The following is a 1,153,433-nucleotide window of genomic DNA, read 5'->3' as shown; positions in this document are numbered from 1 at the left end:
CCTAACAAAGCCTGAATTAAACAAAATAGAAACAGTCATCCCCAAACCCTTATGCACAGGGCTACGGGTCCCGATGTTGCAAGATATTTATCGTATTCAACTTGCACAACACACCAGAGAAAACTTCAGCGCCACATGAAGACCAGCACCACCTCTTGACCTCCTCCCTTGAAGGCTGTGGCATCCGAGAAACACCTGCGGTCAGAACATAGCACCTTCATCACTCCCTACCTTTCGACTGCTGCTGACTACCGACCCCGCGTCATTATCGTGCCTATACCGCACAACATGTAGAGAAGAGGGATTTATCGTGGTGAAAAGCAAGAGCAAATGGTTTAATGTCGGCTTGGAATGAAACTTATAGTTATTGATAACTGAAGGAATATTATTCTTCAATTATTGCAACTTTTAATTAGGTATAAAATGAGCAGCGTACCGGCTTTCTGTGTTTGTTGTAAAGAAAACGCGTTCGTGGCGTTCTGTGGATGTTGCAGCACATAAACAGTCACGGGAGGAGTTGTTAAAACAATAATATGTGTATAACAACCGCAAATCGCAAAAAAAAATGGGGATCCCATAATATTTCCAGAAGTGCGCACCGGTATGCGATAGGTGTTTATGATTCCCAATGTGCAGGATAATTATTTTTTTAATTGTAATTCTTTTATGGGTTATGAGGGTTTTAACGTCCGAAAGCGACTATTGCTAGTGAAGAGCTCTGGAAATCTACCACCTAGGGACCTTTGAAGAGGATTGGCATCGCACAGTACACAGGCCTCTAGATTTTAATCGTAATTTTTTGCGGAGCCCCGGACAAGATTCCAGCAGTGCATAGAAATAGTACACATATATAGAATCATACATTTTGAGCTTAACGCGGATTTCGAAGAAAGAGCGACAATTTGAGACCGCCCCAGCTGCTGCGCATGTTTTTTTCTTGCATATAACAATGGTGTCGAAGTGCATGCTCACCTCTGTTTTTAATTGTTTCTTTGCTGGTAGGACGAACAACACCTTAACATATAAACTTGTCATGGGGCCTGCCTTTACAGCTGCTATTCCAAAAGCATTGCATGCTGCATGCTGTCACCCAACGACCAATCGCTTTTTTATGGAATGCAACCGAGGCCGCTTTTTAAGCGAGGCTTGTTTGGACTCCTTTTTATAACTTTGTTTCCTTTTTCATTATGCCTAATGGCAAACAGCTCGAATAAAAAAAACAGTAGGAATTACTACATGTTATTCCTGGAAGAAAACAGACGTCAGCACTTCTTTTTTAAAAAGGTCAGAGCGCTTTTTAGCCCCAAGGTTCATTCATCTATTGATAAATTTTTAAGTCAGTTGTGAGATCGTGGAGGTAAAACCGCAGACAAACGTTCGTTCTTGTAAACTGCCATCAGCCAAACAGTGGTGGTGGTATCCGTCATATTGTAACCAAAGCAACGAAGCACGCGCTTTGCTAGGTGCTAGCGGCAGGAAGGGACTGCACGACGAGCGTTTTCGAAAAGAAAAATTCACTGTAGTGCTGCCTCGCAACCGAGTCGCGTGGTACTGTTACCAACGCATAGAGCATGCACGCATCCTAGCACCTGGCCCGCCGCAGTGGCTCAGTGGTTACGGTGCTCGGCTGCTGACCCTGAAGACGCGGGTTCGATCCCAGCCGCGGCGGCCGAATTTCGATGGAGCCTTAATTCTAGAGGTCCGTGTGCTGTGCCATGTCAGTGCACGTTAAAGAACCCCAGATGGTCGGAATTTCCGGATCCCATCACTACGGCGTCCCTCATAGCCTGAGTTGCTTCGGGACGTTAAAACCCATAAACCTAACCAAACCAATCATCCTAGCACCTGGAGACATCTGAGGCTACTTCTTTGCGAGGCTGAGGAGAAACAAATTATTTGTCAGCAAACACGCGTCTCGTAAACGTTTGCTGCCGATAGTTCATGTACCCAATGGTACACTGGTTGTTTCCACCGAAAGTTGTTTCTGGAAAACGAGATGCAGAAACCAAAGCTGGAAACTTCGGTGAACTAAACCATGTCTGAACGAGATCGTTCTTGCCCTTAAAGTCTGATTTGCAGTCAGTCATTGGTGATATAATGATTATTTCACGTAATTTGGCTTACTCATCCGTGTGCTTACACATCCATGCCATAAGAACGAATGCCGGAAAATTGTTTATATTAAATTTGCGAAATACATAGTTTAAGATTTCTATCCTTACGGCCATTGTGGTCTTCAGTGAACTTGACATGAAGATGAAACCTTGATAAGAAGTCTTGATAACACTTATTTTATGCGAGTCGCCTATAGAGGCTTATAAAGAGACAGTATAGTTAGACAGTTAAAAACATTTAGAGAGTTAAAAACAGTTAAAAACAGTTAGAAGAGACAGTCAGAGACAGTATAAAAACATGTAGTTAAAGCAATGAAATGAAATTGCATACCTGTATATCTTTTACTAACCCCTCTTACATGTTCCTAAAAGCGTCCTGTACAAGCGAAACCGCTCTCAGCTGTCAATCCCTTGGATATTAGTAAATATTTCTTAAAGCAGCAAACTTGGCCTGCGCATGGACACCAGTGGTGGTCTCATTCGTGAACAACTTTGCTTGATTGTTGTTTACTTCTTGCACCCCCTGACGGACATCGATTGCAAAAGTATACAATGTTATAAGCAGCAAACTATCCATTAATATTGACAACTTGCAGCTGAGCAGAGTAAGGCAGCGGGGACAAAACATGATGTCGTTCTTCCCTCTGCGCATAGACTTAATACTTAGGACTTCACATTTAGTACACCTTGCAAAGGGCTCCCAGTTCACAGGCCCCCTCGTACCGGAGTTAGTCTTTCCACTTGCAAAACATTGTCATCGCACACAAACAGACTTCCTCGCTCCTGAAAGCGCGAAAAAAAAAACACTTCGAGTGCACACAGTTCTTTTTGCAGGATCGATTTCTGCATTATAAATTGGTAGGAGCACAATCTAAAATCTAGGAGCATTATTGAATGAGATGACCTAAACTCCCTACTGTGGCAGAATTCTGCCTTCTTGCTGAGCCTGAAGTAGACGATGAGAGAGTGCGCTTGACGTTCTTGAATTCAGTTTCCTTCTTCGTAACACAGCAGAAATGTAAATGCACAGTGGCAGCGAAGCTTTGCACTGAAGTCAACACAGAAACAAGCCGGCTAATGAATCTTGCTCAGTGCACCTACCTGTACTGCATGATGGGTAATCAAGAGCTTAGGTCAATTTATAGAATAAATGCAATGTGAAAACAAACTGGATAAAGTAATTGTTCTGGCATTTCAACATTCACTGTCGCATACGAGGAGTGGACAGAGCAAAAAGAACACGCCTGCGCTAGCTGCCAATCCATATTATTTGAAAACCAGAATTCGTTTTGTCGTCTTCGTACTGTAACCGCATCATGTAGGGTGGAAATACAAGGTGCTAACACACCAACAGGCGCCGTCATTTTTCTAAGCACAAGCAAGGTGCTGTTCCAGAAGAATTCCTGCTTGTGAATTGTTCTCGGGCAGGCAATTTTGTCCGAAAATAGTGGTCCAAAAAATATGTTTAGGTATGTTACCATTGTGTGACACGAGATTTTGCCGCCGCTATTAGTGCATTTATATTTCCTGATATATCGAGGGAGAAAATATGAAGCAGACTTTCAGAGCGCACTTAAAGTGCACACTGGGATAGTAAAGAATGCGCGGACAGGACAGGCTTTTTGCACACGGAGCAGCGAACTTACGAGACCGCCGCTCTAGGAGCGCGGTGCCTGGACCGCTAACTCTGCTCTCGGGTGGCGCTCTAACAGTAGTCGCTGCAGCTGGCCCGCTCTTCATTCCTCAGCTCACGCCACAGACTCTCTCCTCTTTCGACGGTAGCCACTGTTCGGATAGTTCCCATGGTAGCCACCCTGTTGTTGGTCGATTCCCTTCCTTGCCATACCGTCTTCCTTCCACGGTTGTTACTATGGCAGCCCGTCTCAGACTACACACACAGACTTTCTCGCCATATGCTTCATGTTCGGCGGTAACCTTCTTCCTCCAAACGTAACAAAGCTTCTGCACAGTAAAAATATTACACCCCTAAGGGTGTAAATCGCTTGTCGCATGGGGAGCGCCCTAGAGATGAGTATATTGACACCCCTTTGACTGGGATGTTGCATCTGCACCCTTCCAAGTGGGGTGCTGGGACCACACCCTATTGCTAGGCGCGCCGAACCTGGACCCTTCAAGGAAGGGTGTTTCCCATATGGCAGGTGTGTTCCTGTGACAGTTCGCAACCCTATTGGAAATGGTAACGGAAAACATGGTGGACTGCGGCCGACATTTGGACGGCTGGGAGATGATGGGGCAGGGGCCATGCGGCCATGTTACATCTGTCAATATGAGACATCAAAAAATTTCGAAAAAGCTGAAGCTTGTAGAGCCAGTTTTATTTTGTGTTCATGCTCCTCTTGCTCTTCTTTACCCACTTGCCAATGCAGCTGGGCCCCATGCAAGAGCCTTGTTGATGTACTGCCGGTGCATGAGGGCACTGGAAAACAGGGCGATCGGCTCTGCAGGAAAGATTGAAGCGAAAAATTAGAATCCACAAGTTTTTTTCCTTGCCTGTATTAGTGTGCTAAAAAAGTAAGCACTGTATTGTGGCCACAGGAATAAAGTGAGCCTGAATCAAGAACCACTGACGCTATTCACACTCAAAAAGAAAAATAATTTGAGATTCATACTCAATATATCATACGCTCATCATTAAGTATCATCATCAGCAGCATAACTAGCACCACCGCAAGACAAAGGTCTCCCCTATGTCCCTACAAATAAAAGTGATGTGTGCCATAATGAGCAAAATACAAAAAAGTTACATTTTTATTGTTCTCTGACGGCTTTTAGTGGGGTATTAAGAAGAGGGACAATATAAAGGTAACATCATAAAGGTGAGAGCAGTAGCACAGCTGAGACATCGCAGACGATACTTTAAGAAAAGAGGCATACACTCCATGATACATCAGTTGCGAAAAAATAAGAACAGCAGCAAACAAAAGGTAAAAGAAACCAGTATCAATGCTCCAAGTGATGTCACTTATTTCCTGAATTTTGAGGGACCACATGGAATGAAAATGTTGTGAGGTAGCCCATTTATTCTTCAATGGGAACACGAAAAATTCTTGAATTAGTGGTGGTGGCGTCCTGGTTTCGGGCAGGGCAGCAAAAGTTAGCGCAGTTGTGGAACAGTATTGCAGAGTATATGGAATACACCTAAACGAGCGATTTCCCCTTTTATGCAGTAATGTCTGGTGGTCAAGTGAGGTGACTGATTACACATAATCTGTACCGAGTGTCGCTGTTGGATTAAGGGAGTTGGTGGCATAGCTTCAAACAGTTTGGTGCAAATTTGAAAGAGCTAAAGAATACTTCAGTTTGGAGTCACAATTTTTGTGCATAAACTGCACAGCATGGCAAACCTTACTGTGAACGCTAAAGGACTTAAAGTTAGTATTCCCCGTGTTTATTTTCATTTTAATGCATCGAGACGATGCTTCTTTAGGAGGGGGGTAATGCCACGTATCATTGTAGCGTCCGTTCGTTCGCGGAAGGCCGCAGGAAAGGGGTGTTATCATTTGTGTTCGTGACGCGAGAAGCAACCGGACTAATCTTGATTGATCACAGCCATGCCGAGCAGCATGGCTGTGAGCTACACAGGCCAAGGCACCTCCTGATGAAACCGAGTACCTTTGCGGTGCCAGCAGCATGCATTGTGACATGCTCCAAACATGTCGAGCTCCATTTGGTTAAGGTTTCTCCATACCATTAACTCTAGAGCTGGAAAAGGAGGTCAATACGTTGTGACAAGAAACGCAGACAAGACAAGGACGAAGAAGGAATAGATACTACGGCATAAGTGCTGACGTTCAACAAGTTGTATTGGAAAGCACGTCAAAATATAAACACTGCGGCCTAAAGAAACAACGAACAAAGGGCACCTTGTGTCAACCACATTGCATGTGTTGAAAACAATAACTGATTAAGAAGCATTTAAGAACATGAACTCTTCCTTAGCGAGCGATAAAGAAAGTGCGCTAACACAGTGATTGCGGTTTTTTGAAGTTTCAGCTGCCTCGATTATCTCATGCACAAACTTTCCTGTGTCTGTCAGGCACAATGCAACACGTGAATTCTGGTTCACAGCGTTCAGGATCTGGCAAACGATCGCAATCGCGAAAGTAGTAAATCATAAAATTTTTCCCCCAAGCTCTGTTCACATCGTCACGGTAGTCTTTTAACCTCTCAGTGGCACACCTGTCTGTCGGCCCAATGTAAACATAACTGCATTTCAAGAGGATCTAACACACTATGTCTTCTGTGCAGTGTGCGAACGGACTCTATTAGCTGATCTCAGTCGAATGCTTACACAGGTACTGAAGCTTCATAGGTGTGGAGAAAACATCAATGCCAACTCGACTGCCTATTTTCCTTAGCCGGTGCGATGAATTGTGAATAAAGGGAACAGTTTCTTTTGGGATGTACAGTCTCGACGAGGGCACAACAGGAATGTTTCAACTTCTGCTTAAAAGCAATCGGCTACAGACACTAACAAAGGTTCTGAATATTCAGTGCTGGACAAATGGCATATGATCTGGGCAAAACTGGATGCCAAGACATATACACAGGATTTCATCAAGGCTTTTTGAAGCAAAGGTTAGTGATGGCTCTTTACCAGCTTCAAGTCAGCCGGAGAAAACGGTAAAAGTGGCTTGTTTGCCTTGTAAGCCCAACAAATATGGTCACCCAGGAATGAGATCCAAAGAACGTAATGACATATCCTCTGTATTTCAGTGATGATCCAAAGTGGACTGAGGCTTTTACAAAACTCAACTATCACCTTAGACCGTGCTTCATCGGCATTCGAGATCCTGCAATAAGTCACATAAAAGCGGTGCTAATACAGTTTTTTGTCGCAAAAACAAGCGATTTTGAAATGTAACAAAGGTGGACTGAAGGTATGAGCTTAAAAGTGCGACAAAATTATTCACCAAAACGCCTGAGACGTTTGGAATACCACTGCTCCATATAGGTCAATGGATTCTTCGACAGATGATTAATCCTGATTGAGGGATGGTATAATATAAATCCTTGATATCAACATAGCACCCCACAAAACTGGTGCGAGAGTTATTGTGTAGCAACTGCGTTACTTTCTGTGCAGATTTTGTGCGAAAGAAGTCATCAACGCTCAGCAACTTATTTTTATGCTGCAAAGAGAAGGCGATTTGTTTCTGCCAGGTTCCGTTTTCTGGAACCACGACCCTCAAGGAGCAATCACCTTTATGGGTCTTTGCGGTAAAGAAGATATCTGGACAATTTTTCTTGCTGGAGTTCATGGCATTAGCCCGATGGTTCAACTCTAGATTATTAAATACTTTCTTGGCACTGGACTTTGCTTTTAACAAATCAGATAGTAAGTGGCACTCAAACTCAGAATATGCTGCATCTGTGGCCTTGGACTGAAAGGCGCCTTTTGATATGACCACAAAACTACACTGTTTATCAGCAGTTAAAAGCGAGAGGGCCCGCCCTCTTAAATGCGACACAGTTCGACCTGTGGGCAAGTTCCTAACAGGGGGTTCAAACCGTGACACTGCATCAAAACACCCTGAAACACACCTGTCACATTCAGGTCCAGGCGCGGAAAAGGCAACTCGTCAAACCATGGCAAGCATCTCCAGAATATTCTCTTTGAAGGAATGGAAAATTTTGGTCCATAAGCACTTCAAGAACCAGACGAGGCAGCAACTCAAAGCTGAAGGTGTGCACCTTGGTTTCAGACATTTGTGCCTTAAAACAAGCCAGCGAGTGGCTGGTTGACGGTGTCATGCACCACTGACCAGGTGACAGAAGTCATCTGGAATGCCACTTTGCAGCCACTTCGCGCTCACTAGCCCAGAGCAGAGAAGCCAAGGCACGAGTGTCTGAAAACAATATGCACACTGTCGACGCTGAGTTGCTGCCTCGTCTGCTGCTTGAAGCATATATAGGCCAAAATTTGTCGTTGTTCCTTCGAAGAGGACTATTCTGAATCTGTTTGCCATACTTAGAAGTGTTGCCTTCGCGTGCCTAGACCTGAGCATGACAGGTGTGTTTCAGGGGGTGTTGGTTGATGCGGTGTCATGGTTTGAACCATGTCAGTTTGAACTTGCCCGCAGGCTTAACTATAACGGGTTTAAGACAGCGGGCCCTCTCGCATTTAACTGCTGATAGAGAGGGTGGTTTTGTGGTCATGTCTAAAGGCGCCTTTCAGTCCAAGGCCAAGGAGGCAATTCATTCTGAGTTCAAATGTCACACAGCAGCTTAAAGTTGAACCATCTGGCTAATGTTATCAACTTCAGCAGGAAACTGGCAGAGGTGACAATGAGAGGTTAAAACACCACCGTTACGATGTGAACAAAGCAAACAGGGGGAATCTGATGATTCACTGTCACGACTGCGATCGTTTGCCAGATCCTGAATGCGGATTTCACGTGCTGCATTGTGTTAGACAGACACAGAAAAGTTTGTGCGTGAGATGATCGAGGCCATTGAAATTTTAGAAAAAACGCAATCACTGTGTTAGCGCACATCCTTTATTGCTCCCTAAAAAAGAGTTCATGTTCTTAAGTGCTTCATATTCAACTTTTGTTTTCTTTTCAACAGATCCAATGTGAATGTTACAAGACACCCTTTTTTCATTCTTTTTTTAGGCCACAATGGTTTGGTTTGGTTTGGTTTATGGGGTTTAACGTCCCAAAGCGACTGAGGCTATGAGAGACGCCGTAGTGGAGGGCTCCGGAAATTTCGACCACCTGGGGTTCTTTAACGTGCACTGACATCGCACAGTACACGGGCCTCGAATTTCTCCTCCAAAGAAATTCAACCGCCGCGGCCGGGATCGAACCCACGTCTTTCGGGCCAGCAGCCGAGCACCATAGCCACTGAGCCACCGCGGCGGCTAGGCCACAATGTATATATTTTGACGTGCTTTCCAAAAAACCTCGCTGAAAGTCAACGCTCGTGCCGTCGCATTTCTTCCTCATCCTTGTCTTCTTTGCACTGTTTTGTCACGATCAATTACCAACAAGCCCATTCATCCGTCTTGCAAAAGTCAATACAGTCGGGGTAGCTTAGATAGTTGGGACATTATTCTGAATAATGCAGTCATAATGACATGGTTGGGACATAAAGACAGGGACTGTCATTGAATGGCTAATATTAGTGTACTTTGGTAATATGCTTGGTTTGGTTTATGGGGGTTTAACATCCCGAAGTGACTCAGGATATGAGGGGCGCCATATGAGTTTGCATATTGATATACTGGGCTTCATAGGACAAGCAGTACAGCAGGAAACAATGAATCTACGCTAATATCAAAGAATGAAGGCTCAGGTATGAGAGTGCAGCTAAAAGGTTATAACGAGAAATTCAACTCGATGATACTTGCCTAAAATAATATAAATTTGGGTGAAAGTCTGTTGTGAATTCAAAAAGTTAGATTCCACATAAGTAAAGAGAATGGGAGCTGTGATGACTGGTATACTAAAATTAGTTTGAATTATTTTGGCAAGTATATGCGGACTCATTTCGTGCTCTAACAGTTCATACGAAATGCACATCAATAAAATAGGTAAATAGTTTGAGGGATCAGAACGGTTTCCAGTCTTGATGGTTGACAGATTAGCTTCAGGTTGTGAGGGATAAAACCAAGAGGTTTGGATTGGCTAAAAATTATTGGTAAAATGTGGTTCCACACATCCTTAGTAGTTTAAAGTATGTCAGAAGGCTTCTCACCCACAACTCAGGTACTCGAAAAGCTTGTGATTATCAGTGAGCTCTGAGATATGATGAGGAGTAATGGTTGATGCAGTAAAACGGGCAAGAAATAACTGATTTTCTCAAGAAAGCTCCCATGGAACATGCTGTCAAACATAAATTCCCAAGGATTCTTCAATTAAGCCCGAAATGTCACTTTATGAGCAGCCACTTTGTTATAACCATCACAGACAAAAAAAGAGACACCAGAGGCCCTCGTTATTCACTGAAAACAAGGGAAAATTATGAGACATCATTCCAGCGCGCAAAATTACACGGATGAAGATAGTAGAATCCATGGACACCGGATTTCAACTGAGGCTTATTCCACAACACAGGCTTTTTATGTGCAAAGGTGTACAAGTGATCCCTGGGGCTGAAAAGTATTTCTGCGACCAGATAATTATTCAGGGTGGCAAAAACCGAAACACACACAAAAAGAAACATAGGGACAAAGGTATCTTGCCACTCACATTCAACACATCGGCACGCCTATGCCTCACCTCTCTGACTGACCCAACAAACACATTTGCCTTGAGATAATCTAGTTCCTTTTTCCGGAGTGCTGCAGAAGGGCTGGTGACATAATTCTCTTTTTCAGCAGAGGTACAAAAGGCTTCAAAAATTTCCCAGCTCTTACAAGTGCTAAACTTGCACAATATATGTGTTTCTTTCAAAAACGCTTTGCATGCTTTGCATGCATGCAGGCCGATGCGTCCAGCTTGAGTGGCAAGATACCCTTCCGCCTCAGCTTAAATAATTGTTACCTGGTCGAGGAAATACTTTGCAGCCCCAGAGATCACTAGTACCACTTTGCCTGTAAAAAGCCCATGTTATGGAATAAACCTCAGCTGAAGTCCGGGGTTCGTGGTGTTTACCCTTTTTGTTTATGTGTTTTTGTACACTCGAATGATGTCTCATAATTCTACCCAGCACCAAATAGCCCACCTCTCCATGATTAGCAGAAACAAGACAGCAGTAATGAAACCAGTTATCTCATGTGTTCACTTTTTTTTACATCTGTGACCTGCGATGAGTGGCACAACAACGCATAATTAAGTTAACACGCATGCATCATAATGGTGATATTCATAGTCGAAAAAGTATCACATAATGTAGCCAAAAACATGCACACATTTCGCACTTCATGCATAGAATGCAACATTTAAAAGAAGAGCAATTTTGGATGTAAAACTTCAAATGGCCTGCAACAGGCCCATTCTGACAACCAAGAAATATTACTCATATAAACATATGAGGCCAGAGCTATCCAAACTGTTCCAAGCAGTACCATTAAGGAAAAGAGCAATCAAAGTAAAAGAACACTTCATGACAACCACAAAAACAAAGCACAATGCAGTAACAACTTACAACACAGCTTTTGACTCCATATGGTGGCCACAAAATCCATGCCATTGACTCGTACTGGAAGACAGATGTGCCACCTGCAGATAGATACCAGTTTCCCATTATCAATATGACAGGAATACAGAAACAAGCATGCGAACTCGGTCCGACAGTGAATATCGCATGAATGTAAAAAAATCAGTAAAAATAAACTTGCCGCAGTATACGCCTCAACACAAAGGAAAACTATCCTGCTTAAAATGCATCAGTTCCCCTAGCATTAATAAAGGATTCTTGCTATGAGGAAAATAAATCTGCAAACGGCCGTTCGAAAGCGTAGATATAAACATCGTAACAACCGAGACAATTATTGCGCCACTTCCCTTCCTCAAAAACCAATTTTCAACTAAAGCAGAGCGATCAAAAATGCAAGATCCTATACTCTGGGTAACCGGAAACGTGATCGGCATCATAGAAAAAAAAAGATGTTCACATACTGATTTAAAAATTAAATCCTGAGGGCCGGAAATGAACTTTAGTTGGTAACTGCAACCTGAGACAGTGCTTTGAATATTGCGGGGCTTGAATTCAGACGCAAAAAAAAATGGGCACTGATAGTATTGGAGGGCTCCGGATTAATTTAGACGACCTAGAATTTCTTAACGTGAGCTGACATCGCACAGCACAGGGGCATTCTTTTTTTCACTTCACCTCAATCGAAATGCGGTTACTGCGATGAGGATCGACCCCACGACCTAAGGTTCAACAGCCTAGCACCAAACAAAAAACCGCGGCGCATAGAAAGTGTTTGAATCCCTGCGTCCTCAAAGTGCTAACGCTATCTCGAAAGACAATCATACATTTTACGCGCAGCCAAAGTGCCGATCCTTGAAACATGCGCGGTGGTGTGAACAAGCATGGGCAGAAACGTGTAGAACGAGGCATATACGTTGAAAAATCTGAGCTCAACAAGAAAAAAAAAACGCGCAAACAGACTCATGCGCATACTAAAATCATGCAAAGCTAGCGCACGCACGGTAGCATCCCCTTTGCCAAAACAAGTACCGGCAATTCTTGGCAGAGCAACTCACCGCGGCAACATTTCGCCAGCCAGCGACAAACAAGCGCCTTAAACGCTTTTTAGAGCATTGAACACGAATAATGCAGTACGACAGGTCCCCGTTCGAGCATTATATGCTTCGGATAATGCACAAGAGTACTGCTTACCATTTCAGACGATTGCGTAGTCCTGCAGAACGCTGTTAGCCTTCGTGTCACCGGCATTACACCAACCAGGGTGAGTTCAGCACGAGTGCTGCGTAGCGGGCACACTCTACCACGTAGTCACACAGAAAAAAAAATTCCAGGGCTCATTTCGAACCTTTCACCCGCGACACTCCACGCATCTTTGTGCTGGACACCCATCCAGCACTGCACAAAGCGCACAGACTGAAAAGTTAGAGACCATAAAAATGACCCTTTGCCAGAAAAATGACCCTTTCAGGAGCGAGGAAGTCTGTTTGTGTGCGATGACAATGTTTTGCAAGCGGAAAGACCAACTCCGGTACGATAGGGCCTGTGAACTGGGAGCCCTTTGCAAGGTGTACTAAATGTGAAGTCCTAAGTATTAAGTGTATGCAGAGAGGGAAGAACGACATCATGTTTGGTCCCCGCTGCCTTACTCTGCTCAGCTGTAAGTCGTAAATATTAATGGAAAGTTTGCTGCTTATAACATTTTATACTTTTGCAATCGATGTCCGTCAGGGGGCGCAAGAAGTAAAAAACAATCAAGCAAAGTTGATCACGATTGAGACCACCACTGGTGTCCATGCGCTGGCCAAGTTTGCTGCTTCAAGAAATATTTACTAATATCCAAGATATTGACAGCTGAGAGCGGTTTCGCTTGTACACGACGCTTTTAGGAACATGTAAGAGGGGTTAGTAAAAGATATACAGGTATGCAATTTCATTTCATTGCTTTAACTACATGTGTTATACTGTCTCTGACTGTATCTTTTAATTGTTTTTAACTGTTTTTATCTCTCTAAATGTTTTTAACTGTCTAACTACACTGTCTCTTTATAAGCCTCTATAAGCGATTCGCATAAAATAAGTCTTATCAAGACTTCTTATCAAGGTTTTTTATCAAGTGGCTTTGCAGACGCTAACATCTTCATGCCAAGTTCACTGAAGACCACACTGGCCGTAAAGATAGAAATCTTAAAGTATGTATTTCGCAAATTTAATATAAACATTTTTCCGGCATTCGTTCTTATGGCATGGATGTGTAAGCACACGGATGAGTAAGAGAAATTATGTGAAATAATCATTATATCACCAATGACTGACTGCAAATCAGACTTTAACGACAAGAACGATCTCGTTCAGACATGTTTTAGTTCACCGAAGTTTTCAGCTTTGGTTTCTTCATCTCGTTTTCCAGAAACAACTTTGGGTGACCACTAGTGTAGCATTGGGGGCATGAACTATCGGCAGAAAACGTTTACGAGACGCGTGTTTGCGGACAAATAATTTGTTTCTCCTCAGTCTCGCAAAGAAGTAGCCTTAGATGTCTCCAGGTGCTAGGATGATTAGTTTGGTATGGTTTATGGGTTTTAACGTCCCGAAGCAACTCAGGCTATGAGGGACGCCGTAGTGATGGGATCCGGAAATTTCGACCATATGGGGTTCTTTAACGTGCACTGACATCGCACAGCACAGGGACCTCTAGAATTTAGCCTCCATCGAAATTCGGCCGGCGCGGCCGGGATCGAACCCGCGTCTTCAGGTTCAGCAGCCGAGCGCCGTAACCACTGAGCCACTGCGGCGGGCCAGGTGCTAGGATGCGTTCATGCTCTATGCGTTGGTAACAGTACAACGCGACTCGGTTGCGAGGTAGCACTACAGTAAATTTTTCTTTTCGAAAACGCTCGTCGTGCAGTCCCTTCCTGCCGCTAGCACCTAGCAAAGCGCGTGCTTCGTTGCTTTGGTTACAATATGACGGATACCACCACCACTTGTTGGCTGATGGGAGTTTACAAGAACGAACGTTTTTCTGTGGTTTTTCCACCATGATCTCACAATTTACTTCAAAATTTATGAATAGATGAATGAACCGTGGGGCTGAAAAGCGCTCTGAGCTTTTCAAAAAAGAAATGCTGACGTTTGTTTTCTTCCAGGAATAACATATATTAATTCCTACTGTTCATGGCATTATCGTCACTTTTTTTATCCTGCTTTTGGAATAGCAGCTGTAAATGCAGGCCGCATGAAAACTTTATATGTTAAGGCATTGTTCGTCCTGCCAGCAAAGAAACAAGTAAAAACAGAGCTGAGCATGAACTTCGACACCGTTGTTATATGCAAGAAAAAAACATCCGCAGCAGCTGGGGCGGTCTCAAATTGTCGCTCTTTCTTCGAAATCCGCGTTAAGCTCAAAATGTATGATTCGATATATGTGTACCATGCACTGCTGCAATCTTGTCCGGGGCTCCGCAAAAAATTACGATTAAAATCTAGAGGCCCGTGTACTGTGCGATGCCAGTGCACTTTAAAGGTCTCTAGGTGGTAGAGATTTCCAGATCTCTTCCCTAGCAAGAGTCGCTTTGGGGCGTTAAAACCCTCATAAACCATAAAACACTTACAATTAAAAAAAGAATTATCCTGTACATCGGGAATCATAAACACCTATCGCATACCGGTCCGCACTTCAGGAAACATAATGGGATCACCATTGTTTTTGTTCTGCTATAAGTTTCCTTCCAAGCCGACATTAAACCGTTTGCTCTTGCTTTTCACCACGATAAATCCCTCTTCGGTACATGTTGTGCGGTATAGGCACCATAATGACGCGGGGTCGGTAGTCAGCAGCAGTCGAAAGTTAGGGAGTGATGAAGGTGCTATGTTCTGACCGCAGGTGTTTCTCAGATGCCACAGCCTTCAAGGGAGGAGGTCAAGAGGTGGTGCTAGTCTTCATGTGGCGCTGAAGGTTTCTCTAGTGTGTTGTGCAAGTTGGAAACGATAAATATCTTGCAACATCGGGACCCGTAGCCCTGTGCATAAGGGTTTGGGGATGACTGTTTAATTTTGTTTAATTCAGACTTTGTTAGGTAGAGGCATGGGTGGACACACATGACCAGTGTGAACCCGGTTACTTCGACAACATTATCAGCTTTTGCTCCTTGGCTCCATGGTTGATACTGGCAAAGCGTTTCAGGATGCGACGGAGCTTCTTTATTTTTTGTAGGATTATTAATGTCCCACCGTGCTGTTGTTGCCTGTTGCCAGATCAAACAAAGCAAAGGATGCGAAGATATGTGCGACATCGAAGAGCGATAAAAATTTTAAGACACGGAAGGCAACAATGGCTCTTCTGTTGTAATTGGGAATTACAGGCTGATTTTTTGGGCGAGGATTCGATCCCAACGGTGGTAGCCCGGGCGTAAAGAATGTGCTGGCTTTGTGGGAAGGTAGCCTTTTGACATACTGGTTTACCACCGAGTATAGTTTTGAGTGCGCAATGGATCTGAAAGTGTTAATCAACATGATGTTGTCGACAAGAGGACGTTTTGTTGACAAGAGGAATTTGATCTTTCAGCCAGTTTGTAGCAGCCGCCGCGGTGGCTCAGTGGCTAAGGTGCTCGGCTGCTGTCCCGAAAGACGCGGGTTCGATCCCGGCCGCGGCGGTTGAATTTCTTTGGAGGAGAAATTCGAGGCCCGTGTACTGTGCGATGCCAGTGCACTTTAAAGGTCCCTAGGTGGTAGAGATTTCCAGATCTCTTCCCTAGCAAGAGTCGCTTTGGGACGTTAAAACCCTCATAAACCATAAAACACTTACAATTAAAAAAAGAATTATCCTGTACATCGGGAATCATAAACACCTATCGCATACCGGTCCGCACTTCAGGAAACATAATGGGATCACCATTGTTTTTGTTTTGCTTCATTCCAAGCCGACATTATACCGTTTGCTCTTGCTTTTCACCACGATAAATCCCTCTTCGGTACATGTTGTGCGGTATAGGCACCATAATGACGCGGGGTCGGTAGTCAGCAGCAGTCGAAAGTTAGGGAGTGATGAAGGTGCTATGTTCTGACCGCAGGTGTTTCTCGGATGCCACAGCCTTCAAGGGAGGAGGTCAAGAGGTGGTGCTGGTCTTCATGTGGCGCTGAAGTTTTCTCTAGTGTGTTGTGCAAGTTGAAAACGATAAATATCTTGCAACATCGGGACCGGTAGCCCTGTGCATAAGGGTTTGGGGATGACTGCTTAATTTTGTTTAATTCAGACTTTGTTAGGTAGAGGCATGGGTGGACACACATGACCAGTGTGAACCCGGTTACTTCGACAACATTATCAGCTTTTGCTCCTTGGCTCCATGGTTGATACTGGTAAAGCGTTTCAGGATGCGACGGAGCTTCTTTATTTTTTGTAGGATTATTAAAGTCCCACCGTGCTGTTGTTGCCTGTTGCCAGATCAAACAAAGCAAAGGATGCGAAGATATGTGCGACATCGAAGAGCGATAAAAATTTTAAGACACGGAAGGCAACAATGGCTCTTCTGTTGTAATTGGGAATTACAGGCTGATTTTTTGGGCGATGATTCGATCCCAACGGTGGTAGCCCGGGCGTAAAGAATGTGCTGGCTTTGTGGGAAGGTAGCCTTTTGACATACTGGTTTACCACCGAGTATAGTTTTGAGTGCGCAATGGATCTGAAAGTGTTAATCAACATGATGTTGTCGACAAGAGGACGTTTTGTTGACAAGAGGAATTTGATCTTTCAGCCAGTTTGTAGCAGCCGCCGCAGTGGCTCAGTGGCTAAGGTGCTCGGCTGCTGGCCCGAAAGACGCGGGTTCGATCCCGGCGGCGGCGGTTGAATTTCTTCGGAGGAGAAATTCGAGGCCCGTGTACTGTGCGATGCCAGTGCACTTTAAAGGTCCATAGGTGGTAGAGATTTCCAGATCTCTTCCCTAGCAAGAGTCGCTTTGGGACGTTAAAACCCTCATAAACCATAAAACAATTAAAAAAAGAATTATCCTGTACATCGGGAATCATAAACACCTATCGCATACCGGTCCGCACTTCAAGAAACATAATGGGATCACCATTGTTTTTGTTTTGCTATAAGTTTCATTCCAAGCCGACATTAAACCGTTTGCTCTTGCTTTTCACCACGATAAATCCCTCTTCGGTACATGTTGTGCGGTATAGGCACCATAATGACGCGGGGTCGGTAGTCAGCAGCAGTCGAAAGTTAGGGAGTGATGAAGGTGCTATGTTCTGACCGCAGGTGTTTCTCGGATGCCACAGCCTTCAAGGGAGGAGGTCAAGAGGTGGTGCTGGTCTTCATGTGGCGCTGAAGTTTTCTCTAGTGTGTTGTGCAAGTTGAAAACGATAAATATCTTGCAACATCGGGACCCGTAGCCCTGTGCATAAAGGTTTGGGGATGGCTGTTTGAATTTTGTTTAATTCAGACTTTGTTAGGTAGAGGCATGGGTGGACACACATGACCAGTGTGAACCCGGTTACTTCGACAACATTATCAGCTTTTGCTCCTTGGCTCCATGGTTGATACTGGTAAAGCGTTTCAGGATGCGACGGAGCTTCTTTATTTTTTGTAGGATTATTAATGTCCCACCGTGCTGTTGCTGCCTGTTGCCAGATCAAACAAAGCAGAGGATGCGAAGATATGTCTAAGATGGAAGAGCGATCAAAATTTTATGACACGGAAGGCAACAGTGGCTATTCTCTTGTGATTGAGAATCACAGACTGATTTTTTGGGCGAGGATTCGATCCCAACGGTGGTAGCCCGGGCGTAAAGAATGTGCTGGCTTTGTGGGAAGGTAGCCTCTTGACATCCTGGTTTACCACAGAGTATAGTTTTCAGTGCGCAATGGATCTGAAAGTGTTAATCAACATGATGTTGTCGACAAGAGGACGTTTTGTTGACAAGAGGAATTTGATCTTTCAGCCAGTTTGTTGCAGTATATTGCCACGTTGTAGTCACGGCAGTCCAGCGGTCAGGAATGCAGAAAGAAGGCTTGCAAACAAAGCTCTTTATTTGGGCTTACTTGCACCCGCAAAAGAACTGAATCACTCGGCGGCGGCGTAAGCAACAAACGTTCTCGCCGGTCGTCGAACTACGAATGCCATCTGCTCGCGGCATCGTTCAATTTAAAGCCGGCAAGGAAACTTCGAGATAACAGGTCGAGATCATCTAGAGTAATCTGGAAACACGTAGATGCAGCTCGGCATGGCTGTGATCAATCGAGATTTGTCCGGTTGCTTCTCGCGTCACGAACACGAATGATAACACCCGTTTCCTGCGGCCTTGCGCGAACGAACGGACGCTACAATGATACGTGGCATTACCCCCCTCCTAAAGAAGCATCGTCTTGATGCTTTAAAATGAAAAGAAACACGGGGAATGCTAACTTTGAGTCCTTTAGCGTTCACAATAAGGTTTGCCATGCTGTGCAGTTTATGCACAAAAAATTTGACTCCAAACTGAAGTATTTTTTAGCTCTTTCAAATTTGCACCAAACTGTTTGAAGCTATGCCACCAACTCCCTTAATCCAACAGCGACACTCGGTACAGATTATGTGTAATCAGCCACCTGACTTGACCACCAGACATTACTGCATAAAAGGGAAAATCGCTCGTTTAGGTGTATTCCATTTACTCTGCAATACTGTTCCACAACTTCGCTAACTTTTGCTGCCCTGCCCGAAATGAGGACGCCGCCACCACTAATTCAAGAATTTTTTCCTGTTCCCATTGAAGGATAAATGGGCTACCTCACCACATTTTCATTCCATGTGGTCCCTCAAAATTCAGGAAATAAGTGATATCACTTGGAGCATTGATACTGGTTTGTTTTACCTTTTGTTTGCTGCTGTTTTTATTTTTCGCAACTGATGTATCATGGAGTGTATGCCTATTTTCTTTCTTAACGTATCGTCTGCGATGTCTCAGCGGTGCTACTGCTCTGACCTTTATGATGTTACCTTTATATTGTCCCTCTTATTAATACCCCACTAAAACCCGTCAGAGAACAATAAAAATATGTCTTTTTTGTATTTTGCTCATTATGGCACACATTACGCTTATTTGTAGGGACATAGGCGAGACCTTTGTCTTGCGGTGGTGCTAGTTATGCTGCTGATGATGATACTTAATGATGAGCATATGATATATTCAGTATGAACTTCAAATTATTTTTCTTTTTGAGTGTGAATAGCGTCAGTGGTTCTTGATTCAGGCTCACTTTATTCCTGTAGCCACAATACAGTGCTTACGTTTTTAGCACACTAATACAGGCAAGGAAAAAAACTTGTGGATCCTAATTTTTTCACTTCAATCTTTTCTGCAGAGCACGTCGCCCAGTTTTCCAGTGCCCTCATGCACCGGCAGTACATCAACAAGGCTCTTGCATGCGGCCCAGCTGCATTGGCAAGTGGGTAAAGAAGAGCAAGAGGAGCATGAACACAAAACTGGATCTACAAGCTTCAGCTTTTCCGAAATTTTTTGATGTCTCATTGTGACAGATGTAACATGGCCGCATGGCCCCTGCCCCATCATCCAGCCGCCAGCCGTGCAAATGTCGGCAGCAGTCCACCATGTTTTCCATTACCATTTCCAATAGGGTTCCGAACTGTCACAGGAACACACCTGCCATATGGGAAACACCCTTCCTTGAAGGGTCCAGGTTCAGCGCGCCTAGCAAAAGGGTGTGGTCCCAGCCACACCCTTCTTTGAAGGGTGCAGGTTCAGCACCCCTAGCAATAGGGTGTGGCCCCAGCACCCCACTTGGAAGGGTGCAGATGCAACACGCCAGTCAAAGGGGTGTCAATATACTCATCTCTAGTGTGCTCCCTATGCGACAAGCCATTTACACCCATAGGGATGTAAAATTTTTTATTCTACTGTGTATACTTAAATATATGGTCATTACAAGTAGCCTCCTTACACCCTTTCTACACCCTACGCAAAATGAAGGGTGCTTGGAGGAATAGCACCCTTTCAGACAGTGATGAAGGGTGTATAGGGTAAAATAAGGGTGTTATAAAGGTGCACCAAAGGGTGCACATTGCCGGAGCACCTTTTTAGCACCCTTAAGGGTGTAAAATTTTTTACTGTGAGCTTCGAAATTTTCCCTGCTAAACTCGGTCGTGAATTTTTTCAAGACAATTGTGTCGCGGAACTTGGGCGTGCAGTTACTGCAATGGCGACAATGTTTTGCCAGTTCCCCGACCCCGACAGTGATTCAACAGTGGCGCGATGCTCTTGAAGTCTGACATTCAGGCAAAGTCCAGTTTGCCCTATGTAGCAATTCCCACATGTGAGGGGTATTTTGTATACCACCCTAGTTTTGCACCGAACGAACCTGTCTACGTTCTTAGTGCGGCACTCATTCTTTTTGCCACTTCCCTGCACCATATTGCACATGCCCGAAAGCTTTTTGGGCGCCGTGAAGACCACCGGGACATAACATTTCATGGCCACTTTTTTGAGGCGATGAGAGATCTGGTGGAAGTATGGCATTGCCACGGGTCTCCGGTGTTGCGGTTCTTCACTTGGGCTGTGCTTCGGTGGGCAACGAGGTTCCTTGGCATGGGCTTCTATCACCGAGGTGACCATCTCTCGAGGGAAACCAGCACTACTCAGACCTTGTAGCTGAAATCGCACGCTATTCTGCATTTCATGTGCGCAAGATTTGTCAAGAGCAGCGCACAGGCAGTTTTTTGCTATTCCCCTTTTAATAAGCTTTGAATGAGCTGACTGGTGGTTTAAAACACCCTTTTTTTGAGCGAGGCTGGTACCTCCAACACACCTGGGTTCTAGTAGCACTCGTGACAATACATATGTCCAAAAACTGCAAGCATCCCTGCGATGGCAACTCATAGGTGAAGTTCAACCCAAAGGCACACTCACTGATGATTCTAAGGATTCCGTTCACTACTGTAATGGCTCCTTCTGAAGATACCCCTTTCAAGAATATGGCAAAATCGTCAACATATCTAAAAATCCTAGCCGAGTGGGCTGTGTCGAGGCATGCAGCGATTCGCTTGTCACAATATGATAAAAAGATGTCACTTAACAATGGGACAATACATGGACCGATGCCCCATTCTTAAGTCCCCCAAGGTGCAGTAGGCTTGTAATAAGGGAGTAATTACTCACTGACGTCCACCCAAGAGCTGACATACGGCTACAAAGGAAAACTTTTGGTCAGCACTGTTTCCACTTTGAGTTATTGATCAATTTGCTCTCGCCCTACTATAAGCTTCCCGTCCGGGTTAGCTCAGTTGGTAGAGCGACTGCACTGGTGAAGCGGTAGTCCTGGGTTCAAACCGCGGACCAGGACGAATTTTTCTTCAACCGCGAAGTTTCTGAGAAAGCTGTATAGCTTTCCTTTGTAGCCGTATGGCAGCGCTTATGTGTACGTCAATTAGTAATTACTCCCTTATGGTAAATTCTATTGAGTAACGGAAGCCTCCATTTCAGCTTTGTGTTTATAAGTCATGCTCATCATGATAGGTTAAATACAGCATCACACTTTCCTGCAAGGTGAACTATTTATTGCCAAGGTGCACCCAATGATGGAAGTAGTTTAATAGATAAATTTTGATATGGTGCTCACCTGTGCTATGCATGTCGGCAATGTGAAGCATGCGTAGTGATAGGTATGCAAATGATGCCGAACGCATGGTTGTATCTAACAATGATAACCCAGTCTCGCGCAACGAATAAAAGAACAATGGTCTAAAAGTTTCCGTTTATACCCAATACTCCTGCAAACTGCGATTGAAAAACTTTGTGCACAATTATTTTTTTTCTGTATTTAGACTTCGTGACACCGCCCTTTTGTGGATCCTGGGTATTATGAATCACAATTTTTTTCCGTGCCATCTACCGTGTTCTGCCCAAATGCTACGATGCACATTTGTTTTTGAGAGCCGGACACAGCAGGCATTACTGAAGTAAGCAATTTGCCTGAAAGCTGCATAGATGTCCTGATAGCAACTGCTTGCTCGGTTGGTTCAATTTATGCCTTGAAGCTCACCCCTTCCGTTAACGCACGTTACAGCACCTTGGCTCATCTCCTCACTGTACCAATCATTGGTAGCATGCTCAATGTTTTCGGCGTAGCTTTCATTGCATTCCAGAAAATGTCGGTCCTCCCCTATATTTTGTAAATGGCAGCTCTGATCAAACAGGGAAAATGATGCCCTATTTACAGCTCTCCAGAGCCTTTTACAGACAGGAATCATCTCGCTTGCTTTCCTGCCAGCATGACGATTTTAAAACCTGTCTTTCGTGCTAGTTCAAGCAATTATTATAGAGCGGGAGCTGTTAATTGCCTGTCCAAGGTTTCAGGTTGCTGCAGCGGTAGCAGCAGTAGTCGGCGCAACCGATGGGTGCGTTGTCATGGTGACCATTCGAAGGGTGGTTACCATTCATGGAGGAGAAAATGGTGGTAGCATAAGAACGCCTAACAGAAGGGCGCTTACCGATGCAGGCAGAGGGGATAGCAAGTGTGTAAGAAGGCGCAACTGGAGGGTGGTTGCAATTAAATACACCAAGGAGCTTTGTTACCTTTGGATGAAGAGGTTTACCGCCGAACATGAAGCGTATGGCGAGAAAGTCGGTGTGTGTAGTCTGAGACGGGCTCCCATAGTAACAACCGTGGAAGGAAGACGGTATGGCAAGGACGAGAATCGACCAACCACAGGGTGGCTACTATGGGAACTATCCGAACAGTGGCTACCGTGGAAAGAGGAGAGAGTCTATGGCGTGAGCTGAGGAATGAAGAGCGGTCCAGCTGCAGCGACTACTGTTATAGCGCCACCCGAGAGCAGAGTTAGCGGTGCAGGCGCCGCGCTCCTAGAGCGGCGGTCTCGCAAGTTCGCTGCTCCCTGGCGAAAAGCCTGTCCGGTCCGCCCATTCTTTACTACCCAGTGCGCTCTGAAAGTCAGCTTCATATTCTCTCCCTCGATATATCAGGAAATATAAATGCACTGAGAGCTGCGGCCAAATCTCGTGTTGCACAATGGTAACATAACTGCACATCTTTTTCGGCCCACTATTTTCGGACAAATTTGCCTGCCCGAGAACAATTCACAAGCAGGAATTCTTCTGGAACAGCACCTTGCTTGTGCTTAGAAAAATGGCGGCGCCTGCTGATGTGTTAGCACCTTGTATTTCCACCTGACGTGTTGCGGTTACAGTACGAAGACGACACAACGAATTCTGGTTTTCAAATGATATGGATTGGCAGCTAGCGCAGGCGTGTTCTTTTTGCTCTTTCCTCTCCTCGTATGCGACAGTGAATGTTGAAATGCCAGAACAATTACTTTATCCAGTTTGTTTTCACGTTGCATTTATTCTATAAATTGACCTAAGCTCTTACCCATCATGCAGTACAGGTAGGTGCACTGAGCAAGATTCATTAGCCGGCTTGTTTCTGTGTTGACTTTAGTGCAAAGCTTCGCTGCCACTGTGCATTTACATTTCTGCTGTGTTACGAAGAAGGAAACTGAATTCAAGAACGTCAAGCGCACTATCTCATTGTCTACTTCAGGCTCAGCAAGAAGGCAGAATTCTGCCACAGTAGCGAGTTTAGGTCATCTCATTCAATAATGCCGCTAGATTTTATATTGTGCTCCTACCAATTTATACTGCAGAAATCGACGCTGCAAAAAGAACTGTGTGCACTCGAAGTGTTTTATAGCGAAAGCTTTACTACTTGCACTTTCAGCCTTTGCCGTGGCGCGGCGGTGCCACCATTGACTTTTAGTTGACCTCTGTGTGACGTCATGTGTGACATCACGCCGAAGAGAAGGGCGACCGACTCGCGCCGTCGCAAGCCGCGGCGGTGCCACCACCGGCGCCTAACTCCTTCGCTCTCCGCTAAGAGCGTAACAGGTGTTGTGACGGCACGCCGAAGAGAAGGGCGACCGACTAGCGCCGTTGCAAGCCGCGGCGGTGCCACCACCGGCGCCTAACTCCTTCGCTCTCCGCTAAGAGCGTAACAGGTGTTGTGACGGCACGCCGAAGAGAAGGGCGACCGAGTCGCGCCGTCGCAAGGCGCGGCGGTGCCACCACCGGCGCCTAACACGTTCGCTCTCCGCTAGGAGCGTAACAGGTGTTGTGACAGCACGCCGAAGAGAAGGGCGACCGACTCGCGCCGTCGCAAGCCGCGGCGGTGCCACCACCGGCGCCTAACTGCAGCGCTCTCCGCTAGGAGCGCGATTGTGGCGTTACGTTGAAGAGATTAGGCTCGACTCACGCCGCTAGAAAGCAGTAGCTGTGCCAACCACCAGCGGCTAAACATTGCTTCGCAATCTCGCGCCGTCCGTGTGCGACGGCGGTGCACATGAACGGCGGCCTGACTGGACTGGATTGTACTGGACTGGATTGGATTGGATTAGAATACATTATATTAGATTAAATTGGATTGGATTGGATTGTAGAACAGATGCATCGCCACAAGCCTAACCCCAAGCACCACCACCAGCTACACTACCAGCTGAACCATGGCGTAGGTACGGATATTGCTTTCGCAATTACCGGGCTTAACCAAGCTGAGCCACAGCGAATTTTTTTTCGCGCTTTCAGCAGCGAGGAAGTCTGTTTGCGTGCGATGACAATGTTTTGCAAGCGGAAAGACTAACTCCGGTACGAGGGGGCCTGTTAACTGGGAGCCCTTTTCAAGGTGTACTAAATGTGAAGTCCTAAGTATTAAGTGTATGCACAGAGGGAAGAACGACATCCTGTTTAGTCCCCGCTGCCTTACTCTGCTCACCTGTAAGTCGCCAATATTAATGGACACTTTGATGCTTATAACATTGTATACTTTTGCAATCGATGTCTGTCAGAGGGTGCAAGAAATAAAAAACAATCAAGCAAAGTTGTTCACGAATTAGACCACCACTGGTGTCCATGCGCAGGCCAAGTTTGCTGCTTTAAGAAATATTCACCAACATCCAAGGGAGTGACAGCTGAGAGCGGTTTCGCTTGTACACGGCGCTTTTCAGAACATGTAAGAGGGATTAGTAAAGGATACACAGTTATGCAAGTTCATTTCAGTCCTTTAAGTACCTGGTTTTATACTGTGTGAAAGCTTTGCTGTGCTCGGAAGAGGCGAACTGAATGATCCCATTTTCTGCTCGAACAAAGCCTCTATAAGCGACTCGCACAAAATAAGCCTTATCAAGACTTCTTATCAAGGTTTCTTATCAAGAGGCTTTGCAGACACTAACCTCTTCATGCCAAGTTCACTGAAGACCACAATGGCCGTAACGATAGAAATCTTAAAGTATGTATTTCGCAATTTTAATATAAAATTTTTTTCGGCATTCGGTCTTATGGCATGGATGTGTAAGCGATCGGATGAGTAAGCCAAATTACGTGAAATAATCATTATATCACAAATGACTGACTGCAAATCAGACTTTACCCCAGTAGCACAAACGGGGCTCGGAATTGCGGGCCCTCGCGGGCCCCACACGGGCAGCCCATGGGGGCCCGATGTGGGATATGTGCGGGATTTGCAATTCGGCATCGCGCGGGACCCACAGGGGCAGCCCAATGGGCTTGCTACATAGGACCAGCAGGTAACCCCTATGGTCTGCATGCATAAAAACGATACAGGGGGCTTTCCTCGGTCTTTTGTGGGACCCTTAGGGGCAGTAATGGGCTTCTTAGAGGGGACCTCCAGGGGGGCTTAGGCGGCAGTGGAGCGGGGACCCACACGGGCTAGCCCAAGTCCGGCCCACATGTTCAAGCCCAAGTCCGGCCAACGTGGGCTAGCCCAAGTCCGGGCCACATGGGCTAGCCCAAGTCCGGCCCACGTGGGCTAGCCCAAGTTCGGCCCACAGGCAAACACACATAGACCAAGAAAGAGACAGGACACACACCAGCGCTGAATTCAGCGTTGGTGTTTGTGTCCTCTCTCTTTCTTGGACTTGGTGTGTTCGCGCTGTTTAACCATCATTATGAATATACACTAATTAGCCCAATCTGGACTTCATCCACAGGCCAAACAGTCCACTTTTGCTTCTCAGCCGGTTTTCCTTGGGTGATGGCTCCCCCGCCCAATTTCTTCTCCTTGTTAGAGACACCTCGGTGCGCGCTATCTTTTTCCCACTGAACAAGAAACGCGAGCTGTGATGCATTCCGGGAAAGGTCAAGTATTGGACAGTCGCAGGTATTAAGCGACAGCGTAAGGAGCTCGTTCAGGTGAAATCCCGGCTCCGCCCGTCGGAAAAAACCCCAAATTCCTGCAAATAGAAAAAGAAAATAGCCCCACTGGCCAGGTGGGCAAGTAACGCGTATGCCAAGAAGGTTTTTGTTCTTTATTCCCGTAGGCCACGAAGGGTAATTGCTTCAGGCGTGTTTAGGCGACACCCATTGAACGCGTGGTCGGGTGTATGGCTTAGTAATCTGTGTTTGGGATGTGTTCTGGTCTGACAGTAGTGAAAAAAAAATATTGGTGTCGTGTATGGGGGCTTAGCGTCCCAAAGCGACTCAGGCTATGAGGGGCGATGTAGTGAAGGGCTTCGGAAATTTCGACCACCTGGGGTTCTTTAACGTGCAAAGACATCGCACAGTACACGGGCCTCTAGAATTTCGCCTTCATCGAAATTCGGCCGCCGCGGCCGGGATCGAACCCACGTCTTTCGGGTCAGCAGCCGAGAGCCGTAACCATTGAGCCACCGCGGAGCCAGACAAATATTAATATGCAAATAACGCGTCAGAAATTGGACGGAATTAAAAGGGGTGTTATGGTGCTTCAGTGTACTGGAACAAATGGTGTGTATGTGTAAAAGTGGCGTAGTATGCCGTGCTCTGTAAGCTAGATAAGGATTGATCATAGGTAATCAATCATTGGGATTGTAATCGACGATCGTTATCGGTAAAGTGATTGTGGATTAGTAAGCGCTAACAAATAAGAAAGGGAAAAAAGACGAAAAGAAGCTACCGAGAATCTCGCGCAGCGGAAGGTGTACGTCACATTACTTAAAAAGAGATAATGCGTGCAAAAGAAGACAGGACGAAAGAGAAGGCACGGACAAGCCAGGCGTCTCATGACGCCTTTCCCTGAAGATTGGCAATGCTCAGTATAGTGAATGCACCTCACGCCTTTCGTATGTGAATCAATATTGTGTTTCAAATGTGTGTTGTAACATTGTTGGTGTGTAAACAGGTTGCTCGGACGATTCCAATGCTTGCTTGGTCATCCTCCTTTATTTACGGCACATTCTGCAGCATCGATGCGATGCGTGATGTTTGTTCAGGGCCTTGAGCTGCTCCCCCTCAGGACGCTCGTCACTGATTGCGCTCGCACGTATGCACCATATGCCTGTGTAAAGAAAGAATACACACCACAAAACTAATTTTAGTCTTGTTACCATGAAGGACAAGAAATTTCGGTATGTAACAGAGAAAATGTTTCGGTATTTTGTCTCTCTACGCTGTGCAATCTACAACTGGCTGGTTCAAAAAAGACACTGAACAACTAGAAAGTTTCTGTTGACGCCGAGCATATAACTTAGACGGCGGCAGTACTCAGACAACAGAGTGATTTCAAATGCGTACTTAAGTCCTAGCAGCACGACGTCGCCGTCATAAAATCCGCCTTCTCCGCCGTGGCCTCCACCGCTCAAATGTCAGTAAATGTCACTGTTCACCACTCACGTCTTTCGGACCGAAGTTATTCAACACTGAGACAAGGACGACAGGGTTCCACCATACTTGCACTGGACGTACGCATGGAAGGCGATGTCATCTTCGATCGTGGATTGATCAAGCAACACGAGGAAAGGCACAAAAAACTGTATAACACAAATTCAACGAGGACTAGCTAGTGCCAGCGTGTTTTCGCAGCTACCTTCATCCCTTGACACTCAACCCAACCGCAGGAAAGAAAAACCTGTTCCAAACAAACGCAGGAAAGGCGGGGGTGCACTTCCGCAGAACGTCACCGCGCAGCGACCGGACCCAGTGAACAAGTAGAATAGGAGCCCCCTCTCCACTTCATGGAGCGTCGCGGGGAGTGTGGTCGGGAGGGCGGCTTAAAATGTCCGGTAGTGGGCTGTAGAGTGAGTGCCTCCGCGCCATTTCGGGAAAGGGGGCTGGGAGGGACAGAGGGGCCCTCGGGGAAGGAACAAAGGCAGACAGAAAAACCAGGGTTGAGCAGGTTTTTTTTTTTTTGAGAGTGGGCCCAGGAAAAGCAGGGAAGGCGGTGGTGAGAGGAGAAAAAAACGAAAAAAAAGTGCGCAAAGACAGGTTACTCGTGTGACGTTTCTACAGGAGTTTGTTTTTATTTTGTTCTCTCTAGCACTGTACCTTTTCGCTAGCTAACGTTTTCTTGTTCGTCGATAGAAATGTTCTCGGCGATTTGTGATTATTATCTCTTCCTGATAGGGTGAAGGGTGGGGCAGCTCGCGATGGCGCTGGGCCAAGTTGCGTTATCAATGTGCGATCACTAGACGAAGAAGGCGCGCAAAGAATGCCTGCACAAAAACCAAGAATTTTGTGTCTTGATCGATGCGTCGCTACAGACTGCTGCTAGCGGACATTAAGAAAGCTGCTGCAATTAACGCGACAGTAACAAACCTTTTGCAGCCGCTGGCGCAGTTGCCGGAGGCTTGCTATGTTCATCAACCAGTCATGAATTCCATGCGCCACATGTTGCATGGAGACGACGAAAGCGCTTGAAGTGCTGGCGTAATTGAAGTGCGTTGAAACAAGCAAGAAACCTTATCCTGGCAGCTTTCTCCGCGGCGACCGTAGCACACCAGAAAAAAATGCAATGCGATAAACGCAAAAGAAGCACCAACAATTCTCAGAAGCGAATTTTTTTGTTATTACGACGTTCAAAGAGCAGCTCTTCGTCAGAGTGAAACGTGTAAGGTCTTGCTATTTGGTCACGCTTAACCCTTTTACCTCTGATGTAGGATATGCAGGCAGCCTAAATGCGAGAATGTCAACTCATCCCGTGTACAACTAGTGTACGTGTGACTGTCGATAGGTTTTGCCCGGCAACTCGCTAATGGCGCATGATGTTTCTGCACTGTGAAGCCCAGAGTAATCTGCGCAGGATTTACGAAGGCTGCTGGCGGATATACCAGGTGTCCCAGCTAAATGTAACCAACCTTTTAAACAACACGGGGTGTCCTAGCCGTCTCAAACCAAATGATGGTTGTTTAGAGTCACGTGACCTAGTCTGCAGTATTTTTTTCGTTCTTCAAGGTTGAGTAATCAGTTAAGCTTAATTACCAAACTTTTGAATTATTGACTTGAGGAACAAAGTGTCAACGGAAAAGTTGTAGATCGCTTTGAGAAACAGCTCACTGAGACATTTGTAGCAAAGTAATATTTACGTAAAGTAATTTTTTACCGGCCTTTAACCATAACCAGGCCGCCGCGGTGGCTCAGTGGCTATGGTGCTCGGCTGCTGGCCCGAAAGACGCGGGTTCTATCCCGGTCGCGGCGGCTGAATTTCTTTGGAGGAGAAATTCGAGGCCCGTGTACTGTGCGATGTCAGTGCACGTTAAAGAACCCCAGGTGGTCGAAATTTCCGGAGCCCTCCACTACGGCGTCTCTCATAGCCTTAGTCGCTTTGGGACGTTAAACCCCACAAACCAAACCAAACCAACCATAACCCGCACAATAAGAAAGAGCTTTCACATGACGTCTGTGCCACTTCAACGTCCCAAGACGCGCCTTAAACAATAAAATCCCTTTTTTCTGAAGTCCTCTCCTCGATGAGATTTTGGGTGCACATTGGGACAGAGAAGTTAACGAGCAGCTGGTCACGTGACAACTTTCTTTGAAGGCCAATAATTGAAGCTACGTAAATCGTAACTTGACGGAAACCGCATTACCAGCGGTTTTTCGAGGTGGTCTAAAACTTTTGGATTGACACTTTCTTCCTCAAGTTAATAATTAAAAAGTTAGCTAATTAAACTTAACTAATTAATTAACTTTGAAGAGCGAAAAAAATACTCAAGACTAGGCCACGCGACTATGAACAACCGTGAGGTGGTTTCACTGGACTAGGACACTTCGCCTTTTTTAAAAGTGTGGTTACATTTAGCTGGGACACCCGGTATACTAGCCGTTTGCCCGCACACACTGTATGTCTTTCTACTGCGCAGCTCACGCATAGGCCTTTTCTACCAGATATGTACGATACAGGCGGGGAAGATGTTGGAATCGCAATTGTGCCCATGCCTAGCCCATATATTTTCCATGCAGGACCAATTTAGGCTACAGGCGGGAATACTGGTGTTAGCCCACACACAGCCCAATTGGTTCCGTTAGGGCGCTGCACGGGCAGCCCCTGTTGGGTGTGCCCGCACTTCACCGTCATGTAGCCCCATCTTTTATGGACACGAACTGCACGCAGCCCATGCTTACCCCTTTCATACCCGATTTAGAATACAGGCGGTGAAGACGTCGGAATGGCAAATGTGCCCATGCCCAGCCCACGCGGGACCTTCCCCGGTGTTGCTAAGACAGCCCACACTGCTTGCCTGGAACGCTTCGCCCCTGTGAAGCCCATAGTTTAGCCCCTGTATTTTCTACGCGGGACCCATGTCGGCTGAAGGCGGGAATACTAGCTCTTTGCCCACACAAAAACACTGCGGCTCCCTCATGGTGGTGTACGGGCAGCCCCTTTTGGGGTTTCCCGCGCTTCACCATAATAGAGCCCGCATCCTAGCCCGCGTGTATCTGCGGTGGGACCTAGGTGTGCTGCCCAGTCTGTTTAAGCCCATGCCTAGCCGACGAGGGTCCCATTCAGGCACGAAGTGGGCAGCCCCAGCGTTTTGTGCCAGCACTGCACCCACAAGGGACCCATGTGGGTTTATTGCGGGCAGCCACCAGCCCTCATTGCCCATGTCGGACCCGCATGGGCCCGCCACCTTGTGCTACTGGGGTAGCGACAAGAACGATCTCGTTCAGACATATTTTAGTTCACCGAAGTTTTCAGCTTTGGTTTCTTCATCTCGTTTTCCAGAAACAACTTTAGGTGACCACTATTGTAGCATTGGGGGCATGAACTATCGGCAGCAAACGTTTACGAGACGCGTGTTTGCGCACAAATAATTTGTTTCTCCTCAGTCTCGCAAAGAAGTAGCCTTAGATGTCTCCAGGTGCTAGGATGATTGGTTTGGTTTTGTTTATGGGTTTTAACGTCCCGAAGGAACTCAGGCTATGAGGGACGCCCTAGTGATGGGATCCGGAAATTTCGACCACCTGGGGTTCTTTAACGTGCACTGCCATCGCACAGCACACGGACCTCTAGAATTTAGCCTCCATCGAAATTCGGCCGCCGCGGCCGGGATCGAACCCGCGTCTTCAGGGTCAGCAGCCGAGCGCCGTAACCACTGAGCCACTGCGGAGGGCCAGGTACTAGGATGCGTGCATGCTCTATGCGTTGGTAACAGTACCACGCGACTCGGTAGCGAGGCAGCACTACAGTAAATTTTTCTTTTCGAAAACGCTCGTCGTGCAGTCCCTTCATGCCGCTAGCACCTAGCAAAGCGCGTGCTTCGTTGCTGTGGTTACAATGTGACTGATGGTGGTGCTAAAACTTTATTTCCCAGAGTAGGGGTCCTGAAGGACACTCGACTAGGCGCCAGGTGTAGCTCCCACGTAGGCACAGAGAGCCCGAAGTTCTCCGCCGCCGCGCGGGCCTCCTGGACAGCCCGAAGCTGGTCGTGAAGTGAAGCACTCTTTAGTACTTTGTCCCAATGTTCCTTGTTCTGGGCGTAGGCGTCACTTGATGCACAACCACACAGCATATGGGTCAAGTCTACACGTTCACTGCACTGGTCACACACATGTCCGTCGTAGTCTGGGTCGATGTGCTTCATGCGCCAGGGGTTGGGTATGCGTTCGTTTGGAGCAAGCGTAACGTGACCGACTGGCTGCGGGTTAATTTCTTATCCGGGAGGGGAAACGCTCGTCTGCCTAGATAAAAGTGTGTTGTGAGCTCGTTGTACGTGAATAATTGATCCCTGAACTCGATATGTGGAGTAGTGGGGGAAACCGGAGGGACGCGGCCGATGAGCCCTCGCTCCGCCTCGTGTGCGATCTCGTTGAGATTCCGCAGGCCACCCCCTAAGCTGCCCATTTGTGCCGGGAACCATACGATGGAGTGATCGGTGATGTTACTTCCGCCTAAGATTCGTAGCGTCGTCTTGCCTATTCCGCCCTTGGCGAAAGCTCGAGTGGCTTCTCTAGAGTCGCTGTACACAGTTGTGAAGCTCGAGTCTTTGAGAGCTAGTGCTATCGCTGCTTGTTCAGCTACCGCTAGTTTCTTCGTGAAGAGTGTGAGTGAGTTACGCGTTCGCCCGTGTCCGTCGACTACTGCTACCGAGTAGGCATGCTTTCCCGGTATGTACGCTGCATCCACGAAAACTGTCTGGTCTGGAAGCCTTGCCGCGTCCGCAGCGAGGGCTTTGGCGCGGGTGAAGCTTCTTCCTTGATTGTGGTTCGGGTGTACGTTTCTTGGGAATTGGAACACTTTAATTGCTTCTCGCACGACTTTAGGTAACTGCAGGACGTTGTCCCTTTCTCCTATGGTGTTCAGGCCGAGCTTGATGAGAATCTCTCTGCCCGCTTTAGTGCTTGATAGGCGTGCGATCTGTGCCGTGTGCTGTGCCTCGATGATTTCGGCAAGGGTATTGTGCACTCCTAGCTGTAAGAGAAGATCAGTGGAGGCGTTATCGGGAAGCCCCAACGCTGTCTTGAAAGCTCGACGTATGTGTACTTCGAGCCTTTTCCGATGTACTTTTTTCTAGTTGAGTATCGCAGCCACGTATATGATGTGACAGAGTACAAAAGCGTGGACCATTCTAATGGCGTTGTCCTCGCTCAATCCCCTGTGCCTATAAATGATGCGCCGAAACATCCGGATCGCGTTTGCAATCTTGATCGTGATGCTGTCCAACATTGCCGAGTTGAACCCGTTGCTTTCGATGATTAGTCCTAGAATTCGTATTTTGTCAACCGCAGGTATGCGATTTCCATCCCTGTCGTGTAACTCTATGCATGGAGTGGGGTGTCTGCGCCAGTCGTTGGACGGGCGCCCTGGTCTTGGGGCGTGGTAAATGAGCAGCTCCGATTTTCTGGAAGAGCAGCGAAGTCCCATTGCGGCGAGATGGGCCTCGGTAACCGTGATGGCTTCTTGCATGCGAGCTTCCAATTCCGCATCGCTCCCACCGGTGCTCCAGATGGTGACATCGTCTGCGTATATGGTGTGCTCGACACCAGCAATTTCACCCAGTGCGCGAGAAAGCTTTGTCATCGCCAAGTTAAATAAGAATGGTGAGAGTACTGAGCGTTGTGGTGTTCCCTTATCGCCCAGTTCAAAGCTCTCCGAGACGAGCTAGCCTATCCGGAGAGTGGCCGGCCTGTAGCCTATCATATTAGAGGGGAAGTACAGTGGTGAGCAGCCTTGTCGAGAGCGCTCGGGCAGTGCACTTCCTTGCAAACAAATCCAGATTTTGTGGCGGCCTCTAGGGTCCAGCTGCAACGCTTGCACGGAAGTAGCGCCAGATAGCCTCGTAAAGAAAGCAGGCAGGAAAACTTTGCCCTGTAATGAGGGGCTGCTCTCTAATTTCGGTTTTTGTTACCAAGTGCGCACTGCTCAAGCGCTCTAGACAAGGCTGCTCACCACTGTACTCCTTTTCTTCTACGTATTCCGATAGTCTATTTAGTATGACGTGTTCGGCTAGCTTTCCTAGGCAGGACGTTAGTGATATGGGCCTTAGGTTTTGTAGGCCCAGCGGCTTGCCTGGTTTTGGGATGAGGACCGTGTTTGCATGTTTCCATTCGGCAGGAAGATGGCCAGTTTTCCAAGCTTCGTTGATATGTTGCGTTAGGAACGTGACCGAGCGGTCCTCTAAATTTCGGAGAGCCAGATTTGTGATACCATCAGGGCCTGCTGCAGAGTTACTGTTGAGTTCGTGAATTGCAAAGTGTACTTCGCTTTCTGTGAAGTCCTTATCTAGCTGCGAGTTTGGGGCACCGTCATAGTTCTTCCTTTCTAAGGTACTGGGTAGCCCCGATTTAAGCGGTAAGTACCGTTTGGCAAGGCCATCCACAAGGACTTCGGCAGTAGTGGTTTGCTTCGCGCAGTGTACTAATTTACTGAGCCTGGTCCGTTGCATAGTTTTGGACTTTGTTCCGTGTTCGTCGAGGAGGTGTTTTATGAGCCCCCACCCACTCCCTCTGCGTATTTGGCCGTTGAGGGAGTTACAGACTTCGTCCCATTGTTGTCGGGAGAGATCCACGCAGTATTCTTCAATGGTCTTGTTGAGTTCGGCAAGTTTCCTTCGTAGTCTTCTGTTGAAACGTTGCCCCTTCCACCTGGCTAGAATGGAATGTTTGGCTTCGAAAAGATTCGCTAATCGACTGTTCATTCTCTCTACCTTAACGTCTCTACCTTAATATGACTGATACCACCACCACTGGTTGGCTGATGGCAGTTGACAAGAACGAACGTTTTTCTGCGGTCTTACCACCACGATCTCACAACTGATTGCAAAATTTATGAATAGATGAATGAACCGTGGGGCTGAAAAGCGCTCTGACCTTTTTAAAAAAGAAATGTTGACGTTTGTTTTCTTCCAGGAATAACATGTAGTAATTCGTACTGTTCATGGCATTTTGTCACTTTTTTTATTGTGCTTTTGGAATAGCAGCTGTAAAGGGCAGGCCCCATGACAACTTTATATGTTAAGGTATTGTTCGTCCTGCCAGCAAAGAAACAAGTAAAAACAGAGCTAAGCATGAACTTCGACACCGTTGTTATATGCAAGAAAAAAACATCCGCAGCAGCTGGGGCGGTCTGAAATTGTAGCTCTTTCTTCGCAATCCGCGTAAAGCTCAAAATGTATGATTCGATATATGTGTACCATCTCTATACACTGCTGCAACCTTGTCCGGGGCTGCGCAAAAATTACGATTAAAATCTAGAGGCCCGTGTACTGTGCGATGCCAGTGCACTTTAAAGGTCCCTAGGTGGTAGAGATTTCCAGAGCTATTCACTAGCAAGAGTCGCTTTGGGACGTTAAAACCCTCATAAACCATAAAAGAATTACAATTAAAAAAATTATCCTGTACATCGGGATTCATAAACACCTATCGCATGCCGGTACGCTCTTCGGGAAATATAATGTGATCAAAGTTTTTTATTTCCTCGATTTGCGGATGTTATACACATATTATTGTTTTAACAACTCCTCCCGTGAATGTTTATGTGCCGCAACATCCCTACAACGCCACGAACGCGTAGTCTTTACAAGAAACACGGAAAGCCGGCACGCTGCTCGTTTTATAACTAATTAAAAGCAGCAATAATTGAACCATAATATTGCTTCAGTTATCGATAAGTATAAATTTCATTCCAAGCCGACATTAACCCATTTGCTCTTGCTTTTCACCACCATAAATCCCTCTTCGGTACATGTTGTACGGTATAGGCACGATGATGACGCGGGGTAGATGGTCAGCAGCAGTCAAAAATTAGGGAGATGATGGAGGTGCTATGTTCTGGCCGCAGGTGTTTCTCGGATGCCATAGCCTTCACGGGCGGAGACCAAGTGGTGATGTTGGTCTTCATGTGGCGCTGAAGTTTTCTCTAGTGTGTTGTGCAAATTAAATACGATAAATATCTGCAAACATCGGGACCCGTAGCCCCGTGTATGAGGGTTCGGGGATGGCTGTTTCAATTTTGTTTAATTCAGACTTCGTTAGGTAGAGGCATGGATGGACACACATGACTGGTGTGAACCCGGTTACTGCGACAACATTATCAGCTTTTGCTCTTTGACTCCATGGTTGGTACTGGTAAAGCGTTTCAGGATGCGGTGGAGGTTCTTTATTTTCGTAGGATTATCGATGTCCCACCGCGCTGTTGCTGCCGGTTGCCAGATCAAACAAAGCAAAGGATGCGAAGATATGTCTGAGATGGAAGAGCGATCAAAATTTTAAGACATAGAAGGCAACAGTGGCTATTCTCTTGTGATTGAGAATCAGAGACTGATTTTTTGGGCGAGGATTCAATCCTAACGGTGGTAGCCCGGGCGTAAAGAATGTGCTGGCTTTGTGGGAAGGTAGCCTCTTGACATCCTGATTTACCACAGAGTATAGTTTTCAGTGCGCAGTGGATCTGAAAGTGTTAACCAACATGATGTTGTCGACAAGAGGACGTTTTGCTGACAAGAAGAATTTGATCTTTAAGCCAGTTTCTAGCAGTATATCACAACGCTCCTTTTAATATTGTCACGTTGTAGTGACGGCAGTCCAGCGGTCAGGAAGACACCAGAAAGACTTGCAAACGAAGCTCTTTATTTGGGCTGTCTTGCGCCCGCAAAAGAACTGAATCACTCGGTGGCGGCGTTTGGATGTTGTAAGCGAGACTGTAGCAGCTGCTGGGCTCTCTCCTTTCGCACGACGTTCGTGAAGATCTTCAGAAGCTGCTCCTTGAAGGTTTCCCAGTTCGTGAGGCTCACTTCCTCATTCTCAAACCAGATTCTTGCTGGTCAATCCAAGGCGAAGAAGACGTACCTAAGTTTCGTAGCATCATCCCAGTTGTTGAAGACAGCCACACGGTCGAACTGTTCCAGCCATTCTTCGCGGTCAGCGCCAGGTGAAGCGTCGAAGGTTGGTGGCACCCGGGGCTGGTGAACAGTGATTGGAGTTCAATGATTGGAGCAATGATTGGAGCAAAGTCCACCATGAGCCTGCCCCAGTCCACCATGAGCCTGGGGCAGGCTCATGGTGGACTTTGCTACTGGTTTTCGCTTCCGGGTAGGGTCCGGCAGAATCTCTAACTCAGGTGCGTCGCCTAGCAGACGTCGGCTTGCGCGGTGGACTGGACTCAGGTCCTGCGGTGAATGACTCAGAGGGCTGGCGTCACGACTTGTAGGGGGTGTCCGCAACATGGAAGGCTACCCAGCGGCACCACCAGATGTCACGTTGTAGTGACGGCAGTCCAGCGGTCAGGAAGACACCAGAAAGACTTGCAAACGAAGCTCTCTATTTGGGCTGACTTGCGCCCGCAAAAGAACTGAATCACTCGGTGGCGGCGTAAGCAACAAGCGCGCTCGTCAATCGTCGAACTACGAATGCCCGCTGCTCGCGGCATCGTTGAATTTAAACCCGGCAAGGAAACTTCGAGATAACAGGTGGAGATCATCTAGAGTAATCTAGAAACACGTAGATGCAGCTGTTCATGGCTGTGAACAATCGAGATAAGTCCGGTCGCTTCTCGCGTCACGAACAAAAATGATAACACCCCTTTTCTGCGGCCTTGCGCGAACGAAAGGACGCTACAATGATACGTGGCAATATTATTGGTTTTTCTTCCATGTGCACACTGTCCTCGAGCCTACAATAAGCTGCTTCGTTCTGAGATAATTAGTACTACGAAGGACAAGATATATCAATAATTTTGGTTTGGTTTGGTTTATGGGGTTTAACGTCCCAAAGCGACTAAGGCTATGAGAGACACCGTAGTGGAGGGCTCCGGAAATTTCGACCACCTGGGGTTCTTTAACGTGCACTGACATCGCACAGTACACGGGCCTCGAATTTCTCCTCCAAAGAAATTCAGCCGCCGCGGCCGGGATCGAACCCACGTCTTTCGGGACAGCAGCCGAGCACCATAGCCACTGAGCCACCGCGGCGGCTTCCAATAATTTTTGACAAAAACATCACACCAGTACTTCTTTATGAACGATACATTGTTTATGAAAATACCTTGTTCCTAAAATGAAATTTTTGTATTTTAGAGGTGCAGTACATTCGGAAAGATTATAAAGTCGTGTAACTCATGAATCCGTTTTGGCATTGATCAGAGTGCGAGTAACAAGTTTCGTCTTTGTCGTCTGTTTTCTGCACCCTCTAGGGGATGAACTGAAAGCCTCGGCATTTATGTCCCTATTTTGTCTACGGTATGAATTTACACAGTTTATAAATATTAGGAAGGCTAGCTCCAGCTCCAGGTGCTCCACCACTGAGCACATGTGGAGTTCTAGTCTGGAAGGAATTCTCCCCAGTTGCAACTCCAGGGCCCGTATTTCATGTTTCTTTGGCAATCAAACCGCCATAGTCGGCCACACCAACACCGATAGAGGATGGGGCGGCTCGATAGCAGCGAATACTTTGGAGGGAACCAGACGGTGACGTCACGCATAGCATACGCTGTTTAGTATATATTCAATCCTCCCTGTTATATAACGCCAATATGGCGGCGCACCCTGAAGTAGAACCTCTTGCTTCGGGGTGAACACATCGGTATTACTGCATTTTCGGCACGTAAACTGGTTACGGTACGGGGCTTTCGCTTCGTCCTATCTTGCCTATACAAATTAGGTGCACTATTAATTTGGCTCCGTTTTTAGTTGGATGATTCGGTAGCTCCTAGGCCTAACAAGCACCGGTTTATTGCAGGAATTGTTCATTCACGCAAACCAGGCGGCGCCGCTAGCATCAGAGTTATCATCTTCTTGGCGTTTGCGTACGTTTAATGATGTAAGATAAAGCATAATGCGCCATAAAATGTATATGTTTACTGTGCGCTAACGCGCTAACGCGCTTTTGCTATTCCAGCACTCTCTATCAGTTCTTAAAGCCTCCTGCATCACCATCGTGCGCAGTCTGGCAACGTGAACACGAAAATTATGTGCACGGATGGTCAGTACCAAGCGACGGGCCACTACACCACTGCGTTTGAAATGCCAGAGGTGGTTCTTCGGCATTTCGATAGCCGCAGTGCTATGGCTCTGTACTGAGCGCGCCAGTCAGCTGCAAGTTATTTTTCAGCCGTCCATGCCCTTCACGCCATGACGATCTTCTGAAAGCTTCTCCGGCGCATTCTCGCAACACATAAATAAAGGGAAACATACCAAGAATTTTTTTAGCTTATCTGCTTTATTTAATATCTTGCGGGAGGATGATGAACTTTATTGTCATCGACAAAGTAGCAGATGGTGTGGTGGTATAAAATATTCGCATTCCATAGACTCACCATTGCAGGCAGAGTGCAGAAAACGGACATCTAAAATACACATAAATCTAGGAAGGCCATAGGCACGCCCTACGCGCGTTTCAGTTTCTTCGTTACAAGAGATTTCTGTCTCTTCTCGGAATGACTGTTGCACTGCTAGCGATAGCACACGTCCTTGCACAACCTGAAATGGCAGGTCAAGTTCGCAATAACCAATCTTGTGAGATCATGCTGAGCCGCACTAGGTAATTTGCCAGTGGCATGGTGTTGAGTCCGCCCCGTATCACTTGTAGAACCAAATATCCAATGGCATGCGTTGGCTTCGCTAGCGCGCATAACGCACGTCAGCGCTGCGTAGGCGTGAAAATGTGGTCCATGAATAGAAACAGCACCAACAGCTGTTCCATGTTGACAATAACCAATGCTCTTTCGGGGTCAGCGCCTACCGTCTGCCTCATTCATTTTCTTTCTGGCTTAAAATTCCAAGTAGTGCCGGTGTTGTCACCTTTTAAAAGTTGAAAAGAAAATTTAAAAGAAATAAGAATGGATTCTGGAAGACATATGAGGCTGTTTTATGATCGATGGAGTGCATACTGCAACCGCGCAAAACGACGAGGTACGAAGACAGGAAAGGACAGGACAATACGCGGAACTTCAACTAAGGTTTACTACAGGAAAACCACATTTATACAGGAATCGTAATCACACCTGATGAACAGCCGATACCATCAAATAACACAGGCACGTGGCCGCGCGTGGCACAAGTTAGCATCTAGATAGTTAAATTCTTTCTTGGATAAAGATACGGAAGTGGAGCTGATGCAACGGTCATTTTCTTTTTTTATGCAGTAGGCTTCGAAAATTTCCCTGCTAAGCTGGGTCATCAATTATTTCAAGACAATTGTGTCGCGAACCTCGGCGTGCTGTTACTACAATGGCGACAATGTTTTGCCAGTTCCCCGCCCCCCGCCCCCCGCCAGTGATTCAACATCGGCGCGATGATCTTGAAGTCTGACACTCAGGCAACGTCCTATTTTGCCCTATGTAGCAATTCCCACATGTGAGGGGTATTTTGTACACCACCCCAGTTTTGCAGGGAACGAACCGGTCTACGTGATTAGTGCGGCACTCATTCTTTCTGCCACTCCCCTGCACCATATTGCACATGCCCGAAAGCTTTTTTGGCGCAGTGAACCAACGGGACATCACATTTCATGGCCTCTTTTTTGAGGCGATGAGAGATCTGGTGGAAGTATGGCATTGCCACGGGTCTCCGGCGTTGCGGTTCTTCACTTGGGCTGTGCTTCGGTGGGCAACGAGCTTCCCTGGCATAGGCTTCTATCACCGAGGTGACCATCTCTCGAGGGAAACCAGCACTACTCAGACGTTGCAGCTGAAATCGCACGCTATTCTGCATTTCATGTGAGCAAGATTTATCAAGAGCAGCGTGCAGGCAGTTTTTTGCTATTCCCCTTTTAATAAGCTTTGAATGAGCTGACTGGTGGTTTAAAATACCTTTTTTTCTGAGCGAGGCTGGTACCTTCAACACACCTGGGTTCTACTAGCACTCGTGACACTACATATGTCCAAAAACTGCAAGCATCCCTGCGATGGCAACTCATAGGTGAAGTTCAACCCAAAGGCCCACTCACTGAAGATTCTAAGGATTTCGTTCACAACTGTAATGGCCCCTTCTGGAGATACCCCTTTCAAGAAAATGGCCTAATCGTCAACATATCTGAAAATCTTAGCCGAGTGGGCAGTGTCAAGGCTTGCAGCGATTCGCTTGTCACAATATGATAAAAAGATGTCACTTAACAACCGATGCCCCATTGTTAAGTCCCCCAAGGTGGAGTAGGCTTGTAATAAGGGAGTAATTACTCATTGACGTCCACACAAGTGCTGCCATACGGCTACAAAGGAAAGCTTTTGGTCAACACTGTTCCCACTTTGAGTTATCGATCAATTCGCTCTCGCCCTACCATAAGCTTGCCGTCCGGGTTAGCTCAGTTGGTAGAGCGACTGCACAGTTGAAGCGGTGGTCCTGGGTTCAAACCACGGACCAGGACGAATTTTTTTTTAACCGGGAAGTTTCTGAGAAAGCAGCATAGCTTCCCTTTATAGCCGTATGGCCGCGCTTGGGTGGACTTCAATTAGTAATTACTCCCTTATGATAAATTCTATTGAGTAACGGAAGCCTCCATTTCAGCTTTGTGGTTATAAGTCATGCTCATCATGATAGGTTAAATACAGCATCACACTTTCCTGCAAGGTGAACTATTGCCAAGGTGCACCGAGTGATGGAAGTAATTTAATAGATAAATTTTGATATCGTGCTCACCTGTGCTATGCTTTTCGGCGATGTGAAGCATGCATAGTGATAGGTATGCAAATGATGCCGAACGCATGGTTGCATCTAACAATGATAACCCTGTCTCGCGCAACGAATAATAGAGCAATGGCCTAAAAGTTTCCGTTTATACCTAATACTCCTGCAAACTGCGACTAAAAAACTTTGTGCGCAATTATTTTTTTCTGTATATAGACTTCGTGACACCGCCCTTTTGTAGATCCTTGGTATTATGAATCACACATATTTTTTCCGTGCCATCTACTATGTTCTGCCCAATTGCTACGATGCACATTTCTTTTTGAGAGCTGGACACAGCAGTGATTACTGAAGTAAGCAATTTGCCTGAAAGCTGCATAGATGTCCTGATATTAACTGCTTGCTCAGTTGGTTGAACCTATGCCTTGAAGCTCACTCCTTCCGTTAACGCACGTTACAGCCCCTTGGTCCATCTCCTCACTGTAGCAATCATTGGTAGCATGCTCAATTTTTTCTGCGTAGCTTTCATTGCATCCCAGAAAATGTCTGTCCTCCCCCACATTTTGTGAATATCAGCTCTGATCAAACAGGGAAAATGACGCCCTGTTTACAGCTCTCCAGTGCCTTTTACACACAGGAATCATCTCGCTTGCTTTGCTGCTAGCATGACGATTTTAAAACCTGTCTTTCGTGCTAATTCCAGCAACTATTTTAGAACGGTAGGTATTTAGTGCCTGTCCTAGGTTTCAGGTTGCAGCAGCGGTAGCAGCAGTAGTCGGCGCAAACGATGGGTGCGTTGTCATGGTGACCATTCGAAGGATGGTTACCATTGCTGGAGGAGAAAATGGTGGTAGCATAAGAACGCCTAACAGAAGGGCGCTTACCGATGAAGGCAGAGGGGATAGCAAGTGTGTAAGAAGGCGCAACTGGAGGGTGGTTCCAACGGAAACCACCCAGGATCTTTTTTAACTTTTAGCACCCCACTTGGAAGGGTGCAGATGCAACACCGCAGTCAAAGGGGTGTCAATATACTCATCTCTAGGGTGCTCCCCATGCGACAAGCCATTTACACCCTTAGGTGTCTAAAATGTTTTACTGTGTACGCCGCCGCCGAGTGATTCAGTTCTTTTGCGGGAGCAAGTCAGCCCAAATAAAGAGCATTGTTTGCAATCCTTGTTGCTGTATTCCTGACCGCTGGACTGCCGTCACTACAACATGACAATATACTGCTACGAACTGGTTTGGTTTATGGGGTTTGACGTCCCAAAGCGACTAAGGCTATGAGAGACGCCGTAGTGGAGGGCTCCGGAAATCTCGACCACCTGGGGTTCTTTAACGTGCACTGACATCGCACATTACACGGGCCTCGAATTTCTCCTCCAAAGAAATTCAACCGCCGCGGCCGGGATCGAACCCGCGTCTTTCGGGCCAGCAGCCGAGCACCTTAGCCACTGAGCCACCGCGGCGGCTGCTACAAACTGGCTGAGAGATCAAATTCCTCTTGTCAACAAAACGTCCTCTTGTCGACAACATCATGTTGATTAACACTTTCAGATCCATTGCGCAGTGAAAACTATACTCGGTGGTAAACCACTATGTCAAAAGGCTACCTTCCCACAAAGCCAGCACATTCTTTACGCCCGGGCTACCACCGCTGGGATCGAATCCTCGCCCAAAAAATCAGTTTCTAATTCTCAATCACAAGAGAATAGCAACTGTTGCCTTCCATGTCTTAAAATTTTGTGCGCTCTTCCATCTCAGACACATCTTCGCATCCTTTCCTTTGTTTCATCTGGCAACAGGCAGCAACAGTACGGTGGGACATCGATAATTCTACAAAAAAATAAAGAAGCTCCGTCGCATCCTGAAACGCTTTACCAGTATCAACCATGGAGCCAAGGAGCAAAAGCTGATAATGTTGTCGAAGTAACCGGGTTCACACTGGTCATGTGTGTCCACCCATGCCTCTACCTAACAAAGTCTGAATTAAACAAAATAGAAACAGTCATCCCCAAACCCTTATGCACAGGGCTACGGGTCCCGATGTTGCAAGATATTTATCGTATTCAACTTGAACAACACACCAGAGAAAACTTCAGCGCCACATGAGGACCAGCACCACCTCTTGACTTCCTCCCTTGAAGGCTGTGGCATCCGAGAAACAGCTGCGGTCAGAACATAGCACCTTCATCACTCCCTAATTTTCGACTGCTGCTGACCGTCTACCCCGTGCCATTATCGTGCCTATACCGCACAACATGTACAGAAGAGGCATTTATCGTGGTGAAAAGCAAGAGCAAATGTTTTAATGTCGGCTTGGAATGAAACTTATAGTTATTGATAACTGAAGCAAGATTATGCTTCAATTATTGCTGCTTTTAATTAGGTATAAAATGAGCAGCATGGCGGCTTTCTGTGTTTCTTGTAAAGACAACGCGTTCGTGGCGTTCTGGGGATGTTGCGGCACATAAACAGTCACGGGAGGAGTTGTTAAAACAATAATCTCTGTATAACAACCGCAAATCGCAAAACAAAAAAAAATGGGGATCCCATAATATTTCCAGAAGTGCGCACCTGTATGCGATAGGTGTTTATGATTCCCAATGAGCAGGATAATTATTTTTTAATTGTAATTCTTTTATGGTTTATGAGGGTTTTAACGTCCCAAAGCGACTCTTGCTAGTGAAGAGCTCTGGAAATTTACCACCTAGGGACCTTTAAAGAGCATTGGCATCGCACAGTACATGGGCCTCTAGATTTTAATCGTAATTTTTTTGCGGAGCCCCGGACAAGATTGCAGCAGTGTATAGACATAGTACACATGTATAGAACCATACATTTTGAGCTTAACGCGGATTTCGAAGAAAGAGCGACAATTTGAGACCGCCCCAGCTGCTGCGCATGTTTTTTTCTTGCATATAACAACGGTGTCGAAGTGCATGCTCACCTCTGTTTTTAATTGTTTCTTTGCTGGTAGGACGAACAACACCTTAACATATAAAGTTGTAATAGGGCCTGCCTTTACAGCTGCTATTCCAAAAGCATTGCATGCTGCATGCTGTCACCCAACGAGCAATCGCTTTTTTATGGAATGCAACCGAGGCCACTTTTTAAGCGAGGCTTGTTTGCACTCCTTATTATAACTTTGTTTCCTTTTTCATTATGCCTAATGGCAAACAGATTGATTAAAAAAAAACAGTAGGAATTACTATATGTTATTCCTGGAAGAAAACAGACGTCAGCATTTCTTTTTTAAAAAGGTCAGAGCGCTTTTTAGCCTCACGGTTCATTCATCTATTGATAAATTTTTAAGTCAGTTGTGAGATCGTGGAGGTAAAACCGCAGAAAACCGTTCGTTCTTGTAAACTGCCATGAGCCAAACAGTGCTGGTGGTATCCGTCATATTGTAGCCACAGCAACGAAGCACCCGCTTTGCTAGGTGCTAGCGGCAGGAAGGGACTGCACGACGAGCGTTTTCGAAAAGAAAAATTTACTGTAGTGCTACCTCGCAACCGAGTCGCGTGGTACTGTTACCAACGCATAGAGCATGCACGCATCCTAGCACCTGGCCCGCCGCAGTGGCTGAGTGGTTACGGCGCTCGCCTGCTGACCCTTAAGACACGGGTTCGATCCCGCCCGCGCCGGCCGCATTTCGATAGAGGCTAAATTCTAGAGGTCCGTGTGCTGTGCGATGTCAGTGCACGTTAAAGAACCCCAGATGGTCGGAATTTCCGGATCCCATCACTACGGCGCCCCTCATAGCCTGAGTTGCTTCGGGACGTTAAAACCCATAAACCTAACCAAACCAATCATCCTAGCACCTGGAGACATCTGAGGCTACTTCTTTGCGAGACTGAGGAGAAACAAATTATTTGTCAGCAAACACGCGTATCGTAAACGTTTGCTGCCGATAGTTCATGCCCCCAATGGTACACTAGTGGTCACCCAAAGTTGTTTCTGGAAAACGAGATGAAGAAACCAAAGCTGAAAACTTCGGTGAACTAAAACATGTCTGAACGAGATCGTTCTTGTCGTTTAAGTCTGATTTGCAGTCAGTCATTGGTGATATAATGATTATTTCACATAATTTCTCTTACTCATCCGTGTGCTTACACATCTATGCCATAAGAACGAAAGCCGGAAAAATGTTTATATTAAATTTGCGAAATACGTACTTTAAGATTTCTATCTTTACGGTCATTGTGGTCTTCAGTGAACTTGGCATGAAGATGTTAGCGTCTGCAAAGCCTCTTGATAAAAAACCTTGATAAGAAGTCTTGATAAGACTTATTTTATGCGAATCGCTTATAGAGGCTTATAAAGAGACAGTGTAGTTAGACAGTTAAAAACCTTTAGAGAGATAAAAACAGTTAAAAACAGTTAAAAGTGACAGTCAGAGACAGTATAAAAACATGTAGTTAGAGCAATGAAATGAAATTGCATACCTGTATATCTTTTACTAGCCCCTTTTACATGTTCCGAAAAGCGTCGTGTACAAGCGAAACTGCTCTCAGCTGTCAATCCCTTGGATATTAGTAAATATATCTTAAAGCAGCAAACTAGGCCAGCGCATGGACACCGGTGGTGGTCTCAATCGTGAGCAACTTTGCTTGATTGTTTTTTACTTCTTGCACCCCCTGACGGACATCGATTGCAAAAGTATACAGTGTTATAAGCAGCAAAAAGAGTAAGGCAGCGGAGACTAAACATGATGTCGTTCTTCCCTCTGTGCATACACTTAATACTTAGGACTTCACATTTAGTACACCTTGCAAAGGGCTCCCAGTTCACAGGCCCCCTCGTACCGGAGTTAGTCTTTCCGCTTGCAAAACATTGTCATCGCACGCAAACAGACTTCCTCGCTCCTTAAAGCGCTAAAAAAACACTTCGAGTGCACACAGTTCTTTTTGCAGGGTCGATTTCTGCATTATAAATTGGTATGAGCACAATCTAAAATCTAGCGGCATTATTGAATGAGATGACCTAAACTCGCTACTGTGGCAGAATTCTGCCTTCTTGCTTAGCCTGGAGTAGACAATGAGATAGTGCGCTTGACGTTCTTGAATTCAGTTTCCTTCTTCGTAACACAGCAGAAATGTAAATGCACAGTGGCAGCGAAGCTTTGCACTAAAGTCAACACAGAAACAAGCCGGCTAATGAATCTTGCTCAGTGTTGACCTGTACTGCATGATGGGTAAGAGCTTAGGTCAATTTATAGAATAAATGCAATGTGAAAACGAACTGGATAAAGTAATTGTTCTGGCATTTCAACATTCACTGTCGCATACGAGGAGAGGACCGAGCAAAAAGAACACGCCTGCGCTAGCTGCCAATCCATATTATTTGAAAACCAGAATTCGTTTTGTCGTCTTCGTACTGTAACCGCATCATGTAGGTTGGAAATACAAGGTGCTAACACACCAACATGCGCCGTCATTTTTGTAAGCACAAGCAAGGTGCTGTTCCAGAAGAATTCCTGCTTGTAAATTGTTCTCGGGCAGGCAATTTTGTCCGAAAATAGTGGTCCAAAAAAGATGTGCAGGTATGTTACCATTGTGTGACACGAGATTTTGCCGCCGCTATTAGTGCATTTATATTTCCTGATATATCGAGGGAGAGAATATGAAGCTGACTTTCAGAGCGCACTTAAAGAGCACACTGGGGTAGTAAAGAATGCGCAGACAGGAAAGGCTTTTCGCACACGGAGCAGCGAACTTGCGAGACCGCCGCTCTAGCAGCGCGGTGCCTGGACCGCAATCTCTGCTCTCGGGTGGCGCTCTAACAGCAGTCGCTGCAGCTGGACCGCTCTTCATTCCTCAGCTCACGCCACAGACTCTCCCCTCTTTCGACGGTAGCCACTGTTCAGATAGTTCCCATAGTAGCCACCCTGTTGTTGGTCGATTGCCTTCCTTGCCATACCGTCTTCCTTCCACGGTTGTTACTATGGCAGCCCATCTCAGACTACACACACAGACTTTCTCGCCATATGCTTCATGTTCGGCGGTAACCTTCTTCCTCCAAAGGTAACAAAGCCCCTGCAAAGTAAAAATATTACACCCCTCAGGGTGTAAATCGCTTGTCGCATGGGGAGCACCCTAGAGATGAGTATATTGACACCCCATTGACTGGGGTGTTGCATCTGCACCCTTCCAAGTGGGGTGCTGGGACCACACCCTATTGCTAGGCGCGCCGAACCTGGACCCTTCAAGGAAGGGTGTTTCCCATATGGCAGGTGTGTTCCTGTGACAGTTCGCAACCCTATTGGAAATGGTAATGGAAAACATGGTGGACTTTTGCCGACATTTGGACGGCTGGGAGATGATGGGGCAGGGGCCATGCGGCCATGATACATCTGTCAATATGAGACATCAAAAAATTTCGAAAAAGCTGAAGCTTGTAGAGCCAGTTTTATTTTGTGTTCATGCTCCTCTTGCTCTTCTTTACCCACTTGCCAATGCAGCTGGGCCCCATGCAAGAGCCTTGTTGATGTACTGCCGGTGCATGAGGGCACTGGAAAACAGGGCGATGGGGTCTGCAGAAAAGATTGAAGCGAGAAATTAGAATCCACAAGTTTTTTTTCCTTGCCTGTATTAGTGTGCTAAAAAAGTAAGCACTGTATTGTGGCCACAGGAATAAAGTGAGCCTGAATCAAGAACCACTGACGCTATTCACACTCAAGAAGAAAAATAATTTGAGGTTCATACTCAATATATCATACGCTCATCATTAAGTATCATCATCAGCAGCATAACCGGCACCACCGCAAGACAAAGGTCTCGCCTATGGCCCTACAAATAAAAGTGATGTGTGCCATAATGAGCAAAATACAAAAAAGTCATATTTTTATTGTTCTCTGACGGCTTTTAGTGGGGTATTAATAAGAGGGACAATATAAAGGTAACATCATAAAGGTGAGAGCAGTAGCACAGCTGAGACATCGCAGACGATACGTTAAGAAAAGAGGCATACACTCCATGATACATCAGTTGCGAAAAAATAAAAACAGCAGCAAATAAAAGGTAAAAGAAACCAGTATCAATGCTCCAAGTGATGTCACTTATTTCCTGAATTTTGAGGGACCACATGGAATGAAAATGTGGTGAGGTAGCCCATTTATTCTTCAATGGGAACAGGAAAAATTCTTGAATTAGTGGTGGTGGCGTCCTGGTTTCGGGCAGGGCAGCAAAAGTTAGCGCAGTTGTGGAACAGTATTGCAGAGTATATGGAATACACCTAAACGAGCGATTTCCCCTTTTATGCAGTAATGTCTGGTGGTCAAGTGAGGTGACTGATTATACATAATCTGTACCGTGTGTCGCTGTTGGATTAAGGGAGTTGGTGGCATAGCTTCAAACAGTTTGGTGCAAATTTGAAAGAGCTAAAGAATACTTCAGTTTGGAGTCAAAATTTTTGTGCATAAACTGCACAGCATGGTAAACCTTATTGTGAACGCTAAAGGACTTAAAGTTAGTATTCCCCGTGTTTATTTTCATTTTAATGCATCGAGACGATGCTTCTTTAGGAGGGGGGTAATGCCACGTATCATTGTAGCGTCCGTTCGTTCGCGCAAGGCCGCAGGAAAGGGGTGTTATCATTTGTGTTCGTGACGCGAGAAGCAACCGGACTAATCTCGATTGATCACAGCCATGCCGAGCTGCATGGCTGTGAGCTACACAGGCCAATGCACCTCCTGATGAAACCGAGTACCTTTGCGGTGCCAGCAGCATGCATTGTGACATGCTCCAAACATGTCGAGCTCCATTTGGTTAAGGTTTCTCCATACCATTAACTCTAGAGCTGGAAAAGGAGGTCAATACGTTGTGACAAGAAACGCAGACAAGACAAGGACGAGGAAGGAATAGATACTACGGCATAAGTGCTGACGTTCAACAAGTTGTACTGGAAAGCACGTCAAAATATAAACACTGCGGCCTAAAGAAACAACGAACAAAGGGCACCTTGTGTCAACCACATTGCATGTGTTGAAAACAAAAACTGATTAAGAAGCATTTAAGAACATGAACTCTTCCTTAGCGAGCGATAAAGAAATTGCGCTAACACAGTGATTGCGGTTTTTTGAAGTTTCAGCTGCCTCTATTATCTCATGCACAAACTTTCCTGTGTCTGTCAGGCACAATGCAACACGTGAATTCTGGTTCACAGCGTTCAGGATCTGGCAAACGATCGCAATCGCGAAAGTAGTAAATCATAAAATTTTACCCCCAAGCTCTGTTCACATCGTCACGGTAGTCTTTTAACCTCTCAGTGGCCCACCTGTCTGTCTGCCCAGTGTAAACATAACTGCATTTCAAGAGGATCTAACACACTATGTCTTCTGTGCAGTGTGCGAGCGGACTCTAATAGCTGATCTCAGTCGAATGCTTACACAGGTACTGAAGTTTCATAGGTGTGGAGAAAACATCAATGCCAACTCGACTGAATATTTTCTTTAGCCGGTGCGATGAATTGTGAATAAAGGGAACAGGTTCTTTTGGGATTTACAGTCTCGACGAGGGCACAACAGGAATGTTTCTACTTCTGCTTAAAAGCAATCGGCTACAGACACTAACAAAGGTTCTGAATATTCAGTGCTGGACAATTGGCATATGATCTGGGCAAAACTGGATGCCAAGACATATACACAGGATTTCATCAAGGCTTTTTCAAGCAAAGGTTAGTGATAGCTCTTTACCAGCTTCAAGTGAGCCGGAGAAAACGGTAAAAGTGGCTTGTTTGCCTTGTAAGCCCAACAAATATGGTCACCCAGGAATGAGATCCAAAGAACGTAATGACATATCCTCTGTATTTCAGTGGTGATCCAAAGTGGACTGAGGCTTTTACAAAACTCAACTATCACCTTAGACCATGCTTCATCGGCATTGGAGATCCTGCAATATGTCACGTAAAAGCGGTGCTAATACAGTTTTTTGTTGCAAAAACAAGCGATTTTGAAATGTTACAAAGGTGGACTGAAGGTATGAGCTTAAAAGTGCGACAAAATTATTCACCAAAACGCCTGAGACGTTTGGAATGCCACTGCTCCATATAGGTCAATGGATTCTTCCACACATGATTAATCCTGATTGAGGGATGGTATAATATAAATCCTTGATATCAACACACACCCCACGAAACTGGTGCGAGAGTTATTGTGTAGCAACTGCGTTACTTTCTGTGCAGATTTTGTGCGAAAGGAGTCATCAAACCTCAGCAACTTAATTTTATGCTGCAAAGAGAAGGCGATTTGTTTCTGCCAGGTTCCGTTTTCTGAAACCACGACCCTCAAGGAGCAATCACCTTTATGGGTCTTTGCGGTAAAGAAGATAGCTGGACAATTTTTCTTGCTGGAGTTCATGGCATTAGCCCGATGGTTCAAGTCTAGATTATTAAATACTTTCTTGGCACTGGACTTTGCTTTTAACAAATCAGATAGTAAGTGGCACTCAAACTCAGAATATGCTGCATCTGTGGCCTTGGACTGAAAGGCGCCTTTCGATATGACCACAAAACTACACTGTTTAGCAGTTAAAAGCGAGAGGGCCCGCCCTTTTAAATACGACACAGTTCGACCTGTGGGCAAGTTCCTAACAGGGGGTTCAAACCGTGACACTGCATCAAAACCCCCTGAAACACACCTGTCACACTCAGGTCCAGGCGCGGAAAAGGCAACTCGTCAAACCATGGCAAGCATCTCCAGAATACTCTCTTTGAAGGAATGGAAAATTGTGGTCCATAAGCACTTCAAGAACCAGACGAGGCAGCAACTCAAAGCTGAAGGTGTGCACCTTGTTTTCAGACATTTGTGCCTGAAAACAAGCCAGCGAGTGGCTGGTTGACGGTGTCATGCACCACTGACCAGGTGACAGAAGCCATCTGGAATGCCACTTTGCAGCCACTTCGCGCTCACTAGCCCAGAGCAGAGAAGCCAAGGCAGGAGTGTCTGAAAACAATATTGTCACGTGTAGTGACGGCAGTCCAGTGGTCAGGAAGACACAAGAAAGACTTGCAAACGAAGCTCTTTATTTGGGCTGACTTGCGCCCGCAAAAGAACTGACTCACTCGGTGGCGGCGTAAGCAACAAGCGTGCTCGTCAATCGTCGAACTACGAATGTCCGCTGCTCGCGGCATCGTTCAATTTAAAGCCGGCAAGGAAACTTCGAGATAACAGGTCGAGATCATCTAGAGTAATCTGGAAACACGTAGATACAGCTGTTCATGGCTGTGAACAATCGAGATTAGACCGGTCGCTTCTCGCGTCACGAACAAAAATGATAACACCCCTTTTCTGCGCGAACGAACGGACGCTACAATAATACGTGGCAATATGCACACTGTCGACGCTGAGTTGCTGCCTGGTCTGCTGCTTGAAGCATATATAGGCCAAAATTTGTCGTTGTTCCTTCGAAGAGGACTATTCTGGATCTGTTTGCCATACTTCGAAGTGTTGCCTTCGCGTGCCTGGACCTGAGCATGACAGGTGTGTTTCAGGGGGTGTTGGTTGATGCGGTGTCATGGTTTGAACCATGTCAGGAACTTGCCCGCAGGCTTAACTATAACGGGTTTAAGACAGCGGGCCCTCTCGCATTTAACTGCTGCTAGAGAGGGTAGTTTTGTGGTCATGTCTAAAGGCGCCTTTCAGTCCAAGGCCACGGAGGCAGTTAATTCTGAGTTCAAATGTCACACAGCAGCTTAAAGTTGAACCATCTGGCTAATGTTATCAACTTCAGCAGGAAACTGGCAGAGGTGACAATGAGAGGTTAAAACACCACCGTTACGATGTGAACAAAGCAAACAGGGGGAATCTGATGATTCACTGTCACGACATCGATCGTTTGCCAGATCCTGAATGCTGTGAGGCGGATTTCACGTGCTGCATTGTGTTAGACAGACACAGAAAAGTTTGTGCGTGAGATGATCGAGGCCATTGAAATTTTAGAAAAAAAACGCAATCACTGTGTTAGCGTACATTCTTTATTGCTCCCTAAAAAAGAGTTCATGTTCTTAAGTGCTTCATATTCAACTTTTGTTTTCTTTTCAACAGATCCAATGTGAATGTTACAAGACACCCTTTTTTCATTCTTTTTTTAGGCCACAATGTATATATTTTGACGTGCTTTCCAAAAAACCTCGCTGAAAGTCAACGCTCGTGCCGTCGCATTTCTTCCTCATCCTTGTCTTCTTTGCACTGTTTTGTCACGATGAATTACCAACAAGCCCATTCATCCGTCTTGCAAAAATCAATACAGTCGGGGTAGCTGAGATAGTTGGGACATTATTCTGAATAATGCAGTCATAATGACATGGTTGGGACATAAAGACAGGGACTGTCATTGAATGGCTAATATTAGTGTACTTTAGTAATATGCTTGGTTTGGTTTATGGGGGTTTAACATCCCAAAGTGACTCAGGATATGAGGGACGCCATATGATTTTGCATATTGATATACTGGGCTTCATAGGACAAGCAGTACAGCAGGAAGCAATGAATCTACGCTAATATCAAAGAATGAAGGCTCAGGTATGAGAGTGCAGCTAAAAGGTTATAACGAGAAATTCAACTCGATGACACTTGCCTAAAATAATATAAATTTGGGTGAAAGTCTGTTGTGAATTCAAAAAGTTAGATTCCACATGAGTAAAGAGAATGGGAGCTGTGATGACTGGTATACTAAAATTAGTTTGAATTATTTTGGCAAGTATATGCGGACTCATTTCGTGCTCTAACAGTTCATACGAAATGCACATCAATAAAATAGGTAAATAGTTTGAGGGATCAGAACGGTTTCCAGTCTTGATGGTTGACAGATTAGCTTCAGGTTGTGAGGGATAAAACCAAGAGGTTTGGATTGGCTAAAAATTATTGGTAAAATGTGGTTCCACACATCCTTAGTAGTTTAAAGTATGTCAGAAGGCTTCTCGCCCACAACTCAGGTACTCGAAAAGCTTGTGATTATCAGTGAGTTCTGAGATATGATGAGGAGTAATGGTTGATGCAGTAAAACGGGCAAGAAATAACTGACTTTCTCAAGAAAGCTCCCATGGAACATGCTGTCAAACATAAATTCCCAAGGATTCTTCAATTAAGCCCGAAATGTCACTTTATGAGCAGCCACTTTGTTATAACCATCACAGACAAAAAAAGAGACACCAGAGGCCGTCGTTATTCACTGAAAACAAGGGAAAATTATGAGACATCATTCCAGCGCACAAAATTACACGGATGAAGATAGTAGACTCCATGGACACCGGATTTCAACTGAGGCTTATTCCACAACACAGGCTTTTTATGTGCAAAGGTGTACAAGTGATCCCTGGGGCTGAAAAGTATTTCTGCGACCAGATAATTATTCAGGGTGGCAAAAACCGAAACACACACAAAAAGAAATATAGGGACAAAGGTATCTTGCCACTCACATTCAACACATCGGCACGCCTATGCCTCACCTCCCTGACTGACCCAACAAACACATTTGCCTTGAGATAATTTAGTTCCTTTTTCCGGAGTGCTACAGAAGGGCTGGTGACATAATTCTCTTTTTCAGCAGAGATACAAAAGGCTTCAAAAATTTCCCAGCTCTTACAAGTGCTAAACTTGCACAATATATGTGTTTCTTTCAAAAACGCTTTGCATGCTTTGCATGCATGCAGGCCGATGCGTCCAGCTTGAGTGGCAAGATACCCTTCCGCCTCACCTTGAATAATTGTTACCTGGTCGAGGAAATACTTTGCAGCCCCAGGGATCACTAGTACTACTTTGCCTGTAAAAAGCCCATGTTATGGAATATACCTCAGCTGAAGTCCGGGGTTCGTGGTGTTTACCCTTTTTGTTTATGTGTTTTTGTACACTCGAATGATGTCTCATAATTCTACCCAGCACCAAATAGCCCACCTCTCCATGATTAGCAGAAACAAGACAGCAGTAATGAAACCAGTTATCTCATGTGTTCACTTTTTTTACATCTGTGACCTGCGATGAGTGGCACAACAACGCATATTTAAGTTAACACGCATGCATCATAATGGTGATATTCATAGTCGAAAAAGTATCACATAATGTAGCCAAAAACATGCTCACATTTCGCACTTCATGCATAGAATGCAACATTTAAAAGAAGAGCAATTTTGATGTAAAACTTCAAATGGCCTGCAACAGGCCCATTCTGACAACCAACAAATATTACTCATATAAACATATGAGGCCAGAGCTATCCAAACTGTTCCCAGCAGTACCATTAAGGAAAAGAGCAATCAAAGTAAAAGAACAGTTCATGACAACCACAAAAACAAAGCACAATGCAGTAACAACTTACAACACAGCTTTTGACTCCATATGGTGGCCACAAAATCCATGCCATTGACTCGTACTGGAAGACAGATGTGCCACCTGCAGATAGATACCAGTTTCCCATTATCAATATGACAGGAATACAGAAACAAGCATGCGAACTCGGTCCGACAGTGAATATCGCATGAATGTAAAAAAAACAGGAAAAATAAACTTGCCGAAGTATACGCCTCAGCACAAAGGAAAACTATCCTGCTTAAAATGCATCAGTTCCCCTAGCATTAATAAAGGATTCTTGCTATGAGGAAAATAAATCTGCAAACGGCCGTTCGAAAGCGTAGATATAAACATCGTAATAACCGAGACAATTATTGCGCCACTTCCCTTCCTCAAAAACCAATTTTCAACTAAAGCAGAGCGATCAAAATGCAAGATCCTATACTCTGGGTAACCAGAAACGTGATCGGCATCATAGAAAAAAAAGATGTTCACATACTGATTTAAAAATTAAATCCTGAGGGCGGGAAATGAACTTTAGTTGGTAACTGCAACCTGGGACAGTGCTTTGAATATTGTGGGGCTTGAATTCAGACGCAAAAAAAATGAGCACTGATAGTATTGGAGGGCTCCGGGTTAATTTAGACGACCTAGAATTTCTTAACGTGAGCTGACATCGCACAGCGCAGGGGCATTCTTTTTTTCATTTCACCTCAATCGAAATGCGGTTACTGCGATGAGGATCGACCGCACGACCTAAGGTTCAACAGCCTAGCACCAAGCAAAAACCGCGGCGCATAGAAAGTGTTTGAATCCCCGCGTCCTCAAAGTGCTAACGCTATCTCGAAAGACAATCATACATTTTACGCGCAGCCAAAGTGCCGATCCTTGGAACATGCGCGGTGGTGTGAACAAGCATGGGCAGAAACGTGTAGAACGAGGCATATACGTTGAAAAATCTGAGCTCAACAAGAAAAAAAAACGCGGAAACAGACTCATGCGCATACTAAAATCATGCAAAGCTAGCGCACGCACGGTAGCACACTCTTTGCCAAAACAAGTACCGACAATTCTTGGCAGAGCAACTCACTGCGGCAACATTTCGCCAGCCAGCGACAAACAAGCGCCTTAAACGCTTTTTAGAGCATTGAACACGAATAATGCAGTACGACAGGTCACCGTTCGAGCATTATATGCTTCGCATAATGCACAAGAGTACTGCTTACCATTTCAGACGATTGCGTAGTCCTGCAGAACGCTGTTAGCCTTCGTGCCACCGGCATTACACCAACCAAGGTGAGTTCAGCACGAGTGCTGCGTAGCGGGCACACTCTACCACGTAGTCACAAAGAAAAAAATATTCCAGGCCTAATTTCGAACTTTTCACCCGCGACACTCCACGCATCTTTGTGCCTGGACACCCATCCAGCACTGCACAAAGCGCACAGACTGAAAAGTTAGAGACCAGAAAAATGACCGTTTGCCAGAAAAATGACCCTTTCAGGAGCGAGGAAGTCTGTTTGTGTGCGATGACAATGTTTTGCAAGCGGAAAGACTAACTCCGGTACGAGGTGGCCTGTGAACTGGGAGCCCTTTGCAAGGTGTACTAAATGTGAAGTCCTAAGTAATAAGTGTATGCACAGAGGGAAGAACATCATGTTTGGTCCCCGCTGCCTTACTCTGCTCAGCTGTAAGTCGTCAATATTAATGGAAAGTTTGCTGCTTATAACATTTTATACTTTTGCAATCGATGTCCGTCAGGAGGTCCAAGAAGTAAAAAACAATCAAGCAAAGTTGCTCACGATTGAGACCACCACTGGTGTCCATGCGCTGGCCAAGTTTGCTGCTTCAAGAAATATTTACTAATATCCAAGGCATTGACAGCTGAGAGCGATTTCGCTTGTACACGACGCTTTTCGGAACATGTAAGAGGGGTTAGTAAAAGATATACAGGTATGCAATTTCATAAATTTCATTGCTTTAACTACATGTTTTATACTGTCTCTGACTGTATCTTTTAATTGTTTTTAACTGTTTTTATCTCTCTAAATGTTTTTAACTGTCTAACTACACTGTCTCTTTATAAACCTCTATAAGGGATTCGCATAAAATAAGTCTTATCAGGACTTCTTATCAAGGTTTTTTATCAAGAGGCTTTGCAGACGCTAACATCTTCATGCCAAGTTCACTGAAGACCACAATGGCCTTAAAGATAGAAATCTTAAAGTACGTTTTTCGCAAATTTAATATAAACATTTTTCCGGCATTCGTTCTTATGGTAAGCCGCCGCGATGGCTCAGCGGCTATGGTGCTCGGCTGCTGTCCCGAAAGACGCGGGTTCGATCCCGGCCGCGGCTGTTGAATTTCTTTGGAGGAGAAATTCGAGGCTCCTGTACTGTGCGATGTAACTGCACGTTAAAGAACCCCAGGTGGTCGAAATTTCCGGAGCCCTCCACTACGGCGTCTCTCATAGCCTTAGTCGCTTTGGGACGTTAAACCCCATAAAGTAAACCAAACCGTTCTTATGGCATGGATGTGTAAGCACACGGATGAGAAAGAGAAATTATGCAAAATAATCTTTATATCACCAATGACTGACTGCGAATCAGACTTTAACGACAAGAACGATCTCGTTCAGACATGTTTTAGTTCACCGAAGTTTTCAGCTTTGGTTCCTTCATCTCGTTTTCCAGAAACAACTTTGGGTGACCAATAGTGTAGCATTGGGGGCATGACCTATCGGAAAAACGTTTACGAGACGCCTGTTCGCGGACAAATAATTTCTTTCTCCTCAGTCTCGCAAAGAAGTAGCCTTAGATGTCTGCAGTTGCTAGGATGATTAGTTTGGTATGGTTTATGGGTTTTAACGTCCCGAATCAACTCAGGCTATGAGGGACGCCGTAGTGATGGGATCCGGAAATTTCGACCATCTGGGGTTCTTTAACGTGCACTGACATCGCACAGCACACGGACCTCTAGAATTTAGCCTCCATCTAAATTCGGCCGCCGCGGCCGAGATCAAACCCGCGTCTTCAGGGTCAGCAGCCGCGCGCCGTAACCACTGAGCCACTGCGGCGGGCCAGGTGCTAGGATGCGTGCATGCTCTATGCGTTGGTAGCAGTACCACGCGACTCGGGTGCGAGGCAGCACTACAGTAAATTTTTCTTTTCGAAAACGCTCGTCGTGAGTCCCTTATTGCCGCTAGCACCTAACAAAGCTTGTGCTTCGTTGCTGTGGTTACAATATGACTGATACCACCACCACTGTTTGGCTGATGGCAGTTTACAAGAACGGACGTTTTTCTGCGGTTTTGCCACCACGATCTCACAATTGACTTCAAAATTTATGAATAGATGAATGAACCTTGGGGCTGGAAAGGGCTCTGGCCTTTTTAAAAAAGAAATGCTGACGTCTGTTTTCTTCCAGGAATAACATGTAGGAATTCGTACTGTTCATGGCATTATCGTCTCGGTTGCATTCCATAAAAAAACGACTGGCCGTTGGGTGACAGCATGCAGTATGCAACGCTTTTGGAATAGCAGCTGTAAAGGCAGGCCCCATGACAAGTTTATATGTTAAGGTATTCTTCGTCCTCCCAACAAAGAAACAAGGAAAAACAGAGCTGAGCATCAACTTCGACACCGTTGTTATATGCAAGAAAAAAACATCCGCAGCAGCTCGGGAGGTCTCAAATTATCGCTATTTCTTCGAAATCCGCGTTAAACTCAAAATTTATGATTCGATATATGTGTACCATGTCTATACACTGCTGCAATGTTGTCCGGGGCTCCGCTAAAAATTACGATTAAAATCTAGAGGCCCGTGTACTGTGCGGTGCCAGTGCACTTTAATGGTCCCTAGGTGGTAGAGATTTTCAGAGCTCGTGACTAGCAAGAGTCGCTTTGGGACGTTAAAACTCTCATAAACCATAAAAGAATTAGAATTTAAAAAAAATTATCCTGTACATCGGGAATCATAAACACCTATCGCATACCAGTACGCCTTTCGGGAAATATAATGTGATCACAGTTTTTTTATTTCCGCGATTTGCGGATGTTATACACATATTATTGTTTTAACAACTCCTCCCGTGACTGTTTATGTGCCGCAACATCACTAGAACGCCACGAACGCGTCGTATTTACATGAAACACGGAAAGCCGGAACGCTGCTCGTTTTAAAACTAATTAAAAGCAGCAATAACTGAACCATAATATTGCTTCAGTTTTCGATAGGTATAAATTTCATTCCAAGCCGACATTAAACCATTTGCTCTTGCTTCTCGCCATGCTAATTCCTTCTTCGGTACATGTTGTGCGGTATAGGCACGATGATGACGCGGGGTAGGTAGTCAGCAGCAGTCGAAAGTTAGGGAGTGATGAAGGTGCTATGTTCTGACCGCAGGCGTTCCTCGGATGCCACAGCCTTTAAGGGAGGAGGTCAAGAGGTGGTGCTGGTCTTCATGTGGCGCTGAAGTTTTCTGTAGTGCGTTGTGCAAGTTGAATACGATAAATATCTGCAGACATCGGGACCCGTAACCACGTCGATAAGGGTTTGGAAATGACTGTTTCAATATTGTTTAATTCAGACTTCGTTAGGTAGAGGCATGGGTGAACACACATGACCCGTGTGAACCCGGTTACTTCGAAAAAATTATGAGCTTTTGCTCCTTCACTCCATGGTTGATACTGATAAAGCGTTTCAGGATGCGATGGAGCTTCTTTATTTTTTTGTAGAATTATCGATGTCCCACCATACTGTTGCTGCCTGTTGCCAGATCAAACAAAGCAAAGGATGCGAAGATGTGTCTGAGATGGAAGAGCGCACAAAATTTTAAGACATGGAAGGCAACAGTGGCTATTCTCTTGTGATTGAGAATTAGAAACTGATTTTTTGGGCGAGGATTCGATCCCAGCGGTGGTAGCCCGGGCGTAAAGAATGTGCTGGCTTTGTGGGAAGGTAGCCTTTTGACACCCTGGTTTACCACAGAGTATAGTTTTCTGTGCGCAATGGATCTGCAGGGGTTAATCAACATGATGTTGTCGACCAGAGGACGGGTTGTTGACAAGAGGAATTTGATCTTTCAGCCAGTTTGTAGCAGTATATCACAACGCTCCTTTTAATATTATCGGTTTTTCTTCCATGTGCACACTGTCCTCGAGCCTACAATAAACTGCTTCGTTCTGAGATGATTAGTACTACGAAGGACAAGATATATCAATAATTTTTGACAAAAACATCACACCAGTACTTCTTTATGACCGATGCATTGTTTATGAAAATACCACATTCCTAAAATGAATTTTTTGTATTTTAGAGGTGCAGTGCATTTGGAAAGAATATAAAGCCGTGTTACTCATGAATCTGTTTTGGCATTGATCAGACTGCTAGTTACAAGTTTCGTCTTTGTCGTCTGCTTTCTGCACCCTCTAGGTAATGAACTGAAAGCCTCGGCATTTATGTCCCTATTTTGTTTACGGTATGAATTTGAACAGTTTATAAATATTAGGAAGGCTAGCTCAAGCTCCTGGTGCTCCACCACTGAGCACATGTGGAGTGCTAGTCTGGAAGGAATTCTCCACAGTTGCAACTCCAGGGCCCGTATTCCGTGTTTCTTTCGTAACCAAACCGTCATAATCGGCCACACCAACACCGAAAGAGGATGAGACGGCTCGAATGCAGCGAATACTTTGGAGGAAACCAGACGGTGACGTCACGCATAGCATACGCTGTTTAGCATATACTCAATCCTCCCTGTTAGATAACGCCAATATGGCGGCGCACCCTGAAGTAGAACCTCCGACTTCGGGGTGAACACATTGGTATTACTGCATTTTCGGCACGTAAACTGGCTGGGGTACGGGGCTTTCGCTTCGTCCTATCTTACGTAGACAAATTAGGTACACTATTAATTTGGCTCGGTTTTTAGTTGGATGATTCGCTAGCTCCTAGGCCTAACAAGCACCGGTTTATTGCAGAAAGTTTTCATTTACGCAAGCCAGGCGGCGCTGCTAGCACCGGAGTTATCATCGTCTCGGCGTTTGCGTACGTTGAACGATGTAAAATTAAGCATGATGCGCCGTAAAATGCTAGTGTTTACTGTGCGCAAACGCGCATTCTCTATTCTGGCACTATCAGTTGTTAAAGCCTCGTGCATCACCATCGTGCGCAGAGTCTGGCAGCGTGAAGACGAAAATTATGTGCACGGGTGGTCAGTACCAAGCGACGGGCTACTACACCGCTGCGTTTGAAATGCCAGAGGTGGTTCTTCGGCATTCGTTACGGTTCTCGATAGCCACAGTGCTATGGCTCTGTATTGAGCGCGTCAGTCAGCTGCAAGTTATTTTTGGGCCGTCAATGCCCTTCACGCCATGGCGATCCTCTGAAAGGTTCTCCGGCGCATTCTCCCAGCGCATAAATAAAGAGAAACATACGAAGAAGTTTTTTAGCTCATCTGTTTTAGTTATTTCTTGCAGGAGGATGATGAACTTTATTGTCATCGACAAAGTAGCAGATGGTGTGGTGGTATAACATATTCGCATTCCATAGACTCGCCATTGCAGGCAGAGTGCAGAAAACGGACATCTAGAATACACATCAATCTAGGAAGGCCAAAGCGATGTCCTTCGCGTGTTGCAGTTTTTTTTTTGTTACAAGATATTTCTGTCTCTTCTCGGAATGACTGTTGCACTGCTAGCGATAGCACATATCCTTCATGATTTGAACAGCGCGAACTACAAGGGACAAGAAAAGAAGGGACACAGGACGAGCGCTGTCCTGTGTCCCTTCTTTTCTTGTCCCTTGTAGTTCGCGCTGTTCACATCATGAATATCTATCAACTCGTCCAACTGAACGTTTTGCTAAACACATATCCTTGCACAACTTGAAATGGCAGCTCAAGTTCGCAATAACCAATCTTGTGTGATCATGCTGATCCGCACTAGGTAATTTGCCAGTGGCATGCTGTTGAGTCCGCCCCGTATCACTTGTAGAACCAAATATCTAATGGCCTGCGTTGGCTTCGCTAGCGCGCATAACACACGTCAGCGCCACGTAGGCGTGAAAATGAGGTCCATGAATAGAAACAGCACCAACAGCTGTCCCATGTTGACAATAACCAATGCTCTTTCGGGGTCAAAGCCTACCCTCTGCCTCATTCATTTTCTTTCTGGCTTAAAATTCGAAGTAGTGCTGTTATTGTCCCCTTTTAAAACTTGAAAAGAAAATTTAAAAGAAATAAGAATGGATTCTGGAAGACATATGAGGCTGTTTTATGATCGATGGAGTACATACTGCAACCGCGCAAAACGACGAGGGACGAAAAGAGGAAAGCACAGGAGAATACGCGGAACTTCAACTAAGGTTTACTACAGGAAAACCACATTTATACAGGAATCGTAATCACAACTGATGAACAGCCGATACCATCAAATAACACAGGCGCGTGGGCGCGCGTGGCACAAGTTAGCATCTAGATAGTTAAATTCTTTCTTGGATAAAGATACGGAAGTGGAGCTGATGCAATGGTCAGTTTCTTTTTTTTATGCAGTAGGCTTCGAAAATTTCCCTGCTAAGCTGGGTCGTCAATTCTTTCAAGACAATTGTGTCGCGGAACCTGGGCGTGCAGTTACTACAATGGCGACAATGTTTTGCCAATTCTTCGCCCCCCGCCAGTAATTCAACAGCGGCGCGATGCTCTTGACATTCAGGACACGTCCTGTTTGCCCTATGTAGCAATTCCCTCATGTGAGGGGTATTTTGTACACCACCCTAGTTTTGCAGCGAACGAACCTGTCTACGTGCTTAGTGCAGCACTCATTTTTTTAAGCATGAAATGCTTTTAGCTCCCGTTGTCGGAAGTGTGGTGACGTCACGCCGAGACCGAGAGCCATCATCCGGGCACTGAAATCCACTCCGGGCACTGAAACGAGAACATCCGGGCACCGTACGAGACTCAACGAGCTTTAACGAGGCTCTCTAAGCCCTCCTACGCGACCAGCATGCAAGCGCCGGTTGGTATCCAAACGAGTCACAAAAAATAACTGCTGCCAGTGCCTTCTCAATGTTTATCAAGATATCAGTCGAGCTGTGCGTTTGATAATGTACGGAATTATCATTTCCGATTTCTGATAACTCGTGCAAAAAGCACATATATGCCACAATATTTAAGCATGAAATGCTTTACGGTGCGGTTTGGGTGTCCACCGCGATGACAGAGAATTACTGCTCCATTTCCTGTCCTCAAAAAACGTTGCGTTCAAAGGGCAAGGGATCGTGCCGAACGGGTGGCGGCGTTTTTACCTTCCTGTAAGGTGCGGCTCGGGTGTCCACCGAGATGGCAGAGGATTACTGCGTAATCTCCTTTCCTCAAAAAGCGTCGCGTTCAAAGGACGAGGCATCACGCCGAACGGGTGGTGGCGTTCCGCGGACTGCCTGGCAGCGCTACAACACGCTGTCGCGTTACAGTCCTAAAGGCGAAGCTTAAGCGTCATTAATTAGCACTTTATTAGTATTTAGTCATTAATCAGTCATTACACACTAATCAGTAATTTGTCAGTACTTCGTCACGAATTATGTGTGACGTAATCCAGTGGTAACATCACCAGTGTCACATACGCAAAGTGATGCTGGAAACGCTTTCGCCTCCACGCACTTCGGACAGTTTCGAACGCGCTGCATATACATTCTTGTCAGGCCTGCGTCTCGTCGTGTCCGCGTGCGCTTCGCATTATGCCCGTAAACATTTCATGCTTACTCTACTCTCGGTTACGGGAGAGGCAGAGATTTTTTGCCACTTCCCTGCACCATACTGCACATGCCCGAAAGCTTTTTGGGCGCCGTGAAGACCACCGGGACATCACATTTCATGGCCACTTTTTAGAGGCGATGAGAGTACTGGTGGAAGTATGGCATTGCCACGGGTCTCCGGCGTTGCGGTTCTTCACTTGGGTTGTGATTCAGTGGGCAACGAGCTTCCTTGGCATGGACTTCTATCACCGAGGTGACCATCTCTCGAGGGAAACTAGCACTACTCAGACGTTGTAGCTGAAATCGCACGCTATTCTGCATTTCATGTGGGCAAGATTTATCAAGAGCAGCGCGCAGGCAGTTTTTTGCTATTCCCCTTTTAATAAGCTTTGAATGAGCTGACTGGTGGTTTAAAATACCTTTTTTTTTTAGCGAGGCTGGTACCTCCAACACACCTGGGTTCTACTAGCACTCGTGACAATACATATGTGCAAAAACTGCAAGCATCCCTGCGATGGCAACTCATAGGTGAAGTTCAACCCAAAGGCACACTCACTGAAGATTCTAAGGATTCCGTTCACTACTGTAATGGCTCCTTCTGGAGATACCCCTTTCAAGAATATGGCATAATCGTCAACCTATCTAAAAATCTTAGCCGAATGGGCTGTGTCGAGGCTTCCAGCGATTCGCTTGTCACAATATGATAAAAAGATGTCACTTAACAATGGGGCAATACATGAACCGATGCCCCATTGTTAAGTCCCCCAAGGTGGAGTGGGCTTGTAATAATGGAGTAATTACTCATTGACGTCAACCCAAGTGCTGCCATACGGCTACAAAGGAAAGCTTTTGGTCAACGCTGTTCCCACTTTGAGTTATTGATCAATTCGCTCTCGCCCTACCATAAGCTTGCCGTCCGGGTTAGCTCAGTTGGTAGAGCGACTGCAGTGGTGAAGCGGTGGTCCCGGGTTCAAACCCCGGACCAGGACGAATTTTTCTTTAACGGCGAAGTTTCTGAGAAAGCTGTATAGCTTTCCTTTGTAGCCGTATGGCTGCGCTTGGGTGGATGTCAATTAGTAATCACTCCCTTATGATAAATTCTATTGAGTAACGGAAACCTCCATTTCAGCTTTGTGGTTATAAGTCATGCTCATCATGATAGGTTAAATACAGCATCAAACTTTCCTGCAAGGTGAACTATTGCCAAGGTGCACCCAGTGATGGAAGTAATTTAATAGATAAATTTTGATATGGTGCCCACCTGTGCAATGCATGTCGGTGATGCGAAGCATGCATAGTGATAGGTATGCAAATGATGCCGAACGCACGGTTGCATCTAACAATGATAACCCAGTCTCGCGCAACGAATAATAGAGCAATGGCCTAAAAGTTCCCGTTTATACCTAATACTCCTGCAAACTACGACTGAAAAACTTTGTGCACAATTATTTTTTTCTGTATTTAGACTTCGTGACACAGCCCTTTTGTGGATCCTTGGTATTATGAATCACGCAAATTTTTTCCGTGCCATCTACCGTGTTCTGTCCAATTGCTACGATGCACATTTCTTTTTGAGAGCTGGACAGAGCAGTCATTACTTAAATAAGCAATTTGCCTGAAAGCTGCATAGATGTCCTGATAGTAACTGCTTGCTCGGTTGGTTCAATTTATGCCTTGAAGCTCACTTCTTCCGTTAACTCACGTTACAGTACCTTGGTACATCTTCTCACTGTACCAATCATTGGTAGCTGCTCAATTTTTTTCTGCGTAGCTTTCATTGCACTCCAGAAAATGTCTGTCCTCCCCCACATTTTGTGAATGGCAGCTCTGATAAAACAGGGAAAATGACGCCCTGTTTACAGCTCTCCAGTGCCTTTTACACACAGGAATCGTTTCGCTTGCTTTGCTGCTAGCATGACGATTTTAAAACCTGTCTTTCGTTCCAGTTCAATCAACTATTTTAGAGCGAGAGCTGTTAAGTGCCTGTCCATGGTTTCAGGTTGCTGCAGCGGTAGCAGCAGTAGTCGGCGCAACCGATGGGTGCGTTGTCATGGTGACCATTCGAAGGGTGTTTACCACTGATGGAGGAGAAAATGGTGGTAGCATAAGAACGCCTAACAGAAGGGTGCTTACCGATGAAGGCAGAGGGGATAGCAAGTGTGTAACAAAGCGCAACTGGAAGGTGGTTGCAACGGAAACCACCCAGGAGCTTTATTACCGCCGAACATGAAGCGCATCACGAGAAAGAAGGTGTGTGTAGTCTGAGACGGGCTCCCATAGTAACAACCGTGGAAGGGAGACGGTATGGCAAGGACGAGAATCGACCAACCACAGGGTGGCTACTATGGGAACTATCCGAACAGTGGCTACCGTGGAAGGAGGAGAGAGTCTACGGCATGAGCTGAGGAATGAAGAGCGGTCGAGCTGCAGCGACTACTGTTAGAGCGCCACCCGAGAGCAGAGTTAGCGGTCCAGGCACCGCGCTCCTAGAGCGGCGGTCTCGCAAGTTCGCTGCTCCGTGTGCGAAAAGCCTGTCCTGTCCGCGCATTCTTTACTACCCCAGTGCGCTCTGAAAGTCAGCTTCATATTCTCTCCCCCGATATATCAGGAAATATAAATGCACTGAGAGCTGCGGCAAAATCTCGTGTTGCACAATGGTAACATACCTGCACATCTTTTTCGGACCACTATTTTCGGACAAAATTGCCTGCCCGAGAACAATTGACAAGCAGGAATTCTTCTGGAACAGCACCTTGCTTGTGCTTAGAAAAATGGCGGCGCCTGCTGGTGTGTTAGCACCTTGTATTTCCACCCCACATGTTGCGGTTACAGTACGAAGACAACACAACGAATTCTGGTTTTCTAATAATATGGATTGGCAGGTAGCGCAGGCTTGTTCTTTTTGCTCGGTCCTCTTCTCGTATGCGACAGTGAATTTTGAAATGCCAGAACAATTACTTTCTGCGGTTTGTTTTGACATTGCATTTATTCTATAAATTGACCTAAGCTCTTGATTACCCATCATGCAGTACAGGTAGGTGCACTGAGCAAGATTCATTAGCCGGCTTGTTTCTGTGTTGACTTCAGTGCAAAGCTTCGCTGCCACTGTGCATTTACATTTTTGCAGTGTTACGAAGAAGGAAACTGAATTCAAGAACGTGAAACGCACTCTCTCATCGTCTACTTCAGGCTCAGCAAGAAGGCAGAATTCAGCCACAGTAGCGAGTTTAGGTCATCTCATTCAATAATGCCGCTAGATTTTAGATTGTGCTCATACCAATTTATAATGCAGAAATCGACCCTGCAAAAGGAACTGTGTGCACTCGAAGTGTTTTTTTCGCGCTTTCAGGAGCGAGGAAGTCTGTTTGCGTGCGATGACAATGTTTTGCAAGCGGAAAGACTAACCCCGGTACGAGGAGGTCTGTGAACTGGGAGCCCTTTGCAATGTCTACTAAATGTGGAGTCCTAAGTATTAAGTGTATGCACAGAGGGAAGAACGACATCATGCATAGTCCCCGCTGCCTTACACTGCTCAGCCGTAAGTCGCCAATATTAATGGAAAGTTTGCTGCTTATAACATTGTATACTTTTGCAATCGATGTTCGTCAGAGTGTGCAAGAAGTAAAAAACAGTCAAGAAAAGTTGTTCACGATTGAGACCACCACTGGTGTCCATGCGCAGGCCAAGTTTGCTTCTTCAAGAAATATTCACTAACATCCAAGGGATTGACAGCTCAGAGCGGTTTCGCTTGTACACGACGCTTTTCGGAACATGTAAGAGGGGTTAGTAAAAGATATATGGGTATGCAATTTCATTTCATTGCTTTCACTACATGTTTTTATACTGTCTCTAAGTGTGTCTTTTAACTGTTTTTAACTGTTTTTAACTCTCTAACTGTTTATAACTGTCTAACTAAACTGTCGCTTTATAAGCCTCTATAAGCGACTCGCATAAAATAAGCCTTATCAAGACTTCTTATCAAGGTATCTTTTCAAGACGCTTTGCAGACGCTAACATTTTCATGCCAAGTTCACTGAAGACCACAATGGTCGTAAAGATAGAAACCTTAAAGTATGTATTTCGCAAATTTAATATGAACGTTTTTCCGGCATTCGTTCTTATGACATGAATGTGTAAGCACATGGATGAGTAAGCTAAATTACGTGGAATAATCATTATATCACCAATGACTAACTGCAAATCAGACTTTAACCACAAGAATGATCTCGTTCAGACATGTTTTAGTTCACCGAAGTTTCGAGCTTTGGTTTCTTCATCGCGTTTTCCAGAAACAACTTTGGGTGACCACTAGCGTAGCATTGGGGGCATGCACTATGGGCAGCAAGCGTTTACGAGACGCGTGTTTGCGCACAAATAATTTGTTTCTCCTCAGTCTCGCAAAGAAGTAGCCTTAGATGTCTCCAGGTGCTAGGATGATTAGTTTGATATGGTTTATGGGTTTTAACGTCCCGAATCAACTCAGGCTATGAGGGACGCCGTAGTGATGGGATCCGGAAATTTCGACCATCTGGGGTTCTTTAACGTGCACTGACATCGCACAGCACACGGACCTCTAGAATTTAGCCTCCATCGAAATTCGGCCGGCGCGGCCGGGATCGAACCCGCGTCTTCAGGGTCAGCAGCCTAGCGCCGTAACCACTGAGCCACTTCGGCGGGCCAGGTGCTAGGATGCGTGCATGCTCTATGCGTTGGTAACAGTACAACGCGACTCGGTTGCGAGGTAGCACTACAGTAAATTTTTCTTTTCGAAAACGCTCGTCGTGCAGTCCCTTCCTGCCGCTAGCACCTAGCAAAGCGCGTGCTTCGTTGCTTTGGTTACAATATGACGGATACCACCACCACTGGTTGGCTGATGGCAGTTTACAAGAACGAACGTTTTTGTGTGGTTTTACCACCACAATCTCACAATTTTCTTCAAAATTTAAGAATAGATGAATGAACCGTAGGGCTGAAAAGCGCTCTGACCTTTTTAAAAAAGAAATGCTGACGTTTGGTTTCTTCCAGGAATAACATGTAGTAATTCCTACTGTTCATGGCATTATCGTCACTTTTTTTATCGTGCTTTTGGAATAGCAGCTGTAAATGCAGGCCCCATGAAAACTTTTTATGTTAAGGTATTGTTCGTCCTGCCAGCAAAGAAACAAGTAAAAACAGAGCTGAGCATGAACTTCGACACCGTTGTTATATGCAAGAAAAAAACATCCGCAGCAGCTGGGGCGGTCTCAAATTGTCGCTCTTTCTTCGAAATCCGCTTTAAGCTCAAAATGTATGATTCGATATATGTGTACCATGTTTATACACTGCTGCAATCTTGTCAGGGGCTCCGCAAAATATTACGATTAAAATCTACAGGCCCGTGTACTGTGCGATGCCAGTGCACTTTAAAGGTCCCTAGGTGGTAGAGATTTCCAGACCTCTTCCCTAGCAAGAGTCGCTTTGGGACGTTAAAACCCTCATAAACCATAAAACAATTACAATTAAAAAAAGAATTATCCTGTACATCGGGAATCATAAACACCTATCGCCTACCGGTCCGCACTTCAGGAAAGATAATGGGATCATCATTTTTTTTGTTTTGCTATAAGTTTCATTCCAAGCCGACATTAAACCGTTTGCTCTTGCTTTTCACCACGATGAATCCCTCTTCGGTACATGTTGTGCGGTATAGGCACCATAATGACGCGGGGTCGGTAGTCAGCAGCAGTCGAAAGTTAGGGAGTGATGAAGGTGCTATGTTCTGACCGCAGGCGTTTCTCGGATGCCACAGCCTTCAAGGGAGGAGGTCAAGAGGTGGTGCTGGTCTTCATGTGGCGCTGTAGTTTTTTCTGGTGTGTTGTGCAACTTGAATACGATAAATATCTTGCAACATTGGGATCCGTAGCCCTGTGCATAAGGGTTTGGGGATAACTGTTTAATTTTGTTTCATTCAGACTTTGTTAGGTAGAGGCATGGGTGGACACCCATGACCAGTGTGAACCCGGTTACTTCGACAACATTATCACCTTTTGCTCCTTGGTTCCATGGTTAATACTGGTAAAACGTTTCAGGATGCGACGGAGCTTCTTTATTTTTTGTAGGATTATTAATGTCCCACCGTGCTGTTGCTGCCTGTTGCCAGATCAAACAAAGCAGAGGATGCGAAGATATGTCTAAGATGGAAGAGCGATCAAAATTTTAAGACACGGAAGGCAACAGTGGCTATTCTCTTGTGATTGAGAATCATAGACTGATTTTTTGGGCGAGGATTCGATCCCAACGGTGGTTGCCCGGGCGTAAAGAATGTGCTGGCTTTGTGGGAAGGTAGCCTTTTGACATCCTGGTTTACCACAGAGTATAGTTTTCAGGGCGCAATGGATCTGAAAGTGTTAATCAACATGATGTTGTCGACAAGAGGACGTTTTGTTGAAAAGAGGAATTTGATCTTTCAGCCAGTTTGTTGCAGTATATTGTCACGTTGTAGTGACGGCAGTCCAGCGGTCAGGAATGCAGAAACAAGGCTTGCAAACAAAGCTCTTTATTTGGGCTTACTTGCACCCGCAAAAGAACTGATTCACTCGGCGGCGGTGTAAGCAACAAACGTTCTGGCCGGTCGTCGAACTACGAATGCCCGCTGCTCGCGGCATCGTTCAATTTAAAGCCGGCAAGGAAACTTCGAGATAACAGGTCGAGATCATCTAGAGTAATCTGGAAACACGTAGATGCAGCTCGGCATGGCTGTGATCAATCGAGATTAGTCCGGTTGCTTCTCGCGTCACGAACACAAATGATAACACCCCTGTGCTGCGGCCTTGCGCGAATGAACGGACGCTACAATGATACGTGGCATTACCCCCCTCCTAAAGAAGCATCGTCTCGATGCTTTAAAATGGAAATAAACACGGGGAATGCTAACTTTGAGTCCTTTAGCGTTCACAATAAGGTTTGCCATGCTGTGCAGTTTATGCACAAAAATTTTGACTCCAAACTGAACTATTTTTTAGCTCTTTCAAATTTGCACCAAACTGTTTGAAGCTATGCCACCAACTCCCTTAATCCAACAGCGACACTCGGTACAGATTATATGTAATCAGTCACCTCATTTGATCACCAGACATTGCTGCATAAAAGTGGAAATCGCTCGTTTAGGTGTATTCCATATACTCTGCAATACTGTTCCACAACTTCGCTAACTTTTGCTGCCCTGCCCGAAACCAGGACGCCACCACCACTAATTCAAGAATTTTTTCGTGTTCCCATTGAAGAATAAATGGGCTACCTCACCACATTTTCATTCCATGTGGTCCCTCAAAATTCAGGAAATAAGTGATATCACTTGGAGCATTGATACTGGCTTGTTTTACCTTTTGTTTGCTGCTGTTTTTATTTTTTCGCAACTGATGTATCATGGAGTGTATGCCTCTTTTCTTTCTTAACGTATCGTCTGCGATGTCTCTGCGGTGCTACTGCTCTCACCTTTATGATGTTACCTTTATATTGTCCCTCTTATTAATACCCCACTAAAACCCGTCAGAGAACAATAAAACTATGACTTTTTGTATTTTGCTCAATATGGCACACATCACGCTTATTTGTAGGGACATAGGCGAGACCTTTGTCTTGCGGTGGTGCTAGTTACGCTGCTGATGATGATACTTAATGATGAGCATATGATATATTGAGTATGAACCTCAAATTATTTTTCTTTTTGAGTGTGAATAGCGTCAGTGGTTCTTGATTCAGCCTCACTTTATTCCTGTGGCCAAAATACAGTGCTTACTTTTTTAGCACACTAATACAGGCAAGGAAAAAAACTTGTGGATCCTAATTTTTTCACTTCAATCTTTTCTGCAGAGCACATCGCCCAGTTTTCCAGTGCCCTTATGCACCGGCAGTACATCAACAAGGCTCTTGCATGGGGCCCAGCTGCATTGGAAAGTGGGTAAAGAAGAGCAAGAGGAGCATGAACACAAAATAAAACTGGATCTACAAGCTTCAGATTTTTCGAAATTTTTTGATGTCTCATTGTGACAGATGTAACATGGCCGCATGGCCCCTGCCCCATCATCTGCCAGCCGTGCAAATGTCGGCAGCAGTCCCCCATGTTTTCCATTACCATTTCCAATAGGGTTCCGAACTGTCACAGGAACACACCTGCCATATGGGAAACACCCTTCCTTGAAGGGTCCAGGTTCAGCGCGCCTAGCAAAAGGGTGTGGTCCCAGCCACACCCTTCTTTGAAGGGTGCAGGTTCAGCACCCCTAGCAATAGGGTGTGGTCCCAGCACCCCACTTGGAAGGGTGCAGATGCAACACCCCAGTCAAAGGCGTGTCAGTATACTCATCTCTAGTGTGCTCCCCATGCGACAAGCCATTTACACCCACAGGGGTGTAAAATTTTTTGTTCTACTGTGTATACTTAAATATATGCTCATTACAAGTAGCCTCCTTACACCCTTTCTACACCCTACGCAAAATGAAGGGTGCTTGGAGGAATAGCACCCTTTCAGACAGTGATGAAGGGTGTATAGGGTAAAATAAGGGTGTTATAAAGGTGCACCAAAGGGTGCACATTGCCGGAGCCCCTTTTTAGCACCCTTAAGGGTGTAAAATTTTTTACTGTGTATGCGACAAGCCATTTACACCCATAGGGGTGTAAATTTTTTTATTCTACTGTGTATACTTAAATATATGGTCATTACAAGTAGCCTCCTTACACCCTTTCTACACCCTACGCAAAATGAAGGGTGCTTGGAGGAATAGCACCCTTTCAGACAGTGATGAAGGGTGTATAGGGTAAAATAAGGGTGTTATAAAGGTGCACCAAAGGGTGCACATTGCCGGAGCACCTTTTTAGCACCCTTAAGGGTGTAAAAGTTTTTACTGTGCACCATGACAACGCACCCATCGTTTGCGCCGACTACTGCTGCTACCGCTGCTGCAACCTGAAACCTAGGACAGGCACTAAATAGCTACCGTTCTAAAATAGTCGCTTGAATTAGCACGAAAGACAGGTTTTAAAATCGTCATGCTAGCAGCAAAGCAAGCGAGATGATTCCTGTGTGTAAAAGGCACCGGAGAGCTGTAAACAGGGCGTCATTTTCCCTGTTTGATCAGAGCTGCCATTCACAAAATGTGGGGGAGGACAGACATTTTCTGGAATGCAATGAAAGCTACGCAGAAAAAATTGAGCATGCTACCAATGATTGCTACAGTGAGGAGATGGACCAAGGTGCTGTAACGTGCGTTAACGGAAGGAGTGAGCTTCAAGGCATAAATTCAACCAACTGAGCAAGCAGTTAATATCAGGACATCTATGCAGCTTTCAGGCAAATTGCTAACTTCAGTAATGACTGCTGTGTCCAGCTCTCAAAAAGAAATGTGCATCGTAGCAATTGGGCAGAACATGGTAGATGGCACGGAAAAAATATGTGTGATTCATAATAGCAAGGATCTACAAAAGGGCGGTGTCACGAAGTCTAAATACAGAAAAAAATAATTGTGCACAAAGTTTTTCAGTCACAGTTTGCAGGAGTATTAGTTATAAACGGGAACTTTTAGGCCATTGCTCTATTATTCGTTGCGCGAGACAGGGTTATCATTGTTAGATGCAACCATGCGTTCGGCATCATTTGCATACCTATCACTATGCATGCTTCACATCGCCCAAAAGCATAGCACAGGTGAGCACCATATCAAAATTTATCTATTAAATTACTTCTTCCACTCGGTGCACCTTGGCAATAGTTCACCTTGCAGGAAAGTGTGATGCTGTATTTAACCTATCATGAAGAGCATGACTTATAACCACAAAGCTCAAATGGAGGCTTCCGTTACTCAATAGAATTTATCATAAGGGAGTAATTACTAATTGACGTCCACCCAAGCGCTGCCGTACGGCTACAAAGGGAAGCTATACTGCTTTCTCAGAAACTTCCCGGTTAAAGAAAAATTCGTCCTGGTCCGTGGTTTGAACCCAGGACCACCGCTTCACCAGTGACCACCACCGCAGGACCACCGCTTCACCACCGCTTCACTGAGCTAACCCGGACGGCAAGCTTATGGTAGGGCGAGAGCGAATTGATCAATAACTCAAAGTGGGAACAGTGTTGACCAAAAGCTTTCATTTGTAGCCGTATGGCAGCACTTGTGTGGACGTCAATGAGTAATTACTCCCTTATTACAAGCCTACTCCACCTTGGGGGACTTAACAATGGGGCATCGGTTAATGTATTGCCCCATTGTTAAGTGACATCTTTTTATCATATTGTGACAAGTGAATCGCTGCAAGCCTCGACACAGCCCACTGGGCTAAGATTTTCAGATATGTTGACGATTATGCCATTTTCTTGAAAGGGGTATCTCCAGAAGGAGCCATTACAGTTGTGAATGAAATCCTTAGAATCATCAGTGAGTGGGCCTTTGGGTTGAACTTCACCTATGAGTTGCCATCGCAGGGATGCTTGCAGTTTTTGACATATGTATTGTCACGAGTGCTAGTAAACCCCAGGTGTGTTGAAGGTACCAGCCTCGCTCAAAAAAAAAGATATTTTAAACCACCAGTGAGCTCATTCAAAGCTTATTAAAAGGGGAATAGCAAAAAACTGCCTGCGCGCTGCTCTTGATAAATCTTGCCCACATGAAATGCAGAATAGCGTGCGATTTCAGCTACAACGTCTGAGTAGTGCTGGTTTCCCTCGAGAGATGGTCACCTCGGTGATAGAAGCCTATGCCAGGGAAGCTCGTTGCCCACCGAAGCACAGCCCAAGTGAAGAACCGCAACGCCGGAGACCCGTGGCAATGCCATACTTCCACCAGATCTCTCATCGCCTCAAAAAAGTGGCCATGAAATGTGATGTCCCGTTGGTTCACGGCGCCAAAAAAGCTTTCGGGCATGTGCAATATGGTGCAGGAGAGTGGCAGAAAGAATGAGTGCCGCACTAAGCACGTAGACAGGTTCGTTCTCTGCAAAACTGGGGTGGTGTACAAAATACCCCTCACATGTGGGAATTGCTACATAGGGCAAACAGGACGTTGTCTGAGTGTCAGACTTCAAGAGCATCGCGCCGATGTTGAATCACTGGCGGGGGGGCGGGGAACTGGCAAAACATTGTCGCCATTGTAGTAACTGCACGCCCAGGTTCCGCGACACAATTGTCTTGAAAAAATTGATGACCCAGCTTAGCAGGGCAATTTTCGAAGCCTACTGCGTAAAAAAAGAAAATGACCGTTGCATCAGCTCCACTTCCGCATCTTTATCCAAGAAAGAATTTAACTATCTAGATGCTAACTTGTGCCCCGCGCGGCCACGTGCCTGTGTTATTTGATGGTATCGGCTGTTCATCAGGTGTGATTACGATTCCTGTATAAATGTGGTTTTCCTGTAGTAAACCTTAGTTGAAGTTCCGCGTATTGTCCTGTGCTTTCCTGTCTTCGTCCCTCGTCGTTTTGCGCGGTTGCAGTATGCACTCCATCGATCATAAAACAGCCTCATATGTCTTCCAGAATCCATTCTTATTACTTTTAAAATTTTCTTTTAAAGAAAATGAATGAGGCAGACGGTAGGCGCTGACCCCGAAAGAGCATTGGTTATTGTCAACATGGAACAGCTGTTGGTGCTGTTTCTATTCATGGACCTCATTTTCACGCCTACGCAGCGCTGACGTGCGTTATGCGCGCTAGCGAAGCCAACGCATGCCATTGGATATTTGGTTCTACAAGTGATACGGGGCGGCCTCAACACCATGCCACTGGCAAATTACCTAGTGCGGCTCAGCATGATCTCACAAGATTGGTTATTGCGAACTTGACCTGCCATTTCAGGTTGTGCAAGGATATGTGCTATCGCTAGCAGTGCAACAGTCATTCCGAGAAGAGACAGAAATGTCTTGTAACAAAAAAACTGCAACGCGCGTTGGCCGTGCCTATGGCCTTCCTAGAGTGATGTGTATTTTACATGTCCGTTTTCTGCACTCTCCCTGCAATGGTGAGTCTATGGAATGCGAATATGTTATACCACCACACCATCTGCTAATTTGTCGATGACAATAAAGTTCATCATCCTCCTGCAAGCAATAAATAAAACAGATGAGCTAAAAAACTTCTTCGTATGTTTCCCTTTATTTATGCGGTGCGAGAATGCGCCGGAGAAGCTTTCAGAGGATCGCCATGGCGTGAAGGGCACTGACGGCCCAAAAATAACTTGCAGCTGACTGGCGCGCTCAATACAGAGCCATAGCACTGCGCCTATCGAGAACCGTAAAGAATGCCGAAGAACCACCTCTGGCATTTCAAACGCAGTGGTGTAGTGGCCCGTCGCTTGGTACTGACTATCCATGAACATAATTTTCGTGTTCACGCTGCCAGACTCTGCGCACGATGGTGATGCAGGAGGCTTTAACAACTGATAGAGAGTGCTAGAATAGCAAAAGCGCGTTTGCGCACAGAAAACATAAACAATTTATGGCGCATTATGATTTATCTTACATCATTAAACGTACGCAAATGCCAAGAACATGATAACTTTGATGCTAGCTGCGCCGCCTGGTTTGCGTGAATGAACAATTTCTGCAATAAACCGGTGCTTGTTAGGCCTATGAGCTACCGAATCATCCAACTAAAAACCGAGCCGAATTAATAGCGCACCTAATTTGTCTAGGCAAGATAGGACGAAGCGAAAGCCCCGTACCCTAGCCAGTTAACGTGCCGAAAATGCAGTAATACCGATGTGTTCACCCCGAAGCAACAGGTTCTAGTTCAGGGTGCGCCGCCATCACGTATGCTATACGTGACGTCACCGTCTGGTTTCCTCCAAAGTATTCGCTGCATTCGAGCCGCCCCATCCTTTTTCGGTGTTGGTGTGGCCAATTATGGCGGTTTGGTTGCCAAAGAAACACGGAATACGGGCCCTGGAGTTTCAACTGTGGAGAATTCCTCCTAGACTAGCACTACATATGTGCTCAGTGGTGGAGCATCAGGAGCTGGAGCTAGCCTTCCTAATATTTATAAACAGTTCAAATTCGTACCGCAGACAAAATAGGGACATAAATGCCGAGGCTTTCAGTTCATCACCTAGAGGGTGCAGAAAACAGACGACAAAGACGAAACTTGTTACTCGCACTCTGATCAATGCCAAAACGGATTCATGAGTTACACGACTTTATAATCTTTCCGAATGTACTGCACCTCTAAAATACAAAAATTTCATTTTAGGAACACGGTATTTTCATAAACAATGTATCGTTCATAAAGAAGTACTGGTGTGATGTTTTTGTCAAAAATTATTGATATATCTTGTCCTTCGTAGTACTAATCATCTCAGAACAAAGCAGCTTATTGTAAGCTCGAGGACATTGTGCACATGGAAGAAAAACCAATAATATTGCCACGTATCATTGTAGCGTCCGTTCGTTCGCGCAAGGCCGCAGAAAAGGGGTGTTATCATTTTTGTTCGTGACGCGAGAAGCGACCGGACTTATCTCGATTGTTCACAGCCATGAACAGCTGCATCTATGTGTTTCTAGATTACTCTAGATGATCTCCACCTGTTATCTCGAAGTTTCCTTGCCGGGTTTAAATTCAACGATGCCGCGAGCAGCGGGCATTCGTACTTCGACGATTGACGAGCGCGCTTGTTGCTTACGCCGCCACCGAGTGATTCAGTTACTTTGCGGGCGCAAGTCAGCCCAAATAAAGAGCTTCGTTTGCAAGTCTTTCTGGTGTCTTCCTGACCGCTGGACTGCCGTCACTACAACGTGACATCTGGTGGTGGCGCTGGGTAGCTTTCCATGTTCCGGACACCCCCTACAAGTCGTGACGCCAGCCCTCTGAGTCATTCACCGCAGGACCTGAGTCCAGTCCACCGCGCAAGCCGACGTCTGCTAGGCGACGCACCTGAGTTCGAGATTCTGTCGGACCCTACCCGGAAGCGAAAACCAGTAGCAAAGTCCACCATGAGCCTGCCCCAGGCTCATGGTGGACTGGGGCAGGCTCATGGTGGACTTTGCTCCAATCATTGCTCCAATCATTGAACTCCAATCATTGTTCACCAGCCCCGGGTGCCACCAACCTTCGACGCTTCACCTGGCGCCAACCGCGAAGAATGGCTGGAACAGTTCGACCGTGTGGCTGTCTTCAACAACTGGGATGATGCTACGAAACTTAGGTACGTCTTCTTCGCCTTGGAGGGAACAGCAAGAATCTGGTTTGAGAATGAGGAAGTGAGCCTCACGAACTGGGAAACCTTCAAGGAGCAGCTTCTGAAGATCTTCACGAACGTCGTGCGAAAGGAGGGAGCCCAGCAGCTGCTACAGTCTCGCATACAACATCCAAACGCCGCCACCGAGTGATTCAGTTCTTTTGCGGGCGCAAGACAGCCCAAATAAAGAGCTTCGTTTGCAAGTCTTTCTGGTGTCTTCCTGACCGCTGGACTGCCGTGACTACAACGTGACAATATTAAAAGGAGCGCGGTGATATACTGCTAGAAACTGGCTTAAAGATCAAATTCTTCTTGTCAGCAAAACGTCCTCTTGTCGACAACATCATGTTGATTAACACTTTCAGATCCATTGCGCACTGAAAACTATACTCTTTGGTAAATCAGGATGTCAAGAGTCTACCTTCCCACAAAGCCAGCACATTCTTTACGCCCGGGATACCACCTTTAGGATTGAATGCTCGCCCAAAAAATCAGTCTCTGATTCTCAATCACAAGAGAATAGCCACTGTTGCCTTCTATGTCTTAAAATTTGATCGCTCTTCCATCTCAGAATATCTTCGCATCTTTGCTTTGTTTGATCTTGCAACCGGCAGCAACAGCACGGTGGCACATAGATAATCCTACGAAAATAAAGAACCTCCACCGCATCCTGAAACGCTTTACCAGTACCAACCATGGAGTCAAGGAGCAAAAGCTGATTATGTTGTCGAAGTAACCGTGTTCACACTGGTCATGTTTGTCCACCCATGCCTCTACGTCACAAATTCTGAATTAAACAAAATAGAAACAGTCATCCCCAAACCTTTATGCACAGGGCTACGGGTCCCGATGTCCGCAGATATTTATCGTATTAAACTTGCACAACACACTACACAAAACATTCAGCGCCACATGAAGACCAACATCATCACTTGACCTCCTCTCGTGAAGGCTGGGGCATCCGAGGAACACCCGCGGTCAGAACATAGCACCTTCATCACTCCCTAACTTTTGACTGCTGCTGACCATCTACCCCGCGTCATCATCGTGCCTATACCGCACAACATGTACCGAAGAGGGATTTATGGTGGTGAAAAGCAAGAGCAAACGGGTTAATGTCGGCTTGGAATGAAATTTATACTTATCGATAACTGAAGCAATATTATGGTTCAATTATTGCTGCTTTTAATTAGTTATAAAACGAGCAGCGTGCCGGCTTTCCGTGTTTCTTGTAAAGACGACGCGTTCGTGGCGTTCTAAGGATGTTGCGGAACATAAACATTCACGGGAAGAGTTGTTAAAACAATAATATGTGTATAACATCCGCAAATCAAGGAAATAAATAACTGTGATCACATTATATTTCCCGAAGAGCGTACCGGCATGCGATAGGTGTTTATGATTCCCGATGTACAGGATAATTTTTTTAATTGTAATTCTTTTATGGATTATGAGGGTTTTAACGTCCCAAAGCGACTCTTGCTAGTGAATAGCTCTGGAAATCTCTACCACCTAGGGACCTTTAAAGTGCACTGGCATCGCACAGTACACGGGCCTCTAGATTTTAATCGTAATTTTTGCGGAGCCCCGGACAAGGTTGCAGCAGTGTATAGACATGGTACACATATATCGAATCATACATTTTGAGCTTAACGTGGACTGTGAAGAAAGAGCTACAATTTGAGACCGCCCCAGCTGCTGCGGATGTTTTTTTCTTGCATATAACAACGGTGTCGAAGTTCATGCTTAGCTCTGTTTTTACTTGTTTCTTTGCTGGCAGGACGAACAATACCTTAACATATAAAGTTGTCATGGGTCCTGCCTTTACAGCTGCTATTCCAAAAGCACAATAAAAAAAGTGACAAAATGCCATGAACAGTAGGAATTAGTACATGTTATTCCTGGAAGAAAACAAACGTCAGCATTTCTTTCTTAAAAAGGTCAGAGCGCTTTTCAGCCCCACGGTTCATTCAACTATTCATAAATTTTGCAATCAGTTGTGAGATCGTGGTGGTAAAACCGCAGAAAAACGTTCGTTCTTGTCAACTGCCATCAGCCAACCAGTGATGGTGGTATCAGTCATATTAAGGTAGAGACGTTAAGGTAGAGAGAATGGACAATCGATTAGCGAATCTTTTTGCAGCCAAACATTCCATCCTAGCCAGGTGGAAGGGGCAACGTTTCAACAGAAGACTGCAAAGGAAACTTGCCGAACTCAACAAGACCATTGAAGAATACTGCGTGGATCTCTCCCTACAACAATGGGGAGAAGTCTGTAACTCCCTCAACGGCCAAATACGCAGAGGGAGTGGGTGGGGGCTCATAAAACACCTCCTCGACGAACACGGAACAAAGTCCAAAACTATGCAACGAACCAGGCTCAGTAAATTAGTACACTGCGCGAAGCAAACCACTACTGCCGAAGTCCTTGTGGATGACCTTGCCAAACGGTACTTACCGCTTAAATCGGGGCTACCCAGTACCTTAGAAAGGAAGAACTATGACGGTGCCCCAAACTCGCAGCTAGATACGGACTTCACAGAGAGCGAAGTACACTTTGCAATTCACCAACTCAACAGTAACTCTGCAGCAGGCCCTGATGGTATCACAAATCGGGCTCTCCGAAATTTAGAGGACAGCTCGGTCACGTTCCTAACGCAACAAATCAACGAAGCCTGGAAAACTGGCCATCTTCCTGCCGAATGGAAACATGCAAACACGGTCCTCATCCCAAAACCAGGCAAGCCGCTGGGCCTACAAAACCTAAGGCCCACATCACTAACGTCCTGCCTAGGAAAGCTATCCGAACACGTCATACTAAATAGACTATCGGAATACGTAGAAGAAAAGGAGTACAGTGGTGAGCAGCCTTGTCTAGAGCGCTTGAGCAGTGCGCACTTGGTAACAAAAACCGAAATTAGAGAGCAGCCCCTCATTACAGGGCAAAATTTTCGTGCCTGCTTTCTTTACGAGGCAATCTGGCGCTACTTCCGTGCAAGCGTTGCAGCTGGACCCTAGAGGCTGCCACAAAATCTAGATTTGTTTGCAAGGAAGTGCACCGCCCGAGCGCTCTAGACAAGGCTGCTCACCACTGTACTTCCCCTCTAATATGATAGGCTACAGGCCGGCCACTCTCCGGATAGGCGAGCACGTCTCGGAGAGCTTTAAACTGGGCGATAAGGGAACACCACAACGCTCAGTACTCTCACCATTCTTATTTAACTTGGCGATGACAAAGCTTTCTCGCGCACTGGGTGAAATTGCTGGTGTCGAGCACACCATATACGCAGACGATGTCACCATCTGGAGCACCGGTGGGAGCGATGCGGAATTGGAAGCTCGCATGCAAGAAGCCATCACGGTTACCGAGGCCCATCTCGCCCCAATGGGACTTCGCTGCTCTTCCAGAAAATTGGAGCTGCTCATTTACCACGCCCCAAGACCAGGGCGCCCGTCCAACGACTGGCGCAGACACCCCACTCCATGCATAGAGTTACACGACAGGGATGGAAATCGCATACCTGCGGTTGACAAAATACGAATTCTAGGACTAATCATCGAAAGCAACGGGTTCAACTCGGCAATGTTGGACAGCATCACGATCAAGATTGCAAACGCGATCCGGATCTTTCGGCGCATCTTGAATAGGCACAGGGGATTGAGCGAGGACAACGCCATTAGAATGGTCCGCGCTTTTGTACTCTGTCACATCACATACGTGGCTGCGATGCTCAACTAGAAAAAAGTACATCGGAAAAGGCTCGAAGTACACATACGTCGAGCTTTCAAGACAGCGTTGGGGCTTCCCGATAATGCCTCCACTGATCTTCTCTTACAGCTAGGAGTGCACAATACCCTTGCCGAAATCATCGAGGCACAACACACGGCACAGATCGCACGCCTATCAAGCACTAAAGCGGGCAGAGAGATTCTCGTCAAGCTCGGCCTGAACACCATAGGAGAAAGGGACAACGTCCTGCAGTTACATAAAGTCGTGCGAGAAGCAATTAAAGTGTTCCCCTTCCCAATAAACGTACACCCGAACCACAATCAAGGAAGGAGCTTCGCCCGCGCCAAAGCCCTCGCTGCGGACGCGGCAAGGCTTCCAGACCAGACAGCTTTCGTGGATGCAGCGTACATACCGGGAAAGCATGCCTACTCGGTAGCAGTAGTCGACGGACACGGGCGAACGCGTAACTCACTCACACTCTTCACGAAGAAACCAGAGGTAGCTGAACAAGCAGCGATAGCACTAGCTCTCAAAGACTCGAGCTTCACAACTGGGTACAGCGACTCTAGAGCAGCCACTCGAGCTTTCGCCAAGGGCGGAATAGGCAAGACGACGCTACGAATCTTAGGCGGAAGCAACATCACCGATCACTCCATCGTATGGTTCCCGGCACAAATGGGCAGCTTAGGGGGTGGCCTGCGGAATCTCAACGAGATCGCACACGAGGCGGAGCGAGGGCTCATCGGCCGCGTCCCTCCGGTTTCCCCCACTACTCCACATATCGAGTTCAGGGATCAATTATTCACGCACAACGAGCTCACAAAACACTTTTATCTAGGCAGACGAGCGTTTCCCCTCCCGGATAAGAAATTAACCCGCAGCCAGTCGGTCACGTTACGCTTGCTCCAAACGAACGCATACCCAACCCCTGGCGCATGAAGCACATCGACCCAGACTACGACGCACAACATGTGTGTGACCAGTGCAGTGAACGTGTAGACTTGACCCACATGCTGTGTGGTTGTGCATCAAGTGACGCCTACGCCCAGAACAAGGAACATTGGGACAAAGTACTAAAGAGTGCTTCACTTCACGACCAGCTTCGGGCTGTCCAGGAGGCCCGCGCGGCGGCGGAGAGCTTCGGGCTCTCTGTGCCTACGTGGGAGCTGCCCTCTACACCTGGCGCCTAGCCGAGTGTCCTTCAGGACCCCTGATGTGGGAAATAATGTTTTACCACCACCATCAGTCATATTGTAACCACAGCAACGAAGCACGCGCTTTGCTAGGTGCTAGCGGCAGGAAGGGACTGCACGACGAGCGTTTTCGAAAAGAAAAATTTACTGTAGTGCTGCCTCGCTACCAAGTCGCGTGGTACTGTTACCAACGCATAGAGCATGCCCGCATCCTAGCACCTGGCCCTCCGCAGTGGCTCAGTGGTTACGGCGCTCGGCTGCTGACCCTGAAGACGCGGGTTCGATCCCGGCCGCGGCGGCCGAATTTCGATGAAGGCTAAATTCTAGAGGTCCGTGTGCTGTGCGATGTCAGTGCACGTTAAAGAACCCCAGATAGTCGAAATTTCCGGATCCCATCACTAGGGCGTCCCTCATAGCCTGAGTTCCTTCGGGACGTTAAAACCCATAAACAAACCCAAACCAATCATCCTAGCACCTGGAGACATCTGAGGCTACTTCTTTGTGAGACTGAGGAGAAACAAATTATTTGTACGCAAACATGCGTCTCGTAAACGTTTGCTGCCGATAGTTCATGCCCCCAATGCTACAATAGTGTTCACCCAAAGTTGTTTCTGGAAAACGAGATGAAGTAACCAAAGCTGAAAACTTCGGTGAACTAAAATATGTCTGAACGAGATCGTTCTTGTCGCTACCCCAGTAGCACAAGGTGGCGGGCCCATGCGGGTCCGACATGGGCAATGAGGGCTGGTGGCTGCCCGCAATAAACCCACATGGGTCCCTCGTGGGTGCAGTGCTGGCACAAAACGCTGGGGCTGCCCACTTCGTGCCTGAATGGGACCCTCGTCGGCTAGGCATGGGCTTAAACACACTGGGCAGCACACCTAGGTCCCACCGCAGATACACGCGGGCTAGGATGCGGGCTCTATTATGGTGAAGCGCGGGCAACCCCAAAAGGGGCTGCCCGTACACCACCATGAGGGAGCCGCAGTGTTTTTGTGTGGGCAAAGAGCTAGTATTCCCGCCTTCAGCCGACATGGGTCCCGCGTAGCAAATACAGGGGCTAAACTATGGGCTTCAAAGTGGCGAAGCGTTTCAGGCAAGCAGTGTGGGCTGTCTTAGCAACACCGGCGAAGGTCCCGCGTGGGCTGGGCATGGGCACATTTGCCATTCCGACGTCTTCACCGCCTGTATTCTAAATCGGGTATGAAAGGGGTAAGCATGGGCTGCGTGCAGTTCGTGTGCATAAAAGATGGGGCTACATGACGGTGAAGTGCGGGCACACCCAACAGGGGCTGTCCGTGCAGCGCCCTAACGGAACCAATTGGGCTGTGTGTGGGCTAACACCAGTATTCCCGCCTTTAGCCTAAATTGGTCCTGCATGGAAAATATATGGGCTAGGCATGGGTACAATTGCGATTCCAACATCTTCCCCGCCTGTATCGTACATATCTGGTAGAAAAGGCCTAAGCGTGAGCTGCGCAGTAGGAAGACATACAGTGTGTGCGGGAAAACGGCTAGTATACCGGGTGTCCCAGCTAAATGTAACCAAACTTTTAAAAAAGGCGAAGTGTCCTAGTCCAGTGAAACCACCTCACGGTTGTTCATAGTCGCGTGGCCTAGTCCTGAGTATTTTTTTCGCTCTTCAAAGTTAATTAATTAGTTAAGTCTAATTAGCTAACTTTATAATTATTAACTTGAGGAAGAAAGTGTCAATCCAAAAGTTTTAGACCACCTCGAAAAACCGATGGTAGTGCGGTTTCCGTCAAGTTACGATTTACGTAGCTTCATTTATTGGCCTTCAAAGAAAGTTGTCACGTGACCAGCTGCTCGCTAACTTCTCTGTCCCAATGTGCACCCAAAATCTCATCGAGGAGAGGACTTCAGAAAAAAGAGATTTTATTGTTTAAGGCGCGTCTTGGGACGTTGAAGTGGCACAGATGTCATGTGAAAGCTTTTTCTTACGGTGCGGGTTATGGTTAAAGGCCGGTAAAAAATTACTTTACGTAAATATTACTTTGCTACAAATGTCTCAGTAAGCTGTTTCTCAAAGCGATCTACAACTTTTCCGTTGACACTTTGTTCCTCAAGTCAATAATTAAAAAGTTTGGTAATTAAGCTTAACTGATTATTCAACCTTGAAGAACGAAAAAAATACTGCAGACTAGGTCACGCGACTCTAAACAACCATCATTTGGTTTGAGATGGCTAGGACACCCCGTGTTTTTTAAAAGCTTGGTTACATTTAGCTGGGACACCTGGTTATCCGCCAGCAGCCTTCGTAAATCCTGCGCACATTACTCTGGGCTTCACAGTGCAGAAACATCATGCGCCATTAGCGAGTTGCCGGGCAAAACCTATCGACAGTCACACGTACACTAGTTGTACACGGGAAGAGTTGACATTCTCGCATTTAGGCTGCCTGCATATCCTACATCAGAGGTAAAAGGGTTAAGCGTGACCAAATAGCAAGACCTTACACGTTTCACTCTGTCGAAGAGCTGCTCTTTAAACGTCGTAATAACAAAAGAACCCGCTTTTGAGATTTGTTGGTGCTTCTTTTGCGTTTATCGCATTGTATTTTTTTCTGGTGTGCTACGGTCGCCGCGGAGAAAGCTGCCAGGATAAGGTTTCTTGCTTGTTTCAACGCACTTCAATTACGCCAGCACTTCAAGCGCTTTCGTCGTCTCCATGCAACATGTGGCGCATGGAATTCATGACTGGTTGATGAACATAGGAAGCCTCCGGCAACTGCGCCAGAGGCTGCAAAAGGTTTGTTACTGTCGCGTTAATTGCAGCAGCTTTCTTAATGTCCGCTAGCAGCAGTCTGTAGCGACGCATCGATCAAGACACAAAATTCTTGGTTTTTGTGCAGGCATTCTTTGCGCGCCTTCTTCGTCTAGTGATCGCACATTGATAACGCAACTTGGCCCAGCGCCATCGCGAGCTGCCCCACCCTTCACCCTATTAGGAAGAGATACTAATCACAAATCGCCGAGAACATTTCTATCGACGAACAAGAAAAGGTTAGCTAGCGAAAAGGTACAGTGCTAGAGAGAACAAAATAAAAACAAACTCCTGTAGAAACGTCACACGAGTAACCTGTCTTTGCGCACTTTTTTTTCAAGTTTTTTTTCTCCTCTCACCACCGCCTTCCCTGCTTTTCCTGGGCCCACTCTCACAAAAAAAAAAAAAACCTGCTCAACCCTGGTTTTTCTGTCTGCCTTTGTTCCTTCCCCGAGGGCCCCTCTGTCCCTCCCAGCCCCCTTCCCCGAAATGGCGCGGAGACACTCACTCTACAGCCCACTACCGAACATTTTAAGCCGCCCTCCCGACCACACTCCCCGCGACGCTCCATGAAGTGGAGAGGGGGCTCCTATTCTACTTGTTCACTGGGTCCGGTCGCTGCGCGGTAACGCTCTGCGGAAGTGCACCCCCGCCTTTACTGCGTTTGTTTGGAACAGGTTTTTCTTTCCTGCGGTTGGGTTGAGTGTCAAGGGATGAAGGTAGCTGCGAAAACACGCTGGCACTAGCTAGTCCTCGTTGAATTTGTGTTATACAGTTTTTTGTGCCTTTCCTCGTGTTGCTTGATCAATCCACGATCGAAGATGACATCGCCTTCCATGCGTACGTCCAGTGCAAGTATGGTGGAACCCTGTCGTCCTTGTCTCAGTGTTGAATAACTTCGGTCTGAAAGACGTGAGTGGTGAACAGTGACATTTACTGACATTTGAGCGGTGGAGGCCACGGCGGAGAAGGCGGATTTTTTGACGGCGACGTCGTGCTGCTAGGACGTAAGTACGCATTTGAAATCACTCTGTTGTCTGAGTACTGCTGCCGTCAAAGTTATATGCTCGGCGTCTACAGAAACTTTCTAGTTGTTCAGTGTCTTTTTTGAACCAGCCAGTTGTAGATTGCACAGCGTAGAGAGACAAAATACCGAAACACTTTCTCTGTTACATACCGAAATTTCTTGTCCTTCATGGTAACAAGACTAAAATTAGTTTTGTGGTGTGTATTCTTTCTTTACACAGGCATATGGTGCATACGTGCGAGCGCAATCAGCGACGAGCGTCCTGAGGGGGAGCGGCTCAAGTCCCTGAACAAACATCACGCATCGCATCGATGCTGCAGAATGATCCGTAAATAAAGGAGGATGACCAAGCAAGCATTGGAATCGTCTGAGCAACCTGTTTACACACCAACAATGTTACGACACACATTTGAAACACAATATTGATTCAAATACGAAAGGCGTGAGGTGCATTCAAGATACTGAGCATTGCCAATCCTCAGGGAAAGGCGTCATGAGACGCCTTGCTCGTCCGTGCCTTCTCTTTCGTCCTGTCTTCTTTTGCACGCATTATCTCTTTTTAAGTAATGTGACGTACACCTTCCGCTGCGCGAGATTCTCGGTAGCTTCTTTTCGTCTTTTTTCCCTTTCTTATTTCTTAGCGTTTACTAATCCACAATCACTTTACCGATAACGATCGTCGATTACAATCCCAATGATTGATTACCTATGATCAATCCTTATCTAGCTTACAGAGCACGGCATACTACGCCACTTTTACACATACACACCATTTGTTCCAGTACACTGAAGCACCATAACACCCCTTTTAATTCCGTCCAATTTCTGACGCGTTATTTGCATATTAATATTTGTCTGGCTCCACGGTGGCTCAATGGTTACGGCTCTCGGCTGCTGACCCGAAAGACGCGGGTTCGATCCCGGCCGCGGCGGCCGAATTTCGATGAAGGCGAAATTCTAGAGGCCCGTGTACTGTGCGATGTCTTTGCACGTTAAAGAACCCCAGGTGGTCGAAATTTCCGAAGCCCTTCACTACATCGTCCCTCGTAGCCTGAGTCGCTTTGGGACGTTAAGCCCCCATACACGACACCAATATTTTTTTTTCACTACTGTCAGACCAGAACACATCCCAAACACAGGTTACTAAGCCATACACCCGACCACGCGCTCAATGGGTGTCGCCCAAACACGCCTGAAGCAATTACCCTTCGTGGCCTACGGGAATAAAGAACAAACAAAAACTTTCGTGGCATACGCGTTACTTGCCCACCTGGCCAGTGGGGCTATTTTCTTTTTCTATTTGCAGGAATTTGGGGTTTTTTCCGATGGACGGAGCCGGGATTTCACCTGAACGAGCTCCTTACGCTGTCGCTTAATACCTGCGACTACTAGACCTTTTTCGGAATGCATCACAGCTCGCGTTTCTTGTTCAGTGGGAAAAAGATAGCGCGCACCGAGGTGTCTCTAACAACGAGAAGAAATTGGGCGGGAGAGCCATCATCCAAGGAAAACCGGTTGAGAAGCAAAAGTGGACTGTTTTGCCTGTGGATGAAGTCCAGATTGGGATAATTAGTGTATATTCATAATGATGGTTAAACAGCGCGAACACACCAAGTCCAAGAAAGAGAGAGGACACACACACCAGCGCTGAATTGAGCGCTGGTGTGTGTCCTGTCTCTTTCTTGGTCTATGTGTGTTTGCCTGTGGGCCGAACTTGGGCTATCCCACGTGGGCCGGACTTGGGCTAGCCGACGTTGGCCGGACTTGGGCTTGCCCATGTGGGCCGGACTTGGGCTAGCCCGTGTGGGTCCCCGCTCCACTGCCGCCTAAGCCCCCCTGGAGGTCCCCTCTAAGAAGCCCATTACTGCCCCTATGGGTCCCACAAAAGACCGAGGAAAGCCCCCTGTATCGTTTTTATGCATGCAGACCATAGTGGTCCCCTGCTGGTCCTATGTAGCAAGCCCACTGGGCTACCCCTGTGGGTCCCGCACGACGCCGAGTTACAAATCCCGCACATATCCCACATCGGGCCCCCGGCGCGAGGGCCCGCAATTCCGAGCCCCGTTTGTGCTACTGGGGTAAAGTCTGATTTGCAGTCAGTCATTTGTGATATAGTGATTATTTCACATAATTTGGCTTACTCATCCGTGCGCTTACACATCCATGCCATAAGACCGAATGCCGAAAAAATTTTATATTAAATTTGCGAAATACATACTTTAAGATTTCTATCGGTACGGCCATTGTGGTCTTCAGTGAACTTGGCATGAAGAGGTTAGCGTCTGCAAAGCCTCTTGATAAGAAACCTTGATAAGAAGTCTTGATAAGGCTTATTTTGTGCGAGTCGCTTTAGAGGCTTTGTTCGCGCAGAAAATGTGATCATTCAGTTCGCCTCTTCCGAGGACAGCAAAGCTTTCAGACAGTATAAAACCAGGTACTTAAAGGACTGAAATGAACTTGCATAACTGTGTATCCTTTACTAATCCCTCTTACATGTTCTGAAAAGCCTCGTGTACAAGCGAAACCGCTCTCAGCTGTCAATCCCTTGGATGTTAGTGAATATTTCTTGAAGCAGCAAACTTGGCCTGCGCATGGACACCAGTGGTGGTCTCATTCGTGAACAACTTTGCTTGATTGTTTTTTACTTCTTGCACCCAGTGACAGACATCGATTGCAAACGTATACAATGTTATAAGCAGCAAAGTGTCCGTTAATATTGGCGACTTACGGCTGAGCAGTGTAAGGCAGCGGGGACTATGCATGATGTCGTTCTTCCCTCTGTGCATACACTTAATACTTAGGACTTCACATTTAGTACACCTTGAAAAGGGCTCCCAGTTTACAGGCCCCCTCGTACCGGAGTTAGTCTTTCCGCTTGCAAAACATTGTTATCGCACGCAAACAGACTTCCTCGCTGCTGAAAGCGCGAAAAAAAATTCGCTGTGGCTCAGCTTGGTTAAGCCCGGTAATTGCGAAAGCAATATCCGTACCTACGCCATGGTTCAGCTGGTAGTGTAGCTGGTGGTGGTGCTTGGGGTTAGGCTTGTGGCGATGCATCTGTTCTACAATCCAATCCAATCCAATTTAATCTAATATAATGTATTCTAATCCAATCCAATCCAGTCCAGTACAATCCAGTCCAGTCAGGCCGCCGTTCATGTGCACCGCCGTCGCACACGGACGGCGCGAGATTGCGAAGCAATGTTTAGCCGCTGGTCGTTGGCACAGCTACTGCTTTCTAGCGGCGTGAGTCGAGCCTAATCTCTTCAACGTAACGCCACAATCGCGCTCCTAGCGGAGAGCGCAGCAGTTAGGCGCCGGTGGTGGCACCGCCGCGGCTTGCGACGGCGCGAGTCGGTCGCCCTTCTCTTCGGCGTGCTGTCACACATGACGTCCCACATAGGTCAACTAAAAGTCAATGGTGGCACCGCCGCGCCACGGCAAAGGCTGAAAGTGCAAGTAGCAAAGCTTTCGCTTTAAAACACTTCGAGTGCACACAGTTATTTTTCCAGGGTCGATTTCTGCAGTATAAATTGGTAGGAGCACAATCTAAAATCTAGCGGCATTATTGAATGAGATGACCTAAACTCGCTACTGTGGCAGAATTCTGCCTTCTTGCTGAGCCTGAAGTAGACAATGAGATAGTGCGCTTGACGTTCTTGAATTCAGTTTCCTTCTTCGTAACACAGCAGAAATGTAAATGCACAGTGGCAGCGAAGCTTTGCACTAAAGTCAACACAGAAACAAGCCGGCTAATGAATCTTGCTCAGTGTTGACCTGTACTGCATGATGGGTAATCTAAAGTTTAGGTGAATTTATAGAATAAATGCAATGTTAAAACAAACTGAAGAAAGTAATTGTTCTGGCATTTCAACATTCACTGTCGCATACGAGAAGAGGAAAGAGCAAAAAGAACACGCCTGCGCTAGCTGCCAATCCATATCATTTGAAAACCAGAATTCGTTTTGTCGTCTTCGTACTGTAACCGCAACACGTCAGGTGGAAATACAAGGTGCTAACACATCAACTGGCGCCGCCATTTTTCTAAGCACAAGCAAGGTGCTGTTCCAGAAGAATTCCTGCTTGTGAATTGTTCTCGGGCAGGCAAATTTGTCCGAAAATAGTGGTCCGAAAAAGATGTGCAGTTATGTTACCTTTCTGCAACACGAGATTTGGCCGCAGCTCTCAGTGCATTTATATTTCCTGATATATCGAGGGAGAGAATATGAAGCCGACTTTCAGAGCGCACTTTAAGAGCGCACTGGGTAGTAAAGAATGGGTGGACAGGACAGGCTTTTCGCACAGGGAGCAGCGAACTTGCGAGACCGCCGCTCTTAGGAGGGCGGTGCCTGGACCGCTAACAATGCTCTCGGGTGGCGCTATAACAGTAGTCGCTGCAGCTGAACCGCTCTTCATTCCTCAGCTCACGCCATAGACTCTCTCCCCTTTCCACGGTAGCCACTGTTCGGATAGTTCCCATAGTAGCCACCCTGTGGTTGGTCGATTCTCGTCCTTGCCATACCGTCTTCCTTCCACGGTTGTTACTATGGGAGCCCGTCTCAGACTACACACACCGACTTTCTCGCCATACGCTTCATGTTCGGCGGTAACCCTCTTCAGCCAAAGGTAACAAAGCTCCTTGGTGGTTTTAATTGCAACCACCCTCCACTTGCGCCTTCTTACACACTTGCTATCCCCTCTGCCTGCATCGGTAAGCGCCCTTCTGTTAGGCGTTCTTATGCTACCACCATTTTCTCCTCCATCAATGGTAACCACCCTTCGAATGGTCACCATGACAACGCACCCATCGGTTGCGCCGACTACTGCTGCTAGCGCTGCAGCAACCTGAAACCTTGGACAGGCAATTGACAGCTCCCGCTCTATAATAGTTGCTTGAACTATCACGAAAGACAGGTTTTAAAATCGTCTAGCTAGCAGGAAAGCGAGCGAGATGATTCCTGTGTGTAAACGGCTCTGGAGAGCTGTAAATAGGGCATCATTTTCCCTGTTTGATCAGAGCTGCCATTTACAAAATGTAGGGGAGGACAGACATTTTCTGGAATGCAATGAAAGCTACGCAGAAAACATTGAGCATGCTACCAATGATTGGTACAGTGAGGAGATGAGCCAAGGTGCTGTAACGTGCGTTAACGGAAGGAGTGAGCTTCAAGGCATAAATTGAGCCAACCGAGCAAGCAGTTGCTATCAGGACATCCCTGCAGCTTTCAGGCAAATTGCTTACTTCAGTAATGCCTGCTGTGTCCGGCTCTCAAAAACAAATGTGACGTTGCATTTGGGCAGAACACGGTAGAGGGCACGGAAAAAAATTGTGTGATTCATAATACCAAGGATCCACAAAAGGGCGGTGTCACGAAGTCTAAATACAGAAAAAAATAATTGTGCACAAAGTTTTTCAGTCGCAGTTTGCAGGAGTATTGGGTATAAACGGAAACTTTTAGGCCATTGTTCTTTTATTCGTTGCGCGAGACTGGGTTATCATTGTTAGATACAACCATGCGTTCGGCATCATTTGCATACCTATCACTACGTATGCTTCACATTGCCGACATGCATATCACAGGTGAGCACCATATCAAAATTTATCTATTAAACTACTTCCATCATTGGGTGCACCTTGGCAATAGTTCACCTTGCAGGAAAGTGTGGTGCTTTATTTAACCTATCATGATGAGCATGACTTATAACCACAAAGCTGAAATCGAGGCTTCCGTTACTCAATAGAATTTACGATAAGGGAGTAATTACTAATTGACGTCCACATAAGCGCTGCCATACGACTACAAAGGAAAGCTATACAGCTTTCTCAGAAACTTCGCGGTTGAAGAAAAATTCGTCCTGGTCGGCGGTTTGAACCCAGGACCACCGCTTCACCAGTGCAGTCGCTCTACCAACTGAGCTAACCCGGACGGCAAGCTTATGGTAGGGCGAGAGCAAATTGATCAATAACTCAAAGTGGGAACAGTGTTGACCAAAAGTTTTCCTTTGTAGCCGTATCTCAGCACTTGGGTGGACGTCAGTGAGTAATTACTCCCTTATTACAAGCCTACTCCACCTTGGGGGACTTAAGAATGGGGCATCGGTTCATGTATTGCCCCATTGTTAAGTGACATCTTTTTATCATATTGTGACAAGCGAATCGCTGCAAGCCTCGACACAGCCCACTCGGCTAAGATTTTTAGATATGTTGACGATTATGCCATATTCTTGAAAGGTTGGTTTGGTTTATGGGGTTTAACGTCCCAAAGCGACTAAGGCTATGAGAGACGCCGTAGTAGAGGGCTCCGGAAGTTTCGACCACCTGGGGTTCTTTAACGTGCACTGACATCGTACAGTACACGGGCCTCTAGAATTTCTCCTCCAAAGAAATTCAACCACCGCAGCCGGGATCGAACCCGCGTCTTTCGGGTCAGCAGCCAAGCACCATAACCACTGAGCCACCGCGGCGGCTATTTCTTGAAAGGGGTATCTCCAGAAGGAGCCATTACAGTAGTGAACGGAATCCTTATAATCATGAGTGAGTGTGCCTTTGGGTTGAACTTCACCTATGAGTTGCCATCGCAGGGATGCTTGCAGTTTTTGGACATATGTATTGTCACGAGTGCTAGTAGAACCCAGGTGTGTTGGAGGTACCAGCCTCGCTCAAAAAAAGGTATTTTAAACCACCAGTCAGCTCATTCAAAGCTTATTAAAAGGGGAATAGCAAAAAACTGCCTGCGCGCTGCTCTTGATAATTCTTGCGCACATGAAATGCAGAATAGCGTGCGATTTCAGCTACAACGTCTGAGTAGTGCTGGTTTCCCTCGAGAGATGGTCACCTCGGTGATAGAAGCCCATGCCAAGGAACCTCCTTGCCCACCGAAGCACAGCCCAAGTGAAGAACCGCAACGCCGGAGACCCGTGGCAATGCCATACTTCCACCAGATCTCTCTACACCTCAAAAAAGTGGCCATGAAATGTGATGTCCCGGTGGTCTTCACGGCGTCCAAAAAGCTTTCGGGCATGTGCAATATGGTGCAGGGAAGTGGCAAAAAGAATGAGTGCCGCACTAAGCACGTAGACAGGTTCGTTCGGTGCAAAACTAGGGTGGTGTACAACATACCCCTCACATGTGGGAATTGCTACATAGGGCAAACAGGACGTTGCCTGAATGTCAGACTTCAAGAGCATCGCGCCACTGTTGAATCACTGGCGGGGTCGGGGAACTGGCAAAACATTGTCGCCATTGTAGTAACTGCACGCCCATGTTCCGCGACACAATTGTCTTGAAAAAATTGACGACCCAGCTTAGCAGGGAAATTTTCGAAGCTTACTGCACAAAAAAAGAAAATGACCGTTGCATCACCTCCACTTCCGTATCTTTATCCAAGAAAGAATTTAACTATCTTGATGCTAACTTGTGCCACGTGCCTGTGTTATTTGATGGTATCGGCTGTTCATCAGGTGTGATTACGATTCCTGTATAAATGTGGTTTTCCTGTAGTAAACCTTAGTTGAAGTTCCGCGTATTGTCCGGTGCTTTCCTCTCTTCGTCCCTCGTCGTTTTGCACGGTTGTAGTATGCACTCCATCGATCATAAAACAGCCTCTTATGTCTTCCAGAATCCATTCTTATTTCTTTTAAATTTTCTTTTCAACTTTTAAAAGGTGACAACACCGGCACTACTTGGAATTTTAAGCCAGAAAGAAAATGAATGAGTCAGAGGGTAGGCGCTGACCCCGAAAGAGCATTGGTTATTGTCAACATGCGACAGCTGTTGGGGCTGTTTCTATTCATGGACCTCATTTTCCTGCCTACGCGGCGCTGACGTGCGTTATGCGCGCTAGCGAAGCCAACGCATGCCATTGGATATTTGGTTCAACAGGTGATACGGGGCGGACTCAACAGCATGCCACTGGCAAATTACCTAGTGCGGCTATGCATGATCACACAAGATTGGTTATTGCGAACTTGAGCTGCCATTTCAGGTTGTGGCAAGGGTATGTGCTGTCGCTAGCAGTGCAACAGTCATTCCGAGAAGAGACAGAAATATCTTGTAACAAAAAAAACTGCAACGCGCGTAGGCCGTGCCTATGGCCTTCCTAGATTGATGTGTATTTTAGATGTCCGTTTTCTGCACTCTGCCTGCAATGGTGAGTCTATGGAATGCGAATTTCATTCCACCACACCATCTGCTACTTTGTCGATGACAATAAAGTTCATCATCCTCCTGCAAGAAATAAATAAAGCAGATAAGCTAAAAAAATTCTTGGTATGTTTCCCTTTATTTATGCGCTGGGAGAATGCGCCGGAGAAGCTTTCAGAGGATCGCCATGGCGTGAAGGGCATTGACGGCCCAAAAATAACTTGCAGCCGACTGACGCGCTCAATACAGAGCCATAGCACTGCGGCTATCGAGAACCGTAAAGAATGCCGAAGAACCACCTCTGGCATTTCGAACGCAGTGGTGTAGTGGCCCGTCGCTTGGTACTGACCACCTGTGCACATAATTTTCGTGTTCACGATGCCAGACTCTGCGCACGATGGTGATGCAGGAGGCTTTAACAACTCATAGAGAGTGCTAGAATAGAGAATGCGCGTTTGCGCACGGTAAACACGAGCATTTTATGGCGCATTATGCTTTATCTTACATCATTCAACGTACGCAAACGCCGAGACGATGATAGCTCCGGTGCTAGCGGTGCCGCCTGGTTTGCGTGAATGGAAAATTTCTGCAATAAACCGGTGCTTGTTAGGCCTATTGCTACCGAATCATCTAACTAAAAACCGAGCCAAATTAATAGTGCACCTAATTTGTCTAGGCAAGATATGACGAAGCGAAAGCCCCGTACCCTAGCCAGTTCACGTGCCGAAAATGCAGTAATACCCATGTGTTCACCCCGAAGCAAGAGTTTCTACTTCAGGGTGCGGCGCCATAATGGCGTTTTCTAATGGCATACGTGACGGTGACGTCACATATGCTATACGTCACGTCACCGTCTGGTTTCCTCCAAAGTATTCGCTGCATTCGAGCCGCCCCATGCTCTTTCGGTGTTGGTGTGGCCGATTATGGCGGTTTGGTTGCCAAACAAACACGGAATCCGGGCCCTGGAGTTGCAACTGTGGAGAATTCCTTCCAGACTAGCACTGCACATGTGCTCAGTGGTGGAGCACCAGGAGCTGGAGCTAGCCTTCTTAATGTTTATAAACGCTTCAAATTCACACCGTAAACAAAATAGGGAGATAAATGCCGAGGCTTTCAGTTCATCACCTAGAGGGTGCTAAAAACAGACGACAAAGACGAAACTTGTAACTCGCAGTCTGATCAATGCCAAAATCGATTCATGAGTTACACGACTTTATAATCTTTCCAAATGTACTGCACCTCTAAAATACAAATATTGCATTTTAGGAATATGGTATGTTCATAAAAAATGCATCGTTCATAAGGAAGTACTACTGTGATGTTTTTGTCAAAAATCATTGATATATCTTGTCCTTCGTAGTACTAATCATCTCAGAATTAAGCAGTTTATTGTAGGCTCGAGGACAGTGTGCACATGGAAGAAAAACCGATAATATTAAAAGGAGCGTTGTGATATTGCCAAGTATCACTGTAGTGTCCATTCGTTCGCGCAAGGCCGCTAGAGAGGGGTGTTATCATTTGTGTTCGTGACGCGAGAAGCAACCGGACTAATCTCGATTGATCACAGCCATGCCGAGCTGCATCTACGTGTTTCCAGATTATTCTAGATGATCTCGACCTATTAACTCGAAGTTTCCTTGCCGGCTTTAAATTGAACGATGCCGCGAGCAGCGGGCATTCGTAGCTCGACGACCGACGAGAACGTTTGTCTGTCTTGGTCTGTGTGTCTTGGTTGTCTTGGTCTGTGTGTGTTTGCGCTGTTGAACCATCACTATGAATCGACACCAACTAGCCCAATCTGCAGTTCTTCTACAGTTTATTTCTTGTACATGGGCGTCTTTTATGTGTTACAATTTAGACTTGTCCAACCCAGCGGTTCTTTCTCCGCTTATAGCTGTGTGTCAGCGCTGTGTGTGTCTTGTCTCCTTCTTGGTCTGTGTGTGTTTGCGCTGTTGAACCATCACTATGAATCGACACCAACTAGCCCAATCTGCAGTTCTTCTACAGTTTATTTCTTGTACATGGGCGTCTTTTATGTGTTACAATTTAGACTTGTCCAACCCAGCGGTTCTTTCTCCGCTTATAGCTGTGTGTCAGCGCTGTGTGTGTCTTGTCTCCTTCTTGGTCTGTGTGTGTTTGCGCTGTTGAACCATCACTATGAATCGACACCAACTAGCCCAATCTGCAGTTCTTCTACAGTTTATTTCTTGTACATGGGCGTCTTTTATGTGTTACAATTTAGACTTGTCCAACCCAGCGGTTCTTTCTCCGCTTATAGCTGTGTGTCAGCGCTGTGTGTGTCTTGTCTCCTTCTTGGTCTGTGTGTGTTTGCGCTGTTGAACCATCACTATGAATCGACACCAACTAGCCCAATCTGCAGTTCTTCTACAGTTTATTTCTTGTACATGGGCGTCTTTTATGTGTTACAATTTAGACTTGTCCAACCCAGCGGTTCTTTCTCCGCTTATAGCTGTGTGTCAGCGCTGTGTGTGTCTTGTCTCCTTCTTGGTCTGTGTGTGTTTGCGCTGTTGAACCATCACTATGAATCGACACCAACTAGCCCAATCTGCAGTTCTTCTACAGTTTATTTCTTGTACATGGGCGTCTTTTATGTGTTACAATTTAGACTTGTCCAACCCAGCGGTTCTTTCTCCGCTTATAGCTGTGTGTCAGCGCTGTGTGTGTCTTGTCTCCTTCTTGGTCTGTGTGTGTTTGCGCTGTTGAACCATCACTATGAGCTGTTTTTCTGTATAACCCTTATGGCGGTTCGGACGCTGTGACGCGCTTCGATTAAAATTCGCTACTTGGATTGTGAGCCGTCGTGAAATGTGTTGTGGTTTGCGTGTGTTTCTTCTTGCACAACGGTGCACAATCGCGTAGTGCTGTCGACATACCCTAGTCGAGGCAAAGGGTCATTTTTCTGGTCTCTAACTTTTCAGTCTGTGCGCTTTGTGCAGTGCTGGATTGGTGTCCAGCACAAAGATGCGTGGAGTGTCGCGGGTGAAAGGTTCGAAATGAGGCCTGGAATATTTTTTTCTGTGTGACTACGTGGTAGAGTGGTAGACACTACACCAACTTACCCTGGTTGGTGTAATGTCGGTGACACGAAGGCTAACATTGTTCTGCACGACTATGCAATCGTCTGAAATGGTAAGCAGTACTCTGTTGCATTATCCGAAGCATATAGTGCTCGAAAGGGGACCTGTCGTACTGCAGTATTCGTGTTCAATGCTCTAAAAAGCGTTTAAGGAGCTTGTTTGTCGCTGACTGGCGAAATGTTGCCGCGGTGAGTTGCTCGGCCAAGAATTGTCGGTACTTGTTTTGGCAAAGAGGGTGCTACCATGCGTGCGCTAGCTTTGCATAATTTTAATATGCGCATGAGCCTGTTTGCGCGTTTTTTTTTCTTGTTGAGCACAGATTTTTCAACGTATATGCCTCGTTCTACGCGTTTCTGCCCATGCTTGTTCACACCACCGCGCATGTTTCAAGGATCGGCACTTTGGCTGCGCGTAAAATGTATAATTGCCTTTTGAGATAGCGTTAGCACTTTGAGGACGCGGGGATTCAAACACTTTCTATGCGCCGCGGTTTTTGCTTGGTGCTACGCGGTTGAACCTTAGGTCGTGGGGTCGATCCTCATCGCAGTAACCGCATTTCGATTGAGGTGAAATGAAAAAAAGAATGCCCTTGTGCTGTGCGATGTCAGCTCACGTTAAGAAATTCTAGGTCGTCTAAATTAACCCGGAGCCCTCCAATACTATCAGTACCCATTTCTTTGCGTCCGAATTCAAGCCACACAATATTCAAAGCACTGTCTCAGGTTGCAGTTACCAACTAAAATTCATTTCCGGCCCTCAGAATTTAATTTTTAAATCAGTATGTGAACATCTTTTTTTTTCTATGATGCCGATCAAGTTTTCTGGTTACCCAGAGTATAGGATCTTCCATTTGGATCACTCTGCTTTAGTTGAAAATTGCTTTTTGAGGAAAGAAAGCGGCGCAATAATTGTCTCGGTTATTACGATGTTTATATCTACGCTTTCGAACGGCCGTTTGCATATTTATTTTCGTTATAGCAAGAATCCTTTGTTAATGCTAGGGGAACTGATGCATTTTAAACAGGATAGTTTTCCTTTGTGTTGAGGCGTATACTTGGGCAAGTTTATTTTTCCTGATCTTTTTACATTCATACAATATTCACTGTCGGACCGAGTTCGCATGCTTGTTTCTGTATTCCTGTCATATTGATAATGGGAAACTGGTATCTATCTGCAGGTGGCACATCTGTCTTCCAGTACGAGTCAATGGCATGGATTTTGTGGCCACCATATGGAGTCAAAAGCTGTGTTGTAAGTTGTTACTGCATTGTGCTTTGTTTTTGTGGTTGTCATGAAGTGTTCTTTTGCTTTGATTGCTCTTTTCTTTAATGGTACTGCTTGGAACAGTTTGGATAGCTCTGGCCTCATATGTTTATATGAGTAATATTTGTTGGTCGTCAGAATGGGCCTGTTGCAGGCCATTTGAAGTTTTACATCCAAAATTGCTATTCTTTTAAATGCTGCATTCTATGCATGAAGTGCGAAATGTGTGCATGTTTTTGGCTACATTATGTGATACTTTTTCGGCTATGAATATCAACATTATGATGCATGCTTGTTAACTTAAATATGCGTTGTTGTGCCACTCATCGCAGGTCACCGATGTAAAAAAAAGTGAACACATGAGATAACTGATTTCATTACTGCTGTCTTGTTTCTGTTAATCATGGAGAGGTGGGCTATTTGGTGCTGGGTAGAATTATGAGACATCATTCGAGTGTACAAAAACACATAAACAAAAAGGGTAAACACCACGAACCCCGGACTTCAGCTGAGGTTTATTCCATAACATGGGCTTTTTACAGGCAAAGTGGTACTAGTGATCCCTGGGGCTGCAAAGTGTTTCCTCGACCAGGTAACCATTATTCATGGTGAGGCGGAAGGGTATCTTACCACTCAAGCTGGACGCATCGGCCTGCATGCATGCAAAGCATGCAAAGCGTTTTTGAAAGAAACACATGTATTGTGCAAGTTTAGCACTTGTAAGAGCTGGGAAATTTTTGAAGCCTTTTGTATCTCTGCTGAAAAAGAGAATTTGTCACCAGCCCTTCTGTAGCACTGCGGAAAAAGGAACTAGATTATCTCAAGGCAAATGTGTTTGTTGGGTCAGTCAGGGAGGTGAGGCATAGGCGTGCCGATGTGTTGAATGTGAGTGGCAAGATACCTTTGTACCTATGTTTCTTTTTGTGTGTGTTTCGGTTTTTGCCAACCTGAATAATTATCTGGTCGCGGAAATACTTTTCAGCCCCAGGGATCACTTGTACACCTTTGCACATAAAAAGCCTGTGTTGTGGAATAAGCCTCAGTTGAAATCCGGTGTCCATGCAGTCTACTATCTTCATCCGTGTAATTTTGTGCGCTGGAATGATGTCTCATAATTTTCCCTTGTTTTCAGTGAATAACGAGGGCCTCTGGTGTATCTTTTTTGTTTGTGATGGTTATAACAAAGTGGCTACTCATAAAGTGACATTTCGGGCTTAATTGAAGAATCCTTGGGAATTTATGTTTGACAGCATGTTCCATGGGAGCTTTCTTGAGAAAATCAGTTATTACTTGCCCGTTTTACTGCATCAACCACTACTCCTCATCATATCTCAGAACTCACTGATAATCACAAGCTTTTCGAGTACCTGAGTTGTGGGTGAGAATCCTTCTGACATACTTTAAACTACTAAGGATGTGTGGAACCACATTTTACCAATAATTTTTAGCCAATCCAAACCTCTTGGTTTTATCCCTCACAACCTGAAGCTAATCTGTCAACCATCAAGACTGGAAACCGTTCTGATCCCTCAAACTATTCACCCATTTTATTGATGTGCATTTCGCATGAACTGTTAGAGCACGAAATGAGTCCGCATATACTTGCCAAAATAATTCAAACTAATTTTAGTATACCAGTCATCACAGCTCCCATTCTCTTTACTCATGTGGAATAAAACTTTTTGAATTCACAACAGACTTTCACCCAAATTTATATTATTTTAGGCAAGTGTCATCGAGTTGAATTTCTCGTTATAACCTTTTAGCTGCACTCTCATACCTTAGCCTTCATTCTTTGATATTAGCGTAGATTCATTGCTTCCTGTTGTACTGCTTGTCCTATGAAGCCCAGTATATCAATATGCAAAATCATATGGCGTCCCTCATATCCTGGGTCACTTTGGGATGTTAGACCCCCATAAACCAAACCAAGCATATTACCAAAGTACACTAATATTAGCCATTCAATAACAGTCCCTGTCTTTATGTCCCAACCATGTCATTATGACTGCATTATTCAGAAGAATGTCCCAAGTATCTAAGCTACCCCGACTGTATTGACTTTTACAAGACGGATGAATGGGCTTGTTGGTAATTCATCGTGACAAAACAGTGAAAAGAAGACAAGGATGAGGAAGAAATGCGACGGCACGAGCGTTGACTTTCAGCGAGGTTTTTTGGAAAGCACGTCAAAATATATACATTGTGGCCTAAAAAAAGAATGAAAAAAGGGTGTCTTGCAACATTCACATTGGATCTGTTGAAAACAAAACAAAAGTTGAATATGAAGCACTTAAGAACATGAACTCTTTCTTAGGGAGCAATAAAGAATGTGCGCTAACACAGTGATAGCGTTTTTTCTAAAATTTCAATGGCCTGGATCATCTCACGCACAAACTTTTCTGTGTCTGTCTAACACAATGCAGCACGTGAATTCCGCCTCACAGCATTCAGGATCTGGCAAACGATCGCAGTCGTGACAGTGAACCATCAGATTCGCCCTGCTTGCTTTGTTCACATCGTAACGGTGGTGTTTTAACCTCTCATTGTCACCTCTGCCAGTTTCTTGCTGAAGTTGATAACATTAGCCAGATGGTTCAAATTTAAGCTGCTGTGTGACATTTGAACTCAGAATTAACTTCCTCCGTGGCCTTGGACTGAAAGGCGCCTTTAGACATGACCACAAAACCACCCTCTCTATCAGCAGTTAAATGCGTGAGGGCCCGCTGCCTTAAACCCGTTATAGTTAAGCCTGCGGGCAAGTTCCTGACATGGTTCAAACCATGACACCGCATCAACCAACACCCCCTGAAACACACCTGTCATGCTCAGGTCCAGGCACGCGAAGGCAACACTTCGAAGTATGGCAAACAGATCCAGAATAGTCCTCTTCGAAAGAACAACGACAAATTTTGGCCTATATATGCTTCAAGCAGCAGACGAGGCAGCAACTCAGCGTCGACAGTGTGCATATTGTTTTCAGACACTCGTGCCTTGGCTTCTCTGCTCTGGGCTAGTGAGCGCGAAGTGCCTGCGAAGTGGCATTCCAGATGGCTTCTGTCACCTGGTCAATGGTGCATGACACCGTCAACCAGCCACTCGCTGGCTTGTTTTCAGGCGCAAGTGTCTGAAAACAAGGTGCACACCTTCAGCTTTGAGTTGCTGCCTCGTCTGGTTCTTGAAGTGCTTATGGACCAAAATTTTCCATTCCTTCAAAGAGAATATTCTGGAGATGCTTGCCATGGTTTGACGAGTTGCCTTTTCCGCGCCTGGACCTGAGTGTGACAGGTGTGTTTCAGGGGGTTTTGATGCAGTGTCTCGGTTTGAACCCCCTGTTAGGAACTTGCCCACAGGTCGAACTGTGTCGTATTTAAGAGGGCGGGCCCTCTCGCTTTTAACTGCTGATAAACAGTGTAGTTGTGTGGTCATATCGAAAGGCGCCTTTCAGTCCAAGGCCACAGATGCAGCATATTCTGAGTTTGAGTGCCACTTACTATCTGATTTGTTAAAAGCAAAGTCCAGTGCCCAGAAAGTATTTAATAATATAGAGTTGAACCATCAGGCTAATGCCATCAACTCCAGCAAGAAAAATTGTCCAGCTATCTTCTTTACCGCAGAGAGCCATAAAGGTGATTGCTCCTTGAGGGTCGCAGTTTCAGAAAACGGAACCTGGCAGAAACAAATCGCCTTCTCTTTGCAGCATAAAATTAAGTTGCTGAGCGTTGATGACTCCTTTCGCCCAAAATCTGCACAGAAAGTAACGCAGTTTCTACACAATAACTCTCGCACCAGTTTCATGGGGTGCTATGTTGATATCAAGGTTTTATATTATACCATCCCTCAATCAGGATTAATCATGTGTCGAAGAATCCATTAACCTACATGGAGCAGTGGCATTCCAAACGTCTCAGGCGTTTTGGTGAATAATTTTGTCGCACTTTTAAGCTCATACCTTCAGTCCACCTTTGTTACATTTCAAAATAGCTTGTTTTTGCAACAAAAAACTGTATTACCACCGCTTTTACGTGACTTATTGCAGGATCTCCAATGCCGATGAAGCATGGTCTAAGGTGATAGTTGAGTTTTGTAAAAGCCTCAGTCCACTTTGGATCACCACTGAAATATAGAGGATATGTCATTACGTTCTTTGGATCTCATTCCTGGGTGACCATATTTGTTGGGCTTACAAGGCAAACAAGCCACTTTTACCGTTTTCTCCGGCTCACTTGAAGCTGGTGAAGAGCTATCACTAACCTTTGCTTCAAAAAGCCTTGATGAAATCCTGTGTATATGTCTTGGCATCCAGTTTTGCCCAGATCATATGCCATTGGTCCACCACTGAATATTCAGAACCTTTGTTAGTGTCTGTAGCCGATTGCTTTTAAGCAGAATTTGAAACATTCCTGTTGTGCCCTCGTCGAGACTGTAAATCCCAAAAGAACCTGTTCCCTTTATTCACAATTCATTGCACAGGCTAAAGAAAATAGGCAGTCGAGTTGGCATTGATGTTTTCTCCACACCTATGAAGCTTCAGTACCTGTGTAAGCAGTCGACTGAGATCAGCTATCAGAGTCCGTTCGCACACTGCCCAGAAGACATAGTATGTTCGATCCTCTTGAAATGCAGTTATGTTTACATTGAGCAGACAGACAGGTGTGCCACTGAGAGGTTAAAAGACCACCGTGACGATGTGAACAGAGCTTGGGGGAAAAATTTTATGATTTACTAATTTCGCGATTGCGATCGTTTGCCAGATCCTGAACGCTGTGAACCAGAATTCACGTGTTGCATTGTGCCTGACAGACACAGGAAAGTTTATGCATGAGATAATCGAGGCAGCTGAAATTTCAAAAAACCGCAATCACTGTGTTAGCGCACTTTCTTTATCGCTCGCTAAGGAAGAGTTCATGTTCTTAAATGCTTCTTAATCAGTTTTTGTTTTCAACACATGCAATGTGGTTGACACAAGGTGCCCTTTGTTCGTTGTTTCTTTAGGCCGCAGTGCTTATATTTTGACGTGCTTTCCAATACAACTTGTTGAACGTCAGCACTCATGCCGTAGTATCTATTCCTTCCTCGTCCTTGTCTTGTCCGCGTTTCTTGTCACAAGGTATTGACCTCCTTTTCCAGCTCTAGGGTTAATGGTATAGAGAAACCTTAACCAAATGGAGCTCGACATGTTTGGAGCATGTCACAATGCATGCTGCTGGCACCGCAAAGGTACTCGGTTTCATCAGGAAATGCCTTGGCCTGTGTCCTTTTGCCATGCTGTGCAGTTTATGCACAAATATTTTGACTCCAAACTGAAGTATTTTTTAGCTCTTTCAAATTTGCACCAAACTGTTTGAAGCTATGCCACCAACTCTCTTAATCCAACAGCGACACTCGGTACAGATTATGTGTAATCAGTCACCTCACTTGACCACGAGACATTACTGCATAAAAGGGGAAATCGCTCGTTTAGGTGTATTGCATATGCTCTGCAATACTGTTCCACAACTTTGCTAACTTTTGCTGCCCAGCCCGAAACCAGGACGCCACCACCACTAATTAAAGAATTTTTTTGTGGTCCCATTGAAGAATAAATGGGCTACCTCACCACATTTTCATTCCATGTGGTCCCTCAAAATTCAGGAAATAAGTGATATCACTTGGAGCATTGATACTGGTTTGTTCTACCTTTTGTTTGCTGCTGTTTTTATTTTTTCGCAACTGATGTATCATGGAGTGTATGCCTCTTTTCTTTCTTAACGTATCGTCTGCGATGTCTCAGCTGTGCTACTGCTCTCACGTTTATGATGTTACCTTTATATTGTCCCTCTTCTTAATACCCCACTAAAAGCCGTCAGAGAACAATAAAAATATGACTTTTTTTATTTTGCTCATTATGGCACACATCACGCTTACTTGTAGGGACATAGGCGAGACCTTTGTCTTGCGGTGGTGCTAGTTATGCTGCTGATGATGATACTTAATGATGAGCGTATGATATATTGAGTATGAACCTCAAATTATCTTTCTTTTTGAGTGTGAATAGCGTCAGTGGTTCTTGATTCAGGCTCACTTCTATTCCTGTGGCCCCAATACAGTGCTTACTTTTTTTAGCACACTAATACAGGCAAGGAAAAAAACTTGTGGATCCTAATTTTTCACTTCAATTGTTTCTGCAGAGCGCATCGCTCAGATTTCCAGTGCCCTCACGCACCGGCAGTACATCAAAAAGGCTCTTGCATGTGGACCAGCTGCATTGGCAAGAGGTTAAAGAAGAGCAAGAGGAGCATGAACACAAAATAAAACTGGCTCTACAAGCTTCAGCTTTTTCGAAATTTTTTGATGTCTCATATTGACAGATGTAACATGGCCGCATGGACCCTGCCCCATCATCTCCCAGCCGTCCAAATGTCGGCAGGAGTCCACCATGTTTTCCATTACCATTTCCAATAGGGTTGCGAACTGTCACAGGAACACACCAGCCATACGGGAAACACCCTTCCTTGAATGGTCCGGGTTCAGCGAGCCTAGCAATAGGGTGTGGTCCCAGCACCCCACTTGGAAGGGTGCAGATGCAACACCCCAGTCAAAGGGGTGTCAATATACTCATCTCCAGGGTGCCCCCCATGCGACAAGCCATTTACACATTTGGGGTGTAAAATTTTTTACTGTGCAGGAGCTTTGTTATCTTTGGAGGAAGAAGGTTACCGCTGAACATGAAGCGTATGGCGAGAAAGTCTGTGTGTGTAGTCTGAGACGGGCTGCCATAGTAACAACCGTGGAAGGAAGACGGTATGGCAAGGACGAGAATTGACCAACAACAGGGTGGCTACTATGGGAAATATCCGAATAGTGGCTACCGTGGAAAGAGGAGAGAGTCTGTGGTGTGAGCTGAAGAATGAAGAGCGGTCCAGCTGCAGCGACTACTGCTAGAGCGCCACCCGAGAGCAGAGTTAGCGGTCCAGGCACCGCGCTCCTAGAGCGGCGGTCTCGCAAGTTCGCTGCTCCGTGTGCGAAAAGCCTGTCCTGTCCGCGCATTCTTTACTACGCCAGTGCGCTCTTTAAGTGCGCTCTGAAAGTCAGCTTCATATTCTCTCCCTCGATATATCAGGAAATATAAATGCACTAATAGCGGCGGCAAAATCTCGTGTTGCAGAAAGGTAACATAACTGCACATCTTTTTTGGACCACTATTTTCGGACAAAATTGCCTGCCTGGGAACAATTCACAAGCAGGAATTCTTCTGGAACCGCACCTTGCTTGTGCTTAGAAAAATGACGGCGCCTGTTGGTGTGTTAGCACCTTGTATTTCCACCCTACATGATGCGGTTACAGTTCGAAGACGACACAATGAATTCTGGTTTTCAAATAATATGGATTGGCAGCTAGCGCAGGCGTGTTATTTTTGCTCTGTCCTCTCCTCGTATGCGACAGTGAATGTTGAAATGCCAGAACAATTACTTTATCCAGTTTCTTTTGACATTGCATTCATTATATAAATTGACCTAAGCTCTTGATTACTCATAATGCAGTACAGGTAGGTGCACTGAGGAAGATTCATTAGCCGGCTTGTTTCTGTGTTGACTTCAGTGCAAAGCTTCGCTGCCACTGTGCATCTACATTTCTGCTGTGTTACGAAGAAGGAAACTGAATTCAAGAACGTGAAACGCACTCTGTCATCGTCTACTTCAGGCTCAGCAAGAAGGGAGAATTCTGCCACAGTAGCGAGTTTAGGTCATCTCATTCAATAATGCCGCTAGATTTTAGATTGTGCTCCTACCAATTTATAATGCAGAAATCGACCCTGCAAAAGGAACTGTGTGCACTCGAAGTGTTTTTTTCGCGCTTTCAGGAGCGAGGAAGTCTGTTTGCGTGCGATGACAATGTTTTGCAAGCGGAAAGACTAACCCCGGTACGAGGGGGCCTGTGAACTGGGAGCCCTTTGCAATGTCTACTAAATGTGGAGTCCTAAGTATTAAGTGTATGCACAGAGGGAAGAACGACATCATGCATAGTCCCCGCTGCCTTACTCTGCTCAGCCGTAAGTCGCCAATATTAATGGAAAGTTTGCTGCTTATAACATTGTATACTTTTGCAATCGATGTTCGTCAGAGTGTGCAAGAAGTAAAAAACAGTCAAGAAAAGTTGTTCACGATTGAGACCACCATTGGTGTCCATGCGCTGGCCAAGTTTGCTTCTTCAAGAAATATTCACTAACATCCAAGGGATTGACAGCTCAGAGCGGTTTCGCTTGTACACGACGCTTTTCGGAACATGTAAGAGGGGTTAGTAAAAGATATACGGGTATGCAATTTCATTTCATTGCTTTCACTACATGTTTTTATACTGTCTCTAAGTGTGTCTTTTAACTGTTTTTAACTGTTTTTAACTCTCTAACTGTTTATAACTGTCTAACTAAACTGTCTCTTTATAAGCCTCTATAAGCGACTCGCATAAAATAACCCTTATCAAGACTTCTTATCAAGGTATCTTTTCAAGACGCTTTGCAGACGCTAACATCTTCATGCCAAGTTCACTGAAGACCACAATGGTCGTAAAGATAGAAACCTTAAAGTATGTATTTCGCAAATTTATAATGAACGTTTTTCCGGCATTCGTTCTTATGACATGGATGTGTAAGCAAACGGATGAGTAAGCTAAATTACGTGGAATAATCATTATATCACCAATGACTAACTGCAAATCAGACTTTAACCACAAGAATGATCTCGTTCAGACATGCTTTAGTTCACCGAAGTTTCCAGCTTTGGTTTCTTCATCTCGTTTTCCAGAAACAACTTTGGGTGACCACTAGCGTAGCATTGGGGGCATGCACTATGGGCAGCAAGCGTTTGCGAGACGCGTGTTTGCGCACAAATAATTTGTTTCTCCTCAGTCTCGCAAAGAAGTAGCCTTAGATGTCTCCAGGTGCTAGGATGATAGTTTGGTATGGTTTATGGGTTTTTAACGTCCCGAATCAACTCAGGTTAGGAGGGACGCCGTAGTGATGGGATCCGGAAATTTCGACCATCTGGGGTTCTTTAACGTGCACTGACATCGCACAGCACACGGACCTCTAGAATTTAGCCTCCATCGAAATTCGGCCGGCGCGGCCGGCATCGAACCCGCGTCTTCAGGGTCAGCAGCCGAGCGCCGTAACCACTGAGCCACTTCGGTGGGCCAGGTGCTAGGATGCGTACATCCTCTATGCGTTGGTAACAGTACAACGCGACTCGGTTGCGAGGTAGCACTACAGTAAATTTTTCTTTTCGAAAACGCTCGTCGTGCAGTCCCTTCCTGCCGCTAGCACCTAGCAAAGCGCGTGCTTCGTTGCTTTGGTTACAATATGACGGATACCACCACCACTGGTTGGCTGATGGCAGTTTACAAGAACGAACGTTTTTGTGTGATTTTACCACCACGATCTCACAATTTTCTTCAAAATTTAAGAATAGATGAATGAACCGTAGGGCTGAAAAGCGCTCTGACCTTTTTAAAAAAGAAATGCTGACGTTTGGTTTCTTCCAGGAATAACATGTAGTAATTCGTACTGTTCATGGCATTATCGTCACTTTTTTTATCGTGCTTTTGGAATAGCAGCTGTAAAGGCAGACCCCATGACAATTTTATATGTTAAGGTATTTTTCGTCCCGCCAGCAAAGAAACAAGTAAAAACAGAGCTGAGCATGAACTTCGACACCGTTGTTATATGCAAGAAAAAAAATATCCGCAGCAGCTGGGGCGGTCTCAAATTGTCGCTCTTTCTTCGAAATCCGCGTTAAGCTCAAAATGTATGATTCGATATATGTGTACCATGTCTATACACTGCTGCAATCTTGTCCGGGGCTCCGCAAGAAATTACGATTAAAATCTAGAGGCCCGTGTACTGTGCGATGCCAGTGCACTTTAATGGTCCCTAGGTGGTAGAGATTTCCAGAGCTCGTGACTAGCAAGAGTCGCTTTGGGACGTTAAAACTCTCATAAACCATAAAACAATTACAATTAAAAAAAGAATTATCCTGTACATCGGGAATCATAAACACCTATCGGCTACCGGTCCGCACTTCAGGAAAGATAATGGGATCATCATTTTTTTTGTTTTGCTATAAGTTTCATTCCAAGCCGACATTAAACCGTTTCCTCATGCTTTTCACCACGATAAATCCCTCTTCGGTACATGTTGTGCGGTATAGGCACCATAATGACGCGGGGTCGGTAGTCAGCAGCAGTCGAAAGTTAGGGAGTGATGAAGGTGCTATGTTCTGACCGCAGGCGTTTCTCGGATACCACAGCCTTCAAGGGAGGAGGTCAAGAGGTGGTGCTGGTCTTCATGTGGCGCTGAAGTTTTCTCTGGTGTGTTGTGCAACTTGAATACGATAAATATCTTGCAACGTTGGGACCCGTAGCCGTGTGCATAAGGGTTTGGGGATGACTGTTTAATTTTGTTTCATTCAGACTTTGTTAGGTAGAGGCATGGGTGGACACCCATGACCAGTGTGAACCCGGTTACTTCGACAACATTATCAGCTTTTGCTCCTTGGCTCCATGGTTAATACTGGTAAAGCGTTTCAGGATGCGACGGAGCTTCTTTATTTTTTGTAGGATTATTAATGTCCCACCGTGCTGTTGCTGCCTGTCGCCAGATCAAACAAAGCAGAGGATGCGAAGATATGTCTAAGATGGAAGAGCGATCAAAATTTTAAGACACGGAAGGCAACAGTGGCTATTCTCTTGTGATTGAGAATCATAGACTGATTTTTTGGGCGAGGATTCGATCCCAACGGTGGTTGCCCGGGCGTAAAGAATATGCTGGCTTTGTGGGAAGGTAGCCTTTTGACATCCTGGTTTACCACAGAGTATAGTTTTCAGTGCGCAATGGGTCTGAAAGTGTTAATCAACATGATGTTGTCGACAAGAGGACGTTTTGTTGAAAAGAGGAATTTGATCTTTCAGCCAGTTTGTTGCAGTATATTGTCACGTTGTAGTGACGGCAGTCCAGCGGTCAGGAATGCAGAAACAAGGCTTGCAAACAAAGCTCTTTATTTGGGCTTACTTGCACCCGGAAAAGAACTGAATCACTCGGCGGCGGCGTAAGCAACAAACGTTCTCGCCGGTCGTCGAACTACGAATGCCCGCTGCTCGCGGCATCGTTCAATTTAAAGCCGGCAAGGAAACTTCGAGATAACAGGTCGAGATCATCTAGAGTAATCTGGAAACACGTAGATGCAGCTCGGCATGGCTGTGATCAATCGAGATTAGTCCGGTTGCTTCTCGCGTCACGAACACAAATGATAACACCCCTTTCCTGCGGCCTTGCGCGAACGAACGGACGCTACAATGATACGTGGCATTACCCCCCTCCTAAAGAAGCATCGTCTCGATGCTTTAAAATGGAAATAAACACGGGGAATGCTAACTTTGAGTCCTTTAGCGTTCACATTAAGGTTCGCCATGCTGTGCAGTTTATGCACAAAAATTTTGACTCCAAACTGAACTATTTTTTAGCTCTTTCAAATTTGCACCAAACTGTTTCAAGCTATGCCACCAACTCCCTTAATCCAACAGCGGCACTCGGTACAGATTATATGTAATCAGTCACCTCACTTGACCACCAGACATTACTGCATAAAAGGGGAAATCGCTCGTGTAGGTGTATTCCATATACTCTGCAATACTGTTCCACAACTTCGCTAACTTTTGCTGCCCTGCCCGAAACCAGGACGCCACCGCCACTAATTCAAGAATTTTTTCGTGTTCCCATTGAAGAATAAATGGGCTACCTCACCACATTTTCATTCCATGTGGTCCCTCAAAATTCAGGAAATAAGTGATATCACTTGGAGCATTGATACTGGTTTGTTTTACCTTTTCTTTGCTGCTGTTTTTATTTTTTCGCAACTGATGTATCATGAAGTTATGCCTCTTTTCTTTCTTAACGTATCGTCTGCGATGTCTCAGCGGTGCTACTGCTCTCACCTTTATGATGTTACCTTTATATTGTACCTCTTATTAATGCCCCACTAAAACCCGTCAGAGAACAATAAAAATATGACTTTTTTGTATTTTGCTCATTATGGCACACATCACGCCTATTTGTAGGGACATAGGCGAAACCTTTGGCTTGCGGTGGTACTAGTTATGCTGCTGATGATGATACTTAATGATGAGCGTATGATATATTGAGTATGAACCTCAAATTATTTTTCTTTTTGAGTGTGAATAGCGTCAGTGGTTGTTGATTCAGGCTCACTTTATTCCTGTGGCCACAATACAGTGCTTACTTTTTTAGCACACTAATACAGGCAAGGAAGAAAACTTGTGGATCCTAATTTTTTCACTTCAATCTTTTCTGCAGAGCACATCGCCCAGTTTTCCAGTGCCCTCATGCACCGGCAGTACATCAACAAGGCTCTTGCATGCGGCCCAGCTGCATTGGCAAGTGGGTAAAGAAGAGCAAGAGGAGCATGAACACAAAATAAAACTGGATCTACAAGCTTCAGCTTTTTCGAAATTTTTTGATGTCTCATTGTGACAGATGTAACATGGCCGCATGGCCCCTGCCCCATCATCTCCCAGCCGTCCAAATGTCGGCAGCAGTCCACCATGTTTTCCATTACCATTTCCAATAGGGTTCCGAACTGTCACAGGAACACACCTGCCACATGGGAAACACCCTTCCTTGTAGGGTCCAGGTTCAGCGCGCCTAGCAAAAGGGTGAGGTCCCAGCCACACCCTTCTTTGAAGGGTGCAGGTTCAGCACCCCTAGCAATAGGGTGTGGTACCAGCACCCCACTTTGAAGGGTGCAGATGCAACACCCCCAGTCAAAGGGGTGTCAATATACTCATCTCTAGTGTGCTCCCCATGCGACAAGCCATTTACACCCATAGGGGTGTAAAATGTTTTATTATACTGTGTATACTTAAATATATGGTCATTACAAGTGGCCTTCTTACACCCTTTCTACACCGTACGCAAAATGAAGGGTGCTTGGAGGAATAGCACCCTTTCAGACAGTGATGAAGGGTGTATAGGGTAAAATAAGGGTGTTATAAAGGTGCACCAAAGGGTGGACATTGCCGGAGCACCTTTTTAGCGCCCTTAAGGGTGTAAAATGTTTTACTGTGTAAGCAACAAACGTTCTCGTCGGTCGTCGAACTACGAATGCCCGCTGCTCGCGGCATCCTTAAATTTAGAGCCGGCAAGGAAACTTCGAGATAACAGGTCGAGATCATCTAGAGTAATCTGGAAACACGTAGATGCAGCTCGGCATGGCTGTGATCAATCGAGATTAGTCCGGTTGCTTCTCGCGTCACGAACACAAATAATAACACCCCTTTCCTGCGGCCTTGCGCGAACGAACGGACGCTACAATGATACGTGGCATTACCCCCCTCCTAAAGAAGCATCGTCGCGATGCTTTAAAATGAAAATAAACACGGGGAATGTTAACTTCGAGTCCTTTATCGTTCAGAATAAGGTTTAAGGCCAGCGGTAAAAGCTTCATGTCTGGCCGTGTCGTCGTCGTCGTCGGTGTTGTCGTAGTTGTCATCGTAGTTGTCGTCGTCGTAGTTGTCGTCGTCGCAGTTGACGCATGGTCTTGCGTTTTCGTCGATGGAGGATCTTTGTTATTGCGCTTAGAAGCAACCTCACTTCCAGAGGCTGCTTTATTCAGTTTAACCCTCGGGGCCTGGGGGAGCGTCCACGCACGGCGTAGCCCCGGCTAGGGAATACATAGCGCGGTGACGATGGTGACGGGGAACGTGATAGGCGGCTCTGCGATGAGTGTTCTTCCCGACGCAAAAACTCCTCGATTTCGGCTGGTCGATGGCCGGGTCAGGGTCGTGGGGCGTCGTAAGAGAACCCTCGGATGCCCAGTCTACTGTATGGGCAGTGCCGGATGACGTGACCGGCTTCGCCACAGTGGAAGAATAGTGGGCGGCGCTGGTCGGGAGTTCTCCACTCGTCGCATTTCCTCGGCTGTGTGCGACGCTCGTAGGACGGGCGGGTTGGGGCGAGAGGGCGGTGGTCCAGCGCAGCTGGCCCTACGGCGATAGGGGCTTGGGTCCCGTCGTCGAGGTGCAGGACGGCGCACTGCTGCGGCGTAAGTCATGGCTGGGGGTTCCGTAGGCTGCGTGGTGGTCGGCGTCACACCCAAGGCCTGTTGAACCTCGTCTCGGATGACGTCAGTGAGCGATGTAAGCTGCCGCTGCGTTCCTGTTGGCAGCAATCGTCGGAGCTCTTCTCGCACAACTCCACGTATAACCTCCCGCAGGTCATTGTTGTTAGCGGCGTCCAGGCAGCTTGCTGAGAAAACGCGCTGCTGGCGGTCATACTGGCGGGCTCGGGCATCAAGAATTTTTTCAAATCGTGGATGCCTCTTCTACGAATTCCGCGACGGTTTTCGGTGGGTTGCGAACGAGGCCGGCAAAGAGTTTCACTTTAACTCCTCGCATAAGGAACTTCACCTTCTCTTCTTCCTTCATGTTCGTGTCGGCACGCCGGAAGAGACGCTTCATCTCCTCAGTATACACTGCAACGGTCTTGTTTGGGTGTTGTATGCGAGACTGCAGCAGCTGCTGGGCTCTCTTTTTTCGCACGACGTTTGTGAAGGTCTTCAGAAGCTGCTCCTTGAAGGTTTCGCAGTTCGTGAGACTAGCTTCCTCATTTTCAAACCAGATCCTTGCTGGTCCGTCCAAGGCGAAGAAGACGTACCTTAATTGCGTGGCATCGTCCTATTGGTTAAAAATAGCCACACGGTCGAACTGTTCTAGCCATTCTTCGGGATCGGCGCCAGGCGAAGCGTCGAAGGTTGGTGGCACCCGTGGCTGCTGAAGAATGATTGGAGTCAGCGTCTGGGGCAAGCTCATGGTAGACGTTGCTGCTGGCTTTCGCTTTCGGGTAGGGGCCGGCAGAATCCCGAACTCAGGTGCGTCCCCTTGCAGGCGTCGGCTTGCGCGGTGGACTGGACTCAGGTCCTGCGGTAGATGACTCAGAGGGCTGGCGTCACGACTTGTAGGGGGTGTCTGGAACATGGGAGGCTACCCAGCCCCTCCACCAGATGGCAAGTTGTAGTGACGGCAGTCCAGTGGTCAGGAAAACAGCAACAAGGCTTGCAAACAAAGCTCTTTATTTGGGCTGACTTACGCCCGCAAAGCAACTGAATCACTCGGCGGCGGCGTAGAAAGAGAAGTTTATTTTATCTGTCATAGCATAGAAAATACAACAAAACAGATGAACTTAATTCTCTGATCATTCAAGCACATGCGCAGTGACGCAGCACTGAGCATGTCAGTAATGCAGTAAAAATGCCGATACTCGACCGCCGCGCAGGACGATAAAGTATGTCGACCATTTGCGCAAGAACTCAGCCTCGCTCATTGACAGAGCGTCCATGCATGCTTGTTCAAAGAGGCGCGTGCGCAGGCGCTGCAACATTGGGAACATTGTTCTTTGCGGACGCCCATTTAAGGATGCCACTCCACGCTGCCGCCACAAAACGAACATGCCGACACACAAGAGCATATTTTGAAACACTTCGGGAGAACTAGTGCGCGCTTCCAGGCGGGTTAAAAACATACGTGACACTAATGTCCAAAAAGTGCGCGCAACTACACACTCAAACATTGCGTGCTGCAAAGTTTCAAGCAGACCGCACTGCGGGCATCGGGCGGAGGGCGCCACGCCCCACGCCTCAAGGCGGTCTCTTGTGGGCAGGACCCGCCAGCCTCGCAGCCAGCCGAAGTCCCTGACATCTGCAGGAAGCGTAGCTGAGGTCAGTTGGCGCCAGCGTGCCCGTCTCGTTTTCTGGAGTTGTTCGCGGGTCAGCGCAGCGACCGTTAGTGCTTCACACATTCTGGAGGGTGGGGTTTCATCAACATCCAGATCGGGCACGCTGGCAGTCAAAGACATCAGTGTGCGACGCACATTAACAAAAAATGCCGGCGGCTGCTCGGCTGTAGGGCCAACCACGTGTTGTGAAAAAAACACGTTACGCGTTGTACCCAGAAAATATGTAAGGAGTGTTCTCCCGGGATAGTCTGGGTTGCGTACAAGATCTCGTACTCCTCGCAAGGCGAGCACATTGCACATGGTGCGGATACAAGGTATACCAAACCCACCCATGTACGATGGAAGGCGCATGAACATTCGTGACACAAGTTCGGTTTTGCCCGCCCAAACGAAAGAGCCACAGGCCGAGGTTAGCCTGCGCGCAAACGTGCGCGGTGGGTTTGCGACGCGGGCGACAAAAAAACATGCGGCTAGGATTGTGGACTTAACTATATAGCAGCGCTCTGCCATTGAAAGGCGGAAAGTTGACGCCACCGAGAGGCGTTTCTCAGCGTTCGTGCGGAGGTTAGTCCAGGTTTCGCGGGCTACTTCTCCGCTGGCGAGGAATACTACTCCCAGGACTTTCACTCCCTGCACCCACTCCACCTCGCCCGCAAGGTTCGGTGTGAAGGTGCCAAACCTCAGTGCCTTGCTTTTTCCCCTGTTCAATAGGGCCCCAGATATCTCGCTGTACTCGAGAAACAGCCGCGAAAAAGCGGCGTAGCTATCCTCGTCCTTGAGGAAAAGCGACACGTCATCGGCGTAGGCCGATACCTTGATTTGGCCCTGGCCAGGCAGAGGGAAGCCGCGTATGGATGGGCTGTCGTTAATGCGCCGGATGAGTGGATCCAGGCACAACACGAAGAATGTTGGGGAGAGAGGGCATCCTTGCCTTATGCCCCTGGTGACTCAGAAGGGAGCGCTCTGGTGGCCGTTTACGGAGAGACGAGCATTCAGGTCTGCGTAAAGTAAGCGCAGCCTGCTGACAATTTGCGGAGGGAATCCGAAGGCTTCAAGGACTCCGAACAGATACGAGTGTTCCACTCGATCGAATGCTTTCGCCTGGTCTAGTGAAACAAAGCACCCGCTGAAGCCCGTCCTGCTGGCAAATGTGAACAGGTCTCTAGTGAGTGCCAATGCATCAAACACAGAGCGGTCAGGCACGCTGCTGGTTTGAGCCCGGTGGATTAGGTGAGGTAGGATCGTCCGCATTCTTGTGTTCAGTAAAGATGTGACTATTTTGTAATCTGCGTTTAAGAGGCTTATGGGCCGCCATGCTTGCGGGTCGGAGGGGTCACCGCCCGCTTTCGGAATGAGTATGATGCGACATTCGCGGAAAGAGTTTGGACGTAACCCATCCGCGAGGAAGCCGTTGACCATCTTCAGGAGCGCTCCTTGGATCTCGTAAAAAAAGTTTGAATAAAAACTTGTTGGAATGCCGTCTGGACCGGGGGCAGAGGCTGCATTCATACTCTGCAGGATGGCGTGCAGCTCTTGGCTTGTGGCTGGTGCGCAAAGGTTTTCATGCAACTCTTCAGCTACTCGTGGCAAGTTTCCAAAAAAAACTTTGTAGAAGCCCGTCATAACCATCTTGAAGATGTAGCCAACTGTCCGTAGAGAACAGGTTCGAAAAGTGGCTTGCGAAGATCGTGCAGATATCGGCCGTGGTTTTGCTTTGGGTGCCGTCTGGGAGTGTCACGAAAGGCACAGTAGCGGGAGCGAATTCCTCTGCCGTGCCTGCGCGTACGTGTCGTAGCACAGCCGGGTCTGATATCGGCCGCCCGAGCTGGTGTGCACGACTAGCTGCCCGTGATGACTGGCAGAGCAACACGTGGTAACGTGCTTTAAGTAGACTCAGGTAATCGCTCATGGCAAAGGTTAAGGGTGCTCCCCTTTGCACTATACGGATGCGCTTGAGGGTGTCATTCAGTGCATGAGTTACCCGGCGTCTGCGGTCTTGACCGGCCGCCACCAGGGTTGCTTGCCAACGAGCCTTGAGTGTGTCCCATGGATCAGTCGCAACGAAGCTCCTGCACGATGCTGCCAACGCCGTACGCAGCGACGCCACGCTTTCCGGGTCCGCCAGTAGGCTCGTGTCCATGCGCCACGTAACAGTACGTGGGGTGTCCTCACCAAAGTCGAGCCTGACTGACAAGGGGTGGTGATCGGAAATCACCGGCGTGCCTGCAGGGAACGCGAGAACTTCGCAGCTAACGACAAAAGAAGCGAGCTCTGGTGGAAAATAGAATTTGTCTATCCGACTCGCTGACTGTGCTCTCTCAAACGTCGCTCCAAAGGCATCCCCGTGAAGCTGCACCCACGCGTCAGACAAGCGGAACTGAGTCACGAGATCGCGGAGCGCGGGGGCACCGCAATAACGGCGACCGTGACCCTGTCCGCGGACGTCACGGTCGATGTTAAGTACACAATTGAAGTCACCGACGATGAAAGTGGGGTAGGGAGCAAGGAGGAATGAGACGAGGCGCTCAAAAAAATCAGAACTATTAGTCCGCCGTGCTGGCGCATATACAACCAACGCACGTACCCGCCGCTGGTTTAGTGTGAAGTCGACCGCAAGAGTGCGGCCGTCCAGCCCGAAAGTGCAATGAGCACCCGCGCGCAGGCAGGGGTTTACAAAAACGACACCAACACCGCACATATGAAAATCAGTCAACGAAAAATAAGCAAAAACAGAAAACCGGGTGGTGAAATTCAGCACATCAAGTGAAGTACGGAAGTTGCATTCCTGTAAAAACAGGATGTCGACGCCCCTAGCCCTGGCAAAGTGCATCACCTCTCTCTGTCTGTCTACGGATTGAAATCCCCGAACATTCAGGGAGAGGAGATGCACAACCGCCATGACTGCCAAGAGCACCGACGGCATAGCATACAACCTAAAGAGCGCTGCCATGGGCGGCGCTTGGCGCGCGCGGCACTTTTTTGCTAGAACGTTCGTTAACAGTCCCTTCGGATTCCAATGATTGGGGGTGGGCACGTTTGAAGTCTGGTCGGGAAAAGTCCATGTTTTCGGGGCCGTCGGCGCTTGTGGCCTCGCTCACCGGTTGCTGCGTGGTCTTGGCGACGCTCGCAGCTGAAGCCGATGCCGACGCCAGGGTCGCCAATGGGAGGGTGTGGCTGGCTGGTGACGGGAAGCGCGCGTCGTCCGCACCTCCAGGAGTCGTCGTTCCTGACACCTGGCCGCACGTCAAGTCGCCTGTCAGGCGAAGCGGCGTGACTTTGTCCGGTACGTCCACCAGGTCGCCCGACGCCACGCTCGACTCATCGCAGCTGCTGCTCTCGGTGTTGAAGGAAGCTGTGCGGGGCAGCGGCGGCAACGGTTCCGCGAAAACAGCACCGAACGGCTCCACCTCGTTTGAAGGCGTCCCCTCGAGCTGCTCCTTCACGGGCACCTCCGTCGCGGGGGCGGGTTCGGGCTCCCTCGGGCGGCTGGTCGTTGGGTGCTCGTCGGCAACAGGCGTCCGGACGGTTGGTGGGCTCCGCGTTTCTGCGGCCACGTTGTCCTTACTCGGTTCCTTCCTCGAGGCGGCGGCCGCCGCATAGGACCGTGGCCGCAGGCAGTCCGCTGTGGCGTGGCTTCCACCGCAGCGCCTGCAAGCCGCTCCGCATCCGGCCGTGTCGTGGCCGAACACCTCGCAGCGAGCGCACCGCGGCGTTCGACACGCCGCGCCGATGTGGCCGTCCTGCCCGCAGCGGGAACACACCTTCCGGACGCCTCGGTAGTCAAACATGACGCGGTGGCCCTGGACGGTCAAGAAGTTCGGCACCGCCTGCTTCATCTCGATCCGGACCACGCGCGTCCCGTTGCCGACGTGACGACGGCCCTTGAGGACGGGGTGGGTGATGTCCAGCACCTTGCCGAAAGAGCTCAGTGCCGCTGCCAGCGCCGCGTCTCCCACGAACAGCGGCACACGAAAAGCTGTCACGTGGACTACGGCAGGACCCACGCAGGCTACTGGGACTGAAGTGCCGTTCACGTTGAAGGCGCCTTCCACGAGCATCTTCTCCGCCGCCGCAGCCGAGGCCATGGCGACGCAGAACTTCATGCCTCCATGGTGCTGGAGGCTCTCTAGCCCTTTCGGGCCGACAACCAACTCGATGCCGTCGACGATGTCGTCAGCTGTCGCGTCGGATGTAACTGTGAACGAAAAACAGTGCGCCTTTGGGGGCGGCGCACGGAACACCGGAGGGGCAGCAGGTCCCGGGCCTCCCATGACGTCACGGGCGGCCGACTGGGCTGCTGCTTGAAGGCCAGGAAGTTGCCCGAGCACCGGCAAAGGCACGGCGCCTGGGCTGGGAGGCTGGTTGCGGATCCTCGGGGTCGCAGTGGATCCGAGGCCCGCCTGCACTTGTCAAAACTTCTCAGCAAGCCAGCGCCGAAAAAACTTCGCTGGTTCTGGACGAGCTCGGGCAGCAACAAACGTGCTCGTCGGTCGTCGAACAACGAATGCCCGCTGCTCCCGGCATCGTTCAATTTAAAGCCGGCAAGGAAACTTCGAGATAACAGGTTGAGATCATCTAGAGCAATCTGGAAACACGTAGATGCAGCTCGGCGTGGCTGTCATCAATCGAGATTAGTCCGGTTGCTTCTCGCGTCACGATACAAATGATAACACCCCTCTCCTGCGGCCTTGCGCGAACGAACGGACGCTACAATGATACGTGGCAATATCACAACGCTCCTTTTAATATTATCGGTTTTTCTTCCATGTGCACACTGTCCTCGAGCCTACAATAAACTGCTTAGTTCCGAGATGATTAGTACTACGAAGGACAATATATATCAATAATTTTTGACAAAAACATCACACCAGTACTTCTTTATGAACGATGCATTGTTTATGAAAATACCATAGTCCTAAAATTAAATTTTCGTATTTTAGAGGTGGAGTACATTTGGAAAGATTATAAAGTCGTGTGACTCATGAATCCGTTTTGGCATTGATCAGACTGCCAGTTACAGGTTTCGTCTTTGTCGTCTGTTTTCTGCACCCTCTAGGTGATGAACTGAAAGCCTCGGCATTTATGTCCCTATTTTGTTTACGGTATGAATTTGAACAGTTTATAAATATTAGGAAGGCTAGCTCCAGCTCCTGGTGCTCCACCACTGAACACATGTGTAGTGCTAGTCTAGGAGGAATTCTCCACAGTTGCAACTCCAGGGCCCGTATTCCGTGTTTCTTTGGCAACCAAACCGTCATAGTCGGCCACACCAACACCGAAAGAGGATGGGGCGGCTCGAATGCCACGAATACTTTGGAGGAAACCAGACGGTGACGTCACGTATAGCATACCCGACGTCACCGTCACGTATGCCATTAGATAACGCCATTATGGCGGCGCACCCTGAAGTAGAACCTCTTGCTTCGGGGTGAACACATCGGTATTACTGCATTTTCGGCACGTAAACTGGCTAGGGTACGGGGCTTTCGCTTCGTCATATCTTGCCTAGACAAATTAGGTGCACTATTAATTTGGCTCAGTTTTTAGTTGGATGATTCGGTAGCTCCTAGGCCTAACAAGCACCGGTTTATTGCAGAAATTGTTCATACACGCAAACCAGGCGGCGCCACTAGCATCAGAGTTATAATCTTCTTGCCGTTTGCGTACGTTTAATGATGTAAGATAAAGCATAATGCGCCATAAAATGTTTATGTTTACTGTGCGCAAACGCGCTTTTGCTATTCTAGCACTCTCTATCAGTTGTTAAAGCCTCCTGCAGCACCATCGTGCGCAGAGTCTGGCAGCGTGAACACGAAAATTATGTGCACGGATGGTCAGTACCAAGCGACGGGCCACTACACCACTGCGTTTGAAATGCCAGAGGTGGTTCTTCGGCATTCTTTACGGTTGTCGATATCCGCAGTGCTATGGCTCTGTATTGAGCGCGTCAGTCAGCTGCAAGTTATTTTTCAGCCGTCCATGCCCTTCACGCCATGGCGATCCTCTGAAAGCTTCTCCGGCGCATTCTCGCAGCGCATAAATAAAGGGAAACATACCAAGAATTTTTTTAGCTGATCTGTTTTATTTATTTCTTGCGGGAGGATGATGAACTTTATTGTCATCGACAAAGTAGCAGATGGTGTGGTGGTATAACGTATTCGCATTCCATACACTCACCATTGCAGGCAGAGTGCAGAAAACGGACATCTAAAATACACATAAATCTAGGAAGGCCATAGGCACGCCCTACGCGCGTTTCAGTTTCTTCGTTACAAGAGATTTCTGTCTCTTCTTAGAATGACTGTTGCACTGCTAGCGATAGCACATGTCCTTGCACAACCTGAAGTGGCAGCGCAAGTTCGCAACAGCCAATCTTGTGCGATCATGGTGAGCCGCACTAGGTAATTTGCCAGTGGCATGCTGTTGAGTCCGCCCCCTATCACTTGTAGAACCAAATATCCAATGGCATGCGTTGGCTTCGCTAGCGCGCATAACGCACGTCAGCGCCGCGTAGGCGTGAAAATGAGGTCCATGAATAGAAACAGCACCAACAGATGTCCCATGTTGACAACAACCAATGCTCTTTCGGGGTCAGCGCCTACCCTCTGCCTCATTCATTTTCTTTCTGGCTTAAAATTCCAAGTAGTGCCGGTGTTTTCACCTTTTAAAAGTTGAAAAGAAAACTTAAAAGAAATAAGAATGGATTCTGCGAGAAATATGAGGCTGTTTTATGATCGAGCTGGTTGTTCCCGCTCGCCTGTAAAATGAGTGCTACCACCCCTTCCCCCTCCGCTCTACATTTACGCAATGCCGTCTCTTTCAGCTATATAAGATCACCTTTCCAACGAGTAGCCGACTTGCCTCGTCGGAGAATCTTGCGTCTTCAGTGCACAGCCTGGGAAGTTCTGCATATCGTTCAAAACCTACTGTATACTGAGTAAGTGTTCGCAGTTTAGCGAATTACATTTGTATGAAATTTTCCCACTTGAGAGAAATATTTTTCTTTAGTGTGAAATTTTCCCACTTAAGAGAAATATTTTCTATTAGTGTGTGATAGCCTCACGAATCTGCGCACCATGGACCACATAATGCCCCGAGATTAATCAATTCGTATACGCTTCAGTGCGTTAGGAAAGATGAGATTTCAGGCTCTGCAAAGGACTGTTTGTTAGCAGTGCGATTTTCATCAGCATGAAGGTAGCCGCTGGAGCTGGCTGGACATGTAGAATACGGAATACAGTTCTTTTAGTTCTGTATCTCGCTTAAGAGAGGCGCATCGCATTCTGCTTGATATTCTCTCAATGCGATGCATGAACGATAATGTGCTGTTGTCATTAACTCGCGTTTCGTCCTTTCCACGGTTTTTCCTGTCTCGCAAGGCTACACATCAGTTTCTTTCGATATATGGTTGTGTTGTCATCAATTTGAGTACTTCTCTTGCTTTACCTCCACGTTTCTCCCCCATTGGTTACCACCGGTAAGATACAGTTGTATAACTTTCACTTAAGAGATAATGACAAGCTACCATTATGAAACTGAGAGTACGTGACAACAGCACTGTGCGCCGCTTGTGGACCACTTAAGTGACACGGCAGGCAAGAAGCATGCGGAAGTGCATGCTGTGGTGGTTCTTGGATAAGGTCTACAAGTAGCAGAAGGAAATTATGAGTATATTTCGTTGAACGAATTGGTTTATGGACCAAGAATATTTTCTCAAGCTAACGAGCGAGCCTAACTGAAAGTAGACCATGTTGCACGTGCATCTTGGTATCGTTAAGGATGTGCAGGTGTTCATAAAGCTGAAGTGCATTGAATGCAGGATGGTAATGTTACTAGTAGTCTAGACTTGATAACAGAAGCAGCAAGTAAGGCAGAAGGCCATCAGCGAGTTAGTGGTAAGAAGGAGAGCAGGTGAGCGGAGGTACATGCTCCAGAAGAAATATTTGGCCATATGTTTGACTCTAAAGTGAGTATTTATTTATTTATTTATTTATTTCAAGTTACCCTCTTGGCCCAGAGGGTATTGGTCAAATGTTTAGGGGAATCCCCCAAGGTGGAGTAGATTTGTAATAAGGGAGTAATTACTCATTGACGTCCACCCGAGCGCAGCCATACGGCTACAAAGGAAAGCTAAACAGCTTTCTCAGAAACCTCGTAGTTAAATAAAAATTCGTCCTGGTACGAGGTTCGAACCCAGGACCACCGCTACACCGGAGCAGTCGCTCTACCAATTGAGCTAACCAGGACGGCAAGCTTATGGTAGGGCGAGAGCGAATTGATCAATAACTCGAAGTGGGAACTGTGTTGGTCAAATGTTTAGGGGAATCCCCCAAGGTGGAGTAGATTTGTAATAAGGGAGTAATTACTCATTGGCATCCACCCGAGCGCAGCCATACGGCTACAAAGGAAAGCTATACAGCTTTCTCAGAAACTTCGTAGTTAAAGAAAAATTCGTCCTGGTCCGGGGTTCGAACCTAGGACCACCGCTACACCGGAGCAGTCGCTCTACCAATTGAGCTAACCAGGACGGCAAGCCTATGGTAGGGCGAGAGCGAATTGATCAATAACTCGAAGTGGGAACAGAGGGCATTACAGAGGGGGAGTGATGCAGTGGAAAAAAAACAGTGCAACATACGTAACAAACAGTTCCAAAGAATGTAACAGAGACGAAAAAATTAACAGAGGCTAATGTTATGGCACAGTATTTCGGGAAAGCGGGATAAATAATAAAAAAACGACATATACAAAAAGACAGACAAACTGAATACAGGCGTGAACAGGGGATTATCCCCGGGGCTCGGGGGTAACAATCTAAAAACTAAACAGAAAGCACTGACATTGTATGAGAAACATAGCTAATGAGTGGCGACACTCGTTAATGTTGGTCGCTAAAAATGAAGAAAGTAGATAACAATATGAAACTACATAAAACACACAACAATATAACTGAAAACTTTCAAACTAAAGGAGTTAGAACGAAAAAAAACTTCTATGCTTTGTAATGTAAGCATAAGGTTTTCTTGAAAACTTCGACACTGCTTGTAAGCACTAACGCGGCAGGCAGACGATTCCACTCTGTTGCTGTTTTAGGAATGAATGAATACTGATAGGATGTAGTGGGCAACAATTTGAGTCGGGCAACAATTTAAGAACATGAATGATAAGTGTAGGCGATAATATGACCTGCTGCTGAATGGCACAGATATAAATTTTTGGTGAGCAAAGTACTTCCGGCACCCGTCTAAGAAAACCGCCGCCATCGGTACGACTTCTCTTAATCTAAAAATAATCTTATCGTCTCTCGGATTACTGAAAATGGTTTGGTCGCTTATGTTTGTAGTGAAAACGGACGCCCAATAAGGATTAATTGCTTTATTTTATGTTGTCTTAAGAAAAAGCTGCTGCATTACGATTCCTAAATATTCATGTCCATTCTATGCAGAAGATGACCGAGTAAAAGTTTATTTGCAAGGATTCAGCTTTTATTCGCAACTGGGCTGTAATTTAGGGATGGTAAGGCACGTTGTCGCAGCCACATTGGTTTGTTTATTGATATATTAATCAGGACGCATGAAACCTGACCACAAACTGAGCCACTGAGTACAATTTAGAACTTTCTCGAAAATACTTTATACCTAAGCGAAAATAGACATTTAAGGAGTAGCCCACCCTGAGCTTTACTGAAAAATTATGCACACGTTTCAGTACTTCCGAAAAGCTTTGCCTCTTTCGAGCAAAGAAACATTGACTAATGAAATGCTATCGAGAGTACAGAATTCTCGGTATTAATTGCTGGGTCTCGAAGTGTGTTTTTGAAGTTCTAACACCTGTTTCGTGAAGGGTTGAATTTGGGAAATAAAACCCCTGGTGAGGAATTCATGAGCCGTACCTTCCGAGTTTGTCAAAACTCATGAAAAATTTTGTGCGAATGAGCCACATTTACGCATCTCTGTCTCCTATAATCAAGACCCACGTTATGCCATTTGAAATTAAATTACTGCATTTTTAAAAATTCAAGATTGTGTTTTCGCTGCGATGTTTTGCTCCACTACCTCATGTAACCCCATGTTACTTGTGAGCTTCGCATAGTGAAGGGAGGAATAGCTTAACGATCACTTTTTTAAACAGAGCTTAGGCACACCTTTGAAGTCAAATCTTGTCTTTTACAGGCCGAGCACAGGCAGAAAAATGATTCTTGCTGCTTTCTTCATCCTGGGATTCGGGCTTTGCGCCGCGGAAGGTGAGTCCTTTAGCTGTGTTTACAAAGTACTCCTTTAGAGCGAGCCAATAACACATAGCTTCAAAACACTGTAGCGCAACCAAAGACGAGGACAAAAATGAACAGAAGGAACATCATGAGGGCTAGTCTTTTTAAGCTGTGTACTACCAGCCAGCCCAAAAAGCCACCCTACTAAGAAATAGGACGTAGTTGTAAAAATTTATGTTCGTTTTTCATTATAGTAGTTATTTTTGTTTTCGACTATTTGTGTTCAAGTTTATCAGCAAACAATAGCGGCAGGTAATTTTCATTTAAAAAAAACGAATACTATGGCCCGCCATCTTTTTTAAGCTAGTATTGCTGCATATGAAGGGATTATCACAGGAGGCTAGTAGCGATAGCCCAGAGGCAGAGGAAACGTCCGGTAAGCGGGAGTTAATGAATTCAAGGCAGGATTTCCATGTAGATGTCAAAAACAGTGCCGATAGTAAAAAAAAATGGCGGGCGAGCGTTGACGGATATCAAACTTACCCTAAACCTCAGCTCCTCAAGGTTCACCAAATGCTGAAGTACACCTTGAGGATAAGAGTGCCATGTGGCGCTTCACTGGAACTAGGACAGACAAAAACTAGATGAAAGCATTTCGGTGGTGCTGGCAAGTTGCCAACAACAATTTATTTCAAGACGAACACTGACTTCCGTTCATGAGAAAGTTAGTGAGCTGGCTTCCAGTTCATAGTGATGTGTATTGTTTTATCGTTCAGTTGGGCCACTGTGTATGATTGATGTTGATGACGTAAATTCGGCAGCTGGGACTCACAGGCATGGTGATAAAAACGTGAGTCGGAACATAAAATATGTGATATTAAACGACAAATTTATACGGGATTTCGTCACCTTTGGCTGCAGAAAGTGGTTCTCTCATGACTGCAAAGCGTGGAAAAAAAACGGTAGAAAAAAAATGCTCGAAACTAATTTGAAAATAATTACCAACCACAAAAATTGGTCGAATAATTGACATTGTGTAGCGCCGAACAAAACAGGATGCTAACAACCGAACCAAAGGAGCTGATCAAGGTGATATGATTATGAAGGGGCTTCGAATTGTTTAGTGCGCTCTGTGAGCTGTGAGTAGACAAGAAACTGTTGCCAACATCTGGTGGTGCTTTGTTTCGTTACTGTGTTTTTAGATGTAGAGATTCTCTGGTTAACTGTTATCTTAACTAAGCGGATATTTAAAAGCGCGATTTTTAACAGTATCTTGCGGACTGTACACGGCTGCAGCGGCCTCCGTCAGGCATGCCGGCCTTTTACCACAGCTGCCCGTTTCTATGGAATAAAAAGTAAAGAACTGAATTGAAGTTCATGACATTTCCCTGGCTTAATGCAATAGTTTGCCTTGAAATTCGTGTTTTCGAGACACTGGAGTGGCGTGCCTCACATGTGTCCTCTTCTTCTTCTCGCTATTTTTCCGACAGAAATCCACCAGTTCCCAGAATTCAAAGCCCATTTTGTCCAAGGTTTAGCAGATATTCACATCTTTTAGTGGCGCCTTATCGTGTTCCATGCCAACTTTGGTAGCATTCCGTTTGCGTTGAAGGTGACCGCTGTTTTTTTTAGATTATGGCATAGCCCGACGCCGCTACCAGCTGAACACACCCAGTGAGTGCATGACCGCATGACCTGCATAGTGATACATAGAGGTATCACCATGTCGATCAATTAGGCCTATTTTAACTTCAATGCATGGGATAGAAATGCAGTCTTTAAAACAAGGGGCACATCCCTTGAACGTAGCAAGCTTTCTTTGAATTTTACGGATGTGGTGGTTACAGACCGAGAACGTGACAAGGAGCGGGTAACACAATGCTGTCGCTGTTTCTGCTTTTGTTGGTGTGAAAAAAAAGGCTTTGTTGAGTTTGCGACTTCGTCTTCTCCAATCTTAGACAGGAATATCTGCGAAAGTTTACATAAGACTTTAAAAACTAAAGTGCTGATGTTGCCACAGGCAATAGTTTTCAGAGGCAGTTGGCAGGCTTTTGAGCAGCTTAATATTCTACGTTCTCTAAATGCTGCGATAGAAAAAGCACCGCTGGGGTCAAGGAAGTGGTTGCGGAAACGAAGACGAAATATAATGTTCTGGACTAGAATATCTGCGGCTTTGTACCAGTATATTACCTGGCAGGGAGTCAGGACGGCTGGAAAGTGTGGTATAAGCATTTTTTTGCTCTCTAAAAATTCGAAGCCTGTGGTCACACATACGCCGAACGAAAAAATAGAAGAGAAAGTGAACTGAAAAACTTTTAAGTATATTTGCTCTATTTTCCAGCTTTTTCGTCTAAAGCAACGCTTTGGGATTTTTTTTTGGCATCTGCCTAAATTGAAGGTCGTTAATGAAGCAGTCGGTAACAAAGAAAGCGGGATTGCTCCGCTTTCTTTCCCAGTGCATTACGTATGGACCGCGTAAAGACCAGAGGCGAGCTCAATTCATTCAAATAGACTTCATAAAATGCAAAGAAATCAGCAATGTATTTTTGTGCGTTTGGTTTTCTTATAAAAATTTCCTGTTTTCCTTCGACCAGTGTAGCCCAGTAAATGTGCAATGCCATGAGAGTTTTATACCCCGTGCTCTGTTTCGCTGTAGGTTGTCAACTACTTTTACGTTCTGTGCATGCGTTATTGGTTTATTTATTAAAGATAAAAACCTTATATTTTATGCAGCCCTATCCTTCGGCCCTTTATTTATTTATGTACTTGTATATGTTTTTCCGGTCACTGTGCACCTGTGGATAGATCAAAAATCTAAAATTGCCAAGACCGCTCAATTCATATAATCTCCCGCACAAATTCAAACATTATTGCAAGCACGGAATGTGAGGTTAAGGTGTTAAAGATCAAAAGGAAAGGTTAGCAACGTGTTAATTAGTCCCGGTGATTGGATTTCTGTTTGTGGTTCTAATTTTTACCACCAAAACATTTCGGAGATGACGAAAAGTCAAGTTCATAAATTTTGTAAACACGCTTACCACACTGGCTCGTTGCTTTTTAATGTTCCCATTATAATTAAAGTGCTGTTCTCCTAAGGCTGCGTGTAGTTCGGTAGAGCTCCATGCCCAGGTAACAGCCTTTGGAGACGGTGAGTATGTTACAGTTAGACTTCTGTCCGGGCGGCTTCGATGCTTCTCTTGGCGTTTACATTTACTTCTTGAAAACAGCTAGGGCTTGGTTCCCAGCTGTAAGGCCCAAGAATATTTGCCAACCAGCTTCCCTGTCGGACGTCACTTGGTAGTGACAATTTCATGAAGAAGAGATGAGCAAAGTTACATACCACAATACTGGCCTTTAAAAATTCACTTGCGTTTCTACTTTTCAAAGTGATCTGCCTTTCTTTTTACAAAGCCTCCTTTCGTCTTTTTGCATTGTTTCGCAATGAGCTCTCATTTTTGCTATCAATTTGCAGCATAAAGTTTTCTATAGTCCTTCAAAAAGATGGTGTTAATCTCTCTTTTAATTGTGTTTCTAACGAAGTCACGTTAATGACCAATTTCTCTTTACCGGCGTTAAGGTTTTGAAGGTAGCTTTTACAAGCAGAATTTATCTTTAAATGTTTCAATAGGTATGCTAACGAAATGTTGTCACTGAATAAGGGATTTGGTTTTTGAAGCAATGGGTGGAAATGAACGTAAGAAAAATGGCCGCATAATTTCGTTGCTTCTCTTAGGTAGTTCGCTGGAATGTTGTATCCTGCTGACTGTCTTTTTTTTTGTTACTAGCACTAAGCGTAATTCGGTACTCCAGACTAAAACCTATTCCTCAGGCAATAAAAATACCTTGATGTTCTCTATTTTTTGCAGATATTAAAGTAGAAGAAACAAACCCAAACACAACCTACAAAAATGCTTTACAGGTACGTAGAATTCTACTTTATTTAACTGTCGCCGAGTGTAATGAAGGTTGCTGTGTGTAGTGGGTTTAAAGACGCCCACATCATCACATGACATACTGCTTGTTTCAGTTCATACTGTCAGGAAATTTTTAAACAGCCTATTTCAGAATATAGCAGTGCTTTTTCCTGCCGGCAATTGTGTGCGATGTTGTGCACCAGAATCTCGCTAAACCTTGATAACAAGCGGGCTAGTAAACTCAATTTGAATGGTTAACTTCTAAACTATTCTAAACTATAGTTTGGAAGTTAACCATTTGCTGTAGTTTAATGTGGATGTAAGTTTTCATTTAAAAAACTGAATGATTGTCGCCGATGGTGCACAAATAATTTTGCGGCCACACACGTTAAAATAGAAACCAGGCGAAAAAATAGAGCGCTGGCCACATCAGCTAGAGTTCGTCACACAACACTGTGCATGTTACGGGCTCGTTTAGCAGCGCCACTCTGGGTGCGGCGAGTGGGAACAGATTAAGACAGAGCTCCTATTTATGACGTGCACACGTAGGAGTGGCCAGTACTTTTTCTGGTCGCGAATTTCTCTTTTGAACGTATGTGTCCGCAAAATTGCTTGCTGCAACAGCGAAAAAAATGGCACTTTCGAAAGTGTGTACGGCGGACAAGCCTGTCATTAAATGAGGAGCGTAAGAGCAATAGTTGAAATTTAAGCTTATCAATATTACTTATTGTTATTAAGCTAATCCTGCTAATTGTTAGCTTTAACCAAAGCCAATACAACACTGACTTTGCTATTGCGTAAACAGCTGCCTCGCAACTCACAAACCCTATTTCTAGACATTTCTGAGTCTCAGAACAAATATCCTCTGTTACTAAAGGCTTAGATCAATTCTAGTCTGTGCAAAGGTGTTCACCGTTTGAGGGCTTTTATGCTGGTGTGGGTAGTATATTCGGGGGCATCAGCTACGCATTTGCCGAATTGTTCTCGATGCGACGGAGACCAGTGCCCTTCAGTGTTTTCATAATGATTACCGCATGCCACACTCGAATACGGTTTTTGAGCTAGTGACCACACTGGGCGTTTGCTCTTTACACTAAGCTTCGCATGAGCCTTGTCTCGGGTCTTCTAACTTTTGCAATGATACGCTTTTGGTAAGCGTTGAACCAATCCCGAACTCTCGATACGTTCTGCATACTATCTCAACAACTAGGCTTCGGAGTTACTTGTGCGCTGATTTCTGTAAACGTAGCCGAAAAAAAAGCGTTTACTACTCCCGTGCCAGATTTTGCCTCCATCATTGCCGACTATATTAAGTGACGGCCACCGTAGAATATATATATATCTACGGCAGTAACTCTCGCACGGGCGCTAGGGCGACCGCTTCTTCAACGCGTGACAGTGCAAGTTCGGCGGCACGGCCACATGCCTATCACTCGAGGCGAAGTTTCGCGTGAAAAAACGCTCCATGCGAGCCGCTCTTCACTTGCTTGAAAAGCAGCGCCCGCTTTCTTTCCATGGCGCATAAGCAGTTCCTGGCGCGTATCTCGCCACCACCTCGAAACGCCGAACCCTGTCCTGGACAGCGTTGCAAACATAAGCAGATGTCTTTACTTGACCGGTCGTCTGGGAGCGCTGAAACTGCTTCCCTATCACGTGGTTCTTTTTGCATTTCGCGGGATTTCTTTTAAGGCAAATAAAAGAAGCTGTATCAGTGGTACTTGGTTGCAAACACGGCAACCGGTTATTTTTCTATGGATCTAAAATGCCTGCATTGACACTTTCTTCCTAAAGGCAATAATTAAAAGGTTAGCTAATCAGTCTCTGCTAATTAATTACTTTTGCATAATAAAAAATACCGCAGACTAGGACACGCGACTGGCAACAACCCTCGGTTGGTCTCACGGTGCTAGGACACTTCGTCTTTTTTAAAAGCTTGGTTACATTTAGCTGGGACACCTTGTATATACTACATGCTTCATGCAACTGTCCTAAATTATCCAATGACATTCTTGCGGGCTAGTTGGTCTGATTCTTCTTATGGGGCCAGCTCAATGTAGGGAGACAGCTTTGTGTTTTATGTGTCTCCCTCTGTCCCGATTTTCAAGCTGGCCCTACAGATTACTCTAACTGCTCGATTCCGTGAGACGTGTCGCTAAATACTGGCTCAGATAAACAACTAAAACCGAAAGCGAAGGCGTAGCACATAAGTTATGCGCATTCTTATCGTAATCTCTGATGTGAAGTCCCTGTCTGTATCCCGTGCATGTTTCTTGCATGCTGAGAAACACCCACTTGACTTCACTGAGGCTATCGCTATTTCCTTTCCGCGCTTCCATCGTATCGCTTTGGGAAATCTGTTATGCCGCGAACACTGGAAACTGACTTTTTCACGTACTATACGAGTGAGCACGGAGAGGCCACCACACGCCTGACAGAGCATACAGTACATAGGTTGGCCTTAGAATCCTAACCTTCCGGATTCCTTGTTAGCGGTACGTTAACTCGGAACACGCTAAGCTAAAAAAGTATGGATGAAGTGCAGAGAACCAAAGTGGATGAATGCTTTGTCCTTTTTCGAAAGTTAAGTTTGGCGGTGTCCAATCCAACATGCCGAACTGCACCAATCGTAATCATTGGTATTTTATTAGCAGCATAATCAGTATTTCTCGAAATCTTATGTAATAATCAGTGCATAAATGTAACGAATACGCTGATCCGAAGTACAGATGATAGCGTGGAGTGCGAAGGCTAAAATTTATTGTTTATCGGGAAACGAAAGCGGCAGGGGATTATATATCAGCAAGAAAATTTTTTACGCAATGTGATCAGCACTCATACACTACGCGATCTATATTTCTTGTGTTGGTTGCGCGCGTAAAGGATTGCTAGACGGAACAAGTCAGTAACAGCAACCTCTCTCTGTGATAACATCGAGGCATTTAAAAACGGGGCAAATACCTCAAAAGAATCGACACCTACCTTGCGCTCTTCGCAGATTTAGTGGTTTCTATTGAACGGTTCTCTGTCATTTATCCCAAAATCCAGGAGAACCAACTGAGAGTTATTTTATGGAAGGGGGGGGGGGGGAGGGGGGCTGTCAGTTTATAAAGTCTGCTTGTCAGAGCAGTGGTGGAGCACTGTTTCTTGATGATGAGCTGATGCTTGGTCGAAGATATGCGTAATTACAAAAAGCATGAAAGACGCTGCTGATAGGCTGGCAAGCGGATAGGCTCGTAATCTTTACACTGTCTGGGCATATTTTTAGATCAAATACCTCAGCTGCTTTTAACAGAGATATCTATCTAGCTTTATGGAAACCAGGTTGATGAGTGTTGTTTCTGGGTCTCTGTTTCATCCAACAAGAGAAAAAAAAGCTTTTATCGCTTGTATATCCACTCTATTCTTTGTAGAAGGCCTCTAAATTTTTTGCGCATATTTTTCGTCTCAGTTAATTTTCAGGCAATGCCATATAATAAAAAGGGCAATGGCTGTCTTTAGCTGGTCATCTGCGTTTGGCGACACCGCTTACATCTGTCACTGCACAGCATTTTGCTTCGAGAAAATATTGCAGCCACAATATAGGACAATCACTGAGATGAAAACGTCAAGAATATAGACACGTGCAATGAAGACTCAGGCACAAAGAAAAGCGCATTGTTTCCAGGTGTTTGTAAGGTTGCGACCTTGCTCTCGGGCCTATGTGGGGCCGGGCGATCACTCTTTTTGGAGCATTTCACCTCGGAAGAGGTGAGCAGCAGGGAGGGAATAATTTTGTACCCATTAGAAAAGCGATGGGTACCCTCCAGCTTTGGGGATATAAACCCAGTACCTCCTGAATATCATGCAGGCGCTCAGACAACTAGGCCACTGCATCGAAAAGATGTGAAGGTTATTCTGCCCTTTTACAACCAAGAAGATTTTTTTCTTATGATACTTAAAAGTTCTGCCTGTGTTTTATTTAGGCTGTGCAATTGGAGGACGATCTTCATCTGCTGTGGCTTTCCAATGACTTGAAGTTGACGGAGTGCCTGGTTTCTAAGTTTTTAAATAAAACGGATCGTGGAGCTCAGCGCACAATAGAGACCAACGTCAAAGAGCCCGGACGCTTGTGAGTACCGATTGATTTTTTCGCTAGTTAGTGCACTCAGCTTGGTCCTTCTCTCAGGGCACTTAAAAGGTTCTCTACAAAGCCATTCTGAATTTGGCCTTGCTAGTGTCCTAGGTACAGCGTTCAAGAAAGAGATCATTATTACAAAGTGGTCGACATGAAGACTGGAGTGATGTGATTTGTATACTTACTACAGGGACCATAAAGGGAAAGAAGAAAGGCACAGGGGAAGAAATCACTTTTTCACGCTAACTGGTATTCTATTTCAGTCGACAACACCCAAGCGATGCCGAAATAACAGCTGCCGAGACCCAAATAAGATAGCGAAATAACAGCTGCAAAAGCTAACACCAAATACCGTTTCGGGTAGACTTAGATAGAGTGCGTTGTGTTACACATTGAATGCATTTGACATTTAATGAAAATCGTAACGGCAGGAATTTTGGGCATTTTTTTGTTATATTTTCATATTTGCGCCACTAGTTGTCTGAGGAGTTGCGTGACTAATTTTCTCAGCTGATTCGAACTTTGGTTACTGACACAAAGACCTGCTTGTAAACCACACCAGTGATTGAGGACATGCCTGCCAAGATATACATTTCTGAACACAACTACGGCTCCCATGTCGAGCCGTGACTCACCAGCGGCCATAGAGCGGCCGTGGCTCTACTGAGTATACAGAGGCCCCACATGTGTGGCGCACCCCAAACCCTCAGAAACCTGTCGCTTCGTATGGCGGCAACAGGCGTGCACGGTAATTACTGCCACCTTTTTTAGATTCAGCATCGACCGCCTTCATTATGCACTTAGCCGCCAGCGCCCAAACAAGCACCATACATTCAGCGGGAGAGCCGATCATTCAAAATTTAGCGTCGTCACAAACAATTGATTATCATTGTTCTCCATTGCATCGGTGCCCTTTCCTGGAGCCGTCGTGCGTGGTTACGGACCAAACAGCAGCAGAATAGCGCCGTTAACTACACGCCCACACTGACTTGTTCAGTTACGTCTTTAAGAAAGAAACCTCGTTACATCTCTGCATTATATTGCGGTTAGTGAGTGATATTACTGCGCTAAAAGGACGATGAAAATTATAGTGCCACACCACCTCTTCCATCTGGAAGTAAAACACATCCATGTGCGACAGCGTCAAATATGAGTCATGGTTTTAACTGCGCGAAGAAGCGAAGACACAGCGGAATAAAATACACGACACAGGCGCAGAGTGTCGTGTATTTATTCTGCTGTGTCCTCATTTCTTCGGGCAGTTTAAACCATGAATCCCCACCAACTCACCTAGTTCTCCGTCTTTATCCACATATGAAGACGTGTCGCATGTCGCCACTTTGTCGAAGGCGGCGTGGCACATGGTGCGAGAACATGCAGCTGCTACGCAAGCTCATAGCTTTGTAAGAGAAAGCATGCGGGAGCAATACTGGACTCGTAGCCTCACTTTATCGGCAATATAGGCGCCGTATACCGTTTGGCGAAGTGCATAAAGAACAGTGGATCTGCCGATTGCATTCTACACGTCGATTATGTTCAATCGTAGGCTGTTACGGCAAACATAAAGAATTTTCCAGCAAAAAAATTAAATAGGTGGAAAACTTAGCTCTAGCTTCCTGTCCGCAAGATGAATCTCCTTGAGGGGACTAATGTTCAAAGCGGCTCTCCTGAGGAGTATCGGACCACAGAAATATATAAGTTATTTTATTTTGGCCGATGAGTGACGCATGTTCGCTGCTACCATCCACTTCAGCGCATCGCGTGCATTGTTTCGCTGCGTGGTTCCTTCTCTAACGTGGTGAACAAAGCATTTGTAATTTCTTTTGTCATCTTTTTTCAAATTTCATTCGCGGCACGCACGGGGGCGTTGTATGATATATTTCATTTTTGTCTTTCATGTCGTTTTGCAAAACCTATTGTAAGCTTTTTGGCGAACGTTTATTTGGCAAATACGCAACATTAGCTGTGAAATTTACATTGCTGTGCTGTGCCTCATATCTGCGCTAGGCGCTTTCCTCTCAAGTGCCTTCGAGGAGACTGACGGAAACTCTGACGCTTACGCTCAAATTCAGTTTATTAGGTACCATGTCCGTATGATGCGAAAGCTGAAAAGAGCCAACAAATTTGATGCCTTGAGGGTAACCGCGTTCCTGCTACAGACAACAGTGGAGGCGGGAGCAGCGAACATTTTTGTTCGCTTAAAAGTGTAGTATTTGAAAAGAATTACAAAAACATGTACAATTAGGCTTGCCGGCTTAGCGCATTATTCCGGTAAAGCTGGTTGGGATTAGCGGTGTTTCCGGAAGGTATGGTTGATCTAACGAGTGAATGCAATGGCACAAGACAGTGGTGTAGCCAGAAATTTTGTTCGGAAGGGGGGCGGGGGGGGGCTCAAGTAGCAGTGCGGCTTCTTGATAGAATTTGTAGGGGGATCAAACGCAACAATAATAATTGCATTGCCGTTTACAATGCCATTGTGTATTAGACAACGTTGCGGACACTCTAGGCAAGTGAATTATGTGTTTTTTAAAATAAAAGAATGCATTTGTATGTCTTAAAAATCGTGGCAGACAACACCGATACCAAGTGGTCCATGTTTTTGCGCATTTAATAAGTAACGAAAAGATCCCACGAAGTCTATAACTATATCAGTCCGAAACCAGCAAATCAGTGCATGCCGCTCATATGAAATACGTAAAGGCCATAAAATGAGCAAGTGGAGGAAAAATATTTTAATGAATCTTTGTCGTTCAAGAACCTTTATATTTTGGTACATATGCAACGGCCAGGAAAAAATCTCAACGACGCTGTCCTTCGTTGAAGTGTACTGCGCAGCAGCAGCTATCACTGGTCATATATTGCGAGTAATTGCATCGAAATTTTTGTCGCAACAACGAGCACATGTGTAAACGAGGAGTTCTTCAAAATGTGCATTAGAAGTGCAACGATAAAATTTATTATAATGAATGCGAAGGTACAACTTGATAATGAACAAAAAAGTGTCAATGGAAACAAAGTCACTGTATGAATACATAAAACCTCGCAACGAGATATTTAAACACACCTATGTCCCCATTAAACCTACGTATCTTAACAAACGTCACTCTATATTATGCGTCAAAGAAGGCAAATAAACATCTTGCACAATCACAGATAGTAAACTTTATACACGGAAAGACATACGGTCCAGGCAAGAACAAAACTGTGATAGAAGTCGTGGTATGTACTTGGGCGGTACTGCGGTCGCGGCAGCAAAAATGGTTAGAATAATAGATGAACAATGAAGAAATCAATAGGAAAGTACGTATTTTTTAACTGCCTGCACGGCGACAATTATTCTGCACCCATAATTACAGAATGGCATTCTTTTCGATCACAGAAGAAATAAAAGCAGTTAGCTAAAAAGGAAAGAGAAGGACAAACGAAAGCCACAAATGATGCCGCATGATGGAATAACCAATATCCGAGTGTATATGCTGGGAAACGCCACGTGGGCAGCGCTTTCAATAAGCAAGGTCAATAAAGATCAGTTATTGATGTGTTCAAAATTCTCGCATTCGCATAGTGATTTTGATCATGGTGCTGACTGATGCTTGCGTTACCTGACTCCAGGTGCATGGGCGTTGCCACGAAATCCAACCCAAGTTAGCAATGTTCGCGCCGAAATGTCATTTCTAGTCTGAAAAAGATGTTGTAGGTGATAAAATCCAGAATGGCTTCCTGCGCCGTGGTTGCTTTAGTCAGCGGTGCGTGACAATTCGAAAAAAATTCGGGGGGGGGGGGGGGGGCTGAAGCCTTATAAGCCTTATGCGATCAATCGAGATAAATCTGGTCGCTTCTTGCATCACAAAGTGATAAAGCAGTGTGCCGGCAGCTTTGAAGAATGAACAAACCAGCACTACGAAGATTCGCGGCAATATTTAGTGTAGTACAGGTAGAGGTGGGGAAGAGGAGAGTGGGTCCTTGTCTGGAACTCCATGGGCGCAAGCTGCTGCCCTTGCTCGCTCGATAATATGATGTTGATGCCCATCTTCCGAGATAGACAGTGCATCCTCCCGCCCCTCCCGCGTTGGCTAGGTTGTGATATCAATGGCTTGTTTTTTCGGCTGGCCCAGATGTTATGGTACAGGTCAGCCTTCTTCCCGCAAAATCTGCATTTTTATTTGATCGAATCTGGGTTTATGGCTTATAATACGCAAAGACTGGAATTTTTCAGTCTGTAGTCTACGGAGGTAAATCTTCGCGTGTTTGCTCAGGTTTCTGGCAGGTGGGGGATATGTTTGCCCTTCTAATCTTAGGTGTTGTAGTATCTCGTTGTATGTTGTGAGCGGATCGAACTTGTCCAATTGCGAGGTGCTTCTGTCGGGGCCCAGGAGGAAAAAGCTCGGGCTGAGTTGTGTGCCAACTCGTTCTTCTGTATACCCTGGGCCAGGTATCCACATCAGCTCTTTGACGTCCACTTGGGTGTCTGGTTTGGAGGTTCAAGTACTCAAGCGGGTTAATACTACCCGTAATGAGTTTCGGTATGCTAATTTTGACTGTGTGAGTATTTATTTCGAAGCAGGATGTGTGACCCCGATAAATATTGCCACCTCTTCTGCTGTTGTGTCGCGGCTGACCGCTGTAAGTCCATCGACCGTCTGTCCTTTGTGGGCAACCGCCAATGTTGGTAGTACACCTTCGCGACCCGTGGCATTGACGTAGGATAAGCCTTCTTTCATGCCGTAGTCTTTTTATATTCACTTTGCCATTGCTTGTCTTCGTGCCTGATGGTACGTAGGGTGCATGTTTTATTGGAAGGGGAACAGCCTTGAAGCATCCCCTCCGGGCGCCTGGGATGGGTAGCTTAGTAAGGCAGTTCAGGGGGCACTCAGTACGGAGGATACTGAGAACCCTTCTCCCTGTCTGTATGGTTGCCAGTCGGATGACTTGAGCCATGAAGTGTGCCTTGACGTGTTCTTCGGTGTTATCGCTAGTCCCATAGCTCTTTTATACTCATTCTAACTGTGGAATTGAGAAGCTTTATATCAGGCTCCTTGAGGCGAAGGTGTGGTGCCAGATGTACGATACCAGTCATAACAAGTTACCTATATAACGCGAAGGGTTTCATTCTATGGAGGAGCCCCCCACAACAGCACCTCTGTCTCCCTTGTTGTTGTTGCCTAAAAAACAACATTTCAACATCATTTTCCTTACGGCGCTGTTTTGCGCCTATTAAAAGCTTACCCGACGCGGTGGCTCAGTGGTTAAGGCACTCGTCTACCGAGCCGGAGTACCCCGGTTCGAACCCGACCGCGGCGGCCACGTTTCGATGGAGGCGAAACGCAAAGGCTGCCGCGTGTGTTGCGACATCATTGCACGTTAGAGATCCCCAGGGGGTCGAAATTATTCCTTCTCCTCCACAACGGCACCTCTTTCTTCCTTTATTTTTTTGCATCCTCCTTTATCGCATCCCATACAGCGCGCTCCGGGTGTCCACCGAGCTATGTGAGAAAGACACTGCATCAGTTCCTTTGAAGAAAACCAACTTTATTTTAAAAGCTTGACGGCTGACTCCGACAAAGGTCTGTCAAAGGCGGAGGAGCGGCTTCTGCTCCGCCTGTATACTAATACCTTGCTGTGCCCGGCAGCTCTGAAACACTTCGACCCTTCTTTCTCAGCCAGCTGTCCGCACTGTGCGGAGAAGTCCTCGGGCATCTACCACATGGTGTGGGCCTGCCCCTCCAACCCTGCTATCCCCCCTCACCCCAACCCAACCCGGGAGGACTGGGTGGCGACCCTGCTCGGCTGCTCTGACCTGCAGGCCCAACGGGCCTTGGTCGCGCGAGCCTGGGCGGCGGCCGATGCCACTGGGGTCCCGAACTAGGGACCTCCACCTAGTATTTGTAAGGGCTGGCCCCCTCTGTGTCAGCTCATGCATAACCTCCTGTATTATACCTGTACATAAATGTTTTCCACCACCACCACCGACATAAGTGCTGACCACTGCAAGCGCACAAGCTGTTCGTGTATCTGCTTTCGCAAAGTTTTATTGTTAGTGGCTTTAATCTAACGCGAAGTGGCAACGTTAACATCAGATATAAAGTGAGCGGACGCTCAGAATAAACGGCACACAACACTTTGAATCTCATTTAAGCAACACCTTAGTGCCCGGTCAGCTCCGACGATCTGCTCGCTACCATTAAGGGCATGAACGCCGCCTCAGCTCCAGGCAGAAGGGCACATTGGGCGAGTAGGTATTCCATGGTGACAAGTACATACAAACAGCGCTAAACAACAGGACCAGAAAGAGGAGTAGACAAACACGGCGCTGTGTTTGTCTACTCCTCTTTCCGGTCCTGTTGTTTAGCGCTGTTTATATGTACTTGTCAGCTCCAGGCTCTGACGGTATTCCCATCAGCTTTTATGCCAGGTTATACACCGTCCTAGAGAAGCCCCTTCTCCGGATGGTGAACGCCTTTGTCAGGGATGGTGAGAGGCCGGAGTCTTTAAGAGAAAGCCGTGTTGTGCTCATCCTCAAGCCTGGCGGGTGTCCAACTGACCCGCAAATGTGGCGTCCGATCACTTTGCCTAACGTGGATTTTTCTTCTGATCGTGTCGAGCACCGTTACCTTTTTGGCGTTCTCGGGGCTTGCGGCTTTCAGCCGGAGTGCGTAGAACGATTGGAGCGGCTCTACTCCGATCTCACAGCCCGCTTGCTCTTTAACGGAGCGTTGAGCGATCCCTTCGGCATCCAGCGTGGCATTCGACAGGGCTGTCCCCTGTCACCGTTGTTTGTTTTTTGTTTCGATCCGCTTCTTCGTCCAACAGGAGAGAGCCCATCGATACGTGTATTTCCTTTGCCGGGCCAGGGTCAGGTGAAGGTGTCAGCGTACGCAGACGAAATGTCCCTGCTCTTTCGGGACGAGGATAGCTACGGAGCGTTTTTGCGGCTCTTTACATGTTTTAGCGAGTTGTGCGACGCACTGCTTAACAGGTGCAGGAGCAAAGCTCTGCTTTTCGGCGCTGTCGCTTCAGACCTGCTGGGCGATGTGGAGTGGGTCTCGGCAGTGAAGGTGTTAGACGTGGTGTTCCTGTCCTGAGTGGAGGTAGTCCGCGAGTCGGGGTCTCAATCATGGAAACCGCAGTGAGACGTCTGAAAGTGGCAGCGCGTTTCTGTCTCTCGCTGTCAGAGCGCGCGTTTATTATACGATCATCAGTGTGCGCGTCTCTCTTTCACATCGGCCGTTTTGCTTGTCCGCCGCAGACTTTCACGCGTCGCCTGACAACACTTTGTGCTAGTTTCTTCTGGGTGGGAAAGACCAAGACCGTCGCTCGCGCGCTACCTCCGTCTTCCCACGCGCATGGGCGGGTTTAGCCTGCTCAACCTGCGCACAACGTGCAGCGTTCTCGCTGTCCGAGGCGCCCGCGACCTGGTCAATGCCCCCGACTGCTCGGGGAGAGGACTCCTCGCCTACCTTTTTTGGTCATGTAGTAGGTCCTTCGGCCGAAGAGCAACCGAGGTTCTTTCGGTGTGTTTGTCGGACGGCCGAGTCTCTCACCGCTACCCTGCCCGAGGTCGACGACTCTCATACGCAGGCCTTCCCCTTTTCAAGCTCCTTGCCACCCAGAAGGCTACAATGGAACAGATAGAGCGGAGCAGGCGGATGCGCTGGCGAGATTTGACGTCTTACAGCCTTCCACCAGACGTCCGCGACTTAGGCTGGCAGCGAGGCTGGAGAGTCTTGCCGACGGGAGTCCGCTTCGCAGCGTGCGCCATTGTTCGAGTGCACGCAATGTTCGAGTGCGTGGTGGCGAAGAGATTTTCGTTACTGATGTCGCGTATGTTTTTTGTTTCCCTGAATACCCGCACCATGCCACGCGAGACATTGGTGCAGCCGTTATTGTGTGTAGGTGTTTTTGTGTTGTGGCGCCAGGGAGGCGTCGCGTCTTTCCAGGGCCGTCCACAACAGGCCATGTACCCGCTGCTGCAGCGCGTGCGACAGCGCCTGTTTGAGCAGACATGCTTAGACTGGGTCTCGCTACCGGAAGACGAATTCCTGCGACAGTAGAGCACCCGCTTCATCATCGACAGCGGGGGCTGTGTGACGGTGCGGCTCCTCCCAGATTAAGTGCTGCGCGCCGGTGTTGTGCGCAATTTTGTGCGGGGAGTGGTAGCTATAGTTTTTTGGTGTGCTTCCCCCGCGTTTCTTTTAGACTCTTATGAACTTTGTGGGACACTTGCGCTCGTTTTTTTTTTGTGACCGGCTACAATAGTCGCCGTTCTGTAACATTTCTGTGTGTTGGGCGATAATAGTCGCTTTTATATCTTTGTGTGTCGGGCGACGATAGTCGCCGTTCTGTATCATTGTGTATCGGGCGACATCAGTCGCCCGATTGTACATTTGTGCAACCGAGGTACGGTTGTCCCTTTTCAGACAATGGCCAAATAAAATTCTCTTCACAACCCATATAGCGGTTCCTAGAGGAAAGCCCCGAGGCTTTGGAAACGCCCAGCTCTCTAGAGGGCGCCTCAAAATGATGGTTTTTGCTAGTCTGTACACATAGTAGCCTTTGCCTCCACCCGGCGAAGTGGCTGAGGTAAGCGGTTAAGGCGCTCGGATACTCAGCTGCAGTACCCGGGTTCAAACCTGACCGCGGCGGCCGCATATCAATGGCGGCGAAGCGCCCCCGTGTGCTTTCACTGTTTCCATACGACGGGTAGAGAATGAACGCCGGGAGTGAGCCGCCGGCTAATTTACTGCTGACGAAGAATATGCGAGTAAATTAATTAAATGTGATTTACCCCACTTATCGCAGCAAATTATGTAAAAGCAATGAGAATAACGCTCTCCCCCTTGCGTCGTTCAAAAGAACAAGGCTATTTCATTCATTTCAGTGGGGTTTAATTGTTTTATTTAGCTTTTATACTGAGTCGCCCAATTTGATATTCATATGTCTATGAAATACAATGAAATTGATTGTATGCCATATCTGTTTGCATTTTCAGAACGGAAAGCAGCGGTCACCATCAAGCGTGCGTATAATATACACACACCTTGCTCAGTGAATGTGGCTTGTGGGATTTACAGAATTATATTTTTCTGGTCGGGAAACTTGACAGACCTAAGGGAGCAACCCTAAATTACAAAGTTACGCTTGAAGGAAACTGTTGACTTTGCCAAACTTTGTGGTAAAACATAGTGAAGACCATTCACTAAATGCAGATATACGCCAAACGACTTATGAGGGTGGTCTTCCGCTATTGCAAAAAGTCTCGAGATCTTATCAATTATTTGTCACTTGGAGGACGACTCTAATAACTTGCCAGCTTGCATGCCTAGATGATGCAATTGAAGGGAAATTTCTGATTAATCCGATGCTCCACGTTTTATGAATGCTGCTCTCGTCAGTGAAATCCCGATATCTAAAGCGGACAAAGTGAAAGGCGATTAAGCTGTATAATGTTTCCGTTCTTTATGAAATCTCTTTTACGCTACATTTACTTTCCTGCATGTATTGACAATACTTTCTGCACAGGTCTCTCGCTATTATATATCATCGTTTTTTCTACCTTGCAGAAAAGGAAATATGTCCATCACAGTGCACAAGGGCGATCCCTTTTCTTACCTTATTGTTGAAAAGGACGGAGGTAAGAGCGTTTTCCATATTAAATTTACCACGCTGCATATTTGAGAGACAGCCTGTGCTTTCTATAAAGATAGATTGAAAATTTTAAGGTGGATAAAGTTGCGAAGATTGAGGTTTCCATTCACCCAAGAGCCAGTAATGCGCGTCTTCAACTTTTTCGTCATCAACGCCGATTGATCTAATGTACGCCGGTGGCCATGATCCAGTGCCGCCTTTCTCCAGCAACGTTAAGGCCAACGCCTATTGCTCTAGTGCCGTGTGTCTGACACAGCGTTACCCATGACAACACATACAGCGCAAATCTCTCTGTCACTACCGTCACATAGGTCAAAGCGCGAATATTAGATAATAGCATTAGTGGATGAAGATCAGGTGAAATGCACAGCGAGAGAGTGTGTTGCAGTTTAATACGGTGTGTTCGGCAGAATAGCGAGATAGGGTCAATGCCCATATACAAAGAACTGGCAATACTCTACTTCATATTAATCGATATCTGTTAGTCCTCACTGTCTTGCGATGGCAGGTACTGCCATCGGTGAGTCTTGTAGATCCCTGCTTGCTCTCGCAGAGCAACCACTCGCCGCGAATCATTAATTGAACTGCCGCCTGCCGTGCTGGGCACTTTGCATGGTGGGCAGTATGTATCTGCATATATACTCCTGGCAGGTTAACAAAACGATATGGACAGGTGGGCAGCATGCCTTAAAGCAGGCTTCAGAAAAACAAATACACAACGCCTGAATGCGGGGAATGGGCACCATAAGTACTCACGCACCAAGAATGTCGCAAGATTTAGCGTGGTTATGACAAATGTCAATAAAGAGTGCTATGACGTCGGTTTTCACTTCGGTTTCGGCTCGAGGCTCGGCTTTCGAGGTTAAGCAGACTTCACACAAAGATCTGCGAGTCGGTGAGAGGCGGCCAGAGTATTAGCGTACACTAAAACTGCAGAGGACACTCAAGCTACGCCTTAAGCGTATGACGCGAAGGCGTTAATATGTTAATGCGCGTCTATGCAAAATTAGCCCTTCTCTACTTAACATTCACAGCCCACTGTGAATCCAATCAGTATCAATGGCACAGTGGTGCAGCAATTAAACGATGCGCTACAGCGCTGCGATAGCATGGGCTGCCACCGGTAGGGTTTTTGAGAGACACCTTGCCCTTTCCCGGCAAAGATTTTGGACAAATCATTAATTTAACTGACACCTACCACGGTCAGCAGGTAGTGGAGACGTCACAGGATTATGTGAATGAGGTGGCTCATCTGCCACTTAAGGGACCACTTAGGCTACGTAAAGGTCGGGCAGGCTTCAGGCTTAGTGCGGGCTTAAGTGCTAACGGACTAAACCAAAGTGCAGCAGATGCCACCCGTGTTTCACAGTGGTTTTACTGCCTTAAATAATGCATTGAGCGGCATGAAGGAAAATGAGGCACTTTTGCTGTAAGTATGTTATGGATTCGATGAATAGTGTTAGCGGTAGAGGTCAGCTTACTTCCGTACATGTTTTCAGGACAGCTACTTGATAAATGCTGACGCCGGAGTAATACTGTTGTTATGCCAGCACAAAGCGAGCTACCTCGAAATGTCGTGAAATACACCTAGGAAACAAGGAAAAACACACAGGAACCAAGCAACTCAAGCCCAATGTGTCATGCGCTGAGCGGTCCACCTCGATTTGACTCTCATATATTGCACCCTGCTAGTGCGGGACGTTTGGCGCGGTTACTTTCCCCTATCTCAGTCAAAGCAGTGTCATCTTCTTTATCTGCACCTTTCAACTCTCTGTAATCAATACAGCACTGGGTGTGTTCCTGCACGGAAGGGCCGAGCGAGGCTTCGTCATTGGGCGTCCGGTAGCATTCTCCGGGCGCCCAATGTGGTGTACCGTCAATTCCGGAAATAACCACGCTTCCACGACTGAGAAAAAAGCGGGTTGGTGTTGCAGTGGCACCGCTGCGGTCACCAGCTTCCACCACCTGTGACAACAAAGAGCGTGAAGTGAGCAGCGATCACTTTGCTCAACTGAATGAAAGTAAATCTCGGCATTGCATTACTATAAACTTAGGAAACCTGGATTCGTCTGGGAAATACGGTAGTATATAAATAGATCAGTCAGCAATTTCGAGTGCCTCAATGGTGGTGTTCCTCTTCATGAACATTGAGAGGATCAGCGGGATGCCATGAAAGAATGCTGCAATAAAATGTTGAGGAACGCCCCTTCAATTGCTGTCTAAGAATATCTGAGCCTTCCTCTTACCTCCTTTTTTCGCGAGAGATGAATATGTGCGCGAAGCGTGATGCTTATAGGGGGGGGGGGGGGGGGGGGGGGGGGGCAAGGACACGGGGAACACAAATATGGTTTCAGCATCAACTCGTTTTGGTGGCGAGCTTTCATTTAAAAGTGGCACCGATACACGGCACAAAATGAAAACGGTAGGGTTTTGTTATCTCACATAAAATATGCCAGATTAGCCACTTCATGACCCTTCAACCTTGGAAAGGCATTTTGAGTGCCCACCACACACCGACTTATCCGTTGTCGGGTTGTCCGATCCAACCGTGGCATGTGGTAGTTCAATTAATGATTTTTCGCGAGAAGTGGCTCGGGGCAGCAATTTGTCCTTTAGCGAAAATTCCACGAGAAATGCGTAGAGATGCAACCGCGGAGCCAAGTGGTCCGCCTGGGTGACGTAACCTTGTGGCGTGTTCTGGGACCCAGGTGATTACGTGATCACGTTGACGATGGTTGCCCAGAGCACGGAGAGCCATGCGCGGGGCACGGCCACTCGTGCATGCTCTGCTAGGGGAATGCGAGTCTGTAAAAATATGGGAACTATAATGTTACGCGTCGCTCTTTTTGATGGTTATGGCTGTAGCGATGGCTTCGGCGGCTGCCGCGTCCGGGCCGTGAAGGTCGGTCCAATATAGGGGGGTTTTCACCTGGTAATTGACAGCAGCGCATGCACATCTATGGTGCTCTACATAGGAAACCACATCCGCATACATGGTGCTGGTGTCTAGGCCGTATCGCCTGCGGACATCATCATAGCCATAGCTGATGTTTGCCGGAAACAAAATTAGCACCATATTAATTATTGATCACGCATGTTTTTCGCAAGCAGCGTGGGTATCGCGCCCCTAACCACTGCTCTCAATTAGAAGATATGATTGAAGCTAGGTACATCGCTTGTAATACAATACTTCGGCAGTTTGAGCGCACAAATAAAAGCTTATATCACGCCTTATTGACTCAGAGCTTAATTTACTCATGTTGATTCCCACCAGAAAATTGTATTTCAGACTTTAACAGCTCTTCTTGCATTATATAATACTTTTCATTTCATTTCCATTCCACATACCACCGAATAAAAAAGAGTAGCGCTTTGAAATGTCTGCGTTTTTATTGCTTCTCAATAGGTCAAGTTCCAGAACTCTTGACTGGGCACAAGGATTTGCTAAATGCAACGAGGAAATGTCTTGTTCTGGAAGCTCTAATTAAACAAAATAGTGAGTATGTTCGCATTGGCCAGATGATATAAGCTTACAACTGAAGGTACTTAAACAATTAGATTAGTTTAGGAAAGAAACGCCATTCTCCGCACTCTGCAAGAGAAATATCGTTTGACTTGAAACGCCACGCAAAATGAGATCGCGTCTTAAGCTTAACCCATTAATGCCAAGATATCTGCAACTTAATTAAAGTTATAAGCTTATAGGCTTTTATCCCTTATTTAATGTTCATGCCGGAAATCTGAAAAAAGGAGGCTTTATCTATTACATAAAAGGTAATACCAAAATGTAAATGCAATTGGTTTTCACGGTTTATACACGAAAATAGGCAGACGCGAAGGATAATAGAACAAATCGCGAACTAGCCAATCGCATTAAAACACAGTACTAAAAACAAAGACTCTTACTCTTTTACCTATCGCTATGACCAGAAATGTTAGTGTTTCGTCACGCTTCCTTCATTTCTTTCTTTGGACACTTTGACTTCTTATCTTATGTGTGAAGAGGCTCTTTCGGCTCTTATTTTAGCAAACGATGCTGTTCGTCATGCATATATGAAAATTACCCTGATCGTTCTCTGGCGAGCCGCAAGGCCAATGCTTGAATCAGATTCATGAGTGCGGTAAATAGACAAATTCTCAACAATAGAGTGACTAATGAACAATACTGACAGTTGTAGTCAGTCAAGGTACTTTTAGGTAGATAATCAGTGCTTATAAAAAGTCGTGCATGCACAGCACTATGTTGCGAAAAGCGATGTGTAGGGGAGAGCCCTTAGCAGAATGTTCATAATCTGCGATTCCGTCAAGGTTTTGTACTCAACGCTTATTTCATTAATTGGTGTGTTCGCATAAGGTTGTGGCCAAGTACTGCAACTGGCTTGTTAAATCCTGCTCCGGTGTGGGAGTGCGTTGTCGGCTGTGGTCGCCGATATCAGGCCGACCTGGTAATGTAAATCTATTGAAATGCGTAGTTTTATTTTTCAAATCAACTGGAGAATTGTGTAACACCTGTATTGGAACGCCGACCCTCTTGAACGCGAGTGGGCATAGTGAGGCTGATGATGGTTACGACGATGCTTCTTTCGTTGCTCCAAAATTCTCACGCGGTCATGTTTCCCCCTTGCTTCTCATGACAGTGACATTCAATTCAGTTCCCGGTGGTCGAATTGGCTGTAAAAAGAAATTTTAACTCATTGCACGAGAACCACAGGTGGTCGAAATTTCCCGAGCCCTTGACTACGGCGACCCCATAGCCTCAGTCGCTTTGGGGCGTTGAACAACCGTAAAAAATAAACCATAAAAGAAATTTAATCTGCGGAGATTCTTCAGCTTCCGCAGTAGCATTGTGAACATCAGTGGTAAGGTAATATTGAAAAAACTAATACCTGAAAAGGTCTGAATAACTTTAGTAAACTAACGGCTTCTTCCGCGCTTTGGACTAAAAGGTGGTCCTTTCTCAAACGAACTGAGTTCCCGCACCCGTTAGTCCTAATCGAACTTAATGCAGAGAGGCGAACCTTTGGTCTCTTAGCACTCATTGCCTAAGGCGCAGCGGTTCATCTGAGGCAATCAATGATGAGAAGCTATCGTTCATCGAGCAGATGAACAAAAAGAATGTCGCGCTCTCACTGGGATTCGAATTATTGGTTCGACGGCTGGCAGCCGGAGCACTGTCCACTAAAAGAACACTACAAACGATTCAGCCTTCCTAATAAGCTGGCTTGTACGTATCTAGCATTGGATAAGTGCAGGCCAATAACGATTTATAGAAGCTATAGTTATTGCCCGTTCAATATGAGGTTCCTTTATGATCTGCGTTTAGGCAGCAGAGTTTAATAAAGCTCAACTTATGCTAGTCGCTTATAGAGGTTTCGTTGCCGCAAAAATGTGATCAGGCAATTCGGTCATCCGAGCACCGCTAAGCTTACAGACAGTATACAACCATGTACTTAAAGCAGTAAAATTATATTGCATGCCTGGATATCCTTTACTAACCCTCTTAAATGTTCTGAAAAACGTCGTGAGAATAGCGCAACCGCTCTTAGCTGCCGGTTCGTTCGATGTCACTGAGCATCTCTTGAAGCAGCAAAGTTGCCCTACGCATGGACACCAATGGTGGTCTCATTCGTGAAAAACTTTGCCTGTTTTTTTTTTTTTTACTTCTTGCGCACCCTGACGGACTTCACTTGTAAAAGGATGCAGTGTGATAAGCAGCAAACTTTCCGTTAATTTTGGCGGCTTACAGCTGAGCAGAGTAAGGTAGCGGGTACTAAACATGATGTCGTTCTTCCTTCTGTGCATATACTTGATACTGAGGACTTCACATTTAATAGACCTTGCAAGAGGCTCCCAGATCACAGGCCTCCCTCGTACCATAGCTGGTCTCTCCGCTTGCAAAACATTGTCACCGTACAGAAACGGCCTTCCTTGCTCCTGAAAGCGCGACAAAACACTTGGAGTGCACAGGGTTCTTTTTAGAGGGCCTATTTCTGCATTACGAATTCGAAGGTACACAGTCTAAAATCTAGCGGCATTATTCAATGAGATGAGCTAAATTCGCTACTATGGCTGAATTCTGCCTTCTTGCTAAGCCGGAAGTAGATAGTTTTAATTTGGCTTTGCAGAAGAATTCAATCCCAGAGTGTTAGCACCGTGCACGGTCATCGCGATCGGCGTTGTTCCTTTCGATGTTCGGCAAGTTGTTTGAAGCAGGCGTAATAATCAAGTCACTTTCGAAGCATAAGCGTGGTATTGATACCTTGTCAAAATAAAATATAGATTGACGATTTATTTATTGGCTTTAACGTCACAAAGTGACTGATGCTATGAGGGACGTCGTATTGAGGGCTCTGGAGAAATTCGACCACCTGGTTTTTTTTACGTGCAGTGACATTGCACAGTACATGGGTCTTTAGCATTTCACCTCCATCGAAGTGCGACCGCCGCAACTGGCATCCAGCCAGCCTTTTTCGGGGCAGCAGCCGAGCACTGTGTCCACTCAGCTACCGCGGCGGCTGAAAATGTACATTGAAAACAATTGCTACGAAGATTATTCTTGTTTTTCATTGGCAACGTGTTTAAGCGCTCTAACGACAGCCGGAAAAAGCGCGTCGAAGTTCCGCATTTAATATTCTGCACCTTTGGGTACGGGTATACGGATAACCAGTTTATAGACTTAGGGAATTGGAAGCAGACACCAAATTCGTGCCATGCGCTTTATGCTGTTTCCTCTTCTGTGAAAATGCAATCTACGGCATACTGCCCGCGTGCCACCCCCAGACAAAGAGACTTACAGAACGTCTGAACAACATTCTTGCAGACGTGCAGTCGATGTACGTGGAAATAGGGCAGCAGTTTCGATCCATACCGAGCTCTACGATATGTTAATGCATCTGAACTTATGGACTCGTTCCTCATGAAGAAGTAGAACATCGAGGCCGCGCGCGCTCCGAGGTAGTACTCTTTATTCGCCTGAAACCTCACAATGCAAGAAAGCAGTGTTACTAGATGTGACAACGCCATTTTTTTTTATCACCGCGTTCGTGCTTTCCGAACGGGTTTGCCTGTGACATATACACCGAAAGAGAGGATGACGACAATCTAGGAAAAAGAATTCCGCGAGACAACAACTTGAATTTGAATTTTTGACGCTCCTGATGACCGCTGTTGTTCCTGAATCGCTGGGCTGCGCCTCTGACACGCCAACCCGTCTGTTCACCCACATAACAATATGACGCCGCTTTTTATGTTAATTTATATTTGTAACCTCAGGGCAGATAGGTGTTACTCAAAGGTGTGGCAGAAAGTTTACGCTTTCGAACTGGGATTACTCATGAAATTTAAAAAAAATCAGGAAAGTTCATTAAATTTGGCAGATTTTATTACGTTCTCTGGGGTTCTATGTATTTGCCTCTATGCCATTCAGCGAGGTAATGGGCGGGAGTTTGACAAGGCTTTGTATAAGGTTCCATAGCGCAAAAAAACGAAGGGACAAGACAAAAGCGGTAGCTTCCACTAAACGCCGCGTATGATGTCATTTATACGAGGATGATAAAGATGAGAGGACGAAAACATTTGAATGATTATCAGGCAGACCGTTTCAAGAAAGAAAAAACAAAGAACAAGATGAAATCCAAGCTAAAACGTATAATGGTGAGCATGATAATAATTCGTACTTTCCATCTCGCGCCCAGTTTGTTCCTGTATAAACCCCGTGAACGGCCAATAAGGTGTTCAGTGAAAATTAACGCTTGTTCTTTGGCGCTTCTTTGTTCTTTGGGTACATGAGACCTCGAATTAGCGATTAGCCCGCACCCTTGCCCTACTGGCTTTGTGCCCTACTGTCTAAATGGTCCCATTTTGCCCCACTGGCTAACTAGTACCGTCCTTGAGACTAGTTCTGCAGAAAGAAATGCTAAGATCCTTACGTGGACCGGCTTGCCTGTAGTCGACACTTACTTTGCTTCTGGACCGAGATTTTCTTCTGCACCATTTGCTTCTAGACCGAGCTTTCACTGCAAGGCTTGGCTTGCATCTAATATAATGTTTGTGGGCCCATTACTGGCCCATTAGTTGCCATTAGAGTTCTCTGAAAACTCTCCTCTTTGCAGCACAAAAGTGTGGTATTGGCAACCCACCTCTTTCCACACTCTTTGCAGAGGCTCTCACATAGCCCTGTGCTTTCCTTACGATCCACCGTTCAGAGGGTGGCGATAGTTTCAGAGACTTGGGTACACTAGAAAGATATCAAGCGAATCTTGGACAGGCGAGCTGCATGAAAATGAAGTTGTTGGCTTCTAACTGCTTGTGACGCGTAAACCGGGAGAACACTTGGAAGGATTGTTTCAACTGCTTTTTTTTTACTTCAGTGATGCAAACTAAAAAGGAAGTGGTTACTAAGCATGTATGTAGCAGATGAGCTGTTTTGTAATTTGGCGAATACAAAAGTGGAGAGTACATAACTCAAGTACATAGTAAAATTACAAGTAGAATTACATAAATCAGATATTTGCTAAGATCTCTTCGAATGTTTGAAGAACAAACAGCGGGAACAAAGGAGAGAAAAGCTGTAGTGATTAGTACTACGCACTTAAATTGGCCATTTATTATCTTTAGAGGCAGGGACGGATGATTTGAAAATTCTTTAGCTTGTAGTTAACAGCTGCCCCGCATCCACTTATTTCTAGAGAATACTTGGTGGTTTCACCTTAGACGGCTTGGGTCAATACACTAGCCATTTTGAATAATTGCTAAGTTTAAACATCTTCCTTTCTCTTTCAGGCAAAGTGTTCTGTGTGGTTTTTGGACCCAGGAACTCAGGAAACAAATGCATTGCGTATGCCCAAGATAACTGCGCAAGTGGGGATAAAGTTGATCTTAGCCAATGTGACATACCTCCAAAAAAAGCTATGAAACCGCAGGCATAATAAGCTTGATGCGGCATCAGTATGCAACTTTAGAAGCTTGCATACGTATCAATTTAGCTTGAAATAAAATTTGATTTGTCACTGCAACGGTTTGGGCAATCCTAAATTTACAACAGCTAGCAGTTCAACTGCAGTCTTCCGTTATTCTCACATATTCACATTTAAGTTTTTAGAGAAAGTATGACTTTGAGTAAAGAAGGACTCTCATATCGATATGCTCATTTTTGCAGTCAGCGCGCAGTCCTGGTGCCTCAGCCTATGGCTTAAGCGCTCTTGCAACCGGCGCAGCGCAAGAAAAAATGAAAATATTTTTCCAGAACCCCAGCGCACATTTCTTTTGATATATCGGACGGAACCTTCACCGAAGCAGTCAACTGCGTCGAATCACTGCCCCTGCTGGTGTTAAATATCTTCAGCTCTCTCGCTAGTGCAGTTTCGAATAAATGGAAGACCTCCTCCGGTGCCAATGAAGAGGCTCATAGATATTTATGTGGATGCCATATTAAATAAATGTCGCGATAGCCTCAATACAGGCATCTCAAAAATTCATGCTGCGTGCTTGCAGGAAAATGCCATCGAAACCAGACGTGACAGTAAAAGTTTCAGTAGCTGTTACAGAAGTGGCGTAGCTGAAAATAACCTCTAGCTAGCAAGCGAAAAGATTACGCTATGAGATATACTACTTCACTGAAATGACGCTGGGTATAAATAATCTGCCTAGATTCCTGTTGTATCGCAGTTCACTATCATATTGCGTGACTACGACACTTCTGTCGCACTCTCTTTCGGGTTTTCATGAGATAAGGTGGCTTATTAAAGAGCAAATCTCCTGCCAACAGGCCACTACTTCTCGGTTCCCGTTATAGCGGAATGAAGCCATTTCGTTTTCTGTGCACCATGCTCTAATAAGTGAAGCCGCGCGAAAGAAGAATCCCGAAGGTGAAACGAAGAAGGGAGAGGAAAGGGCGCTTAACAGTCAACTGAATTTTATTGAGCGCAATGCGCAAAATATATAGGAAGGCAGTGGCAGAGGCGATCAGGTGCAGTCAATGACACAAGGTGTAAAGAGCCACAAAAGCTGTTTGGTTTATTGGTTTATTGGGGTTTAACGTCCCGAAGCAACTCAGGCTATGAGGGACGCCGTAGTGAAGGGCTCTGGAAGTTTCGACCACCTGGGGTTCTCTAACGTGCACTGACATCGCACAGCACACGGGCCTCTAGAATTTCGCCTTCATTGAAATTCAGTCGCCGCGGCCGGGATCGAACCCGTGTCTTTCGGGTCAGCAGCCGAGCACCGTAACCACTGAGCCACCGCGGTGGGTCGAGCCACAAAAGCGATAAAAACATAAAGGGTGATAAAGCTAAAAGACGATTGAATCTGAAAACGAATGGTAACAGAACAAATACGTGTACTTGATTACTACATAACAATTAATGTCACATGCTGTAAAGAGCCATAAAACCGATAACAACATCAATTACATGGTAACAAGGGTAAAACCAACGTACGCGGGAAATAGTTGAAGCTCTTTTAATTCACCGGGGTCTTGACAATTGCGTCAGCAAGCCTTCCGTCACGCTAACACAAAAAGAAATTGACTATAATAGCAGTTAAGTACGCTAGTGTAGGGTGGGATTTTGTGCTTTTGTTTGTTGTGTTTCTTGACAATCATCACTGATGCTGTATGTGTTGATAGTGCTCCTTTTTCGCCTATTTATTGCGTGCGAGCAATAAAGCATTTTAGTCGCAAGTCAGCGCTGTGTTTGTCCCTGCCTTAGTCCTGTCTTTCGTGCGCTGTGCCTTACTACAACGCCTTATTCATGGGATTTCTTCGCTACAGCCTCCCTGCACTTGGAAACATTCGAAAAACAATCAAACGAAGTCTGCAAATCATCCAAGCTCAAGCTCTTCGCCCTTGCCTAGGATTGCCGAAATGTGTCTCTACGACCGCTTCTATACTCATCGCCCAGGAGCATTCAATCTCTACCTACCTGACAGCTGGCGCATTGAGGTCACGTTTGCGACACAAATGCCGGGTTTCCTCTCATCACCTTACCAGTCTTCCTATTACCAGGCCGTGTACATCGTTTACAGACACCACTCATGCACATCGCGCCACTCTGCTGTCTCAGTTTACACCCGCCTCTAGACCATCCTCGCCACTTTGGAGCCTGCACAATCTCCGTGTGCTTCTTTCAATACCTGGCATCAGGAAGAAGACCGGTGTATTACCCTCAGAACTAAAACAAGTAACTCTTGAATATTTCCATCAGCACCATGCAAACCGGGTGCACGTCTACACCGATGGCTCAGTGAACCATAACAGTCCTTCGGGCTCCGGGGTCATCCCTGCAAGGAATACAGAAATTAGAGTTAGGATAGCTCACCAGACTTCTTCGACGGGTGCAGAGCTCACCGCTCTTCGTGTCGCCATTGAACGCATCAATCAGCAGCGCCCTCGGCAGTGGTCTATTTTCACCGATTCCAAAGCTGTCCTCCAAGGCTTAAAAGCTGCTCTTCGCCGTGAAGTCCATGAACAACTGGTCGCGGAAATTCGACAACTACGTCACTCTGCCGTCAATGCAGGACATGAAATCTATAATTGGCTACCGGGCCACAGCGGCATAGCACGCGTTCATCGCGCGGATGAGGTCGCGCGAACTGCACACCAGGACGGCGATTTTGTGTCGATCCCCCTTTCGATATCAAAGGCTGCGGGCAGGCTTCACGCAATTTCGCGGCAAATCACGATTGCCGCGTGGAATGCCGGCCAATTTTCGAATTCACGTTTAAAATTCTCGGACTCAGATCTGAAGCTACGGCTTCTATCCGGCCCGCCACGATGTGAAGAAACTTTACTGTGTCGCCTGTGGCTTCGTGTAGCTTTCATCAACGATCACTCTTTCTTAATCGGAATGGCTGATAGCCCTGTATGTGCCATCAGCGGGTGTGACGAGACTATATCCCACATTCTTTGTGACTGCCCTGCCTACAGCGCCGAAAGGCAGTCTCTCAGCCGTGCGCTGGAGCGGCTGGATCAGCGCCCACTGACGGAAATGATGATTCTCGGCCCCTGGCCGCGCCGATCATCGGCAGTGAACGCCTCCAAGGCACTGCTCCGCTTCTTGCGAACTTCTGGCCTGCATGATAGGCTGTGACTTAACGAACGCTTACTTTCCACGCCACTTCAGTTTTCTGTTACTCTCCTTTCTCTTTTACTTTTTTATCCCTTCACCCCTTTCCCCCCGTGTAGGGTAGCAAACCGATTATTCTTCCGGTTAACCTGCCTGCCTTTCCTCTTCTACCTCCTCCCCCTCTTGGTCCCCCACATCAAACACACGCTCAGTCTTGCGCATCATATCACACAGCTCTTTCAAATCTGCTTGCTTCTGTTGAATGGAACTGTGAAAGTTGTGCTTGAGTAGCAACATTTTCAGGCTAGGATGTCGCTTTAAGAACAGCTCTGTGGGCGTGCGCCCAGTCATGCTGTTTGGAGTGTTGCAGTAGGCAATTAAGAAACTGTCAAGGCTATCCTGGATGGAACGTGACAGCTCATAAACCAGAATTTCGAGCACCTGCTTGAGCAATTCTTTCTTTAGTGTTTGCGTGTTCTGCTGCGCCGTTTGATGCTTCAGGATATGATGGAGAACGAACGTGCTTGATTCCATTCCAAGACAATAATTCGGTATACGACGAATATGTGAACTGGGGACAGTTATCGCTCACTAGAGCCTCAGGCAAGCCGTAACCTGCAAAGCTCTTGAGGAGTTTCGCAACCGTTTTGGAGGTGGATGTCGACGACATCAGCCACACTTCGACCCATTCAGGAAATGAAGCTGCTGACACTAGAAACGCACGAGGACCCTTCGAGGCAAAATCTACATGCACGCGTGACGAAAACTTCACCAGATAGTTTCAAGGATGCAATGGTACGGGCTGAGCGGTGGGCTGAACCGCTTGGCAGATTTTGCACCTCGCTGCATGCTTCTCAATTGCAAGATCAATTCCAGGCCGCCACACGAAGCTCCTAGCTAGCATCTTCATGCGACTAGTGCCTGGGTGCTTCATCATGCAGCAAGTTCAGTACGCGATCCTTCATTTCTTCCGGAATCACCTCTCTAACACCCCAGGTTACGCAACCCTGTTCCAGTGAAAGCTCGTCGCGGCGCCTATGATAGGCTTCGAGTTCTTCTGCCATCTGTCTAGGCCGCCCATTCAAGGTGAACTCTGTGCCACACGAGACAGCGTCCTGTTTCGCCTTGTCACCGTAGCAATGTCATCGGTAGTACTGTGCGATGTCAGTGCACGTTAAAGAACCCCAGGTGGTCGAAATTTCCGGAGCCCTCCACTACGGCGTCTCTCATAGCCTTTGTCGTTTTGGGACGTTAAACCCCATAAACTAAACTAAACTAAACTAAACTAAACTAAACTAAACTAAACTAAACTAAACTAAACTAAACTAAACTAAACTAAACTAAACTAAACTAAACTAAACTAGTTATCGGAAGGCATTGAAACACCGCGAGACATTTCTTCGGTACGTCCTCAGCAGTGGCAAACTGCGGTAATATGGAGAGAGAGCCGGCCACTCTAACTTTCATCGTTTGCCCAGTGGTACCGAAGGCGGTACTGATAGGCTGCCGGTATTAGAGCCCATCGCTGCATTCGCGCTGCGGTTAAGGTGGGCGTTGGTTTCTCCTGTCAAGAATGCCTAGTAGCGGCTGATGGTCTCTGTAGATCGTGAAAATCCTACCGTACAGGTAGTGATGAAACCGTTTCAGCCCAAAAATCAAACCTAATGCTTCGCATCGCACTGCGCGTACTTTTGCTCAGCTGCCGTCAGCGTTCTGGATACGAACGCCATCGGCGTTTGCAAACACGTCCACCGCGAGACTTCTGCCTCTTGGGGTCCATAACACCCTTGAAGAGCTAATTGAGGCGCAACTTACACCGCAGGAGCAGCGGCTCAAGCAAACAGATACGGGGCTCTACATTTTCAGAAGATTGGGCATAGAGGGCGAGGACCCTTCAGGCCAGGTAATTTTACCGACAGAGATGCGCGAACGCATTCGGGTCAAACCTATCCCCAAGAACATGCAAGCGGACCGTCACGAAAACCGGAGGAGGGCCAGGGTGAAGAAGTTAAGCAAAAAGTATCTAGGGGACGATAGTGCTGTGTATGTTGATGCGGCACATTACAACATTACAGGCAAAGACGCCTTCGCTGTGAGCGCGGCGAGGATCTCCCGCAGGGTAGCGGCTACGGTGATCACAGACCGAGTGGAAGACGCCGAAGAGGCTGCAATAGCATTTGGGATCGTTCAAAAAGGCGCCAGTACAATTCTCAGTGATTTCAAAACGGCCCTTCGCAACTTCGCGAGGGGACGTATCTCCGCCACTGCGTACAAAATTCTTCGGACGATGACAAATTATAGGAAGGAAGTGGGTCTGGTGTGGGTCCCAGCCCACGCGGGTGTTCCAGGGAACGAGGCCGCTCATCACTATGCTCGAGGCTTTGTCAGCCGAGCCGGTGACGGGGTCTCGGACCCTGATGCCGCATGGAGTGAGACGCTAATTACATATCAGGCCATAACAAATTATTACAGGGAGCTTAGAGCAAGCCTGCCGCCTCCGCACGTTTCGCTCAGCCGCGAACAGGCTACCACGTGGAGGCGGCTGCAAACGCGGTCGCAGCCAAATCCGTGGATATATTTCAATATCTTTCCAGATATGGTAAATCCGTACTGTCAGCTGTGCCGCGAGCCTGCCACCTTAGACCGCATAATCTGGGACTGCCCGGAGGATCCGCCTCCGGCAGATATAGTCACATCTCCCACACTTGAAAAATGGGAAGCTGTTTTCGCTAGCCCGGACCCGGGCGTTCAGTCCAGGGCCACGGCAAGAGCGCAGGAGGTCGCCTACAGACTCAAACTGCCGGCCACCTGGAGCGGCTGAAGTACCCAAGAAGTTCACCAACGTGTTGCTGACAATTAAGTTTCTCTCCCTCTCTCTCCTCGCCGACAGTAGTTTCGTGGTAGATAACAGCGCCCAAACCCTACGCTGATGCGTCACAAATCATTGCTATCTGTGTATCTACATGGTAGTATGTCAGTACCTGGCTGCTCGCGGTGAAAGCCCGACTGTGTTCCCTTTTCCATGACCATTTCTGACTGTCTCTTAGCAGCGCGGCTCTGCGGCGGTGGAACCATTCTTTAAGAATTTAGAATATAAGTTCAGCATGCGTAAGGAAGCCCTCAGTTCCGTAACTGTGGTGGGATTGGGTGCTTCCAAAAATGCAGTCTCATTTGCCTCTATGGGGTATATTCTATCGACGGTCACAGTGTGGCTCAAGTATGTCCCGCTGTTTTGAAAGAAACGGCGCTTGGCCAATTTCAGGGCCATGCCATGTTCACGCAACCTGTCCAAGACACGTTCGAGTGTCTTTTGGCAGTGTGAAGATCTTGGGAGATTGCAGGTCTTATTTTAAACAAACACAAAAGTACAAACAATAAACGAGGCGGCTTTTATCGGAAAGGAAACCAATTTCAATATGAGTGAGAAAAAAGGAAAGGAACAAGAAAGCAAGGCAGCAACGCACGGGAAAAACACACGGGGGAACAGAACAAAATGCTTACGGACAATACAGGGAAAAGAAAGTCAAAGAGGAAAGTCACACTACTTGTCTCTTATTCGAGCAACGAGCGGGGAGGACTGGCTGGGTGTCGGGCAGTCAAGGAGTCTCTTGGCGTTCCAACGTCGATGCTATGCTACCGCAGCGTCAGCGTTCGTGGGCTCCCGGCACGGTTCCCAGGTCTGGTATCCCGGAAAAGCCACGTAGGCACCAGAGGCGGCCTGTGTGGAGCAGCTGACGGATGGACGGAGAAGAGTGGCGCCTCGGCCTGGTGGTTGAAGTCTCGACGATGGATGTCCAGGTCTGGTGGCCCGGACGTCTGCGGCTGAGGCCCAAGCCCGGAACTCGGGGAGCCAGCAGAACTCGTCCACGTCCGTCGCCCACCGCGCTCTTCTCTTCTCTGCCACGTAATCCTCTTCCACCTGCCCCGCGTTCCCCTCCGCACGCGCTCCTCGTGCTTTGTCTACTTCTCCTCACGAACGCCGCTGGGTGGCGCTATCTCCTTACAGAAGGCCCCCTCTTCGGAAGTTTTTTCCAAGGGAAAGAACTCAACTTCAGGAGAGCGACACCAGACGCGTTCGACGATCGCAACACAGAACACCGCACCACAGCGCGCACACTACACACCACACACAATACGACGGTCGTCAATGTTCGAAGCGTTCACAGACCTTCGCACACACAGCACAGAGAGCACATGGAAAGTCAACGTAAAGCGTCCATAGAGGGCGAAGAAGCACGGAAAGCATAAAAAGTAGATAGCCGACTCTCAAAAACAAACATGAACAAACAAAAACAATTCCAACAATAGGTGTGGGCTACATTCTTCCGTATTCCATTGTTCACATCAAATCACATCACCGTCGCGAGAACTTTTTCGGCTAGTACTTCCGTTTTCCTTTGTGAAACCGTTTTCTCCAAACCGACCTCGGTTTCCACCATGATTTTACATGTTCCCGTCCTACGATGTTATTCACTCTGTTCTCCCTTGCCTTCGACTCAGTCTGCTGACACATATCACACGATCTGACATAACTCTTAATGTCAGCCTGTACACCGGGCCAGTAAAACTCACTGAGCACCCTAGCTATTGTTTGCCGTATTCCATGATGGCCGGATAATGCACTCTTATGTGCCAACTTAAGAACTTGCGTGCGTAAGCCCTTCGGTACCACCGCTTGCTCAACGACTTGGCCGGGACACACTTGGTACGACCGGAAAAGAACACCGTCATCTGTATCAAAGGAGTGGGCGGTCTGTCCCTTGCCACGAAATATTTGCCCCAACTTCCTGCGACACACCTCTAAGGTCGGGTCTTCTTCCTGTTTGAGGCGAAACTCCGGCCGTGACAAGTGGAGTGTGTTAAGAGTGCGGCTTTTGCTACTCTCTGAAACGTTTGCTGTCACCGTAAGGGAAGGAACATCGACCGCACCCGTAATGGCAAGGGAAACTGCCTGATCAGTAAGAACTGGCGGGTCAACCGAGAATGGAAGTTTAGCGCCAGGGACATTGCCTATTATGATGTCGTACAGGGGTGTAGACAAGCACCGCGCGATGGCCTTACCCGAAAAGTATGGTGAAGAAATCACCACCTCCGCTTCCGGAACTTCTACACGGGTCCCATTGGCCAAGAATAATGTAGCCTGTTTCCCTGTAAGTGCCGCTGCCGGTACAAGGGACTCACGCACAACAATGCCAGTGCTGCCCGTATCCCGCAATACCGAACCAGGCTGGCCGAACACCTCACCGTGCCCCACGGGCATAGCAGTTTCCACAGGGGTGGAAGGGCAGACCATCTCCCCCAACTGGCCCTCTATGCGCGTTACCTTCGCAGGGTTATCGGGACGTGAATACCGAGGTGTCATGCAACATGCGGACGCCTGACGGTCTTTTCGTCTCTTAGCTCTGCATGACTGGGCATCATGTCCTACCTTGCGACACCAGGTGCAATACAATTGCTTCGGCTTCGTCCGACAATCCGACGCCTTGTGCCCATTCTTCTCGCAAAGAAAACACCGAAGGCGGGATTGTGAACCCGAAACCTCGTCCTTGGCCTTATTTGACGTATGCTCCCCCTGCTCTTTAAAGAACAACAAGTTATTTTGCCGCTGTGCTTCTAGAAAATGATCAGCAGCCTCCGCCAGCTTGCAAACTGTCTTGCCCTCCCGCTCACGTAAGAAAAGGGCTAAACGGGAATGACAGTTGTTAAGGAATTGTTCGCTCACGACCATCTCACGAACTACCTCAAAAGTGCGGCCTTCTCCTCGTATCTCGACCCAACGGTCAAAGAAACTAAACAACCTGGCAGCATATTGCGAGGCCGTTTCTCCATCCTGGGGCTTGCTCTGGCGAAACTTCTCTCGGTACCCTTCCGCGGTGAACCTAAACCTCTGAAGCAAGGCAAGCTTCGATTTGTCATAATCCACGGAATCCTCAGGCGAGAGCCGACCGAAGACCCTAAGTGCTTCGCCGCCAAGGCACAAGCTCAACGCCGTTGCCCACTTTTCTTTTGGCCAACCCTGCCCCGTGGCCACATGCTCAAACCTCTTTAAGTAGGCATTGAGGTCATCCCGCGCTTCATTGAACTGTGGTATGAGGCTGTGCGGGTTAATGGAGCTGGCCGGTGAGACGCTACGCTCTCCACGGTCACTTGGAGGATTTGCGCCACCTTCCATGAGCCCTATTTTTAGCTGCAAGTTCCGCGCCTCTAAATCCAATTTCTGTTTCTCCGTCTCTAAATTCCGTGCCTCTAATTCCAATTTCTGCTTCGCAGCTTCACGCTTCGTCTCTAAATTCCGTGCCTCTAACTCCAATTTCTGCTTCGCAGCTTCACGCTCAGCGGCTCTCTCTTCCCGTTCCTTACGAAGCTCGTCCTCCACCCACGCTCGTAACTCCGCGCCGCACAAGCCCATGCGCTCGCCTAAATCAACCAAATATGAATTGAATTGAATTGAATCCAAAACTTTATTTCAAAAATATGCACATTCTTTAGAATGAGCCACAGGCCAAAAGCTAAAGAAAATAGCTTTTCTGACGCGCTCATACTGTGCCTAAATTAACACACCCGGCAAAGAAATAAAAACCGACCTCGTCCTGTCGTAGTGGACGCCAAATTTGTGAAGATCTTGGGAGATTGCAGGTCTTATTTTAAACAAACACAAAAGTACAAACAATAAACTAGGCGGCTTTTATCGGAAAGGAAACCAATTTCAATATGAGTGAGAAAAAAGGAAAGGAACAAGAAAGCAAGGCAGCAACGCACGGGAAAAACACACGGGGGAACAGAACAACATGCTTACGGACAATACAGGGAAAAGAAAGTCAAAGAGTAAAGTCACACTACTTGTCTCTTATTCGAGCAACGAGCGGGGAGGACTGGCTGGGTGTCGGGCAGTCAAGGAGTCTCTTGGCGTTCCAACGTCGATGCAATGCTACCGCAGCGTCAGCGTTCGTGGGCTCCCGGCACGGTTCCCAGGTCTGGTATCCCGGAAAAGCCATGTAGGCACCAGAGGCGGCCTGTGTGGAGCAGCTGACGGATGGACGGAGAAGAGTGGCGCCTGGGCCTGGTGGTTGAAGTCTCGACGATGGATGTCCAGGTCTGGTGGCCCGGACGTCTGCGGCTGAGGCCCAAGCCCGGAACTCGGGGAGCCAGCAGAACTCGTCCACGTCCGTCGCCCACCGCGCTCTTCTCTTCTCTGCCACGTAATCCTCTTCCACCTGCCCCGCGTTCCCCTCCGCACGCGCTCCTCGTGCTTTGTCTACTTCTCCTCACGAACGCCGCTGGGTGGCGCTATCTCCTTACAGGCGGTATGCCCTGTCAGCCCCGCCACGATTACATGATCAATGTAGCATACGACGTGCAGTATGCCCTTCCGCACCACATCCTTCATAGACTGGAAAATCGATGGTGCACTGGCCACACCATAGGGAAGGCGCTGTAACTCAAAAAGCCCCAAGCTGGTATCAATGGTCAACAACGGTCGTGACTCGGGCGTGAGGCACCTGCTGACACGCTGTCGATAAGTCAATGACAACGTAGCGAGCTATGAAAAGAAAAATGATTGGAGTAACGCGAGGAGATCGGAAGCGGGCGGAGTGTGGGAGAGAACAACGCCGGTTAATGACATCCTAGTTGAAATCAAGAGGAAGAAGTGGGCTTGGGCAGAGAATGTAATGCGAAGGCAAGATAACCGCTGGTCCTTAAGGGTAACGGAGTGGATTCCAAGAGAAGGAAAGCGTAGCAGGGGGTGTCAGAATGTTAGGTGGGTGGATGAGCTTAATTTGCGGGAATACGGTGGCCGCAAATGGCGAAGGACAGGGTTAATTGGAGAGCCATGGGAGAGGCCTTTGCCCTGCAGTGGGTGTAGTCGGGCTGATGAAAATGTTGATGACAAAACACCTTTCCTCTAGCAATTAATGAATATTTACTTATCTCAAAATTATACGGGCTATTATCTTGGCCCATGCAGGAGGGGCTATACAAGGCACTGAAAATGACAAGTACCAAAGAAAATACATGGGGTTACAAACAATGAGCAGAATAACAAAACAACGCTCATTCACTCAAGAAAATGCTTCTCAAGAGCTTTACTAAAATTTGAGGACTGGAAAATGGCCTCGGGAAGAGAGTTCCAGTCTGAAACAGTCCGTGGAGAAAACTGTGCTTGAATGAGTCATTCTTTGCAAAAATGGGTTCGAGCAAATGAATTCGTGAATGGTGTGTCGGGGACGGGTATGTTTAGTTTATGTGTTAAAAGGTTATGCAAAACAACAGACGGGAAATTTTTCTGCGTACTTCAGGTAATGGAATACGGTTGGTTTTCATTAGTGTTGTAGGTGAGTCTAACCTCCTGTATTTGTTATAAATAAACCTAACCGCATTCCTTTGCACCATCTCTATCTTGTGTATGTCTTTCTTTATGAATGGATCCCATAATACCGGAGCGAACTCTAATTTCGACCTAATGAATGTTTAGTACGCAAGGAGTTTAACTTTACTTGGGGCATCTTTAAGCTTCCGCCTTAAGTAGCAAAGCTTAGAAAAAGACAAGGACCAAATGTCTGCAATGTGTGAAGTCCATGTTATATCATGAGTTAACGTTACCCCTAAATATTGATATTGTGTAACCTCGTGGATTACATGATTTTGCAGGGTGTAAGAGGAAGGACTAAAATGTTTTTAGTGCGAAATGCGTAAGAGAACAGTTTTATCAAGGTTTAGTTGCATATCCCATTTTACGCACCACTGATGAACAGCTAGAAGCGCATTTTGCAAGTTGTAGTGATTGTTCTGTTTATTTACGGTCTTAAAAAGTATGCAATCATCTGCAAAAAGCTTTAAAGAGACGTTTTCGGGGATGGAATCAGAGAGGTCATTTATATAGATTAGGAAAAGCAGTGGCCCCAAGACGCTGCCTTGGGGTACACCTGGAGTATTTGGAAGATCGTTAGATCTGCAGCCATTAACATGTACGTATTGTTTCCTGTGTTTAAGATAAGCATGAATCCAGTTGACAAGATAAGTAGGGACGCCAATACTGTCTAATTTATAAATGAGTTTGCCATGAGAAACAGTGTCAAAAACTTTGTGGAAGTCTAAAAAAAGAACATCAACCTGCTCGGACTTATCAAGAACAACTTGAAATTCATTAACAGTAGTAACCAACTGCGTCACGGTGTACATACCCTTTCTGAAGCCGTGTTGCGAAGGGGATGAAATGTTATTTTCAGCTAGAAACGAGTTAAGGTACACAGAGACAATGTGTTCTATTAACTTACAACAAGAAGATGTAATTGAAATCGGTCTGTAGTTAGAAATACTTAGCTTATCTCCTTTTGTATGAATTGGTACAACGCGGGCCCATTTTCCAGTCCTCCGGTACATCCCCAGAAATTAAAGAAACTTGAAATATTTGTGTTAAAAACTCGGATAATTGTGTTGCTAAACGTTTAAGAAAAGATTTGCAAGCCCATCAGGACCGTAACATTTCTTATCATCAAGTTTACGCAGCATGGACAGAACACCATTCACAGAAATAGCCGGTACGTTACCAGAATCTTCACTTCGAATTCTAGCTGTGGTTGCCCTCTCCGTCAGAAATGCGCTTTGAAAGTACGAGTTAAAACCTTCTGCAATCATTGCGCAGTCGGTCACAATGTCGTCATTTATTCGAACTTTGCTCAATTGCTCATTCTTTCGACCTAAAAAATTCCAAAACTTTTGGGGATTACTTCTGATGAATTCGGGGAGCGTCATATTAAAATAACGAAACTTTGCTGATTTTAACTTTAAGGCAAGTTTCTGTTTGAGTAGTTGGAACTGTTGTAAAGAAGATATCTTTTTCTTCCTAAATCGATTCACTTTGCGTTTGAGCTGAAGAATTTCTCGACTTATCCAAGGATTGCGGCGGTTGATATGAACTTTTCTAAGTGGAATAAAATATCGCTACAGTACTGCACTGCATTCTTAAAGTGATGCCACAAACTATGAACGTCATTCCCGGAAGAGCTGCTTTAACAGCGACTGCAAAGCGTCGATGACTGCATTATCATCAGCACGAAGGAAGTCCTTTGTAATTTTAGTTGGACGCACCCCCGAAGCACAGCAAAAGTATAAAAGACAATGATCTGAGATTCCCGGTTCAACGTCAAGCACTCCATCTAAAAATTTTTGGCTAACAAAGAATAGGTCTAGCACAAATGACTGTCTGGTGTACTCACGAACTGCTTGCTTAAGGTTTAAAGAAAACATGAGATCTAAAACACTATCACATGAGGCATATCGACCATACGACGGTTTGTCCCAGTCGATGGCAGGGAGATTGAAGTCACCGGTAAGGATTCATGATTTGAACAGCGCGAACTACAAGGGACAAGAAAAGAAGGGACACAGGACGAGCGCTGACTCGCAACTAAAAGGTTTATTCACTGAAACCTTCTTATATGAAGAAACAATCAAAGGGAAGAAACAACACAAAAAAAAAACCAAAAAGCATGAAACGCAACATTCGTCAGGTGCTCCCGAGAAAATTCATCTCCCTATCGCAAAGGAAAACAGATGGTTTGCTGACGCAATTCAGTTGCCCTGCGATGTGAAAAGCCTCGACAACTTCTCGTGTTGTCTGATCACTATGGGTGTATAGTACACGTGTTTGATTGAATAATGCAGTGCATTTTTTCTTTTTCTTTTTCATGACTTTACATTCTAGACAATGTTTGACCAAATGTGAAAGGTCATCACCATTGTTTAAGTTGTTCCTGTGCTCTTGTAGGCGCTTCTTAAGGCAACGCCCTGTCTGACCAATGTAACGCGATCCACAGGAAAGGGGTACACTGTATACAACACATGTTTTACAGGCCACAAACTTATCCCTGTGCGCAACGCCACATCCTTCTTTTTTCTTCTTGGCCTCTTTCTTTCTTTCAATGGCAGGGCATATCTGTTTGAGCTTGACGGGGGTTGTGGATCGCGTTACATTGGTCAGACAGGGCGTTGCCTTAACAAGCGCCTACAAGAGCACAGGAACAACTTAAACAATGGTGATGACCTTTCACATTTGGTCAAACATTGTCTAGAATGTAAAGTCATGAAAAAGAAAAAGAAAAAATGCACTGCATTATTCAATCAAACACGTGTACTATACACCCATAGTGATCAGACAACACGAGAAGTTGTCGAGGCTTTTCACATCGCAGGGCAACTGAATTGCGTCAGCAAACCATCTGTTTTCCTTTGCGATAGGGAGATGAATTTTCTCGGGAGCACCTGACGAATGTTGCGTTTCATGCTTTTTGGTTTTTTTTGTGTTGTTTCTTCCCTTTGATTGTTTCTTCATATAAGAAGGTTTCAGTGAATAAACCTTTTAGTTGCGAGTCAGCGCTCGTCCTGTGTCCCTTCTTTTCTTGTCCCTTGTAGTTCGCGCTGTTCAAATCATGAATATCTACCAACTCGCCCAACTGAACGTTTTGCTCACCGGTAAGGATTACGTTCCAATTCTGGTAATGTATTAAACGATCGAAAAGATTAGGCATAATATAATCCGTTGCATCAGGTGGACGACACACAGCACAAAAGTAAAAGGTGAAGCCATTCGTTATTAGGCGCAAAACAAGCTTTCATGCTGATCAATTTGATCAAGGAGCGTTACGTTCACTTCACGCCTAGCAATCACAGCAATCCCTCCACCACCTGAGCCGCGATCACATCTGTATATGACGTAGCCCGGTGGCACATTTTCTTCATCAAAAATACCACTGTGTAACCATGTCTCGGTTATCACCAGTACATGGGAATCATAAGAAAAGAGCACTACCTCAAGGCTGTCTGTTTTATTAACAATGCTTCTGGCGTTTAAAGATATCACACGTAGTTAGCGAATTTCAGGTGGTGGTTTCGTCCGACTGCCAAAAGAATTGCTAATGATATTCTGTGCAGATGACGGTATCTGTTTAATTTGATGATCAGTAATAAGGGCGTTGAAGGAAGGCCGAATTGAACTTGTGGCCTGTCAAGTAGAAGAAGCGTGAGAAAATTTCCTTCGCGGACGCCTGGCATTTTTCACTGATTCAGAGGAAGTTGCGTCATTGCTCGGAGCGTTTTGACCGATATCACCTGAAACTCCATTGAACTTTCTCCATTGGAATAAAAAATTATTACCTTAAAAAAAATGACACACTTTGAGTTCATACTTTCATTTTTTAATAGTTGTCTTAGATATTTGCCTGATATTATTTGCATGTAGCCGAATCCTGATACCTTGATTTATTTATAGATTTATACATTTCCGTCTATTCTAAGGATGTTTTTGTGATTAAAAGTGTGCACTGAAATCATTTTATCCTGTTCTCGTGTGTTGTACCCTTGTGATGCTTTGTAAATACTTAACAGCTATTTTTCCCTAGCTTTTTGTGATGTCTTAATTTTTGTGTAAGTTCTACGCGTTTTGTTTGATCTGTAAGTTTTTAGTTTATATAATATGTAATATATGTGTTTCTTTTGTTGATACTCTTACAAGTGTTGAGAGTGATGTATAGCCTTCTTTATACTAACTTACTGCCTTTATTTTCGTATATTGTTGCCTGCATGTTTGTATACTTTTTTTCTATTGGACCCGCTACTAGCCGTTGGCTATGGGTCCGGGCAGTGTTTGCGTACATTTGTAATGCAACAAAGACCAATAAATAAATAAATAAAAAAAAAGAAAAAAAACTGCACCACTTACTTTATACCTTTGGTTCTTCTTTTCGTCCCACGCGTACACCTCCTTATTGACAACTAATTTGTCATATTTGAGGTGCATTTTATCCTCGGGCTTCTTAACATCCTTAATAGAAGCCCAGAGTAGCTTTCTCGTTTACCGTAGCCTAGGTGAAAAGCCCTCTGAGACGGACGTTTTGGAACCCTTCAATCTTGAAGCATTCCGGAGAACCTCTTCCTTTTCAGCGAAATCAAAAAACCTCATAATCACGGGACGCTTTTTATCTTCAGCTTTTTTCCCTAAGCGGTGCACCCTCTCCAAACTCCCTACTTTGACTTCAAGTTTGCTTTCAAATATTTCAGCCAGAACATGCTTCTTAAGGTCATCTACTGCTTCAATTTATGACTCTTCAATGCCATAAATGAGCAGGTTGTTTCGACGCGAACAGTTATCAAGATAGTCCACCTGTGTTCTTACCAAAACTATTTCTCTGTTCAATCCTGCCAACGAGTGCTCGCAGGCTTCCACCCTTTGGGCTGTTTGGGATGGTACTTCCAGTTTGCTTTCAATTGAAGCAAGTCTCTGATTTGTTTCTGATATATGCAAGTCAAGTTTTGCCCCTAGAGACTGTAGTTCGCATGATGAGACCTTTTCATTCTCGATAACTCCATCGAGTTTCTTTGCTACCTCTGGGCCTGGATTAAGCTCAACGTCACCGCTAATCAAAAGTGCAAGTAAACAAAATGAATCAAAACACTCTGCAAATGTTTCGAGCAAGACGACTGGGCAAGGCAGCACAACCAAGCAAAGAGAATCGCTTTTAAATTCATAGAAGTAGTGATATCTACTAACCTGCATAAAAAAGACGAATGGGTTTAGCTGCGACTGCATCCTACGGGTGCTGCCTTGCCCACTGGTGAAGAAAGATTCGGCGGTTTCCGAAAGATTCGATGATGCCGATGTTCCTTGGGATAGCCACTGTGGACGTAGAAAAAGTTCAGAACAGCGGCCGTCGGTGTCGTTGAAAATTCCGGTGTTGGCGGGGAAAAGCACTGTCACTGGCACATGCTGGTATCGTTCATCATACAGGTCCTCTGGCCTGGGTAAAGGAAAATGATCGGTCTTCATGACTGTGTTTGCGGTTAATTTGTAATCCTCACACAGCCTGAGACTACCGTCGAGTTTGGGGACAACAACAAACGGCGTGGCTTAGTCACTATGCGAGAATTTGCGAATAATTTTTTTTTCACCATGCTGTTCAGCTGGTCTGTTACCTGCTGTCGAAGAGCAAAAGGAACTGGTCTAACGCGGCAGAAAATTGGGGCGCAACCAGCTTTGAGCACTATCTGCACCGCAAGCTTCTGCATGGCCCCTAGTCCGTAAACACGGAAGGGTAGCTCTTTTGCAGTGCTCGCATCCAATCTTCAGACGTAATATCGCCATTTTCCGACCAGTCAAGCTTTAGGCATTCTATCGCACTCCCGCCAAGAGCACTGCAATTTTTTTGCCGTTATCCTCGGCAACTAACAATGGCAAAGTGACTCTTTGGTTTTTGTACCTCGTAAAGACCTCACGCTGACCCTTAAGACACATTCGTTCTCCCTTGTACGTGGGGAGAGACATTTTGGAGAGTTGGCATTTTACATGCGGGATTAACATTTAACTAACGCTGGGATGGGAGCTGTTATGGAATCGCCGTAGGAGCTTTCGGTTAGAAATGTTGTATAAAATCTTCCAACAAAAATAAAAATAGGTGAAGATAATTATTTGCAAACAGACTTGACCACGGCTGAATAATTAAAGAAATCAAATGCAAAACTAACACTTACCAAAATGAATTTTTTTCATCTACCATTCATGACTGGAATCGCCTGCCCCATTGAATTGTTGATTGCCGTTCTGAATCTATGTTCAGCGCGTTGCTATAGGATGTATGAGTGCGCCGTTGGATTTTTTTTGTATTTTCTTTTCATGCCTCGTTGTTTCTTCATGTTCATCCATTTTTTACTTGCTGTGTCATGCCTTGTTGTATTGCTTTTTCTTCCTTTTTTCTTTTTTCTGGCCTATTCTTCTGTTATGTATCCTCACCCCCCGCCCCCCGCCCGCCCTTCTGCAATAATGCCTACAGGCTGCAGGTATTTCCAATAAATAAATCAGGGACGCGTGCATACTCTCGCGAACAATTGTAAGTGCCGCGCCTATGTCAGTCTGCCTACATAAGTGTTTCCCCTCAATTGGCACATTCATTTCGTAACACGAATGGTTCGAGTTTATGAAAAGATACACTTCTTTCTCCTCCTCTTCATCAGAACATGCTAGTGCATTCGTTCTCCTGAAACGAGTTTTCACTTTCGGGCACATTTTCTTCTGATGTCTTCTCGAACATTTCCGGCAAACAAAGTTCTTGTACCAACACGCGTCAAATGTATCTCCTCTGCCGCACCTTCCGCATTTGTCTTTCTTCTGGCCTTGATCCTATTTCAATTCTTTCGACCTCCCTAGTGAATGTCTGTTGACCACGTTCAGCGAAGCTTCTTTGTCTCCTGCTTGCGTTAGGGCCGAGTTCCGTTCCGCTAGTTCTCTATGGAGTGTGATCTTGCAAGCACTTTCGAGAGTCAGTTTCGCGACGGTGAATAGGGCCCGCTGGCTCTTCATTTCTTCTGCCTGCAACTAGCCTGTCACGCAGAGAATCTCGTAAAAAGTCGTCGTATTCGCACTTCCTTGACAAATGCCTCAACGCTTGTATGAAGTCTTCGATACTTTCACGTTCATTCTGCACACGCCGGTTGAATTTACAGCGCTCCGCTATCACCGAGCTCTTGGGGCAGTAATGTTTTAGAAACTTCGAAACCTCGGCGTAAGACTTTCTTCTTTGCGAAGCTGGCACAATCAGGCTCTTCAATACCGCATACGCTTCTGGGCCTATCAGTGTTAAAAGACCGGCAACTTCTCTTCGTTGCTTATGTCGTTCGCCACCGGAAACTGCTCAAATATTTCGAAGTACTATAGAATTTTCTGTGTTTTGGGGTCGAACTCTGCTATCCTTGCTACACGCGACATTTCGCAGCAGAAAGGAAAACTCGGCACTCATCCACTTGCCTCCTTTGAGTATCCACTCGTTCGTCGTTGCTCCAAAGCGGTCAACAGACCTTTTCAGTGGGCGTTGCACTCTTCCATGTGTCGGTAATTTCCGGCGTCGGTCGGTGCTCAGGTTCGATGTGATGCCTCCGAAAGTACGTGCTTACTCACTACGGTTCTTATCACCAGTCGAAAGCTGTGCTTGCTCTTTCCTTGCCTGAATCACCAACCTGGCGCCTGCTGCTGCCTACGAGGTACGCAGACATCCTCGTTGCCAGATGAAGTAACTTATCACGATGGCATCCAGGGAACAACCGCTGTTTATTAATGGGCATAGAACATACACATATAGCAGAAGGTGACGTCATGCACTCCACACCGGGTCGACGCTTCCGCGGCGGATATCGCGTGCTCATCGCGACCACGCGCTATAAAAAAACCATGTGTATCCGCAGGTGGAAATGATCGAGCTTTCCAATCAGTACGTGCCATTAAATGGGCACCAAGGGCTTTAAGTAGTAAGCCATCACAAATTTAACATAGCTTTTAGCCCATATTTTTTAAAAGGTAATGAATAACGAGTTAAAAGGACTTCAAGTGGTTCTCTGTTACATCGATCACATGTTGATAACGGTGAAGACTGATCGCAAGCACTGGCGCATCTTCCTGTCGATCTTGAACCGCTCAAGAGGCACTGAAAAGAAGACAGCGAAGTTGCAATTTGTTAAGAATGACCCGCAGCATCTGGTTGACCTTATAAGCGCCGACCGAGTCTATCCAGCCGATGATAATGTTGAAGTTATACAAGAGCAGTAAAGCCAAATTGCAACCTTCAGGTGAAGCCTCTGCTCAGGCTAGTCATTTACTACGAGATTTTTATTGCGCTATTCACTCTGGTTGTACCTCTCAACACGCTTTTACGCTGTGACCTATCCTCGTCGTGGAGCAGCTAGTGCGAAGCTGTTTACTTGCAACTGAAGACGCTATATGTCCGCACTTCCTGTACTTACCCTTTAAAACACTACACCCCTTTCGCGACGAGGCCGCGTAAGGCACTGAATTGGTGCCCTCCGAAGTCGAACTAAAGCACAGAAACAGCACTCTTGATAGAGACGACACTCAACTAAATCTGGTTTCTGGAAACGCGTCATGAACACACCATCTGCAAGTGGCGCCATCCGCGCGACTGAAGTGACCGAAGCCGCCGCGGTGGCTCACTGGTTATGGTGCTCGGCTGATGACCCGAAAGACGCGGGTACGATCCCGAACGCGGCAGTCGAATTTGGATAGAGGTGAAATTGGAGAGGTCTATATTCTGTGCGATGTCTGTGCACTTGGTGGTCGTCACTGACTCGTCTACAAAAGCATGTTCTGAGTGGCCATACGTGGAGGAGACATATGATAACACCAGTTACTTCAGTGCAACTGACGTGATGTGCTACTTTTTTGGTATTCCTGGAATAGTCGCACGCACATGGGGATTCAGAATTGTCCGAAATTGCACCTCCGCAGTCTGGTGGTCATGCAATTTGTATGCATCAAATTGCGTTGCGTCCAGATGGCTTTCAAGTGGGCTGCGTGTGGACGCGCACTACTTGTAGCAAATGTCCCATGATTTTCTTGTATACTTGTGTTTTTTACTGCTTCGTGTTCTTAGTGCCTCTTATTTTGACGTACTTTGCTGTGCTATATAAAGCCTTCCAATTCTAATACCGTTAAAGGTTAAGTTTTCCACAATTGTAAAACTTAAGTTAATTAAACTGCATGTGTTTCAATATCAATGTCTTTTCAACTTCATTAGGTTTAAAACGTAATGTGTTCCAGGATGAATATTTTTCCTAAGTACTTCTAACTGGATAAAGCGCTAATTTTTGTCGTGTGAAATGAAGTGTGAATTCGAATCCGGTATAATGTTGTTCAAGAACTAGAGCCGAACTGTACATAGAGGAGGCTGTGTTTTGTCAAGCGGTAGTTTGCGACTTTTACCCGTCGCTCCCTTTTCTCCATGAGAAGTAAAATAAAATTTTATTTCATCTGAATAAAAGTGGCCCGGGTGGTGCTGATGCCTGGTCAGGTGTCGCAAAAGCACCCGTACTGGCTCCTGTTCGAAATAGATACGAGCTGTTAACGCGCGGGACTCATAAAATCTGCCCCATCTCGAACAGAGCCAACTGATGCAGAGCCAACTTATGTATTGCATGAAGTCATGGGGTAACACGTATCCTACATATCTCGAACCTGTAATCCGATTACAGAAGAAAGCGGTAAAAATTACTTCTTCAAAATTACCTGACTCAAGCAAACCGCTCTTTAAGTCAACTTGTATTCTGCCTTTTCGCTCAATATTCGCTTAAAGGTAGCGCAGACAATTCACCAAATGTTACAAATCAATGATACACTTCCCCATAGCATGTTTATAAGACCTAAAAGGGAAACTAGGGCGGCTAGTGCCAAACATTTCAACTTACCAGTGTGTCGGAAGAGTTACGGCCAAATACTAATAGAGCTCAGTGAAGTTTTGACTTGAAATGGTATACCTCATAATATTAAACTGAAAAAAAACTTTGTGCAATCTTTCAAAACATTCCTGATGAATATGTGAAGTTATGGTGTATTCTTTTTCTTTTTGTGAGGATGTGTGTATTGTGTACGTTTACTTTTGGTTACCTCTAAATTGTTGAGAATGGGACTTTTATTTTATGAACGCAATGTGTCGTCTTCGGGTGCCGCATTGGTAATGTACAGTATTGGGATGGACCGGTAACTATTCACTGTCTATGGGTCCTAGAGAATTGTGCGTATTGTACCCTTGTAAATAGATTTTCTTTTGTAATGAAATAATAACCAAAATATGGATCGTAAAAACCTTGCACAGTAATCTTAAGCACACCCTTAAAGTACGAGCCTCAGCGCTTTTCAGTGTTCGCAGGGCAGTCAGTTTTATCCCATAAAGAAGCGGCGTACTGTAGCTCTGATAACACACCACCAGCGCCTGGTACACGTCAAGTAGAGATCACTCCGACGGATCTCAGGATTTGCCAGCTATAAGCATTTAAATGCTTGTAAAACTGCCCAGGTCTTTTCTTATCAAAGAAATGCGCTTCGTACAGGCAAAGCCATGGTCTGTAGTGACGCCAAAGTATTTATGGTGTGTCACATGAGGAATGTCTCGACCGTCAATTGTGACAGGGTAATGCCATTAACTTCCGTGTAAATACTAAATTCACGCTTTCAGTTGGCGATTGTTCGAGCTCCTGACGACGCAAGTACGCAGACACAATCCACACAAAACGGAGCAATCTCGCTTGCATTTGGGGTCACGTGACACTTGAAGGCCATATGCAACTGTCATCTGCCTACACAGATACCGAAACTATGCTTGCTAGTTCTTTTAATAGACTGATTAGCACATGAATAAATAATGCTGGTCTAATCACACCTCCCCATGGAAACAAAACGTGACGCGATGATGTGTCGCGTCACCTTCATCAGACACCATGTAAACTGCCTGCTTCCTCAAATAAGTAGCAATCCATTGATGCGTGCGCACGCCAATTCCACATTTCTCGAGGGCGTTTCAAAACTGCATCGTGTTAAGCACGGTCGAATGCGCACTTGATGCCGAAGAAGAGAAATAAGCCTGTGGTAGCGTTTGTTGTATTCTACCGTCGACACCAGATCAATTACACTCTCGATAACAGGGCGGGCTTTCCGAAATCCTCTCATTCCGTCTTGGCATGGGCTGAATTTTTCAAGAAACCATTCAAGACGTGTTAATGTCATGGTTTCGGTTCTTTTGCCAATGCAACTTTCGAGGGCTACAGGTCTGTAGGATGGTATGTGGCGTGGCGATTTTCCTTGCTTGAGGAAAGCCCAGTGCGGCCTAATTTCCATTGACGTAGAACACGGGCAATGTCCCAAGCGCTGTTAAACCAGGTTAAAAGAGCTTCTTTTTTTGGCCCAAGGACGAGATCGTACTGTAGGTAATTCCGTCGGGCTCTGGGGAAGAATAATGTTTACAAGTAGAAAAAGCTGCTCTCAGTTCGTGCAGCGTGAATGGGCCGTCTAGAAGATGATCCCGCAGGAGATGCGCACGGATGCTGCGGGAGTACTTGATGTGCTTCCGGCAATTCGCGTGCAGGCATCCTCCCCAACTTCAAGATCTTTTCGGCGCTGAAAATTCCCAATGCGCAGAAAGGGTGCTGCTGCTAGGGAAAAAAAGGCAGTGCTCGGATGACACGCTAAATTCTGAAGAGTTGTTTCTGGGAATTCCGCCGGCAGCAAAATGACCTCCTCCGCTGTCTGCCGAGGTTCTCCAAATAACGTTCAATTTGCCTTTGCACTCGCCAAGAGACCCGGAGATAATACATCTTTCGCCCTGCGGTATTTTGTTTCAGCACGTTTCCGAATTGCACGTAGCTGCGCATAGGGCACATCTACTGGCGTTTTGGAATTTGGTGCCGAGAGGCTACGCGAATATCTCTTGAACCCTGGATCATGCACTGCTACACATCCGCTGTGATAGTGAGGCACTCACAGCGCGCTTCTAAAACGCTACGGAAAGTATTCCATTCAGAGCAGGGTGTCTTCGCCCGTGGAAGACAGTCAAACTAGCGAAGCTGTACTCATCTATATATGTGATCACTGCCGTACGTTTTGATATCAGTACACCAGGTCGCGGAGGATGAGAGACGTCTCGATAACAATGCCAGGTCCAGATAGCTGCTGTAGGCACTTCCGCGCAAAGGTAGGTGCCCCATAATTGAGAAATGAATGCCTGCATTACCCAAGAATCTGGTATAACCCCGACCACGAGCGTTTGTTACGGTGCTTCCATGGCAGTGGTGATGCGTACTGAAACTCCGGCTAAATTTATAGGACGGGGAAGTGGTGTCCAGAAGTTCTTGGGGTCGTTTGGCATCAAATATACTCTAGGTTGGATGTAGCGACCGATAACAGAGGTTGTGTGCCCATTCAGTTTCGCAGCTACAGCAGCATATACTAGTTGCTGCTGCCTCCAGGAACTGGATGTTAAATGTAAGTCAGGTCGCGGCGAATTGAATAGTAGAACCTTGCTTGGATGCTCAGCTACTTCGGAAAGAAATTGCTCATATATGGACAGGTGAAAAGGTGAGGCGATAGTCGGCTCACGTTTTACAGGGACCGGAAACCAGCACTCAAATATCATTTGCCTGAAGCCCGCTAGGTGGCTTCGCAGACCTCGAGCATTGAATCGAAATACTGAAGATCGAGAAACTCCCTACTTAGTGATAGTGGTGACGACACTAGATTGATGGTTGCCGTCTAATATGAAAGAGTTGCAAGGACCGGTTCCACAGCGTCCGAAACTTTGGCAGCTAACCTAACAATGGCCGTCTCAACACCAGCAATGATTAGTCGTACGGGGCTGGTTAGTTGTTTAAGCATATCCCTGATTTGGTTATCTGTGGATGGCACAACCAGCGGACTCATTGGTAGACGAACCTAGGCGATTACAGTGCGCGTTGGTAGATGTGGCCATGGTGCAGAATTCTCTTCAGGCGCCCGAATATTTGGCACTTTTGCAGGTGGAGCAGACGCCTTCTGCACACCAGTGGCCTTGTTCCTGCTGATGCGTTGTCCCTTCATTTGCTGTATTCGAGCTTTTCTGCCGGTTCCGTGCACGCCTTCTCAAGCGGTGAACCGCATTGGTGCTTCTCGGTGAGAGAAGTGATCTCTGACCATTCTCTGTAAAATCTTCATCTCTGTCTTTATTTTCAGACACTGCCTTGAGGCTCCCTCATGAGGTCCTTTGCAGTCTTCACATTTGGGTACTTCAGCTACACATGCGGGTTCATTATGGTCTCCACCACAACGGAGGCAGGTTTTCTTGCTCGTGTATGAAGCACTTGCGTGTTCCAGCTTCTGATATTTTCGGCACGGCAGAGGGTGGGTACGTAAGGGCGTACTGAAGTCCTAAAAAATCCCACCTTCACTTCGATGGTCAGCTCGTACCTTCTAACAATAATTTCACATACGTCGACAGGCCGAACCAGTGGATGTTAGTGATTTGAATAGAGCAATATAATCTGTTTACCTTGTCCATTTTGTTTATCTTGATGTATATATCAGAAATCCCTCCCTCAGTCAAAAAGCAAGCATAATCAGATGTTTCCAAGGTCTCACACAGCCTTCAACTTGTCCGGGAGGGCGCGGTTGAAGATGTCAACGGAGAGGACATTCCTTGTCGCCTTATTACCTATTTCATTGACTTGGCCTGGAACCAGCCGTTCAAGGGCAAAAGTGAGAGTCCTCCCGTTTATGGTTTTTATCTTATCTTTGTCTTCGACATCAGTGCATTAAATCGTGAAGTGATCGGTTGCGCACTCAGATTTTCCTCGTTAACCCACCGTGTTCGATCTTGGATGGTTGGGTCACTTCGAACTCGGGCTGTGCCGACACTCTTTCGAGGTCTTGCAGAGCTTCCTTCTGAGGTGCCGACTCACCATCGTGGTGTAACCACCGTCGTGCTCCACGTTACCTGTGTCGGAGAAACTAGATGACCGCAACGGTAGCTCCAAAGGGACACACCCGCTGGAACCGCGATGACTTCCTGGGTCCGCACTGCTACCCACGGTAGACAGAACAGACGGCGGGCTGTCCGTAATCGTCTTGGACGGCGGGGTCGCCGCATAGACAGAAACAAAAAAATATAGAAATAAGTAGGAACTCGAAAAAAAATCTGCCGCTCGAATCACTACTGTTCCTTGCGTGAACCATATAGCCATTCTGAAGGGACAAGAATCTCTTTCAAGTATTATGTCCAACCTAGGTTGTGACAAAACTATCTCTTTCGTAAAGCTTCATGAATTGGAACATGGTATTTTGTTTATATCACCGCAGATGCTTTACTTTTGCGGCTGTAGACATCTCCTAATGCTGCTATTTTTCACTATTATATGTGCCTGACGCCCATGAGGATCACTTACGACCAAAATCTGAAAAAAAAAACATACCGAACAGCGTAGACTCCCCAAGTTGCACAGAAGTTGCAGCAATATGCAGCGCCGGACTCACGGCTACAACTGAAACTAAAAAAAAAACCATCCATTTTTTGTTGCCAACGCTGGAGCATTAACGCGCTTTTCCATCATGCATGTGAAACCATGCATTTAAGAAGAACACGTATGCATTTCAGGAAGAAAAAGATCAAGAAAATATTATAATTCTTTTATTTTGTCTCGGGCAGCAAAAGTTACATTTAGTTTCTATTCAGCAATTGGTAGAGCTGCATGTTATGAAATTAGGGTTCAGTGTTCTATCCAAAGCAAAGAAATACAAATGGAGAATACCGTTGCCAATATCTTGTTTGCTGAATGTTATTTTCTATTATTAGGCATCTAACCAAAGCGAAAAGATAAAGATTTTTGTTTTCACTTGGGGAACAAATTTATTGCACAGTTTATTGTACAGAACACCAAAATTTCAACGAGTCGCCTAATTAATATTGTGAGCTCCATATGTCAATATTTTCAAATTCGATTAAACTTATCAACAGGGTGACCACCGTAATCATGAAATATACTAATGATACAAGCTCATTGTAGGCAATTTTAACGATGTTATTATAGCGTTCTTGTGTGCACTCTTGTTTCTCCCGAGAAAGTTTGTTTTCTTAAAGGGCCTTTAATGGGCGCGACCACGGTGTACAAATTTTTTCATTCCTGGACATTCTATTCGTCATTTCTATGCTTTGACCATAAGCTGTTGTTGGCTCTGACACGGGGTGATATGCTATAGCATTTCACTGTACAAGGTAATGTTTTTGTATGTTATGAGAAGAACAATTTCGAATAAGTATTTGTTACGTTAATAAATCCTAAATAAATGACTTGGTGGAAGCCATGCAAGTGCGGACAAGCGCTTTTTCTTTGCACAGGTGCTTGTTTAGCTTCAGCTACAGTTGTGCTTTTAAAATGCGCAGAGATTGCTTACAGCGGAGAGATGTGGCAGGGTGCTCCGGCTTGCGATTCGCTCAGATATTGCGGAAGCCAAAAATTAAAACTGTAGTTTGAAAAAGTATGACTTCGTTAGCCTTGTCTAACCAGAGACAGACGCACCGCACATAGGCTCCGCACAAAGACAGCGGAATTCGCCAATCGCCAGCATCATCGGCCCAGATTTCGCCACCCACTGATCTACGAATGTGAGTGCTGCACGCCATCAATTTTTGGGCCGACTACGCCATTTTTCGGGCACCCACAGCCCTTTCTTCTCTCTGTGACCTCTTCGCCTGAGCTAGGCCTCGCTCCGCTGGGAGTTAGGCCTACTGGGACAGACGCTTCCGCCACACACGCCATCGTGAAGGTGCAGGTGCAGGGAGAGGTTCTTAACCCCCCCGACTACGACCCAAGGGACTGGGCGCACATTCTTAGTGTGCCTGCCCGCTCCAAGGACGTCCTTTCACAATCCCGAAGCCAGGAGGCCGCAGACTCTGCTACCGGTGCCCTCAAGTATGCATGCCTTGCCAAGTCAGTGCACCTGCAAGCAACGCGCACAGCTGCGCAGCGTTCGCGGCAGCAGCCGCCGCTTCCTGCTGCAGGCTACAAGATCGTGTTTATATCACGAGGCGGGCTGCAGCTGGACCTGCTTCCACCCCGACAACTACGGGAAGCCATCCTCCAAGCGGCGTCCCAGCTCCACGAACCAACGCGTACTCAAATCAGGGTACACCCAGTAAACAATATTTATTTATTTATTTATTTATTTACCCTAAAGACCCAGAAGAGGGCATTACATAGGGGGGGGGAATGATTAAAAGAAAGCACACATAACAAATCAACTCATAACAAATGATGGTAAATATACAGAAGGCAGAGTTTGGGTAACATTTGGTTAATTGCAGTCTAACACATTGAAACCGCAAAATTCAACACGTTCAAACAAATGAGTAATAATTAGGGCAAAATAAGTAACTAAAAATAAAATGGCACACAAAAGAGGCTCCGGAGCTGTTCAGCAAAAAAAGGCCCGCCAAAAAGTCACGGACACGGTGAACCATCTAGCACTCTATGATGCATTTTCCGTGTTCAAAAATGTTAGTAAAGCTGTTTCAAAAGATGATAATTCAGTATGGCCGACAATGCTGGATGGCAACGAGTTCCGTTCATTTATTGACAAAACCAGCGGTGACTTCTGATATTTTAGTGTGCGAGTGAAAATCGGGCGTACCTTATGCGCATGATCCAGGCGAGCTGAACAATGAGGTGCAGAAAAGATATGATTTCGGGAGAATGGCGTTTCGCTATAGTATAAGGTGTGAAATAATGACAACCGGGCGAACTTTCTACGTGTAGCAAGAGGTTGAAGATTCATGGCTTGCTTCATTGCTGATACGCTTTGATGACGTGAGTAGGATGACAGTATGAATCTGACGGCTTTATTTTGTACTGCTTCTAGAGCATTTGTAAGAATCGCGTGGGAGGGGTTCCATATAACAGAAGCGTATTCAATAGATGACATGATAAGCGTTATATAAGCGCTGTGCCGTGTTTCAGCGTTCGCAAGGGGTAAACGGCGTTTCAAGAGACCAATTTTTTTAAAGGCTTTATTAGTTATATATTCAATGTGAGCATCCCAGGTTAAGTTCTGACTGAAAAACACTCCCAGATATTTTATACACGACACGGAGTCAATTCCATTATTATTTAACCGGTAATTACTCTGTGATGTTTCTGCTACGCAAGAGAATCTTACATGCTTAGTTTTACTGATATTAATATCCATCTGCCACGTTGAACACCATTCAGTTAGTTCTGTTAGATCTGATTGGAGAGCTAGTGCATCAGTCGGGGTGGTTATCTGCCTGTATATTACGCAGTCATCTGCGAAAAGCCGTATTGATGAAGTAATATTAGAGGCTATGTCGTTTATATAAATTAGAAAAAGTAATGGCCCTAATACTGAGCCCTGCGGGACACCGGATAATACGCGAGTGGGTTTAGAAATCAGGTTCTCAATTTTGACCGACTGGTAACGATCGGTTAGGAATTGCTCGATCTATGTAGTTGTTTTGTCGTCGAGCTGTAAATTTCGGGTCTTTAGCAGTCGGCGTTTGTGGGCAACACGGTCAAAAGCTTTTCTAAAGTCAATGAAAATGGCGTCTGTGAGATGAGACATGTGTATTGATTGATGAAGGTCAGTCACAAGCTCAAAGAGTTGTGACTGGCATGATCGGTTTTGCCGGAATCCGTGCTGGTTCTCGAGAAGTAAGTTATTTAGGTTCAGACGGTTCATGATGTGGGAAAAGAAGATATGCTCTAGTAGTTTGCAGCAGATACAAGTAAGTGAGATAGGCCTGAAGTTGTTTGGATCGGTGTTACTTCCTGATTTGTGTACGGGAATGATGTGTGCTTGTTTCCAGTCGTCCGGGAGCTGTCCTGTATCCAGAGATTGTTGAAATATCAGCGCGAGCAAACCAGATGATTCGTGACATGTTAGTTTCAGAATCTTCGTACTGATCCCATCGGGTCCTGGGGCCTTTTTTAGTTCTAGCTTGTCGATTGCGCGGGCGACGCCATTTGTTGTGATTGTAATAGGTGCAAATTGAAACCGTATGTATGTTGGAGAAATGGGCGGTAAATTATCAGTGGGGAGTTCATTTGTGAACATGTCACTAAAAGATTTGTTGAAGATTTCGGCGCACTCGTCTAACGGTAAGGGCGAGCCCTCTCCTGTAGTTAGTGCTGGTGAAATGTTGCTGCTTTTAGGATTTACAGTACGCCAAAACTTTTTCGGATCACTTTTTAATAGTTTCGGAAGTGTGTCGTTATAGTATTTTGTTTCTCTTCTTCGAGGTTTCTTTCAGTAAGCGCAGCAATTTCCTTATATTTCATCCAGTCGAGTGGTGCATTAGTTCTTGAAGCTCTTCTGTATACTCTCTTTTTTCTGTTTAAGTACCTTTTGCATTCGTTAGTGAACCAGGGATCATTTATTCGGTTTGAGATTGTGAATTTGGGAACGCATATCTTCTCAAGTTCTTTTAATTTATCACGAAATAAGCACCAGTTTTCATTAGTAGTACGTTTAGTGAAGTCGTGGCGGAAATCAGCTGCAAAGCTTTTTAGAATGCTATTCAGTTTAGGTATATCTGCACGTGCGTAATCCAGTATCTCTTTGCTGATCCTTGCGTTATCAGGGCGAGGCAAGCTGAAGCGGCAATGAATAATCTTGTGGTGGCTGATTTCCTCCAGCACAGAAGCAGACGCATGGTCAGGATGGTTGGTGAAAACTAGATCTAAGGTATTATCGCCGCGTGTGGGTTCACGAACCAGCTGAGTTAGTTGATAAAGTTGTATCAGATTGAGAAAGCAAATACATTCGGCTCGGTTATTATGATGGCTGACAGAATAATCCAACCAGTTGATAGAAGGATAGTTGAAATCTCCGCACAGGACAAGAATTGATTTGGGATGTTTAAGTGTTATCTGCTCTAAGGCTTCATTCAGGGAATCAGTAAAATCAGATGCAGAGTCAGGAGGTCTGTAAAGAACTCCTAAGATAATTTTTGTAGTTCCAACATGTGCCGAGACCCAAATCATTTCCAGTCCTGTGTCAATAGGTACAACGGTCGGGCGAAATTCCTTTTTTATTGTTATGATTACTCCTCCCCCTCGAGAACCGATCCTATCTTTACGAAAAATTTGAAACGAAGGCGGAAATGACAATTCAGAGTCGGGGATGTCGTCCGAAAGCCAGGTTTCAGTGCCGACAATGACATCCGCGGAACATGTGTAGATGAATGAATTGAGAACATGAAGTTTCGGTACTATACTGCGGAAGTTTGCCAAGAGAACCGAAACGTTATTGGTGTCCATGTGTTTGCTATGGCCGGGCGGGGGATGTCAGTCTGAAATTTTGTTTGGTTGTTCTTCGCATGGCTGAGAGTTGGTTTGGTTGGTTTCGGCCGAAGCTTGTTCGTCTCGTTCTGTGCTCAGCCTATTTTGGCGTATTTCTAAGACACTTCTAGTAGCTGCATCATACATAAAGGTGCTCCCCCTAAAATGCAATTAGTTGAAGCGTATGCGGAAACGTTCCCTTTCGTCCCGATTTGTCTTGACGAAGTCTCGCAACTTCTTGCGCGCTAGCTGAATCTTGGGAGAGAAGTCCTCCTCCAGCCATACTGTCATTGATTCCAAGTCCTTCAGTTTGTGAGCGTTGCGTAAAGCCTCTGTTTTTGTTTTGAAGTTGAGAAATTTCACAATTAATGGCCTGTTAATTCCTGAGCGGCGCTGTCCTATACGATGAGCACGTTCGATGTCAGTGACGTTTAAATCGAGGTGGGTGGAGAAGAAATTCTTCACAATACGTTCAGATTCGGCAAAACCCTCCTGTTCTTCTTCGGGGAGGCCTTTGATGAGCAGATTGTTTCGTGTCATGCGGTTATTCATGTCGTCTACTTCATCTGCCAGCTCTTCACTTGTTTTTGCGATGCCCAACTTCACCGCCTCGACATTGTTCCCAATTTCGGGGACACTTCCGATGTTCTGTTCAATGTTTTTAACCCGCGTCTTTATGCTGATTATGTCTTTTTTGATTGCAGCTACGGTGGCTGTGGTTTCACTATGGCATTCACTGATGAGAGCTAAAACGTCGTCCATCTTTGGACCAGGGTTTGCCTCGACATCCCCAGAACAAAGCAGTAACAGTGAAAAAAGAGTCAGCAGCACCACAGACGGTCTTCGGCAAAGCACGCGGATTAGTCCGGGTGCCCCTCTCCAGCCACAATCATGAGTGTGATCACGATGCTGGTGAGCGAAAAACGTGCCAATCCGCGCTCGGTATGTACACACATCGATCCCCATTAAATAAATGCAGGGAACCAAGGGAAAGCAAATCACAGAATCACGAGTCAGTTGGGGATCAATGGCCACAGACTTATAGTGCAAAAAGACGGAATGAATAGGGAAAATTCCTACCTACAACAGCAAAAAGCACGTCTTAGTTGGTGAACAGCGTGGCCACGATTCCCGAGGCGGCGAAGGCGATCATCCCTTTTTGTAGTAGAGTGGCGTTGTCTTCGATGTTACGTCACAGCTTTTATGTTGCAAGCGTTGTCGTTGCGTGATGTGGCGAGGGCCGTGCGGCTGCTCCTTCGACGACCAGGGTCAATCAGCAGATGGGCAGCACGGCGCGAAGCGATACTACGACAGCAAAAAGCACGTCTTAGTTGGTGAACAGCGTGGCCACGATGTGCACCGTAAGCATGCCCCTAAAAGCTTACGCGCTTGCCCTGGTTAGCGTAACAAACATAAGAAACTAAGGCAAGGACTTCACCGTCGCAGCTTACATAGCCCCGCCGGATGGAGCGGTACGCGGAGTTATCTCCAATGCCTATTGGAACGAGACCCCGTCAGAGCTCCTGCAAGACCTGATCACCGGCAACCCAGACGCCCTCATCGTGGACGCCCGCCGAATGGGCTCCAAGCGTTCCATCTTAATCACTTTCCGGGCTGGACCTGTCCCACGTGCCGTTCTTTATGGAGGAGCCCTCCACAGATGCACATCGTACCGACGCCATATAGACGCCTGCATGAACTGCCGCGCCCCAGGCCACCGGGCGGATGTGTGCGTCCACCCAAGATCTCATAAGTGCCCTCGCTGCGGGCAGTCCCATTTCAAAGGTGTGCCCTCATGCACCCCCAGCTGCATTCTCTGCGGAGGCCCTCATTTGACCGGAACTGGTAACTGCAAGGCACGGGGCCGTAAACTAGCGTCCCCGAGGAACGCTGTCTCTCCCCCGTCTTCATCGCGGCTTTCCCGCTGCGAACAACACAGCACAGGCAACGGACGCAGCTCGACGCTTCCCGGTCATCGTCTAGAACCAGACGGAATAGCAGCAAGAACTCCTCGCGTCTCACCTGGGAAGACAGCGTTTTTGGCAAGGCTCCCCGTCATCTCCCACCACCCCAGTCTTCCCAGGCAGATCCAAGAGACCAGGAACTAAAGGCCTTGCGTGACGAGGTAAGCCGCCTTTCCTCCCTCCTAAGCACTCCCGCCCCCTCCATGCCCCCTCAACCCGCACCCGCTGTCATTAACACGACCTCATCATCCACAGACAATTCCAGCACCCCTCCTGCAAAGAAACAACGCACTACAGACGCCACACCCCCTCCCGTGCCCCCAGAAATAGACGCTAAATTAGCAGCAATCGAAGCCAAATTTGACCACAAACTAATAGAGCTAGACGCCCGCCTCGAGACCAGATTCAATCACCTTGCCACCACCCTCACCGAAAAACTTGAGCAGTGCATGGACGCTATGTTTACCAAGAAGATGGAGCTCTTGGAACATAATTTTACCCATCGCTTCTCACAACTTCAAAACCACCTCCACTACCCCCATCCTACTTTCACAAGCGCAAACCACCTTTCCTGAACAACACATACCAATTGGCACCCGTCTTACTACCCTCCTCAATCCCCCCACCATCCAATATGGCTGGGGAACACTAATTATCTTCCAATTTTAACTTGGAACTGCCGCGGCTTCCCGAAAAAAGCGCGCCTCTGTAACTTCTCCTTCCCACCATCACACCCACGCCCCACATACTACTTCTACAGGAGACTGCACACCGGGCAATCCTCCCCTGCTACACATCTACCCACTCGGATACCACTAACACACCCCGGGCATCCGCACTCATCCACCGCAGCCTCACCTACAAAACTCATCACATCACGTCTGAGACGCCCTGCGTGAACACAGAACTTATACATCACACACATTCACTTCCTTCTATATTTATAGCAAACATATACCATCCCCCGTCCCTGCCGATGGCCCCGCTAGAATCACTTGTGCGAAAGCTACACCATCTAGCAGGGAAACATCCCCTACTCATCGATGGGGACTTCAACAGTCAGCATACTGGCTGGGGATACACAATCACGACACATCGAGGTCGCAGGCTCTGGCTGCTCCTGCAGAACCTCCAATTCACTGTGCACAACACGATTCAGACGCCTACGCGGTTCGACAACAGTGTCAGCATGGACACCAGTCCGGGCCTGACGCTGAGCCGCTGCATCCGCTGCGTTACCTGGAACAGAACACAACATACACTGGGCAGTGATTCTTACATTATACAAATCACTGTCCCGTACAAACCACCTCGTCACGCAAATACAACACACAAACTCATTAACTGGGATGACTTTCGAGCTGCACACACCGCCCTCCCAAACACACCCATCGCAGACATCGACACATGGGTGCAGTAACTCAAGCATGACGTTCACCGCAACTCCGGACACATTGAAACTGCAACCGAAACCCCTACCCTCGATACACGCCTAGCCCACCTCTGGGAGGCTTATCACAGCCTCCTGGAACGCTGGAAGGGCAACAGACTCAACAGAACACTTAAAAAGCGGCTGGCCGCGCTGCAGACACAAATCCAACTGAACTCTGAGGAGCTCTGCCGATCCAACTGGGGACAGATATGTGACGGCATCGCCGGAAACCTGTCCAGCAAACGCGCATGGCAACTCCTCCGACATCTCATTGACGCCACACGCACCAAATCAGCAACACAGCACCACGTGACACGCCTCACACATGAACACATTGACGATCCCGACACCCTTCTAGACACACTCCAAACCATGTACACATCTCCAGGCGGCCCTATACCTCTACCCCACTACACAGGACAAGCAAATCCCACACTCGATACCGACATCATGGAGACGGAAGTCAGAGCGGCCCTCCTGATTCTCCGCGCCAACTCCGCACCTGGTGCAGACCAAATCACAAACTCCATGCTCCGTAATCTGGATGACCAATCGATCACCCACATTTATTTATTTATTACAGATACCTGCAGCGCCCAAGGGCATTATTGCAGGGGGAGGGGGGGACACAATAACTTCTGCTCATTTGGCCGAAAGTACACATAATAACTCAAATACAATCACACAACTAATAGATCAGGAAAAACATGCACTGAAGGAAGACAACCACGCTCCATAAAATAAAATAACACTAATTAAATGAAAAAGACGCGCGCAAGACAACTGCGCGCCACGTCACACATCAGATAAAAATGCGCGGAATCGACCTTCCGTGCAGCACTCAGTGACACCCGCTGGTAGCCTGTTCCACTCATTGATCGTCCGTGGAAAGAACGAGGTTTTGTAAACATCTGTGCGACACTTAATCTCTCGGATCTTCCACTGATGATCAACTCGTGTAGAAAAAAAAATGAGGATGAAGCAGATACCGGTCTTTGTCAATGCTCTGCTTTCCAAAATAGATGCGATGCATGATTTGTAATCTTAAATGTTTCCTACGGTTAGCTAAAGATCCCCAGCCAAGGTGGTTTTTAAGAGACGTGACACTAGTTGAGAAGCTGTAATTATTGGACACAAATCTCGCAGCATTATTTTAGACGCGCTCGAGCATATCACATAAGTAAGCAAACTGGGGGTCCCATACAGGGCAGGCATATTCAAGCATTGGTCGGATGTAAGTGAAATACAGGAGTTGTTTGACATTAGACAGTCCTTTATTGAAATTTCTTTTTAAGAAATTAAAGGTGCACTGAAGAGGAATCTGAACTCGTCGTTTTGCCGCGGGTACTCAATCTACACGTTCCGAGCATTCTTAGAAACTTCGATTTATTTCCCTGTGTGGCAGATTTCCGCAATTAAATCAAATTAACGCCCGGCTCCCGCCTTTTTTTTTTAATTCTGCCTCGTACGGTGGGCGGAGTCGACCAACGCGGGGTGTGCCTTTTACCCAGTCCCGTGGCGGCTTGCCGCTCTGCCATCGGCGGAGTAATACGTAGTAGTCCGTACAAGCAAATTGTCCGCGCGTATTTTTATTTATGCGGGCTTATTTTGCGGTTATATTATCTGCAAATGAAACTATTTATTCACGGAAACCTAAAAAACAAAATGAAGCGAAAGCAAAGCCTCCATGGAGCTAGCTGAAAGGCACTCCCCGCGTTGGTTGACTCCGCCCACCGTACGAGGCAGAATTAAAAAAAAAAGGCGGGAGCCGTGCGTTAATTCGATTTAATTAGGAAAATCGGCCACACAGGGCAATAAGTCGCAGTTTCTAAGAATGCTAGGAAGGTGTAGATCGAGTTCCCGCGGCAAAAAGACGAGTTCAGATTCCTCTTCAGAGCCACCTGGACGCAGCGCAATTTGATGCATAGAAACTGCATGCCCACCATACTGCGGAGGAGCCATTTTGGACTATTCCGTATCCCAACGTGCGTGTGACTATTCCAGGCATACCAAAAAAGTAGCACATCACGACAGTTGCACTGAAGCAACTGGGATTATCATAGAACTCCTCCTCGTACGGCGACTCAGAACATCCTTTTGAGGGCGAGTCAGTGACGGCCACTTCTGCTGAAGGAACGGTTACATTTCCTGGCAGCACCTTCAGCCACCTCTTCAGACTCATTCATAAAATATCATGCACAGAAACCGAATGAGCAGGCATACCGAGGCCATCCGCTACATTTCTCTGCACACAGCAAATCACTGCACTTTACTGTGCGACCCAGGAGCCGCATTGCACATCACAATAACATGCATAAAGCCACGCAAAAGCGACCAGCTAATGCTATTTAAGCAAACAGCGCTGAAAGCGGAAGCCTTCAAGGTTCTTCATAGTCATGTGAAGTCCCCGCGGTCTTCGGATGTTTTCTTGAAACTGCCGAGACTAAAATTCATGGCGATGCAAGCAGCGTGCGCATAGGAGCAATCCTCATTCAGAAAGAACAGGAAAGAGTAATAGCTTACGATAGCTATTTCGTGTCTCACCATCATCTAAGATAAGTTGAAATTCCGCCCCTGCCTGCGTGGACGACCATTAAAGGTGGCCATCGATCACAACGCACTGTGATCAAAGCATATCATTGAGGGCGGCTACACTTCCAGAAGTTTGCCATAACGTCGTTTACAAATCTGGGCGCAAGCACACAGATGAGGGTAATGTGAAAGCAAGATAAGCCCTGGTCCTTAAGGGTAACGGAGTGAATTCCAAGAAAAGGTAAGCGTAGAAGGGGGCGGCAAAAAGTTAGGTGGGCGGATGAGATCAATAAATTTGCGGGAATACGATAGCCGCAACTGGCGAAGGGCAGGGTTAATTGGAGAGACATGGGAGAGGCCTTTGTCCTGCAGTGCTCGTTGTCAGGCTGCTGCTGCTGATGATGATGACAAAGGTGAGGAGTGCATATGTCGGGCCCCTGTTGACAAGACGTCGGAAGAGGTCGACGAAGGCGCCTTTTGGGAACAATAAGCACAAGGAACTTCTCGTATCGTATCGTCTAATATCTTGCAAGGCATAGCGTTTCCACCCCGACTAGCCTTCAAGCTTGGTTTGTCCTCTTTCAGCCTGGAAAATTAATTCCTGTGAAGAACTTTACCCCCTTCAAGACCGCGTACTTCCCGATATTTCGAATAGCTTTCGAGAAGACGTTCTGCAGGCTTCGCGCGACGAATCAGCAGCTGGGCACCTCGCGTTTGCCCTCTACCTATGCTGCTTTGAAAGTAAATACTACTGCCGCGACTATCTACCAACGTCGTGCTGTACGTCAAAGCATATCATGAGTGCCAACGACGATGCACCACGAATATCTACACCCTGCACGCAACCTGACTCGTGCAGTCTGTCCCTCTATTGAGTGGGGTCCATGGTCGTGAAGACCTTCGAACACCTACAAACACCTCTCAGACGCCACACGTAGCCGGGAGGTGGGTGTTGTGTTGCGACTGAAGGAAGGATGAAAAAGAAAGTGCGCCGGCCTTTCCACTGGCTCCAGCTGAGCCCCAATCGCTGCCATGTGCAGACCGTGGAGAATTAAAAGATGTGTGAGGAAAGACTGAAAGACGCCCCGGGAGGTGGGAAGTAGGTTATTCCGGTTTACAGCCCAAGAACAACCCGCCCGATAACATCCCCAAGTCGGTGCTCGCACATTTGACCGACATAACAATATCAAGAGTACGCACAGCGATGTAATGCTGGAGACTCTAAGACGAGAGTATCGTCCATATTTGAAGTTTTCACCTTCTAACAAAAGACACAAAGGCTCCAGTACTTTATTTTTCTGTCACAAGATTTTCACCTACCAGCTATTACTTCTTAGTTTATTACAATAATTTTTTTCCCACGAAACGGCTTCCCAAACACTCGGCGGTGACAAGACGCAAAAGATGTCTTTTAACCACTGGTAGTACAACGGGTTTAAATAAGTGTATATTAAATATTAAAGTTGCGATGTTCGCCACAATCAGGCCGCAATATTTAAAAGCAACCGATTTATATGTACCAATTTCGGATTATTGGCCAGAAAATTGTCTCCCCCGACCCAACCTGCTCTCTTCCTTTATCTTAATGCTACACCTGTCATCCCTGTAGCATGCGTCGAAATGCATAGAACCGCACGTAACAGCTAGATGTGCTCGTTCCAGTTCGGCCTCCCGTCGTTTTCCTATACTTCAGCCGTACCAATGTTTAAGCCAGATTTGCAACAAATCCTTGCCTGTTACACATGGGATATGAAGGAGAAATCAGTAGTACGGTATAACCTATAAAGTCTGTCAAGAAAAGGAGGCATGAATATGGGCAATGTGTACACAAATGGGCTGGGTTGGGATTAAGCGCGGTGCGAAGATATGTCTACCGCACATCGTGTATTTACTGGGTGCAAGTGGCACAGGTTGCTGTCATTGTGGTGTATTATTACATGTGAGAATTATAAGTTTCTTGGAGGCTGAAAAATACGCCCGATAAGCATACCGCACTGGGTTTGTTAGTTCTGCCTAGATATATTTTTTAATGTAATGTGCGTTTTCATTGCGATATTGCGCATAAGAATGCAACCCAGATGACCTGATTCCTATGTAAAATAGGTTATTATGAGTTTTAAGCAAACACAGAAGCCAAATACTAAGGAAACGAATTAAAAAATTCATTGCAGAGAAAAGAACTCAAATCTTCGCACTGAGATAGCACTCGCGCAACACTCTACGCTGGTGAATGCCGACAGATCGCTCTGGTGAGGCACTCTTCCGGCATTCACATACTATATCGACATTCACAGCTAAACCTAAACATCTGAAACCATCCAACGCGGCGCTGATGCAGCGGGACGTGACGCTTGCCAGCTGCACCCTGGGAGACCAGGAGGCGCTAGTCTCCATTAACAAACCATCGGTGCAAGCTGGTGGAGCGCTGTGGACCACACCTACAAAGAGGTCCGGTCTACAATTTTGCAATAAATTTGTATGCGCTCTCTCTCCTCGAGATATAAATTGCAGGAAACATCTAAAGTACGCCTTAACAGAATGACGCAGTAGCGTTGAGGGGTTAACATTCTATATTCAAAACTACCTGATGTTCATAGAACGCTGGGGGTCATTGAACCGCTCCTGATGCAGTGGTGTAGCGGTTAAGAGATGCGCCACTGCCCTGCGATGGCTAGTACGCCAAGGGGGTTCTTGTAAGACCCACGTCGCTATTCCTGACGAACAACTCGCAGCCGCCATTAATTTAATCACCTCCTGCCACTGTACGCAATTTTCTCTCTGTTCGGTTTGAGAGGTTTAGCATCTCAAAGCGACTCGATCTATAAGATACGCCGTAATGAAGGGCTCAGGAAATTTCGACCAACTGGTGTTCTTGACGTGCACCGACATCGTAATTTAAAGGTGCAAGTAAATAAGATGACACCGCTTTGACTGACATAGGGGACAGTAACTGCACTAAACGCCCCGCACTAGTAGGGTGCAATATATACGGTGAACCGCACAGCGCATGACGCATTGTGGAGTGAGTTGGTTTGTTTCAGTAGGTTGTTTCTGGTTTCCTAGATGTGTTTCACGCTATTTCAAAGGAGCTCGCTTTGTGTTGCGATAACAGCGGTGTTACTCCGGCATCAGCAATTACCAAGCAGCTGACCTGAAAACATGGACTTAAATAAGCTGACCTGTATCGCTCACACTATTCACCGAATGCATGACATTCATACAGGAAAAGCGCCTGATTTTCCTTCATGTCAGTCAATACATTGGTTGGTTGGTTTATTGTGGTTTAACGTCCTGAAGCAACTAAGGCTATGAGGGATACCGTAGTGGAGGGCTCCGGAAATTTCGACCACCTGGGGTTCTTTAACGTGCACTGAGATCGCACAGTACACGGGCCTCTAGAACTTCGCCTTCATCGAAATTCAGCCGCCGCGGCCGCGACTCACTACATTATTTACGGCAGTAAAACCATTGTGACACGTGTGTCACGGTTGTCACACTTTGCTTTAGTGCGTTGGCACTAAAGCCCGCAATAAGTCTGAAGCCTGCCTTACCTTCATGTAGCCTAGCTGCTCCCCTAAGAGGCAGATTAGCCACCTAATTCACATGACCTCGTGACGTCACCACTAGTCGGTAGATTTATTGGTTTATCGGGGTTTAACTTCCCAAAGCAACTAAGGCTATGAGGGATGCCGTAGTGGAGGGCTCCGGAAATTTCGACCACCTGGGGTCCTTTAACGTGCACTCACATCGCACAGCACACGGGCGTCTAGAATTTCGCCTTCATCGAAATTCAGCCGCCGTGGCCGGGATCGAACCCGCGTCTTTCGGGGCAGCAGCCGAGCCCCGTAACTACTGAGCCACCGCGGCTGGTTCACCACTAGTTGCTTACCGTGGTAGGTGGCAGTTAAATTCATGATTTTTCCCGATACGTTGCCCAGGAAGAGCAATATGTGCCTCTCAAAAACCCTGCCAGTGGCAGCACCTGCTATCGCATCGATGTGGCGAATATTTTAAATTCGGCACCACTGTGCCATTGGTGCTGTGTGGATCCACAGCGGGCTGGGAATGTTAACTAGAGAATGGCCACTTTTTCATTGATGCCCATTAACATACGGTAAACTTAAAGCGAGTCTATGCCAGGCTAACCGCTCTACAAAAGCCGGCGCTCCGTAGTGAACGTGGGAGCCTCCTTCACGAACTTCGCATTCAAGGACACCAGCTGGCGCGCTCAGCTGAAATGGCTTCAACAGCAGCGTACTAACACAGCAGCGATATTTTTCATCTGGCCTGTTTAAAATACATGGAGGCGTCTCACGGCAAAGTGCTGCATGGACGTAAAAGCACGCGGGATCAGAGTTTGCATTAACTACTAACCAGGCTGTCGAACCTAACCCGAATTTGCACTCGGAACCGTAACCGAACCCGTATTTTTTCGCCATCTTGGACCTGAAACCGAACCGGAACGATTCAAAGGAACCGTTCCGAACCGGTTCGGGACTCGGTTTAGCACCACTTTTATTTCAACCCGGCACACCTTCTTTTTGGACAAAACGAGATAGTCTAGCGCGTAGGTTTATCCATCCGAAGCTGTCTGCGCTTGAAAGTGCGAAAATGGCACCAAGTGTATGCGACAACAACATTGAAGGAAGTTTCGTGTCTGAAAAGAAACCTAATTGACGCTTCTGTAATCTACTGGCGCCGATTCTAAAGCATTGTACGTAAGCTTTAAATGAAATCTGGAGTTATTACTTCTCCCCTTTACACGTTTTCGTATGGTTTTAATCAAATTACTAGCACGACTCTAACTCAATAAAGGACTATAGACACCAAAATTTTGCCTTTGTGTTTTCTTATTACAAACGATGCTTTCGACATCAGTGTACATGGAGCATCCCGTGGTATTCGTCTACGAAAAATAAATAATTTATATTCGAATTTCTTTTCGACGCTGTTTTGGTATCATCAACGGAACGATGGCTGTGACGTGTAGTTGAATTTATACTATATGAGGAGCGAAAAAAACGGCAATATAACTACTAATATGTCGTTTGTTGTAGTTCTAGCCTTTGAAGCAGGCTGGGTTATGTGCAGTAGTGAGTTAAAGCAACGTACCAGTTTTTCCGCGCCTCACATGACCTAAAGTTCAACTACACGTCACAGCATCGGTCGTTTGATGAACCTGAAACAGCATGGGAGAAATTTTTTTTTCTAAGTTATTCAGCGGCCGTAGGTGACACCACACGCTGATCCAGGTATTAAAATATCTAGGGCATCATTCTGAACAAGAAGACGCGCAATAAAATTAGCTGTGTACAGTCCATTAAGCAGCGATTCAGTATATTTTCTATTCTTTGCATCATTTACCACAAATATATATATATATATATATATATATATATATATATATATATATATATATATTAAACATTAGCGCAACGACCTAACAACGTTGTGGAGGTGGTCTATGTAGCCGAGCGACCTAAACACTGATCCACCGACGGCAGGTACTAAATAAAAACCCCCCATGATGGGTCGGTGGTGCAATAAACAAAAAAAAAAGGCCTCAATGGCTGTGGCGCTCGGCTTCTGATCCAAGGTTGTGGGTTTGATCTTGGCCTCGAGGGCCGCATTCCGATGAGGGCAAAATGCAAAAACGCGTGTCCGCTTTCGCACGCTGAAAAAAAAATAGCAGTGCTTTGACTCTTCCAAAACTAGTTCGAGCGAAAGCTCCATTACACTTGGCTACACTTGGTTAGACGTGCAGGCGTTTCAGGCACATTGTCAGCCGCGCTCTCACTTATGGCGAAACTGCACGAGAAAGCGGCGTCGCCTCCTTTGGCGAATTCTGGCTAAGTGGCGGTCGGCGCACCATGGTCGGAGCAGTGGGGCGGCGGCTGCAGCTGCGGCGAATTACGTGGTCTTACGTCACAGCCACACGGGCTGTACCAGCTGGTGGCAGGTCGGCCACATAAAGAAGATTCCTGACAGTACGGGAGACTCGTACTTGGTGGTCAACTTCGTCAGAGCACACGCTTCGTCGATTTTGTGGTCCGCAAGAACGTAGGTATCCCACGAACTATCTGGCCAGCTATGGATTAATGGAGCGTTCCCAGAAATCTACATGCGCCTGGCCACGTGAGTTTTCTAGCCGCTTCTGTCGTTTCTGGGCTCATGCAGAGCCGAAAGTAGCTCAGCGCTCGTGGCACAGAGTGCATCGGATGCACTCTGCACGTGCATCCACTACCACTGCACGTGGTAGCAGCGCAAAAGACAGAGCCCACTGGGCATGTTACGCGTGCCACGTGACCAGCATGGCCACCAAAGCTGTCAACATTCTCAAATCGCAGCTGTTAGTTGATCCGCAAACACGGTCAGTAGCTTCGCTTTCGAAGATGCCCCTTTCTCACGCGCACCCCTCTTCTTCCACTTGGGATGCTTTGCACAGCAGACGAACACGCAGGCAACGATTGCCCTCGTAGGCCATCGACGCAGGCTTGACCGGCGGTTACTTACTATTTCAATAGAGAGTTATAGCACACCGTTACCGTGTTTACGTTAGAGTTTGCAGTGTTACCAGACGCCGGAGTTTCCGGTTAGCGCTGCGCGCGGCAGTGCCGCCTTTTGGTTGAGAGGCGCTCTTTCATCTACGCGCTTACTGGAAGCACGGCCTCTTCAACTTTGGAGGTACTTTACGGCACTCGTGGTTCGCTGTAACCGAGTGGTGCGGCCAAAGTTTTTCGTTGTATCTGCGACGAATTTTCATTGCCGTTATGCCTATCTTGATGGTAGCGCCGCATCGGTTCGTAATAAGTGAGCGTTGTTTATATCTGCGGCCGTTATAAGCGGGCTCGACTACATCCGCTGCAGTCGGTTTAGTACACTGGTATCAAAAAAGGCCATGCAGGCTGTAGATATATGGGTAGTGAAGTAATGATTGATCACAACCTTTGTCATCTGCCTTGTGGAGAGGTCACAGGTACCTTAAGGAAAAACAAACAGTGAGAAGACCGAATGTGTCAGCACAAAGTTCTCTCAAGACCATTTCCAGAAAAGACAGACAAACACTTAGTCGACTAAAGCGCAGCTACCAGGAAGTCGCTGTTTGTAGATTTGAAAATAATTGCCCTGAAACAAGTTTGTGGACAAATGGTGCACGACAGCTTCACGAGACTCTATCAAGTGCGCAAGAAATTCTGCAGATTCATCGGCTCCCTTTGATAGTGCCCCACAAAAAGTTTATAAAGTTCTATGTCGTGCAAGTATACCCTCTGCCTAGGATGATGCTGAACTTGCAAAACTGTTACAACGCAGCATTTTAACGGAGATGTTGTCACTTAGTGTCTGCAGAAACGAAACGTTCTCAACCCATCCAAGCGTTTTTGTTTTTTATCATACTCATTTTACCAGAACAAAACAGGTCGACGTCATCCTAATAAGCCGAAGTCGTAATTGCGCACTGTACTAGCCAGAAGCCACGATTAAATGTGTTTTTGAAGCTACTGAGCTATAGGGGCTCAATATACATAACGCGATTTAAATGAAATATGTATGGTTAGGTCTGGATGTTAGGGAAAGCCAGCGCTGCCCCGAGGGCTCTTGTTGGGTGGGGGATGGGAGATGGAGAGGTTCTCGCATGTTCTCGTACCATGCAGGAAAGGGGGTGGGGGTGACTGGAAAGCTGGTTTCGGGGCGACGGAAAGAAGTGCCCGCACATGAGAACTTCGTTTCTCAATAGCGCGCGGGATTGTAGAGACCGCGTGCGGCGGTCATGTCGGCGCCCGCGTAAGTGCGCCGCTTACGAGAAATTCCCGACTTACGCGAGGTTCAGGAAGACCATTCACTTGGGCGGAAGGGTCTCCGGAACTGCTCAAGCTGCAGGGTTTTGCAGATAGAGTCCACCGGCTTTTCGTTTTATACCTGTTCAATCAGATTGCAGCATACACATAGCCGATTTACATTAATTTAGACTTGATTTTATTTTGCGGCTCTTGCCGCAAATTCATGTTTTTACCGCGGAGAATAAATAAAGTGAAAGTGAGAACACCTCGCTTTAAACAAACTTTTGCATTCTTGTTTTAAATATCGATGCGTTTGAAAACATAAAAAGCATAGCAAGCTTGGTTGATTAAAACCCATCTACGTTTACATTTTTTTGCCGTGAACCCGTTTGAACCCGTTCCAACAGGTTCAATACGGTCCGAACCGGTTCGAACCGGAACGGAATATCGCACTGGAGCCGAACCCGGAACTGATTCCGAAAGGTGTGAACCCAAATCTGAACCTAGCCAGAAAAAATTCTGGTTCGACACCCTGCTGCAAACACGGAACAGAAGACGCCCAACGGCCGAAGGCTCACATGTAAAGACGGCGCTACGTCGGTCACATGGGTTTGATATATAAGGTTTTAACGTCCCAGAGTCACTCCGGCTATGAGGGACGCCTTAGTGAAAAGCTCCGGAAATTTCGGCCTCCTGGAGTTCTTTAACGTGCACTGCATGCCATCGCACAGTACACTAATTTTTGCAATTTCGCCTACATCGAAAATCGACAACTGCGGTCGGGATCGAACCCGCGTCTTTCGGGACAGTAGCCGAGCATCATAACGACTGGTGGTGGTGGTGGTGAACAATTTTATTGAGGAAGGCCTAAAAAAAAGGAAAATTATGCAGCAGCATTGCGGGCGGCCTTCAGGCTGCCGGTACGAGCGAACGCGTTGCTGCCAAAGGAGAGCTGCGCTCTGCGCTCATATGAGGAATTGTGACCTTACAGTCGAGGGTCGGAAAAGACCACGATGGTTTCAACCGGCCGTTTCCATTGCCTTAGAACATTAAGGCCTTAAGAACCAAAAGTATTAAGTGCCAAGTAGGCCTTAGACTCATATCTCTTGCAGAGCCGTTGGAAAAGGGATCGCCCAGCTACCGCCTCTCCTAGGCGGCCAAGATGCAGTAGTAGTCTCTGTGAAGCGGCAAGGTTTAGAGGTTTCGATAGTGACTCATGAAGTACTGCCTTGCTCGAAGCCGCCTGGGGAACTCAAATGGCTCTTCTTAGGCCCTTTCTATGGAAAACTTCGAGACGTTCAAGCTGTGGGGCCGAGGCAGATATTAAAGGTAACTGATACAACATGCGACTGATCACCAGCGCTTCAAGAAGTTTCACCATTGAAGAGGGATTGTCTCCCCATTGCTCTCTAGCAATTCTACGGTTCACACTGAGATGCGAAGATAGAGAAGAGACAATCGCATCGACATCTTTTCGCCACTGTAGACAGCAGTCAATAATGACGCCCAGAAAACGCGTGTGATTTAATTGACGGATACAAGAATGACCAAAGTCTATCCGCACCCGCGCTTGACGCCTTCATACACCTGGAAACAAAATAAAACCGGATTTTTCCACTGATAGAGAAAATCCCAGACCTTGAAGGTAAGCTTGCACCGAAAGTAGAGCCTGTCGGGCTATCAGGGCTAATCGCTTGTGCTGGTAGCCAGTAATCCAAATACAAATGTCGTCAGCATATATGGACATACGCACTTGCCTGCATTTTTTTTTCAGCGAATCGGGAAGGCCAGCCATTACAACGTGAAGAGCGTAGGGGAAAGAACACTTCCTTGAGGCACACCTCGTGATGGAACCCTTTCGGTGCTTATGGTGCTCCCTAACCGTACACGAAACGCACGATCGCTGATGAACGAGTAAATGACGACGTAAACAGCGCAAACTTCACGAAGGACGCAGAAAGGGGAGACGAGACACAGGCGCTGACTAACAATTGAAATTTTATTGCTGTGACACATCGGTAAATATACTCAAGGTATCAACAACAACAAGAAGGATATCCTTCTTGTTGTTTTTGATACCTTGAGTATATTTACCTATGTGTCACAGCAATACAAATCACCGCCCCAGATTCACAGGTAAGGGAGCTGGAAGACATGGTCAAGGAACTACAGCTACAATTGGCCAAAGCAGATGACAAAATTCGTAGCCTAGAATCAGCACAAGCAAACCCTAAATTGCAACCGCAGCAGGTGGCTCACGCTCCCACTTCAGATCCCGTAAGTGATCCATACATGGACACTGAGCAGCCTAAACGCACGAAGCGTAAAGCAAATGCCCTCTCCTCACAAGTGGACATCGATGCCACGTTCGAGGTAGCTGATACGCGATGTCCAATATCGAGGGCGCCCTTCTACGACTCGCCCCCACCATTGACCGTCTCGTAGAAAGCTGTGCCACAATGGCAGTCAACATCCAAACCTTTACTGCCAGGCTCGATACCCTCAATAATCTCCGAAATCGACAGCCCCTATTAACCCCCTAACTACCCAACATCCATTATTGCGGCCTCATCAGAGAGTGCAACCGCGCGTTCAGGTGCAGGCCGCATTCCTAAATCACCCGGCGCGCTATCACAGCACCCCGAACCCTGCGGGAAACACAATGGCTAGCTCCCCCATCACAAATGGCAATGGAACTGCGGGGGCTTCAAGGCGAAGTGGCAAGCCTTGAAACACATCCTGTTGCCCAAGCCGCATTCCCCCCCCCCCCCCCCCATAATTGCACATCAGGAAACGTACATGGACGCTAAACTTACCAGCTGCACCGTATATAACCAACAAACGACCCAGGACCATCGGTCAAACCACGCCATCCTGGTCCACCGAAATTTAGGAGCCAATCATATAGACCTCAGTTACACCAACGTTCCGCACACTTTCGTGCAGGTCCGACTGAACTGCCGCTCACAAGCCCCACAGCCCCCCTTTCCCCCAGCGACAAAAGCACACGGGTGGCAACCGTCGTTCGTAAGGCCTTCGCGACTGCACAAACAAACAGGGATGCTGCTCATCTTAGGTGCCTTCAACGCGCCGCATACCGAGTGGGGCTACGCCCGCAAAGCATGCGGTTGCAAGGAAGCCAGGGTGTGGGAGACAGCCGAAACACTGGGCCTGGCACTACTCGAAGACCCCGACAGGTGTACACGCGTTGGAAACAGTGTCCCACAGGGCAGCTGCCCTGATCTCTCTTACGCCCGCAACATGCCACACGCGCGCTGGGAAAACCTCGGCATAAACATCGGTAGCGACTATTATGTTCTCAGCAAGACCTTCAAGGATACACACAGCAAAGCCCCAACCGAACAATCACGCAAACTAACTGGGACGCCTTCAGATACTTACGCGCCAAACGCAGCCCAGTCCCCATAGACGACCTGGACACATGGACCAGCTCACTGCTCGAAGACACCGGCAATGCCACCTCCACGACTACCCAGGACGAGGATGGCCCCACTCCCGACGCCAAACTCAAACACATATGGGAGGCCTAGCGCAGAATTCATGCTCGCTGGCTCCACCAAAAACACAATCGATGCCTCAAGCTCCATCTCGATCACTTCGAGCGAGAGATCGAAGCTTACTCCACCAAACTGAGGCAGGAGGAAGGGCATCAAACCTGCAACCATCTTAACAGTCAGTTAGGATGCAAAAATTTGTGGTTCTTGCTCACACATGAACTGGACCCAACGCACACCAAATCCACATCTCAAAAGATCCTCACAAGTGTCACAAATGCCTTTCAGGGCACAAATGAGGAACTCCTCACCACCCTAAAAGACAAATATATCAATACCTTCACTGAAATCTCCATCCCTTCAGGATGCACGGGTGCTCAGAACGCCAACATGGACGCCGACAACCCGAAAGCAGAAGTCCTCGCCGCCCTCAAGCAGATTAAAACCACCGCGGCTGCCGGCCACGACCGCATCACCAACCAGATGTTCCATAACCTCGCCGATCAGTCCATCGAGGCACTCGCGGACCTCTTCAACCAACACTAGCACGACGTCGCCTTCCAGGCACTTCGAAGCATGTCAAAGTGACTTTCTTATCTAAGCAAGGCAAATGACTCGAGCTGGGCAACCTCCGGCACATATCGCTCAAGTCCTGCCTGGGAAAGGTCATGGAACACGTCACGTCATACTCAATAGACTCCACGCTCACGTAGACCAAGAGGACCTTTTGCCCCCTCCGCGCTATGATCAGCTTCAGGACCAGCCTCTCCACTCAAGACAATTTGTGGCAAATCCAGACCGACATCTTCGATCCGAGACCCATCTGAGCAACACGAACCATCCTAGGACTAGACGTCAGCAATGTTTCGACGTTTCACATGCTTCCATCCTGGCAAACCTCGCACAACTGAATGTAGGCACTCGCACTTACAACTACATCACTGACTTTCTTCATAACCGTAAAGCAGAAACCGACATTACAGACCTCCACAGCGAGATCACCCTAAGCACCCGAGGAACACCACAAGGAGCAGTCCTACCTCCGTTCCTTTTCAACACTATGAGAAGTCTCCCTCCACTCCTGGAAGACATACCTCACATTAAGCACTCAACATATGCCGATGACATTATCCTGTGGGCCAACTGAGGCTCTCACGGGGAAATCCAAAGCTCCCTCCAAACAGCAATCGAGAAAGTACATTCCTTTGTACAGGCGAATGGGCTCATGTGCTCCTCCACGAAGTCAGAATTACTAGTCCTCAGGGACAGACGAGTTCCCGTGCCCGTCCCCGACCCGCAAGAACCTGTTGTGCTCCAAGTCGACACACATCCAATACCTCCGATCGGTCCGCGTTCTAGGTATGCTAATACAGAACAAAACGCAAAACTCGGAGACCATTCAGCGCCTCCACACCACAGCCAATCAGATCAACGGCCTCATCCACAGCGTCGACACCTTACCTCCAGAGGCTGCTTTATTTAGTTTACCCTACGGGGGCTGGGGGAGCGTCGACGCACTGCGTAGCCTCGGCTAGGAGATACACAGAGCGGTGAATACGGCGACGGAGAACGCGATAAGCGGCTCGGCGATGAGTATTCTTCCCGACGCAAAAACCTCGATTTCGGCTGGTCGCTGGCCCGGTCGGGGTCGTGGGGCGTCGCAAGAAAACCCTCGGATGCCCATTCTCCTGTATGGGCAGTACCGGCGAATGTGACCGGCTTCGCTGCAGAGGAAGCATAGTGGCCGGCGCTGGTCGGGTGTTCTCCAGTCGTCGCATTTCCTCGGCCCTGTGCGACGCTCGATGAGCATACCGATGTCAGAGCCCCTCTTTACTCAAAAACATTCTTTCTTTACAAACTTCCGTGTGTGAGAATAACGCAAGTCTGTAGCAGAAATTAATTTGGATTGCCCAAACGGTTGCAGTGATCTACCACATTTTATTTGGAGTTAAACTATTATGTATGCAAGGCTCTAAAGTTGCATAATGACACCGGACCAAATCCGTTATGTCTTCTGTGTCTTGGGCTTTTCTGGAACTTTTCCACATTCCCTAGGGAGTACTCTCTGCCCTTTTGCGCAGTTCCTATCGGCATACTCAAAGCAGTTTCTTCCCTTGCCATTGAATCCGAAAACCATACAGGATAATGGCTCTGAAAGGGAAAGGGAGATGTTTAAAGTTGGGAATTTAAAAAAAATGGCTAGTGTATTGACTCAAGGCACCTAGAGCGACACAACCGAGTACTTTCTAGTAATAAGTGGATGCGGTGGAGCTTTCAAATAGTAGCTAAAGAATTTTCAAGCGCAGACTTCAAATCATCCGTCACTGCCTCTAAATATAATCAATGGTCAGTTTAAGTGCACAGTGCTTATCACTATGGTTTTTTCTCGGCTGTGTTTGCGCTGTTTGTTAATAAAACTTTCGAAGTGGTCTTAGACAATATCTCATTTATGAAATTCTATTTGTAATTGTACTATGTACAGCAGTTATGTACTCTGTTGTTTTGTATTCGCAAACTTATAAAATAGCTCTCTTGCTACATCCGCGCTTAGTAGCAAGTTTCTTTTTGTCTGCATCATTGAAGTAAAAAAGAAAGAAGTTAACACAATCCTTCCAGTTGTTCTGCTGGTTTGCACGTCACAAGCAGCTAGAAGCTAACAGTTAGATTCGGATGCAGCTCTCCTGTTCAAGATTTCCTGGATATGTCCTCAGGGTACTCGAGTCCATGAACCTATCTCCATCCTCTGCATAGCAGAGCGGAACGTAAGCGCACGGCTATGTGAGAGTCTCCGAAAAGAGTTTAGGGAGAGGCGGGTTGCCAAACCTGAGCTTTTGGGCTCCAAAAAGAAGTTTGCAGATTTCTCCAGGAAACTGATGGGCCAAGTTCCCCCAAGAACGCCATATTAGATGCGAGCCAAGCCTCGAGGTTAAATTTCTGTTTCGCATCAGTGGAATCAAGAACTGAGAAAAATTGGCACTACCAGAAAATTTTTGTACCTCGCAAGAGGAACCAAATGGCTCCCTGCTGCCGAACGTAACAGTCCGACTACAGGCAGGCCGGTGCGCGCAAGCATCATAGGAGCTGCGTCGGCAAAGCTAGTGTCTAGGACAGTCTGATTTAGCCATTCGATCCGCCTTAGAGCTTGCCGAGGGATGCCGAGAGAGAGGGTGGCCACTAGGTGCCGAAACAAGGTAAGGTACGGTCAATGCCGAGTGCCGGCTAGAAAGCCAATAGTGCAAGGGTACGGGCTAGTGGCTAGTTCACACGAGGTCTCCTATAGCCCAAAACAACGAAGCGTCAAGGAACACGCGCTAATTTCCACTAAATACTTAATTGGGTGTTCATGTGGTTTATAAAGGAACAAAGTGGGCGCGGGAAGGAAAGGACGATATATTATCATGCCCCGTACGATAGCTTTTGGTTTGGTTTTCTCGTTGTTGTTCGTAATTTCTTTCTTCAAACGGTCTGCCTGATAATCATTCAAGTCCTTTCATCCTCGCATCTTTATTATTCCCGTATAAATTTGATCATACGCGATATAAAGCGTTTATTGAAAGTTACCGCTTTTTTCTTCTCCCTTCGTTAATTTGCGCTACAGAACATTATACAAAGCCTTGTCAAACTCTCACCCATTACCTCGCTCAATGACATAGAGCATTAGAACATTTCCTCTTTTCACGCGGTGCCCCTTTTAAAAAAGAGCATTATCTGACAGTGAATGGTGAATTTTCCTCGCCAGTAGCCGAGCATCAATGGGTCTTGTAAGAATATACCACTGTTACGTTGCGAGACACTGCTGGCCTGTGGGCCAGAGATCCGGAAACTGTTTGTGCTGTGCCGCATTCCGACCCATACTCGGCGTCGCAGAGGCCGGCCTCGTCGCGGACGCGGGTCTCATGTTCGGCGTCCCTCGGCTTTTACGTTCGCGTAAAAGCCGAGGGACGCGAACACGGGGACACGGCGTTCGAGAAGGCGACCATCAGCGCCTAAGGACGCTTCACCCCGTGAACGCGCTGCTTGGTCTCGTGGGCACGGCGTTCGAGGGAGCAGAGTGAACGCACGGGAGTCAACGAGGAGAGTCTTCCTCCAGCAGCGGAAGAGAGCGGCTGCTCGGGGAGCCAGCCTGTACCTTCCAAGGGCCTGGGGCCCTCTTTTATTTTGGGTCATATTCTTTTAATAAAGACCCATTTCTCAGCCTTCACCGAGTCCACAGCCCGTACCTCGCAACACCCCGCATTGGACAACTGCTGTTTGCAGCCGTTTTGGCTGGGGTGCATATTTTAGCACCATCACCACCTGGCTCGACTGGCTTGGCGCTGAAGGGGAAGAAGAACAGCGGCTTCTGGTCGCCCAGGCGGTCGAAATGCTCGGCCTGTAAATTATGGTCGATTAAAAGTCTTTACTACTACTACTAGCATTGTGTAGTAAATTTATAGCGAATCTGTATGCCACGTATAATATTGAATGGAATCACAGCTTTCAAGTATTCTTTAAGCTACGTTATGGCGCCTCCGACATGCTGCATGTCCCAGTGCATATTGGATAAGTTCTTGAATCCTGCTCCATGAAATTTCGCTCTATGATATTTATTGGCGTTTCTGTTCGTTGCGTGCACCACTTTACATTGGATTCGGCCTGGGCCCTGCTGCATATAATGCCAATCGCTTCATTAAAGGTACGCTAAAAAGGATGCTAAGCTCGTCTTTTTCCCTGGGAATTCGACCTCAGGCTCGGAGCATTCTTACAAACTTCGGATTGTTATCGTGTGAGGCCGATTTGCCTGTTGAATTGAATTAAACCTCCCGGATCCCGCCTTTTATTTTTTTAATTCACCTCCGAAAAGAGGAGTCAACCAACGCGTGGAGTGCCTTTCAGCCAGCGGCGTGGTGGCTTACTGCTCTGCCATTGGCGGAATGATATGTAGCGATCGCCGAAAGCAACCAGTCCATGCGTATTTTTAGTTGTGTGCGCCTAATTTGCTGGCAAGTATTCTGCAACTGAAACTATTCATTCACAGAAGCCTAAAAAAAAGAAAATAAAAGCGAAAGCGAAGCCGCCACGCGACTGGCTGAAAAGAACACGCGTTGGCTAACTCCTGTTTTCCAAGGAGAGTTAAAGAAAAGGCGTGAACTGGGAGATTTTATTCAATGTAGTAGGTTAATCGGCCGCATAGGACGATAACTGGAAGTTTCTAGGAATGCTCAGAGAGTGTATATTGAGTTCCAACATTAAATAGGCGCTTTCAGACCCCTGTATAGTGCACCGTTAAAGCAATATTTTCTGTTAAATTATTGTGGCACTAGTCAAGAGACCATGAAATCTTGATGCAGTTCTATTCTGCAGCATATCAGGCCAACCGCTTTATTAAAGCATCACTTCCTCTTAAATTGGTGCGGCGCTAATCAAGAAATAGGGTACCTTTATGCAATTCTATTCTTTGCTGTTCGTCTTCGAGCGTAACGCACATCCAGCCACCAAGGGATCGAGAATCGCAAAGAACGCAATAAAATCGGCGAAATTTAATGAACCTTATGAAATTTCATTCAGTTCCATGCATGATCCAAGTTCGAAAGTGTATACTTTCTGGCACGAGATTAGAAATATAAATTAAGATCGAAAGCGGGATCATATTGGGGTGAAGGTGAACTGACTTGCAGACGCGTCAGAGGCGCAGCCCAGTGAATCAGGAACGGCAGCGTTCATCAGGAGCGCCAAAAATTCAAGTTGTTGTCTCTGCAGGCTTCTTTTAACCGGATCCTCGTCGACCTCGAAATCGGCGCTTATGGTAATGGCCAACCCGTTCGGCAAGCACAGACGCGATGATAAAAAAAAAAAACGGCTGTCACATCAACTGACAGTGCGTTCTCACATTGTGAGGTTTCAGGGGGATAAAGTTTACCACCTCTGTGCCAATTCCCTCGGACTAAAACGGGTTATTTCTATACCGGTACCGAGAGGTGCAAAATGCTGAATGCAGAACTTCAACGCGCCGGTTTTCCACTGTCGTTAGAGCGTTTAAACACATTGCCAGTGAAAAACAAAAAAAAAAACCTTCTGAGCAATTGTTTTCCATGTACTATATTCTCAGCCGCAATTGTAGCTGTGTGGACGCGGTGCTCGGCTGCTGTCCCGAAAAAGGCTGCTGGATGCCGAGTGCGGTGGTCGCATTTTGATGGAGGTGAAATGCTAGAGACCCGTGTACTGTGCAATATCACTGCACGTAAAACACACAAGGTGGCCGAAATTTTCAGAAACCCTGCACCATGGCATCACTAGCAGCATCAGTCACTTTGTGACGTTAAATCCGATAGACAAACTATCCATCTAAATTTTATTTCGCCAAAGTACGAATACCACGCTTATGCTACGACCAATGACTTCATTATTACGCCTGCTTCAAATAAACAACGTACCGCACGTTGAAAGGAAAAACGCTGGTCGCGATGAGCATGAACAGCGCTACTACTCTGGGACTGAATTCATCAAAGCGAAATTAAATCGTTAGCGAAGCCTCTGCAATCGATTTGAGGAGAGAATTTGAGATTTTCTCCCCTCATATAACGTATTGCCCACTAAATTTGGTTGAGTAACTGAAAACTTCATTTCGGCTTTGTGGTTCTATGTCCTGCTCATCATGATAGGTGAAAAACAGCATCACACTTACTTTTCTGCACGGTGAACTATTGCCAAGGTGCACCCCGTGATGGAAGTAATTTAATCGATAAACTCTGATATGGCAATCACCTGTGTTATGCATTTCGGCGACGTGAATCATGTATAGTGATAGGTACGCAAATGATGGCGAACGCGTGGTTGCATCTAACAATATCAACCCTGTCTCGCGCAAAGAATAAAAGAACACTGGCGTGAAAGTTTCCGTTGACTAGGTATCGCTCCTGCAAACTGCGGCTGAAAAACTTTGTGCACAGTGTATTTTTTCTGTATATTGACCTCCTGACACTGCCCTTTTGTAGAACATTGGTATTATGGATCACACAATTTCTTTCCGTGGCATCTATTGTGTTTTGTCCAATTGCGAAGATACACACTTCTTGCTAAGATGCACACATAGCTGTCATTACTGAAGTCAGTTATTCGCTTGAAAGCTGCATCCATGTCGCGATAGTAAGTGCTTGCTCGTTTGTTTCAATTTATGGCTTCAAGTTCACTCCTTGCGTTAACTCACACTGTAGCTCCTTGCTCCTTCTCCTCACTGAACCAATCATTGACAACATGCTGATTTTTTTTCTGCGTGGCTTCGATTGCATTAGAGAAAACATCTGTTGTCTGCATTTTGTAAATGGCACCTCTGATAAAAAAGGAAAAATGATGCCCTGTTTACAGCTCTAAAGCGCGTTTTACACATAGGAATCATCTCGCTTTTTCTGCTCTCAGCATACAGATTTTAAAATGTATCTTTCGTGCTAGTTAAAGCAACTGTTTTACAGGAAGAGCTGTTAAGTGCTTGTCCAGGGTTACAGGTTGCTGTAGCAGTAGCAGCAGCAGTAGGCGTAAGTGAAGGGTGGTTACCGTTGAAGGAAGAGGAGATAGCAAGTGGGTAAGAAGGCGCCACTAGAGGGTGGTTGCCACGGGAACCACCGAGGAGCGTTGCTACAACTGGAGAAAGAGAGTTACAGCGGAACAGGGAACGTATGGCGAGAAAGTATGTGTGTGTAGTCTGAGACGGGCTGCCATGGTCTCTTGAGACAGGTCCAATCCCTGAAAAAATCGAAGTCCGGGTACTGGGGCTCTTTATACATCAAGACAGACGGTCAGAAACAACATTGGCCAAACTCCGTCAGGTGGGGGACCAGGTGGGCCGCTTAGTCCGCCGGGTTTCTAACAAGCGCGGGGGGTTACGATGTAAGGACGCCTTGCGGCTGGCGCATGCATTTGTAACCAGTCGAATTCTATATTCGACTCCATACCTCCACCTGCGGAAGCAAGACGAGGATTCACTCGAAGTCATCCTCCGCAAAATTATTAAGCGGGCTCTGGACCTCCCCGTGACCACCTCCAACAAACGCCTCCTGGGGCTGGGCATGGTGAACACATTTCGGGAGCTCCGGGAAGCTCACTTGACCAACCAATACACACGTCTCTCGAAGACATCGTCGGGTCGCCGCCTTCTTGCCCGACTACACATCCAACACACCACTCTCATGGAAGAGCGCGTACGTATTCCATCCCAGTGGAGATGCGCCCTCCACGTGCGCCCTCTTCCCGCGAACATGAACCGTGAGGACCATAATGGCCGGCGCCTGGCGCGGGCGGAAGCCCTGGCCCGCCACTATGGATCGAAACCCGGCGTATTCTACGTGGATGCCTGCGGTCCCCACCATGGGGGATGGTTCACGGCCGCAGTCGTCCACGAATCCAAAACAGTGAACGGCCTTACTTTCCGAGCCCGTGACATAACACACGCGGAGGAGGTCGCCATTGCTTTGGCTGCATCTCATTCCAATTCAAAAACAATTATTTCCGACTCGCGAGGGGCATGTCGGAACGTCGAGCAGGGCTGGGTACCGTATCTAGCCTACCGCATTCTCCAAAACAGCGTCTATACCGGGGACCCCGCTCACCGGCGTATCGTTTGGGCTCCTGCTCACATGGGCCTTGAGGGAAATGAGGCAGCTGACGCCGCCGCCCGCGCGCTCTCTCACCGGACATTCCCCTCCGACCCCGACGATCAGGAACTCGAATTCTCTCCAGCTTACTCGTTTAAAGACATTTCTTTACTTTATCAATCTGGCCATAGTCTTTATCCCCGCCCGTGTAAAGGTCTCTCAAAGGCGGAGGAGCGGCTTCTGCTTCGCCTATATACAAATACTTTGCTGTGCCCGGCAGCTCTAAAACACTTTGACCCTTCTTTCTCTGGCAGCTGTCCGCACTGTGCGGAGAAGTCTTCGGACATCTACCACATGGTGTGGGCCTGCCCCTCCAACCCTGCTATCCCCCCTCACCCCAACCCAACCCGGGAGGACTGGGAGGCGGCCCTGCTCGGCTGCTCTGACCTGCAGGCCCAACGGGCCCTGGTCGCGCGAGCCCGGGCAGCGGCCGACGCCACTGGGGTCCCGAACTAGGGACCTCCACCTAGTACTTGTGAGGGCTGGCCCCCTTTGGGTCAGCTCATACCTCACCTCCCGAAGTTTATCTGTAAATAAATGTTTTCCACCACCACCACCACCATGGTAACTACCGTGGAAGGGAGACGGCATGGCAAGGGCATACTAGCCCAGTATGTGTGAAAGGCTAAAAAGTGCGCTCTGAAATTAACTTTCATATTCTATTCCTCGATATATTAGGAAATAATAAGACCTTGACAGCTGCGCCAACATGTCGAATTACACAGTGGTAACATTCCTGTATGTTTTTTTGGATCACTATTCTCCACTGGTGCCCATGCGGAGGGCAACTTTGCAGCTTCAAGACGTATTCACTGGCATCGGAGGGACAATTTGCTGAGAGCGGTTCTTCTCTCTTCACGACGCTTTTTGGAACACGCAAGAGGGTTACGAAAGGATATACGGGTATGCAATTTCATTACTTTGCTTTAAGTACATAGTTATATACTCTGGAAGCTTAGCGGTGCTCGGAAGAGGTGAACTGCCGGATCACATTTTTTGCTCGAACAAAGCCTCTATAAGCGACAAGCATAAGTTGAGACTTATTAAAGGCTTCTGGGTAAACATAACGAAGCCTCATATTGAACGAGTAATAACTGTAGCTGCTGTAAATCGTTATTGCCCTGCCCTCACCCGATGCTAGATACGTACAGCTTATTAGGAAGGCTAAATTGTTTGGGGTGTTCTTTTAGAGGATAGTTCACCGACTGCCGGCTGTCGAATCAATGGTTCAATGCTTGCTGTGAGCGCCACATTCTTTTTTCATGTGCTCGATAAATGGTTGCACCTGTTTGTTGATCGCTTCAGATGAGCCGCTGCGCCTTAGGCAATGAGTGTTAGGGGACCAAAGGTTAGCCTCTCTGAATTAAGTTCTAGTAGGACTAACGGATATGAGAACTCAGTTGGCTTGCGAAAGGACCACTTTTTAGTCCAAAACACAGAAAAATTGCTTACAGTACTGAAGTTATTCAGACCTTTCGAGTTATTTCCTGCAGAATTCATTGGTTTCTTTCAATATTACCCTACCCCAGATGTTCACAATGCTACTGCGGCAGCTGAAGAAGTTGAGAGGGTAACTTTTCTTTTGACCGCAATTTTTACCACAGTGCATGCAATTAATGCCACTGCGTGAGAAGCAAGGGTGGAGACATGACCGCTTGAGAGTTTTGGAGCAACGAAATAAGCATCGTCATCACCATCATAAGCCTCGCTATGCCCACTCGCGTGCAAGAGAGTCGGTGTTCGAATCCCGGTGCCACGCAATTCTCCACTGGATTTGAAATGTAAAACTCTGCGTGTCAATGGAAACGCATAACTAGGCCTGGGTTGAGGCCTGATCTCGGCGACTGGAACCGACAACGCAGTCCCTCAACAGAGCAGGATTTAAAAACCCCCGTGTAGCATTTTGCCACAACCTTAGGCGAACACACCAATTAACGCAATAAGCTTTCTGTACAAAACCTTGACTCCGTCGAAGATGAAAAACAATTTTCTAGGTACTCTCCCCGACGCATCACTTTCCTCAGCACGCTACTGTCCATGCACGACTTTTTATAAGCAATAATTATCTAATTAGAAGTACCTTGAGTGCCTACAATTCCCATAGTATTGTACATTGCTCACATGGTTGTTGAGAATTTGTCTATTTACCGCAAACATGAATCTGATTCAGGCATTGGCCCTGAAATTCCTGGTGTATCAACTGCAATACACCAGAGAATGATGAGGATAATTTTTATATGTGCATGCCGATCATCATCATTTGCTAAAATAAGAGTCGAAAGAGCCTTTTCATGCGCAGGAAAAGAAGTCAAAGTATCTAAAGCTAGAAATGAAGGAAGCGTAACGAAACACCGACGTTTCTAGTCATAATGTTAAGTCATGCAGTCAAAAATGTTTTGTTCTTAGTGCTTCTTAGTTAATTTTAACGCAACTGACCACTTGGCGATTGGTCATATATTACCCTACGCGTCTGCCTATCTAGGTGCAGAAACTGTTAAAATTATCGGCCTTTAAATTTTGGTTGCATCTTTTTCGTAAGAGATAAACTTGATTTTTTTAGATTTCCGCAATGAACACTAAATAAGAAATAAAAGCCCGTAAGTTAATAACGTTAATTAAGTTTCAGATATCTTGGAATTAATCGGATAAGCTCAAGACGCGATCTCATTTTGCGTGGGCGTTTCAATTCGAATGATGTTTCTGTTGCATTATGCGGTTTTTCGTGTGAAACTCTGCTTTTTGAATTTACCACTGACCTCCACTTAAATATAGACTCTTCATTCCAAACTGACATTATCTTTTTAGATTTTTCTAAAGCCTTCGATCGCGTGCCCCATCTTCGCCTCATGTCTAAACTTTCCGGATTGTCCATCGATCCTCTCGTTTTATCATGGATACATTGCTTTTTAACAGGTCGCTCCCAATACACAGTAATCGACAATCATCCTTCAGGCACTACTAACGTTATCTCTGGCGTTCCCCAAGGTTCTGTTCTTGGCCCACTTCTTTTTCTAATCTTCATTAATGACCTTCCTTCCGGTGTTTCATCCACTTTTCGGCTTTTTGCGGATGATTGCATCCTTTATCGTCGCATTGTCACTAACAGGGATCGACTATCTCTTCAGAATGACTTACACATAATAGAACGGTGGTGTTCCGACTGGCTTATGCAGCTGAATGTCTCAAAGTGCAAATTCATGCAAGTATCTCGAAAACGTTCCAACATCACATCTGCATATTCACTCCTGTCAAACACGGTAACCCAAGTCCAATCATATCGGTACCGTGGAATTAGTATCTCCAGCAAATTAACCTGGTCGGAATACATCTTATATCTAGCATCTTGAGCATCAAAATCACTTGGCCTCATCCGAAGATCTCTGTACCTAGCCCCTCCTTCTATTCGAAAATTAGCATACGAAACATTCAGCCGTACCATACTTGATTATGCAGCGGCTATATGGAATCCTCACCAAACATACTTAATTAACACCTTAGAAGCCGTTCAAAACCGAGCAGCCCGTTTTATATCCTCAAATTACAATAGACACAGCAGTATCACAAGTATTAAATCTTCACTTAACATCCCACCACTAGAGTTCCGACGGAAAATTGCACGACTCTGCCTCTTTCCTAAGTTATATTACAATTTTCCTGATCTTCGTGACACATTATTACTAGCTCCCATCAGAACATCGCGCCGCCTGTTTAACCTCCTCAGCATTCAACGTATACATGGATCGACCTTGGCATTTAATAAATCTTTTCTTCCAACTGCAATAGAAAATTGGAACCTGCTACCCGACTACATTGTTAACGAGCGCGACGCTACTAAATTTCGACAGGCATTAATTAATCACTGTACTGAATAAAAGATACTTCTCAAACTTCACCCAGTTACACTTATTCTTTTTCTTGTTGTTGTTGTTGCTACCGCCTAATTCAGCCTTGCGCCCTACATTATTGACCAACGTTGTATCGTGATGTATCGTTTTTCATTTTGTTGTATTGCATTATGTTTCGTTGTATGTACCCCCCCCCCTTATGTAATGCCTCACCAGAGGCCTTTAAGGGTAAAATAAATGATGAAATGATGATGAAGAAGGCCGTTTTTTTTCATAAAGTAATCCAAATTGTTTAAGTATCTTCAGTTGTGAGCCCATGTCATCTGGTCAGTGCGAACATACTCACGTTTTAGTATAACTTCCAGAACAAAACAATTCTGCGTTGCAAATAACAAATCCTTTCGCACACTCAGGACTTCTGGTACTCCGCCTATTTAGAAGCAAGAAAAACGCAGACATTTCAAAGTGCTACTCTTTTTTCGATTGAATATGGAATAGGAATGAAAGAAAACGGGTTCTAGAATGCCAGAAAAGGTGTTTAACTTTGAAATTCATTTTTCTGGTGGCAAATAACATGAGAAAGTGGAGCTCTGAATCAATAAGACATGTGATAGCCTTTTATTTGTACGCTCAAACCTATGAAGTATTTTATCACAAGCGATGCACGTAGCTTCAAGCATATCTCCTGATTGAGAGCAGTAGTTAGGGGCGCGATACCCACTCTGCTTTCGAAAAATCGATAATGATCAATCAATAATGAAAGATCAATAATGAATATCGTGCGAATTTTTGTTTCGGGCAAGCATCATCTGTGGATGTGATGTGTTAAGGCGATACGGTCAAGACATCATGACCATGCATGCGGATGTAGTTTCGTGTGTACAGCACTATATATATTCTTGCGCTGCTGTCAATTACGCGGCAAAAACTCCCCTATATTGGACCGTCCTTTACGGGCCAGGACTCGGTGGCCGCAGAAGCCATCACTACCGCCATAACCAACAAAATGAGCGACACCCAACATTATAGCCACCTCATTTTTACCGACTCGCACGCCGCTCGCAAAGCATACACGAGTGGCCGTGTCCCGAGCATGGCTCTCAGTGTTCTCCGGAACAGCCATAGTCAACATGATCACTTAATCACCGGGGTCCCAGACCATGCAGGGCTCCATATCAAGGTTCGGGCCGACTTTATAGCTCAAAAATATACCTATAGAGCTGGGCACACGTACACTAATCTGTATTCCCTCTCAAACCACTTTTCTACCCGCCTAGAGACACTTCGCGTAAATCGGCGTCTCTATACCCCGCCACATTAACAACATTCATCGGCGGACACCTGCCCCTCAGACGAATCCACACACCCACTCTGCCCAATCTCCACCAGCTACAGCGCATTTACGCAGCACTTTATGGAGATAAGTGTTCCTGGTGTGGTGATCTTCTGGCATTCACACATTACACTGACATTCGCAGCTAAACATAACCATATGAAACCGCCCAACACGGCGCTGGGGCAGTGGGAGGTGGCGCTTGCTAGCTGCACCCTGCGAGACCAGGAAGCGCTAGTCACCATCGCCAAAGTGACGGTGCAAGCCAGTGGAGTCTTCGACTGTGGACCGAACCTACAAAAAGCTCCGGTCTACTTCTTTGCAATAAATGTTTCTGCCGTATCTCCCCTGAAGATATCATTGCAGGAAACACTTAAGCTGCGCCGTAACAGATTAACGCAATTGCGTTGATGGGTTAACATCCTATATTCACAAGCTAATCTCTACCAAATGTTCACAGAACACTAGGACTCGTTAGAACACTCCTGATCCAGTGGTGTAGTGGTTAAGGGATGCACCACTGCCGTGTGATAGTCGGTGCGCCAAGGGGGTTCTTGTCAGACCCAGGCCGCTCTTCCCGATCAACCTCTCACAGCCGTAATTAACTTCCACCTACCACGGAATGCAATTCTCTTACTGGTTTGGATTGTGAGGTTTAACAGCCAAAATCGACTCGATCTATGGAGGATGCCGTTGGGAAGTTCTCCAGAAATTTCGACCACCTGGGTTCTTCACGTGCACCGACATCACACAGTACACGGGCCTCTAGAATTTCGCCTCCATCGAAATTCTACCGCCCCTATCCGGGAGGGGTGGGGGAGGGGGGCAAGTTGTACTCACGCCCCAAGGTTACGTGACCCAGTCGGCCCACCTGGCTGCTAAAATGCTTCTCCAGGAATTTCTCGTGGAATTTTCGCTAAAAGACAAATTGCTGTTCCGAGCAACTTCTCGCGACCGATCATTAATTGAACCGCAACATGCCATGTTGGATCGAAGAAACCACCGTTCCATATGGTAACCATATGGCGACCGTTCCATATGGTAACCGACCACCACTCGTTACGCTGGCTGGCGAGCCTCAAAGACCAGTCAGGACGCTTGGCTAGATGGACCTTACGCTTTCAAGAATACGACTTAACAGCAGCTCACAAGTGGTGCCGTAAGCATCAGGATGCGCATTGTTTTCGCGCGAGCTTATCCCAATAGATACCGACGAAACCAGCGATGAAATTTCTTTGCTGGGCGCTGTTAGTACCCCCCCCCCCCCTCCCTCCCAAATGGCGCAGCTTCAAAGGGCGAATTCAAAGCTGGCACCGCTCACCGATTACCTCGAAGGCATTGAAGCTCACGTTCCTTGGGCCGCTGTGGTGGCTCAGTGATTAAGGCGCTCGGCTGCTGACTCCAGAGACGCAAGTTCGATCCCTAGAGGCCCGTGTACTGTGGTATGTCGGTGCACGATAACGAACCGCAGGTGGTCGAAATTTCCGGTGCCTCCACTACGGCGTCCCTCATAGCCTGAGTTGCTTTGGGACTTTAAACCCCCATAAAAAACGAAGCTTGTGGTCGGACGTGTTTTTCTTCGTGGGATCCACATCTTCACTTTACAATCTGGTGATTTCGGTGGAGGAAAAAATGACTATTTGCATCAAGTTGCCTCCACATTTGGCAAATTGTTCTCGTGTTGCCTCAACCGCTGAGACATCAAAGTTTATTGACTCTAAGGCATTTGGGGGCCTCAGACCATTTGATGCAAGTTGTGCAGAAGGCAACGCCTCTCCTTTCTTTTTTCCAGATGGAGATTTTCAATTGGTACATTAATGACACACTTGCAGAATTGTACGAAAAATTTCTCAGAAGAACAACCCATTCGCAAAAATGTCGCGAGTGGTTTTGCGGGGCAAAAACGTGGCAAGAAAGATATTTTGAGACGGAAATCCATACAAAATTCTAACTGGGCAACGATAGAGCGAAAGCCGTCTGCAACGACTTAGGCGCTTAATTAAAGAAACTGGCACTTAATTAAAGAAAAATTCTACACTTATAGATCCTTGGGAGTCATCACGCCTCTCGTTGTGCCGTGGTGGAGTGGTTGCCCAAAGTGCCACTGCACTGTGATAGTAGGTGCTACCACCTATGAGGCATGCACGATCGAGGTTCCTTTTTCCGAGCGACCAAGTAAATTATCTGCCACATACCCCTGTGGTCAGTTTGCTCACAATTCGATGTGCAGGTTGTGATGACTCCAGAAGGTCGCGTGACCTACGTGGCCCACATGGTTCCTTCTCAGATTTTTCGCTGCGTTCTGCAGATTTTCTGCAGAACGAAAGCACTGTCGCGTTAATAAGCACAGGTTGCTTTCCGGTGCTAAGTGTACAAGTGCAACCCTTTGGTTTCGGCGCTGCGGATAAAAATGCAATTATTAAAGCACGTATGATCCACTTTATAGTTTACAAGAGTTACCGAAACAAATCAGTTGTGGAATTCTACACCCTGTGGAAGCTTTATTTGCTTCCTTGTAACATTTGAAATCAGCCGCAGTTATGAACAAACAGCTTTCAATACATACATATACCTACATTAAGATTATCATGTCCCCTTTTTATACGGTCGCTTCCTGGTTGTTAAGGATTTTTCGTTTCTTTTTCTTTCGCATTTCTCTCGTCCTTGTTCAGAAGATGGAAAGCATGGCGAATAAAATAGTTACACATAGACTTCTTGGGAGGAGAGGGGCCCATGAGCCCTTCTTGCCCTGAGTACTTCGGAACGGTGGTCTTGAATGTCGCTATCGGCCCACGGCATGGATTGGTTTCATGGCCTCAAAATTCATTCAGACAAAAGCTATGCAGCTGCTAGTGTGGCCCAATCGTTTTAGTGAGATGGTTCCCCAGCCAGCCTAAATGAGCCTTGATGGTGCCCTAACCCATCTAGTCAAAAGGCATTGGCTGCGTTATGGGGTGATTACGCGTAAAAGTAAGTCATTTTCCATTTCTGTTGTGTGGTGAAAGCATCACCATTACTGGGGCTAAGCCGCTAATTATCCTGACCGAACCGTATGCTGTAGCGTGTCTCCCATTTGGTTTCCATATCACAAAGCATTATAAATGAGTTGTTTATGTCGGATGTATTAAAAGAGGGTGTTTATGTGTGTTTAACCTTTCGTTTCGTTGTGTTCTGTTTCTTTACGGAGGCTGTTAAGAAATTTGAACCCTAGTAACATCAAGGGTCGTCATTTGTGCAGACAGCGTGGCATAGCTTCAATGCGACCAGCTTCGTTTAAACGTAGATAGGAAAATATCAGATTTTTTTTCTACACTTGGATGGAAGTTTGCGTGCAAACGCATTTTAGAAGGATTTTATTCTTTCCAACAGCTCTCGTCCGGCCACTTCAGAGTTGCTATTCACTTAGCTGTGATTGCCATCACTGACAGTCCCGTTAAGAAGGCTGTAGTTATGTTCAGAAGTTCAGATTGGAATCTGCAGTATTTATTATCATGATGATGATGAATATTTATGGCGCAAGGGCATCTGCGGCCAAAAAGCGCCATGACACACGGCATTTTCGTTTTGATCAAGATAGGGCCCAACACCCATTTCCCAAGCATGTCACCCTCAATCCATTCTTATTTCTATTAAATTTTCTTTTCAACTTTTAAAATGTGACAAGACCGGCACTACTTGGAATTTTAAGCCAGAAAGAAAATGAATGAGGCAGAGGGTAAGCGCTGACCCCGGAAGAGCATTCGTTATTGTCAACATGGGACAGCTGTTGGTGCTGTTTCTATTCATGGACCTCATTTTCACGCCTACGCGGCTCTGACGTGCGTTATGCGCGCTAGCGAAGCCAACGCATGCCATTGGATATTTGGTTCTACAAGTGATAGGAGGCGGACTCAGCAGCATGCCACTGGCAAATTACCTTGTGCGGCTCAGCATGATCACACAAGATTGGTTATTGCGAACTTGAGCTGCCATTTCAGGTTGTGCAAGGATATGTGCTATCGCTAGCAGTGCAACAGTCATTGCGAGAAGAGACAGAAGTACCAAGTAACAAAAAAACTGCAACGCACGTAGGACATCGCTTTGGCCTTCCTAGATTGATGTTTATTTTAGATGTCTATTTTCTGCACTCTGCCTGCAATGGTGAGTGTATCGAATGCGAATATGTTATACCACCACACCATCTGCTACTTTGTCGATGACAATGAAGATCATCCTCCTCCTGCAATAAATAAATAAAACAGATGAGCTAAAAACTTCTTGGTATGTTTCCCTTTTCTTATGCGCTGGGAGAATGCGCCGGAGAAGCTTTCAGAGGGTCGCCATGGCGTGAAGGGCATTGACGGCTGAAAAATAACGCAGCTGACTGACGCGCTCAATACAGAGCCGTAGCACTGCGGCTATTGAGAACCGTAAGCAATGCCGAAGAACCACCTCTGGCATTTCAAACGCAGTGGTGTAGTGGCCCGTTGCTTGGTACTGACCATCCGTGCACATAATTTTCGTGTTCACGCTGCCAGACTCTGGCCACGATGGTGATGCAAGAGGCTTTAACAACTGATAGAGAGTGCTAGAATAGCAAAAGCGCGTTTGCGCACAGTAAACATAAGCATTTTATGGCGCATTATGCTTTATCTTACATCATTAAACGTACGCAAACGCCAAGAAGATGATAACTCCGATGCTAGCGGCGCCCCCTGGTTTGCGCGAATGAAAAATTTCTACAATAAACCGGTGCTTGTTAGGCATAGGAGCTACCACATCATCCAAATAAAAACCGAGCCAAATTAATAGTGCACCTAATTTGTTTAGGCAAGATAGGACGAAGCGAAAGCCGCGGACCCTAGCCAGTTTACGTGCCGAAAATGCAGTAATACCGATGTGTTCACCCCGAAGCAAGAGGTTGTACTTCAGGGGGCGCCGCCATAATGGCGTTATCTAACAGGGAGGATTGAGTATATGCTAAACAGCGTATGCTATGCGTGACGTCACCGTCTGGTTTCCTCCAAAGTTCGCTGCATTCGAGCCGCCCAATCCTCTTTCGGTGTTGGTGTGGCCGATTATGGCGGTTTGGTTGCCAAAGAAACACGTAATACGGGCCCTGGAGTTGGAACTGTGGAGAATTCCTCCTAGACTAGCACTACACATGTGCTCAGTGGTGGAGCACCAGGCGCTGGAGCTAGCCTTCCTAATATTTATAAACTCTTCAAATTCATACCGTAAACAAAATAGGGACATAAATGCCGAGGCTTTGAGTTCATCACCTAGAGGGTGCAGAAAACAGACGATAAAGACGAAACTTGTAACTAGCAGTCTGATCAATGCCAAAACAGATTCATGAGTTACACGACTTTATAATCTTTCCAAATGTACTGGACCTCTAAAATACAAACATTTCATTTTAGGAATATGGTATTTTCATAAACAATGCATCGTTCATAAAGAAGTACTGGTGTGATGTTTTTGTCAAAAATTATTGATATATCTTGTCCTTTGTAGCACTAATCATCTCAGAACGAAGCAGCTTATTGTAGGCTCGAGGACAGTGTGCACATGGAAGAAAAACCGATAATATTAAAAGGAGCGTTGTGATATACTGCTACAAACTGGCTGAAAGATCAAATTCCTCTTGTCAACAAAACGTCCTCTTGTCGACAACATCATGTTGATTAACACTTTCAGATCCATTGCGAACTGAAAACTATACTCTGTGGTAAACCAGGATGTCAAGAGGCTACCTTCCCACAAAGCCAGCACATTCTTTACGCCCGGGCTACCACCGCTGGGATCGAATCCTCGCCCAAAAAATCAGTTTCTAATTCTCAATCACAAGAGAATAGCCACTGTTGCCTTCCATGTCTTAAAATTTTGATCGCTCTTCCATCTCAGACACATCTTCGCATCCTTTGCTTTCTTTGATCTGGCAACAGGCAGCAACAGTACGGTGGGACATCGATAATTCTACAAAAAATAAAGAAGCTCCATCGCATCCTGAAACGCTTTACCAGTACCAACCATGGAGTCAAGGAGCAAAAGCTGATTATGTTGTCGAAGTAACCGAGTTCACACCAGTCATGTGTGTCCATCCATGCCTGTACCTAACGATTAAGCAAACAAGGGAAGGGGATGAGGGGCTCGTTATAAATATGACAGAAGCCAACAGCCACAGAAACCAAGGGGCGCAGGGGATTTTTTTTTTCTTCAGTAATTTATTTTGTGGTGTTGATCAATTTAGAATGTGACTGAATATGTTATCGCTTAAAGATAACTGATTAGAAAAGCAGAAGAAAAAACAGCCACCTGCCGCCGGTGGGATCCGAACCCACGACCTCCGAATTACGCGTCCGGTGCTCTACCTCTGAGCTACGGCGACGGCTGTCAATTCTTCTGCTTTCGGGGGTATTTATGTTTACAAGTAACCTAACCTTCAGAGTGTTCATCAGCGCCACCCATGTTCATAAGCGGCGGACGTAGAACGTCCTGAGTTACCGCAGGTGTGACGTAGAACGTCATCGAACGGAGAGGGTGGAAGCTGCGTGAGAACCCTCTTATGCTTCCTAAGGCGTCAAGGCTGCCAGAATCGAGGCCCTCGCTAAGCAATTAAGCAAACAAGGGAAGGGGATGAGGGGCTCGTTATAAATATGACAGAAGCCAACAGCCACAGAAACCAAGGGGCGCAGGGGATTTTTTTTTTCTTCAGTAATTTATTTTGTGGTGTTGATCAATTTAGAATATGACTGAATATGTTATCGTTTAAAGATAACTGATTAGAAAAGCAGAAGAAAAAACAACCACCTGCCGCCGGTGGGATCCGAACCCACGACCTCCGAATTACGCGTAATTCTTGTAAAGACGACGCGTTCGTGGTGTTCTAGAGATGTTGCGGCACATAAACAGTCACGGGAGGAGTTGTTAAAACAATAATATGTGTATAACAACCGCAAATCGCGGAACTAAAAAAACTGTGATCAAATTATATTTCCTGAAGAGCGTACCGGCATGCGATAGGTGTTTATGGTTCCCGATGTACAGAATAATTCTTTTTTTAATTGTAATTCTTTTATGGTTTATGAGGGTTTTAACGTCCCAAAGCGACTCTTGCTATTGAAGAGCTCTGGAAATCTCTTCCACCTAGGGGCCTTTAAAGTGCACTTGCATCGCACAGTACACACGGGCCTGTAGATTTTAATCGTAATTTTTGCGGAGCCCCGTGCAAGATTCCAGCAGTGTATATACATCGTACACATATATCGAATCATACATTTTGAGCTTAACACGGATCGTGAAGAAAGAGCGACAATTTGAGACCGCCCCAGCTGCTGCGGATGTTTTTTTCTTGCATATAACAACGGTGTCGAAATTCATGCTCAGCTCTGTTTTTGCTTGTTTCTTTGCTGGAAGGACGAACAATACCTTAACATATAAAGTTGTCATGGGGCCTGCCTTTACAGCTGCTATTCCAAAAGCATTGCATGCTGCATGCTGTCACCCAACGACCAATTGCTTTTTATGGAATGCAACCGAGACGATAATGCCATGAACAGTAGGAATTGCTACATGTTATTCCTGGAAGAAAAGAAGCGTCAGCATTTCTTTTTTGAAAAGGTCAGAGCGCCTTTCAGCCCCACGGTTCATTCATCTATTTATAAATTTTGAATTCAATTGTGAGACCGTGGTGGCAAAACCGCAGAAAAACGTTCGTTCTTGTAAACTACCATCAGCCAAGCAGTGGGGGTAATATAAGTCATATTGTAACCATAACAACGAAGCACGCGCTTTGCTAGGTGCTAGCAGCAGGAAAGGACTGCGCGAAGAGTGTTTCGGAAAAGAAACATTTACTGTAGTGCTGCCTCGCAAACGAGTCGCGTGGTACTGTTACCAACGCAGCATGCACGCATCCTAGCACGAGGCCCGCCGCAGTGGCTCAGTGGTTACTGCGCTCGGCTGCTGACCCTGAAGACGCGGGTTCGATCCGGGCCGCGGCGGCCGAACTTCGATGGAGGCTAAATTCTAGACGTCCGTGTGCTGTGCGATGTCAGTGCACGTTAAAGAACCCCAGATGGTCGAAATTTCCGGATCCCATCACTACGGCGCCCCTCATAGCCTAAGTTGCCTCGGGATGTTAAAACCCATAAACCTAACCAAACCAATCATCCTAGCACCTAGAGACATCTGAGGCTACTTCTTTGCGAGACTGAGGAGAAACAAATTATTTGTTAGCACACACGCGTCTCGTAAACGTTTCCTGCCGATAGTGCATGCCCCCAATGCTGCGCTGGTGGTCACCCAAAGTTGTTTCTGGAAAACGAGATGAAGAAACCAATTCTGAAAACTTCGGTGAACTAAAACATGTCTGAACGAGATCGTTCTTGTCGTTAAAGTCTGATTTGCAGTCATTCAATGGTGATATAATAATTATTTCACGTAATTTGGCTTACTCATCCGTGTGCTTACACCTCCATGCCATAAGAACGAATGCCCGAAAAATGTTTATATTAAGTTTGCGAAATAAATACTGTAAGATTTCTATCTTTACGGCCATTGTGCTCTTCAGCGAACTTGGCATGAAGATGTCAGCGTTAATATGTGACAGAGCTCTGGAAAGCGCATGCAACACCTTCGTTTTCGGTGATTTCACATCTGTAATGCATCCGTTTTTTTATTTTTGTGCTTTTTTAACACCGTGATCCTACAATTTATGGCATATAAATGATCCGACCAGCTGAAATACAATCTGGCCTTTTGTAGGAAAGAAAGTTCAGTGGCTATTTATGAATAAGAATAAAAATGGAAGGAAATGATGTTGCTAGCCGCGCCATCTGCCATCAAAACCTGAAGCACCATAGTTGGTACACGGGAGTAAAGGGACAGGGACAGGACACGCAGAGGGAAAGAAAGGGATAGCGATCATACCCTATGTACAATTACTGGATGTGAAAATACAAAATAAAAAAAAATCCCTCAGAGCTTTTAAGTTCCAGGAATAAAATACAGGGTATTTCAGCGAACACTTTCGAAAAATCTCGAATATACAGTTTTGGTGTAACAATATGGTATTTCCGGAACAGTATTAGTGTTGTTGGCGGACGCCAGAAAACGGGCGAATCGTTTTAAGTAGTAAGTTATTTGTCTTGGCTAGTCGGCACATGCTTCAAACTGAAGGCACAGCGTACGAAGGACGGGACTAAGAAACAGACAAACACACAACAACAAAAGCACACAATGCACCCTACACTTAGCGAACTTAACCGTTAAGACAGTAATTATTTTTTTTTGTGTTAGCGCGACGGATGCTTTACTGACTCTATTGTCAAGACCCCGTGGAAATAACAGAGCTTCCGCGATTTCCCGCTTACGTTGGTCCTTATGCTTATACAGTATTGTAGTACGGCTGAAAACAGGAGTGCATTTAGAAGAAAGCCAATGTATAAGCAAAATGCTTTTGGCGCGTGGTTTTAGGGATCGTTTATACTAACTTAAGGCCGGAATACATGAAGCGTTTTTACCGCGACCAGAGCCTCCTAGGAGGCGCTGCCGCGGCAAGAAGGCGATTTTCGCCGGACGGCCCGCACTCGACGCATGGCGTCGAGAAAAACGCCCGCTGCAGCCCATCTGAACCCGCCAGATATTGACACGCGGCATCCGGTGAGACCGGAAGCGGCGGCTGCAGCGAGCCAATAGCAGCGCACAAAGCCCGCTCTTCCGGTTTGGCCACCTCTGCCAGCCGCAGCCAACATGGCCGTCATGGCCGACGAGCTACGCAGTGGTTTTGGCAAGAAATGATATTGTCGTGAAAATAAACGCATCATGAGACATGAAATGTCGCTTTTTTTAAAGAATATGGCCGATTCTTGGATCGGAATGCCTGCATTTCGGAATGCCATGCCTGGCAGCCTTGACGCCATAGGAAGCATAAGAGGGTTCCCACGCAGCTTCCACCCTCTTCGTTCGATGACGTTCTACGTCACACCTGCGGTAACTCAGGACGTTCCACGTCCGCCGCTTATGAACGTGGGTGGCGCTGATGAACACTCTCAAGGTTAGGTTACTTCTAAACATAAATACCCCCGAAAGCAGAAGATTTGACAGCCGTCGCCGTAGCTCAGAGGTAGAGCACCGGACGCGTAATACGGAGGTCGTGGTTTCGGATCCCACCGAAGGCATGTGGTTGTTTTTTCTTCTGCTTTTCTAATCGATTATCATTAAGCGATAAAATATTCAGTAATATTCTAAATTGATCAACACCAGAAATTAAATAAATAAATAAAAAAAGAAAAAGTCCCCTGTGCTCCTTGTTTCTGTGGCTGTCGGCTTCTGTCGTTAGTTAGAGACGAATTTCATACTTCCCGTCATCAGAAATCTAGCTCACCGCCGAGCCCAGCATGCACGGTGGTGCACGGCGATGCCTGTGGAAGCATGATGTAGATTTCTCTAGGATGCTTCGACGATACAATGAATCTCATCACCAACACGACAGTGCTGCGACACTTTTCTGCCTGAGAATACTTTGCATGTACACAGGTGAGCCCGCTTGTTCAGATTGCTGAAGCGGGCGTCGCTAAGCTAACGAATGAAATCTAAGGTACTGCGTTTCAGACACAATGGTTGCATTCGATCGAATCCACAAATGCATACGAAAATCCTGGCCCAAATACAAACGAGAATTGTGCCCAAGAACAATGCACCAAGGTAAGCAGCTGGAAAAAGATTTCATTTGTTCTATGCCGCACCGCGCACTGTCTGAACAAGCTAGATCATAGCTGCACAGCGAAGTTGGCCACACGTAGTTGTTTACGCGCAAATGGTTAGGCATTCTATTTTGTAAACAAGCTTTGCAACAATATGCATTATATTTCAGACTGTAACCATACCACGACGAGGTGAAGGTCAGCTAGAAGCCTGTTAATGAGAAAGCTGTTGAAAGTGGTGCGAGAGATATTCAGGATAGTTTTTGCAGTTTCGATGGCATTGTGGTGATGACCTTCGTTTAAACTGGCGTATGAATTGCTCTTCTGTCATGCCAAGTACTCACCTTGTATGGGACTCCATGAAGTAAGCAAGCTAGAAAGAAATCATATGCTGTAAAGATAGCTATACAGAGTATTCTTTTGCTTCGCCGCGACCAGGATGATACTTTTTCTGTCAATAGTTTTCAACACAAACAGCTCTTTCAAAGCATTCAGTACTTTGAAACGTTAACTTATCGGACACGGAACGGAAGACTGATATCACACAGCACCCACCAAGGCATATTACAACTGGTAGGACCAATTACGGGCAACAAATGGTTGCTTATCGGCTAACCAAACACTCAATCATGTTACATGAAAATATTGTTGATGTACTGACTGCGCCGATCCACGAGCTTTTCGATTATTATCAGCATTTACATGAGGAGCTCTGCTGGTTTTATCTTCTTGAAATGTGTGTATCACTCCCTTTTTACTTGTTTTCTATCAGTGTGTTGTCGCGTTATTATTAAAAAATTATCGCCTGTTGTCTGTGTACATGGTTCAATCGCTGGTCAAGCCCTTCAGGCTTTTTCCGTCAGCCCTCTTTATCATGGAGGTGAATAATTGTGGCATTATTAAACTATACGTGCAGGCTCCAATGTCCAGGCGCAGTGGAAGAGTCTTAGGGACACGTTCGCGAAAAAACACCGCGCCTAGAAGATTGGCGCTCCGCGTGGCTCCGGAGCAGGTGCCGTGAAGCAGGTGCGGTGGCCATATTTTCATCTGCTCATGTTTCTGAAGGACGAGGTGGGTATCGACAGGTATGTCTCCATAGCATGATGCTCACTTCTCAAAACACTTCATTTTTCCATTGGGGCTCAGAGAAATGTGTTACATAACAACAACCAGATGATGTAAAAAGAGTTAAACAAATACAAAGTTACAATAGTTGCAATAATATGTACTGGACAGTGCTGGAGCTGCTGTGCTTCCGAATGTTCATAGAGGAACGTTTGCACAGCTGAGTTATGAAAAGTAGCGCGCGCTGATTACGTGCACGTAACATACATTTTTTTTTATGCGAAGCATATTAACGTTTGTTTCGGGCCTTCACGCGACGCCCGGCGGTGGCCACCATTGACCTTCAAGTGACCTTCAAGTAGGTCCCGTGACATGACGTCACGTGATGACGTCACACCGGCTGCAGATGGGGCCTCATATCGCGCCGTCGGTCGCTTCCCGGCGGTGGTCACCATTGACCTTGAAGTGAGATCACACGATGTGATGTCACGTGATGACGTCACATCGGCTGCAGATGGGGCCTCATATCGCGCCGTCGCGCGCGACGCGGCAGCGGCGCCACCATCGCTGCATCACGTGATGTGTGACGTCACGCCAGGGATGAGGCGGCGCGCGCCCGCCATCGCGCCAGTGTCTGTGCCCGCAACCGCACCAGCGTCTTTGCGCCGGGCGTGTATGCGGTCAAGATGCCTCCAAACGCTAAGGACATGCTTCGCATCTACAGGGCTTAACCTTGATAAGCCTCCCATCTTTTTTCAGCACCTTCTCCAACAGCCACCAGTTGGACGAAGCCTGTGGAGAAACTCCTGAGGCAGTCCTAAATGCCATCTACAGTGACTGTGACGGTAAGAATGTGCACTCAAGTTCTTTACTGCCTCTTTGCAAAGGTATGACATCCAAGCGTCCACATATGCAATAGAACCAGGAAATATAGAAGTCATATAGAGACATAAAATGCACTTGAGATTTTCGTAAGGACCATCCAAAAACACCCAAGCTGGTCTTAGCAAAGGCACGACATCCAAGGGTTCACACAAGCAATAAATCCAGGCAATATTGAAGCCATACAGAGACATAAAATGCACTTGAGCTTTTCGCAAGGACCATCCAGAAACACCACTAGCTTTTCTTAGCAAAGGTACGACATCCAAGGGTCCACACATGCAATAAAACCAGGCAATATTGAAGCCATACAGAGACAAAATGCAATTAAGCTTTTCGCAAGGACCGTCCAGAAACACCACTAGCTTGTCTTAGCAAAGGTACGACATCCAAGGGTCCACACATGCAATAGAACCAGGCAGTATTGAAGTCATACAGAGACATAAAATGCACTTCAGCTTTTCACAAGGACCATCCAGAAACACCACAAGCTAGTCTTAGCAAAGGTACGACATCCAAGGGTCCACACATGCAATAGAACCAGGCAGTATTGAAGCCATACAGAGACATAAAATGCACTTAAGCTTCTCACAAGGACCATCCAGAAAGCTGCTCTTAAGAAATGAAAACTACCATTGCATGTTACTGCAGTCCGCATGGCCGAACTTTTTGCCCCTGTGGGCTCATGTCTGGAATGCATGATTGTTACGCGGAAACTTTGCAGCGAAAGTTCTTGGAGAGTCATTTTCCTCTCCTGAACTATGTTTTGTGGCTTAATAGAAAATGCTTTGCAGAGAATAAGATCTACAATTCTATTTTTTTTCCATACAACCGACACAGGAGAGCTTCATCCTCGGCAGAAACAGCCAGGAGCCCAGCACATCCAACGGGTGCTCAGAGACTGCCTCAGCAACCCCTCGACAAGGGCAGCGGACCGCAAGAAAGAAGCGCCGGGATGGTAGAACAAGGCTAGACGATGACACATAGAGGGTGGACCAGCTGATCAAAGATGATAGAGAACAGGCCTCTCTGTATGGTCAAATTGTGTCCCACAAGCTGCGTGAATGCCCAAGAGATCGCAAACATCAGATGGAAATAGAACTTTTGCGCTTTATTGCAAAGTGTACCTTTCAAGACGCAGAGTAAGTTCAATAAATAACGCACTTTCAGTAGCACGTAGCAGCATGATCACAGAACACTTTCAAAACACGAAGGCAGAACAAGCTCTGAACTTCAACTTCAATTCGTAGAATAGCCAAAACACTAAATATACACCGGCTGAAAAAAACAAACCACCCACCAGGATTGCAAGACAAATTTTGTAATCATGGTGGGTGATTTCTATTTTTCTGGGAATATATATGCAGTGTTTTGGCAGTTCTCCGAATTGAAGTTGAAGTTCAGGGCTTGTTCTGCCTTCGTGTTTTGAAAGTGCATTTTGCTCATGCTGCTACGTGCTGCTGAAAATGATGCAACACCAACTACTCAGACAGCTTGTCTTATTCAATAAATAAGTCTTTGTCGAACTGAATACAATGTGTCACAGCCGACAGAATAGCAGGCAGCAAAGAGCAACTGCAATTCATTGTCTTGCGCTTCAGTTTGATATGGAACACCACCTAACCCCTTCAAAGCTTGATGGTCAATGTGGCTGCTTGTCTAATTTGTATTTGTATTTAGCGGAAAGTGGGTACATATCATGGACAAAAAAGATTACAAGAGGAACATTGTACGAAGGTAGACGAGGCGAAACACATTTCAAACACACCTGACAAGGCCTCGCCTCCCAGTGCAGTGAACACTTAGGATATTATTATACAAAGTGCAGCACACAGCTCATTAAAGCGCGTACAGCAAAAAGATAGGCTTCGAAACATGATTGCCTAGGCAGCAATGGTTGAGCACTTAATTCCAAGGACTTTTGCTCTGTAGGACATAAATTTTATGCAAAGAGCAACAAACAGTTAATCAAAGGGTGCAACCAAAGTGAAATTTATTCGAGACATACAGAGGCCCGTGTGCCGTGCGATGTCAATGCACGTTAAAGAACCCCAGGTGGTCGAAATTTCTGTAGCCCTTAATAACTACGGTGCCCCTCACAAACGGAGTAGCTTTGGCACGTTAAACTCCAATAAACCAAATCGACAGAAAGAGTGGTTTGTTGAGCGAGTTGGTTTACCATATTGAAATATACCTGCGCTTAACAGACACGGAGTGAAAGCTGCTGGTGTGTATAAAGAGCAGTGTTTCCCGAATAAAAATTCAGTTGTAAGTCCAGCGCATTGTGTGTGTCTCTATCTTTCAGTCCGTGTCTTTTAAGCGCAGGTATATTTCGACAGAAAGAGGTTGCATAATGTGTGAAGACCTTGTACACAATCTGAGGTGCTGGAAGCTCGGTGTGCGCCCCCTGCCATGGTACGGCACCTTCTTTCATGATATAGCGGGCAAAAATGTCCCTGGTTTGGGCAGCGGCTGCTTTGTGATTCCTCTGTTGTGTGGGTTCCAGATCAAGGAGGGCACCGGATTCGCCTTCTGACCTCCACTGACCTGGAATGACATTTCCGTATCATCTTCTTGGTCTGCATAGCCCGCTGGACAATAGGAGGCGTCCTTTGTTGCAGACAAAGTTGTGCTGGGCACAGCACGCTAAGAAAGCAAAAGCTGCATTCTCAGGCAGGAGGTTTAGCGGGCCGAGCGGGCCATCGTGCTCTCAAGATCCCAAATGCATTTTCCACAATGCGTCTGCAATAAAGACAGTAAATCCATGATAATCTGTCACCTTGCAATAAAGCTTTGCATAGTCGGTATTTGCGCCCCAGGTAGAAGTATCAAACATAACGAAATTTCACTGGATGAAGTAACTAGCACTATATATTGCAGAAACCAAATTTACAGGCCAGGTGGAGCACATCTGAATATCACTCATCTAACGATGCCAGCAATGGTTCCGGTGAGCATTTTGTTTTTTTTTTCTCATAACAAAGGCATGCCGAGAGCTTACAGAATGTCATTCAATACCTTGCTCTGCTGAGCCTGTAGTGAACACCCTCTTTGTGGGCTCCAAATTCTTGCCGGGGTAGGGGCGCAAGAAATCTTGCCTCAGTTGGAAAGCTTCATCCCCGACGAAGACATGTGGAGGTACTGTCTGGGTTTTGGGAAGGCGTTCGAGTAACGGCAAGTTGGCAGCGTTACGGGCGAGCTTCTTCCCAAAGGTGAACCCTTTGATGATGCCTGCATCGCTGTGCCGCCCAGGAGCGTCAACATCAATAATTAAAAATCTGTAGTTGGCGTCTACTATAGCCATGAGGACGATGGAGAATGTGCCCTGAAAATGTATAACACAATATACGCATCAACACCCCTGTACGGGTACAAAATCTGGACAAGTTATAATATAACAAATGCACTGAATGAACCTTACCTTATAGTTGAAAAAATTGCAACCGGAAGGCGGTGGCGCCGTTATTTGGACATGGTTCCCGTCAACTGCACCAACAGAGTTGGGGAAATTCCATCGCCTGCCAAAATTATCTACAGCAGCTTGCCATTGCTCAGGCCCTGGCTCCTAGATAGTAGAATGACAAAAATAGATTTGTGCAGAATCTAGTTTTTCATGCTAATCAGGAGCCAAAACTGTTCATACTACTTTATCCCAGCGACTACCATACTCTTGACATGGCTCTTTAGAATACATCGTGCATATATATATACAGGGTGTTTCCCCTAAGACTTTCTGCAATTTTTAAAGATAAGCTATTTGAATTAGATGCGCCCTTTTTCTGGCATAGCATTGTCAGTGGTGTAGTACATCATAATGCAGCTAAGACGTGCTAACTAGCAGGCTTGTTAACCAATATTCAATAGTTAACTTTTAAACTATTACCGTTGGGCTCCTTAATTCATGAGAGGCATGCCGCCCACCGTAAGTAATGTTCATATCCGTTTTTAGAATTTCGAGAACGCGATTATCCTCGGCGCTGTGGCCCAACAAATTTTGGCTATTTCGACGAGTTAGGTTCACTGGAGAGGTTGCTTTGCCTGCAAGCTTCTCAAACCGCATGTATTTTGGCGCGATGTAGGCGAAATTTGTGGCCTACTGTGGGTCGGACGCCGCGGCACTCGGCTGCGGGATCGGGTTCCCGCACGGCGTCTGGCCGGCCGCCCTGCCTCCCTCGACCGCGGCGCCGCGCTTCCGCCGTGGCGATAACGGGCTTGTCTTAAACAGCTCTAAATGTTGTGGCTGACTCGTAACTCACGTTACAACGGTCCAAAACACCTGCACCGCTGGGGAGCGGTCCGTTCTGTGATGTTATACACTGTACACATGCATGCGTGCGCTTGTTTCTTCTTTTTGTGTTTCTTTTTTTGTTTTATTTGTGGTTTTGCTTTGTACTTTCCTTGTTAGAATATTGTTTGTGTTAATTCTGCTGGGTTCACCACCCACACCGAAGGGAGCTTCTCTCGAAACATTCCTTCTGAGAAGCAACTAGTTCCCTCCCTATCTATTTCTATAGCTTTGTTACCCAAGCCTCCGCCGTTGCCTTCCTATATTTATTTTTATTTTTTAATGTTACTTTTGCTTCCTTTATTTTTATATTTTTGTGCATATATGTTTTTCCCCCTTCCCTGTCCTTCGCAACCGTCACCCTCTTCCCCCTAAATGGACTGGAGCCCTTGCGTCTTATACTGACTTTGCGTCCCTTTCCACTAACGGGAGAGAGAGTGGTTTCACCTCACCCTTTGCGCATGCGGCGTAGAAAATGAGAAACTGTGTTCATTCTTGTGTATACCCTGAGGAAGGACGGTCCTCCGTCCGAAACTGTCGGTATTAAATTAAGATAATTGCAAGGTTGTGACCCCTTCTTCTACAAGTCTTCCTGGCCCATTGAACGACAAGACCTCCTGCAACTATATATATATATATATATATATATATATATATATATATATACAGATAGAAGAAGGGGTCATATATATATATATATATATATATATATATATATATATATATATATATATATATATATATATACATACATATATTTGATACTTAAGCTCCACAACAGGCAGCAGTGAAATAAGGCAAGTAGTACTCACTGGAACATGCAGTTGCTACAAATACTTCAAGATATTTCTGCATGTATTGTGAATCACCTGTCGACAGGTTGATCGTGCTACTCAGAACACCATGGCCACCTGTTTGATGGCCTTTGCCGAGGAAAAGTACCTGCATACAATGAAAAATTATAACATGCATGACAACGTAGGTGTCCCAAGCAGTGCAGTACCTGAGCCAGCCTCTGTTCAGAACAGAGAGGCTCCCTGCAAAGGAGCTGGTGCTCCAAATCCCTTTGGATGATCCTATGCAGGTCGTCAATTCTGCTGCGGAGTCATCCTATAGTACTCGATGAACATCTGCGGATCCTTCCTCATTAGTCTGTACTCAAAAAATGATATAAAACTAAAGTAAACCGTCTGCGGTATACCATCATTTCATGAAAAAGTTCAAATTTCCGTCCTACTCTTTCATTTCACTTCAAAGGGCTCTTGGCAAGCAAAAGCACACGTAGACCTGCAGCTTTTTTTCTAATGCCTGTTTTTCTAAGGGTTGTACAGCCTTTGTCTCCGCTCGAAGAAAAACTTTTCCTTTACCATTCTTGTCAGTAGCGTGCGATCGGGAGTGGTGCGCAGCAAACACGTGCTGCCTGTGAAATAATAAACGCCTTCCCAAAAAATCCTAACCTTCCGAGTGCGTTTCATGGCCCATGCGGAGCGAACGCGGAGGTTGACGTGACTGACGGTACCATGACGCCTGCGCGGCAAGCAAAAATATACGAGGGAAGACACCAGCATAGACACCGTAGAAATGCGGACCATACGAGACTATTCTCACAATTTTTGAGCACAATCGCGGCCCATACAAGGCTATTCTCACATTTTTTCGCGCATACTTAAATATAATCCACGTATATTTACTATGTCCAGCTGATACCCTGAACGCCCAAATTATTGAAAATATGCTGCAAGAGCTGCCTGATCTGTGGTGTTCTCCAAACGGAGGAAAATATGTTGCTCATGGCACGCGCAAGCAGGTAAAGTTAAAAATTTTAAGCAGGAGTGATGAGCTACGATTCCGCCTGCTCCAGAGCATTAGACGAGAAGCAGAAGAGATGACAATCGGTCAGTCGCTAGCGATCAGCCAAAACGTACTTGACGAGGTTTGGTTCTCTCCCTCCTGTTTTCGTGCCTCCCGTACGGGATGCACCCAAAATCTCCTTTTTCTTCTTTCTTTCTCCGAGTTTTCTCGCCTTCGCGAGGAGCAACCTCTTCTTTAGCAGAAGTAGTCGACGGAGTACCCCCATGGAGAGTCCAGTAGTCTGGCCAAGCTATGTTCACTTCTTTATATTCTGCGATATCCTCTCGCAGTGCCCCCGAACCGAAAGTGATTGTATAGAGAAGCGAACGAAGTCAGCGAAGTCAAGAGGACGAAAGATCGGGCCAAAAAGTTGCTCGCCGCTGTGCCTCGTTCTGCACACAGTGTAGCCATCTTGAGCGCGCACTCCGCTTAAACAAGCGCCAAAATACCGAAATATTCTTAACAGAAGCTAACGGCAATCGTAAACAGATGTTTAGAATGTTTCTTTTGTGCTTTGTTGTTATAAGCAAAGGAAAATGGTTTTTACAGCTCATTTGTTTATTTCCTTTTGGCGAAAATATTTTCATTTCGTCTGCCCACACTGAGGCGGCGTCCGCCGGTTTTTCGCTCCATATATCCGTTTCCAGCGAACTCTCTTCGTAGCGCCAACGAGGCGCTCTCTGACACGCGTTATTCGTCAAAAAAAAAAAACGTCGCATGTATTCCGGCCTTCAGGCTGTAAGATCTGACATCAGTAACCTAACAACCTCAGCGAGAGTCAGTCGCTCATTCAAGACGCCAAATGTGTTGAAAGCAAGATCCAGCGTCGTTCCAAAGACTTTCGGTATTTTAAAATATAAGCATCCTCAAGAACCATATAAGCATCCTATTTTAAAATATAAGCAACCTGTTTAAATAAGCAGGCCTATTTAAATAAAGCCAGCAAACTTTACGCTTTTGATCTCTTCTCCAATTGACACCAGTTGAATTCCTGAATCTGAGGCAGAGGAAAACAAGCAGGTAAAGTTCGTCACAATATAGCGTGCCTCACAACTCAACAAAGCCGCACTAGTGTGTCTCTTTCTACGATTTGCTGCTTAGCCGTCGCGTTGGGTCAGTGATTATTTATTTATTTATTTATTTCGGATACTTTCCAGGCCCGAAGGCATTACAGAAAGGAGTGGTAAGATACATAAAATGAACAGTGCATGTTAAACAATATTATTTACAAAACGGCAGAAAATACAGTTGTCTTGAAATTGCAGATGTCAGAAATGGCAGCGATGGAGGGAGGAAGGTCGTTCCAGTCTGCGCTCGTTTTGGGAATGAATGAATTATGACACATTTTTGTTCTGGAAAATGGAACAGCAACTTTAAACACGTGGTCAGAACGGGACGATATGTATGATGGTCGAGCAAAAAGATGATCCTTTAATACAGGGTTGTGATGATACATTCTATGGAAAAGACAGAGTCGAAAACATTTACGGCGTGAGGAAAGGTCTGGCAGGGTAAGGGTGTTTTTCATGGAAGTAATGCTGGCGTGACGGGAATAGTTAGATAAGATGAAACGTGCTGCGCGATTTTGAATGGATTCAAGTGTGTTGATTAATGTGATTTGACTGGGATCCCATACTGCGCAAGCATATCGTAGCTTCGGCCGCACTAATGTTTTGTAAAGTGTTAGTTTTATTGGTAGAGGCGCAGCAGAGAAATTTCGACGTAAATATCCAAGAACCCGGTTAGCGTTATTAGTGACATGCTCAACGTGCATATGCCATGATAGGTTACGTGAAATATGAACACCTAGGTATCTGTATGACTTGACGGATTCAAGGGAAGTGCCACGAAGAAAGTAAGTGCGCGTGTTGTCAGTGATGTTAGTGCGACGCGATACATGCATTGTTTTACATTTGCTAGCATTTAGTTGCATGAGCCATTTATCGCACCAGTTAGATATGCTTGTAAGGTCTTCTTGAAGCTTAATAGAGTCAGTGTGGTCAGTTATTGTGCGATAAATGACGCAATCATCTGCGAAAAGCCTGATAGATGAATGGGAAATGCATTTAGGTAGGTCGTTAATGTAGATAAGGAAGAGAAGAGGTCCCAGTACCGATCCCTGCGGTACGCCCGATGTTACAGAAATGTGAGAAGATGAACAGTCGTTAGCAGAAACGTACTGAGTTCGATTAGAAAGAAAGCTTTTAATCCAGTTTAGTACATGCGGATCAATGTTAAGCAAGCTAAGTTTAAAAATTAGGAGATCGTGTGAAACAGTGTCGAAAGCTTTCGCAAAGTCCAAAAACACGCAGTCTACATCGAAGCTCATGTCAGCATGGGTAAATAGGTCATTAGTAAAACATATAAGTTGTGTTTCACATGAGAACGTCTTTCTAAAACCGTGTTGTTCAGCCGCAAAGAAGGAATTAGACTGAAGGAAAGTGATGAGATGCGAATAAATAACATGCTCCAAAAGTTTACATGGAATGCTCGTGAGTGATATGGGACGGTAGTTATTGGGGGAATGGGTATTACCTGATTTAGGGACCGGAACAACCTTGCCAACCCTCCAATCGCTTGGGAGTACTCAGGAACCTAGAGACTGTGAAAAAAGCATCGAAAGCATAATGGACGAATACGGTTGAGTAATTTTGAGCATTTTACAATTGATTGAATCTTCGCCCGATGAAGAAGATATTTTCATGTTATCAATCAACTTTGCTATGCCCGCAAAGTCTATAGTAATGGGATTCATTGGCAAGTAAGAGCAATTAGGTAGAGACGGAAGAGTAATAGGAGAACTTTTGAGGAAAACGGAACAAAATACATCATTCAAAACGGAACAGCACTGGTTCGGAGGGATCGGGACATTGTCAGAACGGGCTAGTTGGATTACTTTGCTTTCTTTGCCACCAACAATACTCCAGAATTTGCGTGGATTAGATTGTAGAAGCGATGGGAGGGTGTTGTCAAAAAAATTTCTTTTTTGTATTTTTGATTGCGATAGCGTATTCTGCGTGAATGTGATGATACGCAGCCCAGCGTTCAGGAAGGTTAGTTGCTTTGGCGCGACGAAAAATACGCTTCTTTTTGTTACGCAGGCGGCGTAGGGTTGCAGTAAACCATGGTGAGGCAGAATGCGAAAGAACCTTTCTTTTAGGCACATGACGATCTATTAGTGTAAGCATTTTGTGTTTGTACAATAACCAGTTCTCTTCAACGGTACGTTTAGAAAAGTTTAGTGTGTACTCAGTAATGAATGACTCTAGTTCAGCTGTGACGGATGTGGTATCGGCGGCATTGTAGTCACATATAGTTTTAACGACTTTCGTAGCACGGACTTTTTTCTTAATTGCGAAGTGGAGAAGCGAATGATCACTGACTCCTTTAATATACGTTGGAATTGAGACCAAATCAGGTGCTGTGGTAAAAAAGAGGTCTAAAGTGTTAGAGGAACTGCTGGTAGTGCGTGTGGGTTCATGAATCAGCTGTGTTAGATTGAAATCAGCGCAGATGTCTAAAAAATGGATGCATTCGGAGGATGGCTGCTTCAGAGAGGGAACACCAGTTTTCCACACTATATTTGGGAAATTGAAATCACCTAATAAGAACAAATGCGATTTTGGGTATCGGACAAAAAAATTGTTAACGACATCATGAAGATCAGCGCAGAAAGTAGCTGGTGAAGATGGGGACCTATAACATGCACAAAAGATAAGATCGCCTGTTGGAAAAGCTACATGAGTGCAAACTATTTCTAACGGTGAATCAATGGGGATAGCGAAGGAATTGATAACAGCATTCACGGCAATGAGTACGCCTCCAGCTGCACGGATATCGCGATTGAATCTGTAGAAGTTATATGTTTTTTCACAGTCTAATATTTCACTATTTTTTATTTTTGCTGAGAGCCACGTTTCAGTAAGAACAACTATATCAGCTGAGCACGCGTCGATATGAGATGACAGCGTTGTGCGTTTGTTGGTTATACTTCGAACATTCGTGAAAATAAGAGATATGCAGTTTTTTTCGTTGCAGTTGGCCCACAGCGCCGAGGATAACTGCGTTCTCGAAATTCTAAAACAGATACGGACATTACTTACGGTGGGCTGCATGCCTCTCAATAATTAAGGAGCCCAACGGTAATAGTTTAAAAGTTAACTATTAAATATTGGTTAACAAGCCTGCTAGTTAGCACGTCTTAGCTGAATTATGATGTACTACACCACTGACAATGCTATGCTAGAAAAAGCACGCATCTAATTCAAATAGCTTATTTTTAAAAATTCTAGAAAGTCTTAGGTGAAACACCCTGTATATATATATGCACGATGTATTCTAAAGAGCCATGTGAAGAGTATGGTAGTCGCTGGAATAAAGTAGTATGAACAGTTTTGGCTCCTGATTAGCATGAAAAACTAGATTCTGCACAAATCTATTTTTGTCATTCTACTATCTAGGAGCCAGGGCCTGAGCAATGGCAAGCTGCTGTAGATAATTTTGGCAGGCGATGGAATTTCCCCAACTCTGTTGGTGCAGTTGACGGGAACCATGTCCAAATAACGGCGCCACCGCTTTCCGGTTGCAATTTTTTCAACTATAAAGTAAGGTTCATTCAGTGCATTTGTTATATTATAACTTGTCCAGATTTTGTACCCGTACAGGGGTGTTGATGCGTATATTGTGTTATACATTTTCAGGGCACATTCTCCATCGTCCTCATGGCTATAGTAGACGCCAACTACAGATTTTTAATTATTGATGTTGACGCTCCTGGGCGGCACAGCGATGCAGGCATCATCAAAGGGTTCACCGTTGGGAAGAAGCTCGCCCGTAACGCTGCCAACTTGCCGTTACCCGAACGCCTTCCCAAAACCCAGACAGTACCTCCACATGTCTTCGTCGGGGATGAAGCTTTCCAACTGAGGCAAGATTTCTTGCGCCCCTACCCCGGCAAGAATTTGGAGCCCATAAAGAGGGTGTTTCACTACAGGCTCAGCAGAGCAAGGTATTGAATGACATTCTGTAAGCTCTGGGCATGCCTTTGTTATGAGAAAAAAAAAAATGCTCACCGGAACCATTGCTGGCATTGTTAGATGAGTGATATTCAGATGTGCTCCACCTGGCCTGTAAATTTGGTTTCTGCAATATATAGTGCTAGTTACTTCATCTAGTGAAATTTCGTTATGTTTTATACTTCTACCTGGGGCGCAAATACCGACTATGCAAAGCTTTATTGCAAGGTGACTGATTATCATGGATTTACTGTCTTTATTGCAGACGCATTGTGGAAAATGAATTGGGATCTTGAGAGCACGATGGCGCGCTCGGCCCGCTAAACCTCCTGCCTGAGAATGCAGCTTTTGCTTTCTTAGCGTGCTGTGCCCAGCACAACTTTGTCTGCAACAAAGGACGCTTCCTATTGTCCACCGGGCTATGCAGACCAAGAAGATGATACGGAAATGTCATTCCAGGTCAGTGGAGGTCAGAAGGCGAATCCGGTGCCCTCCTTGATCTGGAACCCACACAACAGAGGAATCACAAAGCAGCCGCTGCCCAAACCAGGGACATTTTTGCCCGCTATATCATGAAAGAAGGTGCCGTACCATGGCAGGGGGCGCACACCGAGCTTCCAGCACCTCAGATTGTGTACAAGGTCTTCACACATTATGCAACCTCTTTCTGTCGAAATATACCTGCGCTTAAAAGACACGGACTGAAAGATAGAGAGACACACACACAGCGCTGGACTTACAACTGAATTTTTATTCGGGAAACATTGCTCTTTATACACACCAGCAGCTTTCAGTCCGTGTCTTTTAAGCGCAGGTATATTTCAGTATGGTAAACCAACTCGCCCAACAAACCACTCTTTCTTTCGATTTGGTTTATTGGAGTTTAACGTGCCAAAGCTACTCCGTTTGTGAGGGGCACCGTAGTTATTAAGGGCTACTGAAATTTCGACCACCTGGGGTTCTGTAACGTGCATTGACATCGCACGGCACACGGGCCTCTGTATGTCTCGAATAAATTTCACTTTGGTTGCGCCCTTTGATTAACTGTGTGTTGCTCTTTGCATAAAATTTATGTCCTACAGAGCAAAAGTTCTTGGAACTAAGTGCTCAACCATTGCTGCCTAGGCAATCATGTTTCGAAGCCTATCTTTTTGCTGTACGCGCTTTAATGAGCTGTGTGCTGTACTTTGTATAATAATATCCTAAGTGTTCACTGCACTGGGAGGCGAGGCCTTGTCAGGTGTGTTTGAAATGTGTTTCGCCTCGTCTACCTTCGTACAATGTTCCTCTTGTAATCTTTTTTGTCCATGATATGTACCCACTTTCCGCTAAATACAAATACAAATTAGACAAGCTGCCACATTGACCATCAAGCTTTGAAGGGGTTAGGTGGTGTTCCATATCAAACTGAAGCGCAAGACAATGAATTGCAGTTGCTCTTTGCTGCCTGCTATTCTGTCTGCTGTGACACATTGTATTCAGTTCCACAAAGACTTAATTATCGAATAAGACAAGCTGTCTGAGTAGTTGGTGTTGCATCATTTTCAGCAGCACGTAGCAGCATGAGCAAAATGCACTTTCAAAACACGAAGGCAGAACAAGCCCTGAACTTCAACTTCAATTCGGAGAACTGCCAAAACACTGTATATATATTCCCAGAAAAATAGAAATCACCCACCATGATTACAAAATTTGTCTTGCAATCCTGGTGGGTGGTTTGTTTGTTTCAGCCGGTGTATATTTAGTGTTTTGGCTATTCTACGAATTGAAGTTGAAGTTCAGAGCTTGTTCTGCCTTCGTGTTTTGAAAGTGTTCTGTGATCATGCTGCTACGTGCTACTGAAAGTGCGTTATTTATTGAACTTACTCTGCGTCTTGAAAGGTACACTTTGCAATAAAGCGCAAAAGTTCTATTTCCATCTGATGTTTGCGATCTCTTGGGCATTCACGCAGCTTGTGGGACACAATTTGACCATACAGAGAGGCCTGTTCTCTATCATCTTTGATCAGCTGGTCCACCCTCTATGTGTCATCGTCTAGCCTTGTTCTACCATCCCGGCGCTTCTTTCTTGCGGTCCGCTGCCCTTGTCGAGGGGTTGCCCAGGCAGTCTCTGAGCACCCGTTGGATGTGCTAGGCTCCTGGCTGTTTCTGCCGAGGATGAAGCTCTCCTGTGTCGGTTCTATGGAAAAAAAAATAGAATTGTAGATCTTAATCTCTGCAAAGCATTTTCTATTAAGCCACAAAACATAGTTCAGGAGAGGAAAATGACTCTCCAAGAACTTTCGCTGCAAAGTTTCCGCGTAACAATCATGCATTCCAGACATGAGCCCACAGGGGCAAAAAGTTCGGCCATGCTAACTGCAGTAACGTGCAATGGTAGTTTTCGTTTCTTAAGAGCAGCTTTCTGGATGGTCCTTGTGAGAAGCTTAAGTGCATTTTATGTCTCTGTATGGCTTCAATACTGCCCGGTTCTATTGCATGTGTGGACCCTTGGATGTCGTACCTTTGCTAAGACTAGCTTGTGGTGTTTCTGGATGGTCCTTGTGAAAAGCTGAAGTGCATTTTATGTCTCTGTATGGCTTCAATACTGCCTGGTTCTATTGCATGTGTGGACCCTTGGATGTCGTACCTTTGCTAAGACAAGCTAGTGGTGTTTCTGGATGGTCCTTGCGAAAAGCTTAAGTGCACTTTGTCTCTGTATGGCTTCAATATTGCCTGGCTTTATTGCATGTGTGGACCCTTGGATGTCGTACCTTTGCTAAGACAAGCTAGTGGTGTTTCTGGATGGTCCTTGCGAAAAGCTCAAGTGCATTTTATGTCTCTGTATGGCTTCAATATTGCCTGGATTTATTGCTTGTGTGAACCCTTGGATGTCGTACCTTTGCTAAGACCAGCTTGGGGTGTTTTTGGATGGTCCTTACGAAAAGCTCAAGTGCATTTTATGTCTCTATATGACTTCTATATTTCCTGGTTCTATTGCATATGTGGACGCTTGGATGTCATACCTTTGCAAAGAGGCAGTAAAGAACTTGAGTGCAGTTTCTTACCGTCACAGTCACTGTAGATGGCATTTAGGACTGCCTCAGGAGTTTCTCCGCAGGCTTCTTCGTCCAACTGGTGGCTGTTGGAGAAGGTGCTGAAAAAAAAATGGGAGGCTTATCAAGGTTAAGCCCTGTGGATGCGAAGCATGTCCTTACCGTTTGGAGGCATCTTGACCGCATACACGCCCGGCGCAAAGACGCTGGCGTGACGTCACACATCACGTGATGCAGCGATGGTGGCGCCGCTGCCGCGTCGCGCGCGACGGCGCGATATGAGGCCCCATCTGCAGCCGGTGTCACGTCATCACGTGACATCACATCATGTGATCTCACTTCAAGGTCAATGGTGACCACCGCCTGGAAGCGACCGACGGCGCGATATGAGGCCCCATCTGCAGCCGGTGTGACGTCATCACGTGACGTCATGTCACGGGACCTACTTGAAGGTCACTTGAAGGTCAATGGTGGCCACCGCCGGGCGTCGCGTGAAGGCCCGAAAAAAACGTTAATATGCTTCGCATAAAAAAATGTATGTTACGTGCACGTAATCAGCGCACGCTACTTTTCATAACTCAGCTGTGCAAAGGTTCCTCTATGAACATTCGGAAGCACTGCAGCTCCAGCACTGTCCAGTACATATTATTGCAACTACTGTAACTTTGTATTTCTTTAACTCTTTTTACATCATCTGGTTGTTGTTATGTAACACATTCCTCTGAGCCCCAATGGAAAAATGAAGTGTTTTGAGAAGTGAGCATCATGCTATGGAGACATACCTGTCGATACTCGCCTGGTCCTTCAGAAACATGAGCAGATGAAAATATGGCCACCGCACCTGCTTCACGGCACCTGCTCCGGAGCCACTCGGAGCGCCATTCTTCCAGGCGCGGTGTTTTTTCGCGAACGTGTCCCTAAGACTCTTCCACTGCGCCTGGACATTGGAGTCTGCACGTATAGTTTAATAATGCCACAATTATTCACCTCCAATGATAAAGAGGGCTGAAGGAAAAAGCCTCAAGGGCTTGACCAGCGATTGAACCATGTACACAGGCAACAGGCGATAATTTTGTAATAATAAGGCGACATCACACTGATAGAAAACAAGTAAAAAGGGAGTGATACACACATTTCAAGAAGATAAAACCAGCAGAGCTCCTCATGTAAATGCTGATAATAATCGAAAAGCTCGTGGATCGGCGCAGTCAGTACATCAACAATATTTTCATGTAACATGATTGAGTGTTTGGTTAGCCGATAAGCAACCATTTGTTGCCCGTAATTGGTCCTACCAGTTGTAATATGCCTTGGTGGGTGCTGTGTGATATCAGTCTTCCGTTCCGTGTCCGATAAGTTACCGTTTCAAAGTACTGAGTGCTTTGAAAGAGCTGTTTGTGTTGAAAACTATAGACAGAAAAAGTATCATCCTGGTCGCGGCGAAGCAAAAAAATACTCTGTATAGCTATCTTTACAGCATATGATTTCTTTCTAGCTTGCTTACATCATGGAGTCCCATACAAGGTGACAGTACTTGGCATGACAGAAGAAGATTCATACGCCAGTTTAAACCAAGGTCATCACCACAATGCCATCGAAACTGCAAAAGCTATCCTGAATATCTCTCGCACCACTTTCAACAGCTTTCTCATTAACAGGCTTCTAGCTGACCTTCACCTCGTCGTGGTATGGTTACAGTCTGAAATATAATGCATATTGTTGCAAAGCTTGCTTACAAAATAGAATGCCTAACCATTTGCGCGTAAACAACTACGTGCGGCCAACTTCGCTGTGCACCTATGATCTAGCTTGTTCAGACAGTGCGCGATGCGCCATAGAACAAATGAAATCTTTTTGCAGCTGCTTACCTTGGTGCATGGTTCTTGGGCACAATTCTCGTTTGTATTTGGGCCACGATTTTCGTACGCATTTGTGGCTTCGATCGAATGCAACCATTGTGTCTGAAACGCAGTACCTTAGATTTCATTCGTTAGCTTAGCGACGCCCGCTTCAGCACTCTGAACAAGCGGGCTCACCTGTGTACATGCAAAGAATTCTCAGGCAGAAAAGTGTCGCAGCACTGTCGTGTTGGTGATGAGATTAATTGTATCGTCGAAGCATCCTAGAGAAATCTAAATCATGCTTCCACAGTCATCGCCGTGCACCACCGTGCATGCTCTGGGTTCGGCGGTGAGCTAGATTTCTGATGACGGGAAGTATGAAATTCGTCTCTAGCTAACGACAGAAGCCAACAGCCACAGAAACCAAGGAGCACAGGGGACTTTTTCTTTTTTTATTTATTTATTTAATTTCTGGTGTTGATCAATTTAGAATATTACTGAATGTTTTATCGCTTAATGCTAATTGATTAGAGAAGCAGAAGAAAAAACAACCACATGCCGCCGGTGGGATCCGTAACCACGACCTCCGAATTACGCGTCCGGTGCTCTACCTCTGAGCTACGGCGACGGCTGTCAAATCTTCTGCTTTCGGGGGTATTTATGTTTAGAAGTAACCTAACCTTGAGAGTGTTCATCAGCGCCACCCACGTTCATAAGCGGCGGACTTGGAACGTCCTGAGTTACCGCAGGTGTGACGTAGAACGTCATCGAACGAAGAGGGTGGAAGCTGCATGAGAACCCTCTTATGCTTCCCATGGCGTCAAGGCTGCCAGTCATGGCATTCCGAAATGCAGGCATTCCGATCCAAGAATCGGCCATATTCTTAAAAAAACGCGACATTTCATGTCTGATGATGCGTTTATTTTCACGACAATATCATTTCTTGCCAAGACCACTGCGTAGCTCGTCGTCCATGACGGCCATGTTGGCTGCGGCTGGCAGAGGTGGCCAAACCGGAAGAGCGGGCTTTCTGCGCTGCTATTGGCTCGCTGCAACCGCCTATTCCTGTCTCACCGGATGCCGCGCGTCAATATCTGGCGGGTTCTGATGGGCTGCAGCGGGCGTTTTTCTCGACGCCATGCGTCGAGGGCGGGCCGTCCGGCGAAAATCGCCTTCTTGCCGCGGCAGCGCCTCCTAGGAGGTGCTGGTCGCGGTAAAAACGCTTCATGTATTCCGGCCTTAAGTTAGTATAAACGATCCCTAAAACCACGCGCCAAAAGCATTTTGCTTATACATTGGCTTTCTTCTAAATGCACTCCTTTTTTCAGCCGTACTACAATACTCTATAAGCATAAGGACCAACGTAAGCGGGAAATCGCGGAAGCTCTTTTATTTCCACGGGGTCTTGACAATAGAGTCAGCAAAGCATCCGTCGCGCTAACACAAAAAGAAATTTACTGTCTTAACAGTTAAGTTCGCTAAGTGTAGGGTGCATTGTGTGCTTTTGTTGTTGTGTGTTTGTCTGTTTCTTAGTCCCGTCCTTCGTACGCTGTGCCTTCAGTTTGAAGCATGTGCCGACTAGCCAAGACAAATAACATACTACTTAAAACGATTCGCCCGTTTTCTGGCGTCCGCCAACAACAGTAATACTGTTCCGGAAATACCATATTGTTACACCAAAAAGTGTATATTCGAGATTTTTCGAAAGTGTTCGCTGAAATACCCTGTATTTTATTCCTGGAACTTAAAAGCTCTGAGGGATTTTTTTTTATTTTGTATTTTCACATCCTGTAATTGTACATAGGGTATGATCGCTCTCCCTTTCTTTCCCTGTGCGTGTCCTCTCCCTGTCCCTTTATTACCGTGTACCAACTATGGTGCTTCAGGTTTTTTGATGGCAGATGGCGCGGCTAGCAACATCATTTCCTTCCATTTTTATTCTTATTCATAAATAGCCACTGAACTTTCTTTCCTACAAAAGGCCAGAGTGTATTTCAGCTGGTCGGATCATTTATATGCCATAAATTGTAGGATCACGGTGCTAAAAAAGCACAAAAATAAAAAACGGATGCATTACACATGCGAAATCACCGAAAACGAAGGTGTTGCATGCGCTTTCCAGAGCTCTGTCACATATTAACGCTAACATCTTCATGCCAAGTTCGCTGAAGAGCACAATGGCCGTAAAAATAGAAATCTTAAAGTATTTATTTCGCAAACTTAATATAAACATTTTTCAGGCATTCGTTCTTATGGCATGGTGGTGTAAGCACACGGATGAGTAAGCGAAATTACGTGAAATAATTATTATATCACCATTGTATGACTGCAAATCAGACTTTAACGACAAGAACGATCTCGTTCAGACATGTTTTAGTTCACCGAAGTTTTCAGCATTGGTTTCTTCATCTCGTTTTCCAGAAACAACTTTGGGTGACCACTAGTGCAGCACTGGGGGCATGCACTATCGGCAGGAAACGTTTACGAGACGCGTGTGTGCTGACAAATAATTTCTTTCTCCTCAGTCTCGCAAAGAAGTAGCCTCAGATGTCTCCAGGTGCTAGGATTATTGGTTTGGTTAGGTTTATGGGTTTTAACGTCCCGAAGCAACTTAGGCAACTTAGGGGCGCCGTAGTGATGGGATCCGGAAATTTCGACCATCTGGGGTTCTTTAACGTGCACTGACATCGCACAGCACACGGACGTCTAGAATTTAGCCTCCATCGAAATTCGGCCGCCGCGGCCCGGATCGAACCCGCGTGTTCAGAGTCAGCAGCCTAGCGCCGTAACCACTGAGCCACTGCGGCGGGCCTGGTGCTAGGATGCGTGCATGCTGCGTTGGTAACAGTACCACGCGACTCGTTTGCGAGGCAGCACTACAGTAAATTTTTCTTTTCCGAAACACTCGTCGCGCAGTCCTTTCCTGCTGCTAGCACCTAGCAAAGCGCGTGCTTCGTTGTTATGGTTACAATATGACTTATATAACACCACTGCATGGCTGATGGTAGTTTACAAGAACGAACGTTTTTCTGCGGTTTTGCCACCACGGTCTTACAATTGACTTCAAAATTTATAAATAGATGAACGAACCGTGGGGCTGAAAAGCGCTCTGATCTTTTCAAAAAATTAATGCTGACGCTTCTTTCCTTCCAGGAATAACATGTAGCAATTCCTACTGTTCATGGCATTATTGACTCGGTTGCATTCCATAAAAAAACACTTGGTCGTTGGGTGACAGCATGCAGCATGCAATGCTTTTGAAATAGCAGCTGTAAAGGCAGGCCCCATGACAACTTTATATGTTAAGGTATTGTTCGTCCTGCCAGCAAAGAAACAAGTAAAAACAGAGCTGAGCATGAACTTCGACACCGTTGTTATATGCAAGAAAAAAACATCCGCAGCAGCTGGGGCGGTCTCAAATTGTCGCTCTTTCTTCTCGATCCGTGTTAAGCTCAAAATGTATGATTCGATATATGTGTACCATGTCTATACACTGCTGGAATCTTGTCCGGGGCTCCGCAAAAATTACGATTAAAATCTACAGGCCCGTGTGTACTGTGCGATGCAAGTGCACTTTAAAGGCCCCTAGGTGGAAGAGATTTCCAGAGCTCTTCAATAGCAAGAGTCGCTTTGGGACGTTAAAACCCTCATAAACCATAAAAGAATTACAATTAAAAAAAGAATTATTCTGTATATCGGGAACCATAAACACCTATCGCATGCCGGTACGCTCTTCGGGAAATATAATTTGATCACAGTTTTTTTAGTTCCGCGATTTGCGGATGTTATACACATATTATTGTTTTAACAACTCCTCCCGTGACTGTTTATGTGCCGCAACACCTCTAGAACATCACGAACGCGTCGTCTTTACAAGAAACACGGAAAGCCGGAACGCTGCTCGTTTTATAACTAATTAAAAGCAGCAATAACTGCACCATAATATTGCTTCAGTTATCGATAGGTATAAATTTCATTCCAAGCCGATATTAAACCATTTGCTCTTGCTTCTCACCATGCTAAATCCCTCTTCGATACATGTTGTGCGGCATAGGCACGATGATGACGCGTGGTAGGTGGTCAGCAGCAGTCGAAAGTTAGAGTTATGACGGTGCTATGTTTTGACCGCGGGTGTTTCTCGGATGCCATAGCCTTCACGGGCGGAGGCCAAGTGGTGATGTTGGTCTTCACGTGGCACTGAAGTTTTCTCTAGTGTGTTGTGCAAGTTTATTACGATAAATATCTGCAAATATCGGGACCCGTAGCCGCGTGTATGAGGGTTCGGGGATGGCTGTTTCAATTTTGTTTAATTCAGACTTCGTTAGGTACAGGCATGGATGGACACACATGACTGGTGTGAACTCGGTTACTTCGACAATATAATCAGCTTTTGCTCCTTGACTCCATGGTTGGTACTGGTAAAGCGTTTCAGGATGCGGTGGAGGCTCTTTATTTTCGTAGGATTATCGATGTCCCACCGTGCTGTTGCTGCCGGTTGCCAGATCAAACAAAGCAAAGGATGCGAAGATATGTCTGAGATGGAAGAGCGATCCAAATTTTAAGACATGGAAGGCAACAGTGGCTATTCTCTGGTGATTGAGAATCAGAGATTGATTTTTTGGGCGAGGATTAAATCCCAACGGTGGTAGCCCGGGCGTAAAGAATGTGCCGGCTTTGTGGGAAGGTAGCCTCTTGACATACTGGTTTACCACAGAGTATAGTTTTCAGTGCGCAATGGATCTGAAAGTATTAATCAACATGATGTTGTCGACAAGAGGACGTTTTGCTGACAAGAGGAATTTGTTCTTTCAGCCAGTTTGTAGCAGTATATCACAACGCTCCTTTTAATATTATCGGTTTTTCTTCCATGTGCACACTTTCCTCGAGCGTACAATAAACTGCTTCGTTCTGAGATGATTAGTACTACGAAGGACAAGATATATCAATAATTCTTGACAAAAACATCACACCAGTACTTCTTTATGAACGATACATTGTTTATGAAAATACCATATTCCTAAAATGAAATTTTTGTATATTAGAGGTGCAGTACATTTGGAAAGATTATAAAGTCGTGTAACTCATGAATCCGTTTTGGCATTGATCAGACTGCGAGTTACAAGTTTCGTCTTTGTCTTCTGTTTTCTGCACCCTTTAGGTGATGAACTGAAAGCCTCGCCATTTATGTCCCTATTTTGTCTACGGTATGAATTTGAACAGTTTATCAATATTAGGAAGCCTTGCTCCAGCTCCTGCTGCTCCACCACTGAGCACATGTGGAGTGCTAGTCTGGAAGGAATTCTCCACAGTTGCAACTCCAGTGCCCGTATTCCGTGTTTCTTTCGCAACCAAACCGTCATAATGTGGCGGATGTGGCGGAAAGAGGATGTGGCGGCTCGAATGCAGCGAATACTTTGGAGGAAACCAGACGGTGACGTCACGCATAGCATACGCTGTTTAGCATATACTCAATCCTCCCTGTTAGATAACGCCAATATGGCGGCGCACCCTGAAGTAGAACCTCTTGCTTCGGGGTGAACACATCGGTATTACTTCATTTTCGGCACGTAAACTGGCTAGGGTACGGGGCTTTCGCTTCGTACTACCTTGCCTAGACAAATTAGGTGCACTGTTAATTTGGCTCGGTTTTTAGTTGGATGATTCGGTAGCTCCTAGGCCTAACATGCACCCGTTTATTGCAGAAAATTTTCATTCACGCAAACCAGGCGGCGCCGCTACCACTCTTGACAGCCGTTCTGTGCGGACGTGCGTTTTTGGTGCTCTTCGGATCACGCGTGGAGACCGGGACCGGACAGACTGCGAGAGCGACTGCGTAAAATAGGTGAGTACTTTCCTTTAATAGTTTTAAAAGTGCGTTTAGTTTTTTAGGCTGTTAGGGGAAGTGCAGGTTAAGGAATAGAATTTAGGTCAGTGAAATAATTTCGGCCGGGACTATTTGGCCGACAGTTGTCTCAGTGTTTTTTTTGTGCGTTAACTTTTAGAGAGGTAGCTATTTTTTTCCAAGTAATTGATCGGCATTTGCGGTAGCCAGGCTTTTATTTTAATTTTGCACGTGTTTTCAAGTGTTTTCGTCTTGAGCGTGTAGATATCTGGGCATTTGGTGCAAGCTATAATCGAGTGTTGCTACGATGGTTAAGCTACTGAAGGTTAGATGTATGGAGTGTGAGGAATCGGTGAATTTAAAAGAAACGCGGTTCGATTCAGTGGAGGAGGCCGAAGGCGCAGATTTTATGTGCAAATTCTGCGTATTAGGTGCACGCCTGGACAGGGCTGAACAGGCGAACAGCGAACTAGTGCTAAGGATGGATGCTCTAGAAACAGAGTTACAGATAGAGAGGGCAGAGAAGCGTAAGCTTCAAGTACAGCTATCTCAGATCGAGTCAAAAACGGCTGACACCGCCATTGGAAGCCACAATGGCGGGCATTCCAGCGCTAGCCACGTGGATGGGGCTTGCACTGGCATGGACAGCGAGGGGCCAGTAGGTCAGACATGTTCAGGCAGGAACAGCTATGCACAGGTGGCAGCTGGGAATTCGAGAGGCGGTACTGAGAAGGGGTCCGAGCTATTTCCAGGAAATGAGGGCACAGTCGCTGATAAGAGGCAGCAAGATCTGGAAGTTAGGAGGGAGTGGCAGAGTACCCTAGTGCTTATCGCTGGTGACTCAAACATGGGGCGCTGCAAAAGAGCTATTCTGGACCGGGTGAAGGGTGATAGGCGGGTAGCAGTCGGGGTGTTTCCAGGAAAGACAATGGACGATGTCCTGAGAGCGACTAAAAGTGAACTTTCCGAGAAGGCTGCAAGGCGTTACTTGGTAGTGGTAGCGGCGGGGCTAAATGAAGTCCTGAATGGTAACGCCGCACAAGTAGGGAAAACATTAGCTGAGGGAGTTGACGGAATAAGGGCGATAGCACAGCAAGCGCAGATCGTGGTGTGTACAGTGCCGGAGGTACAAGGAAGGAATGCAGAGGTTGCTAAAGACGTTATGAATCTTAATCGCGAGATAAGGCAGTTAGGCCTCGAGAAAGGCTTTGAGGTGGTAGAAATAAACAAGGAAGTGCACAGGGCAGGTTCGGGCAGAGACTTTGGACGAGATGGCATCCATTTCAGTGGAAGGGTAGGAGAAGAGATAGGCAGGCGCCTGGGAGGCCGAGCGGTAGCTTTTTTAGGGGGTCCACGGTGGCTCAGGGCGTAGGTGTAGGTAGAAGCGATGTAAATGTAACAATGGCGGCTGATCCCAACAAAATGGCCACTAGGAGGCCCAGAAAGAAAACTACGAAAAAGAAATTTAACGCCAGGATCAGTTACATAAACATGCAAGGGGGTAGAAAGAGAGCGAAATGGCTAGAAATAGAACAGCAGTTAAAGGACGAAGCAGTAGGTGTGTACGCTCTATGCGAGACACATCTGAGGGATCTAGAAGATCCACCTTTCATCGATGGCTATGTCTGGGAAGGGTGCAACAGAACAACAACGGAGAAGAAGGGAGGAGGAGTAGGTATGCTGATACATCAAGGAACAAATTGGCAAAGAATAAAATCAACTTGCAAAGAACATGTCTGGGTATCAGGTACAATTGCTGGCAAAATGACATGGCTAGGGGTAGTTTATTTAGGGACCGGGGACAAATGCAGGCAAGAAAACAAGGATCTAGTTAAGTGCCTCAATGACGATATAAAGCAGATTGGAGACTGTGTCGATATTATTTTGCTTGGAGACATGAACGGCCACATCGAGGATCTGGATGGATACACAGATTGTAACGGGAAGTTAATGCTAGACTTGTGTGAGCGGCACAACTTAGTTATTGTCAATAGAGAAACTAAATGTGAGGGACAAATCAAGTGGGAATCCCGTAACAGGCAAACAACCATTGACTACTGTCTAATGTCGCAGGGCATCTATAGCAAGCTCGCAATAATGGAAATAGACGAAGAGGGGAAGGAAAGCCTAGGAAGTGATCATAAACGTATTAGTCTACAGTTGGGAGCCCTAATCAAAAGAGAAATGCAACGAAGTCCAAAAGACAACGCAAAATTAAATGATGAACAAATAGCGCTAATATCAGCCGATATAGAAGAAGTAATTGAGAAACGCCACATGGAAAATTGGGATTATAATCAGTTGGAACTGCTCATCGCTACAAAAATGAAACAAGTGAAAGGAGTTAACCGCTGGAGAGGAAAGAGGAAGCCACGAAGCTGGTGGAATATGGAAATTAAGGAGGCCATCGAACAACGACGGGTGGCTTCAAGGGAACACAGAGAAGCAAAGAGGGCGCAGTTATCTGTATAGGAAATAGGAAAAAAATGGAAATCTTATCGACAAAAGAAACAGCAAGTTCAGGTCCTAGTCCAGGCTAAAATAAAGCAGTCCTCTGATAAATGGCTGGCTGAAGTTCGCGAGGCAAATAAAGGGGGGCCAAGAAAATTCTGGAACCATATAAGCTGGTTGGGAAAAACAAATCAAAGAAAGCAGGAACAGATTATAGATGCTGAGGGAAAATGTTTGGAGGGAGACGATGCTGTGGACTACATTACGTCATTTATAGCTGCGTCTTTTAGCGACGCCAATGGGGTAATCTCCCCAAGTGAGGCGGCAACACAGGACAGCACAAAAGAGAACAGCTTAGAACTGACTAGTCTTAACTGGGAAAAGGCGGAAGTGAATATTCCTAAAACCACATCCGCAGGGATAGACGAAATTCCAATTAAGCTGATTAATGAACTTGGCCCAAGAAGCAAGGACGCGCTGATAAAAGCATTGGAGGCAGTCATAACAAATCAGCAAATTCCGCACAGCTGGAGACAGAGTAAAATGAATTTGATTTATAAAGGGAAAGGAGATAAGATGAACATAAAATCCTTCCGTCCGATTACGATAACATCTGTTATGTACAGGCTGGCAATGCAGGCGGTGAAATTAAAAATGCAGTCATGGGTAGAAGGGAATAGGATACTCGGAGAACTTCAGAATGGGTTCAGAAGGGGTAGGCGGTTAGATGATAGCCTGTTCGTGCTTACCCAATGCATAGAAATAGCTAAGGCGGAAAATAGACCTCTGTTTATAGCCTTTCTAGACATAAGCGGTGCATACGATAACGTGAACAGGGAACTCCTGTGGAGCATATTGAAAGATTTAGGTATTGGTGATGAGGTAATTGATTTTCTACAGGAAATATACCGAGATAATGAAGTTGAAATTACATGGGAAGGGAAAAAAAGTACCACAACTGTAGGGGTGCACAAAGGATTAAGGCAAGGTTGCCCTCTATCACCGCTGCTGTTCATGCTTTACGTGATAAATATCGAAAGAAGGCTAGAAGAAAGTAATCTGGGTTATAATCTATCGTACAGATTAGGCGGAAATGTAGTTGAGCAGCGACTCCCGGGTTTAATGTATGCGGACGATATTGTACTGTTAGCAGATAGCCAGGAAGATTTACAAACTTTGGTTAATTGCTGTGGAGACGAAGGAGACGCTCTAGGATTCAGTTTTAGCGCAACTAAATCAGGTGTGATGATTTTTAACGATACAACTGATCAGGTGCTTACAATACAAGGCCACGAAATACCCAAAGTGGCCGAATACAAATACCTCAGGATATGGCTAAACGAAGGGCAGATATACACGGAAAAGCATGAACAGGCTCTTAGGGCAAAAGGACGAATAGACGCCGGGATAATGAAACATAGGGCATTATGGGGGTACAACAAATATGAAGTACTAAGAGGTATTTGGAAAGGAATAATGGTGCCGGGACTTACTTTCGGCAACACGGTTCTGTGCTTAAGGGCAGAAGTTCAGTCGAGATTAGACGTAAATCAGAGAGCTGTTGGAAGATTAGCACTAGGTGCCCACGGCAAAACCACAAACGAGGCAGTACAAGGGGATATGGGCTGGGCATCGTTCGAGGCGCGGGAAGCTAAGAGTAAAATACTATATGAAGAACGCCTGAGGAAATTGGACGATAACAGATGGGCAGCTAAGGTATTTAAATATTTATACCGAAATAACGTTGACTCACAGTGGCGGAAAAGAACTAGAAAACTAACCAGTAAGTATGCCGGTCATGAGGACGGAGAAAGAAAGAGCATTAAACGACAGGTAAAAAACGCGGAAGTTAAAAATTGGATGAATTCAATGGAAAAGAAACATAGTGTAGAACTGTATCGATTCTGGAAAAGGCAGATCAGGAAAGAATTTTTCTATGATAACTCAAGAGGCAGTGCCCTACTTTTTGAAGCTAGATCAGGGTGTCTTAGAACGCGCAGCTACAAAAAGAAATTTAACGAAGAAGAGGACACATGTGCAGTGTGTGGTAGATCTGTGGAAACAATTGAACACCTCATAATCAAATGTGATGGTATCCATCCGGATGTCGATGCAGGCACAGTCACTCTTTCTGAGGCCCTAGGGTTTAAAGATAACAATGGTCATGTAAATAAATCTGCAGTGGAAGTCAGCAAAAAGCGATTGGAGGATTGGTGGCTGAAAAGCAGAGATGTGGCATAAGGTTAGAATAGTAGGAAACCGTAGGCGAAGGTGATGGAGAATCTTAATGAGAATTGCCAACACAGTAAACAAAAAAAATAATAAATAAAGAAAAGCTGAGCATGGTGGCAATTGCCACCACCCCGTTTCAAAGGGGGCGCTCCTATCCATCCATCCATCCATATCATTCTCTCGGCGTTTGCGTACGTTGAATGATGTAAGATTAAGCATTATGCGCCATAAAGTGCTTGTGTTGTTTGTGCGCAAACGCGCATATGCTAATCTAGCACTCTCTATCAGTTGTTAAAGCCTCCTGCATCACCATCGTTGCAGAGTCTGGCAGCGTGAACACGGAAATTATGTGCACGGATAGTCAGTACCAGGCGACGGGCCACTACACCACTGCGTTTGAAATGCCAGAGGTGGTTCTTCGGCATTCCTTACGGTTCTCGATAGCCGCAGCGCTATGGCTCTGTATTGAGCGCGTCAGTCAGCTGCAAGTTATTTTTGGGCCGTCAATGCCCTTCACGCCATGGCGATCCTCTGAAAGCTTCTCCGGCGCATTCTCCCAGCGCATAAATAAAGAGAAACATACCAAGAAGTTTTTTAGCTCATCTGTTTTATTTATTTCTTGCAGGAGGATGATGAACTTTATTGTCATCGACAAAGTAGCAGATGGTGTGTGGTATAACATATTCGCATTCCATACACTCACCATTGCAGGCAGAGTGCAGAAAATGGACATCTAAAATACACATCAATTTAGGAAGGCCAAAGCGATGTCCTAGGCGCGTTGCAGTTTTTTTATTACAAGATATTTCTGTCTCTTCTCGGAATGACTGTTGCACTGCTAGCGATAGCAGATTTCCTTGCACAACCTGAAATGGCAGCGCAAGTTCGCAATAACCAATCTTGTGTGATCATGCTGAGCCGCACTAGGTAATTTGCCAGTGGCATGCTGTTGAGTCCGCCCCCTATCACTTGTAGAACCAAATATCCAATGTCATGCGTTGGCTTTGATAGCGCGCATAACGCACGTCAGCGCCGCGTAGGCGTGAAAATGAGGTCCATGAATAGAAACAGCATCACCAGCTGTCACCTGTTGACAATAACCAAGGCTCTTTCGTAGTCAGCGCCTACCCTCTTCCTCATTCATTCGCCTTCTGGCTTAAAATTCCAAGTGGTGTTGGTGTCGTCATTTCTTAAAGGTTGAAAAGAAAATTTAAAAGAAAAAAAAATGGATTCTGGAAGACATATGAGGCTGTGTTATGATCGAGCGGGCTGTTCCCGCTCGCCTGTAAAAATAGTGCTACCACTCCTCCTTCCCCCTCTACATTTACGCAATACCATCTCTTTCAGCTATATAAGATCACCTTTCCAACAACTAGCCGACTTGCTTCGTGGGAGAATCTTGTGCCTTGAGAGCAGAGCCTGGGAAGTTCTACATATCGTTCAAAACCGACTGAATACCGAGTAAGTATTCGCAGTATGGCGAAATACGTTTGCACGAAATTTTCTCACTTGAGAGAAATATCTTCCTTTGGTGTGCGATAGCTTCACCGCTCTGCGCACCAGGAAAAACATAATACCATTTAGATTAATCGAGAAGTATAAGCTTCAATGCAGAGGAGGAATGTTAGTCTTTGGACAGGACCGGTGTTCAGCAGTCTGATTTTGATCAGCAAGCAGGTAGCCTCAAGAGCTGGCTAGGCATGTAGAAGACGGAATAAGGTTCTTTTACTTCTGTATCCCGCTTCAAGAGAGGCGCATCGCATTCTGCTTCACACTGCCTGCACGTTGCTTCAATGGTAATGTGTTTTCTTCATAGACTTCAGTCTACCACCTAAAGAAGGCCAAACGAATATGTTAGAAGAGAAATTATTACTGATACCGAAGATAACATGCGTGAAACTAACTACAGCGTAGATTATTTATTTTCCTTAAAGGCGCTAAATATTTGCTTCTGTATGCTACAACGATTTTAAGCAGAGCAGCTTCATCGGGAGCGTTGCTGTCTGGCTAAATGTAATCATATCTTCAGTGTTTCTACTCAAAATGGTTTCCGTGTTTGTGCTTGCAGTGACAACGACTTCATAACTCAGATTTTTGTTTGTTTTTTGATCTCTAATGAAAATCTGCTGTATTACCATTCTTAAACGGACATGTGGCTCTCTTCTCAGTGCTGGCATTATCCACAATGCGCATATAATCGTATATTTTGCTATGATATTCATGCTTTTACGGGAGCAGGAACGAAGCTATCATTTCTTTAATCTACGCATAAGCGCGTTCATGAGAACGTCTTTTCCATTCCAGGCTCAATAAGAAAAGAGAAATGCTTCTTTTCGCTCTGTTTGTTGTGGGCCTCGGCCTGTGTGTAGAAGGTGAGTGCTTTTGATGTTTTGAAAAAAATTACCTAAAGGCAATTGGTAACTGATACTTGCAGTAAAGTTTAAAATTTACACTTGTAAAGGGGAGATAAAAGTTAAAACTGTTACGTGCCCTTGGTGGTCCGTGCATTATATTATTTGGAAATGCAAAAATAGGCATTCATAATTAATACCAAAAATAGTGCGGACGCAGAGTGTCCGTCTCTTGTTTTTTATCATTGTTACCCTTCTTGTCGACACTTCTTAGATTCGACAAAACTAGTAAGCAAAGCAGTACGTTGAAGTTGTAGTTGCAGCGATCGCACAGTAGAAGAGCCCAAGCTTCGCATGCCAGAAGACCGCGGTTCGAATTCTGGTACCGCGCAATTCTCCGCCGGGTGAGAAAAAAATTTCTGCTTGTCCATGGAATTGCAAAACCACGCCTGGGTTGTGGCCTGATCTCGATGATCAGAACCGACAAAGGACTCCCTGACAAGAACAGCATTGGGCCACCCTGGTTCAGTACTTGGCCGCAACCTTTTGTGAACAAACCACTTAACCCTCGGCCCTCAGTCCCCAGCGGCTGAGGAGTAATTGACCAAGGCTGTGGTCAGACCTGTGACGCAGCGGAGGGTGCTAAGAATCTCTGGCTCTGGACACGCACTCTTCTATCGTGGAGTAGCGCACAGCCAAGAACAAGGTGTGGGATTCCTCATCAATGAGGATATAGCTGGCAATATAAAGGAGCTTTATAGTATTAACGAGAGGTCGGCAGCCATAGTAATTAGGCTTAATAAGAGGCACAAGCTGAAGGTGTTGCAGGCCTAAGAGCGTAAAAAAGTCATTATGACCAAACCGTTGAAAGCTTCTATGAAGACTTGGAATCAGAATGAAAAAAGTAAAATAAAAGTACTTTGTACTGATGGGCGACTTCAATGCGAAGGTAGGAGAGAAGCAGGCTGGAGACCAGGCGGTACGCGCTATGGGAAAGGTTCTAGGAATAACAGGGGAGAATTATTAGTAGAGTTCGCTGATAAAAATAATTTGCGGATCATGAATACCTTCTTCCGCAAATGAGAGAACAGCAAGTGGGCGTGGAAGAGCCCCAATGGCGAGACTAAAAATGAAATCGAATTTATACTATGTGTTCACCCTGTCATCGTAGAGGATGGGAGGAGCCCGGAAAGGTCTGTTGTAGCGATCACAGATTGGTAAGGTCTCGTATTAGCTTAGATTTGAAGAAGGAACAGAAGAAATTAGGGAAGTTGAAGCCCATTAATGAGCTAGCGTAAGAGGGAAAGGAGAAGAGTTCGGGATTTGGCTGCAGAACAAATGTTCGGTATTAACTGAGGAAGACGACCGTAATGTTGCAACAATTAACGATAATCTCACAGCTATCGCTACGGATTGTACGGTAGAAGTAGACAGTAAGATGGTTCGACAGGATACCGGCAAGCTATCTCAGGAAACGAAATATCTCATTAATAAACGACCCAGGATGAAGGCGTTTGTTACCCTACAGAAAGAATAGAAGTAGCAGAGCTATCAGTTAATAAATAAGCACAGCGTAGCCGAATAAGGAAGTTTAATATGAAGAGAATTGCGAACGCTTTAGGGAACGGAGGTAGCCTAAAAGCTGTGAAGAGGAAACTAGGCATAAGCAAAAACCAGATGCATGCATTAAGAGGGAAAGAGGCAATGCCATTAGCAATGTGGATAAGATAGTTAAAATATTCGGAGAGTTCTGCACAATTCTATAAAGCAGCCAATGCAATCAGAACGTTATTCAGAAAGACAGCAGCGCACAGCAGTGGGACATCCCTCCAGTAAGGAAAGAGGAAGTAAAGAAAACCTTAGGAGGAATGCAAAGGGGGAATGCAGCTGGTGAGGATCAGAAAAAAGCGTATTTTTTCAAGGACAGAGTGGAGATTATGCTGGAAAACTGACCACCATGTATACGCAATGCCCTGTGGCTTTGAGCATACCAGAAGCACGAAAGAACGCTTATATTATTTTAATTCTTAAGAGAGAAGACGTCAAGGACCGGAAAAATTACAGACCGATCAGTTTACTGTTCATTTCCCACAAAGTATTTACTAGGGTAATCGCTAATAGAGCCAGGACAACCTTACATTTCAATCAACCAAATAATCTGCGAGGCTTTCGTAAAGAATACTCCACAATAGACCCTATTCACACCATCAATGAGGTGATAGAGAAATAGGAAGAATGTAACCAACGCCTATGTATAGCCTCTATTGATTACGAGAAAGCCTTTAACTCAGTGCAAGCCTCAGATGTTGCGCAGGCGTTGCGGAATCAGGGTGTGGAAGAGTCATTTGAAATATTGGAATACATCTATAACGACTGCATGGCTACCATAGTTCTCCAGAAAGTCAGCTACAAGGCTCCAATAAGGCACGGTGTAAGGCAGGGAGGTACCGCCTGTTTACAGGAGGTATTCCGAAGCATAAATTCGTTACAGTTGAGGATAAGAGTTAATGAAGAATGCCTAAGTAATATGTGATTCTGTGATGGCATTACCTTGCTAAGATACTCAGGACATGAACTGAAAAACATGATCAATGAGTTAGACACGCAGAGCAGAACATTTCGCCTAAAAAATAGCGTGGGCAAAACGAAAATAATGTTCAACAGTCTAGCACGGAAACAGTAGTTTGGAATTAATAGCGAAGTGCTGGGAATAGTAAGGGAATATGTCTGCGTAGGACAGACACTGACCGCTGATCCGGATCATGAGAGAACAGGTTTTCTCAGATCGTGAACTTTTAATGAAACACCTGGAAGCTACTGGGGCGTCTTTGAACAGAGTATCATGGCTCGTCTAAGTAAAACCTAACCTCATCGCTCGACTACAGAAGGGCGGCGTACAGGGCATTCGCTTCACCAGGCAAACGAGCAACTGGCGCCTTTGTGTAGGCGGCCTTTAAAATTAGCGGTGGCTCTAAGGGGACCGTGCGGCTGGTTGTCTTGGTGAGCACTCTTATTTCAGGGTTGAATCTTGTAGCTCATTTTCCAGCACCGCATATTTCTGTTCCGCATAATCTAGGAATAGGCTCGCAGATATGGTTTATTTTCATGGCTCACAGTGTTTTTCTCATGAAAATTTGTTGCTGTTATTGGCCTTATAAAAATTCGTCTTTGTCTTCTTTTCGATTGACTTTATATTTGTCGTGCAACGATCATGCACATTCCGTCACTGTTTTAGAGAAATACAATTTATTTCCTATCCTCTTAAACACTTCTTTGCATTTTAAGGACTGCTGCCCGAACTTTAGTACTTTGCACTTGCAGAGCAGCTAGGTTAAAGATTTCTTTCTTTCTTTTGCTTCATATCCCTTCGATCTTCTTATCCCTTGCCTCCTGCGCTTTTTTCTGCCTTCACAAACACTGCATCTTCTCCATCTACGTCCTCGCTAATTATACCAGCGCTGCTCTCGAAACCAGCCGTCGAATCGATTAGGACCTCACTTTTATTTCAGCCATAAAATAGGCTGCGGTCCCATCACCACTTAAATTGAGGCGAGTGACTAATTCGAAAGGCACGTAGCCTCCCGAATGCGGAAAAGCATGTAAAAGGACTCGATTGCAGGGAATTTATTTTCTCCGGAAGAAATTATGCAGCGTCATGTAGTGACAAATTACCCATAACGGCATCTTGTATCATATGTGATAGGCAAGTAAATACCGCTCGGATAATGCAATCTGAAAGACTATCATGGTGGAGTTCCTGTAAAAAATTGAAACAGCTGTTTTATGACTTAATAGATTTTTGAAAAATGCTAACCAAAATTTAGTTATTTTTTAATGCTAACCAAAATTAATAATGCCGCGAATGTTTCTAGTGTTTGCTTGTTTGTTCAATCTTCAAAGCTGCCGGCACGCCGATTTATCGCTTTGTTTTTGATGCAAGACGCGCCCAGATTAATCTCGATTGATCGCATCCAGAAGGAGCCGATTCTACGTTTTTCAGAGCATTCTAGTAACTTTCCAAGCTTTATCTCGAAAGTTCGCTATCAGCTTTAAGTTCAGCATTGGCCGACAGCGGCGGGCATTCTGTTCAACGACCGCCGAGCACGATTGTTGCTACGCCGCCGTGGAGTCATTCAGTTCTTTGCGGGCGCAAGTCAGGCCAAATATTTTCGTTTAGAAGCCATTCTCGCTGTTTTCCTGCTCGCCGGACTGCAGTCACCACTACGTGACAATATGCGGAAAATGATTTCTCTAATTGTCAAATTCCCTGAAATAACCGCAACAATACCTCCACTCAGTTTTGAGAAGAAAACAAGCAAAAAAAATCTCGATGGCTGCATTACTGCGGGAACGTCTTCCAGACAGAGCCGACTGTAATACCAAATGAGTAAGATATCCCCTCGCTGTTCATAATGACTTATGACAAGCAAAAGGCACCATATTATATACGACAAGCGATGCGGTAAGAAATTAAAAACTTCACGAAATCTTATTTTAAAGCTGTTAACGAATAGTAGCAGCATAAGCTATGAGGCCTTGCTTTTAATCACAATCTATTTAGATGCCCCAGATGACTCCTCCGAAACCGCTGCCAACTTGTTTTCTTCAATGCCATCCACTCACACCTTACCGACAGGCTATTAGGCGCAGCGCATGCGACAGTGCTTTGGCAACTTTTCTTCCTAAATGACATGAACGAATCCCCTCCTTACGTATATATTTTCTGTCGATTATTTGTTAAGTTTTCGAGCGAAATAAACAGAATGGCATTCACGCCCTTCAGTTCAAATTTGCCATTTTTATAATTTGTTCAGAACGTGGCGAATATAGTTAAACTATTGAAAATTCTCCTCTCCTAAGCTCCTATTTCTCCTGTCGCCACATCTTTACCCTTGATTCCTAACAACATGCAGGTACAGTCTTTGCCAAAAGTAACTGAGCAACAGGTGTTTGCTTCTCGACCGTAAACTGAGCCCTTACGGCATCCATACAGACCGAAAGGTGTCAAAACGTGAGGGCAAGGGTTAACCTTGCTCTACACAGATTCAGCGCTGGAGGGCTGTCATAACTGCTTCGCTACGCTGCTAAGGAACAAACCACCGTTGCTCGGTTACTTTTGGCGAAGACTGTACATCTTTATTGCACCTTAAGTGTAGCACTCCTCCTTCCACGCCTTTTTTAATTAGTAGAGGTAATAAACACCTGATGCATTTGCGCACTGATTCTGCGCATGCTGAGCACAGACTGTGTGAAGCATCATACTGCCATGCCATCCGGAAGGCCAAACATAAATTTTTATCACAGGACCTTCAATCGCTCATAAAAAATAACCCCGCAAAATTTTGGAAAACAATTTCCCCGTCACGCACGTCGGACACCATTTCATTGCTTGATGAAAACAAACGTCCAATACCCCAAGAGAACTGTGCAGTCACGTTTAATGACTACTTCACATCAGTATTCACTACCGAAGACTATTCCAACCTACCTCAACCCCAAGAACTCAATTACCCATTCATGACTACAATAGATATAACAGCAGAAGGCGTAGCATCTCTAATTAACAGTCTTAAGGTATCAACTTCCTCAGGGGTAGACGGAATAAATACAAAAATTCTCAAACACACCATACATCCCTCTAGTATCATTCTGAGTCATATTTTCAGGCAATCTTTAGCAACCGCGAAATTCCTTATGACAGGAAGATTGGCAAAATAATCCCTGTTTACAAATCTGGCGACAAAAACACAGTTAGTAACTACCGCCCCATATCACTAACGAGTATTCCATGTAAGTTACTTGAACATATCCTTGCATCTAACGTCGCGCGCCATCTCGAGAACAATGATTTCTTTTTCCCACGCCAGCACGGATTCAGAAAAGGGTTTTCCTGTGATACACAACTAATTGAACTTACCAGTGATTTATTTAAGAACATGGATGAAAACTACCAGACTGACTGCATATTCATTGACTTTTCCAGAGCGTTTGACCGTGTTGCCCATTGTCGCCTTATAGCTAAAATATCGTCGCTTAATTTAGACTCGCTAACTGTCTCCTGGATCCGGAACTTCATATCTTTTCGTAAGCAGTTCACGGTAACAAACAACTTTTCATCACCCCTTAGTGACGTCACTTCTGTCGTCCCTCAGGGAAGTGTTCTCGGTCCCTTATTATTTTCAATTTTCATAAATGACCTGCCATCACATCTTACATCATCAGTCCGACTGTTCGCCGATGACTGCATAATTTATCGCCAAATCCGCTCAACCACTGACCATGCAATTCTTCAGCAGGACCTTGAATGTGTAACTAACTGGTGCACATCATGGCAAAGAACACTTAATACTGACAAATGTAAAATCATGACAGTTAGCCGGAAGCATTCAAACTCGCTATTCACTTATTCCCTTAACAGTGTCACACTATCCCGCACGTCTTCCTATAAATACCTTGGCGTTTATCTGACTTCTAATCTTTCTTGGGCGGAACATATTCAATGCATAACTGCCAAAGCATCGCGCACGCTTGGCTACCTGAAAAGAAATCTTCATAGCGCACCTGTTTCTACCTGCAAGCTAGCATACTTAACATTTGTCCGTCCCCAACTAGAATATGCATCAGCCATCTGGCCACCACATCAGGCTTATTTAATTCATTCACTCGAAGCAATTCAGAACCGTGCAGCGCGTTTTATTTCTCACGACTACAACCGTCATTCAAGCGTAACAAGCATCAAGTTATCTTTGTCGCTAACAAGTTTACAGACACGTAGGGATATCGCACTTCTTTGCTTACTACAGAAACTAATATACAGTCGTCACGCGTCCACACTGCCACTTACACGCCCAATGCGCACTTCACGTCGCCTACATAGTAATCTTAGCTTCCAACGTCTATTCGGCCGAACACTCGCGTTTAATTCTTCTGCTTTGCCACGTGCTATCAAGTGTTGGAATGGCCTTCCGGATTGCATTGCTACCATACGTGACCCATTAATCTTCAAAAACGAATTGACCACCTTCATGCATCCATGATATTGTACATAAATTGTGTTCGTATGTGTTGTCAAATCCATGTAGTGCCGCTATTTGTTTGCTGTTTTTTCCTCTGTGTGAATATATTACGGTTTTTTTTTAAGTACGGTGTAATAATTGTTTGCAGTCCAAAGTATTTAATATTGTTTACTTTTGTTCTTTCCACTTTGTACCATCCTTTGTCTGCTACATATTGTAACCCCTCCCCTCACACAATGTTCCAAGTGTGAAACCTGTGAGGTATTTGTATAAAATATTCAAGAACCGGTCTGAATACCTGAATTACCGAGGCGGAAGATCATATTCCACAGGGTGAATAGTTCTGTATCGTTTAAAGATAGGGAACCGTCACTCCTAAGAAAGTACTTTTCGCAAGTTGTCTTGGTTCGGGCCTCTTTGCTATCATACTTTAAATTCTTAAAATTGAAGGCAAGAAAAGGAATTTGATATGATAACATATTTGCTCAGGGAAATGTTCATCGATATGGTACTCTTATCGACAGTTGTTCTTCTCTTAGGTTTTCATGCAGTTAGGTGATTCTATTTGCTATTATAGCGAGTGACATTTTTATACATGCTCATTTCCTATTCCACTCCACTGTAGTTGTGCCCTTAGCCATATGCTGCTTAGATGCATAATTTTGCTCCTAACGGGCCATGAAATTATTTCGCTTAACTGATTGCCTTCTCGATCAGGTAGTCTCAGGAACTACCCCCTTTATGAGAAGCACTACAAAAAAAAAAGCTATGGACGGGTCATAAAGTAAATATAAATGATATCCCTCTCCATAGTCTTCAAGAAGCAGTAACTTGGATTTGCAAGATAAACATTTGCCCCAGTAGCTTTTCTGGGTGAGATTTTCAAGTTCTCTTGATTATGACAGTTAATTGAGACAGCTTTTATGATAGGGTATTTGTATTTTACAGTTTTTGAATTTAGACTGAATCAAATAGTTGTTGATTTGGTGAGGAGAATATAAACGGATAATCGCTGGCAGTGACGAGAAACTAATAAATTAAGGGAAAGTTCACCGAAAAACAAATGGCGAAATACTAGCTTATGTAAGAAAATGAATATCAAAGACAAATTACGTGGCAATTATTGGTAAACACGTTCCGCACCGCATACAACTGATTCTTATTTTGGTGGTTTTTGCTTCATAACTTACCTTAACTTGTTCGCAACTGCAGCAGCAAACTGAGCTTATACTGTGATTTCCAGAAAAAGGTGCTTTAGCGCTTGCTTGGCATTCCTTCATCTAGAATTCATTCGTTGTTCTAGCCATTTGTTTATATTTAGTTTTTATTAGGACATGAAAAAAGACTGTCTAAAACCATTTTCGCCCGGTTTGTTGCGGAGAGCGCTTTCAAAAGCGATAGCTTTTTCTGCCTTTGTTTAAGACAGGCGATTAGATATAAATTCTCTCCTGGTAGGACATGCTCTAGCAATTTGCACGGTAGATACTAGCGTGATACTAGCAGAATAGAAAGATAAAGCAATGAATTAAAGTGCAATGTCTCGCAAAAAATGCCTCTACTTTTTAACTCTGTACACCCAGTGAATAAGCGGAAGGTTTACTCCAATGCAGTGCCTTTTTTTTCATTTCGTTGGATAAAACTTGGTGGGCTACTAGTAACCAAGGATTGCTTCACAGAGAGTGATGACAGCATACTGGATGTTCATTATTTTTTGTAGGCAAAACTACAGCACCTGCGAAGAATCAACCCAGCGATAAAATATATAAGAACACATTGGAGGTATGTAAAATTCCGTTATTGTCGCTGCATATCGCTGGAGAAATGTTGCTGCTTGTTCTACGTTATTTAAGACGACAAAAACATAAAATGGCCTATGGCCCATTTGGTAGCGCAGTGCACTTTTTGCAAGCTTGGCATCCTTCACATTACTTTTCTATCAATGTGGTTAGGAAACTGCCTTGCATCAGCCATACATTAACAGACTTTTGCTTGTTCGAAAGGAAGCTGAACACCTTGAACAAATTTGCCGTCCCGATTACTTGTGAACAGCCGCCCAACTTTCATTAATGTTATGCTAGTGCATGATCGATTATTGCCTCGTTTGAATAAGTTCTGCATGCCACTTTTATCGTGATTGCGGATAACCAGAGCGCCAAAATGCTTTTCAGCAATGCTGGAGCAAGAACAAATTTTACGAGGTTCCTTATTAAGCACCTAGATTGCTCAGTTAGTTATAACCGGTCTTATGAAAGCAGCGCCTCAAAGCTAGCAATTATCACTGACGTCGATTTATTTTTGCCACCACTGTCTGCCCTGACGAAAATTATGGTCGGCATGTTGCAACCATGAGAGCTTGGTACTCCTCTTCATGTTACTTTAACGTCCGCTAGAACAACCTCGACCGCTTTCTCGGAAGGCTAGGCAATGTCCTGTTACAAAATATGGTGGTTTTCTACAAAACATTGAAAACGGTCCTTGATTTCTCTATTAAAACTAAGTGTAGAAGTGGCGTTGATGAACAGATCTGTCAGGTTCTGAAAGCATGAGAGAGCGTTCAGAGGGGTCCACTACTGACTATGCTCAGGAACGGAGAAGTTTGTCATGTGTGCGCGCGTCCCTCCCTGTGCGCAGTTAGCGCTTTCCAAAACTGTAAGGATGATACAAATATTAGCCCAATTTGTAGCTCCTCTGGGGTTCAGCGCTAAATATACCCAAAAAAATCACAGAATATACATTGGAAATACTAAAGTGTGCTTGGCGAAAGCCTCGTCTTTTCTGCCTCCCTTGCTTTCGCATCTTGTGATATGTTCAGTGTGATATGCGCATTCGCTCCTTGTTCTTCTGGCGTTTGGTGTTGAATCCGGCATCCGCTGCGGCTTCCCCCAACCGCTTGGCGCTGAATCACTGGGCCGCTTCGGAGCCATGCGTGTCACTGACTCGACTGCAACGAGACGTCTGCAGGCGAAGGAGCGGCGGTGCAGCTGCCACCGCCGACGCGCATGCGCTCATCATACCGCTACTGTGGGACGTCACGGTTGCTATGCACAGCTGCGCCCCTCACTGGCTGCGGTGGTTGCTAAGGAGAGGAGGACGTTGATCCGCTGCGCGGAGGAGAGGCGACAACTGGCACGATTCCAGCGCACCACGAGTATGAGCCATAAAAGGCTTTCGCCTTAAAACTTAACCTTATAGCCAAAGCGTCTATCACATAACATGTTTCACAGAGACAGCTGTGCGTATCCTAAAGCTTGAACAGTGTTGGACCTGGTGGCCAGATTTTTCGACTTCACTAAACATCTGTGCACACCTGGCTTAGGCTGAGGGACGGGAAAATAGGGCTCTTCGAAATATTGCTCGCATTCCTCAAGCCTGGCTGACTAGAGATGACTCCTCAGAAACAGCGACCGCAAGTTTACTAAAAAGCAAAATAATAACCAAGAAGACATGAAAGAAAACCGTGACGATACGGGACAGGTTAACACGACAGTCCGAGACACCATACTTCCTAGTCTTGGTGACTGACAGAACCGGTTGCGGTGCCTTCATTATTAGCTTTGTTAAAGACTCCACTGTACTAAAGCAAGTGTGGTGAACTGGTATTCCTCCACCCGCATTATTGTTACATTATCGAAAGTAAGCAAAAAATACGCGGCGCAAAATGCATCTGGTGTTTTTCCCCGTGGTACTGTGATTAGTTTATTTGGTTTGGTTTATTTGGGTTTAACGTTCCCGAAGCGACTCAGGCTATGAGAGACACCGTAATGAAGGGCTCCGGAAATTTAGACCACCTGGGATTCTTTAACGTGCACTGACATCGCAAAGCACACGGGCCTCTAGAATTTCGCCTGCATCGAAATTCGGCCGCCGCAGCCGGTATCGAACCCGCGTCTTTCGGGTCAGCAGCCAAGTACCGTAACCACTGAGCCATCGCGGCGGGGCCGTGGTACTGTGAAATGGTGGGAACAGAAATTGATGTTGCAGGCTGGAATAAAAGTTTAAATGTATATGATTTCTAAATGTGTGTTGTGTGGAAAATTTTCGCAGTGGAAAAGGTTTACGGCCTAAAACTTGAGGACATTGATTAGTAATATATATAAATATATGTGTGTGTGCGCGTGTGACACCGTCACGCTGAAGAAGACTTGCGTTTGGTTGAAACGTCATCACTGAACCTTCATTTCTTTGAGCGTCTGTAAGGCTACTTTATAAGTATATATCTTGTGACTCATACTGACTTCTTCGCAGTATGAGCCATATATATATATATATATATATATATATATATATATATATATATATATATATATATATATATATATATAAGGGATAACAAAATCTTCAAGGCAACTGATTAAAAATATAAGAAGTTGGGGAAGTCACATTGAAAAACTTAACAGATTTATTCAATGTTTCGACCAGGGACTGGTCTTTTTCAAATGACCAGTCTCTGGTCGAAACGTTGAATAAATCTGTTAAGTTTTTCAATGTGACTTCCCCAACTTCTTATATATATATATATATATATATATATATATATATATATATATATATATATATATATATATATATATAGGTTGCGAAAGCATGGAGTACTTGACTGCTTACAAGAGTATATAGCGAAGTATACGCTTCGTTAACGGAAACATTTATTCTACTCGACGTTTCGATCGGAAGACCGATCTTCTTCAGGAGTGATTTTACATTGTTAATGCATCCCCTTTTATAGGGGTGGGTACAGAACAGGTAAGTGGGAAACACAAAGCACATAGCAGAAAAATACACAAAAATTATTAGAGGCAGCGCGACCCACACACAAAAAAAGGAGGGGGGTGGGGCGAGTGTGAGGAACAGGGAGAAAATACAACGTCAACAAGCAAGCCTGTTTTGCTTAAGAAAGCAGAGGCCGCATCTGGACGTTGTATTTTCTCCCTGTTCCTCACACTCGCCCCACCCCCCTCCTTTTTTTGTGTGTGTGGGTCGCGCTGCCTCTAATAATTTTTTATGTGTATTTTTCTGCTATGTGCTTTGTGTTTCCCACTTACCTGTTCTGTACCCACCCCTATAAAAGGGGATGCATTAACAATGTAAAATCACTCCTGAAGAAGATCGGTCTTCCGATCGAAACGTCGAGTAGAATAAATGTTTCCTTTAACGAAGCGTATACTTCGCTATATATATACATATATATATATATATATATATATATATATATATATATATATATATATATATATATATATATATATATATATAGATCCCACCGGCGGCATGTGGTTGTTTTTTCTTCTGCTTTTCTAATCAATTAGCTTTAAGCGATAATATATTCAGTAATATTCTAAATTGATCAACAGCACAAAAAATAAATGAATTATTAAAAAAAATCCCCTGTGCCCTTTGGTTTCTGTGGCTGTTGGCTTCTGTCATATATATATATATATATATATATATATATAGTAAGGGGAATGAGGGGCTCGTTATAAATATGAGAGAAGCCAACAGCCACAGAAACCAAGGGGCAGAGGGAATTTTTAATTTATTTATTTATTTTGCGGTGTTGATTAGTTTAGAATATTACTGAATATGTTATCGCTTAAAGCTATTTGATTATAAGAAAAAACAACCACATCCCACCGGCGGCATGTGGTTGTTTTTTCTTCTGCTTTTCTAATCAAATAGCTTTAAGCGATAACATATTCAGTAATATTCTAAACTAATCAACACCGCAAAATAAATAAATAAATTAAAAATTCCCTCTGCCCCTTGGTTTCTGTGGCTGTTGGCTTCTCTCATATATATATATATATATATATATATATATATATATATATATATACACAGGGTGTCCCAGCTAAAAGTAACCAAGCTTTTAAAAAAGACGAAGTGTCCTAGCCCCGTGAGACCAACTGAGGGTTGTTGCCAGCCGCGTGTCCTAGTCTGCGGTACTTTTTAATTGTGCAAACGTAATTAATTAGCAGAGACTGATTAGCTAACTTTTTAATTATTGCCTTTAGGAAGAAAGTGTCAATGCATAAATTGTAGATCCCACAGAAAAATAACCGGCTGCGGTGTTTCCAACCAAGTGCCACTGATACAGCTTCTTTTATTTGCCTTAAAAGAAAGCCCGCGAAATACAAAAAGAACCACGTGATAAGGAAGCAGTTTCAGCGCTCCCAAACGACCGGTCAAGCAACGACATCTGCTTATGTTTGCAACGCTGCCTCGAACAGGGTTCGGCGTTTTGAGGTGGTGGCGAGATATGCGTCATGAAAAGTAAGCGGGCGCTGCTTTTCAAGGAAGTGAAGCGCGGCTCGCATGGAGCGCTTTTTCACGCGAAACCTCGCCTCGAGTGATAGGCATGTGGCCGTGCCGCCGAACTTGCACCGTCACGCGCTGAAGGAGCGGTTGCCCTAGCACCCATGCGAGAGTTGCTGGCGTATATCTCGCAACCACCGCACAACGCCGAACCCCGTTCGGGACAGCGTTGCAAAGATAAGCGAATGTCGTTGTTTGATCGGTCGTCTGGGAGCGCTGAAACTGCTTCCCTATCACATGGTTCTTTTTGTATTTCGCGGGCTTTCTTTTAAGGCAAATAAAAGAAGCTGTATCAGTGGTACTTGGTTGGAAACACCGCGACCGGTTATTTTTCTATGGGATCTACAATTCCTGCATCAACACTTTCTTCCTAAAGGCAATAATTAAAAAGTTAGCTAATCAGTCTCTCCTAATTAATTACTTTTGCACAATAAAAAAATACTGCAGACTAGGACACGCGACTGGCAACAACCCTCAGTTGGTCTCACAGGGCTAGGACACTTCGTCTTTTTAAAAAGCTTGGTTACTTTTAACTGGGACACCCTGTATATATATATATATATATATATATATATATATATATATATATATATGCGAAATTGAGAAACGCTTCATTTAAGCAAACGTTTATTGGGAGTCGACGTTTCGGTCCGAAACGTCGACTCCCAATAAATGTTTACTTAAATGAAGCGTTTCTCAATTTCGCATTTTGCCTCTAGCAACCAAGTTCGTTTATCTTTTTGTGCTATATATATATATATATATATATATATATATATATATATATATATATATATATATATATCAGGTAAAGTCGCCAGATATTGAAAACCATAACAAGATTTAATTCACGACGTTTCGACTGGAGGAGCAGCCGAAACGTCGTGAATTAAATCTTATGTTTTTCAATTTCTGGTGTCTTTATCTTATATTAATCAATCAGCTGCCAAGAAATAATTTTTGATATATATATATATATATATATATATAACTATATATATATATATATATATATATATAATGCATGCTGTTTGTTTAAATAAAACACAAGCAGTGAGAACTTAAGAAAGTACCTGTTATAATCTAAAGTTTCTTTCGGACAACCTGGGAAGGCACAACTAATGCCTATAACTCTTATCACTGCTTAAGGCAGCCTGTGGCTCTGCAGAAGTTTTCTGTGAAAACATAACTGCGGGATAGTAGAGGTCGCCTCCTAAGCAGCGTCTTTTGCAGTCTGTGCGGTAGTGAATACAATATAGAAAACGAGCCGAAGTTTTACAACAGGCGACAGCTGTCAAGAAAGTTCTAGTTACCAAGAAGTGTTGAGCAACGTGGTAGTGTGCTTCTTGCTGTAAGCTGCTGATTCTATAACAAAGGAGACTGCTGCCTGAAAGAGAGTGAGAGAATAGAGGTGAAAGAAAGGCAGGGAAGTTAACCAGAGGGGTGTTTCATTCGGCTGCCCTGCCAGGGGGACAGGGAAGTGGGGTGTAAAAGTGAAAGAAAGAAAAGTGAAATTCCTTCTGGGACGAGCACAAGAAAGTGTAATACGAGCGCAGTAAGTGAAGCCACCGCAGTAGTGCTGTCCAAGAAATTACCGACATGAAACTGTGGTTTCGACGAAGACATCTTGTCTCCCTACGAGAAAATGATAAACACGATACCATCGTAGTGATGGGGGCGGCGAACTGCTCACAAATCTCGTAAGCCGTCATAGCTGACAGCCGGCTGAGCAGAACTGCAAGTATGCCAGGAGCCTTAAAAAAACCGCGGGATCCTTTGAAAACTTGCCGTAACGCAAGTATTTTGCACTATGCCGGAGATTGGAGGGAATTTTGATGAAAATATCATCTGCACTCTATACAGCGTGTTTTAGATGGTGTTCAAAGAACTAGATTTGGAACAGTTTTTTCTTATCAATATTCTATTTCGTCATGACATAGCCTTGCTATGTAATTCAAGGACCAAGTCGCACAGAGTTATAGTGGACCTACAGGACCAAAGTGCAGGAATGGGCGCAAAATTGTACATGAAGCAAACTATGGCAATGTTCAGTCGTCTAGAAAGGAAACAAAGAAACAGCAATTCACAAAACGCAACGAAGTAATAGAATTGATAAATGGTCACCTTTACTTAATACTTCTAGTTACCGGCAATCGAGACATGACAAAGAAATAATTAGGAGAATAAGGATGTGGTTAAGTGCACCTGACCGGAAATCTAACTTGATCAATACCAGTCCACCAATATTCGCTAAGAGGGAATTATGTAACAGCTGCTAACCAGTGGACAAGAAACAAGGAAGCTCACGAAAAGGGTGGGAACTTGTAGTCAGGACCGTGGCATGAGATATGAAAACGAAAATGACAGGTGTGAAGTAAATACAGAAATAGCCCAGATATATTGGTGCTTTTGTAGCCGAGGTCAAGAAGGGATAGCCAGGAACAGGCCACGTAATTCTAAGGCAAGATAACCGATTGCCTCCTAAGACAACGGAGTAGATTACAAAGTAAGATGGAGCGTAGGACAATGCGTCAGAATGTCGTATGAGATTCCGAAGTTTGCCGTGATGAAGCGGAGGAGTGAACGTAGTAACAGAGTGGATCACAGTGATGATGCAAGTGGTATTCGGCAAAGGATTTGCTAGTGCTGCCCCTGGGAAAGACAGTTCATGCGGAGAAACCTCTCTTTCAGCTACTTTCAGTTGACGTGCAGCTACTTGTTTCATATAGATTGTGATCAACGTATTGTAGACCTCACCTTCAGGAGTGGTCAAGAAGCTGGGACTAAGTGCTAGCAAGTTTTAACTTGCAGGGAAAAAAAGCTTGTTCATTCACGTACATTTGAGGGGCTTGCAAACGACTTTTAGGTATTTAACATACCTTAGTACCTTATGCACTTAGGTCAGCGAGGCCTTTACCCCGATATTTTGGTACCAGTGGGGCAACAAGATATTACCAACTCCTGATAAATGATTCAGTTTGCAGCACCTGCTTGTGTCCGACTTAATAGAGAGGCATAACTGTCTCCAAATGACTCTTAATTATTTTGCGGATGACCAACAACGGCTGCACAACAGTCTATGTCTTTACTTATATAAAACGGGACTGAATGTTTACTTGTAAGGCCCAACAGCCGATCCCTTCTAAATGTTGTTTGTTATCTCAGATAATATACGAATAAAGATGCGATTCATTAGCTCCCTTACCTGGGCAACCACCATTCATCAGTACGCGTTTCCTGTTCATTACTCACACGTTTCGAACGAATTAAATTGTTCAAAAAGGCGCAAATCATATAGCAAAAAAATTTTGCGCAAATAACCCAAGCATAAACGTTTTCAAAAGTCGCCTTCTCAATTTCTATTTCGGAACTCGATGGAGCTTTGATATACATGAACATGCTATATCTTCGGGCGGCGCTGAGAACACCGGAGGTGATAAAGTATATATATCGGCCCCAATTGAAGAAGGTGAGTTCTAAGGGATCAGAGGCATGTTTGTGAACGGTGCGCTATGTTTCTTTCTCTTGAAGAGCCTTACATTTAGTGTTTAGTACTACTGTGGTTGCAAAAAATGAATGCTCCTCGTTTGTTTTTGAGAAAGAAAAAATTTCACATACTAAAAAAAAGTGTGGCTATGTGACATTCAGGTGGTGCAAAGGACCGGTAATCTTCAACTTCTGTGGTATTCTTATGGCTTACAAACAAATCTGGAGAAGTGCCTCATTTCACGTTTCATACGGAAGGAGAAAAATGGAGCTCGTCGCACATTAGAGACAAATGGAAAGGTTCCGCGAGAACAGAGGTGAGTCCTAGTCGTTTTCTTAGTATTTTAGCACACGCAGCCTGCAACCTAAGAAAAAACACTTAAGGGTAAACAGAATACCTTTCAGAATATGGCCTTCATGATGTCCTTGGTGTCACATTTACCATACTGAAGACTCTATGAATAGCACTTTGATATGAACCACAATGACAATAAAAGAGAAATTTATGGTGATGATGTTAGCGAAGTCAGCCTCCTCTTTTATTAAATAGTTCACTTCACTCAAACCGCCCTACGGTACTAAATCACTGAAAAATTATGAACTTATAGTAATGACGCAATGTAGTTCTTTAAAAATCTAGACCTCAGGGTTACTTAGCGTGACTTTTTCTTGGCCATACCTAAGCGAAAAAAGCTCCAAGGTGACGCCTTTTTTACATTCAGATGAATTTTTCTTGAGCACTGCAACTTGACAACTTAATTCCATTTAGCATTTTCAGACTGGACGAAGGAAGTTAACATCACTTCTGCGTATAGTAGCCAAATTCATCAGTGTCTTTTTGCTGATCGGAAGCTAGGAAATACTTATTTTCATGCACTTAATGCCCATATCTACACTGGAAAAAGATTAATCAGCTGAGTTGTGCGGCCTGCCACTTCACTTTACTTCACTTTATTACCTTAAAGACCCCCTGTTAGGGGGTATTACATAAGGGGTCTCTTTTAAAATCCCTTTTGGTTACATCTACTGGCCATCAGTTATTGTCACTAGTTTCTGTCACCTCTCCAGGCTATTTCTAATCTTTATTTCATATTTTTAGGAAGGACAATATAACCATCTCCTTGATCGAGAAGCCAGACTCTCCTTCTCTTAAGATCGAAGCCATTGGAGGTAAGGGTGCTTTCCGTCGGAATTTTCACATGTAAATTACAGCGTAACAAGACTTATATTCTAAAATGTGCGTCGTGCTTCCTATTCATATAGACAGCTTCAAATGATCGCATTTTATAAAGACGCAAGTAAACTCGTTGATCTCTATAATATTTAGCTTTGTTAGAAATAAGCATTCCACATAACACATAATACAGAAGAGGAAAGGAGGGTGGCAAGATGATGCTAAAAGACACCATCCAGCTGACGTCAAGCCCCGGTTCTCACCAGTAGTGAACGAGAAACCGAAAGGTGGATTCTCAATTATCGATTATCGGACCGTCAACCACATCGCGAAGACTGGTTTCAATCATCTTCCGTCTGTCGATGATGGCCTGTAACCCCTTCATGAAGCCAAAACTTTTTTCGATCGATCTTCTGTTCAAGTATAAGGTTGATAATTATGATCCCGAAATACCGTATTCGTGGCAACTGACGGCCTATATCAGTTAAATCGTGCTGTGTGGTTTCTGCAATCAGTCGCCTAACTTTTAACTATTGCGCTAAAATGCACTAAATGTTCTTTCTACCTTGGTGACCGTGTGGTTTTCTTGATAATGTGTTTTATGCACGTAAAACGACAAACGAGCACTCTCACTTTCTTCTGGAGAGCCTTCTTCTAGCTCAAATTGCCCAAAGGGGTTTCATCGTCATCAACTCACCATTTTAGGGCATTTCACTGATACATCTGGTATGTGAGCTGGCTGCTCGGATTCGGGAAAAGCTGGCTTCGATTCCTAATGCCGCCGAGTGTGGAGCGGCGTTTAGCTGGGCTCTTCTAGCGGTGAAATGCTTGTAAAAATGCCTTCAGCCAACTTGACCCTTTCTCAACAGATCATTGTTCCACATGCGACATTAATCCCCCTTGTGCAGTATAGCCTATTGCAGTCAACGCCAGATTCCACCAAAATTCAAGCTCTCAAGACTTTTATTCTCAACGGCCTTCCCAAAATGGCTGGCGCTTTGTCGGTCTGTGCTCGTGCCGTTTGATCAGAAACACCGTAGGCATCGCTGAAGCTCTCACTAGCGTCAATAAGAATTGCACTCCTTTTGTAGCGGCCCCCTCCAAAGGAACCCATTTTTGAAGATTGGCCGTCGATTAGCTCAACGGGTATTTCAGCAAATTTCGACGTGTCGGCTCCCGTTCAAATAGGCCTAGATGCTTTCGGGTAGGGGATTGGTGCAGTGCGTGTCCAGTATCCTTCAGAACTGATACCGTGTCACTGCATATGTCAATCACCTTAATTCATTTCATAAACGCGAATGTACAGTTACTGAGCGAATGAGTGCTCCTTGTCTGGGCGTGGCTACATTCAGGCGTTATCGATTCCGCCGTTCTTTCTTGTTACGTTAAAAAGTAGCTAGTCTTGGTAGGTTAAAAGGCAAATGTGTGATACCTTACGGTGTGCTATTTTAGAGCTGTGACTGTTTTATACGTAGTCTGATTAGAAAAGATGTATTCAGTAGCGTAGTATTAGATGTATTGAAGGAGATCTCTTAGGTTCACTGTTTCAGAGTAGCAAGTGGCAAATTGAAAAAGTGGGCACTGAGTGGCGCACAGGTGAGAAGAATAATAACATGCGAGCGTTAAAAAATAGGAGCGTCAGATTAATAGCATATGTTTATGATGTGTACGATTCACCGATGAAGGTAATAGGGAACGCGTTTGGATAGTATCAGGTCAGCCTTCTCCTCTGGACACGTCTAGAACGTTGAAAAATGCTGCACAGGAATGACCTATACTAAGTAAACAACAGATCAGTTAATAATTATTTCCACTTCATTACTCAGGATGCACTCTCAAATGCGGAGTTCAAATGCTGTCTGATAGAAAATATTATCAAACTTGTTTCTCTACTTGAGTCGCGAAGAGTATTTATTCACGATTTTGGAAGACGCTTGTTTAGCTTGGTTGATTTCATTTTGGTTGATTTCATTTAAACGCCATAGCATGACAAAGGTAGGGTTTATAACCGTACAAGACACGTGCTCTAGTTAGGAGACCTTAAGTTTTTTTTTGCACGCGATAGGTTTTGTTTCGGTGCACTTTTAGAGCACGAGTCATGTGCTTTGACCAGAAAGAAACAGTTGCATGTTACCTATAGTTGACACAAGCCTGAAATAAACATTGACAATTGACTTTTTATTTTTCCGTTAGAAGTGTGACTTTACGTTCCGTCGATGATGACCTCATTGCGAGGTGTAATTTGACTATCTCTAGGAGATACATGGAACAACGTTCAGAAAAAAAAAACATTTTGATTTTACTGTATAATAAGAGCATAAATCGCGCTTACTTGACAGGAAGCTTTGCTTACTCATACACATGTTCACTAGGAAAACGTATTTTTAATTGAAATGCTGGTATTGAGTTCAAGCATCTTTTTCATTTCTTTTCGTTATTTCAAAAATTGAGAAACAGATGTATTTCAATGTGTTCGCATTGTTCTTGTCATCAGGTCAGCTCAGCAGCCACTGGGATGATGAGCACGATTTGGCATTTGCAAGGAAGAATTGTTTCGTTTTGGAAGCTGTTATTACCTTCGGCAGTAAGTGCGACGCAATTAATATTTCACATGGCGGATGGAAATGAACGTAAAGTAACGACTTTAGAGAAAAAAAAGAAATTAAGAAATGTTTCCGGCATTCCGTTCTTTGTATGAAATATAGTCGGAGAAAACGAAAAAAAGAAATACAGCCATTCAGGTAAGGACTTTATTCCTCTGATCCAGAAGCGCTTTATAGGGCTGTTTTACGTTCGGCGGACGCACTACATATGTTCTTGTGAGGTTTCGGTGCAGTACTGTCTCTGTTACGGGGATGACCTTCTACGTCAGGCCCGTCGGCCTTAATCGTTATTTGTACGCGTTGAAGAAACGGCGAAAAGGCTTTTTGTTAAGCGCATGGCAGCGAGGCTGGTTGTTGGCTTCTCATGGGTGAGCTGCTTGTTGCTAAAACAGAAGACGGCTAGCCGCCTTGATTCTGCTGCGACATGTATACAGGTGCCGTCGCCAAGGCTGATTTAAAAGCTACTTTCGTCAGCTGTGAATTCAGCGTAGTGGTGGCTACCTGATGCGCCGCGGTAAAAATGACGTCTCGGCAGAGCGCCCGTCTCGGCTTCGGGAGGTGGTGGGTTCGACTCCCGCCGCCGGCTGGGTAACCACCGGTTTTCTCAGAATGGGTACAAGCTATGCCCCGGCCTGGTGCTCGGCTTCCGAGAGGCTGCATTGCTTGGGAAAGGAGCCTGCGCCTTCAAATCCTGTCACTGTGGGCAAATAGTCACGTGGAAAAAAGGGCCACAAGTTGGGCTTCTACCGCACGAGGCGGATTTACGGTTGCTTGACGGGGGAACGTATCTCTTATCCGTCAAGGCAACTATTTGGTCTACGACCCTTTTCCCAAGCATCTCACCCTAGAAGAGCCGAGCACCAGGCCAGGGGAAATCTTGTACCCATTAAAGAAACCGGTGGGTACTAGGTGGCACTGGGGATCGAACCCAGGACCTCCCGAATGCGAGGCGGATACTCTACCACAAGGCCACCACATCGGTGACGCCTCTCTGAAAAAATGACGCCTCTTTTCATGATGCAATATAGGCGAAAACGACGAAGATAAGCATGACATGAGATGCCTTGTGTTAGGCTTCAGTGCATATGGGTTTTGCACTAGGGACGGTTTCATTCAAACGTTCTTTGAACCTTTTATTATGTGCATGCTAAGCTGGTTCCCCCTGGAGCGATATATATATATATATATATATATATATATATATATATATATAAGAAGGGGGTGAAGATCGGATGGATCCGGTAGAACATAAACGTAATTCGGTTGACACACGGTAGAGAAACAACAACTTTATTCTAACGTTTCGACCAGGGTCTGGCCTTCGTCAGAGTGATGGGGTACAGGCAAAAGACACACTTTATAAGGGAATGTACGCGGGGAGGGAACATTCTGATTGGCGCATCGCAGCGGCAAACACCTCAGTATGAATCGCCAGTGAATGATAAATGTAGTAAAGAAAGCACAGTCAAAAATTACTAAATCATCGTGGAGTATAACTGCAATCACATTGTGAAAAAAATGTAAATAATACAAAAATGTTTTGGTCGTAGCTGAAATGCACAAGAAAACGCGAACAGCAACAAGAACAAAATAATAAAAAATATAATAAAATCATCAGACACGAGGACACGGGTGTATACCACTTTTGATTAAACAACGCCTCTTGTGAAAGGGTATGGTACTAAGATGCGGTGCTATTTCAGAGATAAGCCATTTACTAAAAAAGAAAAAAGCGGCGCTAACAGTAAAAAAGAGGACGAAAATGATTAGTGTAGATGAAACACGGCATGATACTATGAAGTGTTGCGGTTATGATGATAGGCAAGTCAGCTTCCCAACATTTTCATTGAGACCGCAAGAAACAGTATTAAATTTGTGTATAAAAAATGATTCACGAACTTCGCGTTCATGATGGGTCTTGAAGCCTGATTCCAGTAAAGTTACTTGAATTTTTTCGAAAGGGTGCTTAGTGTTGTTCACATGTTTAGAGATAGGAAGGCTAGGCACTGTCTTGCAATGAGCTTTGTGATTATTGAAACGATATCTGAATGGTGTTTCTGTTTGGCCAATATACTGAATTTTACAGACTGAGCATTCGAGCATGTAGATTACGTTGCTGGTATCACATGAGTAGTTTCCCCGAATTTTCACTTTGAAGTTCGATGCAGTGCTGGAAGCCGTTACTGATGTCATCATCTGTGAGCAGACTTTGCAACGTGATTTATTACATGGATGACAGCCGATCGACATACTTGTGCTTGTTTTAGACGAAGTGAGAATGTCACTGAGGTTTTTGCCACGGCGATAGACGACCCGGGGAGCTTGTTGAAAAATGTGTTTCAGTCGATCACTTTGCATGAGAATGACATGGTGTTTTTTCAAAATGCCCGCGACGTTTGGAACCGATGCTGAGTGGGTTAGTACCAGGTTGATATGCGAGTGATGGGATGGTTGGTGCTTTGCTTTGAGGAGTGCCTCACGGTCAAGAAGGCCTGCGCGTTCTACAGCGTCGTTTATTAATTGCGCAGGATATTTTCGTTTAGTCAGGGCGTTTCGGAGGTTAGTACAGTTTCTTTCGAAGTCGCGCTCGTCAGAACATATCCGTTTAAAGCGGACGGCTTGTCCATATGGGATGCTAGTCTTCCAGTGTTTAAGGTGGCTGCTTTCGAAATGTAAGTATTGTGGTCTGTCACTGGGTTTCCGGTATAAATCTGTGCTAAGTTTGCCATTCTTTATTGAAACTGTTACATCTAGAAAACTAATTGTGGTTGCCGAGTAAGAATGAGAGAAAGTAATGGCCTCATGCGCGTTATTAAAACTAGAGATGAATGATAGAAGTTCAGCTTCACCATGCTCCCAGATAAGAAAAATGTCGTCAATGAATCTTTTGTAGTAGAAGGGTTTAAATGGGTGCGTAGCAAGAAACTTGTCTTCTAATACACCCATAAATATGTTGGCGTAGTTGGGACCGATCCGTGTGCCCATCGATGTCCCGTTTATCTGGACATAATGTCTATTATCAAATTCGAAGTTGTTGAGTTCGAGTATTAATTTCAAAAGTATGGCTAGCGTGGGACCATCCACGTTAGAATCAAAGTCTTGCTTCTCAAAAGCCTCCACAGCTGACCGGATGCCGTCTAAATGGGGAATGTTAGTATAAAGCGACGCAACATCAAGGGTTACAAGCAAAGCACCATGGGGGATGCTGATGTCGGCTATCTCGGCTAAGAAGTGTGTTGTGTCCTTTATGAAGGACTGAAATGTTGCAGGAATTTTGTTGATAAGGGTGTCAACGTAGCTTGACAGTCTTTCAGTCACGGTTCCTATTCCGGAAATGATCGGTCGGCCAGGGTTGTTCGGTTTATGAATTTTGGGCAATAAGTAAAACCTGCCTGGTACAGGGCTTAGTGGAATTATTGAATTTACTGTACTTTTATCAAGTTTGTTGCTGAGAATGAGATCGGACAAAGTTTTTTCCAAATCAGTTTTAAACTGAGCAGTTGGATCGCTGTCTAGGAGACGGTAAAATGAAGTATCTGCAAGCTGCCTTTCGGCTTCAGCGACATAATCGGTTTTGTTCATCACCACGATGGCACCACCCTTGTCAGCCGGCTTGATAACAATGTCAGTTTGAGAAGCTAGTCTCTTTATTGCTGCGGTTTCTTTTCCGGAAAGGTTGCGACGGAAATTCTTTTTAGTGTTGTATGCCTCTAGCACATCCTTTTGAACTGCCTTAATGTAGATGTCAAGGCAGTTTTCTCTCTGAGTAGGGGGGGTCCAGTGGTTTTGCGACGGCAAATTTTCATCTCGTTTCGGATCTTGGGGACGGTCATGGAAGTATTCTTTAAGTCTCATATTGCGGGCAAAATTTTCTAAGTCTTTGAACAGTTGAAACTCATTAAACCCACCGGACGCGGGGCAGAAATTTAGACCATGTGACAGGGCACTCTGGACGTCGGCAACAGAAGCCTGGGGCTTCTGTTGCCGACGTCCTTGCTCCCGGCGCTGCTGCTCCCGTTGTTGCTGCTCACGGCACTGCTGTTCTCGGAGCTGCTCTTCCCGGCGTTGCTGCTCCTCCCGGCGCTGCTTCTCCCGACGCTGCTTCTCCCGACGCTGCTTCTCCCGATGCGGCTTCTCCCGATGCTGCTGCTCCCGCACCTCGGGCCCTCGACGTCCCAGCTACCGATGCTCTTGCCCTTGACGATTGCGCTCTCGACACCATCGTTCCCGACGCTCCTGCTTCGTGCTCTCCTGCTCCTGATGTTTCAGCAACCGGCATTCCTGCTGATGATGACCATGCTTCTAGCACCTCTAGTCCCGCTGACTCAGCTCTGCTTCCTTCCGATTGTGCCATTACTGCTCCCAGAATATCAGCTAGTGACCCTCATACTTCAAACCTTGGAGTTTTCGACGCCCAAAGCTCCGGCTCTCGGGACTGTGGTGCCAGTGTTTCCAAACCCCGACATCGTGGCCCTCGGGATAAAACTACGCCATGTTCCAACCCTCAGGATCGCAACACTCTGGGCTCTGGAGCCTCCACTTCTAGAGCAAAAGCTTCCAGGACCAACGCTACGTCCGTTCCAACTCCAGCCGACCATGCCTCGACCGAGGACAGCTACAACCTACGAAAGAAACGCCCAAACACCGTAAGAAAACCCGCCTGTTGACTAAGAAATTCGCTTCCTGACGCCAGTTTTTGTCCCATATACTCAGACAAATTCCTACGCATTAGAAAAGTTGTTGAAAAACGTATTCGTTCGCAACTTCATGTTAACACTTTAGAAAGTTATGTAGCATCCTCAACTGCTCCGCGTGGTCTCCGCGTAAATGTCAATCCAGCAACGTCCAAACTGTCCGTCAGCAACGCTGCAAAGTGGGAAAACATTTCAGCAACGGCTGCTTTGGGATTTACGCGTGTTGTTCTCGATCACCACCGTTCAACCCTAAATTCATTAACAAATACAGAGAAGCAATTGCTCAACCACTCTAATCTGTCTTCCGAAGAACTAACCGCCCTTGAAGTCTACAAAGACAAGAAGTGGGCCGAGATAAATGCCATCAAATCAAAAAAGCTTTCGCGCGACAAAATATTTCCCTCCACGCAGTGCCAGCCTCTGCTGCCACTGCCATCTCTCTTGCAAAACTCAGTTATCAATCTATCAAACTTCACCTTGACTACTGATGACGAGAGTGCCCTGTCACATGGTCTAAATTTCTGCCCCGCGTCCGGTGGGTTTAATGAGTTTCAACTGTTCAAAGACTTAGAAAATTTTGCCCGCAATATGAGACTTAAAGAATACTTCCATGACCGTCCCCAAGATCCGAAACGAGATGAAAATTTGCCGTCGCAAAACCACTGGACCCCCCCTACTCAGAGAGAAAACTGCCTTGACATCTACATTAAGGCAGTTCAAAAGGATGTGCTAGAGGCATACAACACTAAAAAGAATTTCCGTCGCAACCTTTCCGGAAAAGAAACCGCAGCAATAAAGAGACTAGCTTCTCAAACTGACATTGTTATCAAGCCGGCTGACAAGGGTGGTGCCATCGTGGTGATGAACAAAACCGATTATGTCGCTGAAGCCGAAAGGCAGCTTGCAGATACTTCATTTTACCGTCTCCTAGACAGCGATCCAACTGCTCAGTTTAAAACTGATTTGGAAAAAACTTTGTCCGATCTCATTCTCAGCAACAAACTTGATAAAAGTACAGTAAATTCAATAATTCCACTAAGCCCTGTACCAGGCAGGTTTTACTTATTGCCCAAAATTCATAAACCGAACAACCCTGGCCGACCGATCATTTCCGGAATAGGAACCGTGACTGAAAGACTGTCAAGCTACGTTGACACCCTTATCAACAAAATTCCTGCAACATTTCAGTCCTTCATAAAGGACACAACACACTTCTTAGCCGAGATAGCCGACATCAGCATCCCCCATGGTGCTTTGCTTGTAACCCTTGATGTTGCGTCGCTTTATACTAACATTCCCCATTTAGACGGCATCCGGTCAGCTGTGGAGGCTTTTGAGAAGCAAGACTTTGATTCTAACGTGGATGGTCCCACGCTAGCCATACTTTTGAAATTAATACTCGAACTCAACAACTTCGAATTTGATAATAGACATTATGTCCAGATAAACGGGACATCGATGGGCACACGGATCGGTCCCAACTACGCCAACATATTTATGGGTGTATTAGAAGACAAGTTTCTTGCTACGCACCCATTTAAACCCTTCTACTACAAAAGATTCATTGACGACATTTTTCTTATCTGGGAGCATGGTGAAGCTGAACTTCTATCATTCATCTCTAGTTTTAATAACGCGCATGAGGCCATTACTTTCTCTCATTCTTACTCGGCAACCACAATTAGTTTTCTAGATGTAACAGTTTCAATAAAGAATGGCAAACTTAGCACAGATTTATACCGGAAACCCAGTGACAGACCACAATACTTACATTTCGAAAGCAGCCACCTTAAACACTGGAAGACTAGCATCCCATATGGACAAGCCGTCCGCTTTAAACGGATATGTTCTGACGAGCGCGACTTCGAAAGAAACTGTACTAACCTCCGAAACGCCCTGACTAAACGAAAATATCCTGCGCAATTAATAAACGACGCTGTAGAACGCGCAGGCCTTCTTGACCGTGAGGCACTCCTCAAAGCAAAGCACCAACCATCCCATCACTCGCATATCAACCTGGTACTAACCCACTCAGCATCGGTTCCAAACGTCGCGGGCATTTTGAAAAAACACCATGTCATTCTCATGCAAAGTGATCGACTGAAACACATTTTTCAACAAGCTCCCCGGGTCGTCTATCGCCGTGGCAAAAACCTCAGTGACATTCTCACTTCGTCTAAAACAAGCACAAGTATGTCGATCGGCTGTCATCCATGTAATAAATCACGTTGCAAAGTCTGCTCACAGATGATGACATCAGTAACGGCTTCCAGCACTGCATCGAACTTCAAAGTGAAAATTCGGGGAAACTACTCATGTGATACCAGCAACGTAATCTACATGCTCGAATGCTCAGTCTGTAAAATTCAGTATATTGGCCAAACAGAAACACCATTCAGATATCGTTTCAATAATCACAAAGCTCATTGCAAGACAGTGCCTAGCCTTCCTATCTCTAAACATGTGAACAACACTAAGCACCCTTTCGAAAAAATTCAAGTAACTTTACTGGAATCAGGCTTCAAGACCCATCATGAACGCGAAGTTCGTGAATCATTTTTTATACACAAATTTAATACTGTTTCTTGCGGTCTCAATGAAAATGTTGGGAAGCTGACTTGCCTATCATCATAACCGCAACACTTCATAGTATCATGCCGTGTTTCATCTACACTAATCATTTTCGTCCTCTTTTTTACTGTTAGCGCCGCTTTTTTCTTTTTTAGTAAATGGCTTATCTCTGAAATAGCACCGCATCTTAGTACCATACCCTTTCACAAGAGGCGTTGTTTAATCAAAAGTGGTATACACCCGTGTCCTCGTGTCTGATGATTTTATTATATTTTTTATTATTTTGTTCTTGTTGCTGTTCGCGTTTTCTTGTGCATTTCAGCTACGACCAAAACATTTTTGTATTATTTACATTTTTTTCACAATGTGATTGCAGTTATACTCCACGATGATTTAGTAATTTTTGACTGTGCTTTCTTTACTACATTTATCATTCACTGGCGATTCATACTGAGGTGTTTGCCGCTGCGATGCGCCAATCAGAATGTTCCCTCCCCGCGTACATTCCCTTATAAAGTGTGTCTTTTGCCTGTACCCCATCACTCTGACGAAGGCCAGACCCTGGTCGAAACGTTAGAATAAAGTTGTTGTTTCTCTACCGTGTGTCAACCGAATTACGTTTATATATATATATATATATATATATATATAGAATAAGGGGTCACAACCTAGCAATTATCTTAATTTAATACCGACAGTTTCGGACGGAGGACCGTCCTTCCTCAGGGTATACACAAGAATGAACACAATTTCTCATTTTCTACGCAGCGTGCGCAAAGGATGAGGTGAAACCACTCTCTCTCCCGTTAGTGGAAAGGGACGCAAAGTCAGTATAAGACGCAAGTGCCCCAGTCCACTTAGGGGGAAGAGGGTGACGGTTGCGAAGGACAGGGAAGGGGAAAAACATATATGCACAAAAATATAAAAATAAAGGAAGCAAAGTAACATTAAAAAATAAAAATAAATATAGGAAGGCAACGGCGGAGGCTTGGGTAACAAAGCTATAGAAATAGATAGGGAGGGAACTAGTTGCTTCTCAGAAGGAATGTTTCGAGAGAAGCTCCCTTCGGTGTGGGTGGTGAACCCAGCAGAATTAACACAAACAATATTCTAACAAGGAAAGTACAAAGCAAAACCACAAATAAAACAAAAAAAGAAACACAAAAAGAAGAAAGAAACAAGCGCACGCATGCATGTGTACAGTGTATAACATCACAGAACGGACCGCTCCCCAGCGGTGCAGGTGTTTTGGACCGTTGTAACGTGAGTTACGAGTCAGCCACAACATTTAGAGCTGTTTAAGACAAGCCCGTTATCGCCACGGCGGAAGCGCGGCGCCGCGGTCGAGGGAGGCAGGGCGGCCGGCCAGACGCCGTGCGGGAACCCGATCCCGCAGCCGAGTGCCGCGGCGTCCGACCCACAGTAGGCCATTCCCTTCGTGCTTTTCGTCGCGAAGGCATTCGAGTACAGACTGAGTAAATTTTCACAGGTTCTTCTCTGTCTTCCTTATTGCACCAGCGGTGCCCCGCCAGAGACGGGTTGGTTTCAACTCGAAGACTGAAGCTCTTCGCACCAGCGGTGCCCCGTCAGAGACGGTCTCTCGATGAATAGAGCCGCAGGGATGAAAAAGGCAATAACTGAGGTTTATGTACAAATATGTACAATAGATACAAGTTAAGACACTTGAGACAAATTAAACGGCAAAAGACAAACAACAAAAAGGTGGATCTGGCTAATACTAGGGGAGGCCCCTAACTCGGCGTTGCCGAAGATGCGTTGCATCTGACCTTAGCGCAGAACCCTCTTCCAGCTCCGGGGCCCGGTTTTAAAGCCCTAAAGGCCCAGCCCACATTCGGTAACTTCCAATCATGTTGCGGCCTTAACATCATTGGTTCATCCAGGGCATGGCCAGCCCTCCAGCTTCCGTAAGGTAGAGCACTCTCTCCACCACAAAATAAAAACAAACACAAATAGACATTCGTGCTCGGTACCGCGTGTCGGGTGGACACCCGTACTTCCCGGCGCGTTCGCGAGCGGCCGCGTTCCAAGAAAGGAGACTCTCCGCTTTGAGTGCCCCCAGCCGCGTTCCGATGACCCCCGCGAACGCTACCGATACCTTACACGCCCTTCCCAAGATTCTACAAAGGGCTCAAATGGCACTTTTAGAATTACAAACAAAAGGGATCGGTGTCTGACACGAAACTACCCTTCGGGTGACATAACATAAACAAAACGTACACATTCAAATGCGCGTTTCACACCTGTAAAACCAGCGCATTCACCGAAGTCCAAGCTGTCGCGCTGCGACCAGTTGCACGAACAAAACCAAAAACAACAAAATGCACACGGGCACCAACACAACATCACGCAAAATGCACACTTAAATACACACAGTGGCATGCCTGCCGTGCGCCGTAACACAGCGTCCAAGTTGGTGCGTTGCACCCAGTTCGCCTGCATGCACGCCGTCGTCCTGCTCGCGAATGAGCACACAGACACAGACACTCGCGACTGGAGCGTTCACAGCACTCGCCCAATGCCCACGTGAGCCTCCTTAGTCGCACCGAGCGTCCCTGTGTACATTCGAGCCACCACGTGTTGTCAGTAACACAATTAACGCCTAAACGGTAACTCACTCATTAGGCTGGCGCCACAACGGGGCGCGAACTGAAAAGATGGTGCCCTCCAGGATCAAAAACGTCCCGGTTCTCGATGGGTCTAAACCCCTGACCACACAGCGCACCTAAGGGCACGCTCTCTCCGGCGCGCCGGTACGAACCGCGTGCTGCACAAGGAGCATAGCCCCTGGACCGTCCAAATATATCAGTACGGTCAGTCTTGCTACATTTGATGTTGCGACCTGTAGCACGGTGCGTACTGTTCCTGCAAGGGCAAACATTTAAATTGCCGCTCCCTACTTTATAGGAGCTTGCCGGCTCCGTAGCATTGTTTAACTCTGGGGCTGCATGAGCCCCCTCACAGTCATTCGGCCTGAATTTGTCTTGTTGCAAGCCGCCACACATTTCCCTGTCATCAGATGACCTGATCGGACGCACATCGGGTGCGTTCGACAACTGGACGGCGCTGCGTTCCATCCCGATACTTTTGCCACCAGAGATTCCAGTTTCGCGGAAAGCTGGCTCTCTTTTTACTTCTTCCTGGCTATTTTTCGTTCGCTCTTTTGACGTGTCGGAGGTCACAATCTCCGTCACCGAGCCTGCAGGAATTTGACCGTTGTCCTGTTGGTTATCGGACACCTTGGTCTCAATTGGGCCTGGATCATCAGAATTGGGCTGCTCCTGTTCTTTGCTAGCCGCCCGCGGTGGCGGAAAAGCTGTGGTATTTCCGCGTCCTTCAGGAATCCTGTTTTCACTTCCTGGACCTTTCGCGGCGTTTCCTAAGAAAGATGCGTTCCCGCATACCGGCTGATTGCTTTCAGCGTCCTCACTGCTTTTTCCCTGACCTGTGCATGACAAGCATAATCCTTTGTCTTCCAGCACAGGTTGCCTCACCTCTCGGGACTCGGAGCAGTTCTCCCTGGTTGGTTCACTAGCTTTCCTAGACGCATTGAGCTCAGCGAGCTCCAGCGCTAGCTGCTGGCGCTTTGCTTCTAATTCATCCAAGACGCACTTAACATCCTGAGGTTTCTCTTCGCACAGCGGCGCCTTTCCTCTATTCACTTTCGCAAGTTCAGCCTGAAAGTACGCTAAGCGCGCCTTTGCTAATTCCACTTGGTACCTCACATCGAGTGAGGGCCGGCATGGATAACTCTCCATACCGCTGTCTGTATCTCTCAACTGTCCTGCCGGCTCGAACACAGGGACGTGAACAATGCGACCAAGGAAACTCACGGTTTCGATGCGTCGATCCGCATTGCCAGCTCCTTGGCGTCGAAGTCCACCTCCACTTTCACCGCACGCTGCGATGAGCTGTCGGACGCCGCTGGTCCTGTGCCCGCTGCTGTCGCCTTGCTGCGACCCGCCGGTGACCGTCGAGTTCTCGACGCGCTGCTTCCTTGACCGGACGCAGTCCCGCGTCGCTGGACTACTGCCGTGGTCCTTGCGTCCTTGCCGCCGTGTCTCAGCAGGTCCTGTCGCCTTGTGGTCACCTTTCTCCCTGCCTTGTCTTCTTCCTGCGCCGTTTTCCGATGGCCGCAGGATCCTGTCGACTGCGCCAGTAAATTTTCACAGGTTCTTCTCTGTCTTCCTTATTGCACCAGCGGTGCCCCGCCAGAGACGGGTTGGTTTCAACTCGAAGACTGAAGCTCTTCGCACCAGCGGTGCCCCGTCAGAGACGGTCTCTCGATGAATAGAGCCGCAGGGATGAAAAAGGCAATAACTGAGGTTTATGTACAAATATGTACAATAGATACAAGTTAAGACACTTGAGACAAATTAAACGGCAAAAGACAAACAACAAAAAGGTGGATCTGGCTAATACTAGGGGAGGCCCCTAACTCGGCGTTGCCGAAGATGCGTTGCATCTCACCTTAGCGCAGAACCCTCTTCCAGCTCCGGGGCCCGGTTTTAAAGCCCTAAAGGCCCAGCCCACATTCGGTAACTTCCAATCATGTTGCGGCCTTAACATCATTGGTTCATCCAGGGCATGGCCAGCCCTCCAGCTTCCGTAAGGTAGAGCACTCTCTCCACCACAAAATAAAAACAAACACAAATAGACATTCGTGCTCGGTACCGCGTGTCGGGTGGACACCCGTACTTCCCGGCGCGTTCGCGAGCGGCCGCGTTCCAAGAAAGGAGACTCTCCGCTTTGAGTGCCCCCAGCCGCGTTCCGATGACCCCCGCGAACGCTACCGATACCTTACAGACTGGTTTTTCAAAAGAAGGGGCCGAAAGGACGTGTGAGAAGGAACCTAAAGAGTAAATACGTTCAGAAAAAAAAATAAGAAAAGAAGAATGGGGACGTGGGACCCCGCAGAGTGCAGGCTTCATGGAAGAGGAGGGATTCCAGACGTTCAAATTGTTCTAGCTAGTTAGGCTTTTGAGGAAGGTAAAACTGCCCAAGTTTTCATTAATTCCATGTGTTAGTGTCCGAAATTTGTGTATGAAATACGACTCTCTTTGTTCTCTTTGGCGACTTGTTTGGAAACCCGATTGAAGAAGGATGACGTGAATGTTTTCGAATGCATGCTGGGGCAGGCACAGGTGCTTAGAAAAAGGAAGATTTGGCAGCGCGTGAGTATGGGCCTTGTGGTTGTTAAAACGCAACCTGAACGGTGTTTCCGTTTGACCGATGTATTCCATGCCACACACACTGCAGTGTAGCATATACACTACGTTCGCGCTGTCGCAATTCAGGATATATATAGATAGATAGATAGATAGATAGATAGATAGATAGATAGATAGATAGATTGATTGATTGATTGATTGATTGATTGATAGATAGATAGATAGATAGATAGATAGATAGATAGATAGGTATATATATATATATATATATATATATATATATATATATATATATATACACCACGCCGAATGTGTTGCGTATTTTCGGCCGCGAATAACATTACCCTTTCCGGAGTTACATCATCTGGTCTGCCCGCAAGGTGTTGATGTGTTTCGCAATAGATTTGTGGTTGGAATTGGCTTGATTCGTGGCAGTGGGTGGTGGAAATATTTACTGCCAAGATATGCAGAGGGGGGCAAACCCTGCCGCCCTTTAGGAGGCACGAGGGATCGCTTAGGGCGCTGCCCTTACAGGGCAAAAGACAGCGCTTCGTGGGCTTTCTGCTTCAAGGAGTCGGTAATTATCCGGCGCTGGTCAGTAGCAGCGGAGCTGGCGAGGAGAATTTCACAGTATGACTTCCCCGTTGTTGAGGATGGAGGGTGTGGGAAGGCAGGGCACATGAAGAGGATGTGAATAAAGTTTCCCGGTTTCCCGCGGAGCTCACAGGAGGAGAGGAACAGATCGCGGTAGCGGGAATGAAGAAGAATAGGGTAGGGAGCAGTACGGGTCTGTAGTTGGCGCCCAGTGGGAGGACTGGGTTCGGTTTGGGAAAGAGCCGGCGGCGCGTAAACGTGCCGGGTATCTTAGTACTGTGTAAGGTTATTTCTGAAGGCAAGCAGATGTTCCTGGGATGGCAGAGGCGATCCAACTCTAGCCCGGAAAGTGAGACCTCGTGCGAGGGATTGGACCTCCTCATTACCCGGGAGGCCTGCGTGTGCGGGGGTTCAGGTAAGGGTTGTGGGGCGGGTGGCGTGCCAGAAGTGTAGAAGCCGAGTCGCGCTGCGGGATATGAGGCCTTTGGCGAAGTTGGATAGGGTGCATTTCGAGTATGAAAGAATTTTGGTGGCAGAGGTGGAGACGATAGCGAGCGCTAAGGCTGCTTTCTCTGCAATTTCGAATGAGTCTGTGATGATGGAGCCTGATGCGAGTAATCGGGCCTAATTGTTAGCGACGGCGAGGACCATGCGGGGGCCCGACGAGTATGCTGCCACGTCCGCGTAGGATACCTCGGAACTATTGCTTTAGATTATTAAGCATGAAATGCTTTTAGCTCCCGTTGTCGGCAGTGTGGTGACGTCACGCCGAGACCGAGAGCCAACATCCGGGCACTGAACACCACTCATCCGGGCACTGAATTCCACTCATCCGGGCACTGAAACGAGAGCATCCGGGCACCGTACGAGATTAAACGAGACTCTCTAAGAGAGAGGGCCGCGCTTCCGCGCCGTCCCCAAGGATGGCGCTGCGGTCCCGCACACACGCATGTAAAAGAGCGGCCACTGGGCCTTCAGCTCATGAAGTTTCCCCCTTTGGCAGGCAGATGTATACACGCTCGCGGAGTATTCGAACGCGCTGCATATACATTCTTGACAGGCCTGCGTCTCATTGTGTCCGCGTATGCTTCTGCATCGTCCTGCATTTCAATGCCGCCACCGTCACAGCTGCTTAAGACGAGCAATGGAGCCTGATGAAAGGAGAGTTAAGAAGCGTCTTGCGGAAAGCGATCGCTTTGCGAGTGACACGCCACAGCAGAAGACTGCTCGCCCCTGCCGACAATGCCATGATTATGCGGCCGCAACCGAAAGCGACAAGGCCGCCACGGTTCGTGGCTGCCTACCTAAGCCCGCACTATAGCAGGCGATCGCTTCGACGCAACAAGAAGAGTGTGGTGTGGTGTGTTGAACACTAAACCCATTTCAAGATTTTGACTAGTACCATCTACAACCAATGTGTTATGCCCGTAAACATTTCATGGTTACTCTACTCTCAGTTACGGGAGAGGCAGAGATTTTTTGTATAGTATTCAGCGCAAAAAAAAAAACAGACAAGGGACGAAGTAAGGGACACAGAGACGTTCGCGAGCGCTGTGTTCCTTACTTTGTCACTTGTCTGTTTTTTTTTTGCGCTGAATTCTATATAACATGCTTCACCAACTAGCCCGACAGCTTGCTCTCCTGTATCGCTTTAGAGCTTGTGCAGGTGATTTGTCGCGGGCTGCCCTGAGTTCTCCTTCGTGCTCAGGGCGCATGTTGTTAGAGATGGGAAGCATAATGGGATGGGAGCGTAGGTCTGAAGCTAGGGGAAACCATCGGTAGGATGGCTGATCGGGGTGATGCCTAGCTGACAGAGTAGCTGAGTGAATCAGCTGTTCTTTTAGGGTGGCTTCTGCTAGCTCATCAAACGTGTTGTGGGTACTGAGGGTGAGGAGTAAGGCAGTAAGATGTGCTGGGGGGTAGGTGGAGGGCGACATTCGTGCTGCTCCTGAGGAGCGCGTTGATGCACTGCCGCTCCTTCTGCTTTAGAGGGAGGTAGCGGAATTAGTACGCCTTGCGGTTCGTGATGTAGGGCTTGGTGAGGTGGAGAGCGTTGCGCTGTCGCAGACATGCGTGCCTGTTCGGCACGCGCCTAATTAAACGGGTGACTCGCGGGGTTTGGGTCTGGTGAGTTTTGATGGTGTCGTGGTGCGTGCTGTGAGAGTGAAGGGGGTGGTTCCCTAGCGTGAATGCGATGGGAGTGTTGGCAGGGTCGTGCGACCTGGGTCGGCAGAGGAAGAGGTCTCATTTGGAAGGGGAAAAGGCTAGGCCGCCCACGCTAACGAAAGAGTCGATGATGTTGAGGGCCGAGCTTAGTTCATGCCAGCATAACTGCCTAGATTGGGCCAAACAGTGATGTCAGCATAGAAGCTGAAATGTATGTCGGGGACTTGAGCGATTTGGTGGGGGAGTTGGAGAAAGGCTATGCTGAAGGAAATAAGATACAACGCAGCACCCTGAGGCCTTCCCAGTGCTCCCAGTGAGAGACCAGGGAGCTGGTGGTCGCCCAAGGTGAGTGTGGTTGTGCGTTTGGCACGGAAGTCGCGGAAGTAATTGCACATCCGCGGGCCTAGGCCTAGGGCGTGGATGTCGTCTGTAGTTGTGTTGTACTTTTCTTTAGTAACTCCACAGATTATGCTACTCGACCTACCATAAGCTTGCCGTCCCGGTTAGCTCAGTTGGTAGAGCGACTGCTCCGGTGAAGCGGTGGTTCCGGGTTCGAACCTCGGACGAAGAAGAATTTTTCTTTAACTGCGAAGTTTCTGAGGAGCCTTGTAGCTTCGCCTCGTAGCCGTATGGCTGAACTTGGGTGGATGCAGCGAGTAATTACTCCGTTATTAGAAATCTACTCGACCTTGGAGGTTTCCCGTAAATATCTGACCAGTTATGCTACTAAAAGATAGTGATGGTGCAAGCTTTTTGTCAAAAACATTGCAGAAAATCTGCTTTGAATGCACAGACTTTTCAGCTGCTTTTTTCGGCTGCGCAGCCCCGTCTTTCTTTTCCCACCCTCTCTGACTCTTTTTGCCCCACTGGCTTCCCCACTATGTAGCAGCCTGCTGTATTGGCCGCCTTCCTGGTTTTCGAAAAAAGTAGCAGCTTCGCATATATGCACGAAACACATTACAAAATCACATAAAAAATGGGGACTTTTAGGCCATTTTGTAATTTTTCAACTACTCTTTTCCTCTTTTAAACTGTCATTCTGGCTACTCCTTCATTGTACTTTTTGGCAAGAATGGTCGGAGCGCCGTTCGTAGCCAGGGAGCTGGTACCGGGGGAGGTGGAGGATCTTATCAGAGCCTACATTGCGTGACCTCAGGTTTCACTTCCAGTGATATTTTATTTACTCTCACGACATTTCCCTCTTACCGAGAGGTGTTGGTGAAGGAGTATGTACACCTATGAGCTGGGTTAATTAGAGGTAGCCAAATTCGTATGGTTTTATGGCGTTCTGTGCACGGCTAGACAAGGCGAAGCAAAGACGTTTGTTAGCATTTTCGAGAACTATTGCCACGCAAAATAAATATTACGTCGGCAGAAAGATATAATGTTCTCTTTGCTAATACCTAACGATGTTTAAAATGCAATTTCAGATTGTGAATTAGACGTGATGACTTCGGATGCGTTCAAATGAGAATTTAGGTAATTTAATTTGAAGGTAGAAAATATGAGCATGTTTCAGCAGGGTAATGTTTTCAGCAGAAAAAGTTGTTTATACAAGTAGGTGTAAAACCCCAAATGGTTCGTTGTGATGAAAGACATGGAAACCGGATGCCTAGCTGAGAATGTGCTTAACCTGTACTCTTTATCAGGTACTGATTATTGTTTGCGTATGAAAATGCTTACACTGCGCTGTTGAACTTGAGGAGTACTTTTTAGATCATTGGTTGCATCAGCTAGACAGCTCAGACTGACCTCTTTGAGTACCCACTCGCCCTAAGCTTTGTAAATCAGATTTCAATGCAAGATTGCTGTTGTTAACTTGAGTTTAAAAAGTCACTGCCCCAGAGGGGGTAGCTATATCTCAGTATGACCAGTCATCGGAAAGAAGGCCCAGCAGATGAGGTAGTGTACGCAGAAAATAGCAAAGGTTAGGAAGAGGGCACTGGGCTCTCTACCATGTGAGTCTGTTCTATGAGTGTCATTGGCCGAATTGTCCTAGGCGGAAGCAGGAACGGGAGAGACGTAACGTACAGAAGTAGCTTGCAATAAAGAGGCGCTGCCGAGGTGAAATGAGAAGAGCAGAACGTAGCCCGTGGACAGGCCGAAGAGACGTCCTGATGGAACAGATATGCAATAAATGGGCTTGGAACATGAGTATGAGAGTTAGGATAACATCCGTGGTATGAGGCTGAATCCGGGGACCAAAAACCGGCACAGTGCTCGCGATTGGAATTACAAGGCCCGTGTTGAGATGCTGATATGTATACTGAGCCAGATATCTCGGCCAATGCTCCTGGAAGAGGCAAGCGTCTGGTGAACTTGTACCCAGAAGCGCAAGCCTGTGTCCAGCTGAATGTTTATGATCGTGAGGCGGGGAAAAGTCTGCCTGCGAATTGCTGGCACTGTTACTCGCAAACCAGGCGCTGGACGGGGGCCTTCGTTGTGGAGGAATATGAGATATTTGAATGCAGCTGCAGCACCGTATTCTGACAGATGTTCAGGTCGGTTTCAAGAGCTCGGTGGGTTCCTGTTACGGACCAATGTGCGAGAGTGAAACCAATAACAGCGCGAGAAATGAGGATAAAAGCCTGCTTATCCTCTATAAAGTCAGAAGAAGACCATGACCTCAGCGAATCGGCTTTCAGGTGATAACGGCGACTGAGTCAAAGTGGCACCAGGGCAGAAATCATGCTAACGGCTACCTGTGACGAAGGAAACTAGCCCGGGGAACAATGTTCCAGGGTTTCCTCAGCATTTATTCCGGAAAAGAAGCCTGTGGGTCAGTAGAGGCTCATAGACACCCCAGGAGTATACGAGAACTAAAGGAACAGTCTAACAAAGGAGGTGCAAGGAGAGTGACTGCTGAATAGAGGAGAGGAGGGTACTGTGTTTCTGGTGGACATAGGTTGCGCACTAAATGGTGCGCCACATAATACACGCGGATGCAAGCGGGCAATTATGGCAAGAGATGAGCATTTTATAACTCAGGGATGGGGTGTGAGTTGTTTTGTCCTCTTAACACATGCACAGTGTAACCTTTCTGCGCTATTATGAAATTGGCGTCAAATCTAGAGAAGGCAAAGTTGAATGAATTACACATTGAGAATTGCAGCCTATGAGAGGCACGTAACACACCGTAAAGTACACGAGCAAAATGCGCTTTAGTTGAAATTGATATGCCCCATATACAGACGCTACAGCACGTTTTAATGCCCAGTGTCCAAATATAGGACCTCAGTGAAAGCAGCAGCCAGTTTCTCTGTTATCAAAACAAGCTTGCTAGCTAGGTGACATGCGTTCCTTTTATGACGGAAGTAATCTTCTAGACCTTCTATGTTTTATCACCCCTTCATTTCAATCTTCTGAGGCCAGCTTTGACAGACAGGCTTGCTCACACATCCAGTATAGGCTTATCGGGTGAATCTGGCTGTTTAATTTGAGGTACAGGTTATAGGAAACGCTCCTAATGTCGGGACACAGAAACCTTCGTTTTTGCTAGCTTAACTCTAAACCACCGCGTTTGGGGTGGATTGCACAAGCGAGACGGCAGGTATGACCGGTCACCTCATCCGCCATGCCGGTGGTTAGCAATACTTTATCTTGCAAGGAGTAGATTTGGAAGAACTGGAATACTCGGAAAAAAATATTATGCGATTCTAAGACAGGCAAGTTAGCTGGTTATATAGTTTGGAGTTGCTTTACAAAACAGAACATTGCGTCAAAACTGGAAGAACGGTTCGAACGCTGTGAACTAGCTATTTTTGCGTAACTGAAGGCAGCAAGACAAGGCTTGTTGCTGAGCACGCCTTCAGCAGAAGAACTGTTCTGAAAAATGGCGAATACTAAGAATTGGGGATGCCCTTGGTGTCATCTAATGCGCTCAGATCTCGCCGATAGTTTAACAAATGAATGGTGAAGACGCATGAGCGAAAAAACCTGCACTCCTAAGGACGCATTGCAGTTCACCATTCACGTATATTTCAAGGTAGTCAGGGATTCCTTTCAAGGCTACGCGTTGGAGAAGCATTTTGGCTTAACATTTTTCTGGTACCATACGAAAGCTCTGTCCTTTCCTTTCAAAACTAGAAAAGGATGATTTGTGCTGCCGTAGCTACCCCCTGTAAGCACACTCAGTATCAAAGACTGATTTGCTAACTCTGTTACTACTCACTCTCTTTTCAGAAAAACCCTACTGCGTGGTCTGGGGTGCGAAGGATTCGAGGACGCCGGTGGCGGAATGCTTACAAAAAGCACAGGAGCACTGCGAAATCGGGACGGAAGTAAATATGACCCAGTGTGCGGACGAAAAAAAAACGTAAGGGTAAACATCGAGAAGCAAAACAGACTTCAGGAGGTGTTATAGTAGTGCTTTAGAGGTTTTGATGGTGCCTTCTAAATTAACTGCATATATGTTAATTTGAACTCCAAATAAAATTTGTACCGTAAGGCAACGATATTGACGTTGTTAAGTTGAAAACCGCAAACATTTTTGGAAGTTTTGTCTTCACTATGAAGTAGCCCCGCACACGGATATATTTTCAGTGAAGGAAAGCATTCATAATCATATGAGAATTTTCCTATTATGCCTATGACTCATGCTCTTTCTCACATAGTGAAGCATCAGGAAAGAAAGTCGAACAAAATCTTTGCCCTTTCCTGTCTTTAAAACCAATTCTCCCACCTTCGCTGTATACCGTGGTGAGTCGCGGCCACTGATGGGGTTGTAGATGTTCAGTAATCGTGTGCGTCTTTTTCCGAATAAACAGACGGGCCTCTAACAGTGCTTACGGAGTCAAAAGCTCTTTGATAACCAGAGTGGCGCGATAATGAATACTTCCTCGTGAACTCGTCAATCATATTGCCATAACGAGAAATTCTAGACAAAGCACATTTTTCTTAGAAGTTTATGAACGCAATTATCTCGCACATCTCAAGATTGCACGATAATCAATGTATCCGCAGATCTACCTCAGAGAAGCTGGCAGGTTTTTCTATTGTTACAGGTTCTAATTACGAAGTCTATTTACATGGGCAGGTCGACTCGTGCCTGACGCGTCAGCGGGAAAATGCCGTTTTTTTTTTCGTGGCCACATCTTCCTTGTTCCTTCAGGGTCCATAGGTAGCGCGTGACACTTCCCTGTTCGCAGACAAAGCCCCCTAGGACAAGTCAATCAGTCTGGTTCCCGACAGTGGAAGGGCTCCAGCCGTGCGACATGCCCGACTTCGGTTTTCCTAGAACGTCGTCATTGTGTAGTTTGGGGAGAGACCATATCGTCCAGGTCATTGAGGCGAGCTAGCACGATGAACGGGCCTGTGTGTGGGTAGAGCAGCTTTTGGGGTAGCCACGCTTGCGAAGAGGCGGCCACAACCAAACAACGTCACCGGGCGGATAGCAGGCATCCTTGCGCCGGCGGTCGCAACACTGCTTAGAAAGCTCCTGAGAGGCCAAGGTGTATATCCGGGCAAGCCTACGGGCTTCTTCAGCGCGGCATAGGGTGCTTGCAATAAGAGGCTCGGTGTCGAGCGAGAAAGGAAAGTCGCTGTCGAGGGAGCTTCGAGGCGGACGGGCAAAAGAAGGAAGAACTGGCTATAAGCAGTTGTTTCATCCCTGGACGTATTAGAGGCGCATTAAAGAAGGGAAGCACGTCGTCCCAGTTCTTATGGCGGGAATCGACATACATGACAAGCATGGTCATGAGTGTCGGATTGGTACATTCAACGACTGTATTCGTTTGCTGGTAGTATGACGTCAAGTGGCGAAAATGGCAAGAGGAAAAGCAAAGTGCTTCCAAAACATCTGCCGTAAACTGGCAGCCGCTGTCGCTGATAACGACTCGAGAATGTGGATGCCGGGGTATGACAGCATGAAAACAAAGACAGAGACTTCATCAGCGGTGGCTGAAGGTAGGGCGGTGGTTCCGCACTAACGGTGAGGTGATCAACGCACATGCTGGCCCATCCGTTACCTTTGGACGACGGGGGAAGCGGGCCTAGTAGGTACAGACTCACTTGTTGGTATGGTGTGCTTGGCAATGCCACAGGATGCAGGAAGCTTGAACCGCTTACACTGCACGCAGGTGGCCACGTAACGCTGAACCAAGCCAGACATTTTGGCGAGTTAAAACGTTTTTCGGTGCGGTTAAGGGTCTTGGCAAACCTCGAGTGCCCAGCCATGACGCCATCGTGCATTGCGTGTAGAACAGAGGAATACAGAGTAGCTGGAACGACGAGGATTAAGTGCGCACCTCCGGACGAGTAATTGGTTCTGTAGAGTAAACCGTGGAGAATACATAAAGGTCTTGCGGATGTCGACTCACCGACTTCGGCAAGAAGCGGCGCCAAGTGCTGATCCTTGCGTTGTTCGGTCTGGAAAGTGCCAAGATTCGAAAACTCTTGGGAAACGGCAGCGAGATAGTCGTCAAAGTTTTCAAAGCGGCGAGCCGTAGCCACGATAGGCAGTCTGCGTCGGCATGTTGGCGGCCACTTTTGTAAGACACTGTGAAGTGGAACTCTTGAAGGCGTAATGCCCAGCTGGCCAGCCGACCGCAGGGGTCGCGCAGGTTCACAAGCCAGCACAGAGAATGGTGGTCTGTGATGAGTGTAAAATTACTTACATAAAGATATGAACGAAACCGCTGTACGCCGAGAACAACAGCGAGACACTCTTGGTCGGTCACAGTTTAATCGCGTTTAGATTTTTTGGGGGTGGTATATGGATAAGCGACAACGTGCTTATTGGCCTCATAGTGTTGGATGAGCACAGCACCTACGCCGATGCCATTGGCGTCACTGTGACGTCCAGTCGGTGCTGTCGGGTAGAAATGACGCAATATTGGCCGCGAGGTAAGGAGAAACTTGAGCTGGCGAAACACAGAGTCGTATTCGGGAGTCCATTGCAAAGGAGTGTCATTTTTCAAGAGACACGTAAGCGGGTAGGCTAAGTCAGAGAACTTGGGAACGAAGCACCAAAAGTATGATCAAAGTCCTGAGACACTCCTCAGCTTTCACCGATTTCAAATCAAATCTTTATTTCCATCAGGTGATACAGATGGAGGGCTGTGGAAAAAAAGCTGCCACTTGGCGGCTTGACTAGTCCGCAGCCCCGGGCTCTTTTCACACTGCTTGGGCTCTTTCACGCTGCTTAGAGCTTCAATATTCTGCGGGTTGGGCCTGACACTGTTCTTGTGAACCAGATGACCAAGCACAGTTATTTGGCGTTCATCAAAGCGACCGAGTTCAGCACGATGTCTGCTCTCTCTATGCAGTCTAGGACAAAGGATCGCGATGTACACATCACGATCAGCGCGTACGCGAGATAATGGAGGCATATCATATTAGAAAATGTCAGAATCTGTGTATCAGCGAGCCCTCTGTTACCATGGTAGACTGTGAGATCGATGTCGTAGCCTCAGCACTGCACTGACTTCATTTTTGATAGCAGATTTTTTAACTGATTCTTTCACAGCGATGAGTGGCGCCTAATGCTTACAATTCCTTTTTTGTCCACGTCTTGGGCTTCCGAGGAGGGGCTGCGTGTTTTTTTTTTAAAGTGACTTCTATAAATTGTGTGTTTCAGCAATAAACCCCAGTTGCCAGTTAGCGCTTGTCTGCGTCGTTTCCTTTCCGTCTCTTGTGTTCCTCTTGTGCTGTTGTTACATAATGAATGTTACACAACTTGCCCAACTTTCGGCTTCGCTTGGTGCATAACAGTATCTTGCAATATTTCATTGTTGTCTTGCAACTGAGACTAATGTCTGAAAAAGCTGGACTAAGCAAGTTAAAACTTTAATATTCAAGCCTACTGCGCTGAGGCAATTTATGAATGAGGGGCTCAATTCTGGAGTAGTACTGGAAATTTCGGCGCACGATTCGGCTAGAAGTTCGTGGTTTCACACGGCCCTTTGTAAACATATATCGAGCCAACATTCTCGATTATGGATTGCATTGCATTATATAAGCATAGTTCAGTATGCAGCCGATGTCTCTCATGTTATAAGGGCTGGTCGCTAAACTTAACTTAAAGCCGACGGTGCCCACTGGGGTATAATCGGTAATTACCGAGTTTAACTCTTCCAGCATGTGTCCAGTAGCCATAATGTTAATTTTAAAGGACGCCTTAAGTTTTGTTGATTTCAATTCTTGCAGTTCGATGAAACAAACAACACAAGTGCCTCCTAGGGAAGACACCACAGAGCCTCAGTGCTAATGTGACATGGATCCATATATTAATACAACATAGCAGCTTTTCGAAACCATTGAAATATTGGAAAATTCCATGAGGCGAAGAAACATGGCGAAGGTACTCATGAACGAGGCAATGAAATATTAAATTTTTGTGCTTGGTAAATGAAACCTTCGCCAAAAACATTTGTCCACAATTCAAACACTTAGGGTGGTTGTTTTTACACTCGCACTCTAAAGACAGATGACCAAATCCATAATGCGCACAAAAATATGAAGCGGTTACCCCACAATACATAAAGTGGAAAACCAACGATAGCTGGCATGCGTGAGCGACTTTGGAGGGAGATGTTAATGCAGCGAAATGAAACAGCGCAAAAATTATTCCTCGAAGATGACTGCAGTAATAAATCTTTCTGCCAAGGTGGCAGTTCTACTATGCATCTAGAGACTGCCGCCACGGTCTCCTCACGCTTACGATATCTGGCACCTTTCTTAAGTATACCATCTTTTGCCCGACCTGCTGCCCGGCGATATCAGTCAATACGACGGACGCCAGTTCTTTACCAAGAGCGATGCACTGACGCTGGCTGCCCGCTTCACCCTCCCCAACCTTTCGTGGTGGACACAGCACCCCGTACAGCTGTCACTCTGCCATCCTGCACAGATCTCGGCACAATCTCTTTTGTGCCTCTCAAGCTTCGCTCTGGTGCGTATGTGCTCCGACACAGGTTATATGGAGGGGCTGGCCAAACGACTGTACCCCCGTCAAGTGGCCACCCGCGCGCTGCCTCCCAACACACCGGCTGTCCTGTGCCACAATATTAATTGTAATATTTAGATGCTCTGTAACATTTACATAGTGCGAATATTGATCTGATGTCTTGAAACCAGTTTCTATGGAAAAAATTCCTTTCCCTGAGCACATACCATGAAACCATAAAGAGCCAAAATTATATTTCCTAATACTTCGGAGAAATAGGCATTCGACTTTCTACTACTCACAAATTGCCTTTTCTACTTCTCATTGCCTGCAGCTGAGAGTAAGCCCACCAGAACGGTCTGGGAAATAATTCCCCTATGCGGCACGTGCTTCAAATATAAGTAGTCTGTTCTGCGCCATTTCGCTGCAAAGTCGGGAAAGCACGGAGATAAAAACATGTACATGGTACAGGTAATACACAACCCAAGAAAATCGTGTGATTCGGCGCAGTTTACTGTTATTGTGAAGGTCTTGGGAAAGCAGCAGCGCACCAAATATATGATTTTAAAGGCATGCATATACTTACGCCTAGCCCTTCTAATAAAGTGGAAATCTTATACCCAACTGAACGTCAATAAAATAGCCAGAAAAGAAGCTTAGACTCAACTTACAAATGCTTCGTTTGGTGCTACTAGTATAACTTCCCGATTAACATACATGCGTTTTTGGTTTGTAGGCGTAACAATCGCTGATTAGTATACAGGGAAGTCAGTGAGTTGCGAGGAAAGTGCGTACGAGTGGAAACCGGCCTCTACACACACAAAGCACTTCCCTACAGTACGGGTGCGATTGCAAAAAGAAGCGAAGCAACATGAGCAGTTTCATTTGTAGGTGTATCACACCCTTCTTTCATCACCGCTCCAAAGGCTTTTGTATTTTGCATTTGGTATACAGAACAGACGGGGCCGCCCCAATGTGTTGCGTTGCAAGACAGTGCTGGCCTGTGGGCCCGCGAGCTCCGAGAACTTTGTGTCGCGAGCGTTCCGACCCATACTCGGCGTCGCAGAGTGCCGGCCTCGTCGCGGTCGCGGGGCTCATGTTCGGAGTTCGAAAACGCGAACGTAAAAACAGAGGGACGCGAACACGTTGACACGGCGTTCGAGAACACGACCGTCAGCGCCCAGGGACGCTTCCTCCCGAGAACGCGCTGCTTGGTCTCGTGGGCATGGCGTTCGAGGGAGCAGCAGTGAGCGCACGGGATTCAACGAGGATAGTCTTCCTCCAGCAGCGGAATAGAGCAGCTGCTCGGGGAGCCAGTCTGCACCTTCCAAGGGCCTGGGGCCCTCTGTTCTTTTGGGTCAAATTCTATTAATAAAGACCCATTTCCTAGCCTTCATCGAATCCACAGCGCGTACCTCGCAACAAACTGGTTGGGAGCGGCGGGATAAGGACAAGGCTGGTGGACAACTGCTGACGAGAGAGCGTCTTCGAGGATCCAGGATCAACGGAGCTCCGCTAAGTGGCTCAGGGAGTCACCTTAGTCGCAGCGCATCGTGAAGCCTTGGCTTGAAGACAACCGCTAAAAGGCAATCGCGACGATCTGGGATCGCCGGACTTGGCAGTTCCTGTCTTCGGAAGACACGGTGGCCATCGAGGGCTCCTGGTTGGGTGAGTGCTGAAGCGACTACATATTGCCAGATGATTTAGAACTGGGTTCTATCTGAGGAATTGACGCATTTATTCACCACTGGGTGTGTGATTAGTTTGCAGGTTTTGTAGTCGGCTCTCGCCAACCATGGATATAAAGAAGTTAAGTAAAGACCAATTGCTGCTGTTTGCACCTGAACTTGGTTTAAGTAAATCAACGTATCAGGAAGCCAGAGATTCGCCATGTAATTGAAAAGGTGGAGTTTGAAGAGGACGAGATAACGGATGCTTGGGAAAAGATATGTCGAGTGGAGAAGGAAAATGAGCGAAAAACAATAGAGGAACAGGAGCGGGAGTTGAAAAGATTGCAGCTTGAAGTTGAGATGCTACGAGAAGCAGTCAGGAATGAAGGATGCGTAACTTCGGCAAAAGCGGAGAGTGAGAAAGCAGAGTGCCAAGGACTTGCACAAGAAGAAGGTAGTCTTAAAAGGTGCGAAAAGGAGCGACAGGACAATCCTGAGAGGTACGAGTCGCATAACCCAGAGGGAGTGGAACGTCCGAAGGTCGTTTGGGCGGAGTTAGTGCCTAGCTGCGATGCTAACGAGATAGTTGCTCGTCAACCCGGAGAGAAGTGTACCCTCAGTGAGTGTGGGAAACCTAAGAAGTCGGTTGTTGGTCCCGAGGTGCACGCGGGAGGCTCGCAGCCAAGAGTAGAGATGAAAGCACCCTTGCTGGAGGAAATACAAATGAAGGGCTGTTATCTTGAGTTGGCAGGGCTATCTGTCAGTGATATAAGGAAAGATGGGGTTGTCTTAAAGCCTAAAGAAGAGGACCGCATTGCGTGTCAGAAAGCAGGTTCTGAACGTGCGACGCGGGTGGATAGGTCAGAGAACAAACCCCCCCAAAATGCCAGGAAGTTGTCGTCTAAAGGCGAAAGTGGCAGTAAGGCCACAAAAAGGCCTCGACATGTAAAAGTAGCACTGTTGTGTAGTCTGAAGACAAGTGCAGTTGGGATGAGAGTGAGTCGACCTGCTAGAAACAGGGCATTTGCTTCTCGAAAAACGACAATTAAAATAACATTAAACAACCCTGACCTCACATATACTCAACCGAGAGATTCTTTGAAAAAGTGTGGGATGATCCCCCGGAAAAGACGACGTCGAAAGCCACCACAGCAAGTTTGTGGCGCCAGGCTACAAGAAAAGGCACGGGGAACTCGTTTGCGCAGACGGGTCAGAAAGAGAATAGTGCAGGCGGCTCAAAGTGTGAAGAGGGGACAGACAGTCGCCTTGCTGGCAGGCCATTGTTATATAGGTGGTAGTGGTGAAAACTTTTTAATAAACAAAAGGAGAGTTTGCAGACCAAAAAGGCCCTTTACATAGGTGGAGTCGTTGGTGCGGGACCCCGCTGGACGATGCCGCTACTCGCGCCCGTTGGACTAGAGCCTTTTGGGACTCCAGGCCCGAGCAGTTGAGCAGGGCTGCCTCCCATGCCTCTCGGGAAGGGGAAGGATTGGGGGGAAGGGAAGGATTCTTTTGACAGGCCCAAACCATGTGGAAGGTATCGGATACTTCCCCACAGTCAGGGCAGCGCCCATCAATTTTGGGGTCGAAATGTTTCGCTATTGCAGGACACAACAGAGTGTTGGTCTGCAAGCGCCTCAGAGTTCGCTCATCAGCTTTACTCAGGCCCTTAGCAGGGACCGGGAAAAGCTATGGCGTTCGCAATACTCGTCAAGAATTTCTCTGAACCGCAGGAGCGGTTGCACAATCTCTGAGCCGGAAGGGTTCGGCACTGCACGCGCTACCGAAGCTTTCACAGTGTCTGGACAGGCCACAGAGACGAAAACAGTGGTCAGGGAATGTCCAACGCTAGGGGTGACTTCATGCGTCGCGCTTCCGCAGCTGAAGTGATCGGACGGACGCGACCCCAAGGGGCACTGCTGAAATGTTAATCCCTGAGCACAAAAGAGAGGTTACTTGTGCTCATCGTTTTTTTTTGTGATCATTTTGAAATAGTTCGTGGCATTGTTTGACAAAGTGATGACAGGGTACAGCTAAAAGTAAATTTAGTTCATACTGCAAGAGTACAAATTCGACGTGAGAACCGAAATGCGGACGGTCTGAGTAGAGAATTCTAAACTACGAGAATATGAAGGTGCTGTTCTCTCTCCTACCCTTTTCAATCTCGTTATGGCCCCTCTCGCCTCCCAGCTAGCTGAAATTCCCGACCTGCATCATATATTTTACGCCGATGACATCACTCTCTGGTGTTCGTCTGGCTCTCCCGGTCACGTACAGGACACCCTACTACGTGGCCTAGATCTCATCGACTCCTTTCTCACCACCGCTGGCCTCTCTCCTGCTCCTGAGAAATCTGAGCTTCTCCTTCTCAACCATTCCTCCTACCAGCGTTCACACTACCACTTCGTCTCTCTCCACCTTTCTGGCTCTCCCATTCCTGTCGTCACACAGTGCAAAGTTATTGGCTTCCCTTTGCATGCGGCTAAGAATGTGCAATCCCTTCACCGCGCTGTCACCACCTGCCACTCTGTAACTCACCTCCTGCGGCGCGTGGTCACTCGACGCTCAGGTCTCCACGAGGCTCACGCGTGCCGAGTTGGCCACGCGCTGGCCCTCAACAAGGTCTTGTACTTTGCACCCTACGCTTCTTTCACTCAGACTCAACTTAACGCTCTCGAGACTGCCCTTGTGCGCCTCTATAAGGCAGCTCTCAACCTCCCTATCACTACCTCTACCACTAAGCTCTTTGCCACAGGCCTCTTCCATCCTCTTCGTTCTCTTCTCAGTCTGCATCGTGACTCGCAGCTTGCCCGGCTTTCCCTTACCCGTCAGGGTCAGTGGTTATTGACTCAAGCGGGTATCTCGCCCATTCCAATCTCCCCGTTTACCTCTCCTATTCCCACCCCGCCCCCAATCTTCGTATCCTTCCCCTCCCGACCAACATGTCCCCCGTCCTGCACGCCGGACGTCGTCATGCGGCCGCACAGCACCATTCCCCTCTCTTTGATACCCAGGGTGTAGCTTACACGGATGCCTCCTTCGTGGCTCCTCGAGGTTCCTGCGGCTACGCCCTGTACCATCCACACCTCCCTGCTCCTGAAACCCACACCAGCGGGCCGTATCTACACCCTCCAGACGCATTGTCCCTCGAGGTCCTCGCCATTGCGCATGCCCTCCAGTCATTTTCCCTCCTTCCCTCTCTCCAAGAGTACACAGTCTATTCGGACTCACAAGCCGCTATACACCACATACAGAAACGCACCCTGAGCCCTTCTCTCCAACAGGAGGTCGAACGAGCGGTCTCCGCACTGCAGCCTTCCATCGTTTTCCTCCGCTGGGTCCCTGGGCATTCAGGGATTGACGGCAATGAGCTGGCCCATCAGCTCGCCCGCGAGACACTTTTCCGGGCACCGTTGATCCCCTGGCCCAAGCCCTCGGAGGACGGTGGGAGACTCACCCTTCGCAGCACCAAAAAAGAGGTCTACCTTGAGCTCCGCCTCGACAAACGCCTTTACCCTCCCCCTCATCCATCACTCACGGTGCCGGAGTCTCGCCTTATTCGGCACATTCAGATGAATGCAGTTATCACCCCGTCCCGCCTCTTCCTCTATCGCTATCGACCGGACCCTTCCTGTCCCAACTGCCCCTGTATCTATGCGGACCTGGATCATTGCCTCTTCTATTGCCCGGCTGCTCAGCAGTCGGGTTCCTTCCCCCCACCCTCTCTATCCATCACCACCTGGCTCGACTGGCTTGGCGCTGAAGGGGAAGAAGAACAGCGGCTTCTGGTCGCCCAGGCGGTCGAAATGCTCGGCCTGTAAATTATGGTGGATTAAAAGTCTTTTACTACTACTACTACTACTATGAGACGGCGTTAAAGCTTCGTCGTAGACCTCTGCGTTGCTTTTGTTGTTGTGTGTTTTGCCATGTGTTGACGTGAGCCGAATATTTGTTCAGCAAAAAAAGGCGGGGAGAGTTTTCTGGCAAACGGCGTCTGGCAGTCGTTCGTCGCTTGGGCACCGTAAGTCAGGGGTTTCCACGAACGTGTGTGTGCGTGTGTGTGCAAAGTGAGCGCATGCATTTGCCCTGTGGCCGTCCGGAGCGCCTTCTCTCGACCCTGTATCTGGGGACGCCGCCTCGGCGAAGGACTTCATCGGGGGGGGAGGAGTTTCTTGCGTTGCAAGACAGTGCTGGCCTGTGGGCCCGCGAGCTCCGGAAACTTTGTGTCGCGAGCGTTCCGACCCATACTCGGCGTCGCAGAAGGCCGGCCTCGTCGCGGACGCGGCGCTCACGTTCAGCGTTCGAAAACGCGAACGTAAAAACCGAGGGACGCGAACACGTGGACACGGCGTTCGAGAACACGGCCGTCAGCGCCCAGGGACGCTTCCTCCCGAAAACGCGCTGCTTGGTCTCGTGGGCACGGCGTTCGATGGAGCAGCAGTGAACGCACGGGATTCAACGAGGAGAGTCTTCCTCCAGCAGCGGAATAGAGCAGCTGCTCGGGGAGCCAGTCTGCACCTTCCAAGGTCCTTGGGCCCTCTTTTCTTTTGGGTCAGATTCTATTAATAAAGACCCATTTCCTAGCCTTCATCGAGTCCACAGCCCGTACCTCGCAACAAATGCGATGGAAAAATGGCCTGGCTTAGCATATGGTTAAGCCTAGGATGCGAAGCATACCGCCGGCGGAGGCTGCGCGTCCGCAAGCGAGCGCATGAGTTGAGCCCCAGCTTTCACAGCTGTTGTTACGTCAGCGCCCCTAGCGGAAGGAGCGGGAGTTAGGCCGCCGGTGGAGGCTGCGCGTCCGCAAGCGAGCGCACGAGTTGAGCCCCAGCTTTCACAGCTGTTGTGACGTCATATCACGTGGTGCGCGGATGTAGGTCAAGTGGTATCTACGCGGCCGCGCGCGGCGCAGCAAGGAAGAGCTCGGTTGTGCGGCTAATATGCTTCGCATAATAGGCATTCGTGCAATAGGTGGCACCAACCTGTGTATGCTATGGTCGCGGCGCGAAAGCGCAGGCGGTGTGTTTTGCCACAATCTCATAGGTGCGCCCTCAGAGTAAGACGTGCAAAGAAACACACTCACACAATGGAAAAGGAGATGAACACAATCATTGCCGTCATCGTCAACCTTACATTTTACGTTCCGGAAATCCCAATCATCGGCAGCAGTACTCCTGCGGCCAACAGAAACAGCAGAGCATTCAATGTTTCACGTCTGCTCAAGTGGAAACGCATTCCCCTCAAACACAGACAAAACTATTTTTGAGTGGGAAATAGTTTGTGAACGCAATTTTTTTCATACAACAAAAGGCTTTCGTATAACGATCAATATGTCTGCAGAACTTCCGCCGACAGGCCTTGGATTTTCTTGCGGTTAACCCTTTTTCTATCATCAAATGCTTTCCCCATTTGTTTTGTCATGCACTCTCAACTGCTCGATGCTAACGACCAAAAAACTTTATAAAAAGGTGTTGCTACACACCGTAAGACTGTGTCATGGCTTTCAATATCTACATAACAGTAGCTCACAAATTTTCAATATTCAAAAATTTTGAAATAAAAAGCTTCACTAGGTTAGTCAACACCGCGCTTCGCGTGAGCCGGAGCCCAGAAGTAAATTCTCTTCCTTCTTCAGGTTCGTTTGCTTTTCTTCGGGGGAGTTCAGCCTCCTCCAAATATTTCGGTGGTGTTTTGAAGCACAGGAGTCCAGAAGCAGAAGGTACGAAGGGGAAATTATATTCACAGAGTATATACAAGGCAAACTCAGTTGCAGAAGCGTGAAGTCACACAGACGTTCAAGTACTGTAACTTAGAGGGCACTTATCTCACACAGAGATACTATCTCACACAGAGATACAACTTCGGGGAAAATCTTACTCATCGACCGGCGGTCTCGGTTAGAGCCTAGAAGTTTTCCGTACGTGCTAAGCACGGAGCCTCGTTGCGACTTATCTCACACAGGGATGCGACTTCGGAAAATCTTACTCATCGACCGGCGGTCTCGGTTAGAGCCTAGAAGTTTTCCATACGTGCGAAGCACGGAGCCTGTTTAGGACTTATCTCACACAGAGATACGACTTCGGAAAATCTTACTCATCAACCGATGGTCTCGGTTAGAGCCTAGAGGTTTTCCGTACGTGCTAAGCACGGAGCCTAGTTGCGACTGCCATTCCTGGCTTTTCCTTCCGTTTTTATTTCTTACATAAACAAAGGCGCTGGGGCGGTCATTTCTCTTGACCCGCCCCAGTCTTGGATCAACCAATCGCTACTTAATTTCGCAGTAGCCACGGCCCTGTGGGCTGTTCACAGCCTCGAAACCAGGGCTCGAATAAATAAAACAAACAAATCAAGAAAACATTCGTAAAACGCTCTCCACGCAACACCCTCGCCTTCCCCCAAGAACGCACTTTTCATCTTAAGTGCATGCACGTGCGTAACTGCCTCAAGGCGGCCACCCTCTCGTGCTGCGTCCAACCGGAAGACCTTTGTTTACCTCCCCGCATGGCTACAACGCTATCAGTCAGCGGATCAGTCCTTTGATCAGTCGCGGTGGGAGGGAGACCACCCCTTTCGGGACGGCAAGGCCACGCCGCACGCGCGCCCTCTGCCCAAGGCGTCACGGCTGCGTTCCAAAGTGGCGTCCTCGCCATGCCGGTAATTGCTTCCGCATTTGTTGCTGCACTGCGCGAGCCACGCGGGAAGTACAAAGGGGAGAGCCAGCGAGGTCGTGTACGAGGCGCGATCTTACACGTCCCCCCTGAGAGGATAAACGAGCTTGGGAGTCTGCTCGTTTAGACAAGATCAACAAAAGATCGCGGCTGTCTACAAACACAATATGCATAGAAAGAAATTGGCATGCTGAAAAACGGCTCTCGGGTCACAAAGTTACAACTCGCCGATACCGCACAAAAACACTCATTGACTATACACAGAGCATACACGATATCCGTCACAGTACGAGAGTCAGGGGCATGCAAGCATCCTTGCACAGAGTTCTGGCCACAGATCACCGATCACATCACAAATTGCAGCGGGTGAACGGGAACATTCACGTAGCCCGAGGGGCCATGGCTCATTGCTCCTTACCCCAGCTCGTGCTAGGGACGCGAGACAACGCGTCGGCGTTGCCGTTACAGATGCCTTTCCTGTGTGTCACAACGACATTGTAGCGCTGCAAGGCCACCGCCCACCTTGCCAGTTTTGCCCCATGAGGCGTGCTCGTCGTTAGATAGGATAAGGGATTGTGGTCGGAGACCACGTTAACCTGTGCTCCGAACAACCAATGGTCTAATTTCTTGAGCGCCCACATGATGGCAAATGCCTCGCGCTCGATTGTTGACCAGCGGGTTTGGGTTGTAGTGAACCGGTGGCTGGCGAAGGCGACCGGCTCCTCTCTCCCCGAGTCTCCCATCTGGGCCAGGCAAGCTGCGGCCGCGATTGCGGACGCTTACGTGAACAGCCAGTATGGCTTGAGCATATTAGGGGTATTTAGCGCTGCAGCTTCGCAAAGCGACGTTTTAAGCTTAGTAAAAGCTTCCTGCGCTTCCCGAGTCCAAGGAATCGCGTTTGGCACGCCTCGCTTCGTCAAGGATGTGAGCGGTGCAGCGACCTCAGCATAGTTCTCTACGTATTCGCGGTAGTACCCGCATAGCCCAAGCAGGCTTCGCAGCTGCTTTTTCGTAGTAGGCGGCGCAAGGTCGCGAACAGCGGCTAGCTTATCGGGGTCCGGTTCGTGTGTACCGCCACCCACGACGTGACCCAAGTACTTGATCTGAGCTTGTGCGATCTGGCACTTCTCGGGGCTTACCTTCAGTTTGGCTTCGCGTAGTAAGCCGAGCACGATGCTTAAATGCTTCACGTGCTGCTGCCACGAAGCGGAGAAAATGGCGATATCATCGAGATATGCCGCCGCGTAGCTCTGGTGTCTCGACAGCAGCGTATTCATCATTCGCTGGAATGTTGCAGCGGCATTTTTTAACCGAAATGGCATGACGCGCCAAGCGTACTGCCCTTCGTGGGTTACGAAGGCAGTCAAATGCTGACTCTCGAGGGCCACTGGTACCTGCCAATAACCGCGTCTCAAATCTACGAGAGTAATGAACTTCGCGCTGCCGACCCTCATAATTAACTCCTGCGGGGGTGTAATCGGAAAGGCGTCAGTACGTGTAGCCGGGTTCAGCGCACGGTAGTCTATACACATACGCACTGAGCTGTCCTTTTTACCAACGCACGCCACGGGATGAGCATGCTCACTTTCTACTATTTTTGCATCAGCCCGAGCTTTCTTAAAGCTTTCATCTGACAGCTGGGCCGAACAGAAGCTCTCGCGCTGCTCTGGGGCCTCGTCTTCATCGTCACGCGTTGAGCGCCGGACTTCGGCGGGGCACCCGCCATTACCTTCTTCATGTTGCTCGCCTGATGTCACGGCCAACTCTTTGTTCTCCGGTTCGCCTGCCTGCGAATCGTTCGCGTGAACCGCGCCTGTCGTTGAGGCCGGCTCCAAAGTTTCCCCGCCAACGGTGAAAGATGCCGTAGTAGGGCCAGATTTAATGTGTGCCTCGCTCCTGGCGACCGCTCCGTTGCCGTGTTCGCACTGTTCTAGCAGCTCCCAGTCTTCTCGCGAGAGCAAGCAGTCCACTCCCTCCGCGAGCTTGCCCGTAATTGCGCACACTATACGTACTGCCTCTGGTCGAGCTACAAGCGTGGGGCGCCACCTCATACTGACCGCGAGCGTAACTAGCTTCGCTTCTATTGTTTCACCGAAAGCTGAGACAAGCTTTATCTTGCCGGAAGGCTCATGAGACGCGTCTGACATTAAGCTTTCTCGGACTACCGTTATTTCGCTACCGGTGTCTATAATCGCCGTTGTCGGTACTCCGCCGCATTCGATTTCTACCCGCTGCAGCTTTGATTTGCGCACTTCATCTGACGATCTCGGGGATCCCATTTCTGCAACCAGCGTCCTGTGTGGGTAGGCCGACTCAGCGGTTTCGGCAGCGTCCTCGCTGGCGACGGCTACTTTCTGAACCCGGGCGCGTTTATCGTTTTTCTGCGCGTTCTGCGCAGCGCGGGGGCAGTGTTTAGCGACGTGACCCTCTGCGCGGCACACATAACACTGTGTCTGCCGTTTGATGTCACTGCCTGAAGGTGGGCATGGGGACCTTTCTTTCTCCGCGTGTGCGGTCGTTGGTCGCACCACGCGCCCCTTTCCTTTAGCTTGCTCGAAAGTCTGAAGCATCTGCGATAACTCATCCGGTTTCGCCCACTTTTTCCCCTCTCGGAGGCGCACATACTCCAGACCCTCGGTGCTTAGGCTAGCTTTCATGCGATCGGCTACGACGAGAGCCACCACATCTTCCTTAGTGTCTGCCTCCCTCGAACGAAGGTAATAGTGAAAGTATGTCTTCACGCGAGAGGCGAATTGGGCCCAAGTTTCCTCCTTACGCTTTGCGGCGCGTTCGAACCGATCCAAGTACTCGACGGGGGTCAGCTTTAGCTCGCTTAATACGGCCGCCTTCACTGACTCGTAGTCGCTGCACTCGTCGTCCTTAAGACCGCGAAGCAAATACCGCACACGCTCGGTCAGCGTCGGCATGGTCAAGTGTACGCGGCTGTTTTCCAGCACATCGTACGTCGTGAAAACTCTTTCCACCTCGTCAAACCAAAGCGGTACGTCCGCGTTGCCCGGCAACTTGAGTCCCTTTAGGACTTTGGCGCATTGGGAGATTGGGTCGAGGCCCGTTCGCCGTTGTTCCCTTGATTCCGATATCAAGGGGGTCTGCCGGCCACCTGTCATCGCTATCCCAAGTTTCTGCAATTCGATGCGCTCTCGAGATTCGACTTCGAGCTTATGCTTCCCAAGCTCGAAATCCAGTTCCATGCGGCGGATTGCCATAGCATCGGAACTCGCCGTTGCAGCTACCTTTTGTAGCGCTTCTGCTATAGACTCTGATGTCGCTGCGTCCTGCTGCGACGTTTCGCCTAACTGATCATCGCCCTCTGACGTTTCGCCTGGCTGATCATAGCCCTCTGTAGCCATCCCCTTTAATGCACTCGCATTTTCCTGTCTGCGATCTGAGCTCGCCATCATGCTCCTTGTCAACACCATACGCCCGTTTACACATGAGCCATAACCACCTCAGAGGTACGCAAGGAATCCCGCTCCCCCGTGCTGGTGTCGCTAGTGGGATCCGTTGCCTCTCTGTTGCCGCTGCCTCGTCCCGAGATGCAGGATGAACGACGCCTCAGGGTCGGTGCTCTGGACTACCTTGTTCCCTTGGCTGGACCTGAAGATCGGCTCCCTCCCGGGTTCCCGGACGGTCGTTGCCTGACACTGCTGGCTTGACGGTGGTGTCGGCTCACGGTCGACGATTGCCGAATTCTGTCGTGACTGTGCCAGTAAATTCTCTTCCTTCTTCAGGTTCGTTTGCTTTTCTTCAGGGGAGTTCAGCGTCCTCCAAACGTGAGTAGTTCGGTGGTGTTTTGAAGCACAGGAGTCCAGAAGCAGAAGGTACGAAAGGGAAATTATATTTACAGAGTATATACAAGGCAAACTCAGTTGCAGAAGCGTGACGTCACACAGACGTTCAAGTACTATAACTTAGAGGGTACTTATCTCACACAGAGATACTATCTCACACAGAGATACAACTTCGGGGAAAATCTTACTCATCGACCGGCGGTCTTGGTTAGAGCCTAGAAGTTTTCCGCACGTGCTAAGCACGGAGCCTCGTTGCGACTTATCTCACACAGAGATGCGACTTCGGAAAATCTTACTCATCGACCGGCGGTCTCGGTTAGAGCCTAGAAGTTTTCCGTACGTGCGAAGCACGGAGCCTGTTTAGGACTTATCTCACACAGAGATACGACTTCGGAAAATCTTACTCATCGACCGATGGTCTCGGTTAGAGCCTAGAGGTTTTCCGTACGTGCTAAGCACGGAGCCTAGTTGCGACTGCCATTCCTGGCTTTTCCTTCCGTTTTCCTTCCGTTTCCTTCCGCAGATCGCCGCAGCCGTCGCCGCCGACTTGTCACTACTCAAAAAAAGGCGTCTCTCATGGCCTGATACGCTTTGAGACGTTAAACCCTAATAAACCAAACCAAACCGTGTCGAGGCTGGGAATCCAACCAGTGCCTTCGGCATTTGAAGCGGAGACGCTACCACTCCGCCACGAAGGCTCAAGGTTTGAGCATGAATAAAGGCGCTTCTAGTGAATGCATGGGTTTCGCTTAAAAAAAACTCCGTCGAGGCTGCGAATCGAACAAAGAGCTTCGACATTTGAAGCGGAGACGCTTCCACTCGGCCACGAAGGCTTTTTTATTTCTTTTTTGCCGGTAAACAATACATGCACGAGAATAAAAATCGCTAGCCAATCTTTGGCTCAGGCGACGGATCAATAAATTTTCATGTTGATCAATTTTTCCATAACTGCCACTCAGTACGGTGGCTGAAGTTCACTGCGGAGAAGATCTCAGAAAGCTACACTTTCAATAAAGTTTTCTCTGACCGGTCGCACATTTGCGTCGGCATGCCTAGCCGTCATCCTAGTTGTCCAGATGCTGTGGAGGCCCAGTAGCATAAACATGTCGTATGACGCTTCGTCACTTTCTATAGGTAGAGACCGGATGCCGTAAGGAGTAACCTGTAGTTTGTTTCTTTTAAGTTCTTTGCAAGATATCCAAGAGGAAAACTGGGTCCCAGCAGTCGATAAACACATGACCGATCGTCTCAGGTTTTTTGCACAATTTCCACTCACGGGTCCATGGTACGAAAATGCCTTTATCCTTTAGCCATGTTAGCTTTAGCGAAGGGTACCAGAATGTAGTTTAAATAAAAAGGATTTGCCGTTCGGTCTTACCGGCCTCTTCTTAACTCGATTTAGCACATCTTTGCCTGGGCCTCCACAGTAAAAGGGTCGGTTTAAGGGTACAGCTCGGTATAAAGGTATCTAGCAAATCCTTGTACAATATTTTCTTGAGTACAGCAGTCAGATACTCTGTCGAAAAATGAGAGCTCAAAATGTGAAAGGCTGCCAGAACTTCACGTAAAAAGCCTGTTACAGCATGATTCGTGGCTGGAAAACTGGACACAACAAATTCCGGTAACACATTGCCTAAGCGCACCTTCAAAATTTTGCGCAACATAGGATAGGTTTGATCACGTAGAAACAAAAATGCTGAGACAACTTCTTTTAAGGAACAAATTGGGAAGTCCAAGGCCACATCTTTTGACCGGAAGGAACCCTCGGCCACGAAGGCTCAAGGTTTGAGCATGAATAAAGGCGCGTTTAGTGAATGCGTGGGTTTCACTTGAAAAGAAACGCCTTCGAGGCTGGATATCGAACCAGAGCCTTCGGCATTTGATACGGAGACGCTACCACTCCGCCACGAAGGCTCTATGTTTGAGCATGAATAAAGGCGCATCTAGTGAATGCAGGGGTTTCATAAATGAAATAAAAGGAATGAAGAAGTAGAAATAAGAAAGAAAGAAATAAAAGTAAGTAAAGGAAGAATAAAAAAACAATGATAATAATAAGAAAGGAAGCAAATATAAAAAAATAAAATGAAAAATAAAATATGAAAAATAAAAAGAAGGAAAGAAACGAAAACAAAAATTATATAAAAAGAAAGTAGGAAAAATGAAATAATAACAAAAAATAAAAAGGGAACAAAAAATGGGAAGAAAGAAAATATGAAAAATAAAAAAACAAGCAGTGCGCCAGGAAACGCTTTCGCCTTGCAACACTTTACAGAGCCAAAGTGCCCCCTGAATTTTAACGACGCCGATTACCGTCTCCTCCACCACCTCCGCACAGGCAGTGCGTGGACGGCCGAACGCCTCCACTGTTGTCGTGGTGCTCCCAGTGCATTGTGCGCGAACTACGACCGCCATGACGTCAAACCAAGCATAACTGCAGCTTTTCGCCTGTATATCCAGGCTTAAACAGAGCTAAGCCTCTGCCTAATTTTTGTTGATGAATGTTGGGTATAGTACGCACGTTTACAACACCGCGTCTACATAACGCCTCTCGTGAAGGTGACAATGTAGTCAAGTCTACGGAACCAATGGTAAAGCCACAAACTGCCATCGTGTGCGAAATACGACGTAGCGTGGTAAAGGAAAAAGATCACGCATTGGTTCTTTCACATTCTGACCATGTGGCAGCTGCATAGCACTCTGTCTTGAATTAATCTTCCGCAGTGATTCTCCTTTTTGCACTGCATTGCCGCACCGAGCGCTGCCGTGTACAGCAGGTGGCTCCCCACTTCCCCTTGTCAGCACGAAAATCAGGTTTCGAGGCAGTCCCACGGTAACTTTGTTGGAAAATATGAATGTGCACATCGTGGATCGGGATCGAACTGCAGACAGCTTAGGGAAATACAGTAGAACTCTGAGGAGCATATCTTATCATAAAAAAATCTGAAGCTAATACGAACGTGTAATGAGTTGCAAATCTGAGAAACACCATCAACGTTTACTACTGCTCAATGCCAAAAGAAAAGTGTAACTACTCGAAAGATCTCAAATCGATGGAGACTGTCCTTAAAACTACGAAGCTATTTTCCACACGTTCAGAGGCTGTACAATAATGTGAGTGAAATAATAAAACCTAAAGAAATCGAAGCAAGCTGGACAGGAAGTAGATTGTACCGGACATACAAATGCGACGGTTATTTAGATAGCACTATTCTCTATAGGCCATTGCAGTGGCGCTGATGTCGCATGGAAGACTAGAGAAGGTCTTCAAAGGTCTTTTTTGCGGGGTAGGCCAGAAGAAGTTGAAGTATTGGAGGATATGCAGGACTGTTCAAAGAGAAGGTATCCAATCAGAAGTGTACTGATTTCCAGCCATTTAATGCAGAGGCACTCCTAAACAACTTAAGTAAGATAATTGCGAGCAGGGTTATAGAGAAATTGAAGCTCGCAACAGTAAGCCTTTGATTATAGTTTCACTATTCCGGCTCTTCTATGTCCATTTACGGTTCTCCTGTTTACGGAAGGCGGTATTCACTACGCGCATATTATTATTTCATTCTGTGAACTCCACTAATAACTTCTCTTCCCACACATAGTACCTATGCCTTAGTCCCCCACTGTATGGTCCCCACTCTGGTTTTTGCGCGTCTTTGCACTGAAAGTCCACAACCAGTACAGTGTACGGTGTTCTGAGCTTAACCATTTCGGACTCAACGTTTTCGTAGACGCTTTGAACTATATGGCCATCATGGTCTTCAAAACATTACGATAGAACAACCTCGAACATATCTAAGCAGTAATTTAGCCTTTAGCTTTTAATTGCACGCAGACCTTAATCCTTTCACTTTAAAAGGGCTCGACTTGAGGAGGGCTCTCGGCTCCTCAGGCCTGCGCCTAATGCGGCACATTGTCTGACTGTGCGATACGCATTCAGGTGCACGCGCAATCGACTATAAAGATTTTAAAGCGCTTTTAAAACAGTATTCAATCCCTAGAGTACATTCAACACCTTAAGCGTTCGTTTTATGAGTACTAGCGTATTCACAGCAGTTATAAGTATACCAAAAGTTCGCCATAGGTGGCCTTTAATGACACATAGACTGAACGCTTGTGAAACGTGAACGTTGAAAAAAGTTCCAACCCACCGTCCTATAGTGCTCTGAAAAATTTGTACCTAAATGCGAACGTTTGGGTGCTAACAAAACGCTATCGCAGTGTTCAGACTTTTTCTCCACTTTCAAACGCTCTTTATGCGGCCGATGACATGTAATCTATATTGTGAACGTCCTGCCATCTTGTAACAATACTGACAGTTATAAATTCCCAAGGTCGTGCAGTTGTCCCGACAGATGGCACTGAAGCCTTGAGACGATGAAGAGCAATGCTAATCGTGATTTTGCATTCTCAGAAAATGACATGTAGAAGCTTCAAAACATGTGTGCAGTTAAGACATAACCCTTCTTTTCGAACTGAGAGCAATGGCATATGATCCTTGTTTTAAAACAGATTGCGCGCCTTACTAAACGCAAAGTTATGGGCCGGATTCTTTTACCGAGCAGCGTTGATGCTATAATCATGATTGACGTGTACGGTTAAAATCGAGATTTTTTTCCCATACGCGAGCACCTGCGAATTTGAACTGAAGAACTCATATGTGGCATAAAAAGCCAAGCCCCTATATTTTCTTGCATCTATATTTTCTTGCCTCTTGCTTATTTTCTTGCCAGTTTCTGAACTAAACGTTTAGTCTGCTCGTACAGTAATGAGGTCACGACTATCTGTTAATATCCCTATTGAAAAATCCGGTATCGCGGCAAACCGGATTTTACCGGAACATATCGGTTTCATACCGGTCCGGTATCACTCTCATACCGGCGAGACCCGTCCGGTTTGATGGCTATAACGGTTCATACCGGTCCGGTATCGATCCCAAACCGGACAGACCGCCCCGGTACGGAGCTCATACCGGACAGTCCATTTTCGGTTCGAAGCTCAAACCGGACAGACCAGTCCGGTACGGAGCTGAAACCGGACAGACTAGTCCGGTACAGAACTCAAACCGGACATACCAGCCTGTATTCAGAGCGATATGTGCTGCGGTTTTGGTGCTTGGTCTGCAGATTGACTGTTGTACGCCAGCAGATATATTTTAGGGGAACGGCAGGGGGGGGGGGTCAGCGTGCGCATAAGTGCGTTAATCAACACATGCACGGTTTTGTTGAAAGGGCTAGGAAAAGAAAAGGGCTAAGCGTGAGCTTCGCAGTGGCAAAACATGCAGTTTGTGCATGAAAGGCGGGGGATGCATGATGGGATTTTGCGGGCAACCGCCATATTGGCTTCCCGTGCAGCACTCTGACAAAGCCAGGGCGGTTGTGTGCTGGCAAACAGCTAGTCTACATCCGCCAGCAGCCTTCGTAACTCCTGCGCAGATTACTCTGGATTTCACAGTGCAGAACATCACGACTGGCTGATAAACATGGCGAGCCTCCGGTGACTGCGCCAGAGGCTCCAAAAGGTTTGTTACTGCCGCGTTCATTGCAGCAACTTTCTTAATGTTCGCTAGCGGCAGTCTGTAGCGACGCATCGATGAAGAAAGAACATTCTTGGTTTTCGTGCAGGAATTCTTTGCACTTCTTCTTCGTCAAGTGATTGCCCATTGATAACGCAACTTGTCCAAGCGCCATCGCGAGCGGTCCCAACCTTCACTCTATCAGGAAGACATACTAATCACAAATCGCCCAGAACATTTCTATCGACGAAGAAAAGGTTAATTCAACGGAGCCGGTAGCTTGGGGTGTTCCCTTAAGGACGACGCTTCGTGCTAGCTAAAAGATACGGCGCTCGAAAGAACAAAATAAAAACAAAAACCACCTGTAGAAACCTTACACGAGTAACCCGTCTTTGCGCAATTAATTTTTAAAGATTTTTTCTTTTCTCTCATCACCGCTTTCTCTGCTTTTCCTGGGTCCGAGTCGGTCGCAACCAAAAACCTGCTCATCCGTGGTTTTTCTGTCGGCCTTTGTTCCTTCCCCTTGGGCTCTTCTGTGTCTGTCCTACCCCTCCCAGTGCCGTTCCCCCGAAACGGCGCGGAGGCGCTCACTCTACAACCCACGACCGAACATTTTTTTTAAGCCGCCCTCCCGACCACGCTCCCCGACAGGCTTCCATGAAGTGGCGAGGAGGTTCCGATTCTGCTTGTTCACTGTGCCAGGTCGCTAGAAGTACTCCCCCGCGTTTCCTGCGTTTGTTTGGAACAGGTTTCTTTCTCTCCTGGGGTTGGGTTGAGTGTCAAGGGATGAAGGTAGCTGCGAAAACACGCTGGCACTCGCTAGTCCTCGTTGAATTTGTGTTATACAGTTTTTTGCGTCTTTCCTCGTGTTGCTTGATCAATCCACGATCGAAGATGACATCGCCTTCCATGCGTACGGCCAGTGCAAGTATGGTGGAACCCTGTCGTCCTTGTCTCAGTGTTGAATAACTTCGCTCCGAAAGACGTGAGTGGTGAACATTTGACCGGTGGAGGCCACGGCGGTGAAGGCGGATTTTATTACAGCGACGTCGTGCTGCTAGGACGTAAGTACGCATTTTAAATCACTCTGTTCTGTAAGTACTCGGCGTCAACAGAAACGTTCTAACTGACCAGTGTCTTTTTAACTAAAACTTTGTAATTTGCACAGCGTAGAGGGATGAAATAGCGCAAAATTTTCTTTCAGTTACATACCAAAATTGCTTGTTCTTCATGATAACACGACTAAGCTAAGTTTTATAGTTTGTATTCTTTCTTTACCGAGGCATATGGTGTATACGTGCGAGAGTAATCATCGATAAGCGACTAGAGGTGGAGCGGCTCAAGACTTTGCATAAACATCACGCATCGCATCGATGCTGCGGTGTGTGCCGTAAATAATGGAGGATGACCACGCAAGCATCGGAATCGTCCGAGCAACCTGTTTACACACCAACAATGTTACGACGCAGATTTGCAATACATTATTGATTCAAATATGGAAGGCGTGAGGTGCATTCACGATACTGAGCATTGCCAATGCTCAGGGCCTGGCGTCTTGAGACGCCTGGCTTGTCTGTGGCTTGTCTGGGCCCACGAGGGCCCGCAATTCAGAGCCCCGTTTGTGCTACTGGGGTATGCATTTGTAATTATCGCATACAGGTCCACCTCGGGAATAGAATTTTTATTCCTTCGGCAACGTGGGCAGCAGTTATGGTGGCACCCAAAGATTCGCGTTTCTGCAAGGATGCAGCCTTTGACGACTCCACAACTCCTGGAAAGGAGCGCAGAAAGCCAATGACCCCTGAAAAGCTACAAGCCATTGGCCGTAAGTTGCATGTCACAGTGCTCAATGCATTATGTTGTGTGTCAGTGCCCAATTAAATGATAAGCTAGGGGCGTTATGTACTACCAATCATATTTTCTTTTCTGCAGGTGCTTTTGACTACTTCATTGGCCAGCACCCTGTAGAGACCCCAGCGCCGGTAGATCGTCGCAAAGAGTTAAATTATTACCTCAGTGAGCTGGTTCAAGACATGCGAAAAAAATAAACATCTTTTGGAGTTTTTGATGCATTATAATACTCACCAAGCTATCAATACTTGGTAAAAGCTGGGAGCAAATAACACAATTGCACATCGACTGCAATACGAGTCGCTGATAATCGCAGATTACCAGTTTCTGAGGCTCTGTATATTGCAGCATTTGGCATGTACAGTCAGGCCGGAATGAAACGCGAACACGCATATGTCATACATTTCTGCTTTGCAGCGAGATATTCCTTTACAACCTATTTCGATTATGCATTTCAGTAGGCCCTTTACCCAGACACATGAATCAGGCTAGTTGTACACTTCAGCTGAAAGTAGGCAGGTAAAATATTTTGTTTTCTTGACATGCTCTGTTCGCGTTTCATTCCGGCCTGACTGTACACTTATGGCCCCAGTTTTTGGGCAGATTTAGTCCAAGTGGGATATATTTGAAGCATTTTATTCCTGCCTTTGTCCTGTGATACAGGGCCCTCTTGTATAATACGGGCCTAGCCTGTAGAATACAGGACTGTCCTGTATGCCGGTATGAATTTTAAACCGGAACCGCATACCGGGTTATTGTACAGGATTTGCGATACCGGATTACCGGAGTATCCTGTACAAAACAGGAGAGTCCTGTATTATACAGGACTGTCCTGTTTTATACAGGATATTCCGGTGATCCGGTATCGCAAATCCTGTACAATAACCCGGTATGCGGTTCCGGTTTAAAATTCATACCGGATTTTTCAGTAGGGATTTCCTCTAACGCCGCCTTATTTTTCCTTTCCGTGAAGATTGAAAGTTGAAAGTTGAAAGTTTATTGAGTAATACAATAAATGTTACAATTGTATACAGCGAGAGGTCCCATGGTACAAGACCGCGGGCGATTATGTCCCTTCTTAGAGTGAAATGAAACCTCCACTATCCGTTCAATCGGCTAATTTGCGAGGCCAATCCCATTTACGAAAAAAAGATAGAAAATATGTAAGTTCAGTGGTGCATAGGAGATTGGTTAGTTTAGCCTAATAAAACGGAGTTAAAATAATGTCGTCATGCCCCTATTTTCATAGGACCGTCATAACGGAGCCTCTACAATAATATCATTTAAAATGGCCTTCGCCTATCACCATAGGCAGAGTTGAGTAGAGAGTTAAAAAAACACGAAGTGGGAACACAAAAACTTCAGTATTATATATATATAGGACCATTTTACGCGTTAAGCCGAAAGAAAAAGGATCACCGACCAAAGGTTGTTTAAAAAGATGTTAGGCGGTCCGGCTTCCGCATGGAATTTTCGTTCATCTGAACGAAAATTCCATGCGGAATTTTCGGAATTTTCGGAATGCGGAATTTTTTTAACCAGCAGATCAACAATATTGTTGACCCACTATAGGCAGCCTGAAAACGCCTATCTCTAAAATTCCTAACCTGTCCGTCTAAATTTAGCGTTTTTTATAAAGTAGGTGGCGTGCTAGTTGTAAAAGTTGCTAATAGAGGGCACGTAGTGACCGTGTTCATCCCAGAAAAGCAGTCGTCATCTTTTTCCCGCGCGCGCCGCGTTGACCGAGTTCTGGCTTCAACTGGAGCGAACATTCCAAGGTAAGGACGGCCAATATTTTATCTTCTTGTAGAAGTACCTCTCAACGTGGCATGCTCAAAAGCACGTAACGCATTTCGGAACACAAGTGGCCGTGCAGGACACTATGCAGAGTCTACAAAATTGTTGAGCTGCCTGAATACGGTACGAAATTACCGTCAGTGTTATGCACTCGCCTGTTTACTTGTATATCCCTAATAGAGTTTTAACGTTGCACGATCAACGTAATTACACATAGAAAAAATAGCCGAGGACTACCTCTATGTTACCGCTTGCATGTGAGCTGCTTTTTTCTTTTTATGGGGTGTGGTTTATGATAAGGATCTGAGTACTCGTGTTATTATAATGATTAAATTGGCACCGTGGAACGTTAGCTTGTCACCACTTAATATTTTTCTTTTCTTTTGCTGACAAGTGACATATTTCTCTTCTTGTAGCCATAGAAACAACACTGTTCTATGGTGCACGGAGGAAGGATAAAGGCGTCGCACTTGTGCCACTGCATCCGAGCGACTCGGAGTTGGACTCCAGCGATGACGACGCTTCTGAAGATGGGCAAGGAGAACCACAGCAGGAAAGTCTGAACGCGCAATGCAGTCCTTCTAATGACCTCGAGAGTAGCCCAAGTTGTAGTAACGCACGTCAGAGACGCTCGTCCATTAGCTGCTCTGGTCTGCCTGCAAAGAAAGCCAAGAAAGGTACCCGTGTCCTCGTCCCTGTGTATGATGAACCAGACGACGCAGAGGTTTGCAAAGCAAAGCAAAGCCGGCAGAAGCCAAGGGCTTGGAAGAAAGAAGACATCACAAACATACACATTCCCGAAAAAGTTCATACATCACCGCAAAATGTGTGCACCCCGTACACATACTTCAAGTCATTATTCACGGATGAGCTGGTGGAGCACATAACCTACCAAACAAATCTGTATTCCACTCAACAGCAAGGAAAGAGCCTCAACACATCGCCAGAAGAGATTCGGCGCTTCCTTGGCATTCTTGTGCTCATGGGAGTATATAAATTTCCATCTCTTGATGACTACTGGTCGTTGGAGGGGCGATTTCCACCAGTTGCCGATGTAATGCCGCAGAAGCGGTTCCAGGCGCTCAGGCGGCATGTCCACTTCGTGGATAACCTCAGTTATGTTCCAGATGGCGACCGGTTCTTCAAAGTAAGACCACCCTTCAAAAGACTTAGGGAGCAGTTCTTGAAGATCCCAGCAGACAGCAAGCAAAGCATCGACGAAGTTATGGTTGCCTACAAGGGGACACGTGCCGGGAGCCTGAGGCAGTACGTTGCGAACAAGCCTGATAAGTGGGGCTACAAGTTGTTCTGTCGGTCAAGCTCAAACGGAATAATCCACGACATCATCATGTATCAAGGATCAAGCACATTCTACGACGTGCCAGCGGGCTCGGCTGATGAAGTACCCCTTCTGGGTGCAAAAATCGTCTTGACGCTCACCAAGACCATTGAGGAACCCCACACCAAAGTAGTATTTTTTGACAACTTTTTTACTAACTATGATTTAATCCACCTAATGAAGAAAAAGTTTGGCATTCACTGCGTCGGCACTGTTCGCGGAAACAGAACAGGCGGAGCAAACGACGTCCTAAAAAGTGACAGAGAACTGTCAAAGGAAGCACGTGGATCTTTTGACTTCTGCTCATCAGACGGTATAATTGCAGTGAAATGGCACGACAACAAATGCGTGACCCTTCTAAGCAACGCCCATGGTGTGGAGCCGGTTGGCACTGTACAAAGATACAGCGGTGCACATAAGTCCAAAGTCCCCGTGAGCTGCCCAGCGGTAGTGAAAGAATACAACCAACACATGGGCGGCATTGACCTTTCTGATATGCTGGTTCACCTGTACAAGACCCCGACCAAATCTCACAGATGGCATCTTCCTCGTTTTGGATATGCAATTGATGTTTGCATCGCAAATTCCTGGCTTGTTTACAAGATGGACTGCGCAGCGTTAGCAGAGAAATCGATGCCACTGAAGGCTTTCCGTGTTGCAGTCGGAAATGCACTCAAGTTAGCTCAGCAGGTGATGAGCCCTAGTCTTCTTGGAAGACCCCCTTTGCGCAGACTTCAGCCAGGAACTATGGTGAGAAAACATGCGTTGCCCACACATGACTCCAGGTATGACAACATAAGCCACTGGCCGGTGGCTGCTAGCGAGCACCACCCGAAATCGCATTCAACCCATCAAGATAGGGGGCGCTGTGCTCTCTGCCATAAAGGGGTGTCAGGATTCAAGTGCACCAAATGTGACGTCTTTTTGTGCCTGAAAAGCGGGAACAACTGTTTTCTCCAGTTCCACCTCAAGTAGGACTTATCGACGCGGGGCAGTTTCCCTGCTTTCTGTTCCCTATCTTGGCAGATCAACAAAATTGTTGACGTTCTGTATTTTTCTAAATCCTTCTTTAAAAGCTTTCCCATTTTTTTGCTGCATATTTAGGCTAATAAAATGAAATTCAAACCAAGAAAAAAATTATTGCATTGCTCTTTCTTATCTTGCCAGTTAAAGGGTTAAGCAAGAAGCTTTAGTGCGTCGCAGCAATCACCCCAGCGTCTTGGTACAAACGCGGAAGATTACCGTCGTTGAGATTTATGATGTTATCTTTTGACTGGACTATTATGGACTCCGGACATCAGCGTGACAGACAATTGCTCTCTGCCGATGATTGATGCTCGCTCTGAGGCGATTTTGTGCGTCGCGGCTTACACGTGTTGCTCTAGTGAGGTAGATCCCGTGAAATACGCAAATAGCTAATACAAGTGTCGAAGGGCACTGGACCAAAAATTTTTGAATTTAAAAAAAGTTTCACCGAACCAGTTTTTTCGAACTAAGATACTCACAAGCCCTCCTGTAGCTATACTAACGCTGGGCTTGTAGACGTAATCGCCTTGAGTAGACATTTTCAGAACTTTTTAGACGTTCTTTTTTCATTTAGAAATGCTTGCCTGAAATATTTGCCCCATTTAAAAACTAAGTTTAGTTGTACCTCTAAATCCTCTAAAGCGGTATAGATGATAAAGATTTCATTTTTATCAACGAAGTCGCCTAAAACAAAGCTCAAAGCTGACCTTAAATGCGGGAACAATGAGCCCAGATTATAAGGAATGAACGGCTACAGTCACAAGCCGTAAACGCAAATACTAAGTGTGAAAAGAAAACATACTTTTCAGTCGCTCCGTATTAATTATTTGAATTCACTGGACACACGCACACACAAAAAAAATGACTCGACCAGGAAATATTATTAGGAGATAAATATAAAGATGGTAAGCATTCGGATGGCAGGGAAGTATTCAGTGGCGACAAATTGTTATAATAACCAACGTTTCAGCTCAGGGTCTTGTTCACAACGGATCCTCTGATGAGGGACTTTCTCTGATTGAGGTGGCACGGAAGAGATCGTCAGCTCTGCAAGATCACTTCTCCTGCAAGGAAGATGTCAACTAGATTATACCATGACGAAGTAAAGTCTAGCTCTCGTCAGCAGCCTGCAAAAGTGAAAAATATTAAGTGAACCAAAAGCACAGGTTCGTGTGCCTGGATTGGTTAATCAGGATTCACAAGCAAGTAATACCAGGCTGCGTAGCGAGAGCACAAGCAATAAATGAGCGAACTAAAACATATATGCGCATGATGTGATTGTTAGTGACATTCGTGCAGGGTGCAATGCATCGAGCAGTCATTCCAGGCGTGGAACTCCTTGCCGGATGCAAAATTAAAGCGCGCCCGCATGAGCACAGAAAGCTACGAAGTCAATTACTTACCATAAACTCAAGTCGAGAACATTGGCGGGCCTACGTTAAAACTTGCCGTGACTGCCAGCGTCGAAAGGCTCCTCCATTGACTCCAGCCGTCGATCCACTGAAGAGCACTTTTCACCAAGTGGCATGGACCTCCTTGGTACTTTTCCGAAGTCTTCCTTGGTCCTCTTCCGAAGACCCATCGACTAGCCCTACGTAGCGGACTGCTACAAACGCGGCTCCGCCGCATCATTATTTTCGAAACCCACTCTCGAGCCACCGCTGACGGCGTCGCTTTCCGCGTCCGCATAGCATACCGCGTCCCAGCAGCTATCTCCTCCTACGTCACGTAAGCTACCTCGCTGCGCTCCATCGCTGCGCTCAATCGCTGCGCTCCATCGCTGCCACGTCTACCTCTTGAAGACTTCAAAGTTGTTATTCCCCCTATCGAGGGCCTCAGTCCGCGTGCCCGGGGCGAGAACGTTCTTCACAGAGCAATCACCTCAAGCTTTAGTTTGACCTACTCCGATATCACAGAGGCCACATTCAGATGAATTTCGTTTAGCCTCACCCCGAACCAGGATCGCGCACTAACTTATACGAAGCTCCAGGCAATCATCCTGGGTCTGACAAGCACCCCAATTAGCACCTATGTGGCTCCACCGGGCGCATACGCCCGAGGTATCATTCATCCCCAATACGGGTTGAGACCCAGTATGAAATCAGGGAGTACTTGATACCCTAGAATCCAGAACACTGCATTCTCTATGCCCGCCGTTTAGGCAAGACCTAGTCTATTGTCATCACTTTCGTAGGGACAAAGGTCCCCCGCCAAGTCCCCTAGCCCGGCAGTGATGTATGCTTCCCAAAGGGCTCTGGTGAAACGGGCGAGAGATGGGGCATTGTCATGCGGTGTCCCGGACTAGGGACGCCGACCATGTAGCGGGGCCACTCTGTGGCTCCCAAACTCTATTTCAGTAGTTAAAAGTTTTCACCACCACCACCACCACCTACATCATCAAGAAGAATGTGGAAGCCTGCTTTAACTGCCACAAAACGGGACACCGAGAGGACGTTTGCCCGTCTCTCAAGCTCTTCAAGTGTCGTCACTGCGGAGCTCGCGGCTATGACCAGGCTCATAAATGGACCCCCACTTGTGTACTTTGTTCTGGTCCCCACCAGACTGGCTCCTACAAATGTGAACACCGCTACAAAGTGGTTCCTGTTGTACTGAAACGCCAGCTACAGGCTGCAAATTAAGACAGTACTTCCACCTCCCATCATTCCCGATCCTGGACTCGTCGCTAAGGGGCTGAGTACACATCGTCCATAATGGATTCTAACTGCTCCTCCTCCTCTTACTGGCGCTCCAGCCGGAATCGCCCCCGGTCCTTCCCACCCCTCGACTCTAGGTTGTCTCCTCACAGAGCCTTCCACGAAAAAGTAAGTGAGCTGGGCGGTTGCGGCTTCTCACTCTCAGCAAACGCAGCCTCGCGATTCTGAGCTGCAAGCCCTGCGCGACGAGATAACAGCACTTAAAGGTATCAACCATAAACTCCAACAAAAGAAACGCTTCTTTAAAACGTCCACTCTTCGCATCCTACTCACCACCTCAAACAAATCCTATCCTACCACTTCAACTTGTTCACACCATCTCACCTCAGACGCCTACATCTACTCCCCCGCAAACCAACGATACTACCTCCAATCCACCTTCTAAGCGGAAAGCTACCTTGAGGAATTTGAGGCTCGCCTAGAAGAAAAATCAGAGGCTAAAATTGATGCTAAGCACGAAACAAAATTTGCTGAGGTCTCCTGAGAAATCCAACAGCAAATGCACCAGTTACAACAACAAATGCTGCAGCAAATCCAACAACAACTTAACACCCTCATGTAACAAATCCAAATACGCGTCGAAGGCCTTGAAACTAGGGGAGACGTAACGGTCTACCTCTCCAACCAGAGTTGCCGTTGGTGGCTACTTTGCACCAAATTGCCTACTTTTGAAACCTGTCTGGCGTCGAAGATTTAGGTTGGCCCCCTGGCTACTTCCCGGCTACTCGGAACTTTTATTTTGGCGTATTTACTAGGCATTTTTTTTAACTCGCAGCATTCTCGCCGGCAGGGTCGGTGCGCATCGAGGCACCCCTACGCACGGCTAGTGTAGCTATGTACCTTACATGCGCGCGCGGTGCGCATGTCATGTAAGCCTTTTGTTTCCTTTTCTTTGAGCTTTTTTTTAATTCACTGTTTTTCGCTTAATTTTTTTTTCCTTTTTGGAACATTTAGTTATTTTTCATTTATTTTGAATTGGCGTTAAGCCTGGCAAAGCATTGCTGGTCCAGGCTCCTCTCTCTTTCTTTTATGTTTTTTTTTCACTTTTTTTAGAGGAACAATAAAAGGGTAAAAGGGCGATACAACTCCGGCAGTTGTTTCCAAATGCCTTGCACTTTGGAGGCTACATGACAACAATCCTGACGACAAAGAAAACACCAGCACGAAGAGCGGTGAAGGCATGCTAAAGCTTCCGCTGCATTTTTTATGGATGTTTCTACATCCAGCTGGAGTTAGAAAGGCCGCATCTGCAAACAATAGCGTGAACTTGATCACACATCATGTTTGAGTTTATGGCACGCAGTAGCCGGATCGTACAAAGGCACTTGTAGCGAAGGGCCTTTTCCACAGCTGGCTCAATAGCACAAAATGTTTTCACTTTGAGCTTCCAACTCTGATGCTGAGAAAGTGTTCTGTGATATCTTGCTAAAAAAAGTTCGCAACAAAATAAAGCTCGTCTGGCTTACGGTAATAACACGAATCAAGTTCGACCTATGGCTTCAAGGCTAAAACAGCTTCAGTGTCCTACTTGGTTGTTGGCTAGAATGTAACAAAATTACTCCCGGAAGATCACACTACCGACGTGCACACACCATTTAATAATTCATCTATTTGCAACGTACAGTCGGGTACAAAAGTCTCTCGACCACGTGATCCGCAAACGAAGCCGATAGTACTATTATTAGCCACTGGTTGGAGACCGAACCTCAGGAGGCGAAAGTGAAAATTGTCTTCTTTCATCTCCACAAGTGCGGACTTCAGCCGGCGGTTAATAATACAGTTATTGGCGTCATTTGAGCATCACGCGGTTCAGGGAATTTTGTCCCCGACTATACCTGTGCCTTAATTACTCAGAAAAAGTGCTAAAATTTTGTGCTCTTTATTTTGTTTCTTGCGTTTATTTAAAACGTTAACAGCTATTCTTTGATAACAGTCATATTCTTAGCATCGCTTCAATTCTATTTGGCTACAAATTTGGCACCAAGATTGAATGGCGTGGCTACCTTTGGCTACTTTCAGCTCAGGTTTTGTCTCTTTTTAAAATGTTCTCAATGGCAACCCTTGCTCAAACCCCGAAACTCATCTTAGCTTCACCCACACTTCACCATGGCGCTCCGCCACCTATTTAAAGTGTGGCAATGGAATTGCAGGGGGTTTCGCCTCTAGCGAGGCAACGTACAGCAGTACGTCTAAAATTCGGACATCCCCCTGATATCGTCGCCCTTCAGGAAACTCATGACCCAGTGCAACTATCTGGGTATAAACCATACTCCCCCCTAGATGTCACCGCTCCAGACCCCGCTATTTTGATTCAACCCAACTTGCCGGCCATCCAACACTCCTTAGACGACGTAGGCGCAGTCTGCGTCTTGCTCGAACTTCTCTTAATTCTCAGCTACTTCATTCTAAACCTTTACAGCTCCCCAAAAGACAGAAAATGCAATTTCACCCGAGCTTCCTTTCCGTATCAACAAGCTCGTTCATAATTCAGGTCTCCTCATTGCAGGAGGTTTCAATGCCCGCCACCCCACTTGGGTTTACCGCGCCACCGACCGAAAGGGTAACAATCTGTGGTTACGAGCACATGAACTGGGCTTCATCCTCGTTACTGATCATCACACTCCAAACCGCGTAGGAAACCGCGTATCTGTTGACACTTCACCTGATCTACCATCGATCGGTGGCTCAACACTGGGGATACCGCCGGCAGCGACCCCTATCTCCTCGCGACCACCCTAAGCACGACCCCGTACCGTCGGAAAGGTCGCTCGACCCTAATCACGGATTGGGTGAAGTTTAGTTACCTACGCGCTCAGAACGCACCTACGCGGAATAATAACCTGGACGAGTGGATCTCCAACCTCCAGGCAGATGTCTCTGCTACTACTAAGGAATCACCTACCACGGATAATTATTCAAATACAGACAGCCGTGTCCTTCACCTATGGCATGCCCGCGAAAGCATATGGAAAACACAACGCCTCAATAGAACGCTTCGGTGTGGAACCGCTCGGATCGACAAACAGATCGAGACAAAAAACTCTCGCATTGGCTACCTGCCAATGGGGCACGTTTGTGAAAACATGCGTGACCAGCTGGTCCCTAATTCGATGGCTTTTAGACCCAGACGGTCGCAAAACATCCCAACGAGACAGCATTTCCCGCATAGTCCATAAACACTCCGGCTCAGACCATGATCTTCTAGACGAACTTCGTGCACACTATCACAATAGTACTTCCCCAGACCCTCTCCCCAACTACATGGGTGGTGCCAACCCTGCCATCGACGCGGAGATTTCGGAGGCTGTGGTAAGATTCGCTCGCACTCAGCTCCGCATAGCTCTGCCCCGGGACCGGACGGCATTTCCAACAAAACTCTCCGTAATTCAGATGACGCGTCCATTGAGACCCTCACTGCCTTTATGAATGATTACTGGAGAGAGGGCGAAATCCTCGCAGCAAGGAAACTAGCACGCGCGACTTTCATACCAAAGCCAGGCAAACGACTAGCTATCGAACACCTCCGCCCCATCTCCCTCACTTCCTGTGCTGGGAAACTGATGGAGCACGTAATTCTCAACTATCTGAATCATTACGTTGAAGATAACCATCTCCTACCTCGAAGCATGATTGGCTTCAGCTATAATCTCTCTAAGCAAGACATTATGCTGGCGCTCTCACGAGAGATACTGTGCCTTTCTAGCAGAGTGGGCAGATAGGCTATTCTAGGGTTTGTTTTAACCAAAGCATTTGACAGCGTCTCGCACGGAGCTATTCTTGCTAACCTCTCCCTTCTAAATCCTGGTTACCGTACCTACGAGTATATACGCACTTTCCTTTCTGGTTGTATAGCTGAACATAGCTTTGGCTCTCTCCTTTCAGACCCTATAAACCTCGGAAGCAATTGCACCATCCAGAGATCCGTTCGCTCCCCCTTTCTTTTCAATGTAGTCTTGCTCACGCTACCTTCTAAACTATATGATATCCTTCCTATCCCATACCTTATACGCAGACGACATCACCCTCTGGGTTTCAGCAGGCAACGATACTAAGTTTTAATCCGCACTGCAACATGCGGTGGATGTCATTGAGCGCCATGTAGCCGGAGCTGACCTCTCGTGCTTCCCTCAGAAATCCGAGCTGCTGCTCATCCAAGGTCAAGCCGGCCTCCACGGTCATCCTCCCATCTGCATTACTGCTAGTGGCCAACTCATACACGAAGTATCCACCATTAGGGTATTGGGGTTTCTCATCCAGAGCAATCGGCAATACACCGACAACCTGGCCAAACTCACAGTATCTGTCTCGCAGACCATTCGTCTAATTCGTCGCATTGGTAACAAACATAGAGGCATGCGAGATGCTGACTTCCGACGTTTTGTTCAGGCGTTTGTTATCAGTCGCCTCACATATACCGTGCCTTACCTCTACCTTAGCTGCCAGGAAGGGGACCGCGTTGACTGCCTTATTATACAGGCATGCAAGCTGGCTCTTCATCTCTCGCACCGTACCCCTTTGCTGCTCAGATATCTCGGCCCTTATGATGTAGTGCGCCGCTTCAATGATGTGACTTAAGCGGTTGCTCCTGCCCCTACGACTTCCTCTTCGCGTTGGTCGCACCGTACTGACGTCGTGCACATTGTTGGCATGTAGCCTTACCACAACAGGCTAACTTACTGAACTTCGGTTCACTGCAGCTGTGTCCTACCTTTTTGCTGACTTTTCGTTTCTATCTGCAACGTGTCGATGCTGCAGAAGATGGGGCAGCGGTACATGTCATTGGAGAAGCGGAAGCAGTGCAGGCACTAGTAGACACAGAAGTTGGTTTTTGTTCGCTAGCGCGCTTGGACCCCTTAGGGACCGCCGCAGTTTTTCGTCTCTGCTCCAGTGGTTCTCTTTCGATTTGCACGTTACAATAGCTAGCTCTTGTGAAAGGCCCTTCTGGGTTCGCAAATATGGGGTTTATAACCTTGAATGTTGCAGGAAGCTAGTGGCAGTGCTAGTAGTATTTGTTCTGAAGTTACCAGCAGAAATAATGTCCAGTTGCATTGCCCCTTTTGGCCTTTCCTTGCTGAGACAGCCATTGCTATGTATGTTTAGAGAGCGCTTTCGAAACAAAAGCCCGTATATTACCGGATATTACGGCGGACCATCTACCAGCCTCTTGAACGGCGGGGACACCGCATATAAGACAAATAAAATGCATAGAAACAACCAAGAACTGAAAAAAAAGCTGCTGCTCGGAGAGCTCCTCTTCTTCCTTCCGTGAACCGTACAGCCACAGTGTGGTGTCAAAATTTTGTTCAAGAGTTATATTTGCCTCTGTTTGTAGGTCGAAGACACAGGAATCTATTTTTTAAAGCTTGATGAATGTTCGCAGTTTTGTTTATATGAGCATAGATAATGCACTTTTTCGACTGCGGATATCTCCGGATTCAGTTATTTTTCGCTCCTATATGTGTGTGACTTCGATGAGGATCTGTTTACTACCCGAACCTGAAAAAACGGCCGAACTGCGCTGACTATTCAAGTCGCAAAGAAGTCGCAGCAATGTGGAATGCCGGACACCGCGGATACATTTAAAACTAAAAAAACACTTTTCTTTTCTGTCGGGAACGCGGGAGCATTAACGCGCCCTTTGAATCATGCATACCAAAAATGTCTTTAGAAGAACATGCATGCATTTCAAAGAAAAAAGATCGGGACAATAGTACGATTTCAGCAGCGCGAACACGTTTAGGAAAAGACAGAAGGCGGACAGGACAAGTTCTGATTCCCACCAACTAGCCCGCCAGCTTGTGTTGTGGGACAATAGTAAATGCTTTTTTCTTTTGTCTTGGGCAGTAAAGCAGCATTTAGTTTGTATTTTATGAAAGTGGCCGAGTCGTTATGCAATTGGGGCTTAATGTTCTATCCAAAGAAAAGAATACAGTTCAAGAATGCTGGTAATGTAGAAGAACTTATTGCTAGGCGAGTTGGTGCATAGCTTTCTTGGGATGGCGCTGCGCACGCGAAAAAAACGTTCACAGAAAAGAGGAGCAGATGCTAGGTACAGCGAAAATCTGTCATCTATATCTATCTCTATCGCCGCTTATGAACGTGGGTGGCGCTGATGAACACTCTCAAGGTTAGGTTACTTGTAAACATAAATACCCCCGAAAGCAGAAGGTTTGACAGCCGTCGCCGTAGCTCAGAGGTAGAGGTTACTCAGGACGTTCTACGTCCGCCGCTTATGAACGTGGGTGGCGCTGATGAACACTCTCAAGGTTAGGTTACTTGTAAACATAAATACCCCCGAAAGCAGAAGGTTTGACAGCCGTCGCCGTAGCTCAGAGGTAGAGGTTACTCAGGACGTTCTACGTCCGCCGCTTATGAACGTGGGTGGCGCTGATGAACACTCTCAAGGTTAGGTTACTTGTAAACATAAATACCCCCGAAAGCAGAAGGTTTGACAGCCGTCGCCGTAGCTCAGAGGTAGAGGTTACTCAGGACGTTCTACGTCCGCCGCTTATGAACGTGGGTGGCGCTGATGAACACTCTCAAGGTTAGGTTACTTGTAAACATAAATACCCCCGAAAGCAGAAGGTTTGACAGCCGTCGCCGTAGCTCAGAGGTAGAGCACCGGACGCGTAATTCGGAGGTCGTGGGTTCGGATCCCACCGGCGGCACATGGTTGTTTTTTCTTCTGCTTTTCTAATCAATTAGCTTTAAGCGATAACATATTCAGTAATATTCTAAATTGATCAACACTCAAAATAAATAAATTAGTTAAAAAAAAAAAATCCCCTGTGCCCCTTGGTTTCTGTGGCTGTTGGCTTCTGTCATATTTATAACGAGCCCCTCATTCCCCTTCCCTTGTTTGCTTAATTGCTTAGCGAGGGCCTCGGTTCTGGCAGCCTTGATGCCATAGGAAGCATAAGAGGGTTCTCACGCAGCTTCCACCCTCTCCGTTCGATGACGTTCTACGTCACACCTGCGGTTACTCAGGACGTTCTACGTCCGCCGCTTATGAACGTGGGTGGCGCTGATGAACACTCTCAAGGTTAGGTTACTTGTAAACATAAATACCCCCGAAAGCAGAAGGTTTGACAGCCGTCGCCGTAGCTCAGAGGTAGAGCACCGGACGCGTAATTCGGAGGTCGTGGGTTCGGATCCCACCGGCGGCACATGGTTGTTTTTTCTTCTGCTTTTCTAATCAATTAGCTTTAAGCGATAACATATTCAGTAATATTCTAAATTGATCAACACTCAAAATAAATAAATTAGTTAAAAAAAAAAAATCCCCTGTGCCCCTTGGTTTCTGTGGCTGTTGGCTTCTGTCATATTTATAACGAGCCCCTCATTCCCCTTCCCTTGTTTGCTTAATTGCTTAGCGAGGGCCTCGGTTCTGGCAGCCTTGATGCCATAGGAAGCATAAGAGGGTTCTCACGCAGCTTCCACCCTCTCCGTTCGATGACGTTCTACGTCACACCTGCGGTTACTCAGGACGTTCTACGTCCGCCGCTTATGAACGTGGGTGGCGCTGATGAACACTCTCAAGGTTAGGTTACTTGTAAACATAAATACCCCCGAAAGCAGAAGGTTTGACAGCCGTCGCCGTAGCTCAGAGGTAGAGCACCGGACGCGTAATTCGGAGGTCGTGGGTTCGGATCCCACCGGCGGCACATGGTTGTTTTTTCTTCTGCTTTTCTAATCAATTAGCTTTAAGCGATAACATATTCAGTAATATTCTAAATTGATCAACACTCAAAATAAATAAATTAGTTAAAAAAAAAAAAATCCCCTGTGCCCCTTGGTTTCTGTGGCTGTTGGCTTCTGTCATATTTATAACGAGCCCCTCATTCCCCTTCCCTTGTTTGCTTAATTGCTTAGCGAGGGCCTCGGTTCTGGCAGCCTTGATGCCATAGGAAGCATAAGAGGGTTCTCACGCAGCTTCCACCCTCTCCGTTCGATGACGTTCTACGTCACACCTGCGGTTACTCAGGACGTTCTACGTCCGCCGCTTATGAACGTGGGTGGCGCTGATGAACACTCTCAAGGTTAGGTTACTTGTAAACATAAATACCCCCGAAAGCAGAAGGTTTGACAGCCGTCGCCGTAGCTCAGAGGTAGAGCACCGGACGCGTAATTCGGAGGTCGTGGGTTCGGATCCCACCGGCGGCACATGGTTGTTTTTTCTTCTGCTTTTCTAATCAATTAGCTTTAAGCGATAACATATTCAGTAATATTCTAAATTGATCAACACTCAAAATAAATAAATTAGTTAAAAAAAAAAAATCCCCTGTGCCCCTTGGTTTCTGTGGCTGTTGGCTTCTGTCATATTTATAACGAGCCCCTCATTCCCCTTCCCTTGTTTGCTTAATTGCTTAGCGAGGGCCTCGGTTCTGGCAGCCTTGATGCCATAGGAAGCATAAGAGGGTTCTCACGCAGCTTCCACCCTCTCCGTTCGATGACGTTCTACGTCACACCTGCGGTTACTCAGGACGTTCTACGTCCGCCGCTTATGAACGTGGGTGGCGCTGATGAACACTCTCAAGGTTAGGTTACTTGTAAACATAAATACCCCCGAAAGCAGAAGGTTTGACAGCCGTCGCCGTAGCTCAGAGGTAGAGCACCGGACGCGTAATTCGGAGGTCGTGGGTTCGGATCCCACCGGCGGCACATGGTTGTTTTTTCTTCTGCTTTTCTAATCAATTAGCTTTAAGCGATAACATATTCAGTAATATTCTAAATTGATCAACACTCAAAATAAATAAATTAGTTAAAAAAAAAAAAAATCCCCTGTGCCCCTTGGTTTCTGTGGCTGTTGGCTTCTGTCATATTTATAACGAGCCCCTCATTCCCCTTCCCTTGTTTGCTTAATTGCTTAGCGAGGGCCTCGGTTCTGGCAGCCTTGATGCCATAGGAAGCATAAGAGGGTTCTCACGCAGCTTCCACCCTCTCCGTTCGATGACGTTCTACGTCACACCTGCGGTTACTCAGGACGTTCTACGTCCGCCGCTTATGAACGTGGGTGGCGCTGATGAACACTCTCAAGGTTAGGTTACTTGTAAACATAAATACCCCCGAAAGCAGAAGGTTTGACAGCCGTCGCCGTAGCTCAGAGGTAGAGCACCGGACGCGTAATTCGGAGGTCGTGGGTTCGGATCCCACCGGCGGCACATGGTTGTTTTTTCTTCTGCTTTTCTAATCAATTAGCTTTAAGCGATAACATATTCAGTAATATTCTAAATTGATCAACACTCAAAATAAATAAATTAGTTAAAAAAAAAAAATCCCCTGTGCCCCTTGGTTTCTGTGGCTGTTGGCTTCTGTCATATTTATAACGAGCCCCTCATTCCCCTTCCCTTGTTTGCTTAATTGCTTAGCGAGGGCCTCGGTTCTGGCAGCCTTGATGCCATAGGAAGCATAAGAGGGTTCTCACGCAGCTTCCACCCTCTCCGTTCGATGACGTTCTACGTCACACCTGCGGTTACTCAGGACGTTCTACGTCCGCCGCTTATGAACGTGGGTGGCGCTGATGAACACTCTCAAGGTTAGGTTACTTGTAAACATAAATACCCCCGAAAGCAGAAGGTTTGACAGCCGTCGCCGTAGCTCAGAGGTAGAGCACCGGACGCGTAATTCGGAGGTCGTGGGTTCGGATCCCACCGGCGGCACATGGTTGTTTTTTCTTCTGCTTTTCTAATCAATTAGCTTTAAGCGATAACATATTCAGTAATATTCTAAATTGATCAACACTCAAAATAAATAAATTAGTTAAAAAAAAAAAATCCCCTGTGCCCCTTGGTTTCTGTGGCTGTTGGCTTCTGTCATATTTATAACGAGCCCCTCATTCCCCTTCCCTTGTTTGCTTAATTGCTTAGCGAGGGCCTCGGTTCTGGCAGCCTTGATGCCATAGGAAGCATAAGAGGGTTCTCACGCAGCTTCCACCCTCTCCGTTCGATGACGTTCTACGTCACACCTGCGGTTACTCAGGACGTTCTACGTCCGCCGCTTATGAACGTGGGTGGCGCTGATGAACACTCTCAAGGTTAGGTTACTTGTAAACATAAATACCCCCGAAAGCAGAAGGTTTGACAGCCGTCGCCGTAGCTCAGAGGTAGAGCACCGGACGCGTAATTCGGAGGTCGTGGGTTCGGATCCCACCGGCGGCACATGGTTGTTTTTTCTTCTGCTTTTCTAATCAATTAGCTTTAAGCGATAACATATTCAGTAATATTCTAAATTGATCAACACTCAAAATAAATAAATTAGTTAAAAAAAAAAAAATCCCCTGTGCCCCTTGGTTTCTGTGGCTGTTGGCTTCTGTCATATTTATAACGAGCCCCTCATTCCCCTTCCCTTGTTTGCTTAATTGCTTAGCGAGGGCCTCGGTTCTGGCAGCCTTGATGCCATAGGAAGCATAAGAGGGTTCTCACGCAGCTTCCACCCTCTCCGTTCGATGACGTTCTACGTCACACCTGCGGTTACTCAGGACGTTCTACGTCCGCCGCTTATGAACGTGGGTGGCGCTGATGAACACTCTCAAGGTTAGGTTACTTGTAAACATAAATACCCCCGAAAGCAGAAGGTTTGACAGCCGTCGCCGTAGCTCAGAGGTAGAGCACCGGACGCGTAATTCGGAGGTCGTGGGTTCGGATCCCACCGGCGGCACATGGTTGTTTTTTCTTCTGCTTTTCTAATCAATTAGCTTTAAGCGATAACATATTCAGTAATATTCTAAATTGATCAACACTCAAAATAAATAAATTAGTTAAAAAAAAAAAAATCCCCTGTGCCCCTTGGTTTCTGTGGCTGTTGGCTTCTGTCATATTTATAACGAGCCCCTCATTCCCCTTCCCTTGTTTGCTTAATTGCTTAGCGAGGGCCTCGGTTCTGGCAGCCTTGATGCCATAGGAAGCATAAGAGGGTTCTCACGCAGCTTCCACCCTCTCCGTTCGATGACGTTCTACGTCACACCTGCGGTTACTCAGGACGTTCTACGTCCGCCGCTTATGAACGTGGGTGGCGCTGATGAACACTCTCAAGGTTAGGTTACTTGTAAACATAAATACCCCCGAAAGCAGAAGGTTTGACAGCCGTCGCCGTAGCTCAGAGGTAGAGCACCGGACGCGTAATTCGGAGGTCGTGGGTTCGGATCCCACCGGCGGCACATGGTTGTTTTTTCTTCTGCTTTTCTAATCAATTAGCTTTAAGCGATAACATATTCAGTAATATTCTAAATTGATCAACACTCAAAATAAATAAATTAGTTAAAAAAAAAAATCCCCTGTGCCCCTTGGTTTCTGTGGCTGTTGGCTTCTGTCATATTTATAACGAGCCCCTCATTCCCCTTCCCTTGTTTGCTTAATTGCTTAGCGAGGGCCTCGGTTCTGGCAGCCTTGATGCCATAGGAAGCATAAGAGGGTTCTCACGCAGCTTCCACCCTCTCCGTTCGATGACGTTCTACGTCACACCTGCGGTTACTCAGGACGTTCTACGTCCGCCGCTTATGAACGTGGGTGGCGCTGATGAACACTCTCAAGGTTAGGTTACTTGTAAACATAAATACCCCCGAAAGCAGAAGGTTTGACAGCCGTCGCCGTAGCTCAGAGGTAGAGCACCGGACGCGTAATTCGGAGGTCGTGGGTTCGGATCCCACCGGCGGCACATGGTTGTTTTTTCTTCTGCTTTTCTAATCAATTAGCTTTAAGCGATAACATATTCAGTAATATTCTAAATTGATCAACACTCAAAATAAATAAATTAGTTAAAAAAAAAAAAATCCCCTGTGCCCCTTGGTTTCTGTGGCTGTTGGCTTCTGTCATATTTATAACGAGCCCCTCATTCCCCTTCCCTTGTTTGCTTAATTGCTTAGCGAGGGCCTCGGTTCTGGCAGCCTTGATGCCATAGGAAGCATAAGAGGGTTCTCACGCAGCTTCCACCCTCTCCGTTCGATGACGTTCTACGTCACACCTGCGGTTACTCAGGACGTTCTACGTCCGCCGCTTATGAACGTGGGTGGCGCTGATGAACACTCTCAAGGTTAGGTTACTTGTAAACATAAATACCCCCGAAAGCACAAGGTTTGACAGCCGTCGCCGTAGCTCAGAGGTAGAGCACCGGACGCGTAATTCGGAGGTCGTGGGTTCGGATCCCACCGGCGGCACATGGTTGTTTTTTCTTCTGCTTTTCTAATCAATTAGCTTTAAGCGATAACATATTCAGTAATATTCTAAATTGATCAACACTCAAAATAAATAAATTAGTTAAAAAAAAAAATCCCCTGTGCCCCTTGGTTTCTGTGGCTGTTGGCTTCTGTCATATTTATAACGAGCCCCTCATTCCCCTTCCCTTGTTTGCTTAATTGCTTAGCGAGGGCCTCGGTTCTGGCAGCCTTGATGCCATAGGAAGCATAAGAGGGTTCTCACGCAGCTTCCACCCTCTCCGTTCGATGACGTTCTACGTCACACCTGCGGTTACTCAGGACGTTCTACGTCCGCCGCTTATGAACGTGGGTGGCGCTGATGAACACTCTCAAGGTTAGGTTACTTGTAAACATAAATACCCCCGAAAGCAGAAGGTTTGACAGCCGTCGCCGTAGCTCAGAGGTAGAGCACCGGACGCGTAATTCGGAGGTCGTGGGTTCGGATCCCACCGGCGGCACATGGTTGTTTTTTCTTCTGCTTTTCTAATCAATTAGCTTTAAGCGATAACATATTCAGTAATATTCTAAATTGATCAACACTCAAAATAAATAAATTAGTTAAAAAAAAAAAATCCCCTGTGCCCCTTGGTTTCTGTGGCTGTTGGCTTCTGTCATATTTATAACGAGCCCCTCATTCCCCTTCCCTTGTTTGCTTAATTGCTTAGCGAGGGCCTCGGTTCTGGCAGCCTTGATGCCATAGGAAGCATAAGAGGGTTCTCACGCAGCTTCCACCCTCTCCGTTCGATGACGTTCTACGTCACACCTGCGGTTACTCAGGACGTTCTACGTCCGCCGCTTATGAACGTGGGTGGCGCTGATGAACACTCTCAAGGTTAGGTTACTTGTAAACATAAATACCCCCGAAAGCAGAAGGTTTGACAGCCGTCGCCGTAGCTCAGAGGTAGAGCACCGGACGCGTAATTCGGAGGTCGTGGGTTCGGATCCCACCGGCGGCACATGGTTGTTTTTTCTTCTGCTTTTCTAATCAATTAGCTTTAAGCGATAACATATTCAGTAATATTCTAAATTGATCAACACTCAAAATAAATAAATTAGTTAAAAAAAAAAAAATCCCCTGTGCCCCTTGGTTTCTGTGGCTGTTGGCTTCTGTCATATTTATAACGAGCCCCTCATTCCCCTTCCCTTGTTTGCTTAATTGCTTAGCGAGGGCCTCGGTTCTGGCAGCCTTGATGCCATAGGAAGCATAAGAGGGTTCTCACGCAGCTTCCACCCTCTCCGTTCGATGACGTTCTACGTCACACCTGCGGTTACTCAGGACGTTCTACGTCCGCCGCTTATGAACGTGGGTGGCGCTGATGAACACTCTCAAGGTTAGGTTACTTGTAAACATAAATACCCCCGAAAGCAGAAGGTTTGACAGCCGTCGCCGTAGCTCAGAGGTAGAGCACCGGACGCGTAATTCGGAGGTCGTGGGTTCGGATCCCACCGGCGGCACATGGTTGTTTTTTCTTCTGCTTTTCTAATCAATTAGCTTTAAGCGATAACATATTCAGTAATATTCTAAATTGATCAACACTCAAAATAAATAAATTAGTTAAAAAAAAAAAAAATCCCCTGTGCCCCTTGGTTTCTGTGGCTGTTGGCTTCTGTCATATTTATAACGAGCCCCTCATTCCCCTTCCCTTGTTTGCTTAATTGCTTAGCGAGGGCCTCGGTTCTGGCAGCCTTGATGCCATAGGAAGCATAAGAGGGTTCTCACGCAGCTTCCACCCTCTCCGTTCGATGACGTTCTACGTCACACCTGCGGTTACTCAGGACGTTCTACGTCCGCCGCTTATGAACGTGGGTGGCGCTGATGAACACTCTCAAGGTTAGGTTACTTGTAAACATAAATACCCCCGAAAGCAGAAGGTTTGACAGCCGTCGCCGTAGCTCAGAGGTAGAGCACCGGACGCGTAATTCGGAGGTCGTGGGTTCGGATCCCACCGGCGGCACATGGTTGTTTTTTCTTCTGCTTTTCTAATCAATTAGCTTTAAGCGATAACATATTCAGTAATATTCTAAATTGATCAACACTCAAAATAAATAAATTAGTTAAAAAAAAAAAATCCCCTGTGCCCCTTGGTTTCTGTGGCTGTTGGCTTCTGTCATATTTATAACGAGCCCCTCATTCCCCTTCCCTTGTTTGCTTAATTGCTTAGCGAGGGCCTCGGTTCTGGCAGCCTTGATGCCATAGGAAGCATAAGAGGGTTCTCACGCAGCTTCCACCCTCTCCGTTCGATGACGTTCTACGTCACACCTGCGGTTACTCAGGACGTTCTACGTCCGCCGCTTATGAACGTGGGTGGCGCTGATGAACACTCTCAAGGTTAGGTTACTTGTAAACATAAATACCCCCGAAAGCAGAAGGTTTGACAGCCGTCGCCGTAGCTCAGAGGTAGAGCACCGGACGCGTAATTCGGAGGTCGTGGGTTCGGATCCCACCGGCGGCACATGGTTGTTTTTTCTTCTGCTTTTCTAATCAATTAGCTTTAAGCGATAACATATTCAGTAATATTCTAAATTGATCAACACTCAAAATAAATAAATTAGTTAAAAAAAAAAAATCCCCTGTGCCCCTTGGTTTCTGTGGCTGTTGGCTTCTGTCATATTTATAACGAGCCCCTCATTCCCCTTCCCTTGTTTGCTTAATTGCTTAGCGAGGGCCTCGGTTCTGGCAGCCTTGATGCCATAGGAAGCATAAGAGGGTTCTCACGCAGCTTCCACCCTCTCCGTTCGATGACGTTCTACGTCACACCTGCGGTTACTCAGGACGTTCTACGTCCGCCGCTTATGAACGTGGGTGGCGCTGATGAACACTCTCAAGGTTAGGTTACTTGTAAACATAAATACCCCCGAAAGCAGAAGGTTTGACAGCCGTCGCCGTAGCTCAGAGGTAGAGCACCGGACGCGTAATTCGGAGGTCGTGGGTTCGGATCCCACCGGCGGCACATGGTTGTTTTTTCTTCTGCTTTTCTAATCAATTAGCTTTAAGCGATAACATATTCAGTAATATTCTAAATTGATCAACACTCAAAATAAATAAATTAGTTAAAAAAAAAAATCCCCTGTGCCCCTTGGTTTCTGTGGCTGTTGGCTTCTGTCATATTTATAACGAGCCCCTCATTCCCCTTCCCTTGTTTGCTTAATTGCTTAGCGAGGGCCTCGGTTCTGGCAGCCTTGATGCCATAGGAAGCATAAGAGGGTTCTCACGCAGCTTCCACCCTCTCCGTTCGATGACGTTCTACGTCACACCTGCGGTTACTCAGGACGTTCTACGTCCGCCGCTTATGAACGTGGGTGGCGCTGATGAACACTCTCAAGGTTAGGTTACTTGTAAACATAAATACCCCCGAAAGCAGAAGGTTTGACAGCCGTCGCCGTAGCTCAGAGGTAGAGCACCGGACGCGTAATTCGGAGGTCGTGGGTTCGGATCCCACCGGCGGCACATGGTTGTTTTTTCTTCTGCTTTTCTAATCAATTAGCTTTAAGCGATAACATATTCAGTAATATTCTAAATTGATCAACACTCAAAATAAATAAATTAGTTAAAAAAAAAAAATCCCCTGTGCCCCTTGGTTTCTGTGGCTGTTGGCTTCTGTCATATTTATAACGAGCCCCTCATTCCCCTTCCCTTGTTTGCTTAATTGCTTAGCGAGGGCCTCGGTTCTGGCAGCCTTGATGCCATAGGAAGCATAAGAGGGTTCTCACGCAGCTTCCACCCTCTCCGTTCGATGACGTTCTACGTCACACCTGCGGTTACTCAGGACGTTCTACGTCCGCCGCTTATGAACGTGGGTGGCGCTGATGAACACTCTCAAGGTTAGGTTACTTGTAAACATAAATACCCCCGAAAGCAGAAGGTTTGACAGCCGTCGCCGTAGCTCAGAGGTAGAGCACCGGACGCGTAATTCGGAGGTCGTGGGTTCGGATCCCACCGGCGGCACATGGTTGTTTTTTCTTCTGCTTTTCTAATCAATTAGCTTTAAGCGATAACATATTCAGTAATATTCTAAATTGATCAACACTCAAAATAAATAAATTAGTTAAAAAAAAAAAATCCCCTGTGCCCCTTGGTTTCTGTGGCTGTTGGCTTCTGTCATATTTATAACGAGCCCCTCATTCCCCTTCCCTTGTTTGCTTAATTGCTTAGCGAGGGCCTCGGTTCTGGCAGCCTTGATGCCATAGGAAGCATAAGAGGGTTCTCACGCAGCTTCCACCCTCTCCGTTCGATGACGTTCTACGTCACACCTGCGGTTACTCAGGACGTTCTACGTCCGCCGCTTATGAACGTGGGTGGCGCTGATGAACACTCTCAAGGTTAGGTTACTTGTAAACATAAATACCCCCGAAAGCAGAAGGTTTGACAGCCGTCGCCGTAGCTCAGAGGTAGAGCACCGGACGCGTAATTCGGAGGTCGTGGGTTCGGATCCCACCGGCGGCACATGGTTGTTTTTTCTTCTGCTTTTCTAATCAATTAGCTTTAAGCGATAACATATTCAGTAATATTCTAAATTGATCAACACTCAAAATAAATAAATTAGTTAAAAAAAAAAAAATCCCCTGTGCCCCTTGGTTTCTGTGGCTGTTGGCTTCTGTCATATTTATAACGAGCCCCTCATTCCCCTTCCCTTGTTTGCTTAATTGCTTAGCGAGGGCCTCGGTTCTGGCAGCCTTGATGCCATAGGAAGCATAAGAGGGTTCTCACGCAGCTTCCACCCTCTCCGTTCGATGACGTTCTACGTCACACCTGCGGTTACTCAGGACGTTCTACGTCCGCCGCTTATGAACGTGGGTGGCGCTGATGAACACTCTCAAGGTTAGGTTACTTGTAAACATAAATACCCCCGAAAGCAGAAGGTTTGACAGCCGTCGCCGTAGCTCAGAGGTAGAGCACCGGACGCGTAATTCGGAGGTCGTGGGTTCGGATCCCACCGGCGGCACATGGTTGTTTTTTCTTCTGCTTTTCTAATCAATTAGCTTTAAGCGATAACATATTCAGTAATATTCTAAATTGATCAACACTCAAAATAAATAAATTAGTTAAAAAAAAAAAATCCCCTGTGCCCCTTGGTTTCTGTGGCTGTTGGCTTCTGTCATATTTATAACGAGCCCCTCATTCCCCTTCCCTTGTTTGCTTAATTGCTTAGCGAGGGCCTCGGTTCTGGCAGCCTTGATGCCATAGGAAGCATAAGAGGGTTCTCACGCAGCTTCCACCCTCTCCGTTCGATGACGTTCTACGTCACACCTGCGGTTACTCAGGACGTTCTACGTCCGCCGCTTATGAACGTGGGTGGCGCTGATGAACACTCTCAAGGTTAGGTTACTTGTAAACATAAATACCCCCGAAAGCAGAAGGTTTGACAGCCGTCGCCGTAGCTCAGAGGTAGAGCACCGGACGCGTAATTCGGAGGTCGTGGGTTCGGATCCCACCGGCGGCACATGGTTGTTTTTTCTTCTGCTTTTCTAATCAATTAGCTTTAAGCGATAACATATTCAGTAATATTCTAAATTGATCAACACTCAAAATAAATAAATTAGTTAAAAAAAAAAAAAAAAATCCCCTGTGCCCCTTGGTTTCTGTGGCTGTTGGCTTCTGTCATATTTATAACGAGCCCCTCATTCCCCTTCCCTTGTTTGCTTAATTGCTTAGCGAGGGCCTCGGTTCTGGCAGCCTTGATGCCATAGGAAGCATAAGAGGGTTCTCACGCAGCTTCCACCCTCTCCGTTCGATGACGTTCTACGTCACACCTGCGGTTACTCAGGACGTTCTACGTCCGCCGCTTATGAACGTGGGTGGCGCTGATGAACACTCTCAAGGTTAGGTTACTTGTAAACATAAATACCCCCGAAAGCAGAAGGTTTGACAGCCGTCGCCGTAGCTCAGAGGTAGAGCACCGGACGCGTAATTCGGAGGTCGTGGGTTCGGATCCCACCGGCGGCACATGGTTGTTTTTTCTTCTGCTTTTCTAATCAATTAGCTTTAAGCGATAACATATTCAGTAATATTCTAAATTGATCAACACTCAAAATAAATAAATTAGTTAAAAAAAAAAAAATCCCCTGTGCCCCTTGGTTTCTGTGGCTGTTGGCTTCTGTCATGTCTATCATCTATATATCATCTATCTCTGTCTGTCATCTTCTGGTCTTTCCTGTGAACGTTTTTTTTCGTGTGCGCAACGCCATCCTAAGAAATCAAGAATTCTGTTGCTAGCATTTTGTTGTTAGACCACTGTCATTTTCTGATATTATACATCTAATCTGCTTGGAAGGATAGACGAACATCCTTTGTATTCAGTTTGGTAACAAAATTACTGCACAGTTTTTTTACACAGAGCGCCACAATTTCAAGCACTCGCGTAATTAATATTGGGAGCTTTATACGTGAACATTTCCATTTTGGATTAAACTTGTAAACAGGGTGAAGCACCGCAAACGTGAATTATACTGATACAACATTTCAGAGAATTTTAATCATATTAATATAGCATTCTGGTATGCACTCTCGCTTTTGTGGAGTAACTTTGTTTTATTAGTAGGCGCTTTATAGGTGCGACCACGCTGTACAATTTTTTTCTTCCCCGACACTTCTATGCTTTGTTTGTATGCTTTGACAAAAAGCTGCTGTAAGATCCGACATAGGGCAATATACTATAGCATTTCAGTTTACAAGCCTTTGTAGTTTATGAGAGGAAAATTTGCGAATAAGTATTTATTGTGTTGGTAATTCCGAAATAGATGACGTTTGGTGGAATCCTTGAAAGTGCAGACAATGGCTTTTTCTTTGCACAGCTGCTTGTTTGGCTTCAGCTATAGTTGTGTTTTAGCATGCTTTTTTTTGTTTAAGCATATGTTTAGCAGCAGAGACATGTGGCACGGTGCTCCGGCTTGTGATTCTGTGAGCTGTAGCGCAAGAAAAAATTGAAATTGCAGCTTGAAAAAGTAGCACTTCAATAGCCTTCTCTAACTGGAAGCAACATTCTTCAAATCTTCTAACTGATCTCAACAGCATAACAAGAAGCAAATAGTTTGGTTTTGGTTTTGTGACGGAAAGCGCAGTGTAGGTTTTCTGATTATTTGACCACCTGTGATTTCTTAGGGTGCACTCATCTAGCAGAACACACGGACTTGTACCGTGTGTCTGCATAAAAACGCGGGTACCACGGCTGAGATCCAGCCCGTATATTTTGGGTCTGCAGCTGAGCACCATAATCCCTGACCCAACGGTGCGACTTAGAAGCAACTCGTAGAAAGATACACACTAGTGCGCCTGCGTTGAGGAGTTGTGGGGCACGTTGGCTAGTAACGAACTTTTCATGCTTGTTTTCTTTTGCCTCAGATTCAGAACGTTCACTGGCGTTATAAGGAGAAGAGATGAATAGAGTACAAGTTTGTTTGCATGTTTTAAAGAGGAGGATCCTTCTTGGCTGCTTATATGTTAAAATGGATGCTGCATGATTTTTTAGGGTGCTTATATTTCAAAATAACGAAACCCTTTAGCACACGCTGTATCCTTCTTTCAAACACATTTGGCGAGTTAAAATATCGACAGACTCTCACTGAGATTGTTAGGTTAGTGACATTAGGTGTTATTGCGTTATAGAAGATAGGCTGAAACAAGCGAAATATTCAGCGATGATATTTGCTGGCAGTTTGACGCTATTGGCCGACTCCGGTCGCAGCACGACATATAGCCAGAATACACCGCATAAGAAGATGCCAACAGCTTTTCTCATAATGCTACCAAATGAACGATTTCAGATTGCTACCAAACCGCAACGCATTTTAAGTAGAAACAAATATTAATTTGTCCCGTTTTTTTTCGTTTATAAAAGACAAAAAAAAATCACCCTCAAGGGCAGCCTCGAACTGCTAGATTTTGCCTCCGCAAACGCGTTGCTAATCGAATAAGCCGTAAAAGAAATCGATGGTACGACTATGACAGCTCAAGCCAGTGGACCCTTTTAATGAGGACCCCACCCACAAGCCTCAACAAACATTCCTCTGATTTTAATCTTTTAATTTTGCCTACCTACTACTATATTCGTAATGCTTACATTTCTGTGCACATCACATGACTACAGCGGGCTAATAAGACGATACTTCAGGCATTCTGTTTATGGGGCTATTGTGTCAGCTGCAGGCAATACAGCCACTATTCAGAAAATGTTGTCGCCGAGAGCCGGCACATCTTTAGAAGAAAGGACAGAAGGGCATACCAGTACTTCCACAGGTGGCACACTCAGCCAACAATGCTCGAGCAGGGGAAGACGAGCAAAACCAGCGCGTGCTGTACGGCGGCGCCAGTAAATGGCTAACAGTGAACCATTGCTCCTCCTCTATGAAAGGGCATGGCAAGGAGGTGCGGAATGACGGGGGGGGGGGGGGGGCGGAACAGAGTCTCTGGCGCCGGAGTTAGCCGAATAAGTCCTAGCGGGTGTAGTAGGGCTTCATCCTGGCAACGTGGACGATTTCGGATGCTGCCTGCCGCCTTGAGGAGCGAACAAACTCTTGCGGCAGCACATCGTAGGTAGCATCACTGAGTTTGCGCAGTACCTCATAGGGGCCGAAGTAAAGGCGCAGGAGTTTCGCGCAGCGTCCCCGATGACAGATTGGGGTCCAAACCCAAACTTGATCGCCAAGGTGGTAAAGAACCGCCCGGTGGTGAAGGTTGTAGCGTTGAGCATCGTTTTCTCGCTGGGAACGGATTGGCTGTCGAACTAGTTGGCGGGCGGCTTCTGCATGCAGAACAAACTGTGAAGCGCCAGTGATGGAGGGATGGGAAACATCTTGCAGCAACATGGCGTCGAGCATAGTCTAGGCTTCGCGACTATGCGCCATACGGAACGGTGTGAAGCACATTGTTTCTTCAAGACCATTTTATAGGCAAATGTGACGCAAGGCAAGATCTGGACCCAGTTCTTATGATCAGCGTGGACGTACATAGAAAAGATGTCGGCAATGGTCTGACTGAGCCTTTCAGTAAGTCCATTTACTTGAGTATGGTGTGCAGTGGGCCCGCGGTGACTGGTGCCGCTGAGTCGCACAACTTCCGGAGTAAGGGCTGATGTAAATGCCGTGCCTCTATCATTTGAAACGACTGCGGTGGCACTGTGACGGAGGAATATTCAGAACATGAAAAAGTATGAAATTTCAGGAGCGGTGCCGCAGGGAAGGGCTTTCGTCTTAAAATGCACTGCGAGGTAGTCGGTGGCAACTATTATGCACCGGTTGCCCAAAAAGGACGCTGGAAATGGTCCCAGCAAGACCCTGCCTACCTGGTGGAACGGGGTTCGAGGAGGATCAGTGGGCTTCCGTAAGCCGGCCGGCTTGACAGCTGATGTCTTCCGAAATTGGCACTCGCGGCAAGTCTTAACATTGCGCTGTACAACTGCAGCAAACCTGGTCCAGTAATACTTCTGAAGTTCCGCGCTAACGTGCGAGAAAAGCCGAGGGGGCCGGAAGAGAGTTTGTCGTGCCATGCCTGGTGAACTTCGCCTCGAACCATTGTTGGAACCACGAAGAGATCAAGATTGCCTGTGGGGCCGTAGTTTCTTTTGTAGTTTATGCCACCACGGAAGTAGAACAACGACAGCCCGCGCGTGAAGAGAGGGGTTGCGACGAGGCCCGGCCTCACAGGTAGTCTATGAGGGATCACATCTCGGCGTCGTCACGGACGTGGCTAAGGCACCAAGGATGGACGTGGCTAAAGCACCAAGAAAAGCGAGATCTCTTTTAAGTCAGCAGCGGTGTGCCGGATAGGAGAATGGACAGGTACTCGGCATCGCTGTGTCTTTTGCGAGACTTGTGCAATATGGTAACGACGATTTTCTGCAACCGGAGCCTCCAGCCCACTACCCTCCCCGAAGGCTCTTTAAGATTCGCGAGCCAACAAAGAGATTGGTGATCGCTCGCTGCTCCAAATGGGCGACCATACAAGTAACGGCGAAATCTCCTTACCGCCCAAACGACAGCAAAGCCCCTTTTAGTGCTAAAATAATTCCCCCCAGATCACGAAAATGTGCGGTTTGCATGAGCAATCACGCGCTCAACACCATCTTGCAACTGCACGAGGACGGCACCCAGGCCGACACTGCTGGCATCGGTGTGCAGTTCCTTGCCCGAATCCTCATGAAAGTGGCCAAAGATGGGTGCCGCTTGGAGATCGTTTCTGAGGTCGTCGAAAGACTTGCTGTTCTTGAGCAAAGATTAAAGGTTGTTGGTCCTTTGTCAAACGAGTTAGATGCTCGGCTAGTCGGGAGAAGTCTCGCACAAAACGTGTGTAATAGGAGCAGAGACGCCAAAAACGGCACAAAGCACGCTTTTCAGTGGGGGTCGCAAACGCAGCGATGGCAGCCGTCTTGTTGGAAAGTTCAGCCGCTGGAACGCAGTGATACTTTTCTGGTTTGAGCGAGAGGCCAGTTGATTGTATGACCGCCAGTACTACACTCAAGCGCTTGAGATTCTCGTCGTAGCTGACAGAAAAACTCACAATGTCGTCAAGGTAGACGAGGCAAGACTGACATTTTAGGCGAAAGAGGACAGCGTCCATGCGATGCGATGTGTACGCCTATATATGGTTAACTGTTCCGAATAATGTAGCTTGTTGTTAGTAGCGTTCGTGTTTGTCGTGTCTTCCTCCTGTGTTCGACCTTTTTTGCGCCACATTTTTTCAAGCATTCATCATTCTTTCAAATGTCGCAGGAGTGGACCGCAAGCCGAAGGGTAGCACCTTGAACTCATGCAACCGGTCGGGAGTAATGAACGCTGTCTTCTCGCTGTCGCGGTAATCCACCTCAACCTGCCAGCATCCTCTGCGGAGGCCAAGGGAGGAAAAGTAGCGGGCATGACGTAGCCGGTCGAAAGAGTCAATGATTCGTGGTCTTCGATAGGCGATACAAAATTTGAGTGTCCCGTCCTTCTCGGCGACCAGCACAACGGGCGAAGACTATCGGCTTGTAGACGCCTGCATAACGCCATCCCGGAGCATTTCGTAAAACTGCAGCCGTATCGCCTCACATTCTTTTGCCGACACTCGATAGGGGTGTTGGCGGTTAGTCCGTTAATTGTCCTCAACTACGATGCATTGTCTGCCTGACTTTAGAGGTGGTCGCAAAGGAGTCATGAAAACAGTCAAGGATGTTTTGCAGGCAGCGTTGCTGAACAATTTTAAATTTGAGGCCTCAACTCAGCCTTAACTGCTCGACTAGGCCCCCCTGGAGGTTGGTTGGTTGGTTGGTTTATAGGGATTAACGTCCCAAAGCGACTAAGGCTATGAGGGACGCCGTAGTGGAGGGCTCCGGAAATTTCGACCACCTGGGGTTCTTTAACGTTCACTGACATCACACAGTACATGGGCCTCTAGAATTTCTCCTCCAAAGAAATCCAACCCCCGCGGCCGGGATCGAACCCGCGTCTTTCGGCTCATCAGCCGTGCACCATAACCGCTAAGCCACCGCGGCGGCCCCCTGGAGGGTTGTCGCTGGACGTTGAATTCCCTGCATAACCAGCTAACTCATCTTCTAGTTACGAATTTCAGCGCCAATTTCAGCGCCGAATTTCAGCGCCAGCGACAACCCTCCAGGACGTTGACAGAGCGTAGTGGACGACGGGCTCGCTAATATCATCGAAATAGGCGGTGGAGGTATTTTTCGGGAGGTGCCGGTACTTGGCGCTGAAATTCGTAACTAGAAGATGAGTTAGCTGGTTATGCAGGGAAGCGACGCCCCTAGCGACTCAAACTTGCCGCCTCAGCAGTAAATACAGGTTTGCTTCTGCGATGCCGTTGGACATGCAGGGGTTGTTCCGCTTCACCGTTACAAACATGCTGCTCGATGTGGTCGTCGGACACACGAAAAACTGGCCTGCCTAGGGCACTGCCGTCACCTATTTTGCACGGCGCAGCGAATGTCATCATGTGTTCGCGGAGGTGGATGACACCGCCATTTTTGCGAAGAAAATTGAGGCCGAGGATTAAGTCCTTGGAGCACTGAGCCAGCACAGCTAAGCGGCCAGTGAAGAATACGAGGTCTGTTAGAAAAGTATCCGACCTTTGGCCGAAGAAAACAAACTGGCATAACTGGAGCGTTGGAAACGTAATAACCTTCAAAGTAGTCTCCTTGGGGCTCCATATACATCTCCCAGCGGTGCTGCCATTGTTGGAAGTATTCCGAAAAGGCCCTTTTCTGAATGGAATTTAGCTCTGTTGTCGTTGCAGCCATAATGTCCTTTTTTTTCTGAAATGGCGCTCCTTTCAATCGCCTCTTCATTTTAGGAAACAGCCAGAAGTCGTAGGGGGACATATCAGGAGAGTAAGGAGCCTGTTGAACTACAGGAGTCTGGTTTTTCGCCAGAAACGTCTGAATCAAATGCGAGGAATGTGCAGGAGCAATGCCGCGAGGGATGCGCCAATTTCTTGTTGACCTCAATTCCGGTCTCTTGCGCCGCACAGCACCACGTAGGCGATGGAGGACGCCCCTGTAGTACTATTTAGTCATTCTTTGACCCTGTGGGGTGCGTACTCGTGGTGTGCCACACAGAGGGAGTCAAAAAAGCAGTCAGCATCACTTTGACATTGCTGCGCACTTGGCGGGCCTTCTTTGGTCTTGGTGACGTGGAATGCGTCCTCTGTGACGACTGGGATTTGGTTTCCGGGTCGTACCCGTACACCCAAGACTCGTCACTAGTGATTACGGCGTCGGTGAAGTCAGGGTAACTGTTTGTGGAATCCAGCATCTCCTGTGAGACTTCAACACGAAGCTGCTTTTTCTCCACCGTCAGCAGCTTCGGCTCGAATTTCGCTGCCGCTCTCTCCATGGCCAAATCTTCGGTGATAATGGAATGTGCAGAAATATTGCTGATGTCCACCTCTCCCGCAATTTCTCGGATAGTCACACAACAGTCCCGCATCACCACAGCGTTCACTTCGGCAATTACCTGGTCATTTCGGCATGTTGATGGCCGACCGGAGCGTGGCTCGCTCTCCACCGATGTGCGGCTGTCTTTAAACCAGTTGCACCACTGCTTAATCTGTGTGCTGCTCACAGCATCATCACCGAAAGCCGTCTGAACATTTCTAATGGTTTCCACATGGCTATCGCCAAGTTTCTGGCAAAATTTCAGGCAGTAGCACTGCTCCTCTCGCTCCGCCATTTTCCTTGCAACAAAAAACCGACGAGAGCACTGCGCACTGCCTCACTCAAACGCTGCTTCCCAGCCACTGACGCTATCGGTAGGCGGGAAAAAATTCGTGCATGCGCACGAGGGTTCAAGGTCGGCTGCTGTAAGCGCGCTTGTTTCATATCCATCAGGTGTTCGCAAAAAAAAAATAAAGTCGGATACTTTTCTAACAGACCTCGTATACCGCGAATCTGTATCTCAGCGGCGCAGACGCCGAATAGCATCACCACATGGCTGTCAGCTGTCCGAATTTGTGGTCCGTACCAGGGTGTCAGACAGTGGAAGACCACGACTCATTACAGAGGAATTGCCGCCGGTATCTATGAGAGCACACACATGGCGGTTACCAGTGACGACTCGTATTATAGCAGAAACGAGCTCATTTTTTCATTTTCTGGAACACGTGACTTGGAAAGATCCGGAGTGGAGGGTCGAGTCGGCGAGTGGAGGATCTTATTTGAATTGCGAAGCGATGGCGGCCGTACCGCTAGAGGTCACCGTCCTCAGTTTTCCCGCCCTGGACTAGAGGATTGCCCGATGAACGGCTGGTGACCTGAGGAAGAGAACCGACAGGATGACGGCTGCCTGGACTATATCTGTGGGGAGGGCGCAGGGGGGACGCTAGCCGTCGGGTACTTGCCGATGTCATGGGGTCATTCACCTTAACGTGGCCAGAGTGCGTCTGGTGAAAACCCTCGCAGGCCCATGCGACGATATGGGCAGTGGCAGAGTATTTGGCGGGCTCCACCGCAGTGGAAGCCCAAGGGTGATTGTTCGATGTGCGCCACTTGAGTGGTTTGCTGAGGGGTGGTAGTGCGCGAGAGAGAGCAGGCGAAGGCGAGAAGCGTTGATGCGAAGCGGGAGGAGCAAGGCCGTAAAAAACAGGTAGAGAGCAGGCGATGGCGAGAAGCGTTGAGTGATGCGGGAGGAGCAAGGCCGTAATAAACCGGTGGTGCTGTCGCAGAGCTCCGTAACGCTTCACTGTACGTCATGACATGAGGCGCAGGCGGCGGCTGGGGACAGGACATTGGATGCACCGCTCGACGGACTTCTTCACGAATAACATCAGAAATGGCTCCTACACGCGATAGCTCCTTGACAGGGCGGAGCTTCTGTAAGTCTTCGCGCACAATCCTTCTGACAAGCTCACGGAGGGTCTCAATCTCGGTGCCAGGCAGCCGCATGTGGGCGTCCATAGCAGCTATTCTTGTTTCCTTGAGCTACATTCTTGTTGCCTCCCGAGCAATGTAGACCACATTGCTAGGAGGATCACGCACAAGTATGACGAAAAGCTGCTTTTTGACTCGAGCTCGCATCAGGTGACATACCTATTTCACTTCAGACATGGAGGGATCAGCGCGTTTGAAGAGCCGCGTCATGTCTTCTACGAACATGCCGACGCTCTCATTTGGTCGCTGACCTGGGGACTGTTGGCCAAGTTCATGAGGTCGTATATTCTTTAGGTCGTAAATTTAAAACATTATCATTATAAGGTGTCGCCTACATAATAACAGCTATAGCGTTACTCTACTTTATCGGCGTTTAAATAACTGTGCACCAATCTTTCAAAGCTAACATTTTGTATTTACGTTGATCAATAAGCTCATGAATGCTATTACTAGCGAACTATATACTTTTATTATCGGCACTGATGACAAATTTTGCATTATTGCTAATATTGATAATATCCAATAAATAATTGTAAAGAGGAAAGACCCCAGTGTACCTCCAAAAGAGACTTTCTGGTGGAGGGCTGCTGGGTAGATTTTAATTCATATGTGCCCCGCAGGGCTGTCTACGAACGAGAATTTAACTGTGGTCCACACCAGCGCGAGCCGCTTACCCCCAGGTCAGTCATCCTAGTTGAGGCCTTTGTCTTCTACGACCAGAGCTGCAGCAGCTATGTAGAGGTCGTATGCGGAAACTACAACAAGTTGCTCTTTCTCCCTCGCTTAGTTCCTGGACCTCCAGCCGCGAACGCCACTGACCTTCTAGTGCGAGGTGTTCGAGGACTTTGAGGACTGGCTTCACCAATCCGAACGCGTCGCCGTTACAGCGGCTGGGATGCGGAGCAGAAGCTCCATAAATTTAAGTTCTCTCTCGACGAGTCGGCGCGGACGTGTTATGACGACCTCTCGGCAATGCTATCTTCTCACGAACAGTTTCGTAGCCAGCTGCTGGCAACCTACGCCAACAGCGACCGACGGTACTGAATAGCCCTCGAATCAATCCAGGAACCAGCGACAGAACGAGATCGGCGCAATGTACTATGAATACATGAGCCGCTTGTTAAAAAGGCCGGATTCGAAAATGCCCGAAGATAAGAAACTGCGCCACCTGATACCTGGAATCAAGCAAGAACTATTCGCTTGACTTGTAGGCAATTTTTTTTATTTTATTTATTTCCTGAAGGGTCTCGGTTGAGACATTACATGAGGGAGTGGATGGTATCTGGCAAACAATGGCAAAAAATGTTAAGATGAAAGGTTGGCGATGCTCCGCTTGAATTCTAGTGGGTTGATGATAATGGCAACTTCGGTGGGCAGGTCATTCCAGTCCCGTGCAGTACGCTGAAAAAATGACTGCTGAATTGTTACAGTATGGGCTTGTAGGGGATACACTGCGTTACTGTGGCGGAACCGGGCGATGCGGTGGGCTCTTTTTATGTAGGGGTTATCAAGAGGCAAAGAATGAAAAAAATTATGAAAAACGTTAAGACGTGCTATCTTACGGCGCGAGGCTAGGGGGGGCAAGTTGATTTGAGCTTTTAGCGCTGAGATGCTTGAGTGGTAGGAATAATTAGATAGAATGAATCGTGTTGCGCGGTTCTGAACCAATTCGAGGGCGTTAGTAAGATTATTGTGGTGCGGATCAAAAATAGCGTTAGCATACTCAAGCTTGGGTCGCACAAAGGTTTGAAAAGCAAGCTATTTAATAGGGGGAGGAGCGAGTGAAAGGTTACGGCGTAAATAACCACAGGAATGCACCTGACATCACATGGAAAATCTAGCGGAGGCTACGAGAGCCGAAAGTAGCCTGAAGCAATGATCTCGCGACTACAAATGCGACGTAAACAACGTGTCAACAGCCTTTATTGCTTCAAGCTCCAGCTGTTCAGCCGATGCCCTGAGGCAGCTCATCCGGTCTTTTACGCAAGAAGTGCTGCGCACAAAGCATTTCGCTGCACTGATACCGGCGCCGCAGTTTCATTTTTTGGGGGTAGTTATTCCAGATCAAGTCATGCAGACGGTCCCTGAACCGGCTGCGGCTGCTGTCATTCCAAGTCCCGTCCAAATTCTGCGGATGTACGCGTTGGTACTCCGGCAAAACGACTGCCGCAACTCTTCCCATGCCAACTCCGCTGCGTTCCGGCCGTGCCCGCTTCGCCCCGTGTCCTTGTGCTGGTTGAAGCAATACTCCCGAAGTGACGTGTCGCGGGCGGCCGACCGCTGGCCACTCTTTTGCCGCTGCGTTAAGGCTGGCTACATGATGCGGCTGTGTCCTTATCACAGAGCTGGCCTTCGCGAATTTGATCGGAATTTCCTGTGCCCACGCAGTGGAGAGCGTCCATGCAAATCGAGATGCATGTCGACATTTTGGGGCTACACTGGTCTCCCTCATCCCAAGCTTCGCTCACCTACCTCTGTCCACTATCGTTCGCTGAGCGTCCGTGCGGCGACAACTTGTTTTGGCCACTCGTGGGCAAACGTGGAACCAAGAGTCTGCGTAGGTGAGGCCACTGAGGTGTGAAAAGCCGAACATCTTCCATCCCCTTCACGACCAGGTCCCGGCTATCAAACCTGGACACGGTGTAATAACGACGAAAACGCAGCATTGGACTTACTGGTCGCTACCGACGATATGAGATCGGACTATTCGATCAGGAGCAATGGCTGGAAAGAACTCAAGCAAGTTTTAAAAACGTGGACTGGGCCTCAAATTCGCACCGCTGGGGGCACCTAATTACGCCTGCTGGACGGTGTACTACGATGGCTGAAATCCACGGATTCGTCTACGTCTGTGGCATTGTGGTCCTCCCCTACTATTCGCGCGACGACATACTCGGCCTGGACTTCGTGCAGCCTTAAGGCGCAGTTATCGATTTACAAGACCCGGGCGTGACTTTTTCACCGGCCCAGGCTATTGCGAGAGCTGACAAGGATGACTCCGGACTGCCTGCGTTGCGCATTGCTGCTGATAACGTGACACCGCCGCCGCGGTATAGCATGATCGTTGCAGTGCAAAGCGACTCACCAGGTGACCGCGACGTCTTGGCGGAAACGAACATAAGCCTTCTACTAGAGATAATGATCTAGCATGCAAGAAGGCATGTTCGTTTACGGGATCACTGTGCGACACGTTTGCTTACCAACTTCGGGACAGTGTTTCAGCGCGATGCGAAAGGAACAGCGATCGCGTATGCCACCGACCATGTTGAGCCCACCAACATGTGTGCTGTGTAGTGACTGCCGCTAGCAGGACGCGATGTAGCTTTCTGTCAACCGTCGACATCGATTCCGGCTTATCGATGGCCACAAGAAGCACCTGTTCGAGCTCATTCAGGATTTGGCGCGGTTGCTTCGTCACATCATCAAAGATAGGGCGCACCAGAGTAGTCAAGGACCGCATCAACTTCGACGGGAACATAAGCCCGATATCCTAGCAACCATACCGAGTGTAGCCCATGGGCCGAGAGGCTATTTGGTGCCAAGTGCAAAAAATGTTTACGGACGTCGTAGTCCAACCACCAACCCTTGACTTGCTTGTAGGGATTTTGGTTGGTTTGGGGTTCTGCGTCCATTATCAGAAACTAGGCCACCTCACGAAACTCGACGCATACAAACTTCCACGCGTCAATGACGCCTAGGATTGATTACTTAATGCTAAATATTTCTCCACACTCCACATTAAGAATAGCTACGGGCAGATCGAAGAGGGTCAACGAGACAGAGAGAAGACAGCGTTCGTGACACCCGACGGCATTTATGAATTCAAAGCTCTTTATTTCGGCTTCTGTTCCATGCCAGCAACTTTCCAGTGCACGATGGACACCATCCTCTCTGGGCTCAAATGAACGTTGTCCTCTCTGGACATGTCTAAAACAAAATCTCAAGGGCAGGTGACAAGGAAAGACTAAAGTGGCTAAAATGGGAAAAAAACACTTGGGATGTGCAGCCTAACAAAGGTCCTCTGTATTGTTTGTATTCCGATTCCCTTCTATTCGACGAAACAACACTTTCGACAAAAATGCCACAGTAAGCTGACACGCGAAATAATGGAAACCGTTCAGATTGCAAACGTCACCGACGAATGCGTCAGCACCGCTGCATTTCTCAGTCGGACAAAGAGATCGCATTCCCCTCTGGACAATGCTCACCTGTTTCTGAAGAAACAGCAGTTTTGACAAAGTGCCTGAATAAGCTGACACGCGAAAGAATGGAAGCCGCGAAGACTGCAGAGCTAAAAGATGAATGCGTCAGCGCGACCTTTCTTTCTATCTCGAACAAACAGACGTCATTCTGCTAAGGATTTATTTAGTTTTTTGTATTTTATTGATATTTAACGTCCCAAGGTGACTGTGGATGCGAGGGAAGCCTTGTCGTCAAGGGCATCCAGCAAGTTCGACCACCTGGGGTTCTTTGACGTGCACTTACTTCGCACAGCACATGGACATCTAAAATATTGTCTTCATCGCATTTCGGTCCTCGCTGCCGGATTTTATCTCGCAGTTTCAGCCTCGGTTTTATGGCAACGTTAAAATGTGGGTTTCCATCTTTATTATTGGCTGTCACTTTTGTATATTCAAGGAATGCTCACGTGCATCGTTTTTGGATTCTGTGATCCACAATACTCCTTCATACTCTTGTCTTACGCTCATTTTTTCGTTAAAGATTTCATGTGTTCACCGCCTTCGAAATTTGTTCCTCGGCTTCCGGCTCGTGTTGATTCTCTTGAAAGAGAACAAGGAGTGGAGATAAAAAAAAGTTTCAAATATTTTATTCATGCTCGGTACTGGACTTTTACCATGCCATGTAATTTTCCACTCATTTGCTGCTTTTTTCGTGGAAGTTAGTGGCTTGTTTGTTGACCATATCGGTGTGGGGTCTTGGCAATATCAGTTTCTGAACTTGTTAATGCGTCAAGTTCACCTGTGCACCTCCCTCGCGCAACGCGTTTATATTTTTATAGCTCTGGTAGGCGTTTTTTTTTCTACGGGAATGCATGTGCAACGGTTCGACACTTCTCTGAGATAAAGTCGAAGTTCAGCGCTTGATTGTCTTCGTGTCTTTTTGTGCTTTGTCCTCGTGCTGCTTCTGCGCGGTTGAAACAGACAGCACAACAGACCTTCGACTTTCGTCCCCATATCCTTAAGAGCAGCTAAAAAATTATCGGGCGATCATAAAATACAATATGACAAATCTGCGCTGGCTGGATGTAAACAACCTCGTATCCAAGAGCGTTTAGAATTTTTCTGAGCGTTGTTCCAATAGGGAAGCTCGCACCGCTGGATACAGCCGCTCACACAGTTGAGTCCCGGCGTTTTACAGTAAAGGTTAAGCTTGGGAATTTGCTCGCCATAGCTGCACCAGGGAGTTTTATTTCCTCATCTCAGGTTAACTTCCTTTCCTTCGGTAGTTTGTACAGATTAATCCAAATGTACACTCCGTTCCGCTGCAGCACTACTTTCTCCCTGTTTTACTTTTACACAAAGTATCAGATATATGGTTGCCGTTAGTAGAGCGCAGCTCTTTGGCGCCCGTTTCTGCGTTTCGCGTCGTCGCTGTCGCTATTTTAACCAGCCGTGGACCCCTTGTCGCCCTTTAAGCTGCGAAACCAATGGAGCGGGAGGTTGTAAATCTGAGGGTAAAATTGGTAAAATGGTTGTTGAGGAAGGGAAATGGCGGAGGATCGGCCTCACACTTCTCGGTGGGCAACTGAACCAGAGTGAAGGTGGTGGTGGTGGTGTAAAACATTTATTTATATTATGTACAAGAGAGGTATTGCTTGGACCGTGCCTGAAGGACCCGGCCCTCACAATCACTAAGAGGGATCCCTAGTCCGGGACTCATGTGGCCTCCGCGGCGGCCCGGGCACTTGTCACCAGGGCTCGTGTGTCCTGAAGAGTTGAGCAGTCGAGCAGGGCAGCCTCCCAGTACTCTCGGGTAGGGTGGGGGTGGGGCGGGAAAGCAGGATTGGCAGGGCATGCCCACACCATGTGATACGTGTCCGCAAACACTTCCCTACAGTGTGCACACTCGCCCGAAAAGGCCGAATTGAAATGTTTGAGCACTGCCGGGCACAGTTCCGTGTTGGTGTAGAGGCGAAGAAGCCAATGCTCCTTTTCCTTCTTGAGGCCTTTACAGGGGGGTGGGTGTCGGCCGTGAGCGTTTTGATAGCGGAGAGAGATCTCCCGAAAAGTAATAGCCGGATCAAAATCAGTAGTCGGATCAGGCCGCAGCAAAAAGTCTACAAATTAATAGAAAAAAGACAAAAGCCGTAATCTTCAGGTCGAAATCGAAGCAAATAAACAGCAGTCTAATCACCCTACTTTACGAGAAGGAAAAAATCTAAATAGATAGTAGTGTTAAAATACTTGGAGTTATCTTCACACAGAATATGCTTTGGGATGCGCACATTGAATCTGTTTCAGGGAAGCTATCTCGTCCATCTGGGAGAGCCTGGCAACTGGGCGACGTGATCCGTGCGGGAGACGGAGATCGGGGTCGGCGGGTAGAGGTGGTGTCATGGGTAGCAAGGTATTCCTCTATTTCTTGGGGTCGCTCACCGAAAGGACGCCAGGGAGCGTCACGTGGGAAACCCCGGAGGCCGATTTCACGGTAGGGGCAGCGGCGTTACAGGTGGCCGGCTTCCCCGCAATGGTAACAGAGCGGCTGCTTGTCAGAAGTGCGCCAAACAGCCGCCTTCCTGGCCGGTGGGCGCATGGCAGGTCCTCGCTGAGGCCGCTGGTAGAATGACGGTGGCGGAGCGGTTGGCGGCGGCGGGTGGTACGACAAGCGTTGCACAGGTGGCAACTCGGAACGGAGAGCCGCGGCGTAGCTCATGGGGCGTGGCTCCGGCATGACTGGAGGAGGCGGTGAAAATGCTTGCCGAATCTCGCCGCGCACAACCTCGGTAAGAGCCGCAGCCGTCCGATCAGACGAGGCAAGGGTCAATTTCTGCAGCTCTTCACGGACCACCGCGCGTATGAGCTCATGCAGTTACGCAAGGTCGCTGGACACGTTCAAAGAAGCCGCACTGGCGCTTGGCTCAGCGCACAAGGAGTCATTTCGGCGGCAGCGCTGCTGCAAGGACCGCTCAATGGCGGTCGCCTCTTTCATGAAGTCGGCTACCGTCTGCAGGGGATTTCGGAAAAAACCACCGAAGAGTTGGTCCTTTACACCTTGCATCAGCTGGCGGAGCTTCGTGGATTCCGCCATATCTGAGTCAGCGCGCCGACAAAGACAGGTCACGTCTTCGGCGAACATGGCAACGTTCTCATTAGGCGTTTGTACGCGAGCGTCAAGGAGCCGCCGCGCACGATCCCGGCGGTCCGTGCTAGCAAAGGTGTGCCGGACCTGCTGACGGAAGGTACCCCATCTTTGGGGATCGGCCTCTCTGTTCTCGAACCAAATCTTGGCTCCGTCTTCGAGGGTGAAATACACGTTTCGCAGCTTCTGCGCAGGGCTCCATTGGTTGAAATCGGCAACTCGCTCAAACTGGTCAAGCCAGTCTTCAACGTCTTCGAAAGTGACGCCATGGAAGCTGGCTGGCACGCGGGGTTGCTGTAGCGTCAAGTGTGAAGCGCTAGCCTGCGCCATGGTGGTATGGTCACCAGGTCGATGAGTGCGTGCCTCTTTTGGGAGGAGACCAAACTCTGGGACCAGTCCCAGGAGGCTGCGGCTGCTGCGGTGAACGGGCGTGCAGACAAGCGGTACCTGGTCGGTACTCGATGAGCGGCTGTCTGAAGAGGTGCTCGACATGGGAACGTCGAGCCCGCAACCTCCACCAGTCTCACGTAGCAGTTGGTACAGGTAGAGCAGCGTCTAGACGGCAGAGGAACGCCAAAACCAAGAAGATATGAACGCACACCGAGACGGCCAGGATGGAACGTCCAGTTTCGTCTTCTTCAGCAGCGAACAGCGGGGCGCACGAGCTGCGTGCCGAACAGCCGCCGAGCGGCTATTGTTGCAGACGCGGCAATATTATGAATCTAATTTACTTGGAAAGATAGATGAAGATCCTCTGTATTCAGTTTGGCAACAAATTTATTGCACATTTTTTACACAAAACACTACAATTTCAAGCAGTCGTTAATTAATATTGGGAGCTCTGTATGTGAACATTTCCACTTTTGATTAAACTTGTGAACAGGGTGAAGCACCCCAAACGTGAATTATACTGATACAACATTTCAGACAATTTTAATCGAGGGCAAAATTTCTGGGGTAACTTTGTTTTAATAGTGGGCGCTTTATGGGTACGACCGCGCTGTACATCTTTTTTTCTTCCCCGGCATTTCTATGCTTTGTTTCTATGCTTTGACAAAAAGCTGCTGTGGGCATCAACATAGGGCAATATACTCTAGCATTTTACTTTACAAGCTAATGTCTTTGTAGTTTATAAGAGAAAAATTTCGAAAAAGTTTTTATTTTGTTGATAATTCCGAAGTAGATGACTTTTGGTGGAAGTCATGAAAGTGCAGACAATGGCTTTTTCTTTGCACAGCTGCTTGCTTGGCTTCAGCTACAGTTTTCTTTTAGCATGCGTTTTTTTGTTTAAGCATGTGTTTTAGCACCAGATACATGTGGCACGGTTCTCCGGCTTGTGATTCTGTCAGCTGTAGTGCAAGAAAAAATTAAAATTGCGGCTTGAAAAAGTAGCACTTCAATAGCCTTCTCTAACTGGAAGCAACATTCTTCAAATCTTCTCACTGCTCTCAACAGCATAACAAGAAGCAAATAATTCGGTTTTGGTTTTGTTACGGACGGCGCAGTGTAGGTTTGCTGATTATTTGACCACCTGTGATTCCTCAGGGTGCACTCATCTCGAAGAACAAACGGACCTGTACCATTTCGTCTGCATCAAAACGCGGGTGCTACGGCTGAGATCGAGCCCGTATGTAGAGCCACTGAGCTTAAGACCGCCACGCAGCGGCCAAAATATATGTGTTCCCGCCTGTCTGCAAGATGTTAGTCGACGCGGATGACACGGTCGCGCCGACGAGTGCCCGCGCCGAAGAGCTAGCCGGGTACGCGTTACGTGAGTTACGGCGCGCCGGCAGTCTCGTCTCGGTCCCTTTGAAGGATCCCCGCCGCGAGAAACCCTAAACGGCACTTGCACCCGCACCGCTTCTTGGGGGGAGCGCTCCTTTTTCTTTTGCTTGTGCGTGTGTGCACCGACTCCGAGTATTCACCGTGAGGGAAACGGCGCCGCTTCTGGGCGACGCGCGGGAAGCCGGGAACGCGGACTGTGTTTGGTCGGTGTCAGTGGCGCGCGTTCCGAACGCTGCCATTTAGTTTTCTTTTTTTTTTAAGGCAACGGGTGGCTTCGGCGGCGGCATGCCATAGTTCTTGAGCTGCGCGTACAGATATACGCTTCAGCTACGCACATTGCCCGAACTTGCGGCCTAACGGCGGCGCCGAGACGCTTTTCCTTTTGGCCGTGTGCTTCTGTTACCGCTGGCTGGCGCCGCTTCGAGGAACAGGGCAAATAGCAGTTCTGTTCGTGTGGTTGTGTGTATGCCTGTCTCTTTTCGTGCGCGCAGTCTGACTTCCTGAGGGGAAGATACTCTGTTATGGTTTCGTTGCGTTTTCCTTGTGATGTATCTTATATCAGTCACGTGCACTGCGGGCCCGCCTAAATACACGGCCACAGGCAACTGTTACGTCACGAGAGGGCCGGCCCAATCAGCAATGAGCTGAGGGGTTAAGAGGAGATGTTGCCGGGAATCTGGGGGGTCTCGCCAGGAGCTTTTGACCAGGAGAGCTCTGGCGGCTCCACTCTGTTGTTGCTCTCCCTTTGTTTGATTCTGTATTCACGGTACCATCATGCTAAGCTTATATGTATAAAGTTTTTGTTCGTTTCTACAACGAAAAGCGTCGTGATCGTCCTTCGCGATATAATTAATGCCAATCACAAGACCGGGCCGTAACGACAACGAGACGGCCTGACCTCGCTAAGCAGCAGCAAGCGAGGAGAAGAAAATGAGTGAAAAGAACCCCAACTGGCGCAGTCGACAGGATTGGCAGCCTCCGGCTCTTGCGAAGATACCTGAGTCGACGGGTCCACATCACCGCAATACGGCGCTCGACTGACCGTCAGCGGCAGCGGAACTGCGTGACAGCGGAGCTTCAGCGGCACTGGGACCCAGGGACCTTCGGGGTACGGTCGTCCCAAGCAGCTTCAGGAAGCGGCTTCACGGCAGGGAGCGGCACAGCGCATCGACGGAAGGGAGCGCCGGCGTCAACACTGGTGAGCGGGATTTCTTACGATTCACTAGAGGGCTCAAGGCTCGAACTTAAAGGGGTGTATGGTCAGGACGCGGAGCATGATGGCGAGCATGGCGGACAGTGAGACAGAGGAGAGCAGCATGACAGAGGAAACTGCCCAGGGCATTAGAGCTCTCGTGGAAACACAGAAAACATCCACGGATGAAGCGGTTAACGTGGGAGAAAGCAGAGCGCCCCGGGGCAAGACAGCTCAAGTCGAGACATGCAGTGAGCCCCTCAGGGTGGCAGCTGGCGTAGAACCGGAAGCTTATGCCTTGCGGCGCCTAGAGTTAGATTTTGAGTTGCATAGACTCAAACTGGAGTCAGAAGAGCGCATAGCCATGAGGAGGGCTGAACTGGAGTTTGTGGGTGCCAGGCAGTCCCCACCTGTCTCTGATGTGAACGAGCAGCGGAGGACAGGCCTGGACCCGACCACTCAGTGTGCTAAAGTCCTTAAGGGGCTAAGGCTGCCAGCCGACTCAGATGTACCTATGTGGTTTGATGAAGTCGAACGAATGTTTGCGACTTACAACGTCCCCGATTCCAGTAGGGTGCACTTAATAATTCCAACTCTAACGGAGCGGGTCCGCTACTTGGTGCGTGGACTGGCAGACGAAGATTGCCGCGATTACGAGACGGTGAAGGCAGCGGTCTTGAATGAGCTTCAGCTAAGCCCGCCCGAGTACTTAGAAAGATTCGAAGGAGTATCTAAGCGAAAAGAGGAAACGTGGGCACAGTTTGCCTCAGGGGTAAAGACCTACTTCGAATACTACCTCCGTTCAAGGCAAGTAAGTACAAAGGATGAAGTGGTTGCACTCATGGTAGCTGACCGGATGAAGGCGAGCCTTAGTGCGGAAGGCCTGGAGCACATTCGCCTATGCGAGGGCGAGAAATGGCTTAGGCCCGAAGAAGTTTCGCGGGCGATGCAGACTTTCGAGCAGGCAAAAGGAAAGAACCGTGCAGTAAGACAGGCGAACGCACAGCCGGCACGCAAAGAACATGCTACCCCAGGCAACGCGCCGCTGTCCCCACCACGGACCACACACGATGGGAAACGGCAGCCCGCATGCTACGTATGTCGCGCTGCAGGCCATCTGGCTAAAGACTGCCCACGAGTCGTTCAAAAGAAAGACGATGACCGTAGAGACGCCCGGGCAAACAAGGTGACAATAGTAGACCCAGGGACAGTTAATGACGCCATAGCTATTAACCGTGAGAGCGCTTTTGTCGCAGAAGTCAAAGTGCCTCAGCGAGAGGAAACACGGAAGTCCAGACGGCAACAAGTGCAGCTAGACTGCGCTGGCGAACCTACCGTGGCCATACTGGATACCGGCAGCGAGGTCACCGTTGTGAGGGAGGACCTCGTGCCGAACGCGTATCGTGAAACATCGGGCACCATTAGGTTAGTATCAGCCTTCGGTAACGCAATCGAGGCAAAATTAGTACGTCTCCTCGTCGGTCTGAGATCGTCCGCGTTGCTGTTAGAGCCGCAAAAAGCGCAGATTATGTGTGCACTGACCAATAAGCTCGCCGAAGGGGTGGACTGTCTTCTTTCTAAAGAAGGCTGGGACCTGGTATCATAGGCCATCGAGAAGGAAGCAGTAGCAGTCGCGGCTGAGATGCCTAAATCTGACGCGAATATTGGCCAGCCGGATAGCGAGTTTGGTGCAGGAAGCGAAACAGTATCCGAGGGGACTGTACTTGAAACAAGTGCAGAAGTCCTGCCGACCGAACTGCAGGGTGAGGAAATGGCGGATGCACCGGGGACTCTTACCCAGCGGGAAAAGTTTCGTGCAGCGCAGGTGAGCGACGAAAGTCTCCGACAGGCGTGGTCTGACGCGAAAACCGGAAAGGGGGGTATGTTTATATCGGAGGGACTGCTGTACCACTGGGACACGATCGCTGGTGCGAGGGTTAGGCAGTTGGTGTTGCCCCGCGAAAGACGTCAGGAGGTACTGCTGCTGGCACATGAGTCCCCGTGGGGAGGCCATCTCGGGCCCAGAAAAACGAAGGCAAGGATAAAATACAGCTTTTATTGGCCTGGCCTGGAGTTAGAAGTGCAGCTGCACTCTAAAACATGTCGTGGAGTACCAAACCCAATCCCTTGGTCAGACGAAGCTCAAGGGGCGTTCAAACAACTGCAAATGTCACTCTGTCGGGCGACTATGCTGAGCACTCCGGATCTTAACAAGCCTTATTGGCTGTTCACAGATGCGTCTGAGATCGCAGCTGGTGCCTGTCTGGCACAAATGGACGATGATGGTCGGGAGAGGCCGATTGCTTTCGCCGGCCACCATTTTAGTCCGACACAGTCAAGGTGGTCGACAATCGAGCGCGAAGCTTTCGCCGTTATCTGGGCGCGGAAGAAATTCAACTACTATGTATTTGGGGCGGAAATCCATGTCGTCTCCGACCGTAACCCTCTGTCTTATTTGACCGCGTGCCCGCCGCATGGGACAAAGCTGATGAGGTGGGCTCTCGCACTGCAGCGCTACAACGTAGCGATCACCCACCGGAAAGGTGCCGACAGTGGGAACGCGGACGCTTTGTTTCGCCTCCCCAAAGTAACATGGGAGGGAGCGCATAGAGCCTGAGCCCTCTGGCGAACGTGAATGTTCCCGCAAGCCGGTGTGAATGTGCTTCTTTTTGTGTTTTGTGTGAGCGCGTGCCGTGAAAACAACCCCACTCCTACTCAGACTGGGGGACTGAAACGGGCGACAATGTGCAGGGAAAATGTGAAAAAAAAACGCCCGCACTCAAGCGTATTTGTGTGTGCGTGGGCGTGTTTTTTTGTTTGTTGTTGTTGCATGAACTCAGTGTCTCATGTGTCTTATTTTCGGCTAGTCTGTGCTAATAGCCCAGATATCCTCTTGAGGGGGAAGTTGTAGAGCCACTGAGCTTAAGACCGCCACGCAGCGGCCAAAATATATGTGTTCCCGCCGGCCTGCAAGCTGTTAGTCGACGCGGTTGACACGGTCGCGCCGACGAGTGCACGCGCCGAAGAGCTAGCCGGGTACGCGTTACGTGAGTTACGGCGCGCCGGCAGTCTCGTCTCGGTCCCTTTGAAGGATCCCCGCCGCGAGAAACCCTAAACGGCACTTGCACCCGCCCCACTTTTCGGGGGAGCGCTCCTTTTTCTTTTGCTTGTGCGTGTGTGCGCCGACTCCGAGTATTCACCGTGAGGGAAACGGCGCCGCTTCTGGGCGACGCGCGGGAAGCCGGGAACACGGACTGTGTTTGGTCGGTGTCAGTGGAGCGCTTTCCGAACGCTGGCATTTAGTTTTCTTTTTCTTTAAGGCAACGGATGGCTTCGGCGGCGGCATGCCATAGTTCTTGAGCTGCGCGGACAGATATACGCTTCAGCTACGCACATTGCCCGAACTTGCGGCCTAACGGCGGCGCCGAGACGCTTTTCCTTTTGGCCGTGTGCTTCTGTTACCGCTGGCTGGCGCCGCTTCGAGGAACAGGGCAAATGGCAGTTCTGTTCGTGTGGTTGTGTGTATGAATGTCTCTTTTCGTGCGCGCAGTCTGACTTCCTGAGGGGAAGATACTCTGTTATGGTTTCGTTGCGTTTTGCTTGTGATGTATCTTATATCAGTCACGTGCACCGCGGGCCCGCCTAAATACACGGCCACAGGCAACTGTTACGTCACGAGAGGGCCGGCCCAATCAGCAATGAGCTGAGGGGTTAAGAGGAGATGTTGCCGGGAATCTGGGGGGTCTCGCCAGGAGCTTTTGACCGGGAGAGCTCTGGCGGCTCCACTCTGTTGTTGCTCTCCCTTTGTTTGATTCTGTATTCACGGTACCATCATGCTAATCTTATATGTATAAAGTTTTTGTTTGTTTCCACAACGAAAAGCGTCGTCATCGTCCTTCGCGCTAATTAATGCCAATCACAAGACCTGGCCGTAACGACAACGAGACGGCCTGACCTCGCTAAGCAACAGCAAGCGAGGAGAAGAAAAGGAGTGAAAAGAACCCCAACTCCCGTATCTTTTGGGTCAGCAGCTGAGCTCCATAATCCCTGACCGAACGGTGCGGCTAAGAAGCAACTGGTAGAAAGACAAGGAGTTGTGGGGCACGTTGGCTAGTGCCGAACTTTTGATGCTTGTTTACTTTTCCCTCAGGTTAAGAAAGTCCACTGGCGTTGTATGAAGAAGAGATGAATAGAGTACAAGTTTGCTGGCGTTATTTAAAGAGAGCGATTCTTATTGGCTGCATCCTTCTTTAAAACACATTTGGTGAGTTGAAATATCGACAGACTCTCACTGTGATTGTTAGGCTAGTGACATTAGACGTTATAGCCTTATAGAAGATAGGACGAAACTAGCGAAATATTCAGCGTTAAAATTTGCTGGCAATTTGACGCCATTGGCCGACTCCGGTCGCAGCACGACATATAGCCATGGTACGATACTGGCGGAATTCTCTGTTCCGATTTGTTTTGCCGGCAGAATACACCGCATAAGAAGCTGCCAGCAGCTTTTCTCAGAAAGCTACCAAACGAAAGATCTCCGAATGATACCAAACGGCAACACATTTCAAGGGAAACAAATATTAATTTGTCCTGTTTTCTTTCTCGGCTTCTAACAGACAAAACAAGAAGCAATCGCCCTCAAGGGCAGTCTCGAACTGCGATTTTGCGTCCACAAACGCGTTGCTAATCGAAAAAGCCGTAAAAGAAATCGATGGTAGGACTAGGACGGCTTAAGCCAGTGGAGCCCTGGAATGAGGACCCCACCCACAAGCCTCCAGAAACATTTTTCTGGTTTTAAACATTAAATTTTATCCCCCCACTGCAATATTCCTAATCCTTACCGTTGGTGTGCACGTAATATGACTACAGCCAGCTAATAATATGATACTTCCGGCACTCTGTTTAAGGCGCTATTGTGTCAGGTGCTGGCAGTATAGCCACTTCCAAGGAAATGTTCTCGCCGAGAGCCGGCATATCGTTAGCAGAAAGGGCAGAAGGGCATAGCAGTACCTGCCCGGGTGGCGCACTCAGCCAACCCATGCTCGAGCAGGGGAAGACGAGAGAGACCAGCGCGTGCTGTCTCACCGCACGGCGGCGCCAGTCAGAGGCTAACAGTGCATCATTGCTCGTCCCTTTGAAAGGGCATCGACCCGAAGCCGCACGCAGATGAAAGGGGATGCGGAATCAGGGGGCTGGAACAGAGTCTGTGGCGCCGGAGGTGGCCGAATAAGTCCTAGCGGTCGTGGTAAATCTTCATCCTGGTAACATGGACGTCGATTTCGGATGCTGCCTGCCGCCTGAAGGAACGAACAGACTCCTGCGGGAGCACTTCGTAGGTAACATCGCTAAAATTGCGCGGTACCTCATAGGGGCCGAAGTAGAGGCGCAGAAGCTTCTCGGAGCGTCCCCGCAGACAGATTGGGGTCCAAACCTAAACTTGATCGCCAGGGTGGTAAATCACCACTCGGTGGTGAAGGTTGTAGCGTTGAGCATCGCTTTCTTGCTGGGTGCGGATTGGCTGTCGAGCTTGTTGGCGGGCGGCTTCTGCGTGCAGAACGAACTGTGGAGGGCCAGCGACGGAGGGATGGGAAACATCTTGCAGCAACATGGCGTCGAGAATAGTCGAGGTTTCGCGACCATGCACCAAACGGAACGGTGTAAAGCGCATTGTTTCTTGACCATTTTATAGGAAAATGTGACGTAAGGCGAGATCTGGTCCCCGTTCTTATGGTCCGCGTCGACGTACATAGAAAAGATGTCGGAAATGGTCTGACTGAGCCTTTCAGTAAGTCCAATTGCTTGAAGATGGTATGCAGTGCACAAGCGGTGACTGGTGCCGCTGAGTCGCATAACTTCCGGAGTAACCCTGCTGAAAAAAAGTTCTATGATTCAATAACCTCATAGATCATTCATCATAGAATATCATACAATCTGTATGACATATCATACAATCTGTATGATATATCATACAATTCGTATGATATATCATACAGATTGTATGATATGTCATACATATTGTATGATATTCTATGATGAATGATGTATGAGGTTATTGCATCATAGAACTTTTTTTCAGTAGGGAAGGGCTGATGTAAATGCCGTGCCTCTACGACTGCAGCGGCACTGTGACGGAGGACTATTCAAAAGATGAAAAAGTATGAAATTTCAGGAGCGGTGCCGTAGGTAAGGGCTTTCGTCTTAAAATGCACTGCGAGGTAGTAGGTGGCAACTATTATGTACCGGTTGCCCAAAAAAGACGTCGAAAATGGTCCCAGCAAGACCCTGCCTACCTGGTGGAAAGGGGTTCGAGGAGGATCAGTGGGCTTCCGTAAGCCGGCCGGCTTGACAGCTGGTGTCTTCCGAAATTGGCACTCGCGGCAAGTCTTAACATTACCCTGTACAACTGCAGCAATCCTGGGCCGGGAATACTTCTGAAGTTCAGCGCCAACGTGCGAGAAAAGCCGAGGTGGCCGGAAGACAGTTTGTCGCGCCATGCCTGGTGAACTTCGCCTCGAACCATTGTTGGAACCACGAACAGATAGAGATTGCCTGTGGGGCCGTAGTTTCTTTTGTAGTGGATGCCACCACGGAAATAGAACGACGACAGCCCGCGTGTGAAGAGACGGGTTGCGACGAGGCCCGGCCTTCCAGGTAGTCTATGAGGGATCACATCTCGGCGTCGTCACGGACGGGCCTAAGGCACCAAGGATGGACGTGGCTAAAGCACCAAGAAAACCGAGATCGTCTTTTACATCAGCAGTAGTGTGCGGGATAGGAACATGGGACGGGCACTCAGCATCGCTGTGTCTGTTGCGACCCTTGTGCAATATGGTAACGAAGAAGAAGCTGCTCTGGTCGTCGGAAGGGGGCTTGAGCGGGGGAGTGGAAGGTCGGGTGGAAGGTCCGAGTCGGCGAGCGGAGGATCTTATTTGAATTGCGAAGCGACGGCCGCCGCACGCCCATAGGTTACCGTCCTCAGTTTTCCCGCCGTGGACTAGAGGATTGCCCGAGGGACGGCTGGTGACCTGAGGAAGAGAACCGACAGGGCGACGGCTGCCTGGACGTGAGCTGTGACAAGGGCGCAGGGGGGACGCTGGCCGTCAGGTACTGGTCGATGTCATGGGGTCATTTACCTTAACGTGGCCAGGGTGCGTCTAGAGAAAACCCTCGCAGGCCTATGCGTTGATATGGGCAGTAGCACAGTATTTGGCCGGCTCCACCGCAGTGGAAGCACAAGGGCTGATTGTTCGACGTGCACCACTTAAGTAGTTTGCTGAGGGGTGGTAGTGCCCGAGAGAGAGCAGGCGATAGAGAGAAGCGTTGATGCGATCCGGGAGGAGCAGGGCGGTAAAAAGCGGTGGAGAGCAGGCGATGGCGAGAAGCGTTGATGCGATGCGGGAGGAGCAGGGCCGTAAAGAACCGGTGGTGCTGGCGCAGAGCTCCGTAACGCTTCGCTGTACGTCAAGACATAAAGCTTAACCGGCAGCTGGGGACAGGACATTAGATGCACCGCTCGACGGACTTCTTCACGAATAACATTCGAAATCGCTCCTACGCCCGATAGTTCTTGACAAGGCGACGCTTCTGTAGGTTTTTCGCGCACAATCTTTCTGACAAGCTCACGGAGGGCCTCACTCTCGGTGCCAGGCAGCCGCCTGCGGGCGTCCATAGCAGCTATTCTTGTTGCCTTGAGATACATTCTTGTTGCCTCCCGAGCAATGTAGACCACATTTCTAGGAGGATCACGCACAAGTATGACGAAAAGCTGCTGTTTGACTCCTCGCATAAGGTGACATACCTATTTCACATCAGACATGGAGGGATCAGCGCGGTTGAAGAGCCGCGTCTTGTCTTCTACGAACATTCCGACGCTCTCATTTGGTCGCTGAGCTCAGGACTGCAGGCCAAGTTCATTAGGTCGTATATTCTTTAAGTCGTAAATTTAAAACATTATCTTATACGGTGTCGCCTACATAATGACAGCTATAGCGTTACTCTAGTTTATTGGCGTTTAAATAACTGTGCACCAATCTTTCGGAGCTATCATTTTGTATTTACGTTGATTGATAAGCTCATGAATGCTATTACTAGCAAACTATATACTTGTACTATCGGCACTGATGACAAATTTTGCATTATTCCTAATATTGATAATATCGAATAAATAATTGTAAGGAGCAAAGACCCAAGTGTACCTCCAAAAGAGACTTTCTGGTGGAGGGCTGCTGGGTAGATTTTAATTCATATGTGCCCCCCAGGGCTGTCTAGGAACGAGAATTTAACTGTGGCCCACACCAGCGCGAGCCGCTTACCCCCAGGTCAGTCATCTTAGTTGAGGCCTTTGTCTTCTACGACCACAGCTGCAGCAGCTATGTAGAGGTAGTATGCGGAAACTGCAACAAGTTGCTCTTTCTCACCCGCTTAGTTCCTGGACCTCCAGCCGCGAACGCCACTGACCTTCTAGTGCGAGGTGTTCGAGGACTTTGAGGACTGGCTTCATCAATCCGAGCGCGTCGCCGTTACAACGGCTGGGATGCGGAGCAGAAGATCCAAAAATTTAAGTTCGCTCTCGACGAGTTGTCGCGGACGTGGTATGATGATTTCTCGACAATGCTATCTTCTCACTAACAGTTTCGTAGCCAGCTGCTGGCAGCCTACTCCAACAGCGACCGACAGGACTGAATAGCCCTCGAATCAATCCAGGAACCAGCGACAGAAGGAGATCGGCGCAATGTACTATGAATACATGACCAGCTTGTTAAATAGGCCGGATCCGAAAATGCCCGAGGATAAGAAACTGCGCCACCTGATACGTTGAATCAAGCAAGAACTATTCGCTTGACTTGTAGGCAATGCACCTGACATCACATGGGAAATTTAGCGGAGGCTACGAGTGCCGAAAGTAGCCTGCAGCAATGATCTCGCTACTACAAATGCGACGTAAACAACGTGTCAACAGCCTTTCTTGCGTGAAGCTCCAGCTGTTTCGTCGATGCGCTGAGGCAACTCATCCGGTCTTTTACGCAAGAATTGCTGCGCACAAAGCATTTCGCTGCACTGATACCGGCGCCGCAGTGTCTGTTTTTGGCGGTAGTTATTCCAGATCAAGTCATGCAGATGGTCCCTGAACCGGCTGCGGCTGCTGTCATTCCAAGTCCGGTGCAAATTCTGCGGACGTACGCGTTGGTACTCCGGCAAAACTACTGCCACAACCCTTCCCGTGCCAACTGCGCTGCGTTCCGGCCGTGCCCGCTTCGCCGCGTGTCCTTGTGCTGGTGGAAGCAATAGTCCCGAAGTGACGTGTCGCGGGCGGCCGACCGCTGGCCATTCTGTTGCCGCTGCATTAAGGCTGGCTACATGATGCGGCTGTGTCCGTATCACAGAGCTGGCCTTCGCGAATTTCATCGGAATTTCCTGTGCCCACGCAGTGGAGAGCGTCCATGCAAATCGAGATGCATGTCGCCATTTTGGGGCTACACTGGTCTCCCTCATCCCAAGCTTCGCTCACCTACCTCTGTCCACTATCGTTCGCTGAGCGTCCGTCCGGCGCCAACTTGTTTTGGCCACTCGTCGGCAAAACTGGAACCAAGAGTCTGCGTAGGTGAGGCCACTGAGTTGTGAAAAGCCGAACATCTTCCATCCCCTTCACGACCAGGTCCCGGCTATCAAACCCGGACACGGTGTAATAACGACGAAAACGCAGCATTGGACTTACTGGTCGCTACCGACGATACGAGATCGGACTATTCGATCATGAGCAATGGCTGGAAAGAACTCAAGCAAGTTTTAAAAACGTGGACTGGGCCTCAAATTCGCACCGTTGGGGGCACCTAATTACCCCTGCTGGACGGTGTACTACGAAGGTTGAAATCCACGGATTCGTCTACGTCTGTGGCATTGTTGTCCTCCCCTACTATTCGCGAGACGACATACTCGGCCTGGACTTCGTGCAGCCTAAAGTCGCAGTTTTCAATTTACAAGATCCGGGCGTGACTTTTTCACCGGCCCAGGCTATTGCGAGAGCTGACAAGGATGACTCCGGACTGCCTGCGTTGCGCATTGCTGCTGATAACGTGACACCGCCGCCGCGGTAAAGCATGATCGTTGCAGTGCAAAGCGACTCACCAGGTGACCGCGACGTCCTGGCAGAAACGAACTTAAGCCTTCTACTAGAGATAACGATCTAGCATGCAAGAAGGCATGTTCGTTTACGGGATCACTGTGCGACACTTTTGCTTAACAACTTCGGGATCGTGTTTCAGCGCGATGCGAAAGGAACAGCGATTGCGTATGCCACCGACCATGTTGAGCCCACCTACATTTGTGCTGTGTAGTGACTGCCGCTAGCAGGACGCGATGTAGCTTTCTGTCAACGGTCGACATCGATTCCGGCTTATCGATGGCCACAAGAAGTACCTGCTCGAGCTCATTCAGGATTTGGCGCGGTTGCTTCGTCACATCATCAAAGATAGGGCGCACTAGAGTAGTCAAGGACCGCATCAACTTCGACGGGAACATAAGCCCGATATCCCAGCAACCATACCGAGTGTAGCCCATGGACCGAGAGGCTATATGGTGCCAAGTGCAAAAAATGTTTACGGACGTCGTAGTCCAACCACCAACCCTTGACTTGCTTGTAGGGATTGTGGGTGGTTTGGGGTTCTGCGTCCATTATCAGAAACTAGGCCACCTCACGAAACTCGACGAATACAAACTTCCACGCGTCAATGACGCCTAGGATTAATTGCTCAATGCTAAATATTACTCCAGACTCCACATTAAGAATGGCTACGGGCAGATCGAAGAGGGTAAACGAGACAGAGAGACGACAGCGTTCGTGACACCCGACGGCATTTATGAATTCAAAGCGCTTTATTTCGGCTTCTGTTCCATGCCAGCAACTTTCCAGTGCAGGATGGACACCATCCTCGCTGGACTCAAATGAACATTGTTCTCTCTGGACATGTCTAAAAGAAAATCTGAAGGACACGTGACAAGGAAAGACTAAAGTGGCTAAAATCGGAAAATTAAACACTAGGGATGTGCAGCCTAACAAAGGTCCTCTGTATTCTTTGTATTCCGATTCCCTTGTATTCGACGAAACAACACTTTCGACAAAAATGCCACAATAAGCTGAAACGCGAAATAATGGAAACCGTTCAGATTGCAAACGTCACCGACGAATGCGTCAGCACCGCTGCATTTTTCAGTCGGACAAAGAGATCGCATTCCTCTCTGGACAATGCTCCCCTGTTTCTGAAGAAACAGCAGTTTTGACAAAGTGCCTGAATAAGCTGACACGCGAAATAATGGAAGCAGCGAGACTGCAGAGCTAAAAGATGAATGCGTCACCGCGACCATTCTTTCTGTCTCGAACAAACAGACGTCATTCTCCTCAGGATTTATTTAGTTTTTTGTATTTCATTGATATTTAACGTCCCAAGGTGACTGTGGATGCGAGGGACGCCTTGTCGTCAAGGGCATCCAGCAAGTTCGACCACCTGGGGTTCTTTGACGTGCACTTACTTCGCACAGCACATGGACATCTAAAATATTGTCTTCATCGCATTTTGGGTCCTCGCTGCCGGATTTTATCTCGCAGTTTCAGCCTCGGTTTTATGGCAACGTTAAAATGTGTGTTTCCATCTTAATTAGTGGCTGTCACTTTTGTATATTCAAGGAATGCTCACGTGCATCGTTTTTGGATTCTGTCATCTACAACACTCCTTCATGCTCTTGTCTTACGCTCATTTTTTCGTTAAAGATTTCATGTGTTCACCGCCTTCGAAATTTGTTCCTCGGCTTCTGGCTCGTGTTGATTCTCTTGAAAGAGAACAAGGAGTGGAGATGAAAAAAAGTTTCAAATATTTTATTCATGTTCGGTACGGGACTTTTACAATGCCATGTAATTTTCCACTCATTTGCTGCTTTTTTCGTGGAAGTTCCTGGCTTGTTTGCTGACCATATCGGTGTGGGGTCTTGGCAATATCAGTTTCTGAACTTGTTAATGCGTCAAGTTCGCCTGTGCACCTTCCTCTCGCAACGCGTTTATATTTTTATAGCTCTTGTAGGCGTTTTTTTTTTTTCTACGGGAATGCATGTGCAGCGGTTCGACACTTCTCTGAGATAAAGTCGAAGTTCAGCGCTTGATTGTATTCGTGTCTTTTTGTGCTTTGTCCTCGTGCTGCTTCTGCGCGGCTGAAACAGACAGCACAACAGACCTTCGAGTTTCGTCCCCATATGCTTAAGAGCAGCTAAAAAATTATCGGGCGATCTTACAATACAATATGACAAATCTGCGCTGGCTGGATGTAAACAACCTCGTATCCAAGAGCGTTTAGAATTTTTCTGTGCGTTGTTTCAATAGGGAAGCTCGCCGCGCTGGATACAGCCGCTCACACAGTTGAGTCCCGGCGTCTTACAGTAACGGTTAAGCATGGGAATTTGCTCGCCATAGCTGCACCTCAATTCCTCAATTCAGGTTAATTTCCTTTGCTTCGGTAGTTTGTACAGATTAATCCAAATGTCCACTCCGTTCCGCTGCAGCACTATTTCTCCCTGTTTTTATTTTACACAAAGTATCAGATATATGGTTGCCGTTATTAGAGCGCAGCTCTTAAGCGCCCGTTTCTGCGTTTCGCGGCGTCGCTGTCGCTATTTTAACCAGCAGTGGACACCTTGTCGCGCTTTAAGCTGCGAAACCAAAGGAGCGGGAGCTTGTAAATCTGAGGGCAAAATTGGTAAAGTGGTTGTTGAGGAAGGGAAATGGCGGAGGATCTGCCTCACACTTCTCGGTGGGCGCCTGAACCAGAGTGAAGATGGTGGTGGTGGTGTAAAACATTTATTTATATTATGTACAAGAGAGGTATTGCTTGGATCGTGCCTGAAGGACCCGGCCCTCACAATCACTAAGAGGGATCCCTAGTCCGGGACCCATGTGGCCTCCGCGGCGGCCCGGGCGCTTGTCACCAGGGCTCGTTGGTCCTGGAGAGTTGAGCAGTCGAGCAGGGCAGCCTCCCAGTCCTCTCTGGTGGGGTGGGGGTGGGGCAGGAAAGCAGGATTGGCAGGGCATGCCCACACCATGTGATACGTGTCCGCAAACACTTCCCTACAGTGTGCACACTCGCCCGAAAAGGCCGAATTGAAATGTTTGAGCACTGCCGGGCACAGTACCCCGTTGGTGTAGAGGCGAAGAAGCCAATGCTCCTTTTCCTTCTTGAGGCCTTTACAGGGGGGTGGTTGTCGGCCGTGAGCGTTTTGATACCGGAGAGAGATCTCCCGAAAAGTAATAGCCGGATCAAAATCAGTAGTCGGATCAGGCCGCAGAAACAGTCTACAAATTAATACAAAAAAGACAAAAGCCGTAATTTTCAGACCGAAATAGAAGCAAATAAACAGCAGTCTAATCACCCTTCTTTACGAGAAGGAAAAAATCTAAATAGATAGTAGTGTTAAAATACTTGGAGTTATCTTCACACAGAATATGCTTTGGGATGCGCACATTGAATCTGTTTCAGGGAAGCTATCTCGTCCATCTGAGAAAGCCTGGCAGCTGGGCGACGTGATCCGTGCGGGAGACGGAGATCGGGGTCGGCGGGTAGAGGTGGTGTAATGGGTAGCAAGGTATTCCTCTATTTCTTGGGGTCGCTCACCGAAAGGACGACAGGGAACGTCACGTGGGAAACCCCGGAGGCCGATTTCACGGTAGGGACGGCGGCGTTACAGGCGGCCGGCTTCCCCGCAATGGTAACAGAGCGGCTGCTTGTCAGAAGTGCGCCAAACAGCCGCCTTCCTGGCCGGTGGGCGCATGGCAGGTCCTCGCTTAGGCCGCTGGTAGAATTACGGTGGCGGAGCGGTTGGCGGCGGCGGGTGGCACGACAAGCGTTGCACAGGTGGCAACTCGGAGCGGACAGCCGCGGCGTAGCTCATGGGGCGTGGCTCCGGCATGACTGGAGGAGGCGGTGAAAATGCTGGCCGAATCTCGCCGCGCACAACCTCGGTAAGAGCCACAGCCGTCGGATCAGACGAGGCAAGGGTCAATTTCTGCAGCTCTTCACGGACCACCGCGCGTATGAGCTCACGCAGCGACGCATTGTCGCTGGAAACGAATAAAGAAGCCGCACTGGCGCTTGGCTCACCGCACAAGGAGTCATTTCGGCGGCAGCGCTGCTGCAAGGCCCGCTCCATGGCGGTCGCCTCTTTGATGAAGTCGGCTACCGTCTGCGGGGGATTTCGGGCGAAACCAGCGAAGAGTTGGTCCTTCACACCTTGCATCAGGTGGCGGAGCTTCGTGGATTCCGCTATATCTGGGTCAGCGCACCGACAAAGACGGGTCACGTCCTCGGCGAACATGGCAACGCTATCATTAGGCGTTTGTACGCGAGCGTCGAGGAGGCGCCGCGCACGATTCCGGCGGTCCGTGCTAGCAAAGGTGTCCCAGACCTGCTGACGAAAGGTATCCCAGCTTTGAAGTTCGGCCTCCCTGTTCTCGTACCAAATCTTGGCTCCGTCTTCGAGGGCGAAATACACGTTTCGCAGCTTCTGCGCAGGGCTATATTGGTTGAAATCGGCAACCCGCTCAAACTGGTAAAGCCAGTCTTGAACGTCTTAGAAAGTAACGCCACGGAAGCTGGCTGGCACGCGGGGTTGCTGTAGCGTCAAGTGTGAAGCGCTAGCCTGCGCCATGGTGGTATGCTCACCAGGTCGATGAGTGCGTGCCTCTTTTTGGAGGAGACATAACTCTGGGACCAGTCCCAGGAGGCGGCCGCTGCTGCGGTGAACGGGCATGCAGACAAGCGGTACCTGGTCGGGACTCGATGACCGGCTGTCTGAAGAGGTGCTCGACATGGGACGTCGAGCCCGCAACCTCCACCAGTGTGACGTAGCAGTTGGTACAGGTAGCGCCGCGTCTAGACGGCAGAGGAACGCCAATACCAAGAAGATACGAACGCACACCGAGACGGCCAGGATGGAACGTCCAGTTTCGGCTTCTTCAGAAGCGAACAGCGGGCCGCACGAGCTGCGTGCCGAATAGCCGCCGAGCGGCTATTGTTGCAGACGCGGCAATATTATGAATCTAATTTACTTGGAAAGATAGATGAAGATCCTCTGTATTCAGTTTGGTAACAAATTTATTGCACAGGTTTTTACACAGAACACCACAATTTCAAGCAGTCGCTAATTAATATTGGGACTTCTATATGTGAACACTTCCACGTTGGATTAAACTTTTGAACAGGGTGAAGCACCCCAAACGTGAATTATACTAATGATACAAGATTTCAGACAATTTTAATCTGGGGTAACATTGTTTTAATAGTGGGCGCTTTATGGATGCGACCACGCTGTAGATTTCTTTTCTTCCCCGACATTTCTATGCTTTGTTTCTATGCTTTGACAAAAAGCTGCTGCGGGCATCGACATAGGGCAATATACTCTACATTTTACTTAACAAGTTAATGTCTTTGTAGTTTATAAGAGGAAAAATTTCGAACAAGTATTTATTGGGTTGATAATTCCGAAGTAGATGACTTTTGGTGGAAGTCATGAAAGTGCAGACAATGGCTTTTTCTTTGCACAGCTGCTTGCTTGGCTTCAGCTACAGTTGCCTTTTAGCATGCGTTTTTTTGTTTAAGCATGTGTTTTAGCAGCAATGACATGTGGCACGGTGCTCCGGCTTGTGATTCTGTCAGCTGTGTGCAAGAAAAAATTAAAATTGCGGCTTGAAAAAGTAGCACTTCAATAGCCTTCTCTAACTGGAAGCAAAATTGTTCAAATCTTCTCACTGGTCTCAACAGCATAATAAGAAGCAAATAATTCGGTTTTGGTTTTGTTAGGGACGGCGCAGTGTAGGTTTGCTGATTATTTCACCACCTGTGATTCCTCAGGGCGCACTCACCTCGAAGAACACACGGACCTGTACCATTTCGTCTTCAGCAAAACGCGGTTGCCACGGCTGAGATCGAGCCCGTACCTTTTGGGTCAGTAGCTGAGCACCATAATCCCTGACCGAACGGTGCGGCTAAGTAGCAACTGGTAGAAAGACACACACTAGTGCGCCTGCGTTGAGGAGTTGTGGGGCAGGTTGGCTAGTTGCGAACTTTTGATGCTTGTTTACTTTTTCCTCAGGTCAAGAAAGTCCGCTGGCGTTGTAAGTAGAAGAGATGAATAGAGTACAAGTTTGCTGGCGTTATTTAAAAAGGCTGATTCTTCTTGGATGATTATATTTTAAAATGGACACTTCGATGGTTATATAGGGTGCTTGTATTTCAAAATAACGAAACTCTTTAGGACGACGCTGGATCCTTCTTTCAAACACATTTGGCGAGTTGAAATATCGACAGACCCTTACTGTGATTGTTAGGCTAGTGACATTAGACGTTATAGCCTTATAGAAGATAGGACGACACTAGCGAAATATTCAGCGATGAAATTTGCTGGCAATTTGACGCCATTGGCCGACTCCGGCCGCAGCACGACATATAGCCAATGATACGATACTGCCGGAATTCTGTGTTCCGATTTGTTTTGCCGGCAGAATACACCACATAAGAAGCTGCCAGCAGGTTTTCTCAGAAAACTACCAAACGAAAGATCTCCGAATGATACCAAACGGCAACACATTTCAAGGGAAACAAATATAAATTTGTCCTGTTTTCTTTGTCGGCTTATAAGAGACAAAACAAGAAACAATCGCCCTCAAGGGCAGTCTCGAACTGCGATTTTGCGTCCACAAACGCGTTGATAATCGAAAAAGCCGTAAAAGAAATCGATGGTACGACTATGACCGCTTAATCCAGTGAAGCCCTGGAATGAGGACCCCACCCACAAGCCTCCAGAAAATTTTTTCTGGTTTTAAACATTAAATTTTATCCGCCCACTGCAATATTCGTAATCCTTACCGTTCCTCTGCACATCAGATGACTACAGTGAGCTAATAATATGATACTTCCGGCATTCTGTTTAAGGCGCTATTGTGTCAGGTGCTGGCAGTATAGCCACTTCCAAGGAAATGTTCTCGCCGAGAGCCGGGATATCGTTAGCAGAAAGGGCAGAAGGGCATAGCAGTACCTGCCCGGGTGGCGCACTCAGCCAACCCATGCTCGAGCAGGGGAAGACGAGAGAGACCAGCGCGTGCTGTCTCACCGCACGGCGGCGCCAGTCAGAGGCTAACAGTGCATCATTGCTCGTCCCTTTGAAAGGGCATCGACCCGAAGCCGCACGCAGATGAAAGGGGATGCGGAATCAGGGGGCTGGAACAGAGTCTGTGACGCCGGAGGTGGCCGAATAAGTCCTAGCGGTCGTGGTAAATCTTCATCCTGGCTACATGGACGTCGATTTCGGATGCTGCCTGCCGCCTGAAGGAACGAACAGACTCCTGCGGGAGCACTTCGTAGGTAACATCGCTAAAATTGCGCAGTACCTCATAGGGGCCGAAGTAGAGGCGCAGAAGCTCCTCGGAGCGTCCCCGCAGACAGATTGGGGTCCAAACCTAAACTTGATCGCCAGGGTGGTAAATCACCACCCGGTGGTGAATGTTGTAGCGTTGAGCACGGCTTTCTTGCTGGGTGCGGATTGGCTGTCGAGCTTGTTTGCGGGCGGCTTCTGAATGCAGGACGAACTGTGAAGCGCCAGTGACGGAGGGATGGGAAACACCTTGCAGCAACATGGCGTCGAGCATACTCGAGGCTTCGCGACCATCCGCCAAAGGAAACGACGTGATGGGCATTGTTTCTTGAAGACCATTTTATAGGCAAATATGATGTAAGGCAAGATCTGGTCCCAATTATTATGATCAGCGTCGACGTACACGGAAAACATGTCGGCAATGGTCTGACTGAGCCTTTCAGTAAGTCCATTTGCTTGAGGTTGGTATGCAGTGGACCCGTGGAGACTGGTGCCGCTGATTCGCATAATTTTCGGAGTTAGGGCTGATGTAAATGCCGTGCCTCTATCATTTAAAACGAGTGCAGCGGCACTGTGACGGAGGACTATTCAAAAGTTAAAAAAGTTTGCAATTTCAGCAGCGGTGCCGCAGGGAAAGACTTTCGTCTCAAAATGCACTAAGATTTAGCAGGTGGCAACTATTATGCACCGGTTGCCCAAAACGTATGTCGTAAATGGCCCCAGCAAGACCCTGCCTACCTGGTGGAAAGGGGTTCGAGGAGGATCAGTGGGCTTCCGTAAGCCGGCCGGCTTGACAGCTGGTGCCTTCCGAAATTGACACTCGCGCCAAGTCTTAACATTGCGCTGTACAACTGCAGCAACCGTGGGCCAGGAATACTTCTGAAGTTCCGCGCCAACGTGCGAGAAAAGCCGAGGTGGCCGGAAGGCAGTTTGTCGCGCCGCGTCTGGAGAACTTCGTCTTGAGCCATTGTTGGAACCACGAACCGATACAGATTGTCTGTGGGGCCGTAGTTTCTTTTGTAGTGGACGCCACCTCGGAAGTAGAACGACGACAGCCCGCGCGTGAAGAGACGGGTGGCGACGAGGCCCGGCCTTCCAGGTAGTCTATGAAAGATCACATCTCGGCGTCGTCACGGACGTGGCTAAGGCACCAAGGATGGACGTGGCTAAAGCACCAAGAAAATCGAGATCGTCTTTTAAGTCAGCAGTGGTGCGCGGGATAAGAACATGGGACAGGCACTCGGCATCGCTGTGTCTGTTGCAACACTTGTGCAATATGGTAACGACAAATTTCTGCAACAGGAGCCTCCAGCCCAATATACTCCCCGAAGGCTGTTTAAGATTCGCGAGCCAACAAAGAGATTGGTGATCGCTCACTGCTCCAAACGGGCGACCATAGAAGTAGTGGCGAAATTTCGTTACCGCCCAAATGACAGCAAAGCTCTCCTTTTAGTGGTAAAATAATTCGCACCAGACCGCGAAAATGTGCGGTTTGCATGAGCAATCATGCGCTCAACACCATCTTGCAACTGCACGAGGACGGCACCCAGGCCGACGTTGCTGGCATCGGTGTGCACTTCCGTGTCCGAATCCTCCTGAAAGTGGCCAAAGATGGGTGCCGCTTGGAGATGGTTTCTTAGGTCGTCGAAGGACTCTTGCTGTTCTTGAAGAAAAATTAAAGGTTGCTCGTCCTTTGTCAAACGAGTTAGATGCTCGGCTAGTCGGGAGAAGTCTTGCACAAAACGTGTGTAATAGGGGCAGAGACCCCAAAAACGGCGGCAAACGGGTGGGAAACGTAGCGATGGCAGCCGTCTTATTGGGGCTCACGACATGAGCCAGAAAGTTCAGCCGCTGGAACGCGAAGTGATACTTTTCTGGTTTGAGCGAGAGGCCCGTTGATTATATGACCGCCAGTACTACATTCAAGCGCTTGAGATGCTCGTCGTAGCTGACAGAAAAACTCACAACGTCGTCAAGGTAGGCGAGGCAAGACTTCCATTTTACGCCAAAGAGAATAGCGTCCATGCGATACGATGTGTACGCCTATATATGGTTAACTGTTCCGAATAATGTAGCTTGTTGTTAGTAGCGTTCGTGTTTGTCGTGTCTTTCTCCTATGTTCGACCTTTTTTGCGGTACATTTTTTCTAGCATTCATCATTCTTTCTAAGGTGGCAGGAGTGGACCACAAGCCGAAGGGTAGCACCTTGAACTCATACAACCGGTCGGGAGTAATGAACGCTGTCTTCTCGCTGTCACGGTCGTCCAGCTCAAGTTGCCAGCATCCTCCGCGGATGCCAAGGAAGGAAAAGTAGCGGGTGTGACGCAGCCGGTCGAAAGAGTCAATGACTCGTGGTAACGGGTAAACGTCTTTTTGGTAGGTTTGTTAAGTCTTCGATAGCGACACAAAATCTGAGTGTCCCGTACGTCTCGGCGACCAGCACAACGGGCGAAGCCTATCGGCTTGTAGACGGCTGCATAAAGCCATCCCGGAGAATTTCGTCAAACTGCAGCCGTATCGCCTCACATTCTTTTGCCGACACTCGATAGGGGTTTTTACGGTTAGGCCGTTCATTGTCATCAACTACGATGCATTGTCTGCCTGACTTTAGAGCCGGTCGCAAAGCAGTCATGAAAACAGTCAAGAATGTTTTGCAGGCAGCTTTGCTGATCGATTTTCAATTTGAGGCCTCAACTCAGCCTTAACTGCTAGACTAGGCCCCCCTGGAGGGTTGTCGCTGGACGTTGACAGAGCGTAGTGGACGACGGGCTTCGTAATACTATCGAAATAGGCGGTGGAGGTATTTTTCGGCAGGTGCCGGTAGTTGGCGCTGAAATTCGTAACTAGAAGATGAGTTAGCTGGTTCTGCAGGGAAGCGACGCCGCGAGCGACTCAAACTTGCCGCCTCAGCAGTAAAGACAGGTTTGCTTCTGCGATGCCGTTGGACGTGCACGGGCTGTCCCGCTTCACCGTTACAAACATGCTGCTCGATGTGGTCGTCGGTAAAACACGTAAAAGTGGCCTGCCTGGGGCACTGCCGTCACCTATGGTGCATGGGGCAGAAAATGTCACCATGAGTTCGCGGAGGTGGATGAAACCTCCATTTTCGCGAAGATAATCGAGGCCGAGGATTAAGACCTTGGAGCACTGAGCCAGCACAGCTAAGCAGCCAGTGAAGAATATACCGCGAATTTCTATCCCAGCGGCGCAGACGCCAAACAGCATCACCACATGGCTGTCGGCTGTTCGAATTAGTGGTCCGTACCAGGGTGTCAGCACTTTACTCAAGAGAGTGAAAGACCACGACTCATCACAGAGAAATCGCCGCCGGTATCTAAGATTACACACATGGCGGTTACCAGTGACGACTGATGTTATAGCAGAAACGAGGTGATTTTCTGGAACATGTGAAGTGGAAGGATCGCGAGCGGAGGGTCGCGGAGTTCGTCGATATAGGGTGTCAAAAAGAAGTGGCCGGAGCGGGGGGAGTTGAAGGTCCGATTGAAGGGTCGAGTCGGCGAGTGGAGGATCTTATTTGAATTGCGAAGCGATGGCGGCCGTACCGCCAGAGGTCACCGTCCTCAGTTTTCCCGCCGTGGACTAGAGGATTGCCCGAGGGACGGCTGGTGACCTGAGGAAGAGAACCCACAGGGCGACGGCTGCCTGGACTGGAGCTGTGGCGAGGGCGCAGGGGGTATGCTGGCCGTCAGGTACTGGTCGATGTCATGGGGTCATTCACCTTAACGTGGCCAGGGTGCTTCTGGAGAAAACCCTCGCAGGCCTATGCGACGATATGGGCAGTAGCACAGCCGGCTCCACAGCAGTGGAAGCACAAGGGCTGATTGTCCGACGTGCGCCACTTGAGTGGATTGCTGAGGGGTGGTAGTGCACGAGAGAAAGCAGGCGATGGCAAGAAGCATTGATGCGATGCGGGAGGAGCAAGGCGGTTAAAAACCGGTGGAGAGCAGGCGATGGCGAGAAGCGTTAATGCGATATGGGGGAGGAGGGCCGTAAAGAACCGGTGGTGCTGGCGCAGAGCTCCGGAACGCTTCGCTGTACATCACGACATAAACTTAACCGGCAGCTGGGGACAGGACATTAGATGCACCGCTCGACGGACTTCTTCTTGAACAACATTCGAAATGGCTCTTACACCCGACAGTTCTTGACAAGGCGACGCTTTTGTAGGTCTTCGCGCACAGTCCTTCTGACAAGCTCACGGAGGGCCTCACTCTCGGTGCCAGGCGGCCGCATGTGGGCGTCCATAGCAGCTATAGTCGCCGGACGGCCGTAATGCTCGAACTACTGGTGCAAGGCGAGCTACATTCTTGTTGCTTCTCAAACAATGTAGACCACATTGCTAGGAGGATCACGCACAAGTATGACGAAAAGCTGCTGTTTGACTCCTCGCATAAGGTGACATACCTATTTCACTTCAGACATGGAGGGATCAGCGCGGTTGAAGAGCCGCGTCATGTCTTCTACGAACATGCCGACGCTTTATTTTGGTCGCTGAGCTCGGGACTGCAGGCCAAGTTCATTAGGTCGTATATTCTTTAAGTCGTAAATTTAAAACATTATCTTATATGGTGTCGCCTACATAATGACAGCTATAGCGTTACTCTAGTTTATTGGCGTTTAATTAACTGTGCACTAATCTTTCGGGATCGTGTTTCAGCGCGAAGCGAAAGGAACAGCGATCTCGTATGCCACCGACCATGTTGAGCCCACCAACATGTGTTCTGTGTAGTCACTGCCGCTTGCAGGACGCGATGTAGCTTTCTATCAACCGTCGAAATCGATTCCGGCTCATCGATGGCCACAAGAAGCACCTGTTCGAGCTCATTCAGGATTTTGCCCGGTTGCTTCGTCACATCATCAAAGATAGGGCGCACTAGAGTAGTCAAGGACCGCATCAACTTCGAAGGGAACATAAGCCCGATATCTCAGCAGCTATACCGAGTGTAGCCCATGGACCGAGAGGCTATTTGGTGCCAAGTGCAAAAAATGTTTACGGACGTCGTAGGCCAACCATCAACCATTGACCTTGCCTGTAGGGCTTGTGGGTGGTTTGGGGTTCTGCGTCCATTATCGGAAACTAGCCCACCTCACGAAACTCGACGCATACCAACTTCCACGCGTCAATGACGCCTAGGATTGACTGCTTAATGCTAAATATTTCTCCAGGCTCCACGTTAAGAATGGCTACGGGCAGATCGAAGAGGGTAAACGAGACAGAGAGAATACAGCGTTCGTGACACCCGGCGTCATTTATGAATGCAAAGTTCTTTATTTCGGCTTCTGTTCCATGCCAGCAACTTTCCAGTGCACGATGGACACCATCCTCGCTGGACTCAAATGAACCTTGTTCTCTCTGGACATGTCTAAAACAAAATCTGAAGGACAGGTGATAAGGAAAGACTAAAGTGGCTAAAATCGGAAAAAAAACACTAGGGATGTGTACCCTAACAAAGGTCCTCTGTATTCTTTGTATTCCGATTCCCTTGTATTCGAAGAAACAACACTTTCGACAAAAATGCCACAATAAGCTGGCACGCGAAATAATGGAAACCGTTCAGATTGCGAACTTCACGGACGAATGCGTCAGCACCGCTGCATTTCTCAGTCGGACAAAGAGATTGCATTCCTCTCTGGACAATGCTCCCCTGTTTCTGAAGAAACAGCAGTTTTGACAAAGTGCCTGAATAAGCTGACACGCGAAATAATGGAAGCAGCGAAGACTGCAGAGCTAAAAAAGGAATGCGTCAGGGCGACCTTTCTTTCTGTCTCGAGCAAGCAGATGTCATTCTGCTCAGGATTTATTTAGTTTTTTGTATTTCATTGATGTTTAACGTCCCAAGGTGACTGTGGATGCGAGGGACGCCTTGTCGTCAAGGGCATCCAGCAAGTTTGACCACCTGGGGTTCTTTGACGTGCACTGACTTCGCACAGCACATGGCCATCTAAAATATTGTCTTCATCGCATTTCGGTCCCCGCTGCCGGATTTTATCTCGAAGTTTCAGGCTCGGTTTTTGGCAACGTTAAAATGTGTGTTTGGTTTGGTTTGGTTTATGGGGTTTAACGTCCCAAAGCGACTGAGGCTATGAGAGACGCCGTAGTGAAGGGCTCCGGAAATTTCGACCACCTGGGGTTCTTTAACGTGCACTGACATCGCGCAGTACACGAGCCTCTAGAATTTCTCCTCCAAAGAAATTCCAGCCGCCGCGGCCGTGATCGAACCCGCGTCTTTTGGGGCAGCAGCCGAGCACCATAGCCACTGAGCCACCGCGGCGGCCCTAAAATGTGTGTTTCCATCTTAATTATTGGCTGTCACTTTTGTATATTCAAGGAATGCTCACGTGCATCGTTTTTGGATTCTGTGATCCACAACACTCCTTCATGCTCTTGTCTTACGCTCATTTTTTCGTTAAAGATTTCATGTGTTGACCGCCTTCGAAATTTGTTCCTCGGCTTCTGGCTCGTGTTGATTCTCTTGAAAGAGAACGAGGAGTGGAGACGAAAAAAAGTTTCAAATATTTTATTCATGTTCGGTACTGGACTTTTACAATGCCATGTAATTTTCCTCTCATTTGCTGCTTTCTACGTGGGAGTTCGTAGCTTGTTTGCTGACCATATCGGTGTGGGGTCTTGGCAATATCAGTTTCTGAACTTGTTAAGGCGTCATGTTCGCCTGTGCACCTCCCTCTCGCAACGCGTTTATATTTTTGTAGCTGTGGTAGGCGTTTTTTTTTCTACGGGAATGTATGTGCAACGGTTTAACACTTGTCTGAGATAAAGTCGAAGTTCACCGCTTGATTGTCTTCGTGTCTTTTTGTGCTTTGTCCTCGTGCTGCTTCTGCGCGGCTGAAACAGACAGCACAGCAGACCTTCGACTTTTTTCTCCATATGCTTAAGAGCAGCTAAAAAATTATCGGGCGGTCATAGATTACAATACGACAAATTTGCGCTGGCTGGATGTAAACAACCTCGTATCCAAGAGCGTGTAGAATTTTTCTGTGCGTTGCTCCAATAGGGAAGCTCGCACCGCTGGATACAGCAGCTCACACAGATTAGTGCCGGCGTCTTACAGTAAAGGTTAAGCACTTGAATTTGCTTGCCATAGCTGCACAAGGGAGTTTTAATTCCTCAACTCAGGTTAACTTCCTTTGCTTCCGTAGTTTGTACAGATTAATCCAAATGTCCACTCCGTTCCGCTGCAGCACTACTTTATCCCTGTTTTTACTTTTACACAAAGTATCAGATATATTTATTTATTTATTTACAAATACTGCTAATCCCAATTGGGATTGTGGCAGGAGGGCTTAATAAGGTTAACAGAACGCGGTCAAGCATAATTGGAACATTCAACTGGTCAGCATGTTAAGAAAAACAACAAACGGTAAAACGAAAATACAATCGAGCTGTGACGAAAACAATCAAATAACGCATAAAATAAGGCTAATGTCGGTAGTATTATACAAAGAATAACAAAATGTTGGAACATTGCTAATTGTTATAATACGCAGACAATAAGTAAACAGTAATTATTATAATCGTACACTGCAAAGGCATTAACACAGTATAGGTGTTTAGTTTAAGTAACACTGCATAGTTTGACAAAAAAAAACTTGCACATAGAAAAACAAATAACCATGGGTATAATAATAACAGAACGCAAGCAACCAGGAATGAATAACTAATAACAGGACATACTCTCAACTGCAATATTTAATTTTTTCAATGATGAACAGTTAGTAATGGATGGATCAAGGCTGTTCCATTCTCGAATTGCTAGTGGTAAAAAGGAATTTTTAAAGCAGTTAGTATGGAAATGATACTCACTTAATGTATGCGAATGTTTATGGCGCGTTGATCTTGCTTCGGAAAGGGAAATATATTTAGTAGTGTCGAGATTTAGATGTCGATTTTTTAGTTGAAACATGAGTTTTAGTCGTGCGACTTTTGCACGGGTCTGCAATGATTTTATTCCTTCAGTTTTCATTAATTCAGTAGGCAAATCGGTTATTTTATATTTGTTAAATATAAATCTGACTGCTTTTCTTTGAACGGCTTCAAGTTTGGTTATATCTTGATTAGTATAAGGAAACCAAACGACGTTAGCATATTCGAGAACAGATCTAACCAAAACATTGTAGGCTAAAAGCTTAGTTTGAAAAGGGGCTAATGTGAGGCGTCGTCTAAGAAAAAAGAGTCGTTTCAAAGCTGTTGAAGTGATTTTGTCCACATGAGCGTTCCACCTGAGGTCATGGGTTATTAGTACGCCAAGATACTTACGCCAAGATACGCTCTACTATGGTTGCCGTTAGTAGAGCGCAGCTCTTAAGCGCCCGTTTCTGCGTTTCGCGGCGTCGTTGTCACTATTTTAACCAGCAGTGGACACCTTGTCGCGCTTTAAGCTGCGAAACCAATGGAGCGGGAGCTTGTAAATCTGAGGGTAAAATTGGCGGAGGATCTGCCTCACACTTCTCGGTGGACGCCTCAACCAGAGTGAAGGTGGTGGTGGTGGTTTAAACCATTTATTTATATTATGCGGCCGCACAGCACCATTCCCCTTGAGCTCCGCCTCGACAAACGCCTTTACCCTCCCCCTCATCCATCACTCACAGTGCCGGAGTCTCGCCTTCTTCAGCACATTCAGATGAATGCAGTTATCACCCCGTCCCGCCTCTTCCTCTATCGCTATCGATCCGACCCTTCCTGTCCCAACTGCCCCTGTATCTATGTGGACCTGGCCCATTGCCTCTTCTATTGCCCGGCTGCTCAGCAGTCGGGTTCCTTCCCCCCACCCTCTCTATCCATCACCACTTGGCTCGAGTGGCTTGGCGCTGAAGGGGAAGAAGAACAGCGGCTTCTGGTCGCCCAGGCGGTCGACATGCTCGGCCTATAAATTATGGTCGATGAAAAGTCTTTTACTACTACTACTACTTTATATTATGCACAAGAGAGGTATTGCTTGGACCGTGCCTGAAGGGCCCGGCCCTCACAATCACTAAGAGGGATCCCTAGTCCGGGACCCCTGTGGCCTCCGCGGCGGCCCGGGCACTTGTCACCAGGGCTCGTTGGTCCTGGAGAGTTGAGCAGCCGAGCAGGGCAGGCTCCCAGTCCTCTCGGGTGGGGTGGGGGTGGGGCGGGAAAGCAGGATTGGCAGGGCATGCCCACACCATGTGATACGTGTCCGCAAACACTTCGCTACAGTGTGGCGGAATTGAGATGTTCGAGCACTGCCGGGCACAGTACCGTGTTGGTGTAGAGGCGAAGAAGCCAATGCTCCTTTGCCTTCTTGAGGCCTTTACAGGGGGGTGGGTATCGGCCGTGAGCGTTTTGATACCGGAGAGAGATCTCCCGAAAAGTAATAGCCGGATCAAGATCAGTAGTCGGATCAGGCGGCGACAGAGGCGATGCCCGGTGGTTAAGCGCTCGGGGGGTAGCGTCCACTACCTTATTTCCCTCTATCCCCGCATTTGCTGGGGCCCTAATGATGGTGCGCCGGGATGGGAAATCCCGGTACTCACATCTGTGTAAAATTTGGAAGGCACGATCTGGAATTTGGCGCGGTTCAAAATTGCGGCAAGCTCCCTCTTCGAACAGTGGATACCCCAATCGTACTTTAAGCTACGTGGCGGTAGTGAGAGATGTGCGCTGCATGAGTTGCGATTGACAACGTTGTGCCAGAAACGCGGCGCTGAATCCATAGGCTATCGGAGTTAGTTGTGTTCATTTTCGTCGTCAACGTTTTACACTCCGATCGTTTTTAAGGACAGGAGGTGCGCATAATTGGCTACCTGGGTCAGTGGACGCCTGAATCGCATTATAGATACTTGGGGTGATGAGAGAGAGATGTGGCCAGCAGTCGTTTAAACATTGAGCCAGAACCGCTGCGCTAAGACCATAGGCCACGGTGTAAGAAATACTTCTTAGGATTGCCCATCCGTACATCCACTTACCACCTCCTAGAGCTAGGCATGCATAATACCCTGGAAGAAATTACGGAAGCAGTGAGAACGTCCCAAATAGAGCGCTTAGCCGGGACCACAACCCGCAGGGCCATTCTAGAAAAACTCAATCTGAGCCGAGATAACAGAACAGCCGCCGAAGTTGACATGCTCGGAGAAATTCGGGACAATAGAGTTGTACCCCCATTACCCAGAAATACGCATCCTATTCATCACTCAGTGCGCCGGGCCAAACGGGCAGAGGCGCTAGAGAAACGCTTCCGCTCCTGCAAAGACGAGGACGTGGTCTACGTGGATACCGCTGAGTATGGTAAGAACACGATGACCGTCGCGGTCGTCAATAATAAACAACTCCTCAAAATAAGTGCCTTCATACTCTCGGGCAACCCAGAGACCGCAGAGGAAGCTGCCATAGCACTGGCTTGTGTAGGCACAAAAGCGAGGTACATCATCAGCGACTCCAAAGTTGCCATTCTAAATTTCAGCAGGGGCCGGGTCTCCCCTCTAACGAATACAATTCAATGCGGTCATGTAATAGACAGGAAAATTACACTAGTCTGGACACCAGCACATGCATCCCTGCCTGGTAATGAGACGACCCACGAGTTCGCCCGAGGCTTTTCCTTCCGAGCGAACCCGAGTGAGGTGGTCTTTACAGACAGGGATCGCATGGTGACCCACAGAGAAATTACACAGCACTATCGTTTCCAACGAGCTAGACTTCCTCCAGCGGATAGATCCTTGTCGAGATACCAAGCCATCAACTGGCGCCGGTTAAAAACTTACACCTTTCCAAACCCGGCCTTCTGGAGTCTTATGTACCCAGGGTAATTTTCAGACAAAGCGCAAACAGCGAACTTAGGGCCACCTTGGACCACATACTATGGGAATGTCCTCATGCACCCCGGGAGGGACGAGGTATAAGCACAAAAGATCAATGGGAGACCTTACTACTGAGGTCCGACCCGGCGACTCAGTTACAACTCGTCCGATTAGCCGAAGCCGCCGCCGAGAGTCAAGACCTTTCGGCCGTCGTCTAGGCGGGTAGCCCTCTGGCTACCCTTTGTCTGTTGGACATTAAAAGTTTTCCTATCCTATCCTACACCGTGCTATAGGCCTTCGGCGTTCATTGTGTACAGTCAGGCCGGAATGAAACGCGAACAGAGCATGTCAAGAAAACAAAATATTTTACCTGCCTACTTTCAGCTGAAGTGTACAACAAGCCTGATTCATGTGTCTGGGTAAAGGGCCTACTGAAAGGCATAACGAAAAAAGGTTGTAAAGGAATATCTCGCTGCAAAGCAGAAATGTATGACATATACGTGTTCACGTTTCATTCCGGCCTGACTGTACTTTGACATTGGCGTTCGCAACGTTTAGCACTCCGATAATTTTAAAGAAAGAAAGTGCGCAGAACTGGCTCCTTGTGTCAGCCAGTGGACGCCTGAATCGCGCCTATAAGTACGTGGGGTGATAAGAGAGAGATGTGTGCTGCATGCGTTAGCGCTTACAACGATGAGCGAACTCTCGCGATCAATCAACTGCGACCAGCCAGAGTGGCAGGTTGGGTGGGGACTTTAATGTAGATATAAAGACAAACAGGAAGTTCTGACCACTTATGCGGGAGAATATCCCGTTCCTCTCGCTCGTAACGCCTCTCACGGCTGTGTTAACCTGGCAAAACACTTGCACAGACCTCGTCTTTGAGAAACAGGCATTGGTGCAGCAAGTCGAACATATGTCCAGCTAGAGGTAGAAGCTCGTGAGGGTACGCGTTCCTTCTTTTTGGCCGGAGGCAGTGACTCATGCAGGGATTGGAGTGTAGAAGTGAAGGATTCTAATTGTTTGGATTGTGCTTGGAGGGTGGTAAGAATCTGCAGAACTGATGTCTCTAGCTGAACCAAGCGAGTGTGGTGTGCCTGTGTGGTGGTTTCGAGAAGATCAGCCAAAGGGGCGACCTGGGCGGTGGAGGAGGGAGTGGTGAGTGTGGCAAGGTGCTCATTTAGCTTGGTAAGCTGGGATGTAAGAGAGGAGGTGGTTGTCTGGAGGGTTTGGGTCAAGGCGTGGATCTGTTGTTGTAGGTCGTGGGAAATGCGCTGCTGCTCTCGCTGCGGGCGTTCCAGCATAGCGAGCCGGAGGTCAAAGGAGCGGCTCTCGTCAGTCAGGGATGGAGAGGGTGGTGTAGTGGAAGAGACGCTGGAAAGGGACGCTGGAACCGAGGATCCTTTAACTTTGGCGGCGTAGGAGCCTGGTGGTGACGTGACCGGAGCTGACGGAAGTTCATGATTAGAGGAGGAGGAGGGGGTGGGTTGCGTTGCCAGGCGCAAAGCTAGGCGTCGGAGGTACGCAGCTTTGGCACACTCGCGTTGTTTAGCGAGGAGGAAGGGGCAAGTGGGGTCGAGGGAGGGGTGGGTGTTCACCTGGCAATGAAAGCACCAGGGCTGGGCACATACATGAACGGAAGAGAGAGAAACAACTTTATTGCCATAGATTGGTGGGATTTAGGGCAGCTGGGCTTGGTGTGGCCCCCAGGTGGGGGCGACTTCCTGGGCCCACGAAATGAGTGCCAGTTGGATGCTCTTGTCTGGCCTTTTGAGGAGTTGGTTCCATCCTTCTTCGGAGGGAGCTGGCAGTAAGGTTCGAGGGGGCGGATTTCCCGCGCAACCCCAGAGGATGTGTGCCTGGGTGGCGATTTCTCCCTGCTAACAATTTTGGCAGACGGGGTGGTATTCCCCGTCTGTGATGAGTGAAAGTCTAGAATGGCTGAGGATGGAGTGCGTCTGCAACCTGCGGAGCAAGCTGGCTTGCGCTCGATTCAAGGGGGGGTGTGGAGGCGGAAACTGGCGTCTCATCTCTCTGTAGAGGTTGGTAATTTCGGCAAAGGTCTGGGGAGCCTCGGCAAGAGCGTCTGGGTCTGTGGGACCGGCCGCCAGGTTGGTTAGTCCTCGGGCTAGTAGGTCGACCCCTTCGTTTCCAGAGTTTCCCGCGTGGGCGGGTACCCAGACCAGGTTGATCTTATGGTCGAGAGTGCAGCCGCGAAGGATGCGTGCAGCGGGATGGCAGATAAAACCTGCCGAGTAATTTTGTATCGCTCTTTTGGAGTCGCTTAGGACTGTGCGCGTACGTTGGTCAGCGATGGCTAGCGCGATGGCGGTTTCTTCTGCCGCTGTCGGAGAGTGAGCTACTACTGTGGCGGCGGTGACGAGAGTAGATTGTGGCGTGGTTGCACAAGCCACGTATGTGTTTGCACTTTGCCGTGCAGCATCTACGTATATTACGTGTTCGTCGGCAAGGTATGTGGCATCTAGTGCTTGGGCTTTCAGCTGACGACGCGTATCATGGCGGCCAGGTAGCATGTTTTTGGGGATTGGTTTTATAACTAGGCGGCTATAGACCCCTATCGGAATGGGCGTCGTGGGGTGGACGTCGCCTTTGGGGTTGATGTTGAGACGGTCAAGTCTGAGCCGCCCGTGTTTAGTGCGGGAGACGCGGTGGATTTGGGCGGTCTTGTGTGCCTCTATGAGTTCTGTGAGCGTGTTGTAGATGCCGAGTTGGAGGAGGTGCTGTGTGCTGGCGTACTGAGGTAGCCCCAGTGCCGCTTTGTACGCTGAACGTATAATGCTGTTCACAGCTTCCTCGTCCTTCCGGTGGAGGTGATAGTAGGGGTAGGAGTAGACTATCCTGCTAATGAGGAAAGCTTGCGTGCGCCGACAGAGGTCATCCTCCTTTATACCTCTGCGGCGGGTGCTGATGCGGCGGATAAGGCCGTTGATCTGATTGGCTGTGGTGCGGAGGCGCTGAATGGCCTCCGAGTTTTGCGTCTTGTACTGTATTAACATACCCAGAACGCGGATGGTGCGGACCGGAGGTATGGGATGTGTGTCGACTTCAAGCACAATAGATTCTTGTGGGTCGGGGACTGGCAAGCGAACTCGTCTGTCCCTGATGACTAGTAATTCGGACTTCGTGGAGGAGCATGTGAGCCCGTTCGCCTGTACAAAGGAATGTACTTTATCGATTGCTGTTTGGAGGGAGTTTTGGATTTCCCCGTCAGAGCCAGAGTTGGTCCACAGGGTAATGTCGTCAGCATATATTGAGTGTTTAATGTAGGGTATCTCTTCCAGGAGCGGAGAGAGGCCTCTCATTGTAGTGTTGAAAAGGAACGGAGATAGGACTGCTCCTTGTGGTGTTCCTCGGGTGCCTAGTGTGATCTCGCTGTGGAGGTCTGCAATGTGAAGTTCTGCTGTACAGTTATGAAGAAAGTCGGCGATGTAGTTGTAAGTGCGAGTGCCTACATTCATTTGTGAAAGGTTTGCCAGGATGGAAGCATGTGACACGTTGTCGAAAGCCTTGCTGACATCTAGGCTTAGGATGGTTCGTGTAGCTCGGATGGGTCTCGGATCGAGGATGTCGTGTTGGATTTGCCACACAATGTCTTGAGTGGAGAGGCCGGTCCTGAAGCCGATCATAGTGGGGGGAAAAAGGTCCTCTTGGTCTACGTGAGTGTGGAGTCTGTTGAGTATGACGTGTTCCATGACCTTTCCCAGGCAGGACGTGAGCGAGATGGGCCTAAGGTTGCCCAGCTCGAGTCATTTCCTGGCTTAGGTATGAAAATCGCTTTGGCATGCTTCCAAGTGTCTGGAAGGCGACCCTCATGCCAGTGTTGGTTGAAGAGGTCCGTGAGTGCCTCGACGGACTGATCTTCGAGGTTACGAAGCACCTTGTTGGTTATGTGGTCGTCGCCAGCGGCTGCGGTGGTTTTAATCTGGTTGAGGGCGGCGCGGACTTCTGCCGTGATGTCGGCGTCCATGTTGGTGTTCTGAGCACCCGTGTACCCTGAAGGGATGGGAATTTCAGTGGAAGTATTGATGTATTTGTCTTTCAGTGTAGCGAGGAGTTCCTCATTTGTGCCCTGAAAAGCGTGTATGACACGGGAGAGGTTCATGTGAGATGTGGATTTGGTGTGAGTTGGGTCCAGTAGATGTCTGAGCAAGAACCACGAGTTTTTGCATCCTAACTGGCCGTTAAGACGGTCGCAGGTTTGATGCCATTGCTCCTGACTCAGTTTGATGGAGTAAGCTTCGATCTCTCGCTCGAGGCGAACGAGACGGAGCTTGAGGGATCGATTGTGTTTTTGGCGCAGCCAGCGAGCGCTAAGACTGCGCTGGGCCTCCCACGTGTGTATGAGTTTGGCGTCGGGAGAGGGGCCATCCTCGTCCTGGGTAGTCGTGGAGGTAGCATTGGCGGTGTCTTCGAGCAGCGAGTTTGTCCATGTGTCCAGGTCGTCTATGGGGGCCGAAGTGCGTTTGGCGCGCACGTATCTGAAGGCGTCCCAGTTAGTTTGCCTGATTGTTCGGTTGGGGGCTTTGCTGTGTCTAGCCGTGAAGGTTGTGCTGAGAACATAGTGGTCGCTACCTATGTTCATGCCGAGGTTTTCCCAGCGTGCGTCTGGGATGTTGCGGGCGAAAGTGAGATCGGGGCAGCTGTCCTGTGTGACACTGTTTCCAATGCGAGTAGGCCTGTCGGGGTCTAGGAGTAGTGTCAGGCCCAGTGTTTGGGCTGTCTCCCACACTTTGGCTCCCTTACGACCGCATGCTTTGCGGGGGTAGCCCCACTCGGTATGCGGCGCGTTGAAGTCACCTAAGATGAGTTGCATCCCTGTTTGTGCAGCCGCGCAGGCCTTACGAACGAGGGTTGCCACTCGTGTGCTTTTGTCGCAAGGGGGGCTGTAGACGTTGAGGATGTGGAGTGGGGCTTGTGAGCGGCTGTTCGGTAGGACCTGTACGAAAGTGTGCGGAATCTCAGGGTAACTAAGGTCTATATGATTAGCTGCTAAATTTCAGTGGACCAGGATGGCGTTGTTGGGCCGTTGGTCTGGTGTCGTTTGTTGGTTATATGCGGCGTAGCTGGTAAGTTTCGTGTCCATGTAGGTTTCCTGAAGTGCGATGATGTGGGGGGTGTGCGGCTGGGCCTGCAGGGTGTGCTCCAAGGCTCGCCGCTTCGCCTTGAAGCCCCTGCACTTCCATTGCCAAACTGTGAAGGGGGAGCTAGCCATCGCGTTTCCCGTAGGGTTCGGGGCGCTGTGATAGCGCGACGGCTGATTTAGGAATGCCGCCTGCACGTGAGCGCGCGGTTGCACTCTCCGATGTGGCGACAATAATGGGGGCTGGGTAGTTAGGAGGGGTTGTCGACTTCAAAGGGGTTGCGGATATCTGGGGATTCGTGAGAGTATCGAGCCTGGCAAGAAGGCTTTGGATGTTGCCTGCCATTGTGGCGCAGCTTTCTACTAGACGGTCAATGGTGGGGGCTAGTCGAAGGAGGGCGCCCTCGAATTGGGCCATTCGCGTATCAGCTGCCTCGAATATGGCATCTATGTCTGCTTGTGAGGAGGGGGGAGGTGCTTTGCGGTTGTTGTGTTTAGACTGTTCAGTGTTCATGCGTGGATCACCTACGGGGTCGGATGTGGGAGCCTGAGCCACCTGCTGCGGTTGCAATTTGGGGTTTTCCTGTGCTTATTCTAGGCTAAGAATTTTGGCATTTGCTTTGGCCAATTGTAGCTGTAGTTCCTTGGCCATGTCTGCCAGCTCCCTTACCTGTGAATCTGGTGGAGAAGCGGTGACTTGTGCAGGAGTCTTCCATCCAACTTGTTTGGCTGCTTTGGTCTCCGGCCGGCCTTGAGAGCTGGCCGGAGAGCTGCGTGAGGCGGATGTGGAACGGCTGTGAGTGCGGCTGGAAGGGCTGTCGCTGCCGAGCGGGGGGAAGGAGTCGTCCCGCAGTAGGTTGTGGTCGCCGCGGTTGCGGTCCCGGGTTCGGAACTGGCATCCGGGGTTTGTCGAGTTGGAGCCGGTATCGGTGTCAGTGACCGATGGGGAAGACTTGGGCCGAGTGGAGGACGTGAACCGGTATTTGCAGCTTCTGCTGCCTGTCGGGTGGGCACCTTTGCAGACTATACATGAGGCTTTGCACGTGGGCGGTTGGCCAGCTGGAGGAGCGTCATGTGCTGCGCCACAGCGTCGGCAGGTTGGTTTTCGTGGGTGGGGGCACACATCTGCCCTGTGCCCTAGCTTCCGGCAGTTGAAGCATGCCTGCGGCCTGCTTTTGTAGGGGAACACCTCAAAAGTGAAGCCGAGATACCTCACGTAGCGGGGTAGCTTGGCATTCGCGATAGTCACCACGAAATGTCGTGTGCGGCCCATGCGGCGTGCGGCGACTACGGGGAGATCGGGGTTTCGAGCTTGGAGCTCAGCGAGGATCTCAGCGTCGGTCTCGTGACTGTAGGCTCTGTAGATTATTCCTCGCACGGAGTCCTCGGGGGCTGGGGCGTACGTGGCTACCAGGATGACGTTGGAGTCAATGGTTAAACTTTGTATTTTAACATACAGGAACGCCCGGTCTTTGTCCCGTGTGCTGATGGTGACAGTGTTGTTTGTGGGATGGATGCGGACTTGGTCGGCGGTTATTGCAAGGCGGCCGTCGATCTTGGCGGCGTTGTAGATGGCCATCGCCAATTTGGCCGGGCCGACTGCGTTGAGGTCGACGGTACCTTGAGGTCGGAAGACGAGTTTGTAGTCCTCTGAAGGCAGGCGAGGAAGTGGTCGTCGTTTAGTCGGCGGAGGTGGACGGCCGCGGGGTCGTTGGTCTGACAGGACAGTGATGGCTGCGGGCGTTTGGGTGGTGGCCGGCGGCGTTGCCGGTGGTTGCGGGCGTCTGTAGCGGCGTTGCATTTCGAGCGCCGTCCAAGTGCCATCGCCCAGCTCCGCGGCGGTAACATCCGTGCCGGTGACTGTGTACTGCATGTTTAAATGCAGGGAAGCGCCGTCGAGGCGAAGCGGGCGTCGCCGCCGCAGCTGGGAGCAGGGCACGCACTAGGCGTGCTGAGCCGTTAGGCCTAGCTCCCGCGGTCGGGCGTGGCCGCAAATCGGCCGTAAAGTTGAAGGCACTCGCCTGAAACTGGTTAAAAGTCCCACAGCTGACGCCGGATGGGTGGCGGGCCGTCCTGTAAAAAATTGGTGGCTGTAAATAGCCGGAAACTGATGAAATCGCCGGAAAATCGCGGACCGCATATAAGATGCGTCCGCTCGCTCCGAGCGCAGTCGGCAATCCCACATGAACGGAAGGGTCGGCGGGTAGAGGAGCAGCACAGCGACGGCACTTTGCCGGAACGCTGTGCTGGGGACAGTGGTGGGCGCGGTGTCCAAGAGCGAGACAACGGGTGCAGGTGGGAGGCTTAGGCTTATGGGGACGGCACCGGAGGGCAACGCGTTTAAAATACACAATGTGGGGGATTACGGTTCCAGCGAAAGTTATGAGCACCGATTGAGTGGTGCCCATCATGCGAGCAGCAAGAATATCGGTTTTGAATGATTCGATATCATGCATGAGGTCATCACGGGTGAAGTGGCCACCGACGTTATGGATGACGCCGAGGCATGAGATGGGAGGATTAGGGGCATTTGTTTTGATGGTGATAGGCTTACCGTGAAGGTGAAGATGCGTGATAGAAAGCAGGAGGTGGGCGGTGAGAGGAGAATGTGTTTTTAAGAACACAAGGCTTTGGGCTGGCTTGGCCTGAAGGGTAATCTCCGCACTGCTCTCGGAGGACAGTTGTGCAGCGGAAACGACTGCGGCGAGCACGTCGGAGAGCGGTAGCTTGGGGGTGAGGGTGCCAGGGGGAAGCTGGATGGCAACTGTGATGAGCTTGGTGCGAGGCCGGGTGGCGGAGGCAGGCTTACGGCTGGCACCGATAGTGCTCCAGGCGACCTCAGGGGCCGGAATGAGATGGCCCTCGACCGGGGACGCCGTAAGGTCCATGTCTGCTAAGTCCTCAGCCTGAGCCGCAATCTGCGACGCAGGTCCCAAGGTGCAGGACTTGCTGTCAGCGGGAAGTGTGGTCATAGTAGGTGCGGCGGCACTGGCGGCGGCGACGAACGCAGTCGACTGCGATGCGTCTGTGGGCCCGAAGTTCTTGGCTTCCCTTAATGCGTGGAGTTGGCCAGCAGTGGACGCCGCGGCGTTGACGAACGCTGCCGGCTGCGTCGCGGCTGTCGATTCGGAGCTCCCAGCGTCGGTGAACGCGACGGGAATGGGCGCGGTGGTGTGGCCCGTGTCGAACGCAGCCGGTTGAGACATGGCTGTCAGCGTGGTTGTAGTAGGCCCCGCGGCGGCCGCGTCGGAAGATGTTGACACCGGCGAGGTATGGGTGGGTCTCTGCTTCAGGGGCTTGTGAGACGCTGCATGCCAGAGGTGCAGGCGTGGCGCGTTAGGGTTAGTGAGGCGCCGCGCCGCAGCAGATTTTTGGAGGCGCTTGGAGCGCCAGCTCGACCCACCTCCCCGCTCCTGAAACTCACACCAGCGGGCCTTTTCTACGCCCTCCGGATGCATTGTCCCTCGAGGTCCTCGCCATAGCGCATGCCCTCCAGTCATTTGCCCTCCTTCCCTCTCTTCAAGAGTACGCAGTCTATTCAGACTCACAAGCCGCTATACACCACATACAGAAACGCACCCGAACCCCTTCTCTTCAACAGGAGGTCGAACGAGCGGTCTCCGCGTTGCAGCCTTCCATCGTTTTCCTCCGCTGGGTCCCTGGGCATTCAGGGATTGACGGCAATGAGCTGGCTCATCAGCTCGCCCGTGACACTTTTCCGGGCACCGTTGATCCCCTGGCCCAAGCCCTCGGAGGACGGTGGGAGACTCACCCTTCGCCGCACCATAAAAGGGGTCTACCTCGAACTCCGCCTCGACAAACGCCTTTACCCTCCCCCTCATCCATCACTCACAGTGCCGGAGGCTCGCCTTCTTCTACACGTTCAAATGAATGCAGTCATCACCCCGTCTCGCCTCTTTCTCTATCGCTATCGATCGGACCCTTCCTGTCCCAACTGCCCCTGTATCTATGCGGACCTTGCCCATTGCCTCTTCTATTGCCCGGCTGCTCAGCAGTCGGGTTCCTACCCCCCACTTTCTTTATCCATCACCACCTGGCTCAACTGGCTTGGCGCTGAAGGGGAGGAAGAACAGCGACTTCTGGTCGCCCAGGCGGTCGACATGCTCGGCCTATAAATTTTGACCGAATAAAAGTCTTCTACTACTACTAATACTACTATGTCCAGCTATTTCTTCGACCGAAAAGGTTTCATCATGACAGTCAAGAACTGTTAGTGGAGTGTTTCTTGAGCAAGGTGTATGTGTGATAAATAAGAAGTTGTCTGTAATTGTACATACATGTCTTACTCGAATTCTTTGCCTCAGACTATCGAAGCGCTCAAACAGCTGATAACCGGCGCTCAAATTTACCTGCGATTTTCGAATAATTTCTGTATCGCAGGTAGGCCCCCTCAGTCGAGAGACAGTTAAGATCCTTCGCATACTCGAGCTCGAACAAAATAGGGCAGCGCGCACCACTAGGCTTTCATCTAGCTCTCGACGTCGATGGCGTGATCAAAAGAACCAATGCGGTACGCTATGCCCTCCACGCCTTTGTCGTGTCTTGCTAAGGGAAACGACACTAGCCGAGGTACAACAAGAACTCGGGTTTATTGTCAGCCGGCCGTCAGACCGCGCGTCCCGCTGGTCGACGACTGCCCGCGAAAACCAACACGCATGTGCTTATATCGAGATACAGACAGGCAAAGGGGGCGGTGCCCAAATACCGGCACGTGGCCGTGAGTTGGCCGTTTGCTTATCGTGATACAAACACTACATTCCCCCTTCCCTAGACGATGCATGCTCTCATTACACATGGTTGACATTTATGACAAACGGTTAGTTTTTATACAGAAATAACAGAAACAAGTGAACGGTTCAAACTCTAGTTCCAAAAATTTGTTGACACAATCACGGCACTGATGTGTACCGATCCGGCGGACGTCTTTCCCTTGTCGGATACCGATGTCGTGTTGGGGCTTCGTGGCCCCTGTCGCCAGGAGAAGACCCCGAGTCGTGATCGATGTCTTCGGAACCGAGGGCTTCCGTCGATACTCCCCCTCCTGCGGCAAACGCCCCTGGATCTTCCTCAGCTGTGCCCGCTGCTTGTTTCGGCGGCTGCATGGCACTCTGTTCATCAGTGCCCGTCGATGACCCAGATGGTTGCCACGGCTGCCAGGAGTCCTCACCATGGGCGCCACAACCGTGGTCTGCAGACGTTGCCTCCGGGTCTGCCTGCCTTGTGCGTATGTAGTCTTGATGCCTCTTCCACTCCATGACCCCACGTGGTGTTGTCACCTGTAGCACATAAGACACTGGCCCCGAGCGTGACGTCACCGTTGCCTCTAACCATCTTGGACCTACTCTAGAGTTCTTCACAAACACTTTGTCCCCAACGCAAAAACTTGTCTGAAGTTCTCTTCGACTGCCAGTTTGTCGAAATTGCTTTTGCTCGACCACTGAACGAGTACTAGGCTTAAGTAAATCGAGTCGAGTTCTGAGAGGTCGCCCGATCAAAAGCGAAGCCGGAGATTGCTGGGTGGTTGCGTGAGGTGTATTCCGGTACGCTAGAAGGAAACTGGCTAGTCGTTCTTCAATGGGCCGGGCTCTGTTGTCCTTTCGCAGGGCTTCTTTAACTGTTCGTACAAATCTTTCAGCCAAACCGTTACTTGACGGGTGATATGGCGCGGACCGTACATGTTTTATTCCGTTCATCTTGAGGAATAACTGAAATTCTTCGCTGCAAAACTGCGGCCCGTTGTCTGACACAATGACCTCGGGCAAACCAAAACGGCTGAAGAGGTCACGCAGCTTACCGATGGTAGCTTCTGCCGAGGTCGACGGCATCAGGAAAACCTCCGGCCACTTTGAATGCGCGTCTACCGCCACCAAAAAGTTGCGCTGAAGAAACGGGCCAGCAAAATCCAAGTGGAGTCGGGCCCATGGCCTCGTAGGCCAAGCCCACGGATGAAGGGGAGCTTGGGTAGGCATCGCTCGTTGCTGCTGGCAGGCCGCACACGTTTTCACGGTGTTCTCCAAGTCGGCGTCAATTCCTGGCCACCAGACGTAGCTCCGGGCAACTTCCTTCATCCGCACTACTCCAGGATGCCCCTCGTGCAGCTCGTCCAGGATTGTCTTCTGTAAATAAGGGGGAACCACAATGCGCATTCCCCAAAATAAACATCCTTGGTTAACCGACAACTCCAGTCTTTTTGAAACGAATGGTTTCATCTCATCAGCCACTCGCTCGGGCCATTGACCCGTTACCGCGTGAAGAACCTGCCGTAAGGTATGGACACGTGATGTTTCCCGCGCAATGTCCGAGCTTGTTATCGGGAAAGTCTCCCACCGAAGTGCGTAGCAGGCGGTTACTTCGTCGTCCTCTTCCTTCTCGCCACTCCCGGGCAGCGGTAGACGCGACAGACAGTCTGCCTCTACGTTGCTTTCCCCTGAACGATATACTATATCGTAACGGTAGGCCGACAGCGTAATTGCCCACCTCTGCAAACGAGCCGCGGCAATGCTTGGTATTCCTGTTTTGGAACCGAGTATCGTCTGTAAAGGCTTGTGATCAGTTACCAAGCTGAACTCTCTACCGTAAATATAGTCATGGAACTTCTTAATTCCGAAGACTAAGGCGAGTGCTTCTCGCTCTAACTGGCTGTAGTTCCGTTCACTCGGCGATAGTGTGCGTGATGCAAACACGATCGGCCGCCTGGAACCATCTTGTTCCACTTTCGATAAGACTGCACCCAGCCCATAAGACGAGGCATCGCACACTACCTGAAGCTTAGCTTCCGGATCGTAATGTGCCAGCACCGGCGCTTTTATTAGCAGCCTTTTTATCTTTTTGAATGCTATGTCGCACTGTTCACTCCAGACCCACGGCGCATTCTTGCACAGCAGCTGATTCAGTGGGAAGATGACTGTTGATAACTCTGGCAAAAATTTTCCGTAGTATGTCACCATGCCCGTAAACGTTCTCAGCTGTTTTTTATCGGCTGGGACAGGGGCTTCTAATACGGCCTTTACCTTCTCTGGTGATGCTGCAATTCCTTGTTTACTGACCACGTGACCCAGAAACTGCAATTCTGGTTTAAAAAATTCACACTTCTCTGCCTTAATCCGCACTCCTCTTTCGTGCAACCGGTTCAGTAACGCATCCAGGTTCACTAGGTGCTCCTTTTCGTTCCGGCCCGTGACGAGAATATCATCTAGGTAGCATATCACACCTTTCAATCCTTTTAACATGTTGTCCATTATCTTTTGAAAAATCGCAGGCGCACACGCCACCCCGAAGGCTAAGCGATTTACTGCATACAGTCCTTTGTGCGTGTTGAGGGTGAGGTACTCGCGCGAAACCTTGTCCATTACCACTTGCTGATACGCTCTACTAAGGTCAATCTTCGAGAACACCTGCCCTCCCGAAAGTGTGGCCAAGTTTTCTTCGATCTTGGGCAAGGGGTAGTTGTCAATGTTTAAAAGGGAAGGGGGAGTTGTCAATGTTTAAGCAAGGGTTCAAAGAGGCCTTATAATCTCCGCAGATGCGTACGCTGCCATCTTTTTTTACCACAGGTACAATTGGTGAGGCGAAAGCACTGTTCGAAATGGGCTCGATCACGCCCAGACTAACTAGTTTTTCCAGTTCTTTCTCCACCGCTTCTTTCAGTGCGAACGGAATGCTTCTAGCTTTACAAAACTTTGGATGCTGTTCTGGCTTCAGGGAAAGTTGAGCTTGCTCACCTTGAATTTCGCCGAGTTCATCGTTGAACAACTGGGGATGTCGGTTTAAGACTTGTTCCAAGTCCCGGTGGTCTTGCGCACCCACGTGATTAACGCTACTCCAATTGAGCCTGAGCTGATATAACCAGTCTCGTCCTATGAGAGCAGGACCCTCCTGGCAGAGAATGTGCAGAGGTAGCTGGAGAGACTGGTGCTGATGCTTCACATTTACTGTTACCACTCCTTTTGGGCGCACGCACTCGCCTGTGTACGTGCGAAGCAACACCGATGCCGGGCGTAACTTCATCTGTGGGAAGCGTGAGCGAAATAAACTGTACGGCATCACTGACACTGCTGCTCCAGTGTCCAGCTCCATGTCAAGCGGAATTCCCTGAATACACATCGTAAAGCGTATCGGCTCTTGACGTGGTTTTCTCGAGCGTTGTTTGCAACAGTGGCTCGATGTCTTCCTCGGTCTCGAACACGCCGAAGCTTTGCCTCCGGTAGTTTCCTTTTCGTGCGTCTTGCCCGCTCGCTTTTGAAGGGTGCGAATCAGATTCAAGCTGGGAGCGGCAGACCTTCTGAATATGCCCTACTCGGTGGCATTTAAAGCAAGTCGCTGTTCGGAACCGGCAAGCCCGGTTGCGATGACGCAAGCCACATCGCGTGCATGGTGAACCGTTCCGTGCAAGGGACTCTTCTGCAGAAAACTTCTGAAGGTCTTCCTGGGTTGCACTGCTAGGTCGGCACTCTGTGACGTTCTTGGAAGCCGCCTCCACTGATAAGGCTATCTCAACCGCCTTTTTGAAGGTCAGAGATGCATCCTCAACAAAAAGCCTCTTCTGGATGCCAGCGCTAGCAATACCACATACAAATCTGTCTCTCAGAGTTTCTTCTAAGTTAGCTCCAAAGTTGCATGTTTCTGCAGATTGCTTGAGGCCTGCCACGAACTGCGCGATGCTCTCCGTTTGTTGTTGCGTTCTTCTGTGAAACCTTGCTCTTTCCGCAATAACCGATGGCTTGGGTGACAGATGCTCTCGTAATGCTTTCTGCAGTTCTGACAAAGACTGACTAGCAGGAGCGTTCGGGGCAGTCAAACTCTTCAACAACTTGTACGTCTTCGGACCCACGATACTCAGGAAGGCATCTACTTTGTTCTCGTCTGGAATCTTATTCACTCTAAGGAATGCATTAATCCTTTCTTCGTAAGTTTCCCAATCCGACTGAGATTCATCGAAAGATTCCACTTGCCCAATCGTGACCATCCTGGCTGTTTCCGAGTCGCTCCGTCGTTGTCCTTCTTGTACGCTTGGCTGAATATCCGTCTTCACGGTCCCCGTGGGATCGGTCATCGTTCTGCTTCAGAATCCCATCCTCGTCGCCAAAAAGTTGTCGTGTCTTACTAAGGGAAACGACACTAGCCGAGGTACAACAAGAACTCGGGTTTATTGTCAGCCGGCCGTCAGACCGCGCGTCCCGCTGGTCGACGACTGCCCGCGAAAACCAACACGCATGTGCTTATATCGAGATACAGACAGGCAAAGGGGGCGGTGCCCAAATACCGGCACGTGGCCGTGAGTTGGCCGTTTGCTTATCGTGATACAAACACTACATTCTCCTCGCACTAGTCTGGTGGAGCTAGGGAATGGGCGGTAGTTGAGATCCATCCCGCTAGTGGCGTTGCGGAGGTAATAATCACACGGATGCATTACCTCAGCATCTTTAGCGAAATGGGTCCGTATTGCTGTCGCATTAAAACAGACGGACTACATCAGTAAGAACCTGGTCTTTCGCGCAACCTCTTAATTTGGGCGCGCTGAGAGACCGCCGCATAAGACATACTTCGACCATGCCGCTCAGTGAAGTGCTCTGTAGCGATAATAACTTCCTCCTGTAGCCTCGGCAAAGCCTCTGGCAATATTAACTTCGTAAAGCACGTGCATCACGTAACACAATATGGCGAAGTTACGGGGCCGCGGTGGCTCAGTGGTTACGGTGCTCGGCTGCTGACCCGAAAGACGCGGGTTCGATCCTGGCCGCGGTGGTCGAATTTCGATGGAGGCGAAATTCTAGAGACACGTGTGCTGTGCGATCTCAGTGCACGTGAAGGAACCCCAGGTTGTCGAAATTTCCGGAGCCCTTCACTACGGCGTCTCTAATAGCCTGAGTTGCTTTGGGACGTTAAACCCCCGAAATCAAACCAAACCAAACCGAACCCCTTCTGTGGGTAGTCTAGGTCAAATCGTTCATTTTTTAAATTTATCCGGTAAACTGGCGCTTCTTTTGCGATGATTCCTGGGTCTTGCAAAACTGCTTACTATTCTAGACACTGTAAATTATTATACTAAAGGTGTCGGCAAAACTCTTGCCCAAAGAGTGAAATTAGCCACCAAGAATTTAGCAAAAATTTGATAGCTGTGAAATCGACGATAAAGGATACAGTACGACGGGAGCGCGTGAAAATTCGAAGCGCTACATTTTGCCTTAAGCACTACAGTTAAGAAGAAGATATGAAGATATGCCCTGTTTTCCTTGTTTCGCACTAAACACACCAGATAAGTTTGCCAACTATTGTCGCCTGGGTTTTAAATGATTAAGCCGCTTTCCTAAGCGTTCCTTGGCATTCACCTTTTTTTAGAAACCACGTACTACTTCTTTTCACGTTTCCAATCACCTGTGCAGGATAAAAGTGAAAGCAATCAGATCACCCTTTATGAGCTTTGTTTTCTAAGAGCAATAATCCCCCTTTGGTCTCAGTTTCCTTGTAAGCAATCCGTAGATGCTATGTACTAAGTGTAAGGGGGCTATTTTACAATTGTTTTCTCTCGAATCTATTCGACTCTTGTAGTTCGGCCATCAGGGTGTCAGATTCCTGTGCCAGTGAGTTGCCGCTCTTCGTCGGTTTCGTAGTTTAATGCGCGACTATGGTGTCCTCTGTCAAAGGGGTACAGTTATGCGCTTTTGCTTTCGAAGTTCCCGCTATTCATCGGATTCGAAGCAAAAAGCGCGGTTGAGATATTGCCACATTCCTGGACATTCTCGTGGCGCCGTCCCCTGACCGAACTGCCTTAACCGCTATCCTGGCTAGCCTTAGCCATGGTGGCGGGCAGTGCTTCTTCGTCGTCTCTTCTTCGGGTTCCGCTTGGGAGCTCGCTGCTGCCTGGCGCTGCTCAGTAAAACGTGACCTGGCTGTCCCGACTGTACAGCCGTGACATATTTGGTGGAGGTGCAGGGTTACGTCCCATGAACACTGGCTCTGAAGACACCTTTGAAGCCAGCTCTCAGTGCGTGGACACAACCCCCGTCCACAAAGCGAGCCGCCGCCTGCGATGCCTACAGCCAGAGTTCAGCGGCCTGACAAAACCGGCAAGAGATATGACAGCAACCACTGGTAGCCAGACCACTCAACGTTTTGGAGCTGACACTCCCTTCGTACTTCTCGCGCCGAGGTCACCGCCGACGTTCCACGGTGACAGGTTCGAGGACGTTGAAGACTGGTTGGCCAGTTTCGACCGTGTGGCAGCCATCAACCAGTGGGACGGTGAGCGCAAGTTGAGGAACGTTTACTTCGCACTAGAGGAGTCGGCAAAGATCTGGTTCGAGAACCACGAGACCTCTTGTGCCACCTGGGAGGTTTTTCGTCGCGAGCTGCTGGCGACATTCGGCACCAGTGAACGAAAAGAGAAGGTGGAAGTCGCTCTGCACTCGAAGTCGCAGCAGCCAAATGAGAGCGTCACCATGTTCGTTGAGGACATGATACGCATCTTCAGTCGAGCCGACCCTGCTATGGCCGAGGCAAAGAAAGTGCGGCACCTGATGCGGGGCGTTAAGGAGCAGCTGTTTGCTGGACTTCTCCGCGACCCTCCAAGGACAGTGGCCGATTTTACGAAGGAGGCAGTGAGCATGGAACGCTCCTTGCAGGAACGCAGTGCGCAGTACGGCCGGCAGGCTAGTATGGCCGCCGCTCAAACCTGCACGCCTACGACGCTGCCTCCTGAAGATCTTCGAGACCTTGTAAGGAGCATCGTTCGCGAAGAACTCGCGAAACTCCGCTTCGAAGCTCCACAAGCCAGCGTCGCCGCCCTGTCGGACGTGGTACGGGATGAAATCCGTCGAGTGGTGCAGCCAGCACCAGTTGTTCCGGAGCCGCAACCCTACATCATGACCTACAGCGAGGCACTTCGACGGCCTGCGGCAGTGGCACAAGCTTTTTCACCTGTGCCGGCAGTGCAGTACCCATGTGCAACTGTGCCCACCACCGTGCCGCAGGAATTCCGGCCCGCCATGCGTAAAGCGGACATGTGGCGAACGCCGAGGAACCGGCCACTCTGCTACCACTGCGGTGAGCCCGGCCACATCCTGCGCCACTGCCCCTTCCGTCGGATGGGTTTAAAGGGTTTTGCTTCAGACGCTCCTCGACCACGCTACGGCGAGCGACCCCAGGAGATTGAACAGTACCTGACGTCCAACTTGCAGGCTCAGACCGTGCCGCGACACCAGTCTCGATCCCCATAACCAAGGAGATTCTCTTCTTCTCCCAGTCTCCCGTCGACCTCTGGCGAATTCAGAGGCAGGTCCACACGGCGGGAAAACTGAAGACGGCGTCATCTGGGAGTAGGGCCGCCGCAACTGGAAAGAGACAAGAGCCTCCACTCGACGATTTGCAACGACGACGAGACCAACGACCACCTGACCCCAGTAACCGCCGATAACTGTGAAGTAACCGCACTGGTAGGTACCGGCGTTGATTTCTCTGTGATAAGCAGCCGGCTAGCCACGACCCTCAGAGAGGTTTTGACAACTTGGACTGGGGCCGCAGATCCGCACAGCCGGCGACCATGTTGTGACGCCAACCGGCGTTTGCACGTTACGAATTCAGATCCGCGGCGTCACTTTCCCCGGCTGCTTTGCTATGCTTCCTGAGTGCTCTAAAGACCTGATTCTCGGTCTGGATTTCCTACAGGAATATGGGGCTGTCATCGACTTTAAGGAGCTGATCGTCTCGTTTGCCGCACAGCATACCGTTGGCGACGAACCGCAGCAACGCAGGACTAAGTTGCGGGTCTGCGATGCTGACGTGGTGATTCCGTCGAGAACCACCATGTTAGTAACTGTGGAGTGAGATGACAGCGTCGGCCCTCATGGCATCGCTGATGCCAACATTTTACTGCTCCTGGGTCGGCAAGTGTGTGTCGCTCGCGGGCTTATAGAACTGAACAATAAGCGAGCCGAACTACTGATAACAAATTTCGGTTGTGAACACCAATGTTTAGCGGCCAACACAACGATTGCTTATTTTGAAGAACTCGGGGAACGCGCCGGAGAATACGCGTTGACGGGGACTACGAAGTCAATAGAATCAACGAACGCTCCGGTTAAACTCGACGTGAACCCGAATCTCCTGCCTAGTCAAAAACGCAACTTGCAGACTGTCATTGACTCTTTCCGGGACTATTTTGCGTCAACCTCCAGAGTTAGACAAACGCCGATAACAAAACATCAAATTATAGTTGATGAAAGCCAGAGACCATTACGCCAGTCGCCGTACCGGATATCGTCAAAGGAACGGGATGCAATTCGAAGATAAGTTCAAGAAATGCTCCAGGGCGACGTGATCCAGCCATCGAAGAGCCCGTGGGCGTCGCCTGTGGTCCTAGTTGCAAAGAAAGATGGGACCCTACGGTTTTGTGTTGATTCCCGACGTCTGAACAAACTAACTAAGAAAGATTTTATCCTTTGCCGCGCATTGATGACTCCCTAGACCGTCTGCGCCACGCCAAATACTTTTCATCACTCGATTTACGCAGCGGCTACTGGCAAATAGAGGTGGACGAACGTGACCGGGAGAAGACCGCATTTATTACCCCGGACGGTTTGTACGAATTCAGGGTGCTCCCCTTCGGTCTATGCTCAGCTCCGGCAACTTTCCAACGGATGATGGACACTGTGCTTTCTGATCTCAAATGGCAGTCTTGTCTCGTGTACCAGGCATCTTCTCCGACCCTTTCGAAGAACACCTCAGCCGCTTACGCGCTGTTTTCGAAGCGATCCGTTCAGCTGGTCTCTCTCCCTTAAGCCCGAAAAATGCCACTTCGCTTTCCAGGAGCTGAAGTTTTTGGGCCACATTGTGAGCGCCAAGGGCGTTAGTCCAGACCCCGACAAGACTTCCGCCGTCGCTTCTTTTCCAATTCCTGCTGACAAGCGAAGTGTGAGCCGTTTTCTGGGTCTCTGCGCCTACTGTCGGCGCTTTGTGAAGAACTTCTCCCGAATAGCTGAGCCCCTTACTCGCCTCACCAAAGATAACAAACCGTTCTTCTGGGGTCGGGAGCAACAACATGCCTTCGAAGAGCTACGCACGCGTCTTCAAAGTACACCCATACTTGGGCACTTCGATGAGGCAGCTGACACAGAACTGCACACAGACGCGAGTAACGTTGGCCTTGGTGCGGTACTTGTACACTGGCAGGATGGCTTCGAACGCGTAATCGCTTACGCAAGCCGCACGTTATCATGGTCTGAGGTGAACTATTCCGCCACCGAAAAAGAATGTCTAGCTATTGTATGGGCAGTAACGAAATTTCGACCCTATTTGTATGGCCGCCCTTTCCGAGTGGTGAGCGACCACCACTCGCTGTGTTGGTTGGCAAATCTGAAGGATCCCTCAGGGCGACTCGCACGCTGGAGCCTCCAACTGCAAGAATTTGATGTCACCATCGTGTATAAATCAGGGCAAAAGCACAGTGACGCAGATTGTTTGTCCAGTGCCCCACATCCAGCCAGCACCGCGGACCTCGATGACGATTCCCTTTTCCTTGGGGTCATCTCCGCGTCCACCCTGGCTCACCGCCAACGAGACGACATTGAATTACGGTCCCCGATTGACTATCTCGAAGGAAGCGCTCAGACTTCGCCCCGCATCTTTTCACGCGGCCTGTCATTATTCTGTTTACGGGAGGGCATCCTGTACAAAAAGAACTATAGGTCGACGGAGGCTGCCTATCTGCTCGTTATCCCTAATGCCTTTCGCGATGAAGTCTTGCAGGCGTGCCACGATGATCCTTCCTGTGGTCACCTTGGTTTCTCCCGAACGTTGACACACATACGGCAAAAGTATTACTGGCCAAAGCTCGTGGAGGTTGTGAAACGCTACGTCCGAACTTGCCGCGAGTGTCAACGTCGCAAGACGTCGTCGACTAAACCGGCCGGACCATTGTAGCCTATTGATCCACCACAAGTTCCTTTCTACCAAGTCAGCATGGATTTACTCGGCCCCTTTCCGGAGTCTTCGCTGGGTAACCAGTACATTGTGGTAGCCACCGACTACCTCAGTCTATACTGTGAGACGAAAGCTCTTCTCCGTGGAAGAGCTGTGGAAATTGCCACCTTCTTCATGCACAACATCGTGCTTCGTCATGGCGCACCCACGGTCCTTATAACTGACAGAGAAACGGCCTTTACCTCGGCGCTGACACAGGAAGTTATGCGACTCAGCGGCACGAGTCACCGACGAACAACAGCTTATCGCCCCCAAACTAATGGTCTCACTGAGCGCCTAAATAAGACGATCGCCGACATGATTGCCATGTATGTCGACGACGACCACCGCAACTGGGATGCAGCACTCCCTTACGTTACGTTCGCATATAACACCGCGCTGCAAGAGACTTCACACCGTTTCGCTTAGTCCATGGTCGCGAGGCCGTGACAATGCTCGACGCAATGCTGCTTCCTGGTAGTGAAAACTCCACTGTCGTGGGGGACGACCGCTTTGATCACGAAGCCGAGGCCGCCCGCCAACTTGCTCGGCAGCATATCCGGCATCAACAACAAAAAGACGCTCGCCGTTACAACCATCGCCACAGGGATGTCACTTACCAGCCCGGAGAACATGTTTGGGTGTGGAGCCCAGTCCGTCAACGAGGGCGCTCTGAAAAGCTTCTTCGGCGGTACTTTGGCCCCTATAAAGTGTTACGCCAACTCGGCGAGGTAAACTCTGAAGTGCTGCCGCAAGGAACTGTTCGTTCTTCTAGACGACCAACGTCCGAAGTTGTGCATGTCGCCCGAATGAAGCCTTACCACGCCCGCTAGCAGCTCACTCGTCTCTACCTTCTCTCTCTCCACTAGGCTCTTCACCGTGCGCACCCGTCGAGATGGTGATCGGCCAGAACCGCCTCATGGAATTCGGCAACGTGAACGTCCATCCAACACTTGCCGTGCTGTTCAACCACAACACGCTGCAGCTTGAATATTTCGTCGGACAGAGTACCCACGCTTCAGTGCCGGGAACGCTGATAGACCGCGTGCTGCTCCCACTGGAAGTAGCCAATGTCCAGACGACTAAGAGCGCAAATGTCATGGCATTCTACATCCTGACCGCCCATATGCTCCAGCTATCCGCATCTATGATGATTGTCTTAGTGCCTCTCCCTCCTCGCGTACGGGATCACGACGGCCGAGACAGTGGATTCCGCGCCCGTCGCCGATAACTACTATCTGCACCAGGACTAGTGCGCCTCTGCAAGGGCACTCCATGATCAGCGGATGTTCGCGCCCCAAAAGCCTGTGCCCGGGGAAGCGGCTGTCGGACCACACGCCCTGCTGCGCCGAGGGCGGCGCTTTTCAGAGGGGGGAGCAATGCCACATTCCTGGACATTCTCGTGGCGCCGTCCCCTGACCGAACTGCCTTAACCGCCATCCTGGCTAGCCTTAGCCATGGTGGCGGGCAGTGCTTCTTCGTCGTCTCTTCTTCGGGTTCCGCTCGGGAGTTCGCTGCTGCCTGGCGCTGCTCAGTAAAACGTGACCTGGCTGTCCCAACTGTATAGCCGTGACAATATCCACTGTCCCAGAGAGGAGGCGGGGGGGGGGGGGGGGGGGGGGGGCAGTTATGCGCCTTTCTTTTGCTTTCGAGCTCCGCCCTTCATCGGTTTCGCAGCTTAAAGCTCGGCTAAGGTGCCCAGTGTCCCAGGAGGCCAGTTATGCGCCTTTCCTCTCCTTTGCTTTATCTGAATGTGAAATGAAGGTGAAATCTCCGGGCATGCGTACCTTGCCTTTACCTAGCGTAGTGAAGCTTTCGCTTCAGAATCGGCACTCATGATCCTGTAAGCATAACAGAACAGCGTGGAAACTTGCTCGTCCCTTCCTCTGCCTGTTTTCCTTGCGCCGAGAAGCATGATGAAAGGGTAGTTTCTGAAACCTCTCACATTGCCGTGCAAACATCCATTCAACGGAGCTCATAACCTAAGTTTTAGGTGCTCGTAGAGCAAGCCAGAGTACCCGGGTTTGAACCCGACCCTTACGGCCGCGTTTCTACGGATCGCTCAGCCCGCAGGCCAGAAATGATTGGTGGATCGGGCTTTAAGCGAAGCACAAGCCCGTGGACTTGATCGCGAGAGTTTGCTCATCCAATGAACGCAGCGGCGTATTTCAGCAGTGCCGCAAGGGACTTTTAGTTTGGTTTGGTTTATTGAAGTTTAACGTCCCAAAACGACTCGGGCTATGAGGGACGCTGTAGTGAAGGGCTCCGGAAATTCCGACCACCTGGGGTTCATTAACGTTCACTGACATCGCACGCTGCACGGACCTCTAGAATTTCGCCTCCATCGAAATTCGGCCGCCGCGATCGGGATCGAACCCGCGTCTTTCGGGCCAGCAGTCGAGCGCCGTAACCACTGAGCCACCGCGCCGGGGCGCAAACGACTTTTAAAAATGAATTGTGTGACTTAATAGGGTAAATAAAACAAGCTTAAACAGTTTTAAAGAATGAAAAAAAAAATACAATGGAAGAAAGAGCCAAGGCACCCGAGACTATCCTGAATTTTTACAACATACAAGGCAGTGGAGGGCCGCGGAGTTACATCTGACCTCGTGCTTGTAGCTTTAACGAAGAAATCTTTTGAAAAACAGTGTTTTAAAAAACACTCCGACATGTGTGCACACTCCTGGGAGTGCACTTTCGTTAGGCCGTTTAGCTGCGGTAGGTTGTACTTTTAGCGAATTATAATAGTGTAATTTTTTGCGCGCTTGAAAGGCGTATAAAGATACCCCAATGCCGCCGGTCCCCAAGCACTCAGGCAAACGCGAAAACATTGGGGTTGTGCGCTACAGCGCTTCCTGGACTAGATTGGTGTGAGCGCTTCGTTGCCTCAATCTCCTGAAAGTCCCGAATACCATCAAAGAACACTGATTCTCCTCAGAGTGCAAAATTTCGTGTTAATTCTTTTTTCCAATAATTGCTTAAAGGAAACAAAATTCCGGCAGTGGTGCTCGCTCTTCGAAATGATCCTTCGGTTTTTAATTTGCACAAAAGAATTAAAAAACTATATACGATGCGCAGTGGCAACAGCCATGTCGGTGTGTCTCTACTTTTGCCAGTTCGAGTATTAGAAAACACGATTTGTATTTAATACGTTCTAGCGGTACTTGCATGTTGAATAGGTAATGTACAGGTCGACAGATAGTACAGACTGACAATTACTTGAGAACCAAATCGCACTGTTCTGTACGGCCTCTCGGTGAGCCCTCTCCAGTAGATGGGACCTCTGAAGATACCGACCTAGCGCTTTCTTTCACGCGCGCGTACCCGCACTTGGGTCAAAGCTTAACATTGTCTTACAGTATATTTATTTGAGCCATGCATGTGCTTGAGTTGAATAGGAGAGAGACAGAGCCGATACACAAGTGGTTCACGCCGGTGCCTTCTGCCTAAATACATCGGCGTATTAGTACTACGATTAGCTTCGAAAGTTACAATACTTCTAGCGCTCATAATACAAAGACAAGAGCTGAAACCGGGGATGCGAATTGTCGGATTGCACAAAAGCTTCGTGTGAGTGCACTTTCTAGGTGTTGGGGAAGGAAAATGTTTGTTTCAGCCAAATCCTGTACTCATCTCCTTCCGACTGCGCACATCGGCTGAGAAAATGTCAACAAACCGGGGTCAGCTATCTGCACGCTGCTTTTTATACAATAAAATCGCCATCTAACACTCTTTGTGCTGCGCGTAATTTGAAGTCAAAACTGCATAGATTAAAGGCGGGGCAATGTCTGAAAGCTACCTTTTAGGAGCGATAGTTTTCCCGAGAGGAAGAATGTGTGCTCAGAGTTATTAAGATCGTTGACCGCACAGCACAGTGCTCAGGCCACTCCTCAGATTACTTTATCCTCCGTCAACATTCCGGCTTCTAAAGGAAGGCAAGGGACATTGTACAAACCGCCGCTTCAGGAGCTCAAAAAAGTCTGGGCTCTCTTGCTAAGTAAGACTCGAAACTGATGAGGAGTGCAGCACTCGCAGATTCATGCAGCCGGATTAAGATGATAAACAAAGTCCTGTAGTGATAAATTTCGCCACTGTCTTTTGCATTAGCGTACTCTACTAGATCTTTGCATTGCGCGAGGGAGTCCTCGAAATGCCTCATCTGAGGCCTGTCGCAAACCAGTTCAGCTAGTTCTGCTAACCGCTAACCAGTTCCGCTAAGCCGCACCAGGTACGCATGACAGTGCAGTGAACACTATGCAAACGCCCAAGGAGAACTTATTGAGCAGGTTTAAAAAATGGATCAATTATTCGGTGTATTTGATCAGTATTTGTCTAACAAGAGCAAGGTTACAGGAATGCACACATTGACCTTCCTTCTTTGCAGGTTGAATTATGAATATGTTCGCACTAATTGCCACGACCAGATGCTTTTCAATACATGGCGAAAATAACGCGCCGACATTCCAACGACGCAATATATTACTGCAGTGAAGATGGCATCTGCTTCTTCTGGCATTCCCAAGGCCACTGCCGGCGCTTAAAGAAACTGGCGCTTGAGGTTTTTGATATGTTTTTTTTTGTAGAACAATACACTAACTTCCTGCTCCTCCAGAACGCATCATGAACCTGCAAGACAGCTCCTCGAAAAACGGCAGCTTTACATAGCAGTTCAACAATACGAATGAGATTCTTACCACAACCGAGTTGTTTAAGACTGACTTAACATTCGTATACGAGCGGCGCAGCAGCGGTTCGTGCAGCGTACCGGTGCTCTCAACGACGGCTCAGAAGGCCGGGCATGGCGGCCATCCTAGTCCTGTCCGTCCTGTCATGCACAGAGTGAACTGCTCTTTGCAAACGGTGTAAGAGCCCTCTTTCAGCGTTCATTGCATTACCCCCCCCCCCCCCCACCACCCCCGGCCTTCGAAATAAAAAAATAATTGGTCCGTAGCGCTTTTCTCTAGAAATTGCTTGCGTTGTAAAGAGACAGGGCAGCTAACCACAGGCCTTCGCTTAAAACTGGGGCGCTTAGTACACTTCATAAACATTTAACTCAACTTTCCCCCTTCATAATAAAGAGCATCCGCGCTTTACAAAATTTGGTGCATGGTTTATAGGCTTTAATTTCCCCAAGCGACTCAATCTATAAGGGACGCCGTAGCAAAAGGCTTCGGATAACTTCAACCCCCTGTGGTTCTTAGACGCGCTCTATGAGAGAGAGAGAGAGAGAGAGAGAGACTTTATTCATTAAAGTCTCTCTCTCTGTCTCTCTCACATCGCACAGTACACGTGCTTCTAACATTGCATCTACATCGAAGTGCGACAGCCACGGCCGGGATCGAACCCGTGTTTTTCGGGTTAGCAGCCGAGCGCCAGAACCACCAAGCCACCACTGCGGCCTTAAAAAAACTCTTTCTCGGAAAATAACAGAAGATGCGTAGAGATTGACTACAGGGCCTTGATAGATTCACCAGTACAGAGACAAGATGGCAAACGTGCGGCTCCTCTCATAGCCTGAGTCGCTTTGGGACGTTAAACCCCATAAACCAAACCAAACAAAACTAAAGAAAACATGTCAGTACAAGAAGGGCGTCAAATACGATGTGCTTAGTGTTTATAACCGAAGAGATTTAATTTTTCTCTCGGCTTCGATAATATTTTAAGAGCGACAGGAAATGTCGAGCCTAAGACATTATTGCAGCTGGAGTGCTTTCGCTTGCTTCAAATAATTTTTTTGCCCAACGTTTTGAAAAGGTCTCTGCTTTAGAGAAAAGAGCAACCAGTGATGTAAACTGCTTTCGCAACTGCGCATGACGCTCGCAATATACCGCACGTGTGAAGAATTCCATCTCCGAAGAGCAATACAAGTTACAGCTGTTGCGAACATAACCAAAACATACGCTCCTTCGGTGTCAGCGCCAAGCAATTGCTTATATTACACAGTTTTTGGCTCTACATCAATGCCTGCTTCTTCATCTCTTCAAGATCGAGCAGCTCATTTTAAACAAATAAAAAACTGAACGTGGAAGCCAAAAGAAAATATTACATGATCGATCTAGCTCCCGCAAGAAGCCACCAAAATCAATGCGTATTACGTCAGACACAAGCACCAGATTCTTCTCTACGTTTTCAATGAGCGAGATTTTCCAGCTATATAAACGCAGCGTTTCGCTTTCTATCGAATTGAAGTGGCATTCCTTGCTTTCTCTCAAGCTCTCTACCCCTGCTTCGCCAAGTTTGGAAGAACCTGAGAGTTGTTTAAAGCTCAGTGGATCTTGCGTAAGTTTTTTTGCCTAGCATGAGATACTTGTATTCCATTGTTCTTCCTGAGAAAAGTATCCTTTTTTTTTGGACCAAGCCCTAATAGTGCGATATGGGTGTCGTATGGGTGCCTCAACCATTAAACACCTATAATCTTGCTGCCCTGAATGGCACGCTTCTCGTTATTAGAATGGGGTGCAGTTTTCAAGCAGTCTGGTTCTAGCGAGCGTATGGGTGTCCACTGAAGCTTTGTAGACTCGTTAAAGATAGAGCAGTGTTCTCGCCATGTACTTCTATTGCGCGCTGCCGCACAAAATGTGTCCCATTTCCTTTCTCCGAATTAGGAGTCTTACGAATGTGCTAGATCATGCAGCACAACTTCGGTTTATGGGGTTTAGCGTCCCACAGGGACTCAGGCTGTGAGGGACTCCACAGGGAAGGGTTCCGGAAATTTGGACCACCTCTGGTTGTTTAACATGCACAAGCTGCTTTTCTACGTAGCTATCTTCTCGACCAATCAAGATTTTCCATTCACGCAGACGCGGCTTTTGCTATCGAATTGTACCTTAACCGTTATTGACGTAAAAGTGCGGACTTTGCGAAAATGTGAGCAATTTTTGTTAGAATGCTCCATTGCACGATTAGTAAAAAAAAACCCGGGTATGAACGCGTATTCGACGCGCGAGAACAATACAGAAGTGAGCGAGTTGAACGTACATTGTCGTCGGAGCGGGAAGACTGCTCCGGGAAAGAAAGGGAAATGACAGACGGCGCGGCAATCAGCCTCCAAAAAATGTTCCAAGATAATTTTGCGTGGCTCGGCAAAGCTAAGAAACCAAAACTTAGCGGCCAAGCTATTTAATGCTCAGTGACAGGCACGCACCCATCGTCGTCGTGCCCGCTTCCACTAACGTGTCGCAAATGCGCGGCTTACAATGCACCATACAAAAAGTAAGATTTTTATTCGATGCCTTGCCTTGGCGGTGGCACCTTGGCTCACCCCCTGTCGAAAGCCAGGCGCAAAACTACGGAAATCGGCTTTCCAGCATATCATGCTACGCCAAAAAGAGTTGGCCGCCCTAATGCTATAAGACGATAGGATAAGTTCCATGTGGATGTGCGTTAAATACTTATCACAATATGGAAGGATTATACAAAAAAAATCAGAACAACGATCAGAGTAACTTATGAGACATAACACGACGGCTTACTCTTTGTAGCCTAAGGGTTCCTTGTTATTTGATACGACCCGGCTGCGGTGGTTAAATCTCCAGGCATTCCGTTCCGCACAGTGCACGTCAGAAGGCTGTTCATAGCGTTTTTTTTTACACATTTCGGCCGGAAGAGTATTAGACCTGGTGAAGGCGACGATACCTCAAGCTCAGCGATGAAGCCATGGAATCATTTTTGCACATTGCATCTGGAAACGAATAAAAGTTTAAGGGGCCATGACAGCCTATCTTCGCGCATACCCTGCTTATTGCATATAATGCCGAACACGTTAAACAACAATTACCCGAAGTTTCAGTTGATTTTATGCGGCAGGTATTTTTTAAACATTTTTTTTTGTTTCTTCTGCGAGCTGCTTGCTGTTCTGGCAACCTCTGGTCGCTGATGTCACAAGGGCATACCCGCCGCGCGTCGTCTGCTGCGCGCTGTTCGCTGCGTTGATGTGCTTGCTCGCACACCGTGGACGGCGGTTGCTCGAAATGTTTTTTTTATTGCGGAAGCAATATCACCACAGGTTTCAGCCCCTCGCGTCGGGGCGGCCGCGAGGCACGTTTGACCTTCAAGGGCGGCGCGAGGCGCGGCGCACTACAGCTGTAGCCGCGCCGCTGCCGTGTGGAGGCGCTGGCCTCGCCGCGCTCTCGCCAGCCGCGGAGTGTGGAGAGGAGGCTAGAGAACGGGGGTATAAAATGCGTTCGCTCTCTTGCCTGCTCCGTCGTTATGCCGCCTGATAAACAGAAAGAGAGGCTACGTCGGCTTGACGAAGCCAGGAAAGGGCAACGGGCTTCGGAGACAGATAAAGAACGCGAACAGCGCCTTGCTAAGCGGCGCGCTCAAGACGCTGCTAGACGGGCGCACCGCCCCTCTATCGAAACCGAATCGTCTACAACCGGTGATGATCCCGAATGGAACGCTATGGATGCTTACGCAACCTACCAGGTTTAACCAAAGCTAAACCCCAGCAAATTGTTTGTTAGCTTAGCGAAAGAAAATGAATTTTCCGTCTTTTCTTTTCGGAAGTACGCTTAGTACGCGAGCTTAGTGATCCTTGGTAATGCGGACTTGTTGGTTGTGCCTGTTTTTTTATTATTGAGGAAACAGAAATCGGTGCACCCCCGCTGTATTATTTACACTTAGAAGCAGTGAAGAGCTCCCGTATGTGAAAAACGGCACCTGCAGTGCATCCCTTCGCCGATGCGCGCCGTGAACGGCGTGGCGATCTGTCGGCGGCTGTTCTTACCCGCTATTCGGCGGCTCTATAATTAAACTCAAATTGTCACAAGGTGGCACCAGAGTAAGCTTGTCAAATACCAGAAAAGTGCCAAATGCGACTGCCTCCCCTCTGCATGTGTGTGTGTGTGTGTAAGTTGAACATACATTCCTTTCGGCTCGTAGAACCATTTTGTAGAACCAAGCCGTTAGCAGAAGCCAGCGCGACTCGAGTATTTAACTGCCCATACCAACGAACAGTCTCCACCACCTAAATGTGCGCTTAAAGGTAATTGTGCATCATTTAGCAATTTCACTGCGTGCGCTGAGTCCCCCAGGACTGCGACGATTACGATTATTGCAGCCCCGCGCTGAGGTTCTTTACATAGCTGTGCACAAAGAGTAATCATCGTTTGCTTGGCATAACGCAAGGTGGGCTCTCCTTAGCTTAAATATTGTTTACTCTGGCTTAGAAAATGTAGTTTGACTCGTTTACACACTACAATTACACTGCAATTATAGCCAATGCTGCAGTCAGGGAAACGCTTCACGTACATACGGCGTGTCTTGCTAATTGTATCTGCTTCGTCCGATATCCACAATACTTGATTTTAAATCGCTTTACCTGAGAATACGTTTGAACGCCACTTGTATTAATGAAAACAGCCAAACTTTTTGTTCACAGTCGACGCCGATGACTGCTGCCGGCTGCCGACCTTCAACACATATGCTCTGGAGGCCGGGTCACATCGGCACTTTTCCCTTACTATACGGGCGTCCTGCCACTACAGCCAAAACAGCGCTCGACTGCTATTTGCGTGTGCTAAAACTTGTGAATTCACTCTCCGCAATCGCCGAAATCGCACACACGAATCCTACGGACTTGCTAGGCCTCGTAACAGAAGGGGCAAGGGGCCGGCGGTCTGCCGTGTACCGAAATTTAAGGATCTTGCAAAGGTTCACCGAAGCTCACTCTTTACACTCCTACGATACGCGGTCGTTGGTCGTGCTGGCGTCGCCGTCGGTTCCAGCGTGACATACCGGTGCGTCAGCTACGGCATCTGCATACCGACCAGCCCACCGACCGTCGATAGACGTCGCATCGGCCTAGTGTGACCGGACCCTACCGAGAAAAACTACGTTACTGTTATCGCTTTTGCGGCACTAGTCACTCATATATGAGGGACGGCTCCTACTGCGATCGCCCGCGAAAGTACAGGGGAGAAGAGAGCTGGCTTCCCGCATTGCATCAACGATGGCAGACGACATTGCTCCGTGTATGGCCTAGTGACGTCACGACAACATTCAATATGGCGGTTGCAGCGGATGGGAGGAGTTTCCTGGTCTCAATTTCGATGGCATTTTTTTTAATATACAGTGCGACTTGGGCACCCAAATTTTGAAAATTGAATCGAGGCTATTGTAATAATTGCTGAAGTACAAAACTGCAAAATGCAGAACGACCCTGCCGTGGCCCCTTTAATTATAACGACGATACCCGAAGCACAGCGTTAGAGGCACGGATGGACGTTGATGGAGATATCGCACCGTTTTTAGGCTAACGACCAGCAGAGTAAGAAGAACCGGACTACACTACTTTCTGCAGAAGAATTCTTGAAGGCGAAAAGCCATTATATGCGCAATGAAAACGGAGCCCTTGGGAAGCCAACAAAAATTGGGTAATCAGCTAAAGATTCATTTCCTCGGGAAGCTCACTGAGGCTGCTCAGGCTGCGATTGGACAATGACGGGCTGCTACCAGTCCTGGGGCGGGTGCAGAGCACGGAGAAGTGCGGAGGTGGCATCCGCTCCTTTTGTTGATAATCTCTGATTTTCCTAGTCTAATCATTCAGCAAAGGCATGAAAAGTCCTTCACGGTAATGTTCCAGATTCTTACCACCAGCACAAGTGAAACGTGAAGATAATTTAAAAATTTGAAAGGTTTAGTGGTAGAAAATGTCTCGTACGTGAGATTTACTGGATTTGACGAGCACGGTAGTTGGTTGAAAAGTTTATTGGACGATCATAAAAGCACCAGTAGCGAGCTGAATTAAAAAGGCAGCTCAGCTGTTTCATGCGCCCAAGATAGCGCAATCACGTAAAAATATCAGAAATAAGTTATGACCACAATTTTTTACTTCATGGCAGATTAATTAATACAGTACCATACTTTCAAGCAACCATTACTTTGAAATTTTGCTGTATCACATCAACTAGAAAAAGACTGAGTCTTGATGCCAAATAAATATTGTCAATCGGTCGCACTCACAATACGTCAACTGTGGCTTCAGCTTTCCACGTGGTGAATATTTTCTAAATCTGGTGCCATGTCAACCGATAGCTCGCAGCGCCACTTCAAAAGGTTCTCTTCTGTAGAAGAAGGTTTGTATTGGATGTAGACCCTTTGTCAAAAACAGACATCCTAAATGTTTCTTTCCAAGCTGTCTGGCACTCCCCTCTACAAATTTTCTCAGTCATCTGCTAAGCAGGGCTGATTAGATATGATCCCATCTATGAGAGATTAGGGCAGCTGAAGATAAAAAACGAACAAAGCTGCAGGTCTCAGAATCAATCCCACTTTGCGCAGTATATTTTAGGCAAAGACTGCATATGTTGCTCTTGGCGTTCTATCGAATTACTACGTGTTGCGACGAAGAGTAGAACGCAGGAGGATATACATTATAGAAGTTGCAGCTGCATTAAATCTCGTACTGGGACTTGATTGCAGAACTTGGTTTTTTTTTTTTTTTTGCGGACTCACCTCCGAATCGGTTTGGTTTGGTTTGGTTTGGTTTATGGGGTTTAACGTCCCAAAGCGACTCAGGCTATGAGAGATGCCGTAGTGAAGGGCTCGGGAAATTTTGACCACCTGGGGTTCTGTAACGTGCACTGATATTGTTAAAGAACCCCAGGTGGTCGAAACCTCCGAATCCCAGAAACGAAATTGTCGGAACAGAACTGATTAAATATGCATAACTTTTTTTAAAAAATATCGGGCCTCTGCACCTAAATCTCACGTGACATTCATCGAATTGATTTGGAAAAGTTTTGTCCCGCTCCTCTGTTGTATAAAGCTGCAGTGCGCCCCTCTCGGTGAAGAACATGCAGCCGCAGATTTTCTGACTCTCTTTCACCTTAGGTATCACATAAAACCGTCATATAATTTTAATTTAGGATAGAGTTTTCAGCATTTTCTTTATGATTGTGAGCACTGGCACCCTTGAAACGCCTATAATGGGCGCATCGGTTCAGGCTGCTACTTGCGGGTGCCTTCTTTAAGCTCAGCAGCACAGACCTTTGGGCTAGTTGGTTCATAGCAGACACGTACAAGCGCAAAAAAAGAACACGGACAGAGAAGAGACTTGGACAACACGAACGCTTTGTTGTCCAAGTCTCTTCTCTGTCCGTGTTCTTTTTTTGCGCTTGTACGTGTCTGCATTCCTTAAGGCTTCTTAATCGCGAATAAGAGGTTTCGAGCAATTTTATGAACAATTTATTTTTTGCGAAGGGGGATGGAGGAGGGGGACTAGTGTTGACCGTGGGCTACGCCTTAAATATTCGGCTGTGACCCCTTGCACTCCCATGAAACTCCACATAAGAAAGGACGTAAACGCATGGCAGGATATTCCTCTCATGAAAGAAAAGAAATAAATAAGAAGGCTGAAATATATTCGCCTGTCAATTTCACCAGAGAAACACAGTAGCCAATGCGCACACTAAATCCGCACAGTTTCCGAAAAGGCCAAAAGCGCATGCTGCCCGGTTTGTAGTTTTGTTGTTAAGATATATTTCAGTCTCCCCGTGTTCTACTGCAAGTAACAAGAAATGTCCAAACTGAATCCGCACTTGCCGCTCAAGTAAGTCGTAGGCAGTCATGATTGACAAACAATTTGCCGACCATTTAGTGCTGACCACGCCCTCCAATCTCTCTTAGGAGAGAGCAACCAATGGTATGAGCTTATAAGCGGCATTAATAATTAAATTCACAAAGAGCAACGTCTCCAGCAGCTGACCTTCGCTTGCCGTTTACCAAAAGTCCTTTGTGTTCATCGTAAGGTCGATGTCTGTAATATCATTTAGGGCTATAAATTCCGAGTATATTGAAATTCCGACTTCTGGTCTTAAAATTGAAAGCAAATTTGAAATAAATAAGCAAAATAATTCTGCAAGGCAGTTGACGTTGTTTTTTTTAGAGCTGGATGTCCCCGCCCTACAGTAAAATATGTGCGATGCGCCGCCAGCGCAAATAAGGATCCTTTCTCTCTGCATTTCATTACGCGATAAGTTTCAGCTATATAAGACCAGCTTCCCAATGAATAGTCGCCTTGCTTTTGGAAGAATCTCTGCGGCGACGGTTGAAAGGTTTGGAAACATTTTTCTGATTACGACCAACTAGACATTTGAAAGTGTTCACTGCATGACATGTCATATTTTTTATTTTACTTCTCAACTGAAGATTAGTTTTCTCAATCGAGAGCGGTAGTTGAAGCCAAGCCCGGGCAACACAGACTACCATGGGCTCAAACAAGAAGTATAGGCTTGCTTTCGTTACTTAAGTCCTTCTAGCTCTGAAAGGAAGCAGTTGTTGGGTCATTCAGGTTTTCACCAACAGGTCAGTAGCTGTTGAAGCTGTCAACAATGTTGAGCACACCGGAGTTTTCGTTTACTTCAGTTCCACTTTGCAGCAGACGCGATGTGCGTGCAACTTTATTGTGTGTCATTGAGTTGAGCGGCATTCAAAAACATGCATTATAATTGTAGGCGATAACTTTGGCTTGCTGCTGAATGGCGCCCGTATAATTTTTTGGCGAGCAACAGTAGTTCCGACATCCATCCTAAGAAAAGCGCCGGCATCGGTACGATTTATCTTAGCCTAAAGATATTCTTATCGTCTCTCTGATTACTGAAAATGGTTTCGTCGCTTGTGTTTGCAGTGAAGACTCGTGCCAAATAAGGATTCGCTAGTGTAATTTCTGTTGTGTAACGAAGAATGTGCTGTATTACAATTTCTAAATAACCATGTCTGTTCTGTGCAGAAGGCGGCCGAGTAAAAGTTTATTTGCAAGGATACTGCTTTTATTCGCAATTCATTGAGCGTCTGGCTCCTGTTTAGACAACACTGATTCATAGTGAAAGTGGGCTGTAATCATGAACTGCTTTGAAGCAGGGTAGGTAAGGCATGTTGTCCCAGCCGGATGGGTTTCTAACCTCATATATTATTTGGGACACATAAAAGCGGACCACGAGCGAAGGCACTGAATAAAATTTGATAGAACTCTCACAAGTGCTTTAGTTCTATGCAAAAATAGAGATTAAAGAAAGAACTCTTCCTTAGCTATACTGAAATGTTGTTGTTCTTGTTGTTGCCTCAAAAACAATGGCACATACCCACGGTACGGGATTGGCCAGGGTTTGGTGCAGATCCCAAAGAGGAGAAAACTCTTTCAAAAGGTTGATCATACGTTTTAGTACTTCCGAAAAGCTTTTTTTTCCTCTAACAAAGAAACAGTGCCTGATGAAATGCTCTTGAGAGCACAGAATTCTCGGTGTGGAGTGCTGGGTTCTCGAAGTGCGTTTTGAGGTTTAAGGAGCTCGTTCGCGAAGTGTTGAATTCAGTTTAAAAAAACAAACAAACACCTACTGATGAATTTATGACCTGTACCTTTTGTGGTGCGTGAACATTCATGAAGATATTTTTGCTGAAATTAGGCATATTTTAGGCATATATCTGCCAAGCATATACGCCCACGTTATGCGATTGAGAATTAAGTTACTTCTTTTTTAAAAAATAAAGATTGTGTTTTTGCTTTGTAGTTGTCCGTATCTACCCAATGTATTGCCTATTTACCTGTGCACTTAGTATGGTCAAGGGAGGAATAGCCTTGCGACCAGTTCATCCCACCATGCTTAAACACCTTTTTGAAGTCAAATCCTTTTTTATTTTTTCACAGGCTGACCAAGGAAACAAAAATGATCCTTGCTGCTTTCTTTATTCTGGGCTTCGGGCTTTGCGCCGCCGGAAGTGAGTGTTTTCGATATATATACAAAGCGCACCTTTAAACCGAGCGAGTAACGTATATATGTAAAAACTGGTGTTCAGTTTTGGTTATGTTGGTAATGTTTTCGTTTTGGCTGTTAGAGCGGACGTTTAACCGCGTACAACTGCGACAGATAATTTGCATCAAGGTAAGTGACTAACAGGGCACGCCAAGCATTTTACGCTAGTATTACTGCATATGAAGAGGTGATCGCCAGACCTTGATAGCGTTGGCTCCGGGCCAGAGGGAATGCCTGGTAAGCGGGGGTGATGAATTCGAATCCTGATATCCATGCAGACGTTATAGGTGTTGCCGATGATCAAGAAGGCAAGTGTTGACGGATATCAAACTAGCCCGACGTCCTGCCTTGTGCTGTGGAATATTAATTATATTCATTTATTATATTCAGGGAGACTGATCTTGTTTAGGTTCACCAGATACTGAAGTACACATTAAATAGCGCAACATGGGGCTTCACCGGAACTAGAACGCGTACAGAATCGGCGAAAGCATTTCAATCGCGCTGCTAGTTCCAGGGGCCAGTTTATTTCAAGACTACCACGTGCTTCCTATCATTAGAAATGTTGTGAGCTGGCTGTCGGTCAATACGTAACTTTTTGGTTTTACCATTTATTTTGGTCATCTGTGTGACAGTGGAGTCCGTTTCCGTGTGCAAGCATAGTGATAGCAACGTGATTTGGAACATAAAATATTCTAATACTAAAAGTAATAAAATAAGGCTTTTTGATCAGCATTTGGCCTCAGAAAGTGGTCCACACATAAATGCAAAGTCTGTACCAAAGAAGATATAGAGAAAAATGCCGAAAACCGAGTTTCGAATACATACTGTGGACCATAAACTTTGCGCGTTCAGTTCCCATTGAGTAGGCCGCAACTACACAGCAGGATAAGAGGCGAGATAAACCAGCTAATCAAGGTGATCAGAAGGTGAACAAGTTAATATACGCTTCGAATTGTGTAGTATGTTCTTTGAACTATGTGTAGAAAAATTAGCTGCGGTTCGACTACTGCTGATCCCGGTTAGAGAGCGAAAACTATGGCGGATTGGGCACCTATAAGCGGCTTCGCGTCTGTAACGCTGAGTGCGTTCCGGACTCAGCGTTCCGGATAGGCAGCGCGCTCACCCTGCCACCCTGGCTGTTGGCAGTTAATGGTTGATCGCGAGAGTTTGCTCACCCAATGAGAGCTGCGGCCTAGTGCAGGAGTGGCTCGTGTTTGCCACAATATTGTCAGCGCTAACGCATGCAGCCCACATCTCACTCTCATCACCCCACGTACAATCGCAATTCAGGCGCCCACTGACCAAGGGAGCCAGTTATGCGCACTTCCTTCCCACAAAATGATCGGAGTGTAAAACGTTGTCAACGCCAACGCCAATGAACACAATGAACGCCGAAGGCCCATGGCTTCAGTGCGGCGTTTCTGGCACAACGTTGTCAATGCCAACGCATGCAGCGCACATCTGTCGCTACCGCCACGTAGCTTAAAAGCAAGACTGAGGTGTGCACTGCTCCAAGAGGGCAGTTTTGCGCCTTTGCTTTCGAAGCTCAAGGTCATTCGAAGATGAAAGCTGGGCACCCGGCGATCGAAGCACGAGGTCCCGCAGGGAAGCTTTCGCCTAGGAAAAGACTTGTAAAATTCTTTTGCATTTTGCGTTTCGTTATTGTGTTGTAATGAAGATGTAAAGATTTTTGGCTAGCTTTTAGTTGACTGAGCAGGTATGGACAACTGCGATTTTTTTTCCACTGTCTTGCAGACTGTTCATGGCTGTAGATGCCTTCATCAGGCAAGCCAGTCATTAACCTCCGCTGCCCCTATCCGTGGAAAGAAAAGGAAACAGCGGAATTGAATTGAATTTCATTGCATTGCATTTTCCTGGCTCGGTGAAATATTCTATAGCAGCAGCTGGCCGTGAAATTTCTGTTCCCCTCTTGTGACCTTCTCCTCTTCCCGCTGTTTTTCTGAGAGAAATCCAGCATTTCCTCACTTCAGAGCTCATTTTCTCCACTTTTTTCAGATGTTAAAGTCTTTCAATAAGGTCACATCATTGTTCACGCCTGCTTTCGTAGCATTCTGCTGGCGTCGAAGCAGGTGTAGAACTTACTTCTCACTCTCATTCTTAGAATGTCGAAAAAAAAATTTGGTTAGAACCTGTTCCTCAAGGTATATTCCACTGTCAACTTAGGCGGTAAGTCTATATCAGCACAAGGATACGTATCTCAGCATCATCAATCATCATGGCGAAGTTCGCCTCTAGTTCATTTTTCTCTGGCGACATTCATCACCAGCTGTCGTGAAAAACGGGCCTTCCAGCGGCATTATAGCCACTGAATGCAACGAAAGCGTTCGGCACACGGTTACTAGGCTTTTATATTGCAGCTCAGAAGCTTTCTTATTTATGGATACCTAAGCATGCATTAGATGGCCCGCCAAAAATCTTGAAACAAGTAATTCGCCGGTTCATATTGAGAACATAAAAGAATCGGTGTTTTTTTGTTTGGCAGATAGGGACGTGTACAATCTCCTACATAATTATAGAAGAGCGGAAATTCAAGCGAGTAGCTAATTATTCACAAATTCCCGGTTCAGCCCTCTGGTTGTGCCATGTTTCAAATTCTTACAGTGCACTCAAATTAGTGTGCAATACTTTCCGTTTCTTTTTCTGCCCGTTGGCTGCGTTCTGTTTTTTAATCGTTCCTTCGCTGAGATACTTGATTTTCTGGCAAAGTTATCTGAGGAACTCATGCCTTCAGTGAAAACATTATGAAGTGATTCAAAAGAAAACATTCGACACAGGTCTTTCTGACTGAGAATTGATTTTATTTCTTGTTAGAAAGAACGCCAACCCCCCCCCCCCCCCCCTCCAAAAAAAAAGAAACAAACGACGTTTCACTGCCTACTCGTTTCCCTCATGCGTGCGAACTGCAGCTTGTCTTTTCAAGCTCTCGTTTATTCATCCGCCGAGTCACTGAACGTAGCCCATGTATGCATGAATGAGGAAATGTTGCTAGGGAGTGGTGTTTGTAGCGATGGCTCCTAGGGAGCTGTTCGTAGGAGGCAGTGTTAACCTTTCTCTAGGAACCCTTCCTCTTCTGTTATATCCACGGTCTGTGTTCAATTTCAATGACCTGGAGGATGACCAAGCGAGGGCTCAAACAGGCGAGGTGCAGCTCATCCGCAGCCACACCCCTTGAAGGAACCAAGTAAAATCTGAAACATTGTGGTTTTTCATTTTTATTTGGCTGGCGTTCATTCTAAATTAAATAACTTATAATGCGAGACCATGTAGCAGATCTGATAATACGCAAAAACAAAAACTACATATTAAATACTGTTTAGAAGGCGACAGAATCGATTTGAAGGATGAAGATTTTCCGAAGTGCTTTTGCTGAATCGAGTTTTCAGGATGCCCATATCCTGCAAGAGAAAGAAGCGATCAATTGAAGGAGTGTAGGTAGATTTGGCAATAAGTTGGGGGTAATTCAAGTGAAAAAGTGATGCATGGAAATTAAGAATGAAAAACCAAGTATTATGGAATACGAAAATAAGTGAACGTGCTACGAGCAAATAGTAAGAACATAAATACTAAGACATGAAAATGTACGTGAACAGCAAAATATATGAGAAATATGTTTTTTTTTTCGCTTTCATAGAACCATCGTAACGTTTTGTTTACTCAAACAGGCAATGAAATTTATGCTATCAAAAACCCAGCCACAAATCTATTTTTCAGCCTATCGCTCTGCTCTGCCTGGTTCACTCTTCTCGCAATGTTTATCAAAGAACTCATTTTTTTTCACCAGTACTTTCAAACATCATATCTTCTAGAGACAATCATAAAGATATATTTATTAGCTCTTTTAATTGTGTTTTCCTCGTAGCCGCTTTCATAAAACAGCCCTCTTTATGCCACCGTTAAGTTTAACAAGTTACATAACAAATGCGGCGCTTAGCACAATTGCTTTAAACGTATCAACATATATGCCAGTCCAGTCATGCTGCTAAGTAAAAGGATTGGCTATTCAAGCAGTGAGTGGGAAGAGCGAGTGGGCTCTTAGAAAAATGGGCGTAGTATTTAACCTCTTCTTTTAGGTAGTTGGATAAAAATGTTTCTCCTGGGGGCTGTTTTTTTCTGCTACTGGCATCAATCACGATCGGGTACTACCTAATTAGAGTATTTCCTATAGTGATAATTAAAGACTACCTCCATATTCTCTATTTTTTTTCTAGGCAATCGTAGAATTCCAGAAGACGTAAACGGTACCATTTTCAGGAGCACATTAGCGGTACGTAGAATTCTACTTTTTTTTGGCTGTGCACCGCAGAAAAGTAGGTTGGTGTGTATACGACCACACCATCAGATTTCTTACTGGCTGCTGCAGTTCACACTGTCGGCAATTGAAACATAGGTTCTTTGAATTAGAGCAGCACATTTTCCTGGCCGTCAATGTCAGTGCTGTAGTGCATCGGCTAGAAATTCCTAACTATCCGGCTAGTAAACTAATATTGAATAGTTAACTTTTAAACTATTACTATTAGGTTCAATGTTAGCTAAGTGGCTTGATATCCATCGTAGGGAATGTCGATGTAAGTTTTTGATTTCGAAAGTGCCAGTATCATCGCCGCTGCAGAGAACAGATTTCTGGGGCCCCACATAGGCGCAACAGAAACGGGCCAGCTAGAAAAAGCGCTAGCCACGCCTACGAGAGCATATCACACAGCGGTGCGCATGTCACAGGCTCCTTTCCCAGCGTCAGATTGGCAGTGGCGAGCTGGCAGTGGCGAGCTGGCAGAGAACAGGTGACAGGAACGCCTATTTGCGACAATGGGCAACGCTTTTTCTGCTCGCGCGGTTTTGGTTTTTAATGTCTGTGGCGCCAAAATTACTTCCTCCAAGAGTGAAGAAAATGGCAATGTCGCAAATGTCAATAATTATACGAATAATACGGACGATCAAAAGCTTCTCGATAAAAAAAGAGCCTAAAGGAAAGTAAAACTTAGGCTATTCAATGCACGTCAGCAATCCTGATAATTAGCCCTTCTTAGCTGTAATATGATCGACTACACTGCTGGCTGCGCTATGCCGCTAAAAGCAGTCTTAAGACTAAAAAAAAATATTTCTGGGCATTCCTGAGTCTTAGAACAAACACCATGTAAGATTCTAGGCGTAGATAAAATCTAGGACGTGGTGACAGGGCCACCGTAGAATTACATTTGTGCTGGCTATTATATCCTTACGCGTCAGTCACACATTTGCCGATTTGTGCTGGATGCGAATGAGATGAAATATTGTTGAAAATTTTATAATCATTATCTCTGAATCGCATCCTACATTCGAAAATGGCTTTGATTAGCAACCCCACTGATTCTGGGATCTTCAGACTATGTTTCGCACACGCCTTTTTTCGTGTCTTGAAATTATCTTGGACGCTCTGCTTTTCTTAACCGTTGAACGAAGCCTAAGCTGGCAAAACAAACACACGTTACTGGCTCAAGAAAGTGTAGTTGAGTGTAATTGAAGCAGACTCCCCGCACCACTAATGTATCGCGGACAATGAATTTAAGAGTTAATTGTTCGCTGATTTCTCTAAACATATCCAAAAACAGAATTTAACACCAACGTGCTAATTTATTGCAGCCATCATTGCTAATCATATATTGTGACCATGTAAATCGCAATTGGTAGCGTGGTGCCATCAGCACTTGGCTATGGTTGCCATACAATTTCAACGTCCCCTCAAATAATTTTAAAACTTTTCGAACAAGTTTAAACAGAATTCCTTGACAAAAACAGTTAATATGGTAAAGAAGCACAAAATTGCCCCGCGTTCTACATTGAGCAGCGGTAATTGTAGTGCACTACAAACAGATAAGTGAAGTTCGTAGTGGATGAGCAAAAACAACCGGATTCAACAACAGATGTAAAACACAAAAGCAACTTTAAATGCACTGCTTCAATTATATTACGTGTCCAACTGCGAAAGCTACGTGCATCAACTCTCTGCTTAAGCATTAGACTTTGTTGCCACAACTTTCTCCATCACAAAGTGCACACACTCCGGAACAAGTTTATTGGGTACGAAAAGAGGGTTGCTTTCGTAATGACCTGCAAATTTCTTACCCAATATATGGTTGCAGTGTGCAAACGGTGCTGAGAATTTTTCAAAACAAACAGTCTTTTCTTCCCGTTGCTTTTGTAAAGTCAAGAAAAAAATGCGGCCGCTCGAATCCTACAATCTGCGTTAGGTTGATTTATATTGTCTCAACAGCTCAACTAGGGCGCGAGGAGACGGTGAGAAAAGGCAAGCGCATACTATCAACTGATTTATTGTGGAAACAAGCCAAATCATACATAAAGTAAAAATAACAAGAATGAAAACAGGCGAAATCAAGCCAGTGGTATGCACGTTGCGAGATATCCCACTTCTTTGAGAAGGCCACAAAAGGGCTGCTGGTGCGAACTGAAACATGGTTGTTAATATAAAACGCTTCCATAATTTCTCACTGCAGCCTTCCTTTGTGCCGGAACAAAATGCATGTGTCCCTCTAAAGCAGCGGGCTTTCGCACTTTTTGCAGTGACGTTTTATGCGGGAATACGGGTCACGTTTTTGCCAAGGTGAAGGGGCAGGCGATTGAATTCTTCCTACACTATAACCTCTACCAGCTGGCAAGTTAAGTCAATAAGTCTAAATGATTGCGACTTTAATGATCTTTACCGCTAAAACGCACAAAGCGCGCATTACTTTCCGTTCCATCGTCTCTGAGCGCGGGACATGGTAGCATACGGCCTTACGGTATCTTCAAAGGGGCTTGAAGTCTCTGGACGTGTCTGACCTGTTCTTTAAACCTAGTTCCAATATACTCACTCATTATCTGAAGGTGCAGAACCCTGCGTCTTGCTTGTTTTTCAGTGTTGGCGCGGTAGACGTGTTATTCTTCGCCACGTCCGAATACTTTAAGGCTGTAGTGTTTTGCATCACAGGATAATGATGAGAATGTTTTTGCTGACACATTCAGCATGCCCATTGATTGTTCTTTAGAACAATTGGGGCCTTATTTGGTGACTAGTGTGGCTGAGTGAGAAGGAACTTCTTTTGTTCACGCAAAGTCATTCCCATGTTCAGTTTGTTCATCGCTCCACGGTTGCACCTGATCTCGTCATTATATTTTTAAACACTGCTGATACGCCCACTGAATGGGAATTGGATGGGTTAGTAAACCGCATTTTTAGATACGTGTGTGATTACTAGTTGGCTTGTTAATAACGCTTGTTGTCACTTAGATATTTTCAGGCGAACCTGCTAATGACAATGACCTTGAATTTTCGGATTTGGCCTTGTTTCCGCAAGACAATCATGTGCGTTGGCGCTATCGGCCGAGTTCCGCCGCACCCTTACAAAACTTTTCGTCGGGCCATTAGAAAGTGATCAAACAGGTAATTGTTGTTTCGTGACTGAAGTGTGCTCTCCGGAAGTCTTCGCATGAGAAGATCAAAGAAGCTGCTTTCACAAAAGTATGCAGGCTGCGCACAAGCGGCTACTTGGTCTAACATCTACGACACCGGAGAAGCTGCTTAGATACATGAAGAAAAGCAACCAACAAACTGAGGAAAAGAGAAAAAAAGACTGGCAAAGGCTTTAACGCCGTTAAACCGAGTAACCCAAATGAGGATCCATAGAGCACAATATTCAAGGGACACAACACGAGCGCTAAACTTCCACTGAACGATCTTTATTTGGCGCTGACAGCCTTATAAAGATCATGTATGGTACAGGTATAGACGACTAACAACGATTATCTTGTCAAGGTCATGATGCGTCAAGGAATGAGAACAAAAAGCACAATAAAAACCACCAATGCTTGGTTTGGTTTACGGGGTTTAACGTCCCAAAGCGAATGAGGCTATGAGGGACGCCGTAGTGGAGGGCTCCGGAAATTTCGACCACCTGGGGTTCTTTAACGTGCACCGTCATCGCACAGTACACGGGCCTCTAGAATTTCTCCGCCGCGGCCGGGATCGAGCCCGCGTCTTTTGGGTCAGCAGCCGAGCACCATAACCGCTGCGCCACCGCGGCAGCAAAAAAAAAAAAAACACCAATCAGTGAGCACGCTTCACACTATCGCCCGCTGCCTTTAAACTAAAGATGTGAAGTCTTTTTTTGATAATGGGATCGAAGGATCGCTGGCACAATTTTCCAATCCTTCTTTTTTCATCGCCGCAGCTTCAATTATCTCCCTCGTTTTTTGATCGCTATTTTATCCTAACACTGAACGCTCCCCCATCTTAGGCGCGCACTTGTGACCATGGCAGTGACGAGCGAAATTATCTCTCCCCTCATCTCTGTTTCTCTGCATCTGTGCAGTTTGCGGGATGTATGAGCCTAAAGGGAATAAGGCTCTCTTACCGTTTACCTCGGCACATACGAAGTTGGTTAAGAGAGACAGTAAAAACATGCCAGTCTAATGCACTCAATAAGTCACGCACCTGTCTAATGACAAGTTTCAGTAATCAGGGTGATCGCCTTCAGGAAGCAGGTTACCCGAGGTACCTCGTAGTAGCAGTAACAGGAAGCTTGCGCAGCGAAAAAAACACAAGGTTGACAGAAAGAGAAGAACGTCCCAACAAAGTTGAAGTAATGCCTGATATTCGCAGGCTTTCCCATGGCCTAAAAAAGATTGGAGAGAAAATTGGAGTAAAAATTTGCATGTCAGCTCCAGAAATATTGCCCCGCATTTGTAAGGACACCTGTCCGAACGAGCAGGATAGGAAGGCCTGCTCTGTACGGCATCAGAACCCCTTTGTAACTTGCACGGATAAGGTTTTATACGGTTTTCCGGTTTCATGTATCATGTTGTATATCGGACAGACCGGCCAGTGCCTGAATAAGCGACTCAACGAGCACCACAGAAACGCTAAAGATGAGGGACCATGTAATTTGGCTCGTCAGTGCCATGGTCACAAGAGCGCGCCTAAGATGGGGGAGTGTTCAGTGTTAGGATAAAACAGCGATCAAAAAACGAGGGAGATAATTGCAGCTGCGGCGATGGAAAAAGAGGGATGGGGAAATTGTGTCAGTGATCCTTCGGTCTCATTATCAAGAAAAGACATAGCTTTCTTCGAATCAAAGCAGAGGGCGATAGTATGAAGCGTGCTCACTGATTGGTGGTTTTTATTTTTTTTATTCTCATTCCTAGCCACACCATGACCTTGACAAGATAATCGTTGTTAGACGCGTCTATACCAGCGCAATTCGTGATGTTTATAAGGCTGTCAGCCACAAATAAAGATCGTTGAGTGGAAGTTTAGCGCTCGTGTTTTGTTCCTTGAATATTGTGCGCTATAGGGAACGTGCGCTGCCCAGGTGGCACTGCAGTTATTCCACTGTTCGACTAAAAACTGCTGCCGTCAGTCGCTTGGGCCGCTCCAAACGCGAGGGCGCATTCTGAACGATTAGAAGCCCGCGTTTGGTTGATAGCACTATCTGCCTCGCTTCTGTAGACATAACCCCGATAACTGACACGCACCTCGTGTGGCTTCGACAGCGCGCAGAAGCTCACGCCAATAAGCTCAGGAAGGTGGCGTGGAATAGCACCAAGAGCGCCCCCAGAACTGCTTGCTCCTCTCGCTATGCTGTGTGTTAAGGCGCTGCAGTCGACACGGCAAACTTGAGCTGCGGTTCCCTATGGATCCTCATGTTGACTACGCACTAGCCCGAACCTTGACCCTTCCGAGTAACCGAGAAGACTTGCGGAATCATGTCTTTACCCTGATTGGGTAATGGATTTGCTTTGTTGGATCGTCGGCACGTCTGGAGACGATATTATCTCAGGTAACTGTTTTCATACCGCGCCATACACAATCGGCAATGTATGCCCGGCGTTTTGAACTTACCGCCAAAAATTGAAGACAGCTCTCCCGGACAATCTGCGCCATGTAGTTTACTTCTATAACACCATCTTTTTTGTTCAAGTTTTGTTTTTTCATTTTCTAATATAAGCAGGCGGCGTGAAAAATTAACTTGAACCGCACGTCGTCCGTCGGCTGCCGCTCGTGGCGTCTGTTTCGCCACTGCTTTCCTCAAATGTGAAAGACTACAATAAGCACTTTTGCCACTTTTATCGAGAAAGCAATACTACGCTGGATCTAAAGGCCGATTCACACGACGGACCGTTCGCCCGCGGCCCGCGCACTACGTGTGCATACGTCAGCACTTTGAGGGGCGCGCTGTCGGCCGCCATCCATCCATGCATCCAGCGCGCCTCTCAAAGTGCTGACGCATGAATACGTAGTGCGCGGGCCGCGGGCGAACGGTCCGTCGTGTGAATCGGCCTTAACCGCTCTTCGCGGGGTCCGTGGACCCCCCCCCCCCCCCCCTGCTCCTCGAGGAGCCGCCGCCGCGCCTAACAGATGGTGTGACGTCAGCTTCTTCGTTGCTATGGCGAGGCGTGGCATCAGCTTGGACTCTCCTCCGACGTTAAGCGTGCGCGCGCGCGCGGCACTGCCACGTCAGGTTGGCTAAAGCGTGACCCTCTACACTCCGACGCTGCTTGACCACCGACGTCTTCGGCGGCTACGGCGCGCTCTGACGGTGCTGGCGTCGAAACGGAACATGTGCCTATTCTGCGCCGGGCGCGTCGAATCCGCGAACCCACAATGCACCGCGCGCGTCCTCTGCGGAGCGCGTAGCCGCTACTCGAAGGCAGCAGGCCGGACGAATGGATTTCTGCGCATGCGCGCCGCTTGTCGCTCGGCGCTGTCTCGCGTCGCCGCGGCTACAGTGAACTAGAATATTATGGCGCAGTGAACTAGAATATTCTAGTTCACTGTACCGCGGCTGCGAATTTCAGCCCGACGCAGCGTAGCCAACGGGACGTGTCCGACCACAACCGCCGCGCTTGCGCGCGCCGAGAAGAGAGCCATCACGCTGCGCCATCAGTTGCGCATGCGCAGTAGCGGCCCATAGCTAGCGTGATGGGGCCGCTGCCGCGCTCTCTCCATCGCCTCTCTCTCTCTCCCCGTAGCATTCGCAGCTCTGCAGGTTTAACCAGAGCTAAACCACTGCCAATTTTTTATGTCGCTCTTTTTTTACGGCATCAGTGGTTAGTTAAAAAAAAAAGAGCGCTGAATAGTCTTATTTCAGATCTGATTGGGAAACTTCGTCTCCGAGGCCCATGCCACCAGCGCGCGTTCGCGCGTGTTTCGCTATGTGGTTCACGTTCTATTTTATGCAGTGAGGTTGAGTTGTAAGTGATGAGAGTGGTTTCATTTTGTGTTTTACGGCCTTTTTAACATGCTGACATAATATTTCGCCAAATTCGCCAGCAGAGTTTTGCTTATGATAATCGCAACGAATGTCGTGCCCCTTTTAGGCTTTTTCAGTGTTCTTTTTGTTTTTGTTACTACCAAACCACAAATGTTTTGAAAAAGGTAGGAACTACAAGCTCCGTTATCAAAAAACAAGAGCAGAGCTGAGAATGACTTTAACAGTAACTGTCTGTCTTTTCCATTTCGTCCCATATTTGTTGCGCTTTTGAGGCGATATGAATACTTACCAACTATCCGAATTTCAGCTCTGCTCAAGATTAGTGTGCATATGATTTCTAAACGTGTGCAAGGTTGAGTAGAACATTTTGCTTAGTTCATTTCTGGGGGAAAGGGTTGTGGTCTAATGTTCGGAGTGATTATCTTTAATATACACTTTGAGCGCTTTAGCGATACAATAAAAAAAAAACTTTGATATGACAAGCAGTGAAGGAAAGGCATGCCAGACATTTTAGGTTTATTCGCTAATGTCATCTATTTTCCTAAGACCTACGCAACGTCCAACGGCAGTGTGGAACGTGCTGCAAAGCAGATATAATGTCGCACCCAGATAATCTACGTGTGATTAGAAGATGAGTAGCCATATAGTGCTCTATCGGTACTTTCTCTACCTGAGTCGCTGATTTCATTTTATGTTTCTTCCACCATTAAAAAGACCTATTTTATCGAAAACTTTCAAGGCTCATTAGCAGAGATCAGCCGTACTTCAGTGTTCTCATGGCTCATGAATATATCTAAGCAAATTGGCAGATGATTTCGAATTGGCGACATTTGTGAGAAGCCTTTCATCGACCAAGAGTACACAATATAATGCGCGAAGACGGTGCCAACTTTTTAAGCAGGCTGCACCTTAAAAGTAGCTGCTTTTGTTTATGGATATAAAAATTGGATAATCTGTGAGTTGGGCGCCATGAACATTGCATTGTTTCTTGAGTATGAGTTGAGGCTTAGACTTGGATATAATTATAAAAAGCATGAAAGATCCGACTGATAGGCTGGTAAAGAATCATGACACTGCTTTGGAACATTTTGGAACAAAATACTTTAGCAGCTGTTAAGACAGACATGACGAATATTATCTGGCTATGCGGGAGCAGGAGTAAATCGGTCTTAACTGCTTTTGCGTGTCTCATCTAAGAAGGAACAAAGCGCTTCTTACAGTAGTGCGTGTAGTCCATTGTATGCGAATGCCTCAAAATTCTTCCCGAATATTTTGTGCCCACTTGTAACAAGATATATTTGAGCCAAATCGATATATTACAGAGGATAAGGACCTTCTCCAGCTGGTCAACTGTGTTTTGCGACGCCACTTACACCTGTCAGTTCTTGTATCTTGTTTCGAGAAATTATCTCAGCCCTAATAGAGGAACATCTCTGAGAATAAAGGGTCAGGCAGCCACACTTCGCCACTGAGAAAAGCGTAAGGTTCAAGATACTGGAGACGTTGCCTCCGTAAGTCTGCAACACTACAATTTCTCTGAGGGATCTGCCTGCAGCCTCCGACGAACCTTTTTCAAGCATTTCACCCTGAAAGACGCGAGCTGCAGGACGAGGAAAAATATGTATCGTTTAGTAAAGTGGCGGATACCCAGAAGCTCTGGCTATCAAAACCCAGTACGTCGCGAATGTAACGCAGGTGGTTAGACAATTAGACCGGAAAATCAATGAAGGTGTTTGGGCCTTTTTACAAGCAAGAAACATTTTTCACTCGATATTTTAAAGGTGTGCCTCTCTTTTATTTAGGTTCTGCAAAAGAATGACACACTTCACCTTTTGTGGAAATCTGCTGACTTAACACTCGTGCAGGAGTGCCTGTTTTCAGAATTTCTAAACAAGACAGATAAAGGATCTAGGCGCACACTAGGCTTCAGTAGCGATACACCGTGAGTACCGATTGATTTCTTTGCTAGTTAGCCGACTGAGTTGTGTCCTTCTCGCAGGGAACTTGACAGTCCTCTTGAATGCCATTAGGAATTTTGCCTCGCTGATTTCCTATGTACAAAATTCAAGAAATTGATCAGTAGGAAAAAGTGCTTGTCGTGATGAGTAAAGTGATGTCATTTAGATGCTAGCTACAGAGACCATAAAGTAAGAAAATATGGAAGTGCCGGAGGAAAATCATTCTTTTGCTCTAACGGGTATCAAATTTCAGTAATCGATTCCTGAGGCGTAGAAAAAGATACGGAAATAAGAAGTGTGAAAGCTCACATCAAATACAGATTCTGATAGATTTAGAAAGAGTGGGTTGGTTGTTACAAGTTGTATGCGTTTTACGTTTCATGAAAATCGTATCAGTAGCCATACTGAGCTTTTTCTTGTTCTTTACTTTCATATTTCCGGCATTAGTTGCGTGACGAGTTGCGTGACTAATTTTCCCGGCTTATCCAAACCCTGCGTGTTTTTATTATGTTATGTTTTTTTCATACCTAGTTACTTGTTTTTAAGGCAGACCAATTATTGAGCACATGCCTGCCAAAATATAGCTTTCTGAACACAACCACAGCTTCCATGTGGAGCCATAACCCACTAGCGGTCATACAGGGATAATGGCTTCACTGAGTATGGTGAGGTTCCACGCTTCGCACCCCCTCTGCATCCTGCCTTTTCTTATGACGGAAAATGGAAGTGCAGATTAGTCACTGCCGCATTCTTTAGATGCAGCCCTGACCGCCTCCAGTCTGCAGTCAGCTGCAAGCGCCACAACGATCGCCATGCTAGGCATCCAGCGAAAGAGCCGCTCATTCAAGTTTTGGCGTCATTTCTAAAAATAGCTTGATCAGTTTGCTCTAATGTTTGGGTGCCTTTTGCTGCAGCCATTTTTTGCTGCAGGCTCCTCTCGGTGTTCATATACGCTCCACTGCACTGGCAAGGACATTTTTACAAACAGGAAGCATTCACGGCTTGCATTCAAGGCAACCTTTCGCAAAGTTCTTCCTAGCGCATCTTTCGGCGATCCACCACCCTCTCCACCGTATGCAGCGAATGAGTGAAGATATGCTCACAAGCCTTACACCATGCAGGCAGTGATCTTATTATAGCATATCGAATACGAAACCTCAAGGCACCGGTGCACTTCGATTTCAGGGATACTCTTTTATCTAGAGGAAGGAGACCGCGTGGCCGTAATAACTCGTTGAAAGTTGGTTAACATGCTAAACACGCCCCGTTGCTAGCATTTTTCATTACATGAATTAGAATGAAAAATTTGAGCACTAGGTAAGAGCTTGCGAATATCCGCGGAGAAACATCAGCTGTTAAAAGAACTATGGTTGGAACGAACGTCCCCGAAGCGGCCACATAATCGGGGACGTGCCATGGAATAAAAAAAAATTAGATGTGGTTATACTACTCTTGATCCTGGTTAGAGAGCGTAAGCTATGGCGTATCGGGATAGGCCATAGCTATCGCGATACTGGATAGGCAGGAAACTGGATAGGCAGCGCGCCCACCCTGCCACCCTGGCAGATGACTGTTAATGTTTGAATGCGAGAGTTTGCTCGCCCAATGAACGCTGTGGCCTATCGCTGCACTGTCGCGTGTATGCCGCAACGTTGTCAGCGCTAACGCATGTAGCCCACATCCCTGTCTCACCCCCCCCCCCCCCCCCCCCCACGTACCTCAAAGCGCTATTCAGGCGTCCACAGACCCAGGGAGCCTGTTCTGCGCACTTTCTTCCATAAAAACTACAGACAATGTTTACTGCATTCGAATCGGAGCGAAAGCACGGATTTGTGCTGCGTAGAAGACGACGGTGAGCAGGCAGTGCCGCAGGAGGGAGCAGATGGAAGTTGATGAAAGACAACGCTCTCCAGTGCACAGCGCGAGAGTGTTGTGCAGTTTAACACCGGGCGTGTTGGCTGCGGCGATATCCTAGCATAGTCAGATAGCGATGGTCCGATAGAATTGGGATTTTTACCGGATTGGTTTCCTCTCCTGATGCGCTTATATCCTTAGTAGCCTTTTAGTTCCAATAAGGTTACTATTATGTTTGTGCCATGTAGCGCCTACCTAGGTGCTTTGTAAATAATTTTTTTGGTGCGTGTACACACACACACACACACACACACACACACACACACACACACACACACACACACACACACACACACACACACACACACATATATATATATATATATATATATATATATATATATATATATATATATATATCCTTTCTGTACAAAACCATATGAATAAGTACTATGAAAGAAAAAAAGGCGGTGATAGCTTAGTGGGTGGCGATAGCGGCCCTTAAAGGATTAAAGGAGACCTGTTCGCGCAGCCCCGGGTTCGACTTCAAGTCATAGGTATAGATTCAAATTCTTTTTCTCTTTTTCATGGTTTGCCGCCGCGGTGGCTCAGCGGTTATGGTGCTCGGCTGCTGACCCAAAGACGCAGGTTCGATCCCGGCCGCGGCGGCTAGAATTTCTTTGGAGGAGAAATTCTAGAGGCCAGTGTACTGTGCGATGTCAGTGCACGTTAAAGAACCCCGGGTGGTCGAAATTTCCGGAGCCCTCCACTACGGCGTCTCTCATAGCCTCAGTCGCTTTGGGACGTTAAACCCCATAAACCAAACCAAACCAATCTTTTTCATGGTTTGACCTCTAACTCAGCTGAAGGTGAAAACTAGGCACCCGAAGTACGAGGTTCCTTAGTGAAGCTTTCGCTTCAAAAGTGACCACGGTCGCGTAGCTCAGCTCCTTGTGTAGACGCTTAAGACGCGAACGCTAGAGTAGTTCCAAAACAAACTAAAAAAAGTAGCCAGTTCGTTCATTGTTTAAGCATGAGCCAGCGTATAAGATAAGGACATTTCGTGAAGCGTTAACCATTTAGGCGCATTAAAGCTCTTCAAGCACCGTTCGCACAATCCCTAAGTGAAGCGCATCCAGACGACACTCTACCACATTGAAATAAGCCTTAGGGTTTATAAAAGCATAACTGTTCTAATTACTTCTTATATCTGTGCACATGTAAACAGACAATGAACAGTCAAAAGTGGGCATACTACGAATGTATATTGCAGTACTTATCGGCCACATTTGCTCACCTGTAAAGTTTGCGTTGACGAAGTATGTGGCAGGAACTCTATTACCTAGGATTTGCACCACTCACCATAGTAAATTACAAAGAAAATATAATAAAGCTACACAATTTCTTTCTACCGCTTGTATTTCTGAAAGTAACAGTCTTATTTCATTCCTTTAAGTGCGATTTATTTTTTTATCTCTTTACTAAGTCGCACTTTTTGACATTCATACGCATATGAAAAATTATGAAACTGATGCTATGTCATATCCTTCCATATTTTGGAAACGCAAAATGACATTCACGAGCAATCATGCGCGTATTATACTAGTACATCGTTTTGTCAACGTCGTTTCTGGGGTAAAGAAATTCCTTATTTTTGTTTTAGAAACAAGGGGAACCAAATAGAACAAACAAAAGTTACACTCCAAAACAGCTATAAACTTTGCCAGAAGTTTTGATAAAGCAGATTGAAGAGCATTGAGTCAAAGTAGATATACGGCATAACGAGTTATGAGGATGGTTTTCCGCTACTTTAAAATGTCTCGCGACTCTGTCAATTATAAATAGAGCACGACTCTAATGTCCTGTCAGCTTGCATGTCTATAGGGTGCAATCAAAATCCATTTTCTGATTATTCAGATCCTTCAGCTTTAATTCGTGCTCCTTTCATCAATTATGTCCACATATGTAGAGCGGATAAAGCCGAAATGGAGTAAGATGTATAAGCTGCCCCTTCTTTGTTTTAAATCACTTTTGTGTTTTATTTACACTCGAGCATGTATTGGCACTGCTTTCTGTAGTGGTCTTTCGGTATCATTTCTCATCTTTTTTTGTATATATTGCAGGACAATTAATGTGACCACCACATTGGTCCAACAAATTCCCTTTCCTCTACTTGTTGTGAAACCCGACGTAGGTAAGGATGGTTTGCATATTATGTACAGTAGGATTAATAAGTGAGAGAAATGTTGTATTTCCTATAAATAGAGAAAGGTTGAGATTCTCACGCTGGATAAAGAAAAATGACGCACGGAATATCCCTGCAATATTTACTTTTGAGAGCGAGTGGAATTCTGTGCCTTCTCATTTCGTTTAATACGGCGCGACTTTAAAACGCAGAAACAAAAATACTCTTGAATCACCATTAATTCGTTCAGCTGATAGGACTTTAACAAGAAAAAGAAGTTCTTCGAGCCTGGAAAATAACGCATGCAGTTTAGAAGGAAACTAGCCCAGTTAACTTACGTACGAATGACTTCAGGTATGGCTACATCAATCTTTACAGCTTCAATCAACCAGTCTTAGAAAAAAAAAGCACCAAAAGCAACTTTTCTGTCAACGCTATAGTAAAAAAAAAAGCTTGTGGAAGCTAGCTAAGCGCACTAATAAATTACACAACATGAAAAAGGCAGCGTTTTGCTACCTGACAGAACATATGCTATAATTAGGCAATGCATGTACATTAAAGAAAAAAATTCGCTCTTGGAAATACACAACGAGTCCTCTGAAATAGAGCCACCACTCGCCGATCTCGCCGTTGTCGGTTTGTTCGTTCCCACCGTGGCATGTGCCCAGCGTGGCAGGTGGCAGTTCAATTAATGACTGGTCACGAGAAGTTGCTCGGAAAGCCAAGCTAAGTCTCATAAGCCCCACTGGTGATAGCACCTGCCACTGCACGACTCCAATAGCTTCCGCCGGCACTTTGGCGATGGCGACTAGCGCGTGCTGGTATCCCATGGTGCCGCTGGCCAGCGTCACCCCCAACTTCTCCAGAGCAGCGCTGGACGGCTTAAATTGCTTGGGTTTAGTTGTGCTTGACACTGTAACGGGTCTAAATGTCGAAATATCAAAGCGAACATGCTTGGACAATAATTTAGAATAGTCGATGTCTGTAAGGTACTGGTATCGAAATATTGAAGGTAATTGTTCATTCTTTCGATATGTAGCGAAATGTGTCTATTATAATGTTTCCATTTCTCGCATCGAGCAGTTAAGACTAAGATAGAAAACAAAAAGAAAAAGCGAAAACATGCAAACCTGCCGAAGGGAGGTCTGTGGATTTATCGATTTTTACAGTAAAACCTCGCAATATATGTAAAAAAATTGCGTTTATAAACTCTTTTCTGTTCAAAAATGCTTTTCACCAAAGTTGTTGCGTATGAGTGTTGCATGAATACGGTGTAGGTGGTGGAGATTGGGAAAGTGAGTGTTTGGATGCTTATCGCGGGGTAGCGGTTCGCCGGGAAAAGTTGCTCATGCCGTGGGGAGGAGAGACACCGATTTAGGTGGAGGGTCTCTAGCGGGGTGTAAAAATGGATTGAGAGAGGGTAGAGGGCGGAGTCAGTGTGCCCTGCTCCGAAGGTTTATTCTCTTGCTAGTGCGTCGTCCCTAATTTTGCCATAGAGACTTGCATGTCCAGGGACGAGGTCATCACGTGATCTTGTTGGAGATGGCCGCCCAGAACGGGGAGAGGCGTGAGCGGGGCATGACCACTCGTGTAGCATTAGTAGGCGGCTTGGGAGTCTGTAAAAATGTGGTTTCTGTGGCGTTGGCTGTGGCTGATTTCCGGGAGCTGCAGTGATTGACAGCAGAGCAGGCATATTAATGGGGTTACGCATAGGAAGCCACATCCACATACATGGTTGTGGTGTCATTGCTGTGTCGCCTACAAGCAACATCACACCCACAGTTGATGTTAGCCCGAAACAAAATTCGCACCACATTTACAGTTGATCGCCTGTCTTTCGCAAGCTGCCTTGGTTCACGCCGATAACCGCTGTCCTCATTAAGGAGATAAGGTTCCAATCTATCTTCGAGCGACGCGCATCACTTGTGACAAAATACCTCGGCGGCTTCTGCGCAAAAATGAAATAATAAATCGTGCTTCGCTGACTGAGAGATTTATTTGCTCGCATAATTTTTCGAGAGGAAAATGCATATCTGATTTAAATACTTACTGCGTTCTAGCGTACTATTCATTTCATTTTCATGCCTTAACAAACAAGAGTAGCGCTTTGAACTCTCTACGTTTTTCTCTATTCTCAGAAGGTGCCCTTCAAACCAGTTGGACTGAACCCAAGGATTTATTATATGCAAACAAAAATTGCTTTGTTCTGGAAGCAAGGGTTAGGCCTGACTGTAAGTATGATTGCAGTGAGGAGATGAGAATACCACAGAATTAACGTTACCTAGCCACCACGTCATACAAGCTCCTGTCATCCAGGCTTGGCAAAGCAGCATAAACCACAAACCGTCGTTGCAACCTTCGAGGGCGATGAAGATCACAGGGGAAGCGGTTTCTGGCATGCTCTATCGACGGCCTGCGTTGGAACCCCAAACATTCAACGCGAACTCAGCGCAATAGATGTAGTCTGTTCTTAACAGCAGTTATTCGTCCTTTTACTACACCCAACCCAAGCCAACAAGCAGCATTGCGTGACGTTCATAAACGAAATATATCTTGAATAGTGTGTTAAATCCGCGAAAAGTTCACTGTTCACTGTTCACTGTAACGAGCGAATTGCCTGAAAAGGGGAGAAAACTCTAGGGCTCTGTCTGACTTAGGCAGTGGGTGGGAGTTTGAAAAGGCGTTTTATGAGGTTCCATAGCGCAAAACATCTAAGTGGCAAGACACCAGCGCCAACTTCTACTTAACGTTTTAGATGGCGCTAATGGCGTTTGTAAAAGGGAAAACCGGGTGCCAGGAGGAAAGAACTTGAACGATAATCGCGTAAATCTTAAGAAGAGAGAAATTACAAAAACAACCAAACAAAACCAAAAGCTACCGTAGTGAGCATGATAATAATTGAAGCCATTTCGCGCTCGCACCCAGTTAGTTCCTTTATAAACCACGTGAGCACCGAATAAAACTTTACTGCAAGTTAGCGCTTTTGTCTTGGCCCTTCCTTGTTTTGGAGTAAGGGAACTCATTTGAATTAGCCTCTAGGCCGAACCCTTACCCTACTGGCTTTGAGCCGGCACCTTGTACTGACCGTTGCCTTGCCTTGTTTTGGGACCTAGTGGCCATCCTCTTCCTCGGCATCACGCGAGAAGCCCTGGGGCCGGTAAAATTACTAAATTGCACTGTCTTGAAGATTTCAGGTCTCCAAACGCAGGTCGGGGTAACCTTACCTACACCGGCTTGCCTCTAGTCGGAATGTTACGTTCGGTATCTGGGAGAGGTGTTTTCTCTTATGAGGGACATAATTTTCTAGTTTTGCCACTTTTTCTCGCTCCTTCATTCGGGTCATACGAAACTGAGCTTTCACCCCCGTGCTTTCCTCGCACTTGGTATGGCGTTCCTCGGGAAATCTGGCCAATTAGATTGCAGGAGAGGTCGCTGCAAACTCTCCTGTGTTCAGCCCAAAAGGCGGGGTTTGGAAGACGCCTCTCACTGCCTCCTTTGCATTGCCTCACACATAGCTCCTAACTTACCTTCCGATCCGCCATGCAGAGGATCACGATAGAGTTTCAAGGACTAGGGAGCTCTCAAAAGATGGGCGAGCGGTATGCAAACGCATTTTCTAGTTGCTCGTGATGCGAGAACCAGCAGAGTAGTTCGAAGGATTGGGTCAACTGCTTTCTTTTTTTTAATGCGCAAGCATTATCTGCCTTGCGCTTGGCGTGTGCAGAAAGTGTCCACACTTTCCGTCCCCAGAGTAACTCGGGTAAGCTCGGGTAGTAAGTTCGTAGGACCACCGCGCAAGCTTCATGCAATGGAAGGAAGCTCGGGTAAGTATGAAGGAGCTGCGCGAGAAGTTACTCTGGAAGAGCAAGACGGGTCGCCCGATCCCTACGGGTGGCTGTGTCGGGTACCGCTACCTGCCAGTGCAGTGGCGCATCGCTTAACCGCGGCTCCACTGCGCCACTGCGTTTGCAGTGGTTTGAGGACCGACCGCCTCCATGAATGTTGAGTAGAGAGTGACCAATTATGCATATATGGTCATTAACCCACGAAGCTATCGCATTCGCAACACGTAAAGAGACTTTAGTGCCCCTGTAGGTTTTATTTCACGGATGCAAACAAAAATTAAACTGGATACAAAGTACGGGTGCATCGGAAGACGTGTTTTATATCATAGCGAATACAAAAGTAGGGAGTACCCAATTTTGGGATATATTGTAAGGTTAAGAAAAAGTACATAACTGACTTATTTGTTAAGATCTCAACAAATGATTAAGAAAGAATAGCGTTGCCCCCGGAGCGAAAAACTGTAGTCCTTAGTATTATGCTCTTAATTTGACCACTGATTATGTTTAGAGGTGGTCACAGATTATTTCTACCTTGTGCTGTAAATTGTTTACCTGCTATTTAAAATCTTTTCCGCGTATAGCTATTGGTAGAGCATACTCTGCTATTTCACCCAATAAGGCTCTGTTCAATAAAGTAATTCTTTAAAAAAATTGCTGACTTTCTAACACCTCTCTTTCTCTTTCAGATCGATTATCCTGCGTAGTTTTTGGATTTGAGGGCAAGGGCAAGAATTGCTTTCTGTTTGCAAATAAGAACTGCGTAACGGGGCACAAAATAGATCTTGCCAGTTGTGACAAACCGTTAAAAAAGGCTAAGAAGCAGGAGACACAACGCACTTGATCGTCCATATTTGTGGAACTTTAGAGCCTTGCATGCTGAGTTAAACTCGTACATATCAATTTAACTCCAAATAAACTTCTTTTATTACTGCAACCGCTTCGCAAATTCTGAACTGACATCAGCAAAGTGTTCTGGTAAAGTCTTGCATTGTTCTCCTCACACATCCGCAGGAGAGCTTTTTAGAGAAAAAATTATTTAGAATAAAAAGGGCACTCATATCGATAGGTTAATTTTTTAGCTTAGCGCGCATGGCTCACCCAGCTGTGTATGTCTTCAGCTCTATTAGGCATGAAATGCTTTTAGCTCCCGTTGTCGGCATTGTGGTGACGTCACGACGAGACCGAGAGTGATCATCCGGGCACTGAAATCCACTCATCCGGGCTGTGAAACGAGAACATCCGGGCACCGTACGAGACGTAACGAGATTCAACGAGACTCTCTAAGCCCTCCTAGGGACCGGCATACAAGCGCCGGTTCCTCTCCAAATGAGTCGCTAAAAATAACTGCTGACAGTGTCTTCTCAATGTTTATCAAGATATCAGTCGAGCTGTGCATTTGATAATGCACGGAATTATAATTTCCGATTTCTAATAACGCGTGGAAAAAGCACATACATGCCACAATACACTTCGTTGTCATACGTGATCTGTTAGGGGCTTTGAGAGAAGGCGAGAAAGAGGGCGAGAAGGGCTTTCGGCGGAAAACTTTCGCTTCCTCCCCAAGGATGGCGCTGCGGTCCCACACTCAAGCATGTAAAAGACCGGCCGCTTGGCCTTCAAGCCCTTTCCCCCTCTGGCAGGCAGATGTATACACGCTCGCGGAGTATTCGAACGCGCTGCATATACATTCTTGTCAGGCCTGCGTCTCGTCGTGTCCGCGTACGCTTTTTCATCGTCCTGGATTTCAATGCCGCCACCGTCACAGCTGCTTAAGCCGAGCAATGAAGCCTGTGTTAGGCCCGTAAACATTTCATGCTTACTCTACTCTCAGTTACGGGAGAGGCGCAATTTTTACACCAGGCGCAGTGCCCGAAAAAGAGGAATGTAGTTTCCTAAAACTCCACTGCACGGTTTTGCCTTTCTTCCTGAAGGATCCTCTCACCAGCAGTCTAAGGCGATGAACCACTGCCACTGCAGCTTTTAGATCTTCAGCGATCTCGTTAGTCCGGATTAGAATAAACGGGTCACCTTCTATAATGAATATGAAAACACTCATGGATATTTATCTGCAAGGAATATTAAATAAATGCCCCGGTGGCCATCAGTCCAGCCATCTGAAAAACGGATATTCAGGCTGAGTACTTGCAGAAAAATACCTTCGATTTGAGACGTGATAGTATAAGATTAGGTGGCTCTTACACAAAAAGTATAGCGGAAAATCAACCCCACGAGCTAAGCGATAGAAATTGCACACAGAAACATGCTACTTCAGTTCGACAGAACTGCGAATAAATGATTCTGCCTAGATCGGTGTTGTATTGTTATTCGTTATTATATCGCGTGTTTAGCTCCTTTTTTGTCATGCTAAAAATCACCTTTTTATTAATAGTTTTTTCAATGTATATTGCACCTAAAGATCATTGTAATGCGCCCAAACGAAGCTAAATAAATATGCACTTGAGGCATATAAGCTTCGATAAATGGTTGCGCATTGCAACAAAAACATTATTTGCCAAAGACAATATTTTAAGAAAAATCGAAGAATATACTTTGTAAAGGCACGCTTGTATACGAAAATCAAAAGACGTTAAGAATTTTCCGGAATGTCCAAAATGTTTGAAATGCTATTGATCACTAGCTGTAAAAAATAAAAGTTCTATCTTGATTGGTATTTTCGCTACAAAACGATCATTCAAAGCTCTATACATGAAGTATTCTGTTACCGAAACAAAAGAGCATAGGTGATGTTTTCTCGATTACTTTAATAATTTGGGGGTTTCATCATTGGGAACGTCATGGGTATATACTTTAAAGACAACTGATAACAAAGCATAGGAAAACAACCACACACCTCAGGTTGGATCCAAATTCACGACCTTCGGATTTCGTCACTGATGATCTACAGCTGAACCACGGCGACGGCTGTTCTATCTTGTGCCTACGGAGGTGTTTATTTGTAGAGTAACGAAACCTTGAGAGTGTACACCAGCGCTTCCCTCTTCCATAGCGGCACCAGAGGGCGGCCGTCTGTGTTCCAGGCTAGTCTCCATCGTCGTCTATGCGAGAATTGAATCCCGACGAAAAGGCAGTACCTTTAGACTCGCTGCTGCGCGGATCGTCGATAAAATCTCTCACAGACGAAGAGGTTTCCAGAGATTTGCGTCATTTTAGAGCACGAGTGGCGCATGTGGAGGCTGCCAAATGACTTTGACGCTACCGCGTCTTAGGCGCGCATTCAGAGAGCGCTGCCTTCTGTGAAAAAACAAATCTACGTCAGAAACGAAACTTCGGTTCTCAGACTGCAAGGCAGGCGTGCAAAGTGCTTCTAACACAAGGAAGCCAACACAAGGAGTGGTGTTAGGATGGAATGGTGATAGGTAACCATATGAAAGATCTACCGTATAGGTAGCAGCGAAACCGCTGAACGGCAATAGCTACCGGAAAATACTTCTGCTCAGGGATAGTATAATTGCGTTCAGATTTGTTTAAGGAGCGACTTTCGCAGCAATGCACTGCACCAATCAGCACGGCACAGTACTAATATCACCATCACTGTCATCAGGATGAACTTCCGTTTGGAGCAGAATTGTTGTGGCGTAGTGTCGGCTTAGATGCTAGGAGAAACTTAAGCTGGAGAAAAGAAGAATCGCATTAAAATGTCGATTCGCAGAGAGGGACTGTCTTAATTGATTCCCCGCAAAAAGGCCTCCAACTCAAGAACGTAGGCGTGACGCCAGCTGTTAAAGTAAAGCACGCTCTATTTCATACCCTTCAGTGTTTATGGAAGTGCATAGATTCCCTTAGAATATGTACAGCCTTTCCAAGAGCTTTGCTCAAGAGATTTGCTGACGCCCATGCTGCGCGGCTTCTTTGTGCATTGCCAGCATTCGAATTTTCTTGAGAGTGACAACATGTCTTCCCCTCCAAAACAATCGCCTTCCACGGATGATAGACTCCATGGACTATCTTACTCGACTAACTCGTATAAGCTCAGGTAGTAAATCGGGTAAGCTCGAGTATGTTCGCACGAGCGTTGCGCCAGCAGGGCGCGGGGTTGCACTGGAAGTGCAATAAGGATCGAGCAGTCCCTACCGGTGGGTATGTAAAAACATCCACGTGCCAGTGCAGTGGCGCAGCGCTTAGCCGCTACGCCACTGCGCTGCTGGTGGTATGTGGACTCGCCTGCCTCAGTGAATGTAAACTAGAAATTGACCACTTCTGCATAATGAGCATTCACTCACTAAAGAAATCGCGTCATATTTTTGAGGTAGAGCTTAAGTGACCCCTCCAAGTGAAAAATTAACTCCTGCTTTAGCACGTCTATTCGGTTTAAGCACGCTATACCCCTAGCAATACACTCCACTCACGTCATACCCTCCTCCATCCACGATATCCACCCTGGGAAGGGTTCTCACGGTTACGCACCTATTGGTTACGCCGAGGACTAGTACACATGTACTAGTACACAACCCTAGCCTCGTAGCGGCCGCCGCGGCGACCCCGTGATTATGCTGCTCCATTGGGAGCCCTGAAAACGCGGGTTTGATCCCGGCTTTGCCGGTCGCATTACGATATATATTTTCACGGCACAAAAAGGCCCACCACAAGAAAAGACCGAAAGGACAGAAAATATTTTGTAGCATGAACCCACAAACCCTGCATTAAGTACTTTTGCAACGCATTACGATGGAGGGAAATTAGAGAGGCTCGAGTACTGTGCACGTTAAAGAAAACCTGGAGGTCGAAATTATCCAAAGCGCACCCCTACGGCGTCCCTCATAGCTTAAGGTGCTTTGTAAGGCTAAACAACATAAAGCAAACCACACGATTCCTGGAACCGAAAACGAAATGAAACACAGCGTGATGGCGTGCATACTTCGCATTTGGAAAGTAGGCTAACTCGACTGCAATTTTTATTCATGAACGTCTATCTGGTTTTAGACAAACATACAACGAGTTTTTTCGAGATTCGAAGCCTAATTGCTAACGCACTAAATAATGTGCGGATCCTTCGGCATTGCTGTAACGGAGATAATTTCAACAAGCAGTTTTGCGGAATTAGCATAGGGTGGGTTCTGTTGTTCGTGGTTGACCGCGCGTCAACTCTGTTCCTTCAACTTGTAAATAAAACAAGATGTCAATACTTCATTGTTTATGGAGGAGGTGGCCGTGTGAACACAACGTATTTCTGATTTAGATGCAATGCATCCTGTCTCTAGCAAGATTTGAAGAACTCGGGAGAAGAAAGAATTCGTGATAACAACAAAGCGTAATTCTCTTGACATATGATAGGAGCATACAGACATCTCGAATGCGTTTCGCGAAATATTCATGCAATTGCAATTGGAAGGCCACCTTTGGGGCACTCGAAAACTGGTTTGCACATCTCATGGATTGAAAGGTCATACCACCATGAAAGGTCATACCACACTGAAGGCAAGGGACTGGTAGTAATGCGCTGTTTCTTACATGATTTGCCCAGAGGTACCTGCTGCAAAACACGATTTCTAAACGGTGTCTTGGACAGCCATTTAAATTAAACGTTACCAACCCTTTAAAGATCAAACAAATCAGGCTTTAAGCCAACACTTTAGAATAGTAATTGACAATGATTCTTTAATGATGGCCCCTGAATTTTGCACAATAAAATGAGGGAGACTACAGCTAACGCACCTTTACGAGCATGGTGTGAATATTTCAAGTTCAAAATATTTCAAGAAAAATTAATTGCTACTTTTAAGTATTTTGTATTAGCGCCGCCAGATGACCCTTTTCTGCAGTTCACGTTTGCTCCAGCAGCACGGTGGTTCTCTGAGTGTTTTACATAAATATGTGGTCTCAAAGTGGTGGCAGGATTGACCATCTCTAAACGGCTCTGTTTCGGATAGGCTAAACAGCAGAAATTGGAACAGTTTCGGTTAAAATGTGGGTCGAGAGTAACCGTATCAGAGAAATAATCAAAACTTTGACGAGCGAGAACTCAACAAAATACCGTTCAGAAGCCACCAAAGAAGCTATGAAGAGTTTTGATAACCAGTTTATAGGTATAACAAAGACAAATCGATTTATTTCCTGTTTTATATTATAAATGGAGGATCTATAGGAAAAAGTTTCATATGACCAGCTGGACGAGTCTAGAATCGCAATGTTCTGCCGGGAGGCAGTACTGAGGGTTCCAGTTTCAAAGCGGAGTCAAATACAGCAAGAAATCTTCTAAGAATACACATAGTTTCAAGACATACACATTAGTAAACTGAAGCCATTTTTAACAACATAGTGGGATAAGTTCTCTGCGCAAATAGGAAAAAGAAAACGAAATAAATGAGAGCACACCTGTCAAGAAGAGATGAAAGAATGCAATGTAGGAATTTTTTTCCTAGATTTACTCGAGCAGTCAGTGATATTCCTTTCCCTGAATTGTTGGATTGTCCAATACTGTTTTTCTTAGTTTGGCTAATTTTCTGAGGTTGGTTAATTGCTCCTATGTTCTGATTAAGAGTTGTCACTGTGGGGATAGTTATAAACAACATATACTTTTATCACTCTGCAGGAACCAAGGAAGGCTACACTCGCTTGTCGATAGAATGAATTACATTAATGTCGGGAATACTCTTTTTGATTAACTAACTGCGTTTGAGGTTAATGAATTTTGTAGCACCCTACACTAACCGGCAATAATCTCAGCGTGAGTTAGACTGTTGTGAATGAACATTTTTGTTTGTCTGGGAGGGATTTTTTTTAAAAGTGGCTATTGCACCAGGGATTCGCGCTATTTTTTCACACATGACAGTCACATCCCATTATTGCGGAAAATATTGCTCCGACGCATATGATCGACTCCTTTATTTGTTTAGAGCGTAAATTTAAAACAATATCCTTATGCGGTGTGGGCTAAATATTGACAGCTTTAGCGTTGCACTCATTTATCTGCATTAAATTAACTGTGCACCAATCCTCGAGAGCTATCATTTTGTAATTAATTTGATCGATAAGCTCATGAATGTTATTACTAGAAAAATAGACTCGTATCATCGGCATTGATAATAAACTTCGCATTATTTCTAATATTGGCAATATAAAACGAATAAATAACAAAGAGTATCGATCCTAGAGTGCCTCCTCGAGGGACTTTCTGGGGGAGGGCTACTGGGTAGATTTCAATTCATATGCGCCACCAAGACTGTCTATGAACGGGAATGTGACTGGTCCACCCCAGCGCGAGCCACTGACTGCAAGGTCAGTCATCCGAGTTCAGGCCTTCGTCTTCTACGACCAGAGCTGCAGCAACTATGTAGAGGTCGCATGCATCAACTACAACCAGTTGCTCTGTCTGACCCGCTCAGTTTCTGGTCCACCAGCAAAGAACGCCACTGACCTTCCATGAGGGGGTGTTCGAGGACTTTGAGGAGTGGCTTCAGCAATCCGAACGCGTCACCGTTAGAATGACTGGGATACGGAGAGGAAACTCTACAATGTTAACCTCGCTCGCGACGAGTCGGCGCGAACGGGGTATGACGACCGCTCGACAATCCTACCTTCTAAGGACCAGTTTCGTATCTAGCTATTCGCTAACTGCGCCACCAGCGACCGACAGGGTTAAACAGAGTCTGCGCTTCAATCCAGGAACCAGCGACAGAAGGAGATCGGCGCGATGTACTATGAAGACAACACCCGCTTGTTCAAATGGCTGGATCCGATCATGCCCGAGGAAACGAAAGTGCGCCACCTGATTCGTAAAACCAAGCAAGAACTTAGGAGAGCAGAACACTGGGCCAGTTGGTGTAGCGACATATTCAAGACAACTTTGCGCAGAATAACACAAGACGGAGGGAGAGACACGCACCCACACACGAGCGTTCGTGTGTGTGTACGTGTCTCTCCCTTAGTTTTGTGTTACGCTGCGCGAAGTTGTCTTGAACAAGCAAGTGCTATTCGCTTGGCTTGTAGGCAATGCACCTGGCAGCACTTCGAAATATTAGCGGAGGCTACCAGCGCCGAAAATAGCCTGCAGCAACGACCTGCCTACTACAAATGCGACGTAAACTACGTGTCAACAGCCGTCCTTGCATCAAGCTACAGCGGTTCCGCTCATGCCATAAGGCAGCGCCTCCGGTGTTTTGCGCATCGAATGGTGTGCAAACAGCATTTCGCTGCACTGATACCGACGGCGCAGTTTTCGTCTTTTCGGAAGCTACTCTAGATGAAGTGATGCAGACTGTCCCTGAACTGGCTGTGGCTGCTGTCATTCCACCTCCGGCGCTTATCCTTCGAACGTACGCGGCGATACTCCGGCAGAACGACTGCCACAACTCTTCCCATGCGAACTCCGCTGCGTTCCCGCCGAGCCCCCTTCGCCGCTTCTCCTCCTGCTGGTTGAAGCAAGACTCCCGAAGAGCGACGTGTCACGGGCGCCCGACCACAGGCCACTCAGCGAGCCCTCGTCATGAAGACTGGAACAAAGAGCCAGTGGAGTTGAGTCCACTGACCGGCGAAAAGTCGGACATCTTGCATCCTTTTCACGACCAGGTGCCGGCTATCAAACCAGGACACGGTGTAATAACGATGAATACGCAGCCTCGGACTTCCTGGTTGCTACCGACGATACGAGAGCGGACTATTCGATCATGAGCAATGGCTGAAAGGAACTCAAGAAAGTTTGAGGTACGTGGACTCGGCCTCAAATTCGCACCGCTGGGGGGAACCTAATTACTTCTGCTGGACGGTGTACTGCGAAGGTTAAAATCCACGGATTCATCTATGTCTGTGACATTGTTGTCCTCCCGTACTCTTCCCGCGACGATATAATCGGCCTGGACTTCCTGCAGGCTAGCGGCGGAGGCATTCCGGAGATGACTACGGAATGCCTGCGTTGTGCGTTGTTGCTGATAACGTGACACTGCCGTCGCAGAGTAGCACGACAGGCGCAGTGCAAAGCACTCACCAGGTGAGCGCGGCGTCATGGGAGAAATAAGCTTGAGCCTTCCACCAGAGATAACGATCTACGATGCAAGAAGGCATGTTCATTTACGGGATCTGTGAGCGACACTTTTGCTTACCAACTTCGCGATCGTGTTTCAGCGGATAACGAAAGGAACAGCGATCACGTATTCCACCGACCGTATTAAGAGAGTCGATGTATGGCCTGTGTAGTCACTGCCGCTAGCAGGACGCGATGCAGCTTTCTGCCAACCGTCGACATCAATCCCGGCTTATCAATGCTCACAAGAAGCGCCTGTTCGAGCCCGTTCAGGATTTGAATCGTTACTTCGCCACGTCTTCAATGATAGGGTGCACCAAAGTAGCCAAACACCACATCATCTTCGACAAGAACAGCCCGATATCCCAGCCCCCTTACCGAGTGTAACTGATGGTGCGAGAGGCTATTCGGTGCCAAGTGCAAAAAATGCTTACCAATGTCATAGTCGAACCATCCACCAGCCTCTGGCCTTTTTTACAGGGCTTTTGGGCTGTTTGGGATTAGGTGTCCATTATCGAAAACTAGGCCACCTCACGAAACTCGACGCATACCAACTTCCACGCGTCAATGACGCCTAGGATTAATTGCTTAATGCTAAATATTTCTCCAGACTCCGCGTTAAGAATGGCTACGGGTAGATCGAAGAGGGTAAACGAGACAGAGAGAAGACAGCGTTCGTGACACCCGGCGGTCTTTATGAAATCAAAGAGCTTCCTTTCGGCATCTGTTCCACGCCAGCAACTTTCCAATGCACGATGGACACCAACCTCTCTAGACTCAAATGAATCTTGTCCTCTCTGTACATGACTAAAACAAAATATGAAAGTCTGGTGACCAGGAGAGTCTAAAACGGCGAGAAATAACAAAAAGCAGGAGGCGTGCAGCCTAAAAATGCTCCCCCGTATTCCCTCTATTCTCTTTTCTCTGTACGCGAAGAAACACTTTCGACAAAATGCAGCAATAAGCTGACAGGACAAATAATGGAAACCGTTAAGATTGCAAAGTTCAAAGACGAATTCGTCAGCACCGCTGCATTTCTCAATCGGAGAAAGAGATCGCAATCCTCTGCGGACAATGCTCCCTTGTTTTTGAAGAAATAGCAGCTTTGATAAAATGCCTGATTAAGCTGACACGTGGAATAGTGGAAGCCGCCAAGACTGTATAGCTATAAGACGAATGCGTCAGCGCGACCTTTCTTTCTCTCTCGAACAAAGAGATTGCATTCCGCTCAGGTTTTATCTATATTTTTATAAATTATGGCTGTGAGGGGCACCTTATCGTGAAGGGCATCCAGCAAGTTCGACCACCTGGGGTTCTTTGACGTGCATTGACTTCGCACAGCCCAGGGGCCTCTAAAAAGCTGTCTTCATCGCATTTCGATCGCCGCAGCCGGATTTTATCTGGCAGTTTCAGCCTCGGTTTTATTGGCATGTTTACATGCTTGTTGCTATGTTAATCCTTCTATCACTCTATGTATTTTAGGCTGTCACTTTTGTATATTTAAGGAATGCTCACATTGCATCGTTTTTGGAATCTGTCATTCACAACTGTTCTCCATGCTCTTGTCTCACGTTCATTTTTTCGTCAAATATTGAATGTTTTTACCGTGGTCGAAATTTGTTCCTCGGCACCATGCTCGTGTGGATTCTCTTAGCAGTAGTTTATTTATTTATTAGTACCTCAAATGCCCACTAGGGGCATTACATGAGGGGTGGGCATACATATTTTTAAAATAAATCAGTGATGAATGATTTGAAGTAGTCCAGGCCAGGATGGATGAAAGCTTCAGCGGGCAGGTCGTTCCAATCTCTTGCGGTCTGGGCGAAGAATGATTTAAGGTTTGCAGAAGTGGATGGTCGAGGTGTATGAACAGCTTTCGGATGACTGATGCGAAGTGAAAGGCGGTGTGCAGGGGTGATAACGGAATGAATCAAATGCGAATGATAAAACCTGTGGAAAAGGCAGAGTCTGGCTATTTTTCGACGGGATTCAAGGCTGGGAAGGTTAGCTTTTGTTTTCAATGCTGCTACGCTCGTATGATATGAATAATAAGAATATACGAATCTTATCGCGCGGCTCTCGACGTACTCAAGGGTTTTGGCTAGGTTAATTTGTTGGGGGTCCCAGATTGAGCATGAATATTCAAGTTTAGGACGGACAAGAGTTAAATAGGCGGACAGTTTTACGGAAGCAGGTGCCAAACGCAAGTTACGCTTTAGATAACCAAGAACACGGTTAGCTTCGTTGGTTATGTTCATTATATGGGTAGTCCAAGAGAAATCCTGTGTTAGGCTAATACCTCAATATTTATATCAAGATGCGTGTGATATCATGGAGCCGCGACTGCAGTAGAGTGGTACATGGAGAATATTCGTCATGAAGAATTTTTATTTGCTGCAAGTACTACTGCGGAGCCGGCTCAAAGTATAAACGCTAGGGTGGAAGCATAGACGCCACTATAATTGGTCATGTGACTATTCCGCCTTCGTCAGCCTTCGGGCTTTCTCCTTTCTACGGCTGCCGCTTCGCCGGTGCCCAGCTGCAATACGCTTTTCCGTCTCTCGCTGTGGATAACGAATTGTTGGAAAGAGCAAAACGTTCATGCGAGTGCGAATTCTACCAGTTGGTACCGGAAGAAGTTAGTTTCAACCACCCCTTACACTCATCTACTTCCGACAGGGCACATCGGCTGAGAAAATGTCAATAAACCCTGGTCAGCTAATTCACCCTCAACACCATTTGTACTGCGCATTACTTGTTCTCAAAGTGAATAGATTAAAGGAGGGGCAATGTCTGAAAGATACCTTTCGAGCGCGATATTTTTTTACCGAAAGGAAGCATGTGTTCCGAGTTATTAAGAATGTTGAGCGCTCAGCACTGCGCTCGCACGGCTGCTCAGATATTGCGTTATCCTCCGTTATCGTTCCGGCTTCCAAATAAAGAATATGGACATCGTTCGAAGGCCGCTTCAAGAGCTGAAAAAAGTCTGGGCTCTCTTGCTAAGTAAGACTTAAAACTGATCAGGAGGGCAGCACTCGTAGATTCATCTAGCCGCCACAAGCTGAAATATAGAGTCCTTTTGTGAAAAATATGGCCACTGTCCCGCGCATTGACGTACTTTTGTAGACATTTTCATTGGGCAAAGGAGACGTCGAAACGTCCCCTCTGAGGCCAGTCGCAAACCATCTCCGCTGGTTCCTCTAACCAGTTCCGCTAACCAGCACCGCGCATGACATTGCAGTGAACACAATGCCGACGCCCACGGAGCACTTATTGAGCATGTCTAAAAAAATGTACCAATTATTCGATGTATATGATCAGTGTTCGTCGAACAAGAGCAAGCTTACAAGAATGCACACATTGACCTTCCTTCTTTGTACGTTGAATTTTGAACGTGTTCCCACTAATACCCAGAACCAGGTGCTTTTCAATATAAGACAAAAAAAAAACGGCCAACATTACAGCGACGCAATGTATTACGGCAGTGAATATCTCACCTGCTTGTTCTGGCATTTCCGCAGCCACTGCCGGCGCTTTAGTAAATTGGCACTTGAGGCTTTTGATATATGTATCTTTTTTTGTAGAACAACACACTAACTTTCCGCTCCTCCAGAAAGCATCATGAGCTCGCAACAAAGCTCCTCGAAAATCGGCTGCTTTAAATAGCAGTTCAACCACACGAATGACACGCCTACCGCAAACCAGATTGTTTAAGACTGACTTAAAATTCGTATAAGAGTGGCGCAGCAGCAGTTCGTGCTGAGCATCGGTGCTCTTAACGACGGCTACGAAGGCAAGGGATGGCGGCCATCCTAGTCCTGTCTGTCCTGTCTGTCGTGGACAGAGCGAACTGTTCTCTGTAAACGGTCTAAGGGTTGCTTTTTTCACGAAGCCTTCTTTCAGCGTTCTTTGCCATTCCGCCCCCCTCTCCCTTCCAAATAAAAAAGAAATGGTTCCGAGCCCTTTTATTTCGAAACTGCTTGCCCTGTAAAGAAACGGGGGGGGGGGGGATAACCACAAGCCTTCGCTTAAATCTGGGGCGCTTACTACACTTCATAAACATTTCACTCAATTTTCCTCTTTCATAAGAAAGAGCATCCACGCTTTACGCAATAGGGTGTATGTTCATAAGCTTTAACTTCCCAAAGCGAATAAGGCTATAAGGGATGCCGTAGTGCAAGGGTGCGATCAATTTCGACAACCTGGACTCTAAAATTTCATGGCCTATAACACGCGCATCTGACATTCCATCCCCATCGAAGTGCGACTGCAGCAGCCGTGTTCGAAAGTTCATCTTTGGGGTCTGCAGCCGAGAACCACAACCACTAAGCCACCATGGCGGTCTTACAAAATATCTCTTGCACGAAAACGGACAGAAATGTGCTTAAAGAAAGATATAGAGCCCTGAATGATTCAAATTCCGCAGTTTGACCACTGCTGAGCAAGATAGAAATGTGCGCCTCCAAAACAAAATACGTCCGTACAAAAATGGCGTCAAACACGATGTGCTTAGAATTTATGTTGTTTGGAAAGATTTCTGACTTCTCTCGGCTCCGATACTATATTGCCAGCGACAGGAAATGACAGAACCTAAGGCAGTACTGCAGCTGCATTGCTTCGCTTGCTTCAAATAATTTTTTCGTCCAATGTTTTGAAATGGCCTATGGTTTAGAGAAAAGAGCAACCAATGGTGTAAGCTGCTTTTTTAAGTGCGTAGGAGGCTTCAAACATACAATATGAGTGAAGAATTCTGTCTCCGCAGAGCAATGCAAGTTACACTTGTTGCGAACATAAGCATAACATACGTTCCTTCTATGTCAGCTCCAAGTGACTGCTTATATCACAGTTTTCGAAACCTGAACACTTTGAGCATTGTTCAAATCTAATTGGATCTTGCGTGAGTATGCAACTGCATAGCATGACATATTTGTATGCAATTGTCCTTCTTGAAAAAAATATCAAATTTAGCGGCCAAACCCAAATGGGTGCTATATGGATATCATATGGGCGCCTTAACCATTATACACCTAAAATCTTCCTGCCCTGAATGGCACGCTTCTCGTTATTACAACGGGGCACAGTGTTCTGGCACTCTAGTTCTGTCGACCGCATAAGCAACCACTGAAGCTGTACGGATACGCTGAATATTCATGTGGATGCAATGACACACCTTGACACATCCGATATCTCGCCACCTTCCCCTCTTCCCTCAGATCCGTTCCTGTCCCATGTTTCCGAGAAACAGTCTTTGCGTCAGCGAACACGCGCTCTAATTCCTCCGTGTTCGTACCCTCTCCCCCGGAGTCTCACTCGGGAGGAGGAGGTATCTGTGCGCCGGATTCAGGCAGGAGTGGCTCTGACTCCTTCTGTGCGTCATCGGTGGCGTGACAAACGTTACGAAGTGACAGACAAGTGTCCCCATTGTGGTGCTGCGCCCGACCAGTGTGATGAAGAACACTTGCTGTGGACTTGCCCGGCTCCAGCTTCCGTGAGACGACGTTTACTAAGAAAGGTTGGCCTGCGATGGCACGTTGCAGGCGACTATACCAAGTGGACTCTAGATAATCGCTATATCACGAACTTTTGCTGCTTTTTAAGCGGGGCTTGTTTGCACTCCTTTTTATAACTTTCTTTCCTTTTTCATTATGCCTGATGGCAAACAGCTCGAATAAAAAAAAAGCAGTTTAGTCGTCATGTACTTCTATTTTGCGCTGCTGCAAGAAAGGTCAGGCCCTTGCTAACTATCTCGAAATTAGGAGCCCCAAGAATGTGCTAGAAGAATGCGCTAGAATGTGCTAGATCAATTTCGAAGACATCGACACGTTTGTTGCCATCAACTACTGCTTTATTACGCATCATCGGCCGTATTTGCTCGGGTGGAAGAGCTTCTTTTCCCTCCATCTCGATGGTGCCGATGTTGATCACCATCATGCGTCGGGACCATGGTGGAAAAATGCCGGGATACCGTAGCTTGGGCGAATGGTAAGTTCAGACGGGGGAAGGGGAGCTCTAGAGAGATGGGAGGGCCACCTCGTAGGCTACGCGGAACTACCGAGAGCCGCTGAGATTCTGTTCGGGTTCGAGCCAGCGCCACGAGCGGTTGTGGCCGTACCCTGTCGTCGCATCATCGCCTCCCGCTGCAGGCGCACAGATGGTCCATGGCGCCTCGCAACCGGACTTCTGATTCAGGGCAGTGAAGCGGGCGCACCAAACCCCCTTTCACAGCCTTCCCCGGTAAATGCAGATGGATTCGTTTGTCCTATGAATGCGGCGCTCACGGTATGTCCTCGCCGCCGTTCTCGGTGCGTTTAAACATTCGTGTCCGATAGCTTCGAAATCTCGGCCCTGCCCCAGCCAGAAACTAGGAAGCCCTTCTTACGTAGCATTGGACTTCTGAGAAATACCACGTTGTTCCCTTGTAGCTAGCTAGCCCACTCCGGGCATTATTCGCAAGTGTAATGAAAAGTATCTTATTGCATCCACTCTTTCCTCCCTTTCTTCCTTTGCGTGGGGAGGAAGACTGCCGCCAGAACGCCACACTGGCGACGTTAATTAGTGAACCTTGTTAACCAACTGTCCTTGAATTGTGTTTCGCCTACAGCGCGGTCTGAGCTGCTCGTCCAAGGCTTCCGGCCATTTGTCCCACTGAACGAAAAGTGCTAAGCCTTGTAGGGGGAGCAAGCTGGGCTCCTAACACATGGGACAGCGGTTCGATTACATTCGACAGCCTTTTTGTTTCAGCGAAACTGCTTTTCTATGCCGGTATTTTCTCGAAAAATCATGATTTTACATTCACGCAGGTGCCGAGTTTTCCAAAGAATTGTACCCTTACCGCTACCGACGTAAAAGTGATTACGTTGCGAAAATGTGGCAATTTTTGTTAGGATGCTGCATCGCACGATTAGAAAAAAAAACTCTGGGTATGAACGCGCAGTCGACGCGCGCTGGAAGAACAACAGAGAAGTGAGCGAGGGGAACAGACACTGTCGTCACAGCTGAAAGACTGCTCCGAAAGAGAAAGGGAAATGACAGACAACGTGGCAATCAGCCTGAAAAAACTATGCCAAGATGATTTCGCGTGGCTAGCGAAAAAACTCAGAAACCAAAACTTAGCGTCCAGGCTATTTAATGCTCAGTGACAAGCACAAACCGATCGTTGTCGTGCCTGCTTTAACTAACGTGTCACATATGCGGTACCTAGAATGCACCGTACAGAAAGTGGAATTTGTAGCTGATCCCTTGCTATGTACAAAACTACAGAAATGGGCTTTTGAGCACATCATGTGTCGCTAAAGAGAGATGGCCGTTCTCAGACTATAAGGTGATATTACCTGTTCCACGGGTATGCGCTTTAAATACTTACCACAGTATGAAAGGATCAAACAACAAAATCAAGACGACGATCAGTGTAATTGGTGGGATATCATACGGCACCTTGCTGTTTGCAGCCTGAGAATTCCTCGTTATTTGATACATCCCGGATGCGGTGGTTAAATCTACAGGCATTCCGTTTCTCTCAGTGCACTTAAGAAGCCTCTTAATTGCGCTCTTTTTTGCACATTGTGTTCGAAAGAGGAGTAAAGCTGATGAAGGCGATGATACCCCAAGCAAGGCGCGAGAGACACCAATAGAATGTGATGAAGCCATGACACCTTTTAGCACATTTTGTTTCTTAACAACCAAAAGTTAATAAAAACGAGGATACCCGAAGCAGAGCGTAAGAGTCACGGATGGACGATGATGAAAAGTGCAGTGTAACTGTTTCATGTGCGCAAGATAGCCGAATCATGTTAAAATATCAAAAATACGTTATTATCATGATTTTTTGCTTCATGGAAGATTAGTACACTACCCGATTAATACACTACCGTACTTTCAAGCAACCAATACTTTTAAAGTCTTTCTTGAAGGCAAAATTCTAGAGGCCCGTGTACTGTGCGATGACAGTGCACATTAAAGAAACCCAGGTGGTCGAAATTTCCGGAGCCCTCCACTACGGCGTCTCTCATAGCCTCAGTCGCTTTGGGACGTTAAAACCCCAACAAACCAAACCAACAAACCAAACTTTTAAATTCTGCTGTAGCACCTCAGGCGGAAGAAAACTGAGTTTTGACTCCAAATAAATCCTGCCAGTGAGTCATGCTCACAATACGTGACGCCCCAGCTTTCCACGCGGCGAATATGTTCTAAATCTGGTGCAAATGTCAATCGATAGCCGCACTGTTTCTGATATTTCGTAGGGTTGGTTCAAAATGGTCTGCTCTGTAGAGTCAGGTGTGTATTGGATGTGGAGCCTTTGTCAGAAATAAACATCCTATGTGTTTGTTTCCAAGCTGTTTCCAAGTTGCATTTTGTTGTGGAATTGACTCCGGATCCAAGAAACGAAATTCCCGTAACAGGATTGATGAAACAAGCAAAACTGTTTAGAAAATTTCCTGACCTGTGCGCCTAAATCTCACGTCACATTCATCGAATCGATTTGGGTAAGTTTTTTCCCGATCCTCTGTTGTTTAAAGCTCCAGTGCACCCCGCTCGGTGAATTACACAGAGCCACAGATTTTCTGACTCCCTTTCACCTTAGGTATCCCACGAAACCGTGGTATAGTTTTAATGTGGGATAGATTTTTCTATATTTCCTCTACAGTTGGCGTTGTGTTTTTCTACAGCCGAATGTTCCCGCCTCCAGGAAAATGTTTCCAATGCGCAGCCGGCGCAAAGAGCAATCCCGCCTCTCTGCATTTCATTACGTGATAAGTTTCAGCTATATAAGATCAGCTTTCCAATGAACAGTAGACTTGCTTTTTGGAAGAATCTCTGCGGCGAGCTTGGAAAGGTTTGGAAACATTTTGATGTTTAAGGAGAGCTAGATATTTGGCAAACGTTCACTGCATGGCATGTCATGTTTTTATTTTATTTCTAAACTGAAGAATAATTTTCTCAATCGAGAGCGGTAGTTGAAGCCAAGCCCGGGCAAGACAGACTACCCTGGGCTGAAACAAGACGTATAAGCTTGTTTTTGTTAATTAAGTGCTTCTAGGCTGTGAAAGGAAGCAGTTCTTGGACCACTCAGATTTCACAAGCAACAAAGTAGCTATTGTTGCGATGTAGCAGTGTTGAGGACATGACACTGTTCGTTTGCTTCACTTTCACTTTGCAGCAGACGTGATGTGAATGCAACTTTATTTTGTGTGATTTTTTTTGTGGCGGTTTAATATCTCAGAACAACTCGAGCTATGAGGGACGCCGCAGTGGAGGGCTCCGGAAATGTCAAACATGTGGGGTTCTTCAACGTGCACTGACATCGAACAGTACACGGTCCTCTAGAATTCCGCCTCCATCGACCGACGACCGCCGCGGCTGGGATTGAACCCGCATCCTTCGGGTCAGCAGCCAAGCGGCATAACCACTGAGCCGTCGCGGCGGCTATTTCCTGAGACTGAGTTGAGCGGCAATTCTAGAACATGCATGTTCTTAGACGAAAAGTGCAGGCGAAAAATTTGGCCTGCCGCTGAATGGCGCCCATATACTTTTTTGGTAAGCAATCGTACTTCAGCCATCCATCCTAAGAAAACCGCCTCATCGGTACGACTTCTCTAAGCCTGAAAAGTTATCTTATGGTCTCTCTGATTAATCAAAATATTTCGGTCGCTTGTGTTTGCAGTGAAAGTTCCTGCACAATAAGGATTCATTAGTTTAATTTTTCTTGTCTTACGAAAAGTCTGCTGCATTACGATTCCTAAACATCCATGTCCATTCTGTGGAAAAGATGACCGAGCAAAAGTTTATTTGCAAGGCTGCTGCTTTTATCCGGAACTCATAGAGCTTCTGGCTCCTGTTCGGACATCATTAATTTATAGCGACACTGGGGGCCACTTTAGAGCTGCATTGATGTAGGGATGGTGAGGCACGTTGTCACAGCCACATTGGTTTCTATGTTCATATATTAATCGGGACATATGAAAGCAGACCCGGAACTGAGGAATTGAGTATAATTTAGAACTTTCTCGAAAAATCTTTATACCTAAGCGAAAATAGGGATTAATAACCCACCCTGATCTTTACTGAAAAAATTATTCACACGTTTCAGCACTTCCGAAAAGCATTACCCTCATGCCTTATCAAATGCTATCGAGAGTACCCAGTTCTCGGTATGACGTGCTGGGTCTGGAAGTATGTTTTGAAGTGTCGAATCCTGTTTCGTCAAGGTTTGAATTCAGGAAATAAAACACCTGATGGGGATTTCGTGAGCAGTAATTTTCGTGTTCTTCAAAATTTATGAAAATATTTTTGAGCAAATCAGCCACATTTTACGCATCTATCTTCCCCATAATCAAGACCCACGTTTTGCCATATTAAATTAAATTACTAGATTTTTAAAAATTCAAGATTGTGGTTTTGCTTTCATGTTTTCTTGCACCACCCCGTGTAATCCCATTTTATTTCTCAGCTTCGTATAGTAAAGGGACGAATAGCCTAACGATCGCTTCTTCAAACCATCCTCAAGTACATCTTTGAAGTCAAACCTTTTTTTTACAGGCTGAGCAAAGGCTGAAAAATGATTCTTGCTGCTTTCTTTATTCTGGGCTTCGGGCTTTGCTCCGCACAATGTGAGTTCTTTTGATGTGTTTACAAGGCGTACTACCAGATTGAATTAATAACGTATAGTTGTTAAAACTGATATTCATTCTTTATTATAGCAGTATTTTTCTTGTCGGCTATTAGTGCTAAGTTAAAAGGGGTAATCTACTCACTGAAATGAGTGTATAAATAAAAGCATATTCTGGTAGTTGGCACCCTATAACATCAATAACGAGGGGTCTGCGCCTGGTTTAGGCAGGAAGTTATATTTTATTTCGGCGTTAAAAGTCGCGTAAAAAGGCATGGTGGCGACCCCAAACGTTCATTTTGTTCAAGAAAGTGGTAGTCTTTTTTGTAGAAGCATAAGTGAATATACTACGTACCATTTGTATGCCCCAATGTCAGGGAAACGCACGTTTTGTTCTAGTAAACTGTAGAAGGCGTACCGCCCGCTTTTTCTGTAAATCACATGAATATTTATGGTTACACGTACGCAAAACGCAGGCACATTCCCACTTTTAGTTCAGAATATGCTAGCAGAGACGCAAAAATAAACTCACCCTATAGTGGCGCCATCTGGTCGTCAGGACGGGAACCATTGCTGTAAACAAACCGACTCTCCACTTAAGCCTAGGAGCGGCAGAATCGCCACTCTAATTATTAAAATAAAGCAAATTTATCTCTTATGTTTTCTTATAGGCGAGATGAGACGAAGCGAAAGACAGGCGCCCCATTTATGGTCAGTGAACGCACTGAAAAAGGCAGCAATAACGAGAATTCAGTCCGAAGCGAGAGGTCCGGCTTCGACGGGCGGCGCCATGTTTGTCGCCGTGCGGCGGAAATCCAGATGGTTGCCAGATGAGACTACCATCTCATGCAGATGTGTTCCCACATTAATAAATTCTATTTTAAAATGTTCTACCGCACTCCTTGGCACCACAGCTGGCTAAACGGTAATTTGAGTAAAGAGCTATCGGTTGCCGCGAAGAAAATATGGTCGATAAAATTCGATCAAAGCGTGCAACAGCAGCAGAACATTTGCATTAAAAAAAGTGAATAACAAGGTACACAATGTTTCTTAGTCTAGTATTGCTGATTATGAAGAGATTATCACCGGACGCGGCAGCGATAGCTCAGGGGCAGAGGGAACGTCTGGTAAGCGGGAGTTAATGAATTCAAAGCAGGGTTGTCTTGTAGACATCACAAATAGATTCGGTAGTAAAAAAGGTTGTGCGACCGTTGACGGATATCTAAGATGCCCTATTTCTCAGCTCGTCAAGGTTAATCGAATGCTGAAGTACACATTAAGGATAAGAGCGCCATGCGGCACTTAACTGGATCTAGGACAGACGAAAGGTAGATGGAAACATTTAAATGGCGCTGGAAAGTTTCAAACGCTAATTTATTTCAAGGCGACCGCTTACTTCCGATCATGGGAAATTTAGTGAGGTGGCTGCCAGTCCATAGTGAAGTGGATTGTTTTATCATTTAGTTGGACCACCTATGTAAGAGTGAAGTTGATGACGGAAATTCAACAGCTGCGACCTGCAGGCATGGTGGTAAGAACATGAGTCGCAAGATAAAATATGTCATATTAAACTAAAAAAAAAGTATGGCTTTTCCATAAGCCTTTAGCTGCATAAAGTGGTTTTCTCATGACTGCAACACTTGGACAAAAATAAATGGTAGAAAAAAATTCTGAAAACTAATTTGAAAAAAAAATATCAACCTCAAAAATTGGTAATTGGTCGTACAAGTTACATTCAGAAGCGCCGAGCTAGGTAGAACGCTACCAGCCGAACTAAAGGAGTTGATCAAGGTGATAGGAAGGTGAAGGGGCCTCGAATTGTGTAAAGCGCTCGGTGAACTGTGTCTAGACACGAAATTGCTGTCAACATCCGACGCTGCTTTCATTAGTTATTGTTTTTAGAGGCACAGATTGTTTCGTTCACTATTATCTTGACTGAGTGGATGTATGAAAGTGTGATTTTTCGTGTCCCTGTCTTGCGGACTGTACATGGCTGCAGAGGCCTTCGTCATGCATGCCAGCCTTTTACCAGATCTGCGTCTTTCTATGGAATAAAAAGTAAAGATTTGAATTTAATTTAATTTCATTTCATTTCCCTGGCTTAATGCAATAACTTGCCTTGAGATTCGTGTTTTTGAGACTCCGGTCTGGCGTGCCTCACTTGCGTCGTTCTCCCCGCTGTTTTTCAGACAGAAAACCAGTATTTTCCCGAATTCAAAGCCCATTTTGTTCAAAGTTTAGCAGATATTAACATCGTTTACCGGCTCCTCATCGTCTTCCAGAACCACTTTGGTAGCATTCTGTTTGCGTTGAAGGCGACCGCAGTTTTTTTTTACATTATGGCGTAGCCCGACGCCGCTACCATCTGAACATGCCTATTGAGTGCCTAGTGAGTGCCTAGAGCGTGCATAACCGCATGACCTGCACGGTAATACATGGAGGTATTAACATGTCCATCAATTAGGCCTATTTTAACTTCAATGCATGGGATAGGATTGCCGCCATTAACACTAGGGGCACATCCCTTAACTTTAGCAAGCTTTCTTTGTGTTTTACGGATGTGGTAGTTACAGGCGGAAAACTTTTCAGGGAGCGGGTAACGCACTGTTATTTCTGCCGAAGTTGCTATCGAAAAAAGCAGCTTGGTCCTCTGTTATATAAGGCAAAAATATTCGCGAATGTTTACATAAAACTTTGAAAACTAAAGTTCTGTTATTAGCACAGGCAATAGTTCTCAGACGAAATTCACCGGCTTTTGAGGAGCTTAATATTCTACATTCTCTAAATACTTTGATATAATCTGCACCGTCAGTGTCAAGGAAGCACTTGCGGAAACACAGGAGAAATATAATGTTCTGGACGAAAATATCTGCGGCTTTGTGCCAGTATATTACCTGGCAATGAGTCAATACGGCTGGGGTGCGTGATATAAGCATTTTTTTTTTATCTATAAAAATTTGGAAGCTGTGGTCACAAATAAGCCGGAGGAGAAAAAAACAGCAAAGGAAGTGCACTGGATAACTTGTACTTGTATTCCCTATATTTTTCTCCTTTTCCTTCTGGCCATTGCTTTGACATTTTGATTTCATGCATCTACCTAAATTGCAGGCCGTTATCATATGCCACTCTAACGCTGTCGGTAATAAAGACATTGGGATTGTTCCGCTTTAACTCCCAGTGCATTACCAATTGACGGTGTAAAGACCAGAGGAGAGCTCAATCTACTTGAAATACACTTCATAAAATGCAAACAAAGTAGCAATGCTGGTTTTTTTAAATAAAAATTTCCTTTTTCATGTTTACCTCTGTCGCAGAGCCTATGTGCAATGTCTTAAGAGTGTCATACCCCGTGCTCTGTCTCGCGGTAGGTTAAGTCAACTACTTTTGTGTTCTGTGCATGCGTTATTGGTTTATTTATTCAAGATTAAAACCTTATATTTTATGCAGCCCTAGCCATTGGCACTTTATTTCTTTATGTACTTTGGCGCCGTGTTTACGGGCAATGCGCACGTGTGTAATAGGCCGATAATCCAAATTTGCCTTGGCCGTTCAACTCATAAAATCTCCCGCACAAATTCAAACATTATCGCAAACACGGAATGTGAAGTCAATGTGGTAGAAAAAGGTTAGCAACCAACTAATTAGTCCCGGTGATTGGATTTCTGTTTGTAGTTCTACTTTTTGCAACCAAAGCATTTTGGAAATGACGAAAACATGTTCACTTTGTAAACAGGCTTACCACACTCGCTGGTTAGTTTTCAATCTTCCCATTAGTATTAAAGTGATCTCCTTCTAAGGTCATGTGTAGGTTGGTAGAGGTCCGTGCCCATGTGACAGCCTGATGAGACGGCGAGCTATTATCCAGTTAGACTTCTGTCCGGGGGGCTTCGATGCCTTTCTTGGCGTTTCCTTTCACTTCTTGAAAACCGCTCGGGCACGGTTCATAGCCAATGAAAGCCGAAGAATATTCGTGACCCATCACCTCTGTCGGATGTCACTTCTTAGTGACAATGCCGTGAACAATAGATGAGCAAACTAACATGGCACAATATTGGCTTTTAAATTCTAGTCGCAGGTCATTTTTCCGAGTGCTCTGCCTTTCTCTTTAATAAGCCTTATTTCGTATTTTTGCATTGTTTGACAATGAGCCCTCATTTCTGTGATCAATTTGAAGCATCAATTTAATATAGTCCCTCAGAAAGACGGTGTTAATGTCTCTTTTAATAAAGTTTTAGACGTAGCCACTTTAATAAATAATTCCTCTTTGCCCTCGTTAAGGTTAAGAGGTTACAGAAAATTGCGGCGCTTAGCAAATTTCTTTAAGCGTTTCAATATATAAGCTAGCGCAATATTGTCACTGAATAAAAGAATCGGTTTTTGAAACAATCGGTGAAAACGACAGTAAGAAAAATGGGCGTAGAATTTCCTTGCTTCTTTCGGTACAAAAGTTAGCGCAAAACACGACACTCACAAGAAAGGTGGACAGGACGTGTGTCGTGTGTCGTGGACAGGAGTGTCGTGTTTTGCGCTAACCTTTGTACGAAGAATAATGCACGAACTAGCCCAGCAACAAGGGTTACTTGACTTCTTTAGGTGGTTAGCTTGAAGGTTGTACCCTGGCGATTGTCTTTTTTTTTTGTTTCTGACACAAAGCGCGATCGGCTACTATCCACTGAGAGTTGTTCCTGAGTTGATCAAATTGAATATCTCCATGTTCTCTATTTCTTGCAGCCAATAATGAATCAGAAATACAACCCTCAGTAGAAACCTACAGGGGTGCTTTAGCGGTACGTAGAACTACGCTTTCTTTCGCTATGTGTTAGTGTAAGGAAGATTCCTGTGTGAAGTCGGTTTTAGAGACGGCAACATTGTGACACGACATACTGCTCGTTTCAGTTGAAACTGGCGGGAAGTTTTAAATATAGCCTGTTTCGTTCATATTTCATATTAACTTCGAAAATATAGTTTAGAAGTTAACCATTTACTATATATAGTTCAATGTCAACAAAAGTTTGCTTTCTGAAAACTAGATCAATCATCCTCGCCGCTGGAGCGCGAAGACTTTTCGTCCACACAGGTTAAAATCAAAACCGGGTGACCACATAGAGCACTAGCCACACCTGCTAGAGTGTGTCGCATGACACTGCTCATTTCACGGACTCGTTTCGCAGCGCCAGACTGGGTGCGGCGAGTGGGCAGAGCGCAGGTCAGCGCCCTTATTTGTGACGCTCGCTCGTAACAGTGGCCTGTTGTGTGCACGCGAAACCAAGCACGCATGTTGTTATCGCGTACTGCCTGCGCACACTCACTGCTCGGCTATCTCTTATCGGCTAGTCCGTGCTGGCTTTAAAAGACCGCTCGCGCGGGCCCACAGCACTCAGTATGTAGCCTGTGGGCTTCCTGCCAAGTAGCAGGAATAAACGTTTCTTCGATGCCACGTCTACGCCGCCCAGTTCTTGGATGCCAAACATGACATGGCCAGTGCTCTTTCTTGTCGCGAATTTAAACGTGTGTGGCCGCAAAATTCCTTGCTGCAACGGCGAAGAAAATGACACTTCACAAAATGTATACAGTTGACTACAAGCCTCTCATTAAATAAGGAACATAAGAGCAGTAGTTGAAATTTAAGCTAATCAATATTACTTATTATTATTATTATGAATCTAATCCTGCTAATTGTTAGCTCTAATCACAGCCAGTATAACACTGTGATATTGCTTAAGCAGCTGTCTTACAACTCACAAACACTATTTCTAGACATTTCTTAGTCTCAGATCAAATAAATATCCTCTGTAATTAAGGGCTAAGATAAAGTGTATTCTGCGCAAACGTGGCCGTCATTTGAATATGTTTATGCCAGTGTGGCTAGTACATTCGGACGCATCAGCCACACATTTCCTGATCTGTGCTCGATGCGACGAAGATCAGTACCCTTCAATATTTGCATAGTGGTTGCGGCTGCTACATTCGAACATAGTTTTTGTGCTAGTGACCGCACTGGGCGGCGACCCTATACACTGAGCTTTGCAGTCAGCCGTGTCTCGGGCCTTCTAATTATCAGCGATGATACCGTTTTTGCAAGGGTCAACCTTTCTGGAACTGGCCATTCGTACTACATACTCTCTCAACAACTAGGTATAAGAGTTACTTGTGCACTGATTTCTGTAAACGTAGCCGAAAAAAGCATTCACTACCCACGTTCCAATTTTCTGCCGTCATCATTGCCGACTATATTGACTGAGGACCACCTAAGGCACCTTTCAAGCTGTCGTAGAACAGCTTTTGGGCCTGGGGGCCTTCTACCTCGAGTAGAAAAATAAATGAATTGAAATGAAAATTTGTAACGTGGTAGCATTAGCTCTTAGTTTTGTTCCCATAAGATTTAAACGTCCGCTCAAATAACTTTAGAAACCTTCACAGGGGGCCATCCAAAGCTGCTTGACTGTGGTAGACAAAAACAAAAGTGCCCTTCATTCGATTGCATGCAGATGGGGTAAAAGCGGTGCATTTTGATTGAATCCAAACTTTATTTTACAAATGTGCATACAGTCTTTAGAATGAGCCACATATATATATATTTTGAATACATATATATATATGTGTGTGTGTGTATAGATGTATACCGGGTGTTTCACCTAAAACTTTCTGCAATTTTTAAAAATAAGCTATTTGAATTAGATGCGCGCTTTTTCTGGCATATCATTGTCAGTAGTGTGGTACAACATAATTCAACTAAGACGTGCCAACTAGCAGGCTTGTTAACCAATATTTAATAGTTAACTTTTAAACTATTACCGTTGGGCTCCTTAATTATTGAGAGACATGTAGCCCACCGTAACTAATGTCCATATCCGTTTTTAGAATTTCGAGAACGCGATTATCCTCGGCGCTGTGGCCCAACAAATTTCGCCTACATCGCGCCAAAATACATGCGGTTTGAGAAGCTTGCAGGCAAAGCGACCTCTCCAGTGAACCTAACTCGTCGAAATAGCTAAAATTTGTTGGGCCACAGCGCCGAGGATAATCACGTTCTCGAAATTCTAAAAACGGATATGGACATTAGTTACGGTGGGCTACATGTCTCTCAATAATTAAGGAGCCCAACGATAATAGTTTAAAAGTTAACTATTAAATATTGGTTAGCAAGCATGCTAGTTAGCACGTCTTCGTTGAATTATGATGTACTACACCGCTGACAATGCTATGCCAGAAAAAGCGCGCATCTAATTTAAAAAGCTTACTTTTAAAAATTGCAGAAAGTCTTAGGTGAAACACCCTGTATATGAATATATGCATATTCAACTGGACTCTGTAAGAGATTTAAAACTCAAAATGTAAACTTAATGGTAGTCCTTCGGTAACAATAAGAGTGTAACAGCGTTACCTGCGTGCACCAACAATCGACTTCAGTAACGGACATTACAGCTCAGCCTTCGACATCAAAAATATGTAGTCAGGCAGTACGAAAATAATGGCCTGACACCGACATAATGATGTCAAATTTGTCATGAATATTGGTCTGATATCGTCTTTCGAGGAATCAGAGATTTCCCCAGAATGGACCATCGTTCATGTCAACAGTCAGCCTATGCCCAGCCAGCCTAGCTATCGGCAGTAGCCCGTCGACCACGCTCGGGCCTGGCCTATGTTCTTTCAGTCTGTCAACAACGGCACGTTGGCATCTTTTGTCGGAGTTCTAAGTGCGTTGCGCAAAATAAGGAGCTCAAAAATCAAGGTGTGCCTGACCTTCTTCATGTTTTGTTTGGGGCCCTGCGTTCATATGTTCCAGCGATGCCGCCTGGCAACCTGAAGAGCTTCCTACAGCTGATGCTTTCTTTTGAGTCCATGATTACCACCTTCGCAGCGAACTTTATTTCGATCTAATATGGGTCGTGTTCAACCTCATGGACGCAATATCCACCGAAAAGTACCGTTTATATTGCAGTGGAACTGCGCTGGGATTTTAAGTCGGTTAGTTGAACTGAAACTATTCGTGAGAGGCCTGTGTTTCAGTACCGGCCCTGTCGGAAGCTGGCCTGCCAAGCGGGAGACGTTTTACTGGATATGTCACCCATAAAAACTGCAGCATAAAGTCATTCCCTGCAGGAAGTGCAGCGCTTTACATTAGAAGGGAAATCCCACATGTTTCTTTGTGTTGCTGATCTTTGCACGGATGACATCGAGGTAGTGGCTGTAAGAATACAGCTCGGCTTTCGAACCCTGTCTATTGCAACCGGGTACCTGTCCCCGCAGAAGGAGGTTGCATTGGATTTGTTTCCATAGCCACTCTGCGACCGCTGTCCAGCTCCTCGGATCATCTGCGCTGATTTAAAACCCATTATGCCATCTGGGGGGACAGGAACACGGATTCCCGTGGACGCCAACTCATGGACGTCTTTGACAGTTTGGACCTGTGTGTTGCCAATGACGGAAGCCACACTTTTTTCCGGCCTCCATCCTCAGCGACAGCTATAGATATGACTTTGTATTCACCTGACGTCCGCGTGAGGTGGTGAACGGCTCCTGACTGCATGGGAAGTGATCATTATCCGATTTTTGTGTTTGCTGCCGACTTTCATATGCGTGGTCCTAAAATCAGCTATGTGGTCAACTGGGACAAGTACAGAGAGCGCCTAGAACGTGTTTCTGGTGATGTTATTCACAAAAAAAGTTTTGATGAAGTTGGCAGCAATGACGGCGGTCAAGTTACCTGATCATTTTCTGGCCCCGGATTTAGAACTCAGGAACCTTTGGGCAGTGAGAAGAAGGGTGGAGCGACAACTCTTGCGGAAGAGAGACGAGAAGGACTGGAAGACGACCTTCAATAGGATGAATTCTGCCATACACGAACAAGTTATACAGGTCGCAATGGGCCTTATTCTACGCTTGTTTGTCTTTGTTCTCACCGATGACGAGAATATGGCGAGTTATTGGCAGCCTTGCTGGAGAATCTCGCCCATGGAAGCATTTTGAAGGTCTTGCAATGCACGAGAAAAAACCTATTGCGTGCTTAGCAGAGGAATTTGCAGTGGCACTTGAACGTAAAAATTCTGTAATGGATATATATACACCCCCTGCTTCCTCCAGGTCTATCATGGAGGTCCCGTTCTCGCTTAGGGAGCTTCAGACTGCGCTCAGTGGCCTGCGGCGCCGGTGTGCACCAGGTCCCGGTGGTATCTCCAATCAAATGTTACATAATCTGCCCCTGCCCTGCTGAAAAAAAGTTCTATGATGCAATAACCTCATAAATCTTTCATCACAGAATATCATACAATCTGTATGACATATCATACAATTTGTATGATATATCATGCAATTCGTATGATATATCATACAGATTATATGATATGTCATACAGATTATATGATATGTCAAACAGATTGTATGATATTCTATGATGAATGATCTATGAGGTTATTGCATCATAGAACTTTTTTTAAGCAGGGTGGAGCTCAGGATGGAGCTCCTCAACTTCATCAGTCGAGTTTGAGAGACTTGCGATGTTCCTCCGTCATGGAAGGTGGTATATGTAGTTCCAGTTCTGAAGCCTGGCAAAGACGTGACGGACATTGCCTCGTATCGTACTGTGTCATTGACCTCCTGTGTAGCTAAGTTAATGGAGAAGCTGCCAAATTAACGCTTATTGTTGTTGCTTGAGGACAGCAAAGCACTGCTATTATGTATGACAGGATTCCACCGAGGTCTTTGTGCCCAAGATAGCGTCTTAGACTTGGTGGTGGCTCAGCGGTTGTGGTGCTCGGCTGCTGACCCGAAAGACGCGGGTTCGATCCCGGCCGCGGCGGCTAGAATTTCTTTGGAGCAGAAATTCTAGAGGCCCGTGTACTGTGCGATGTCAGTGCACGTTAAAGAACCCCAGGTGGTCGAAATTTCCGGAGCCCTCCACTACGGCGTCTCTCATAGCCTTAGTCGCTTTGGGACGTTAAACCCCAATAAAACAAAAAAAAAAACACTGAACAGCAGAGAGCTTTCGTCCTTTCCACCTTAGCCATATTTCTTGACGTTGGAAAAGCTTATGACAACGTGCTTCAGAGCTCAATTTTGAACAGGTTGCAAGGCATGGGCATACAGGGCCGTATGTTAAGATTAATTTACTCGTTTATCAGCAATCGTGCGGCTCGTGGATGGTTACGGAATACCATAAGCACCGAAAGTGTTATATCACGAGGTGTTCCTTAAGGAAGTGTTCTTTCCCCCACGCTTTTTAACGTCGTAATGGCTGGCCTTGCTGATTCATTGAAAAAAAAAATTGCAGGCAAGTGCGTATGTGAATGTATGCTGACGACATTTGTATTTGTATTACTGGCTACCAAGACAAGCTATTAGCCTTGATAGCTCGACAGGCTCTACTTTCGGTGCAGGCTTACCTTCAAGGTGTGAAATAGTCTCTATCAGTGAAAAAATCCGGCTTTATTATGTTTCTAGATGTAGGAAGACGTCATGCGCGGTTGCGGATAGACCTTGGTCACGCTTGCATCCGTCAGTTAAATCTCCACGCGTTTTCTGGGCTTCATTGTTGACCCCAGTCTACAGTGCCGAAAAACTGTCGATGCGATTGTCTCTCGCTAACTTCGCGTCTCAATGTGATCCGTAGAATTGCTAGTGAGCAATGGTCAAACTTCATAAAGCGCTGGTGGTCAGTCGCATAATGTATAAATTACCTTTAATTTCCCCCTCAGTATCACAGCTTGAACGTCTCGAAGTTTTGCATTGAAAGGGCTTAAGAAGAGCCATTGGAGTTCCTCAGGCGGCTTCGAGCAAGGCAGTACTTCATGAGTCACTACTGACTCTCTTAACCTTGTTGCTTCACAGAGACTACTACTGCGTCTTGGCCGCCTAGGAGAGACGGTAGCAGGGCAATCCCTTCTCCAGCGGCTCTGCAAGAGATATGAGTCGAGTGTCTACTTGGCACTTAATACTCTAAGTTCTTTAGGCATTAATGTTCCAAGGCAAAATAAACGGTTGAAACAACCGTGCTCTTTTCCGACCCTCGACGGTAAGGTCACAGTCTTCCACGTGAGCGCAAAGCGCAGCTCTCCTTTCGCAGCAACGCATTCGCTCGTACTTGAACATTTGGAAATACAGTATATCCGCCATCTTCAAGTTTTCACGGATGGTTCTGTGGACAAGGTCAAACAAGCTAGCGCAGCGGCTTTTTACATTCCTTTTTTGGCCTGTAAGTGGTCGGTACGCATTTCTCCTGTTGTATCCTTCACAACGGCCGAAACTGTGGCTATTGAGGCGGCTTTACGGAAATTAGGGTCTTGTCCGGCTCAACCTGTTGTAATCCTAACTGAATCAAAATCTGCCCTTCAGCGGTTAGAGCGCGGGTTCCTTCTTGCACCTTGTCTATAAGCTCTCTACGCTTGGTAGAGAATCTGCACAACCGAGGATTTACTCTATATTTCCAATGGGTGCCCTCTCACATAGGAGTCAGAGGCAATGAGGTAGCCAACAGTCTCGTCCATAAAGCATTGTCACGAAATTCATTAAAACAAGTCCCTCCAGATGCAAAACGCTTCTTCAGAAAAACGGTGGTCGATTATTTCAGTACCTTGTGGAGTGCGCCCCACAAGTCATCTGTGACTAAGAGTCTGAGAAGATCCCAGGCCACTTTATTACATCGAATTCGAACGGGATCTGCTCGTACTGCTGCCTGGATGCATAAAACAGGCATGACATTGTCTCCACAAGGTTCTATATGTGGTGTGTGCGGGGATATAGAACATTATATTATGTACTGCCCAGAGTACAACGCGGAAAGGTATGTGATGTTCGCTTCCTTCAGGAGGACAGGAGCCCATCACAGTACAGTTCAGGACATTCTCTTCCCGAGTGGAAACCAGACATGCAGAAGAAAGGCTTTTCGTCTTCTTTTAACATTCCTGCAGGACACTGATCTTGACTCTAAATGGTGACATCAGGGACGGTCTATGGTCTTCTGTGATTTAATGTGTGCATAGATGGTGCCCTATGGAGTGGTCTATGTTATTCTGTGAGTGAGTGTGTGCATAGATGGTGGCTCTGCAATGGACTATGTTCTCCTGTGACTTCATATGTGTACAGATGGTGACTTCTGGAGTGGATAATGTTGCGATGTGAGCGAATGTCGGCATAGATAGTGACTGCGGGAGTGGCCTATATTCTATTATAATCGACTGTGTGCATAGCGGGGTAGATCTGAGAGGTTTCAGGATATTATTAACTTATAAGTCACGCTACGGTGGAGCAATTGCCGGCAGAATAAGCAAGGCTAATTCCACCTGTAGCATAAAGCAACTCAACTCAACGGCCCAACGTTCGCCTCGGGACTATGCCCATGGGCAGCGAGTCTGCACAAAATGGCCCGACGTTAGCGCGAAGACTATGCCCGTGATAAGCCAGGGTGTCTCCAGCGGCTCGACATTCCCGCCAGAACTGGTCTCATTTTGAGCAGTCTCTTAACAATGGCTGGACAGTCGCACCGAAACTGACGCATATCAAGCTAATCTATCAATAATGGCCCGATGTTCGCGTCGGTGCTGCGCTCACGTTTAGAAAATCTATCAATAATAGTCCCGTCGTTCGCGCCGAGGCTGGGCCCAAGTGCTATAGTTTTTATTTCCTGGGCCAACCTTCATCCCTAAAGCACCGTAAATATCATTTAGAGGTTGCTTATAAATTGCAAAGCCGGTGGAAACGTATGCATATGCAGGTCGCACTAAATTTTATTCCTCACTTCTTTGTGTCCATTCTGCTATTTGTTTTTGGCCACAGCAGCCAATCTGTCATTCAAGATTGAAAGCAGCCATTTGTTAAGTGTAAACTGGCCAGCAACAATGCAGACTTATTCTCCTCGTTCTCCACTCTCCGGAGCTTGTATATGTAACCTTTTACATATACTCAGCCAAATGACAGTGAAAAATGAAGAGAGTAAAGTATTCGAATAACAAAATTCATTGTATCTGCGCTGCCATTGCGCTGCGAGATGCAAAGCGCCTGGAGAAGTAATCGTTCCACTCCTATTGTAAGGAAACTGCAGCGCTGTCTTGAAACAATTTTATCGCCAAGCTCCCGGATGACCTCACTTTACGTTTAACCTGCAAAGAGATACACGATGTGATCTTCAGCGGAAGTACGACCACCGCAGGAAAGAAGCTTATTCGATACAAAAAGAGGGTTCTTTTCATGATGATCTACAAATTCGTTACCAAATTTATTGTTTCAGTATCTAAACGATGGTGCTAATATTTAAAAAATGCCTAAAACTTATCTTCTCCTTGCTTTTGTGAAATCAAGAAATCTGTACGGCAGCCGTTAAGCATGGAATGAAGGTTAGCTTACTTGCAATTTCTGAACGTGAGAGAGAGAGAGAGGGAGACTCTTTAATGAAGAGCAGAGAATTTAGCCGGCGTTTTAAAAATCGCTGGCATGCTACTCTGCGTAGGGAGGGCAATTTGGGAGATAAAGACAGAAGGAGAGCAGAGTGCATCTCGATAAGCTTTAAATTCACTTGCACGTCACCTTCATGCATTCTTCATGCAGTGAACTTCGTCAGCCCATTTGACGGACTATGCACTCCATCACTCCATAGGTTACATCAATACTCGCCATTGCATCCTTAGTACCCATTTCATGGCCGCATTTTATCTTCGTTTTTTTTTACCTCTGAACGTGTGCAGGTTTGAATATAACGTTTTGCGCAGTTGTTTTCTTTGTGAGAGCTTCGCTGTCTAAACGTCTGGCATGGTTATCCGTATATATATTTTCAGCGCTTAGTTGGTGTAATCAAGAAATTAAGAAAATGCTGGTCATGGTGATTACGTTTGTTAACCAAGAAGGATTGACTAATGTAGGTGTGTTTTCTAAAACACCTTGTATCGTTGTTTACTGCCACTGGCTGCGGAATAATTATAATGGCACATCCAGATAATAGGTGTTTTGATTAGTTGAGGGAGAGGATGGTGTTATTGTGCAAGCAGGATTAGAAAAACTGTGGGCTGTCGAAAATTTCTTCATGTCAGCCACTGATTTCATCGATTGTGCTCTATCAGTGATTCATAACGCCTGTGTGAGCTAAAGCATCCACGACACACTGGTAGAGATAGTCCTCACACGAGCGCTCTCATGAGTATAATTCAGGAAACCATCTGATGATTAAAATCTGATATGTGCAAGGAACGTTGCATCGACCAGCAGTGCACAATGTAATTCGCGAAGACGGTGCCGAAGTTTAAATAAGGCGGTGCTTGACGCAATTGCTGCTTTGTTTTGTGAAGGTTAGAAGAATAGGACAACCTGCGAGTTTGGAGCTATTTATACCACATGCTTCATGCAACTGTCCTATATTTTCGAAAGGTATTCTTGCGGGCTAGTTGCGATGATTCTCTTTATGAGGCCAGCTGAATATAGAGAGGCAGCAGTGTGTTTTTTGTCTCCCCCTATGTCCCCATTTTCAAGCTGGCCCCGCAAATTACCCTAAGTTCTCGTTTCCGTCAAACATTTCACTAAATACTTGCTCAGATAAACAACTACAACCGGAACCGAAAACATAGCACGAAAATTTTCCGCATTCTTATTCTACTCTCTGAGGTGAAGTCACTGCCTGTATCCCTTGTATGTTTCCTGTATGCTGATAAAGACCAACTAACGTCGCTGACGCTATCGCGAATTCCATTCCTCGCTTGCGTTGTAACCTTTTGAGAAATCCATGTTGTGCCGAGACCCCTGGAAGCTAAATTTTGCACGTAGTATACGAGTGAGCACAACCGACTGAGCATACAATAGAGACGCTGCCCTTAGAATCCTAATCTTCCGGATGCGTGTCGACTGTACGTTGAGTCGGAACGCGCTAAGCTAAAAAATCTGGATTAAGTGCAGAGAATAAAAGTGGATGAGTGTTTTGTCCTTTTTTGAAAGTTAATTAGGCGGTGTCCAATCCAACATGCCGAAGGAAATATCGCAGTCATAATCATCTGTATTTTATTAGCAGCATAATCAGTACTACTCAAAATCTCATGCCATAGTGAGTGCATAAATGTAACGAATACGCTGATTCTAAATACAGAAAGATCGTCTGGAGTACGAAGTTGATCAAGACTCATGCCTACGCGATCTATATTTCTTGTGTTGGTTGCGCGCGTAAACGATTGCTAAACGAAAGACGCTTGTAACAACAACCTCTCTCTGTGATGACAACGAGACATTTAAGAAGGGTGCAATTATCTGGAAATAATCGATCCCTACCTTGCCATTTTTGAACATCTATAGCAATTTCTATTGTTTTGGATTTCTGTCATTGATACCGAAATACCGAAGAACGAATATAGAGTTGTTTTTTGGAGCGAGAGGGGAGCGGGGAAAGGGGGGAAGGGGGGAGGGGCTTTCAGTTTCTCAAACACTGCCTGTCAGGCCAGTGGTGGAGCACCATTTCGTGATGATGAGTTGATGCTTGAGCGAAGATACACGTAATTGCAAAAAGCATGAAAGATGCTGCTGACAGGCTGGGCAGCGGATAGGCTCGTAATCTTGACACTGTCTGGCTACATTCTTAAATAAATACCTTACGAGCTTTTAAGAGAGACTCGACTTTTATATCTAGCTGCGTGGGAACGCAGGTTTATGAGTCTTGCTAACGAGTCTCTATTTTATGTAATAAGGGAAAAATGCTTTTAACGCTTGTATGTGCCCTCTATTCCATGTAGAATGCCTCTCAATTCCTTGCGCCCATTTTGCGTGTGAGTTATTTATCAGGCAGTTCCTTATATTACGAAGGATAATGGCTGTCTTTAGCGTCCATCTGTCACTGCGCAGTACCTTGCTTCGATAAAATATTGAAACCACAATATAGGATAATCACAGAGAGGAAAGCGTCAAGAAGAGAGAGACGCAGTAGGAAGGAAAACTTCGCCACAAAGAAAAGCGCAAGGTTCATGATGCCGGAGGAACTGTTTCCAAGTGTCTGTAAGACTGCGACCTTGGTCTGGGATCTGAGTGGGGTCGGCCGGTCACACGTTTTCAAGCATTTCACCTCGGAAGATGTGAGCAGGAGGAAAATTTTGTACCAATTAGAAATGCGATCGGTACACTCCAGCTTTGGGGATAGAAACCAGGTATCTCCTGAATATCATGCATGTGTTCAGACAACTAGGCCACTGCTTCGAAAAGACGTGAAGGTTATTCTGCTCTTTTACAACCAAGAAAATTTTTTTCTCATGAAATTTAAACGTTTTTCCTGTCTATTGTTTAGGTTGTGCAAAGCATGCAAAATATTAACCTGCTGTGGCTTTCTGATCGCTTGAGCTTGAACCAGTGCCTGGTTTCCAAGTTTTTAAATGAAATGGATCATGGAGCTAATCGCACATTAGATACCAACTTCAAGAAAATCGAAAACTCGTGAGTACCGATTAATTTTTTCGCTAGTTAGTCCACTCAGCTTGGCCCTTCTCTCAGGGAACTTAAAGGTTCTCTACAAAGCTATTCAGAATCTGGCCTCGCTGGTGTCCTAGGTACAACGTTCAAGAAAGAGATCATTGTGACAAAGTGGTCGTCGTGAAGACGGGAGTGATGTGGTTTATATGCTGGCTATAGGGACCATAAAGGAAAAACGAAGGAAGCGCTTTTGCCACTTCACTTTTCCACGCTATCTTGTATTGTATTTCGGCCGGCAACACCCAAGCGAAAAAAAAAATACCGAAATAACAGCTGCGAAAGCTAACACCAAGTACAGTTTCGAATAGACTTAGAGTGCGTTGTGTTTCAAATTGAATGCATTTGCCGTAAAATGAAAGTCGTATCGGCAGCAATATTAGCCGTTTTTCATGTGCATATGTTTATATTAACGGCATTAATTGTCTGACGAGTTGCATGACGAATTTTCTCAGCTTAATCAAATTCTGTGAAATAGTTTACGTTTTTTCAGCTCAGTTATTTGTTATTAAAGCACACCAATGATTCAGGAGATGCCTGCCATAATATACCGGGTGTTTGAGCTAACACTTTCAAAAATTTTCAGAAATATTGTTTTTTGGGGAAAAGTATGGCTTCTCCGGCATGTTATTACCTGTGTTGATGGACATCAGAAATCTGGTAAATCAGCTTAGGTGGTAAGCTGGTAAACTAATTTTTAGTAATTAACTTTTTAACTAGTAGAGTTAAGCATCTAGTTGTAATGAGATATTTGTAGCCGGTCGTTAGTAATAGCCATACCAGTTTTTAGAATTATGAAAGCGCAATTGCCCTCGCCGCTGTGGCGTGTGAAAATTTGGCTGCATCTTCCGAAAATACATGAGCTTTTGAAAGCAAGCATGCAGGAAACGCAACCCCTCCAGTGCACGTAACTAGTCGAAAAAGCCGAATTTTGTCTAGCCGCAGCGCCAAGGCTAATCGCGTTTTTGAAATTCTAAAAACTGATATGGCTATTACTAATAACCGGCTACAGATATCTATCTGCAATCAGACGCCTAACTCTAATAGTTAAACAGTTAATTATTAGATATTGGTTATCCATCTTACCAGTTAAAATGATTCACCGGTTTTCTGGCGTCCGCGAGGCCTAGCAATATCATGCCGCAAAAGCCATAATTTTACTCTAAAAAGAGTCTTTTTGAAAATTTTTGAAAGTGTTCGCAGAACCAGCACGTATATTTCAGAACACAACTACGGTTCCTGTATCGAGCCGTAACCCACCAGCGGAGATAGCGGTAACCCAAGAACGGTCGTGGCTTGATTGAGTGTACAATGTCCCCCATGTGTGGCAGGCCCCAAACCCTCGGAATCCTGGCGTTTCGTATGAGGGTAAGCTGAAGTGCAGGGCAGTCACTGCCGCATTTTTTAGATGCAGCATCGCCGCATTCAGTCTGCACTGAACGCCGCATATTGCGTCATGCTAGCATCCAGTGAAACAGCCGATCATTCAATCTTTTGCGTCGTCACTAACAATACCATTATCATTTTGCTCCGATGTATCGGTGCCCTTTTCCTGAAGCCGTCGCGCGTGGTTTGGAACGCAAAACCAGCAGAGGAGGGCCGTTAACTAAATTTTCGCCAGCAATGTCTTGTTCAGTTACTGCTTCAAGAAAGAAACCTCGGTATATTTCTGCATACTTTTGTGGTTAAGGAGTCATATTACTGAATTAAAGGGCACATAAAATTATAATGCTCTACCACTTCTTCCATCTGGAGGCAAAACGCATGCATGCTCGATTGTGTCACATGCAAATACATGCAAATACACTCTTTCGAAGGCAACGTGGCACATGGTGCGAAAACATGCAGCTACTGTGGAGGCGCGAGGCTTTCTAAGAGAAAGCCTAAGGAAGCAACACTCCGGACTTGCAGCCGCACTTCATTCCGAATATAGACACCGTATTCTGTTTGGCGAAGTGCATGAGGAACCGCGAATAAGCCAATTGAATTCTGCAGGTCGATTACGTTCAAACATAGGCATGGTTGCGCAGTTCGTTGAATACTGAGAGAACCCTTGACTATACCCTTGGACACTGAAGGTGAAAGAAAGGTTTAGGAGCAGAGCGTACCTTGAGCTGTTACAAAGAACTTAAAGGTTTATCCAGTAAAAAAATAAACTAAGTGAAAAACATATCACTGGCTTCCTCTCTTCCAGACGAATCTCTGCGAGCCAAGTAAAGGTTAAAGCGGCTCTTCTGAAAAGTATCTGACAATAGAAATATTTAAGCTATTTTATCTTCGCCGACGAGTGACGCATGTTCGCGACTATCATCCAATTCAGCGCAGGGTGCGCACTGTAACGCTGCGTGGTTCCTTCTCTAACGGGGTGAACAAAGCACTTCAATTTTCCTTTGTACTCTTTCTTTCTTTCCTTCTTCCTTTCTTTCTTTCTTTTTCTTTCCTTCTTTCTTTCTTCCTTTCTTTCTTCCTTTCTTTCTCTCTCCCTTTCTTTCTTTCTTTCTTTCTTTCAAAGAGTACTCTTTGTAATCTTTCTTTTTTCCTTTGTACTCTTTGTACTTCAATTTTCCTTTGTACTCTTTCAAAAAAAATTCACAGCACGCACGGGGCCGCTCTTTGGCATATTCAATTTCTGTCTTTATTTTCGTTTTGCAGAAGATGTTCGTAGGATTTTTGGTGCACGTTTGCACTGCAAATACATAACATTAACTGTGAGGCTGACATTGCGGTACTGGGCCTCATATCTGCGCTATGCGCATTTCTCTCAAGTGCCTTCCAGGAGGCTGGCGGAAACTCAGACGCTTACGTTCAAGCTCAGGTTATTAGGGAGCGCGTCCGTATGTTGCGGGCGACGAAAAAGTCCAACAAATCTGATGCCTTGACGCGAACCGCGCTCCTGTTATAGGCTACAGTGGAGGCGGCTGCAGCGAACATTTCTGTTCGCTTAAAAGTGTAGTGTTAAAATAATTTTTTAAAAAATGTGCACTTAACCTCGCCGGCTTAGCGCATTATTCTGCTAAAGTTAGTTTGGAATTAGCGGCGTTTCCGGTAGGTAAGGTCAGTCTAGCGCATGAATGCAACGAGGACGGCAGCGCCGGCACAAGGATATTTACGGACATCTTATGCTCGGGCTGAGTTGTATGCCATCTAGTTCCCTTCTATACCCTGGTGGCGAGGTGTCCACACCAACGGTTTGACCTCAGCTTAGGCTTGTCTGGTTTGGAGGTTCAAGGACGCAAGCAGGGAAATCCTACACTTAATGAAGTTTCAGTATGCTCTTTTTGAGTCTATAAGTAGGTATTTCGAAGCAGGATGTGTGGCCGCGAAACCTATTAGCACCTCTTCTGCTGTTGTGTCGTGGCTGACTTCTGTAAGTCCATGGACCGTCTGCCCTTTGTGGGCAACCGCCAATGTTGCTAGTACACCTTCGGGACTCGCGCCATCGACGTAAATGCGCCAACTTGCATGCCGTAGTGTTTCTGGATTCACTTTGCCAGTGTTCAACTTTGTGCCTGGTGGTAAGTCGGTGTGCATGATTCTTGGCAGGGGAATAGTCCTGAAGGATCCTCTCTAGGTGCCTGGGATGGCTTGCTTAGTAAGACTGTTGAGGGGGCACTCAGTACGGCGGTTGCTGAGAACCCTTCTCCCTGTCTGTATGATTGTCAGTCGGTCGACTTGAGCCGTGAAGTGTTCTACGACATGTTCTTCGGTGTTGTGGACCGCTAAGTGGAGCAGTCGCTCTGTTGATGTTGTTATCGCTAGTCTCATAGCTCTCTTATAAGCCATTGTGTGGCGTAGAGGTTCCTTATATCAGGCTTCTTGAGGCGAAGGTGTGGTGCCAAATGTACGATACGAGTCATTAGAAGAAGAGTCATTTTCCTCACAGCGCTGTTCTGCGCATTTTAAAAGCTTATCCGACTTGGTGGCTCAGTGGTTAAGGCACTCGTCTACTCAGTCAGAGTACCCCGGTTCGAACCTGGCCGTGGCGGCCACATTTCGATGGTGGCGAAACGCAAATGCTACTGTGTGCTGTGCCATGTCACTGCACATTAACGATCCTCAGGTGGTCGAAATTATTCAGGAGACATCCACTACGACGCCTCTTTCTTCCTTTCTTCTTTCACTTCCTCCTTTATCCCTTCTCATACGGCGCGTTTCAGGTGTCCGCATACGATAAATGAGACAGTTACGGCGTCAGTTCATTTCGTGAAAACCAATTTTCTTTTGAACTCTTCATGGCTGACTCCGACTTAGGTTCTGAGCACTGCAACAGCATAAGTTTTTCGTGCATCCACTTTTGCAGTGTAGTGTTAGCAACATTAATCAATGCGAAGTGGCAAAGTTAACTTCAGCGATAATGTGAGCGGACACTCAGAATAAATGGCACCCAATACTTTGAAACTCGTATAAGCAACAACTCGCTCAAGTAGCGGTTCCAAGAGGAAAGCACCGAGACATTGAAAACGCCTCGCTCTCTAGAGGGCGCCTGAAAATGGTGGTCTTTGCTACTGTGGCAACATGGTAGTTTTCGGCTCCCCCCGGCGCGGTGGCTGAGTTAAGCGGTTAAGGCGCTCGGATGCTGTGCTGCAGTACCTGCATTCAAACCTCGCCGCGGCGGCCGCATATCAACGGAGGCGAAAGGCGCCCGCGAATTTGACTCTTTCTATACGACGGAAGAGAGTGAGCGCCGGCTAGTTTACTGCTGACGAAAAATATGCGAGGAAATTAATTAAATACTATATACTTCACCTATCGCAGCAAACTAAGTACTAAAAACAAAGAATTACGCTCTCCCACTTGCAGCGTTGAAAATAACAACGCTATTTTATTCATTTCAGCGGATCTGATTATTGTGTTTAGCTTTTATACAGAGTCGTACACTTTGATATTCATATTTATATTCAATGTGATGAAATTTATTGCATGCGATATCTATTTGAATTTTCACACCGAAAAGCAGCCCTCACCAGCAATAGTGGGTATAAGATACACATACATTGACCTGTGATTGTGGCTCGTGAGAGTGACAGAATTACATTTTTATGGTCGGGAAACTTAAAAGAGTTGAAACTTGGAGCAACCCTAAGTTGCTAAGTTACACTTGAAGGAAATTACTGACTTTGCCAAACTTCACGTGAAACACAGTGAAGAGCATTCACTCAAAGCAGATATGCGCCACAGCGACTGATGAGGACGGTCTTCCACTACTGTAAAATGCCTTGCGATCTCATCAATTGTTAGTCACTAGGAGGACAACCCTAACGACCTCTCAGCTTGCATGCCTAGATGGAGCAATCGAAGAGAAATTTCTAATTATTTCCGATTCTTCACGTTTTTAAATGCTGCTCTGGTCAATTAAATCCCCACATCTAAAGGGGACAAAGTGAAAAGCGATAAAGATGTATAATGTTTCCGTCCTTTCTGAAAATCACTTTTGCTTTACATCTATTTCTAGCATGTATTGACAATACTTTCAGCAGAGGTCTCTCGCTATCACATCTCATCGCTTTTTCTACTTTGCAGAAAGGGAAATATCACCGTCACAGTGCAGTTCGAGAGACCCCATCCTTACCTTTTTGTTCAAGACGACGGAGGTAATGTTGCTTGAACTATTAATTTACCACGCTGCTTATTTGAGATACACGTTGTGTTTTCTATAAAGATAGAAAGATTGAAATTTTCAACTTGAATAAAGATACAAAGGTGCACTGCGTATCCGTTCGTTATTTATATTTTGGATCAAGTAGAGCAATGTTTTTTAGCACCGTCAATTCGTACAGTCGGATGCCGCCCCCCCCCCCCCCCCCAAAAAAAAAAATATTCCTCAAGCGATGCATTGCCAATAACCTGAAATGAAAATTTGTTCTTCAGAAAATGAAATGACGAAGTAATTAACTGTCGCGCATACCTCGATGGACACCCGAAACACGCCGTAAGAGAAGGGACAAAGGAGTTAGAAGAAAGGGCGAAAGAGGTGCGGTAGTGGACGTCTCCATGGTCATTTCGACCACCTGGGGATCTTTAATGCGCACCGACATCTCACAGGACACGGGCGCCTTTTTGGATTCCGCCTCCACCGAAAGGTAGCCGCCGCGGTCGGGTCCGAACATAGATGGGCGCTGCCTGCACTGTGGAGAGAGCTGCGGTATCTTTCAGATAGTGGGGTCATGTACTTAGAATCCCCACCTTCCCCCTTCCCCCACCCCCACCAGAGAGGCATGGGAGACTGCCCTCCTCAACTGCTCCGCACAGGAGTCCCAATGGGCTCTAGTAAAGCGGGCGCGAGACGGCGCCACGTCGTGCGGTGTCCCGCACTAAGGACACCGACCATGTAGCGGGGTCTTCCGACTCCGCTACATTCTGATTCCGCTTTGAGCATTAAGAGGTTTTTCACTACAACCACGGTCGGGTTCAATTCCGGGTACTTCGGCTCAGTAGACGAGCGCCCTAACACGCTAATCCACCGCGGCGGTGAATATGCGCCAAGACAACTCTAAATTGTTGGCGGTTTAGCTCTACTATGCACGAAATATTGTGCGAACTGAAAATTTTTTGCAGCTGGAAAATACCGCCACATACATGAAAGCGCCATTAAGGTGTCCACTGAGCCAGGGTGCCAGTTATGCGCGTCTTGAACATTTTTCAAGGTCAATACCAATTTTCCGTATAACGTACACCGGCCAAATAGTGCTTGTAAGGAGCGGTCCGTTACGGGCTGATGGAAGCATACCTACTGTCCCTTTATAGCCTAATGAACGTTTTCACCAACATCACCACCTATGCTTCAGTGCCGCGTTTATGCACTAATGTTGTCACCGCCAACACGTATTGTTCTAGTGCCGCGTTTCCGCCACACGGCTGTCCACGCCAACGCATGCAGCGCACATCTCCCTGTCATTACGGCCACAGCTCAAAGTGCGAATTCTAGTTTGATAGCAGCATTAGTTGAAGAAGACGATGTCGTATACACAGTACGAGAGTGTGTTGCCGTGTAACACAGGCGTGTTCGGTAGCGGCTTCAGAAAAACGGCATTATCGTGTCATCTATGAACTACGGCCCCTGTAATGTTCCTCAAACAATTGAATATTGCTTCCAAAATGGTAAAGACGCTAGTCTGTTCTGGAATGTCTTGCAAACCGCCGTGAAAAAAACGAATCGCGTGTCATTCGGTAGCTCACCAAGTGCGATATGTTGATGAACCTCTTGATATAATTTTCTGAATTCACTACACAACTTATAGAAATCTTGAAATATGGACGGGCTCAGTGAACCAGTTGTTTTGACGAAATGTTTATTTCTGCCAAGTGATTCTTCAAGTTTTACGAATTGGAAAAACAGTGCAATAAAAGACGACACAAGAGAAGGACAAAACATCAGCGCTGACTAACAACCAAATGGTTTATTGCTACAGTTGAGGCAGCATATAAATGAAATGGCACGAGTAAAAACACAAAATAAGCATGAGAGAAAGATACCGCACAACCACACAACTTGACTAAAAAAAGGCACGTCACTGATAAAGATACGCAAGTTTCTTAGGTAGTAGATTTATCGATGGGCTGCTGATACAGGTGTTACCTAGCTTTTTGATATGGCAAGCCTCCGAAATGAGCCTTGTGGTCTCATCTTTATAACGGGCGATGATAGTGATCCAATTGAGATGCGCTTCGCAATCTTCACACTCAGCACAGTGCACAGCAAGAACGCTTCGGCGAGACTTGTTCTCTATGTCTTTTGCATGTTCACGAAGTCTATCGTTGATGATGTAAAAAATAGCGCACAGGGAACACAAGGGACGGAAATTAAACGACGCAGACAAGCGCTAACTCGCAACTGAGGTTTATTGCTGACGCGCGCAATATAAGGTAGTCACTTTAAAAACGTAAAACAAAAACAACCACAAACAGTCCCTCCTCGAAAGACCAAGTCAGAGGAAAAAATTGAAATTGAAGCATCAGGCGCCACTCATCGCTGTGGAAGATCAGTTAAAAAACCGTTATCAAAAAAGGAATTCAATGCAACGCTGAGGCTAAAAAATCGATTTCACAGTCTGCGAAGTTAACAGAGGGCTCACTGATACACGTATTCCGACATTTCCTAATATGGTATGCCTCCATTATCTCGCGTACACGCTGATCTCGATGTCTGAAAAGTATGACGGTACTAGAAAAAATCGGTTTGTAAATTTTCCCCTTCTGCTCTTCTTTTTTGCTACATTCCCGGCAATGCTCAGGACGGAATTACTTTCCGTCCCTTGTGTTCCCTGTGCGCTATTTTTTACATCATGAACGTTGTCCAACTTGCCCAACTTTCCGCTTTGCTATCGTTGATGCATCGTCCCGTTTCACCGATGTAGAAACTGCCACAAGAGGTCGGGATCTTGTAAACGACACCAACACGACTCTGAAGAAACTTCCGCTTATGCTTCTTTTGGCAGCCTTTTTTGCTTCCATCCTCATTAACACGTTTGCACAATCCGCTAAGTTTATTCCTGGCTGAAAAAACCAGCCTAATGCCTCCTTTGCTCACTATCTTGTTTAGATTGTGCGAAACTTTGTGCACATCTGCGATGCACACTGTTCTTTTTCTTTCTGCCAGACCCGCATCGGTGCGCTTGATCTTTTGCAGACTGCATTCAGCAAGCAGGGACTCAGCAACATTTGACACCATCTTCGTGGGGTATCCTGCTGCAGATATCCTGTTAACCTGTGCGTAGAAACTATATTTTGTGTGATGCAGACATGATCTTTGCACTGCGGCTCTTAGGCATGCCTTGGCGATACCGCGCTTAACAATCTTCGAGTGAGCTGACCGGAAAGGGTGAGATTTTTGCAGAGATTTTTACGTGTTCTTTTATCAACTTAATAACCTCCAATTGACTTCAGAGATCCCCTCTAATAATAGGCTTAGGTTTTTAGAAGTGGAACTGACAATTTCTAACAGCCATATTTGTTGGGCATAGTCGCCATGGTCCAGTAAGAGCCTTCTCCCTTTCCACTCAGCTCACTCGAAGATTGTTAAGCGCGGTACCGCCAAGGCATGTCTAAGAGCCGCACTGCAAAGATAATGTCTGCATCAGACAAAACACAGTTCCTACGCACAGGTGAACAGGCTATCTGCAGCAGGATACCCCACGAAGATGGTGTCAAAAGTTGTTGAGTCCCTGCTTGCTGAATGTAGTCTGCGAAAGATCAAGCGCAGCGATGCGGGTCTGGCAGAAAGAAAAAAGAACAGTGTGCATCACGTATGTGCACAAAGTTTCGCACAATCTAAAGAAGATGGTGAGCAGGCTTCAGAAAAACCACTACACAACTCCTGAATGCGGTTAATGGGCACTATAAGTACTCGCGAGCCAAAAATGCCGCAAGTGTTAGCGTGGTTATGACAAATGTCAATTAAGAGTGCTTGGACGTCGGTTTTCACTTCGGTTTGGGCTCGATGCTCGGTTTTCAAGGTTAAGCAGACTTCACGCAAAGATCTGCGAATCAGTGAGAGGCGGCCAGAGTATTAGCGCACACTAAAACTGGAGAGGACAGTTACGCTCCCCCTTAAGCGTATGGCGCTACAGCGTTAATAAGTTAATGCGCTAATGAAAAATTGGCCATTCTCTACTTAACATTCCCAGCCCGCTGCGAATCCACACAGCACCAATGGCACAGTGGTGCAGCAGTTAAACGATGCGCCAGAGCGCTGTGATCGCAGGTGCGGCCACCGGTGGGGTTTTTGAGAGATATATGTTGCCCTTCCAGGGCAGCATTTTGGGAAAATCATTAATTTAACTGCCACATACCACGGTCAGCAACTAGTGGTGACATCGCAAGGTGACCCACGTGTCACAGTTGTTTTACTGCCGCCAATTATGTATTGAATGACATGAAGGAAACTAAAGCACTTTTGCTGTAGGAATGTCATGGATTCGTTCTATAGTGTGAGGTACGTTTATTTAAGTCCATGTTTTCAGGTCAGCTACTTGGTAAATGCTGATGCCGGAGTAACACTGTTGTTGTCGCAACACAAAGCGAGCTACCTTAAATTAGCGTGAAACACATCTAGGAAACACGAAACAATCTACAGAAACCAATCAACTCAAGCCACAATGCGTCATGCGCTGTGCGTTTCACCTTGATTTCACTCTCATATATTGAAGCCTGCTAGTGCGGATCGTTTGGCTCAGTTACTGTCTCCTATATCAGTCAAAGCAGTGTCATCTTATTTATTTGCACTTAAACTACGTAGTTGGTGTCGAACTTTGTCGAAATTTCCGGAGCCCTTCACTACGGCGTATATTATAGATCGGCTCACTTTGGGATCTTAAGCCTCATAAACCAAACCAGAGAAAAAATTCCGAACTGTGGCAGGTGGTGGTTAAACTAATGGCGGCGGCGAGAGGTAAGTCGGGAATAGCGACCTGGGTCCCACAAGAACCCCCTTGGCGCACCGGCCATCGCAGGGCAGTGGCGCATCGCTTAACCGCTACAGAACTCCATCAAGAGTAATTAAGCAAACAAGGGAAAGGGAATGAGGGGCTCGTTATAAATATGAAAGAAGTCAACAGCCACGGAAACCAAGGGGCACAGGGGATTTTTAATAAATTTATTTATTTTGTGGCGTTGATCAATTTAGAATATTACTGAATATGTTATCGCTTAAAGCCAATTGATTAGAAAAGCAGAAGAAAAAACAACCACATGCCGCCGGTGGGATCCGACCACGACCTCCGAATTACGCGTCCGGTGCTCTACCTCTGAACTACGGCGACGGCTGTCAAATCTGCTTTCGGGGGTATTTATGTTTACAAGTAACCTAACCTTGAGAGGGTTCTCACGCAGCTTCCAACCTCTCCGTTCGATGACGTTCTACGTCACACCTGCGGTAACTCAGGACGTTCTACCGCTTATGAACGTGGGTGGCTTATGAACGTGGGTTTCTGTGGCTGTTGGCTTCTTTTAGAGTAGTTTAACGGCTCCGAGGGTTCTATGAAAATTTGATAGTGATTAGCCGATTTTGAATATATTACGTTAACGCATAAACACTATTCTGTAATTCTGTGAAAGCTCATCTTAAGTGTTTCCTGCAATTTATTTTTTCAGGGAAGGGACAGCATAAATATTTATTGCAAAAAAGTAGACTAGAGCTCTTTGTAGGTGCGGTTCACACTCGAGGACTCCACTACCTTGCACCGACTCTTTGGCGATGGTGACTAGGGCCTCCTGGTCTCCCAGGGTGCAGCTGGCAAGCGGCACCTTCGACTGCTCCAGCGCCGTGTTAGGCGGTTTCATATGGTTACACTTAGCTGTGAACGTCAATGTAATGTGTGAATGCCGGAAGGTCACCACACCAGGGACATTTGCTGCGTAAATGCGGTATAGTTTGGTGGAGATAGGGCAGAGTTAGTGTTTAGATTCGTGTGAGGTGGTAGGAGCCCGCCGGTGAAATGTTGTTAATGTGGCGGGTTATAGAGGCGTCGATTTAGGCGGAGTGTCTCTAAGGGGGTAAAAAAGTGGGCTGAGAAGGGATAAAGGCTGGTCAGTCAGCCCTGACAATGATATAGAGCCCTGCATATTCTGGGACCCGGATGATTACGTGATCATGTTGACGATGGCTGACCAGAACACGGAGAGCCATGCGCGGGACGCGGCCACTCGTGTATGCTCTGCAAGCGGCATGTGAGGCTGTAAAAATATGGGAACTATAATGTTGGGTGCCGCTCATTTTGAGGGTTATGGCTGTAGCGATGGCTTCTGCGGCTTCCGCGTTAGGGGCCGTGAAGGACGGTCGTATTTAGGGGTGTTGTCGATGCGTCATTGAAAGCAGCGTATGCATATCTATGGTGCTCTTCATACGAAACCACATACGGATACATGGCCGTGAAGTCTTGACCGTATCCCTTACGAAGAAAATCACACCCATATATAGTTGATTTTTGCCCGAAATAAAAATTCGCACCATATTAACACACATTTCTTGCAAGCAGCGTGGGTATCGCGCCCCTAACCACTGCTCTCAATCAGGAGATAAGGTTAAGCTACGTGCATCACTTGCTATAAAATACTTCGGTGGTTTGATCGTAAAAATAAAAGCTTAATCCGCATCTTATTGACTAAGAGCTTCACTTGCTCATGTTATTTCTAACTAGGAAAATGTATTTGAGACTTAAACACCTCTTCTTGCATTCTAGAACACTTTTCATTTCATTTCCAGTCCATATACAACCGATAAAATCAGTAGCGCTTTGAACTGTCAGCGTTTTTCTTTTTTCTCAATAGGTCAAGTTGAACCCGCCTTGCTTGGGAAGATGAAGTTGTTATTTGCAACGCCAAGTTGTTTTGTTCTGGAAGCTGTTTTTGGAAGCAGAAGTGAGTATGTTCGCACTGCCAGATGACATGGGGCTGCAAATGAAGATGCTTAAGCAATTGGATTAGTCTATAAAAAAAAACGCCATTCTCCCCATTCTACAAAGTTAACATGATTTTACTGGAGACACCCACGCAAAAGGAGATCGCATCTTAAGCTCAATCTATTAATGCCGAGATATGTGCACCTGAATATACCTTAATAACTTATAGGCTTTTATTCCTTAATTAGTGTTCATTGCGGAAATCTGAAAAAAAGCAAGTTTATATATTACAAAAAACTAATACCGAAATTTAAATGCCGGTAATTTTTAACGGTTTTTTTCACGTAGACAGGCAGACGCGTAGAGTAATAAGACCAAATCTCTAACTGGTCAATCGCATTTAAAGTAACTAAGAAGCACTAAGAACAAAAAATTTTAGACTTCTTTTACCTAACATTATGACTCGAAATGCTTGTCATGCTTCCTTGATTTCTGGCTTTGGACACTTTGACTTCTTGTCCTCTGTGTGAAGAGTCTCTGTCGACTCTTATTTTAGCAAAAGATGCTGTTCCCCATACAGCTATGAAAAGTGCCTTATCATTCTCTGGCATATCGCAGCTGATACGCGAAGAATTCCAAGGCCAATGTCTGAATCAGATTCATATGTACGGTAAACAAACAAATTCTCAACGATGTGAGAAATGAACAATACCATGACTGTTACAGTCAGCCGAGGTACCTTTAACTAGATAATCACTGCTTATAAAAAGTCGTGCATGCACATTACCATGTTGAGAACAAAGATGCGTCGGGGAGAGCCCTTAGCAAATTGTTGTCAATCTGCGGTGCCGTCAAGGTATTGTACTCAACGCTTATTGCGTTATTTGCTGTGTTCGCATAAGGTTTTGGACAATTACTACACAGAGGAGGTGAAATCCTGCTCAGGTGAGGGAGTGCGCTGTCGGCTCTGGTCAGCGACATCAGGCCGCACCCCAGGGCTGGTAATGCACAAACATCGAAATGCGTAATTTTATTTTTGAAATCCTGTGGAGAATTACGTGACGCCTGGATTGGAACGCCGACCCTTTTGCACGCGAGTGGGCATAGCGAGGCTGATGATGGTGGTTACGATGTTTCTTTCGTTTATCCAAATTTCTCCAGCGCTCATGTTTCCACCCTCGCTTTTCATGACAGCGACATTGAATTGAGTTCACTGTGGTAAAGATTGTGGTCGAATGAAATTCTATCCCAGTGCACGTTAAAGAACCCCAGGTGGTCGAAATTTCCGGAGACCTTCACTACGGCTTCCCTCATAGCTTGAGTCGCTTTGCGACGTTCGACCCTTATAAACGATAAACCATAAAAGAAATTGCATGTTCTGAAATCTTTCAGCTGCCGCAGTAGCATTGTGAATGTCGGGGAAAGAAATATTGAAAAAAACTAGATAGTTACGCAGGGAATAACTTAAGAAGTCTGAATAACTTCAGTACTATAAACCATTTTTTCGTCGTTTGGACTTAAAGGTGGTCCTTTCGCAAGCGAAATGAACTCCCAACACCCGTTAGTAGAACTGAAACTTAATTCAGAGAGGCTAACCTTTGGTCACCTAGCACTCATTGGCTAGGTGCAGCGGTTCATCTGAAGCGATCAACGAACAGGTGCAGCCATATACAAAAAGGTTGTGTCACGACGTGAAACTACAAAAAAAAGTTATTGTGGACAAAGTTTTTCTGTCGCAGTTTGCAGGAGTAATGCGTAATGAAAGGAACATTTACGGTATTGTTCTTCTATTCTTTGCGAGAGACTGGATTATTATTGTTAGCAGCAACCATGCGTTCGATATCGTTTGCATACCTATCACTGTACATGCTTCACATCGTCGAAATGCATAATACAGGTGACCGCCATATTAAAATTTATCTATTAAATTACTTCCATCACTGGGTGCCCCTTGGCCATAGTTCACCATGCAGAAAAGTAAGTGTGATTCTGTATTTAACCTATCATGAAGAGCAGGAGTTAGAACCCCTAAGCCAAAATGGAGGTTTTAGTTACTTAACAGAATTCAGTGGGCAGCATGCTGTATGAGAGGAGAAAATCTCAAATTTTCTTCTCAAATCGATTGCAGAGACTTCGCGACCGATTTAATTTTGCTTTTGCAGAAGAATTCAATCCCAGAGCGGTAGCAGCGTGCATGCTCACACCGACCAGCGTTGTTCCTTTCTATGTGCGGCAAGTTGTTTGAAGCAGGCCTAATAATCAAGTCACTTTTCGAAGCATAAGCGTGGTATTCGTACTTTTGCACAATAAAACTTTGTGTGATGATTTACTTGTGGCCTTTAACGGTACAAAGCGACTAATGATATAAAGGACGTCGTAGGTGAGGGCTCCGAAGAAATTCGACCACCTGGGGCTTTTTACGTGCAGTGACATCGCACAATAAACGGGCCTCTAGAATTGCAGCTGAAAATGCGCATTGAAAAGAAGTGTTGAGAAAGCTTTTTTTGTTTTTCTCTGGTAGCATGTTTAAGCGCTATAACGACAGCCGGAAACCGGCGCGTCGAAGTTCCGCATTTAGAATTTTGCACCTTTCGGTACCGGTGTACGGAAAAACCCGTTTATAGACTTAGGGAACTGGCCGGAGACACCAAATCCGTGCAACGCGCTTTATGCTGTTTCTTCTTCTGTGGAAACACAATCTACGACATACTGCCCGCTCACCACCAGCAGACAAACAGACTGACAGAACGTATGAACAACATACTTGCAGTCGTGCAGTTGATGTACGTGAAAATGGGACAGCTGTTTCGGTCCATAGAGAGCTCCACGATATATTGATGCATATCAAAGTATAAAGTTGTTCCTCATAAAGCACTTGAACTTCAAGGCAGCGCACGCTCCGAGTACACTTTATCTACCTGAAACCTCAGAATGCGAGAACGCAGGGTCACTTGATTTGACAACGCCATTTTTTTATCATCGCGTCCGTTGTTTCCGAACGGGTTTGCTTGTCTCATATGCGCCAGAGAAGATGACGGGGATCCGGGAAAAAAAGAGCCCACCGAGACAACAACTTAAATTTTTGACGCTCCTGTTGAACGCTACTGTTGCTGGTTCACTGGGCTCCGTCTCTGACGCTTCTGCAAGTTTGTTCACCTGCACCACATGATGACCCCTATTTCTATCTTAATTTATATTGTAAGCACAACATGCGACCTTCGTCTTCATCTGTGCATATGCATCATCATCGCTCATCTTCTTCTTCGAAGGGTTGGTCGCCATATTTGCGGGTGCCATTAAAGCTCGCTCCATCCTGCGCTGTCTCCTGTCTCACAAGTGGTGGAGTGTGCTCTCGATCCCTGCGTCCTCTCCGCCGCCAGACTGCAGCTACGTTCCGGTCGCCACCTGCTCGTACCATCCGCACCGATGGATACCGTCAGCGACAACCCCACTCGTACTCCCGATGGGCCCCCCGTTCTTCTTCCCCTCGATACGAACCGTCTGGAGCCAGCAATGATGAGCCAACCCGGTCCTTCCCCATCTTCTGGACACCCCACTTGGACCATCACCACACTCCAGCGCGAGCCTCCAATTTTTGCTGGTCTTCGTGGGGACGATGTCGAGGACTGGCTCGACCAATATAACCAGGTCAGTGCCTATAATCGTTGGGACTCAGCGATGAAACTTGCAAACGTGTCCTTCTACCTCACTGCCGTGGCCAAGACTTGGTTCGTCAACCACAAAGATGCCATCCCGGACTGGGCTCACTTCTCGGCACAGATACGACAAATTTTTGGCACATCTGGTGCAAATCCCACTGTCTACAAAAAAAAGCTAGATACGCGCGCTCAGCTACCCGGCGAGTCCTACACATCCTACATTGAAGACGTGCTTGCCCTGTGTCGACGTGTCAACAGCGCTATGTCAGAGTACGATCGGGTACGTCATCTCCTGAAAGGGCTTGGGTCATTTGCTTTCAATACGCTCGCTGCTCAGAATCCAACGTCCGTCCAAGACATCCGAACAACTTTCCATCGTCTTGACGACCTTCAGTCACTTCGCCTAAAAGACACCTGGGACACCCCAATTTCACCCGACGTGGACTTACGCTCCCTCATTCGCTCCATTATCCGGGAGGAACTGCAAGGCTCCACCTTACCGCCAGTCGACTCCCACCCGCCCCCAGCCCCGTCGTCCTCGCCTTTGCGTGATCTCATCAAAGACGAGCTCGCTTCGGTCACTCGTCCCTTGGCTGCGGAACCACCTGTACCACGTTTTGTACCTACCTATGCCCAGGTTGCTGCGACGCCTCCTGCTGCTGTTTACCCGTCCCATCCACAGCCCGTCCAGCAAACTCCGATCTCTGTGTCCCCGAGCCCCCCCCGCTATGTGTCCTGTTTGGAGTCCGCCTGCACGTCGGCCGGTGTGTCACTACTGCAGAATTCGCGGGCATGTTGCCCGTGTGTGCCGTGGCGTCAACGCGACGAGCGCGAGTGGTACGCAGACTTTCGCAACGGAGCTACGTACTCGTCACCTGCTTACCGCCCGACGTTTGCCACCAGCCCTCCTCGTCGCCCATCGTACGGGGTCTTCTCCCAAGACGCTCACGCTCCGCACTCGTCGTACGCTTACCGCCAACCGTTTGCCGACCATACTAATTATCGTCCCTCCTATCCCTCTACCTCTCCGGACCGCTTCTCGAACGACCGGTCGTCGCCCCGCCGCTCCCCAACGCCTTTCCGCCGCTCCTCGTCGCCTCTACGTCCACCATCCTCCCAGACAACTGGCCACATGGAAAACTAAATTGTGCAGTTTCCGGAGGTAAAACTGCACCGCACGCCGACCTCTCAATTCCTCCTGCACAGCCATCGAACATGTTAACCGTTGATATTGAAGGCACTGCAGTAGAAGCATTGATCGATACGGGCGCCGCCATTTCTGTAATTAGTTCTGCTTTATGTTCTCGTCTTCGCAAGGTGCGCACCCCTTACAGTGGTCCTTCTCTCCCTGCTGCCAATGATGAATCAATACGTCCTTCTGGATTGTGTACAGCACGAGTCACTATCGACGGCATCCTGCACTACATAGTATTTGCTGTGCTTCCCTCCTGTGCTTATCCCCTCATCCTCGGCTGGGACTTCCTCCACTCTGCGCAAGCTGTAATTACCTGCTGTCCCCCTACTCTACAAGCTACTGAATCCGACCTTTCTGCCGTTTCTGTCCTGCCTTGTCATCATCTGGTTACCACCGCTGATTATGTACTTTACCCCGGCTGCGAAGATGTCCTCTCTCTTGCTTCTGCCCATGTCAACGCTGGGGACGTTTTCGTCACACCAAGCCCCCGTCTTTTCTCAAGGGGCATCTTTCTCGTCGCGTCCCTGCTCTGCTTCACCAATGGATCTTCACTACTGACTGCCTTCAACACTACGCCGGAACCCATTCTTCTGCGTCAAGGCACAGCCATCGCTTCTGTGGATACCACTCAAGCTGTAGCCGTTCTTTCCTCTGCCCCATCAAGCTTCGCTCTTTCGACCCCTGCTTCTGCCTCGGCATCTATTTCAGCTGCTATCAGCCCCGGCCTCACCCCGACTCAAAAAGATGAATTGCTTGCCGTCTTGACCAAGCATGCCGCTTCCTTCGATACCCAGACAACAACCTTGAGCCAAACCACCGCCGCTAAGCATCGCATCTACACAGATGGTTCGGGCATCGTTCGCCGTCGCCCGTATCGTGTCTCTTCTAGTGAGCGCAAGGTTATTCAAGATAACGTAGCCGACATGCTCAAGCGCCACATCATACGCCCCTCTTCGAGTCCTTGGTCTTCGCCTGTTGTGCTGGTTCAAAAGAAGGATGCCTCAGTACGATTTTGTGTTGACTATCGCGCCCTTAACAAGATCACTAGAAAAGATGTTTATCCGCTGCCTCGGATTGATGACGCCCTCGACTGTCTCCAAGGTGCACAATTTTTCTCTAGTCTCGACCTAAGATCCGGATACTGGCAAATACCGATGCATGAGGCCGACAAGGAAAAAACTGATTTCGCCACTCCCGATGAATTATACGAATTCAACGTTATGCCGTTCGGCCTATGCAATGCTCCGGCCACGTTCGAGCGCATGGTCGACACCGTTCTCCGAGGCCTGAAGTGGAAAACGTGCCTATGCTACCTCGACAACATAGTCATTTTTTCTTCGACTTTTTCTGAACACCTTTTTCGTCTCGATGAAGTATTAAGCGCACTTTCTGAGGCCGGCCTTCAGTTAAACACCAAGAAATGTTGCTTTGCTTCCACTGCTATCAAGGTCCTCGGTCACGTCGTTAGCCAGAAAGATGTAAAGCCTGATCCCGACAAAGTGGCTGCAGTTTTGTATTTTCCCCGTCCATCGCGCGTCAAAGACCTGCGCAGTTTTCTGGGGCTAGCGTCATACTTTCGGCGCTTCATACGCAACTTTGCCTCTATTGCGGCCCCTTTGCATAAGCTCCTCTGCGCTGGCACACCGTTTGTTTGGTCTGAGACCTGTGAGGTCGCTTTTACTACCTTAAAGAAGGCTCTCACATCTGATCCGATACTGGCACATTTCGACGACAATGCTCCAACGATTTTACACACGGACGCCAGTGGACACGGCATTGGTGCAGTTCTTCTGCAGCGGCAGCACTCCTCGTGCGAGCAAGTCATCGCCTACGCCAGTCGTACACTGACTGCAGCGGAGCAGAACTACACGATAACTGAGCAAGAGTGCCTCCCTGTTGTCTGGGCCATTCAGAAATTTCGCCCTTATTTGTACGGCCGCCAGTTCACAGTTGTCACTGACCATCATGCCCTGTGCTGGTTGTCCTCGCAGAAAAACTTGTTCGGGCGCCTCGGCCGCTGGATTCTCCGTCTCCAGGAATATGACTTTACCGTCACCTATAAATCGGGCAAGAAACACCAGGACGCCGATGCGCTATCTCGTTGTCCCCTCGCCCAAACCCAACCTCCGTGCGTGTCCTCCGCATCCTCAAACTGCCAAACTACCCCTTCGACGGCTATCTCAACCTTGACCACCGCACCCATTGACTTGATGCCCGATCCCAGTCTTGGCGATCTCGCCTCAGCGCAGCGGGACGACCCTTACTGCCGGACTCTTATCAACCGTCTGAGCGGTGCTACGCGGCCACCGAATGCCGTCTAAGTCGCCAACTGAACTCTTTCAAGCTAGTCGACAACATCCTTCTTTGGCACAATTACAGCCCCTTCGGTGACTCATGGGTGCCTGTCGTACCCCGTTCCTTTCGCCGAGAAGTTTTGCAGGCCTTTCACGATGACCCCCCGGCTGGCCACTTAGGCTTTCAGAAAACTTATGACCGCATCAAGCGCCGTTTCTTTTGTCCTGGCCTCTCAACCGCTGTTGGAAATATATTGTGTCTTGCATTCCTTGCCAACGTCGCAAACGGAGCACGCCTGCCCCTGCGGGCCTTCTACAGCCTCTCCCCTGTCCTTTCTCCCCTTTTGAAGTCGTTGGGATTGACCTCTACGGTCCCTTACCACTAACACCAACGGGCAACCATTGGATCATCACTGCCATCGACCACTTAACTAGATACGCGGAAACGGCCCCTGTTCCTTCCGGCTCTGCTTCGGAGATCGCCCACTTCTTCCTGAACGCCATCTTTCTGCGCCATGGAGCTCCTCGCGTCCTTATTAGTGACCGCGGTAAGTCCTTCCTCTCCAGCATCCTTCCCGAAGTTCTTCACGCCTCCAGAACCGTGCACAAAAGCTCTTCAGCTTATCATCCTCAGACCAATGGGCTCACAGAGCGCTTTCATCGCACGCTGTCCGATAAGCTAGCCACGTACATCCAGCTCGACCACACCAACTGGGACACCATGCTTCCCTTCGTTACCTTTGCATACAATACTGCCGTGCAGAGAACCACCAGCTTCTCCCCATTCTTCCTTGTGTATGAACGTCAACCTACCTTCACCCTCGAAGCGTCTTTCTTCTCCGCCCCCTCAACCTCTTCCAGACTCTCTCACGAACAGTTTACTTCTCGTCTTACCTACTGCCGTACCCTTGCCCGCCTGAATACCGACGCCTCCCAAGCCTCCCGGAAAAGCACCTATGATTTCTCCCACCGTTCCATATTTTTTCACCCTGGTGATGAGATACTGCTGTGGACTCCAGTGCGTACCCCGGGATTGTGTGAAAAATTCTTGAGCCGTTATATTGGTCCGTATACTGTACTCGAACAAACGTCCCCGGTGAACTATCGCGTTGCCCCTGTTCATCCTGTTAATGATCGTCGTCGCCGAGGTGCCGAGATTGTTCATGTTTCCCGCCTCAAACCCTTCGCCCGTCGCCCTACTGTGCTATAACCTGCGCCCGGGCCGGGCGCTTTCGTACGCGAGGGGAGAAAGTGTAAGCACAACATGCGACCTTCGTCTTCATCTGTGCATACACATCATCATCTCTCATCTTCTTCTTCGAAGGGTTGGTCGCCATATTTGCGGGTGCCATTAAAGCTCGCTCCATCCTGCGCTCTGTCTCCCGTCTCACAATATTTCTAAACTCAGGCCAGATAGGTATTACTCAAAGGTGCGGCAGGAAGTGTACGATTTTGAACTGGGATCATTCATGAAATTTAATAAAATTTCATAAAAGTTCATTAAATTTGGTAGATTTTATTGCGTTCTCTGCGGTTCTATGTCATTGGCTCTATACCACTGAGCGAGGTAATGGGCGGGAATTGGACAAGGCTTTGTATAAGCTTCCGTAGCGCAAAACAGCGTAGAGACAAGACAAAAGCGGCAATTTCCACTAAACGCTTTATTTCGCGTATGATGGCATTTATACGAGAATGATAAAGATGCGAGGACGAAAGAATTTTATTTATTATGAGGCAGACCATTTGAAGAAAGAAATTACAAAGAACAAGAAGAAATACAAACCAAAGGTATAATGGAAAGCATGATAATAATTCGAACTTTTCTTCTCACGCCCAGTTTGTTCCTTTATAAACCACGTGAACGCCCAATAAAGTGTTTAGTAGAAATTAACGCTTGTTATCTGGCGCTTCTTTGTTTTGGGCTATATGAGACCTCGTGTGAATTGGCCATTAGCCAGTACCGTTGCCCTACTGGCTAAATGGTCCCATTTTGTCCCACTGGCTAACAGGCACTGTCCTGGACACTAAGGCCGGAAGACACACATTCTTGGGTCTTTACGTGGACCGGCTTGCCTGTAGTCGACACTTACGTTGGTAGCGGTAGTTTGAGGGACTGGGTTACCTTGAAAAGTTATCCAGGAAGTCTCGGACAGGCGAGCTGCATGCAAATGTAGTTGCTAGCATCTCACTGCTTGTGACGCGCAAACCTGAAGAATACTTGGAAGTACTGTGTTAACTGCGTTTTTTTTTACTGCACTGATGGAGACTAAAACGAAACTGGTTACTAAGTGCGGATGTAGCGAGAGAGCTATTTTTTAACTTGGTGAATACAAAACTGGAGAGTACGTAACTGAAGTACCTAGTACAATTAAAAGCAGAATGACATAAATCAAATATTCTCTAAGATCTCTTCGAAGCATTGAAGAACAAAACGCGGGAACAAAGGAGAAACAAACTGTAGTGTTAAGTACTGCACACTTAAACTGATCATTTTTTATCTTTAGAGGCAGCGACAGATGATTTGAAGGCTTATTTTGAAAATTCCTTCGCTTCTGGTTAAAAGCTTCACCGCATCCACTTATTTGTATAAAATACTCGGTTGAGTCACCATAGATGCCTTAGGTTAATACACTAGCCATTTTTTAAAATTGCTAACTTTAAACATCTCCATTTCTCTTTCAGAAAATTCGTACTGTGTGGTTTTCGGACGCAGAGGATTTGCGGACGAATGCGTTACTTATGCCAATAACTACTGCGTAAGTGGGCTGCCAGTAGATTTTGAGAAATTTCAACTGCCTCGAAAAAAGCCTAAGAAGCAGCAGGCATAACAGGCTTGATCCAGCGGCAGCATGCAACTTTCGAAGCTTGCATACGTACCAATTTAACTTGAAATAAATTGTGATTTATCACTGCAACGGTTTGGTCAATCCTAAATTAACAAAAACAAGCAGTTCAACTAGAGTCTTGCTTTATTCTCACATATTCATTTTGAAGTTTATAGAGAAAGTAGTATTTGGAGAAAAGAAGAGCTCTCATATCGATATTCTAATTTTTGTGCTCAGCGCGCAGTGGTGACGCCTCTGCCTGTGGCTTAAGCCCTATTACAACCAGCGCGGCACCAGAAAAAATGGAAGATAATTTTTCAGAAACCCAGCGTACATTTCTTGTGATATCCAGAACGGAGCCTTTACTGGACCAGTCAGCTGGGTTGAATCGCTGCCACTGCTGGTGTTGAATGTCTTCAGCTATCTCGCTGGTGAAGTTTCGAATAAACAGAGGACCTTCTCCGGGGCTAATGAAGAGACTCATAGATATTTGTGTGAATGCCATATTAAATAAATGTTGAAATAGGATCATTACAGCCATGTCAAAAAGTTATAATTCATGCTGCGTTCTTGCATGAAAATGCCATCGAAACCAGACGTGACAGTAAATGTTTAAATGGTCGTTACACAAGTTGTGTAGGTGATAATAATCCCTAGCCAGCAAGCGAAACAAGATTACGCTAACAGACATGCTTCTTCAATGAAATGAATCTGTGAATAAGCTATTCTGCCTAGATTCCTGTTGTATCGCAGTTCACGGTCACATTGCGTGATTAAGACAGTTCTGTCGCACTCTCTTTCCCATTTGCATGGAATAAGGTTGCTTATTAAAGAGCAAAACACCAGCTAACGGCACAATTTTTCTCTGTTCAGGGTAGAGTGGAATGAATTCATTCTGTTTTGCGTGCACCATGCTTTAGTCACTGACGCAGCGCGAGAAAGAAGCCCGAAGGCGAAACGTAGAAGGGACAGGAAAAATCGCTGAACTGACAACTAAATTTTTTGAGGGATACGTGCAAAATATGTCCGAATGCATTGCTTGAGGCAATCAGATATTGGCATTGACACATGGTGTAAAGAGCCATAAAAGCGATAAAAACATAACAGGGTGATAGAGCTAAAAGACGATTGAATCTCATAAGGGATGGTAACAGAGTAGAAATGTGCACTTGATGACTATGTAACAGCTAATGCCACGTGGCGTAGAGAACTATAAAAGCGATAAAAACTGACGAAATGAATTTTAGAACAATATACACCGAAAGTATTTGACGTGTGGCTTGAAAACGGGCCCACACTATAACAATGAAAAAGATCCAGCAGTGGCAGTCAGTGATTCAAGCACACGCAGTCTACCATGTACTCAGACATTCTCAACTACTATAATGAGGTACGGATCCGCTATCCGCCGCCTCATCCTGATCTAAATCAACTAGAGGCAGTGTATTGGGGAAGATTGCAGATAGGAACATTCCCAAACCTGCATATCTTTAGCAAGATTTACCCGACGCAGTATCAGGACACTTGCCCGTGGTGTGGCAGGAAACCATCGTTGTACCACATCACGTGGGAATGCAGTAAGAACGACAACTTTCGCAAAGACCCGAGTGCAGAACAGTGGGAGAGCCGGCTCTCCAGCGGCGATCTGGGTTGCCAACAAGGTCTGGTCCAGCACGCCCAGCGAGCAGCGAGGCTCAGCGGAGCCCTGAAATAGGGGCACCGACCCTGTGAGAAGAAGGAAGATGGACCTCTTCTTTCTCGTTTCCTACTAGCACGTCTTTCTAGAGCAATAAAAGCCTTTCCTACGTACCTATCTACCTACCATAAAATTTAGCAAAGCTGCTCTAGAAAGGAAAGAAATGAAAACTTTCTTTTACTTTAGTGCTTTTTCCTGCGGTTCGGGGGCATCTTCAGAGACCCTCTCTCCTTGTTTCTATCCCCCAGAATCTCTGTCTAAGAGGTCCACCTCTAATCAGTGGTCGGTTGTCCTCAGTCCAGGGCTCCGCTGGCCACTGTCGCCCGTTGAGCTCGCTGTACCAGACCTTGTTGGTCTTCACAGCGGTCGCTGGACAGCAGTCTCTCATCACTCCGCACTCGGGTTCTGTATTTTCTAGACTACGTCTATGTTTTGACAGGCCCATGTGATGTGATATAGAGTCATTTTTCGTCGCACCATTGCCATTTGTCCACGTATAACGTAGGGCGCATTTTGTTTAGTATATGTAGGTTTGGGTAAAAGCCTGTTTGTAATTGTCTTTAAGTGACAGCTTCCTCTCTGCTGAGAGATTTGTGCGGCTGGGGGGATATCGCATCCTTCTGCCTGTATTGTTCTTTAGTATCAAAAAAGGTAAGTTCACTCTCGTACAATGATTTTGACGATTCACTGGCACAATCTAATCCCTTTCTTTATATAAAGACGGCTTCCTTCAACTCCCGGTCAACGCTGTCTATACTTTTATCAAGACCAACAGTTTCACTTAAACGAGGAGGCATGCAATTACAGCAGCGTACCATGCTGTGCGCACAGTTGGATTGCTGCCAAGGCCACATAGCGGCGACGAGAATGCCGAGCCTGCTTCGCGATTACGGGCACTAACAACTTTGGACACCGCCGGTAAGAACTGCAGCGTCCCCATGAGGGGCAAAGCTTTCGCATGACCACCTATGGGCATGCTGAGCATTTTTTCATTCCACGACCGGTTGACTTGAAGACTGAAGATCGGCTGGAAGGTTATTTGTGTGCTAACAAAATTGCGGAAGACATAGGTAAAATATTTGAGCGCTACAAGCCTCGATCAGGGTGGCCTAAGAGTGGCTTGCTGCCGTTGGGTCCATTTTTGAATGCGCTATTTTAAGGCGAAAGCCTTTAATGCCTCATCGCTGTAAGCAGCAGTTGTCGACAGAAAATGTTACGCTTTTCAATTGGTTGAAACGGTCGTGACGTCACAGTGCGCGAATTTCAAACGGGGCCAATTGTACTTTGCCTAGTAACCATGCAGCCAATTGAAGGGATCGTATAGTGATGCTCCAAGTAAGTGGGACTGAGCTTAGTTAATTGCTTAATTAACTAATTAGCCTAATTAACTTTTCTAGTCAGGCCATATAAATAAATAAAACCGAGTAGGAAATTGGTCGAGCTCGGGAATCGAACCCCGGTCTTCGGCGTGCGAGACGAGCATGCTATCCACTCCGCCATGCCAGCTCGATGGTTTGGAATGAACAAAGGCGCGTCTAGTAAATACGGTGTCTTCGCTCTCTCCCATCCTCCTCCCTTCCCTTCCGGAGAGGTTTAGGTGTCCATCGAGATATGAGAGACAGATACATTTCCTTTCCTCAAAAACCAATTTACCGACGATCGAGGCGTAGAACCGAATGGGCAATGGCGTTCTATGGACTCCCTGGCAGTGTTGCAAGATGCTGTCGCGTTCCACTCTTAGAGGCGAAGCTTAACATCTTAACCACACATCAGTGACCATACTTTAGGTAAAAAAAGTGCCCCCCCCCCCCCTGAATTTGGACGGGTGTTCACCGAGATACGTGAGACAGTTACTGCGTAATTTCCTTTTCTCAAATACAATTTTCATTTCCTTCATTACGGGCCCACTTTGTCTTCTTTCACTCCCACTTCCTCCCTTCCTCTACGGTGCGGTTCAGGTGTCCACCGAGATGACAGAGAATCACTGCGCCATTTCCTTTCCTCAAAAAGCGTTCAAAGGGCAAGGCATCGCGCCGAACGGGTGGTGGCGTTCCGTGGATTCCCGGCAGCGCTACAACACGCTGTCGCGTTCCACTCCTAAAGGCGAAGCTTGAGCGTCATTAATTAGCAGTTAATTAGTATTCAGGCATTCATCAGAAATTAGCCATTAATTAGTGATTTTTCATCGCTTAGTAATTAGTACTCAATTATATGTGACGCCACCAGTGCCACAGAAGCAGCGAAAGTGGTTCGGAAAACGCTTTCCCCTCTACGCACTTTAGGCAGTCAAAGTGACCCCCAATTTTTTAAGGAGGCCTGTATGAGGGCTCCTTTACAGTGTACTTTTCTTGAGGTGGTTGCAACGCTACCCTCGGGCTTCCGCACATCGCTTCTGGATCCGAACGCATACTTTCCTGCACAACTCGCTGAGCGCGTGCACCCGAGGCCGGTTCTTACGGCTCCTGCGAGGGCGAGTTCACATTGGTAGAGTGGGCATTCACTGTGGCCTATGTAGACTACGGAATGCTCCAATATCAATTATGTTCAGTGGCGAAGCCCATCAAGAGCATTGAAGCAATGTGCCTCAAATTCAAAAAAACGCCGCCGTGGTGGCTCAGTGGTTATGGTTTTCGGCTGCTGAACCGAAAGACGCGGGTTCGATCCCGGCCGCGGCGGTTGGATTTCTTTGGAGGAGAAATTCTAGAGGCCCGTGTACTGTGCCATGTCAGTGCACGTTAAAGAACCCCAGGTGGTCGAAATTTCTGGAGCCCTCCACTACGGCGTCTCTCATAGCCTTAGTCGCTTTGGGACATTAAACACCATAAACCAAACCAATCAAAATTCAAAACGAGCGCACATAGGCACGCGTACCTCGAAACAAGTGCAGAATGATGAACGTCTAATTGAATTTTTATCCAACCCTGACATACATATTACTATATTTGGCGCATATTCTCGTCGCGAAACACGTTCAAGCGGTTTCTCATCACCCTGTGATCGCCTTATCCAAGGGGCGTCAAAGAAATGTTTGAAAATTATATAGCTCCGTCCAACGCTTATTTAAGTTAAACCAACAGGAAAAGGTCCTGATTCCAGGGAAAGAAGTTTTGTAAGATAGTAGTGCTCTTATATATGCTTAAACTGCTCATAACGACAAACGTGATTCTCAGTTTGTTCAGTGAAAAAACTTACGCATTTCGCAAGTCATTGACGCCTCCCGGCAAGCTGTTGTCCAAAATATTTGCAACGCTGTGACCATTACATCGCTAGCATTTGTCTTTAACATGGCTGTATTTATTAAAAAATCAATCTTCCAAAGCCGGTCACAGAATTGAAGTGAAGTCATATCGACGTTCGTGGCCGAGGTATGAAACTTCACTCAAACTTGTAATCTGAGCAAATTTTAGAATCACTTGTAACAAGACCGTTTTGTGTGTCATTTGCAGCGCATAGTTATTGAGCGGCATCTGTTCGCCTAAGATACGGCACTAACTTCACAGCAAGCTGTTGAAAGGGCATGACCTTCCAAGCAGCATAAAGGAATTCTTGACAATAGAACAAAAGGGATGCTCACGTACATAAAATGGCCAGCTCTATGTAAAAGTTCCAAGAAAAGACAATATTCTCACAGAGATGCAGATCACCAAAACAGGGAATTCCTACTTCTGCGCATTCGCCAGCAATATTTTGAAGCGCCAAAAAAAAAATGGCACACATTCGAAGGGTTTGCAAGGCTTTGATTCAATTTCCGAACAGTCGCACATTTAGCTCCGTCTCAGCGCAGGAGAAACTTGTATTGCGTGACATCATATCAGTTACAAGTTATAGTTCAAGTTAAGAGCCTATTTTCCAGACTGAGCTAGAGACGTGAGTAATGTGTCAGTTATTTCATATAACGAATGAAGAATGATTTTTCCTGCACCCAAACCAAAAAGTTTTTGAATCCACAGGACAAACGCGAGGTTGTCAAGCTCACTGGAGTGCTTCGAACCAATGGTTAAACCGAAGGGCAAAAGAACCTTCAGCTTCTCTACCTGATGCCACAAAACAGACATGCACTTCTTGGAGGACAGTGGTTGCTGAAGATTGAACTCGATTATAGGTGCATCTAAAAGCTGAGCATTGATAGATTTCTGCAGTCTATGACCAAGCAGTATTCACACCAACTTCGGACACTTCTACAAAAGTACCTGCACCTATTGAACGCAGGCCTGGGAAACAAATATTAAGAAAGCAGCTCTGTATTTGAGAAAACACCAAGGCCGTAGAAGTTTGTCAGCCAGAGATTGAGAGGGTGGTGTAGTGGGGACGCGGGTGGAGCTGCTGTAGGTTCATGGTTACAGGATGAGGGGGGGGACGGTTTGCGTAGCGCGGCGCAAAGCTAGACGTCGGAGGTATGCAGCTTTGACACACTCGCGTTGTTTAGCGAGGAGGAAGGGGCAAGTGGGGTCGAGGGAGGGGTGGGTGTTTGCCTGGCAGTGAACGCACCAGGGCTGGGCACATACATGAGCGGAACGGCTGGCGAGTAGAGGAGCAGCACAGCGACGGCACTTGGCCTGAACGCTGTGCTGGGGGAATGACTGGGGGCGGTGTCCTAGAGCGAGACAACGGGTGCAGGTGGGAAGCTAAGGTTTATGTGTACGGCACCGGAAGGCAATGCGTTTAAAAAACAAAAAGGGCGGGATGATGGTACCAGCGAAAGTTATAAGCCCCGATTGAGTGGTGCCCATCATGCGAGCAGCAATAATATCTGTTTTAAATTATTCGATATCATGCACGAGGTCATCAGGGGTGATGTGGCCACCGGCGTTATGGATGACGCCGAGGAATGAGATGGAAGGATTGGGAGCATATGTGTTGATGCTGATCGGCTTACCGGGAAGCTGAAGATGCGTGATAGAAAGTAGGAGGTGGGCGGTGAGAGGGGAATGTGTTTTTAAAAACACAAGGTTTTAGGCTGGCTTGGCCTAAAGGGTGACCTCTGCACTGGTCTTTGAGGAGTGTTGTGCAGCGAAGATAACTGCGGCAAGCACGTCTCTACGAAGGTACGAGTCAAGCTACCTCTCGTAAAGAGGTAGCTTGACTTCCTTGACTGACAAGAGCCGCTCCTTCGACCTCCGGCTCTCAATGCTGGAACGCCATCAGCGAGAACAGCAGTGCATTTCCCACGATCTAAAACAGCAGATCCATGCCTTGACTCAAACCCTCCAGGCAACCACCTCCTCTCTTACCTCCCAACTTACCAAGCTAAATGAGTACCTTGCCACGTTAACCACTCCCTCCTCCATCACCCAGGTCGCCCCTTTGGTTGACCTTGTCGAAACCACCACAGAGGCACACGACACTTAGTTCAGCTAGAGACTTCGGTCCTCCACATTCTTAACACCCTCCAAGCACAATACGAGCCGTTGGAATCCTTAAATTCTATGCTCCATTCCCGGTGACAAGTCTGGAGACAACGAAAGCCTAAAACGGCTAAAAACGAAAAGAAAACTGCGGATGTGCAGCCTATAAAGGCACCCCTGTGTTCTCTGTATTCCTGTTCTCTTGCATTCGAAGAAACACACTTCTCGACAGAAATGCCACAATAAGCCGACACGTGGAAAAATGCAAAGCGATAAGATTGGAAAGCTCAAAATCGAATGCGTCAGCACAGCTGCATTTCACAACCGGAGAAAGTGATCGCAATCCTCTATAGGCAATCCTCCCCTTGTTTTGAAGAAACAGCAGTTTTGACAAAATGCCTGAATAAGTTGACACGCCAAATAATGGAAGCCGCCCAGTCTGCAAAGCTAAAAGACCAATGCGTCTGCGCGACCTTTCTTCCTTCCTTCCTTTCTTTCTTTCTTTCTTTCTTTCTTTCTTTCTTTCTTTCTTTCTTTCTTTCTTTCTTTCTTTTTTTCTTTCTTTCTTTCTTTCTTTCTTTCTTTCTTTCTCGAACAGAGATTGCATTCCGCTCAGGTTTTATCAATTTTTTTATGATTTGATGAGGCTTAACATTCTAAAGTGACCCAGGATGCGAGGGACGAATTATCGTGAAGGGCATCCAGCAAGTTCGACCACCTGGGGTTCTTTGACGTGCACTGAGTTCACACACTACATGGGCCTTTAAAATTTTGTCTTCATCGCATTTCGATCGCCGCGGTCGGATTTTATCTCGCAGTTTCAGCCTCGGATTTACTGGCACGTTTACATGCATGTTGCCATGTTAATTCTTGACTGTCACTTTTGTATATTTAAGGAGTGCTCACGTGCATCGTTTTTGAATTCTGTCATCCACAACACTTCTGCACTCTTTTGTCTCGCGCTAATTTTTTTCGTTAACGATTTCGTTGGTTCACCACCCTCTAAATTTGTTCCTCGGCTTCTTGCTCGTGTTCATTCCGTTGCATGAGAAAAAAGAGGGGAAGTGAAAAAAATTTACAGCTATTTTAATCACGTTAGCTACAGGCCTGTTACTCTGCTATGTAATTTTCCACTGATTTGTTGCCTTTTTTGTGAATGTTCGTGGCTTGTTTGCTCATCATATTGGTGTGGAATCTTGGCAATATGTTTTCTAAACTCCTTGACTCTTCAGGTTCGCCTGCAACAGCTACCTCTCGCAACGTGTTTATATTTTTTGCAACTCTGTTAGGCGTTTTTTTTTCTGCAGGAACATATGTACAATGGTTTTACAGTTCCCTGAGATAAAGTCGAAGTTCAGCGTTTGATTGTCTTCCTGTCTTTCTGTGCTCTGTCCTCGTGCTGCTTATGTGCGGCTGAGACAGCACAATAGACCTTAAACATTCGTCTCATTGTGCTCAAGTCTCAAGACCAGCTCAAATATAAACGGGCGAGCATACAATAAAACGTGACAAATCTGCGTTTGCTTTTTGTAAGAAACCTGGCATCCACTGGCGCCGCTTCGCATTTTTCTATGCTGTGCTCCAATAGGGAAGCTCGCACCGCTAGATTTAAGTATTTTTTGCTTCGCTTTCACTTCATGCGCTCACACCGTGGAGTCCTGACGTCGTACAGTAAAGGTTAACCTTGGAAATTCCTCGCCATAGCTCTACCGAGGAAATTTCATTCCCTCATCTCAGGTCAACTTCCTTTGCTTCGGCAGTTGGCACAGATTAGTCGAAACGCCTACTCCGTTCCGCTTCAGCGCTTCCTTCTCGCTGCTTGTGCAGTTCCACAGATCAACATATATGTTTGTGCCATTATTGTCTTTGGCGAAGCATTTCTTTACGCCAAGCAGGCCCACCCACTCGAGACACAGCATCCTTCGCATAGTCGAGCTTCAACAAAACAGCGCAGCGCGCATGACGAGGCACTCATCTAGCACTGGACGTCGATGGTGTGATCGACAGAAACAATCCAGTATGCTATGCCTTCCACGGCCTCTCGCACTAGTCTGGTGGGCCTCGGGAGTGAGCGGTAGTTGAGTTCCGTCCCGCTAGTGGCGCTGCGGAGGTGATCTTCATACGGACGCCTTACCTCAGCATCTTTACTGAATAGCGTACGTATTTCGGTCGCGCTAAAACAGACGGACAACATAGGTAAGAACCGGGTCTTTCGCGCGACCTCTTAATTTGGGAGCGCTGAGCAATCTCCCCGCAGGATATACTTCGACCATGCCGCTGGATGAAGAGCTCTGTAGCGAAATCTCCTCCCGCAGCCTCCGAAAAGCCACTGGCAATAGTCACTTCGTAAAGGAGGTGCATCACGCAACCCAATATGGACCAGTTACGGAGAACTCCTTCCGCGGGTAGTCTAGGTAAAATCGCTCTTTTTTTAAAATTATTTGGTAAACTCGTGCTTCTTTGTCGACGATTGCGGCGTCGTGCAAGACTTCTTACTATTCTGGACACTCTAAATGATTATACTAGAGGCGCAGACAAAATTCTGGCCTTCAGAGTGAAATCAGCGAGCCAACTTGAAAGCGGAGCGGGGATCGGTGGACGTACGCTTCGGAAAGAATTTGAAGTCTTTGAAATCGACGATATAGTTTATCGTACAAATTGAAAACCTCAAAACTGGAAGCGCTGCGTTCTGCATTCAGCACTACAGTTAAGAAGAACTCATGCTCTGTTTTGCACGAAACAAGCTAGCAAAGTTTGGCAACTATTTTTGCATCAGTTTTAAATAATTGAGCCTCATCCCTAAGCGTTCAGTTTCCTTGTAAGAAAACTGTAGTAGCTATGTACTGAGTGCAAGGGTGCTATTATGCAAGTATTTTCCCTCGATTCTATTCGAGTCTTGCAGTTCGCCATCAGGTTGGCTGATTCCAGTGCCAGTGAGGGCATGCGAAAATAACTTCTTGTAAAAAGAGACAGGATGAAACAGAACTTGAATGTCATTATCTCTTCGCCTCTCTCACATTTCCGTGAATGATAAAATACAGTGCCTCTGCTAGTGCGTTCGTTAACTACGCCTGCCATTCATAAAGAGTCATGCACAGAAAGTTGTAGCGATGGAAATGTCGCCATTAGTCGATGTTTTCAGCCATGTTCGCGAACATCTTTCACTTCGTGTTAACGTAGGCTCCCCATGTCCTGGCGACGTCATCTTTTTAGAAAGGTGAGCTCGATGCATTAAAAAAATCGGCGCTCATGATCCTACAAGCATAAGACTACAGCGTGGAAACTTGCTGGTCCCTTGTTTTGCCTCTTCCTTGAGCCAGAAACATCCTGAAAGCCTAATTAATTAGACCTCTCCCACACTGCTGTGTCAACATCTATGCAACAGCGCTCATATCCTATATTTTACAGGAGTACCCTCAAAGTGGCGCTTCAATGTGCTAGCGAATCACTCAGGCAAACGCGGAAACGGTGGGGTTGTGCGCTTCAGCCCTTCCTGAACTAGCTGGGTGTCACCGCTTCATTCCCTCAAACTCCTGAAAGTGCCCAGTACCAACCCAAAACTCTGATTCTGCTCTGACTGCAAATAATTAGTGCCAAGATTTTGGGTGTACCAGTACTTGGAACGAGTTAGAGTTTCGTGATTGTTATTTCGAAATATAATGGTTGCTTCCAGGAAAAAGGGTCCCTTTTCGGTTAGAGAGTTGTGGTTCAGTGGCTATGGTGCTCGGCTGCTGGCCCGAAAGACGTGGGTTCGATCCCGGCCGCGGCGGCTGAATTTCTTTGGAGGAGAAATTCGAGGCCCGTGTACTGTGCGATGTCCGTGCACGTTAAAGAACCCCAGGTGGTCGAAATTTCCGGAGCCCTCCACTACGGCGTCTCTCATAGCCTTAGTCGCTTTGGGACGTGAAACCCCATAAACCAAACCAAACCAAACCAAACCAAACCAAGTTGACTGAAATCATAAAACAAGGTACTTTTATTATGCGAAGTTTGTAATATAGAAAGTTGCATAGGAATATCTGAGAAAAAATAGCCTAAATAACACTTGTGTTGGGCCTAGTTGGTGAACGATGATACTAGAGATGACCAATTTGCGTAAAACATTAGACAATAACGTAGACAAGGGAAACACAAGGACAGGCGCAATACTAGCAACTACTATAGTCTTCTTAAACTAACGCATATATATACCTTTTGCCACACCTGCGCAAGCGAACAAACAAAAAACTCCTCATATGAGTATACTGGCAAGGATGCGAGCAGAAAAACTTTAACTCAGCTGAATGCAGAGATATGGAAGTATCGCTGATTCATGCTTCAGCTTTTTTCTTAATGTTAAATGCTTCGAGAGCCATGATGAAAAACTGTAGCGCTCGAGACGAGGACACAACGAAGACGACACACGTTGTGTCCTCGTCTCGAGCGCTACAGTTTTTCATCATGAGCAACCAACTCGCCCAAACATCCACCCTGTTCGAGAGCCAACCGCTCGTGTTCATTTCTCCTTTTGCCCAGAATGGTCGTTTCTTCGAACCACGGTGCACAAATGCTGCAGTCATTAATGTGCGACACAAGATGATCACCAATTTTATTCCTTACATTTAGCGCATGCTCCATGAGTCGCGCATTTATAAAGTGCCCTACTTGCCAAAATAAGCTTAAGTAGGTTTCTGCCACCGCACGAGTTTCGAAGCTGGAAGGCTGAGGCAGGGCATAACTGTAGATTACTGCTGCGAAGAGCCGCTGGCATGGTATCAAGCAAGTGTGGAAGAAATATTGAAAGCGCGATCTCACCAGACAAGGGCGGACGTCATCTTTAACCATGAATTTTGGGCAACATATTCTCTGCCTTCTCTAAGAAATTGTGTTACCTCTGTGAACTTCGAGCACTGCCTCTGAAAGTGTAATTCAAAATATCTTTTACCACTCTACTGAATAAAGTACTGCATTTAAAAGCAACGTTAAATTGTACCGGCAGTATGCAGTAGAATTTTGTTTCACATTATGAAGCTGTTAAAATCACGGCCCCAATAAGAAAAATGCTGGTTTTGCAATTTTTTAGCCTTTTCCGAAAAACAAATGCTGTGTTTGAGTGCTTGAACTGCTAAAGTGTGTCGACTTTTCTGGACTTGGTGCCAAAATAAAATTAATACTTAATTGTAGGCAGAGATAAAAGTCATAAAAAAGATGGACAAAAAATACAAGCATGCATAGAAGAGCATATTTTTACTTCTTGTATGTAAAAATTAAACGAGGCCCTGGTATTTGATTTTGGACTTTTACCTTGAGCAGAGGTGAACAAAACGGATGAAGGAAAATTTGCGCATTTTGGAATCGCGCTATTTTTAGAGATTTTGTGAAATCGCTCATGACTTAACCGATATTTTGCTTCCCTCTCTCTTTGAGGTCAACCTTTATTTATTGATACATCTAACCAAAAAAGGCTGCTCCTCTCCTCCCTTTTTTTTTCACTTTAGGTTCGCCGCCTAGAGTGTTAATACCTTTTTCTGTATTGCACCGTACATTGTATACTTCATTAAACACTCTACTAATCTTGTAATTGTTTTGCTTATGTCCTGATTTTGTGCCACATCCTCCCATGTCTGATGCGTTGTGTTTGTATTCTAGTTTTGTTGCCAATGTCATGTTTTTAGGGGTCGTGAACTCCGTCAAGCCCAGTTAGAGGCTTTTTGTTCACGGTCCTCAGCATCTGTAATGTTGATGTTGGAATAAAATGATGATGATCGTGATATTTATCCTGAAAGAAAGTATTCGCTACAACTCGAGCAGGACGTAGCAGTCGTACATGCAGAATCTTCGTCATGAAGAATTTTTGCCACAAGCACTCCTGCAGCAGACGCGTCAAAGTATAAAGGCAAGGGTAGAAGCATAGACGCCGCCATATTTGGTCACGTGACTATTCCGCCATCGCCAGCCTTGGGGCCTTCTCCTTTCTACGGCTGCCGCTGCGCCGCTGCCCAGCTGCAATACGCTTCACCGTATCTCGCTGTGGATAACGAGTTGTCGGACTGCGCAAAATCCTCTTGCGAGTGCGCATTCTAGGTGTTGGTGACGGAATATCTTTGCTTCAACCACCTTTCGTACTCATCTCCTTCCGACTGCGCCCATCGGCTGAGAAAATGTCAACCAACCACTGTCAGCTATCCGCGCGCTCCTATTTCAATCAATCATTTTATTCAGACATGAACTTGTATGCACAGTACACGCCCACGAGATGAGACAAAAGGAATAAGCTGCTGGCATTCTTCCTGACGAGGCCTCACCCCGGGTCACACATCAAAGGCAGAAGGGTGGTTACTTTCATTAAAACTCAACAAGCTCTTTAGTTCAATTGTAACAGTAGTTGAAAGTTAATGAAGGCACATGGGATTACAAAGAAAAAAAAAGACCAGTAACGCTACAGTTCGCAACACAATATAAAATATGACAGGAGTGAGGCTATCACTGTAAACACTACATATGACAAGTATTTGAAGGGTCAGTCGTACGCATAAAAAGCATCATCATTTCCTTTTTGAAATGACAAGTGGTTTTACAAGTTACAGCTTCGTCAATTATGGAATACAATATTTATACAATTATGGAATACAATTATGGAATATTTATACAATAAAATCACCGTCTAACACTCAATGTGCTGCGCATAACTTGCGGTCAAAACTACATTGACGAAAGGCGGGGCAATGTCTGGAAGACACCTTTCGGGCGCAATAGTTTTACCAAAGAGAAGAATATATGTTCAGTGTTATTAAGAATGTTGACCGCTAAGCACTGTGCACGAGATTTACGGCCAAACTTGGGCGAGCGCAGAATCACCGGGCGATTGCTGAGATATTAACTTTATCCACATGAACAATATGGACATTTTTCAAAGGCCGCTTGAAGAGCTCAGAAAAGTCTGGGCTCTCTTGCTAAGTAAAACTGGAAACTGAGCAGGAGTGCAGCACTCGCAGATTGATCCAGCCGCCATAAGCTGAAATATAAAAAGTCCTGTTGTGATAAATATGGCCACTGTATCGTATATTAGCGTACTTTTGTAGACATTTGCAATGCGCAAAGAAGTCGTCGAAACGTCTCCTCCGAGGCCTGTCGCAAACCACTTCGGCTGGTTCAGCTAACCGCTAACCAGTTCCACTAACCAGCACCAGGTACGCATGACAGTGCAGTGATCACTATGCCGACGGCCACAGAGCACTTATTGAGCGTATCTAAAAAAATGTATCAATTATTCGATGTATTTGATTAGAATTTATCGACCAAGAGCAAGGTTACAAGAATGCACATATTTACCTTGCTTCTTTCGTTGAATCATGAACGTGTTCCCACTAATAGCCACAACCAGATTCTTTCCAATACACGGCGAAACTAACACGTCGACATTATAAGAACGTAATATATTACTGCAGTGATGACGTCATCTGCTTGTTCTGGCATACCCGCAGAGATTGCCGTCGCTTAAGTAAACTGGCTCTTGAGCCTTTTGGTATGTGCATTTTTTTTGTTAGAAAAACACACTATCTTTCTGCTCTTCCAGAAAGCGTCATGTGCTCGCAATACAGCTCCTCGAAAAACGGCTGCTTTACATAGGAATTCAAGCATACGAATGACATCCCTACCACAACAGGGTTGTTTAAGACTGACTTAACATTCTTATACGAGCGGCGCGTCATCGGCTCGTACTCAACGCCGGAGCTTTTAACGACGGCTCCGAAGGCCAGGGATGGCGGCCATCCTAGTCCTGTCCCTCCTGTCATGGACAGAGCGAACTGCTGTCGTTAAACGGTCTAAGGGAGGCTTTTTTTCACTAAGCCTTTTTTCAGCGTTCTTTGCCCTCTTCCCATTCCCCTCCCGCATTTCCAAATAAAAAAAAGCATTGGTTCTTAGCCCTTTGCTTTAGAAATTGATTGCCCTGTAAGGGAACGAGGTGGGCGGGTGGCTAACTACCAGCCTTCGCTTAAATCTGGGGCGCTTACTATACTTTATAAATATTTTACTCAACTTTCCTCCTTCATAAGAAAGATCATCTGCGCTTTACAAAATAGGGTGTATATTTGTAGGCTTTAACTTCCCAAAACGGATGAGGCAGTAAGGGATGCCGTAGTGCAAGACTCCGAACAATTTTGGCCAACTGGAGTTCTTTAACGCGCACTGACATCGCAGAGTACCCGGGCCTCTAGCAGTTCATGTCCATTGAAGTGCGACCGCCGCGGCAGGCTTCGAACCTTCACCTTGTGGGTCAGCAGCCGAGAAGCACAACCACTAAACCACCCCGGAATCCTTACAAAATATCTTTTTTACGAAAAAGAACAGAAATGTGCTCAGAGACAGACTATAGAGCCCTGAATGATTACCATTCCGCAGATTGAGCACTGGAGAGCGAAATAGCAAGAGTGCGCCTCGAAAACAAAACATGTCCGTAGAAAAATGGTTTCAAAGATGATGCGCTTAATACTTAAATCGTTTGAAAATATTTCAGGCTTCTCTCGGCGCCGATACTATATTGACAGGGACAGGAAATGTCAGAACCTAAGCCAGTATTGCAGCTGGATAACTACGCTTACTTCAAATATATTTTTTTCGTCCCATGTTTTGAAAAGGCCTCTGCATTAGAGAAAAGTGCATCCAATCCTGTCAGCTGCTTTCGCAAGTGAGTATGAGGGTCTCAGTATACCACATGCGCGGAGAATTCTGTCTCCGCAGGACAATGCAAGTTACAGCTGTTGCGAAAATAAGCAAAAAATACCCTCCTTCGGTGTCAGCCCCGAGCGATTGCTTATATCACGCAGTTTTCTTATTTTCATTCCGTCTGGTGCCTCCATCTTCAGCCTTCAAGGTCGAGCAGCTTATTGCAAACAAATAAATAAAATGGACGTGGAAGGCAAAAGGAAATAATACAAGATTGAACTGCCTTCCGCAAGCACCCCAAAAAATCAATGCGTGTTACTTCAGACAAAAGCACCAGATGCTTATCTAGATTTGCAAGGAGCGAGATTTTTTTTTCCATATAAAGGAAGCCTTTCGCTTTCTATACAGTTGTAGTGGTATTTATAGCTTCCACGTACGTTCTCTGTCTGCCTCTGCTTCGCCAAGTTTGGAAGAACCTGAGCGTTGGTTAAAGCTCACTGGATCTTCTGTAAGTTTGCAACTGCATAGCATGAGATATTTGTATGCAATTTTCCTTCTTGACCAAAGTATCGTTTTGTAGGACGAAGCCCAAATGGGTGCTAAATGGGTATCTTGGGTGCCTGAACCATTATACACCTATAATCTTGCAGCCATTAATAGAACGCTTCTCATTAATACAACAGGGAACAGAGTTCAGGCACTCTGGTTCTGGCGAGTGTAAAGGCAACCACTGAAACTGTCCAGAAACGCTGAAGATAAAGCAGTGTTGTCTCCATGTAATTCTATTTTGCACTGCACGAAAGGCCTCCCCCTTCCTAACTTTCTCAGGATTAGGAGCTTACGAATGCTCTAGAACATGCAATACAGCTTGAATCCGGCCAGGATTGTTCGTCGGCTAACATGCCCTAATAAGTTTGACCCAATAGAAACTCCCGCATTGTTTTTAATAATACATTGACACCAATCTTTCGAAAGTTCTCTTTCTTGTGGCATTTCTTTGGGCCTAAAGTTGGTCGCACTTTCTAACTTCAATGTCAGGGTCGTTCGAATGCTAATGTTTGCGACGTCTCCCCTTCTTGCACAAATACAGCATTGAAGCCTGCACTGCGTTTTCTACTGTGTGATGAGTTGATCTCATGAATCTTCACACAGCTTTTCATGTGTGCGTTGCGTTGAACATCGTAATAGGAGCTTTGCTGATAACGTTCTGGTTTGGTTTGGTTTATGGGGTTTAACGTCCCAAAGCGACTGAGGCTATGAGAGACGCCGTAGTGGAGGTCTCCGGAAATTTCGACCACCTGGGGTTCTTTAACGTGCACTGACATCGCACAGTACACGGGCCTAAACTGTTCCTGTGCATTTCGTAGCTTTCATGCAGTAATGCATGTGTAGATGTAACGGCCATCATGTTTGCATGATGTGATAAGAAACGCAACTAAAAACGAATGTACAGTGCTGCAAATATATTGCGGAAAAGCTTGCTGTGCCAAAGATACCGAATGCACGGTAGGATCAGGTACCCGTCAGCGACTGACTGCGAAACTCCATATGGGAAACATAATTGCGTTCATCATCATCATCATCATTTATACGACCCTTAAAGGCCCCTGGGGGGTATTACATAAGGGGGGGGGGGGAGTAGAACATTCAACATGACTCACATTGGTGGAAAAAAAACAATTAAAAAAGATCAAACAAGAAAACACACACAACAAAAGCATAATAAAGCTCTTGAGGCAACAGCGCGCCTCGGCACCAACACGGAGGCGGCTCGTCCCGTCTTCCACTGCGTCACTAGCCCCAATGTTTCTGCTATACATTGTGGGGATTCATGTTGCCCCTCGCCCGCCGGATGCACCCTTCTCTCTCTCGTGGCCTACCACGGCTCTTCCTCTGGCGGCCCTCGACATGGAGCGGAGGGGAGGCGCCCGCGACTACGCGTCGTCACGTGGGCAGCCCTCCTTACCCAGCCCTCTCGGTTTCGGCGGCCGCGCGGGCCGCGCCCACGGGACCGTCTGATGGAGAGTTGACAGCGAGCCCTGAGAGAGAGCGGACGCGGCACCAGCGGCGGCCCAGGTGACCTGAACTAGTCTGTGCCTGTCTCCTGTGCCTGTGTCCTGTGCCTGTGTCCTGTGCCTGTTGCCTGCCGCTGCTCCCTGCGCGCGACCGAGGAAAACCATTGGGAAATCCCAATTAAAGCTCTTGCCTGCGGGCTTATTCCTCGGAGGTGTTGTTCTTCGCGGCCGCAGGTGTGGTCGAGCTAGCGGAGTGGCGTTGGCCCTGAGTTCAGGGTCCGAACCGTGCCGGAAACCCCACATTTTGGCGCAGCAACGTGGGGCCCCTCTGGAGTTCCAGGTGGGGTGCTAGCTCACGAAGAACAGCATGAGCAGCCCGCGCTACGGGCTGCCGGACCTAATGATGTTGGCTGATGTATGCGGCGAAGCACGGGAGATCTCGAGCATCGTTTCCGTGGCCACATCTAAACCGACCGCGGATGCGGTAGCGCAAGGTCCGTCGGGCGCTATGCATGAAGCCGCAGGCGCGGCTGGCGCCCGAAATATTGCGCCAGGAGTTCCTGGTGAATACTCCGAGCTGGAGCAGCCAGATGGCTGTGGCTACAGGAGTTCCGTTCTGCTGAACGTGTCCCCAGGCGCTCCCGCAGATGCGGGTCGCGCAGCTGGTTACGCGGCGGGAGATCCCGGCCAGCAAGGAAAGTCCAAGCCAGGTGGCAATAGCTTCCAAACGCTCCGCTACGTCTCAGGCGCGTCCGCAGATGCGGTTCGCCAACCGAGTTTCCACCCAGGAGATCCTGGACTGCTCGTAGAGCCATTGCCAGTTGGCGCCGGCTACTCGCTCCTTTCAACTCCTGCGCACGCATTCAGACCAGGTGGTCTAACTGCGTCAACGCCCGCAGATGCTGGCCGCGCTCCCCGCCAGATGGCAGAGGGTGACGCAGCGCAACTTGGTCCGGGGGGTCCCGAGCACCACTACAAGCCACCGCCAGTTGGCGAAGGCAACAAAAGCTGGCCAGTTGGCCCCGCTCTAACTACGCCCGCAAATGTGGGACGCGCACCCAGCCAGGTGGCTGAAGAGCGCGCAGTGTGTCCGGCAGAGGGAGAGAACATCGCAAACGTCCTCGCAAACGCTTTGCAGCAGATGTTGCAATTAGCGCGCTCTCCCGGCCCTCGGATCGGAGTGCCGATACCGAATTACAGTGGCTACAGGGACAAGCAAAGTGCGAATGACTTTCTGCTGGCCCTGCGCCGGTACGAGCTAGCGAGTGACCTGAGCGAGAGCGAGATTCTGAGACGAGTTCTCCCCGTCGCACTCGTTGATCAAGCCGCCCGGTGGTACCAGATGGTTGGCGACACAGCAGGCAACATGGCTGATTTTCGACGCTTGTTCAGGGAGGAGTTCCTTCCATACGATTACAAGCTGCGTATGCGACGAGAGCTTGAACTGCGGACACAGGCCCCGGATGAATCGCTTGTCGAGTTCGTACGAGCGATGGAAGAGCTGTATGAATATGCAGACCCAGGAGCTCCGAGTTCGGAGCGAGTGGAACGTGTCATCCGGCAGAGCCATCCGACATTTTCCCTCTACTTGAGGGGCTGCAGATGCAGCGATTTGAACGAGCTTGCCGTTGAAGCGCGCCGAGTCCAGGCTCAAATTTCAGCGGCCCGTAAATACCGGCCCCCACCGCCGGCTGAGGAGTGTCTCGAGCCAAGGTGTGCCTGGAGCGGCGTTGCAGCGATAAGGGGTGAGATCACTCCCATGGCAGGTGCGTTCACGAACGAGCGGATGCCGTTCGCAATATCGGATCGTGCTCTGGATCCCTACAGGTACGGGCTGCGGAGTGCTGATACACAACCCCCGGAGATCTGCGGGGTACCGCCACAAAAGCCCACGCCTGCTCAGAAAGCACCCACGGAGATCCGTGTACGGCTGGATGGCCGAGGTGCCACTGAGACCCCCCGAGCGTCGCAGCGAGAAGCATGGAGATCTGTGCGCTGCTTTAATTGTGGCCAGAATGGTCACATAGCCAGACACTGCCCCTCGAGATCGGGAAACGAGGCAGGCCGCCGGTAGCAGCACCGGCGGAGGCTACCAACGCTCGGGAGCCCATCCCCGTCACGTCCGCATTCAAAGTTGGAGAACCAACTAACACGCCTGCGCCTTTCATGGACCTCGCAGTTGCGGGCAGAACCTTTAAGGCGTTGCTGGACACGGGGGCAAGCATCTCGCTAATAGGAGACGAGGTCGTTTCCCAGCTCCGGCGGAGATCCGTTCGGTTGCGACAGCGAAGGACGCCACTCCAGCTAGCTAGCGGAGAAGTGCGGTCCTGCGGTGACGTCCGCCTCGCAGTGCGCTGGAATCAGCGTGTGCGAAGAATGCGTTTCGTTCACCTGCCTGGTCTCACAGTGCCAGTTATTCTAGGCCGAGAGTTCTTGGCGAAAACTGGGCTGCTTGTAGACATCGCCCGTGGCGGATATCGGGAGAACCCGTGCGCCCCACTGAGGCCCTTTGTCGACCCGCCGACTGCAACGAGATCGTTGTCAGAACGCACGGCTGACACGCCCGCGGAGGAGCGAAATACCTCCCACGAGCAAAGCCCGCACCGCCAAATGCCGGGATCGGCAGCAGCGGCCCGCTCCAATGCGCCCTCTCCGAGGTCGGAGAAGGGAAAGCAGGCTGTACCGACAGATGTCGGCGAGCTAAGAGACAGCGGGTTTCCCCGCCCAATGCCGAGCTCGGCAGCGGCGGCCTGTCAGCACCGTTTTCCTCCGAGATCGGGGGTGAAAATGCACAACTTACTGGCGGATGCTGGTGCGCTGACACAGCTCGAACGTGACCGCCTCTTGTCGTTGTTGGATGACTTTGACGAGATATTCACGGACCAGCCGGGATGCACTAGTTTGGTGCAGCACCGCATAGATACGAGTGACGCGCTGCCCTGGAAATGTAACCCAAGGCCCGTCAGTGCTGCCAGACGGCAAGCTATCGACGAGGCGCTCCAGGAGTTGCTCGATGCTGGTCTCATATGCCGCTCTTCCAGTCCCTGGGGGTTTCCAGTGGTTCTTGTGCCGAAGAAAGATCGCACGTGGCGCTTGTGCGTTGACTATCGGCGGCTGAATGCGGTCACAAAGAAAGATGCGTACCCCTTCCCGAGAATAGACGAGATCGTCTCAAATCTCGGCGGCGCTAAGTTCTTCTCGATTCTTGACGCAAGCAAGGGGTACCTGCAGGTCGAAATGCGACCGGGCGATGAGTGCAAAACGGCCTTCACGTGTCACAGAGGTCTGTTTCACTTCACGAGAATGCCTTTCGGTTTGTCCGGAGCTCCGAGCACATTCCAAAGGCTGATGGACCGTGTACTCGGAGACGCCAGATGGCATCACGCTCTCGCATACCTGGACGATGTGATCGTCTACTCTCAAACTTTCGAGGAGCACCTCGATCACCTGAGAGATGTCCTGGGAAATCTCAGGGCGGCTGGCATCACGCTCAATCCCGCAAAGGTGCAAATCTGCCAGGCTCAGGTGAGCTTGCTTGGATATCGAGTAAAACGGGGACAGGTGTCTCCTGATCCAGAGAAGCTTCGGGGGATCCTGGAGTTTCCTGCGCCTAAAGATGTGAGCGGTGTTCGCCGTTATCTTGGCATGGTGGGATACTATCGCCATTTCATTCCTAACTGTGTGCGACTGCAAGCGCCCTTGGCAAGATTGCTAAGAAAGTCTTCTTCGTGGATATGGGGAGACGAGCAGGAAAAGAGCTTTCATCAGCTCTCGCACGCTATCGCTGAGACGGCGGCTTTGAAGCTGCCCGACCTGAACCGCCCATTTGTTATCCAGACAGATGCCTGTGATATCGGGGTGGGAGCAGTACTCCTTCAGATGGAGGGGCATGAACTCCTACCTGTGGCATTTGCGAGCCGCGCCCTGACGCCGGCAGAACGCAATTACTCAGCGACAGAAAAGGAATGCCTGGCCATCATCTACGCACTTCGAAGGTTCGAGATGTACGTAGAGGGAACAAAGTTCACGGTCGAGACCGACCATATGGCCTTAACCTGGCTGAAACGCCTGCGTGAGCCCAGCGGGAGGCTTGCGCGATGGGCCCTGACACTGCAACGCTTCGAGTTCGAAGTGCGTTACCGCAAAGGCACTGCAAATGTAGTCGCCGATGCGCTGTCACGGGCGCCGGTCACTGACACCCAACCGGCCGGCCAGGACGAGGAGGAGGCAGAGTGGCAGCTGTCTCCCCCTCTGCGGAAGGAGCTCGTTGCGGGGAGTGCCCCGTTTTCGAAGCCCCGAGAGCACGTGCACCTCGTTGGAGCGGGGATCCCTCTCGAGGTTGCGTTCAGCAGAGAAGAGCTTGTCAAGGCTCAGCAGGAAGACTCATTCTGTGAGGAGTTGATCAATAGTCTTAGTGAAGAGACAGACACTCCGACGAGTCAGGCCAAATTGCGCTGTGAAGCCACTGGTAGTGTGGTTGGCGCTAACTCTAGTGTCGCTGGTATTGCGGCGAGTGAGTTGGAGAACTTCCTGCTGGACCGTGATGGAGCTTTGCTAAAATACGTGCCAAGCAAAGAGGCCTCGGATGAGAGTTTCAAAGCCGTTATTCCGCGCAAACTGCGGCGCGCCGCTATGCGGCACTATCACGACGCAGACGGTCACGGGAGCGCTCCAAAGACATGGCAGAAGCTTTGTCGGTTTGCTACCTGGCCGGGAATGAAGGCTCACGTATGTAGATATGTACGAACATGCCACGTCTGCCAAGAGAGAAAGCCTAGAGGTGGAAAGCCACCTGGCTTACTCCAACCCATCCTAAGCACCAAGCCCTGGGAGATCCTGGCGTGCGATTTGATGGGGCCGCTGCCGCGCAGCAAACGAGGGTACAAATACGTGCTGGTAGTCACGTGTCACTTCAGTGGGATCGCTGAATTGTACCCGCTGCGAAAAGCGACTGCCCGGGAGATCCTGGCAAAGCTGTGTGAAGTGTTTTGCCGCTACGGCTTCCCAAAGTGGCTGATCACTGATAATGCCACGTATTTCACATCGAAAGTTTTCCGTGATACGTGTGCAGCAATGGGTGTCCGGCAGCAGAAAACCACGTGCTACCATCCCCAGTCCAATGTGAGCGAGCGCCGAAATCGAGATATCAAGCCGCTCCTGGGCGCATATGCGAGATCGCACAATGATTGGGACGAGCACTTGGACGCCATCTCCTTCGCTCTGCGCACGAGCACAAATCGCTCGACCGGCTTCACGCCGGCTTTTCTCATGTTTGGCAGAGAGCTGAACACGCCTATGGACACAATTCTCATGGAAGGGTCGGAGAGTGTCCGCGAAGTCACGGCAGATGTTGACGACTACGCAAGGCGATTGCGCGAGCGTTTGGCAAATGCCATTAAGGAGGCGAACCGCAGCCGCGCGAACGCCAGGGCAAGTCAAAAGGCCACTTATGATCGCGCACACAGAGACATGGACTTTCAGATGGGAGACCTCGTTCTCAAGCGCAATCACGCACTCAGCGATGCAGCCGCAGGTTTCGCGGCCAGTCTAGCGCCCAAATGGGTGGGACTCTTCCTGATCGCTGAGAAGCTTTCGCGGCTCAACTACCGGCTGAAAGACCCGAGATCGGGCCGAATCAGCGGACCCATTCACGTGGGAGAGCTGAAACAGTACTTCCAGAGGGAGGTTGCTGTGGAAGCAGAAACGCCACCCGCGCAAGACTGCGCCGAGGCGAGCGAAGCCCAGAGAGATCTCTACAGGCATCGCTATAATACCCGAAGCCAGCGAGCTCGCTGGGGCAACGGGAGAATGCCGAAAGCGTGAGATCACGCACACGGCGGCGTCGGTTGCCAAAACAGCTCGAGATCGAGCAAACGGCGAAGGAACGCCAGACGCGCGAGATCGCGCACGGTGGACCTCATGCAAGGAGATCCTTGCCCCCGACGTCACAATATCCGAACTGGGCGAGATCGCCGAATGTGACCCATGCCGACCACGGCAAAGCCTGGTGCGAGAGGTCTCATGCCCACCCTGCCTGTGTGGATACACAAGCCGGTGTAGTTCCTGTGCCCGGAACCGTGCAAGACGCCCGCTCGGAGGAGCCGAGCCCCCTCCGGCTGCCCTGATTTACGGCCCTGGCTTCAGCGACGGCACGGAGAGCGGCGCGCGGCCGGGGTCGAGCCGGCGAACTTTGCCCCCACACCATCGCACGGGGCATCGGCGGCGGTTCCGGAGCAGCGCGGGGCGAGCTGACGACGGGCGGCCTGAACGCGGAGCAGGCCGGCTTTCGCGGGCGCCATCCTGGTCTGGCCCGCGCCCCAGGCGCAGAGCTACCATCCCGGGGCCCAGTCTCCGGAAAGGCGGCATGGACCTGCTGATCCGCCGAGTTCGCTTCAGCGGGTGGAGGTCACTATTGAGAGAGGGAGGGTGTAGGGATTCATGTTGCCCCTCGCCCGCCGGATGCACCCTTCTCTCTCTCGTGGCCTACCACGGCTCTTCCTCTGGCGGCCCCCGACATGGAGCGGAGGGGAGGCGCCCGCGACTACGCGTCGTCACGTGGGCAGCCTTCCTTTCCCACCCCTCTCGGTTTCGGCGGCCGGGCGGGCCGCGCGCACGAGACACGGACAGTGTGATGGGGACAGTGATGCCAACCCTAGGGATTTATCCCTAGATCTAGGGTTTTTTTCTTTGCTTCAGGGATCTAGCGTCTTTTTTGTGAAATCTAGGGATTTTGAGAGGCCGTAGAATTGCTACTCTAAGCGGCTTAATGGCAGGTGTATCTGATTATTTTGCGCTTGGAACAGAAAAAAACTATGAAAAATACTAATTACTACTCCTTTATAATGTTCTGCCTAGCAGAGAGAGGGCGCAATCAGTTCTGCAACTCGAAATTATCGACTGCTGCACAGGGAGGAAAAACGAAACCATGTGACTTTCAAACTTTTTAAGGAATCACTTTCTGAGTTTGTAATTATCAATCCTACGTCTGTATCATTGCTGTAAAACTATAAAAAGATTACATTTTTGGTTATGTCAGTTTCTCGTGATGTCAATCCTTAGTAGCTCCAAAACTATTTGACGGTCTTTGATTGCGACTATGATTAATAACTAACTGTGAGGTAAGATAAGCCATTTCACCGCTTCTGAATGTTCTCTATGAGGCGAGAAGGGGTCTTTCATGTATTCAAACATTGTCGTCTTTCTCTGTGCCTCTTAATACAATCTTTAAAACAACCCTTAATGGTGTCTGAATAAAATACTTTCAAATGTTGACGGGGCTTAGCGGAAAATGCCAGCTCTGTCAACTTGAGATCAACTGCATTTATTTTTCAAAGGGCTGCATAGGTCCTTTGCGCGTAATGATAAGCCGGCTGAAGGAGCAGCTGGCGCTATCTGTGGGCCCTCTATGTAAGGTAAAACTACAAAAAAAACAAAGAAAGAAAGCTGCAATGGTGGCTAACACGCTTTTATTTATCTTTGACAAAACGCATAACCAATGGAGAAAACAGTGAACTGCCCTGAGACTTTGTTAAAGCTTAAATGGACGCATTAACAATTAAACAATTATAGGCTAGGGATTTTTCTTCAATCTAGGGATTTTTGGGGGTTGAATCTAGGGAGAAAACTTTCAACTGAGTTGGCATCACTGGATGGGGAGTTGACAGCGAGCCCTGAGAGAGAGCGGACGCGACACCAGCGGCGGCCCAGGTGACCCGAACTGTTCTGTGCCTGTCTCCCGTGCCTGTGACCTGTGCCTGTTGACTGCCGCTGCTGCCTGCGCGCGACCGAGGAAAGACATTGGGAGATCCCAATTAAAGGTTTTGCCTGCGGGCTTATTCCTCGGAGGTGTTGTTCTTCGCGGCCACAGGTGTGGTCGAGCTAGCAGAGTGGCGTTGGCCCTGAGTTCGGGGTCCGAACCGTGCCAGTAACCCCACAAAACTTACCTGCCTGATTGCTGAAAGAAACTTTAATTATCCCTTAGCTTTCTCTCTTCTGCTCTTAAGCAGCTAACTTATCAAAATTGCACAGAAATTTCCTGGCGTCCTCAAACTGCCGCGATGAAAATCCAGAGGCATTGAGAGCGGCGTGCATGAGCACCAAGGAAGGGCTGAGTGCTGACGTGTCTCGCTCTTCTTCGTAGATGTCATGGTTTCGTCCCCCATTTTTTCCGGCACTGGTGCACTTTCCGCGAGTCATGCCGATGACAGCGGTGAAGGGGCAGCAAGAGATGCGGAGCACTGCAGAGACTTGTCGTAAAAGAGGGGTGGTATGATTTTACGTGTCAGGCGAGCCTGCAGGCGGCAGCGGTCGGGCGACAGATCCATGTTGCCGTGGGTCTACTTTCTGCGTGGCTCGCCTCCTGGTTCCTGTGGCCTGTCGTCTTTCTTGTACTCTTGGTGACCTCGTCTACTCACTGGTGTCCTGCGCATAGTTTTCACCTCCGGGCCGCCAAGAAGACGTTGACGTGATTGGTGGCCTGTCGAGTGTAAAGAGCGCCGCAGTAAACCGCTGGCCCTGTTCACTAACCGACCGCACCGACCGGGCGACCACTTTCCTTTAGAAGCCTCACGAATCGCTGTTGTCGCGCTCTGCTAACAGTGGAAAAGCCGCTCGCTTTGCAGTTGACTTTTTCCTCTGTGCTTTTGCGTGAGTTCAAATGTATTTTCTTGCATCATTTGTTTTTGTTACTTGACCAATCATATAGTGCATTTTCCGTTTTTTAATGCTCACAAACAACTTCGCCCGTTACATTCATCAGTTTTTATTCGCCTGTTTCTGTGAGTTCTAGTCGGTCTCCCCAGCTCTCTAGCGATAGAAAGACAGATCCTCTCTGCGTTATGGGGTGGACGAAATCAGGTCCAAAACTCTTGCGCCTGCCGAATGTCGTCGATATGTTATCAGTAATGTTCTAGTCGTGCAAGTGGCGGCAAAAACAACCTCCACCGAAATGTTCCCAAGAACCAGTACATTTTTTTAGAGAAGAGCTTGCTTTACAGGCAAGGCAGGTTCAGAATGCGAGAGCTGGAGCGACGACGACGCAGACATGATAGGGTGCAAGCTAAATATCTGCTTTCTTTCATAGTATTTCAGAGCGAAAGCTCCACTACACGACCTAAGGCGTTGACCTTGACTAAATAAATACGATAAGTATTGCAGCAACTTGGATTCTAACCAGCAGAAGTGGTAACAGATTAGCCTCACTGGCCACTGCTCTACAGCGCTATGCTATCGCCGCAACTAATCACGCCTCGTGTTGCACTGCAACACACACTCGCGCTGCGCATTGCGCATTGCGCATTGTCTGCACCACCTTCCATTGGCGGTGCAAATTAGATCAGGTTAACGTGAGTCCATTATCGTCGCCAAACGTATTGACGACCCAGGAAAGCAAAACCGTGAGGAATCTGGCTAAACACACGCTTTCGCACGTCTACTCCGTTCCATAACAAAAGGAGCGCGAAAACAAGACGATGGAAGAACATAAAACACACAACACGAGCGCCACGGTATGTGTTCTGTGTTTGTCCGCCGTCTTGTTTTCGGGCTCCTTTTGTCATGGAACATTGATACCGATTGGCGCAAATTTCCACCTCCTCCGTTTCAATACCTTAAAACCCCATTTTTGTCGAATAGTTCTCCACGTAAAGTATCCGGAGGCGCCAGTAGCGTCGTTAACCTTGTGGTAATAGTTATGGATTTATTCTTCCGAGATAGACCATTATTCTCCAACTGCACGGCTTTTATGCATGTTAGCGTGGAGTTTTGCGTAATGATCCCTTTGTTTGCGACCTTCATTACATATTCTCCAATGTAGGGTCCTCTGAGCATGCTTTGGTAGGAATAACTTGTTCAGGAATTTTCTTAGCAAAGCGTATGCAAAATAGGCTTCTCCATCGTTTCTCCACTTCCAGAGAGCTATTTTCATACAGTTGTTTATGCAAAGGTGACTTTTGTCGGACGGGTTCTTAGATGTTGGCTCTTCATGACGTTATTGTTGAACTTTTTCAACTATTATTCCAAACCAGAAACTGTTGAACGCAGTGTGCCTATAAAAAGTACAGTCGAATTTTATAGCCAAATATACAAATTTATTCACTGGCTGACGAACTTTTCTGCGCACCGACAGCCATGCGAGTTCGAAGTTAGTTCTGAAAACTGACATTTCAGATTGCGGTCTTTTGCATTTGACTTCGTGTAACCCTATTTTAAATTCTGAAACAGTGGAACCTGGTTCACAACGCATGGAAATATAGGGTGAGGATTGACGACAATATACTTCGAAGGAAGCATATTTTTAACCACAGAATCAGCTTTGTGCGTCAGAATCTAAGCATGAACCTGTACGCCCCTCGTACCGGCTGCCGTTTTGTTAAATATTTATATATTTTCACGGTATCTGTTAGACGTACTTTTTCGCCTCCGGGACGCGCGTCGGGCGCTTCAGATTGCTATATTATAAAGAACGTTTGTATAGCTAAATTGGCCTAATTCTAACTAGTATATATCTCTAGAGTTTCCTCTGCCACTTACCAGTTGGGGCAGCCGCCGTGGTAGCTCAGTGGTTATGGCGCTCGGCTGCTTACCCGAAAAACGTGGGTTCGATCCCGGCCATGGCGGTCGAACTTCGATCGAAGCGATATTCTAGAGGCCCGTGTACTGTGTGATGTAAGTACACACTAAGAAACCCCAAGTGGTGGAAATTTCCGGAGCCCGACTCATAGCCTGAGTCGCTTTGACACATTAAACTGCTATAATTCTTAAAATAACCAGTTGAAATTGAATGCGGTGATACAGAGCGCTATGACGCTTTGTTTGGGAAGAAGTCGATACAGTTCACGTGTACGCTGAAGCTTCCTGGCAACAAAACAAAATTCAGCGAGCCCACTTATGGATACAAATAGCGTGAGGCAAGTGAAGAGACAATACATACTCTACATTTCTCCACGACGCCAAGTGAGACCTGAAGAGCAGAAAGCCGAAGACTGCCGCGATCCTGTGAAACCATGCTTGCGTAAGGTAGCTGGTCCTTTTATTCTGTAACCTGGTTTTGATGAAAAGTACTTGATCATTGTCCTGGCGTTTGTCACACGCCCAACTCGAACCGAGGATCTCAGGCCTTTCGACCCCCTAGTTCACCGAGCTAGTCGCAGAAACCCCACAGAACACAAGAATACCGAAGGCCTTCCACGGCTCTCAGTTTGAAGATTTGGAAAAGTAGGTCCTTCAGTTTCTACAGATCGTCTCGTTTTTTAGTGAGGTGACGTGGCACTAACCAGGAACGCCTTCAATAGCCTAGAGGACGATGCTGCTACATACTACGAGAATTGTGACGAATTTTTTTCGGCACAGCGTGAGCTAGACAATGCTCTCTTTGAGGTGCACACCAGATCAGATTGTCGGTAATGAGCTGAGCGCGATATGCCGGACCGCGTACGGATGCGGAACAAGGGATGCGGATGCGGTATTTAAGCTGTCCGTATTCCAAGTGAAAAGCTGCACCCCCCCCCCCCCTCCCGTCCTCTTCTTTCGGTTCTGTGACCGAATTTTGAGTGGAAGCAATCTCCATAAGGCAGGCGGCCCAGCGGCGCCCCACGGTCTACGACAGCCCAGTGCTCGCTGCTTCAGTTACTGAGTCACTCCTGGCCTTCGCAGCCAACATTGGCCTTCTCAGTGACATAGTCCGCTCCACTGTGCATGACGAGCTCTAGAAGCTTTGGAGCGCGTTCTAGCCAAAGGTCCCCCTAAGCTATCGGCTTCTTCGAGGAGATGAAGCAAGTGATGAGGCCCCCGTTTCTAAGTGACAGACGGCAGCTCTTCCGAACAGACTACTGCTGAGCAACATACGCTGACGTTTCCCTATGCTCTGCTTCAGCTTCGGTGTCGCTTGTACAATCCCTCAAATCGCGCAACCTTCAGCGAAATGATCGACAAAGGCTGCGAAAAGCGCAAGTCTGGCGTTTCCCAGGCCGAATGCATTTGTGCTTCCACTGAAGGGTGCCTGTTCACCTCTACCACCGATTTTCGTATTCATAGCTCAGGTGGCAGGATTTTCTCACCGACGCACGGAGAGCTGGAATCGAGCAATGGCAGCGCGAGATTGAAGAGGACGTTGCTCTGCAGCGCTTGTTGTGCACGGCGCGAGATCAGTAAATGTCCTCTTTCCGCTCAATGTCACCTTCACCGACCACCTACAACATTTTCCGAGCGGCGCAGGGGTGGCTGCCAAGCCATCACCGCGAAAACTGGGACAACGATATCAGAGCGAAAGGTCGCTGCAAATCTACGGGATAAAGTCCCCTCCGACGGCCGGGTATTCAACCGACATTCATTTAACGTCTACAGCACAACTTGACTTGGGGACCGGTTCCCGCTCAACATACCCCTGCTTGGTGATGTTTACAACTTTATCGCATTTGTAAACACCAGAGGAGATATTTCGGTTTTAGGCTACAAACAGCACTTCTGAAAACGTTACGACGCTAAGGTGTGGCTCTCAGATCCGCAAGGCTGCTGTACATGTCAGCATTTCAGTTAGACGCGCACAGCAGGGACCCATATACGCAACTTCGCGCTAACCGAAAGCTGACTGCTTCTCCGTGACTATTCTTGTGACCTTGTTTTCTGTGCTGACTACCTCCATGAGACCAGATCTATTAAACATACATTTTTCAAAGATAACCCAAATGACAAATATAAGAACTCCCAAAGCGGCTCCATCTTTACAGTTTCGTCACACAACGTCTTGATCGTTGTGTGAGCGTCGCGTGATCGTTGTGAGCCAGTGTTTTTGTCCGTGCAGAATAGGGCGGGATACGTTTCGGGACAGCAGTCATCTACGACCATTAGCTTCTATTGACACAAGCCATGTGCGGAGCCTGAAGGGTCCTCTACATCGGTGACTGTCAGTCAGAGTTTTCAGTTACGTATTTTATGAAAATCGAAGGGCCCTGTGCCGCGCTGCTGCCAGCGCATTTACCTACCGAATATCAAATTTTCCATGATGTTTTGCATTCGATGCCGTGGAAACTTCTAACATGTCTCTGGGGTGTCTGATCAAGGCTGTCAGTGATTGAAAATTGTGAACTACATACATACTGATCGAATATACAGCCGGCTTAGCCTCTTCTTCCTAAGTGCGTCAAACCGCAGTCGTGAAGCAGTCGTGATGAGGAGCACTTACAGTTAATAGCGGTCACTAATTAGCGCCTTCAGTTAATATGGGTGATAATGTATATAATGCATTAGTTGTGGGCGGCAAGAGTTTAAAGGCTTGCAAAAAGGTGCGCCAGGATATCCCCGTCGGACTGCGGAAGGGCTGTAACCCACTGCGCTATACTGTTAAATGGAACTTCAGTGTTCCCAAATCTTGTTTCCTTCGAAGTTTGGAAGTAAACATCAAGAGGGGTGATAAGCTATCGTAAGGAATTGAGAAATAATCGCTACAGCACTGACTGGCTTGTGGTATCAGTGTGCACGAACTTACGGCATTTGCTACTAGGAACATGAACAAAGCAAAACTAGTGAGAAAGCACTACGAATAGCATACATCGAAGAAGGATCTTTAGGGGAAAGCACCGCAGAGTTTTTTGCTTCGCTAGCTGGAAGTTCGTCGCATTGCTCGCGAAGGTACTGATAGAGATGGATTTATTAAAACAGTTGGCTTGCGGTGTAACAGCAGTTAGGATGATAAGGTAAAGTAACCCTCAATGGAAACCTCATATGCGAAGATCGCGATTATTGCTGAGACAGTTTTTTCCGCGCTCTTACTGTTGCTGGCTTTCTCCTGGTGGTGTAGCTCCAGCCTTCGTTCTATCAGGACCTCTATACTGGGATTGTCTCCACTGCTGCCAGCCACAAGGCGTAGTAGGTGTCATCTTCCGTCCCGGCCGCTCTGACTACAGTGAATCTTCGCCGTTTCGTTCGTACATACACAGTGCAAGCCTTCAATGCCATGCTCGAAAATGCTGCAGAGTTAACCATACTGAGAAGAGTAGGTTAACATACTCTCCCCAACATCACTGCACGTCATGTCGTGCCATGCGGAACGCACATGTTTCTTGGAGGCACGAGTCTTTCCATACTTTTGGAGAAAGCAAACAGGGGTTTTGTTTTATTTATAGTTTTAGGGCGTTCAATTTGCTAAAGCGGCTCAGGCTACGAGAGAAGCGGTAGTGAAGAGCTCCGGAAATTTCGAACACCCGGGGTTCTTGAATGTACACTGACATCTCAAAGTACACGGGCCTCTATAATTTCCCCTTCATCGAAAGTTGACCGTCGCGGCAGGGATCGAACCCGCAACTTTCTGGTTAGCATTCGAGCGGCATAACCACTGAGTCACCTCGCCAGGATTTTGTTTTGTCGCTTTGCATTACGCAGCATGCTCTTTGGAATCCTCCAGCGCATGTTTAAAATTTGCTGCACATTTGTATATTCTTTTCTTTTATATCTAACGCTGGGCCTCTTTCCCTGTTTTTCGTTCCAAACGATTGTGCCCCATGTGGTCCACAGCCACATCACAGAACACACGTGCGTAGTTTTCTGCTTTCCACTGAACTCGCTCATCTTCAACGAACTTGCTCTAAAACGATCTGTCGGAACCGCCACAGCACATTTGGGAAGATCAGATCGATTGCGAGGTCTCAAACAATGAACGAACCAGCTTGGGCAGCAAGGAGGAAGGAGCCGATGGCAGCCCAGCACTTAAACAACTGATAGGATGCCTCAAATAGAGCAGTTTAGAAGCATAGACTTTTTGAGATATATTTTTATTTATTTATTTATTTATTAGATACTGCAGGCCTTTACGGCCCAAGCAGGAGGAGCATACAAATGACATAAGTGTACAGAACGAAGACAGCAAATAATAATTTCAAAACACTTGTTCTTTGGGCAATAGAATATGAGCCAAACAAGGACTAAGCGAAATGCAAACCGAGTTCTTCATATGGGAAAGTCATAAACACAAACAAGCAAAAGTAAGCTGATTAATGAAATATCCAAAAATTAAATGTCAAACATACAGCAAGGAAAAAATATGATCAGTTTGGGCAACCAAAAAGCATACAAGAAAAACGTTTAAGAGCAATTCAAAGTTTCAATTGAATCAATGCTGGTTAGAAGAGGCAAATTTCCACATAGGAAACAAGATTTGCTTTTTCATTTTTGTATTTAAGGTAGATATTACGATGCAAACAATTCTCGCACGGGCTGCTGGCACAGGCTGGATATTTGGGTGCTTTTTGTTATCGTGGAAATGATATGTCGATCTTTTGTGGTATTGTGTGTTTCTGTTATTCAGAAAATAATCCAAAGATTTTATTATCTTTCGTGTTGCGCAATACTAGCGCTAAATATGATCCCCTTGAGAGTCGCGCAAAATAGGTCGCTGACAGTTCCCATTTATTAGTAGATAACAGGTATGTTGAAGCAGCGTTGCTGCTTCATCTACTTTAAACAGTCCATTCGACTAACGCCAAGACTGGAGACTATCTAACCGACTCCGTCGCGCTTTGGAAACAGCGGGAGTTAGCGCGGCTACCGTCCTGACTGAACAAAACCTCACCGCGTCGGAGGATGGCGTCAATGCCTCCTCGACGGATTCGGCCAAAGCCAAACTCTTCCGGGCAGTCATCGTCCTCTCTGATATCCTCCCCGTCTTAGCCTGTTTCTTCCCTGGCGTGACAGGCTGCATTTTACTACCCGCAATTTCCAATGTAACTATTCAGGAATTCTAGAGTTTCCGCGACGATCCGGCGGCGTGGGTTCATAGAAGATGCGGCCCGGAGTTGCGCTTATTCTCCGAATCTCAAGCCTCTTTTGCGGAAGAACCTCTCCGAGGCGCCACTGGAGCCAGTACCACGCTAGGAGGTCATCTGGGAATGCAATGTAAATGCAAGGTAGACAATTTCCCCTGGTTAATGAACAGAATTCTAAAAGGCGAGCAGAGCAATAAGTGGCTGCAGAAAGTTCGTAAGTATAAGGCAGGCCGTAGCCAGCACAGGCTTGGTTAACTTGAGAGATATAGAAGATACCTTTGTCGTGCAGTAGGCGCAGCTAAACATATTATGATAAATGTGGTGATGATTATGAATGTGTTGTGCACTAGTAAAATGCGCTGTGAGCGCTACCTACAAATGCGCTTTCAGATAGCAACCTGCTGTCCATGCATTTCATAAGGAAAAGTTGGCTGCGTTTGCGCCAGGCTGCAACTTGCAAGAAACTGATTAATGGCAATATCGCGTGGCTGCGGTGTTGAAGCTTAATTATTGTAGCAACAAAAAAATACGTTCATTCAAAACCAATCAAAATCTCATTAGCCTACCGGATCACCCGAACGCTTGCCCTGATTCATGTTACAACTGCCCAGGTAAGAAGACGTTTACTTTGCGCTGACAAGGAAAACAGCATCATCTGTTACGAATGTACCTTTGATATGAAAATAGTTTTTGGCAAATCGGCTCGCTTACACCACGCAAAATAAAGTCTAGTTACAGTCTATGCTTGTATAAAGTCCGGCCACACTGTTCGTTTTAAGGAAAGAAAACACGCAGCGACTGGCTCACCGTACTAGTAAAGACTGAACTTCACCGTGCAGAAAAAGCCATCGGAGGTGGAGGACCAGACTTTATTTTCAAAAGAAAGTAAATGAATATGTTTACCTCTAACTACCCGGTAGGGCGCCTAACAATCTTGAAGCCCACAGCCCTTCAGTTCGCGCCACGCCCGGGTGACCAGTCATCGCTCTGGACTGCCCGTAATATAGACAGGGAAGTAGACTATCTAATATGCTGAATGTAGTTGACCCAAGCATTCCTTAAAATGGCAACTCAAAAACAGCTGCACCAAAACTAGGACTTTTACAACCCCTTCTAGAAGCATCCTTTCGGCTATGAAACAGAATACCATTTTTTTATATTCTTAATCACTGTGAAGTCACATTTTGCGTGAAGAAAATAATTGAATAAAGAAAACTCTAAAGCACCCAACTGAAAATAGGAAGATCCGGCAGAGAGCAGAAGGTAAAGATAAAAAACTTGTTTTCAGTCCTGCTTGTGTCTAAATTTGGGAGTTCGTTCTTCTGAAACGACACACGGTCTATGTGGGACGGCAGGGTATAGGCCTGCTGAATAATGTAGACCACCTGTGGTTCATTACTGCGCTGTGACATCAAAAACCACACTGGCGCTCTGAGGTGCCACCTGAAACGAAATGTAGGTGCGGCGGCAGTGATTGAAACCGGCTGCTTCGGTTCAGTAGCTCAGCGTGCTAATCTCCGAGCCACTACAGTGAGAGTTTATATTTTTGCGAAGCATAGACATCGCCTGAGATGAGTTCAGCACGATAGAGTTCAGCGCTGAGATGAGTGTTTCGGATATTTGTAGACTAGCCCATTCTGTATCCCTCAACCTTACTGACTTCCAAATGCCCTAATTTCCAGTTGTACTAGCCAGCTATAAATATTGCTTAATTTATTGAACGTATAGGAAACTGATATCTCTCATTGCAGCCCAACCATGACCCCCACAAAATGATATCTGGCCTTTAGAGCGGGCAGTTCTGTACTCAACGGGGCTCATGCGTGACAAGCTGCCTGCACGGTGATGACAGCTGGTCAGGACACAATAGTTAGCCAACCATCTACACAGGCATACCCTTCCAACCGATTTTACAGAAACATATAATCATAAGTATCCAGTCCTAAAAAACGGACCGCGAAACTTTTCTTTCACGTTAGAGCGGCCTAATTCCATAATAGTATTTCAAAGCTTCTATTGTGCTCAATATTAAAAAGCTGGTCTCACACAAAAAGAAGCCAAATGATCCTGGTGGCCTGCGCTACTCCACAGACTCCCAGTGGTATCCTCTACTAAGCTGGACAAACGAGGGCGTTCCATAATTCTTCCAATTATCATGAGCCGCATGCCTAGCTGACGTGGGATGCGGCTCTCTGAAATTCAAGCCACTTGCCGCAGATGGAAATTGACTTCGTATTTGGGCAGCGTAATGCAGGGGTTAGAAAGGGGCAGAAAGTGAGGAATGCTAGAACATGGCGCAGGAATTCGGTCAAGCTCCAGCGATAAGGCGCTAAAGACTGTGCTAGACCTCCTCCGAAAAGAGATGCAGTCATTTCCACTATGTCTGATTGCAGACTGATTGCGTCTTAGTAACTACGCAGCCTATTTACACCTGCACAGCATTCACACTGGAGTCTGTCTAGCAACTAAAGCCGCAACGGGCATACCGCTTCAGAAGGGTGATCAATTTTTTTAAATGAAGACCGTTAGCTCTTGAAATAAGCACTTTCAATAAGTACTAAGCCTTTGTAGTGCTTTAAAAAGACTAAAACTTATGTTGCTGCACTAATTTAGGAACAATTTTTTGTCCATCATAAAGTTGGAAATGCATTTTCTAAGACTGTTTCACCAGTATTTGTTAGAGGGCCAATTGATTCAGGGCGTTTGTTGAAACCAAGAAAAAAACGAGAGAAGACAACAACTACGCGTGGAAGCTTCACGGGGCTTGCTGGGGCCAGGGTTCCACAAGAAATAGGCCCCATCTTGGCAAAAGGTCTAAAGCATGGTTTGGAACCCTGAATCGATCCGGAGGAACTGCTCTCACTGGACAGAAATATCTGAATCAAGACAGCCCAAAAATCGTTACCAGTGTCTTCTGGATGATGATGATATTCTCATACAAACTGCTCCCAAAAGAATGCCCGCCATGATCTGACGTTATCCAAGGTTGTGAACGACTTCAACGACAGTCGACTCTATCTGCAACGAGGCTTCTGCAAATAAGGAGGGTTTATTTGAGATGTTCGACGTGAAGCACACTGGCACCGGCGCAAAATAGCGCCTGTCTTGCCTCATTTATGTGTTTCCCTAAAAGGTGTTGCGTCCGGCATTCCCTAAGGCTATTTAAAGCCGTTTTGAAATTATTCACTGAGGAATTACTAAACCATCCCTCAGAAATCTTAACTAGAAAGCGCACATCGACAGGCTTTAGAGCGCCCACCATTTTTTATTACACGGTATGCTTACTATTCCAGCAGCAGCTACATTCACCATTGGCGATATCTAACAGTTTTTAATCTCATCTCTCTCTCTCTCTCTCACTCTCTATCACAAACGATCTCCTCAGAAGAAATACTTATCTGCATGTTAAAAGCAATCCTTGTAGTGCAAGAAGTTCAATTTCAAAACATTGAAGATGAAGGGTAACTGAGACAAAGATGGAGCTTACACTTCATCCGTTATTAGCCGTCGAGATGTTGCCATTCTTTGTAGGTTTCACTGACAACCCATACAACAGGGTCACCGTTATCGCAGATACAACGACACTGTTAATCATCAACCAGATGACGCATTGCCTTCAGCAGTACACGCATTTATGGCAGTACTCGTGACTTCGATATTTCTCCTCTCCCTCGGGTTGTACGCCTCTCGAAATACCTTCCAAAACACATCGCGTCGCAGCGCAGCCACAACAACATTGCAGAATCATCTTTGTCAATGAATATTCCTAGCACCTAGACTTCTATGTCCATTAGTGGAATTTTTTTTTCAGCTCTGCTTGTTTGCTGTCACATTTCCATAGATATCCTCTTATTTTTTCTGCTGCTTACTTTTATGCGCGTTTTCTTTTTATTTCACTGCACTCTTCTTCTCGCATAGTTTTTATCAGCGATGATAAGGGAATACTGCATTTATCTCTAATAGAATACTTTAAATAAATAGTGATTTTCTGTCTAAATAAATAGAAAACAATGCGCATCGACTGTTTCTTTTTTTGGACCTCAGGTCCAAATCATATACCGAGAGCGAGCTGATTTAAAGTAGCAACTCCATATAATTTTATCAAACAATTCCTCTCTTATGCCGTTGCACTGCACTATTTATACACGCAAAAGAAGGAAAGCTTTCTTTTTTAGTCACTTAATGGCCCAAACTTCTTTTGCGTACACGAGTTCTGTAACCGCAAGTAGGCTGAATTGAAACCGATACTGACATCTTGCTCGCCAAAAAAAAATCGCTGGCCCTAACCGTAACTGACAGGAAAAAAATAGACCTTTAAAAAAAAAACATTCCGTCCATAGCTGAGGCTTAAATGTGGGCGCTTGTCCGCAGCACGTAGCGTTACGCAACTTGGCCGCAGCGCGAAGAGTGTGTTCATTTTCTGATAAGTAATATAGTATAGGAGCAGATTCCGTGTTAATGTTAACAGCGAAGGAAATGCCCGTCGGCGCTTGTTCTTGTTCGAAAACTAACTTTTATTTCTGTAAAAAACTCCTGATCCGTGGAATAAATTTCTATATTTCAGCCATACTTTTTTTTACAAACCTTACGAAACAAGCAGGAAGAACTAACTGAACAGTTACCTACTTCTACTGTCAGAATAACATGACTGTCAACGAAGCTACCAAAATAGCAGCTTTCGACCAAACATTGTGATTTCTTGTAAGCTTCCAGTGCATCTTCTTAATAAAGAGAAATAATAGCTGCTGCTTTCCTTAGTGTGCTTCGCCTAGAGTGTGAGTGATTAATTATCAAGAAAACTAGCTGCATCTAAATTTGCTTGATCATTTGGACTACATGCAGAGTTGTCATCGGGAAGAAATTCTCCGAATTTCTTTTGCACCGACCGCTGTCAGTACCCATAGCTTAAGTTTGCTGTTGCCTTAGCCTTCAGAGAAGAAAGAGCATTAATGCGCATCAAAACATTCCACTTAGAAAAATCAGTAGAAATGTCCGCAAAGTCAGATTAGAAGGCAAAATTCATATTCACCGATTTCACCAAAGGAAATACGAAGAAAGAAACCCGCGCATTATAAGGAAGTTATTTTAAGAAGGCAGAAGAGCCCATCCTCCGAGCGGTGTAGTTTGAGTCCTAGAAATTCCGATCCCGTCCCGGCACCCCTGCTGTTCTGCAACCAACAGGAATTGTCTAAGCCTAATCTACAATTGCAGCTGAAGTTGGTTGTAAGCAACAGTGCGCCCTTATGCTGCGTCTGTTTCAAGTGACATGCTACTTAGCATATCCTCGGGAGCTTTCTAGAAGGGTAAGGCCAATGGTAATAGCTGGTTCCAGAAATAGAGAGGAGATACGGTTATTCCGCGCCGGTATGAATAATGGGGCCCGCTAAGAGCAACGACACCATGAGATTGCATTATTTAGACCTCAACCAACGCTTCTTCGCAACCAGCTCTTACCATTTACGTCATTTATTCCCTTTCTGCGGTACCGTCAGAGTGGGGTCAGTGTCTTCATTTCTTGAAGACCCAAATGCAAATTCGAGACAAAGAACTGATTGTTGCGAGTTACATGAGGCTCTTTTACGTTTGTGCAGGCAGTGAACGCCCTTCGGGGAAGCGAATGCCACCCACAGCTGCCAGAAATTCCAGTTTCGCCCGTTGACATTTGCTTAATGCGTGTGTTGCACCTACATAAGATCTTCTTTCGAAGGAACTGTGACATTACTTTCTTGGAAGAACCGACCTCCAGTGAGCTCAGTCTGGGGGATTCTGTTCATGGTTTAAAGACATCTGTATCTTAGGTATGTGTTCAGAGTACAGCATGTTGAATGATCGCTTTTTTTAATTGAGAGGCTTCGTCCTTCGTAAGCGAAGTTCAGCCCACAGCACACCAAGCAAGCATACATTGCCCGGGGGCTCAAACAGCAGATAGGGGTTTTTTATTAAATTCAGACGTGCTGGCCTCCAGAAGCGATCCATTCTATGGCACTTCGGATCTCGTAATCCTTAAGTTTCCCACTTCACCTGCAAAACCTTGTGGGACACAAGATAATTGTACCTTACTTCAGTTTCACGTTGAAACAGCAATTTCTTGCGTTCAAGTTTATTTATAGTCGTGATCCGAACGCAAATGCGGAGACATGCATTACACTGGAGTGGAAAAAGCTGGCGTGCAGCGGACTAGACCCAACGTAACTTTCTTCTCCCAAGAACTTACGATATATTCCATTATTCCCTAAGGTATACTGGCGCCTATTAGCATTAAATCACCTTAATCGCTAGCGCTTTCCTGAGTGTACAGATAATCAAAAACACTTGTTATAAGGGTGATAAATATTGGAATGCTCGGATTTGCAGTGACTACTCGTTTTGAATCTATATTTTTTGCTCTTAATTCGAATTCGCTGCATTACAATTGATTAACTACAAGCTTCTTTCTTTGCATGAGTGTCCCGAATAAAGTTGATTTGCAAGGCTACATTTTTATAAGCTACTGCTCGAGCTGTTGAGAACTGTTAAGGCACGGCATATACATATAGGTTGTTAAGTGGTTAAGGTCGAACTATGAAGATTAAAGAGAAATAATAGATATGTTCTATAGCCGACCTGCTCTATACCCAGTTAAGGAATGGCCCCACGAAAGGTGACCAACCCCTAGGCCACTTAAAAAATGCGATAAACGCGCCTTTTACTGCTAAGGCGTCTCGAGCGCACGACAGTAAGAAATACATAGTCGGACTTAAGCTGTTGTGCAAAATTCTACAGACGTACTACTACAGTCATCCACACACTGGCGTAGAACGCCCCAAATGCGTGCTCTGTGAGCGTTTATGACAACCGCCGCCCCCTGGCGGCCCCAATAACGCTTTTAAAGATATAAGCAGTTAAACATGACTCATGAATGTACATGTACGATACGGGCAGGTTTCCAGGCATAGGCCACTTGTAAATTACATAAGCCCACTCATATGTGTGCCACTCGAGCGCTCTAGACAGCTTCATGGGTGACTGTACTATCAGAAACTAAACTTCTTCGTGCAAAGGAACATTGTTATTTGTCCTACTGTTCGCTTCACAATCTGCGCTCGGCAGTAAGTGCTCAGGGCACCTGGCGTTCTTTGGCGCTAATTTATTAATAAGCAAAAGAAGAGTATATTTTGAGAGTAAACAACCTACCAAAGTCTTCTTGACAAGTACCTTTTGTGTTGACCAAATTAGGTTTGTATCGCCGCTCAATTAACTCGGCATTGTGCTATTTCTAATTAAATTGGTTGCGTTCAAAATTAAAAAAAATACTATTTCCCTTGTACGGGATCTTTGTACATCAGCTTTAATTGTGAGACGAATACGGAATATTATTAGGTAGGGTTATCGAAATAGTAAATGTCTCAATCTGCCGATGCGTAGCAAACTCCTTCTTTTAAAATTTTGTTCGTCCCTCTTATCAAGTAGAGAAGACAACCAAGGAAAACCAAACGGAAGCGTTTTTGACGAAAGCAAAAACTTTAATGGCAACACAATGTAAGCTTGCCACGAAGAAATCTGCGGACATATCTATGTGCAGAGTGAAGTCTTACGATATACGGAAAAAATTTACTCGCTTAATGTAATTCCCTTTGAAAAAAGTGCGCGTCCACAATCCCTAGGTATACCGCCACGGTGGATCAGTGGTTACGGCACTCGGCTGCTGACCCGAAAGGCTTGGGTTCGATACCGGCAGCGAGGGCTGAATTTTTATGGGGGCGAAATTCTAGAGGCCCGTGTACTCTGCGATGACAGAGCAAGTTAAAGAACCCCAGGTGGTCGGAATGTCAGGAGCCCTTCACTGCGGCGTCCGTCACAGTCTGTGTCGTTAAAACCCAATAAACCAAACCGAACAATTTCTGGGTATGTTCACTTCTCTGCGCTGAGAACCTCAACTATAGACGTGTAAGGCTATGTTTGCTTCGCCCTTCTTACCGTCAGTCCAGCATTAATGTTTGCTTTACTAAGTGTATAGCATAATTTTTGAGCACCAACCATATACAGACGCATGAAATGCACTTGTTTCGTTTGCAGGCTGAAGATGAAACGAGAAATGTTCCTTGTTACTTTCTTTATTGTGGGCTTCGGGATGTGCGCCGGAAAAAGTAAGTGGTTTGGTGTTTGATACAAAATATGTGGTTGGTTGGTTTATGGGGTTTAACGTCCCAAAGCGACTAAGGCTATGAGAGACGCCGTAGTGGAGGGCTCCGGAAATTTCGACCACCTAAACCAACCAACAAAATATGTAGTAGATAAAGTTAACTTTTAATTAAAGTCATGATGTGTTATTTTAGACCATGGATAAGAGTTAAAATTGGTGTCATATTTTCGCAGACAATTCCTCTCCACTAAGTGGGTAAAAGAATCCCTTCTGTTTATTGAGTTGCTATTTCTATTTATTGTACGGTGATAAGCAGTCCTCGATAGCGAATGCTACGTGGGCGAAGATCCGCGTGTGTCGTTTGTAATGAAACCAGGCTTACCTGTTGTCTGTTGCTGATGAAAGGTTGCGATGTTCAGGGGGGTTTGCTATCATGTTTCTCCGGATACAGATGCACACACTAGGAAGTGAAGACAAGGAGTTCACCGGAGATTCGCGCGTCACAACCCTGCGCAGCTTGTGTCCAGCAAGTTCAAAGCACTTATTTATTTCAACACAACCTCTACTTCCAATCATGAGGATGTTAGTAGGGTGGTTGGAAGTCATGTTATGCTGTTTTGCACGTGCATGTTGCTATTTGAGACAGGGGAATTCACGACCTCAGTTGCCATAAAATTAAAATAAATCCATCGCAAGTTTCTGGCTCCAAAAAGTTCTCACATGAATAGAAAGCCGCGACCGAACTGAATAATATTAAGAAAGGAATAGAATAAAATTTTTACACCACTAAAATTAAAATTGATGGAAATTATGCCTTCGTATATTAAAACAGTGCGGAACTTCAAAAGCGCATCTGAAGTTACTTGAAAAAGTGATATTTACTTGATGCCCTTCCGATGGAAGAGACACACAGCAACTCATACAGAACAGCTTCATGAAAGCCGGTGAGGTTTAGTTTAGTTTAGCTCCTGGGGTTTAACGTCCCAAAGCGACTCAGGCGATGAGAGACGCCGCAGTGAAGGGCTCCGGAAATTTTGACCGCCTGGGGTTCTTTAACCTGCACTGACATCGCACAGCACACGGGCCTCTAGAATTTGGCCTCCATCGAAATTTAACCTCCGCGGCCGGGATCGAACCCGCGTCTTTCAGGTCAGCAGCCGAGCCCCATAACCACTGCGACAGCGCGGCGGCGTCCGGTGAGGTTTAGACCCCGCGGTAACGCCGAAGGTTCGTTGGAATGACTAATAGTCCACAATATAGCATGGCCCCTGGTAATCCGGAATGGAAATATTTGTGATCCACACGTTATTTTAAGTCGAAGTCGTTATCTTTTTTCGATATCAAACTGGCTCAGCGAGTTTGTGAAGATCGACATTGAGGTTGAACTTCATCCACGCAAAAATAAAGTAAATGTAAATAAATATTGCCGCCATGGTATTTCGAAACCGTGGCGGCGGGAACAGGTCAGCTTCACTGGCACACCGCACGAGAGATTATGCTATCGCGGCAGCCGATCACGCCTCATGATAAACTGCAGCACTCTCTCGCCCTGTATATTGCCCATTGTCGCCTTCTTCAACTTACATCTTCGGCACCAACAGGTAAGATCACCTTAAACTCGACCAGAGATTAACCTGAGTCTAATATCTTAACTGGACATGCCGACGACTCAGCAATGCAAAACCATGTGCCAAAATCATGGGGCTCGTCAGTTGAGTATATGCTGGACCTATACCGAGCACTCGTCTCATCATTTTTGCGGTAGAGCACACCACTACTTTCAGATACGCATAAGGCAAATTAAGATGCCCTCCAGATCACATGAGATAACTCCTTTCGCATGTACCTGGCTATCTCTCGGAGCGCGTCAACATTTGCAGCCTTTAGACTCGCGAAAGACCACCTTGTTTCGATGCATGTTGCCCTTGACACTCTGCAAGGCACATACGTCACCTTACAAAAATTCCTAAGCATCACCATGTCTCCGTGGCGGTACAGACGCTACCTGCTCAATGTTCAATGGTAATATCAGCCCACCAGTCATCCGTTCCATAACAGTCAACCACGGTGGCACGGCTTTCTGCTTTACTGTGGTGTCTGCGAGACTCGTATGTGCGACTTACGATTCCGTGGATAGCGAAGGTATCACTGTTATCAAGGCTAGTCCTTAAACAGTTTTCAAAACCCGTACTCCATGACGAGTATAGTGACCGCACATTGCATATGCAGGATGCTAAGCCGGGTTACGAACAAGAGCAAAGGGGTGAAGGAGTGAGTGACGTTGTCAGTCACATCGATGCTTATCATACAGAGGAGGACGTACCTAACAAAGGGGAAAAGAACAAAACAAAAACATGCATCAGAAAGGCGTATGAGGAAACTTTAGCCGTCAAAAGCTGTGCCTCCATTAAGAAATCGATCAGCATGGGAGCGTACGGCACCTATGTGGAGCACAGCGAAACCATGCTCAGATTTCAACAGGAAAGTCTTGACGCACGGCCGCTGGTAGGGCACTATGGCTAAATCTGGGATACCCGGCATAAGACGAGGGCGAAGACAAGTGAGACATTGACAGGAAAGCGAGAACGTTCTTGGTTAAACCTGTGCTTGGAAACGTGGACCCAAAGAACTAGGAAAAAATGTCTGCGAGATCATGGGAGTTGGACAATTCCTAAAGAAGAAACAGATGTTTTTCTATGTGGACGCTTGCAACCACAGAACGGAGGCTAACGGGAGAGTGGTCGCAGTAGTGAACGCCAAAAGAAAAATAATCACTGGTGCGTCAGTGCGCCCAAGGGCAACACAGGCAACAAAAGATACTGCCATAGCTCCTGTTCTGATTGAGCCCAATCGGCAGGAACTGCGGTACAGGATAGCAACGGATTGTCAGACTGCAACTAGGATGTACACAGATGGAAAACTCGGCCTCAAAGCCGCAAGAATTCTCTCCAAACAAAAACAAACCACACACACCACATAACAAAAAACAGAAACAATCAAAACAGCATCATTCGGGTCCCCGACACTGGAGAAAAGAAAATGCCACAGTAAACACCGTTGTCTGAGGGTTCATGAACCGGAGGGCAGGTTTGCTGGTCGATCCCTTCAGCACGCCAAAATCTTATGGGGAGGAAATGAGGGCGTTGTTAGGAGCGCGCAAGATGTACCCAGCTCTGGCGGACCACCTCAACACAGTGCCGACCACCACGCTCAGACGACTGCAAAGAGACACCTATCCAAGAAGAGCCATATATCATAAAATGTGGCCGAATAAATACATGAAAGAGTGCGAGTGGTGCGGGGCTACACCACGAAGTACCACGTATCTATAGGCCTGTGAAAAAAAATTGGCAGTGGCTTAGCTCCGGTTAAGCCTGGATATACAAGCGAGAATCTGCAGTTATGCTTTGTTTGACGTCATGGCTGTCGCAGTTCACGCACAATGCACTGGGAGCACCACGATAGTGGTGTAGATTTTGAGCCAACTCCCTCGTTACCACTTCTGGGTCTTCTTTTCTTCTTTCCATGGCGAATGTCTGCTCCTCTTCTACGGCCGCCGCCGCCGCTCACGCGTTATCACAACGCCTTGCGAAAGAACCTTCTCCTCTTGGGACGGCGGCGGAGAACGCGCGGCAGCGGCGAGCGGTAAACCGGTGGCGAGGAGGAGAACAGAGGATGTGGCGAGGAGGAGGAAGGGCGCGCCGCGGCGGCGCCCAGAGGTGGCTCACGCGAAGCGCGGTGTTGACGAGCCTAGTGAAGCTTTTCGCTTCAAAAGCCCGTTGTTATCCTCCGTCCTGTTCCTGTCGCGATTCTTTTTATCCTTGAGCATGTAGGACCAAATGGTCCACAATACTGCCGTGCTGAAGCCATTTATTACCCAAGAAAACTAGCCCTCTTGACTGACTCCGACAGAGCACACAGCTCACGCTGGTGACGAGGGCCAATGCGGCGGTGAAGGCGAACGGGACCCCGGAATAGGGAAGACCAACCACTGAATGTCCATATCTATGTCTTCTCCACCCCCATTCCGTAACTCTATACTTACAAAATAATTGTTCATACTACTATTATTATTCGACATGAAGACGCCTACGCACACAGGCCTGGTTTCCCTTTCTGCTTAAACGACGAAAATATGCACCTGTGCTGTTTGCCTGTGTGATTTCGTCGTTTTCGTTTGTCTCATTGATTATTCGGCCACTCTCTCTTCGGAAAGGAACCTTTATCTGCAATTTTTCTTGCCACCAGATCAGTCAAATTATGCACTCAGATTTTTTCTTGCGGTTGTACGAATTTAATTAGTAACATTCTTCCAAACAAAGCTGTTTTGCGTTTATTGGTGGTACATCAACTCCTCCTGCTAACAAAGAACTGCAGGTACGCAAGGGGAAAATAGCGACCACAAAGGTGTCTCATTTATATCTTCTACATAACTGGTAATATTTCAGTTCCGAACATTATGCACTAAAGATATCAAAAAATGCTTGGGAAAAACAATGCACAATGTCTGCGCTCTGTTAAAAGAAAAAAGTGAAACGTCTGACCCTTAGCTACCATCACCAAATAGCCAAATTCTAGCTAAATATTAAACATAGAGCGTAACCAACACAATCTGCCCGAATAATCGATGACCTTGCATAATACATCATTGAACTATATCATTACAATCTGCACTCGTTTTTTCCTCCAAAAATACTACATGAACCCTAGGGTATTTCACTGTGGCATGAAAATGCATTGGTAAATACTCTTTATTTGTCTCTGGCAAAGAAAACAGCACTAAACAATTCCGTTTTGTGGAACCGTTTGGTTTAAGCAGGTACATAATGAATTTGGAGGACATCCTTTTTAAAGGCTACATCGAAAGTACCACAAGCAAGTTCTCAATAAAAAAAGGATGGTTTATGATAGCCAACCCCGGTATACAGCCTTCACTGACTACGAGAAAACATTTGACTCAGTGGAAACCTAAGCAGTCATTCAGGCACTGCTGAATCAGGGTGTCGAAGAAACTAACATGAAAATTATGGAAGAAATCTATAACTACTGCACAGCTACCAGAGTCCATCGTAAAGTCAGCAATAAAATTTTAGTAAGGAAGGGTGTCAGGTAGGAAGACATGATCTCGTTAGTGCTATTCACCGCATGTTACAGGAGGTGTTCGCATTCCTGGATTGGGAACAGTTGGGCATAAGGGTTAAGAAGAACACCTAAGTAATCTGCGATTCACTGATGGCATTGTTTTCCTAAGTAACTCACGAGATGTCCTTCAAAGCATGATCAATGAGTTAGACAGGCAGAGCGGAACGGTGGGTACTGAACTGAGCATAGAGAACCAAAGTAATATAGAACAATCTCGCAAGGTAACAGAAGTTCACTACTGGTAGTGAGGTGCTGGAAGTGGTAAGGGAATACCTCTTCCTCTGGCAGGTGCTGACCGCTAATCCGGACATGAGAAAATAACTAAGAAGAGAAATGGGGTGGAGGCATATGGCAGGTTTTCTCAGATCATGAATGGCAGTTTATCAATAACCCTCAGAGATGTATCGTTAAGACACCGGAAGCGGGCACAGTGGGTGAGGAAACGAACGCGGGTTAATGACATTGTAGTCGGAATCAGTTGGAAGAAAGAGGGAAGAGGAAGGAGGAAGAGGGCTTGGGCAGGGCATGTAGTGCGAAGGCTAGATAACCGGGGGTCGTTAAGGGTAACGGAGTAAATTCCAAGAGCAGGCAAGCGCAGTAGGAGGTGGCAGAAAGTTAGTTGGGCGGATGAGATTATGAAGTTTGCAAGGATACGGTGACCGCAACTGGAAAAGGAGAGGGTTAATTGGAGAGACATGGGAGAGGTCTTTCTCCTGCAGTGGGCGTGGTCAGGTTGATGATGGTGATGACAAATGAACGTAAAATGCCGCGCATGATCTGCTGGGCTTAAGCTTAAACTTTCCTCCAAGTGATGCGTTTTTTTTTTATTTCTTGCAAAAAACTGTGAGCGCACTAACCTTCGTGCTTTTCGTGGAGAATAAACAAATAACGACTCAATTTTCTGCCCTATTTTTAGGGGAAGGTATCTAACAGAAAGAACGTCAAACCAGCACTAAAATTTATAAAAGATCTCTTAAGGTATGTAGAATTATGCTTTACTTCGTTATGCTGTCACTGAAAAAAAAAACGCATTATTCTATTGGTGCTTAAAGTCGCCCAAACAATGAATTGGCATGCCTCTCATGTGGTGCCGCCTAGCTTTGCCCGCAAACGCGGCCCGGCAACGTGTTCTTGGTTTGAAGCTAAGATTATTAGTGTCAGCGAGATGTCAGGCGACTTGTGCGTTAACCCAAGGAAGCAAAATACCGCTAGCACAGTTTCATAATGACCAACGCGCCATGCTCGCTCACTGCCCTTACAGTTCGGCTAGTGATCCCATTCTCGTGTTGTCGATGCGTGGTAGCGGCGGCCCTATAATCATGCTGGCGAAAAGCAGAAACGCCCCTGGACTTTGCTATGTTTGCATGCACTAAAAACCCCAGGGCCTTCCACTACCGCGGCCGTGATAGTTAATGTCGTTATGAGACTTTCCACTTCAATACTATGCCATTCGTAATCGCACCATACCGTTCTGTACTGTCGCATGTCATACGATTAATACACGTGCATTACCGTATGGACGATTTGTGCACATCCGGCTGAATTCTGCCATTGGTGTTCTGTCGACAAGCCGATTGCCTATTAGCTGGCCATTCCCCTTTGTTCTCCGTCCGCCGTTTTCTTGAGGCCTTCAAATTTACTCAGTTTCTGCGCTCTTCTTTAGCATCGAACTAAGCAGAAGTTCACCAGAGGGCCTGCTCACATTTTTTTTGCTTGCTTGCACAGCAAAATAAGCATGATGTTCTGCATTTGCTGCTTACCAATTGATTTACTGCAGTCACTACCTACCACCATAATACGCAGAGAGGATCCTAATTACCATTTGGCACCATCCAAGTACAAACAATGTTAACAGCTGGCTATGCTATTTGGATAACCTCAAAGGTTTGGTCGAAGGGTTACGCAAAGTGCTCTTCGAGTGAGTTTTTTCTTGAACACAAAGATAGGAAGTTATCCTTTATTTATTTACATCGCGGAACCGGAAATGCTGTATGCCAAAGAGTGATAGGACGTCCTGAAAGCATGAGGTATGGTTATCCTGGACTCAGTGACGGATAAACAAATTAGAGCTAAAGCATATAGCCACCACGTGCATCAAATTACGAATTTAACAGCGACATCTATGTTCATCTATACGTTGGTATAGTGTTGGATATTGTTGCCATATTCTTCGTCAGAACAAAATTTGGAGCAACGGAAAGCAGGTTGTGGGGTGCTTAATTTTAGGATGGTATCTCCCAGATTCATGATGTGCATACTAGGTAAACAAATAGCCCAAGCTGCTTTTAACCTTTCATTGCAAAGGTCAGTACTAATAGAACAAGCTGCTTGATGTGTTCAAAAATGTTAAATTTGGAAGTAGGAAACAGCTGCAACGAACAGATCCTCGCTAAACCATCGCAGGAATCATACCTAGAGCAGTCCCGAAGCAATTTAAACAGTGAACAACTATTTCTAGGTTATCCCGTCTTTGGTTTACAAATCTCATTTTTACCAGCGGAAGCGGTTCGCCTAATACATCTTGTTTATGTGATACTACTTATTTGATTGACTTCCAGCAATTATCAAAGATTTTGCAAGGATAATCTGCCTTTTTCGCAGGCACTCTTGCAGACACTGGGCATATGTGTCGGCTGATGAGGTCCTTATGGGGCCTCCTAATGAAGACTGTAGCCGAATATATACTAAGATTGCTATGCCTGTACAGGTTTGCAGTGGAACCATGAGATATTGCATGCGCCGCAGTGGGAAGGCTGTTACGAAACTTCGCATCATACAATCGTGAATTCTTACTATGCTGGGATCCCAGAAAATTAGGTGGTGCATGGCTTGCCAGCGAACTCGACCGTCGAGCGCCTGAGATGCCCGGCCTTATTCACCAACATGACACACAGTTAACCCTCCTTTACAAGCATGAAATACATCTTCACTATGACAACAGTAGAAAAATTAAGCCTTTTTTCTTCCTGCAAATTATCTCACCACCCCTTAGCTATGAATTCTCTGGCGCATCCACTTTAATCACACGTCACTCCTGCCATTTTTTCTCTGTGTCGTAGACTCTCCTAAGAGGGGCCAAATTTCCTTAAGCTTAATCCTAATCTTGGCTGTCATAAAGATTGGCATTGGCCGCCACCATAGGACCATGTGCCTCACATCGGAAGATGTCAAGATTTATGCAAATGTTTATTTCTCTTTTCTGCATCTTGGGGTAACACAGGCTCCAAAGTACAAAATGCAGATATTAGAGGTGATTAGTGTTGATTTGCAAACTGCGAGCACTTTAGTACGACGCGAGACATTTGGTTTCATATCAGCGTTAATGTTTCAAGTGACATAAAATAAGAAGTATCTTTCGGTAATCTTCAATATTTCATCTGTTCCTTAAAAGAGCGTGTCATTTGAACGACATGTTTTTTACAAGCGCTATTTTTTATCAGATTAAACTTCCTTGAGTTGACAATTTCGGCATTTTTACTGACTATCCCCTAATCGTAAACGTGGAAAATATTCGGCGCCAACAATGAAGAAACATAACCTACATCCGAACTCCTCAGAGTAAACCGGTTAGCGTTCAATGCGGAACTGCAGAATATTTCATTGATTGGAATTAGTGTCAATAGAAAGCCGTGTTACCTCTTCATCTGGCTGATAAATGCAGTCCTCAAGAAAGGGTCCGTTTGCTGTGGTTGGGCCCTTAGAGTGTCAAGCTCACCGCCAGTGTCAAGGTACCTAGACGTCATATTAAGTGCCATCTTCAAACTGACCCAGTATTTCTATACGCCAGTACTCTAAAAATACGTACTTTCTCTGGAAGAAGCATACCGACAGATCTTTACGGAAACAACAGTTCAAGCCTTCGCATCTCGAACTAAGGAGAGGAATGTTAACGGCTTAGGAGATAAATTGGGGAGTTTTCAAAAGTGCAACATATTGCGCCCTGCAAGCCATGTGGTCTTAAAATATACGGGACTTAAAGTGGCTTTTGCATTGTGTTCTTTTCGGCAATTATCACTGCGTCACACAGAAGCATAAAAAGGGAGCAAACTAAAAAAAATTTTGTTGGAGTCAGTGGATTTTTTCTTTTCTTATATTCACCTGACAGTAGAGAATAAAATTTTATCTTATCATCATTCACCAAAGTATAGATGGCGCGAGCATCATGAAACGGGGTACGGTGCCATTAATGATCTTTAACAGCTACATTTGCACCATCACTGCTGTCGTCTGAAATCGGTGCATGGCGGCGGCAAAAAAACAAACCAACAAGCTCGCCTGTTTAGGTGCAGTTAAGCAGACGGTAGATTAATTTCAGCCACCACTACAGCACGCGTAACAGGGCTGCCAGCGCCAGGAAGCAAACAGGAATGATACGGCAGCGGCAACTTCCCTTTGTGCAGAAGAAAGTTAGTTGTTCCCTATTCCACACTGCTCCGTACTCGTCTAGAAATTTTAAAGGGAGAAAAATATATGTTCCTCTTCTTTTCGAATCTAAATAATGTTTTTACCTTTCCAGAAAATCCAAAAACAAAATTTGGCAGGATGCATGGAGGCAGATTTTTGAGGGAAGGACATGTTACCTGCTTTGTTCAATCTTACAAGATGCTAAATGTTAAAACAATATTAATAAGAGCAGAGTTTAAAAGTAACACCGGTCAGGTAGCACTTTGCGAAAACTGCGTTTTTTGGTAAAAACCTTTGTTTTTATTTTGCATAATTATGCGCGTAAATTTAAACGCACAAAAAGGGGACATGGCAGTAGGTACTATAGATTCATCCAAATTTCAGGGGAGGTACAAAGACATGTGATAATGCGCTTCTTAGCTTCGCTTGTGATGTCGGGAAGAGCAACTTATATGGCCGCGTTCGTCATGCAAGAAGTATGTTTGAGAATCTAACAAAGTCTATATTTTTTTCAGATGGTACGTACGGAGGATCCTCTTCGTCTACTTATGTTTTCTAAGCATATTGAAGGCGAAATTCCGAATTGCCTGATTTCCGAATTCATACAAAAAACAAATAAGGGAGCAAAGCGCACCTTAAAGACAAACTACAAGTCAGAGACCAAAGAAAAGTAAGTGCTATCTGATTTATTTTCTACTAACCCCACTCGTAAACCTTTCAGAATATGGCTTCTGCTGATGACGTGGATACAAAATTTATGTGGTTGGCATATGCAGACCCCGTTCTCTGCCCCTGCTGTTGTGGGGATAAAGTAGCACCGATCCATTGTCCCCTTCTTCGGTGCCACATTGAGTGGGGGGCCACATTGAGTGATAGACATGCTTTGGTGAAAAATGCGATGAGTGGCATAGGGGTTCTACCTGTTGAAAGCCTTTCGACCCTAAAATGTAAAAATATGTGTTGAGGACTTCGATTAGGGGCAGGCTCTGTTAGCTAAACTTTAACGAAACGGCGGATGCAGCTACACCTGAAGAAGTACTTTTTTAGGCATGTAGCAGGGAGTTCCTTCAGAGCGTGATTTCACCGAGACGTAGTTGTGCTCCGCAGGCGTAAGTCAGATGTTTAAAAAAAGATGAACTCGTTGCTGACAAACGCACTTCTAGGAACTGAGCTTCAACGTGTCCAAGAAATGTCCAAGACATTTCGTTTTCTTGATGTCAGCAGTGACGAAAGGAAGGGGAGAAGTGACAGTGAGCGCAGAGTCAGTAAGCGGAAAGAAATGGTGAATCATGCCGTCAGAAAAAAGCGGTGTCCGCTTCCGCGGTCAAAAGCCAGTTGAGCCAGTAAGTGCGCGGAGCTCGTAGACGGCTGAGTCCGCTGCGTGCACAAATAGCGAAAGCGTCAGGGGGAATCGAAGCCTTGCCACCAGCTCTAAAATCCTATAATAATCTAAGCAGAATAATTGCGTTTCTGTTTTATTCTATTGTATAAGTATATAATTTTTGGTATCCAATTTAGAGGCTAGCTAAACTTCATTTTTGCATTACCGGTTTCGTAATTGTCAATTAATATTTTTAAAGTTGTACCACCAGTTCGTCGGCTTTTTGACTCCTGTTTTCAGCCGAGACTCTGAGTTAAAAGCCACCCTAAATGTTTCACGTACTGCCTTGGTCAAAATACTAAGGCCGCAGCGTTCAGGTGCAGCGAAATGAAATGGTCCTAGAATGCTCTATGTAGCGAATCATTCAAAACACAAGTCAAGCAGCAAGCTTATCTACCACAAGAAGAAACCTTCTGCAAGCATTTCTAGGTCATTCGGTTTTTAATAGTGCCGTATTGGCTCTGTTATGCGGCTGAAGTGAAAAGCCTTCGGCCTTAAGACTTTTGACCAAGTAATGGAATGTATTTCATGCTTTATTATTTAGGGCTAATGCACAATGAAATGTTTTGAGTTGTTGCTTTCCGGCGACAGGGGGCAGCTCCAAACATCGCATTTATCCTTCTCTTCATTGAAAAGAAACGGTAAACAGACATTTGTCTTGAGAATATCTTTTGTTATGTCTTTGAAACGAGTGCACCTAGCCGGTAGTCGATCGAAACAAGGGTGGAGATATGCTTTTTGCTTTTTTTTTTCTGAAGCGAAATATGAAAGTTTGATAGCTATGTGCATCACAGAAGACGCTAGTAGAACGTTTATTAGAATGACCTCGGCTCAAACCAGTCGCTTCGAATATCTCGTGATGTCGAATTCAGTGCTCAGTGCCACGCGTTGCCTTTCAACGGCGTACTCTCAGGAACCGCACTGCAGTAGGCGCAATAAAAGATGCCTATCCCGTTCTCTGTTTGCAGCTAAACCCGAAAATAGGACCTTGGAATTTGCCGCCATATTTAATATTTTTGCACTTTACTGCGCTGATGCAGATCACTCTAGCATTCCTTCCGGAGCCCACCTAAAGCATAAGGAGAAGCTGTTGTACCTCGATAAAATATGGTTTATGATGATAAAAAAGTCCTGAGTTTCTATTTTTAGAGCGCAGCTCTTTGGCTCTGGCTCCTGTTTCTGCGTTGCTCAGCGTCGCCGTCACCGTTGTCCCTCGTAAGCAGCAGGGGACTGCTTAGTGGCGCTTAAAGCTTCAAAACCAATAGAGCGGGAGCTTCGAAAGCAGAGGGAAGGCATATAACTGCCCTCTTGGAACAATGCACACCTCAGTCGTGCTTTAAGCTACGTGGGGCGGTAATGACAGAAGTGGCCTGCATGCCCTGGCATTGACAACATTGTGCCATTTTAAGAAAAGGAAGTGCGCATAACTGGCTCCCTGGGTCAGTGGACGCCTGAATCGCGCTTGTAGGTAGGCGGGTGATAAGAGAGAAATTTGGGCTGCATGCGTGCGCTGACAACGGCGAGCGAACTCTCACGATCAACCATTAACTACCACCTGCCAGGATGGCTGGTTGGGCGGGGACTTTTAATGTAGATATAAAGACAAACAGGGATTTCTTACTACTAATCCCGTTCCTCACACTCGTAACGCCTACTGCGGCTGTGACAACCTCGCAAAACACTTGCACAGACATCGCCTTTAAGAACCAGACAATGGTGCAGCAAGGCGAGCATATATCCATCAATTTCACCGACCACAAAGCTTTCTCCATGGAAATTAAGATGGGTTAATGGAGTGTCTCTTGAAGAAGGAATCTGCGGGGAAAATAGCAAGTTGTCTGTAATTGTACCTAAATGTCTTGCTCGAATTCTTTGCCTCAATCTATCGAAAAGTTGAAAAAGCTGATGAGCTGCGATCAAATTTCGCATTAGAAAGTAACGTAATCATCGGCAATTTTTTGTTACGGTTACTTGCGCATCAACTGCAATACAACCATCTAAAGCGTGAAAATCGCGACATAATACAGAACTACCACAGACCATACATTTTCCCCGCATGGAATTTCTCAATTTCAAACTCCACGAAGAGAAGTTCGATAGCTAAAGTTCATCATTTTCCATCTCAAGGAAAAAATCCTAAGAGCAAATTCCGTTTTTGTGCACTAAACATTCAACCATTTTTTTCAGAGCCGGGCACATATACTGTAGTATATGCCCCTACCAAAGCAATGAAAGTTTTAAAGTGCTGTATATTTATGTTGAGAAGGCTTGATCACCGGTACTAGCATTTGAGTAAAATATTTTTTTGCGTGTTTTCAGAGTCAGCAAAATGATTGATGTTCAACTGTGAGTATAATAAAGGCACTCATCACTTTGTCAGACCCCTTCCTGCAGCTGCAATTGTACTTTTTAGCGTTGTAACAACTTTCAGTTATGGCTCCAGAACGTAATGTTATCCGCAGAAGTGGTGCATTGTTAGCTAAACCTCGTTTCGAAAAACAACTTTCAGAATTCAGGCGTATATAGGCCTGTATATCCAAAGAATACATGGTACTACTACAGTACAATGTCCCGGCAATCTTGAGAGGACGTCAATGATTATTTAAGCTGGCCTGCAGAAACACCTGAAATCACAGTCGTATACGTTCCAATATCCTCAACTCCTGATGCTTAACCAAGAGTCACACCGCCGATTTAAAGCGGCTAAGTAAAAAGGAAAATTCCATACTGAAAGGGTTATATAACGTACTCGCTCTCCCTGTCGGACACGCTTTCGCATGAAATTACTGCTGCTGAGACATTCTAATAAACATGCTGTCCTTGCATATTTATGATCATTTTTATGCACCCGGCAGAGATTCAGAGATCGACATCGCTGTGAGGAATGGTTCCATCCCTTACCTTCAAATTACTTTTAAGAGAGGTGAGTGTCCTTTCTCCCGTCAAAGCTTTCATGAAGAGGGTCTTGGTTGAGAAAGTGAAAACGTATGCTTTGGGTTCTCTTTTTCATATACCAATTGTTTCGGCGATTCTCAACTGGAGTCCTTAAACTTAGGTTTTCCGTCGATATCGGTATGGCTCCTGTGGCGTTGCGATACTAGAGTGGGCGGAAAACTGACAAGAGTCCAATGGTGTTCCCTAGCAAGCAATTTGAGGCACACAGCCCCCGAGAGGCTTGGCGCATAAGCTTTCATGGAACAACCGTGCGTCATCAGCATCATATGGGGATAAGCGGGTGCATCAGAGCAGACAAAACTTCGCTTGCTGCCAAGTTCTCGGGCAGCGCGATGAGCACGACATGACCTATCGGACGGCTAAGTGTCGAGCTAGGAAGTCCGGAGGAAATACAGCACGCAAGTAGGCTAAAAATATGCAATTGCAATCGAGCGCGTAACTATAATAGTCAAAATCTTAATATAGAAATTAGCTGATCAGCATATCTCTTAACACGATTAACCTATTATCAAAAGCCCGCCAACGTCACAGAGGATTTCTCGATATCTAAAGCAAGATTTCTTTAAAAATAGGCTTTTCTTTCGCTGAAAAAAAAACGGTATCTAGAAACCTTGGAACAATTGTCTTGGGTTACTGCGGACCGAAATACAGCATGACTCTATATAGAAAAGTTTTTGTCAGAAATCAACATTATGTCGCTTTCTTTATACTGTTACATCCTTAATACAACGATCTTCAAGCACATCTCTGACGGTGAACATCGCCTAGAATAAAGTGCAAAAAGTGCTGAAAGAAACCCACACAACATTATACTATACGCGGGGATTAGTAGAAAAATAAATTAAAAACTCGGCCAAACTGAAAGCGCCAAGGCAGATTATTGACAGAAAACTTCAAGGCTCCACAAAAACGAGGATTGGAAAACAATGCGGCTTCATATTGTGATCCTGTTCTTCGCGGTTTTGCTCAGTACGACACTTTTGCCTAATTGAGAGCTGAGTTGATTCTTATTCATTTATTTTCAAGTTCAAGTACCTCGCGTTTTCGTGTCATCTTCCGCGGACTTTCCCAAGAACTCATGTCGATCATTTCAAGATTAGCTGTGAGCCGCGATACCGCTACAGGAGCATTAAATCTTTGTTTAATTGTAGCCTTATGGAATATATTACGGTGACGTAATGGTGCTCTTTATAAGTACCTGCGTGATAGAAGCGCACGCTCAGGCTCCCCTGTATTTGAAGGGATATTTTATAGAAAACCAATCAAAATATGCTAAACTTGCCGCTTTTACAATAATACTATTGAGAGCACACTCTGGTAACCTGTTTAACAAAAGGTGGTTTTAAATGAACTCTTCGACTGAAATAACCTACTCCGCTTTAAAACGTTGACTCCCAAATGTGCGATGAATTGACATAAACTGTCAGTTTGCAGGTGCTTCTTCTACTTCCTACTATCGACCACTCTTTCAACTGGGCAAATAAAATATGAAAATGTAGCTTTTCTAGGACGAAACCAACCGAGCCTTCGTTCAGAACTTTTCTTAACAGTTAAATAAATGATTGTAAAAAGCAAGTTTTTTACCCTGAAGTGAAAAATAATGAAGACGATGCAGTGGTTCCGTGCCCAATCAAGATATGTCAGCGTGGTCTCGGGTTCGAACCCCGGACCAGGACGAATTTTTTTTTAACTACGAAGTTTCTGAGAAAGCTGTATAGCTTTCCTTTGTAGCCGTATGGCTGCGCTCGGGTGGACGTCAATGAGTAATTACTCCCTTATTATGTGTCAGCGTATTGTTCTGGCAGGTATTCCCTCCCGACAACGAAGGCCAGTGATTGACATAGGCTGTATTCGCCACGAAATCGATCACCTAAGCGCACGAAAGGCGCGTCAGCTGTGACAGGGGAGATTTAGCAACTGTCCCGCTTTAGCACCGACACTCAGTGCTGACCGCGGCTCAGTGCCAGTACCAAGCCATCGCTTTCGATCATTGCTAAGCTTTCCAGTCCTGCGCACGCTGTTCTAAAGAGCCAGCTGAGTTCTCTGTTGTGCACAAGATTTCATAGCTTGTTAAATTTTGTAAACTTGCGCAGTCTCCAGTCAACCCCATCTTTGTTAGGAGTACGATCTCAGTGTACGATTCACAAGCAAGAAAAAACGTGTTTATGCTCTTTCTCCTGTATACGTGGCAGCTAATTCCACGTGGAGTCTTTGCTGAGTGCGGTAAATATGCAGTAAGAGTAATACCTCTGATTTTACCTTCATTCTTGAACCCTATTTCAGAACTCATTATGTCGTCCTCTATGCCTGTACTAAGAACAGTAAATGATATGGACATGCGACACTAAAGCAAATATATAACGACTTATTGCACCGATAAATCAAGCTGGAATGCCTAAGAGTTTTATTTCCTCGCGTTCTGATCGATCTCAAATATGATTTTCACAGTTATAAGCTCGTTACTGCTTCCTGCCTCATTTTTTGTAATTGGAACAAAAAGTGATATGAGTTCCGCTTGAACCTGCTTTCATTGTTCTTGCCATCAGGATGGCTTCAAAGTGACTATCTGACTAAGTGGACTTACGCGCAGGACCTGGAATATGCTAAGCCTAAGCAGTGCATTGTTTTAAAACACCCCTCCAATGCAGGTACGTACGGTCACAGTGCCCTGCTTGCAAGGGTAATAAAAATATGGATCACTAAACAATTTTATCTAGAAAGCGAGAGAGCGCGGTTTTCTGTTCTCTGGTGCAGTAAGCTCATTTATCTCAAAGTGGTGATTTAATGTCCGGATGAATTTTTAACACACGTGTGAACACTTACAAGCATTTCTTTATGTGTCAATGTGTGGGAAACAATGCTGCAAAACTCCTGTAACTAGCAGTACATTTAAGAATATTATCAATGTTCACAAAAACTTTCCACTTGTGTATCATGCAATATAAAGTTTGGATTAAGGCGGCGAGGGTCTCAGCTATGTTTGATAGTTATATATGATGCAATATGATTATACTCTCAAAAAGTGAAATATTGTCTTCTTTCCTGCCATTAATCTTAAACGGACTGCGTTGAAAACACAAGCAATTTCACTGGTGGCTGTCGAGAATAAGGAACGCTTTTCGGTCTTATACATAGTACGCCGACATTACTCGAATATAGAAGAGCATAGGCGGTGTTCAATATTATGATCTCATCCATACAGAGGCTACAACATGACTGGTGGCAGTCGAGAATCAGGAATATCTTTCGCTTATCCATAGCACGCCCACATTATTCCAATATAGTAATGCATACGTGGTAGTCTATACTCTGATGTCAGCCATACCCAGGCCGCAGCAAGAAAATTATCGCTAAGAGTACTTTATGCACGGCTTTGGTTGCATCACTTCTAAGCACCTACTGCGTAGAAGGGTGATGTAGCGTGTACGAAATGTTTACTGTGCTACTCCCAACCACGCGAGTCAGCGTATTCTCAAGCATGACGGATTTCCTAAGGGGAAATCTCACAGGTTCCTCGCACTTACAGATTACTCACCAAAAAACTTAATTTCTTGAAAAGTATCTTCACGTATTTCATCATCATCATTAGCCTGACTATGCCCACTGCGCACAAAGGTCTCTTTCATATCCAATTAAGCTTGTCTTTTAGGATAGTTTTTTTTTTCATATAACCAGGAGAGGAAGCAGTCAATATTTTTGTCGCAGTGTTAGAAATTGTTCAGCAATTTGATTTGTTCATGTGGGCAGCCAGAGGTTTGCAGTGGTTGTTGGCGAGTATTTTATTTTAAATTCGCTCCTGCTTAGAGCCCTGTAGCCCGCATCAAAATGCAAGAAATCGAGGAATTGGACAATTTTTGTTAGAAAGCTTAAAAGCAGAGCGGTCAATTATTTTCATGGACATATAATCCCAAACCAGGATACATTTAAGAAGTGTAACTGGTCTCAAAGAATCAGCATGGAAAAGAAGAAAAAAAATGCCTTTCAGCGTAACTTTCGCACAAATTTCGCTTTTGCGGAGCCAAAACCTCCCCGTGGTGATCCAAGCAAAAATACGCGATATATGCTTTTACAGACCTTGGGGCATGTCCAACAAATAAAGGCGCTTCAAATGGGATCACTTTTAGGCGCGAATAATTATATTTCCTATTTTAAGACCCTGCCACAAACAGTGGACACCGTAGTCAGATGGCGCCGGGGAGACTGGAGACTACAGCTAACAAGAAGCAGGAATAGTGGAAAAAGCTGCCGACAGAGGCTCTGGCATAGAGGTATTTGTGTTACTAACTATTCCTGAGCGGCGCGAAAAGCTATATATAATTCAAAAGTTACTCTATATTCTTTCCAACGAAGTTAATCGGATGCAATAGCACCTTCATTAGAAGCTAAACAAGGCCTCGCTCTTCGCGTATTAAGAAAGTATGGTCCCAAACAACGGCTTCGCTGGCTGTCTCTAAGTCGCAAACGGCAAACTACATCGAAGATTCTTTACCACTGAAGCAGATGCACCGGCCGTGAGATCACGGCGTATACTCCCTGCTTCCCGGTTCACTATAGCGACATTAACTATATGCCAGTGTCCTTGTCAGCAATCAGCATTTCTGGCATCAATGGACCTATAGGTCACAGCTCTTCCTATTTTAACCACCCCTACTGCCATTTCACTTTAGTGTGCTCTTTCCACAGCGGCGTCTGCTTGCGTGTGCTAGTGGAGCAGCAGCGTCAGAAGACTTTGTAAAAATTGTAATAGCGTTTAAAACTCAAATGTCTTAAGAAATTTTCTACATTTGCTGGGAAGATCCGAAGGTTTGATAACCTGTTGTGTGCATTGCTCGGGCATTTCTTCTCAAAAAGGATCTTTTAACTAAATTTTCCTGTTTTGCTGTCAACAAAGATGAATTAATTAAAAATTCCCTACAATTAAGCCAATGTTGCAAGATAGCTGTTGAGGAGTCCATAACAGCATATCTGTTGAAGGACGGTCAGGACGCTGTGCTAAAATCGCTGGCCACCCTGTATATGCAATGCCTCTTGACCTCGAGCGTACCGCAAAATTGAAATAAGGCTAATATTACCCTAGTCCATTAGAGCGGGGGCATGTAGGACTTCAAAAGTTAAAGATGATCTACTCAGTGTGAGTCGCTTAAATGTTTTTTTGTGTGTGTGTGTGCGGTAGAAGCGGTGGCTCAGTGCTTCTGGCCCTTGGCTACGTGCGAAAAGCGAAATGCTGAGGCCCGTGTACTGTGCTATGTCAGGGCACATTAAAGGACCCCTGGGGGTAGAAATTTCGGGAGCCCTGCGCTATGCTAGCCCTCATGACCAATACATATATATATTACAAATTATTAAATAAAAATATAAAATAATGAGATCTTATAGTAGGCCATGTATGCACACGAGTTTCTTGAAACAGTTTGCTGAATATGAAGATGCAAAGTGACCTAAAGAGGAGCCAACAAAGACGCATTACTGATGAAAGAAGGGCGCAAATGAAAGATTAGATATAGCGTCTTTGACAAAGGTAACGGGGCTGAGAGGGAAGTACTGCAGCCTTCAACTGTGACTGTTACCGTATCCAAAATTATCAGAATAGGTTAGGACAAAGGTTGTGTTGAGCACACAAAATTTTAGAGCGCGAGAGATAACATAAGATACATGGCCAAAAAACAAACACCATTGCCTGGTTATTTATGCACAGATGGATGGTTCTACCCTCATTACTTCGAATGTACCAACATAATGTTCAATGCACCTCATATCCCGCTTAGCTCTTGACAGTTCTTAAAAACGGGTGAATATTTTGCTGTCCACAACACTCGCAGGATCAGGGAGCCTAATACTGGCTCTATTGCTCTCCGAGTGAGAGCACTGGATAGACATATTTATGGCTTGCGGCTGTTTAACCTCCAAAAGCAACTCAGGTTATGAGGGCCTCTGTTGTGAAGGGCTCCGGGCAATTTTGGCCAAATGAGGGTCTTTAACGTGCACAGATGTCGCATAATACAAGGGCCTCTCAAATTTTGCCTCCATCGAAATTTCACTGCCGCAGCCGGGATCGAACCCGCGTCTTTCAGGTCAGCAGCTGAGCGCCGTAACCACTAAGCCACCGCGACGATATTACTGGACAGATATGACGACCTGTCGCGGCAGGGTGCATGCAAAAAGGGGTTGGGCTTCGTAAGTCCGGCGGTGCGTTGTGAATTCGAAAGACTATATATTGCTCTCTCTGTCTTACAAGACGGACTGCCGCGGTGGATTCCGAAGATTTGCAGGAGGTGCCTATTCAATATATAGATGACGCTAATTACCAGGAGTTTTCTGATTGCTTTACATACATAGAGCGTGAGGTGGTTTATCAATGGCTGCCCCCGAAGAAAAAGAAACTACATTGCTTTCAACACACTGAAATTGGCTAGTTCTTTCTGCATTATTTATAGTTGCTGGTAACTTCCTTGCTGCTCTGTGCAAAAATTTATTTTAATTAGTTTTTGCCATCTATTCCAGATCTTTATCAGAGCTTCTTCACGGAATGAAGTGTTTGGAGCCACAATGGCGGTGCAGGGCATTCGCCTGCGCCTGACGCCGTCCCTTGTGGTCTTTTCTCTCCATTTTGTCAAGAAGGAGTCGAACATGGAGGGCTCCTCTCCATTGTTCGGGCACTTGTACCCTTTCTTCAATGTGATGGTGTGTTGCATTATAGCCGGCCCAGAAGGTGACGACCGGACACGATCTGTGCAAGACGGGTGTATTGATTAGTGAGGTGCGCCTTGTGCAGCTCCCGATAGGTGTTCACTACCCCCAATGCAAAGAGCCTCGCATTGGACCTAGAGACCGGGAGGTCGAGCACCCTCTTGATCATCTTGCGGAGAGTAACTCTCAAGATATCTTCATCATGCTTGCGCAAGTGCACGTATGGAGTCGAATAAAGAATTCGACTCGTCACAACAGCATGACCGAGTCGCACCACATACTTTCTTCTGAGACCCTCACGCTTGTTGGAGACGCGGTTGACCATGCGGCCCACTTCGGCGCCAACCTTGCAAAGCTTGGCTAGGGTTGTGTCAGCACGACGACTTTGGTAAATAAAGAGTCCGAGGCCTCTGATCTCAGTTGCTTGGCGTATGGGCACATTAGTCAGAGAGAGAAGTATTTGGGTCTTGTCTTGCATCTTGGCGAGGGGTAGAGATGCACGAATTCTGATTTTTGAGGAGAGCACTGGAGACCACAGTACGCAGCATAGCTATCCACTATGCCAGCCGCTGTTTGCAGGCGGTCCTTCAGTCGACCAATGCTGCCCTATGTTGCCCAAATGGTGATGTCGTCGGCATATAGTGCAGGCTGTATGTATTCAACTCCAGCCAGTTGGGCAGGGAGACGGAGCATTCCCGGATTAAAAGAGCAGTGGGGACAACACTACGCCTTGTGGCATGCCCCGCATGCCCATAGTGTAAGGACAGTGCTCGTTGTCTTGAATGCGGATAAAGGCTTCGCGTTCCATTAAGAAATGTTTGATATAATTAAAAGTGTTGTGTCCGCACTGTCTCTCGCTGAGATGAGTAAGGATGACACTGTGTTTCACTTTGTCGAAGACGGCCTTCAGAACCAAGGCGAGAACCACCTTGTCATTCCGACGGTGCTTGACAGGCATGAGTACCTTGTGGCTGAGTTGCAGCAGAATGTCTTGTGCCGAATTGTATGGCCGGAATCCGGAAATCGTGTCTGCGAACATATTACGTGCCTCCAGATTTTCGGTGAGGCGATCTCGAACCAGTGTCTCTATAAGCTTGGCCGCACAAGACGTTAAAGAGATTGGTTGGAGGTGATCGGAATTTATGGGCTTACCTGCTTTGGGGATGAAGGTGACAAGCACAGTTTTGCAATCTACGGGGAGGGGCATATCTTCTTGCCACATTGCGTCATATATTCTAGCAGGGCCTTATACGACGGGCCAGGAAAGTGGCCCAAAAGCTTGACCTTAACCTTGTCTTTTCCCGGCGCGGTACCCAATCTCATTTTAGCAAGAGGCGCCCGCAGATTGTGGAGCTGGAACGGATGATCCAGAGCCGGTAATTTCTGCCTACATAAAATAATCCTGTCCACGGCAGTCTTGGACATGACACAGATACCGATCCTGTGGAGTCTGTGCAAGCTCGTCCGTATTACCTATGAAGTTATGAATTTCTCGTTGCAGATGTTTCTGTGCTTCTGTGCGGGTCTGAGTTAAATCTTTGAGGCTGCGGAATAACCTTCAAGTATTGCGACTAAACATTTGTCTAGCAGCTTAATTACAGCGATTCACTTAAATTAGAGTCGGCGCGTTAGGCAGCATTAGGTTGGGTGAAGTAACGAATCTGCAAGCTGAGTTTCTTGTTATGTTTCTGAAGACGCCACCTCTTAGTGAGGCGGCGCCGTGCTTCCCAAATATAAAGGAGATAGTTGTCCACACCCGTCACCTTATCTGTTTGCTTTCTACGTAGGCGCTGAGGGCCCACACCATTCCAGGTGTGATGGTACAAGGCCGCCGTCATTCACGAGAAAAGACAGGTGGACCGCCTCATTTTTAAGACCACTAGCGTATCCCACGCGGAGGAGGTAGCAATCGCCCTGGCTGCCTCCCACACTGAGTGTAAATCCATCATATCCAATTCGCGACGGGCCTGTCAGAATTTTCAGCTTGTCTGGATAATGCCCACAGAAGAAAGAATACTTCGAAGAGCAGCTTAGGATCAGGACCCCACGATCCGATTTCTCATTTGGACTCCAGGTCACCAGCGTTTACCAGCTAGCGAACGAGGCCGCCAGCTCGGCCGCCCGCGCACTCACTAACCGGGCCCCCGACATAGACCGTCCCGATCTGGCTCAGGACACCTGTCCTCTTTTAACATTCAAAGATATATCTGCTCATTACAGGGACTAGCACCGTCAGTATCCGGCTTCTGTCAAGGGCCTAGGAAAAGCGGGCGAACGAATACTGCTTAGACTCTATACTAATACTCTGCTGTGCGCGGGATGACTCAAACATTTCGGTCATTTCTTCTCTGGCCTCTGCTCTTTCTGTGGGGAGGTGGTTGACACCTTTCACATGGTCTGGGCCTGCCACCAATATCCTTCTCTTCCACCCCTAACCCATTCCACTATTCGAGAGGACTGGGAGGCGGCCCTTCACGGCTGCCTAGACCTAACGGCCCAACATGCCCTGGTTCAGCGAGTTCGTGTGGCGGTCCAGACCAATGGGGTCCCTGAATAAGGGACTCCACCCAGTATTGTAAGGGGAGCGGCACACTAGAGGCTGCTTCCCTGTCGCCTCTCTGTAAATTGTATTTAATGCTTTTAATCTTCATCATCACAGAATTACAACCCGTATTCTTTCACTCTATAGACCTGGAGGAATAATTTAGGGATTTACTTTAAATTTACCACTAACTGTTTTTTTTGTTTACAGGACCCCACCCCGTCTGTACACTTTGGGGGTATAAAGACTTGAAGAATAAACAAATGATTAAGTGCCACATAATATTTGTGAAGCTATGTGGAGTCGGCAGGGTTGTAGATCCGACACAGTGTACTGGAGGTAAAGAAAAAAAGGTAGGAAAGTTTATTGCTTTACTGGGGTTTAACGTCCCAAAGCGACTCAGGCTATGAGAGACGCCGTAGTGAAGGGCTCCGGAAATTTCGACCACCTGGGGTTCCTTAACGTACTCTGTCATCGCACAGCACAGGAGCCTCTAGAATTTCGCCTCCATCGAAATTCAGCCGCCGCGGCCGGGATCGAACCCACGTGTTTCGGGTCAGCAGGCGAGCGTCGTAACCACTGAGCCACCGCGGTGAGGTGGTTGGCAAGGGGTTAAAATTAAACACTAGGTACCTTCATCTGTTTCATCAATACTCTTAAATGCTTTATGGCGACAACTCCAGAAAACCAGAACGTCTAGAGAAGTCGCAGTAGCACCCTCAGGTACTTCATGAACTCCTAACTAATGAACTTTATTAGCACCAATACGTTGCAAATAAACCCGCTCCCGTGCAATTGCAAATTATTCCCTTGAGCGCGTATGCTAGCATCGCTGCCTTACTCGTGAGCTGTATAAGGCAATGCGAAACGCGCAATGGTAATCCAGATATCCTGCATGTGATTTCGACGTCCTAGTAGAAATTAACTTGCATATATGTAGTCCACCTCTGAAGCCAACACTTTAGCAGTTGTATAAATTTGGAAATTTCTTAAACCTCTCTAGAAATAAATTATTTATGCAATGCTGCTGGTAGTTGCCGAGCCCTTGAGCCCTGAGGAACTCTTGCGCATGTGATCACGGACAACAGCCTGTATTGTCTATTAATAACCGTGTCCAACCATGATGCCCACGGTCAAAACGTGCAGAAAATGCAGTGTACTCCACGTTGGAATGCCCAATTTCTGTATATTCACTAATAATCTTCATATTCACTCATAACAAAATATTCGATAATAATCTCTATTGATCAAAACAAAAAAATAAAAATCTGCTGCGCTGCTTGGTTTCCATTCTTGTCGCCTTGCCTCATATGTGTAACGAGCCCCTCTTTTCCCTTCCTTTGTCTGCTTAATTGCTTAGCGAGGGCCTCGGTTCTGGGATGCTTGATGCCATAGTAAGCATAAGAGTGTTCTCACACAGCTTCCACCCTCGCCGAGTTACTACGTCCGCCGCTTATGGACGAGGGCGGCGCTGGTGAACACTCTCAAGGTGCGCTTACACGTCAATTTACATACCCCCGAAAGCAAAAGATCTGAACCCGTCGCCGTAGCTCATTTGGTAGAGTACCGGACGTGTAATTAGGAGGCCGGGGGTCTTCTGGCTTATAATAGCTTTGTATCGGGTAAAAGAGACATCTTTTTATGACGGGACGCTAACCTATAGTTCTTGCCTGACTTAGTATTCTCCGTCAGTGTCCCTTAAAGATCCGCAGATGGTTCAAATTATGCTGGAGGTGTCATTACGCTGCCTCTCTCTGTCTGTGCCTTCTTCCATTACATTATTCATCCCTTGCCTCGCGGTGCGCTTGAAGCGTCCACAGAGAAGTTAGGAGCATTTTCAGCTTTTGTTTGTCTAAGTACGACTTTTTATATCCGAATCTCAAGACTAGATTCATGCGCTGTATCACGAAAATAAGTTACGCTGAGTGCAAAATTCAGAACTTTTCCTGAACGCTGGTATTCAGCACTTGGAAGTAATTTTGGATTTTTGCGCATATCTTCTACTAAAGATTTTGTGCTTGTTTAGCTCCTTCATTTTACGCACATGTTTCGCGCTTCCTGCTCTTGTTTCACTGTGCCAGTGTAAGGACTGATGCTAGAAAGTAATTCTTTTTTTCCTCTGTGTTAATACCTTTGGAATATGTGGGCATGCGCTGTATGTAATCGTCGTCAATTTATTTCACCACCTCTACCTAGAAACGGGAGAAATTGTCCAGCCAAAAGCGGAGGCTAGTTTAAACCCACTCAGCGAACATAATCTTCACTAGAAACAAGAGACTCATGATATACGTCACATACACAGAGATTAATTTTAGTGTAAAAAAAAGGTTTTTAAGTTTTTTTTTTCATTCATCATCGCTGAATGAAATGATCTGCCGGCACACTTGGTCAATTGTGACACCATGAACTTGCTTCTACAGTCACTGAACTAAGCATAGGGCTCATATGTATCATATTCCGCGGAAATCGTATTGTTATGCTCATGATTGTTTTGCTGTTGTATTAGGTTTTGCACTGAATAACTATTTTTGAATCTATTTGCTCTCTTCTTCTGTTGCAAAGTATTCTTTACTTGTATTATCTGCTTATCTCACTCTTGTCAAAGACCTGCAGTGCTGGCCGGCAGTAGTAGCTAAAGAAAAAAAACCTATAAACTCTTCCTAATAGCCGCAGCAACTAAATGACAAGAACGCTATATTATGGAAGCTGAGAATTACAAGATAACAAAAATGTTATAGTAGAATAAACCACTTACATATGTATACCTCAACAAATACTTTATTACGCACTTAATATTGAGAAGTTAGTAATGCTTATATGAATGAAGAACACAGTTCAACAGCTGTTCGTTACAGTGACGCCTACGCAAGCAGAAATTGTGCATGTTGGCATCATGGGTGTGATTGTGCGAAATTCTACGAAACACAGAATATAATGAATATATGCGCTGTATTTTTTCACAGTGTTTAAAGGGATGCACATTATGCAAGGTTTTTCACGCGAAAACTGACTTTGTTGTTGATGCCATGTGCAGGATGGCATTAAGCTTCCGTACACACGTGGACAGGAGAGCTAGAGGAAGTGCTGACGTTAATCGATGACGTTGCTGACAGGGCCGCGATTGCTCACGCATCATCGTGCTGTTGTAGTGAGCGAAAAATGTAAGAGGATAGTCCACGGGCCTGTCTTCTGGCTCCAGATGAGCCGCAATATTTGCTCTCTGTAGACAGAGGGAGTTCAAAGAGTGGCACAAGGAAGGATTGAGCGAAAAGGCACACGTCGCGGCTAGCACTTAGGCCGAAGCGACGACGACGGCTGCCTGAAGAACAAATACCCCATTTCACATCGAGCTCAGCAGCCGCGCATTCCACGGGTAGCCGTAAGATATCCCTGAACGCTACGAATAGATCCAGGACACTCTACGGGTGTCTGTGGAAGGGTTACATACTATCTTCAAAAACTGTGTGGTACCAGGAGCTCTGAAGGAGCTTAAAAATGAACTGAGAATATTCAGGATGGATCCCGCACACTTTAACAACTTTCGAACCACACCGTAAGCGCATATAATTTTTTGATTAGTCGGAAAGCACGATTCGAACGCCAAGAGCGCGTATCGACGTCGACAACATAACACTGAGAATATCAGCCTAAATGTGCCCTATAATCTTTGCGGGACACAACTTGAGGCATCTCATTGCTTACTGGTCTCTCAGCAACTATGAGCTACGTTCAGAAAGAAATCACCGTACTTTTTCATCTGATATTGCATCGGTTTATGCATTTAAAAACAAGCATAATAATAAGCAAAAAATGTGACTCAGTAATGACGTGCATTAGATTCGTAGTTAATTTAAAGCAACAGTTTTCTGAAGTTTTCGAGATACAGGATGCTTTCACAGAAAAACTATTTTTAAGCATTATATACTTATAGCTTTATAGCTCCCCTTTCAGAACACGGAGCCTGACCTAAACGAACTTTGAGAAAGCTTTCAGTCCGCCTCGTGCTACATGATTTGCTCCCGCCGGAGCAGCGCATGCGGCAGTAAGAGTGTATTCGTGATCCCGTGGTGGGCGAAGATATCGCTCGGCGCGAAGGAGCTGAAGTTTTGTCCTACAGCCCGACAGACACAAGCGCAGTCATGGTGGCACTTTATAACTTAGAAGACAGCGCGGCGTGATTTTCTCTCATTGCGTAATGCACACAGACTCTAGAACACATGTCCCGTGCCACCGTCGGCCAATAGGGCCAGTAACCAGGTCTAATATGTTGTTCTTCGACGTGGTGTTCGGTGCAGGCGGTCACGGCGGCGTCCAGACGCGGCTAATGTTCCAGCTTTCAGTGTAGCTCGTATCGCCACCATCCCCTGTTATTCGGCACGTGGAGAGCGCTGATTGGGCGGACAGCCATACATGAAAAGCGGCAAAGAAAGCTGGGCGCGCTGTTGCTGATGAAACAAACCTCAAGAATAAAGAAGCGGCTGATGAGGGACGCTGCCGAATACTCGTGTGCGGCTATTAGTATTTATGAGCCGTCCTAGATTAAAGTGCTCCTTCCTGAATTGATTTGGATGTTTACATCTACTCTCGGCGATGATATAGTCTGTGAATTTTTTTCGCCATTTAATTTTAACAAACGTTATATGAAAAATTGATTATATCGTAGTGCTTCATATGTCGACCTCATTAGTTGCAACGTACAGGCTAAATTGAGTTTATTTTACTTGAAATAATATTTATTTCAGATGCGCCATTCAAAGAGCCGAAGTGAAAGTGAATGAAGCGCAAGAATTTTCTGATTACAACAAAAATTGTTCTACTGGAGATCGATAAAAGGAAGCAGTTGTAGCCTTGAGAACAATAAAGGTGTTATTGAACGGCGATGTGAAATGATCGTTAAGCTTACAGCCTCCTTTAGCTGATAAAGCATATGATCTAATTTTACTTTACGCGTCGATAAAGATATCTCTCGATGTCAGCGGGTTTCTTGGAGCCAATATTACACCTGCCCAACAATCACTCAAAACAAGCCTTTCAAGACCACATAACATCGTACGAGCTATCGCGTAAGGCATGCGTCAGGCGCCACATACACAAAACGGCTCTTATGGTCCTCGTCCTGCGCTTGTGCTGTGTCCTTCTTGTTCACGCCCAACGTTGTTCGCGCTGTTTTACAAAAGATGCATCAGTGCCAACCTGCCCAACTGAACGCTCTACTTAGCTTATGGTGAGACTCGTAGCATAAAAATGGTTGATTTTCGCTAAGAAAACATATAGTTCCCAGATTATCATGTCTCACATTATACATGTATCTGAGAAAATTGAATCAAGATGGGCTTCAGAAACAGAAATTTATTGCAGTGAAGCGTCCGAAGCCACACGCGCCATTTCAGCTCCGAGAAAAAGAGCCGCAAACAAGTGCGTTCTGCATGTGCTCGCCTCCCAGTCTGAAAGACCTTGGTTACAACGCCGACAATGCCGAAGACAATGCCGACGACGCCGACGCCGGCTTTTCTTCGACACGAGCTCCTCAACACTATCTCGTTAAGGAGGTTTTGAATTGCCAGAGACAGCAACGAAAGCATCGCCCGCGTTCACACATCGTCGTGTCTAGCTGCATGGTCGATCGTGTCTAGCCAAATGACGTGTTTACATAATAAAATGCCTAGTGAGGGGGACGCGTTTAGAAGCAGAATGCGAGCGCTGCTGCTGCGAAGGCTGCCAATTATTGGGAAGCTAGGTCACATACTAAAAAAGAAATTTTTCGCCGCATATCGATTTTCAGCGACAATTAGGGGCCCCAATGAAGCACAACCAAGGAGAAGGCAGTTTGAATGTCGTGACATTCAATTATATTGTGCATCAAGGTTCAAAATATCAGTGGCACCTCCGGAATGTCTGCTGGAAGCGTCACTACAGCTTCAGGGAAACTGTTTCTAGTTTCATATACAGAAGCCAAAAGTAGAAACTTTAGTGATAATTTTTTGCAAAATAATATTGCTACAACCTTCGGCGACGCCCGGGGTCTTTATGCTCATTGATATCAAGCAGCAGAGAAGAAAAAGTATTGATAAAGGGTTGAAGGTGCCAAGCTGGTGTTCAGGGGTTATGGACCTTGATACCTGGCCATGCTTACCTTTTCCTTAGATATTTTAACTGTTGCTTTACTTTCTTTAAATGTAGGCCAATAATTTTATTCGGAATTTTAACTTCACCCCTATTTTCTCCTTCCAGTAACCATTGCCGCCCATTAGGCTGCTAAGCAATGCACAGCACCCAGAGAACCATACAGTACAGGTGCCATTAGGACACCAGGTGAACATGATACTAGATTTCGCAGTACAGCATATAATTTTAAGATGCGCATCATAGTACTGCGAACATAAGAAGATTTGACAAGGACTCTGATTTTATATCAGTGGTACGAAGCAGGAAATTTCTGGTTTTAATACAGAGCTCACGTCAGTTTCAGAATTTTTTTCCCAAAATACGGTTACAATGAGAAAACAGAACAAATGTAAAGAATACAGCCTTTTTTATTTCAGTAGTTATAAGTGATTGAAAAATAAGCCGCTTTTCCTTTGTCTGAAGCAAGCACCTAGTCTGGGGTTATGGGTGAAAACGCGATGCGCTTCACCAGCGTCTTCTGAGCTACCTGCCCAGCGCGGGGAGAAGCGGTAGAAGAAGGTGACATTCAGCAGCTATAGTTCTTGGCATATTCCGGGGTGCGGCCGCCACCATCAATGAAGAGATATATAATTCAATACGCCTTTTATGCACCGAGTTTCATACTTACCCCTAATCTGATTGAAATTTGTGGAACTTTTATCTTTATTCAATAGCACCGCTTTATCAATGCGAATATTGCGGGCCCATGAAGCTTTCTATGGAGTTTCTTTCTTTGGAGGTACAGTGCAAGTGCTAAATATACCAGGGAACGTTTTAAACTTATTCCGTTTTACTTACGGTTTCTTGAGCATGGAAAAAACATAGTGAAGTAATCACCGAAAGTTACCCCACAAAACGCTTCGTAGCGGTGCGAAATACACTTCTATTGGTCCGGTCCTCTGTTTCTTTTTTTTTGTAGTACTGTGGAAGAAACTTGTTAGAGAGAAACCAAAGCCACTGTCAACGTGGGCACTCCTTCTCTACAGCTGTTTCTCTGAATATAATATTTTGTGAACGCCTTCATGAAATATTATTCTCTCGGGAAGTTTCAGCTTTTTGAACTTTTCTTAGAACAGTAACGAACCCGGCCGAGAAAGTTTAATGAAGAAGTCTATAAAAGGTTATTCTTCCCAGCGGCATTGTCCTAAGACAGTCCAGTTGATTGCTTGTAATGACTAAGGTCAGAGGGCTAAGATATTTTTTAGACGCTAACATTTCAAGATGCCAACCTTTTGACATTTTGACTCTGTCATGCTATTTTGACCTTTCAGGGTCTGCAAAAAGGTTTCGAAAGGGTGTTGTAACGTGGTTGTGACGGCACTCAGAGAAAAAAAAACAGCTGGAGGCTTTGAAATCGAACTGTTCGTGGGGCGAGAATGTTCCCTCCGAAGAAAGGAAGATAAAATTTGCCACCTGTAACGGCCGCACAGCGATTAGATGTTTCTTTTTTAATTCACCTGCCTGAGACACTGAATTGGTGCCTCCGCCTTTCATGTTCGAGTTCCTTTTGTTACAAAAATAACGTAGAAGGCAGCGGTGTCTGATACTGCACCGGTGAGATTCCATATCTCGCGCTTTCAGCATAAAATAGAGATGTATTCGAAACTATTTTAGAAATAAAAAACAGAGACCAAGCAGCTTGTTGTGCAGCAGTATCATGATGATGTTTATGGTAAAGATTGTTCTTTTAAAGATGATTGAACCAACAGAGTTCCGTCATTTTTTCTTTCTTTCACACGCGCACACAGAGACTCTTACTCAGTGATAGCCTAATGAAAGAGAGGCTGTTAAACCATTGGCCATTGCAGAATAACAAGGATGCGTGTGTGCTTCTCCTTTTTGCCGCTAACCTGATGTGAAAACTTACTGTTAGGGCTCTACGGACTTCACAAAGAAAGCTGTTGTGCGAGTTGGTGGCGATCTTTCATAGTTACAGCGCGATGACAGGACAAGAGAGGACGATAAAACACAGCGCTGTGGTCTGTCGTCCTCTCTTGTCGTCTTTTGCGCTGCAACTATGGAAGGCTAACTTATATGTAGAACGTGATTAAGGGCGTCTTGGCTCTTGGGCGCTCAGCTGAAATGTAAGCAAATTCTCGGCCGCGTAAATCGTGCAGTGGTTTCACATTATGTACAGGCATCGGTGATGCTAGGACCGGGCTGCACGAGATGTCGTTTGGTGAGGCGCAACCGCATCCTGCATCTTGCACGCCTATTGACTGTTCCAGACCCAGATTACTGCGCAGCCTTTCGCCAGAAAGTCGGCGCTGTCGAAGCGTCGAATCCGTTTTAACACCTTGAGATTTCTGTGAACGCTACACAAAGAAAAAAAGAAAAGAACATTAACCTCAGCCAATTCGTAAGTGGGAACATCCGTAAGGCTTGCAGACAGCATAGATGGTACACTACAGGATAGTGCAGAAGAGAGAGACCAAGGCAGCGGTTTAGGCTCAGAGAAGATATTGGTGATCTCCCGAGGTGGATGGCGTAGAGTTTTTTGTAGTAATGATTTATGTTCGATTGTTTTAATGTTCTCTCTTGTATCGGCACCCACACGCTCCCTTATCACGTAATCTTTTACCATAGAATGTCTAGTTATTGGTGTTGCGTTTGTACAGCACCGATTAAACTTTCCCTCTTTTTAGCAGCAATACCTGGAACACTATACTCTATTGGACAGCACTGTTGTAGATCATCCCAAATTTTGAACAGTAACAAGTGTTGCGCGTGGAAATTCAACGTCTAAAATGCTTCTCTCGGGAATTAGTTTAATTTTTGACGGATAACGTCCCAAAGCGACTCAGGGTATCAGGGACGTCGTAGGGAAGGGCTCCGGAAATTTCCACCACCTGGGGTTCTTTAACATGCTCTGACATCGCACAGTACACAGGCGTCTAGAATTTTGGCTCACTAGAAGATTGACCGCCGTGGTTGGGATCAAACCCGAATCTTTAGGGTCAGCAGCCAGGCGCCGTAACCATTGAAGAACCGCAGCGGCACTTCTCTCGGGTATCCAGCTTGCTTCTTCGTGCAGCAATTCAGCACATGACGTGGCAGTTAATGATTCCCATTGTATAGAACTTGTTAGGATGCAGTACTTCCTCGAATGAGTCAAAATAATTAAAAATATGAGTCCTCTGCAGCAACAAACAGCCAAATCATGCAGCATGCACAGCATACGTTTTCATCCATCTCGCTTCCGCTGGGTAGCGACCGCTCAAAAGTAGAAGTAGCGGTTAACTTACTTTAGCGTAGGCACGCCTCAAGAATCATTGCAGTGTGTGCTGCTTGTTTGGCTTGATGTCGCAGCATACAATGCGGATTTTCAATCCCTGCTGACTGAATCAGGCAAGAGACATGTTATTATAGAAAAGTAGCTACAAATGCTGCACCATGCGTTAAACCACAGTGCGAGTACGCAAGCGGCGTAGGCGATAGAAGCATTTCAGACGTTGCATTTAGCGATCCAATGCGTGTTATTCTTAAAACTTTGATGTGTGTACAATGACGGCTAGAGGCTGATGCCATGCTCTTTACACCCGTTCATTTTTGTGAGCCAGTAATTGTGTTTTCAGTCATTGATTATTCTGTCAGGCAATCTCTGCGGCATTCGGAGCCTCTGACAGAGATGCATGCCCATGGTCTGAAATTCCGAAAGAGGGAACGTCGCAGAGTGCAGTATTCCAAACCTGATGGGCACCGAGTCCAATTGTTCTTTTCGCCGATGTGAAGATTCCTCCCGTTGCTTTTGAGCACATGTTCAGCCAGCAAACAATTCTTCGCATGTCTGTATATTCAGGCGTTTTCTCCAATAATCACCTGCACATGACGTTTATTGAGCTTTTTTGTAGCCGAATGACTCCACATGTGAAGGTATTGCATTCCACCATTCAGGTGTCACATTGTTTGCCGAAGTATTGTGAAGGGCACTGATACATGAGCAGAACGCAAACGACTAACTCCGCTTTCTGTTTTCGTCGAGGACAACCTTCCCTTCAGAACCCGGTGGCATGGGCAAGGCATACCACAGAAATGTATCTTGCCGCATTTTCCATCAAACGTTCTGTGTTCTGGAAGCAGAGAAATTGGCCTTTCAATTTATTTACGGTTTGATGGTGGGTGCAAGTGCAGACAGCAGCGTCCTCAACATGAGGCGCTTGCTACACATAATAAATAAGTTTCACGCGGGCCATTCGGTCCTTCGGATCATATTGGGTAAAAGAACAGTATGTACTTTGTTGGGTGGACTCAGAACTCACGCCACATTCACTCTCCGAAGCCCTCAACAGCGGTGGATGTATGTAGAGCATGTTTTCTGAAGAAAAAGACACCCACTCAAGAAACACCGTTGTGTCTTTTGTCGTTTCTTCTTGCGAGCCTAACAAGGCACTGCAGCTTTTTTTTACTGTTGTCTCCAAGGACAGCTTAGCAGTGCGCAGCCGACAAAAAAAAAATTGGGTCCAATAAAGGTTTTCAATTAGATTATGCTCTAATGTTCAGTTCGTTCCAATTGTGTATTTAGACCCCTTTTCTTTCAAAGGAACATTCAGATTTGAGCCAGTTGGAATGCCCAATTGAATCTCACATTGGCTGCAATGTTAACGGCGGAACTGCAGCTTTCACGATTCCATACACACAATTGCAACCAATAGCCCATTCCAAATGGAAACCCCAATTTGACAAGAATAAAACATGAATATTCTTCCTTTACTCTGCCCACTTAGAATAAATCATTTCCATTCCAGAAGCAGGAAACGGTTATCCTATCTTTGTGGCTCCCTAGTGTCTGCAGCGATTCGAGCAGTCGAAGGTTCTGCTCCTGTATGTCCCAGTTGCCCGTGATTTTGGCTGAGCAGCTCTTTGCAACATTTACTGGGCGTTTAAAGCTAGTAATTATCACCGCTAGTAATTATCGCGAGTTAATGACGGGCTAAAATGCTGCCGCCTAAGTAACGGACCAATTCAATCGCCATGCAGGCGATTCTACAAATTTTGTGCCGGAAGCGTTTTGGGGTTACCCTATTGTGTTCACCCACCCGGCTCAGCCCCACATCATCGTGACTTGACACGATGACCTGCTGCTCTTCATCGCCCCGACCACAATGCCTGACGACGAGCAGAGGACACCGTATGACCCGATGTTTAACGCCTGACGACGATGTGCTGATTAGCCTACCATACGAACAAATACAGTATCCTCGCCCAAGTCATCCGGTGTATCAATAGCCTCTGGCTGTTGGCGGTAGCTAGAGTGGTAGATCCAGAGCCAACCATTCATCAGATTATCGCATTCGTCGCGATGCTAGGCCTTTCATTGACTTCTATCATTTCTTGACCAATGCGGCATCACGTCACGTTTCAGAATCAAATTATTTGGTTGGAACTATCACTCAATGGCTCCAAGAAGTGGCCCGAAGACACCGACGAAAAAGGCAAAAGGCAAAAGGCAAAGAAGGCGCTCGCGCTAGGCAAGTTGACATTTAAAGCATATCTCAGTCTTTGAGCATCTCGTCCCGTTCTTTCGCTTGTCATCCGTTAGCGATGAATATAGAGAGTAATGGCTCAAAACGAGCGCTTGTCTTCTGTTATTCCTTTTCTTGTTTAGCGCTCATTTGTGCTTTATAAATGACAGTAATCCAACTAAGGTAGGTTTCAACTCTACTGCAAAACCAAAAGCTGGCTAGCTGAATCTGATGTTTTTTCGTCAAAACCTCCGGTAATGAGTGTATAAATAAAAATGACACATCACGACCGCTCTTTTTCTGCTGGTCCTTTTGTTCTTTAGTATCTCTTTTCGTTTCTTGGAAAATGACTACGGCCTAACTGGCGTAGCTTTTTACCTTAGCACACTACAGAGAGCTGGCTGAGATTGATGCTCGTGATTATGAAATGCCGGACGAACATGTAACGAAATTACAAGGCCAAAGGAAATGCATATATGGGGCTTTCTTCTTCTTCTGTGATAAAATCCTCGCCTTACCATTTATCACAACATGCTTGACCTCTCTGTCGTTACCCTGCAGCGAAGTTCAAGAAGAGACCCACTAGAAGAAAAGCCAATTTAGCAGTAGATTGTTAGCTTGTAGCCATCTGCCCCTCCAATATAAACCCAGCTTTTCACTTCTGAAACTGAGTGAGTGAGCTTGAGAGCCTCTTGGAGGACTTCTGCTACTCCTGAACGAGCCTTGGGAACGATTTCATTTTGCCGAATTGTCACAGTTACAAAGGTAATTTTCTAGTGAAATGCATGTTACAATTTTGGGCGCTTATACTGGTTAACTAAGGATTCCTGCAGAATTTTTTTTAGACAAAGCCTTTCAAGAGAACTTTGGTTTGTAAGCCAGAAAATTTCGAGACCTTCCTTTATTATTTATAATTCTTAACACATTGCGTAGTACCTGGTGTTTAATGTCTCCATCTATCATATGGGATAGAGAGATCGTATAGATGAAAGTTCGGGATTTATTTTAGCACTTTCGGTAGGATATACAGCGCTCTCATTGAACAAGAACGGGAACGGTTCTGCATTTTGAGTCTGAGAAAATAGGGCCGCGGTCGCCGTGATTTATACTCCCGAGTTCTTAGTAACAATCCGAATCTCTAAGGCAAAGTGCGTCTGTGGCTGGTAATTGTCCAGAAATTAAACCAGCTATCCGTAGTGATATTGTAACGAGGACAGGACTGGCACAGATCACAGTTTTTTTGCGGACTTCAGCGCACAGTAGAGAACTTACAAGATGGCTGTCCGAACCACACACGCACTTCGTCTTCGTCCACCGACACGCGCACACTTCGTCTTCATCGTCGGCGCGCTCCCACGAGCACGCGTCATTACCCCCCTCCCCCCCCCCCCCCCCCCCCCAAATCAAAGCGGCAGCCCGACGCCGGAAACGAACACGGACGGCAAAGGTAATGTTCGGTATAGATGCCGGAGGGTAGAGAACACAGAGAGCTGTTAAGCTGGTAAAGCGGCGGGTAGCAGCCTGTCATGGTAGGGCTTCATGCGCACCACGTGGACAGTCTCGGTCGGATGGCGCCGACGTGGTAAGGAGGTCGTGTCCCGCGGAACAACTTCGTAAGTGACATCACTAACACGACGAACCACCTCGAACGGACCGAAGTAGCATCGGAGGAGCTTTTCGGAGAGTCCGCGGCAGCGCACAGGTGTCCATACCCACACAGAATCGCCGGGCTCGTACCGAACGTATCGGTGTCGGAGGTTGTAGCGACCAGCGTCGAGTTGTTGATGTCGAATCCGGCACCTTGCGAGTTGGCGGGCTTCTTCAGCCCGCTGGACGAATGTGCCAACGTCACCGTAGGGGCTGATGTCTGCGTCGCTGTGACCAGCGGGGAGCATAGCATCCAGCATGGTAGTGACACACCGTCCGTAGACGAGCTGGAAAGGTGTAAGATGGGTAGTCTCCTGCTCTGCCGCATTGTAGGCGAAGGTTGCATAAGAACTTCGTCCCACGTGCGATGCTCAACGTCGACATACATAGCAAGCATATCTGCAAGCGTCCGGTTGAGGCGTTCAGTTAAGCCGTTTGTTTGGAGATGACAGGCTGTTGTCTTCCGGTGACTGGTGTGGGTAAGATCGAAGAGAGATCGCATTAATGCCGCCGTAAAGGCGGTTCCACGGCCCGTGATGACGACTGATGGCGCACCGTGACGCAAGGCAAGGGATGTCATAAAGAACTAAGCGAATTCTGCAGCACTAGCGTGGCGAAGCGCCTGTGTCTAGGCGTACCGCGTTAAGTAGTCCGTCACCACAAATATCCATTTGTTCCCAGAGGAAGACAATGGGAATGGGCCCAGCAAGTCCATGCCCACTTGTTCTAAAGGTGTTGTAGGCGGTGGGATGGGCTGGAGAAGCCCTGCGGGTTTAACTGGTGGTGTCTTTTGTCGCTGGCAGTCACGACAGGTCCTCACATGTTGCTGGACTGATGAGAGTAAATTTGGGCAGTAATACTTCGCACGAATGCGGGCAAACGTCCGCGTAACACCCAAATGGTCAGCCGATGGCTCGTCGTGGCAGGCGTGCAAGATTTCTGGACGGAGTTCGGATGGCACAACCAGAAGAAAGTTTTCCGTGTTATGCGCGAAGTTCCTCTTGTAAAGGACGCCATCTCGGAGACTGTAGGAACCCAAACCTAGAACGAAAAGCCCCGGAACACCGACGTTAAGGCCCTCCAGGTGCTCAATGAGCGGATGCAATTCTGAGTCAGCCCGTTGACGCCGGGCCATATCGGACGACGTGACGAGAGCAAAAAACGGGAAGTCGTCCTCAGTGTCGGCCGGAGCAACGTCGGCAGGTGCACGTGACAAACAATCGGCGTCATTGTGCTTACGTCCGGACTTGTACACTACCGTGATGTCGTATTCCTGGAGCCGAAGGCTCCATCTCGCAAGCCGTCCCGAAGGGTCTTTGAGGTTGGATAGCCAGCATAACGAATGGTGGTCACTTACAGCTCGAAACGGGCGACCATAGAGATATGATCGGAACTTGCTAATCGCCCACACTACCGCAAGGCATTCCTTCTCTGTGGTAGAGTAGTTTGCCTCTGCTTTCGAAAGTGAGCGGCTGGCGTACGCTATGACTTTCTCGTTGCCGTCCTGCCACTGAACGAGAATAGCGCCGTGGCCAACATTGCTGGCGTCAGTATGAATTTCAGTGGCAGCTCGTTCATCAAAATGGACGAGTATTGGGATAGTTTTCAGGCGGCTGCGTAGCTCGTTGAAGGCAGCTTCGTAATCATCGTGCCACACAAAAGATACATTGTCTCTAGTAAGCATTGTAAGGGGCTCGGCAATTGTGGAAAAGTTTTCAACAAAACGTCTGTAATAGGCACAGAGGCCCAGAAACCTTCGAACGGACTTTTTGTCGGTTGGCCGCGGGAACTGTGCCGCAGCGGCAGTCTTCTCCGGGTCAGGACGGACTCCGTGAGCGCTTATCACGTGACCAAGAAAACCGAGCTCTTCTAAACCGAAGTGACACTTTTGTGGCTTTATCGTCAACTGTACCGAACGGAGCGCCTGTAACACCTTTCGCAGCCGGCTGTGGTGTTCCTCGAAGCTAGGAGCAAAAATGACAACATCATCAAGGTACACTAGGCATGTCTGCCATTTCAGCCCAAAAAGAACGGTGTCCATCATGCGCTGTCCATCATCGGTGTCCATCATGGACTCTGTTCTGCTGGCGCAGAACAGAGTCCAAAGGGTAGCACTTTGAATTCATAAAGGCCGTCAGGTGTCACGAACGCTGTCTTCTCTCTTTCCCTTTCGTCCACTTCGATCTGCCAGTAGTCATTCTCAAGGTCGAGTGAAGAAAAATATTTAGCATCACGCAGTCGATCCAAGGCGTCATCCATACGTGGAAGGGGGTAAATGTCACGTTTCGTGACACGATTTAACTTCCGATAATCGACGCAGAATCGCAAGGTGTTATCTTTTTTCTTCACCAATACCACAGGCGAAGCCCAAGGGCTCGTGGACGGCTGGACTACGTCGTCTGCACGCATTTCTTGCACTTGGGTTGTATAGCCTCCCGTTCCATCGGCGACACTCTGTACGGGTGTTGGAATATGAGGCTAGTCTCCTCGTTAACGATGATGCGGTGTTTGGCTACCGGGGTGCGCCCTACCTTTGATTTCGTGGCAAAGCACTCTGCGAAATCGTGAAGGAGCTCTAACAAGCGGTGCTTCTGACCCACCGATAAGCCGGGATTAATGTCCACGGTAGACAGAACGGCCGCTGCATCGCGTCCGTCCGGCGACGGTAACTCCAGAGTGTTGTGTGGCGCCCCCTTGGGTCGACACACAATTCACTTAGCTGATTTGTAAATGTGATCGAATGACAATGACGTTGGGCAGTGGCACCTTGTGATTGGTTGTTCATGTTTGCTGTATGAATAAAATCGTGGGGAACGGGCGCAAGCCCGCTTTTGTTCCGCTCGGAACTGAGTCGTTTTCTTCAGTGGCCCGTTCCGGGCCTCGCCGGGCCATATTCTAAGGTGTTCACGCAACACCACACAGAGCACATATTTCTGCGGGCCCAACGAAGTCGCTAACTTATGCGACGGCCGTTCCTTTCACAATAGGCTGGAACTCGGTTCCGAAGTTGGTGATCAAGAGTGTCGCTGAGCGATCCCGTAAGCGAACAAGCCCTCTTGTAGCGTTACAAGACGTCAAGAAATACGGCTCGATGCTGCATTAACTACTCCCTATATTATATCCTTCCTTATTTCCTTCGGTCATTTGGCGATCAATATGAAATTAGGCGGTTAAAGTCTGGTGGCAGAGAGAGGGTTTTACATACAGGGCCCGGAGGTTGTCCTAGCAGTCTCTGCTTCGAACCAAAAATGCGCTAACAGAAATAGAAAAATTTTCCCGTCAATACAGATAGTTGTGATCGATTCGGGTAGTTTCCTCGACGGATGTTAACAAAGAAAGAGCAAAAAGGGGCTGAGTTTCACATTGACCAGCTGAAATCGGCGTTGGCTTTTCAATTGTGGCCACTGAGAAATAATGACTGGGTGGTGAATTCAATGTTCAGAGCCGGTGACTGCAAAACACTGTGCACGCCTGTGTATTCTGTGAGCTGCTGATATTTGGTAAGCTGCTGAAAAATGTGAGATATCGAGTTTATTATACAATTTTCTTATTCTACAAATTTGAAACGCCCTTTACCTTCTCGATATTTTGTTATTAACAATGCACAAAAGTAGTTATCAAAATGTGATCCTATTTTAAGCAAGCTCCATGTGTACATTTATTGCGAGCATGTTGAAATGACTTTATTTGAAACAAGACACATACCTATGTAACCTGTTTTCGTATTTTTTTTGCAGGAAATACAACGAAAAAGAGATGCTTGCCGGAGCTTTAGTTATAGCGTTGTTGGGCATATATACTGCGGAATGTGAGTGGCTTTGCTTTGTAAAGCAGATAAGAAAACGCAAAGTGGCATCTCTACGAAATGAAGCGTTATCTATCTTTTCAGTTTAACGATCAAGGTGAAACTTCACGTGTTATCCTCAATACAAAAGCTTGTCATTCGAAGCTGCAATAAAACCACATCTCATGCTCATTTAAACAGTATAGCTTATCTGATTATGTTACTCGAGAAACGCGGCAGGAGTTTAAACACTGAAGCTGGGTCTCGCAAGCTTCAAGTACTATGCTGATATCCTGCTTTTCGGCGTTATATTAGACAGTTGGAAGAAAACAAACCGACCATAAGTATCGAAAAAGAATGTCTTCCTGGTGAAGACATTGGTTGTATTGGGAGGCAACGCATTTCAAGATAACATATTTCTAGAATGTCAAACCAAGACTACGGCACAACTTACTCCTGCAGCTGAGCGTGCACGCTTGAAAGGATGGTGAAGGCCTTTCAGCGCATTGGCAGGTTTCGAGCTTCTGCACAAGAAATGTGTGGCATATAAGGCAGGCTCCTACACCTAGAGATAAAACTACCACTCTATTAGGCTGTCAAGTTAAAATCTGTTTTCTGCGCTATGGGACGAGACTAGAATTATTGAACAAGTAGCCGCACAATTGAATATACACTCGCAGTTTATTACCCGGCTATTTTCCTTATTCCTACTTCTCATTCCAATCTCCGGAATAAACACACTGAGAAAACCACAACTAAAGTTGTTTCCGTGAAGATAACAAAATATATTGTCATCTTCTACTTTGTTTGTACGCACAGGTAAACCCGCTTTTCAGCATCAAGACAATGGTACAATCTTTAACAACACCTTGGAGGTACGTATAAATTTGCTCTTATTTGTTACACACAACTGCAAAGACAAACTTATTTCTTCAGAGATAAAACAATATGTGGCTCGTGTGCTAGCTCCTTGGTATGCGTTTAACATGTTTGCAGCATTGCATTTCTGCATCTGTAACATGCAGAGTCTTGAGGGTTCCCATATATTCTCGCAATAAACGTTCGTGGATAGCAAAATAAAGACGGGAATAGCTCTTTTTCTTGTGGTCCATTGATTGATATAATAATTCGACAAAGTTCCTCCGAACATCGCCACTCCACGCCTTCTCATGTTCTGCTACACAAGACTACTGTCTAGCTGGAACCAAGCCTATAGATTAGGGCAGACCTATAGATCTCCATATTTAACTGCGATTAACTTTAGTTCAAAGCGGCTCAAATTCACCATTGAGCATCAATATGTCAATGTATTTTAGCATCCGCAGTCTGTCATTCAACCTACAAAACGCCACTCAAATCGGTAATCGAAATGAATATTCCTATATTCGTCGCATGATCACTTGCTAGTGATTGCCACCCAAATCGGAAATTGAAATAAATATTCGTATATTCGTCGCATGATCACTTGCTATTGATTGCCAGGTCTTGTTATGTCGGGGAACATAAATATAAAGAATGTTTCTTAACAATACCGGAATCTTTATTACGTAGAATGGTAGTGTGAAAATTGTTCTTCTTTAAAGAAACATAAAAGCCAAATTCTTTATTTTTCACAGTGATGTACAATGGCAATAAAAACAGTTCCCTGTTAGGAGATATTTCCAGTAGTTTAATGTGCTTAAAGGCCCTTCTACACGATGGACGAAATTGATTTCGGCCGGTAGCGGACAGTATACCACGTGACCAGTCGTCACTGGCTCTGTCTCGTGCACGGATGGCGCTGGCTTCGCTAACTAATAACAGGCGTGGGTCGCACACTGCCGCCTGAGCGGCAGTCAGTGGAGCTTTCGGAAGTACAACTCTTCACAGTGCGCCTTCATGCCCGAGCGAGATCCCCGGATAAGCTGGAACATTCGCATTTTCGCTTATTTTTTGTTTTCATAAGATGGGGGCGCTGTTGGGCGATTGAATTTTCAGGCGCTTATACTGATGTGGAATGGATACCACATGGAGGCGAAGAACTATATGGCTTGGTAAAAGATACAAATTCCAAAGAGAAGAAACCGATAATAAGGCAATCATGGAAAATGGGAACATAAAGTGCGATCCTCAGAGAATATTCTCTGGAAGATAAAACTGCCTAATAAGCTGACGTTGCAGCTCTAAAGGACGGCTATATCTAAGGTTTAATGAAAAAAACATTTTTGCAATTACAAAGGGAGCGGTTTACTTTTCGAGGCCACGGCTGGGTGTTTGAGGACAAAGTGTTACCGGCAAAAATATAACACGGATGACGGTTGCTCTGGGCGCAAAACAGACAAATAACAGAACATATTGTTACCCAGTGCCAGACTTTCCAACTCTCCGATTTTGTCGGTCGTGTGGATCTCCATTAAGCGACACTTCGCTATGATGGAATGCGCAGTGGAGATCTCCGGACAAATTTTTAACATCTAAGGTATCTAGCCTGCGATTACATCACACAGCTTAGGGTAGTTTATTTTTATTTCGCCGTTACTTAAACAGCTACACCGCGGCCCTCATACAGCCAGCACCCTTAGTGCGAGCAGCTATAGGACAGCCCCTGAACGACCGCAGCCGGTATGAGAACTGATATGTGATGTTCCAAAAGTCATTGGTTACAGTATTTCGATGCCAAACGAACCATTTACAAAGAAAAAGAAAAAGAATACTGGACTGAGTTCTGGAACACAGTGTGCCCTACAAAAAGTTAGAATTGCTCCAGTTGCTTTCTTTGGCATAAGAAAGAAAACAAGAGTAATGGGAAGCGGATTGTTGAGAGTGAAATGTGCGTCCTTGAATAGTTATCGCCTGTAGTCGCATTGTGATTTTATATGGGTCATTGATAACATCTTATCACAGGAGGAAATGCCTTATAAAAAAAATGTGAAAAGCTGTTAAGAAATGGTTTGGTTTGGTTTGGTTTATGGGGTTTAACGTCCCAAAGCGACTGAGGCTATGAGAGACGCCGTAGTGAAGGGCTCCGGAAATTTCGACCACCTGGGGTTCTTTAACGTGCACTGACATCGCACAGTACACGGGCCTCTAGAATTTCTCCTCCAAAGAAATTCCAGCCGCCGCGGCCGGGATCGAACCCGCGTCTTTTGGGACAGCAGCCGAGTACCATAGCCACTGAGCCACCGCGGCGGCAAGAAATGATTGTACTTATTTGTTATGATTTAGACTTAGATGGCAACAAGGACACTCATAGTTTCACCGCGGCGATTATAATGCGCTATATTCTCTGCGGTTCTCGGTTTATTGTTGCTTTATTCATTAAGTATACAAACTAAACAGCCTGAAAAATATCTTGGCACGATCGAATTTCTTGTTATAAAGATATATGCAGCTAACGATCAGTAAAAAATTGCACATATCGTTTCCTGCGAAGCCGTTTCTGAAATCCTGAAATCTGTAGTTCAAAAGCGAGAACCATAATTATCTTGCACGTCACTAGAAAATCTGTACAGTTTTCGGAAACAAGTTTGGTTGAAACAAGCTTCTCTTCAAGTTATTGCGAGAAAAGGGTATTGTGTGCAAGGAAATTATATAGAAAAAGCATCAAGCCTGCACAACGAACACTTAAGCTAGCAGTAAAGCACTTTTTAAAATTTCTAAGCCCTCACGGCATATTAACCTGCGCACAACACATCATTGCAAACTGGCGGCTATAATTTTCTTCTGGGCTGAAGAAAATGGAATATGCATGAATTTAATGCTCAACTTGAGCAAACGTAATTAAATCTTGTTTTGGAAACCAAATATTTATATCTTAAGCGTATTTTGCAAATTCGCGATACCCGCCCATTTCCGGAGGTTATACGCAGGTGAACATGCTGTAAGCTACGGTCGCGCCTACAAAATGCTAAATATAAAATCCTATTGATGAGTGCAGGCAAAACAAAGAGTGCGCGTGCGGTCCCACTGTACAAGGGCCTAGATTTTGTCAGAAAACCGATGTTATTTTGTGCCGTGAAAAATGCGCCGGAGTTTAAATCAAGATTACGCCACTGGAAAATTGGGAGCACAATTATATCAAATACCAGTGAGCGGAGTTTTAATATCGCTGCTGGCATAGTGATAAGGATGACCCATCATTTCGTCGTTTTGTTTTTGATGAAAGGTGCATTTTGTAGGTGATACTGCAAAGTGATGTCTATATTTCATTCAGGTACTCCGCTCAAACGCTACACTCCGTCTACTGGGCTATTCTGTGGCATTAGAAAACAAAACTTCCAAGTGCCTCTTTTCAAAATATTTAAACACAACATGGGACGGAGCTCGACGCACATTCGAGACCAATGTCAAGTTTAGTGCTTCGTGAGTATTTTTGTCGTTTTCCAAGATCGCTCATTGCGCTGGGCGCTTATAGAAACGCGCAAAAATGTTCTTTAGATTGACTAGAAAAGTATTGTTTTCAGTGGCGTGCTTGGCACGACCTTACAGAAGAGCTTATTAAAACAAAACAGGCGTTATGAAGAACAGATGCAGGCATTCGGATGGTAACTACAGTGACATAAAGAAAAAAAATGATGTAATGTAGTTGCAATAATTAGCCTTTCATTTTATGCTATGTCTTACTGAATTCTGAAATATATAAAACACCAAATAATAGAATTTGCAATTACTGGAAAAGATGGAAAGGAAAATTTTTGAAATATTCATGTAAAGCGGGAAAATCACACGTAGTTAGGGAATAACGGTAGCTCCTAGGATAGTAATCGTCGCATTTGTTCTCGGTGCTTTATTTTCAGATTAGACGAAAATTATCATGATAGGAGGAAACATTCATGTGGCTGACCACCTTTAGCAGCTATTCGTAGCCTGTGCTATTCTGGTGACATTATCAACCTTTCATGATATCTTTATGCTCTCCTAACAACGGCCGGTTTATGACAGACCCTGGTTTTGTTTAGACAAAGCGTATGTGCAAAGTGGTCACTGCCACCTTTTTGAGAAGCTGCGTACATCGGTTCTATACGCACTGAGCAGGAAACGCCACAAGGTGTCATGCATTCAACTCTTATGAAATGAGCCGATCGCTCTTTATGGGGTGAGATCAGAAAACGACCACTTTATCGCGTCGCTCCAGGGCAAAGCTACCTTCTCCTTCACTGCCCCACGCGCATTCAATATATCCAGAGAAAGGGCCGGAGTGCTGAAAGAGCATTTTCAAGAATTGTGCCTAATCAATTTTCTGCTTCAAGTAGGATACCCCGTGATACAAGGGAATTTTTGTTGTATCGAAAACCTATCAAGTTCTAACGCAAAACAGGGCGACGTAAATACAAGCTTCCTCCGCTGCATCCTTCTGCGCTTACAAGTAAGACCAGCCTCCTCTCTTGGTAATTCGCTCGTTCCACACTGTCATACAACGCCCGCGCAGCGAACCATATAGGATCGAGATTTGCTGCGCAAGTGGATAGCTTTCTCGGGACAAGGCATTGCCAGCGAAGACACCCGACTCGTAGTAGAAGCGCTCGTCATGTGCTCCTTCATGTGTCTCATCTTTTTCTGCGCTGTCTACTACTTCCATTACATCGGGCTCTGTTATATGTCCCTGCTTAAACCTCTCCAACTCTGCTGTTCTCAGCTCCCTGCTAAAAAAAAAGCGCTCGTCGCATGTTCCTTTAAATGTCTCGTCTTTTTCTACGTTCTCCTTCAACCAAGATGAACCAGTACCAACATGCCCAACTTCTCGTTCTGCCTTAGTGCATTTCTATTACATCCGGCTCTGTTAAATGTTTCTACTTCGACCTCTCCAACCAAGCTGTTCTTAGCACCCTGATAAAAAGAAAACGCTGGTCGTATGCTCCTTCAAGTGTCTCGTCTTTTTTTGCGCGGTCCTTCAAGTTAGCACGAAGTGAGCTAACGTCGCCTCTGTACCGATAGTGTGGCAGATGGGGCAGTAAGTACATAACATATAAGTATACAAAATATACTAATTGCGCTGAGAAGAAAACTGAAATCATTAGTCGCGATTCGAACAACCGAACCCCCGATTCTTTGGTTGCGAGTCAGACACGCTAACTTTAGTGTATGCACGCATGTTCACAGACCTTGAATAAAGCGAGTCTTTTTATGTTTTTCGTGTAGTCTTTCACATAATGTGGTGATAGTGAACGCAACTACGTGGGCAAGAGGAGTCGTTAGAGGGTACATATTCACGCTATTGCATAATACCTTTAAAGGCAGACCTTAAGTGTTCCTCATTCCTTTTCTACTGTTTATAACATACTTTCTCGCAAACGTGTCATTTTCATTCAGTCCTCAGCGACCACTGCGGAAGCAAGGAAGTAGCAGCAGAGCGAACAAAAAGGCGCGTACTATTAGCTTTGAGGAACGTCAGAGTGAAAAGTATGCTTAGGCGACGGGCAACGCGCGGGTTTGCTCCATGGATAGGATATATTATTCACTTCACTGAAGTCAAAGAGAACCAATTCACAAAATATTCGTCTAGATAAATAAATTAACTCGGCATTTTGACCGACGAGTGAGCCGAGTCCCTGGCACGAATTACCTGCGCACCAATTGGTCGCTATTTTTCGTGGCGGCGTTTTTTCTCATAAGGAACTAAGACTGCACTTAATTTTCAATCCGTAGTAGTGTTGAGCTTTTCTTGGCTTTGTGCAGTGGCTGCTCTTTGATACAATTCGTCTGCTAGCTTCATGTCTTTGCGGCCCTTGTCATCAGCTTTTTGGCGCTGGGTTTGAGCAAAGATTGCTATTTACACGACACTCATGCTTTGTCATGTCCTTTGCTCTGGTCGACCTGCCGTTGGTTCTCTGAACGCAATGCAATATGCGCAGTGGTGGCACTTAATACTCAGGCGACTCGTGGAAGCTCAAAGATGGCATGCATGTTAAGCAAATCTTTCACTGCTATTTTCAACTCCTCAGAACCAAAGGAGCTGTTCACATTTCGCGTCCAGTGTCCTCTCAATAGATATACCAAGAGAAGAATTTGAAATTGGCGTCGATCGGATGAGTTTAATTATGTTTTTAAAGATGACATCTCTAGACATACATTTTATGTTCAGTTTTGAAGAGTGTATAAGCGTCTTACCTGTACACTGTATTACATAGAGCGAAATAGCGTTCTGTCGGAAGTGTGTCAAGGGTGCATGGTTGCGGCGCACCGGAATTCCATTATTATTAGTTCTTTTGAAGCATCATAAATTATATACCTGCTTATTAAGCGGGATTCGTGCGCAATTTCGAAGCATCTTTCTACTGATATATACGAGCCGCTCGATTTTATTTTTGATTGTCTCAATACTCTCTAGATGCTTGGCTGTACACAAACGAATGGCCAGGAAACAAAAAGTTGGTTTGTTTCTTGTTCCTATTATCCTATTCGTGAACATGGAGCTATCATTTAAAGTTAAAAGTTTTTTGATAGTTTGCGGGAGACCGGATACAGAGAACAGGAGGATTTGGCGCTGATGTTAAAGCGTCATAGCGGTACCATCATGATTCTTGTGTCTTCCAACAGGCGGCTTTGAATTCTCAGGCGCGCAGTTCTTTGTCCGGGCATTCTTTTGTCTTCTTAATGGCATCATAAGGTCACACGTCAGGATGATGTCTAAGGTGGTGCTTTCGCTTCACTTCATAGGCCACGAACGTCGCATTCCTATATAATCTCCACTCACAGTACCATTCCCCGCAAGTTTCGCGAAGTTCTTTCTAATACTGCTTCGGGCGACACAATATTTCTGTCACGGTAGCGAGCGAATTAGTGACCATGTGTTCCCAGAGCCGGTACCGCACACCTCATGGTCATTTGATGTGAAAGTAAGTGAAGCACCTAAAAGAATGAAAGCCGCTCTTCTAAGCTTTTATAGCCGTAGCTATATAATACACAACAGAGAGCAGAAATCACCACGACATCACGCCTATACTTTTGCTATCTTGTTCCGTGTGAGCTCCTCGCAGCGGACTGAAGGATCTGCGCGCCACCTGTGAGCTTCCATGCCTCTGCAGATGACATCCGAGCGGAAAATTATAAGGATGAATTGAGTGAGTCTAGGGGAAAGCAGGCTGTGGAATGAAAAAGGTGATGTCGAAAACCTTCTGACAGCTTAACGGCACGTCTGGCCGCTGCTGGGCATCCCTGTGCAGAAGTACCGCGATACCTCCCCCTCCCCCATTCTTTCCTTGAAAAAGAAAGGGACTCTGCGGCTCCACTATTACTCCTGCAAACACGAAACAGCCTCATGATTGCTTGACCTATTAAACATTTTCCTGCAGTACTGCACATCGCCCGCTGTTCACACCAATGCCTACCTAATGCTCGCGGAATGCCACTGTACATATATAAAATATGTCTCTGCATCGTATAGATAACATCAGGATTAAGCTTTCTCCACAAGTTCGTTGATGTGTAATCCACAGAAGACTCTCGGAATTGCACATGACACGAATATATTGTTACGAAGAAGACGAAGCTGGCAGCGGCGCGGGACGGAGCGCTCGCGCTAGGCCACCGGCCATTAAATCATCTCTTGTTCATGGTTCATCACGCCTCATTCTTCGGCTGGCCGCCACGTTACATTTGGCGTGAGGTGCTGGGTCTCTTCATCGCCATCCTGGTCCCGGAGCTTCGGTGTCCTGCGCCTGCCGTGGACGTCGGCCGTGAGTGCCTGGTCCGCAACGCCCGGCCATGCCCCAGCCCACCCGACCTGAACCGACCTCGCCGCTCACCCCAGCCCCGTCCCCCGCCCGGACTACAGGACACGACGACCCAAGATCCGACCGACCCGAGACCCGACCGACCCAAGACCCGACCGACCCGAGACCCAACCGACCGAAGACCCAAGACCCACACGTGAAGACACCGCCCCCCTGCCCCTGCCGTCCGGTGCGTCCACGGACCTCGGCTCCTGGCACCCTCCGGCCCGGATGCTTCGTGGACCGGGACTCATTCTTCGATCCCCCCATTCACCGTGGCGGCCAGCACTTCATCACCTTGCCACTTCCTTCTACCCTACAAGCCCATCTATTTTTCGCCCATGCCTTCATCGACGTCTTCTTCTGTTTACGATCGGGACGATCGCTCGGTAGCCCCGGGTAATGTTATGAACAAGACGCAGCTGGCAGTGGCGCGGGACGGAGCGCTCGCGCTGGGCCAGCGGTCATTAAATCATCTCTTGTTCATGGTTCATCACGCCTCATTCTTCGGCTGCCCGCCACGTTACAATATATATAACCATTTACAAGTCGTATTCACTCCCCGCGAGGAGCGCAGCGTCTATGCAGTTATTTCACTAGGAAATAATTCTGAACAGGAGTTGCCATCGGTCACCAAAGAGAACTCAAAGCAAAAGTGGTGCAGTCAAAGATAGATATCAGTCTTTCACTTGCATTTTTGAAATTACAACAGCTATCCCATTCGTTGAAGTTGGAACCGTTTTCTCTTGTACGTTAGACGCTCTCCAAGCTATTGGTGCTCACATTAATGTTAAAAGCCATTAAAATTATACCTCATGTGAATTCATTGCCGGAGCTGCAGTGGAACTGTATGATTTCTTTTTATATTTTCAGAAACGACAAACGGACGACCTTCCACTCGTGCGTATGAAGAACTTTGTCCGATGTATCTTTTAAGCGAGAAGAGTTCTTTTTTTTTTGGCTTTGCAAACTCATCTGAATTTTGGCTACTTAAACCAGTGCACTTTATAAAATTGCTTAAGCATTACCCATGTTTCGTACCTCAGTCGAGTGACAATCATTTAGTTAAATCTTACAGAGGACAGACGAACTAACTGCTTGTGTATGGTGTCTGAGAAGTCACATCGACCACTAGTCCAGGAATGATACCAATATAGAGAGCAGAAAGCTAGCCCAGATTGTGTAATGAGAGCACTTCTTGCTGCCCTGTTCGGCGGGCCTCATTGGGCAGTCACATCGTCATGCAAAATCATGTATGCAAACATGCCAAGTTACAGTATGGGAGCTATATAACGAATTCATCCACATTAAGGTTGTTTTTGTCTTAAAATTGCTGTAATAATTTTTGTACATTTTCCAGGAAAACGAACATAACAATAACTTTGCAGGCCGGGGAATATTCCCCGGACTATTTCCCCCACCTTTTCATCACAGAAGACAGTGGTGAGTATGCCTTACGTGTTCAGATTGCTCTCATAGTGCATTGTGTCCAAAGGGGATTATATGACGAGAGATAAATCGAAAAGCGTTGAAAACCTGCTATTCGGTCACGAAGAACCATAATGCGTGCCCCTCCTTGTGTAGTTTAGTTTTCTCGGAAGTCTTCATTTCGCGCCTCATCTCTTCTTTCACGCTGATATGACCTTTATAAAAGAAAATATTCTTGGTGCTCTTCACTGACAAGAAGATTCGCTGTGAAAAAACTGCAGTGCTGTGAACAAACAAGCACAGATATTTTACGCGTGGAAGTCAGTTTAAAATATGAATGAAGAATAGGTACAGCTTAAATATTTGAAGCAAGAAAAAGGGACTCCGCAAAGATTTTTAGGCAGCCGCAAAAAGAGAGGGAAAGTGGCAGTCAGGGAGGTTAATCAGTTAAGTATTCCGGTTCGCTGTCCTCCACTGGGGAAAGGGATCACGGCTGTAAAAGTGAAAGACCGAAGATAGAAATGGGCTGGTAAACCCGCACACTTGGCAAGGACACGCCCGCTGCAAAGTGATAATAAATCGTGGAAGCACTACGTCACTAGGAATCAAAAGATTGTCCTCAACGCATTCAGAGCGGCCGATCCCTGCGGCCGATGTCCGATACATACACCGTTCTTTGTTCCCAAATGGCGGTCATTCACGCAGGAGGTGGATGATATACAGTGAAGCAAAGCTGCTTCTCGTACCATTTAGATAATATGAATGAAAACCTGACGCGGGCTAAACTTCTCAGAACGATGGAGCAAAGATGTAAAAGACAGTTAAAACATAAAGGACAGTGCCTTATTGGTAAACTTATCACGGTCGCTGAAAAGGGTACTGAGAGCACAAAACAGTCAGATTCCGACAATGGTCTCTGAAAAGCTGAAAAGGGTACTGAGAGCACAAAACAGTCAGATTCCGACATGTCTTTTTTTCAGTTTACTTGAAAACTTCTATCAGAGGCCGTCACTGCAGGAATGAAATGATCATGAATGGATGTGAAAATTATTCATGGTCGATTTAAACATGCAGAGGTCTTCAATTTCACTGCAGTATGCGTGAATTTATTGTGGCGAATTTCAGTATGTGAACATTCTTTGTGCACAAGCTAAAAGTTTCCGCGCAGAAAAGTAATTTGTAAGCGTCAAAATCCTGTCAAAAGCGGAAGCCTGTCAAAAGGCTTCCGTAGAATTGTTACTAGCGCTGGACCGCATGAGCGCCCACTGGGACAACACAATCCTATAACAGAACGCCTTGGTAGGAAGACGTTGCTTTTGACATGGCGCGCGGGAGACGTGCAGACTTGCTCACATTCTAAGACACGCACGCTCGCGTTTATGCCGTAGTACCGCGAGAGCGAAATAAACAAGAAAGCGCGCTCCCAATGACGAGGCTCAACGGCCACTCGGGAGAGCCCAGGTCATTCTCATAATCCCTCCTTTGGTTTTTTACCTGTCATTTGTTAATGGTATACATCAGAACCTGAAAACAGGAATGTTGTATTACCCTGAACAATTCGTGCTCTCTACAGGCGATCCATGACTCATAGCTCTTTGAAGAGGCTTTCTTTTAAGTACATTGCAAAACTAGCGCATGCATTTTCACTTGAACCAATCGCGTGCCGCTATTAACTAGATATTTTTCGTAAGTACCCTGCCACCTACCCCTCGCGGCTGATACCACTCCGCAGGTAGAATATCAGTGTCAGTCATTTTGACGTGACTCTCTTTTGAGAGAAAAGTCTTTGTCGTGTGTTAATCTCAAATCAAGACAAAAATAACGCTTACAAAACTGCGAGATGGTTCTTCCTAACACGCTTCTATCAGGACAACTGATTTCACTGTGCAATACCTCTTATTGGATTATCGTGTGATGTCTTTTTCTCGATTTTTTAACAAACTATGAAAAGCATTCGTTTTAAAGTTCCTTGCATTGTTTTGCCAGCTGATCTGCTCCCTGCCGACTGGAGGTACCATGTTTACGTGGCACATGCTGAGAAGCACTGCTTTGTTCTTAGAATCCCTTTCAACTACGGTAAGTAAGATCGCATTGACCTGCTAGCAAGGTTAGAAAAATGAAGATAATTAACTAAATTTGGTGGTCGAGACCACGCTGCGTTTTATATTCTGCTCGATCAGCCTCTTTTGCTTATAAACTCCCATGTAATCTTAGTTCCGAGCAATCTTGAGCATATAAACCTGAATCAAATTAAAACGACGGGCAATAAGAATGTACGTAAATATCGTTTGATGGCGATTAATATTAAAAAAACCCATTTAATGGAAGTGGTTTCAGCTGGATTAACATTGCACACAAGAGTTTCGGCACATGTGTCGTGCAATCTGGAATCGGACACAATAGCGAAAGTTAGTTTCACTGCAATGTATGATTGACGGAAAAAATGCAGACTGCGACTCTTCTGTACTCTAAATTTTGTTATTTGCTACGTCAGAGAAATTAACCGAGAATTAAAATGAAGGAAATTATTAATTATTCTAAGCGCCTTTTAAACCGTTCATTACGGGGGTTCTATTTCGTTCGCTGAGTTGAAGGACGTGCTCTGTGCAGTAAAGCCTATGCAAATCTTCACAAACAGCCCTTTGAACCTGCTGCAGGCTGCTCAGATGTGCCTTCCTGCGCATCGCCAAAACAAAAGTGCATACGCAAATAGCACCTCTGGCATCCTTCAAAGACTGCCGTTCATAAAGCCTCCTCAGCTCCATCTAGACGTTGCGGAGACTGCTACACAAGAACCGAAGAAATGTCTAAAAATTGTCCCACGCCTATAACGTCCGCGTTCCTTGCAGAAAAAAAAATTCTGTCATCTCCACAACTTGCGTGAACCACGACTCAAGGAAGAAGTAAGAGGACACACAAAGCACTGAACAAAACCACAATTTTGATATTGGCAGCGCTGGCGACGTCTTCATTCGTATTACGATCGTGTGTTGCGCAGTATATTGAAATGATTAGTTGCCAGTAGGCCCAGCTAATCTTCATAATACTCGACAGGTAGTGCTCAAAAGAAACTCTTCTTTAAGCTTTTAAGTTCGCAGGAAATTTCTGTTGACATCACTACACCAAACAGGACTCCTAACTTTGGGGCGGAAAGAAAAATTTTGTGGTAGCGGTTCACAGCACTAACATGTAGCTAGCATAAAAGGTTGCGAAACCAAAAGCGGCCGGGAAAACGAATTCAAAGACTGATTGGTAAATTCAGCTATTCCCCAGAAGCGTCAGTAATCGGAAAAGCCTTATTCACAAAAGCATAAGGGCAAAGTCCTCGCTGCTGCCGCAGTATGTCGCAAGAGGTTGTCTGGTGATCTGCACATTTTTGCGCACCATTGCTTTTTCGCTTCTTTCGAAATAACTTAAAGGTGCAGTGAAGTGGAATCTGAACTCAACTTTTTGCCGCGGGAACTCGATCTACACGTTCCGAGCATTCTTAGAAACTGCGATTTATTGCCCTGTATGGCCGATTTCCCTAATTAAATCGAATTAACGTCCGGCTCCCGCCTTTTTTTTTTTTAATTCTCCCCGTACGGGGGGCGGAGTCTACCAACGCGTGCAGTGCCTTTCACCCAGTCCCGTGGCGGCTTTCCGCTATGCTATCGGCGGCGTAATACGTAGTAATCCGTAGTAGCAAATAGTCCGCCCGTATTTTTTATTCTGCAGGCTTATTTTGCGGCTATATTATCTGCGAATGAATTATTCACGGAAACCTAAAAAAACTAAATAAAGTGAAAGCAAAGCCTCCACGGAGCTGGCTGAAAGGCACTCCACGCGTTGGTCGGCTCCGCCCACCGTACGGGAAGAATTAAAAAAATAATGGCGGGAGCCGGACGTTAATTCCATTTAATTAGGGAAATCGGCCACACAGGGCAATAAGTCGAAGTTTCTAAGAATGCTCGGAGAGCATTCTTAAGACGAGGTCAGATTCCTCTTCACAACACCTTTAAGCAAACTAAGCCAGAGAGGCTTGTCCATCGGCGCACGGCCCACTTATCGTGGTTGGCTAAGGGCTCCGAGCGACGTTGTTTACGCTTTTGTTCTGTTATCGGCTGAATTCTCAATATGGAGGGTCACAGATGCATGGGTCAGCCTTCGCGTGACAGCAATACGACCATGGCGTGCACGCCAGCGTCTCAGAATGCGACGTGACAAAGGCATGTCAGGCGACCCATTCATCATGAATAACGCTCTCGCTCATGTTGAGTGCTTGTCAGACACGCAAGGCAGCCGATAATCTTTAACTGGGGCACTATGGATGGAATGCTGGCCAGGTACACAAAGGACATTCCAAATCGCTCGCGGAACTCGGCATACCAGTCGCAACACGCAAAGCGAACTGGAAGAAATAGGCCTTAGTGCGCAAAAATATCACCCAATGACAACGGCACCCACGCTCCCCACCGTCTGCCTAGTGTCCTTAGATGAGAACCCGCGTCTTGGCGCAGTCACTTCTGATAATGGTTCTTGCCATGCCATTTTCGTCGTCGGAGAACTGCGCCGTTCAATATTTATTGTGTCCTTGTCATTTCCGCCGCATACTGGGGCCATGTCATACAAACGGGGTGAGGTGATGCTCTTACTCTTCCTAAAGTATATAAATGAAGCACGGTGCTCAGTTTTCACATGCAAATGTAAAGCACGCAATTTATATGCGTATTACCACGTCAAAATACGCAATAAATATTCCATCATCATCATCATCATCATCATCATCATTTATTGTACCCTCAAAGGTCCCGTCTGGGACATTACATGGGCGGGGGGTGGGGGGGAGACAGTGGTGTGAAGCGATCATACAAAAGCAGGCGAACATAAAAAAGAACAAAAATAACAAGAATAGCAAGCTTGCCGTCAAATTAACGTCAGGTAATCCAAATAATACAAAAAATATGACAAACAAAGCAGTAGAATATAAAATTAAACATAAAAAAGTGCGGAAAATAAATAAGTGGGAAAATACTTCTACGGGATAACGCAATGACAAAACCGGTTCAAATTCTAGGCAGAGCCTCGCGAGAGAAGTAGATATAGATGGTTCAAGTGGTCTGTTAGTAGCTGCCTAAATCTGGCGGGATTAGACTCAATGACAATGGTTTCAGGAAGATTGTTCCATTCTTCTATGTCGATGGAAAGGAAAGACTTGTTGAATGCGTCGCATGAGCCGTGAAACCACTGAATGCTGAGGGAGTTGAATAATCGGCAAAACGAGCGTAAGGGAGCATGTAACAAAGTTTGGCGTAGTGCAGGGAAGTTAAAATATAGTTTGTGTAAAAGACAAAGAATTGATACTTTTCTCACGAGTGCTAATAGTTCAAGGCTGAGAGACGATTTTAGGTTAGTAACGCTGTGTCGAGACGAATACTGCGACGTTATGAAGCGAGCTGCCCGGTTCTGGATAACTTCGAGCAAGTGTATTAAGCAGGCCTGCCGAGGGTTCCAATCGCTGAGGCATGTTCTAGCGCAAATTACTGTTTCCTGTTACTCCCCTTTCTCTTTAATTTTTTTATCCCCTCACCCCCTTCCCCCCATGTGGGGTAGCATACCGATTATTATTCCGGTTAATCTCCCGGACTTTCCGCGTCTACTTCCTCCTCCTCCTCCATGAATATTTCGTATGCTTGCGGTCTAATGGATGGAGGGGACATGGATAGTGATCGCTGGATAAAGCGAGGTGTTCTGGAAGTGCTTGCGCAAAGTTTCATAATGTGGTCAGCCTATGTTAATTTGTTCGTTATTTCGACACCAAGGTACAGTCTTTGTCAAAAGTAACCAGGCTGCATGGTTTTATGTCTCAGTCGTATATTTAAATTATTATGCCAGCCCTAAAGCTCTAAACCTCGGTATGGCAAGAAGAATCCCTGTCCTCACCTTCAAAAACTTTTCGACCTTAGGGAAGGACGTAAAGGCTCTACTATACAAATCAGAAGCAAACTATGCAGCCTGGTTACTTTTGACAAAGACTGTACCTGTATGAATTCGTTACTGACAGCGCCACATAATTAGGGAGTACTGGAAATTAGTAATGGAGTGTTTGCGTGATATGTGCATGTATTTACGTTTCTAAATATTATGCGGCATGAACCAGTCGGAGCAACATTTCTGTGTTTTATTTAAGTCGTCCTGCGATAATTCCGGGCAATGTTATCAGATATGCGGCGATAAATGACGCAGTCGTCCGCAAAAAGACAAACAGATGACGAAATTCTAGATGGCAGGTCGTTGATGAAGATAGGAAGAGAAGCGGAACTAGGCCAGAACCCTGAGATACACCGGAGATAACTACGGTAGTTCCAGATGCATGACTAGCGATGACGGTGAACTGTGAACGATTAGTCAAAAAGCAGCGAATCCAGGAGAAGACTAGAGGGTCGAGTGACAGGCATGCGAGTTTACAGATTAGACGTTGGTGGGCAACGCGATCAAATGCTTCTGAGAAGTCTAACAAAATTGTGTCCGTTTGAAATAAAGAATGTAGACTTAGATGAAGATCAGTTGTGAATTCAAAAAGTTCTGTTTCACATGAGAAGCCTGCCCGGAAGCAATGCTGTTTGGGAAAGAAAAAAGAGTTTTGATTGAGGTGATTTGCAATATGTTAGTACAGTAAACGCTCAAAGGGTTTACACGAGATGCATGCTAACGAAATGGGACGACAATTCGAGCGGTCAGTGCGGTCACCGGTATTCAAAAACGGGCACAACTTTTCTTGTTTTCCAATCGTCCGGAATTTGACCGGTTTTGAGAGAAGGGTAGAAAATAAGCTGTACAATTTGGCTTGAATAATCTTTGGTTCCTTCGAGGATTTTGGCAGGTATGTTGTCAGGCCCGGGGGGAGTACACGGCTTGAGATTATCGAGGAGCTTAGAAATTTCCTCAGACGTGATGGTAACAGGTGGCAGTGAAGCAAAATTAAGTTGCGGAAAAAGTAATCATGAATCATGTTTCACGGTGGTTCGTGGGTGAGCTGAAGTAGGAATTAATTGTATCAGAGCGTTCGGAAAGCGGAACATGTGTGCCATCTTGTCTTCTCAAAGATGTGTTGTATGAGCTGTTTTTTTTGGGGGCGTTATAAGATTCGGGAATTCCTTTGGTTTAGAGCGCATTATGTCTAGGAGATCATGATTGTAGAATTTTTTTTTAGACGACCGTAATAAGTGAGTATATTCGCGAAGACTGGCGAGGTAAATTATTCCATTTCACGGATAATGCCGAGTTTTTTGCATTACGGAAGAGGCGCATTTTTCGCGACAATTTGCGCAATGCATTGGAATCCCATGGCTTAGCGGCGGCGCCGCGGATGCATATAAGTGGTGCGTAAGCGTCAATGAGCGACAAGAGTTTGTGTTCAAAATGGCACCAGTTTTTATTAACGTATCTCATAGGCATGGATAGGAGAAAGGCAGCAAAGATTATTCGAGGTCGGAGTTCGCACTCGCTAAGTCGGCATTACGATAATCGCGGATGCTTTTGACGTATGGTTGGTGGATGGAGATTTTAATGGTTAGGTTGAAAAACAAGAGACTGTTCTCGCTGACAATCCACTAGAACACGAAAGTAATTGGATTAATTCTGGACTGGAGACCAGAATGAGTTCAAGGATATTTGATCCTCTTGTTGGCTCATGAACCGCTTGGAAAAGGCTGAAGGTAAGAACCCGTTCAAGGAAGTCTTTAGATTGGCGACATGATGCAGTCAAAACTTCTTAGTCGATATCCGGTTAGTTGACATCGCCACATGGTATAATATTGGCGTGGGGAAGTCAAGAGTGAAGCACAGAGTGAAGGTCCGTGATAAAAGATTGTTCTGCGCGAGGGGCTCGATAGCATGCAATTACTAGGTTGGTCCAAGGCGGAAGACAAACTTGAAGACATAGTTTTTCGCTTCGGCTATTAATCTCGACTAGATAGGATGAAATATTGGATTTGGCAAGAGCGAGAACGCCGCCTGCCCTTCGACCCATTCTATTTCGCCTGCAGAAACGAAAGGACCGGTTGTCTTGCAGCAGTTCTGCGTCTTGAATATCAGGTGTTAGCCAAGATTCGGTAAATAAGGCAATGTCTGTGTTATGACCTTCAAGGATGGTTTCCACTATTTCTTCTTTTGGCAGGTAACTACGCATGTTTGTCACCAGGACAGAAGCTTTCTGATAATTTGTTATAGGGCGCAAGTATTTAGATGGTTGAACATGCGGTAAAAACGGGCCACATGGCGCTTGGGCTAATCGCTATGGTTTTAGTTCTACAACGGAATGCGTTTCCGCGTTGAAAGTGAACTGTCTTTTGCCGATATGTAACTTGTCGAAGCGGATCTTAAATGAGACGTTGCTTTGTTGGCCATAAGAGAAAATTTTTTTCCTAGCTTTTTGAACTTTCGCTGAATAATCCTCACCGATGGAAGTTTATGCCCTGCAACAAGAATTCTTGATTTATCTTTAAAGTGGGCAAGTTGAAAAATGATTGGGTGGTTTAGCCTGTTTGGGAACGGTCCAGTCGATGCGCGTGTTCGATGTCTTGGTGATCAATTATAATGTCTAGGTGTTCGGAGCAGAAGGAAATAATATGCGCTTCAGACTGAGCCCAACTTTCGCTGGGCTCATCCTGATGCCCGAGAAACAATAATTTCGAGCGGCGCAAACGGTTTTCAGCGTCATTGCACATCTTTTTTAAAGCTTTTATGTCTGAAAAAAGTCTGGCGAAGTCGGTGTTATTTGAGGACGCAGCTACATTTTTCCGGATTAGATTCGACTGTTTTTCTGTAGTGTTTCAAACCGCGCTGAAAGACGGCGGACCGAGTCTTCAATGTTTGTTTGAGCAGAGCGAATCAAGGCAATCTCTGCAATTATAGTGCTCTGAGAGGATTCAATGCGTGATATGGCTTCGTAAATTGATTCTAGAGATAGCGGAGCATTGCTTTCGTTCGGGCCTGGGTTTAATTCGACGTCTCCGGATAATATCAGCAGGAGACAAGTCAGGTGGGCGTTGAGGCAGAAGGAGCAAGCAGTATACAGCAACCTTCTGCAACAGTCCATGGCGTCAATGCGGCACGACATTGCTAGCAAGCACGGGTCACTAGAGCGGCAGGAAGCGGCACAGGGTAGATAACTAACGCGCAGTAGGGGAAGAAAGGGCGATTACATGATGACGACTTGCGATGCGGTGGTGTGCCCCATATGGCCCTAGCGATACAGCAGCTTATGTAGGAGGCGGGTTCCCGCGTTCGTGCCCGGTTGCAAGATGAAAGGCTGGTCCACAGCTGGAACCAGCGGATGCAGGTCAGGGTGGTCGCTGTCGATGAAGTCGTTGTCGACAGGCAGCCAAGCGGACTCGGTGGCGCCTTGCGTTGCGAAAAAGCCTGAGCTCTCGACGCTGATACTTGAAGCGGCAGGACCCCACATCAGGATAGCCTTGAGAAGGTTAAGAATGGGCGATTGCATGACGAGTTCCAATGCGGTGGCATGCTCTAAGATCTAATTATTTTTTCCGGCGTACAGAGAAAAAATGGCCAGCATGCCTATAGCGAACGGTCTGCGCAGGTTTTCTTTTCTTTTGAGTTTTTTTTTAAATGGTCTGTTTTTCGCTTAACTATTTTTTTCTTCTTTGGAAAATTTACTTCTTTTTCATTTATTTTGAAATGGCGTTAAGCCTGGCAAAGCATTGCTGGTCCAGGCATCCTCTCTCTTTCTTTTATGTTTTTTTTTGCCCTTTTTTTAGAGTACCCATAAGAGGGTAAAAGGGTCTGCGCAGGAGCTCAAAAATCCACAGCGTACGACACAATGCCTGCCAGACCAACAATACTAAGGGGCATCTTTGGAGAGGTTTATGAAAAGAATAACTATCTTTCCACATATTTTGCGCTAGTATTGTGAAATCCCAAATCACAGCTGGGAATACATATAGCAGGAGTGCCTGTTGTCCACTTGAGCATATCAACAGTGCGGCTAAAAGCAAGTCTCGTCGTCCTGTCCCGTGGTTTATGGGGTTTAACGTCCCAAAGCGACTCAGGCTATGAGAGACGCCGTAGTGGAGGGCTCCGGAAATTTCGACCATCTGGGGTTCTTTAACGTGCACTGACATCGCACAGTGCACGGGCCTCTAGAATTTCTCCTCCAAAGAGGCTGAGAGATATACGGCCTTGTTTTCCGCTCGGTCGTCCATGAGCATACATGGCGTTTTTTCACTGTGTGCGTTTTAATAACACATTAACTGGGCCTGTAAGCCGATTTCAGCACAGTCTTCTCATTTCCTCCGATCCTTGATTGTTCAGATAATCTGAATGGCGATGGTTCACCTGTTCCAACAAACAATCGGTAGATGCATGAAATAGTTTTTACGAGGCTCTTAGAACAAACGTGGTGTCAAATACCGCGTCGGAAATAACAATATTTGGCCCCACGTCTTCCTCGAGGGTGCGCGGGGTGCTGGCACGTCTTCAGTCGAAAACGGACAGCATTGTCTGACCATGTGTGTCATTTTAGTCTCATTTAAGAGCAAACAAGATGTGTAACACGGGGAAAGCCTCACAAAAACCTAGTGCTGATTTAATAATTACAACTGGCCCAACATACCATTTTTTCACCACGTATCATAGTACCACGTACCATAGTGCTGTGCTCCAAGATAATAGATCACTGGTTAAGTTGACTTGCTTGTCAATTTGCATGGCAATTGCGACTAATGCGGCACTTCACGTAGCACACCTGTACGCCAATGTTGGTTTCCCAGAACATAGTTACGTTAGGCTTCTTTTTCGTTGGGACACCAATGAGGCGACAATCAATGTCAAGGATTTCCGACTACTCAGACACTTTCATTTTCCCCTTACAATTTGGTGTGCCCAGATTTATTATCAAGCGGCTCTGCCGCTATGGAAGTGTCACGTCTAACTTTTCTGACCCTCCTAGCATCCTCCTCCTAAAGTAGGGATTCGCTAATGCCTAACTCACGAAGTGTTCGAACTAGTTAAGGAGAACAAATATATAAAATTAAGCGTAATGCTTTCATAAGGTAAAGAAGTAGCTTTTGTGCCTACCGTGTGCCTCACAAGCAACAGTTACCAATTTGTGAGTGGAGGGAGTTTCTACGCATAATTTGTTGTGAGAAAGCTTAGACTATAAGCTTCTCCGACTAGTTGGAGCAGCTGATTTTTTTTACTGATTATTCGTGCAATATCACCAGCAAGGGCAACACTAAGTGTGGGGTGAGGGCCTCTCAGCATACGCGTAAGAAGTTTGAATAGGAGTGCATTAAGTATAGTCCCTATATCCTGCAGTCCCACAAAAGAGTATTCAGTACTTCGTAATCAGGAAACAAATTGTGTAAAAATGCTACTACTTACGCCAATATTGTAAATAAGAATTTGGGGCTCGTGTACCCGTTTACCTGTCGTCCTGGTTTACTACATCCTGCCTGCGTCACGGCCATGCGAATTCACGTTCACCAATCTGTTTATCCCTTTATTAAGTCGAGCACCGAATAATACAGAAATGGCGCAGTCGTCTGCTCAGGTGTGGATCCTTTATCTTCTTGCTGCTACTGGCTACTCTAGTCGTCGATGCAGTGGATTTAGCAGCTCGTCGCTGCCTCATTCGTCTATCTGTATCGCCGCCCCTTTGGACAGGCGGATTCGTCGTTGCACCCTGGATAAAGTTAATTTTCAGTGGTATGCCCTTTTTAGTTCAAGGCTGAGCGTGAGGAAGACTGCTGCATAAACACGATGCATAGCTGATTTCGAGTGGATGAAGGGAAACAATTTTTTAGACGAAAACGTGGAAATCGTTTGTCTGTAGCTCGGTCAGTGACGCGTCTACGCGTCTACCATCCGGTGGCGTAACCCACCTACCCTTCGGAAAATCACCTTCCTACCACCAATTCCCCTTTCATCAGTCACAAAAGGCCTCCTCCCACTCGAAACACGCAGCATTGGCACGAAAAAGCGACGGTGAATTCAAAGCCGCATCGAGGCCTGATTGCATAACATATCCAAGATTGTAATAAAAACAAGATCAATGACGAAAATTCCAGTTTAAAACTGATGATTGAATCACAAACTGTGTTCAGTTCGGAAGGAAAAATTACTGAAAAAGGTCGCGCCACAATTTCTGAACGACACTACAGCCCTTAATATTTTGTTTCTCACTTAAAAATTGGCATCTACCTCAAAAACTTAAACGCGGCAAAAAGTACTCAAACTACCGACCTCTAAAACTGGAAGGCTGTGCTAAGCCGCCATCCTTCAACTTTTTCCGAAATGCAGCCAGTTTTTTTGGTTGCTTGAAGTATAACAGTCCTACATTTCTGTAAAGTTCACCGTGGTAAATATCCTGCTATCGATAAGGACAGCAAGCTGATCGTTCTAATTTTTTGAGTCCTTGACGTCAGCTTCCATATGTGTTCTGGTAATGTTAGCGCTTTTACAAGTTTCCGCTTTGTCACAGGCCATAAAGCGTAGCGTACAGAAAGCGCCTTTCCCAGCATATTATCTAACGCAGCCTTCTACAGACATACAGGTATCTGGTCCTCGCTTCCTGATAACATGGTTCGGGGATTTTCCCATTTTTACTTGTTCAGCTTCCTTTGCTTACTTTTTTGCTACTGGCTGGATGTGCAGGTGAGAATAGCAATGCGCAATTGAGCATAAGATTGATCACAGATAATCACGTATGCCCGACATGATAGTGTACACTTAGGTAATAGACACAAAAGAGCGAGTAAGTTAGTTTACATGTGGGCTCTTCTCTGGGGTAATCCAATGATCTTTGAAAGCTTTTATTGCAAAATTTTATCATAATTTATTGCCATTGATCCTCAAAGTAATTCAGCAATTGTTTTTATTTTCCTTACGCACCAAATCCTTACTTTTTGTTTACAGGCGACATGAAAAAAGACCCCTGCGTGCTATGGGGAAGTGAGGAGGAAGAAGGATGCTTGGAAGCATTTAATCAAACCTGCTCAGATGGAAAGCCAGTAAATCCTGACAAATGTGAGAAAGTCTAAGGAAGGAGAGACACCTACCTACTGGGCGTGAAATAAATAACGCCTAAGTTTTTAATACGCTTGTCGAGCTTGGACTGCTGACAATAAAATAGTTCGAAAGCAATTTCAATCTAATCCAAATTGAAAATGATATCTGACTTCGGTTATTATATGTCTTATAGTTTACAACAGGAAGCCTTTGCAAGTCTCTCATTTTATCCAGGTCACGGTTTCTCTGATAAGCTCTTTACGTTCAGGCGCATGTTTCTTAAATGTGTTCAAATGTTTCAAATGTTTTTAAATATTTATTCTCGTATTCACAAGTTTTTTTTTAGCCCAGCGCAAAATGTAAACAGCACTGTCCCTGGTTCCAGCTTCATTTCAATAGTACAAATCAGGGATTGCGCCTAGCGAGTGGCAATAAGCCTAGCGGATATAGTGCTTTAATGGCAACTGCAGACTTATTCTTTTTTTTCTATAGAAGTGCTATATAAGAGTGGCCAAATCCTGGTCTGATGAGGCATTGCGTTGCAGGTTGTGGTCACCGAGATCAGGCCGCCCCCCAGGCCTCGTTACGCAACTCTATCAACCCAACGTGATTTTTTGAACCCGGTGGAGAATCGCGCTGCACCGGGAGTCGAACCCCGGTCCTCTTGAACACGATGTGCATTATCTAGCTCTTCGTTATCGCTGAGAAGTCGGTCCCGAGCTTAAACGTCCGGTCCCAGACGGTATGAAGCAAATGTGGAGGCACAGAAGACAATTACAGAGACTTTCGACTGAAGTGCCTCAGTTAAAAATACGGTATGCGAGAAAAATGTTACTCTGCAAAGAACGCGAAGTTGTCTTTAGTGTTAGTGGTCGTGGCTGAGGACAACCGAGCGTGACGCGCATGGTGACGATGACTATGTTGCCAAGAAAAAGGAAAGAAAATGGCAAAGATCGATAACATACAGCGCGGTCGAAGTAGCGGCCACGTGTAATCCTTCATTCTTAGGCTCAATTGAACTTGTGTGCTTAGTGTCTCCCAATGAAACTATCTGGGTGTTCGGTCAGAATCGGATATTGATTGGGATGAACACGTAATTAATGTTTGTCCAAAGTTGGCTTTCAGCTGGCACATTCTGTTACGGTCCAGATAATATTTTGTCTTCTAAGCGCATACTCTTCACTTGTTTGGCACAGTAAGTTAGATTGTTGCCTCAAAACAATCTTCAGTACTTATAAAACATAGCTAGAACAGATTATTCGTCTACAGACAGTAGCCCTTTGTATCAAAAATTCTTAAAATTCTGCACTTTACTGGATGATTTCTCAACAGCATCCACGATAATCCTATCAATTGGCTAGAAACAAAAACTAGTTCAGATGGTGAACACACTAATAATAATGAACTTCTGTCCCTTGCGCTTTTAGATTACTGAAGACACAAGCAAGAGCAGCCAAATGATTCAACCTACTCCTTTGTTCTAACACCTACAGTGAAAGACTTATAGAACATACCGGCACTCGAATATGGAATGTATGCACGTTAAAATCATATTTCTCGGTATGTATAAAATGCGCTTTTTTTACTCCGCGCAGATGGGAAAGTTATTAATTGATGTGAGTTTGTTTTCGCGCTCTGTATTTAATTTCTAAAGTCTCTTGTTTAGATGTAATACCAAGGTATTGTTCAACGGCATGAAGTGCGGTATTTGCATTGTTCAATCGTTTCATATAAATTTATTTCATTCAGTTCCAACATCATATTTACAGATGCTGAGGAATGCGAACAAAAACACCCCTAAGAGGGGATGACGGCCCTAAGCATGGCATTGGCAATAATCGAGGCCACAAAAACAACTTATTATGTAGAGGTGGCGCTGCTTGAGCGGCCTAGCGTGGGACAAAGGGCGTTCTGAAGCGTCTGCTGTCGTGCGTGTGTAAGATGCGTGCTGGTGTTCAAACGTAGCTGTTACCGCTGCTTAAGTACCGCGGAACGCCGTGCCAGGCTGCAGCGTTTTAACGTTTTCAGACCGCAGCCCTGCTGGCCGACGTCTTCGAGAGAGGCAACGCCGCGACAGTTATGTTCCGTCGAAATCGCTCAGGCTCCGACTGCGCGGACTCCGACTTGTGCCCCAGACCTGCGGCTTCGCATCACTAGAGCTGCCACATGCTGTTAGTGTCGCCAGACTACCCTGTCCGCGCACACAATGTCGCGGTACTATAGATTAGGGGTCGTCGCCGCCGTCTCTCGCCCCCCGCTGAACAGCTCGTGTTCTCGTCTGTGAACCGCATCTTGTCTTGTGCCGTCGTGTCGTCTGACATAAAGGTGGCATAAAGGCGACATGAAGGTGACATGAAGATGATATATAGGCTACATAAAGAGCGCACTATTGCCCAAGCAATATCCACACCACTGTACACAACTACAGCGTGATCATTTCAGTGGCTCTGCAGGCTAAAACTGTATTCAAATCTCATACAAAGAACGTTACCCTGAGCCTGAATGCTCAATGTTCGGTGGAGAGATTGCCCACGGCTGTAAATTAAGGCCCTCGTGGCGCCAGTTTTGTTGGCAATTCTACTTTCGAGAGGCCCCACAAAGGAATGCTCACGCTAATCGCTCAAACGAAAGACATTTAATGCTCTGATCTTTTTTCAGGTATGCGTGGTATTCGTTCAGAACGGAGTGTCAAGACGAGTGCCGGTTTGAGAACCAACGCGACAAGTGAGCGAGGTGACCATTCAGCTTTCTTGTTTCCGTGGAGGCAGGTTTTCCTAGCCATGGCATTCAATGGACTGGTTCTGCCGGAACAAACTTGGGTCGAAGTGGTGAAGGGGAGCGGGATTATCACACCTGTAGAAAGCGGGCCTTATAAGTTCCATGAAATCTCGTGATCCATTATACGTCACAAATGGTAAGCTAGCCTAAATATCTCAGTTTGGTTGCGTCCGATGTGGCAAGAGATTGAACATTACGTTTTTCTTTTTTAACACTGCCTTCGATTCAAGAGGATTACTACGATATATTTGGCCTTCTGTAGAATTATGTTCCTGTGCTGAGTACCGCCGCCAGCCCGTTTCACACGAGCGCTCGACCGCGTGGCTTGGACTGATGCGAGCGCCGTAAAGCATTTGCCTCACGGCTGTCGCTATCACGTGACCTGTGCCGAAATGTAACGCTAGCGAGGGCTCTACGGACTGACGCTCGTGTGTGCGCTGAAGCTGTTCGGTGTAAGCCTTCCCAGTTGTCCACAAGACCCCTGAACAGGGATGAGGGCACAGGCAAGCTTAAGAAAGAAGACTAAAAGGTATCGATAATTCATATAACGCAAAAGCGGAAAGCACAGAAGCATTTAAAGGCTTCTCCGGATAAACAAGTTATATTACTGAGAAACATAACAGCCCGCAGTTATTTTTTCACTGTAACTCGTAGGCCTTGTTGATTTTTAGCGCAACTAATTTTAACGCCATGGTCGTGAGCTAAACGGACCAGTCTAGAGACATGAATAACTGTCTGCCTAACCGATTCCATGTTTATGCAGCAGCACGTGATGTGAGTACGGAGCCTAGGCGCCCCTTAAGCCTATAAATAGCAGGAGAGTAGTATACGGTATGAACAAAAACACACATATCGACGCTGATGAAGAGCCTTCACAGAACAAGGTATAGAACAAAGGAACATCAGAATGCCGCTGCGGCCATCCTGCGTGCTTTGAGCAAAGTTTGTTTGGCGACTGTACACAACGTGCAGCCGCCGCGGAGGCTGACTGGTTACGGCGCTCGACTGCTGACCGAAAATACGCGGGCGTGGTCCCGACCGCGGCGGTCGCAATTCGATGAAGGCGAAATGATGTCCCTTCCACATGACATCGCGCGGGTAATTCAAACACCCCCGTGCGATCACACATCTGTTTCCAGACAGATATGCTGGTCCGACACCGTGAGGAACCTGCCCGGTGCAAGCCATAAATTGGTGCTAGCGACATGGGAAAGGCATTTGTCCTTCACTGGACGTATAGTCAAGCTGGTGGTTATTGTGATGGAGATGGTGATCATGATCGTGATGAGCGTGCTTCCATTGGTTGGAAACGTCTTAAGGACGTCTATATATGGCAATTAGAGTTATTGCGGTGAAAAATAAACTAGCTAGAATTGGGTAGGATTCGAGCCCACGACCCCTGAATAGCGAGACGGGCGTGCTACCCATGGGAAACCAACGCCCGCTGGCTTAAACAGGATAGAGGTGTGCCCTGGGCAATGCCCTTCACTGATGTACCCTTGTAGTCTTTGGCTTGCTGTGGTGTCGAAAGGAATATACTGATGCGTGCGTAGTTAATGGTGACTTAGGTAATTAGTGATTACGGAACTCAACCAGATTAATTTGATTTCTGAGATGGTTCATTGCACTGAAACTGTTTGATGCGTGTTATGTCTGATATATTGATGTGTAAGGTTTGATTCGGGCACCGCTAATCTGGGAAAGACAGAGACGTAAAATCCCGCCGCGAGGCGGCCGAGTGGGCCGCCGCCTAGCGACGCGATAGTAATTTGACAAATAAGGCCTCGCCTGTCTAGCGGAAAGTGCCCATCTCTCGTAAAGTCCGCCCAGGGGCGCCGCGATTCCGTTAGTCTGCTGAGGCGTGCTGAATAACGACCGCGGCTGATAAAGACGGCCTATAACAGAGGCCAAATGAACGGCTGCGGCCCATAGTGGCTACTGATTAGCGGGGCGATAGCGCCACACGAACGTGGCCCGATTAAGCCATTGCGTTCTACTCTTAAAGGCGAAACTTCAGCATCCTCCAAGTTTTTTACAAGATCGAGGGAACTTGTTTACTACGCTTGATGAAGGTTCCAGATGGTCGGCGCGTATTCGTTTAGTTCTGATGCGTGAAATGCATTCATGCTCAGTACGATGTCAGTGCCCGTTATTGAACTCCAGGTGGCCTAACTAACTCACAGCCCTCCATTGCGATGATCCTCATACCCTGAACCGCTTTAGGCGTTATACCCCATAGACCCAAAACCCAAACTCCTCTCCTATAGAAATGACAATGAAGCCTATTTAGCTTTCTAGAATAACAACCGTAGGACAGATGCAGCAGTCACCTCATCTACGTCGCACTTCACGTGGAAAAATTTCCACCCTCCTTCGCAACCCTTCTCCATCCTGAGAACGCCCGCCTTGACATTCGCTTGGCGTTAAGTCCCGCCTCGAGCTCGTGATGTTAAAGTACAGCTGCATGCAATACATTTTTTTTTGCGATGAGTTTCAGCAGTGCTGCCGTAGTGTTATGTCGCCATAGAAAATTTTAAGCCACTGTGAACTCTGCATTATTCTCGGCAGCTTTGTCGCCTTGTTATGTCGCAACGAGAAGTTACCAACCCCACAGAAATGCAGAGTTGCCAAGGAATGCCTTAGCCTAAAGGCGCACGTGGCTCATGGAACGCGTCTTTTCAAAGTCTGCCTCCTGTTCTCATGTGGCCAAGTGTTTTTTTTTTTGTTTTCACGTCAGTGCCCCTATGGAGGCGAGGGTGCTGCGCCGCAGAATTAGTGCGCACTTTCTAAACTCAAAGAAAGGCCATATTGCTGGCAACCTGCGCTGCTAGGGAGCAAAATGGCGAACTTGCGACGACTGCCTTCTTGGGCAGTTGTCGGAAGGTGAGGGGGCGGTATCTTTGGCCCCGGTCGTCCCGAACTTACGGTTTTCACTTCTCTTTCTTTCACCGTTGAATTTTGACTCTTCGGGCTACCGAGCGGACCGTTTTCTTTCCGTTCCAGCGAAGGTAAAGCTATGACATAGCACTCTGCGTGCTCGTAGCTTGCGTTGCTACTAGTGAAAACAAGGAACTTGAATATTCCCAGTACGCAAATATTTACATTGGGTAGGCGAAATATTGAAGACCATCCTCAGGAATTTTATCATCTAGAAGCAAGGCAGCAACGCGCAATGAGTGTGCATCTTAGTCTACATGGGAATGAAATCGGCTGCATGTGGTCTTATTCGTAAATTTTTCAAGTCTCATTAATAGCTTCAAGCCTCCTAGAATTTCGGCATTTGTTTATAGTGGCCCTATATATAATTTATCCCTTCAAACAATGAAGTATTTTAAACCTCCTTCATCCTGAGGTCTCTTTTCTTACCCTTTTGGCTTTAGCTTCAGACCACGCCACAGTCCGGAATACATACACCACAGAAAACTGCCCAGAAGCGTACCCCGAAAATGATGATGTCGATACTAAAAGAAATCTTCAGCTCAAATGATTTCTATAAGAAACAAATTCCTATCTGAAAGCCCTGAACCGACGCCGACTGACGTCGGCGCAAATAGATGCAGTTTGTTTGAACACACCTCACACCACTCGGGGATCAACGTACCCGGCGGCATTGTAGATTGCAATTCGTGTACAGCACATCCTAGCTGATAAATTCTCATAGCTGTCATGTTTTTTCTGCGACCGTTTCGCGCTCTGAAATATATTGCGGCAGTTTGACTAAAGATGTGACTGTGTAGTAGAGGCTACTAGTCCAGAAATAGAAACTCTTGCCACACAAGCATTGTTGTTGATGCGCAGTCAGACACGAAGCTGAAAGACCGCTGAAGGGGCCAAACAAGCCAATCGAAGAGAGGCATGCGAGCGCTACGGCGCTTCAAGCATCGAAAGCAACCAAGGACGCATGGCGCACTGCCCAATGAGCGATAGAGAAGTCCTTAAAAGCGGCAAAAGCGTAGAAAGTCGAGAGGCAAGCCACGCGTGCTGTCCACCTAGAAACACTGTAGCTGATGGCTCCTCAGGCCACTAAACTAGCAATGAAATACTGTGTTGAACAGCTTCACATATGGGGAAAAGGTATTGATACCTGCATCAGCGAAGGCCCCTAGCCATTAGCTGAGTGTAGCTACCATAACCTATGAGCCGTCCTTAATGTGCTACGCTTTCTATGTGAAGTACTTTATGGTTACATCCATGTTGTCAGCCACAGGTGTTATTAGCACCTTAGGGTACTTACTCACCCTTAGCCTATCAACTTGCCTCTTGATGCTACGTTCTAGGTGAAAAGGAGTTTAGCAAGCAACAGTTTGGCGCAGAATTTCAAGAAATCGTGTTCTCATCAGGTCGAGCGTAGCATCAAGAGGCAACTTGATAGGCTAAGGATCAGTGGGTACCCTGACGCGTTAATAACATCTGTGGCTGAAAAGAACCTACTAAAGCGACTGCATAGCAAAAGATCGCAAAGAAGTATGCAGAGCGGGCTACTGGAGAGGGTGTCATTCATTATGTACATAATATTTAGCACGGCTTGAATTAGGTAGTAAACAGGTATGATGTTCTCCTGGTGTTTACCGCACCCCGGAAATTTGTGAGCTTTTGTCATGAAATGAATAATCGAGATACATGTTGCTAACACGTGTGGTATTGCACACCAGGGAAAGTTCGTAGAATGTATGACCGGTATAGTCTGCTGAATTCCCTTGTCCTTCGGCATGAGTTACGTAGGTCAACCAGGCGAATGTCTAAACACCATGTTAAATGAACACAGTAATAACGTACGAAAAATAACGAATCTTGGAAACCATGCTGCCCATAGCGCAAATAAAGATGCTCGCCTAACTTTCAACGGACTACAATTTTGGCTCGTGCAAGGGACAAGAAAGAAAGTGAAATAAATAAGCCCTTGAGATATGGGAGGCAAGTGAAGACGAGTGCGTAAGCACGCCCTTGATGTTTTTATCAAGTGAGGAGTTCGAACTTATCTAGAAACGAAGGAACGTGCGACACAACCGGTGGCAATGAACTGTCTGTTTTCAGCATATGCATGAAATGTATTTATGTGTCGTCGTCCCAGAATAAGTCTCAGTTCATAGTGCGCTCTTGTCCTGTGTCCGTAGTGTCAGTTGTCGTTTTTGTCTTTGTGTAGCGCGTTATTCCCCTCAAAAATGTTTTGGTGGCAGGGGATTCCGCACGCTTTCATATCTAAGTTTAAAAGAGGCATAAAGCTGTACTGAAACTAAAAATTAAAATATAGCGGCCATTTTTGCAAAATAAAGAATTGAGCAAGAAAAAATATTTCCACTATTTTATTTCACGTCTCAGAGCGGACGCTGTAGACTCCAGTGTATAATGAACGGAGGTATGGCTGAACCAAATGTATAACAACTTCCGCTGTCAAAACATAATGCTGATCGCACATCTGGCTCATGCGCGTGCTATCTAGTTAGACAAAATTACGTTTCAGCCACGTTTTTATCTTGTAATACCCAGTTGTCTTGTTTGGAGTTCTTTATTTTCTATATCTATGCTTTCCCCGCTTGAGGCTGTTCCACCTACTGTCTGTTTATTTTCGCCGTTCATTCTTGTATTCAGTTTGTTCTTCGCATACATGCATTTGTTTATTTTGCGCTTCTATTTGGTGTTCTGCCTTAGCTCTTGATTTTGTTTAAGTTTTATGTGCTTTGCTTATTCTCGCTATATTTTAAGTGCCACTCCCCTCTATAATGTTTCTGCACTTGATAGTAATAAAATGAAATTCGTTTATGAGCAGAGCCACTCATGCAGTCTTTTCGAGCCTTCCGACAAATTCCCCGTCCTTGGCGTATCCGAATTTTATGGAAACGACCGCGCGGACTGAAGATAAAAGCAGACAAGCTACGGTGTGCACAGGTTCCAAACGTCTTCTTTCGTAGCCCCCCCACCACCTATTTCTCTTCCCCAACGAGAACCCCTTGTACGGGTGCCTCGGCGTGGGTACTGATGCTTGGCTCTAGTGTCAAACCCCGCAGCTCCCTGTTGAGTTTCTGGTCATTAAAAGTGTCGTGGCCCACGCAGGTGTTTCTTCGCCAAGTGTTGTGTATTTTATGACTTGCGTACCGACTGCCTCGCTGGTTCTTGCTTTTTACCTTGTAATTCGAAGCCTGGATACGGTGTCTGGGCGCTGTTCTTTTACATATGTTTTGTTTAGAACATGAGTGGGACGTAGAAAAAGTGAGTGGGCCAACATTTTTCTTGTCCGCCACGGAAACTTCTTGACTGCAAAAAACCAGGTCCGCACAGCAGGTAACCAGCGTCCTAAGATCAGCCATAATAAACATTTCTCTGGTATCACTATTGAGCCCGAGCAGCGGAGCATGCTTCAACATCTTGTTCACTATGTAAAACAATTCCCCTCGAGGTGGTAATGAGAAGACCCACAGGGTATGTCAACTTCGTTGGTTGCAAAAAGGCGAGATATTTCAGCTCTGCTGAAATATCTCGCCTTTTCGCAATCAAAATATTGCAACGGAGGCGCAAACCGAGATGAGATATTTCTGCTTTGCTGAAATATCTTAGCTTTTCGCAATCGCGATATTGCCACCGAGGCGCTACCGAGGCAAGAAAATTCAGCAGAGCTGAAATATCTCGCCTTTTCGAAACCGAAATATTGCGACCGAGGCGCCGCCGAGGCGAGATAATTCAGAGATGAAATTTTCCACGTGCTGCGCGAAAATTTAAGGGTGTAGCAGCCTTGACAGCCAGCATTCCTTTTGCTCACCATCAGCATTGTTTTGCGTGCACTGAGCGCTTGCATTCGGCACAGAGCTTAGCAATTTGTCACTGTCGCTAACAGCTGGCTCTACGGGATGTTGTCGCCTTCTAATATGTCGTGAACCAGCACTGTGGAGGGAACTGCACAGCGAAAGGAATGATAAAGCGCGATAATTGCGATGGGCTTTTGTGCTTTCAGGCTAGAAGCTCAGAAAACATGTGGATATATGAATTGCATATTAACCTACCTGCCCTAAGTGGAGACACAAAAAGCTCGCGGTGCCAGCGGAACAATACAATAAGTGGAAGAATAGAAAGGAAAGTTAAAGCTACGCGTCAAATATCTTGCAAGTGAAGAGGTATGGCAGCCTTCAAGGGCAATTGCGGCTGCGAAATGCCCAGGCAAAATATCTCAAGGCAGCCCCAACACTATGACGGCGCAAGATAAGGATGCTGTCGGTGCACCACAAATCTCGCCTTTCGGGCCTCTCAGACAGCTCGTGCCTTCCTATGAGTGCAAAGTCAAAAGTGCTAATATCTCTCACCACATGGTGATTGAAACAAAAGCTAACTTGGTTCTTAATTGTGGAAATTTTAGGCTGCTTCGTGTTGCTTCGTTCTGCCCGTCAGATATAGCCGCCGGGTCTTTTCTCAAGGAGTGGAAAATGTTGCGAAGTTTTCGATTCTTGTTTTTGTTCCAAGGTTTCTCTGTGTTTATCGCTTCAGAGAATTCTCGTAAAACAGCGATGACACTTTGTCACAATGTGAAGATGATCACCCCGATTTCCTCACGGCGATTTCCGTTGCTGACGTCTTTCATCTGCTGCAGTGCCTCGGTACGTGCTTGATCGATGAAAGAAGATGCAGGCGGGGTTCGATGGCATTTTTCTGCTTCTTCTTGCAAAGGTTAGAAGTGGCAGCGTCTTCGCAAGCGACATTCCCACTTTAACAACATAGATTTCTTGAAAATGTCTTTCGAAGCTTCCCAATAATGTTTCTAAAAATCAAAGGAAATAAAATGTTTCTAAACTTACTTTTGAGATATAAATCAGGGTTTTCTATATAGGAACGAAATTCTTGTTTATGCTGAGCGGCTAATTACACTTTTCAATACACATTCAACTTGAGTAGAATACATTTCACATAGATGGAAATTCGATATATATGCGTACCACTCATTCACAGCTGATGTACACTAGCGGTGATTACCATTTTGAAAATTTTTTCCTGACGTAGTTCTTACCAAACATGGTAGCGATGGGAACCTCAGCACATCTATTGCAATGCCGTCAAAAAGGAAGATTATCGTCCGGAAATTTCCTAAAGGTTTCGCTTTGTAATCTTTGTTTCACTAAAAGTCGAATAGTGCACTAGTCAAAAATAAAACTGCAAATTTAAAGAGATTATTTGCTCAAGATGCTGTTCTTTTTATGCATGGTGTCGATATGATTTAAAATGTATTTGTCGATAATAAGCTCCAATTTCATAGGCAAGGCCAGCCGCAAACGATAAACAAGCAAGGCGAGTGAATAGAAGCAAAGTAATATTAAAGCGGACAGCGACTAATACAAACACATGTGATTTATGCTAGCACACGTGATTTTAGCAACGATTTCTAAAATATCACTGCATGGAGGTGTTACTGAAAGAGGCCTGCATTTCTGCTCCACGTGCTAACATTTTCGTATTCTTGTTTTCTTGTCGCAGTTTTACTGTCGCGTTTGATTTGACTGATATGCGGGTAATTCATATCATGCCATAAGAACACATTTTGCGAAGAAAACGTATTGGTTGTGCATGTTGTGAGTGATTGCGCATGTGCTGCACAGACTTTCTGTGTATAGTGTGTACATTTTTTATGTGTATGTGTGTACTGACTGGGTACAATGCTTTAGTGTGTATGCGTATGAATAATGGCTTGCCTATATTTCTGTACTCTAGTGCGGAAATTTGAGCAGAAAATAATGCGAATATTCATGATCTGCAAATACAAGCTAATTCAATTTAACGAGTACTGATATTATGTAGAAACACTGCTTGCCTTTAACTTTCACTTTCTGATTTGTAATCGCTCCAAGCTGCCATCAAAGGGAGCAAGGACCTCAGTCAAGCTGCATACATAGCAGCTTTTAGTCCTTGTCCTCGTATTTGTTTTATGTACTGTGAGAAATGCAAAATAAAGTAACTTTGAACAACCGGGAGACAATTGTACCTTTTCAGACAACGGTGAAATGAAATTCTCTTTAAAAAAGTAAATTGTAGCTGTGCTCCTAGAGTTTTATGATAAATAAAAGGACATGACAAGTTAAGCCACAAATATCGCTAATGCCTCGCGTTCCAGAATTGACTGCAAAACATTTCCCGAATAGAAACAACGCTAGATGTCTTCTTTAATAATTCAAAATCATGGCTCTGGCACGTTTCAGTGTGATTTTCTTTTGATTCCCTGCGAATATCCTTGCTGGAACCGGGTCGTAACTAATGCACGCTGACTGCTGTTGAGGAAAATTCGTTCTTCAGATACTACCCTCATTATCCCTAAATTTATACTTCTAAGTGACTCGCATGAAGAAGTAGGAAGAGGCAACAGTGCTTACGTTGATAATGAGAGATCGTTATAGTGCACAGTCATGGCACTTTGTAGAAGGATTATGAGTCATAACTATAACCACACATACCTAACAAACGCTATACACGTTACATTACGTTGCTGGTAAAGTGCTGAGCCATGATACGTTGCAGAATGACTATGAGTTGTGGGTCATGACCATGACTACGAGTCATGAGTTTCATAGGCCATACTAGGTTACGTTCCATAATTCATGACTACCCATGTTCGCTTTGTTAGGTGGGATGTGTAGTGACATCGAACATCGCCGTTCTGACACCTTAGAATTTCGTGGCATAGGCGCCAGAGGCCGGACGGAATAGGATATGTAATTCTTTTATGGGAAGCATATTAACGTAGCTTTCGGGCCTTCGCGCGACGCCCGGCGGTGGCCACCATTCACCTTCAAGTGACCTTCAAGTAGGTCACGTGACATGACGTCACGTGATGACGTCACACCGGCTGCAGATGGGGCCTCATATCGCGCCGTCGGTCGCCTCCCGGCGGTGGCCACCATTGACCTTGAAGTGAGATCACATGATGTGACGTCACGTGATGACGTCACACCGGCTGCAGATGGGGCCTCATATCGCGCCGTCGGACGTCGCCCGGCGGAGGCCTCCACGCTTCGGTTCGCGCCGTCGGTGCGACGCGGCGGCGGCGTCACCATCGCTGCAACACTTGATATGTAGCGTCACGCCAGGGATGAGGCGGTGCGCGCCCGCCGTCGCGTCAGTCTCTGTGCCCGCAACCGCGCCAGCGTCTTTGCGCCGGGCGTGTAAGAGGTCAAAATGCCTCCAAACGCTAAGGAGATGCTTCGCATCCACTAGGCTTAACCTTGATAAGCCTCCAATTTTTTCATTAACAATGAACATTTCAATGCAAGGGGATGCAAGGTCACTAATAAATCTCTCTCCAATGTTTTACATACGCAGGGATGGACAGCAATACAGGTGAAAAAACTGTTGCCCTATTATGTCATCTAAAAATGCAGTCGTTCGGCCACAATTAAACTGCTTCTGTTTTCGACGCAAAAATGTGAATGATTTGGAGCTTTGCAGATGCAGTTGTTAAACCTTTAGTGGCGATCAGATCTAAAACTCAAGGATGCACATTAACTAAGGTGGAAAACTTTCTTTAAATGTGCTACATTGAAAAACGTTTCTAAAAGAACGCAAGTTAATGTATTCAAATAAAATGTGAACATTTTATGCTGACAGTTTCTAAATACTCAGCGGTTTGGGTCTCGGATCTAAACATATGGCTGTAAACCGCGTTCACTTATGTGCAGAGTAAAGGGCGTGTTAGAAGAATATTCAAGAACGCTTTGCCTTTTTGTATTTCTATTAAGTAGGCGCGGAAGAATACGACATTTTTTTTCACAGACATTACTCTTTTGAGCAGAAAAGAATAATGATATTTTGTTGTTCGCACAAAATGTTTCCTCGCACCGCCCGAGGAACACTATTCTTGACACTTGGTAAGCCCTCTCTATTCCCTAAACGGCAGCCTCGATTAATGCATACTTATTGCACAGCGCTCGCAACCTGTCTGTATAAAATACAGCTGCATGGTGTAGATTCTCTGGAATAAATGTCAGCACCGTTTTAGGTGCTATGTCGCAATGGAAAAATTACTTCCAGTGCTGGAACGCAACTGTACCCTGACTCCCCTCAGCCTAACGGCACATCGGCCCGACGGAGTGCTTGCTGTTGAAAATCTTCCTCTTAACTCAACCGTGGAGAAGTGGTTCTGCTATGGATATGTTCAAAGAGGTGGGTAAGAGGGGTTGTAAATCTCTCGGCCACAATCTAAACCCGAATAAAGGCCACATATATGCCAGTTAACACTGATCAGTTTTGAAGCTGTGGACGTGCTAGGGCCTGTCAGGTGTATCCATGGAAAGACGACGTAGCACCTTTTCCTATGGATTCCCGCCCGACTCCTGGTACTCGTTACTATTTCTTTCATCATCCCTTGCTGCCATGCACACTGTTTTTTTTTTACCGTTCCTTGAGGAGACCGGAACCCGGCAGCGCCGTCTAGTTGGCGGGCGATGGAAACAGTGATATGAATTAGCAAAGCCTATTGCAGTCGCACAACTTGTCTTTGCATACAGTCCGCAACGCTACAAGTACAATCTTCCCGACTACTTTTATTCACCAAGAAAATCGGCTTTGAATCAGTAGCTGGCTGCTTGGCAGTTATGAAAAAAATGCGTCACATGGTCTTTAAATATTGGACAGGTTTTCTTCAAGGTTATTAGTTTCCTGCTTCCAAGAATTTAAATCTTTATAACTTGAAGCTATGTACCCAGGTTGCTTTTACTCCTAGGGCCCCATTTCATCTTGACCTCATTTCATCATTTCCTCTCTCATTTTATAGAGAGACTTGGGAGAGGGCTTTGCCCTGCAGTGGGCGTAGCAAAGCTGATGATGATGAAGCTCGGGGCACATAATTCTGTACTTAGTAAACAGGTGCCAGTTCGCTCCCCGTCCTGTTAGTGCCCCTCCTTCCTGTTGTGTTCGTCCCGAAAAGTGTAGCGCGTAATAGAATAAACATCCCGATTGGAACTCGTTTCAGGACTCTGTCATCCTTCTTCTTCATCAATTCATTGACTGAGAATTTATTTTGCAAACTAGGTCCGAGGTGACGAGACAAAAGCCAAATTACTTTTCTGGACGATGTTTCAGCTCCTAAACTGCTCAGTAGGGAGATATAATGGAACAGTATGCAATACAACGTACGCAATCTAACACATGCAAGATATGCAATTCCTTTGCAAATAATCATGAGTTTTAAATCCAGCCCGGTCAAAGGCCTAGTAAATTCATGGCGGAAGTTGCAGTATTTTACTGCATAGTATTATCTCGGTATGCAATACAACATATGCAATCTAACATATAAAACATGTTGTTACGTGACGGCGGGCCCGCGCAGGAAAGCCACACAGGGACGCAGGAGACCCAGGAAAACACAACCGGCCGCGGCGATTCTCTTTCGTTCTCTACCTCGCGCGCTAGCGCCGCGCGCTCTCCCCTCGCGCTCTCCCCGCGCCTCTTCTTTTTCTTCTTTTTCCGGGGAAGAAAATGGGACGCAGTGCGACGTTCCAGGCGTTCGAGTCCAGGGAGGCCAGCCGGGAAGTACGGCAGCGCCTATTGATGACGTCCCGCAGCATTCGCCGCCGGCTCTAATGAAGCGGGACGGGGCGAGAAATGTCGGAAGGCTAAAGCACTGAAGCAGTCGACCTAGTCGGAAAGGCGCCATCGTGCTTTTCGAAGACGTTGTTGGCACCATCCCTGTTGGCGCCCATGGCATGGCGCTCCACTAATGGGGCGGCATTCTGGGAGGGAGGCCTGGAGCCACTAGGCGGCGGCGACACTGGTGAGGACGTGGGAGTCAATAAGCCTGATCCAGAAGCCAAGTCGAGATCACTGCAGGATGCCGGAGCCATATCGCCGCGACCACCCGACGGCTTGAAGTGGAGCGCCATCTGCAGCCGGTCTTCTTGCTATGGGAAGGGCGCTCCATCTGTTGCGCGCCGTGCCTACCGCCGCGACTACCCGACGGCTTGAAGTGGGGGGCCATCTGCAGCCGGTCTTGTTGCTATGGCAAGGGCGCTGCATCTGTTGCGAGCCGTGCCTACCGCCGCGACCACCCCACGGCTTGAGGTCGGCGGCCATCAGCAGCCGGTCTTGTTGCTATAGCAAGGGCGCTCCATCTGTTGCGCGCCGTGCCTACCGCCGCGACCACCCGACGGCTTGAAGTGGGGGGGGGGGGGGGGGGCATCTGCAGCCCGTCTTGTTGCTATGGCAAAGGCGCACCATCTGTTGCGCGCCATGCCTCGACGGCTTGAAGTGGGGGGCCGTCTGCGGTGGCCCTAAAGGTCAAACGTGCCTACCGCCGTGGCCACGCGAAGAAGCTGAGACCTGGCGTAATGCTGCTTACACAATAAAATTGAAAGGCTGCGACGGTAGGGCCTCAGGGGTTGGTGGGGTCGGTGCCAAGGCCGCAGGCTGCAGAGAGGCGACCGGTGAGCCTGGGCCTAAAATGTGCACCGTGCGAAGGGGTGACCCGTGAAGCAGTACTAGTGGCTGGCCACCGATGTTAAGGACCAGCACGGGAGCCTTTCCGTTCACTAATGACAGAAGGCACCGAGGTGAGGTCGTCTCGCGGGCTGGTGAGGCACTGCGGACGAGCTCTAGAGCACATCGGCTGTTATATGGTCGCCAAGCTGACCCTGTACTCGGATTGCCGCTCCCGGTGGTAAGGTCACGTCAGAAGCCGCCGACACTGCGCACACGTCGGATGGTGGAACGTGACGTCGAAGGTTCCATACGACGCCGCGCAGAAAGGCGGAGGTACGCTTGGCAGCCGACAGCAGGAGGAGGCATAGCTCCGCGCCGTAGTGAATAAGCCGACGAGCCCAGCCTTGGCGATGGGGAGGCCCGTACGCCTGCTGTCGCGGGGTCACGAAGTCGACAACGACCTCAACTTGCTGGAACCAGCCGCACCCGTGAAGTACCGGCCAAATTAGGCTGTTGGCGACCAGAAACTCGGTCGCGAATGTCGTGCCGAAAGCACGTACATCCACGACGACACGTCCGAGTTGGTGCACCAGGGTGGCGTTGAATGTCACTTGGCAGCAGCGACGTGCCCCGTGCGCACTGTGTTAACAGTTGTACGCTCTTGTCACAGGCACAAACCGCTTGGCTGCTCTCAGCGCCCGCACCGGACCAAGCCAGCTCTCCGCGCCGGAATTCAGATTGTTACGCCGGATTTTCCGCAAGTTGTACCAGGAGGCGTGACCGTCAGCTGCGCAGAACTACTGCGCTGCCCTACGCCAGTGCCAGGAGCTACAAAAGGAGCCACATCAGCGCAGCTAGCCTCACTTGGCAGCAGCGACGTGCCCCGTGCGCACTGTGTTAACAGTTGTACGCTCTTGTCACAGGTTAGTGTTATCGCCGTATCGATTCCTTGACTTATCTTCTGTATTGTGTGTCGTCGCTGCTGCCTGATTTGGACTTGTGCTTGTGTGTTGTCTCAAGCTGCAGTGCTCTAATATCATCTTGTTGCACCCGAAAGGCTGCTTACTTTCAAATGTCTAAAGAGTTAAATAAGCTGAAGGAAGAAATGAGGGCTGAATTAGTTAAACTTCAAGACGAAGTAAAACTTGAACTGAAGGCCTTTCGAGAGGCGATGAAAAGAGATTTGCGAAACGAAATTCGTGAGCTAAACACCGAGCAAAAAAACTTGACCGAGAGCCTTGAGTTCGCGCATGGAACAATAGAGGACATCAAAAAACAACTGGATGATGAGGTTTCCAAAAACGTGCAACTATCAACTGATAATGAGGCGCTGTGTGCCAGATGCGCATCTCTCGAAAGTAAATTGCAAAATGCAGAAAGCAGGCTTACTCATGCTGAACAATATTCAAGGAAGTGTAATATTGAAATACAAGGAATAGCAGAGACTGAAGGCGAATCCCTGAGTGACATTCTCTCTAAAATTGGCAACACCATCTCAGAACCGATAGAAGAAGCTGACATTGAAGTCTGCCATCGCGTGCCGACGCGAACTGCTGGGAAATCGCACATCCTCGTCCAATTCAAATCCCGCAGGAAGCGAGACATTGTCCGACGAAGGCGAAAAAAACACGGCTTACAAGCAGACATCGGCCTAGACAAATCAGATGCAATATATGTCAATGAGCACCTCTGTCCCGCATTGAATAAACTACTTGCAATGGCTGTGAAATAAAAATATGAGTGCAACTGGAAATCGGTGTGGTCCTACAACGGGAAAATCTTTGCCAAGCAGGCAGATAACACGCCCACTGTGCATGTGACAGGTGAGGACGTTGTCGACAAGACTTTTTCTACTCAAGCGGGCAACACAGCTCGTGATGCCGATAACGTCTGATTGCCGACATCGTGCTCATCTGGCTATCTGCTTCGTGTTTTCAAAGCCTTGAAAGATGGATTATCAGGAGCTTACTCTGCCATCTGATGTGAAGTTTGATTATTTATCATGCGAATCAGTTATGCATATCAATGCACGTTCAGTGAACTGTAAAGAGGATGACATTGTCCTTTTGTTACAGCAATTTTGCTCTCAATTTTCTGTCCTAATGCTGTCGGAAACTTGGTATACAAACAGTAGCAAAATGTTGGAACTAGATGGTTACAATAACTTCTTTCTTAATCGTAAAAACAGCAGGGGTGGTGGCGTCGCAATTCTAGTTGCAAAGCACAAGAAATGTGAAATTTTGCCGGAATTCAGTAAGACCACTGTGGATTATGAAATCTTAACGCTGAAAAATAAACAAGAAATAATTTCTGTCTTGTATCGTCCACCAACTGGGAATGTTGCACGCTTCTTAGAATTTTATGAAGACTTCTTGGAATTTATTTGTAAAAACAACCTTAGGCTTATCAGTGGTGGTGATTTTAACATAAACATGTTAGAGGAAAATAACTGTGTTCGTGACTTTAGCACAAAACTGGTTTCATCTGGTTTCATAAATGTGATTAAAACACCAACTCGAATTACATGTTCTACATCATCCATGCTAGATCTCATTGTTACGAATCTTTACACGGAAATTTACAATGCAGGCACAGTTGCCTGCGACGTTAGTGATCACTGTCCTACTTTCTTAACATATCGCATTGATTCACTGGACAGGAATGTGAAAAGGGAAACATTTTTTGTTCAGCGCATTACCGAAGGAAAGCTAATCTCGTTCAAGAATGAAATCATGAACCAAGATTGGTCTGCCGTGCTAAAAAATGTGGATGCGAATGACGCGCATAAGGAATTCATAAATCGTTTTGTGTGCATCTATGCTAAACATTTCCCTTTGCAAACTATCGTGCCTACAAAAAAGATTAAGAAACCATGGGTCACTCGAGAACACTTACAAATGATCAAAAATAAAAATCGTCATTTTCATTCTTTCTTGCGTACACGTTCAAAAGAAACTCTAAAGGAGTTTAAAATATTGCGGAATAAGCTAAACGCTGAGCTTCGGAGAGCCAAATCTTTATACTATGAGCAGTTATTTGCAGATTGCGCTCGACAACGCCCGGATGCTGCATGGAAAGCAATAAACACTGTTTTGGGTCGTAAAAGTAAAAGTTCCCTTCCGGATGTTTTAACACATGAAGGTGGTGAATTGAGCGGTAAAGCGGTTGCGGATTACCTTAACAATCATTTTGTGAGTATTGCAAATCCTTGTGACTATCCTCCAGATACAACTGGAATCTCCACTAGTACAATGAAAACAATATACCTTCAGCCTACTGATGAGCAGGAGATTTATAACACTTTCATGTTGCTCCGAAACAGTAAGGCGCTTGATATTGAAAACATTCAAATCATGCCGATAAAGTATGTATTGACCTTACTTACATCCGTACTTGCTTACATATTTAATTTAATACTGGATTCGGGCGTCTTTCCTGAAGAAATGAAATGTGCTAGGGTTTCTGTAATCTTCAAGGGCGGCGACCCAAACTTGGCAACAAACTATCGCCCAATTTCAGTCCTCCCTGTATTTTCTAAGGCACTAGAAAAGATCATTTTTGCTCGTATAACTAACTTCTTTGACAAAGAAAACATAATAACAAATACACAGTTCGGTTTTAGGAAGGACAGATCGACGGAAACTGCTTTACTAACGTTAAAAGAAAATATTTTACGAAACATAGAAAGTAATTTGTTCTCGTTGGCTGTTTTCATATATTTCAGCAAGGCTTTTGACTGTCTGGACCATAACATTCTTCTATCCAAAATACAAGCTTACGGGATCCGCGGCACCTGTCTAGCTTTGCTGAAGTCCTACTTCAGCAACAGGTTTCAGAGAGTGTTTCTCAAAAACTGCAGCTCATCCCTTTTTCCGATAAAGAGTGGCGTACCCCAAGGAAGTGTGTTAGGTCCGCTGTTGTTCAATACATACGTTAATGACTTGGTGAATATTGATATTACAGTAAAACTAGTGATATATGCTGATGATTGTACTATTCTTATTTCTGGCCCTAATGCTGATGGTTTAATCATGCAATGTAATGAATTTTTAGCTAAGCTATCTACATGGTCCAAGTTAAACAGACTTCAAATCAATTGCACTAAAACTAAAGCTATTATATTCCGCGCTAAAAACAAATTAGTTGAAATAAATCACACTATAACCTATGAGCACCAAGAAATTGAAATCGTTGACAACCATAAAATATTAGGTGTACATTTTTCCTCGCATCTAACCTGGGATGCTCACATTGATCACCTTCGTAAAAAACTTTCCTCGATTACAGGAGTTATATCGCGCTGTCGTACAGTACTTCCACCCAAGATAAAACTTCAAGTATATCATGCTTTGTTTAACTCTCATTTAAGATACTGCAGTCTAGTTTGGTGCACAACCACCAAAACCAATTTAAATAAACTCCTGGTTTTACAGAAAAAAATCATCCGTTACATAGCAAATATTGAGCCCATGGAAACTACAAAGAGTGCATTTAAATCATTCAATATCATAAGTGTAGACAAGTTTATGAATTTCGCCTATTACATTCAATCTACTTTTCCTCCCCTGAAGTTACTAACCTTCTAACGTCCTTGGCATCGTTAGAGCGACGAAATATTAGCGTGCAAACAAGAAATGTTGATGCGTGGGCAGTTCCTCATTTTCGTACATTTTATAAATATCAGTCACTTACCAATAACCTCCCTACAATACTAAACAAATACCGACACACAGTGGGCTTGAACAAAAAACAATTACATTCCTATTTTGTGCAGTTGTGATCCATTAATTTTTGTTTGTTGTTTCCGCGTATGTGCTTTTCAGTTGTTTTATTTTGGTTTCAGTTCATTACTGGTTGCTTTATATGATTGACATCATTATTACTTGTCACAGTAACTGTTTTATTATTACCCTATTACTGTCTTCTTATGTACTATTCATCTATTATGTTTCTATTCTTTACGCTGCTGCCTTGTATTGGTCTCTTGAGCCTCGTCAAGCTTTTGTGTAGCTTTTAGCCCAAGAGACCATCCAGTTGTCTTCTGGAAAATAAAGATGTATTGTATTGTATTGTATTATATTGTATTGTATAAGCTGGGTCTCGGGTACTGGCGTAAGCACATGGGGCCCGCCGGTGACAAGTCACTTGTCCAGGAAGTTCAGAGCAGCCCCGTGTCGACTAGGGCGTTCACGTGCTGGCCGAGTACAGCCACGTCCTCAAATAAGTAGGGCGCTGCACTAGAGCGTAGCAGCGACAAACGGGAGGAATCGAGACACAAAAGCGTGGGGACCGGTGAAGCAGCCACTGCAGTAGTGATGGCAGGAACAATAACTGGCGGCGCTGTCAATGCCGAGCTCAAAGACGCAGCCACCGGCTGAGCAATAGGGGAGAGGCCACTCGCGGCGGACGCTGTCAGCGGCCCCACGTCGTTCTGGCCCAGTGCCTCTCCATCTGGCGGCACTTGCTTAGATGGCGGCGAGTCGACGTTAGCTTCTGCGGGTTTGGCACTTTCCTTGCTGTTAGACGAGTTTTCACCGCGAGGTTTGCTATACTTCATGTGGCGCTTGTAGGTGTGCACTGGCCGGGAGCATTTGAGAGCTCCAGTTTTCTTGGAAGCCGCGGCGTCCATGGAGGATGCTCTTCTGGGTCGAGTACGTTCGTGAACGCTGAGGTGACGTGCTTCTTATTAAACTCTACTAGGGCCATTGCGCTCAGCCCGCGTGGCACGCAAGATCATATCGGCCTCGAAAGCGAGGTTCACAGCAGCGCGGACGGATCCGGGGCATCCGAGGCGGACCTGGCGCTGGATTTCTGGGTGTTGATTGGCGTCAAAAAAAGCTTCCGGGCTGACCAGGCTCATGGTGGTCGGTAGCGCACCCAGCAGCGACTGCGACGCCAACCGCTGAAAACAGCGGAAAGGTCCCAACCGAAAGTACAAGCTGCCACACTTTTGAACTAAATGCCGCTATTGCATGACCTCATAGAACCGCATGAAAATATATGTAGATGTACTTATTTTACCTGCGAAATCAACGGGCGATGGCGGGACCTGTATTTTGATTTTTGCTCCTGGCGATCTTATATAACCTCCGTTCTCCTCGAAGGCCCCCTCTCTCTGGTTTGAACACAGTACTGAACCGATGCAGCCTCTTCTAAATGTTCGTCACTGTCATATTACTATTCTAAGAATTTTTCGCCTGCCTTCATACGCTTGCTCCTCTCACTCCTTCACTGTGTTTCCGGCATGACGCACGACAATGACATTGGCAGCGATTAATGAAATGATACTTTTACTGCTAACGAGGTAGGAGCCCCTTTGGGCCCACAAAGCGGCGCTGCTCTCACCGGCGTGGGCTAGAAGTGAGAATGGGCTTTCCGATAACAAACTTTGCCCTCACCCACACGGGGCACGCTTATAACATGATTTCTATCGTATCTGGCTTTCGGCTGCTATACTGCTGGCGTTCAAGAAGAGGAATCCCGCACCGCAGTCATTGCTTTGATCCTACCAATCGCGCAGCCGAAAGAGGGAGCTCCGCTAAATAGAGCCAGTGGCTCCGCTCTTTAGATGGTGCATGTAAGGACTAGCCTGGCACCGATGAGCAGTTTTGATGCCTGCGCATTATACCGGAGACTGTTTCAAATAACTCTCTTCGATCAGAAGGACGCCTCGCTTTATATCTTCTCACATTCAGTTATATAATTCGAAGTTAGGAGACAGGACTGACTGCCGATAGGAAAATTGCTGCAGAGGATGTCCAGTGCACCGTTGCATTAGGGTGTAACTGTGAAGTCTGCAGCGGCCACGGGTAATAGAATGGCATTCATAGAAAGCAGTCTGGTGAGCGGCATTTCACGTGATATGTTTAAAAGGGTACGAGATCACTAGAAGCGCCTACATGCTCCCAAATCCTAGAATTCTTTCCTACCTCTCACGGCTTCTGAGGGGCTGGATGCGATGCATCTCGCCCGGTGAAAGAGAACATCGTTTAAGCACAGTGGTTTTATATGCAACTTCCTTCCTATAATTTGTGAGGGCATTAGAGGCAGCTATACCGTCTTCAGATAGCAAGTTGAATAAATTCGCATTGTACAGGTTACAAAAGCAGTTCGAACGACATTACTATTACTTAAGAAGTGCTTGGGACTGGGCTAGTTGGAACATCTCATAAATGCTGCGCTGCTTAGTTGTACACGGACAAAGAAACTGGACAAACGCTGAGGTTAAGCGCTTAACCTCAGCGTTTGTCCAGTTTCTTTATCCGTGTGCAACTAAGCAGCGCAGCATTTATGAGAATATTACTATTACGTTTGTGTGAAAGGCCAAGGAAAAATAATGAAGTTGAAAAAAATAATTGCAGTCACTGTAAATATTGCTAAAAATTGTCACGGACAATCTAGAACGCAGATGTGAATTGTAAGTAGGGATGACATCTTTCAAATATTAGTTAATTGTGGGGAGATTAAGGAATAAAGGCCACAGCACGGAACCTTCGCCTAAGGACACGCATGGTTCATGCACTCTAGAATCTAGAAACATGGCGCCAAGAGGCGCCAGCAGGGGAGAAGCCACAGTGTAAACCATCAAAAAACTTCAATCTCCCCCTTCCGGTATCCATCTTTCCACTGAAGACGTGGAAAACCAATTAGTCAATGGTTGCAAAGCTCAGGGCGAGTAATTCAACGAGTGATATCCGCGGAATTGTCACAGCTTTTTAGAAACGGGAGAGGGCTTATTTTATTCGCCAGCGGAAAAGTGTCTGCTACCATGGCTTAAAAACGGTTTTGTGCAAACATTTCGGCGAAACGGGCTGGAGCAGCGATATTGCAGTCGCACAAGGGCTAAAATTCAGCTTATTATTGTATTGCGGTTTCAAATTTCAACTTTTGCAAATCTGCTGCGAAAAAAATTTAACAAACACTCACTTCAATAGAAGTACTCCACACATCTGCACACGAACCGACTTCAGCTCTTGCCTATGCGCGGAGGCAGGTGCGCACAGTGTACGCGTCGCCGATTTAGAATTTGATGATATATTAATAAGTGAAATTTCAAAAACCCGAAATCTTCTGTGGCAAGGAAGAAAACTTCCTTCGAAGAAACTTAAATACCCGCTCACTGCGTACTTTGTTTTCGAACCAAGCATTCGCCTTCGCGCTGTGTGCGCGAAAGATTCACTTCGCATCAGTTTTTTTTTCTCTCAGAAAGAAAAGAATGATTTTGTTGCTGTCGCTAATTTAAGTCTCACACTATCAGTTTTAGTTCTCCACCATAGTGTTGGTGACATCTATGATTTCAACAGCATCTTTTCTGAAGATAAAAATTCTCGCAAAGCGTCAGCATAGAGATGTATGAGGTTATTGTATTTCGTTCAAATTAAAATCGCTGCATTCGGTCTGCCTTCCTGTCAGAAAAATCTGCTGCACATCTACCAGCAGACGCTATTTACACTCTTCTGTTGTATAAAATGGACGAATTTGGCAGCAGTCGCTCAGCATTCTGCTCTATCCTCGCTGTGGAGTTATTTGCTTCCGATTTTCGCAGAAGCTCTGTTATTCCTGTCCTCAATTTAATTACATCGATACTACGGAGAACCTTCTGTTCTGGTATGTAGAACTAGCCTATGATTTTTTTTATTTCCTTGTGCTACCCATTATTAATTTTTCAGTTTTTTTTTAAACCGACTGAAACAGGGCACACCTTTATTTGTTTTTGTATAACAATTTGTCGGGTTTAATCATACCGGGCAATGGTAAGAAACGAGCTGTATAATAACGCCCTTCAATGCACATTTCTCAAGCAATATTAGGCACTTCCAGATATTTTATTGCAAAATACTAGAAGCCACTCCAACTCTAAGAACGTTCAACAACAACGCCTGTCCTGTAACAACGTAAACCTATTCTCCAAGGGTCGAGCGCATAAACTTAGATTCAAATGATATTTATTCGCTGGCTATGTCTATAAAATTTTCCAGTCCCACAAAATCAGTTCTTCCGTTTCGACCGGACAGCTGGCGCAGACACGCTTGCAAAATGAGACACATTGTGAATTATTCTGCGGTGTGTTTAGCGACGTATAAATAATAGTGGCTCGCAATAAGATGTATTTTCAGTAAAATCCTGCTCAGTCCACCGTTGAAGGAAACGAAGCTATCTCGAGGGCCATCAGCAGGGCCTACAAGAGCTTATCTGCTTCAGCTATATATCTGAGCATGGTTTTAGGCCTCAAGATAGAGAAGATCGGAAAACAAAAGCACACAGGTAAAGGCGTCTCCTTCCAGGCCACGGTGTCCGCGAGCTGTGCAACCGCCCTACGAGTAACCCACATGCTGTCAGCGTAAAGGAGACAAGTTTATTCCTGAGTGAACCAACGCTTTCAAAGCGGCTAAAAATAGAATGTAGCGGTGGTGCAGAGCATACGGTACAGAATACCGACATTGCAATGCCATGGCTACAATAGTACTTATGACCGCGGCAGAGCACAGCACACTGAGATGCGAATGGGGCCAAGCGGCACACATACGGGCTCATCTTCATAATCATCAGCCTGACTACGCCCACTGCAGGGCAAAAGCCTCTCCCGTGTCTCTCCAATTAACCATGTCCTTTGCCAACTGCGGCCCCCGTATCACCGGGAGCTTCTTGATCTCTCCGCCCACCTAACTTTCTTCCGGCCCCTGCTACGCTTGCCTTCTATTGGAATCCACTCCGTTACCCTTAAGGACTAGTGGTTATCCTGACTTCGCATTACATGCCCTACCAAAGCCCATTTCTTCCTCTTGATTTCCACTAAGATGTCCTTAACCCGCGTTCGTTCCTTCACCCACTCTGCCCACTTCGCGGCCTCTTAAAGCTACACCTATCATTTTTCTATGCATAGTTCATTGCGTTGTCCTTAACTTCAGCTCAACCCTTTTCGTCCGCCTACACGTTTCTGCTCCACAGGTGAGTACCGGTAAGATACAGCTGTTGTATACATTCTCTTGAAGGATATTGGCAAACTGCCATTTATGATCTGAGAGAACCTGCCATTTGCGCTCCATTCGAATCTTATTCTTCTACTTATTTCCCCTTCATGATAACGATCAATGGTCCTAAGTAGACATATTATCTAACCACTTCCAGCACGTCGCTACCAATTATGAACTGCTGAGGCCTTCCGAGACTTTAACATGCAGAGAACGAAAGTAATGTTCAATTTTCGGTCCTATCGTTCTGCTAAGCCTGTCTAACTCATTGATCATGCGTTGCATCTCATCTGAGTGAATTAGCAACGCACTGAAATCAGCAAATCGCAAAGTAGTTAGGTATTCTTCATTAACACTTAACGCCATCTGCTCCCAATCTAGGCCTCGGAACACCTCCTCCAAACAGGCGGTGAATATCATTGGAAGAACAGTGTCTCCCTGTCTGACAGCCTTCTTTATTGGAATTTTACTTCTGGCTTTATGAAGAACTACGGCAGCTTTGCTGCTCTTATAGATATCTACGAGTATTTTCACCTAAGAAAATTTCAAACCGTGATTCGGCACTGAACTCATGACTGCTGAGGTTTAAACAGAGTCAATTGCTTTCTCGTAATCAACGAACGCTATAGATATAGGGGTTGTTTCTATTCTGCAGATATCTCTATCCTCTGATTGATAGTGTTAATATGGTCGATTGTCGAGTATCCTTCACGAAATCCTGCCTGATTATTTGGTTGATTGAAATCTGTGTTTGTCCTGTTTTTATTTTTCATTAACTTAGTAAATGCCTTTCAGGCAACGGACAATAATCTGAACGGACTTTTAAATTTTAAGCCCTTGCCATCTCATTTCTTATGAATTAAGATAATGTTAACGTTCTTTTACGCTTCTGGTACGATCGACGTCATAAGGAATTGCCTATACAGGGCGGTTAGTTTTTCTCCCACAATCTTCCCCCCCTTACCCCGCCCTCCCCCCCCCCCCCCCCCCCCCCATCCTCCGAGAGATATGCTGTTACCTGATCCTCTGCAGTTACTTTGCCCCTTTGCATTGCTCCTAAAGATTTCTTTACTTCACCTTTCTTTACTGATGGGATGTCCCACTGCTGTGCGCTGCTGCTTCTCTAATTAAAGTTATGATTACATAGGCTACGGCATATATTTCTGCATAACTCTTCGGCTACTTTAACTATTTTGGTTGGGTTGTGGGGTTTTACGTCCCAAAGCGGCTCAGGCTATGAGGGACGCCGTAGTGAAGGTCTTCGGAAATTTCGACCACCTGGGGTTCTTTAACGTGCACTGACATCGCACAGTACACGGGCCTCTAGAATTTCGCCTCCATCGAAATTCGACCGCCGAGGCCGGGATCGAACCAGCGTCTTTCGGGTCAGCAGCCGAGCACCATAACCACTGAGCCAAAGCGGCGGCTCACTTTAACTATTTTAACTATTTTATCGAGATTGCTAATGACATAGCCCTCTTTGTCTCTTGGAGCATACATCTGTTTTGTGTCTATGCCTCTTCCCTCTTCAGTACTTTTATGCTACCTCCGTTCTTTATAGCATGCTTGATTTTCTCCATATTAAGCTTCCTTCTGTTCACTACGTTGCGCTTATTTGTGAGCTGTGATAGCTCAGCCAGTTCTATTTTGTCCGAAGGGTTAGACGCTTTCGTGCTTTCACGTTTCTTAATCAGATATTTCATCTCCGGAGATACTGTGCCGGTATCCTGTCGAACCATCCTCCCTCTTCCTTCTACTGCACACTCGGTAATGATAGCGGAGAAATTGCCATTCATTAATTGAAATTTAACTTCGTCTTCCTCAGCTAGAGACGAATATTTCTTCTACAGCGATGACCTGAATTCCTTTCTTTTCCCTCTTGCCGCTAACTCGTTAATGAGCTTCCTATTAACTTTTTCTTCTTTTTCATCTTCAGGGCTCAGGTCTAAGCTAATTCGAGACCTTACTATTCTGTGGTCACTGCAACACACCTTTCCGAGAACCTCCATATCCAGCGCGATACAAGGGTGAGCGCATAATATGAATTCTATTTACTTTTTAGTCTTCCCACTGGGGCTTTTGCACTTACATTTCCTGTTATTGTTGTTTTCGCAAGAGGGTATTTATGGTTCACAAATTATTTCTCTCTGTGAACTCTAATAATAACTCCCCCTGCTATTCCTGGAGCTTGAGGCATAGCCGCCTACCACTTGGTCTCCGGCCTGCTTCTTGCCAACCATCTCATTGAAGTCGCCCGTTAGTACAGTGTACTGTGATTTTACTTTGGTCGTTCCCAATTCCAGGGCTTCACAGAAGCTTCCAACAACCTAGTTATCATGGCATGATATAGGCGCGTAAGCCTGCACTACCTTCAGCTTCTGCCTTTTATTGAGCTTAATTACGATACCTGATACCCTCTCGTTTACACTATAGAACTTCTTTATGCTGCCAGCTATATTCTGATTGATGAGGAGTAAGAAAACTCTGTGCGCTAATTCAGGATAAGAAAGTATATGTCGCCCCCTTAGTAGTGTACAGGCCCCATCTGTCTACCTAACTTCACTAAGGGCTTCGACATCTCATTTAATACCCGCTAGTTCTCTGAACAGCAATGCTACAATAGCCTCACAGGATAAGAGTCTAGCGTTAAACGTTGCGACATTGAGTTTATAATGGCGGCCTGGCAGGAGCCAGATATTCTTAGCACACACCGCTGCGTCACACGTCTGGCCGCCGCCTTGTGAGTTGCTCCGCAGCCGCTGGACACTGAGGGCCGAGGGTATTCAGTTTCGGTTTTGTTTTCAATTCTTTATTCCCCCGGGGGCGCTTCTGTGTTGTATATATATGAGTGTATGTTTTAATAAACGTGGTGTGCATCGGGACGGCTGGAGTCTGACTTCTACCTTCGAAAATATAACAGTGGGTTAGTTGGTTTGTTCAGTGAAGGTTTCAGCCATTTACTGACCAGGGTGAGAGAGAGAGAGAGACTAATGAAAAACAGGGTGGCCAAATCTTGCTCTTGTGAAGGAGTGCGTTGTCGGTTCTGGTCGCAGAGATCTGGCCGCAGCCCAGACCTGGTTATTGAATTTCATTGACCGGTTGAGTTTTTTTAAACCTTGTGGAAAATTGCGCGGCACAGGCATTCGAACTCCGGTCCTCTTGCACGTGTGGTGGGTTCCCTAGCTTTACAACGTCGCTCTTGAGATCGGTACCAAAACCCAGCCTTCTGGCATAGCAGCCATGAAATCTGAAGAGCTTTTCTATAATCGGGGATGCCTATTTGAGCGGCTGTTTCCATCCTGCTAAGGGGCCGCTCCGTAGTCCGCTTGCACCCCGAGAGGTCTTGTTGCTTGCCGATTGCTTAACCGCGCCCCAGCAGCGCTTCCTCGGAAATTCCGACGCGCTGCTTTCGCTGTCTTTGTCAGGCCAGCCCCCCACCCCCCTCCCGAGGGATCGAATTCCATATCTCCTGAGCAACAGATCAGTCATGCGCCGCTGCGCTGCACCCATAAGAACCTGAATGACTGCAAGAGAGCGCGCGCCGTTTAGACGTCTAAAAATAAGCCACAAATCCTCGCAAAGGACAAAAGTATTACTTGGCCGCAGCCGAAGGCAATGAAGAGGTGAATCCTTGTTTATCATCAGGGACTCGAAAATCGCTTGTCTGAATTTTCTGAGAGGCAAGCTGGCCAAAACGCTCTCCGCGCTCTAAACCAAGGTGGCTTAAGCGAGTGAAAAGGTTCTGTCATGTGAGTACCTGGCCACGCCGGCTAGGCTGGGAACTACGCAGCGCGTGCCAACGCTCGAACGGCCTATGCCCCACCCCCTAGCCAACTCACTAAAGAACAGACTAAATTGGAGGCAGCTCCGAACATACATCAGCGCTGGTTTATTTCAAATAAGATACACCGCATTACAAAAAGGCTGGCATGCCCATGGTGCGGAGACACAGCCACGCCATAGCATACCACATGGGGGTGCCAGCACAACCTTGCTGTCCCAGTTGTACAGAATGCCACACTGGAGCGGTGGGACGTTGCGCTTTCCAGCTGAGAACCCGGAGATCAGCTTTCACTGGTCGAACGGGCCGCAGCTGCAGCTTGACCTAGAGAAGTCCTCGACTAAAGATTTCACCCATTAAGACTTACAAGACCCTAGGAGCAGTGCATTAACGTTTTTTCTCTCTCTTTTGAAATAGCTCACCTTAAACAGGTGAGCCACTGTAATTCTATCAGCCTTAGGCCTGAGATATCTCGCTGCGGGCATGCGTGCACAGTAGCCTGAAAGAGCGATGCGCTCTCGTCCTTTCCGGCTTTAAGACTGGTCTTTTTTTTTCCATAAGTTTTCACGGGAGGTGGCAAAACACATATAAAAGGGAGAAAACAGGAAGAAAGGGAGCAGCCAGCACGCTTCGAGATACAAAGAGAAACAAAGAGGACCACCCTTGAACCTCGCCTGTCCTGGGTCAACGACTCGCAGATCGCTCCTTGTCATGTCGCATGCGGCTGTACGGTGCGGTAGTCTTGTATCATCTGCATTAACCGTCTTCCTTCTTTTTTCGTCAGTGCGGTCTCATTTGCTACAACGTCCCCGCAGCTAGCTTCAGCTCATTGCGCTATGTGTGGGACACACCGGTCTCGATGGTCGAGAGAGAATCAAAATCAGTTTATTTTAAAAGATCAATCAGTGCGTACACACGCTGGATGAATAGAAGAGGAGGTAGCAAAGCCAACAGCTTCACAGAGTACTTCCTTCTTACAAACGTGAAAAAAATGATTACATACAAACTCCGGATAAAACAGAAATTGATTGCATAAAGTAATTAGTGAAACGCAGAAATGCAAGATAATGCAACTATAAACGATACCTAATTTGCGTAAAGGTATATAAATGCACAACTAGAGCAAAACAATTAAAATGAATGCTCTGTATGCTTTATGAATGAAATAATTGTTTATCGCACGTGATAGAAGAAAAGCACGAAAACTACCATTGAAAGCAAAAATGCTAGATTATTTCTTTTGTACAGGTGCGTCTTCGAAGCGCAGGTCGGAGGCCGTTGACCGAAGACGCGTCACGGCAGGCACACACCCAGAGTCACTCCGGAACCAGCACAGCACTTCGTTCACCTCTTCGTCGCACCGCGTGAACGGATGCCGGTCGTTCCCATTACAGTTACCTCCCCGGCGAAAAGGAGCCATCCTGGCGACTTACGGGGATGAAAGAGTTGGCGGGTCATAGTAGGGCTTAAGACGCTTGACGTGTACAGTTTCACGCCCCCGGCGACGATGATCCGGAGATGGGTTAAGGGGCTCAACTACGTAATTCACGGGAGAAGTTTGTTGTAGCACGCGGTAAGGGCCGTGATAGCGGGAAAGCAGTTTCGTGGCGAGGCCGGGAGTGGAGGAAGGCACCCAGAGCCAAACGAGTGCACCGGAGGGATATGACACGGGAGGTTCCGAGGGGTTCCGATGGTGCTTCTGGTGCCGCTGGAGTTGTGTGGTGAAAAAGCGCGCAAGTTGTCGACATTCTTGGGCATACATGTAAGCTTCGGAAAAGGATATGATCTCGGAAGGCTCAGGACGGTAGGGGAGGATGGTGTCCATGGTGGATGTAGGCTCGCGACCATATAAGAGAAAGAAAGGGGAGAATCCCGTTGTTGTCTGCGTAGCCGTATTATAGGCGTAGGTTACGAAACTAAGTACTTTGTCCCAGTTGGAGTGGGCGGTATCAACATACATGGCGAGCAAGTCCCTGAGTGTGCGGTTCAACCGCTCAGTCATGCCGTTGGTTTGTGGGTGATAGGCGCTGGTACAGCGATGAACGATTTGGCATTCCTTTAGCAGCGCCGCGACGACTTCCGAGAGAAAAACACGGCTGTGGTCACTGAGCAGTTCTTTCGGGACTCTGTGACGAAGAACAAGACGGTGTAGGATGAAAGAAGCAACATCCTGTGCGGTAGTAGATTGGAAAGGCGACGTTTCTACCTAGCGGGTTAGGTGGTCAACGGCCACGATGACCCAGCGGTTATTAGCCGAACTCGTTGGTAGCGGACCGTAAAGATCGATGCCGACGCGGTCAAAGGGACGGGCAGGGCAGGGTAACGGCTGCAATGGAGCGGGGTCGTGGCGGGGAGCGTTCTTGCGACGTTGGCAGGCTGTACATGACCGAATGTACTGAAGTACGAAGCGGTACATACCGCGCCAATAACAGCGCAGACACAGGCGAGCATACGTTTTCAATACACCGGCATGGCCGCATTGTGGATCGGCGTGGAAAAAGGCGCAGATCGCAGCACGGAGGTGGCGAGGAATCGCCAACAGCCACTTCCGCCCGTCAGAGAGGTAGTTACGCCGGTATAAGAGGCCATCACGAACGGCAAAAATGGTGGGCTCGGCGACGAAGAGTCCGGGACGAAGAAAGTGGCGAGGGATTAGACAGAAAGGTGAGGAGGGAGTTGATCCAAGGATCCTGCTGTTGTTCGGAGAGCATATCAGGGACACCGAACGACGAGAAAACGTAGGCACAGACGAGGGCAGAGGCGGAATCGCAAGGGAGTGGGGAACGGGAAAGTGCGTCGGCGTCGGAGTGCTTGCGTCCAGAGCGATAAATGACGTGAATATCAAATTCCTGGAGACGTAAAGCCCAGCGGGCCAGTCGGCCAGAGGGATCTTTGAGCGAGGACAGCCAGCAGAGAGCATGATGGTCGGTGACGACATAGAACCGCCGGCCGTAGACGTAAGGGCGGAACTTGGCAATCGCCCAAATGATGGCGAGACATTCTTTTTCTGTGACAGAATAGTTGGATTCCGCCTTCGTGAAGACGCGGCTGGCTTAATCGACAACATATTCTGGATGGCCAGACTTCTGTTGGGCAAGAACTGCGCCCAACCCCACACCGCTCGCGTCAGTGTGAATCTCGGTCGGACAGTCGGGGTCAAAATGGCGGAGTATTGGGGGGGAGACCAGGAGGCGACGTAAAGTGGTGAATGCTTCATCGCAAGCGGGGGACCAAGATGATAGATTCGGGCTGCCCGCATGAAGCTGTGTTAAAGGTGCGATGATACAGGCGAAATTCCGGATGAACCGGCGGAAGTAGGAACACAAGCCTACAAAACTGCGAAGTTCTTTTAATGTGGTCGGTTTGGGAAAGTCAGCGACGGCGAGAAGTTTGGCAGGGTCAGGAAGGACGCCATCTTTGGAGATGACATGGCCTAATATAGTCAGTTTGTGGCACAGAAGTAACACTTCTTCACGTTTAGCTGTAGCCCGGCAGCAGTAAGGCGCAGTAAATGAAAAGAAAAATCTTTGGAAAAAACGACAATGTCATCCAGATAGTACAGACACGTTTCCCATTTAAGCCCGCTGAGAATATTATCCATTATTCTCTCGAATGTGGCTGGAGCATTCCATAGGCCGAATGGCATTACATTGAATTCATACAGGCCGTCTGTGGTGGCGAAAGCGGTTTTAGGCCGGTCAGCGGCAGCCATCGGTACTTGCCAGTAGCCAGAGCGTAAGTCTAAGGACGAAAAATACTCCGCTCCCTGCAAGCAATCTAGTGCGTCCTCGATTCGGGGTAGAGGATAAACATCCCTGCGAGTAATCTGGTTGAGACGATGGTAGTCCACGCAGAACCGAATGGAGCCATCTTTTTTCGTCACCAGGACAACAGGAGAGGCCCAAGGGCTGTGAGAGGGCTGTATGATGCCGCGCTGTAGCGTATCGTCGACATTGTCACGGATGACGCGGCGCTCTGTGGGCGAGACGCGGTATGGTCGCTGGCGCAAGGGGGCGTGCGTACCTGTGTCGATTTCGTGAGAGACGGCAAAGGCACGGCCCAAAGATGGTTGGGAAAGGTTAAAAGACCTGCTGAAGTGCTGGAGAAGTGTCAGTAGCTGGTCACGTTCAGCGGGCGGAAGGTCGGCAGCGATGGCGCGTGGAAAGACGTCGACGGCAGGCGGATCGGGCGTGGTCGCACTAATGTCCAGGAGAGCAACCTCGGGACAGGCACGGTGATCGGAGAACTCGTGGGCAAGAGCAGGGTCCAGTTCTTCGACACGACCGAGGCATTCACCGCGAAGGAGAGAGGACGGGCAAGCAAAAGGATTGGAGACATAAATGGCACAGTGACCATCGGAAATCGTGAGAACGGCGAAAGGAATCAGAAGGCGGTGTCGGCGGGTGGCAGCTGTGGTGGGTGTGAAGAGAACAGGGCTACTGAAGGCGGAGTCAGGTAGGAGCGGGACGAGGGCAGAAGAGAAGGGAGGTATGGCGGTGTCAGCAGCTACGAGAAGTTTAGCGGAGGGCACAGGCAGGTGTCACACGGAAACGTTACACACCGAAGATAGCGCGAGTTCAGCACGAGCACAATCAATCACTGCGCGGTGGGTTGAGAGGAAGTCCCATCCTAGGATGACATCGTGAGAGCACGCACTCAGCACAACAAACTCGATGAGATATGCTACGTCGTTGACAGAAAATCGTACCGTGCAGGCTGCGATGGGGTGGATGCGCTGTGAGCTGACAGTACGGAGCGAAAAGTCAGACAGGGGCGTCGTCATCTTGCGAATTTTTGCGGCGAAGAGAGTCACTAATCACAGACACGGCAGCGCCCGTGTCAATGAGCGCGAGAACAGGGACACCTTCGACAATCGCCTGAATCACGTTGGCGGGAGGAAACGGAGGACTTGGCGAGTTCACAAGAGACGCATTTCTTGCCTCCGGAACTGCGGCAGTCAGTTTTCGTTTCGGATGGGTTCCGGTCGCCGAAGCATTGGGGAAATTGAACGGCGGCGAGGGGAAAGCGAGCGGCGAGTAGAATACTGGGAGCGAGGCATAGACGAGCGAGGAGAGCCATTGGTCAAGGGCGGCTCGGGATCGTATCCGTACGGATGCACAGCCTCCCCAGAGCGAGGCAAGCGCTGACGACAGAGACGTGCGACGTGCCCTGAAAGCCCACAAGCGTAGCAGATGGGCCAATTATCGGCGGTGCGCCAAGGGTTCGTAGGGTGTCGTCGAGTGCGAGGAAACGAGGCTGGGGGAAGTGGCATGGACTGGGGTGGAGCATAATAGGCAGGGCTGCTGCGATACGTGGGGGCGGCAAGCGATCCCGGTGTCCGGGTGACGGCTTCAGCATAGATGAGTGGTGCTGCGACAGGACGAGACGGGGGGCTGGGTGGCAGGGCTGCAGCGACCTGCTCCTGAACAACACGGCGGATAGTCGGCGCAAGGGAGGGCGCGAGGTCGGCAGTAGGGCACACAGGGTCTGGAACGTGATGAGAAGAGAAAGCTGGCGGGCGACTTCCTCGCGTATAAAATCTTTTACGCGCTCCATGAAGAGGGCTGGTCCGAAGGCGAGGGACCAAGGGCCAAGCCAGCAAGACTGTGGGTAGGCGCACCAGACTGCCGCGTAGAAGCGCGTTGCTTGCGCAACTCGTCATAGCTCTGGCAAAGCTCGATGACGGCACTGACGGAGGTGGGATTCTTCGCCAGGAGCATTCGGAAAGCGTCATCGGCTATCCCTTTGAGAATGTTGTTAACTTTGTCAGTCTCGGACATCAAAGGGTACACGCGCTTACATAAATTGACGACGTCTTCAATATAGCTGGTGAATGTTTCAGCCGGTAGCTGGGCTCGAGCACGGATACGTTGCTCGGCGCGCAGTTTCCGCACGGCGGGGCGGCCGAAAACGTCTGCGAAGCTTGGCTTGAATGATGACCAGGTGGGAAGGTCGGCTTCATGGTTACGAAACCATAAGTTTGCAACGTCTGTGAGATAGAAGAGGACGTTGCTCAACTTCAAAGCGTCGTCCCGCCGGTTGTAAGTGCTGACGCGCTCGTAGGAGGCCAGCCAATCGTCGACGTCCTGGTCGTCCGTACCGCTAAATGGGGAAGTGTCGCGCTGGCATTGGACAAAGCTAGATTTAGAGGCATTAATTTTCAGCATTTTGCTTCCACATCAGGGTGCTAAGTTTGCTCCGTCAACATTAAATTTATGTGTTAAGGCATCTATGCACTTCAGATGCAAGTAAGGTAGTATCATGCATATACAATTGCCATGGACGAGCGAAGACGAAAGAGTAGCAGTGCGAAAATGGTGGACGTTGGGTCCGTTCGGCGCTATTGGGAAATGACGTTATACGCCTGGTACGCCTGGAGTGAACCAACTCACCCTTAGCTCGCGTGTTAGACTGCTTGTATAACGCCAGCCTGGTCCTCAATTAGAAGAATTGCCGCTTTGGCGAGGATCAAGCGTTGGTGCTCGGCCATTTTGACTATGAGCACGGCATGAGGACAGGTTCTCAGAAAACCGCGGCTGTGGAGTCTTTTCAAGCAGCACGGAAAGTCAAAGGGTTCGCAGTTTCTTGGGGTTATGTTCGTATTTCCGGCGTTTTATTCACCGCTTTGTCGACATTGACTATCTGCTGACGTACCTTCTCCGCACAAAAGCTCAGTTTGAAGACTCCCAACTGCGGGGCCTCCTTCCGATAGCTGAAGTTTTTCTTGGCCTCACAACCCTTCCGCTGGAATTTCGAGCCATCCGCACCAACATAACTTCATACTAATGCGAGGGGGGTTGGCATCGGCGCTGTTCTGGTTCAACACCACAATGATCGGGAACACGTCATTGCATACACCAGCCTCTCCCTCAACAAGCCAGAATGAAACTACACTGTTACGGAACAAGAATGCCTCGCTGTGAATGCCCCCGCACTCCCACACCGCGGATGCAGCGTTTCCGCTCGCTAACTGCGGAGGGTTTCGTGCTGGAGGGACAAAGGAAGGGACGACAAAGCGTGAACATTCATGTGCTATTACGTTTGCAATGAATACGCAGAGCGGGCCAGCTAGCTACAAAACATCAACGAGGCGTTCCTCGGAAATAAAACGCTAACGTAAGAATCCGACTTACCGCACCGGCTGGGGCAGGGGCGGTACTTCAGAGGTATCGGCGGTGAACGTTTGTACAGGGTCGTCCACTCTTAGTTAGAGTGCGCTAGCTCATGGCCGCACTCTTTTTTCCATAGCTAGCTGCGTTTTGCTCAGTTTATGCTGAACCTTTTTTTTAGCCCCCACATTTCTGTCCCATAGCTGAGTATCGGTAGTTACCGCTTTAATATGCTTTTCTCCTGAGGGATATTAGTAAACTGTCATTCATGATCTGAAAGAACCAGCCAAAATCGCTTGTCCCCGCTCTTATTCTTCTAGTTATTTCCCTCTCGTGATTCGGATCCCCGGTTACTACCTGCCATAAGTAGACGTATTGTCTTACTACTTTCAGCTCCTCGCTACCGAATGTAAACTGCAGTTTCCTTTCGAGACTGTTGGAACACTGCGTTGGTTTTCTGATTTTTAATTTTAGACCCATCATTTGTCCCCTCAATGACTTAGCATGGCAGTGTCACCTGTGAATTTATAGCGTTCATAGTCATGCGTCATTAACTCTATCTCGAACTGCTCCCAATCCAAGCCTCGAAAAGCTGCTTTAAAAGGCGGTGAATAGCATTGGTGAAATCGCGTCTCCCTGCCTGACACTTTTCTTACTGGAATTTTTGGCTGACGTTATAAAGGACTATGGTGGCTGTGGAGCTGTTGTTGATATCTTCCATTACTTTTTCCATAACCCTCGTCTGCAAACTGATTCCGCAATGTCTGCATGACTGCTGAGGTTTCTGTTGAGCCAAATGTTTACTCGAAATTCGTGAAGGCTGTATATATGGCTTGGTCAGATTCTTTGCTGTCTCCGTGACCTGATTGATAGTGTACTGCACGGTTTGTCATTTCGGCGTCCCAACCTGTATTGTTTTTTTTTTCATGGCTGCAAATTCTTCCAGCCGGCTCGAGAGGGGGAACGAAACAAAACAATGAACTTGAAGATACATGCCCTTTTGGGCGCCTATTCCGGCGTACGCCTAAACGGCCGATGGTGGGCGCGTACACCCTGCCAACCCTACAAGAGGCGTGATTTTTGCATCCGCAATTTCACCTTGTAAATGGCATCTCTCGGCTAAGCCGTTCGCACATTCATGATCTAATTTGACGCCTGTAGTGGCATTTGGGGTTCCAGATTTCTATATTATGCTTAAATGGAGTAATTGCGTGATTAAATTAGCTATTAGTAATCTTCCTCGTCTGCGTCTACGAACAGCCAGAACAAGGGGGATACGTGGCATGGTCCAGGTGGCGCAATCACGCTTACTTTGGGTAAACGACTTGTCTAGCACGAGAGGAGAGATAGTTTTCCCAGAGGAGAAAGCGAGATGAAAGGAATTGTTGCATGTGCCGACTTTTTTGGCAGTTCATAGCTGCAGACGATGCGGATTTCTAATAATTCTGATACCATAGGGTATGTACACCATTACAGCGTAAAATAAAAAAAGGACCACCAAATGCCCCCATACGCGTCAAATTATATCATGAATATGGCAGGGGTTAAGCCTAGAGAACCTTTTTACGAAGTGCAACTAGAGATGCAAAATTCACGTCATTTAAAGATTTGGTCGGGTGTACGCTCATAAACCGCCCTTGTAGTTGCCGTTTTCAAAAGATAATTCGCCTGTTGGGGGGATTCTTGGTGTCATGTGTAACCATCCTACTGCTGACTTCTACTGCGCACTCTGTAAAGACAGCTGTGAGATTATCGTGGATTGTTTGAATAAAAAGGTCGTCCTTTTCAGTTAAAGTCGAATATCGGTTCTTCAACGTGATCCTGAATTCCTTCACTTGCCCTCCTAGTGCTAACTCGTTGATGGGATTCCACCTCACTTGTTTCTTCCATTTCCTCTTGAATTCGAGCTGCTAATTCGCAGTTTTACCATCCTTCGCCCGCTATACTACGCACCTTACTAAAGACCGCCATATCTTGTACGATGCAAGGGTAAGAGCACATTATGAAGCCCATTTCACTTTTAGTCTCACCACAGGAGCTCTTCCATGTCCACTTCTTGTTCTCCCGTTTGCGAAAGAAGGTGATCATGATCTGTAAATTTTTCTCTCCAAACTCTGCTAATGACTTCCCCCTACTGCTCCTTAAGCACAAGCCATAGTCCTCCAATTCCTGGTTTCCAGCCTGTTTCCTGCCTACATAGTCTTTGAAGTCACCAATTACCACAGTGTACTCCACTTTTACTTCGCTTATTGCCGATTCCACATCTTCATAAAAGCTTTCGAAGATTTTGTCAGGAACAGAATCTTTATATAGATATGCAAAGTGGATTTACAAATTTCTAGGAAAATTTTTTCAATCGTCTGTCATCAGTGGTTGCGTTCCCGTTGCTTGGAAAAGTGCAAAAATAGCACCTGTGCATAAAAGCGGTCCTACTTTGAACGTTGAGAATTACAGACACATTTCGCTCATTAGTACTTGCTCTAAGAAACTTGAACATATCATCTACAAACATTTCTTAACTTGGCTTGACTGTAACAATTTGTTATTTGCTAAGCAGCATGGCTTTAGCAAGGGACTTTCTGCAGACAAACAACTAACAGATACTGTACCGATCACTGCTTGTGAATTAAGGTATGTCACCACCTTTTTCAAAAAATTTTTTAATTTTAACTATTAAATTTTTATTTCACATTCACCTTATAAAGCACCGTTTTATATGATATTGAAAAGCAAGAAAGAGTGAAAAAAGCCATGCTGGTATTAATTATTCACAAAAAAATGTCCAAACTTGGTTGTTATGCAAACATTCATAACTAGGGAATGGAGAGCAGGAATTTTAATTTTTTTGGCACAGACTTAGGCAACTAACCATACTGTGCAACCAACTAGGATCTTTGCCATCCGATAATTGGGAAAAAAGTTACAGCAAAAATGCCAAAGAAAACAAAAAAATGTGTCATTTTTGCCTGCATTCCTTGACATAAAACATGATTATATCAAAACTAACCATTCGATTTAATTTATCCTAGTTCATTGCACAGGCTAATAACAAAGGAAAGAGCGTGCAATGTTTCATTGAAAAATATCTATTTATTTCGAAGTTATGACTGTTTGCGCAACACGAAAGTGCAAGAATTAAAGTTTTGAGAAAAACAAGATTAAAGTTTTTCAATCCTTGTAGAAACAAGATCATCATGCTCTAGGAAGTTAAAATCCTCCATGTTCATAGCTAGGGCCCTCCTTAGCTGATGTGAGCTCTCTTTTGGCATTTGTTGCGGCCCGTTCTTTTTTGCGGAGATGTTTTGCCCCACCCGTTGATTGACGTTGGGCCTTCACCACATGGTAATGGTCACTGGTGCAACATGCTACGAGAGTGTGATGCCCAGATTCGATGCCTGCTTCCCTCATAATATCTGCTCTACTTCTGCTGCCATCATTGAAGGACGAATCCGGTAGCATTCAAAGCGATAGCGCGAAGAAAACAACTGAGACGCTTGTAGCGTCATGCATCAACCTTGCGGAAATTTAAAGCAATGTTTAAAAAACAAAAGAAGCCTTACAAATTGCCTTTGAGTAATCTTTTACATATCAGACTAAAACAAAACAAAAAATTTTCAATATACGCCGCTGATTATTGCCGAGTTATCATTTTCTGTTACCAAACCACATTAGTTTCGGTTTCAGAACTGTTCACCACCTGTTCGAAAGTTGGCTATAACTTTTTAACAAAATAAGATACGAACATTATTTTTGCAGCAAAACATTTTTGAATGTTTTGGGATTCCCAAAATATAAAAAAGAAAAAATGTAATTTTTCCAAAAATAACGCTTTTTCAAAGGTGGTGACATACCTTAATTCCCGCAAGGAAACAGACATAGCATTTTTAGATTTTCCAAAAGCGTTTGATAAAGTATCGCACCCTAAACTGTTACTTAAAATCAGATGCATATTTAAAAACCAAACAATAACTAAGTGGTTCACGTCTTATTCTTTCCTGTCGAGCTCAGTATCTTCAAGTTCATGCTCATTAATCCATCGCTAGTCGCGTAGACTCCGGTGTTCCGCAGGGCAGCGTCCTGGGTCCTCTCCTGTTTTTGATTTTCATCAATGACTTGCCTAACGACCTGAGCGTAGCAATCAGATTGCATGCAGATGACTGCATAATTTATGAACCAAATGCTACTCTGGAAGATCACGTTGAACTAAATCTAAATTTAAAAAAAATCAACAAATGTTGCAAGAGGTAGCACATGGTAATAAATCGAAATAGAACACTTTTTATGGCAATTACAAGAAAGAAAATTATCTGTGGTTACAGTTATAGCATCGACGACAGAATAATAACCAGAGGAAGTAAATACAAATACTTTCGGTTAACACTTACTTCTGACTTAGGTTGTAATTCACATATGATAATACATGTTCCAAGGCCTCAAAAGCAATTTGGAACCTCAGACGAGGTATGCATAGTGGAACCCCTGAAATAAAATATCTTGGTTTAAGAGCTTGATAAGGCCCATCCTCGAATACGTCAAAATTGTTTAGGACCCACACACTGCATTCAATTGCTCTAAGCTGGAAGGAGTTCAGCGTCTCAGTGCAAGGTTTATATTCAATGGGTATCGACATTCTGATTCCCAAACGCCTTTTTGTAAACCTGCTGACTGATTCGAAAGCGCTCGATTTTGGAAGAAATGTGACAGCCTCAAGATTATTTTCCAGATCATTAATCACAGATTGAAAATAAACCAATCAAAGTACTTTGAAACTAAAACGAGAAAAACCACGCCATCGTCACCATACCAGTTCCCACTGTCCGGAATGGCTGCTTTAAATTCAGTTTTTTCCCAAGAGCCATTAAGGAATGGAATATGCTACGAAACTCTGTTGTCACTTCCCAGTCACTTATGGAATTCTTAGATAAGCAGCACAATGTTTTATCGTCTACATATATTAAATGAATGCGTTTTATTTTTTGTACCTCATTACCCACTCCAGTTATAGCCTGTGATCAGGGCTTACAGTATAAATGAATAATTAATTAATTAATTAAATCAATGACCTTCGGTTTTTTGTTTATTAGGCATATTTACAAGGACAGCAGCCCTATTTTTAATATAAAAGAATACATTTATTCCCTAGGGTATATCTTTATTGGTGATGAATCTGACACCTAGTTTTCCTCTGTCGGGCAATGCACGACAGCATAGAACGTGTTCGCCCTTTAGCGCTATATACTTCACACCTGTCCTCTTAACCTCACGAAGCCATATGACATCCCATCTGTTACCTGCTTGTTCCTCTAACAGCACTGCTAAACTAGTCTGACTGGATAAAATCCCAGCGTTAAACGTTGCCAAGTTCTGTTTACAATGGTGGCTTGGCCTGAGGCAGAGATTCTTAGCCCAGCATAGCTAAAAAAAGAGCGAAGCCGACACGTGGACGAAGTAAAGGTACAGAAGGACATAAGATGCTCAAGGAAAAGATACCTTCGCACTTTTTTCAGCTGGCCAAACTTTGCGTTTTTGTAAGCGTAATTTCTAGTACAATGGGTGCTTTTCGTGGCACTTAGCGCCTGTCTTAGTGCATCTTTTCTTCGTCCACGTGTTACTTGCGCGCTTTTTCCAGCTATGCATTTCAACAAACTGGTGCACGTTTCGGCTATTCTTAGGCCCTCTCCGCTGGGGCACACGCCTTACCATCGCCTTGGTCAGTTGCTCCGTAACCACTTGGGACTGGGGGCCAAGCGTTAATTGGTTTGTTCATTTAGGAGGTAAAGGCCAAGTAAAACATGTTCAGACAAAAGTGGCCCCTTAATCTGCTTTCACCTAGAGTCATGTTGAAAAGATCAGTTTCACGTGCTGGGAGCTGTTCGAGATAACGCGTCCATTTTGCAGTTCCGAAGCAGAAAAGCTGCAGATGTGAAACTAAGAGAGAAACAAGTTGCGAGCAAGGTAGGAATTGTGGCACAATCCTGTATCGAGGGCACATATAAAGTCGGGCTGCAGAATTGTATTGTCTGAAAACACAGCAGGGCCAGATTTCGTCTCGATATATTGTTCTGTATGGGCATAGGCTCACAATTCCTACGTGACCACCCTTGAAAACATCGTCTGCAGTATTTGGAAAAATGAGTACTATTCGAGCTGGCTCAGTGGCTATGGCGCTCGGCTGTTGACCGAAAAGACACAGCTTCGATGACAGCTGCGGCGGTCGAATTTCGAACAAGTCTATATTCTAGAGGCCCCTGTACTGTTCGATGTCAGTGCACGTTAAAGAATCCCAGGTGGTCTAAATTACCGAAACCCTTCACTACGGTGTCCCTCATAGGCTGGGTCGCTTTGTGATGTCATCAACTATAAACCCGTAATAGGCTATTTTAGAACCACATCGCATTTTGCTGCTTTCACTTTCTTGTTTTGTCCTCGGTACGGCTTTTTGAAAATGTAAATGCTAAAAAATTTTCCTCCATTGCACTTCAGATAGTCTTTCCTCATTTAGTCAACGCAATACCAGGGAAGCAGAAAATAATTTAGTTACATTAGTCTGCTGACACCTGTAAATCCGGAAAAGAGGCGATAGCTTGCAAAATTGTCTCATGTGCAGCCCAAGTTTTTATTCGAATATCTCAGCAAAACTGACGTATTTTATTTGGCGAAGGTGTTTTTATGAAAACATTTGCAGGAATAATGGCGCACAAGAAAGGTGCCAAATCGATCTGGCGTTTAGTCACCTTCACCTTTTCGGCACTTACATTGTGATGTCCCATTTGGTTTTATGACTCTCTCGCACCGCTCGACCTATAGATTACTTACGAATATTTTTTTTCGATTTCCTTATTTGTTGATTCCGCCCCACTTCAAGTTATCATGACAATTACATATTCATGCGTTGTTTTCAGACTAGGCGACTCTCTTTCGAGGACAGGAATGCAGGGAGTTGCTCTTCTTGTTTTCTCCATGGCAGTCTGTTCGGTTCACGGTGAGTTCGCATACCTCTTACTGATTAATGCGCTGTCCAGTAATGGGAGTGTATCAGATTTATTTTTCCTTGTATGAGAGGATACATTATGAAATATATTTTATTTATCAAATAAGGTAATATTATTTGGACACCAGGAAAATGGCTGGAGATAATACGCTGTATAACAAAAGAGCAAAGCGCATGATAATGTCCAAGAAAAGGGTTAATTATTTCAAGTTTTGAGAAGCAGTTTTAACTACTTTTTTAAAAACAGGCCGTTTCTCGACAGTACAGGACAAGAAGACGTTGCGTCTAAGCACTCTAATGATCATTCCGTAGCATCCGTCGAAATAATAACGTTCGGAGCAGTGAAGACTAGAACTCCTCCCTCCTTCAAAAGATTTGAAAATCCATCTGTGCACAATTAGCCGTAAATTATGCGCCAGAAGAAAGCGCCTATATTTCTATTCTGTTAAGACAGCAACTTACTGGAAACTCATGCCTGGGCAAATCCTACACTCGAAACTTTCTTTCATCTTTTTTGGATAAGCGACACTAGCAGCTTATGTAGTTGTGGCATTTCTTCATCGAAGTATGCGAGAGTGCACAGGTTGAGAAAAAATTAAAAAAATGTTTTCTGAATAACACCACCGTCGATCTCTGTGCGGAGGTGTATAATGCTGCTTGATGAAAGGTTTAGTGTCATCGGAGAGATCGCAAACTATTACTGCGGTAATAAAGTTACAACGTTTATATTTAATCATGTACGAAAGGGGGGAGTGTGAACTGCGAGTGCTTAATATATGCACGGAATTTTATTTCCCTGCTTTAAGTATACGGTTTTATGCCGTCTAGCAGAAAAGCGCTGCTTAAGTGTCAAACTCACTGTCTATTTCAAAACCCCGCGCGGTCGACGCCGCAACCGCCGCACCACCCCGCTTGGCGAAAATATAGCACAGTATGCCAGTGGCGGTGGCGAGGAATTAAGTCCACAATGATGCGGTGTCGCAAAGATATATCGAGTGAACGTTGACAATATCACGGAAGCGCCGGCTCCGATCCGCCATACATCAGTACGCACCTGGCTCCATTATAGTTCTCGAGTGAATAACTATTTTTTAACCTTTTTTATATTTTAAATGCTGAAATATATGACAATAAAATCAGCACATATTGTGCGAATGAAAGCAATACCTTCAATAAATTGTGACTGAGCTACACCTGTCTCCTCCACGCTTCACTTTGCCAGCTTTGAAAGAAGTATGGATGCACTTTTGCGAGAGCTAAAATTGCGAGATAACATGTGTTATCAGGAGGATGTTTTGTATTCTTGGGACGAACTTCATAAAATACCACAGTCGCGCAGCCGTTATCCGTCACTGCAACTAGAGAGTGGGCCCCATGCTAAATCCTAAGAAGTGCCACATCGACGAACTTAAAATCCTTCTATTCAGCCTCCTGGTTGACTAACTGTGTCAGAGGGCCGCAATCACTGAAATATCCCGCGAGCTTTTTGAAACATTGGCTTTACCTTCAGCGCTTTGGCTACCAGTTTCAGGACTCCTGAATACGACTTCGCTTTTTGCCAGCTCAACTTTTGTCTTACTTCAGAAGTAATACTGCGTCTAATCTGCACGACAGCGCCTGGTGAACACCACGCTGTTTCTATAGAACGCCATGACGGTAATCAACACTTTATCGCTTACGGAAGTGACATCCGGAAGAAGTCTGAACAAAAACTTCGACAAAACTAGAGGGTCGCCTTTTTCGGTGCACAATTTCGTTCTGATCTTTACGGGAATGTTTTGAAATAGTTTCAGACCACCACTCTATTTGCTGGCTTGCCAATCTAGGTGGCCCCTGCGGTCGGCCGGCAGGCTAGGCATTCACGGGCATCCACTTCACGCTGCTTTACTAATGTAGTCATTACGCACCCTTACTCACTTTTTCTCGCTCCTGCAGTTCGCATATACTAAGTGCAGTTACGAAAATTTTGGACACAATCTCGCCGCCTTTTTCCAAACTTTTCTTCTGGATTTTGGCACCCTCGAAACACCAAAAATAAGGATCAGTAATTGGCGTCGCTTTTTCAAGAAAGCCGCGACCCGACATCGGTGAGCTCTATCTGCTGTCGCGATGAACTGCTCGACACAACGAAACGGGCTGGCTAGACAGGCAATGTACTTCTTGCTAGACCTCTTCTGCTCATCTGCAGTGCCACTACTGAAAAAAATCTCGCTGGCAGCTTTCGAAAAACACATGGATCTCCTGGGTTGAGCTCAACCGATATGCTGTTTTTTTCTGTAGTAGTTGACTATCTGCGACTCCAGGTGCTAAATATCTCTGAGAGCCACCGTCTTCATTTCAGTATAAAAACCATTATTATGCTCATTTTAGGTGGAAAAAACAGCGCGAAAGGGACGGAGAACAAAGATGAAGGAAACCATACGGACGACCGCTGACTCACCACTATTTTTTATTCAGAAAAAAACAGACATTTATTATTATGCGGTTACGTTGTTATGCGGTTGAAAATCAGTTCCTTCGGGCTGCTTCTTATGCCCTTAGCAATCCCTTCCGTGGAGAGGAAGTTCAAATGCAGTTTTTCTCGTTAACATCGAGAGTAGAAGTGATGGAGAAACTGATGGAGAAGTGATGGAGAAGTGATGTTGCCTTCTGTCATCAGTCTAACTACGTGAATAGACCCACTGCAGTACAAACGCTTCTTACATATCTGCCGACTGACTCTCTCTTTATCAATGCGAAAGCATTACTAGGATACGTTGACGGGGTCGGGTCCAAAAAACGTGTCCGCAGCAGTCGTGACGTTCTCAGAAGAGGTAGCATCAAACAAATGCTGTGAAAGAGGACGATGTGAGGTTGCTACTAAAAAAAAATTATGTCGACAGAACGATTGGTAAATTAATTATAGCGAAAAATGTCAAAAAACAAGTCGTCGTAGCGCGGACGTCGATATAGTGAGTGGACGAGAAAACAGCCGTGTGCAGCAAAATAGTGGGAAAATATGCAAGGGAGTGAAAATGAAGTTTGATAAGGGAAAAATGAGGAAGGGAGAGAAAGTATAGTTTGAATTCAAATGTATTTCATGAGTGGTAACTAATTGAACGAAAAGTTTAATTTACATAGATTGATTAGTTAATTAATTACGAGCAAAAACTATTGGATGGTTGAATAGGCTGGACGGAGTTAGTTATACTAAGTGGACGGGAAGCAAACATGCGCCAAATTTGAAAAGCAAAAATGGTTGACTGAAAGAAAAGAAGGTATAATAAGAGTAAATAAATCAATTTTTCATTACAGCAGAAGATTATTACGTTAATTCAGTAGTTAAGTTGATTAACGAACAGAAAAAAAATGATAGAGAGGCGACGAGGGCCGAGGCGGCGTCAATGCTGTTGCATCCTCCCAGTGCTGGTCGCCGTAGTGATCTCTAACGTTTTAGCTACGGCTACTTTATCCACCCAAACTTCATAAACTCTCCTGCCCACCTCAGTATATGTCAACCCCTGTTACACTTGCTTTCTCTTGGATTCCAGCCTGTTGGCCTTAAACACCATCGGTTATCTTTTGTTTGCATTATACGCCCTTCCCATGCCCATTTCTTCCTGATTTCGACTAAACTGTCATTGCGGGAGTTTGTTCCCTGACACACTCTGCTCTCTTCCTATCTCTTAAATTCGCACAGATCATTTCCTTTTCCTCTGGTTGTTGCATTGTCTTGATTTAGAAATGAACTGTTTCAGTTACTCTGCATTATATTGCCCCACAGGCCATTATTACCTGTAGGATACTGCTTTTACGTAGTTTTCTTCTGAGGGTTATTGTCATTAAATCAGTGGTTTGGTGATTAGGTTTTTGTGGAGCTTAACGTACCAAACCGGTTCAAGATATGAGGGACGCTGATGTGAAGGGCTCCGGAAATTTCGACCATCAGGCGCTCTTTAACGAGTGCTAACATCGCACAGTACACGGTCCTCCAGCATTTCGCTAAAATCGAAATGGTACCGCTCCGGCCGGGATCGAAACCACGTCTTTTGGGTCAGCAGCCGGGCACCATATTCACTGAACCACAGCGGCGGTTTTACAGTAGGCGAGAAGGGACAAGGCTCCGAACAGGCGACCATTGGAAACGTAACCTGGCAATGTTTAACTCTAGAAAACTATTGATTAAGGATAGCGTAGCACTGCTATTCGAAGAACTAACACGTCTTAATGGAATGTCATGGGGCTTCTCGAAGTTAGCAGAACGGATGATGCATAAAAGATGTTAAACAGCTGGCACCTTCTATGCTATCATGGTTTGGTAAGCCAGCGAGTGAGGTATTTGTAATTAATTTTGACAAAGCCGAAAATATAGATGAATTTACAGAATTGTCAAGAGGGGTCTAATTATCATAGTTAAGCTATATAAGCGGCGCAAGTTGAAGAGCATAAATGCGGACCCATTTAAATCAAGTCTTGAAGACAAGATTACCGAAAATTTAAAGTTTCTATGAAGGTAGACAATCGGCAATGAGTAAAAAAACGCAATACACTGCCCTGATGGACGATTTAAAATGCAAAGGTGTCCAAGAAGCCAACAGGACCCCGCGCACTGGCGGATAATCGGATATAATCCAGGAAAAATGAGGCTACATTACAGAATGGAGTAGTTAGGGAATCTTATTATGATGTCAGATCTAACAGGAAACAGAAAACGCTTGACTGCAAGAACTTTCGTGGTGGTCAAAATCAAATGAACTAACATTAAACATGGCTAAAGCTAAGTACAATCTGCACAGAGCCAAAAACATGCAAGTACTGTAAATAGCATATTCTCTATCACGTTTCAAAATAGCCGTCTCAAGGAAGTTCAAAAAAATTCTTACACATGATGTTTAAAGATCACCTTCTTTGGACGAATCACACGGAATACATTCGCCCAAAGATCGCTCAATCTGCATTGTCACTGAACAAATTTAGAAACATGTTCACAGAGAAGGTAAAATTGCCAATTTATTACTCGCATTTTCATTCCTACATGTATATGGCTTACTTCTATGCGGTAAAAGGACCCTGACAGACCAGAAAAAAATTTCCACTTTGCAGAGGTGAGCAGTTCGTGCTGTTGCAAACCTCACCTTTATTAAGTGCCTGTCTCCTTGAAGGAAGTTAAAAAAAAATCCTTAGGCGTGATGTTTGAAGAGAATCTTCTTTGAATGATTCACACCGAATACATTCGCCCAAAGGTCGCCCGATCTGCATCTTCACTCAACAAATTTAAAAACATGTACACAGAGAACGTAAAATTGCAAATTTTTTACTCGCTTTTTTATTCCTACATGTATTATGGCTTACTTTTTTACGGTAAAAGGACCATGACAGGCCAGAAAAAAATTTACACTTTGCAGAGGAGAGCTGCTCATGCTGTTGCAAACCTTACTTGTATTAAGTTCATGTACGACCATTTTTTCCAACTATGACTTGTTGGCAATTGACAATAGTGATAGGAACGAACTAGCTCTGCATATGAACATTTAGTTAAATATACATGGTTTTGAGGAAGAACGCTTTATTTCATGCTCAGCTTATAATTTTAGGCGTCACAATTACGAAGTGCATGAGCGCCGTATCAATTACAGTTTTAAAAGCTAAGCTGCCAAACACCCAAATTAATAAATACTTAAAAAGTATATATAGATTTAGTGCTTCAAAATAGCACGCAAAATAAATTTATCAACGAAGTGTACGCTGTACTGGCTTTGAAGATGAATTAAACATCTCCTGCTTTTATGCTTTCTTGCATTCGCTGCCTTCTCTCTTGCTATGTTACTTGCACTGTGTGTATCGGTTTTGGTTCTCTATGTCTCTATGTTTCTCTGTAATTATTTTTATTGACCACAGGTGGTATCTATGCAGATTTATCAAAATATTGCTACTTGCTGCTCAAGGCCTTCGTTCAGGACGACCGGCTTCTGTGAGGTGTTTTTTGACACTTTCAGCCTGCACGTCCTTGGCTTTCGAATGGCATAAACCGAAATTAAGAATTAATATTATCACTTAATTAAATTCTTCCACAAAAGAAGGAACCGAAAAGGGAGTTGGAAAAGTATAATGGCGATAATAAGATTAAAAAGAGTACATGTTGCGTTCGCATCCTGGCATCGTGGAAGATGTGGAGGTGCTTGGATAGGTGAGATATTGCGAGCATAAGCTAGTAAAGCGGCGATTAGCCCATATTTCAAGATATAGTTTAAAAAAGGGTAAGGAACAAGCCCATCTATCAGTGAGCAGTGAGACATAGTAGAAGAATTTCGAATCGCGCAGCGAAACAGATAATCCGTTTTTGCCCGAGATGATAGTCTTTAGATGTCAAGCCATGAATATAGCACGTAATGTCGGGAACATCATTGCGCAGTGCGCAATAAAAGCATCCGGGTGGGTAGCTAGAAATAATAATTTCAAGCTCTCGCAGGAGACAGGGCATCTGATTTAAAAGTGCCAAAGCATCAGAGCCTGTAACTCCCTGGATAGAATAAAGCAGGCAGGAGTGTCAAGTCACTCAATAAATGCAAGTTAACCGATCTAAACAAATCTAACAGGGATAGAATCGAGCATGCTATGAAGAACAAGGTTAGCCTGAAGTAAGTCAGAAAGAAGCTCGGCATACACAAAATTCAGATGAGTTATTTAGGAATCAGGGAGCGCGATGCCATTAGCTACATAAATATAATTAATTTAGCCGAGGAGTTCCACAGTGATATACACAGTAGCTGTAATAAAAAGGAAAACAATGGCGCAGGCAGTAATATAACTCCAGTAACTCCACAATCTGCTTGTAACGAAAGAGGCGATAGAAACGGAGCCTTATAAGTAATCTAGGGTGGAAAGTGGCTGTGATGATCAGAGAACTTCTTATTTGCAAGAGGGTGCCGGTATACGGTGTAGAAAAACTTGCAACCCTGTATACGCTGTCTCACAACTTGCATCTCGGAACAACGGTATCGTTTATCTAATCTGTAAGAATGGAGACTCCGAGCCTATGTCCATCACCCGTGTACATGTCCCTTATCTTTCGCAAAAGGCTGCCTCCACAGCCATCACTGTCCGGGCTTCCCTTCCTTAATGCGACTCACGTCACCGCTCCAACCGATTTCCACGACCGCATGTCGGCGTCCCTCTTTCGTGGCTTCGTTCCGATCCATGCTAAGACGATCGTCCGCGAGCTCCACACTTTTCCAGGCGATCACCTCGGCTGGCTGATCAGCGCGATAATGCATATATTTATTCTATGTCTACTAACATTTCCGAACCCTCTTAGCACCAACGTTTTCTACTTTCCACCTTCCGGAGTCTCTACATCATGCATGTAACAATATTGCTGCTGTTTCCTCCACAAACATGTCGAATTTGCCTCTGAAATGGAATAAAAAAACGAAAAAGAGGTCTTATGGACAATTTTTTTTGTCTCAGTTTTATTTTGCGAAATCAATACACGAAAACTTGATTGAACGCAGAGCCAGCTCGGCTAGTAAAATGTCGAAATACTAGATATTTATAAAATAAATGAAAGACATTCATACAAGTGCAAAATAAAGTTAACTACTAAAATCAAGGCATTGGAAATGTGAAATGCTCTTATACGTTCCGTCCGAAGAAAAATGTGGAGTGCGAGAGACAATACGATAAATAAGTTTACAAATTCACAAAACCCAATACAAACGGATTAAGTCCCAATGTTCCGGACAAACAAGGAAAAGGTTTTTCAATAAGGCCAAAAAATTCTTCGAGTTTAATGTCATCGGGAACTTTATTCTCTATCTGCGCACCATTGTACTCCAATAGCCTTTCACCGTAAGTGTTGTGACAAGGCGGTAGGTTAAATCTGTTATTAGTGGCGGCTCTTGTTTGTCTCAGCGGTGATTTAAAGAGTGTAAGAGGAAAGGGATCATTAGTTGTTAATACTGTGTTTATTACTTAAGCTATCTTTAGTTTCTGGGCAGTTGATAGGGAGGCACTTTGTTGACCTAAAGTGCTGTGAGGCGAAAGCCTTAAGCGCAGTGTTGCTGCTTGTGTCACTGATGTGTTGTTAAGATGTTAAGCTTCGCTTCTAACAGTGAAACGTGACAGCGTCTTGCAACGCTGCCAGGGAGTCCATAGAACGCCATCGCCCGTTCGGTTCTATACACACGCTGCTCGTCGGCAAATTGGTTTTTGAGGAAAGGAATTTATCTGTCTCGCATCTCTCGGTGGACACCTGAACCGCGCCGTAACGGGAAGGGAGGAAGATGGCAGTGAACGAAGACACGTATTCACTAGATGCGCCTTTGTTCATTCCGAACAATTCAGCTGGCATGGCGGACATTATTGGAAAGACCGCGTGTCAACTCTCCAGCGCTATGCTCAAACGTTTGTCCCCCATGGCCTCTCAATTTTTGGCAGGGCGGCCGCCTGTAATCTGTTTCTCGCCACTAAAATATATTATGTACTGCAAATTATTCATTGAGCAAGACTTCCTATCCAGCGTTTTCACAGGGTTTTCGCTACTTTTGTGTGGGATTCGTCTTTTGAATCCATGAGGCGTGATAACCTTTTTCGGCCTGTAAGTGCTGGTGGCCTTGGTCTACTTCACCTGTATGTCCGACAGATAGTGTCACGTTTCATGTTTTTCCGTGACACTACACACCCAGTAGTACGTTCATTCCTGCAAACAAATTTAGTTCATGTTTTACCCAACCTCATTGTGTCTTCCAATGTTTGTGACCGTCCGTGTTTGTGGGGCATAATGCAAGAGGTGTATTTGGCTGTCCGTTTCCTACTTGCTCGTTTTTCTCCTGAGTTCCTCTTTTTAGTGTCGAGGAAAAAGTTGTATAAGGATTTGATTAGTATGTTCTTCCCTCCGCCCATGTACCGCTCTCTGTATTTTGGTTTACCTGGGCATGACGTACTCAGAAGAGTACGTAAGATGCCAGTCTCGCCGTGTACAAAGACCTTTTTCTTTAAGTTACACACCGGTACGTTGCCCGTTAGAACATGGTTAGAGAAAAAGGGCATTTTTGTGTCTACCGTTAATTGCCGCCTTTGTGATGAACCAGAAACAATTGAGCATTGTTTCATCAGTTGCAAAGATGCAGTACTCTTCTGGGATATCCTGCAGAGCACATTTAAAAAAAGAATTCATCTGACTCCACATTCTGTTCGCTATCTCACTGCGCTGCCATTTGTTGATGAACCCCTCGACATGTTGTTTCTGATTGGACTGCACAACCTCTGCAAAACCCGCATGATGGACAGACACTGTGAACCTGTTGTGTCTACAAAGGATCACTGAGTACGAACCGGAGTGGCACTCACTATTAGCGATGTGCTCTGCATTGCCCCTTTTCTAGTGCATGGTCTTTTCAATATGTACTGTTTAACACTGTTTTCATAATTTCTTGTATATAGTTCATGTACATAGAACATTACATCACTGTAATAAATACCATGTTGAAGAAAAAAATAAGCTGGCATGGCGGAGTGGTAGCATGCTCGTCTCGCACTCCGGAGACCGGGGTTCGATTCCCGAGCTCGATCAATTTCCTACTCGGTTTTATTTATTTATCTGGCCTGATGAGAAAGGTTAATAGGCTAATTGGGTTATTAAGCAATGAACTAAACTCATTCCCACTTACTTGGCGCATCACTATACGATCCCTTTAATTGGTTGCATGGTTCGTAGCCAAAGTACAATTGGCTCCGTTTGCAATTCGCGCACTGTGACGTCCCGACCATTTCGACCAATTGAAAAGCGTAACATTTCTGTCGACAACTCCTGCTTACAACGATGAGGCATTAAGGCTTCCGCCTTAATATCGCAGATCTTGAGACTTGCCTGCTAGGGTCGGTTGCCTTTCCGAAGGTTATCTTACGAGCGGCACGTTTCTGCAAACGTTTAATTGAATCTTAGGGTTATATCCTTGGGCCGTGCACCTGGGGGCTCAGTTGATTTGATAATTGCTCCAAAATGCAAGGTCACATGTCGTTTACATTCCTGAACACCGCTGTGTTCGTCTATTACTGAGCGTACATTGCGACTATAGGCATTATCCCGGCCATTACATTCAGCTGTAACGGCGTCCGACACGCTTTCGATAGCAAGGTCGATCTCCTCAACAGTGCCCTGCTTCTCTTCGAACTTATTTATTGCGGTCAAAAATGTGAAATTCTCATGGCTAGCACTTGTTTCAGAAAGCATGCGGGAGGTGCCAAGTTTGATGGCTATTGTCCTCGGGTGTCCACGGATGTTACGCTAGGTACCCCATTTGCCAAAAGTAACCGAGCAACAGGTTTTTATCTCTCAACCGTATAGCTGAGCCTTTACGGCACGTCTAAAACAGAAAGGTGTCGAAACGTGAGGACAAGGGCTCACCTTACTTTACACAGATTCATAGCTTAAGTTAGCTTAAAGATTCATAGCCTTAAGTACTTTGCTACGCGGCTAAGAAACAAACCATTTGTGCTCGGTTACTTTTGCAAAGACTGTACGTAGTTTCCCCTGGCTTGGCGTTCGACTTTCCTGGAGGAAAGAGCTTGGGAAATGATTTTCTGGCCTACGCCAAAATAGCTTGTTATAGCTGTGTTTGGCTTAAGGTTCACTAGCGCCATCGAAATTCTATCGTCCTCACTTTTTTTAAAGAAAGGGGTTAGGAGTACAAAGGCCTGTAAACACCCTTCGTGTGATATGAAGTGTAATAAGGAGCACGAGATAAAATGTAGGCATCTATTGATCCAAGGGCCTAATAATTATGTAATCAAACTGCGATTGCACTCATAGGGAGAAATTTTGGAAAAGTACATTTTTCAAAGCGAAGTTGTTTATGAATTGAATTTTTTATATGTCGCAAGATTCGAATATAACTATGAATATACCTGCAGATCTTCCGTCTGCAGGCTGGCGATTTTTTGCGACTAACGATGTGTCTATTGTCAAAAATGTTCTCTATTGTTTTCCATAGCAGTTTTACCTACTCGATATGTGTGACGGACAAACATCAAAAAGAAAGGTTTTCCTATGCATCGGAAGAATGAATAAATGCGTTCATTATTTTCACTACGGCATTTTACAATATTATACATCTGTTACACAATTAAATTTATATCCAACAATCCTGGACATGATTAAAGCATCAAAGCACATATTTCTGAGCTCAGTTAGGTTTCATACGACTGCGTCCTTAAAGCATTTTTTCTGTCGACAGAAATGCAGTTGAATATGGCATTGTGTTCTTATTGAGTCCATGGGATGGGGCCCTGCCGGTGCAGCGATATTTTATTGATGAAAAAAAATTGGCCGTGGACCGGAAGTTCGGAGAATTAGGATAACTACAGGTGTGAGAAACTCAAAAGTGTGAATATTTATCCCCCTTGCACACGAGAGTATCATAGTTCAGTGCACTCCTTTTCTAATTAAAACCGGAAAATAACATCTCTATTGCTTTCAGCGTGCAAGAGAAATGAACGACTGCATCGATGCGGCCAAAGAAAAGTCTTCAACGAAAATCAGTGTCCAGGAGTGGAAGTAACGACCTGTACCCAGTACACCATAAATTGTGTTTGTGCTTCCGGCATGCATCGAAACACCAATGGAAGATGTGTCCCGCGAAATCAATGTAGTAAGTATACCTCGGGCTGATATCTGTCAATTCTTGATTTCTACTGGAAAACTCAGAAGAACAATGCGTTTCGATGATTGCCTGCAAGCCGGTTTTAAATGAGGATTGAATCATTTCTAATTCGAAATGCGCCAGTGCTGCTTAATCTTGTGTTGCCTTCCTAAGTCCGTGGCTGACCTGGCAGTTCACTTATATTTTAACCGGCATCCTTTTCTGGCATACTGGATGTCAGAGTGGACGGAAGTGATGGTTTTAGATTTAAAGGAGAATACAGACTTGGTTAAGCGGACAACCAGTGCTTGCTAGCAAACCAAGACGATTAAAAAGAGAGAGCACCGGGCCATGCGGTGTCTATTTGCACTGTTTCTGCCTCCCTAGCCGCCTCCCTCTTCACCCTCCTACCGGTCATGCTTGGCTGCGGGGACGCGAATTGAGCGCGATAAAATCGTTCCTTTATGAGGAACCTTCAGCCTGTTTGCTTTGACAAAATTAGTGCGAGCGGCAAGGCACGTCTAATGCGCACATCATGGCGTTCACGTAATCGCGCCTCCATGGTGTGGCACCCCTCGCTCTGGCCTGATCATACGTCTTGTCCCTCTACTTTATGTCGCGCTTAGCGGAGTGAACGCTTTTTGGCGCCCAACACAAGTACGCACTAACAAGACACAATAGTAAAGTGGGCTGCTGGCCTACAGATTCTAACGTTGAGAAATCCGGTCTTACCGGAGTAAAAACGAGTGTTCATGAAGTCACTTATTTGCGAAAATAGACCTGCTACTGAGGAATGAAAGTCTGTTTAAAGTTTGACCATGGGCCAACGGCAGCAAATGGACCTGAAAAATTTGCAAACAGCGATTACTCAAACGCAACGACTATACCCAATCTCCTGAGCTCCTCTTCAAACAAATGGTGGAAACAGCCGTCATCTGCACTTTATCAGCGCGTTCTTGAAAAACAGTGCTACAGTTTACCGCACTGTCATTCTAGGTGTCGATTACTTGTGCTAATCACTTATACTACCCACTGTATTCTCCTGTGTATGGTGTTACAAGAGGGGCATTTTTGGTTTCGTCAGTGACTTGACTGCGAGCACTGTGTGCTTTCCTTTCGTCTGCACAGTCGTGCTAATGCAGCTTTTATGCTTTCACTTTTGTTTGTCATTAAAACTTGTGCTTTATCTTTCCCACGCTGATTGGTCCCTTTCTGTATTTTTCCTTATTTCGGATATATCGCACTGTCGTACAGTTCCGAAGGTCCTTTAGTAACTGTTAATAATTCGACACCTTTGTGAATAATGCCAGTTACCAATTAAGTTCCGAGTGATTAATTTAAGTTAATGATTAAGTTGATTAAGTTTCCGAGTGCCTGATGGTGCGCTCCAGACTTGTCTCCAACCTGAATATGCATGTGTCAGCGCGCTTTATAAAATGTAACCTCATTGCCACTGCTGGCCTTCTCCGAGCTCTGCATTCATCTGTAATGTTCGCGCAATGTATGTATATTTCCGCTAATATCTGTCCTGACTTGCTGGTCATTATGCGACTAAACTGTGAAGTTATAATGCTCTCATTGCACTTTAAATGCGACTTTACCGTCTCCTTAGTTAATTATTGAAGCCCTCACTTTGGACCTGGCTCCGGATGATTGCTTTCAACTAAATTATAGTGTATATTTTTGTTGCTTACAACAATTGCTACTATAGTTGCAAAGGATAAACTTGCACAGGAATATTTGTCAGTTGGGACGAGATCACTTGTATCGAGGCGTAGTGAAGGCAATGTTTTTTTTATGATAAATTAGGTTGGCATAGGTATTGCTAACGCACTACTAGACCGAATATTACTTCTCTTCTTCCTTTTTATCGGTTCACATGATAATAAATACAAATTACCACATGGAATACGCTACAGCTGGTAAAATTCATTGAATTTGCTCATACAATTTCTTTGACTTCAACAGCGGAACGGTAGCTATGACACCTACTTGCAATATACATATGTGAGGAATGAAAATCATATAATGTTGCTGCTGAATGTTTATTTATTCTCTTTATGGCTTGTAGGGCTGTGTTGTGTAATAGTTGGGATGCCCTAAAAAGCAAATTACTAATCATAAAACCATTTTTTACCCTTAAGTAACCTGTATTTACGTTGATGTCAGATTCATCGTTTGGCCGAGGTAGGTTAAACCGAAGTATCGAGGGGCTAGAAATTCTTTAATATCCCGCATTATACACAGGACGTCGCATATTTCACGGGGTACTAAGTACATTCATTTTGTACAATTTCTTTTTTTTTGACAGAGGAAGTGATTATTGTAGACGCTTTTGAGCGAAAACAGTATGCATTAACCGTATTTATTGTATACTCTTAGGCCTTCAAATTCATCGATCATGAATCCCCGTAATGGGAATAAATACTTTACTTTGGCTACTGTTTTCCCTTTAGTTTCTAGAGCCCTATCTTCAGTGTCAGCACTAGCAAGTTGTTATCAGTAATCATCTGTCTGATGTGAGAGCAGTTCGCACTGTAGTACATAAGAGAAGTATTGTGGGGCTCATGCTCATCAACTTTCTCATTAAGAATGTAGTTAATATTGACAACATAGCAAGATCGATCATATGCGGTGATGACGTCAACTTAAGCCTTATAGGGTCGTACACGGAGCAACTTATTTCGGACCTAAATCTGCTGTGAATTGAAGTGTATTCTTGTAGTATAACAATTCACTCGCCATGCAAGTAATATAAGAACAGCCATGATGTTTACGCCAAAAAATTGTAGACACACAACGCACATGTCCTGTACACTGCTAATATTCCAATAGTGTCTCAAGGTAAACGTGTCACTGTTGTGTTTGGAAAGGATATGTCATAGTAAGCGAACTCAGGCGAGCTAGCAGCGAAACTTTCTCATATTATGGGTATCATCTGTAAAGTGCGATTTTGCTTGCCTGTTAGAGTTAAACGTCTCGTTTGCGATATCTTGTTTATTTCCACAACAATTACTGCCACGTAATGAAAGTCGACAAGTGCTATTGTTTTTTTTTGAAATACTATTAAACATTGCGTGGAACAAAAGTGAGCACTTCGTATAATCATGGACACATGTACGATATCCGCACTTTTCCTGTGTTTAAAGAAATTAACATTTTCAGGCTGCCTCCTATTTATAACACAAAGCTCATTAGGCTTTATAACTGCGAAATAAGCACAATAAGAACATTTCAACTGTCATGGCAAACTTTACTGGGAAACTGCACGCGCGTTATACGAGTAGTACTCAGTCCTTGTAGACACTGGGACCGCTCTCTAAGTTAGATGGCATAAGTGCAACATACTCGCCCATCGCTTCTGAAGAAGAAAATACTTTGCAACGCAATGCTGATCTTTAGTATACTCGAATGTTTGTGTCTTTTATAGATTTCATCACACAGTGTACACGTAATAAGGTGTTCTTTTTTTTATTTGTTCAAACTTCCTTCCTGTTGTCCCCAAAATGCTTCATATCCTTGCATGTATGATTCCTAGTTTTTGTAGTGCCATATCTTGCTAGTAGAATGCATGCGTATCGTAGAACCCATCAAGCACTTTTAGAGGCTTTTTTTTCATAACCCTTAGCCTCTCTGATGCCAGAAATAAACAAACGCGAAAAATTAAAAATACTGAGTTACGCACAAAACCAAAAAAATACTCATCTAACGTTTCGCGTTGCCTTTCTCTAATAACAGCAAATAACTTGCCATTTTACTAGATATTTTATTTTTTAGAACGCAGAAGGGATTTAGCATTAAACTATGGAACCAACCTAATCATATGAAATAACGTTTAAGTACTGCTTCCAGAAAAGCCCGATAAGGTGATTCAGGAAGAAACCCGCCGTCGATCAGAGCAAAGCAACCGCACCTACGAAAGAGCTCTGGAGGTAAGTTGGATGCCCGTCCTTTTCCATGCCTTTGTCCGTGATGAAGATGGGAAGTGGAAAGCAGCTTTTCTGAAGGCGAATACCTAGGCCTCAAGACTGACCCTAGTGGAGCAAGTCACATTGGTTGCGCTTCGCCGGACGCCAGGACGAGGAATAGAATCACTCTATTGCTTCCTTCCCACCGTGTTGTGCTACTCATAGAAGAGTAGCTAGGTGTACCTGTTTCACGCTGTTCACAATTTCTCACGTATAGGTTGCACAATCGTGTTACAACGAGAGCATGGCACTGTACTTCAAAATACCCAGTGTATATTCAGTATTCGCATACGCCTTGTCCAGGTGCGACAAATTAGAAAAAATTGTTAGGGACCATACAATGCGATGATGCATTTCTGCGTCAACATGGTTTTAATTTCTGTCTTTTTAAATTCGCTTTCATTTTTTAGCGGTGTTCATTGCCCCAGTGTGCAAACTGAAAATTCTTGCGAGATTGCAACAAACTGATAGGTATTTAAATGAGAAAGGTTGCAAGGTCGAATTAAGTATAATTGTAGACGATGAAGTGGACTCTTGAGTACAAGCATCACAGGATGCGGAACCGTATTGCGAAAGTCCCGCTGCGGCCATGTATCGAGTATATGAACGTTTTAAAGCTGGGTGCAGCCGCAGTCCAAGAGAAGGCAAGCGAAGCAGGAGGAGGCAGTATGTTTGTTCGGTGGATGATATAAGGCTGTCTGCTGGGACAAGGTGGCTGCAGCTGGCAAAGGACTCAGTTAATTAGGGGTATATTTCATAATTCTTCGCACTGTATTGTGCATAGTAAGGCTCATGATGATGATACCCACTGTACATAATGTGCGTCAGATTCCACTTCCTGGGAGGGGCATACTGCACGCATAGCAGGAGGGGAGGAAAGACCTCTGAGGTGAAAGCAGCACGAGTGACGGCCGGGGTGAGGGCAGCCCCGCTACGGATCCTCCGCAGCGCAACCTCGTCTTCACGACTAATACCGGGGAGAGTTACGACACACGGCGGAAGTAGAGCACATGTGCGCGCCGGAGAAACTCCTTCATTTTCAAAAAGAGGGTATCAGTATGCTGACTGAGAGTTTCAGCCGGTGACGAGTAGTGGGCCGCTCAGAGAGCACGATGATCATTCAGCACGTCGCCAACGAACAGAGCTTGCCGCAGTCGCGTAAGTCGGATCCGACCAACCGTTCATCTTACCGCTGTTTATTCCACTACCATCCTGGCTTCCCATCAACGAATACATACTACCGCCCATGTAGTGCATCTACACTTGTGTGACTCGCATCACCTGGCTCTAACGTTCGGCGCATAGCCGGCCTCGTCCACTCCGAAGCAGTCAAGCACACCCTACCGGATACATTCAACACACAACTCTGGCTTTGCAAAATATCGACTGTTGTGGACCGCCATAAAAGTGTTGTATATAACATATCTGTGCCCCAGTATTGCCGTAACTATACCTAGCTCATTTTTTCCCCACTGTCATAATGGTGTACAAAACAAAAATTAGCGGCGGTCTCACTACTGCTGAACCTGGTTAGGGAGTGAAAGCTATGGCGTATCGGGCAACTATACACAACTTGGCGTGTGTAACCTTGTGTGCGTTCCGGACACTGAATATGCAGCACGCCAACCCTGTCACCCTGGTAAGTGGCAGTTATCGCTAGAGTTCGCTCACGCATGCAGCCCACACTCTCTCTCACCAGCCCACGTACCTGAAACCGGCACTGAGGGGTCCACCGACCCAGGAAGCCCGTTATACGCACTTCATACCCATAAAATCATCGGAGTCTCATACATTGGCAACGCCAATGAACGCAATGAACAACGACGGCCTAAGTCTACGGCGCCGCGTTTTGCCACAACGTTGTAAATGACAAAGCATGCACTACACAGTCCCCGCTCCCCCATTGCCATTGAATTGAATGGTTACCCGGTACCTGAGGTTGGCACCCTCCGTGTATTGGGCCTGCACATCCAGAACGATGGCAAAAACACCACTACCCTCAAGAAACTCAAGCAGGTTGTAGGCGCGATATCGCACCTCATCCGCAGGGTTTCAGGACGTCATACAGGCATGAAGGAGCGCGACCTATGTCGCCTTATTCATGCCTTTGTCCTCAGCCGCGTACTGTACACTACCCCATACTTACAACTATCCAAACATGACATAAACGCTTTGGATGCTTTGATTCGCAAGGCATTCAAGGTAGCACTTCATCTTCCCCTCAACACACCCACAGACAGATTACTAGGCCTGGGCCTCCACAACACGATCGGGGAACTGCTGGAGGCCCACCGACAGGCCCAATACATCATGCTCACAAGAACTTCCACAGGTCGGTATATCCTGGACTCCCTGGGAATCAAAATACCGGCCAACGACCCAACCCTCCTCGCCATCCCACGATCCCTTCACCAGAAGCTTCTCATCAGGCCACTCCCGAGGAATATGCACCCGTCCCACCATGAGCAGCGCCGCAGAGCCCGTGCGAAGGCACTCCATCGAGCGTACGGCCCCGAGCCGGACGCCGTATGGGTGGACGCTGCCTGCACGGGTGATGAAGCGACAGCAGCTGCGGTGGACTCCTCTTCATCCACCCTCCTCACACTACCTCTCCCTCGAGACACGTCCTCAGAGGCTGCAGAGCTGCAGAGGAAGCCGCCATTGCACTTGCTATAACCCGCACGAAAGCCCGGTATATTTTAACTGACTCTAAAACTGCGATTCTAAATTTTGCTCGAGGCCGAGTTCATGTCCCTGCTTTTGACATACTGGACACGCCCGATGCTCCCGCCCCGCCAAGTGGAGCTGATATGGGTGCCTGCGCACTCCGGGAATCCCGGAAACGAGGCCGCCAACCTTTTAGCCCGAGGTTCTTTAAACCGGGCTCAGGTGGCCTCGGATCGGGGATTCACGAAGGATCGCATGCACTCATTCAGTGAGCTGACCCAGGCATACAGAGCCTCTCGCCAGCTCTACCCTCCGCCCCACCCCTCCCTAGATAACAGACACGCAACACTCTGGCGCAGATTACAAACACATACTCTCCCCTCGCCCCTTACCCTAACCCACTATCATCCCTCCTTCCCCACTCCTGCTTGCGCCCTATGCCCAGAACCCTTCGCTTCTTCCCTCCACATCCTTTCCCTCTGCCCGGCGGACCCTCCCCCGCGGGACCTAGAGAACCTGAAAACCTGGGAGGACTGGAAGACCCTGCTGCGCTCGGAGGACCCGGCCGTGCAGACCATCGCCACCTTCCGTGCTGCCAGTGTTATGAACCTTAGGAACATAAACACTTGAGTGCAGTGGGGTCGTGCGGGGACCCTGGGGCGTGCCCCAAATTCCTGTTAAATTAAAGTTTCTCTCTCTCTCTCTCACCACACATCTGTCGCTACCAAAGCACGACTGAGGTGTCCACTGTCCCATGGGGCCAGTTACGAACCTTTCCTTTCCTTTGCTTTATCTGAAGGTGAAATGAAGGGGAATCCCGCAAGCAAAGTGATCTTGGTTGTACCGAGCGTAGTGAAGCTTTCGCTTCAGTATATTCCCATATCGCGCACGGCTGTAGAGGGGGAGAGCCAATGTAGCGGCGCTGGCGTCGGGAGAGGCTCAACCAAAGAAGAGGCTGACCATGCCCTTTAATAAACAAAGACCTCCAAGCATTAGATCGCTTTACCCATGCAGCCGCGCCTCCGCAGGCAGGACACGGATAAAGAGGTGAACTTCTTAAGAGTAGGAGTAAAAGGCGCAATTCAAGCAGATATGCGTTTAACATTCCTCTCCAGCTGTACGAAGGAATTCCAGTTGCTAATATGTAAAAGTAATAACAGCATTTATTGAATGCGAATGTAAGCCCTCCTGCCACTTATCCTCTTTATCTGGTATTATTTTGTCCACCTACTTTAAGCACACAGGAGTAACAGTCCAACGCCATGATGACAGTCGAACGAAAGTGTATAGTCGAGCCTCTCGCAAAGTTTGCCGTCAGATTTCATCTTTGTTCTCTTAATTTATCATTCAAATTTTCACATCACTCTAAACAAAACTAGTAGGCGCATGAGAAGGGTGCACTGGAAGTCACAACTTCTAAGCCATACATTTTCTATATTTTAAGGGTAGCTTAGGCAACGATGTTCCGCGCAATGTACTATAGGGTATAAATGGCAGGCTTTGCTCTCTTCATGACACTGTGAACAGTGCAGTGAGGATAACACGAGAAGTATGAAAACTACAGAACATTGAATGTGAAGAAAACACCTTGGGCTTCTCAATATCGCACATGTCTCTTTATAACCATACTTCCAGGTTGACCACCTTAGGCTGTAGAGAGCACGTCACACCAGGTCAGTAGTTCCATAGAGTAGAGAATGTGTCAAAAAGGATATGGAGTGTTAGAGCACGGAAGCGGACACAGAAAAAACATTAGGTGCCATGCTGATGCCCTATGTAAACTTGCGCATTCGTTTACAATTGAGAAAGGGAAAGCCGTTTATTATTCTTCGACTCTGCACCACAGTTCGTTTTAAATGCAGGCGTATCTAGCGCCCACCACGTTTCTCCTTCCAGCTTACAAGGCGCTGTGCCGAACGGGTAGCAATATCAGTACGTAACAACCAACAGTTATGAGAAGCCTTTCAGCCGTTTGTCCGGGATGCTCAAACTAATTCCGCCACTATAGCTATAAGGATAAGGCTTTTTTATTTATTTATTTAGTTAGTTTTTTATTTGAATATTTAGTTATTTATTTATTTATTAACGTATACTGCAGCCACGATGGGGCTACTGCAGGAGTCGGAGGAAGAAAAGTAAAAAGAAAGAGAGGGAAAACATATTCAACCGTCCACAACATTAAAATAAAGAAAAATATTTCAGCGGAATAGTTACAAACATGTAACAATTGTAGTGTGCCAACTGTGACAGGTTCCGCTACCGCCATGCGCCGACACTACGCTGCACCTGACGACGACGAAGTTATGCGCCGACGCTACGCTGCGCCTGACGACGACGAAGTTGCCCCGCTCTCTTGGTGCTGGCTACGCCCGTCTACGCTGCCAGATCCTGCACGGCAGTTCGGTCTCTTGAAGACACCTAATAAACGCACCCCTACAATTGGTGGAGGTGCTGGGTACGTCCCCTACCAACCTGGAACTCCGGAGCCGTACGCTGCCGCCTGTGTCAACCATGCCAGATGAGACTGCCCCAACACCGGCGGCCAGTTCAACCACCGTCATTTGTTCTGGCGCCATCCGGCAGCGTGACCCTGCCCTCTTCAGTGGCACTGCCGACCAAGATGTTGACGACTGGCTGTCATCGTATGAGCGAGTGAGCAGCTATAACAAGTGGGATGACACCATCAAGCTGAATAACATCATCTTTTATCTCACGGACGTCGCGAACCTCTGGTTTCGAAACCATGAGGCGGACCTACCCACTTGGCCTGTATTTAAGAAGAGTTTTGCGGAAGTGTTCGGCCGCCCTGCGGTGCGCAAGCTCCGTACCGAACAGCGCTTACGGGACCGCGCTCAACACACCGACGAGACCTTCACAAGTTACATTGAGGACATCGTTGGCCTCTGCAAACGTGTCAACGCCGCCATGCCAGAAGCAGACAAGATCCACCACATCCTCAAAGGCATCGCTGACGACGCATTTCAGATGCTCCTCGCGAAAAATGCCACCACCGTCAGTGAGGTTATTAAGCTTTGCCAGAGCTACGACGAGCTCCGCAAGCAGCGTGCTTCTACACAGCGCGCCGGTGTCTGCGACGAGGCCCTCTCCACACTGGCCCTGGGTGGTACTACTCCTGAGGATTCCCCTCTACTCAACCAAATTAAAGCCTTCGTTCGTGAAGAGGTCGCTCGCCAGCTGTCCCTCATATCACATATACAAGACCCCGCCCGCCAAGTTCCTGACTCGACCCCGTCTTTGGATCCTACCATTCGCCGTGTCGTGCAAGACCAAGTCGCTGATCTGCTACCGTCCAGCCCTGTGATCCCGCCTGTGACAGCACCCCTGACGTACGCCCAAGCGGTGGCCAGGCCACGACATACGCCGGCACCCGATTCCTACCAGGCCGCCCCTTCTTTCCGTCCTCCGCCTCCGTCTGAGCCCCCGTCTCACGCTCCGTTCTCAAGGGCTCGCCCACATCCTACGAATCCCTGGCGTACTGCGGACAACCGACCCATCTGTTACGCCTGTGGTCTGCCCGGCCATGTCGCGCGGCTTTGCCGCCAGCGCCTTCCGCCTTCTCGACCTGATCTGCGCTCCTACCCGTACGATGCCGAACTATCCTCGCCGAGAAGTCCACCTGGTCCCCCCTTTGTTTCCTCTGATCGCCAAAATTACACCACTCGCCGATCGCCTTCCCCTCGACGCCGTTCCCCTTCTCCGATGCTGCGAAGTTCTAGCTCCGCGCTTGAGGGAAACTAACAGCCGCAGTTCCGGGGGCAAGAACTGCGCTTGTTTCGAACTCCTCAAGTCCTCCGTGTCGTCCCGCTAATGTAATCGTAGTGTTCGTGGAAGGTGTCAAGGTTCTCGCCCTCGTCGACACGGGCGCTGCAGTATCTGTTATAAGTGAAGCTCTCTGCCGCCGACTCCGCAAACTGACTACCCCACTTTCTGACTTTTCGCTTCGCACCGCCTCATCACAGCGCATTCATCCCTCAGCCACATGTACGGCCCGTGTCCTCATTCAAGATGTTTTGTACACCATCGAGTTTATTGTGCTGTCTCACTGCTCACACGAGATCATCCTGGGATGTGACTTCCTTTCGACTCATCGTGCCGTAATTGACTGCGCTCGTGCTGAAATTGCCTTTTCTCCGCTGTGTGACGCTTCCTTTTGCGACGTACCTACGCAGTCTGCCAAACTTGTGGTCGCGACTGATACCGACATTCCTCCGTTTTCCGCTGCCCTCTCCTGTGCCGGCGTCACTCAACTGTTTTCTTCACGCCTTCCGAAACCGCTTCCCGCCACCCCTGCCTCCTGCTTCCCTTTGCTGTTCTGACGATCGACCACGGACAAAGTGCAATTTACGTCTCGAACCCTTCTTCGTGCCCGTCAGCAGTGCTCCGAGGTGAATGCCTCGGGCGTATTGAAGAACTTGATTCCTGCCTTCCCTACCCTATTCTTGATACTACCGCTTCCTTCGATGTCGATGTGCTCAGCTCTTGTGATGTTAAGCATGATCCACCGCCCTCCGAAGTCTTCCACCGTGCCATTGACGCTGACCTTCCACCCGCGCTACGTGATCAACTCGTCGCCTTCCTCCAGCGCTTCAGTTCTTTCGATCTTCCTCAGACTGCCTTGGGCCGTACGTCTGTCGTTGCGCACACCATCGACACCGGTACACACGCCCCTCTTCGCCAGCGCCCCTATCGTGTCTCTGCTTCTGAGCGCCGCGTCATTTCTGATCACGTGGACGACATGCTCCGTCGGGGTGTCATACAGCCCTCTCACAGTCCCTGGGCGTATGCTGTTGTGTTGGTAAAAAAGAAAGATGGTTCCATCAGGTTCTGTGTTGATTACCGCCGGCTCAACAACATCACACGCAAGGACGTCTATCCCCTGCCACGAATCGATGACGCCCTGGACTGCTTGCAGGGAGCTGAGTATTTCTCCTCGCTGGATTTGAGGTCGGGCTACTGGCAGGTGGCCATGGCTGACGCTGATCGCTCAAAAACTGCCTTCATAACACCTGACGGCTTATATGAGTTCAACGTCATGCCGTTTGGCCTTTGCAACCCCCGGCAACTTTCGAACGCCTGATGGACACTATCCTTAGTGGACTCAAGTGGAAGAGTTGTCTTTGCTATCTCGATGACATCGTCGTCTTTACTGCGGACTTTCCTTCTCATCTCATCCGCCTGGAGCGCGTTCTGACTTGTCTTACTGACGCTGGGCTCCAGATGAATTTGAAAAAGTGCCGCTTTGCTGCCCTACAACTCACCATTTTAGGACATGTATTCTCTAAAGACGGCATTCTTCCGGACCCCGCCAAACTTCGTGCAGTTGCCGAATTTCCGAAGCCCACCTCACTGAAGCAGCTCCGTAGCTTCGTTGGCCTTTGCTCGTACTTCCGTCGCTTCATCTTGAATTTCGCCTCGATCATCGCTCCTCTGACCCAGCTACTCGCAGGCAGCTCCAACCTCTCCGCTTGGAATCCTGCTTGCGATGACGCCTTCGACACCTTGCGCCGCCTTTTGGTTTCGCCTCCTATCCTGCGCCACTTTGACCCGACTGCGCCTACTGAGATCCACACTGACGCCAGCGGTATTGGACTGGGTGCCGTTCTCACCCAACGCAAACCTGGCTTCCGTGAATATGTGGTCGCCTACGCCAGTCGCACCTTGAGCAAAGCGGAGGCCAACTATTCTGTTACCGAACGAGAATGTTTGGCCATCATTTGGGCCATTGGAAAATTTCGCCCCTATGTCTACGGTCGCCCGTTCTGTATAGTAACCGACCACCATGCCCTGTGCTGGCTGGCCTCTCTTAAAGACCCGTCAGGCCGCCTAGCTCGCTGGGCTCTGCGATTGCAGGAGTATGACATTCATGTCATTTACCGCTCTGACCTCAAGCATAATGACGCGGACGCTCTTTCCCGCTCGCCGCTACCTAGTGCTTCATCGCCTGCTCCTGTGTCTGCTTACGACTTGTCTTCGCTTGCCACTGCCGACATGTCCACCGAGCAGCGGAAAGACCCTTGGATCGCCACTCTTATTAACTTCCTTTCGAGTCCTACGACTGATAATTCGTCCCGTTCCCTCTTGCGTCAAGCCCGTCACTTTTCTATTCGGGACGGTCTCCTCTATCGTCGCAATTACCTGTTCGACGGACGCAAATGGCTCCTAGTGATCCCCCGCCATCTACGCACCGACATTTGCGCCGCTTTCCATGCGGACCCCCAGTGTGCCCACGGCGGCGTGTTGAAAACCTACACGCGTCTGCGTCTCCGATTCTACTGGCGTGGCATGTACCGCTTTGTTCGCCACTTTGTGCGATCTTGCCCATCCTGTCAACGGCGTAAATGTCCGCCTCACACCTCGCCTGCTCCACTGCAGCCGTTACCCTGCCCTGCCCGCCCGTTTGACCGCGTTGGCATAGACCTCTACGGCCCCCTCCCTCCCACTCCCGCTGGTCACCGCTGGATTGTCGTGGCCGTGGATCATCTCACACGTTATGCTGAAACGTCTCCATTACCATCTGTCTCCGCCCGCGACGTGGCTTCCTTTCTTCTAAAGAACCTGATTCTTCGCCATGGTGCTCCTCAAGAACTGCTCAGCGACCGTGGACGCGTATTCCTGTCTGACGCCCTTGAGGTCCTCCTCAAGGAATGCCGCATTATCCATCGAACCGCTTCATCTTACCACCCTCAGACCAACGGCCTGACCGAGCGTTTCAACCGAACCCTCAGTGACATGCTGTCCATGTACGTCGACGCCAACCACTCCAACTGGGACCAAGTTCTTCCCTTCGTCACCTACGCATATAACACTGCGACACAAACCACGACTGGATTCTCTCCCTTCTTTCTTCTGTACGGCCGCGAGCCCCCCTGCACGATGGATACTCTTCTTCGCTACCGGCCCGACATTTCCGAGTCCACGCCACTCTCCGACGCTGCCAGGTACGCCGAAGAATGCCGTCAGCTTGCTCGCTCGTTTACCACGCAGACCCAGTGGCAGCAAAAACTTGACCGCGACACTTCCGCGGCCTCTACCTCCTACCCTGCCGACTCCCTTGTGTGGCTCTGGGTGCCTCCCACAACTGCCGGCCTTTCGCGGAAACTGCTACATCGGTATCATGGTCCCTACCGGGTTCTCAAGCAAACCTCTCCGGTCAATTATATTGTTGAGCCCCTTGCACCCGCTTCGGACTTGCGTCGCCGTGGCCGCGAAACCGTCCACGTCAACCGACTGAAGCCGTACTACGACCCCTCTGTTCTTCCTTCCCCTTAAGACGCCAGGCTGGCTCCTTTTCACCCGGGGGAAACTGTAGTGTGCCAACTGTGACAGGTTCCGCTACCGCCATGCGCCGACACAACGCTGCACCTGACGACGACGAAGTTATGCGCCGACGCTACGCTGCGCCTGACGACGACGAAGTTGCCCCGCTCTCTTGGTGCTGGCTAGGCCCGTCTACGCTGCCAGATCCTGCACGGCGGTTCGGTCTCTTGAGGACGCCTAATAAACGCACCCCTACACAATATTGAAGAATGAAGCATAAAACAATAGAAAACACATCAACGATACTAACAAGCAAGCTGTTCAAACTGAATTTGAATAATCATTTACCTGAGCTTTTATGAATGCGAACTGGTTGCAATTAGTGACCGTCAGGTGGCATCTGTAGCTGGCTGGTCTATTAAAAAATTCCCTGGCTTCGCCGGTAGTGCAGCGCCACGTCGCATGATCACGTAACACGAACGACACGAAGCAACGTGTACTGGTGGGCATCGCTATGGGCCCTCTCCTGCAGCGCCATTTTTGGAAGGTGTGCAATATGGGAACCATCTGATAAGAAACAGCACCAACGTAATCGTGCTTTTGAAATTATAAAACGAGAGATGGCTTTTACTGTTACGCAACTAATATCATTAATTGCAATCAGCCTTCGAACTTCGGCACTTGTAAACGTAATTATTTGAATTTAGTTAACCAGCTTAACCCTTACTTGTTTCAGCTGTTTTTTGATGTCCGCCAACACTGGTATTACTGTGCCAAAGGAAGCATCTTTGCGCCTCAAAAAACTATTTAAATGCAGTTGAGCCCGTTGGTAGAGAGTATGACGGTGTGCAGATTGCGTTCTTGGCATCTGAAGTAACTAGGCTGCAAATATTGCAGCCAAAAATGCATTCCGACAAAAGTGGAGTTCAGTATTTATTTATTAATGCCTATTATGCACGTGCTCTTTAAAGTAGCTTGACCCCATAAAGGCACTCTCAAAGCTCCTCAGCGTGCTCACGTGCTCCTCGTTGAGATCGTTGCTACCGACCAGCTGCTTACGAACGTGGTGTTGCTAGTTGCGGTGAGAATGTTCACGACAACTGGGATCCTCAGGAGAGTTGTAAGGATGCAACGCCGAACTTAGTTGCCTTCGAGTGTGCTCCGACCTCCTCTTTCAGGGATTAACACTTTCAACGCGGCGGTGAAACCTCAAACTGAACCGCAAAGTCTGCCCGCTTGCTAATAGAGCGAAGACCATAAGTGACAGAAACAAGCCTTCGTGTGGTCAAATACTTGCGGTGGCACCATTAAATAGTTGAATGGATTCCTCTAGAGGTACCCCTGTAAAATAATTTAGTGGAGTTTACCGCTCCACAAAGGCGAATGTTCGGTAACGAGTAAATCGAAACCTTCTCGCCGATAATTGCATCTTGGATTGACTGTCCTATCTTCAAACGAAAATATTCCTGAGTGCGATTAATTATATTTTTATACCGAAATATGACACTGTTAACTTTTAAAGAAGCCGTTTGTGAGCTGTGCGAGCATTTACTTGAGTAAAACACGTTTTTGGGCAAGTTGGTAACATTATTGATTCATATTGCAGCAAACAAACACAAATACACACAGAAGGAACAGGCGAAAAACACAGTTGTGAGTGGAGCGTTCGTCCTTGTTTTTTGCGTGTTCCTTCTCTGTGTTTGTGTTCCTTCGCTGCAATGTGTGAACATTACTGTGTCTTTGCCACAAAAAGTGGAAGTTGCTTCGCGCTTTTTAAATGTTAAGGGCTTATGTGGTTTAGGTAATAACCAGCTATTCGGAAATACATCTACTGAGGATTGCTATGGAGACATGGATTATGACATTATGCGAATGCATCAAGAGCACCTTTCAAGTTAATGTCATTACCAGTGCTATCCGCGTCGTAAACTGCTACACCCGTCCAAAAAATCCGTAAGTATAACTTTAATTCACGGTGAATATTCAGGCCAAAGCAAACCTCAATTCGAGAAAAGGTTTCTTGTTTAACCACCTCTTAGAGCATTGCTTGATATGACAACTTCTGCGTCCTGATGACATAATTATTTTAATTTAGAGGACCTTCACAGGAGATGGACGCGGAGGTTTAGGGAATAAAATTTGAAAGACTGTGCCCTTGAGAAAAAAACGTTAGGGAAATAATCAACAGCAGTGCTACAGACAACTTACAAGCCTTAAAACCTGGCTATGGGTCGAAGGCGTTAATAAGCGGGGTTACTGTTGGACACCTGCCATTTTGAAGACGCAACAAAATATCAACGTGTCCCGCTCTGCCACAGGCTGCGGTGCAATTCCGCGTTGTCCAGCAGTAAACGATATGACACTAAGGTGGTGCAGTGCCCTTCCCAACAGAACTGAAGCGTGGGCATCCGAATGGGCAGTGTTTGAGGACCGAAAAAGCATTTCACCTTAGCCTGCTTTGGAGTTTACCGCACACAACTGCGTACGACGGATTTCATGGAGTAACTCGCGTTCTGAACGGGCCCACCGGCCCCCATAGCAGTGTGCAGGTACGTTGTTATTCTATAACAGGAACACAGCGAATATTGCTCTCCTTGTTTGTTTTATATCTTTATCCTTACCATGCAGTCTCTCTACAGCGTACGCTCACAGTTTTACTTTTCGAAGTTTTCCTCCTCACTGCTATGATGTTTCAAAACATAAACGCACGAACCAATGTAAAACCAAGAATGAAGTTGATTTTGAAAGGCACGTGGCTAAGGAACCCCGTTGATGTAGTCTGTGAAACGACATCGTGTGTCGACGAAGTATTATAAGCCTTTTATAAGCGTCGTTGAAGATTTATTTCGTCAAAAGTATCCCTCGAATTATATGTTGCCTGGATAGTTGGCGTAATTCTTCAGACACCGAAAAGTTCCGCGAAAAGCCAGCATACAATAGTACTTCCTTCTGCCTTAAGAATTCTGTTGCGCATGGTGTAGCCAGTATCGATTTTTTTAGTGTTAAGCCTCCGACCAGACATGTGAGGCGAGTGTGCTAGCTACGGGAAACTTAGGTGGGAGGTGATATTGGCTCTATCAAGACTGGAAGCATGTGGTGTCCTATTTTTGAAATCTGTCGGACATGCTGAAAAGGTGTTACATGTCCATATATGCCTTGTTGCGCAAATAACGTAGGAGTCGTGGGACTTAGCTATCTTTTGAGGCGGACGGAAAAAAAGGAAGAATTGTTATCAATCCGGTCCTCTGTGGCATGCTCTTCCTCTGTGGCATGCTCTTCAGAAAGTAAACAGTGTACTGAATTTGCTCAGGATGAACTGGCGGGCTAGTTGGTTACACACTCAAAAATTTTAAGGAGCGCACGAGAATGAAACGAGGACTGAAAGAAGACACACACGACAAAGCGAAGTTATGGCGCTTTGTGGTGTGTGTCTTCTTTCAGTCCTCGTTTCGTTCTCGTGCGCTCCTTAAAATTTTTTAGAAGTGTACTGAAGAAGGGTCTGATGTAAAAACATACAGCTGGAACACAAGCGCACCACCTGCTGGCAGTGAATCTATGAGTGGCCGGCAAAAATGATCGCGAGAACAAACCGAGGTTGCTTCTAGAAGGTATGCCGAGCGTGTCAGGGCAGGCCGGCAAGCTTTCATTTGCACGTACAGCTGATTGAAGCGCTTGATGCCATTACATCACGACTACCCCCTTTTGGTCTGACAGTATCGTGTAATAAATCGTGTCATTCGCTTTGGACACAGATGTCGCTTACGGAAAGAAGTCCCGTTTACCTTCACGGTAGATAAATTCGCAAATACCTCACGTAGAAAGAGTGTGTGTTCTAGGTCTTCTACTTCATACATCTGGGACTGGGACTCCGTGGCTAAACGCGACCCGTAAATTGGCTCACCCTGCTGTCGGTCTGATTCGACTCATAGCTATGCGCTTTGACGGAGCGCGTTTTGATGGTGCCCGTCAGCTCGTGCGCTCCTTCCTCCAGCCGCGAATAGTGTACCAGGCCCAATTTCGTCACCTCAACCGTCGACAGTGAAACTGCCTTGAATCAATCAATCGGGAGGCTATGCGCGCCATAACTTACCTTCCTCGTATCACACCCATACCGATTCCAGAAAAGCACGCTCACCTTAATACATTAAGCGAAATCATCGACCAGCGTAAGGCGAACTGAACACTAAAGATGCCTCTTCAGCTTCATCGTTTACAGACTCTTCCTCCGTGGTCATACTGTCAACTCACTGACAATCGCTCCTCTGCTTCGACGCCGATACCAGCCACGCATCTACCCTCAGGGTGCATAATATACACCGATGCATCACACGCAGCACTACAGGGAGTTACCACAGGTTATATTCCCTCCCATCCTTATCTTAACTACATATAGCGCGGATACTTCCACCCCCCTAGCCTTGGAGCTTCAAGCGATACACAATGCAATTCCTTCCCTTACGCTCGTACGAACTTTCGATATTGCTCTCATTTACACTGACTCCCTTGCCATCCTTAAGCAGCTTAAGGCTGTACGGAGCACATTCTAAATTACACAATCCATTCTCAACTTTGCACAAAACAACCCTTGTCCTGAGCGTATACACTGGGTTCGCGGCTATGCTCACGATCCGCAAAATAGTAATGTGGATACAATGACACATCTTGACACATCAGACATCCCGCCACCTTCCCCTCTTCCCTCAGATCCGTTCCTGTACCGTTTTTAGAGAAACAGGCATTGCGCCAGAGAACACGCGCTCCAATCCCTCCGTGTTCGTACCCTCTCCCCCGTAGTCTCACCCGGCAGGAGGAGGTATCTGTGCGCCGGATTCGGGCAGCAGCGGCTGTGACTTCATCTGTGCGTCATCAGTGGTGTGTCCAACGTGCAGAAGTGACTAACAAGTCTCCACACTGTAGTGCTGCGCCAGACCGGTGCGACTAAAAACACTTGTTGTAAACTTGCCTAGCTACAGCCTCCATGAAACACTTCTTAAGGAAGGTAGGCCTGCGATGGCACGTTGCAGGCGACTATCGCAAGTGGACACATGGTAATTGGTTTATCGAAAACTTTTGCGTTTTTTAAGCTAGCATTGATTACACGCTTTCTTCTGACTTTCTTTCGCTTTCTTATTGTGCCTAATAGCAAAGATATTGAATAAAAAAAAGTACGACAGGAGATTTAGGAGCATTTATTTATTTATTTATTTATTTATTTATTTATTTATTTACCCTAAAGACCCAGAAGAGGGCATTACATAGGGGGGGGGGGATGATTGAAAGGAAGCACACATAACGAATCAACTCATAACAAATGATGGTAAATATACAGAAGGCAGAGTTTGGGTAACATTTGGTTAAGTGCAGTATAACACATTGAAACCGCAAAATGCAGCACGCTCCAACAAGTGAGTAATAATTAGGGCAAAATAAGTAACTAAAAATACAATGGCACACAAAAGAGGCTCCGGAGCTGTTCAGCACACAAGAAATGGCAAAGCAAAAAAAGGATCGCCAAAAAGTCACGGACACGGTAAATCATCTAGCACTCTATGACGCATTTTTCGTGTTCAAAAATGTTATTAAAGCTGTTTGAAAAGATGATAATTCAGTATGGCCGACAATGCTGGATGGCAATGAGTTCCATTCATTTATTGACAAAACCAGCGGTGACTTCTATTTTAGTGTGCGAGCGGAAATCGGACGTGCCTTATGCGCTTGATCCAGGCGAGCTGAACAATGAGGTGCAGAAAAGATATGATTTCGGGAGAACGGCGTTTCGCTATAGTATAAGGTGTGAAATAATGACAACCGGGCGAACTTTCTACGTGTAGCAAGAGGTTGAAGATTCATGGCTTGCTTCATTGCTGATACGCTTTGATTACGTGAGTAGGATGACAGTAGGAATCTGACGGCTTTATTTTGTACTGCTTCTAGAGAATTTGTAAAGATCGCGTGGGAGGGGTTCCATATAACAGAAGCGTATTCAACAGATGACCTGATAAGCGTTGTATAAGCGCTGTGTCGTGTTTCAGCGTTCGCAAGGGGTAAACGGCGTTTCAAGAGACCAATTTTTTTAAAGGCTTTATTAGTTATGTATTCAATGTGAGCATCCCAGGTTAAGTTCTGACTGAAAAACACTCCCAGATATTTTATACACGACACGGAGTCAATTCCACTATTATTTAACCGGTAATTATTCTGTGATGTTTCTGCTACGCTAGAGAATCTTACATGCTTAGTTTTACTGGACATTAATATCCATCTGCCACGTTGAACACCATTCATTTAGTTCTGTTAGATCTGATTGGAGAGCTAGTGCATCAGTTGGGGTGGTTATCTGCCTGTATATTACGCAGTCATCGGCGAAAATCCGTATTGATGAAGTAATATTAGAGGCTATGTCGTTTATGTAAATAAGAAAAAGTAACGGCCCTAATACTGAGCCCTGCGGGACACCGGATAATACGCGAGTGGGTTTAGAAAAGAGGTTCTCAATTTTGACCGACTGGTAACGATTGGTTAGGAATTGCTCGATCCATGTAGTTGTTTTGTCGTCGAGCTGTAAATTTCGGGTCTTTAGCAGTAAGCGTTTGTGGGCAACACGGTCAAAAGCTTTTGTAAAGTCAATGAAAATGGCGTCTGTGAGATGAGACATGTGTAGGGATTGATGAAGGTCAGTCACAAGCTCAAAGAGTTGTGACTGGCATGATCAGTTTGGCTTGTTCCTTTCGGGACAAGCCTTTGCCGGCCCCTGCCTGACAAGTAGTGGGGACTTTACGGTTTGCATTCCTTCTGACATCAGCCATGAGTTGAACTGAGCTTAACCGAGAAAGGCAGTGCAAGCTCTGAGGCAGAACTTTAATCGGGTCCGCGACAACGTGACAATGGTCAAAAGCAAGGCAGTTATACTGTGCAAACGCTGGCGAAATTGTGTTAAACAAGTGCAAACCGAACTCGCTGATTGTGGAGTTTTTGTACTAAGTGGATTGAACAGAATTCGATTCTGGGTTTTGTGTGTGGTTTGGTAAGCATCGCCAGCGTTCCAAATATCTTCAAGGTGAGCAGAACTCACCTATGTGACGTTCTGAAGCATAGAAGGTCCACATATACTTGAAGAGCTGCACAACACGCTTCACAAAGAAATTCAGCGGACTCCAAACTTTTACCTAACGCAGCATTAATTTCAAAAACTTCAGTTACCTGTGTCTGGCCTGATTTGTGTATGGCTTTCGCCCAACTTTACATATCTGAATTAACCCATCATGAAGCTGGAAAGAAGGACGCAACACAATTGTTCTCATAATTACATCGGAGAGACCAGCTCATACTTGTGACGGCTAAAAAACAGCTACGCGACGCGAAAACACCAAGGATGCCATAATCTGCCCTCCACATAATGCTCATTATTTCAACCACGCTTCGAGGAGAGGAGCGCTCAAATTTTTTCCAAAACACAAAAGACAGGTGCGCCTTTTACTAGACCTGTATGGTGCACAACAATGTTGGAAACCCTGAACGAAAACGCGAGCAACTTCCTGCACACCTACTAATCATAATTATGTGATATTTCTGTATATGAGGATGGATAGAACTCTACACCCTTACACACACAAAAAGAGCATAGGCCTTTTGAAACGTCTGTCTTTAGCTAGGGTCGGTTAGCATTTCTTTACTACACTGCTTACGTCATTGTCTGGAATGAGCCATGCACAAGTGTCATAGTTTTGATGTGATTTATCAAATGTGTTATGTAAGCTGTGAGTGAAGGCAAAGTGCTCTCCACTGCCTCACCCTATAAATGCACGGACTCTATCAGCAATGCTTGGTAGTCACCATCAAAAGTACGCTTTTTATTAGTGAAGATGCCACTCGCAACATAACAAAGTTAGGAGTGTCGGAAGGTTGAAAACAAGTGATTGCAGCTGGTATTCATGGTGGTCAAACCCTTTCTAATGGTTGCATTTTATCCAATGCAGTTAGTCACCGGGATGTGAACAATGATCAAGGACGTTCGACAGCCCTCATACTACTGCAGCAAACCTTGTCTTTATACCTGAAAATCTGTTTGGAAAAAGTTGCCAGCATCATTTCGATGCACTTTGTGTAGTTACAATCTAATTATAAATCATAATCTATTTCCAGGTGACTTTTTTGTGTTCTTCGCCTGCCTTCCCTGTTCCTCTTTATCTCCGTCTCGGATATGTCAGGAGTGACCTTAACTTGAATGTAACTTACCTTAGAGTGATAACTAGCCACAGTCAACACAAATCAGAATCTCAACTTACTTTTCGCCGGTTCTAAAAGGTGTTCTGATACATTTGTGCTTTTGTGCCTTTGTTTCGAAAAAAATGAGCCAGCTTAGAAATATATTTTTCAAAGGGCTGTTAGCTTACTTCTGACCAGTCACTTGAAGGAAACTATAATAATATTTAAAGTCCTCTACTAAAAGTTGCTTTATTATTTTTCAGTATCAAGGCGGACCTTATGATGAAATTGTACGTATGATGGAATATGTTGCTATGTTTCGACGCTAATGAAAATTCTCCTTTGGTTTATATTGTATATTTTTTTCCGAGCAGTTAAAAAGTGTTGTGCCAGCGCCATTATTTCTTGCCACATGTCTGGTCCGGAAAATATCACAGGAGAAAACGGATTTCAATTTATATTATTTCAGTTAAGCAAAGATCAATGGCAACATTTTATGATCGATGGCCACACATTTTCTGGAAACTCTGAAGGTTGAGGCAAAGGCTTACGTCTTACAAAAACCTTTTCTCAATTTGCCTTTGAAGTTCAACAGCAATCGACCATGCCAGAAATATAGTCCCTTGAGTACTGATTTCTGAAATTACTAATTACTTTTTAATTCCGGACTCAGTGACAGTACTGCAAACTGTTTTTAAAGATGTCACCGGAGCAAGGAAATCATATAACAAAGTCCTACAGCAATATGTCATGGCTGAATAAGTAAAGTTGCCTTATCAATCGTGTAAACGATTTGTTTAAATTCACTTTGATATATATAAATATCTTTTTTTAGCATAACGTTGTACTGTCATAGTTTCTCCCTATTCCTTTTCGGCTTAGTTCAAGGGAGTTATATCAAAGCCGAAGCACTTCAACTTATATAAACCCTTTAAACCTCCTTCCTTAAAAAAATATTTACGAAGTACGTGAATTCTATGGCAGGAGGGTCTCGATGCATTCGATGTTCCAAACTCTGACAGCTAAGTTTATGCATGGTGCAAGAGTTCCCACTACCATAACAGGTGTAAGCAACTTCAGTGGTGTTGTTGGCCAATGTTTAAGTCAGAGCAGTTTACTATTCCCATCAGTTGAATAATAAAACAAATTTAAAATAAAACTTTTTAGATCTTGCTCATCTTGAGGAAAGTACAACTTCAAACCGCAGAGCCCCACGGTACGCTTATGTCATCTCGTTTATGTGTATATATGCAATATATTAGTTTTCTACCACTTCAAAAAGAATGTGCGCGAAGTATGAGAAAATTCCGCATACCGCAAGATCGCGAAGCGACGTTGGACATGGCATACGAATACGACGAAGAGAAACGACTGAAGTGTGTAATGGCGCCAGAAGGAAAGGAGCACCAGGCTGATGGCCGTGTTCAGTGCGTTAACAGCGGGCGCGCTGGCTGCCGGTAGCTATACGTAAGCCAAAACAAAAAGCCACATTACGAGTGAGCGTACGGCGTTTCGCGTTTGGCGTCTCTTTCTTTCAATGTACCAGCAGTACCCACATCAATGTTTTCGGCCCATTACACACCCGGCTCATCAAATCACGGCACCTTCATTAATCCGGGGTTCGAGATCACACCAGTTGTTGCATATTGATGTTGGATTTTTCCATATTTTAGGCAATTTTTTTCCGACCCTAAAAAAACTTATCAGTGGCCCAATCATAGTAAACACTGAACATTTTTATGTGTTTGAGGCGCGCAACAATTTCGGAGAAATTTTCGCTAGAAATGAATTGTCTCAAAAGTTAATTTAGGTTTCATTAATTACTCACCTGTACAAAATTCAAAACTAATCTAACACAATGCTTGCAGTGGCCTGACACATGGTTAATGTTGCCTGCACCTTTTTAGTTATGGTGTATTTTTAATTTTTGCCTGTGACGCCTGCTGTATCGCTATTATAGGTGATTGTACGATTATCCTTGACTGAATAAGATGGCTCAGTAGGGTAGCCCAGGAGTCCTTAGTAATATAGGATAATCAAAGGGGTACATTCCATGGCCCCCCTTATATAGTGCTTATTTATTGGGCATGATAAATAGTGCGAAGTGCACTTGTGATCAGGCGATCGAAATACGAGTATCCTGCATACGGCTCGCGCATCTAAATACCAGGTTTTGCACACAAAAATAAGGCGGATTTCTTTTTGCTATAGAGCTTTATAAATCGACTATTTCTTCGTTAAAAAGAGTACTGTCTTGTCAGTGGTTTCAGACTCGCCATTGGCCCTAATCGCATACAGTCATGATTACAAAGTCGATTATTGGTGGAGTTTAATATGCTCTCGAACAAAAATATTTCTTTTGTAACTAACGTCTGCCTTTGTGCAGTTTGTTTCTAGCAGGATGTTTGCTTCTATTTCGAACGCCGTATTCCTTCATTTTTTTTAACATATTCAACAAAACACTCGGCATCGCGAACAATATAGAAGGCCCTCTATAATTTTAACAGACAGTTATGCTCTTTTCCTGAAAGTTAGAAGGCACCGGGCTCAAAAAGTCGGGCTGGTGCACCTGTGTTACCCTGGGGAACAAGTACGCATTTTCTAGGGGTATGTGCAACGGCAACGTTGTACAGAGATGATACTCCGTCTGCTATCCGCTTTTGCATGAACTTATTGATCGTCCCTGTTTAAATGATATAGGTATTTAGTGCTGCACTTTTGCTAATAGATATTCAAATTGTAACTTCTAGGCAACAAACTATAGAATTTGTCGTGCGCCAAGATGGTGGTAAAGTACTAATCGAGCTGATACCTGAGACCGGAGGCAAGTATACTTTGATTTCATTTTGTGCGCATTAAATAAATCGAAAAACGAAGCCTTGAGCTCATTCCTGCTTTGAATTTGCATTACGGCGACGCGATACTTCGCAGCCTATATTTTTTTAGTTTTTCAATGAATGCTAAGCGTCCAATTCGTAAAATGTGCCGCACAAACTTCGTCTTTTCAGAAAAATGTTTCAAACAAATGTCTCATTACGTAACAAGAGTAATGCAGGCAGCTGTCAGTGCTGCCATGCGGTAATGCTGTCAACTACGAACTCAGAGAGGCTGCAGAAACATCGCGAGTGACGCGCTTCTCGATAAACGAAGCAGTACCAGATCGTTTTGATTTTCTGGGTAGCTCAACGATGCCACGGCAATATGATACAACACAAAATTTATTATGCATGAGACTTGCAGCTCTAATTGATTGAGTTCCTTTGTTCTCGCAAAACCTGCCCGTGATGTCATTGTACATGTGCTTGTACACCTTGTGAGCAACGCATTATATATTTCATCGCCATTCTCCAAGCAGAACAGCCCTTCGTCGATAGTAATCGATGTTGTGAAAAAACTTTCGCAATACGAAAGTTAGTTATACACAATAACGAGTACTAATCTAAGTCAGCACCATGAGAGCTCTGGAGCAGAGGGGAATAAGCTTGAGAGCGGACACCGTGAAACCTGTAGGGACAACGGTGGCAGGCATGGCAAGAATACACATATTTTCGCTGAGCTATCCCACTGTGTCAGCCTAGGTAAGAATTAAAATTTTGAGCACTACGATTAATGTGATTCCTCACGCCACGGTACCTTTGGACGAAATTCGCGTGATACACCTTTCGACCCGAAGCAAAATAAAATAGTAATAATAGCATTGTTGTGAGGAAATCAACGTGCAGTAACTTTTGACTGACACCTGAACCTTACAACTACAACAATAAATGTCAGTGCGAAAGGGAGCAGCGCAGTAGGGGAGGACTGCATATTACCATTTGCAACCTAAAACTTTTACGTGCACTGCATCCGCCTGGAGACATAGAAGCAAGATATTAAGAACTGTAATTTATCAATGTGCGGAGATGTTAGGAATCAAATATGCATTAAAAATATTTCATTTAGGTCATACAAAACTTCATGTCATTGTTCTGGGCTTCATCGTCACATCATTTTTGCAATCAGAAAAAAGTTCTTGCACAGTAGAAATGCTGGAAAAAAAAAGTCATTGATTGCTGCAGAGAAAAAAAAAATTGGTCTCCAAATTTCACTATCCTGTTATTACCACTGATCTTTCGAGATAGAATTTGTAACCTGGCTAGTTAACCATCTCGGTACTTTGAACAGAATTTGGTAGTTTTGAAACAGATTTTTCTATGTGCTTCACCTAACACTGTTTAATTTTGCGACATTAGCTCCATTAATATTGCAAATAGGGTGCAGACAGTTTTCATTTTATTTCAGTTTCAGACCATTTCATTTCAGTTTTTGTCTGATTTGCTACTTTTGTGATCATCGTCTGAAAATGAAATCTTTTTACACTCTCTACAATGCTGAGGCCTGTTATTTATATTTACAGCATCGAAGTAGCTTGAGAATTGGCAAGATATATTGCACCTGCGAATAAAAATTACCCATTCTCGTAATGCGAGCTAAAATTACACGTCTTCGCTTTCTTAAAACACAGATATACCATATTTCGGGAAGAATAATTTTTGAAATCAACATCATAAATGATGCATGAAAGGGTTCACGTGGTAAGCGGAAACAAAATGCACAGATTTGAATGTTTCATGTTTGCATTACAAAACATACAACGAACGGCGCGTGGCAGCAACTAGCGAAGCAATTCACATATGTGTTTTTTTTTTGTTTCATAGACATGGTGAGGCCACATCGAAAAATTCGTTGCAAGTTTATCTAGAAAAGCGTGTGTCTTCTGTTGTATTAATCTTTTTTCATTGAGAAAACCTGCACAACACATTAATTCTTAACTTGTTGCACTTTTTCCTTCGTTTTTGAACGTATACTTCTGAACATGCTACTGAAAAAACTTCTTTGTTGCTTCTCTGTTAGGTATTGTCTCTTTCGGCTTGCAAAAAATTTATGAGGTGCTGCATGCAGAAAAGACGTGCATCGTAATAAAATCTGGCGAGAACCGAGACGGTAAGGACCATAATAGATATCAGTCGAATGTAAAGTTACTGGTTTAAGGGGGTTCAACTTCTCAAAATGACTCAGGCTGTGAGGGATGCTGCAGTGGAGGACTCCTGATAATTGCGGCCGCCCAAGGGTTCTTTAACGTGTACCGTCATCGGACAATAGACAATACTCTAGCATTTCCCGTCTATTGAAATGCGGCCGTCGCCACCGGGATCCAACCCGCGTCTTTCAGGTCAGCAGGTGAGCACCAAAACAACTGAGTAACTGCGGCGGCCTATTAACGGTATCAATTACCTTTACTTTCTAATGGATGTGGCGAGTTAACTTAGGAGCATCGCAGGACCGTACGGCTTATCCAAGTGAAGAACTGCTGGTCGGGGCTTAATTTTGATTTGCGCTGGAGATTGTTTATGTTTCGTCCATTGCTATTACTATTAGTTAGAAGAGTGAATAGTCAGCCAATACCAAGGTAGTTTGCCAATATGGTCCCTAATTCCTGAAAAAAATTCTGACCTTAACAATACCAATGAAAACGTGTAAATATAACTTTTGAAGGCAATCAAGAACTGAATGAAAAAAATGACTCATTAAGATGTTTTTATAGCAAAGAAAAATATACTGTAATATAGGTATTTATTATATATATTGAGCACTCAAGGCAAGCGAAAAGAGGGGCTTATTATGACACGCATGACGGAAGTCAACAGTCACCGATACCAAGGAGCAGAGGCAATTTTTTTCTTTTGCTTTAAGTTGTGTTAATTATGAATGCGAGATTAATACGGTAATTATTAAAGATGGTTGATTAAAAAGTAGAAAAAAAACAACCACATTCAGCTTGCGGGATCCGAACACATGAGCTCCGAATTTCACGTCTGGTGCTCTGCCAACAGAACTATGGCGAAGAACGTCAAGGAATGGGGCGGTGCTAGTTATGACTTCGTTAAGTATGAATGAAGCTAACAGTCACCTAAACTAGGCGTTGTGTGGAAGAATGTCTTTATTATTATTTTCATTTGTTTGGTCTAGATCAGTAGTGTAACCACATGCTTGCGGTGGTGTCAAACCAACGCCCTCCGCTATGTTTGAGGGTGTCGCTGGTGAACACTCTCAAAGGTTATGTAGGCTACACGCAACCGAAATGTACTCAAAAGGAGATGGTTGGAAAGCAGCCGCCTTAGCCCATTCGGTAGACCAGCACATGTTTTTTATAGAAGTCCTGAGATCGGTTCCCAGGAGCGGCATGTTTTTTGCCTTTCTTCTGTTTCTATCTGTTATCTTAAAGGCGTGGAAAATGTATGGTATTTATTTCAAATTTGTCACGCCCGAAAACAAATAAAATAAACTATACAAATATTCCTCTGGGCTCTCCTTGGTTTCAATTACTTTTGGGTTCCTACATATCTGAAAAGAAGGGGAATTGTTTTGCTTAAAACATGCAACCACACAATGTTTGCGTTCACCATATTCTTCAAAACGCATTGACAACCTAATTTGATGCCTTTTTTTGGCAGGAACGCCATTTTGTATGCTCTGGGGAGTGCACGATGAAAGCCACAAAAGCGAGCATGGGTGCTTCAACACGCTTGAAACGGTATGCGTGCGCGATAACTACCACGTCTGGGAAAAAAGTGACCGCTGCTTGCTACACGACCAGCTTATATCGGCCGCACAGCAGGAGCAATAGACGGTGGTGCTCCGGTACTTCTAATAATACTCTGAGGGATATTAGATGTTTTATTCATAAATATTCATGAGGACGGGAGCAGCTTCATTTGGTAATATAACGGTCGTTCTATTGTCTTCGAAAATATGCGAAAAAAACCCTCACATTGTGATGGCCTAGGCACTTTTTGACAACAGAAATGATGAAGACTGGGTCCTCAAACGAGAACATGTGCAATAAAAAAGGTATGACCTCTCAATACACCTGAAGTCCTTAGTGACTACTGCTTTTGAGTGATTCTTTTGCGTTCTTAGCGTGATTTGCTTCGTATATTTCTTGCCAAAACGTCGGTAAGATATCTGTCATTCTCTTTTACTTTCGAAATGATGGACGCGCGAAGCATTACCGCAGTAAACACTCCAAGTACTGGCGTGCTCTTCTTGGTGCAACGTATGTTACTGCGCTTTGGTGGTCGCCTAGAACTATTAAAAATTATAAATGCTACACTGTGAACATCGACGAATGCCGCCAAGGGTTTCGCGGCCTCCTTCGGTGGATTCCTTTTTTTTTACTTGATACCTTTCAGCATGAATAGAAGGATAGTTTAAGCATTTGAAAATATCCCCCCGGTATAAATTGTTCCGCATAGAAAGCTTACTATCTTTTGAATTTCACAGCGTTTGGTCCCAGCCCTTCTTAGAGCATGTAGCATGGGGCACGAGCTCCTGTCACCGCTGCCATGAGTAGTAGTGGGCCATGTAAATTTTCTTGAGCAGGAGGTATGAGTGAAGGGAATTTGCTTGCTCTTTTGATGAATACGAATTCATGTAAGTCGATTTTATTGAATATTTCCGGTTTTAACAATGAGTTGCGCAGACATAAAGGATGAACTCAGCAAAAATGATGTAGACGGAAAGAGCTCCATTTCACTTACAGCTTCTTGTATGATTCCCTTTCGCAGTCAGAAGGCGGGGTACCTGGCTTGACAGGCTGAGCTTACTATAAGGTTTACACTCCCTAACTCGCCCAGCAAGAAGTTCTACATTTCGTTTCTTTTTATTCTTTTCCGGCGACCATATAACTCTTTGCATCACTTACCATGCTTCACCAATAGGCCATATCAGGGCGCATAAGGTCTTTAAATTCGTTATCTTTCTTCATTGTGGTGCATCAGAAAAGAGGCAGTGACCCTTCTGTGTATGGATATCCAGGAGAGCCTATAACTAAGGTGCGACGGTGTCTGTTTGGATACATAGCTCTTCAATAGGGAAGAAGATATTTCTATCAGTACGAAACCGAACATGCTACGCTTTCCGAAAACTGCGTAGATGCGATTCAGGCGAGCAATTTCTATCGCAATACTTGACCGGCTTCGTCACGTTTGCTTTCTGTGAGCAAAAGCGGGGACCGATATTCGTTCTTCAATAAAAACAGCTGCGTCTGTCACAAATGCTCTGTACAAAAGAACTTGGCTTCGTGAGAATTTCCAGTACCTCTACATAGTAAGACCTGGCTGTTCACTTTGGTTTTCTAGAACTTTAGAACATTGCAATAGTTCTTTCTTGTTTGTAGTCTAAATGTAGATGTTTCCTAACTTGCTTTCCAAGTATATGCTTAGAGCTAACAGCGCGTGAAGGAGCAATTGCAAGCCAGAGCAACTTTTATAACCGGATGCGCTGGAAGAAGCTTCCCTCTAGGTTATCTTCACTTTAGATTCTGTCACCTCTGTTCTTGTAATCCCAGGCTTGTTTGTAACCAGCACGTAATTATGTAGCCTGCTGTTTCTACAGGCAGCCTAGTGACTTTGAGTGCGGTGCCACCCAGACAAATAGACACATAATTTAATGGTTTGGCCAGATGCGGCACATTTTAGTTTGGGGTCAAGTCAGCGTTACTGATCTGAGGGCATAAGTGCTAGGATTGTTCTTCTCTGTTACAAAGTATATGCAAGGAAAGCTGCTATGGTCGGCGAACTGGCGCAGTTAGTGTTTAGTTGTCTACGAATAAAATCAGAACAGAACGCCCACGCCGCAAGAGAGGGCATCAGGCCCTATCCAGAGTTAGAGCGCCTTACCCCCTTCGTGAAACGTCTTTCTACAGCAGCCGACGGCTCTCAAGGCCTACAAGGCACTGTTTAGCTTCCTTGAGCGACGGTCATGAGGGACTAATTATTACTGTGCCCCTCGCCCCTTCTCCCTTTTCTTTCTCAATCCCATCGTTCCCCTTCTCCAGTGCAGGGTAGCCTACCAATACACCATGCTGGTTAACATCCCTGCCTTCTACTTTCCGCTTTCTCCCTCTCTCTCTGTTTTACAAAAAGTTTTACAAGGAAATAATCGTGATTGAAGCGACAGTTAAGCACAGTGAGAACAGCCGAAGTTGTTCAGCGAACTCAGCGAATGCCGCTCGAAGACAAATATACCCAACTGTGCGTCTTTTCAGGTGAGCCTTTATAGACCTAAGTATAACCACCGTATCATAAACTGCACGAGTCTGTCTAAGTGTGCACAAATCGTATTGCAGAAGTTTTATTTACGTCGGCGAATTATTTACGGCAAGCGATACTTGCGGGATCAAAATTGTTAGCTCTGTTTCATGGCTTGATAAGCATGGTTCCTCTCGTAACAGCTTTTACTTTGTTGGCTGCATGGTAGCGCCAGTTGTCTCGATAATGCTGCTTTTGTCAATCAATATGTGCCAGGTGTCTCAGGGAATGACACCACAAATTTTAAAAAGTGGCATCTTTGAGGTAAAGAGATGCTTTTTGCGGCAGTGTTTGCAGACGTCAAAAACCAGGCAAACGATGTTAACTGGCACTCTGTTGAACTTAGTTCTTGGAGTTTACTTTTAGTGCAAAAGCACTACTTAGCACGGTCCAGCCAAGAATTTTGTGTGAAGCCTCCGAGTAACTCGGCTTAGTTTGGAGGAGCGTCGCGCAAGCTTTAGCGAACGGGAAGAAGGACGGGTAAGTTCGAAGAAGCGTGCGCGAGCTGTAGTCAATGGAAGGGCGACCTTGAGGGTGACCTTGGTCAAACCTAGTATAGCAACAGACCATTCAGAAATGGAATCAATTTTGCCATGGCTGGGTTTCGAGCCCACGGCGGAGCGAACAGAGCAGCTCTGCTGGCCACTGCACGAGAGCAATGCAATAACGCCGCATACGATCACGCCTCGTTTTGAACTGCAACCCTCGTGCGGTGTGCATTGCACATCCTCGTCTTTCGCTACTTCCATCTACGGCGGTAGCAGATAAGATCAGCATGACCTCGATCAGAGCTTAACCTTGGTCTTATATCTTTGCCAGACGTGCCGATGACCCAGCAAAGCGAAACCATGAGCCAACCAGGCTGTACTCATTCTTAGCACGTCTACTAGGTTAAATTACATTAAAACCCTACCACGTTTTTAACTACTACCGATAGACACGCGATCGCAAATATAGAGTTGTAGCTCACCGTTAGTAATAGACATATTCGTTGTTATAATTTCGAAAACGCAATTGCCCTTCCCGCTGTGGTCCTACCAATTTGGGCCATTTCTCGTGCCATTTGCAAATAGTGCGCCAAAAGTGACGTCAATAAAATCGTGACACTCAGTGACTCTCGTGCCACGTGACAATAGCTGCTCCGCCCGTGCTGCGCTGCTCTCGGCTCCTCGCCACTTTGCTCCAGCGCGAGTGGAGAGAGAATGACACCTGCTACGCACGTCAGGAAGTGTCGCGATTTCAGTGATATCGCTGTGCGCTTCCTTCAGGTGCCCGGTTTTCTAAAGGCTCGAGAAATGGCCCGAATTAGTAAAGCCTCTGCACTAAGTGTTCTCGCGTTTTCAAATTTGTAAAAACTCTCTAACTGCAATCTGGCGTTCGTCGATAGTAGTTAAAAATGTACAGTGATTAACTAGGTTAGAATTTAGATGACACTTATGTAGTTAACGTGACTCTCCTGATTTTTGACGTCCGCCTTCATTTGTATTACTATACCTCGAAAGATTCTCCTTGCTTCAAATAGTTGATTTTTAAAATTTAGAGGCGTGCTCCTCCGAAACACCTTGTATAATCCTGCGAGCACATGACGAATGAATGCTGCCCAAAGCGCACGGCACAGTACACGTAAGAAAGGCCCATACGCAGCCTCTAAAATTCTGTAAATTTGTGAAGGAATTTTCCGAGCTTGCGAACTTTAGTTTCATTATTGTAGCGCGCATGTGCTGCTATAGAATGAGGTCAACGATTACGGCCACGTATTTTATCAACTAGAAAATGGGGTAGAGATTTTTCACTGAAAATTCAACCTTTAACAGGTGAATAAATATATTTCTCTCAAGAAGATTGTGTGCAAAGCCATCACGGGCATACATAATATGTAGCCCGCTAATAAATATAAGTTTTTACAACCAAAATTGCTGCCAAAAATCTTAACACGGGAGCGTTAAGATGCTCGTTGGGCGGAATAGCCGGTGTCGTCGCCGGCATCGCCCCAGTCTGAGGCTGCCGCGGCCCCGTCGCGTCGTTTTTGGTGAGAAGTCCGAGGAGCACCCACAGCGGCAGCCTTGCACAGCTGCTCCGTCTGTGTGCGCAACCGGCACCCCCACCTTCCTACGCGCGCTGTTAATAAGGAGCGGAATGGCAGCCACTCCCCTACCCGTGCGCAGGTGGCCCGTAAGCGGCGGCGGCTGAAGGCGAAGCTTGAGCGTCCTCCAAGTTTTTTCTTGCCTTCTTAACAGCACCACGGAATTCCATAAGGCACTCAGTCCTCTTTAAAAAAGCATGGTGACTTTAGTTTCAAACCAGGATATAAGATGAAAGTGAACCTGCACTGGCTGTGCTGTTCCAAGAACTGCGTCACTAGCGGCTAGGCTTCTTCCCTTTCATGCTAGAGGACAACTTTGGAGAGGTTGATGAAGAGAATGACTAGATTCACACATATTTTACGCTATTATTGTTAAATCACAGGTCACAGAAATACATCTAGCAGGAATGCCTGTCGTCCAGTTCAGCATCATACCAGTACGGCCAAAAGCAAAGTTCGTCTTCGTGTCCCGTAGCTGAGACATATGCGGCCTTGTCTTTTGTTTGGTCGCCTATTAGCACACATATTTTTTTTTCCTTTTATGAGTTATAATAACCTATATCTGTGCCTGTAAGCCAATTTCAGCCCACAGACTTCTCAATGTCGCTCCTTGATTGCTCAGTTTATCAGTATGCTGATGGTTCATCTGTTCCAACAATCGGTCGATGCATAAAATAGTTTTTTGCGAGGCTCTTAAAGCAAACGTTGTGTATAGTAACGGGTCTGAAACGGCATAAGATATTCGACCCCATATCCTCCTGGCGCATGCGCTTGGTGCGTGTTCATCAGCAATGTTCGTTAGCACGGTCAGCATTGTGTAACTATGTATGTCATTCTAGGCTCATGACAGAAGCCAACAGCCACAGGAACCAAGGGGCACAGGGGATTTTTTTTTTAAGTTATTTATTTTTGTGGTGTTGATCAATTTAGAATATTACTGAATATGTTATCGTTTAAAGATAACTGATTAGAAAAGCAAGCAGAAGAAAAAACAACCACCTGCCGCCGGTGGGATCCGAACCCACGACCTCCGAATTACGCGTCCGGTGCTCTACCTCTGAGCTACGGCGACGGCTGTCAATTCTTCTGCTTTCGGGGGTATTTATGTTTACAAGTAACCTAACCTTGAGAGTGTTCATCAGCGCCACCCACGTTCATAAGCGGCGGACGTAGAACGTCCTGAGTTACCGCAGGTGTGACGTAGAACGTCATCGAACGGAGAGGGTGGAAGCTGCGTGAGAACCCTCTTATGCTTCCTAAGGCGTCAAGGCTGCCAGAATCGAGGCCCTCGCTAAGCAATTAAGCAAACAAGGGAAGGGGATGAGGGGCTCGTTATAAATATGACAGAAGCCAACAGCCACAGAAACCAAGGGGCACAGGGGATTTTTTTTTTAAGTTATTTATTTTTGTGGTGTTGATCAATTTTGAATATTACTGAATATGTTATCGTTTAAAGATAACTGATTAGAAAAGCAAGCAGAAGAAAAAACAACCACCTGCCGCCGGTGGGATCCGAACCCACGACCTCCGAATTACGCGTCCGGTGCTCTACCTCTGAGCTACGGCGACGGCTGTCAATTCTTCTGCTTTCGGGGGTATTTATGTTTACAAGTAACCTAACCTTGAGAGTGTTCATCAGCGCCACCCACGTTCATAAGCGGCGGACGTAGAACGTCCTGAGTTACCGCAGGTGTGACGTAGAACGTCATCGAACGGAGAGGGTGGAAGCTGCGTGAGAACCCTCTTATGCTTCCTAAGGCGTCAAGGCTGCCAGAATCGAGGCCCTCGCTAAGCAATTAAGCAAACAAGGGAAGGGGATGAGGGGCTCGTTATAAATATGACAGAAGCCAACAGCCACAGAAACCAAGGGGCACAGGGGATTTTTTTTTTAAGTTATTTATTTTTGTGGTGTTGATCAATTTAGAATATTACTGAATATGTTATCGTTTAAAGATAACTGATTAGAAAAGCAAGCAGAAGAAAAACAACCACCTGCCGCCGGTGGGATCCGAACCCACGACCTCCGAATTACGCGTCCGGTGCTCTACCTCTGAGCTACGGCGACGGCTGTCAATTCTTCTGCTTTCGGGGGTATTTATGTTTACAAGTAACCTAACCTTGAGAGTGTTCATCAGCGCCACCCACGTTCATAAGCTGTTGGCTTCTGTCATATTTATAACGAGCCCCTCATCCCCTTCCCTTGTTTGCTTAATTGCTTAGCGAGGGCCTCGATTCTGGCAGCCTTGACGCCTTAGGAAGCATAAGAGGGTTCTCACGCAGCTTCCACCCTCTCCGTTCGATGACGTTCTACGTCACACCTGCGGTAACTCAGGACGTTCTACGTCCGCCGCTTATGAACGTGGGTGGCGCTGATGAACACTCTCAAGGTTAGGTTACTTGTAAACATAAATACCCCCGAAAGCAGAAGAATTGACAGCCGTCGCCGTAGCTCAGAGGTAGAGCACCGGACGCGTAATTCGGAGGTCGTGGGTTCGGATCCCACCGGCGGCAGGTGGTTGTTTTTTCTTCTGCTTGCTTTTCTAATCAGTTATCTTTAAACGATAACATATTCAGTAATATTCTAAATTGATCAACACCACAAAAATAAATAACTTAAAAAAAAAAATCCCCTGTGCCCCTTGGTTTCTGTGGCTGTTGGCTTCTGTCATATTTATAACGAGCCCCTCATCCCCTTCCCTTGTTTGCTTAATTGCTTAGCGAGGGCCTCGATTCTGGCAGCCTTGACGCCTTAGGAAGCATAAGAGGGTTCTCACGCAGCTTCCACCCTCTCCGTTCGATGACGTTCTACGTCACACCTGCGGTAACTCAGGACGTTCTACGTCCGCCGCTTATGAACGTGGTTGGCGCTGATGAACACTCTCAAGGTTAGGTTACTTGTAAACATAAATACCCCCGAAAGCAGAAGAATTGACAGCCGTCGCCGTAGCTCAGAGGTAGAGCACCGGACGCGTAATTCGGAGGTCGTGGGTTCGGATCCCACCGGCGGCAGGTGGTTGTTTTTTCTTCTGCTTGCTTTTCTAATCAGTTATCTTTAAACGATAACATATTCAGTAATATTCTAAATTGATAAACACCACAAAAATAAATAACTTAAAAAAAAAATCCCCTGTGCCCCTTGGTTTCTGTGGCTGTTGGCTTCTGTCATATTTATAACGAGCCCCTCATCCCCTTCCCTTGTTTGCTTAATTGCTTAGCGAGGGTCTCGATTCTGGCAGCCTTGACGCCTTAGGAAGCATAAGAGGGTTCTCACGCAGCTTCCACCCTCTCCGTTCGATGACGTTCTACGTCACACCTGCGGTAACTCAGGACGTTCTACGTCCGCCGCTTATGAACGTGGGTGGCGCTGATGAACACTCTCAAGGTTAGGTTACTTGTAAACATAAATACCCCCGAAAGCAGAAGAATTGACAGCCGTCGCCGTAGCTCAGAGGTAGAGCACCGGACGCGTAATTCGGAGGTCGTGGGTTCGGATCCCACCGGCGGCAGGTGGTTGTTTTTTCTTCTGCTTGCTTTTCTAATCAGTTATCTTTAAACGATAACATATTCAGTAATATTCTAAATTGATCAACACCACAAAAATAAATAACTTAAAAAAAAATCCCCTGTGCCCCTTGGTTTCTGTGGCTGTTGGCTTCTGTCATATTTATAACGAGCCCCTCATCCCCTTCCCTTGTTTGCTTATTCTAGGCTCATGTAAGCGCAAACAGGATGGGAACATGGGCGAAGCCTCACACAGTACGAGCGCTCATTTGATGTTTACAACTCGCCCAAATTTCTACTCTTTCACCGCGGATCATAGTGCTGCACTCGAAGATAATAGGTCACTGGTTAAGTACGGCCTGTCAATTTGCATGGCTATTTCAAGAAATGCGGCCCCTCACGCAGTACACCTGCACAATAATGTTCGTTCTCGTAGCAGATTTAGGTTTGGCATGGTTTGCATTTGGAAAGCACTGAGGCGACAATCTATCTTAAAGGTTTCCGACTAGGAAGGCACTTTCATATTTTTCTTACAAGTGAATCAGTAGGCGTGTTCAGATTTTTTGTCAAGTAGTTCTGCCTCTCATGCAGAACCACCTGGAATTGTCGCTTCTAACTTTTTTGACCCTCAGAACATACTCCTCCTAACGTAGGCATTCGCTGATACCTAATTCATAAAGCGCTGAAACTATATGAGGAAAACAAGTACACAAGGTTAAGCGTAATGCTTTAATGAGGTAAAGAAACATATTTGTGTGCCTACCACGTGTGTAAAAAGCAATACTTAACAGAATGAAATGTGAGTCGAGAGAGTTTTCTACGCATAATTTGTTGCAAAAAAGCATATATTATAAGTTTCACCGACTAGTCGGTGCAGCTGAATTTTTTACTGATATTTCTTGTTATATCCGCCGCATGGACAACACTAAGTGTTTAGCCAGGGTCTCCCAGTAGACGCTTAAGGAGTTTTAACAGGGGCGCATCAAGCAGAACGCCTACACCCTGCAGTGTACAAAACAGTATTCAAAGCTTGGTACTGAAGAAAGAAAAAAAAAGTTGTGTTTCGGCAATTAGATTTTTGATTTACAAATCTGGGCTGTTACTTTATTAAGTTGAGCAGCGAATGACCCAGAAATGGTGCAGTCATCTGCCAGGTGCGGATCTTTTAACATCTTGCTGTTACCGGCTACCCTAGTAGTCGATGCCGTGGATTTAGTGCCTCCTGTCGCTGCATGCTTCGTCTTACTTTGTTGCCTCGACACTGGATAGGCAGATTCATCGTTGCAACGTCAATAAACCTAATTTTCAGTGGTATGTACTCTTAAGTTCCCGGCTTGGCATGAAGAGATCTGGTGCGTAAGCACCATGCTTAGATGCGTTCGACTGGAAAAAGGGGGAAAAATTTTTTCAGACGCAAACATAGAAATTGGTTGTGTCTAGCTCGGTCAGTGGCGCGTCTACCCTCATGTGGTGTAAACCAATCCCCATCGCCACTTCACATTCCCAGAAGCCCCACCAACCACCAATTCACCTTCATCCAGCCTCAAAAAGCCTCCTCCCATTCGAAACACGTAGCAGTGGTGCGAAAAATGGACGGCTAAAGTGGTTTCACCGACGGATTGAGAACTTTGCCCTTCAAAAGCACCATTGACCAGTCACCTCTCCATTAAAACGTATCAACCAGAAGACTACCAACCCTCCCACGGCCTCTCTCAAAACACTTCCGTGCTGCGGCTCTGCTCTTCAGCATAGCCACCGAACACCTACCCAAACACCGCCGCCCGCCTTCGCTCTGCAGAAAATTCAGTCACGTGCCTGCAACGTCGGCTTCGTGTAAAAATATCAATTTTAGTAAAAGCACCAATGTAATGGTCTAGATTCTCCTGTGTATTTTTGTCGTGATAAAAATTGCCGTGGCCATCTTGGCTTGGGTTATGGTGGGTACAAATCTACGTAGTTTCTCAGTGGTGGATGGCGATGTGTAGGTGTTGCTGGTGGTGCAAGCAACTCGTGCCCAACATTTTTTGCCAATATGGGAAGGTTTGAAGGACGCTGCCATTCCTACAGAGTTGAAAATTGAACCCATGACGTTGGGTGTTTTTCTGGCGTATCATTTTCATGGCTTTCAACAGTCTTTATATGATACGAGGGTGGGCGCCGGAATTTTCTTGTGATAACAAGTATATGCTCAGCGACGTTATATTCCACCTCATTTCATTCGCTTCGTTTTCGGGAAGTGCATTCGCCTACTGCCTCCTTTACAAAAACAAATCCTGAATCCATAATAACTGAAAACAAGGCTCATATGTGTTGGAGGGGCGACCTGAATGCATAGCATACCCAAGAGGGTAACAAAAAAATTAGATTAATGACACAACTTGTAGCTTAAAAGTGATGATTGTATCATAAACTGTGTTCAATTTGAAGGAAAAATTTCTTCAAAATGTCCCCTTACAGTTTCTGAACGACACTACTGCCCTTAAAGTTACGATTCTGACTTGAAAATTGGCACCCACCCAAAAGTTTCAACATACAAAAAGTACTAAAACAACTGACCTCTGAAACTAAAAGCATGTACTAAGCAACCATCCTTGATTTTTTTCTGAAACACAGCCGGTTCTTTTAGTTACTTGATTTAGAAGATTCCCACATTTCTGTAAAATTCACCTTAGAAAATATGCCATTAGCAATAAGGATAGCAAACTGATCGTTCTAATTTTTGGAGTCCTCGAGGTCAGTTTTCGCTTGTGTTCTGGCAATGTTAGCATTTTTACAAGCGTTCGGTTTGTCACAGGCTGTGAAGCATAGGTGTCTTTCCCGGCATAATATCTAACGCAGCCTTCTACAGATCAACAGGAGTATGGTCCTCGATTCCTGATGATTGCGTGGTTCAGCGCTTTTTCACTTTTATTTGTTGAACTTCTTTTACTTATCTTTTTTTCTTACTGGCGCGGTACGCTGGTGAGAGTAGTAATGCGTAATTGAGTGTAAGATTGATTACAGATGGTCACGTATGCCCGACATGATGGTGTACACTTGGGTAACAGACATAAAAAAGGGAGTAAGTTGGTTTACATGCGTGATATTCTCTGGGATTAAATATCTGATCCAATGGTCTTTGAAAGTTATTGCAAGATTCTACCGTACTTTATTGCCATCGATCCTCAAAGAAATTCAGTCAGGCAAGATTGTGCTAGAAAAACTAGCCACCCTGTATACGCAATGCCTTGTGACCTAGAGCGTACCCCAGCATCTTGAAAGAACGCTAACATTATTTTAATTCATAATAACGGAGTCGTCAAGGATTTGAAGAACTGCAGACCGATCAGCTTACTGTCCGTTGCCTACAATGAGGATACTAAGGTAATCGCTAATAGACTCAGGACAATCTTAGACTTCAATCAACCAAATGCTTAGGCAGGCTTTCGCAAAAGATACTCGACAATAGACCATATTCGCGCTACCAATAAGGTCATACAGAAATGCGCAGAATATAACCAACCCCTACATATAGCTTTCATTGATTACGAGAAAACATTTAACTCAGTGGAAACCTCAGCTGTCATGCAGGCATTCTGGAATCAGGGCACGGAAGTGTGTCATGTGAAAATATTGGAAGATATATATAACACATACACAGCTACTACAGTCCTCCATAAAGTCAGCAATAAAATTTCAATAAGGAAATGTGTCAGGCAGGGAGACACGATCTCGCCAATGCTATTCACCGCCTGCTTACAGGAGGTATTCCGGTGCCTGAAAGGGGAAGAGTTGGGGATAAGAATTAATTGAGAATGGGCACGGTGTGATGCTGGGCAAGTTGGTTTGACACCCTGAACATGCAGTGCTGGCAGCCTGTGTGTGCCGTCTCTTCTTCGTCCCTCGTCTGCCAGCGCTTCATGTTCAGGTTAATGGAGAATACCTGAATATTTTGCGATTCGCTAATTACATTACCTTGCTAAGCCACTCAGGACATGGACTGCAAAGCATGATCAATGAGTTAGACAGGCAGAGCAGAACGGTGGGGCTAAAAATTAACATGCAGAAAACCCAAGTAATCTTCAACAGCCTAGCAAGGGATCAGCAGTTCGCAATTGGTAGCAAGGTGTTGGAAGTAGTAAGAGAACATGTCTGCTTAGGCCAGGTAGTTACCGCTGATCGGTATCATGAGAGGGAAATAACTAGAAGAATAAGAATGGTGTGGGGTGCATATGGCAGGTTCTCTCAGATCATGAATGGCAGTTTAACAATATCTCTCACGAGAAGCGTTTACAACATCTGTATCTTTCCGGTACTCACCTAAGGGGCAGGAACGTGGAGGCTAACAAAAAGGGTTCAGCTTAAGTTATGCACAACGCAACGAGCTATGGAAAGAAAAATGATAGGTGTAACGTTAAGAGATCGGAAGCAGGTGGAGTGGGTTAAGGAACAAACGCGGGTTAATGACATCCTAGTTGAAATGAAGAGGAAAAAATGCGCTAGGGTATACAGGGGATGTAATGTGAAGGAAAGGTAACCGCTGGTCCTTAAGGGTAACGGAGTGGGTTCTAAGAGAAAGTAAACATAGCACGGGGAGGCAGAAAGTTAGGTGGGCGGGTGAGATTAAGAAGTTTGCGGGGATACAGTGGCGGCAACTGACAAAGGACAGGGTCAATTGTAGAGACATGGGAGAGACCTTTGCCCTGCAGCGGCATAGTCAGGCTAATGAAGAAGATGACGATGATGGCCAGTCAAGAAACCGCAACTCTTGCCGGTCTAATCATCGTTTCTGATGCGTAGCTAGACCCGAATTTTAAAAGATGGTTGAAGGGGCCAGACACGTGGGTTAGATCGAAGGGAGGCATAAGAGCACTACGGCTCTTCAAGCAGCGAAAGCAACCAAGAACGCAGAGCGCACTGCCCAATGGCCTTGAAAGCGGCAAAAGCGCAAAAAGTCGAAAGGCAAGCCGCACGTGCTGTGTACCTTGAAGCCAAGTAGCTGATGGCAGTGGCTCCTCAGGCCACTAAACTGTCAATGAAATTGCGTGTTGAGCACCTTCACATATGGGGAAAAGGTACTGATACCTGCATCAGCCAAGACCCCGATTCAACAGCTGAGTGTAGGTACCATAACCTGTGCTGCACTTTTCGTGTGCAGTACTTTATGGTTTTAAGAATCTTCGCGGTTATACCCGTTCGAGGTCTTGTCGGCTGCAGGTCACGAGGCGAAGCATGCAGACATGCTAACTTCGAAAAACCGCATGGGGAATCTGTCATTGAGAGCCTTCAAAATGCGGTCACATATTCATAGTGGCAGGTCTGGTCAGGTTTGTGACTGTCTCGTTGCACGGCGCAGTAGAAATATGTGACATTCGGCGCGTCATGTTTTACGTTGATCGCCGCATTCAGTACAACCTGCTGTTGGTGAGTCGGAATTTAACGGATGGTTTTAGTGAATCATGAAAAGGTAATCAGAAATGTCCATACCACTATGCCCTGTTCAGAAGAAACGCCTGCAACCATTCCTTATCAAAATAAAGCTTCTGTTTATCACTTTAACGTTAGGGTTTTAAATCTTAATTTCCGTTCACGCTCAAAAGCTTTACTTTTTACTGGACATTTTCACTTCTTCGTAATATGTTCTACCTTCTGACTTTTTTTGGCTCAGCATTTAAAAATAAACTTCACTGGAACGCAAGATCGGTCTCAATACACAAAATTAATAAAAATATGTGTATTTGTCTGAGAAACTAATGATGAACATTTAGTGGTGAGCTGTTAGATACACAAAACATTTCCGGGCCATTGAAGAGCTTTTCCTGAACATGTAATTCAGTAACAAGTTTTACCGCAAATACAAAAATATATCATTGTGCTTCAATGGTTTGTAATTAGCTATTTAGCGGTAAATGTTTAACTCCTGCGAAACAGTTTATTTGCACATGCCTGCTACATATAGGCATGGATACTTGTGTACTATAATTATACAGGGCTGCTGGACAAATTTTTGACTCGAGCCCCACGAGTGGGCAACTATTCTTGCCGGTTATAAATATTTTATTTCCTGACATTTAAGCACAGCCTTTCTAAAGCTGCTTAAGGTGACAGTTAACTTTATTATCACACTGATTTTTCTTTGTGCGCCTAGAAGCTAGAAGAAACCGGAAACAAGTTTTATCTGAGTGCATAGTTTAATTGTTTAAAAATGAAAACAAATCAGATGTCAATAATCATTTCGGACGTTGCTTCTGACTCGCTATGGCATTTTCTAGATCAAGAGTGCACCCCACTGCGATATTTTGTATTTATTATCATTAAAGCTATGGTAGATATTCCTTCTCGTTTCGAACTATGCGTGAAATAAGACGCAGCTTTAAAGTACTGCCTTGAAGAATGATGCAGATTTATATGCAGAGAACATTCAGTGGCAAGGGAAGGTAGACGTTAGGGAAGTGAAAGCAGACTGAGTCATAATGTTCCACGAGCTGTTCATCTAAAACCCCGCCGTCATCCGAAATCCGTGGCAGAAATTCAGCACGCGAATGACGTCATCACCCCTCCTGGAAGTAGCACCGCCGCCGTCCAGGCAAGAAAACTCGTCCTCGCACAGCGGAATGCAACTCTCCCCCTCCGAGAATGGCAACTTGACTTCCGCGATTAATGAAGGCAGGTTTGGGGGCGCTCCTCCTCCTCCCTAGGATGGTTATACAATAGCTCTTAGTCGGATAAGCAAGCAGAAGATGCTCATGAAAGGAGCGGCTGACCTCCTCGGCAGCATAGACGGGCGAGAGGCCACCATCCCGCCTAACTTGATGTGGCATGTCGCCTCCAATAAAGGTGTATCCAGACGGCGGGCCACGGACTGGTACGCGGAGCAGTCACAGGACCGGCCGGGCCTGGCCAGCGACAGCACCCACACGACGGACCAAAAGAGCAGGTGACAAGGCGGACAAAGTTAAAAGCTCTGTGATCTGCTTGCAGCTGCGCTCTTCTGATGGCGCGTTCACGCTTCGGAATGGACCTTTCCACAAATTCCGCCGCGCCACCAAGCGGCCGCGCAAAGCACTCTGGGAAAACGGAGCGCCGCGGCGCCCGCGGCGCCGCGCTCGCGTCTTTTCGTCCGTCTCACCGACTGCGCCTGATCACCGGAAAGCCTTCCTCTGCCATCTCGTCGCCATCGCTGTTTCTTATACCTGTGCTACACGGGAACGTTCGAATGACATCTGAGTCGAATGACATTCGAAAACTGGAATGACATTCGGACTCGACGGACGCGCGCGGTGCTACACGAAACCTTCCAAGCGCATTCGAAAGCCTCAGCTCGTTTTCAGTGTACAACGATGACGACGGCGGTGGTCACACTGCTCCGACAACGACACTATCACGGTCAACAGCAGCATGTGATTATAGTGAAATATCTAGTTTACTATAATATGATTGCAGTGGGACACGTTTTTCAGGCCAACGACACCGACGAATCCGATCGGCGGACGGTCAGCCTTGTCGGCGGCTGAGCGAAAGCACGGTGATGAGGCGGCGGTGCAAATATGTTCGCGCTTCTAAATGAGCGAAACGAACGGCCATATTTCACATGTGCACACCTGAACAGTCACAAGCGATAAGCGCTTGCCAAATTAATTTCAGTCGACGACGACTCCCTTCCCTTCCGCGACGACTAGGCCTAGCGAGTCCGTAGGATATGATCTGTGATTGCGGCGGTTGTGATGAGCGAATCACTAGCTTTAGCGAATGAAAAGGGTCACCGAGTGTAGTTTTGGCAATAGTGACCTGAAATTAATTATTGCTTACATCGCTGGACACGCATATGATGAACGTGAAACGCCGGTGTGACCCAGACTGCCGAGCCGTGCTTTACGGCCAGCAGCAGTCGTCGCCGTCGCTAGCTTGTGGATGACAAGTTAGGCCATTTCAGTTAAAGCGAACGGTCGCCAAACATACTTCTGGATAAAGTAGTTTAAAATAAAGTACTGGTCACGACGGAGGAAGCCGGGACAAAAAACGAAAAGCGCCGGTCCTGCGCGATGTCAACAGCCCGCGGTAGTTAAGTGTTTCTCAGGCGTGCGATCGCACCATCGCTTCCCACACATTATCACACTGCGTAAACAAGCACGGCTACAGCCGGTAAAAAAGAAAACAGGTTGATTAATAGAACTAAAGCGCCGATTGCGTTTTATGTCATGAAAACGAGTACTAACTGTTCGTACGGAGCGATGTAAACAACAGTATGAGTGCAGTTGTCCTCATCGGCGCACTCCTGGGGAAATTTCATGCTGACGCGGTAAATGTTAACTGCTGTAATATATAATCTTCAAGCACTCCCTTAGACAGATCATGAGCTATTTGCTAAACATGACACAGTTGGTTGACACAGTAAGCGTGACACAGTCGGATGTTGCGTTCCGCGGCCACGGATCACCAGCCGAGCACCAGCAGACGCAGACCGGCGTTCTCCCAATGCATGTATACACAGAGCCCAAAAGCCCATCCCCCCCAACCCCCCCAAAAGAAAAAAAAAACTAAAATTATGCAGCAGCATTGCGGCGGCCTTCAGGCTGCCGGTTGTGGCGTCCTGGCCGTACCTAGTCGCGACGCCCTCTGCCCCGGTCACCAGCCGAAGTTGGAGATTCGCATGTGCCCATTGCTCTGTGTAATCACAGCAGGCGTCCGTTCCGCATACACTCGGTGCGGAAAGATCGTGGAGAGACGATCCAAGTATCCCTTGCGCCCACTAGTGTTGAAATGCGTACCACATATTTTGTGGTGTTTCGAAGGTTTCCACAGGGTAAATCGCCCTTGCGAACCTTGCCGATTTATCCTGCGCACCCATTCTAGCTTCAGCTTCTTGTCCTTGGGGAATACGTGGTATGAAATGTTGATGTCCTTTCTCGTGTTGTTACTCCAGCGGGCACGCAGCCCCTTTGACCGCCACCGCGATTCTAATCTGCAGACATGTCGAATGTCTAAAAAAATCCCCACATAATTGCAGAAAGACTAAGAGATAACCACCACAGCAGTGCGCTGCAACATTTACACCACGCACGAGAAAACGCACAACGCCTGAACACGGCGGCACAACACAGCAACACGCTTGACAGCAGACGACGCGGGCGGCGACCGCTCCTTTCTACCATCATGCTTTGCGCGGATCCGCTAGGGGATGGCGCGGCGCTGCAATTTGTGGAAAGGTCTATTCGGCGGCGAGGACAAGAGGAATTCATCGCCGCGGCAGAGAATACGCCTGAATACCCAGCGGAAATCTCGATCGGTCCGGAACCAATTTCTGCCGTAGCTAGGAGGAAGTTGCATTCCAAAGTTGCCCAACATGGAGGCGCACTTCAAAGCACGACCGCTAACTTCGGACTCAACTCGTCGTTGTTACTGCTTTTTTCATTGCGTTTACTTTCAATAAATGACGCACCCATCTTTCGCTTGGTCTCATGTCGCCTGTAGGAAAACGTATGAGTGAAAATTTTGCTTTATTTTTTTTTATAGTTGTGATTCTGCCGCTTCTGGATCAGCAGAAGCGTAGGTTTGTTGACAGAAATGGTTCCCGTCCTAACAGCCAGATGGCGTAACTAGGCTGAGCTTATCGTCGCCCCTGTATTATCATGCGGTCAACTGAACGTGGGGAATGTGAAGAATGGTATAATATTGTGACGAAGACGAAGCTGGCAGCGGCGCGGGACGGAGCGCTCGCGCTAGGCCAGCGGCCATCAAATCATCTCATAGCCATCGTTCACCACGTCTCATTCTTCGGCTGGCCGCCATGTAACATTCGGAGCGCTCGCGCTAGGCCAGCGGCCATTAAACCATCTCATAGCCATCGTTCACCACGCCTCATTCTTCTGCTGGCCGCCACGTAACATTTGGTGTGAGGTGCTGGGGTCCCTTCATCGCCATCCTGGTCACGGAGCTTCGACGTCCTGGGCCTGCCGTGGACGTCGGCCGTGAGTACCTGGTCAGCGCCGCACGGCCGTGCCCCAGCCCGCCCGACCTGAACCGACCTCGACGCTCACCCCAGCCCCGTCCCCCGCCCGGACCACACTACACGACGACCCAAGACCCGACGGACCCAAGACCCAACCGACCCAAGACCCCACCGACCAAGACCCCACTGAACCAAGACCCAAACGTGAAGACACCGTCCCCCTGCCTCTGCCGTTCGGTGCATCCAAGGACCTCGGCCGTCAGCTCCTGGCACCCTCCGGCCCGGATGCTTCGTGGACCGGGACTCATTCTCTCATCTTTCTCATCGTGGCGGCCAGCACTGCACCATCTTCTACATATTGTTCGATCCTTCACTCAAGACCATCGCCATTTCGCCGTCTGTTCGTCACCGATCGGGACGATCGCTCGGAGGCCCCGGGTAGTGTGACGAAGACGAAGCTGGCAGTGTCGCGGGACGGAGCGCTCGCGCTAGGCCAGCGGCCATTAAACCATCTCATAGCCATCGTTCACCACGCCTCATTCTTCGGCTGGCCGCCACCTAACAATATCCCGCAAATACCTTTGTTTAGCAGCACGTAGGCAATGTTAATTTATGTTCTCTTTTAATCATATCTGTGTACAACGCGAGCGGCGACCTGGCGGTCAGGAAGTGTTTACGAGGCAGTATTTCGGTGGCGGGGGATTTCGCTCGCTTTCCTGTCTAAGTGTAAACGAGGCATAAAACTGTACTGAAGATAAAAATTAAAACGTAGGGGCCATTTTTTGCAAAACGAGGTATTGAGCACAAATAAATATTTCCACTATTTTACTTAAGGTTTTAGAGCTGACGCTGCAGATTCCAGTGTATATTGCGTGGAGGCATGGCTGAATTAAAGGTGTAACTTTCGCTATAAAATAATAATGCTGATCACACATCTGGCACATGCGCGTGCAGTCTGGGTAGACACAATTACGTTTCAGCCACAATTTTGTCTTTTAATACCCAGTTCTCTTGTTTCCACTTGCTTGTGTTCTAAATGTATGCTTTCTCCGCTTGTGGGTGTTCCACCTACTGTCTGTTTATTTTCGCTGTTTATTCATGCATTCAGTCTGTTCTGCTCTTGCATGTATATGTTAGTAAAAATTAAATGAAATGATATTCATTTATGAGCAATGCCACTCAAGAAGTTTTCTTTATTTTGTCTCGGCTGCTCACCCGAAAGACGTGGGTTCGATCCCGGCCGCGGCGGCTGAATTTCTTTGGAGGAGAAATTCTAGAGGCCCGTGTACTGTGCGATGTCAGTGCGCGTTAAAGAACCCGAGGTGGTGGAAATTTCCGGAGCCCTCCACTACGGCGTCTCTCATAGCCTTAGTCGCTTTGGGACGTTAAACCCCATAAACCAAACCAAACCTTTTCTTTATTTGGCGCTTGTATTTCGTCTTCTGTATTGGATTTTGGTTTAGTTTAGGCTTCAGTGTGCTTTGATTACTCTCGCCATATATTATTTACCACTCCCCTCTGTAATGCTTCTGCTCTTGAGGGTAATAAAGTTAAATGAAATGATATTCGTTTATGAGCGATGCCACTTATGAAGTCTTGTCGGCCCTTCCTACAAGTTCTCCGTACTTGGTGTATCCGAATTTTACGGAAAGGAGCGCGCGGAGACTGAAGATAAAAGCCGACGAACTGTCGTGTGCACAAGTTGCAAACGTCTTCTTTCGTAGCCCCCGTATTCCCCTCCCCCAACAAGAACCCCTTGTACGGGTTCCTTGCCGTGCGTACTGTTGCTCGGCTCTTGTGCCGAACCACTCGCCTTTCTGTCGAGTTTCTCGCCATTAATAGAGTGGTGGTCTGCGTAGGCGTTTCTTCGCCATGTGTTGTGTCTTTTATGGCTTGCGTACCACCTAATTTGCCTGTTCTTGCTTTTTACCTTAGAATTAAGAGCCTAGATACGGTGTTAGGGTGCTGTTCTGTTATATCTCTTTTGTCTAGAACATGTGTGGGGCGTAGGGAAAGTGAGTGGGCCACCGTTTTCCGTGTTCGCCATTGAAACTTCTCGACTGCAAAAAAAACTAGGTCCTGACAGGCAATCAGCGCCTTAAGATCAAGCACACCAAACATTTTTCTGGAATCACTATTGAGCCCTAGCAGCGGAGCATGCTTCGACATCTTGTTCACTATACAAATCAACCCCTCAAGGTGCTAATGAGAAGCCCCACAGCTTACGCCGGCTTCCCTGGTTGCGGAAAGGCGAGATATTTCTGCAGAGCTGAACTATCTCGCCACGCACTGCGCGAAAATTAAAGCGTATAGCAACTTTGACAGCCAGAATTCATTTTGCTCACCATCCACATTGTTTTGCAGGCACTGCGAGCTTGCCTTCGGCCCAGAGCTGAGAAATTTGTGAATGGCGCTAACAGCTGGCTCAATGGGGTGTTGTAGTCTTCTAATCTGTCGTGAGCCGGCACTGTGGAAGGAACTGCGAAGTAAAAGGAATGAGATAAGTACGATCATTGCGATGGATTTTTGTGGTTTCAGGCTAGAAGCTCAAAAAACGTGTGGACATATGAATTGGAAATTAACCTATTTGGACTAAGTGCAGCAAAAAAGCTCTCGGTGTCCGCCGAAGAAAACAATATGTTTGAAGAATGGAAACGAAAGTTAAAGCTGCGCGTCAAAGTTGCTGGAAGTGAAAAGGTAGGGCGCGTGCGCCGGGACTTATCGCCATTTTCTAAGCGTGGTCCGGCGTGGCCTTCAACAACAATTGCAACTGTGAACTGCCCAGGCAAAATAGCTCAAGCCATCCCAACACTATAAAGCCGCAAGCTTACGTGCAGGCTACCCCAAACCAAGCTATCAGCAGATGCTTTACGTGCACCACAAATCTTGCCTTTCGGGCCTCTCAGACAGCTCGTGCCTACCCATGAGTGCACGCCCAAAGTGGTTAGATCCCTCGCCGTATGGTGATTGAAACAAAAGCTAACTACGTTCTCATTTGTGGGAATTTTGGGTTGCTTCGTGGTGCACCGTTCTGTATGCCAGATACTGCCGCCAGGTCTCTGTTCGCAAGAACTGGAAAATATTCCGACGTTTTCATTCCTTGTTATCGTTCCAAGCTTTTTCTGTATTTATTGCTTCAAAATTTTCGCAAAACAGTGATGAAATTTCGTGACATGTGACGATAATCACAACGATATCCTCACGGCAGATTTTCGTTGCTGACGTCCTTGATTAGCTGCAGTGCCTTGTTAAATGCTCATCGTTGAGGGGAGGTGCAGGCAAGGTTCGATGGCATTTTTGTGCTTCTTCTTGCAAAGGTTTCAATTCGCAACGTCTTCGCGAGTGCCATTCCCACTTAAATCTAAAAACTTAGATTTCTTGAAAATGTCTCTGAAGACCCCAAATATTGATTCTAAAAATCTGAACTCTTTTCTGAGATATAAATCTGCCATTGCTGTATTTAAGAATGGAATTATTGTTTATTCTAAGCGAGTAATTACACTTTCCAGCAATCATCAATTAAAACGATGTTTTACAGCAAGGTTTTTTTCTCATTTATATGGCAGTACAAGTAGGACAAAATAGCAGTAAATGCTTTTAGCTGATATTTTAAAGCAGTCGCGATGCTTGAACAGTTCAGGCAAATGAAATTTACGATATTGCATATTTAACAAAACAAGTCACAGGATTTCATCTAGAGAACATGTTTTTTTTATTCTTAGCATATAATTAGCGGCGATGATGTTGAATTCTGCATAGCTTTCAGTGCTGTTCTGATTATTACTGCATTCTCCTTCCACGATTTTTTCTCACTGTTGTTTGCTTATTCCGCCACGGAAGAAAATTCTAATATTAAACTCAATTGTTCCCCTCGGTAAAGCAGCTTCGGAAGCTGGACGGTTAGAATATTTTCCACAAAAGATCCATTTTTGACGGTCCACATTGAACCGTCGTAATGGCGGCTTGCCTTTACTACAAGCAGTTTGTTCAAAACATATAAAAAATACGATTGAAAAAGGTGTCACAAATAGAGCTCAGTGTTTTTCCTCACGAAACAAGTTCAACTTGCGAGGAATATATTTCATACAGATGAAAATTAGAACTACGTGCATACCAGAAACTCACTGCTGGTGCACACTAGTGTTGTTTTCAATTCTGCAAATTTTTTCCTCATGTAAATTTTACTAAACATATTAGGGATGGAATTCGCAGCAGGTCCACTGGATTACCGTTACAAAGGAAGCCTATCGTCCGGAAATTTCCAAAGGGTTTACTTTGTACACTTTGTGTCTCTAAAATCGATTGAATAGTGCTCAAGTGAAAAATAAAATTGAAAATATAAATAAATATTTTGCTTTATATGCTGCTCTATTTAAATGTGCCGATATGCTTTAAAAATGTATTCGTCGATGAAAGGTTTCAATTTCATAGGCAACGCCAGCCGCAATTAATAAACGAGCAAGGCGAGTGAAATAGAAGCAGCAAAACAATATTAAAGCCGATAGCGACAAATATTAGCACGCGTGACTTATACTAGCACACGTGATTTTCGCAACGATTGCTAAAAGATCGCTGCATGAAAGTGTTACTGAAGGAAGCCTGCATTTCTGCTCCACGTCCTAACGTTTTCGTATTATTGTTTTCTTGTTGCAGTGTTACTCTTCTGGCTTGATTTGACTCTGATATGTGGGTCGTTTGCATTATGCCATCAGACCACATTTTACGCGGAAGACGGATTAGTTGTGCTGCTAGGTTTGCGCGATAAAGAAAAAGCCACGAGAAGATGAGCCGCAAATATCTCTAATCCCTCGCATGGCAGTATTCACAGCAAAACATTTCACGAATAGAAATATCGCCAGGAGTCTGCTTTCGTCATTCGAGATACTGTTATTTCCATATTTCAGTTTGGTTTTCTTTTTTTTTTCTTGCAAGTATCTTTGCTAGATCAGGGCCCTAACTAATGCCCGCTGATTGCTGTTGAAGAAAATTGGTTCACAAAATCACTTTAAAAACATTTTTCGTTTTCTGTTTCTGTCTTTTTTTTACTCCTTGAATTGTATCATTTTTGGAGTTTTTTGCCTTTTGTTTTAAGTTTTTGTCTATTTCATAATCCTTTTCTCCGCCCTGCTGCAGGCATTGTAACGGTAGTTGGGGCCAGTCAAGCCACCCCTGAGCAGCTTTTTCCCCTTGTATCCACCACAACCATTGTACCTCCTTGTTTGTGGAAATATACTCGAACTCAAACTGCCGTCTTTATTCCTGAATTTATACTTATTGCTGACGCACATGAAGAATTAGGAAGAGGTGACGGTGCTTACCTGGGACAATGCGAAAGGGTTAATGTGCAGAGTTATGTTACGCTCCAGAAGGATTATGAGTGACGAAAGTAAATACGCATTCTTAGTACAAACTCTATACAGGTTACATTACGCTAATTGTAAAGAGCTGATTCATGATAGGTTGGAGAATGACTACGAGTCATGAGTCATGATTATGAGTCATGAGCTTCATAGGTCCTACTACATCACGTTCCATCATTCGTGACTACACAATCGTTTACATGCGTAGTGACATCGTACACCGGCGTTCTGACATCCTTAGAATTTCGTGCTATAGACGGCGGATGGCGGAAGAAATAGGACAAATAATGCTTTTGTAGGATGGGGTTGTGGCTGAGCAGAACCCAGGTCGCTTTGCAACGTTCAGCAAAGTTGCAGGCCAAGCGTTCGGGCTGCGAGCGAGCGTCACACCTCAGGATCGTCGTCTTCTTTCACTACTACAGTTCACCACAGTGAGGGAGCACGGCTGCTACACTACACTTTTTAATTATTGATGAACATTTCAATGTAATGAAATGTCAATAACAAATACTTTTCCAGTATTTTGCCTACGCAGGAATAGACAGCAATACAGGGGAAAAAAATGCTCCTGTGCTATCATATTATATATATGTAGTCTTTCGGCAACACTTAGACAGCTTGTGTTCTGGAAGCAAAAATTAGAATTTTTTTGGAGCCCTGCAGATGCAGTTGTTAAACCTTTAGTGGTGATCAGATCTAAAACCCCAGCATGCAACTTAACTAACGCCCCGTATAGTGGCAACACTTTTTTTAAATGCGCTACTTTGTAAAACTTTTCCAAAACAACGAAGGTGAAATTATACAAAACAAATGTGAAATTTTTGTGCCGACATATTCTAAATAATAAACGGTTTAGGTCTCTTATCTAAACCTATGCCTGCGGATCACATTCACTTCTTGTCAAAGTATTGGGCGTGTTAGAAGAATATTCAAGAACGCTTTGCCTTTGTGTATTTTTATCGCATAGGGGTGAAGCTTTAGAGCTTTTTCACAGCCATAACCCGTTTGAGCAAAAAAAGAATAACGGTATTGTGTTGTTAGCACAAAATATGTTTCCTCACACTGCTTCCGAAAACATATTCGTGACCCTTCGAAACCCCTCTAGCAGGCACTTTTCGAATTCCTGCTAGAAGTGTCATTACAACTTCAGGAGAATTGTTTCTAGCTTTATGAAGAGAAGCTGAAAGAAGAAAATTCAGTGAATTTTTTTTTTGCAAAACATTCCTACAACTTTCAGTGACGTCGGTGTTTGCTACAGAGAAACAATTTTTTTTAGTAATCAATACTTCAGCTATGAAAGGTTGCTATTAAAAACACTTGACATAATCTTTCTCTCAGATTTTTTTGTTTGAAGGCCTGTGCGCTCCGCCAGCGTCTTCTCAGCTTCCTGTCTAGAACAAGGAGAACCCTGAGAAGAAGGTTACATTCAGCAGCAGTAGTTCCTGGCATATCCGGAGGTGCCACAGCCGCCATCTCTAAGGAGTCTCAGAATTCGATACGCCTTTGATGCACTGACTCCCATGCTTACGCATACTCTGATTCAAATTTGTAGAACTGTTTCTTTTTCTAAGCTATGCAGCCCCTTTTTTAAAGCTTGCAATGCGGGCCCATGAAACTTTCTAAGGGCGCCTTTTTCTTCCTGGTAGAGTCCAAGTGGAAATGAAATAGGTGACGTTGAAAATTAATGCCATTCGACATCACGTTTCCACACCGCTCTAGCAACATAGCGAAGTTTCCACTGAACATTGTAACCCAAATCGGTTCTTAATGGTGCAAGCTCCAATTACTGTTACCACGGAGATCGGCAGCTGTCAGAACCTCCTGTCCGTGCCTTTCTTAACTTGTGGAGTACTGTGGCAGACAGACACCTCACTCATTAGAAAGAAGTCAAAGCCGATGCGAACGCCTGCACTCCTTCTTTACAGCTTTTTGTCACAAGGTGATATTTACTGAACTCGTTCGTATAATGTTATCTCCTTATGAAGTTCGTCGGTTTTTGCACTTTTCTTAAAACACTAACAAGCCAGGACGAGAATGAAAGCGGGAGAAAATGATGACGTACTGTACATGAGAAGAAATTATTCTGCCTGGTGAATTTCTCCGAGAAGACCTAACATTTTTTTCTGGCAATAACAAACGTCAAAGTGTAAATTTATTTTTCGGACGTTGACATTTTTAGATCACTGACATTTAGGCACTAGTTGCATGTCACGCTATTTAGACCTTTTCAAGTAGAAAAAAAGGTTAACAAAGGGCATTGCGATGTGATTGTCATGACAGTCAGGCAGAAAAAAGACAGCTGAAGGCTTTGAATGGGGACTCTTCATTGGGTGGACCTGTTCAGTCAGAAGAATTGAACAAAAAGTTTGCCTTCGCTCTCAGCCGCACTGAATTTGAAGGCCGCAGCGAGTTTTCGGATAAGAATCCCTTAGTTGCAATGTAAGAAACTATCTACATTTTCAATTCAGGTATTTTTTTTTCCTTGAGACTGCAACATCTAGCCGTGATATCATTGTTTAAGAATAATTTATTACTGGATGTATTATTCATAGAGTGTTGTTTGTGGAAACAAAAAATGCAGTACATAATCGTTAGAGCAATTTTCTCGTAACACGTTATCTGGCTTTTTATCGCATGTTTGGTTGCCAATAGTATTCTAATTTTTCTTCTAAATTTGTTGCGCACCGTACACCTTTCACACAAAATGTGGGTCCAATGATTTCGCGCTTACAAATCCGTTCTACCCTTACAACACTGGGTACGAATGTTATACATAACCATAAAATCTACATTAACACCTCTTTTTGGGCTAGTTGGTGCATACTTGAATTAGAGGAAAAAATAGCGCCAAACCATGCAAACCACAAGAAAGAAACGAGGGCGAGACATAAAATCTATCGTTGGTGTCTTCCTCCTCAAGCCAGTCTAATACTGCTGCTAAGGCATTTCGAAGGCCTTGAAACTAAATGTTATTCGGCTGGATTTCCGAACTTCCGCAGTGTCTCAACAACATTCAGCAAGATGACATTCGTGTCAGGGAGCTCCGCGAAGACATTGCAGATTTTGGAATGCGTTCGAAACGCCAACACAGATTTGACCGAAAAATACTCGCCACCATAGCTGCACTCCGCCTAAAGCAGCTCCATGCTACTGCTTTGGCCCTGTGGTAGTTGATTCCGATATTTGCAGCTCTTTTGGCCTGTTGACGAATAGCTTGTGTATTTCTTAAATGACTGTTTGAAGATAATAGTACACCACTGAACACTCACCTCGTGAATGCCAAATTTCTCCACGAATGCGCCGAATAGGATGACTGCCCTCCAGTACTCAAGATTAGGATAACAAAGAATAACTGCGCAAAAAGGAGAGGACAAGAGAGACGAAAAACCACACAGGACAAGCGAAGACTGACTACTGATTTATTGCACCAGCGCCTCCTTCTTTCAACACCAAAGCGCATGCGCACCAACCACAAAGCCAAAGGCCACAATCATCTCGAGAAACCGAGAAACTCCATCTGCTTGCGGTACAGGTGTACGGAAGCATCCCTAACACATTTGTCAAGCACTAATCTCGCGATTTCCAGTGCTTCGATAATTTGCTGCCTTTTCTACAGGACTAAGGTTATCGGACGCGCGAGGGATAAGAAAGAACGTGAAATTATTGAAGCCTTGGAAATCGCGTGATTACGGCCTGACATATGTGTTAGCGATGCTTCTGTACACCTGTACCGCAAGGAGTTCGAGTTTCTTGATTTCACGAGATGATTGTAGCTTTTGTGGTTAGTCCGCATGCGCTTTGATGTTGAATGAAGGAGGCGTTGGTGCAATAATCAGTTGTTAATTTGCGCTTTTCCCGCGTGGTTCTTCTCTCTCGTCCCGTCCTTTTTGCGCAGTTATTCTTTCTTCTCATTATGTCGTGCCAACTAGCCCCTCACCACACTCTTCTAGCCTCTAGATTACATCGCTGTTGACAAAGGGCTAGCGCTTGTTTGCATGATATAATACACCAACTAATTTTTCCTTATACTACTTAATACCTTAAAATTTTGAACGCATTGCGACCACTCGGTAGTAAGCGCTGATGCGGTCCATCGCCGGGGAAACACTTGATGACCGATTGACAGACGTCACTGAGGACTGTTCTTTTCACTAATTGTCCCTGCGTTTGCCGATAAGAACAATGCAAGGTTTTTATCACTTTAGCGAGAAGCATGCTCAGTGACCGCTGGTATAACTGAACCGACTTAATTTGAAATCTACAAGCAACAGCCATGACTCCTGCTGGCGCATTGCTCAGCAGCGTCGCTGACATTGGCTGTTCGCGTTCACTGTATGCACATCCGGAGATGTAAGTGATTTCAGGTCACTGTTGTCAAAACTACACTTGATGGTCATTAGCATTCGCTATAACTTTCGAATTCACAGCGCCTGAACCGTCGAAGTCGTCGTCGATTAGAATTTAAGAATCTGGCAAGTGTTTATACCGCTGGTGAGTGTTTAAGTGTGCAAATGTTTAAGTTTTTAAGTGTTTAAGTGTGCAATGCGGCTAACGTATAGACGATCGCAAGTTAATTGACACGATAAAGTCGTCAGCGTGAAGTTTTTTGCTCACATAGAAACGACTGAACACTAACAGACGTAACGGAAGAGAAGACCAGACAGAAATGCGCTGAGTGGTAACGAACTGCTTATTGTGGCAGAAAAGGCAGCGATATAATGGAGAAATGCAAGTACACACGCAAAGGAAAAAACACCAGTCGGGAAATGTCAACAGTTAAGTAACACTAGATCAGGTAACATTAGATGAGCTAGCAAAGATGGTGCACATTGTGTAATAAAACAAAGCTAGAGTGGAACTATACTTTAACGTCAGCAGTGCTTTAAATGGGGTTAGTTGGTCGTTCATATAATGACATAGGGGTGCACAAACTTCGAGTCAGAGAACGCGGTGAAAACACCACAAAACACGGTCAGAGACAAGCGCTTCTCTGTGACTGTGTTTCGGGGTGTTTTCATCGCGTCGTCAGTTTCGAAGTTAGTGCACCCCTATGTCATCCTGAACAACCAACAAACCCCATTTAAAGCACTGCTGACGTTAACAGTAGTTGGTGCGGTGATGCGGTTTCAGTTTTTCCTTGGTGTTGTGGGCCTCCGCGCGTTTGTTTAAATTTGATTTACCCTAAAGTAGAACTTTGCGCATAATGGTTTTGGTGGTTTGGCGATTTTACGAGTTTTATAAGCCTTCAGCTTATTTTGGTTCAGTAGGCAGTAACGGACAGGTAAATTCAAGGAAACAGCGGGAACTGCTACTTGCGGTCCGCGGTGAAAATGGTGGAATGGGGGTTAAAGCGACATTGTTATTTTTCACTGCAAAAGCAATACATGTGCAACTCTGCCAAAACACCAGCCCTGTCAATGGTGACGCGATGAAAACACCACTAGACACCGTCATAGACAAGTGCTTATTTATGTGCCTCGTGGTGTATTCTTTCTGTTTTCTGTTCAGAAGACAGCGCTCTCCTATTTCTTTAGAGTTAACGTTATACAGTACAACTAACACGACCTTGTGCTAAGCTAGTTCTGAGTAATATCAAGTTCACATACTATTAAGCATGCTCTCTTTGCTATTCGTGCACAAAAAGTCACTCGTTGAATCTACAGTGCTTCAGTACAGAGGTAAGCTGAGCTAAAGCTGATGAAAAAACGACCAATGGCACCTTTCGAGAGCTGTATTGCTTAAAGCCCTCACTGGCACTGCTCCTTTCCATGCACCTGTGTTCATAGCCTGTTTCCAAAGTCTTGTCATTAGTTCATTTTTCTCCATTCCTTGTATGTCCACTTCACCTTTTTGAACAGCGCTTCATTCGTCCTCCATATATTTGGATTTTCAGTCCTCTCTTGAAGACGAAAAGCAAATTTTACAAGCACACACTGAGGAAACGGCAGAAAAATAACGTTTAGGAATAAAGAAATAGTTGAAACGCGAATCTGTTGCGCGTAGAGAGCGCGATGACACAAGACGAGGGCCTTCTTTTCAGAAAGCTTGCGTAGATTAGGCAGCAAGAACCAATGGGATCCTGTACCTAGGAACACCACCTGCTGCTCAAGACTCCGACGCCTAAACCCCGTCCCACTTTGCGGAATAAAGTTTTATACTGCTTATTCTGCGCAGATTTTTGCATACCACTCTTTAGTGAACGTCATCACGACATGCATAATTTATAGAGCAAAGTCAAACTCCCTTGTTGGGGAGTTAAACACGCTTTGGAGCGCATTGCGAAAGAGCATACACCTAGCCATTTCTTCAACACTAGCTTGGGAGTGTCGAAGAGTAGGTCTTAGAGAGGTTGGCGACCGAATCAAAGCGAAGAAAGAGGCTGCAAAGGGCAAGCACTTTGTGCGCATGTCGCACTTTTGCCTCTTTCGTGGCCTAGCTTTGTTATACACCACTTTACGGCCAATTGTTCCATGCTTGAATGACACTTGACTTGGTGTACTTCAACATATTGCACACCTTGGCGAGTGCGGCTGGAATAACTTTTAAAAAAGCGCCACTAATGAGCAGAGATGAAAAGCAACATGGAGCACATCTAGTCCTTATGTTTTCTAACTCTCCATGTGCACTCTTCACTAGCACTTCTTCGAAGATGAATGCCATCCAACTGTCGCAGCTTCTTACCCTATTAAAATACTGAAAGCTGGGTAGATTCATCTTCGTCATAATATACGGTAAGCGTAAACTTAAAGGATAGAGGGCTGGAAAGGAGAAGGTGGCATGTACCGGTCCTGAGTTTTATGAGTTTTTTTAGTAAATTATCGGTTTGTTCGTAAATGTTATTCCTAAATGACTGTGGTAGCTTTTTCTTCCAGGAAAACTGATGACAAAAGATGAACCAAGGAGCTAATTTAAGTGTAGATCCTCTGTATATAATCGCCTACCGCTTAAATATAAAGCGTGTGTCCTACTCTCGCTCTCAAGCGCACTCGGCTCGGGGCTTCTTGGAGAACCTCTGCGACTGGTGAGCAGGGTTTGGGATTGCTCACACCTTCTCTGATTCTCTCGTGTGTATACTTTTACACTGAAAGGCATGTGAGACTCATAGGATTTTTACTGCTTGAATGTCGTTTCTTGTACCTTTAGTAATTAAATTGAACGTTAACAGACTTCTTCAAATAAGTCAGAGCGTTAAGTTGGCAGCTATTCCGATATTTGTTCAAAATTCCTAAGACGCGATACGGTATGAGGTGCTTCGTGTCCGCACTTAGCGCGTCTACCACGAAATCGAAAGTTGTAAATTGTGGGCGTCATCGTCTGAAAGACACAGATAAGCTATGAGAGACGTTGCAATGGAGGGTTCTGGATACGTTTCGATCACCTGCGTTCTCTGCGTCGTTCCCTGATGCAGTGAGAAAGTAGGCAGATTACGCTTTATTAGTGTATGCGAGAACGCATTAGTGACTAAAAATTTTTATGACTTTTTTAGGATGTCATGATAGTGAAGAATCCACAGCGCGGTTGCCATAACCAATAGCTCCAGCTGTACGGAGCGGTCCATGTTGCTGACTATATCATTGTGTCTTAAGACCGGTGCTATGTACGTACACTTGAATTTAGCGAATTGTGGGGCCATGTTACACTTCACGTTTTCCCTCATGTTGATCCTCTATTCTATTTCCCGCGAACTCTAGATTCCCGCATATATGAAGCGTCATGAGCACGACGTATATTTTTGGTTGCTTCCATGGCCGCCTAGCGCTGAGATTAAAAGTGTTTGCCGGGCTACCCTGCACAATAAACGAAGAGGGTGTAGTCTCTGCTCTTCCGCTCGCGGTGTCGTTGCCGCCCTAAAGTTTTTACACCCATAAAGCCAAATATATCAATCGCGTCTGAAGTCGCCAATAGTGGCTATGGCGTAACCAAATACGAATTTGTTGGCGGTCCCATCCAAGTGCTCTTTTCTCCATGCGGGACTTCCGTGGTGCTTTCCCAATTTCAGAACAGATGGCGGCTGCACATTCTCTGCAAAAGTCGTTCCAACAGCTAACATTGTCAAAAAACACGCATTTTAATGGGCCCTTTGACATCTTAGCCCGACATTAAGAAGCTCCTCCCGGTACAATTCAACGCGCGCGACATAGGTAAACCTCAAATATTGCTTCACATCACAACTAGCGAAGAAAAGAAGGACCTTTTCTGCACTGTACTAATAGCTAGGCCCTCGACGCATTTTCGTTAACGATACAAATCTTAAATGAAGCGAAGTTCTCAGCCATTGGCCAGTTTTTTTTAGCACGTGGGCACTGTCCTTATTTTGTGAGCGGCGCTCTTTCTTCCTCTTTTTCTCTGCAGCAGAACCTCAACTAACGTGGCTACCTACTGGATGAGCACGTCGGCTTACTATAGTTTCCCAGCTTTTTCGTTGCTTTGTGAATAAATATATAGGCTAGTCCGCTAACGTTTACTGACAGAGAAGAGAAGGATGGCATACTTAGTCAGGGTCATGAGATTGTCCTAGGAGTGCCTGTTGCACGCTAACAGTTACGCCAAGAGAGAGAATGAGCAACACTGTACCGTTATTTTTGGCATCTGGAACCACTCAGGCTAAATCTCTCTACGCATGTTAACAAGAAAACGCAGATAAAATGGCGGTATCTCGCCTCGTCACACTGTATTTGCCAGGGGCTTTTGTACTGCGTCCACTCACTCACTACTGAGGAGCGGTGAAGCCCACTGGGACGAGCTGGTGGCTGAAATGTATAGTGTATGGGATTGTGCGTCCAATAGCTTCACAACATTCGCTATCAGATTTGGCAAAACGGAAAGATTCGCGTTTCCAGGAAATGGTTGGCTTTTTGCAAATGCAATAAAGCTTTTTCTTTTCTAGCTTGGCGTCAGGCGACTGAAACTGCAGCATCATGCGAATGTTATTTTAGTTTAACAAAGCCCCACGTGTATAATTAACACCACACGTTTTACGATGACTTCGCACAGACGCGCATATATACTCTAAAACTCTCTTCCGCTGTTTTGCAGCGTATACAGCGAAAGATGCTTCTCGCTGTTCTTGTTGTCATGGCGTTGGGAGTTTCTGCCAATGACGGTGAGTGTTCTAGTCTTTTCACTAACTTTATAAAGAAATCGTCCACACACATGTGTATAAAATGAAGAAAATTTCCAGTTCCAACCCATTTGGAAGGTTTCTTTGCTACGTCGAGAGGTGAAAATTTCGCCGAACTTTCTGAAGCAGTTTTACCCAAAAATGCTTTATAAGCACACCTGATGATTCTTTTTTATTAATGTTTATGGAATTGGGTTACTATGCACATGGCAGCAATGGATTAGAGGCCGAAGCTACGTCGCGCGTACTAGAGGCACTGGGCTCTAGTAGAGGCTCTGCCATAATATGCAACCGCTGAAAAATCGAAACCAATCATCGATGAAACTGAAACAAACACTTAGCCTAGCCATGCATGCAATGTCTATGGCGAGCCTGTTTGTCATGATTAAACTGCATTAGAAAGTCAATCTAACGGAAGAGCCTACTGCATCCTGAACCTGAACGGGCACGTTTGAAATTATGCTGAGGCTCTGAGCGGTCAATTATTGGAAGGGTAATCCTTGTTTTTGGCTATGAAAATATTTTCGCGATGGATTTTGGTCTCTATGAACTTTCAGAGAACGCTCAAGCGGTTAACCGCTGTGTGAGCCATTGGATGTCATTCGTTTACGCAGGGTGTTCGAATTTCCACTTTTGGTGTTCTTTACAAGCATGTGAATTACAACAAATACACACAAAATATATTTACCCATTAAGGCTACGCGAGCAGGAGAACACAGTGTGTGTGTAAGGTGGCGGGGTGGGGCTTGTTGTTGCAGTGAATATTTAATTTGTTCGAAATATGAAATATATTATTTCTTGCATTTAGTGGGTTTTTAAATTGAAAAAGAGGTGTCAAACTTCATGACTGCGTCATATGGCGGAATATTTCTAGCACACACGTATTCCGCAGCAGCCCCCCGCAAAATTTCAGCCTAACGCCACTACATATGCCTGGAAGACGGCGGCAATCGACAGTAAAGTGTGACACATTGTGACGCAACTTTGGCAGATAGCTTTCAGGTAATTTTTCCAATTGGTAGTGAAAGAGGAACCTTACATATTGCTGGACACGACTGGGAGACAAAATTGCACCTTGCACTGGCAGCGTTCAGTGATGTCGGAGAAACCAATATACTACTGCTTTCAATAGTTACCCTTTGAATGATTTTTATCGCGTGCTGCCTGAAAATGCCTTACACCTTCTCGGATTAGTGTTCCGATTAGTTGACGGATTAGTGTTTCGGAGTTTGTCTGAATAAAATTCCATTTGTATCCAGTGTTCTCCCTGGGCACCACCTTCATTTCATGTCTGCGTTTGCTAGACGGCGTTTCGGGTCAGTCATGCAGGAGCTCAATTCTCGACACCTGCATACTTCTAGAAGTGTTTGGCCCAGCAACATGAGCAAAAATAATTTGCGTAAGCTGCAAGAAAGCGAAGCTGGAAGAAAAGGAAGGTGTAGGTGTAGAACCTGTCATTGGGCTCGTCATAAGTTAGCGCACCGGATATCAAATAAATTAAATGATGTCTAATACACCTAGCTGGGTATGTACTTCTAATTGTTACAAGTAGACCAAATGGCGCTGCAAAATATTGTATAGAACGTGGATATGTTTAGTAAACGCCACAACGCCAACAGATAACCACTGCGCCAATGTCGTAGCAAAGGGAGCTGCTGAATAAAATGATATCGCGAGGAGCTAACATTTTCAAGTTCTGTTTATAGTAAACTGGTTCTTCATTGCTTCTAGGCACGGAGACACTCGTACCTTCGGTAACGGATGAAGACAACACTACAATATATAACAACACATTGAAGGTAAGTAAGATTTTACTTTTATTTCCTAACGAAACTACCAGGAAAGGTTGTAAGTGTTCTTTCAGATAAAAATTGCACTAAATGGAGGCAGTAATAGACTCACGTCACAGCTCCGTACTCTGCGCTGTGGCCACATTTTCCGTCAGACTGCAGGTGTGAACAAGTGGGATAGAGAAGGTTTTGAGCTTCTCGTATGTACGCCAATTAGTATAGTCCCTAAAGAGAGCAAAAACTTTTCACGCATACTCCTATTGATCTCTAATTAACAGCCGGTTAAGCTCAACACAGGTGTTCTTTTAGTGGTATTCAATATTCAGTTACCCTGCACTGTTCATTCCGTTCGCATGACCGCAGATTTTGTGCAACACTAGTGTACTTTTTTTGTGGAGCCAACGAGAAAACCGATAGGCTCCTTTCCGTGGGCCACTGCTACTGAACTGCGGAGGTAACTTCGCATTGCTCTCTTTGCGAGGAGCAGAAAAGCTACATTTACCACTTCTGAATGAATATAATCCAGCCAAGCGCAACATGTAGTAAGATATTCTAAACACTATCCAAATTGCGAATCACGAAGAATATTTGCTTATCTGAAGCTTATCCGAAGCTGCCAGTCCATGTAATGCCAGATAGGTTTTGTGCTTAGCGTTCAAGAATGCTCCGCGAGACAAAACAGTTTTTCACCAGAAAAAATACAATTAAAGTAATGCCTTTTATTTCGTTAACGCGCCACACGATGGTAGAAGATATGTGAAGTTCTGAAAGTCATGAATCACAGTAAACCTGTGTCTAGCTACCGATACGGAAAAAGAAAATACTTGTGGCTACTGTTTAGGGCGGTATGACATTCGTTCCGTGACTGCCAAAGTTGTCTGCATTGCTGCAAAAAACTGTCCTTCGCCCTGCAGGTTTATCTCTACGCAATACACAAGACTATAGACACCGGAAGTGGAGTGTTGCGAATAAGTTGTCCGTGAAAGTTTACTCCTACTCATGAAATAATTTTCCCCCGGGTTCGGTGGTGATGACTCTTAAGAATAAGCAACGGAATATAAAAATGGGACACATAAGGAGCCAAGAAAATTTGGCTCACGATATGGGATATACTAGAATCCTTCAAAGAAGCACCTCGTGATTGCACCGCACCGGTCAGAAGACGCTACGTTCTCCGCGTTCATTGGCTTGTTTAAAATGCGGATACTCCTAGACCAGACTAAGAAACAATATTGTAACGTAATATCACATATTGCTAGCAAAACTGACGCACAATTCAACATAACTTTTTCTTCTAAACCTTCCATAACACCCTGACACTTCGAGAGAGTTTGAAGGCTTTAATAAAAACTCACTTGCACGTAATTAGGAAACGTGTCCAGTTTTGTAAAACAGATTTGCGAGGCTGCTTTTCGGCTGAATGTTATGCGGCCACAACTGTACATGGGATACCGCTTAATAACATTATTTATTCTCCTGTGTCAAGTTTATTTTTCTTTTCGTCGAAAAGAAGAAGCTATGAATAAAGCTTGTGAAGTGCAGATTGACAAGGTCCTCGCCCCCTGCAATAATTAGAACCGCAAGGCGTAGGAGGAAAATCGGTTTGGAACGTCCACAGTTCTATACGTGGAAAAGTTTCATACTATTACTGTTTTCCCTATAGGTATAAGTTGCAGAAAAAAGTACAAGAGAAAAATAGCCATGCCCTACAATTCACAGTCATAAAATGAGAATACAAGATAAAAGCATTCTAAAACAAAGGAACACTTGGTTTCAAACAGTTGTTCACGGCCAAAAAAGAGCAATTTAGTTATTACATTCATTAACTCCATTGAACCCAATTGCATGCAACCTACATAGTAGTTTAGGTGCTTTGTAGAACAAGGTTTGAGGGCTTGAATACGTACGAGGTATTGAAACAGGATATTTTGCTTTATGTCTATAGGTTGTTCGTCTCGGATATTTTCTTCAAATTCGGCAGGGCTTACTGCAATAATAGTATAAGATTTAAAGAGATATTTTAAGCTACGATTACCTTGTAATCAAATAGGAACACAGAGAGGACATATGCGCAAAAAAAGATCTTTATTTGGATGGCAGTAAGACATACCCGTAACATACCGTGATGTTCTTTTCTTCAGTAAGTGTAATTTGAATAAGTTGGTTACTGCTTTGGTGCCCCAGACTAAGCTGTAGTCTCTGAAAGCGCTAGCACATGCGTGTTACATAAGAGAAGTTTATTTTAGAAGGCGGTAGTTATCTTTTTCGGGCGATGGCGCTAACTGCTGATGGCGCCGACTACTGACGCACATGGCGAACCTCAATTTCTAAAAAGAAAATATGTGGTGAACAGTTTAGCGCTGACCTCTAGGTACGTTCACTTTCTCGCGAAAGCTCAAACGACAATTGCAAGCGACAAGAGGCGCCGTCGGGCAGGAGTCGTTAACTCGCATCGCCGTTATTTTTGCTGGGTTATGAACTGCCAGAAATTCACCCGTCACTTAAATCTCCATCACAAAATCAGCAATTCAGATTCCGCGGAGGGTATACGCTCCTATTAGTTCATAAATCTTCTCACCGGTGTTCGGGATTTCCAGAGCTGGCATGCATGTAGGGCGAACTTCCACTCCGAAATTCTCGCCGAGAAATACCTTGTAGAGGTCGATGTGGAGGTCGCCCAGGAGGCGACCGCGGCCACGTTTAATTGGAGGCTGCCTGAGAGGAGCGGCAGGGCAGCGGCGGCACCGTACGGCCGAGGTCGAGGTCCAGAGCATTCTGTGTTGCGCGAGCCAGCGTTCTCCTTTGCAAGTGCCCACAGTTCGTTCGTCCTCTTCGGCATGTCGCCTATGTCGGCCGCGCGGTGCGCCGTCGAGAATTTGTAAATCATTATTTGTGAGATATACAGGGTTTTCCCGTTTTTTCAATTTTCTACCCCTCAGGTGAGCAGGACCGATTGCACGTTATATTCTTCCGGACCATAACTATCTTTTAAGAAACAATAAATAAAACATTTCTGGAAGTTTAATCTCCCGTGCGCCACCCCCCCCCCCCCCCCCCCACACGGCAATACTGTCCACTTAACGTGCAGAAAACAGCCGCAAAATATAGCCGACTTCATAAGCATTTAGTCTTAGTCACGACAAGTTCTCAAAGTTGACTTTAGCATAAACATCAGTGACATGGCACAAATTGTCGGTGTCCCGCGGTGAGACAATCTGAATCTTGACGATTCCAATTGCCGCCAGCAAGGTGCGTGTCTCCGATGGCTACACATTCAGCGTGCCAAGGGCATCACTTCGCACAGATATTGATTACAGTGGATTTCATTTACAATGATCCTTCTTGTTATTGGCTATACCTTCGCAAGACTCCTTCTCCGGTATAAACGGTTGCTGAGAAAGTCATACCTCGATGCAAACTACAGTTCATGTCCTCACAATCCAGGCTAAATAGAACGATAAGATACGGCATGTGCGGGTGAGAGGGAGAGGGGGGGGGGGAAGGCGGGTCTTATGGACGCTCTTAATAATGCGTTTTGTGAAGTAATATTAGTCACAAGAGCCTATCTTCGGGGGTTTTTAAGTGGGTGCTTTTTTTGAGTGGGGAACAGCAGAACTATAATTATCGCTTTGCAACAATCGAGAGTACAGAAGTCTTTTTGTCATGATTATGCTGAGAAACTGTGGTTAGGAGCAGAATAAAGAACAGGCACCGTTTAGGCATAGTTTCTTTCAGTATTTCGCATCCCTAATTTTGCCTGATTGCAAAACGACATCAATCTGCGTCGTCTTATGTTCACCTGAAACCAAGCACGCAAAGGTTTTGACCGATATATTCCACAACAGCGTAGCAGGAGCAAGGAGGTTTGGGCCGTCAAGTATTTTTCAAACCTATAGTTTTCTTTTTAGCATAGTGCAAGCAGTGTCGTTGCCATTCTCTTCAAGTGCCGTAAAGGGTAGGAGTGAACGCAAGCACATGTACTGAAAATAAAATCATGCCTGTTCACGTACATTTCAGCTCGTCGAAAGCATTTTTAACAAGGGCAAGCAGCACACATCAGCACACATGTGAACACAAGCTCTTATTTCTGCGATTTTGCAGAAAGTACGTAGCTTTTTGTGGATATGGCACTTCGAGTACAAAGTCAAACACATAAAAAGAAAAAGAGTTTGGTCACATAAGTTCCAAAAACAAAAACATTATAACGCTTGCCGTTCATACAAATTCATGACGCACATTGTATTTCTCATCATATGAAGTTACACGTGGGCGCACTTATTTCCTATAGCTGGACCTATCAGATCATAAAGAAACAATACAATGAACGATGCAAGTCCAAAAAACGCAGTAATAATTGCTAACGAAGATACCCCCGGCTTTAAAGTCCAAAAAAGTGGCTGCAAAGTTGAGAGCACATTTCTTTGAGTCGGGTTTGAGCTACAAAGAAATGTCGTGATTTCCATATGGCAAAATATGGTAACTTCGCAAAAGCAACAGTGGGTAAAATGAATTTTGAAAGAATTTCGTTTATTAGAAAGAAGCATCTTTCAAGTGGTGCTGAAATATCGTGCCTATATTTGAACCAGGTGCTGCAAGTGGAAGCTCCTCTTCGCCTACTGCATTACTCTCGTGTCTTTGAAAAGAAAATGACCAAGTGTCTTATTTCAAAATTCTTGGCTGCGACAACTAAGGGAGCTGAGCGCACATTCGAGACCAACACCAAGTTTAACAATACCGAGTAAGTACTAACTCGTTTGTTTCCTAGCTAGCCAACTGAACTCGGTACTTCTTGGCACGCACATTGACTGTTTTTAGACTGCCTTCATGAATGTGGTCTATAGTGATGCCCTTGGTACGGCCTTTAAGTTTTAGCTCAGCATGAGAAGGTGAGCGTAATAAAAATGGGGTGGGTCGTACCCGCATTCTAGAGGCACTGTCTATAATAGAGACAAAACGGAATAGGCTTGGGCAGGTTGGTAATTCATTGTAACACAGTAATCATAGCGCGGGAAGAACGCAGGACAAAGGCGAAACGAGACAAGAGCTAACTTTCAACACAGCGGATTCTTTTCAGACCAGCAGCATACACACGCAACTGATACAGCCGATAGAAAGGTGAAAAGACATAACAAAATGGCACATGCGTCATGCCATGAAATCGTGCTCCTTCCTTGATCACAACAGAAGACCTGCTGACGCATTGTTCTCCTGCCTGTGCTACCTCAAACGCTTCCTCAATTTCTCTAGCCAAGTCGTTATGGTGTCAATACAAAACGACAGTTTTCTCGAACAGGGGATGAAAAAGTGGTTTTGGGTCATATTTTTTGCCGTTTGTGGTGATTTTTCTATCTTTATTGCTGTGTTCTAGTGCTTTATTGTGTTATGTTTGAATGTGTGCCTAGTAGAGCACAACAATAAAGTTGGAAACATCACCACAGACGGCGATTTGGCAGCCCATGGCAAAAGAAAATTGACGCAGTACCACCTTGCCATCCCCTGTTTGATAGGACCGTCATTTTGTATCGGAACCACAACGACTTGACTGGAGATATCGAGGAAGCGTGTAAGATAGAAGGGGCAGATCAATGCGTCAGCAGGCTGTGGCATTATCAAGGAAAGAGTTTGATTTCATGGCATGATGGCGTGTGGCATTTTGTTATATCTTGTCATCTTTCTATTGGCTGTATCAGGTGTGTATATAAGCTGCTGGTCTGCAATATATCCGCTGTGTTGAAAGTTAGCATTTGCCCCGTCTCATCTTTGTCTCGCGTTCTTCCCGCGCTATCATCATTGTGTTACAATATTAGAGATAAGGAAAGTAATACCGATGCATAATAAGACTTCGATTCTAACCGATATCATCTTTATTTTAAGAATTTTTAGGTTTCAAAAATATGCGAAGCATGAACTGCTTTTATTCTTCAAGCCAAAGCAGCGTCCAGAAATGTTCAGAGGGAGTATGATGGGTTGTTTTAAATAGTGCTTCTTTCATGTATGATGGAAATATGCAGAGTTGTAACTGCCCCGTTTTTGAGAGGCCGTGAAAACCACTTCTCTGCAATTAGCTGGTATCGCTCAACATGCAACCTGTGTAGGGTCTTGTGAATCAGTCAAATATTCTAAACGTACTGTAATCAGTAAATTAATCACTTTACTGTCGCGATTTAATACCTTGTGCTGCGTCCCGTCAGCGGTGTTCATCGAGCTGAGCCAGAGAACAAAAGTGCTGAACACGGGACTTTCGCTAACTTTTCTAATGCATTTACTGCTTCAAGTGGATTCTACGCGTTTTTCCTGCGGGTGATATGTGAAAATTGACCAGAAGCAAGGCCTAAGTGAAATATAGCTTTCCACCACTTCTTCCACTTAATTTGCACGTGAAGCCACCATCCACAGTTTTGATCGCATGACCTGGTGAAAGGGTGATATGTGAGCAGGCGTCCAATGTCTGTTGAGTGAGCTGTACAATGACGAGCAGCTCCTGCGCAGGTTAAGAGCTCTCTTGAAGGAATCCTGATGTTGTATTTGCCATAAACATGGGAGCACCTTGCTTTCTAGCGCCGGGTATATTCAGAAACATGAACATGCCAATCCCAGTCGTGTGTCGTTGGTTATGCTCCGACTTTGACAATGTTGCGCGTTTGTTTGTTGTTTGTTTGTTTATGGGTTTTAACGTCCCAAAGCGACTAAGGCTATGAGAGACGCCGTAGTGGAGGGCTCCGGAAATTTCGACCACCTGGGTTTCTTTAACGTGCACTGACATCGCACAGTACACGGGCCTCGAATTTCTCCTCCAAAGAAATTCAGCTGCCGCAGCCGGGATCGAACCCACGTCTTTCGGGCCAGCAGCCGAGCACCATAGCCACTGAGCCACCGCGGCGGCTGTTGCGCATTTCATTTGCTCTTCTTGACCATCGAGCAGATTTGGACAGTATGGATAGCGGAAAACATCAGTATAGCACACATCCCAATGTGTCGATGCATCGGTTCTTAACTCCTAGTCTTACGTAATCACTAAAGGATATTATATTACACTATGTGTTTTGTTGCAATTTCTTTTACCGCGTACACTGTGTCCTTCTTTCATATAAGTGCCTTGGTATTGTTTTTTACGTTATTTGTTCCTGCAATTTGTGCGCATGTTTTCTGCACTGATTTGAAGTTAAGCACCACTATATGTTTCATGAATATTGCTCCGCTCTCCATGTCATGCTTTCTCTAAGCGTCGTGCGAAATTCACCATCGTCGCAAATGACTCGTAGACGAGCGGCAGACTCTGGAAGGTGGCATGCATACGACGGATACCTCTGACGTCCCATTCAGTCTTCCCTAGAACAAAAAAGTGCGACATAACTCGCATCCACTGGACTATAGCTTGATATCGAAAACGAACAAGTTTAACGGGGCGTCGAGTGACAGAATTTCTGTGAAAGCGTTCTAAACCATGGCTCGCCCATAGGTCCGTCATTATGAGTCTTGTTCTGAAATTTAACATCATGCCCTTTTCTTACGCAGTCGCTGACGTCTACCGAAGTAGCTTTCAGGACAAGCAGTGTCAAGTATGCTCGGTCGCGGCTCAGGGAAGTTCAGAAGAATATGTTTCTTTTTAGGGACAGCATATCCTACAGACAGCTATCTACAATATGTAGTACTCTAAAACCGTCTTGCTCTTGACACAAACGAATAAGAGAAACTAACTGGCATAATACCTTATTTTTCCCAAACAATCAGTTTGCTGTGCTTTGTCCCGCTTAGTTCCAAAAAAATGCTCACTAGGCGGCTATCATAGATGCTTTGAGTTCAGGTACTTCTTATTCATTTAGAGCACTTTGTTATGACGTAATCTGTGAACAAGCTATTGGAACGTTGATATGTTCGTTGACAATCTGGACACAAAAACAAAAATTAAGGGCCGTACGGTGAAAGTACACTCACACGCCTTTGTAGTACCCTCATGGGTTGTCTTCGTCTTGCATCTTGCTACTTGCGATAGCCCTTCTTCGTCCGAAAGCTGTCGTGTTTCCTTGGCATATCGAGGTTGGACGTTAGGGCATGATCGTTGCTGAAAATTGCATTTCGATTCATGAATGGGAATCTCGGACGTTTAGAAAATAGGGGCTCCAGCACGCGTTCGCAGCATCGTTCGGAAACTCCTTCTATACTCCTTCGGTCGAACCATCATCTGTGTCATGGAGCGATCGGCTGTGTGGCTACATGCTCACGAATGAAGCATCGCATGTGACATGACGCTGTGACGGAAAATTAAACACTGAATGGCATTAAATGGGCTCGATTTGCTTTTAGCGCTACTGCGGCAGTATACGCTCCACGGAGTATGGTCTGACCTAATATCATGCCGAAGGTTAGCTATCATGCTATATCTCGGAACTATCTGCAGCAGAGTGAATGATATCAGCCCAAGGTGAGCGCTTCCTTAGCTCTGCAGAGGGCCTGTGATTGGAATGAGTTGCGTGGAAAGCACTCGCATAAGAGTAAGCGTGACACAGAATACATCGTGGCGCTGCCTCACGAGCTCACAGAGATGTCTGCCTGCTCTAGAACGCCTGTCCAGAATAATACCGAAATAGGGCAGAAACGTGGGCACCAGGAGGCTCAGTGTTGCCTTGTATAACTACAAAACAAGGCTGAGGTAGAGACGTAGCAAATCTTTAAGCTCAAGGCTATATGCGACGCCCTGAAGCTTCTGAGGAAACCAGAACAGGTGGAATAATCATACCTTACGATCATTTCAAACATATGACTTTTTCCGTTTCCTCACAGTTTCGTTGGCGGGTAGCTATCTAACGATTCTCGAAAGTGCATACATTGAGAATGTATATAAGACTCTTTAGATAACACATTTACTTTACAAAACCATATATTTACAAGACCAATTACAAGACCATATATTTCATTACTAGTGTTGCATTGCACACGACTGAAAACTGAATACAAAGATCGAAAACGCAACAATAAAATCACCGTATTCCGGCGCATTTATTAAATCACCGCGTCTAACCTGTTCTTATTCGCGCTCTACAATTTTTACGGCGACAGATGTGAATGGGCGCACACCTTGACTCGTGGTTTTTATATCTGCTCTCTCGGGATGCTGCAACTCCGGCAGCCAAGCCATAGTCTGAATTACATGTTTATTTTGCATTTCAGGCTAACTAGTAGCTTCTGATCTTCATATAAAAGTGAAAATAAATAGGCTATATCCTATTGTTGTGGTGAATTCATCACACGTACAGTAATATGACTTTTTCTTGCTTTTCTATTTTCAGAGGCACCGGGCGGACCTACAGTCATTCGTGCGTATGCGAAACAAGTTCCTCACTTTGTTTAAGTCGCTGTTCTCGTGAATAGAATACTGGTGTTTCTCGTGTTACAAAAAAGTTTAATTTTTCGGTGGGTAACTAAGCTTCAACGAAAGCAATATTGCTATATTCGGCAAATTTCCTGCAAAACCCACAGCGATTAGCAATGAATAAAGTGCAAGTAAGAAAGGCTGATGACGATTCCGTGCTCCGAAAATACAAACTCAGCGGGGTTACGTATATATTTAGTCACTGGTAGGAGACTAATGTTTAGGTCACCGAACATGCCAAGGTGGTGCAATTCCAATGCACATTTTTAATCCCCTTGCACGCCTGCCTTAATGGCGCACGCAGAAATTAAGACTACTTTCTTTATTTATGCTTGAATTGTATGTACATTTAGCACATACTTGTAACTGTTTATGTGACATCACACCTGCATTTCATTTCATCTTGGCCTGTGTAGTTCTTAATTACAATTAGCATCCCCGTAATGTTTGGTTTGGTTTGGTTTGGTGTTTATTTTCTTTCACCATGTCACCGACATGGTGCTCATTTTAAATAATAAAGTGAACATTTTAATTTAAGCATGTGAAGAAAGCTCTTTTCGAAGCAATCAAACTATTTGTTCCTTTTTTAGGCACCCGCTGCCTATGAAAGTAGAAGTGAAACTCCAGCTTGTATATTTCACTAAAAACGTTTTCACCAAAAAACTAGCAAACATTGCATGTTTAACTAACAAATGTAGAACTTTCTTGATCTTCTCAATCTCTCATCATTTATGCCGAAAGATAATCATTCTACAGTCATTCGTTACTAAATCCAGATGGGATGAAGGATAGAATCGCAGAAAAAGTGAATTAAAGCTCAGAAAATCAACCTTAAATTCGTTCCACCGTTCGTGTCATTTCTAGGCAGCACGAGGTCGTTTTTCTTGAGACAAATGCGTGATGGCAACCATTGGAAGCTACAACCTTCTGATTCACGAAGCACCGGAAACGTCAGAAGGGCGATTCCCTCGCAAAATTCATTACCTGCATACCAAAAAAACTTAAATTTCTCCATTTCACCGGATATTTCGCTATAAGTTTTAATGATGAGACAAAGAACCAAGAGTTGCGAGCTAAAAGAGAAATTGAAAATGTTGATCAAATTGCTCATTTTATTTCTCACGTCTCCCATCATTAGGCGGTTGCGTGTAATCCACGTATGTACCCAGCAGGTAGTTTTAATCAACGAGCTCTACATAATGTGGCTTCGCTATTCAAAACTCGCTGTTGTAGGAGTGAGACTAGTTCCCGTTTTGACTTCACATGCCTGTAATCATCTTTTTATACCTTACAGAAAAACAAACATAACCATCACTGTAGAGCAAGTAAATGGTTCTCCGCGCCTTTGGGTATCAGATAATGGAGGTGAGTGGGCTTTCAAAAAAAAAAGTGTTGCACATCGTGTATCATGTCTAAAGAGAAATATGTTCCTATAGACAACTCTTGTTTTCCTCTACAGCTCCCCCTGCTTTAATTTTGATATGAAATGTCGAATACACGCATCGCCTCTTCATTGTGATAGGAAGTTGATAAAGCAGATTATTCTTGTAACACTGCACTACCACTAAGATTCGCCAAGTAAATATTAATTTTGAAGAAATCCGGGACACATACTTTTACTTAGAGAGATGTGTTCAGCACATGAATTGATGTATTCGGCCTAAATGAGACAGTAAAAATAAGATAAGTGGCGAGAAAGAAACCTTAGGCGGCCACAAAATATACAGCTGAAATAATGATAGTTGACTTCGCACCCTGATCTTCGTCTTGGCACTCAACGTGGTTAATAATTAGATGACAGGAGTTGCATTTCCTTATAGCCTTAGTCGCTTTGGGAGTTAAACACCCATAAACCAAACCAAACAAAAAGAATGTAAGTGCTGCAGGGGCGCAGGAAGTATGTTCGGCGGACCAGATTAAAAAGCTCGGTCGCAGGAAAAAAGGGATGTGGCAAAGGTCTGCTCTGCAGTGAGCGTAGTGAGGCGTCTGCTAATGATGATGCAATATCGCTCTAATTATCATCATCGGCGTGTTGCCCTGGAGCGGACACCCTTTGGCTGTGAGAGGCCACTGAATAGAAGAGGTGGTATTCCCCTTGCAATTTAAATGTGAAGCAGTTAGTCCAACGCAGGACGAAAACTCGCGCTTGAGGCGTCTGTCCAGCTTTAACATCTGCAGCCACCCATGGCCATTAGGTAGGCCAGGTACGAAGCCGCCATCGCGTATATTCAAGAGGCCTCTGCGTTTTAATACACTATTCGGCCCGACCAGCTTTGCTGCTAGTTGTGCCGTACTACGAAGAATAGTTCATAAATATCCCTTGAGAAGTTGAATATTTATCACACTCTGGTATGTCTTACGAAACCAAACATCACCGACTCAATCAAGTGTTTTTAGGCCTGTGATTACAGTGTGAACGTTAAAAGCAATAATTTATCAAAATATATATATATATATATGCCAGTCTGCCGAATAATTTACTACCAATCTTTCATTGTCTACCTTTACTTAGCCCGATGTAAATGCAATATGAACTGATTGCAATATGAAAATTTTATATTATTTTAAAAGGTTACTAGGACCCTCTCTTGGAACTAATCTTTGTAGATACTGGCTGAAAGATATTACAGAAAAAGAACAGGTTTATTCCCCAACAAATTTTTTTTCGATAAACATGACCATCATTTGTGCAGCTGCACAAGTAGAAGTTTTAAGATCAAACCCACCATAATTTAGTTGCGTAGAAGAGGCTGATTATTTTCACTTATATTTTATCAGCCTAAATTAGCGGCAGTATTAAGGTCAGGACATGCACAGAAGGATTACTGCCTGACATGAGCTTTTCTAAGCATTCAACCAGTTAAAACCCTAGTCCAGTCGCTCTCATGACTTCTTAACCTGTATGGGCGCTAAGAATAACCGAAGAGGCTGGTCCCAAACCTATTCTTCAACTCCTTACTCTAAGCACTAACACTGAACCTTGCCAAAATTCAACTACCTCTGGTACCTAAATTAAAATTCACTCGTGCGTTCCCGAAAATCGTAATCGCGAATACGCAGACGAAACTAGAATTCCGATTTCCAGCTACTCCTGAGTGAAGGGTGGAATTTGGCAGAAAAGACTGAGGTGACCATGGCTTATAGGTGTATTTGTATAAAAGCATATTGTAGTGTACAGTGCTTTCCTCGCCTTTATTTATTTATCTTCTCCAAAAATTCATTCGAGGACATCAAGGGCAATGTAGGCATCATTAATAGTCGTCGAAGATATTCATGACAACTTTGAACCTGCACTGGTCTGTTCTTCCTTTCACGCTTGCGAGAAGTCATCACATTTCGCGCAAGCTAGTAGCTTCTAAATGTTGAAAATGCACAGTATTCTACAAAGCAAACACTACTAATGTGTCTGTTTTTGTTTAGGCCTTCTCATAAAAATGCTTACATATTATTGTGGTCGCTGACTAGGACGACTGGTAGTAGCAGGGGGGGGCGCACGCTGGACGAATGACGCGGTTCTCAGGAGGAAGGCTGTAGGAAATTGGGCTAGAGGGAGGGGCCTATTATCGGAAAACGTGTGGCGGGACGGGGGAATATCAATATGAGCTGACGAAATTATGGTTTGATGTGAGGTGTGACGGGATAAGTGTGGAAACAATTTAACTTGGGTCATGGAGATATCACAATGGTGGTAGTTGCATAGTAGAGATAAAGGTTTGGTTTGGTTTGGTTTATGGGGTTTAACGTCCCAAAGTGATTAAGGCTATGAGAGACGCCGTAGTGGAGGGCTCCGGAAATTTCGACTACCTGGGGTTCTTTAACGTGCGCTGACATCGCACAGTAGACGGGCCTCTAGAGTTTCTCCTCCAAAGAAATTCAACCGCCGCGGCCAGGATCGAGCCCGCGTCTTTCGGGTCAGCAGCCGAGGACCTTAACCACTGAGCCACCGCGGCGGCTAGAGAGAAAGGGATGAATATCTGGCGCTAGGTGTCGAAGCACACGATGTAAGGAGCCAGGATATGGTAGTTCTTTTAGAACTTTTTCGGTTACTGCTTGACTTCGGAATACCCATGCGATGTTAAGGGAGGGCCACCAACGAAGTTCCAGCACAAAGCACGCGAATGTGCAATAAAACATGCTTCGTTGTTGTTCCGGTGCCGCAGGCGTATGTAAAGGCCGTGGGGTCGAACTTAATATGTCTCATTATATACATGTTGAAGGTTTGGTTTATGGAGTTTAACGTCCCAAAGCGAGTAAGGCTATTAGGAACGCCGTCTTGAAGCGCTCCGCAAATTTCAATCACCCGGGGTTTTATAACATGCACTGACATAGTGCAGTACACGGGACTCAAGAATTTCACCTCCATCGAAATTCGACCGCCGCGGCCGGGATCGAGCCCGCGTTTTTCGGACCAGTAGCCAAGCGTCATAACCACTGAGCCACCGCGGCAGACCTGTATTGAAAGAACATTACAGGAGTGCTGCAAGAGATGCGAATAAAAAAGTCCTTGAAAACTTCTGTCACTAGCAAACACTATTGCAATCAAGGACTCACAAAATCCTTCCTTCCCAAACTCCAGGAAAAGGCTAGAAAACCAATCACACAACTCATACAAATAAAGAACTAACCCGTTTTATTGTGCACCAAGATTCTTGATTGACGCTGAGGCAACTGTTTTACAAAATATAATTACGGCGATATTTGTTAATAATCTTAGGAATTTGACTATCAATTTCTCTTCGCTAAGATAACAGGTCTGCGCCCTTATAATTATGCCTATGGTCAAGAGGTAATGCCAGTTTTAAAGGCAATTTTTCCGTGTAGCCTCTTCACGACTTGAGTTGAAAGGTTGGTTTCCAGGGCAGGTTCAAGCCCAAACCGATCATATTTTGGTGCTGGAACAATATTAATTCACCGGTTCTCTTTCCTCTGCGTTTTCCTTGAGGGTGGACCGCAAGCCGTTGCGATATTCCCTATAAAAAAGTTGCATCTGGTCTTTGTAATGGCCGCCATCTCGAATACGCAGTTTATTTACAAAGGCTGATACACGATTCCAACAATTTGCGCAATTCGATTAGTCGTAATATAAAAAAAACACATTTTGTTAAAGGTATGTCAGGACGCACGCACCGAATTCTTTTTTTTTTCGCGGTGGTAGAACGTTCTTGCAGGCTAGTTCATTAAATTGGGATAAAGTAAAATCCTGCGCAATTACGACCAGCGCATGAGGCAAAGAGAAAGAATGTGGCAGCGTAAGAGCAGTCTGTACGGGCTGCTCACTGTTTGAACCCGTGGTGCAGTATTGCTCTCTGTCCTTAACACACAAGCGCATTGCTAGTATTTTTCTTGCTGTACCTGTGTGTTGCTCGTATTTAGACAAATGTGGACTTTACCAGAACACGCGTGATTGGAATTCTATGCTCTGCTCAGTAAAAAGGAGTTTAATTCAGCGCATACACCTGCCGTCCTAAAAAGCTGTACTTGTTTATTATGTTGTCATTGGGACAACTTCCTCCACCTGGAAATTCTCTTTCATAGTATGTCACGTGACTTCGTTAATATTTATATTCTCAATAATAGAATAAAAAAGTTCAAATTGAAACTGCCTTAACTGTTTCTGCCTTCAGATCTCCTTCCTGACGACTGGAGTTACTCCGTTGATGTGGTTCATGCTGGGGAAAAATGCTTAATTCTGAGAGTCCCATTTTACAACGGTAAGTACCATCGCAGTGTCCTAGTAGTAGAAACGATACCAATTAAAAGTTTTACTCACCTCGATTTGTGGACGAGACACGGCAGTTTCTTATGGTTCCCTTATGCAATCTCATTTGTCTTCAAACAGCGATGTTTACTGGCCTCAATTCATGCTGAACACCTAAATCAAATTCTTAGGGCGAGTAGCCAGCAAAACTCCAAGCATTGTTTTATGACCGATGATGCTGTCACAAATGCAATCAATGGAATAGGTTTTATTAGATATCAGCGCGCAAACAAGTTTGGCTATGACATTATACCACTGCGGAGATGATGCTGTATGCCGGCAGCTTCAGTTATACAAAAGCAAGGTACAATTGATTTCAAGTCATGCACTGTGATTTTATTATATTATGCGAAAAAAAAGTTGGAAAATTTCGCCCTCCACCACTTTTGAACACCAATTACTCAAGTACGCACTTGTTTGGGAAAACCGACACAGAATTATAGACAGCAAAATTATTCAAATGTTCTAAATTACCCCATTTATGTGATATGTTAAAATAACTACGTTAGACTGTATATATGAGTTTATTATTGTATTTTTTGTTGTTATTCTTTGTTTATTATTTATTTTTCAAAAATTAATTCTTTACTGCCTTCGCACATTTACATTGCTCCCTAAATATACTCGAACACTAGGCTGATATCTCAGATGACAGACCCACTCTCCTTGCAACTAGCTGCTCAATTTTTCTCTTCGGCGCTCCACCTAGCTAAACAGGCATTGGCAAAGAGGGCCGCTGACGTCGATGACATTTTCCTTCGCATTCCTTATACAACACCTAAGGAAGACACATCTGCAGCATACCGTACATAGAATCCGATGCATTAACCAGTTGCTGCTCATGCGACTTGCCTACATTACTTAGTTATTGTGCTCACTACTGAACAAGAAGCGACGTCATTACCTGAAAAAAATATGAGTTTGGAAACGGACGTGCTGTTTACGGAGGAATGAAATTCTCGAACATCTAAACGCTCTGCCTGACCCACGATACAGTAAACAATGAAGAGGAGAAGGCAAGCACCCACCGCTAGCTCAATATTTGCTGTTTGACTGCTTATTACATATACAACAGTGGACTACACCAAAAAGGAACATGGACGCGAGGGGAGGGACACAGATAGTTCGCTTCCGTGTCGCTCCTTTTTTTGAAGAGTTTTTTTACAATGTATTGCACTCTACTCTTACCAACAAGGGCAGCTACTTCTCTTAATACCTTAGAGGTGCCGTTGAGTTCAGTCATTGCTTCGAGCTGTTTTTAAGGTCCGAAGTTTGGGGAGAAATAGCCTGCGACTTAACTAGTTGGTCGAGTATAGCTGCCGTTATAAAAGACAATAACGCAAGTCACTGTGAAAGGGCATGAGTTTACTTAAATCTGTGACACTGAATTTGAAAGTAGCAATGTAAAAGCGCGTTTTTTATGTAGCCTATGAGAGAGGATTTAACATCTGCAACCTCAGAGCACAATATTCAACATGCTTGCTTTGTACATAGGGTACAACATTGCCACAGACTGACTGTCGCCACGGTCGCTGAGTGGCTGTGGTGTTCAACTGCTAAGCGGAGGAGAGCCTGATGAATCCCGGCCATGAAGGCCGAATTTCGGTGCAAAAGAAATAAACAAGCCTGTGTTCTGTGTGACGTCAGCGCGCGTAAAGAATGCCGTGTAACGTAAATTAATCCAGAGAACTTCACTGCAGCATCTATCATAACGTGTGAGAAATGTTAATGCCGCACACTATACTCTACCGTGCTCGAAGTACCACTTCAGTTGTGACGATGTAATTAAGAGGCTAGACGTATCAAGGATAGGTATTTTTTTTTCAGCAACGTCGAAAGTGACACCGACAGCATGTAACATACAAGCATGCGCTGAAAGGAATATGAAGTTAAAGATTTTGCAAAGACATATTTGAAGAGGAATGGAGAGCTTGTACTGCTAAACTGGAAGCGCTAAGGCGAGCACTTCCTAAAATAATACCAATGCAGCTTTCCTTAATATGATTCAACTCGTAAATGCGGCAGTAAGCATAACGCACAGATTAATCTGTGCATCTGAGCATCGAAATACATGCAAGCGAGCAGGAAATGGCACATGGCATAACCCTTAATCTGCCACTCCCGAGATAACTCCGGCTGCCACATATGCACACCCCCTGCCTCTCCCGAGTTAACTCGTTTTGGCGTTTTAACTCACCCCCTGCCTATCCCAATAGTACTCGTGTAAACGAAAACTATGCAAACATGTGGCGCCATCTACGGAGAGACTCAGTAAGTTCATAGATCTTGTAGGGTAAATTTTAAACAACAGATGGCGCGCATGTTTCCACATCCCAGTCACTTCGTTTTGGTCTGCGCACAGCAGCCATGAGGCTATGTGCCACGCTCGTCCGCGCTTTGAGGGACGAAGAAATTCAAAATTGCTTGTGAATTCGGAGTCCAATGATAATGAGAACGAGGAAGGAGCCCACCTAAGTGCCTTGTCGAGTGATCACAGCGATGAAGTCTCCTGCCACCGAAAAATCCGCGTAAGAGGAGGAAATCCGACAGGCCAGATTGGTGCTGGAAGATCAAAATTGGCGCTGGAAGATTTGATTCATTACAACTAATATCTATAAGATTATCCTGAATAAACATATCTACAAGCCCTGCAGAGTATTTGAGTGCGTTACTAGCAAAAAATTTCCAGGAAACTAACATGCAAAAAAAACCGGCAGGGTGTGTGCAGATGTGAGTAAAAAAACCTGGCAGTGAAAGGGTAAAGATATTATGCGAACCACAATAACAAGCAACCAAAAAGGGTGAAAATCACTAAGTCAAGGCGTCTCAAAAATTAGGGTGCACAAGTGATTCGGTCGCAGAACGCAGTACTAAGCAGTGTGTATCGAAACATTACGCATAGTGTCTAAACGACAGCGAAACGATGGGTGTACAGCACTTCACCCTCTTCACTCGAAGATGACCCCCTGTTTTTAGACCGTATTAACTCCGTTTGAAAAACACACTAAAATGCGGCCATGCTGGGATATTTGAAGACCCCAACGTTGCCATGCAGCTGTCTATTTTTGTCACCTTCGGTTACCTAGGTCATACTGTGCTTGGACGCGGAATAGTGCGCAGCCCGTGTAGGCTACAAAATAACCCGCTGCCCATGTAGACTTCGAAACACCAGTTTTACTTCGTTATCAAAATAACCCGCTGCCCATGTAGACCTCGAAACAGCAGTTTCACTTCGTTATCAGTACGGCTATACTCACCTTCCGGCCGCTCAAGTCATCTGGCCTCAGTCGCTGGTTACTCCTGCTGGCGCCAAATTTCACCGTTCGAAAGCACCCGGCACAAGTCACTTTCCCATTGCACCTCCTAGATACGTCGTCCTACCCTCCCCTGCAATTGTTACACCTCACCATCGCTAGTTTCCTGCCTTCCCTCTCCAGAGGCACCATCTACCACACACGCCAAACCCTTCGCTTCAGAAGCGCCACTCGCTTCAAAATTAATCTAGCTTCACCCTCTACAAGACCTTCTACCCCTAAAAGCCCACGAAGTGGCGGAATGCAAAATGGACCACTACACCAGCTTTCAGTTACTTGGGATATGAAGTTTTTTTTTGTAATATTGTCATAATGAACACTTATAACATATTCGTAACGGACAGTAGGGTCCTACGTTGTCGTATAAGACGACAGGGGAATGCAGGCGCAAGGTATTGAAGTTCGCTGACTAGATGATGAGCAACGTCGTTGAATGGGTTCCCAGACTGAGCAGAAGCCGACTTCAGCGTGACTGGGTGGTGACGAAGTTTTGTGGGACCGTCTTTCACATCATCTTTATGTTGAGTAGAAATAAGACCGATATACATGTATATTGTGCGTATAGATGTAATCGAATCGGTGTGTATGGTGCAGCCGTATTTTTCGGTACACTAGTTTTATCAGGAGACTGTATAGTGAGTGGTAGGAGGCGGATCTGTGTAAGGATCCAGGGCGCTTGTGAATAGCTGGCTGTCACGTAAGCAGCACGTCCAATATGAGATCGCGCAACGCCTGTATACACGACGCTCAAAGCAAGAATTATGTGGGGTCGATAACACAAGCAGCACGTGTGCTCGAATTGGGATCGGCTGCAACGTGTTTTAGAGTGACATGCATGTTGAGGTTATCTGTGAGCTGGCAGTGGGGCAGGGCGTAATGGTGGGCGATCACCGGGATTAAGAGCTGGTGGTTGAAGGATCCAATGCTCGTGTTTGGTGCTTCAGAGACAGCTCATAAGCCGGTCTCGATGCCGTTGTAAGAGGTCACCCAGCGGCAAGAATTTTGTGCTGTATAGGCTCTCAGTAGACATTTAATTCTTACATTTTGTTTTCAGGTCAACTAGACCCTTGTGTTACATGGGGACTTGATAAGGAAGATGGATGCTTGGCAGAATTTAACAAAAGTTGCTCGGACGGAACGCCTGTAGATCTGAGCAAATGCGAATAAATGGAAGGAGAAAAGGACATGGACGGACTGCACGGGTGGAAAACACGACCGGAATTGATACAGCTTGTGAAGCTTTGATTGCACAGATATGAAATACCAAATACCACTATATCAATGTAACTGCAACAGACAATAGTCTGTGACTTCACCAATAAACGATTCCTAAAATTGATAACTGGAAACCCAGCTGCTCTCTCATAGTAACCTTCTCACGAATTCCCGTTCTTTTCCTTAAAGGAACGCTAAGGAGAAATATAATTTAGCTTGTATCTATAGAATACCAGCTCCTAACCTTAAGAAGACTACCCTTTATGAAAAAGGCTCCATCGTAAATTTGCAAACAGTATGAACTAAAATACAGATATCACCGCCACATTCCAATCTCACAAGCACACGCGATGACAGAATAGTCTAAAAGACAACATGGATCTAGTGGGCTAAAAAGCAACCATAAAGTTTTTGCGTCTGATAGACAGTGAAGTATATTAGTTTTGTTTTGAAACATCTAGTGCACTTTCATCACACGACGCCGGAAGGCTAGAAAAAAGACAATATGAATGTTGGAGGCCTAAGAAAAGCTATAGTTGGAGATGCAATAAGCCGCCAGCTGAGATTCGATATGTTCTGTTGCTTTCAGTCTATGCGCTATGCGTGCCAATCGGGTTTCTTTTTGGACGCGGCGCGATTTACAAACACGGAGCAGCAGAGGACCTCTGAGTACGCCCCTAAGTGCTGCTCGGAAGAGGTTCATCAAGCAGCGCTCTCCAGTTAACGTTCACGAGCCTCCGCTTTGAAAAAGTGTCCCAAGACACTGGGCTGCATAACCACCATCATTACAGGGACTATTATAGCAGAATTTCTATATATATATATCGGTACGTACTAAGCCTGTGCTCATCATTCGTGACACTGACTGGGTCGTGACAGCTGCTGCACCAGTAGCTTGGCTTGCTGAATAAGCCGCCTACTCCTCAGAGCTCGGTCTATACTGCAAGACCCGCCCCTCGACATTCAAAATCATTGCACCTGTGTGGAGTTAAGGTCCATGAAATGCAGGGCACAGTTCATTCTGTCGGAATCGGGAACGGGAAACATCACAACGGTGGTGCAACTGTATAGGAAGCGACGTCTGCTGATGACGGCCTTCAGCGTGTGGCTGGCGGTAAGTTTGATTTCGAATGCTGCTAGGCTCTTCCGCTTGCGGCCAGTAACCGCGGAGTCCCCGTTTGCTTCAATTTTCAGCTACTTCGTCATCAGAGAGTAGCGAGTTTGAACAACAGTAGCGGGCAAATGTTTTTCAAGTTCGAGTCCAAACCTCTTAGTTAGAAATGCATCTTTAGCTGCTGAAACAGCGGCAACAAAAACAAGAAACGCCTATCAGATTTTTCGAACTAAAACATTTAATAGCGTTGTCCTCAGTGTCTATATAAAGTAGATTTTTCTTAAAAGTACACAGATCCAAACGAAGACTCTGCTCCTCAGCGCCAGATTGAGGCACCATTGCATATGGTTTCGACTTCATTTGACATGACCTGAACTATCAAACCGTGGAGTATAGTAAACAAGAAATCCTACTCACAATCCGGCTATTCTCCCGGCAATTTCCTGTCCCTATGCAGGTTAGTGTGTTGGGACTATTATTATAGTTGTAGTGTAACTTCAGACAAGTTTGACGCCTTGCCTAGAAGTCATGTGACTTAGGTGGCCAACCTGTCTGCTAGGTTCCTTCTCTGGAGATTTTTCTAAGGCTCTTCGCTCACGATCAAAGATGCCGACGCAGATGATGCCGATACCGCATATTCTGCGACACGAGGTTCTTAACGCTCTCAAGAAGGCTGTTACGCTCTTACGTTAAGTTACGCTCTCGCGTTAAGAAGCTCAAAGCTATCGCACAAGCAGCCTGATTTAGTAGACTGTAGTGCTGCGGGCAATGATCCGCGCAGGAGGAACCTGAGCTGAATTTACAGTATAAATTGAAAAATGCGGATTAAGAGAGGTGCCGGAGAAAAACGTAGTGTGTTAGTTTAGGAAATGTGTGCCCTTCGTGTTACATGCTACATATGCGAAGACTTAATTGCAATTTCAAAACATGTTAGTCACAGTCTCTCCGGCGCAATCTTTCGCAATTAAAGCAAGAAGTGGAGGTACATTTCGCTTTTAGATGCACTAGGTGTACGTTTTACGTGCTTTGGGTTTTACATCAAGCGTACTAACTAAAACAGAACCACTTTTGTAGAGTTGGCGCTGTGAACAACTAGCACCTGAGAGATAGCGGTCTGAAAAATTGGCAAGTGGGAGCAGAATGAAGAATATAAAGATATAAAAGTCTAGACACTCGCAGCAACCGCTGTGTTCCCCAAAGTTACAATCATTGCATTGATATCACTGTTTCAAAGAGTTGCTACGGCAATGAATCCATTTAATACGTCTGCCTAGTCGTTCAGAACATGCATTGGTGAAAAAGCTGCTTAGAGCAGGTGCCGAAATTCTGCTACTTTGTTCAGCTCCTCAGTGAACGGTACGTGGAAAGTCACCAGCCACGCTAGTCTATAAATTGGTCACAACAAGGTTAGGTCTTGAACGCGGTGCAGAGGGGCACGTTAGCGAAAAAAGGTTTCTGTGGAATATATTAATACTTCGCTGCGGCCAAGTCAATTAACAATCGAGCACATTAAAGAGGAAGAATGCGGTGCTTTGAATAAATTTTCACCGGTGCTGGGAGTAACGAGCTCCCTGCATGCGTAATAACAAGCCTTTTATGGTAGAATAAGTCTTCGCGCGATTGACACCCCTCCTTTTTGTATATAAAATGCGCAGCATTAACTTCTCGTCTTGACCAGCAGCGCGATGGCGCAGTCTATCTCCCCGCATTTCTCCAACTATGGCAATGACATTAATTATTAATTTTTCGTTTGAGAGGGAGAGTCCGCCTGCGTGCTTTGGGAAATACTTAGTGCTGATGATTGCATTGAAGATTTTAAAGCACTGTGCAAAGCGTGGACTCCAGTTAAAATGGAAACATGCGAGGAAATCCGCAAGGTGGCTGAGAAAGCCGATCATGAGGCTTGACTGCGGGAGACCTTGTGCACACACCCGTTGCTGTAATACGACAGTAATCATTTGCGGGCTGAAAGTAAAATACAGCTATAATAATTGCCATTGTCTCTGAACTCAAAAATATTAGTGCCTCTAAGGAAATTTTTCCATTCTAAGGGTTGCCAGCAGGAAGCTGCATTTCAACAGCCGCAAGATATTCTACCCGCCGCGGTGGCTCAGTGGTTACGGCGCTCGGCTGCTGACCCGAAAACGCGGGTTCGATCCCGGCCGCAGCGGCTGAATTTCTTGAAGGCGAAATTCTAGAGGCCCGTGTGCTGTGCGATGTCAGTGCACGTTAAAGAACCCCAGATGGTCGAAATTTCCGGAGCCCTCCACTACGGCGTCTCTCATAGCCTCAGTCGCTTTGGGACGTTAAACCCCAATAAACCAAACCAAACCAGCAAGATATTCTCCTCAAGGAAAGCAATATACGCTCTTTAGCTCAAGAATATATCTTCAAAAGTAGAAGAACCCATAGAAGATGAAATGAAATGTGGAGCAACAACGAAAGCGCAAGAAAAAGACAACACATGCGCATTGATTTCATTGTGCACCAACTGGGCCCAGAGACCGTCATTCTAAACCCATAGTTCAACGAGGATTCATCAGGTCAGTTGCTACTTGTGGCACCGCTCTCCGTTGATTTCATATAACCTTGCCACCAACGTACGCCCTAAATATTGCAATCTGCTGGTCGATAACTCCGACGTAAATGTTTGTTGACTTGCTTCGTGTTCCTTCAACCTATGTTGTTGCCCCTCTCTCGCTTCCATCACACCTGTTGTTTTTAAGCCAAGGTCTGACTGTAAATGACTGAAAAACTCGTTTTCACGCCAACAAAACGAGTTCATAAAAACTACCTCATAAAACGGCATTCACTCGCTCTACTTGGATATTGTCAGCTATAATAACGTGTCTTCTTACGGCGGATTTGCGACGTAGTACATGGTGTCTGTCTGCATAAAGCCGATGTCATTTAGCCGTCTGCATGACGTTCTCAGGAATTTCCTCTGCCAACATTCCATCTTGTACGCATGCCCAGCTAAGAGATAATCATATTTAAATTAGAGGCGAAAAATTCTAGATGCCAAACATGCACAAAAATTGTCAGCAGTAAGTAAGAGGACGGTGGTAGGGTGCAACATATTGTCGCGTGCTTCCACAGAACCTCGACGGAAGAAGCAGAAGATGAAGGACTGACCAGCAGGGAGAAAGGAAGAGAAAGAGCTGAAGGACGCTGGTAGGCTCCCTGCTTCCATCCTGCTCCGACCGATCCCCTCTGTGAATAAACCCCCGTGCGTGCTAAGCACGTAACAGTTTGGTGGAGGTGCGGGGTGTCGACTACGGAGCATTCCATCTACCGAAGGAGCCGTAGACTCGCAGGCTTCCCACCACTGCCATCGGACATGCCTGGAGACGATAATGCCGAGCAACCCGGGATATCCACAGCGAACAACTGGCCACATTATCGAGAGCCCCGCACATTTTTTGGAAAACCTGAAGAGGACGTTGACGAGTGGCTGAAACACTACGAACGGGTGAGCAAATACAATCGCTGGAACGCTGCTACCAAACTGGCTAACGTAGTGTTTTTCCTTGCCGCCACTGCCCTTGACTGGTTCGATAATCATGAGGATACACTGAGTTCATGGGCTACCTTTACGACCGAAATCAAGAAAAATTTTGGGGATGATTCGGCAAAGAAGAAGCGTGCGGAACAGACATTGCTTCACCGCGCGCAAGTACCCGGAGAAACTTGCACGGCATACATCGAAGCCATCTTAAAGTTATGCAAGCTAGTTAACTCCAGTATGCTTGAAGAAGACAAAGTCGGCCACCTTCTAAAAGGAATTGCGGAAGATGTTTACAATTTCCTGATTAGTAAAGAGAGCCTGAGCACCACCGCTGACGTAATAAAACATTGCAGAACATTTGAATCTCTTAAGCTGCGTCGATTCACCCCTAAATTCGGAAGATTGGCCAATGTCACCTCTATAGCCAGTGTTGAAGCCTGTCCTCCAAATTCAATGGCTGATATGATTCGAGAGATTGTGCGCGAGGAATTGTCCAGATCCCGGGACACCTTCTGCCGCACAGATTATCTGCGGCACAGTTCTGCACCGGAGGAAGATGTTGCCGCCCTGTCGACTCCGTGGGCTCAACCTAACGGCACTTTGCCCATGGACGATCGGAACATTGCCCAACGTTATGGCCACCAGCCGACGGAAAGGAGGCCCACCTACCCAGAAGACGTGGTTCGTCAGCAGCGAGATCCTGGCTCCAGCCAACGTCGCGACTTTGTTCGCCAGGACTTTTATGGCGGTCGCTGGCGTTCTCAACCTTTGTGCTACCGGTGTGGCATTGCAGGGCATATCGCCAGATATTGCCGCCGTCGTTTCCCGACTTCTCAAGACTGCCAACCCCCAGCGCCTACTTACGGACAAGTGCACACCGCGCAGCAGCGACCCCCAACGTCCGCTTGGGACCCGTACCGTCCGAACACTTTGCGGAGTTCATCACCTGCATCTGACCGCAGTGTGACGCCGCCACCTCAGCGCCAACGGCGGTCACCTTCTCCTCGACGTCGTGCATCCCCTCCGCCTCCGGGAAACTAGGAGGCGCGGCCGATGGAGGTGAGGCCGCCGGCAAGTCGATGACGTCCAATATACCTCTGCCCGTGTTTATGTTGAAGAACAAACTGGAAGTGTTTATTGATGATGTGAAAACAATGGCTCTTGTGGACACTGGTGCTACCGTATCCGTTATGAGTTTGAGGTTTAAGAACCGTTTAGGTAGGAAAGTGATGTTTAGTGGTGACCGTGCAGCGTTATTCCGTGGTGTCAGTGGTGAACCTTTGGTTCCACTTGGTGTGTGTGCTTCGGATGTTGTTATTGGTGGTCTAACATTTAGAACAGAATTCGCAGTGCTACCACGGTCAACGCATGATGTGATTCTTGGGATTGATTTTCTGCAAGAGTGTGGTGCAACTTTAGACTGTCGTACGGGAGAAATTGCTTTGAATTCTTCACTACTTTCAGCTCTTGTGGATAACTCGACACCGGATTTTGGAGCATTTGCGGTGGAAGAAGACACTATTGTACCAGCTTTCTCCGCAGCATTCGTGCGGGTTTCCTCTATTCACAATCAGTGCGAATCTTTTGAAGCTGTGGTAGAGCCTACGACACTCGCCTGCTCTAAGAAGAGTATCGTCGTGAAAAGAGATATGGAGACCCAAGTTAAGGCTATGATTAATCAGGCTCTTCCCACAACCGAGCGTCGAACTCTAGTGGAACTCCTTCTGAAGCACGTGTTCGTGTTCGACTTTGCCAAAGACGATTCTACACCACCGCCTACCAGTCGTATTCATCACACGATCAACACCGGCTCCGCACCTCCTATACGCCAGAAGCCCTATCGAGTCTCAGCCACTGAACGTAAGTTAATAGATGACCAAGTTCAAGAGATGCTAAAGCGAGGCATAATTCGAGAGTCTTCTAGTCCTTGGGCAGCTCCAGTTATCCTTGTTAAGAAAAAAGATGGCACATGGAGGTTCTGTGTTGACTACCGTCGCTTAAATACGGCCACGAAGAAGGACGTCTACCCGCTTCCACGTATAGATGACGCAATTGATTGTCTGCACTCCGCTTCATACTTTTCTTCTATTGATTTGAGATCCGGCTACTGGCAAATCCCCATGCACGCTGCAGATAGGGAAAAAACGGCATTCATAACACCAGACGGACTTTACGAGTTTAACGTTATGCCTTTCGGATTATGTAACGCACCTGCAACATTCGAGCGGTTCATGGATACAATCCTGCGTGGCCTTAAGTGGCAAATTTGTTTATGTTATTTGGACGACGTTGTAATTTTTGGCAAAACGTTTAGTGAGCACAACAGCCGCCTGGATATTGTGCTTGATTGCATGGAACGAGCTGGCCTTATCCTCAATTCCAAGAAATGTCATTTTGGGAACCGTGAAACAATTGTTCTTGGTCATTTAGTTGATAAAGAAGGTGTTCGACCAGATCCAAAGAAAATTGAAGCTGTCAAAAGTTTTATGGTGCCTCAATCAGTGAAAGAGCTGCAGAGTTTTTTAGGGCTCTGCTCGTACTTTCGACGCTTTATAGCAAGGTTTGCGGACATCGCTTACCCACTGACGTGTTTGCTGCATAAAGATGCACCGTTCAATTGGACCAGCGAATGTGACGCAGCTTTCCGACATCTGAAATTTCTTTTGACCTCGGGCCCCATCCTACGCCACTTCTGCTCATCTGCACCAATTGAAGTGCATACTGATGCAAGTGGTATCGGTATCGGCGCTGTACTTATACAACGCCATGGTCACGATCAGCACGTGGTAGCATATGCCAGCCGTTCATTGAGTAAGAGCGAAAGAAATTACACGGTTACTGAGCAAGAATGTCTCGCCGTTGTTTTCGCTGTACAGCGCTTCCGCTCCTATCTGTACGGGAATGCTTTCACCGTCGTGACCGACCACCACTCGCTTTGCTGGCTAGTGAGTCTTCGCGACCCCTGAGGCCGGCTTGCTCGATGGGCTTTGCGCCTACAAGAATTTAATTTCACTGTGGTGCATAAAAGCGGCCGTAAACACTCAGATGCCGATTGTCTTTCCCGTTTGCCGCTTCAAACGACTGATGACGACGCAGACAACTTTGATGAATACTTGGCGTCACTTTCACAAGCCTTCCCCGATCTTCAAGTTTTCCGAACTGAGCAACGCAAAGACCAAACATTAACCTCTTAGTTTGATGCCGCTCAAGATTCTGTAAAGAATACTTTTTGCATTCGCGACGGTTTGTTTTATAAGAAGAATTTCGCTTCTGGAGGAGCACGCATGCTTCTTGTCGTACCCGAAAACCTACGCATCACAGTCCTTGAAATGATGCACGACGACGCCACGTCTGGGCACTTGGGAGTGACACGCACACTCCACCGCACACAACAACGATTTTACTGGCCTAACATGCGTTCAACCATCCAGCACTATGTAGCCAGCTGTGTGCAATGCCAGCGCTTTAAGCTGCCGACTTCAAGTCCACCGGGCAAACTGCGGCCAATCACACCTCCAACAGCCCCGTTTGAGCAAGTTGGCATTGACCTCCTTGGACCTTTCCCACGGTCCTCGAAAGGAAATCGATGGATTCTTGTGTGCGTAGACCACTTAACCCGTTATTGTGAGACAGCCGCGATACCAGCTGCTACTGCGTCTGAAGTATCTAACTTCTTACTTCGATTCGTCATTCTTCGGCACGGCCCTCCTGCAGTTCTCATTAGCGACCGTGGACGCCAATTTACAGCGGACGTTGTTGAAGAACTTCTCCGCCTCAGCAGCTGCAGTTTTCGCCACTCCACGCCATATCATCCCCAAACGAACGGTGTGGTAGAACGCACTAATCGGACGCTCACCACCATGCTTGCTATGTACGTCGCTGCAGATCATAAGGACTGGGATGGCGTCCTCCCGTTCATTACTCATGCATACAACACAGCGCAACATGAGACAACTGGCTACAGCCCCTTTTACCTGCTCTATGCTCGCTCGCCTCGCTGCGGCCTTGACACCATTCTACCATTTTTCATCCACGACGAACCTTCTCTTGCGACCACACTCTGCAGAGCTGAAGAAGCTCGCCAGCTTGCCCGCGTTCGAATTTTATCTTCGCAAGAGCGTTCCAAGATCCGCTACGACGTCCAACACCAAGAAGTTTCTTATGTTCCTGGTGACATTGTGTGGTTGTGGACCCCTCTACGCAAGCGTGGTCTGTGTCAGAAACTGCTATCCCACTACACTGGACCGTTTGTTGTGTTGGAGTGCATAAGTGACGTTAATTACGTTATATCACGACTAACTGCTAGTGGTCGACGGTCACGCCAGTCTCAGGTGGTGCATGTAGCCCGCCTCAAGCGATTCCATCCCAGACGGTCTATTTAACTCGCCCGACGGGCTTCGTCTGCGAGGAGGGAAATGTCACGTGCTTCCACAGAACCTCGACGGAAGAAGCAGAAGATGAAGGACTGACCAGCAGGGAGAAAGGAAGAGAAAGAGCTGAAGGACGCTGGTAGGCTCCCTGCTTCCATCCTGCTCCGACCGATCCCCTCTGTGAATAAACCCCCGTGCGTGCTAAGCACGTAACAATATTATTTTGTGATACCTCTCCAACAGTAACAGAATAAAATCGCTTGATAAAAGTTACGCGAGGAGTAATATTCGTATAATGTTTATTGTTCTGCAGTTTACAAACATTTTTATGAATCCTAGGGCATATGATAGAAGTGCTTGAAACTTGGGTTCCAGGATCAACCTATGATACCATTGCCTAAACAGCTTAATTGAGGGTTCTGATAAACTGATCAGAAGGAGAGATTATCCTAACGGAACACCAGCAGGGGTATCTATGATTATAGAGTGCCACAAGGGAAATAGCTGCTGTATTTTATTGGAGCAAATGAATGCACATTTAAAATTCTTAATATGCACCTATTGTATTTGCACCTACGCCTGCAATTATCCTCTTAGCAATAGCAGTGGAAGAGATTCGGAGGAAATAATCGGTTTCGAGGAATTGAAAGGGAAACTATCTCACATCTCGGTGGACTCATCAGCAGAGCCTTGAAAAGGAGATTGTTGTGGAAGGATCCTGATGAATATCGAGCACATGTTAGAGAGAAAAATATTATTGTCCGAAGTAAAGGTGCGATAAAGTGTTAACAACGCACGCTGTGTGGCACCTCTAGCCCAAGACTCCACTGGATTTTGCTGATTCGCATATTTTCCTGATGAGCTTTAGCTTTGCTTGGGTCTGCGCTGGTCAGCGCCGCCTCTCACTGTTCGTATGTACACTGAGTTTTGATAAGGTGTTGTGGTTTGGCCGGGCATCCCCTATTATATGTCGCATAAGGAGGGGAAAGTGCTACACCATCATTTATGGGTATCCAAAAAATACGTGCGCAACGCACCCCCTCTTTTCACTAGTACAATAATATCTCCACTTTCCACCAAATTTTACTCCTCTCTTCAGTTCTGCTAATCATTATTTTCATTTCTAATCCTAACCCCTAGCATTTTTTATCATGCAGTTTTTCCCTCCACTGAATGATGTACGCCGAAACCTTCTGTTTAGTGGGAGAGTGTCAGTAGCTCCGCTAGGAAGGTATTCAATAACAGAGCCAGCGCTCCAAAATCTTTTTTCCAACAGAAGTGCGTGCAAAGATATGTCACGCTTGCACAATTTTTCTGTTTTTGCGCAGTAGTCAAAGTGAAGGGCTGTTCAAATAAGGCTGAAAGTTGACATCTCAAGTACGACTGGAATTTCACTTGAAGCAAAATCAATATCTCTGGCACTGTCAGGAGGCTACAAAATTCATGTTAAGGGTATTGGAGAAAGCTTATTCCTACGCTCTCTCTCTTTTTCACATTCATCTGCAGCAAGCTTTCCGCGAAATAATTTACTCACCATTTTCATCTGCTATTTAGTTGGCCACAATGGTGTCATTGCTGGCGTGATTCTAGCAGAATCTTTCAGTCGCTAGTTATTGGTGTTCTAACGAATGCAACAGAAGTTTTTCAAGCCTTCTGCGCCAACATTATTTCTGAAACCTTATGTCTGTTAAGCTACACCTCTTATTTTGAACAAGTCGAAATTTCATTGTTAAATGTCGGTGCTTCGCTTCAATTTTTTTGTCTCGCGCAGCCACATTTCAGGGTATATATACGCCGAAATAAAAGCGCCTTGCAAAACTTGCCTTTAAAATGGCTCAGTGACAAACCACCACTTGACTTAGTTCAGAGTTCGACAAAACTTCTCTGGCGAGGAAATGACATCATTCTGAAAAACCTAACACGCGCCAAGAAATTTAAGAACAACAGGGTAAAAAACAAATGACGTTTCAGGACCCGTACGGGTCCCTTGTTCACATATGAAAACGAAAAACGTATCGGCCGTGTTTATACGAGCGAAGGTCGCTGTAATGATCATGCGTATGCTGCAAGCATGGGCCCACGTGTCCGATTAAGTGTATGCGGAGTTGATTGGATATGGAATAATTCTAGGAGTAGGCGGGATGATAAGGATTTCTCGGTGGATATGATACTGGCTGCGTCCCAGGCGATAATGTGACCGGTGCTTTCATGGTGATCTGCCAAGGCGTTTTCCTCGGTGCGCCCTTGGCAACGTCATTTTTATACTCCCTGAGCCGTCTCCTGTGATCCCCAGTTTCGCCGATGTAGGCTGCGTCGCAATCCTGGCAAGGAATCTTGTATACAACCTCGGGGTATGTAGTGCTTTCTAACTTGTCTTTCACTCGAACAAGTTGCTGTGTGAGCTTGTTTGTAGGCTCGTGACATATTTTAATATCGTAATCACTGAAGATTCTTGCCAGTATTTCGCTCGCACCAACCGCGTAGGGAATAACGGCTCGCTTCTGCTCTTCTGTGCCGTGGGTGGATTTGAACATCGGCGTTGATGCGAGTTTAGGATTTGCCTTGGGTAGCCATTTCTGGAGAGTTCTTCTTTTACCCTTTTCTTCTTTACTTCGCGCTCGTGGGGATGAGCATAGGCGTTGCGCGCGTGTGAAGAGCGCTGATTCCACGAAGCGCTTCTGTCCAACCGCATGCGCGCTGGCAAAGTTCAGGTATTGGCCTCTGTGTGGCTTTCCGGTAGACCGACGTCACGAGGACGTTCGTTGTGTGCTGTACTAAGACATCGAGAAAGGCAATACGACCGGATCTCTCCTCTTACATAGTAAACTGGATGGTTGGCTGGATGGAGTTCAGATGATGTAGTAGTGCAGGCGCGTCATCCCGGTTCAAAATGCAAAGACAGTCGTCAACATAACGCAAAAATATTTTTGGGCGACGAGGCAAAGAAGCAAGGGCGAGTGCCTCGATGGTTTCCAAGGCAAGGTTGGCGCAAGTAACCAAAATTGAAGCGCCTATGGCGGTTCCAAACAACCAGCTGCCTGTAGCACTCCTCCTTGACTGCTTACTGGCAGCAGGCAAGAAGTCAGGCACTTTCATTTTGGCTCCCCATTAGCGCGGCTAGTTTAAGTCCGCTAGGGGGTAAAATTCTGCGCCTTGAGCCCGCTTTGGCTCAGCAAAGAGATTGATAAATAGCCAGCGCGGCTTGCGGTTGCATCTTATGAATGTTATCGTAGCGGACTGAGTCCCGAACCGACTGCATCACTAAATTGCTCACTCTGAAACTTGAGTAACCTGATCATTGCCCTAGATATTCGTGGTAAGAGGCAACGACCTTACAGAACTTTATGGCACGTGGATAGTTTTTAAGTATTCGATAAAAATTTCGAATGTAAACACTCGGCGAAAGCAGAACAGCAATCATAGGCTGCAAAATGAAGACTAAAGTGAATGCTTCACGCCAAACTTCCCCTATACGAAAATGTACGGCAGCACGTACCGAGAAGTGCAATGTGCGTTCTTGCTTCCCGGTTCCGCCGGGGCTGCGACAGTTGATCGCAGGGATGAAGTGGGAAGGAAAAAAATCTTCAGAAAGTAATCATAGTGTGGCGGTGTTTCCTCAGCAAAGGATATGTGAAGTCAAACTTTACGGGTAGATTACATCCGTGCAGCCAAGGTACGGCGTGCGAGTGCTCCAGATAGCTGTGCTTACGACTGCGGCTTTCCATGAAGGCAGTGCACCGCTAAAGTTGTGAATGCAGTTAGAGCTTCAAACCCTGATGATGTGATGATTTTTTCAAATGCATATTTTGTTGTTCTGCTAGAAATTCTTCCTCGTTTGTCATTCAGGCATAGTGGGCACTGTCTGTCCCCGGCGAGGCGGACAACCCCGGAGTTTTTGTTTCTTTATGCTGCGAACGACTAAATGTTTAACATACTTGAAAATATTCAATCACTGCTGAGAAATATTGTGACAAGCTTTAGATAATCACTACTTGCGATATACATGATACCGTTTTCGCAGTTTACGCCACTGATTCGCTGCAGTGCATCTCACTGAGCGTCAATGTTGAAAGAAGAAAACAGACGTCTATTAATGCTCAGTGGGCTTATGTCCCAAAAACAACATTCAGAAGCTTACTAAACCACTTCTTGAAGTAAAATTAATTCTATTTCAATGATGAAAGAAAGTACTGCACAAGCTTGATGAATAAATGCTGGTTTAACGTTGGAGAAAGCTGTAGAAACATAAAGAGGGACTTATTTTTAAGAAATCCACAAGATAAATACGTTGCGAAGGAATATTATTTGTTGCAGACCACGATCTAACTAACGGTGCTTTTGTTCTTTGCACATATTTAATAAATGCGCTTGGCCATATTTCATGCTTTTCAAAAAATATTTCTGCATCGTCCCTCGTTTCTCTTCTGGAAATGTTCGCGCTACGACTTTCATGAAGCACCAATGCCAGAAATTCTTCTCAGTATTCGCATTATCGAGGCCAGTAAGAAATAAACTGCCCAAATCTACTGTTTAGATCAATATATTTTTAAATCTCTGCGACCGTGTTTTTATAGTAGTAGTAGTAAAAGACTTTTAATCGACCATAATTTACAGGCCGAGCATTTCGACCGCCTGGGCGACCAGAAGCCGCTGTTTTTCTTCCCCTTCAGCGCCAAGCCAGTCGAGCCAGGTGGTGATGGATAGAGAGGGTGGGGGGAAGGAACCCGACTGCTGAGCAGCCGGGCAATAGAAGAGGCAATGGGCCAGGTCCGCATAGATACAGGGGCAGTTGGGACAGGAAGGGTCCGATCGATAGCGATAGAGGAAGAGGCGGGGCGGGGTGATAACTGCATTCATCTGAATGTGCCGAATAAGGCGAGACTCCGGCACCGTGAGTGATGGATGAGGGGGAGGGTAAAGACGTTTGTCGAGGCGGAGCTCAAGGTAGACCTCTTTTATGGTGCGGCGAAGGGTGAGTCTCCGACCTTCCTCCGAGGGCTTGGGCCAGGGGATCAACGGTGCCCGGAAAAGTGTGTCGCGGGCGAGCTGATGGGCCAGCTCATTGCCGTCAATCCCTGAATGCCCAGGGACCCAGCGGAGGAAAACGATGGAAGGCTGCAGTGCGGAGACCGCTCGTTCGACCTCCTGTTGGAGAGAAGGGGTCAGGGTGCGTTTCTGTATGTGGTGTATAGCGGCTTGTGAGTCCGAATAGACTGTGTACTCTTGAAGAGAGCGAAGGAGGGAAAATGACTGGAGGGCATGCGCAATGGCGAGGACCTCGAGGGACAATGCGTCTGGAGGGTGTAGATACGGCCCGCTGGTGTGGGTTTCAGGAGCAGGGAGGTGTGGATGGTACAGGGCGTAGCCGCAGGAACCTCGAGGAGCCACGAAGGAGGCATCCGTGTAAGCTACACCCTGGGTATCAAAGAGAGGGGAATGGTGCAGTGCGGCCGCATGACGACGTCCGGCGTGCAGGACGGGGGACATGTTGGTCGGGAGGGGAAGGATACGAAGATTGGAAGCGGGGGTGGGAATAGGAGAGGTTAACGAGGAGATTGGAATGGGCGAGATACCCGCTTGAGTCAATAACCACTGACCCTGACGGGTAAGGGAAAGCCGGGTAAGCTGCGAGTCACGATGGAGACTTAGAAGAGAACGAAGAGGATGGGAGAGGCCTGTGGCAAAGAGCTTAGTGGTAGAGGTAGTGATAGGGAGGTTGAGAGCTGCCTTGTAGAGGCCCACAAGGGCAGTCTCGAGAGCGTTAAGTTGAGTCTGAGTGAAGAAAGCGTAGGGTGCAAAGTACAAGACCTTGTTGAGGGCCAGCGCGTGGGCAACTCGGCACGCGTGAGCCTCGTGGAGACCTGAGCGTCGAGTGACCACGCGCCGCAGGAGGTGAGTTACAGAGTGGCAGGTGGTGACAGCGCGGTGAAGGGATTGCACATTCTTAGCCGCATGAAAAGGGAAGCCAAGAACTTTGCACTGTGTGACGACAGGAATGGGAGAGCCAGAAAGGTGGAGAGAGAAGAAGTGGTTGTGTGAGCGCTGGTAGGAGGAATGGTTGAGAAGGAGAAGCTCGGATTTCTCAGGAGCAGGAGAGAGGCCAGCGGTGGTGAGAAAGGAGTCGATGAGATCTAGGCCACGTTGCAGGGTGTCCTGTACATGACCGGGAGAGCCAGATGAACACCAGCGAGTGATGTCATCGGCGTAAAATATATGATGCAGGTCGGGAATTTCAGCTAGCTGGGAGGCGAGAGGGGCCATAGCGAGATTGAAAAGGGTAGGAGAGAGAAGAGCACCTTGAGGAGTGCCACGGCTGAGGTGGTGTGGGTTAGACAAGTGGGTATCTACTCGAAAGCGAGCCACACGTTTAGAGAGGAATGAGCGGATATAGGAGTACATGCTGGAGCCACAATCCAAAGAGGCGAGTTGAGAAAGGATGTGATCGTGGCAAACACCGTCAAAGGCCTTGCGAACATCGACGGTCACAAGTGCGTAAATTTGAGTAGGTGTAGGGGACAGGAACGTTTGCTGGAGAATCAGAAACATGTCCTGTGCACAGACGCGGCGTCGGAAGCCAATGAGAGAATGGGGGAAGAACTCCCGTGCCTCAAGAAAATCAGAGAGGCGAGTCAGAGCATTCGCTCAAGGGTCTTACCAACGCATGACGTCAGGGAGATTGGACGGAGGTTAGAGAGAGAGGGAGGTTTGCCCGGTTTTGGAATCATAGAAATAAGGGAGGATGTCCAGGAGCTCGGCAAGTAGCCGCTCTGCCAGGCCTCATTGTAGGTTTGAAGGAGGAATTCTTTGGCGCAGTCAGGAAGGTTGCGAAGTGTGGTGTATGTAATGGCATTCTCACCGGGAGCCGAGCGTGTAGAATTAGCAGCCAGAGCAGATTCGAGCTACCGGAGAGTGAAGCATTGGTCCAGATCGGGGTTAGGTCCACCCGAGTACACCGGGTAGGAGGGTGCCAGAGGGGGCGGGAGGTAGAGAGAGGCGAGTTGATCAAAAACTTCGGAGGGAGTCCCCTGAGTAAGGGCTTTAGCTAGAGTGGGAGCAAGGGCAGGCTTAGTGCCAAGGAGGGATTTAAAGAGAGACCATGCGGATCGCGAGTGCAATGCAGAATCAAGGCCATCACAAAGAGCACTCCAACGAGAGTGCTCGAGGGAGGCGCAGTGGGCGACGATCTCGGCCCGCAAAGCAGTGATCCGGGAGGAAAGTTCGGCATTGTGTGGTTGGGAGCGGAAGGAGCGTTGAAGACGTTTACGGCGACGCCATAAACGGAGAACGTGAGGATCTGGGTCTTGGATTCGGTGACGAGAGCGAACGCGACGGCTACTGGACGTGAGCGCTGCAGAGATGCGCGACGTCCTGTCGTCCTAGGATTGAAAGGAGACGGCGGCGAGATTAGTGCGAAAAGCATGCCAGTGAGTGTGAATAATCGGATGACAGCGAGGGATGTGGGAGAGAGAGGTGGTGATATGGATGAGAAAGTGGTCACTTAGAAGAGTTTCGGCTGTCACCTGCCAGTGAAAGGAAAGTGAACCCCGAGAGAAAGTGAGGTCGGGTGTCGTAGGGCGTTGTGAGGCAGTGCCCGCTCGAGTAGGAGAGCCAGGAGTATTAAGAAGGGTGAGGTGGCGTTCCTGGGCCAGACAATGAAGGAGGCGGCCGGGTTTGAGGGTTTGTGGGTAGCCCCAGAGTGTGTGAGGGGCATTAAAGTCACCACCAAAGAGGAGATGGGAGGTAGAAGAAAGAGAGTGATGGAATTTGCCCAGAGCAGAGAACAAAGAGGAAGTGACAGGGGGGTTTAAAAAGACAAAAGGACGAGTGAGATGCGGGAAGAAGGGTGGTAATAAACCACACCAACTAAATATTTAAGGAGGGTGGAGGGGATGTCAATTTACTCTACGAGCACGTCACTGCGTACATAAATAGACGCAAGTGGTGTGGCCGTAGTGGCATGTTAGGCGCGGTAGCCTGGGACATTGCGGGCCGTCCGGGTCTCCTGGAGAAGGAGAAAATGAGGTAGGGAGGGGCGGGTCAGTAGATACTAGTGGGGGGGGGTCTTATTGTGGCAAAGATTTCGGCAGTTCTACTGCACAATCTCCAGGTCCTCGCCAAACGCCATTATGATAGTGGAGAGGAACGCGATGGTACGCGTTCCTTCTTTTTTGCCGGGGCCAGTGACTCATGGACGGATTGGAGCATAGATGCGAAGGATTCCTTTGATTGTGCTTGGAGGGTGGTAAGGATCTGGAGAACCGAAGTTTCCAGCTGAACCAAGCGAGTGTGATGTGCCTGTGTGGTGGTTTCTACAAGGTCAGCCAAAGGGGCGACCTGGGCGCTGGAGGAAGGAGTGGTGAACGTGGCAAGGTGCTCATTTAGCTTGCTAAGCTGGGAGGTAAGAGAGGAGGTGGTTGTCTGGAGGGTTTGAGTCAAGGCATGTATCTGCTGTTGTAGATCATGGGAGATGCGCTGCTGCTCTCGCTGCTGGCGTTCCAGCATTGCGAGCCGGAGGTCGAAGGAGCGCTTCTCGTTAGTCAAGGATGGAGAGGGTGGTGTAGTGGAAGAGAGGGACGCTGGCACCGAGGATCCTTTAAATATGGCGGCGTAGGAGCCTGGTGGTGACGTGATCGGAGATGATGGAGATTCATGATTAGAGGAGGAGGAGGAGGAGGAGGCGGGGGAGGAGGAAGGGGTGGTGGGTTGAGTGGCCCGGCGCAAAGCTAGGCGTCGGAGGTATGCAGCTTTAGCACACTCGCGTTGCTTAGCAAGGATGAAGGGGCAAGTGGGGTCGAGGGAGGGGTGGGTGTTCACCTGGCAATGAACGCACCAGGGCTGGGTACACACATGAGCGGAAGGGTCAGCGGGTAGAGGAGCAGCACAGCGACGGCACTTGGCCGGAACGCTGTGCTGGGGGCATTGGTGGGCGCGATGGCCTAGAGTGAGACAACGGGTGCAGGTGGGAGGCTTAGGTTTATGAGGAGGGCACCGGAAGGCAACGCGTTTGAAATAAACAAAGTGGGGGATGACGGTACCAGCGAACATTAAGAGCACTGACTGAGTGGATCCCATCATGCGAGCAGCGAGAATATCTGTTTTGAAAGATTCCAGGTCATGCATGAGGTCATCAGGAGTGAAGTGGCCCCCGACGTTATGGATGACGCCGAGGCATGAGATGGGAGGATGGGGGTTGTAAGTTTTGATGGTGACAGGCTTACCATGAAGCTGAAGATGCGTGACAGAGAGTAGGAGGTGGGCGGTGAGAGGAGAATGAGTCTTTAGAAACACAAGGCTTCGGGCTGGCCTGGTCTGAAGGGTGATGTCGGCACTGGTCTTCGAGGAAAGTTGTGCAGCGGAGGCGACTGCGGCGAGTACGTCGTAGAGAGGTAGCTTGGGGGTGAGGGTTCCAGGGGGAAGCTGGATAGCAATTGTGATGAGCTCGGCGCGGGGTCGGGCTGCGGTGGCAGGCTTACGGTTGGCACCGATGGTGGTCCAGCCGATTTCCTGGGAAGGAGTGTCATCTGCCGGGGACGTCGTAAGGTCCATGTCTAAGTCCTCAGCCGGAGTCTCAGTGTGCGACGCGGGTGCCGGGCTGGAGGTCTTGGTGTCAGTGGGACCTTTGGCTGGAGTAGGTGCAGCGGCTCCAGCGGCGGCCACGAACGCAGCCGGCTGCGGCGCGTCTATGGCCCCGAAGCTCTTGGCGTCCCTTAGAGCATGGAGTTGGCTAGGTGTGGACGCTCCGCCGACGACGAACGCTGCCGGCTGCGCCGCGGCCGTCGATCCGGTGCTCCCAGCGTCTCTCAAGGCGTGCAGTGCGGCAGGAATGTGCTCGGTTGCGTGGGCGGCGTTGAACGTACCCGTCTGAGAGACAGCTGTCGACGTGGTTGGAACAGGCCCCGTGGTGGCGGCATCGGTGGGTCTGGGCTGCATGGGCTTGGTCAGACGCTGCATTGCGGCGGTGCAGGCGCGGCGCGTTAGGTTTAGCGAGGCGCCGCGCCGCTTCACAGTTTTGGAGACGCTTGGAGGGCCAGTTCGGCAGCGGGCCGTGATGCCGATGGTTTCCACGTGCTTCGGGAGCCTTTCTGAAGCGATGGAGTGTAAATCCAGGGGCGGGCGAGGCCCAGGCCCTGGACCAGGCCAGGGGCAGGTTAAAGCAGAGCGCGGTAGGCAGCCAGCTAACCAGAGTGGCGCCACCTAGCGGAGTCTGTTTTCATATGTGTGCGTTCTGAAGTAACGGTAATCGAGGTCCCATGATCATTCTTTGTTTGGAAAGAAATTTTCATATTTAATAGAAAACTGGGTCAAGACAAGGAAATCTTGCTGAGATTTTTCACTAAACACTGTAGTTTTTTGCAACAAAATCCTATATCACACTAACTCGAAAACGTCGCTTTTCAGTTTTCGCAAAATCTCTAGTTTTGATGCTTGCACAGAGTAGATCAAAAATTTTTGCAACCTGATCACTTTTTGAGTAATTGTATGCAAACTTTTCTGTTGGAAGCAATCAAAAATATATTTGGCTCCTATAATTTAACCTCAAAATATCAGAGCTCTTTTGAAAGAGTAAAACATTCCAATAAGGGCAGTACTACGGATAATTACGGGGCACTAAGGATTATGAACCTGACGTTAAATTTTTTTTCTCGTTCCTCTTATTGTCGACGGACAAAATTTGGACCTCTACAAAGGGTAGACGAATTTTAAATGGGCGTTCAAATACCTTACATTCGAAGAACTCGAAAAGATAGGTTTGGTTTATTGGGGTTTAAGGTCCCAAAGCAAATCAGGCAAGGAGGGACGCCGCAGTGAAGGAGTAAAGATCAGGTTCTTCTTCTTCTTCTTCTTTGCACCAGAGGTGCACCGCCAGAGACGGTTTGTTCCAACTTGAAGACTTGAAGACACAGGGATAAAAAAGGCAATAACTGAGGTTTATGTACAGATATTTACAGCGTACAGAATTTTAGACACTCGAGACAAATTAAACGGCAAAAGGACAAAACAAGAAAAGGGTGGAACTGGCTAATACTAGGGGAGGCCCCTACTCGGCAGAGCCGATGATGCGTAGCATCTCACCTTAGCGCAGAACCCCGCTTCCAGCTCCGGGGCCCGGTTTTAAAGCCCTAAAGGCCCGGCCCACATTTCGTAGCTTCCAATCATGTTACAATGTTCACATGATTGGTTTATCAAGAGCCTGGCCAGCCCCCCAGCTTCTGTAGGGCAAAACGCCCTTTCCACAAACACAAACGCACGGTCGTGCCAGTGCGTGCAGAGAACATGACCTCCACCACAAAATAAAAATAAAACAAACACAAATACACATTCGCGCCAGCACGTGTGCGAATCGGTACCGCGGGGTGGTGGACACCCGTAGTCCCCGGCGCGTTCGCGAGCGGTCGCGTTCCAAGAAAGGAGACGCTCCGCTTTGAGCGCCCCTAGCCGCGTTCCAATGACCCCACGTACACTGCCGATCCCTTACACGCCCTTCCCAAGATTCTACAAAGGGCTCAAATGCCACTTTTAGAATTATAACAAGAAGGGATCGGTACGGGTCACAAAACCACCCTGTGGGTGACATACCGCAGCTACACCAGCAATGGCACCAACAAAAGCAAAAGCAAAATGCACACAGGCAACAACACAACATTAAGGATAATGCTTAAGGCACCAAGAAAACATAGGCAAATTGCACACTAAAATACACACAGTGGCATGCCTGCCGTGCGCCGTAACACAGCGTCCAAGTTGGTGCGTTGCACCCAGTTCACCAGCATGCACACCCGCGTCCTGTTCGACACACACACACACCGACACACGCAACTAGAGCGTTCAGTAGCACTGATACGGGGTCCGAAAGCGGCCACGTGAGCCTCCTTGGTCGCACCGAGCGTCCATGTGTGCGTTCGAGCCACTACGCGTCTCAACACAATTAACGCCTAACTGCCACTCGGCTCATTAGGCTGGTGCCACAGCAGGGCAAGAATTCAAAAATGCTGCCCTCCAGGATCGAAAACAACGTCCTGATCCTCGATAAGTCCAAATCTTTGACCATGCGACGCCCCTAAGGGAACGCTCTCTCCGGCGCACCAGTACGAACAGCGTACTGCGTAAGGAACATTAGCCTTGTCCAGTCTAACTATAACAGTGCGACTACTTTTGCCACACGTGATTTGGCGTTCTGCAGTACGGAACGTACTGTCACCCACGCCGACTTTCGACGTGAAAGCCACGCACCTGCCTCTTGTCACTTCGCCTTGCTTAGAGCCATTTTCCCCGTTCCTGCTTGGGCAAACACTGACGTTGCCGTTCCCTGCTTGATAGGCATTTTCCGGCTTCGCGGCATCGTCTAACTCCGAGGCTCCATGAGCTCCCTCGTAGTCACTTGACCCGAGCTGGCCTTGCGGCAAGTCGCCACTCATTTCCGGGTCCTCGACTGACCTGGCCGGGCACACACCGGGTGCGTTCGACAACTGCGCGGCGCTCTGCCCGGTCGGCCCAGCGGGCCCACCTCCGCTCTCTGCCTCGGATGTAGAGCTGTTGTCACCAGGAACGCTACGGGGCACTTCATGCCCTATGGCCGACACAGTGTGTGTTTGCAGCAACGCCAGATTTTCACCGGTTACTAGCTCCGTGTCGGAGGTCACAGTCTTAGTCATAGAGCCTGCAGGAATTAGATCACTCTCCTGCTTGGTTTCGGACAATTTGGTCTCGACTGGCCCTAGACCATCAGAATTGGGCTGCTCTTTTTCTTTGCTGGCCGCCCGCAGTGGCGAAGCTGTGATCCCTTCAGAAATCTCGTTTTCGCTCTCTGCGGCATTTCCCAACAAAGAGGCGTCCGCGCATATCGGCTGATTACCTACAGCGACCTGACTGCTCTTTCCTCCACCTGTGCTTGAGCAGGATAAGTCTTTGTCTTCCAGCACAGGCGGCCTCATCTCTCGGGACTCGGAGCAGTTCTCCGTGGCTGATTGACTGGCTCTTCTGCTCTCCTTGATCTTAGAGATCTCGAGCTCTACCTGCTGGCGTCTTGCTTCTATAACCTTCAAGACATACTTTGCATCCTGAGGTTCTTCCTCGCGAAGCACCGCCTTTCTGCCATTTACTTTCAAGAGTTGAGCCTGAAGGTCCGCTAAGCGCGCCTTCGCTAACTCAACCTGGTACCTCACATCGAGTGAGGGCTGGCATGGATAACTCTCCATCCCCCGTCTGTACCCCTCAACTGTCTACCGGCTCGAACACATGCACAGGGACGCTAACAATGCGACGAAGGAAACTCACAGTTTCGATGCGTCGATCCGCATTGCCAGCTCCTTGGCGTCGCAGTCCACCGCCACTTTCACCGGACGCTGCGATGAGCTGTCGCACGCCGCTGGTCCGCCGCCGGTGACCGTCAAGATCTCGACGCGCTGCTTCCTTGACCGGACGCAGTCCCGCGTCGCTGGACTACTACTGCCGTGGTCCTTGCGTCCTTGCCGCCGTCTCTCCGCAGGTCCTTTCTCGAACGCTGCTGTTGCCTGACCGTCGCCTTTCTCCCTGCGTTCAATCTTCCTGCGCCGTCTTCCGATGGCCGCAGGATCTTGTCGGCTGCGCCAGTAAAGATCAGGTTCTTCTTCTTCTTCTTCTTTGCACCAGAGGTGCACCGCCAGAGACGGTTTGTTCCAACTTGAAGACTTGAAGACACAGGGATAAAAAAGGCAATAACTGAGGTTTATGTACAGATATTTACAGCGTACAGAAGTTTAGACACTCGAGACAAATGAAACGGCAAAAGGACAAAACAAGAAAAGGGTGGAACTGGCTAATACTAGGGGAGGCCCCTACTCGGCAGAGCCGATGATGCGTAGCATCTCACCTTAGCGCAGAACCCCGCTTCCAGCTCCGGGGCCCGGTTTTAAAGCCCTAAAGGCCCGGCCCACATTTCGTAGCTTCCAATCATGTTACAATGTTCACATGATTGGTTTATCAAGAGCCTGGCCAGCCCCCCAGCTTCTGTAGGGCAAAACGCCCTTTCCACAAACACAAACGCACGGTCGTGCCAGTGCGTGCAGAGAACATGACCTCCACCACAAAATAAAAATAAAACAAACACAAATACACATTCGTGCCAGCACGTGTGCGAATCGGTACCGCGGGGTGGTGGACACCCGTAGTCCCCGGCGCGTTCGCGAGCGGTCGCGTTCCAAGAAAGGAGACGCTCCGCTTTGAGCGCCCCTAGCCGCGTTCCAATGACCCCACGTACACTGCCGATCCCTTACAGAAGGGATCCAGGAATTTCGACCACCTGGGGTCCTTTAACGTGCCCTGACATCGCAGAGTACACGGCCTCTAGAATTTCTCCTCCAACGAAATTCAACTGCCACGGCCGGGTTTGAACCAGCGTCTTTCGGGTCAGCAGCCGAGCACCATAACCACTCAGCCACCGCGGCGGGCAAAATTCGAAAAGAGGCGCAATTTTACGGAGAATAAAAAAAACACCCTTCATGATTTTTCTTACAATTTTTGCGAAGCTGTAGCCATTCAAAGCAAGCGTAACAAAGCTGTTCGTGGCGACACACTCTAACAGATGACAAATTAACTCTGCCTTATGAAAGTAGGTCTGTGGGTCGCATTCGGTCAACGTCAACTTTGATGTAATAAAACTGAACAGGAGAAGGGGGAACAAGGTTCTTTTTCTTTATTTTCTTACGCCTAAGCGTTCGAGGTTTCGAGCTTCTTCCGTAGCTGTAACCTTTTTGAGCAGAAGTAATTTTTCTTATGTTTTTTTCGTTGGTGTTTTCATTAAACAGAATGATTGAAGGGTTCATTGTTCGTGAGCGCCTGAAGCAATTTTATCTTTCGTATGCTATATCGCTAGGCGGACTGTCCATAAAAACACTTCTGAGTTCCATAAGAACCACTTCAAAGCTGGAGGTTTTGATAATGGTGCTCGGATTGCTGAAGGACGGGGGTTCGATCCTGGCCACGATGATCCCATTTTGATGTAGGTGAAGTTCTAGAGGCCCGCGTACTGCGCAGAGCAAATGAGCTTTTTCGTTTGTGTAGAGGAAATTTAGCAGTAACTGAAACGCGGTCTTTAACCCGCCCTCATGTCACTTTATGTTTCTTCCAGACCCTTGTGGGGTGTTAAATAAGCGGTGGGTTTTACAAGATACAGGCGTATGCACTAGTCATGTATGTGATTTGCAGGGTATAACAGCCATTGATGGGGAAGGCTGTTCCAGTTAGCTGCTGCCCGTCAAAAAAATCAGTTGGTAAAGACCGTAGTACAGACGTGTAGGCACAGAACTTGAAAACGGTTGTCGCTGCCTTGGGATTCGCACGGCGGTGGTGCGCACATGTATGGTTCTTGTTGGAGAGATAAATAAAAACTTGTCATACAGGATAAGACTGACAGTGCGAAGGCGAGCAGAAATATTAGACATACCTGACTACAATTTTAGTGATGATATGATAATGACGTATGAATGCAAGTAGTGAGTGAGTCTGGTGTCGGCGAAAGAGAGAGGAAACTTTTATTCAATCAAATACCAGGAGCTTTCAACCTACAAGGTTAAGATTTGGTCAAATTTCCTTGGGAGCTGGCGGCTTCCTGAACTTGACTGATGACTTCTTTTTGCTTATATCGGTGCGGGTTGAGCATCCAAGCATAGTATGTTTTCCATTTCTAATAGTCCCTGAATTGTTTTCTAAGTGCGTGCTTGTCTATAATATAGATCCTGTTTGCCTGCCCCTTCGAAACTCAGCATTTACCGCCGTTTTGCCCCAGGTACCTTAAAAGGATACTGAACCAAACATTTGGAGCTGCTCTTTTATATGCAAACAAGAGCTTGACTGCTAAAATTGATAAATGCAACAAGCGTTTTACCCAAAAAAAGCGAATAGTATGTTTTTTTTTCGTGATTTATTGCTGTATCGTTGCACCTGGCGGCCGTCTGTGGAAGCTGCGACTGGACGTCATAACACCCGCGCGCCCACTGTTCCCGCAGGACCACAATTGCCATCGCTACTCGCGCGTTTTGTCAGTTTTGCGTGGGCAGCGTCGGTGGTTGGGAGCCTTAACGCTTGGTTTACCCAAGCTGCAGTGCGAAATCATGCTTCGAGTGACCCGACCGGTTGCCAGTCGAACTAGGGTGTCATGACGTCACGCCCTTTACCTCGCGCCGGCCGGGAGGGCTTGGCGCGCGCTCATAAAACCTCGAGAACAAAACCATCCGCTGAAACATATGCGAAGTGACAACTAAATTTCGGTGTAATCACATTCCGAGAATGTAATTTCAACATTTTTGTTCAATTTTAAGATTTTGCTACTGTATCTCTTTAATATGTGCGGATTCAGGTATGTGAACGTCTGGAACCGCCTCCAAATTGCTTCCTCCTTTTTAGTGAGCTGGCGACTAGTTTCCGGCTACAGCTTTCGGTTTAGTCTGTAGAGCTTAACAATAACTGTGCATCCTATAAGCATGTTTTTGTACGAGTTGTGTGCGTCTGAGAGGAGATGGGTGCCAGATGTTTGGAAAGGAAGACCTCGAGCTAGTTCGTTTCACCGACACACCGGTGTCGGCGTTGCCTGGCGGCGTGACCGAGTATTTAAGCCTAACCACTCGTTTCGGGATGTCCCAGCACATGACGTCGCGTGGGTAATTTGAACACCCCCGCGCAATCACACGTCTCTTTCCCATACAGATATGCTGCTCCGATACCTTCAGGAACCCGCCCAGTGAAGGATATAAATTTGTGCTAGCGACATGGGAATGGTCTTTGTCCTTCAGTAGGCGTAAAGTCAGTCTGGTGGTTACTGTGGTGATGATGGAGATGTTGGTAATGATGAGCGTGTTTGCATTGGTTGCAAACGCCTTAAGGACGTTTATATATGCAAGTTGGAGTTATTCGGTGAAAAACAAATTGATGGGAATTAGGTGCGATTCGAGCCCGCAACCCTTCAATTGCGAGAGAGAGAGAGAAACTTTATTAAGACGGGCATGCTACCCATAGGCCACAAACGCCCTCTGACTTAAGCGGGATAGGGGTGTACCCTCATGAATGCGTTGTGGACTTTGGCTTGCTGTGGTGTCGTAAAGAATATACTGATGCCTGCATAGTTAATTATGACGTGACTATGCTAATAAGTGATTACGTAACTCAACAAGATTAATTTGATTTCTGAGATGGTTCACCATACTGAAACTGTTTAATGCGTGTTATGTGTGATGCATTGATGTGTAAAGTGTTATTCTGGCACCGTTAATTGGGGGAAAGCCCGATGTGCACAAACCCGCCGCGAGGCTTAGGAGTGTGCCACCGCCTCGTGACGCGATACTACTTTGACAAATTAGGCCTCGTCTGTCTAGCGGAAAGTGCCCATTCGTCGAGGAGTCCTCCGAGAGCCGCTGTGATTCCGTTAGTCTGCTGAGGCATTCTGAATAACGACCGCGGCCGATAGAGATGGCCGATAACAGAGGCCAAATTAGCGGCTGCGACCCATAACGGCTACCGATTAGCGGGCTGATAGCGCCACACGAACGTGACCCGATTAACCCTTTGCGTTCTACTCTTAAATGAGAAACTTACGTATGTGTATTCATTTAGTTCTGATGAGCGAAATGCGTGCATGTTCAGTACGATTTCAGTGCACGTTATTGAACTCCAAGTGGTGGAAATTATCCGCAGCCCTCCACTGCGGTGCCCCTCATAGCCTGAACATCATAAGGCGTTATACCCCATAGAACCAAAAACCAAACTCCTGCCAATGGAAATGACACTCAAGCCTATTTTATATTCTAGAATGACGACCGTCACGGTAGACGCAGCGGTCTCCTCATCTACTTCGCACTTCAGGCGGAAAAACTTTCACCCCCTTTCGCAACCCTTCTCCATCCACGAAACGCCCGCCTTCACGTTTGCGTGCCCGTTAAGTTCCGCCTCGAGCTCGTGATATTAATGCACAGCTCCGTGCAGTACTTTTTTTTTTTGCCATGAATGTCAGCACTGCTGACGTCAAGTTTGTCGTAATGGAAAATTTTCAGCCGTTTTGAACTGTGCATAACTATCGGCAGCATCGTCGCCTTGCCATGTCGCAACGAAAAGCTATCAACCACAAAGAAATGAGAAGTTCCCAAGGCATGCCTGAGCCTGAAGCACACGTGTCTCATGGAACGAGTCTTTTCAAACTCTGCCGATTGTTTTCGCGTGGACAAGTGTTTTTTTTTTTTTTCAAGACAGTGCCACTAAGAAGGCGGGGGTGCTGTGCAGTAAAATTAGTGCGCACTCTCTAAACTCAAAGAAAGGCTATATTGCTGGCAACTTGCGCTGCTAGAGAGTAAAAGGGCGAACTTTCGACGGCTGCCTTCTTGGGCAGTTGTCGAAAAGTGAGGGTGCGCTATCTTTTGCGGCGATATTCTCCAACTCACGGTTCTCGCTTCTGTTTCTTTCACCGCTGAAGTTTGACTCAGACCGTTTTCTTTTCGTTTCAGCGAAGATAAAGCTATCAGATACCACCCCACGTACTCGTAGGTTGCGCGGCTGCTAGTGGAAACAAAGGACTTGAATATTCCCAGAACGGCAAATATTTACATTGGGTAGGCAAAAAATTGAAATCCATCCGGAGGAATTTCGTCATCCACTAGCAAGGCAGCAACGCGCAATGAGCGTGCAGCTTGGGCTACATGGGAAGTAAATCTGCTACATGTGATCTTGTTCGCAAATTTTTCATGTTTCATTAATAGTTTCAAGCCTCCTGGAATTTTGACATTTGCTTATAGTAGCCCTATATAAAATTTATTCCTTGAAACTATAAAGTATTTTAAACCCCCTTAATCTTAAGGTGTCTTTTCTTACCCTTTTGGTTTTAGCTTCAGACAATGCCACACTCAGGAATACACCACAGAAAACTGCCCCGAAGCGTACCCCGAAAATGATGATGTCGATACGAAAAGAAATCTTCAGCTCAAGTGATTTTATATGAGCAAAAAATTCCTATTCCAAAGCCCTGAACCGACGCCGACTAACGTCGGCGCAAATAGGTGAGGTTTGTTTGAACACACCTCACACCACTCGGGGATCAACGTACCCTGCGGCATTGTACATTGTAATTCGCGTACAGCACATCCTAGCAGATAAATTCTCATAGCTGTCATATTTTCTGCGATCGTTTCGCGCTCTGAAATATATTGCGGAAGTTTGACTAAAGCTGTGACCGTGCAGTGGAGGCAACTAGTCCAGGAATAGGAACTCTTGCCATACAAGCATTGTTGTTGATCCGCAGTCAGACACGAAGTTGAAAAGACGGCTGAAGGGGCCAAACACGTCGGATAGATCGAAGAGGAGCATGCGAGCGCTACGGCGCTTCAAGCATCGAAACCAACCAAGGACGCATGGCGCACTGCCCAATGAGCGATAGAGAAGTCCTTGAAAGCGGCAAAAGCATAGCAAGTCGAGAGGCAATCCACACGTGCTGTCCACCTAGGAGCAAAATAGCTGATGGCAGTGGGTCCTCAGGCCACTTAATTAGAAATGAAATACTGTGTTGAACAGATTCAAATGTGGGAAAAATCTATCGATACCTGCATCAGCCAAGGCCTCTAGCCAACAGGTGAGTGTAGCTATCATAACCTGTGAGCCGTCCTTAATGTGCTACGCTTTTCGTGTGAAGTTCTTTATGGTTACATCAATGTTGTCAGCCACGGATGTTACTAGCACCTCAGGGTACCCACTCACCCTTAGCCTATCAACTTGCCTCTTGATGCTACGTTCTAGGTGAGAAGGAGTTTAGCAAGCAACAGTTTGGCGCAGAATTTCAAGAAATTGTGTTCTCATCAGGTACAGCGTAGCATCAAGAGGCAACTTGATAGGCTAAAGATCAGTGGGTACCCTGACGCGCTAATAACATCTGTGGCTGAAAAGAACCTACTAAAGCGACTGTATAGCAAAAGATCGCAAAGAAGTATGCGGAGCGGGCTACTGGAGTGGTTGTCATTCATTATGTACAGTAGGGTCCATTGTTAAAGGAAACATGCGATCGCATGCCCTCCGCGTTTCACGAACCCCTGTCGCCTACATGCGGCGAGAATAGGCGGCATCCGGCGCATGCGCGGAATGACCAGCTGTCATGCTTTCTGCGAATCCATCTTGCGCCGACAGTTCACCCAACCAGAACCCCTTGTACGGGTGCCTCAGCGTGGGTACTGCTTCTTGGCTCTAGTGTCAAACCCCGCTGCTCCCTGTTGAGTTTCTGGTCGTTAAGAGTGTCGTGGCCCACGCAGGTGTTTCTTCGCCAAGTGTTGTGTGTTTTATGACTTACGTACCAACTACCTCGCTGGTTCTTGCTTTTTACCTTGTAATTCAAAGCCTGGATACGGTTTTTGGGCGCTGTTGTTTTACATATGTTTTGTTTAGAACATGAGAGGGACGTAGAAAAAGTGAGTGGGCCAACGTTTTTCTTGTCCACCACGGAAACCTCTTTCCTGCAAAAAACCAGGTCCGCACAGCAGGTAACCAGAGTCCTAAGATCAACCACAATAAACATTTCTCTGGTATCACTATGGAGCCCGAGCAGCGGAGCAAGCTTCAACATCTTGTTCCCTATGTAAAACAATTCCCCTGAGGTGGTAATGAGAAGACCCACAGAGTATGTCAACTTCGCCAGTTGCGAAAAGGCGACATATTCCAACAGAGACGCAAACCAAGGCGAGATATTTCAGCAAAGCTGAAATATCTTAGCTTTTCGCATTCGCGATATTGCCACCGAGGCGCTACCGAGGCGAGAAAATTCATCAGGGCTGAAATATCTCGCCTTTTCGCAACCAAAATACTGCGACGGAGCCGCAGCCGAGGCGAGATAATTCAGAAGTGGAATTTTCCACGCGCTGCGCAAAAATTTAAGGGTGCAGCAACCTTGACAGCCAGCATTCCTTTTCCTCACCATCCGCATTGTTCTGCGTGCACTGCGCGCTTGCATTCGGCACAGAGCTTAGCAATTTGTCACTGTCGCTAACAACTGGCGCTTTGGGATGTTGTCGCCTTCTAATCTGTCGTGAACCGCCACTGTGGAGGAAACTGCACAGCAAAAGGAATGATATAAGCGCCATCATTGCGATGGGTTTTTGTGCTTTCAGGCTAGAAGCTCACAAAACGTGTGGATATATGAATTGCATATTAACCTACCTGCCCTAAGTGGAGACAGAAAGCTCTCGGTGCCAGCGGAACAATACAATAAGTGGAAGAATAGAAAGGAAAGTTAAAACTACGCGTCAAATATCTTGCAAGTTAAAAGGTAGTGCAGCCTTCAAGGGCGATTGCGGCTGTGAAATGCCCAGGCAAAAAAGCTCAAGGCAGTCCTAACACTTTGACGGCGCAAGATAAGGTGCAGGCTACCCTAAACCAAGTTATCAGCAGATGCTCTATGTGCACCACAAATCTCGCCTTTCGGGCCTCTCAGACAGCTTGTGCCTTCCTACGAGTGCACACTCAACAGTGGTAATATCTCTCACCACATGGTGATTGAAACAAAAGCTAATTTGTTTCTTAATTGTGGAATTTTCGGCTGCTTTGTGTTGCTTTGTTATGTCCGTCAGATATAGCCGCCGGGTCTTTCCTCAAGGAGTGGAAAAAATGTCTGCCTCTCCCGTAACCGAGAGTAGAGTAAGCATGAAATGTTTACGGGCATAACATATTGCTTGAAGATGATACTAGTTAAAATCTTGAAAGGGCTCTAATGTTCAACAGATTACACCACCCCACACCACACATACTGTGCACTGGTCCATGTGGACGCAATCGCTTCCTGTGAGTGTCTGGGGATTCTCTTCCACCCTGCCTCGTCAGCTGTATCCGGTTTCTGCTAGGCTCCATTGCTCGGCTTAAGCAGCTGTGACGGTGGCGGCATTGAAATGCGGGACGATGCAGAAGCGTACGCGGACACGACGAGACGCAGGCCTGACAAGAATGTATATGCAGCGCGTTCGAATACTCCGCGAGCGTGTATACATCTGCCTGCCAGAGTAGGAAACGTCATCAGCTGAAGGCCTAGCGGCCGGTCTATTACATGCGTGAGTGTGGGACCGCGGCGCAAGCAGTTTTTCCGCCCGAAGCCCTTCTCGCCTTGGAGATCCCCTCTTGCTCTAAGCGGCTCTCTCTCAAAGCCCAGAGAGTCTCGTTAAATCTCGTACGGTGCCCGGATGCTCTCGTTTTAGTGCCCCGATGAGTGGAATTCAGTGCCCGAATGTTGGCTCTCGGTCTCGGCGTGACATCGCCACACTGCCGACAACGGGAGCTAAAAGCATTTCATGCTTAATATTGCGAAGTTTTCGATCCTTGTTTTTGTGCCAATGTTTTTCTATATTTATTGCTTCAGAAAATTCTCGCAAAACAGTGATGACACTTCGTGACAATGTGAAGATGATCACCCCAATTTCCTCATGGCGATTTCCGTTGCACACGTCCTTCATCTGCTGCAGTGCCTTGTTACGTGCTTGATCGATAAAAGAAGATGCAGGCAGGGTTCGATGGCATTTTTCTCCTTCTTCTTGCAAAGGTTAGAATTGGCAGCGTCTTCGCAAGCGAGTTTCCGACTTTAACAACTCAGATTTCTTGAAAATGTCTCTCGAAGCTTCAAAATAATGTTTCTAAAAATCAAAGGAAATGAAATTTTTCTAAACTTCCTTTTGAGATATAAATCTGGGATTGCTATATAGAAACGAAATTCTTGTTTATGCTGAGCGGCTCATTACACTTTCTAGAAATCACCAAACAAACCGATACTTGCCATTAATATGGCAATGCAAGGTAGGGCAAAAGAGCTGTATATGTTGTTTAGCTGGTATTTTAAACCAATCGTGGCGCTCGGACAGTTAAGACAAATTAAATTAACGATATTATATTTTTTAACAAAAGAAATCACGGGAATTTCATCTAGAAGACAACATAAATTTTTTGGTTCGTAGCATATATTTTGCTGGCTTTCAGAGTTGTTCTGATTATTACAGCATTCTTCTTACAGCAATTTTTCTCTCTTGTTTGCTTATTTCACTATGAAAGAAAATTCTAATATTTGACTCATTTGTTACCCTCAGGAAACTACCATCGGAAGCTGGATGGTTAGAATATTCTCTTCAAAAACATCAATTTTTGACGCTGGAGATTAAACCGACCTAAGTACGCATTCCCTGTGCTACAAGCACTTTCTTCAAAATATATAAAAGTAAGTTTTAATAAAAGGACCACAAATAAAGCTCAGCGCTTCATCTCGCGACACACTTTCAACTTAAGTGGAATACATTCCACATAGATGGAAATTCAATATATATGCGTAGCACTCACTCACAGCTTATATACACTAGCGGTGTTTACCATTTTGCATGTTTTTTCTTCACGTAGTTCCTACCAAACGTGTTAGGGATGGAAACCGCAGCACGTCTATTGGAATGCCGTCAAAAAGGAAGATTATCGTCCGGAAATTTCCTAAAGGTTTCGCTTTGAAATCTTTGTTTCACTAAAATCGAAATCTGTATAGCTTTCTTTTGTAGCCGTATGGCTGCGCTCGGGTGGATGTCATGTGTAATTACTCTCTTATTAGAAATCTACTCCAGCTTGGGGGATTCCCCCAAACATTTGACCAACACTGTTCCCACTTCGATTTATTGATAAATTCGCTCTCGCCCTACCATAAGCTTGCCGTCCCGGTTAGCTCAATTGGTAGAGCGACTGCTCCGATGAAGCGGTGGTCCCGGGTTCGAACCCCGGACCGGGACGAATTTTTCTTTAACTACGAAGTTTCTGAGAAAGCTGTATAGCTTTACCTTGTAGCCGTATGGCTGCGCTCGGGTGGATGTCATGAGTATTCACTCCCTTATTACAAATCTAATCCACCTTGGGGGATTCCCCTAAACATTTCAGCAGCACTGTTCCCACTTCGAAGATTGATCAATTCGCTCTCGCCCTACCATAAGCTTGCCGTCCCGGTTAGCTCAATTGGTAGAGCGACTGCTCCGGTGAAGCGGTGGTCCCGAGTTCGAACCCCGGACCAGGACGAATTTTTCTTTAACTACGAAGTTTTTGAGAAAGCCGTATAGCTTTCCTTTCTAGCCGTATGGCTGCGCTCGGGTGGATGTCATGAGTAATTAATCCCTTATTAAAATCGAATAGTGCAGCAGTCAGAAATAAAACTGCAAATTTAAAGAGAATATTTGCTTAAGATGCTGTTTTTTTTAAACATGGTGTCGATATGATTTAAAATGTATTTGTCGATAAAAAGCTCCAATTTCATAGACAAGGCCAGCCGCAAACGATAAACAAGCGAGGCGAGTGAAATAGAAGAACCAAAGTAATATTAAAGCGGAGAGCAACTAATACTAGCACGCGTGATTTATCAATGATTGCTAAAAGATCACTTCATGGAGGTGTTACTGAAGGAAGTCTGCATTTCTCCTCCGTGGAGTAAAACTAAAGCTGCGAGTAAAACTGCGACAAAGAAAACAAGAATACGAAAACTGTAGCGCCAGGGCGAATAAGTCAACGAGCAATATCCGCGGAATGGTCGCAGCTTGTCAGAAACGGGAGAGGGCTTATTTCATTCTCGAGCGTTGAAGTGTCGTCTAGAGGGGCATTGTCAAAACAGAAAGCAGAGGTTGGGCACTGAGTAATAAAAACCATCGCTTAAAAAAAACGGAGTCTTGTGCAATCATTTCGGTGACCGGGGCTGGAACCATGATAATGCACTCACACTAGCGCTAACATTCAGCTTACTATTGTGTTGTGGTTTCCAATTTAAACCTGTGTAAATCTGCTGCTGCAAAAAATTAAGAAGCATTGGGTTCAATAGAAGTGGTGCATACAGCTGCATAAGAACCGACTTGAGCACATGCCTATGCGCAGAGGTAGGCGCGCACAGTGTACGAGTTGCCGATTTAGAATAAGATATATTAAGCAATGCTCTTTCGAAAATGCGAAAACATCGGCGGAAAGGAAGAAAAATTATTTCGAAGATACCAAGATACCAGCTAACTGCACACTTTCTTTTCGTGCTACACATTTGCCTTCACGCTGTGTGCGCCCAAGATTCGTTTCGCATCAGTTTACTGTTTTCTGAGAAAAAAAAAAATGATTTTGTTGCTGCCGCTAACTTAAATTCCACACAATTAGTTTTAGTTCTCCACCAGAGTTGTGGGTACGTCTACGGTCTCCACAGTATCTTTCTGGAAGATAAAAAGGCTCGAGAAGCATCGCCATAGAGATGTATGAGGTCACTGTATTTCTTTCGTAAGAGAATCGGTGGTTTCAATCTTCCCTCCTGTCAGTAACATGTGCTCCACATCTACCAGCAGACGGTTATACACACTGTTCTGTTGTATAAAACGGACGAGTTCGGCTGCAGTCGCTCAACATTCTGCTCTATCCTTCGAAGAAGCCCTGTTATTGCTGTCCTCAATTTTATTACATCGATACTAGGGAGGACCTTCTGTTCAGGTAGGTAAAATCAGCCTACGTTTTTTTTTATTTCATGGTGCTGCCCATTAGTAATTTTTCAGTTTTTTTTAGATTTGGTTTGGTTTGGTTTATGGCGCTTAACGTCCCAAAGCGACTAAGGCTATGAGAGACGCCGTAGTGAAGGACTCTGGAAATTTCGACTACCTGGGGCTCTTTAACGTGCACTGACATCGCACAGTACACGGGCATCTAGAATTTCGCCTCCAAAGAAATTCTACCGCCGCGGCCGGGATCGAACCCGCGTCTTTCGGGTCAGCAGCCGAGTGCCATAACCATTGAGCCACCGCGGTGGCTTTACAGTTTTTTTAAGCTAACTTAAAAAGGACCACCCCTTATTTTGTTTTGTACAATTGCTCGGGTTTAATCGTACCGGGCAAGGGTAAGAAACGAACTGTATCATAACGTCCTTCAACGCACATTCCTAGAGCAAGATTAGGCACTGCCAGATATTTTATAGCAAAATACTAGAAGCCACTCCAACCCTAAGAACGTTCAACAACAACGCCTGGCCTGCAAAAATGTACACCAATTCTCCACCAAAGGTCGAGCACATAAACTTAGATTCAAACAAAATTTATGCGCTGGCTGTGTCCATAAAGTTTTCTTGTCCCACAAAATCAGTTCTTCCGTTTCGACTGGGCTGGTGACGCAGACAGGCTTGCAAAATAAGACACATTGTAGATTATTCTCCGCTGTCGGTTTCTCGGTTTATTGGGGTTTAACGTCCCGAAGCAACTAAGGCTATGGGGACGCCGTAGTGAAGGGCTCCGGAAATTTCGACCACCCGGGGTTCTTTAACGTGCACTGACATCGCACAGCACACGGGCCTCTAGAATTTCGCTTTCATCGAAATTCAGCCGCCGCGGCCGGGAACGAAACCGCGTCTTCCGGGTCAGCAGCCGAGCGCCGTAAGCAGTGAGCCACCGCGGCGGGTCTATTCTCCGGTGTGTTTAGCGACGCATAAATAATAGTGTCTCGCAATAAGATGTATCTTTAGTTAAATCCTGCTCAATCTACCGTTGAAGGAAATGATGCTAACTCAAGGGCCATCAGCAGGGCTCACAAGAGCTTATCTGCTTCAGCTACATATCTAAGTATGGTTTTAGGCCGCAAGAGAGAGAAGATCGACAAACAAAAGCACACAGGTAAAGGCCTCTCCATCCAAGCCACGGTGTCCGCGAGCCATGGACCCGCCCTACGAGTAACACACATTCTGTCAGCGTAAAGGAGACAAGTTTATTCCGGAGGGAACCAACGCTTTCAAAGCGGCAGAAAATGGAATGTAGCGGTGACGCAGAGCATACGGTAAAGAATGCCAACATCGCAATACCGTGCCTACAAGAGTACTTATGACCGCTGCAGAGCACAACACACTGAGATGCGAATGGGACCAAGCGGCACACATACAGGCTCATCTTCATCATCATCAGCCTGACTACGCCCACTGCAGGCAAAAGCCTCTTCCGTGTCTCTCCAATTAACCACGACCTTTCAAACTGCGGCCCCCGTAACACCGGAAGCTTCTTGATCTCTCCGCCCACCTAACTTTCTGCCGCCTCCTGCTACGTTTGTCTTCTCTTCGAATCCACTCCATTACACTTAAGGACCAGCGGTTATCCTGCCTTCGCATTACATGCCCTACCTATGCCCATTTCTTCCTCTTGATTCCCACTAGATGTCCTGAACCCGCGTTCGTTCCTTCACCCACTCTGCCCACTTCGCGGTCTCTTAAAGTTACACCGGAGTCCCTCAATACTTTACTGGTCATGAAACTCCCACGAAAGTTTGATATAGGGACAAGGGTGGCCGCTAGGGGCGCCCTCGCCATTCGGGGGGCATCGGAGTGAATCCACGCTGGCACTCTGCGGCCTACGACAGAACTGAAAAATGCAAATAAATACATCTCCGGAGTGATACACTGTGAGAAGGATGTGTTTCCGGGCAGGTGAAGGCACAGACAAAAATAAAACTGTTTATCAGCACACTGGCGGCCGGCGAACCCGGTAACACTCGGCAAATTCGCACGCAACCGATTGCGCAGGAAGCCAGCGGGCCTCGCTCGCCAAATACTAGTCCCTATTTAAGACAGGCGCTAGCATGGTATATGCTGGCTAGTATTTCAGATACAGAGATGATCACCTGCCGGTCCGATGGAGCGGGGCTGGCGCGTCCGTTGGCCGTTAAAGGTACGAGGCGCAGCGCGCATACACGCGCCGGCAATGGGCACAGGCGCCCCTGGCTATGCCTGCTCGCGTGGAGAAAGGCGTATGTCTGGTGGCAGTGCTCGCACTACTCGAAGGAAATTTGGGTAAACGATGATTAAGGGGACTTTGTATGACATCTAGCTTTAGAACGCGAATTTCGATGGCAATTAGAGCATGTTATTTATGCTATGCAACACACAATGTTGATAAGACATGTTTTTTTCCCCTAAAGCATTTAGTGCAAATTTCAGTAGCCGATCCACGGCACTTTAAAGACTCGGACCAGCCTTAATGCCTCCCACAAATTGCAATGGTTGTAATTCGCGACCACGCCTCGCTATTTCCTATATAGACGCTTACTTGTAAACATTTATTTTCCCTTTTATTCAATTTATCCTTTTCATAACTACAATCAGTATGAATGAAGCACTGATGCGGATTCCGGAATAAGCAATGAAGACCGAGTGCTGTTTCATATGAATTTCTTACTTTTGTTTTTAGTGCCACTGCCTTCGTGCCACATTTGACTTTAAGGTTGCTCATACAGGATATTGTAGTTTTCATTCACCTTTAATTCATTTTTATTGCAACTGTTACTGATAATTTATCAATAGAATCAAGTAGTTCTTCTTCATGGCCGAGACCATCATTAATAAAGTAAACTAAGTCAAAACCGTTTCCAACGTCAAAGATGAAGAAAGTGGGGACAATAGTTTTATTTGAGAACAGGACAACAACTTTTAAAGCGAAAAGTCACACAAATCTTTTCATTTTGCAGAGGCATGACAGAGCTACATAACTCGGAACCGTTTAACAACGTTTAACTCAACTTCTTCCCTCCACTTGCCGGACAAGAGCGGCGCGATGATTCCCTGGACTTCTTGTTTTTTTCTCTGGTGAAGAAATGCAGGCGGCATCTCAGAAAAAAAATGAATAACTTCTGCAGTGGTTGCCACGAAATGTGATGGACAGCCCACACTAGCAGAGGGAATTCTACTGTCATGCAATATGCTTTCAATAATATTCATCTACAGATTAGGGCATGAAATTTTCTCTACTGCGTACTCCTCCACATAGCCTTCTACTATTTTTAAAAGGCCAAGCAAGCGGTCTGAAGGCACCTGTAGATATCCTTTTGGTCTTGTTGCTGTCAAATCATTTGGCTTCCTAGTTGAATTTTTTAAGGTTTGGACACAGCACGAGCAAGCCATCGTTGCAAACTTCTTGACCACGTAGCCAGCAAGATGATCTAGAATGCACTCCTTGGGTGACATAGGCTGCATTGTGCCAATGTTGCTTTCCATGCAGTCAGCAGGCTGTAAAAGAATATCATCGAAGAGCACAGCCAGTGTATCCACCTGAAAAATACACAATTTGCCGTACTGTTGCTTATATGCAATAAAAAACTGCATAGAAGCTTGTCACGAAACAAAAATTCGTAACCTACATGAGTTTGAGAAGGCGCTTTCTTGCAGTCAATATCTTGCAACTTGAGGAGCAACTTTGGTGCTTCACCTTCGACTGACGCTCTTTTCGGAGGCCGTACCAAGTTGTTGACACTCAGCATACGATAGATGAACAAGAACTGCTGGATAGTTGGTTGACCTCCATCTCCGGCCATATGTCTAGCTATGCTAAAAAATCGCTAGAAAAAAAAAGAGGACATGAACATGCATTAATTCGTCGCAAGACACTTTATAAGCATTAAACATGTAATAGCTCTAAGAATGTGGCAGCGAGCACAAGAGGCAATCTAAATAGGACATTACGTTTTCTGACACGCAGACCCTTCTGGCTTACCTCTAAGGGGTCCTGTCCAATAGTTCCTACGAGAACGTAAGGAAGCCAGCAGTGAGGAGACGTTCTATAAGGGACACGGTGCTATGCAATGTTATTCTGAGAGCAGCACAAGTTGGCTTGCTTAGGAAGAAAATTGGTTGCTGTTTTGGCAAAGATTTTATGTAATCAGACCAAGCATCTAGCCATGCAATGTTGCCGTTCAGAGTCTGAAAACAAAACGTCTTTTCTTTGCATAATACACAAAAATTTTTCATAATGTAGCCTTTTACTAATAGCAAAGAACCGTAATTATACTACTCACTGCAATATGTTCAGTTTCTATGAACAGAACCTGCTCTGTGCGTTTAGTGTTCAGGCAGCCAAATAAATTGTTCATGCGCCTTGTGAAATCAGCAGTGTCGGTGGATCTATGAAGCTTCCTGCAGTTCTCTGGTTTGCTGTAGAATTCCATGGCTAAAGCCGTACTTTCACTCAGCAACTGAAAACCAAGAAACAGACTGTAAGGCTCATTAACCACAAATGAAAGCATCCTGTAACCGGCACGTAAACATACCTGCATTGCACGCTTCACGCTCATTATCTGAAATGGATTTGGAAATATATGAGCTTTTGAGAGTTTTGGGACAGTGTCAGGATATGGTGGGCGGCTCGATGTTTGATTGGCGCCGAAATTATAATTAATCGGGCCAACCTGCCCACCACTGCACTCTCCGTAAGTTCGGAGGGGGAGGAGCGACAAACCTCTCCACCCCGCGTGCGGAAGATGAGGTTAGACTGCTGACCGGCGATAGGGGCCACGCCTGATTAGCCGTTGACCGGAGGCATGAGGCGTATAGGCAAGTTTCTTTAGCAACCCCTTTACTTGGGTAAGAACCAGAGCAAACGGTTACAAAACAGACCAAGCAAAATAGCGGTAATGCACAGGCGCGATGCGAACAACAAGCACAAAATCAGAACACCAACACAAATTATTAACAAGAAGAAGGAAAACAACAGGGCGAGAACTATACAACAAGGTTACACGATTAAAGCAATATACAAAGGAATAGGACGAGAACAGCGACAGAACAAAGAAAAGAGTGGAGCGAGTGGTGAGAATCGGCGACTTAGCAGCGTAGTGGCAAGGTCCGGTCGCAGGGAGCGTCGGGCTGCGGAAGCGCGCGGTGCTGATGGGGGGTGCGGATACGGGCGAACTTGGGCCACGGGTTACGCGTCTTCCACGCGTCTTTCGTGGCCGCCGTCGCCGCGCTCTACGCGTCAGACACCGCCTAGGCTCGCTTGCCGACCACTGCCCTGGCTGACCCTACACACGTCGGCACGCACCGAAATCTCTGGACCAACTAACTCGGTCGTGATTTTCCCGCCACCGTGTTCACGTGACAAACCACAAAAAAAAAACAAATAAAAGCAAACGAATCCTCTCGGCCCCGTGCACCAACGATATACAGATGTTGAGAAGGGGGGAGAAGAAGCATGAAGAAACTGAAGGGGACGCGAAGGAAAGGTATGGTCCTAACGAGGAGGGATGTTAACTTCTCAAGGTTGGGACGGGTGCTAGGGCCTTCACCGGCCGCTTCCCGTCCCCCCCCCTCGTGAAAGCACTCTCTTCCCGGCGATAATCCTGAGGAGGGGGGTGGCGTAGTCTCGACCCCCCCAGCGTCGCGAGGGGTCAACGCCCACGCGGGGGGAGGCAAAGTCATTGCCGCTGCGTCGCGACATGCCCGCATACGGCCGGCGCCGTGGCCAGCCGTGGCCACTTTGGTCGGAGAAGAAAGAAGAAAAATAAAGCATGCGCGCACTTTGTGACACAACCCCCACGAAAAGAATGTTATTCTTAATAACATTTCAAAATCAAATACACAAATGTCGTGCATGCACAATTGCGTCTTGCCGAGCAAGCAAACGAAGATGAATTAACGCGCACTTCACTGTTAGGAGCGCGCACCAGTTCTTCGTCGCACAACGTTTCCCACGATGGCTCGCACAGTCGCGCACTGCACACTTCACGCAGTCACGTCACAGTCACTGCAGACTGTTCCACACAGCACTTGAAATTGAAACAGTTCAACACTGCACACAACATCCGCAGATTTTGCGTTACCAAACATTCCAAGCACAAAAAAGGCCACAACATATAAAGACAAAGAAAAGGAATGACCACTTAGGCGGAAAGGAGCTTCGGAGCTCGTGATCGCCTAGGTTCCGGTGAGTGCAATGAGTGCCGGACTGTTGTCGTCCTTTAGTACGGCACTGAGGGGGACTTCACCGTGCCTCTTGGTGCGGAACTTTCCACACAGAAATTTTCCTCCGCCTGCTTGGACTGTGCGGCAGTTATCGCGAAAGATCGCTCGAGCGTCGGCGATATGACGCTTCCACCGTAGTGCTCCAACGCGAGCGCGTCTCTTCGTAGAACGCAGGTTGGGCGAGCGCGCCTTTCCTTTGTTAGCGTTACGCCTGTCCGTCTCCTTCGAGCTGCACAGAGCCAGCGCATTGTAACCCGACCGCTCGTAGGAAAAGCCACCCTGGCGAGAGGTTGTTGACTGTACGTCATTTGCCGGCCGTGCGCTTGGCTGCGCGGAAACGGTAATCTCGAAGCAACCGGCTTGCTCCGAAAACGGGCCCTCCGTTAAAGCGACCGGCCCTGTGTCGGCTGCTTGTCGCGGTTCTAGCCGCGCGGGAACTGCGGCATCATCGCGACCCGCTGGTTCCCCTACGGAGCACAACTGTGCTCCGTTCTCCCGGTCCGGCTCTACAGCCGACGCGTCCGAGCAATGCTCCTTGACTCTGACCGCTCCGTCGATCTCGGCCTCGGGTTCTTCGACGACATCAACGTCGTCACACTCCCCTCCTTGCGGCTCTGCCAACCTCTCAGGAACCGAGACAGCCACAGGATCTTCTCTGTCAGGCTCTACAGCCGACGAGTCCGAGCAATGCTCCTCGACTTCGACCGGTCCGTCGAGCTCTGCTTTTCTTTCCTCATCGTCATGAGGTTCGGGGCGCTCCACAGCTCGCTGCACTGTCGGCCGCTCGGGAGCCGTGACATAGCCGGGATCTCTTTTCCCGAAAGTGTGCCCCAGTGTCCCGTCCTCCAGGTCAGGCGACACTGTTGCCTCCAATGTGACGTCTGAGGGCGGTGCCGGCATTCGGCTGAACAGCTCTTCCAGCGTGTTCGCTTCAGGCGTTTCCGAACTCACCTCTACCCCGATTGCATGGCCGAGCTCACCACTTCGTCCGTTGACGATACAAAGTTCACCCCCTTTGAACGTGAGCTCCCCATGCTCGGGAGGCGTCGGCAAACGCACCTGGTCCGCTGCCGGTGCCATTTCTGCAACCGCCCTGCAGTCGCCTTGCCGGCAATTCCGTTCGCCGGCATCAAGCACCTTCGGTGCTGTCTCACCCGGCACTTCGCTTCCGTTTGAAGCAGCATCAGAGCCTTCGCTCCTGCTAGCTTTGCTTCGCGCTCGGAGAGCCTCAAGTTCTCTCTGCAGCTCCAGCAGCCTGCGCGCTGAGCGCGCTTTGTCTAGCTCGTCCTCCTCGCGACGACGCTCGCGTAGCGCTATCCGCTCGTCGCACACAAATTGGCGAAGGGCTGCTCCCTCGAGACCTAACGCCTTTCCGCGCCCGATGAGTCTTTCTAGGTCCTCCATCGCGCCGACTCTACGCACCTTTCAATAGGGCGCGTACGTCAAGTCTGGCCTGAACCCTACGCCTCCCGGTCAGGGCTAATCATGGTCAGCAAGTCCTGTCGCGGACGCCAATTGTCAGGATATGGTGGGCGGCTCGATGTTTGATTGGCGCCGAAATTATAATTAATCGGGCCAACCTGCCCACCACTGCACTCTCCGTAAGTTCGGAGGGGGAGGAGCGACAAACCTCTCCACCCCGCGTGCGGAAGATGAGGTTAGACTGCTGACCGGCGATAGGGGCCACGCCTGATTAGCCGTTGACCGGAGGCATGAGGCGTATAGGCAAGTTTCTTTAGCAACCCCTTTACTTGGGTAAGAACCAGAACAAACGGTTACAAAACAGACCAAGCAAAATAGCGGTAATGCACAGGCGCGATGCGAACAACAAGCACAAAATCAGAACACCAACACAAATTATTAACAAGAAGAAGGAAAACAACAGGGCGAGAACTATACAACAAGGTTACACGATTAAAGCAATATACAAAGGAATAGGACGAGAACAGCGACAGAACAAAGAAAAGAGTGGAGCGAGTGGTGAGAATCGGCGACTTAGCTGCGTAGTGGCAAGGTCCGGTCGCAGGGAGCGTCGGGCTGCGGAAGCGCGCGGTGCTGATGGGGGGTGCGGATACGGGCGAACTTGGGCCACGGGTTACGCGTCTTCCACGCGTCTTTCGTGGCCGCCGTCGCCGCGCTCTACGCGTCAGACACCGCCTAGGCTCGCTTGCCGACCACTGCCCTGGCTGACCCTACACACGTCGGCACGCACCGAAATCTCTGGACCAACTAACTCGGTCGTGATTTTCCCGCCACCGTGTTCACGTGACAAACCACAAAAAAAAACAAATAAAAGCAAACGAATCCTCTCGGCCCCGTGCACCAACGATATACAGATGTTGAGAAGGGGGGAGAAGAAGCATGAAGAAACTGAAGGGGACGCGAAGGAAAGGTATGGTCCTAACGAGGGGGGATGTTAACTTCTCAAGGTTGGGACGGGTGCTAGGGCCTTCACCGGCCGCTTCCCGTCCCCCCCCCCTCGTGAAAGCACTCTCTTCCCGGCGATAATCCTGAGGAGGGGGGTGGCGTAGTCTCGACCCCCCCCCCCAGCGTCGCGAGGGGTCAACGCCCACGCGGGGGGAGGCAAAGTCATTGCCGCTGCGTCGCGACATGCCCGCATACGGCCGGCGCCGTGGCCAGCCGTGGCCACTTTGGTCGGAGAAGAAAGAAGAAAAATAAAGCATGCGCGCACTTTGTGACAGACAGCACGTAGCCCAGACTGCTGCTCCTCATATTCCAGGAAGGCCGAGTAAAAAAGAAGGTAAATGCATCAGTAAACCATTGCCATTTTTTCCCATGCCAATAAGAGCTTACCAAAAATTTTCCAACTTTCACCAGATTGTTCCGTATGCACTTAAATATGTTTGGCGGATCAAGCAAAGCATAAACGGTTCTCCCAGGATCACATGGATGTTGAAAAGAGGTCTGCAGTCCATTGATTTCTCCACTGACACCTAAAGAAAATTGCCATGGTATGTGTGATGTACAATTCGCAAATTTAATACCACTAATACGTCTTATACAGTAAAATATTTATCTAGTGAGCTCAAAGCTGACCTATTATATGCGGAATTGTCACAAGTTACTGCATCTATAACCACTCCAGCGTTACAAAAATGAACAATACACTCCATCAAGAGTTTTGCAAGGACTGTGCCTGGAGCAGCACCAGACGCACAGAACATACCTACGGTCTGTGACCAACCGCCCAGGAATGGCCGAAACAGAAACACCAAAACCTGATCGTCATCCTTGAAGTGATCAGATTCCCTGGTGTATTCACCGAAATCAACTTTACCCAGAAGCCTCATGTCACTTTCTCGTAGGTGAACACTCTTCCTCACGCTCATTTCATCAAACATCAAAACTCCTGAAAGTGAAGAAAATATACAGAGTGAAGTGTCAGGAAGTACAAATTAGTCACCATTTTAAACCTTAATTAATAAAAGCATACCTCGACATTCCCTTTCAGGCAGACCTTGGAGCTTTTCCCTCAAAATATGAAACAAATTGTTGTCAAATCCAAACTCTGCTTTTAGATTCTTCAATTAAGTGTACAACGTGCGAGGATGTGGCAGGGGAAGAAACCAATTTTCATGAAGAAATATGTACACCGATGTCGATTTTATCTTCAGCAGCATGCAGTCGTGAAGCCATTCCTTCTTGTACCTGTTGGCAAAGATTTTTTTTTTCGTAGCGAAGCAGGCAAAATGTACAAATCTCAATAAATAAAACGCTGAGCATTGGGCCTATCTATTTGAAGCTTACCGTACTGCTTTTTGCGACTTCGCGTTCACTTTCATTAAACACTGAACAAAAATTAACTTTTCACGCTTTGACAGCTTGTGCAAATTTAGTTCAGTTTTTCGGTGTTTCGCCTCTTGAGCTGCCACCCTGGCGAGCTTCAGTTGGCAGCGCTGAAGTCGTTGCTCCAAGCAACGGATATGTGCCTTCAATTTTTTTTTTGCTGCGAGAAGCTGCATACAGCTCCCTCCGTTTGACAGGCGGCGTCTACAGGTCCGTTTCCGTTCACCTCAGTGCCTACGTAAAAGAAAGAAGAGAAATATCTCTCACAGATCTCCCGTGCGCCGTACATGCAATCAGCACGCAAGCAACAAGGCACACGCATGCCTACTTTCATTACCTGCGCCAGTCTCCGTTGCATCTGCGCCCGTCGAACTCGAGCACATCGTCGCTGCAGCGCCAGAGCTCTCCAGATCATCTGACGGCTCCCGGCGACGCTTGGTAACCTTGAGCTGCCGAGGCGAGTGAGTTGTGCGCTTTTTCGGATTTGACAAATACGCAGGGACGCCTTCGATAATCCTCGGTACGGCATCCGGCGAAAGTTTTGGCACATCGCCCTGCGACGTCACCACCACGCCATCAACTACCCATTGATCTGCACGCACAATGACACTCGCATCGAAGTGCTTTTCACAGGCACGCACATGCGGGGAGTCAAAAATGAAGCCAGAAGTTTCTTGGCGTGGTATGGCGCGCTTCCATTTTAGCCGCCGGTCGCTGTCACTGGGCAGGCAGAACATCGACACATTTTCTTCATTTCCCCTGTACCCAGAGCGGCATCCAGGTACGCAGCAAGTACGCCGCATCCTGTCCTGACTTTCAGGCACACCCAGGGCACATTCTCATGAGACACAGCACAGGGAGAAGCCGAAAACTGCGAGCACACATGCCACGCTATTCCGCAGTGACAGCAGCTGCCGCCTTCGGTCGCCGCCGCGATGCCCCTCCGTAGAGTTCCTGTATATGCTGGTAGCATATGCAGGAACTCTACCCCTCCGCTGCACGCAGCGCCGCACTGCGGCCGCCGCTGGCAGCGCACAAAGCTCTCCCATAGCGTGACGGCGAAGTTTCATGACCAGTAAAAGTATTGAGGGACTCTGGTTACACCTATCATTTTTCTTTGCATAGTCCGTTGTGCTGTACTTAACTGAACCCACTTTGTTAGCCTCCACGTTTCTGCCCCATAGGTGGGTACCAGTAAGATACAGCTGTTGTATACTTTTCTCTTGAGGGATATTGGCAAACTGCCATTTATGATCTGAGAGAACCTGCCATATGCGCTCCACCTCATTCTTGTTCTTCTAGTTATTTCCCTCTCATGGTTCGGATAAATGGCCCTAAGGAGACGCATTATCTAACTTTTTCCAGAACCTCGCTACCAATATTGAACTGCTGCTGCCTTGCGAGACTTTGAACATTATTTTCGCTCTCTGCATATTAATTTTCGGTCCCACTGTTCTCAGCCTAACGCATTGATCATGCGTTGCAGCTCATCTCCTAAGTGAATTAGCAACGCAGTGTAATCAGCGAATCGCAAGGTACTTAGGTATTCTCCATTAACACTTATCTCTATCTGTTCCCAATCCAGGCCTCGGAACACCTCCTGTAAACAGGCGGTGTATAGCATTGGCGGGACAGTGTCTCCTTTTCTGACAGCACTCTTTATTGGAATTGTATTTCTCGCTTTATGAAGAACTACGGCAGCTGTGCTGCCGTTATTGATATCTACGAGTATTTTCACGTAAGAAAATTTCACGCCCTGATTCCGCACTGCCATCATGACTCCTGAGGTTTAAACGGAGTCAATTGCTTTCTCGTAATCAACGGACGCTATATATATAGGGGTTGACTATTTTCTGCCCATTTCTCTACCCCCTGATTTATAGTGTGAATATGGTCGATTGTCGGGTATCAATCACGAAAGCTTGCCTGATTATTTGGTTGATTAAAATCTGAGTTTGCCCTGTTTCTATTTTTCATTGATTTAGTAAATACCTTTCAGGCAATGGAGCAGTAATCTGAACGGGTTTTAATTTTTAAGCCCTTGCCATCTCAATTCTTATGAATAAAGACGAAGTTAACGTTCTTTTAAGCTTGTGGTACGATCGACGTCATAAGGTATTGCCTATACAGGGCGGTAAGTGTTTCTCACACAATCTACCCTCTATCCTTCGAGAAATCAGCTACTACTTGATCCTCTCCACCTGCTTTGCCCCTTTGCATTGCTCTTAAGAATTTCTTTGTAATCTTTCTTTACTGACGGGATGTCCCACTGCTATGCGCTGCTGTTTCTCTCAATAAAGTTATTGTTACATTGGCTACTGCTTAGATTTTTGCACAACTCTTCGGCTACTTTAACTATTTTGGTTGTTTTGGGGGTTCAACGTCCCAAAGCGACTCAGGCTTTGAGAGACGCCGTAGTGAAGGGCTTCGGAAATTTCGACCACCTGTGGTTCCTTAACGTGCACTGACATCACACAATACATGGGCCTCCAGAATATCGCCTCCATCGAAATTCGACCTCCGCGGCCAGGATCGAACCCACGTCTTTCGGGTCAACAGCTGAGCACCATAACCACTGAGCAACCGCGGTGGCTCACTTTAACTGTTTTAACTATTTTATCCAGATTGCTAATGACACTGCCCTCTTTGTTTCTTGGATCATACATCTGTTTTGTGTCTATGCCTGTTTCCTGTTCACTGCTTTTAGGCTACCTCCGTTCTTTAGTGCATGCTCAATTTCCTGCATATTAAGCTTCCTTCTGTTCGCTTCCTTCCACTTATTTGTGAAATTGCATGGTTCTGCCAGTTTTATTTTTTCCCAAGGGTTAGACACTTTCGTGCTTTCACGTTTCTTAATCAGATCTTTCATCTCCCGAGCTACTGTGCCGGTATCCTGTCGAACCATCCTGCCGCCTGCTTCCACTGCACACTCGTTAATGATAGCTGTGAAATTACCATTCATTAATTGAACGTTAACTTCGTCTTCCTCAGTTAGAGATAAATATCTCTTCTGCTGCGATGTACTGAATTCCTTTGCTTTCCCTTTTGAAGCTAATTCGTTAAAGGGCTTCCTAGTCACTCTTTTCTTCTTTTTCCTCTTCAGATCCAAGATCTAAGCTAATTCGAGACCTTATTCTTCTGTGGTCGCTACAACACAGTTTTCCGAGAACCTCCGTATCAAGCACGATACCAGGGTGAGCGCATAGTGTGAATTCTATTTCCTTTTTAGTCTCCCCACTGGGGCTTTTGCACGTACATTTCCTGTTATTTTTGTTTTCGTAAGAGGGTATTTATTGTCCGGAAATTATTTCTCTCTGTGAGTAATATTAATAACTAACTCCCCCTGCTATTCCTGGAGCATGAGGCATGGCCGCCTACCGCTTGGTCTCCGGCCTGCTTCTTGCCAAACGTCTCATTGAAGTCCATTGAAGACCATTAGTACAGTGTACTGTGATTTTACTTTGTTCATTCCCGATTCCACGTCTTCACAGAACCTTCCAACCACCTGGTTATCATGGCTCGATATAAGCGCGTAGGTCTGCACTACCTGCAGCTTCTACCTTTTGTTAAGATGCCCTCTCGTTTATACTATAGAAATCCTTTATGCTGCCAGCTATATCCTGATTGATGAGGAGTTTCACACCTAGTTCCCCTCTATCCGCTGATTCAGAGGAGTATGCGCCTGCCCCTTAGTAGTATATACGCCTCATCTGTCCGCCTAACTTCACAAAGCCCTATGACATCTCATTTAATACCCGCTGGTTCCCCGAACAGCCATGCTAGGATAGCCTCACAGGATAAGATTCTAGCGTTAAACTTTGCGACATTATGTTTCCTATGGTGGCCTGGCCGGAGCCTGAAATTCTTAGCACGCAGCGTCACACGTCTGACCGCCGCCTTGGTAAGTTGCTCCACAGCCGGTGGGGACTGAGGGCCGAGGGTTAGTTGGTTTGTTCAGGGAAGGTTTTGGCCATGTACTAAACCAGGGTGGCCATATCTTGCCCTGGTGAGGGAGTGCGTAGTCAATTTTGGTCACCCAGGTCTGGCCGCGCCCAGGCCTGGTTATGGAATTCCATCGACGGGTGGAGTTTTTTAAAACCCTTTCGAGAATTGCACGCCACCGGCATTCAACTCTGGTGACCTCTCGTACGGTACGAAAACGAAATCGGTACGAAATCCCAGCCTTCTCGCATAGCAGCCATTGAATCCGAAGAGCTTTTTCATCTTCGGGGATGCCTATTTCAGCTGCTGTGTTCACTCTGTTAAGGGGCCGCTCCGTAGTCCGTGTACACGCCGAGGGGTCGCGTTGCTCGCCGGTTGCTTAACCGCACCCCAGCAGCGCTTCCTCGGAAATTCCGACGCGCTGCTTTTGCTGTCTTTGTCAAGGCAGCCCCTCATCCCCCTCACGAGGGATCGAATTCCATATCACGCGAGCAACAGATCCGTCATGCGCCGCTGCGCTGCATCCGTACGAACCTCGATGACTGCAAGAGAGCGCTCGCCGTTTAGACGTCCAAAAAGAGGCCACAAATCCTCGCAAAGGTCAAAGGTAATACTCTGCCGTAGCCGAAGGCAATGGAGAGGTGAATCCTTGGTTATCATCAGGGACTCGCAAATTGCCTGTCTGAATTTTCTGAGAGGCCAACTGGCAAAAACGCTCTCCGCGCTCTAAACCAAGGTGGCTTAAGCGAGTGAAAAGATTCTGTCATGTGGGTACCGGGCCACGCCGGCTAGGCCGGGAACCACGCAGCGGGCGCCATCGCTCGAGCCAGTTACCCAGACATACTGCATACTGCAGCACCTTAGGGGAATGAGAACGGCCTATTCCCCACCCCCTAGCCAATTCACTAAAGAGCAAACTAAATTAGAGACAGCTCCAAACACACATCAGCGCTGATTTATTCTAAATGAAATACACCACATTATTCAAAGGTCCGCATGCCCATGGTGCGGAGACACAGCCGCACTATACCATACCACACGGGGGTGCCAACACAACCTTGCTGTTCCAGTTGTACACAATGCCACACCGGAGCGGTGGGACGTAGCGCTTTCCACCTGAGAACTCGGGGATCCGCTTCACTGGTCGAACGGGCCGAAGCTGCAGCATCCGGCTGAGAAGTCTTCGACCAGAGATTTCACCCATTAAGACTGCCAAGATCCTAGGAGCCGTGCATAAACGTTTGGTCTCTCTCTCTCTATCTTTCGAAATTTTGGTTTGCGAAAAGAAAACGCACAGTTTCAGCGACGTATTATTAAAATGTTCGCGACTGCTTGCTTTTTTATTTATTTATTTATTTATTTATTTATTTATTTATACAAATACTACAGAGGTTCCACACTTCGAACATTGTGTGAGGGAAGGGGTTATAATATTTAGCAGCCAAAACGTGGCACAAAAAGGAAAGCATAAAAGTAAACAATATTGAATACACTGGACTGCAAAAAGTTATTAAAATGTACTTGAAAAAAAAAGTATTATATTGACACAAAAGAAAAAACACCGAACGAATTGCGACACTACATAGATTAAACTACATATACGAACACACTTTAAGTACTATATCATGGATGCATAAAGGTGGTCAATTCATTTTTGAACACTGACGGGTCCTGTGTGGTAGCAATGCAATCCGGAAGATCATTCAAAAATTGATAGCACGTGGCAAAGCAGAAGAATTAAACGCGAGTGTTCGGTCAAATAGACGTTGGAAGCTAAGATTGTTATGTAGGCGACGTGAAGTGCGCATTGGGCGTGTAAGTGGCAGTGTGGACGCGTGACGACTGTAAATTAGTTTCTGTAGTAAGCAAAGAAGTGCGATATCCCTACGTGTCTGTAAACTTGTTAGCGGTAAAGGTATCTTGATGCTTGTTATACTGGAATGACGGTCGTAGTCGTGAGGAATAAAACGCGCTGCCCGGTTCTGAACTGCTTCGAGGGAATGAATTAAATAAGCCTGATGTGGTGACCAGATACCTGATGGATATTCTAGTTGGGGACGGACAAATGTCAAGTATGCCAGCTTGCGGTTAGAAACAGGTGCGCTATGAAGATTTCTCTTCAGACCAGCGCCGAGTAACGGCAGCCTCGTAGACGACGTAGGCCCTCGTCGGGGCGCGCGAGCGCCCAACTGCAGGCACAAATAAAGTTTGTTCCAATCCAATCCAATCTTCAGGTAGCCAAGCGCGCGCTGCTTTCGAAGTTATGTTTTGAATATGTTCCGCCCAAAATAGATTTGAAGTCAGATAAACATCAAGGTACTTATAAGAAGACGTGCGGGATAGCGTGACGCTGTTAAGGGAATAAGTGAAGAGCGAGTTTGAATGCTTGCGGCTGTCATTATTTGACATTTGTCAGTATTAAGTGTCATTTGCCACGATGTGCGCCAATTAGTTGCGCATTCAAGGTCCTGCTGAAGAACGACATGGCCAGTGGTTGAGTGGATTTGACGATAAATCATGCAGTTGTTAGCAAGAAGTGGCCGGATTCTTTTCGAATAAAGAAATGGATTTATTTTAAGACAAGAATTTAAGACAAGAATACAAGAATGACATAACTGGATTATTGATACGTAGGAGGTTCGGCGGATCTGCAGAGTTGGGAGGGCCTCGCCGACGCGTCTCGTTTCGTCGGCGCCTCTCGGTCGTCTCTCCTCCCAAGCTGCAGCGGTGGGGCTTTTATAGCCTGAGGAACGGTGGCCCCTCCGAACTGGCCAATCCAAAGGCAGCACTCGACGGCAGTCCGAAAGGACCAACCAGCGACCGCGCGGCCAACCGCTTCAAACTTTGCCGCGCGCAGTGGCGTCCGGGGGAGGAGGAAACGGCGCCTCGCTGTCTGGCCTCTTGCGACAAGTCCAGGCGTGTTGGTTGAAGATACTTCTCCTTAGGACTCCACTGCCGTAAGGCGCAGCATCGTGGATTGTCAAGGGACGCTAGGAGAAGTTAGCGGCGTGCAGAATTGGAATCGGAAGGGGTTTCCAGGCGTGACAGCGTGTAAGTTATGGGAGTGCTAACACGGCCCTTCCAAAAATTGCGCCTGTCCTCAGGCGCACGTTGTGGATACTAATTCCTCGGTGTCCAGGGCGCGTTCCTTGTATCTTCTCAGCTGTTCGATGTTCACGGTTTTCTCGTTTAACTTTCCAGGAATGTGAGGGATCCTGCTTATGACAGCCATGTTGGGTCCGGTCAATGCTGTTATTTCGAATATCTGGGATCTAATGTAGATCTTGCGCCGATTTCTAGAAGAACGAGATCTCCACACTGGAAATACGGCGTCTGACGTCCTTCGTTGTAGCGTCTCGTTGTTTCCTCCTGGCTCCTCTCAAGAGAGTTTTTCATGTCCTGGCGCCCCTTGGCCATTTCATGGAGTCTTTCTGCGGCGTCTATTTCTTCAAAGGTGGTTCCAATGTTCAGTTCTCCGAGCACTTTCGGGTCGTAACCGTGCATGAGGTAAAATGGACTTTCGTTGCTGAGGCGGTGCTTTGTGACATTGATACCGAACGTCGCCTTAGGTAGTTCCTTTTTCCATGATTCGGAGTTGCTGATGACCTTCCTTAGTACTTGTTTCAGTGTTCCCACCATTCTTTCAATCAGTCCGTTTGACTGCGGCCAGTACGGAGGAGAGTTCACGTGCTGAATTCCAAGTCTGTGGTGAACTTGAGCTGTTCGTTTGTTCACGAAGCCTTTTGCTTGATCCGTGATGACGATGCTGGGCACGCCGAATCGGGGAATCCAGCGGTTAGTAAGGAAATCCAAATAGTGCTTCGAGGAGGTGCTTGGCACTGCCACCGCGTCCATGCACCTTGTTGCGTGATCGATGCATACAAGTGCATATCCTTCGTTTTTATCCAGGGGGCCCATATGATCGAGAGAAATGACCACATTGGGCTCGCTCGGAATTTCTCTGGGGTTCAGGCACCCTTCGGCTTGCGTCGTTCGTGAGTTTACGACTTGGCACGTGTGGCATGACTCGATGTAACTGCGGATGTCCTTCGCTATAGATGGCCACCAATACTTTCTTTGCACCAAGGTCTTTGTTTTCTCGCTTCCAAGGTGTCCGTTGTCGTCATGAAACACCGCCATGACACTGCTTCGGAGTGCCGCGGGAACCACAACTCTTCTGCAAACGCGTCCTCTTTCGATAGACCTTTTCAACACAACGCCGTCTGCGACTTCGTAGCTGGAGCTGTTCGTTCCAGCTTCGGCGCGGAACTTTTGGCATTCGGGGTCACGCTCTTGAAGTTCGCGTATGCGGCTATGCTTGCTGACGATTACGGCGAGGCAGGTGAGATCGTCGCTGGTCACTTCGTTTTCGCTTGGTTCAGCTTCCAGCGTTTGTCTCGAGAGATCATCAGCAGCAGCATTCTGTCGACCAGGCCGGTGCTTGACGTCGAAGCGGTATTCCGCGAGATCCAGAGTCCAACGTGCGAACCGGCGGTTCGTCGCTCCTTTCTTCACTAGGTAGGATAGACTGAAGTTGTCTGTGTGCACTGTGAATTGCGGGCCTCCCCGCAAGTAGATAGAAAACTTCTCCTTGATGGCCCAGTGCAGCGCCATACATTCCAGCATGTTCGAGTGTAGACCTCTGTCATGCTTATTCAGCGATCGGCTTGCGTATTCGATCACCCTTTCTTTTCCGTCTTGCGTTTGACTCAGTATCGCTCCGAGCCCTGTCTGAGATGCGTCGACGTGCACTTGCGTTGGGCAGTCCGAACGGAAGTTTGCCAATATCGGGGGATTCTTAAGTGCGCTCTTGGTTTTGTCCACGATTTCTTGGTGCGCGCTCGTCCAGACGAATGGCGCTTCCTTGGAGACGAGTTGACGCAGTGGGTATGTGAGTTTCGAAAACTCGGGGATGAATTTGCGGTAGTGGTTTGCGAATTGCAGAAACGAGTACAACTTCTTCGCGCTTTTCTCGGGCTCAAACTTGTCGACGGCAGTGACTCTCGCTTCATCCAGGGTTCGCCCTTCAGCGGAGATGACGTAGCCAAGGAATGAGATGCTGTCTCGCACAAATTGGCATTTCTTGATGTCCATCTTCAGGCCATTGATGACGACTCTTCGTAGTGCCTCGTCGAGCAGTGACAATGCATCCGGAACCGCAGCTGCTCCCTGGCCGACGTCGTCCATGTACGTGGATGTTCTCTTCAAGCCATCAAACGTGTCGCGCATGACTCTTTGCATCGTCTGCGGTGCCTTGCAAAACCCAAACGCCATTCGTAGGTACTCATATTTTCCGTCCGGAGTGACAAAGGCGGTCTTGTGGATATCGTCAGGCTTTACTCGCACTGTAAGAAAGGCCGACTTCACGTCCAAGACAGTGAAGTACTTTGAGCCGTCTCTCATGATGTCATCGATGACATCTTATATAATTGGCATCGGATACGGCGGATTGATGGTCTTCTCGTTCAGTTTTCTGTAGTCGTGTTCCATCCGTCGAGGCGTGGTCGGATGGTGAGGCTGATCCACCACAATGGTAGGAGCGCTGTACTGGCTTTGGCTGGGTCGGATGATCCCTTTGGCTAGGTAGTCGTTGACTTGTTCCTTCATAAAGTGGCGGTCCGCAGGGCAAGATCTGTACGGTCTTGACGCGACGGGAATGTCGTCCCTGAGTTCAATACTGTGCTCAACGTGTTCACAGAGCCCCAGAGCATCTGTCTTTGTAGTGAATGCTTTATCATGGCGCTTCAAAATTGTGCGGAGCTCATCCTTTTCGTCGGCGTCTGCGTCGCGGGTCATTTTGGATACAGCCTCTTCAACCAGATAAGCGAAATCTTTGTCAGGACCGGGGTCTTTCGAGTTCATCCTTACGAATCCGATGTCGCTTGCTGCAGCTTCGTCTAGGATCTTGCGATTGTTGAAGGCTGTTATTAACGTCTCTCCAACACGGCTCGTGTCGTGTGCGCCTGGAGCATGAAATGGTGACTCACTCACCGATGGCTGTACGGGGACCAGGGTGACGTCGTTCGAGGGGTGGAACGTGATGTCGACGTTCGCGGCACGGCGCCAATCCGAACCCAGAATCAGATCCATGGCACTTGGCAAGGGAGCGATCACGACCTCATCGAGACGCACGGTCGATGATCCGACAGTCACTTCCAAGGTTGCCACGCGCGCTGGACTGATGCATCGGTCAAGCACTTCTATCTTTTCGGGAGATGTCCAGGGTCGGGGTCGAACGTCGGGTCCAACGGAGCTCTCGTTGAGGACGGACACGTTCGAACCGCTGTCTATGCAGACTCTCACCGGTCGGTTTTCGACGAAGCCCTTCACGATGGGTAATGTGCCGCCCGTCGATTGCAGGAAACAGTTCGCTTGCCTGTTTGTTGGCCCAATATTGAGCGCTTCGTTAGTTCTGGTTCCTCGGCGTCGTTCTGCACGGATCGTGGCTTCGGTTTTCGGTTTTGTGCAATCCCTTGACAGGTGTCCAATGTTGCCGCAGTTGAAACAGGTTCGTGCTCGCATGGCTCTACCTGGTTCTCGTTGGTCCCGCCGCCTTGACTGTTCGCCTGGATCACTGCGTCCGTCGTCCGCCGCCGCTCTGGCTTCGTCGCTGCTCCTCCCCTGGTTCCGCTGCCCCAGTACAGATTGACGGAATTGCGCCGCTTGCGCCGTTACTGCCTTACGCTGCCGGGTGTCGAGCAGCGCTGCGCGGTCGATCAGTTCGATGACGCTGCTGCAAGGCTGTGCAGCAAGAGGATTAGCCCAGGTGTCCTCGTTGATTCCGCTGAGAATCAGCGAAATTCTTTCTTCATTCGCGAGCGGATAGGGGGACTTGTCCAGAAGAGCGTTTTTGGAGTACATGTACTCGACGAGGGTCTCCGAACTGCGCAGTCTTCGAGCAGCCTGCAGGTCCAGAAACTCTTGCATTGTGAGCCTCCGGTCGAAACGCGTGGTGAAGGCATGCTTCCAGGAGTCCCACATTTCGTAAGTCATACCGTAAGAGCTGTGCCAGTCCTTCGCAGCTCTTTGCAGCCGAGTTGCTGCCGTCGCGAGCGTCAGCGATGGGGACCAGTGGGCCAACGCAGCAACGCGCTCCACTTGCGAGATCCAAGTCTGCGTTTCGTTGAGCACTACCGTCGTACTCGGGGATGGCGGACGCCGTATCGTTCGTAGACTGGATCAGCACGGGTGAAGCTGGCGCTGACATTCTCGTCAATGCCTCCGTCATCTGTAGCTGTGCACGAGCGAACATAGCCACGACTTCGTTCAGGCTTGGCGTACCCTCGGGAGCTGTAGCGGCATCGTTTTCCGGAGAGGACTGGGAAGGTGTGCCGCGATCGGTTTCTGCCGGCCGTTGGTTTGCTGCCGCGGTAGGGGCGCGGACTCCCTCGTGACGTTGGGAGGCCGTTTCGTGCCCAGTTCGTGTCGGCAGCTCGTGTCGTTGTTGGGCTAGAAGCCGTCGCATTTCTTCAATCTCGGCCCGCAGCATATCGACCGCAGCCGGCGCTTTCGAGTCCGCTTCTCCGTGGTCATCGTCATCTGTTTCGCCCTGGCTGGTCGTTGAGTCGGATGTGGTCGACGGAGCCTGGAGGCGAGCGTTGTCGTCCAGGAGACGAGTCACGAGATCGTCCTTTCGGCCGGTGCACGGAAGCCCACGGGTTCTCAACTCGTCTGCCAGTCGCTGCTTCTTCAAGGCATTGAGAACGTGGCGGTCAGTCGATTTCGCCGGAGACCAGATGAATGTGGAATCAGAGCTCACCGACGGCGTACTGCTGCGCTCCTCGATGTCCACTCTTTCTTCGTGCTCGGGAGGTTCCTCTGCAAATCCTGTCGGCTGCGCCATGTTAGCAAGAAGTGGCCGGATTCTTTTCGAATAAAGAAATTGATTTATTTTAAGACAAGAATTTAAGACAAGAATACAAGAATGACATAACTGGATTATTGATACGTAGGAGGTTCGGCGGATCTGCAGAGTTGGGAGGGCCTCGCCGACGCGTCTCGTATCGTCGGCGCCTCTCGGTCGTCTCTCTTCCCAAGCTGCAGCGGTGGGGCTTTTATAGCCTGAGGAACGGTGGCCCCTCCGAACTGGCCAATCCAAAGGCAGCACTCGACGGCAGTCCGAAAGGACCAACCAGCGACCGCGCGGCCAACCGCTTCAAACTTTGCCGCGCGCAGTGGCGTCCGGGGGAGGAGGAAACGGCGCCTCGCTGTCTGGCCTCTTGCGACAAGTCCAGGCGTGTTGGTTGAAGATACTTCTCCTTAGGACTCCGCTGCCGTAAGGCGCAGCATCGTGGATTGTCAAGGGACGCTAGGAGAAGTTAGCGGCGTGCAGAATTGGAATCGGAAGGGGTTTCCAGGCGTGACAGCGTGTAAGTTAAGGGAGTGCTAACACAGTCATCGACGAACAGTCGGATTGATTGCTTAAACAGGTGCAGAACTGCAGTACTTAAACAGATGAGCGAGTACTGTAATTCTTATCACCCTTGGACTGAGACATCGCGCTGCGGGTACACGCAAATAGTAGCCTCAAACAGCGATGCGCTCTCATCCTTTTCGGCTTTAGGACTGGTCTTTTATTTATAAGTTTTCACAAGAGGTTGGAAAAACACATGTAAAAGAGAGAGAGAAATGGAAGAAAGGGAGCAGCCAGCACGTTTCCAGATAGAGAGAGAAACAAAGAGGACCACCCTTGAACCTGGCCTGTCCTGGGGTCAACGCCTCGCAGATGGCTAGGTGTCATGCCGCGTACGGCTGTACGGTGCGGTAGTCTTGTATCATCTGCATTAACCGTCTTCCTTCTTTTTTTCCTCTGTGCCATCTCTTTTTGCTACAACGCCCCCGCAGCTAGCTTCAGCTCATTGTGCTATGTGTAGGACACACCGGTCTCGAAGATCGAGAGAGAATCAGAATCAGTTTATTTTAAATGATCAATCAGTGCGTACGTGCACATATTTGATGAATACAAGAAGAGGTCCCGAAGCCAACGGCTCCGCAGGAGATTTCCTGTTACAAACGGGAAAAAATGATCACATAGAAACTGCAGATAAAATTCAGATTGATTACATAAAGTAATTAGTAAAACGCAGAAATGCAAGATAATGCAACTATACACGAAATTTAATTTGCGCAAACGTATATAAATGCTTAACTAGAGCAAAACAATTCATGGGAGTGACCTGTATGCTCTTTGAATGAAAAAAAATATTTATCGTGATTGAAGAAAAGTACGAAAAGTGCACTTGAAAGCATAAATGCAAGATTATTGCTTTTACTAAATGCTAATGAATGCCACAAAAATGAGGCAGAGAAATTTACTGTGAATTGACTGTGGTTGGTAAATTGGTAAATTGGTTTTTGAGGAAAGGAAACGGCGCAGTATATGTCTCACATGTCTCTGCGGACACCTGAACCGCGCCGTAAGGGAAGGGAGGAAGGTGGGAGTGAAAGAAGAAAGAGAGAAAGAGGTGCCGTAGTGGAGGTCTCCAGAATAATTTCGACCACCTGGGGACCTTTAACGTGCACTGCCATCGCACAGCACACGGTCGCCTCTTGCGTTTCGCCTCCATCGAAACGCGGGCACCGCGGTTGGGTTCATTTGTAGGATTTGGTAGTAGGAAATAGATTTGGCGTGACAAGCGAACCAAGCTTCGTCGAGGAAGCTGGGTACTATTAGTTGTCGTAATTGGAAGTTATCCTTCGGTGAACTTAAAGATGACAACAAAAAAGTAATTAACCACAAATCAGACCCCTACGATGTTGTGAGCCTGAAGTAAGAGTGCAGGACGGCATGAATAGTTATTGAACGTAATAAATAATGCGCATAACTTTATTCTGTATGTGTTGTAGCGGGGATATGCATGTTCTGTAGGTGTTTCCTAAAGCAGAAATACAATAGTTAATGTGACTCTGGATGAATGCATATTAGAGTGATATGAACAGTGTAAATTAGTTTCGTACCTTAACTAGTACTTTTATGGCATGTACTGTTGTTCTTAGACAGTATATATATCTGTGGAATATTAAGTGGCAGACAAGTTTTACTCCAAGAAACAAGCAGTGAGAAACTGAGAGTCGAGAGAAATATGCGGAGATTCAGGAATAGTTTTAGAGAAATATGCGGAGATTCAGGAATAGTTTTATGAGGCGATAAAAAAATGACAAAGTTACATTTAGAGGCATTAATTCTCAGCATGTTGTTTCCACATCAGGCTGATAAGTTTGCATCATCAACATTCAATTTCTGTGTTAAGAAATCCATGCACTTCCGATGCTACAATGGTAGCATCATCGGCATATAATATTGCCATGGACGAGTGAAGACGGAAGAGTAGAAGTGCGAACATGAAGGACGTTAGGTCGGTTGGACGCTGTTGGGAACTGATTGATAAGCCTGATACGCCTGGCGTGAACCAACCCACGCTTAGCTCGCGTGTTAGACTGGTTGTATACACAGGCCTGGTCCTCAATTCGAAGAATTTCCACTTTGGCGGGCGTCAAGCGTTGGTGCGCGGCCATTTCGTCGATAAGCAGCGCATGAGGCCAGATTCTCAGAAAACAGCAGCTGCGAAGTCTTTTCAAGCACCACGGAAAATCAAAGGGGTTCGCAGTTCTTGTGGTTATGTTCCTATTTCCGGCGTTTTATTCACCACTTTGCCGACATTGCTTATGCGCTAACGCGCCATATCCGCAAAAGAGCTCAGTTTGAATGGACTCCCAAGTGCGATGCCTCCATCCGCCGTCTGAAGTGTCTCTTGATCTTACATCCCGTCCTCCGGATTTTCGAACCCTCCGCCCTAACATAGCTTCATAGTGCTGCTAGTGGGTATGGCATCGGTACTGTTCTGGTTCAACGCCACAATGAATGGGAGTACGTTACTGCGTACGCGAGCCTCACCGTCAGCAAGCCAGAACGCAACTACGCTTTTACGAAACAAGAATGCCTCACTGTGATCTTAGCCGTGCAGAGGTTCCGAACATACCTTCATGGCCACCCATTAACCATTGTGACTGATCATCACACCCTCTGCTGGCTTGTAAATCTCTGAGACCCACGCGACCGCCTCGTGCGCTGGATCCTACGTCTACAGGACTATAACTTTAATGTCGTATACAAGAGCGGGCGGCGACGCGCCGATGCACACGCTTTTTTCGCGAATGCCGCTTCTCTTAACCGTCTGTGACAGGGAAAATTTCCACCATTACATCTCAGTCATCGTTCCAAAGTTTCCTGTCGTTGAGGTGTTTAAAACTGAGCAGCGTGAAGTTCCGGCTCTACAACCCCTGTTTGCCTCCGCGCGCAACCAGGGAGCTGTAGGCCCTTTTTGTATCCGTGACGGTCTGTTATGAAAAAACAGCTACTCCCTTGTGGGCCCACTATACCTGCTCGTTGTTAGAACAGCTGCGTACTCCTACATTTTGCGCGTCATGCACGACGACCCTGCCTCTGGTCATCTGGTACCGGCTCGCATGCTCAATCGAACTCAAGAGTGGTTTTACTGGCCGAAAATGCGTTCCACGAGAAAACAGTATGCGGACAGTTGCACGCAGTGTGAGCTCCACAAGCGGCCTACCTCTTCTCCACCTGGCCTACTTCACCCTGTGATGCCTCCCAGCTGTCCGTTCGAGCAGTTTGGAATTGATCTGCTTGTACCTTTTCTCAAATCTCCAAATGGCAATCACTGGATCGTGGTCTGGGAGGACTACCTGACACGTTATTGAGAAACGGCTGCTCTGACATCGACTACCACGCATCAAGTGTTGCTATTTCTTCTGAATTTTGTCATCTTACTAAATGAACCACTGCGACCGGTAATCAGTGACCGAGGCCTCCAATTCACGGCCGACATCGCTGCAGAGCTGCTACGTTTCTGCACAGTTACCTACCGGCACTCAACGCCATATCACCCACAGAAAAACGGTTTGACGGAACACATAAAGAGAACAATCACCAACATGCTTGCCATTGTGGAAATATGGAGGGGCCCAGCCTTCCGCCTCCGCGTTCCCACACCACTGATGCAACGTTTCCGCTATCTAACCGCGGAGGGGTTCGTGCTCGAGGGACAAAGGAAGGGACAACAAAGCATGAACATTCATGTGTTATTACGTTTGAAATGAATACACAGAGCAGGCCAGCTAGCTATAAAACATCAGCGAGGCGTTCCTAGGAAATCAAACGTAAACGTAAGAAGGGTTTGCGACTTACCGGCACTGGCTGGGGCAGGGGCGCTACTTCGGAGGTATCGGCGGCGAACGTTTGTACACTCCGACAATGGCGGCCGGGTTTTCCCGTGCGCGCCGGATTCTTTGGCGCAGAGCCATTCCGGAGGCTTTTCTGGGGAAGGGGTCGACAGCGCGCATTTGCTGCGCTCGCTTCGCTGCCTGGAACCAGAAGTCCAGCGGCAAGGCACGACAGATCTCCGTGCTCCTGCCGCGGAAGCTGACGGCAGCGTGCGGCTGCAACCGTCCATGACCTTGGCCGGATCCCGAAGAGACACTCAACAGCTCCGCGGAGCTCTGCATAGCCTTCGAGGCGGCCCTCCGGTCGCGGCTTCAACTTACCTCATGAGGGAAACTTCCCTCCTTGCAAAATCCTGTCATTCTTGACGCTCGGTGATGATGGTCAGCCGCGTCGGAACGAAAGTTTCTGTCTGAGTTTCAGTCGCTTAACTTATCCTTAAGTGTGAATTCACTATAGAACGTATCCAAACAAAATTATTATCGTTAACAGAGAGCTACATTTCATCACAGCTGACCTCTGGTAGACATCCAAATAATAAACCCCGGATGAAAACATCTGGCTTAGCTAAAATGGGAAAAATACTGGGCTAGCTATACTGACTGACAGGGTCATAGATGTGTCGCCTCATAGTCGCCTTGTGCGTACTGTCTTGGCTACTGACGTGGCGCAGGCATACGACAACGCGTTACACGCCAAGATCTTTGACAGCATGGAACGTACGAGCCTTCTCCTACATATCACAAAAGCGATACATAATCTGCTTAAGGACAGGACATTTTCTTTTCTTGTAAACGGACAACAAATCGGTAATTACACCTGAAACAGAGGCTTGCCACAAGGTTTAGTTTTTGCACTTTTGATATATAATATCACACCGATACCACTTGTGAGGAAATTAGCTAAAATAATAGAGTTGCAGTTCCTTACTGACGCAACCGATGTCACGCTTTGTGCTACTCATAATCAGCTTGAGACATAGAGCTTTAGAATGCAAGAGGCCAAAAATGCACTTGATGAGGATGTCCATGATGGAGGCCTGGAACTGGCTCCAAGAAAGACCAGCTACATTTATGTTGGAAAAAGAACGGCAAAAAGCAATTGGCAACTAGAAGAGTCACGCTAAAGATTAGAAATCAGCCATCATATGAGGTAGACGAGTTCAGTGTCCTTGACCTAAGCAATCATAATTTTTGCAAAGGAACACTGTGGCTCCACAAGAAGAATAAAACAGCATCGACTTCCGTGAACTTGATCAAACGGATTTTGTCTAGGGTAGGAAGAGCCGGAACGGAAATGACAGGACGCATAATCGGCGCTTTAGCCCTGGATACTCAATCAGGGCTAATTCCAACTACTGACGAGACGACAATACGCCGAGCTGCCTAGTTGGAAACGATAAATAGGAACGCTATGCTCGCCGTCACATCCTTACCGAAACTTACTCCCACCCCGACTGCCCGGGAATTTCCACAGATGAATACACTGACAGAACTAATTTATCAGCGAGAGGCAACAAGAAATCTCCATCGAAAGCAAGTTTTGCTCATAGCCTCTTTGCGCAATGCGGTGTCAGTGCAAACACCTCTAATGGCCCAGCCCCCCCTCCCCCGCCCTACTCCATGGCAATTCGCGGATATTACGACGAACAAGACGACTAAGCTTCATCGTAAAGAGAAGCCGAGCACACAACATCTCGTTGATGTATGCCCAGGAACATGCATTGCATATACGGACGCGTCGATTATAGTAAATGGCGGTATAACAGCAGTTTGGCAGAACACTAGCCTAACACACAGAGAGCCAAGCGCACGTCCGGGATACGTATCAGACCTCCTGGACCCATTATTGATAGAACTTTATGCCATCCGCTATGCAATAGAGGCCATATATGCAATAGACCCTATAACAGGAGCCCATATCTAATAGACTCCTTAGCCGCCTTAAAACAACAAAAAGGGTGACAGAGACACTATGTGTAACTCTGGTCAAATGTTTAGGGGAATCCCCCAAGGTGGAGTAAATTTGTAATAAGAAAGTAATTACTCACATTCACTTCGAGTTATTGATCAATTCGCTCTCGCCCTACCATAAGCTTGCTGGCCCGGTTAGCTCAGTTGGTAGGGCGACTCCTCCGGTGAAGCGGTGGTCCCGGGTTCGAACCCCGGACCAGGACGAATTTTTCTTTAACTACGAAGTGTCTGAGAAAGCTGTATAGATTTCCTTTGTAGCCGTATGGCTGCGCTTGGGTGGATGCCAATGAGTAATTACTCCCTTATTACAAATTTACTCCACCTTGGGGGATTCCCCTAAACATTTGACCAACACTGTTCCCACTTCGAGTTATTGATCAATTCGCTCTCGCCCTACCGTAAGCTTGCCGTCCCGGTTAGCTCAGTTGGTAGAGCGACTGCTCCGGTGAAGCGGTTGTCCCGGGTTCGAACCCCGGACCAGGACGAATTTTTTTTTAACTACGAAGTTTCTGAGAAAGCTGTATAGCTTTCCTTTGTAGCCGTATGGCTGCGCTTGGGTGGATGCCAATGAGTAATTACTCCCTTATTATGTGTAACTCTGGAAATACATGCTCTCGAGAGGAAAGCAGATACGCGTCCAGATACCCTGGGCACACGACGCTGCTGAGAAGGTTGAGCACTGAAACGTAGAGGACTTCACACATCAAGCTTTAAACACTAATGCATCCCTCACAAGGCTCCCTATTAACGCCCGCTCAACTCTACCCATCTTAGAATCCCCTTTAAAGATAAGTACGCATATCCTCATTCCCTCGTGCACTTTCCCCTTTCACAAAACATGGAGATTGGAGGAGAGATTCCTTAGTAGGACAACGGCAGGGGCAGCTCTTACCCCGTCGGTCACGTGCCGATAGGGCTTTAGTAAAGACACAGGACCCACCACCTGCTCGAAGTGCTCCACAATGGCTGCAGAGGTGAATGTTCGCCGCCTGCTGTAGACTCGTGCCGGGACAAGGGCTTCAAGGACGCGGATTCTACAGGAAGTGAGACTAACGGCGACAAGGGAGAGGGATCTCTCTATGTGGCGGGCACAGAACAATAAGAGCAAGAACCTACCGTGGTTCCTGCGCGAAAATAGCTTACATGGTTTCTTATAGTTGCAGCGAACCCAAACTCTGTCTTCATGGCACGCATAAGAAATTAAAAAAAACTTCCACCACGAAGCAAGACCGACGCCATGTAAGTTTAAGAAAGCATAACACATCGACAACAACAAAGTTTGGCACCGTCAACCTAAAATTCAACCGCTGCCAACACGATGGTCCCCTCGAAATCAGCCCTGGCCATTTCCAAAGTGTCCGCGCCACCCTCCAAATTTTATCTTCGCCGATTGGGACCAAATTCAATATCAAACCATAATTAAATGTGCCCAACACGATGGACACATCAAAATTGTCCCAGCTCTTTTAGAAATTTACCTAAGACTACCCCTGAAATTTCCTCCAAAATCGACACTCAATCATAATCGACGGTGCCCCACACGATGATCCCCTACAAATTTGGCCCGAGCCATTTCCAACATTTTCCCAGGCCACCTGTAAACTTTCAGCTTGGCCGATTTGCACCGAAATCGATGTCCATGCCATGATTGGCCGTACCTAATACAATGGTGTCTTAGAAATTCGTCCTGTGTCATGTCCAAAAACTTGTGCTAGCCACCGCCCAAAATTTCTCTTGGCGAATTGTGCCCAAAACCAGTGCTTTTGCACTATTGTCGGTTTAAAAAAGTCAAAATCCTGAAAATTTTCAGTTGCTCTCCGTGCAACATCTTTTGCCACCGTTCAAAAGATGCAACTCTGCATAATGGAGGTAATTTTAACGCAGTATGTTTTTTAAATAGGAAGGTTCCTTTTTCCCATTTTTCTACTTCTAACACACCGAGTAAACGGTAGCTATTTTCGCGGGTTACTGAAAACAATGTTCCCTTTTTTCGCTTGCAAATCTAGCCTTCATCACTTTTTTTTTACTGTTTCACTGACTTGTTTAGCAGTGCTATACTATCAGCAAAGCTGTTGTGGTGAGATTCTTTTTCTATTCCCGCTTTCTGGCGAATCCTAAGGACACAACTCTGTGAATACGTTTCACTACATTTAATTGAGTAGTCTTGCAGCATAGATAGAGAATGACTGCAGATTACGACAGTCATCTTTGCTGATTCTTTTAGAAAAAAATATCACATATATTTATTCCTCCAACACTATAAGGTTTTCAAATACAATGTAATACTTCTGCAGTGCTCTCTAAGCTCAGAGCTGCCCGCTTTAGATTCCATTTTCACATCATCAGAAAACTATTTATCTAACTCCGTTTTTTCTTTCAGATTTTGGAAGTACGCTATGACATTTCGCTTGTATGGGACGCTAGCCATTATTTTTTCTCTTGGCATCTCCTTTACGGAAGGTAAGCGTGACGTTTGAACACGATAGTGTTAACGGCCTTGTGTTACAGAAAAGCCGTCGGCGACATTGTCGTTGTGACGCGAAACTCAGCAGAAAGCATAGAAATATAAGTCCTGCAGACCATGGCATCGAACTCGGTGCTTGATATTGCGAGGCAAGTACGCTGCACTCAGCCACAGAACGGTGCCACTTCATTCGGAATAAAAGTCGGTCTCGTGTATGCATTTCCTTACAGCTGACCGCTAATGAGTAGGTGCGTCATCAGAAACTAATTACGGAAGTAATGTTTAAGAAATGCAGAGTTCATTTCCGCCGATCATCCGCTTTCCTTACATGCGATTTTAGCGCCGGCATGCGGCGCTAACTAGAAAACCCCGCTATCGTACGGCGCTACCCCAACAGATGTCGAGCGGACAGACAACGTATCGTACGCAAGGGCGCGAAGCAGACGCGTTTCTCGAACGCGTGTACGATGGATGCGGTGCGCTCTACAGTGGGGTGCGCTCCTTATGAATCGTCGTCTTCTGCAAGTGCTGGTGATCGTGTGCTCATGTTCGGCGACGGGGTCGCCCACGCAAGGCTGAAGCCGAGCAGACAGAGACGAAGCCTAGGCATGCCGAGGTGAGGAGGGTTAAGAGGCGCGAAAACGCAGAAATGCAGGCTATCACGTTCAACTCTTAAAGGCGAAGCTTAAGCGTCCTCCCGTTTTTTTTCTACTGACGTACTGCGACAAAAGTGGATGCGTGATAAAAGTATGCCTAGGATCAGCATCCGATCTCAACTTCCTGCTTCATTTGCCTAATAGCGTTGATACTGTATGTGTGTACCTTCCACTTTTTAATGCGTACGCATTAACTTGGCTTATGCCAAGCTTGTGTAAAGAGAAAGTGTCGCTTGCCCGAGTGTGCCCGAGATACTCGGTCACCCGGTTACTGGGTAGTAATTCGGGTAAGCTCGGGTAAGTTCGGAGAAACATCCTCCCTCTAGCTTCCTCTAATAGAAGGAAGTTAGGGCTCGTTCAGAGAAGCATCGCAGCTGGTGCGAGAGAAGTTGTTCAGGAGGGCAACATCGGTCGCACAATCCCAACGGGTGGCTTTGACAGGAAAAGCCACCTGCCAGTGCAGTGGCGCATCGCTTAACTGCTGCGCCACTGCTCTGGTAGTGGTGTGAGGACTCGCCGCCATCTACGAACGTTAAGTACGGTATCACCAATTCCGCATATATGGGCATTAACCCAGGTAGCTCCGAATGCTGCGCGGTTTGGTGTTCAACCGAACTAAGTTACACAAACGCACAAGGCACAAACGCACCAGCAGAAAGAAGAGCAGCGCACACTAGTTACGCATTCATATTACGTCAGCAGACCGAACTGCTCCAGATAGTTTTTTTACTGGCTACACACGCACGTTTATTATTAAAACGGCAAGTAACATCCTTCGTCTACATTACTAACTTTTTTGCTGATGTGAACAAAAAACATGACTAAACCACGAGACCGCTAAGAGACGAAATAAAAATAATTTATACTGACATAAAGTTTAAATTCATTTAGCAAGCCAGGACATTGTCACGTGTTGTTTTTTTTTTTTTGCAAACAAATTGAAAAAGGGACGTAATCCAGTATAAGAACCTTCATGCTGACCAAAATTCTGTGCCCCGCACTGCGCCTGGGGCGACATCAATAACTCAAGCAGTCACTTTATTCCTGCTTTCTTCTGCAACGAGACATGATGGACCGAATGGCGCCATGGATCGTAGCGTACTACATAGCACGATTATATCTCATTGTTTCATTTCGCGTACTGAAAACACGGCCGCCGTGCCATAGACGCCATCACGCGCCCTCAGGTTCAGCAGCAGAATTCGAAACCACTGATCCACCCACTAACTATAGACCAATTTCCTTACCCAGCGTTCTATGCAAAATCTTCGAACATATAAACTATTCCAACCTGAATAATTTTCTTGAAATTGACTACTTGTTTAGTCCACATCAGCATGGTGGTTCGCAAATATTTTTCATGCGAGTGAGAGCTCACTGATGACCTTCTTGTTTCCATAAACTCTGGATCCTACACCGACTGCATATTTCTTGATTTCTCCAAAGAGTCCGCTCTTGTTAACCATCAGTTGCTTTGTTTGAAGCTTTATTCATTTATATGATAACTCATCTCAGGCCATGTGCTTTTTAATCATCTCATTTCTGTAAAGAAGCACTTTCGTATGGAATTCCATTCTACATTCAATGTATTGTGAAGACAAATATGATACGTGTATGCTGTAGATCCAAGCTAGTTATTTCATTGTTTTTTATTGATTATTGAGGTAATACACAGTTCTTGCCTTTGAAGCAGGGCAAAAGGAGGACACAGACCCTCATGACTAGGCTCTGGCCTCAGGTGGCGCCAGCGGTGGAGCAACAGTGGCGCGCCAGCAGTTGCTCTCCGCCGTAATTAAACAACCGCAACAGCAATATTTTCCTTAACTTTGTACTATATGTGGACGTAGGCATGGAAACATGACATCTCCCATTTAACAATTATTTCAAAAATACAAATTTTTGTTCAAAAGCAATGCCGAGCAACAAAAACATTGGTCAGTACGTTTAAAGGCAAACAGTGAAGAACATGTTCTGTTGAAGATGAGAGTTAAGAAAAAAGGACTGTTGAAGTATTAGCGGGGTCGCAGCGGAGCACCAGAGAGAGACGGCCAGCGTGGCAGGCTTCTAGTTCCGAACTTCCCGTGCCGGGCGTGCGCCACGAGCACGCGCTGTCCGTCTTTATTTTCTTCTCTCGCGGGAACGCCGATCTCAGCGCCTGCGCTTTATAGCGGCGCCGGGCGCTACAGGGCCCCCCGCCTAGACGGATCGTCGGAATGTACGTGCCGACAGGGCAGAGAGGGAGTAGCCACGGCAGGCAAGCAGGCAGCTAGAGTAACAGTGTCCCCACGGGGTCGCTACAAGGTCCGGTAAGTTCAGGTCAGGGGCCGGGAAGAGCAGTCGGGTGGAGTGCGCCGGCTCAGGTGGACGAGCCTGGCTGCTTCGCAACGGGCGAATGATGCTGGGTGCCGAGCTGACAATGGACATGGGGGCAGGGGAGACCATGGTCGGGCCGTCACCGTTTGCAGTGCTGCCCGCGGACACAAGCGTCGTCGGTGCTGGAACATTGCAGCTGATGTCGATGGGGATCCGACGCGCCGTGTACGTGGTCACAAGCACAGGAGCGGCCGAAACGGCTCCATGGACTGACAGCAGCTGTGGTGGGATCGTCCGCACAACGGTGACAGCTGGGACGATGCGGGAGGAAGTTGCTGTGCTCAATTCCAGGTGCTTGGGCAAAGGGGGAGTGACAGTCCGGAGCGACTGGCCAGTGCTGATTCGCGGGTGGGCATGGTCGGCTGTGGGTGGCTGCTGCCGTATAGCTGAGATTGCTACGTCAGACGGCTGGCTGACAGCAAGAGACACAGCTGGTGGATGGAGAGTTGCCACACTATTCGATGGTTGAAGCTCGACCATTCGTTGAAGAAGGTGGCTTAAGTCAGGCACGAAAGACGCTTGCTGCGGCAGTGTCGAGCTGCCAGGGTCAGACTCCGAGAAGTGGTTGACAGTACTAAGAGCTTGGGGTGGGGCCTCTTGGGCAGGCGATGTGGCCGCCGGGGTAGTGGGGCTGGTGTGTGGCATATGCTGCGGCGGCGGCAATCTCACTTCGCCTTTAGCACGATCGCTCAAGTCAGTGACTGACGGCTTTGCCGGAATGAGCGATGAGGCGGCAGGTGAGCTTTGGGCTGGCAGCGATGCTACGCAGTAGGTTACAGAAGTTGTTGGAATGGGGCACTCGTCGAGGAAGAGCTCGACTGACGGCGGCGCTATTGCAGATGAGAGAAGTTGCTCACCGGGCTGTGCCGTAGACGCTGTGTCATCCTTATGGGAGGCGGTATGGCCGGAGGCGCTGAACAGGGTGGCGCCAGGCGCATCTGTCACTGATGTCGCTGACGTGGCAAACCGCGGTGGGCCAGGCACCTCACCAAACTGCTGAGGAGATGGCTGCGGACTTGGGGCCGTGCAGTCGTCGCACAGTGCTGCTAGCGTGTTCGGAGTAGCAGGATGTGCTGCCGGAAGCGATGCGGCAGCGTCTGGTGCGGTCGGTGCTAAAGAAGCCGGGCCGGAGACGCTGGACTGGAGTGGCGGCGAGGCGGCGAGGGGCTGCTGAGGCGGGCCGGGTTCTGATGAAGGCTGCGTGGGCGCGAGCGAGGCCGGTGCAGGGCCAGAGGCTGGCGGCGGCGAAAACGGGTCCGCTGCGTCGTAGAGCGGCGGCGGAACGTAGTAGGCGCCGAAGTACGCCAAGACGGCCGCACGCAGCTCATCGTATGGCCGGCCGCCGAAAGCAGAGTAGGTGAGCCGACGCAGGAGGTCGGGTGGGAGGATGTCACAAAGGACTTCGTGTTTGAACGGCTGGATGGTGATGCCGTTCAGGTACATCGCAGCCTCCAGTTGGGCGAACCACCCGCCGACGCCTGCAGGCCGGAACGCCGGGAGCGGCGGGTCGAAACTTGGGTGCTGCCAGTACGCCATGCTGGAACGCCGCTGAGATAGAAGGCACGGTTCGCCAGGTCACCACTGTTGAGGTATTACGGGGTCGCAGCGGAGCACCAGAGAGAGACGACCAGCGTGGCAGGCTTCTAGTTCCGAACTGCCCGTGCCGGGCGTGCGCCACGAGCACGCGCTGTCCGTCTTTATTTTCTTCTCTCGCGGGAACGCCGATCTCAGCGCCTGCGCTTTATAGCGGCGCCGGGCGCTACAGGACGATCAAGGCCGCAGATTAAATGTCATGAAACAATGATATGAAAATCGAAGATTCATGCTTCAATTTGAGAGCCCTTTTGCTTTTCTTTGCAATATCAGTTACTTCAGGGTCAGGTCTATACATGACCGTGATTTCATATTTAGCAGTTTCCTTTCCATAATTGGTACGACGACTGTAAGGGATCGGTGTGTACGCGGGGTCATCGGAACGCGGCTGGGGGCGCTCAAAGAGAAGCGTCTCCTTTCTTGGAACGCGGCCGCTCGCGGACGCGCCGGGAAGTACAGGTGTCCCTCCGCCCCGCGGTACCGATTTGCGCACGTGCTGGCACGAATGTGTATTTGTGTTTCTTTTAGAGCGCAGCTCTTTGGCGTCCGTTCCTGGGTTTCGCGTCGTCGTCGTCGTCGGCGTTGTCGTCGGCGTCGGCCTCGTAACCAGCTCCGCCCCCCTTTCATCCGCAGCTGGGGTTGACTCACTATCGGCGTCAGCGGCATCAGTCAGTAGCTATCTCTTCCCTCCTCCCTTTATCGTGTTGTCCGCTTGTTCCGCGCGCTTCTGCCCCCTTCGTTTGCCGCTGGGTGTACACGCCGCCCCCCTCCCCCCTCTTCCTGCGAGTCTCCGGTTGTCAAAGCGCCGGCTCGAACTTAATTCCTTTCTTCGCTCCTCCTCCAATGCAACCCCTGTGCGGTGGCAATCAGAGAGCCAGATCGGTGGCGGCGGATCTGTATATGTGCACCGCCCGAGCCGAAATTGCCGCTGCCGTTCGCCCTGTGCGGTGGCAATCAGAGAGCCAGATCGGTGGCGGCGGATCTGTATATGTGCACCGCCCGAGCCGAAATTGCCGCTGCCGTTCGCCACTGCGAAATTACCTGCCAGTTCTTTCTGAGCCATGAGCGAGACGACCGATGGAAGTCCTCCGTCTGCTAAAAAAAAATTCTGTGATAGCGCATACATGTGTTGCTCGATTTCTTTGCCTCAATCTATCGAAAAGGTGAAACAGCTTATTTGCTGCGCTCAAATTTTGCATTAGGAAGTAACGTAATCGTCGGTAATATTTTATTTTTATTATGTGGTGGAGAGGGTTCTTCACCTTACGGGAGCTGGAGGGCTGGCCAGGCTCTCGATAAACCAATCATGTGAACATTGTAACATGATTGGAAGCCACCAAATGTGGGCCGGGCCTTTAGGGCTTTAAAACCGGGCCCCGGAGCCGGAAGCGAGTTTCTGCGCTAAGGTGAGATGCTATGCATCTTCGGCTATGCCAAGTAGGGGCCGCAAAACTGTGGTTTGCCGCAAAACGTGACTAGTATCTCTGCAAAGGTACTGAATGTAGAAGCTATTGTAGTTCTCTGCCACTTTTGTTTATAGCAGAAGGCATAAATTCCTGCTGTAGGAGCTTGTCATAAGTAGTATACCAAGCTACTTCATTAAGTCACCTGCGCTAATGTAGCTTCTGGAGGGAATCAGTAATCAAACCGCTTTAGGATGGAGCGGACAAAATCTCATTATATGAGTTCGACCACCAATGCTCCTAGCTAATAAACCGTAATTCCTTCCTACCTAAAAACAAGTGCTTACGTACGGAATACCATTATAAATGTTTTAATATCAGGAAACATGCAATTATCGATGAATTAATCCAGGCATTAGTAGAGGAAGACAATGCTTGCCTATCGCTAGCGCGCTCCGACAGTCCTAAAAATCACTCAATCATTCAATCAATCATTTTTATTTCTGCCTCAAAATGTGACAGACGAGCTGCGGAAAAAAAAGCTGTCATAGACAACTTGACTGAGCCGCAACCCCTTATACTGGGCAGCAGTGACAGGCGACGAAAACGAAATTTAAACGAACAATTCAGAGTACTTTTAAAGACATTATTAACACCGAGAACAATCTTACCTATAGTTTGTGCATATGTGCAATTTACATGGCCATCCAAAAATTCGCTATTCGTTTTCCCGTATTTGCTAATCTTTTTTAATGATCCGCTTCAGTTAAGTCTGGAAAAATGGTTCTCCTGTTCGGATCTGCACCTAACCCTGGCTAATCCCCCACAGTGGCTATGTGCCATCGTTTCAGAGGCACCAGAACAACTTCGGGTCCTCGCAGTTTTTCAGTTCTGCTTCTTGCTCTATGTTGCAATCTCGGGGAGCTGTGCTGGCCATCCAGCATCAACACGAAACTCACACCGGTCCACCAGCGACCCAGCCGACGTCTTCGTGGAGAGTCGCCGGAATTCGGGCCCTTTCCTTCTCCAAGAAGATGACGCTACCTAGACCGTTCAGTCCAAATGCCATGCCCACTGACACCAGCTCTCTGGCGCCGAAACTCTGCCACCCGCCACAAACACCTCCATCGTTTCACGGCGACGTTCTTGAAGACGCTGAAGATTCGTTGGAAAACTTCGAGCGGGTAGAACGCAACAACGGCTTGAGCGAAGAGCACAAGCTCAATAATGTGAGACAGACAGACAGACAGACAGACAGACAGACAGACAGACAGACAGACAGACAGACAGACAGACAGACAGACAGACAGACAGACAGGCAGGCAGGCAGGCAGACAGACAGACAGACAGACAGACAGACAGACAGACAGACAGGCAGGCAGGCAGGCAGGCAGGCAGGCAGACAGACAGACAGACAGACAGACAGACAGACAGACAGACAGACAGACAGACGGACGGACGGACGGACGGACGGACGGACGGACGGACGGACGGACGGACGGACGGACGGACGGACAGACAGACAGACAGACAGACAGACAGACAGACAGACAGACAGACAGACAGGCAGGCAGACAGACAGACAGACAGACAGACAGACAGACAGACAGGCAGGCAGGCAGGCAGGCAGGCAGGCAGGCAGGCAGGCGGACGGACGGACGGACGGACGGACGGACGGGCGGGCGGGCGGGCGGGCGGGCGGGCGGGCGGGCGGACGGACGGACGGACGGACGGACGGACGGACGGACGGACGGACGGGCGGGCGGGCGGGCGGGCGGGCGGGCGGACGGACGGACGGACGGACGGACGGACGGACGGACGGACGGACGGACTTTTTAACATCAGGCGTTCACAATGTCAATGTCACATCGTGTTCTTTGCTCTTGAAGAGTCGGACCGGACGTGCTTTGAATACCACCAGGGTATCCTTCCCACCTGGGAGACGTTTTGCCGTAATCTCCTGGCCACCTTCCTCAATGCCGACCACCGAGGGAAAGCTGAAGCTGTGGCGCACTCCAAAAACCAGCGCACGAGCGAAAGTGTGCGCATGTATTTTGAAGACAAGGGCCGTCGTTTCAAGCGCGCAGACCCCAGCATGGCGGAGGAGAGGAAGCTTCGCCATCTTACGCGTGGGGTTAAGCATGAGCTGTTTGGTGGCGTCATGCGCAGCCCAATCAACAGCATGGTTCCCGAAGCCCTTTGGTCATGCCTCGGCGGCAGTGTAGACAGCTTGGACGAACTAGTTCGGTTCGTTGTCAGGAAGGAACTCCCTTTGTTCAGTCTGCACCAGGTTGCGCCGCTGGCAGCGCTGACGGAATTCGTCTGGAATGAGGTGCGGCAGGTTCTGCAGGAACCTCCTGTCAAGCATCGATATTGTATTTGATGGAATTTGTAATTTACTGCAACGCCGACTCTGCAGCTATAGGTGCTCTGGTGCTGTCGAGATCAGGTGCTGGGGCAATTCAAACAGGCAAACATACTGTGCGATTTCAGTGCACGTTAAGAACCACGTGAGGTCAGAATTCTGACCCCTTAATTTAATGTCCCCATACAAAGGCACAGCTACGGCACTTGAAACTTAATCTTCAGCAAGACGTGTGAAGGCCGTACTTAAAGGTGGGCCAGCGTCCCAGCACAGAAATCCGGTAGCTTTCGAGGAAGTACATATTTTTTTAATTATCACGTACTTTTACATGCAGCTAAAAACTGTGTAAATTGGAGCTAACGAGCACACTGGTTCCGACAATTCAACATGTTGCACTAATATCCGTAGAAAGTCACGCATGTGATGCTAAATTAACTGATCCTTAAAACACAACGCAAAATTTATAAAAACACACGAGATATGCTGTTGTCGTTATCAACACAGACATGCGCTGCTAAGTTGGATAGCGTTTAAACCCTCAAAGCTATTTTATCCACGTGCCCTATTTTATTTGCACGTAATGCACGATTCAGACGGTTATTGATAAAGAACAGGCTTTAATCTGTAAGACTGTATTCTTTTAAAGCTAGAAGCCTCTAAAACAGCGCAACAAAAAATAGTACAGAAATAAAGACCTAGCGAAAATGTTGCAGAACGCGTCATTAAGCTTACCAAAAAGTTGCCGCGCCATTGGGCCACTAAAGAATGTTTAATTGCCTTAAATGTTTCATAAGTACTGAGTGAAGTGTGTTTTCTGTGACGTAGCAGATTTCACTCTCCACGCAGAGAAGTTATGAGAAGTGCTCGCGTGACTCTCCGGAGGTTTTCTTTTTCTTGAAGGAGTATTTCTCCGTATAGGTTAGATCTGTTGGAAGGGAATGTTCAGGAGCTGATTCGTTACTTGCTCCATCCACCAAAGCCTGTGTGGGGTGAGCATCTCGACGAATCCATTCATGCACATAGTGCGCATGCATGCGACCAGTTTGCGCTTGACCACGCGCGCACACAGGCCACCCGTCGTTTTAGCCAGCCAAAACAGAGCAAAGCAGACAAGCGTGGGTACATCCTGCAGTGCAAAACAGGATGGGATACTTCTGCGTCTTAAGAGTATGACGCGTTAACAGCAATGGGTCAATGCCCATTTATAAGAAACTACTCATTCTCTGCTTTTAGATTCATAACTCGCGGAGGGTACTCGTCGCGTTAACAGGAATTGGTTAATGTCCGCATATAAATAATTACCCATTCTCTGCTTCATATCCATAAATCGCAGGGAGTCCTCGCACCACTCTTGGCGCAGTGGTGCAGCAATTCAGCGATGGGCTTAACTCACGTGATCTAAGTGGCAGATGCGCCACCTGCTTTTACACTCACAATGCCTGTGCCGGATTTATTCTTAGAACTGGAGTCTTATCGCTCTTGCGTTAATAGGCTGTGTTCATGCTTTTCTCTGCCTGAGTAAATGTTAGTAGTTTGCCTTGTTTATACGGTTTATTTTTGCCCAGCTTGCGGCGAAAGAGGAAGAATGCATTACTGCAAGTTGTATAGCCACATCGTAGAGCCGATATGCGAGGGATCGGCGCCGGTGCCATGCAACCGATATACACTAAGGTGTGCTTGCGCCCTAAACTACTTCCGGAACAACGACGGAAAATGTGTGACGCATGATCAGTGCAGTAAGTTACATGCTAATTTTTTTAATTTTTGGACAATTCAGTTGGGGAATATTCTGCATTTCCTAGCAGGATATCTGTAGAGTGCTGAGAAGCATCTAACTTTTTCATGAGGAAGAGTGATGCACACGAAAAGATTTTTGCTCCACAAAGTTTACCGGTGAGTTTCCATTGTACAAAAAAATGAAGGCACAAGACCCATTTCACACCTACACACGAACCTTAACCCTATTAAATTACGTTTCCTTTCTGAACTTCGCACATGCTGTGTAGATTGGGATTAGAAGTGTACCATTTGGTATAAGATAAGATTTGCACAGTGCTTAAATAGCATAGATCGTCAGCACACCGGTAGGCCATTGATCGGTGGTCGAGGGGGCACCATTCGTGGCTGCCAGCGAGCAGCTATTGATGAACACTACAAACGGAAGTAGGACTTGAGATGGCGAGTTTACAGAACTGTAATTTATGAGCTCAAGAATAAATGCTTTTTTTCAGTGAGTGGCAGTTGTGGAGTCTTCGTAATCGACATCATCTGGCCGATCTAGGGCTCCTTAAGAACAAATTTGATTCAACATACTCAGTCTTCATTTTACGGCCAAAAATTGTTGCTTTCTTGTACTGCTTCTGGAGAAAACCTCCACCGCCACTGGAAATATTAAAATTCCAGGAAATATTTTCCAGGAAATATTAAAATTCCCAAATCGCCTACCTCATGAGCTCTTTGAAAGTGTACGCATAAAGCACCTCACCTTGCTGATGAATAAATGAAGACAAGCGTAACGAATTCCCGTTCTGGGCGAAAACGAGATGATGGTAGGGTGTTACAAGCGATATGATATAGTTGAATGCATGGTTGGCAATATTCTTCTATTTTTTTTAATAACTGCATACTTACGGATGCCGTGGCGAACGCCAGAAAACTAAGGCAGGAAGCAGCAAAAGCTAAAGCTGCTAAACATTCGCCTTACTTAATACCCCGAATGGGATATGATACGAAAAAATTTCATTCAACAGACTCAGTCTTCATTTTGCGGAAAAAAATTGTTGCTTTGCTTCTATTTCTTCTATCCGATGAGTCCGAATGCGATCGGACTAATTTCCAGCGTGAATGAGCAGCTTCCGCCGCCAATGCGCTTCACTGGTTTTGGCATTAATAGGTTCATATTTGATACCGTCAGCGGCGGCTGTATTTCGGAGTTCACCCAAGCCTTCACGCTCTGACGTTAACGCTAACAATTCGGAGATAGCTGTTTAAGCACACTTTGCGATTCACGTTGGGGGCCACCCGCCGCCCCAACGAACAGGTCTAGTTACATGCGGAAATTCAGTCACCCAGGTCTTCAAATTTGTTTTTTTTTTCTTGTAGAGTGGTGAAACTCGTCGAATTCGTATATAGCGGTGCCGGCGCTATATCCGGCACTTATGTAGAATATACCATTGTAGGATCTCCCTCGTGCATTGGCTTTTTATCTTGTACTCGGCGGTCTGTGGCTACTTCCGTTATTGTTTCCCCAGTCAAAAGGCCTTCCTTCTTTCATTGACTTTGACAGTCGATATCTTGATTATGAGCAATTTCGGCGACAAGAGTGCGCAACCACAGCCTCCACTCAATGGCTTTCGTGGCCTAAGGCATCCAGATGAAATTGAACCGCGCTGTTCGGTACCCCTGTCCCGGAAAGTATACCAAGGTTGCTCTAGGGGCTCGGTCCCTCAAACCGGAGCTTGCAGTGCTCCCTAAACAAGAACAACACCTCCTTGTGTATCTACATGAGCCAGGGTTCGCTGGCTCGATTCCTCTCGCTCCAGGGTCGTCAGCGCTTGGCATGTGTGACATTTGGAGAGTTCGCCGATTTTCACTCTTTTAACTCTGGGGCCAAAGGCCTCTTGCAGTAGTTTAGAATAACTTCTGTTTGTGCTAGATGGTTCATTGTACTCGAGAAATGAAAAACATTAGCGCCGAAAAAACATACACACACAGCTGAAGAACGACGTAGGACAAGCGCTTGTCCTCCGTCGTTCTTCAGCTGTGTGTGTTTTTCGGCTCTACTGTTTTTCTTCCAGTAGATCTGTGCAAACTCGCGCATCTCTGCTTCCATTGCTCCGTACGCTGCTCGACGCATGGTTGATCGGAAGAATCAGTCACTTTCCGTTCTCCAAGCGAGTGAACTCGCATCGGGGATTATAGTGGCGCCTGTCAGATTACTCTGCCTTTCACTCCCCTTTGCACCTCTGCGCAATGGTACTCGTGCGCTGTTTCTACTTTAACGCGAATATCTAAATGAAAATGCCGCTCCAGCTCCCCCCCCTTGAATGAGTCCACAGATTTGGCCCAAAATCGAGGCATTCAACCTATACTTCAGACGTGGACCCTTTTGTCTATTGCCAATCGATTCCATTCATTTGGGCACAAGACTGACCGCAAATCCGGCGGTTTTACTACGCAGTACATGATTGCTCTTATGAACCACGCATCCTACCTTGATGTCTTTATCCCAACACGTGTGATGTATAGCTAGCCTTCGGACTTCTGCGGGCCTTCTCACGGAGGAGGCTGCCACCTAATGACATTTTCCAAACGCGCGTGCAATCACCGTGCCCCTTGTCGACGTCTGCCGTGAATCCGCGGACAATGTGTGACCTCGTCGTGATAAAAACCATGTCACTCACTTTATTCAGCTCTCTCGTAGTTGGGCAAGGATGGAGAGTTCCCTGTCGAGTTATATGCACTCGTGTGCACGAAGAAGGATATGGCATTGCAGTTCTTGAAATTTTCATATGCGCACAGGAGAGCGTGATAATTCGATTTCGGTGTTCGCTCAAATGGAATTCTTCGTAGAGCGGTACATTTTTTTTTATGTAGAACACCCATGATCGAAACGTACCACTAAGTAATTCGAAGTGAAATCGTTTTTGATAAGCCAGTCGGGGAAGCCGCAACGCCAAAACTCTTACGACAGCCTTGCTGGGATCTCCCGCGGTGTCGCATTTCACAGCAGGTACAACTCAGCGATCCAACTAAAATGAATTTTACTAAGACCACCTGTTTGTAACCTGTTTGCTCCTCGCCAGCAGTGCCATTAAACGGCACGCCACAATCTTCCAGGTTTTTTTTTTAGCGTACAATCAGGTGCAATAAGCGTATTGTCTTTCCTAACAAATGTTTTCTGTCATTACAGGCAGGGAGTGTTTTCTGCATACAAGCGCACGTCTGCGCTTATTCATGGCCCGGTGCCGCACCGACGATGAATTTGTCATATCTTTGAGCACTTCCGTTACCATCAGTGTTCTGCTAGTGTTGCATAATGATGCGCCGTAGTTCCTACTGAATAACGCCTTTGAAGAACTCATCTGAGCCTTCGTTGCTATTTCAAACATCTCCACTCATTATAGAACGCCCTGATTCAGAGCAACAATTCCCAAGGCTGCCTTAATAATGCTGCCCAACGAGTAGCCCTGCTGAAACGAAGCGATGTACATAAAAGACGACCAGAAGCTTAAAGTGAAGGCTTCCTTAATATCGGAACCTCCTTCCCTGGATAAATAGTATTCAGTGGAAATAACACTCCATTTAATTAGCCACGAGCCCCTTAAGAAAAGCTTTTCCAAAACACCAAGGGTAACATACTAACGCAACACAAACCTTAGATATTCTAGTGAACGTTAGGCTCCATAAGAAACCTCAGCCGACAATAAACACGCACTCGCAACTCACATGCTAGACATTCTAACATTTACGAAGTGGCACCACTGCAACAAGCAAGCAAGTGACTAAAACATCAATACGAAACTTGCTTTAAAAGCGCGTCGCCAATTGTTATCAACAAGCTTCAGCGCTCGTCTTGTTAGAAACAATATATCTGGGAAACCGGGCATTCAAGGAGCCCGAGACTAAATGTCGAGAGTACTGGTGCAGCCACGAAGGTGAAAAAAGCAATTTGAGAACATATTTATTTATTTATTTATTTATTTATTTATTTATTTATTGGAAATACCTGCAGCGCCCGAAGGCATTATTGCAGGGGGGATGAGGATACATAACAGGAGATTAGGCCGGAAAAAAAAGAGGAAGAAAAAAAAAGCAATACAACAAGGCATGACAGAGCAAGTACAAAATGAATGAAATATGAAACAACAAAAAGACATGACGAAAAAAAAAAAAAGCCAACTGCGCACTCATACATCCGACAGCAACGCGCGGAACATAGACTCTGAACGGCACTCAACAATTTCATGGGGCAGGCGATTCCAGTCATGAATGGTAGATGGGAAAAATGCGTTTTGATAAGTGTTAGTTTTGCATTTAATTTCTCTAATCTTCCACCCATGGTCAAGTCTGTTTGACCTGAAATGCGGTGGAAGTAAATAATTTTCTTTATCTATTTTTATTTTTCGGTGAAAGATTTTATACAGCATTTCTAACCGGGAGTTGGTACGGCGTTTCCGTAACAGCTCCCATCCCAGCGTTAGTTTAATGTTAGTAACACTGCTGTTAAAATCATAATTACTTGAAACAAACCGAGCGGCAAAGTTCTGAACACGCTCAAGCATGTCTGTTAAATTTAAAGTAGGGGGGTGCCAAACAACACAAGCATACTCCAATATTGGCCGAATATAGGTAAAATAAAGAAGCTCTTTAACTTTTAGTGGTGCCATTTTAAAATTTCTTCTTAGAAAATTTAGCATGCCATAAGCTTTAGCAGAAACGTGCTCGACGTGCTCATTCCAGGTGAGATTAGACGAAAAGTAAACGCCGAGGTATTTATAGTTAGTAACTCTGGAAAGTCGGGTAGAATCTAGTTTGTATTCAGCCAAGAAAGGGTGATGCTTGCGCGTGAAAGAAATGAACTGACATTTTATTGGGTTCAGAAACATCTGCCACTTCAAACACCATTGTTGTATGCGGTCCAAGTTGCACTGCAAATGACAAGAATCTGAAGAACTGTTAATAACATGGTAGACAACACAATCGTCAGCATATAAACGTATTTTACAGGTCATATATTTAGAAATGTCATTAATATAAACTAGAAACAGCAGAGGTCCTAAAACAGACCCCTGCGGTACCCCCGAAGATACAGGAACATAATCAGACTGGGACCCATTAATCAATACACGTTGTTTAATCAATACACAGTGGCCAGAATTTCTCAATTCTCCGATCAGTCTTCGAATCTGTAAGAGAGAGGCATTCCTAATCCAGAGGCATTCCTAATCCAGAAATTTAAAACCGTACCTTCAGCAGGAATCACTATCTCCAAAGGAAACTTAGAATCTGTCTAGTATATTGCGACAGTGAAGTGCCTCTATAAAAAGGTGTTGCACATGCTCAGAGCAAACACCACACTACGAAAATAAAGTACACCGGCTGCATTCCAATACTTCACGTCTTTATTGACTGTTTTGCCCTACCCCCCCCCCCCCCCCCCCCGTCTTGACCCGTACTTTTCCTACTTTTGAAATGTCTGCTTTTTGTTATTTAGCTTTAGCTTTAGAGTTTAGCTTTCTCTCTCCTTTCCCCACTTCTTTTCGCTCTTTCTCCGCACCATCTCATATCTTTTATTTTGTTCACAAATAGCATCAATCGAACTGACGATCCGCCCGCCATTATTTTGTGTGGTGAACAGCTGAAGTCGCGTCCTTCCGACACGGCTTTTGTGAACAAAGGAGTGTTTGTGGGATGACAAGTTCCACGCAATGCTGCCGAAAATATGAAGCCGACTATCCAATGGCGAGGGAAGGTTCGTCCGAAAACGTATAGTAGGAACCGAAGGGTGACGAAGTGCACAGCCAGAGCAGGTGTGCGCTTAAGCTGGGTTTGATCTGCTAAAAAAAGAAAATCCTGTTGGTCGGATGCCTAGAACACTAACGGCACCCATGGGGCTTGTGCTGAAGTGGCGCTGGTATCCGCCCTTTCTTTTTAGCATAACTAACAGACTATGTGCTTCTCGCGAAAGTGATACGGTGAGGTTTAATAAGAGAGGACAGAGCGTGAGGCCAGTCACTATAAGCGTTTGAGCTTAGCAGGTTACGCCGAACATTTAAGATTTGTACCTTAAACACGTCATTAGAGAACCTAAGCTGGGCCTTTTTAACGTAACAAAGAAAGCCGGTAATGTGCAGATGTGGCGAGCCTATGGACTATATATCTACTCGCTGTCCCACCGAAAAACGCTGCTTGGGGTTTGTGTCTAGCGCCACTGATAAGCAGCAAATATTCGACTAGCATTCAGGGAAAAAAAGCCATGCTATGACAAAACACACGGTATAAAGGATGCAGAACGAATATTTATTTCAATGGCATGCTACCCCGCTTCCCCGCTGCAAATTAGATAGGGGTACCTGGAAGGAGCATGATGTTCAACTGAGACACCACAGAACCACTGTCTCATCAATACCCCAGTGTTTCATTCGGCAGACGATTGTAGACAAGATCATTACACAATGTTCCACACAACTACTCCGATGCGAGTGGAATGCAGGTGGGCCAAGATTGGGATCAAGAAATTTCCGAGTAGTTTATTATACACTGGGCAAGAGAAATTCACGTGGAGTCACTGGCGCAGGCACTGGCCATGTATTAATCAGTGGTCATCAGTATCCGATTTCTTATTTGTGATGTGGTAGGTTCGAGGGCTCGATAAAGAAAGTATAGTGTATGTCTGCGCGCAGTAAAGCTTACATATAGACCGCAGTTTGCCCATTCACTTTGCGCGCTTGGTCTACGAGCTTTTCTTTTCTGCCCAGTTCTGCCTTTTTTTCACTGGCCAGCAGTTCCTCTGGCTTTATAATGTGTGTAACACAATGCTCTTTAAATTTCAACCCTGATGGTAACTGGTTGTTCAACTAAGGAAGTGAAAATAAACGCTGGCGGAAAAAGTAATCGAAGAATATGTTCCAAACTATTTCCTTCTAAAAAGCAGTATACCTTTGCTTTATTACCCAAAACTATTCCCGCCACCTCTTGTTGTTTTAGATTCCGCAATTCAGAAGATTGAAGAAGCTCGGCGGAAAGATGAAGCTAAAAAAAAGAGACCTTCCAACACGCTTTATCGGTATGTGAAATTTCATTTCAATACACCCGGCTCACTAACTCATAAGAATGGAATAAATCATAGGCACCTAGCTTTTCGTCGATTGCTCCATGCTGGTATGTAGCAACTTTTCTGCAATTCACAGATGTTCTTCGAAAGAGTGACCAGTCTTCAAGGAAGCAGATAAAAAATGCAGAATCATAGCAGTACTGTGTAAAAGGCTAAAGTTGCAAAACGTCCTCAAGAAATTCTTAGCAATCACAATGTTTCATAAGAGAATGTTTTTTCGGAAGTAAGATGCTGTTTCTTGCTGACCTGGCTTCGTGAAATTATTTTATATTGAATGGTAGTCGTGAATGGAGCGAGATAGTTACGAAAAAATTTAGCCCAGGATATTTTGAAAACATATGTGGTCTGAATCGTTTCAGGTTGTTTAGAAACCTAATTTTATTGTAGCCGTCGTGGTGGTTCAGGGGTTATGGCGCTCGACTGCTGACCCGAAAAACGCGACGAGGCCGCTGCATTCCTGTGAAAGCGAATTGCTAGAGGAGCTTGCGCTGTTTGATGCCGGTGCAAGTTACAGATCCCCAGATCAACATTACCCGGAACCCTCCACTACGGTGTCCCTCATAGCCTTGGTCGCTTTGGGACGTTAAACCCCATATTACCAAAACGAAACTAAACCTATTCTTATTTTCGTTTTTAAGTGCATTGAGGTCTTGGGACGAGCCTCTAAATCTGACTGCACTGTTGACAGAGCGCTGAACAAGTTTTTAATATTATTTGACGAAATATCCCTACGCTTGTTTTTGCTTTTGTCTTGTCTCAAGTATTCACACTCTAAATTTTTAGCATATATATTTCCCGTTTTCGGCGTTCCTCACGCAACTGCCTTTCTTACTCACAAAAATTTAGTAGACCGCACTTTTTCCTCGATAACAGCACCGATTGCGAATAGTTCCTTCAGTGCCTTAATAAGCGCATACTGCATACATGGAGGTGCCGGTATACTCTTTTTTTCTTCCTTTCTGGTTTACATTGCGCAAATCAAGGAAAAGCAAGCAAAATGTGATTTCCCACCTCATAATGGCCTGCTCTCCCTGAACCATTCAACATAATCAAACACTAAAACGCTGTACCGCATTCATTAGAACTAAAGCAATGTGGATAGTATAAGAAGAACGGAAAAACAGGAAATCGTCACTCTCGCAGTACATGAATAAGTGCCCATAGTACATACTTGAGATTGCAAACACAGGATGTAATCTTACAACAAATAAACAAAGCAAAACACTTCAAACAGATTGAAGTCTGAACAGACAGGAAAACATAAAACATTATTTTGTAAACAAGAAATGACAGCATCATGGTGCTTTCATTTTTTTGTCATAATTAAACCTAAATTTTTCGGACATGCTTTTAAATCTTGTAGAATTTGTGGAAAAATACCAGAGCAGCAAACAAAAGTTAATGTTGTAAAACGTTTACATCGCCAGGCGGGCAAAAACAGCATCGGAATTCGTCATCGTAATCTGAATAATGAACTAAATTTTAATAAATATTTTGTACACTTTCAGTAACACGCCTGTGTCCTGAGATATGCAAGTATAAAATTTCAGCCCTAGCCATGTTTTATGCACTCGATATCGCGGCATATGGCATGAAGCCCCTTCTTGATGCGACGCAACTTTTGCGTATATCACTTGGCCTGACAAGTATGTGAAATTACTGGCGATGGTTGGATCTTTCGCTTTTCGCTGTTTCCGAGTAGTGTGGTATCGCTGGGCTTTAGCGCATTCGAAGTCTAAAGCGGCACCTCCTAGCAACCGATCTAGCATAAATCGCTTAAACAGCGCTCAACCCACGCCACCTGTAAAATGATTGTTCGGTTTCGAACAACGGAAAATTATCACCGTCGCCTGCCACTCCACATTCTTATTAGGTGCAGGGCTAAACGCAACATCTTCACGCAGAGGGAGAGATCATCACTCATACCACTTAACAGTAATGTATTCCACATCCGCGGTTCCAATTCCGAATTGCAGGTTTCTTCATATATTTTTCATTGTACTTTTCTATTTTATACGTGGAACTGATATTTAAACCACGTGCATTTTCTGACTTCCCCTCCGTAGTGATTTATGAAAGTGCTGGTGATAGTTGTTGACGTAAAAGCTTGCTACGTTCAGTCCGAGAAAAGCCGGACCTCGACCGAAGCGTTGGTAATAACTTCTCTCCTTCGGGGCACTCTGCTTTGCTCATTCACCCGAATTTGAGGTTGTTTTTACTGCGCATCCACACGAACACGCAGAGAGTGGGTATATGGAAAAGGAATGAGGGGCCCGCTATACATATTAGAGAAGCCAACAGCCACAGAAACCAAACACAGGGGATTTTTTTATATTTATTAATGTGCGGTGTAGATCAATGAAGAATATTACTAAGTATGTTATCGCTTAGGGATGATTAACTAGAACAGCAGAAGAAAAAACAACCAAATGCCGCCGGTGGGAACCGAACCCACGACCTCCGAATTGCGCGTCCAGTGCTCTGGCAACTGAGCTACGGCGACGGCTGTCAGATCTGCTTTCGGGGGTATTTATGTTTACAAGTGACCTAACTTTGACAGTGTTCATCAGCGCCATGGGAAGCATAAGAGGGTTCTCACACAGCTTCCACCCTCGCCGTTCGATGACGTTCCACGTCACACCAGCGGTAACGCAGGACGTACTACGTCCGCCGCTTTAAGAACGTGGGTGGCGCTGGTGAACACTCCCAAGGTTCTGTTATTTGTAAACATAAATACCGCCGAAAGCAGAAGGTTTGACAGCCGTCTCCGTAGCTCAGAGGTAGAGCACCGGACGCGTAATTCGGAGGTCGTGGGTTCGGATCCCACCGGCGGCATGTGGTTGTTTTTTCTTCTGCTTTTCTAATGAATTAGCTTTAAGCGACAACATATTCAGTAATATTATAAGTTGATCAACACCACAAAATAAATCAATAAATTAAGGATCCCTTGTGCCCCTGGGTTTCTGTGGCTGTTGCAGTTGACAGGCCCGTGCGATTTCCTTTTCATCCTGAGGAGTCGGCGTTCCTGGCCTGATGTGCAGACGCGTGTGCGTATGGGCTCCGGCCATTTCTGCTATTTTGACCGACTTTTCACCTTCCGCCGAATCTTATTGTGTCTCCCGAAGTTCACGAAGGTGCTCGGCACCTGCCCAGCCCAATTTCGGGACCGGCACTCCGTTTTTGTGACCTGCATGGGCACTTGTTTCCACCGAGTCCAGCGCCAGCCTCGCTAAGCCTACCGCCGCTGGCGATAGGCTCTGCTTCGCAGCCGGGCCCAGTGCTTCGCCAAGCATGGACGTCGTCACCGTGGAGGGGGAGGATCTAGCCCCTAAAGATTATATACCCCCGGACTGGACCTACGGATCCCGCTGCTACAAACGCGGCTCCGCCGCTTCTTCATCGAAACGCACTCCCAAGCCACCGCTGACGGAGACGCCTTTCGCGTCCGCCCAGCATACCGCGTCCCAGCAGCTACCTCCCTCCACGTCACGTAAGCTACCTTGAGGTGCACCGTCACTGCCACGTCTCCCTCTTGAAGACTTTAAAGTCATCATTCGCCCTCGCGGGGGCCTCAATCTGCGTTCCTGGGGCGAGAACGCTCTTCGCAGAGCAATCACCTCAAGCCTTCGTTTGACTTACTCCGATACCGCAGAGGACCGCCTTCGGGTGAATTTCGTTCACAACACCCTCACCTTTAGCACCCCGAACCGGGACCCAGCCATCACTTACACGAAGCTACAGGAAATCATCCTGGGCCCGACAAGCTACCCAGTTGCCACCTATTTGGCCCCACCAGGCGCATACGTGCGAGGTATTATTCACCACCAGTACGTGGATGAGACCCAGGAGGAAATCATGGAGTACTTGATACCCCAGAATCCAGAACACTGCATTCTCTACGCCCGCCGTTTAGGCAAGACCCAATCTATTGTCATCACTTTCGTAGGGACAAAGGTCCCCCGCCAAGTCTCCTACGCAGGAAGTGCTGTGCGCTGCTACATCTTCAAGAACAAAGTGGAAGCCTGCCTTAACTGTCGCAAAACGGGACACCGAGAGGACGTTTGCCCGTCTTCCAAGCTCTCCAAGTGTCCTCACTGCGGAGTTTGCGACCCTGACGAAACCCATGAATGCACCCCCACTTGTATAGTTTGTTCTGGTCCTCACCAGACTGGTTCCTCCACGTGTAAACGCCGCTACAAAGTGCCTGCTGCCGTACTGAAACGCCAGCTACAAGCAGACTCAGACAGTGCCTCCACCTCCCATCGTTCCCGATCCCGGACCCGTTGCCAAGGGTCTGGAAACACCTCGGCCAAAATGGATTCTAACCGCTCCTCCTCCTCTTACCGGCGCTCCAGCCGGAATCGCTCCCAGTCCTTCCCACCCCTGGACTCCAAGTCGTCTCCTCACCGAGAGCCCTCCACGAAAAACCAGGTGAGCTGGGCAGCTGCGGCTTCTCACTCTCAGCAATCTCAGTCTCGTGATTCAGAGCTGCAAGCCCTGCGCGACGAGATAACAGCCCTTAAAGCTAGCAATCATAGACTCCAACAAAACGCTTCCTTAAAGCGTCCACCCTTTGCATCCGATCCACCACCTCAAACAAATGCCACTCTACCACTTCAACCTGTTCCTACCATCTCACCTCAGGCGCCCCCATCTACTCCCCCGCAATCCAAAGATACTACCTCTTGTCCTCCCTCTAAGCGGAAAGCTACCTCCCGCTCAGAACGCTACGTTAATTTTGCCGACCTTGAGGATTTTGAGGCTCGCCTAGAGGAAAAATTAGAGGCTAAAATTGATGCTAAGCTCGAAGCGAAATTTGCTGAGTTCTCCCAACAAATCCAACAGGAAATGCTCCAGTTCCAACAACAAATGCAGCAGCAAATCCAACAACAACTTAACACCCTCATGCAACAGATCCAAACACGCGTCACAGGCCTTGAAGCTAGGGGAGACGCAACGGCCGCCCTCCACACGACGCGCGTTAAACCATACGGTCGCTTGCCGCAAGCTCCCACCACCCTACCCATTTTAGCTTCACCCACACTTCACCATGGCGCCCCGCCACCTACTTAATGTGTGGCAATGGAACTGCAGGGGGTTTCGCCGCAAGCGAGGCAACCTGCAGGAGTATGTCCAAAGTTCCGACATCCCCCCTGATATCATCGCCCTTCAGGAAACTCATGGCCCAGTGAAACTACCTGGCTATAAACCATACTCCCCCCTAGATGTCACCACTCCCGACACCGCTATTTTGGTTCAACACAACCTGACGGCCGTCCAACACTCCTTAGACGACGTTGGGGTAGACTGCGTCTTGCTCGAACTCCTCCCTCGTAAAAGGGGCGACCAAAGCCTCTTCATTCTTAACCTTTATAGCCCTCCAAGAGTCAGAAGACGCAACTTCACCACCCTTCTTTCCCGGGTCAACAGGCTTGCGCACCATTCTGGTCTCCTCATTGTAGGAGATTTCAATGCCCACCACCCCGCTTGGGGTTACCGCACCGCCAACCGAAAGGGTAACACTCTGTGGTTGCGAGCACAGGAACTGGGCTTCACCCTTGTTACTGACCCTCACACACCCACCCGCGTAGGAAACAGTGTGTCTGTTGACATTTCACCTGATCTGACATTCTGCAAAAACGTACGGTTCGATCAGTGGCTGAACACTGGGAATACCCTCGGCAGCGACCACTATCTCCTCGCGACCACCCTCAGCATGTCCCCGTTCCGCCGGAGAGGTCGCCCGACCCTAATCACGGATTGGGACAAGTTTCGTTCCCTACGTGCTCAGAACGCCCCTACCCGGATTAATAACCAGGACGAGTGGATCTCCAAACTGCAGGCAGATGTCTCTGCTACTACTCAAGAATCACCTATCACGGCTGATCAATCCAATACAGACAGCCGTCTCCTCCACCTATGGCAGGCCCGCGAAAGCCTTCAAAACCGTTGGAAAAAACAGCGCCACAATAGAACGCTTCGGCGTAGAGTAGCTCAGATAGACAAACAGATTGAGGCGCACACTATCGCACTGACTAGCCAGCAATGGGGTCAAGTTTGTGACAACATGCGTGGACAGCTCGGGCTAACTCGCACCTGGCACCTTCTCCGTTACCTTTTAGACCCAGACGGTTGCAAAACATCCAAACGAGACACCATTTCCCGCATAGTCCATCAACACCCCGGCTCAGACCAGGATCTTCTCGATGAACTTCGTGTACGCTATCTCAATACTACTTCCCCGGACCCTCTCCCCCCCTACATGGGCGGTGCCAACCCTGCCCTCGATCAGGAGATTTCGGAAGCTGAGGTAAGATTCGCTCTCACTCAGCTCCGTCCTAACTCTGCCCCGGGACCGGACGGCATTTCCAACAAAACTCTCCGTAATTTAGATGACCCGTCCATTGAGGCCCTCACTGCCTTTATGAATGATTGCTGGAGAGAGGGTAAAATCCCCGCAGCATGGAAACATGCACGCGTGACTTTCATACCGAAGCCAGGCAAACAACTAACTCTCGAAAACCTCCACCCCATCTCCCTCACTTCCTGTGCTGGGAAACTGATGGAGCACGTCATTCTCAACCGTCTCAATAATTACGTTGAAGATAACCATCTCCTACCTCGCACCATGTTTGGCTTCCGCTCAAATCTCTCTACGCAAGACATTATGCTCCAGCTCTCACGAGAGATACTGTGCCCCTCTACCAGAGCGGGCACAAAGGCTATTCTAGGGCTTAATTTAACTAAAGCATTTGACAGCGTCTGGCACCGAGCTATTCTCACTAACCTCTCCCTATTAAATCCTGGTCAACGTACCTACGAGTATATACGTACTTTCCTCTCTGGTCGTACAGCTGAACTTAGCTTTGGCTCTCTCCTCTCAGACCCTATAAACCTCGGTAGCAATGGCACCCCCCAGGGATCCGTTATCTCCCCATTTCTTTTCAATGTCGCCTTGCTCACGCTACCTTCTAAATTAGACGCTATCCCCCGGCTATCCCATACCTTATACGCAGACGACATTACCCTCTGGGTTTCAACAGGCAACGATGCTGAGGTCGAATCCGCACTTCAACAAGCGGTCGATGTCATTTAGCGCCATGTAGCCGCAGCCGACCTCTCGTGCTCCCCTCAGAAATCCGAGCTGCTGCTCATCCGAGGTCAACCCGGCCTCCGCGGCCATCCTCCCATCTGCATTACTGCTAGTGGTCAGCCCATACGCGAAGTATCCACCATTAGGGTATTGGGGCTCCTCATCCAGAGCAATCGGAAAAACACCGACACTCTAGCTAAACTTACAGTCTCTGTATCGCAGACCATTCGTCTAATTCGTCGCATTGCTAATACACATAGAGGCATGCGAGAGGCTGACCTCCGACGTCTTGTTCAGGCGTTTGTTATCAGTCGCCTCACATATACCCTCCCTTACCTCTACCTTAGCTGCCAGGAACAGGACCGCGTTGACTGCCTTATTCGACAGGCTTACAAGGCGGCTCATCATCTCCCCCACCGGACCCCCACGTATAAACTACTGGCATTAGGGGTCTACAACACTGTGACGGAGCTCTCGGAAGCTCATCTCACTTCTCAGTACGAGCGTCTCACTCACACCTCCACGGGACGTCACATACTCGACAAGCTTGGAATACGCTTCGAAACAACCGCACCCGACAGGGTCCAGCTTCCACATCATATCCACAGTAACCTTATCGTTACCCCTCTTCCTAAAAATATGCACCCAGAGTATCATGTCGCTCGCCGCAAGCACAGGGCTAAGTCTCTGCACAAAAAATATTTAACAGATCAGACAGCAGTCTATGTCGACGCCGCTGAATACCCCGACCGCGAAGCTTTTTCGCTCGCGGTTGTAAACTACTGTGGACGGCCGCTAGTTGCGTGCTCCATTCCCGTCAGAACGCCTGAAGAGGCTGAGGAGGCGGCCATAGCCTTGGCGATGGTCTCCACCTCTGCAGAAAACATCTTCAGCGACTCTAAATCGGCGATTCGTAGTTTCGCCAAAGGCCGGGTCTCCCCTGTCACCCTCTCTCTCCTCCACTCCACCAAACTTCAACTCCGCCCGATCCAATTGATCTGGGTCCCTGCGCACTCGTCGCATCCAGGCAACGAGGCGGCCCACAATTATGCCCGAGGATTCGTCGACCGGGTTGTGGTGTCGCCCGTCCTGCGCACGGCGAGAGATCGTATGGTCACATTTCATGACATAACCATGCACTACCGCTTAGGTATTCTTCTATATCCCCCCGCACATAGTTCTCTCACCAAACCCCAAGAAGTTGCTTGGAGGCAACTCCAAACGAACACCTTCCCCAACCCCGCGATATATGCCCGCATATACCCTGGGGTCTACTCCCCTTCCTGTCAAATGTGTGGCCAACATGCCACTCTATCCCACATACTCTGGGCTTGCCCTCGGGACTACCCCCCTGGGGGCTTGCAGCTCTCGAATCCAGACCAGTGGGAGGCCGCATTGCTCAGCTCCGACTCGGACACACAGATCCTGGTTGTGACAAGAGCCCTAAAAGTCGCCGAACGCCACGGGCTCATGGCCACTTGATGGGGCTATAACCCCACGCCGTCAGATACATCTGTCGACGAAAATAAAGTTTATCCTCCTCCTCTGTGGCTGTTGGCTTCTCTCATATTTATAACCAGCCACGCATTGCCCTTTCCTTGTCTGCTTAATTGCTTAACGAGGGCCTCGGTTCTGGCAGCCTTGATGCCTTAGGAAGCATAAAAGGGTTCTCACACAGCTTCCACCCTCGCCGTTCGATGACGTTCTACGTCACATCAGCGGTAACTCAGGACGTGCTACATCCGCCGCTTAAAGGGAGACTGAAGCACTTTTTTTGAAAATCGGGCTGGCAGTGGCATCCTATAGTTTTTCATGCTGTATACTGGAATATCGCATCCAAATAAGGCAAAAACAAGCGCGAATTGCCTTTTTTAGCCGAAATATGCGGCCTGTGCCGCGGGGCACGCCGCGCGGCGCGCCGCCGCCCATGATTGGTCAAGAGAGGTCGTGACGTCACTTTGAGGACTGGAGAAGCTGCCGATGCGGATCCGGCGCTACGTTGAGTGCAGATCGCAGCTTTCCGTGTCGCTGTAAAAGCGAATACGGCGACTATTTTTTTTTTCTGACCTCCGAAGAAAAGGAGACTACAGTTTGCTCATTCCACGTATCGCCTGAAACCAAAAAAGACACAAGCAAAAAATTCTACGCCTAGCACAAGCATACGCCAGCGTCTAAGACGCGATGCAGACCATGCGTAAAAGGTGCCAGCACAACCTCGGCTCGAATTCTCGGAAAGGAAGGGGTGCGACAATACTCAAGTCAATTACCACCACCGGACGCCTCCTGGCTCGCCCGGAAGAGCGTCATCCTAAAGAAAAGGCCCAAAGCACTGTGTACAAAAAATCCTGTTCTCAGTACCCGGCGTTGCAGGTTGGGGCAAGAAAGTATTTCAAGGAAACGATAAAGGAGCACAAAGTTGGTGTCAAAATTAGCGAAGCGCAGTGGCCAAGCACTGCGAGGCATGTGACCACAGGATAGTGACGCAATCATTGTGCGCTGGAAACCAAGCCAAATACGCGCACAAGGCTGCTGCTTCACTCGTGGCGCGTTCAGCAGATGCCAGAAAATATTAATTGCTGCCTCGGAAACGTTCGCCCTTCTTAGATTTGCAGTTTAGGTTCAGTGAAGTAGTTGCCAACTATATGTGTGTTAAAAGCCAAGCTAGCTGCAACTCGCCCGCAGCCACAACTTGATGAAGAAACCGAGTAAGGTTGCGGTGTTTTTTTGCAAAAACTTGGTTGGCATTCATTTCTCTCATAAATTTGCATCCGAAATCAACGTCGAACGCTTTCATTTTAATTGCTTAGCTACGATTAAACGAGATGCCGCATATGAAGAGCTTCGATGCTTGCTTGCTTTGCTTTATTGTGCTTTGCTCTGCTTGCTTGCTTGGACACGTCGAACCGAGTATAAAATCACTAACCGAGCCTTGCTGAGCACGTCTCAGGTGGTCTGGCCGCACCTAAGCTGAGGAGAGCGACACATGCTTAAGCCTCCACAAGGTTTCTTCAGGGGCTAAGTGAGCATGTTTCTACTTTTAAAAGAGGCGCTCTTTCGGAATGGTGACACGCCTCTCATGCGCGAGAAAATCGAAGGAACTGTGTCATGGTTCAGCCGCACCTTTTCGACAGAAATCTCCAGAGGTCACATTAGGGACAAGCTCTGCATGTAGCCGCTCTTACGAAAGTGCTTCGAGCAGAGTAGGCTTGCTTTGGTCAGCTTGAATTCTTCGTCAGAGCAGCGAGCGCTTGCGCTGCGAGCTTTTGATCTTGCTAAAAACAGTGGAAGACGACACAGTCTCGGCTGTGGTTGTTCGTGGACACGGACACAGAGTAGTACCTCGTGTTCAATCTGATTCTCAAGGTCGGCTGACACGCTTTGAACGTCACAACGCACGCAGCACGAGAAACAACGCGCGCTGAAAGCTCGCTCGGGTGCGCCGAAGTATCTCCGGCTCCTCAACGTGACGTCATCTTGGCCGACATGGACGAGGTTTCCCTCTCCGCTGTTCTCTCCTACGCTCGCGCGGGGCGCGGGAGATTTGAACATCGCGTTTTTAATTGGTGATTGCGCCACTGTTTTAGCCAAAATCGAAAAAATAATTTCACAGACGGGATCAGCAATGACACTACTTCAAAACCCTAAAAAATTAGCTGATTCGAAAACCGCCTCAGTATCTCTTTAAGAACTTGGGTGGCGCTGGTGAACACTCCCAAGGTTCGGTTATTTGTAAACATATATACCCCCGAAAGCAGAAGGTTTGACAGCCGTCGCCGTTGCTCAGAGGTAGAGTACCGGACGCGTAATTCGGAGGTCGTGGGTTCGGATCCCACCGGCGGCATGTGGTTGTTTCTTCTTCTGCTTTTCTAATGAATTAGCTTTAAGCAATAACATATTCAGTAATATTATAAATTGATCAACACCGCAAAATAAATAAATAAATTAAAGATCCCCTGTGCCCCTTGCTTTCTGTGGCTGTTGGCTATATATATATATATATATATATATATATATATATATATATATATATATATATATATATATATATATATATATATATATATGAGAGAAGCCAACAGCCACAGAAACCAAGGGACTCGAGGTATTTTTTAATTAATTAATTTATTTTCTGCGGTTTTTCGATTGAGAATATTGCTGAATATGTTATCGCTTAAAGCTAATTGATTAGAAAAGCAGAAGTATATATATATATATATATATATATATATATATATATATATATATATATGTGAAGAAGATGATTCAGCACGGCCACCAACGACGACGAAGCGCTAGCGCCGCCCGTCGAAGGTTCGTGCTGGAGAACTGCCGATTGCGTGCCGGTCTCTCGCCTCGCTGGTTCCTAGACTTCTTGCGCGAGGGTCTTCGTCACCGGCGCTTCAACGTTCCAATAAACCGCTCTACATTTTGTGGAGGTTGCTGCGTTCACCTTTCCTCCATCACCGTAGACCTTCGCGGTCGCACCATCCCGATGTCCGAAACCGGTCAACAGCCCCCCAGACAACAGCCCGACCCCGCGCCGGAGCCAGTCGTCTGCTCTGGTGCCGTCCGGCAGCGGGATCCCGTTGTTTTCAGCAGCCACAGCGACCAAGTTGTGGAAGATTGGCTCGAATCGTATGAACGGGCGAGCCGCCATAACAACTGGGACGACCGCGTCAAACTCACCAATGTGATATTCTACCTGAGCGACGTCGCGAAACTATGGTTCCAGAACCACGAGGCCGACATTCCCACTTTGCCGTTCTAAAGAGCACACTTGAGGAGGTTTTCGGCCGTCCCGCCCTGCGGAAACTGCGCGCTGAGCAAAGCCTGCGTGTCCGAGCTCAGCACACGGATGAGACTTTCACCAGCTATATTGAAGATGTAGTTGACCTTTGCATGCGTGTTGACCCGGCTATGACTGAGGCTGGCAACATCAAACACATGCTGAAAGGCATCGACGACGACACTTTTCAGATGTTGTTAGCGAAGAGCCCCACCACCGTTGCCTCGGTGTATACACTGTGCCAAAGTTTCGACGAGTTGCGCAAACAACGCCTTTGCGCTCGTCGCCCTCCCCCACTTGCCAACTCCATCTCCGGCCTGGGCATCAACCATGACTTACTCGCTACCACCAAAGACTTCGTGCGGGACGAGGTCGCCAGGCAACTCTCGCTCCTATCTCGCCAACACCCGTCACCGCCCGTCCTCAGTCTTGAGATCCGGCATGCCATCACGCAGGAGGTCGCCGATGCACTTCTTTGTCTTCGGCAACCGGCTACTTTGGCTGCCCAGGCCGGTCTTTTCCCGATCTCACAGAGCTTCTCCCTCGCCGCTCGATGACGTTCTGCGTCACATCAGCGGTAACTCAGGACGTCCTACGTCCGCCGCTTAAGAACGCGGATGGCGCTGATGAACACTCTCAAGGTTAGGTTGTATATATATATATATATATATATATATACGGGATCAAACGCCCAGGAGACGGCGTACGCCGACCAAGTGCATTGCGCGGAAGATGTGGCATGCGGAGAAGCGCGCGCGCGCAGATGAGGATGATGGTGGTTGGGGGCCGCCGGCGGTCTTCCTTCGGCAAGTAGAGGGAGGCAACTGCGCTGATGCTGCAGTAGGGCCTTGAGTTCGGCGAGCTCCAGGGAGGTCATGTTGGGACCAAAATTGAAAGACTCCCACCATAGGGCCTCAGCTGTTGGTGGCGTCGGTGCCAAGGCTGCAGGCTGCAGTGGGGCGACCGGCGAGCCTGGACCCAAAACGTGCGCCGTACCCAGGGGCGGCCCGCAGTACTAGGTGGTGACCACCGATGATAAGGACCAGAACGTGAGCTCTTCCGTTCACCTCTGACAGAAGGTACCGAAGTGAGGTCGTCTCGCGGGCTGGTGCAGCACAGCGGACGGGCTCGAAGAGCACATCGGCGGTTATCTGGTCGCCAAGCTGACCCTATACACCGGTTGCCGCTCCCGGTGCTAGGGTCGCGTCAGAAGCCGTCAACACTGCGCACACGTTGGACGGCGGAACGTGACGTCGAAAGTTCGATACGACGGTGCGCTGAGAGGCGGAGGCACGCTTGACCGCCGACACCATGAAGAGGCATAGCTCCGCACCGTGGTGAAAAAATTGGCGGTGGCTTACCTTTGGTTAAGCCTGGTAGGTTGCGAAAGCAAAAGCGCAGCGCCTCCAACTGAAGGAACGCAGTGCGCCGCGTCTACAGGCACGGCCGCTTGATGCAAAGCGCAAAGCGAGGTGCGCCCAGCCACGTCGCGCCGATCCTTCGCAAACTTCTTAAACGTGCCCTTGACCTCCCCATCACTACTTCAAACAGCCGGCTTATGGCTCTTGGGGTGGTGAATACTTTCCGGGAACTCCGGGAGGCGCACCTTACAAACCAGTACACGCGCTTGTCGCTAACGGAGTCGGGTCGCCGCCTTCTTGCTCGACTCCATATCCAACACACCCCTCCAATGGAAGACAGGTTTCGCATCCCGGAACTGTGGAGACGTGCCCTCCACGTGCGGCCTCTTCCAGCAAACATGTCACATGAAGACCATAATGGTCGGCGCCTGGCACGAGCGGAAGCGCTAGCCCCATATTATGGCAACAAAACAGGTGTATACTTCGTGGACGCCTCCGGCCCTCGCCACGGAGGATGGTACACGGCCGCGGTAGTTCACAACAGCAACACAGTTAACGGCCTCACTTTCAGAGTACACAGTGGAACACAAGCAGAAGAGGTCGCGATTGCTCTCGCGGCCTCACATTCCAATTCAAAATACATAATCACCGACTCGCGAGGGGCCTGTCGGAACGTCGAACAAGGCTGCACTCCCTTGCAAGCCTATCGAATATACCAAAATTGCATACGGGATACGCACCCCGCACACCGTTACCTCACATGGGCCCCTGCTCATCAGGGGTTGGCAGGAAACGAGGCAGCAGACGCAGCCGCCCGCGCGCTCTCTCACCGGGCTGTTTTCTCCTCCCCATGCGATCAGGAATCCGATTTTAATCCGGTCTATACATTCAAAGATATTACAACATATTATCAAAATTGTAATCGCCTTTACCCTAGCCCATGTAAAGGTCTGAAGAAGGCGGATGAGCGGCTCCTTCGCCTTCTAACCAATACATTGCTGTGCCCGGCAGCGCTAAAGCATTTTGACCGCTCCTTTAGCGGCAGCTGCCCACACTGTAGTGCAGTGTCTTCTAACACCTATCACATGGTGTGGGCCTGCCCCTCGAACCCCGCTATTCCCCCCATCCCCAACCCAACCCGCGAGGACTGGGAGGCGACCCTGCTCGGCTGCTACGACTTACAGGCCCAACAAGACTTAGTCGGGCGCACCCGGGCGGCGGCAACCGCCACTGGGGTCCCACACTAGGGACCTCCACCTAGTGTTTGTAAGGATCGGTCCCTTACGGGCTGATCCAAACATACCTCCTGTTCATTCGTAATAAATCTTTTCACCACCTCCACCACCAACAATGGGTGAGCATGTCCTGGCGGAGTTTACAGTCGCGGACACTGTCTTCGGTGAGGGCGCCACTGTTCGGGGACAAGTCGCCCGGTTTGCCGGGAGTGGACTCCCGAAGCGCTCCTTGCTTCGTCGTGCTCGAGCGCGTTTGCCTCGTGTAAAACCGCGTTTGCCTTCCATATTCAATGCAAAATAAAATCCACTACTACTGCTACTTACATTCCTCATGTGTGCAGTGCTTTCTTTGGATTTTCTGGTGTGCGCGTGGTTGAGCACGTTTGCCTCGAGTCTGCAGTGCTGGATTTGTACTTTTCGTGTGCGCGTGAATGAGTGTTTGCCTCGTGTCTGCCGTGCACGCTTTCGGCTTTTCGTGCATGCGTGTGTGGAGGTCAGTGACGAGTTTGGGGCACGATGCCGCGGATCTGCTGTGTGCCACTGTCCGTCACAATCTCCAGAAAACAGCCAACTGTGAGAAATCACGGGTTTCACTCCGAACTACAGCGTCGAGAAGCGTGGCTGAAAATATCGCTCGCCAAGGACTGTCAGGGAAAGGAAGCAAGTGGGTGCCAAGCGACAGGTCTCTGATATGTTCCTTGAATTTTACAGAGAATGATTACAAAAAGTAAGGTCAAAGAAGGTTCTTCGTCTGTGAATGGTTCCTTCCTTTTCTGTGTGACCATGCAATAAAAGTGCCAAGTACTTTGTGGCTTTCTCGGTTGCAGGTGGACTTATGAAGTTCCACAACTTCAGCTATAGTGATTGTTTTTTTATAAATTGCAATAACTTGTGTACATAAGAGGCAAAATTCGACGTGACACGAAGCGGAACTCTACTGCGTGTGACCAGCTGCGCGTGTCCGTCTCATTCACCGTCTACATGGGGTAGCGAGCGAAAGCCTTTAACCCCCTCTGTCGCTGCCCTCTGCTTGGCGACTGTTGAAGATCGTTCGGCGACTCTTGAACGCTTCCGTGCGGCATCGCGAGCGCGTTTCGTAGCGGGCGACATAGGAGCGCGCGCGGGCTGCATCCTTCCTCGATCAACGTTCAGAGAGCAACTGAGAGCGCTCTGAGTGATACCACCATTGTGCAAACTTTTGACTTCAGTGCACATGCGCCGTTTTTATACAACCTGAGGATTGCGCATGGGGGCACTGCACATGCGCAGTGTGCGCGTTTAGCGGGTATCATTAACAAATCATCATTACTGTTCGTACATCTACTATTACACCATTAACTATCATTACTGACTTTTCAAGTAACCATTATTGACAACACTTGTTGTTGTTGTTGGTAATACATGCTTCTGGAGGAACCAGCGCGAAAAACACAACGGACAAGAAAAAGGCGGAACACGACGGACAGGAGCGCTGAACTTACAACTTTATTTCGGAACTACAGATGCAACGTATATATACAGCCATGTCAGGGGGGCGTACCACACAAGGAAAGCAAGAACAAGTGGAATCTACAAGGTCATGATGAGACAAGCGGCACAAGCAAACCAAAGATCTTAACTAATATAACACGTGAAGGTGAGAAGTTTCAATGGAGGCAAGAAAAACAATAGGGAAAACAACAGGGAAAAAAACAGAAAAAACGCCAGACCTCGTGAAGATGGAAATTGATACTGATAACAAAAACTGATAAAAACAAAAAAGTAAAAACCAATAAAAGCGATAAAAGCAATAAAGTTAACAGGGGAATGGAAATGAAAAAGATAAGATGCAAACAAGTAACACGGCAAAAATACTAGCAGCTAGAATTGAGAAAACATCGCGGAAAAACTAACAGCTAAAATGTAAAACCCACAGAAACATAAGGTTAAGTTTTGTGTATCAAACAGTGAAAAAAAAGTTGACGGGAAAAAAGACGGTTGCATAAGGTGGGATAGCTAAAATGTTAGTGCCTCGAATTTTGTGCCAGATAGGCGAGGTCTTTCTCAGATAGCGCGACACTTAAGGCTGGCTACTGCACTTTACTGCTAACGCAGCTATTGTGATTGCCTCAATTATTTCACGGGGCCTCGTGCTTCTGATTGTGGCTATTACCCGAGTTTTTTCAAAGTGCGGCAAACAACCTGTTTCTACATCTTTGCAATCCCGACAATGGATACCAATATGACGGCACTTTTGGACATTTGCGTTGTAATCATGCTCTTTTAGTCTTTCATTTAAACAACGCCCTGTCTGTCCAATATACTGCTTCCCACAGGACAGAGGGATGGAATAGACAACTGAATCGGTACATTGCACAAAATTTTTCTGGTGCCTGATATTGCGTATACTCTTTTTTACGAGTATCATTGACCTTTCTGCGAAGCTGGGAAAGTCGCTTTGGGGCACTAAAGACGACTTCAACTGCAACACGTTTCCCAATTTTCTTCATGTTGTGCGAAATGCGATGCAAGTAGGGCATAACAGAGACCTTCTTTCTATTGGCGTTGTCAGTCGTGGCAGTCGAATCGGGTCGTTTTGATTTCTTAATTTTAGCTGTTAGTATTATTGCCGTGTTACTTGTTGGCATCTTATCTTTTTCATTTCCATTTCCCTGTTAACTTTATTGCTTTTATCGCTTCTATTGATTTTTACTTTTTTGTTTTGATCTGTTTTTGTTATCAATATCAATTTTCATCTTCACGAGGTCTGGCGTTCTTCCCTGTTTTTTTTTTCCTGTTGTTTTTCTTGCCTCCATTGAAACTTCTCACCTTCACGTGTTATATTAGTTAAGATCTTGGGTTTGCTTGTGCCGCTTGTCTCATCATGACCTTGTAGATTCTACTTGTTCTTGCTTTCCTTGTGTGGTACGCCCCCCTGACATGGCTGTATATATACGTTGCATCTGTACTTCCGAAATAAAGTTGTAAGTTCAGCGCTCCTGTCCGTCGTGTTCCCACTTTTTCTTGTCCGTTGTGTTTTTCGCGCTGGTTCCTTCAGAAGCATTATTGACAACTGCCACCGACGCATGGACAGACGGACACGCTGGCGAGACATGAGCCATAAAAGGCTTTCGCCTTAAAAATAGAATGAAAACTTCAGGCGCATTAACGCTACATCCTGAGGTAGAGCCGCTGGCCCGGTCCTCCATAGTATAGGCGGCCGTTATGGACAGCGTTCGTGCATGCACTAGAAGGGGGATTCCCACCAGCTGCGGTGATTTGTGACATAATTCGCGCTTTGAATGACGACTTAAAAATGCAGTCTTTAATGAGGCACTAGGAAGCGCACTCTTTACGCCCTCAGACAGCCAGCACCGGCCGTACCGACGCAGCTGTCGTGGCGTTTCCCTGCGAACAGTTGTCCCCGAGCAGTGGCGCCGCGGCGGGCGCACGGAGAACTAGGCCGAAGGCGCCGTTTCTGTGCGACGTGGCGGGCCGCACCTCGCTTTGCGCTTTGTATCTAGCGGCCGTGCTACAGGTCACGCGTGGCTACCGGCCGCCGCTGCGGGACGACTAAAAGCGTCTTGGAACGCAGTGCGCCGCGTCTACAGGTCACGCGTGGCTACCGGCCGCCACTGCGCGACGGCTCAGATCATCTTCGGTATTTTTTTTTATATTTTGTTTTTGATAGTGTTGCGACTTAGAGAAAGAAAACATAATCTACAGCTGGTATGACGTCACAGCGGCAGTAGCGCCACATGTGCGCAGCGCGGCCTAACTGCAGCCGGGCTATCTGAAGGAGCGAGTTGGTCGCCCGTATTCACTCCGCTAAAGGTCAAACGTCACTGCGGCCGGGTCACGCGAAGGCTTGAAAGTGGGAGTAGTATTGTTTTCGCAATAAAAGATAATATACAGTTGGTATGACGTCACAGCGGCAGTAGCGCCACAGGTGCGCAGCGCGGCAAACACACACCGTAACTGCAGACGGGCTTTCTGAAGGAGCGAGTTGGTCGCCCATAATCTACTGCTGGTATGACGTCACGGCGGCAGTAGTGCCACAGGTGCAAGGCGCGGCGTAACTGCAGCCGGGTTATCTGAAGGAGCGAGTTGGTCGCCCATATTCATTCCGCTAAAGGTCAAACGTAACTACGGCCGGGTCACGCGAAGGCCTGAAAGTGCGACTAGTATTGCTTTCGCAATAAAATATAATCTACAGCTGGTATGACGTCACAGCGGCAGTAGCGCCACAGGTGCGCAGCGCGGCAAACACACACCGTAATTGCAGCCGGGCTCTCTGAAGGAGTGAGTTGGTCGCCCATAATCCACCGCTGGTATGACGACACAGCGGCAGTAGCGCCTCAGGTGCGCGGCGCGGCGTAACTGCAGCCGGGCTATCTGAAGGAGCGAGTTGGTCGCCCATATTCACTCCGCTAAAGGTCAAACGTAACTGCGGCCGGGTCACGCGGCGGCTTGAAAGTGCGAGTAGTATTGCTTTCGCAATAAAAACCGACTAGCCCAGCCTTGGCAACGGGGAAGCCGGTACGCCTGCTGTCGGGGGGTCGACAACGACCCAAACTTCCTGGCACCAGCCGCACCCGGATCCACCGGCCAAATTGGGCTGTCGGCGTCCAAAAACTCGGACACGAAGGTCGTGCCGAAAGCACGCACATTCACGAGGGCACGTCCGAGTTGGTGCACCAGGGTGCCGTTGAATGTCAAAAGCTGGGCTTTATGGGCCGGCAGAAGCACGTGAGGCATGCCGGGCACAAGTGAGTCGTCCAGGACGTTCACAGCAGCCCCCGTGTCGACTAGGGTGTTCGCATGCTGGCGGAGTATAGCCACGTCCGCAAATACGTAGGGCGCTGCACGAGAGCGTAGCAGCGACGAGCGGGAGGAATCGAGACACCGAAGCGTGGGGACCGGTGAAGCATTTACTGCAGTAGTGATGGCAGGAACAATGGCTGGCGGAGTTGTTAATGCGGAGCTCAAAGACGAAGCCACCTGCTGAGCAACAATGGAGGGATCAATCGCGGCGAATGCTGTCGGCGGTACCACGTCGCTCTGGTAATGTGCCTCTCCATCTGGCTGCGTTTGCTTAGAAGGCGCCCATTCGACGTTAGCTTCTGTGGGCTTGGCGCTTTCCTTGCTGTTGGACGACTTTTCACCGTGAGGCTTACGATGCTTCTTGTAACGCTTCTCGGTGCACACTGGCCGGGAGGACTTGACAGCGCCAGTGTTCGTGGAAGGTGTGGCGTCCATGGAGGATCCTCTTCTGGGCCGAGTACGTTCGTGAACGCTGAGGTGACGTGCTTGTTCTTCAAATCTACTAGGGCCATTGGGCTTAGCCCGCGTGGCAGGCAAGATCATATCGGCCTCGACAACGAGGTTCGCAGCAGTGCGGTCGGACCCGGGTAGCCCGAGGCGGACCTGACGCTGGACTTCCGGGTCTCGAATGGCGTCGACAAAAGCTTCCGTGCTGACCAAGCCCACGGTGGTTCTTGGTGCACCCGGCAGCGACTGCGAAAGCAAACCTCTGAACAACCGCGGAAAGGTCCTGGTAGCTTTCCCCAGGCTCCTGCCGGCGAGCATGCAGGCGCTGGCATTAGAGCCGGGGCTGGCCCGACCCATAATGGTCGGCGAGGAGGCCTTCGATGGCGTAACGGGCCAGTTCTGCGCGGGGCAGGTTCGACAGCACCTCCACCGCTCGGCCCCACAGCTTGGAGATAGCATCACCGCCTTTGTGCTGGCGTCCCATCCCTGCGCCGCCGCGATGGTGTCAAGCTGTACATGGTAAGCCTCCAACAGAGCAGTGCTGTCGAATGTCGGCAACTCCGCCGCCGTCCCCAGCTGGCGGACCGGAAGGGGTGCGCCCGCGTGTGTGCATCGCACGATCGTACTTCGAGGATAGCCCGACGGGCGCAGTACCGGATGATTCCATGGTGGTGACGGAAGGCTCCGGCCCGCCACGGTTCGGGTCGATCGGTACAGCATTCCGGGGTCCACACTCGACCGCATCCGACCTTGCCTCCAGTTGGTCCGGTCGCCGATTGATGCGCTCGAATGCAGCCTCCAGCGCCGGCGAAAGGGGCAGGCCGTCGGAATGCCCGATATCAGCGGCGCCGTCTGCCGCGCCGTGTGCCGCTTCAGCGGGAGGTTGCTCAATGTCTTCGGCCCCTTCCACAGCCTGTTTACGAGCGCGGGTGAGCGCTATCCCACCGCTGCCACCAAAATATGCAACGGGACGACGGTCGTGCGCAGAGGAAAGCACACAGAGTACGAGAGCCGACGGAACACCGCCGGCGGCCACCAACTTTATCCGCGCGTGTTCGATCCTCCGCGCCTCATCTTCTTCCGCGCAGGGAACTTGATCGGCGTACGCCCTGCCCTGGGCGTGTATTCCCCTGATATATATTGTTGCGGAAAAGAATACATTTACAGATATTTACAAATAGAAAAGAACAGCTGCGAGCGGCACCGAGAATACAGTCCGAACTTCGTTGTCGTCTTCTACTCTTCCCACTCGTGCCATCGCTCTTTTTCGTCGTCGTCTACCCGCTTCAAGACCCCCGGCTGCTGAAACGTCGTCTCGGCGTTAGGGCGGCGACGTATGAGCGTCGTGATAAGGTTTAAAGCGACAGACGTGGACGATGTCGGTGGTGGCGCCAGAGGACGATGGCGAGGTTTCAAGGGGAGAAATTTCATAGTTCACGTCGGTAACACGGCGCACGACACGTAAGGGCCACGGTAGTGCGAAAGGAGCTTCTCGGAGAGAGCGACGCTGCGAGAGGGCGTCCAGAGAAGGACGAGTGATCCTGGGGTATATTGGACTGCCTGGTGACGGCGGTCGTAGCCTGACTTCTGGGAAACTTGCGAGGCTTGGCGCCTACTACGTGCTATTTGGCGCGCCAGCGTGGCCTGGGAGATGACGTCCCGAGCGTAAGCAGTGGTAGGGACTGAAGAAGGCGGCATGAGTGTGTCCAAAGGCAAGGGATGCCTACCAAAGGGATGCCTACCAAACAAAAGGTACAAAGGAGAATAGCCTGTTCTGTCATGAAGGGAAGAGTTATATGCAAACGTCACATAAGGCAAGGCTGCGTCCCAATCTCGGTGGTCTGGCGATTCGTACATGGCTAACATGTCGGTGAGCGTGCAGTTGAACCTTTTTGTAAGCCCATTGGTTTCTGGGCGGCTTTCTGGGCGAGCTGGTGCTGCGTGTCACACGAACAAAGAATGTCGTGAACTACTCTGGGTAGAAAATAACGACCGCGGTCGGTGAGCAGTTGACGAGGGGCGCCGTGGTGAAGGATGACGTCTTGCAGAAGAAAATCGTCGACATCGGTAGCGCAGCTGGACGGCAAAGCACGCGTGATGGCATATCGAGTCGTATAATCAGTTCCGACAGCGATCCACCTGTTGCCAGAGAGGGACTTCGGAAAAGGGCCAAGAAGGTCGAGGCTAACACGGTGAAAAGGTTCCGGAGGTATGTCGATGGGTTGCAGAAGACCGGCAGGCAAAGTGGAGGGCCTTTTCCGACGTTGACACAGGTCGCAAGCGGCCACGTAACGCTTGACGGAACGATACAGACCAGGCCAAAAGAAGCGATGCCGCACCCGAGCGTACGTGCGGGACACGCCGAGGTGACCGGCTGTCGGCAGATCGTGGAGTTCTTCAAGGACAGAAGAGCGTAGACGTTGGGGTATCACGAGCAGGAGCAGAGGGCCATCGGAGCGTAGGTTGCGGCGATACAAAATGCCGTTCTGGAGCACATAAAGGTTCAGAGATGGAGATCGGTTTGCAGAACGGATGCCATCAAAGATAGGTCGTAAAGATGAGTCGTGGCGCTGTTCGTTGGCAATATCGGCAAGATCAGAGATAGCTAACAGGCAGGGCAGGTTCTCAGCGTCCTCTAGGTCAGGTGGTTCCACAGGGTATCGGCATAAACAGTCAGCGTCCTGGTGTTGGCGCCCTGACTTGTACTCGACGGAGTATGAGTATTCTTGGAAGCGCAAAGCCCAGTGACCAAGGCGACCGGTGGGATCTTTTAGTGTAGACAGCCAACAGAGAGCGTGGTGATCGGTGACAACAGCGAATGAACGGCCTAACAGGTAGGGTCTTAATTTAGCTACTGCCCAGACAAGGGCGAGACACTCGCCCTCAGTAATGGTGTAATTTTGCTCTGCGGCTGAAAGTAGGCGGCTCGCATAAGCGATGACTCGATCTTGACCCTGTTGACGTTGGGCTAGCACGGCACCGATTCCCTATCCGGAGGCGTCGGTGCGAACCTCTGTCTGTGGGAGACGGCGGGTCAAAATGTGCTAAGATGGGTGGAGTGGTCAGCAAATGGACGAGGGATGAAAATGAGTTCTCTTGAGCAGGGCGCCGGATAAAAGGGGTGTCGTTCTTAAGAAGATCGGTGAGGGGACGAGCGATGCCGGCGAAATCTTTGATAAAACGGCGAAAATACGAGCAGAAGCCGAAAAAGCTGCGCAAATCTTTCGACGACCTTGGAAGAGGAAAGTCCTTCACAGCTTGAATTTTGACGGGATCTGGGCGTACACCAGAAGCGTCAACGAGGTGTCCAAGAATAGTGAGTTGGCGGCGACCGAACTTGCATTTTGATGAGTTCAGCTGAAGTCTGGCGTTACGAAACACTGTCAGAATATTGGAGAGGCGCTCGAGGTGCGTGGCAAAAGTAGGCGAGAAAACCACAACATCGTCTAGGTGACAGAGGCAGGTGGACCATTTAAAGCCGCGAAGAAGGAAGTCCATAATTCGTTCGAAGGTAGCCGGGGCGTTATAGAGGCCGAACGGCATGACTTTAAACTGGTATAAGCCATCAGGGGTCACGAAGGCGGTCTTCTCGCGGTCCTTTTCATCAACGATAATTTGCCAGTACCCCGATCGAAGATCAATTGAAGAGAAATATTTGGCGCCGTGGAGGCAGTCTAATGCATCATCGATCCTCGGGAGTGGATATACGTCTTTTTTTTTGTGATGCGGTTGAGGTGCCGATAATCAACGCAGAAGCGCCAGCTGCCGTCCTTCTTTTTCACCAGGACGACTGGTGAAGCCCAAGGACTTGACGAGGGCTCGATGATGTCTTTTGCGAGCATCTTGTCCACCTCTTGATTTATGACGGTGCGTTCGGCGCTGGACACTCGGTACGGACGTCTGCGGAGAGGAGCGGAATCACCGGTGTTTATGTGATGCGTCACCACGGAGGTCCGAGCCAAAACATGGCTATCAAAGTCGAAGATGTCGCGCAAAGATGATAAAAGGCACCTGAGATCGTGAGCTTGCATCGGCGGTAGGTCACAAGCGATCATGTCGGCGTAGTCGTCCGTTGAATTCTCTGTTGATGGGGCCGCAGGCAACCGGCATTGCTGAGTAGATGGTAAGCAGCTGTCCACCACTGATATCACACATTCGGCAGCAGGGCACATCGTGGCGAGATGCCTTGCGGGAGCGGTTGGATAGATGAACCAAAGTTCAGGACAGGAAGGTACGCTCGGTTGGCCTACATTATAAATACAGCGTGTGGAAGCGCAATGGTGCGCGTCAGGGCGACGTCAACTTCCGGGGTTACTACGTAGTGACCATCAGGTACAGGGGGAACAGATGAGAAAGAAATGTAAGTTGCGGCTTGAGGCGGTGTACGGAAAAAGTCGACAGCACAAAGACGGTGTATAACTGCGGACGGCGACTCAGCAGAGAGAGAAAGTCAAGCTGAACAACATCAGTGGCGCAGTTAATGAGGGCTGAATGCTCAGACAGGAAGTCGAGGCCAAGGATGACTTCATGAGGGCACTGGTCCAGAACAGAGAACAGAACGGATGTATGGCAGCCGGATATGGTCACACGGGCTGTGCATAATCCAACAACAGGAGGCGTTCCGCCGTCGGCAACGCTGAGAACGGCTTTGGGTGCAGGGCTCAGTACTTTTCGGAGGCGGCGTCTTAGGGTTGAACTCATTACGGATACGTGCGCGCCTGTATCGCTCAGGGCTCTCACAGGCGCTCCAACGGCATGAATGGCGAGCAAATTATGGTGTGCACGAAGGGCTAATCGAGGATTTTGAGACTGGGGCTGTACTGCAGCATCACCTCCAGACACTGTAGCGTCTAGTTTTCCGCTTGCGAGCGTCCGTAGGGGCCAGGAGAGGAGCGACGGCGTTGGGGCGAACGAGACTGTCGACGCAGGGGGGACGGGGAGCGGCTGGAGCGGGGAACCTGGCCGTCGACTGTAGAACTGTGCTGGGCTGGAGGGGGCGTGTAGTGGCCGGGCTGTTCGTCGTCGCGGTGGGAGCTGAGAGGACGGTATGTGCTGCGGCGGGACCAATAATTTCGACAGTGGCGGGAGATGTGGCCAGTGCGGTGGCAGAGAAAACAAATGGGCCTGTCGTCGGTTGTCCGCCAGTCGTTAGGGTTTCGCCGACGTGGAGTGAAGTACGAAGGTCGTCCAGGAGCAATCGCAGTGATTTCGGGTGGTGGTGAAGGCCGTACAGGGCTAACGGGCTGGAAACCAAGGTTTGCAAGCTCTTGGCGGACGACAGCTTGTACCAGAGAGATGGTAGGCAAGCGGTTGTCGCCATCATGTAGATGCAGAGGGGCAGGGGACATAGCTTGGAGCTTGCGTCGGATGATGCGGGTCACATTTTCTGGAGGCGCTGGAGTTTCCCGGTGTCGCAGGTCTTCACATGGGGAAGTCGCACCCGTGTTGGGGAGGCGTGTGTACGGCTGGCTAATACGCCTGCTTTTGGCTTCCTCGAAGCGTCGACATTCTTTAATGATTCCGTCGACTGTAGTGCAGTTCTTGTATACGAGCAAGTTGAAGGCATCGTCGGCGATTCCCTTCAACACGTGGCCGACTTTGTCAGACTACGGCATGTTGGCGTCAACTTTGTGACAGAGGGCCAGCCTCATCTTGAATGTACGACACATAGGACTCCGTAGATGTTAGAGCTCGGGAGGCGAGGTCCTTCTTAGCGGCAAGCTTTCGGCCGAGCGGCCGTCCAAACAATTCGCGGAGTTTCTCTTTGCACATGTCCCAGCTGGTCAGATAATCTTCGTGGGCCTCATACCAGACCCGGGCGGTGCCTTTTAGAAAGAAGATTGCATTTGCCAGCATAAGGGTCGGATCCCAGCGGTTGTAGGTACTCACGCGTTCGTACATGTTGATCCAGTCGTCGACGTCAGTGTTGTCGGTACCAGAAAATGTCCCAGGGTCACGAGGGGGAGAAAGAACGAGTGATGTCATGGCCGGGGCTGAGGTTTGCTGGGAGCAGTCTTGGATCATGATGACTGAAGACAACTGGCGGCCGCTGCGGAGCTCCGTCGTCGGTAGGCGTCGGGGAAATCCGCACCACCACCAAATATGTTGCGGGAAAGAATATATTTACAAATATTTACAAATAGAAAAGAACAGCTGCGAGCGGCACCGAGAACACAGTCCGAACTTCCTTGTCGTCTTCTACTCTTCCCACTCGTGTCATCGCTCTTTGTCATCGTCGTCTACCCGCTTTAATATATATATATATATATATATATATATATATATATATATATATATATATATATATATATATATATATATATATATATATATATATATATATATATATATATATATATATATATAACCACAATCAGGAGAAAAACAACCACTTGCCGTCGGTGCGAACTGATCCTACGACCTCCGAATTACGCGTCTGGTGCTCTACCAACTGGGCTACGGTGACGGCTGTCTGATCTTCTGCTTCCGGAGGTATTTATGTTTACAAGTGACTTAAACTTGAGGGTATTCATCAGCGCCACCCACGTTCATAAGCGGCGGACGTAGTACGTCGTGAGTTACCATTGGTGTGACGTGGAACGTCATCGAACGGTGAGGGTGGAAGCTGTGTGAGAACTCTCTTATGCTTCCTAAGGCATCAAGGCTGCCAGAACCGAGGCTGCCAAACCGAGAGCACCGGTCGCGTATTTCGGAGGTCGTGGGTTCGGTTCCCACCGGTTGCATATGGTTGTTTTTTCTTCTTCTTTTCTAATCAGTTATATTTAAGCGATAAGACATTGACTAATATTCATTATTGATCAACACCACAAATTAAATAAATATTTAGAAATAATCCCCTATGTTCCTTTGGTTTGTGTGGCTGGTGGCTTCTCTCATGTGTATGACGAGCCCCTCGTTCCCCTGACCTTGTCTGATTAATTGCTTAACGAGGGCCTCTGTTCTGGCAGCCTGGATGCCTTAGGAAGCATAAGATGGTTCTCACACAGCTTCCACCCTCGCCGTTCGATTACGTCCAACGTCACACCAGCGGTAACTCAGGACGCACTACGTCCGCCGTTTATTAACGTGGGCGACGCTGATGAACACTCTCAACTTGAAGTCACTTGTAAACATAAATACCCTCGAAAGCAGAAGATCAGACAGCCGTCGCCGTAGCTCAGTTGGCAGAGCAACGGACACGTAATCAGGAGGTCGTGGCTTCGGTTCCCACCGGCGGCATATGGTTGTTCTTTCTTGGGCTTTTCTAATCAATTATATTTAAGCGCTAACACATTCAGTAATGGGCACCATTGATCAACACCAAAAATTAAAAAAAATATTTAGAAATAATCCCCCCTGTGTTCCCTTGGTTTTTGTTCCTTTTGGCTTCTGTCATGTGTATAATGAGCGCCTAAGTCCACTTCCCTTCTCTGCTTAATATATATATATATATATATATATATATATATATACATCATCCAAACGAGGTTTCAAGCAAATGCAGAAGAAAGCACGTACTTTGTAAAGGGTCCTCCACTCGTAGCTTGAACGCGCGAGCAGCATGGCTGCGTTCATCCGAGCGCTTGTGTGGCCGTTGCAAGTGTTCATTAAAACGAAGCTGTAGGTCCTTCTATGCTTGCGTCACTCTGCATCGATACGTGGCTTTGTCGGACGAAGCAACCATGCCAATAGCAGCCACACCTCTCTCCTGTTCAGGCTGAGAGTGTAGGACACTTTATTCATAATTTTATACTGCTTACCTTTTCAAAAAATGTCGTAGGCCGTGAAACTGCATTGGAGACGTTGCCGTAAGAATTTCTGCTTGACATGACGCACTGGTTTGCTTGATTTGGAGCAGAATGAATAAAAATCAACCTCAAGGCACGGCTAAGAAGCGACTGAAGGGTTACAGAAAGAAAAGTCCTCTTTTCAAAACAATGGATAGCAGGCTGTATGGCTAAGTCCACAGTGGTGCCTGTTCTGGTACCCAAGTCAAACCTAGCGACCATACATAAGCGCTTTTTCGGTGTCCTTCCTGAACAGTGAACCGAATTTTGCTATGTGTTCTAGTATTTATTGCTGACTAAAGAGGGTATGAGCCTTGCTGCTGTATTGCTGTGAACACGAAAGGCACGCTTTTCAAAAATGCGACACTGGTAACACAGCAGCATGAATCATCTTTGGCTGAATTTTAATCCCGCAGTTCATACGAATATATTCCTTGTCATTTCATCAGAACAGTAGCAATTTTTCCACGCTAGTGAGATGGTTTTTGCTTTTTTTAGGTGATTAAAGGCAGTAATGCCCTGGATCTACTGTATATTTCTACTCAGTCATGGCTTGAGACGGTCTGCCTCTGCATGAGGTCTAGTTTAGTAGCACTTTTGGACAGTGGCGCCACTCGTACCGTCGAGTGTTACGCGCTAACTCAAATAAAGTGAGTATTTCCTGGATGAATAATTATTATTCAGGCTACTGAATGCAGTTGGTATCGATTAGCACAGACTTTTCAGAAACCAACCTTCAGTAAATTTCTCTATTCTGGCTGTGTGCACAGCGAGCTAGAAACAACTTCCTTAACTTGCGCAAGAATGTCTATACTCGTATGCTTTCATCGATTAAAGGCGGGCTAAAAAGTTAACGCTTAAAACTTGCATTCTAGCCTCCCAAGAAAAGTTTGGTCGCGAAGACGCGGCACCGTATCCTCGTGAGCCTGTATCAGGAGTTCAATCAAACTCTTTTTCAAAAACAACTGCACATCCTGAACTATGCAGGCTGTGAATTCTCCAAAAACGAAAGCTTACTGAAGAATGAGCTTATTGCATATAAAGCCCAGTTTCAAAAATATTCTTCTCTACATTGGAGATATTTTGACTAGCTCCGGACTAGCTCCGGACTAGCTCCGCGAAAATCGCGGTACCGTCAGTCTATGTAAGAAAGGCATTTTTACGTCCAGATTTTTTGTGGATATTTCTGCCAGCAAACGCTCCCCTGGAAGTGCTGCTAAAGAAGAAGCTTGTGTCGCTCAAGACTCCAGTCCATTTGAAGCAAAAACCTGCTTTCAGCATGACGGCGCTTCAACGGATTTACTACGGTGTACTGCACGCTACTTTCATGGCACTTGTCCATGAAGTTGAGAGGATATTTTCACATCCTGTATTCATCTTCCTCTCCACGCTATAAAAACCTTCAACGTATTTGGCTTGAGCAGCTGAAAAACTAAATTTTATAGCAATCGACGAGGTAGCGCCGAACACCACAATGCAGTGTTCTGCCTAATCTGTATTAGTGCGGCTAATAAAAAAGCAAATGCCGTGTTTCTTGTGAGACCCATTTGTAATCTGTGTAGGTATCCAAGGGCAGCATTCTGTGCACCCTGTATATCTAGCTTTGCTTGCAATCGCCTTGAATTAAACTTTTCAGACAAGCAACTACAGCAGCAGGTATTCTGAAGCGCTTCTTAGGAATAAAAAAGTCCTTAGTTCTCCAGTGACTGTGCCGACCAGGCCTTACAACGAACTGTGTGCATTATTCAGTCCGCAGTGTCTAGAAACAATCAATGAGCGTCTCAACAAACGTGCCAGCATGGCGCTCTTGTAATGCTGGCAGCTAAGTGGTGCAATAAAAGAATTACGTACTGCTGCCTTTCAGCGACAAATAATTATGGTACCGTTGAACGCACACTGCTCGCGATGGGCGCAGATCAGGTATCAAGACTCCTTTTACGTCCGACGAATAGCGAATGCGGAAGGCGGACAAAAACAAAGGAAGCAGTGCACATAAGGATACTGAATTTGAAACAGAATGAGACGGTTAAAATTCAGAGTGACGCAACCAGTGCAATCCTTTTCTGAAGAGTTATAACTTAAACCCGGTTTATAAATTTAGGCCGATTTTTTTGAACGCCCGATCACCTTCAAAAAGTAATGCTATAAAACACATTTATTTGTTTGCATTCAGGCACAAGCAAACCAGTAGGCTATGCATTCCGGAGCGGTCTAAAAGGCAAATAGAAAAGCCTTGATATTGAGAGTACATAACTGCAGCTTTGTTTTTATCAACAATTTCGCGCAAGGAAAAACCTCCTGAGGTGAAATCGGGCTATTTTACCTCATGCTCTTCGGTTCCGTTTTGTATAACTATGAATGCTCGAGCCACAGCGTTGTTGGCCATTGGTCCATCCGTAGCAATGAAATGTATGCTATAAGCCATGTCTGGCAGCAAACCCCGCGAGCATAAGCTGGACGCGGAAAACATTGCATTAACTGTCTGGATATTTATGTATTTCATATAAGAACATCCTTCCAAAGTCCCTCGGAAATAGAAATACGGCAAACCAGTGCCAAAGTATTTCTCAACATTTTTCAGGACACTTCAGGGCACAGTGGATGCAGTGATGAAAGGGTGAGTATATCAAATACATTTATGTTTTAAGCTCACCAATTTAAAAGTAATGTCTGCAATAAAATATGAAACGCGAAAGCTCTCGAACAATCTCGGAGATATATCCACATAGAAGGTAAACATAAAAGATCCACATAGAAGATATATGCTCTATATGCTGCGATATATTTCGTATGTCAGAGCATGGTTCGACATGACGATTCATGCTAAACAAACTTTTGCAGATGTTTATTCTCGGCATTATGTGTTCGTGATTCTCGAATAGAAATTGCGACGCTTTTCTGACGTTTATGAACAGGATCCGGGGTATTTCGTAAGAGCTGCCAATTTAAATCAAACGGCCCCCATGTGCACTTCAGCTACACAGTTAATTAAGATAATATTTGTGCTATCACTTAGTGCTACTACCACGTCAGCACTATTCAGTAAGCAAGTGACCTGCTGAAACATGGTCCGTTAGTTTCATCCCAGCGATTTGCGCAAAGCTAGTTCTATGGGAAGAGTCAGGCCCCGCTAAAATAAACAAACGGACGGTCACAAGACTGCTGACTTCCTATAGCGATACCAGGATGCTCTTAAGAAAAGTATCTTGATGGGAAAGAAGCTTCAATTTGCCCCGACCCCGTCGATTACTGAGGCACGCTCCTAAAGTTTCTAGTTATCAGTAAAATATCTTCTTCGTTAATCTTCTTTATCCTCTGTGCGCACCGCCCTTTAGTGCCCTCTGAGGTATCTACGAACTCGTGAAATTCTAAGAGGTGAAGACCGATGGCAAGGGTTTTGTTGTTGTGTGGCTCCTCGCAGAACACCTGGAGGCTGCTTTTTCGGCGAAGGCACCACGGGCGTAAGTTATTCGCAGTGGACAGCTGAACTGCGCAGGAAGGAATGTTGAGGGGGTAGTGAAAGGTCGTAGGAAAAAAGCCGATAAGTCAAAAGTCCACCCTTCCTCGATAGTCTTTGCTTTGATTTCTAGCCGCCGCAGTCACCCCCTGTAGACCACTGCGCACGAAGCTATTTCAAGCCTAGTTTTGCGACGTTAAAGCCTATTAACCTTATAGAAGCAGGAATGGTTTGCAAAGCAATTTTCGGAGTACGTAGAAAGGTGCATAGCCTCTTGTCGTTATGCTTGGCTCCGCTGTAGGATGCTTGCATCGCCTCTATTCAAGCAATTAAGCACGCTTCATAAAGACTGAGAATTTTTATAGATTGCATGTATTTCCCTTGTGGCTGTCTCCCTCCATACTGGATGTACAGACCCAAGGCATGCATCACAAACGTCTAATGCAGTGCAGCTGTCCTGGCGTTTGTGGTTATTCGTTAATACGCCATGCTTTGAGTAGATTTGTCCTCCTTTTGTCAGTCAAAATTTTTGGTTAAATATGGGAACTACATGGCGTCGAAATGTACGCCTGAAATTTTCTATCTCTCACGAGCCCAGTGTTTTGCTTCCCACCAGGGCAGTGCGTGTCTGCCGGTGGTGCTCTAGTCACTTCAAGCCGTCGTTCTTTTTTCAGAAGCAGCAAAAAGATATTTGAACCGAAGTAAGCGTTACTGTCCTGACATGTCTAAGCAGGTGTGTTTTTTTAGCGCCCAACTGCGCTAAGAAACCACTGCACTTTTGCCGGGGGCGCTTCGAGATTTTTTGGCAATGTCAAAATGCCAGATTGTTTTCCGTAAATGGATGTTCGAAATTTTAATGGCAAAGTAAACATTTTCAATATCGGGCGATATAAAATTTAAAACTGGAATTACGTAAGCACTGTTCACCGCTGCTCAAATACATATGCATCAAATAAGTTTTGCTCTCACTGAGGCCGCCTGATGTGACAGGTGTTAATACATGAAACATAGCAGAAGTTCAATATCTCTTTTAACGCTTATGCGTGTCTTTTGGAAATTTTTTTTCATTGTTTGTGATTTCACCCTCATTCCAATAAATTCAAAGAATTAGCCCACATAAAAACAGAAAAAACTGAATCAAAAATGCTTTCTTCTCATTTATAAGGACGCATTCAAAATATGCAGACACGCGGCACTTCATCTTGTTTTTTCGATGAAGTTCTGTCGTCGTTATAAAACATGTGGGCTGCTTTTCTGTTGAGTGGAAAAATCATATCGTAGGAATCCCATTATGTGTTATTAGTGCGATAGCATTCGAAGCTGTTAATGTATTTATGAAAAGTGACGATGGTGACAGAACGTCCCTCGTCATGGTGCCACTTTCTTCCAGCCAATGGGAGAGTTTCATTTCGATGGCGTCACTTCCCTCAAATCAATAGACCAGTTTTAAGACCGAGAACGTATTTCAACTCAATGGGGCTTGTAATGCTATCGCATCAAAATAATACGCAGTCAATTTGTCACGGAATCTGTCAGATCCCATGTGCTACTTCAGGGATGAAAACTCTACGCACCGCATATATCAGAATTGTTGGCAACCATATGGCTTCCAAATCGTTTCAATCGCTTGGCAAGCTACAGGTCTCGGACCTCTCCTATTTTAGCACAATGAATAATTTCTCAGAGCAATGAGGTGTCACACAGAATATAATAAAATTGAGCCCTTGGGTAAAGATGCGTGCACCTAATGATCCAGCGATGATGCCACAGACAGTTTTGTCTATGATCTTTTAGCGTTCAATGGATGAACAGGCGAGTGTACGCGGATACATTATTTCTTAAAGCCTCTAAGTGACGAAAGTTCAATGTAACATCGTCTTGATCAGATGTGCGGCGGAGGTTATCAATCGCGGGGTAATCATTCTTACGTTGCTTGAAGACCTTTGTCACGGAGATCATCCTAATGGCTGACACCGAATAGAGAACTTGAAATTCAATTTCTGCAGAACGAAGGACGAAGCGGGGTTTTAATTTTAGAGCAAAAAATCACAGAGAGAACGACAGCCAAAAATAAAGTTTTTTTTTAATGCCTTAGTGCACCAAGTACCTCACAGTTATCAGTGATCTATGGTGCTCTTTTTGAAGCGAAAAGCTTCACTACGTTCGTCAACACCGGGTCTGGCGTGTGCCGTGATCAATTTTAGTCACAGCTGAGCATGCGTGACACCGAGCGACGACACGCGGAGCGCAGGTGGCCGCTGCTGCCGCAGCCGTAGTCGCCGCCGCGCGCTGACTCCGTCGTCTGTGCGTCGCCACTTCTCCTCCTCGCCACCGCTTCACCCTTCGCCGCTGCCGTGTGGTCGCCGCCGCCGTCCCAAGAGAAGAAGGTTCTCTCGCAAGGCGTTGCGAGAACGCGTGAGCGGCGGCGGCGGCCATTGAAGAGGCGGCCATCCTCGCCACCGTTTGAGCTTTCGCCGGAGCCGTGCGCAGTGAACATTTGAAAGGAGGGGTACATAAGGTACAGACACTATACTGGCGCAGACACTCGCCATGGAAGGAGAAGAAGAAGCAACAGTCGAACTGCGCAGAAACACCGATACAGAAGTGGTAGCTTGGGAGTTGGCTGAAAAGCAGCGAGAGCTTTTCGCTTATTCAGGCTTGACCTTAGCTAAGCCACAGCCAGTTTTTGTTCCCTCATTTCTTTCATACATGCTTTCCAGGAAGCAAACTATTGTCTTTGATGTCAACTCGGATGAAAGCGACACAACCATCGTGCTAAAGTCCCCTAACAATGGTAAGAATATTTTTATTTTTTTGCCTGAGATAGACCGACAGGACAATTCTCCAGCCCAATTTATACATTATACATAAAGCTTTATACATACTATTCATACATACCGCTCAAACTCTAAAGGCTATTCAATCTTAACAATTAACAGAATGGGCTCTCGCATAGATTTTTCTTCTTAGTTAAATACCACAATAGGTATCTCGAGAATTCTCGAACTTTTCCCTCTTTCGTTACCAGACCCGCTTCCGTACGACTTGCAGAACAAATATGAAGTGCTAGCTGCGATGCGGGACTGCATCCTTCTGAAAGTTGGTATAGGCCTGGATGGTAAGTGATCTCGTAGCTTCTTTCTCATTAAGCAACGCGACTTATGCACTAATTACTGCCGCTCTGCCTCTACAATGCATATTTAAAAACGAATAAAAAAGGCCACCTAGCTCCGACCCGTCTTCCTCGAAAGCGTGATTATTACTTTCGTGACCAGGGCGTGAACAGAAATCTGAGGTAAATCTGCGCAACACTTTGACTAGCGCATCTAAAATTACGCTCCTGCTGCGCTGTTTTATCCTGTCATGGACACTAGTTCGAAAACATAGCGCAAAAAGGACACGGACGACACAGAAGTGGACAGGACAGGCGCTAACTTCCAACTTTATTTTCGAATAGCCACCACGTCTAATATGTAGGAGCCGATCACCACCATCAAGCGATGAGCATGCGCAAAGAAGAGCACAATCAAGATTACAGCGTGTGGAAAATAACCAAAAAATTACAATAAAATAAGAAAATGAAAGCTCGGTGCCGGGGGAACACTGAAAGAAAAGAGACATCGTGTACTGAAACTTACTGCAAAAAGCGCTTTTCAAGCTTGGCAAGGTTAAGAGCCAAACAAATAACGCGGCAAGAAGGGGAGATAAAAATAGATCGACTAAAAGATGAGGGGAGTGTACAAGGTTCCACACTAAGACAAGCACGAGGTGAAGAAAGACAGAATGACAATGGGGAGACTACAATTATGGGCATGGCAGTGGAAGTAAAAGATAGCAGAAAATTAGGCCGAAAACAGATAAGGGCTGTGATATTATACATAATAAAATGAAAAAATTTAAAAACTAGGAAACTATGAAATATATGTATATGAAAAAATACAGAAAAGGATATAACGAGAAGTATAAAACACGACTGTAGAGGGCTCCACGCTAAAACAACGAGCGGGGGGGATGCAAATATGAGAAATGGAAATAACAAAATGAAGTAAAAGTCAATAAAATGCAAAGGAATAAAAGCAGCAGGAAAACGCAAAGGAAAAGCCGGACCGTTCCAGTTCACAACAACAAGAAAGTGTGCTTACGATAAGCATTCTTGAGACATCGTTCACACCTACAGATAGCCATCAAGGAATTCAACTTCACTATCTAGTAATTGAATAGAAGGTGCGCTGACGCACTTTTTCCCAGCTTTTCTTATAAAATACGCCTGCATGACTTCACGCTCTGTTTTTCCTTTAGCTGATGTTAAGAATTCTGTTTTATCTATTTTTGAATAGCATCCGCTCTCTTGCTCTGTGTCACATGCTTTGCAATAGTCGGCCAGGTTACTTCCTGATTGGTTGCGTACGCATAATCTATGTTCTCTGGCCCTGTCATTGAAATCATCTTCCTGTCTGCCCAATGTAATGACGACCGCAATTGATAGGAATTCTGTACACAACGTTCACCTTACATTCCGTAAACTTCGTTTGTTGTTTCGTCGTGCAGTCATCTGCGTCAGCGCACCTTCTATTCAATTACTGGATAGTGAAGTTGAATTCCTTGATGGCTATCTGTAGGTGTGAACCATGTCTCAAGAATGCTTATCGTAAGCACCCTTTCTTGTTGTTGTGAACTGGAACGGTCCCGCTTTTCCTTTGCGTTTTCCTGCTGCTTTTATTCCTTGGCATTTTGTTGACTTTTACTTCATTTGTTATTTCCATTTCTCATATTTGCATCCCCCCCCCCCTCGTTGTTTTAGCGTGGAGCCCTCTACACTCGTGTTTTATACTTCTCGTTTTATCCTTTTCTGTATTTTTCCATATATATATTTCATAGTTTCCTAGTTTTTAAATTTTTTTCTTTTTTTTTCTATTTTATTATGTATAGTATCACAGCCCTTATCTGTTTTCGGCCTAATTTTTTGCTCTCTTTTACTTCCATTGCCATGCCCATAAATGTAGTTTCCCCATTGTCATTCTGTCTTTCTTCACCACGTGCTGGTCTTAGAGTGGAGCTTTGTACACTCCCCTCATCTTTTAGTCGATCTATTTTTATCTCCCCTTTTTGCCGCGTTATTTGTTTGGCTCTTAACCTTGCCAAGCTTGAAAAGCGCTTTTTGCAGTAAGTTTCAGTACACGATGTCTCTTTTCTTTCAGTGTTCCCCCGGCACCGAGCTTTCATTTTCTTATTTTATCGTAATTTTTTGCTTATTTTCCACACGCTGTAATCTTGATTGTGCTCTTCTTTGCGCATGCTCATCGCTTGATGGTGGTGATCGGCTCCTACATATTAGACGTGGTGGCTTTTCGAAAATAAAGTTGCAAGTTAGCGCCTGTCCTGTCCACTTCTGTGTCGTCTGTGTCCTTTTTGCGCTATGTTTTCGAAGAACTGTTACCAACTAGCCCAAACCAAGCTACTGTTACGTCATAGACACAACGAGAGCTGTCAGTAAATGCACTTTCGCGCACTATTTACATTGAGTTTGTGTTTCGTACTGTCGGGCCGTACTACTGCCTTCGGACCAATGCTGGCTTAGCTTGTGCAACGTTCAATCTGCCTTCGTATCCGAGTCTCCAGGGCAGCCGTGAAGGCTCGGCTAGAGTATACGCTGAAGAAGTGAATGCATAAGATGTTCGTATTTTGCCGGCTCGCGGCCGCTTGCAATGAAGGCAATACTGTTGGCGCTTCGTCGCTGCAGAAGCTCTTGTGCACTGTAGCATTGTCGCGGCGTTCTTGGCGCATAGTGCAAATGCCTCCAAATCCTCTTTCACCTCTTGTGATCCCCTTCACTTTGCTCCTCTCGAGTCGCCTACACGTTCAGTCTCCTTATGGAGGTTCATGTCGCGGCCAACACCCGGTTGTGTCTGTTGGCTCCATTTTTTGTTTCTCCGTGCAGTTTTTCTACCATGAAGGCGACACTTGTGAGCACTGAACATGGATGGCAGATTTATAGCGAAGAATCTGATCCCTTAAAACATGCCCAGGCACGTGGTGGCAACTGCTACCTGTAAACCGTGCCTCACAGCTTCCAGCTACTCACCGAAGGGGCCCACGTCCAGCTACGGTCAGGGATGAAACTCTGAGCGAATTTTAATTATAGGAGTTTTCTATGGCTATGAACCAACAAGCGAAAATTGGCGGACAGGGAAGAGGTAATGTAGGAACTTACGCCATTCCTATATTAAAATCATACAGTATTGAATAACTGGTCACTTACGTAAATGTTCTTAGTATAAAGAACGACCACCATAACGACGTTTGCATTATCTGGTAATGCCGGCGACACATGTATTAGTGATTCAAGACAAAAAATCATAATTTCTTATCAAGACAAGGCAATCGCAATAATAAAGAAAATGCTAGCATAAAAGCGGACTGATCGAGCTCGGCTATGGCATAGGAATTGTGGAACAAATTTTATTCTGTTTTTTTTTTATCTGGAGCACTTCGTCGTTGGCTGAGATGACATCACCAACCCTTCTCTAAGCTAGTATTATGACGAGTCGTAATGATGAATAAGAACATAAGAACCGTATAAGCCAATACCACAAGAATTAAAGATAAAACTGAATCTCTTCACGAACCATATAAAGGGTGCTCTAAATTGAGGAGTACAAACTTCTTATAATTTGGTGCAATTCACGCAGGTGATGGCTGCGTGAATTGCAACTCTGCAGATGAGTTGCGCGACCAGGGGACACCAAAGTCAGATGGTAGCTGTCACACTCAGCGCCTACATAACTGGATCTTTAGCTACTTCGTCTTGTGTGAATGCTTTAGAAACATAGGGGCGGTCGCATTCGTGCTCTATTCCTATAGGTAGAATTGTACTCCAAGCACTCGTGTTCCCTATGTTCGCCCCTAAAGTTTCCAAAAATTCTCGTAATGGCATATGCAAGGCAGTGGCAGTGGACGCGAACGCTTATGCAATTAAGCTATTGCATCGGGTGTTCTTTTTTTTATTTTGATCTTTAAAAGGGAACAAGAAATGGTTATCAATTTCACCCGTCCATTACACCGTTGGCTGCGAAACGCCGCGTCACACCGGGAGGAGTTACGCGCCGATCTTCAAAGCCCGGGCAGAGTTGAAGTTTGGCAGCGAATATATTTGACCTGCGCTTGCTAGATTTCTAACAAATGAGATTGTGAAAAATAGGACTGCCTACAAGTTTCGATTATAAAGATGTTCGCTTCATCTAGTCACTAAAAAGGTAATCGAATGATTTCCGTTAACTAGATGCCTGACGGTGATAATTATCATTGCACTTTGTGTTCTCCTGGCTGAATAACATATGTGCCGAGACATATTTAAAGTACGTCTGAGTGCGTAACTAAGGAACCTGTGAGGCTTAGTTCTGATCCCCTGATATATGCAGACGCTGGAAAATCAGCATGCAATTTTAATTTATCTGTATATGGAAATTGAAATTGAAAAGATTTCTTTGAGGAGAGCAGAGTAGATACAGTGTATGCGGCAGGGGCGGAGGCTCAAGGCTATGACACCTGACGAAGACCTCTGTCTCTCTGAAGTTAAAAGTGCAATAATGTTTCGTAATAACAAGAAGGAAAAGTATACAAGAAAAAAAAAAGAATGTAATACAGATATAATCACAACATCCACTCACTCTATACGGCATGAAAGCAGTGTAGAATAAAAAGCAAGGTAATTATGCAGAGTTTCTCTTCACTAGAAATGTACAATGGAGAGCACTTCTAACAAAGATAAATTAAAAAGCCAGTAAATAATACAAGTATATCTTCTGCAGACGCATGATCAAAATATTCGCCACTCTCCATACAAAGCACCGGAAATTATTAGGACATCTTTGACGTGTGCTTTTTTGTATGTGCCTACACTGGATGTCAAATTTAAAGTAACTTCTGGTTTATTAAAAAAAGAAGCCATTTGGTACGGAACTGCTATTTAGAATAATTCGCTCTAGCCTTTCGCGTGCGTCTTTTATTGTGTCGGAATGGATAAGCAGAGTTTTCTTCCATGCCACAAAGGTGCAGCTTCCGCAGTTGTACAAACCGAAGTAGTTTATATTATTAAAACTATCCGGCCCTCAGCATTTTGTACTTTAAGATATCCATAATAATTTTGATAACAACGCAATATATTTTGCTGTAGTATTATGAGCTTATTGTAGTTACCAATTTCTGTGGTTCGTACACCGTCATCAACGACCAGACATTAGAATTAGCTAAAGGTCAAACCCAGATCTGCGCAGACGTTAAGATCATTAAAGACAATCAAGCATCACTGGAAAGCTAAATACCAGATGTATTCAATCGCCTTGAAGTCCTTGAATCAAAAACTAACATTCTTAATACTATCCAGCCTGAGCTGGTTTCAATTCAGGACACTACTAGACGTCTGACATCGCACCAAGCGGTACTGCAGTCTCGTCTAGATAGCCTGGAAGACCAGTCCAGAAGGAATAATCTGATTCTGCATGGAATTCCTGATGAAAGCGAATCATGGAATGGAACTGAAAAGAAAACGCTTGCTGCGTTGTCGGAAGTACTTGACGACGACTCCACACAACTAAGCATTGAACGTGCTCACCGTCTCGGCACTTTTTCACCCTCAAAATGTCGCCCTATTATCATCAAATTTTCCTCTTTCAAAGACAGAATGAAAGAGTTAGACCTCCGTACTAAACTAAGTGGCAAACAACTTTCTCTGTCAGGAGAATTTTCCCCCGCCACTCGCCTTGCCCGCAAGAAACTAACAGAATTCGCGAAAAAACTACCGCGATCTCCTAAGTACCGCCTGCGATATAACAAGTTGGTTGTTAATCGCAGGTGCTACATCTTTAACGCTGATACCGATACCATTGAGGAGCTGCAAGTCCAATCTTTTGTCGAAAGTGAGCAGAGCCGTCCCGCTGCCCTTGAGGCAAGCAATATTTCGGAAAGCGAAGAAGCTAACTCACAGCATCGAACGAGGGGAAGTGGTCTGGCTTTATCACCTTTTCGCACATCCGTTCTACTGGGTAATTCTAGAAGCATACTTATTAAACGCGAATCGTTTAACTCCGCTGTCGACACATGCGAGGCTGATATTATAGCAAAAACAGAAACCTGGCTTCATCCTATTTGACGATTCATCCCGCTTTTCAGTTTACCGACGCGATCGCACTGAGCGACCAGGCGGTGGTGTCTTGCTTTGCTATATCGAAAACAATACAGTCCTCTCACGTTCCTGTGCAAACTAACCTAGAATCCATTTGGGCCTGCGTAGAACTAAACCATCAAAAATAAGTTTTTGGTGTATGTTATCGACCTCCCAATTATCCTTCCACGTTCACATCAGAATTGCATGATGTGCTTGACTTTCATACTGGTGTGGCACCACAGGGACAGGGACAGAGACAGAGTGACAACAACGCAAGTGCTCACTAACAACTGACAAAATTTATTGAAAACACAAAGAATATATAGCCAAAACCTATGGTTACATGCACAGTCATAACACGGTTACAAAGGTCACAGGCAAGAACACACGTTCAATCACGACGAATCTACCTGTTATAATGGTTTAGTGTTCTTTGAAGATAATCAACCTCGGAAGATAATCAACCTTTGAAGATAATCTTCAAAGAACACTAAACCATGATAACAGGTAGATTCGTCGTGATTGAACGTGTGTTCTTGCCTGTAACCTTTGTAAACGTGTTATGACTGTGCATGTAACCATAGGTTTTGGCTATATATTCTTTGCTTCAATAAATTTTGTCAGTTGTTAGTGAGCACTTGTGTTGTCACTCTGTCTCTGTCCCTGTCCCTGTGGTGCCACACCAGTATGAATTCGTACCAACTCGCCCAATTTTCAACCCTTTTGTGCTTGACTTTGTTGTTACGCGACACCCTGCAGCACCCATTACTTTGTTAGGCGATTTTAACTTTCCTGAGCTGACATGGTCTTCGGAAATAACTCCTAAAACATCCCCATCGTCGCAAGGCAATGAGTTCTTGAACCTTTGTTCACTCTTTTCTCTCCCTCAGCTAGTATCACAACCAACCCGTCTATCAGACACCACTGCTAACATATTATACTTAGTGTTAACATCCCATTCTGGTCTCATTTCAGTCTTGATCTGCATGCCCGGCATAAGTGACCACTACCTACTCCCGTTTAATTTCTGCATTCCTTCCAATAACGCTGACAAGAAAGTCAAGCGTATCCGTGATTATAGCAGAGCTGACTTTAAGGCTGTCAAAGAAGAACTATCTTCATTTCTCGATGCATTTTTAACAGATTTTGATAGCCGGGAGGCCCAGGTGAACTGGAACATTTTCGTTGCTAAGGTTAACGAACTGACGTAAAGATATATCCCCCTACGTACCATTACAACTCATAAAAATGCACTGTGATATAACGCTCACATAAGAAGGCTTTGTAACAGGAAAAAACGCTTTTACCGAAACGCAAAAAAATGTAACTCCGTTTCTAAATGTGAAGCTTATCAAGCGGCAAATAGCGTGTATGTATCGGCAATGAAAAATGCAAAAGCTCATTTCCTACAGCACACACTGCCCACATGCTCACAAATGATCCCAAAAAATTTTGGCGTGCCATTAATCCCAATAGAAATCATTCAATTAAATTGTTAGATGAAAACGGTTTAACTATCCCTGACACTGAATGTCCTAAAATTTTAATGAAACATTTTGTCGCAATTTTGTTCTTTCTTCCAATCTCACGTTTCCTACAGTGGAGGACTGGCAATTCTTAACGATGGATGCAATATCCGTCGAGCCCCTAGGAATAGAAAAATGAATAGAAAATCTTAAAACCTATACAAGCCCTGGAAAATATTTAATTAACGCGAAGTTCCTGAAAAGTACCAAACTTTATTCCTCAATCATCCTCTCCAAAGTTTTCCAGCAGTCACTTGAGACGTCAGTGCTTCCAGTGGACTGGACGATCGGGAAGGTGGTTCCGTTGCACAAGTCAGGTAGTACTAATTCCCCTCTTAATTACCGCCCAATGTCACTAACCAGCATTCCATGTAAAATTTTTGAGCACATTCTATACACTAACATAGTTACCGTTCTTGAATCTAACTCCTTCTTCACTGACGCTCAACACGGCTTTCGCAAATCATTCTCGTTCGAGACGCAGTTACTTACCTTCACGCACAAACTTCACGCTATTCTGGATCGTCGTTCATGCGCGGACTGTATCTTTCTAGACTTCTCCAAGGCTTTCGAGAAGGTTAGTCACAAACTACTTCTTTTTAAACTTAGCAAGCTAAATCTTCTCCCAAATGTTTTAACATGGTTAGAATATTTCCTTTGTAATAGAACGCAGTTTGTAATGGCTAATAACATTTGTTCTCCATTGACTTCAGTGCATTCTGGGGTCCCACAGGGGTCCGTCCTTGGGCCCCTTTTGTTCCTGATATATATTAATGACCTCCCTATTTCCGTTACCTCTCACATTCATTTATTTGCAGATGACTCCGTAATAGTTCGTGAAATTAACGACTCTAACGACACTCTTCTTTTGCAAAAAGACATTGATGGAATTCGTGCATGGTGTAAAACGTGGTTAATGGAACTAACCACAACCAAATGTAAAGTGCTACGTGTGTCGCGCATTTCTGCACACCCCACTTCTTATCATGTAGAATACATCGCACTAGAACAAGTGTCTTCATACCGCTATTTAGGCGTTCACATAACAAGTGATCTAACTTGGTCTTTTCACATCAATTCAATGATTAACAACGCCAACCGTGCCCTCGGCTACCTTCGCCGTAACTTTTTCTCTGCCCCCACCTCCTTGAAACTTCTCCTCTATAAATCTCTCTTTCGTAGCAAGTTGCAATATGCTGCGTCCGTTTGGGATCCCTTCACGGAAAACCTGATCAGTTCCCTCGAAAGAATTCAGAATAAGTTGGCACGTTTCATCCTTCAGAACTATAACCGTACCACTAGCGCAACCTCTATGAAGAATACATTATAGTTACCATCTCTTGCTAGCCGTCGAAGGCACGCTCGCCTTTGCCTAATTCATAAAATAACGTATCATAACCCCTGACTGCACCGCGATCTTATATTTCTTCCGTCATATGTTTCATCACGAGTTGGTCATGCGCATAAAATCGGCATTCCTTTCTTTTAAACAATATGCGCAGCTGAGTCTTTCCTTCCACGAACAGCAACGGGCTGGAACCACCTTCCCGGAAGTACAGCCTCCATCATCGACCATCAGCGTTTTTATTCCGCCTTAGCTAACATTGTATAATTAGAAATGAAACGCCCTGTACTCAGCCACTTATACAACCACTCCCCTTTTCAATGCCATCGGGCCTTGAGGGTAGAATAAATGAAATGAAATGAAATAAGAGTTTTGAATATAACAGGGGGCAAACCTCATTAAAAGTTCCTTAAAGCACTGAAGTTGGTCATTACGGTTCGCACGGGTAGCATAGCGTAGGGGTTGTGGTGTTAACAAGCTGTCAAGCTTCTGCAAGTTTTTAACTGACCGCAGTCTTAAAAGAATCTATTTCAGGTTGTCTTTAACTGTATGTCGAATATAGAACTAAACAAAGAAAGACAAGATTGCGCAAGTTTCCTCTGGCAACACTGGAGAAAAATTTTAGAACGATCTTCAAGTCACACGTTTTCTTTAACTTAAATGAGGCGCCCTTCATGCTTCGTCAACTCCAGGATGCATTGAACTAAGCCATTTCGTTTTCTAACCATCCTTAACTACTCCGTATTTAAAAAAAGCCAACCGCCACAGAAACCAAGGGGCACAAGGGATTTTTTTTACATTTATTTATTTATTTTGTGGTGTTGATCAATTTAGAATATTACTGAATATGTTATCGCTTAAAGCTAATTGATTAGAAAAGCAGAAGAAAAAACAACCACACGCCGCCGGTGGGATCCGAACCCACGACCTCCGAATTACGCGTCCGGTGCTCTACCTCTCAGCTACGGCGACGGCTGTCAAATCTTCTGCTTTCGGGGGTATTTATGTTTACAAGTAACCTAACCTTGAGAGTGTTCATCAGCGCCACCCACGTTCATAAGCGGCGGACGTAGAACGTCCTGAGTTACCGCAGGTGTGACGTAGAACGTCATCGAACCGAGAGGGTGGAAGCTGCGTTAGAACCCTCTTATGCTTCCTATGGCGTCAAGGCTGCCAGAACCGAGGCCCTCGCTAAGCAATTAAGCAAACAAGGAGGGGGAATGAGGGGCTCGTTATAAATATGACAGAAGCCAACAGCCACAGAAACCAAGGGGCACAGGGGAATTTTTTTACATTTATTTATTTATTTTGTGGTGTTGATCGATTTAGAATATTACTGAATATGTTATTCGGAGGTCGTGGGTTCGGATCCCACCGGCGGCGTGTGGTTGTTTTTTCTTCTGCTTTTCTAATCAATTAGCTTTAAGCGATAACATATTCAGTAATATTCTAAATTGATCAACACCACAAAATAAATAAATAAATGTAAAAAAAAATCCCCTGTGCCCCTTGGTTTCTGTGGCTGCTGGCTTCTGTCATATTTATAACGAGCCCCTCATTCCCCCTACTTGTTTGCTTAATTGCTTAGCGAGGGCCTCGGTTCTGGCAGCCTTGACGCCATAGGAAGCGTAAGAGGGTTCTCACGCAGCTTCCACCCTCTCGGTTCGATGACGTTCTACGTCACACCTGCGGTAACTCAGGACGTTCTACGTCCGCCGCTTATGAACGTGGGTGGCGCTGATGAACACTCTCAAGGTTAGGTTACTTGTAAACATAAATACCCCCGAAAGCAGAAGATTTGACAGCCGTCGCCGTAGCTCAGAGGTAGAGCACCGGACGCGTAATTCGGAGGTCGTGGGTTCGGATCCCACCGGCGGCGTGTGGTTGTTTTTTCTTCTGCTTTTCTAATCAATTAGCTTTAAGCGATAACATATTCAGTAATATTCTAAATTGATCAACACCACAAAATAAATAAATAAATGTAAAAAAAAATCCCCTGTGCCCCTTGGTTTCTGTGGCTGTTGGCTTCTGTCATATTTATAACGAGCCCCTCATTCCCCCTCCTTGTTTCCGTATTTAAAAAGGCACTCACACCGACGGCGAGCAGATTCTACGCGTCTGGTGTGAAGAATATGTGCCGACAAATAAAAATATATTAAACCAAAAAGCACGCGTTCTGATCAAACAGCGAAGTAAGGAAGCGTGAAACAGAGGGAAACCGCAATGGTGCCTGCCACAAGAAAACGGCGCTCCAAGGGAGGCCTCACAAGGGCTCCTTAGTTATGTATATAGTCACGGTGTTGGTGACAAGAAATAGACCGGACAGCATGGCAGCACGTATTTCAGGAGGGGAGCCGGCGAACTTCAACGCCCTTCAGCCCGAGCACCACCGGCGTGAACGTCTTTCAGCCTGAGCGCCACCTGGCATTCACCTCTTCAAAAAAAAGCCCGTGTACACACAAGCAGACATAAGCACACATGTAAAGTTCGAAGAAGCTGAGGCGCACCGCGCAAAATGCAACCTCATGCGTAAAACATGGAAGATCTACTAGTCCGGGAATACATTAACATCGCTGACGCACCGAAAGACTTTATAAGGACCGAAATAGCGATAAATGAGTTTTCAGACATGCCTTTCCGTCGAACTGGTGTCTCAACCTAAACATGGTCGCCTGGATTGTAAAAGACTTAACTCTGCCGAAGGTTGTACCGGCTGGAGTGTTTTGCTTGTAGCGCGATATGGATCACGCTAACCGACGATCCTGCTCGCCGTCTTGAGCAAATTTCTTAGCGCCAGCAGAAAGTTAGCCGTCGATTACGCGAAGGGGCATTACGTCGAGCATCATCTGAACCTCCTTGCCCTAGAGGAGGCGAAACGGTGTTAAACGTGTCTTCGTCTTGAACTGCTTTATTATGAGCCAATGTCACGTACGACAGGATCATGTCCAAAGCCCTCTGTTAGACATCGACGTGCATGGCGAGCATGTCCGTCATGGTCTTATTAAGCCGCTCTAACAGCCCGTTTGCCTGCAGGTAGTAAGCAGTAGTTTTACGAAGGGTGGTGCAGCTGAGTTGACAACGTTCGGCCATCATCTGTGAAGTAAAGGCTGTTCCTCTTCCCGTTACGACATCAGTCGGGGCGCCGTGCCGATGTACGGTCTTATGGATGAAAAAATCTGCAACCTCGAACGCTGTGGCACGAGGTAAGGCTAAGGCCTCGGCGTATCGGGTGAGATGGCCAGTGGCAAAGATGATGCACCGGTTCCCACTCGAGAACAAAGGGGAAGGGCTGAGAAGGTCTAGGCCAGCCTGATCGAACTGGAAGCGTGGTGGTGCAGTATGTTGGGGGAGTCCCGGAGGCTCGGAGGCCGAGGCCTTACGGTGCTGACATAGCCGACAACTCTGGACATAGTGTTCAACAGTCACAGGCTTGGGCTGGCGTATTCTGACAAGCGTGCCAGATCATCAAATGGCCACAGGTTTGGTCGTCATGGCACGCAGAAAGGACTTCCTCTCGAAGAGTTGTGGGGACGACGAGGAGGTAAGCTCATTGACTGGAACCAGGGTTCTTACAGAATACGCCTCGTTTCAGGGAAAGCGACGACAGGTATAGAGAAACACATTTGCGTATGGTGGCTGGTTGACCTTCTAAATAATCGACTAGGTGTCACAGCACTGGATCGGCGCGCTGCTGGGTTGAAAAACCAGAAGAATGGATAGCTCTAATGAAAGTGATGTCGTCGCTCGTGTCGAGGGTTGAGAGCTCGACAGACGCACGAGCGAGCGTGTCGGTGTCTTCATGCTTACGTCCAGGCTTATAGACGATGGTGAGGCCAAACTCCCGCAGGCCAAAGCTCCATCGTTCCAGGCGCCTCGATGTGTAAAGCAGGTTAGACAACCAACGCAAGGAGCAGTGGTCAGTCACTACTTCGAAAGGGTGACCATAAAGGTGGGGGAAATTTCGCAGTGGCCGAAATAATGGCGAGGCAGTCTTTATCTTGAATAACCGATGACTCATTAAATGCCATCCTGCCGTAGCACGAGAGCCACGCCGAGGCCGATGTTGATGTCGTCGGTGTGTATCCGCGATACTTTAGTGGTGCTGGGAGTGTACTCTAATTAGACCCATCTATATTCTGTCATAGGTGTGTATTTCAGTGTCAACCCGCTCATCAAAATAGACAAGAACGGGCGGCGTTTGAGGACGCAGGCGTAGCTTGGCGAAAGCGACGTCTTGCAATTCGGTCCAAATCGAACTTACCCCATTACGATTACTCAATGGAACTGACGGGAGGCTCCGGTCCGGTTCCAAGCGGGCCGACCTCGCGCTTTCCTTTTCAACCTTTGAGCATTTTCCAGCCGTGGTTGCTCTCCAAGAGCTAGGAAAGGCGCCGCACTAACAAATTACACGACGCTCCAGCAGGACCCCTCGTCTTGTCTATGCGTCCATAGAAATTATACAGCCAACCAGGTAGAGTTAGACATGCAACTTGAATACTACTATGTAATGGTGACCCTCCTCCCTCTCCGCTAGTAGCAATCACCGTTACACATACTCAATATATACTGCAATACGAAATTGGTGAATGTATCGTTCCCGGACCTCTTTAGCAGCGCGCTGATAGTTGCGGGTCGGAACCTCCTCCTGACTGTGGGCGATTTCAATTCTCCCGCTTGAACGTGGGGTTACTGCAGTGAAGTGAAGCGGGGACGCAAGTTCGCGGAGCTTGCGCAACGCTGTGCGTCACGCTCTACACTGACCCAGTCCACCCAACTCGGATAGGCAACTCCACGACTAGAGATACATGTCCGGACTTAACCTTCACCCGCAACATTCAGTATGAAAACTGGGTCAACACCGAGGAAACCCTCGGCAGCGACCACTGCCTCCTGAACACTACGATTAGGGCACATCCTTTCGCGCGACCAACCACACAAGCCCGACTTGCAGATTGGACCAGGTTCAGGCAAAATTATAAAACTGCGACCCCCATACATGAGCAAGGCTACCAGTCTTAGTCCGAACAATTGGTATCTGGCCTTCGCTGCTCCTAAACTCAATTTCAGCTCTCAGAGGCGGTTTCGAATATGGACAACCACCTGCTCCACCTCTGGGAGGCCCGGCATTGCCTTGTCCGTCGGTGGAGCCGGCAAAAGCACAACCGGAAACTTAAAGCTCGCATCGCCGAGCTCACTCAACGAGCGGCTGAGTATGCGGCCCAACTCGTCTACTCCAACAGGGTGGTCCGATGCAATAAGGCCGCACGTCAAAAGTCAAGCCGCAACACGTGGTGACTCTTTCGCGCCCTAATTGACCCAACGCAAACACGCACCGAAACTCGAAAACACCTCCAAAGAGCAATACATAGCTTTCAGGGCAACACAACTAAGTTGGCGCACAAGCTCCGGGACCAGTACTTGCGCACCACCCAGGACCCTCGTGCGCCAGAGGTGCTCTTATGCAGGCTCTGAGAACGTTGAGGTGGATCAACCGTCCCAGCTGCATGACCTGAGGGCGGCCTTGGCAAAAATTAAACGTGGCTCCGCACCGGGTTGGGAGAAAATCAGTCAAATTGTTAGCCAACATCCCCGACCCGGCACACCTGTCTTTATTGAATTACGTTAACTCAATCTGGCTTGGTGAAGTGCCACTCGCCATTGACAGGAAGACCGCCCAGGTCAATTTCAGTCCTAAAGCTGGCAAAGCCATCAACACGGACAACCTCCGCCCCATCTCTCAGACTTCCTGTGTGGGCAAACTCATGGAGACGATGGCACGCGACATGTTGTCCGAGTTCATGGAATCCAAACACCTTTTCGGAGGCACCATGTTCGGGTTTCACCCAGACAGGTCTGCACAGGATGTCCTGTTACAACTCAATCGGGCTGTCCGCGGCACCGTCGAATTCCCCCCCCCCCCCCCCCCCCCCCCCCCCCCCCCCCCCCCCCCCAATTACAAGGTTGTACTCGCCTTGTGTTTGAATGGAGCATTCGACAACGTTACCCACGAGATCATTCTCACCCACCTTTCTGAAACTGACTGCGGCAGGAACGCTTTCAATATATTCGGCAATTTTCGACCGATAGAAAATCTTACATTCGTATCCAGGATAAAGAACATGGCCCTTTTCATTTAGGAACCAGGGGTACACCCCAAGGCGCGGTGCTCTCTCCCCTGTTATTGAATTTGGCTATGATGCGCCTACCGGCCCAGCTGGGCGCTGTCGCCTTTGTGCAGCATGCGCTGTACGCCGATGACATCACCCTGTGGGCCAGACAGGGTTCCCTTGGAGACATTGAGGCCAACCTGCAGGAGGCGGCGACCCTAGTGGAACGTTATGCTCTCCGCAGCGGCCTCCAATGCTCCACCCAAAAGTCTGAATTTGTGCACATATGCCCCTCACCAATGTGCACAGCCAAAATTTCATTGTCTCTTGAGACAGGTCCAATCCCAGAAAATATCGAAGTCCTGGTACTGGGGCTCTTTATACATCTAGACAGACGGTCAGAAACAACATTGGCCAAACTCCGTCAGGTGGGGAACCAGGTGGGCTGCTTGGTCCGCCGGGTCAGCTTGGTCCGCTCTCTCATCGGACATACCCCTCCGAACCCGACGATCAGAAACTCAAATTCACTCCAGCTTACTTTTTCAAGGACATTGTTTCACTTTATCAATTTGGCTACGGTCTTTATCCCTGCCTGTGTAAAGGTCTCTCAAAGCCAGAGGAGCGCCTTCTGCTTCGCCTATATACTAATACTTCGTTTTGCCCGGCAGCTCTCAGACACTTCGACCATTCTTTGTCGGGCAGCTTTCCGCACAGTGCGGAGAAGTCTTCAGACAACTACCACATGATGTGGGCCTGCCCCTCCAACCCTGCTATCCTCCCTCACCCCAACCCAACCCGGGTGGACGGGGAGGCGACCCTGCTCGGCTGCTCTGACCTACAGGCCCAACGGGCCTTTGTCGGGCGAGCCCGGCCGGCGGCCGACGCCACTGGGTCCCGAACTAGGGCCCTCTACCTAGTACTTGTAAGGGCTGGCCCCCTGTGGGTCAGCTCAGTCATAATCTCCTAAGTGTATCCGTATATAAATTTTTTCCACCACCACCACCAAACAAAAGCTGTGGCGTCTCGGGTCAGTCGAGTCAGCAGTTCAGCGATATCAGCGAAATCTTCGATGAAACGGCGCTAGCAGCTAAGGAGCCCGAGAAAGCGGCGAACAACTTCCTTATCACATGGAGCTGAAAATTCTGCAACCGCTTCAAGCTTATCGGGGTCGGGCTTCACGCCGGCGGTGGTGACGACATAGCCAAGAAATTTGAGGTCTTGGTAGCCGAAGTGGAATTTTTGCGATGGCAATCTTAGGTTAACCTAAGAAATGGTTCCGAAGACCGTCCGCAGGAGATCAAGATGTTGACTAGATGAGTCGGTGGAAACCAACACGTCATTGAGACAGACTACCCAATACTGGCATTTAAGACAGGCCAGAACAGTGTCCACTATCCGCTGAAAAGTTGCAGGCGCAGAACAAAGCCCGAAAGGCAGTACCTTAAATTCATAAGCGCTGTCGGGAGTGGCAGAAGCCGTCTTCTCAAGGTCTCGTATATCCTCCTCAGTTTCCCAGTACCCACCTGTCAGGTATGTGGACGAAAATACTGAGCGCGCCGGAGGCGGTGAGTGAGTCTTCAGTACATGACAATGGGTAGACGTCCTTCTTGGTGACTGCGTTCACTTTCCGGTAATCGAGCCATAACTGTAGCGTGCTGTCTTTCTTTTCAACGAGGACGACCGACGATGACCATGGGCTGTTGGAAGGCTGGATAAAGCCATTTTCAAGCATCTCCTTAACATGTGGCTTCATGACTTCGCCCTCTATAGACGAGACGCGATAGGGGTACTGACGGATTGGATGTGTCATCGAACGTCACAATGTGGTACCTGGTTAGATTGTTTGACGCACTTTCTACGAAGAGGCGGAACACTCTCTGAATTTGAGCAACAGTGCACACAGCTGCCCCTGTTGGCTGCCTTACAGTACACAGCTGACGTCCAGAGAGTCGAGGGATATGCGAGGCTGCACTGCTTCTGAGGAGAAGCACTCGGAAACATCCAAGATGCGTACGGCAAATGCTACGGAAGTGCTGCGAAAAATATGTCGATTTCGTACGTAAAACTGGCAGCATGTAACCTGTGATTGGTCATTGCGAACATGAATCACACTGCGGGCCACGCAAACGCCTTGCGTCAGCAGTAATGAAAGGTTGGTTTCGGCAATGGCGTGACCGTCCTGAAATGATTCGCACTCGACAGTGATGAAGGCGGTAGTTCTGAGGCGGCAGGGCGACAGTGTCCGTAGAAACACGAAGCATCTGGCTTTGGTCGTGGCGCATTGTGGAAGGCGACAGCATACTATCTTGAAAACATAACCTTGCAATCTCGAAGGTCAATAATCTCCCCATATTCACCCAGAAAATCTACGCTTCGTCTCACAAACAGTTTTACAGAACAAGACAGCTGAGCACAAACGTGGACTCCGTGATTTGAACTCGGGCGGTGCACTTGCCAAGAGGGGTAATCAGATGACCGTCCATAGTACGAACGTGTGTGCCAGCGAATGGTGTGAAAATCTTTTTGAGAATGACAGCGAGTTGGCTGCTTAGAATCGAGTAATCAGCGCTAATATTAAATAATGTCGAAACGGGGCGACCATATTGGATCACAGGTATGTGCTAGGAAAGCCGCTAGCGAATTTGAGGCTCAGGTAGCGGTGATCGTTCACAGGTACCGTTGTCTGCAGGCCGTTCCAGCGGTAATTTGGCGGCGTTGCGTGTGCGCTGTAATGGCGATTTGAACTCAGGCGGTGCGCGTGACGAGAGGGGTAATCATTTAAGATTGAAGAGTGCAAAACCTCGGGAGAAGAGACAAGCGCTGAACTAAATACTTTTTGACACTGGCACCGGCGAAGGTCACGTTAAAACCTGTCTTTTCGAGCCAAATACAAATCACATAGTAGAGGCGCGATACATGAAGCAATGCACACGCCGCTTCTCTGAAGTTACACCTTTTCCCTCCAGAGAACGCCAGTCGGCCTCAGGTACACTGCTAAAAGTTCCTAAGAACCCCGAGTGGACATTCCCCAGGCTTTTTGAAATTCAACAGCCCCGTGTATATATATGCCTTCTTCAACTGACACCATTAGTTCGTCATGCGGTATGGAATAGTAAAAATCTGTAGCGACCCGCGCGGCCGGCACTGGCGGAATACCGCAGAGAATGGTGGCTGGCACCCGCCAGGGAGAACGCTGGCTCGCACGAGTGAGAGCGTTCTAGACCTCGGCCTCGGCCAGATCTTCTACCTCTTCTCAGGCAGCCCTCAAATAAACATGGCCGCGGTCGCCTCCTGGGCGACCTCCACATTGACCTCTACATCGTGATGACAAGGCGAACCACCCCTTCTTCACCAGCGGCGTTCCAGGATGGCGTACTGGCAGGACTCAGGCTTCGAGCCGCCGCTTCAAGCGTTCCGGTCCCAGGGCGTTGGCGTGTGGTTCGCGCAGTTCGGGGCTGCGCTGTACAAGAAGGGCTTCACTATCTAGCCGTTCAAACACGAAGTCCTCTGCGATATCCTCCCTTCCGCTCTACAGTGCCGAATCGCCTGCTTTGCCTTACCCAGCGCACGATGAGCTGTGTCTGACCATCTTGGCAGACTTCGGCGCCTACTATGTTCCACGGCCGCTCTAAGACGCAGCGTACCCGCTTTCACCGCCGCCATCTTCTGGCCCTGCACAGGTCTCGCTCGCGCCCACGCAGCTTTCATCAGAACCCGACCAGCCTCACCAGACCCTCGCCGCCACTCCTGCCGAGTGTCTTCGGCCCGGCCGTCCCTCTCCACGACAATGCAGCAGGTGGGCTCACCACGGGCTTTGTAGCCCGTCCTTCTCCCACAGTTGTCCGCTGCGCGTCTTGGGACCTGCCTCCCAATGGGCGATCCAATGGCGCGATGGGCGACGATCGAGAATCACAGGTTTGTCCAAGGAAAGCCGCTCGCGAATTTTAGGCACAGGTAGTGTTCGTTCTCAGGTTTCATTGTCTTCAGGCCATTCCAGCGGTAATTTGTCCGCGTTGACAGTGCGTCGTAATGGCGGCAGTGTGTCGAAGTGATCAGCAACCGCGGACCTCGTAATCGTCGATGCGTCGTCGTGTGTCAGCATCGACGTCTTGGAGTGATCGGTGCCCGCGGATCACGTAACCGTCAATGCGTCGTGTGTCAGCGTCGACGTGTCGGAGTGGTCGATTCCCGCAAATCACGTAACCGTCGATGCGTCGTCGTGTGTCAGCGTCGACATGTCGGAGTGGTCGATGCCCGCAAATCACGTAACCGTCGATGCGTCGTCGTGTGTCAGCGTCGACGTGTCCGAGTGATCGGTGTCCGCGGACCTCGTAATCGTCGATGCGCCGTCATGTGTCAGCGTCGACGTGTCGGAGTGATCGGTGTCCGCGGATCACGTAACAGTCGATGCGTCGTCGTGTGTCAGCGTCGACGTGTGGGAGTGATCGGTGTCCGCGGACCTCGTAATCGTCGATGCGTCGTCGAGTGTCAGCATCGACGTGCAGGAGATATCGGTGTCCGATGATCACGTAACCGCCGATGCGTTGTCGTGTGTCAGCGTCGACGTCTCGGAGTGATCGGTGTCCGCGGACCTCGTAATTGTCGATGCGTCGTCGAGTGTCAGCGTCGACGTGTAGGAGATATCGGTGCCCGAGGATCACGTGACCGTCGATGCGTCGTCGTGTGTCAGCGTCGACGTGTAGGAGTGGTCGATGCCCGCAAATCACGTAACCGTCGATGCGTCGCCGTGTGTCAGCGTCGACGTCTCAGAGGGATCGGTGTCCACGGGCCTCGTAATCGTCGATGCGTCGTCGAGTGTCAGCGTCGACGTGTACGAGTGATCGGTGTCCGCGGATCACGTAGCCATCGATGCGTCGTCGTGTGTCAGCGTCAACGTGTCGGAATGATCGGTGTCCGCGGACCTCGTAATGGTCCATGCGTCGTCGAGTGTCAGCGTCGACGTCTCGGAGTGATCGGTCAAATGCTTAGAGGAATTCCCCAATGTGTACATTTGTAATAAGGGAGTAATTACTCATTGACATCCACCTGAGTGCAGCCATACGGCTACAAAGGTAAGCTTTACAGCTTTCTCATAAACTTCGTAGTTAAAGAAAAATTCGTCCTGGTCCGGGGTTCGAACCCGGGATCAGGACGAATTTTTCTTTAACTGCGAAGTGTCTGAGAAAGCTGTATAGCTTTCCTTTGTAGCCGTATGGCTGCGCTTAGGTGGATGTCAATAAGTAATTACTCCCTTATTACTCGGAGTGATCGGTGTCCGTGGAAACGTAACCGTCGATGCGTCGTCGTGTGTCAGTGTCGATGTCTCGCAGTGATCGGTGTCCGCGGACCTCGTAATCGTCGATGCGTCGTCGTGTGTCAGCGTCGACGTGTCAGAGTGATCGGTGTCCGCGGACCTCGTAATCGTCGATGAGTCGTCGTGTGTCAGCGTCGACGTGTAGGAGTGATCGGTGTCCGCGGAATACGTAATCGTCGTTGCGTCGTCGTGTGTCAGCGTCGACGTTTCAGAGTGATCGGTGTCCGTGGATCACGTAACCATCGAAGCGTCTTATGTCGAGTGAGCGTCATGTGTCGGAGAGATTGCTTACCTCGGACTTCGTAACTGTCGGTGCGTCATCATGTCGTTTCCGTGTCCATGGACGATCTCCCACACAGCGATGTCCAGCGAGCCAACCCGCCAAACGTCACTGGCATCAGTTTTCCCGCCGTGGGCTGGGCGACCGGCTTTGCGCTGCCCAGGAAAACGTCGTGGTAGATGGTGAAGGGCGACTCTTGGGCGATGAGAATCGGACCTGCGGCCGACGACACTGAAGCCAGCGGGGTCGTGAACAACAGAGAGGTCGAGAAGATTGGACAGGAAACCTTTCGAAGCCTAGACAGCGGTAGAGGCAGTGCGGATTGACATGAACCGGCTAGCCGCCGTCAAAAACATAATGGGTGTCGGTAGCAGTGCGCCACACGTCAGCTTTTCACGCAGACGGTCGGGGATCATGCATGTAATGCTTGGGTACATCACGGGTGCAGGCGGCCGCGGGACCTCAACAACAGCTGGAACTCAGGACGCCGAAGCGGGAGCAGGGCAGCGCAGGACTTCGGCGTAAGTGGGACGACGACATTCAGGCGAGACAGGAAGAGTAGTTGGGCGAGTGTCGTCACAAGGCACGGGCGGCCGCTGCGCTTTCTGCACCTCTTAGCGGATAACTGTAGCGATGGGGCTTGGAGCTATTGGAGGTGCTCCGTACAGCTGCCGGAGTTCGTCGCTCTCAATCGAGCGGATGATATCTCGTAATACAAAGGCGTCGCTACCGTGCAATGGTAACTCGCCGGAAAGGTAGGCGGCTGCCAGGGTACAATTGTATGCGGACCCTCCTTGCAGAAGCACCTTCTCAATCGTCGAAGACTGCGCGAGACTTGGCAACAGTTTTCGGAGGGCTTCGGATAATGCCAGCAAAAAACTGCTCTTTAACGCCACGCATAGGATGGCACAGTTTTTTGTCCTCGGACGTGGCAGCGTCCGCGCGCTTGAAGAGGCGCGTCATGTCCTCGACATATGCTGCGAGATTCTTATTTGGGAGCTGAACGCTAGACTGGAGAGCGCGTTCTGCCCGTTCGCGACGATCCGAGCTACCGCAAGTTTCTAGGAGACGACGCCGGAACTCACTCCAGGTAGACAACTGCCATTCGTGGCTGCCGAATCACGTCCGAGCACCACCAGCGTCAACGTGTTTCAGCCTGAGCGCCACCTGACAATATTCAAAATTGGCCGAAAAACGCCGAGCCGCTCTTGACCATCCTCACTAAACCAAGGAGGGTTGAAAAAATTGTCCCTGAGTTGCACTGGTGATAGCAATTCGAGTGATACTGACACTAAAAAATTATGGCGAGCTCTTAAGAATTCTTGCTAGATTTCAATGAAAAAACAGTGTCTCAACGTGGGCCCTGTTGCGAGGTTCATTAAATATTCCTTCCTTTCTATGACAAACTTATTAGCATACAGCCGTAAGGAAAGGCGTACTCTAGATTCACCTTTATTTGCCGAGAAGTCACGGGTTTTGTTGCCTATTTCGTGCTCGCCCTACAATCTGAAGGTCCTTGGTTCAGCCCACCGCATCTTCGGTGATTTTACATATTTTTATTTTCTGCAAACTTCGCTATTTTATAGCAGAGTGCTGACGTCATTCACCAGCATAGTGACCTCACTGAGGAATTCCGTGCCATAGATAGCGATGAGCGTCGGCTTTTGTGGTGATGGGACATAAAGTGCCTTCCCCTTAATTCAAAGCGTACCACAGTGCTCTCGAAGCAAGATACGACCACCACTCGCTTAACAACATTATGAGGCGGTTTTGAACTTAAGCATTCATATAATGTCACGTAGTGGTGACTGCAGTCCGGCGAAGGGGAAACCAGCGAGAATGTCTTCGAAATGAAACTCTTTATTTGGGCCGACTTGCGCCCGCAATGAACTGAATCACTAGGCGGCGGCGTAGCAACAAGCGTGCTCGGCGGTCGCCGAACAGAATGCCCGCCGCTGTCGGCTGTGCTCTTTTTAAAGCTGATAGCGAACATTCGAGATAAAGCGTGGAAAGTTACTGGAACATTCTGGCACAAAGTAGAATCGGCTCCGCCTGGATGCGATCAATCGAGATAAATCTAGGCGCGTCTTGCGTCACAAACGAAGCGATAAAGCGGCGTGCCGGCAGCCTTGAAGCATGAACAAATAAACACAACAAACAATCGCTACAAAGATTCGCGGCAATATTTTATTGCGCATAACAAAAAACAATACGCGCTAGTCATCTGGAGTCTCCAGACCTGTATTAATGTTTACGGCGCTCACTAGCAAGGCCTTGGCTAGCCCTTTATATGACAAACCACATTTATTTAACAAGTTCTACCTTTGCCATTTAAATACATATTCGAGTAGCAGACTTAAACCTAATACAAAAAACGCTAATACAAGGAACGCTTTTATCGTGGAAACATCTATATTTTTAGTCTGGTTTACATCGGAATCAAGCAGGGGAACAGTGCCGAATACCCCTTGCGCTCCGTCCGCGTTCGAGTCAATATGTGCGGCGCAGAGCTGCCGAAGGGCGTCACCACGACCGGCGCGGTGCTTATCTGTCAGCGGCCCGGCGCTTCCGCGCAGCGTAGCGGAGTTAATTCTTCGCCCTCACTACGGTCACAGACGGGGGCGACATATCGGTGTGTTTTCGCCGTCAGGACAGGAATGGGTACGCATTTCGGTCAAAACAATTGAGCGAGATTTGTTTCTCCAGGTAAGCGTATGTCTGTGTGCTGGGCAGCGTGAAGATAAACAACAGATCTTAATTCTGTACGCACTTTGAAACAGGCAGTCACCATGTCTGTCTGTTCCGCGATGCTAACGCAGTGTTCCGATCCGGAGCAATTTTTTTTGGTCCGCGATACCAAACTGCACGTTTCTGTCGGTTACTTTGATACAGATTCTAAGTTCTTATTCCACTTGGATGGACGTCTTCCTATATCGCAGATTGACAGAGCTGATCGACGTCAGTGGTCACAATGGTTCATAAGGTCCCGTTCTCTAACGACATGATTACGGCAACCTTCAAGACAGCCTAAGTAGAGACAGCTGGGAAAGGTACCTGCAAGGACCACGATAAGCCGTGGAACGGCTTATGCGGGACGGACACGCACATTGCATATCGCGGGTTGCTAAGCAGAACTACAACGGCTGCATGGCTGACGACAGGGGGCGATGACACGCCGCGGCAGTCACAGCGGGCAGTTCACGGCACCGGCCTGCTTATGAATCCACACGAAACAGGGCGCCAATTCCCTGACAATAAAGGACTGGGGCGAAGAACGAGGGCGAAAAACTGACCACCTGTCAACTCTCACCCGTTTGGTGTCGTTTTGAACCCGCGTGGAAGTGCGACCTAATGTCACTCTGCAACATCCAGTGCAAATTCATTTCTTTTTTTTCCGGTTTGTAATGATTACGTTAATGTTTTTCTTCCATTCTGCTATCTCAGTATGCACTGTAGGTGCAGAAGTTAAAAGTAATAGATTCCACTCGTTGTATTAAAAAAACAGTTTACAAATGTTCTGCTTTCCAGATAGCAGCCAGCACCACTGTTGCAATCACTTAGTCTTCAGTACGGTAGCGCACACTGATTTTTTATTAAAATGTTCTGCAGCTAAAATTTCGCCCTCTATTTTTATGTAAACAGGCGTTATATTGACCACCGTTGGCAGCTATTGCAAGGAAGGTTTGAGGCTCTTGCTACGTCGTGCAATGACGATTCGTCTTTTCCTCTTCAAGAGAAAACAAGAGACAACAGTTCTTACGTTGCAGAGGCGGCTGATTGAAGAGAGGCGGCAAGAGTTTATGCAGAGCGGAAGCCGTTGGACTGCTGGCGCTCGGAGAGCGGCGGATTCCAGGAGGGCATTGCTCGCCGCTAGTGCCCCTCCTGCTCTGAGCATGTGATTGCGGGTCACTTGACACTTCGACGTAATACTGAAGACAAACGCTGAAAGACAAGACGCTAACTCACATTCGTTATAAAAATAGCTTTGTTACGAAGTTAGTGCTTGAAGCAATTCCAGCATAGAGCAGCTATCAATTCTAAAGAAAGAAATGCAAAAATGAAGCGAAGTGTGCGCGGTTTGAGAACTCTGACGTAGACTTGAATTTATTTAACAATATATAATAATTCTCAAAATCATGCAGTGTAGGGAGCTTGTAGCTGATGCTTTCTTCTATAGCTGTTCTTGCTTTGCTTATCGCATCTCATCTTTCTCGTTTTCAGAAAAAGCATTGTGCATGCTTTGGGGAGTTGACAGTAATGAGACGAAAGACGACGCGGACTGCTTTCATATGATGGATCGAGTATGCACGATGATTAGGTCCCAAGTCTGGACACCTGACGGACCGTGCGTCAAGCATGATGAAATAGTGAAAAGAAAAAGTCAAAAGCGCAGGAAAAATCAAAGAATCCGTAGGACTGAGCGTTCTGCTGCGGGTCTCTCGTCTGATTTGAATTACTTTCAATCATGACGCGTCGAAGGTTTGAACTCCAACACCTGCGCTGCACTACTCTCGTACCACAACATAAATAAACTTTTCAATCCCAGTACGACACGTGGTTCTCACATCAGCTTCTATATCTCTTGGCGCCAGAGTCTTCACGAGGGTGAAAGGTACCCAGTGCAACAGCCACCGTTGTCACCATCCCCTCCGCCTTGACCAGACACGGCTATCAGGAATATGGGACAGATGCAGCCCCGCACTACGAAGCCTTGCAGCTTATCCGTTTTCATGAGAGAAGTCTCGATTCATAGATGATCTGGTTTTTGTTTTGCTGATAGCAGATCGGGGTTTTCACTGGACGCAGTGTTCTGCATAATCTCCGGCATTTCAAAATTAGCGCTGTATCAAAACCACGTATAACGTTTCTTCTAAAAGCATTAAAAAATTTTAAAAAGGGCCGCCGATCAAAACAGCAAGAACTTTAAGCCAATTTGGGATGCATGAACACGATTTTTTGCCGAATCTCCAGCTCATATCACATTTTTTCAACCTCTTCAAATATAACACAGTTGGCGCTTGCTATTATTCGCCACGTTTGCCACAACAAAAAAAAAATAATCCAAAGTTGAGACTACCTCAACACCGTTATCTCGTGTCATGGCGTAAGACTACACGCTAATGCGTCTGCATATGCATAGGTTGCGCCAGAGCTTAATAGGGCTGGCTAACGCGCTGCCACACAAATAAGTACTTCTAAGTAAAAAAAGTTGGCAGTGGCTTAGTTCAGCTTGGCCAGGATATACGTAGCGAACGCAGTGTCGTCTACTCACATTTCGGTAGCTACACGCTGTCGTTGTCGTTCAGCATCTTGGTGGCCTCTCTTCGCGAGACGTTCCTCTCGTCCTTCGGGCGTCTCGGCCGGCCGCTTAGACTTCCTTGCCTCGTTCTCACGCGGCGCGGAAGCTGTTCGTGGTCCGCCACCTGCGCCATCTGCTGGGCCATCTGCCTTGACTGTGGGGCTGTGACCTCGGTTTTGTCTTGATTATGTTTTTATTTTTCTGATTTTTATTTTGTGGCCGGCGCTCAGTGCTTTCTTAGACTGTTACGGTGACCGTGACTTTGCCGTGACTTGGGTTTTCTCTTTTTTTGTTGTTATTATTATTTTTTCCGCGGACTGCACGTTGTGCTTTGGCTGTCTGCTTGCGACTAACTTTTCTTGTGATGAGCCTTTTGTTTTCTTTTCTTTTGAGTTTTTTTTACTGCTCTGTTTTTCGCTTAAATTTTTTTCTTTGGAACATTTAGTTATTTTTCATTTATTTTGAATTGGCGTTAAGCCTGACAAAGCATTGCTGGTCCAGGCATCATCTCTGTCTCTTTTATGTTCTTTTTACCTTTTTTTGAGAGGACCAATAAAAGGGTAAAAGGGGCAGCGCCGTACATTTCGAGAGGGTATTTCAGTGGGAGCCGAATGATGACGCTTCTACCACACTCCAAGCACGGAGCAAATTTAGCGGAAACGAAGGAAAATTGGGACCCGCTTGATTGCGACATCTGTAATTAATATGCTCATAATTACTCATGTAGGCCTTAATAGATATCTCGAATATATATTTGTAAGAACTGTGCATTCACTAGACGCGCCTTTATTCAGCTCCAAACGTCGAACTGTCGTGGCAGAGTAGCATCGCCCCGCCTCGCACGCCAGCAGCCCGCGTTTGATTCCCACCTAGACCTCAATTTGCTTTTCTTATGACTGATAGTCCGAGCGGCATCATGGTTGCCGTGGTACTGTTTCCCATGGTAACGACGCATGCGCAGTAGTGGCCTGTGCCAGGCCCTGCGATGTGCGAGCTTCTTCTATCCTAGTGTAGCTTTCGCTGCAAAACTTGCTGCCAACGTGTGCGTTTTTGTGTCACGAAATACAGCACCTTTTTTATTTTCGTGCACAAAGTATTTGCCAAACAGCCGAACTAGGCCACTGCTTCAAATTTCTGATAAGGATAGCGATGTTCTGCTTCGCTGTGGGGCTTGTAATGTTCGTTTATTTAATTCAGACACCCTGTAGTTCCTTGAGGGCATAACAAGCAGGGAATTCATCACAAAATAAGCGTAAATAGCATTCGCTCTATAATCTGGGTAACCAGTAGTTAAACCATAGCTTAATTGTTTGCAAGAGTTGCATTGGAACAAATTATTCGATTAGATGTACGTAGAAAGAGAAGCCGGATACGTATGAATAACAAAGAAAATCACAAATCAGGACAAATCACGAAAACATGGCGGCAACATTTTTAACTGCGAAAGCGCATAACGGTCAACTCAGCATCATAGCAAACTAACTGAAGATAAAAATCACACATCACTAAAGCCCACCGCGGTAGCTCAGTGGTTATGGCACTCGGCTGCTGACCCAAAAGACGCGGGTTAGATCCCAGCCGTGGCGGTCGAAATGCGATGGAGGCAAAATTCTAGAGGCTCTTGTAGTGTGCGATGTCGGTGCACGTTAAAGATCCCCCAGTGGTCGAAATTTCGCAAGCCCTTCACTACGGTGTCCCTCATAGCCGGAGTCTCATTGGGCATTAAACCCCATAAATCTAACCCTAAGCACATCACTGAAGTTGAACGATTATAGTAAAATAAGAGGGCTGCTTGACAGGATTAAAAGTCTAACATACTGGCAATATGAGTTGGGAAGGAGTCCACTGGCAATATTAGTTGGGAAGGAGTCTCAACCTTTTGTGTAAAGAACCAAAGGTTAGTTCAGGTACCTTTCCGCTCGAGCGGAGAAGGACGGATGTATCACCATGGTAGAGTGTACAGCGCACTCCTTTGGCGGCGCGAAAAAGCGCTGCCAATATGCACCGCTCGTGTAGGAGGAGACTAAAAACATCGCTGGGCCGTGGTACGTGACGTCAGAGCACGGCAGTTTGATTTTGGGCTCGTATTGCCAGTTTATGTCAAACTATCATTCTCGGTCTCACCTGATTGGTCGAAACGTAGAAAGCAGATGTCAATTCGGGTGTGACTCTGGCCGGCGGCAGGATGTCACTGCTGTGCAGTTGCCGCAACTACCACGGCGAAACGTCCTGCGCTGCTATTCATGTTTGCTGAGGAATGGAACGGGGCAGAAGAAAAATTCTGGCATATCTGAGTTGTCATGCCACAGTAAAAAGATAATGAAAAGGTTTGGTTTATTGGGGTTTAACGTCCCGAAGCAACTAGGCTAAAAGGGTTAACAGAATTTATGCAGTCTGTGAAAACTCTGGGCGTTTACTTTGCAGCAGAAATGCCGGGGAATGACCATATTAATTACGTAGTTCAAAAACTTTCCAGAACAGTTGGTATCATGCGCTGGAATTGCTCTGATTTTCCTACGTCAGTCAACATGTTACTTTAGCACTCTTTGTTCTCTTCCATAGCCAACTACGGATGTATGGTGTGGGCAACAACAGCTGAAAATATTAACAAACTCACTGTCTTACAAAAATGTATTATACGCATTGCATGTAAAGTGCCGTATTTCATCCACACTGCGAGCGTTTTCCATCGACAAAATGTTATGCAAATGAAGTCCATTTATAACTATTGCCTGTGCTATAAATATAAACGCGCCATAATGAAAAATGATGATTCCTTACTTACACTTGCTGGGTTAGAGCAAAGCAGAACTGTGTATGATACCCGTGCAACAGAGCCTTGGAATGTTAAGAAATGCCGCGCAAACTATGGCAAACAAATGTTGCAGCATACCTTACCGACACTTCTAAACCAGTTCTACTGCCGCAATAATCTTGATGTACCCAATATTTCTCTGAAAAAATTGCCCCAAATGATCGTGTAGTTTTTTTTCTTGCTATTACCATTTTTAGCACACCTGTCAATTTTGCTGTCTTTTATTTTCGCCTCCCCGTCTTTGTCTTTATAGGCTCTTTGATCTAACGCAGTTTTTTTCCCTTTACAAGAAGAATGCACATTTCTCATTCTCTATACCAAATATATGTGATTTTATCCTTATATTTTTGCTTGATATCATACTTCGCGGCCGTCAATGCCGCACTGTAAGAGGAAGCCAGGACCTCTCAAGCTGTCTATACAGCTTTTTCCTTGGCGGTCCTCACAACATCTAGTTGCGGAAATAAACCTTCAAACCTCTCGCTGCTGTGCTCAGCCATCAAGACACCAAGACAACTTGCCGTCTGCAACATCACTGAACGCGTTGATGCCGTAATCGAACCATTGTGCAGAGGGCACTCTACGTTATTCATTAATTTCATGAAGACACTGCAAGAACCGCGAGATAGCACTGTTAAGCTTTTTTTTTTCTTGAGCAAATAAATAAAACGTATGAGCTAAAAAAGCTTCTTGCTGCGTTTCTCTTCATATATGCGGTTGGAGAAATCGCAGACGAAGTTTTCAAAAGTTTGGCCAGGCGGTAAGCGCTCGCATATCCATTAACACCTGTAAACTAACTTTTGAGGTAACTCGCAAACTCAATACAGAGCCACAGAACCACGGCTAACGGGAGCCTCAAGGGACGCCGAGAGACCAGCTCTTCCGTGTCACACGCATCGCAACAGTGGCGCGTTGCTAGCGACTATATGTGCACATGACGAGCGCGGTCACGCTGCCAGGCACTGCGCACGATCATGATGTAGTATGCATCAACAAATTGTTGAAGGTTTGCGTGGTCACAGCGGAGCACCAGAGCAAGATGACCAGCGTGGCAGGCTTCTAGTTCCGAACAGCCCGTTCCGGGCGTGCGCTCCGAGCACGCGCTGTCCATCTTTATTTTCCTCTATCGCGGGAACGCCGATCTCAGCGCCTGCGCTTTATAGCGTCGCCGGGCGCTATAGGGCCCCCCGCCTAGACGGTACGTCGAAATGTGCGCGCCGACGGGGTAGAGATGGAGGTCGCACGATGGAGTGTCCGGTAAGTCCATGTCAGGGGCCGGGAAGAGCCGTCGGGTGAAGTGCGCGAGCTCAGGTGGACGAGCCTGGCTGCTGCGCAACGGGCGAATGATGCAGGGTGCCGAGCTGACAAAGGATATTAGGTCAATGGAGTCCGTGGTCGGGCCGTCACCGACTGAAGTTCTGCCCGCTGGCACAAGTGTCATTGGTGTTGGACCGTTGCAGCTGATGTCGGCGGGAAGCTGGCACACAGAGTACGCCGTCACAAGCAAGGGAGCGGCCGAAACGGCTCCATGGACAGATGTGGTCTTCATCGTGTTGTCGTGTCGGTGCTGTAGCGCCAGCTTCAAGTCGTCCAAGTAGGTTGCAATGGCTGGCTTACATGGCTCAGGTGCCCCTGATGTAGGACGCGAGCAGTGCGGGCCGCCCACTAGAGTTGGCACAGGTGTGACCGACGAGACAACGGTGACAGCTGTGGTGATGACGGAGGAAGTTGCTCGGTTCAATGCCAGGTGCTTGGGTGAAACGGGAGTGACAGTCCGGAGCGACTGGCCAGTGCTGATTTGCGGGTGGGCATGGTCGGCTGTGGGTGGCGAGAATGGGCATGAGGTGGCGGCCCAGCTAGCGGTGTGAGGCTGCTTTGAAGATGCAAACACCGGCGGAGAGCAAGAACGGCTCACATCAGTGGACTGGTCGGGCTTTAGAGCAAGCGCTGACACCGGGTCAGGAACCTTTTCAGGCAAAGTGGGGCTGGTGGCAACCGCCACGCTTGTTTCTGCTGTCACCGGGTTGGCCTTCTCATCCTCCTCCTGATGACATTTAGTGCTCTGCGGACCTTCTGAGGGGCTGGGAGTGTGACAAGCAGGCTTGGTCGTTGTCAAGGGCTGTTTAGCATCAGTGGGCGGAAGCTTCAACCGCACAGCAGAGGCCTGCAGAGCTGTTGGCGGTAGTGACGAGGTAGATGGAGATGCCGGCAGCCTCGGCACGGCTGCTGCCGCAGAGTCGTCCTTGGCTGCAGGAGGCTGTGGCGACAACGCCACTGAAGCGCAAGGAGGCAGGGCCAGAGACGCGGGTAGGGTAGTAGTGGGAGCAGGACGCGAGGCGAAGCTCGTGCGGATCCCACCTGGTGTGGCGTCGAGAGGGACGGCCGGGCTGGAAACGCTGTGCAGGAGTGGCGGCGAGGCGGCGAGGGGCTCCTGAGGCGGGCCGGGTTCTGATGAAGGCTGAGTGGGCGCGAGCGAAGCCGGTGCAGGGCCAGAGGCTGGTGGCGGCGAAAACGGGTCCGCTGCGTCGTAGAGTGTCGGCGGAACACAGTAGGCGCCGAAGTCAGCCAAGACGGCCGCACGCAGCTCGTCGTATGGCCGGCAGCCCGAGGCAGAGTAGGTGAGCCGACGCAGGAGGTCGGGCGGGAGGATGTCGCAAAGGACTGCGTGTTTGAACGGCTGGATGGTAATGCCGTTCAGGTACATCGCAGCCTCCAGTTGGGCGAACCACCCGCCGACGCCTGCAGGCCGGAACGCTGGGAGCAGCGGGTCGAAACTTCGGTCCTGCCAGTACGCCATGATAGGACACCGCCGGGATAGAAGGCACGGTTCGCCGGGTCACCACTGTTGAAGGTTTGCGGGGTCGCAGCGGAGCACCAGAGCAAGATGACCAGCGTGGCAGGCTTCTAGTTCCGAACAGCCCGTTCCGGGCGTGCGCTCCGAGCACGCGCTGTCCATCTTTATTTTCCTCTATCGCGGGAACGCCGATCTCGGCGCCTGCGCTTTATAGCATCGCCGGGCGCTATAAGCTAATAGAAGGTTCTAGTACAGCGAATGTAAGCTTGTGCAAAGTAAGCACAAGCTTTAAACTTTACGTTACGTCATTCAACGTCCGCAAACACAGACGGGAGGATAAGGCAATAGCGCCAGTCATAGCGGCGCCACCTGGTTTTCATTAAGTTAACAATTTCCGCAAAAAAAAAACAGTGCTCGCTAGGCCTAAAGGCCATCGAGCCATCAAATGAAATAAAAAATGAATGCCTGTTTACGTCGTTAGACCAAATGCGAATTGGGTGCGCTATATCAGTTCGGTTTTCTCTTCGGTTGCGGTGTTCGGATCAAATGTTAAGGGGTGGCAGTTTTTCGGATAACGATAACTGGTTAATGTCCCTATATCCGTAACAGGTCATTCTGTGCATGCATAGACCCCTGCGAGTCTTCCTACCACTCCTGGCGCAGTGATGCAGAGGCGAGGCGATGCGCCACTGCTCTTCTATGGCGAAGACTTCCATCGGTAGGACTAGAGTGGTTTGCATTGTGTTGCGATCCAGGTTGCTCTTCTCGAGCAGACTCTGAAGGTACAGTGCGCTGCCTTGTTCTGTCCTGAAGGCGGACATTCCAGTGTGCCTACCGACGCTCAGCTCCCGTGAATTACTTGCATCTGCAGATTTCGGCGACGAACCCTGCTGCGCTGGCCCCAAGACAGCTCTAAGTGTGACGTCACAGACTTCTGCGCCACCGCGCTTCTTCGGCCAAGCTGTAAACGGGTCACACGAGCAGCAGCGACGGTGGTGATCGGACGCCCCCTTATCTGCTTTGTTTTCGTCTTACAGGTGGGTTACCCCTGACTGCCTGCTGCTACAGTGCGCTGGCTTGTTCTGTCCTGAAGGCGGACATTCCAGTGTGCCTACCGACGCTCAGCTCCCGTGAATTACTTGCATCTGCAGATTTCGGCGACGAACCCTGCTGCGCTGGCCTCAAGACAGCTCTAAGTGTGACGTCACAGACTTCGGCGCCACCGCGCTTCTTCGGCCAAGCTGTAAACGGGTCACACGAGCAGCAGCGACGGTGGTGATCGGACGCCCCCTTATCTGCTTTGTTTTCGTCTTACAGGTTGGTAAAAAACCTACTTTTCTATTTGCCATTTTTTTCTTTCACCACCGCTGCTGCTGCCGTCTTGCTCGCTGCCGCCTTGTTCCCTACCGTGCTCTCGGTTGTAGTGTTAGGAGAAAGATTTCTCGATTTTAAACCTGTATGTTGCACAAGCTATACCAAGGCTAACATGCCGGAGACATGTCCTTCTTGCGACAAATGTCTTCCAAGTGACGGACTCGCCCTCAAGTGCGCCGAAGTTGAGTACACCTACCAGCTCGGCAATTGCTCTGGTGTTTCTGCGTCAACATATAAGGGAAAAGGCGAGAAAGGTCGCAAAGCGTGGCGATGTCCAAACTGTCGTAAAACAAACGCAGGAAGCTCTGACACACCCAGCACGCAACCTGACCTTGCTAGCTGTTTAGCCGGCATATGTCAAAAACTTGATGCTCTTGCTGGCCTGCCTGACCAAGTCGATGAAGTGAAGAAGTCTATTGAACTAATGTCAAAAAAATACGATGATATACTTGAGTAACAGGTAAAACACGAGAAAGAGATCAGTACCTTAAAGAATCGTGTTAGTGCACTTGAAACCAGAGTCGACGCTGATGATGTTGAGTCGTTGAAAATGACTGTAAACGACCTTGAGTGGCGAAACAGAAAGCTGAACCTTGAGGTGCACGGCATACCGGTGACAAATGATGAGAATCTGATGGAAAAGGTAAATGACGTAGCAAGATCTGTGAATTTGCCAGAGCTCACTTTGAATGATGTTGATGTTGTGCACAGACTTCCTTCAAAGCCAGGAAAGGTGCCCGGGATCATTGTACGGTTTTCAAAGCTCTCAACTCGTGACATGTGGTTTCAGAAGCGGACAGTTTTAAGAGATGTTCAGTCAGATGTTTCAGTCAGCGAAAACATGACGCGTCAAAGCCGTGAGCTCTTGCGCTATGCAAAGGCTTGGGCAGGTGAAAATGACTACCAGTACGCTTGGCACCGGAATGGGAGAGTGTTCGTTAGAAGGAAACAACATGATCCCGCGATTGTCATCCATTGTGCAGCAGATTTGCACCAGCTATAAAGCCAGTAATTTGCGGTAACACGCGGCACTCTTTTTTTCGATGTCTCTTTATACTAATCTTGTTGATCTTTCTGACCTCAGTAGTTCCATTAAGCCTGATAATCCTCATTGTTGCTCTTGTATTCATGTTAATCTCAGATCTGGTCGAAATAAGCAAGAAGAACTTGACTGTTTTTTCAGCGAAGTGGAAGCTCGTTTCAATGTTGTTATGTTTTCAGAAACGTGGTTTACTTGTGAAGGTGACGTCTATGTTATTCCGACGTACAAGTGTTTCTATTTGAACCGATCCATAAGAAGGGGAGGTGGTGTTTCAATGTTAGTTTCAAATCTTATGGAATCAGAAATGCTGCCTGAATTTTGTTGTATTACACCCCATTACGAAGTCCTGGTAGTCAAGTCTGGCACAAGGATATTTTGTGTCTGCTATCGTCCACCGGGTAGCAGTTCTGCTGAGCTCTTTTTATTTCTTGATTCATTCCTAGAATTTGTTAACATCAACCAATATCAGTTAATTTTAGGTGGCGATTTTAACATTGACATGCTGGCCAACAATAACACAACAGTCGAGTTCAATACTTTACTTAACGTTCACTCCTGTGAAAACGTCATCATGTCACCTACACGGATTACGACAGAATCAGAAACACTTTTAGATCTGTTCATAACAAACTTCAAAACAGAAAGCTTGAAATCTGACACCACCGCTTATGCTCTAAGTGATCACTTGCCAATATTCATATCTGTCAATCTCACTCTGAATTCTCAACGACAACCAGACCAAACATCTTTTTATCGAGTTATAAATGATCACACGTTATGCGAGTTTAAGGAACGCTTATCTATTGTTAACTGGGAACATGTTCTTGAGGAAAGCGACCCTGATGAAGCTTACGACAAATTTTTAGAGATATTCACTGACATTTATAATGCTTCCTTTCCATTGAAGAAATTCTACCAATCAAAGAAAAGTAAGAAACCATGGGTCGACAAGGACATGTTGCAGTTGATAAAAAAACGAGATAAACTTTATAGACTGTTTTTGCAAAGTAGGTGCCCTGAAGAGCTGAAAACATTCAAAAAATTTAGGAACTTTGTCACAAAGCAACTTCGCGTCGCTAAAAAGCAATATCTTTATAACCGCTTTAATTCAACTGCTGGATAATCTCAAAAAGTTTGGAAGGTTTTAAAATCTATCTTCGCTAATTCTCCCGAACCGACCACAAAAATTATTCGTGAAGGGATTGAACTAAAAGGTGCTGATCTAGCAGATGCCTTTAATGACTACTTTCTTTCCTTTGCTGACACATCAAGCGGCGACGTAAATCTGTCCTATATGAGTGCCCGTAATGGTAAAACAATATTTCTAACACCTGTTACAGTAAATGAAGTAATTACAGAATTTTTATCACTTAATAATAGTAAAGCTACAGACGCGTCAGGTTTCCAGATACAGCCCATAAAATTTACCATCGACATTCTTGCACCTTGCCTCGCCCATATCTTCAACCTCTCCTTGGTTTCCGGAGTTTTTCCGCGTCTTATGCAAAGGGCAAAAGTGACAGTAGTGTATAAAAAAGGAAACAAAAATGAAATGGCAAACTATCGCCCGATATCAATCTTACCTGTATTTTCTAAAGGCCTCAAAAAAGTTATTCTTAAACGACTATCCTGTTTCACTGAAAGATATAACATTATCACTAACGCTCAATATGGCTTTCGTAAAAACAGATCGACTGAGTTAGCTCTCCTTGCTCAGAAAGAATTCATACTAAAACATTTTGAGTAAAAAAACATGGTACTTGGATTATTTTTAGATTTTTCAAAGGCGTTTGACCTTGTTAATCACTCTGTGCTGCTTAAAAAATTAGATCACTACGGTATTAGAGGCATAGCCCATATGCTGATTTCCTCATACTTGCGACATATGTCTCAGTTTGTCAGTATTGCCGGTGAATGCTCCCATTTGAAAGCGGTAGCTTCTGGCGTTCCGCAAGGGAGCATTTTGGGTCGGTTTCTTTTTTTTCTTTATGTCAATGATATTGTCCGCATTGATAGCACTGCTGAGTATATAATTTACGCAGATGACACTAGTCTGTTTTTTTCGGGTACTTCAACTGCTGATCTTGCAAATCGAGCTAATAAAACCTTAAAAGCAATACATACTTGGACGGTTGATAATCACTTAAGAATTAACGTTAGTAAAACGGCAGCAGTCATGTTTCACCCACGTCACAAACACACTGAACTACCTCTAATTGAATTAAACAATACCAGAATAGAGTTTGTGCAGTCTGTGAAAACTCTGGGCGTTTACTTTGCAGCAGATATGTCATGGAATGACCATATTAATTACGTAGTTCAGAAACTTTCCAGAACAGTTGGTATCATGCGCCGCAATTGCTTTAATTTTCCTATGTCAGTCAACATGTTACTTTACCACTCTTTGTTCTCTTCTATAGCCAACTACGGATGTATGGTGTGGGCAACAACAACAGCTGAAAATATTAACAAACTCACAGTATTACAAAAACGAATTATACGCATTGCATGTAAAGTGCCATATTTCTTCCACACGGCGAGCCTTTTCCATCGACACAACGTCATACCAATGAAGTCCATGTATAACTATAGGCTGTGCTATAAATATAAACTCGCCATAATGAAAAATGATGACTCCTTACTTACACTGGCTGGGCTAGAGCAAAGCAGAACTGTGTATGATACCCGAGCAGCAGAACCTTGGAATGTTAAGAAATGCCGCACAAACTATGGCAAGCAAATGTTGCAGCATACCTTACCGACACTTCTGAACCAGTTGTACTGCCACAAGAATCTTGATCTATCCAATATTTCTCTGAAAGAATTGCCCCAAATGTTCATGTAGTTTTTTTGTTCTTCCTATTACCACTTTGAGTGCACCTGTCAATTTTGCCGTCATTTATTTTCTCCTCCCTGTGTTTGCCTTTATAGGCTCTTTGATCTAATGTAGTTCTTCTTTCTTTTATAAGCACAATGTACTACGTATTGAACGTACATGTCTCATTCTCTGTACCTAACATACTTTACTTACATTTTGTTTGATGTCGTACTCCGCCACCGTCAATGCTGCACTGTAAGAGGAAGCCAGGACCTCTCAAGCTGTCTATACAGCTTTTTCCCTGGCTGTCCTCGCAACACCCAGTTGCGGAAATAAACCTTCAACCTTCAACCTTCAACCTAAATTGAACTGCCGTCTGGAACGATGGGCAGGTGAGCAGCGTTCGGCATGACAGACAGGCAGGGCAGGGCAGGGCAGGGCAGGGCAGGGCAGGGAAGGCAGGGCAGGGCAGGGCAGGCAGGGCAGGCAGGGCAGGCAGGGCAGGCAGGGCAGGCAGGGCAGGCAGGGCAGGCAAGGCAGGCAAGGCAGGCAAGGCAGGCAAGGCAGGCAAGGCAGGCAAGGCAGGCAAGGCAGGCAAGGCAGCGGCTAAAAGCGGGGAATGGCCACTATAAGTGCGAGCGGACTAAAAATAATCCAAATTTATCGTCCATACAATGTTATAAAAAGAACCGAAGGGAAAGCTCAGTACCCAGTCTTCAGCCAGTTGAGTCGCCGAAAAACAGTAACAAGAAGTTCACTACCAAGCCATAGGCTCCATTTCAGATTGAAATATACCTGCGCTTAAAAGACACGGACTGAAAGATAGAGACACACACACATAGCGCTGGACTTACAACTGAATCTTTATTCGGGAAACACTGCTCTTTATGCACACCAGAAGCTGATAAAAATGGAAGATGGTAACACCCGGATGATAAAAAATCGACAAACTGTCTCGTCAGATGTCCATTCCTACCTTCCCTTTTGCAAAAATGCCCTTTCCTTTGATAGTAGTGAAAGGGACGTGCTACTCACGCATGCATCCCCACTGTCCGCTATGCTCATGCCTTCAATTATTTCACGCGCCGTTTGGTCACGGTTCCTGCTTACTATCTTCGTCTCGTTATAGGAAGGTACACATTTACACTCTTGACAATGAACCACCAAATTCCCATCGCTTTTCCGTTCCATGTTCTTCCGATGTTCCCAGAGCCGCTCATTCAAACATCGCCCCGTTTGGCCTACATATGCTTTGCCACATGTAAGCGGCAACCTGTATACCACTCCTTCTGCGCATGCGACCATGGGGACTTGGTGTTTCTTTTTACGCCCCTTAGTTTTTCTTTCTGGGTACGTTACTATTTTGCATAAGTTTTCCAATTTGTCCGGGGCTGAAAAAACGACCCTAGTTTTTACCTTCGAACCAATTCTTTTAAGATTATGGGACACCCCATGAATGTACGGAATCACCACCGTTTTCTCCTTTTGTTTTTCTCCCTCCTTGCTAGGCACCGTACCCTTTTTGCCAAATTTCTTGAGCATGCTTTTTGCCACCGACACTAAAACCTGATCCGGATAGCCTGCTTCCCTTAGCCTCACCACCTGCTGCTCAAAACTTTCTTTGACTAATTCCGGGCAAGATTTCTTCAACGCATTTTGAAAGCATAACCTCACGATTGCCCTCTTCACTAATTTTGAATGTGCAGAGCTGAACGGAAGCAAACCTTTGTTACCTCTAGGCTGGTACATCCAAAATGTCCCATCAGACGCCAGTGACAGCTTGATATCGAGGAAGCGTATCGTGCCTTCGTTCATTTTTGCAAAAGGGAAGGTAGGACTGGACATGTGACGAGACAGTTTGTCGATTTTTTATCATCCGGGTGTTACCATCTTCCATTTTTATCAGCTGCTGGTGTGCATAAAGAGCAGTGTTTCCCGAATAAAGATTCAGTTGTAAGTCCAGCGCTATGTGTGTGTGTCTCTATCTTTCAGTCCGTGTCTTTTAAGCGCAGGTATATTTCAATATGGCAAACCAACTCGCCCAACAAACCACTCTGCTAAACTTCATTTCTTATACATCGGGCTCTTTTTCATGTTCTTCTTTGCAACCATGTTCCGTCATACCTCTCCTAGCAACGGCGTGCTGCCATGCAAGATCCCTGTCCTTCTGCATCCGGAAGCGTGTGCTACCGCAAGCAGTCAGGGCTCTCCTCGGTGGTTTCGAGCCCTCTATGGGGCATGGCATGCGGATGTGCAGGATTTTGCGATCGGAGTGGAGGTGTCAAGTCCGTACATTCAGGGATCTCCTGCGGGTGCAGGTACTTGGCTCAACAGGTGCTCCTCGGGCCTTCAGAGTTCTTCGGGACTATCAACGTACCGCTGACTGCACGGCAGAATTTTTGTGGCAACAAGTTCTGCCTCATCTTCGTGCCTGCGTTCCTGCAAAATCAGTGACGGAAGTGAAAGCAGTTCACACCCTAGGCGACGTTCGCCTGCCTCAGGATGTGCAGCGGGTGCTCTCACTTGGCCCCAAGTTCGCCGTGGAACCACGGAAGACCGCGCCTGAGCTGCTGTCCCTCGTGCGCCAAGTTGCAAGGTTCGCTCCAACGTCCGAGAGTGAACGATGCATATCGGAGGGAGTGGACGTTCTTTCAAGATGTAAGCCTGCGAAAACCAGTCTTCCAATAGGGCGGGTTATTTCAGTGCTGCGGGATGACTCTTTATGTTTACTTACTGCGGACAAGGACGGTGGTTTCGTTGTTTTAACGAAAGAGATGTTTGGTAAAAAAGCTTTGGAGGCTGTGAATTTAGTTTTTGAGAAACTTCCCCGTAATTCCTTACGCAGCTTGAAAGCAAAGGGGAAGAAACTATGTGAAAAACTGGAATTAACTAGACTCGTTTCAAGTATAGACAAGAGTGAATGCAATAGTCTGAAATTTATGTTTACGGCTAAGACCCACAAGCCTGGTTGTCCCCTAAGGGTTATCGTATCTGAGTCGGGAACATGGCAAAAGTCAATTGCTGAATTTCTTAAAGGCAAGCTCAACCTACTGAGTATCGATGATCCGTTTTTGGTGAAGGATTCCCAACAGATTATAACTTTTCTGGACAATCACAAAGACAGTCGGTTCAGGGCGTGCTCGTTTGATATAAAGGATCTATATTATTCCTTGCCACATCAGGAGTTGCTTCAATGCGTGGCTGATTGCATTGATCAGTTTGGAAGTGTAGCATTCCAAAATGAAACGGGAATGTGCGTGAGCAATTTTCTGGAAATGTTGTCCTTCTATTTGGCTGCCACGTGCGTCACTTGGAATGATGCGGTTTATCGGCAGAAGAAAGGTGTTTGCATCGGGTCGTGTATCGCGCCAGTTCTAAGTAACATTTTCCTTGCCCAGTGTGACAGAAAGTTGGCTATCCTGTTGCGAGATCAAAACAAAGTTGTTGGCGTTAAAGTGTTCCGGTTTGTGGATGACTTTTTAGTGGTCTTTAATCACCTTGACGGTATTTATGACTCTGCTGTGCAAGAGCTACTTGCTGTTTTTAGTAAAACCCTTAACCCACTAATAATCACATATGAAGAAATGAACGAAGGCACGATACGCTTCCTCGATATCAAGCTGTCACTGGCGTCTGATGGGACATTTTGGATGTACCAGCCTAGAGGTAACAAAGGTTTGCTTCCGTTCAGCTCTGCACATTCAAAATTAGTGAAGAGGGCAATCGTGAGGTTTTGCTTTCAAAATGCGTTGAAGAAATCTTGCCCGGAATTAGTCAAAGAAAGTTTTGAGCAGCAGGTGGTGAGGCTAAGGGAAGCAGGCTATCCGGATCAGGTTTTAGTGTCGGTGGCAAAAAGCATGCTCAAGAAATTTGGCAAAAAGGGTACGGTGCCTAGCAAGGAGGGAGAAAAACAAAAGGAGAAAACGGTGGTGATTCCGTACATTCATGGGGTGTCCCATAATCTTAAAAGAATTGGTTCGAAGGTAAAAACTAGGGTCGTTTTTTCAGCCCCGGACAAATTGGAAAACTTATGCAAAATAGTAACGTACCCAGAAAGAAAAACTAAGGGGTGTAAAAAGAAACACCAAGTCCCCATGGTCGCATGCGCAGAAGGAGTGGTATACAGGTTGCCGCTTACATGTGGCAAAGCATATGTAGGCCAAACGGGGCGATGTTTGAATGAGCGGCTCCGGGAACATCGGAAGAACATGGAACGGAAAAGCGATGGGAATTTGGTGGTTCATTGTCAAGAGTGTAAATGTGTACCTTCCTATAACGAGACGAAGATAGTAAGCAGGAACCGTGACCAAACGGCGCGTGAAATAATTGAAGCCATGAGCATAGCGGACAGTGGGGATGCATGCGTGAGTAGCACGTCCCTTTCACTACTATCAAAGGAAAGGGCATTTTTGCAAAAGGGAAGGTAGGACTGGACATGTGGCGAGACAGTTTGTCGATTTTTTATCATCCGGGTGTTACCATCTTCCATTTTTATCAGCTGCTGGTGTGCATAAAGAGCAGTGTTTCCCGAATAAAGATTCAGTTGTAAGTCCAGCGCTATGTGTGTGTGTCTCCATCTTTCAGTCCGTGTCTTTTAAGCGCAGGTATATTTCAATATGGCAAACCAACTCGCCCAACAAACCACTCTGCTAAACTCCATTTCAGAGCCCACCGCAACGTTGGCTGTCATCTCATTGGGGTCCTGGAATATTTGCTTGGAACGTGCGCTCCTTGCATTTATATTTGTTTTGCTTGGTTCTAAGTTCTAAGCATTTGATTGGATCTTTTGGTTTCTGCGGCAGATTTCGCTGCATTCGAGCCGCCACATGCTCTTCCGGAGTTTTGACCAATCATGTGTGGCCTGTGTGGCCGATTCTGACAGAAAGTTGGAATTCGGATCTTGGACTTGATACGTTGCGGTGTTCTTTTCCTTCATTGCCGAGGCATAAGGTTGCAAATGATACCCGATGGCTCCATTTGAGTGCCTCACAGTGCAGCCTGACGTTTACAACCCACAGTCCGCACTCAGCGACTCCCCGTGTCTCTCTCTGTACACCCGGTGCTTCGTTTGGGTTCCACCTCTAGTCAAGGTTGGGTGCCCTGTAGCACACTTCTTTTGCTGCGCCGAAATGGCGGCCACAGCTCGCCGCGCATAGAAGAGGAGAATGAAGACGGCGCCGATCTGGGGTGCGTGGCGCCACGACACTGCATTTCGATTCTGGCTTTAATGCGCACCGATGTTCTTTTTCGTTCGCGTCCCAAACGTAATACTGAAAATGTTGCGTGCGTAATCCTGTAATTGGTACCCGTAGACTGCGATTGAGTGGCTTCCAGTGAAGCAGCACACCTTCCTAGTCTCCGACTACACATGTTCCTGTCTGACTTGGAGATCAAGCTGTCCGAAGAAAAGCACGCTATGCGTTGGCAGCAAGATTAGCAGGACACCTTAATTCGATAGAGCAATGGCTCAATCTTTCTCGTGAACTAAGGCCTAAATGTTGGAATACATTGCTATGTTGCGTTGCGACTTGCAATAGTCCTTGGTCTGAGTTTTGTAGGCCGCGATAATTTTCTGCTTGGTGCAACACGAGCGCGCCAATATAATCGGCTAATTTTGAAAGAAAGCTACAGCCCCGATTGATGAGTAATTTTTGTGGAGCCCTTTGTTGAAAGACAACGACTCATGGAATAAAACCTGCAACATTGGCAGCAGAAGTTTTCGATGGCGGAAGCGCTCTAACGAACTTGATCGCATTATAAATGACAATGGAAATTCACTGATTTTTTAGGTAACATTGCCAGCAGAAGTTGCCGATGGCAGAAGCGGTCTAACGTAGTTGATCGCATTATAAATGCCAACGAAAATTCACTGCTTTTTTAAGTAACATTGCCAGCAGAAGTTTTCGATGGCGGAAGCCGTCTGTCGTACTTGATCACATTATAAATTTCAACGGAAGTTCATTGATTTTTTAAGTAACATTGGCAGCAGAAGTTCTCGATCGCAGAAGCAGTCCAACGTACTTGATCACATTATAAGTGCCAACAGAAATTCATTGATTTTTTATTTAAAATTAGCAGCAGAAGTTGTCCATGGCGGAAGCAGTCTAACGTACTTGATCACAATATAAATTCCAAGGGAAATTCATTGATTTTCTTAATTACACGTTACGGGTATACCCGGAAGGTAGCGACCAAGCTATATGACAGCCGGTCTAGGGCTGTCGAAGGGTACCGTCCCATCTCAGTGCGTAATGGCGACTATAAAAATATTTGCAAAAATCCTTTCTTGCTGCTTGCACCTTGTAGTTCTAGATATAATTGGCTTACATCAAGCATGTGTCCTTCGAGGCTGCAGTATCCAAATTCATGCACATATTGCGCGTTCGATTTAGGAGTGAGTAATAGGTGAGGCCAGTCAGGTCTTCAGGTTGATCTTGGGAATGTCATTGATAAGGTTTGTTATAGAGGCGCTGATTATGCAATGATCGCTGCCTAAGGTCTCGCCTAGGTTCGTACACGTGGCCTCGTTAACGTGTTTGACTAGAGTGAGGTCGGGGGAGGAATCGCGAGTACCGCTGTTTCCTTTCCAGGTTGGATATAAGAGATCTCTGAGAAGCCCCAAACCGAAGGCTTCCATCGCCTGGACGATTGTGACACCTCTGCTTGTATTTGACAGACACCCCCCCCCCCCCCCCCTGGGAAAGGGGGGGGGGGAATTGTAGTCTGCCGACCACAATAAGCTGGTTGGCCTGAGCTAGACGGCTGGCTTCTGTGAGGAGATTGGTGTGGCTGGCGGCGGTGGTTTGTATACATTTACGATCAATGTGCTTTTCAGTCCTCGCTTGTTGGGCACCACTTCTATGACTAAGTGCTCATTTTCCGATTCCGGCAAATAGTGCTCTATGACTATAATGCCACGAGAATTGCAACCGTCGGTATGTGAAATTCATTAATCCTGTAGTTACCGTTTAGCGTAGGTATCCTCTCGGCTCCAAACTCCTGCAGACAGATAATGTCAGGCACAATAGGAGTGCTGCAGAGGCATTGTTTCAAGAGTCCGTGCTTTCGTTTGAAGCCTCTGCAGTTCCATGGCCAGATTTCGATGTGTTGAGTGCTAGTTCGCTTATGGTTTTGGGTCATTCTTGGGAACTAGGTGAGCACGCAGACCTGTGTGACTCCCTACGCAGCTGGCACGGCTTCGGCTACTGGGGCTTGGCGGACCTTGGTCGCGAGATCGGGTACGCTTGCGAGGTTCGGCTTAGGGCAACTGTATCGACACTGAATGTTGGCTCAGTGTGCTATTCACTTGCGTGAGGTTGTGGAATATGCCATCTATTTTAGTTTTAAGTGTGCTAAATAGAAGGGTGACAATTATTTATTTGTTTATTTATTATTCCTCAAAGGTCCACAAGGACATTACATGAGTGGTGGGCTGACAAAATTCTATTATTTTGGACACAGATGATCTTTGCGGACATTTGTGGTAACAGTGGAGGTTATTCTCACTTCTACCTCCCGCAGTGTTTTCTGTAGCATTTGGTGTGTCACGAAATCATCGGGCTTGATTGAGGGTGCTATGGGCTTTAGTTTGGCAGTGAGGGCTTCAAACTTCGCATTTTGAGCGGCTAGTTTGGCATTTTTGTCCGTTATGACCATTGTAGCTTTGTTTTTTTTCTGCCCGGCTCATCTGTTTGTGTTGCGCTTGATTGGGGAGCGGCTTCTTCCTCAGCAGCGGTAAGGGCGGTGTCCGTGTGTGATGTGCACACCACACTGGTGAGGGATTTTTAGAGCGCGGCGTGTCGGCGGTAGAGATGTGAAGGCCTGAAAAAAAACACTGCAATTTTGGAAAAAAACGGCTTTTTTCGTTTTTTTCAGACGAGGAAAAATGGAAAGAAACATCGAAAATTTCACAATGCAATTTCAAGGTTTTATAATTGCTTGCTTTTAGTTTAAGCTTTTTATTTTGCTTTGAAAACCATTACAGTGTGTACAGTTGAGCGATTGGAGAGCAGTCGTCATCGCCGGTGCCAGGTAGGGCTTTTAAAACGTTCGTGCTGGGAGAACGCGGGTTGAAGGCCAGGTCACAGATAAGATCCAGGCTTGACTTAAAAACGCATAATACTTGAACTTACGGCTCAAGTAGAACAAAATGGCTGAAAATTCTACAGCGCGGCACGCACGGCAAAAATAACATAGGCTGCTGTGCGCGAAAGCGGTTTTAGCCAAATACAAGCCTAGCTTCTTGATTTCCAACGTAGCACAGTAGAGGACAACCGCAGGAATTTGATCCAGGAGAGGGGTCTGAGACAGAGCGATGCACGTGGCCCCATCTACCTGGTGGCAAGGCCTTTGCACCAACCAGCCCCTAACTCGTCTGGCTTGCCGACTTCTGCAGATACCACAATCAACCGCCAGCAGCGAACGAAACTGGTCACGTTTCGGAAACGTGCCAACAAGGATTCGCAACAGGCTTTCAGGTGAACGCGTTCGAAAGCTTGTGTATGTGGAGTCGAACCTAGCTGTGGACACAACTTCAGGCCATGCTGCTGCGCGCAGTGCCGCATCCAGCGACAGTGGCTCTGAGTCCGATATGGAGTTACTTATAGATCAGTTTTCATGTTCCCTTTCTCGCTGCAATAAAACAAGAATATAGTTCTACAAATATGATATTTACATCTCCATATTCGCCTGAAGTGCAAATAATTATTTATCTTCTCGGCGCAATAGAACAAGAAGTTCGTTTCACAATACGACATCTATAACTGCATATTCGACTAAACTTCGGAGAATTATTATTTATCGTCGTGCTGTTGCACATAAATCTGTTTTTGGTACGTTTTGCAAAATTTCCAATTTTTCATGAAAAAAAACCCGAAGAAAATGGTTTTTTTTCACGCCATTCAAAATTTCTTGAAATTTTACATCTCTAGAGGCGGTGGTGCGTCGGACAGCGGAGCGCCGTGCGTACCGGCCCCGCGTTGCGCGTGGGCTCGTGCGAGTGGTGTGCGCGGGGCAGCCGCGAGGAGCGTGGAGCTGCGTGTCGGCGGGCCGGGGTGTTGAGGAGGACACCGTGGCGCCGGTCTGGTCATCCAAGCGTGGAAGTGGCAGCGGTCGGACGTTGGGTGGTGGTGGTGGTGAAAAACATTTATAATGCAATAAATATTTACAGAGAGGTGATTGGGGTAGGCCCTATTGGCCCTTTCCCCTAACAATACTAGGTGGAGCCCCTATTCCGGGGCCCCATTGGCAAGCAACGCCGCCCGCGTCCGGTGAACCAAGGCCTTTTGGGTCTTTAGGTCCTGACAGCCGAGCAGGGCCGCCTCCCAGTCCTCTCTGGTGGGGTTGGGGTTGGGGGGGATAGATGGGTTTGACTGACACGCCCAAACCATGTGGAAGGTGTCAGCCACCTCCCCACAGAACTGGCACGCGCCATCAAAGGATGTATTGAAATGTTTAAGCACCGCCGGGCACAGTACAGTGTTAGTAAGAATTTTGATGAGGAGGCGCTCGTCAGCGCGATCCAGACCCTTACAAGGGGCCGGGTAGCGCCGGTGCTCCTCCTTGTAGTAATCGGTGATTTGTTTGAATGTAATGGCCAGATTGTCTGATTGGGAGTACCCTTCCAAGGACAGGGAGATAGCCCGGGGAGAGAGTGCGCGGGCGGCCTGATCGGCCTGTTCGTTTCCCTGGAGTCCCTGGTGACCGGGGGCCCAAATCAGGTTGCGTGGAGTTGGATCTTCAGATCGACAGCTATATTCCAGTATGCGCCAGGCAAGCGGGGGTCGAGCTGCCAGTGGCTTCCCTTGGATCACCGACGCAAGAGCATTAAGCCTCATTCAAACGTGGAAGTGGCAGCTGTCCGACGTTGGATCCGAGCTGCCAGGGGCTTCCCTTGGATCACCGACGCAAGACCAATAAGCCTCATTCAAGCGCGGAGGTGGCAGCCGTCAGACTTCGCGTCTGTGCTGCCGTGGACCTCCCTGAATCAACATCGCAGGCCCACTGCATCCATTTCGAGGTCGGAAGAGGCAGCAGCCAAGCCTTCCTGGGTTAGGCTGCACCAGCCTACGGTGTTTGCGGAACGCCGTCGACAGAACCTGGCTACAGTTTTCCTTCTGCAGCTGCTTAATTCTTGGGCGCGGCTGACACGCCTTCCTGAACGCAACGCCAGCGACGCATCGCAACTCGCCAACCTGCGTCTGTGCTACCTGCAAGGCATTCCCGCACCACCTGGGATGCTTTGTAGCCGGTGAACTCTCTCCTTTTTATCTGTTGTGTTTTACGCGTGCCTAGTGTGTGTTCCTTAGTTTTTACGCTCCTTCTATAGGTTTCCTTTCCTTTAAAATATAAACACGGCTTCGTTTTGTTTTGTTTGATTTCTTTGTTCTTTTCTTCGAACCTGCACGCGAAAGCTTTCCCATTCAGCAGTTGGGTGGTGGTCGTGTAAAACATTTATTTGTACTATATACAGAGGTGTTGCTTGGACCGTGCCTGAAGGGACCTGCCCTCACAATCACTAGGAGGAATCCCTAGTCCGGGACCCCTGTGGCCTCCGCGGCGGCCCGGGCTCTTCTCACCAGGGCTCGTTGGTCCTGGAGAGTTGAGCAGCCGAGCAGGGCAGCCTCCCAGTCCTCTCGGGTGGGGTGGGGGTGGGGTGGGAAAGCAGGATTCGCCGGGCATGCCCACACCATGTGATACGTGTCCACAAACACTTCCCCACAGTGAGGACACTCGCCCTAAAAGGCCGAATTGAAATTTTTGAGCACTGCCGGGCACAGTACCGTGTTGGCGTAGAGGCGAAGTAGCCAACGCTCCTCTGACTTATTGAGGCCTTTACAGGGGGGGTGGGTATCGGCCGTGAGCGTTTTGATGCTGGAGAGAGCTATATCTCCCGAAAAGTAATAGCCGGATTAAAATCAGTAGCCGGATCAGGTGGCGAGAGAGGCGATGCCCGGTGGTTAAGCGCGCGGGCGGTAGTGTCCGCTACCTTATTTCCCTCTATCCCCGCATGTGCTGGGGCCCAGATGATGGTGCGCCGGGTTGGGAAATCCCGGTACTCACATCTGTGTAAAATTTGGAAAGCACGATCTGGAATTTCACCCTGTTCAAAATTGTGGCAAGCTTCTCTTGAGTCGGTGATAATGACTCGGGACGCTGGATCCGCAGCTGCAAGTGCGATAGCAACTTCCTCCGCGAATGTAATGTTGGGGCACGGAAGGTGAGGCCCTGAACTGGGTTGGTTTGGTGGACAACGGCAGCCGTGTACCAACCCTCTTGGTGTGGACCTGCGGCGTCCGTGTAAAATACCCCTGGTGGGGCACCATACTGCTTGGAAATTGCCTCCGCTCGCGCGAGGCGGCGGCCATCATGGGCATCTTTTGTCATGTTATTGGGGAGGGGGCGAACCTTTAGTGCGAAGCGCCAGGCCTCGGGCATGGACACCCGCTTCTCCTCTTGGGTTGTGTAATTGATGTGGAGGCGGGTCAGTAGGCGGCTACCCGCACGTGTTTTGCTTAACCGCAAGCATTGATTGCTGAGATGAGCCTCGCGCAGCTCCCCAAAGGTGTTCGTCATCCCCAGACCGAGGAGACGTTGGTTGGATGTTGAAATTGGGAGGTCGAGAGCTCTCTTATAGATTTTTCAGAGAATCACTTCGAAAGTGTTCTCATCGCATTTGCGCAGGTGGAGGTACGGTGCCGAATACAGGATTCGACTGGTTACGAATGCATTTGCCAGCCGCAGGGCGTCTTTGCATCGCAACCCCCCTCGTTTGTTTGATACCCGGCGGACCATACGGCCCACCTGATCCCCCACCTTGCGGAGTTTCTTCAGCGTGGTGTCAATCTTGCGGTTCTTTTGTATGTAGAGTCCCAATACTCTGATTTCAGCGTGTTCAGGTATCGGGCCACTAAGCAGGGAGAGGGCAATTTTGGTTGTGCACCTTGGATTGGGACGTATGTGCACGAATTCCGATTGGCTCGGGGAGCACTCAAGGCCGCAGCGGTGTGCATAATCGTCCACAATAGCCGCCGCTTGCTCCAGGTTGGCCTCGATTTCTCCAACCGAGCCGTGTGTTACCCAAAAGGTGATGTCGTCCGCGTACAGGGCATGCTGCATACCCGGGACCTCACCCAGCAGGGTAGGGAGCTTCATCATGGCCAGATTGAAGAGAAGAGGCGAGAGGACTGCTCCCTGTGGAGTCCCTCGCGTACCAAGTTGGTACGGGCCATGTTCACTGTCTTTGAGTCGGATATATGATTGCCGATCTGTGAGGAATTGCTTGATGTATTGGAATGTGTTGTACCCACAATTCACTTGGGACAGGTGGGAGAGGATGATATCATGGGTAACATTGTCGAAAGCCCCCCGCATGTCCAATGCGAGGACCACCTTGTCATCGCTAGGGTGCTCGACGGGATCAAGAATCTCCCTGTGAAGTTGCAGCAGCACATCTTGTGCGGAACGGTGTGGGCGGAACCCGTACATGGTGTCTGCAAAGGCGTTGTGCGTTTCTAGGTAGGTGGATAGTCTGTCACGGACCATGGTCTCCATCAACTTCCCCAAACAAGAAGTGAGAGATATAGGTCGGAGGTTGTCAGTGTTGAGAGGTTTGCCTGGTTTGGGGATGAATGTGACGAGAGCCGTCTTCCAATCCACTGGGAGAGGCGTACCTCCCGTCCATATGGCATTGAAATATTCGAGCAGCCGCTCGTAGGCCGGTTCGGGTAGGTTAGCGAGAAGTTTCACAGTTACCTTGTCCCTGCCCGGGGCTGTCCCTCGTTTCATTTTGGCCAGGGCCGCTTTGAGGTCGTGAAGCTGGAACGTTCGACCCAGCTCTGCGTTCTCAGAACCTGCATACGAGTACGCCGGACCACGCGAATCCTGGTCTGTGTACAGATATTTGTCTCGGAGTGCGTCATCCAGTTTGGCTGTGTCTCCGTTGAAGGTGTGAATTGCTCGTTGAAGATGTTTTTGTGTTTCGGTGCGGGTTTGGGTGTGATCAATGAGGGCACGGAAAAGGCGCCACGTGCTCCGGCTCGACATTTGCCGAGCGGCGGTGTTGCATCGGTCTACCCAGTTCGAGTCGGCGAGTTGGGCCGCATACTCTGCCGCTTGTTGGGTGAGTTCCGCGGTGCGGATTTTGAGTTGCCGATTGTACTTCTGCCGGCGCCATCGGCGGACGAGGCTGTGCCGGGCCTCTCAGAGGTGAAGGAGGTGGTTGTCCACCGCCGGGTTCGCCTCTGAGAGCTCTCCACCCGATTCGCGACAATTTGGCGTCCACTACAGGACGAAGCCCTGTTTTTTCCCTTTCTTTTCTTTAGTCTGTAAAAAGAAACGATGGCATCACTAAAGGAGGTGGTTCAATTAGGCGAAAAGATGGGGTTGAGAGATTCCGAGCTATGTTCGTGGGTTTCCGCTGAGAAGGAGAATGAACGCGCTGCACGTGAAGCTGAACGCGCTGCACATGCAGCAGAACGCGAGCACGAAAAGGGCCAAGCAGAAGTCCAACGCGTTGCACGTGAAGCCGAACGCGAGCATGCAAAGTCTCTAGCAGAGGCTGAAGAGCGCAGATTGCAGCTCCAATTAAGGCTCGCAGAAGCTGGTGGGGGTAGTCGAGAACCTGCACCGGGGCCCTCAGCAACGGTCAGCCCACACAAGTTGATCCCGCCTTTCGACGATCGCAGGGATGACTTAGATGCATACCTCAAACGTCTTGAGCGTATCGCAGAAGGGCACAGCTGGCCTAAAGAAAAATGGGAACAGCACTAAGTATGTCTTTGACTGTGGAGGCTCTCCGTGTGTTCGGTCGGCTATCTCCCGCAGATTCAATGGATTATGATAAGGCAAAGCTAGCCCTGCTCCAACATTTTCGGTTCACAGCGGAGGGTTATCGCGAAAGGTTTCGTGAGAGTAAGCCGCTAGATAAAGAAACAGGGAAGCAATACGCAGCGCGCTTGCTCAGTCTTTTCGATCGATGGGTCGAGATGTCGGGAACGGCCACGACGCACAATGATCTACGTGACTTGGTGGTGGCCGAACAGTTCGTGAGGAACTGCCATACTCGTCTGGCTATTTTCCTCGGAGAAAGAGAATGCAAGACGCTGGACAAAATGGCTGAGGTGGCAGACAACTTTCTAGAGGCCCAGCGGCTGAGAAACTTGTCTGTGTTCAAAGATCCGTTCGAGATGGGCATTCCGAAAGAGCAGGATGCTCCATCAAATAGACAGTCAGTAAGGTGCCTCCTTTCGAATCGTTTAGGACATAAGGCTGCCGACTGTCGCTCAAAGCTAAAACAGCTTTATTTACTTTATTGCCGGAAAACAGGGCATGAAGTTAGTTCTTGCTCAAGAAAGCAAGAAAATCAAAAGCAGTGTACTTGTTGTGTTCAGCCAGAGAGTGTTGCGCCTGAAGTGATGTCCACAACAGCAGATATGCTTGAACCAGCTAACAATAGAGTGGTGGTCGGACTTGTCCGGAAAAATCCTGCAGACGCACAACACATGAGTGTCCTAGAGGGAGAGCTCCGTGGCTTACCCGTACGTGTTTTACGGGACACGGAAGGTAATACGGTGGTTGTGCGGAGGGCCCTAGTTCCTGACTCAGCTCTCACCGGCTCGAGATCTACGGTGTTCCTTGTTTATGGCAGTAGTCTGGAAGTTCCCGAAGCAGAACTCTACATCGCTTCCCCTTATTTCACCGGGACGGCCCTGGGGAAGTGCATGGAGACACCGTTGTACGATGTCATAATTTGAAATGTGCCAGAGGCCCGTGAGCCGTCAAATCCAGATATTAATTGGAATAAATCAAGGCCCGTAGCTAAATTACACCCTGGCAAAGTAATGGACGAGGTTGCCTGCGAAAATGGCGAGGGCCCAAAAGTGGTATTGGCTGGAAAGGAAAGTAGAGAAGATACTTCTCTAAGCGTCGGTCCCATGCAGTTCACTAAGGAGGAGTTAGAAAAAGGGCAAAGAGAGGACGGTTTAATGAAGGCGTGTTGACTGAAAATAGGAAAGGTATTTCATGGCAAACACGGCAGCTCGTACTCGTATTCTGTCGAAAAGGGTTTGCTGTACCACCTCTATCGTCTCGCCTCTGGCAGAGAAGTACGGCAGGTAGTACTTCCAAAGTCTTGCCGATCGCAGGTGTTAAGGCTTGCCCACTATAGCCCATTGGCGGGGCATCAGTGCATTAAGAAGTCTACAGATCGAGTTCTGGAAGAATTCTACTGGCCGGGAGTGCAGGAGGAGATTAAAGGGTATGTCAGGTCGTGCGACACCTGCCAAAGGACGTGTTCGAAGGGCAGAGTAGGAAAGGCCCCGTTGGGACGCATGCCTCTTATCGACACCCCATTTGATCGAGTCGCTGTCGATATTATCGGCCCGCTGTCGCCCACAACGGTGAAAGGGAATAGGTATATTCTCACGCTCGTCGATTTCGCCACGCGGTATCCCGACGCCGTGGCTCTGCCAAAGGTAGATTCAGCAACCGTGGCAGAAGGTTTGGCGGAGATATTTTCTAGAGTAGGTTTTCCGAGAGAGATCCTCTGTGACCAGGGCTCCTGTTTTACTTCGGAAATGATGAGAGAGCTCAATGATCTCTTGGCGATGAAACATATCAGCACGATCCCTTACCAATCAATGTGCAATGGGATGGTGGAGAAATTTCAGGGCACACTCAAGCAGATGCTGCGGAAGCTCAGTCAAGAGCAGCCCAAAACATGGGATCGTTATATCGCTCCGCTTGTGTTTGCATACAGAGAGGTGCCGCAGGCGAGTCTAGGCTTTTCTCCTTTCGAGTTGATATTGGGACGACATGTGCGAGGACCGCTCGCAGTCCTCAGAGAGCTTTGGACAAGGGAAGACCTGGGGGAAGAGACTAAGACGGCGTATAGGTATGTCCTTGATTTAAGACAACGCCTCGAGCAAACTGTTAGTGCGGCGCATCAAAATTTGCTGCGTGCCCAAAAATTTCAGAAGAGATATCATGACAGGATTAGCAAAAAAACGGCATTTAGAGGTTGGAGATCTTACCCTCGTTCTTTTGCCGAGTAGCCACAATAAACTCTTGATGTAGCGGCAAGGTCCATTCGTAATTTCCGGCAAAAAGAATGACGTGGATTATTGGATCGACTTGGGGCACAGTAAGAAGCTATTCCATATCAATGTGCTCAAACGGTATGAAGAGCGTTTGTCCTAAGAGCCCGTTTTCTAAGAGATCGTTTGTGAGTTGCCGGAGGATGATGCCCAATGTACATGCAGTGCTACTATCCGGTGTTTGTAAATCTGAAAATCTGTGCAAATGCATTGTAGTAGAGCTTGTGGTTTGTGTTCTTCTTCTTTCGTTCTCCCGTTAAGGTTTGTTCAGTGTGTACATATTCACTTGTATGGTATAGATGTGTTTCAAGTTTATCTGTGATGTCTTGTATAGTTTTATTTTGCCGTTTGCCACATGTATAGTGTTTGACTCCATGATACCTGTGTGCGCGTGTCCGTGTGCCTCCGTGTGTGTACAGTGCCTTCGTGGACTTCGGCGAAATCTAACTTGTCTGTTTACTACATGAACAGAAGTGTTGTGTGCACCGACGGCAGTTTTTCTGTGAAAAAAAAAAAACTTTTCCGAAGGGGGGGCATATGTGATGTGCACACCACACTGGTGAGGGATTTTTGGAGCGCGGCGTGTCGGCGATGGTGCGTCGGACGGCGGAGCGCCGTGCGTGCCGGCCCCGCGTTGCGCGTGGGCTCGTGCGAGTGGTGTGCGCGGGGCAGGCGCCAGGAGCGTGGAGCTGCGTGTCGGCGGGCCGGGGTGTTGAGGAGGACACCGTGGCGCAGGTCTGGTCATCCAAGCGTGGAAGTGGCAGCGGTCGGACGTTGGGTACGAGTTGCCAGTGGCTTCCCTTGGATCACCGACGCAAGACCATTAAGCCTCATTTAAGCGTGGAAGTGGCAGCTGTCGGACGTTGGATCCGAGCTGCCGGGGGCTTCCCTTCGATCACCGACGCAAGACCATTAAGCCTCATTCCAGCATGGAGGTGGCAGCCGTCAGACTTCGGGTCTGTGCTGCCGTGGACCTCCCTGAATCAACGACGCAGGCCCACTGCATCCATTTCGAGGTCGGAAGAGGCAGCAGCCAAGGCTTCCTGGGATAGGCTGCACAAGCCTACGGTGTTTGCGGAACGCCATCGAATGAACCTAGCTACAGTTTTCCTGCTGCAGCTGCTCAATTCTTGGGGGCGGCTGACACGAGTTCGTCAGCGTCTCCCGTATCCATCTCCGTTCCTCATCTCCCGCGCACTCTCTCCCCGGGCTATCTCCCTGTCCTTGGAAGGGTACTCCCAATCAGACAATCTGGCCATTACATTCAAACAAATCACCGATTACTACAAGGAGGAGCACCGGCGCTACCCGGCCCCTTGTAAGGGTCTGGATCGCGCTGACGAGCGCCTCCTCATCAAAATTTTTACTAACACTGTACTGTGCCCGGCGGTGCTTAAACATTTCAATACATCCTTTGATGGCGCGTGCCAGTTCTGTGGGCAGGTGGCTGACACCTTCCACATGGTTTGGGCGTGTCAGTCAAACCCATCTATCCCCCCCAACCCCAACCCCACCAGAGAGGACTGGGAGGCGGCCCTGCTCGGCTGTCAGGACCTAAAGACCCAAAAGGCCTTGGTTCACCGGACGCGGGCGGCGTTGCTTGCCAATGGGGCCCCGGAATAGGGGCTCCACCTAGTATTGTTAGGGGAAAGGGCCAATAGGGCCTACCCGAATCACCTCTCTGTAAATATTTATTGCATTATAAATGTTTTTCACCACCACCACCACCTCGCTCTCTATCATCGCCTTCCTGAACGCAACGCCAGCGACGCATCGCAGCTCGCCAACCCGCGTCTGTGCTACCTGTAAGGCATTCCCGCAGCACCTGGGACGCTTTGTAGCCGGTGAACTCTCTACTTTTTATCTGTTGTGTTTTACGCGCGCCTAGCGTGTGTTTTCCTTAGTGTTTTCGCTCCTTCTATGGTTTCCTTTCCTTTAAAAGATAAACACGGCTTTGTTTTGTTTTGTTTGATTTCTTTGTTCTTTTCTTGGAACCTGCACGCGAAAGCATTCCCCTTCGGCAGTTGGGGACGCGTCCCCCGATTCGCGACACCGTGTTAGCGATTACTGCGATTGTTGCTGCTGCTGGCCTCGGATTCCGGACCAAGATGGGCTCCTGGACTGGTTGCGGCTACAGCTACGGCTACGGCTTGTTCATTCCTCGTCCACAGAGTCTTACCAGCGGTTGTAAATTCTGGGTAGGCCATCCTTTCGGGGCAGTCTCTTTGTGGTGGTGGTGGTGGTGAAAAACATTTATGGGAAATTAAGCTTTTTTACAGAAAGGTGATTGGGGTAGGACCCTATTGGCCCTTTCCCCTTACAACGCTTGGTGGAGTTCCTATTCCGGTGCCCCATTGGCAAGCAACGCCGCCCGCGTCCGTTGAAGCAAAGCCTTTTGGCTCTTTAGGTCTTGACAGCCGAGCAGGGCTGCCTCCCAGTCCTCTCTGGTGGGGTTGGGGTTGGGGGGCATAGATGGGTTTGATTGACACGCCCAAACCATGTGGAAGGTGTCAGCCACCTCCCCACAGAACTGGCACACGCCATCAAAGGATATATTGAAATGTTTAAGCACCCCCGGGCACAGTACAGCGTTAGTAAGAATTTTGATGAGGAGGCGCTCGTCAGAGCGATCCAGACCCTTACAAGGGGCCGGGTAGCGCCGGGGCTCCTCCTAGTAGTAATCGGTGATTTGTTTGAATGTAAGGGCCAGATTGTCTGATTGGGAGTACCTTTCCAAGGACAGGGAGATAGCCCGGGGAGAGAGTGCGCGGGCGGCCTGATCGCCCTGTTGTTTCCCTGGAGTCCCTGGTGACCGGGGGCCCAAATTAGGTTGCGTGGAGTTCGATCTTCGCATCGACAGCTATATTCTAGTATGCGCCAGGCAAGCGGGAGAGCCCAGCCCAACTCGTAGTTCCGACAGGCCCCTCGCTAGTCGGTGATAATGTGTTTTGACTTGGGACTCGTGAGAGCCAGAGCAATGGCAATCTCCTCCGCGTGCGTTCCGTTGTAGGCTTTGAAAGGGAGCCCGTTAACTGTGTTTGTGTTGTGTACGACTGCGTGGAGAACCTTCGCCCCATCTCCCTCACGTCTTGTGTCGGCAAGCTGACGGAGACGATGGTGCGTCACAGACTCTCCGATTATCTCGAAACACAGCACATTTTCGCGGACACTGTGTTCGGTTTTCGTCCTCGCAAGTCAGCACAGGATATACTTCTGCAGCTCCACCACGACATTTTAGATCCTGTAGAATGTCCCCACAACGACAAGGTGGTCCTGGCCTTGGATCTTAAAGGCGCATTCGACAACGTCAAACACGAAGTAATCCTGGACCACCACAGTAGCACCAACTGTGGCCACAAAACATTCCATTACATAAGTCAATTTCTTACAGACCGTCAAGCCTATATACGCATACAAGATGCGGAACACGGGCCATACACCATCGGCTCGAGGGGAACACCTCAAGGCGCGGTCGTCTCCCCTGCTCTTCAATTTGGCAATGCTTCGTCTTCCCTCCAAATTGTCTTCTCTGCCCGGGATACATCACGCTCTTTATGCGGATGACATTACAATCCGGGCCACGCAAGGTAACCTGGGCCACATGGAGTCCTGCCTGCAAGCAGCGGTGACCCTAGTCGACGACTACGCGGCCTACTGCGGACTCCAGTGCGCCCCAGCTAAATCAAAATTTGTGCACTTACGTCCCTCCCCTCGGGACGCAACACCGCTTCGCATCAGTCTCCCCTCGGGACGGATACAGGAGGCCAAGGAGATCCGCGTCCTTGGCCTCTTCATACACCACCAACGCACACTCGACACCACCCTAGCCAAACTTCGCACGGTGGGAGACCAGGTGGGCCGCATGGTCCGCCGGGTCTCCAAGAAGCGGGGCGGATTACGAAGCAAGGATGCACTGCGGCTTGCCCATGCTTTCTTAACGAGTAGAATCCTCTACTCAACTCCCTACTTGCACCTGCGCAAACACGATGATGACCAACTGGAGGTCATCCTGCGGAAAGTCATCAAGCGGGCTCCCAGTCACCACGTCCAACCAGAGGCTTCTGGCCTTGGGCGTGGTGAACACATTTCGGGAGCTTCGAGAAGCCCACTTAGTCAACCAATACACACGTCTTGCACAGACCACGTCCGGTCGCCGCCTCTTGGACCGGCTACACATCAAACATGACTACCACATTGAGGAAAGGGTGAGAGTGCCAGAACCCTGGAGACGCGCCCTCCGGGTCCGACCCCTTCCCCGCAACATGTCGAGAGAAGACCATAGCGGTCGTCGCCAGGCGCGCGCGGAAGCGTTGGCGCGATACTATGGTAACCAAGAACACGTGTACTACGTGGACGTTGCCGGCCCACACCACGGGGGGTGGTACACGGCCGCAGTCGTCCCTTTGTGTTGTTGCCAGTTGAAGATACCTGGGATTTGATTGGTGGATTTAGCCTCTTGGGTCATTCCTTGATTCCAGTTTCATGTGGGTCTCCGCAGAGCCCGCACTTCTGTTGAGAGGGATGGTTAGGTGGCGGGTTCGGTATGCCGCAACGACGGCACGCCGGCTTGTCAGGGTTCGGGCGCACACCCGGGCGGTGTCCTGGTTGCATCCACTGCTAGCAGAACTGCCGTGTTGGTCAATACTGGTGGCAGGGATATTCACATCCTCTGTGGTACACCAGCTTTGGTAGTCGCGGCCCGTCTATGGTAAGCAGTGCAGTAGTTGATGAGCCTAGGATACGGGCGTCGAGAATGCCGGTCCGTGTTTCTCTCACCCATAGTTCTTTCATAGGCGTATATCTAGTATTCGAGGTGTCAAGTCCGTGTATGACCCCTCTGAAGAGCTGTGGCGAGAACGGAACATATGCTCTCACCGGGTGGTCTTGTTCGGCCAGCTTCAACTGGTGATTCGACGGATCTCGTCAGCAGCCTCCTCGTTCGGTGTGCTCACCACAATGATGTTGGAGCCTATGTGAACGGTGTCCGCGTTGCCCAAGTCGGAACCCAGAGCCGCCTTTATTTGGCACTACGCGTTCCGTATGCGCTCACCTCCGGTTCGAGTAAAGGAGCAGCTGCTGTCAAAAATCGAATTACCGAGAAGCGTAATCATCGGCTGCTTGATCAATGACAGGAATTTCCGGTTGCTTCGTGTATTTATGTCTCAGACACTGCAAGTGTATTGAACCCTACATTTTATGTCTTGTGAACAAGTGCGACGAGCAATTTTGTACTAGTGTGTGTTTCTACTCGGTGTTGTCTTTTTGTAACTAATCTTACGGCTTTATTATCTAAATGCTTTATTTCTACAAAACAATTTAGGTGCATTTCAGCAGTGAAGTTCTTATTGTCTGTGTTTCGGGTATATTCATTTGGCATAAGTTTGTTCCTTCCATGTGTTTCAAAGAGTTTTTCTAGTTATACTGAAACACCTTTCTCCCTGGTGTTTGCATACTTCGCCATTAAACAAAATTCCTATAAAACAGACTCTTTTGTTAGCTCAAAGAAATTACCTTCGGAAATTCAAAGTTTAGAATATTCTCTTAAGAAACATAAATTTGTGACGTGGCCGATTCATCCGACTTTATGACGGCTTGCTTCTGCTCCAGGTTAACACGCTCAATGTGCTCAATTCTGAGCACCATTTAAAAAAAATCACAAATAAATTAAGCACGATTTCTAAAAAATCCCAATTAAATCTCAGGGCTCCTCATGACAAACCATTAACTGAAGAGGAATGCATTGTTTGGCGATGGACATTCGAACCATGTATTTCATGCGAACAAGATACAGCTTTTGTATAAGCGCTGTTAGCACTGGTGCAAGATTCTGCTTGATCATGCAGTATCGACCGAGCTTATCAGGGATGGAAGGAGCAACACGTCTATGGGAATGCAATCAAGATGATGAAAGAAAAACCTTTTGACACAACAGAAGCTTACTGAAGTTTCCACTAAACGCTCTCGTTTTTTAAAGAAAATCGTATATCATACTAGTTGGAAAACGTCGATTTTGCGATTTCGTAAAGTCTCAAGTTTGGATCCCCTAAAACTAAAATTTCGTGCAACCTCACCACTTTTTAAATTGTATGCAAATTTTTCCCTTGGAAGCAATACAAAAATATGTTGGGCTGCTACAGTTTTCCCACAAAATTTCACTGGTCTTTTTGAAAGGCCAATGCATTCGAATAAGGCCAGTTTTTAGCACAATTATCACACAAGAAGGATTATGAACCTGACCTTGAAATTTTTTCTCAGTACTATCCGTTCCTTTGATTCCCGTCGGACAAAGTTTGTACTTCTAGAACAGGCAAACAATTTTTAAATGGCTGTTGAAATACTGTACACTTCGAAAAATTTCAAAAGGGGCACATTTTGATGAAGAGTAAAAAAAAACACCTCTAATTTTCTACACAATTTCTGCGAAGCCGTAGCCTTTCCAAACAAGTGTAACGGAGCTGTTCGTGGCGACATGTTTTTCCAGATAACATATATAACTCTGCCTTATGAAAGGGGTGTGGGTCGCACTCCGTAAATGTCAACATTTAATGTATCGAAACTGAACAGAAGAATCGGGAACGATGTTCTTTCTTCTTTATTTTCTTATGCCTAAGCGTTAAAGAATATGAGCTACTTCCATAGCCTTAATATTTTTGAGCAGAAGGAGTTATTACGTTTTTTGGCTTGGGCTTTTATTGAGCAGAATGACTGAAGGGCTCATTCCTCGTGAACGACTCAAGCGATTTTATCTCTCGTGTGCTATATCGCTCAGGGGCCGTCTATAAAGTGCTTGTGAGTTGCATAAGCAAAGCTGTGTGAGTATTGGTAATGGTGCTCGGTTGCTGAACCGAAAAACGTGGGTTCAACCCGGCCATGATGATCGCATTTTGATGTAGGTGAAATCATAGAGGCCCGTTTATTGCGCAAACAAAATTACTTTTTGCTTTCGTTTGTGGGGAGGAAATGGCGCAGTAACTGAAACTTCATGTTTTTTTCAAGACCTACTATGCATTCGCAGGAGCCTATGGAAGAGCCTACTATGTTTTCCATTTCTAATGGTGCCTGAATTGTATTCAAATGTGTGCATGTCTATAATATGGACCTTGTTTGTCTGTCCCTTGCAATGTTGGCATTTAGTGCCGTTTTGTCCCGGGTACCATTTGCTTATTACGTGAACGCCTGTAACCGCCTCCAAATTGCGTCCTACGTTTTGGTGAGCTCGAGATTAGTTTCCAGCTGTAGCTTTCGGTTTAGTCTGTAGTGCTCAACAATAACCCTGTATCCTATAAGCCTGTTTTTGTACGAGTTGTGTGTGTCTGAGAGGGGATGGGTTCCAGATGGGAAAGTGAGACCTCGAGCTAGTTCGTTTCGCCGACAAACCGGCGTCGGCGTTGTCCGCCGGCGTGACCGAGTGTTTAAGCCTAACCGCCCGTATTGTGATGTCCCAGCGCCTGTCGTCACGCGGGTAATTCGATCACACCCGTGCGATCACAAGTCTGTTTCCCATGCAAATATGCTGCTCCGACACCATGAGGAACCCGCCCGGTGAAGGACATAAACTTGTGCAAGCGACTTGCAAAAAGCCTTTGCCCTTCAATGGACGTATAGTCAAGCTGGTGGTTCGAGACGGTGATCATGATGGTGAGGACCGTGCTTGCATTGGTCGCAAACGTCTTGAGAGACGTTTATATATACCAGTCGGAGTAATTACGGTGAAAAATAGTTTAGTGGCAATTAGGTGGGATTCGAGCCCACAACCCTTGAATTGCGAGACGGGCATGCTACCCATCGGCCGCATACGCCCGCTGGCTTAAGCAGGACAGAGGTGTACCCTCGTGAATGAGTTGTAGTCTTTGGCTTGCTGGGGTGTCGTAAGGACTATACTGCTGCGTGCATAGTTTGCTGACTATGCTAATTTTGGAATTACATAACTCAATCAGATTGTTTTATTGCTGAGATGGTTCTATGTACGGAAACTGTCTGATGACTGTTATGTTTGATGTATTCATGTGTAAGGTGTGATTCGGGCATCTGGGAAAGACAGACGTATAAACCCGCCGACAGGCTGCTGAGTGTGCCGCCGTCTAGTGACGCGATACTACGTCTACAAATTACGCCTCCTCAGCCTAGTGAAAAGTGCCCATCTGTCGCGGAGTCCGCCAAGGGGCGCTGCGATTCCGTTTGTATGCTGCGGCGTGCTGAATGGCGACCAAGGCCGATGGCGCCGGCCGATAACAGAGGCCAAATTAATGGATGCGGTCCGTAGTAGCTACAGATTAGCGGGCCGATAGTGCTACACGAACGTGGCCCGATTACGCTGTTGCTTTCTAACCTTAAAGGCGAAACTTTAACATCCCTTAACTTTTGGTCAAGATCGAGGAAATTTGTTTAATGCGCATGATGAAGGTTCCACATCGCCGATGCATTTTAGCTTAGTTCTGATGAGTGAAATGTATGCTTGATCAGTACGATGTCAGTGCATGTTATTGAACTCCAGGTGGTCTAAATTGCCCGCTGCCCTCCACTGCGATGTCCCTCATAACCTGAACCGCTTTAGGCGTTAGACCCCATAGAACCAAAAACCACACTCCTCTCTAATAGAAATGACACTGTGCCTATTTTACATTCTAGAATGACGACGATCATGACATAAGCAGCCGTTTCCTCATGTACTTCGCACTTCACGCGCAAAACATTTTACCCCAATCCGCAATCCTTCTCCGTCCTCGAAATGCCCACCTTGAAGTTTGCGTGCCCGTTAAGTCCCGCCTCGAGCTCACAATCTTAATGTAGATCTGCATGCAATACATTTTTTTTTTGCGATCAGTGTCAGCAGTACTGCCGTCGGGTTATGTCTTAACAGAAAAATTTAAGCCGCTATGAACTATGCATTATCATCGGCAGCATCGTCGCCTTGTTATGTCGCAACGAAAAGTTCCCAACCCTACAGAAATGCTAAATAACCAAGGCATGCCTGAGCCCGATGGCACACGTGGCTGATCGAACGTTTCTTTTCAAAGTCTGTCGCCTGTTGTCACGTGGCCAAGTGTTTTTGAAGCGATAGATTCACTGCGCCAGGTTTAAAGCCGTCAGCGTCGCTGCGCCTTAGCCGTGTCAGTGCCGAAGAGCATAGCCGTTTTCATGGTAACCGCCGCAGCTGGGATGGGGCCTCGCCTTGCCTGGCATTTCGTACGGTTAGCGTGGCGGCGGCGGCCACGTCGGTGCCGGCGCTCCGCCAGCAGCGCAAGCACAATAGAGCGAAGACGAGGCGAGGCGGTTGAATAAAAGAGGCGTTTGGCGGTAGAGTCCCGGCTAGAGATGGACGAGTCGGAAGGAAGCCATGCGGCGCATGACGTCCAGAAGAGGCCGAAGATGAAGCTATCGCTTTTTGCCAGGTTTAACCATGCTAAACCATCAGCCAATTTTTTTTCAGGTCCGTGTCCCTAAGGAGGTGGGGGTGCTTTGCAGTAGAGTTAGCGCATACTTTACAAATTCGAAGAAAGGCCATAAGGCTGGCAACTTACGCTGCCAGAGCGAGAAATGGTGGGCCTGCGACGACTGCCCGCTTGGGCAGTTGTCGAAGAGTGAGGGTGCGGTATCTTTTGCCACGATCTTCCGCAACTTACGGTTCTCACTCCTATTTCTTTTAACGCTGAATTTTGACTCGGCGGGCTACCAAGCTGACCGTTTTCTTTCTGTTCCAGCAAAGATAAAGCTAGCACCCTGCGTGCTTGTAGGTTGCGCAACTTCTAGTGGAAATAAGGAACTCCAATATTCACAGTCCGGCAGATATTTACAATGGGTGGGCAAAATATTTAAGTCCGTCCGCCGGAATTTCGTATTCCACAAGCCAGGCAGCAACCCGCAATTAGAGTGCAGCTTGGGCTACATGGGAAGGGAATCTGCTACATGTGATCTTATTCCCAAATTTTTCAAATTGTATTAATAGTTTCCAGCCTCCTAGAGATTTGGGATCTCTTTATAGTAGCCCTGCATATAATGTGTTCTCTGAAAGAATGAGTATTTTAAACCTTCTTCGTCCCGAGGTCTCTTTTCTTACCCTTTTGGTTTTAGCTTCATATCCTGCAACACTCAGGAATACATCGCGGAAAACTGCCCCGAAGCATACCCCGAAAATGATGTCGATACTAAAAGAAATCTTCAGCTCAAATGATATCTATGATAAAAAGTTCCTATCCCAAAGCCCTAAACCGACGCGGACGTACGAAGGCGCAAATAGATGAGGTTTGTATGAACACACCTCACATCACTCAGGCATCACCGTAGCCTGCGTCATTGTGGATTGTTTTTTGTGTACAGACATCCCAGCTCTGGACTGACATGCTAGGCCCATAACCAGGCAGACCTCTCCTTTATTAATTAAAGTCTGTCTCTCTCACATCCTAGCTGCTAAATTGTCATAGCTGTCAAGTTTTGTCCGTTTGTTACGCGCTCATAAATATATTGCGGCAGTTTGGCAACAGCTGTCGCCGTGTAATGGATGCGCACCAGTCCAGAAATAGAAACTCTTGCCCGCCTAACCATCGTTTCTGATGCGTAGCCAGACATGAATTTCAAAAGATGGCTGAAGGGGCCAAACACGTGTGTTTGATCGAAGAGTGGATTCCGAGTGCTACGGCGCTTCAAAAACTGAAAGCAACCAAGGACGCAGAGCGCACTGCCCAATGCGCGATAAAGAAGCCCTTGAAAGCGGCAAAAGCGCAGAAAGTTGAGAGGCAAGCCACACGTGCTGTGCACCTAAAAGCCAAGTAGCTGATGGAAGTGGCTCCTCAGGCCAATAAATTAGCAATGATATGGCGTGTCGGACAGCCTTACATATGAGGAAAAGGTATTGATACCTGCATCAGCAAAGGCCCCTAGCCAACAGCTGATTGTAGCTACCATAACTTGTGAGACATTCTTAATGTGCTACACTTTTCATGTCAAGTACTTTATGGTTTGGTTTATGGGGTTTAACGTCCCAAAGCGACTGAGGCTATGAGAGACACCGTACTGAAGGGGTCCGGAAATTTTGACCACCTGGTGTTCTTTAACGTGCACTGACATCGCACAGTACACGGGCCTCGAATTTCTCCTCCAAAGAATTTCATCCGCCGCAGCCAGGATCGAACCCGCGTCTTTCGGGTCCGCAGCCGAGCACCATAGCCACTGAGCCACCGCGGCGGCTCAAGTACTTTATGGTTACATCAGTCTTTTTAGCCATAGATTGTATTAGCGCGTCAGGGTGCCAGCTTAGCCGATCACTTGCCGCTTGATGCTACGCTCTCGGTGGAAAGGAGCTTTGCAAGTAAAAGTTTGGGGCAGTATCTTAAGAAATCTTGTTCTCATCAGGTAGAGAGTATAATCGAGAGGCAATTTGATAGGCTGAGTGGGTACCATGATGCGCTAATAACAGCTGTGACTGAAAAAAACCTAGAAAAACTACTGGATAGCAAAAGACCACAAAAAAAGTATGCAGAGCAGGCCCCTGGAGTGGTTGTCATTCCTTATGCAAATAAGGTTTCGCACGGCTTAAAGAAGGTAGCAAACAGATACGATGTTGAGCCGGTGTTCAGCGCACCCCGGAAATTAGTGAGCTTTTGTCATGAAATGAATGAATCGAGGACAAATGTTGCTAACACATGTGGTATCGCACAGCAAGGAAACTTCGTACAATGTGTGACCGGTATAGTCTACTAAATTCCTTTGTCATGCGGCATGAGTTACCTAGGTCAATCAGGCAAATATCTAAACACCATGTCAAAAGAGCACTGTAATAACCTAGCAAAAATAACGAATCCTTGAAAAACCTTGCCCCCATACCGCCAGTCAAAGGTGCTCACCTTACTTTCAATGGACTACAATTTTGCCTCGAGCAAGGGACTAGAACGAGAGAGAAATAAATAAGCCTTTGAGTTACTGGAGGCCAGTGAAGACGAGTGCGTAAGCACACCCTCGGTGTTGTTATCAAGTGTGGAGTTAGAACTGATCTAGAAACGAAGGAGCTTGCGACACATCTGATGGCAATAAACTGATTGTTATCAGCAAATGCATGAAATGTATTTATGTGACCTCGTAGCAGAATAAATCTCAGTTGATAGTGCGCGCTTGTCCTGTGTCCGTCGTGTCAGCTGTGGTTTTTGTCCGTGTGTAGCGCGTTATTCCCCTCAAAAGTATTTTGGTGGTGGGGGATTTCGCTCGCATTCATCTCTAAGTGCAAACGAGGCATAAAGCTGTGCTGAGGCTAAAAATTAAAGCGTAGCAGCTATCTTTCTAAAATGAAGTATTGAGCAGAAACAAATATTTCCACTATTTTATTTCACGTCTTGGAGCCGATGCTGTAGATTCCAGTGAATAATGCATGGAGGTATGGCTCAACCAAATGTATAAATGTGTTTTATGACTTGCGTACCAACTACTTCGCTGGTTCTTGCCTTTCACCTTGCAATTCGAAGCCTGGATACGGTGTTTTGGTGCCGTTCTTCTGCATATGTTTTGTTTAGAACATGAGTAATGCGTAGGAAAAGTGAGTGGGCCAATGTTTTCCTTGTGCAATACGGAAACTTCATGACACCAAAAATATAGGTCCGCACACGTAGCCAGCGTCCTAAGATCAAGCACAATAAACATTTCTCTGCTATCAATAATGAGCCCGAGCACTATGTAAAACAACCCCTCGAGGTGCAAGTGAGAAGACCCGCCGAGTATGTCGACTTCGCCGGTTGCAAACGGCGAGATATTTCAGCAGAGCTGTAATATCTGGCCTTTTCGCAACCGAGATATTGCAACCGAGGAGCAACCGAGGCGAGATATTTCAGTAGAGCTCATATATCTTGCCAGGCGCTGCGAGAAAATTCAAGCTTGCAGCAACTTTGACAGCCAGAATTCCTTTTGCCCGCCATTAACATTGTTTTGCGTGCACTGCGCGCTTGAAATCGCCACAGAACTGAGCAATTTGTCACTGTCCCTAACAGCTGGCTCTATGGAATGTTCTCGCCTTCTTATCTGTCGTGAACCGGCACTGTGGAGGGAACTACGAAGTAAAAGGAATGACAAAAGCGCGATCATTGCGATGGGGTTTTATGCTTTCAGGCTAGAAGCTTACAAAACATGTGGATATACTTATTGCTTATTACCTTACTTTCCCTTAGTGCAGACAGAAAGCTCTCGGTGCCAGCGGAACAATACAATAAGTTCGAAGAATGGCAATGAAAGTTAAAGCTACGCGTCAAATATTTTGCAAGTGAAAAAGTACGACAGCCTTCAAGGGTGATTGCGGCTGTGAAATGCCCAGGCAAAATAGCAGCTCAACGCAGTCCCAACACTATGACGGCGCAAGATAAGACGCAGGCTACCCTAAACCCATTTATCAGCATATGTCCTTGCATCCCAAATCTCGCCTTTCGGGCCTCTCGGACAGCTCGTGCCTTCCTATGACTGCACATCAAAAGTGGTAATATCTCTCACAACACGGTGATTGCAACAAAAGCTAACTTGGTTCTTCAATGTCGGAATTTTCGGCTGCGTCGTGTTGCTTCGTTTTGTCCGTCGGATATAGCTGCCAGGTTTTTACTCCAGGAGTGGAAAATATTCCGAAGTTTTCATTCATTGTTTTTGTTGCAACGTTGTTCCTATATATTGCTTCATAAAATTCTCGCTATAGAGTGATTACACTTTCTGACAATGTGAAGATGACCACCCCGATTTCCTCAGAGCGGTTTCCGTTGCTGACGTCCTTCATCTGCTGCACTGCCTTGTTACGTGCTTGATCGATCAAAGAAGATGCAGGCAGGGTTCGATGGCATTTTTCTGCTTCTTCTTGCAAAGGTTAGAATTGGCAGCGTCTTCGCAAGCGACATTACCACTTAAACAACTTAGATTTATTGAAAATGTCTTTCGAAGCTTCCAAATGATATTTCTAAGAATCAAAGGAAATAAAATGTTTTTAAACTTACTTTTGATATATAAATCTGGGATTGCTATATAGGAACGAAATTCTTGTTTATGCTGAGCGGCTTATTAAACTTTCTAGAAATCAGCACACAAACAGATACTTGACGCCAAGTTTTCCTTTCCCATTAATAAGGCAGTGAAGGTGGGGCAAAAGAGCTGTATGTGCTGTTTAGCTGATATTTTAAACCAAACGTGACACTTGGACAGTTAGGGCAAATGAAATTAACGATATTATATTTTTAACAAAAGAAATTAGGGGAATTTCATCTAGAAGACAGCATAATTTGTTTGGTTTGTAGCATATATTTAATGGCAATCATATTAATTTTTAATGGCTTTCAGAGTTGTTCTGATTATTACACCATTCTTCTTCCAGCAATTTTTCTGTCTTCTTTGCTTATTTCACCATGAAAGAAAATTCTAAGATTTGATTTCTTACCCTTAGGAAACTACCATCGGAAGCTGAATGGTTAGAATATTCTCTTCAAAAAAATCAATTTTCGACACAGGATATTAATCCGACCTATTACGGATTCCCTGTGCTACATGCACTTTGTTGAAAATATATAAAAGTACAATTTAAATAAAAACACCACAAATAAAGCTCAGCGCTTCTTCTCGCGAGACACATTCAACTTAAGTGGAATACATTTCGCATTCAAGAAAATTCGATATATATGCGTAGCACTCACTCACAGCTTATGTACACTAGCGGTGTTTACCATTTTGCAAACTTTTTCCTCACGTAGTTCTTATCAAACATGTTAGGGAGGGAAACCGCAGCACGTCTATTGGAATGCCACCAAAAAGGAAGATAATCATTCCGAAATTTCCTAAAGGTTTCACTTTGTAATCCTTGTTTCACTAAAAATTGAATAGTACACCACTCAGAAATAAAACTGCCAATTTAAAGAGATTATTTGCTTAAGATGCTGTTTTTTTTTAAAATGTGGTGTCGATATGCTTTAAAATATATTTGTTGATAAAAAGCTCCAATTTCATAGGCAAGGCCAGCCGCAAACGATATACAAGCAAGGCGAGTGAAACAGAAGAAGCAAAGTAATGCTAAAGCGGAGAGCAACTAATACTAGCACACGTGATTTATCTGCGATTGCTAAAAGATCACTGCATGGAGGTGTCACTGAAGGAAGTCTGCATTTCTGCTCCACGTGCTAACATTTTCGTATTCTTGTTTTCTTGTCGCAGTTTTACCCTCGCCTTTGATTGGCTCTGATATGCGGGTAGTTGATTTCATGCCATAAGAACACATTTTGCGAAGAAAACGTATTGGTTGTGCATGCTGCATAGAATCTGTGTGTATAGTGTATACATTTTTTGTGTGTATGTGTGTACTGACTGGGTACAATGCTTTAGTGTGTACGTGTATGATGTATTACTTGCCTATATTTCTGTACTCTAGTGCGGCAATTTCAGCAGAAAGTAATGCGAATATTAATGATCTGTAAATAGAAGCTAATTCAATTTAACGAGTACTGATATTATGTAGAAACACTGCTTGCCCTTAAGTTTCACTTTCTGATTTGTAATCGCTCCAAGCTGCCATTAAATGGAGCAAGGGCCTCAGTCAAGCTGCGTACATAGCAGCTTTTAGTCCTTGTCCTCGTATTTTTTTTTCTGTACTGTGAGAAATGCGAAATAAAGTGAAAAAAAAAATGGAACTTTGAACAGCCGGGGGACGGTTGCCCCTTTTAAGATAACGGTCTAATAAAATTCTCTTCAAAAAAGTGAATTGTAGCTGTGCTCCTAGAGTGCTATGATGAATAAAAGGAGATGACAAGTTAAGCCACAAATATCGCTAATGCCTAGCGTTCCAGAATTCACTGCAAAACATTTGCCGAGTAGAAATAACGCTAGATATCTACTTTAATAATTCAAAATCACGGGACTTGCACATTTCAGTGTGGTTTTTAAGCATGAAATGCTTTTAGCTCCCGTTGTCGGCAGTGTGGTGACGTAACGCCGAGACCGAGAGCGAACATCCGGGCGCTGAATTCCACTCATCCGGGCACTGAAACGAGACCATCCGGGCACTGAAACGAGAGCATACGGGCACCGTACGAGATTTAACGAGACTCTACGAGAGAGGGCCGTCGGGGGCCGCTTCCGCGCCGTCCCCAAGGATGGCGCTGCGGTCCCACACTCACGCATGTAAAAGACGGGCCGCTGGGCGTTCAGCTCATGACGTTTGCCCCTTTGGCAGGCAGATGTATACACGCTCCCGGAGTATTAGAACGCGCTGCTTGTACATTCTTGTCAGGCCTGCGTCTCGTCGTGTCCGCGTACGCTTCTGCATCGTCCTGCATTTCAATGCCGCCACCGTCGCAGCTGTTTAAGCCGAGCAATGGAGCCTGATGAAGGGGAGGGAGGAAGCGTCTTGCGGAAAACTACCGCTTTAGGAGTGATATGCCATAGCAGAAGACTGCTCGCCGCTGCCGACAACGCCATGATTATGCGACCGCTCCCGGAAGCAACCAGGCCGCCACGGTTCGCGGCTGCCTACCTAAGCCCGCACTGCTGCAGGCGATCGCTTCGACGCAACAAGAAGAGTGTGGTGTGGTGAACACTAGACCCGTTTCAAGATTTTGACTAGTATCATCTACAACCAATGCGTTATGCCCGTAAACATTTTATGCTTACTCTACTCTCGATTACGGGAGAGCCAGATTTTTTTCTTTCCCTGCGAATATCCTTGCTGGAGCAGGGTCCTAACTAATGCACGCTGATTTCTGTTGAAGAAAATTCGTTCTTCAGATACAACCCTCATTATTCCTAAATTTATACTTCTTAGTGTCCCGCAAGAATAATTAGGAAGAGGCAACAGTGCTTACGTTGATAATGCGAAAGCGTTATAGTGCACAGTCGTGGTACTTTTTGGAAGGATTATGAGTAATAACTATAACCACACATACTTAGTAGAAACTCTATACACGTTACATTACGTTACTGGTAAAGTGATGAGTCATGATACGTTGCAGAATGACTATGAGTCGTGGGTCATGACCATGACTACGAGTCATGAGTTTCATAGGCCATACTAGGTTATGTTCCATCATTCATGACTACACAAGGTCGCTTACATGTGTAGTGACATCGAACATCGCCGTTCTGACATCCTTAGAATTTCGTGCCATAGGCGGCCGAGGCCGGATGGAATTGAATATGAAATTTTTTTTCATTAACAATGAACATTTGAATGCAAGGTGATGCAAGGTCACTAATAAATATCTCTCCAATATTTTCCATACGCAAGGATGGACAGCAATACAGGAGAAAAACTGTTGCCCTGTCATGCCATCTAAAAATGCACTTCTTCGGCCACAATTAAACTGCTTCTGTTTTCTACGCAAAAATGTGAATGTTTTGGATCTTTGCAGATGCAGTTGTTAAACCTTCAGTGGCGATCAGATCTAAAAATCAAGCATGCACATTAACTAAGGCCCCGAGTGGTGGGAACACTTTCTTTAAATGTGCAACATAGAAAAACGTTTCTAAAAGAGCGTAGATGAAAGTATTCAAATCAAATGTGAAATATTTATGCTGACATATTCTAAATACTCAGTGGTTTGGGTCTCCAATCTAAACATATGGCTGTAAACCGCGTTCACTTATGTGCAGAGTAATGGGCGTGTTAGAAGAATATTCAAGAACGCTTTGCCTTTTTGTATTTTTATTGAGTAGGCGCGGAAGAATTACAGCTTTTTTTTTACAGCCATAACCCGTTTGAGCAGCAAGAAATAATGTCATCTTACTCGCACGAAACGTTTCCTCGCACTACCCGAGGAAAAATATTCGTGACTCTTCGTAAGCCCTCTCTATTCTCGAAACGGCAGCCTTGATGAATGCATACATGTTGCGCAGCGCTCCCAACCCATCTTTTTTTAAAATACAGCTGCATGACATAGATTCTTTGGAATAAATGTCAGCACCGTTTGCGATGTTATGTCGCAATGGAAAAATTTCTTCCAGTGCTGGAACGCTACTGTGCTCCGACTCCCACCAGCCTGACGGCACATCGGCCGCACGGAGCGCTTGCTGTTTAAAGTTTTCGTCCTACTCTCCCGTGGAGAAGTGGTTTTGGTGTGGATATGTTTAAATAGGTGGGTGAGGGGGGCTGTAAATCTCTTGGCCACAATCGAAACCCGAATAAAGGCCGCTTATATACCATCTTGCACTGATAAGTTCTGAAGCTGTGGACGGGATAGGGCGCCTGCCAGGTGCAGCCATGGAAAGCAGACGTAGTACCTTTTACTATGGATTCCCGCCCACTTCCCGGCACTCGTTACTTCTTGTTCCGCCGTTCCTTGCTGCCATGCACGCTGGGTTTTTTACGGTTCCTTGAAGAGACCGGAACCACGCAGCAAAGTCTAGTTGGCATCCCATGGAAACAAAGTGCAATGAATTAGCAAAGCCTATCGCAGGCTTACAACTTGTCTTTGCATTCCGTCCACAACGTTAGAAGTACAATCTTCCCGAGTTCTTTTATTCGCTCAGAAAATTGGTTTTGCGTCAGTTGCAGACCGCTTGCCAGTTATGAAAAAATCCGCCACACAGTATTTTATTATTCGACAGATTTTCTTGAAGAGTATTAGTTTCCGGCCTCCAAGACTTTAAATGTTTATAACTTATATACACAGGTTGCTTTTACTCCTATGGTCCCATTTCATCTTGGCCTCATTGCATCATTTCATCTCTTTTTATTGAGAGACGTGGGAGACGCCTTTGCCCTGCAGTGGGCGTAACTAGGCTGATGATGATGATGAAGCTCGGGGCACACAACTCCGAAATTAGTAAACAGGTGGCAGTTCGCGCCCCTCCTGTCAGCGCCCTTCCTTCCCTTTGTGTTCGCCCCGCAATGTGTAGCGCGTAATAAGCATCCCGATTGGACCTCTTATTCCGGACTCTGACATGCTCCTTCATCGTAAGTTGATTGACTGAGAATTTATTGAGCAAACTAGGTCCGAGGTGATGCGACAAAAGGCAAATTATTTTTCTATACGATGTCTCACCTCCTAAACTGCTCAGTAGGGTGATAAAATGGTGCAGTATGCTATACAACATGTCCAATCTACCATATGCAACATATGCAATCACTTCACAAAGACTCATGAATTTTAAATGCGGTTAAAGAATGCACCTCGAAAAGACAAGGACAAACGAAGAAGTGGACAGGACTGGCTCTGACTACCAGCACATTTATTCAAAGAAACGAGCAGCTTTTATAATGCCATCCAACACCCACGTGACCAGATAAAGCAGCAGGTGTGGGAAATTTATCTAACACTGATACACATCATTACACACCAAGGAAGAAACAGCACATCGAGGCGACGCAACGCCACACCGGTACCTAAAAACTGCATGGCTAAATGACCAGTATGAGCCAAAATAAACAAGTAATGAATTATTGTCTACTGCTGTCCACTCATCGTGAGGCAATTGGCAGAAACAAAGAACAAAAGCCAAAGCAAAACAATACAAGTGCTGTCCACTTCGTTTGTCCTTGTCTTTTCGCGCTGCATTCTTTAACCATGATCACGGACCAACAAGCCCAAACAGCCACTTTAGTTCTTTAAATGCTGGCCCGGTCAGTGGTCTCGTAACTTGATGGCCGAAGTTGCAGACTTTTACTGCATAGCATTATCAGAAACCCATTCTAGGCTACCACTGTACTCGTCCTAGCCGACAAAATGGCTGATTCTGGAACCGTGCAGGTCAGGCGCCGCTGAGCGCTTCATCAGGAATTAAGTCGAATCCAGTGTTTGATGTGTAGCTGTGCCTGAGGCTGGTTGCCGAAAGAAGGTGGAGCTTCAATAATTCCCAAATGTAAAGTACAAATTATCATTAGTGCACATTAGTTGTCCGCTGGAATATTTGTTCCTTCACTTCAAGCAGATTGATTGGCGTTCGGAAAAGGTAATTGGTTCAGCTGGGCAGCGGTCACAAATCTTATACACACGCCAATGCGACAACACCTTCTTCCTTGGCGAGAGGTATATGCATGGATGCCAGAAAGAGACTTCAAGAAAAGAGCTTTATCCTGACAGCCACTACTTCAGTAATGTCTGTGCGATGACTGATGACGTTCACAGCCACAAGGCTAATTTCTGGCTTATGTTAAGTGCGGGACTTCCGTCGGGAAAATAATATGCTGTAGCTTTCATGAGCAAGATATACCAATAACAAACTTGAGGAGACACTTCAGGTCCGCCTGAAGGCCGACCGGCAAAGAGCCAAAAATCTAGATATTTTCGCCCGGTGTCTGTCGCTGGCCCGCGCAGTGGAGGCATCAGCCATTCGACATGCATAACTGGTTCTTTTCCCCCGCCCATGACAATGGCAGCCGCCGCCGCCAGCCTTCGCCTGGATTCGAAAACACTTTTGCAACGGTTGTCAAAACAAGCGTTTCATATGGCATGAATCTCCACATTTGTGATATAAAATAAGCGCATCGAGTATCAAATCTAGCACACATCCATACAGCGCAAAAGGCGTCGTTTCAAAAAGCTGTCGACGCCGACAGTAGCAGGGGTGGCTTCTCAAGTGAACTGAATGCTAGTTTTATTGCGTAAGCAATATTACGCCAGGTCTCAGGATCTTCGGGTGGCCACGGCGGTAGGCACGTTTGACATTACAGCGACCGCAGACGGGCCCCCCACTTCAGGCTGTCGTGTGGTTGCGGCGGTAGGCACGTCGCGCTGCAGATGCCGTCTCTACCGAGTGGAAGCGCTGTTGCGTTGCTATCTCGCCAGATGTGAGAGAGAGGGGGAAGAATGCATATGGATATAAATGTCACCTATTTGTGAGCACTGCAGAAGCATGTCGACCTGCTGCTTTGTTGACATGTGCAGGTGAAGACGCCCTTACGGAATGAACCGGCTACGAATCGGTGGGTTTCTCCGCAGTGACGGCACAGCTTTCTAGACAGTGATGGGGTTTCGCTCTCATAAATCGATCCTGTCCTCTGCTGGTGAAGCTAGCACCTGTATACCCTCTGTTAAATGCTTGCGATGCCTCCCCAGCTGAAAACACTCGCTCGCCACAACGTTAATATCAGGCACTACTTCTTAACTGTCCACAAGTGTTAAGTTATCCCGACCAAGCGATGAGAACGTGCAGGTCTGCTGGTAAATAAAAATTTGTTTTTGATGAAAGGAAATGGCGCAGTATCTGTCTCACATATCTCGGTGCACACCTGAACCGCCTCGTAAGGAAAAGAAGGAAGGTGGGCGTGAAGAGAGAGAAACAACTTTATTGCCATTGATTGGCGGGATTCAGGGCAGGAGGGCTTCTTGTGACCCCCAGGTGGGGGCGACTTCCTGGGCCCACGTTATGAATGCCAGTTGGATGCTCTTGTATGGCCTTCTGAGGAGGTGGTTGCACCCCTCCTCGGAGGGAGCTGATTTGAGAGGCGCTTCGAGAGGGAAAGTTTTTCTGCGCAACCTTAGGGGATGTCCCCTTGGTAGCGATTTTCCCCTGGTAACAATTCTGGCGGACGGGGTCGCATTCCTCGCCTGTGATGACTGAACGTCTAGAATGGACAAGAATGGAGTGTGTCTCGGACAAGGTGGGTTGGACAAGGTGGGTTGCGCTCGATTTAAGTCTGGGTGGGGAGGCGGGAACTGGCGCCTCATCTCTCTGGGGAGGTTGGTGATTTCAGCAAAGGTATGGAGAGCCTCCGCAAGAGCGTCTGGGTCCGTGGAGCCGGCCGCCCGGTTGGTTAGTCCTTGAGCTACTCGGTCGACTCCTTCGTTTCCAGATTTTGCCGCGTGAGCGGGTACCCAGACCAGGTTGATCGGGGGTTGGTCGGGAGTGAAGCCGGGAAGGATGCGTGCACCGGGCTGGAAGATAAAACCTGCCGAGTAATTTTCGGCATAGCTGCAATAGAGCTGCGCTGAAATTTGAGAGCTGAAATAGAGCTGAAATATCTGGCCTTTTCGCAACCGAGATATTGCAACCGAGGCGTGCTATTTCAGCAGAGCTGATATATCTTGCCAAGCGCTGCGCGAAAATTTTTAGGTGTGCAACAAGTTTGAAAGCCAGAATTCCTTTTGCTTGCCACTAACATTGCTTTGCATGCACTGCGCGCTTGCAATCGGCACACTGCTGAACAATTTGTCACTGTCCCTAGCAGCTGGCTCTATGGAATTTTCTCGCCTTCTTATCTGCCGTGAACCGGCATTGTGGAATGAACTGCAAAGTAAAAGGAATGAGATAAGCGCGATCATTGCGATGGGGTTTTATGCTTTCAAGCTAGAAGCTTACGAAACGTGTGGATATATTTATTGCTTATTAACCTACTTTGCCTAAGGGCAGACAGACAGCCCTCGGTGCCAGTGGAAGATTAAAATAAGTTCGAAGAATTTACTTCGAAAGTTAGAGCTACGCGTCAAATATTTTTCAAACGTAGGGCAGCCTTCAAGGGCGATTACGATTGTGAAATGTCCAGGCAAAATAGCTCAAGCCAGTCCCAAACTATAACGGCGCAAGATAAGATGCAGGCTACCCTAAACCAAGTTATCAGCAGATGTCCGTGCACCACAAATCTCGCCTTTAGGGCCTCTCAGACAGCTCGTGCCTTCCTATGAGTGCACATCCAAAAGTGGTAATATCTCTCACCTCATGGTGATTGCAACAAAAGCTAACTTGGTTATTAAATGTCAGAATTTTCGGCTGCGTCGTGTTGCTTCGTTTTTTCCGTCGGATATAGCCGCCAGGTCTTTCTCCAGGTGTTGAAAATATTTCGAAGTTTTCATTCGTTTTTTTTGGGCCAACGTTTTTCCATATATATGGCTTCATAAAATTCTTGCAATATAGTGATGACACTTTGTGAAAATGTGAGGAAGATCACCCCAATTTCATCACGGCGATTTGCGTTACGGACGTCCTTGAGTAGTTGCACTGCCTTCTTACATACTTGATCGATGAAATAAGATGCAGACAGGGTTCGATGGCATTTTTCTGCTTCTTCTTGCAAAGGTTAGAATTTGCAGCGTCTTTGTAAGCGTCATTCCCACTTTAGCAACTTAGATTTCTTGAAAATGTCTCGGAAAGTTCCAATGTAATGTTTCTAAAAATCAACCGAAAAAAGATGTTTCTAAACTTACTTTTGAGATATTAATATTAGATTGCTATATACGAATGAAATTCTTGTTTATGCTGAGCCGCTAATTACACTTTCTAGAAATCACTAAACGGACCGATGCTTGACGGCAAGTTTTCTTTTACCCTTAATATGGCAGTGCAATGTCGGGCAAAAGAGCTGTAAATTTTGTGTAGGTCATATTTTAAACCAATCGCGAGGCTTGAACAGTTAAGGCAAATGAAATTTACGATGTTATATTTTTAGCAAAACATATGAGATTTTTTTTTCTCTAGAGGGCAACATGTTTTTTTTTATTTGTAGCATATATTTACTGATTTACTGGCAATGATGTTAATTCTGCATGGCTTTTGAGAGTTGTTCTGATTATTACAGCATTCTTCTTCCAGCAATTTTTCTCACTTCTGTTTTATTTTTTCGCCTTGAAAGAAAATTCCAACATTGGACTCATTTGTTACCCTCAGGAAACTAGCATCAGAAGCTGGATGATTAGAATATACTCTTCAAGAACATCAATTTTTGACGCTGCAGATTAAACCGTCCTAATTACGGATTCCCTGTGCTGCAAGCACTTCGTTCAAGTATATAAAAAGTATGAGATAAAAAAAAATGTCACAAATAAATCACAGCGCTATTTCTCGCGACACACGTTCACCTTAAAGGGAGCACATTTCATAGAGATGAAAATTAGTAATATATGCGTACCACACACCCGCAGCTAATGTACACTAGCGGTGTTTAAATTTTGCAAACTTTTTTCCTTGCGTACTTCTTACCAACCATGTTAAGGATGTAACCCGCATCACGCCAATTCGAATACCGCTGATATGTTTTGCCGGGCTAGTAGCGTGTTCTACCAGCCATCGGGTCCAGGAGCACCGCCGATGTGCCGACGGAGGAAGGAGCGTGGGCCGGAGACAGGGAGTAGAAGAAGCAAAGGAAAAACTTTATTCACATATTTACAAAGTTATATACAAGCAATGACAAACAGGGTAAAAGCTGAGAAGTCTCAGGGAAACGCTGACGGAATCGCTGAGGGAATCGCTTCTCGATGAACGTGTCGAGCGTTTTAAATAGACCCTCCCGAGATCTTCCCGCCTTTTTCGACCAATCGTGGCGACTTCTTCCGGGTACTCCTTAAGGGCGTGCCCCGCTTCGTCGTCTTCCTCGGCTGAGGCACTTGGATACCCGGAAGTGTCCTTTCAGGCCAGGGGGATCCCATATCTTGTTTCAGGGAAACGCCCCAAAGGCGAACACCTGCAGCGGCGTCACCCGCTTCATCGTCTTCCTCGGCTGAGTCACTTGGATACCCGGAAGTGTCCCTTCCGGCCAGGTGGATCCCATACCTTGTTTCAAGGAAACGCCCAAAGGCGAACACGTGCAGTGGCGTCACCCGCGCAGTTGACAAAAGAGCGAGGCGCGGTTGAATGGCAGACGCTCGTCTCGGCACGTGGCAGCAGGCGTTGAGTCATGTCACCCTGGTGGTTGTACACACAAGGTCGCAGGGTCAATACTGCTGCGTTGGGTGCCGTTTAAGGGGAACTCGGGAAAAACACGTCGTGGCAGTTAGGCAGAAGTGAAGGTACGTGGAATCAAGCAGTCGTATCCGTCCCTCGTGTCCGGTTCCACCTTTCTTTTCAGGAGGTCGCATGGGAGCGCGTGCACGGAGAAAGACCACTTTCGCAGAACCACGCACTGCCTCTGGGAATGGCCTATGTAGATACGGATGTGACGGGAACACGCAAAGAGAGTTAGGGGGGGGGGGGGGGGGGGTAGAGACACAACACCGCCAAAAAGGAAGTCTATCGTCAGGAAATTTCCAAAAATTTTCGCTTTGAACTCTTTTTGTCTGTAAGAATCGAATTGTTCACGAGTCAAAAATAAACTGAAAATTTAAAGAGATAATTTGCTGAAGATGCTGTTCTTTTTAAATGTGGGGCCTGTATGCTTTAACAACGTATTTGTCAAGAAAACGCCCCAATTTTATAAGCAAAGCCAGCCGAAAACGATAAACAAGCAAGGCGAGTGAAATGGAAGAAGCAAAGCAATATTAAAGCGGACAGCGACTAATACTAGCACACGTTATTTTAGCAACGATTCCTAAAAGATCGCTGCGTGGAGCTTTTACTGAAGGAAGCCTGCATTCTGCTCCACGTGCTAACATTTTCGCATTCTTATTTTCTTGTTGCAGTTTTACTCTCGCGTTTGATTTGACTCTAATAGGTTGGTAGTTCGTACCATGCTATAACACATTTTACGCGGAAGACGTATTGGTTGTGCATGTTGTGAGTGGTTGTGCATGCTGCATAGACTTTCTGTGTATAGTGTATGCGTTTTTTATATGTATGTGTGTACTGAGTGGGTACAGTGCTTTAGTGTGTATGCGTATGAAGTATAAATTGCCTATATTTTTGTACTGTAGTGCGCCAACTTCAGCAAAAAAATATGTGAATATCTTGATCTGTAAATAAGAGCTAATTCTATTCAACGAGTACTGATATTATGTAGAAACATGGCATGCCTTTAAGTTTCACTTTCTGATCTGTGATCACTCTACGCTACCATCAAAGGGGGCAAGGGCATCAGTCAAGCTGCGTACGTAGAAACTTGTAGTCCTTGTCCTCTCATTTTTTCCGTACTTGGATAAATGGGAAATGAAGTGAAAAAATTGAAAAGTAGTTGTGCTGCTAGATTTACGCGAAGAATAAAAGGCCAAGAGAAGCCACAAATGGCGCTATTGCCTCGAATTCTAGAATTCACTGCAAAACATTTGCCGAATAGAAATAACGCTAGGTGTATAGTTTCAGAAGTCGAAATCACGGCTCATGCAGATTTCAGTGTGGTTTTCTTTTGTTCGCCTGCAAATATCATTGGTGGAATTGGGCCCGAACTAATGCACGGTGATTGCTGTTGAAAATTCGTTCCTAAAATACTACACTCATTATTATTAACTTATACTTCATAGGGACCCGCAGAAAAATTAGGAAGAGGCAACACTGCTTACGTTGATAATGCGAAAGTGTCACAGTGCAGAGTCATGGTGCGTTGTAGAAGGACTATAGGTCATAAGTATAACTACACATACTTATACAAGCTCTATGCACCTTACATTACGTTACTTGTAAAGTGCTGAGTCGTGATATGTTGCACAATGATTACGAGTCAGGGGCCATGAGTATGACTACGAGCCATGAGTTTCATAGGCCATACTGGGTAACGTTCCATCATTCACGACTACACCTGTTCACTTACATGTGTAGTGACATCGTACATGGGTGTTCTGACATCCTTAGAATTTTGTGCCATAGGCGGCAGAGGCCGGACAGAATAGGATATGTAATTCTTTTTCATTAACAATGAACATTTGAATGCAATGTGATGCAAGGTCACTAATAAATATCTCTCCAATGTTTTCCATACGCAGGGATGGACAGCAATACAGGAAAAAAAACTGTTGCCCTATTATGCCATCTAAAAATGCAGTCGTTCGGCCACAATTAAACTGCTTCTGTTTTCGACGCGAAAATGTGAATGTTTTGGAGCTTTCCAGATGCAGTTGTTAAACCTTTAGTGGTGATCAGATCTAAAACTCAAGCATGCATATTAACTAAGGCCGCGAGTGGTGGAAAACTTTCTTTAAATGTGCTACATTGAAAAACGTTTCTAAAAGAACGCAGGTGAATGTATTCAAATAAAATATGAAAATTTTATGCTGACATATTCTAAATACTCAGCGGTTTGGGTCGCGGATCTAAACATATGGCTGTAAACCGCGTTCGCTTATGTGCAGAGTAAAGGGCGTGTTAGAAGAATATTCAAGAACGCTTTGCCTTTTTGTATTTTTATTGAGTAGGCGCAGAAGAATTCGACATTTTTTTTTCACAGCCATTACTCGTTTGAGCAGGAAGGAATGATGATATTTTGTTGTTCGCACAAAATGTTTCCTCGCACCGTCCGAGGAAGATTATTCTTGACACTTGGTAATCCCTCTCTATTCCCTAAACGGCAGCCTCGATGAATGCATACGTGTTGCACAGCGCTCCCAACCCGTATTTTTTAAAATACAGCTGCATGGTGTAGGTTCTCTGGAATAAATGTCAGCACCCTTTTCGGTGTTAAGTCGCAATGGAAAAAATTCTTCCAGTGCTGGAACTCAATGGTGCCCTTACTCCCCTCAGCCTAACGGCGCATCGACCCCCCGGAGCGCTTGCTGTTGAAAATCTTCCTCCTACTCTCGCGTGGAGAGGTGGTTTTGCTATGGACTTGTTTAAAGAGGTGGGTGAGGGAGGCAGTAAATCTCTCGGCCACAATCTAAACCAGAATAAACGCCACTTATATACCAGCTTACACTGCTAAGTTTTGAAGCTGTGGACGGGATAGGGCCTGCCAGGTGCACCCATGGAAAGATGACGTAGTATCTTTTTCTATGAGTTCCCGGCCGGCTCCTGGTACTCGTTACTATTTCTTTCGCGGTTCCTTGCTGCCATGCACGCTGGTTTTTTTTTTACGGTTCCTTGAGGAGACCGGAACCGGGCAGCGCAGTCTAGCTAGCGTGCCATGGAAACTAAGTGCAATGATTAGCAAAGCCTATCGCAGGCTCACAACTTGTCATTGCATTCAGTCCGCAAAGCAACAAAAACCGAACCCAGAGAATCGGCTTTGCATCAGTAGCAGGCTGCTGATGCAAAGTGTCTGCCTCCAAGAAGTTAAATGTTTATAACTTGAAGCTCTGTATCCAGGTTGCTTTTAAGGCGAAAGCCTTTAATGTCTCATCGTTGTAAGCAGCAGTTGTCGACAGAAATGTCACGCTTTTCATTTGGTCGAAACGGTCGTGACGTCACAGTGCGCGAATTTCAAACGGGGCCAATTGTACTTTGGCTAGTAACCATGCAACCAATCGAAGGGATCGTATAGTGATGCTCCAAGTAAGTGGGACTGAGCTTAGTTAATTGCTTTAATTACACAATTAGCCTAATTAACTTTTCTAGTCAGGCCATATAAATAAATAAAAACGAGTAGGAAATTGGTCGAGCTCGGGAATCGAACCCCGGTCTACAGAGTGCGAGACGAGCGTGCTAACCATGCCAGCTCGATGGATTGGAATGAGCAAAGGCGCGTATAGTGAATACGGTGTCTTCGCTCACTCCGAGCCTCCTCCCTTCCCCTCCGGCGAGGTTTAGGTGTCCACCGAGATATGAGAGACAGATACATTTCCTTTCCTCAAAAACCAATTTACCGACGAGCGAGTCGTAGAACCGAATGGACGATGGCGTTCTATGGACTCCCTGGCAGCGTTGCAAGACGCTGTCGCGTTCCACTCTTACAGGCGGCGCTCAACATCTTAACCACACATCAGTGACCACACTTTAGGTAAAAAAAGTGCGCCCTGAATTTTGAAAGCTGTCCACCGAGATATATGAGACAGTTACTGCGTAAATTCCTTTCCTCAAATACAATTTTCATTTTCTTCATTACGGACCTTCTTTGTCTTCTTTCACTCCCACTTCTTCCCTTTCTCTACGGTGCGGTTCAGGTGTCCACCGAGATGACAGATAATTACTGCGCTATTTCCTTTCCTCAAAAAGCATTGCGTTCAAAGGGAAAGACATCGCGCCGAACGGGTGGTGGCGTTTCGTGGACTCCCTTGCAGCGCTACAACACGCTGTCGCATTCCACTCCTAAAGGCGAAGCTTAAGCGTCATTAATTAGCAGTTAAATAGTATTCAGACATTAATCAGTAATTAACCATTAATTAGTGATTTGTCATCACTTAGTAATTAGTACTCGATTGCATGTGACGCCACCAGTGCCACAGAAGCAGCGAAAGTGATGCGGAAAACGCTTTCGCCTCTACGCACTCTAGAAAGTCAAAGTGCCCCCTGAATTTTTTTACTCCTATGACCTCATTTCATCTTGGCCTCATTTCATCATTTCATCTCTAATTTTATAGAGAGACATGGGAGAGGGCTTTGCCCTGTAATGGGCGTAGCCAGGCTGGTGATGATGGTGAAGCTCAGGGCACACAAATCCGCACTTAGTAAACAGGTGGCAGTTCGCGCCCCGTCCTGTCAGTGCCCTTCCTTTTGTGTTCGTCCAGCAATGTGTAGCGCGTAATAAGCATCGCGATTGGACCTCTTATTCCGGGCTCTGACATCCTCCTTCATCGTAAGTGGATTGACTGAGAAATTATTGAACAAACTAGGTCCGAGGTGATGGGATAAAAGGAAAATTCTTTTTCTAGACAATGTCTCACCTCCTAAACTGCGCGGTTGGGAGATAAAATGGTGCAGTATGCTATACAGCATCTCCAATCTACCATATGCAACATATGCAATAACTTCACAAAGATTCATGAATTTTAAATTCGGGCCCGGTCAGTGGTCTCGTAACTAGATGGCCGAAGTTGCAGAATGTTACTGCATAGCATTATCAGAAACCCATTCTAGGCTACCACTGTACTCGTCCTAGCCGACAAAATGGCTGATTCTGGAGCCATGCAGGTCAGGCGCCGCTGAGCGCTTTATCAAGAATTAAGTCGAATCCACTGTTTGATGTGTAGCTGTGCCTGAGGCCCGTTGCCGAACGGAACGAAGGTGGAGCTTCAATAATTGCCCACATTAAGGTATAAATTATCATTAGTGCTTATTAGTTGTCCGCTGGAATATTGGTTCCTTCACTCCAAGCAGATTGATTGGCGTTCGGAAAAGGTAATTGGTTCAGCTGGGAAGTGGTCACAAATCTTTTACACACGCCAGTACGACAACGCCTCCTTCGTGGCGAGAGGTATATGCCTGGATGCTAGAAAGAGACTTCAAGAAAAGAGCTTTATCCTGACAGCCACTACTTCAGTAATGTCTGTGCGATGACCGATGACGTTCACAGCCAGAAGGCTAGTTTCTGGCTTATGTTAAGTGCGGGACTTCCGTCGGGAAAATAATATGCTGTAGCTTTCATGAGCAAGATATACCAATAACAAACTTGAGGGGACACTTCAGGTCCGCCTGAAGGCCGACCGGCAAAGAGCCAAAAATCTAGATATTTTCGCCCGGCGTCTGTCGCTGGCCCGCGCAGTGGAGGCATCAGCCATTCGACATGCACAACTGGTTCTTTTCCCCCGCCCATGACAATGGCAGCCGCCGCCGCCAGCCTTCGCCTGGATTCGAAAACACTTTTGCAACTGTTGTCAAAACAAGCGTTTCATATGGCATGAATCTCCACATTTGTGATACAAAAAAACGAATCTAGGTTGGTGTGAAGAGAGAGAGAGACATCTTTAATGCCATAGATTGGCGGGATTTAGGGCCAGGGGGCTTGCTGTGGACCGCACGTGGGGGCAACATCCTGGGCCCACGAAATAAGTGCCAGTTGGATGCTCTTGTCTGGCCTTCTGAGGAGTTGATTCCATTTCTCCTCGGAGGGAGCTGGTTCGAGGGGCGGTTCGAGGGGCGGATTTTTCTGCGCTACCCCGGGGAATGTGCGCCTGGGTGGCGATTTCTCCCTGGTAACAAATCTGGCTGACGGGGTCGTAGTCCTCGCCTGTGATGAGTGGAAGTCTAGAATCGCTAAGGATGGAGTGTGTCTGCAACCTGCGGAGCAAGGTGGCTTGCGCTCGATTTAAGTCGGGGTGGGGAGGCGGAAACTGGCGCCTGATCTCTCTGTGGAGGTTGGTGATTTCAGCAAAGGTCTTGGCCATTTCCGACGTCCCTCTCCGGCAACAAGTGGATCGCTGTCGCAACTGATTATACGACTCGGTACGCCATCACGCTTACTTTGCCGTCCAGCTGCGCTACCGATGTCGCCGATTTTCTTCTGCAAGACGTCATCCTTCACCACGGCGCCCCTCGTCAATTGCTCACCGACCGCGGTCGTTATTTTCTATCCAGAGAAGTTCACGACATTATTCGTCCATGTGACACGCAGCACCAGCTCGCGACAGCTTACCACCCACAAACCAATGGGCTTACGGAAAGGTTCAACCGCACACTCACCGACATGTTAGCCATGTACGTATCGCCAGACCACCGAGATTGGGACGCAGCCTTGCCTTATGTGACATTTGCATATAACTCTTCCCTTCATGACAGAACAGGCTATTCTCCTTTCTACCTTTTGTTTGGTAGGCATCCCACCTTGCCTTTGGACACACTCATGCCGCCTTCTTCAGTCCCCACCACTGCTTACGCTCGGGACGCCATCTCCCAGGCCACGCTGGCGCGCCAAATAGCACGTAGTGGGCTCCAAGCCTCTCAAGTTTCCCAGAAGTCAGCCTACGACCGCCGTCACCACGCCGTCGAATATACCCCAGGATCACTCGTCCTTCTCTGGACGCCCTCTCGCAGCGTCGGTCTCTCCGAGACGCTCCTTTCGCACTACCGTGGCCCTTACCGTGTCGTGCGCCGTGTTACCGACGTGAACTATGAAATTGCTCCCCTTGAAACATCGCCATCGTCCTCTGGCGCCATCACCGACATCGTCCACGTCTGTCGCCTTAAACCTTATCACAACGCTCATACGTCGCCGCCCTAACGCCGAGACGGCGTTTCAGCAGCCGGGGGTCCTGAAGCGGGTAGACGACGACGACGACAAAGAGCGATGGCACGAGTGGGAAAAGTTGGAGACGACAACGAAGTTCGGACTGTGTTCTCGGTGCCGCTCGCTGCTGTTCTTTTCTATTTGTAAATATTTGTAAATATATTCTTTTCCGCAAGAATATCAACGCAATAGTTTTGAAAGCTAAAAGCAATGCGCCCCTTGGTAACGGCTAACAGAACGAGAAGACCTTGTCGCCAATTCTTAATAATGAACACGACCTAAGGAATTTAACTCAGAAATAAAGTGACACAGAGCTGCTATAGGCTAGTATAATGTTGTGGCTTTACCAGTGCATTCGGCAATTTCTAAATATTGATCAAAATAAACGACACGAGCCAAGCTGCCCGTAACAAAGTATCAACCACTGAGGATTTTGAATGATTCGTTTCTGAAATTTCACTCCTTTAGACGCGATCCATAACATGGAACATCGTTTTCTGTGCGCAATCAGCAAACGGCATCAAAATTCTACCACTCGCCTATGAATATGGCCGCCCGGAAGTCTTCTAGATAACCTTGCCATTGTCGCTTAGAAGGTTGTGGCCAAGTACTATACAAGAATGGCCAAATACTGTTCTTGTGAGGCAGTGCGTTGCAGGTTTCGGTCACCGGGATCAGGCCGCCCCCCAGGCCTCGTTATGCAACTCTATCGACATGCGATGTTTATTTGAACCCGGTGGAGAATCGCGATGCACTGGGATCCGAAACCCGGTCCTCTTGAATGCGACATGCATTATCATTATCTGCGTCATTGCTGAGAGGTAGGTCCCGAGCTTAAACGTCCGGTCACCGACGGTAGGAAGCAAACGCAGCGGTACAGAAGTCGATTACGGAGCCAATCGAGTGAAGCGCCTCAATAAAAATAATGGTTTCTGAGAACATTGGTACAATCCAAAGAATACACAATGTTCTTTAATATTAGCGGTCGTTGCTGAGGACAACCGAGCGTGACGCGCATAATGGCGATGACTATGTTGCCCAGAGAAAACGAAAGAAAACGACAAACATCGGTAACAGAAAACACGGTCGAAGTGACAGCCAAGTGTAGTCATTAATTCTTACGCTCAATTGAACTAGTGTGATGAGTGTCTCCCAGTGAAAGTATCTGGGTGTCCGATTGGAATCTGATTTTGACTACTTTAAGCTATATTATGGCAGGCAAATTGAATGAAGACCTAGAGAATGCTTTCTTCCCAAATTGGATACTCTTCGTACGTTTTTATGAAATAAGTTGTGTTATTGCCTCGAAACATGGTACAGTACTTATAAAACATAGCTCGAACAAATTATCCGCCTACATAAACTCTCCCTTTGCATCAAAATTTTTTCAAACACCACACTTTACTTGACGGCGCTCTCAACAATATCCAGAATTTTCCTTATCAGTTGGGTAGCAACAGAAAATATGTGCCGTGGTGAATAATAATGCCCGCCTTGACGTTCGCGTGCCCCTTAAGTCCCGCCTCGAGCTCCTGATGTTAAAGTACAGCTGCATGCGATACATCTTCTTTTTTTGCGGTGAGTGTCAGCGGTGGTGCCGTCGTGTTATGCCGTAACAGAAAACTTTAAGGCGCTATGAACTATGCATTATTCTCGGTAGCACCGTCGCCCTGTGTTGTCGCAACGAAAAGTTACCAACCCTACAGCAATGGAAAGTTGTCAAGGCATGCCTGAGCCTGAAGGCACACGTGGCTCATGGAACGCGTCTTTTCGAAGTCTACCGCCTGTTGTCATGTGGCCGAGTGTTCTTTTGAGGTCAGAGCCCCTAAGGAGTTCGGGTTGCTGTGCTGTAGAGTTAGCGTACACCTTCTAAATTCAAAAAAAGGCCATACTGCGGGTAACTTACGCTGTTTGAGTGGAAAATGGCGGACTTATGACGACTGCCCGCTTGTGCAGTTGTCGAAAAGGGAGGGGGCGGTATCTTTTGCCGTGAAATTCCGCGTCTTACGGTTCTCGCTTCTCTTTCTTTAACCCTTGAATTATGACTCTGCGGGCTACCAAGCCGATATCTTTTCGTTCCATCGAAGATAAAGCCATAGCATGGCACACTTCGTGTTCGTAGGTTGCGCAGCTTGCAGTGGAAACAAGTAACTTTAATATTCACAGTCCGGCAGATGTTTTCATTGGGTAGGCCAAAATATAGAAGTGCGTCCGCTCGAATTTCGTCATCCACAGGCAAGGCAGCAACGCCCAATTATCGTGCAGATTCGTCTACATGGGAAGTAAATCGGCTACATGTGACCTTATTCGCACATTTTTAAGTTTGAATAATAGTTTACAGCCTCCTAGAATTTTAAGATTTGTTTATAGTAGGCCTTATACATAATTTATTCCCTCAAACAATAAAGTATTTGAAAACTCCTTCATCCTGAGGTCTCTTGTCTTACCCTTTTTGTTTTGGTTTTTAAAAGAAATATTCAGCTCAAATGATTTCTATGAGAAAAAATTCCTATCCACTAGCTCTGAAACAACGCGGACCAACGTCGGCGCAAGTAGATGAGCTTTCTTTGAACACACCTCACACCACTCGGGGATCAGCGTCACCCGCGGCATTCTGGATTGTAGTTCTTGTACACCACATCTAACTGCTGTGTTGTCACAGCTGTCAAATTTTCTGCGATAGTTTCGGGCTCTGAAATATATTGCGGCTGTTTGACTACAGCTGTGTTCTCTAAGTAGTGGAGTAGTACGAGTCAAGAAACAGAAACTCTTGCCGGTCTAACCATCGTAGCTGTTGCCCAACCAGACAGGAGCTTGACTGTTGATGCTACGCTCTCGGTGAAAAGGAGTTTAGAAAGTGAAAGTTTGGCGCAGTATATTAAGGAATCGTGTTCTCATCATGCAGAGCGTAGCATCGAGAGGCACGTTGATAGGCACACTGAGTACCATGATGCACTAACAACATCTGTGGCTGAAAAGAACTTAGAAAAGCTACTAGACAGCAAAACGCCACAAAAAAAACTATGCAGAGCAGGCCAATGGGGTGGTTGTAATTTCTGATGCACATAATGTTTCGCACGGCTTAAAGAAGGTAGTAAACAGATATGATGTTCCCCTGGTGTTTCCCCGCACCCCGGAAATTGGTTACTTTTTGTTATGAAATGAATAAAACGAGGAAAAATGTTGCTGACACATGTGGTATCGCACAGCAGGGAAAGTTCGTAGAATGTGTGAACGGTATAGTCTACTAAATTTCCTTGTCATGCGGCATCAGTTACATAGGTCAATCAGGCAAATGTCTAAACACCATGTTAAAAGAGCACAGTAATCACCTAGGAAAAATAAAAAATCTTGCAAACCTTGCCCCCCATAGCGCAAATCAAAGATGGTCGCCTAACTTTCAACGGGCTACAATTTTGGCTCGAGCAAGGGACAGAAAGAAAGCGAAATAAACAAGCCTTTGAGTTACAGGAGGCCAGTGAAGACGAGTGCGTAAGCACACCCTGGGTGTTGTTATCAAGTGAGAAGTTAGAACTGATCTAGAAACGAAGGAGCGTGCAACACATCCGGTGGCAATGCACTGGCTGTTTTCAGCATATGCATGAAATGTATATAAGTGCCCTTGTACCAGAACAAATCTCAGTTGATAGAGCGTGCTTGTCCTGTGTTCGTCGTGTCAGTTGTCGTTGTTTCCCGTGTGTAGGGCGTTATTCACCTCAAAAGTATTTCGCTGGCGGGGGATTTCGCTCGCTTTCATATCTAAGTGTAAAGGAGGCATAAATCTATGCTGAAGCTAAAAATTAAAACGTAGCGGCCATTTTCGCAGAACAAAGTATTTAGCCCGAATAATATTTCCAGTATTTTATTTCACGTCTTAGAGCTGACGCTGTACATTCCAGTGTATAATGCAGGGAGGTATGGCTGAACCAAATATAAAACAACCGCTATCAAAAAATAACGCTCATCACACATCTGGCAAATGCGCGTGCTATCTAGATGGACAATATTACGTTTCAGCCACATGTTTATCCTGTAAGACCCAGTTGTCTTTTTCGGGTTCTTTATGTTCTATATCTATGCTTTCTCCGCTTGAGGCTGTTCTACCTACTTTCTGTTTATTTTCGCCGTTGATTCTTGTATTCAGTTTGTTCATCGCTTACATGGATTTGTTTATTTTGCGCCTGTAGTTGCTGTTCTGCATTAGCGTTTGATTATAGGTTTAGATTTTATGTGGTTTGTTTATTCTCGCTATATATTATGTACCACTCACCTCTGTAATGTTTCTGCACTTGATGGTAATACAATGGAATTTGTTTATGAGCAGTGTCACTCACGCAGTCTTGTCGGGTCTTGCGACAACATGCCCGTCCTTGGCGCATCCGAATTTCATAGAAGCGAGCGCGCGGAGACTGAAGATAAAAGCGTTCGAGCTGTGGTGTGCACAGGTTGCAAAAGTCTTCTTTCGTCGCTCCCCCAACCAGATCCCTAACCAGATCCTCTTCCAGCCCCAACCAGATCCGCTTGTACGGGTGCCCCGCCGTGGGTATTGTTGCCTGGCTCTTGTGTCAAACCGCGCCGCTCCCTGTTGAGTTTCTGGTCATTACGAGTGTCGTGGCCCACGTAGGTGTTTCTTCGCCAAGTGTTGTGTGTTATAGGACTTGCAAACCAATTGCTTCTCTGGTAATTACTTCGCCTTTTACCTTTTAATTCAAAGCCTGGATACGGTGTTTGGTTGCGGTTCTTTTGCAATATGTTTTGTTTAGAATATGAGTGGGCGTAGAAAAAGTGAGTGGGCCAATGTTTTTCTTGTCCGTCACGGAAACTTCTTGACACCAAAAAACTACGTCCGCACAGCAGGTTAACCAGCGTCCTAAGATCAACTACAATAAACATTTCTCTGGTATCACTATTCAGCCTAGGCAGCGGAGCATGCTTCGACATTTTGTTCACTATGTAAAACAACCCCTCGAGGTGGTAATGAGAAGACCCACGGAGTATGTCAACTTCTCCGGTTGCAAAAAGGCGAGATATTTCAGCAGAGCTGAAATAACCTCAAATATAATTTGAAATAAGCTGAAATAATTCAGCAGAGCTGGAATACCTCGCCTTTTCGCAATTGAGACATTGCAACCGACGCGCAGCCAAGGTTGTGATATTCAGCAGAGCTGAAATTTGCCACGCGCTGCGCGAAAATTTAGGCATGTAGCAACTTTGATAGCCGGCATTCCTTTTCCTCACCATCCGCATTGTTCTGCATGCACTTTGCGCTTGCATTCGGCACAGAGCGCTGCAATTTATCACTGCCGCTGATAGCTGGATCTCTGGGACGTTGTCGCCTTCTAATCTGTCACGAACCGGGAATGCGGAGAGAACTGCACCGCAAAAGGAATGAGATAAGCGCGATCATTGCGATGGGTTTTTGTTCTTTCAGGCTAGACGCCCACAAAACGTGTGCATATATGAATTGCATATTAACGTACTTGGCCTAAGTGGAGACAAAAACCCGCGGTGCCCGTTGAACAATACAATAAGTTGTAAGAATGGAAACGAACGTTAAAGCTGCGCGTCAAATTTGCTGCAAGTGAAAACGTAGTGCAGAGTGCGCCGATACATACTTCTTTTTTTATATCCTGAGTCCTGCTGGGCCTTCAGCGGCGATTGCAGCCGTGAACTTCCCAGCCAGACTTGCTCAAGGTAGTCCCAACACTATGATGGCGCAAGAGAAAATGGAGGATATTTATTTATTTATTTATTTATTTATTTATTTATTTATTTATTTATTTAGAACATACTGCAGGCCTACAGTAGGCCCAAGCAGGAGGGGCGAATACATAATATATGAAAAAAAGAACAGGTTTAATCCCAAAACAAGCTACCCGCAGATGTTGTCCGTGCAGCCCAAATCTCGCCTTTAGGGCCCCTCACGCAGCTCGTGCCTTCCCATCACTGCACGTCCAAAAAACGGGAACATCCCTCAACCTTTGATGATTGCAACAAACGCTAATTTGGTTCTTAATTGTGGGAATTTTTGGCTGCTTCGTGTTGCTTCGTTTTGTCCGTCGGATATAGCCGCCAGGTCTGTACTCCAGGAGTGGAAATACTCCGAAGTTTTCATTCGTTGTTTTTGTGCCCACGTTGTTCCATATATATTGCTTCATAAAATTCTCGCTATATCGTGATGACACTTTGCGAAAATGTGGGGATGATCACCCCGATTTCATCACGGCGATTTGCGTTATGGACGTCCTTGAGTAGCTGCACTATCTTCTTACATGCTTGATGGATGAAAGAAGAAGCAGGCAGAGTTCGATGGCATTTTTCTGCGCCTTCTTGCAAAGTTTCGAATTGGCAGCGTCTTCGCAACCGTCATTCCCACTTTAACAACCTAGATTTCTTGAAAATGTCTCTCGAAGCACGCAAATAATGTTTCTAAAAATCAACGGAAATAAAGTGTTTCTGAACTTCCTTTTGAGATATAAATATGGCATTGCTATATATGAGTGAAATTCTTGTTTATGCTGAGCCACTAATTACACTTTCTAGAAAGCACTAAGTGGACGGATGCTTGACTGCAAGTTTTTTTCTTTGCCGTTATTATTGCAGTGCAAGGTAGGGCAAAAGAGCTGTAAATGCTGTTTAGCTGATATTTTAAAGAAATCGCGACGCTTGGACAGTTAAAGCAAAGGAAATTTACGATACTATATTTTTTAACAAAAGAAATGTCGGAAATTTCATCTAAAGGCCGATATATTTATTTTGATTTCTAGCGTATATTTACTGAAATGATGTTAATTTTGCATCGCTTTCACAGTTGTTCTGATTATTACAGTATTCTTCTTCCAACGATTTTTCTCTCTTGTTTGTAAAATAAAGTCAAAAAGTGGAAAGTAGTTGTACTCCTAGATTTACGTGATAAATAAAAGAACATGGCAAGTTAAGCCACAAATATCGCTAATGCCTCGCGCTCTAGAAATCACTGCAAAACAATTGCCGAATATAAATAACGCTAGATATGTACTTTCATAATTCCAAATCACTACTCTGGCACCTTTTAGTGTTGTTTCCTTTTGAATTCCTGCGCATACCCTTGCTGGAACAGGGCCCTAACTAATGCACGCTGATTGCTGTTAAAGAAAATTCGTTCTTATAATAGTACCCTCATTAATCCTAAACTTATACTTCTTAGGGACCCGCATGAAGAATTAGAAAGAGGCAACACTGCTTGCGTGTGATAATGCGAAAGTGTTATAATGCAGAGTCATGGTACGTTGTAGAATGATTATGAGTCATAACTATAACTACAAATACTCAGTACAAACTTTATACACATTAGTTACGTTACCTGTACAATGAAGAGTCATGACACTTTGCACAATGACTATGACTACGAGTCATGAGTTTCATGGCCATACTAGGTTGCGTTCCATCATTCATGACTACACATGTTCGCTTACATGTGTAGTGACATCGTACATCGGCGTTCTCACATCCTTCGAATTTCGTGCCATATGCGGCGCAGGTCGGACGGAATGGGATGTGTCATTTTTTTCATTAACAATGAACAATTGAATGCAAGGTGATGCAAGGTCAATAATAAATACCTATCTAATATTTTCCATACGCAAGGATGGACAGCAATACAGGTGAAAAAAATGTGTGTGTTATCATGCTGATGCGTTGACTGCTTCTGTTTTCGACTCAAACATATGAATGTTTTGGAGCTTTGCAGATGCAGTTGTTAAACCTTGAGTTCTGATCAGATCTAAAATTCAAGCTTGCACATTAACTAATGCCCCGAGAGGTGCAAAACTTTCTTTAAATGCGCTACGTTGAAAAACGTTTCCAAAAGGACGCAGGTGAAAGTATTCGAAACAAATCTGAAACTTTTGCGCCGACCTAATCTAAATAATCAGCGCTTTAGGCTTGCGTCCTAAACATATGGATGTGGAGCTTGTTCATTTATGATCACTGATCAGAGTAATGGGCGTGTTGGAAGAATATGCAAGTACGCATTGGTATTTTGTATTTTTTTTGCATATTCGTGGTAGAATGACAGCTTTTTTCACTGGCATAACACGTTTCAGCAGAAAGGAATAACGATATTTTATTGTTCGCACAATGTTTCCCCGCACTAAACGCCGAAAAATATTCGTGCCACTTCGCAAGCCCTCTATTCTCGAGACGGCAGCATTGATGAATGGATACTTGTTGCACAGCGCTCCCAACCCGTCTTTTTTAAAATACAGCTGCATGGTGTAGGTTCTCTGGAATAAATGTCAGCACCCTTTGCAGTGTTATGTCGCAAAGGAAAACTTTTTTCCAGTGCTGGAACGCAACGGTGTCCTGGCTCCCCTCAGCCTAACGGCGCATCGACCCCCCGGAGCGCTTGCTGTTGAAACTTTTCCTCCTGCTCTCCCGTGGAGAAGTGGTTTTGCTATGGATATGTTAAAGAGGTGGGTGAGATGGCTGGTGAGTCGCTCGGCCACAATCTAAACCAGAATAAAGGCCACATATATGCCAACTTACACTGATCAGTTTTGAAGCTGTGGACGTGCTAGGGCCTGCCAGGTTCAGCCATGGAAAGAAGACAGAGTACCTTTTCCTATGAATTCCCGCCCTATTCCTCGTACTCCTTATTATTTTTTCGCCGTTCCTTGCTGCCATGCACGTAGGTTTCTTTACGCTTTTATTGGCAGACCGGCATGCCATTGAAACAAAGTGCAATGAATTAGCAAAGCCTATCGCAGGCTCACTTGTCTTTGCAGTCAGCCCGCAATGCAACAAATGCTATCTTCCCCACTTCTTTTATTCACCGTGAAAATGAACTATGTGTAAATAGCAGGCTGCTCGGCAGTTATAAAGAAAATGCGCCACGTGGCATTTTAATAGTCGACAGGCATTCATTTGATTATTTCTTTCCTGCATCGAAGAATTTAAATGTTTGTAACTTGAAGCTATATACACAGGTTGCTTTTAGTCCTGTGGCCCCATTTCAGCTTGGCTTCATATCAACATTTAATCATTTTTGCCCTGCACTGGGCGTAGATAGGCTAATCATTATGAAGTAGCTCGGGGCCCACAACAATGTACTTAGTAAACAGGTGCCAATTCGCGCCTCGTCTGGTCATTGTCCTTCCTTCCTTTTGTGTTCGTCCCGCAAAGTGTATGGAGGATTGGAGGATTTGCATTTCGATGGAGGATATGCAAAAACGCACATGTGCTATGCAATTTCCGTGCATGCTCAAGAACCCCAGGTGGTCTAAATTAATTCCGAATGCTATCACAGCCGATGTTTACCTTTGGGACCAGGAACTCTACATACAATATACTACAAATCAAATCATGATTGTTAAGGCTGGTAATGATGAAATCTCGCGTTGCAAAGAAAGTTATACTTCTACAATCAAGTTGTGTTAAAATTTTTGGATTAACCTTCGAGCCGGAGGCCATAGCAGAATAAGCGGCACAAAAAATGGCAGACCAGTCTTAGACGTCGTGATACATGTTGGTGCTGTAGGTTGGCATGGAATGATGTGTAAGGAAAACAAATGCGGGACAACCTCTGACTGCTGAATTGTCTGACTAGGTGTGGTGGACATCATGACTCTTTTTTGGCGTTCATAGTAGAACATACTTGGGCTGTAGGTCACTCAGGTGGCGGCTTGATTTATCATTAGCCTATCACGCACGCTCTTAATCATGTTCACTTTGTGACCTCGCTTACTTTCGCAGTTTAATCCTAGGCTGGCTAGGACCTTCCTGCTTGTGACGTTTCCCGACAGCCTTTCGTACTGCGAGATTTGTAGTGCTCCTATAACTTCATTCAGTGTGTTGTGGAGACCTAGTTCTAGTAGTTTTCAGTGGAGGTCGGAATGGGCAAGTCCAGGGCCTGTTGGAAACTTCTGCGGATGATCCCTTCGAGCTTGGTCTTCTCCGCAGCCTTGAGATAAAAGAAGGGAGCTACGCAAGCCATCCTGCTTATTACGAAGGCTTGAACTTTATTTCATTACATTATTTTCTTTCACACGATATTGTCTATTTCAGGTTCGGCGGCAGAGTCGTGTAGTCTGTTGCACGCGTATATCCGATTTGTTTAATTTAACCCATTGAAACAGTTGTTTTTAATGTACAGCCCTAAGACTCTAATCGTGTCCACCTTCGGGATATCGATTCCCTGAGCCTTCAGAGCTATCCACGGGGGATCCGACCACGATTTACTTCTGGGATGATAGAAAAGTATTTCCGATTTTTGAGGGGAGCACCTAAGTTTCCTGTCATTTACATACATACTTTATAAACTTCTTCTAGGGCTATTTGTAGAGTTTCCTCTATTTGATCATCGCTTCCTTAAGCAATTCACATGGTCTTCATACATCTTTATACATACAGTGATTGAGTGCCTCAATCGCCGCTGGTCATGCCCGCGTTGAATAGAAGCGGGGACAGAACAGATTCCTGTGGTGTTCCCTTGCTGCCTATCTCTTTGTATCCTAATTTACTTTCTACGAAGTGAATTTGCGCCACTCGATCGGAAAGGAAATTTTTAACGAAACCTTACATTTTCCGGCCTACTCATAGGTGGCTGAGATTATCCAGGATCGCCTTGTGCGAGAAGTTATCGAAAGCCTTCACCAGGTGAAGACCCAGGATGAACTTGGTGTCCCGTGTTTGGTCGTGTGGAATTTTATGTTTTAGCTGCAGCATCACGTCCTGCGTGGAGAGATGAGATCTGAATCCCACCATGGAGCTGGGGCAAAGGCTGTTGACTTCCACGTAATGGTTGAGACCCGTCTGCACTGCATGCTCCATTAATTTGCGTGCACATGAGGTTAGGCACATTGTTCTTAGATTTCGATCGACGGAGGTTGCCCCGGTTTGCGTATAAGTACCACCTTAGCCTACTTCCACTGCTTAGGAATCTCACCCGCCTCCCAGCATTTCTGCATGCAGGCAGTAAGTGTCGTTACAGAGTTGTCGTCTGGATTTCTAAGCATTTTGTTGCTTACCCTATTTGAACGTGGTTCCGAATTAGTGTTTAATATTGCAAGCTCAGCTCGCTCGCAGTTCGTATTCGCTGATGGGTTCGTGCAAGCGAACGTTGGTTTTCCCATCATAACTAGGCATGGGTACCTTCTCGATGTCCCTCCCCTATGTACTGCGATCGAATATCATCGAGCAGTTCCTGCTCTGTGCCTTCATGTTTACGCTGGATGTCTTGCAGATTTTGCTCCGGGACCGTTTTACATCTGTTAGCGTCGAGGAGGTATCTAAGTAAGCTCCATGTGCGGGCCAGACTTATATTCCCGTCCATTTTGTAGCATAGTGATTCCCAGTTTTGCCTAGAGAGTTTTACCGCGTATTCCTCTATCTCTTTGTGGTGTCTTGCTATCCTTCTTCGGAGGTTGCGGTTCCACTTGTGACATTTAAGCCGTTTTTCATTCTGCTTTTGGCCTCCCACATATGGAGGGGGCAGCTGCCCATTGTTTCTAGCTCTGAGTCCTCCTCCATCGTCTTGGTCGCTTTACGAGCGTCCACTTGGGGTTTCCTGACCCACTGCTCAATGTCATCTATTTCTGCATCGTTTGCACTGTGTTTCCGGATCTGACGGAAGGCGTCCCACTCGACGAACGAGTGACGTCGTCCTGTGCATTTATCAAGTCCGGAGGCAATTATCGTTTCCAGAATAAAGTCATCACTGCCTAAAATGTCTTGAGTGTTAACCCAGTTTGCGCTGTCGACATCCTTAAGGAACGTGAGGTCAGGGAATGTGTCCCCAGTGACGCTATTTCCCGTTCTAGTGGGTGAATGCCAAATTACTTAATCATTGTTTTCATTTTTGCAACAGATCATTAGTGTTGAAGCTCACGTCACCGTGCGTGTTGGCAGCCGCACATTTGTCGAGCTGCACAGTGCGTTGTGCGTGTGAAGTTTGAAGTGAAGAAATTTCTGCGTGTTTCATTTCCCTTAAACGACGTTTCTTTCAGCGCTCTTCTCAAACTCACTCGGCGCTGAATATATAGATGATAGAGTATGAAAACGATAATATTCGAACCAGTTCACGAGTAGTTGTACAAGCGAAACACGCGGGGCTACTACAGTCGAGAATATACAGCCAGTAAAAACAAGGACATCCGATGCTATCCTCTTAGCGTCGCGGCTGGTTTCCATACCACAGGGGGCTTTGAAAATACACTAAGGGCACCTTTATCAAATTATTGATCTAAATAAAAATTGAACTTGTTCTATACCTGGTTACGATTCCTTTCCAAGTAGCAGAAAGGCAATTTTTCACTGAATAAATTGAATTTTTATATCTCCCATCAACCATTTCGAATTCATGACGCCCCAACCGAAAAGTACAAGTTGCCACACTTTTGAAGTAACTGCTGCTATTGCATGACCTCATCGATCCGCACGAAAATACATGTAGATTCACTAATTTTCCCTGCGAAATCAACCGGTGATGGCAAGACCTGTATTTTGATTTTTGGTCGTTGCGATCATATATATGCTCCGTTTTCCGCGAGGGCCATCTATCTCTCATTTGAACGAAGTACCGCACTGATACAGCCTCATCTCAATATTGGTCACTGTCGTATTAGTATTCTAGGAATTTTTCGTCTGCCTTCATCCGCTTGCTCCTCTCACTCCTTCATTGTGTTTCCGCCATGACACACGACACGACATTGGCAGTGGTTTATGAAATGATACTTCTACTGTTAACGAGGTAGGAGCTCCTTTAGACGCACAACGCGGCGCTACTCTCACCGGCGTGGGCTAGACGTGAGAGTGGGCTTTCCGATTACAAACTTTGCCCTTACCGTCCCGGGGTCCGCTTATAACACATGATTTCTATCATATGTGGCTTTCGGCTGCTATAGTGCTGGCGTTCAAGAAGAGGAAGCCCGCTCCGCAGTCATCACGTGACCTTACTCATCGGGCGGCCGAAAGAGGCAGCCCCGCTGAAAAGAGCCAGTGGCTCCGTTCTTTAGATGGGGCATCTAAGGACGCCCCTGGCACCGATGACCAATCTGGATGCCTGCGAATTTTACCTGAGACTGTTTGAAATAACCCTATATCATCACAAGGACGCCTCCGCCTATATCTTCTCACATACAATTATATAATTCGAAGTTAGGACACAAGAATGACTGCCGATAAGAAAATTTCTCCAGAGCATTTTCAGTGCATCGTTGCATTAGGGTGTAACTGGGAAGTGTGCAGCGTCCACGGGTAATAGAATGACATTTATAGAAAGCAGTCTAGTGAGCTGTATTTCACGTGATATGTTTAAAAAAGTACGAGAAGACTAGAAGGGCCTGCATTCTGCCAAACCTTAGAATCCTTTCCTACCTCTCGCGGCTTCTCATGGGCTTGATGCGATGCACCTCGTCCGGCTAAAGAAAACATCGTTTAAGCAAGTGGTTTTATATATAATTTTCTTCCTATAAATTTAGAGGACATTAAAGGAAGCTAAAACGTCTTCAGATAGCAAGTTGAATAAATTGCATTGAATAAATTGCATTGAATAAATTGCATTGAATATTGAACGACATTAGTATGCCGTTTGTGCGAAAGGTCAGTTATTGAAAAAGTTATTGAAGTTGAAAACAAAAATCGTTGTTAGTCGTTTTAAATGTTGTTAAAAACGTTTTCATGGACAGTATAGAAAGGATATGTGAATTGTGAGTACGACTGACGTCTTTCAAATAGTATAGCACAGTGGGCAGATTGAGAAACGAAAGCCACAGCGCCGAATCTGCGCATCAGGGCACGCATAGTTCATGCATTCTAGAAACACGGCACCAAGAGACGCCACCAATAGAGAAGTCGCAATGTAAGCACTCAAATAACTTTTATCTCCCTCTTCCATCATCCAAATTTTCCCTGAAGATGTAGAAAGCCAGTTGGTGAATAGTTGCAATGCTCAGGGCGGGTAAGTGAACGAGCGATATCGGCGGAATGGTCCCAGCTTGTCAGAGAGGGTGACGGCTTATTTCATTCGCTAGCGGAGAAGCTTCTGCTAGAGCGGCAATGTGCTAAGCAGAAAGCGAAGCTTCGGCGTTGAGTAATAAAAACCGTCGCTTAAAAAAACGGAGTTTTGTGCAATCATTTCGGCGAACGGGGCTGGAGCCGTGCTTGACAATGCAGTTGCACAAGGGCTAACAAATAGCTTACTATTGTATGGTGGCTTATAATTTCAACTTGTACAAATCTGCTGCAAAAAAGTTATAAGAAACACTGGGTTCAATAGAAGTACTGTACACAGCTGCATACGAACCGACTTCAGCACTTGCCTATGCGCAGAGACAGGCTCGCACAGTGTACGTGTTGCCGGCATGCCAGCGATTTTTAAACGCCGGCTAAATTCTCTGCACTTCATTAAAGAGTCTCTCTCTCTCTTGCCGATTAAGAATATGATGATATATTAATGAATGCCCTTTCGAAAAAGCGAAATTTACTGCGGAATGGAAGAAAAATTACTTCGAAGATACCAAGATACCAGCTAACTGCGCACTTTCTTTTCGTGCTACGCATTTGCCTTCGCGCTGTGTGCGCCCAAGATTTCTTTCGCATCATTTTACTGTTTTCTGAGCCAGAAAAAAATGAATTTGTTGCTGTCGCTAATTTAAATTACACACAATTAGTTTTAGTTTTCCGCCACAGTGGCGGTGACGTCTACGGTCTCAGCAGCGTATTTCTTGAAGATAAAAAGTCTCCAGAAGGGTCGCCATGGAGATGTATGAGGTGATTGTATTTCTTTCGTAAGATAATCGGTGGATTCGATCTTTCCTGCTGTCAGAAACATGTACCCCACATCTACCAGCAGACGGTTATATACACTGTGCTGCTCTATAAAACGGACGAGTTAGGCTGCAGTCGCTCAACACTCTGCTCTATCCTCGGTGTGGAGTTATTTGCTTCAAATTTTTGAAGAAGCTCCGTTATTGCTGTCCTCAGTTTTATTACATCGATACTAGGGAGGACCTTCTGTTCTGGTAGGTAAAATCAGCATATGGGTTTTACTTCATGGATCACCCATCAGTAATTTTTCAGTTTTTTTAAACCGACTGAGACAGGGCACATCCCTTATTTCGTTTTGTACAATTGCTCGGGTTTAATCGTACTGGGCAAGGGTAAGGAACGAGCTGTATCGTAACGCCTTCAACGCACATTCCTTAGGCACTTCCAGATATTTTATAGCAAAATACTAGAAGCCGCTCCAACTCTAAGAACGTTCAACAACGCCTGTCCTGCAACAACGTACACCTATTCTCCAAATGTCGAGCACATAAACTTAGATTCAAACGAAATTTATGCGCTGTCTATGTCTATAAAATTTTCTACTCCCACAAAATCAGTTCTTTCGTTTTGACTGGACAGCTGACGCAGACACGCTTGGAAAGTGAGACACATTGTACATTATTCTGCGGTATTTTTAGCGACGTATAAGTAACAGTGGCTCGCCATAAGATGTATTTTTAGTAAAATCCTGCTCAGTCCACCGTTGAAGGAAACGAAGCTATCTTAAGGGCCATCAGCAATGCTTACAAGAGCTTATCTGCTTCAGCTACATATCTGAGCATGGTTTTAGGCCGCAAGAGAGAGAAGATCGGAAAACAAAAACACACAGGTAAAGAGGCCTCTCCTTCGAGGCCACGGTATCCGCGAGCTGTGGACCCGCCCTACGAGTAACACACATGCTGTCAGCGTAAAGGAGACAAGTTTATTCCGGAGTGAACCAACGCTTTTGAAGCGGCAGAAAATGGAATGTAGCGGTGATTCAGAGATAAGGTACAGAATACCGACATCTCAATGCTATGGCTACAATAGTACTTATGACCGCGGCAGAGCACAACACATTGATATGTGAATGTGACGACCAAGTCATTGAGATGTGAATGGGACGACCAAGACGACAATTCATTAATTGAACGTTAACTTCGCCCCCCTCTGTTACAGACAAATATCCCTTCTACAGCGATGTCCGAAATCCTTTGCTTTCCTTCTTGTCGCTAACGCGTTAATGGGCTTCCTATTCACTCTTTTCTTCTTTTTCCTCTTCAGGTCCCAGGCCTAAGCTGATTCGAGGCCTTACTATTCTGTGGTCACTACAACACACCTTTCCGAGAACGTCCATATTCAGCACGATACCAGGGTGAGCGCATAGTATGAATTCTATTTCCTCTTTAGTCTGACCTCTGGGGCTTTTGCACGTTTTGCCCTTCCTGTAGTTTTTGCTTTCGCAAGAGGGTATTTATGATGCGCGAGTTATTTCTCTCTGTGAACTCTAATAACTCCCCCTGCTCTTCCTGGAGCATGAGTCATAGCCGCCTACCGCTTGATCTCCGACCTGCTTCTTGCTAATCATCTCATTGAAGTCGCCCATTAGTACAGTGTACTGTGATTTTACTTTGTTAATTCTCGATTCCACGTCTTCACAGAAGCTTCCAACAACCTGGATTTGCTTTATCGTGTCACGACCAATGCTTCAAAAGAAAAAAATACAGTTTTATTAAGCCAACAACTCAAAAGATAAAAAGCAGTATTACTTGACTCCCCCACGCACTGCGACATTTAGAACCCCATCCAACCGTAGATGCTTAAAGATACGTAGCAGTGTGCCTTTAATCAAGGAGTCGCAAAATGTTTTGCCTTCATGTCTTCTTATTGCTTATGCATTAAAACCACACTGAAGCCACAGAATTCAAAGAAGCAGCCTCGTTATAAAGCAGTGTGGCGTAGCAACAATAGCATTCAATCACCAATGAATATTTATTAAAGCAAAGCTAATGTCGGAAGCATTATTAAATTAATTTTATTTTCTAGCGCCTGTTTGGTGACGGCTGTGGCTGTCTTTGAAGATGATAAATGACAAAATCGCAGATCAAATAGAGTCTTGGTTCCTGAAAATAATATATAAGGTTAGTACACGAACAAACTGCCAGTCGCTGCTGTTATGGCGGCGAAAAGCAGGTGCGCATAATTACCATTTCCTATATTTGCTCTTTCTAATAAACCAAAATCTCGGGGAACCGTTGCTATTTTCTTATTGCGCTTCGTTTAACACGACCGAAACTAGCTAGCGATTTTATTACCTTTAATATAAGAATCGGCTACAAAGGACGCGAATACATCATAGCACAAAGATTTGTCCACCAAAAAATGACAAGCGCATTCCTTCCTCTTAACTGCCTTTCTAAACTAAATTCAAAATTTCCGCAAGGACCATGTTGTTTTCTCCTAACTTAATTTTGGCATAATTATCAAAAGTGTTCATTACGAGTTCTTGCGCGACAATAATGGATATACTCATCAAACTGCGTAAGGAATTTTTTCATAGCCTTAAGGACTCCGCTGGTAAATGCGGCATATTTTTTGCGATGTGTGAAGTCTTATATATCGTAATAAAAATGACCGCATTAAATTCTGGGAAGAAGGAACAGGATTCCGGACGCAGTGGGCGCCAAGGGCAATGTCATTCAAGCTGTGGGGAATCATTAATAGTAAAAGGACTTGAAAGGGCTCACAGTAAACATATCTGAACGCGACCACCTTCCTTCCAGGCTCAGAAACAGCGTCATGCGAATGAAAATCAGTGGCATAGGGGTCCTTCTTGTGTTCTTGGCAACCCCATACGTGGAATGTAAGTTCAAATACACTTTTTTCGGATTAACATCTCCAGTCCAGGGATGTTACTGATGACGAGCTGATGATGACGGTGAGAAAAGATAGGCTGAATGTTCTTGTGTAGTTATACGTACTGTATATGCGATGAGGAGAAACGCTTCATTTATAAAGAGCATTATTTGAGAGTGAACGTTTCAGGGAGGGCATGTTTTTCTGATTGCGGTTACGTGGTTCTTCCTTGTTTGCTTAAGGATTTGGCCTCTGAAAGGATCGCCGACACATAAACAAAACAACAAGCATACGGAGAGTCAGAGAAAATAGGGGTCAGGGAGAGAATGACCACCGTCATCCGCTGCAATCGGCAGCGGCGAGCAAATGGTATAGAAAGAGAGAGTAGCGAAACCAGAGAAGAAATAACAAGAGTCGCAGGCATTGCCGCCCCTTCAAAGAAAGAAACAAAAGTAACACAGAAAAGCACAGAGGGCGAGAGTATATTCTGTCATTTCTTTTCTTTCTTTCTTTCTTTGGACGTGTACTCCGTTTCATACATCAAGTACAAGGCTGTCAAAGGTAACTTTCTTGTTTGCGCTGCCAAGATCCGCGATCAAAACCACTGAATGCCGTGCATGTATTCTTGCTACGTCATACATTCATCATGCGCTTGATTAGGTGCGCTCTTATTGCTAACGAGACGCTGTCGCTTTTTCGGGCTCTAGACAAGTCGGCGACAAAACAAATGCGGAGTAATACGCCACTCTTATGGGGGGGGGGGGGGTAAGTAGTGGCCACTATGATTGGCAGACGCATTGAAGTGAAGATTCAGTGCCAGCGCCACTTCTCCCAAAGGGGGTAAACTGGAGAACAGAGGTGGGTGGTGACGGGTGAAGAGTTCTGTGTGAATGCAGTGAACGCTTTCACTCGACGGGAGAACTTATTGGAGGGACTCAGCAGACGGAGAGGTGTTATCATAAAGCCAGCACATAAAACGGACTGCAAAGTTGCCATCAAAATTGAAAAGTACACAGAGGAGGGCACGAGACAACTCTCGAAAATTCGTTTTGATCGACATTTTGAAGCAGATCCCACTTACCAACACTAACAATATATAGCGGGAAATACTGATTAACTTGGTTAGGAAGGAAATGTGTCACTTCGAATATCTAAAGACCTCACCGCACCACCTCTATCGCCGACTGATTCTGCATGCTAATCAATATCCACTGAAAGGATTATCCTGGCCTTCTACAGTATTCGGCTTCGGCACGATGGAAAAACCAAATTTCAGGTACATTCACACATTAAATACACAGGTACCAAGAACACCCTCAAACTACATACGCGACACAAACCATTTTTACGAAGTTGCAATGCTAAGCTTTGTAAAACAGTCAACCTCGCCAACACAGATGCAGTTTCTCTCTATAAATATTGCGCGTTTTGGTGCCATGAAAATTCTCATAGAAGCGTATAAACAGGGCAGTAAGGAAGTCATACTGAAAACTGCGCAAAAATGAAGACACAGAACGAGAAGGCACGACACGGGCGCAGACTATCAACTGAATTGTTATTCACATGAAGAGGCCTATATAAGTATCTTCTACTGACAGTGAGACAAGCACAAAAACACAACAACCGCGACAATCAACCCAAAACACAATCACCCACTATCCCTTAGCGTGCACCATGATGCAACCGTCAATTACACTTACAAAAAAACTGCGCACAAACAAAATCACGACAACCTTAACGGTCACGCTGATATCACGCCAAAGATCCATATCGCCTGCTCGCCTTAAGAAAACTGGCCAAACAGGTTATCTCCCTGTCAAGCACGGCCACAGATGGTGATGCCACACAGGAATCCGAGTCTTTCTTGATTAGGTAAGCCTCCAGCATCTCCCTGCATACCTGATCGCTATGTTTGAACAAGACGCTGGTCCTGTTCAAATCAGGATAGCATTTTTCGCAACCCTTGCAATGCACGGCGAGATTGGAGGAAGCCGCGCCCTTCAACGACCTACGATGCTCCGCCATCCGCTCGTTTACACAACGACCCGTCTGGCCGATGTACTTTTTTCCGCACGAGAGCGGCACTTCGTAAACAACTCCAGTGTTACACTCTGTGAACCTAGTTTCCTTCCTGTGCGCTACCGAACAATCAGTTCCAGCACGACTGCCCTCAGACTCTAGCTTTTTACGCACAGCACTACAAATCCGCGCAAGCTTATTTTTGGCTGTGAAAATCACGTTCACTCCGTACCTCGTCCCCACTTTCTTGAGCCGGTGTGAAATTCCATGGACTTACGGAATTCCCACCACACGTCTCCGTCCCTCGTCCTGCTTGTTATTGGAACCACTACTCCCCTTCTTGGCCAGGATCCTTTAGGAGATCTGAGCCAACAACTGCTCCGGAAACCCGGCTTCCTTCAGCCTCTTCACCTGTGCCAGGAAGCTAGCCTCAACTTTGTGGTTACAGGATTTCGCAAGGGACGCTTTTAAGCAGGACGTGGCTATACCAGCCTTGACTATTTTGGAATGCCCCGAGCTAAAGTTCAACAGTGGCTTCTTCGTTCTAGGGTGATATTGCCAACGCACACCATTATCCAGGTACTCGATACTAAGGTTTAGAAACTGGAGGGTATCCGAGCTGGGCATCTCGAAAGTGAATCTTAGGCCGCCACCAGCATCTTTGAACATTTTTACAACGTTCGGAACCACCCTGGGAGATTTTGACTTCAAAATGATACTTAATCAAAATTTCTGCTTGTCTATTCCATTAATAACATCGTATGCACACGCTACTTGGATGGCATCCTTTTAATTTGGACCGACACACAACAAGGACATTGACAGAGGGCATTGAGACCTTCACCCTCGCGCACCCCAGCCTACCTTTTAGCTACAAGTACTCCCGAAAAACACTTCGCATGCCAGTTTCCCAAATTTAGAAGCAACACTATTATTATTTACCTTAAAAAGGCGCCCCTATTCGAAATTTTTCTCTTCGTACAGTGTGTAATGGTTGTGGAAAATATCGCAATATAATACTTATTACCAACCTATTTTGAGAATTTCAATTATCGCAGGCAAATGGACATATTTCGTACCTTGTCGCGATGGAGTGTAGTGGAGCCCTTTTGCAGAAAAAGAAAATTTAAATGCAAAAAACCAAACTAACATAATGATAACTAGTGATCCTAATCGTAAAGGAAAAATTACCTCTGTGTCTTTCACTGGCAGTGAGTTCCAGGAATATGTTCCATTTTTGGAAGATTGCTGTTTGGAAGTAGCAGAAATCAAAAGGAGGCAAGATTCTAATGTTAGGGTGTCCTGAATTGCACCGGTTAATGTAAACGCTCTATAGTTCTGTCTAAGAAATATATGAGAACGGATTTTGGGAGCTTTTCGGGCCGCACACTTGTGGGCAGCGTCCCAGGTGCATGCTAGGAATGCTCAACCCGCCGCATGTCTTCGGGCTCTCACCTCCCAACTACATCCGCTGTCTGAGAGGCGTTGAGGAGCATTTGGGGCCTCTCATGACCATGCGTCAAACATGGTGGCTACAAAAATTTCACTACAATACCTACAATACCATATTTCAAGAGACCACCCAGATGACAGCGTTTAGGCTCGTCGATGGCAGCGAGGCAACCACCGCGCTCTACGCCATGCTCCCGAACGACACATATGAAGACGACATCGACGCTCCTGCCTACCTGCAGCGCGCAGAAAAAGCACAACCACTTGCCTGATTGCAGATCAAAGTTCAATGGTGCACCGACGCCCGACGGTAAAGCCTACTCCAACGTCACGCCGAATACAAGTCGGTTGACCGTGCAGGGCTGCGGATGCCCATTAGCCGCCGCGGACTTAGTGGAAAGCTACTACAGCACTACTTCGGCCCATACCAAAATTCGTCGACTTGGACAGCCTGACTACTAAGTGTACCCCGACGGAGTGACAGCATCGCAACGGCACTGGCAACGCCCCGAAGTTGTGCATGTCGTGCGCCTGAAGCATTATTAGGGACGTTAACGGACGCTCTTTACTTGCAGTCATAGTGTTTTTTCGCTTCTTTGATTATTTCCTGTTATTTTCCATTCCTTTCTTTTTGTTGTAAAGCATCCAGCCGATGCCCTATCAGAAGGGAGTAATGTCGCCCATCTTTGTAGTTAGGTCAAATGTCTAACGCAGTCCCCCAAGGTAGAGAAGATTTCTAATAAGGGAGTAATTGCTCATTGGCATCCACCCAAGCGCAGCCATACGGCAACAAAGGAAAGAACATTCGCCCAACCAAGAGAACCTGCCTACTTTCCACATCAACCCAGCCTTGACGCGGAACAAACAGAATGAAATAGCAAGCTTCTTAAAAGTTACAGCGAGTGCTTCTCGTAGTCATCAAAAGTCCTACAAACGCCGATTCACAAACATCGCATTGAATCCGACGACCACACCTGACCTCTTCGCCAAAGCCCCTACGGAGTGTTGCCGGGAGAAAGACAAGTGTTCAGAACTAAGGTTTGGTTTGGTTTATTGGTGTTTAACGTCCCAAAGCAACTCGGGCTATGAGGGACGCCGTAGTGAAGGGCTCCGGAAATTTCGACCACCTGGGGTTCTTTAACGTGCAATGACATCGCACAGTACACGGGCCTCAGGAATTTCGCCTTCATCGAAATTCGGCCGCCGCGGCCGCGATCGCACCCGCGTCTTTCGGGTCAGCAGCCGAGCACAGTAACCACTGAGCCACCGCGGCGGGTTTGTTCGGAACTAAGGGGAAGAAATGCATCGCGACGATGTCATCCAGCTGTCGAAGAGCCCCTGGGTGGCACCGGTTCTGTAGGTGTGAAAAAGAAAGACAGCACACTTTGGCACTGCGTCCACTGCCGCCGCTTTAACAACAACAAAGAAGGAAATCTACCCCTCTCCCATACCGACGACACGCTCAGCCGGCTCTGCAACGCCAAGCACTTCCCTTCGATGGACCTCAAGACCAGCTACTGGAATACAGAAGTCGGTTAGAGAGATCCGGAGAACACCGAATTCATCAAACAGCATGACCTCTTCAAGTTCAAGGTGACGCCATTTGGACTTTGTTCCGCACCATCAACTTTCCAACTGGTAATGAAGCACGTTTGAAGTAGCGGATTTGTCTTGTGTACTTAGATGACGTCGTTGTTGTCGTCTCGGAGTTTTATGGCCAGCTGAAAAGGCTTCGAAGCGTGCTAGAGGCAATCAAGTCACCCGGGCTAACCTCGATAGCAGAGAAGTGCCACTTCACCTATAAAGAACTACTGTTTCTAAGACACATTGTAGCCAAAGATGGAGTACGCCAAGACCCAGTGAAAACAGTCGCTATTGTACAGTTTCCGAAACCGACCGACAAGAAAGCGGTGCGCAGATTTCTCGGACTGCACCCGTATTACCAACGATTAGTGAAGGACACTTCGTGCATCCCTAGCCTCTGGCCGAACTAAGAAAAGCATACATGCCATTCAAGAGAAATAATCGCAAGCGGAAGCCTCCAGGGAATGTTAGCATCAATTACAGTCCCAATCGGTCCTCGGGCACTTTGAAGAAAACAGCGCGAAAAAATTCTTACCGACGTAAGCAGCGTGGGCCTAGGCGCCGTTCTCGTTCAGAAGAGCGATAGACTGCAGACATCAATCGCCTATGGAAGCCGTTCTCTGTCGAAGGCCAAGGCTAACTGTTCGACGGCCGAGAAGGAATGACTCTCGATTTTCTGGGCTACGTCGAAATTCCGCCCCTACCTGTACGGAAAACGATTCAATGCAGTCAGCAATCAACACGCACTCTCTTGGCATGTCGATTTGATGCGTCGCTCTCGCCACCTCGCTCGGTGGAGCCTACTCCTCCTGGAGTTCGACATCACCGTCGTCTGCAAATCTGGACGAAAGCACGCCAATGCGAACTGCTTATCTCGAGCTCCTCTCAAGAAAACTTCGGAAGACGAAGATCAGAACGCCTTTTTGGGCCCGATAAGCACAAACCAGTTCGTTCAGCACCAACGCTCGGACAACGACCTAGAGCTTCTAAAACAATATCTGGAAGGCAAGCTATCATCACCAGCAGCAGCGTTCAAGCGCGGTTAACCTTCTACGCTTCTGCGAAATGGCATGCGTGTGAAGAAGAACTTCGTCACCAAAAAGACCGCGTACGTGCTCGTCGTTCCGGACAACTTACAAGATGAAATTATGCAGGCTTTGAACGACGAACCAACAGCTGGACAGCTCTGGTTTGCCCGCATCCTACGTCGCATCCAAGATACTTACGACTGGCACCGATTAATCGCCGACGTCGCACAGTATGTCAAAACATGGCGGGAATGTCAACGACTAAACAAGTGGCTTATCAGGCCAGCTAGACTTATGAAGCCCATACCACCACCATGCAAACCCTTTGAACCGATAGGGATGGATCCCCTCGGCCTCTTCTAAACGTCAACGTCGGGTACTGCAGACGCTGCGCCGTAGCAAAAGCCCTGCCGAATAGTACTGTGGTTCAAGTCGCAATGTTTTATGTCAAGAAGATCCTTTTATGCCACGGCGCCCCAAAAGTTCTCATGACGAACAGGGGAACGGCATTCGCGGTCGAGGTCATCGAAGCCGTTCTCAGAGTCAGCCACACAAGCCACCGACGGACTACTGCGTACCATCGGCATAGGTGTTACGGAACGTGTGAAAAAAACTATCCCTGACATGCTCGTCATGTGCGTAGACCGCGAGCACAAGACCTTGGATGTCATCCTCTCTTACGTCGTCTTTGGCGACAATACCGCAGTGGCACCGTTTAGGCACCGTTTAGGCTCGGCCATGGCAGGGAGGCAACCACCGCGCTCCCGAAAGCCACAGATGAACACAAAATCGCCGTCGCTGCCTAACTTCAGCGCGCAGAAATCCGACGACGGGCTTGATTGCAGAATAAAGACCAACAGTGCACCGGCGCCCGACGGCACAACCTACGCCGACACGACGCAGAATAGAAGCCCAGTGACCGTGTGTGGGTGTCGGTGCCTATACACCGACGCTCTTACACGTTATTCAAGGTAACTTTAACTTAACATAAGTTTAACTTTAAGTTAAACTTAAAGTAACAATTATACAGAGTGGCTTCAAAAACACTCCAGTGAGAACAACTAGAATCAGATTTTATTTTAATCCTTTCTTCTATCGCTCCCCCTTTCTTTCCTTTTCCCTGTCTTCTCCATCTCATTTTATTCCCGCTAGCCGCAGCACGGATGCTTCATGCTTCGATGGCAGATGCCGCGGCTAGAAACATCTGTTCCTTCATTTTTTTATTTTCTTATTACCAATAAAAAGCCACTAACTGTCCCAAGCGGCATTAACGAAAGCCACGGCGCCTCGCCTCTCTTGTAAGGTCAGAAGCCTACAAAGATACACGAAGCACCACTGACTGCGTCGTCTCAGGTCATACTTCTTTTAACATGCCTGATTTGAGCAGTTACTTCAACCCACAGTTTGGCTGATCTTCTGGTCTCGCGAAGGTCACATAGGTCTCTCTTTCTTTTTTCTCATTTCTACCTTGCTACTCTCTAAGCTTACGTATGTTACGCTCGTAACAATCCCTCGGGTTGCTCCTCTCTGGTCCCCCTCCTTTTTTTCCTAGTCCAGCCTCAGGGGCTAAACCAGCGGCAGGTGCATTCGTGCCGAATATACTGAAAAAAACCACTACTTTTTTTCTTTTTCCTGCTTCTCTCTTGTTAGATCAATATTCTCTACCCCCGGCTCTCGCGGCCAGGTGCAGGAGAATTCTCCTTCACCTTGCCGCGAGGGCCGGGGGGTAGCATATTTCTTTTTTCTCACTGGTATTTTTTTACTTCAATATACTTATTTCTGCAATCGCTATCCGTTTCTCGCTCAAATGTTCTGTGCCCATCCCGATAAAAAGGGAAACACCAGCCAAAACAAATCAGTCTTGAAAAAGATCTGGTCTCCAATCGAAACGGCGAGTCAAATAAATGTTTCCCTTAACCAAGCGTGCTGTAGTGCCGGAGCCCACATTTCGCTGGCTGGCCTCTCTGGAAACAAGCGCTGCGCGCCCGCCGTCGCTCAAAGCAGGCCCAGACTCTCTCGGACATGTCGCGACGTGCAGCGTGACTCATCCCGCCAGGCCGGCGCCGACACGGACCCTTCCTCCTTCCCTCCTCTCCGTCGGTGCGGGCTCCTCCGACGCGTCATCGGCCGTCGCCTCTCGACCATTGGTCTAATATGAACGATGGCCAGTGCCGTGACCTGATTGGAGGATTTGAACGGCTGGCTGCCGTAACCGTTACCAGCGGCTTTAAAAGCGGAGCCGCGCTGAACCCGACCAGCAGACGGGCAGCAGAGGAGCCATCACGCCGGAGCTACGCTCGCCGCCGGGGCCGCCCTTCTTCTGTGTGCCTGTCCGTGGTGCTCTTGACCCTTGTATCATGTAAAAGCCCTTGTACATACTGTACATAAACGTCCTTTTACTCACCGTCGCCTCGACCGTTTCCTGGCTCGGACTCCCAGTCCCAACAGTGGATGGCAGCTGCGGGATCGACCGGCGTCAGCTACCTCGGCGCGGTGAGTGCCTGATGTTTTCCCCTCAATTCGCCAGACTGCTCTAGCACACGTGATTGTAGTTTAGAGTAGGGCTGTGTGTAGCACTGTAGAGAGCTTTGCTGTTTCGAGCCAAGTCGGAGCGCTTTGAAACGAAAGCTGGTGCAGAGGGAGTAAACGAGGCGTTTTGGAAAGAATTACTTGCGCGTGTCATGCTAGTAGCGCTATAGTAGTGAACCGCAAGGGAATTCTTAAAGGCCGATTCACACGACGGACCGTTCGTCCGCGGCCCGCGCACTACGTGTTCATGCGTCAGCACTTTGAGAGGCGCGCTGTCGGCCGCCATCCATCCAGCCATCCAGCGCGCCTCTCAAAGTGCTGACGCATGAACACGTAGTGCGCGGGCCACGGACGAACGGTCCGTCGTGTGAATCAGCCTTAAAGGGTAAGCTGCAAGAGACTATTGTGCCCGATGGAGAACCTTAAAGTGAAGGAACTCCTCGAAATTTGTGAAGAGCTAGGCCTTACAGTAGGCCGTGCGAAACGAAAGCAGGCGATTCTCGAGATCATGCGGAAGGAGGGCGTAACGGCTGAAGAAGCCAATGAGGCCTTGGCTGAGATCAATGAACGCCGTGAGCGCGAAGACGCAGAGCGAGAGCGAGAGCGACAAGAACGCCTTCAGCGGGAAGAGCGAGAGCGAGAGGAACGCCGAGAGATTAGAAAATTAATAGTTGGAGTTGCTGCGAAGCTCGCCGGCGCCTAGCGTAGCTTCAATGACAGTGCAGGCTAACGGCCAAAGAATCCGAGACCAACTGCCGCCGTTCGTAATCGGCGAGGACATGGCAAAGTATCTCGTGAAATTTGAGCATGTCTGTGAGAGGAATGTCATTGAGCGAGAACTGTGGGCACAGAATTTGCTAGCTCTGCTTCCCGAGGAAGCATCTGACGTGATAACGTGTTTGTCGAAGGAGGCGTTCCAGAGTTACGATGAGGTCAAAGAGGCCCTGTTGAGGAAATATAAGCTGTCACCTGAGGCATTCCGGCAAAGGTTCCGGTACGCGAAAAAAGGCAGTGAGTCGCACATCGACTTCGCGTTTAAGCTGAAAGCCGACCTAGTTGAATGGCTCAAGGGCGAGGAAGTTTATGACGATCGTGATAAGGTGGTAGAGTGTATTGCGCTAGAGCAATTCTACCGCTGTATCCAGGACGATGTAAGGCTCTGGCTGCAGGATAGGCTTACTGAGGTTAAGCTCAACAAAGCAGCAGAGCTGGCTGAGGAATACTACACTCGCCGAAACGTGCACAGCAGGGCATTACGCATCGAAAAGGCGGAAACAAAGGATGCTTCTCAAAGGAAGCCTGATGGAAGGAAACCGTTCGCGCGTCGCGATTTTCGAAAAGATGCGTCTGCTCTAAAGGAGGCAGTAGGCGAAGAACAAAAGGAGTTAAGGAAATCTGACGATGCTCCTAAGCAGCGCGCTGATGCCGCACGTGCGTTTGAGTCACGGAGGCCTTTGACATGCTACCACTGCAAAAAGGAAGGGCATATCGCGGCAAACTGTAGACAAAAGGTTGCTTTCGCAACGATTCGGGAGACAGACAAGAATATGCGGTTGTTGGAACCATATATGCAAGAGATTAGTGTGAACGGTAAGATGTGCAAAGCCCTTCGTGACTCGGCGGCAACTATGGACGTTGTCCACCCGTCCTTAGTTTCTCCGAATGATTTTACAGGAGAAGGCGCGTGGATAAGGCAAGTAGCTGAGGAGCAATGTGCTTGCTTACCGATCGCTACAGTGATCATTGAGGGTCCTTTTGGTCAGCTCAACACCGAGGCGGCCGTGTCTGCCGCCCTCCCTGAGCATTTTCCTTACCTCTTTTCGAACTGCTCAGAGCAGCTTCTGAGGGATAAAGGCAAATCGTTCTTTGCCGGCGTGGCATGCATGGCCCTTACGCGATCTCAAGCGCGGAAGCTTTCGCAGAAGCTTGACCTTGCACCGGAGAGGGAAACACCGCTTAGGGAGGCAGATGAGCATCGTAGCCTAGATACGGTGTCGGTGGAACCTCGGATCGAGGACTGTCGGGGAAGCGGAGAACTCGCTGCTAACGAAACTGAAAACAGTTTCAACGATAGTGGCAACGAGAAGGTAACGGCGACGCCACTGAGCGAGGCGAATTCCACATTGAGCCCAGTTTCCGACAGTTGGCACGAGCTAACTCAGGTTGACAGAGCGACGCTCGTTCGGGAACAGCAGGAAGATAGCTCGATAATAGCTTTGCTGGATAATGCTAAAGGAGGAACAAAGAAAAAGAATGTTTCATTTCATCAGAAATCCGGCTTGTGGTACCGAAATTACGCTGACGCCCGTGGTCGTAAGTACGAACAGCTTTTGATCCCACAAAAGTATCGCCATCAGCTATTGAACCTGGCGCACGAAAACGCGTGGGCAGGGCACCTCGTCGTGAAAAATACCAAAGCTAGGCTCGCCCAAGAGTATTACTGGCCTTATTGCTGGAAGGACATTGAAGGCTTTGTGCGCTCTTGCGACACTTGCCAGAGAGTAGGCAAGTCTACCGACAAGTGGAAGGCGCCCATGAAACTGGTGCCAATCATAACCGAACCCTTCCGCCGGTTGGTAATTGACATTGTAGGGCCACTGCCCGAGTCCAAGAACGGTTGTCGGTATATTCTGACTGCTCTGTGTGTCGCGACAAAGTTTCCTGAAGCGATACCTCTCAAGGAGCTCAATTCTCCTCAGGTCGTAGACGCCCTTCTCTCAATTTTCGCTCGTGTCGGATTTCCCTCGGAAATTCAGTGTGACAATGGCAGTGTTTTTACCAGCTGCCTAACCTCTACCTTTTTCGAAAGGTGCGGTATCAAGGTCGTACAGAGCTCGATCCATCACCCGCAGTCGAACCCAGTAGAACGTATGCACTCGGTGCTCAAAAGAATATTGCGAGTTCTTTGCTTTGAGCGCAAACGCGATTGGGAAGCCTGCGTGCCTGCAGCTATGTTCGCTTTATGATCCGCTCCCCACGAGAGCACAGGCTTCAGCCCTGCGGAGCTTGTGTACAGCCGGAGCTTAAGAACACCGCTGCGAATGCTGCGAGAGTCGTGGGAAGGCGAGGAGGAAGACCCAAACGTGGTCACGTACGTCCTTAACCTGCTTCAAAGGATCGGAAAAACGAAAGATCTTGTCGAGAGCCACATGAAGGCAGCGCAAGAATTGTCAAAAGAGTACTACGACAAGTCAGCAAAGAAGCGTACTTTCGAAGTGGCCAGCCAAGTAATGATACTGCGACCGTCTAAGAAAAATAAGCTTGAGGTCCAGTGGGAGGGGCCAGCGAACGTGGTATCGAAACTTTCTGATACCAACTACGAAGTTAAACTAGGTAGAAGGCCCAACAAAATCTATCATAGTAACCTGATGGAACCGTACATTCAGCGTCACGCTGTCGTGAATGTGATTTTGAATGGTTCGGACGAGGAAGGTGCAGAAATCCTGACCTCTGCGGACATGAAGGAATGCGGTTCGGCTGCATTGTTAGAACAGGTTAACTTAGAACCACGTTTAAGCCAAGCCCAGAAGGAAGACTTGAGAATGATTGTTTCTGAGTTCGAAAAAGTGTTTTCGGATCGTCCCGGAAAGACGACGCTAATTGAGCACGACATCGAGCTAACGTGTGAAGAACCGATCCGTAGTAAACCGTATCGCTGCTCTCCCGTGCAGAAAGAAATCATGGCAGGTGAGATCAAGCGAATGTGCGACCTGGGAGTCATAGTACCGGGTGAGAGCGATTACACCTCGTCCTTTATACTAGTGCAAGTACCGGGAAAAGATCCCAGACCGTGCATTGATTACCGGCGACTAAACGCGATAACCCGGGATCAGACCTATCCAATACCAAACCTTGAGGAAAGGGTGGAGACCGTGTCAAGGTCGAATTACATATCCACACTAGACCTCGTGCGAGGCTATTGGCAAGTCCCCCTTACAGAGCGCGCCAGCCGCTACGCCGCGTTCGTTTCAGCATTCGGAATGTTCCGCCCAGTCATGTTGAGTTTCGGACTCAAAAACGCGCCATATTGCTTCTCGAATCTAATGGACCACTTGCTCCATGGTCTGTCCGAGTACGCGCTCCCGTACCTGGACGATGTCGCCATCTTTTCTAACACATAAGAAGAACATGTAGATCACTTACGGGTCGTGCTGAGCAGGCTGAAGGATGCCGGCCTCACAGTCAAACCTGCTAAATGCCAGCTAGGTTGCGCCGAAGTGACTTACCTAGGGCATGTGGTGGGGCGCGGCCGGCGTAGACCGTCAGAAATCAAAGTAGCCGCTGTCGTAAACTACCCCCGGCCAACCACTAAGACCGAGATAAGGGCCTTTTTAGGCTTAGCTGGATATTACCAGCATTATGTAAAAGACTACTCGACGCTTGCCAGTCCTCTCACAGACGCGCTTCGAAAGTCGGAACCCGTGACGGTGACATGGGACCAAAAAAAAGAGAACGCGTTTCAAATGCTGAAACAAGCATTGAGCGAGGAGCCAGTTCTAATGGCGCCTGATTTTTCAAAAGGCTTCATAATTTAATGTGATGCCAGTGATCGGGGCATGGGAGCTGTGCTCTGCCAAGATGATGATGAGGGCAATGAAAGGCCAGTTTTGTACCTAAGCCGTAAGTTGACTTGCCGTGAAGAGGCGTACAGCACTTCTGAAAAAGAATGCGCCTGCCTGGTGTGGGCAGTTCAGAAGCTCGCCTGCCACGTCGCCGGTTCCAAGTTCGTAGTAAAACCGACCACTGCCCACTAACTTGGTTAAATAATATGTCATCTAAGAGCGGCCGGTTGCTGAGGTGGAGTATGATACTCCAGCAGCACAATCTTGTCGTTCGTTATAAGAAAGGCAAGTTAAACGCGAACGCAGACGCACTAAGCCGTGCGCTCTGACCAAGGCTACCTTCGAACGCCTCACTATTTACATTTTGTCACTTCGCGAACGCTTGTTAAGTTCGCTCGTAAATCGGGGCAAAATTGATGTCCTCATCCGCGGCCTCAGCCGATTGTTTTGCTGCCCAAATGATCTCGAGGGACCCAATTTACAATCATTTCATTCCTTGTGTTGTTTGCGTTTGACACTTTGTTTGAGTTTATTATTTTAAGAGTTCTGGTATCCCACATGTGTCTCTTGTTGAAGAGGGAGCGAAAAGGGGACAGAACTATTGCTAGCGGAGTTTTGTGACCTTTAAGTCTGGTGTATTGACGGGTGACAGAAGGCACTTGCTCGTGTTGGGTGTTGCCTGTTGTCGGTCGGTTCTTGGCAACATGCAGAACGATCAACGACCGATGCTGAGAAGCAAGCTCTTCCGAAGTACCGAGCGAAGCTGATCCAGTCACCTGGGCGACAAAGCTGCGGAGCAGTGATCCTGTCCTGACGAGCGGGACCCGTTCTCGGAAAGGAGCCTGGAGCTACCTGCGGCTGAACACCGGACGAGAACTTGGAGGAGCCTGGCGTACGAGCGCTCCCCGCATCCGAGCCACGCGGAAGCAGCTCGTCTTCGTGGCGCATTGTATGGCGGCGGTGGTGCTGTAGTGCCGGAGCCCACATTTCGCTGGCTGGCTTCTCTGGAAACAAGCGCTGCGCGCCCGCCGTCGCTCAAAGCAGGCCCAGACTCTCTCGGACATGTCGCGACGTGCAGCGTGACTCATCCAGCCACGCCGGCGCCGACACGGACCCTTCCTCCTTCCCTCCTCTCCGTCGTTGCGGGCTCCTCCGACGCGTCATCGGCCGTCGCCTCTCGACCATTGGTCTAATATGAACGGTGGCCAGTGCCGTGACCTGATTGGAGGATTTGAACGGCTGGCTGCCGTAACCGTTACCAGCGGCTTTAAAAGCGGAGCCGCTCTGAACCCGACCAGCAGATGGGCAGCAGAAGAGCCATCACGCCGGAGCTACGCTCGCTTCCGGGGCCGCCCTTCTTCTGTGTGCCTGCCCGTGGTGCTCTTGACCCTTGTATCATGTAAAAGCCCTTGTACATACTGTACATAAACGTCCTTTTACTCACCGTCGCCTCGACCGTTTCATGGCTCGGACTCCCAGTCCCAACAGTGCGCTTTGCCATATATATATACATGTATATCAGAAAGGCAACACCCACAGAAACCAAGGGGCACAGGGGATTTTTTTAATTTGTTTATTTATTTTGTGGTGTTGATCAATTTATAATATTACTGAATATGTTATCGCTTAAAGGTAATTGATTACAAAAGCAGAAGAAAAAACAACCACATGCCGCCGGAGGGATCCGAACCCACGACCTCCGAATTACGCGTCCGAAGCTCTACCGCTGAGCTACGGCGACTTTTTTTTTCTTTATTGCTGAGCTACGGCGACGGCTGTCAAATCTTCTGCTTTGGGCGTATTTTTGTTTACAAATAACCTAATCTTGGGAGTGTTCACCAGCGCCACCCACGTTCTTAAGCAGCGGACGAGGCACGTCCTGAGTTACCGCTGATGTGACGTAGAACGTCATCGAACGGCGAGGGAGGAAGCTGTGTGAGAACCCTATTATGCTTCCTATGTCATCAAGGCTGCCAGAACCGAGACCCTCGCTAAGTAATTAAGCAAACAAGCGAAGGGGTATGAGGGGCTCGTTATAAATATACGAAAATCCAACAGCCACAGAAACCAAGGGGCACAGGGGATTCCTTTTTTTAATTTGTTTATTTATTTTGTGGTGTTGATCAATTTGTAATATTACTTAATATGTTATCGCTTAAAGCTAATTGATTAGAAAAGCAGAACAAACAACAACCACATGCCGCCAGTGGGATCCGAACCCACGACCTCCGAATTACGCGTCCGGTGCCCTACCACTGAGCTACGGCGACGGCTGTCAAACCTTCTGCTTTCGGGGGTATTTATGTTTACAAATAACCTAACCTTGGGAGTGTTCACCAGCGCCCCCATATATATATATATATATATATATATATATATATATATATATATATATATATATATATATATATTGCAAGGGCCTTTATTGACAGTTGTGAAGCCCGGTTAGAGCGGGCAAAGACAGGTCCGGTCCCATAACAGTTCACGCTCTCGTCTCGCGCCGCTCGCCGGCTCTGCTGCTTCAGCTGCCGATCTTCGTCTTCTCGTCTGGCGCCTCGCGTCGGGTCTGCTGCTCCAACTGCTGATCGTCTTCCTCTTTACATTTGGCCCCGGGGGAAAAAGAGCCATCCTGGCGATTTAGGGGGTCAACACGACGCAAGGGTCGTAGAGCGGCTTCAAACGCACAATGTGGACGGCCTCGCGCCCATGTCGTCGGAGATCGCGTGATGGCGTCAGGGGCTCAACGATGTAAGTGACGAGAGAAGTGCGCTCAAGGACGCGATAGGGTCCGTGGGAGTACGGCAGCAACTTGCTAGAGAGACCTGGCGCAGCAGAATACACACGGAGCCAAACAAGGGATTGCGGCTGAAAAGTGTCTGTGCCATAGAAGTGGTCGAAGCCGTATTTCTGGCGCCCTTGGTCGTCGGACGTGAATGACCGGGCGAGCTGGCGGCACTCTTCAGCGTGTCTGGAGGCTTCAGATACGGTTGTGGAGTCCGACGAATCAGGATGATAAGGAAGAATAGTGTCGAGCGACGAGGATGGTTCACGGCCGTACAGAAGGAAGAATGGTGAGAAACCAGTAGTGCTCTGCGTAGCGGTGTTGTAGGCATATGTGACTAAGGGGAGGACGATGTCCCAGTTAGAATGGCCGGCCGCCACATACATTGACAACAAGTCACCTAATGTTCGATTGAAACGTTCAGTCAAGCCGTTCGTCTGGGGATGATAGGCAGTAGTGGTGCGGCGAGTAATGTTGCATTGCTGCAGGAGAGATGAAACGACGTCTGACAGAAACACCCGCCCACGGTCGCTCAACAGTTCACGCGGTGCTCCGTGCTGAAGTATGAAATGGTGCAAGAGGAAGGCTGCAACATCCCGCGCTGTAGCAGCTGGGAGGGCGGCAGTTTCGGCGTACAGTGTCAGGTGGTCCACAGCGACAATGACCCAGCGGTTTCCTGCAGCGGTGTAGGGATGTGGTCCATACAGGTCAATGCCAACTCGGTCAAATGGCCTGGATGGGCAAGGCAAAGGCTGCATAGGGCCGGTCGAATGATGATGACCGAGTTTGCGGCGCTGGCAATCAGCGCAGGAACGGACGAATTTTCGAACGTAGTTGTACATGCCGCGCCAGTAATAGCGGAGGCGAAGCCGGTTGTCGGACTTGAAAGCACCGCCGTGACCAGCTTGCGGGTCGCTATGAAAGGCTGCGCATATGTCGGAGCGTAAATGTCCAGGGATCACTAGGAGCCATTTGCGGCCATCAGGGAGATAATTTCGGCGGTACAAAATCTCATCATGAACGTCGAAGTGGGCAGCCTGACGGCTGATTGCACGTGGTACCGACACGACAGAACGGTCTAAAAGATAGCGTAAAAGAGAAGTGATCCAGGGGTCCTTGGACTGCTTGTTGGGCATGTCGTCCAATGACAGGGGGACGCAGTCGATGGCGGGAGGAGAGGCACAGTCATCGGCTAGAGGTGAACGAGACAAAGCGTCGGCGTCATTATGCTTCCTGCCAGAGCGATAGATCACACGAATATCGTACTCTTGAAGGCGTAAGGCCCATCGGGCGAGGCGGCCATTTGGATCTTTTAGGGTGGACAGCCAACATAGGGAAATGATGGTCCGTGACGACCTCGAAAGGCCGGCCATGTACGTAAGGCCGAAATTTCCCGATCGCCCAAACGATTGCCAAGCACTCTTTTTCAGTGGCTGAGTAGTTTTGCACTCGCTTCGTCACGGTGCGGCTCGCATATGCAACAACATACTCCGCTTACCCCGGTTTCCGTTGAGCAAGAACAGCACCGATACGAACGCCACTGGCATCTGTGTGGATTTCAGTTGGAGAAGCAGGGTCAAAGTGGCGCAGTAAGGGTGGAGAGGTAAGTAGACGGCGAAACGGGATGAACGCTTTGTCACAGGCAGGACTCCAGCTTGATAGGTCGCTACTGCCACGAAGAAGGGAAGTCAGAGGTGCGATGATAGAAGCGAAATTTCGGATAAAGCGTCGAAAGTAAGATCATAAGCCGATGAAACTGCGAAGTTCCTTCATTGTAGAGGGCTTCGGGAACTCAGAGAAAGCACGAAGCTTTGCTGGGTCAGGAAGGACACCCTGTTTTGACACGACGTGGCCCAAAATCGTCAACGACGATTCTGAACGGTGTAACACTGTTCGGAATTCGCATCAACAATCACAGATCACATGTGCGGACGCAGCCAAATCTCCCACTTTCAAAACACATAAACAACCTTGGGCATCCATTCGATAACTTCAAAGCTATTGTACTTCAATCGGGGTTCAAAACGCATTATGAGCGCGAGAGCTGTGAATCATACCTTGTTCACAAATTTAGCACATTCTCAAGCGGCATCAACGAAACAGTAGGCCGGCTATCATGCTTACACCCTTAGAGTACCAAAAAATTATCCAAGACATGCTGATGGCAGAGACTGATAAAACGGGCGGCAGAAAGCACAGCAAGCATTTCTTTTTTTTTTCTGGTCACATGCATTGTCCCGTATTTAGTGTTTTTTCCTCTTTTCTATATATTGTTTATTTTTTGTTGTTAAGTATTTTTGTAATGCATTGTCATGCCTTGTATTGAATTGGCACGCATTTCTTTTCTGCGCGCGCTCACGCGCAGTGATGAACTACATTTGTCTTAACACGGTACATTGTACTTGCCACTGACTACAGTTCGTTTCTGTTGTTGTGTGTGTGTGTTTGTTGTTAGCCTTGTGTCTTTTTCTTTTGTTGTGTATTGAGTGGTTGTGTAAGGATTCCCCTTTTTTGTGTATTGAGTAGTTGTGTAAGGATTCATTAGAAACTTGTGTTTTTTTCCTAATGACCTATCTTGTATCGTGTTGTGCTGCCACAACCCTGCACCCTGCCACAACCCTGCCACAACCCTTTGACATTCCTGCGGACCCCCATGCCTAGAACTTTCCTGAAATGTTGCTTTCTCGCTGTGCGGCTGCCAGACGCTTCGCGCTTGTCGCCGCAATACATCATGAGAGCCATTTTGTAAAGTGTTGTGCAGTAAAAGTTTTTTTTTTTGTCACAACCCTGTGGCAGCTGTGCGCTGTATAGCTTCGCGCTTGTCATCGACTTTTCTGTCGTTACCTCCTTCCTAACACTTGCCGCCTTTTGAAGTTGTAACCAACTTTTTTTTTTAACCTCTCCCTTCACCATTGTTTGCATTTGTGTTTTACACTTGTTCCTGTACCTCGCGGATGCTATAAAAGCTGCTTGTTTCGAATACTATAATACACTCGAAAAGGCTGGTCCTCCAGCCGAAACGTCGTGAATTAAATCTTGTTATGTTGTTCAATTTCTGGTGACTTTATGTTATATTAATCAATCAGCTGCCAAGAAATAATTTTTGATATATATATATATATATATATATATATATATATATATATATATATATATATATATATCAAGACCGAGAGAGAGAGAGCTTTTTTTAGCCAGTTACATGCACTGGAAAAGTTGCTTTGCCTGCATTCTTTTCGAAAGCGCATGTATTTTGGCACGGTGTAGTCAAGTTTGGTTGACCCACAGCGCCGAGGATAACCACGTTCCCGAAATTTTAAAAACTAATGGCTATTGCTTACGACTGGCTGCAAATCCCTAATTGCAACCAGTAACCTAATTTTATAGTTGAAAAGTTCATAATCAGAAAGGAGTCATGCAGCTAACTACTTAATATTAGTTACATCTTTTCTGCTGTCCGCCAACGCAAGTATTGAGCCACTGAAGCCACCTCCATACCTCGAAAACCCAGTTTATAAATATTCTGGTTCACCTTCACGGACACGTCTGGCATGCCTGTGTGTGTATTCAGAAAAGGGCAGTAATCGAGGTGCCGCAAACATTTTCGTTTAAATAATATATATATATGTATATATATATATATATATATATATATATATATATATATATATATTGTAACGGGCTTTACTGGCAAAAGGCGCTTGTCCCGGACGATCAGGCGGAGCAGACAAATCGCACTTCCAGGCTCGAACAGTCAGCGCTCTCGTCTCGCGCTGGGCGTTGGCGCTCCCACTGCGGGCGCTGTTCGTCTTCTTCTTTACAGTCAGCCCCGCAGGGAAAAAAGAGCCATCCTGGCGATTTAAGGGGACGTCAAGACGGAGGGGTCGTAATGTCGCTTCAAGCGAGACACACGGACTGTCTCGCGCCCACGTCGTCGGTGATCTGGCGAAGGCGGTACAGGCTCGATGATGTAGGTAAACGGGGAAGTACGCTCCAGAACGCGGTAGGGCCCATGGTACTTCGGAAGCAGCTTGTAAGAGAGGCCAGGTGAAGCAGGAGGAACACGGAGCCAAACAAGGGATTGTGGTGGAAAACTGTCATCGTCATGTGTGCTGTCGAAGCGGTATTTCTGGCGCCCCTGATCGGCGGATGTGAACGCCCGATCGAGCTGCCGGCACTCTTCAGCGTGGCGAGAGGCTGCGGAAACAGTTGTGTATTCCGAGGAAGCGGGCCGATAAGGAAAAATGGTGTCAAGTGGGGACGAAGGTTCACCCCCGTAGAGTAGAAAAAATGGCGAAAAACCAGTAGTACTCTGAATGGCAGTGCTGTATGCGTAAGTAACAAAGGTTAGCATGGCGTCCCAGTTTGAGTGGTCCGCAGCCATGTACATTGACAGCATGTCACCTAACGTACGATTAAAGCGTTCAGTCAGCCCGTTAGTCTGCGGGTGGTAAGCAGTCGTGGTGCGATGGGTAGCGTTGCATTGCTGTAGAAGGGATGAAGCGACTTCGGACAGAAAGACACGTCCACGGTAGCTCAGAAGTTCACGTGGCGCTCCGTGGCGAAGTATGAAGCGGTGCAGGAGGAAGGCTGCAACATCCCGCGCCGTGGCAGAGGGAAGGGCAGCGGTTTCGGCGTACCGTGTCAGATGATCGACACCTACAATGACCCAGCGGTGTCCTGCAGCCGTGTAGGGAAGCGGTCCGTACAGGTTAATGCCAACTCGGTCGTAAGGCCTGGATGGGCAAGAAAGGCTGCATGAGGCCGGTCAGATGGTGGTGACTGGGCTTGCGGCGTTGACAGTCGGAGCAAGAACGGACGAATATGCGGACGTAGTTGTACATACCGCGCCAGTAATAACGGAGGCGAAGGCGTGTATAAGTTTTGAAGGCACCGGCGTGAGCGTTTGCTGGGTCATTGTGAAAGGCGGCGCATACTTCGGAACGTAAGTTTCCCGGGATCACAAGCAGCCATTTGCGGCCGTCAGAGGTATAATTGCGGCGGTACAAGAGCCCATCGCGAATCTTGAAATGGGCAGCTTGACGACGCAGTGCTCGTGGGACCGAGTTGAGGGAAGGGTTCGAAAGCAAGTTGAAAATAGAACCCAGCCATGGGTTCTTGAGCTGCTCGGTGGCCATGGTGGTCATCGATAAGGAAGCGCAGTCGACGCGGGAAGGGCAAGCAGGTTCAGTGGTCAGAGGTGAGCGTGACAAAGCGTCGGCGTCTTGATGCTTTCGGCCAGAGCGATATACGACATGAATGTCATACTCTTGAAGGCGTAAGGCCCACCGAGCGAGGAGTCCATTGGGGTCCTTCACGGTGGACAGCCAACACAATGAATGATGGTCTGTAACGACGTCGAAAGGTCGGCCGTACAAGTAGGGCCGAAATTTTCCTATCGCTCGAACGATTGCCGAACACTCTTGTTCAGTCACAGCGTAGTTCAATTCCGACTTCGTGAGAGCGCGACTCGCGTATGCAACAACATACTCAGCAAAGCCCGGTTTACGTTGCGCAAGGATGGCGCCAATACTAACGCCACTGGCATCGGTGTGGATTTCAGTGGGCGCATTGGGGTCGAAGTGGCGTAATATGGGCGGCGAGGTAAGCAGGTGGCGCAAGGTTCTGAATGCGTCGTCAGAGGCAGGATTCCAGCCGCTGAGGTCTTTGCTGGCGGGAAGAAGCGTAGTCAAAGGCGCGATGATTGAAGCGAAATTACGGATGAAACGCCGAAAGTAGGACGATACTACGGGGTACCCAAAAGAAACCGAACTTATTTTTGTTTGAACTTATTGTTCACATTTTAAGCATAGACCTTCAATGTACTCTCCACTTCCAATGATACGCTTGTCGAATCTTTCATTCCATTTTTGAAAACAGTGTTTAAATTCATCTTTTGTGATGCTTGACAGTCTCTCCGTCGTTTTTTTCGTCACCTCAGCAACATCTGCGAAGCGCTTTCCATTCACCTGTCTTTTCATTCTAGGAAACAAAGAAAGTAGCACGGGACAAGGGCGGGTGAGTATGAGGGTGGAGGAACAGGGGTCATGCCATTTTTGGTACAAAATTGTCGTAGAGACAGGGCTGTTTGAGCAGGGGCATTACCATGGTGGAAAAACCAGTCACCCGTCTGCCACGAATCAGGCCGCTTCTACCGCACACTGTTGCCGAATCTTTTCAAAACATCCAAGTAGAAAGCCTTGTTAACTGTCTGACCCTGCGGAACAAATTCTGAATGGACGACTCCTCTCACGTCGGAAAAACAAATCAGCGTTGTTTTGAGATTTGGTTTCACCTGACGAGCTTTCTTGAGGCAAGGTGATTTTGAAGTTTTCCATTGGCATGATTGTTGCTTTGATTCAGGATTTGATTCAGGAACACTTGAGTTGTCCCTATAGCACCGTCCTTCAACGTCTTTCTGAATACTTCAAGAGTTTCCGTTGTACTTTTTACGAGAAAAAAATAGAATTTCACCGGCGCACGCTGTTCACGGAAATCAGGCATTGCAAAAACGACGCTCACAAAAAACAGTCGTCACTCTAAAACTCTGCCTAAACAAGTCGGGCCTGCTTCAGCGACGGCACTCGGCTTACTGACTATGGAATGTTCGTTCTATGCGCTCCTAGTGGCAAAACGCGGTACTGCAGAAGCTCTGCCGATTAAAAAAATTAGTTCGGTTTCTTTTGGGTACCCCCTCTAGGCCGATGAAACTGCGAAGTTCGTTCGTCGTGGAGGGCTTTGGAAACTCAGACACAGCACAAAGTTTTGCTGGATCGGGAAGCACACCGTCCTTATATACGATGTGGCCTAAAATTGTCAACTGTCGGGCCGCAAAGCGACATTTCATCAAATTCAGTTGTAGCCCAGCCTCAGTGAGACATTTCAACACATGTCCCAGGCGAGCGAGATGAGTCTGGAAGTCCGGGGCGAAATCAACAATGTCGTCTAGATAGCACAAACAGGTTTTCCATTTGGGGCCGCGTAGTATAGTGTCCAACATGCGCTCAAATGTGGCGGGGTCATTACATAATCCGAACGGCATTACGGTGAATTCAAGCAGCCCGTCTGGCGTCAAAAAGACTGTTTTGGCGCGGTCATCGTCGGCCATCGGGACTTGCCAGTATCCGGGCGCGTAGATCTAGAGATGAAAAGAATTCAGCGCCCTGCAGACAGTCAAGGGCGTCTTCTATTCGGGGCAGAGGATAGACATCTTTGCGATAGATTTTGTTGAGGCGGCGGTAGTCCACGCAAATGCGGATAGAGCCGTCTTTCATGGTGACAAGAACTAGGGGGAGGCCCAAGGACTGTGGGAGGGTTGTATGACGCCACGCTGCAGCATGTCGTTCACCTCTTCGTCGATGACATGACGTTCGGCCGGTGACACACGGTACGGTCGTTGGCGCAACGGCGTGTGGGAGCCGGTGTCGATCCGGTGGGTCACGGCTGACGTACGGCCCAAGCGGTGGGTAGTAAAGTCAAAGGAGGAACGAAACTGGGCGAGCAGAGCAAGAAGCTGGGTCTCTTGCGCTGGCGTAAGGGTGTCGTCGATAAAGCTGGCGAAGACGTCCGTGAGAGCAGGATCGGTGGGAGCGGCGCAAGGAGTAAGTGAATCCATTGGGAGGCCGCCGGACTCGTCCTTGGAATAGTCGCAGATGAGTAGAGTAGCAAAGGGCTGTACAAAGCCCAGGCATTGGCAGCGATTCATAGTAAAAGGGCACATAAAGAGGTTTGTGACGGGCATTGCACTGCAGCCAGCTGCGACTGTAAGCACGGCGGAGGGTAGAAGGAGACCGCTGCGAGCAACAAAGGTGTCGGATGGGCTGAAGACGACGGGTCCGTCGGAAGCAAAGGCGCAGGATACAGAGATTAGCACAGAAGAACACGGCGGTATCGCGATGTCGTCGACCACAGTTAATTTCGTGCACGTTGCTGGTGTCTGGCCAATCTGATCATCATGGAAGGGAAAAAACTCTACCTCGGCACGAGTGCAGCCATTGACGGCGTGATGTTAAGAAAGAAAGTCCCACCCTAAGATGACGTCATAAGAGCACGATGAAAAAACGATGAACTCAATTAGGTACAGCGCGTCCTCAATAGTGACCCTGATAGTACAGGCGGCCAACGGATTAATCAGGTGCGAATGGGCGGCTCGCAGCGAAATTCCAAATAGCAGCGTTGTCACTTTGCGCAACTTGCGGCATAGTTTCTCGCTCAATACGGATACAGCATGCCAGTATCAACCAGGGCTAAAGCGTCGGTGCCCTCTACAGTAACTTGAATGACATTACACGCAGATAGGCGAGGTCTTGAACTGTTCGTCAAACACGCAGCTCTTGCCTCCGGAACTGCGGGGACTAGTTTTCCGGGGGCGGAGCAGGACGAAGGCGCATCGGAGAAACCGAGCGACGACGGGGAGATGGGGAACGGTAGCGAAGAGTCGGGCGGCCATCGGAAGAGGGGACTGTCTCAGGAGGGGAGGGAGGCTGAAGTGCTGGGGAGGGGCGTAGATGTAGGCGCGAGTGTCGGCGGTGTCAGGAGGGGGCAGGTAGCGCCGGAGGCAGTGACGCATCACGTGACCCGGAATGCCGCAGGCGTGGCAGATGGGAAGGTTGTCAGGCGTCCGCCAAGGGTTGAAGCGTTGGTTTGGCGGTCGAGCAGTAGGAAACGGGGTCGACCGCGGTGAAGGTCGAGGTGGCACAAACGCCGCAGGACGATGGTGCCTGACGGCCTCGGCATACGTCAGAGGGGCAGCAACGGGAGGTAGGGGACTACCAGATGGCAGGGCCTCAGACACTTGCTCCCGGATTTCTTGCTGAAGTATGGGCGCAAGATGACATGGTGAACTTGGAACGGACGGAAGGAGCGACAGCTGCCGAGTGAGCTCCTCACGAACAAATTGCTTGATCTTGAAAACGGTGCTGTCTTCGGTGCACACAATGCCAGTGAGAGTCTCGGGCCGCGCAGAGGGTGACTGAGTTGAAACAAGCAGGCGCCGCAGCTCGTCGTAGGCTTGGCACAGGTTGAATATATCGCTGATGGAAGTGGGGTTCTTAGCCACAAGCATGTGAAAGCCGTCCTCCTCGATGCCCTTGAGTACATGCTTGATTTTTTCTTCCTCCGTCATCTACGCGTCGACACGCTTGCAGAGGTCGATGACGTCTTCGATATAGCTCGTGAACGTCTCGCCGGTCTGCTGGGCAAGAACGTGAAGACGCTGCTCGGCGCGAAGCTTGCGGACGGCCGGGCGGCCGAAGAATTCTGTGAAACTGACTTTGAAGGCGGACCAGGTGGTAAACTACGCCTCGTGGTTCTTAGACCAGAGGTTGGCTACTCCGGTGAGATAAAATATTACGTTGGTTAGATTCAAGGGATCGTCCCACTGGTAATGTGCGCTCACCCTTTCGTAAGAGGAGAGCCAATCCTCGACGTCGTTGTCGTCCATGCCGCTGATGATGGTAGCATGGCGCTGGCGGAGCGCACCAGGACAAACAACGGGCGTCGGTGTAGTGCCGACGGGCTGGGTCAGGGTGGTGTCAGATGGCATGGTGGTAGCGAGGGTACGGTTGCGTAGCTCCAGCATGCGACTCCGCGACCTCCACCAAGATGTAACGGGCTTTACTGGCAAAAGGCGCTTGTCCCGGACGATCAGGTGGAGCAGCAAAATCGCACGTCCAGACTTCAACAGTCACCGCTCTCGTCTCGCGATGGGCGTTGGCGCTCCCACTGATGATGATGATGATGTCCTCAGGCTTAATGGCACATACCCACGGCAGGGGATTCGCTCCCACTGCGGACGCTGTTCTTCTTCTTTGCAATATATATATATATATATATGGAAGATTAAGCCAACAGCCACAGAAACCAAGGGGCACAGGGGATATTTTAATTTATTTATTTATTTTGTGGTGTTGATCAATTTGGAATATTACTGAATATGTTATCGCTTAAAGCTAATTGATTAGAAAAGCAGAAGAAAAACAACCACATGCCGCCGATGGGATCCGAACCCACGACCTCCGAATTACGAGTCCGGTGCTCTACCTCTGAGCTACGGCGAAGGCTGTCAAATCTTTTGTTTTCGGGAGTATTTATGTTTACAAGTAACCTAACCTTGATAGTGTTCATCAGCGCCACCCACGTTCATAAACGGCGGACGTAGAACGTCCTGAATTACCGCAGGTGTGACGTAGAACGTCATCGAACGAAGAGGGTGGAAGCTGCGTGAGAACCCTCTTATGCTTCCTATGGCGTCAAGGCTGCGAGAACCGAGGCCCTCGCTAAGCAATTAAGCAAACAAGAGACCGGGAATGAGGGGCTCGTTATAAATATGAAAGAAGCCAACAGCCGCAGAAACCAAAGGGCACACCGCCGAGTCCTACTTCCAACACCAACGCGGCCACCTTTTCCCAATGTGGATAACAACACGATACCCGCGACCTCCTCCAGGGAAGCGACACGAAACAGAACCACCGAGAGACCCGAGTTAACAAGAGTCCTACGCACCGGACCCCACCAGCAGCAACCTCCACCCAAGGCTAACCACCAAGATACACCAACCTCGCGAAGCACAGCACAGAAACCCACCGAAAACAGCACGAGGACTCCAGCAAGCCCCGGCGCAGCCTCAGGACATCCAGACCAGGCACAGCTACAAACGCTTTCCACGGTGGAAGGACACATGGGTGCCGCTACCAGCTCGAGACCGGAAATCCCAAGCACCCCTCTGTGTCGCTACGATCTCCGAAAGCGCTGTGGTTCCGCACAACGCGTTCGTCAACACTGACAATCAGGCCGCGTGAGTACGCCTACTCTCTCTTTCTCACCCTACCGGCAGCCCTCCTCAAATAATTCCAAATTTTTAAAGTTGAGAAAAATCGTGGATAAACGAATAAGGCACGAACTCCATATCCATAGCCTAAAGATCTATATGCAATCCAAAATCGCACCAAAAGGTTTACAAATTTTACTAACACCATGAATAGGTAACCTGTGTGATGAGGAAAAGGATAATTGGAATCGTGTACTAGAATCTGCCTCTTTGGATTTGCTTGGAGTTACGATTGGCCATTTTGAGAGGGTCTTGGGGGCTCTGAAAAAAGAAGAGTCGTGCTCGTCAACACATTCCCCTAACCACGTCTGAGGCCACCGAACTTACGCTCTTTGAGGAAAAGAGAACCGCGAGGTACGCGAGATAAAACGCAAGAAATTCATTAGGGACGGGATTCCACACCTCGCGTGGGCAAACCCAGCTGAACGCGAAGAATCCGAAACGGAGGTAGGTACTAATAATCACTCCATTGTTACGGCAAGCCCCAACAACAAATTCAACGCAACGACACAAACGACATTAATACCGACAACACAATCAGAACGCTCTGGAACGGGAGCAGCCACTAATGATAAACCCGTTGCTACAAGCTCTGTGTCTGGTTTCCAAGATAGCATTATTAATCTATCATCCAGCGCCCTAACAATTGACAAGAAATCTGTTCTTTCTCGAGGTCTTACGTTCTGCCCCACCACAAGTAAACACAATGAATTCCCAGTTTTAAAAGATGTGGACAATTTTCCACGAATGTTGCGACTGAAAGAATACTTTTGTGATAGGCCCCAACTTAGTGCAGACAGCAGAGAATTCTGCATTACAAACCAACGCTGGACTCCTAACATGGGAAGAGACGAACACTTGGACATGTATATTAATGCGGTCCAGAACGACATAATTCGCGCTTACAAAAGCCACACTCCAGGGAGACCGAACCTGTCCAAAAAAGAACGGGATGCATTGAAAGCTCTCAGCAGACGGACAGATGTAACCATAAAGCCATCGGATAAAGAAGGCGGTATAGTAGTAATGGATAGTGAAGCATACATTGAGGAAGGCTTGAGACAACTCTCTAACACATGCTTCTACGAGCTTCTTGAAAAAGAACCAACTCCACAATACCAACAATATATAGCAGAGACTCTGGATCAGCTTGCGCAAAAAGGACACATAACCCTAAGGTTATCTAAAACCCTCACCGCACCACACCCGTCGCCAGGTCGATTCTACTTACTACCGAAAATCCACAAAAAGGATAATCCTGGCCGCCCTATAGTATCTGGCATTGGCACGATTACAGAACCAATTTCCAGTTACATTCCAGGCATATTCCAACAACACACCCATCCTACATACGAGACACAAACCATTTCCTTCGCGAAATAGCAGGCCTTAAACTTCCGGAAGGTGCCTTTCTGGTAACATTAGATGTAATCTCACTCTACACTAATATTCCTCATCCCGATGGCATCAGATCTCTGACCGAAGCGTACAGACAAGATAGAAAAGAGGAGTCGCCTGCCACACGAGTTCTAGAAATACTTGCGAAAATCGTACTCGAATACAACAACTTTGAATTCAACGATCAACACTACTTACAAATTAATGGCACAGCCATGGGTAAAAGGATGGCCCCCGCCTACGCCAACATCTTCATGCATAGTATTGAATCTAAATTCTTGCAAGATTCTCTCATCAAGCCCATCCTATACAAACGCTATTTGGATGACATTTTTCTAATTTGGACTGACACAGAGCAAGAACTCCTAAATTTTATTGAACAATTCAACCTTGTCCACCCCAACATATCGTTCACTCGCGTGTACTCCCACACCACAATTAACTTCCTAGATGTCGAGATTTCGGTAAAGGAAGGCTCACTTAACACCAGCGTATATATAAAACCGACGGACCGTCAACAATACTTACACTTTCAAAGTTGTCATCCTCGCCACTCCAAAACAAGTATCCCATACTCTCAGGCACATCGATTTAAAAGAATCTGTTCACAAGATCAAGACTTCGTGAGAAATTCCAACCGCATGCGAGAAGTCCTCACCAAGCAAAGATATCCCCCCGCCATTGTCGACGATGCAATTGAAAGGGCATCTAAACTCAACCGAGATGAAATACTAGATGGACGTCGACGCAGTGAAGAAACAGATCACCGGGCAAACTTGGTACTCACCTACACAAGTAATCCCCCCAACGTAAACAGAATCCTTAGAAAACATTTCAACATTCTCGAACAAAGCCAGCGCCTCGAAAAAAATTTTCCCCACTCCCCCTCACGTAGTCTACAGACGACCGAAAAACATTCAAAAAATTCTCGTACACTCAAAAACACATAACCACCTTGGGTTGGGTTGCCGACCCTGCGCCAAAAGTAGATGCCACGTCTGTAAACATATGCAAACAACCAGCTGTACGATAAGCACAGCCTCAGGCTTTAAATGGAAAATCAATGGCGACTTTAATTGGGACTCCTCCAACGTTATCTAACTCCTAGAATGTGGTGTGTGCAGTATGCAGTACATTGGACAGACGGTTAACCCTTTCGAATTCGCTTTAATAACCACCGCGCTCATGCCCTATCTATCCCTAACCTCCCCTTGTCAAAACACATTAATGACAAAAAACACCCATTTGAAGCACTTAAATTAGCCGTCTTACAGGGTGGGTTCAACAACACCCGGGAACGGGAGCAACGCGAGTTGTACTTTATTTATAAGTTTGGAACAATTGCCCAAGGCATTAATGAGAACCTGGGCGCTTTGTCTTCAATACGCCCCCTGCAAATCCAGTACTGACCTTGGAGTGCCGGCCTGACAGGCCTCGCAAGCTTTCTCCCATACGCTTGCACCGATGTCCTCATCGCACACCGCGCTCTTACCTTCCCCCGTTCGACCATCTTGACGAGAGCGGCGCCGTCAAAGACCCTAAGCACTCCCGCCATTCATAGTGGCCCCACGCGACGATTTTTCCCCAAAGTCGCCTCAGTTTCCGGCCTTTTCCTTTTTTTGTTGCTTTTGTGGGTGTGTGCATGTGAGCTCATCTACACCCCACGTGTGTCTTGTTAAATTCCACTCTCTGCCCACCTTGACTCATCCTGCCAAAGAAGTTGCACAAGGCGGAAGTTTTTTCCCCGCCCTTTTGCTCCATTGTATCTTGTTTACTCGCTTAAGTGGACAACATTTGAGTGCATCTCAAATCTATGCTGTGCGTCGGCCACTGTTTGTCTCCATACACTTTGCTAGCTGTCCGCTTTGTTAGGACACAGTTCTCTGTCCATTCTCCCCTCCCGCTCTTCTTTTTTTTTCTCCTCTTTCTCCTTTTTTTTTCTTTTCTCCCCGCGACCGCATACGTGGGTGGCGGGCGACGACTCTTACCCTCCCCGCTCCCTGTCCCGTTTGCGTATTTTTTGTTAATTTTTTCTTTGTTTCTCTTCCCTGAGCCGTTCTTCCATCTGCATCGTCGGCTTGTTTTGGCTCATGTGTCGAGCACCTGTACAGATGAAGACCCTTTAAGAAGAGAAGCAAGAACCATGTAACTTCAGTCTTGAAAAAGGACAGGCTCTGTCCGAAACGTCGACCCCCAATAAACGTTTACTTAAAAGAAGCGTTTCTCAATTTTGCATCTTATTTAAACTACCAACCAAGTACGTTTATATTATTGTGCTATATATATATATATATATATATATATATACGTGCCTAGTACGTACGGGGGTTTGTTTAAAGAGAGATAAATTGAAGCAAGACCACGACGAGGCCTAAAACCGTCATTCTGCCCTTACTCTTCATTTTCCTCAACCGATCCGTCCGACCGTTGATCTCCTGCTTCTTCCATCGATGTTCTACGAAAGCGCGTAACATTTCCTTTTGATATATTTGTTATATGCGAATGCGCTGGGGTTTAGTGTTGCTTCACGGAAAAGCAGCTTTCTGTCTTTTCAAGTGTTTTTAAGACTTTGTGATACACTGTTTATTGCGATTGGCATGAACTGTGATGCGGTAATAAATTTGGTAGCTAGTTCTGTAAATTTTGTTTTGAAACGGCAAGTATTTCAGGATCGCTTAAACACTTTTTCGCCACAAGAATTTTTGGGGCCAATTCCTCAGCATCCTGGATTTCGTTAACACAGAGACACCTGATCAAATCAGCGCTGCATATAGGTATACTCGTTCCCGGTTGAAGTGATGGGCAGTTGCGAAGCATGCTCGGAATTGTCCCTTCGCATCCACAGAGAGCACATGGTGGAGAGCCTCCGATACCGATCAGGTAGGGGTGTGCATTTCAAACCGCTACTCCCAGCCACAGGCGACATAATACAGAGGATAAAAATGCGGGTTGAGGCTCTGCTAACGCTCTCCCGAGGCTCCGAAGATGGCTCATGCAACGAAAGTCGTGTTGCGGGCAAGCACTCTAACATGCCGTGCAACAGGGACAATGTGCGCACTCCCGTGGGCTGCTCGAACAGCCCCGTTAACCTAGGGGTTCTCGACAGTATCCCATTGTCCTGGCAGCTAGTGCAAAATGACCCTCTTCCAGCGCTCGGTGTCAATTTGGCTAACTCCAGCCCCTAGTTGCTCATGATCTTCAAGGTGTAGCGCTGATTTCAGACATAACAGGGCACATTTAGTGCGTAAGCGCTGATGCAATGGATACCAACCCTGAGTAAAATCGTTCGTTGTTTGTTGCGTTGTTTTTTCGCAGCTGGCTCAGCGCGAGCGCTCCATCCCGTGGCACTGCATACTCGTCGTCCTCTTCTACGCAGCAAAAATTCCTGCTTTCGCAATGATTTGGATGCATTAAAGATTCTGCGTATTTCTTTTCTAATCACACAAAACTGCTTATATTTTGGTTTTTCGGCGACATATGCATTAAACAGCCGCACGACGTGTGGCTCGTTCTAACCCTGTTGCGGCTGTCATGTGTGAGATCCATTACTGAATTGTTGCCAGACTGCCCGCAATGGCAAATGCACCTGCGGCACTGGACAGTGAGACTCAGACATTCGTGCGCGCATGGGTACGGTGATGTTAGTGATGTTACTCTAAAAGGATAAAGGACTCCGCTGCAGCTTTCTACGGTACCCCTACAGTGCCGCTTCTTCGAGATATCAGGTTGTCGGTTTTTTTGCACCAGGTGGGATCTGAATCTACCACCTTTGAAATTCGCATCCGGTGCTCTACCAACTGAGCTACGGCAACGGCTGTCAAAATTTGCTTCCGGGCCTATTTATGCTGCGTGTAACCTAACCCTGACAGTGTTCACCGGTGCTGAACTTGTCCATAGCGGCGGACACCAGTAAGTCCCGTATTACCGCGGATGTCACGCGAAATATCATCGAATGGTGACGGCGGAAGCTATGCGATAGCCCTCTGATGCTGCGAATGGCATTTGTGGAGGGAAAGTAAAAATCGCTGAAATGAGATAAGTTGCATTGGTTTAAATAAATACTAATGAATGCAGTGCGTCAACGAAAGCTTATGAACGAACTGCGTACATCAAGCGGACAAACGCAGACCCAGATAAGCCCTCCAGTACAACAAGCATGACAGGAAAATCAAATAATTTCAGGCGGGATTGTCGGATTCACATGAAACAAGTTTGGCACGGTTTGCACAGATGACCACACCAACGCCGACGCAGCCGTGAGGCCTTTCTTTCCCGAGTATTTAGTAGTAGTAGTAGTAGTAAAAGACTTTTATTCGACCAAAATTTATAGGCCGAGCATTTCGACCGCCTGGGCGACCAGAAGCCGCTGTTCTTCTTCCCCTTCAGCACCAAGCCAGTCGAGCCAGGTGGTGATGGATAGAGAGGGTGGGGGGAAGGAACCCGACTGCTGAGCAGCCGGGAAATAGAAGAGGCAATGGGCCAGGTCCGCATAGATACAGGGGCAGTTGGGACAGGAAGGGTCCGATCGATAGCGATAGAGGAAGAGGCGGGACGGGGTGATAACTGCATTCATCTGAATGTGCCGAAGAAGGCGAGTCTCCGGCACCTTGAGTGATGGATGAGGGGGAGGGTAAAGGCGTTTGTCGAGGCGGAGCTCAAGGTAGACCTCTTTTATGGTGCGGCGAAGAGTGAGTCTCCCACCGTCCTCCGAGGGCTTGGGCCAGGGGATCAACGGTGCCCGGAAAAGTGTGTCGCGGGCGAGCTGATGGGCCAGCTCATTGCCGTCAATCCCTGAATGCCCAGGGACCCAGCGGAGGAAAACGATGGAAGGCTGCAGTGCGGAGACCGCTCGTTCGACCTCCTGTTGGAGAGAAGGGGTCAGGGTGCGTTTCTGTATGTGGTGTATAGCGGCTTGTGAGTCTGAATAGACTGTGTACTCTTGGAGAGAGGGAAGGAGGGCAAATGACTGGAGGGCATGCGCAATGGCGAGAACCTCGAGGGACAATGCGTCTGGAGGGTGTAGATACGGCCCGCTGGTGTGGGTTTCAAGAGCAGGGAGGTGTGGATGGTACAGGGCGTAGCCGCAGGAACCTCGAGGAGCCACGAAAGAGGCATCCGTGTAAGCTACACCCTGGGTATCAAAGAGAGGGGAATGGTGCTGTGCGGCCGCATGACGACGTCCGGCGTGCAGGACGGGGGACATGTTGGTCGGGAGGGGAAGGATACAAAGATTGGGAGCGGGGGTAGGAATAGGAGAGGTAAACGGGGAGATTAGAATGGGCGAGATACCCGCTTGAGTCAATAACCACTGACCCTGATGGGTAAGGGAAAGCCGGGCAAGCTGCGAGTCACGATGGAGACTGAGAAGAGAACGAAGAGGATGGAAGAGGCCTGTGGCAAAGAGCTTAGTGGTAGAGGTAGTGATAGGGAGGTTGAGAGCTGCCTTGTAGAGGCCCACAAGGGCAGTCTCGAGAGCGTTAAGTTGAGTCTGAGTGAAGGAAGCGTAGGGTGCAAAGTACAAGACCTTGTTGAGGGCCAGCGCGTGGGCAACTCGGCACGCGCGAGCCTCGTGGAGACCTGAGCGTCGAGTGACCACGCGCCGCAGGAGGTGAGTTACAGAGTGGCAGGTGGTGACAGCGCGGTGGAGGGCTTGCACATTCTTAGCCGCATGCAAAGGGAAGCCAAGAACTTTGCACTGTGTGACGACAGGAATACGAGAGCCAGAAAGGTGGAGAGAGACGAAGTGGTTGTGTGAGCGCTGGTAGGAGGAATGGTTGAGAAGGAGAAGCTCGGATTTCTCAGGAGCAGGAGAGAGGCCAGCGGTGGTGAGAAAGGAGTCGATGAGATCTAGGCCACGTTTCAGGGTGTCCTGTACGTGACCGGGAGAGCCAGATGAACACCATAGTGTGATGTCATCGGCGTAAAATATATGATGCAGGTCGGGAATTTCAGCTAGCTGGGAGGCGAGAGGGGCCATAGCGAGATTGAAAAGGGTAGGAGAGAGAACAGCACCTTGAGGAGTGCCACGGGTGAGGTGGTGTGGGTTAGACAAGTGGGTATCTACTCGAAAGCGAACCACACGTTTAGAGAGGAATGAGCGGATATAGGAGTACATGCGGGAGCCACAATCTAGAGAGGCGAGTTGAGAAAGGATGTGATCGTGGCAAACACCGTCAAAGGCCTTGCGAACATCGACGGTCACAAGTGCGTAAATTTGAGTGGGTGTAGGGGACAGAAACGTTTGCTGGAGAATCAGAAACATGTCCTGTGCACAGACGCGGCGTCGGAAGCCAATGAGAGAATGGGGGAAGAACTCCCGTGCCTCAAGAAAATCAGAGAGGCGAGTCAGAGCCATTCGCTCAAGGGTCTTACCAACGCACGACGTCAGGGAGATTGGGCGGAGGTTAGAGAGAGAGGGAGGTTTGCTCGGCTTTGGAATCATAGAAATAAGGGAGGATGTCCAGGAGCTCGGCAAGCAGCCGCTCTGCCAGGCCCCATTGTATGTTTGAAGGAGGAATTCTTTGGCGCAGTCAGGAAGGTTGCGAATTGTGGTGTATGTAATGGCATCCTCACCGGGAGCCGAGCGTGTAGCATTAGCAGCCAGAGCAGATTCGAGCTCCCGGAGAGTGAAGCATTGGTCCAGATCGGGGTTAGGTCCACCTGAGTACACCGGGTAGGAGGGTGCCAGAGGGGGCGGGAGGTAGAGAGAGGCGAGTTGATCAAAAACTTCGGAGGGAGTCCCCTGAGTGAGGGCTTTAGCTAGAGTGGGAGCAAGGGCAGGCTTAGTGCCAAGGAGGGATTTAAAGAGAGACCATGCGGATCGCGAGTGCAAAGAAGAATCAAGGCCATCACAAAGAGCACTCCAACGAGAGTGCTCGAGGGAGGCGCAGTGGGCGACGATCTCGGCCCGCAGAGCAGTGATCCGGTAGGAGAGTTGGGCATTGTGTGGTTGGGAGCGAAAGGACGTTGAAGGCGTTTACGGCGACGCCATAAACGGAGAAGGTGAGGATCTGGGTCTTGGATTGGGTAACGAGAGCGAACGCGACGGCTACTGGACGTGAGCGCTGCAGAGATGCGCGACGTCCAGTCGTCGTAGGATTGAAAGGAGTCGGCGGCGAGATTAGTGCGAAAAGCATGCCAGTCAGTGTGAATAACCGGATGACAGCGAGGGATGTGGGAAAGAGAGGCGGTGATGTGGATGAGAAAGTGGTCACTTAAAAGAGTTTCGGCTGTCACCTGCCAGTGAAAGGAAAGTGAACCCCGAGAGAAAGTGAGGTCGGGTGTCGTGGGGCGTTGTGAGGCAGTGCCCGCTCGAGTAGGAGAGCCAGGAGTATTAAGAAGGGTGAGGTGGCGTTCCTGGGACAGACAACGGAGGAGGCGGCCGGGTTTGAGGGTTTGTGGGTAGCCCCAGAGTGTGTGAGGGGCATTAAAGTCACCACCAAAGAGGAGATGGGAGGTAGAAGAAAGAGAGTGAAGGAATTTGCCCAGAGCAGAGAATAAAGAGGAAGTGACAGGGGGGTTCTAAAAAGACAAAAGGACGAGTGAGATGTGGGAAGATGGGTGGTAATAAACCACACCAACTAAATATTTAAGGAGGGTGGAGGGGATGTCAATGACGCGTTCCTTTTTTTTGCCGGGGGCAGTGACTCATGGACGGATTGGAGCATAGATTTGAAGGATTCCAATTGCTTTGATTGTGCTTGGAGGGTGGTAAGAATCTGGAGAACCGAAGTTTCCAGCTGAACCAAGCGAGTGTGATGTGCCTGTGTGGTGGTTTCGAAAAGGTCAGCCAAAGGGGCGACCTGGGCGCTGGAGGAGGGAGTGGTGAACGTGGCAAGGTGCTCATTTAGCTTGCTAAGCTGGGAGGTAAGAGAGGAGGTGGTTGTCTGGAGGGTTTGAGTCAAGGTATGTATCTGTTGTTGTAGATCGTGGGAAATGCGCTGCTGCTCTCGCTGCTGGCGTTCCAGCATTGCCAGCCGGAGGTCGAAGGAGCGGCTCTCGTCAATCAAGGATGGAGAGGGTGGTTTAGTGGAAGAGAGGGACGCTGGCACCGAGGATCCTTTAACTATGGCGGCGTAGGAGCCTGGTGGTGACGTGATCGGAGCTGATGGAGATTCATGATTAGAGGAGGAGGAGGAGGGGGCGGTGGGTTGAGTGGCCCGGCGCAAAGCTAGGCGTCGGAGGTATGCAGTTTTAGCACACTCGCGTTGTTTAGCAAGGAGAAGGGGCAAGTGGGGTCGAGGGAGGGGTGGGTGTTCACCTTGCAATGAACGCACCAGGGCTGGGCACACACATGAGCGGAAGGGTCAGCGGGTAGAGGAGCATCACAGCGACGGCACTGGCCGGAACACTGTGCTGGGAGCATTGGTGGGCGCGGTGGCCTAGAGTGAGACAACGGGTGCAGGTGGGAGGCTTAGGTTTATGAGGACGGCACCGGAAGGCAACGCGTTTGAAATAAACAAAGTGGGGGATGACGGTACCAGCGAACGTAATGAGCACTGATTGAGTGGATCCCATCATGCGAGCAGCGAGAATATCTGATTTGAAAGACTCTAGATTATGCATGAGCTCATCAGGAGTGAAGTGGCCACCGACGTTATGGATGACGCCGAGGCATGAGATGGGAGGATGGGGGGAATAAGTTTTGATGCTGAAAGGCTTACCGTGAAGGTGAAGGTGCGTGATCGAAAGTAGGAGGTGGGCGGTGAGAGGAGAATGAGTTTTTAAAAACACAAGGCTTTGGGCTGGCTTGGCCTGAAGGGTGATGTCTGCACTGGTCTTGGAGGAAAGTTGTGCAGCTGAGGTGACTGCGGCGAGCACGTCGTAGAGAGGCAGCTTGGGATTGAGGGTACCAGGAGGGAGTTGTATTCCAACAGTGATGAGCTCGGAGCGGGGTCGGGTGGCGGAAGCAGGCTTACGGCTGGCACCGATGGTGCTCCAGCCGATTTCCGGGGATGGAGTGTCGTCTACCGGGGACGCCATGAAGTCCATGTCTGCCGACGAATCGTCAGCCTGAGGCGCAATCTGCGACGCTGGTGCCGGGCTGCAGGTCTTGGTGTCAGCGGGTAATGTGGCAGGCGTAGGCGCGGCGGCACCGGCGGCGTCGACGAAAGCAGGCGGCTGCGACGCGTCTATGGGCCCAAAGGTGTTGGCGTCCCTTAGAACGTGTAGTTGGCTAGCAGTGGACGCTGCGGCGACGACGAACGCTGCCGGCTGCGCCGCGGCCGTCGATCCGGAGCTCCCAGCGTCGCTCACAGTGTTGGTTGCAACAGGATTTTGCGCGGTGACGTGGGCGGTTGGAGTAGGCCCCGCGGTGGCGGCATCAGTGGGTCTGGGCTGCAGGGGCTTCGTCAGACGCTGCATTGCAGAGGTGCAGGCGCGGCGCGTTAGGGTTAGCGAGGCGCCGCGCCGCATCAGACTTTTGGAGGCGCTTGGAGGGCCAGCTCGGCAGCGGGCCGTGATGACGATGGTATCCACGTGCTTCGGAAGCCTTCCTGAATCGATGGAGAGGAAATCCAGGGGCGGGCGAAGCCCTGGACTAGGCCAGGGGCAGGTGAAAGCGGAGCACGGTAGGCAGGCAGCTAACCAGGGCGGCGCCACCTAGCGGGACCCGAGTATTTATAAACCATATACGTCGGGCAGGATTTCGGTAGCTGAAATGAAGGATGTAATCAAGTTTGCGCTAGCAAATGTTAATTACTAAATGAGCATGTCAGAGCACAAAGCTACCCCGCCGCGGTGGCCCAGTGGTTACGGTGCTCGGCTGCTGGCCCGAAAGACGCGGGTTCAATCCCGGCCGCGGCGGCCGAATTTAATGGAGGAGAAATTCTAGAGGCCCGTGTACTGTGCGATGTCAGTGAAGGTTAAAGAACCCCAGGTGGTCGAAAATTCCGGAGCCCATCACTACGGTGTCCCCATAGCCTTAGTTGCTTCGGGACGTTGAACCCCAATAAACCAATAAACTAAACCAAGAGCGCAAAGCTATCACATTCAGGCATTATGCTGTGAAAGTCAGAATAAGCAAGTGCAACATGAGCAAGCGTAACATGGTTACTCCTATCCGTGGCCTGCATTGTGGGTGTCGCTGGTAGTTGTTATTGCTTATGTGCAAGCGCTTTCAAAAATGATTTACCACCTGAAAATGGACTATTGTAGCAGAGTTTGAGAAATATATGAGATTAAATCTGGAGAATCTAGCAAGGCGCCTACGGCCGAATTGTGTACTACGGGAGAAATATACCTCTATATGGTAGCACACACCCCGGGGATATCAGCGATGCCTTAATAGGATGACGAAGGTTATGATTATAATGATTAGGCTATAAAGGCGCAAGGACAGCTTTAGAGAAAAAGCGCCATGACATGAAGTATTTTTGAGCAGCTCAAAGCAGGGTGCGAGGTCCATTTTCGAACCATTTTACCCCCGTGAAACGGAGCAGAAGGACGGGCGAGAAAGCGGAGGACGAGGAGACAACATTTATTTCAGCACTGTACTGAATTGGGGAAGAGAGGTGGGGATGGTCGTTGTGCTGGCTCCGGGACGCCATTGGCGGGCGCCGCTGCCAGTGCACTCTGGACCAGGGCCCGCTGGGCCTCCAGGTCCAAGCTGGACAGGGCCGCCTCCCACCCTCCCTAGATGACCGACTTATTACAGGTATATGTGCATTGTACTGGCAGGCCGAATGGTGTATTCTACTGGCAGTCTTTTCGATTTTACTGCTATAGATGCTCGCGCCTTGAATTCCACCTCCTTTTTACTGCAGACTTCATAAGAGCTTGATGCAGACTTCCTCGGCTCGTTAATCTCCCTGCCTTTCAGCTCTTCTGTTTCTATCCCTCCTGCTTTGAAGTAGAATTTAGTTCTATAACTGTAACTGATGCTGTAAAACAACGAGAGGCTGCATTTCTTTTACGGCGGTAGGAGTTGCTGCACCACTCTGTTAAAATGAGAGCGCCATTCCGGAGCTCGTAGCCACGTCGTAAGACAGACAGCAGAAAGCGAAGGGGAAACCAAAGCCATAAAGCTGATTGGAGAAACGAGAGAGAGGGGGTCTACTAGTGCATCAAGCACAGGATTGAAGTGAGAGGAGGAAAACAAGTAGGATAGCCGTTAAGACACAGTGTTCAATGGGAAAGCACGAGAGAGGGGGACACCAGGGGAGTGAGGGGGCACTCCAAGCGGAGTTAAGTACTCACAGCAGCGTGCGGGCTGACTCATGCGGCACTAGAGTGATGATCGATGCGCGGGGTGGTCCTCCAGATCACTGCACCCAGACTAGGCACAGTTTCTAAACCCTGAGACCGTTTATTGCTATTACCAACGACAAGCTGCAAATCTACAGGTACAATTTTGGGCCGAACAGAAACTTTATGATTCAACCGAATCTCGAAAGATATGCGCATGCCATGAAAGGAATAAAAAGCGAATATTATGCAACATGTGCAAAAATACGTTTCTATAAAAGTGACTAGAAGTTGTGCATTAAATCAAGTTGTGCCTCAGCAATCTTATCAGCTGAAGAGCATATCCAGACTTACCAAGGCTTACATACGGAAAATCAAAGTAAGGTTCGAAGTGTCGAAATGGAAGAGCAATTCAAATTTGGTAGTACCGCCGCGGTGGCTCAGTGGTAATGGCACCCGGCTGCTGACCCGAAAAACGCGAGTTCGAACCCGGCCGCGTAGGTGGGATTTCAGGGGAGGGGAAACATTAGAGACCGGGGTACTTTGCGATGTCAGTGTGCGTTCAAAGACCGCAGGTGCTCGTAATTTCCGGAGCCATTCACTACGACATCCCTCACAGCCTGAGTCGCTTTGGGACGTTACACCCCCATAAACTAACAACTTGGTAGCGAAGTGGTAAAGGAATACGTCTACTTAGGGTCGGTAGTAACCACTGATCCGGATCCTGAGGGTGAAATAACTAGAAGAATATGGATGGGGTGCACGCACATGGCAGATTCTCTATGAGCATGCATGACAGTTTACCAATATCCCTCAAGAGAAAAGACTACAGCAGCTGTGTCTCACGGGTACTCATCTAGGGGGCAGAAACGCGGAGGCTAACGAAAAGGGTTCTGCTTAAGTTAAGGAAAAAAACAGCGGGCTATGGAAAGAAAGATGAGATGTGTAACGTCAAGAGACCCGAAGCGGGCAGAGGGGGCGAGGAAACAAATGCGGGTTAATTGCATCTTATTTGAAATCAAGAGGAAGAAACGGGCTTGGGCAGGACAGTAATGCGAAGGCAAGATAACCGCTGGTCCTCAAGGGTAACTGAGTGGATTCCAAGAGAAAGCAAGCGTAGCAGAGGGCGGAAGAAGGCTAGGCGGGCAGATGAGGTCAAGAAGTTGGCGTGGATGCGGTGGCTGCAGCTGGCAAAGGACGACATTACTTGGAGACAGATGTGAGAGGCTTTTGGCCTGCAGTGGGCGTAGACAGGCTCATGATGATCATGACGTCTTGAAAGATGCACATAACATCCTATACGCACAGAATAGCTGTAAAATGCTATGTGGATATGAACCTCAACAAGATTTCAAAACTAGCTGTCAGCATCCTAGTAAAGACCAACTCTTAGAAGATCGAAGGTCAGCTATGTCCTTGTGTATGAGAAATGGGCGAACGATTGAACAGCGGCCTGTATCCGAGCTTCTATCCGAGGCCTATGTTCCGGCTAACTTTATACTGAAGATTCTTATCTTAATCGACCGTTAAATTTCAATGGAGGCTGAAGAGTCGCCTTAAGAAGGAAAGTTATGGCTAGGAGGCGTCATTAACGAGAGGAGTGAGTGAGTAGAAACTTTACTGATTTCTAAGATTTAGCCTGCGGTGGAGGTCTTCTTCAAGTCTTCTCTTCAAGTCTTGAGGTTGCCTCCTTAGCCTTGGGTGGTCCCCTAGTCCACGGCTCCACTGAGTCTGGCCACCTCGCTTGCGTGTTCTATGAGTGCCCTTTGGACCTCTAGCTCGCAGCTGGTGAGCCGGCTCTCCCATTGCTCCGCACTTGGTGTGTCGTGTTTGTGGAACGATATGTTTCTGTCGCATTCCCATGTTATGTGGTATAGTGTTGGCCTCGCTTCGCACCAAGGGCATGTGGCGCGGTATTGTGTCGGGAACATCTTGCTTAGTATATATAAGTTGGGGAAGGAGCCTGTCTGTAGCTTCCGCCATTTTGTGGCTTCTTCCTTGCTTAGCTCTTTGTGTGGTGGGGGTATTTGTATCTTAGCCCCCTGTATAAACTTAGTGTTTCAGAGTACCCAGCCCCTAGGCTAGTCCAGAGCTCCTCCGGGGCTTGTGACCCCCCAGCTCGGATAGTAAGCCCTCGAGCTAGTTCGTCCGCCCTTTCGTTGCCCCAGACCCCCGCGTGGCTTGGTATCCAAATTATGTTATGTTTCTCTCTCCTCCCCGAGGGTGTGCCCTCGCTGAGGATCCTGAGTGTCGTTTTGCCTACCCTTCCTTTTGTGTAGTTTCGACACGCTTCTTGTGAGTCTGTTAAGATATTCAAGGGTCTCCCATTTCTATCCCCCTCCCTCATTGCTAGGGCTATCGCTATCTCCTCCGCCTCTGCTACATTTGATGCCCTGGCCGTGAGGCTCGTTATGTGTTCTCTCTGGTGGTTGACGACTACCGCCACCATTTTATTTCCTCGTTCACCATAGTACGGGGAAGCGTCGGTGTATACCGTGCTGTCCCTGTGCCCTATTGTTTTTTCATAGTATTCTGCCCTGGCTCTCCTCCTGCTGGCATGGAGGTTTGGGTCCATGTTGCGGGGGATGGGTTGTACGCTTATGTTTCTTCTTAGTGCGTCTGGTATGTTTGCCCTGTTGTTGTGATAGTTCTCCGTCTCCCGACCCAACCTAGTCAGAAGTGCTCGTCCGGTTCTTGTGTCGCTGAGTCTTTGAAGTTGTGCCTTTATTTGGCATTCACTCAGCTCTTCAAAAGTGTTGTTTAGCCCTAGTTGCATTAGCTTCTCGTTGGACGTGTTCCTTGGTAGATGTAAGGCTATCTTGTACGCTTTGCGAAGGATAGCTTCTGCTTGCTCTCTTTCAGCTTTGATGGTTACGTGGTATGGTAGTGAGTATGTTATTCGACTGACTATCAGGCTGTTCACCAGTCTGATTGTGTCTTCTTCCTTCATGCCATGCCTTTTGCTGGCTACTCTGTTTATCATTCGGCCTACTTGCTCCGCCGCTTTGCGTAGCAGGCTGAGTGTGTGGCTGTATTTCCTGCTACCTTGCAGCCACATACCGAGTATTCTTATCATTCTTTGTTCCGGTATGTTCTGCCCTTCTAGTTTCACCTCGAGGTTAGCCTCTGTAGGGTGCCTTCCTACTCTGAGAAGTTCGGACTTTTCGGTGGAACACCTTAGTCCCCTCTTCTTCATGTATCCTTCAATACAGGTGGCTGCCGCTTGTAGACTTTCTTCTTTGCTTCCTAGCGAGCCTTCGCTGGTCCATATGGTGATGTCATCCGCATACATTGCGTGTCTGATTCCTTGTATCTGGCTGAGCTCTTTGGCTAGGATGATCATTGATACGTTGAAGAGCTTTGGTGATATCACTGAGCCTTGTGGAGTTCCCCTGCATGGTGTTTGAAAGACCTCGCTCCGTAGATCTCCCAAACCCACCGTTGCAGTTCTGTTTGTGAGGAAGCTTCTCACGTAGTCGTGTGTTTTCTTTCCGCAGTTCGTGGCGTTGATGCCTTCCATGATTGCTGCGTGGGATACGTTGTCGAAGGCCCCTTTGATGTCCACGGCCATGACTACGTTTTCCCCTTTGCTTGGCATTGTTTCTAGTACTTCTTCTTTGAGCTGAAGCAGCACGTCTTGGGTCGATAGATGTTCCCTGAAGCCGAACATGGTGTTGGGGTACCATCCTCCGTCTTCTAGGTGTCTTTGTATTCTTTTAGTGATGATTCTTTCGAAAAGCTTGCCCAGACACGATGTTAGCGAGATAGGTCTGAGATTTTCTATCTGCAGTTTTTAGCCTGGTTTGGGTATCATAACGACTTCCGCGTGTTTCCACTCTTTCGGAACCATTCCCTCTTCCCAGAGTTTGTTTAAGTATTTTGTGAGCTGTTCTACCGCTTCATCGCTGAGATTTCTTATCAACGAGTTCTGGATCTTGTCCGCCCCCGCTGCCGTGTTTTTTGTCGTTGCCCTTATGGCTTGAATAACTTCTTCTCTTGTTATCGGTTTGTCCATGTCCTGGTTTTCTTTCCCTTGGTATTCTCCTTGGTAGGCTTTCACCTGTTCTTTTCGGTTTGGTTTGGTTTTGGGGGGTTTAACGTCCCAAAGCGACTAAGGCTATGAGAGACGCCGTAGTGAAGGGCTCCGGAAATTTCGACCACCTGGGGTTCTTTAACGTGCACTGACATCGCACAGCACACGGGCCTCTAGAATTTCTCCTCCAAAGAAATTCTAGCCGCCGCGGCCGGGATCGAACCCGCGTCTTTTGGGCCAGCAGCCGAGCACCATAGCCACTCAGCCACCGCGGCGGCATGTGTTCTTTTCCGTAGCATTTCTCTTTTACTGCTTGGATTAGCTGCTCCTCCGTCCCTTCGTATTGGTGGATCAGTCTTTGTATCGATTTGTTACTTTCTGCTTTGTTCATTATAGCCCACCTAAAAACAGGGGAGACTTCATCAAGCTTTTCGCGGAGGCAAAGAAACTTGCAGGGCAGAACACCCTAGTTATAGCAGGAGACTTCAACGCGAAAAGCCCGCAATGGGGCAGCAAAAAAGAGGACATAAAAGGGCGGAGCATATGTACAGCAGCAGAAAACACAGGCTGCGAGCTACTTACGGATGAGAGCCAACCCACAAGGCAAGGCAACAGCGTAAGCGTAGACACGGGTCCCGACCTAACCTTTGTCAGAGGAGCTAAACAAGCAGAGTGGGAAAACACACAGGAGAACCTAGGCAGCGACCACTTTATAATCAGAGTGGCCATTGAAGCCGAAAGCATCAGAAGGAAAATAGGCAAGGCAAGACTGACAGACTGGGACGCTTTCCGCACCCACTGCAAAAGCATCAAAGGCGACATCACGTCTTTAGAAGAATGGAGCCAACAACTTAAACAAATAAGAGACACATATACCAAAGAAGTTAACCGCACAGAACAGGCACCAGAGGTAGACAAACGACTCCTCGGCCTATGGGAGGCAAGGAAAAGCCTAACCAAACGCTGGAAGAAACAGAAGCTTAACAGGAAACTAAAAAAGAAGATAGCAGAAATCACCAAGCGAGCGGATGAATACTCAACACAACTGGCTAGACAGGGATGGCAACAATTCAGCACAACACTGGATGGCACCCTAGGCACGGCCAGAACGTGGCAAATACTAAGGAAGCTCATGGACAAATCGAAGAACAAAGCAGAAAGTAACGAGAGGAAAAGTCATTCTCTTTTCACACAGTTCGAAAGCCGCACAAAGGACCAGTCGCACTATGCATGCTTATTGTGTTAAAAAGTTAGTGGTGAACTTTCGGCCAGCTTTCCTAATGCCAAGAAAACTGCGGTAAACAATCGATACGCAAGAGGTCAGATTATGCGGTGAGCGCAAAAAAAAGGCGATCTGATTATCATCGAGAATACCTCCTGTATATGTGCAAGATAACCCCAGCGGTGTTAAACAGGTTTGATATTAGCGAAAGCCGTGCGCTCTCATTTTCTTCGTGACGTTGATCACCACCGTACCTCACGGTCTTTCAGCAGACCTTGCATCAGGCCATGGGAACTTTCACGACGAAATCCTTGAAGATTTTTGTCTGAGTATCGACTTTAGCTTGCTGGCGCAGCTGGTATGAAGGCGGCTCAAACGGAGACGCATATTCGTCTCTGTCGCATACCCTGGCTCAAACATGTGACGCACCACGCTGATGCGCGGTCGCATTATCCCCGGCGCGCACTTGACGAACTCTGTCGCGGCCTGCTCGCGATATCTGCTAGATCTGGAGGATGCCAGCTGCGAAAATTACGTCGCTCGCTGCACATCTGTGGCGGTGTGAAGTATCAAATGTTAGTCAGGAATGGTGAAGAACATACTATAACTCATCAAAAAAAAAATCGTGGAAGGGATGCTAAAGTATAGCTCAGCGAAATTAGGATTTTGAGGATATCTAGGTTCCTAAACTTGTTTCACATTATCAGCTCGTTTAGGGCTATAAAATGACATTCGAAGAATGGCGCCAGTATTTAGCGCTTGGGCTTCTGTGAAGTAGAGATAGGATACATTATACTTCTAATGTATTTTTAAGACAAAAATTTTGCTGGTGAACAACGCGGTATCTCTATTTTTTTCCCTAAGTGGTGTGTCGGATCAGTGACTAAGGATTTATTTACGAATGACCAGTTCTCTCAAAGCCCAGTGAGGATAAAATGTTTTGTTGAAGGTGAAGTGCAAAAGGTACTTTGTAGTCGGACTTCAGTGCAAAATGAGAACATTACGTGGTCGGAAATATTCCGCGCCATTTATTTCGTTGTGTCCCGTAACTATTAGTGCTGCTTTCGCACCTAAGAATTAACGTGTCAAAAGAGTTATTAACACGACAGCGTTCGAGCGGAGATTCGGATGAAAAGCCGTGCGCGTTGTCACAGTAATTCGGGATTGTTAGAGATAGCTGTGACGTCACTCGTTCTTTTCTTATTTCCTACCTCTAAGGCCTCTCGTATGAGTCCTTACATGAGGGAATTACATGAGGGACATTACAGCTGTGGACTCAAAGTGATTAACGATCGAAGTAAATTTGACGAAGTGGTCATACCATGAAAAAATATGATTATGGAATATGAGAATACAAAGTAAATTAATTACGCTGAAAAACATTTAGTGTAATTGTTGGCAATCGGAACAAATACCCTTTGGTTGCTAGTCAGGCACGGTATGCCTAAGTCAAGGAGGAACTTTTTCTTCGTTGCATAGAAGTGCGACAACACTGACAGAAAGGCCTTTCGTTCGACTTGAATTAAGGGAGACCTTGTGCGTCTAGTAGCATATCACAGGGTATAGTATGCCTGCTGATGTACGCTGATGAGAGTGTTTATTTAGAAACAACAAGTAACCAGTAACACTGTCGCATCATACCTTTAAGGCGGAGCGTTGTGTCTACCATATTTTGTCAATTTTCAGGCTGCAAGAAAAATGAGAAGCTTACCAGATGTAGAGAAAACGGGCTCGTTAAAGAAGAAGTATGTGCTGGGGAGAGGCGGCGGTCGTGCACCGCCTACACACTACTTTGTGCATGTGCCAATACAATGCGCCGGCATACAAAAGGCGGATGCGTGCTCCAAGGACAGTGTGGTAAGCGTCGATCTTATTCTTATAATAAATACATTCTATTTAGTGCATCACTTCAAGCAGCCAGGCATTTCTACTTCAAGGTAAAGGGTAGCGCCACAAATGGCGTAAAGATATTCTATCCGAATCAATCAAGAGCCATCTAAGCGGCCGCATGTGAGGTTGCGGTTGGTTTTATTTAGTATGTATTTATTTTTATGGCTTGCAACTGCCGCTGCTTTGTGCATAGGGTTAAATGAAGAGGGTGTGTTGTAGGTGTTTGGTGGTGATGGTCGAAACGTACTTGCGGGGTTAGCCTTACAGTGGCCTGTCGGTGATTATTCCGCTAGGGTGACTGATTTAAATGATTGCGTCTCTGCCATTGTCCCATAAGGCCAGTGTCCTCTATAAATTTATAGAGCGGTTGTGGGCACTAATCGCCGCTTAGTTATGAAGTTACAAGGCACAAGACCTAAGAGACGTCGTTCAAAGAAACGTTCAGTCTCCTCAGAGTGTTGTACGCAATATCGGTTCATTAAAACACAGCATTGAGCAGAGAAAGGAGCGTCATCTAAGTGATCGTCCTCGCACTTATTCTCTTCAGGATAACCCGTAACTACACTCTTCCTAGATGCTTTCTATATTAAGCAGGCATGAGTGACGTCTTGGAGCAAACTACGGATAATTTACAGTTAATAAGTAAAATATAAGTTGTTCTTTTTTAGGTAGATCCGCTCAGGAGATTCAGGAGGAAACTCGCCTCCAGTATGAGCGAAACAGCAAGACCTTCCAAAATGCCTTGCAGGTATGTAGATTATTAAAAATATCTTCATTGCCATAATGCCAAGCAATGACAATGAGGTAATATCTGCCCAGATCTCTGCTACTTCCTCACATGAATCAACGAGTGAAACAAACCACCCAATTAAGATATAAGTTGTGGAACTAAAGTCTTTGAAGCTGAAACCAGTAACATTCCACTAGCTCATAAAGATAAATTGCTAAATAGTTTGTTTCACGTGGTTGTTAAAGTCTGATGCGTACGTTGCTCTCTTTTTTTTCCCTCCAATGCTCGTCAGTGGCACGTATTTTTTTAGAAAAATTTATTGTGCTTTTGTTAACACTGCTAGGAGCCTTCTTTCCTTCTCCCTTCGCCAAGTTTTGACTGACAGGCATAATTTTTTCTTTTCCAATATATCTCTGCCTGTTAACATTTGTTTCCCAGAACGGTTTATGCCATATCATATGCTTTAGGTTCGGCGCTAAAATTTGTCTTGTTCAAAGATTTCATATGCAGAAAAGATTTCATATGTTATATATCATATGCAGATGGCTTTGAAGTTATGTGTATTGGATAAAGTCAAACTACTGCCTTGGCATGGGCCGGTAGTGTGAATAAAAAGTGTCCTCTGAGAAATATTTCTCTTGTTCAAAATCATTTTTCGCGGGTGTAGCGAGATATATCCACAACAGAACAAATATTTTTCAGGTCTTTGCAGAACATGACGCTTTATGTAATACTTGAAGAACATGTAATATTTCTACTTTCCCGTATATTAGCGAGACCAAAAGTTCAAGGCAAATAGATTTCTGGCAATGGCCTATGTAATGCACCCGCCGCGGTGGCCGAGTGGTTACGGCGCTCGGCTGCTGGCCCGAAAGACGCGGGTTCGATTCCGGCCGCGGCGGCTGAATTTCTTTGGAGGAGAAATTCTAGAGGCCCGTGTATTGTGCGATGTCAGTGCACGTTAAAGAACCCCAGGTGGTCGAAATTTCCGGAGCCCTCCACTACGGCGTCTCTCATAGCCTTAGTCGCTTTGGGACGTTAAACCCCATAAACCAACCAACCAACCAACCTATGTAATGCAAAAGTGAAACAGACCTTGCGAGTGAGCCATGACACACCAATGATTGGCCCTGTACCGCGGCATATTAGCCTGTGCGTCAGGGCATAGACTTAGAACTATATCACAGAAGTGACTTTCTGCCGTAGAGTTCAGGACGATGACGCTGTTCTAAGATGTTACGTTGCCCGAAAGGCTTGTCACAAGCAAGGGCGACCGGAGCGCAGAGCGAACAACACAGGAGACACCGAACACTAGCGCGCGCACACCAGTCAGGCACTTCCTTCTCATCGTCTTCTGTGAATATCCGTTGCATGGCCCCCCGTCCGGAAAAACACCGTCACGGTGTACTGGATGACGTTGAGGGGCATGGCGAGAGGTAGGGTTTCAGGCGAGAGACGTGGACGATATCACGTTGAAGATGGCGGGAGGAAGCGTGCTGGAAGGCCGGAGCGATCTCGTAGGTGACAGCGGTTACCTGGCGGAGGACACGTTACGGGCCAACATAACGGGACAGAAGTTTTTCGGAGAGGCCGACGCGGCGAGATGGGGACCAAAGCAAGACGAGGGAGCCAGGAGAGAAAGAGACTGTGCGGTGACGGCGGTTGTAGAACTCCTGCTGGGAGGCCTGCGAGGCGAGAAGTCGGGAGCGTGCAAGTTGACGGGCGTAGTCAGCACGGGCAATGGCGTCTTGGGCGTATTCAGAGGACGGAGCAGCAGGTGTAGGCAGTAGCGTGTCCAAAGGCAATTGGGGCTCGCGGCCGTATAAAAGGTAAAAAGGGGAGTAACCGGCAGTATCATGGCGGGAGGAGTTGTATGCGAAGGTAACATACGGGAGAGCGAGGTCCCAGTCGCGGTGATCGGGGGAAACGTACATAGCGAGCATATCGGTCAGAGTGCGGTTGAGACGCTCAGTAAGTCCGTTTGTCTGCGGGTGATAGGCGGTGGTGAGCTTGTGCTTAGTAGAGCAGGACCGAAGAATGTCGTAGACAACCTTGGACAGAAAGCAGCGGCCGCGGTCTGTAAGAAGTTGGCGGGGAGCACCATGGTGCAATATGAGGTCGTATAGCAAAAAGTCCGCAAAATCTGTAGCTGTACTGGTTGGCAGTGCCCGCGTGATCGCATAACGGGTGGCGTAGTCCGTGGCAACTGCAACCCATCTGTTGCCGGAGGTGGACTCTGGAAACGGACCCAGAAGATCCAAGCCGACGCGATGGAAAGGTTCTGGGGGCACGTCAATAGGTTGAAGTGTGCCAGCTGGGAGAGTAGCAGGGCGTTTCCGGCGCTGACACTCATCACAGGCTGCAACATAGCGGCGTACGGAGCGGAACAGGCCGGGCCAAAAGAAGCGACGTCGCGCACGGTAGTATGTACGCGATACACCCAAGTGGCCAGCAGTGGGGAGATCATGGAGTTCATGAAGGATAGCAGGACGAAGGTGCTTGGGGACAACTAGTAGAAGGTTGGGGCCATCCGGATTGAGGCTGCGGCGATACAAGATTCCGTCAGAGAGCACAAAGCGCCGCATCGAGGGATCAGACGGAGTGGAATTGAGGCGGTCGATAATTGAGCGCAAATCGTCATCGCGGCGCTGTTCTTCGCCCATGTTGGCAAGGACAGAGACAGAAAACAGGTCGGCTTCGGTGGCAGGGCCAAACAAGTCACACTGGCCAATGGGGTAACGGGAGAGGCAGTCGGCATCTTGGTGTAACCTGCCAGACTTGTAAGTCACGGTGTAATCATACTCTTGCAGACGCAATGCCCATCTCCCAAGCCGCCCTGCAGGGTCCTTCAGAGAGGAGAGCCAACATAGCGCATGGTGGTCGGTTTTAACCGTAAAAGGGCGGCCGTATAAATAAGGACGGAATTTGCCAACTGCCCAGACAAGGGCTAAGCACTCACGTTCTGTTATGGAGTAATTGCGCTCGGGCGCAGAAAGAAGGCGGCTGGCATAGGCGATGACACGGTCCAGACCGGATTGTCGCTGAGACAGCACAGCGCCGATGCCGTAGCCACTGGCGTAAGTACGGACTTCGGTGGGGGCCGCAACATCAAAGTGCGCCAAAACTGGTGTGGTGGTCAGCTTGGCGATCAAAGTGGAGAAGGCTCGTTCTTGGTCAGGTCCCCAGACGAAGGTGGCGTCTTTCTTCAATAGGTCGGTGAGGGGACGGGCGAGGTCGGCGAAGCCCTGAATGAATCGACGGAAGTACGAGCAGAGCCCCAAGAAGCTTCGGACGTCGTGGCATGACCGGGGAAGGGGAAAGTCTTTCACGGCCCGGATCTTATCGGGATCAGGGTGAACTCCCTGGAAATCAACGATATTGCCCAAAATAGTGATCTGACGTCTCGCGAAACGGCACTTCGAGGAGTTAAGCTGTAGGCCGGCACGACGAAAGAGGGAAAGAATCTGGGAAAGGTCTTCGAGGTGGGTTGAAAATGTAGGCGAAAATACAACGACGTCGTCCAGATAACACAGGCACGTGGTCCACTTAAATCCCTGCAAAAGGGCGTCCATCATGCGCTCAAATGTGGCTGGCGAGTTGCATAGGCCAAAAGGCATTACTCTGAACTGATATAGGCCATCAGGGGTCACAAAAGCGGTTTTCTCACAGTCCTTCTCATCGACGGCAATTTGCCAGTAGCCGGAACGAAGATCTATGGAGGACAAGAATTTGGCTCCGTGTAGGCAGTCAAGGGCGTCGTCAATACGCGGCAGAGGATAGACGTCTTTTTTAGTTATCTTATTGAGGTGTCGATAATCAATGCAAAACCGCCAGGAGCCGTCCTTTTTCTTCACTAGTACCACTGGAGAGGCCCAGGGACTGTGGGATGGTTCGATTATGTTCTTGGCAAGCATTTTTGTGACCTCGTTGTTTATGACCTGGCGCTCGGCGTGGGAGACACGGTAGGGCCTGCGGCGAATGGGAGGGGCATCGCCGGTGTCAATGCGGTGCGTCACAGCGAGAGTTTGGCCCAGTGAGGTGTTGTAGAGGTCAAAAATGTCGGAGAACGACTGGAGAAGGTCACGAAGCTGAGAAGTTTGGTCGGGGCGGAGATCGGTGGGCATCATGGTCGTGAATTCTTCCGAGGTCACCGGAGTGGACCGCGGTGGGTCTGGGGGTTCGCGATTAGGAGAGGCATCTAATGGAGCCACAGGGCACTGGGCGAGTGGGGACAACGTAGCGACGCACATGCCGGCTGGAAGCAGCTGTGAGTAGAAGCCGAAGTTCAAGAAAGGTAGAGACAGGTTGTTGGCTGTGACGGTGGCGATGGTATGGGGCAGGACAACACTTCGGGTCAGTGCGAGGTCAAGGACTGGCGCAACGATGTAGTCACCATCGGGAACAGGGCGAGAAGGTGTGAGGGAAACGAAAGATAAGGCTTGAGGGGGCAGGTGGGCATAGTCGGGGCAGGTCAACTGGAGCGACGAGTCGATGGGGTCAGGATCGAGTTGGGGAAGCTCAAGGTGAAGGACACCCTGCGAGCAGTCAATCAGGGCAGAATGATCCGACAAAAAGTCTAAACCGAGAATGAGGTCATGGGCGCATGTGGTAAGGACGGTGAACTGAACCGGCGTACTGTGGTCTCCGATGGTCACGCGAGCGGTGCACAGTCCCTCGACAGCAGGCATGGCACCATCCGCGACGCGCACACGGGACGTTGCAGGCGTAAGGACTTTGCGTAGGGGACGGCGGAGGTCAGCACTCATCACGGAAATATGGGCACCGGTGTCAATAAGGGCGCGCACAGGAACACCGTCAACTGTAACGTCTAGCAGATTGGGTCGAGTCGTCAGTAGAGGGTTTGAGGTCCGGGTCGTTGATGCAGCGTCACCTCCGGGATCTGCATCACTTAGTTTTCCCGATGAGAGGGGCGGTAGGACGCAGCAGTCGAAACACGAGGCGACTGCGGTGAGCGTGAGCGGCGGGCTAGCGGCGAAGGCGAACGGGAGGACTGTCGTGGAGGTTGATCGGCGGCCTCAGACGTCTCGGATGGGCGGCGGGGTGAAAAGCGGCGAGTGTAATTTGGACGGTAGTAGGAGGCGTCTCGCGGGGGTGACGTCCAGGGGCTGCGGCAGTGGCGGGCAATGTGGCCGACCCGAGAACATTGAAAACAGATTGGGCGGTCGTCTGGCGTGCGCCACTCATTCGGATCGCGGTAACGCCGTGGTGAATAATAGGTGGGTCGGAAATGGACTGGAGGTGGTTGCTGTGGGGACGAGTTTCCGATGGCGCACAAAGCCGGAGGGAGGTTGAGGTGGGCGAGTTCTTGCCGCACGACAGCCTGAATAAGCGACACGGAAGGCAGTGGGTCATTAGGTGTGGTCGATGATGTTACCACAGGGGCTAGGGCTTCGAGTTCACGGCGAACAATTCTTGTCACGGTGTCGGTGACAGGAGGAGACTCTGAGGGCACTTGAGTTTGAAGTCGTTGGTCCTGGCAAGAAGATGTAGCGGCTGTGTTTGGAAGTCGGGAAAACTGTTGAGAAATGCGACGGCTTTTGACTTGTTCGAATCGACGGCACTCCTTGATAATGCTGTCAGCAGTTGTGCAGTCTTTGCAAACGAGCAGATGAAAGGCATCGTCAGCAATGCCTTTCAGCACGTGGCCCACCTTGTCGGACTCGGTCATGGTGGCATCGACTTTGTGGCAAAGTGCCAATACGTCCTGTATATAGGCCACGTAACTTTCCGTCGACGACTGCGCACGAGAAGCAAGCTGTTTTTTGCAGTGGTGTGCCTATCGTCAGGTCTTCCGAAGAGTGCTCGCAATTTCTCTTTGAACATATCCCAACTGGTAAGTTCTTCTTCGTTGGTTTCAAACCACACCCTCGCCGTTCCATTCAGATAGAAAATGACGTTAGCAAGCATTAACGTTTGATCCCACCGGTTATATGCGCTTACTCTTTCGTAAAGGCTTAACCAGTCATCGACATCGGTGCCGTCGTTTCCCGAAAAAGTACCGGGGTCACGGGACGAAGCCATGACCACGAAAGGAGCAGCAGAAGTGGTCGGCGACTCGCTGGGTGGGGCCATGATGGTAGTAGCGCCGGTTTGACGACCGCTTCGGAGCTCCGTGGTACTGGGGACGATACCCGACACGCTCCACCAAAGATGTTACGTTGCCCGAAAGGCTTGTCACAAGCAAGGGCGACCGGAGCGCAGAGCGAACAACACAGGAGACACCGAACACTAGCGCGCGCACACCAGTCAGGCACTTCCTTCTCATCGTCTTCTGTGAATATTCGTTGCAATATGAATAAAGGTTTAGCGCAATAATTATGACAAATATTTTTGGGGATACTATAAAACGTTGGCAAGCTATTAAAACTCTTATACGAAAACGAAAAAATAGTTTGCGCAAAATTTTAAAAGACAAAGGCGTTTTTTCAGCGGTCCTCAATGCCATCGAGCAAGTCTGCGCAAACACTATGTTCAGGCTTAGGACAAGCACGAATGCTACCGTAGGTACAACCACTTCTCGAGTTTCGGAGCAGGAACAGCAGAGCAACATTTTGCGCTCAAAATCACGGAACTAATTATTATCATCGGCCTAAGTACGTCTACTGTTGGACAAGGGCTTCTCCCAGTGGCGTCCAAATGACAAGGTCCTGCGCCAACAGCAGACACTTTTGGATCAGTTATCTCCCGTTGGCATTACAAACCCTGCTCATGCCATTTCTTTCTCCATAGAGTCTGGCTCGGATACCATTAAATAGTGTTGTCTCTGGACAATTATACTTCCTTCTTTATCTTCAAGGTGAACCCTTATTTATTGTTTCCTGTAACTCTCTACGCGCTCCTGAATTTTTTGTAGGTCTGTTTCTTAGCCGCCATGTTTCTGCCATTCAGCTTAATTCTCGCAAGTCTCACGTGCTATCCACACTCGAGGCAGCATGTTACCTGCTACTCACGGTCTCAGAGTGAAACCAGCTGCAAAATGCGCTCTATGCGATTCTAATTCTTCCAGTTATTTCGGACTTGGTGTCCACAACTGCGGGTCACTACGGGCCAGAAGTAAATTTATTTTTTTATTACGAAGAATTGTTCTCCCCTACTGTAATTTGATGATTTCTTCCGAGTTGTTAAATATCGCTTTAATTTTGTTACATCAACACTTAAACCAACCGTTGAGGTCTACACCTCTGGTTCCGAATCACACGTGGCAATAGGGCCCCGATTTTCACAAAAGGTCCGCGAAGTTAAGAAGTCAATGATCACTAACGTTTTCTGCCATAGTTTATCTACAACGCTTCGTAATATTTTATAATACTTGCATGACCACAAGGTCAGTATCGGTGGTCCTGTCTGAGCCAGATTTTAGCTAGTTTCCTGTGGGGCTTTATGATGGCTGCGCAGAGGCTACCTTGGCTTGTGCCTATCATAAGCTCTGTTCATGCATTACCTGGATGTCAGGTAAGGTTTCGATTAAGTCATATCGTTTTAAGTAAATGATGTAGGGAATGGCCCGGTTGTTTCAGAGGAATATACTTAAAAGAGCAGAAAGTTGGGCTACTTGGTTGATATGCATAGTGAGAAAATTGCGCAGAAACACAAGGGCTAAGCCGAGGCAAACACAAGGACGAGCGTTACTCACAACTGAAGTTTATTGCGAAAATATGCATGTATTATTAGGAGAAACAAGACAAGACCACAGTAAGCTATCATCATGAACATCACGTGTCAGTCCCTGCGTACCCGACATAGTTGGCCAAAATCCTAAACCTCCCTATCATACAAGCGGACGGCAGTGTGAGTGACGCATTTATCTCCACTGATACGCATTTGAAAGGCTTCCATGAGCTCAAGCCCGAGTTGATCCCAGTGCCCGAACAAAATTGTTGTTTTGTCGAAGAGCGGTTTCCATTACATCTTCTGATCGTTCCTTCCTCTAGTGCTTTCGCTCCTAGAAAGTTGGCATCAGTCTTCCCGCACGTGCACAGCCGGAAAGAAGAAGGCGACAGAAGGAAAGGAAGAAAAAATGAGTGCAGCATCAAGCACACAGCCCCATTCGTACCTTGTTCCAGGGGACTTATGTATAAGTCGCCGTTATCAATTGGTGCATTGTACAGCGGCCAAACCGGGAGATGCAACAATGAAAGGTTAGGAGAGCACCGAAGATTACTCAAGGAAGATTCCCTTGAAAACATCCCAAAACACTGCCGCACTTGTTGCACGAACACTAAAATCCAATGTAAGCCGCTCTTCATCAAAACAACAATTCTGTTCAGGCAGAGGGATGAACTCGGGCGCGAGCTCATGGAAGCCTTTCAAATGAGTATCAGTGGAGATAAATCCGTTAGTTACACTGCCGTCCGCTTGTCTGATAGGAATTACGGTTTTTGGCCAACTGACTCGCGTATATAAGGGGTAAGACATGGTGTTCATTATGGTAGGTTGCTCTGGTCTTGTTTTGTTTTTCGTATTTATTGCGTATGTTTTCGGAATAACACTTCATTTGTGAGCAGTGCTCGTCCTTGTGTTTATCTCGACTTAGTCCTCGTGTTTATGCGCAATTTTTTCAGCATGCTTCAGCGAAGGTGAGGAAGCCTTGACTTTCGGGCTCCTTCCCACCCCACCTTAATTTCCCTCATTCTCCATACATTCACATTTTAATTTTTTGTTATATTTTTGCTTGCTTCCCCGTATTTCGTTCTGCCGTGCTGCGCAATCGCTTTCTCCTAATCTTTTTCAGGTCAACACAATCAGCCCTCTTCTGTCACTTGTCTGAGCCGCCCATAAGCGGACATTAAGCCTTTGAAGAGATGTTCGCTCTCGCACCACCCTCCACATCCTCCGCACTCCTTTGTGCAGTGCTGGCGTATTTCTTCATCACAGTGTTGCAGGTTACAGCCAATTAATTTTGTTATCCATCCCATATACACAACAAATTTGGCCTTCACGCTTCCCATCCCATCACCCATCCCTCATCACACTGTTGCGAGGTACGGGCTGTGGACTCGGTGAAGGCTAGGAAATGGGTCTTTATTAAAAGAATCTGACCCGAAACAAAAGAGGGCCCCAGGCCCTTGGAAAGTACAGACTGGCTCCCCGAGCAGCTCCTCTCTTCCGCTGCTGGAGGAGGACTCTCCTCGTTGACTCCCGTGCGTTCACTGCTGCTCCCTTGAACGCCAGGCCCACGAGACCAAGCAGCGCGTTCTCTGGAGGAAGCGTCCCTGGGCGCTGACGGTCGTGTTCTCGAACGCCGTGTCCACGTGTTCGCGTCCCTCGTCTTTTACGTTCGCGTTTTCGAACGCCGAACATGAGACCCGCGTCCGCGACGAGGCCGGCACTCTGCGACGCCGAGTATGGGTCGGAACGTTCGCGGCACAAACAGTTTCCGGATCTCTGGCCCACATGCCAGCACTATCTTGCAACGCAACAACACCCTCTTCCATTAGCAGAAACTACTGCTAGGAGCGAATAATTATTTATTACTCGCCAGTGATAAACGCTTTGCCAGGACGAAGACAAGTCCTCTTGACGAAACCTTGGCTAACCAAGGCCTCCACATTGCACTGTTAACATTGTATAGCCGTCTTTAAATTAGACTTCAATAAACTCTTTGAGATTAATGTAATACAATATCTATAACGGTCTGAGAAAGACTTTTAATGGAGCAAGATGTGGAAAATTACTCATTCAAAAGGAAAAGCGCACTAAATAACTTAAACGCTCAAGTCACAATTCTAGCCAGCCCCACAAGAATCAGTTTATATATTATGCTATAATTATACAATTGCATTATTGACGGTATTCAACCTTTTAAAATCACATGAGCTCATTTCATATAGGTGGTACAGAGCTCTTATGATCTTCATCTGCTGAAGATTTCTATGGAATCATGGGTTGAGTCACTGTGCGAGTGTATTAAGTCCACATTTGAAGCAAGTGGGTTGGAAAATGCAATTCGCACGGTAGAATGCTACTATCGCCTTAAAACACCGTGAGTAGAACCTGAATTCCTTCTGAATTTACTCCGCCTACTCAATGCTAAATAGTCGCCGCGGTGGCTCATTAGTTTTGGTGCTCGGCTACTGACCTGATAAAGCGTGGGTTCGATCCCGGCCGCGGAGGCCGCATTTCTGTGGAGGTGAGGCCCGTGTACTGTACGAAATCAGTGCATGTTAAGGAGCCCGAGGTTGTAGTTCTTTAGTGCTTTACACTACTGCGTCTCTCATAGCCTCAATCGCTGTACGACGTTAAACTCCCCTAAAACAAAACAATCAACGCTTGATAATCAATAATAAATGCTTTCCATAAATAATATTGTAACAAGGGGGTTTCTTAGAGGACCTGGCGAATGTGGTCACATAGCGCAGTCGCCCAAACACTGCTCCGCTGACTCTGCCTCGACCTCCTCGTCTTCAACTAGTCACAGAGGTGGGGATTGGCCGCTAGGGGGCCGTGTAGTACAGACGCACCCCACATCGGCTCCGCACAAAGACAGCGGAATTCGCCAATCGCCAGCATCATCAGCCAAAATTTCACCACCCACGGATCTGCGAATGTGAGCGCTGCACGCCATCAATTTTTGGCCCGCCTACGCCATTTTTCGGGCACCCACGGCCCTTTCTTCTCTGTGACCTCTCCGCCTGAGCTAGGCCTCTTTCCGCTGGGAGCTAGGCCTACTCCGACGGACGCTTCCGCCACCAACGCTATCATGGAGGTGCAGGTGCAGGAAGAGGTTCTAAACCCCAACGACTACGACCCAAGGGACTGGACGCACATTCTTAGTGTGCCTGCCCGCTCCAAGGACGTCCTTTCAACAACCCGACGCCAGGAGGGCGCAGCCTCTGCTACCGGTACCCCCAAGTCTCCATGCCTTGAAAAGTCAGCGCACCTGCAAGCAACGCGCACAGCTGCGCAGCGTTCGCGGCAGCAGCCACCGCTTCCTGCTGCAGATTACAAGATCGTTTTTAGATCACGAGGCGGGCTGCAGCTGGACCTGCTTCCACCCCGGCAACTACGAGAGGCCATCCTCCAAGCGGCGTCCCAGCTTAAGGAGCCAGCGCGTACCCAAATCAGGGTACACCCGGTCAACAACACCTGCACCGTAAGCACGCCCCTAAAGGATGACGCGCTCGCTCTGGTTCGGGTGAACACCATCACACACCAAGGCAAGGAATTCGCCGTAGCACCTTACATAGCCCCGCCGGACGGAGCAGCACGCGGAGTCATCTCCAATGCTTATTGGAATGAGACCCCGTCAGAGCTCCTGCAAGACCTGCTCACCGGCAACCCAGACGCCCTCATCGTGGACGCCCGCCGAATGGGCTCCACGCGTTCCATCTTAATAACTTTCCGGGCTGGACCTGTCCCACGCGCAGTTCTTTATGGAGGAGCCCTCCACAGATGCACACCGTACCGAGGGCATATAGACGCCTGCACGAACTGCCGCGTCCCAGGTCACCGGGCGGATGTGTGCGTCCATCCAAGGTCTCATAAGTGCCCCCGCTGCGTGCAGTCCCACCCAAAGGAAGATGTGCCCTCATGCACCCCCAGCTGCATTCTCTGCGGCGGCCCTCATATGACCGGCACCGGGAACTGCAAGGGACGGGGCCGCAAACTAGCGTCTCCGAAGAACGCTCTCTATCCTCCGGATACATCGCGGCTTTCCCGCTGCGATCAGCCACGCACAGCCAGCAGACGCAGCTCCACGACTTCCCGGTCGCCTTCTACAAGCCGGCAGAATGGCAGCAAGAACGCCACGCGTCTCACCTGGGCAGACCGCCTTTCTGGCAAGGCTACGCGTCATCCCCCACCACCCCAGTCCTCCCAGGCAGATCCGAGAGACCAGGAGCTAAAGGCCTTGCGTGAAGAGGTAAGCCGCCTTTCCTCCCTCCTAAGCACCCCCGCCCCCTCCATGCCCCCTAAACCCGCACCCGCTGTCATTAACTCGACCCCATCATCCACAAACACATCGAGCACCCCTCCCGCAAAGAAACGCACCACAGACGCCACACCCCCTCCCGTACCCTCAGAAATAGACGCTAAATTAGCAGCACTCGAAGCCAAATTTGACCACAAACTAAAAGAGCTAGACGCACGCCTCGAGGCCAGATTCAATCACCTTGCCGCCACCCTCACCGAAAAACTTGAGCAGCGCATGGACGCTATGCTTACCAAGATGATAGAACTCTTGGAACATAATCTTAACCATCGCTTCACCCAACTTCAAACCCCCTCCACTCCCCCCATCCTTCCTCCGCAAGCACAAACCACCTATCCTGAGCCACACATGCCAATTGACACCCGTCTTAATTCCATCCTCAATCCCCCTACCATCCAATATGGCGGGGGGGAACACTAATTATCTACCCATTTTAACTTGGAACTGCCGCGGCTTCCGGGCAAAGCGCGCGCCTCTGCAACTTCTCCTTCCCACCATCACACCCACGCCCCACATACTACTTCTACAGGAGACTGCACACCGGGCAACCCTCCCCTCCTACACATCTACACATTCAGATACCACTAACACACCCAGGGCGTCCACACTTGTCCACCGCAGCCTCACCTACAAAACTCATCACATCACGTCTCAGACGCCCTGCGTGATCACTGAACTTATACATCACACACATTCACTTCCTTCCATATTTATAGCAAACATACCACCCCCCGTCCCAGCCGATGGCCTCGCTAGAATCACTTCTGCGAGACCTACATCATCTAGCAGGGAACATAACCTACTCATCGGCGGGGACTTCAACAGTCAGCATACTGACTGGGGATACACAACCACGACACATCGAGGTCGCAGGCTCTGGCTGCTCCTGCAGAACCTCCAACTCACTGTGCACAACACGCTTCAGACGCCTACTAGGATCGGCAACAGTTTCAGCATGGACACCAGTCCGGACCTGACGCTGAGCCGCTGTATCCGCGGCGTTACCTGGAACAGAACACAACATACACTGGGCAGTGATCATTACATTATACAAATCACTGTCCCGTACAAAGCACCCCGTCACGCAAATACAACACACAAACTCATTAACTGGGATGCCTTTCGCGCTATACGCACCGCCCTCCCAGACACTCCCATCGCAGACATCGACGAATGGGTGCAGTCACTCAAGCATGACGTTCACCACAACACGCGAGACATTGAAACTACAACCGAAACACCTACCCTTTACACACGCCTAGCTCACCTCTGGGAGGCTTATCACAGCATCCAAGAACGCCGGAAAGGCAAGAAACACAACAGAACGCTTAAGAAGCGGCTGGCCGCGCTGCAGACACAAATCCAACAGCACTCTGAGGAGCTCTGCCGATCCAACTGGGGACAGATATGTGACGGCATCGCCGGAAACCTGTCCAGCAAACGCGCATGGCAACTCCTCCGACACCTCATTGACCCCACGCGCACCAAATCAGCAACACAGCACCACGTGACACGCCTCACACATGAACACATTGACGATCCCGACACCCTTCTAGACACACTTCGAACCATGTACACATCTCCAGGCGGCCCCATACCTCTACCGCACTACACAGGACAAGCAAATCCAACACTCGACACCGACATCACGGAGACGGAAGTCAGAGCGGCCCTCCTGACTCTCCGCGCCAACTCCGCACCTGGTAATCTCCGTAATCTGGATGACCAATCGATCACCCACATTACGAAATACTTCAACCAGTGCTGGAGGGAGGGTAACCTCCCGCAGTCCTGGCGCCACGCGAAGGTAATATTCATACCTAAACCCAACAAACCACTTACACTTCAAAACCTTCGCCCTATTTCGCTAACCTCATGCCTTGGGAAGCTCCTAGAGCATGTTGTGTTAGCGAGACTCACCAGTCACATGGCGGACAACAATCTTTACCCGCATAGCATGGTAGGGTTTCGCCCCCATCTATCCGCACAGGACGCTATGCTGCAACTCTTACACGACATTTTCGAACCGCTTCTTCCGGGTCACACCAAGGCAGTCTTAGCTTTGGATCTCTCCAAAGCTTTTGATCGCATTGAACATCAGGCGATCATGACTGCTCTATCCCCCTTGAATGTGGGTGTGCGCACGTATGCCTACATTCAAGCATTCCTCACTGACCGCACAGCTGAGATACACTTCGGCCGTCTGTCTTCCCCCTCCTACACTCTTCAGAGTATCGGCACCCCTCAAGGGTCCGTCCTTTCTCCCTTTCTCTTTAACATTACCCTCATCCCCCTCGCCCGAAAATTGGCCACTATTCCCCACCTGAAGCACACTCTTTATGCCGACGATATCACCCTGTGGACCACTCACGGCAGTGACGGAGACATAGAGAACACCTTACAGGAAGCAGCCACCCTCACCCAAAATTACGCACGGACCATCGGACTGTCTTGCTCCCCAGAGAAGTCCGAACTCTTCCTCATCCGGCCTAAGAACCACCGCTGCCCCCGCTCCTCCATTGCCATTCAACTGAATGGTGACCCGGTACCTGAGGTTGGAACCCTCCGTGTATTGGGCCTGCACATCCAGAACGATGGCAAAAACACCACCACCCTCAAGAAACTCAAGCAGGTTGTAGGCGCGATATCGTACCTCATCCGCAGGGTTTCGGGACGTCATAGAGGCATGAAGGAGCGCGACCTATGTCGCCTCATTCATGCCTTTGTCCTCAGCCGTGTGCTGTCCGCTACCCCATCTTTACACCTATCCAAACATGACATAAACGCTTTGGATGCTTTGATTCGCAAGGCATTCAAGGTAGCACTTCACCTTCCCCTCAACACACCCACAGACAGATTACTAGGCCTGGGCCTCCACAATACGATCGGGGAACTGGTGGAGGCCCATCGACAGGCCCAATACATCAGGCTCACACAAACCTCCACAGGTCGGTATATCCTGGACACCCTCGGAATCAAAATACCGGCCAACGACCCAACCCTCCTCGCCATTCCACGATCCCTTCACCGAGAGCTCCTCATCAGGCCGCTCCCGAGGAATATGCACCCGTCCCACAATGAGCAGCGCCGCAGAGCCCGTGCGAAGGCACTTCATCGAGCGTACGGCCCCCAGCCGGACGCCGTGTGGGTGGACGCTGCCTGCACGGGTGATGAAGCGACAGCAGCTGTGGTGGACTCCTCTTTATCCGCCCTCCTCACACTACCTCTCCCTCCAGACACGTCCCCATAGGCTGCAGAGGAAGCCGCCATTGCCCTTGCTATAACCCGCACGGAAGCCCGGTACATTTTAAGCGATTCTAAAACTGCGATTCTAAATTTTGCTCGAGGCCGAGTCCATGTCCCTGCTTTTGGCATACTGGACTCGCCCGATGCCCCCCCGCCCCGCCAAGTGGAGCTGATATGGGTGCCCGCGCACTCCGGGAACCCCGGAAACGAGGCCGCCAACCTTTTAGCCCGAGGTTCTTTAAACCGGGCTCAGGTGGCCTCTCATCGGGGATTCACTAAGGAGCGCATGCACTCATTCAGTGAGCTGACCCAGGCGCACAGAGCCTTACGCCAGCTCTACCCCCCGCCCCACCCCTCCCTAGATAACAAACACGCAACACTCTGGCGCAGACTACAGACACACACACTTCCTTCACCCCTTACCCTAGCCCATTATCATCCCTCCTTCCCCACTCCGGCATGCGCCCTATGCCCAGAACCCGTCGCCTCTTCCCTCCACATCATTTCCCTCTGCCCGGCGGACCCTCCCCCGCGGGACCTAGAGAACCTCAAGACCTGGAAGGACTGGGAGACCCTGCTGCGCTCGGAGGACCCGGCCGTGCAGACCATCGCCACCGGCCGTGCTGCCAGTGTTATGGACCTTCGGAACATAAACACTTGAGTGCAGTGGGGTCGTGCGGGGACCCTGGGGCGTGCCCCGAATTCCTCTGTAAATAAAGTTTTCTCTCTCTCTCTCACAGAGGTCTACTGCGGGTCATCTTCTTTGTCACAATCACCTCTCGAGCAAACACGCAGCCATCCTGGCGACTTAAGGGGCAGACAAGACGGCCGGGTCGTAGTACGGCTTCAGTCGCTGCGCGTGAACAGTCTCACGCCCACGGCAGCGGAGATCGGCAGGAGGTGTGACAGGCTCGACGACATAGTTAACTGGAGATGTCTGTTGAATTACACGGTAAGGGCCTTGGTACTTTGCGAGCAGCTTTTGGGATAGGTGGGGAGCGGCGGGAGGAACCCACAGCCAAAGAAGAGAGCCAGATGGGAAGGTGTTGACCGGCTGGAGACCTTCGCTGCGAGATTGTTGACGGAACTATTATTCCGAAGCAAGCGAACGCGCAAGGCGCCTGCAGTCTTCAGAGTGCTTTGCGGCTTGCAACACCGGAGTAGAATCGGAGGGACCAGGGCTGTACGGGACGATAATATAAATCGTTGAAGAGGGCTCACGTCCATGGAAAAGAAAGAACGGCGAGAATCCGGTGGTGTTCTGCGTGGCCGTATTGTAGGCGAAAGTAACAAAAGGAAGGACGTCCTCCCAATTAGAGTGGTCTGAAGCAGTATACATTGATATCATGTCTCCAAGCGTGCGGTTGAAGTGTTCAGTGGGACCGTCAGTCAGGTTGCGGGTGATAGGCACTGGTGGTACGGTGTACAGTCTGACATTGTCGTAGGAGCTCGTCGGCAATTTCGGATAAGAAAACTCGCCCCTGTCGCTCAAAAGTTCGCGGGGCGCGCCGTGACGTTAGACCACGTGACGCAGAATAAAAGTGGCTACATCACCGGTGGTAGCGGTTGGCGACGCTGCTGTTTCTGCATAGCGGGTCATGTGGTCGACAGCCACAATTGTCCAGCCGGTGGCGGTATAAGGGAGTGGTCCATACAAATCGATGCCCACGCGGTCAAAAGGTCGACTTGGACATGGCTTGGCTACAGCGGAGAAGATGAACGGCGTGGAGGAGATTTGCGGCGTTTACATTCGTAACGGGATCGGACGTATTTCTGAACGTAGCGATACATACCTCGCCAGTAGAACCGGAGGCGAAGTCGTTCGTACGTCTTGAATACACCGGCATGAGCGCAGTGAGGGCCGGAGTGATGGAATGCACAGATTTCAGATCGCAGATGGCATAGAATCACAAGTAATCACTTTCGCCCGTCGGGGAGGTAGCTGCGGCGGTATAGCAGTTGATCTCGAACGGCAAAGTGCGGCGCTAGGCGACGGAGAGCTCCAGGTGCTGAATGCGGCGAAGGTTGAGACAAATAAGCTTGAAGAGAGGTGATCCAGGGATCTTTTGCTGCTCAGAGATTATGTCGCTAAAGCATAGAGAAGACAACAGAGCCTCCGATAATGAAGGCGTCGAAAATAGGTTGGGTAGCGGTAAGGAGAGCGGGACAAAGCATCGGCGTCAGCATGTTTTCGGCCAGACCGGTAGACAACACGGATATCACATTCTTTGAGTCAGAGAGCCCATCGAGCAAGGCGTCCTGTAGGATCCTTGAGTGATGATAACCAACACAGCGTATGGTGGTCCGTGACGACGTCGAACGGGCGGCCATACAAGTAAGGGCGAATTTGTGAAGTGCCCAGACAACGGCTAGAAACTCTTTTTCTGTGACTGTGTAGTTGTTCTCCGCCTTCGTTCAAGTCCGGCTGGCATAAGCGACGACGTATTCATCAAATCCGTCTTTTCGTTTAGCGAGCACAGCACCGAGACCAGCACCGCTGTCATTAGTGTGCACCTCAGTGGGTGCGGCGGGGTCAAAATGTCACAGTATGGGCGGAGAGATGTGAGAAGGGCCCGCAGTGTGTTGAAGACTTGGTCGCACTCCGATGACCAGGGAGACAGCTCAGATTTAGCGGTCAGATGTCGGGATAAGGGCGCGGCGATGGAAGCGAAGTTCCATATAAAAAAATTGGTGGGGGCTTAGCTTTGGTTAAGCCTAGTAGGCTGCAAAAGCGCGCAGCTCCTCCAACTGAAGGAACGCAGTGTGCCGCGTCTACAGGCCACGCGTGGCTACCGGCTTTTTGAGGAAAGGAAATGGCGCAGTAATTCTCTGTCATCTCGGTGGACACCCTAACCGCACCGTAAAGGAAGGGAGGAACGCCACCACTCGTTCGGCGCGATGCCTTGTTGTTGCGACTGAAAGAAAGAGAACTTGTAGAACGCCGCCGGGCTCGCCATTCTGCGGCACAGGCGCGTTGCTTACCCAACCGCTCTTGCCTTTCTCTTTCTTCATCTGTCTCCTCGGCACGGCCCCAGCGTTTTCGCGCAGCACGTCGCTGGAGCGACGTGCTGCGCCTTGTACAACTCCTCAGACATGACTAAGCGGAACGCGCCTGCGGCGCGCCGTGTATCCGCTCCTAGCGAGCGCCTTCACGCGGCGGGCCGAGGAGGCCATCACGTGGTAGCCGCCGCGCCGAGCGAAGGAACGACTACGGCCGAAGAGACGAATTGGGGCCCCTGCTCTCCTCTGGCCGTGACGTCAAGCTGTCACATGGTCGTGCCACGTGACAGCGAAGGAACGACCTCCGCCGACGGCAGAAAAGTGCTAGCAATATTGCTTTCGCAATAAGAGACGGAAATAAGAACAGAGGCCAATGAAATTGCGGAGTTGTTTCGCAGTTGTCGGCTCCGGGAAATCGTCAACAGCACGCAATTTCGACGAGTCAGCAAGCACGCCATCTTTGGACTAAGTGACCTAAAATAGTCAGTTGGCTTGTGGCAACACAGCGCTTATTCAAGTTCGCTGAAGTCCAGCGTCAGAGAGGCACTTCAAAGCTGTTTCGAGGCGGGTGAAATGCGTTTCGAAGTCAGGCGAGAAGACAACAATGGCATCCAAGTAATAGGCAGATTTTCCATTTCAAGTCGCGTACAATGGTGTCCATCATGCGTTCAAATGTCGCTGGGGCGTTGCACAACCCGAACGGCATGACATTGGAATCATATAATCCGTCTGGAGTCACACAGGCTGTCTTCGGGTGGTCACATGCGGCCATGGGAACCTGCCAGTATCCTGAATGTAAATCTAAAGAAGGAAAGAATGCGGTGCCATGGAGACGGTCAAGGTCATCGTCAATCCTAGGGAGGGGTAAATGTCCTTACGGGTGATCGTGTTTAAGCTTCGGTAATCGACATAGAAGCGAACAGAGCAGTCTTTTTTCTTAATGAGGACGACTGGTGGAGCCCAAGGGTTGGTGGACGACTGAATGACGTGGCGCTGCAGCATGCTGTTGACTTGTTCTCGCATGACTCGGCGCTCGGTGGGAGAGACGGGGTGAGGGTGTTGCCGCAACGCTGCGTCAGCACCAGTGGAGATTTAATGGGTAACAGCATCGATGCGAGCGAAGCACGCTTGCTGGACGTCGCAGGAGCGACGAAACCGGTTTAGCAGCGCCAGAAATTGGTCACTTTGAGCAGGCTGCAGGCTAGCATCGATAGCAGTGGTGAAGACGGATGAGGGGTATAATCTGGGGCTGGGCAAGGAGGGCTGAGGGCGTTCAGCTGTAGTTCATTTGACGGAGACTGGGCAGGGGTTATGAGAGAGTCGAGCGGTTGAGCAAGTCCTAGGCAGGTATCAGCAAGCAAAATCGAATTAAAGGGAAGCGGATTTGAAACAAGCAGGCAGGGGACGTAGTGCTCCACCGTGAGCCCAGCGAAGGGCAGTATAAAGAAATGGCGGGAAGCAAAAACGTCGGATGAGGTGAACAAGAAGGTAGAATCCGGCAGCGAACCACAAGAGACGGTGGCGATGACGGACGAATGCGCAGGCACGTCGATCTCTTCGAGAACACAGAGTTTGTCAAAGACAGGTTCAGCGGTGGCCAGCGGTAGTTAGAAAAACCTGAAAACTCAACTTCGGCGCGAGCGCAGTCGATTACGCCGTGGTGCTGCGCCAAGAAATCCCAGCCTAGTATGACGCCAAGTGAGCATGAGGGCAGCACAATGAATTCGACTATATAAGTTGCGTCCTGTATGTAGACCCGAGCAGTACACGCAGCTAGCGGCTCGATAGGGTGCGCTGTTGCAGTTCGAAGTGAAACCCCAAATTGCAGAGTGGTTACTTTTCTCAGTGAACGGCAAAGATAAGCAGCGATAACGGAAACGGCGGCTCGTGTGTCAATGAGGGCTTAGGTAGCAACACTTTCGACACGAAGGTCAACAACATTAACGGGCGACATACGAGGACTTGAAAATTTCGACACAAATGCAGTTCGTTCCTCGGGAACTGCAGCTAATGGTTTTCCGCAGGTGGAGGGCTGTTTCGGCGGCGCATCGGAGAAAGCGAACGACGACGAGGTGACGGGGACCGGCGTGTGGAGTAGAGCGGACAGATTGTCGTTAATGGAGGTGGCGATGAGTCGGAAGGTTGGTAAGAGAGAAAAGGTTGGTAAGAGAGAAGCACCATAGCGGGTTTCGGCACAATTCCGGGGAGCATAGCAGTCTAGTCGAGGTGGATCGCAAGGCGGAAGCGTGCGGCGTCGGCAGTGCCGCGCGACATGACCTGGGATGCCGCAGGCGAAACACACGGGGCGGTTGTCTGGAGTGCGCCAGCGGGTAACGGCTGGCGGCACAAGTGGGAGATAAGCAGACGTCCGGGTCTGAGGTGGGTAGGAGGGGGAGCTGCCTGGAGAGAGAGTAACGGCTTCGTCGTACGTGAGCGGGGCAGCAGGTGGGCTTGCCTGGCAAGCACGAGGCACAGCTTCCGCAACGTGCTCCTGGATAACATCACGTAATGCGGGAGCAAGCGGAGATGACTCCTGGGCGGATGGAAGCATGGAAAGCTGTCGTGCGACCTCCTCACGTATGAATTCTTAAATCTGATGCAGTAGCGTGGAACCAATGCCACCCGTCATACTCGAGAAGCTCTCGTCTGAGCGTCTGACGAAGATCCGCTGCCACCGGAGTTCATCGAAACTTTGGCATATGAGCTGGATGGATGTCCGGGCAGACGAAGGCACAGGTAGAAAAGTAAAACTGTTTATTTGAAAATGGGCGTCCCGCGAGCTCGGTGGCACTCAACCGACTGCCTAGCAAGCCAGCGGCCTCTCTCGGGATATGGTAGTACTGCTTAAAACAAACAAAAAGAGACGCTGGCGCGGTACATGCCGTCGACACGTAGGGAGAGCCCGAGGTGCGCGAGTGGCTGGCGCGGTCGTTGGCGTTCGCCCGGCTCAAGTAAAGGGGCGCGGCGCGCACGCGTGCAGTGGCAGGGGCGTCGTAGAAGTTATATAATGGTAGTCCTCACATCCTACCCCTCTTTAAATAATCTCCCCTTCTGTTACTTTACTTCTCATAGTCTTCCAGCCACCTTGGCGGTATAATATGACGCTGGGAGTGGCTGGAAACACAGGCAAGCTGCTCTGTCTGAGCAATGTTCTCAGTGTTCTCATAAACACAGTCTACAATAACTTCAGAGGTTTCGGGAGGGAGTTCCGATATATCATCATTTTCACTGTGCACTGTGCAAACTTGGCAGTTTGGGAACATACTCATGTAAAAGTTCAAAGGGCGAAAATCCCAAGTTCGCGTTTATGGCAGTGTTGACGGCAAAGGCTGCCGCTTTAAGCTGTCTTTCCCAACTGAATGGTTCAGCGCTGCTTGTTTTCTTGAGCATGGAGACGAGAGTTGCGTTACTTCGCTACACGAGACAATTGATGGACGCGCGGTACGGGACAGAAAAGTGTTGTTCAATCCCATGTAGTCTCAGAAAACGTTTAAACTCATGGGAGTCAAAAGCGCGGCCGTGATCTGACAAACAGTCATTGGGGACACCACAACGGTAGAACACCGAGTACAGATGGTGATTTACTTCTTTGGTGCTTATTGTGACCACTGCAGCGGATACAATGAAGTGAGTGGCAAAGTCTATTACCTTGAGGATGTACTTATGGTTGCTGTCATTAGGAGGCATTTTGATGTGTGGTCCAATGCAATAGCACGAAATGGAACTTCCGCTGTGGGCATAAAACCCAATTTTTCTACATTTCTTGTGACAGGACTATTGTGATACTGGCAAATCTGACAGCCTTAAATGTGCTCAGTCACAGTGCTGGTCATTCGTAGCCACCAATAGCAGTCTTGCACTTTCCTAACTGTACGCTTTGCATCCATGTGGCCGTCATTATCATGAGTCAGTACAAAAACGGACTGGCGCAGCTTGGCGAGCAGAACAATTGTGTTCAAGTCCGAATGTGTGTTGCGATAAAGAATAGCACCCACGATGAAGAAGTCTGCCCTCCCGTCGCCGTCATTGACCTGCTTGTGGCGTATGGAAGAGCATTCTTGATCTTCCCGCTGGAGTTCAGGCAATGTTCTCATGGGCTCTATGGTGGCACAGACAAGGCGTGAAAGCATGTCCGCAGCCACATTCTGTTTTCCCGGCTTGTGTTGGACAGTAAAGTCAAACTCCACAGGGCCCATGAGCATATTAGTAAATCGACGTGACGGTTTAACGTTGTTAGTAAGGCAGGCCACGGTCCAGTTATCCGCCAGAAGGCGAAAGTTCTTGTTGACAAGGTAGGGGCGGAACTTCAAACAAATCGCCCAGTGAACAGCTAAACACTCCCAAACATTACTGTGTGTGTTCTTTTCTGGCGCTGACAAAGCTCTGCTGGTATATTCTGATAACTTCGTTAGCACCTTGGCGTTGAGACAGCACAGCTCCGAGTACCAAAGCGGAGGCATCCGTTGTCACGGTAGTTGGGCGGCGGGGTCAAAGTGATTAGGTACGAGGGCTGTTGTTAGTGCTTGACGAAGCGATTGGAATGCAGAATCGCAAGCTGTGAAGTCGCATGCTGCCGAAGCAACTCGACGAAGTTGGTGCCAAAGAGAAGGACATCATCGAAATATACTCAGACACCACACTTTGGATGTCGCGGCCTCAGCTGTCGAAAGCGTTTTGCATGGCTTTCTGAAAAGTTGCAGGGGCGTTCTTAAGACCAAATGACATCCGACTCCACTGAAAGATGCCACGATGGGTTATGAATGACGTTTTAGGCAGATCTTCCTCTCGTACTCGAATTTGCCAGTACGCGAATTTCAGGTCTACACTTCCGCAGAGGGAGCAACCTGCGATATCGTTCATAATGTCTTCGGCACGGGACAGGGGCTGGGCAATGCTGACAGTCTGCTTATTGAGAAGAATGAAATTTACACAGAGCCGCTTTTTGGTACCCCTTGAAACAACAACTGCAGGAAAGGCCCAAGGGCTGGTGGATACACAACCATGCCTCTTTTTAAGAGCTCGTCGGCTTGCTGCTCAATGGATGCTCTATCATCAGCAGCATAACGGTACGGTTGTGGGCTCTATGGCACGGCTTCAGGGGCAAGATCGATGGTGTGTTCAGTCCATTCGTAGAGGCCCAAACCATTGTTATCGGAGGCAAAAAACTTTATACGTTGCTGAAGAACATCTCGGACGACGGTTGATTGTTCTTTATTTAGCTGTTTGCCTGTCTGTGCTTCACGTAGGATGAGACTAATCTCTTCCAATGATGAGCTGCCTGACCAGTTGGGTGGCTCGGCTGTTTTTTCATCGACGCCGTTATCCCGAAGTGCTATTTCGTGGCATGCCAGTGAGAGCCATGGCGGCTGGTTCACATCTGGGAGGGCCTCGAGCTCTAAGCCTCCAATGGCGAAGTAAGTTGGAGCAAACGGGGACCGGGTCATTGTGCGCGGCAATAAAGCGTTCGACATTCTCGGGAAAACTTTTTCATTACAGAGCAGGATGGTGTTTGTGCTCGGCTGGTGGACATCTGTTGGCTTGGGTGGCTTCACGACGACTTCGGCATGAGCAGCTTCAAACCAGTCCTCACCGAGGATCAGAAGTAGCGGGTTACGTGGGAGTACCCTCACATCTATCATGGCTGAGATAGGTCCAATGGAGATGCATGTAGATATCATACCTGCTGGTGTCACAGTACCACCACCGACGACGGAGATGGGTGGCTTCGTCCAAGGCGACAATGCAGACGATTTGACAAGGTCCTGGGACAGTATTGTCAGCTTGGAGCCGCTGTTCGGGAACGCATCAACTTTTCCGACACCTGCAACATGAGCTTCTATCACGCCACACTGTACCAGTGATCCCTCGAGGCAAGACATGGCAGTAGTATGGGGTTTGGCGTTGCCCGGAGGTTGTTGGTGTGGAGCTCTGGGCACAGTGCACTTGGCAGACAGCTGTCTTGGTTGGCGACAGTTGAAACAGATAGCCTTACTAAGGTCGTCGGTCAAGGCGGTAGGCAGGGGCACCGTGCGTAGAGGAGATCGTATTGTACCAAGCATCTCGCTGGTCTGCCGAAAGGGCTGAAATGCGTTGTGGTCGATATGTTCTGGTTGCAGTTATCTGTGGATTTATATGATCTGGGTTGCGTAGTGCGGCTTGCACTCTGGGCACTGAGAACTTGGCACTCGAAATCTCTGTTCGCGTGAGTCGAATTGGCGAATGACTTATTGTTTCGTCCAGTTGTGTGACAATATCCATGTACGCGGCGACTGTTGTTGGGCGTTTGGCTGCAATGGTGGTGGCCATATTCTCCTCGGCAATTCCCTGAAGGGCGTACTCTATGCGCTGAGGGTCGCTGAGGTCGACTGGGCACCCAGAAATGAGCTTAAATTTAGCCAGCGAGTAGTTCACGAGACTCTATCCATGGGCTTGCAAGCGGCAGGTAACTGATTGTTGCCACTGCAACAAGGTCAGCTTGTCACTGAACTGAGCGAGAAAGGCTTGCCTGAAGCTTATCCTTGTTGGGCACTGACGGCCGATGACGGCTTTCCAGTCATCCGCGGCTCCGCGCAGCTTCCCAAGGGCTACGGCGAGAAGAGTCGAAGGCTCCCACGAAGCCAGATCTCTTGTTCGCTCGAACCCTTCGATTCAGTGGGCCGCTAAGATGCTGCCATTAGAGCTGAATGTCGGAAGCGATGCGGATAGGTCTGCCAGAGTTGTAACCTGAACTAGAGCTACGGGGCGTTGAGAACGTGGAGGAGCTGTTGCACTAAGCCCGCAAGAAGCTCTGTGGTATCGAGACTCGGCGAAGGCAGTGCATGGTCAGGGCGCAGGGTGGATGCCACGGAGTCTGGGGAATGGGCAGGTGGCGTCGTTGGGCAGTTTCTTGCAATATCGGCGAGCAGGCAATTTATTACTTCTTCCTTCGACCCGGTAGCATCAAGGTTTCGGCGAGTGAGCTCTTCGCGGAGATAATCCGCTGTAAAGCCAGCGACGGCCTCGGGAGTAGCTTGGCTCCAGTTTACGAGGAGCATGGCGGTCGACGGGGTAGCGCACGTGACGAAACGGAACCCACAGGTAGGCGAGCAGGATAAAAAGTTCAGGCAGGGCGGGCGAGGTGCTTCATCAAGCAGGTAGGCGTCACACAGGTCAGCGTAGCAAGGTAAACCAGGCGAAGAGGCGAGCTCATTCAGGTGAAGCGGGCGAATGACTTCATTTGGCGGGAGAGCGACAAAATGGCGGGTACAAGTACAGCACCATCGGAGAAGCAAGCCGCGTAAACAGTTCGGCGGACTGCTTCACCAGGCGGGCAGCTATCGACGTTCCCAGCATGGTCCAATATCGACTGCGTCAAATGTGAGGCGGATGGGTGTCCGGGCAGACGGAGGCAAAGGTGGAAAGTAAAACTGTTTGTTTGAGAATGTGCGTCCGGCGAGCCCGGTGGCACTCAACCGGCTGCCTTAGGGAGCCTTATCCCTAGACGGCCTAGGAAGCCAGCGGCCTCTCTCGGGATTAGAGATGTAAAATTTCAAGAAAATGTGAACGGCATGAAAAAAACCGTTTCTTTCATGGTTTTTTTTTTCATGAAAAATTGGAAAATGTTTCAAAACGTGACAAAAACAGGTTTATTTGCATCAGCACAACGATCAATAATAATTCTCAGAAGTTCAGTCGAATATGCAGTTATAGGTGTCATATTGTGAAACGAACTTCTTGTGTTATTGCACCGAGAAGATAAATAATGATTTGCTCTTCAGGCGAATATGTAGATATAAATATCATATTTGTGGAACGAACTTGTTGTTCTATTGCACCGAGAAAGGGAACATGAAAACTGATCTATAAGTCACTCCATATCGGATTCACAGTCACTGTCGCTGGATGCGGCACTACGCGCAGCAGCATGGATTGAAGTTGTCTCCACAGCTAGGTTCGACTGCACATAAGCTTTCGAACGCGTTCCCCTGAAAGCCTGTTGCGTATCCTTGTATGGACGTTTCCAAAACGCGACCAGTTTCGTTCGCAGCTGGCGGATGATGGGGGTATCTGCAGCAGTCGGCAAGCCAGAGTTAGCAAGCCAGCGCATATCACGGTCTGCTGAAGGGCTTCCTTGTTTCTCAGGAGGCTTTGATGTGACAGATCAATGCCTCCCCACCTTGTTTTGCTGGGAAGCTTTAGAGTTTCGGATCTCCCTTTACCATCTATTCATTCTTGTTTCTCCTGCAACGTCCCAGCAACTATAAGGGTACGCTTCACGTACCCACATAGTTTGTTTCCTTGCTGCAAATTTCCTTGATGTCCAGCAGGGCATTTCTTATACGCCAACAGATGCCTTGTCAAACGTGTGGCATTCGGAAAGCCATGCTGAACGCTGCAGTACTTGCATACTGCTCGCTTTGTTCTGCCAGGGGACGTTTCGCACACAGAAAAGTCTTCCCAAACATTCAACGCGGTCGAACCATTGTCACAACCAGAACCGTCTACCACGCTAACGAAGTGGCATGCGCTCCGAGTAATCGTTCTTGCGTTTGTTTTGTCAGAGATGCAGATGGCAGCCCTGGCCACTGTAGACGATATAGGCCGTAGTAGTTAATGGATCCGCTTGGTTGCGCCTACATTTCGTTAGATGGCAGTTCGAGTAAATAACGCTTAAAATCACGCTTGATCTCGCATAGTGTTACCAGAGTTTCAGGTGTTACTGTGTAGCCGTCCTACCGAATCTCTGTCGCCAAGAAGCTAGGCTGGTATTTGGCTAAAACCGCTCACGTTCACAGCAGCCTGTTATTTATGCCGTGTGTGTCGCGCTGTAGAATTTTCAGCCATTTTGTTCTACTTCAGCCGTGAGTTCAAGTATTAGTGTGTTTTTGAGTCGTCTGGATATTATATGTGACCTGGCCTTAAACGCGCATACTCGCAGCAGGAACGTTTCAATTAAAAGCACTACCTGGCACCGGTGATGACGACTGCTCTCCAATCGTTCAACGATGCACGCTGTAGTGGTTTTCAAAGCAAAAACAAAAACCTAAATTGAAAGCAAGCAATCATAAAACCTTGAAATTGCATTGTGAAATTTTCGATGTTTTCATTTTTTCTCGTCTGAAAAAAACGACAAAAAAAGGTTTTTTTTTCCAAAATTGCAGTGCTTTTTCAGGCCTTCACATCTCTACTCGGGATATGCGAGTACTGCTTAAAACAAACAGAAAGAGGCGCTACCGTGGTACATGCCGTTGACGCGTAGAGAGACAGAGAGAGTAAGCTTGAGGTGCGCGCGGGGCTGGCGCGGCCGTCCGCGTTCGCCCGGCTCAAGTAAGGAGGCACGGCGCTCACATGTGCACTGGCACTGGCAGGGGCGTCGTAGAAGTTATATTATGGCAGTCCTCAGAGGCATATAACGATCTCATCGGCGACAGTGCGGGGATCCTTGGCCAGCAGCATGTGAAAAGGAGATTGATCGATGCCCTATAGGACGTGTTTAATTTTGTCGCTCTCGGGCAGCGAAGCATTCACTCTATGGCACAGTTCGACGACGTCCTCGATGCAACTGGTATACGTCTCGCCCGACTGCTGAGCCCGTCCGCGCAAGCGGTGCTCGGCGTGAAGATTGCGTACCGTCGGGCGACCGAAAACGTCTGTGAAGCGTGTCTTGAATGTCGTCCAGTTAGGAAAGTCTGCTTCGCGATTCGTGAACCACAGCTTGGCTACTTGTGTGAAATAAAAATAATGTTATTGAGCTTGAGCACGTCTTCCCATTTGCTATGCGTACTCACGCGCTCATAAACTCCGAGCCAGTTTTCGACGTCTTGCTCGCCAGTGCCGCGGTAGATCTTAGGGTCACGTTTGCGTATTGGTCCAGTGCACAGAATGGGAGACGCTGAGGGCGCGGGCGCTTGACCAGGCGTCGCCAGTGTAGCGGTCCGTGTCGCTGGAAACTTGCGGGAACGAAGTTCCAGGTAGCTCTCGTGGGTTCAGATACCCCGCAACCGCCACCAATTGTAACAAGGGGGTTTATTTAGAGGATCTGACGAAGGTGGTCACTGAGTGCAGTCGTCCAAACGCTGCTCCGCTGACTCTGCCTCGACCTCCTCGTCTTCGACTAGCAGCAGAGGCCTACTGCGGGCCATCTTCTTCATCACAGTATATATAAAACTACCTCTCATACTTCTTTTATTTAGTAAGAATGTGTTCGTACTATAAAAATAAGTTATCAGCGCCAGACTAACTGGAATCCAGACTGCAGTTTGGTGAATATGAACACTTTGTTCTAAATTGCCCATATTGGCAGATTCTGCATTACAAAACACCTTATTTAGGTGCAGGTAATAAATCACGGTGCCATCCTACAGTGAAAGAGAGAGAGAGGTGATGAGGAAGAGGGAAAGCAGGGGTATTAACATGTTCTGTTTGGCCACCCTGCACTGAGGCACAGGGATGAGGGCGTTGAAAAGGGAAAGACAGATGGGGCGAGGGGCACGGTGACAACTAATCCCTGAAGCCAACACTCTCAGAATTCTAAACAATGCTTTGTAGACTCTGAGGTCAGTCGACTGCTGTGGCCACGGCCCCAAGCTCGTATCCTCTGTTAAAAGGCGAGGATCGAGGCTGTCCAACGCAGAACGGAGCGTACGTCTTTCGGTCGCCAAAGCGGGGCACTCAGACAGAAGATGGAAAATTGTCTCTTCACATCCACATCTTGCACAAGCAGGGCTGTCGGCCATCCCAATCTGGAACGTGTATTCTTTTGTAAACGCAACACCGAGCCAATGCTCCAAAGCAATGCTGCTTCCCGACGGGGTGTATTGGGATCAAGATGGAGGTGCCGTCCAGAATCCAATGCCTTGAGGCGACGGTCGAAAGATTGGCCAGTGTTCCAAGTAGAAAGAGTGAGCTCCAGCATCGGCCTGCGAAGCCCGCACGCTGCATCAACAACTGACAAGGGAATACTGCCTTGAAGTCTGTCACTATACGCAGATCAGACACCATCGTCAGCGTGATTTCCTTCGATACCACAGTGTCCTGGTAGCCCTTGAAAAATGTTATCAAGACCTCTCAATGTGACGGATTGGTGTACCTACCGAATTTCTGCAGCGAGGTTTTTACGCGACCAGCGGCGTAGAGCAGCTGGCAGGCCTTGAAGGGCTGCTTTGTAATTAGTGAAAACTGACCATTCATGACAAAGTTCTTGGCTCTTCAATTCAACTGCAGCCCGTAGGGTAGGTAGTTGGACACCAGTTGAGGAAGCGGGGTAGATTATTTTCACTTTCACTAAGATGGACCTCGCCTGTACCACCACAGACCCCATGGAACTAGCTGAGTTAACGAAGCCATCCGTGTAGACATATATGCCTCCACTGCGGTTAGAAGCTAGGTGTTTCAATGGGATCTGTTTTAGAGCAGCCAATGATACACCAGCTTTATTCCTAATTTCAGGAATAGAAAGACGCGCCCAATGTTTATGTACACTCCATAAGCGCGAGCATGGTCTTGAGGCAGGGGTGGATAGCGATGGAAGGTGAGCACGATGAGCATCTGTGGCTTGGACTAATGCAGTATGTGGCCTAATTGCCAAAGGTGTTGTTGGATGATGACAGGGGATCCGTGTGAGGAGCGGAATGTGTGCTCTCATGATGTCAACAGTAATGCAGGTCGCAACTGGATTATCCCGAGTGACAAAACAGTTGCTGCTGTAGAGGCATATTTTGGCAGTGGTAGGGAATTACAGAGATCTTGCGGTTCGCATTTAAAGTGTAAAGACGTTTATCTTTCTAATGGTACTAGATATGTGCACGCTGTAAAGAAGGTACGCAGAAAATAGGGAACCGTATAGCTTTAGCAGCTAGCGTACTGATGCGCGTCAGGACAATTCCCCGAGGAAGGAGAGGAGATAGACCATTGCCACCAGTCTCTCTAATGTTGTTGAGATACGGACGTCACTATATATTCCTGTCGATGACTACTCCAAGGAAGCGATGACTTCTCTAGTAGGGAACAGCTTTGTCATCGATACATTGGCCTAACATGACATTGTTTTGCGAGTCAACGCCTCAGCTGAACACTTTCGGTCGAAATACTGAAGCCCTGCAGACGAAAGTAAGACGTCAATCTTCATTCCACCACTTGAAGTCTCGTACTAACGGGTCCCACTTGATGCCCAAATACAGTTATTCTCGACGTAGATGGAGATCTCGGTATGCTGTGGGAGTAAGTCGGCAAGCCTGACAAGAACAATGTTGAAGACAGTTGGGCAGTACAACACCTCGTTGCAGCTTTGCAACCCATCGCTTGCCTTTCCCCCTTGTTTTCCACCACAACCTTGTACCTCCTTGTTTGTGAAAATAATGAAATCAAATCAAACCTTGAGGGACTCCGCGCGAAGTTCGATGTAAACACATTGGTCCGTCCTCAGTCTAGACAAAGAGTGACCTCTCCGATAAATAGGTACGCATCCAGCTGTACAGTCTTTCTCAACAGTTACCAGGCTGCACGTTTTTCTTTTCCGCCGTATATTAAAGCTATTATGCCAGCCCTCAAGCTCTTAATATCTGTATGGTAAGAAGAACCCCTCTTCTCACCTTCAAAGAACTTTTTGATCTTTAGAGAAGCCAAGAGGGCCCTGTTATACGAGTGAGAATCAAACCATGCAGCCTGGTTACTTTTGACAAAGACTGTACATGCTCCCCTCCTTGACGTCCAGAAAAGACGCCACGGTCAATCATTTAGAATTATTTGCTGGTGCATGAACCTTACCCGGTGAAGCACGTTGTCGATAGAGGCGCGTCCGCGTCGAAATCCGGACATAAATTTTGATTTACAGTCCAGCCCGGTTATAACGAAGTCGGCGGGAATCGGAAATCACTTCGCTATATCCGCTATTTCGTAATATGCGGACTACGAAAAAAAATGCAAACATCGGCATACCGATTTATTTCCACTGAAAGAAGTCGTCCAGCGTCCCCTGAACACGTTTCGCGAGTGCGGACTTCAGGATTGCGGCTTCCATACCATCCAACTGCGAACCAAAGATCTGGTCGAACTCCGGACTCCCGAGGTACATCCGTAGCGTGTGAACAGCTGCGATGGCCGCGGCGGAGGTGACCGGCTTAGGGGCACAACTAGCATCGTCGCATTCGCTGTCGGAGGCGCTCTCCGCCAAGGTCTCTTCCATGACACTCCCGGCAACTTCTTCAGTCGTCAAGTCCTCGGTGGCAACAAGGTCTTCGTCAGCGAAAACGAAGTCCATGTGGCTTAGACCCGCAGGCACAAGGAGAAATAGGGAACCGCGATTGGCCAAGACGGCCGCTCTCGGCGACGTCATAGAAAAAAAAAATCGTCTCTTCTTTTTTACATTTTTCCCCTGCGCGGCGTGCTCTACCGCTCTACGCCGTGACGCCGTTCAAGGACGGCGCAACACGAGACCGGCGTGCCATGCGATGCAGTGAAGCAACCTTTCGCTCGGCAGGAGAGCAGACGACGCCACGAAAGGACGCCGTCAGAGGAATTTTGTTCTTATTTTCGCGGAAAAAATCGCCTCAAGGACGCAAAAATGTGTTGATTGGCAGATTATTGTTCGGTTGGTATTAAATCTTTTCGTTATATCCGCTGACGCGCTCTTATTTACTTCGTTAAAACCGGACCAAAAATGTATTGAAAATGCAAAAATGTGAATGGGAAATTGAAATCCCTTCGTTTCGCTATAAGTGGCTTCGTTATAAACGGGCTAGACTGTATTTGGTATCGCACCAGGTACCTTTTTATGCTTGTTAGCAACATTCTTTCCATGACTTTGCCGACGAGCCTGGCAAGCGCAATTGGATGGCATGATATAAAGACGAGTGGTGATTTCCTAGGTCTTAAAAGTGGAACCAGACGACTGGTCTTCCACTCACCAACAAACTGTGCCCTCATTCCATGACTTGTTATGAGTGACGAAAAGAGCCCGTCGTGCCTCTTGGTCAAGGCTGGCAAGTGTAGAGTAGGTCACTTCTTCGAGCCCTGACGATGACGACCTTATGCAACAAGCCAGCGCAGCGTCAAGCTCATCCATGGAGAATAGGCGATCTAGATCCATCAGTGAATCCAGAGAAGGTGAAATATTGCTGCAAATCAGCATCGCGGGTGAGTTCAGCGGCCCTATTTCCCTAGCCAAAAAATCTTCGGCTACTTCGACCTCGCCGCTAGTTTGGTGGATCGCAAAGGACTTGATCGCGTGCGCAGTTAAATGGACGCAAGAAGGAGACGAACCACATTTCAAACGCTTGACAAAGGCATCCTTGGAAAGAGCGTTTCGCAAAACGGCCGCCAGCGTTGTGCTTTCAGGGCTTTAATTCTGCTGCAAATTTTCTGCTGTATTCGCTTTGCATCCCAGAGGTCGAGGAGTGAATTTGTGCGGCGGTATCTACAATCTGCCATCCGTCGTACCTATCGCAGTCGCTGCAATTGGAGACAAAACTCGGAGCAGTTTGTAACAGAGTTAAAGAAGTAGGTTGCATTTTACTTGGCCTGCGCGGCAAAATCGTTTACAGCGCTCAGCAAAGCCCTGCTATAGTATAGGAAACCGCACGCTGTGAAGGATATCGAGGTGAACTAACAGGCAAGCTAAGAGATAACGGAATTGCACGGAATGCGTGAATTAAGTGACGAGATCAATGGTTCTTTTTAGCTTCGCAAATATATTTTAATCCGTACAAACGCTCTGGACACTTCTTCGCTTGGGTCCTTTTCAAAACGGTCGCGTTTATTTGAGCGCCTTCAGAAGGCTATGATAGCTAGGTTCGCCCACTGGTCTGAAGATCAGCATCGAGACGTTTCCTTTATGCATGTATCGCGTGCAGAGCCTCACTAGCCTTCAAAGCCATATGATCTTTATGGAATGCTGATAAGTCTAAATCCCTCTGTCGAGGGACCAAAGTGGAATCTTAACAATTTTCCTCTGAGCTGACTACTCTCCTGTGCATCAAGACTAGGGATCATCTGCAATTGATGTTCTCGACTCTCGAAACTGTAACGGTTTTAGCTCATTTAGGGGCCACTCTTTGCTTTCACTGCCCAGTTGCTGTGTGCAAAAATCCAAAGACACATACACCAGTACAGCAAATAGAAGTTTCTAAATCGAACTCAATTAATTTAGCGCTTTTAGAGGTGACTGCACATAGAAACCTATTGATTACAGCTTAGTACGGTGAAGCAAGGGCGCCTCTTGCAAGTCGCTGAGGGCGCCAACGCAGGAAACGATTTTTAGACATCGTTTAATTACTTCTGCTAACAGTGAGATTTGCCATGGTCACTGGCGTCAGCAAGCATCGCCATTCGAGTGTGTGAACGAAAAAGGCACTAATAGCCGATAACAACCCGTGATATTTATCACGCTAGTCCTGCGCGACTAAGCCGTGTACAGCGCTGAGCGAAGCCCTGCCATAGTTTGGAAGCGCCTGCTGTGAAGGATGTTGAGCTGCAGGAAATTTGGAAGTGATCTCTATCGTCCTTTGGGATAATTTTCTGCAGCGTGTCACTTGGTGCACAGCAGAAAACATATTAGAGGCATTATTGGCACACCGCGGTGGCGCAAGCATGCGCTTGTATCTTTCCTATAAAGCTGTCCCTACAACAGAACGTACCGCTGAAGTGAGCCTATTAGGGGCGGTGTCCTGGACCCTTTGCGTATGAGAAACGTTCATAGCTCCCTTTCGGCCACTCATTCAGCGTTCGTGATATATGCCGTGTATGACTGCGAAATGTCAGTCTAATAATCCACCATTATGCCTTCCTAATAGTTTCCTAATCCGTGATTAGAGAGTGCAACTGGCAGCTTTGGCCTGAGTTTCATCAGACTGAAAGCCCGAGCACAATAATAGGAACACGGTAGGCTACCTTGGTCATTTATCCTCACAATTGTGACATTGTGACACGAATGTGCTGTGGTTCCTCCTTCCATTCTTAAAGCAAAGACTGCTTACCGGTATTCAACGTCTGAGAGCGCTGATCTTGGCAACTGCCTTTTCTTCCTTTCTAAGCTAACGACTGCTTCCCTGTCGTCAACAGTTAAGACCATTAATCTTGACAAACGCCTTTTTCTTTTTAAGCTCTTGAGAAGTCTGCACTGTGGCAAAAATGATAGCGGCAGACGCCGTGACTAGTCGGCCACTGCTGAGGATGCAGGCCATTCATTGTATTGTGAACGGAAATGTTTTTTTTTTCAAGTTTGGTGGGTTCTAAACGAAAGCTTCAATGGGACTGTTTCCTGTGGAAATTGACGCGACTTGATGTGAAAAATAGCGCACCAGACCCTAAAAAGACAATAATTGGACGCACACCCAAGCGCAAGATCGTTTCCTTGCTCAGTGAGCCGCCGAATACACCCCTGTTTGTCCTCACCTTCTTGTGCTGCCACATAAAGCCGCCGTCGCTCGCAATGTCGTCTCATTCCCTCCTATAACGGGCTCTTTTGAAATATCTGCCCAGAACACGCATGCTTTGAACTTGGCTTCGCTATAACGCTGTACCATAACTGCCAGCAAGCATGTGGAGCAAGTCCCGCTTTTTTGAACCTCACATTCATTTCATTGGTTTTTTCTTTACGGGGGTTCAATGTCCAAAAGCGACTCAGGCTATCATGGATGCCGTAGTGGATGGCTCCGGAAATTTCGACCACCTGGGGTTTTTTGACGTGCACTGTCATCGCACAGTACACGGGCCTCTAGAATTTCGCCTCCATCGAAATTGGGAGTCTTTCGGGTCAGCAGCCGAGTGCCGTAACCACTGAGCCACCGATGCGGCTCCCATTTAATTGAGAGGAAACTGCAGAATAGTGCAAGATACAGTTAAGGGCATACTGACATGAATCCTCTATTGTTTCTACGCGTAGCAAAATCTTGGTTTCCAATTCGCTGCTGCGCTTGCACAGAGTAGTGACGGCAGTCATTAAAAAAATGTGGTGTTTGTTGACAATAAATAGTACATAAAAAAGGCATCCCGGTCGGGTGTCTCCTGATGTACCAATTTTTATTTTGAAATCCTTTCTAATCCGAAAAACTGCATTCATAAACAGTTTCCCGTTGAACAATGCTCTTGACTAAATGGAGAGAAACCACTTTCCTCCCGTAGTATAATATAACTTCAAAATATCGCCATGAAACAATGATAGAAAATATGAACGTATATATATTCCTCATGCTGCGATGCAGTGTTGTGCGCAGTTATACAAGGTGTTTCAGGGTAGCCTGCCACTTATTCTTAAAAACAGGTGAATTGGCGGTTTTCCGACTTAGTAATGGAGATGTAGGCGGACTTCAGAAAACATGTCAAGGGAGAAAACCAGCCAAAAAAGACGGAAACAAGAGGGCCTGTGGACATGCCTTACCAACGGGCCCACCATTCTGCCCTGCTCAGGAAACATGGTGTCATGTTCAGTATTAGAGTGATTAACAAAACTCTAGTAGATAGCTTTTACCATTTACGGATGGGCACCTGATTGCAATTAGAGTTTTGTAGCCGGTCGTTAGTAATAGCGGTATGCGCTCCTAGAATTAATAAAATTAGGTTGTTCTCAATGCTGTAGATCAACTGATTTCAGCCAGTTCTCGCCTCATTCGAAAACCGTGCGCTTTCGGGAGGACGCGTTGCGTCTTCAATGTAACGGCGGCACTCCGTGAACCACGTACCACGCGACAAATCTCACCTCCGCCCGTCCTGCAGGGCTTCTCTCCACTTAGCTGCTCCAGCGCGGGCGTGCCACAGAATGCCACGTTGTACGTGAGTCATGGAGTTTCACGATTTGATTGACGTTGCTCTGTCAGCTACCGCAAAGGTGCGTTCTACAAATGGCTTGAGAACTGGCTCAAATCAGTTGAGCCACAGCGGCGAGGCTGATCACATGTTCGTAATTCTTAAAACTGATATGGCTATTATTGATCGCCGGCTAGAAGTCTGTAACTGCAGTCGGGTGCCTATCGGTAATTTAAATTTAACTATCAGAATTTAGTAACTCAATTAACAGTTAATACAATACATTTGCCTTTTTTTTCCGGTCTCCGTTATCACTGGCATTGCTATGCCTGAAAAGCAGTCTATTTGCAAGAAAAAAAACCTAGTTTTAAAAATTAGTGGGGGGCTTCACTACAAAACCTGGTTTCTAGCTGACTGTATGGCAACACACACCTATCTACACGGAAGACGGCTCACACCACCACTTTTCCGATTGTCCCGTTTTTCACCGCCTGGTAATCGCAAGATTTCTATATTGCGGCATATCAGGCGCTCCAGGCATCATTCCGGCCAAATAACTACGGGTATTCGATGCCTTACTTAGAGCGCATATGATTATTACAACAGTGTTGCTTGGGGAGCAGGCACAAAGAATATGTCCACAGACTTTGTTGTAAATGTATCTTCCTTTTTTGCATACCTGAGCATAGTTAGCTTTGGTTGGTCTGCAGCCATGATTATTAGCTAAAACATTTATAGATGTCAGTGTTGTTAAATAAGCTTGCCGCCACCCAGCTGTGCTCTTAACAGGTAATGACGGCTATATTAAAGCTGAAATAAAATGAATTACCACAGCCGCGGCAAAAATATTTAATCTTTCGTCCTACACTCATTCTTCATTATTCCTGTTTTCAAAAAGTTCGCTTTCATTTTAATTGCCGAGCATCAGTGTCTATTTACGGGAATTATGTCGCAGCTGCATGTTCACTCTAAATTGTATTTCTGCACTTTTCAGCAACCGTGCAAATCTTATGCAGAAAGCGTACGTATATGAAAATAATCCTTTTTCTTGTTATGGCTTTGAAGCAATTGGATTTCATCCTTGGAATATGACTGGTATAATGGAAAGACATATTCAGGTTTTCATGGAAACTAGTTTCCTCAGTACTCAATTTTGAGTCATACGGGAGACGAAAAAACACTTATAACGTTTGTAAAATTTTGTTTCTGAACGCATGATGGCTACACCAAAGCACTACTCGAAGATTTAAAAAAAAAAATAAGAACACAGGTTAATGAAGAGCAGGACTCAATAGGAAAGTTCACAAAAATGTCGCCTATGGTGTCTCGCGCGCTCCGGAGACTACATTAGGGTGAACGATGGTCTCTCTTCCCACTCATGCCTCCAAATTACTGAAATACAGTTTTTTCTTGGAGCCGGTATTGCAAGTGGCAATTTAGAACACAATAGAAATCGCAGGTGAATCAGTTGTTAAAGGTTCTAACATGACTAGATATTTTAGTTTCACCACGTATAAATCTGTATGCTCGCAAGAGAGGCCACCTTGTCTGTTTACATCGTGTACACATTTGTACTTTTTGCCAATAGTTTGCCTTAGGAACAGTGTAAGCATTAATATCAAAGCTTAATGGTTTAGGGTGTCTGCTATAAGAATGCTCCCTGACCAAAGGGCAAGTTTTGATGCCATTTGACTGAAATATTGGTTTACATGGTCTGAGTACATGTTTCAGTGTCTCTTAAACACCATTTTGTGGATAATCTTCAAAAACACCTCGATTTAAAATTAAAGTTTTTTGTGGTGAGTCTCAATTAAAATTTATTGTCTGGGCATAAATGTTATCTATTTACATTTACGTAGTGCAGTGAGAACATGTTGTATGAAACATACACTGTAATACTCGAACCAATAATGTACAGCGCTGTCCTGAAAATATCGAGCCCTATATTTGCCGCAAGAATTTTTAATTCCAGCACCTGAATAAGTTTCATGTCATTTGTTAAAAATAAGATTTAGCAACCAATAATTGCTTTCAAGTTCTTTAATTACTAGGCTATGGTGCAATACATAACATTAATGCTTATAATTATTTTGGGGAAATTCTCATTACATGCTCTAGAGTTCAAAGGATTGACTTTCATGTGCAGAGGGAGACAAACGATGTAAAAATTCAACTCACGGCTGCAAGTGGTGGCAAGTAATCTTTCCTGCTTCATGCTTCTACACCAAGCGTGCAACACTTAAGCAACAACAGCACTGAACTCATTTTTCGCATCCGAAAAAAATTTCGACAACTTCTACACCAAACTCTTCATTTCGCCTAAAAAAAATTACGATACCCTATACCTCCTTGTTTGGCACTGTTTTTCAAAAATAATCGTCATATGAATGTTGTTTGAGGCACTTGAGCTCTAGCGTAACTGGAATGAAGACAGCGCTGTTGATATCGCTACGCACACCTTCCTAAATATGGTTGTACAGTGAGTTTTGGAATGAGGAGCGCCATGGTTTCTTCTATTCTAAGCACGCACCGCACTTTGCGGGGTCCTTTCGTGAAGTCTAAGCTACTAATATGTTCAAAAGAAAATCATATTACTCGTACTGTTGCATTAGCACAGCCCGTTCCTTCCATGTCAATATATTCGCTCTAAGTATCGTAATATCTGACGCTGGTGAAAGCGAAGGAAACCTTCACATCAAAGCGCTGAGTGTGGACCCACAGGTGAAGAACTTACTGCTCCATAGCCTTTTCAGAGGCTGCCGTACGTGAATAAAAAACATGTGGTGCATGAGCACCTCAGTTGCAAAGACAGGACACGCGCAGTACCAAACTTGATGTGAGAGCAACTTGCACCACCAGGCAAACAAACCGCTGCAACGTATCACGCCGGAAAAGTGACTTAAAGATGGACTCTGACATGATATTCCTGAACTAGCGATAAAGAAATTCCTACAAAAAATGTAAAACCATCAGCCGGAAACAATGCTGTTCTTACTAAGAACAATCATTTGTTCTCAATCAGGGTCCGACATGTAATTGTCACGTGGGAGATTAACTATTTATACAGCAGCACATCGTAGTCTTAAGAATAATGAGGTCTTATACAAAAATTCAAGGTGCACTCGGGTTAAAGTTATTGTTAAGCTGTGTCTTTCCACTCACCTCTAATCCGGCAGCATTTTATAAAGGAACGTAACTAGCGATTTTTTTTCATTCCGGCAAACATCCACATTAAATAAATTTAGCATTCCATTTCCATGTGGCAGAAACCTTCGGAAGCTTTCATAGCCGGCGTCTTTCAGTGACTCTAAGTGGTTATCTTCTATATCACCTGATTTAAACAACTCCTAGGTGGTCGCATCCGACCTGACGTTCAGCCTCCCTAAAGTGTCAATGTAATTGTGACTGGCACCGTGGCGTACGGATTCGGTTTTGTTAACATGGCCTGATGTTCGTTAATCTGCCCTGACACAGCCAAGAACCCACACACTTTGTCATTTTAATTCCAGCGAAAAATGAGCCGCTCGGCAGGAATTGAATCTTAGGGTTTCGTGATAAACAGCATAAAAACAACTTTTCATAATGCTAGATTTATCTTCATTCAGAAAACGATTATTACAAACGGCTTGCCTACGTAAATGAGAGAAATAGGTGATCGTTCCAAAGTAAATGCACTTGTTGCTTATAGCAGCCACTTGTTAATGAAATTGTAAATAGCTTTTTCGTTAGCAGAAAAGCTGTTTCAAGGGCACGAAGATACAAATTTGCAAGAACAAAAAAAAAAGTAATTTTGTGATGGTTTTGTCGTTTACGTTGGCAGCGAATAAAACGGAAAGTGCTGTTAAAAACAATTTCTCACTTGTTCCTTCTACCAGGCAAGCTTTCATTGGGCCTGCAACATAGTTACCTGGTGCTGTCCGCCCAGCCGACTTGTATTGTTCTCCAGACTGGTGAACGTAGCGACGGTAAGTATGGGGCCGTTTACATGCGCTTAACGCATTACTCGCATGTGGAACGCTGGCACGGAAGGATAAAGAGAAAGTCTCCGAAATGTCGCCTGCCAGTGGCCCTCTCTTGCTCGTGCCCCATCCACACTGCAAGCCGGTAGCGGTAGGGAACATCGATGTTACGACAAGAGCCATCGACAAAAACAAAGGGTTGAGCCGCGAGCAGCCCTTAAACACAGGTTGTCAACTTGCAAGATTGCCAGTAGCAGACACTAAGGGTTCGCGCATTGAAAAAAATCACGGAGAAAAGTGATTACTTGTGCCTTCCGAGCAAACGCTCCCTGTCTTCGCCGCCTGAGGACGACTGGAAGCTGCTTCATCGCACCGCCTAGTGGGCGTGACGTGTGCGCAGTCGCCCTGGATTATTGCAAGATTGATCGTCCTGAGTACACTGCATAAAACTGGTATGAACAACACGGTCATAAAACTTTAGATCAGTAGAAAACACAGCATCTTTTAGCCTAATAGAGAAGTGCGACAGTTCTTAAGCAATAATGCTGCGCGGAGGTTACTGTTCAGTATGAAATTCTCGTATTCATTAGTCTCCTATTATATATATATATATATACATACATATATATATGTACATGTTTATATGTATGTATGTACATATGTATGTATGTATGTATGTATGTATGTATGTATGTATGTATGTATGTATGTATGTGCGTGCGTGTGCGCGTGTGTGTGTGTGTGTGTGTGTGTGTGTGTGGAAAGCAAGAAAATAATGTTGAGATAAAGTTGCTGAGCAACAAAAACACCACTTTACTGCTAACTCATTGTGCGTCTAACATAATCTTCCCATAGCCCTACGTAGCATGCCGGAGGTAGCGCAACATGCGCGACACAGAAACTCCGTCAAAAGAAACGAACACTCCACCAACTGGCTGCCGCCTTTGCTATAAACCGCGTTGTAAGGTGTGCACTCATATCACAACTACCACAGTGGTGAAAGCACAGCGTCTGACTTGTAATGTACAATTGCAGGTAATCTGACTTGCGACAGCAGAAATGGAACATATCTGCTTAAGTGCTGTGTTTGCAAGCTCCTGTACATTGGACATAAATTCGCCTTGCAGATAAAAGGAAATAGAAATAATATTGCCCAGCCCGCACCACCTAGTACAGTGGACATATTCAGCTGTCCTTATGGTTGCAATTTAATAACCACAGATCACATGCCAGTGGCCTTCCTAATAGTCCGCTCTCGAAGATTGTCGCGACTCCTGCTCAATCATTTGATAGCATTACAGCCAATATATTCGAAAGATTTAAAATCTTGCTTTTAAAGAGAGGTTTGAGAAAACTTGTTCTCAAAATCAATCTACAAATTCAATGCAGTAACTTCTGGCCTGAATGAAAGCCTAGGAAAAATATATTTTCCTCCAAAGAAGTTATTTTTCTGCTTGAGTGCGTGTGGTGCCCTGTTATGTCTTAAGATGCTCGTACATTTACTTCAGAACAACCTTTTTTGTAACACACCACGCCCCAAAGCAACACATGCTGAATGCAACACATGGTGATTTTACAAACTGCTGTATGAGATGTGGATGCGTTGTCCATTTAGTATTGATTAGTATCTTTAAATGAGCTGATTTTTAGTTTTATTCATAATGACTTGAGCACCACACGTGTCAACCTGTACAGCAATAACCTTTCTCCACGACCATCTTTACAACTTGTACTCCATTTTCTTATTTTTATTTCATGAAGATGTTACTGGTCACGCGTGTCTGTGCTACATCTTGAAGGACACAATATCATCTGAATGCGCAAGCGCTTATTTTGTGTGCTGTTTTGTTAACATCTCGAAAAATGCCGCACGGGTCATAACGAAAGGCTGCAACCCGTCGAGACAGTGCATCACCTGTGTTCCCAAACTACAGTTCTTTTGCCAACTATTTATGATACGATAAGATCCCACTCCGCTCTCTTTGCCAAGTCAAGAACTTCATGAGAAGCCTTCGGATAAATTTCACCTTACGAAAACCTACAATTGGTTCTGTATAGTTATTTTCCGGTAAATATATTTGGAGTAACAGCCGTGAATCGCATTCTAGATAAAGAAACCGTATAGAAAAAAACGAAGTGGGCTACAGGTATCAGGTATTTAATTAGACAGTTGACAAGTACCACGTCAATCCTTATATGGGCAGTACTGAACAAGAATTTTCGGGTCTCATCGTTGTAGAAAACAGCTCAAGCATAAAAAGCATGGTTTTTTCATGACTGCTCATTTCCACGACTGCTTCCTCTGGAATACTTTGGCTCCGATTGCCACGCGTTTCTGCGCTGTTTCGAAGAGTTCCGCACCAGTTCGCCGCATTGTGTGCGGCAGCGTTGCTTCAAAAACACACAACGATATATTGCCTCCAGGGAGCATCTAGCGGTGCTGAGCACTCTTATTCGATCAATGCCACTCCTCGGTCAGTTGTTGCGCACTGAGCTGGGGCGCACAACACAAACCCTTGACGGTGTAAACATCGCCTCAGCCATCCTTCGGCATGCGCGCCATACAGGCGCGGCGGCTTCCGAGCGACGTAGCCGCTCTGGTGTCTCGGGTTATGCTCTGCCGCCAGTAATTCAAAGATTCTACGCCGTCAGCCGAGAACTTTTAAAGGCCCAATCGGCGCAGTGGTTTGTTAAATGTACCCACAGCTGGATAGCACACGATGGGAAACTCTACAACTCCTATGCGTCAGATTCGGCGTGAAATTTGGCATCACGTTACCATGGCTTTCGTCTGAATGTACCATAAATCGAGGTGAAAAACATTTTATTCTTTAATGGAATGAGAAGCTGGGCGGTCAACTTTTAAGTCCATGTGCTTACATTGATGTCGATTACAGGAATAATGAATTCTTACAAGCTTATACAATAGCCGGCTTATTTTTTGTTTTAAAACGTTAATCGCGTAAAATGAGCTAGTGAGTGTGTCGCTGTAGGAAAACTCATTTTAAAATACTTGGTATGTGCTCGACGTTTCGTTATATCTTTTAGGAACAGTTTTTCTGGAGACCACGCTACTTAAAATCATATTTTTGCATCCCCTAGTCTTTGAAATCTGACTTCCACAATAGCCCGACCTTTCGTTGTCCCTTTCTCAACAATATACTGAACAAGGAAGTAGCTTCGACATAGTAGGGCTGTGCAGTATAAAAATAATAGTTTTTTTCAAATGTATAATTTGAACCGAAAAGTTGCCAGTGAGAAAAAAAAGTAGTTTAAAATTTCAGCTGCTGCATTTCCTTAACGAGCTTATACGCTCATAAAAAGTCTCGGTGGTACTGTTGGAAGTTTTTTTTTCCATGATGCAGTGATACTGAATAGCCACTTCTTGCTGGTAGTGCACCCTGATTTTCATTTTCTGAAACGTGTATAGCGGCTCTCTTAGTACCCGAAAGCTCGCGGTCATCAGCCGAACAGTGAAGTATCACACGGCATTAGCAGTAACAAACCAGATCTTATGAAGCATAAAGGCAAGAAGCTCAGCTTCAACGGCCACGGCATGTGTGGCGCTAATTAGTCACTTTAGTTTTGCCGGCTAATTACTGCCCTCGAAGCAGGGAAGATGATGTTTTTGAGCGCTTTTATTGCGGCTATGCTGTAGTTTCCAGAAAACTCGCCTTAGCAGGTTGGAAATAGCAAAAACAAATGGCAACATACATAGCATACATTGCATAAATCATGATCAAACTTAAAGGCAAGCTTCTTAGTAGATTAAGTGCCGTGTATAAACAAAATATTGAGGTGTGGTTTTTCTATTGAAATCACAATATTTGCCCCCAGTCTTCTTAATACCACTGAGCTCATCGTGGAACTTACGCTAATGCGAAGCCAGACTCTGACGCCATGATCTATAGCTTGCAGAGATCATTGGTGCTTCTAATCAGTTTGCTCTTTGGTTTCTGGCACCGTGAGGATAATGGGCCGCTTTGAGCCAAGACCTGCGTAGTGATACTAGCGTCTTAGATCAGTAACTGTACCAAAGACGCCAGCGGGCCACCGCTCGCGTCTCGCCGACAAAGAGCGCTATCGGCGTTCGACTATGCATGATTAATTAATGAACGATTAATGGACTATGAACGATGAATTAATGAAAAAAATGCAAGCTAAAGATGCTTTTTGGAAATCATATCGTTTGCCTATTTCATGAGGTTGCAAGGCATGATGCTAATAATTGTCATTCAATCCTTACTTAAGAATCAAAATGTTAAATCTTACTTCAAACATAACAACCAGAAAGACATAGGCGATTTCACTACCCCATGAACTTGTGCTCATGCCAGCCTCAGAATAGAGAAATTTGTTATAAGCCTTTATCGCAATTGGACCACCACGGCCGGGATCGAACCCACGTCTTTTGAATCAGCAGCCGAGCACTATATATATACCAGGTGTCCCAGCTAAATGTAACCAAGCTTTTAAAAAACACAGGGTGTCCTAGCCGTCTGAAACCAAATGAGGGTTGTTTAGAGTCGCGTGACCTAGTCTGCAGTATATTTTTCGTTCTTCAATGTTGACTAATTAGTCAAGCTTAATTAACTAACTTTTTAATTATAGACTTGAGGAACAAAGTGTCATTGGAAAAGTTATACATCGCTTTGAGAAACAACTTACTGAGACATTTGCAGCAATTTAATATTTACGTAAAGTAATTTTGTTACTGGCCTTTAACCATAACCCGCACAATAAGAAAAAGCTTCCACATAACAACTGTGCCACTTCAACGTCCCAAGACGCGCCTTAAAGAATAAAATTCATTTTTTCTGAAGCCCTCTCGTCGATGAGACTTTGGGTGCACATTGGGGCAAAGAAGTGAGCGAGAAGCTGGTCACGTGACAACTTTCTTTTAAAGCCAATAAATGAAGCTATGTAAATCGCAACTTGACGACAACAGCACTACTAGCGGTTTCTCAAGGTGATCTAAAACTCTTGCATTGACACTTTCTTCCTGAAGTCAATAATTAAAAAGTTTGCTAATTAAACTTAACTAATTAATGAACTTTGAAGAGCGAAAAAAATACTCAAGACTAGGCCACGCGACTATGAACAACCCTGAGTTGGTTTCACTAGACTAGGACACTTCGCCTTTTTAAAAAGTTTGGTTACATTTAGCTGGGACACCCGGTATACACATACTGGTTTGGTTTATGGGGTTTAACGTCCCAAAGCGACTGAGGCTATGAGAGACGCCATAGTGGAGGGCTCCGGAAATTTCGACCACCTGGGGTTCTTTAACGTGCACTGACATCGCACAGTACACGGGCCTCTAGAATTTCTCCTCCAAAGAAATTCAACCGCCGTGGCCGGGATCGAACCCGCGTCTTTCGGGTCAGCAGCCGAGCACCATAACCGCTGAGCCACCGCGGCAGCTGTATATACATACTGATTTGGTTTATTGGGGTTTAACGTCCCAAAGCAAATCAGGCTATGAAGCACGCCGTAGTGAAGGGCTCCGGCAATTTCGACCGCCTGGGGTTCTTTAACCTACACTGACATCGCACAGCACACGGGCATCTCGAATATCGCCTTCATCGAAATTCGGCCGCCGCGGCCGGGTTCCAACCCCTCGTCTTTCGGGTCAACAGCCGAACTCCGTAACCACTGAGCCACCACGGCGGGGCTATATATATATATATATATATCATTTTATTTGAGACAATTTGCTACAAATTGGCTCAGGAGGCAATGGGGCCTCCTGAGCCAGATGGGGCCTGACTAGGCTATGCCCCCCTGACAGCACAGGCAGCACAAGTGTACATATAATTATACATCATAAGCAGACCAAAGTATAACACATCAATACCGAATACAGAAAGATACACATCGTCTTAGGTTACACTCTAATCTCTCTGTAGAAAGAAAAGGCAAACAACTTATTTGAACTGTAATAATACAAAAACAATTTCTTACGTACTGCATCAAGTTTATCAGTAAACAAAAATGTTTCACCACACAAAAATTGATAATGTGAAATGCAAAATGTGAAATGCATTAATCCAGTGTACATAAATAGTGGAATATGACCTAGAGTGCACGACGGTAGTACAAGTTAATACATAATTAATAGCACCAAGAGTTGGCTCAGGAGTTTAACCTATGCACCCCCTGCTCAGATAAAAATATTGCTTTAACTTGCTTTTCCAATTGAACAGGAGACACAACGGAACTTATTAAGTTTAATATGTCAGGGTATTTGTTGAAGAGTTGTGGTATTTGCGACGATAACCTAGCTCTGTAATCCATAGTTTGTTCGTGATCTGGCCCTAACTATTCCGCTCTGTCTTAGTTCATACGGGACTGTTTAGCTTGATAGTTTTCTGGAAATTTCGGTATATCTGCACGGTATTCGCGTAGCGCTTCCAGAGATAGTTTTTATTTAAACAGTTGTTTTAGCTGAAGAATGCTATATCTGGTAAAATATGGGGCAGTGCTTTCCGTGTAGGGCACGTTTCGAATGGCCCGCATAGCTCGTTTTTGTAATCATAATAGGCATTTTATATTTGTCCCGGTGGTCGTTGACCACACCAGAGAACAATAAATGAGACGCGAGTGGACAAGTGCACAGTGTATTTTACGTTTAACCCCAGACGGGAGAAATGATCTCATTTTATTCAGTAAGCCAACAGCTCTAGCTATATCTGCTCTTAAGGCTTCGACATGAGGTGACCATGACAGGTTTTCATGGAACACGATTCCTAGGAATCGATCGTTGATGTGCGTTGAATGGATACTCCCTGAAACTCTATAGGTAAGGGTGGAAAATTTGTTGGTCCTTTTGACCTAAAGAATAAATATTTTGTTTTTGTCGTATTCAGTTGCATCCTATTTGAGTTTAACTATGTATTTAAATTTCTAAGCCAGCTATTAGCTTCCGCGCATATTTCATGTATGTTATTTCCTGAGAAAAAGACGTTTGTATCATCTGCATACAAAACCATTTTTTGTGCCCTTGAATATTAACAATATCATTAATGTATACTAGAAATAATACAGGTCCAATAATAGACACCTGGGGTACTCCATATTGAATAGTTTCCATCTCCGATTCGATTTTATTTAATATTGTGAATTGTGATCTGGAAGTTAAATAGCTCTTTATTAGAGCAAGTGCTACACCTCGGATGCCGTAATAGGGAAGTTTACGCAAAAGAAGTTCATGCTGTATGCAGTCAAACGCCTTTCGGAAGTCTAAAAAGATACCTAGTGTGAACAGTTTCTTTTCTATGTTATCAAGAATTTCTTCTTTAATTCCAAGAAGGGCTGTTTCCACCGACCTATCTTTGCAGAACCCATACTGCTCCTTCGTTATTATGTTGTGTGTACTTAGAAAACTGGTTATCCTATTATTAATGATATGTTCTACTATCTTAGAGAAGACAGAGAGGATTGATATGGGCCTCTAGTTATTTAAATCATCAAAAATCCTCCTTTATGAATGGCTGCGACTCTTGCTAACTTCATTTTGCTTGGAAACTCGCCTGTTGTCATGATAAGGTTACAGATGTGGGCTAATGGGACTGCTACAATACCACTCACTGCTTTTAATGGTTTTGGCTTTATGTCGTCTGGGCCAGAAGCTGAATTATCTTTCATGGACTCAATTATTCCCTGCACTTTATATTGGTCTGTTAGGGCCAAGAAAAAAGTCGAGGAGCAGTTATTAGCAATATAATTTTCTATGGGTATGGCAAGAGGGACATCAGAAGAGGAACCTACTGTGAGAAAATGTTTGTTGAACAAGTTAGAGACCTCTTTTTCAGAGGCACGAAGCTTATGAAATTTAATCTTCTTGATGTTTGGTTTATTGTTTACTAATTCTCTGAATGTCTCCCACATAAGTCTGGAATTGCTGGCAGTATTAAGGAATTTGCTTATATAGTATTCATATTTAGCTTTCTTAATGTGCTTATTCAGTTTATTGCGCGCTTTTTATAATCACGGAGATCATTTGCATTTCTTATGTTTAAAAATCTTTGGAAGAGGTTGTCAACAGATTTCATCCTCTCGTACAGTTCCATGGTTATCTATGGTTTCCGCAGTTTTCTGCGCTTTTTTTTAAGCTTGAGAGGGAAACGCTGCTCGTAAAGGGACATAAATGATGATATGAACACATTGTAAGATTTATTAGATTCGGTTTCAACTAATACGTCATTCCAATCAAAATTTGACACAAGGTGTACAAAGTTTTCCACGTTCCGCTCAGAGTATATTCTTTGCAAGAGCTCTTCATTTGATCGAGTCGGTGGATTCCCAGGTAGAAAACAAAATATTGGGAAATGGTCACTAATATCTGATTTTAAAGCACCCGCTTTGACATCCTCAAAATCAAAACTCGTGATACAGAGGTCAAGTGTCGTTTCCGTGGTCAATGTTACTCTTGTTGGTACACTGATTACATTGCAGCACATATATGCGTCTAAAATTTCTTTGAAATTTTTGTACATTGGGTTGTCAGCGGTTACATTGATGTTGAAATCACCAACCATAACAATTTGAAGATTTAGTTGAGAGCCTTTTTTTGGCAACCTTTCTATAAAGGATAAAAAATCTTTGAAATAAGCACATGGGGGTCTGTATATAACAAAAAACAATATATGTGAGCACTCTATGGCTGTACATTCATGACTCTCATCTATTACCTTAATTTTAGGAACTAATTTATACTGCAAATCAGAGCGGACATATATACACACAGCTCCACCTCGTTTTTCCGAACGAGATGCTAAGACACAGTCGTATCCATCAAGTGGCAGATATTCCTCCTCGGATGAGAGCCATGTTTTGGTAAAACAAATGAAATCAAAAGAATGATTCATGGCAGACAGGAGTATCTGAATTTCATCGAACTTGTTACGTAAACTTCTCGCATTTAGGCGAAACGCCGACAATTTACAGTTTTTAATTAACTGCGGAACAACTTGAGGAAAATCAGAAACTGAAAGCAACATTTCACATTAGAATAGCCAAGGATTGCTTGCACTGCATCCAGCTATTACATCATATGAGGCGGTCAAGGTCTACCTTCTCGCGGATAACAATACCGCTTTCACCGCTTGCGCGCCTCACTAGGACTTTGCCGTTGACGTGCCATACAAACTCATAGCCTGAAACGGCTGCCCATTCCTTTGCTGTGGCAAGGAGGTTGCGGGAGTGCCTGGTCATGTTCTCGCAGATATATGTGTTATCAGTTACGTCATTCAACTCCTTCCTGTTTGACAGCCAGTTACCGCGTATTTCTTGGGACTGAAACCGGACAATTACGCCGGGCGTCTTGCCTGCTTTCGCACGTAGTCTGTGTACATTTGTGATGTCGTTTCGGGTCACCGGCGGCAATTTAAGTTTCAGTGCTATTTCGTTCGCTTTCTTCAAAAGATCTTCGCTTTCGCTAGCGGGGATGCCATGTATTTCAAGGTTTAGGCGCCGGCTGCGGAATTCGAGATTATCTAGGTCTTGTTTGATTTGAGTCAAGTCATTTCTAGAGCACTTTTTCTCGAGTTCATTCACTCTTTTTGTCAGATCTTTTGCCAAATTTTCTTGAGTAAGTAGCCTTGTCTGGAATTCGTCAAACTTATCTGACAGCATCTGCACTGAACTTTCCAAACCTTCTACTTTGCTAGGCAATGCTAGGATTGCATCCATTTTTCGTTCCAGTGAGATTAGGTGTTCCGCTATGGTTTTTTCGATTTTTTGCCCTTCAGCAGCTAACAATGAGGTCTCATTTTTAGCCTTATCACCTTTACAAGTGCAACATTTCCATTTCCATGCCTTTATTTTTTTTTCGCGTTGTATGTTTCTTCAGTTACACTGGTGCATTCATCCAAATGAAAGAGAAATTTGCACTCACAGCATCCGAGTTGAATGTCATCCTCGTCAAATTCTCGTCTGCACGCACAACGACGCAACTGGGACATGGCTATCTACAACACACACTGTTTAACATAGGGACAACTTGTGGCAGCAGCGGCAGAGAGCAAGGTACTTAAAAGGCAAAAAAGCCACCAACCTGCAAAATTGAGAGCAAAGCTCAGTTGCGTTCGTAATGCGCTGCCGCTGCTGCCAAATGACGGGCTACGCCCCTCGTTGATTATCAGCAGGCGGTGGCGTCGCTTGTAAGAAGGTGATGTCGCTCCCAATTTGGATGTGGCCTTCACTTGTAACTGGTTGAGACAGGAGCGGATTGGCACAACAGTTGCAGTCCAGAGAATGGTGGTCCAGATTTTCTCCAGTTGAGGCGGAAGGGTTCCTTGCACAGGAGTACGTTCTGCAAAATTGAGAGCAAAGCTGAGTTGTGTCCGTACTGCGCCACTGCTGCCAAATGACGGGCTACGACCCTATATATATATATATATATATATATATACTGTTACCGATGGACCGTGAACGAAGAAGTGGTGGTGCGCTGAACGACGACGACGTTGACAGTTGGTAGCTGGGCCCTCGCTGTCTGAGCTGAGTGCTGGCCATCTCAGAGCAGCCGCCAACACAGACTTACCGCCGTAACATCCCCGTAACATCTTTTGGTGGAGGTCGCGGGTTCGAGCCGACATGCCGACGACCCGACGAGCCGATGAGACGACGGGCCGAACGGGCGAGATGACTACCGACCCGGCCCCTCCGTCTGCGCCTGCCACGCCAACTGTCGTCGTAGCCCACCCTCGCGACCCGGGCACATTCTGCGGTACAGATGGCTGGATGTCGAGGACTGGCTCTCGCTCTATGAGCGTGTTAGCCAGCACAACAGGTGGGACGCCACGCTGATGCTGGCCAATGTGATATTTTATCTTGCCTGCCCACTCGCCGATGTCGTTCTCTCTCGCAATGTTGTTCTTCCGTACCTCATCGTGAGCGTCACCAAGAATAGCACCTACCTCCCTGTCCTCAACTTCAGCTTGTCACCACAAGTTCTTCCTGCAGGCATATCGCTTGCTACTTTGTCTTCTCTCACCGACTGTACCGTCACTGCTCTCTCACCTGGACCGCCTTCTACTGTCTCTCAAGCGCCCGACATCCCGTCCAACGTTCCGCAATCCATTTCTGCGATGATTGCTTCTGACCTGAGCCCCGAGCATGCACAGGATCTTCACAACCTTCTGGTGTCCTACACCGACATTTTTGACTTCGCTTCTGCTCCTCTGGGTCAAACATCGGTAGTGACTCACCGCATTGACACCGGCGATGCAAGACCTATACACCGGAGGCCTTATCGTGTGTCGCTACCAGAGCGCCAGGTCATCCAGCGGGAGGTGGACAAGATGTTGGCCAACGATATCATCGAGCCTTCAAACAGCCCTTGGGCATCTCCTGTCGTGCTCGTGAAAAAGAAAGACCAAACTTGGCGGTTTTGCGTCGACTATCGTCATCTCAACAAGGTCACGAAGAAAGACGTCTATCCCCTTCCGCGCATAGATGATGCCCTGGACTGTTTACATGGCGCCCGCTACTTTTCTTCCATCGACCTTCGTAGCGGGTATTGGCAAATCTCTGTTGACGCAAGAGACCGCGAGAAAACAGCTTTCGTCACCCCTGATGGCCTTTACCAATTTAAGGTCATGCCCTTCGGCCTTTGTAACGCCCCTGCCACATTTGAACGGATGATGGATTCGTTACTCCGGGGCTTCAAGTGGACGACCTGTCTTTGCTACTTAGATGATGTAATTGTTTTCTCGCCCTCTTTTGAAACCCACCTGCTTCGCCTTTCGTCCATCTTGGCACTTTTCCGCCGCGCAGGTCTTCAACTCAACTCAAAAAAATGTACTTTCGGCCGCCGCGAACTCAAAGTCCTCGGCCATTTGGTGAATGCGAGTGGCATACAACCTGACCCTGATAAAGTTCGTGCCGTCAGTGCTTTTCCCTGCCCCCGCTCGCCCAGCGATGTCCGCAGCTTCATCGGTCTCTGTTCCTACTTTCGCCGGTTCGTCCCGAACTTCGCAGCCGTCGCTCGCCCTCTCACCAATCTGTTGCAGAAAGGCGTTCCTTTTTCCTGGGGCCCAGAGCAGGCTACTGCATTCTCCAGCCTTATCGCCGTCCTCACTAACCCTCCTGTATTGGCCCATTTCAACCCGTCTGCCCCGACTGAACTTCGCACTGATGCCAGTGGTCACGGAATTGGCGCCATCCTTGCTCAGCGACAACGCGGCCAGCACTGCGTGATTGCGTACGCCAGCCGTCTTCTTTCTTCCGCCGAGAAGAATTACTCTATCACAGAACGCGAGTGCCTGGCTCTTGTTTGGGCCATTGGAAAATTCCGCACATACTTGTTTGGCCGCCCATTCACTGTTATCACCGACCACCACGCCCTGTGCTGGCTCTCCTCTCTCAAGGACCCTACTGGCCGCCTTGGCCGGTGGGCATTGCGATTGCAAGAATACACCTTTTCCGTGGTTCACAAGTCCGGTCGCCTTCATCAAGATGCAGACTGCCTGTCACGCTATCCCGTCGATCCTCCTTCTACAGACTGTGAGTCGTCGGATGCCTGTGTCCTCTCCATCTCCGACCTCTCCCACATTGCCGACGAACAGCGCTTGGATCCCGCCCTCACCTCTCTCATCGACCGCGTCAACACCGACCGGCGCGACACTTCTCTGGCCCGGTTTTTGCTCGACGGAAACACGCTGTACCGCCGCAACATGCGACCTGATGGCGCTGAGCACTTGCTCGTTGTTCCCCGACACCTACGTTCCACTATCCTCAAACAACTGCATGACGCACCTACGGCTGGTCATCTTGGTGTCTCCCGTACGTACGACCGCGTGCGCCGGCGTTTCTTCTGGCCTGGTCTGTACCGCTCCGTCCAACGCTACGTTGCCGCTTGCGACGTCTGTCAGCGCCGAAAGAAGCCCGCTGTCCTGCCGTCTGGACACCTGCAGCCGATTCCCATCCCGACCGACCCGTTTTCTCGTGTTGGGCTAGATCTACTTGGGCCCTTCCCGGAGTCCTCCTCGGGGAACAAGTGGATTGCCGTCGCCACCGATTATGCCACGCGGTACGTGATCACTCGCGCCATTCCAACCAGCTGCGCCACTGACGTCGCTGACTTCCTTCTGCACGACGTCATATTACACCATGGCGCTCCCCGTCACCTCCTTACCGACCGTGGCCGCTGCTTCCTCTCCCGAGTTGTTGACGAAATCCTTCGTTCGTGCTCCGTTCGTCACAAGTTCACCACTGTTTATCATCCTCAGACGAACGGCCTAACGGAGCGTCTCAACCGCACGCTTACAGACATGCTCGCCATGTACGTATCCGACGACCACCGGGACTGGGACATAAGCTTGCCTTTTGTCACCTTCGCCTACAACTCTTCGCGCCATGATACCGCTGGTTACTCGCCCTTCTATCTTCTCTTTGGACGAGACCCCTTACTGCCCTTCGACACTCTGCTGCCCACAGCCGGCCCTGTCACTACATATGCGCATGACGCTATCGCCCGAGCAGACGCCGCCCGCCAGGTTGCTCGTCACAAGCTCTCCGCCTCCCAAGAGGCTCAAAAACACCGCTACGATGGCCTGCACCGTGATGTGCGCTACCCTGCCGGATCTCTCGTCTTGCTGTGGCTCCCATCCCGTCGTGTGGGGTTATGTGAAAAACTTCTGCCGCGCTACACAGGTCCTTATCGTGTATTACGGGCAGTGACAGACGTCACGTATGAAATCACGCCGCTGCACCCAAAGTCGACGTCCGCTCCACTGAAGTCCGACGTCGTTCATGTAGCTCGCCTCAAGCCCTATCACCCACCGTCGACATCGCACGCCTAACACGCACCGGGACGTTGCCTTCAGCCGAGGGGGATAGTGTTACCGATGGACCGTGAACGAAGAAGTGGCGGTGCGCTGAACGACGACGACGTTGACAGTTGGTAGCTGGGCCCTCGCTGTCTGAGCTGAGTGCTGGCCATCTCAGAGCAGCCGCCAACACAGACTTACCGCCGTAACATCCCCGTAACAATATATATATATATATATATATATATATATATATATATACAGAGCGTGTCGGCTCTGCTGCTTCAGCTGCCGATCATCGTCTTCTCGTCTGGCGGCTCGCGTCGGTTCTGCTGCTCCGACTGCTGATCATCTTCCTCTTTACATTTGGCCCCGGGGGAAGAAGAGCCATCCTGGTGATTTAGGGGGTCAACACGACGCAGGGGTCGTAGTGCGGCTTCAAACGCGAAACGTGGACGGTCTCGCGCCCACGTCGTCGGAGATCGGGTGACGGCGTCACGGGCTCAACGATGCGACGGGAGAAGTGCGCTCAAGGACGCAGTAGGGTCCGTGGTAGCTCGGCAGCAACTTGCTATAGAGACCTGGTGCAGCAGAAGGCACACGGAGCCAAACAAGGGATTGCGGCTGAAAGGTGTCGGTGCCACGGGAGTGGTCGAAGGGGTATTTCTGGCGCTCTTGGTCGTCCGACGTGAATGACCGGGCGAGCTGGCGGCACTCTTCAGCGTGTCTGGAGGCTTCAGATACGGTTGTGGATTCCAACGAACCAGGATGATAAGGAAGAATAGTGTCGAGCGACGAGGATGGTTCACGGCCGTACAGAAGGAAGAATGGTGAGAAACCAGTAGTGCTCTGCGTAGCGGTATTGTAGGCATATGTGACGAAGGGGAGGACGATGTCCCAGTTAGTATGGTCGGCCGCCACGTACATTGACAACATATCACCTAATGCTCAATTGAAACGCTCAGTCGAGCCATTTGTCTGGGGATGATAGGCAGTAGTGGTGCGGCGAGTAATGGTGCATGGTGCAAAAATTTCTTCCACAGCGTCTTTAAAATCGACAACATTAAAGCACGGCCTCTCCGTCAGTCGGAAAAATACGTCATACCACGGATTTACACCAACTATGGGAAAAAAACCCGCAGTCATTATGTTCCTTATTACTTCAATAAGATACAAACAACCCCGAGCATTAATGGATTAAAACAACTTAATAAGTTTCTTCGATCGTGGTTGAATAGTAATACTGAGTGATAAATTTTTAATCTATTTTTTTTTTTCTTTCCATGTTCTCAGCGTTGTCATTTCGTGCATGAAAACGGTGGATGCTTTCTTGTATTTGATGTTTTTTGTTCATGTATTCGCCTTGCACCGCGGGAGCAGTATCTGAGTCTGTCTGGTTTCAGCTCTTTAGTGTTTTTATGTTTTATTGCATTGCGGAAGCAATTTCTGAGTCTGTCTTGTTCGAGCTCTTTTTTTTTTTTGTGTGTGTGTGTGTTTTATTCACCGCTGATCATGTACTTCACACTCCGGCTGCCCAGCCACGCACACAAGCGATAACGCTTACGCGGGCTGGAGCATGTACTTGCGAATTGAAGTGAATAAAAGATATTATTATTATTATTATTATTATTATTATTATTATTGCTGCAGGAGAGATGAAACGACGTCTGACAGAAACACCCTCCCACTGTCGCTCAACAGTTCACGCAGTGCTCCGTGCCGAAGTATGAAATGGTGCAAGGGGAAAGCGCTAACATCCCGCGCTGTAGCAGCTGGGAGGGCGGCTGTTTCGGCGTACCGTGTCAGGTGGTCTACAGTGACGATAACCCAGCGGTTTCCTGCAGCAGCGTACGGAAGGGGTCCATACAGGTCAATGCCAACTCGGTCAAATGGCCTGGACGGGCAAGGCAAAGGCTGCATAGGGCCGGTCGAATGATGATGACCGAGCTTACGGCGCTGGTAATCGGGACAGGAACGGACGAATTTTCGAACGTAGTTGCACATGCCGCGCCAGTAATAGCGGAGGCGAAGCCGGTTGTAGGTCTTGAAAGCACCGCCGTGACCAGCTTGCGGGTCGCTATGAAAGGCTGCGCAAATTTCGGAGCCTAATGTCCAGGGATCACTAGGAGCCATTTGCGGCCATCAGGGAGATAATTTCGGCGGTACAAAATCCCGTCATGAATAGTGAAGTGGGCAGTCTGACGGCGGATTACACGCGGTACCGACACGACAGACCGGTTTGAAAGATAGCGTACAAGAGAAGTGATCCACGGGTCCTTGGACTGCTTGTTGGGCATATCGTCCAATGACAAGGGGGCGCAGTCGATGGCGGGAGGAGAAGCACATTCATTGGCTAGAGGTGAACGAGACAAAGCGTCGGCGTCGTTATGCTTCCTGCCAGAGCGATAGATCACACGAATATTGTACTCCTGAAGGCGTAAGGCCGATCGGGCGAGGCGGCCATTTGGGTCTTTTAGAGAGGACAGCCAACATAGAGAATGATGGTCCGTGACGACCTCGAAAGGCCGGCCGTATACGTAAGGTCAAAATTTCCCGATTTCCCAAACGATTGCCAAGCACTCTTTTTCAGTCACGGAGTTGTATTGCTCTGGCTTCGTCAGGGTGCGGCTCGCGTATGCAACAACATACTCCGCACACCCCGGTTTCCGTTGAGCAAGAACAGCACCGATACCAACGCCCCTGGCATCTGTGTGGACTTCAGGTGGAGAAGCAGGGTCAAAGTGGCGCAGTACGGGTGGAAAGGTAAGTAGACGGCGCAACGTGGTGAACGCTTCGTCACAGGCAGGACTCCGGCTTGATAGGTCGCTACTGTCACGAAGAAGGGAAGTGAGAGGTGCGATGATAGAAGCGAAACTTCGGATAAAGCTTGGAAAGTAAGAGCATAAGCCCATGAAACTGCGAAGTTCCTTCATCGTAGAGGGCTTCGGGAACTCAGAGACAGCACGAAGCTTTGCTGGGTTAGGAAAAACACCTTGTTTTGACACGACGTGGCCCAAACTCATCAACTGGCGAGCGTCGAAGCGACATTTCATTAAATTGGATTGAAGCCCGGCTGCCGCGAGGCATCTCAAAACGTGCTCCAGGCGAACGAGGTGCGTCTGGAAATCTGGGGAGAAAACAACGATATCGTCCAAGTAACATAAGCAGGTATTCTATTTCAGGCCGCGCAGTATGGTGTCCATCATTCGCTGAAAAGTGGCAAGGGCATTGCATAGTCCGAAGGGCATGACGTTGAATTCATACAGCCCATCAGGCATTACAAAGGCTGTCTTGGGGCGGTCATCGTCGGCAATCAGGACTTGCCAATACCCAGAATGTACATCTAACGATGAAAAGAATTCAGCTCCCTGCAGGCAGTCAAGTGCGTCATCAGTGCGGGGCAGCGGATAGACGTCTTTACGGGTGATTTTGTTGAGGCGCCTGTAGTCAACGCAAAAGCGGATAGAGCCGTCTTTCTTGGTGACAAGGACGACGGGGGAAGCACAAGGAATGTGCGATGGTTGTATGACGCCAGGCTGCAGCATATCATTCACCTGGGTGTCGATAACCTGGCGTTCGGTTGCCGAGACGCGATATGGGCGTTGGCGCAACGGCGAATGGGCGCCAGTGTCGATCCGATGGGTAACAGCTGAAGTGTGGTCCAAACGGTGGTGAGAGAAGTCTAACGATGACCGAAACATATCTGGCATGGCCACAAGCTGGGTCTTCTTCGGTGGCAAAAGATTCGCGTCGATTCAGCCCGCGAAGACGGCCTCGGGAGCGGGATTAGGCGGCGGTGGGGAAGAGGTAAGTGACGACTCTTGCAGGCGGCAGGAGTCGTCCTCAGAAGGGTCCCAGGCGACGACGGAGGCGAAAGGCTGGACACATCCCAAGCATTCACCGCGAAGAAGAGTGGAGGGGCACAGGAATGGATTCGTCAGGAGCAAGGCGCTGCAGCCGGCTGAGACGGTAAGCAGCGCGAATGGCAGGGGTAGACAGTGGCGAGAAGCGAAGGAATCTGACGGGATGAAGATGAAAGGGCCGTTGGATGCAGAGTCGCAATGAACAGAGACGAGCACAGCAGAGCACGGCGGGATCATGACGTCATCAGCCACAGTCAGCTTGGAGCACAAGTTAGTGGAAACGTTCACCGAGTCGTCGCCGAAGGGAAGAAGGGCGACTTCGGAACGAGTGCAGTCGATGACAGCGTCATGTTGGGAGAGAAAGTCCCAGCCTAAGATGATGTCGTGAGACAGCGATGGAAAGACGATGAATTCAACAATGTACAGAACGTCCTGAATAGTAACTCGGGCTGTACAGGCCCATAAAGGCGCGATAAGTTGCGAATTAGCGGCGCGAAGCATAAAACCATATAGCGGAGTCATCACTTTTCGTAAATGGCGGCACAATTTCTCACTTAGTACAGATACAGCAGCACCGGTGTCAACAAGCGCGAAAGGATCGGTGCCCTCCACAGAAACCGCGATCAAATTGGTCGGAGAAAGTCAAAGGCTTGAGCTTGGCGGCGAGCACGCAGTTCTTGCCTCCGGAACTGCGGGAACTAGTTTTCCGAAGGGGAACAGGGACGACGGCGCATCGGGGAAACCGAGCGGCGACGCGGAGATGGAGAACGGCGGCGAATGACGGGCTGAGCTCGGAGGAACCAGTGGTTTCAGAAGGCGAAGTGCGGTAAAAAGGCTGGGTAGGGGCGTAGGCGTAACCTCGAGGGTCGGTATCGGCAGCAGGGGACAACACTTGGCGGCGGCAGTGACGCATCAAGTGACCAGGAATGCCGCAGGCATAATAAATGGGTAGGTTGTCCGGTGTCTGCCATGGACGGAAACGTTGCGGTGGTGGCCGGGCAGGACGAAATGGTGTCGAGTGCGGTGGATGCTGGGACGAAACGAACGTGTCTGGGCGGGGACGCCTGACGGCTTCGGCGTAGGTAAGTGGCGCAGCGACGGGAGGCGGAGAGGAAACCGATGGCAGGGCCTCGGAGATTTGCTCCCGGATCACGTGCTGAAGTGTCGGAGTTAGAAGGACTCGGAACAGTAGGAAGAAGCGAAAGCTGCCGCGCAACCTCCTCACGGACAAACTGCTTGATCTGGAGCAGTAGCGAGCTGTCTTCTGTCGTCATGCTGATGCTAGTAACTGTGTCTGTCTGTGGAGACGGCTGCCGAGTGAAATCGCGCTGTCGGCGAAGCTCATCCTAGCTTTGGCAGTGGTCGAATATATCGGCAACAGAGGTGACGTTCTTGCCCACAAGCATATTGAAAGCGTCGTCTTCGATTCCTTTAAAGACGTGTTTAACTTTATCGGCCTCTGCCATGGACGCATTGACACGCTTACAGAGGTTGACGACGTCTACGATATTGCTGGTGTATGATTCACCGCTCTTCTGTGCACGAACGCGAAGACGCTGCTCGGCGCGAAGTTTGCGTACTGCCGGACGGCCGAAGATGTCGGAGATGCTGGTTTTGAATTCGGTCCAAGTGGTGAAGTCCGATTCGTGGTTTTAGAACCAAAGGTGGGCAACGCCGGTCAGGTAGAAGATGACGTTGGTAAGCTTCATACTGTCGTCCCATCGGTTATAAGCGCTCACCCTGTCGTAAGATGACAGCCAGTCCTCCACGTCGTTGTCGTCCGTGCCGCTGAAGACGGCAGGGTCGCGCTGGCGGAGCGCACCATGGCAAGCAACGGGTGCCGGCGAAGAGCCGGCTGGCTGGTTGGCGTTGGCAGGCATGGGGGTAGCGATGGTCCGGTTGCGTAGCTCCAGGACGGAATCCCGCAGCCTCCACCAAGATGTAACGGCCTTTATTGACAGTTGTGAAGGCCGGTTAGGGCGGGCAAGGACAGGTCCGGTCCCAGAACAGTTTACGCTCTCGTCTCGCGCCGCGCGTCGGCTCTGCTGATGATGATGATGATGATGTCCTCGGGCTGAATGGCACATACCCACGGCGGGGGATTGGCCAGGGTGCTTCAGCTGGCGATCGTCCTCTTCTCGTCTCGCGCCTCGCGTCGGTTCTGCTGCTCCGACTGCTGATCATCTTCCTCTTTACAAAAGCACCACTGACCCTGTCGTCTGAGGTCATACCCCTTTCTGCATGCCACATTTGTGCCGTTCCTTCCTCCCCCCCGGGTCTGCTCACCTTGTGGTCCCGGGAACGCCACATTTTTTTCTTTTTAATTTTACTATGTAAGCTCACAATTTTGACATTCCTTCCGATACTTCCGCTCAACCGGGGGTGGGTGCATTATTGCTGAGTGCGAAGAAAAAGCACTGCTTTCAAGTTTTTTATCTTTCTTCCTTCCGAGGTTTCTTCCCTGCTCTTTTCGTTTTCTAGTTTTCTTTCTTTCTCTTGCTTGCACTCCCTGTTGGGGGGTCAGGTTCTTTTTTTTTTCCTGCCCTCGCGACCAGGAGAAGGGACAAGTTCCCGCATTTTTCTACGAACGTTACTGCACGGCCACGCACCCTGTCCAGCATCTCGGAGCTGGACACGCCTGTCAATCAAGCTGTGGTGCCTAACAAAGCAGAGGCCGCATCTGCACTAGTATTTTCTGACCAAGTACCTGTTTCTCGCACTTTTTTTTCCGTGTGGGTCGCACTTTCTGTAATAATTCTTTATGTGTATTTTTCTGCTATGTGCTTTGTGTTTCTCAACTCTTCTCAGCCCAACCCTATAAAAGGGGATTCATTAACAAAGTAAAATCTCTCCTGATGAAGATCGGTCTTCCGATCGAAACGTCGAGTCGAATATGTTTCCTTTAACGAAGCATATACTTCGCTATATACTCTTGTAAGCAGTCAAGTACTTCCTGCTTTTGCAACCTATATATATATATATATATATATATATATATATATATATATATATATATATATATATATATATATATATATATATGATGAACACTCTCAAGGTTAGGTTACTTGTAAACATAAATACCCCCGAAAGCAGAAGATTTGACAGCCGTCGCCGTAGCTCAGAGGTAGAGCACCGGACGCGTAATTCGGAGGTCGTGGGTTCGGATCCCACCGGCGGCAGTGGTTGTTTTTTCTTCTGCTTTTCTAATCAATTAGCTTTAAGCGATGACATGTTCAGTAATATTCTAAATTGATCAACACCACAAAATAAATAAATGAATTAAAAAAAAAATCCCCTGTGGCCCTTGGTTTCTGTGGCTGTTGGCTTCTTTCACACACACACACACACACATATATATATATATATATATATATATATATATATATAGCGAAGTATACGCTTCGTTAAAGGAAACATATTTATTAAACTCGACGTTTCGATCGGAAGACCGATCTCCTGAAGAAGATCGGTCTTCCGATCGAAACGTCGAGTTTAATAAATATGTTTCCTTTAATGAAGCGTATACTTCGCTATATATTCTTATAAGCAGTCTAGTACTTCACGCTTTCGCAACCTATATATATATATATGAGAGAAGCCAATAATTGATTAGAAAAGCAGAAGAAAAAAAGCAGAAGAAAAAACAACCACATGCCGCCGCTGGGATCCGAACCCACGACCTCCGAATTACGCGTCCGGTGCTCTACCTCTGAGCTACGGCGACTTTTTTTTTTCTTTATTTTAGAGATTGACATGAAAACAATAAGACCACTTCAGCTACACTTGAGCTGATACGGGTGAAGTAAAAATTTCTTAAGTTTCACTAGATCATCTAGTAGTGTTACCCACTGGGGTGGGTCACGCTGCGCCTGGTAACATTCCCGCAGATAAACAACACTTTCAACAAAGTTCTCACGTGTACTACGAGTGTTTATATCAGCATGCCTTACTTGCATTCGCGTTTTCCACAAGCTGTGGAGGCCAAGAAGCATTAATAAGTCATAGGGTACCTCTTTGCGATCAACTCGTAGAAATCTGATACCATAAGGGTGCAGTGGTAGCTCTTTCTTGGTGGTTCTCTGCAGGACATCCCAGAAAAATATGGCGTCCCAGCATTCTAGGAAAACATGTTCAATTGTCTCCGGCTCCTTACATAACAGGCAATTTGTTGTCCATGGGACAAAGATTCCTTTTTCATGGAGCCAGGTTTTAACGGGTAGTGTATTAGAGTGCAATTTGAAAAAAGAATCTTTTCACTGTCGGCCGGACCGGCATCATTTTCACCCGTTTTAAAATATCCTGCCCTGGGCCTCCACGGTAAGGCGCACGATACAAAGGTGGCGGCAGCATAATATCAATCAGATCCTTATACAGCTTCTTTTTGGGAACGTTATACAGGTATTCTAGTGAAAAACGCACTTCCAACAACCTGAAGGAGAGGACAACCTCACGCAAATATCCCTTTACAGCACCACACATGTTTTCACACGATGACACTATGATTCCGGGGAGCAGCCTTTGCAACCGCATTTGCATAACAGTTCTCAAAAATATGTCATTTTGATTACGAAGGAAAATAAAGCGCGACACCACTTGACGCAAAAACAAATGAACCAGTCCAACGCCACCGCTTTTGACTGAAATAAACAAGTTTGTTCGCCTGGTTTTCTCCCAGGTCGACGCCCAAAGAAAAACTGCAAACACTCGATGGATTTTCTGAATATTGCTGCGCGACGCACAGAGCACATTCATCACGTACCATATCTTAGAAATCAAGAAAACATTGCACACAAAGGCACGTGAAAAGATTGACAGCTGCCTTCCTTGCCAAGCGTCCGCTTTCTCTCTTGCCTTTAACGTCTCCTCGTTCCAGTGTGTGCTGGGATCGCGATAACTTTTTAGGGGCACCCTAAGATACCACGTCGGTAAGTCCGTCCATTGCAGTCGAGAAAAAAAATCTGGTGAAATATCCCATTCCCCATGCCAATATCCTGAGCTTTTCCCCCAGTTTATCTGACATCCAGTTTGGTCGCAGAACTTCTCGACCACATTCGTAGCTTCACGAATGCTGTCTCTGTTTGTGCAAAATACCGCTATGTCGGAGAAGCAATTACCAGCGATCCAGGAGATATTCAAAACGCCTTTGTGGACCACTTCACAGAACTTTTCAGTAACAAGCGCCAGACTGTAGAAGGTTTTCATGTAAACTTCTTACAATTGATGCCAACACTTGACGATGAAATCAAGCAGCGCCTAGAGCTGCCAATTACCTTGCAGGAGATAGAAAAAGCAATAGACGACCTACCATCTGGGAAAGCCCCTGGGCCAGATGGGTTGAGTGCTATATTCTTCAAAACATTCAAACACTACGTCGCTCAACTGATGCTCAAAGTATTAACAGAAGCTTATGAAAATAATCAGGTTCCATTGTCTTTTACTACCTCCCACATTGTTTTAATTCCCAAGACTGATGACACGGCGAAACGTATGTTGGTGGGGTCCTATAGACCAATCAGCCTCACAAATGTGGATTATAAGGCGTTCATGAAGATTTTAGCCAGCATTTTGCAAAGTGTAATCACCAAGCTAGTTTGGCCGCATCAAACCTGTGGCATCAAAGGTTGCAGCATTGCCACAAATATACATGTTGCACGAAGCGTATTAGAATGCGTTGACGCGCTTGGCAGTCAAGTAGCTATGATGCAGCTAGATTTAGCAAAAGCTTTCGACCGTGTTTCTCATGACATTCTTTTCTCCATTCTAGAGCTTGCCAACCTGGGTAACGTAATAGTAGAAGGGGTAAAAATGGCTTACGCAAATTGTACGACGAGAATTATAGTTAACGGCGAACTTACCCAAAGCCTCATAGTACGCTCGTCGGTGAGAAAAGGATGCCCGCTCTCTCCCCTGCTTTTTGCAGTATATCTCGAGCCGTTGTGCTTGGCCATTGTTAACAGTGACTGCATTTCTGGATTCATGCTTCAGGCAGCCGAAGTGAAAATCCTTGCATACGCGGACCTCTGAGCTACGGCGACGGCTGTCAAATCTTCTGCTTTCGGGGGTATTTATGTTTACAAGTAACCTAACCTTGAGAGTGTTCATCAGCGCCACCCGCGTTCATAAGCGGCGGACGTAGAACGTCCTGAGTAAACGCAGGTGTGACGTAGAACGTCATCGAACGGAGTGGGTGGAAGCTGCGAGAGAACCCTCTTATGCTTCCTATGGCGTCAAGGCTGCCAGAACCGAGGCCCTCGCTAAGCAATTAAGCAAACAACGGAAGGGGAATGAGGGGCTCGTTATAAATATGACAGAAGCCAACAGCCACAGAAACCAAAGGAACACAAGGAATTTAATTTTATATTGATTTATTTTGAGGTTTTGACCAATGGAGAATTATTACTGAATATGTTATCGCTTAAAGATAATTGATTAGAAAAGCAGAAGAAAAAACCGCATGCCGCCGGTGGGAACCGAACCCACGACCTCCGAATTACGCGTCCGGTGCTCTACCTCTAAGCTACGGCGATGGCTGTCAGATATGCTTTCGAGGGTATTTATGTTTATAAGTAACCTAACCTTGAGAGTCCATGGTAGAGAGAGGGTGTGGTTGATGGTCCTTTGAGATCACAAAAATGAACAAGGGAGGGGAAAACCTCAGTTTGCTGGAGCCAACGTTTCGACAAGGGGACTTGTCTTCGTGTTCATCAGCGCCACCCACGTTCGTAACCGGCGGACGTAGTGCGTCCTGAGTTACCGCTGGTGGGACGTGGAACGTCATCGAACGTCGAGTGTGGAAGCTGTGCGAGAGCCCTCTTATGCTTCCTATGGCATCCGGACGCGTAATTCGGAGGTCGTGGGTTCGGTTCCCACCAGCGGCATGTTGTTCTTTTTTGTTCAGCGTTTCTAATCAATTATCTTTAAGCGCTAACATATTCAGTAATATTCTCCATTGATCAAGACCAGAAAATAAATAAATATCAAGTTAAAATCCCTGTGTTTCTTTGGTTTCTGTGGCTGTTGGCGTCTCTTAAAATGTATATTATAACGAGCCCCTCATTGCCCTTAAGTAGGGGCCTTAATATATATATATATATATATATATATATATATACATACATATCAAAGTTATTTCTAGACAGGTGATTGACCAATGCACATAGTCACCAGAAATTGAAAAACATAACAGGATTTTATTCACAACGTTTCGGCCGGATGGCCAGCTTTTTTCTATTATGCTACAGAGTTCGAAACACAGCTTTTAAATTACGCTCTAGGGACTGGAAATAGCGTGAAGCACAAATTCAAACAATGGGGAGGGGGTGGAGGAAGGCTGGAAAAAGACGAGAAAAGCCCTAACACGGATGCAGGTGTTCGGAAGGAGGGAGGAACTGGAAAATAAAAAGGGCGGGGGGGGGGGGGGGGGGCACGAAAAATTCTTTTCGCCACCACCTCATGGCTTTCTTAGAAAAACGGAGTGACGCTCCAGATGTCGCTTATTACCGCATTTCGGTTACAAGCGTGAAGCGCTTAACTCCTGCGCAAGCAATGAGCAGATAACATACTAAGAGAAACTAGTCGGGATGGGGTCAGCAGAAATGCCAACGGAACACCCCATGAAAAAAAGAAAGGACAAAGAAAAACGCCATTGCACAAGACGGCAAAATCCCGCTCAGGAAAGGGGTGTGGCAACGCAACAGGTTACAAAATAGGACATCCCTAAGAATAACTAGTTTCAAATTATTCCTTCAACAAGCACTCCGTACACACAAAAAAAGAAGAAAAGAGGAAAGAGAGCGACAAGCTTCACAAGGAATCCAACACCAGAAACGAACTACAGTAAGACAAATGGAACTGCAGGACTATTCAGGGTTAAACAAATGTAATTTTCGACAACACGTGAGCACGTAGAGAACAGTGTGGCAGTTTATCAATGTATGAACATCAACACAAAAGCACACAACAGCAGACATAACAGCAAAAATGAGAATAAAGAAAGGGCACTCTTTTCCTACCACGTTAGCATACACGGCAGTACCCGGTTTCAGCCTGTCGCACTACGAGTTCTAATTGGCAGCCGCTGATTCTAGACATTTTTATTGGTCGTTTTTACATTTCCTCACCGAAGTCTTCCCTCCTAAGTCTTCGCGGTAGCTTTAGAGCTGCCGCCGTGGCCGTCTACTGAAGTGACTGAGCAAATTAATAGAAAGACTCACCACCATAGTAGACAGCAGCTTAATATAGCCGCGTAGGGAGCAAAAAAGGCGGCCTAGTTGGCTTAACGTCTCAGTAAGGCCGAAAAAGAGTGTCCGGGCGATGCGGCGCGTGAACCACTGACAGCAGCGAGGGACTTAATCTGCTGCCTTAAGTAAAAAATTGAACGAAATGCTGCTAGAGACGCCGCGCATGCAAGCATGAATAAATAACGATGGTTGATAACGACTCCTGAAGCATCGATCGTAGCGAGGAGTACTATATCAGCTCCCCAAGTGGATGTGTAGAAGGGGGCCGTGTCCAGCTGCCAAAGGACATGCGCAGTGCCGAAGTGCGGTTGCCAGGATGTTAAAGCGCTGAGGATTTGATAAGCCTTGAATTCAATGTATTTTATGTAGTTCCTGTAATCAAAACCTTTCTGCTGGCATTTAAAATTAATTTCGCACCAAGCTATAACCAGTGACTGCGCTTTCCATCTCTCAGGTCATGTACAATGACACAGTGTCGCCGCGGCCGGTGTTCTCGTGTTGCTTTATTTTTATGTACTCAATATCATATTTTCTTTCTTGCAGGAAAACCACATTGCATGCTTTGGGGATTGGACAGTAACGAACACAAAGAGGAAAACGAATGTTTCCGTACGATTGAGAGGGTGTGCGTGAGCGAATACTACCACGTGTGGGAACATAATAACCGGTGTGTTGTACACGATCAGCTGGTTAACAGCGCGATAGGAAGGATCACTGAACGGATAGTATAAATGTGTTCCAGTTCCATTATGAAGCTGTGTGATTTTGCTTATATGATTATCCTATACGCCGTAACATTTTTAACGAATGCGTTGCCAAAATTAGCCTGCTTTGTTGCATTCTTACTGACCATATGAATTACAAATAAAGGCATTACAGCCAGTGACCTCCAGAATTTTTGCCGCAAAATACTCAAACGAACTCTGATGACAAGAAAGCATTCGTGTAGAACCAAAATATAGCCTCCCCATTCACTATACTTCCCTCTGAAGTGCATGGGTGTTCCATTAAAAATTGAACAATCATGGTCGAACCTAGCACACAATTTTCGCACGGTTCCAAAGCATTGTTACAAACGAGGTAGCAACATCCCACCGCTGCCACCAGTTTGTTAGGGACGAGGTAGCATGATCGTGTACCGGAGAGTGAATGAGGGACGTCTGAGACGAGGCTGCTGGGAAAAGACAAAGAAGAGGAATTTATACAGGAATATTTACAAGTGAGCTGCAGGAACGCTGCATCACGACAGCTCAACAGGAGACCATGATGACAAAAGCTCTTCGGCCGTGCCGCTGCCGGCTTTTTAAGAGTTCTCCTCCCTAGGGTCCCTAGATGGGGGCCGGGTTTCACTGGCACCAATCACCGACACGCACGCACTCACTCACTCCCGAGAGATCACGCCGTCGTCACGCGCTGGGAGAGGGGAACGATGCCAACCACGTAGCGCAGACGCCGAAATGTCCATGAGCGGCGTTCGCGCGCGTTTCGAACGCGCGTTCACACTCGGTGTACGGGAAACGCTCGCTCAACCGGGCAGACGGACGCGGCTTCCGTGGCAATCCAGGCGTTCACCCAACGCGCGTCTCGGGGTTTGTCGGCGTTTCGCTGCTGCCATGTCGTTGTCTTCCCCACGACGAAAGCCAGACGTAACAGCATTCAAAAACATAGCATCACGTTTTCAGCGAAGTATTAATTTTGCGATCCAAACACAACAGGTCTCTTGAAGCGTTAAGCTATGACGAGCCTGTCTTGTACAGCTTATTCTAAAGGTGGTTTAAAGTTTAAACCCATTGTAAAGCTGGATTTATTGCATGTAGCAATAGGGACGCAAGTGGCCATACCGAGTTACTATACAGTTCGCAAGTAAGATACGTGAGTGTGCGCTATATGGCATGCAGTGTCAGTGTTACAAGATTGTTTACGTAAAAACATTCGCAGTGTTGAACGAAAATAGTCTCTAATGACGCAGACTTTGTCAAAAGTAATAACAGAGCCTTGCGCAGAGCTTTTGGCATGTTGGTCCGCGCAACCTCAAGAGTTTTATTGATTGTACGCACAAAGCAAGAAAGTAATCGGCATAGTATATGTACAGTCAGGGACAAAAGTCTCCGGACCACGTGTTCCTAAAACGAAGCTTATAGCTCTACTATTATACAGCGGCTGGAGACCGCACTTGTGGAGACGGAAGAACAAAAAATTAAATTTTACCTCCACAAGTGTGCTCTCCAACCGCCGACTAATAGCCGAGCTATCGGCTTCGTTAGAGGAACACGTGGTCCGGAGACTTTTGTTCCCGACTGTACTCCTCGCAGCATTTACCATTACTGTGCAGTTTCAGACTTCATGCACCCAGATTAACAACGACTAGAATCCCACGACTATAACGACTAGCCACTGGAATCAACTATTTCAGCAGCGTTTGCTTGGCGGCTACAGGTTTCATGTCTTCAAGACGGAATACATTATTTATCAAAACATATAAATGGAACAAGACAGGCACTATTTTGTCCCCTTTCTGTTTTGAGCTAAAAATTAATCCCCATTGAAAAAGAAAGAAGTAACTGTTACCGTACACCAAAGTACTAACGAAATTAAGGAAAAAGGACCTAAAATAACAGACGGATGGATTACATCCAGTAAAGAGCCGCAACAAAATAAACGCGGTTTCTTAAATATACTACATAATACAAACGAATACAATGAAATTCAATGCAAAAGATACTAAAGTAATAGTGATAGTGTATGGCCGCATAGTTCAAATATGAATACAATGCTGAAAATGAACAGTAGTACACTGGCAAAAGTGCAAAATCAGCAAAACACAAACACTGGAGGAATTGTCTACTAATTATGTATTATGGTATCAACCGCAGTGCGCAACATTTCTAATGATAAACTGTTTGTAATTAGTGGATTTAAAATCTTTCATTGTCTAGGTTGGAACAGGAAAAAAATGACTATTTAAAGCAGTCAGTATGGAAATAATATTCGTTATTTTAATAGCAATGTCTACGACACGATGATTTTGCTTCAGAGAATGTTATATATTATGCAGTGCTTTTAAGTGCTGGCGATCGAGTTCATACGTAAGATTAATCCCCATGAGTTTAGCATGAGCTTGCAGTGTTGATACTTATCTCTGTTTCATTTCTTTAGTTGGTGAATCGGTTATCTCGTATTTGTTAAATATAAACCTGACTGCTTTCATGTGGGTTGTTCCGAGTTTGGTTATATATTTTGATTAGTATAAAGGAAACAACAATGTTAGTATAATCGAGAGCGCATGTAGCGAAAGTATTGTGGGCTAACAGTTTAGTTTTGAAGAGGGGCTTGCCGCAGGCGTTGTCTAATATAAAGGAGTCGTTTTAGTACTATCGAGGTAATTCCATCTAAGTATGTATGTCATCTCAGGTCATGAGCTATTAGCAGGATGTGATATTTAATTTCGGGTACTTTACTGAGTGGCACGTCATTAATAGTGCATCATTTCGTTAGATTTTGGTGACTTGTTAGGAGTTTCAGGGTGATGAAATGTGTTTATTTCGTGATAAATAATGTAGTCGACTGCAAAAAGTCGTACCTGAACGCTGAGATTAGCCGCTAGATTTTTGAATGGTTTGGTTTATGGAGGCTTAAGATTCAAATTAAAGGAAACTTGCCTAGTAACTGCGGGTTAAGCACCCACATTTAGAGACTTAATATGTGTAGCAACTGATTAACGCGACAACATTCAATGGCTCATCTGCAACGGAACCCGCTGTTGTGGTCATTGCAAATGTGTTCCCGAAAATCCCAGATGATGACACCATGGTTTGAAATAAAAATAAAATTCCTTCAAAAGGGACAGGGCATTGAACCGAGATCCAGACTGGTAGGCGAGCTCGTAACCCAGAGGCCACAAGGCCGCGTTGGTTTTATGCGAAGCATACTATTTTAGCTACCACTTCAGCCCTTCACGGTGGTTATGCGCCTCCAAATCACGTGATACATGACGTCATACCACGTGACACGATGACGTCACGACAGTAGAGAAACGGGGGCCCACCTCGCGCCGTCGCTGTGGTTGTGGGCCTCGAAATCACGTGATACATGACGTCACACCACGTGACACGATGACGTCACGACAGTGGAGAAACGGGGGCCCACCTCGCGCCGTCGCTGTGGTTGTGCGCCTCCAAATCACGTAATACATGACGTCACACCACGTGACACGATGACGTCATGACCGTGGAGAAACGGGGGCCCACCTCGCGCCGTCGCTGTGGTTGTGCGCCTCTAAATTACGCGACACGATGATGCTTCGCATTCTCCAGGCTTAACCAAGTTAAGCCTCAGCCATTTTTTTGGCAAAGTAAAACATAGTATATCCATTGATTGAAGACTGTAAGCCAATGGGAAGGTTCGTCATTTTAAAGAAAAAAAGATTAAAATAACTGTCATGGAAATCAAATTAAACAAAATGCACGGGACCCACAAGCGGGACCCATTGCATTTGATAACATTTTCCCATCGAATGCCAAGCTCCAGCCCTTTCCTCTCCTTCACGGTTTGTTACAGGACCACCTAAGGTCCTTTCCTTTTCATATTCTCATTGCTACCGATGCCTCGCAGGATCATGAAAAGGCAGGTGTGGGCATTTTTTCACCTGCATTGGGATGGTCCTTTTCTCTCCGTCTCCCTCACTTCATTCCAATTTATCTGGCCGAATTATTAGCTGTCATTCTAGCCTTACGTAAATTAGATCCTGCCGTCTCCCAAGTTATGGTTATGACGGACTCTCTATCTATTTGCTTTTCATTATCATCACCCTCTGAGTCTCGGGCATTACGCCTCTTTCTAAATACCGCTGCATCTAAATTCAGTAAGGTTGCTTTGGGTACCGGATCACGTGGGCATTCAGTTAAATGAGGTTGCTGATTCATTAGCAAGGGCCTCTCTCTGTGGCCCAACAATTGCTGTCCTGCCAACCTGCGCATATACAGCTGCGGTGAGGTTTCGCAGTTACACAATATTTCAGGAATTTTCAGCCTCGGCGCTTACTTCATCTCCCGAATATCAGCACCTTCTGCACCCTTGGAGTAGCAAAGACTGGAGTTCGCGCAGACTGGAGGTCTCTTTCACTCGTTTGCGATGTCGAGTTCCTCTGCTAAATTTCTACCTTCACAAATCTGGTTTGGCGGTTTCTCCACTGTGCCCATTTTTTGCCGAGCCTGAGAGAGTGGATCACTACCTGCTGTTCTGCCGCAGATTCTCTTCTTTGAGGAGGCGCCTACTAGAAATTCCGTTTCGCCAGCTGGGTCAGCCTGTGTCCACTGAGGTTGTTCTTTCCTTTGGCGCTACTTCGCTTGAACGAAGCAACAGGAGTGCGCGCTGTGCAGTTCAAAAATTTCTTCTAGAAACACAGCGACACCTATGCTAATATTAATTTTATTTATTTATTTTTCTATATGTTTTTACTTTTCTGATTATCAAACAGTTCATTTATTATTACTATTTATTATTATGTTTTATTATTATTTTTTTCCTGTCTCTCTTTCAGTCAATACAAAATTGAACCATTCCATATCTTGCATTCAAATTTGCACATAAAGCCGTCGTCCCATCTTCGATCTCCCAGCTAACAGGACCCCTTTCGTTGCGTCGTCTAATCTATCAGCCTATACCCTATTAATACTCCTTTTCCTCTAAAACTCCTAATCATTCCAACAGCTTACCGCTTGTGTCTTGGCCACTCCCCCGTAGTGGGTATGTGACATTCTACTTGAGGCCAACCAACCAACCAAACCGGCGGCCGCACGCGTCGAGAGCTGGAGTTCGCTCTTGGTTTCGTCCTGGTGCCGCCGCGACTCGATCAGCCTGTGCCACCGTTCCACTGCCAGCCCTTCCAGCTTTCCAATTACCCCCTTCTTCATTTGGTGGAGCGTGCGGGTTCACCTAGTACACTAGCAACGTGGAGCTTCGGAGCCGCAGAATTCCAATGGCGACGAACGACGGAAGCCGCCAGCCAGCAGTCCCATCGCAGCCCGTCATTTGCTCCGGTGCCGTCCGGCAGCGAGACCCTGTCGTTTTCAACGGAAACTGCGACCAAGATGTAGATGACTGGCTGGCTTCGTTTGAGCGGGTGAGCCGTCGCAACCGCCGCGACGACCGCATGAAACTGAACAACGTCATATTTTATCTGAGCGACGTCGCGAATCACTGGTTTCGCAATCACGAGGCTGATATTCCAACCTGGAAATACTTTCAAGGCAACGTTTGCCGAAGTTTTTGACCGTCCCGCCATGCGGTAACATCGCGCTGAGGAATGCTTGCCCGTTCGTGCGCAGCATACATGTGAAAGTTTCACCGCCTACATCGAAGATGCGGTCGATCTATTCAAGCGTGTCGACCCCTCTATGCTTGAGGCCGACAAGATCGAGCATATTATGAGGTCATCGAAGACGACGCTTTCTATATGCTGGTGGTAAAACGTCGTACAACCGTCGCCTCCGTTTACAACCTGTACCAGAGCTTCGACGAGTTGCGCTAGCAGCGACTTAACGCTCGTCGCCCGCCTGCACCTGCCGAGTCGATCTCCGACCTGGCCGTCAATAGTGACCTGTTGGGTCACATCAAAGACTTCGTACGTCATGAGGTGGCCCGGCAGCTTTCGCTCCTGTCTGGCCCGCACTCTTTGCCTCATACCCTGACCCCTGAGATACGGCAGACCATAGCACAAGAGGTAGCCGATGCATTTCCAGTTCGTCAGCAGCCGGCAACAGCTACACTGGCTCCTCAAGTCAACCTCCTCTCGATGCAGTACGCCCCGTTGCTGTACCTTTGAGCTACGGCGCTCCCATTGCTACGCCGCCTGTTCCTATGCCTGCACCTCTCACCTATGCCGAAACCGACGCCCTACCACCGCAACCGCTGGCCTTTCCACACATCCGGACAACGCTGCCTACACCTCCTGCTCCCCGGCTCCGACCGGCGCCTGGTTCCTACAATTCTTGGCGCACTGCTGACAACCGGCCGATTGGTTACACTTGCGGTCTTCCAGACCACGTCGCCCGCCACTGTCATCCCATTCTGGCTGCGAAAGTGCCAGCTGTTCCGAGCTACTACCCGTCTCACGCCATTCGCACACCTTCAGAGCCGCCTCGGGAGGCTTCTGCTGACCGCCTGCCACGCCGGCCCCACATAACTTCTGATCGGTCACCTTCCCTTCGTCGTCGCTCCTTGTCGCCCATGTGGCGTCGTAACATGACCGACAACCCGGGAAACTAGGAGCCGCAGTTCCGAGGGCCTTCGACACTTCGACTTGCTCAAGTCCTCGCCTTTCGCCACTGAATTTTTAGATGTGCTAGCTGACGGAATTCGAGCACTGGTGCTTGTGGACACTGGTGCTGCCGTTTCTGTGATAGCCGAAAACTTCTGCCGTTCACTTCTTAAAGTCACCACTTCTACTCCTATAGACTCTCTTCGCACTGCTAGCACCCAGCCCTTTCATCCTTCTGCCGTTTGCACTGCACGTGTCGTCATCGCGTACGTTTTACATGTGAACTAAAGTTTAGTGCTAAGGTCATGCTGCCATGTCCTCATCCTTGGCTGGGATTTTCTATCCCGGCATCATGCCGTCATAGACTGTGGTCGCGCTCACGTCTCCTTCTCCATGCTCAGCGATGCGCCCGTCGACGACCCGCCGTCTTGCTCTGGTGCTAAATTCGTTGTCGCCGCGGACATCGATGTTACACCCGGAAGTGCCGTGCCTGTTCTTCTTTCCTACATCTCTGCTTCCTGCGAGACTGTACTCTTCGCGCCTTCGCCCATCTTTGCTTCTCGCCGACACCTTCCTCTCCGTTTGCCGGCATCGACATTTGCGAAGGCGCCGCCGAGATCGTCGTATCGAATCGCTCCCTCTCTGGGTTCATGATGCCCCGTGGAGTATGTCTTGGACATGTTGAAACCGTTGACCTGATCGCACATTTCGACGATGATGCTCTTTCCGAAAGTTCACCCATCGCCACCCTCACGCTGCCTAACGCTACCACCAACCCGCTCCCTCGACGTTGTTACTGATAACCACGTCCTCTGCTGGTTAGCTACCCTGAAAGACACTTCTGGACGCCTCGGCCGCTGGGCCATTCGTCTTCAGGAGTATGAGATTATCGTCACGTATCGGTCGGGCCGCAAACATTCCGACGCTGATGCCTTGTCGCGCTCGCCTGTGCCATCTCCTGCGCCCGCTTCGTTCATCTCCGACTCGACGCTGGCCGCGCTCACCGCCACGGATCTACCTTTTAAACAACGACGGAACACATGGATTTCTTCGCTCCTCGAAGTCCTCAATGCATCGTTTACGGCTTCGTTCCCTCGGTCCCTTCGTCGTCAAGCCTGCCATTTGATGATCCAAGATTCTCTACTGTATCGCCGCAACTATCGCCCGGATGGCCGCATGGCTCTTGGCCCTCGCCACCTTCACTCATATGTTTGTATGGATCATCATGCCAACCCACAATGCGCACATGCGGGATTGCTGAAAGCCTACGAGCGTCTGCCCCAGCGATACTACTGGCGCGGAATGTACACTTTTGTCCGCCGCTTTATACGCTCGTGCACTGCCTGTCAATAGCGGAAGTCACCTACTCGTCCCTCTGCCGGCCCGTTATAGCCATTGCCTTGCCCAGCTCGTCCCTTCGATCGCGTGAGCATCGACCTGTACGGTCCGCTTCCGTGTACGCCTGTAGGGAATCGTTGGATTATGGTAGCCGTGGACCACTTCACAAGATACGCGGAGACGGCCTGCCTGCCCTCGGCTACTGCTTGCGACGTCGCATCCTTTTCCCTTCATCACTTTGTGCTACGTCACGGGGCTCCTCGGGAACTCCTCAGCGATCGCGGCCGTGTTTTCTTATCCGAAGTTGTTTGCGAGCTGCTGAATGCGTGCCACACAGTTCATCGAACGACCACCGCCTATCTTTTCCAAACGAACGGCCTCACTGAAAGATTCAACCGGACTCTTGGTGACAAGCTCGCCATGTATATTTCCTCTGACGCCACTAATTGGGATCAAGTCCTACCATTCGTAACGTATGCATACAATACTGCTTCCCATGCCACCACCGGTTTTCCCCCTTTCTTTCATTTATACAGCCGTGAACCTTCCTGTCTTCTGGACACTATCGTTCCTTACAACACCGGCAATTCTAAATGTACCTTCTTCTGCGAAGCTGCCCGTCATGCCGAGCAGTGCCGCCAGCTCGTCCGCCACTCAAGGCCTCCCCAAATATGAGACTGACCAAGGCAAGCCCACTCATGACTTTCCCACTTACTCACTCGTCTGGCTGTCTGTGCCGGCTGCATCCAAGTTTGCGGCTAAGTACCTAGGTCTCTGCCGTGTCGTTCAGCGCACGTCACCTGTGAACTACACAGTCGAACCAGTAACGCCCTCCTCGGACCACCGCCGCCGCGGCCGCGAAATTGTACTCGTGAGCCGGCTAAAACCGTACTGCGACCCCATCGTCATCGCCAGGATGGCTCACTGTTTTCGCCGGGGCAGTTGCAATGAAGAAGACGGTGCGCCAGCACCAACGGCGACGAATCAATTTGTGCGCCCTCAGACCCCGCTGTGGGTATGTGCCATTAAGCCTCAGGACATCATCATCATCATCACCGGTGGCCACGCGCGTCGAGAACTCGAGCTGGCTCTTAGTTGCGTCCTCGTGCCGCCGCTCCTCGATCAGCCTGTGCCACCGTTCCGCTGTCAGCCCTTCCAGCTTTCCAATAAACCCCTCTTCACCTTGAACTTTGTAATTGATTTGCCTACCTGATAGGCAACAGTCGCTCGAGATGGCAGTCTTTCTCGAGCACACCTGAACAAGCATTTCATTTACAAACAGCAAAAAATCATATTCGTTACCATTGCAAAGCAAATCACTCCATTGTAAATTGTAAAGCAATCTAAAAACTGCTCGCTATTCAAAGGTTTTTTAGCTGCCGTAAAGCATCAGATACCTTCTTAACGAACAAGCGAATAAAACGAACGCATATCAGGCTGGGAATCCAACCAAAAAGCTTCGCGTTAGGAAGCGGCTCTTGCTCCACTGCACCAAAAAATCCGCAAACTGGAGGTACTACCATCGAGAAGAAAGCGCGAGCCACTTCAGCGCCGGATAATTAGATAAACCTCTTCTGAAGCCGTAACTCTCTAGATCCGTTCGGGGCGTAACTGAAGGAAGAACTGGCTCTCGCGTCCGTATTAAGGAACAAGGTTTAACCACAAGATGGTCCCAAAAGAAAAAAAGGTCTCTCGATCTCTTTCTCACTCTCTATCCCTTTCAAATTTTCGCGAACTCCGTCAGTCGCGTTATCTCGGACGCTGTCACCTGGGTCGTGTTATTTCCTGTGTGAAGTCGGTGCTGCGATAGCTGGGGAACTGCGGGGGTGTTTGATTTTGTGCTCGTGATCTTTTAAACTGCCAAGAATGTAGCGGGACCAGCATGGATATGAAGGTAACCGTTACCTGTGCTTGCGTTCTCGGCAGCCACAGATCATTTCGGCAGCGAAGATCATGAAACATGATTGTCACTGCAGCTGACGAAGCAGTCCGCGATTTTGGTCTGCAGAGTCGGCATATCGCGGGCCTATTATGCAACTGTATGTTAACTAAATTTTATTGGTGTCGCACATATCAGCATGAACAGAGAAGGTCATTGCGGAATAGTGGTCTGCTTTCACGCAGTCATATAAATACTAAATTTTTAATAATTATCAATAATTGTATGGTGCATCGTGCATACATTAAATTGCGTGCAGTCACTGTGCACGGACTGATAATTCTGTACTGCGCAAACATTATGCACGAATGATCTCCCATGCCTTGCGCAAATGATGCATGAACCGATGTACTGAAAAATGTCAGCTGCGCCGTTTGAGATAAGCTTAATACCTCTGGGGCATTGTCACACTTTATCTGCACTGTACAGAGTGTTTATCTACACATATAGCGTATTTTTAGAATCTCATTTAGACTGAAAGTAGCGGGAAAGTATACATGTGTCAATACAATGACAAAAAATATGTTCTGTTTACCCATGCACCGGCCCAGCGCTGCGGTTATTGTTGTTGACCAGCAGCGTAACAAATTTTAACATGCCGCAACAGCAAAGAAAGGGTTTACGAAAGCCCATGCAAACCGCACAGGCGGACAACGATACATCCGCCCGCTTCCCCTAGCCGACCAGATTTTGGACCAGTTCGCGCTTGAAGCAGGTGCTGTGCGAAAACCCCCGCGCCTGCGTGTTTCGGTCGTCCGTAGTCATGGCAATAACTCGTATAGCACCAGCTATGAACGTAACTGAAGGAAGAATTGGCGGTACCGCCTGTAATTCATGACCGCTGGGAGGTATAAGAAGTTTCACTTCCTTGGTACCATACCCTGTTTGTCATGAAAGCTACTGCTTGGCCTGTTGACTCCCACTTGTGACGCTGAACCACTGGTAGCGCTTGAGACGGCTGGCAATGAGGCCACAGTTGAGACGGTTGGCGAAAACGTCATTTCTCCAAGGAGACAAGAGAAATGACATTAGAGGTTAGTAAGGTATATATCGCGAAGCCTGAAGTGACTTAAACGAGAAGAATTAGTGGGAACATAGAATTTGTGTGTTAGAATAGCTTTATTGCTGTGAGCGTATAGTTGCATTCTGCTTTTATTCGCAAAATATTTCGCAATCCGTAGAACAATGCCCAACGTGGTCCTATATGATACACGAATGCACATAAAAGTAGAATGTCAAACATAAAACTCCTGAGCACAAAATGAAGAACGCTTCATGCAGCACACCCAGGTCTACGGATAGCAGCGCAATAGCGGCGAGGTTTCCTTATATTCCAGTTTTCATGATTATTTGTGCAAGCAGAAGCAATCACAGCGCTCCCCTATTAGGGCTGAAGGTAATCCTTTTCCTTTTCTGAATACACGCTCCACATAAAAAAAGTACGAGGAACCACTTCATAATCAGTGATTTGAAGGTCAGTAGCGCTGCCGAATTTTAATGCCAGCCGTGTGGCCGTATAATGAAATTACTTTCCTAATGAAGCCCAAAAGCGCACCAGCCAACAAAAATTCAAGGGCTCCTAATTTTCGACGTAAATGATAAATTCTTCGCGTACCTGAAGACTGGGCGCTCGAGACAACACCGCACGTGCGATCTGTGTTCGCATGATCACAGAGCTCTGGAAAGCAAGCACATTGTGCCTCTCTCCTTCCTGAAACTCTCAAGCGATCACCAAACAGCGCCCATTTACCAAAATATCCAATTCACCAGCACAATTTCAGAATTCGGTCTCCTACACTGGGTAAAGTTTTTATTTATCACAGTAACAAACTGCTAATAAAAGAAAACTACATTTTAGACTCCGCACTGCGCAAACCTGCGCACCTCATTATAGGAAACATTACTGGAACACTTCTTTGAAACTAAGATTTTATTTAAATTTCATATGATGGCTTGTGTTACCCACCTCTCACAAATTTGGAATCTTTTCATCACTGCCATTTCAACATGTCTGAGTGATTTCTGTCTTCTTCATAAAAATGGTCTTGTTACACATCGTCAATATGGCCGACAGCGCGACATGGGCTTGCCAACGAACGAGCTCTGTATAACTGCGTTCACCGAAAGAAGTACTTTTTCCGAAAAGCATTTATTTCAGATGCGTGTGAAAAAGAACAACAATCTTCTGGAGTTTGTTTTGCTATTAAACGCTGCTTTTTACACGTAGAAATTATTAATTGCGCGCTGAAGAAAATGACACTCCGCCGTCATGATTAATCTTGATGGCGAACAGGAGGTCTGCTTGCGATGAGTCTTGTGTCATTGAACGGCCAAGCAGTTCTGCAGGTGGCTGGCGTCAATAAATTTGTCGCGCACGAAATCTCGTACTTTTCTGACTGTCCAGGTGCGGGTCAGGTTGCCTATTCTTAAGCCCAGATCAGGGCAGGCACGCGGCATGAAGTCGCGCTAGGTGTCAAAAAAGCAACGCCGAAACGCGGCGCGCCACACATCACATTGACCGGTTTTGATGGCTCGCGTGTACCAGGTAACCATTGCGCTGAAGTCTTGAATTCGTATTTCGCTTCTGTGTTCACTCATGAACCCACTTCCAACGCTCCCTTTCAATCTTGTTTTAACTTCTCCGAAATGTAGCCAGTAACAATCACATCTCGAGGCATAGCGAAACTAATAGATAACCTTAAGATTTGTAGCAGCCCAGGCCCCGACGATATAGCGCTTAAAATTCTAAAACGCTCCAAGCTCATTTCCAGTTTGATTTTACAGATAATTTTCAATCAGTATATTGTCACAACATCAATTCGAAATGACCGCAAAAATAGCACCGTAACCCTTGTACACAAATCTGGCAGCCGTTCTGACCCTCCGAATTACCGCCCTATTTCTTTGACGTGCATCTCTTGAAAACTGGTAGAGCATGTACTGTATTCCGCTATTGCATCACACCTTGATGCCAATTCTCTTTTCTTTCCGAAACAGCATGGTTGTCGTCGAGGCCTTTCATGCAAAACACAGCTATTTGAATTCACAACATACCCTCCCCTTAATCTCGACTCCGGCTTTCAAACTGACGTCATTTATCTGGACTTTTCGAAAGCACTCGACTGCGTACCCCATCGTCGCCTCATGGCTAAACTTTCGAGCCTCCATCTTGACCAGCTGGTTTTATCGTGGATCCAATGTTTCCTTTCTAATCGTTCGCCACGCACTCTAATAGACAACCACCATTCTTCAGCCACAAACGTCATTTCGGGTGTTCCTCAAGGCTGTGTGCTCGGCCCTCTTCTTTTTTAGTATTTATTAATGACCTTCCTTGCAACAAACCATCGTCAATTCGCCTATTCGCAGACGACTACATTCTGTGTCGACGCATATCATCAAACAACTATGAAGTCCTCCTTCAAAATGACCTCAACGAAATAACTAACTAGTGCATCCGGTGGCCGATGACATTAAACGTTTCAAAATGCAAGTACGTGACAGTATCACATAAACGCAATAGCTTAAATTATCAGTATTCTTTAAAGTCAGTCCCCCTAACACAAGTCGAGCCCTACCGGTACTTAGGAATAACAATCACTAGCAAACTTTCATGGTCCGAGCACATCTTATACATAGTAGCTGAATGTTCGAAGTCGCTCAACAGGCTAAGAAGATACAGCCTTTGTGAAAAGTTTGGAGCCCAGGGGGGTTTCTTTCGAGCCACACTGTGTCGTTCTTTATGGATCTCTAATGCTCCAAATTTCCTGGACATGAGAAGATTTCTGGTACTGCCTCTTGCTATAGGTAGGACTTCCACGAATGCTCCTGGAGTCCCAGTATAAAGTTTGGAAGTGAACCCCCTGGGCTCTAAACTTTTCACAAAGGCTGTACGTAGCCGTGTCCCCTCCATTCATCCACAAACTCGCTTACGAAACATTCATTCGTACTAAACTATAATATGCCTTTACCATTTGGAATCCACACCAGTCATACCTAATTTAAGCATCAGAATCAGTACAAAGTCGTGGAGCCCGATTTAATATTTCATGTTACGATCGCAGGACCAGTGTTTCTGGCATAAAATCATCGCTGGACATACCGCCACTGTCTTTTCGCCGTCCAATTGCCCAACTCTGCCTTTTCCACAAGTTACAGCCAAGTTTTCCTCAATGCAAAGCACACTTCTACTCCCTCCCAATAGAACATCTCGTCGCCTATTAACAGTCTGAACCTACAGCATTTAAATGATTCCACCAATGCCTTTCAAAAATCATTCCTTCCATCCGCCATTGAACCGTGGAATAAGCTGCCTGAGGCAGTTGTAACTGAGCGCGACCTAAATAAATTCAAAACCCTGCTTTTATTTTCTTGCCTTAGCGCACTTACAGTGTAATGCCCGACACTTTTGAGTACCACCTCTGCACTTGTTACATTTTTTCCAAATTGCTGTACCCTTGTCTGCAAATCAGTGTTCCCGTTTTCCTCCTTTTGATATAGCGTGATGGGTACAGTGTACCTGTCATTGTTCTCTTTTTCACTTTGTAAGGCTCTTCTAACAAATATTTTGCCTTCTTCACTTTCATTTTCCAGTTTCCTATTCTTTGTGATTTCGCTTTTTTGCTGCCCCCATATGTCATGCCCAGCCGGGGTCCTTAAGAAAAAATAAATGATGATGATGATGATGATTTTGGGGTACGTCACCTTCGCCTTGCAAATCTGCAATTCAAAGCAAAGAGATTCTCTGCAACGCGAAGCAAAGATGATTTTATGATATATGGCATGAAGTCTTTACTGTCCCGAAGCGAAACTAACGTTGTGTTAGACACCGTAGTTGAATTAATCCACAAGGAGTTCGTTACGAGATCGTACATTTTTAAGCATGAGGCCATTTATTGTTTCGCCTCCGTCGAAATACTGCACCAGCAGCCTTGATTCCATCCCACCACCTTTGTGTCAGCAGCCGAACACCAAAGCCATTTGCTATATCGCCGGGTACAGGGAAGTGATTATGATATAAACACGACCTTTCGATTCTTTCGTCCAAAGATGCTCTAAAAAGTAATGTGTGCTTAGCTGCTGCCGAAGATTCAACTTCGTAATCAATTCTTGCACCAGCCTTGAGGAACGTAGGTTCTGCATTCTACGCCTAGTGTATAGTGCTATCGACAGTGCAGTCCGATTACACTGTAGCCCAAGATGCTATAGCACTTACGAGTACTCCCTCCTCCATTCCTTAGTTGTCCTTTCGAGAACACGCACGGCGAGTCACCGCATCGAGCCTAAAACAACGTTTAAAATGGCCGTTGCTGTTGTTTTATGGGGGTTAACGTCCCAAAGTAACTCAGGCTATGAGAGTCGCCGTAGTGAAAGGATCCGGAAATTTCAACCACCTGAGGTTCTTTAATGTGCGCTTACATCGCACAGCACATGGACCTCTAGAATTCCGCCTCCATCTAAATTCGACCGCCGCGTCCGGGATCTAACGAGCGTTTAAATTAAGACCAGATGCATTTTCTGAGCTTACACAACCTTTGTAAAATCTATATATGCCAAACGGGCCCCTTCCGAGCCACGCAAAACGCCCTATTTTGAAAGGGGAACGCTGCAAATATCTTCACGCTAAACAAAAATCACCTTATCTATCCTCAAAAAAATACACCCTACTGCGGTGCTATAAGAACCCCGGCACACCGTGCAAGTGGACACCATGAGCTGTTCATTTTTATGAACGACAATGCGTAATCTAGAGTGGAGGAAGAACGGAGGAGGTATCAGTAGGTGCGAGCAGAGGAGGCAGCACAAGCTAATAAAAAAAATTTTTCACACAAATTCGGCTTATACATATGCTGTTGCTATAAACTACTTTGCTAGATATTAAAACTCGATGAATATGTGGGAAGTTTGATATCTCAGAACAAAATGAAACGGAATGCCGCAGGCATATTTTCGCCCATGAAAATGAATAACTTTTGTTGAACGCTCTGCCCAGACGAAGACAAGTCCTCTTAATGGAACATTGACATGCACTCTGAGGCTTCCCCTCCATTGCTCACATCGTAAGGATCAAGAAACCATCTGCCTAAGTCTAACCTTTCTCTACGTATTACTGCATTAGACATTTTTTTTATTCCACAGCCGGTATTGTAAGCTACACCACGAAAAGCATCCGCACCGATTCCAAGTTAGGCACGCTCTGCTGCGGTTGAGGCTAGCCTCTCCAAAAAAATTCCCGATCTGACACGTTTCCCAACCTGACCTGACTTTTGCCAAAAATGCAGGCACTCCAACTTGGATAAACTTATCCTCTATAAAACACTTATACGTCCTAAACTAGACTACGCAGCATCAGTATGGGACCCTACACATGAAAACCTCGTATATTCCTTGGAACTAGTCCAAAATAATTCCGTTCGCTTCATTCTTTCAAATTACAACCGTACGGCAAGCATCACAGCCATGAAATCTAACGTGTCACTCCCACCGTTACAATCTCGCCGTAAAATTGGTCGTCTAACACTATTTCACAAGCTATATCATCACGTAGCGCTTCACGACTATTTCATGTCACCCCCAGAATACATTTCTCGTCGCATCGATCACCTCCATAAGGTTGGCATCCCAACATGCCACACCAAATCTTCTTTTCAGTCATATCTTCCTCGCACATCTGTGGAATGGAACCGCCTTCCCCCCGATATTGCATCGATTGCAGACAACAAAATCTTTCACGACGCAATAGCTAACATTGTTTATTCAGAAGGAAGTTGATCATGTGTTATATCTGTTTCCACTGTGTTGTGTACATTGATATTATGTTATTTACGCTTTGTGAATGTTGTTTGTTTCATTCTGGAGAAAATTTATTTTGTACTACCTGTTTTCACTGTATTGTATTCATTGTTCTTTATCCTAATTAACCCACTCCCCTCTGTAATGCCTTTGGCCATGAGGGTACAATAAATAAAATAAGTAAATAAAAAACGCCCAAACAAATTTCATCAGTGACAACTACATACTGGAAATAGTGGCCTCAGCCGTGTCGTTTTATGACTGCTATGCATGGCTCATTGGAGGGGCTTGCAGCCAGACTTGTGGGTCAGACTTCATCACTTCTACGATGAGTTTCATGATCTTGAAGAAAAGCAGTGAGGTATTATCAACGGTTCTCTTTGCTTGGACGAAGTCAAAATAGCTATTTCTGCTCAGCACGAGTTCGAATGGTGTGAGCACCTAATTCTAGAAAACGTTCACGCTTTGCTTGGCATCTGTCTTACTGGAAGTTTTCCGAATAGCTAACGATGTTGGCTTTGTACCTCCCGATTTCGATTGCTCGCCTTACCTTACTCATTTTGAGAAGCACAGACCACAGCCGGTTTAGGAATATCGAAGGGTGCAATCCCATTTCATTGGGTAATGGCGACTATAAAATATTTGCAAAAATCCTTCCTTGCCCCTTGCACCTTGTAGCGCTAGATATAATTGGCTCACATCAAGAATGTGTCATCCGAGGCTGCAGTATCCATATTCATGCACATATTGTACGTCCAATTTGGGAGTCAGTAACAGATGAGGCCGATCAGGTTGTCAGATTGATCTTGGGAGTGCCTTTCATAAGGTGTGTTATAGAGGCGCTGAACATGCAATGTTCGTTGCTCAACAGCTCCCCTAGGTTCGTCCACGTGGTCTCGTTAACGTGTTTGTCTAAAGTGAGGTCAGGGCAGGAGTCGCGATTGACGCTGTTTCCTTCCCTGGTAGGATATAAGCGATCTTGAGAAGCTTCCAACCGAAGGCTTCCATCGCCCGGACGTTTGTGACATCTTTGCATGTGTTTGACTGATACCCACCTTCCTGGTGGGGAGAATTGAAGTCTGCCGACTACAATAAGCTGGTTGGCCTGGGCTATTCGGCTGGCTTCTGTGAGGAGATTGGTGTGGCTGGTCTAGGTGGTTTGTACACATTTACGATGAATGTGCTTTTCAGTCCTCGTTTTTTGAGCACCAGTTCTATGGCTAAGAGCACAATTTTCGATTCTGGCAAATAGTGCTCTATGACTGTAACGTATTTTTTGAAGAGGATTGCAACCATCTGTATGTGAAATTGATTAATCATGTAGTAACCGGTTAGCGTGGGTATCCTCTCGGCTCTGATTTCCTGCCGGTAGATAATGTCAGGCCCAATGGGAGTGCTTCAGAGGTATTGTTTCAGGTGTCCCTGCTTTCGTTTGGAGCCTCTGCAGTTCCAATGCCAGATTTCGATGTGTTCTGTGCTATTTCGCCTATGACTCTGGGCTATTCTAGGGAACAAGGTGGGCGCGCAGGCCTGTGTGACTCCCTACACAGCTGCACGGCTTCGGCTATTGGGGGGACCTTGGTCGCGAGATCGGGTACGCTTGCAAGGTTTGGCATGGGGTGCCTCTATCGAGATTTAATGTTGGCTCAGTGGGCTATTCACTAGCGTGAGGTTGTGGAATATGAGAACTGGTTTATTTTGAAGTGTGCTAATTAGGTGGGTGACATTTGCTGTAAGAGTGGAGGCTATTCTCACTTCTACTTCCCGCAATGTTTCCTGTAGCATTTGGTGTGGCACGAAATGATCGGGTTGGGGTGGGGATGCTATGGGCTTGGGTGCGGCATTTGCCTGAATTATTTGATTTTGTTTGGCAGTGAGGACCTCAATCTTGACGTTTTAAGTGGCTAGTTTGGCATTTTTGTCTGTTATGGCCATTGTAGCTTTGGGATTCGTGGGTCTGTTTTTTTCTGCCCGGCTCATGTCTTTGTGTTGCACTTGATTGGGTAGCGGCTTCTTCCTCAGCAGCGGTAAGGGCGGTGTCCGTGTTTGCGATTGCTGCGATTGTTGCTGCTACTGACCTCTGATTCCGGACCTTGGTGGGCTCTTGGACTGGTTGCGGCTGCAGCTACGGCTGCGGCTTGTTGATTCCGCATCCTCGGAGCCAAACCAGCGGTTGTTGTGAGTCCTGGGTAGGCCATCCTTTCGAGACAGTCTCATTGTGTTGCTGCCAGTTGAAGGTTCCTGGAATTTCTTCTCTGGCTTTATCCTCTTGGAGCATTCCTTGATTCCAGTTTCATGTTGGTCTCCGCAGAGCCCGCACTTCGGTTGGCAGGGATGGTTAGGTGGCGTGTTCGGTATGCCGCAACGACGGCACACCGGCTTTTCAGGGTTCGGGGACACACCCGGGCGGTGTCCTGCTTGCATCCACTGCTAGCAGAACTGCCGTGTTGGTCGATACTGGTGGCAGGGATATTAACACCCTCCGTGGTACACCAGCTTTGGTAGGCGCCGCCCGTCTATGGTAAGCAGAGCAGTAGTTGATTACCCTAGGGTACAGGCGTCCAGAATGTTGGTTCGTGGGTCTCTCACCCATAATCCTTTCATAAGGGTCTCTCTAGTGTTTGAGGGGTCAAGTCCTGCGTATGACCCCTCTGAGGAGCGGCGGTGAGAACGAACATATGCTCTCACCGGGTGGGCATGGTCAGTGAGCTTCAGGTGGGTGATTCGACGGATCTCGTCAGCAGCCTCCTCGTACGGGGTGCTCAACACAGTGATGTTGGAGCCCATGTGAACGGTGTCCGCGATTCCCAAGTCGGAAGCCAGGGCCGCCTTTATTTCGCACTGCGTGTTCCGTAGGCAGTCGCCTCCGGTTCCAGTAAAGAAGCAGCTGCTGTCAAAAATCGCATTACCGAGAAGCGTATTCATCGGCTGTTTGATTAATGACAGGAATTTCCGGTTGCTCTGTGTAATTATGCCTCAGTCTCTACAAACGTGTTGAACTGTACGTTTTATGTCATGAGAACAAATGCGACGAGCAATTTTGTACTAGTGTGTGTTTCTGGTCGGTGTTGTCTTTTTGTAACTAATTTTATGGCATTTATATTTTATTTCCACAAAACAAGTTACGTACATATCTTCAGTGAACTAGTTATTTTTCTGTTTCGAGTATATTTACTTGCCATTAAGTTGTTCCTTGCATGTGTTTCAGAGTTCTACTAGTTATACTTAACCAGCTTTTTCCCTGGTGTTTGCATACTTGGCCATTAAAGAAAATTCCTCTAAATCTGACTAGTTTTTTCGCTCAAACAAATTACCTTCGGAAATTCAATGTTTGCAATATTCCATTCAAAACATAATTTTTGACGCGGCCGATTCAACCGTCTTTATGATGCTGCCCTGTGCTCCAGTAAACACGCTCAGTATATATATTTTATGCACGATTTTAAAAACACAATTAAATAAAGTACGATCCCTACAAAAATCACAATTAAACCTCAGAGCTTCTCATGACAAACCATCAAGTGAAGAGGAATGCATTTCTTGGCGATGAAAATTCGAACCATGTATTTCATGCGAACAAGACATTCACAGCTGTTTTATACTAGCGCTGTTAGTGCTGGTGCAAAATTTTGCAGCATGATCATGCAGTATCGACAGAGCTTATCAGGGATGGAAGGCGCAACACTTCTATCGAAAAATCATCAAAATGAAGATTACTATCGGCCAGAAAGTTTAAAAATGGTGTTTTTTTATATATTTCTGCATGTAAAAACATAATAATATTCTAGTCAAGAAGGAAACTGTGACCTCTAATTCATTTTTCCTTGTGATTTCGTACGTTCTAAATGTCAAGCCATTATAATTTAAAATAAAGGTTGTCAATAAACATGTTAAAAATTTCCTAGGGAAGCCAATACTGAAACTTCTTTAAATTTGCACTGCCACTTGCACTTTAAATTTCGTGCACTGCCAGCATCAGATGAAAAACAAACAAAACGATTGAAATGGGAAAGCAAAGCGAGAGTAGCACAAGTAGTTTTCTCAACGACTGCTTAATTACCGCTGCGTGGAAGTCAAAATGGACGAAGCCTATATTTCTGGTCCAGGAGCTGATATTTTATGTTCTTGTTTTCTTGTCACAGTTCTAACCGTAAAGTTTCATTTCACCCTGAGAGCGTGTAAAATATGGGTCGTCCATAGGATGATATTATAATACATTTTATGCGGAAAAAAATATTATTTATGCTGCTTGGTTTACGTAATAATTAAAATGAGCATTAAAAGCTGAGCCACGAATACCGCTATCCCTAGCGTTCCGGCATGCACTGCCAAGCAAACCGGTTTTTGAGGTATTACAGTCAGGCGCTCTTTTTTTTTTTTGGTGGTTGAAATACCCGTGCGAGAACCGGGCCCTAACTAAAGCACGTCGATTGCTCTTCATTAAAATTCGTTCTAAAACTAAGTGCCCTCATTATTACAGAACCTACACTCGTGTTGACCACCATGGTTATCAAAAGGTATTATTTCAGCTAAACTTCATCGGGCATTGATGGAAATCTCCACTCTAACGCATTCTATCGGTGGGAAAAGCTCAGCAATGTTTTCCATTAGAATAGATAGTACCAGAGCGGACAATAGTAGTTCTGCTTTCCGGCCAGTTAGATATAGGCGCCAAGCAACACTAACACTCCTGTTTTCGAAACAAAAGAAATTAAGGTTTTTGCGCTTTGCAGCGGCTCGGAAGTTCTTTACCCTTTAATGATGGTGAGCTTTGAAACTGAACGAGCTACTTTAACTAATCTTTCGCAAACTGGCGAAATTTTGTTTAGGTACGCTACTTTGAAGCACTTCTTTGAAAAAGTGAAGCTGAAGCATTCCAAAACATATGCGAAATTTTGCGGCGGCATATTTTAAATTATGAAAATTTTCGCTATCCGATCCAAAGGTATAGCCTAGTACCACCTTCAGTAATCACCAAAGTGTTTAACGCATTACAACAATGGTTAAGAAGGTCTCCCCTTTCTTGTTTCTTTTTCATACGCATAGAAGATTACAAGGTTCACTGTTTTCGACACAAAATTTTAGTGAACTATTCAGTGATCCATAAGCCGCAGAAGAGATATTTGTTGTACGCTAAATTGCTGCAACAACCTGCGATGAAAATGTATGAGGCGTAAAAGCAACGATTGCCAGCTGTAGGATTGTTTTCTTGTGTGACATTGGTGTCATCATTGCTTTCTTTTCTCTGTGCTATTGTTGCTTATTTTTACTACAGAAAAGCGATGTTAGCGATCAACGCAGAAACATTCTCTTCCACGTCGCAGTGAACGAAAAATATCTTCTTCATCCTTCATAACCCCTCTTCATTCTCGAAACGGGCGCTTTTCGATTACATGCTAACTTTCTAGCGCTCCGAACCAGTCTTGTTAAAATGCAGCTGCACAATGTATATTCTATGTAATAAATATATATGTCATAAGACACTGCGGGAAATTTCCTACCAGCTCAAAAAGGCAACTGTGCCCAGGCACGACTCAGCCTGAAGCCACATGTGACCCGTAGGGCGCTTCCTTTTGATCGACTCCTTTCTGTTTTCAAGTGGCGAAGTGGTTTGGCTAGGAGGTGTGCTTTAAAAAGTCGATGTAGTTGCAGTAAATTTGCCGGCCACATTCTAAACCAGCACGGCTCACATTCCTATGTCACCTATTTGAGAGCACTGCAGAAGCATGTGGACCTACTCCTTTGTTGATATGTGCAGGTGAAGACCTACTTACGGAATGAACCGGCTGCGAATCGGTGGGTTTCTCCACAGTGACGGCAAAGCTTTCTAGACAGTGATGGGGTTTCGCTCTCTTAAATCAATCCTGTCCTCTGCTGGTGAGGCTAGCACCTGAATACCCTCTGTTAAATGCTTGCGATGGCTGCCCAGCTTAAAACACCCGTTCTGAACAAAGTTCATATCAGGCACTACTTCGTAACTGTCCACAATTATTAAGTTATCCTGACCAAGTGATGAGAGCATGCTGGTCTGCTAGTAAATAAAAACTGGTTTTAGAGGCGAGGACATCTGAACCTCGCCGTAAGAGAAATGAGGAAGGTGGGTGTGAAGATAGAGGGAGAAACAACTTTATTGCTATAGATTGGCGGGATTTAGGGCAAGTGGGCTTGGTGTGGCCCCGGGTGGGGGCGACTTCCTGGGCCCACGAAATGAGTGCCAGTTGGATGCTCTTGTCTGGCCTTCTTAGGAGTTGGTTCCATCCCTTCTCGGAAGAAGCTGGCAGTAAGGTTCGAGGGGGCGGATGTTTCTGCGCAACCCCAGAGGATGTGCGCCTGGGTGGCGATTTCTCCCTGGTAACAATTTTGGCGGACGGGGTCGTATTCCTCGTCTGTGATGAGTGAAAGTCTAGAATGGCTAAGGATGGAGTGTGTCTACAACCTGGGGAGCAAGGTGAGTTGCGCTCGATTTAAGTCGCGGTGGGGTGGCGGGAAGTGGCGCTTCATCTCCCTGTGGATATTGGTGATTTCAGCAAAGGCCTGGGGAGCCTCCGCAAGAGCGTCTGGGTCCCTGGGGCCGGCCGTCCGGTTGGTTCGTCCACGGGCTAGTCGGTTGACCTCTTCGTTTCCACAGTTTGCCGCGCTGGCGGGTACCCAGACTAGGTTGAACTCATGGTCGGGAGTGCAGCCGGGAAAGATGCGTGCAGCGGGGTGGCAAATAAAACCTGCCGAGTAATTTTGGATCGCTCTTTTGGACTCACTTAGAACTGTGCGCGTACGATTAGTGGCTCGTGTCGATGCATCCTTCGTCTTACTTTATCGTCCCCTCATTGGACAAGCGGATTCGTCGTTGCACCTTGGGTAAGCCTACATGCTTCGGCACTTTTTTGATTTTGAGTTGTGAAACTACCTTTACTTCTGCTTTCATTACTAGACGGGTGTTTCAGCGAAAACAAATTGCGTAATTGTGTGTAAGGTGGACAACATACGACCACGTATGTGCGACATGATGGTGTGCGCTTTGGTAAATAGACACAATACAGGTAGTAAGTTGGCTCACATGCATACTCTTCTCTGAAATTAAATTTATATTCGAACGTTCTTTGAAACCTTTTTAGAACGAGATTATGGAATTCTCGATTCCAATAATCCTCGAGGCAATTCATTCGTTTTTTTTATTTGGTGACACAATAAATTCTTACCTTCTGTTATCAGCCGGAAATGACCCCCCTTTGTTATGGGGAAGTAAGGAGGAAGCCGGACACTCGGAAACATTTATTCAAAGCTTCTCAAGTAAAAAGCCAGTAGATCTTGACAAATGTGGAAGAGTTTAAGGAAGAGACGTTTACTGACAGAGCAAGAAATAAAAAGAACCTCAATTTTTAATACGCTTGTCGAGCTTTGCCTGCTGACAATAAAAGAGTTCAAAAGAAATTTTAATCTAAACTAACCTATTATATATAACTTCGGTTATTATACGTCATATAGTTTAAAGACACAAGCCTCTTCAAGTCTCTCATGTTATCCTGGTCGCTGATTCCCCAATAAGCTTTGTAGTTTAAGGTATATTTTTCTTCCTTTAAAGCTCTCACATTCACACGAAGGTTTTTTTAGCCCAACGCGAAATTAAAACATCGCTGGCCCTGGTTACAGCTCCGTGTGAACAGTAGAAAAGAGCGATTGCCAGAGAGCCTAGCGGATGCAGCGCTTTGCTGGCAGCTCTTCAGTCTTACTCTTTCTGTCTCCCGTCCCAGATTATATTGAAGCGGGTAGACGACGACGACAAAAAGCGATGGCACGAGTGGGAAGAGTAGAAGACGACAACGAAGTTCGGACTGTGTTCTCGGTGCCGCTCGCAGCTGTTCTTTTCTATTTGCAAATATTTTAAATATATTCTTTCCCGCAACATATTTGGTGGAGGTGCGGATTTCCCCTACGTCTACCGACGATGGAGCTCCGCAGCGGCCGCCAGTTGCCTTCCCTCATCATTACCCAAGACGCCTCCCAGCAAACCTCAGCCCCGGCCATGACATTACTGGTTCTTTCTCCCCCTCGTGACCCTGGGACATTTTCTGGTACCGACAACACTGACGTCGACGACTGGATCAACATGTACGAACGAGTGAGTACTTACAACCGCTGGGATCCGACCCTTATGCTCGCAAATGTAATATTCTATCTAAAAGACACCGCCCGAGTCGGGTATGAGACCCACGAAGACCATCTCACCAGCTGGGACGTGTGCAAAGAGAAACTCCGCGAATTGTTTGGACGGCCGCTCGGCCGAACGCTTGCCGCTAAGAAGGACCTCGCCTCCCGAGCTCAAACATCTACGGAGTCCTATGTGTCGTACATTCAAGATGTGGTGGCCCTCTGTCTCAAAGTTGACGCCAACATGCCCGAGTCTGACAAAGTCGGCCACGTGTTGAAGGGAATCGCCTACGATGCCTTCAACTTGCTCGTATACAAGAACTGCACTACAGTCGACGGAATTATTAAGGAATGTCGACGCTTCGAGGAAGCCAAAAGCAGGCGTATTAGCCAGCCGTACACACGCCTCCTCAACACGGCTGCGACTTCCTCATGTGAAGATCTACGACACCGGGAAACTCCAGCGCCCCCAGAAAATGTGACCCGCATCATCCGACGCGAGCTCGAAGCTATGTCCCCTGCCCCCCTGCATCTACAAAATGGCGACAACCGCTTGCCTACCATCTCTCTGGTACAAGCTGTCGTCCGCCAAGAGCTTGCAAACCTTGGTTTCCAGCCCGTCAGCCCTGTACGGTCTTCACCACCACCCAAAAGCACTGCGATTGCTCCTGGACGACCTTCGTACTTCACTCCACGTCGGCGAAACCCTAACGACTGGCGGATAACCGACGACAGGCCCATTTGTTTCCATTGCCACCGCATTGGCCACATCTCCCGCCACTGTCGAAATTATTGGTCCCGTCGCAGCACATACCGTCCTCTCAGCTCCCACCGCGACGACGAACAGCCCAGCCACTACACGCCCCCTCCAGCCCAGCACAGTGCTACAGTCGCCGGCCAGATTCCCCGCTCCAGCCGCTCCCCGTCCCCCCTCCGTCGACAATCTCGTTCCCCCCAACGCCGTCGCTCCTCGCCTGGCCCCTACGGATGCTCGCAAGCGGTAAACTAGACGCTGCAGTGTCTGGAGATGATGCTGCAGTACAGCCCCAGTCCCAAAATCCTCGATTAGCCCTTCGAACACGCCATAATTTGCTCGCCATTCATGTCGATGGAGTGCCTGTGAGAGCCCTGATCGATACAGGCGCGCATGTATCCGTCATGAGTTCAACCCTACGACGCCGCCTCCGAAAAGTACTGACCCCTGCACCCAAAGCCGTTCTCCGCGTTGCCGACGGCGGAACGCCACCTGTTGTTGGACTATGCACAGCCCGTGTGACCATATCCGGCCGCCATACATCCGTTCTGTTCTCTGTTCTGGACCAGTGCCCTCATGAAGTCATTCTTGGCCTCGACTTCGTGTCTGAGCATTCAGCCCTCATTAACTGCGCCACTAATGTTGTTCAGCTTGACCTTCCTCTTTCTGCTGAGTCGCCGTCCCCAGTTATACACCGTCTTTGTGCTGTCGACTTTGTCCGTCTACCGCCTCAAGCCGCAACTTACATTTCATTCTCATCTGTTCCCCCTGCACCTGATGGTCACTACGTAGTCACTCCGCAACTTGACGTCGCCCTGACGCGCAGCATTGCGCTTCCACACACTGTATTTACAATGTCGACCAACCAAGCGTACCTTCCGGTCTTGAACTTTGGTTCATCCATCCAACCGCTCCAGCAAGGCATCTCACTCGCCATGCTGTGCCCTGCTGCCGAATGTGTGATATCAGTGGTGGACAGCGGCTTACTTTCCATTCAGCAATGCCGGTTGCCTGCGGCCCCATCAACAGAGAACCCAACGGACGACTACGCCGACATGATCGCTTGTGACCTACCGCCGATGCAAGCTCGCGATCTTAGGTGCATCTTATCATCTTTCCGCGGCATCTTCGACAAGTTTTGGCTTGGACCTCTGTGGAGACGCATAGCATAAACACCGGTGATTCCGCTCCTCTCCGCAGACGTCCGTACCGAGTGTTCAGCGCCGAACGCACCATCATAAATCAAGAGGTGGACAAGATGCTCGCAAAAGACATCATCCAGCCCTCGTCAAGTCCTTGGGCTTCACCAGTCGTCCTGGTGAAAAAGAAGGACGGCAGCTGGCGCTTTTGCGTTGATTATCGGCACCTCAACCGCATCACAAAAAAGACGTATATCCACTCCCAAGGATCGATGATGCATTAGATTGCCTCGATGGCGCCAAATATTTCTCTTCAATTGATCTTCGATCGGGCTACTGGCAAATTGCTGTTGATGAAAAGGACCGCGAGAAGACCGCCTTCGTGACGCCTGATGGCTTATACCAGTTTAAAGTCATGCCGTTCGGCCTCTGTAACGCCCCGGCTACCTTCGAACGAATGATGGACTCCCTTCTTCGCGGCTTTAAATGACCCACTTGCCTCTATTACCTAGACGATGTTGTGGCTTTCTCGCCTACTTTTGCCACGCACCTCGAGCGCCTCTCCAATATTCTGACAGTGTTTCGTAACGCCGGACTTCAGCTGAACTCATCGAAATGCAAGTTCGGTCGTCGCCAACTCACTATTCTCGGACACCTCGTTGACGCTTCTGGTGTACGCCCAGATCCCGTCAAAATTCAAGCTGTGAAGGACTTTCCTCTTCCAAGGTCGTCGAAAGATGTGCGCAGCTTTGTCGCCTTGTGCTCGTATTTTCGCCGTTTTGTCAAAGATTTCGCCGGCATTGCTCGTCCCCTCACCGATCTTCTTAAGAACGACACCCTCTTTACCTGGGGCCCTGCTCAAGAGAACTCATTTTCATCCCTCGTCCATTTGCTGACCACTCCGCCCATCTTAGCACATTTTGACCCATCGTCTCCCACAGAGGTTCGCACCGACGCCTGTGGATATGGAATCGGCGCCATGCTAGCTCAACGTCAACAGGGTCAAGATCGAGTCATCGCTTATGCCAGCCGCCTACTTTCAGCCGCAGAGCAAAATTACACCATTACTAAGCGCGCGCGTCTTGCCCTTGTCTGGGCAGTAGCTAAATTCAGACCCTACCTGTTCGGCCGTTCATTCGCTGTTTTCACTGATCACCACGCTCTCTGTTGGCTGTCTTCACTAAAAGATCCCACCGGTCGTCTTGGTCGCTCGGCTCTGCGCCTCCAAGAATACTCATACACCGTCGTGTACAAGTCAGGGCACCATCACCAGGACGCTGACTGTTTATCCCGATACCCTGTGGAATCACCTGACCTAGAGGACTCTGAAACCCTGCCCTGCCTCTTAGCTATCTCTGATCTTGCCGATATTGCCAACGAACAGCGCCAGGACTCATTCTTACGACCTATCTTTTATGGCATCCGTTCTGCAAACCGGTCTCCGTCTCTGAAGCTTTATGTGCTCCAGAACGGCATTTTGTATCGCCGAAACCTACGCTCCGATGGCCCTCCGCTCCTGCTCGTGATACCCCACGTCTACGCTCTTCTGTCCTTGAAGAACTGCACGATCTGCCGACAGTCGGTCACCTTGGCGTGTCCCGCACGTACGCTCGGCTGCGGCATCGCTTCTTTTGGCCTGGTCTCTATCGTTCCGTCAAGCGTTACGTGGCCGCTTGCGACCTGTGTCAACGTCGGAAAAGGCCCTCCACTTTGCCTGCCGGTCTTCTGCAACCCATCGACATACCTCCGGGACCTTTTCATCGTGTTGGCCTCGACCTTCTTGGCCCTTTTAAGACGTCTCTCTCCGGCAACAAGTGGATCGCTGTCGCAACTGATTATACGACTCGGTACGCTATCACGCGTGCTTTGCCGTCCAGCTGCGCTACCGATGTCACCGATTTTCTTCTGCAAGACGTCATCCTTCACCACGGCGCCCCTCGTCAACTGCTCACCGACCGCGGTCGTTATTTTCTATCCAGAGTAGTTCACGACATTCTTCGTTCGTATGACACGCAGCACCAGCTCGCGACAGCTTACCACCCACAAACCGATGGGCTTACGGAAAGGTTCAACCGCACGCTCACCGACATGTTAGCCATGTACGTATCGCCAGACCACCGAGATTGGGACGCAGCCTTGCCATATGTGACATTTGCATATAACTCTTCCCTTCATGACAGAACAGGCTGTTCTCCTTTCTACCTTTTGTTTGGTAGGCATCCCACCTTGCCTTTGGACACACTCATGCCGCCTTCTTCAGTCCCCACCACTGCTTACGCTCGGGACGCCATCTCCCAGGCCACGCTGGCGTGCCAAATAGCACGTAGTAGGCTCCAAGCCTCTCAAGTTTCCCAGAAGTCAGCCTACGACCGCCGTCACCAGGCCGTCGAATATACCCCAGGATCACTCGTCCTTCTCTGGACGCCCTCTCGCAGCGTCGGTCTCTCCGAGAAGCTCCTTTCGCACTACCGTGGCCCTTACCGTGTCGTTGGCCGTGTTACCAACGTGAACTATGAAATTGCTCCCCTTGAAACCTCGCCATCGTCCTCTGGCGCCACCACCGACATTGTCCACGTCTGTCGCCTTAAACCTTATCACGACGCTCATACGTCGCCGCCCTAACGCCGAGACGGCGTTTCAGCAGCCGGGGGTCCTGAAGCGGGTAGACGACGATGACGACGACAAAGAGCGATGGCAGGAGTGGGAAGAGTTGGAGACGACAACGAAGTTCGGACTGTGTTCTCGGTGCTGCTCGCAGCTGTTTTTTTTTCTATTTGTAAATATTTGTAAATATATTCTTTCCCGCAACAATATCAACTCAATAGTTTTGAAAGCTAAAAGCAATGCGCCCCTTGGTAACGGCTAAGGGCACAAGAAGACCTTGTCGCCAATTCTTAATAATGCACACGGCCTAAGGAATTTAACTCAGAAATAAAGTGACACAGAGCTGCTATAGGCTAGTATAATGTTGTGGCTCTACGAGTGCATTCGGCAATTTCTAAATCTTGATCAAAATAAACGACACGAGCCAAGCTGCCCGTAACAAAGTATCAATCACTGAGGATTATGAATGATTCGTTTCTGAAATTTCACTCCTTTAGACGCGATCCACAGCATGAAACATCGTTTTCTGTGCGCAATTAGCAAATGCCGTCAAATGTTCTCCCACTCGCCTATGACAATGGCCGCCCGGAAGTCTTCTAGATTACCTTGCCGTTGTCGCTTAGAAGGTTGTGGTCAAGTACTATACAAGAGTGGCGAAATACTGTTCTGGTGGGGCAGTGCGTTGCAGGTTTCGGTCACCGAGATCAGGCCACCCCTCAGGCCTCGTTATGCAACCCTATCGACATGCGATGTTTATTTGAACCCGGTGGAGAATCGCGCTGCACCTGGATTCGAAACTCGGTCCTCTTGAACGCGACACTCATTATCATTATCTGCGTCATTCCTGAGATGTAGGTCCCGTGCTTAAACGTCCGTTCACTGACCGTAAGAAGCAAATGTAGCGGTATAGAAGACGATTACAGAGCCAATTGACTGAAGCGCCTCAATGAAAATAATGGTTTGCGAGAACAGTGGTACGATCCAAAGAATACACAATGTTCTTTAATATTAGCTGTCGTTGCTGAGGACAACCGAGAGTGAGGCGCATAGTGACGATGAGTATGTTGCCCAGCGAAAACGAAAGAAAATTATTAACATTGGTAGCAGAAAACACGGTCAAAGTAACAGTCACGTGTAGTCAATAATTCTTACGCTGAATTGAACTACTCTGATAAGTCTCCCAGTGAAAGTATCTGGGTGTTCGATTAGATTCAGATTTTGACTGCCTTAAGTTAGATCACGGCAGGCAAATTTTATTAAGAGAAGAGAATGGATTTTTTCTCAAAGCGCATACTTTTCGAACGTTTGTATGCGGTAAGCTGTGTAATTGCCTCGGAACACGGTGTAGTACTTGTAAAACATAGCTAGAACAAATTATTCGCTTACAAGAACTCGTCTTTTGTATCAACATTTTTTCAAACACCACACTTTACTTGACGGCGTTCTCAACAACATCCAAGATATTCCTCATCAGTTGGGTAGCAACAGAAAGTATGTGACATTATGAATAGCTAATAATATTAACGCCCGCCTTAACGTTCGCGTGCCCGTTAAATACCGCCTCGAGCTCGTGATGTTAAAGTACAGCTGCATGCAATACATCTTTCTTTGCGGTGAGTGTCAGCAGTGCTGTAAGAGTGCTATGTCGTAATGGAAAATTTGAAGGCACTATGAACTATGCATTATTGTCGGCAGCACCGTCGCCTTGTTATGTCGCAACAAAATTTATCAACCCTAAAGCAATGCAGTTGCTAAGGCATCCCTGAGCCTGAAGGCACACTTGGCTCATGGAACGCGTCTTTTCGAAGTCTACCGCCTGTTGTCATGTGACCAAGTGTTTTTTTCTAGGTCATTGCCCATAAGTAGGTGGGGTTGCTGTGCTGCAGAGTTAGCGCACAGTTTCTATATTCAAAGAAAGGCCGTACTGCGGCCAACTTACGCTGCTAGAGTTGAAATTGGCGGACTTCCGACGACTGCCCGTTTAGGCAGTTGTCGAAAAGTGGGGGCGCGGTACCTTTTGCCGCAATATTCCCCCCCCCCCCCCCACTTCCCTCTTACGGTTCTCGCTTCTCTTTCTTTCACTGTTGAATTTCGACTCTGCGGGCTACCAAGCCGTTTTCTTTTCGTTCCATCGACGATAAAGCTATCAGAGGGCACTCTGCGTGCTCGTAGGTTGCGCAGCTTCTAGTGGAAATAAGGAACTTCGTTATTCACAGTCCGGCAGATATTTACATTGGGTAGGCCAAAATACAGAAGTGCGTCCGCTCGAATTCCGTCATCCAAGGCAAGGAAGCAACGCGTAATTATCGTGCAGATTCGGCTACATGAGAAGTAAGTCGGGTGCATGTGACCTTATTCGTACACCTTTCAGGTTTCATTAATAGTTTCCAGCCACCTAGAATTTAGGGATTTGTTTGTAGTAACCCTGCACATAATTTATTCCCTCGAACAACAAAGTATTTTAAACCTCCTTCATCCTGAGCTCTCTTTTCTTGCCCTTTTTGTTTAAGCTTCAGACCATGCCACACTCAGCAATACATCGCAGAAAGCTGCCCGAAGCGTACCCCAAAAATGATGTCGATACTTAAAGAAATCTTCAGCCCAAATGATTTCAATGACAAAAAATTGCTAACCCAAAGCTCTCAACCGACGCGGACCAACGTCGGCGCAAGTAGATGAGCTTTGTTTCAACACACCTCACACCACTCGTGTATCACCGTCACCCGCGGCATTCTGGATTGTAGTTCTTGTACACCACATTCTAACTGCTGTATTGTCATGGCTGTTTAATTTTCTGCGTCCATTTCGCGCTCTGAAATATATTGCGGCAGTTTGACTACAGCTGTTGTCTTGTACGTAGTGGAGTCGTGCCAGTGAAGAAACAGAAACTCTTGCCGGTCTAACCATCGTGGCTGTTGCGCAGCCAGACAGGAGCTTGACTCTTTATGCTACGCTCTCGGTGAAAAGCAGTTTTGCAAGTAAAAGTTTGGCGCAGTATCTTAAGAAATCGTGTTCTCATCATGTAGAGCGCAGCATCGAAAGGCAAGTTTATAGGCACATTGGGTACTATGATGCGCTAACAAGATCTGTGGCTCAGAAGAACCTAGAAAAGCTACTGGACAGCAAAATACCACAAAAAAAGTATGCAGCGCAGGCCAATAGGGAGGTTGTCATTTCTGATGCACATAATGTTTCGCACGGCTTAAAGAAGGTAGTAAACAGATATGATGTTTTCTGGTGTTTACCGCACCTAGGAAATTAGTGAGCTTTTGTCAAGAAATGAATAAATCGAGGAAAAAGTTGCTAACACGTGTGGTATCGCACACTAGGGTGAGTTCGTAGAATGTATGACCGGTATAGTCCATTGAATTCTCTTATCATGCGGCCTGAGTTACATAGGTCAACCAGGCAAATGTCTAAGTACAATGTTAAAAGAGCACAGCAATAACCTACGAAAACTAACGGATCTTGGAAACCTTGCCCCCCATAGCGCAAATCAAAGATGCTCGCCTTACTTTCAACGGACTGCAATTTTGGCTCATGCAAGGGACAAGAAAGGAAGAGAAATAAATACGCCTTTGAGATATGGGAGGCAAGTGAAGACGAGTGCGTAAACACACCCTCGATGTTGTTATCAAGTGCGGAGTTAGGACTGATCTGGAAACCAAGGAGCGTGCGACGCAACCGGTGGAAATGAACTGACTGTGTTCAGCATATGCATTAAATGTATTTTTGTGCCCACGTACAAGAATAAATCTCAGTTGATAGTGTGCGCTTGTGCTGTGTCCGTCATGTGAGTTGTCTTTTTTATCTGTGTGTAACGCGTTATTCCCCTCAAAAGTATTTCGGTGGCGGGGGATTCCGCTCGCTTTCATATCTAAGTGTAAATGAGGCATGAAGCTGTGCTAAACTAAAATTAAAACGTAATGGCCATTTTTGCAAAATAAAGTATTGAGCACGAACAAATATTTCCACTCTTTTATTTCACGTTTTAGAGCAGACAATGTAGATTCCAGTGTGTAATGCACGGAGGTATGACTGAACCAAATGTATAACAACTTCTGCTATAAAAAGATAATGCTCATCACACATCTGGCTAATGCGCGTGCTATCTAGGTAGAAAAAGTTACGTTTCAGGCACATTTTTATCTTGTAATACCCAGTTGTCTTGTTTCGAGTTCTTTATTTTCTATATCTATGCTTGCCCCGCTTGAGGCTGTTCCACCTACTGTCTGTTTATTTTCGCCTTTCATTCTTGTATTCAGTTTGTTGTTCGCTTACGTGCATTTGTTTGTTTTGCGCTTCTATTTGGTGCTCTTCCTTAGCTTTTGTTTTTGTTTAGGTTTTATGCGGTTTCCTTATTCTCGCTATATATGAAGTACCACTCCCCTCTATAATTTTTCTGCACTTGATAGTAATAAAATGAAATTCGCTTACGAGCAGAGTCATTCATGCAGTCTTTTCGGGTGTTCGGACAAGTTCCGCGTCCTTGGCGTATCCGAATTTTATGGAAACGAGCGCGCGGACTTAAGATAAAAGCTGAAAAGCTGTCGTGTGCACAGGTTGCAAACGTCTTCTTTCGTAGCCCTCTCACCCCCTAATTTCCTTCCTCAACCAGAACCCCTTGTACGGGTGCCTCGCCGTGGGTACTGCTGCTTGGCTCTTGTGTGAAACCCCGCAGCTCCCTGTTGAGTTTCTGGTCATTAACAGTGTCGTGGCCCGCGGAGGTGTTTCTTCGCGAAGTGTTGTGTGTTTCAGGACTTGCATACCAACTACCTCGCAGGTTCTTGCTTTTTACGTTGTAATTCGAAGCCTGGATACGGTGTTTTGGCGCTGTTCTTTTACATATATTTTGTTTAGAACATGAGTGGAATGTAGAAAAAGTGAGTTGGCCAACGTTTTTCTTGTCCGCCACGGAAACTTCTTGACTGCGAAAAACCAGGTCCGCACAGCAGGTAACCAGCGTCCTAAGATCAGCCACGATAAACATTTCTCTGGTATAACTAATGAGCCCGAACAGCGGAGCATGCTTCGATATCTTGTTCACTATGTAAAACAACCCCTCGAGGTGGTAATGAGAAGACCCACAGAGTATGTCAACTTCGCCCTTTGTAAAAAGGCGATATATTTCAGCAGAGCTGAAACAACCTGAAATATAATATGAAATAAGCTGAAATCTTTCAGCAGAGCTGAAATACCTCGCCTTTTCGCAATCGAGACATTGCAACCGAGGCGCAATAGAGGCGAGATATTTCCGCAGAGCTGGTATATCTCGCCTTTTCACAACCGAGATATTACATCCGAGGTGCAACCGAGGCGATGTATTTAAGCAGAGCCGAAATATCTCGCCTTTTCGCAACAGAGATATTGCAACCGAAGCGTAGCCAAAGTTCTGATATTCAGCAGAGCGGAAATTTGCCACGCGCTGCGCGAAAATTTAGGCATGTAGCAAATTTGACAGCCAGCATTGCTTTTGCTCACCATCAGCATTGTCTGCATGCACTTCGCGCTTGCATTCGGCACAGAGCGCTGCAATTTATCAAATCCGCTGACTGCTGGATCTTTGGGATGTTGTCGCCCTCTTATCTGTCGTGAACCGGGAATGCGGAGAGAACTGCACTGCAAAAGGAATGAGATAAGCGCGATCATTGCGATGGGTTTTTGTGCTTTCAGGCTAGAAGCCCACAAAAAGTGTGGATATATGAATTGCATATTAACGTACTTGGCCTAAGTGGAGACAAAAACTCGCGGTGCCCGTTGAACAATACAATAAGTTGTAAGAATGGAAACGAACGTTAAAGCTGCGCGTCAAATTTGCTGCAAGTGAATCCTTGCTGGAACAGGGCCCTAACTAAAGCACGCTGATTGCTGTTAAAGAAAATTTGTTCTTATAATAGTACCCTCATTAATCCTAAACTTTATACTTCTTAGTGACCCGCTTGAAGAATACGTAAGCAACGTAAGCACACGTAAGCACACGTAAGCAACACTGCTTACGTGTGATAATGAGAAAGCGTTATAATGCAGAGTCATGGTACGTTGTAGAATGATTATGAGTCATAACTATAACTACAAATACTTAGCAGAAACTTTATACACATTACGTTACGTTACCTGTACAATGATGAGTCATGATACCTGCAGAATGACTACGAGTCATGGGTCATGACTATGACTACGAGTAATGAGTTTCATGGCCATAGTAGGTTCCGTTTCATTATTAATGACTACACATGTTCGCTTACATGTGTAGTGACATAGTGCGTCGGCGTTCTCACATCCTTCGAATTTCGTGCCAGAGGCGGCGGAGGTCGGACGGAATGGGATATGACATTTTTTTCATTAACAATGAACATTTGAATGCAAGGTGATGCAAGGTCACTAATAAATACTTATCTAATATTTTCTATAGGCAAGGATGGACAGCAATAAAGGTGCAAAAAATTGTTCGGTTATCATGCTGATGCGTTCTGTTTTCTGCTTCTATTTTCGACTCAAAAATATCAATGTTTTGGAGCTTTGCAGGTGCAGTTGTTAAACTTTTAGTGCTGATCAGATCTAAAACTCAAGCATGCACATTAACTAATGCCCCGAGAGGTGGGAAAACTTTCTTTAAATGCGCTACGTTGAAAAACGTTTCAAATAGAACGCAGGTGAAAGTATTCGAAGCAAATCTCAAATTTTTGCGCCGACATAATCTAAATAATCAGCGCTTTGGGTCTGGGACCTAAACATATGGCTGTGCAGCTCGATAATTTATGATGAGAGTAATGGGCATGTTGGAAGAATATCCAAGTACGCTTTGGCTTTTTGTATTGTTATTCCATATTCGTGGTAGAATCACAGCTTTTTTTCACAGGCATAACACGTTTCAGCAGAAAGGAATAACGATATTTTATTGTTCGCATAATGTTTCCTGGCACTAAAGGACGAAAAATATTCGTGCCACTTCGTAAGCCGTTCGATCCCGGCTGCGGCGGTTGAATTTCTTTGGAGGAGAAATTCTAGAGGCCCGTGTACTGTGCGATGTGAGTGCACGTTAAAGAACCCCAGGTGGTCGAAATTTCCGGAGCCCTCCACTACGGCGTCTCTCATAGCCTTAGTCGCTTTGGGACGTTAAACCCCAGAAACCATACCAAACCAAACCACTTCGTAAGCCCTCTATTCTCGAGACGGCAGCCTTGATGAATGGATACTTGTTGCACAGCGCTCCCAACCCGTCTTTTTTAAAATACAGCTGCATGGTGTAGGTTCTCTGGAATAAATGTCAGCACCCTTTGCGGTGTTATGTCGCAAAGGAAAAATTTTTTCCAGTGCTGGAACGCAACGGTGCCCTGACTCCCCTCAGCCTAACGGCATATTGGCCCCACGGAGCGCTTGCTGTTGAAACTTTTCCTCCTGCTCTCCCGTGGAGAGGTGGTTTCACTATAGATATGTTAAAGAGGCGGGTGAGATGGCTGGTGAGTCTCTCGGCCACAGTTTAAACCAGAATAAAGGCCACATATATGCCTGCTCACACTGATCAGTTTTGAAGCTGTGGACGTGCGAGGGCCTGCCAGGTGCAGCCATGCAAAGAAGACGTAGTACCTTCGCCTATGAATTCCCGCCCGATTCCTGGTACTCGTTACTATTTCTTTCGCCGTTCCTAGCTGCCATGCACGTAGGTTTCTTTACGCTTTTATGGGGAGACCGGAACTGGGCAGCGCAGCCTAGTTGGCATGCCATCGAAACAAAGTGCAATGAATTAGCAAAGCCTATCGCAGGCTCACAACTTGCCTTTGCATCAGCCTGCAACGCAACAAGTGCTATCTTCTCCACTTCTTTTATTCACACAGAAAATGAGCTATCCTTAAGTAGCAGGCGGCTCAGCAGTTATTAAAAAAAATGCGCCACATGGCATTTTAATATTCGACAGGTTTCCATCTAGATTATTTGTTTCCTGCCTCCAAGAGTTTAAGAGTTCTTAACTTGAAGCTATATACACAGGTTGCTTTTACACCTATGACCCCATTTCATCTTGACTTCATATCATCATTTCATTATTTTTGCCCTTCAGTGGGCGTAGACAGGCCGATGATGATGATGAAGCTGGCGGCACACAACTCTGTACTTAGTAAACAGGTGCCAGTTCGCGCCCCGTCCTCTCAGTGACCTTCCTTCCTTTTGTGTTCGTCCCGCAAAGTGTAGCGCGTATTAAAACAAGCACCCCGATTGGATCTCGCATTCAGGACTCTGTCATCCTTCTTCATCATCAGATGATTGACTGAGAATTTATTTTTCAAAAAAGGTCCGAGGTGACGAGACAACAGACAAATTGCTTTTCTGGACTATGCTTCAGCTCCTAAACTGCTCAGTAGGAAGATATATTTGTACAGTATGCAATACAACATATACAATCTAACATATGCAATACCTTCTAAAATATTCATGAGTTTTAAATCCGGCCCGATCAATTTCCTAGCAACTTCATTGCGGAAGTTGCAGTATAGCATAGCATTATCTCGGTCTCCAGAAACCCACTCAAGGCGACATCTGTACTCGTCCTAGCTAACCAAATGGCTAATTCTGGAGCCATGCAGGACAGGCGCCATTGAGCACTTAATCAGAAATTCAGTCGAATTCAGTGTTTTGGTGTGTAGCTGTGCCGGAGGCTGGTTGCCGAACGAAGGTGGAGCTTCCATAATTGCCAACAGTAAGGTAGAAATTATCATTAGCGCTCATTAGTTGTCCGCTGGAATAGTTCCTTCACTCCAAGCAGATTGATTGGCGTACGCAAAAGGTAATTGGTGCAGCTGGGCAGCGGTCACAAATATTTTACACACGCCAATACGACAACACCTTCTTCTATGGCGACAGGTATATGCATGGATGCTAGAGAGAGACTTCTAGAAAAGAGCTTTATCCTGACAGCCAAAGCCATAAGGCCAGTTTCTGGCTTATGTTCAGTGCGGGATATTCGTCGGGAAAATACTATGCTGTGTGGGATCGTCATCATCCAAGTGACGGTGTGCTAATTAGGTAGCACTTCGCCCACATATCGCGGGTTCGGGCCAGAGCAAGCTGAGGGCACTGCCAGCGTTTGGGTGCGCGCCTGCGCTCTCGCTCCGAAGGAAGGAAGGCGCAGTTATTCGAAAGCACAAGTGTTTATTACACAGAAAGCTGCATTACATAACACTGCACTAATCCCCAGACCTCGGTGCAACCCATAGCCCCGCCGCAGCACCCGAAAGCGGGCCCGAGAAGCCGCGCGCGCAAAGCAAAGACTACATACGCGCGTGACGGCACAGCTAAGGGCGATCGCATGCCGCGCGGCCAGCCAAAGGGTTAAATCACGCGCAGCGCAACACGAGGAAGGATGGGGTATACGCGGAGCACATCTTGACGACGCAGGTCGCACATCGATGGCTCATCGCGCGTCGTCACCAGCAATGGCCGGCGATGACGGAGAACCAGCCAAATCAGGCCCTCCCGAATCCGGAGCGCGTCGGCGCCGCACAGGCGAGCTACACGACTCCGGAGGTTCGGGCCTGGACTCAAGCATACATACTAGGCGCGCACGTTAAAGCACCCGCGTTCTTGGGCCCCCGGCAAAGGCCGGGGCGCCCGGGAGCCAAACTCTACGCACCTTTCTGCTGCCCGAGTCGGTGGCGATCTCTCCGCTCATTTCCCGCTCGAGACCTCTCGCCGAAACAACGCCCCCAACTGTCACTCGGTGTGACCCAATGGGGAAGCGAGGTCGAAGCGGGAAGAACGGAAGGGAGGGTGATTTACTGCAGTTCTCGGAAGAGCTTCCCTTGCAAGGGAGGACAAGCAGCGCGGCTGCCCCCATTCCGCTCGCGGACACCCCGCGGGGGGTCCCTCTAACGAACGAAACGGCGGAAGCGGGCGCACACTCGGGTAGCCCAAGAAGCTCAATCCCCACAGCTGTTGCCTTCATGGCGAGATATCCCCACAACAAACTTGAGGTGACACTTCAGGTCCGCCTGAAGGCCGACCGCCAAAAAGCGAAAAACCTAGATATTTCGCCCAGCGTCGATCTCTGGCCTGCGCAGCGGACGCATCAGCCAATCGACATGCACAACTGGTTCTTGTGCCCGCCCTTTAAAATGGGCGCCGCCGCCGGCAGCCTTCGCCCCGATTCGAAAACAATGTTGCAACCCTTGTCAAAACAAGCGTTTCATTTGTCATGAATATCCACATTTCTGAAGGAACTTAACCAGATCTAGGATGGAAGCTACCACACATCCTTACAGCGCCAAAGGCGTCGTTTCAAAAAGCTGTCTACGCCGACAATAGCACGGCGGCTTCTCAAGTGAAGTGAATGCTTGTTTTTGTTCTGTTCACTTACTCGGGGACTAGCTAGTGCTAATGCAAATATCGCAGAGAATGCTTACAATCACTCTTCTCAAAAAATTTTCGATGCTGAAGCATTTGCGGAATTAAAAAGCGACTAAATAGAATCCTAGAATCTACGTATGCAAGTGTGCAGTGGTGTTTCGTCTGTCTTAAAATGCATTTCCAGCCGCCATGGTTTGGATGAAAAACTTTATGTGCCATGTCAAGTGCATCGGTAATGTGAAATGATTCCTTGTCAGTCTAACGTGAAGGAACGCTTCCGACGGCTATATAAGCTCCTGTGACAATAGCCATGGTACTTAATTGTTGGTCAGGGCAGCCCATTGGTCTGGCTGATACTCACGTAGGGTACGATGCCGGTTTCCGGCGTAGAGGTACGGAGCTAGATCTAGCTCGATGGCTAGGCCGACTGTCGGCCGGCAATTGGCCTAGGCATCCGTAGGTTGGCAAAATCCGGTTCCAGTAGGGACAGGGTGATGGTCGGGATCTCGTCCAAAAGATTCGATCCCGAGGGCTGACTCTCTTCACCGAATAGTGGCTGCGAGGCGGGAGCCGATGGGACACACGTCACCATAGTCCCGTCGTGTTTGTTGCGCCCCGGATGTGCATTGCAAGATCGATAAATCTGTCATGAAAAACCCGCCGGGGTGGTCTAGTGGCTTTTGGCGTTCTGCTGCTAATGCTTTTGCCGCGAAATCGAGTCCAACCCACCAGGACCGCATTTCGATGGAGGATATGCAAAAACGCACTTGTGCTACGCGTTTAGTAACCTTTCAGTATACGGCATTGCAAAAGATCCTGATCAAAACAATGAGTCCTTAGAACAGATTTTTAATGAAGACATTGTTAGGGATAACCTTAAAATTAAACCTGTCGCCACTAACGCATACATAGGATGGGAAAGCCTTCAGCTGAAAAAACCAGGCCTGTAATATTGAAACTTCTTGACTATCGTGAAAAGACTCTTGTGCTAAAAAACTGTAGTAAACCCAAAGATAGCCAATGTGCGATCAGTGAAGATTTCTTTGCCCGAGTACACGACATGAGGAAAAAGTTGTGGACTAATGCGAAATCAATGAAAGATTCCGGGGCAAAGGTTGCACTACTGTTCGATGAAATACGTATACACGGTGCAATGTTCCAATGGGATGAAGAAAACAACTGCCGTGCACCCTAAAGACACAGGTAAACGTGGCAACTAACTCGTGTCCCGCGACAAACGCCAGTAGAGGCGAAGAAAACGAACATGGTAAAGCAGAAAACCTACGCCCCAGTCAACCCACAAAACGAAACAAATAACTTTTGCAAATGTATATTCGCGAGGTATTCGCAATAAACTTGAGTCCCTAGAATCTCTTCTTATCGGCCTCGAACCTGACTTCATAGCGATTACAGAAACTTGGCTTACTGTTGATATCAATGACAAAGAAATATCCCCACCAAACTATGCTATCGTGCGCAAAGGCAGGTTAACACGTGGAGGAGGTGTGGCTATACTAAGAAATAAAAAATTCCCTTAGCAATCTTACCAGAAGTTGAGGGTGCCGAGGCACTCTTTTGTAAGTTGATATTTACAGCGAACACTGTCGGTGCTGGTTGTGTTTACCACAGCCCTTCCGCAGATCAGCCCGCATTGGCCTCGCTGTACGAATTATGCAACGACATGTTCAAAAATCCAGACTGATCCTTATTGGGAACTTCAACCTACCAGATATACGTTGGAAAAGTGTTGTGTCCCCTTATTGCTTTTGTGTGTGTGCGCCCCCGCACTCCTCCTAACGACCACTCGCATCCTCCGTGTCCGGTCGCTGAGTTGAATGCAGCGAAAGACGTACACGGTACTTTAAGACTTCGTTTATTTAAAGCCGATGAGGGTGCGACCAGCGTCGACCGAGGCAGGAGCCGAACTGGCCGCCCGAAGAAAGGAGGGAGCGGAGAAGCGTCCACGGGAGGGAGTGGCTTCCCAAAACAGGAGGAGGATGCGGGGGCGCACCATGGGGGGGAATCTGGCGACAGCGTGCGACGAGGGGCAAGTGGTCGTTAGGAGGAGGATGCGAGTGGTCGTTAGGAGGAGGATGCGAGTGGTCGTTAGGAGGAGTGCGGGGGCACACACACACAAAAGCAATAAGGGGACACAACACTTCCTTCCCCCTTAGAAAGTTGCCTGGTATCGTGCAGGGGGTCGGCGCTCACGCGTGGAGGCGCGCTGGCTTTGTGCGCTCGGGGGAGAAACACTTGTAGGCTGGCTGTTGTTCGCTGTGTCTCCTAGGTCTGTCCTGGGCGAAGTCTCTTCTTCCGGGAAGAGGTGCCAGGCTATGTGGGAAGATGGTGCACGTGTTCTCTCCGCTGGCGGACAGCTCTCAGACGGCGTCGTAAATCTACGCAGCTGGTTGAGATGTCGGCGTGCTACTGTGCCATGTATGTTGACGAGCCAAGAGCGCAGGCCTATGCGTCTGACAATTGTAGCTTCCTCCCAGCGTGGCTTTTTCAGAAACTGTCGGGCGAGGACGCGCTGCCCCTCATTAAGCGTGCCGCAGCGCGGAATTGCTTTTTCTTCCCGGAACGTCTCTGCCTTTGGCTCGGGGAGGATGGCTGTGAGCTGGGTTCGCATTTCACGCTCGAACATCATTTTCGAGGGGGTCTCGCCTGTTGTGCTCTGAACCGTCGTGTGCTGCTTGAAGAGAAAGCGCGCAAGGCGGCGCTGCAGCGAGCCTGTCTGATCTCTTTCAAGGGCGCGTTTTAGCTCGGCTACGTAGCGCTCGGCTTGTCCGTTTGTCGCTGGGTGGTAGGGGGCCGATGTAACTGATGAGATCCCGTTGTCGCGATAAAACTTGAGGATCTCCGCAGACACAAACGGTGTTCCGTTGTCCGACACTACCTTGCGCGGCAGGCCGAACGTTGCAAATAGTGATCGGAGGTTGTCAATGACTGCTGCCGAAGTCGTCTGTCCCATTTGCCTTATCTCAAGCCACTTTGTGTAGGCATCTACGACCACAAGGAAAGTGCAGCCCTCAATTGGTCCTGCAAAATCAATGTGCAGTGTGTGCCATGGTGTGTCTGGCTTTTCCCATTCTGGGACAGGAGCTTTCGGCGGGGAGCTCCGGCTGCTCTGGCAAGGCTTGCATTCTCGCACCACTGTTTCGATGTCGTTGTCAATGCCAGGCCACCACATGTAGCTTCTGGCACACTTTTTCATTGCAACGATGCCCCGATGTCCGGCGTGGATGAGAGACATAGCTTGTGCGCGTAGTTCTCTCGGCATCACAACTCGGGACCCAAATATGATGCAGCCGCGATGGGTGCTCAACTCTGTAGCTCGCCTGCGGTAAGCGTCGAAGTTGTCCCCTTTGAGTTTATGCACGTTGCCTTGTTGAACAGCTGTGTAAACTAGCCGGAGAGCTGCGCACTTCTGCGTAGATGCTGCAACTGTGCCTGCTGTAAGCGGAGGTTCTGGCAGTGCTTCGAACATCAGAACGTCTCCTGGTGGAAATGGTTCGTCAACAGTTGCGTCTAGTGGCAGACGGCTTAGCGCATCAGCGTTTTGATGTTTACTCCCATTGCGGTAGACCAGAGCGTAGTCGTACGCTGAGAGTTTGATGCACCAACGTGTCATTCGCGGAGACAAAGTTGGTGGCATAGGCCTTTGTGGTCCCAGAATGCCCAATAGCGGTCGGTGATCGGTTATAAAGGTCACCTTCCGGCCGGCAATGTACTGGTGAAAATGTGTCGCCGCGTAGACGATGGCTAGCCCTTCTTTGTCAAGTTGCGCGTAGTTGCGTTCTGCTTGCGACAACGTACGTGAGGCGAAGGCGATGGGAGCTTCCCTTCCTTGCTCGTCAGTTTGCGATAGAACCGCGCCGACTCCGTACGGTGATGCGTCGCAAGCCAAAAGCAGAGGCTTCCTTTCGTCGTAGTGGCGGAGGACTGTACATCTTCGAATCAGGTCTTTCAGGGCATCGAATGACTGCTGATGGCGTGGCGACCATGTCCATGTCACATCTTTCCGAAGGAGTTGGTATAAGTCGTTGGCCACGGTAGCTCTTTGTTCCAAGAACCGGTCGTAGAACGTCAAGAGTCCGAGAAAAGCCTGTAGCTCCTGCTTGTTTGTTGGAGCTCGTGCTTCTGTGATCGCTCGCACTTTGTCCTCGGTAGGGTGAATGCCTTCCGCATCAATTCGGTGTCCCAGAAATTGCACCTCTGGCACCGCAAAACAGCACTTCGATTTGCTTATGCACAAATTAGCGTTTGCTAGCCTTTCGAGAACGAGCTCTAGGCGCACTGCATGCTCTTCAGTGGAAGTGCCACTGATGATGACATCGTCAAGGTAGACACAAACTCCTGGGATGCCCTGAAGCACTGTCTCCATGAATTTTTGAAATATGGCCGGGGCTGCAGCTACGCCAAAAGACAGTCGCTTGACTTTGTACAAGCCTTTCAGTGTGTTAATTGCCAATAATTCAGCAGTTGACTCGCTCACCTTCAGCTGCTGATACGCCTGGGTGAGGTCCAATGTGCTGAAGACTCTTGCGCCACGTAGTACACTGAATACTTCTTCAGGTGTCGGTAGCGGGTAAGAGGACGCTTTAGTCGCAAGATTGACGGTGCTCCGGTAGTCTCCGCAGAGGCGTATGGTTCCGTTCTTCTTGCGAACTACGACAAGTGGTGTGGCCCATTCTGAATGCTGCGTCGGCTCGATGACACCTTGCTGCTCCAGTTTGTCCAACTCTTTTTCAACTGAATCTCGGAGAGCAAACGGCACCGGCCTGGCCTTCAGAAATTTGGGTTGCGCGTTGTCCAACAACTCCAGTGTGACCGGGGGCCCTTCGTTTCCTGGAATCTCTTCCGAGAATACTCTTTCGTATTTCTCTTGCAGTTGCTCAACCATGTTCTGGCTCGGCGTCTGGTGTATGCCGCATATCATCACGCCTAGTGGAGAAAACCAGTTTCTCCCTAGAAGGCTTGATCCTGTGCCCTTCACAACAAGCAGAGGTAGCGTATGGGTCTGGCCGTTGTAGTTAACCTGCACGTTGGCAGAGCCCAATAGTGGCAGATTCTGTCCTGACCACGTTCGCAGGTGCGTGTCGTCTTGTTGCAGGGCGGGTGAGTCAGATGGCCATGAAGTTCGGAACGTGTCCTCACTGATCAGAGTACAGGCTGCGCCGGAGTCCACCTCGAACTTAATCAGCTGGTGATGTACGCTTACGTCTGTAAAAATCTTCGGTCGCGTGCCGAGATTCATGGTGTTCAGGTCGTACAACACAGATGGTGTTGCTGATGTTGTTCCATGGAGATCAGATAGCGGCGTATTCTCTGAGGCGTTGACGCTGTGATTAGGCTGGGAAGGTGACTTTATCTTGGCAAGTCTCCGTTTCGTAATGCATGCTCTTTCGATATGCCCTCGCTTGTGGCAAAAATTACACGTGGCTGACTGGAATCGACATCCCTGGGGGTTGTGTTGGTCGTCACACCGCCAGCAGCGTTGTGCCTTTTTGACCGATTTTACAACAACAGAAGGCTTGCGCACCTGGTTGCTTGTCTGGTGTACCGGCTCGGTGTTCCGGCGAATCCCTCTCTGCTGGTGACCGGCGCTCTCCGCTCGAACGGCGATGTCGTAAGCTTTGCTGAATGTGAGGTCCTTCTCAGCGAACAGGCGCTGCTGCAGTGACTCGTCACTCAGTCCGCACACAAATCTGTCGCGTAACATCACGTCCAAGGGAAGCATGGTGGTGTTAGCAGAAGAAGCTGCGTCTCCCTCCTGCCCGGTAGCTGTTGTCGACAGCGTTCCAAAATTGCAGTCGGCAGCGAGCTTCTTGAGCGCGGCTACGTAGGCGCTCACAGTTTCTCCTCCCAGTTGATCTCGTCGTTGGAAGCGAGCCCGGCTGTAGACCTCGGATGGCCTTGGGTCGTAGTGCGTTTGCAGCGCTTTTACGATGTCGTCGTAAGACACTGCCGCTGGTGTGCTTGGCTGAATAAGGGCGCAGACAGTATCGTAGGTCTGCTCCCCGCACAGCGTCAGCAGGTTGGCCCTCTTCAAGGCTGGGTCTGTGATGTTGTTAGCTTCAAAGTAGAACTGAAGGCGTCCAACCCACGATGACCACGATGAGCCGTTGAACTCTGGTATCTGATTGGGAAACCCTCGCGTAGCCATGGCTTGTCAATAGCGTTGCGTAGCGCGGGTCGAATCCACTTTCTCGTCGCCACTGTCGTGTCCGGTCGCTGAGTTGAATGCAGCGAAAGACGCACACGGTACTTTAAGACTTCGTTTATTTAAAGCCGATGAGGGTGCGACCAGCGTCGACCGAGGCAGGAGCCGAACTGGCCGCCCGAAGAAAGGAGGGAGCGGAGAAGCGTCCACGGGAGGGAGTGGCTTCCCAAAACAGGAGGAGGATGCGGGGGCGCACCATGGGGGGCATCTGGCGACAGCGTGCGACGAGGGGCAAGTGGTCGTTAGGAGGAGGATGCGAGTGGTCGTTAGGAGGAGGATGCGAGTGGTCGTTAGGAGGAGTGCGGGGGCGCACACACACAAAAGCAATAAGGGGACACAACACTTAGAGACTTCGCCCAGGACAGACCTAGGAGACACAGCGAACAACAGCCAGCCTACAAGTGTTTCTCCCCCGAGCGCACAAAGCCAGCGCGCCTCCACGCGTGAGCGCCGACCCCCTGCACGATACCAGGCAACTTTCTAAGGGGGAAGGAAGTGTTGTGTCCCCTTATTGCTTTTGTGTGTGTGCGCCCCCGCACTCCTCCTAACGACCACTCGCATCCTCCTCCTAACGACCACTCGCATCCTCCTCCTAACGACCACTTGCCCCTCGTCGCACGCTGTCGCCAGATGCCCCCCCATGGTGCGCCCCCGCATCCTCCTCCTGTTTTGGGAAGCCACTCCCTCCCGTGGACGCTTCTCCGCTCCCTCCTTTCTTCGGGCGGCCAGTTCGGCTCCTGCCTCGGTCGACGCTGGTCGCACCCTCATCGGCTTTAAATAAACGAAGTCTTAAAGTACCGTGTGCGTCTTTCGCTGCATTCAACACAGCGACCGGACACGACAGTGGCGACGAGTGGTCGTTAGGAGGAGGATGCGAGTGGTCGTTAGGAGGAGTGCGGGGGCGCACACACACAAAAGCAATAAGGGGACACAACAAAAAGCATGTCGTATCACTGCCCGTGTTCTCAAACTCTCTTTGATATTATGCTTAGTATTGACCTGTTCCACCTTATCAACGAGCCCACACGTGTTCAAGGTAGTGCATCTAACTTTCTTGACCTCATCTTCCTAAGCAATCACTTTGCGATTGATCAAACCAACTTAGACGTCCTCGATGGCGTATCAGATCATAAATATTGTGCACCACACCCATTCAAGCAAGAGCAGTTCGTACTATCTTGAAAACTACTTACATAGGCTTCACAAACGCTGATGATTCAAGCATACTTAATTATCTAATTTTGGAGTACGAATCGTTTGAAGAACTCGTTAATTATGCAGCACAAATATAGATACGTATGGGAAAACTTCCAGGCCATTGTATCGCACTGCATCAAAAACTTTGAACCATTGAAAACCAAACGAACAAATACACATAATCCCCGGATAACACGTGATGTCATTCATGGGAAACGCAAAGTAAAACGACTAAGGAAATCACTAAAAACAAAAAATGACTCTCAAGTAAAATATAAGCTCATTAATGCCATCCGTGAAATTAAAGCAAAAATTGAAGCAGCGAAAACAAATTACTTCTCAGTTACGCTTCCTAATTTTTGAATCATTCCCTGTAAATTTTTGGAAATACCTCAGCCCCAAAGCACAAAAAGACACCTTCAATTTTCAAGGAGAAAATCAAAACTTTGCAATTTCTTTAAATGAATACTTCCAATCTGCATTCACAGATGACGATGGCCGCACACCGGAGATTATTCACCGCAATCAGACACCGCTAGACATGCCAACAATAACAACAAAGACAAAACGCCGAGTCTAGGGCTTTCCAGTCCGCAGCTGCGAGAGGCATCCATAGCGCCGACAAGCCGACAACAGCATACCTGAAATATCTCGCCACACGCTGCGCGAAAATTTCAGTGTAGCAACGTTGGCAGCCAGCATTCCTCTTGCTCACTATCCAGATTGTTTTGCGTGCACTGCGTGCTTGCATACGGCGCAGAGCTTAGTAATTTGTCACTGTCGCTAACGGCTGGTTCTTGGAAATGTTGTCGCCTTCTAATCTGTCGTGAAGCAGCAAATGGGAGGCAAATTCGAAGTAAAAAATTGGAAGCTTATCAAGGTTAAGCCCAGTGGATGCGAAGCATGTTAAGCAGCTGCCTCAGTGTGGATGGGGCTAAGTAACGGAGACGTGGTTTTAGGTTAATCGTCGTACTTTATTCTTTGCAGCCTGACAAACACTCTTATGGGCCGTAAATGCATGACTTGGTTTGCACGTTTAACGTCCTTAGCGTTTGGAGGCATCTTGACCGCATACACGCCCGGCGCAAAGACGCTGGCGCGGTTGCGGGCACAGAGACTGACGCGACGGGGGGCGCGCGCCGCTTCATTCCTGGCGTGACGTCACATATCACGTGATGCAGCGATGGTGGCGCTGCCGCCGCGTCGCGCGCGACGGCGCAAACCGAACCGTGGAGGCCTCCGCTGGGCGACGTCCGACGGCACGATATGAGGCCCCATCTGCAGCCGGTGTGACGTCATCGCGTGACGTCATCACGTGACGTCACATCAGGTGATCTCACTTCAAGGTCAATGGTGGCCACCGCCGGGCGTCGCGCGAAGGCTCGAAACCTAAGTTAATATGCTTCGCATAAAAGAATGAGATAACCGCGATCATTGTGATGGGTTTCATGCTCCAGGCTACAAACTGCAGGCTACAAAACTTGTGGCTATATAGATTGCCTATATAGATTGCCTAAAGCTTTCGGTGCCCGCCCAACAATAAAATACGTCGGAAGAATGGCAACGAAAGTTAAAGCTTCGCGTCAAATTCCTGCAGATAAAAGGGCAGTGTTACGGCTCGAAGTAGCGTGGCCAGTTATTGCAACACCAAGGGGGCTCGTCCGGTATGAGGAAACGGTCTGAACTTCGAAGGTTGGGAATACGAAAACAAGCAGGTTTAATGGCAAGAAACTAAGACACTTATTTACATAAATTTACAAAAGAAGAGCAAGGAATCAACAATTAAGAGTTCATGACGTCGAGCGATTGGATGAGCCTTTTACCCAGGGCCCAGAGCGTTCGTGCTCACTTTGGGCGCAGGTTAAATAGCCCAAGGCTCCGCCCTTTCACCAGGCGGCAATTCATCGTGACACAAATGATCGGCACTACACAATACAGCCAACGAAGACACCTGTTGTAGAGTCTACCCATGGGAACTGGCAAGGAGGAAAATCTAAGTCTACATCTCTGTCGCACTGCGAGGCAACCTTACTGTTGGCAGCTCGCGTCCATCGTACACAGGTGTGGCATGATGACGTCGCAGCCGCAGCTGCGCTGGCTTCCTTTGATTCGTTCCGGGTTTTTTTCAGACGAGGGGCACCTTTTCTTCCCCTGTCGTCCGTTGCTTCTCGTAGGTCGTTGGCACCGAGCCGAGCGTGGGGTCATCGTGGGGTCAAACGACCCGTCGAAATTGCCGCTACTGTTGCCACCACCGTGATCATCCCGGTCGATGAAATCTGCGCCTTAATATCTCTTTGGCTGGTTTACATCCCGGTAATGACAGCAGAGAGACTTGCGCCGAGACTTACGTCTTCTATTCGCTGTCCTGCGGTGCTTTCAATGGTGATTGCAGCTGTTAATTTCCCATGCAAAATAGATCAAAAGAAAACATTCGACAGAAGTCTGTCTGGTTGGGAAATTTAATGTTAGGAGAAGGTAAGTGACGCCAACCAAGTAAAATACAGGAAAAACACGACGTTTCGGGACCGGCTCGGCCCCTTCTTCACGGTGTGACTACGGGCGAGCGCAGCTTGGCTTTTTAAGCCCCTGTGTGGAGGACCTGCGGGTCAATGGCCGCAGCCCATGGACGTAGGATGAGGGGAGAGTCCCCAGGGAACGATTAACATTCTCTCGTGTTTGCTGTATGTGCCACGACTCGAGTAGAAGCCTCCTGCGTGGGTTAGCTTCCGTTTCCAATACACCATTGTATTGGAAACGGAAGCTAACCCACGCAGGAGGCTTCTACTCGAGTCGTGGCACATACAGCAAACACGAGAGAATGTTAATCGTTCCCTGGGGACTCTCCCCTCATCCTACGTCCATGGGCTGCGGCCATTGACCCGCAGGTCCTCCACACAGGGGCTTAAAAAGCCAAGCTGCGCTCGCCCGTAGTCACACCGTGAAGAAGGGGCCGAGCCGGTCCCGAAACGTCGTGTTTTTCCTGTATTTTACTTGGTTGGCGTCACTTACCTTCTCCTAAAATAGATCAAGGCAGCCCCAGCACTATAGCGGCGCAAGCCAAGATGCAGGCTACCTCAAACCAATCTAGCAGCAGATGTCCGTGCAGCACAAAGATCCCTGTTTTTGCTAGCAAACGTTAAAATTCGCAACGTCTTTGTGACCGACATTTCCCCAGAAATCTAAAAACTTAGGTTTTTTTAAAAGGTTTCTCAAAGCGCCGAATATTGTTCCTAAAAACCAACGAAAACAAACTGTTTCTAAAGCTATTTCCGAGATATAAATCTGGGATTCCTAGGGACAAAATAAATTATTGTGTATTCTGAGCGGGTAATTACACTTTCAAGCAATCACCAATCAAAACAAGACTTGACGGCACATTTTATTTTCCGACTCATATGGCAGTGCAAGATGGGGCAAAAGAGCTGTAAATGCTTTTAGCTGATATTTTAAAGCAATGGCGATGGTTACAAAGTTAAGGCAAGTGAAATTTACGAAATTTTTTCAACAAAACAAGTAACTGGAATTTTATCTAGCAAATAGCAAACAACATTTTTTTCGTTTTTGGCATCAATTTAATGGCAGTGATATTGAATACCACATCGATTTGAAAGTTCTGATTATTACTGCACTTTTCTTCCAGCAATTTTTCTCACCATAATTTGCTTATTTAACCATCAAACGAAATTCTAATATTTGACTCATTTGTTCCCCTCAGGAAATTACCTTTTTTGAGCTAGAAGTTTAGAGTATTCTCATCGAAAACATTAATTTTTTTTATGCTGCTGACTCATAATCGTCATCATAATCATCAGCCTGACTACGCCCACTGCAGGGAAAATGCCTCTCCAATGCCTCTCCAATTAACCCTGCCCTTCGCCAGTCGCGGCCACCGTATCCCCGCCAACTTCTTAATCGCTTCCGCCCACCTAACTTTCTGCCACCCTCTGTTACATTCGCCTTCTGTTGGAATCCACTCCGTTACCCTTAAGGACCAGCGGTTATCTTGCCTTCGCGTTACCTGGCCTGCCCAAGCCCACTTCTTTGTCTTGATTTCATCATCATCATCATCATTTATTGAACCCTTAAAGATCCCGTCTGGGATTTCGACTAGGATGTCATTGACTTGCGTTTGTTCTCTCACCAACTCCGCCCTCTTCCGATCTCTTAACGTTACACCTATCATTTTTCTTTCCATAGCTCGCTACGTTGTCCTTAACTTAAGCTGAACCCTCTTCGTTAGCCTCCACGTTTCTGACCCATAGGCGAGTCCAGGTAAGATACAGCAGTTTTAAACTTTTCTCTTGACGGATATTAGTAAACTGCCATTGATAACCTGAGAGAACCTGCCATATGCGCTCCACGACATTCTTATTCTTCGGTTTATTTCCCTCCCATTATCCAAATCAGCGGTCATTACCTGCGATATATATATATATATGTACATATATATATATATATATATATATATATATATATATATATATATATATATATATATATATATATATATATATATATATATATATATCCCACCGGCGGCATGTGGTTGTTTTTTCTTCTGCTTTTCTAATCAATTAGCTTTAAGCGATAATATATTCATTAATATTCTAAATTGATCAACAACACAAAATAAATAAATTAATTAAAAAAAATCCCCTGTGCCCCTTGGTTTCTGTGGCTGTTGGCTTCTGTCATATTTATAACGAGCCCCTCATTCTCCTTCCCTTGTTTGCTTAATTGCTTAGCGAGGGTCTCGGTTCTGGCAGCCTTGACGCAATAGGAAGCATAAGAGGGTTCTCACGCAGCTTCCACCTTCTCCGTTCGATGACGTTTTACGTCACACCTGCGGTAACTCAGGACGTACTACGTCCGCCGCTTATGAACGTGGGTGGCGCTGATGAACACTCTCAAAGTTAGGTTACTTGTAAACATAAATTCTGGCGCATGCTATCTAATAAACCCCAAGATCGCCATGTACAACTCCTAGATGCTGATGGAGAACCAATCAAAAGCGATGACTGTGCGACCGCGCTCAACAATTACTTTACGTCAGTTTTTTCCGCTGCTAACGTTACTGCTAATGAGCACATTCCAGAAATCTCACTCTCAGAAATGCCTAAAATCGAAATTAACCCTGATGGTGTATCAAAGCTTATTGCGTCACTGAAAATATCTACATCTGCCGGCTGCGATCAAATTAACAGTAAGCTACTAAAAAATACCATTTCATTGTCTAGCCAGGTACTGCATCTAATTTTTGCGCAATCCTTAGATACCGGGGTTGTCCCCGACGATTGGAAAAAAGCTCGAATTACACCCATATTTAAAGCGGATGACCGCACGTGCCCTAACAACTATCGTCCCATTTCCCTCACTAGTATACCGTCTAAACTACTTGAGCACATTATTTTTCCCAGTCTTATGACCCACCTAGAATCAATGAACTTTTTCTATCCGAATCAACACGGCTTCCGCAAGCAGCTGTCATGTGAGACCCAGCTCGCCGAATTCACCCACGACATTCTACAATACTTAGATAACCTTGTCCAGATTGACGCTATCTTTCTCGACTTTTCAAAAGCATTTGATCGTGTTTCCCATAATCTTCTTCTTTTTAAGTTGTCATCGCTCGGCATTCCACAAACTTTGCTCTCCTGGCTAGAGCACTTCCTTAAAGGACGTAAGCAGTTCACCTGTGTTAACAACTGTCGCTCAGCTTTTACCGACGTAACATCCGGCGTACCTCAAGGTGCAGGCTTATCACCTCTTTTATTCCTCATCTACATCAATGACCTACCGATCAACATAAAATCTACGCTACGTTTATTCGCAGATGACTGCGTAATTTACAGCCCCATCCACGGCGCTAGTGCCATTGCCGCTCTTCAACACGATCTAACCACTATCTCAGCGTGGTGTGACAAATGGCACATGCCTCTTAATCTAAATAAATGCCAATCCATATCATTCTCCCGCAAAAGCACAGTTATTGATGGCACTTACAACATAAAATCGGTCGCCGTCACCAGAAAATCATCTTATAAATACCTAGGAGTACACATCACATCATCGCCTCCGCGGTGGCTCAGCGGTTACGGTGCTCGGCTGCTGTCCCGAAAGACGCGGGTTCGATCCCGGCCGCGGCGGCTAGAATTTCTTTGGAGGAGAAATTCTAGAGGCCCGTGTACTGTGCGATGTCAGTGCACGTCAAAGAACCCCAGGTGGTCGAAATTTCCGGAGCCCTCCACTACGGCGTCTCTCATAGCCTTAGTCGCTTTGGGACGTTAAACCCCATAAACCAAACCAAACATCACATCATCGCTGTCATGGACAACACACATTCAGACCATCTGTTCCAAAGCATCACGCACACTTGGTTTTCTCCGGCGCAATCTAAAATCTGCATCACCTGAAGTAAAAAAGTTGGCATATATAACATTCGTACGTCCTAAATTGGAGTACGCGTCATCTGTCTGGCATCCATCACAATCGTATCTCATCTCAGACCTTGAAGCCATTCAAAATCGCGCCGCCCGTTTCATTACATCGCAGTACTCAAGAAATACCAGCGTAACATTACTAAAACGATCCCTCGGCCTTCAAACACTAGCAACTCGCCGTGTTATTTCCCGTCTATGGCTCTTTCACTCTTTCTTTTATCGCTCACCAAGACATTTGTTACTGCAGCCACCCCCACGTACGTCATCCCGCCTAAACCACAGTAACCCAATCGCACGCATTAAAACCCGCACCTCCGCAATGAGCAGTTCATTTTTTTCCCGACGCCATAGTGCTCTGGAATGGCCTTCCCGACAACATAATAACATGCTCCGATCGCCGCCTTTTCCGCGAGAAACTGGCTAATCACTTCTCATAAACATATCCATACTGCGGCACCGAAGTGCCAACTGTTCCTTGTTTTCTTTTTGTATGTTTATTTCTTGCTTTTAGTTTGTATATTATTGTACTCTTTTTGTACCCCGTGTATTTTTCCCCCTTTCTTTTTTTTTTGTGTTCTCTGCCACTACCCTCCAACCTGTATGTACGCCCCCCCTTATGTAATGCCTTCGGGCCTTTAAGGGAGAAATAAATGAAATGAAAATACCCCCGAAAACAGAAGGTTTGACAGCCGTCGCCGTAGCTCAGAGGTAGAGCACCGGACGCGTAATTCGGAGGTCTTGGGTTCGGATCCCACCGGCGGCATGTGGTTGTTTTTTCTTCTGCTTTTCTAATCAATTAGCTTTAAGCGATAATATATTCATTAATATTCTAAATTGATCAACAACAGAAAATAAATAAATTAATTAAAAAAAAATCCCCTGTGCCCCTTGGTTTCTGTGGCTGTTGGCGTCTGTCATATATATATATATATATATATATATATATATATATATATATATATATATATATATATATATATATATATATATATATATATATATATATATATATATATATATATATATATTCTCTTACTACTTCCAACACCTCGCCATAAATTGCGTTGAGCTGTTCCCTTGCTAGACTGTTGAACATTATTTTGGGTTCTGCATGTTAATTTTTAGCCCCATCATTCTGCTCTGCCTGTCTAACTCATTGATCATGCTTTGCGGTTCATGTCCTGAGTGACTTAGCAAGGCAATGTCATCAGCGAATCGCAGAATATTTACATATTCTTCATTAACTCTTATCACCAACTGTTTCCAATCCAGGCTTTTGAAAAGCTCCTGTAAATAAGCGTTGAATAGCAGGGGCGAGATCGTGTCTCCCTGCCTGACAGCTGTCCTTATTAGAATTTTATTGCTGACTTTATGGTGAAATATGGTAGCCCTAATTGCTGCTTCTCTGTGCTACGCGCACTCTGTTCAAAATATATAAAAAGTAAGATTTTTAGAAAGCTTACAAATAAACTTCAGCGCTTCTTCTCGCGACAACCATTCAACTTAAGTGGAATACATTTAAGAGAGGTAGAAATTGGAACTATTTGCTTACCACCCACTAACAGCTGATGTACACTAAGCGCAGTTTGCAATTCTGCTAATTTTTTTATTATGTAGCTTTTACCAAACATGTTAAGGTTGGAAGGCGCAACACGTCCACTGAAGTACTATCAAAAATAATTCTATTGTCCGGAAATTTCCAAAAAGTTTCGCGTTGTATATTTTTTCTCTCCAAAAGTGAAATAACGCACCAGTGAAAAATTAAATTGCAATTTTAAACAGATATTTTGCTTGAGATGCTGCTCTTTTGAAATCTGTTTTCGGTATTTTTTCAAAATGTTATTTGTCAATAAAATGTTCAAAGTTTCATAGCCAAGGACTGCCTCAAATGATAAACACGCGAGGCGAGTGAAATAGAATCCGTAAAGTAAGAAGATTAAAGCGGGCAGCGACTAATACTAGCACACATGATTAATGATAGCGCACATCATTACTAGCAAACATAATTAATACTAGCACAAGTGATTTTCTCAACGATTGCTAAAAGATTACTGCATGGAGGTGTGACTGAAGGAAGCCTACATTTTTGCTCCAGATGCTAGCAATTTCGCTTACTTGTTTTCATGTCACAGTTATACTATGAGAGTTGATTAGACTCTGATATGTGGGTGGTTCGTACTATGTCATAAAATACATTTTTCGCGGACGACGTATTAGTTGTGCTGCTAAATTTACATGATAAATAAAAGGTTATGAGAACTTAAGCCACGCGTAGCAGTACTGAGTGCAAAACATTTAACGCATAGAAATGATACCAGGTGTCTGCTTTCATAATACTAAATCACGGCTCTTCCACATCTCAGTTTTGTTTCCTTTTCTTTTTCCTGCAAATATCCTTACTGGTACAGGGCCCTAACTAATGCACGCCGATTGCTGTTGAAGAAAGTTCTTTCCTAAAATCACTACAAGTATTATTCCTAAATTTATACTTCTTATTGACCGGCATGAAGAATTGCGAAGAGGCAAAACTCCTTACGTGTGTTAATGCGAAATCATTAAAATGCAGTCATGGTACGTTGTAGAAAAATTGTGACTATATCTACGTATAGTTGTACAAAGTCTATACATGCTACATTACGTTGCTTGTAAAGTTTTGAGCCATGATACGTTGCAGAATCACTACGAGTCATGCGTCCCGACTATGACTACGAGTAATCACCTTCATAAGTCATCCTACGTTACGTTTCATCACTCATGACTGCACATGTTCGCTTACACGCGTAGTGACACCGTACATCCCTCGAATTTCGTGCCATAGACGACGGATGCCGGACGCCGGCTTTTGTGCTAATGAGACATATAATGCTTTTTCAATAATAATTATCGTTTCAATGCAAGATATTGCAAGGCCACTAATAAAAGCCTCTCCAATATCTTAAATAGGCAGAGGTAGACAGCGGTAGAGGAGAAAAAAACCGCTGTTGTGCTACCATGCCTTATAAATATAGTGCAGCAACAGTTATAATCCTATTTTCGATGGGAAAATGTCAGTTTGGCTGCTTTGCAGATGAGGTCGTTAAGCTTTTAGTGCTGACCAGATCTAAAGCTCAAGCATGAATATTAACTAATGGCCCGCATACTGGCAAAACTTTCTTTAAATGCGCTACTTTGAAAAGCTTTTCTAAAAGAACCTAGGTTAGATCATTCAAAACAAATGTGAAATTTTTGTGCTGACGTATTCTAAATAATCAGCGGTTTGGGTCTCGGATATAAACATATTGTCGTGGACCGCGTACAGTTATTGTCATGTTAAGGAGCATGTTAGAAGAATATTCAAGAACTTATTGCATTTTTGTATTTTTATTGCATAGGCGTGGGACGGTGAGGGCTTTTTTCACGGTGATAACCCGTTAAAACAGAAAGGAATAATGTTATTTTGTCGTTAGCACGACTCACATTGTGAGTAAAGTGTTTGATGGCTCGTAAGCTACAAAATAGGTATTAGTTTTGCATTACAGTGCTCTACCCACCTATGATAAAAATGTACTACGAACCGCACAAGCAATGAATGTTAGCTGTCGGTTTTTTCTCTTGCGACATTAACATCATCGCTGCTCTCAGTTCGGCGTGCTCTTAGCACCCATTCTTATTTTCCGATAAGCTATTGTCGGCATCAAGGCAGAAGGATACTCTTCCACGTCGCACTGCAAGTGGAAATATTTGTGACAATTCGTAACCTTTCTGAATTCCAGGAATGCCATCCTTGATGAACGAGTGCTTATTGTACGGTGCTCCCAACCAGCCTTGTTAAAATATAGCTGCACGATGTCGATTCCGTGGAATAAATTTCACTACCATTTGCGGTGTTATGCCGCAACGGAAAATTTTCTGCCAGCGCTAGACGACAACGGTGCCCAGGCTCCCCTCAGCCTGACGACACCTGGGCCCCACGGAGCGCTTTCTGTTGAAAGTCCTCCTATTTGTCACGTGGAAAAGTGGTTTTTCTATGATATGTTAAAAGAGGTGGGTGAGAGAGTTGTAAATCTATTGGCCACAATCTCAACCCGAATAAAGAGCACATTTATGCCAGTTTTCAAAGGTAAGGCTTGAAGCTGTGGGCGTGAGAGGATCTGCCAGGTCTAGCCTTAGAAAGAGGGCGTGGTACCATGTGTTATGCAAGCCCGCCCGATTCCTGGTACTCGTTATAATTTCTTTTGCCCTTCCTTTTTGATTCGTCGCGCTGCGATGCACACTGGTTCCTTTACGGTCCTTCGAGGAGACCGGAACCGGGCTGTGCAGGCTAGTTGGCATACCGTGGGAACAAATGGCATTGAATTAGCAAAGTCTATCGCCGGCTCACAGCTTGTCTTTGCATTAGGTCTGCAACGCAACAAGTATAATCTTCCCGTATTCTTTAATTCGCCCAGAAAATTAGCTATGTGTCAATAGCAGGCTGCTCGGTAGTTAAGAAAGAAATTGTGCCAGATAGTATTTTAATATTCCACGCGCTTACATCAAGATTGTTAGTTTCCTGTCTCCAAGAAATTAAATGTTTTTAACTTGCAGCTACATACGCAGGATGTCTTTACTCCTATGGCCCCATTTCATATTCAAGAGTTTTGAGCTTCTGTCCGCTACAAACTCATATGTATGTCGTCCCCAGAGGAGGTCAGCCAACTCCAAGACAAGTATTTCGGTGAAAACGCCAATTCCTGTGAAATAAAAGAAAATTTGAAAATTAGTGCTTCGCAAAGATAAGGAAATGTTTTTGCCACGCATCGGAAGAGTGGGCCATTACTTTCAATATTTCCATATCACGATACCTCTTTTTTCCCTAGTGCTGTTCCGCTGAAGCTATAAAGGATAAATAAATGCTTTAAGCCTAATAAAAGAATTTTGTGAACACAGAATGGAGTAACCCTGCGTATTAAAAGCAAATAAAGTTTCAGTCTGCGCAGTACTTGCCTAGCAGCTTTCACACCCAACAATTCTCGACAAAACCATTTTGCAACGAGAGAGTTATTATGAGCGCTGTTTTCTCACACATTGTAATATTTCGCTATAACAATGAATATATCCGCAGATGTGTTGTCGGGAGGCATGTTTTTTATGCTTTTAACATTTCTGCTGTTGTCCAAAACTTTTGTCATTGGTTTTTTTGTCAATCTTAACTGCTCGCTGCGAGCGATGAATAAGCGTTAAAACAAATCTGTTGCCACGCATCGGAAAAGTGGATCATTACCTTCTATATTTCCATAACCGGGCATCAAGATATTTTAAAATTCGAAATATTTTCTATGAATATTGGACAAGAATTCTTTAAGGCTTGTAACAGTGGTAGAGACGCTGGCTTCTGTCTAGGATATATGTTTGGCGCAATACTTGCGATCATATGTATAGGTGCTGAGGACCAAACGGGTGCTATGAACAAACGTATTTAGTTTTTTCGGTAAATTACGCACGAACTTCATACTGAGCAATTTGCGGTTGGGTTTGTTTTTTCCTGACATGGGAAATGGGTCTTCTAAATAACTGAGATGTTTCGAAATACTTCACCGCCTCAACCTCATTTTACAGCATTACAAAGGCTGTTAGGCTGGCACCCAACATTCTTACTATATATATGTCTTTCTGTACAGAGAACTTCTATGAGACAGGAGAGCTGCTTCTTGCTTTAAAAGTGAGAACGATACGTCTCCGCCTAAGAATTATTCAGTTTAGCGCGAAAGCAAGAAATTGTCAAAGTACATTCGAGACTTTCAAATGACAAATGCGGGCACTTCATCCTCCACCGAAAGTAAAACATAGAGCACTCAGTGTGTTAAATGTCAAGTAAGCTCGGGGCGCACAACTCGGTACTTAGTAAACGGTTGTCAGTTCGCACGCTGTCCTGTCAGTGTCCTTCCTTTTTTGTGTTCGTTCCGCAAAGTGCAGCGCGTAATAAGCATCACGATTCTATCGCGTATTCAGGACTCTGTCATGCTTAGTCCTCATTATTTGACTGACTGATTGAGAATTTATTGAGAAAACTACGTCTTAGGTGGCCAGAAAAAAGGCATATCACCTTACCACACGATGTCTAACCTGCTAAACTGCTCAGCAGCAGATATAATAGTACAGTATGCAATACAACATATCAAATCTAGTTGCCGGTTCACTCACCTCGCCACTTTGCAAAGATTCATGAGTTTTAAATACGGTGCTAATCAATGGTCGGGTAAGCAGGTGGCCGATGTTGATCTGTTTTACTGCATACTATTATCTCATAATCTGGCGGGCTAGTTGGTGGGAATCCATACGATTTCAGCAGCGCGAACACGGTTAGGAAAAAACAGACAGAAAGGGGGACAGGACAGAGCGCTCTGTCCTGTCCCCCTTTCTGTCTGTTTTTTCCCTAACCGTGTTCGCGCTGCTGAAATCGTATGCTATTATCTCGGTCTTCAGAAACGCACCTTAGGCTACCTCTGTTCTCGTCCTAGCTGAAAAAATGGCTCGAACCGGACCGCGGCGGCCGCGTTTCGATGCAGGCGAAACGCAACAGGCGCCCGTGTGCTGTGCGATGTCAGTGCACGTTAAAGATCCCCAGGGGGTCGAAATTATTCTGGAGACCTCCACTACGGCACCTCTTTCTCTCTTCCTTCTTTCACTACTACCTTCCTCCCTTCCCTCACGGCGCAGTTCAGGTGTCCGCCGAGTTATTTGAGACAGATACTGTGCCATTTCCTTTCCTCAGAAACCAATTTACCAATTTTAGTTCTGGAGCCATGCTGGTCAGGCCCCGTTGAGCACTTAATCTGGAAGTCAGTCGAATCCAGTGCTTGGTGGGTAGCTGTGCCTGAGGCTGGTTGTCGAACGAAAGTGGAGCTTCCATAATTGCCAGCAATAAGGTAGAAATGATCACTAGTGCTTTTTATTATTGTTTAAGGCTACGGGAGAGTCTGTTTTAAGGTATGGTGTCACTGTTTATGGCTCATGTGCATTGTCTAGACGGAGCCAAATCGATAGATTACTACACAGAATTGACTCAAAGATTTCGTATGGCACGTCTAAGGAGGCCTTAGTGCTGAAAAAATGCTCGCAGCTGCTGTATACGACATTCAAGATTTATTTACACATGTAGTAATTAGTAGAAACCACTTTTCTAATAACTTTAAGCTACCTGTAAAGAAACCTAAAATAATAAGAAAACTATAGCCGTTTAAACTTCCCAAATATATACACACTACGGAAAAAGGTGCCGAATGTACTACATCCCCTTCCTTTTTCACCAGCTTCCAACTAAATACTATTATTGCAGACTCTCAGAGAGGTCAACTAACTAGTGAAGTCCGGGCTAATTTCGTCTAGAACCTTTAAAATGGTACACTGACTTAATCGCTCGAAGCACTCTGAAGGACGCGTTGACATGTGTTATGAAGCACGGTTGTTTTTAGTTGTATCCTCCTAATGTGTGTAATTGACTTACTTTTGCAGTGTGTGCAATTGTGATTGTTCTTCCAATCAAAACATGTTTATTTCTTTTTTTCTCTCTCCATTATATTGCCAACCATGTTATTTTGTCTGTACTGAGTCTGCACTTTGTATGATTGTCGTGGCCCACCCACAAGCGCCCTGTCTTGCACTTCCGCGGGCACACATACTTCCGTGTGTAAATATGACAAAATAAATATGTATGTATGTATGCATACTTTCAACTGCGCAAAAAAAAAAAAAACACGGACGCAAGGTAGAAGGCACGACACGAGCGCAGAGTGCCTTTCCCTTCTACCTTGTGTCCGTGTTGATTTTTTTTTTGCGCAGTTGAAAGTATGAATCCCCACCAACTCGCCCAGTTTTCCGTCCTTATGTATGTATGTCCACTGGAATCTTTGTTCCTTCAAGCAAGCAGATTGATTTGCACTCGCAAACGGTAACTAGTGAAGCTGGGCAGCGGTCACAAATTTTTTACACATGCCCATTCAACCATACCTTCTTCTGTGGCGACTATATGAATGGATGCTAGAAAGAGATTTCAATAAAACAGCTCTATCCTGACAGCCACTACTTCAGTAATGCCTGTGCGATGATCGATAACAGACACAAGGGATGCTGGCTTATGTTCAGTGCGGGATCGACTTTCGTCAGAAAAAGCCTATGCTATAGCTATCATGGGCAAGATATCCTAAGAAACTTTAAGGGACACTTGAGTTCCGCCTTAAGGCCGACCAACAAAAAGCCAAAACCTGCGGATAATGTGAGAACATCACCCGGTGAAGCGGAACGAAAACCTGCGGTTCGCTCCCAGTCTAGCTGGGTCCAATAATTTGTCACTTCGCCAACGCTGAGCGAAAACCGGCTGCCCGCTTCCTATATAGCTTGGTCAGGTGTTTACGCCGGGCGTCTGTCGCTCGCCCGCGCAACGGTAGCATCAGCAATCTAAACGCAGAACTGGTTCTTGTCCCCGCCCTTCACAATGGCCGCTGCCGCCGCAGGATTCGCCTCGATTAGAGCACAATTTTTCAACTCGTGTCAAAACCAGCTTTAAATTTGGCATGAATCTCCACGTTTCTGATAGAATATAACCGGATCTAGGATCGAAGGTAGCCCACATCCCCGCAGCTGCAGAGGCGTCGTTTGAAAAAGCTGCCGCCGCCGAGAGCAGCCAGGCGGCTTGTCATGTGAAGCGAATGAAAGTTTTTCTTCTCTTCATTTTCTCAGGGCTTCGCTAGTTGTAATTCCATTAGCGTAGACAACGCTTGAAATCACTCCTCTCACATTAGTTGCGATTCGGAAGCATTTGCGGAATTAAAAATTAGCAGCGATTTAACTACTGCTGAACCTGGTTAGAGAGAGATAGCTATGGCGTATTGCGACTATAAATGGCTTGGCGTCTGTCACATTGAGTGTATTTTGGACACTGGATAGGCAGTGCGCCTAGCCTGCCAACCTTTGCATGTGTCAGTAAATTGCTTAGCTGCTGCGGCCTATTGCTGCAGTGCAGCGTGTCTGCCACAACGTTGTCAGCGCTATCGCATGCAGCCTACATCTCTCTCACCACCCACCATATCTGAAAGCGTGATTCAGGTGTCTACTGCCCCTGGCAGCCAGTTAAGTGCACACCATTTCTTTAAAAGTAGTAGCAGTACCAGTAGTTTGGTTTGGTTTATGGGGTTTAACGTCCCAAAGCGACCCAGGCTATGAGGGACGCCGTAGTGGAGGGCTCCGGAAATTTCGACCACCTGGGGTTCTTTAACGTGCACTGACATCGCACAGTTCACGGGCCTCTAGAATTTCTCCTCCAAAGAAATTTCTCCTCCAAAGAAATTCTAGCCGCCGCGGCCGCGATCGAACCCGCGTCTTTCGGGACAGCAGCCGAGCACCATAACCGCTGAGCCACCGCGGCGGCAGCAGTAGCAGTAGTGGTGGTTTTAATAAACACAAAATAAAAGAAAGGAAGTGATTTTTGCTAGCCCCGGCATCTGCCATCGCTACGGGAAGGATGGATGGATGGAATCAAATTTACTCGATCAAAATTTTTGTACGGCCTAGTCGGTGGTTCATCTTAAGGAAGGTAACAGCAGCGCAAAAAGCCGGGGACCCAAGAGACACACAACCTTCAGCGCCAGTCCTGTTGGTCTGCAGCGATATCTGCAGAATGGACGCAGCTTTTTAGAAAGGGCGAGCTTAATTCGCTAGCAGAAAGGTGGCTGCTAGAGCGGCAATGTGCAAAACAGAAAGCAAGGGCTGGGAATTTAGTAATAAACACTAATGGCTTAAAGAAGCTATTTTTTTTTGCAATAATTTCAGCTAGAGCTGTGACGGTGCAGTCGCACTATGGCTAACATTTAGCTTGCTATTGTATTTTGGTTTCCAGTTTCAACTTGTGCGAATCTCCTGCAAAAAAAATTTTGGGAAACAGTGCGTTCAATAGAAGTGCTGCACACAGTTGAATGCCAACCGACTTCAGCACTTATGACATATTAATGATTGGCCTTTCAAAAACGCGAAATATTCTGCGGGAAGGAAGAAAAATTCCTTCGAAGAAACTGCAATAGCAGCTCAATGCGCACTTTGTTTTCGTGCTAAGCATTCGCCTTCGCGCTGTGTGCGCCCAAGATTAATTTTGCATCAATTTTCTTCTCTGAGAAAGAAAAAAAGTACTTGTTGTTGTCGCGAATTTAAATCACACACAATCAGTTTTAGTTCTCCGGCAGTGTGGTGGTGACGTCTATGATCTCAATAGCATCTTTCTTGAAGAGAAATAGTCTCGACAAGCGTCGCCATAGAGATGTATGAGGTTATTGTATTTCTTTCGTAACATAATGGGTATATTCGGTCTGCCTTCCTGTCGGAAAAATTTACCGCGCGTCTACCAGCAGGCGGTTATATACACTGTTCTGTTGAAGCTCGGCTGCAGTCGCTCAGCATTCTGCTCTATCCTGGTGCGGACTTCATTTCTTCAACTTTTCGGAGAAGCTCTGTTATTGCTGTCCTCAATTTAGGTATATCGATACCAGGGAGGACCTGCTGTACTAGTAAGTAAAATCAGCCTCTGTTATTTATTTCATGGTGCCACCAATCAGAAAATTTTCACCTTCTTTTAAACCGCCTGAAACAGGGCACACTCCTTATTTTGTTTTGCACAATTGCTCCGGTTTAATTTTACCAGGCAAGGGTAAGAAACGAGCTGTTTCATAGCTCCCTTCAACGCACATTCTTCAAGGAAGATTAGGCATTGTCAGATATTTTATAGCAAAATACTAGAAGCCACGGTAGCACTAAGAACGTTCAACCACCACGCCGGTCTTGCAGCAACCTCCACTGTGCCGCAGCAACGAACACCTATTCTTCATCATGGGTCTAGCCCATAAATGTAGATTCAAAGAAAATTTATGCGCTGGCTATGTCTCTAAAATTTTCTAGTCCCACAAAATCAGTTCTTTCATTTCGACAGGACAGGTGACTCAGACACGCTCGCAAAATGAGACACATTGTACAGTATTCTGCGGAGTGTTTAGCGACGCTAAATTAAAAGTGGCTCGCAATAAGATGTTTTTTTTTTTTAATAAAATCTTGCTCAGTCCACCGGTGAAACAAACGAAGGATGACGGAGTGCCTGGAGAGAGGCCTTGACCTGTACGCTTTTGTTTTCCGATCATCTCTCTCTTGCGGCCTAAAACCATGCTCAGGTATGTAGCTGAAGCAGATAAGCTCTTGTAAGTCCTGCCGTTATAGATAACTGCAAGCATTTTCACCTAGGAAAATTTCACGCCCTGATTCCGGAATGCCTGCAGACTGCTGAGGTTTCAACAAAGTAAACTGCTTTCTCGTAATCAACGAACGCTATACATATAGGGGTTATTTATATTCTTCACATTTCTCTATCCCCTGATTTATAGTGTGAATATGGTCGATTATCGAGTATCCTTTATCTGCCTGATTATTTGGTTGATTGAAATCTGAGTTTGTCCTGTTTCTATTTCCTATCACCTTTCCAAATACCTTTAAGGCAATGGACAGCAATTTGATCAAGGTTTAATTTTTAAGCCCTTGCCACCTCATTTCTTACGAATTAAGACAATTTTAACGTTCTTTCAAGCTTGTGGTGCGCTCGACGTCATAAGTTATTGCCTATACAGGGCGGCTAGTTTTTTCCCCACAATCTCCCCTCCATCCATCGAGAGATCTGCTGTTACCTGATCCTCTCCAGCTGCTTTGCCCCTTTGCATTGCTCCTGAGGATTTCTTTACTTCACCTTTCTTTACTGACGGGATGTCCCATTACTGTGCGCTACTGCTTCTCTCATTAAAGTTCTGATTAGATTGGCTACTGTATAGATTTCTGCACTACACTTTGGCTACTTTTTTACCCAGATTGCTAGTGACATAGCCCTGTCATCTGTTTTGTATCTACGCCTGTTTCCCTTTCACTGCTTTTAGGCCACCTCCGTTCTTTAGAGTGTGCTCGATTTTCTTTATATTACACTTTCTTCTGTTCGCTACCTCACGCTTATTTCTGAACATTGATAGCTCTGCCAGTTCTGTTTTCACCGAAGGGTTAGACGCTTTCGTGCTTTGACGTTTCTTAATGAGGTCTTTCATCCCCCGTGATACTGTTCCGGTACCCTGTCGAACCATCCTGCCGCCTGCTTCTATGAACACTTGTTAATGATAGCTGTGAGATTATAATTCATTAATTGAACGTTAACATCGTCTTGCTCAGAGACGAATATCTCCTCTACAGCAATGTCCTGAAGTCCTTTGCTTTCCCTCTTGCCGCTAACTCGCTAATGGGCTTCCTATTAAGTCTTTTCTTCTTTTCCCTCTTTGGGTTACAGGTATAAGCTAATTCGAGACCTTACTATTCTGTGGTCGCTAAACATACCTTTCCGAGAACCTTCATATCAACCACGATACTAGGGGGAGCGCATAGTATGAAGTCTATTTGATTTTTAGTCTCACCATAGGGCTATTGCACGCACACTTCCATCTATTTTGGTTTCCGCAAGAAGGTATTTATGATCCGTTAATTATTTCTCGCTGCGAGCTCTACTAACTCTCCCTGCTATTCCTGGAGCATGAGTCATAGTCGCTGACCAGTTGATCTCCGGCCTGCTTCTTTGGTCATTCCCAATTCCACGTCTTCGGAGAAGCTTCCAAATACTTGGTTATCATGGCTTGATGTCGGCGTTTAGGCCTGCCCTACCTTCAACTTCTACCTTTTATTAAGGTTAATTACGATAGCTTTCACCCTCTCGTTTACACTATAGAACTCATTTATGCTGCCAGCTATATCCTGACTGATGAGGAGTCCCATACCTAGATCCCCTCTATCTGCTAATTCCGGATAGGAAAGTATGCGCACGCGCCTTAGTAGCGTAAACGCCTAATCTGTCCGCCTAACTTTCCTAAGCCCTTCGACATCTCATTTAATACCCGCTAGTTCTTCGAACAGCAATGCTAGGACAGCCTCACAGGATAAGATTCTAGCGTTAACCGTTGCGATATGAAGTTTTCAATGGCGCCATAGCCGGAGCCAGAGATTCTTAGTGCACACCGCTGCGTCACACGTCTGACCGCCGCCTAGGTAAAATGCTCCGCAGCCGCTGGGGACTAAGGGCCGAGGGTTAGTTGGTTTGTTCAGAGAAGGTTTTGGCCAATGTTGTCAGTAACAAGTAACGGCGTTACCGGTAACGCGTTACTTTTTTCGGTAACTTAGTAACGTACTCGTTACCATTTCGGAACTATAACGGGTAACGTACTTACGTTAACATTTTCCGGTAACGCGAGATGTCGAGGCCGCAGTCGTGGCCTCGTGGCAGAGCGCACGCCTCGGCTTCGGGAGGTGATGGGCTCGACTCCCGCCACCGGTCGGGTCCCCACCGGTTTTCTCAAAATGGGTACAAGCTATGGCCCGGCCTGGTGCTCGGCTTACTAGGGCTACATTGCTTGGGAAAGGAGCCTGCGCCTTCATATCCCGTCACTGTGGGCAGAGAGTCGTGTAGACAGAGCCGAAAATGATATTGCAAATGAACAATATCTACAGGCGCTCTCGACGACCCTTGTTGCGACTCGCATGCGAGGAAACACGTTCCCTTGACGACACACTCAACTAACAAAAGCACGAGCACGCATTCACACACTTGTCTTCACCCCCAAACCACTCACACACACAATTCTCTAAATAGTGGACGCATGCCGAGCCACCAATGGACCATTTGCAGAAATCGGTAAGTCAGTTTCTCCGTAAGCTTGTTTTCCAACCAAAAGGTCTCGGTCCAAGGCGACACTCTCGCATTCTTTGTGGAAGCAGTTCCCTTTTCTGAGTAAAGTAGGGAATGTCGCCAGTTTACTTCAAGATGGCCCCCAAGATAGCCGTCGAAAGAGTACAATGGTACAGCACAAAAAAAGGGATTGCAGTCAACCGGCTGTAGCACCGAAGTATAGGAAAAAAGAAGGCAATGGGCCTTTGTGCCCGTGCCGGCAATAGTGAGCTAGCTCATGCTGAACTTTCTAAAAATTTTCTGCCCAACAACCCTGTCGCACCAATTTTCCCCCTTCATAGTCATACCTCCCCCCCCCCCATTTCTCCCCTAGCCAAAACAAGGAACAACCCACTCCCTACAGCACTGTGAAAAAGGACGGCTTCCCTTCTTTTCCTGCCTAGACTCTGTTGCAAGCAGAGTGCGACAATCCGGAGGTTTCATTCGCTTGAAGAATATGAGCGTGTCGTCTGGGTTTGATATCTTTTGGTTGGAAAACAAGCCTTGCAGAGAAGACGAATTACCGGTTACAGTTACAGCGAAGACGCACTGATTAAAATTTATTGGCATGGAGTAACGGCAAAGTAACGTGCGATACTGTTTTTCGGTAGCGGTAACGGTAACGCGTTACCTTTTTTTTTGTAGGTAACGTAGGGCGGTAAAGCGTTCTTTTTTTTATAGCGTAACGAGTAACGTATTTAGTTACTTTTTTTTCGGTAACGCTTACAACACTGGTTTTGGCCATGTACTAAACCAGGGTGGCCAAAGCTTGCCCTGGTGAGGGAGTGCGTATTCAATTCTGGTCACCCAGGTCCGGGCGCAGCCCAGGCCTGGTTATGAAATTTCATCGACAAGTGAGTTTTTTTAAAACCCTGTGGAGAATCGCGCGGCACCAGCATTCGAACTCCGGTCCTCTTGCTCGCGCGGTGGGTCCTCTAGCTTTACGACGTAGCTGCTGAAACCGGTACAAAAACCCAGTCTTCTCGCATAGCAGCCACTCAATCGAAAGAGCTTTTCCGTCTTCGGGGATGCCTATTTCAGCTGCTGTCTTCATTCTGTTAAAGTTCCGCTCCGTAGTCCGTGCTTACCCCGAGGGATCGTGTTGCTTGCTGACTGCTTGGAAAAAACAAAGCTAAGACGAAGGACAAAGAAAAGAGACCAAAGGACCGGCGCTGTCCTCTTTTCTTTGTCCTTCGACTTGGCGCTGTTTTTTCCAAGCAACATGTACCAACTAGCTCAGCTCTCCGTTTTATTGAAGTTTTGCTGATTGCTTAACCGCGCCCCAGCAGCGCTTCCTCAGAAATTCCCGATACACTGCTTTCGGGGCCTTTGTCACGGGGAATCCCCCCCCCCCCCCCCCCCCCCCCGCCCCCTTCCAGCCTTCCAGAGGGATTGCATTCCATATCTCGCTAGCAACAGATCGGTCATGCGCAGCTGCGCAGCTGCGCTGCTCACGTACGAACCTCGACGACTGCAAGACAGCGCGCACAGTTTAGACATCCAAAAAGAAGCCACAAATTTCCGCAAAGTTTAAAAGTATGACTTCACCGTAGCCGAAGGCAAGAGAAGAGGCGAATCCTTGGTTATCATCTGGGACTCGCAAACTGCCTGTCTGAATTTTCTGAGAGGCAAATTGGCAAAAAAGCTCTCCGCGTTCGAAACCAAGGTGGCTTAAGCGAATAAAACCACGCAGCGGGCGCCGTCGCTCGAGCCAGTTACCAAGACGTACGGCAACATACTGCAGCACCTAGGGGACTGAGGACGGTCTATGCCCCACCCGCTAGCCAACTCACTAATGAGCAGACTAAATTGGATACAGCTCCAAACGCACATCAGCGCTGATTTATTCTGAACAGGAACTCCACACTATATAAAGGCCCGCATGCCCATGATGTGGAGACACAGCCACACTATACCATACCACATGGGCGTGCCAACACAACCTTGCTGTCCCAGTTGAAAACAATATCACACCGGAGCGGTGGGGCGTTGCGCGTTCTAGCTGAGAACCCAGAGATTAGCGTTCACTGGTTGAACGGGCCGAAGCTGTAGCATCTGCCAGAGGAGTCGTTGACTAGTGATTTCACCCATTAAGACTACCAAGACCCCAGGAGCAGTGCATAAAACGTTTTGTCTCTCTCTCTCTCTCTAGAAATTTTGTTTTGAGGAAAGAGCAAAGTTTCAGCAATGTATTATCGAAATGTTCGCGTCTGCTTGCTTTTTGTTTTGAGAACTGCTGTAGTTAATAAAATGAGCCACTAATTCTTGTCAACCTTGAGCTGAGACATCTCCCTGCGGGGACGTGCGCACAGTAGACTCAACGAGCGATGCGCTCTCATCCTTTTCAGCTTTAAGACTGCTATGTTTTTGTAAGTTTTCACAAGAGCTGGGAAATAAACATATACAAGAGAAAGACAAAAGTAAGAAAGGGAGCAGCGAGCACGTTTCGAGAGAGATAGAAAAACAAGGGGGACCACCCATGAACCTGGCCAGTCCTGGGGTCCATGCCTCGCAGATGGCTCCGTGTCATGTCGCGCACGGCTGTATGGTGCGGTAGCCTTCTATCTGCGTTACCTGTCTTCATTCTTTTTTCCTCAACGCCATCTCTACTTGCTACAACTTCCCCGCAACTAGCTTCAGCTCATTGTGCTATGTGTGGCACACACCGGTCTCAAAAGTCGATAGAGAATCAGAATCAGTTTATTTTAAAAGAATAATCAGTGCGTACATATGTTTGATGAATACAAGAGGTGGTCCCAAAGCCAACGGTTCCACAGGGGACTTCCTGTTACAAACTTGAAAAAATGATCACATACAAAAAGCGGATAAACAGAAATTGAATACAGAATTAATAAGTAAAACGCAGAAATGCAAGATGATGCAACTATAAACGAAACCTAATTTCGGTAAAGGTATATAAATGCATAACTAGAGCAAAAATATTCAAGTTCTCTGTATGCTCTATGAATGAAAAAATTGTTTACCGCGATTGAAGAAAAGTACGAAAACTACACTTGAGAGCATGAATGCTAGATTATTGCTTTACACTAAATGGTAATGAATGTCACAACAATGAGGCAGAGATATTTAATGTGAATTAAGCGCAGTTAATTCTAGAATTCGGCTGCAGGAAATAGTTTTGGCGTGAGAAGCGAGTGCAACTTCGTCGAGGGAACTGGGTACTAATAATTGTCGTGATGGAAAGTGATACTTTCGTGAACTTATATATGAGAATGCCAAGGTAATAATCAACCATAAATCAGATCCCTAGCATGTTATGAGCCTGAAGTAAGGGTGCAGCACTGCATAAATTGTTATCTAACATTACAAACAAAGCGTATAACTTGATTCTGTATGTGTTCTAGCGGTGACGTGTTTTCTGTAGGTGTTTCCTAAAGAAGGAATACAGTAGTAATATGACTGTTGATGAATGTGTACTAGAGTGAGATTAGCAAGTGTAAATTAATTTCGTAGCTTAATGAGTACGTTTATGGAATATCTTGCTGTTCTTAGACAGTTTAATATCTGTGGAATCTTAAGTGGCAGTCAAGATCTAATTCAAGAAACATCACTCCAAGAAACAAGCAGTGACTATGTGAGAGTCTAGGGAAATATGTGGAGATTCAGGAATAGACTTATGAGGCCATGAAAAGATGACAAAGGTAGATTTAGAGGCTTTAACTGTCGGCATGTTTTTTTGACATCACGGTGCTAAGTTTGCATCATCAACATTCAATTTATGTGTTAAGGCATGTATGCACTTGTCAGATGCTAGTATTGTAGTATCATCGGCATATAATATTTCTACCTCGCCGCGGTGGCTCAGTGGTTATGGTGCTCGGCTGCTGGCCCAAAAGACACGGGTTCGATCCCGGCCGCGGTGGCTGAATTTTAGATGGAGGCGAAATTCTAGAGGCCCGTGTACTGTGCGATGTCAGTGAGCGTTAAAGAACCCCAGGTGGTCGAAATTTCCGGAGCCCTTCACTACGGCGTACCTCATAGCCTGAGTCGCTTTGGGACGTCAAACCCCATAAACCAAACCTAACCATATCATATTTCCATGGACGAGCGAAGACGAAGGAGTGCCAACGTGGTGGAAGTTGGGTCGGTTGGGCGTTATTGAGAACTGGCTTGGTACGCCTCGTACGCCTGGCATGCACAAGCCCACTCTTAGCTCGTGTGTGATAAGGATTTTATAACGCCGGCAATAACGGCAGTTATAACGCCGGCCTGGTCCTCAATTCGTAGTGTTGCCTGTTTGGCGAGCGTCAAGCGTTAGTGCTCGGCCATTTCACCGATGACCAGCCCATGAGGCCAGATTCTCAGAAAACAGCAGCTGTGAAGACTTTTCAAGCATCACGGAAAGTCAAAGGGGTTCACAGTTTTTTGGGGTTATGTTCCTGCTTCCGGCGTTTTATTCACCACTTTGCCGACATTGCTTATGCGCTGACGCGCCACTTCCGCAAAAGAGCTCAGTTTGAATGGACTCCCAAGTGCGATGCCTCCATCCGCCGTCTGAAGTGTCTCTTGATCTCACATCCCGTCCCCCGGATTTTCGAACCCTCCGCCCTAACATAGCTTCACAGTGCTGCTAGTGGGTCTGGCATCGGCTCTGTTCGGGTTCAGCAAACGATGACCGGGAGCACGTTACTGCGTACGCGAACCCCTCCGTCAGCAAGCCAGAACGCAACTGCACTGTTACGGAACAATAATGCCTCGCTGTGATCTTTGCCGTGCAGAGGTTCCGATCATACCTTCATGACCACCAATTAACCATTGTGACTGATGATCACTTCCTCTGCTGGCTCGTTAATCTCTGAGACCCACGCGGTCGCCTCTTGCGCTGGGCCCTACGTCTACAGGAGTATGACTTTTTACTTTTATTTATTTATTTATTTATTTATTTATTTATTTATTTATTTATTTGGTTTATTGGGTTTTAACGTCCCAAAGCGACTGAGGCTATGAGAGATGCCTTAGTGAAGGGCTCCGGAAATTTCGACCACCTGGGGTTCTTTAACGTGCACTGACATCGCACAGCACACGGGCCTCTAGAATTTCGCCTTCAAGAAATTCAGCCGCCGCGGCCGGGATCAAATCCGCATCTTTCGGGTCAGCAGCCGAGCGCCGTAACCACTGAGCCACCGCGGCGGGGCGGGGCTGTACCTCAAAGGCCCCATTGAAGGGGTATTACACGAGGGGGTGGAATACTCAGCCGTACATTTCTTCGATGGACGATTTGAATGATGATGAGTCGGTCTGAACCACGATGGCGTTTGGCAGGTCATTCCAGTCCCTTGCTGTATGAACGAAGAATGATGACAGATGCGCACAAGTGCGGGCAGGAGGAGGATAGATGGCCTTCCCGTGTTTTGTGCGCTTGGAGAGGCGATGTGCGGGGCTGATAATGGAGTTAAGCAATGGATGATAATAGAACTTATGAAACAGACACAGTCTGGAAA

At 47.0% G+C, this 1,153,433-nt stretch overlaps 3 protein-coding genes, 1 long non-coding RNA gene and 1 other non-coding gene across 5 annotated transcripts; 3 read left to right on the top strand and 2 right to left on the bottom strand.

Annotated features, from left to right (window-relative positions):
• Nucleotides 1-285,180: 285,180 nt before the first annotated feature.
• Nucleotides 285,181-771,475, bottom strand: LOC149348061 (uncharacterized). Its single transcript, XM_089587898.1, has 2 exons — nt 768,589-771,475; nt 285,181-287,305 (listed from the first exon to the last, which is right to left on the bottom strand). The coding sequence occupies exon 1, from the start codon at nt 770,709-770,711 to the stop codon at nt 769,497-769,499; it is 1,215 nt and encodes a 404-aa protein (XP_089444024.1). The 5' UTR covers nt 770,712-771,475; the 3' UTR covers nt 285,181-287,305; nt 768,589-769,496.
• On the top strand, nt 562,402-574,810 carry LOC149348062 (uncharacterized). Its single transcript, XR_016292227.1, has 3 exons — nt 562,402-563,435; nt 570,227-570,369; nt 574,759-574,810. It is a non-coding gene; the product is annotated as an uncharacterized LOC149348062 (long non-coding RNA).
• Nucleotides 771,476-781,182: 9,707 nt separating the features above from the next.
• Nucleotides 781,183-781,256, top strand: TRNAI-GAU (transfer RNA isoleucine (anticodon GAU)). The gene has a single exon. It is a non-coding gene; the product is annotated as a tRNA-Ile (tRNA).
• Nucleotides 781,257-894,079: 112,823 nt separating this feature from the next.
• On the bottom strand, nt 894,080-896,503 carry LOC149348059 (uncharacterized). Its single transcript, XM_089541677.1, has 2 exons — nt 896,065-896,503; nt 894,080-894,090 (listed from the first exon to the last, which is right to left on the bottom strand). The coding sequence occupies exons 1-2, from the start codon at nt 896,501-896,503 to the stop codon at nt 894,080-894,082; spliced, it is 450 nt and encodes a 149-aa protein (XP_089397803.1).
• Nucleotides 896,504-977,311: 80,808 nt separating this feature from the next.
• On the top strand, nt 977,312-980,437 carry LOC149348058 (uncharacterized). Its single transcript, XM_089541676.1, has 3 exons — nt 977,312-978,440; nt 978,672-978,887; nt 980,373-980,437. Exons 1-3 carry the CDS (start codon nt 977,312-977,314, stop codon nt 980,435-980,437), a joined length of 1,410 nt encoding a protein of 469 aa, XP_089397802.1.
• The last annotated feature ends 172,996 nt before the right edge of the window (nt 980,438-1,153,433 follow it).

This window comes from Amblyomma mixtum, chromosome 4 (assembly GCF_055824585.1).
Source record: "Amblyomma mixtum isolate Tamu chromosome 4, ASM5582458v1, whole genome shotgun sequence".
NCBI classification, from domain to species: Eukaryota; Metazoa; Arthropoda; class Arachnida; order Ixodida; family Ixodidae; genus Amblyomma; species Amblyomma mixtum.
Note: the sequence above shows the minus strand (reverse complement) of the source record. Positions and strands in the feature narration are given on the sequence as shown.

Excerpts from the sequence above, each read along its gene's own strand:
- LOC149348059 (XM_089541677.1), bottom strand. The coding sequence starts at position 896,503 with ATGGCGTACTGGCAGGACCGAAGTTTCGACCCGCTGCTCCCAGCGTTC.
- LOC149348061 (XM_089587898.1), bottom strand. The coding sequence starts at position 770,711 with ATGGAGAGTTATCCATGCCAGCCCTCACTCGATGTGAGGTACCAGGTT.
- LOC149348058 (XM_089541676.1), top strand. The coding sequence starts at position 977,312 with ATGGACGTTGTCCACCCGTCCTTAGTTTCTCCGAATGATTTTACAGGA. Across the intron at positions 978,441-978,671 it reads ATTTCCCTCGGAAATTCAGT|GCTTCAGCCCTGCGGAGCTT; the intron begins GTGACAATGGCA and ends ACGAGAGCACAG. Across the intron at positions 978,888-980,372 it reads CGACAAGTCAGCAAAGAAGC|TTCAGAAGCTCGCCTGCCAC; the intron begins GTACTTTCGAAG and ends TGGTGTGGGCAG.